The following is a 1136757-nucleotide window of genomic DNA, read 5'->3' as shown; positions in this document are numbered from 1 at the left end:
AAGCAGTGGTATCAACGCAGAGTACTTATTGTGTATATCATGTGTGATGTGTGTATATTCGAATTTTTCAATTAGATTAACTTAACTGAAACTTAAAGATATCTGATTTAGATCTTTAACAGAAGACCAATCGACGCTGTCTCGAAAAGCCGTGATATTCAATTAGAAACATACTAAATCTTATTAAAAAGAAATCTGATTTAACTTCTTTTCTGGAAAAAAAACATGCTCTCCCTGTGACAGTTCGTAACAATTTATTAGCAATAAGTTCCCCATGTATTCTATATGCAAAAATACTCATCCCGCGACGGGAGTCGAGCACGCGATCACCTGTCATTTTTTCAACCGTAACGAAAAATGCCTCGTGGTCGCCGGCCGCGAATGTTATCAGGGTGTTTCGCCTGATCCCGGACGTCGACATGACGAGAAGGGAGAAATATACGGGTAAATATTTATTTTTGTTTCGATCCTTCTTCGCAGATTCTTTATTTATTCGAATACGCAAAATAGAAGAGAATTTCTTTGTCGCAGAAACGCGCCCTCCTAAAATGAAGCTAGAGTGCCTTGGCGCAGTATACTTTGCATGGGAATATCATGTCCATGCAGGCTGTTCATCTCATTGGATCGCAGAGGGATTCTCTGTTGCTTAGGCTTTCGCGATGCAAAATTGTCTGTTGTGGAGTACGATCAGGATATTCATGATCTGAGGACAGTGTCGTTGCACTATTTCGAAGAAGAAGAAATAAAGGTAAAAATTTGGATTCTCGCAAAAAAAGACTGTTTCACTAATTTATATTTATAAGAAATTATTTAATCTTTAATTTTTAATAGATGATAATTTTCCTAAAATAATTTTTATTTTTTTACACGATATTAATTTGATGATACAGATAGTAATTCTTAAAATTTTAAACTATATTTTATTAATTAGGATGGATGGACGAATCATCATCATATACCAATTGTAAGAGTAGATCCTGAAGGAAGATGTGCAATAATGTTAATATATGCAGAAAACTGGTTGTACTACCCTTCCGTAAGGATCCCAGTCTTGATGATGGTGACTTGCTCGACAGTGCAAAATTAACATCCTCCAATAAGATTCCCATATTGTCCTCGTACATGATAGTATTAAAAACACTGGAAGAAAAAATGGACAATATAATAGACTTGCAATTTCTGTATGGATATTACGAACCTACACTGTTAATTTTGTATGAACCAGTAAGAACATTCTCAGGGTAAGGATAAATTTTAAATTCACCAAATAAGTGCGGAAAAAGATGTATCGATCAATGGATTATATAATGAAAATAATCTTTATACACAGACGCATTGCCGTAAGACAGGACACTTGCGCGATGGTTGCTATATCCTTAAACATTCAGCAAAGAGTACATCCTATCATTTGGTCTGTCTCTAATTTACCATTCGATTGTCATCAAGTTGTACCTGTGAAAAAACCTCTGGGTGGCACACTAATAATGGCAGTCAATTCGCTTATTTATTTGAATCAAAGCATACCACCTTATGGAGTATCGCTTAACAGTTTAGCAGACACAAGTACCAATTTTCCATTAAGTAAGAAATATTTTCAATAGTATTGCAATAGTATTTCTAATAACAGTAAACGTAATTTATAACACTTATGGAACATAATGATCATGCACTTTTATTATTCTTTTTTATTTTTATAGAGCCACAAGAGGGAGTAAAAATGAGCTTAGAAGGTGCACAAGTCGCATTTATATCTGGGGATCGTTTAGTTATCTCTTTAAAGAGTGGAGAACTTTATGTTTTGTCTCTCTTTGCCGACAGTATGCGATCTGTGCGTGGATTTCACTTTGACAAGGCAGCAGCTAGTGTGTTAACATCATGTGTAAGCATTTACATTGAATTTTTAATTTCTTTATATGCGCAGACATTTATCGTTCTAACGATATATATATTTTTAGGTATGTATGTGTGACGACAATTATCTGTTTCTCGGCTCTCGACTCGGTAATTCGTTGTTATTACGATTTACCGAGAAGGAACCGGAAACTCTAAAGAATCTGAATGACGGTGAGATCACTATTGAAGAAAACGATAGCGAGGAAACCCCGGCCAAGAAGGCGAAGCAAGACTTTCTCGGTGACTGGATGGCGTCGGACGTGTTGGACATTAAAGATCCGGAAGAATTGGAAGTGTATGGAAGCGAAACTCATACGTCTATCCAAATAACATCATATATCTTTGAGGTATTAACGAACTTGATCTTATTCCATATATAGTGCATCGTGTTTTTTATTAATCTCAATTATTTATTTTATCGTGTTTTATTCTCACGATTTTAATTTTTATGTTTAGGTGTGCGACAGTTTATTAAACATTGGACCATGTGGAAATATTTCCATGGGAGAGCCGGCTTTCTTGTCGGAAGAATTTCTGCATAATCAGGATCCCGATGTCGAACTCGTGACAACATCCGGATATGGCAAAAATGGTGCGCTTTGTGTATTGCAACGTTCCATACGTCCTCAGGTGATTGACAACTTTTGTAATCTTATTTATATTATATATAATTAATTTTAATTTAATTAATTTTAATTTTAATTTTGATTTTTTAATTTTAATTAGCATTGATCTTACTATGATTTAATTAATATCACAAAATCTCATTAATAACAATAGGTTGTGACAACATTTGAATTGCCCGGCTGTGAAGATATGTGGACTGTTATCGGACCATTAAATAATGACGAGCAAGTTAAGGCAGAAGCGGAGGGATCTCACGCTTTCTTAATATTGAGTCAAGAAGATTCAACCATGGTATAATAATATATTTTTTATATAATACTTCAATATTGATATAATAATTAAATATAATAATATAAAATTGAAATATTGATATATTGTCACTTTATATATCTTGTGTGAATAATAATTAATACTTGATGATATTATTTATCAACAGATTTTGCAAACCGGTCAGGAAATTAACGAGGTAGACCAGAGTGGGTTCAGCACGCAAGGAAGTACAGTATTCGCCGGTAATCTCGGTGCTAATAGATATATTGTACAAGTTACTCAAATGGGTGTACGTCTTTTACAAGGCATCGAACAGGTATGCACATTCAATCTCAAATATTTGCATAAATTCAAGCCTTTTGTTTGTAATTTTTATTGTAAAGCATAATGAGAAAAATAGCAATAAAATCTTTTGTTTTTAAATTATATCTGGAAATGGGATACTCTCGATATCATTAAATTTTTTGAGCATAAAAGCAGTATTTTTATATTGTCTCTTTGACATATTTATTTATTAGTTTAATCGTCAGAGATAAACGATAATATATTTGAATTTATATCATTGTATTTGGATTGTTTTACTTATATATGAAACATGATTAGAATTATTGGTAAAAACGCTTTATAGATAAAAATTAAACTTATTATATCTATTATTAATTACAGATCCAACATATGCCGATAGATCTTGGCTGTCCAATTGTGCATGCAAGTTGTGCCGATCCGTATGTAACATTACTCTCGGAAGATGGACAAGTAGTATTGTTGACACTTAGAGAAGTGAGGGGCACAGCGAGATTGCATGCTCAACCTGCCAATTTATTGTTTGTAAGTTTATTTCTATAACACTTTGAAGCGTTAAGTGTAATTATGTAAATCTTATGCAAAATATTCTTAAAACTTGTAATACTTTGTATGTGTCTACAGCGTCCCCAGATAGAGGCATTATGCACTTATAGAGATGTAAGCGGGATATTTACGACGCAATTGTCCGAGAGTGTGGAGGACGAGCAAACCGAAGAGGAGCACAATGTCGAGGAACCGTCTATCCTCAGCAGTATCGACAATGAAGACGATCTATTATACGGCGATGTTCCAGCATTCCAGATGCCTGCACCATCGTTACAAAAACCATCGGATGGAATCACTAAGAAAGCGCCTTGGTAAAATTCTACAGTTTTCATACAATGTATTTAATTAAAAAACATATAGCTAAATATTTTACACCTTTATGTATCCTAAGATTAAAATCTTAATATAAAATCCTAATATAAAGTATTTTATAATATAAAATATACTATATCGACATACATAATACTTTGGATTTTTGTATAATAGGTGGCAGAGACATTTGCAGGAAATTAAGCCCACATACTGGCTACTTGTGTATAGAGATAGCGGGACGTTGGAAATTTACTCCCTACCGGATTTACGACTCTCTTATCTCATTCGTAACTTTGGCTATGGTCAGTACGTGTTGCACGACAGCATGGAATCGACGACATTGCAATCAACACCCGTCAATGAAATCCCTAATCCTGAAATGCAGGTAATGATGTTTGCAAATATATTTGACGTTTTCTCCGTAGTAATTCTTATGCCATTAATAAATATATATTTCTCCATAGGTTCGTGAAATTCTAATGGTCGCTTTGGGACACCATGGAAATCGACCGATGCTCTTGGTACGTCTCGATTCGGAATTGCAAATTTATCAAGCTTATAGATATCCAAAGGGACATCTAAAACTGAGGTTTAAAAAATTGGAACATGGAATAATCCCAGGACGTTTCAGGTTTGTATATATGTATATTACTTATTTTTTATTTATTTTACGCTGAATTTTTGACTAAATTCTGTTTCCATTGTAGCCCAAAACCCAAGGAAGAGGACATGCCTACGAACAGTGACACTCGCATCTGCATGATGCGTTATTTTAGCAACATTGCCGGATACAATGGTGTATTTATCTGCAGCGATTATCCGCATTGGATATTTCTGACCGGACGCGGTGAATTACGCACGCATCCAATGGGCATTGACGGCCCCATCACGTCTTTCGCCGCTTTTAATAATGTTAATTGCCCACAAGGTTTCTTATATTTTAATAGAAAGGTACTATGTTGATTAATCTAAAATCATTCTTTATATGTAAATGTTTTGTATTCTGTACTATGTTTTTATACAAAATTTTATAATTTCATAATTTTACTTTAGGAAGAATTACGGATATGCGTTTTGCCGACACACTTATCGTACGATGCTCCTTGGCCAGTTAGAAAAGTGCCTCTACGATGTACTCCACATTTTGTTACATATCATTTGGAAAGTAAAACTTATTGCGTCATAACAAGCATAGCTGAACCTCTGAAAAGTTACTACAGATTTAATGGCGAAGATAAGGTATTAATAAAAATATCAATATCTTTTAATTTTCTAAAATATCTCTATCAAATAGCTTGAAAGCATAATATTAAAAATTAATATTGACAAATATTTTTGTTAATAAGGAATTTACCGAAGAAGAACGTCCAGAAAGATTTCTTTACCCGTCTCAAGAACAATTTTCCATTGTATTATTTTCTCCAGTTTCATGGGAGACTATTCCTAATACAAAAATCGAACTAGAACAATGGGAACATGTCACTTGTTTAAAAAATGTATCTCTAGCTTATGAAGGAACGAGATCTGGTTTGAAAGGTTACATAGTACTGGGAACAAACTATAATTATGGCGAAGATATCACAAGCAGAGGACGCGTAAGTTCTACAAATCAAAAAAATCTCAAAATCTTATCGATTGATTATTTTATTATATTCTTTTTTTTACTTTCAGATACTTATATTTGACATAATCGAAGTTGTACCTGAACCTGGTCAACCATTAACTAAAAATAGATTTAAACAGATTTACGCGAAAGAACAAAAGGGGCCTATAACTGCTATAACTCAAGTATCAGGATTTTTAGTCTCCGCAGTTGGTCAAAAAGTATTTTTTTTTGTTTTCAATTCATTTTTACCAAAGCCTTTATCTATTGTGAACAATATTAAAGATTTATGTTTTATCGCAGATTTATATTTGGCAGTTGAAAGACAACGATCTCGTTGGTGTCGCTTTTATCGATACTCAAATTTATATCCATCAGATGCTGAGTATCAAAAGTCTTATTCTGATAGCTGACGTTTATAAATCAATCAGTTTGCTAAGATTTCAGGAGGAATATAGGACACTCTCTCTTGTTAGTAGAGTAAGTAATAATGCATTAATTTCGAAGAAATATTAACAATAATTACATTAAATATTACGTAAATTATACAATTTGTGTATTTTTATTATAGGATTTTAGACCTGCAGAAGTGTATACCATAGAGTATTTAATTGATAACACAAATTTAGGATTTTTTGTGGCTGATGGAGAGAGCAATCTAGCTTTATTTATGTATCAGCCAGAATCGAGGGAAAGTTTGGGAGGCCAAAAGCTAATTAGAAAAGCGGATTTTTATTTAGGACAGAAGGTGAATACTTTCTTCCGTATTAGATGTAGAATGAACGATCCTGCAAATGATAAGAAGCACTTTTCCGGTGCTGACAAAAGACATGTCACCATGTATGGTAAGTCAAAATATATAAAGTTTACAAATATGTAATCTAATCATCTTTTTAAATAATCTGTTAATAAAGTATATTATTACATGTATTATTTATGTTATATATTTACATGTATTATATTATTTTTTTACATTTTACAGCAACGTTAGATGGCAGTCTTGGTTACATTCTGCCAGTACCGGAAAAAACGTATCGAAGACTGCTTATGTTACAAAATGTGCTGGTGACGCATATCTGTCATATTGCAGGCTTGAATCCAAAATCATATCGGCAAGTGTCAATTATAATTACAAAGATTATATATTCGTAATTATTTAGTTCGCTGATTTAATTGGCGTGCAATTGGAAATATCGCTAATATATACAATTGCTTTTTTCGTTTAGCACGTATAAAAGTTATATTCGAAATCAAGGTAATCCAGCAAGAGGCATTATTGACGGTGATTTGGTCTGGCGTTATCTTCTTTTGCCGAACAACGAAAAAACAGATGTAGCTAAAAAAATTGGAACGCGCGTTCAGGAGATAATCGAAGATATCACTGAAATTGATCGACAAACGGCGCATTTCTAATCATAGCTTATATTGTATTAAAATTAATAAGTCTTTTATTATAATTTTATATTTTCTGAAAATATAATGCATTATAAACTTTGCTTGTATGTATATATACATCATCGAATGCATACAATAGTACGTATGCCTTGAAATTATTACAGCATACTTGCAATTGTTTAATTTATATATCGCATAATGTGATTCAACCTAAATTTTTGGTACTAGAATACGAAAAAAATATAGATATAATTTTTATATTTATATTTTAGGAAAAAAATGATACTACTTTGTAAGTTTTTGCCGGATTACGACGGACTGACAAATTAGTTTATTTATCACTTGTGCATAATCAAACTAATAGAAATATTCACAGTATTATTGTAATGATATATATCTTCTCAAATGCATCCATCTCCCAAGAAAAGTATCATTGAAAGGCGTCTTTCCTTACGAAAAGAAAGTCTATTATGTATGTATCAAACAAAGAATTTGTAATTAATGTGTACAGAATATATGTACTTCATGGAAAACAAGGTTTTTTTTAAAATATTGTCCATCAAAATATAAATTAAAATGCCATATCTCTCTCATATAAAATATAAATCAATAAGTCCTCTGAGATTATACTAATTATTTTATATTGCTTATATTGATCAAACAATTCATGAAAGCGTTTCTTGAACGCCGAGAAACATCGTTCGTCCCTCTTTATTTCTTATATTTCTTAAATTATTATTTTTCATTAGATTTCTTGATATCAAAGTAAGTATTTTAGAGATCTTGCATCAATAATGAAAAAGATCAATAGAAATATTTAATTTTTTTAAATTATACACTTAGTGGCTGCCGAACCAACATTATTAGAAAGAAGACTCTACGAGGCATTTGATGTATTTGATAATGCAAGAAGTGGGGAAGTGGATGTCAGAGATTTGGGAACAATAATCAGAGCATTAGGTTACATAAAAAATTGTAATAAGTTTACATATTTCTCGCAGTGTATTTCATTCTATTTATGTGTCGCTTAATAGGATGTGTCATAACGGAAGCTGAGTTGCAAGAGATACAAGTGGAAGTAGAAGATGTCGAAAATAATTGCGTACCACTAAATAGATTTGTAGAATACATGAACAAAGCGATTAACGAGCGCAAGTACGTTTAAGTCTTTTTTTATTTTTTTAAAATCAGAACAAGTAGATGTTGATAAATTAAAAACGCAATTTTCTATTATATTATAATATATCTTATTATAATATTTTATAGATATGTATCTTGTTTTTAAAATTTGTTTAGATTCAAGCCAGCAGAACCAGAAGAGCTATTGAGAGCGTTCCAATTATTAGATCCTGAAAATCACGGATATATCATGAGAGACGATTTAGAGAAATCAATTATGGAAATTGGAGAGCCGTTTACAAAGGAGGAAGTGGCCGATATGATGGCCGTGGCTTGTGATGCGGAAACAGGAAAAATTAATTACGAGCATTATATCAACTTGCTAATTGTACGTATATATAATCATTTTCAACATTGCTAATATTTCTTTACACCACCCATAGAGAGAGAATGTTTTATCTAAAAAAAAAAAAAACATTGAGACTTCCACTTGAGATAAAAATTACAGGTGAAAATTCCCGAAGATCTTAATGTATATAATATTGTTGATAAAATAGAAGCTACAAAATTGGCAGCATTACCTAAAAGACCCATGTGGGAAAGCTTTTTGTTTAAGGAAGATACACCACCTGACAAAAAAAGTGATATATTAATTTAGTAAAGAATTGTCGTTTTTATGAAAGAATCTCAATATATGAAAAATGTTAAAATCTGTGATTAGGAAAATTGTATAAACACATTTTATATATTTTATGTTACATAAGTATATTTCCAAAATATATTTATACCTTTATTTATTTTTATATATAAAAATAGCATACAAATATTATATATATTAAACTATTAAAATACTTATTAAAATACTTTAAATTCTAATTAGAAAAGATGTAAAAATACATTTTATATTTCATGTTGTTTAAATTTTTTAAAATTTTCACAAAAAATATACTAAAATTTGATATGAAAATATAAAAAAGTTGTAACTATTTTTTTCTTACAAATAATGATAATTAAATGTGTAAGTAGATAACGTATCCATTAACAATATTAGATATTACAACTTTGAAAATATCGGAGGATCACCTTTAACAGCCTGTGCCATAGCTGCAGTTAAGAAATCTTCGCTCTGAAGCATTGCCTTGTTATGCATCGCCTATCGAGATAAATCCCAATATATATATATATATATATATATATATATTGAAACAATTTAAAATATAAGAAATTATTTCATAAAGAATGAATAATAATAATGCTTATTATAATTTTAGGTGGAATAGGTAGTAGAGGGCACTCACGATATGATCTAATCCTTCTTGAACAGAGTGGTCTCTGGAATATACCATACTTATTTTTGAACCTTGCACAGCAACTGGACTCTTACTTGCAATATTTTCAGCAATTTCCATCGCCTTATTCAATAAGCTGAAACAAAAATGTGAATAACTTCGAATTAATTCACCTTGTTCGAGCAATTTATTACAAGATTATACATTCTTCTTTCAGTGCATTTGTTATTTTACCTTTCTTCATTGTCCAATATACAGCTTATAAATCCGCTTTCCAGTGCTTCGGTCGCAGGATACTTTCGTGCTGTGTAGACAAGTTCCCTTACTAAACTGTCGGATCCCACAGTCTTTGGAAATCTTTGAAGTGTACCTACATCAGCCGCCAAGCCAAGGTCGACTTCCTTTATTTGGAAGTATGCATCAGAGGAAGCGTAGCGTATGTCAGTTGTGGATACCATGTCCACACCTGCGCCGATGCATGCACCATGTACAGCAGCTATTACAGGTTTTGGACACTGTCAATTAATTTTGCATATTATTATTTTGTTTGTACAAAGAAGTATCATTTTAAAAATAATATGATGTGTAATGGATTATGAGTGAGCTGCGGAGAATATATCACAACTCCATGCAAATAATGGATACCTTCTCTATGGCTGTAAGCGAATCTTGATAATCTTTAATTTTAAGTTCCAGAATTTTGGATCTACGTGCAACATCCTCGTGCTGTCCTATGCTCTGACCCATTTCCATCATTCCTTGCATATCAATTCCTAAAATAGTTGTCAAATAGAATGATTCCATTTATTTATCAATGTCATAACAATTAATTAATTTATATATTATTTCATACCTGCGCAGAATGTCTTTCCAGCAGCTGACAAAATAATTACTCGGCAATCGGGATTGAATGCTAATTCCTCGAAACATTCCTTAAACTCTCTACATGAAAATTGTTGAAATCATTTAAATATAGGTATTTAATTGCAAAAGACATATAATAAGTGATTCCTATTTTCATACCTCCACATAGCTGGACTCAATGCATTTCGTTTCTCTGGCCTATTCAATTTGACCATGTAAACAAAAGGTTTTGGAGTAGATATCGCTAATGTTTTAAATGCAGGTGACATTTCTGTAGAGTATTTCAATCTAGAAGCAACTTGTAAATCTGTAAATTAAGAGATAATTTAATTCTCACAGAATTATTACACTTATTATATAATATTTTTTTATATAACTGATGACTTTATAGAGTATGATATAAACAAAGAAAATGTTTTAATTAATTAAGAGATATATTTTAAACACAATCAAAGATAATGCTTGATAAGTAATTTTTTCCTAAATACAAGATAGGATATTAAATAGATTTTTAAAAAATTACAAATATCCTTACAATTTCCCAATGATCTCGACAAACTATTTTTAATAATATTTATCATCATGTTGGATGAAGGTATTCTACAAATAAAAATAATAAATTAATAAGTAAATTTCAATATATACATACACGTTTAGTATATTTCTGTTTTTATAACAAAAATTGATGTTATGTGAATAGGTCAAAGTACATCTCATAATTTTACGAATACTACAATATTACTTTAATAATATTAAGAATTTCAACAAAGTATTACAGATTTATTAAAGTGAACTGTCACTGGAAAATATACAATACACATATATGTATAATCGATTTATATTTTTCTACTATTCTTTTATATTAGATTTTCCTTTACTTCGAAGCAGCTACTCTCTTCTAACTCTGAATCAGCTATTTTTTTTCTATACTTTGAACTTTGAATCAGCTGTTTTTCTGTCTATAGTAGATTTCTATTTTTTGCAGGCCGATTAAATGCGATCGTATCGATCGAAAAAAAACTTGGTTACGTAGTTCGCGTTTTGTACACGTAGACGTAGTGACGTTCGAATAAGTGTGTGTGTTTGATTCGATAAAAATCGCGGTGGTGGAAAATAATAATCGCTCTCGGATATCATTTTGCTGTAATATGTACAACAGTGTAATTCTAGTAATCCGTAGATTTCCTTCTTCGTTTCATTCGAGGATTTCTGATCTGAAGAAATGGAAGAGATTAATTATAGAGATTTATCGGCCCTAGGGCCAATTTCACCAACGTCGGTTAACTTTTAACCTAGCTCCGATTAAACTATATGTTTGTCTCTTTTTAATGAACGTATCTGAAAAGAGACAAAGATATAATTAGGAGATTAAAGTTAAGGGGATGCTGACCTTGTCCTGTCTTATCGACAGAACGATATTTTTCTGCACCCTTTTCTCTTTATGAATTAGTTGAATAGAATAATAAATATTTTTTCACGTTTAAAGTACATGTAGAAACAAAGTTGGAGCCTCTCGATTTTATGTATAAAACAAAAAAAATATTTTTAGTTAAACAACTTTTTTTTGTTTTTTACATAAATTTGAAAGATTCCGACTTTGTTTCTATATGTACTTTAATCGTGGAAAAGCATTTATTATTCTATTCAACCGCAATAAAAAGAAAACGGTGCAGAAAAATATTGCTCTGTCGATAAGGGTGCCGTCACATGGGGCGTAACTTGCGTAAGCGTAACCAGCGGATCGCCAATCACCGAGTTATTCCGATAGAGCTCGACGAAGGGCTCTATCGGAATAACTCGGTGATTGGCGATCCGCTGGTTACGCTTACGCAAGTTACGCCCCATGTGACGGCACCCTAAGGGTCAGCATCCCCTTAACCGAGGTTGGTGAAACTGATCCTAATGCGACTCCCGAAAGTAGTTGAAAAGTTTGCCGTGCGTCCTCGTCAAAATTGCAAATGGAGGAAAAAGCGGGAAGCCGAGTCAGCATGATAATACAACTGTAGCTGTAGAGGTATGTGTAAAGTTTCTTTTACGAATTCATATATACATTGTACGTAATTGAGAAAGTATATCAACGAAATATTTTGAGATCATTGTAAACTGCAAAATTAATACCGCATTATAAATCTATATTATAAATATCGTTCAGATATCGCATATATGTATATATGATCACAAAAGAATAGTTTCAAGTAATGTCAGCGCTCTTTAATTATCACCTTTCCCCGAATCGACCGAGATCCTTTTGATACCCAGGTAGCAAAATTAGTCACTTTGACGTCATTTTGACGTAATTTGATGTTAAAATGACGTCAAAATGACTTATTTTGCTACCTGGGTATAATCACCAAATTTTACACAGGGTTCGTGGGATTATGAGTCTTTAATAGCTATCCCCTCATCATTTCTCTCGAAATTTCTGTCCGTAGAATTATGAAATTTGTGAGATATAATAACTTCTCAAAATGGGACATTGAAAATAATAATATATGTTATAAAATGTAAAATAGTAATATGTTGTTAATATGTTATAAATGACCTATCTGCGATTAATATTTTTTGACAGAAATCAGCTTACTGTCAAAAATGTTAATCGAGTTTAAAGAATTATGACATATTGTTTAAAACATATTATTTTAATTTCTATAACATATTATTTTACAAATTAATTAGCAAATTAACTCCTTCATCAACTGATTTCTGACAAAAAAAATTAATCGTATATAAATCATTATAACATATTATTTACAACATATTACTATATTTTATATTTTATATAACATATTATTATTTTAAAATTTAATTAACAAATTAACACTTTATTAATATTTTTGTCAGAAATCAGCTGATTAAGGAGTTAATTTGCTAATTAATTTTTAAATAATATGTTATAAAAATTAAAATAATATGTTTAATGAAAGTACACAACAGCAGTACTGGGACTGGCAGTAAAGTCGGAGACTGCCGAGCCGAGCCGAGCCGAGCCGAGCCGACCCGACCCGAGCTGAGCCGAGCCGAACCGAGAGCTCCGAGCTCGCACGTACGCCGCGACCACCGCCATTACGACTTTGCGACCTTGGCGTGCTGCTCGTCTCGTAAATGGCACAAGCCTGTCTGTTGCTGGGTGCATTTTCGGTTGTTCGCGATCAACGTTTGCGCGCTCATCGCCGGTCCGCGACAGTACAAGTGTGAGTTTAGTGTTTTTACATGCTTAATTATCGTACAAAGCCGATTGCGTCGAAATCGTGTACGACATCGTGCTCGCGATCGCACGGGCGAGTCTACTACACGGGCGGATCGAATTACCGTTGCGCTTCCGACGCAAATTTCCCGAGTTTTTCGGCGTTGTCGATCCGCGATTTCTACGTCGTTGAATTGTGATATATAAAACATAGTGAAATGTAGTGCCCCTTTCTTGGAATATCGGTGACTCCTGAGTGCGTCGTGAAGTAGTCGCCGCATCATCGTCCGATGAGGCCCTCCGATAAGTGGGCTTTGAAAAAAACGGCGACGCGAAAACAGAGCATCGGTTCTATTCGCGAATAAGCTCTCGCGATTCTCGCGTTTTACCGAAACGCGTCGAAAATGTGATATCTAAAATCCGGGCGTCGCCGCGCGTCGCGAACGAAAAAAATTATGTTTCGAATGAATGCCATAAACCATAAAGGAACGGTGCGGAGAGAGAGAGAGAGAAAGAGAGAAAGAGAGAGAGAGAGAGAGAGAGAGAGAGAGAGAGAGAGAGATCGGTGGCCCGGGGAGGCATCGGGCAATGGCGGAGCAACGATAAGGTAAATACATAATTAATAATTTATTTAACTTTTCATTTGTCATTTGTGAGATTATCTATTTATCTTCGCGATAATGATTCAAATTTTACATTGTTGTATAATAAATAATAATGAAAATAAAATATCCTAGATTTTATATTTTGAAATACTTGGAATATTTAATAATAAATATAATAATTTTTAATAATTTAATAATAATAAATATATGTATGAAATATATAAGATAATAAGATGCGACGTATTTTTTTTTTTTTTATTATTTAAATTTTGGATTCGCGATGTTCACTTCATCCTTTCGCGTTGCATTTTAAATCGTACATCATCATACATCACACGCGATTTAATTTTTAATAGGCTTTTACGCACGCTATGATATAATAAATGATTAAATCAATTCGTCGCTAGAGAGATTTACGTTTACTTTTACATAATGCGCTCTTCTAGCGAAGATTGAAGTGTCACCGTTCTTGGAGCGAAGCGCGATGAAAAGTGGGAAGGGGAAAAACACGGGTGGAATGAAAAAAGGACGAACAGCAGCGGAATGTCCAGTTTTTGCGTGATGGCAGTTACTTACCTTAAACGAGCTAAGATTCTCATATAAAATAGCAGAGGAGCTTTTTTTGCGCACATACGATCCTTATTTGCGACACCGCAATCAAAAGCGACGAAACGGCGCGGCGATCCTTATTTTCAGACCATAATTTCAATGCGGCAGAATTAAATTCTCCATAATTTTGGTGGCTATTTTTCGTTAAGGCTCCTGGCTCCTTGCCGACCATGTCGAAATCGTGACGTCAGAGGCGAGAAAACACACGCAAAAATTTCTTAGATGCCATTTCGAAATGAAAAAATATTTCGATGAAACAGCACTTCAGATGGCTTTAGCACACTCTTAAAAAACCCCGAAAACTATCCTTTCCCCTTTATAATCAATCAACAGCTGTAAAATGTAATATTATGAAGCCCAGTCCGTCTGGTCTTTGCACATGCGCAGTCATTCCGCATGTCAAAGTCTGATATCTCGATCATTTTACAGATGTTGATTGATTATAAAGGAAAAAGGATAGTTTTCGGGGTTTTTTAAGAGTGTGCTAAAACCATCTGAAGTGCTGTTTAATCGAAATATCTTTTCATTAAAAAATGGCATCTAAGAATTTTTAGCGTGCTTTCTCGCCTCTGACGTCACAATCCAATATGGTCGCGGTGAGCACCCAGGAGCTTTAACTCGTGTTTCAGTCATCTCATCTTTATATATTGATTGTGGAATTTTAATCCACGCATGCACCCTATCTTTTAATTTCTTAAATCACACCTAAAATCATTATCTTATCTGATCTCCGTCATAAGCGCAGTTTATTTTATAAAATTTCTGGAGAGTAATAAAATTTTCATCTCCTTTCCGCCAGAAAATTTATGAAAACGCAGATTCTATATACGGATTATTACCAAAATGATATATCTATTTTATTTATAATATATATATTATAATAATTAATAATATACATATATAATTATCTATTTTATTTATATCGCGATCTTATGATGAAATATTTCAGTAATTTTTCCGCGTGCTATATATATAAAAGAAACTGCGTCGTATTATACTATAAATTATTACTCTATTACTAAGTCTATTATCAACGATTCGAGTGTTAATTATTCCGTTATTATCGACATTAGAACGATGGACAGTAACGCATTAAATAAAGTGCTTAGTTAATTCTTGACTCAGTAAACGATGAATGTCGTTTATAGGTTGCCATGTCTACTTTAGGGAAACACCGACCTCTCGAAAGTGTACGGTGCCCTTTTTCTATTTCACATTTACAAAGAACAAACGCCAGTCGGTTTGGAAGCCGACGCACGGAATCTTAATGACGTCTTGTACACATATTCGACAGTGACGTTTAAAGAGAGAGAGAGAGAGAGAGAGAGAGAGAGAGAGAGAGAGAGAGAGAGAGATCTCCGAGTGTCCTAAATGGAACAGAATTTACCATATAAATAAATTTCTCGATTATAAAAGCGTTTACTTTTTTGTTATTACTGAAAAAAAATGCAACTATGTATTCAGCAGTAATTACATAATTTTAAATAGAAGTGAGATATAATTTTTTTGAGGTCACGCAAGCGTGCTTAATCCATCACCGATGTTTAAACGTGTCCGTAACAATGGCGCATTTATCTCCGTCGAAAACATATTTCCGCTAGAATTATTTTTTAAATTATTTATTATATATTGGCATAATTATATGTTATTATATTATCATTATATGTTTATATCACTGTCACTTGTTTATGATTATATTAATATTTTAATCCCTAATATTTTAATAACTTTGACATGAATTCAATGAATAGGACAAGTGAATAAGAAGTCTCTACTCTTATAAAATTTATATGCTGTAAAGCTAAATTATTGTATATTTTTATATTTTATGCATTGTATTTTATAACATGAAATTTGGCAAAACTACTTAAGATAGTTTTAATTATCGTAACAAGAATAAGTAATTTGTAACTGTTATACAACTATTGTTAAATGTTTCTTTCTGAAAATATTTATAGAGACAACAGTAAATTTAATATCTCGACGAAGAAAATGATTAAAGCTGGGAACACAATGCTAAGCGATAGCGATAGGAATAGCGATAGCGATAGAATAATATCTAACCTCTGTTCCTATTGGTAAATATTTTTTATTCCACCAATAAGAACAGAGAATAGATATTTTTCTATCGTTATCGCTATTCCTATCGCTATCGGTTAGCATTGTGTTCCCAACTTAAAGAAGCGACATTCTACAAATTCTTAATATATATAAGCATAAATAAGCTATAATGTGAGGACAAGATTATTACCAGTCGATCATTATTACATTCCTTTTGAAGTTTTTGCCACATGGTGACACATTACATTATTAACTAGTAAATGAAAAAAATTAATAATGATTTATCAAATGACAACGTGACGAAGGTGCACAAAAAAAAGTTTCAGCGGAAGACGATTAAAATTTTTTTTATTACACAATTCGCATTTCTTTTCTTCATTCTATCTTTATTATAAATTTTTTAAAAATAATATTGACGAGTTTTTCTCATCTAACGATTATGATGCTTGCAGGGAAAATTCGCACGTGTGCGAGCGAGATGGGTGGCGGTGGAGCCCGCGCGGTGGGGGAAAGAACGAAAGAGCGGAAGCACGTGCGGGGGAAAAGGACGCGACGAGGGACCGTAGTATGACGAACGCGAGGCAACCGGTGCAGACGATGCGGTACGAGCAGTCTGCGCACGGACATCGATCGAGGTTCATGTTCCATCCACTCCCCGAAAAATTCCCGATTGTTTCTCGAATCGCGCGAAATACTAACGTCACGTATTTACAGAGAGAGAAAGAGAGAGACATTGCCGCGGTATTCGATGCAGCGAATGACAGCGTGCGTGACAGTGCGATGACACCTGTGCTTTTCCGAGAGGAACGAACCGTCCAGTACTGCAGCAGCTGCGGGGGGTGTTTTTCCGCCGGTGCACTGTAAGTTTTCTGCGGCAACCGGAAGACGTCAGTTCGCCAGTTATCTCGCCGCTGAAATAAAGGTAAGTGACAATTCACTGACAATCGCGTTTTTCGCGGAATAGAGAGGCAATTGGATATCGCGCGCTTATTAAACGCTATTTAAACCGCGACGTCAACAATGATGAATTAAATCTGCGCCCTTTCATTACTCCAAGTATAACATTATCGCAATAGTAGTACTAAAAATATTTTATTATATATATTTATATAATATGTTATTAAATATATTTATATATAATATTTTATTAAATATATTTATATAATATTTTATTAAATATATAAATATATTTAATAAAATATTTTTAGCACTACTATTGCAATAATGAATTTATATTTATATATATATATTCAATTTGCTATCCTATTAGCCATGTGGTTGTTACACAAGGCTTATTATTTAATAATTAAAATGGAGACAGAGATATCGTTGTCGCACTACGGTATTATCGCACAAGGGCGTTCGCACCAGCAATTCCAGGCAATCGAATCGATCGTCCAGCGCAATTTTGCTCCGGTTGCTTTTGAATACGCTTCCGGAAATTCCTTCATTCTACAACTTTTTGCATTATGTAGCTTCTCCAACAAAGTTCGTATCGCGCTACAATGACGAAGAACTTTTGCCACAATGTATCTCGAGCGTAAATGTTAATAACGTCGATTGTGGCGTGCAAATGATTCAGTGCAAATGACAATGGAAAGAGGGAAAAGAATCACCGCGATAATTTATACGTAATTTTCATTTTCAATTCTTCGAGTCATAAGGTATAATAGCGTCGATTGTACATGCGAATAATGAGCGAAATTTCGTGGTATTACAAAATTCCGCAATTTATCGCGTTTACCACAATAATATATGCTTTTACGAAAATGACGACTCGCGATTGAGACATCTTTCCGCAATCGAAGGGTTAATCTCAATTTTTTTTTGACATTTGTAATCCCTCGAATGCAATTATACTTCTACGACTCTGTTAGTAATGACAGATAATAATGGGGTCTTATAATAAGACGTACACGAACGCTTATCTTTGAATTCCCTTCGAGGGAAAATGCAAAATATGCGTACATATGAGAGATACCTCGAATCTAAATTAATTCGCGACACACATTTCTGGAAGCAGTTATTTAAATAAGATTATATTTTTCGGGATAAAATCGGATGAAAAAAAAATAATTATATTTGTCAAATAAAGTTGAAACCAAATTAGAGTTTTAAATAAAAATTTAGTTTCAATATAAGTTTCTTATTTAAAAAAAGAAATTTTTTAATCTTTTTTTTAAGAGTGCTGAATTTTTTCTAATTTTATTTGATATGGAAATAGAAAATGCAAAATTTTTTGCAGTCTAATGAATGACATAAAAGAACAAATATTGCATTAATAATTATAAATTTTTTCTTTATTTTAAGAGTTATAAAAAATTTACGCCTACTCGTGCTTCTAAATTTTGCCAAAAAATAGTGAAAAATAACAGAGTTAATTAACTTTAATTTCTTCCGAAATTAATTGGAAACAACTCTGTTATTTTTCGGCAAAATTTAGAAGCACGAATAGGCGTAAACTTCAGTTTATTTTTTATAACTCTTAAAATAAAGAAAAAAATGACATAAAAAATATTTTTTAATTAATGCAATATTTGTTCTTTTATGTCATTTATTTTGGACTGGAAAAAATTTTGCATTTTCTTTTCCATATCAAATAAAATTAGAAAAAATTCAGAACTCTTCAAAATTAAAAAATTTTTTTGACTTTTACTTTTCTTACTTCTTGTTTCCTTCCGAGTCACCTTTAATTACCTTGAAAAGTTTTTGTTTTGCTTTAACGCAACGTCGCGCTTCAGGTTCGCGTTACAGATTCGCCGCGAGGACTTTAAACTTGTATGCTTAATAAATGACGTATCCTAAGTTAAACTAGGAATAACGGTAGAATTATAAAAGGATCGATAGCGAGAGACGCATTCATTTCACTGTGTGCTATAAATTGCACGGTCGTATATACAAACTGCAGAGCATGTGAAAGCGGTCGATTCGCTTTTACTGCTCGTAACGCTATTTCATATATATCCACCAGTGCATCCACGGCGAACGTCATGTACGTACATATACATACCATTCCGGAACACGTAACGCGCTTAATTTACCCAAGTTCATCGTTTTTATGTTTCCAATTTAACCCGATTCCTGTTTAGTCTAACTGTTTATATATATACGTTAGAAAAAGAGTCATATCGCGCATATTTTCTATTAAATATTGAAGCTACGACCGGACGTGGATCTCTGAGATGAAATGAAGAAACGGATGAAGTTACGATGAAATCGGAGCGATGTATAAGAGCTTGTTTCTACAAAGTGTTCCTTGTTTCGTTACCGCGTATTCTCTCATGTCAGTAGTAAAATTACGACGCGTGTAACGTAATGATTTTACATCGCGCGATTATTTTGCGGAATCATTTAATATGTCGATATAAATTCATTTTTTTTATGCGAAGTCTTAAAATCTTATCTCTTTATATCCTTCATCTCTCTCTCAATAAAATTGGCCGAATAAATTCGAGAGTAAAATAGGGGAGTTGGCGCATTTTTGTCGATACGCGAGAAGTATCTCGCGTTTAATATGCAAATACAGCGAACAGTTCTACATTCAAATGTGGAACGACGTGACGAGTCACTTTCGCAAGGATTAATCTCGTCGCTCTCTAGAAAATGCGGAGCTTCCTCCGAAGGTTCCTCCGGTGCTCCGCCATATTTACGCTGTGTCTCTCGTCAACGTTTTTGTAAACGTTGTTTTCTTGCGGAAATATCTCTGGCGGCCATCTGTCAGAGAGAGGGACGCTCCTCTTCGCATCTCTGTTGCGTTTCTCGCGTAAACCTGCTCGACACATTCTTGGACTTTTTAATTACATTAATCGCAATTTATATCGCGAGGCAATATTTCTCGAGACGTTTAATCTGCTCGAGAAAGCCTTGTATCATTTAATTTACATATGTATATGTGCTTTTTTTTATTAGCCTCTCTCAATAAAATTAGACATAGATTACATTATCGGTTAAATTGTCCGCGAAATTTTTGCATTTCATATATTATATTTATATATATGTGTGTCATAACATTTTTACGCAGTATTACACAGTTGGAAAATTTGTGTTTTCTTGTTAAAAACGGTCCCCGTTAAAATTTTCGTGTTAAATATTTAACACATTCATGTGTTAATTTAACATATTATTGTTGTGTTAATTGAACTCAAATGTTAAATTATTAAAACAACAAAAAAGAAGTGTAAAAATAACACAATGTGCATCTATTTTTAATATTACACAATAAATATGTTCCGTATTATTAGTGACAAGATTTATTTGTTAAAATTTATAGGAAAAAAATGTTAATTTTACTTTATAATTTAAGTAGGGATGATAAAATGTTAAATTAATAATTTTTTTAGTTAATTTTTACATTAAAACTATGTTAATTTAACACAAATTTAATTTTAAGTTTACTTGAAGTTTGCATTTATTTTATGTTGAAATATTAACACAATATTCGTGTCACTATTTAACATATCCATATTATGTTAAATTAACACAAAAATTTCTGTGGACCGTTTGGGACATGTGATATTTGTTAAATTTAACACAAATTTTTCAACTGTGTGTATATATATATACATATAATACGAAACCACAAAAAATAACTATATATATGTATGTATATAGACATTATATATGATATTATATATTAAATATATAATACTATATTACTATATAATACTATAATACTATATTACATATTTAATATATAATATCATATATATGTCTATATATCTACATATACAGGGTGAGTCTTTTTAATCTTCAGGTAAATATCTCGAAAACAAATGCTTTTCGAAAAAAATGTTTCAAATAAAAGTTATAGGACTTTATGTGGCGCATTAAGTAGTAATATTAGTTTGACTATAAATAACATTGTTAATGCCACGTAAAATTCACTTTGAAATTTTTAAATGGGAACCCCTATTTTTGATTACATATTCATATAGCTCATCTTAAGAGCTTTTCAAAACACTATAATAAAATGTTCTTCCATTAAGTATTTTTCGAGTTATAAGGCTTGAAAGATACAATATTTTGACATAAAATGCAAAATATCTTATAAAATATTCAGTTTTCGATAATTATAGCTTAATACTTTTATGCATAGAAAAATGAGATCAATCAATTGGTGTAAAAAAAATGCATAATTATTTTTTAAAAAAATATGTTGCAAATTACATTAAAGCATTTGTTTCCGAGATATTTTCTTGTTAAGATTAAAAAGACTCACCTTGTATACAGGGTGTCCCCGAACTCGCGGATCAACTCTCGTGGGTAGATTCCTGGGATCATTTGGAGACGATTTTTCCTCAGCGAAAATGTCGAGGCACCAATAATTTTCGAGTTATAAGCGATTGAAAATAAAGGGTTTTTCACAAACTAAGCCTTGTGGAAATAAAATATTAACAAAATCACATTCTTCAGTTAATTTCAGATAGAGTTTACTTTAATAAAATTTTAATATAAGGCTTAGTTACAAAGATACATGATGACAAAAATTGGAAACATGCAAAAATGATGACCTCCCTCGACATTTTCGCTGAAGAAAAATCGTCTCCAAATGATCCCAGGAATCTACCCACGAGAGTTGATCCGCGAGTTCGGGGACACCCTGTATAGTTATTTTTTGTGGTTTCGATAACTTTGCATTTTAGATTTAATTTAAATAAAATTACTTTGTTGGAGAGCTTTTGTGTAACAACGTCCAGTGATGTAACAATTTCTATATTTATACGTACCTATTCTTTTACCTTCTATTGCTTCTAATATTGAGATTGGCGAAATTATAAGTGCATTGAACTCGGTACTTTGAAAGTAAGTGCACCGATAGATTAACTCTTATGTATGAGATTCATTACGGATTTTTGCAAGAATTACTTTCTTCCAGACGCTTTATAATCTTATATACTCTGCGCGCATTGTGAATTTCTAATTTTATAATTTATAAATTACGTTACGTATACGTTTCCCTGTTAAACTTTCATGAAACTAACTGATAATATCGCTAAGAAAATATATTTAGATAAATAACATATCCTTCCTTCTACATCGTATAAATAAAGAACATGCTTAAACATTATAAAAATCGAGATGCATTACAAATTTAACGTACAGGGATAGATAGTGTTTCGTGAAACAGATTAATCATTACAATAGTGAAAGTACAGATAAGATAAAGCGGAAAAGAGTAAGCGTGAAGATAATATAAAGGCGGAACAATTATAAAGCTGTTCTAAATTCTGAAGAACATCCAATTTGCGCTTTTCACAATTAGCGATATATCTCTTTATTTTATAATTTTACAGTAGAACAAGTATTAAGAACGTAATTGCATAGAATAGATGAAATCGTACGAAAGATACATCATTTTGGGAGATTTTAGATATTTCATATCAGGTTCTCCGCGTATTATTTATTGCCTTGCATTCAATAAGAAGTGCTGTTCCCTCTGAATGACGCGTGAAGAAAGAAAGGCGAGAATCGGCCATCAGCTCCGGAAATTCCGGGATATTGCTGATGATGTCCCGCGACGCATCGTCCGTCGAGCGCCGGGCAAAAAAGAAATGAAAAAAAAATTAGAAGGAAACACAAATGCAAATGGTCGTTCCTATCGTAAATCATCGTCGAAAATACAATAATATACAGAGAGAAAGAGAGATAAAGGGAGACGAGCGAGGGAGAGAAGGGGCACGAGAGCTCGCGCCATAAACCAAATCGCATCGGTTGACTCCGCTTGACCCCTGAGTCCGGTTGACCTTCTTTAGGGGCTTTTGTGCGACACATTTTGGTCGCTTTATGCCTTTTTCGACAGATCATATCGCGCGGGGTCACCGGTTTGCAATTTTAAATAGACGCGTCTGCCGAGATACTCCTCAAGGTTCCGAAGATTCGAGAGATGATAGGACAGATATGCCGAGCTCATCGTCTTTCGCTGGAAGGGTGGGTTATTGTGGAATTTCGTCGTATGCGAGGTTTCAAGATACATTAGCAGAAATTATTACGTAAACAAAATATTAATAAAACTAACGCTAACTCGTTTAAATAATAAGAGAACTTTTAATTTATTACAGACTATATAATTATACAGCATTTTAGTTGAACGACGATTGTTTCAATTTTTTAAAGACTTTACATTAATACTTGGGAAGATAAAAAATAAATAATTTTGATCTTTGACTGATATTTAATATCTCGCGTTTTATTCTCTCGGAATAGACTAATTGCTAATATCATTTGTAATATAATTATATAGTGAAAGTTTTGTTTAAAGAATTGATCGTTAATTACACAACTCAATTTATAAATTAAATTGTATATAATAATTTTAATTTTTGTCAATATATATATATATTTTACTTTTGATATTAAAGTAAGGAAAAAAATTATTCGAAACAGTGCTGTTACAAAAATAATGTTGAAATTCTTGTGTTTAACCGTTTACGCTTCAGATATAGCGTGATACATGTATATTATGATCACGCTAAATAATTATATATATATATATATATACAACTGAGACTTTAAACGCCAAGCGCTTTCGCTTTTGTTCTCGCACGAAATATCCCGCCTATGCCGAATCATGCACGTGCGATCATAAATTGATAATATCAGTAGATTAACTAACACAGTCGAGTTAGTTTGCATAGCGTACAGACCTTCGGAGTGCGTGCATTAATATAGAATGCACTCTCGTTGCCTCATGCACTGTTTAGCTTATCCTAAATGACTGCAGCATATAAATGATTATTCAATTTTCAAAATTACTGTAATATATATATATATATATATATATATACAGTTGAAAAATTTGTGTTAAATTTAACAAATATCACATCTCCCAAACGGTCCACAGAAATTTTTGTGTTAATTTAACATAATACGGATATGTTAAATGATGACACGAATATTGTGTTAATATTTTAACATAAAATAAATGCAAACTTCAAGTAAACTTAAAATAAATTTTGTGTTAAATTAACATAGTTTTAATGTGAAAATTAACTTAAAAAAATTGTTAATTTTACATTTTATCATCCCCACTTATATTATATATAAAGTAAAATTAACATTTTTTTCTGTAAATTTTAACAGATAAATCTTGTCACTAATAATATCGAACATATTTATTGTGTAAAATTAAAAGTAAATACACATTGTGTTATTTTTACACTTTTTTTCAGTTATTTTTATAATTTAACATTTGAGTTCAATTAACACAACAGCAATATGTTAATTTAATACATGAATGTGTTAAATATTTAACACAAAAATTTTAACGGGGACCGTTTCTAACAAGAAAACACAAATTTTCCAACTGTGTATATATTGTGCAATGCGTAAAATTATAGTAATTCATTATTATCTATAACATATGGTATATCTCCACAGAAAATATCTCCTATAGAATAAAAATTATAATATCACATGGTAATCGCAATAGTACATATATTATGTATATAATATATAATATAATAATTATTATACACACACACACACATATACGTATATATAAAATATATTGTAATAATTTTTTTGTTATATAATATAAAATTTTATTCAGATGAGCAATACATGATTAAAAAAAGTCAATTAAAATCTTTTTAGACGTGAGATGTGACGCATTTTCAAAGTTTATGTTCTAGCTCACAAAATGAAGGCTTCTGTTCGCTTTTATCGCAGATTTTGACTCGACTGATCGTGACAAATAAAAAAAATAAATAAAATAAAAAGAAACGCGTAAAGCTACTAATATAAAAATATAATATAACAAAAATGATTTCCTTTTAAATCGCTAATTTTCCTTAATATGGGCATTAGATGCAATAATTATTTTCATACATTCTTATTATAGATCTGAACAAAATCTTTTCCGTTTTCATTTTCTTACTATTTGTATATGTTTTTTATTTTTTATATATCGCTAATAAATTAATCAACAGGGTAGTTAAATTAATCGACCACACTAGCCAATGAATTTGTCTAAGTTATGACTTTATCGACCATATGGTTGTGGTCTTTATAAAGTATAACTTGAAATTATTAATTACAAATTTTGTCTTAAGTGAGAAAAATATTGGTCCGAAAGTCGCTGAATCGGGAATCGAACCCGAGTCTTTCGCTTTCCGGGCGACTGCTCTTACCTCTAAGCTAAAAATTTGTAATTAATAATTTCAAGTTATACTTTATAAAGACCACAACCATATGGTCGATAAAGTCATAACTTAGACAAATTCATTGGCTAGTGTGGTCGATTAATTTAACTACCCTGTTGCTTACTATTTGTATTATTGTCAAAAGAATTTACCCGCCTAAACTCATCTCTCGACTAGGACGCGATATGGAGTCTCATCAATTCTTACGCCTTAATCTTAAATAACACAGCGTAATTTGTATCAATTTCGAACGTGACACGTGTACTTGAGGCAATATACGCCTCTGCAGCGCGACACCCGTTTATACGATCGATGAGGAAACATAGGAATGTATCTGCATTCCGCATCTCCGGTTGTTCGTATGTAACATCGGACTCAAGTGCATAAGTTGGAGACTTTATTTTCGTCACCTTCTTCCTCTCTTTCTTTCTCTTCCTCTCACTCCCTTTTTTTCCTCGCGTTGCAGTTATCAAAGATCGTGTTGCACACATATTGGGATACTTTCTCGGTCCGGTCTCTCTCTCGTTTTCGTGCCGCGCCTGAAACGAGTGAAAGTATTCGGAATTCTTGCGGTCAGTTTGACTCGTGGGCTCGAGCCACCGAGGTAACTTACGCAACCCAGTACAGTAACAGGTGTATCGCATGTGCAATAACGTGTCTGAAGGATTCAGAGGTCGTTTGTACTCGCGGGCGGAACGAATATTTTACTATTGCTACACACACACGCGAAGCGTAGACGCTCCTCGCACGAAGAGAGACTTTCTACCTTATTAATTGACAAATTACACACCGTCGTAAATTCTTCGCGCGCAGACGTATACAATGCCACCAATTCAAAAAAAGAACTTGCGTCATTATTTCAGAAATTCCCTCAAATAGAAGAAAAAGTCAACTCGAAATTTTGTCACAGTTCGTGATTTTGTTGCGAGTTGCGATGTATATGTATAAATTTCGAGCAATTTCACGATTTCACGATTTCGCGAGAACGTGCCACGCGTTCTCAAGATTATTCTATAGGATACTAATGTCACGCAGACCGCGCGGGGGTAAGATTGAGGGGGCGAAAGGAAGGAGAGGGAGGGATCGCTTTTTTCTTCCACGGGGTTCAGGAAACCGACAAGGTTAAACAGCGAGCCCGTGAGTCGAGATGGAGATTCGAAAAGGATACTCGGTCGATCCAGCACCGGATGCACGCGATCACGTCGGTGCGGTTCGTTCGACATGTGCCCGGTTCTGTTTTCGCAGCGAAAGCGAGCGAGCGAGCGAGCTTGCGTTTTCAAGCGAGACGAGAACGCAAGGTTAATCCGCTCGCTCGTTCAACGCTAATTACGTTGTGCTCCCTCTAATCGCTCGAAAATCACGACGTATCGATCGTATACAGATAGCTGTAGGACTCTAATCGGGAAGAGATTTTCTCTTCGTGAGATTTTAAGTTTCAATTTAACATCAAGGTTGAAAAAAATTTCAAAAATTGAAATTGAATCTATTTTAATCTCGTCTCTTATTGCTTTCTATAATAAATAATATATACGGACATTCTTTTTTTCTCTCAAAATATTTATTCCGGTTATATTTATATCGTCTTGAACGCGAATGTAAATCGCGTGGGGTCTAAGTGTTTTTCTACGTTGCAATAAAAGCGAAGGCGTAATTCTAGACGAAGCCAAAAAAAAATATCGGCCAATCTCGTTCGCGCGCTCTAAGAATTCTCAGCTTATAAATAAATTATAGGATTTAGCCAATGAAGCGAGCTTAGCGAGCGTCATCGAAACAGCATCGTGCATTGACCCTCCGAGCGAACACTTAATCGCTGCGACGTAATTAAACGTAATTAACACTCCGCACAAAACTGGATAAGAACCGGCTTAGAACTATATGTAACAGCTTATACGATTATATATATATATATATATATATATAACTTTATACACGGGTGTAAAATGCTCTAACTAAAAGTATTAATTGCGAAGTAACTAGTCATTAAAAATGTTCTCACCCCATTTCAAGATATCTGGGCATTAAATTATTATTCTTTCTAATAATGTAATAATGAGTTATTAAATTACTGATAATAATCATTTTGATTCGCGATTTCCTCAAATGATTTTCATGGGGCTATTATTTAAAAGCCGTTCTTTTTTTTTTTAATGCGAGGCTTTTGTAAAAAATTTGTCGGATAAGTTATTAATGAGTTTTTTAAGCTAGTGACTTAAACGGGAATTATTATACACCATAATTACAAGTATTATCCATTAAAATATATCTGTTAATATCGATTTATTTCTAAAAGATATTTTACACTATATGCTGTAATCAGAATAGGATATCGATTCTTATTTACATTGAATTGTGTGCGATTATTTGAAAGGAGAAAATCTCCATTGAAAAAAAATCACGATTAAATAAATGAGAACGTAAATGAGACAGATTTCAAAATATATCACAGAGAAAATTTTCTCTTAGAATTTACTCTGAAAATCATGGTAATTGTGGGATAATATGGTATGGAAAGAATTTTATGAGAATTTCTCTGATTAATATTTACCACAATAAAAATAATATCTATTAGAATAAAATATATAAAATATGTTTGATTAATTTTACTATGCAGTTTAGTAAAATTAATCAAACATGTTTTATATTTTATTTTGTAATAGATATTATTATTTTTATTGTGATAAATATTAATCATAGAAATTCTCATAAAATTCTTTGCATATCATATTGTCCCACGATTTTCAGGGTAAATTCCAAGAGAAAATTCTCTCAGTATATAGAAATGTGTAAAACAACATCGAACGGATGAAGCGCAACATTTAATTGCGGAGAAATTTAGGGTATACACTGTTTTTTTTTTTTTGCTATTTTTTATCCGTCATGCGTCGTGTATCGCGCTTGTCTGCGGACGTGCAGCGACGTCAGATCTTTCACTGGGATGGGGTCAGGATTTGGCGGTGCGACAACGCACGCGAGGACCTCGAAATAGCAGCCGCGGGTAGAAACTTCGCGAGTTATAGTTAGCTCCTCTTATAGTTAGCCGCTGACTAGCGCGTTGCAGAATGCGAAACGAGAGTGTGGTGCGTTTCTTTCTCCTTCGTTCTCCACATCCCTCTCTCTCTTTCTGTGCATCGAGTTCGTTCTCCACACGTATCTCCACACTCTCCTCCTCCTCTTAATTCTCGCTTCTAGATCTTGCACCTCTCTTTCTCTCTATCTCTCGTTCTCTCCCTCCCTCTTTCGCGCGAATATTCATCTTCTTCATCTTCGAACTCGCGTAATGGAATCTAGGCAGCAGGGGGAAAACGAAAAGAAAGTATAGGAAAAAAGGAATTGATGAGGTGAGGAAGAGGGGGAAGAGGCAGAGATTTACATACCGCGGATGTGACTCTCGCGACAAACATTTATCCGAGATGCTGCTGGGACGCTGGAAAGTGGACCGCGCATCCTGAGGCTCCGTTCGAGGCGTCGTTTATTTACATATAAACAGATGACCATTCATGCCCCGTTCGACTCAATATTGTATTCTCCCGCCTCGTTGCCTGCCACGTTAGTTAAATACAATTCGTCTCGCAAGAGCTGTTTTTCTTTTCCGTCGAAGCGACGCGAATTATTAACTCTGCCGCGTTCGTTGCATCGGCTACATTTCAAGCTTATTAATCTTGCTTCTATTGGCCGGATAAGTAATCGTTAATATTTATGCGCCGCCATTGAAACGCGTTTAATTCAATTAAAGATGAAGGGAAATGCGAATAAATCTTTATCCTTGGTATTTTTGTAATGGAAAGGGCACAATTGAGTAATATAAAATATCAATATATTATATAATACGATATATTATATAATTCAATAATATATAGTAAAATATATAATACATTATTATATTTTATTATAATAATAATTATTATGACAAATTATTATTATTATATAATTATTATGATGTAATAATATTGTGAACCGACACCTCTCTCTTCTTTCCGTCATACATAAGTTTTAAGCAGTTATATCCAAAGCAAAGTATATTACAAGGATAATTAATCAAGCGTTACAGGGGGATATTTAAATTGATTAGCCCGGGAATACGCGGGAAGTAAATTTGTTCCATTCTCTCCTTTCGTTCGTCATTGCTTTATCATCGCCGTAAATCGTGGAGGGTAGATATCAGCGCTGACACATACTAAAAGGTCCGTACACCTCTCCTAAGAGTACACCTCTTACTCGAGAGCCCAAATTATAACCAAATCGAACTATCGCATTTATCACGACCGCCGGAGACATAAATTTAATCAACGTCGTGCCTTCAACACCTTCACGATGCGCACGAAAGTGTTTGCTGTATCTACTCGTGTCGACGCTCGGCGAAGGTACTTAGGTATTTACCTAAGCGTCGATATATTCCTGTACAAGTACCGCTTGAATTAATCACATTTGGAGAAATAAAAAGAAATACCAATTTTACAAATTACGCTGCCAAGGAACAAGCAACAGCTCTCTTCCTGATTAAGGATAATCGAGATATAAATAAAATATAGAAATAGTTTTTTCTATTATATATATACAATATTATATATGTATTACATATATAATTTCCGTTAGATAAAATTTTCTTTATATATATATATATATAAAGAAGATTAATAAATATTAATTGTTTTTTAATTTTCTCTATTAATTTTTTTATTAATCTTTTTATTAATATTATTAATAGAGTTAATACCTATTTTACAGATGAATTAATTTTTCTTCTATACATCTTTATATTATAATAAAATTTTTGTTAGACATTCCTCAAGTGAATTTCCTGCGAGAGACAGACTCGAACAGAATCAGGCATTATCCTTGGTCGAGGATGAGCAATCAAGCAGTGTGAGAACATCTGGCACAATCTTTCACGCTGTCACTATCGCCGCTTCCGGCTATTTTATGCGTAGAGCCATCTTACCTGCCTGCAGTTCGGTTTACCGAATTAGCTAACCGCATCTGCTTTTCCCCGATCGTTCCGATGGCGAATCGACTTTCGTCGTGCTCATTCCTCGCACTTTTTTTTACTCCGATCTCTATCTCGAGAGATGTACTCTCCGATCGGAGAGTGGATCGCGCGGATTCTGCAGAGATGAGAGCAGGCTGTACAAACCGGCTGTATAAGCAGCCTTCGCGTTATACCATCTAAACGTATCGTCGCGCGATTAAATGAATTCAGACGGTTATATAGCTACTGGATAGAGAGAGATTACGTCGAAGGTGATCCTGCTCGTATTCTGCAGGAAAAGCCCCCTTCTCTATACGTCTTTTTTCCTCCATTTTCTCTTCTACCCCTCATCTCGCACTAGCCCTCCAGGCTCGTCACGTCTTCCTCTCTCCCTCTTTCTTTCTCCCTTCTCTCTTTCTCTCGCCGTGACCATAAGAGCGATCGGAGGAAGCGACCGATTAAGTTTTTGTTCGCTCGAGAATTAGAGGTCGAGCGAAGCTGATGTCGAGACGGCGAGAGGAAATGAGCGAGATGGAAAGAGAAAGAGGGAGAGAGAAGCGATCTGGAACCGAAGAGGTACGTACGAAGGAGCAGCTATCGAATCAGCTTGATTCCAGTCGCACCGCTCTCGATTCTCCCTCTGTAAAGTCGAGCGGGATCGTCACGGATTCGGTGGAGAGTCTCTCTCTTCTCGCTTCGTTTCTTCGCGATCTTTGTATTCTTTCTCACGACGCGACTTCTTTATTTCCCCTGTCAGTTTGCGATGCGCCGAAGAAATCGTTCATGCCTAAACAACGAGATACACACGAAACGGATCGAGACGTCTTCTTCGCAGGGCTGAACGACGGAATTCGCGATATATCGACAGGTATATATCATAGACAGGTGTGTTTCGTGCTAACGTCACGTGGACGCGAATCGATTGGAAATTACATGGATATCCTGTACATATCGATATGATCGTACAGTTGCGGAACGAGATAATAACACGTTCTGTCGTGCACACCGAGATTTGATTTTCCTTGACATAATTTTTCAAATTCTAATACACCGTTTGCGAAAGGCCTAATTTATTCATTGATATCTACGGTATAGTTGTAATTTTGTGTAATCGAGTATGTATTACATTCATTCTGTACAGAATAACGATGAAAGAATTTACTTCAGACGCTTCATAACGAGATTATTTTTCGTGATTTTTTTTTCAGTATGTGATATACGAGGGCTGTTCGATAAGTCAGTGAATTTTTCAAGAAATGGCACTCAAATCGCAATCTAATTTTATTTCTGATATTTACCATCTTATTTAAGTATACACACCAAGTTTCAAGTAGATCTGTCAAATAGAAATTTTTTGACAGCGTTCTAAAGCGGATAAGTTTGTGTTTTTTGCTAAAATGGAAAAAAGTGAATTTCGTGTGCTAATAAAACATTACTTTTTGGAAAAACCATTAAGGAAACTGAAGAAAAGCTAAAAAAGTATTATGGGGACTCTGCTCCGTCGCATGGAATGGTTCACAAGTGGTTCACTGAATTTCGTTGTGGTCGTCCAATACAATATCATGGATTTTATTGACTGTTTCTTCAGTTGTGACCTCATTCGGACGTCCCAGGCGCTCAGCATCATTCGTGCTTGTACGACCACAACGAAATTCACTTTTTTCCATTTTAGCAAAAAACACAAACTTATCCGCTTTAGAACGCTGTCAAAAAATTTCTATTTGACAGATCTACTTGAAACTTGGTGTGTATACTTAAATAAGATGGTAAATATCAGAAATAAAATTAGATTGCGATTTGAGTGCCATTTCTTGTAAAAGTCATTGACTTATCGAACAGCCCTCGTATATTTTATTCCTCATCAATAAGTCAGACTTAATCAAGTTATGCATTTCTGAGGTACGTCAATATCGGTGATGTTGAAAATTTTATCGAGGGATAGGGAGAATCTTCTTTTCTTCATGAGGATATCTTCTTCTTCTTCTACTTCTTTATTATGGATATCTCTTCCTGTTGGAATACAATCTTCTTTTCTATCAATTCTGTTTCTCTCTTTTTCTCACTCCTCTCTAATCTTCTGTTTATCATACATGCAGAATGAACCGTATAATTTAACCACTTTGAATAATTTTGTTGTCGGAGGACCGATGCAAATTTTTTTGTGTCCCGAATAATTCGATACAGACGGAGTTCACATGACTTCGTATTTTTATTTTTATTAGTTGCCTCTTAGACGCTCATACAAAATTATCTTCAACTCTTTTTTAAACGAAACAAACAAACGCTCGCATCTCTCTCCGTACCCTAACAAGAAGTGGATTCAAGGTAGTCAAGTTACACCGTCCATCTCCATACATCATTATTTGCGTCGATTTCAGCCTATAAAAAAAAGAAAGAGAGAGATAAATTATCTTTTTTTACTCAACAAGGGAGAGACAAACAACGCGTTCCATGCGAAGGAAAAAAAAACCGTAAACTCGATTCAAGCAATGACACGAGAGTAAAAGGCTGCGCGCGTGTCGAAGATATAACTATTTATTGTGGCAGCAGACTCTCTTTCTTTTTCTCAAGTAATAGATTTATTTTACACGAGAATTGCGCGCTGAGAGATAAATCTCGCGCACGCGCAGGATATACAGGGGCGTGTACGCATAAATAAGGCAACGTGCGTTTCCACATCTCGTACCTGATCTCTCGTCAAACACGCGGTCTACCTGCTGACCCCCACGCTGCGGGCAGGGTAACGCGCGGGGTCAACCGGCACGTGCCCGGTATCTTATACCGGTGATATATCCCCATGTCCCTCCCTTCCTCTTTCTCTCTCGTTTGATCGTTATCGTCGGAATTATATTATTTGCCTGTCCATCGGCGAAACTCTTCGTCATATTATACGTCCAGTCTACTGATCTCTATATCAAACTGGATAGTGTATATACTATAAAAAAATGAACAAAAGTGTGTTACGCTTTGAAGGCCCGGCAGCAATCTTTGATATAGTAAAATATGCACTTTTGGGTGAAATTAGCACCTCGACATAAAAGTTCCGGACTTCGGGGTGCCATTTGTATATATGTATATTACAATATATATAATTCTATTTTTTAGCATATTTTACTTTATCAAAGATGGCTACCTGATTTTCAATTCGTAACACCTTCCTGTTAAATACACCATCCAGTATTATATAGAGATCAGTGGTCCAGTTTTTTATATCAATGGCTGCGTTCAGTAGAAAAAGCAGCTTTGCAAGTGTTGTAAAATTCGTGAATTTGATTGATGTATTCTCTTAGATTCAGCTAACAATGAAAAGAATACACCAATCAGATTCACGAATTTTACAACAGTTGCAAAGCTGCTTTTTCTGCTGAACGTGGCCAATTAGTAGAGGAATGCTAAAATCGATATTTTGTTTTCGGGCTCATGCTCCAAGTTAAAAGCTTTAAATCTAAATTTATACTTGCAGATATTTCCTGTTCTCTATGCAGATTGCAGTTTTGATAATATTGCATTCAAGTTTTTTTTTTTTTTTTTATAGATGTAATCTTTTTGAATGATTGAGATTTGAAGAATTAATCTTCGAAAACTTAAATAAAATATGATCAAAATAATAAAAAGATAAAATGAAACAAAAATGTATCAAAAGTGAAAAATCTCTTAAAAAATTTACATAGAATAACGATAAAATTATTTTTTTAAAAATCGCCACTTAAATTATGTGTCAATTCATCAAAGAAAGTGTATAGGCTTCTAATGACAGATAAATAAAAAATGGATCAAATTTATATTAGCTTCGATAAATTACATTCAATTGCTAAGAAATAAAACTATATATTTTTATATCTTCTCTCTATTAATTTTAATTATTATTAAAATATATTCAGAACATGTGTCTAGATTCAATCTCGATTATAGAAATTTTTTATATCTTCTCCCCATTAATTTTAATTATTATTAAAATATGTATGTCTATAGATCTCGTATGATTTCATACCGTAACTTCGCGCATCTAAGGAAAGAGAATATTCAGAGAATTGGTAGAAAATATCTATTTTGTCCGGCGTGTGCGCGCGCGACATTAACGAGGTGCGTTTTTAGACGGTCCGTTAAACACCGTAATGCCGGTTAATAAAGTTTATCAGTAACGCAAAAAGACGCGTGTGCTCGTGCATCTCCTCTCTCGCTATTACACGCACAACGGAGCACCGCGAGATCGGGTGTATAGGCTATAGCGCGCTGCACACAGCGGTTTACATCGCGGTATATATAATAAAAAGGAGAAAAAAATACTTATTTACGCGTATACACCTCTCCTCTTCCTTCTCCCTCTCTCTCTCGTCTAGTTTTTCTTCGCGCGCGAGATGCGTGTGCACCCCTCCAACCGAATGGATGATGCAGCGCGTTCTTCGCGTCCTCGCTGCACAAAGGATTCGGTCCGCGCTGTCTCGAATCACCTGATTTTGCATCCTCGCAATTGCACGTATATATATTGTACATTCGCGCGACGCAAGAAACTTCCTCGGCGCGATTCGCAATCAGCAAGTTGCAGTAGCCGGATGCTGCAATCTAAGGTGCAGCGTTCGCGATAAGCATCAATAAATAATATATAATTGAGTTTTGGATAAGGTAATCGCGTATCAGCATCGTTTTCTTCCCCACCGGCGACAATTTCTCTATCTATGTCTTAAATAGACGAGATATACCAGGAGAAATGTACGCTCCAGAGAGTTATTTAATTATCGTCATTACTTCGGTATAAAATGTTAAGTCGCTCTTGCAATTTTTTTTTTATATAAATATGGTTTTTGATGTTGTGACACATTTTGAGAATTTAAGATTCTGCCGACGCGATATGCGTCTAGAATCTAGAAAATAGCATCACGAAAACACTGGCCCTGACATTCTCAGACTGGTTTCGCGATAAAAGAGGATGTCAAATGTCTGATAAAAATGAAAAAATCAACGCCGAGTTTCGTACGATCGGATTTGGAAAGTATTTCATTTTTTAATGACATCAATCACTCCGATGTCAATTTTTTCAACTTACGGTTTTAAATAAAAAAAATGATCATTTTTATATTTAAATATATTTCTTCTTTTGGAAAAAAAAAATCTTGTTCTTCACTTCTCAAAACAGCTGTCGCAATCGAGAGCGCAGTAGGCGCGATTCGAATGTTTCGGCCTTTCTCGCTTTCGCCCTCGAGCGTTCTTAGGTAAGAGCCGAGTTTTTGTGACGAGTCGAGATCCCACTCTTTCCCTCCCGTGGATCTCGTATTCGAGTATTTTTAAACTTTAAAGCGAGATGATTGCGTTCGCGCGCGTAATATCGCGGAAATATCGGCCCTGGAAAAGGGGAGGCCGACCGGCGACGCGAGCGAATGCATAAAATATGGTGAATCACACACATCTCCGTTGAAGAAACTAGATCATTAAACCATGCAACCTTGGACTTCTTGCCAAGTTCAGTGCACTGTCCGGTCGACTACGCTGAATATACCTATCCCGGCAGTATTTGCTTCTCTCCTTCCCCAAGGTCTAGCCGCGTCTCTCTCTCTCGTAATGCCCTGCTCTTTTCTCTCCTTTTCGCTCTTTCCTCTCCTGGTTTCCCTCCCGTACGTGCGTGCACGCACGCATATACGCACGTGCACACATAGAAACCTCTCTTCGCACATCTCTTTCTCTCTCTCTCCTCTCACCCCTTCGCGCCATCATGTGACCGCTGCGTTTTTCTCTAAGTCGCGGTACCACGCGGGAGCCAAGCTAGGCCTATCCTAGTTTTTGCCTAGACTTGACCAAGTTGCAGCAGTCAGCCGCTGTATTTCAAGCCATCTAAGGCGTCGACTTACCCTCTACCTTATACGACGATTATACGTCCGTAAAGCGCCGCGCGAATCCCGCAGATGCGCTTTAAGAGAATAGTAGCTCGAGAGACGAAGAGACGAAAGAAGGGCATCGCGCGCTCGCGAACGGTGATAATACGCCTTTATCTTCCGTCGTAAATGCTTCACGCCTATTGTTCACGTCTTAGCAACCCGCCGAGTACTTATTAGACAGTCGAGACTCTAGTCGGTGATGGCAGGTGTGGAAGAGAGAAAAAATGTTATTAGCTAAGAGTTATACGGAGACTTTGTCACATTGATAAAGGAGGAGGGTCCATAAAAAAGGTCCGTTTTCGGCCCCCTCTAAATTTCATTTTAAAATATCAGGAACATTTTATTTTTGTAAGAACTACATTGAAATCAAGTGATTTTAGACTAAACGGACGTATTTTGAAGCCTGTAACACCAATTAATACTATTTTTATCATCAACGCTCTTGTGCAACCTACACATCATTTCCTTACATTTTTGTACGCGTTGTGTTGCGTTACATTTTGGTGTGTAAAATAACAATCAAATATTTCATATTCTTTAGTATCAGCATTCTTTTAGCACATTTATCTAAAATAAAAAGCCTGTACATACTTAAAATACGCTAATAGCTAACTGAACACATCCACTTTATTTTGAAAACAATTTATTTCGGAAAAATTGTGCTAAAAGAATGCTGACAATAAAGAATATGAAATATTTGTTATTTGATGGTAAAAATGGTATTAATTGATGTTACAGGCTTCAAAATATGTCCGTTTAGCCTAAAATCGTTTGATTTCAATAGTTGTTACAAAAATGAAACGTTCCTTATATTTGAAAGTGAAATTCAGAAGGGGCCGAAAATCAGCCTTATGAACCTTCCTCCTTTGTGAAAAATTAATGTCAAAATAATTTCTATTAAATAATCATTATTGTCTTTAATCTACTTTTCTTCATTTAGAACTCTAATAATCTGATCTTACTTATTGTTAGACAAAATTTATAAAAAAATAATCTCTTTCGCGCGCGATAATAATCGAGAGAATTTTTATAGACTATATAATATGTTTAGATGTACCGTATGGAAAGAAAGTAGGAAAAAAAAAGAGCGGAACCTTTGAACGCGGACATTGGTTGATAATAATAGACATGGCAATAAACGCGGAATACACCGTCCAGTTTCCATTGTAAATCTTTGATAGGCTTTTCTCTTTGAAAGCGAGGTCATCTGACCGCGACACACTACCCACCAGCAGTGGTGTAAAAAGAAAGAAAAAAAAAAAAAAGATTCCTTAGTTGAGGGGACTGTCATACTTTCACGATACACGTTTGTGCAATTTTATGTATATTTACATATCCTAGAAACTTAGCATTTCAATCGCCGATTCGAATTGAATTTCTTATTTACGAGAGAAGAGAACTCTCTTGCCATCATACGGATGTGCCACGATTTTACTAAACATCCTGGATACTAAAAGATTATTTTATCCGTAATAAAATTTTTATCTCCGAATACCTTATAGTTTTAATGTGGATCAACATTATAAAATCTCAACTCTCTCCGCGAGAATTAAATGAATGACACAGGATGGTGCGATCGGACAGGAAGTATTATACGCGTTGGTCATTCCAGGCCGGAGAGTGTAAACACGGGGCAGTAAACCCAATTATCAGCATTTTAATAGCCAAAATGAAACGAAGTTCTCTCTCTCTCTCTCTCTCTCTCTCTCTCTCTCTCTCTCTCTCTCTTCGGTTTCAACTGGAGATTACGACTTATCTATTTCCGTCGATGCTCTCGAATGATTTTCCATCGAAAATCCGCCGATTCAGGAGAATTCCTGAACATTGCGGTACGAAGCGTCGAGCTCGCTCGCGCGAGACGCTCCGACATTTTTCCGCGTGTCTATTTAGAACCGCACGAAGAAGAGTCGGAGCTCGCGTTCCTCAGACGCGAGTCAGGGTAACAAGGCTTTAATCGTTTCGAAAATTACACCGCTCGTACCGTAGCGGACATTACGACACGCGGACCGCGCGCTATGGTTACGCGGAATCTCTACTCGGCGCAAAACGCTAAAACCTCGCCGACGTTTCACGAGGATGAGGTATATAAAAGCGAGGATGACCGTGGAAAGCGTAACGAGTATATTATTAGCATTTTTGATCTTTTATCCCGAGCTGTTGTATATCTTTGTCCGCGTGCGTACTACGAGTTGCGGCTCGGATGTAGCGTAATAAACACTTTTACATGTATGTATGTACAAGATGTCCTGGACAGTTACAAAGTGTATCTCGCCAGCCGCGGATATATCGCGACAGACGTGGAGTTCTCTTTCTTCAACGAAAGTACCTTTTCATTCGTCGCTCTTAATGTTCAACATCAAACATCTTACTACTCGAATTTTCGCTTCAAATCGTGAAAGACTTATTAGTTTTATTTAAAAAAATTTTTTAATTAACGTAATTTTTATTTAAATATTTAATTTAATATAATTTCATAGAGAAGTACTTTCCGCTGCGCATGAGATGTATATATGTTTTGAAATGAGAAATTACCAAATAAAATTAATATTAATCACGATTAAATATTTAATTTTTTTAATCGTATTAAATTGTATTAAATATTTAATTTTTTTAATCGTATTAAATTGTATTAAATATTTTTAACATAATTTAATACGATTAAATTAAATATAATTAATATAAATTGATATAAAATATAAATTATATTAAATATTTAATTTAATATATATATTTATAGATATAATATTTTTATATTTAATATAAATTTTATAGAAATCATTTCTATAAAATTATATTAAAAAATCAGATTATATATCTGTTGATTTAAAGTTGATTTCAATCAAAATTAATTATGGAAAAAAAAACCTTTGGTTACTTCCTTTGACCTGGAGACTTACTTTGTATAGAGCTTTATTACAAATAAAATTTATTGAAATTGTCCCGCCAATCGAACGCAACTGAGTATTCGAGCCAAGATAACCGATATTATTTAACGAGAACTGAACTTCCTCGAAAAACGAGGAATAAACCCTCGTAACCCTTATGCCACGCAACATCCGATACCCTTCCTCTCGTTACTGCTTGTACGTGGACAATGTAATACAACACCTGTGATACAGCAGGAGTAAATGAAGCGGTCTGTTGGTGACCAGCGCGTGTGCGTCCTGGAAGTCCACCGACGAAGATCGATCTTCTTTGAATAAAATCGATCTTCTCGATTTTCTCTTATCGATGAGGCGCGTTAGAAAGACTCTATTCCAGAGTGTAAATCCACGTCTGGCATAATCGCCCTATAAGATATGTCTTTTTCTTGGAACGCGGAGATGCTAGCACTTTATTACAGCGAGATAAAATTTTACGCTTTTTTATATAGTGGTGATTGTTTTCTCGAATTTTTAATTTACGATTTACTCTGCGCTCTTTCTTTTTTCTCTCTATATTTTTTTCTATCTTTATTCTCAATTTTTTCATGCACATGTTTCTTGTAATATTGTCAGAATGTAGACCTGAGTTGTGTGATTTTTCATGTTAGTATCGTGTAACGAATTGACATGTTGTCAAAGAAAATTTTACGCTTTTTTACATATAGTTGATTGTTTTTTCGAGACGAATTTTTAATGAAAGACATATTCTCTTTTTTTTCTCTATATATTTTTTTTCTTAAGTATCTTTATTTTCAATTTCCGTTTATATGTTTCTTGGAATTTCGTCGGAAAGACGCTGACATTAAAGAGAACCTACGATTCTCGTGTGATTAAATTTTCATGCTAGTTGCTTGTATAACAACGAATACACATGTTGTTCCAAAGAAAATCGAAATAGACTCTGTTTTCTCCGTTGAAAATGGGAACGAGAGAGACGAATACTTTTATACGGCGCGTCGTCATTTATCACGCTCGACACATTTTCCCTCCTCGATCATAGACTTCAGACTCGACGTTGTTGTCGTGAATAAAAAATTACGGAAGCAGAGAAGTCATAACGGAGCATGTGCGAGACATAGATGCAGCGATACATTGTACATACATAATTACGCGAGCATAAACCAGTAATAAAACGCAAACTTCGTACATGGTGTACAAAAGTATAACTCTCTAACTAAGAGCAGCGCGAGTCTCTCGTGCGAATAAAGCGCTGCTATCGATGATACCTTTCCCGAGGTATCTCTCGACACACGCGAATGATCATTTGTCAGACGCGAATTATTATGCCGGATGCACGGAAAATAGGAGCAAAATTATAGTAAGAGAGAGAGCAGTCTTATAAATTATACATTAATTTCCGAGGAGTGTCTCACTGTCGCAATACATATACATTTTTTCTGGAATTACGCATTACTTCGCATTGATTTACAAGCATAAAACAATAATAACCCAGACAAGATTACTTAAAAAATAAAAATGATGTTATGACGTTTTTTAAATATATATTTTACTAAATATTATAATTTATGAAATCATTAATATTTAATATTTCATTTGTTCAGATCTCTAATCTTATTTTATTTGTATTTTGTGTGTGTTCAAGTTTATATAAAAGAAATTTTTATTAAAAATGATTTTAAATTGATTTTTAAAAATTTCTGAATTTTTTTAATCACAAAGTTTAAAGCAAGACATTTTTTAAACTTATAATTGCGAACACGTAACTTTTTGTTATATCTTTAGTATAATATAATATTTTAATTTTGGTGTTCCAAAACTATTTGCAATATTAATTTTTAAAAAATATTAATTTTTAATTTATTGTATAATACATTGGTACCACATGATTTACAATAATATCTCACAAATTTATTTTTCTTAACATTTCTTTTTATAATTATTCTAATTACATTCTTTTTTTACTAAATTAAATAGTACTAATATTTAAATATTGTATTTTATTTTAAAAAAGAATTAACATAATTACACGTATTCCACATTACTTAAATTTTTGATGAGTGAGACACCCCTCGTTAATTTTATACGGCGTATTTACGTTCTGATTTATATCTTCGCGAAAAGATTCTTCATGAAATGTGTCGCGTTTTTTTTTCTTCGTGCAGGAAATTTTAAATTTTCGATAGATGCAAATAACGTATGTATATACATATATGCTCGGAGTAGATGACGTACGTTGCATCACGCATGCTATTCTTCGATGTCGTCCACTCGTCACGCATACGTCATCTCTTTATTTATTTCGCTGTATAGACCGTATTGAGAACTTAATCGCGCGTGTATAAACCGGAAGTACCCCCGGGTTCTCTCCTAATGTGTCTGCATGACACGAGGCACGTTGCGGAAGTGCAGCTCATGAAATGCAAATTCGTCCCGGGTGCTTTAATGAATGGAGGTGCCGATGAAGGGAGAATATATTATATAACTTTTTCTTTCGATATTTCTAATAATACATCACGATATTGTGCGTATAAAATTAAGAAAGAAATTACATCATCTGTTTAGCTATAACCAGATAACAGGACACACAATTTCAAGTCAAATACAGGAAATACAGGTTCTAATGAATTTATCATTTTGATGTACAAGTTATAACGACGTTTGTATCTATTGCAAGGATATCCGAGGATGGATTGGGATGTAGAAAGTACCAAGTCGTGTCAGTATCGAGCGGTGAAATCAGGAATGTCGGTCGATCTTTCCTCTTCCGCGCCGATGATGCTGTCCGAAAGTCTGATGCAGCATCGCCTCGTGTCTGCCACGGTCTGCCATAGCAGTTACGTGAAATAACGCAATATTCGAAGATGCATGCGAGCATGCATGCATCACACACGAGAGAGACTTTCTCTATCCAATCTCGCAGTCGCGTGTGCATATCTCGTAAAGTTGCAGCTTATTTCGCTCGCGCATTTTTCTCGCCATCCGCTGATTCTTCGACGACGATGTAATCTTCGATCTCTCCTCCGCATGTCGATTTTACATATTGTGTGACATTTCAGCAACGGTAACCTTCGAGAATCGAGAAGACAGGCTTGCGGAATAAATTATTGGATTTAGTGCCCGATACATGTACGGAACACGAAGTGTCAGTACGGAATAGTTACGTCTTGGACTTGTTAGTAGAAAAAACAAGAACAATGAAGGATACATTTTAGTTTAAATTTAACAAAGAATTAATTTTTCGTCGAAACTAATTGGTACTAATTTTTTTCTTGGTACGATAAGAAATAAAATAAGTAAAAAACCCCTCTGATCCTCCCTGAAGAAGCGTATCGAGGCGAAGTCGCTGAAATACATAAATTTCATCAAAGCGCTTTCGCAAACAACATTTATTTCTCTATGTCGTCAACAATGATCGTCGGGGAATAATGATGTGACGAGGAGAGAAAAATTTGAAAGGAAGATGCAAGAGAGAGAGATGAGGGAGAATAGAAGCGCCGAGATGCGCGATAACGTCCATTCCAAGAAAGCTGTTTTCGCCCGCCTTCTTCTTTTTACCTGTGTGTGCAAATCATCACGTCACCACGAGAGCACGAGAGACTGAAATCCGGGAACCTTGACGAGAGGTAAAAAAATAAATAATAACAGGTGGCCTTCTCTCTTTTGTCTCGTGGCGGCCGATCGCGAGAGAAGTTAATTCCGTTCTTTCTCTCTCGTTTTCTCTCTCTCTCTCTCTCTCTCTCTCTCTCTCTCTCTCTCTCTCTCTCTCTCTCTCTCTCTCTCTCTCTCTCTCTCTCTCTCTCTCTCTCTCTCTCTCTCTTTCTTTCCCTGCGTCTCTTTTCTGCCGAGTGCATTCTCAATGATGAACTCGATATTACTTATATAAGATCGTTAAAACTGATAACTGCTCGTTTAATAGACGCTGTAAAATCACGAAAGGAACTGACGACTACGTATTATATTAGTGAATAATATTACGGTGTCATATTACTGTCCGATATCGCAATTATCCTGATTGGTCGGTTTCTCTTCTGAAAGAGAGAGAAAGAGTTACTCCCGGCGGATACCATTAGTCGGGCGATAAATGAAAGATCCGCCGTATCTTTTCGCGGCCGCAAAAAGCTTTGCCGAATACCGATCGTCAGACATCGACAACGGTAAATCGTACTTGGAAACTTGCGGAGAGATCGTCTGTGTTTGTGTGTGTGTTACTTTGTAAAGAATCTCCCGCGTTACTTTTTTCGACGCTCGGATAAAGCGTAACATAAGTGACTCTTTGTTCTACACTCGTCCACCGTATCGTGTACATTCGCAACATCTTTCATTGCTTTTTTGCTCGTTTAAAAAAAATCAGTATCCATCCTTTCCTTAGAACACATCAACAATTATCAAAAGCGCGAGTATCAACATGAATGTTTTTTTATTTATTTAGAAATTTCAGCCTTTCCGTACTGATATCGTTAGCGATGTGACGTGTTTAATTAGTACTTTTATTAGTACTTTTTTAAAATTAAATTAAATTTATAATAAATCGAGAAAGCTCTGTGTATAAATACAAATTCAAGATAAAAACAGAATGGCAGACTTGTTAAAATATTTCTCTATTTTTTTCTATAAACTCAGGAATCTTGTATGCCCTGTATTTTTTGTTAGTCAACCTGCTGAAGATGATCCAAAGAAAGGAAGCGAAACGTTCGATTTAAATGGAGAAATAATTTATAACAAGTTTGTTAGGCCTAATTTTTGTGCTTTTGGCTCTTATGAACGTGTATTTTCATATTAAATTTAAATTAAATATTTTAAATCAATTTTTTTTATTTCCAGTTAGACTGAAGATGTTCAAACGCTTGTCAAAGTCGAGGCGCCACAGCGCCGATGATGTTGCCCTCTCTCTGTCGGGTTCCATGGACGAGTTGTCGGAGACTTCGATGCCGCGTGACAACAATCATCAGGATCTGAACACCGTCGGCTTGTTGAAAATCTCCAGGTCCAAGTATACGCGGAGGAGCTGCGGCGACGCGGACGCGATGCAGACGTTGCTCGAAGTGAAACAGGACAGTCAGCAGGATGTCATCGAGGCTGACTATCAGACGGTTACGGCGGTGCCGGCCTTCATCGTCGAGCATCACGATCCGGGCAAGCAGTCTCGAGGTAAGTCGTCTCGATGATGATGTTTATCTGCGTGTCTCGACGGTGAAATCAATTCGATGCCTCATATCGCGCTTCATTAATTATGTCTCTCTCGGTTTCTTTCGATTTCTCTCTCATAAATCGTCCTTTCTTCACCTTAATCAAATCGAAAGTCTTAGCGACAAGGTTCTATATAGATAACGGAGTAATCTCATTTCCTCTTGGAAAGAAATCTAAATCTCTACGTGCTATGATTTAAAAATGTATATAAAATTCAGCGACTTTGCTCCAATATATTTTTTTCGCCTACACTTTTTTTACCTGGAATTTTTTATTAAAATAAAAATCTCAAATTGAGATATATTTAATTATTTGGTATCGCACCGAAAAAAAATTATGCTCTCACATTGAAAGCATAAAATTTTACTAAAATTCTTATACTTGTGCGTAAAATTACAGTTTGACATTTTGGTGAACGCGAGCGTGTATATCGCGTGCGAAAGCGTTCACGAACCCAAAACGATTGCAAACTACTGCTTTGAACAATATACGGTACACGCCGACATTGTCGTGTAGCGGATCTGAGTAATAATACTTTTGAAACTGGACTCCATGCTCCGGTGACTTCAATGTCTCCTCCCGCTCGGACGGCTCGGAGCGGCAGCGATGCACAAAAAGTACTGGCGTCGTCTTGCTACCGACATCGCCGATCTTGCTTCTGTTTCGAACGGCCGCGAATTACCGCTAATCCAGGAAAACATCGCATCCTTTCACTAATCACTCGCTCGGCGCACTTGCCTCGTTAGAGCTTCGTGCTCCGACATACTCGCGAACGCCGATGTTTGCGTTCACCACTTGCTTTAGTTAGTAATACCATCATCGAAGATAATGATACTAAAATCTTCTTCCTGTGTGTATATATTTCAATAGAAAATTTATTCGAAACTTTAACTTCTCAAAAAAGGATCGAATTAAAAAAATAATAGAAATTATTAAGTTTCTCAATTTTGTGACAAATAATCAAAATATAATCATTAACTCAGATTCTATCTCAATATATTATTTGGAAATTAAGCTTGAACATTTGTTAAAGTATTAGAGTAGATTTAGAAAAAAACGTGTGCTCCATTATAACATTAATTAAATTAATATAAAATTTATTATTAATTCATTATTTATATGTATTATATATAATATATATTATTTATTATTATTGTTAATATATATTATAATATATGTAATATATAATATAAATAATACAATCTATATAATACGTATAATCTATATTATATATATAGATAATATAATATATATTATATATTATATATAATTTTATGCTTCCTTGCTTAAGATGTGTTTTGTTAATTGCTTGTTACAATAATCTGTAAACTGATAATATTTTTGAATAATGCTATTATAAAAGATGATATATAGGGGGATAATATATAAGTTTTATAAATATATCGCATCCCCTCCCCTTTTGCCCGTGCATTGTACCGTTTGATCGCAAAACACGTGTGTCCGATACTGGAGAACAGTCTTTTAATCGTTTCTCGTTATGTAGAACCGATGTGGACCCGTTAGCCGGAGTGACACCTCGAAAAAGTAGTCCCAAACTACGCGGAACTGCTGCTACGCGAGCTCGTATATATGGCAATCACGAATCCCGAGAACGACCATATGTCGAACGCGGGTGGTTTTTCGTTCCACTCGCGTGTGTGATGGCACGCTACCATTTCAATGTCTTACTCCCTTCCACCTTTTCGCTTGCCTTCCACCTCATCGAAGAGCGGTTCGCGTAAAACAAACCCGTCCTCATTATCAGATAATTATTGGATAATTTTATTTTTGTTAATCGATGATAAATATTGTGCTATACAACTGTAATATGTATATTGCATTATTAAATATGCTAAGAACCCCAGTGAATATTTTATTATTTAAAATAAATTTCGAATATTTTATTACATTTTATTATCGCAGTAATTATTAAATTATCGAGATACATCGTATTACATTTTAATTAATAAATACCTCTCATTTAATATTTAATTATAAATATATAAATGTAATAAATGATTAATTATGAATTATAACGTTAATATTATTTCATTTCGTAGTATCGGGTCTAGGAATTTGGGGTCGCAGGATGGGCAGGAAGATCGATTCGTTTCGACGGACCAGATCTCGCGAGACTATCTGTTCCATCGCGGAAAGATCTGACAGTATCGATCACAACAGTGTCAATAACAGCATCAACAACAACGATACTTGTACCAGCAACAATAATATCAACATCCAACAATTGAGTCAAATGCACCTGGACGAAAAGCTGAACAGGAAGTCACCGACAGTTTGTAACCGAGCTCCGTCTCCGTTCAAATCCTTCTTCATACGAATGGGTTCCACCGGAATGCTCAACTCGGCCAAAGCCAACAGAAGATCTCAGAATATCGAGGAGAGAGCGAAATTACCGGACAAGGAGGGTTTATTCCGGAGCTGCAGCACCAGTCAATTGAACAACAGTCCGACCTACGTAAAGGGCGACGATCCCTCGGAAGGTATAGACCTGCAGATAGCCGCGCGAAAGGACAAGACGGTGTCCTGCGACGACCTGGCGAGTCATCGGAGCGACGAGCAGGGTGTCTTCGAAGCTTCTTGCGCCTCCGCTTATTCATTAAGCGGCTCCTCGGTGAGCTTCAGTACTTGCGACCTCGGACAAACCAAGGACGAGTCGTTCATGAGGAAGAGCAGCAGTTGCGACCTGAAGGAGGCGAAAAAGTCCAACTTTCCGTACGCTTTCTTGCGATCGAAGCTCTCTGTGTTGCCGGAGGAGCGTCACGGTCCGTCGTTTACCAAGGACGAGAGACTCTTCAAGACGGTCTCGGAAGAGCACTTTCCAACCCTGCAGATCGAGGACTCGTACATCGGTACGACGACTCTTGGACGGAAGAGATCCAGGATCGGGTACGTCGGCCGAGGCGACAACGCGAGGAATCGGGAGACCACCTCGCGACCGAGTCGGACTTCTTGCGCGGAATTCCAAAGGAATTCCAGCAGATACGAAGCCGACCGGTACAGCCTGAATGCGAGCCGCCTCGAACGAATCGAGGCCGGCTTTCAGCAGGAGGGTGTCGCAACCTGTTACAGCCTGTTCGACAGCAGTTTATTATCCCTTCGGGAGAACGTCGAGTTTCACGTCGAGGACACCGCACGCGACAAAATGGACTTTACCGGTAAAATGGAGCTCGGGATTGCCTCGGAGAGTTGCAACGTGGACCTCGACGTGATGGCCGCCATCAGGAACAACCGGCGGAATTCCGTGTCGAGCTGCGAGCAGAGATTGTCGTCTCACTACGTCAGTTCGAACGAATCCGGGTACGATAGCGATGGACCGCGAGGTGAGCCCGTAATAGCTTCCGAGAACGAGGGACTGGGCCTCAAGTGCAACTCCGACACCAGCAGCGTCATGGACGCGGAAACGGAAAAGCCGATAAGGAGCTCGACGCCCAGCGAGTGCCAGGATCAGGATGCTGGGAAGATCCTGAGGCGAAATTGCGACGAAAATAGATCGGACGTGATCTCTCGGATGAGTATCGAGAGGCTCGACGGTCTCAGGTGGCATCGGAGCGGTTCCGGAAGGATGTTGCCCAGCATTCACGGGACGTCCTTCGAAGAGGAAGCCGTGTCGCGATTGGAGGACGCTCAGCTTCTGAGTTGCGAGGATAGACTGAGTCTCTTGTCTAACACGACGAAGGCGCTGGACGTCTCGCCTCGTATGAGGTTACAGCAGGATAAAACGAGATTTCTGAGCGATATCATTCAGCCGTTGACGCGGGTACGGCGATGTTGCCCGATACAGTTGCACAAGAGGGATCCTAAGGAGAGTCTAGGGATTCGATTGGCGCAGCAGAGACTAGGTGATCTGCGATACATCGTCGTACAACTCGAAAGCGATGGCATTGCTCATAGGTATGTGTAAGAAACTTATAAAAAATGTATTCTTCAGATTATTTTATTTTAATGAAAATATAAATTCTCTACCCGAGTTCCATATATTTTAAATTACTAATTTTTCTAACAAATGTGTATTAATCTTTTATTTCTAATAATTTTGATTTATACATTTTATATATTAATTATATTATATATAATGAAACTATAATATCAGCTAAAGCTTAGTACTATAATCTATAATTAATAAATCTTATCCAAGCTGACTCCATTTTGATCGCAGGGACGGCAGATTGAGAGTAGGCGACGAGATCGTCGAGGTCGAGGGCAAGGAGTTGCGAACGTTGGAAAGCCTCGAGGAAGTTCAGGAGTTCCTGAAATCCCTTACCGGTAATACGGTACGATTAACGACGGCTTACGAGGAAACGGTGCCGCAAGTATACGAGAATCCGTCGTCGAGTACTTTACCCGGCGAGTACGAGTACCTGGAGAACGCGAGGAATCTTTCCGACATGTCGTTGATCGACGCGACGGAAACGAATCACACTTCGTCAGGGACGGAGATGACGAAGAAGAAGAAGAAGAAGGCGATCGACGTCGGCGCGGAGTCGCTTCAGCCGAGGAAGAGACCCGATTTCCTGTCGCTTTCCGCGCACTTATCCGAAAATCAAAAGAACATCAAGGACATCAGCAACCTGGAACCTGCGACAGAATCGCAGCAATATTTGATGAAGCACATGGCCAGGTTCGAGAAGGGTTACGGCAAACCCAGCCTGGGCTTCAGCGTCGTAGGCGGCAGAGATAGTCCGCGCGGCGACATGGGAATTTTCGTGAGGAGGGTTTTTCCTGGTGGCCAGGCCGACACTTCCAAATCGTTGTTTCAAGGTAAACTCCATCTTCGAACCAACTGCTTATATTCTCCGTCAGGTATAACTCGGTCTTTGCTTCGTGTTGCAATCTTGAGTGAACAAGTTAGACGAAAGCATTTATTGCGCAGTATTTATTACGAGATTTCGATGTCTCGTCGTTCAAGGAATGCAGAGTCCGGCGCGCTTCTATCGAATACTTTCCATTCGGAAGCTATCGGTCGCGGGATAATGGGAATGCGCACGTTCGACGATTCTCCTTGTATTCACGACGATATGCGAGGATCGCGCCAGAGACAGCTGTCGAATCTTTAATCCGACAGCCAACGCCGCGTGCATATCTAAACAGTCGCGGCACATTCTACCGTTTTTCGTCTTTTTTTTTATTACTTTCGCCTCTCTTCTTCCTTCATCAATTTATTACAGATATTCTTCAACAAGTAGAAGAAGAAAGGAAGACGATTCTGGTTCCCGATATCTTTATCGCATTATTCGAACACTTTATTCGGCCTTCTAAACTTTCGTTACGCGAGTCATGAGTTTTATTGCCGCGATCAGATATCGATAAAAGGCAGAAAACTGTCAACCGTTGTCGATCGATTCTCGCGGATGCTCGGATATTATCTGTGGAAAACTGACACCCCTAATAATTAGGGAGATCGTTGGATGCGCGTTCCCATGTCTCGAATTTCAACCGAGCCCTGATGCTTTTTGCACCAGCATCATCGCGGTTTCCTCGTTGACCGCCGTTCCTTACCGCATACTTGAGTAACGGGTTGCTAACCGATCAGCTTGCGTAAGCGCAGGAGTGCAAACGGCATCCTCCTGCAAGAACATTCACATTGCGAGGTCATTGACAGCCTCGAGAATCGCTTTTTAAATCATTCATATATTAGTGATTATAGTATTAAATTTTCTAAAAAATGTTCACACACATTCCTTACTATTTATTATTAAATTGACAATGATTTCATATTAGACACACATTTCTTCGACTTTCAGGCGATGAGATCTTGAGTTTAAACGGACAAATTATGAAAGGACGCACGCATCAGGAAGTCATCGAATTGTTTAAGACGGTGAGAGAGGGTATCGTCGAGCTAGAGATTACGAGAAGACATAGGTAAAGGCAATAATTTATATATCTAAGAATATCGTGCGAAAAAATTGTATCATGTAATTAAAATGTAAAAAACAATAATGATCATTGCAGATATCCTCGGAATACGTTGAAAAGTGCGCCGTATTAAAAAAGAATCGATGAAAAGGAAGCTGCCCACCGGAAGTGCTCTTTAGATTTAGATTTAAAATCTATTATATCGTTCATAGGAGAAAACGACGTTTTAGAATTCTAGTCTATCAAAAGAAATCTATGACTTAAATTACGACGTGTTTTCTCTGTTTCATATAATTTATTCCGCGCGACTGCCTAATAGATTAATAAGTTTTATCATTAATAGTATTATTATTATTAATATATAATATTATGTAGTGTTGTTATAATTATACATTATTAATACCATAATTCTTAAAATAAGATTTTATACAAATAATGTTACAACGCAATACGTAGAATCCACTATACGCATCTTTTTAATCTCATAGAGGACAATAAAGAGAGGATATACTTCGATGGTACCGTTGAAAAAAAAAAAGGTACCGTATCCAGATTATTCTTAATTAAATAATTGTTTTATTTCTAGCGAATTCCGAAAATTTACAATATATACATAATTTGTATTTTACATTTTACTTTCAATGCTGCCTATCTCTCTTTCAATGATGATTTAGCGAGCCAACGATGAAACATCGTACCATACGTCTCCATTACGTGTCTATCAGCAAAAGATCTGCACACGACTTGGCTTTCGGCATTCTAAAGTACAAAAGTAAAAAATAATATAGAAGCGACATACAAACAGATTTCATTCAATTAATTTTCTTCTATATAAATATTATTTTTTTGAAATAGATATTAATATAGATTAAATATTGAAAGTTAACTTGCACTTTAAAATCAATTAATATATTAATTGAAATTAATTAATTATTAAATATAGCAATACATAATTTATTTAGTTTATTAAATGTTTAATTTAATATTGGAGAACTTACTGTGATTCACGATTTTTCACGCGTCTACACAGGTGCAAAGCAACCGGTCCACTTTTAATATGGCGAAAAAGTTGTACGGCTTCGCGATGCGTCAAGTCGTGACAGACCTGGCCATTTACAGCCAAAATTTCATCTCCTGCGCGCAAACGACCATCTTCGGCAGCCTGACCACCAGGTAGTACCGACTTTATGAATATACCTGTACACATTGAAAAATATCGATTACAAAGAATATACAGATAATACGCGTTTTTGTGGGGCACATCATATTTCTCGCAGATAATCCACGCGTGCACGACAAAATTGAGATAATCGCATTTATTACGTTGCACGCACATGATAGAAGATAGTTGACGTTTAAGAAATTGAAAAAATATATAGAACGAAAAATATATATACCGATGCTTCCTTTCGGACTGTCTCTTCCGCCAACTATAGTGAACCCCAGGGACTTTTTCCCGGTCCCTTTCTCGAAAAGCACCGTAAGGAACGTGGACACGGTACTCCTCGGCCTTCGCGGGAGGGTGCAGAACTTGGAGATACTTTGTGCGAACGTGCTGTCCACATTCGTCGCAAATTTCTCAGACGAGATCGATCTGTTCGACTCGTCCTTCTTGTCTCGATGACACCTGGTCTGATGCTTCCTAAAGTGCGAGCTGGGCGAGCTCTCGACGATCACTCCGTGGCCATCTTCCATGCTGACGTTTTCATAATCCACGCTGCTTTCTGTTAGCCTTTTCGCTTGCTGATCAACTCCCGATAATCTCAAGACGACAATGTCGACGTCACCAGGACCGCTACCGTTACCCAGAATCTTTCTCGCCTCCGCCATAGTCAGACCGCGCAGTCTCTTTCCGTTGACGATTAGAATTTCATCGCCGATCCTCAGAGTGCCCTCTTTATCAGCTAGTCCGTTCGGTACCACGTGAGCTACCAGATAACCCGGATTGGATTCGGCGGTTTTCGCAATGAAAATACCCAGGCATTGATCGGACGTCTCCTTGAGGAGCTTCACGACCATCGTCTCTGTTGCATAGGCTCTGCTTCTTACAACCTGCAAGCCGGAAGTGCGCTTTTTCCGTTTAGAATCCTCATCCGCGTTTCTCTCCTCTCTTTCCCGATCCGTATTATTCTCTGCAGAGACTCGAGTCGCTTGATCTATCAACGTGTCGTTCGCGGCTTGGCAAACGTTCGAGTACTCCTCGATAAGACCCGTCTCGGAGATATCCTTAGCCCTGTCATACGTATCTAAACTGGCGAATAACCGCGTGGTCTTGTCGACGTCCACGGCGGACGAGAAGGGTCTCCTAGGCGGAAGTCGAGGCGGCGATCCCAGACAAGAGTCGTTATAGCTGCTGTTGTTCAGCGGTCCGGAAGCACCGCTGCTACATCTGTCGTCCAGGAGGGAACTGGTGGCGGAGTCGTTGTCCAGAATCCCGGAGTCATTGTCGTCCTGATCCTGATCCTCGTAGAGCGGATTCGTCCGCAGCTCTTCGAGACCCGGCAGCGTGCCGTAAGAGAAGCTACGTAACCTCCGTCTTTCCCTGTCCTTGCAATCCTTCTTATAAATCTTGGCGATCAACTTGTTCGTCGAGCTCTTCAGATATCTGTCCTGCATCGCGCGAAATTTCGCCGCCAGGCAACTGGACGGCGTAACGCTACCGAACGTCGCGTCCTTCTTGAAGATGGTCTCACCATTGACGTGTCTGGGTATCTCCCCTTTAGTATCGACCATCCTAGTACGATCAATGGCTTGATCGGCGCTACGATTCACGTCGAGGAAATCCCGATTGGTTCTCCCCCATCGATAATCGTGCGGCATCGCGTCTTCCCGGATCGAGTCCGTCTCTCTCGGCCACTCGGACTGTTTTCGAGGTGTCGAGGTACGAAAGCCGAGAAAGGAGAACCGTTGTTCCTCCTGATGCTTCTTGTACGGTAACCTGCTCTGCGACTTGGCGCGTCTCCTCTTCTTCGTCTGGCTCTTCTCCTCTTCCGTGGTGTCCTTCAGGTCTGATTCGCAGACCGATCGCCGCAACTCGTTCCTCATCAGACCGCGATGCCTCAGCTCGCACATGGAACGGAACTGGACTCGTCTCGCTTCCTCGTCGTCCTCGTCGTCCTCGCCGTCATCGTTCTCGTCCTCGTCGGAATCGCGATCCTTGAAGAAGCTCAGCTTGGTACTCTTTACGCGATCCAACAGAGGGTTTCGCTTCTCGCACACTCTCCGCCGCTCTTCCTGTATTCTCTTCTTACCCTTCTTATTGGAAGTCCGTTCGGTTGTCACTTGGGAGGTCTGCACGTTGTAACAGTTCCTCTCGGATTCGGAACTCGAGGATTTTCTTCGAGCCCATCGCACCGGCGACATGTCTGCAACATAAGACAAGGTAAGAAGATATCAATAAACATTTCGAATAGGATATAAAGTTACGTATAGTTAAAAAATATTTCTGTCTTATTAAAAATATTTAAATCACATTTTATCTTATTATATTGTCTCCCAAAAAAATATATTTTATATTTATTATATTAATTATATTTTATATTAATTAAATATTTTTTTATGCCTTTATATTCTATTAAACGGAACACTGTACGAGATTTTGAATGAATGACATACAAGATAGTAGACCGTAAATTCTCATTTCTGCAGATCTGTCTAAAAGTGAAATCTGAACCCCGTGACTTCTGAATCGAAAGTGATCTCCGCTTTCAGTGCAATTCGTGACGATACCGACAAATCTGCGAGTTCCGTCAAGTATGACGTCATATTCATCCTAATGAGGTTTTGCACAGGATATGCGTAAAACAGGATGTTCCCATGAATTGTTAGAATATTATTCAGATAATGATAAAGACATTACTAATGATATGAGGCAATAAATAAATACAAAAAATAAAAATATCATATTTATACATACATATATATAATATTAAATTGCAGTGCAATAGATTTCGTCGCATTTGTCAAATAGAATTGAAAATCCAATTACACAACTTCGAGGACATAATTTTTATTAATCAAAATAATTATACAATACACTCTTCTTCAGGCTACAAAAGAAGTTTTGTAATATTTAAAAAATTGAGTTCTAAGTGTTTCTTTAAAATAGTATTTTTTAGGGTATGTGAACTTGGCACTCCTATGTTATGCTATCATAGTTCTGTTAAGAGTTCTGAGTTATTTAGAACCATAAGAAGAGTTCTTGATAATTTTTAGAAATAGTTCCGGTCATTACAATAACGAAAATCAGTTTCAAAAAATAGGGGTGCCAACTTCACATTTTTTTACACATCAAGTTCTAATAGTTTTGAGCAGAGTTTTAAGGTTCTTTTAAATAGTTATATAGTTCCTGATTATTTTTTTAAAGAGTTCTGCAATTTTTATAGAGATAAAAAAGCATACTTTCAATGTTAAAGATACGTTTTTTTATCTAAAAATTGCAGAACTCTTTCAAAAAATAATCAGGAACTATATATAACTATTTAAAAGAACCTTAAAACTCTGCTCAAAACTATTGGAACTCGATGTGTAAAGAAATGTGAAGTTGGCACCCCTATGTTTTGAAACTGATTTTCGTTATCGTAATGACCGGAACTATTTCTAAAAATTATCAAGAACTCTTCCTATGGTTCCAAATAACTCAGAACTCTTAACAGAACTATGATAGCATAACATAGGGGTGCCAACTTCACACACCCATTTTTTAAATAAAATAAACAATAAACATATTTTGCATTAAATTCACGATTATATTGATGATACGAAAATGCTGACCGCAGCCTTGCGCATTATGAGGAAATTGACCCTGTTAAAAAAAATGCAAGACTCGCAATATTAAGGTATGTGAGAACATGGGCTTTGCATGTCATAACAAAATGCGTCGAAAGCTACACTGATATCAATTTATCCCCGTAGTATTACGAGTTGTAACTTTACGGAACGAGGCGATCGACAGCGATCGAGATAATGCAAGCCAAGTAATACCGCTATCTCGACTAGATGTATAATACCATCTTCAATCTTCAAGATGAGTATGCGGGATTTATTCATTTTAAATTAGAGTTCGTCATCGCGCGCATTGCAATACATTTAAATCATTCTTGTTTATTCTTAATAAATAAGAGAATAAACACTTTTCGCAACAAATATAAATTGACTCGTCTTTATATTTGCAATTTCAACAATTGAAGAATGCAAAACAGTTGTGTATGTGCGTGTGTGAGAGAGAAAGAATGTGTGAATCTGCATTTCATGCGTATATTATCGTCTGGAATGCGTAAACCGGATACAATAAAAAATAGATCGGACGCTTGAGTAATGCTTTATCGTCCTTTAAATCATGTCTGACGTCAAAAACTGCGGTCACGGTTTCTCACGTCAAAAATTCTTAGAGGCAACCTACTTCCTGATGCGAAAATGTTTCATAGTCATGCGGTTAAATGCGAAATAAATATATCGTTCCATCTCGATCGCGCTAACTATATATATCTCGATAATTAGCGATTACTAATGTATAATTAGAAGCGAGCCGATTCATATTGTTGTAGATTGTCACTGCCGTCGCCGTCAATTGCATTTATGGTCTTATGGGAAACGCTTATACAATCACGCATAAAGCTACAAATTGCGTCCTCGACAATGATCCTTTATATTAACGTGCATTCACGTAGGCCGGCGGTGTCAATTTGCTCCTATTCTCGCTTTTCAACCAGTCACTCGGGACTCGACGGAACGTTGAATCGTAATCCTTGCATTCAGAATGGAATCTGGCATCCCTCTCTCTCTCCTTCCCTTTCTCTTTTTCACAAATATTGCTTTGCACGCTATACACGTGATGGAACGACACGCAGCGATATGCGCGACACGCAAGATACGATTTTCGCAAAAATTAGTCTGATTCTTGGTAACGAGAACAAAAACAAAAGATTGCGTTCTATACACATATATATATGTACACACGTTTGCAGATTATTAGACTCAAACATATTTTCATGTTGAGATTACTTCAGTTCTATTTTTTTGCGTTTTTTAATAGACATATTTAAGTTTTATTTTTTTATAAAAGATTGAAGATTTTTAAATAATTTTTTGATCTACAGATTATTCGGAAACATCTTTTTTAGTGATAAAAACTCATATTGAATTAGCAAGCGGTCACTGTGTGTGCGTGATGTTTGTGTCATATTATCGCTGATACTGATCAGTTTTATTGTGTTAGTTTTGTATAAGTCTGAATAATGTATACAATACACTATGGACAATAATAAATTTAGTTTTAATTTTAATTGAATTACAGTTGTTTGACAATAGAGATGTTTTTACAGTTGGAAAATTTGTGTTTTCTTGTTAAAAACGGTCCCCGTTAAAATTTTTGTGTTAAATATTTAACACATTCATGTGTTAAATTAACATATTGCTGTTGTGTTAATTGCACTCAAATGTTAAATTATTAAAATAACTGAAAAAAAGTGTAAAAATAACACAATGTGTATTTACTTTTAATATAACACAATAAATATGTTTGGTATTATTAGTAACAAGATTTATCTGTTAAAATTTACAGAAAAAAATGTTAATTTTACTTTATAATATAAGTGGGGATGATAAAATGTAAAATTAACAATTTTTTTAGTTAATTTTTACATTCAAACTATGTTAATTTAACACAAAATTTATTTTAAGTTTACTTGAAGTTTGCATTTATTTTATGTTAAAATATTAACACAGTATTCGTGTCATCATTTAACATCCGTATTATGTTAAATTAACACAAAAATTTCTGTGGACCGTTTGGGACATGTGATATTTGTTAAATTTAACACAAATTTTTCAACTGTGTTTAAATCGTTAAAATTTTAAGGTATGGAGAAGAAAAATGATCTATTTATTAAATATTAAAATATAACTTTGAGTATTCCGTATGTTACAATATATGTTACAATTAAAGTTATTTCCTCAAATAAATAATTAAAACGGTAAAAATGTTTGAGTTTAATAATCTAAACAGACGTCTGTAAATAGATATCATTTTTCTTCTCCAAACCTCTACGATTAAAATTCAATCAACATTAAAGATAAATTATTATTTATAGTGTATATTATTTAGATTTGTACAAAACTAACACGATAAAACCGACCAATATCAGCGATAATATGACACAAACATCATAGACATGCAATGACCGCTTGCTGATTCAATGAGTTTTTATCACTAAAAAAGATATTTTTGAATAATCTGCAGGTCAAAAAATTATAAAGAAATCTTCAATCTTTTATAAAAAAAATAAAATTTAAATAAATATATCTATTAAAAAATGCAAAAAAATAAAATAATGCGAGGTCTACAATAGAGTCGTAAAGTCATAAGTCACAAGAAATTGACCAATCACTGAATGTGAGGAGAATAATCGACTGTGATTGGTTAATTTCTTACGACTCTATTGTAGACCCCGCATAACTATAAAGTAATCTCAATATAAAAATATGTTTGAGCCTAAAAATCTGCACACGTCTGTATATAGAACGCAAGAAACGCAAGAAAAAAAATATTTAAAAATAAAATATATATAATATTTTTTTTCTACAAAAATTAGATGCCGCCTTTTTTAAAATGATTCTTACCTCTGCATCGAGACCTCGCGCGAAAATGAGAGGACACTTCTTCATTGACATCTTCATCGGCTCGTAGGGGACTTAGACGTAAGAGTCTCGGTGCCTCGGCGTGGCCGCGAAACCAACGCATATCTGTAAGAAATTGGAAAGTCATTACGTGGTTTTTGTACGTGACAGCATATGGCAATATCTCTCGGCAACGTGCCGATAAGTAATTTCTTTGGCGCGTTTATCTCGCAAATAATAACAATTTGTATCATTATATACATATAATTAAACTTTAATTCGAAATTCTTTCGTATTAAAAGAATCTTCTGTCGAACTCGTCAGAGAATCTATTGTTGTAAAATTAAAATGGTGAATTGTGGGATATTTTCTCTCTTTCCGTGGGTATATATATATGTATTTATTATTCTGGCATTCCAGCAATAAAGAAATATTTTTGTGTCAAAAGATATTAAATAAAATAAGTGTTCACTCAGCGAAGAGATTGTAATTGTGTAAAAGTGAAACAATAGATCTTGGGAAGCGAATGAATTTTAACTGAATGTCAATGGTGACAATCACCGGTTGAAACCAGGCTATTTCTTTTCACTTCGCTACTGCTCTTGTTTATGATACGATCTAATAACGCGGTAGAGAAAACTGCGCGTGATGATCATAATGATCGCACAAGCGAACGTGAAAAAATGTGCGAACGAAATGAATTTAATACATAATAAATCCACATTCTTCAGTTATAATTCCACTCTAATAGAAATCTAAAAGAAAATTGAAAGTTTGTTGTCCGAAAAATTGCAATCTTTCATGAGATTTTTTGCTGAGAAAACTTCGACTTCGAGATAAATCAGAGAATCTATTAACAAAATTAATTTTATTTAATTTTTCTTTAATTTAATTTAATTAAAATTTTTAGATACACTCGAGACAATTGTTTAAATACGTCTTTCGCGCCACTCAATAAAAGACGTATATTTATATTCATTTTATTCTCCTCTTTAGAATTTATTTTGCCGCAAAATGCTCCTTTTAAAACGCCGCTTTCATTCGAACTAGTGTATTGACGAAAACACTTTGCGATAGTCTTCTTTTTTTCCCGTTCCGAAAACGGGATCCACACTTATTACTTTATTTACTGATGAGTATATGATGTTCAATGTAGGACCTTGCCAGATTTACATTTGTGCGTTCGAACGAGGTGGTACGGAATATACAGCATCACCCATCGCTCATCACAACGGTACTTTCATGACAAGGAGGTTGCCGCATCATCTACGTCGTCTAGCTTACAACTTTTCGTACCGATGGCACTGATATACGCATGCGTTAACTTGAAGACATTTACAGTCATCTACTATCTTCTCTACTCATGCAAGTATAGTTGACGAAGAAAAAGATATACATGCAATATTCAATATAAGATAAAACAAGTAAGAGTCAATTATAGGTATATTTCTTTTGATTTATTATCATTACACTTGTAATAATATATTTTTTATTCCCGTAATACGAGAACGTCCGAGAATTTCTTCGAGACTTTACCAGAACGGTATTCGTGCAATTTTTCTTCGATTTTATGGATCTTTCTACCTTGTAGAAAAATATCAGCGACCGGAAATACCGAATGCATTCCGCACCCCGCCGCGTATATGTATATTCAAGAAATTCTTAAAAGGTCTGTCACAAATCTGTTAGAGATTTTACGCGGATACATCTTATAATAAATGTTGCAGTTTACATGACTGCGTAAAAAAAGTACCGCTTTTTAAAATTGATCGGAAATAATTATAATCAATTGACTTGCAATTGATCATAATTATTTCAATATTAATTGCATCGATCACTGGACATCGTAATAAAAGCAATTATCGTATCACGTAATTAATATTGAAATTATGATCAATTTTATTTTAAGGTCCAATCAATTTTAAAAAGCGATACTTTTTTACATAATATTATCTCATTATTTTTCTGGCACAGTATCGATAAAAAATAAGGTTATTTCATCAATACTGTTGCACGTAACACAAAAGATAATTTATCTTTTTTTCTCTAGCAAAAACACCGTGGACGGAATGTTCGCGAAAGGCAATACCGTTTATCTGACCCGCCTAGAATCCGTAATATTTTTATTTAAATAACGGATAGGATATAATCATATGATTATAAAAATATATGGAGAATATTGCGCATATATTTAATTTAAATTATATAATTTTTATAACTGAGAAAATTATTATTAGAAAAACAAGACTATATCGATAATGTTTACGCAACTGCGGCCATGTAAAACATTTATCTAATTTTTTTATACCTCTCTATAAGATACAGGAAAAATTATTAATTTTGACATACCTAATATTATCGGTAATTAAGACTTGTAAAATAAGATTTAAGTCTAGATGCAAGTGTTTCGCTGATGGATAGAGCTTTGTTGCATACTAATAGTTTAGAAGCGCTTCCAAGCGTAAAATTATCCTTTATTTTCAAACATTAAAATGGAGCGTCTCAGTATGCAATTCTAAACATCCTATACATTATTCTACAACTCTCTTCACTTCCGTTTCGCGCAATATACTATATCGTATATTGTCGTATCCAACGTACAAGCACGGATTGCGAGTCGATTCATTGCCATCATATAGCATTCAAGAAAATGCCAGCTACACGTCAGCAAGTATAATAAATATGCAAGAATATTGCTGCTACGCAAAATTTTGCGAAGTAGTATCGCTCAAACTTGAAAAAATACTGGATATAAATATTATCGATAAAGGTCATATATATATTTATCTTTATTAGTAACGCATAATAATCGATTTAATCAAGATATGGAAAAAAATATGTTCCCAATTTTCATTGCAAACATTTATGTATATAAAAAGGAAAAAAATTGAATAACATATTTTAATTATGATAATAATTACATTAATAATCATATTAATATTCATAAAGAAATTATAATATAATATGTAATTACATATGCGCATAATTAAAGTGATATTATAATCATATAAAATGTATATTTAAATTACAATAAATTCACATTTATATTTTATGATATTTCGTTATTATAATTACGAAGCAAAATGAAGAGACGATTGTATTGAACGGAATAATCTTTTTATTTCACACGACACTTGGAACGATAGAGATCCGTGCATTTAATTAAACTGCAATGCGTTATGCAAGATGTTAATGCACGTTAATGATTATACGTATATATCTGCATAATGGATGATTACGAGGACAGCGACGAGAAGGTGAAGGAAGAAAAAAAAATCAGGGGAAGGGAGGTATAAACGTACAACTTTCTCCGATGCAAAATATGTGTGCCATCGCCTTCTTAGCTCCTCTCCAGAGGCTACGCCTCTTCTCATTTTCACTTTTCGTGGATTAAACCCACGCAAAAGCAGCCAGACGTTAATTAAGTTCGCAATCAAGAGTGTAATGCGATCAGATTACTTCCAAGCGGTAGTTTTATTAAAGAGAGAATTTAGAATACTCTCGGCTATTTATTATCGCTTATTTTTATATAATTTATATAACATATACAAGAACGAAATGCGTTTCCGCATTTTTATAATATAATGTATATACCTACAAAGAAAAGAAATGCGTTTCTGCATTTTTAAAAACATCCAAATTAAAATCTCTCTCTTGTATGTATGTTAAATTCAAGATAAGAAATGCATCGTGAGATATAAAAAAATGTTGCTGTTATTAATAGAAAAATATGAAAAATCGAGTATTAAAATGAACTAAAATTAAATTCTTGAATTTTTAATAAACTTTTCTGAAAAAAAAATTATATAGATTTCATGAAAATTTAATCTTTAATTCAAGATACTATAGGGAGTCAATTTAACGCAATCTAACTGTGTTATTTCACGCTGTGTTGAACGACAGGATTTTTTAATTCTACTTGACCGCGAAGTGCACCTCTCAGCTTGAAGCTCAAAGCGTTTCTCCTCCGCCGCGCGTTGCGCGATAAATATCGCGGAAAATTCGCGGTTGTTAAAGACTCGAGGAATGTGGGAGCTAAACGTCCAGTTATCCGGGCATAGATTTATCGTTCCACTTTCGTGGGCTGCCGATCCGTTCCTGACCGCGGTCGCAGCCGCGCTGGCAGCTCGATTTTACTCCGTTGTGAGTCTAGCCTCCGCGAATATAGCCTCCGGATTGTAAATCTTCGCGATGCGGTGAGACGCAGCTGTTATCGTCGTGCGGTATAATATTAAGGTAATTCTGACGGTCCATTATTACGAACGTATCAGCTTAATATAAATTTAAATTTAATACAATAATTTAAATTTATAATATAATCAAATTTAAATTTAAATATTACATAATTTTTTTTTATTTTTGCACTATATGGCGAAATAAATTAATGTCTTGCACGACAAATTTGATGAAAATTGTTCTGAAAATTGTTTGATTTTTGCGAATTAATAAAAAAAAAAATTTGTTTTTGCTTTGCTCTCGCTCCTGATATCGCATAATGCAATTACTGCAGCGAGGGACCTTCAGGAGGGACATCACTTTCCTCTGCGGTAAGCGGAAAAGATAAATTTCTCTCTAAAACTTACGAGACGAATGCTTTCGTTCACATGGTTAATTGCACGATACAACTGTGCTTCGTGCTCGTAAGAAATCTGTGACTCGCGTGTCACGAGATATTTTTGCGAACGCACCGGACACGCCATTAATGCATGCGACTGTGCACGAGACTCTCCGCGGGCTATGTCGATTTCACCGGTACGAGCTTGAACCAGGAATTATCGGCCAGAAAATAAATCAATGCGCGACTGAATAGTGCAAAATTGCACATACCTTTATTTTTAACTTTGATGAATCTAATTATAGCTTCCTTACACAATTTATTAAAAAATCTAAGATTAATTAATAAGATATTTAATAATGAGATCTTTAAAATCAGAGATTTAATAGTACACAAATTATATTCATATTCTTATTATATTTTGATTAACGCTATATTTCTTGTTTAGGATTTTTCTAGTAGCATTAGATATTTTTAATTTGCTTCTATTTTAATCGTATATTATTGTCATGTTTGATGGTAATTTATTTGTTACACATCTCGTATTCAATAACATAATAGATATTGTTGTTTCTTTCATTGGAAATAATAAAAGAACTGCATCATTTGAATCCGAGTTGCATTCGCAGCTCGTGGCGAACGTTCCCTTTCTCGTTACAAGTAATTCAGTTGCAAAATATTGTCTCGCAACAAACGGCAAAAAACAAAAAATGCTTGCGGCGACCGCGTTTCACCTTAAAACTCGTACTTTTATAGTAATTGCGCCATTACGCGCACGAAGGTGTAAAGTGGTAACGTACTCGCGCAAAATTATATCCAGACGGCAGGTGAGTCTTCGTTCAATTATTGTTTTACAAGCAAAAGCACTGTCTGGTCGCGTAAATATCGAATATACGAGTACATTATTGATAGTTCCGAGAAAAAATTGATTCTATGAAAAAGATAAGTAAAAAAATGCTTCATCTTCAAAAGAATCGAATTAATCTGTTTTTTCTCTTTCACAATGGTGTTACATCATAGATGAGAAAGAGAATTCCTTTCAACAGCGACTCTTTGTCAGAATATGATTAAAGAGATACAATATTTTACTAAAGAATATAAGAAGGTATATTTACAAAAATAATCTTGATAATTTAAATTATTATTATTATTAAATTATTATATAATTTTTTAGAAGATGCATTATTTTTACTTGAAACAATTTATCTTGTACGATGATCAAAGATTATTCAAAGACTTGAGAAGAATAAAAAAAGAAGATTAATAATTTCTCCACTTAAAAAAACTTTTTTTAAGCAAGCCTTACAAAAAGAACTTTATTTTATTTGTTTTAATGTGGAGTTATCATGTTTCTAATTATATTTAAGATTGGAATTAGAAAAAGACGGAAAAAAGTCAATGAAATCTCGGTTGTCGTTGGAGGTTTCGTCTTGAAAACAATTCATATCGGACAGAGATTTGTCGTTCAATGGAGGAATCGACACATACGTATATATACACACATAAGTATACGTCGCTGAATGCAATTTGAGGTAAAGTGTGACGCGTACGTATAAAGCATGACGTGCCCCGGATGCTCGTAAAACATTCTCCGCCGCGTGGCTACTGAGTCGTAACTCGCTCCCGCTTCCTAGGTATTGTTATCGCGTACCTGGGGGATTCTGGGATCTGCATGCGTTACCGCCGCGGACTACCTCGATGCAAATTATCCGTGCGACTCCTCGAAATGTGGATGCATTTTCGCACATGATAATTCAATGCCATTCATGCAATGCCATTTCCTCTTTCGAGACAATTTCGTATTATATTCTTTTTCATCGTTTTTCTGCAAACATTTTTTTTCCAAAAAGAGCGTTTGTCATGTAAAGAATGATTTGCTCATTTTTCGGGAATGGAAGGTATAACAACGGTTGTAATACTTGTAATGCTCGAAAAACATGTTAATGAACGAGACGTTAGTATAATTAAAACAGTATTAAAAAAAATCTTTCCGTGACGTAGTCTTGCTATCTTGAGATTCGTTTCTTATCTGTTATATGTACATATATACGCTCTTCTTTGCTTATCTGTTTGCAAATGTAATTTGACGGTTTTTATTTTATTTGTCTCTTTCGTCATACAAAGACGTCATCCTTGCCTTTTTTTATCAATAAATTTTTCTGGCATGCACGATTAGACAAAAAAATTGTGCGATTATGTGGTATAATGTTTTATAGCGTGTTCAGCAATAGGATTTGGTGAACGAGGTCCTTCGAGACTCTCGAGTCTAATAATGCATTAAGAAGCGTGTGCGCAGAAGCCTAAAACCCGTAATTTAAAGAATCGGACAAAGCGATAAAAAATGTTGGAGAGGATCGGTTCGGCATAACCGTTACCTTGATGGCTCAGTTTGGCCGACCATCGTAGATTTTACGACGAGGATTCTTTAATGGCGCTTTATAGCGAAATAAAAGCTAAATGTCACTTCGTGAACTGCAAACGATGCATTTTATTGTTAAAAATACATATCTGAATTGGGACTCTCTCTTTCTCTCTTTTTTTTTTATGTCAGAAGATGTCACATTTGACGCGGATCCAAGTTTGACGTGAAAATAAATTCTTGTCTCTTTATTAATTAAAAAAAAAGTATCCTCTTTAATGATTTTAGAAAATATGTTTAAAATACTTACACAGTTGAAAAATTTGTGTTAAATTTAACAAATATCACATGTCCCAAACGGTCCACAGAAATTTTGGTGTTAATTTAACATAATACGGATATGTTAAATGATGACACGAATATTGTGTTAATATTTTAACAAAATTAATGCAAACTTCAAGTAAACTTAAAATAAATTTTGTGTTAAATTAACATAGTTTTGTAAAACTTAACTAAAAAAATTGTTAATTTTACATTTTATCATCCCCACTTATATTATAAAGTAAAATTCACATTTTTTTTCTGTAAATTTTAACAGATAAATCTTGTCACTAATAATATCGAACATATTTATTGTGTAAAATTAAAAGTAAATACACATTGTGTTATTTTTACACTTTTTTTTCAGTTATTTTAATAATTTAACATTTGAGTTCAATTAACACAACAGCAATATGTTAATTTAACACATGAATGTGTTAAATATTTAACACAAAAATTTTAACGGGGATCGTTTTTAACAAGAAAACACAAATTTTCCAACTGTGTACTTTTATGTATGAATGTTTTTTCTTTAAGAGAGACGACACAATTTTTTTTAAACAAAATATTTTAGTTTTATTTTAGATGCAGAAAATGTAATGACAGATCAGCTGATTTCAATTGATTTCATTTAATGCGAAATGGAAGAAAATATTCAACATGTTGGCACGTGCTCGAGTAAAGGTAAAATCATTTTCTAACACATGTGTGTATATAAGAGAAAAGATTAGCTTGAAATATTACCAGATTACTTTACCATACCCTATATATCACGATACACGAGACAAGGGGTATATATGTATACATACATACACGCGATACAAATCTCGCGTTTCTCATACTCGCGACTCTTCGGACCGCTTCTATAATCATCGACACAGTTAATTTTCCAAGATGACTTTTGTATGGTAAACTCGCGGATAACCGGACCAAAGAGAGAGCCCACTAGGAGCGTTCCTCTATCAAGGCCGCGGGCGAGGTAGTCCTTTTATTTTCTGGCCATTTGACGAGAGCGACATGCCGAGCATTCCTCGCTGGAATAGCCGTGTAACTACGCCCTCGGCATTGCGCTCGCTCGTGTCTACGTCTGTATATGTGTTGGAGCGCGTACGCTATCGCGAGGCTGGTGAATGTACGCGTACATTCACGTGCATTCGGAGGTATAAGGTGGTGTATGAGGTGCGTATGTATTGCTAGACACGCGTGTACATGTACATACATACACGCGTGCATATAAAATAAGATACACACGCGTACGCGTAAAGGACGGAGCTCCAAGGTCGATTACTGGTTAACCCTTCCCCTCCGCGCTATTCCTCCGAGAGAACCCACCGGGACGGAAGGAGAAAGAGAATGGGACAAAGACAACGCGCTCTTTCTGCCTTCTCTCTCTCTCTCTCTCTCTCTCTCTCTCTTTCTCTCTCTCTCTCTTCTTGGAGAGAAATCTGACATATGAGATCTGACTAGCGAAATTTTCGTATAATAATTATTCAAGAAAATTTCCACGAAATTCTATATATTTTGGCTTCAGAAATATATTATCTCTGTAATTCTATATAGATTCCTGTGTCATCAAGTAACAAACGGTGAGACTTTTTTCGAAAGGTAGAGAAAAGACCGCATATATATAATATATAATATTAGCATATATAATATTATATATATAGATTATGCCACATGCTTTCAAATTTCTCTCGAAACCTTTTCTGTTTCATTTTTCTTTCTATCTTTTTTATCCCATCAATTAAATTATATCTGATTTTAATTTTGGGAATACTTTTCTCAATTTTTAATTTTCATTCGCTTAAAAAAAAATTATCTTAAAAAAAGTTTGCCACAATTTATTAATTATATTGAAATATAATCTCTGAAGGGTGTGATTTCTAATAAATATAAATAGGCATAAATTTTCCGCTTTCATCTACACACTGACAAGAATTTTCTCTTAGAATTTACCCTGAAAATCATGGTAATCATTGAACAATATAGTATGGAAAGAATTTTATGAGAATTTCTCTGATTAATATTTATCAAAATCAGAGAAATTTTCATAAAATTCTTTCCATACCATATTGTCCCACGATTACCATGATTTTCAGGGTAAATTCTAAGAGAAAATTCTCTCTGTGTAGGAACTAGAGTCCAAGAATAGAATGATATATCGATTTTAGTATTTCTGCTATTCTCTTCAGGTTCCACATCGGTTCAGAGGGGTCAAGCGAAACTCGAGGAGGGGTTGCGGTTAACCCGATCGCATTCGCGATAACACTAAATCTCGCTTAAACGCGAAACCTGATACTGTGTCAAGTACCGATTGTATTATTCCCCGACATACGCATATGTATACGTACGCAGAGAGAAAGACAGAGAGATGCGTATAGTACCATCCCTGATAATATTCCCAATGGCTTTTGCCGCAGGAGGACCGGAAGCGGGATACGTGCGTGGACAATTATACTCTCTCGCGAGGCCGCTCATAGAATCCGGCCTATCTTGTCACGATCCACAATACGAGAATAGCAGTTTTGCTCGAGAACGACCCCCTTCAGTCGCGCTCGACTTTCCGGTTTAACCGCTCCTTCTTCTAATCGCTTCCCTTCCTGCGTGTCGGACGATCCTTTCGTCCTTGATCTTCCCTGCACATCTGGAGATGTAGCGCGATCAGCGAGAGTTGCATCTCGAACCATTTTATCCGTCAGAGATGCAAACTCAAGAAGATCAAGAAGAAGGATCGAGACCTTTCGTACATCTTGGTATACAATCTGCAGAAACATTTCCCAGCGAATTTTTCATCGAATCCCTATCGAGAATCCCTAACGTGTTCTACATTTTATTTAATTAACCCACTTTTAATATACCTCGGATTTTTTTCTATCGAATCGCGTCAGCTGATCGTTGACAGGTAAGACTCATTCATCCGCGTTTCATTCGTATTCACGAATTGCGGACGCGCGTTGTTGCCCCGATGTGGAATATTCAATGAGATTTTCCGATGTCGCTGACACTGATTGTGAATTGAATTCGGGACGAATGTCTACCGTAGACGACGGATATCGGGATGGTCCGTACGCGCTGATAGCGATTGAGGTCGCACGCGACGAGATCATGAAAGCTCCGTTACCGGGTTAAGCCCCACCGTGGGCCACATATGTATGTATATGATATGCATGTACATATGTATGCGATATGTGCATAGAGTTTAATTCAAGGTAAAACCCCAAGTAAACAGATTTCCATAGATCTTGTAATAACTATCATCACATTTTCTGCATCTCTCTCTCTTTTTTCTCACTAAAATATTATCTTATATATTACTTAAAAATATTTTTTAATTTTTTAAAAGTATTAATATATTATTTTAAAAAATCGTAGTCTTATAAAAAAAAAAAGAGAGAATTTTCTCTTAGAATTTACTCCGAAAATCATAGTAATCGTGGAACAATATGGTATGGAAAGAATTTTATGAGAATTTCTCCGATTAATATTTATTACAATAAAAAAATAAAATATGTTTGATTAAGGCTCCTGGGTGCTCACCGCGGCCATATTGGATTGTGACGTCAGAGGCGAGAAAGCATACGCTGAAAATTCTTAGATGCCATTTTTTAATGAAAAGATATTTCGATTAAACAGCACTTCAGATGGCTTTAGCACACTCTTAAAAACCCCCGAAAACTATCCTTTTCCCTTTATAATCAATCAACATCTGTAAAATGATCAAGATGTCAGAGTTTGACATGCGGAATGACTGCGCATGTGCAAAGACCAGACGGACTGGGCTTCATAATATTACATTTTACAGCTGTTGATTGATTATAAAGGGGAAAGGATAGTTTTCGGGGTTTTTTAAGAGTGTGCTAAAGCCATCTGAAGTGCTGTTTCATCGAAATATTTTTTTATTTCGAAATGGCATCTAAGAAATTTTAGCGTGTGTTTTCTCGCCTCTGACGTCACGATTTCGACATGGTCGGAAAGGAGCCAGGAGCCTTAATTGTACTAAAAATATAGTAAAATTTACTAAAAGTATGGTAAAATTAATCAAACATATTTTTAAAATTCTTTCCATACCATACTGTTCCATGATTACCATGATTTTCAGGGTAAATTCTAAGAGAAAATTCTCTCTGTATGTACATAAAAGTAAATATTATACCCATCTTTGAGATCGTTGCGCAAATTGACAGAGAAATGCGTCCGATGATTCCGGACACGTTTCGTACAATTTATTATTATACGCGTAAAGAAGATGCATGCGCGAAGCAAGTCGCGACAATGAATTCGGTTCGGGTTATCAGTTATCAGCGCCTCGAATTGCGTAATAAGCGTATGCAACTGATATGTGACGTCACACGCGAAAATCGCGCAAGAAAGTCACGCGTGTTCGTCAGCGGCGGCCTTCTCCGTTCGAGGTTGAACTGTCCGTCGCCTCGGATCATTATCAGAGCGTATATGGAGGAATGTTGTACATACATGCACGCGTGCACGGAGCAAAACCACGGATGAAGCATCGGGGGATACACGAGACTCGCGCGAGTATTTGCGTGCGTTCTACCGTGACCGCACTTTGGATCGAGATCGGATCGAGCGATAGAGAACTAGTCCGGTTTCGTTCGTCGAGTTAAATGACATTTTTACGTCGAGAATTCATTCCACTTTGTGTACATTGCCGGTAAGTTTCGTATCGAGTATATATGACGTTCGACTGGTGAAAAAAAAATTTCCATATTGAATAATTTATGATTCGTATTACAAAATTCGAGAACTCGCAATAATTAGATACATAAAATATTTATATATAATATATATTCGAAAGATTCTGAATTATTTTAATTTTAGAAGCGAAAAATAATAAACCGATAGACTTAATAAATATGTCTAAAGTATCTCATAATTTAAAAATTAACTTTAATAACGTTAATATGCTTATTAACAAAAAATACGAGGATAAAATAATTTTTATCGAGTAGCAATAATTAATCGTGAGATTTTAATTTTTTTTTACGTTTCTTGATAATAAAATCAATAATAAATAAAAGATTCGAGGCAACGTATCTCACAATTAGCTTACAAAATCGTGCTTCTTGCTAGAATTGCTCTATAATATCCATTACATGCTAAAATTATTATTATGTAAAAAATAAAACCGATAAAGACTCGCTTGTCCTCCTCTTCTGTCAGAAAACTGAAAAATTATCGGAATGTGCATCCTAGGCCGAACAGAGAAAAAAAAAGCGCACATGCAACTTATACTGCACGCTCGTTCTACGGTTGCTTACGCGCATTTAAGAAAAAAAAATGAGAGAGAGAGAGAGAGAAGATAATATCGTTCAAGTAGCGCGCGGAGTGAAAGTTTCGAACGTAACGAGTGCGCGCCCGTTGCCAATACCTGTTTTGCATTCCAGATAATTAACATCGTTTCACGTTAGCATGTGTAACATTTTACGCACCGGAGGGGATTTATGCGACCCGTTCGGTATTTCCCGCCCCGAGAGAAAAAACTACGTAACACACCGTGTGTAATACGTCATACGGGGAAAATTATCATATCTTACCATTAATATATATGTAATATATATAAAATTATTTTAATAATATATTTTATTATAATATAATTATAATATATAAGTATATTATAAAATAATTATAATATATAAGTATTATAATATATAAAATTATTATATATAAATTATAAAAATATTAATATATATATATACACAGTTGGAAAATTTGTGTTTTCTTGTTAAAAACGGTCCCCGTTAAAATTTTTGTGTTAAATATTTAACACATTCATGTGTTAATTTAACATATTACTGTTGTGTTAATTGAACTCAAATGTTAAATTATTAAAACAACAAAAAAAAGTGTAAAAATAACACAATGTGCATCTATTTTTAATATTACACAATAAATATGTTCCGTATTATTAGTGACAAGATTTATTTGTTAAAATTTATAGGAAAAAAATGTTAATTTTACTTTATAATTTAAGTAGGGATGATAAAATGTAAAATTAACAATTTTTTAAGTTAATTTTTACATTAAAACTATGTTAATTTAACACAAATTTAATTTTAAGTTTATTTGAAGTTTGCATTTATTTTATGTTAAAATATTAACACAATATTCGTGTCACCATTTAACATATCCGTATTATGTTAAATTAACACAAAAATTTCTGTGGACCGTTTGGGACAGGTGATATTTGTTAAATTTAACACAAATTTTTCAACTGTGTAATGTATATAAAATTTGGAGTCAACTGCGCTTTCTAATACGATTCTCCGATTCGAAAGTCGAAATTTTTAAGCGAGATAAGAGAGAGAACGTCTTAAGAGAGCGAGAGAGGAGAGAAAGACTCGCCGTGTAAAATACTTTCTGCGCTAAGCGCTAGAAAGTGATCGGTCATCCGTGATGAAATGCTATTAAATTACATCTTTTTCAATGAACATCTCATTGTACTTTCGCTTCGAAAATTCTTCCTCGTTTTATGGAGCGTGCGATATCAAATTCAATTCTGCGCTTTACGCGGCGCTTAATCAGTATAAAGAAAATAATTAGTCTCTATCATTAATATTCTGATCGTAAGACCAGGCGGTCCGTAAACTTACGAGCGAAAAAAAGGAATTTATCTCGACGAATCTCTTTGCGAAGCGTATCGAAAGAAAAGGCATTGCGTTATAAAGTTGTGGAATGAATGACTCGCAGATTAAGTCAATCAGCGAAACGACGTCACATAAATTAATCAATGTTTCAATAAAGAGACAGAAAGAGAGATTAAACAACACATCTGATAAGAGATACCGGGAATTAAAATTTTTAAAAAAATAAAATAAAAATAAAAATTGGAATTAAAATAAAAAATAAAAAAAATTTGATCTCTCTTAAAATAAAAAATAAAAAAAATTCGAGCTCTCTTCAAACGTCAAACCTGATCCCCTCTGTTTCTCGCACGCGTCTACCTCGAATGGGTGGTACCTCGGTGATGATTGTAAAAAAAGTACCGTTTATATATCTTTTCATTACCGAATGTCACCGTATTCGTATCGCTTTGAAATTCGTATATGTGTGTGACGTATAAAATTTTGTGGTGTAACTTCGTAACACGCTGCGCGCCGAGAGCAGCGTGTTTATCGACGTCTTGGTTTACGAGACGTCGTTAAAAACGCTGTCGAAATCCATTTCCTGGTCGCAAACAAGTCTGTCCCGTAACGTGCTCATACCGCTCTTCTCGCGATAAAAATACGCTCGTGAAATATGCACAAGTATCCGCGAGATTACAATTGCTATTAATAAATTCGTCGACGAAAAATCGATACGAAAGGAGAGAACATTTACGGAGAATAAATCGGTCATACATATGTATATACATATATTTAGACAAAAGCTGTGTTTATATGCGTATACAGGTGATATAAATTTAACGTGTTCTACGATCAAGTCACAATCAATTTTTCCTCAACAAGAATATCGAAGCCTTTTCGGTTGAAAAAATGTTATATTGAATTTAAAATAATTTTAATAATTTTATTTTATATTTTTTATTAGAAAAAAAAAATGGGTTAAATACCAAGTAGCTTTCTCAGCGTTCTATAAATAGAACTTTAATTTGACGCTTATATTGACATATGACATTTGACATAACGACATGATTTTATGACTGTATTAACGATAAGAAAAAAATGCGGACGCAGAAGCTGGATTCGAATCACATATTGACTAAGGTGGAAAAAAATCTTGCGTATAAAATAAACGTCTCAATTAATTAAAGTATATTATTACTACATAATCTATATAGGTCTGATAAAAAAAATAATGTCGTAAAAATCGCGTATAAAAAACATGTGTGTCGCGTAACAAATAATATTCCTCGCGACTCGAGGTATTTCCATCTCTTCAACGGAGAACCGTATAATTCGAAGTCCGTTAACCAAATCGTGTCCGTGAAACCAAACAACTGCACAGGTGTGTTATTCGTTTCACTTTACTACTTTCCTGCTACTTGACGCGGCAAACGACGCAAAGGCAAACGCGAGTTTCCCAAAGAGAAGAGAGAAGAAAAAATATACCGCCAAGAAGCGCGTATCTCTTTTTTCGGAGATTCTTGCACCGTTGCAAGAGTTGGGGAATAAATTCGTGATAATTCGTCGTTCACATCGTTAAGACAGCGCGCTTTTGGCTCACCGCATCCCGCGCGCGATGCCAGTTAATTAATGAATAATTATAATTAGACGGGATTCCCATGGTTTCCCTTTTGTGAGCTTTGATTGTACGCTGGAAGGCAGAAGGAGCGCGAGTAACCGGCGAATCTCCACGACAATTCACTGCAACTGCAAGAGAATCGAGCATGCCGACTACGAGAGCGCGGCGCGATTGAAATAATAGGCTCGTGTGAGAAATTTAGAATCATGTCAGACGAGACGTGTAATCGTGATGTAATTCTCAAGTGTGTTACTCCCAGTGTATGCCGGTTATTATATACGCATGTACACCTATTTAGAATACATCCGAAATCGGCGCGTTTCCGTTTCTTATACCTCGTTTTGTTATATTTTTTTCTTTATGAGATAATAGAATTGTTTATTTGAAAATATATCAAAATAGTAAGTCTCAATATTTGAAAGCTATAAATTAATGTTTGATATACATCTATTCCGAAATCGGCCCGTTTGTTACTTCATTATATTTTTTTCTTATGAAATAATAGAATTATTTAGTTGATCGAATTTATCGAAAATAATAAATCGTAATATTTGAAAGTTATAAATTAATTTTCTCTTTCGAACAAAATTATTTGATGACATAATAATAAGTAATTCAATTATTTTGAATATTTTACTAATTCGTATTATCATTTATCTTTTTTACATACACAGTTGAAAAATTTGTGTCAAATTTAACAAATATCACATGTCCCAAACGGTCCACAGAAATTGTGTTAATTTAACATAATACGGATATGTTAAATGATGACACGAATATTGTGTTAATATTTTAACATAAAATAAATGCTTCAAGTAAACTTAAAATAAATTTTGTGTTAAATTAACATAGTTTTAATGTAAAAATTAACTAAAAAAATTGTTAATTTTACATTTTATCATCCCCACTTATATTATAAAGTAAAATTTAACATTTTTTTTCTGTAAATTTTAACAGATAAATCTTGTCACTAATAATATCGAACATATTTATTGTGTAAAATAAAAAGTAAATACACATTGTGTTATTTTTACACTTTTTTTCAGTTATTTTAATAATTTAACATTTGAGTTCAATTAACACAACAGTATGTTAATTCAACACAAAAATTTTAACGGGGACCGTTTCTAACAAGAAAACACAAATTTTCCAACTGTATAACCTTACACAGTTGGAAAATTTGTGTTTTCTTGTTAAAAACGGTCCCCGTTAAAATTTTTGTGTTAAATATTTAACACATTCATGTGTTAATTTAACATATTGCTGTTATGTTAATTGGACTCAAATGTTAAATTATTAAAACAACTAAAAAAAAGTGTAAAAATAACACAATGTATATCTATTTTTAATTTTACACAATAAATATGTTCCGTATTATTAGTGACAAGATTTATCTGTTAAAATTTACAGAAAAAAATGTTAATTTTACTTTATAATATAAGTGGGGGTGATAAAATGTAAAATTAACAATTTTTTTAGTTAATTTTTACATTAAAACTATGTTAATTTTACACAAAATTTATTTTAAGTTTATTTGAAGTTTGCATTTATTTTATGTTAAAATATTAACACAATATTCGTGTCACCATTTAACATATCCGTATTATGTTAAATTAACACAAAAATTTCTGTGGACCGTTTGGGACAGGTGATATTTGTTAAATTTAACACAAATTTTTCAACTGTGTACGATTTCTAAATTTAAGATTGAATTATTTTTGTTAAATATTAATATTATATAATTGTTAAAAATAATTGTGATAATGGTTTAAAAAGAAATTAATAATCTGATTAAGTCGGATTAAGTAATAATCGATAAGATCTTATATACTCATGTAAATATGTGCTACTTATAAATGATTTGTAATCATAGTTATTTAATAGTCATAAGTAACAATCAGTTCAATCATTGGAATTTCCTTTGTCAATAGATCAATCACATTCATATCAACAGAGATATATTTTCTCAACAAACAGTCTTATGATCCTATGTATATAAATCACTATATGTATCTCACATTGTATGAATCTTGAGTAGGTTTTACATAAATAAGTAGGTTAAATCATAAAATCAAAATACTCAAAACGTAAAACTTTTGTAGATACATAATTTAAGCGTTATAATAAAATGTATTATTTTATAAAACTAAATTATTATCTTTTAAGATTTTTAATATGCTCTGTTATATGTATTAAATAGTGAAACATATAGAAGAAACTTTCAAATATGTATATAAAAAAATATAGCATAGTTATATCTTATAATATAGCTAGAGTTTACCAATATATTTTCTTTTTTAAAAAGATTATTTTTTATTAAAAAAATATTATATACTTATAAATAATTTGGCATTAAAATCTACTTCATATACACAAAGACCAAATTAAACTGTTACTCTGTTGAGTTTTAAATTTAACACAGTATAGTATGAGTTCATAGTTCATACATATACATATAATATAAAATTGAAAAATAATTCATATGATAAGTAAAAGTTTTCGAATATGTAGGTATACATATATATATGTATATGACGCACATAAAATGACATTCTTTTTTTCAATTACGTGGCATTAGAAAGTTCAAATTCTCTTACAATAAATATCGCTTTTAAAACGAAGCGAAACGTCATATCATATGTCATATGTTCCGAAGACATCGAAAAGTCATTTAGACAAAGTTATTTATATCGTGCTAAGATCTCGAAGATTAATAAATAAATACATCGCGCGGAAAGGACATGAATTCTCGGTAGAGAAATACCTTATATAAATTCCTTTCGCCGGTATTCTCACCTGATAGCCGATGAAACGATCTATTCAATGAGGAATCCGCTGAATCATTCTCATCTCGATTTCTCTTCCCGATAAAAAAAAAACTAACTCCTTATTTCGTTCTCTCTTGAAAGGACACAGTGTCGCGATATCCGGTAACGTATGACTTTTTTTCAGGACGTATATACGAACGTCAGAGTTGAACGCGACGGCGAATAGAACCGAACCTACTCGATCGAGCAATCACGAAGAACTGACTAGTCTCTCGCTCTCTCGTTGGTTGACATTTCCTCTCGCTCGCTGCCGCGAAAAGCGAACAGCTGACGCCCTCTGTCGGGGTTTCCTCTACTTAACAACTCAATTTTTCGATCGGTAAATGCTCTCTGAATAACCATCATAAAAATGGTGGAACAATTGAATTATCTCTCAATATATTTTTGTACAAAATAAAAAAAAGTTGATGTGTAATAATATCGTATAATTAAAATGACATCAAGCTCTAAATATTTAATAAGCACGTCGCGTGGAAGAAATAAGAAATACTCAGATATGTTTATAGATGGTTTTTCCATTATTGCATTACATAAAATATTTATACAGAAAAAATGTAATATAAAATCGATAAAGAAAGATTTCGATTATGGACACCGAATTCGCTACTTCAAACGATATATATTAATCGATAATAAGGGAATATAGTGAAATTCTTAATTAAATATGTAATTTAATATCGCAGACGCGTCGTCAAATTTATTGAGGTTATCGTGCTCCAACTTGGGGCTTGCACACATTTATATTTTAATTTTAGTTTATCGAGTGACGAATAATGACTGACCTTATATATTCGCTCTTCCTCTTCATCGCCGGAACACTTTCCAGAGAAGATATATAAACAAACTCGTCTCAAACTTGCAATTTTACAACCGACAGTCATTTAGCACCTTTGGCACTTTTACACGTAAAAAACGCGGCAATCGCGATATCCAATCGTCTCTCTCCTACGAAAGTGAAGCAGGCAGAACTTTGATCTCGCCGCGTCATATTCCCTAGCGTCTCGTCGCAGAAGCCATAAACTTTCGGTAACATTTTTTATCAGGAATTTTCGACATTGCTCCACTTGGCTGATTCGCTCTTGTCGCGGTGACAAGTTTGCACGTATAATACTCTCATTTTGCCTCTGGCACGCGACAACATTATTATATAGTATATCGAGGTCGAGACCCTCGTGTTTCGAATTTACTCGGAAATCGCGCGCGAAACTGTACAATACACCGATAAATTCACAGTGTATCGGTACTCGGTGTCGCCTCGGTGTGAGTTAAAGGTCGCGACCGACACACACATATGTACGTACGCGAGGACGCAGGAGCTCCGGACGAATTTTAACGCGTTTCGGAGAGGACGAGGCATTTTTTCCGTGTCGCTGTGTCATATATCGCGCGTCACGCCGCGTCGAGTCATCCGTGCGTGTTCGAGGGATCGTAATCGCGAGACTCGCCGGACGAGAATTGGCCATCTTGGAAGACATGTCGCTTTGGAATAAACGTCAACGGCACGGAGTGTTTACCGTGTACACATAAATGTTCCCGTCAGCCAGTCGCGACAACAATAACAATAAGAACGACAACAACAACAACAACAACAATAACATCGTTCACGGCTGATTGTGAGACGACGACGACGACGACGAGGACGACGTCGCATCACGGCGGTGGTGACACGACACGGTGGCGTATCTGGCGACACGCGGACGTATTCCCAAGCGGCCCGTCCTAGTATCCGCCTCGCACGATGAATCGCGGTGACGGGCTGGTGCAGCGACGACGCGTGGTCAACAGCAGCAGCAGCGGGGCCGGCATCGGCGGCGGCGGCGGCGGCGGTGGCGGAGGCGGAGGCAGCGGACTCGGCCAGGACGGCGCCAACGCGGACCTCACCTGTCACAACGACAAGCTGTCGGGCCAGAGCCCGGACACGGATTGCTCGTCCCAGAAGGACCTCAACTGCAATCCCACCATCGACGAGGACTCGGACAAGGAGACGCGGTTGACCCTCATGGAGGAGGTCCTGCTCCTTGGCTTGAAGGACAAAGAGGTTTTATTTATGTTCTAACTATAGAGATTTCGCCTTCATCCGAATTGATATCGAGTATAGCCTTCCTTTCCGTACAGGGATACACTTCTTTCTGGAATGATTGCATAAGTTCCGGATTGAGGGGATGTATCTTGGCGGAACTTGGTTTTCGTGGTAGAGTGGAATTGGAGAAAGCTGGTATGCGTAAGAAGAGCTTACTGGCGAGGAAACTCCTTCTGAAGAATGACGCACCTACGGGAGATGTGTTGTTGGACGAGGCTCTGAAACACTTGAGGGATACGGATCCACCTGAGACCGTGCCGAGTTGGATAGAGTACCTCAGCGGTCAGTTTCTTTATGTGTATACGTATATACGCATGCAAGATAGATTTGTCTTGAAATATCTTGTATGTTGTTACAGGAGAAACATGGAATCCTTTAAAATTAAGATATCAATTGAAAAATGTCAGAGAACGACTAGCGAAAAATCTTGTTGAAAAAGGTGTCTTAACTACAGAGAAACAAAATTTCTTACTGTTTGATATGACAACTCATCCTCTTACCGATAATCTTGCCAAAAGTCGACTTGTGAAAAAGGTAAATTATTCATTTTTCTATAACATTACATTTTAATTACGCTATCTATACATACATAGTAAGTTTTTGAAATAAATTGCTAAACCAAGCTTATTTTATTTTCATCTTGAGTGAAAAAGGGCTCGTACAATCATAGATTTCTAAATTTATTTTGCACATAATAATATATATATATATATATATATATATAATTTATATATTTATTGCTACACATTACACAGTATCAAATTGACTTATTGAATCATAATTACTGTTATAATTACTATTATTCTTTATTAGTAATGACAAGCTTGGCAGACATTTTTGCACAACTTTTTTTATAAATAAGAAAATGTTTACAGCATTAAAACAAGTTTTTCTATTTATGATTGTTTGATATTTTTTTCATCTACCGATTAAATAGAATATCTTTTAAAAATTTGACATTTTATTTCTTAAAGAAGATAGACCATATGTGACATAAATTTATTCCTTTGCATTGAATTTTATTGTGTGAACACAATTTATAAACTATATGCATGTGTATTAAAAAGAAGAAAACTTTATTTTTTAAACAAAAATAGAGAAATGTATTGTTATATAAACTGTAATGTTTTTTGAAACTAACAAAATGTTCTATTATATAACATTTGATTTAATATAATTTATACAAGTTATTTCGAGATATCGTCATTATATTATCATTAACTCCTGAATTTATTACTATGAAATATTCATTAGTTTTTTTTTATACATTGGACATTTTGATTATACAACACAGTGTTAACTTTAAATTGCTAATATGGTATTAATAGTTAATTGCGAGTTGTAACTTTGTTAAATCAAATTTCTTTGCATTAATTTTATTGAAAAATGATATAATTTTAATTACAATGACATGCTTGCATTGCTGATAAAAAATAAAGTTGTCTCTTCAGTCAGTTTTTATGAGTTACCATTTTTTTACGATTATAATTGAAGTTTACTTTCAGCAATTAAATTTGACTTTTTTTTTATTTGTTGTCTTTATAGTTATTTTTTAAGATATACAAAGGCAACTTCTGTTATATATGTTATATATATTTTGTATATTATAATCTAGGGAAGTAGTAATATATATCTTATCTTTATATGTACATGCTTTATTAATTATTTACATTGATTAGAAGCTGTGTGGAAAAGATAACACAATTTAAATTCTATATATAGCTGTACATTCATATGTGCATGATGTTATATTATCTACGTAATAATTATTACTAATTTGATATAAATAACAGAAATATCTTTTTCAAAGATAATTCTATATATAAATATTAAAATTGTTTATTTTATAAATTGTTTACTAAAAGAGAAAAGAAAAGAAGTCTTTTATGAAAGAAGTTTTATGTAATATAAAAGTTTTTCATCTACAATTCAAGTTTGATTATGTAACGATATTAAAAAATTCTTATTTTCTAATTAATTACGAAAAGTACATGTAAAAAATTTTTAGCATGAAACAAAATTATGGAAATAAAAAAAATAATAGAAGATTAATGAGAGAATGAAAAGAAAATGCGTTTTGCAAGAAAAAATTATTAATAGGAATTGTGTGCTATAAATATAAGTTGTGAATGAGACAATAGCACATGTTGCTTTTTTGTCTTCCAGATCCAAGAAGCCGTGTTAGGCCGTTGGGTGAATGATGCCGCTCGTATGGATAGACGAACGTTAGCATTAGTTATTTTAGCTCATGCAGCTGATGTATTAGAAAATGCATTTGCTCCATTGTCAGATGACGATTATGAAGTAGCGATGCGAAGAGTACGGACGTTATTAGACCTCGATTTCGAAGCGGAAGCCACTAAACGTAACGCGAACCCGGTTCTTTGGGCTGTATTTGCTGCATTCACCAAGTAACATTCATCTCGTAAATATTATAATGGAATAAATATCGAATACTACTGTGAATAATATGATTACAAATTTTGCATGTCTTTAAGTTGTAATACGAAAAAAAAAGATCATTCAGACCAAATTATCTGTATTCAAACTACATAGGAGACTACTCTTTTTAGGAAATTACAGTCATTTCCATTTATTGTTATTTAATACATTTGATATAGCTGAATAACAAATGTTCGTATATACAGATATTATGAAGTTAACAAATCCAGAAGTGTGAATGTATGTTTTGTGCTCGATAGTGCAATATCCACTCGGAGAAAAGCAATTACATCGTGCTGAATTTTATTTCTATGCTTTTTGCTTGGTGTCCATCGTGTTTACGAATATGTCCGTTTTCCGTAAACACAATGTAAGACGCGGGACACTATGCGGGGTGCCTCAAAATGGATGCTAGGTGGTAGCGTGTTGAAGGAATTTGGATATATAATTGAAATATGTTGTTAGCCATAATTGAAATATATGAATATGTACATATATCTTTTTAAATTCTGTTTTTTAATATACATGTGCCTCTTTGTTTATACATAGCATCTATAATTTTGTGTTATATACGTGCGCGCGCGCGAATTTTAATTTTGGTTGAATATATTTTAAGCTTATAATTAATCTTACATTAATCTACACTTTCAATTTTTTTCAGAAACGATTTTTAGATATCAACTACTAAAAGGCTTTTAGAATTATTAACTACTTTCTATTATTTTTTTTTATTTATCAAGTGTATAAAACTGTTAGAGATAAGATTTTACATATGGTGGACCTTGTGTGACATGAAATGTCACATTTTCCTGATAATCATTTAAATGTTATAAATTCTATAAAAAAATTCTCTTTATGCTCTTTCTACTTCTACATAAATGTTCACTTCATACAGATCATTATCTACAATGTCCTCTGATATGTAAAAAGATTGTATTAATAGAGTATTACATGTGGTAGTAATGTATTCAGATTTAAATACAAAATATCAAATTATTTGTCATTTTGATACATTTTGTTATTATAAAAGTTTTTAAATATATATAAATATAGATAATTTCATTACATAATCTATCGATTGAATATAAGAAATTCTTTTTTGGTAATAAAGATTGATTAGTGTCTCATTTACAAGATAAATTAGATGTCCCTCAAACCAAAAGAAAGAGTCAAAATATCTCATTTTTAAATAAATTATATAAATTTTTCCATTTCTTTAAATATTTTTAAAAGCAAACTTTTATCTAAATTATTTTTTTCATACTCGGTATGTACATATGTGTGTGATTATATATTGGAATTAAAAAATATTGATATTTGATGAAAATATCTCGTGTCAGGAGTACTTTAAGGGACGTTATCTGAATCATTCTATACTTGTTTTAAATATAATTTTGTAAATAATTATTTAACACCATGAAAGTAATATCTTATGGAAGAGTTTATTGATAAATTTGTCTGTTTCAGCAGAGATCCGTTAGATTAGAGTTGGATATAAACTATTATTGGGTAGGGTTTCACTAATGGATGGTATATATTGTAAGAGCAGAGCATATAAAAGATATATTATGTAAAAGACTTGTAGTTACCTGTATAACAAAAGTAGCTCTAATATAAATTCAAAATACTTCATATGTTTACTCTCGCTTGCTTTCTACTACTAATATTGTATAGATACATATGTGATGTATATAGATAATAAAATTGCAAGAGAGGCATTTGAAGAGTAAATGTTATTTGGCTGGCAATGCTCGAGAAAAATTCTTCCATCAAATCTCTATTCCTTCAAGCGCGAGAACAAATGATAATCGTACTTAGAGCCAGTAATTTTTAACTATTTTTTTTTAAATATTCTGTTTTTATATCAATTTAATTTACTTTTCAAATGCCTCTAGTATAACACGTATCAGATGAGCATGAAAATAAGAGTGTTAGATTACATTAATATAATGAAAAAATATCAAATTTTTAACATTTTTGGAAATTATGTAACAGATTTTTTGTAATAGCGCCTATTTCATTTTTTACTTGTATTTTACATATGATAAATTGATATTCGAAATTCAATTTATATTGCTATTCAATTATAATAATACTACAATAATGATTATTTTGTCATTTCCGTATATGTTTAAATATAAAAGATTAATACAAAAATATATGTACACATACTTTGTATAAATATTTTTTATGAATGTTGTAGATTTTGTGTTACTTGATATTATAAAAAGAATATTATCTTAATTAAAAGCTTGCTAGGCATGTGCCAGTACAGATTACATTTACTGGAAATATATAAGTGCTATCTTACTATTTCTATTATTATAATTATTGTTATTACTGTCTTTACAGCATAATGAATATATTCATAAATAATTAAATTGGTCTTACTCACAGTTTTTTATGTTATTATATGTGGATTAATATTGTACTTAATTTTAAAATCCAAAGAGAAGAATCTTTGGAGCACTATTATTATTATTATTTAATAAAACATCCTTTTTTTCAGACTTTAATATAAAGAGTCAAATATGGTGAGATCAGTTCTGTTTAATTTGAAGTAAAATTATATGTTTTATACAATAATGATAAAATAAATATTTACATCTTATGTGCAAAGATCTATTGAGACATCTCTCTTTTAAATTCTATCAGCTATTGCTAATTCCATATGTTATTGTTTGCAGTTGTACTTTTTCAATAGTGCGAAAACAACAGAGCTTTGTATTTGAACATTTATTATAGAAAATTAGGAGTCAAAAAGTTATTATGTAATTTGTTTTTGACGCAAATGTCTAAGTAATTAAGAAACTGACCTATTAATCATTGTACTGTTATACAGACGTAAATGTGGACATGCTCGATAACAAGGTGCAATTATTTATACTCATATTTTGCAGTTTGAAATTTACTTACAATTTTATTTGAAATTTATTCCATTTAAAATATGTATATATACGAAGTCGATCGCGAATCTTAATATCCATCATTATTTAAATCAAGACATAAATATAAGTTTATATATATTTCAATACTTTGTAAATAGAGTATAATATATTTCTATATATCTAAAAAAACTTGCTTTATAATTTTATGTGCACATACGTATGTAATATACTACCGATTGAAATCCAATAAACAAGAAATAAGAAACACTTATTGTTTTCAGTTAAACTTTTTTTTTATCTTACATGCATGTGCACAGTATAGAGAAATAGAAAAATGTGATTTTATTATTGATAAATAATAATACAACGTAACATTGAGCAGTATTTTTAAGTTGTATAACATAATCATCATATAAAGATATGTCATCACATTGAATAACAATTAACATTAGGAGAAAGAAAGTAAATACGACTCGTGAATATTTAACAAATTTTGTATTGTCTAATTGTAATGAAGATGAGACAAAAATTTTCATAATAATTCAACATTGGTAATATTTTCATTGACCATATTTGGGAAAATTTTATTAACATGAGATAATTAACCATGTATATTAGCAAACAGCTCAGCCCGACAAAATAAAATATGAAATTTTAGTGTTAGATTTATAAGAAAAATATTCGAAAAATTAATTAGTTATAGATTTTATTTATGTACATTTAGAAATTTATACAGATCATAAAATTAATATATGACACAAAATTACATAAAAATATAGAGATATATTATAATAAATATAAATACAAAAATTGTTTGGATATCAAACATTTTATCCTTTGTATATATACATAACTCTTATTCTGTCGTGTATAATAATACATATAAATAATTATGTATGATTATAATTCGGATTTTATTTTATTTCCGCTTTTAAAAAAAGATCTAGGACTCTTCAGGTACCTCTGAACCAACAGCGAGTTGAATGAGACCATAATCTCCAGTTAGCAACCAATTTTGATCTTTTTCGAATAATGTTTCAGACATATCTTGTGGTAATCCAACACAAATGTCAGATTTTAGAGTGCGCAAGCTCAAGATATTTGTGGGTCGAAAATCCCCCAATGCAGTTGCAAAACTTGTGTTATATTCAAAATTAATGTCACTTAGGAGTTTTCTATAATTTAAGTCACCCTTAAATATTACTAATTTAGCATCAGAAAGTTGGGCATATAACTTTTTGTCTTTTTCTTTCATTTGCCTAAAATCGTATGGTCCTGTCCAATAGGGCTCTTCCTGTTTAATAAAAGTAATTTAAGTTATATTTAATGAAGAGAATCTCTTAAATAATAACTGAATGATATCGATAAGGATAAAAATCAATTATACCTTAATACACCAAATTTCACGGTTCAAAAGATTCTCGAACATCTTACCCAATAATTTCAAATTTGGGTAATTATCTAGACTATTCAAGTGATCTAATGTCCAGTGGAAATCTTGAATCGTCGTGTCACTCACGTACCATGGATACATTTTTACATAAAATGTTATTTTAGTTGCAGGTGCAATAGTAACCAAAAACGCTGCTAAACACAAGTCAGTGAAGAGTTCGTATCCTGCATTATCAAGCACTATATGAATATTATCAACATTTTTATCTGTCTTCTTCTTTATGATATTCCATACAAGTTCCCAATTGTTTACTAATATATTTTCATCCAAAGAGTCCATCATATTTAATGGATTATCAGTCTGTCTTTGAACAGATCCTGCACTTGCAGATAGATCAATTCTGCAAATGTAATATCATTATTTGTAATATATACTTAAATATAATAATATATATATATATATATATATATATATATATATACTTAAAAAGAAATATAAAAATGTTACTACCTGTTACTCCATAAGCTCAATTTCAGTAATTTCGAAAAATCATTCTTTGAACTTTCCTCATTATATCCCTTATTATTTACTATATCATTTACATACGAAGCAAAGATGTCCATAGAATTAATGGAGTTAATAAAAACAGCTTTCTTTATGTCTTCAAACGGATCATAACTTTGTATGCTATTCCTAGTTTTGTAAAAAGATATTTTAGCTTGTTCTATATGAATTTATGCCACACACAGTACATCAAAGCTTACGTTAAACCAATTTCTTGAGCTAATACACGATACATGTAGGTTTCGCAGTATAACCATGTCGTATTGAACCATGTAGGTATTTCACCTTCTATGTGTGTCTTGTTCTCCAAATATGTATTCCATTCCTCTGCATCATTAATAATTGCTTTGGTATTTAAACGCATGGGTTTCAAAGTCTTATTAGTAACTATTTCATTTTTCAGTTGACTTATAAATCCTATGATATCCTTGATATCTTTTGCTGCATCCTAAAATATTTAATAATATTATTTATATATTGCAGTAAGATGATGGAGTATAGAGCATCGCTACATTGTCTGGATGAGATTACCTGGCCATATAGATACATAATTTCGTTCTTTTTTTGACAAAATGTATCAATAATTTTTGTTAATATCACTGGCATTCTATCCTTGATTGATGCATAAGCATAACTTCTGCAACACGAATGGAAAATCTTATTATCTTTCTGTTTCAAAGGTCAGCATAGTCTTGATAATAGCAGCAGACGAAAAGTCAAAGATTAAAATAATAAAGTACAATCTTCAAGAATTACCGTTTATATATTCCAGATAGCGGTACACCAAAAAGAGTGAATGTGTCCTGTAAACCTGGGACTCTAGGATTTACTTCAGTCATTGTATGTGCTGATGATAAAGCCTGAATAGATAGCAAGACCTATAAAGCGATAAAAGCGTATATTGATAATGAATATCTGTAAATTGGTCTTAAATATTTTTTAGATTTATCATCTTATTTTGTATCGCACGTACACTCTTTGGACTTCACGCATTTATAACGAAACAAAAGATATGTCACGAAATATGTACGAGATGTATAATTCATTTCTTCTACATACAATGTGTCATTTGTGTTTTTTTTTTAGATTAAAAAAGTTGAAGTTAATATATTCCACGCTTTCAAGAAAAGAGGTTACGTAAGCACACAAACCGTAAAAACTGAACAACAGCTGTTTTCTGTCATTGTAATTTATCAAAGATGACTCTTACCCTTTTATACACTATCTTGTACTGTTAGACGATTCCAAAGAATTATTTAAGAACGTAAAAAGATACTGCTGTTCGAGGTGGAATAGTCATCTGCGTAGCAGACGCTTTACACTTTACACTCCGAAACGACGTGCGACGCGCATGCGCGTGCGCACGCGCATCCGTACGCGTACGCGCATGTGCCTGCACTTGCGCGATCATTTATTCTTTCGATACTCTCTCTCGAGTATAGTCAAGCCATCAACAGTAAAGAAAGAGTTATAATATTTATTATTACAACTTAAAACGCGTATTTGGATAGTGGTGTGATATAAAAGTCCAGAGGAGGAGAAGGGAGAAGCAAAGCGGAGAAGCAGAGGGTAATAATTTATCTCCAGTTTCTTATTTTATCGTCCGCAATTAACTTCACGCAGTTTCACAGCGGCGTCCCGCTACTTTCCCGCCAAAGTTTTCGTGCAAAGAAATTTCATTAGCGTGAAAAGTTTTCTTCCACTGCGGCCTTTATCACTCGAATCGAGTGTATCGTCTAACGCTGTTATATTTTTGTCTCCGTCGTTTTGTAGATCGAGCGGCGAATGGATGACACGAGATTCTATCTTTCCACGGACACGCATGCAAGAGTATATATGCGCAGATATTGCAGTTCTGCGTGAGAGAGCGAGAGAGAGAGAGAGCAGATGGGATCGCTGCAATCTCGGTGAGTTTTATTTTATAAATGTGAAGGGGAGATAAGATTTTCTAATTGTGAGGCGCTTATTTTCGACCTCCGTTCATATATTCTGTAAAACATTCAAATTATACGTTATTATGAAGATGATGCGACACTGCATATCTCTGTTTTTTAAAGATATAAATTTTAACCTAAAAGCGTGCGCTTTATATACCAGGTGCCCCTTTTAAAGGACCCACTCAAATATCTCATTGTCAGAAACACTGCGTTAAATCGAAAAATGTTTCCTACAAAAGTTGTAGGGTTTTGAGGGGGACATAACATAGTAATATTCATTTGATCTTGGGCGGCGTCTCCAAGGTTAGTGAAGGTTAATCTTAAGTGAAGGTGAGAATGAATTTTGAAGAAAATAAAAAAATGCTTCAGATGAAAGTTGTTCAAATTAATTAGTAGAAAAAGATGTTATAATAAAAAATATGGGTTTCCATTTAAAAAATTTATTCTCACCTTCACTTGACCTTGGAGACGCCGCCCAAGGTCATATGAATATTACTATGTTATGTCCCCCTCGAAACCCTACAACTTTTGTAGGAAACATTTTTTGATTTAACGCAGTGTTTCTGAGATATTTGAGTGGGTCCTTTAAAATGGGACAGCCGGTATATACTTTTTCAAAAATTTGCAAAAATGATTACAATGGCAAAGAAACTTTGATAATCTTAAATTGAACACTGTGTGAAAGACAGTTTTATAAAGAATTACATGGAAAATAAAAAAGATTAATCAAAATAAAGATATTGGAAATATAAAAAAAAACAAAACAAAATGTGGAAAAACTATTGAAATCTCTTATTTTTTTTTCATTGCAAAGATTAAAACAGTTTGAAAATGAGCTCTTTACTTGTATTTTCGAATTTTATTATACTATTATTATATTTAAAAAAATTCTTGATAAATATTTACATGATATTAAAGCATATTGTTTTTAACTCTGCTATTGAGGAAGGGAGGAGGGGAGGGAGGTATCAACAGATACCAGGTGTACACCGATAAATGAATTAATCAACTCTGCGAAAAAGTTTCGCTCGCGTTATAGCCAACAGCATAAATGCTCTTTCTCTCTCTCTCTCTCTCTCTCATTTGAATTTACATAATGATCGTTGGTGAAGTACATTAGCTTAAAGAGGGTGCGAGTAAGTTAGTCTCGACGCATTATAGATATCTAAAGAGAAGAGAGAAGATTCGAATAAGACGGTCAAATTGTTTCGTCTCTCGCTCCGTGCACTTTTTGCCGGCTACTGAAATGGGAAACTCTAGCGATAATTCAACTACAGCTGCACAGCGCTTTAATAAACTTAGATAGGGAAGACATGCAAGGCAAAACTCACAGAGTATTGCGTATCTTAGACACTTTATCATACGGAAGAAAAATCGTGATGAAATATAGCCTTTATTAATCGTACTTTAACCGAGAGCATACAATGTATATAAATATAATCCTTTGTATTAGACGCGAACAATACGTAATAATATATCTTCTCAGTAGTAGTTATATGAATTTTAATATTGCGCTTATTGAATGCAAAGCGGGTTATTTAATTTTTTTGCCGCGCTTGAGCTATCCACATATTGCACAATAATGTCGAAATCTGATGGATGAAAATAATCTGATAATAAATGTGTAATATTAACACATTAATGCATATGAAATATTAGAAAGAGAGAGAGAAAAATATTTTAATTTCTGAAATATTTATCAGATAATTCAATGTAACAATTATAAAAGAGAAAAATTGAGTTTTAAATTTTCGGATTATTCCAATTTAAGCAAGTTTTCTTTTATTTGTATTTTGTATTTTATCATAAAATAATTTAAAAAATAATAGAGTCTCGCGTTAAATTTTCTATCATTAAACTTTGCTTGATAAAAATAGCATAGTTAAAACTATTAACTAATTAATTTGTATAATTTATTTATGTAATCAATTCACTCGATTTGATACGATTATGGTTATTTTATTTGAACTTGTTTGATTGATTTATTTATTATTATTTTATTTATCAGTTGAATAAAATAATGTAATTTTTTCACATTTTCAATGTTTTTTTTATCGCTTTACTTATAGAAAACTTTCTGAAAAATATTCAGAATGATAAAGAATTACTAGTAGAACTTGTGAACGATGAAAAATTAAAAAATAAAAATAAATGAACACTAAGAATTTAAAAATAAATGATTTCCATTTATTAAAATGCAAATTTGGGTTTTCTATACAATTTGTCTTAGACTATAATGAAAGAGAGAAACAATTTTGATTATAGATTTAAAAAATCTATATTAAAAAGTATTTGTATATATTTTTTCTATTACAATTACTATTCTTATTATTTCTTTACTATTAATTATCAAACAGGCGAAGATTTAAAAATGAATTGCTATTGTGTGCAAATGTTTTTCTTCAATCCTAAACCTTGCTAATGTTACGACAATATTTACGCAAACTTTACTAAAAATGCAGTCTCTGCGACAGAATGTGTCCAAATCATTATTTTCAAGTAATTTTCGTTTCGACTTGCGGTGACTTTTGCTAATCTCGACTATAGTGCTCGATCATTAAACGTCATAGTCACAATATACACAGGCAAGATAATATCGCCGCTCTATGCGTTCTATTCCTTCGAAATGAAATCTGTGCAAGCGGATTCGCCGATCCCTCCGCATCCCTCCACCAGATCCTGCAGCCTGATCCTCCCATCCGCACGAGAGATCTGGGAGCAATGTTGCTAATTACTACATACCACCGAATGCGGCATAACCCGCGACCCATGAATTCCACCGCGCTGTAGCCGATGGTGTACAGTCGCAAGAGTCAGTTTTCATCCGTGTAATTTGTGGAAATTGCGGTTTCCTATGAGCGCGAAGCGAACTGATAATGCACTACCGAACGTCAGCCGCGAACGTGCAACACTTACATTTTCTGATATAACATATTCATATTCACACATACATATATACATAAATAAACATGTACACGAGACACTTACAAAATGTTACTTTTTAAAAAGTTTTATAAAAGTTTATCGAAACACAAAATTTTCTCGAATTACGGTACAAGAACAAGATATTAAAAAATTAATCTTTCTTTTAATGTATTTTGTCATGGAATTTTTTTACACATATCATTCAAGTTTAATAGAATTTTAAAATATGCATATAATATGTTTTTGCGTTCTTTTGAGAAATAACCATTTGAAAATGTATTTTTTTTTAAATTGTATAATACTTACTTAGCTGCATATTATTTATTATATAATTTGCGAATTAAAAATAATAATTTTTATTATTTACAAATTAAGATATCATCTAGTTCAATTTAATTCAATGATTTCTTTATTATGATAGCTTTATTAACGCGAGTGGAAAAAATTATATTTTTAACTTTATAATATTTTTTATCTGCGTGAATACGGATATTCTTTATTTTCTTTGTAATGACAATTGACATTATTATGATTTTATGAGCTTTTATGTGAAATTGATTAACACGATGAGGTCGTATGGGAAATATCATTATATATAGAACAAAGTCGTAAATACGAGTACCACATGGCTGGCTTACAATTAGTTCTTGAAATGAGAAAAACCTGCGCGCGAGAGTATTGAGCGATAAAAAATAAAAAATCATTAAAATTAATAATATATAAAAATAATAAATTAATAAAATTAAAAATTAATGACAAGTTAATTATAATTAATCCGTGTTAATCTAGCGTTACGAATAGTCAGATTGCCTAATAACAACTTAATTAATATATTACCGATTTTATTGATTTTACTGATATTATTGATTATATAATTTTTTTTCTATCTCTCTTTTAAATCTCTCAATTATTATATAGTGACATATTGTTTTATGTATGTAGTATATAAAACTTACTAATCAAACAATTTTTTTATAATTTATTTAAAACTTTTTAAATTATAATTACTTTAATCATATAAAAGTGAAAAGGAAAGGATTAATTGAGAATTTTTTGTAAGTTTATTACACTAATCAATATTTGCAAGGTTCAGATAAAATGTAGAGATATGTGAAATATTAATCTCACACACACACACACACACACACACACACACACACACATACATACTTGTGCGCGTGCGGTTAAAAATTAGAATTATGTAATAAAAATTTCTATATTTTAATTCGTTAATTCTTCGTCTTTTTTTTCTCTACACGTTTAATCTCCGTTATCTGGCGATAAGAATCAGTCGTCTACATTTTTACGATGTTGCAACGATATTTCTTCAACTTGGCGAAAAGTTCTCAACAAATGCCATATTCTACGTCATACCAAAGGTATATTCCAAAGGGCATAATTTAAAGAACTTTCTTGAGGTTGTCGCGAACTCTAGCGCGCGCGGCAGCCAAACGAAAACCCAGTTTGAATGTAAGAGTATGTAAATGATAGGAGCTGCTAGGAGAGAGTTCATTATAACCGGGTATGGTGCGACCACAAAATTGTTCGCGGAAACTTTTGTGAATGGCAGTTAATTATAATTAATTCCGTATTGTCTACTCGACAGCTCGTGTTAATTCCTTGCCACCGACGAATCGCACGCGAACGCTACCGCAGAGTTTCAGTTGGCACTCACTCGCGCAGACAAATTATTACGGATGTTCAATTAAATCGTGCATTTTCAAACTAACTTTCGCGCGATCGATTTTTTTTTTCGGCGAATCTTTTGCATTTCTCGGTCGTTGCATCGCGCAGCGATCCGGAAACTTAAGGAATGCTCCGGATATTTGATTTTTTTCATTCCTTGCATTTAAAAATGAATTTATCGTTGTACTTACGTATCTCTATTTTAGAGAAAGAGGAGGAAGAACAAGTAATAGAAATTATGGTTATGAGGAAGCTGATTCTTCGTCAACTAATTTTAATGGATAATTGCATATTAAGTAGCGGAATCCTTGCAATCGAGAGTTATCGAAAGCGCGTCTTCTTTACTGTATTACTTTCAAACTTTAAAGTTTAAACTACTTACTACATACTTTGCGAAATTTTATACTTTATATAGCATATAGGATATCTCGGAGCTAGCGAACTGCCTTTTATCTATGGATTTTTAGCTAAATTCAAAGTCAACTTTTACTTGGGGAGAATAAAAATGTGTTGAGGATTTTAAATTATTATAAAAATAAATTGTATGAGAATTAAGTTTCAAAGGAATGCAAATAATGAATAAGACTTTATTTCTTATTTTAATCAGACTTTACTTTAACTTTTGCGGATTTGAGATTTCGGACTTTATATAATTTGAAATTTCAGGCTTTAATTTATAGATTATAAAGATACCGGGGAAAATTGACCGCGTGGAACGCATCTCTATTTGAAAAATATTCGTATTTTGCGTATGATAAAATGATGTATTTTTATTAGTTATAAATTAACACGGTCGACATTTTTCGATATAAAACACGATTTAACGGTCGGAATATATTGGAAATTGAGCGATGATTGATTCAATCGTAGTATCGTATCGTAAAAGTACGATAGAACTCGATTCAATACAAGTGCCCCGATGCTCTTGTATCCGCAATTAGAACGATTTCACGAGTTTAATTCCGCAGAATTAGGAGTGCGGAACTGGTTCTTCTCATCCGGGCAACTCTCGGAAATTTCAAGAGTTTATCCCGATGGAGCGAGGGAAGGATTACAGGAGAGAAAAAGGGGTAACAGAAAAGGATGGTCCGGTACGAAAGAAAAGGGAAAAAGAAAGACCAACTTTCTTTGCAATAGCTGAAACATCCTGTTCTTTTAGCGACGAGTTTCGCGATGATTTTTAAAATTGAGAGAACATGGTTGCTAATTCATTCTTTACACAAGAAGCTACATTGTTTCTAATAACATTTTTATCTTACAAAAATCATTAAGATTTTTTTAATTACATAAAAGCAGTTATCTTAATTTATAAAAAAAAATAAAGATTTATTTATTACAAATTAATTAATTTTGGATCTATAACAGCTGTAGGTTGAACGCGTAATGGATAATATTGTAGGAAAAGAAATTTCAGTGAAGAATATTTTTATTTGATCACTTTCTTTATTTTATCATATATTTTATTACATGATATATGAAAAATTGTATATAATGTTTTTTTTTTTTATGAAAAAGCTTCTCGAATAAATGTATGTACATGCTTGTAGAAAAGATTAATTATTCACAAGTAATTAAATAAAGTAAATACCTTACCGATGTAAGTGGTAATAATGTAAACGAACAAATTAAGAAGCGCTGATATCTGCTTACGCGAGACGGTCGAAAAGATTTAACCTTAATGGAAGTTGCGGGAGTGTATCGCAGAACGGAAATATGTGGTGTATAGGCCCAACGGCGAATTGTCCCGAGAGTGTATGTGTGTGTGTGTGTGCGAAATAATAGGGTAATTGTTATGCTACGGCACGGTAGGCGGAGGATCTGAGCTCCGTGTCTTCGATAAGACACGCGGCTCTGGGCATACTTAACGAACTTAACTTTTCGCGATCGTATGGGCATCTAGTTTTCGACGATGCGCGATAGCAGATAATAATGAGAAAAGTATAATAAAAATCCGTCCCCTCTGTCTTATCCAACAGCGGAGACAGAGGAATGACAGTCTCGTAATTCCTTTTTTTTTTTACCTCGTGTAAAATCAAGGAGATATAAAATTGTAAATTTACAATTTTTTATAAACTATTCGGTCGAAATAAAATTGATTCTCCAATAATGAGAGAAGCTAATAATAAGAATATATATATATGCGTTTTTTAAATATTTTTATCCGAATCGTATTATCTCAATTAACGTTATTTAAATTTTAAATTTGTTTCCAAATTGATTTAATTTTTTTGTCTTAAAAAAGAGAAAAAATTATTATATAGATATATAATAATAACAGAGAAAAAATTATTATGTAGATATAAAATTATTATATAAATATATAATCAATTTCATTTAAAATCTTATAAAAACTTTAAATGTCTTTCAGATTTTTGTCAAATTTAAATACTATGTCACGAAAAAAATTAATAAAAGCAGTCAAAACTAAAATCGTTAATAATTATCAAAATTTAACATCATTTTTTCTGGACATTCCATTTCTTCGTTCGTCGCAGTTGACTCCGATAATAATAGAACGAATTTATCATACGGGCATAATACTACCTCGCAGCCAGGGATGATTTTTTCTTCTATTTTTGTTGGGATACCATAATAATATAATACCTACCAAAAATAAGTATTATTCGTTAATTGTTAGGCATTAGTGGTACAAGGATTATTTGCAAATGTTACTGGCAGACGAAATTAGATTCTTACTTTCACAAAAAACTCGCCATTCTTTTCATGCAATTCTATGATGACAGAGCTCGTGTATTTTGGAACTTCGTTTTCGTTATCCTTATTGATCTTCAAAGCATTTCTTATTGCGAACACATTTAAGTCGTGTCCAGAGAAGAGATTGAGTCTTCGATTTGCTAAGGTTCCATTCCTCACTTTGTCCATATCGTTAATTATTCTGCGTAACAACGTACCTGCAAAAAAATTGCATGAATATTTTATAAAAATATATAGACACATACATACATGATATATTCATATATGAACATTTTGTATTAAATTACACATGATTGAGATGTGCATCGATCTTTTTAATGCAATCATTAAAATAATAGATTTAATTTTTTTCTCAATCAGAATAATTTATTTCAATTCTTAGTAATTATCTGTATATTAGAGATCTAAAACGATAATGTGCTTCAGAATGCTGTTATTTATAATGGGGAATATATATTTCTTGCATATTTAACATATATATATTACAGTAAAAATAACTTTTTTTTTTAAAACTTGTGACATTGAAAATGGTCATATTTTTGTCAATTTTATAGTATATATATTTATCTGAGAGAAAATCAAATATAAAAGAAAATGAAAGAACAAGTAAAATAGCCGAATGTCATTTATATAACCAAAATATATAATATTTAAGTACAATCGCGGAGATTAATCTTTAATAATTAGAGAATTTACAAGCAAAATGTATGTTTTTGATTCAAACATACCTCCATTTAATCTATTTAACTGGCCGTAGCTAAATAGTTTGAATTGGAAAATAGTAGCTTCCAAAAGTTGATTTGGAAATACGCTTCGCGTCCACTGTGGCAAAAATAGTCCATAATTTGCTTCTGAATACAAAGTACCATATACAAGAAAAAGCGGGTACGTTGTGTTAATATTTTTTCCTGTATAAATCGATACGTCTTTCATTAATTGAGCAAACTTTGCCAATTCTGTTTTTATTTCTGGAGTTTTTAGCATATCTCGATAAAGTCGATAAAATCTATTGAAAAAATGCACATATTTAAAATAATTTTAAAGAAATAAAATTTAAAGAAAAAAATAAGATTAATATTATTTATATAAAATTTATATAAAATTTATATAATATAAAATTTATATAATACAATCTTTTTAAATATAGTGACGCGTTCTTTTTAAAACGTAATGTAAAAAAAGTCTTAAATGTTACAAAATTGAATTAAACTAATTAATAAAATAGGCTAATTATATGTAAAAAAAATTAATGTTCTAAATGTTAAGAAAAAAGAGAATTATACTGTATACATTTGTTTAGGTCCGTCAATCGGGTTTGCCTTACATATATTGTATATCGTTTTTGTTTCATCAATTTGCCATAATTTATTATTACATCAATATAATTAAAAATCAATATAAGTAATATATTACTATTGTATTACTTAAGATGTACGATTTATTGTTATAGATTGGTAAAGAGAAAAAGATTACTTACACGGGGCATACCATTGGAAACATCAGCATATCTTGAGCATCATAAATGAACGAGAAATCTACTGGTTGCCAAGGAAGCACCGGACTCCACTTCTGCACATCCACAGGTGGGTAAAGTGCCGCGCAAACTAACTGTAAGGTCATTTTGGTCCTAGGAATCAACGAGGAATGTGCATAGACATTTGGCGGATAATAAAATTGTCCGAGAAAATTCTTGTATCTGTTTCTTAGCATCAATCCAAGTTCATACGATCTCTTTTTGCCGGCCTTGAATAATAACATTATTAATAAAAATAAATAATAAGATGGAAAATAAGGCATAATATTTTACTTTCGGGTCACTTTCTCTCTTCTAAAGAGATGGAAACACTTGAGAATAAAGGAATAATATCTTCCAAACACGAAAACAAAGAAATGAAAAAAATGTCAATCTTTTCGTTATTATTACGGGCGTATTTACCTAACCGTATTTGCTCTCTCGATGTATATGTATTACGTATGAAAGATAGGTATTTCCGCAGAATTGTCATAATTTCTATTTTTTGAAAATTTAAATATGTGACAAAATATATAACATATTCGATTTTATTAACAGTGAAAGGATTAAAAATGTGATGTATGAATAAAATATCTTACAATAGTTAACTGACCGCTGCCGTCTGGATGGTAGGTATAATCTCTATATGGATCAGTTGGAAAAGATTCCTTATTTGCAGTGTCTACTGTACGATCGCCATGTCTAAATACCTGAAATTTTTAGTGTTACAATAGTCTCGAGTTTTCTAAAAGAAATCTTTTTTTGCTAATTGTAAATTATATAATTTTCATATCATACCGCGCTCACAAATCGTAATGTGTTTTCTTGCATTGGACAATATGCTTCTAACGTAGTAAGTGAACCGAAACAAAGTATTAGGACAATACCTAAATCACGTTGCAATTTCGTCATCCTTCGAACTAAATGCATAATAATTATGAAATTTAAATATTTCACATTGATGAGTCTGCAATAAAAATATGATTGTTGTGTAATTACTTACATTAGGAAGTACTCGTCTGATGTTTCTGATGTTCTTTGATCTTCTGATGATTTTGCCAAAGTGACGGTACTGATCGGTTTTATGCTGAATCAGCGGTTTTATATAATATAAATATATGTACACACACTCACACATATATATACATATATATATATATATATACTTGTTTGAAAGATAATCATGTAAATATTTAACGATCTATTATCAACTGCCGTGTTTCTCATATCAAACAAAAATAGAAGAATGTGTAAATAAATGTATATAAATAAGGTCATTATATTTTTTTTATTTTGTGTGCAAATTTCAAAATTTAATTTAAATAGGTATATGTGATTTTTGTTTGTCATTTTTTAAAGAAACTTCATCTAAATAATGTAAGTTTTATAATTTATAATGAGTATCAAACAGAGTAATCATACATTTTTAATTTATAAATCAAATTTAATCATAAAATAACACATATATTAAATATTTCTATTTTTTAATTAATTAAAGAATATATAACAATTTCTTAAAATATAATATAAAATTATAGAAATAAAAAATAATATATATGAAGAAAAATAAAGATAAGTATTACATTTTTTACGAGAAAGAAGATTGATAAAGAATCGTATTGTATAATTGTCTGAATAGCGCGATAACATATGTTGCTTTTTGTCTTTCAAATCCAAGAAACTGTATTAAGCCAGTGAATAAATGATGCCACTTTTATAGATATAGACAAAGGTTAATTACTTTAATTAATGCAATTGATGCAATTGTATTAGAAAATGTATCTGTGCTATTATGCGATGTGAAGAGTACGGATATTATTAGACCTTGATTTGAAGAGGTAAAAGTAGCTAAATATATAATTCAGTTCTATTTTTATTATTATTTAATATATTTGACTGAATAAAAAACTCGCATTTTAATATTATAAAGTGACAAGAAAGGTGAATGTATGTGTTTGACATGGGTCACAGGGCAGTCAACGTGTTAATTATTTACTAGCTCCATAAATAATTTATTATAAATAAATTATAAAATAAAAGAAGAGAAGAGACATGTTGCTAGTTTTATCTAAAATTCTAAAACGATTAATGATATATAGAAAATATGATTATTGAAAAGAAGAAAGTAGACTCTCTTATTCAAGTGTTATATTTAAATACGTCACATACGTATGAAGTTGATAACAGATTAAAGTGTACGAAGTATACGAATGTTTAAAAACGAGACGAATTTATGCATCAATAATATATGTATATATATATATATATGTGTATAATTCTAAAGTTAATTTTCCAAAATTTCGATAACAAATTTCTATAAATTTATGATATAATTTTTTTATTATTAAAGTTAAATTTTTATTAAACACTATATATATAAACAAGAATGTAATATTAAATTATATTCTTGTATTACATATGATGTCATAAAATGAGATAGTGGGATGAAACATCGAAGGTTCTGCATGAAAATATAAATTGAAAATCAATGGAATATAAAAAAGGATCATCTATACGAAGTTTTGTTTTTAAGAAAATCAGTTTTAATAGTCATCGAAAAACACTTAACACTAGTTTTCGCATATTGATATAGTATGAGATTCTTCATTGATAAACTTGTGATATATTTGATATCTATGAAGATAAGAAACAGATATAAAGATGTTTATATAGTACTAGAAAACACAGAGCACAAGATATTGCCGAGATAATACATTTTATTCATCATGTTAGAAATCGTGGAGGGATTAAAAGCTTCTTGTACATTAGAAGAACCCTTACCTTGATCGTTAGATTAATACATTATTCAACATTATGTAGCTCAAAATTCTACTATGTTAAAAGAGTGGGGACTATATAGATCGTAAATACAAATAAACAATTTTACATTCATAATAACAAATCTATATAGCAATTAACAATATATATGCGCTCTTAATACTCGGATTTTCCATGATATTTTATAATCTTTCATAATTGCATGATTCATAAATATTGTTACGTTACGATTATTTTGCAATCAGAGCATTTGAGCAATTTCTGAAAAAAGCATATTCTGAAAATCTCCATCTGTTACTTGCGCGTTATTTATTCAACGATAACGTTGATGAAACAAATAATTATTTAAGCGGGCTATTGTTTCTTTGCATTTTAAATAATCCACAAATTATTTATATGTATGATTTTTTATTTATCCTTTCGAATATTCCGACAATTAGAGAAAAAAATAATTATATTGTAACTTTTTACGTTGTCATTGGATTTTTTAGATTTTAATCTTATATTTCCTAATTTTTAAAAAGAAAGAAAAGAATCTTCGCGGATATTGAATACTATTTTAAGTCGCAATCTGAATTTCTCTTCTTTTCTTTCGTCCTTTTTTTCTTTTCCTCTTTTATTGCGAATATTTAAGGAATATGCGAATCATAAGAGGGAATACAAATCTCGTAGACAAAATTCGTTTGGCAAAAGTTTCTACGTTCGACATTATTAGCAACGATAACGTAATATGTAGTTCTTCGGGAAATTTTTTAACCGTGAAATGAAAAAAAAGGAATCAAAGTTCAATTCAATGAATCTAAAATATATCACTTCTCATTAGAGAAACTTGCCGTACAAGAGGTTTAAAAGCGCAGGAAAAGTATAAAGTGGTTCGCGAACCACACGGTAGCCAACTTTCTTTCTAAGTTTAATACTGATGAACTACGCGAATGCTCGAATGAGGATATGAATACCGAATGAACAAATGAACACGTGACTGCACGGATGACTGCAATGAGACTAGATATAAGAAGTGATAATAATTCTAAAAGAATTGTACAAGTATCATTAGGTTCTTTTACATGCTTTATGGTGAGATGGGAGACCTTATAGACGAACAAATGCATATATTAGAAAAATTTTTGGTCAAAACTTTGACTTTTAGAGCTTGTGGTTAATATAATTTGGAGTATCGTACATTTTATATCACATCAAAGTCATCTTGATGCTGAAGAAAAGATGTCTTCTATATACATATAAGCCAATCATAAAATTGAGAGAATTGGATAATAATACATATTATCCAATTCTCTTAATTTTGTGATTGGAAAATTAATGTACTCCACTTGTATATTCAACAATTTTTATTAATCAAGAAGCTTCATCTCTTCGTTTAAAATACAAGATTTTAAATATTAAAAATATATAGCACGAACATTGAAGATTATTTTGTATCGTTTTGATTTAATAAATTGAGACATTCTTTTTTTATAATTATATTAATCATAATATGCACAAAATCTATATTTTTTGCGTTATATTTTAACGATAGATTTTTTGGTCAGTTTGAAGTCATTAAAACATAAAATAGTTGCAACTCACATCGTTATAATGTTATACCATTTATATTTCATGTACTTACTTATAACGTTAAAACTTTGTAATGTCCAGGATTCTTCAGTACTTCTTTTTGATAGTAGTGTGTTCTACGTTGAAATACTTGAAATACTTTTGTCACCACTTAGTATTAACGATAAATGACTGAGAAAAATGAGACTTGATTTTTTTTCTTTTTGTGGTGTAATTGTTAATTCGATCACACACAACGAACTGGCTGTACACCTACAATATGACGCGAACTTCTTAACATTTTCCTATTACCCGCTATTTATGGATATTGATCTAAAGATTTGAGAAACCGAATAACCGCATATTAAATACATGCGCGTGAATGTTTAATTATGCAATTTTATTAAGTCATTGATAAGAGCAAAGATATGACGAGGAAAAAAATAATAAGCGCGTCTTCATATGCGAGTCATTTCACGAAAAAGTTTTGTTTAATTTTTTTCGATTTTTTCGTTTTTTATATCACGACATTTTAAAGAGAATTAGAAAAATTAGAGCTGGAATTACAACTGTCATTTCTTAGTTCTTATTAGAACGATTTCTTTGATTCATGATTTTATCTTCATTTCACTATAAATTTTGACAATCCATCTCTTTTACATCTCTTGTTTACAGGTTCCTCTTCGTCATCTTCTCTTTTTATTTTGACAGAAATCACAAACTCAAATAAAAATTATTTCTTACATTTTACTTTAATTAATTTTCCATTTTTTTATTATTAAAATTGAACTGTCAAAATTTCGAGTCCGGTTTCTGCAATATTTTTGGAGCCACCATATCACAAATATTTACCTAATTATCTAATTTTGATATTTTTCGTTTCCCACTGGAAAAAAAATCGATTTTAAAATGGTCGAAAAGTCTGTCATTAATTTGTCAGCTACATTAGATTTGCGATAAATCTGTGTATCTGTATATTATATAATTGTGTATATTACATAATTAATATAAATGCAGTATTATTTTGATTACTAAAAAATTACAAGAAAAGAGGAAAAGCGAACATACTTGTATGAATTTTATTTCTTAAATTCGAAGAGACATTACGTCACAGATCTTATCGTGGCAATTAACTATAAAGATAACAAATGCTATGAGACATTATTTGCAGTATTTGATATCAAGAGTAAACAAAATTACTATTATCCAAAGATTACTTTAAAGTACATAATGTTTTTACATTTCTGAAATGAAATCTGTTTATATTCTTAAACAATCGTGTTAAGTTAAATTCTGTCTTTCTGGATGTAAATTATATTCTTACAATTTTTTTATATATACAATACATATTCTCATTACACGTGCTTGAATTCTTAAGTTGCATTCTTATTTGACGGATGAATTGTACTTTATTTTCTTGATTATATATTATTCGAATTCCTACGGTGTAGAATTAGATGTGTAATGTATTAGATTAGCACATGTGTACATTATATATATTATATATGTTGTTTGATCTACTTTTTGTCAAGATATTCGAATAAAATAGTGATAGAAGTATCAGAGCAGAAATAACTTGAAAAATTGACCAAACTTGATTACATTATCGATTTTTTCTTTTTTTTTAGCCATTGTACATGAATGCGATTTTATACACGTGTATCTCCTTTCAAGTATTTTCTTATTTTCTCACTTCGTAGACAGAACCTAAACAAATCACGTAAACAAATAGTAGCTATTTCGACATTACAGTTTTGTAAATTTTATTCCGTCTAGCGGATATGTTGGTTTGCATTATAAAAATCAAGCACATCGGAGAAAAAATTTTGATTAATAAAGTATCAGTTCATCAAGCGTTTTATATTTTATATAGTTAAATATTCATGCGCGTGTATGATAATTTCTATTAATTTATTACAATTTCTGCGTAGTTTTTTAATGATTTTTTCATCACATTTCAAATCTGGAAATTAATAGAAATATCGTGATTTTTAATATTTTCAATATTAAGACTGAAAATTAACTAAATTATATAATTTTCATCGATCCTATTATATTTTTTATCGATCCTATGTAATGTAAAACACAACTTGGAATCAATTTTTATTGGAAAACATCTATCAATGATTGAAAGGATTAAAGACCAAGTTTGAATGTTCAAAACTATAAGATTAAACAATATTTTGAGTATAGGCAAGTTTCTCTTGCAATTTTAATAATCCCTATATAGCAAAAATATCGAAGAGGAATATTATTTCTGTGCGATCTTTCGAATTTTAGTTCCTTAAAATTTGTAAATAAAAAATTCTATCGAATCGAATTCTCTCCCTTTTTAAGATTAAATGTTAAAATAGAGTCACATACGTTTAACAAATGCGAAAGATTTAACTCGCGAAAACAATCACATTTATATTTTCAACGGAAAAATAAGTGAATTTTTCTTGTTCTCCACAGAGTCGGAAGCAACATCCCTGATACCGTTCACCATTCACCACCGTCAAGTGAGAGAAGTAACACGTTCGAAGGAAATATGTCACGCGCGATGTGAGATGCCGGGGACACCCAACGGGGGGATATATAGGGACCGACGCTGATCGAAGGGGTAAGTAATTAAAATGGAATCCGACCGGATGGTAACCGCTCGAAAGGGAGGAGGAGGAAGACTAGGAGGAGGAGGAGGAGGAGGGAGAAAGAGGGGCTGACTACGACGTGCGTAGAACATGTCGAATGGAACTGCGATTACAATTCCAGAATGCCGGCGAATAGGTCGAAAAGCCGTTATATCCGCGCGCGCGGGTCAACTGCCGGCCCCCAGGTTTACTCCTCCACTTCGTACCATCGCGTTTCCTAGCGTTGGTCCCCTACCTTACTCCAATATCCGTGCCATCCCTGTTCCTCTCGATTTCTCCTCCTCCCTCTCTCTCTATCTCTCTCTCTCTCTCTTCCTCACTCATCCCCGTCGTCAGCCACGGCACTGGAATTCGAATTGTAATTTCTAACCGCGCGACTACGCACGAGCCATTACCTTGCCGTTCGAAATTCGTAAACGGATTGCGGATTCCCGGACTTCTACGCGGCTCGTACTAAGAATCCATCCCTCTCTCGTACAGGGGTGGATTCTTCGCGCCGAATATGCATGATACGTGCCGCCACTCTTCGTTCGATTCGCCTTGTGTGTCATATTTCGAGATACATCAATACATTCTCTCTCGTATCTGCGTCATTGTCCGCAAAATGTTTGTATCGATCATGGCTGGAAATCGTTCTCAATCCTCACATGATCATAAAATTAATAACATCATTTCAGAATTGTTTCACATTCAAATATCTTGTGTGCCAATTCCCTTTCTAAAAAAGGCATATTAAGTCGATTCTCGAATATATCGTAGTCCACTCGAATGTATCGAAGTCATTTCGAAAGTCTCGAAATGTATTGTTGCCTCTTTTCCGCGTTGCCGATTGGTTCTGTCGTTGCGCTTATTTCGGCTGTCATTGCATATTTTGACAGTTGTGTGCATCGAGGGGTTAACAGTGTATTGAAAGTTATGTGTATCAGGGATTTTGTGTATATAATTGCAATTAGAGAGTAAATTGTTAAAATCTGAAGAATATTCTCCACACAGTTGAAAAATATTTGTGTTAAATTTAACAAATATCACATGTCCCAAACGGTCCACAGAAATTTTTGTGTTAATTTAACATAATACGGATATGTTAAATGATGACACGAATATTGTGTTAATATTTTAACATAAAATAAATGCAAACTTCAAGTAAACTTAAAATAAATTTTGTATTAAATTAACATAGTTTTAATGTAAAAATTAACTTAAAAAATTGTTAATTTTACATTTTATCATCCCCACTTATATTATAAGGTAAAATTAACATTTTTTTTGTAAATTTTAACAGATAAATCTTGTCACTAATAATATCGAACATATTTATTGTGTAAAATTAAAAGTAAATACACATTGTTATTTTTACACTTTTTTCAGTTATTTTAATAATTTAAAATTTGAGTTCAATTAACACAACAGCAATATGTTAATTTAACACAAAAATTTTAACGGGGACCGTTTTTAACAAGAAACACAAATTTTCAAACTGTGCAAGTATTTTTCAGATTTTAACAATTCACTCGCTAATTGCAATTATATACACGAAATTCCTTGATACACATAACTTTCAATACACTATTATTAACTCCTCGATGCACACAACTGTCAAAATAATGACAGCCGCTCACGAAATAAGTGCAACGACAGAACCAATCGGCAACGCGGAAAAGAGGCAACAATAATACATTTTGAGATTTTCGAGAGGACTTCGAGACTTTCAAAAATCAATAATATATCTTTTTCATTGAGGAACTAGAGAAAAACACAAGCGCGCGCTACGCTGGCATCATTCTTCGATCTTATATTAAAAAGAACGATATTTAAAACAAAATAATATAAAGTTTTATTTAAACTCGAGAGAGATTAATATATTTTGACAGAAATCAGCTGATTAAAGCGTTAATTTTAAAATAAAAATATGTTATAGAAATTAAAATAATAATTTTGTAAATAATATATTATAATATTTTTTGACAGCTATATTGGAGCTCGCACGCCATACATAACGCGCAACACGTCACACATTGCGACAAGATGGCCGAGTCCCAAGTCGTAGTGGTGGGAGTCGCAGCCATGGAGCTCGCACGCCATACATACGCTGCGACCCCCACCACTACGACTTGGCCATCGGCCATCTTGTCGCATCATGACGTGTTGCGCGTCATACATACGCTGCGTCCCCCACCACTACGACTTGGGACTCGGCCATCTTGTCGCAACGCGTGACGTGTTGCGCGTCTCGTAACTGGCAGTGCCAGTCCGGCGTCCGTCATCTGTACAGCTGTTGTTAGGTGCATTTCGTTGTTCGCGATCCACGTTTGCGCGCTCATCGTCGGTCCGCGACAGTACGAGTGTGAGATTAGTGTTTTAACGTGCTTAATTATCGTATAAATCTGATCGCGTCGCGAAATCGTGTATACCGACATCGTGATCGCGATCGCACGAGCGAGTCCATACGCAGGCGACTTCATTACACAGGCGAGTCTATACCGGTCGGATCGAATTACCGCTTTCGACGCGAGTTTTTCGGCGTTGTCGATCCGATTTCTACGTCGTTCAATTGTGATATATAAAACATAGTGAAATGTAATGCCCATTTCTTGGAATATCGGCGACTCCTGACCTAACCTGAGTGCGTCGCGGGGGAGTCGCCGCATCATCGTCGTTCGATGAGGTTAGGCCCACCTCCGATAAGTTGGCCTCGAAAAAAGCGGCGACGCGAAAACAGAGCATCGGTTTTATTCGCGCGCGAATAAGCTCTCGCGATTCTCGCGTTTAAACGCGTCGAAAATGTGATATCTAAAATTCGGGCGTCGCCGCGCGCGTCGTGAACGAAAAAAGAGTAACGCGAGTGTTTCGAAGCTTCTACGAGGAGGAGGCCCACAGGGTGGCGGAGATCAACATATGCCCTACAACTCCGCTGCTGCACATAATATCGGTGAGTCTTAATTTATTCTTTAATGGGCTAATTTTATAAAAAATATTTTTCAAAAATAATGATATAATAGTTAATAATAATAATTAGATAATATAATTAATAAATTTGATTTATTTCAGAGGGCCGAGCGAATAGTTTTCGTGTTATTTTTCCATCGAAATAATAATAAAATGCGCGTTGCATGTAAGTAATCTACGTCGGGAGTGCCGTACAAAGTACCGTGCGATTGTCATTCGTTGATTTTTATGCGTGATCGTAATTAACCGTGTTTTCGCGAGTGTCATGTACTAAAGACGACCAGCAATAAGAGAGGTGGAGGAGGCCCGGGGAGGCATCGAGCAACAGTGAAGCAATCGTGAGGTGAGTAAATTTTAATTATTTAATACTTGACAATTTTATGAAATTAATTGTTTATTTATTTTAATGATTCGTGTTTTGTTATTGTGTAATATAATATGTATAATGTATTTTATATTTTGTTTTAAAATATTAAATAAATTATTTACAATAATTAATATTTTTTTATATAAATAGATATATATATTTTTTTTGGAATTGCGTTGTGTTTAAAATTTTTAAATTATTTTATTAGTTATATATAAATTTTTGATTTTCACTTATAATAAAATTTAATCTTTAAGAAAAATTTTTTTCTTAAAGCATTTTTTGTGTAACATTTTCTTTGTAGTATTTATTTTAGTAAATAAAGATTGAATATTAAAAAAAATAGTCAAGAAATTCAATAAAAAGTTTAATTAATATTTAACGTAATTATTATTTTTTTAAATATTAATTATTTTAGATACTGATTTATAATTTGTTAATATTTATATTTTGCAGATCAACATGTGCGCTACACTCCGCTGCTACGCGTCGTACCGGTGAGCGGTGAGTCTTAATTTATATTCTTCAATGGTCTAATTTTATAAAAAAATATTATTAGTTTTCTTTGTATCGTTAAAATTAATGAACAAAGTTAAATTTCTCGTACAAACTGCCTCAATTTTTGATCTTTCGGTATTTTCTAACAAGACAGTTAAAAAATTTGAAGCCTCTATTATTAGTTCAAAATTTAATTCGCAAATTAAAGCTTTATTAATATTTTTTGACAGAAATCAGCTGATTAAAGCGTTAATTTGCTAATTAAATTTTAAAATATTAATATGTTATAAAAATAAAATAATAATATGTTTTAAATAATATAGTATAGTACTTTAAACTCGATTAATATTTTTTGATAGTTATCAACTGATTTCTGTAAAAAATATTCGAGTTTAATGTATTATAACATATTATTTACAACATTATTATATTTTAATTCTTATAATATATTTTTATTTTAAAATTTAATTTGCAAATTAACACTTTAATCAGCTGATTTCTATCAAAAAATATTAATCGAGTTTAAACAATCTTTATATATTTTTTTTAATATAAAATCGAAGGCTAGCGCGCGCTTCTGTTTTCTAGTAATTTATAAATTTTGACATTTTAGTTCGTGCTTCAAATATTTTCTTTTCAATTTAAGATACATAATATCTATATATCAATAGCGCGTTTTTTTATTTACAAACGATACACTTATATTAGATAGCAAATATTTTTGCGCTCTGCTCTTAAATGATATATATATAGTATACGATGAGAAAGTTACTTTTTTATCACTTTTCTCTTATATATATTTTGTCCCCAGTCCCCACGCAATATTGAAGAAAACCGTCCCACATTAAGACACTCTTGCGTCCACTCAGCGATAATTGCGAGATTATTAGAAATAATTTGTTCGCGTCATTTCGGGGAATAAATATAGACTAGCTGGAACAACGCGCGCGCTAACTTTCTGATAACAAATCTAGAACTTTTGCGGGCGTTCACTATTCTTTCTCTGCACCATAATCGAGATAACGAATTCTCGTTGAGGGAGAAAAATTATATCGACTTTCATCGTACGTGACATACAGTAATTCCGTGCACATCTTGTGGTCGTTTCTGTCTCCCTCCGCTTTTTCTGCATTTTTTGTGTTCGTTGATTTCTATTAGAAAAATCTCTATCGCTCGTTCCTTTCTTTGTATCGTTAAAATTAATGAACAAAGTTAAATTTCTCGTACAAACTGAGCCTCAATTTTTTATCTTTCGGTATTTTCTAACAAGACAGTTAAAAAATTTGAAGCCTTGTTCATTTGATTATTAAAGTTTTAATTTTTTAATCAATTAGCGAAAATTTTCCATTGCATTTAATAAAGACTTCTTAATTTCAATTTAAAATTACGCTACAATAAGATTCCCCGGAAAAAATTAATAAAAAAAATTTGACAAGTCTTCGTGATAATATTCGCGAGTACTTTTCGGCGATTCTCTTTTTCTCTCTCTCTCTCTCTCTCTCTCTCTCTCTCTCTCGAGGGGAAAAGTACATCTTGACAATGCGAAGGGCTGAACGAAGAACAGGGGGCATTGGAGAAAAGAGAAGCACGAATGAATGGTCGACGGAAATGCCTGGCGAGGCGGACCGTACCTATTATGAAGTAAAAGAGACTTAGAGAGAAAGAGGAAGAGCGAGTCCGAAAGTGAATTTAATTCATAATCTGTTGCAATGTGTCTCTTGCCAGAGCAACTCTCATCAAGATTTCATTGAAGTTTTTTTTTCTCTTCGACCATCTCTAAAATACTCTTTCTCTTTCTCTCTCTCTCTCCGAATATTTTGTAAACGTTGCAAGCACCGTTCATCATGACAATTATTCATTTTCCAAAACAATAATATATATGTATAATGTTTGCACATACATATTGTGTTATTCCGTAAATTTTGCAAAGAGAGTGATAAGATTATTTCTACAAATTTTCTTTAGATTGCAATTTATGTACGTTTATTTTAGTGATTTTTTGGGGGGTAAATACAATTTTGTAAAATCTCTAAATTTTTAATTCATCCAAATCTTAAGGCTCCTGGCTCCTTTCTGACCATGTCGAAATCGTGACGTCAGAGGCGAGAAAACACACGCTAAAATTTCTTAGATGCCATTTCGAAATAAAAAAATATTTCGATGAAACAGCACTTCAGATGGCTTTAGCACACTCTTAAAAAACCCCGAAAACTATCCTTTCCCCTTTATAATCAATCAACAGCTGTAAAATGTAATATTATGAAGCCGTCTGGTCTTTGCACATGTGCAGTCATTCCGCATGTCAAAGTCTGACATCTCGATCATTTTACAGATGTTGATTGATTATAAAGGAAAAAGGATAGTTTTCGGGGGTTTTTAAGAGTGTGCTAAAGCCATCTGAAGTGCTGTTTAATCGAAATATCTTTTCATTAAAAAATGGCATCTAAGAATTTTCAGCGTGCTTTCTCGCCTCTGACGTCACAATCCAATATGGCCGCGGTGAGCACCCAGGAGCCTTAAGACACATCTTATATTTTCTCCGTAACTGTTAAGAGTCAGATTTGTACTCTGATAAATATAATACGTAAAGTTTCTGTATATTAAGAGTAAAAAAACTATTCTACTATATTTAAATCAACATTTTTTTAAGAATCTTCTGATATATATATCTTATATTTGAAGTATATAACGAGCGGATAGACGTTGAGAGCTGAATAAACGAGCCGTGTCGATTAAACTTCCACCTCGTCCTCTAATTCTCGGACGAGAAATAGCGCGGTTTTAATTAGCGATTTGCCGCTTACGGGCTTATAAACTGATAGTAACTCGTCGGTGGGGAAACGCGTATGACGTGTTACGTCATCGTTAAAACGTACAGTCGCGGCCGACCCGTCTTCGGGCCGCACGCGGAATTAATCCCGCGGTTAGTATGCCGACCGGCGAATCGCGGCTCGCGTTTACAATGTCAGCGACAATAGACGGCTAAGTATTGTGTAAAGGTTGACACATACTCCCTCTCGATCTTATATAGCGCCATGCCGCGCGATCCGGTTATCTCCGCTCCCGACGTTGTTGAACTTTCGTGCCGTTCCTCCGCCATCTCTCCGCCACATCCCCGGGTCCGGGCTCTTCTCGTCTCCCCCCATATAAACACATAGTCGGCCTGAGATTTAATCCGTCGATGGTAGATAGCGTCTCACTTCGCGGATTTACGTGGCCCAAATATTACGAACAGCAACCACTCGTTTCTCCCCTTTCCACCCCTCAGCCGAATGTTGCTCCCATTTTCCGCCTCCCCTTCCTCTCTCGCAGTCTGTATTCAGCTTACTTGCGGCAAACAGAATCGTGAGTCGAGGGATGAAACGTTTTCGGAGTTCCCCGTAAGCACGTAGGCGTTAGATGTTTAATTAGGATAAAGAACTGAGATCAAATAATTAAATAATGATAAACGAATCTGATTATTTGGCAGTGGAAGCCCTATATCTTTCGTTTGACCCAAATTCATTTAATCCCCCAAAAAAATCATATCTCCATTTATTATTCCCTGCCGCGAGATCGGTAATCTTATCTGTTTCCACATTCTTTTTTTCGGGTTACTAGTTATTATAATAGATCGCGACGAGATGATTTGTAAATTGAGAAATAAAAAGTATATTTACAGAGTCGTATCTCTCTTCTTATACGCTGTTTCATATGAAGAGTAAGGATTTTATATTTCGTCGAGATATATAGGCGAGATGAGAGGGATACAGAGAAAACGAGAAGAAAAACGCGATTTGTAGAGTTCTTACGTAACCCCTTGTTTTATTACATATGTCGAGAATATTCATAAGAACTTCTCGTCTCTTCATGTGTTTTTCTTGTAAATAACAACATTCAACTCAACGTCGCAAAGCATATCGTAATATATTATATAACATATATATATATACTCAATATAGTCCCCCGTAATTCGTATATTTATATTTATATATATATATATATTTGTATTTTCATATTTATAATTTGCGTTATGTATACATATATACCTTCGCGTTCAATATGTCTCGTCGCTCTTACAACGTTGCGAGACGGCGAATTTTCCACGTCGATCCGTACATTACTCATTAGGTGAAAATATCACTTGCTAAGATTTTTTTTACCCTTTTGCGCGGGGGAGTTTCTCCGTGCGGGGAACGACGGCGTACGAAAGAACTGAAAAGCGAAAATTGCGAAAAACGAGAAAAAAAAGAAACGGATTAATGACATATGACACGACGTCATGGGCGTACGCGACACGCCGCACACACTATATTTACCGCAGTCTGCGAAGCTTACATCTACGTATGTAATCCTTATCTCACTTGTATACTTGTATATTTACAGGATTCGTCTCGGTGAGACGAGTCAACATTTTTTTTTTTTTCGAGCACCCTTAGACCGATAATTCGAATAATTCGCGTCGCGTCATTTTCCGTCAGCTGATCGCGAATTTAACGATAATAAGTCATTGTCTGCGATGTAGAAATTTTTTTTTAGTGTTTTCGAAAATTATTTTATAACTAAAATTCCTCCACCCTTTTTCAGTTCAATAGCACGATCAATGACAGTAATTTTGCGAATTTCGCGAATTTTCCGATGACGCGAATTTAGATTCGGAATCGGGAAGGAAATACGTCAACGTCTCTTGTACGACGCTAACGGAAAATGACATTACGCATGTTACACGCACGCAAGAAATCACTGTTGTTGCTTTACACGTGCACATTGCAATCGCATACACGCGTATACATACACACGTACGTACATATATATGTGCTATGCGAGCTCTATGTGGGTTAAGAGCGAGCAGAGATCGATTCTCGATAGACTCGATGTCTGTCGAGTCTTTTTTTAGGCACGACCGACTTATTTTTATTTTGCTGCTTAATGAATTTGATTTTTTTTTTTTTAGAGAGACGAAACTATTTACGAAATGTTAAACTCTCTCTTTAAGAATCCTTACGTCTCGCGCAGGATTATAAAAGTAGCGTTTACTGACCCGCGCATATACATATATGTATATGTGTCTGTGTATGTAACAGAATTTTTAAAAATCATCTATAATCGGCCGTGCCTATGAAAATGCTTCGAAATAAATGACATCACGCTGCGCCCCTAAATCGAGTACAATTATATCTTTTACAAAAGGATTGTAAAGTAGTTGTATATATATATTTCTCGCAAAATTACGTAAAATGAGTGGGAGGTTGAACTGAATGAATCTACGAAAAAGATAATATATCAAGGAACATTTTTACATACATCTCTAAATATAAAAAATGGATTTAAATATCGATGTTATGCACAATCTATGCTATGAAACATTTCTGTCATCATCTTTTTTTTCTTCTAAAACTGCTCTTTTCTAGACCTCGATATAATTTTATTTTCACCAGATTCAAATCGTTTATATAATGCACATACGAAGAATACCTTTTAATGCCGGTTAATCGTTCGCGCGTAAACTCGCGCAAACATTTCGTTTCGAAACAGTCCGAGGAGACAATCGTCAGTTTGCGTTTGAGCAGATTCGAGATTCGAATTCGAAGTCATTCGCGATAAGATTCGCAGAAATTGCACGGCAAAACGCGAAAACTGCGACCGCGATCTCCCCATGCTTATGACTCTTAAAAGGTTACAAGACCGAGAGGTAGTCTCGCGAATGACACGATTACAGACCTCATCAGGGTAAGTCCTACGTAATCCCTAAGTCGAGCCCCGTTTCCCTTCTTTAATCCGTAGCGGGCATTAACTCCTTTGCGCGCAGAGTGCAGGGACTCTCTCGAACCTGTTGCTTTAAACAAGATGTACGCTGAATAATGGATATTCCTAAGTAGTTCGAAGCCCGCTTAAAACCGACGTGGCAGCCGCTCTCGCGCGAGACCGTCTACGGAACAAATCCCAATTTGATCAATTAATGCGTAAACAGATTGATCGCGCGACGTAAACGGCGCGATGAAACGGGATTCGATCGCGCTTTCCCCGAGCAAGTTTCCAATTTATCTTTATTTTCTCCCCGATTTTTCTCCTTCAATCTCGCGAACAGATTTCTAACTACAAAATCCTCCATGTTGACGCGCGAATATGAAATGCATATAACCTTGGTTTTTCATCACGTAATCGTAAGGACAGATCAATTCTTATTAGAAGAACATTTCTTTGCGCAAGCGTAAAAATAGCAAATACAATAAAAGACAGGTAATAAAAGATAAGCTTTCAATGCTTTTGTACTCGAGATCATTCGCTGCACTTATCTGGCATTATGACGTCAGAGATGAGAAATGCAAATCGTAATAATAAACTGGCTTCTTTGCTATTATTTGTATTTTCGATAGCGCCATGTGCCATGATAAAAATGCGTCGAAACCTATTTCATCACCTTCAATTAACAAACAGAATGAATCTACACTTGTCTCATATTTGAATTTTGATAATGAGAAATAGATTGTTTTTTCTGTAATTTAATTAGAAGAGGCTTCAGCACGAATCTTTTTTATCAAGTATGAGTTTTGACAGAAGAAAGATCCGTATTATTTGCTTCGGATTCTACATGCGGCTGTGAGTCTTAATCATCGAATTCACTCGAAAAAAAAAAAAAAAAACTGCTTGAAAGCAATGACTCGATTCCCTCGTTACAGCATATCTCCATTCCGTTCCACTTCCTCCGCCGCAAATTTTCCATTTTCTTTTTTCCCCTCCGTCTCGTCTCCGACTGCCTCCTTAAGCGAGAGCAACTCCTCCGCATCGAATCTGACGTTTTAATCTCAAGTATCCAGATGGGATCCATGATTTCGTACGTAAGGATGCGAGGGGGTTTGAGCGACGAGGAGGAGAATCGGAGAATTCGGAATGTACTCTTGGCAGAACAGAAAGGGTGTGTCCGCGGAGGGAAGAAGTGGAGAGAATCGATGCCGGAGATAATACGCGCTCGCGCAATGCCATATTTCTCTCACGTTTTAGTATCCGAAAAAAGAAAAAAAAAAAAAAAAAAGAAAAGTTGCCGATGCTTAAGGAATACATCGCGGACGAAACCAAGAGAGAAAGAGAGAATTCGGACAGAACTTGATGCCAATAGAAAATAAACTCTGCTCGAAGCGCGATTGTTCTACTCGCAGATACACGCATCATTACGACGAATGATCTTGGAACGCAATTCATCTTCTACGTTGTCGATAAGATTGAAAAATCTTTATTAAGAGAAGAAACTATATATTATTTTTTTTTTTTTCGAAGGGGTATAAATTTAAAAATAGTCGAAAATCCCCCGTCGCTGGGGATGGCAGCTCTCTTGTTTTCAGTCAGTAAACTTTAATCCGATATTTAAGCTCGAGTGGTTTCGTTTTGATATTCCGAAATATTGAGATTTCTTTTTTTTTTTTGTTCTTTTACCGCGACTAAAATTCTCCCATGATGCAGTTAAAAAATATAACGATTCATTTTCTCACACGTTCCCAAATTGCACTCGCAGAGACGGGATCAGACCTGGTATCTGGTTGTGTTTTGTGGCGTCATTGATTACGGCGTTATACAATATATTACACACTGAAAGCGATAGTCGTTGCACTTTGTTAATATCATCCCTTCTTCTCGTTCTCGTTGTTCTCCGCCAATCGCCATCGTATCGTCCGAGTCCATACACACATACAACACAAAAGAGACATACATACACATACACACATATGCACACAGGCAATCTTACAATGAGGGGTTTCGGTGATGGGATTCGTGCTCCTTCAATTCTTGGCCACTCTCGAACTTTGTCGCTACACTAACTTGGCACGCGCGTAAATTATTCTCCGCCATTTAATACGGACGTTAACTACCTCGGTCAGTCTTTGTGTCACTCGTGTGTAATTACGTGTGTGTGTATGTATGGGTGCGTATGATTGTGTATGTTGGGTGTCGGTCCTTCATGTATCGTTTAAATTCTAATTTTTCTTTTTTTTCTCTTTTTTTTAAATCGAGTCCTTTAATTAGGGAGAATCAACACCAATCGCGTATCAACGACGAGAACTTGGGTTTTGTTTATCGAATTATCGTTACGGCCAGAGTAATTAGTAGTAGCGTCACGGTCGTCGTCACGCCCATTGCTGAATCTGGAATTAGACAAAAATTTTCGCTATTTAGGACAAAAAACACTCTGAAAAATTTTCTGTAGAAATAATATTTCTAAATTCAATTTCTGTCAAATACATAAAAATCAATAATTTGCTCACAGATATCAGTACTGCGCTCTGTATTTATAAAATGCTCTAATTTTTAAAAATAGATATGACATTTTGACGTGTATATTAAACAATATTAAATCTTTGCATTAATACAACAACAAAATCTAGGTCAAAATTGTATTATTAATTGTCTCTATTTTAAATAATAATTAAACACTTTATCGCATATTTAAAAACGCGTCTATATATATTTTAAGAGACTCTGGCATCTCAAAGAAACTGTAACACACCGGGGATATATTCGTTTTCGTTGCCACGAGACAAGACGCGAGTAAAAAGAAAGGAGGGCTCTCTCGCCATCGGCAGCCTCGAGAGGTCAATGCACAATCAAGGACTCCTCGACGAGAATCTGTCGTTACCCCGTTACACGAAGCTCGCCACGAAAGAATGCCTTTCCCTCCGAGAGAATGGGACGAGGAAACAGAGACGGGGGAGCGAAAGAAGAGAGAAAGGGGGAGGGGAGGGCAGGGGAAAAGGTGCCGATGGCCGACAGACCGAGCGAAGTAGATACAGAAGGGGTGGAGGGAACCAGAGGGAGAAGAGAGAAAAAAAAAATCGGGGGAAAAATGGGAAGTCAGTTATTCTTCCGGTTGGCTTGCGCTGCGTACCGTTAGCTATTACTCGCTTGGAGAGAAATATATTCTCCGGCCTTTTCCCGGCCTCACTCATCTCTAATTACGAATCAGAAACAACCCGGTGGGCCGCCGCCCCCGGATCACCCCCCTCTTCCATCCACCCTCTCTTCCCACGGCCCTTTCTTCGTCTTCTCGAGTCTCATCCAAAGGCTCGCGCAAGCAGTAACTTGCCTCGACTCCCCTTTCTTTTATCCGGCCCCTGCTGTGCTGCCCCGAGAGAATTCTTCGCTTCGCTACTTTTGTACGATCTTACCTTCCTTCAGTTCGCGATTTCTCGCCCTATCCCGCTCTCTTCTTTTTCTTTCTCTTTCTCTTCCGCTCTGCGAGAGGAATGGCGCGCGTTATATATTTATGATCGATATTTATATCTCATTATACCGAAGCGTAGAAATGCGAAAATCGTACGGATGACATTCTGTCGCATTAGATTTCTGACTAGATCTTCAAACTGATATAATTTTGACGAGTCTGAAGAAATGTATTATTTCGTCACGCGACACGCGAAAGTGACATGTCTATATTATTCATATATATTTATTCGATAATAACGAAAAAGTGATATATGATGTCGCATGATGCGCATCACACGCGCGAACACGGAGAAAATATTATAATAAGAATTACATGAGTATAATATTTTGATAATCGTGGAACATACTACTTAACATAAATGAAAAAAATATCACAATATTTTTGTTCAATAATATGATATACGTATTATATTATATTATATTTTTACAAAGCAATATTGTAATTATTCAAATATTTTAATGCACAATCATTAATAAACAATAAAACAAGTGTATAATTAAAACATTTTATAGTAATAAATATTTTAATGTCGTTATGTTCCAGTTTTACAATTAATATTGTAAAAGGGATATTTTTTATATAATTTGTACTGTAAAGTTTTCTCTCTCGTATCTTTCCCCAGTATCGGATATATCGAATCCACCGCAATATTGCGTGGACATCAACCTCACCCTTGCGACTTTACGGAACGGAATTAAGACCAAGCTCTTCCCGTCGAGTAGTCCTTGTTAACGATCTGACATTTTATTTCGGAATTTCTCGGGGTCCTTTCGCACGCAACATTTCTTTTCAACAGTTAGTTCCTCGCACCAGTCTTCATTTGCGAAAATGCTTACACGCGACGGTTTTCCTCGTTACGGTTTCATTCCGCCCCCCTTTTTTCCCCATACAAAATTACCCACTTCCGCGAGACTATCGCGATCGTCCCCGGATTTTCACGCTGCGCCATTATGCAAATTCTTTTTAAAAGTAACCGCGGTCGAGCGAGATATTGAGAGACCGGTATAGGGGGAAAACGAAAAAAAAAAAAAAAAAGGGGATTGAATTACCGAAGGAGCAAGGACGGGAGAGGGAAGAAGAGAAGACGGATGGGAAAAGGGGGTGGAAAAAATGCGAGCGCAGAAAAGAATTATCCGATAATGCCGAAGGCTCGGCGGAATTATGAAAGGTGCTACACCTGGCCCGGGGGGGACCCGCCCTCGGAAACCCGGTAGAAACGCAGCCGCTAAATGCCGTGACGGAGCCGCGAAATGCCAGATAAACCGCACACCTTCCGACAGGAAAACCTGTCGCGTTTTGTCTCCTCTCGGTCGTCTCCATGAGAGCTAGATTTCAATCACGGACAACCCCCTCCCCCTTCTCGTCCATTTATCGTTTAATTGGTCGCGTCAAATCGAATGTTTTTGATGCACATTGTAATACGGAATATTTTTTTTTTTTTTGATACTGATATTTCTGAAAGAGCGTTATTGGTATCAAAAAGGAAAAGGTACTTTTGCGCGAATATGATTTCTTTGGGGAATTGATCAAGTTTATTATACGAAAAATAGATAAAATGTCAAACTTACCCTTATCAGGAGGCCAGTTGTAATTTCTTTTCCTATCCAGCTCGGACGACTTTTGCTCCGATCTTCCGATTTCGTTAAGGTTCGACTGGAACTTGGTACCTTGAGGAAAAAAAAGTACAAAAGATGAGAAATATTATCGATAGAAAAAAAATATGATTGTGTGAGAACCATGTCGGCGTAACGCTAACGATACATGGAATAGAAGAGTAGTCTCAATAAAAATATCTTATTGGAAACTTTATTTGCGCATTAATGGCGATTTGTGTTTGCCGGATATGTTACCGAAATGAATTAAAAATCGAATCTCGCCCCGAGACAGGGTAGCGCAAAGTCAGGTCGAGACAGAGGGGATCTAAGAGAGAGATAGAACGGAAGGGGCAAAAGGAGATTCTGTGATTCGCATAGCCCGTGGAACCGCGGACAAAGGGATACGCGACGAGTAGCCCTCTCGACTGAAGATGTTTACGAGCCTGTTACGCATAAAGTGGGTGGCAAACGCGTTAACTAGTATGCAAACTCCGAGTAAACACAATTCCCTTATTCCGCGCCAAGTAGATTCTATCCATGTCACGACACACGCTTGTGTCGCCAGCCCGCTGGTTTCGGATTACATTGCATTCTTGTAACAAAACAGAATTTCCGCGACGAGTATTATTTTGATAAAATTACACAGTCAAATTTTACATATATAGATTATATCTATATGCCGTCTTTGCCGTCTATGTTATGCAAAGTTTTTGCCGTGTGTTTCACGTTACCGAGAAAGACAGACGCTGAGAGAGAGAGACATGAATAAATAGACACTGCAAGATTTAAATAAATATGATATTTAAAACATATATTATTAATATATCTGGAGAAAACTCTTTTTTGGCGATCAAATACAAATTTATTTCGGTACGGCTATCAATCAGTTGATATGTCTTTATATATATATATATTTTTTTTTTAAATTCTAGTATATTTATATTTCTCTAAACATAAAAATATTTTATGAGAAAATAATAACAATTATAAATAGAGATAACTACAAAAATAATTTTTAAATCATGATATTACATAATAAAACACAGATTATTATCAATCATTATAAGAATTGTTAAAAAAATCTATACGATTTTTTCAAGTATATCCATAATTAATATTTTTCGTTATCATAAGATTAAAAATGATCGTTATTCAGTTTCTATGACTTTTCTGCTGCATATGTATATGCGTACGTGTGCGCGGTAAATTGACTAAAGTTCCAACCGATAAACGCGAGTGCGTCTAACACAAGGAACAGGAGATAGCAGGACTCTGGCACAACCTGCGCTTACGGCTTAATTTCGAGTTACCCACGGTGCAAAGCTGCTCGTGAATACCGCTTTGTGTCTTCGTTCGTTCCCTTTCCCTTCCCCTTGATTAGATTTGTAAGTTCACGGCCCCCGAGGCAGAGCGATGCGAGCCAGTTTAGGCAAGGCGAGGAGGTCGAGGAACACGATCTTGGCACGATAGCCTATTTCGGGCAAGGTAATGGGCGATCATGACGGTGTACGGCGCTTGCGCCACCGTGTGTATCCACATGTCCGTGTGTGTGCACATAATACCGGGTAGCTGATAGTACGTAAGGTCGCCACCACGGCCGGATGCACCCTCGGACAACGAGGTGAAACACCGTTGTACCGGCGACGCAATGGATAGGACTAGACAGACGTATGCAAATCTCGGCCAAACATTAGCAGTGACAGTGTGTATCATGCGCTATATACGTATCATGCCGCTGTCTGCCCCGGCGAGGGAGAGGCTGGGGGTGGTTTGGGATGGAGGAAGGACCAGTTCTATAGTTTCCTATATGCGACAATGTCTATCGCGACGCGGGCGGCTGTTTCTGCAGCTATGCGTGGGCGACGACGTATTTAGGGAGCCATATATAGCGACCGATATATGTATAACCAAACGTATATAGCTGCGAGAACACAGAAGCTTATGAGAGAGAGAGAGGGAGGGTTCTGTATAGCAATTCGGAATTTTTTTTTTTTTTTTTTTACGTAACGAGATAGTGACGATTGTGCTGGTAAATTTGAGAGAGAGAGAGAGAGAAAAGATCAAACGAGAAGAGGAATAAATATTAGAATCGACATAGTATTCTGTTTTTGATCTCTAGCCTTTAAAGCTGAACATTTAATATGATAAAATTTTGATCATGGATATTTATTAGAGATTGAGTTCTTTCGTCAGATTGCACATGTTTTGATAATATTATTTTAAATGTATGTTTTTAAGCAAATGATCTCTCTTTTAAAAAATTAAAAAAAATTGAAGAAATTAGTTCTCAAAATCGTGATACTCATTAAAAATTATAGATATACCTATGATAAAAAGATGAAAACAAAAACGAAAAAAATTAGAAATTTATATGTAGATAATGTAATAAATTATCGAGAAAGATATGCTTCATTATCACATTAGATTATATATAATTTGCCGCTGAAAGAGTCACGGGAAAAAAATTTCAAACTTGAATAATTCTCGATACAAACCGATTTAGCATATAAACGAGGCAACGAATGTACAGTCTGTAGGCTTCTGATGAGAAAACTCAATAAGCGGAGCAAGTTCATATTAAAGTCCTGGTAGAGCGTAGCTTTAGCTTGCTGAGGAATAAAGGAGGAATATATGTGTATATCAATTTAAAAAGCACACGTGTCAGGTTTAATGTTTCTTCCTTTATCAAAATACGCGCAGTTAACATAAATATTTACGAAATTTATCTCTAACTCGCGTTACAATTTTACACGCTGTCGGTTTCTCGATAAAATTAAAAACGTTTAGCGTACGACGTCATTAAATTAAATATCCCAATAAAATAAATGTATTTAAATAATTCTATGTATCGTGTAGTTATTTAGAACGTAATCAATGCGCGCTATTGAACGCCGTGAGCTATATATTAAATTAATACGAGAATCTCTGATGCTTTTGTATGAGAGCGCGCTTTAGTAGGAACAGATAAAAAATATTGATAAACGCTTTCAGATGCTCTGACCTGAATTCGCGTGTCGCATATAAAACTGCGATGAAACATTCACCGGTATCATTACGCCCATCTCTGTATCACTATCCCCTCTCTTTCAAAATACGGTCTTTGAAATATCTAAAATAAGAAGAAAGAAAAAAAAAACGCGCGCGAGTTTAATCCCTGTAAAAATTTAATCCCTCGATACATCGGTATATATTTCTGTATCAGACATAATTCATTGCGCGTTGACGAGGTGTTGAAAGGTGTTGTATTTGATATACGTTCAGTCACACAATTTAGTACAGAACGAGAATATCGGCTGTGAAAAAAATATCGTAATTGCATTTATACGAAAATATTTTTTTTTTTGGTCCAAAATAATTTTATTAAAAATTCGGTGCATTAAATATAATTAATGCATCAGGTGGAATTCCGCGCATCAAGTATAATTCGAGTAAATATGTTTCGTGCTCTTGCAATTTTCTACTTTAGGGGGGAAAGAGAGAAGAGACTAGCAAACAAGAGAATAGTTTTCCGAAAAAGTTACAGTTCGATGGTTTATAGTGCCCCCTCCTCATTGATCTTACGTCTAGCGAATCGCGGCGATATTCGTACACTCATTCACGTATACATGTTCGCGCGGATTCGGAAAAGCGGGTCAGCGCGACGTTTAACGTATTTTAACGCTGAAACTGTGTGCGAATTTAACCCGCATTCTGCATTCCGTGAATATTAAGCGATCTGAACGCAAGTGTATACGCGCTCGCTTCTCTCCTGACGAAAACCTGATGTCGGCCGATATTGGAGGGATCGAGCGACAAAGTCAATGCTATACCTTGTGTCCCTTGGAGGTGTTGGCTGGTTGGCTGGCTAACTTGTTCCCCAAGAAAATTAACAGCGGTCTAAGGTCGCGCGCACGCTGTGAGATCTAAACTTATACGGCCGTGTCACGCGGCGCGGCAATATTGCCAGAGCGTGTTGTACTCGTAATTAACGCGTCTCTTTACGATGTTGATTCACGTCATAAATAATTTCGCCGAATACAGGTCGCGCGACAAGCAACGCAACGGGATTTTAACTGAATTCTTCAAGGAGAATATTTGCATTCACTCCGGACGTACGCTTTAGGAAAATTTCACCTTACGTTTATTCGTTCAAATCAAATCGCGCGGTGCTTAACTCTTTTCCGATAAAACTCGTCAAATGTACATTTGTAAGAAATTCAATCTCTCTCTCTTTCGCTCTCTCTCCCTCTCTTCATTCAACTTAATTTTATTTATTCGAAAGAATGTAAGGGAAAATGAATTGTGATTGAATTGCTTTCTTTTTTGCTCCATTCTCGATACCTTACATATATACGAACATATACGCACGCGATAGAATAGGGAACGTGTTAATCGTACGAAGGCACGCGGCTAAACCAATCGCTATACATGCTCTCCCAGAATTACAGGCGGGTAACGCTGCCCCGGGGAATTAAGCGACACCTAAGGGCATATGTGCTTCGGGAGATGTCACGATACCGCGACAATACTTGCTCTGTTTCCCATCGGAACCTCAAAGTGACTTATCGCCGTAGGCCGTGTACGGTCGCTTCTGTAATTTGCCGTAATTCGCGAGCTAAACGAGAGGACGAAAATAGACGAGAATACTTGCGAAAAGGTGCGATTATACCCGATGGCTTAGAGTACGCGAATTCGTCTCAATTTGCGAGCGATCTAGCTACTTCACATTTCGTTGCAAAAAAAAGTTTTTGAAATATCTTTTAACCCTCGATACGATATAGAGGTGCATTTTGCGCGAAAATTGTAAATATCTTTCTTTTTTTTTTGATGTCGTACGCTGCTTCACATTTTGTAACATTTTATAAGCAAACGTACCTTCTTGTGCCGCGTCACATGAATAGCATTATACCGTCTTATACGGAAAGTTAAGATGCAGTGCGCGCTATGTTTAGGTATTCTCAACGACGGATTGTCGCAAGTCACTACGAGCAAATAAGGGGCTGTTTATGCTTGGGTTTCCTTCCGCGCGGAAGGAAACCCGCGAGCAAATCTTCTGTTTAATCTTAAGTGTACACTTGTGCCCTTTAATTTTCAACGATACAAATAACGAGAGAAGCGACGACGGCAAATATAGGCGAGGGAAGGGGCGCAACCACCGGATTGTTTGAAGAACGCATTACAAAAAGCGACGGGTGATAAAAGAAATGAAATAAATTATGTGGAGGGAAAAAAAATGTACTCTCTGTGCGAAATAAGAGGAAGCTGTTAGTGGAATCGCGTAACAAGCGTAGCATGGATATAAAAAAGAGATGCTGGTGGAGCCAAAAGAGAATATAAGTCAAACAGATATGTTAAGGAAAGAAGATGACATAAAAATAAAGTGCTTAAGAAAACAAGAAAGAGAGAGAGAGAGCGAGAGGGAGAGAAATGAAAGCGGACTTGGTTAAATGTAACCAGAAGATAAAAGAAGAGAAGAGAAAAAAAGAAGCGACACGATAAGGGAAAGAGGGATTCTCAGAGTCGGCGGTATTGGGGTGGAAAAGGAGAAAGAGAGAGAAAGAGAGAACGCGAAGGGAGCAAACATTAATGCCACCTTGCAGACCGCAGATGTTGCACCAATTACAAACCCCATCCTTTCTTCACAGCCCGTCCTTCCCTCCCTTCCTCGCAAATGGAGAGAGAGGGAGAGAGAGACAAGGAGACATATGCCGTATTCAAACTTACCACGTTCCGTTCGCTACTTCGCCTTCCCTCCCTCTCAGCGCTTCATCTTTTCGCTCTCACCTTGCTTTCTCCACCCCCTGTCTCTGCGGACGATGACATCGGGTTATACGTGGTGGCAAGGAAGGCGGACATGGCAGAGACATGGAGACGGCGGTGGCCCCCAACGAGACACGAATTTTCGATTAAATTTAACACGGCAAGGCGGCAAAAGGAGGCTAGCTCGCTGCACGCTGCTGTTTTAGGCGGTGAAAGCAAAGTGAGGGAGACAAAGAAAGAAATAGAGGGACGAGAGCAGGGAAAGGCGAGGATAAGGGACGGTGAGAACGCGGACTACACAGTGGCGGCTGATATTATTCTTGGGTCTTCCACGCTGGAGCATTATTAGTTCCGGCGTGTTAGCATACATGAAATATTGATGTTACAGGGATCTCTTCTACCCCAGTCAACCCTGTGTTCCCAGCTCTCTCTCTCTCTCTCTCTCTCTCTCTCTCTCTCTCTCTCTCTCTCTCTCTCTCTTTCCTTCCTAGTCTCTCTGTCCCATCCATCTATCCTTTTCGCTCTTTTCGCGTAACCACCACTCGCGTGTTCCTATTACGAACATCACTTCAGTTACCTCTTTTTCTCCCCTTCCCTCATTCTCTCTTTCTTGTTACTTTTACGTTTATTCTCTCATTTCTTTTATTCTCTCGCTTTAACCAAAGCTTTTTTTGATAGTCGCGGTGTGTTTTGATTTCCTAAATAAATGTTAAAAGAATTTGAAAAGTAGCGTAGTATCATGTTCTTTTTTCAAATTATTACATTTCAGTTTTTAATTTACATAGATTTTTTTATGCTTCGATTAAAAATTATCGATATCGAGATTATATCTGATGCTTATTCAAAACATTACTATTTCTTTTTACAATAATACAGCAATGTAATATATGTATATTACATAACAAAAGAAATATTTGTCTTTGAAATTGTATCTTGTTGTAGACTTTATTTTCATTGCTCTCTCTCTCTCTCTCTCTCTCTCTCTCTCTCTCTCTCTCTTTTATTCTCCTTCTTTAAAGAATGGACTGCTTGCTCTTTTTTAAACCACCCTTAAAACTGCAATCGATTCTCGGGATTCCCTGGTGCATCCTCCGGCTCCAGTTAACATCGAAGTTAATAGCGTCGGAGATTCAAAGTATGTTACTGGAAAATCTAGTTATGAAATGTGCCATTTAGCTGCACGTGATGCTGGGTTGAATATATAAATCTGCTATCTAGGTTGAGATTTTACTAGGCTATAGGAATATACCGATGAAACATTTGAATTTCTCTCTCTCTCTCTCTCTCTCATGTATTCATGAAGAGTATTTTTAACATCAACAATACTAATGATACGTCAAGACATCAATATGCAGAAGTTAAAACAAACAAATTCGATACGTTATTGACATTTCAATTTGTATTGATATTCTCGCGCAGTTTTCACATAAGATGATATTCTATTTAATAGACTTTTTCTTTCATCACTTCTGACATTACGTCAGTTCTAAATTCTGTTCTGTGTCTCGTTATCTTTGTTTCTCCCTTTTCTAAACGTGTTCTTTGAAAGAGAGTGAAAGAAAGAGAAAGAGAGAAAGATCCGAATGATTGATGCGCTCTTCGACCAGAGATCAAGACCGAAGAGAATACTTTTTCCAAATATATTTCAAGTGCTTGTTACTCTTTGCATATTGCGCGACGACTGCATTACTTTGTTGAAATGCAAAATTGCATAGTCAATTTCGTAATTCACGAAATTACAGAATATAGTACGAATACGTTGAACACATAAATGAAGAAAAAAAAAAGGCAAAAAGATATATCATCTCTCTCTCTATCCTTTTCTTTCTCTTTTTTTTCTCTGAGAGTACTCACCTGTCTTGATATTCTTCTCATTATGAATTGTCAGCGAACTTGGATTTCCGTAAACAGAGTTATTCATCTCCGCTATGAAATCCCAATCTGCAAGAGTAAACGTGCGCGTTGGAAAATTAGATTCAAGCGACCGAGAGTACGTTGTGAATAATATCGATTGTATATTATATGGCATCGTATAAAATTTTACAGCGCGAGTTGTGCGATCTTAAGAGCGCGATTCATCAATTTTGCTACGATTTATTATATTCAATCATCGCTAATGCTACGGCAAAATTAAGTTCAAGATCTCACCTTTCTTGACGATCTCCGTGGTAGACGGACTAGGACTGGTGCTAGGTGGTGCGGACACTGCAACAAAACAAGTTTTCCTCTTTAATATGAAGCTCGAATCATACATTGATGTCGCGTATATTTCGCACAAAATTAATTGTTAGAATCCCTTGGCGAAATATTTATACATTCTTCCCGAAAGCGCCTTTATACAAAAAAAAAATCCAAGGGGTGTCTCACTGTGGCAATACATGTACATTTTTTCTGGAATTACTTACGCATTACTTCGCATTACTTCGCATTACGTATTACTTCGCATTGATTTACAATTTTTTTGAGAGTCAAATTTATGATTATTTATTAATATTTCAGATAAATAGGGGTAATAATCGCAGAAAAATAATTTTTTAAATTTAATAAAACAAGTTTTGTATGTGTTTGTGTGTGTGTAAAATCAACGTTTATTCTTGTATGTACTGCGTACATATGCACTCAGTGCTTCGGTAGTAGTGCACATGTACGCGTTCTCGCTTCTTTTATTCGTCTCTTTTTCCATCACGCGAGGAAGAGACAGAAGACTATATAAAAAAAATTAATTGAAAAAAAATACAAAGAACTAAAGAAAATATATAATGACTAACTCTCTAATAAAAATGTATAATATATAAGCTAACTAATATATAGACCTATATATAGACCTATATAACATGCTACCTAACTAAAATATATATATATAAACACAACTCTATACAAATATATGTATAACAAAATATTATAATTTATAAAATCATTAATAATTGATCAGATCAGTATTAAAAGTTTGTATTTTGTGTTTAAATTCGTATAAAAGAAATAAAAATTTAATATAAACATATAAATAAATTTTTATTAAAAATGTTTTTAGTTGATTTTTTAAAAATTTTTGAATTTTCACAGTTTAAAATAATTTTTTTTCATTTATTTTTATTTATAATCGGAAACGTCTTGTTATATATTAAGTATTATACATATAGGGATATCTTAATTTGGGTGTTTCAACTAAAAAAATATTTGTATGATAAAAAATATTAATTTTGAATTTTTTGCATAATATGTATATCGATTACATAATTAATAATAATATCTTATAAATTTATTTCTCTTAATATCTTTCTCCATTTTAATTGCATTTTTCTTTACTAAATTAAAGTTTTAGTACTAACACTTAAATATATTGTATTTTATTTGAAAAGAGTTGATATTATTTTCGATGAAATCAGAAACGATACATAAAATTTTATAAAATGTTATTACATATCCTATAATATTCTGACATTTTGCAAAACTTCTAAATAATGTTTATTTTAGTAAATAAAGAGGAATATTTAATTGGAAAAAATGCAAGATATGAAGTAATATATAGAGTATGCAAGATACTCTATATATTACTTACTGTATTTGTAAAACAAAAAATTATTAACAAACATATCGAATTACTTTAGAATTACATGGAATTACTTTAGCATTACATGGAATTACTTTATATTATCTTATATTGCATAGTATTACATGGAATTACTTTATATTGTTTAGTATTACACGTAATTCCGTCGCATTACTTATAATTACACGGCGCATTACATGGAATTACTTGGAATTCCCGATAATTCGCAATACATGTACAAATTTTTGGTGAGTGAGACACCCCTTGAAAAAATCCTTCTTCATTTATCATTCTTTTTCTTACAATTCTCGTGAAAAAAAAAAAAACAATTATTTTCAGTGTGTTTTAGAGAGATTTACTCTTTCAAACCTTCACCCTCGATTTCAATCAGTGCCACACGGATCATATTTTTTTCCATGCGTTATTAATTTGCTTGAAACATTTTTCATATATATTTTTCATGCAGATTTAATAAAAAAGTATTTAAGAGCTACATATATATGTATATAGCTATTATTTTAGAACCTTTGAACTTTTTCGAAGAATTCGAAAAATTACACACACGCAATAGTCACGAAATTAATATATAAAATTAAAAATATTATATCCGCATATATATTTACATGCAACCCCTCTTGCCCTCCTACATTGGGCAAATTTCGCACCCCGCGCTGTTATGGATCGCGCCACCTGTTACTAACTTCTCCCCTAGAACGTATTAGCCACCGTAGCGCCGGCCAAGCCGGCCAAACTCTACATCATATTTTACTCTCTCGGTACGTACTACATGCCTTTTCCCCTCCCGTCCGCTTATTCGCGCTTCTGTGTAACTTATTCGGAGATATGTACCTGAATAATTATCCGTAATTTCGTTTGTCCTTGGCGAAAGTGTCATTGACCGGATTTACAACTAGCAGTAATTGCACGTACGCGGACAACTATAGCATATAATCTTTGCTAAACATTGATGAATAGGATTGAGATGAAGGAAAAGTAGGAATAAGAACACTTATATAGTTTCGATAATATGAAACCTATCTTTTATACGTGATATTTTTCTCTATCGATATAACTTTAATTTTTAATTAGCATTAATTTTTTCTAGTTTTTAGATGAATTTTTGAGCGATACAGAGAAAATAAATAGGTTCTTTTCAAGTCGTGTTGAAATATAATATCCACTGAAACAATAAACACAAATGTATAAAACACAAAATCAGAAGAATTAAGAATCAAATTTGCGAAAATATATTGTGTGCCTTAATATAAATACCAATGAATCATAAATTAAATATTATTCATAGAATTGAATAGCTTATATCTTGCACAAAAAATTGCACAAAAAATAGACTATATTTTTTTAGATCATTACTTTTTTATCATGCAACAAAGAAACTTAAGAAAATGGATAATTATTACAGTTTTTTATGCTCTTGATATCAGCTATTTATAGAGACCATAGGAATTTTTCAATTTAAATATGTAATTAGAGAAGAAATGTTCGATATATATTGTTCGTGATTTTCCAGTAATTTAATTTATATGAATTTATAACTTTCTCATAATAGACTCAATATTTAATCACGAAAATGATAATAAACTTTAACCTTTACAGGAAAAAAATTTTTTTTTTTAGAAAAGTTGCAACTATGTATTTAATTTTGAATGAAACGAAAAACAGTACGCTGCATTACATGCCGCAGCTGTAACATGAGATAAAATACGTTAAAATAGCCTTTATTGTTTTAATGTCGTTTTTCTCAAAATTGTATCGTGATTAAGTATTTTGAAAGCTGGAGAATCGTGTAGTCCGTATTATTAATATTATATACTATGGAAACTATAATTATTATCCCTCTATCTCTGAATTTAGAAATTGTTATTTGCGCTCAAACTGTGTGGTGATTTTAGCGATGTCTTATGTATATTAAAATTTTAAACGGTCGCGTAATAAAACAGACAATTCCAATGATTGGCGGACGCGCACATCGAACGAGGTCATGGCTATTTGTTACGAGCATATCTGAGCGATTACCACGTCGACAGAAGGTGGTGGAAAGTGGCACGCGATGCATACTGCGCGAAGATGCGTTTCTCCCCAAGGTAAATAGGATAGGGATGACAAAGTATGCGCCTCGGCAGACGTGTTTACACACGCGAACGTAACGCAAATATGTAGCCGCCGTCTTTTCTGTAAGATAATACCTAAATGACTTTCAACCTGGTTTCACCCGGTCGCGGCTACGATGTTTGCCGCAAAAATTAGAACAACGCGGCATGAACCCCCCGTGCGGCTTTATCTCGCGACATTTATCTCTGTACAGGATTCGCGCGAAGAGGGTGCAGTGGAATTAATAATAGTTTCATCGTGGAAAATTGGAAGAAGAAATCGCGTTAAATTCGCGATTATCGCACTGCGATGCACTCCCACACACAAGTGAAAATCAATACTTCGATATACTATACGAACGAACAAATTACATTGTTGGAAATTGTCATCGTTCGCGCGTCATCATGGTTATTACGAGGGAATATTATCCAGTTTTATAGATATAAATATGGCACGCGCGGTGGATAAAATTCATTTATCACTTTTGCAAGTCACCGATGGAAGGCAGAAAGATTAAAGCTGAGAACGCAATGAGGAAAAAAGCGAGATAGCAGAAGAAAGTGAGAGAGCGAGAAGGGGGGTGGCGGGAGAGGAGGATGAAAGAGGGAAAAGAAAAAGAGGCGCTGCCGGGAGAGAGAGAAAGAGAGAGAAAGTAAGGCAGCGACTTTTCACCTTTGATTTATCGCGCTAACTTTTATTTTCCTCGGGAGATATTAAAACCCGTTGTCCTGCCCATTTAGCTTCGTCGGGCTGATTGATGATTGAACCAGTTAACGTGACAGCGACGAATCAACTCTCTCATTATGCCCGATTAAATATGAACGTGTGATTTCACCGAAATCTCGAAATTATATAGCGAAAATCATATGATCCGGATTTGAATAGAAGATTCCTCGATACACATCATTTATAACCGCATCAATCAATAATAGCTATCGCAAAATTATAATGAAAATTTCATCAACGAAAAACACGTTTGCGCAAAAATATTTTTGAACTCGGTAACAATTTAAAGATAAACTGCAGCACATCACATAAAATATAACGGACGTATCGTAAAAAATGCAAGAATCGCAATTTTCTTTCTTGAAAATTTATACCTCTCGAACATTTACATGTAGCAATTCGACTTATCGTCGCTAGTGAGCGAGGAGAACTCATTAAAATCTTAAGACGCCTTAATTAGTCTAATAGTATCATCCCTTTTCATCGGTACGTCACTAACGCTCCGTTTCTCCCTTTCCCACCGGCTCATCTGCCTGCCATCCAATTTCTCCTTCTGCGATTACAGATGAAGATGTACGCAAGACGTTCAAATATTGTTTAGCGTAAATGTTATTCATTGCGCGGTAATTGTCAGCGTATTCTAGCGTGTTATGAATTACACACAAACGGGAAATCAATGACTTCATTTGCATAAACGTCGGATATACCGTGTAATAAATTTAAGGTATCAAAGAGAGATTAATTTAGGTAAGGGAAGCACGTTAGAAAAATTGAAAATAATTGCAACGATGGCATGTTTCAACAAAATCATAAAGTTTACAATATATAAAATTGGAATGTCTCTTCAAATACAATTTTTTAATCAATTTAAAAATGATATTTTCTTGATATTTTCTTGAAATATCGAGGACGACTACGGCTTATCTATTTTTAATTTTTAACCTTCGTAAAAATATTAGTTTCTAATAAAATTACTTGAGAAAGTCAGCGAACAATGTAATATTATTAGTTTTTATTTTCTCGAATTTAATTCACCAAACGTTCTCCCCGCGTATTTTCATCGTTAATTTATCAAAAATTCACGTGTTTCCTCGATATATTATTTTATCGTGGAAAAATAAATTTTCAATCGATCCTGAAGAGTCGCTAATGAACACAGGCGGCGATTTCGCGACGTTTATCCCGCGTGTTCGTAACTCGTATCGCAGGTTGTACATTTTTTATCGCCTGTCGTAGCGCGCATCATAATTAAACTAGGCGCGGGGTCTGAATTGTAAATCGCTCGGGCTCGGTGAACGTGTGCGGACGCGCGTTTAGGATTGCGCCCACCAATCGCCGCCATTATTGCGGTCGGACCGCGATCATTAACTAAATCGACGACAGATCGACGTAGGAAATAATTTGCCGTAGGCGTCATCGAATCTCGGCGCGGCGCGACAAGCAGGAAATTGCCAGCTCTTCGTTGGGTTACGATCGCGTAACCCAATTCCGCGGCAGACAATAGGCCAACGAGGCGCCTTTGTCAGCGGCCGCCGCTACATGTCTGTTGTAATTACTCGTGACGAAATCCCTTATACTAACGTATCGATCCAAGACGCTCGACCGTTTGATCCAATTAACGATAAGGCCGAATATATATACACACACACATACAAATTCGCATTAAACACACTTCGCCGGGGGTGCATCTCGGTCCCTCTCACACAAACGCGCGGAGTCAAAGTCCTCTTTGATAATTATCGACGTACGATCCGTCACATTAACGCATCGATCCATTAACCTGGCGTTAGCTAGGTGTGTCTCAAGGCGGATGTTGTGACGATCCTCCTTGATATCCCGCGGGATTACCGAGCCAGTGGTTGTGGAATAGAATCTCTCCCCGACATCCCATACGTGATAAAGGGAGCCGATTGGGAACGAGTCATATGTGAAACGACTCTCTCTCTCTCTCTCTCTCTCTCTGTCTTGACAGGTCCGACGACTTTCGCGGGAGAAATCCTTTTACGACGAGTTTCGCATTTCGTCGAGAGAGAGAGAGAGAGAGAGAGTTTCTGAGTAAATAGACTCCTTAACGATCAAAAGGGCCGCGGTATGTTCGGTAACGTAGTTATAATTCTATCAGGGCTGCCCTCGCCTTTGTGTTCACCGGGACCGTATTTCTAAACGGTGATCTCTCGATACAGTAGCCAATGGTGCTTGTCGGAAAGGCATTTCCTCGCGAAGGCATGGTCGTCCATCCGAGGGCGTGGATGCGCGCGGTTAAGGGTAGCTAAAACAGCTCGTAGAGGTACCCGGAGATAAGGAGAAAAGGGAGAGAAAGAGAGAAAGAGAGAGATAGAGAGAAAGGGGAGGTAGGGAATTAGTATGCGGCGACTGTCATGGCGCCATCCCTCGACTGCGGCGCCTTCCTGCACCTTTTGGATCCCAACCCTGGACCACCCGGGCTAGACCGTTAATTTTCCATCCCGTGACTCCAATCAATCTTACCGCCGTCAGCGAGTCTCCCTTATGGCGATACCCCCGTCCCCCTTCCTCTCATTCCTTCGGCTCTCGATACGTTATACCGTCTGCCACCTCGGATTCCAGCCGCTGTCATTTCCGGCTTCCCGATTCCGACGCGCGACTACTAAACGCTCGACGACACGTCGTCGTTTGTCCGTCAGGTACGACACGCGTGGCAGCGGCTAGACTTCTAACTTGACTGCCGCGATCAATTGAAGAAATTTCGATTTCATGTGATTCAAAGATTCCAAATAACCCATAACATTTTTACTTATAATTAAAAATAAGAAAAAGACTAAAACTTGTTTATAAATCTGCAATGTTTATAATTCGTTACATATTTTTCAAAAAATGCTTAAATAAAATTTTATATACATATAAAAAAGTTTATATATATGTATATTTTTTATATGTAAATTATTATAAATTATACATATTATATTATATATATATATATATATATATATATATATATATTATATATTATATTATATATTTTATATTATATTATATATTATACAATATATATTATGTATTATATATTATATTAATATTATTATATATTTAATATATTAATATATTATATAAGAGTATTTTTGTGTCACCAGTGAAGAATAAAATTAAGCAATTATTGTAAACGACCCAACTGGCTTAATTGATCTTTATTAATTCGATATCATATATAAATGCGCTATGCTTTTATAAAATGATTCCTTCTACATAGTATTATCCTTTAATTTTAGACTTGATAAGGACCTGAACCAAAGGTCGAAACGTAGTCTGTATATTTATATATGATATCGAATTAATAAAGATCAATTAAGCCAGTTGGGTCGTTTACAATAATTGCTTAAAATTAATATATTAATTTGCTATATAATGTTTGCTATATAACAATTTTTTTATATACATCGGAAATTGAATCAATTTAATATGATATATTTCACTTCTGTTTATTACGACTCTCAACAATTATTCTCATTCAAAATAACTGTGAGAGCTGTCTCCCTACGAAACGTTCTAGATTATTATCGTCCGAGTTTCCTATCCATATTATCTGCTTTCGACACCAGCCTCGGGGTTGATCCTGTCCCGAGTCAAGATTCGCGCAACACGTAATCGGCAAAAGTGTAAACGGAACATAAACTTTAATGAAGCACGTCTAGACGGGAGGAATTAATTTAATTACTAAATTGCTATCTTTCTTTGTTCTAATGATGCATTCTAAATAGTTGGCATATTTCTTTGTTATTTCTCTCGAGATATTATATACATCGGAATTTTCAACAATGTTGAACTATTTTCACACACTTTATCGTGACTCGTAAACTCGACAAGAAACATCACACAACGTTCTCACATCTAAACCTATTATTGTTAGATATATAAAGCTTTTTCTCTCTCTCTCTCTCTCGAAGTAAATTAACATCTCTCGTGATATTTAATGTGTTGATAAACGGCTAGAAATTCATCATCCAACGCGTCGTTTAGATGACGTCGAAGTTTCGAAAGACAAGCTCGCGATGAGAGAGCTTTCTCTTCTCGTAAGAGAGAGAGAGAGGAGTCTATGGGAAAGTTGTATTTTGCGGCGGGATAAAATCTCTCGCGTTGCGTAACGTCCGAGAACCAACCTGGCTACGCGACAAACCGCGAGAGGACGGATTTTGGATTCCGGCGAATTCACCGAACGAGAACTAACATTGCCTTTTCCCTCGGCATCGTCGCCGTCGAGGATTTTATGGAAATATTTTCTCCTCTCTCTCTCGGGAGGATTTTCTTTTTAACGCCACTTCTTCGTTTTCTCTCCCTCCACTCGTCACTCTTCTCCTCATCCATTAATCGCATTACCATATATAGATTATATGCATATATAATATATATATATATATGTCTCCATTTGCCGAACTGTTCGACGCCGATTGAGGATCTCTTTACCATCTTCGTGACGTCTCATCTTCCGCTTATTTACTTTCGTCACTGCCGATGTTACTGGTAATTGGAAATCTCATTGAACGAGCGTAAAGCGCGGACAATTTCTCATAGTAAATCCGTAATATATAATTGAAGCAGATTTCCAGCATTAATTATGTATTTCATCTCGCTATTGGAAAACTTTGGTATGCAAAATTGGAATGTATTAGTAGAAAATAGTATATGGTTCGCGCGATCGAATGATCGATTCTTCAGCATGTATGTATGTACATTCGCTCAACAAGTGCGCGCGGATTAGTATTCAAATTATTTAATTCAAATGTAATTAATTAATCGTGCTTTTCCAGGAGGAAATTTCGACTATTTCGAACATCGAGCGCGCAAACGTGTGCTATAGTATCGCTATAGTAATCTAATACCACATATTACTGTATTATTTTACAGTGAAATATTAGGAGAAATTAGTGTCAACAAACTTTTGACGGCGCGGCGGGTAATTTATCCTCTCGCCGAACCAAATATTATTGTTTGTTTCTGCGTTTCTTCTGTGCGCATCGCGTCTTCTCTTCATACTCTCGCGAACGCAAGTATAAGGGATACGTTAGACCCCCTATCCTCGATAAGAGGAAAAGCTGGAGGGGAACAAAGTTACGGCGCATCAGTTTGTTTAAGGGACGAAGAAGCCTGTAGGAGGTGAAGTCGCCCGGCGGCGACGTTACTGGCCGTTTGAGGAACGACTTTCGGAATCGACTTTCCTTGCCGGAGCGACGAGAAGTTTGGCAATTTCCTTGGGCTAATCTGCTGGTCGGTCAGCATTGAGATGCTGCGAGGGTTCCTATCGCAAGGAGAGAGAAAGAGAGAGAGAGAGAGAGAGAGGGTGGGAAAGAGAGGGATGAGGTACAGTGCGGCACGCTGGGTTGATCCATCGACCACGAACGCCGGGTGGTCCCATGAATTATACAAGCGAACTCACCATCGCTCTCTTATTCGGCATCTCTTTCTCAGAGATATCCCCCGCGAGGGGGATGAAACGAAGAGGAAGGGGCGAGGAAGCGCGCGACCTTTCTCTTCCCTCTCTTTGAAGGATGTGCGTGCCAGGGTGAGATCCGAACATACACATCGCCACTATCATCCCCTTCCTCCCCTCCCTCCTGCTCCCCCGACTGCCTTGACGCGGGAACGAGTGACCGTCCAATAAAGGATGACAATTAAAGCTGACACAGACGACGACACTTTTTCTTTCATTACCCTCGGCGCGTTTGTTGGCGGGGCACGACTGATAGGAACTGTAGACGGAATCCCCTAGATTGATGAGTTTCAGTTTGGAACGGCTTTTATTCTAAGCTGCTCGCTTTGCGTGGTTCGCCGCAATAGAATGTAAGTCGTTTTTCTCTCTTCTTTTTTCTTATCTTTTCTGATTTACTATTAGCGACATAAGGCGTGTTAACGTGACGTGTATTTAACAGTAACTTAGTTTATATAAATATCGGTGTTTTACGGTAACATGAAAGTAATTTTGTCAATATTAATAAATCGATAAAATAAATTTTCTCTTTCTCGCTCTTCCAATTATCTAAATTATATAAATTTGTTGTTACTGTTATCAATTAAAAATAAAATTCTCTTCAGTAATATGTGTCAAGTTATATAGCATGAGATTCATATTACAGACAGAGCGCGAAATATACTCTTACAATTAAATTTTTAATTAATACACATTTTCTGAACGTGGGGAATCCAGTTTAACATTTTAAAAATAATGTAGAGATTTTAATTGCTAAATTTAAATATACATTAACCCTGACAACGTTTTACAAACTAGTTTTAAACGCGAGAAACAATGTGTATACAGAAATCTTTTACCTTAATAATTTTAATAAAAATATCGTACACATATGTATTCCAATTATTTATATATACTAAAGAATAACAGATGTAAAAATGTAAAACACGTCTAGATAGCAAAACCAATAACGGCGTAATGAAAAGAAAGGTATATACGCGAAACAACTAATTAATTAACTGATGAACTAGATACATCGATATGTTCCGCGTGTGTAAAAAGCAGTTTTATTATTATTATTATTTCCCGAAGATATATTTTCCGCCGAAGATATTTTCCCCCGTTCGACCCATTTCCGTGGTTTTGTGTGGCGGTAAATCCGGGACAATCTCATAAAAAGTAGTTGTCGTCCGCTCCCGCGCTTCTAATACATACGCAAATGTGTATGTACGCATTTGTTCGCGCGAGAACGAGATATTTAACGAATTTACCTTTCAGGAGGTAACGAAGCAGCGTCTGCTACTCCGCAATTAATTCAACCGTGCGGCCATTAAAAATACACCATGCGAAATTTTCACGGTAAAGAGACAAAATGTGTTGGAAAACGGTACTCTTCTCTCTCTCTGTCTCTTCGTTCTTGCGCAGCATCGAGGCGTAAAGTTAATTTCCCCTCGTTCTAAGATTTTCTCACTTTCGGAAATATAGCCATAGAGTTGCTATGAATATTCATGATTATATCAAGAATGTGGAAAATTGTTCGAAGGGCGCTAATAGATTTCGTGACTTAGTTTTACAAGTAAAACGTGCAAATCGCTCATCCTTGCGTTTTATGTGTGCGATATATCTGTATCGAGGAATTAAAAAAAAAATAATATACGCGTAATCTTTTCCATTCACGTAAAGTATAGGGCGAAGTTAGCTAACATGGTCCCTAGTTCATAATTATTTCGAGCATGTTATCTAAAAAAAAAAAAAAAAAAAAAAAAAAAACACGTCCATTAAAAATAGACTCTCAATTTCCGGAGAGTGTCATATCGCAGCAACACATTATTCCCAAAACTATGTAACATTAGTGTGTTATGATAATGTACGATTACTTTTCTAATTTTGTGTAAATGAAGTCATTTAGACTACATAATTTATATTACATCGTTAAGCGCAAAACTTCTTTTGCAATCATATTGCATAATTGAATAAAAAATATTTTTTTTAACAAAAAAAAGAAAGTAATTATCCCTTTAAATTTTTTAATGATGCTGAATAATCCTTTTTACGAAAAATTTTAAATTAAAATTTTTTAAAATTATAATATGAAAGAACTTTTTTGAGGTCAAAACCGTATTAAACATCAAAAAGATTTTTAAAAATAGTTATTTTTTTAAAGAGTTTTTATTTGTTGACTTATATTATTTCTCACATTCTATAATATATAGATAATTTTTAACGTATATTTTGTCGCATTTGAAAGCGCAATCTATAGCCTCTAAATACCGTTAATAATGCTGTAAACATAAGGCGATAAATCGTATCACTTTAATCGTTTTCCTAAAAGAAAAAAAAAAAGAGAAATAGGACACAGATAACAATGTTGACGGTAAGAATATCGGCAAAGTTGTGCAATACTACGATGTTGCTGGAGAGCGACGCAAACGAGAGTGTAAAATTTGCTCGTCCGTTGCATCATAAATAATTTATTGAATCGGGGGGTTACTAAGAATCGCGACTCAACGAGAAGGACAAAAGTTTCGAACCCGAGCGACCCCGAGGCTTTCTACGTTAAAGTTTCGGCCATGCGGCACCGAACTCATGCCTCGAAGGTAGACAGCGGGTCTCCATACAACCTGGTACAAAATTTTTACGCCTTCGTGCGCGCTGACGAAGTTATAGAAAGGTGCGCTAGATCGGGGGGGAAGGGCGTCCCCGTTTTGTGTCTGCCGAGTTTGCGGAAGTATGATCAATTCATAATTAAAGCGCGGTCGGAGTAATAGAGGAACTTTGCGATATCGCGCTGTTCAAAATTGCCCGTCGACGGAAAGTAGTTATGTTTGCTCGCCTGGCGAAATAAAAAATTCATCGGCGAATTCCTCGACGTGAAATCTCACGCGATTTTCCACTGTAAATTATGACCGCAAGTCCCATTCTACGAAGGAATTGCAGTTTTAATGTACTTTATATTTCACGTTTTCACTGTATATTACACATCTTTTTTTTGGTTTCAAATAAGAAAATAATTAATAATAATTATCTTGTTTTAAATGGAAAAATAATTAAAATAAGTTTTTCTTAATTAGACAAATATTTAACATTTTGTTTTTTTTTTAAGTTTATTGAAATATTAAAATGTATTTAATTTTTTATGTTTCGAAATTTATAGTAAATTTTAAAGCAATTTTTTCTAATTTTCTTTTTATGAATTTGTCACTTGTAAAAAAATTGTAATTAACGCAAACTGACTTTGTATCTTACCAAAACATTTTATAAAAGAATGTTTAATTATAATAATATTATAATCAACGTCATCAAACAATGAACAGAACTGTATTTCCTGACATTGTAATATTCGTGAAATTATTCGAGAGACACATATATGTATATCAAATGGGCTAATATAGTTGAGAGAAACACTCGGAATGAATATATCTCTTCGTGGCATCTCTCTCGCGCGCGGATAAGTTAAGAATATATAACTTCGTTAGATACTGTCTGCGTAAAAATTCGGGGCGAGAAAATGCTCGCCGCAACACAACGTTTCAAAATCTAAACGAGATTCTCGTTGAAATTCGTTCCTCCGTGTAACTCCGACGGTGAAATTGCTAAGTGCCGCTGCGTTACCGGCTTCCGGAATGCATGTGCAGAAAGAGTTTCACAACAAATTTATCAAAGTCACGCCGGGCCGCGGCTTCGTTTGCATCTTACGCTGAAGAATTCGTTAGTGAAATTCTCAAATCCAAATGAAAAGCTCGTACAACTTTGCGTGCCGCGATACCGCGCGACCGCGAAAGTTCTCAAAGTCCGACAACTCAGTATGGATTTGCGGGAGGAATTTGAGACACAAGTTTTCCGTTTGCAAGAATTTCATTAAGACCTTGTTAAGCGTTAAGGGATTTTTACGGTCGAAAGTCACATTGTAATCGTCTCGCGAATATACATACAGCTTTACAATCTCGAGCGGCAAAAAAACTTGGAAATGCAAATTGAAGATGTAATACGATTGCATCGATTGTTAGAGCGACGCACAGTTTGTCAAAAATTATATAACAAGAATTTGAATTTACATTAATGAGGCCTAATTGGCCTTTATAATATCGGAAGAAATTTTTTTTAGGCATCGCTACGTCGTTATACCAATATTACGTTTCTCAGAGACAGATTGTATGTACGTACAATCCCATGCATAAGCAAATATGTTCGAGAACTAAGGGGGCGAAAAATGACATTACGAAGGTCGACAAAGCGGCCGTTTATTAAATCCGCGTCTTAGCAGCGACATTTAGAGCGGTTGAATCAGGGGGTGGACGTTGCATTATGTATACGACGCTCTTGTCTGAGGAAATCAAATCGGGGGTGAGGAGGAGCCGAATGAATACGATATTGTTATACTATCCGTTGCGACCGTCGTAAGTTTTCGCCTCGTTCTCTTCCGTCACTCCTCGCATACTAAGGCCGCGTTTCAACGCCGCTACAAATAGCAGTTTGACTCGACTGTGGAATAAATTAGCCGGGGAATTCGAGCTTCCTTGCGAGGGCGAAATAGAGGGAGAGAGGGAGGGAGGGAGGAACGATGGAAAAAAGAGGCCTCGAGAGGGTAAAGACGAGGTAAGACTCGGGTACCAAGTACTCGCTTGGATATCAAGAAACAGGGGTACTTTGCCCCTTAGGCGGTCCTTAATAATAAATTCATATCTCGGCTTCGTCCCTCGGCTTGTCTCCCCTATTCTTTACTGCCGGCAGACGAAACCTCGCGACCGGAATCGTCCTCGCTTCTCGCGGGACGACTACCTAAGGAAGGGGTGAGAAGGGAGGGAAGGAAAAAGAGCGTCCCCCGCTCCGGGTGTCTTCTTCAGTCAGTCTACAAATCTCTTTTTTATGTCGCTTAATAAAACTCGCCCGACATATCTCTAACTACGGCCACTTAATTTCGACCCGGTCCCGACCCTTTTCGCTTTCCCAGAAACGCGACGGGTTTCCCTCCCTCATCGGCGACGTTGTTGCCGACTGTACTGTACTAGAAGTAGGTTTGTTTGCTTCTCTCCTCTAGACCGTCCTCTCTCCTGCCCGATGCCTTTGGCCGGACTTTCCGAAGTTATTTCTCCGCTTCCCCTTTAGAGACGCTCCGAGAAATTCGAATTCCTTTCTGGTCTGGCTTCTTCTTCTTCTTCTTCTTCTTCTTCTTCTTTGGATTTCCGTCCTCTCGCTCGTAGACGGAACAATGGAATGGTCACAGTCGATTTCAAATCGACGATTTTAAATGGACGAAAAAAGTACGAGCGCTCTTCTTCTTACTTGTCCATTTCTCTCCGCATGAGATAAGAATGTTAATTTTCACCAGTATTATAGTGTTTTTAAAAGATTCATACGATACACCAGTTTATTAAATATTCTGTTATAAGATTTTATTATTAAAAAGATTTACTTTTCCAATTTTGTCATATTTACGAGCATTGCTTTTATATATATTAATGTTTTACATGTATTAATATATATTAATACAAATATCGCGATAAACGTCACAAGAGAGTCAGATACAAGTAATATTTGGTGCTGCTAAGCGTCTGCAATAATTAGCAATTATGCGCCTCAGGGCAGAATGTATAATGCTTGTACACAACTCCGCAACGCATTTGATTATGGGGCATGACTCTTAGCGCGTGGTTAATCCTACATCCCTTTAGGGATACTAATAATTCAGCATTAGCGCCACGCCACGCCGATAGCTCGACAAATATATAGGATTTCATCGTGGAAATGCTTTTCTCAATAATCTGTTCGCGTCGTGTGTATATTGCGCCCGCTTTTAATTTTGTAGCGATGAACGAAAAATTATTTATTTTGTTCGAAAAGATGTCACATTTATAATATAATTACAAAAATTTTTCTGCTCCATGCTAATTACATATATCCGCGAGATTTTTAAAAAATTGGACAATTTTATTACGAATTTTGAACCATATCTGGCTGAGTTCCACATATTATGTTTTCTTTTGTTTTTAAATTAAGAAATCAAATATTTTATATAAATTATATTCATTATTATGGAGCATTGTCGATGCCTCTCCGATTCTTCTCGGCCTTCTCTCTGCAGCCTTGTGTCTCCTTCACTCACTCTCGTTCGCGCAAACACGGTTAATTACGATCGCGCGCGCACTAATCAGCACAACACGACGGCCGTGTGGCACTTTGCACAGCACTCCTGAATCGTTAATCGTATACGACGCGAACCTCATTATATCGTAATAGGAGAACAACGCGGAAACTAGGATCGTGCGAAAGGTAAATTGTGCTCACAATCAGTGATCAAAATCGGGCGACAAAAATCACTCGTCACTTGTCATCCGACAAATAGTATGTATGTACAGTTCCGGTTTTAGAATGATACTACAGCTGACTATTGATAATTATAATAAGCACAGCGAACAATCGCTTTTGGCATCTTCCGATACGTCTCACGAAAATTAATGCAATGACATACGGAGCGGCTGTCAACTCGTGCTGTCACCTCGTTCGAGTTTCGCCGCTCGAGTGACAGCAAGGCCACGGCATGTAAACAATAGAACGCTATGACGTTGCAAAGACGAGCGCTACCGAATACCGTATGACAATTAATTTGTTCCATCACGAAATATTTAACATTAAATATTTAACGCGCTATAAAATAAAAGCACGTGGATAATATTTCTCGAATTTCGAATTGGTTATTAATATACGAGAGATAATTGAGAGATGTATCATGGCTTCACGTTATTAATATAATATTATAGATGAAAAATTCGGCGTTTTTTATTCGGCGCAATTATCTTTTTCTTATTTTGTGCATCGTTATCCATGTGTGTCGTCGTATCTCTTGAAATATGCTATCGTGACAAATAGAAAAGATACTAGAATAGAAGATATTAAATGCTTTTGTATATATTATCGTATATAATATATAAAATATCGCGTACATATATATTATATTATTGTGATTCATAAGGATATCGAATTGATTATCTTTCAAAAAGAATGTTTCTCACGACACATTTATATAAGAGAGGAATCAAAAAATGGAGAAAATATAACTATAAATTATTAGGTTATTATATTATTTTCTTAAATAATTTTTAAAAATATTTTTAGAGTCGCACATGTATTTGATCTCGTTGAACTTTGAATTTTTCATTAATTTAAGTATATTTTGCTCGTCATCTCATTGAGAACGACGTAATACATATATGATTGAAATAATGAAGTAATATAATATTTAAACTAATGAGAACATCCCCGTGATACGTTATAATCTTATTTATTAATAGTTAATTTGAAAGTTTAAAGGAACAGAAATTATTTGGCATTTAATATGTATTATATTAAATATTTCACACAATGAATTAACTGGCAATACTTGGCGGTAGTTTCTCGCGATGTATATATTGTTGTTTATACGGTCACTTTGTTGTCATTCGCGCGGCGAGCAGGTAGGAAATGAGTCGAAGCGCTCTGTGTCGTTACATTGATTTACAAGACGTGATCGAGAAATATTAGTAGACGTCATATTCGATTATTCATTACGATTATTATTATAATTGTGTATATGTAATTTGGACTAAGATCGAAAAAAGGATAGAAAATGAAAATTGTAACTTGTTTTATTGCGATATGACATAATCGTTCTGAAACTAGAACAAATATTATTTGCCAGATGTAACGTGATTTTGGTCACGCCAATTTTCAGATACTGACAATAAGCGGATTCTATTATAGGTTTCGCACGATCATAGTTTGCGCGTTGTTTTTCTATCATAATACAATAACATTCGCATCGTATACGATTTACTATCAATGCTTGCGCTATTTCTCACGGTGTATATATTGTTTGTCATATTGTCATTCGCACGGTGAGGCTCGAGCAGACAGGTTGTTTATATTGATTTACACGATGTGATAGGGAGAAATATCAAGAGACATCAAACCCAATCATTCCTTACGATTATTATAATTAGCGATAATCAATTCGTTTTATTATACAATAGTTATACAAAGTGTCGTCGTGTTCTGGTAATTAATGTTAGTGATGAGCGCGCGATAATAATTAATCGAGTCATTTTGCGAGTGAGTGTAAGTGTTACAAAGGAGCAATCAAAAATGAACAAGGGAGGAAGAGAAAGCCTGGGGTGGCATTAGCGAAGCACAATCCTAGCATGAATATAATATATAATTTATATATATAACTTTTATTTATTTTATTTTATTTTATTTTATTTTATTTATTTATTTTATTATCTCTTTTATGTATACTTGTAAAATTAATTGATTATTTATTTATTTAGCTATGTGAACCTAGCACCGACTTATTAAAAATTAATTTTTTAAAACGGAAAATGATAGCATTTCGTTTGTAGTTGTTTGTAGTAACAATAATTTCGTTTGTAGCTTTATCAATTAATAAATAAAAAAAATTTTTTAAATGACTCGCACCCGACATTGAAATATCGCAAATCCGCTTGCGCAGTCTTCTTTAGAATCGTTTGTAGTTGTTTGTAGTGATTTTCCTTTCGTTTGTAGTTGAGCAGTTCAAAAGTTATAAACAATTTGTTTATTCGTCCAAGAGGTAAATTTGTTAATTTTAAAGATATCGCAAATTTACTTGCGCAGTCTTCTTTAGAATCGTTTGTAGTTGTTTGTAGTGATTTTCTTTTTGTTTGTAGTTGAGCGGTTCAAATGTTATAAACAATTGTTTATAACTTTTGAACCGCTCAACTACAAACAAAAAGAAAATCACTACAAACAACTACAAACGATTCTAAAGAAGACTGCGCAAGCGGATTTGAAAAATCTTAAAAATTGACAAAGTTAGCTCTTGGACGAATAAACAATTGTTTATAACTTTTGAACCGCTCAACTACAAACGAAAGGAAAATCACTACAAACAACTACAAACGATTGTAAAGAAGACTGCGCAAGCGGATTTGCGATATCTTTAAAATTAACAAATTTACCTCTTGGACGAATAAACAATTGTTTATAACTTTTGAACGGCTCAATTACAAACGAAAGGAAAATCACTACAAACAACTACAAACGATTCTAAAGAAGACTGCGCAAGCGGATTTGCGATATCTTAATGTCGGGTGCGAGTCATTAAAAAAATTTTTTTATTTATTAATTGATAAAACTACAAACGAAATTATTGTTACTACAAACAACTACAAACGAAATGCTATCATTTTCCGTTTTAAAAAATTTATTTTTAAAAAGTCGGTGGTAGGTTCACATAGCTACGACGTCGTTTATAATTATAGACTGTTGAATCTCGATTCATACACCTTCAAAAAGTCTGACTAATTTTAAACTGTACTACTAAACATAAAGTTAGATTTTTATTTTTTTTAATCTGTTATTTTGCTTTCTAGTAAATTCTTTGACCAATATATTACACATAATTAATAATTTTATTTAAAAATTAGCATTGTTTAATCTTGATTTACACTACTTGAAATAGGCCGACTAATTGTGAATTATATCACTAAGAACAAAAAATTTGATTATTTCTTAAAATATTTTTTTTTTTTTCGTGTAATAAATTTTAGTAATAATTTATGAATTTATTACACAGAAAAAGAGGTTATAAGAAATAATCAAATTTTTCGTTCCTAGTGGTATAATTCAAAATTAATCGGCCTATTTCAAGTAGTGTAAATCAAGATTAAACAGTGCTAATTTTTAAATGGAACTATTAATTATGTGTAATATATCAGTCTAAGAATCTATTAGAGAGCAAAATAACAGATTTTAAGAAATATAAATCGAACTTTATGTTCAATAGTACAGTTTAAAATTAATCAGACTTTTTAAAGTAGTACGAATCGAGATTCAACAGTCTATAATTATAAACGAAACTTTATGTAACATACTAATTTATGAATTTATTACACAGAAAAAAAGAAAAGGTTTTAAGAAATATTTAAATTTTTTGTTTATAGTAGTATAATTCAAAATTAATTGGTCTATTCCAAGTAGTATAAATCAAGATTAAACAGTGCTAATTTTTTAATAAAACTATTAATTATGTGTAATATACTAGTCTAAGAATTTATTAAAGAGCAAAATAACAGATTTTAACAAATTAAAATCTATTTTAATTTTTAGTAGTACAGTTTAAAATTAATCAGACTTTTTGAAGTAGTATGAATCGAGATTCAACAGTCTATAATTATAAACGATACTTTAGCTATGTGAACCTAGCACCCGACTTTTAAACAATTAATTTTTTTAAATGGAAAATGATAGCATTTCGTTTGTAGTTGTTTGTAGTAACAATAATTTTGTTTGTAGTTTTATCAAGTAATAAATAAAAAAAATTTTTTAAATGACTCGCACCCTACATTGAGATATCGCAAATCCGCTTGCGCAGTCTTCTTTAGAATCGTTTGTAGTTGTTTGTAGTGATTTTCCTTTCGTTTGTAGTTGAGCGGTTCAAAAGTTATAAACAATTGTTTATTCGTCCAAGAGGTAAATTTGTTAATTTTAAAGATATCGCAAATTTGCTTGCGCAGTCTTCTTCAGAATCGTTTGTAGTTGTTTGTAGTGATTTTCTTTTTGTTTGTAGTTGAGCGGTTCAACAGTTATAAACAATTGTTTATTCGACCAAGAGGTAAATTTGTTAATTTTAAAGATTTTTCAAATCCGCTTGCGCAGTCTTTTTTAGAATCGTTTGTAGTTTGTAGTGATTTTCCTTTCGTTTGTAGTTGAGCGGTTCGAAAGTTATAAACAATTTGTTTATAACTTTTGAACCGCTCAACTACAAACGAAAGAAAAATCACTACAAACAGCTAAAAACGATTTTAAAGAAGACTGCGCAAGCGGATTTGCGATATCTTTAAAATTAACAAATTTACCTCTTAGACGAATAAACAATTGTTTATAACTTTTACATCGCTCAACTACAAACGAAAGGAAAATCACTACGAACAATTACATATGATTCTAAAGAAGACTGCGCAAGCAGATTTGAAAAATCTTAAAAATTGACAAAGTTAGCTTTTGGACGAATAAACAATTGTTTATAACTTTTGAACCGCTCAACTACAAACGAAAGGAAAATCACTACAAACAACTCCAAACGATTGTAAAGAAGACTGCGCAAGCGGATTTGCGATATTTTTAAAATTATCAAATTTACCTCTTGGACGAATAAACAATTGTTTATAACTGTTGAACGGCTCAATTACAAACGAAAGGAAAATCACTACAAACAACTACAAACGATTTTAAAGAAGACTGCGCAAGCGGATTTGCGATATCTTAATGTCGGGTGCGAGTCATTAAAAAAATTTTTTTATTTATTAATTGATAAAACTACAAACTAAATTATTGTTACTACAAACAACTACAAACAAAATGCTATCATTTTCCGTTTAAAAAAATTAATTTTTAAAAAGTCGGTGCTAGGTTCACATAGCTACGACGTCGTTTATAATTATAGACTGTTGAATCTCGATTCATACTACTTCAAAAAGTCTGACTAATTTTAAACTGTACTACTAAACATAAAGTTAGATTTTTATTTTTTTAATCTGTTATTTTGCTTTCTAGTAAATTCTTTGACTAATATATTACACATAATTAATAATTTTATTTAAAAATTAGCATTGTTAATCTTGATTTACACTACTTGAAATAGGCCGACTAATTATGAATTATATCACTAAGAACAAAAAATTTGATTATTTCTTAAAATATTTTTTTTTTTTTCGTGTAATAAATTTTAGTAATAATTTATGAATTTATTACACAGAAAAAGAGGTTATAAGAAATAATCAAATTTTTCGTTCCTAGTGGTATAATTCAAAATTAATCGGCCTATTTCAAGTAGTGTAAATCAAGATTAAACAGTGCTAATTTTTAAATGGAACTATTAATTATGTGTAATATATCAGTCTAAGAATCTATTAGAGAGCAAAATAACAGATTTTAAGAAATATAAATCGAATTTTATGTTCAGTAGTACAGTTTAAAATTAATCAGACTTTTTAAAGTAGTACGAATCGAGATTCAACAGTCTATAATTATAAACGAAACTTTATGTAACATACTAATTTATGAATTTATTACACAGAAAAAAAGAAAAGGTTTTAAGAAATATTTAAATTTTTTGTTTTTAGTAGTATAATTCAAAATTAGTTGGTCTATTCCAAGTAGTATAAATCAAGATTAAACAGTGCTAATTTTTTAATAAAACTATTAATTATGTGTAATATACTAGTCTAAGAATTTATTAAAGAGCAAAATAACAGATTTTAACAAATTAAAATCTATTTTAATGTTTAGTAGTACAGTTTAAAATTAGTCAGACTTTTTGAAGTAGTATGAATCGAGATTCAACAATCTATAATTATAAACGATAGTTTAGCTATGTGAACCTAGCACCCGACTTTTAAACAATTAATTTTTTTAAATGGAAAATGATAGCATTTCGTTTGTAGTTGTTTGTAGTAACAATAATTTCGTTTGTAGTTTTATCAATTAATAAATAAAAAAATTTTTTTAATGACTCGCACCCGACATTAAGATATCGCAAATCCGCTTGCGCAGTCTTCTTTAGAATCGTTTGTAGTTGTTTGTAGTGATTTTCTTTTTGTTTGTAGTTGAGCGGTTCAACAGTTATAAACAATTGTTTATTCGACCAAGAGGTAAATTTGTTAATTTTAAAGATATCGCAAATTTGCTTGCGCAGTCTTCTTCAGAATCGTTTGTAGTTGTTTGTAGTGATTTTCTTTTTGTTTGTAGTTGAGCGGTTCAACAGTTATAAACAATTGTTTATTCGACCAAGAGGTAAATTTGTTAATTTTAAAGATTTTTCAAATCCGCTTGCGCAGTCTTTTTTAGAATCGTTTGTAGTTTGTAGTGATTTTCCTTTCGTTTGTAGTTGAGCGGTTCGAAAGTTATAAACAATTTGTTTATAACTTTTGAACCGCTCAACTACAAACGAAAGAAAAATCACTACAAACAGCTAAAAACGATTTTAAAGAAGACTGCGCAAGCGGATTTGCGATATCTTTAAAATTAACAAATTTACCTCTTAGACGAATAAACAATTGTTTATAACTTTTACATCGCTCAACTACAAACGAAAGGAAAATCACTACGAACAATTACATATGATTCTAAAGAAGACTGCGCAAGCAGATTTGAAAAATCTTAAAAATTGACAAAGTTAGCTTTTGGACGAATAAACAATTGTTTATAACTTTTGAACCGCTCAACTACAAACGAAAGGAAAATCACTACAAACAACTCCAAACGATTGTAAAGAAGACTGCGCAAGCGGATTTGCGATATTTTTAAAATTATCAAATTTACCTCTTGGACGAATAAACAATTGTTTATAACTGTTGAACGGCTCAATTACAAACGAAAGGAAAATCACTACAAACAACTACAAACGATTTTAAAGAAGACTGCGCAAGCGGATTTGCGATATCTTAATGTCGGGTGCGAGTCATTAAAAAAATTTTTTTATTTATTAATTGATAAAACTACAAACTAAATTATTGTTACTACAAACAACTACAAACAAAATGCTATCATTTTCCGTTTAAAAAAATTAATTTTTAAAAAGTCGGTGCTAGGTTCACATAGCTACGACGTCGTTTATAATTATAGACTGTTGAATCTCGATTCATACTACTTCAAAAAGTCTGACTAATTTTAAACTGTACTACTAAACATAAAGTTAGATTTTTATTTTTTTAATCTGTTATTTTGCTTTCTAGTAAATTCTTTGACTAATATATTACACATAATTAATAATTTTATTTAAAAATTAGCATTGTTAATCTTGATTTACACTACTTGAAATAGGCCGACTAATTATGAATTATATCACTAAGAACAAAAAATTTGATTATTTCTTAAAATATTTTTTTTTTTTTCGTGTAATAAATTTTAGTAATAATTTATGAATTTATTACACAGAAAAAGAGGTTATAAGAAATAATCAAATTTTTCGTTCCTAGTGGTATAATTCAAAATTAATCGGCCTATTTCAAGTAGTGTAAATCAAGATTAAACAGTGCTAATTTTTAAATGGAACTATTAATTATGTGTAATATATCAGTCTAAGAATCTATTAGAGAGCAAAATAACAGATTTTAAGAAATATAAATCGAATTTTATGTTCAGTAGTACAGTTTAAAATTAATCAGACTTTTTAAAGTAGTACGAATCGAGATTCAACAGTCTATAATTATAAACGAAACTTTATGTAACATACTAATTTATGAATTTATTACACAGAAAAAAAGAAAAGGTTTTAAGAAATATTTAAATTTTTTGTTTTTAGTAGTATAATTCAAAATTAGTTGGTCTATTCCAAGTAGTATAAATCAAGATTAAACAGTGCTAATTTTTTAATAAAACTATTAATTATGTGTAATATACTAGTCTAAGAATTTATTAAAGAGCAAAATAACAGATTTTAACAAATTAAAATCTATTTTAATGTTTAGTAGTACAGTTTAAAATTAGTCAGACTTTTTGAAGTAGTATGAATCGAGATTCAACAATCTATAATTATAAACGATAGTTTAGCTATGTGAACCTAGCACCCGACTTTTAAACAATTAATTTTTTTAAATGGAAAATGATAGCATTTCGTTTGTAGTTGTTTGTAGTAACAATAATTTTGTTTGTAGTTTTACCAAGTAATAAATAAAAAAAATTTTTTAAATGACTCGCACCCTACATTGAGATATCGCAAGTCCGCTTGCGCAGTCTTCTTCAGAATCGTTTGTAGTTGTTTGTAGTGATTTTCCTTTCGTTTGTAGTTGAGCGGTTCAAAAGTTATAAACAATTGTTTATTCATCCAAGAGGTAAATTTGTTAATTTTAAAGATATCGCAAATTTGCTTGCGCAGTTTTCTTTAGAATCGTTTGTAGTTGTTTGTAGTGATTTTCTTTTTGTTTGTAGTTGAGCGGTTCAAAAGTTATAAACAATTGTTTATAACATTTGAATCGCTTAACTACAAACGAAAGGATATTCACTACAAACATTTACAAACGATTCTAAAGAAGACTGCGCAAGCGGATTTGAAAAATCTTAAAAATTGACAAAGTTAGCTCTTGGACGAATAAACAATTGTTTATAACTTTTGAACTGCTCAACTACAAACGAAAGGAAAATCACTACAAACAACTACAAACGATTCTAAAGTAAACTGCGCAAGCGGATTTGCGACATCTCAATGTCGCGTGCGAATCATTTAAAAAATGTTTTTTATTCATTAATTGATAAAACTACAAACGAAATTATTGTTACTACAAACAAGTACAAACGAAATGCTATCATTTTTCGTTTTAAAAAATTAATTTTTAAAAAGTCGGGTGCCAGGTTCACATATAGCTTATTTATTTTCGTAGATTTGAAATTATTACGTAATACATATATGAAATAGTTAAAATTTTCTTTCGCGAAATATTTAAAATATTTACATCGAAATTAATACATTTTTTATGCAGATACATATAAAATATTTCAGCATCATGTTTAAAATTTCTGTTTATTTAAATAATTATATATTTATATTTATAATAATTTATATTCATATTTGCATATTTGTTATATTTTATAAAAGCATACATGTACTAAAAAACAATTTTTTTCATAAACTATAAAATCTTCTCTATTAAAAAACGAATAAAATAATTAAATGTGCACATAAAAGTATTTATAAAAATATTAATTGTTTTGGACATACCATTCGCTTTATTAATTTTTTATTATGTTTATATTTTACAGATTGCAACATTGATCAATTCCGCTGTTACGCATCGAAACGGTGAGTCTTATTTTTATTTTACAATCAGCATAGATTAAATTTATATATGAGAATTAGATCTCATATATATACATATATAGATTATTCCAAAGTTTTTTTGCAACCTGCCTTCCTTTACAGCTGCGTAGCTCTCTCAAAAGTGTTAATTATAATCTTAATACAGAAAACTATTTATTTAAGAATGAATATTTTTAAAAAATATATAGAGTTTATCATATAAAATTATTTTTGAAAATATCAATCATTTCTCACATAATATTTCATGTATAAATAATCTAGACAAAAAATGTCCAATTTGTTAAATTAGTTATGTGCACAGAGATCAGTAGCAAAATTAATAGCAAAACGAAAAGTATTGCATTGCATGGAAAATCGTTTTCGTCCTCGTTGTTTTTTAAACGAATCAGATATTTACTTTTCGCCATCTCTCTTATTGATAGTCTTTTATGCTAAATGCTCGTTTCATTTGAATGCTGCTAATGCGAAAAACCGGTCGGTACTAATGGAGTGATCTCGTCCCCACATTCGTTTTCGTAAGCGCCATTGATTCTATTTGCTTTCTACATATCCCAAGAGTTTCATACTCTTTTTTTCATGAGTTACGTACATATTTCACAGCGTATACATATTTCCAGCGTGTCTAATCGTGGCTCGAAATTCCTTAATTACCTATATGAAATTTCTCCCCCAGTTTATTAAACGCATGCATCGTATTAAAAAATAACAGATAAAATATTGTAGAAGGATAAAATCGATAATAACGTGAAAAACTAAATATTGAAGCTATCTGTATTTAATCAGCCGCATTAAAGCCCCGTAGCCACAGCCAACTACGTTGCGATTTAATTCGGGAGAAGTGCCACCGCGAATCGCGATCTGTTGGCAAATATTAGGCGGAGGTAATTAACGTGGGTATATTTGTATAGGAGAGGAAGAGATATCGCGTAACGGGCGAGCGGAATTAACCGTGTCAAACTGCGCCGCCGAAACGCGTCGCCCGAAGAAACAAACCGCGGGGGTGTATCCGTCAACGGGTGTGCCGTAGAAATTACGTAGTTCGTTGAGAACTACTACTACCCCCTCTCTCCCCCCCCCCCGTCTTCGTCGGTACTTTGTAAACAAGCGGGAAATGACAGCCACGCGGCATAAACGCGCCAAACAGCTCGCGACGAACCGTCATTACCTTAGTAAACGGTATATACGCGGGTTGATATGGCTCGGGGCAAAACGCGGAGAAGCAAAACGAAAGACACACTTACTGTACAGACGAATCGTTCCGTCGGTTTCTCCACGTGGGTTCTTGGCGATGCACTTGTAGCTACCGTAGTCTTCTTTCTGAAAGCAAACCGAATGAACAAGTTATCAAAGGGGAGAAGATTTTAATAAAGTAATTATATATTTATGTATAGTACGAGATATTTTCCTCATTAATTGTACAATTTTGAAATTCGGAGAAAAACTTTAACTCTTTTCTTATAAAATTATATAAATTATTAAATAATTATATATATCGCTTCACGTGGGTTCTTAACGATGCACTTGCAGCTAGCGTAGTCGTCTTTCTAAAAGTAAACCGAATGAACAAATTATCAAAACGAGAGAAGATTTTAATAAAATAATTATATATGTAGTACGAGATATTCTCACCCCTTAATTAGTAAAATTTTAAAATTTCGGAGAAAATCTTTTCTCTCTTATAATTATATAAATTGCTAAATATTTATAATTATAATTCTAAGTTCAAATATATTTCTCCACGTGAGTTCTTGGCGATGCACTTGTAACTACCGTAGTCGTCTTTCTAAAAGTAAACCGAATGAACAAGTTCTCCTGAGAGAGAGGAGAAGATTTTAATAAAGTAATTATATGTAAGACGAGATATCTCTCATTAATTATAAAATTTAAGATTCGGAGAAACTTTAACTTTTTTCTTATATTAATTATAAAAATTTGTCTCGGAAAATTCAATTTCATAATTAAAGAAATATATATATGTATCGCCTTTAAATGCTAATTAATGCTAATTAATGGCTACTATGTTGCACATTTTATGGAACATTAATATTATAACATAGTTGAGTAATGATAAATGTTTTTACTTTTTTTATTTTATACATGTATATATACAGTTTAAACGAGTACTTTATTACGCTCATCGTCATCGCGTCACGATCGATGATTTACGATACGGTGCCATTATCCAGTCGTGAATTTTAACGCGGTGTACATGATCAAGCCACGCGCTTTTTTACAGCGATTACGTCGTGTTTCGCCATTATTATCGTGCAATTCTAATTTATTAAACACGCAGAAAATTTACAACGCTCAATTTTTCGCACGATATATATCGATAAAGCAACGAGTCGTATATATTTTATCATTGTATCATTAACAATAACTTTCCATTCGGCTGGGGCAAAAAAAAATCTATTTCTTTGCGCGCGTTATTTCCATATAAATACGTCACGTGTAGAAAAGTTTGGATAAACTGGATCATACGGAAACAAAAGTGACACACAAAATTGCATCATGATGCATTCATTCACTCACCTGTATGTTGGTTATCGTGAGCAACATGTGCGTCTTGTAGGAGGGCCTGTCGGGCGACGACGTGGCCTTATATTTAGTGCTCTCGTGAATCATTAGACCGTCCTCCCTCGCCCAGTAATTCAAAGAAGTCGGATGAGCCTCGGTATAGCATTCCAGATTAACAGAGTAGCCCAAGGGCGCGCCGACCAATTGATGCGGTATCCATAGCATAGGGGGGACTGCAACGGCAGAAGTGATTGATTGGCTCATAAATGTTCCAATTACTAACAATACACGATGGGTCTACGCGCGATCGATATCCCTCTCGCGCGTCTATAAATCTCCGCGACTAACCGGTGGGTGAAGAATGACTCGAGACGATTCTAGGCTTTTTCGAGAGCTCTCGCCTTCGGGATATAATTGATTATTTCAGAGTGCGATTTCTAAGTCGCCGTATTATGTCAGTTTTTGACCTAAGTTGATTCAACGTACACTTGAAGGTTTTTGACCTTTTACGAATATATCTGATTCATCCTCTCATAGAGTGTCGCGAGGAAAGTATCATAGAAAAACCGGTTACAAACAGTAAAAATATGAATAACGAGTCAGTATCTTTCTGGTATAAAAAGAAGCCCAATTAAGTGAAATTCAATTCGACATTATAAGTTAAACTTTGTATTAAAAAATGCAGGATAAGAGCTTAAGAAGGACCAACAAAGAGAAGAGCCAATAGCATTTTAGTTACCGATAATGATCTGTTCAATCATAAAAAAAGTCAGAACAGAAATCTCGGTGTGTAAATATTTATGTTGAAACATTTGTTATTTCTGCGATCGTTCAATCATTTATAGAAGCAAAATGAATGAAAGAAAGGATTATTACAGAAGCAATTATATAATATATATCGATGTAAATGTTTACGTACAAATATCTGTGCGATCTGATTCTTGTTGATTCTTTTCCTATTATCGAGATTTCAAAGAATCTCTCTCTCTCTCTCTCTCTCTCAATGTTATTTGTTAATAAAGAGACATCAATTATTATTAATAAAGACAAATTGATATTATTCGGTATTATTATACATGCACATATAAATTATATTACAGATATTATTTTCGTAATTTATATCAAGATTCATTATGTTAATAGATATTCAAAATATCGCAAATTAAGAAGATAAAAATAAATTTTATGAATTGACGAAAAAAAGAGAGGGAGATAGAAAGAGAAAGATGGTGATATTTTTCAAAGTTTTATATAATCGTTACATGCGGAAGAGACCGGGCTTAATTTTTGCTATACGTCGTGAAACCTAAATGCGTATCACGCGGCCCTTTAATAAAAAAGTAATCCCATTTCGATGAACAGCCCCTGGCGTTGTTGTCGTCGCCCGTGATAACATTTCCTCGAGGTAAGAGCGCTTCAATTTAACTTAAACCTTCTAAGAATATACCTAACCCATCTTTCCGTAGAGTGTTGCAATGTTCGCGAGGCAAGTATCGCGCAGAACAAATCGGTTACAAGTGACAAACAGTAAAAATATAAATAAAAACTATGTTTTTGGGATATTGTTCTCTTTTTTCAAAAATTAAAACATATTTCTAAGAGAAAATCCGATAATTAAAAAATATCGATTTCGAATTAAATCGCGCGTAAAAAATTGGATACGATACGACAATGATGAGAAAAGGCGCTCCAAATGCTAAATTAATGTAAATTTAATCGTAACATAATATATATTTATATATATATCGATTATATATATATAAATTTTTTCGTTAAATGAGATTTCGAGCAGGAAAGATAACTCCACAAATTCCGCAGACAGAATTAAATGTTTTCGTGTCTCTCTACCATTGACAAAAATAAAGTTTTATTTTATAGAAGATTTTTGTGCGCGAAACAGGTACGTAAATTTATAGCTGAACTACTTTCGAAGTTATATGGTTTCATTATCAGTAAGCTAAAAAATGTTCGTTTATTTTTTATTATACATATATATAGTATATGTTTTTCTCGATTTACGAGATATTTCTTTGACGCGGTTATAAATCGCATAATTTTTTTTTTCTTAAACTTAGTAAATTTGGTGTATAATTTTGTGCTGTGGAGAATCCGTAATTGGATTCCGCGCAAATTGACGATTTAATATGTACATTGTTTTAAATATTCAATGAAATTAAACTGTTGAAAACGGCTTTTTAAAAAAATGTGCTTTACGGAGAAAAAGAGAGAAGTGCCGTTTTTTTAAAGAGGGTTTCCACATAGAAGAGGGAAAAACAGGGTTTGTCGGCTCCTGGATACCGGAACGATCGAGTTTGCTCTCGTTTCATCTGGGATCTCCTTTAAGCAAGAGTCTCGGTAAACGGCGACTCGATTAAATGCGATTGTTCTTCGAGTCCTCTAGAAAATGACCACACAGAAGCCCGACCAATCCGTTTCCCGCGACTGTTTTTAGACTGCTTTATTCATTCGCGAATCGTCCGATTTTTCGTCGTTATTTGTTAATCTCGTACTTTTATACAATATTATATTTTTGCTGTCGTTTTTACGGAGAGAGAGTAACTCTTTCTCTTTTATATATAACTCACAATTTTAAGTTTCTCTGAAAAATCTTCAACTTTTCTTAAGAGATATGTGTGAAAAAAGACCACCATTAATCGTAATTTTTCAATTTAATTATCCAATATAAATTTTTGCAGAAATTTATATAATTAATATTAGAAATATATTTAATTTATTAATATTATCATTTCATGCATGATCATTTTTAGGACGATTTTTAAAATTCAATATAAAAGCCACAGCAAAAAATTTTTATTATTGTTATAACTTTTACAAAATTTATATTGGGTATTTAAATTATAATGCTGTTTTATTCGTAAAATACGCAAAATTTTAATATTACGCAACGTTAAAAAAAAATTTGCGCATTTAACTTAAATATTAAACTGTCGATTAATTTAACTATCCTGTTAAATATTAAACATTTGGTGTTATTGCTAAACATGCTCGCGTGGATTCTCCGCTTGTTCAGTGTAATGCGACCCTGCTAGCATCGGTCGTCGCCGACTGGGGGTGTTCTTTTTGGCACGTAATACAGGACCGTGAATTACTACGGATTTCAAGGGAGGGTTTCGCCCTTGTGTCTCTCTTCCCTTTCTTTTTCTCTTTCATCCTCGCTTCTGGACGGAGCGGAGTCGACGAGGGCGGCCTGTCTTCGGATAACGCAAAGGATATCCGACACCTTCTTAAAATGCAAAACATTCCGTCTGAGGGTGAGAGAAGGGACGGGACCTATCTAGGTTGTCTGTAATGCTTGGGATCCTTATTGCGCAGACAAGCACAGGCTTTGCTATACGAAAGCTTCCGACCTGCGTCGGGCATTGGGCGCACCCTCTCTTATCGTTTCTTTTTTTTTCTTGTTCTTCTTTTTCGAATTGTGCTTTGAGCGCGAACGTCAAATTCGATCGATAAAAGCCGAGTACCTTTAGCGCGAGACACTTTCTCGCACGTGCATCGACATGCATTTTCGTATAATTAATTTGTAAGAGATATTACGTGATAATCTGGTGTAATATTTATAAGTTATTTGTAATATTATTATACGCTTTTTTTCAATGTTTGTATTTTTCAAACAGAATTTAGAATTAATTTCTCTTCAACAAGAATGCTTTAAGAAGACGCTTTTCTTGAAGTATAAGCTAACAGAGATCTAAAGACTTTCATTCTTCATCATTAATTTCGAAAGAAAGAGAAAGAGAGCGAGAGGTGATGTTTATTTTAAATAGAATTTTTTAATTAGCGAGATAGATGCCAAAGTAAACGCGTAGTTATATCCGTAAAAGTTATTTTTTTCATACCAAAGTGCAATAATAATATATTCGATGTGCCGTTAAAAGGAATAAAAAAAATATTTTTCGTTTCATCAACTTGCACTCTCGTGTGTATAAGTTGGCGAGAAGAAATTTTTACATTTTAGGATAAATGTTTTACCGAACAAAGTGATCCGCGGTGAAGGAGGAAGGGTTTAAACATTAGCACGGACCACTGCGAAATGTAAACTACGTCGAGTTAGATTGCGGAGAACAATGTGTGGAACGGGCCGCAAGGTAGATGAAAGCTAATTCAGGTGGAAGTTAAACAGAGTTAAAGGTACGTCCTTTATGTAGGATAGGATAGGATAGAGTTGGGTCGAGACGGGTTAGGTTACGAGAGGTTTCGGCCTTACATTCATCACGGAGGCCTTGAAGGCCTCCGTCTCTTCGCGCCCGGATCGCGGTATGCCCTTTAATAAAGAATGCCCGGACACGTTCTGGCTTGTTCAGACGGTATGCATGAAATTTTGCCTCGATGTTTCCAGTCGAACCGCCATATGCTGTTTTCCCGTCAAATTATCCGCGCGAGGTAGAAGAAGGGAAAACGAAGACGTATAGACGCCCGAGCGTTTTCAAATAAAGCACATTGAAATATTATGAAAACTTTTCTCTAATTCGCGAGAATGAATAGGAAATTTATACAAAAGAGAGAAAAATGAATATAAACATTGTATATTCTTCGAAGGAACTTTTATTTATTTTTTTATTTTATTACGCGTAACGTGCTTCACGACTATAATTTTGATCATTCATGCTTCAAGAAAGAAAGAAAGGAAAAGAAAATAAATTTAATTTTTAACAGTGATTTTCTCGAAAATCCAAAGCATATCGTGCAACAAAAATCTATCCTACATTTTTCACGCGGAAATGTTTGGCTTTTCGAATCAATGCTTTCGTACTAAAGGACAATTATCCGTTCGAAAAAATATCGTCGAATATATCCCCGGTGAAATTTGAAACGCAATTAAACGCGATTAAAATGATAAAACGATTGAAAATTGCGTTAATTATCGGATTAAAAACGTGTCGTCGCCTCGCGCCTTCGTTCGTTAGAGTCAAGTCAGTTTTCTAAGTTCCGGCTCCTTTCTTTTTTCCATGCTGCAACATTTTAAAGAATTTCAAACTCCTTCGAGATATCGCTAAAGACTCGAGAAGTATGCAATTCTGGCTGCAACAAACTTTGCTTGAAAACTTAAGAACAACGTTACGGCGGAATAACGCTAATATAGAAAACGCGTTTAAGACATTTTGTGTGCGAAATTGTGTGTGCTTGGATCGCTCGGATTATTTGTGAGCCGATCAGATTATCTGGTTACCGAACGCAATGCGCATAACGTTTAACGAGGGGGAGAAAGCTGGACCGCGATAAGCGAGCACCTGTTTCTCGCAAGCGCGATAAAAACATTATCGTTGACCTTGCCCTTCCTTAATGCTTCCGCATCGTCAATCTCGAGACTCTCCTGACCCTGTTCTATATCGCGCGAAACAATAGTGGTTTCCTCAGGGCGTAAACCTATCTCTAATCGCTTCCCGTCCCTAGCCATTTGTCTTAATTTTCGAGACATTTTTTTTCTATCACGCGTTAGAGATATATTTACATTTTAGATTTTGATTTTTTCTCGTGTATAGAAAATAATTATTGGAAAATTTAGAATAATTTCGGAAAAGTCACTTGAGATGGACAAAGACTCGATTTTTTAAACAATGGGACAAACGTTGTACGTTATAATTGACATTCAGTTGGATTAATTAACGGCGCCAAGCTTAACACAGCTAGTACAATTGCGAGTTAAATTTAGATAAAGTATTACAATTTTGTATAACATAATGGCAAAGAGAAAATCTAAAAAAAAGCACATTTGCAAATTATATATTATGTTTTTTGATTAAGTATCATTTATCAGAATCTATTAAAAATGTTCAACTTCAAGTAATTTAATCGGCTATGTTTGTTAAAAAGTTTTGAAGTGGTTCATCTCTCTCGCGGTATTACTCTAATTCCGGTATTGACTTTTGGATTCATCTATCATTGGACAATATAAAAAAAATCTTCAATTTTATAAAAGAAAAAATGTTGGTAACTTTAGTGAAGCTATTTCTTCCTATTTGTCATTTAATAATAAATTGTTAATAAATTAATAATAATTATAATAAATTAATGATAATTGTAATAAATTAATGATAATTGTAATAAATTAATAATAATTCGTTTCGAGAGAATTTTCGTGTGTGCGTTTGCCGTCCAAAAGAAAATAAAATATAAAACGAGATGTTTACTCCCTGAATTAATAATCGCTGTCGCTCAGCATCACAGATGGCTCGCCTCTCGCGTCACACAATCATTTCGATCATTCAAAGTTAGAATCTTATCATTAGTCTGGAAGGAATCTCGGAAGATGAAGAGGGAGGATAAAAAATTAGCGTGGAACAAGTCCCATCCGCACAGAGATAACTTTGTCCGAAACTTGATCTGTCCGAGAAAAAATTCTTCGACCTAGTTTTTAAATTATTTAACGCTACATTAGCCCCTTTCGGCTCGACCCTTAAGAGATCGTTTAACCAACCTAACCAACGTCCGGCAGTCAGCGGGATTAGATTTACGGTTGCATAGGGTCAACTGCATTAACCGGTGCCAACGAGGCCTGCGAGGAAGGAGAGAAACATACACACCGAAAGAGAAAGAGACAGAGAGAGAGAGAGAGAGAGAGAGAGAGAGAGAGAGAGAGAGAGAGAGAGAGAGAGAGTGCGTCGAAAGCGCTATCAGCCGAAACACATTTTCCACGTGCGACTGCCCGCCATTTTTCACGGTTCGTTTCACACGAAATCGATTTATCACGGCGAGCGCGCGGCCCGGTACCATCGGTTTTCATACCGGCGGTTTTGTAACGTTTTCTACTTTATTGGTCCTGCCTTTAATCCGGCTGATGGCCTTCCTTCCAGATTGCGCGAATTATTCAGGTGTGATTTCACGTCGCCGTGTTATTATCGCTTAAGAAATCATTATTGACAAATCCGCTCGACAAGTACGCGACATCCAGGTGTACGATATCAATATTTATAGAAAAGAGGCAAAAAGAAAATAAAAATCCGACCGAGAGAGATCGTCGATAAACAGCTAGCTCGATCGTGTAAAGTGTAAAGATTATTATCCCAATTCTCGATCCGTGTAAAGATTATTATCCCAATTCTCTCGCGATTCAGGGATCAGATAAAGTCAGGTGTATACAAGGATTGTTTGCCCTCGAGCATCCGGGCAATGTACCCGGACACGCAATGAGCTGTGATCCCTGTTTTAGAGAGCGCGGGAATTCAGTAAGCGCTAATACACGGGCTTAGGGTTGGGATTTAACCGTCTCCTGGGACGCTCTGGAAGGTAGCTGGCAGTTCGATTTACGGTAATTCGACTGGTATTCGGCACCAGTGTCCCGGGCTCTCTCAGATGTCAAACGGTCGCCTGAATGAGGATCGAAAACGTGGTGGCGGCGAAGACGGGGCGCGCAGCAGGGTGAAAGGTCGGCGGCGAAGGGGGTGAGAGGAGAACGGGGTTCTCCGATTCAGAGGCCGGAGTGTCTCCGCCTTTAACGAAGAGAAGCCGCAGGAAGGGCTCGCATAGCTCCGGACTAGCTCTCGCTCTAGCTTACTGCTCCACTTAACATCGACGCGGTGTTAATTACAGGCGAAAAGTAGTATAGCTTTGTGCGACGTATCTTTCGAAATGTCTTGCACCGTAGTAGCTAAATTATGTCGGTCTTACACACGTTAATTTCATTCGCGTAAAGCGGATAAAGTTAGTAAAGCGTATCACACGACGTTACGTTATTCTCACGTTTAATATTATAAATCTTCAGAGTTTTATTAAGCCCACGCGATACTATTATTTTTAAATAAAAAAATATATCCGAACAAATTACTATAAATAATATAAATTTTGATATTACATTATTCTCTCTTTCTCTAATAATTTTCACATTTAATGTTATAAATCTTAAGAGTTTTATAAAGCGCACGTGATACTATTAATATATTTAAATAAAAAAATATTATTATACTTTTTCATACTTTTTTATCATTTCACAATCGTATTTTGTACCTGAAAGATAGTAATTTTGTAAAACTCGAGAGTTAATTTCTCTGTATCGCGTGCGCAAAACTTTTGGAGAAACGTTGTGTATTTCAAGACTAGCGCTAGCATGGTTACGTGAATTACTGAAATATCACTATATATGCATATCTGTTTTAAGCATATGCAAGCGCGCTGCTGCGATTTTCATCGCGGAAACCAAGGCTTTCGCAAACTTACTTAACAGTATCATGAAACTTGGCTGGTACAAACTATCTACGTAACGACAACTGGCAGCAGCATTACGCCACCAGTTACCATCCCGCATATACTCTATCTGTCCGTATCAATCATTTACTCAAGCAGAGAATAAACGTATTGATAATATTTCACGATAATATATAAAGAGATCCTTATTTAGCGTTAAAATATATATTTTAGAAGGCGATGAGTGCGCGGAGACGTGAAATAAACTCCATCATGCTTCCTTGTTTACTCTATACCTCTAAATATCATCGAGAGAGAGAGAGAGAGAGAGAGAGAGAGACATTATTTATGGAAAAATATTTTCCTCAACAATTTCACGCTTTCGGCTTCTACATCTCTCTTAGGTCAGGATTTTATTTCGGCACCTTTATTTATTTCTCGAGAACAAATATATTTGAGAATTAACTTTTTATTAGATTAATGCAAAATATTACTCTAAAAGAGAAAATGCCGAATAATTTTTCTTTTAAAGGCCATTAAAAATATTTTCATTAAAACTAACTTCTGTAACCTCTTCTTCCTTCCTTTCCTTTAAATTTGGCGAACACGTGGCTTCGAGACGGGTGAGGATCAAAGGACACTTTACGCGCTGGTTTTGGTTGGCAAACGGAAAGGTGCTCGTTTACATTTCCATGAGATAGTCGCGGCGAAATAACAGTGAGAATTGTCGTAGGGAGAGTAGCATCAATTAAAGAGGAACCCTTTTCGTCAATAATAATACACATAAAAAGAATGAAAGCGGTAGCGAGGAAAGAGAGAAGTACGGGAGTGAAAAGAACGAGAAGAGTAAAAATGAACCTAATTAAGGCAAAGTAATATCTGAGAGAGAGTAAATCGTCAACTTGTTGGAAGACGGAATAAAAATATATAGTCGAATTGCGAAGCGAGATGAAAGAAAAGTAAAAGCAAAATCGTTATTAATCAAAGTGATGTTTATTTTGTCAGCAATTGATAACTATATCTAAATATTGAAAGTATAATTATATATGTGTGCATATATATTAGAATAATAAATATTTTATCAGTGCCATATTTATTAGATGTGAATCTTGTGATGATATTCTGACACGCGCGACGATAAGCTAGACGAATGTACGCGAGTAAAAATAAGAAATTGCATGCTGAGAATACGAGTCTCATGAGCGATAACATGGCACGTGGTAAAAAAAGCGATAGAATAAATGACAAAGGCTACCGTGGAAAAAAGCGGGCAGTGAAAATTATAAAGTCGCGGTTAAAGTCGGGATAGCATCTTAAAGTAAAAAAATACGAAAGATGAGCAAATAATTTTATTAAAGAATCATCGGAAAATCGCCAGCAGAAGAGTTATTTGATGTTAGAAATGATATTAGGGAGAGAATGGAAAATAAAAATTGTATAACACAAGTAGAAAGAAAGAAATCGGGAAAAATGAAAAATTCACTAAAGTAGAAAATGTCTTTCACATACTTTATCATTTTCACAGTTAAATAATAAATAAATAAATATATCTTTGATATTTTGAGAGTAAAGTCATGCAGCATATTTGATGATGGATAAGAATTTATTAAGTCGGTAGAGATCTATAGGTACTTTTAAAGAACTTGTTGCGACATTCGAAGCGAAATAAAGGAATTTTACATAATACAAATATTATGTTATGTAAAATATACAAATATTGAACATTCGAATTAGTTGAATAATAATACAGCATATTTTATTCTGAGAATAATGGGCCATTAGAGGAACTTCTGATCAATATATAATTAAATTATATTATAAAAATCCCAGTTTCAATGTAAATTGCGTAAGGAAAATTAAACTAGTTTTGAGGTCTGTTTTATGATACATATAAGCTATTTCCTGTCTCCGTTTTCAAATATTATTATTTATTCTTATTTTTATTCGCATTATTTGTGCTTATTAAATTATCTATTATGCGAGGTATATAACATAAGGTGGAAATGGATATAGAAATTAAAAATCAATAAAATTGTACATATATACATATACAATCAATATCACTCTACTTCAATAACTTTAAAAGAATTTTCGATAGAAAATTTTTGCAATAATTTAATAATTTAATAGTCTGATAGAAAGAGGGATGAATAAAATGAATTTTAAACAACGAAATCTTTCGCCCCAATTTGACTATGTTCTTTACAAATAACGCAAAAGTCACATAGCCCGTCGTTTGGTCACCGTTATCGTGACAGAGAGCAACGCGATAGAACAACTTATTCCCCTTCTTGTTTCTGGATTACTATATATTTTTCAACGGGGAGCGCTCCAACGTAATAAATAGCACCGTTTGCCCGGAGCTTGGAGCTACTTAAGGCACTGTTTCTCACTGTCATAGGTAATGTAACAGATTAATGTCCCATTTTTCGAGCCTCGGTATCTCTGCCCATGCCGCATACTAATGCGCGCGGCAAGGATACGCAAGGCGAAAACCATCCCGGTGGCATCTCTGTTATTTTTAGTATGATTAACGTAAAGTCAGCTCGCGATAAAAATCCCCGCCGCGTTCTGTTCGCATTTAAAATGAGGATTGTTGCGCCAGACACAGAAGGAGCGAGAGAGAGAGAGAGAGAGGAAGAGGGAAAGAAAGAGAAAAAAATGAGAGAAATAGAGAATAAGTTTGAGCGCGGACGATAAGTGAAGTGAAATGGATGCATAAAACGTGAACACTTTATAGCTTGTTTATGGCAATCACCGTTGGCTTTCTGGCAAATTGTGTGCGTTAAGTAAAACCGTGCACGCACAGGGGGAACCCCCGAAGTTTTTCGCCATCGACGTGACGCAACGAACTTGCTAGAGTCGCTTTAATTTACCCCTTTGCCGATTTACCTCCTCTCGCATTTTACCGATAAGGTTCTCGATTAACTGGAAAAGTACGTTAACCGCGCGTTCGGAGTCGGAGAGGGGAAGAAAAGGGAAAGGGGAGCTGTCAGTTAACCGATAATTAAACGGCTGAAGTAAAAATCTCGAAGTTTGTCTTTAGGCCGCCTAGTTTTTCAATTTTACAGAACGTTTGGTATAAAAAAAGAAAAAAAAAAGAAAAAATAAAAAGGGTCAGAACATGTAACGGGAAAATTATTCTCGAAAAATGTAAAGAAAGACGCATTTTTGTACATCGAACGCGATTATTTATTAACCTTGCGACTTTAATATTGATGCAGCTAGGCGACGCTTGTCGAAAATGTCGATACTTGGAAGTGCGCTGAGAAGCATATTGGAAGTACATCGCGAACAAATTTTTTTCTCTCAAAAGCGGATCGAAAGTTGATTAAGTAGTCGATAAATAATAAAAAATCGAATTAAAGCGGCGAGTATATCTTGATCGATAAAGACTCCGCTCTCGTAAAACCTCTAATTATCGGATAAGCGATTGAGTTTGATTACGGTATATACATATATACATATATACATATGTCGTCATCGTCGTCGTCGTCGTCGTAATCTCGCTGACGAAACGTACATATATGTATGTGCATCTCGCATGCACAATTCTAGGAAAATTCGCGTGCAAGCCGCGCATTGGTTTACATATGCGCGCGAACTTTCATTCAGGAAATTGAGAGATAGATATCTGTGTCGACGGGGCGGCCATTGTGAGCCCGCCGATGGGATTCGGGCCTTAAAACGACCCCGCGAATTAAATACAGTATGATCCTTCGACTCTCGCGCGGCAGATAAATCCTTGTCTTCCATCATGCACGCCCGTTATCGTGCCAATCGATCGGATTAGCGCCAGACGCCCTGTACTCATGGATGTATGCATATACATATATACGAGATTCTTCCTATTTTCGCGAAACGAAATTATAATTTCGCGTAGATGTTAAAAAAAAATATTACGCGTTTTTAAAAGATTATTTACAGTGACCTAATTTTTTATCGCTTACTAACATTTACGTGAAATATGATTTATAATTAAATTCGTCCAACAAACTCGTATAACGTTAATATCATCGTTATCGTTATCGATAATATTTATATCAAATTCTAATTTTTTTCGAGCGCGAAAACTTGTTTTTCTTCGGTTTAATATGGTGATTATAGAAAACGTCTATCTTGATACCTTCTTTTAAAAAAGGAGTTTTATTCGTACAAAATTTTGTAACCTTTACGTGATGACATTTATTTGCTCTCAAGTAATACAAAAAATATAAATAATATGAAAATTCAATTAAAAATTTATCGCGAATGAAAGATTAAAAAAATGAATAAATAAATTAAAAATGTTTGTAATTATACATGTATAGATAATCTCATTTCGACTGGCACAAGAAAAGTATCTGTTTACCCCTTCGTTTTCTCAACCGCATCTTAATTAAACGATAGAAAATCTTAGCAAACTCCATCACAATTTTTTTTATATGTCCCTTTGAACTCTCTTTCAAAATGTCGCTTTTTTCAATTTAAAAATTGCAAAATATGGAAACTACGGGAAATCCCCATGATCGCGGGGGATCGTCTAGAGAGAATGACGGAGCGAATCGATACGATTATCTGCAGAAATGGAACCGTGTAATACATTTCGGAAATTGCGATGTTGCACATTCCTCCGTGTCGCATCTCGCACGCCACATTCAGTTGGTCGATTCGCGCCGATAAATTGTCAATGCTCTCGCAGTCGCGTCGTATGCTCGCATTCGAATCTGTGAAATTCTAAACCTAGGTGGAATGACCTGCTAGTTTGCGTTTTATCCAACCTTTGCGGCAGCAGTTTTATTGCGATACTCCATCGTCATTCGATATCATTCGTCAAAAGTATCTTAACTGCGCGTTATAATATAGCTTTAAATATATCGATATAAATATGACAACGAGAGAAAGAGAGAACAAGAGACAGCTGTCTTAGAGAAAGAGTACGTATCTACATTATAAAATAATAAATAATTAAACGCCAGAAAAAATTCATTTAAAATTATCTAAAAGCGAATTTCAATTTTCGCAAAAACAATGATACAAATAAATTTTCATTCTACACTTTCTGATCTTCTCCAGTTGTACCATATTTCTCAAGCCATCTTGTACAAAAATCTTAATTATTATAATTCGTCAAAAGTATTTTACCTGCGCGTTGTAATATAGCTTTAAATATAACAACGAGAGGAAGAGAGAATAAGAGACAGCTGTCTTAGAGAAAGAGTACGTACCTACATTATAAAATAATAATTAAACGCCAGAAAAAATTCATTTAAAATTATCTAAAAGCGAATTTCAATTTTCGCAAAAACAATGATACAAATAAATTTTCATTCTACACTTTCTGATCTTCTCCAGTTGTACCATATTTCTCAAGCCATCTTGTACAAAAATCATAATTATTATAATTCGTCAAAAGTATTTTAACTGCGCGTTGTAATATAGTTTTAAATATATCGATATAAATATGACAACGAGAGAAAGAGAGAAGCTGAAAAGAGACAGCTGTCTTAGAGAAAGAGTACGTACCTACATTATAAAATAATAATTAAACGCCAGAAAAAATTCATTTAAAATTATCTAAAAGCGAATTTCAATTTTCGCAAAAACAATGATACAAATAAATTTTCATTCTACATTTTTTGATCTTCTCCAGTTGTACCATATTTCTCAAGCCATCTTGTACAAAAATCTTAATTATTATAATTCGTCAAAAGTATTTTACCTGCGCGTTGTAATATAGCTTTAAATATAGTAACGAGAGAAAGAGAGAATAAGAGACAGCTGTCTTAGAGAAAGAGTACGTACCTGCATTATAAAATAATAATTAAACGCCAGAAAAAATTCATTTAAAATTATCTAAAAGCGAATTTCAATTTTCGCAAAAACAATGATACAAATAAATTTTCATTCTACACTTTTTGATCTTCTCCAGTTGTACCATATTTCTCAAGCCATCTTGTACAAAAATCATAATTATTATAATTCGTCAAAAGTATTTTAACTGCGCGTTGTAATATAGTTTTAAATATATCGATATAAATATGACAACGAGAGAAAGAGAGAACAAGAGACAGCTGTCTTAGAGAAAGAGTACGTACCTACATTATAAAATAATAATTAAACGCCAGAAAAAATTCATTTAAAATTATCTAAAAGCGAATTTCAATTTTCGCAAAAACAATGATACAAATAAATTTTCATTCTACACTTTTTGATCTTCTCCAGTTGTACCATATTTCTCAAGCCATCTTGTACAAAAATCTTAATTATTATAATTCGTCAAAAGTATTTTACCTGCGCGTTGTAATATAGCTTTAAATATAATAACGAGAGAAAGAGAGAATAAGAGACAGCTGTCTTAGAGAAAGAGTACGTACCTACATTATAAAATAATAATTAAACGCCAGAAAAAATTCATTTAAAATTATCTAAAAGCGAATTTCAATTTTCGCAAAAACAATGATACAAATAAATTTTCATTCTACACTTTTTGATCTTCTCCAGTTGTACCATATTTCTCAAGCCATCTTGTACAAAAATCTTAATTATTATACAATAAGAATTACTATTAAGGCTCTTCCGTATTAAATATAATTATAAGTGATAGGCCTTAAGAGCCGAACGCGGATGTTGATGCGTATTCCAACGAAATTTAATTTTTCGCTGGAATTAAATTAATTGTGCACAGGGCACGAATTTTACTACTTGGTGTACTGCCAAGTCTTGTATGGAATAATCTCGTACTTGAGATTTTTATTCCATACATCTCCTCTAACCCCCTAAAGAATTAGATGCGAAAAATTAAATTTCGTTGGAATACACGCATCAACATCCGCGTTCGGCTCTTAAGACCTATCACTTATAATTAATTATTATAATTCGTCAAAAGTATTTTAACTGCGCGTTGTAATATAGTTTTAAATATATCGATATAAATATGACAACGAGAGAAAGAGAGAACAAGAGACAGCTGTCTTAGAGAAAGAATACGTACCTACATTATAAAATAATAATTAAACGCCAGAAAAAATTCATTTAAAATTATCTAAAAGCGAATTTCAATTTTCCCCAAAACAATACAAATAAATTTTCATTCTACACTTTTTGATCTTCTCCAGTTGTACCATATTTCTCAAGCCATCTTGTACAAAAATCTTAATTATTATAATGAGTCTTTAAATGCTGTCTAAATTATTGCGCAGCGGTAAAAATCGGTAAAAAATATGTATATTTTATTGCAAAGCTTGGCAAATTTGTATACATTACAAAGCTAAAATCATTTCAATATTGGCGGCGCATCGGTGACGTAGCTTCATAGTCTGATCATATCCCGCGCGTATCAGTCTCACGTATGGAATAACTTATAACCGTATCAAATGTAACGCTTGCGCTAAATATGATATACATGACATAATTTTCGTATCATGTCGAGTTGATTAGTTGATGTATATACATACGCGAAACAAGCCGAAATGCATATCGCGGAATCCGTCATTAGCATATATCGATTTAAAACATGCGACGCGACGCGCGCGCGACTCTCTCCCTCCTATCTTGTAGCATGAATTTAATCGTTCGAAAGATGTACAACTGGGGGAACAGATTAAAACCAATATATCGCGCGTTAAAGTTATTAACTGTGATTAATCGCGATTAATTGCGCAAACGATACCGCGCCGATTCACCCGAATATATATAACTTTCGCCCGATCCGACGAAATGAGTTTGCCGATTGATATATAACGAAACGGTGAGTTAATATCCCATAAATTCGATTCGGACCCCCGAACGCGGGTCGATGATTTAAAATATTTTGCGCTCGCTCTCTCTCCGCGTGAGAAGACCCTCAAATTAATTTTTAATTGACCATTTGTCCATCATCCCCTCATCCCCAGTTTTATTACTTTGCTTAGAGTCAAAACATCGCCGCGAAATCACAGGCGGTAAATTACTTTTTTTTTCTGCAGCACGAACTGCCGACAAAACCGGAAATCAATATCGTTCAGCTGATTACGAATCAAGCAGCGATATCGACAGAGCGTTAACAGTTGTTACGTATATAATACAAATGTTTCGACACGTTGTTGGATAAAAAAATATTATTTACAGAATATAGCGAGAGAGAGAGACTGAAAGGCATTTCGTCAGAAATATATATATATATATATATTTTCGCTCTTGCGAGTACTTTTAACCTTTTCATTCTACGTACGTATCGGCATTCAGTTTTGTAGCTCCATCGAGAGAACGTAAAGTCGAACCGGCTGGCTTCTCCTGCAGGAGTGTACTTTATGGCACGTGCATTAATTCATCAGCTTGAAAAAGAAAACAGGGAAAGGAGAGGAAAAAAAGGGGAGGAAAGACCGACACGCCCTTCTCGTCCGTGACGGCATCCCCTGCATCTCTCTCTCTCTCTCTCTCTCTCTCTCTCTCTCTTTCTCTCGCGCGCGCGTTCACTTTTTTGTGCTCCCTCGATGTAATGTCGTAAAACAGACAACCCGAGAGACGTTTCGAATGTAAAGGAAAATACGTGTAAACGTTCCCTGTGGCGTAATAATTATGTTTTTAACAAAATGCCATTTCGATGTAATATCGTCGACTGAGTTCTCTTTTTTTTATTTTCAACCGCTTTAGCTCGATATAACTTTAAAAATGTAAACGAGTGTCTAACACACGGGTATCAAAAGTAGACGTATTGAGAATTTACATAAACGTAACGCGGTGATATAAATATACTTAATGTTGGCAATATTTTGCGCACGTTTTTCCTATTAATCGTCAGAACGATGCGTGATATGCAAGCTTTCATTAATAAAGCACAGTTTATTCGGTTTGTGTGTGTTGCCGGAAGGGGACGAGAGAGAGATAGGGAGTTAAATAAAGGCGAGCTATTTAACAGCAGAAATCCCACCCGGAGAGAGGAGACGAGATGAAAGAGATAGAGGAGCGAGCATACATATATGTATATATATATATATATATATACATCGTTTGTATATCGTGTCGTTTCAAGCAGACGACAGTCGAATACGAAATTCTTTCTCTAATGCTACCACCACCTACGACTACGATCGACTACGATCGCGCATTCGTTCATCCGGTTTGTCTATCGTCGATCCACGCGAGGCAGATTCATCTTCGAGAACACCTGCTTGGAATGGGCGAAAATCAGATATCGCGCAACGAAAAGAGTTTGCAATGCGAAGATCAGCGTCGCAAACGCATATAAAATGCAGGATGCTTGATCGCAAACTTTGACGTAAAAGTGTTGCTCAAAACTTATTCTTGTATAGTAACAATTCGACGTAGCATTTATCGTTACTTCTCTCGTCTCCTTCTCTCTTGGAACATATCAGAAATAAATTATTTTTTCTCAAAGTTAATGGATGAAGACTCTGCGAGTTCTTGGGAGAATATTTGATATCGTCATAAATTAATATAAAGCTTATTCTTGTATAATTAATAATTCGACATTTATCGTTAACTTTTACTATCAATTTCTCCCTCTTTCTCTCTTGGAACATAGAAATAAATATTTTTTTTACCAAAGTTAATAGATAATAATGAAAGAAAAATGATCAAGTTTTTGGAAGAATATTTGGTCTCCTCATGAATTAATTTGATTTGCCAATTTATAGAGTTTAGAGTATGGATCGGCATATGAAATATTTAATATACACATTGTTCTTTAAATTACAAATCACTAGAGACTATCTAGAGGATTTTGACAGCAAGTAAATTATTGTAATTTGACGAAAAATGTACGGGTTGTTGGTTTCTACATTTTTCAGCTTATCATCGAAAATGCGACGGTATGCATATATATGAAGCTTTTATTTCCGATTTCAACCTCTGTTTGAAAGCACTTAGGAATTGTTTGCCACTCTTCTTATGCGATTATCGTTTAAATTACCGTTTTGCCTAAATAGAGTTTTCGGGCGGTCCCCGGGCGCCCGATCGTGGCCGGGAGCGCAAACGATTATTTCAAAGATTAGTAATTACTTCCCTTTCGTTTTACTCCCGCCAATCTTCCCAAGAGCCGTTAGACTTCCTGCGCTTTAGGAAAGCGAAGGCGATGAGCGGTGGCGGCGGCGACAGCAGGTGGGTCGAGAAGAGGAGGGGAGGAAGAGCAACATCTTGCTCAGATTAGAGATTCGCGGGGGAGGAAGGAAGAAGCTGTGCTTGGGAATGAAGACAGTTAAGAGGGTCGGGACTCTGAAGATGGCGGCGATGCCGTAGAATACGCGCAGGGGGGGGTGAGATCGTAATGACACAGTCAAATTCATACGGAGAGAAAGAAAGAAGGGGAGGGAGAGGGAGAGAGAGAGAGAGAGAGAGAGAAACGGGGGAAGAATCTCGGATGAAAAATTACCGATGATAACGGACGTCGGCGAGGTAACTGCGCTAAATGATCGCTCGCGGTTCTTTTGTGCGATTTGTGGCACCTTTACAAGCGGACGCGCGGGTCGGGCATCTCTGAAAAGGGATCCCGCGAAACCACCCCCCATCCCCGGCCCCCCCTCTTTCGTTTCCCCCCGCATCCATGAAAACTGCCATTCGCCATAGCCCGGGGGTGGTTTTACGAATTGTTCCGTGATGCGCGATAATACGCGATAAGATAATGACCGCGTATTCTGATAGTCGAATAATATGGGAGAGACAAGACGGAGATGATAAAGCGTAATTACTTGGCGCATATCTCACTTTGTGGAACAAAGAGGCCGCGGATTACGCGGATAATGGCGAAACAGTTTAATCGACGTACGCAAAAGTAGCTTACCGTATGTGCCCGACGAGAGAGATCCGCGAGGATCGCGTCGAATAAATTTTAATTAAAGTCACTAGATAAACAAAGTACCGCAATCCATAAGACAATGTATAAGGATTTGGCGTCAAAATGGCGTCGAAAAGTGTATACGTACACGCACCGGCAGAAATGGTGTCCGGCGTTAGATGTGTGCGAATATAGATGTCTGTGGTGCGAATACGTATATGACAGCCGAAAGTCACGCACACATACGTAACGTTGGCGTCAAAATGGCGGATAATTGCGGTACTTTGTTTATCTAGTGACATTAATTTTAATATTTTTCCTCTCCTTTTTCCTCTCTTCCGTCCCCCAGCCCCTGATGGGGAGTCTAGTAAGCGGCTTAAATTGGCGATGGCGACGTCGACGTGCGGCAGAGTTTTAGACCATCTTAACCGTTCGCGAGACGGTAACGAGATAATTTGCGCATATTCTCGGTCAAGCTTGACGCGCGGAGGAGTCGCGTTTCAGTTCCAAGCAGTTTCGAATTCTACGCCGTCAAATGCGCACCGTACAACGTCATTGAGCAGAAATTCATCCGCGGAACCAATAAATTGTTGTCAAATTTCACGCGCGCAACCGCTGCATAGCAAAGACGTGATTTATATTACAATTTATACAATATCTGGAACATAGAAATCGACCGGAAATTCGAGAGCACACACACACACATATATTTTTACAACATTTTTTTAGAATTTTAAATAAATATTATAATTTGTGTTATGCACGCATCTCTCGATGCACAAAATACGACAAAAGAATCATCGATGCAATTAGGAATGTAACCAAGTGATGTCCATCAGAAATTCCGGAATTTGTAAAAATTGCGTAAACGTTTCACGTTGTCGCGGCGAACTGAATTATGGAGACGGTTTGAATCTCGACACACAGCGCCTCCCAATCTCAAGGATGTCGGGGCACATAGTGTCGTCGAACGATCTTCTCGTTTCTTCAAAAATTCCGTCGAAACGCTAATCAAGGTCCGCGTAACGGACCTGGAATATAAATTCGCGCAACCCCACCCTGTAGCACTCGGTAAATTTTCTCGTGTGGTCGCCTCCGTCGCGTATATATATGTACATAGCGGCGTCGCAAGTATTCTTTCCACGCGGCTGCTTATCTGCACGGTGTGCTGAATTATTTCCCTCGTTTGCCGCCGCAGATTATTCTGTCAGTCAACTGGGACTTAGGGCGAATAGAAGAAGGAAGAAGGCGTAGAGCGCGGCCGTGTAGCAGCCGCGTTGAAGGGTGGCGATGGCGGTGAAGGAGGAGAAGAAGGAGGGGGTGTGCGCTGCGGCTCTCCACACACATTTCGTCCCCACACCACCCCATCCTTCTCTCTCTCTACCGTGGTATATGATAATTTTACGGTAGCCCGTCTAGCGGAGTCCGTGACAAAAAGACGAGCGTACCCTCCGGGCCTCCGGACCGGCAAGCACTTTTCCGGACGACGACATATTCGCTGATTCATTCGCTCAGGGCCAAGCCGCGAAGGTGAAGGATATGAGCGCGGCGAGAGTTACGTGTCCGGACTGCGAACTCGTATCGACCGGATGGATTGTATCGTCCGAGATGAGATGAGAATCGTACACGATTAATAGATTGAAAAAAAAAAAGTAAAATAAAATAACCGGACGATTTTATTTAATATCAAATACACATAACTGTGTGTATAATTTTTAGTTTCTGAAATATCGTTAGGAGAAAAAAATTAAACGATGTACGTAAAATTGATATTTCTATCTAATATTTTTCGATTTATTCCGACACGAGCGAGCACACTTTTAAATATCTCTTAGGTCGCAGATTAACGTTTTTGTTTGAGTTGTAATGGTTTGAAATTAAAATAAAAAATTGTTTTACACGTTATTAAATGTTATGCCATTATTGCAATGACAAATACGATTAAATATACATTAAAGCAAGATTTTAGAAGCTCTTTGCTCAATATCTCTGATTACATTTCAATTTCCCGTTTTATTCTCAAATGGCTATTTTTACAATTAAATCGAGCTTTCCAATCATTATTATCGCTGTAAAGAAAAATACTTCCTGATAAGACAAAAATGATGGATAAAAAATAGACTTTAGACTCCTTCGGGATTGCGCCGACAGATAAATGGCCGCGGAAGTGTCTTTGATCGTTCTGGAAAAATCACCATCGACCAACGTGTGCGCGGCGCGCAAAATCGACGAAGGGTGTTAAAAGTCGTGAAGGATGATGAAATCGAAAAGTAACTTCTCCACAGTCTAGGCACGTAGTCCCGCAAGGGGCGTTCGCTATCTTGGGTCAGACTCAGACGAATGAATCATAAAGATACGCGACATCGGAATTATAGAATTGCGCGGTTTCTTCTAGATCGACGTCATGACGACATCGACGAAACGATATCGCAGTCGGCTTTATTATCCGAAAAATAAATTATTTGTTTTTTTTCTTCGCGAGGAGCATAGAATACTCGCAACGCGATTTTAAATGATATAAATGAGATACGATATTTTCTCTTCAACTTAATCCTTATGCACTAACGCTGAAAAATGATGTGACACATTATATGTGAAATTTTTATAAATCTTTCAGATAATGTTAGTGCAAAAGTTATGATGAGACATATTAATTATCAATGTAAGAAATTATTAAAATATATGTAATTTTTTTACATATATAATATTTAATAATTAAATCTTATTTCAGCGAGCTTTTTTCTACGTAAATGCATTGTAATATTAATTATTTATTCCATGAGTGCATAAAAATAGCAGTATTTATCTTTAAATATTTATGTCATGCAAAGGATAAAAAATCTTGCTATGCATTAAAAAATATCGAAATGTGTTTTAATATCACATTTATTTTTACATATTACTAGAACAACATAAGCGCGCACCATTCTTCGGTTTTATGTTAAAAAAAATGATATTAAAAAAAAAATAATATAAAGTTTATTTAAACTCGATTAATATTTTTTCAGAATTAGCTGATTAAAGCGTTAATTTGCTAATTAAATTTTAAAATAATAATATGTTAAAAAATTACAATAGTAATATGTTGTAAATAATATATAATAAAGGGCCAAGAGCCAACGCTGGATATTCGTGCGAATAGTTTACATTTATTATAATAAAATTGAACGTTTCGATCTACATTAGGCCATCTTCAGTAATACAAAGTGTTCAGTAAAAGAGTTGATAACCAAAACCAAACTTCCGCAACATTAAAAAGATGTACCGGGAGACAGAGTGTTAAGGGACAGTAAGTTGTCAGTCGCGCTTATGACCTTGTTCGTTTAACAACACCCATGACAACTGGGTGGCATGCCTCGTTTTAAAGACAACTTACTGTCCTTTAACACTCTGTCTCCCGGTACATCTTTTTAATGTTGCGGAAGTTTGGTTTTGGTTACCAATTCTTTTACTGAACACTTTGTATTGCTGAAGATGGCCTAATGTAGGTCGAAACGTTCAATTTTATTATAATAAATGTAAACTATTCGCACGAATATCCAGCGTTGGCCTTTATTTGTTTATAGTTTAAGTTTAATTTTTATGAGCCTTTGAGTGGACGATTTTTAATTTAATTTAATTTGTAAATAATATGTTATAATACCTTATTTTTAATTAATATTTTTTGACAGAAATCAGCTGATAACTGTCAAGAATATTAATCGAGTTTAAAGTATTATAACATATTATTTAAAACATATTATTACCTATTTTAATTTTTATAACATAGTATTATTTAAAAAATTAATTAGCAAATTAACGCTTTAATCAGCTGATTTCTGTCAAAAAATATTAATAAAGCGAAAATTTGTTAATTAAATATTCTAGCTTACATATTTATATTTATATTGTGTATGTTTTATAATTTGCTAATTAAATTTTAAAATGATAATATGGTAAAAGTTATAAAATAGTATAATATGTTGTAATAATATGTTATAATACCTCATTCTCGATTAATATCTTTTCTTTCTAAAGTTATATCTTTTCGAACGAATCTCCTTCGAGTTTTAATTAATTATTAATATTAAGTCATGTATATAGTATCGCGCGCGCGCGCACTATTAGAGTGAAGTTGCCGATGTTTGTAGAATAGCGGTCATTACCGAAACGCCGCGAGTATCAGGCAGTTCAAGCTGCGTCCCGCTGTGATTAATTAGTAAGCATGATCGTTAGAAACGATTTCTAACCTTTGTATTGTAATATTTATCAATCGCATATCATAATTTCAACGTTAATATGTAGTCGTAATTGTTCGAAACGCATATTTCGCGAAAAATTCGATGCAAAATCTTTTGCCAACATAACCCAACTTAATCTGTTGTCGCGCGCGCGAATGTGTTGCGATCCGTGGATATATCTATTGTTAATTCTAGCTTACATATTTATATTGTGTATGTTATAATGCGAAATAATAAGATTATTCTAATATATGTATGTATTTTATTTGTTACAGGTAGCATTGCGGTACACAGTGCGATTCACTCGTCGTGTCGGGAGTGCCGTGTAAAGTTTCGCGTGTCGGTAGTGCCGTGTAAAGTGTCGGACAATTGTAATTATTCGTGTTTTCGCGAATGTCGTGAGTGCTAACGAAGGAGCAATGACGGTCAACCAAGAGAGGAGGAGGAGGCCCGGGGAGGCATCGGGCGACAGCGGAGCAACTGCGAGGTATGCAATATAAAAACATTTTTTCTAAACTACATTGTTTTTGAGATATTCGACACACATTGTATGTATATACATAATTTGAATATTTTGTTTTCAGATCAATGTGTGCTGTGTACTACGCTATTGTACGTATCGGTGAGTGAGAAATTATTTTATAACATTTCTATAGCAGTAATGGGGGGTGTATATAATATGTTGAAAATATTAAAATAATAATGTTTCAAATAATATGTTATAATATCTTATCTGCGATTAATATTTTTTGACAAAAATCAGTTGATAATTGTCAAAAATATTAGTCGAATTAAAAATATTATAACATCTCTTTCTAAAAAAAACATGTCGATTAAGTCGATTTTCGTAAGTATTGTTGCATCTTTTCCGCGATGCTGATTGACTGTTTCGATTTACATTGTGCGTTATATTTGTAGCATCGAGAGACTGTCATCGCGAGGATTAGTAGTTTAATAGTTTGTTTAAAATAAAATAAAATAAAATAATATGTTTGAAATAATATGTTATAATACTTTATCCGCGATTAATATTTTTTGACAGAAATCAGCTGATAACTGTCAAAAATATTAATCGAGTTTAAAGTATTATAACATATTATTTCAAACATATTAAAATATTATTATTTTATTTAATTTTATTTTGAACAAACTGTCAAATTGCTAACCCTCGCGATGACAGCCTCTCGATGCTACGAATATAACGCACAACGCGAATCTTGACAGCCAATGAGCATCGCGGAAAAGCGACAACAATAAACTTCGATATATGCGAGTATCGACTTTACATATCTTTTTTAGAAAAGGAGGATTTTAGTTAATTTTAAATAAATTTTTTTCGATCGATTTTTATTCGTCTAAATAATACGGACGATCGAGTGAAGAAAAAGCGATGCGGGTCTTCTAAATGAACTCTCTATTATCCAGCATTTGTGGAGCTTACTAGAGCTGATATGAACTTTGTTCGTTTATTCATCAAAAGCCCGTAATTTGCGCGTCCGTTTATATGCCAAATCAGCTTGTATCAAAAGTTCTTGAACTTCTAAAGTTTTTTTTTCTCATGCCTATCTTTAGGGAATTATTTCGAAATAGCGTTAATAAAGTGTATGCTTTTTGATAATATTATTCTACGCACATTTGTAAATTTCAAAAAATTTGTTTTATCTTTCTTTTTATATATACTTTTCTTACCACGATTTTACGTTTTACGATTTTCAATAGATATGTCGAGGATTTCGAGAACTAATTTCTCAGACCTCAATTTTCGTTTCTACTTAAAAAAAAATAATTCACTTAAAAATTTGAAACAATTAATATTAATATTAATAAAATTGTAATACGAAGCAATATCTCTCTATCAAAGGACCCCGCACAAAACCACGGAAAAAAGCCGTTCGGTCAAATTTTCTGAAACTTCGAGAAATGTTTATTGATGTGATGCTGAAAAGTTCTCTTGAGCATAAAACTCATTCATTGAGCCGTTCAGCCGATAGAAGCAACGGAATGTTGTCTTGCGTTACTTTCCTATTGATACAATTTCTACACAAATATATTTCTGTGCTTTTTCATTGCGTGTATATATATATACACACACGTAATGAAGAAGAATAGAAGTACATTCGTGTAGGAATTGTAAACTAAGAAAGTAACGCAACTTTCCACCCGAACGGCTCGATAAATTGTATCAATAGGAAAGTAACGCTAGACAACATTCCGATGCTTCTATCGGCTGAGCGGCTCGATGAATGAGTTTTATGCTCAAGAGGACTTTTCAGCATCACATCAATAAACATTTCTCGAAGTTTCAGAAAATTTGACCGAACGGCCTTTTTCCGTGGTTTTGTGCGGGGTCCTTTTACATATGATGTAAATTTTTATTTTTAATTTTTAGTCAATGATTATTATTAGGACTCCGAAAATAGATATATATTTTTTAATCGAGAGATTTATTTTTTATCGAGAAAGAAAAAAAGGTGCCACCGCATATATCGGGCCCTTTCGTCGAATTTTGCGGAATTTTTTGACGTTGTAAAACGGCGATGGATTCGCAGTCCCGTTGCGACAACGCGTAAGAAATGTAGTTTGCCCGAGTGGACAATGACTGCTCGAGTAGTCGGGGCACGTATCGCGCACGCCAGGGGGGACATCGTGGCCGCTTCACTCTCGACGAGGACGAATGAATCGAGAGAGGCGCTTGACATTACAATTATCGGATAAACGTGGCGCGGGCAACGTTATGTCCGTCTTAAGCCAAAGAAAACGGATGACGCGCTCTCTCTCCTGTTGGAAGGAGCCACGGCGATTAACCGAAAGAGCGTTCACCGTGATTTATGGAACGTCGCGGATGGACAGAAATAAAAAAAATAAAATAAAATAAAAACAGAAAGAGATATCATTTCGATGAAAGTAGAATATCGCGACTAAAAAAGTATATATGCGATCAACTCGATATTTAATGAATCGTTAATTATTATCGCGGAATACAATTTTGTTTCAAACCACATGTAGATGTGGAAAGGTTCTCTACACCGCGCTACATCGAACGCTAATAAATCATTAGCTCGCCAGCTGGAAAGCTCAAATCATAATAGAGCTCTTATCATCGGATTATAATGTTGAGACGTATAATTAAATTTGAATGTAACCTGGCGCGACGGTGGTACTTTGAAAGCGCCGCTTCTGTCGTTGACATCGCCGTCCATGAAGGATACGCGAGATATACTCGCAATTGTACACGTACTTTAGCGTCGCGTGTATGTGTATATGTATGCGCGCGCATCGGGAGTCGATGTGTAGCCGCGTTAAAGGCTATAACGAGTCCTCGTGCGGCGCGATAATTACAAGCCTCGGGTACCCGCGGAAAGCACGCGCGGATTGCGTTATGACATGATTATTGTAGCCCGTCCTGCCCCAGCAATATGGTGTAACATGCCTCGCAATACACTCGCCGGTGCGGCGATGTGTCACGTCGCGGTGCGTCCACTTTATACGCAATTACAACGCGTTATAATTTTGTTCGAGAAACGCGAAACGATATATGAAACGTTCGACCTATTGGCAGAAATTGCGCTCGTCAAACGCGGCATTTCTCTCTTTCTCTCTCATTCACTCTCCCCCCCTCTTTATCTCTCTTTATTTCACAATTTTTTGACAGAATAAAATAAATTTCATATTTATATTAAATTTTAAACAATCGTGTAATGATACAATCTCTGAGTAAGAAAAAATTGTGACGCGTAAGTAGTACGAGTTTAAAATTTAGTCGACACGCACCGTACAATTTACAAGCTGTGGACACAAATCACTCTGACTGTGAAATCTCGAGATCCTCAAATGGAGCGAGAAAAGATCATATAATTAATACGAAACGTGAGATTAATTCTCTCTCTTTCTCTCTCCCTCTTTCACCCTCCTCTCTCCCCCCTCACACTATTTTCATAGTTACTTTTTGACAGAATAAAATAAATCTTGTATTTGTATAACGATTTCAAACAATCGTGTAATGATACAATCGCCGAGTAAGAAACAATTGTGACGCGTAAGTAGTACGAGTTTAAAATTTAGTCGACACGCACCGTACAATTTACAAGCTGTGGACACAAATCACTCCGACTGTGAAATCTCGAGATCCTCAAATGGAGCGAGAAAAGATCATATAATTAATACGAAACGTGAGATTAATTCTCTCTCTTTCTCTCTCCACCTTTCACCCTCCTCTCTCCCCCCTCTCCCCCATCTCTCTATTTTCATAGTTATTTTTTGACAGAATAAAATAAATCTTGTATTTGTATAACGATTTCAAACAATCGTGTAATGATACAATCGCCGAGTAAGAAACAATTGTGATGCGTAAGTAGTACGAGTTTAAAATTTAGTCGACACGCACCGTACAATTTACAAGCTGTGGACACAAATCACTCCGACTGTGAAATCTCGAGATCCTCAAATGGAGCGAGAAAAGATCATATAATTAATACGAAACGTGAGATTAATTCTCTCTCTTTCTCTCTCCCCCCTCTCCCCCTCACACTATTTTCATAGTTACTTTTTGACAGAATAAAATAAATCTTGTATTTGTATAACGATTTCAAACAATCGTGTAATGATACAATCGCCCAGTAAGAAACAATTGTGACGCGTAAGAAGTACGAGTTTAAAATTTAGTCGACACGCACCGTACAATTTACAAGCTGTGGACACAAATCACTTTGGCTATGAAATCTTGAAATTTTCAAATAAAACGAGAAAAGGAGATCGTATGATTAATATGTAACGTGAGATTAATGCTCTCTTTCTCTCTCTCTTTCTCTCTTCCCCTCCCTTACCCCTCTCTCTTTATTTCCACAGTTTTTTGACAGACTAACATAAATTTTATATTTGCATTACGATTTTAAACAATCGTGTAATGGTAAATTTATCAAGTGAGAAATAATTTTGACATGTAAGTAGTACAAGTATAAAATTTAATCGACACTGTATATAGACGTACAATTTACAAGCTGTGGACACAACTCACTCTGACTGTGAAATCTCAAGATCCTCAAATAGAGCGAGAAAAGAACATATAATTAATACGTAACGTGAGATTAATGCTCTCTCTTTCACTCTCCTCTCTCCCCCCTCACCACCATCTCTCTATTTTCATAGTTATTTTTTGACAGAATAAAATAAATCTTGTATTTGTATTACGATTTTAAACAATCGTGTAATGATACAATCACCGAGTAAGAAAAAATTTTGACGCGTAAGTAGTACGAGTCTAAAATTTAGCCGACACGCACTGTAGATGTCGTACAATTTACAAGTTGTGGACACAAATCACTCTGACTGTGAAATCTCGAGATCTTCAATGGAACGAGAAAAGATTATATAATTAATCCGTAATGTGAGATTAATGCTCTCTCTTTCTCTCTCCCTCTTTTTACCCTCCTCTCTCTCTCCCTCTCTCTCTCTATTTCTATAATTATTTTTTGACAGAATAAAATAAATCTTGTATTTGCATTACGATTTTAAACAATCGTGTAATGGTAAATCCATCGAGTGAGAAATAATTTTGACATGTAAGTAGTACAAGTCTAAAATTTAACCGACACGCACCGTACAATTTACAAGCTGTGGACACAAATCACTCTGACTGTGAAATCTCGAGATCCTCAAATGGAGCGAGAAAAGATCATATAATTAATACGTAACGTCAGATTAACGCTCTCTCTTTCTCTCTCTCTCTCTCTTTCACTCCCCTTTCTCTTCTTCTTTCTCTCCCTCTCTCTATTTCCATAGTTATTTTTTGACAGAATAAAATAAATCTTGTATTTGTATTACGATTTTAAACAATCGTGTAATAATACAATCGCCGAGTAAGAAAAAATTTTGACGCGTAAGTAGTACGAGTCTAAAATTTAGCCGACACGCACTGTGGATGTCGTACAATTTACAAGCTGTGGACACAAATCACTTTGGCTATAAAATCTTGAAATTTTCAAATAAAATGAAAAAAGAAGATCGTATATGATTAATATAACGTGAGATTAATGCTCTCTTTCTTTCTCTCTCTCTCTCTCTCTCTCTCTCTCTCTCTCTCTCTCTCTCTCTCTCTCTCTTTCCCTCCCTCTCCCTTCTCTCTTTATTTTCACAGTTTTTTGATAGATTAACATAAATTTTATATTTGCATTACGATTTTAAACAATCGTGTAATCTTAAATTCATTGAGTGATAAATAATTTTGACACGTAAGTAGTATAAGTCTAAAATTTAACCGACACCGTACATAGACGTCGTACAATTTACAAGCTGTGAACACAAATCATTCAGGCTGTGAAATCTCGAGTTCTTCAAATGGAGCGAGAAAAGAAGATCGTAAAATTAATACATAACATGAGATTAATGTCCTTTTTCTCTTTTTCTTCCCGTCTCTCTCTCTCTCTCTCTCTCTCTCTCTCTCTCTCTCTCTCTCTCTCTCTCTCTCTCTCTCTTCTATTTCCACAATTGTTTTTTGACAGACTAAAATCATATTTGTATTACGATTTTAAACAATCGTGTAATAATAAAATCGTGTGAGAACCGAGTGAGAAGTAATTTTGATACGTAAGTAGTACGAGTCTAAAATTTAGCCGACACGCATCGTAGACACAAATTACTTAGGCTGTGAAATCTTGAAATCTTCTAATAAATTTTCAAATAAAACGAGAAAAGGAGATCGTATAATTAATACATAACATGAGATTAATATTCTCTCTCTCTCTCTCTCTATTATATTCAACTGGCATGGTCAAAGGTTGATAAAGATCGTTATAACAATTATATGCGCATGGAGAGCGAGGATTGTGGATTATGACATGATTATTATGGGTGGTGCCTCGGTCCCGGTGTAACGGCACAGTTACAATACACTACCCGGTAATACGTCAAGCTGTATGTCTACTCCATGTGCCGTTGCATACCGGCTACGCGACATGCAACTACTCTCTTCTCTCCCTCCCTTTCTCTCTCTCCCTCTCTCTCTCTTTCTCTCTCTCTCTCTCTCTCTCTGGAGTGCCGCGTCGGACAGAGAGAATGAGAGTCATGCGATGAGAGACGCGTAGATGCGGGCTTGCCCGATGAGGAATGAGGAGGAAGGTGGCACGACACATGGCGGGCAAATTTACCGTGTGTAGTCTCCTCTCTTCTCTCCGTGCTTTACATTTTTCTACATAATTTTGATCACGGTGCTCTTCACGCGGATATTTTATATACAAGGTGTATTATCGCTCATACACGCGCGTATATGAAGATCGAAGATCATAAGGGGAAAAGTGTTCGTGACATTTTTAGAATTTTTATTTATTCTACTTTTTTATCACAAATGTTACTTACGTATGATAGGAAATTAAATAATTTAAATTTGAACCATTTTTAATTTTTTGAAACAAAGTCTCAAATTTTTTTCTTAACGATTTCTTTTCGTTCAAAAACTGTCTCCAAGTACAAAGATCGAATGTATGAAAAATAACGATATTGAATATTGTACTCACTCCAATGATCTTTTCCAAGATGGCTGAATTTGTTTATCGCGAGAAGAGTGATCTTGAAACATCTTTGCAGCGATTCTTATAGATTCCATAAGCAGGATAACTAGAATGTGCTACCGGTCTCGTGTCGTCAGTGTTCAGCAACGTAATTTGTGTTTGTATGTGTGTGTGTGTGACATATGTCTCCTCATTTTTTATTTATCTCTTTCTTGCAACGCGCGCGAAGAGCGTCGCTGAAGTCTAACTAGGGAGTTGCTGCACTTTCCATTCGCATCCGAGTGCCAAGTGAAATATAGCGCACTCGGAGGACGGGAATGAGAAGATATTGGCGACCGGGGGCAAGAATCCATGAGATTCTATGGTTTTATCGCATTAACGGATATTTTTCGCGAGCCGGAAAATATCCCTCGCTTTGCACGCGACTTTTGGGAATTGTTATAAAGTACCCCCCTCCCATCTGTTTTTTAATAATCGAAATATTAGACACATTAGTACAAGAAGCGCTTTAGAAGAGAGAGTGAGGGTAAGGACGAGGAGAATTTTTAAATTAAAAAAATTAATATAAACAAAATTTTCTTTAATAAGAGACGTGAATTATTATATAAATTATTTTATATTGTATAAATAATGTATAATTATAGATGAAATAATTTATAATTATTTTACATTATTTTACATAATTATAAATTATTATTATATATAATTATACAAATTAATTCTATTAATAATGATATAAATTATCTCTTTCTAAAGAGCTTTTCGGACGTAAGGCTGATCTTATCGATGCACTTTGATTCAATCTATAAATTGTCCGTATCAGCGAGTATCTACGTACAAGAAGCTAAACTGTGCGCGCGCGCGAGCGCGCGTGTGTATGTATAAGACAGGCGAAACATGGGCTAATTCAGGGTATGTAAGCTCATAAAAATTCAACACCCCTCGGAATTCATACGCGTCGTCGCGTCGCGTCGCGTCGCCCCGATGCGGTTGCGGTGCGGCGCGACCGCATTTAAAAAGGGCAAACAAAAGCCGCGCGTCACACCGGGTACGTCGCGGCGTCTCCCTTCTCCCTTGAAGGATGTCCCGCGCGCATCCTGACGTGTGTACATACGTACGCGAGAGAATTATACAGTGCAGCGGAATGCACTGTCCGGGGGCGTTTCCGAGATCAAAAAAAAATCTCAGTCCTTATATCGCGAACTTTGAACTAGCCCAAATACTGGAAAGTGCATACGAAGCATAAAGAGATCACTCTTAATGTTCCTTTGATGAAAGATTCTTGATTACAAAAGTCACATCGTGTGTTCTATTTATATAGAGTAATTCAACTTTCTTTCTGTTCTTGTCCATTTTTTTTTTTATGGAAAACGCGGCTTGACTATCGCACTGACTGACGTAAAAATTTTCCGACATCGGTGTAAAATATGTACGCGAAGTATTTGCGAAAGATGCACATTTCAATGATATAAATTACTGAAATATTTTTAGGATGAAAATGAATATTCAATGCAATTTGAACGGCAAAAGGAGATGCGATAAGAAGAGATTTCATAAAAGACTGATTCTGCGTGACTACACACACGCAGGGAGACACTAACGCCACACAAACACACACACACATTGAGATTCCGCGTACCTTTTCAAGCTGCTCGACGTGCCGAGATCAAAAACACTGTTTCGAGCTCTCAAGGCTTTTCAACCTCGAGTTTTCGAGTTTAACTACCTGCACATCACTATGCGCGCTTCACCGTCACGTGTCACAAGAACCATAAAGACCGGAAATAATTGTCGCTTCCTCTGTTAAAACGCCTGAATATGACTTTTAAGCACGATCGATATAATTATACAACATGCCGCAGTTTAATTAAAATCAAGTTATATGAGTAACTGTAAATTACTTTTTGACAGAAAACAGCTGATTCGGCCAAACGGCATTTTTATATCCATCCTACCAATGATATATATATGTTTTATTACAATTGTGAAAAGAAATGGAAACGAAAAGAGTCGTCATCGCTGTTGTCGCAATGTAACAACATTCTGATCGGAGGTTTACGGTGTTTAAAAAATTTATATCGATACAATTGAGTATCGGAAACCATACTTAAAGTAGTATTTTCACATAAATCTCAGTGAGATATCAGTTGGATGCCGGGTCATACATTAGCATCGCATAATTTTCGACGCAATCTCGAAAATGAGCAGGCGGTTGACACGACCTCTCCGCGTTACTCCACAAAAGTGATTCTTCAAAGGCATTGCTCGTGTAAACGCGTTTCGCGTGCAAGGGCAGGTCGAATTATACGCGACGTCCGCGTCTGCACAGCCCGATATTTCATCGTACCGCGTGATGTTCACTTATGAATCTTCCGCTGTGTAAATGCGGGAGAGAGTTCTCTTTCTCCCTCTCTCTCTTTCCGGTTGAGGAGAGTTCTCGCGCCTGTATTAAGTGTAACGGGTGTTTGGCAGACGGGTCGGAAGCGCGCACCTAGATACTCCGAAATTGTTCCGCGTTCGATCGTCCTCCGCTATGTTCGGTGAAGCAAAAACGATAGGAACAACGTGCTTGTTCCTGCGAAACTCCGTAAAGATACTTAGTCCCGAGCTGCATCGGATGTACTGCGCGTAGTTTATCGGGGCAAAACACACACAAAAAAAAAATAGAAAACTACGAGCAAAGACTATAAAAATAAAAATAAGAATCGAAAGACGCGGAGTATCACAGAGTGATCTTCTTGATTCACTTTTTTATGAGAGAGAGGAGACAGGAAATAAATTTAAATCTGATTTTTCACAACTTTAAGATTAATTTTTTCAACTTTTTTTATAAAAGAGTGAGTTTGATCGCTGTCGCAAAGCTTCAATTTTAACTTTGACGATCGCCTTTTTTTTTACACGTTACATACACCGTGTATATATCGTTGTTGTGTGTGTATACGTTAGTGTCTTCTTCCGTTACTTACGGAAGGTGTTTCTCTGTTCTTTAAGAGCGCGCGGCTAAAATTCGCGTCTCTTCTTTCTCTGTACGCTCATCAAGCGCTTCAAGGATGCTGCGGGGATAAACAATGGCGGTTTCGTCTGACAGTTTTTAGCGTGGTGAGTGAATTTTGAGAGCTGAAATAATTTATTTGAGGTCCGCGCGTACATGAGAGAAAAAGAGAGAGAGAGAAGGAAAGAAGTCTATTTAATTTTACACGCTCGCTCAAACACTTAATATACATACATGGCTTATTTAACGGAGACATTTAGCACAAAAACTTGAAAAAATTACGAAAGAAGGTAGTGCAATTCCTGTGAAAAAGGAGTCAGTCGTTTGCGCGTTTTTATACATTATTTATTTTATAATAAAAATATACTATACTACTAATTAATCTATTCAGTTATTCTTTGCATTTAGAGATCGATCTCACGATATCTTCTTTCAGTAGCTTTCAATTCTTATTTTAAACATTACAAAAATAAATGGAGAAAAATATAATAATGAAAAAGTATAGGAAAAAAATTGAAGGGTAGTATTCAGGGCTTAAATCACTGAGATACGATCCATAGAATAAGTTGTATTGAATAAGAAGTTTTTCGCAATAATCTGTTTTTGAGTATGTCTTTGTGTAAACACATTTTCTGAAAAATCAAAATCACGCCGTCACGGCTTGATTTCGCTCAACCTGAAGATCTTCTGAAAATACTTTTCCCATTCTCTCTCTCTCTCTCTCACTCTCTTTCTCCTTTTCCCAAAACACTCGGCGCTTCGTCGCAACGGGTTTCCCATCGATGCTGCGCCTCTTCGACATCGTTCGTGCACACAAGGTAACCCGGTGGTGAGTGGAGGAAAAGAGGGTAAGAGGAGGGAAGAGGAGGGTGGGGGGATAGGCCACACCGAGACACGTTAATGAGTTTTTCGAGGGACGTGCCGGGCGCAGAGACGATCGACAAGAGGCGGGAATTAGAAGTACGAGAAAGCTACGAGTTGGGGGTCGTCTGGCAACAAAGGAGGAAAAGAGGGAAAAGGCGGGATAACGAGAGAAAGAGAGAAAGGGAGAGAATGAGAGAAAGAAGATAATCGCGAAATCGAGGGACGCGCCCGCGAGAGGGTCCGCGCGCAAGATCGATTCCCCAGTTTTAAATTTAAATAAACGCCAGCTCGCGTAGCCGATAAGGGCCCTACCTCGCAATAGACGCGCGCGAGAAAGAGAGAGAACCCCTTTTTTAGTGGCAATCTTTCTTTCTGGGCGCAGCCAGGCTGCTTGCCGCGACAGAACACTCCGACAAGATCAATATCGTGAGAAAATCCGATCGTCATTACACTAATACTCACATTTGCCGGAGATTTTCCCAGTACTTTACGACGTAGCGATAAACGCAATTTCAGCGAACATCGAGAAACATTAAGAGCGGGATATGTTTAATAGTGTCATTTTGCTTTCGCGGCTTCGAACTACACGGAAATGTTAATTTAGAAATGCCAAGTGTATTAAGGATTACGAAAATAATAAATCGAAAAAGCTCTGATATATATAAATACAAATTCACTTATACACGTGGTTTTTTTTATAAATTGAGATATGGAGGAATTTAAAAATAATTTTGTTGCACCTAATATCTGTGCCTGACTCTTATTAGGCCTTTTCATACCTGAATTTGTATTTAAAAAAAAATTACACTTAATAATATTTCGATTATATTTATTTCGACGATGAACTATGTCTCGAATTTCATCTTATTACAAGAGAAGTGAAATTTGTTTCCTTTTTTTTTGTTTTTTAACAAAATGAGATTATTACGTTAGAAGATATTAATATCGCGAGAGCAATGCTACAAGTGGAAGGCACTCTCGTGCGATGTAAGAGCCGGCCGATGCGCGCGAGGGACCAGAAACTAACGATAAGAGAGAGCTAACGATATATGTCCCCTGTAAAGTAACAATTAATTTTAAATTTATCGATAGATTTTCGCGCGCGCGCGCGCTAGGGTCATGAAATCGCATTTTCACTGGTCGGGAAAGCAGATGATTTCCAGACTCTACTCGGATAAATCGAAATCAATGGATTCAAATGCCGATCTGTAATATCGGCGCCCACGTGGCGTGCGCTCCAAGCAGAATTCCAATTTCCTCGGGCGTCGGACAATTAAATTACAATCGGCAAACACGATAAGCACGATCGTTCCGAATCAGAATGGATGTTGCAGGGTAGCATCGTTTAAATCAAAATGTTCGACTTTTTTTCGAGAAAGAAAAAAAAGGACAAATAAAACCACTTTTTCCGTCCGCTTCCCCCCTGCGCGTTGCATCGATGTTATAGTTATAGATCAATACTTTTCGTATCGTAGGCGCTAAATCTTGTCTCGCCGAAAGTTGTCTCGCGACCCGTTAATGGTTTCATACATAAATGATATTGTAATTGACGAGGCTGACGATATACTGCGCACTTTTGTGCGCGGGATGCTTGTAAATATTTAACAAATTTTCTGAATAAACCTTTTTCCTTCTCCGGTGCACCGAATTTCTCGTTAAAAATCGTTTAGCGAGGAGTGCGAAAGAGCGATAAAAACACGTTTCGAAAGACAATCTTCTAAAATCAACATTTAGTTATTTGCCAGCGTAACATTCATCTCTCTTGCACGTAATCGAAACAAACAGTATCCCTGGTTCTCGGTTTTCACCGCTGCACTTTCGTATCATTCTCGTCAGAAGGATAGACAGGCGAAACGGGAGCGAAAAGGCGAGGGGAGGAGATACAAATTAATCATATCGATTAATACAAGATTTATTTACCGGAGGGTAAAAATATCCAGTAAGGGATTAAAGGATCCATCTTAAAAAAAAATTCCAAAACGAGGCAAAATTCTCGCGATCGTACGACAATTGTCCGCTGTTACAGGGTGGATCCCCATTTTCCCTCTCAAGAGTTAAGATTTTTAACGGCAATAGCGGGCGACGCGCCTTTACGTAATTCCGTTTCTGAGTTTGCAGGTGGCTTAATTTTTGCCGTAACACGTCTGTCGTTTGCGCACCGCGGTTCGCGTCCCGCGGAGATACGGCACGGATTTTTCTCGTTGCTGATTTTAATAACAGATTGCTACTGGAAGTACCGCGGAGGCGGGGAAGGACGGAGGGCGCGGCGGGGGGGAGGGGGACAGAGGGGGATGTTAGCGCCGGGGTGACAAGGAGAGGAAAGGGGTGAAAGAGAAGAAGAGAGAAAGAGAGAAGGATCCTGCCTGAGTCACTGCTTATACGTGACTACGACGACGTCGTCGCTGCCATCCCCTTTTGCCACCTCCGATATAACCATTCCCATCCCTCTCCCCTCCCGCCCCTCTTGCCGCATTCTCTGCAATGTTTCGCCGTTACATTTCGCCCCCTTCGTCCCCCCTCGAATGCGATACCTATACTACTTGCCTACGCGAACGACGGACACGTTCGAATAAATTAAAACGATTCTTTCCGTGACCTGCAACCTCATCTCCAGTCCTCGTCTCGCCTGTCTGACGGAGCACTCTTTGGTGGCGGTGAAAGGGCAATAAATAAAATTAGCACACAGACTCCCTCGCCCCCGCCGTGACGAATCGCACACCGAGAGTTCTATAATATTGTTTCTACTGTCTATCTCTCTCTCTCTTTCTCTCTGCGTGTGAATAGTTTATCGCGTCCCGTTTATTGCAAATAAATCGGGTCATTTGTCGAGCCGGTGTGTTCGGTTTCTCGCAAACCGAAGTTATGTATAGCGATGAACACGTGAATCTTGGTGAAGACTGTCCATGACTCGAAAACACACAAGATAGATATCATACGTTTGTACGAACGTTTAATTTCTTCTCGTTGTTTACAAATGTTAGAGCGCTTTGAAGTTGAAAAACTTACGATGAAATTGAATATTTATACACGACTGCGTCTTTAATCATTAAATTTAAAAAAAATATAATAATAATTTCAAATAAATGAATATAATTTTTGTATTATTTATTATATCGAATTTAATTTCGTCTGTATTTGAAAAATCCTTTCAAGTATGCGATTGAGATTATTTGGGATGTTGCCGCCGAAATTTTATGAAAATGAGAGGTTGAGCACTTTCGGGGGAACTTTATTCAAAAATTCTAGTTTACACACTCGAGTTTCTTAATGGAAATTTATGCAGAACGGGCTACACGTAATTTCGGCTTTCTCCCCTTCATCAACAAGTCCGTCTGTCCGAGTCGGAAATGGCGACTTTATCATTCTAAATTCGCGCTAACTAATGAAAGTCGAAAATTATATTCTTTAGTAGAACGTTATTTTGCCGGAAATGATGTTCTTTGACGAGGGAGATACGCATATCGTAATTACGTAATTCTCGCATTCTCGTAAATTGGAGGGTATACATAAAATTATATTCCGCGTAATTATCATAAAGAACTTTGATTAAAAGTCGTCAGCGATGCCGAGAGGGATAAGCACAATATGTAAATGTTTCTTCAGCGAACGGGAAAAAATGTGTGTGGCAAAAAGCTATACAGTTCTTGAACTAGCATTATCGTGTTAATTGCAACGTAAAAAAAAAAAAAGAAAAAGAAAGAAAGAAAAACCGACGTTATTTACGGAGGACGTATGTATGTGTTATGATATCGTAATTTTACAAATATAATGCACGCGGATAAACTATTTAAATATAAACGTATACATTCTCCCTCCTCCATCTCCCTCGCTCTACGCCTCTCCCCGAATATCAACACTTGCAGAATATTAATAATTGTACCAACGATACAGTGTTTGCTTTTCCGTTAACTGTATTAATAACTGCAACGAGCGAGTTCAATTGTGTTTACTGAAATTACATTCGCTGGCAAACAAATGCGTCGTCATAAATGCGGCAGTGCGATTCGCATTGGTTGCCACGTATTCGAGAATGAAAATATTTCACGAGACGTTTGTAGGCGCGTGGCGACGATATATTTGTACGCGACACACACACACACACACACACACACACACACACACACACACACACACACACACACACACACACACACACACACACACACACACACACACACACACACACACACACACACACACACACACACACACACACACACAACAGCGATAGTCTCTATAATTATCGTACTACAAAATATATATATCGCCGTGTAATACGTCACGTTGCGCGAAAGCTATAGCACGATGAGGGATAAAACCGGGGGACGGGGTGAAAAACTCGTATATAACGCTTTTTCAGGCCGTAAACTTGTAATGTCATCAGACTCCAAGAGGGTCGGCCGGTAGATGCCTGTAATCTGTCCGACCATTTAATTAATCTCCGTTTGAACGCGTAAAAACGCGCAAAGAGCGTTACGCTGATCTCTCTCAGCTGCAACACACTGCTATATTCCCCTCCATCTAAAAATGTGTCGCCTAATTATCGCTAATGCCATCCTTATCGATCACTGATTTCATCAAATATATATACATATATTTGATATATAATAATAATAATAATTATTATTATTATTAAGCATTATCATTATTATTATTAATATTATTATTATTATTATTATTATTATTATGCGAAATGCGATATATATATATTGCAGATTTCTTTTGTAAAATTAAACTGTTTTATAAAGCGTCAAATTTTTTTGATAAAAAGTTTGAGATAAATTTAGAAAAAATAAATTTTTTTACAAAGAATCTTTTATATATATATGAAACAAATAAAATAAAAAAAAGAATGAAAAATAAAAAGAAAAAAAAGAAAAATAGAAAATGAAAAAATGTATATAAATATTTTATATACATGTATATAAATTTGATATATGTAAAATATTTTTATTCTTATGTCAAAACAGTCATATCGGAATTCATAGCTCTTAGTGATATCCTGTATATCGATAGCGAAACAAGTCCTACGGCTATTTAGAGAAACTTCATATTGCGAATGGAACGTAAAAATTCATCTGACAAAATATTCACCCGGCTTCATACGTCCGATTCCTCGTTACTACTGAAATTTGTCCCGATGTTATCGACCAATGAAATATACTGCCGTGATACGCAAACAAGTTATAATATGAAATAGCCACGGGTCAATGAAAGAGCTAATATTAAAAGTGTTTCTCTTGAATGAATGCGAGCGATTGGAACAGTTGAATAAAAATGGAACAGTTGAGTAAAAATGCTCAATAGATGTATATAATTCACAAAAGATATATGCAATCGCAGTATTTTGAGATTTTGCGGATATTAACCATTAATCTTCAACATCGGGCGTTGAAACAAATTTGACTCAATGCATTTGCATAATAACAGATTAATCGTTCTACTACATATAATTGCATTATATAGGCTTAATACATTCCATTGAACAAAATAATTGTTATAATGAGCATAATGATAGAGTGATTGCAGATTGTTTAGAAATATTAATAAATAGTATAAAATAGCTAAAAATTTTAATAAAAAGAAAGAAGATAGTAATTAGATAAAACTTTAAAAAAGAAAGAAGATAGTAATTAGATAAAACTTTAAAAAAGAAAGAAGATAGTAAATAGATAAAACTTTTGTCTTCCGTGCATTCTAATTGTATCGCTCTTTCAGTATTCTACATTTATATTGAATTTGTTTCCGGCATTATGTTGTGCCTTATATCTCGCGAAAATACACGATGCATCTAAGAGCGAACATTTGCAAAGGGTGACACAACAACAGGCCAATTTCTTATACAATTTCTCGTCGTCGCGACAACAGTAAGGCATATATCGCAGACAATACTATTGCATTATATTACTCAATCGTAATTTAATTTCAAAAGAGCCCAGGGTAATACTCGTTGACAAAAGCCTTTGCTAGTTGCGCCGCCACAAATAGAATTAAAGGGCGCCTAAAAGGATAATCCATGGTGTATCCGCATTGACAACAGCGGCAAATACATTTGTCCTTCCTTTGTCACCGGTTCTCGAATGACGTCTCATTCGTATTGCAATTACAATGGATTTTTCTCAATGCGGCTGAATTAATTAATTAATTACGTGGACATAAATCATCAATCTCTTTGTTGTTTTCCTATTTTGTTATTTTCGCGTGTGCACGGGTTCGGTTTGAATCTTACGTGAAAACTCGAGGGAAACCGTCTTAAGAATACGAAGATTATGTTTCGCATAAGCTCCCGCACAAACTTCCGCCTCCATCGTTCCTCGCCATCTCTTTGTAGCCGACTTAAAAGGCGGATGCAATTTTACTTTACGGATAATTAATAATTAAATATTGCGGAGCTTTCAAAGGTAGCGCAATACGGCACGAAGGGACCATAATCGTCATTTCCTCATTGGATACTATAATATGTTTCCTTTCTCACTATATATTCTAAGGACTTTGTTAAAAAAGAAAGTCATTAATTATGTTGATATTAAAAATTACAAAGACATTTCCTTCAGACTTAAATGTAAAATCTCAGTTTAAATAACAGAAAACAATCTTTTAACAAATAGAATTTTTTAAACCTTTCCAAATTGAAAATACAAACTTTTCCCAAAACACGCAAAGCCTTCAAATAAATTAATCTTATAATTAGTTAGGCAATCTACAGATAGATCAGGATACCACTTAAATAAAAAGAAAAAAATGTAAAAAAATTAAAAAACTAGAAATTTGTGCACCTGTAGTTAATCGATTTAAGATTCGCGCGCGCGAATAAAATCCGCGAACGCGAAAAAGAAAGAACGACAAAAAGGGCGATATCCACTTTCGATATGCATCGGCGAACGCGCGAATGTATCCTACCCGGATACGGAAACGGAGGCAAAACGAGCGTCGGCGGTGAGCGAGCATGTCAGTAGGGAAGAGGCACGTGCCTGGTATTTAGGAGGAGCAGTAACGTAACAATAGGCAAGAGTACAGGGGTGGAAACGGCGTAATGGTGTGTCGCGGTTCGCCCGAGCTTACTTTTATGTCTCACCGGGGAAACTCCCGTCTCTTTCTCTTCTCTTTCCCTCTTTCTATGTTTCCCTGACACGCGCACTCACACATGATCGTGACTTTCAACGCCCCATTCGCTACTTTTCTCCCGTTACCATCTCTCTCTCTCTTTCTCTATCTGGCTCTCTCTCTCTCTCATTCACTTGCACGTTTATTTTAGCCCAGCGGGAAACAGCCTAGAAGCACAAGAGCAAAAGAGAAGGGAGAGAGAGAGAGAGAGAGAGAGAGAGAGAGAGAGAGAGAGAGAGAGAGAGAGAGAGAGAGAGAGAGAGAGAGAGAGAGAGAGAGAGAGAGAAGAAGAAGAAGAAAGAGGCGAAAGAGACTCTGTAAGGCCGCTTTGTCACCGGTTTCCTTTCTATGTTATTAAATTGTATGTTGTTGAACCCCTTTCCGGAGTATCGTACTGTATCCCGGCGCCACAGTTGCCACTTAAGGGCTACCTTACAGCTGTTGCAGCCTATAAGTTATTTGACGGTAGATATACCTTTACTCCTTCGCGAGAGAAATCTGATTGACCGAAATCTAGTTACGCAATTTCTTTTTTTTTCCTCTGACTTTTAAACAAAGACAGTGCTAACGTATCAATGTGTAAAATAAAATCTCAGTTTTGAGTTAAATTAATGATTGACATAGCAAGCTTCTTTCGACCGATTAGACGAGGATGTTTGCGAATCTACAAAGAATTTCTGAATGAACTCAGGAAAAATTTCTTCGTTATAAAGATAATATTGGTGAACTTAGTATAATACCAAAAAAGCTCATGTTTTTTTTAATAATTATACAATCACAATTTTTCTTTAAATTGTGCAAGAAAACAGCGCCTCTATTCGTTCACTGTACAACGATATGATAAGAAAAAATTTGTTCATTGCAGATTTAATACGCACGTGCAAATTTACGCATTAGGAAAAATTATTTTATCGTGTCGTTTTGATGTCAATCAACTGTTTTGGATAGATTATTTTCGTTAAAATGAAAAACATAGAGTACTTACAGTCGACCGATACTTTGATCTGCTTGCTGACCGTAGGTGGAATGCCGTTGCTGGCGATGCACAAATATGCGCCCATATCCAGTCGCGAAATCCTCGCCATTTCCAGCGTTTCGCCTTCCCACTCGGCCACTGAAAACCACCGTTCGTTATACATATAAATGATGCAAAATCAATCGATCGCGGTTTATTATTTCGCACATTGACATATATTTTTCATTACTCCATTACGTTTGAAAGTTATATATAATATACAAGCGTTTCGTTTCGCGCGAAATTAATTTGCGTTACCGGATAAAGTTTTGTTGATCGATATCTTGGAACCGTCGTCCCGTTTCCAGCGGATACTGGGCGTCGGACTTCCGGTCGCTTTGCAGGTGAGGGTCACATTGGCTCCTTCGCGAACGATCGCGTCCGACGAACTTTGCGAATCGTCGATGTTCGGTGGCACTAAAAAAACGTTTATATTTTCATTATTAATTGTAAAAGATATATACAAAATATTTTTTTTTTGCAATTAAATTTACGCGTGAAACTCGCGAAAAATTTCCATTCTCTATGCATACCGTCAATCGTGCATATTATATCCAAATATGTACATATGTATTATTCGTGTATCTCTAATTATTTAGAATTAATGTAGCTAACAATTAATATGCAATATATATCGCAATGTGAATATAAACAAGTTATTAATACATATGTAGACAAATATTGAACAGGCATACGTAGGGAAAACACAATTCACGCAGTTACGATCGAAAAAAAAAGAACATTGTCATTGATAAATTTAAAAGAAGCGAACACTACGGGAAATAGCAGGCAGAAATGGCGCGCAGATAAGAAGCGGGGTTGGAAGGAAACGCCCGTGAAAAACTCGTAATCACTAATGATAAGAAGCGCCTTCTCCTCGCTGTAAGAGAAATGTTCTGAAGAATTGGCGGGGCGGAGAGGGGAGGCTGGAAAAGTCTTGTCACGTTTCACCCCTAAGATGGAAGGAACGGGGACGGACTACGTTTTCGCCGCGGGCTTTCGAGCTTCCCCCGCTATTTTGCATGCCCTTGAGAGATTCTTCCGTCCTTTCCCTGCTCCTTCGGCAATTACTAAACGGGCTTAACATCGAGATGAAACGGAATCTCCCACGTTAACGTATAACCGATCAAATATCACGTCGATGCGCCATTTTCTCCTGTGTTCAATTAGGATTTCGCATCAATTTGCGCCGCAGAGAAGATTGTGACAAAATTTGCAGATACAAAAAATGTGCAATTTTTTGTTTTGATAAATATTTATTTAATAGAATATATTATTATTCGGAGACTGTGGATATATTGTGCATTTTTTGCGTCGAGAATGAAAACAAATATTATTATTGAAAGATAATTTTGTTCCATATGACGTTTGGTTTTCATCATCGAACAGAGCCAATTAAGTAAGACGGCATATGTTAATACTATTGAGTCGGCGCATGATGCAGCACACGTGGCACGTAACGTTTATTCATAATTTATGAATGGCGCGCAGTTGCGTCAAAGAGTTTAAAGTGACATTACTCGCTAAAAATTAAGCGGCAAGCAGAAACGGCACTTTTACAGTTTCTACCGCACACGTGTTCGTTATCGCCAGCGCGATACGCATATTGCATATCGCACGGAAAAAGAGAGAGAGAAAGGAAGAGAGGAAAAGAGAGAGATTATATATATATATATATATATATATATATATATATATTTATATATAAACGATAATATTTGTTGAATAAATTTTCCGAAATCGCGCTCTTATGCGCTGCACTATATAAATGAATGATTAAAACGTCATTTTTTTCAGCACATAAAAAAACAAACTGTATAAATCACGGCTGTAATTTATCAACGCGTTATCGATAACTCTATTTAATTGCGTTATATGACAGCGATATCTCGCATCTGCATATATTGACTACGTCATCGCTGTTCTTGAATTAAACCGTGCGTGCGCGCGCACGAGAGAGAGAGAGAGAGAGAGAGAGAGAGAGAGAGAGAAGGGAAGGAAAGGGCGTATAATTCAATTATATCGTCGTCGTGGTAACGAATAATATTAGTATACGGACATACGTCGTCTGCAACGTCGACGTTGATCAACCTGGAAATGCAAGTCGCTAAATTGGCTGACGTGCTTAAATGATATCGTACTGCTCCTACTGCGAATGTGACACATCAGCCAAATTACTCTTCTTCTTCGTATACCAATTAATTAATCGGCATTTGCAAACGAGACATTAACGACCGCGACATTAGAAGAGCGATGATATCGATTTTATTAATTGCTTGTATCGATAACACGCGATAATTAATTTGACGATTGATCAAATTAAAGGACAAATGTGTCGCGAGTCATAATTTCGAATGAATAAAGTAAGTATAGAAAGGAAGAGACTTCTCAATGTAGAGAATTAGAACGATTGAAATTGTAAAATCTCGAAGAGACAGGAAAAAAGAGACTTGCTCTTTCAAGTTGAATTCTTAAAATACTATATAAACCAGGATATAGGAAAAAAATAGAAATATTCATCCTGATCGCGACGGAGATTGTAATAAATTAATTATAACTGCAATAATATTAATGATGATGTGCACTGAAATAGGGAAACTGCGGGAGCGAAGATAGCCATTTCACATATTTACGAATAAATCCGATCGCAAATCTAATTTCTCCACTATATTTACGTCTCGTAAATACGTTCAACGTTCCAAAAGAACCTTTTACTTCACTTCTATCTTTAGATATTGTATCAGACTTCTTAAATAATAATGCAAGTCAAATTAAACATAATATTTCAAATAAATCATAAATAAAACAAAATAAATTTAAACAAGAAGTTTTAAATTAAAAATGATGACGCTGGAGAATTTCTGAATATATGTGATGAAGAGAAATATTTTGTATATAGAACATTTTTGGAAATGGAAGTAGGAAGTTAATTGAATGACCGTTTTACTTTAATCATGCTCGATAATGTAAATTAACTCAAATAGAATATTACGATTTGCAACATATTTACAAATATATGTATTACATAGTACGTATAACGCGGGATATACGCGATGTATTTTTTCTTCTTATATTTTATCATTATTGCGTTTTTATTTTATTATAATTATTTTATTATTATTATTTTATTATTATTATTTTATTATTATTGTATCTCTATTATTCCTTCCACGTAATATCTCTGTGTATGATTATTATTACAAACGTAGAATTACCTTGTCCGATATTCCGCATTGTTATAACGGTCGGCTGGATAAAATGGAAATATTGCACGATGATTTTTAAACGATATAAAATCTTTCTTTTCCAACACACACAGAATTCATTACGATATCATTAACGCGGCGACGCAATTATTCATTCCGTTATTAGGAGATTATTTGCGAAGAACGGGGGAGAGAAGGGGTTGCAAATTATTCCCCGCGCGTGACAATCTTTTAATTTCGAATTCAAAAACAGGAAAAGAAAATGACCTTTTCCGGATTTTTTTATCCGAACAACAGTCGCTATCCGGTGGTCACCGGATATACATACATATATACAAGGAAACGCGGCCAATCCTATGAATTACCGCAGGTGTCCGCCGATATCTCGCATTAATGCTAATGCGGGGTGTTGCCGAATTGTTGAACAAGGGCAGATTGAATGCGCGCGGAGGGAGAAGGAAGGGGGAAAAGGGGTCGCATCCCCTTCTCAGCCGCGCGACGTTACACTGCAGTCATGCAACGGTCTGTCGATGCATTATTCAAGCGCAAACGCCGCCTCGCGCGCCTGTTACCGCGTCGCTGTTGTTCGTTAACTTGTCCTAAAGTCTCCTGGCAGCGCAAGGTTTCAGGAGAGATCGCTCGACGCGAGAGAGACCCGCCAGTCGACGGAGGGTAACCCGAGGGTAAACACGCGCGGTTATGCGTGGTATAACTACCCTCTCTTCCTCTTCACCCTCCTCCAATATATTTCCCCTTCGAGACGTGTACAAAAATATATACATTACGCGCGTTTAAATATCCAAATATTGACGATTTCAAACGGGATTGCCACTTTATCGTATCGAGTCCCCCTGTGAATCTTTTTCAAGCTTTTTCCGACGAAAGAAAAATATATCCAATCTGCTCGTATCGAAAAGCGACGAGTCTGATTGACGTGAATGTTGATTTTTTATGTCGATGCTCTTGAATTAAATTAATAACAGTAACACATACATGCAATATAATTTTAATACCTATAGATTTTAGAATCCTTAGAATTGCAAACCTTTTTTTTTCGTGGCAGAGGAAGATACGATTCTAAGATATAGAGGAGAGGAAGAGAGGTAGAGAAAGAGAGAGAGAGAGAGGGAGAAGAAGAGTGGGAAGGAGGAAGATGCTTTGTCGCTGTAATGATCCTAAACGTTGCTTTGTTCCGACAGCATATTACAATTAACATCCAAAAGAGAGGGAACAGTACTGGGATAATTATCGAGTTCCGTCGTGAATGAAATCATTGTAAACTGTAGATTGCTAATTACGGTATGCCCTTAGAGCATTTAACGTCAAACTCATCGCACAATACATAATGTGATATGCTTCTTGATTGGTATGACCCGTATAAATTGTGCGTTTAGTAATACGGAAATTCGATTCAAGGAGAATATGATATAAAATTTTAATAGAAAATTAAATTTAAAATTTTTAATTTTATGTTATATTCTCCTTAAATCGAATCACACATTCACATATGTCATATATGTATATATATACACACATTTGAGATCAACAAATGTCTTTTTCATATAAATTCATCTTTTTAATCGTTTTCGTACAAAATATTTTAACTGAATAATATGTAAAAATGCGGAAAAACATTTCAGATAAGATTAATTTTTTTCATATAAATTCATCTTTTTAATCGTTTTCGTACAAAATATTTTAACTGAATAATATGTAAAAATGTGGAAAAACATTTTAGATAAGATTAATTTTTTTAAAAAGAAATGTAAACAAAAAAATAAAAGAAATTTTTTTTTCGTATATTTTATATTTAAGAAATGAAAGAAGTTGCCCTGAAAATGGGATGTCCGACCGAACAATACGTTGTTTGTCTCACAAATGGCTCTTAAGATATCAAAGATATATATCTCGTTGCTATCTGTAGTAGAGAGAGAGTTTCCGAGAAAACAGTCTGTAAAACAATTTGGCTCATCCTGCGGATATAACGTGGATTGGATGCAAGGAATTTTCAGCGCCATCAAAAGGCGCAGCGAGTACATTATATTGTCTGCTTCTCAGTTTCGCGGCTTCTTTACCGGTTTTAAGCCGGCCAACTCCCCTTTAAATCGAATAAAAGTCAGATGGTTCCGGGCTTCTGTTTTATTTACGGAGATGCGGTGGTCGACCGCGCGTGAAGGAGGTTCGGTAACTAAATATAGAGAGACTGGAACAAGGGATATATATGATATCCGATACGTTTACCTGGTCACGAAGTTACCGATATCATCACCGAATATTTGCACCGAATGTGGCTAAGAATATCGAATTTTTCACATATATTTTCTCGATATTTTTAGCGAGACCAAATCAAACGACATATGAAATCTCTCTTTTAAATTCTTATTTATTCATTGGATTTATAATGAATCAGATTCTATATATATATAATATATATGTATACATATAAGGAGCTGACTCATTTTTCGTGGAGAAAAAGGTTCAAATTTAAAATCTCTTTTGTATGTGTGTGTGTAAATTTTTTTTCCAATTTAATCTTTATATATATATACATATAATAATAAATAATAAGCAATATTAATTAATTTTGACTTTATGATTAAAGGGTTAAATAGTGATGTAAACGAATGATGTAATAAATATAAGTAGTATAAGTCAATGAAAGTAGTATAGGTCAATGAAAGTAGTATAAGCCAATGAAAGTAGTATAGGTCAATGAAAGTAGTATAAATCAATGAAAGTAATATAAGTCAATAAAAAAACTACATGTCAATCTATATAATAATAAATAATAAACAATATTAATTAATTTAGACATAAAGTTACGGGCATTATTTAACGGGGATTAAATGCAAAATAATGATATAAAATAATGTTGCAATAAATGTAAGTAGTATATGTCAATGAAAGTAATGTAGATCAATGAAAGTAGTACAGATCAATGAAAGTAGTATAAATCAATAAAAATATTGTAAGTTAATGTATAATAATAAATAATAAGCTATATTAATTATTTTGGACATCATGATTAAAGGGTTAAATGCAAAACGGTGATATAAAATAATAGTGTAATTAATGTAAGTAGTATAAATCAATGAAAGTAATATAGATCAATGAAAGTAATATGTATCAATAAAAATACTACGAGTCAATATATATAATAATAAATAATAAGCAATATTAATTAATTTGAACATCATTATTATAAAGGGTTAAATGCAAAATAATGATATGAAATAATGATGCAATAAATATAAGTAGTATAAGTCAATGAAAATAGTATAGGTCAATAAAAGTAGTATAAGTCAATAAAAAAGCTACATGTCAATCTATATAACGATATAATAAACAATATTAATTAATTTGGACATAAAGTTATGGACATTATGATTAAATGCAAAATGATGATATAAAATAATAGTGCAATAAATATAAGTAATGTCAATGAAAGTAATGTACTTACATCAATGAAAGTAGTATAGGCCAATAAAAGTAGTATAAATCAATAAAAATATTATAAGCTAATGTATAATAATAAATAATAAGCGATATTAATTAATTTGGACGTCATTATTAAAGGGTTAAATGCAAAATGATGTTATGAAATAATGATGCAATAAATATAAGTAGTATATGTCAATGAAAGTAATGTAGATCAATGAAACTAGTATAAATCAATGAAAATATTACAAGTTTACAATTTATATATATATCGATTATACACAAACATCACGCTTTCGGTTCGATAAAAAAAGTCGGTGAACTATTCCGTAGAATGTATGTCCCACGAGAAGATAATCACGCGGCAAATACGGAGACAGATATAATACCTAAAATGCATCTGCCGAGGCTTGTTACACGCGCGATGTAGAGTCATGGTTGATGGCCATTGTGTCGAAGCGCTATCGACATTATATCGCGCGGGAGTGTGTCGCGCCGGGGAAATCTTGCGTGTGTTTGTGCAACGGAGGGCAAGAGTCTCGCGGAAACAATTAATCTAGCCCGCTGATTACTCCACCGACGCATCCGTCCCCGGGTATCCCCGTCGCTCGGCCTCTCCGCAGCCGAGATGTCAAAACTCGAGATATTAATATGTTCTCTCGGCTGGCAGAGAGATGGCCGCGCCGAGGTCTTATTGTGATATATATACACTCTCCTCCGATTAAATTATTATGTCTCCATCGTTGCTTCTACTACTACTGTGTGTAAGATTAGCGGAAACGCCGGGAAACGCCGTCTCGCTCTCTAAACATAAATCTGTTTAGATGGCTGCGATAAAATGCTTACGCTCTGTTTCGCGCAAAACTTCGCGACGGTAAGCTGACTCCATTACGCGAAATGAGATTTATTCGGAGGATCTAATGGGTTCACAGTACGATACAATAAGACCGTAAATAACAATCGATCGGGGAATGTTCTCCGCTAATGGTGCAACTGAATTAACGTACAACGTATGAGATAGTGTTTTTTTTTCTTCTCGGAAACAATGAAACACGACAGGATAGTGATATCGAGAGAAATATGAGTCTTCATACATTCGTTTATAAAAGTAATTATTTTTGATAAAAGTATCTCTCTCTCTCTCTCTCTCTCTCTCTCTCTCTCTCTCTCTCTCTCTTTCTGTTTCTATTTTTTAATAAATTGCAATTATAATTTGTCGATAGCTAGAAATGAATAAAAAATGAGTAATTATTAGAAATTGCATATTATTAACACATTGTTAAAATTTTTCTTAGCAAATGTAAAATAAAATAAATTTTCAAAGAAAAAATGCGAATAAAATATATTTTTCGGACAATGCCTTTTCGATTAAATTACTAATATTTTAATATTTGCAAAATACAATGATGGAGAAGGATAATCGCTTCTTTTATTTTAATAAAAGTATTATTAATCAGCGAAAAATTTTTCTGATTTCCTATGTAAAATGTCAAAGTATATCAAAGTTTTAAAAGATAAAACTAAAATAGTTAACGCATTTAGTAGTTTTTTTTTTTTTTTCGAATAATTTCGAAAACACGTAATGCTGTAGAAATTTATAAAGTAAAGTTAAGCAATTTTAACGATAAGTCAATATATTTCACAAGTTAGCGCGTTCTCACCTACAACGTGTAGATAGCCATATTGCGTTTTGGCGGCGGCAGTGTTAATCTGGCACATGTACTTTCCCTTGTCCTCCTCGTGCACGTCGTTGATATGTAGGAACCAGGTCCTGTGCTTATCGTGCGACACGGATATTCTGGGGTTCCTGGTAATAACGTGATTCTGTACCGTCAGGATAGCGCTCTTGTCGAAAAGCATCCAGGCCACCTGAAACGGGACGGATATCATATTATATCGTAAATAGTTCGCAGAGTCGCGTGTAATAGGAAATTGCTGTACTTTGGAAGACGATATTTTTAAAAAATTCAAAATTATGCATCTATTCTTGGGAAATTTATTTCTGTCTTATTTCTATCTTATTTTTTAATTAACACAAGAGTTTCTTATTCTATATTTGTATATATTTTATATTCTCGAATAAAGATCCGGCTCTCGACCGGATGTGGATGCATACTTTCTTATAGTTGTGCCGTAAACTAGAGATCGCGAAATATGAAGAATAAAGATGTATAGTGACGATACGAAGAAAGGAACGCGAAGGAACAAGAAGAAATGAGATTCGCGAACGGGACGGATGATCAATGATGCTTTCAAGCACCGAGTGATCTACAAACCTACTACGGTTATAGATATTCACCAAGCGGGATAAATCGCTCCGGGATTTCGCGGGGGCATCCCTTATGGAATATCCTCCATGGCATATACGTACTAACGCAATATATATATATATATATATTGTGTGATATACCTTCTCTGTTTTATACGAGCAAAGTTTTCCGCGGACGAATAAAAACTCGGTCTTCCCATCGTTCAAATGACCGCTTATTGAGATCCCGGTCAGCTGCTTCCTGCATAGCATCGTTCGTTGAACAACGCCGATTGTTATTACCATTGAAATGTGTAGCTGTCTCTCCCGAGAAGGGAAACAAAATAGAAGACGAGATAAGTAGAAAGTATTGCGACAACAGGATGCGCGGAAGTGCTCCGGAGATATTTAGCCGATTTTCCCATTCACGTTGAAGAAAGTGAAGGCCTTACGAGCGGTAACAAAGGGAAACGAGAGAAAGAGAGGAGGAAGAATAAAGAGGAAATTCTGATCTCCCCCCCTCTCTTTCTCTCTCTCATTCGCTCCCGCTCGCGAAAAGTCCCTGGAGAAATAAGAAGGGCAGCGAGTTCTTTCGCTCGGGCACAAGGAGAGAGAACCGTTGCACTTACTTCAACACAGCCGCCCCTTTTCACAATGTGCAAATGCACCGCGTTGTACAGACAGGCTATATTGCGCCATCGTGATAACTCTCCGCGATGTTAACCCGCGATGTTGGCTAGGAGGAGCTTGCGCGACTTAAAGTAAAACAGAGCGAAATGCGTGTGGAAAAGCAAAACGTCACCGCATATTTCATTCTAAATATACGATTACAATTAGCAATACGCGCAATTATGTAATTGTTACAGTGTATTTGTAGTAATTTATCACAAATATAGAAAAAATGAACATACGATAAAAAAATACGATAAATATAAAAAAAATATAATAATAAGCAACGAAAATTGTAACATTAAAATACAATTATATATAATTTAGCTCTTCCAGAGCAGGGTCGTAAATACATATTTAAACGGAGAGGACGAGTTTTAACGATCGGGATTAACGCGACGGAGAAGAGAGGAAACCGTAACTATTCGCTTCCGACTCGTAGAAGCAAGGAGATCGTTTCTCTCTTTCGAGCGTAAGCGAATTTTCGTCCATCATTTATCCAGTCGCTTTTGCCGTGGCGGATATCGGCGGTTATCTTCGCCGAGAGATCGGAGAATACGCGAATCTCGGCGGGGAATTTCTCGGCGTCGAATGGAATTGTACGAATACATCGAGAGAAATCGCGGTTGACACTTTCGTCATTTGCCTTTCCGGCGCTCTAACCTGTGGTTAATTACTTTTCGTTCTATGAAAATTAAGTCCGCGATTTCAACTACGTGTTAAGTGCGGAAAGGATGTTCGAGTTTATTACAATTTTTAATAATATTACAGTTTGACAGCTACTTCTCTCTCTCTTAAAGAGACTCTCTTCAAGTTTTTAATTATTTCCTCTGTCGTGATTGGATCTACTTCCATAAAAGTGACGATTTTAAAGAGTACGGTGTTTTCTTTTACACGCTAATTATATGTATATGCTGGGACGATCGTCGGTCATAAAATAATTTGTGCAAAATTTCTTTGAGAAAATACGTTTTACTTTCGGTGTTGGAAAAATTGATCGCGAATAAGGAAATGTGAAACGCATCTGATATAATACTTCTCTCGTTCGTTTGGAAAAGAGCTCCTTCAACTTTATAACGACAATGTTCTTACGAAAATTCTTGGAGAAGATCCAAATATCAAATAATATGAGTTGGGGAAAGTATTCATGCTTCTTGTGGAATAGTAAGCGTCCTTAACTCGATTCTTTTAATCTTTCACACTGGCCCCTCCCCTCTCCGTGGGGGGATAATCGAAGAGAATATCATTATACTATTTTCTTCAATTGCCGACGTTTGTAACAGCATTAACTTGAATTCTCTCTTTCTCAAAGTTTTTATCATACTCAATAATCGCGAAGGAACGAGAAAAAATATCGCAGGGTGCGATATAACTCCAAGATAGCGAATATATATTTCAGCGATAAAAATATATTATTCTAATAGCATCAAGAACAAAAAAAAACGCAAACGTCCAACCAATCGGAAATGGAATTTTTCCGCTCTAGATTCCTTGAGCCTGTCACTTACGTCACCTCGACAATGTAATATCGGCGTGCCGTTAAGTTTCAGGTTCAGCACGCGCGGGAGACATATAAAGAGCTACACGGAAAGCAAGTTCGAGTGACCATCTTTCCGACTCGCTTCCCGATGCATCAGCATGCAAGCCACACCAAAACTAAGATGGATGCGCGAGAGTAAAAGAGAAAGAGAGAGAAGGAGAGAGAGAGAGAGAGAGAGAGGGGGAGGGTTTGCTCTAGGAGTTTGTTCCCCCAAGAGCGCGGCACGAAGCATTGATTCCTCAATGCGAGAGGAGAGTTACAGCTTTGTTTACTACGAGGGCGACGAGCTCAGCGCCGTCCAGTCTGGCTTGGCGCTGGCTACGCTACTGTCGGTGTCTTCTTTTCTTCCACATCGTCTCTTCTACCCATCTCGCTCTCCTGCCCCCTCCCAAGCCGCCGGGAACGTCTGGACCGGGAGACCTATAGTTAACGTCAAGATCAACTCTCCTCCAACGTCCTTTCCAACGTTCTTCTTCCACGCGAGTACTCCACGGTACTCCCCCGCGCGTACGCAAACACATTCACCAGACCTAGGCGGTTTATATAGAGAACCGTGGAAAGCGAAAGAGCCGGCGAACTGAGCCAACCCTCCCGACCATCCCCTACCTCCAGTTCAGCCATCGTGTATGTGGAAAGTTGGACCACATTCCGGCTGAATGTATTACAACCACTTAACCCGCAAGCTGTCGAGGCCTTCGGACTAGAGAATCCATGCGAGACGTTTCATGTACCTTTACCAAGACTGATAGTTTGTTTAATGGGCACATTAGGCGCATCGATGACTCTAGCTTGAATAATCGTGTGATGGAAAAATATTTTTTTTTTCTCCATAAAATATCGCATTCGTATAATAAAATTTGCACGCGTAACTCTCTTTTTATTTGTAAAATTCTACGGAGTTAACCTCATCCTCCGCGAGAAAAGAGGATTAACTTTTCCATTGAAATGGAGAGAAAGACTTGATTTTTTTGTTGTTATTAATTTTGTTGGACTAGACAAGATACAGATGCGTTTTATATTCTCTTTTCGTTGATTTTACAACACCTTTTCGTTTTTGTATATATATAAACAGTTATCCGCACGCGCGAGGCGTCAAAAGATTTTATAAAAATTTAGAAGGTGTAAAAAAATACAATGGAAAAAAAATCACAGCTAACACTACTTGTTAACAGAACTCGTTAACAGTCTGTATAAAGTTGGATTGGATTAGCACTCAAACTGTCGGAAATTCGAACCATGTCCTCCGGCAACTTGATTTAACAAATTGAATGCAATAAATCGCGTCCCGACACGCAAACGCATTTTTTTGTGTCTGGGTTACGGATTTTTCTAGTTTTATTTACACGATAACACACACAGCGGTGCGCCAAATCTTTTCGCTTACGTAAACTTGAGGATTTACTGTCTCTCGTCGAAATCAGTGAATGGAAACGTAACAATGAGCGCCTTGCTACGCCCGGCTTTGCGAAGCTTCTTCATCAACAGACCCTTCTCTCGCCACACCCTTATACCGCATCGTCTTGTACAAGAACTTAGGGCACCTTATAGATAAATGTATTAGGACCACTTATCCCACAAGCTGTCGGGTGTTCCTCGTACTTGTAGGCAACCTCTTAATTATCATAGAGCGCTAAGCCATCGCGCAGACCGGAAGTACGAAAGCGCTGTCGTGAGTGCTAAAAGCACCTAGGAACTGTCAAAGATTCTAAACAGATGAGATTATCTCGCAACGCGCCAAGTCCACACGTCGTCGCCAAGTTTCTCATAGAACAACGACGAAAGAAGTGTACGTTAAGTATACACGTTAAGTATATAATTAATCGACATTTTTTTTTATCACAACGACCCGATTGCCTGCGTATCCTGAAGAACAAGAAGCATGTAGCAAAATACACGATAGAATCGACTAGGAAAAATATATTATTTCAATATTAGAGAGTACTCTTTCTCTTGCAGTTTCCACATTAAAAATGAAACAGTGAGCGAGGAAATGCAAAAAATTGCAACTAAAACGAACAAGATTAATGTTTCGTATAAATTTTGCGCGAAATTCTCTCCGTCTTACGTAAAATCCGAGGAAAGGATCGATACATACCTGTATATACAATGTCGGACGAAATTATATATTTCCCGTACGCAAAGGTACAACTCTCTCCGCGACACATGAGATATAAAATATTTCGTCCTGGAGCGCGGAGCGACACATTTTCATCAAACGCACCGGTCTTATAGAGCGAGATCGTAACGATGGCGACAAACCGGATGCTGCTTCTTGTCAGCCAAGAAGACATCGCGACGTAGCAAGGAGCATCGCGTCGTTTCCGCTCCGCCCTCGCGTCCTCCGCTTGTCAACACGTTCTTCTAGCAGAGTTCGAGCACACAGCCTCCCCTTTCCTCGACCTCACCCTCCTCCCCCCTTCCACCCCCACCCGGGTGTTCCACAGTTGCCCGCCAACGGAACGCAGCAGGGTTGAGAGACGTGATTCAATTTAAAAATCATTCGCTAAGTGCCCGGACTGAAATATCCCCCCTCTCGCCTCCCCTCTTTTTTTTTTATTCGAGGAAACACATCGCCGCGCGTTCCTCCGTTTTGGCCATTTAGCCTCCCTCGCGCTTTAATTCACGTTGTGTCCTGGCGGACCCCCGGCGCTCGTGAATCCCCCTTCGACGTTTCGACGCCGAAATATGGACGGCCCCGGAAAACGGCTCGAACCGCTCGCTCGCTGGCAACGGTTAGCGGACCCTGCGGTTTAATCGTCACGTCGGTGAGTCTAACGATCTCACATTACGCTTCGTTCGTCTCTCTCTCTCTTTCTCTTTCTCTTTCTCTTTCACGTAGGAAGGAAAAGAGGGCAAATAAAATGCAACGCCCCGCGCAAAACGACAAACTGTGTGTTTGTCCATTTCGCCGAAACGAGATATGTTATCGAACGTTATTGCGTTTAAGGAGTGTGAGCGTAAAAAGCTGCGCGGAAACAAACAAATAAAAACTGACCGAACGTTTCGACATTCGATAATATTGACACGTGTGTGCTTCGTCGTTCGTTAGGTGGATGGAAAAGATTGTTGAAAAAAAATATATCAAGAGCCCGCACATGTAAAAGAATACTATACTGAGGCAAACTTTATATAAGCTACTTAACTTTAATTTACATCGTATTACGTAAAACATATTTAAAACGCTAAGTGAAAATACAGCGAATTCGTTGAGTAACATTAAAAAAAAAAAAAAAGAATATAACACGTGCTTTTATTTATCAAACTATATACATTTTTTTTATAAAATACATAATTTATATAATAATTCTATATGTAGTCTTCTATAAAATTATGTTACAGAATTTTTTATGCTAACTTTTATGTAGGTCCAAAATATGCAAAACCTATAGCAAGAATAAAGCTAAGTTAGGATGTAGTGAAAATAATTGACAAGTTATCTGACAGACAATTAAAGTATGGCACTAAAATGATATATTTTTATATAAATTTTTATATAACTCTATATATATATATAAAATTTATATAAAAATTTCTTTTAATTTTTATATACGTCGCATGCATTTTATAAAAGCTTTTGTACAGAAAAGTTTGGTCTTTTTATAAAGCGCAGAATCTTTGCAAGTCGACGTTTTATAAAAAGCATAGACTTTTTGTAAAAAAGCTAAATATATAAAGAACGAATGCGATATATATATATTATAGTTATGAGAGATGTGCAAAATAAATTTAGAAAGAAAGCTAAAGTATAGAGATATACAGAAATATTCTTTCAACCAGTATATTTGTTCGCTTACGAGGATATAAAGGTTGCGATGGATATAAAGGGTCGATTTGGAATCGAATCGTTACATTATTCCATAACGTCCTGACGTCTCCATTCGTAAGTTACGAGATTCCAAAGTGCAAGAGTGAATTCCCGCCACTTGGAGCAAGATCAGCGGCTAACTTTCACGCACCATCGTAAATCCGTTCTTGTACTTCGAAACTCCGTAACTCACGATCGGATCATCGGTATGATACATTATGGTGTGCGCCATTGGGATTCCCGCTATGATCTCTGGTCTATGACCTTTGCGGCGCGCTAAAAATACGCGCTCCAAGAAAATGATATGTACTCGTCGTCTCCAAAGTGTATTTTTTCACATTTGGTAGTAAAATCGAATAAGAAAGCACAGAATATATATATATATATATATATATATATATATATGCTCGAAGCATGATGATTTACGTGCGATACGTAAAGAAATAGAATTATTTCCTCGCGCGATCAAACACGGGTGAGAGAATTCATATAAATTCTATTTGAAATTCTATTGATACATTAATGGTATGTTATATGTATTTGTAATAAAAAAAGAACGAGAAATAATGAAATAAAAGTTTTATTACTTCTCTTCTGAGATTTAATTCAATTTAAAATGTATATTTTAATATATTTGAATGCAAATTTTTTCAAATATTTCATGAAGATGTTAAATAAAACAATGAGATATTAAAATTAAATGAATTTAAAATTATTTATATTTAACAGAAATAACATTATACATACTTGCTTACGCAAATAAGAAGCATAATAAAAAGCGATGTAAATGAAGTAAAAATTTCATTATTTTATATGAGATTTAATTCAATTTAAAATGTATATTTTAATATTTAAATGTAAATTTTAAAACATTAAAAGAAATATCTAAAAGGAAGAGATTAATTTTCTGTTAGAATTAGTTCGCAAGTTTTTCTCAACATTGTACAAATCTTTCTGATTCATGTCGTATAAAAAGAAAGCTTACGCTTGCTAAGATCAATTTACATCATATATTTTTATATTTTATCTGCAAAGATTAAGTAGAATATATCTGAAGAGAAATCACACAGTGAATATATTATTAATATACGCGTAACTATTAGAAACATTGCGTTCCGCAAAATCGACGTCATGTTTAATTAATTCGACATTAAATTGCTTATTCATGCTGCTTCAGCATACAATTGTTTAAGGGTAGCGACATTATGCGTGTCGCTATATAGCATATTATAGAATAATATTCTAATTAATTATTGCAATGATTATATCGGCGTTTCTATTCAAATCCATTAAAGATTGTTATATAAATATCTAAGCTACATGGAAAGTTAATAATGCTAATTCGCGTGCTTATGTACATATTAGTACACATTAGTTATTCAAGTTTGCATTCGGGAATTGTATGTCGTATACCTAAGATATTATTCATATGAATATCCATGGATTTATGGTGACATAATTACAAAACGCGATATACAATATAAATGAAAAATGTTCTCATAAAATCATGAGACATTTGCTACTTTTAAATTTGTGTATTAATATGGAAAGTTATAAGAAGGTTAAACAATAAATTTATTAAATCTCTATAAAAAATTATATATGCATATATAAAATTCAATATGTAAAATTTAGGCTTTCTTTTACATTTTATCTTTTATATTTTACAATAAAGTTAAGTATAATTTATTTTTTAAAGAATGTCATTTTCCCATTCGGAATTTTCTAAAAATAAAATTATTTTAATTTCTATAAAATAAATTATTATATAAAAATGAATATGATTTATATTATTTAACGCAGACAATTGCAATTAGTCATACGCGAAATTCATTAAGACAATCCGATTGTGCGAGTGAAAAGTATTTTGCAACTGTAAAAATATATTTTAACTGTTGTCTTTTTAAGAAATTTAATTTTTACAATTTCTTTCTATCTCCAAAATATTTTTCATTTTTTAGAAATCCAATATTAAATAAATGTAAAATTCTGTATTATATATGGATTGGAAAAAGTTGTAATATTTGTTGAGGCACTTGAATATAATATCCAAACATAATAAAAAATGATGAAATATGATATCCAAAAGAAACTAATTATAATATACTTTTCATTATTACATCGAATTATTAAGAATCGCGTGATTACGCGCAGTCGATGAAGCAATTGCAATATTACACATTATGTACTCTACTATTAGACGCTGAAAAATTGTCACCTTAGCGTCTTAGCAGCTTGAATTCCCAGGCCGCACGCGAATGCACTTTAAGTGATTACAAAACTTCTTTTGCCCGACATGGACTTCCTGTCTACTTGTTACGACAAAGTTTAACTCATACTAATTATTAGTGCTAGATTGAGAAACGTATTACATAAATTATAGTAGCGAGCAAACAAAAGAGTATCCGTGTTTCAGAAAAATTTTACACAGATTTATTTTCTACATAATTCCCTTATTATTTAAAGAGCTCGCGAAACAAGCACTGCGAGTATTTGTATAAGCGATTTATTTACATGTTTCATTTACATTAATTATAATATACATGCGAGGCAGTAAACATCACGCATTTACTACATCGACTATTTATATATATATATATATATATATATATATATATATATATATATACATATATATTCCGATATTTTAACTGATTTACATTTAACAAATAGTCACTTGTGTATTTCTTGAGTAATGTGAAACAAATCCTACGGCTTTATTGGTTAAAAATCAACTTTGAATGTAAAAATTCGGCGAACAGAAATCTGTTGGTTTACAGATATAATCTTAAAGCGCGATTAATTAATTAGTCTTTATACATGCACAGCTCGAAAATATCACATTATTCATTATTCATTAGAAAAAAAAAAAAATTAGATAAATGAAATATGTATGGAATGGAATGGCAACAATTTTTATTCATTTCTTTTTTGCGTATTCTACTGAATAAACTAGCATTGAAAATAATGTATTCAATAAAAAGTATATACATATTAGAGCTGAAATAACAATGTAATATAATCGAAGCGATTGCTCGTGCAAAAAATAAGTTGAAAATGTACAATAAAATATTTTCGTGCAAAATTTTATTAAAAAAAAAATTGACTTAAAATATTGAAAAATTCATAACACGTTTATCTATTTTAAATTAACATTTAAAATTTTCGCTGATCAACGATAAGATCAAGATTGATAATTCTGATAAACTTATTTCTATAATATTAATTATATGTATTTAAACAATTAATAAAATTTCGAAAGAGAGAGAAAGAGAAGATCGATCCACAAAATTTCCGACATGCTCACGGTACGAGACTCGAGCAATCGGAATGAAAATGGAGGGAGCAGGGGGAGAAGAGGCGAGGAACAGGCGCGACTAAAGGGAGACCGCTCGGATGTTGCTTCCCATCAGAGCTAAGAGTGAAGGTTAGTTGCGGTATACGTTTCTCTAGTCAGGGCACGCGCAGCGCGTAATTGTGAGGATGTCGGAGGGTGCGCAAAATCGGAGACGTTAGGTAGCGAGAAAGGGTAGCAAAACGGGGGAGGCGGAAGGGTGGTCGAAAGAGAAGCAGTCGCGAAGAAAGGATGGAGGAGGCGTGCGAGAGAAACCCGAGAGAGTGAGAGAGAGAGAGAGAGAGAAAAAGAGAGAAACCCGAGGTCATTCGACGACGACGATAGTCGGCGTTGCGGTAGAGCGGCGAACGAACAGACGGAAAAGGTGATGTCGACAAGGCTGGGGCTGCGGCTCATTAAACCACCCCAATACTCGCGCGGCATACGGAATCGGCAATAAAATCATCCCCCGATCATCGGGGTGATAAAAGTAATGCCGAGTCTACGTGTATGTCTGTGTGTACGTGCGCATGTGTGTGTGTGCGCGCGCGCAACGTAAAAGCGATTGAAAATTAAAACCACCCCTCCGATAATTACTCACGTAATTCTTATTGCAACGTAAAATGAACTTTAAATTCACGATTGGTATTACAAATAACGATGACACGATGACTATAAATTTCTATTTGTTTGCAATTGCATATATAAATAATATTACCTTATTATTCTGCTCTATATAACGTTATTATACTTCTACGTAATAAGTTATTGTATTATAATTGTTAACGAAAAGTACTGCGATTGAATTTTTTAATAATATTGTAATCATTCTTCGATACCGAGTTTATATTTATTAGAATTCTCGAAATATATTGACTCGATATAATTCATGTGCGCATTTATATAATATTTTATTTTTAACTAAAAAATCTTTAAAAGAAAACTTTAAAGAGAGAAAAAAAATATATTTTACAAATAAATTTTCTAAAAAAAGTAACAATTTTATAATTGCAATATTTATAATGTAAAACAAATAGAAAATGAGTACAGTATGAAAATCCTGTTTAATAAGAAATTTAATAAAATAGTAACTCAAATATAAACACTAAGAAAGCAACATAATAAATCGAATCGATTATATTTCTATATAAGTTTGTATTTTTTATTTATTACTTAAAATTAATATAATTTTTATTTAATATCTAGAATATAAAAATATTTATAAAATTTATATACCAAAGAATTATCAGAGTGTGCGTAAAGACTTTGTGTTTATACTTGCTCCAGAAGTTATTTTATACACTTTTTTTTATACATTTTTTTCGCAAAGTAATTATTTTTACAAAGAATATCGGAGCAATCGTCGACGCGCGACTGTAAAAAAGACAATGCAAACGTGAGAGGAGGAGCTCCAAATGCGATATACTGGTTATTTAAGATTCTTGCAAAGAATGAACATAAAGTCAAACGCGATGCATCGGGATAAATTTCCGCGGCCGGGAACCAGCCGGGTAGAGATAAACGAAACTCCCTCGTTCATCCGTACATAGAGAACTAATAACGAAGTTTAAGAACTCCATAACTCGGCGGTAAATATTACAGTCGGCATACCGTTTATAGTAAAGCTGAATTGTTCCGCTCTTAATCTCGCGATTATTCGCGTCGGGTGTGGAAAATGTTTACAACTAATTTCAACGCATTCCTACGAGAAGAAAGACGCATAAAGAAATAACTCGTAATAATTTCAGTATAGTTTCAGTATTGCCACTGCGATATTTCTGCAGCGTTCAAATATTCTAATACGCGTGCTTTTGTATTTTTTTTCGATTAATTAAATAGTAGAAGAGGCTATTAAAATATATATGAGCTCCCACCTCATCCGATATAAATACGAGGGTCCGCGCTTTCTCGCAATCTTTTGTTTGCCTTTCGGCCAATGAAATTTTCGCCCATCTTTACACAATGCGTCACGACGCATAACTTTGCGCAATCTGATTTTACGCCGCGCGCTTTTTTTCATTATTTCGCTTTTAGTTACAGAGTCACGCCCTCGTCGTAGTCGCACATGTGCGGGGATAACTAGTTCATTTTCGCGAGCGCAGCAATTTTCCCGTGTACGATAATAAACTAACGAGAGAAGGGGACGAGGGGGAGAACAGGGGGAAGACGGGGGGAGACGGAAATCGTCGGGAAGAATCGCGATCTACCCGGCGAATCCAGGTTGGGAGGTCCAAGTGTGCGCGCGCGCTTGTAATAACAGAAAAAAAACGGGAGAAACACAAAAAAAAGGGGGGGAAAAAAAAAAAAAGAAAAGAAGCTCCAGCCTTAACTTTTCCACGATCGACGATGCTCTTTCAGTCGAGCCACGGCACTGCGCGCAAAAAACAAACTTTCGAACAAAAGTTTTCCTTAATTCCGCCCGCGAGTTGTCGGACGTACGTGACGAGATATTCCCTCTGGCGTCTTCCTAGGACAGAAGCCACGAACCTCTTCCTAGGAAGGACGCCAATTCCCTTTGCCGTCAAGAGCCCCGTCCTTCGAGACAGATGAAAAACGAGTGTCTGAGGAGGATGGCTGGCACACACGGCTGACCCCCTCGACAAGGGAGATAAGATACCAAAAGGGATAGGCGTATGCACGTGGAATAATTTAGCTTCCTCTCTTATCGCGTACAATTTGTTTCGATTTTCTCGTTATACGTGGACTGAAGCGAGATAATTCGGGGGATATTTTGAGGGATGAAGACTCTAGGATCTCAGAAACGCTGATCATTTTTTTATGATCGGTAGATAAAATTGTGCGCAATATTGTAAAAAGTATCAAGAGGGGTTCAAGACACAAAAAAATTATATGACAATTTTCAGGTGTACAAAAGAATTGAACTTTCTCTCAAATTTCTCTCTTCAATAAGTGTCCAGTTCTCTTTTACTAAGAGAATTAAAGGACTCTACTTTTTTAAGGCTTAATCTTATAAAACGTTAAAATACCAACCTCAGCTATATAATCCAGGGTTATCATTTTCATAAGAAATATATCGAGACATTCCTAAGTATATCCACCCTTTTGCGAAGGGCAAACAATAAGGCTCCACCGCGCCGCGCAAGAACTCTCATCGCGAATGCGTGGTAATTTATTAACCGAGCGCATGTTTGAGAAGCACGTTTCGTCTTTCTCGTCTTGCTCGTTGCACAAAGAGAGTATATATTGTTTGCGCGGGAAGATACATCGGATAAAATTCATTCGCGCGCGAAAAGCGGCAAACACGGGGACACATTTCTCAATCCTTTTTTTTATCTCTCTCTCTCTCTCTCTCTCTCTCTCTCTCTCGACGAGGCGAGAGAAGACGCGAAAGACGCTCGATCGAGTTCGCGAAAGAGTTGACTTCGGAATCGGTTCTTCTAAAAAATAAGACTCCCTGAATATGTGCAGCCCCATCCCCCGCCCCCTCTCCCCCTCGTCCCCCTTTGAGTCTACGTACGTGGAATAATCCAAACAGCCGTGTCGCCTACCTTATGATCTGTTTCTTTCCGCGGGCGTCCTTTTCCACCCTCTGTCTTCCTCCCCCTCCCCCCCCGTATCCACCCGTTTACTCGTCAACCTCGCGCCCCCCTCCCCCTCTACCGACTCTCGCGCGTGAGAAAACAAACGGGGGAGGACAGACAAGTTACACAAGAGCGGGGGCCGTATAGCAATGCGAGAGCGAGCGCAAACCGGGCGAGGCGTTGAGGTATTTATATTGGCTTCTCGCGGCGTGACAGTGATCTACTGGGAATTCGACCTCCCGTCTCTCTCTCACCCATCCACTCCCTCCCCCCTCGCGCATCCTACCTCTGTCTCTCCTTTTTCCGTGTCTCTCTACGCGCGGTGCTCTTCTTCCTCTAATTCTCTCTCGTCCGTTCTCTTCCTTTGTCTCTCTCATCCCCTCGTTTTTCGCAACCTTTGACTCCTTCCGCCGTCCTCTCTCGCACCATCTCTCGCAGGCGACGTCTTCGCGACATAGAAACCACCGGAGGGAAACCGAGTTGCGCTACCACGGGTGTCGAAGTAATAAAAGCCGCGCCGATCCTAGACAGCTATTAGGCCGTAGCCAAGGGAGGGAGGGAGTTTCGCCATCCGTCGATGTCTCTCTCTGTGTGTGTATGTGTTATACGAAAAAATAAAAGAGACCGACTTATTGATGTCCCGCTATGGTGGTCGCCATCGAACATATTGCCACATACGAGAATAGCACGGTTTGGCATGTGCGGTTTGTGTTTCGGACCACAATAACGTTAGATCGAAAACTTTTGCCGGGGAGTTTGTGCGAGATTGGAGAACGCGCGAGCTTCGCATGCTACGTAGCCGGAATTATTGGGAGCAGCGATGATATTGCGAGCCCAAAAGTAAAAGATGAACGAAAGACTGGGAAAGCGGCAGGTTCCTACGTAAGGGGTTGCTACGTAAGGAATTAGAGTGATTTTCGATCGGGAACGAATTATCGAGGACAATCGCAGAGACTTGTAGACAGTAGATACTCTTTAATGTGACACTTTGACTAATATCGCTCAAATAAGAAAATTAGGCATTAATTTTTAATTGTTCTCCTGCGAGATATTGTTTTGTCACCCAACAGAGGAAATATATGTACGCATATAATCATATTTGTCTCGTGTTTTTCCCGCTCACAATGGAGAGAATCCACACTGTGGATTCATTTAATTTTGCAACGCGCCGTGGAAACGGATTTACAAGGATGGGCGTTGAATCGTCGCATTTTCAGCGTGTAAAAGAGGAGAGCGCGACCGGATGAGCCTACACTGCCGCAAAAATAGCCGACCATAAAAATGTCCGATGGAAACGCAATTAAAAAATTACTGGCTCGTATATAACCGCGCGGCAGCCTGTGTGTCGGAGACTGCTTGTTTTTTTTTATTTTTGTGTTTTTTTTGTTGTTTTTTTTGTTGTTTTTTTTTCGGTCACAACAAATCGATCGATATTAACAGCGACATGCGTGTGTCCACGTGCACGCAGACCGCGTTTACAACTTCGCAATCGCCATCTTGATGTTTTATTTGTTGGACATGTACATATACGTATATAGAGGAATGAAACACGACATAATATTTGCCGGTTTTGCAGCGATAAATGTTGATACTCTGTTGCAATATCGGTTCATCTATTTTGCGGCTTAATGAAAAACGAAATGGTGAAATATCCATTTCCGGATGCACTTGATAGCGAATTAGGAAAATTGACGAAAAATTGAAAAATAGATTTATCGTCCTGGTGATCGTAATTACAATTTTATCGTCGTAGCATTTTTTAATGATCATGTAACGCTAATTTACGATACGAATAAAATAACCAAGATAATTTAACTAAATATAACGAGACAGTCAACGGAGTGACTTTCTTAATTTTAAACGATTTGAGAGAGATTTCCATTATTATACCACCGGCCATTCAATGAATTGCATTAATGCGATCCCCGTCGTAAAAGTAGGATTAGAGGTAGAATTTTTATCGGGATCGACGTTTTCGTCCTTCCTTTCTCGAGGAAGTCGGAACCGCATATCCAAGACCATCGAAGAAAGAGCGGAAATCAAAGGGGCGGAAAAAAGACAAGCGGCGAGGAATCGGGATAAAGAAGAGAGAGAGAGAGAGAACGGGGCACAGAGCCCGTTATATACGAAAAGAGAGAATTCGGGCATCCCTATATAGAGAAACGCGGGGCTGTTCGATTGTTGCAGGGATGTCGCGTACAACTTTACCAATATCCAACACTACGGCACAAGAGAGATAGGTAGATAGACAGAGAAAGAGACTGAGACAGCGAGAGAGAGCGTGTGTGCCAGATGATACGTGTGTATACTACATGCCGAAGATCTCGTTTGGTCGGTGTCCGAATGGACGATGAATTTACACGAACGGCGAGATATCCGGGAAACCTGAATACCCCTGGTCGGAGTATGTCGCTCCCTTTCCTCTTCCTCCTTCTCCTCTCACTCGTGTTCAGACATCGATCGGGGATGTATACGGATTAATATGTCGCGATCGCGCTGGCTGTTGAGAATGGCGGACGATTTATCGGAAGCTGCGAATAACTTTATCTATGCAACGGCATTAGGCGATTTCCTAGTGAAACGTGGATTGAAGGTAAGGACGAATGAAAAGCAGAGAGAGAGAGAGATAGTACTCGTACTTGGTTAAGTGTAAATTTCCCACGTACAGGAAAGCATCCAAGTTTATCCGGTTACTCTCAAACTTGTCATTAAAAGTCGATAAAAAATCCGATCAAATTCCAATTGCGTGTTCGGGCATCTCGTCGAAATAGGATAATTCCAAGAGTAGATAGCTCACATAATTTTAGAAACATGTCACTGGGATAAGAAACGAAAGCGTGATTTCGAATCGTAAAAGGGACGTTTCAATATCCACCTGAATTAAGAATCTTTTGTTATCTTATTCCAAAACACATCGGTTACTCGCGTTTCACTAATAATGTACGTACACGATGAGATGAATATTTTGGACCGCGGGTTTTAAATCAAAATATTTGTCAATGTTGTTTTCATGTCCGAGTGGAGGAGCAGGCACATCGGAAAGTTGCCTCTATCGCTGTTGTTGTAAGAGAGAAAGAGAAAAAAAAAAGAAAGAGAGAGAGAAAGACACACACGAAAACATCCACAGGAAGAACGAAAGTTGCGGGATAACTGTTGCGAGACGTAGAAAAGAGACGCAGTCGAGCAGACATTTCCTTCTATCGGGGACGATTTGAGCTACAGGATGTCGCGCCCAACTTTTCCAATATCCATCAAAAAGAGAGGGGGGTCACACGTGAAAATGCATGTATATATGGACTGACGCGCGAGTGCGAATTTACACGCACGGGACATATATGAGGCAATCGCGCGATCTCGCGTTAACGAAAAGTTTACTATCTGTGTCACTCGTCCGCGTCCGAGAGTCTCTCTTTCTCTCTTTTTCGTCCATAAATCGCCCTCCTTTTACGCGTTAGATGAAAAGTGTTTCAAACGCGCGAAAGGTGATTCCGACTTCTGTCTTCTTCGCGAATGCGCTCCCGTTTCGCGTTATACTGCTACTACTACTTCGCCGAAAGAGCGCACGGATTTACATACTTCGCAACTTCCCCCGGGCAACTTCCGATTTATTCAGAAACAAAATAGAGTAGCTAATTCGCGCGCGAGAGTTACTTAAATATATACATATATATATATATATATATATATATACACATATATATATGTAGTTGAAGTCACATTCATATTAGTCTGTTATATATGTATATCTTACTTCACTTCTCGTAATTATCCTGTTCTCCATTACTTGCTATTGCTCTCTATATATTTTATATTACTAGAACAACACAAGCACGCGCTCCGCGCGCGCCATTCTTCAGTTTTATGTTAAAAAAATGATATTTTTTAAAAATAATATAAAGTTTCTTTAAACTTGATTAATATTTTTTAACAGAAATTAGCTGATTAAAGCATTAATTTGCTAATTAAATTTTAAAATAATAACATGTTAAAAAATTAAAATAGTAATATGTTGTAAATAATATGTTATCATATCTTATTCTCGATTAATATTTTTTGACAGAAATCAGCTGATAACTGTCAAAAAGTATTATAACATATTATTTCAAACATATTATTATTTTAAAAATTAATTAGCAAATTAACGCTTTAATCAGCTGATTTCTGTCAAAAAATATTAATAAAGAGAAAATTTGCTAATTAAATATTCTAGCTTACATATTTATATATATTGTGTAGGTTTTATAATTTGCTAATTAAATTTTAAAATAATAATATGATAAGTTATAAAATAGTAATATGTTGTAAATAATATGTTATAATCACTGGTGGATTTGGGGGGGAATTTGGGGCTAACCCCCCCCCCCCCCTCCATTGCAAATTAAAAGAAGCAGTTTTGCTGAATTTGTTTAAAAAATATAAATAAAGTAAACAAACATTAAAGAACTATCGACGTCAGGATCCGCTAGTGTATATATATATAAGTATAAAATACACTGTAAATTATACTCATTACGCATTCAAGGAGTTAAGTATAGATTAAGTCAGACATAGGACGAAATGATGAGATAATTTCATTGCACAAAAATAATTAGGTGAAATTCTTTACATCTATATAATATATATTATATATCTATATAATATATATTATATAGATACAAAGAATTTCGCCTAATTATTTTCGTGCAACGAAATTATCTCATCATTTCGTCGTATGTCTGACTTACTCTATACTTAACTCCTTGAATGCGTAATGAGTATAATTTACAGTGTATCTTATACATACATATTGTATATATTATATATAAAGAATTTCGCCTAATTATTTTCGTGCATGAAATTATTTCATCATTTCATCCTATGTCTGACTTAATCTACACTTAACTCCTTGAATGCGCGTAATGAGTATAATTTACAGTGTATCTTATACTTTTATATATATATTTATATATATATTTTATATATATATTATATATATTTTATATATATATTATATGTATATATATATATATATATATAAGTATAAGATACACTGTAAATTATACTCATTACGCATTCAAGGAGTTAAGTATAGATCAGAGTTTCCCAAAGTGGGCGCTACCGCCCCCCTGTGGGCGCTGGAGGGATCTGAGGGGGCTTTGCTTGCTTTAGGGGTAGTACGGGGGCGTTGAAATATTTTTTTAAGCAAACTTATCCACTTGATTATCTTTAATATCTTTAAATATCTTAAATATCTTTAAAATTTCAGTTCCAAATTGTTTTATTTCAACTACGCTTACAATTATATTATTAGTTAAGATAAGAGATAGAGATAGATTTCCCGAGGGGGGCGCTGAAAAAAATTATGTTTGAAAAAAGGGCGGTAAGCCAAAAAGATTTGGAAAACTCTGGTATAGATTAAGTCAGATATAAAATGAAATGATGAGATAATTTCGTTGCATGAAAATAATTAGGCGAGAAATTTTTTATATATATACATATATATACACTAACGGATCCTGGGGGGTTAAACCCCCCCCCCCTTGTAAATGAAAAGAAACAGTTTTGCTGAATTTGTTTAAAAAATATAAATAAAGAAACACTAACATTAAAGAGCTATTGACGTCGTTGATCCTGGAATAAAAGCTATTCATAAAACCAAAAATATTAAATAAAATAATTTTGCAACCCCCCCCCCCCCTCCATTATCGACGTCAGGATCCGCTAGTGGTTATAATACCTCATTCTCGATTAATATTTTTTCTTTCTAAAGTTATATCTTTACGAACGAATCTCCTTCGAGTTTTAATTAATTATTAATATTATAAGTCGTGTATATTGTATCGCGCGCGCGCTATTAGAGTGAAGTTGCCGATGTTTGTAGCCTCGGCCATTACCGAAACGCCGCGAGTATCAGGCAGATCGAGCTGCGTCCCGCTGTGATTAATTAGTAAGCATAATCGTTAGAAACGATTTCTAACCTTTGTATTGTAATATTTATCAATCGCATATTATAATTTCAATGTTAATATGTAGTTGTAATTGTTCGAAACGCATATTTTGCGAAAAATTCGATGCAAAATCTCTTGCTAACATAACCCAACTTAATCTGTTTTCGCGCGCGCGAATGTGTTGCATTCCGTGGATATATCTATTGTTAATTCTAGCTTACATATTTATATTGTGTATGTTACAATGCGAAATAATAAGATTATTCTAATATATGTATGTATTTTATTTGTTACAGGTAGCATTGCGATACACAGTGCGATTCACGCGTCGTGTCGGGAGTGCCGTGTAAAGTGTCGGGCAATCGTAATTATTCGTATTTTCGCGAGTGTTGTAAATGCTTCGAAGAAGCAATGACGGTGGACCAAGAGAAGAGGAGGAGGCCCGGGGAGGCATCGGGCGACGTCGGGGCAACTATGAGGTATGCAAAAACATTTTTTCTAAACTGCATTGTTTATGAGATGTTCGACACATATATACATAATTTGAATATTTTGTTTTCAGATCAATGTGCTGTGTACTACAACTCCGCTATTGCACGTATCGGTGAGTGAGAAATTGTTTATTTTATAATATTTCTATAGCGGTAATGGGGGTATACATATATGTATAATATATTGAAAATATTGAAATAGTAACATATGCTTGAAATAATATGTTATAATATCTTATCTGCGATTAATATTTTTTAACAAAAATCAGCTCTGATAATTGTCAAAAATATTAATCGAATTTAAAATATTATAACATCTCTATCTAAAAAAGGCACGTTAAGTCGATTCTTGTAAGTATTGTTGCATCTTTTCCGATGTTGATTAACTGTTTTGATTCGCATTGTGCGTTATATTTGTAGCATCGAGAAACTGTCATCGCGAGGATTAGTAGTTTAACAGTTTGTTCAAAATAAAATTAAATAAAATAATGTTTGAAATAATATGTTATAATACTTTAAACTCGATTAATATTTTTGATAGTTATCAGCTGATTTCTATCAAAAAATATTAATCGCGGATAAGTTATATTATAATATATTATTTAAAACTAATATTATTATTTTATTTTATTTTATTTTGAACAAATTGTCAAACTGTTAACCCTCGCGATGACAGCCTCTCGATGCAACGAATATAACACACAACGCGAATCTTGACAGTCAATGAGTATCGAGGAAAAGCGACAACAATAAACTTCGATATATGCGAGTATCGACTTTACATATCGTTTTTAGAAAAGGAAAGGATTATATTTTTTATTTTTTATTAATTATAATATTTATTTTTTATTATTGTATATCATACAAAATTTTTTAATTATAATAATATAATAATTAATTATAATATTATATATAATATATATGTATATACGTATATATAATATATACAAAAAATGTATAAGAATAGCTAGATTTGCTGCTGGATGAAATTTAAGCTACCACGATCTTCGAAAATCGTTTCCCTTCCCAGAGTTTAATCTATTTCGCGTGATATCATCCTCCCCGCGAGCCCATCATCTTATTATCCCGCAGTGCATTTTATATGTAAGCGGGCGCGACAAAGAAACTATTAAACGGATAAACAGCACTCGTTCTCCATGTCTAATGGCACGCATACGTCTCGCAGTCGTATTCCGCGGATCCACGTGCGTGTACGTCGGGGTACGAGATATTTCTACGTCCGCGGGCGCGGCTGCGAAACGCGGTATGAATATTTACAGGGACGCCGGTAATGATTACACGGCGAACACGTGGATCTCTCGGCAGAGATTTAGCGGCGTCCCTCTCCCTCATCCCCTACCCCTCTTCTCGGGACTCTGCCCCGAAAATTTATCGGACGCGATGTAGTTTAACCCGCTGTTCGCGCAGTTTTTCTTACTCGCTTACGGCAGGAGGGAGCGGGAGGGGGCGAAAGGGGGAGTAGTTTACATCCCAACATTATACATTTATTTTCATCGTCCATTTTAATGCTTCACCATTAAATAAGGATGAACTCTGTACAATCTGTGAACCGGAAAAAGGGCAGTTTTTAAAGTAAGCAATTAATACTATACTAGCTATATGTGTACAGGTGATGAACGAAAAATTTCGGAAAATCTGCGACGTTTGTGAGCAATCACGTGTTACCCTCTTTGAGTTAGAAATAAATATATCGTGAAAATATATATATTGAAGTTAAATAAATATTTTTATTTACGAAAGATATGAATATATTCCTGAATTTTAAATATAAGATATTGAGAGTTATATCAGTTACTTTATATTTAAAAACTCTGATAATATTTTTTCCTTTTTAGCGATTTTGAAATTATTTTATTCATTAGCGAAATCCGAGAACGATCGATTAAAACATTCCGATATTTTATTAAATTTTACTACCTTTTAATTTTGACTAATATTAATATGATAAATATATTAAACTGCAAATATACGCAAATGATATGTACATATGCACATTAATGCATAGAATGACAATTAATTAAGACGAACCGTAGCGGACAAACGTCGAAATTATATTTTTTGCTTATATTTATGGCTTTTAATGATTGACAATATAAACGAATTTGCATATTCATTTTTGTATGTGTGTGCCTGTGTATCTGTATGTGTGTGTGTGTATATATATGTGTGATCTCTTAATCACTGTCACTCACGATTTCAGAATTTCATTCGAGTATTGTTCCATCAAATTGCCTGTCATTGCCAAAAGACTCGCGGTTTTTCGTGAATTTTTTTATGCAAAGAGAGCGATAAAAGCTATTTAAAAAATAACTTTAAACTCCTGAAAACACATATAGTAGCTTTGTGTTCTTGAATGTTTCATGATTCTCATTGAGAGAAACAAAGAATACAAAATATATTATATATATTTTTTTTTTAATCTCGACGTCCTTTGATTATCCAAAAAGTGCGACGATCGTTGATACTTTATTCAAACAAAATTTGATAAAAGCTAGTAACATAATTTCGATGCAATCGATTTTCGCTCATTTTTATAAAGACTGTAAAACTGAGAGGATTGAATAAAAAATAGCGTGGAAGTGACAAATTAGATATGCCATGATGTTTGTGTTTTTTTATTTTATTATATAACATGTACGGAATGTGAAGAGGCTCTTATTCAACAAATAAACCGAACGAATCTAGAAGTTAAATATTGATTTTCTGTTTGAGTGTTCAGTTCTGCTTTCGCTGCGCAAAATCTGAAAATTACTGCAAACTCGTTAATTACTTTTCAAACGAAGTAAAGCGAAAATCATGAGTAGTTGGTGTGGAAAAAAATAATCGCGAAGGCATCGAAGGCGATTATATCTCCGCCTTATCGCGGATTTTCGTAAACGACGGGGCGCACTCTTGTGGAAATACATACATCCGTACGTCCGCGTGCTTGCTCATATTTGTATATCGAATATTGATAAAGTTGTATACGCAACACACACAACCTAGGTATGTAGGTCCGGCAATGCTTTCAATAGAACTGAAATCAGAACGCATCCGATAAACCCGAGTTTCCCGATCTACTCACGTTTATATAAATTCTAAAAAAAAAAAAAAAAAAAGTCTTTCCTCTTTTTAATTCGCCTTTCAATCCGGAAAGTACGAAAATCGTCCACAAACGGTTTAACATTGCGACATATTTATACGATTATTGTTACGTCAAAGAGTCTACCGATAATTTAATTTCTTTAGAAACTGCATGAAGAAGATCTTACACCTTTTTATCTCGAATTGTTTCTGCTAAAAGTGCATGCGCAAATCTATATATGTCAATAATTAATTACAATTTGAGAATCATATATGACACAAGTAAAAGACAAATAAATTATAATTAGAAATTGAACGAAGAAGAGGGGAAACTGAATGATGAGAGAGGTAGTGATGAAGAGTAAAACAATTATAGTGCAAGAGAAATGCTTTGTGCATTAGCTGCTCCACCGCGTCTAGTCTTGCTTGCTTAGCATTCAGTGATGCTCGGCGCGAACGGCAAAAAGCGATTACATCCTTATTCGAGGGCTCTAATTATGATATGGAATCCTAAAAAGGCAGAATAATACGTTAATAATAGATTCTCCCTTAGTCTACTTGAAGGAATTTTTTTTTTTAATAGAAAATATCAAAAGTGATAATTACTCGAGGCAACTTTTTAGTTTCTCTTAGAATAAATTTTTATACGATTAAGCTTGCGATGGAAATTCTATTAAACTTCACACCACCAAATTGTCTGAAATAATTTCATTATTTGGTTCTTCTTAATAGATCATATGAATTATATTGTAGACTTATTAACAGAATCTCGTCTGAATATTTGAAACTTTATTTCCACCCATTTCTGCGCGCACCACTTTCTTTTCTTCTCAACTCAAATACATTTTACGTTCGTTTATATATTGCGTATTTGCTGTGATCGTAAATCAGAAATCAGCTCCAACAATGAGGTATAGTTCTCTTCGAATCGGTACGGGAGGAAATAGGAAGCGCGAATTTTTATCCTACTTCTGCCCGTAGAGATTCGATAAATTCTCAGACAGAAACCGCCTGCGCAATTTCTGTCCAATCACAGACTGCGGGAAACCAAAGGAAAGAAGAGTAAGAGAAGGAATAGAATAGGAGAGCGACAAAGAAAAAAAGAAAAAAAAAACAAAAGTAAAATTATCGATTAAAAATCAAGCATACGTCTCTGGAAAATCCTGCGCAAGCAAGATCCGCGAAAGGAAGAGGATTTCCATAAAGGCTGACATATATTTAGGATTGATGTTTAACTCTGTCAATTTATCGCGCTCGCATTTATCCCGACTCTTTCGTGCCCTCTTTCTTCCACCTTTTCCCTTCATCGATTTTGATTATTTCCAATTGTAAAAATAGAATATTGCGAAAGAGTCGATTGTATCCTTTTGCTCTTTATGCTGCATTCTAGCGATTCTCCGCTCCGTTGCATTATAAAACATCTTGGAATTATATGTAAGGTAAAGAAGGCAAATTAAGAGCCGAGCGCGGTAAGAAAGGCGCAAATATCTTAATTAATGTAGATTTATTTAGAACTTGTACGTTTCGGTCCATGGATTTGGACCATCTTCAGCATATAATAAAATTAATTCATCCGATTATATGCTGAAGATGGTCCATGGACCTTGTTTACCTTACATATAGTTTTACTATTAGAGCCTTTTTTCTATATTTTTTATCTTGGAATTAATACAAGAATTTTAGAAGTCTTTTTCTGACGAAGAAACGCGCCAGAAAACATTGTTCCGGCTCTTATAACTGATCCCGTCGAGTTTCGGCAAAATTAATCGCTCGCACGAAAAATTGCGCAGCGATTAATAGAGATAATAATGTTGCGAAAAATTTTCCCGCAAAATTCGAGATCGAATCTGTCCATCGCTTCATCTTTCCCATTCTCGCGCATTTCCACGTTAAACATATCGAGATCGAGAAACGTACTCTCCGGAGCCTGTGCTCTATCTCGATCGAAAAACCAACAGACCGAACGGTCCGAATCTCCCTGTCGATACTTCCCTTTTCGCTGAGTAACCGCCATTCTCAAAATCACCGCGCTCTCGACACGTGGCGTATCAACATCACGGGGTAACAATCAGAAACTCTGATTGATTTCGCAGTTCGTCCTCCGAATTCGTCGCTCTGTCCCTCTTCCCACCGATTTATCCGAGATTTCCTCGCCCGTTTAGTTTTTTCGTTGATATTCTCATCGCTTTCCAATTATACAATCCGAAACTGAAGAAATTTGCTCGACGTCACGCAAGAAGCGTCAAAATGTTGCTAAAAAACACACACACTCTCTCTCATCGACTTCAACACAATTCTCTCATTGTTATGTAATTTTATTATATCCACACGAGTCACCAAAGTAACGCAATTCTCCATCAAGAGGTTTTATTTCAAATTTATCGGCGTAAATGTCACGAATATAAACTATCGCTCTCACGGCCCTGTAACAAGTCGAACCGAAGAGTTTATCGGCCTTCTCTTACCCTAATCCCACGTTTCCACTGCCGACTTATCGTTCGGCGAGAACTTCTCTCTTCGAGAGGCGCCAGGGTGTACTACGCGAGATATAACTCAGAGTGGCGTAACTGGTTAGAAGATAAAGAAGCAATATTTTATTTGGGCGCGGCGCGAATTTCTCCCTCTCGATTTCTCCTCCGGATAAATCGCGCGCGGACGTCGCCGAATAGCGCGATTCTTTTTTTTCTCTCTCCTCATCCCGTTCGCGGCACGGTAAAGTAATTTTACAGGCAAACCGTTTGCGGATTTTTTCGTTGGAAAAAAGAAGGGGGAGGGGAAAAAATACTGGCCGCGATGGCAGGTACATGACACCCTGGCACACGCGCATTGACGTATGCGGTGCATTTTGCGAGTGCACGATGTGAAATGGACCGGCGAGTGAGGAGAGGCACGCGAAAGGGAGAGAGAGAGATAGAGATTTCTCGAAAATAAACGCGTCGGGGCATCATTTTTTTTTTTAGTCGGTCCGACGACCACGCGAATCGTTATCACGCCATTTGCCGCAGTCCGACAATAATTCCGCTCGATCGAATCGACGATTCGTAGGCCATTTCGCGAGGAATCCACTTCTCTGTGTACATTCGTGTACATGTTGTCTAAAATGTCGCGTTCCTCATCCGCTTTCTCTCTCTCTCTCTCTCTCTCTTCCGCGGAACGTCATCACCTCCCGGACACCTCGTCGTGCATTTTAACATGACATATTTGCGCCTTTGAATCCCATTATTTTCTTACCGCTCGCGGCATCATACGTATTCATGATGCCCTCGTAGGACGTGAGAAATATATATACGGATCTCCGCGATCTCTTTTTGCTCGCGTTATTCAAATTAGACGAAACTTTGTTACATGAAATTGCGAACGTTACGGAAACTGACGTTGTACCCGAAATTTCTTGCGCATTTTCATCAAGAATATTATACAAAGTCGCCCACTTGTCATTACCGCGCGGGACAAAATGCAGGGCGATTATATGGCAATTATTAATGAATGCACGTATGTACGTACGCTCCGCGTTTTCTGACCAGAAAACCAGGAAACAGATACCGAAGTAGATCGCGCACGGTGTGTAACTAGTTTCAAATAACTGTAAATAGCTCTGGACATTTTTTTTCTTTCGTTCTTTATGTACATACGCGCGTCTCTTATTTTCTTATTTTTTAAAAACGAATGCGAGATTGTCCGAAGGAATATTTTAGCTTATATACGCGAACGATTAGCGTCCCCCTAAATTGGGGAGAAGTATTAGTAGAGAATTTTCCTCCGGGGAATACGTATAAACGAGCTTTGGATTACTCGCGCGCGAGTTGGCCGGATGCGCAAAAATATCGATCCGCCCTTTAACAAGCCCGTGCACGCAAAAAAAAAAAAGAAAAAAAAAAGCAGGGAAATCTTTGGAATGCAGGAAGCGACAATGAGAGCGCGCGCGCGAATGCCGATCGCATGTAAAAAAAGAAATAAAAAAAAGAAAAAAACGCCACGCGGTTTTCGATCGCGCGCGCCATTCTTTGTCTCCCTCCCCTCTTTCTCTCTCTCTCTGTCTCTCTTCCACCCTTTTTTTCTCGTCGCCACGCCGCGCCGGAAACTCCCGCGGTTGGCGGCGAAACATTTTTCCATGGACGTGGGTGCGCACCGACATGTGGAATGAGGCACGGTCCGTCCGTTGAAAGCTTTTTAATGACCGGCAAAACGACAGATCGCACCAGGACGGCACGTGGAGAAGGGCGATTGTGTGTATGTATATATATATATTTCGGATCTCCTTCCTCCTTTCCCATGCTAATAATCAACCGGTTTGCCCGACTGTTTACTCGCGCGTTTACATTTGAGCCGACTTTCGCGAAGTTTCTTATAACATTATTTATTAATTGATGATTATTAATTGATGTTAAGCAACGTTAATACAATATTCCGATGTTCTACACGTTATATATATTTTTTATTCAATTATTTGTTATTAAAAATAACAAGATATTTCGATTTTCAACTTACGATTAAAAGTAGCTTTCTTTAAAAAAAAAACCTTTATCTCTCATCAAGACTTTTTTCTTCTTTATTTATTACTGATATTAGTTAACTATATCAGAATTTTTTTTTTATATTAAATGTTTTATATTTATATTTAAATAAAATTCAAGCAAATGTTCCGAAAAATAATAAAAAGCTTTCTTCAGTTTCTTAATTAATCTTAAGGGTAGCATAAATATATATTAACATCTAAATATATATATTAATATTATCAAAAACTTTAGTCTTTATTTTTTTTGAACAAGAATATAAAATCCTATACACCAGAACTCTCTCTTTCTTTTCCTCTCGCGGAAGATTAACAATTTATAAAGGGAATACAGATTTCTCGCATCAGGTTGCCATGAAAACGCACGAGGATCGAAACAACCGGTTTCGCGGATCGCGCACAATTACAATCGTGGATGCAATCGCGAGATTCGCCGAGGAAAAGTTCTTAATTGAATACTCGGTCCTTAATTAAGAGCCGGAGGGTATAGACGCGGGATCGCGTCCCACGAGTTTTTCGCAATCGCACGTGCGGGAGGAAGAGGGGGAGGGAGGGGCAAGGGGGGTGACAAGGGGGGAGAAGAAAGAAGAGGGCACATGCGAGACGCCCATGCCGGAAATGCACGGTCGTTTGCGACCGAACGGGATGAAATGACTCGCCCAAGAATAACGCAATCAGCATTCCCGGTTTAATGAGCCCCGCGTATCCATCCCCTCCCTCCTTCCTTCCCCCTCTCTCTCTATCACTTTCTATCCTTGAAACGCGTAAACGTTTCCGCTACCATCCGGCTGGATTGTGCTTCCTGCGTCACTCTTAGGGATTGCACACTTGCACTCCCGTCCCGCTTTCACAGGGAGACAGCGGAGGCTCGCACAATCGTGGTCGGGGGTAATTGCTACCCCCTTTCAGAATAGACACTCGTGTCGCGTAAGCAGCTGAGCAAGGTGCGTTTGACGATATAGCGGTTGAAGAATCGATAGGAGAAGGGAGGGATACTCATAGAGGATGCTGTGCGAAAAGAGTAATGAAAGAGAGAAAAAAAAGCCAGTATGCAGAACAAAATGAGAAGCGAGATGGATGGAGCGAGAGAAAGAGAGCGAAAGCGAGGGAGGAAAAAAAAGATAGAATCAAACGTATAACGTGAAAATGAAATATTGAAACAAGAAGCAGCGATAAAACGTATTACATAAATTATAATTTTCAAGGAAAAAAAAGAAACACCTACACAAATTAAAGATAAATAAAAATATAAAGACAAAATGGAAATGAAATGAAGAAACGAATCCTGAGCAAGGAGTCTATGAGAAAAAAATCATAAACGTCAAAGATGAAAAAGTGAAAAGAGAAAGAGAAAAACAAAAAGGGAAGGAATATGTCATCTAAACCGAAAATGTAATCGAAATAAGAGATTGCAAGTGAGGAAAAATTAACGCAGAACGCAAAGAAAAAAAGTCTGAGCAAGAAAATGATAAGAAGAGAGAGAATCGAAGAGAGGGACGAAGAAAACGAGTCAAGGGCGAGGAATGTGAAAAACCGGGGGAATTAGAGGGATGGATAGAGGGATGAAATCCGTGCCCGTCGCGCGCTAAAGTGCTGAAAAGTGTTCCGATGTGTCCGCGCTAATCGGAGCGTCAAAGCCCCCCTATCTTACCGAAAGCGGAGCCGCGTCTTCGAGTGTATAAGGCGTGGAGAAACGGGATGAAGGGATTTGGCGCGAGGTTGAGGCACGCGGAGGGTTGGAATATCGAGGATTTTCGTCAGAGAATCTCTGGCCCATTCCCGGGGCTGGGCTTAATCGTTTAACGCTGTCGCCTTGTCGGCTGGCGATGATCGAGAGAGGAGGCGAAATCGACGCGACCATATTTTTCGTCAACCAGTCTGCGAGACATTGCGTCATAATTGCAAGAGAGAGAGAAGGAGAGAGAAAGAGAGAGAGAATTGTACATAATCTTATGTACATTTGCAACAGCCGCGCAGTGAATCGATTGATATACATATTTGTATTTCGTGATTTAGCTGTGCGATTTTATTAAATTGTCGAGCCGTAAACTGATAAAATATATAATCGCACGTAGTACGTATTATTATATAGTTGCAGCAGCGAATACTCTCTTAGCACGCCCGGGTATTATCCGATTTTGTATGGTACGGATTTGGTTGGAGGTTTACGTCCTTTTGTTTGTACAGCAATAAAAAAACCGCGCGTGGAATTACTCACGAAATATATATCGATATTTTTGCGTAATGTTTATTAATAAGTCCAAGTGTGTACGAAAATATGCGCATATATTCTCGATACGTTCCTGAATACGCGATATTGAATTGAATGGATATCACGCCAACGTGACAATCCATAATTCGGCTTGATATATATATATATATATATATATATATATATATATATAAAATTTATCGCTTCGATAAAGAGTCTAAAATAAAACGAATGCATAAATATACACCCAAACGACTTACATATATAAGAATAAGAGGCGGGAGAAACGGAAACGTGGAAATGACGGATTTTCATCCGGAGAATTTGGGCCGAAAAACAAAGCTCGCTGCACGTAAGGGAGTCGACGTTAATCCGTGCAATTTTTTTCTTTTTTTCCCTAACACTTGTCCTCCCTCTTCGCTCTCTTATGCGAGCGCATATCGATGTAAACAATACAATTATCCGGCTCATTTAATCTCCAATAATGTAAACGCGCCTCCGCGACCTCTCTCTGGGAAGAGTCCCAACCCCCCGGTAATTTAACTCTCTCTCGTCCTAATACTGGAGCCTCGCGTTTGGGAGAGCGCGTTTCCGGGAACAGCCAATTGCTGTTAATAATAACGCCGGCGCCCTAAGGATGCGACAAACGAGCGGGCGAATAATTACGATATTATCCGCGCGTCAATACTTTATCCACTTTGGTGCACGAAGTGAGAGGGAGAGAGAGAGAGAGAGAGAGAGAGAGAGAGAGAGAGAGAGAAAGAGAGAGAAAGAGAGACTGTTCGCCGCAAATTCTTCGATCGGGAGGGATATCCACCCTCTTCCTCTTTTCCCCCGCTGTCCCCTTCCTGCCTCGATCTATCCACCTTATGACCCTGCTACTTTCCTTCCTGGGGCACCGTAAATCGATTACTCGTCGCCGCGTCGAGTACGGCGTTCGTAAATTAGCGCCGAGGCGAACGAGCGTGAGCGAAGTGGTTCGACAAGGTGGTACAAAGTCGAGGGTCGCCTTCTTTACGAGGGTTCCGGTTCCTCCGGTGGGGGCGGTTAAGCGGCAGGCTTTAGTGGCACTTACCATCGCAAACATTATTTTATCATTTTAATGGCGACCTAAGAGAGAGAAGAAAGACCACGGAGAATGAGAGAGAACGCTGGAAAGAAAGAGAGAGAGTACAGGTGGATAGAAGAGCGGAAGGTCGATTTCTGAAGCAGGAAAAAGGCATAACTCGACTTTGTGGTCTGAGGTTTCTTACTCCCCTCTCTCTCTGCTTCCTCCTCTTCTCCTTCTCCACTTTCGATCTCATCCCGCTTCCTACAATTGACCCTCGCGTCTTTCCCCTGTCCCCTGTTTCGTACTACCTTATATAAGATTACGCTTGTTACGACAGTCTCCGCTCAACAAGGCGGCCTCATCCGTCCGCTTGGCGTGTTGACTTCGTTAGGGAGGACGAACCGCTTTAATTCACTACTCTCTCTCGTTGCTCCCCTCGAGCCTGTACTACAAATCATCCCTCTCCGACGCGATGATTCCGCAACTGCCGATTCTATCCTTCTCCCTCTGTCTCTTTTTTGACTCTCCTCCTCTGTTTCGCTTATCCTTGCATCCGTGTTCAGTTTCTTGTTCCTTCTCCTTCTGTGCGCTACAGTTATTGTGTAGTTTTTCGTCCTTTAATTTCATATCTCGCAAACTTTGACCGCCGATAGTCGGCGAATCTCACGTGTCATTTCTTCATGTACACATTTTATGCTTGAAATATGTTTTGCAAGCAAGTATTGGATGTGATATATTTTTCACGTTGTAAAAAAAAATGCACGTTTAAATATTTTCATTTAGCATGCGACGTTTGACGTCCTGACATGTAAATTTGCTATTTTTGAGCTTAATTAATATCCTCGTGTTAATTGACATTTTGATATGCAAATGTTGAAAATATATATACTTGTCAAGTACTTACGTTTATCATACATATATGGATATGCTTGCTATATACATACACATACATACACATAATGGTATATTTTGCAAAAAATGAAACCTTCGTTAGTTTTAAAATATTTTCAAGTCTTGAATTTGTTTTCGAGACTTTTTAGGAAAACGTGCATTTATTTTATTTTAAGAAATATGTTATCGATTCTCTTTCCCACTGATATAGGTAATCTTAAAATATCCTTTGCAAATACATTTTTCCCGATAGTATCACATTTTATGTTAAATATCGATTAATCATAAATCTGCGCAATCTCGTCGTTATCATTCCCTATATCCAGTTTTGCAATCTACGATGGTCAGGATACTTATCGTTCATCCAATCTTAAAATACCTTCGATCTTATGAATTTTCTACATCAAACAAGCTACGCAATCCTTTATTATGTTTCTTTTTATTATTATATCGAAGAGACTTCTCTTTCCTCATCTTCTTCATCTCACTATAGTTTTGGCCATGTCGTTTTTCATTTTCAATGACTTTCCTCTTCTTCTTCTTCTCCTCTTCTTTCTTTTGAAGCTCTTTTAGATGCTCTCTCAAGTTGTGTTTCCTTTCGATGCATACCTATCATCGAACGTGTAATTTTCTTCCTTGTCTTCGTGTCTCTTTAATCCTCTCCTTTCTAAATTATAATGATCTTCACAGTGGAGACCGAATTTCAAAATATAGACACATATATATTCTGCTGATATTACCTGATATTGCGATCTTATTATTCTCTTCTTTCACCGTTTCTCGTTCAACATGTGCAGTTTTAACATATAAATTTAAAGCAATCGACTGAGTGAGAGAGAGAGAGAGAGAGAGAGAGAGAGAGAGAGAGAGAGAGAGAAAGAGAAAGAAACTTTCATCCTTTAGACGCTACTCTTGTATCTTTCCATTTCTGTGTTATTTTTCAATAAACATGTTTATTTCTATTCTATTCAAGCTGCTTTGAAACGTTTAATTTATTTTATTCTACTCTATATTCTTTTATTTTGTTGCTACTATATTCTTTCTTCTATGTGTGTTTTTCAACTTTCGGAGGAATGTTTTTTAATTTTTAATCGTATCTTGGCATAATATTTGTTTTCCCTCTATATTATCCATCATCGCATCGTAATAACATATTTTTAAACAAGTTCGACAAATTGTCACTCTTAATTTAAAGAATTCGATATAAAGGAAATGTCAAATCTAAAAAATCGAAAAAACGTCGGTTGTTCGTTTTTATTTTGCTATTTTTTTTTACAATTTTTCGAACCGGATAAAAATCTATTTCCTCTTTCATCGCCTTCAAAGAGAGAGAGAGAGAGAGAGGAGAGAGAGAAAGAGAAAAAGAAAGAGTAGAGGCAGAGGGATGGGCTCGTTTCTCTTATTTTCACTTTTTCATCTCTCCTTATCTTCTGCTTCATCAACCGTACCATTCGTACAGTTTCATCTGTTTCTGTCCTTAACGGCTTCCTTCGTCTACTTTATCCGCTTTTTCTTCCGACTTCTTACCGGCCGTCCGAACATAAGGCCGGAGGAGGCCTCTCCTTGGAAGATATCCATCATCCTTCAACGCAAATTTTTAATAAAACTTCTACAGCCTCGGCCACGCAGTCGCTGCTCTCCTCCTACGCCTGTGCCTTCCCATGCTGTGCTTAATATTTCATCCCATCTATAGTGATCATCTACGAAGCCCCTGATTTGCCTTCAACGCTCCCAGCTTGTGCCACTCACCCTCCTACCCTTGCCTCTGTACGAACAACGAGACGATCGATTTCACAACGGGACCATTGTGGTCGGTATTCAAACCGTAAAGCGTGTCGTCAGCCCCGCTGTCAAATAACATTGCAACTTACAAAGGGATATGATTCAAATATCTCAAACTAATTAGTCCTCGAAATATATATAACTATTAAATATAAACGCATAAGAAGCACGTTAATTTTTCAAACCTGTGTTGAGATTTACAAAGTAAAACAATATTTTTTAATTTTTAATTAAGGCGTCTAAAAAAGTTCAAAACATTCAAAAATTTTAATCCTGAAATTAGTAATTTTTTCCATCATATTTTCGTAATTTCATATCAAATATGAAAAAACATCTTTAGAAAATTATTATTTTTGTTACATTATATATGTACTTATACATATATATACAATTAGCATCTATAAAGTAATTTTTTAATATTTATTTATAATGTGTATTCAAAAGTCTATGATTCGTGTCACTTGTCTAACAAAAATGCGACATGATAACCAGTAATTGGATAATATATTTATCACACAAAAAAATATATATACATTGCTGTTGCGTTGGAGAATTGGAGCAAGTGTAATTTTCTTCACACATCCATGAACCGTATTGCGATCTCTTTCATAATCTCGACTGCTTGATTGGATTCACAATTCAATTATCACAAGTCCTCACGAGCAGCGATCGATAGAGCCATGCAAACTCTATTGCTTTTGCACAAAACAAATAGGTAGATGGGTAGGTACCACTGTACCGTGAAAGAGGGCCGAGAGTTTCTGGTACAGATGAACGCAAACAGACTCGAAAGAAGCTTTGGGGAAAATTATTTCGTAAGTAGGAATACAAATCTCCTTTCTCTTCGTGTTTCCAAGTATTTTATTGCAAGATGTCTCGAAAACATTGTAGTAAATGACGTTTATATTACAACCTTACTAATATACTTATTTAATTTTTTCTTGCAAAGTAATTATAGCGATATAATAACTTTCCTTAGTATTATTGTTGTGTTGTATCTGCTATCATAATATATATAAAACATAGTGTATATAAAAGATTATTTTAAATTTGTCATTTTAACGTAATCGACGAAATAAAAAAACAAGATTTAAAAAAAAATAATTTGGAGAAAGTAAAAGTCTAGATTGTCATTGCTAAAACAATATGACGATTAACCTTTGAATAAAAGGAGCGAACTATCGATATTGCAATTTAAATCTGTCGCTCATCATCTTACAGTCTTTTTATTCGAATTCCGCGCTTTTACGATATTTAAAACAGTGTCAATATTGAAAATTACGGCTGGTTTGAAATTCAAATTACATAGTACCATTACGGATACGCAGGCATTTATATCGCTAATTTCCTTGACGATTGTCAATAATAGTAGGGGGAGAAAGGAGTTTTGTAAAACACATTTCCCAACTTACATAATTTAAGTCAATGACTTGCGATGGCAAATATTAATCCTTTACCAAGCTCCGAGTGCCAACCTGGTTGGTTTTGAGAGTTTTGGCGCTCTACTCCACTCAATTACTGCCAACTCGGTTAACAATAAGAGTAAAATTTGGTTTAATTCAAATAATATTACGCATACAAACAATTGCTAATAAATGGATTATTTTCATTTAGATTTGCTACTTGCGGTCTGTACACTACCGCACAATTAATTTGTTTGTGTTTAATTATTATTATATTATCATATTAATGCCGTGTTATTATTTATCGTGTGATACCGCTTTGTCGTGTATATATATACATGATATCAAACTGTTTCTTTTTGAAGTAACAATATCTCTCGACTTATTACAATATTTCGCAAAATATATATAATTTTGTATATGTATGTATATATTTTCTTTAAAAACAGTTTCAAGAAATAACGCCGTAATTCAAGAGAAAAATAATTAACAATGATAAAAGTATTTTGCGCGATTGTCTTTATTTTCTCAATAAAAATATATTATTTCTTTTTCAATAAATATAAATAATGGCACGAAAATGTATAACATAAATTCGTACGCAAAATGAATTGTCACAAACGTTCGCGAAAAGAAAGCTTAAAGCTAAGGTTAAAGTCACGTGTAAATGCAATGAAATGATTTATATATTCAAAACACGTTATCGTATATTAATTTAAGATCAACCCCTAAGACATAAAAAAATTAAAGCGCCTGTTTTGCGTTCTTTTTTAAAAATTTTTTCACCGTGATTCCTAAAATCTGACTACTATCTGTTTCCTATTTTCGTTTCCCTACGCGCGGTCGAATGCATGCAAATGAGGATCCGTATCCAGGCGGAGGGATCAAGGAAAGACGAATCGGCCGTCGGATTGCGCGCGATGTTACAGAGATATTTTTCGGCCGGGATGCCGACGACATAAAGACGTCGCAGACAAAGGTGGAGAGGGGGCGGCAAAAGGAGCAAAGACTGGGGGCGAGAGAGAAAGGTGAGAGGAGCGGCGCGGCGGGTTCGGAACAATTCAGAGATTCGCGGCACTAAAATTTCACGACTACGTCGGTAGCAATTTCGGCTGATCGAGGGGACGGCGATGCAGCCCGCGCGAGCGTCGCGTCCTTGTCTATTTGCGTTCTTAGAGGCGACCGAGGGTGGCGACGCGACGGAGCAGCAAGGGCGGGGGAGGAAAGTAGAAGGGAAAGCAGGTTTCGTGAGACCATCCGGAATCAACGGTCGGGAAAATGAGTGCCATCTCTTCCGGAACACGCACCCGGAGAATCACGGCGCCGGTGAGAAATTCACGGAAAGGGCCGGCGCGTCCGGGAGAAAGGGTGACGAAATTCCAGTGAGTGATGGACGCGAGAGAGGGGGGAAGATTTTCCCCCCTCCTTCCGGAACACAAAGCAATTTTTTCAGCGCAAATGAGAAGGCCGTTAGATCATTATTGCGGTATGCGTTTCTTATCCTATCCTATCCTATCCTTCGCCCGACACCGTCGTCGAGAGCTCTTACCTCTTTATCCGTTTAAGTCCAAAGTCACCTTACCTGGTCAAATATTTACGCTCAAGTTAATAGATAGAGGAAACGACGGTCTCCCTCTTTCTCTCTCTCTCTCTGCACCATGAATGCTCGAGAAGCGATGAGAAGATAATATATATGTATGTTCATTCTATACTTGCGTATATATATATACGTGCGTTTAAATGAACGGGATTCGATTAATATCGCATCTCGTGACTATCATATCGTAATCATTTTCTGGCAGAGCTTTGCTCTGTACGTTTCGTTAGTCTCTCTCCCATCTATTCTCTGCCATTATTTTCAGGAAGGACGTAAGCTCCGTTACATTTCACGAGAATGTCGAACCTCATAAAATTCGTAGCGCATCTGGTCTGCGAAATTCGTCGTGATATATTCCCCGCTGGACAGCATTTAAATCACTATGCGGGTGTAGATTTTATTACTGTCCACCGTGTAAAGCTTATCGTTGGTTGGCAATGAGTGTTATTGTTACGACGATGACACGGTTACGTCGACACTTTTACAGCTGCATGCGCGCAATTTTGGCACCCGCGTGCTTTTCTAAGCGCGAAATAAAAGCGCCGTAAAAGCGATGTGTACATCCGCTTCGAAATTACTAACTCGCGTGAAAAAAAAGTGATGTAGATGCTTTTTATTACTTTATTACTCGAAATCAAAACTCGTCAAATTTTTACAATCTTCTTTTATCGTTTCAATAAATGATATCGTACTTTTAACAATATTTCTAACATTTGAAATGCGATGTTGATTTCGGTGATAAGCTTATTTCGAATGTTAAAATAATCATTTAAATAGTTTTGTGTGCTTAAAGATAAATGTATTTAAAAATTTATTTTTAATGAGAACAATAGATAAAATGCATAAAAAATATTAATAACGTAATAATTAAGATTATTAATTGAAATAATAAAATGTAAAAAAAATATCAGAGAGAAATTCTTATTCGAAAAATATTTGAAGTTTTCGAATTTACATTGAATCATATTTCAAATATTAAAAATATTAAAATAACATGAAAGAAGAGGAAGAGAGGAGAGAGAGAGAGAGAGAGAGATTTAATAAAATATGCAAACATGAAATGGATCTATGAAACGTAAACTATAACAAAGAAATAAATAGAGTGTTATTAATATAATTTGTGAAAATGTAATATTTATTAAATATTTTATTGTGTTCACATAAGATGAAAAGAAATAATTATTTTAACTGATTATTAGAAATCACATAATAGAAATACACATTTAAAAATATATATATATTTAAAAGATTTATTTTTGTGTAATTCATAAAATCAACCAAATATTTTTAATAGAATTTTATTTAGACATATAAATGTGTGAATTATTATTTCACATTAATTAATCATTTATAATCAGGTAGGAGTTTACGTAAATACTTTTATTTTCTATTTTGAATACGCGGAATGTTTCATCCATTTTATCCATTTTTGTTTTCATATTTTATTAAATCTTTCTTCTCTTTTTTCTCTTTTTCTCTTTTTTCACGTTAGTTATATTTATATATTTTAAATATTACTATTAAATTTAAAAGAAATTAATTAAAGCAAACTGATGCTTTATTAAATATTAATTTATATTTAAATAAAAATTAGATTAAATTACAATTAAAAAAGCTAACTTATATCTTATTATTTATAACATTTACACTTATTATTAATTTTTATATTATATCACTTACATCATATTATTACGATAGCAATGGCTATCAGTTTTCCATACACGAGTATCATTGCAAATACCATCGACAGGTTCCTTCTGACGTGACTGACAAACGGTTGTTCGAACCGTAGAGAACACACATTTTAAGATATAAGATCGAAGGATATAATATTGCGGTCGATTAGGGAGACGTGGCGTAAGATTGAAGAATTTTTCGAAATATCTCAACGTCGTTTTTCGGCTCTCAGTGGATAGAAAATATTCTATCGAACAGAGCGGATCGAGGAGTGGACGATGGGGATCGGATGATCGGGGCGGGTCGAAACGATAGCGAGAGAGTCGAAACGTGGGGATAAAAGGTCAGGAGATTAACGCATCGATTAGTTCGAGCACCACGAAACACTCTTCGGCACTTTGGCACTGTTACTATACGCGTGTGTGCGCGTGTGTGTTTATGTACGTGTGCGGGTGTGTATTTTCACGTCCATCAGTCCGAACTGTTCCTTTCATTATGCCCAACTAGCCCCAAAAGAGCCCGGATGAAGCCTCGTTACGTCGAACGGGTAACACACACCTACATATAAACATATATATATATATGTGTGTGTGTGTGTGTGTGTGTGTGTGTGTGTGTGTGTGTGTGTGTGTGTGTGTGTGTGTGTGTGTGTGTGCATTCTTGAAGAAATCTTTTTCAGAGATAGCGCTAATTCCCCATCGTACGTCTTTAGTATGTGTCGATTTCGCATTATTAATAGCCCCGCAGGAGATGAATTAGAAAGGAGCACTCTGGCAACGTAAATATCTCATTAGTTTCCGCTTTTACATGAACGGAAGGATTAATTTAAAAAAGACGAGGCCAGTAGTGGAAGATTTATGCCGCTGGAAAGGAATCCCGTTGGGGAATAAAGCTATAAAGATAAGAATGTACAGATATGACTTTTCGCACAAGGCTATGTTTCGCGTAAACAAATTGTATTAGGTATGTATATCGTGCAAAAATATTGAACGAAACGCGATATTTTTGCATTTCTCATTTCTGAAAGATTTAACGAGTGTAATTACATTATTTCAAACAGACTGAAATAATTTCTCACGCTGATTTCTAGCAGACGGGAAAAAATAATTGGGATTAAATTAGCGTATGTCAACAAATTTAATTATCAATGTAATGATAAAAAAAGTCTTCCCTTTTTATGCACATATATTTTATTCTACAAAAATAGTACCACTATGCGCTTTAAAATATTCGTAGATACGAGATGACATTGATGCAATGAAGCCTTATATCTTCCTAATTATTTAAGTGAATCATTTATTCTTCAATCACTATATCAATCCCCACATGGCTGCTTAAGTCTTGGAAGCAATTCTAGAATTGCAATGTTTTGAAGAGTCATTCTTAGTAATTCGCACTGTGTTTGAACACAAGCATTATCGTGTTAGGAGATTCCATTCTCTCAATAGCGAGCATTATATAGGGATGATATAACTAGGATGATTATCCTATCTATGTATTATATAGGAGCAGTCATATGTATAGCGCCCTCGACAATCAACAATTGAAACCTATCGCAACGACCAATTGGGTTTCCATTTATACTAATTGTAATCGATTATGTCGATTAAACATACATTTACTAAGCATTGTTTAATACGAGCATTCTTCAAGTCTTTAAGAATTTTCAGAGTATTTTTTGCAAAAGTGTATCGTAGAATTTGAATACGTTATATACACGTGCGGAAATAAAAGTGTAGAATATACCGCGTTTATATGTAAAAGAAATAGAAAAAATATAAATGCGCACTTCAAATAATGGTCGAGCATAATAAACAGCGTTACACGAACAAAATGAAAAACGCAGACGGCATATATACGGCGAATATACAGAAGTTAAGTATCTGTACCATGTCGGAAGCCGGCAATTTACGTGTTAAAGCGAAAATAAGGGGTGAAAGAAAACGCTAGGAGAAGCGGAGGTTTCGCGTCTCGCAGATGCAAATACTTAATTTTTCTCTTTACGCCAGCTATGACTACATTTCCTTTGCGTTTTTGATCTGGGTTGAATTGCATTTTACTGTTTCCGCGGTAATAGCGACTTTTTATCCGGCATTTAGACATCTCTCTTTTCTAAATGTAAATACGCGAGCGCATTTGCGAGAAGATTCACGAATCATTGTGTCAGTTTATAGACACAAATAACGAAAATAGTCATTTGAGGTCATTAAATTTATTATCTTTTAATGATTCAATTTTTTAAGGACAAATTTTTCGATCTATCAGTCAAATAAAGACATTAATCTTTAGACTTGTTACTTTTTTTATTTTCTTTATATATCGTATTAATTCCCATTCCGTTTTACCGATATAACTTTGTGGCATATACTTGAATCACAAACAACGATAAATTGTCAATATTTCAATGATATTTTCATATACGTCAATAATTTCAATCTGAGACTACTGGCCGTTCTGTTTTAGGACGTGTCAATCATATTTGGATTTTATGAATTTTATAGAGAAAGAGAGATTGACGCGTTGCCAAATAAAATTTTATTGTATAAATTCGATTTTTACGAATCTCTCTCTCTCTCTCTCTCTTTCTCTCTCAATTGCCAAACTATCAACGAACGTGATTCATCTCTTTTTTTACGTTTTTAAAAAAATGCATTTACAGAAAGGAACATTCTCGGAATCGACAAAATTACCGGGGGCGAATGAAGGGCATTAATTTCTCGTGCGGTCGAGAACGATTTCGCGGGTGATGAATGAAGGCACGGGGGGCAATTTTTTTAAAAATTTTTTTCGCGAAAGAAGTTTTCTTCGCGCGGTCGCTCATCGAAACTGCATAAGCTCTACTTACCCCCGCGGCAATAGTGTTGGCTTTGGTTTGAGGTTTGGTCGCGCCAAGCCGCGTGTTTGCGGTTTTGCTGTCGGCGCTCCGAAGTAGACTCTCGGCGCACACTGTGTATATCCAGCACGTATATCCACAAACACCCGGGCCGGTGTGTGTCCTGACGACAGCAGTCGAGTGCTGCGCAAGAGAGCGAACGGACGAGCGATCGATATAACGATAGATGTTCTGCGAGCAGACAGCCTGAGCTTATCGACGAATCGCGTGCCGCATAGCCGCTCCGTGATTTGTGGGGATAAAAACGCGCGCGCGAGATCGCCCGGTGTCAGATTTTTCGACGATCAGAGAGACAGAGAGAAAAAAAAGTCCCTCGCGCCGATAGCTAAGCGGGAAAAAAATCGATGATTATTTTGTAAAAAAAAAAAAGAAAAAAAAAGAAAAAAAAGCCTTCCCGTATGGGACATCCCGGGCTTTTAAGGGTAGGGAAAGCTCGCAATTCTTTCGACTTTATATCGCTAGTATTTCTATATCCGAATAAAACAATGATAAAAAGGAGCAAAGATAAAAAATATACATACAACGTATCGAGACGATAAAAAAAGTAAAAAATGAAAAATATGACGATGCAAAATAATTGACGGACAAACTTAGTCTAAATATTTATTTAGACGCGATAATAAAAAGTGAATTAATTGCTTTAGAGTTAAGAAGGATTTGAAATTGAAGATACATCATTACAGTTGCAGATGTGCGATATATATCGACACGATATTCTCCGACACTCTTAATTCCGTTATCCTCGTTATCCCCAAAAGCGCGGTCAAGCATAACACAGTCTAACATCTTAATAATACAACCGAGTACGAGAACCATCTTCCAGTTCATTACCCATTCGAGTTTAAGAGTGAGAGCGAATCGAGGATAACGAACCTCTTGGAGCTCGTCGATGGTGGCGGGTTGCACGCCGAGGATCAATTGAAGAATCGTTCGGGCTAATTAATTGGAGAATAATCTGAGAAGAGCTTAATACAGACGTGTACCTACTCGTCTACAGTACAACGATGACTCTCATCGAGAAACGAGAGAAGTCGAGAGAAGGGGTGGAAGGATTCTCTTTGCGCGAATGCCCTATAAAGTGGAGACAAATCAACAACATTAAAAACGTACTCCGATAAAATAAAAACTAGCTCGTCTCTCCCGATTCAAGCTTTGTTGGAAATAATACGAATAGTACTTCTAACAAAATACATATATATATATTTGAAACAACGGGGAAATCATTCCGAAAATAAGCTTGATCCATCTTTATGTTCCATATTTCAAAAGTATCGATCTTATCGATCTTTTATTTTACGCGGTTTACTGCATAAAATGTAATGTTGATTGTAACACAGAGATATAGATTTGCTCTCTGTCTAACATTTTTTCAGATATACGTATAAATATTATATTTTATATATTATATACAATATATTATTTAATATTTTATTTAATATATATTATATATATTATACTAGAACAACACAAGCGCGCGCCATTCTACGGTTTTATGTTTAAAAAAAATGATATTTTAAAAAGAATAATATAAAGTTTCTTTAAATTTGATTAATATTTTTTCACAGAAATTAGCTGATTAAAGCGTTAATTCCCTAATTAAATTTTAAAATAATATGTTAAAAAATTAAAATAGTAATATGTTGTAAATAATATGTTACAATATCTTCTCGATTAATATTTTTTGACAGAAATCAGCTGATAACTGTCAAAAATATTAATCGAGTTTAAAGTATTATAACATATTATTTAAAACATATTATTTAAAAAATTAATTAGCAAATTAACGCTTTAATCAACTGATTTCTGTCAAAAAATATTAATAAAGCGAAAATTTGCTAATTAAATATTCTAGCTTACATATTTATATTGTGTATGTTATAATTTGCTAATTAAATTTTAAAATAATGATATGGTAAAAGTTATAAAATAGTAATATATTGTAAATAATATGTTATAATACCTTATTCTCGATTAATATTTTTTCTTTCTAAAGCTATATCTTTTCGAACGAATCTCCTTCGAGTTTTAATTAATTATTAATATTAAGTCATGTATATAGTATCGCGCGCGCGCGCTATTAGAATGAAGTTGCCGATGTTTGTAGCCTCGGCCATTACCGAAACGCCGCGAGTATCAGGCAGTTGGAGTTGCGTCCCGCTGTGATTAATTAGTAAGCATAATCATTAGAAACGATTTCTAATCTTTGTATTGTAATATTTATCAATCGCATATCATAATTTCAACGTTAATATGTAGGCGTAATTGTTCGAAACGCATATTTCGCGAAAAATTCGATGCAAAAATCTCTTGCCAACATAACCCAACTTAATCTGTTGTCGCGCGCGCGAATGTGTTGCGATCCGTGGATATATTTATCGTTAATTCTAGCTTACATATTTATATTGTATATGTTATAATGCGAAATAATAAGATTATTCTAATATGTATGTATTTTATTTGTTACAGGTAGCATTGCGATACACAGTGCGATTCACGCGTCGTGTCGGGAGTGCCGTGTAAAGTATCGGGCGATCGTAATTATTCGTATTTTCGCGAGTGTCGTGAGTGCTACGAAGGACCAAGAGAGGAGGAGGAGGCCCGGGGAGGCATCGGGCGACGTCGGGGCAACTATGAGGTATGCAAAATAAAACATTTTTTCTAAACTGTTTATAAGATATTCGACACACACATATGTATATACAACATAATTTGAATATTTTGTTTTCAGATCACTGTGCTGTGTACTACAACTCCGCTATTGCACGTATCGGTGAGTGAGAAATTGTTTATTTTATAATATTTCTATTGCGGTTATGGGGGTGTATATAATATGTTGAAAATATTAAAATAATAATATGTTATAATATTTTAAATTTGATTAATATTTTTCGATAAAAATCAGCTGATAATTGTCAAAAATATTAATCGAATTTAAAATATTATAACATCTCTTTCTAATAAAGGCATGTTAATTGTAAGTCGATTCTCGCAAGTATTGTTGCATTTTTTTCGCGATGCTGATTGATTGTTTCGATTCGCATTGTGCGTTATATTCGTAACATCGAGAGGCTGTCATCGCGAGGGTTAGCAAGAGAAGAGTTTGATAGTATATTACAACATATTTAAAAACTCTGATATTATTATTTTATTTAATTTTATTTTGAACAAACTGTTAAACTACTACTACTAAACGCGAATCTTGACAGCCAATGAGCATCACGGAAAACCGACAACAATAAACTTCGATATATGCGAGTATCGACTTTACATATCTTTTTTAGAAAAGGATATATTATTGAATATATTATTAATATATTATATTATATTATATATTATATATTATATGTATTATAAAATATGTTTGCGCGACGATGTGTGTGATCTTCGTACACAGTCGAATTTCCGAGGCGACGTGAAGGACGGAAAAAGTTGCGTACCCCCTCGTATCCCGGGTAGGAATCGAAATGCATTTTCTTATCGGACATCTCTTCCTCGTTCGATTTCCGCAGAAATATACCGATCGCCGGGGCCAATATCCTTAACGTTTTACCGGGACTCAGAGGCCGCGATCTGCATCGCGAAATAGTATCGGTAAATGGGGAAATTCCACGTTAAGATACGAGCCGAGCCGTACATCGGGCAAGCGACCAAAGAACAATAACGCCGAGGGGAATTTTTACTTCCGGCCGGATGCGCGTTACCATCGGTTCCCGCAGTTGCGGTGGATTTACATTTTCGTTGGCTGCGCATCGAATCATGCGTCTCTTTTCTTTCTTTCTTTCTTTCGTTCTTTCATTTTTTTTTCCTCTCCTTCTCTTCTTTCGCGGCGCTCGTGAATTTGGCTGTATTGAAGCGTAAAAATTGCCGAACGTGTGTACATGTATACGTGTCTAGCCGACGAAATTCCAAATAAACCTGAAAGTCCGATGAGATATACGTAGAAAAAAAACAGATGTCCTTTCTCCATACAATCGTTATATTGAGATATATTGTGAATCTCCGTGTGTTTCATTCATACGAGACGACGACCGGCTTTTGCAATGCAAAAGAGTGTAGGATAAATCAAAATTAATATGCTTTCGTCCAAAATACGAGCAATCGATGTAACGATTCGATCGTGGAACACATAAATGACTCGTGTAAATTGCGAGTGAGAGTTTATTCAGATTTATTATAACCAGAAATTAACGATCTCGCGCTAAATCAACGTTATTATTCATTCTCGCGATGACTGCGTGAAATATGTCGAGGCTTAAGTTTAAACGAAATATAATTATTTGTATAAACTGTTGACTTACGCCACACAACTCCTCATGTATATGTAATTTATTTCAGTATAGACAATTAATTATCGCAGGCGTTAAAATTATATACATATATGTCTGAATGATATTTATATAAATTTAGAAAATCGCACACAAAAGCGTATAAAGAATTTTCTAAAAAAAAAAAAACGAAATGAAAAATTCAAAGGACTTGTAATAAAAAAATATTATGAGATATCAAATAGTCTCTATAAATGCTAATTTAAACGCGACGGTATTAATAATGGCAAGGATTGAATTAAGATTACATTTAACGTAATTGTGACCAACTTTCTTCTGGTTATATTGCGGTGAGAACTTTAAGAAGTCGAAGGAAATTTCTCGGCGAGATATCATACCACGAAAAAAAAACTTGGAATTTTAATATCTTGACTTATAGCGATTGTTTTTCTTGGCGGGGGGGGCTGTATCTTGATGGGAACGATTGATCCTTTTACGGCGAGCAAAATAAAAAAGAAAAAAAGCTGAGAGAATCTCGTTGCACCGTCTCGATGGAGGATTAAATATCGCAAATTTTTTCTTCGATAATACGCAAGGGGGGACGAGGGGGGCTCACTCGGCGCGCAATCCGGAAGACCAGAAAAATGTAGGAATACGTTTAAACGCGATAAAATTTTTTCGCGCGTAAATGTACCCGTTAACGACATCAAGCGCAACTTCAGAGAGATTGCGAAATAATTCGGATTCCCTGGCAATGAATGCAAAATTATATCAAACGGAGTTCAAAGCGATATAAAATATCCCCGCCTTGTTCCTCCCTCCCCCTCGATCCCGCGCGCTCAGTCCAGAGATTAAAAAAAAAAAAAAAAGATATCTTTGCAATTCATACGCGGCTCATTTCAATTTAGATTAAAATTAGAACTTTTATTCGTCCCTCTCTCGAAAAATTTATAAAATTAAATTCCTCTCTCTCTTTGTTAAATATATTATATTTCACTGCTAACCTTCCCTTTTACATTTGTTACGACGCACACATATATATACGATCGATCACTCTTTGCGATTTCCGTTACCTGTAAAATTAAATACGCGCGTGTCATTATGCGTCATCGCGTGTACGAAAGTCAAAACGATAATAATAATAATTTGCCGATAATAATCGATTGCCTCGTCGTTCGATATCCGTGCGAACCCGAATGATCGTAGGGTAATAATGTTGATCCCGGTGAGAAGATACATACACGAGGGGTGGTTTAAGTGCGTGTTTAGCGGTTGCGATCCCTCGTGGCCTTTCCGTGGGACACTAAAGGGCACTAAGGGGCAGTATAAGGCTCGTATAAGGTGGAGAAGTGGCAGGGAGAGAGAGGTAAGCCGTGTGTTGCACGCGAATCGCGATACAAAATCGTTCCGCGCAGACAAAGTATTGTCCGGCTCGATCTTTGGCACGCTTTGAAAATCTTTCCAAAAGACAGAAGAAGTTGATTTAACTCAAACTGAGTCGTTTGTAAGATACACTCTTTTAATTTTAACGCAGAAAAAAAAAACAGATAAAGTCGCATTTCTTATTTCCAATGAATCACAGGTACCTCGACTAGTAAGCAGTGTTTGCTGTTATCTAAATAAAATTATATAGATGATCATCTAGATGAAATTTTGGCGTTATCTTATCTTTATATAGATAATAAAAAAATGTATTATCTATATCTGCATCTTAGATAAAAAAAAGTGTTATCTTTACTAAATTATCTAACATAATATTCAGATAATTTGGTTTAGAATTTCATAGCACATGAAAATATTTTAAGTAATAGAACTTGAGCAGTAAACGATAAAAACTTATAAATAAAACTATAAATATATTTTTATATCTATAATTTTAATTTTTTTATTTTACATTTCATTTTTTAACTGTTTACATAAGCGATTTTAAAAATAATATTATCTGGAAGTTATCTAGATGAATCGTCATATAATTTTATCTTTTATCTATATATTATATATTTAAAATAAAATCATCTTTATCTTATCTAAGATAAATTTACATATTTTTATCTCATCTTTATCTAGCTAATTTTAAAATCATCTAAGCACAACACTGCTAGTAAGTGACATTTAAGTAATTGTATATCAGGATTACGATAAAGTAAGCAATTTTGAACCAGCAAAGATTGAAAAAAATATAATATCTTTGTAATCATATACGTGGCTTATTTCCTTTTTTTTCTCTTAAATGGAATCATATTATCATTGAAAATCATATTATCAGTGAATAGTTGATTATCTCAATTATATATGTAAGTATAGCATTGCAAATTTCACTAAAAGATTCAGTTAATTAATAATAAAGTGGCTGTCAGTTATAGTGATATTTTAAAATCGTCTGACATTTATATATATAATATTATATATGAGATAAATTTATAACAATATATCTTGTTAAAAAAAGAAATATCTGAGTTTGAAAAGAGTTGTTCTTGTTCATTTTTTGTAGGTTTATTATATTTTAAGCGTAAAAGAATAATAATGTACATAATTCTAGAATACTAGTTACGTGTTTCATTGCTGATGATATGTGTAGAGTAGCTTCTCTCTAAAAAAAATAGCAATCAAAGATAAATGAAAAAAGTTATAAAAGCTATATATTGCAAATACACAATTATTAGTGATTCTTAATCGAAATCTTATTGCTATAATCAGATATAAGACGGAGGAGCAAAGTGTGAATATTTTCACTGATCTTCGGTGAAATCTTATATCACTGTTTTAATTAATGACATTTTTGCTCATTCGGTTTAAGAAAGTTAAATTTAAAAAGAGGACATTTTTATTCATCCTTCTCGAAAAAATATATAAATAAATATAAAAAAATTTCTCTTTTTTTTTATAATACAACATTTTATCCTGTTATTAGACGCATCGAGAGTTAACAAGACGTAAACAACATATTGAGAGTTTATTTCGCCGGAACGATCGAGTTCTTTGATTTAGTTATGTAAAACGAGATGACAACCGATGCGACGAGCTTGACGCTCTCAGATTCAGAAAGCACCAATTCAGTGTTCCCTTGCCGGATGTGTAAAATTCGAACTTTTCTGACTTTTGTCGCCTGCTCTGGCTACCGTAGCATTTGTGTGTTTCTGGTTCATTCGCGAATACGAATAGCACCGCAATGACTAAGTTTCCGAGTTGTGTTTAAGAGCTTGACATTTCTACGTATTCTCATATACCATATATCTTTCTCTCGCGCGAGTTAGATTTTCTTTATAAAATAGTTAAAAGTTGCGAGAAACGCCACTCTGATGAATAGAAGGCTCATTTTTAAGATTAAAAAAAAAAGAGAAAAAAGATAAGAAAGACTACTCGCGCATTTTCCTTGCAGTTTATATACGTTTAGAGCGATATTATCGCGTTCGTATTAACGAGCTTTAATTTACCGAAGCGCGAGAAAAAAAATGACAATCTCAAATAACTGGAACGGAATTAAATTGCCTGATCATTTGCGAAATTTGAAATTTTTAATATTATTCGCAATCTTATATAGCGCTACTTATGATTTAACCATTGGTAGTAACCAATTTGTGTGCGACCTACTCGTTGCTCGTAGCAGGAAAATATATTAAATACGATGCGCGATATACGTCCACGATGCCATTAATTTATTCCGTGTACGATAACAGCTGAGTGAGATGAGTGCGCCAGATGAGAAAATTATTCAAGATCCTACGAAGATACGTACATATATTCCTCTTCGCCCTCGATTTTTCTCTAATGTCCCACGCTTCGAATTTAATGAGATCCTTTATTGATGAATGACATTTATCAAAGTATCTCGGTATCATCCGACCACGTGATTTAACGATGTCACGTGCTCATAATTTTCTGCTTAGCCTTCCAGCAAAAATTGAGCTTTAGAAGATTAAGCAGACGGAAAGTGAAAGGAAATACATCGATCTTAAAAAAAATTTTAATTAAAAGTCGACCGAACGAAATATTAATGTTTAATATTTATTCAAAAAGTCTGCGATTATACGAAGCTCGTTTTAATAAAGATAATTAAATTTTTATCTTCGATATTAATACAGGCTGTTATACAAGTAGATGTTATATTATATTATTGACTCAATAATTTTTTTTAGTTTTTTAGTAAACAATCGCCGCTCTCTTCCATTTCGCAAATCGCAATTCGTAAATATAATTAAATTGGTAAAAATAATAAATACATTTCGCGTATAATAAATCTTAAGAAAATGTAATAAAATAAAGTATTAATTTTCCTACCTAATATACATACCTTAAACGATCCGAGATCTTTCACACTGCAAGCCAGTTTGACATTTCGTCCTGCCGGTACCGTAATATTTCCTATTTCGTCGACGAATTCAGGATCAGGGATGGTGGTAACTGAAAAAAGGAAATATATATATATAATCAGTGTATATAAAAGTATATAAAAGATGTATACATACATCGATACATAAAGTATAATATTATCTATAATGATATCTCTAAAGTATCATATTATCATAAAACCGCGATAAATTTTCTAGGCTAAACATACGTAATAATTAACTAATAACCTTGTATGTACATTTCATTATCGCTCGTGGACTGATAAGGAAGCAAAATCACGTGTAAATTCTCGCGTTAATTACATTCTACATCCGGCATATCCCTTCGACAATATTACAACATATTATTTGCGCACCATTGTATCTCATTGTCACACATCGCGTTTTAATTAAATTTTAATACAGTCGGATCCACGTGTGTATAGCAACGATGCTAGTAAAATCTTCCGCCAAATTCGCTTTGACGAATATGAGACAGTTTCGGGATCTGTCAGACATTGGCGCCGGAAGATAAAAAGGAGTTTCGGGGATGAGAAGGGGGACAGGGGGAGAACTCGATCGACAAAATCCGATACAAAGTTCGACAGCGAAATTTTTTGAAATCACAACGTCAGTGAGTTTGCAACGAGTATGCCAGGGGGAGGGGGAGAAGAGAGCGTACGTGCATCCCCTTCCTCCCCCCTTGCTTACCACCAGGGGGTAGGAAAGGAGGATCGATCGATCTAGGGGCGGTTGTATGTACGCGTGGCTGCGTGGATGCGCTTTGAGTTATAGAAGCTCACCAGTCGGTGTGACAGCTTAGTTATTGAATACAAAATGCAATTTTTCAAGTCTCTACGTTTTCCGACCATCGTCTCGTCGTCTCGGCGGATGGAAGATAGACGGTCCTTTGCGTGTATGCGCATGATCGAATCTCCGAAACGAGAAGATTTCGAGATACTTATGAAGATCGAGGTCTCCCTCTCCTCCCATCTGTCCTCTCCGTCCGCGATCGCATCTCATGCGCGAGGCCCGCATTTTCTAGGGGCGAGAGTGTCGGCAGGACACGATACGAGGTCGCATAATGGGGTCGGGTATGTCGCAAAAACGAATTTATACACGCGTTATACATCGCTCTTTGTACTCGCTGTACCGTCTCTCTCTCTCTACTTTCTATGGTATCAAATTAGATTGCAGCCGCGCGAGTGTTTGTGGTCGTACGTCTTGTCGAAATATTTTACGAAAATTCATTTTATCGTCGTTTTATTTCTTGCACAAATTTCTCGCAGCTGCAACAGCGACGTTGCTTCGAGAAAACGTTCGCCAAATCTTCGGAAAGGATTTAATTTCTATTAAAATACCCAGTTTCTCAAATGTTATATCTTAAGTGAATCTAAAGAGGAAAAGTCGATCGAAACATACTCTTGGTAGTTGTCTTTCTCGTTTTTTTTCTTTTCACCATAATGGCGCTATTGTAAACTTTAGATCCGATTTCAGATCCGAATGTCGCGTATCTTGTACTCGAATGAGAAATAGAGAGAGATAGAAAGAAATCTATTTTATTTACAGAAAGAAAGAAAGAGAAAGAGAGAGAGGAAAAGGAAAATCAAGGTTATTAAATTGGCTTCGCCATCCTGCAACTGCAAAAATACTCTCTCTTTATTGAGTCATTGAATATTTTTTTTTTTTATTATACAAATGTATGTCGAACACGGAGCAAACTCGAGAGCGCTCGCGCGTGCGAGTGACGTCACCGACAATCATGCGTTATGCACGTGGGATCGTTTTTAAAGGTAAATCGAAGCGACTCTCGCTTACCAAGTAACCGAAAGGTGTACACCACTAGAAAATTCTCTTTGGGCTGCTGCCATCGACTTTACCATTTGCGGGGGAGGGAAGGGGGAGGCCAAAGCAGCCTGGTAGCCGTGCGGCAACATGCGTGTGTGTGGTTGGGCGTTTCCGGTTGTACAGAGAGACTGCATTTCGAACTCGTACTCCAAATTTTACCCACATCATCCGCAATTGCGTCGTGTGAAATGACCCGTACGAGAGAGGGATTCCCGAAATCAAAAATTCCTTTGTCGTGAAATTTTTACTTAGTCGTGCCTTTAATATTTACGTATCTGAATCGATAAATAAATAACGTGCTCCAGCATCATTTTCATCAAAGCAGCGAATTTAGTAACGATATAAAGTATAATCACATTATTCGTGTAGTATTGGTTGAGATATTGGACACATTTCAATGTTTATTCATGAAAATAGTTTATCATAATATAACAATAACATATTATATATTATATAATAATTTAAAATGATATTATTTTAGATATAGATTATTTTAAAAATATTATTTAGATTATTTAAAACATAAATTTTATTATCAATATATTTAAATAGTATTTCACAGTTCTTTTAAATAAAAAATTATCTTAAAGTTTATCTTTTCTAATGAAAATATAAAAGATTCAAATATATAAAAAATGTTCAGCTTATAAACTCAATAATTAAAATTATTAAATAAAATAGCAACTTTAAAAGAATTTCAGGACTTCTTACTTGAAATAATATTTAAAGTCTTTAAACTTGCATTTCAAATATTATTTTTCGTATTATTTTAAATTTCATTTCAAATATTATACATTAAGAGAAAGATAATTGGAGAAATGGCAAATGGCAAAACAATTAATGCGTAAGAAATAAGGTATTATAGGAATCCTTTCGAATTACGTCTTTTTCGATAGCATTTCTTTTGTCCAAAGTCTCGTCGGTTGTCGAACTATTAATTATGCAGGGGAAGTGGCTTGACGAGAGAAAGATGCTTTCGTTGCGCGATAATTGATATGGTATCGGACGGTGAAAGATGAAAGCTATATCGCGATAATGAATCTCCGACGAGTGACGAGTAGCCGCGAGCTAACCGCGTGAAGAAAGACTGTTCCTCTCGCGCCTCTGAGAGAGGAGGTTCGGAGGGAAATGGATAAGAGGCTAGGGTAGAAGATCAGCGCACGCAACTTTTGCCGTATTATTCGCAGAAACTTTTACCTGACCGTATAATTGGGACGAGAGGGACGAGAGGGACGAGAGCACGAGTCGAGCGAGAGAAGCTAAAGGCGAATAACTTACAGAGTAAGCGCACAAAAGCGTGCTTATATGAGCGTAATACATACATATATGTATATACACGCATACGCGGACGTCGTCGGGGTGGTTTTCATGTGACGCGGAGGTGATTAAAGAGCGGGAGATCTCTTCATTACGGGTCGAGTGCCCGCGCGAATTTTAATTAATATCTATGGCAAGCCTCTCTTTTCCTTTCTCGCTCTCTTTCTCTCTGATCACGTGTCGAGCATCACGTGACCGAAGCCACGCACTGATCCTAACGTAAGATATTCTATGTGATAATCGCTTTGATTCATTAATTAGTAGTATGTATAAGGTAAGAATCTCTTTGACGTTTTTTATCTCCCCTCTCATCATTGATAAGTAAAATTTGAAATACTTTTTACGAACGAGAAAATTATAGGAAAATTATTTTACAATAAAATTGATAGAAATTCATTCTATTTATATTATAAAGTTTATTATATAATTTATATATAATAAATATATAAAAAATACGAAAGAGAGAAAGATTATTTTATAGTAAAGATTCTTATTATAAAGATTATCTTATAGTAAAAATTCTGTTCACAAGTGAGATATAATATTTATATGATATAATAGGTTTTAACGATTAGTAGTATACATATATAACGTAAAAATCTCTTTGATTTTATCTCTTCTTATCATAGATGAGTAAAATTTGTAAAACTTTTTGCGAACGAGAAAATTGTAGGAAAATTATTTTATAATAAAATTCATAAAAATGTATTCTATTTATATTATAAATTTTATTTTATATAATTTATATATAATAAATATACAAAAATACAATAAAAATTGTTATGTAATAAAAAATTCTGTTCAAGTAAGATTTAATATTTATATGATATAATAATAACGATTAATGTACATAACGTAAGAATTTCTTTGATGTTTTTATCTCTTCTTTTCATCATTGAGTAAAATTTATGAAATATATTTTGCAAACGAGAAAGTTGTAGGAAATTATTTTAAAATAAAATTCATAGTAGAAACTAGTTCTACTTATATTATCAATTTTTTATATAATTTATATATATTAATTATATAAAAGATATAATAAAGATTATCTTATCGTAACAGTTCGAATTGTATTCAAGCAAGACATAATATTTATGTAATATAATATTAATAATAACATAGATTTGAATGAATTTCTGCGACAAAAACCGATTCAACTTTTTAGTAGAGCGAAAGAGGTTAAAAGGGTCAGCCACTTCATTAAGCTCAAATTTTAATTAAGCGATATACTTCATGCTACGCTCATTCTATCATCTTCATCGAAAAAATCAGTTGCTGAAAAGGATGTGTAATCAAGTATCTGCTTCAAAACATTGCCAAGATAAACAATATCCGATCTTCCTCTTTTTCCTTTTTCGAATTATTGACATTAGATTAATAAATCAAAAGATAGTAAATCGAAATTATAGCAAACAGAATCAATCAATTTCTCTCAAGAGGTATATATATATATATCCCAGCAAAAGTGGGAAAGAAGAGGAGAGATCTTAAGGTTTTTGTATTCGCGCGATATGACGAGAAATTGCTGACTGGCCAAAACCTTATCTCATCATCAGACATTGATTTGTTATTTCTGAAAGGAATAATGGAATCCCAGTAAAATTATAACTCTTATCTTATATAACACGGGCTAAAAGTCTTTTAGAGTAACGGAAGGAAGGAATTAAAGGAGTTTAAATAAGAAAGAGTAACTCGCGCGCGACTAAACTTTTACAGGGTTGAGTGAAGCAATTTGAAGCGTTTCCGCTTACAAATTAAGTTTCTCTTACGCGCTATATTTAAATTGTAAACAAAAATTAAAAAAATATATATATATATAGAGTCTTAATTATACGTAGACTCACGGGAGGGTAATTTTTAAATCAGCGTCTCTCGCGCAAGACGATGAGAGAACAATCTAGATGATATCAAGGAATTCACTTAAGTACAGATAATGTGTGGAGTAAATCTCAAAGACCCGTACTCGTCTCGAAGGTGTCTCGCGGTGACTTGTATAAGAGGGGACCGGTGAAAAGTCTTGCCTTATACTGCCGCAACAACGCGTGCGATGCTCCCCGAGCATCGGGGAGCTCGTGAAGAAGAGTGCCAGGAGCAACAGTTTATGTCAATTTTCCGCTTCATGTACCGCGCACTCTCTTCGCGAAAAAGCGAGTCGAGAAGACGTACCTTCGCTGAGCATACCGTCCTGGAAATATCGCTGTTATAAACGCGAAAGGCGATACGTAATTCAATGCAGGGCGGGAAAGAAGGAGGAGGAGGGATCGAAGGGATGATTCTTGCACGACCCGTATTGACGTTCGCTTACTGTTCCAATTTCATCTATTTCTTCGTAATTATATCTCGTAATTTCATTTATTAATTCTGCACGATGTGTGTAAGAGTGTTACTGATTATTTCTCTATATTATTTCGATCGAAAAAAAATTATTTTATTTGTGAGTACCATTGGTAGCTGATGGTGCGATGGTTTATATCAATCTTTTACGCGAGTTGTGAAAAAATATTTTAGCATCTATGGGAAATATAAATCGTAAAATTTTGCAAAAGAGATTACAATATTTAATACACACACATATATGACGATTTAATCAGGAATTGTGATATAACTTATCATGGGTACAAAAAATAAATCGAAACTCGAATGTCTCGATTCAACTATAGATAAAATAAAAGCTTAAAGATAGAAAAGAAACGGCGATTATTTTATATATTCGATAATCGCGAAGCGCTAAAATCGAGCTAAATTTTAACTCTCGGTTAACAATCTGGGTTTTTTAAAACACAAGCAAATTTCCATTTTTTTCAAATTGCTGTTCAAATTTCGCTTTGTCTAAACAATTGGGTTTAATGGTTGGCTTTAAACTTTATTGGATACTGTAATAGAGATAGATTTTTTAAAAGTCTAGAATATAAAAATAATATATAGAGTGAACTAAAAAGACCTAGTTTGCTGACGGCGTTAGTAAAAAAATGATTACTGACGGAGGGTTAAACATCGAAATTGAAGTTTCGGAGGCGTAATTGAGTAAAGGAAATTCGTTTTGTCAAAACTTATCACGAGATATCGTATATGACGCGCGAGATAAGTGCCGCAAATGAAATGGCGAAGAAGTCGCGGAGGAAAAAGTCAGCGCGGCGGATCGGGAGAATCGAATTGTTTTCGGATAACTCGAATTTTCATTAAATCGAGATCACAATCGTCGTCTACCCTCCCCCGAACGATTTCGGGAACACGACGGGCGCCGTAAGAAACCGCCGCGAAGAGTTGTACGGTCTCTCTCTCTCTCTCTCTCTCTCTCTCTGAACGTTCATCAGAAATGCATGGGGTTCCCGCGGCCGATTCCGCAACCAGAAAAAGGACTGTTTCCTTCTTGCGGGAGAGGACCTCTACGTGGGGCTGTAAAGTCCGAACGAAATCCGAGATAAGGCGACGGTCGAGCGCGCACACATGTGCAACCCACACGGGAATATTTTCTCTCTCTCTTTTTCTCTCTCTTTTTCTCTCTTTCTCTGACTACGCACATCGACCGTTCGTATACAATTTATACACATATCACCGTCCGCAGACATTCCCGTTGGAACGGAGTTTATCTTGATTCTACCGGAGTATTTCCTGTCGATGTGCGTTTCACCCGCCGCTTTTCCCTCTTTTTTTTTTCTTCTTCTTCTCTCTCTTTCCATTCTCCTTTTTCGGCTCGACTCGGAGAAAAACCACGCCCGTGGAATGCACTCTCGGCGTGCGAATTGCGCACGTGCGAGACGAAGATTTTCACGGGTAAGATTTTTCAATGCTAATGTCACCTTAACGCCCGCCAGCGACGACTCTGTCAATAATCCTCCCGCGCGAGTGGCTCTTCCCGCTTAGATAATATAGTTTTCTTTATTAGAAATGTGTTTCTTTAGATGGATCACTCTCCTCTTAGACTGAGAGAATTTTCTCTTAGAATTTATCCTGAAAATCATGGTAATCGTGGGACAATATGGAAAGAAATTTATGAGAATTTCTTTGATTAAAATTTATCACATATCTATTATAATATCTATTACAATAAAACTAATATTTATTACAATAAAATATCAAACATGTTTGATTAATTTCACTAGACTGCATAGTTTATATTTTATTGTGATAGATATTATTATTTTTATTGTGATAAATATTAATCAAAGAAATTCTCATAAATTTTTTTCCATACCATATTGTCCGACGATTACCATGATTTTCAGGGTAAATTCTAAGAGAAAATTCTCTCTGTGTATAAAGTTACGGAAATGGCGAGTCATAATTCTTCAAATCTATCTCTAAAAATATCTCAGTTTTAATTATGAAAGGAAATCGCAGAAGCGTATTCGTTCGATCGAAACTTGGGACTCGGTAGACTTTCACGGTATAGACATAGGCGAGGATGCCTCTGACAAATGACAATAGTCTGTCTATCCCGGGACCAATGAGTCGTCCTTATCAGCCGCCTTACGGGCAACGCAGGCACTCTCGATTTTTCCTTTGGAAAAGCGAAAAAAGCCGCCGCCGGCGCACCTATCTATCGATATCACTTCTTTTGCCATGGTGGTAGACTGATGATGGAAAAACAAGAGCGAAGGGCGAGATAAACCTTTCTTTCGCGCCGACATCATCAGCCGCGAAGATTAAGTGGCCTTAATAGAGAAATATCCTAGATTAGTGGCGCTGGACGATATGACCGCGCGATCACAATTATCGGGTCGCGAAAAAAAAAAACTTTGTAACTGACGTTACCTCTTATTAATACGGATTATCTTCCGTTCCCACGATCGCATTGATCAACGTAAAAATGTGAGGAAAGGACAAATGTTATCCGTTTTTTATCGCGCCGTGTGTTTTTTTTTCTATCGTGCCACAAATGCCGCTCGTTTCGTTCCCATGTCTGTTATGTCCTTTTTTTTTGTTTTTATTCCATTCTTCTTTTACCTTTTGCTCCGGTTTGCAGTGAAAATTATGAGAAAATCGCGAGATAAAGATAAATCAAATCCCTTCTTTCGCTTCCATACACGGTGTTACAATGCAAAATTGAATAATGCGTATTAAGTGGAGTATATCAGTTTATGGTCAGACACTACCTTCTCGCATCAAAAATATCGCGCATAATCTTAATGTACGTAAAAGTTATCGTGTAAATAAATCAAATGCTTTTTTTCCCGAGTTTTTTACATGATAAAAAATTTGTTTCAGTTTCGAAAAAAACATTTTTTTTTTAAAAGAAGATAAAAAAAGCCATACAGTGACTCGCGGAATTAGAAGCCATTACAATTTTAACGTATGTAAATTATTATGTAAATGAATTAAATACTTTTTTTCGAGCTGCGTACAACAGAGCAAAAAATTCGAGCAATTTTCAAAGGGAGGAAGAAAAACATTCTCACAAAATTAAAAGATAAAGTGTTTAAAAAAATTTATTATTCTATTAACTATTTTTCAATTTTCTTTCATTTAAGCAAATTTCTTTTTTAAAAGAGGAAAAAGACTTTCAATAGCTTTTAAGCTTATAATAATAAAATTTATTATAATTAATTTTATTATAATAAATTTATTATAATAAATATTGTAATAATAAATACATAATTATAACAAATAAAATACATATAAATCACTCAGCTTGAAGATACTCGCTCTGTATAAATACAATAAATTGCGATTTAAAAGAGTGCAACATGAAAATAGCTTGTCAATCATCAATTTATCGATCATCACGATGACTCACTCGTGTATTTCGAAAACATTCAAGACAACCTCGCCGGAAGATTCGCCGTATCTCTTTAGGAATCACAGACTGTTTCTCCGCATTAAACCGAACAGTTATATTTGAATCGCGTTTCCAGTTTCTAACCTCCTCTCCCTTCCACCCCCTCCTTCCCTCCTTGAGCCTCGTTTATTTTCCCTCTCTTCCCGTCGTTCCTTTTTTTCTTCTCTCTTCGAGGTCTCTCAGACTTGCTCTTATTCCCTACCTTATCGGCTCAGATCTCATAAATTTCTCGGAAAACGCGATTAAGCGGCCCCCAGGCTTTCTCACCCACTCCCTCCCCCTCCCTCTCGCTCGGATACCATCTACCTCTACTCTTTACTCCGATCCCGAAGCCCCTCCGCGACCCTTCCAATCTAAGTATTCAAATGAGAGAACCAACTTGCACCCCTTGCGTCGTACGCCGTATAGCTTTTTACAATCGCGCGGTCCTCCCCCGCATGCTCGTTACATTCTCTCTACGAGGGATGGAAGGGGGAGAAACGGATGAGGAAGAAGAGACGCAGCGGCGATGGTCGGCCGGTGGGTGGACCGGCTCGGAAAACTTGCAAACGACGGAAAAGCAGCGGCGCACGTACATATTATTCGCGTGTAAAAACGAGGAAAAACGAGAATCGTTGCGGTATCGCCAAGAATTTTTCTTATAAAGAGTCCACGCTGTGAAAAATTCCCACGGTATATGAAAGAAAAAAGAAAAAAACCCCGAAAAGTCAGAGAATTTTTTATCCCAAAGTAATGCAAGAGAACGAAAAGAAGTTATAAAGAGACTGTCCAGGCCAATGACACGCGCGAGAGGAAATACCGTTATAATTAAAATTTGTAAAAAAGAAAATCGACAAGAGATGTCTTTATTATTATTATTATTTTAATTCATTTTATCTCCGTAATATTCGGAACATCGTTCGAAGATGGGGTCTCATATATTGAACTTTCTTACCCTATACGATGCGCGGGGAGAGAAAGAGAGAGACAGTTAAAATGTCCGATTTGGGAAAAAGATACTGGATTTGTTTTGCCGGCGATAGAATCTGCGACTCCGCCATTCTCCGCCGAGGAAAGTCTGGCAGTCGAATGGAGAAAGACGGAGATCTTATCTAAATGAACTGCCGGGCGTCGTAACTTCGTACATACTCCGGCTAAACGGTCGCGGAACGACGTGGAAATGTTCCGTTTTCCCTGAGAAAAGTATAATTGGACCCGGATGTAAAATGAGAAAGTCAGACTACTGTGCATCGTTTCCCGAAAACGAGATCTGATAATTCCTCGAGATATTAGGATGTACACTTATACGCCATTAGGGCAATACCGGTAAGCGAATAACCGTACAAACACACACAATTTTCTTAAAACGAGGGATAGACCGGGGAGAGATTAGGTCGTTTGAAGAAATCGAAGGACATTTTGTATAAAAGGAGCGACGTCGTTCCGGTGCGCTAAACTCACCCCCGGGCGTTGAAAGCAATGCCGCGCGCGCGCGGTAAAATAATATTCTTTCATACATCAATCTGCAGTAAAGTAAATCCTCTCGAGACCACCCCACGTATCGTGTGACGGATATTCAGCGCTCCCGCGAAGAGAGCGAGGTAAGACGCACGGAGGAGAAGAGGGAGGATATCGGATTTACGTATACTACGCAATTCGCGCCTTTTACCTGCCGTCTCTACGTAAAGGACTCCCTTTCCGACGTCTCCAAACGCGATTTTCACCTTTTGTTTCGCGTCGCGATGACGGACTTCGCGTCGAAATCTAATGCCTCGCGTTGCGGATACCAGTAGTTTTTCCTTTTTTTTTCTTTTTTGAACGTTCTCCAAGGATTACGCGCGTCGAAATACTCTCTAATACCGAATGCTTTTCTTTTACTGCTAGTGAAACGAAAAAAATGTGAAGTCTTAGTCCGATTACCTGAAATTCTGTTTTCACTTGAAAAAAGCAATTTAATGAATTTGACACGAAATTCAGACGAGGACCGTATTAATAAACGTATTAATAAACGTTTGACATTTTATCGAGAACGCTGTTGAAATACATTTCAAATGCACAAAGTATTGAAAATAATTATTTTAATAGTGTTTCGTTTAAATAAAATTAAAAATTATTTGAAAATTAAATATGACAATAGATAGGCTATAAGAGCTTGAAACCTATTTAAAAATTTATTTTTTTTTTACAAAAATAATATTTAAAAATATACAAGAAATATTGATTTTTAAAACACCGTTATTGAAAAACTTATCACACAAAATAGAGTTTTAAAAGAATTATTCAAAATCTTTTCTGAAATAATTTTCAAATTTATATTGATTTATTTCAAATATTTAAGAAAAATAATCAAATAAATAAATAAAAAATGGCCAAATATGTGCATATTTTAAAACTAGACATCGTTTATTTAATACAATGCAGTGTACAAGAATAATTAATATGATTTAATTATAAACTTGAACGAAAACAGATGGAAGAGATGTAAAGAGTAAGAGGGAAATAAACGGAATAAAATATTCGTGAAAATATAGTATTTAAATATTTCACTGCCTGTACACGAGAGAAATAATTATTTCAATTGATTACCTACTTACATATATATATAAGGTTTCTGATGAGAACCACGCATACATGAAATATTTATTCCTGATTCGTAAAATCAACTGAATATTTCAAATAGAATCTCTCAATCAATCAAGTAAATCAAATTATTATTTCATATTAATCATTCATGTAATTCACTAGTAGAAATAGAACTCACGTAAGCATTTTCATTTTGACACACTCTATCTTGTTCGGGAATAATTATATCTTCGTAGATTTATCATGCATTCGAACTTTTTCACGCTCGCTCCCGGAATATAATGTGACTTTATACAATCGATTATGCAGCGGATCCGCGTTAAAAATTGACCGTTTTTTATAATTATTCGTAGCAGCAAATTTTCCGATTTCCTACCAATAAAATTAAATATGATAATAAGACAGGCTATAAGAGCTTGAAAACCATTTAAAAATTTATTTTTTTTTATAAAAATAACATTTAAAAAAGTATACAAGAAATATTGATTTAAAACACCGTCATTGAAAAGCTTATCAAAATAGCGTTTTAAAAGAATTATTCAAAACCTTTTCTGAAATAATTTTCAAACTTGTGACATTAATGAAACATGGTATCTCTCTCTATATATGTATATATACAAGGTCGCAGATAACTGTGGTGATTTAATAGACGATATCCCATGTAGTATCACTCGTCGCAGCAGTTAACCGATTTTAATTTCCTGCGCGTCTTTATAGTCGCGAAGGATTATTATTATTCCTCGCGATATACAGACGACGCTCTTCGACATGTCTCGAAAGAACCTCCGCGCGTTTCCACAAAGAGTTCGTTAAACTGTATAAAGTATTCCCTAAATGCACTTTTTGAATCAGTGAACTGATAACGAAACCGCACTGGTCGAACAATGATACGTACATAAGAGAGGACAACGCGCTTTTCTCTTCCGCACAGGAAGAAAGATCATCGTAACTGCCTGCTGAGAATTTTACGACTCTGTGCACGATCTTTATGGCACACGTTGATTTATATGGCAGATCCGTGAAAAGGTAGAAATCCCCACAAAACCGACATGCTGCAAAATTTATCAGAACCTCGGATTTTCATACATTATTGACAGTATATCATCGTATTCCACTTTTGAAAAATTTGATGCAATGTATTCATATACCTACATACTATTTATGCATATAGAATATAAAAAAGTCTTCTCGTTCAAATAATAATTAAATAATAATTAAGCTTAGAATTATATAAGATACATAAATCGCGAAAAATATATATACATACGTTTATGTCAAAATTATAAGTATATAATTGCCTTTACCTTCGTAAGGCATTTTAGGTTTTGTATTTACAATTAGTATTTTTTTCGTTTATGCCGAGCACCATTAAATCGTGAAATTGTATCGAACAAGGGGGAAAAAATGTAAAAATCGCGAAATCGAAAATTGGGTTCGAAAATGGAAAAGCGGAAGCAGCGGAGCGCGGAATCTCCGTATGGTAGAGGGAGGGTTGAGCCCTCGGCGTGTTTTCTGGTCACATATTTGTAAAGTACCCGGCAGCCAGAGCCGCTCTATTCATTTCTGTCCGTACGACGGACGTCCCGGATCCCGGGTGCATGCCGCTCGCATAAATTCCGACTACGCAGCATATGAAAGAAAAAAGATTCCCGCCTGCGGCACGCATAGTGGATGATGGTAGAGGATCCTGTTGATAGAGACAGAAGTATATAGTCGGGGAGCGGAATATCGCAGAGAAGAGAGAGACCGGCGAATCCAGAGTGAATCGGTCTTAGAGGGTCTTACACCGGAGGAAACGAATGTTATCTCATTCATTGTTAAATTTAAACATGTGTTCGAGCCAGTCCCGAGATAAAGCTCTTTGAATAATGACATTCAGAATTCGTGATTAATAGTAACAATTTTTTCAAACGGAAAAAGGAAGTCCTACATATATTTAATTTTTTTTCTTTTTAGTCTCGAGAAGACATATTTTAACGGAACGTTTAATATTAATTGTTTAAAGAATTCTCTGTATATCATTGTTTTTTCCATCTGAAATAATATATTTAAAAACTTGTGTATAAATTTAATTTTTTTTCCTTTTAGACTTGAGAAGACATATTTTAACGGAACATTTAATATTAATTGTTTAAAAAATTCTCTATCTGTATATTATTGTTTTTTTCCATCTGAAATGATATACTTAAAAACTTGTATATATTCAATTCGCGATCATGAATTCTTCTTCTGTTTGCTACATCCTTTCACTAGATCAAATTTAAGTTCTGAGCAACACTTATCCCGGGGAACGGAGGCGCAACGTGAGGCGAATCCTCATATACGGAAATACGCGAAATACACAGTAGAGAGGAATACTCAGAGTTGGGTCAATTCTACAAGGTACAAGAAGAGAAGATTTTCTTATTCCGCTGATATCCTCTCTCGCGCGCGTCAGATGCGATATGTCGGATCTTTTTAATCTTAAATATCGAGAGCACACACTATATCGCTATTTTTCTCCTTCGTACTTCGCGGGATAACGATGATCCGAGATGATTCGAGTACGTTCGCGAAGCTACTTTGACAGTCAAAATTTAATTTTTGATGAACATTCTGACGCTTTGAAGGCTCATAATCGATCTGAATCGAAACGAATAGACTTGCTGCCTGAATGTCTGAAAAAGAGTATATAAAAGAACCGATATACATTTCGCCTCGTTTAAGTTATAACAGAAAGATGGATAAAATATTGGAAAGAGTAGGTACCGAATAAATACTGAAAAGAATTTCGCAATTTATAAATCTACAAAAAAATTCCGAGAACTTAAATACAAATTAAACGACAAGACCGACTAAATCGTTGTGTTGAAATTCAATAAATGCCTGATGTATAAGATATATAAACGCGGAGATACACGTTAATGCAAATGGATCGAATAGTATGTAATTAGTTAAATCACACGATTGTGTACGCGAGATTACGTGTGCTGGAAAACGTTAAAAATAAAGTGGCCGACGCGAGAGAGCGAAATACGAAATAAAACGGTTTTTCGAACCGAACGGAATATATAGCGTGACAATTTTCAACGATTATTTCGAAATTGTATCCAGAGACGAGTAATGCAAATATTCCATTGAAAATGACGCGTCGCGCTTTTCCCCTTCGCCGTCAACGAAATTTGCGCGATATATAATACCATTTTTTCCCTCGCTTCTCTCTTCTGCGCGAGTTCATAGTCCCCGTCTGTCCGATATCATTCAATCGCGGAAAATTGCCGAACACGTGGCTAACCGCACGTATCGTCGATACAAACGCGCGAGCGAAATTACGAAAATTCGAAAAGCACAATGGCAACACTTCGGATGGATCGTGATAGGCGCTATTATTTCAGGCGTAAAGAGAGCGGAATGGTTCGGTCCCATCACTTTCGATGGACAAAGATGGAATGTGTTTAATGATATAGCCGGCCGATCGGCCGAACGATAATCTAATCGATACCGTGTCGTGTGTCGACTATTACATAAAATGACAGTTTCCATGATTAATTGCGCGCCATGCAGTGTATACTACATTCACTCCATGTCTGCGTAACTGGATCGAAACGCACTTTATATCGAAATGTTCCCAAGATTAATGAAAAATTACGTATCTGTATACAGGCATATATGTATATGTATATTCATTTATCAATAATTATCCAAAGGACGCTGCAAACGCGGGCTTGTGATATATATATATATATATATATATATTATTTTTTTTATGACAACTCGAACAATTAGATTGTTTCGCCATTTATAATTTAAAAAAAAAACAGAAACGTTATATATCGATATCAAAAGTCCCGTGGAGAAAGTTCGGAATCTGTTATCACGTATGTCTCGGTAAATCATACGATCATTCGAGTAAATCCATTTGACCACCCCGTCCCTCGTGAGAAAAACGTTAAGATATTTTTCTCGCGAATGTAAACGTCGATAACAGAACAACTGAAGATTGCACTCTTTGCCGTTTATCCGGACGATATTATTCGTGCATTACGGGAAAAATACATTCGTCCTTAAGAAGACTGATTTTTTCCTTCATCGTGAAAATCTGGCCTATGCTCTGCCATATAAAGTCTGTTTTTTTTTTATCGATATTAAATCTAAAAATATCTAATTTGATATTATAAGACGATAAAAGAAAGTTATATAAAAGAAGGCACTATCTTCAATATAGATTTATGTTCACATATATCGTTACATGTGAGAATATAGGTTGTATATAAAATCTCTATATAAAATCTTTTTATTTAATATTTTTATCAAGACACCTGTAGTATCTCGCGTCAAATTATACGCAACGCTAATGAGACAGACCATATATCACAACTAATGTTTTAATCACTGTAATAAAGAAAAATGTTTATTAATATCCAGGTATTGTATTAAATAAATAATTAAAATATAATACAAAATACGGAAAAAATTATTATTGCAACGTCAAACTTTTTACATTAAATTTTTTTATTTGTAAAACGGTATTTAATAATTTATTCTCTCTTTCTCTTTCTGTTTCTCTCTCTATCTTTTATATAATAATTAAAATTTGCAAACAATTAAAGATAATATTAATTGACCGCTAAAATATATGTATATAATACCTGCGCATTATGAAATCGGAATATTAATACATGTTTTATTCTTAACAGCAAATTTCAATAAGCAAATTTTTAATAGCAAATTTTTTAATGTCACATTTATCTATTATTCAATAGTTAATCTTAAAATTAAGATTAAATCTGAATTTATATATTAAAAAAAACAAAATTTTTTTGTTTTATACCTGCATAATAAAAATTATACCTATAATTTATAATTATGATTTCTTCCTTTCAAATTATTACGGCTCAAAAATTGCGTAATTTTAATAAAATAAAATAAAATAAGTTGCCACATTATTCGCAGTAATTAAATTTCATTATATTAATTTATTAAAATTATAAAAGAAAAATTCTTGATTCTTTAACATTAAATGAAATCATTCTTTTTGGAAAATGAAAATTTGGTAAAATGATAATACTAAATTAATTTATATAAATAGGTCCTTGATTACAATAAAACAATAAATTTTGCTTAAATAAATGTTAAATTTTATTTGCGACGATAGTCTATTTATCAACATTAATTTGAAATACAATATTCAGTGTTAATTCAAATTATAAATTAATGTATAAAATGTTAAATATTTCGGCATCAGCAAAATAACTGTAACACACGGTATTTGGCTTTTACGACGTACAGTGTGTTATTGTTATTACGAGCGCTCAGCCCGTGTTGTCATTCGCGCGACGACACTCGAGCAATAAGGTAGTGGTGCGAAGACGTTTTGCACATTGTCAAATTTCTTTTTGAAACGCGATCGTGATATGTAAATAATTCGAGAAATAATTTGCTATAATTATTACAATTGATTAATTAACTTTCGATAAATGTCTCTAACTGTATCGCGATGACGGCTTCTTATCAAAGCGTGTTTTCTCGCGATTTATAATTATTTATAATTTTTATTAGATATTTATAATTTTTATTAGAAACCGAAACGATGGGAATAAAAATTATAAATTATCGTCTCTTCCTTACAAACAGTAATGATTTCTCTTACCATACTCTTGAAATCAAATATATTTCGCTACTGTAAATTTTTTACCGCTTTAGATGTAATTTATTGTTCGGATTAAAAACGCGCAGTAAAAGATACAAATTATAAAATCGATTGATTAAATCAAGTATCAAAAGGCTCCGTGATATTTTCATCGTTTAATATAATTATTCTATAATTTAAAATATTTCTATAATTAAATCTTCCGCGTTTATATACATATATATTATAATACGTAAAACATTTCGGCAACAAATTGATAATAATATGGTATTATGGTATTCGGTCTTTGTGGCTAATGTTTACGTACTCCGTTATTATTCGCGCGACGACACTTGAACAGGAAAGTATTAGTGCGAGACGCTCCGTCGAATTTCTGTTCTAAACGCAATTGCGACAAGTGTCGGGGGGGGGGGGGGGAAATAATTTGGTATTATTAATATATACAATATTTTAAGTTATATTTTATAATAGTTAAAATATCTATAATAAAATATTTTTTATATTTTACATATATTTTACATTCTTTATATAGATATTTTAATATTTCATAAAATTTTACAATAAGGTGTGTATTAGAGTTTTATAATGACTTGAATATTTTATACATAAATATTAGGTTTTAATCATAATTCTTCAAAAGTTTATACAATTTTGTTTTTTTCATCATTTACATTCTTTATATCATTTATCTGCGAGCTCTAATTTGTGCATCATATATAATCACAATATTCTCTTATGTAATAAAGCACGTATAATACCAAAATTAAAAATTTTGTTTGTATCTGAATATAATCTCGCGTCGTGGACAACAATGGGTCGTGTGACTAATAATTAATTTCTGATTGAACATTTCATGCAATCGAAATTTATATTATATAATTTTATAATGTATAATATATCTAGTAATTTATTTTATAATTAAAAAAGCGAATTAATCGACACATACTTGATGCTCGTTTTTTAAATAAGCACATCTATATTTCACCTCTTTTAATCGAGGAAAAAGAGGGGGATAAAATATAGATAATTTGTCAATTATAAAATAAATATATGTATATTCCAAATTATATGTATTACATTACAAAATTATGTAATATAACCTTCCGAACGAATACACATTTTGACGTTACTTAAATGATTCCTTAAGATTTATTTCAAAGGGGAAGCCAAGTATCCAAAATAGCATCGCCACGAGTTGCAAATGGCTCATATGTATATAGCGAACGCATTTGATACATTGGACGCATATTAGTGCATCGTCGATTTTTGTGGGGTATCGCGTATTCGGTATTCGCGTCGCGTCTTCGCGTGATATAGCCCGATTTCATTATTATCGTATTTCTGTTGCCGATAGAATGGGAAATTTTATTGAAACGTGGCTGGACAATGTTTCACGCCTCATATTTCGCGACACGCCGGCCGCGCATGTATGGCTTGTATGTACGTGTATGTATACGTATATGTTCGCGCGGATTTGAGTTCAGATTTAAGATTCGATCGATTGAGAACAAGCTCTGCTCCGATAAAGCCCGAATTGGTTAGAGTTCGATCGAAGGCCTAGAAGAGGCATCGATGAAGCAATCCTGGGATGAATTTTTATTATTTATTTATTAGTTGTTATGAACGAAATTAAACGAGAGAAAATTAGTTAGAAAGATTTTTTATATAAATCCTGTATAAAAGTTGTATTTTTAAACGCTGCTATAATTTGAATTTTATATTTGTATGTTACAGACAACGTAGCTTCAGTGTCATCAACTCCATTGTTGCGCTGTTTCGGTCGGTGAGTGACAAACTTTTATTTTATTTTGAAGCAACGGATTTGTAGAGATTTGTAGATATAGATGTAGATTTTAGGTAGATCTGTTGCTTTAACCTTCGGACGACGAGTCAGCTGCATGCACGACAGAGACTCTGAGTCAATTTTAAACCGTAGAAAAATTTCTTTTATACATTCTAGTAAATAAAATTTGATATTAAAAGTTTTAAGTTTATTATATTTAAAATAAATTAAAGAGATATTACTTGTACGATAAAAATTATAGAAAAAGGAAAAACATTTTTTGAATAAAAAGATAAAAATACATGATATACTTATTCTAATTCTGCGCAAGGCATATACATATATGAAATATTTATTTCGAAATTAATCTAATGAATTATAATGGAAGTTAATCATATAATAAACTAATTAATAATAAACTAATCAGTCGTATAACAAAGCTATATACCTAATTATGTATGCGAATTATTATGATCTCTATAAAACTCGCGTTAATTATTTTTTTCGATGGTCAATGTTTTCGAAAAAAAAAAGAAGAAAAATTAAACTCGCGCACGTGTTTTTCCTCGCCGATTCGATTATAAGAAATTACGCGAATTCTCCCTCCCTCTCTATCGCGTGGACTTTACAAACAACCGTGACACAAGTGACTCGCGAGTTTGAGTTGTTTGATTATCCAGAACGAATGACGCGAATATGCGCGCCGGCTACGAAATGAACGCTCCGGAGAAATAACGGGCCGGGCTGGCGTTATAGTCGCGCGTGGCGATCGGCTACGGCAATTTGCGACAACTAATCTAAATTCAAATTGCCTCGAACAAAACTAATCTGGTGGTCACACGGCGAGCGCCCGCACACTTGCCGCTCTCCGCCACTCTTCTATGTGCGGTGTATGTCCGCCACACGTATAACCCACCTCGCCCTTTCGTGCCCATCATCCGAAACGTGTGCTCCATCGCACACTGATGGACCGCGAGTGACAATCGACTCGGCCAACTTGGCCAAAATCCGCCCGCGTGTATAGATGCATGCGAACGCTGGCTGATTCAGGAACCACATTCGGTTCCCCCAATTGTTTCATACGCGCGTCCGCAAAATCGTATCGTATTACGCGCTGCATACGTAGAGAGAGAAAGAGAGAGAGAGAGAGAACAGATCAGATAATAAACTTAATTACAAGGGCATAAAAAGAGAGAATGATCATGCACGCGGGTCTCCGTGTGCGTTATATAGCTTCCTTCCTTTTATACCTTCGAAAATGAGATTACTTCCCGGGGGAGAGTTTTTTCCATCGTACGTTAATTTCAAATATGTAATTTTTCATTGTCGTCTTAAAATATATCGCAGGCGTGTCTGTGGGTGTGTTAAATAACACTAAAAGAATTAATTACACAGGTTTTACTGGAAAATTTGAACGGAACAAATTTTACAATCATGTCAATAAAAAGAAAAAATATATATATGTATGTATAAAAGAGGAAAGGAGAGAAATCTTATTAAAAATATATAAAAGAAATTAAATTTTATATACGCCAAGCAGTTCATGGAAAATCCGGTATATCAAGTAAAATTCTCAGCAATTATGTCTTTCAGTGGAGAGGTGTAGATTTTGCATCGTTCGCTGAGCAAGATTTTTCCAAGAAGATCGCGCTTAAATCACGACGTGAAAACTCGCCGAGCTGGCTGGCGGAACACATTATAAACGTGCCGTTCCACGGATATTTCGCATATTTCAGGAATTCCACTCAGAAGGGTTCGCGTTTGACGCATGACTCATCGCCTTGCGTAAAGAACACCACTGTATTTTCAGCCATCCGCCAGCTGGTCGATTAAGCTCAATTAAATAAATTAATTTTAAATGGACCAGTCCGAAAGTATAAAAAATATAAATACGCCAATCTCTATTTTTAAAAAATGCGATAAATAATTTCTTCCCGGACAAAGTGTCACTTTGGGGATCAAACGTAATTAAAAACAATTGGATCTTTGTCACGATTAGATAATAAAATAATATCGGTTCTCATTCCTCTTTTTTTTTTTTTTTTTGGAACAAATCAAATGTATCGGTTTCGGTGCAAAGCGAGATTACGTCGATTCTTTTTAAATTCAAAGCTTTTTTTTTTTTTGAAACACGCGCTTTTTAGTTGAAAAACAACGGTCGTGTCGCGTTGATAACCGAGCTTCCACGTGTTCCAATTTTCCGAGTACCATTGAAACACGCCTCCAAAAATCTCGACGGAACGAGAATTCGTCGCTGAAAAAACATTTCGACGTCAAGGTATTACGGCTTTAATCGTGGACTAGAGGCGATCGTGTTTTAGGTTTTAGTTCCTGACCTCCAAGGAAGAGAGAGGAAGGAACTTGTAAACCTGAAGAAGCAATATTGGCTCGAGGTGGTGGGAGTTACCGAGCCACAATTCATTACGAAAATCGATTCGCCGGCAATAGTGGCTGATTGGAGGTGGTCACCCTGGTTTCATCTCCCTTCGTCCCTTTCCGTTCTTACCTCGCTCTTTTCTTTTTCTTCTCGCTCGTTTTCGTTTCAGCAATCACTCGCGTATCGGTCGCACACAGGTCGTCCTAATTCGCGGCAAACTCGTGTCGCGATTCCGCGCCTTTCTAAAATTATCCGGGGGAAAAAGTCGGGGAAAGATCCACAGTCCTTGCGCTGTGTAAATTATCCGGTTTTGTTAACCTTTCTCGAATCTATTGTATCCATTGTCTTACGAGGAGACTTGAAAATTCACATCTTCGCGATTGCGGCTGAAAATTGCGACGGAATTACTTTTGCTAGGGAGACAAAGATTCGAAGGAGACGTTAGGGGAAAACATCGCGCGATATTTTATACATTACATATGAATATGAATAATAAAACCAAGAGTGAAAGATAAGGACGAACCTTCGTAGTACTCTGTTGAAGACTTTGGAAACTTTTGTAATTTGTGATGCCTGACGCGTCAGACGACCGACATGCTGTAATAAAATTTCTTTGCTTTACTATCCTCGCAACGATAATATGATTCACGAAACTTGTCGTGGCTTAACTTTATGCGTAGCGTTCGCAGAGGAAACGCCTACACTTACTTTACGACAAATAGATAGCTACGAATGTGTTTTGTGTGTTTGATGGTTAGACTTTTACGACTCTAGAAGAAATTTTATATTCTCGATTTTCTCTTGTGCATAATTCAATAAAAAATTATATATTAAATTTATCAGCCATTATTAAAATTCTATGCTTTCCTTTTATATTTATAAAACTGACCTGCAATGTCGACCTCTCTTCTTCAATATTATCTTCACTTTGAATACAGTAGGATAATTTTTTTTTATAAATTTTGTCCATCTTATATTTTATTAACAAAAGGAAAGATCAGCACAATATCTTCACGTTGAAAATTTTTCCGATCCTATGTTCCCTTAGCTTCTTCTACATCTACATCAACGATGAAAGAATAGTACTAACTCTTTGTCCGAGCCAACACTGCATTGACTTTAAAAGAATTTTAGAGAATTCTAAAGTTCTTCTCGGGCTCTCTCTCTCTCTCTCTTTCTTTTCTTCATAATTTAATTAATCTCTATTCTCATTATATAATATAGAGAGAAAATTAATGCAATATAATAGAAGCCACATAAAAGTACAACAATTTAATATAAATAAATATGAGACTCTTATATATATTATAAATACTTGCGTATCGACGAATAGACGCGATTAACGACGCGCAGCGAATTAAATAATAAATATCGGTGCTCATCGGAAGAAAAGAGTAAAAAAAACCGTCTTGAAAAATCCGTCGGAAAGTTTCGCGCCGCTAAGTGATGGGACAACAACGCGCACGAATCAGGACAATAAAGGTCCACCCTGGACCGCTATAGGAGGCGCCTCACACCACGTGGCATTGTCCAGAGGCCAGGTATTTGTGATATTAAACTGTTTAATCACCGAACTATAGAAAAAGTGTCCCACGTCGGTGAGTCTCGTTTGTGCGTGTATGTGTCCCTATATGCGTGTGTGCGTATGCCTGTGTGCGTGCATAGCTGTGTGGTGCACATCGGTTTCCGCATAGCTCGTAAATCTCGCCCATTCCGAGTTTTCCCCCCCTTACTGCCGTATACTATGGAGGAACGACGAACACGCTTATACACCGATACAACATGCTTGTCGTGGCCGATGGGTGAGTGTACGAAACATTCAGTTGAATCGACGAGGAATAGAATGCATGTTGGGGGAGGGAGGAGTGAAATCGGGAGGACAAGTTACGGAGGTGGTGAAATTTTTCCTCCCCCTTTCTCTCTCTTTCGTGCGCGCTTTCTAACCCCGTGCTTTAATAAAAAGATTACATAAATAGAAATCCTCTCTAACGATCTGCTTAACTTACCTTGAAATAAAATTAAAGCCAGGGGGTTTATACGCTGAACCGACATGCGTTTTAACTTGATGCTTCGTGTAATAACGTGTAACTTTTATTAATCTGCGTCGCTTTCCCTTCTCAAAATGTTTTAATTACGTGTAATTATATCAATTAGGAAAAAAGAATACAAAATTATACATTTATTATATTTTAATTGCATAAACTAGAATTTTTTTCAGATACCAGCACATGGTAGATTTTTGAATCTTTTTTTCTTTCACAAAAATTCTATTTATTATAAGATTATTAGAAAGTGAAAGAAATTAATATGATGCGATATCAACGTCATTTTTATTTTCGCTCATCCATCCTTCGAAGGCACAAATCGGGAGGGTTTATCGAGTAAAATTCGCGTCGACGAGAAATAAAGCTCATCGTATTTTCATTATCGTTAATTGACTGCGGCTCATAAACGTGCATCGAGCACAGGCAGCGTCGAAGAGGGAAAGAATTGACGTTGGAAATCACGAGAGATAGAAGGAGAACGTAAATAAACGCGAATAGATTTCGGTACGGGATTTGCAGGTACGGGAGAGAAGCAACATCGGACAGTATATTGCATCGCTTGTTGCACCGCAACGAAACGCAATAACGTATCGGTGCACAAATGTCAGTACGGTTGTCTGTCGCGGCACATATATACACCGCGGGCGAAGCTGTCGAGGGGCCGAAAGAATAACAACCATAATAGGCTCCTGAATTGTGTGGCGAACAATGGGCGAAATGAAAAACGACACGCTCTGCACCCACACAACAAACTTTCTCTATCTCTCTCTTTCTCTCTGATATTTTTGACTTATCCGCACAATTCGAATTAATTGTAATTTGTTCTCTTCTCATCGAGTGTGTGATGACGTTACGCGTCATCGATGTAACATCACTGACGTAATAGAAGGAAAAAATAAAACACAAGAAACGACGATGATAAGAAAATACACCTATATATCTATGCGCTTATGCCTACTTATGCATTAATAACAGTTTACTAAACTCTCGTAATAATCTCGATATTTATCGTCCCGACAAAACACGTATTACGCTCGTTATTCAAAGTTTCGAAAAAGTCTAGCGAGAGAGATTTTCACCCGCGATAAAATAACATACATACATTAGCTCTATGGGAGAGAGAATTTTGCCGCGCAAAATAAACCACCGAAGAGCTGTTATATCATCTCATCGCTGGTGCGCGTGATGTAAAGTCTAACTTTGCCCCCCCTTCAAATATTTTTGATTATTATTTTAATTCGAGTATTATCACGTTCCACGCGCAAATTATCTCTTGTATTACGCTCGAGTTACTTCCCAAATTATCTTCCCCCGCAACATGTATGAATTATATTAGACAATAAACGATACGCCCCGGCGTATACAAGCATTTCGGCCAAATTTTAAACGTAATACCAGTATTTCCATGTAATTTGCCTACATTCTGAGATATTGCTCCAGAATGTTAAATGAGAATTATAAGAATTATTATATAGATTCCTCAAAATTGCAGCGAATAATAATATCAGAGTCGTTGCACTATTTTAATAAAATAAACTAAATTTTATCGAGTTTGTTACAAAATATAACGATGGCAGAATTTCTCAAAAATATTTGTTGATGATAAATGTACGAAGAATTCTCTTTAAAGCGCATTATTATGTTTTACAAATGCATATATATTTTTTATACGCATTAAATCATTGTGTTATAAAATTAGATTACCAGATACGACGTAACTTTGATTGCGGTACTTCTCCAAGTTCATTTAAAGCTCCGCGGCTCATTTTGACACACACAATTTGACGTTTACGTTTAGTATTTGAATTATTCATCGGAGCGTTGTTCGAACTTCCACCAGGGTAAATGGCCGAAAAGTTATTTCACGGTATTATATGCTATAGAGAATCGGAGTAAAATATATATCCCCGCGCTGGTGGTTAATTCTTCTTCTCGCGCCGAGCGGACGCTTGACAGTTTCGAAGATTCTATTTTGGTGGAGATTCGAACGTCCTCCCCCGCCATCATTATAAAGTATAGCTGATGTCGCCTTCGCGTCGCGGATTTAATATCTTCGTGTACTCTATATACTTTCTTAGAAAACTACTCTGGACTCGGAAAAATTTGAAAACTTTTCCTCTTCTTTTTTCTTACCAGAAGCTGCAACTTGGACCGCTAAATAAGCACCACTCACGCGCGTAAAATTATATAAGGAAACTAGTCCGCGCCGCAAGCTACACCACAATCCGTCGCGATTTCTAGTATGGCGTAGGACGTGACAGCTTTACGAGGATAATAAGCTAGTATTACGTCCCCGCGAGGCGCGAGAGTTTTTGCAAATTGAAGTAAATTCCATTCCTATCTCCCACCCTCTCCCTCCTCTTCATCCCCCTTCGCGGCGTCCACGATAGTGTACGATGCGTGAAGCCACATTTCTCGTAAGTAATGCTTTACTACGCTCGTTGGCCGAGAGCTGGAGAGTTTCCCCCGAAGTCTAGAGAGTCTCGCGATTCTCTCTAGACTTCATAAAAACTCCCAAGTGCTTATATCCGCGCCAAAGCACCGAAACCATCAGCCGCACTTTAAAGCAGCGATTAACAAGTATCGGGCTTTTTCCATCGGCGATTATAATAAAGTACTAACATATATAACGCAAACGTTATGCAATAGCGTACGCATCGTACACGATGTAAATTAATTATGAATATTATTGAAAAAAATAAAAAAGAGAAAATTAAATTAAAAAATAAAATGAATGATGAAATTAGCGCAATTTGACAAAAACACAGGTCTCTATATATAAAGAAATTACTTATATCTCTCTTCATTCATAACAGAAGCGTGACTTTCGTTGTTAAAATTAGAATCTATGATAAAATTAAAACCCACACAAGTTACATCGATTTCAACTCTCGTGTGATTAAAGTAAATATATATAAGTGTCTCTATCGATTTGGATAAAAATATATTTCACACAAATTATTTATATAATATATCTTTACCCGGACAGATATTAGAGACAACATCTGACCGAGCGACAACACACATTTTCCCGATTTTGCTGTCTTCCGCAGGGTAGAAATATCCCCTCGAAATGTTTTCCGCGAAGATAGTACGTGCCCTGCGGTTTTACTCCACCTTCCTCACATGAATATTCACGGCTAATTTGTAAGAAGCTCTCCAAACAACGTCGCTACATACCGCTCTCTCTAACCGAGCGAGTACACGCGTGCGTACCAACACTACTCGACCGCCAGAATTTACCTTTAATTATCGTAAGAGCGAATAAAAGATCGTTTTCACGTGTAAACAGGGAGAATGTTCGTCGATAAATTCAATTTTATCGGTATATACACTGTGGAGGTCCTTCATCTCGGAATTACGTTACCGCAAAATTGCTAGTGCATTAAAAAGAGAGTTATAAGTTGTATGAGAAAAAGTATGTGTAATTTGTCCTGAAGAAAAATGTGCATTTTTTTTATTTTTATATATGTATCGATTTTGTCTCGTTTTAAAATCGTGAGAAGCACGAATGAAGCGAAACAACATTGTTTGACAATTGATCGCGAGAGAGTTTTGCAGCGAAAATTATTTGCGGCGGATGCGCGGATATATGAATCAACGATGAAATCTGAAATAGCGTCGATACACACATTTATGGAAACATCTCGGCGACACTTTTGTGCCCGGGCTCAACATGCTAGAATTCTCATAAAATGCAAATATTATTAGCATTCCCTGACATCCCCCTTACGTTCTGCGATCTTGCCAATATACATATATTTACGTATACCGTATTTGATATTCAGACGATGAGATTTACAACACACGGTACAAAGATATATTGTCGAATGGTCCTTTACCTCGTTTCGCGCAATCATTTCGATTTAACCCCAAGAGAATCTTGTCTAATTATTCTTAATAATAATTTGACCTAAAATTTAACCAAAGAATCATTTTATCTAAACTCTGTGTGGACGGTAAAATAATACAAAAATATATAAATCGAAATTTAAAAATCTACAGCATGCTTAAAATTAATTAAGTAATGTCACTGATGAAGTAGAAGAGAAATGTCTACAACTGCGAGAAATTTTGCGCAGACTTGGCGCTTAGTTTCTTAAAAGAAAGGACTCTTTCGATTTATGTGCGCAAAATCCTTTGGAGAAAGAACAATGAAGAACGAAACACACCGAGAAGATATGATATTCCCCATTCGATCCAGACCCGTCTCGTTGCAATCAAACCCGTTTTACCGTAGTAATTATCGTTCCTCGACCGCGTTCACGTACATTCGAGATTGTAGAAAAAGAATTGCATGAGATATATATAAAAGGAGTTCGGCATTCTCTTCGGTTTACGAGCGCGCTTGTTACGAGGGCGTAAAGATGTCTCGTGGGTTTTTATTAAATTCTATCCCGGTGAACACACACCAGCAGGGTCCGAGTTATATAAACGACGTTACATCCCTTCCGGCGACATTTTAGAGGCACCTAGACGACGACTCCTATACGGCACGAATAGTCGATCTATCGACTGCCGGATTTGCGTTCGACTCCTCGGTTTTTCGCAGTAGTATACTCGATGGAAAGACAAATATTGTGCCTCCCCTTCGACTAAGGGGAGAATAAAGCGCGCGCGAGAGAGAATAAAGGCGAAATGAAGCCAAGTGCATCTCCGATGCAGACAATAATCGCGATTATATATGTATATATCTGCTCCGAATAACGATATTAAATTGCGCCGCTCCTCCGCTTCCGAAGACAAAATAATAATACTATTATCACGTCTTTCTTTGCTCCCTCTCGCTCGTTTAAAGGCTCGTTTTGCCTTTGTATCCCGATAAAATGATTAAAGATGTCGTTAAAAATTTTTTAAAGGAAGAAATACCTGTGCATGACGCGTGCTCGCAGGTGAAAGCGACACGTGGGAAATCTGATGATTAGTATTCTCTATCGGTGTGCAGCCGTTCGCGGATGCATAGAGTTTGTTTCATGTGACGTTTGTGATTGCAAGGCAACGTATCGCCAGACGCTTCGTATGATTTCCCCGGAGGTCACGCTGCGCAACACACTTTTTAACAACGAATTATAAACTTTCAGCTGCGAATCGGTATCGCGCAAGAATTTTGATCTTTTTTTTCTCGCGACACGCCCGATTGCTCGCCAGTTTCCATTCCTAATGACGTAGAGCTAGAAGAAGCTACAATTTCTTTCTAAATATTCAAGATGTGTAAACCACCAATGTGACAGAATTTATTTTTCCAACACCAAAATACGTTTCATGATCCAAAAGTCTCAGTTTGCAAGAAATAAAAGCTACGCGTAACCACATAATTTTTAAATCAAGAAACACAATTATGAAACAATCGAGTAAATAATTCACTAATGCAATGATTCATTGCTTTATCGCCCCGATATTTCTCGCTTCTTTGATAGTTCAATTACGAAGAGTGTATTACTACATCGACACAGAGTCACGTTAAGATCAAAGGGAAACGCTGCATGAAGATTCATTCGGATTAACGGGGCGAAATATGGTGGGCTCTTTTTTTTTTGTTTACCAGCTACATCGTAGGGTGGCTCGAGAAAGGATCGAAGAACGGGCTCGGAGATGGCTCGTTTACGACGACCTAGTGATAGATTCGTTATTATTCGCGCGAATCTGGTATTCTATACACGCCAGGTGACCGTGTAATGGGGAAAAGGGTAATGGCTATTCAGTATGCATTGCTGTCCCTTGGTACAGGGGGGTAATATCAAGCTCTCAAGTACATAATATGTTCCATACGATGCATATATGTATGTATTCCATTTACGCAAGTGTGCGGTTACGCGCGAGTGAACGAGCGTGCGCGCACGTGTTTCCGGTATATATATACATATGTATGTTATACGTGTATGGGATACGTAGGCGCGCAAGATGTTAATATCCGCTTGCTCGCTCTTTTCGATACATCTTTCGTACGTCCCGTCGCACATGACGTGCCTATTTATTCGATCAACCCTTTTGTAGAAGAGAGACCCGCCGTCAAGCGCGTGTCGATCCACCAAAGACTTGACACAGTTCCGAGATGGACAAAATATTATGTATAGTAACATTTGAAACAGAGAATATGGTTTAGCATCCTCGTAGAAAATAAAATTCTAAATATACTAATTATTTTAATAAATGTATATATATTTATTTAATATATATATTTTTAATAAATATATTTTTTTAATATTTAAATAAGATTACTATATTTAAAATATTAAGACCATCATATTAAAAGTATTAGTAAGAATTATTAATAAGAAAAAATTCGTGAGAAAAAGAGATCGTTTTTATACAAAATTTTGACAAAAATAAATTTATCGATGAGATTCACAGAAATAAATCACTCGATAAACTTTAGGTCGAGAGGCCTTGTTTATATCATTCGGGACTATAAAAAGTGTAAATACGTCAGACGTGATGAATAGTAGTTTAATTATCGCTACTGTGCTCTTTGAAGACGCGCGTCCTCCGCTGTATTCCATTTGAAATTCACGCTGACGCGATTCGCAAATTTATAGATTCTTGTCGGCAATGTTTCATAGTTCATAATAGGTCGTACACACCGATAAGAATCAAGGGAGATAAATCCCGTGCGCGGGATCGTTCCGCCAAATCCACGGCGCGACCCCTTTTCCCCCTTCGTCCCCCCATCGGTATATAACATCGGCGCGAACGGGGGAGAGGAGCGTATACCGGATGAGACAGGCAGATTACCTAATCACGGGTAACCCGTAAAGCAATCAAATTCTCCGTGGTATCGTTATACCAACGTGTTGGTCGTGCATCAGTGTGAGGGGCGCCCCGGGATCGGGAGGGTAACCAGGGTAGAGAGACGTAGAGACCAAGAGAGAGGGATCGGCTTCGTAGGCCGTTAAATTCGATTTAAACCGTTAATGCGGTATTGTCCGGGTAATGACCGTGCATCCGGTGCCGAGTTTCCTTTTCGATGTCATCTCTCGGCTGCTACTGCTGCTGCTGACTTGTTTCTTTCAGGGAATTAGAGACGCTTCGTTGGCAGTCGCGCGCAGTTACGATCGCAGTTTAAAATATGTTGAGCGTTTAAGGCACGTGCACAATAATTGTCATCTTTCCCTTCAATATTCTTTGCGACTTCGTCATTAATGCACGCGAAAATTTATTATCGATTCGTTTATACAGGAGACGCTTCTTTTTCCCCTGCGCTTTTATCATCATCTTGTCCATTTCTATATTATATATAGCTTTCGGAATAAATTAAATGATATACAAAATTAGGGATATCCTGTATGTATATCATTCCCAGGGATGTTCTTTTAAGAATAGATTATATGGCCAATTTGGAAACAATTTGTCCTGAATAAATGTTGAGGCATCAATAATTTTTGGAATATAAAAGCGATTGAAAAAGGAAGGCTATTTCATAAACTAAATTTGTGGAGTTAAAAGGGTTACATGTTTTTCAGTTAATTTCAAATCGAGTTTAATAAAATTTTAATTTGGAGTTTAATTATGAAGATATGATGGAATCTATGATAAAAAAATTTTACAATGAAAAAAATTAGAAAAATAACAATTTATCTTGATATTTTTACTAAAAATCGTCACCTAAATTGGCCAGAGAATCTGCCAATTCAATCTAAAAGGAGATTTTATTATTTTGAAACATCACTTAATTAATTTAAAAAATTTATAATTAAAAAATATTATGCCATTCGTAAATCTTATCTTGTCGAAAGATCGTTTTCGCCAAAAGACACCAATACTTTCATTATTCCATATTTTCCTATCGCGTACCTAATAAAGACAAGGAATTGGATTGTATCATACATTGAGAAATATGTAGTGTGAAGATTAAAAGATATCTTTCGCTATTTATTATACATTTTCATCGAGATACATAAACTAAATAATACTGCTAGCTAGATATACCCTTAAAAATCCATGGGGAGGATAGCTCGTCGCGTAGTTTGCGCGCAAACTTAAAAAAAAAATTATGATATATCGCGGCGTATTGTATCTGTTTTTGCGCGGTTGCGAATATAGTTCTGGCAACACCCCCCTTTTTTCTTGCGAGGGGTAGCATACGTACGGGGGGGGGGGGTGGATTCATAAAGCCACGCGCCGACTCCGCGGAAACAACGCAAAATGGTCACTTTTAATCGCCCGTTTATCATCGCGTGTCGTATCGTCTCTCTCTCACTCCGTTCGGTATTTTACGTAGGTACTCGCCAAGTTGGCGAGAGCTTCGCGAATCCTCCGCGAAACCACCATTAAGCGATCATATGCGTTTCATTCCATTATCATACGAGATATTAAAACCGTCCTTGTATTATAATTGTAGAGAAAATTAAAGCCCCCTTCGTGTATATTCTGTAACGGAGAGCTGATTGTTAAATCTCTCGTTCCACTCTCGGGTCAGTCGAGTTGCGACAACTCGGTTATAGACATTTATCTTTTTAAGCGACTCTCTAGCTCAATTGATCCCATTCAGCTCCTTCTTTCTTAATTCCCACTCTCTTATATTTGCTCCATCTTTTCCTTCACATCTTTTACTTTATTCTTCTCTCTACATCTGTCTTCTTTATTAACCCGTATCTTATGTCATGACACATTTAGCTGAGAGACACATTAATATTTAAAAAAAGTAAATTTCTCAAATTTTTTTTGTCAAAAAAATACATGGAAAAGCCAGTTAGTCCAATTATTAATCTAATATAATCTATGCATAAAAAATAGATAATCTGCAGAGAAAATTGTTCGTAATAAAAATTAATTATCTCAGCTGTACAAATTTTTTATGACATTAATGAACATTGTTTGAAGTATTTCATACAATGTTGCCGTATTTGGATATATGTATCTCTACTCAATTCAGGCGTATAATCAGTATTAATTATGCGCACAATTAACGAGTTGATGCCCGATGCATAAATAATATCCTGGCCGATTAATAGGTGCGATCGTTCACTTAATGATCTAAGTTAATAAGAGATAAACATCGACACCCGAGAGCAATATCGCGAGACTGTTGATGCAATATGTGACCTGCCCATTTGCACGCAATGTCGCTATGTATACGGGAGTCTGAATTCAATTGTACTTATGATGCAGAATTAATGGGACAGCGTTAAATTAATTAGTCACATTTTATTTGATCTCTTCTAAGAGTTCTAGATTATTAATTCTTAATTATATATCATTTAATTCTATTAATTAAATATTATTTAATTCTTATCTCATGGATAAAATGTGAGATAAATTACAAATAAATTAAATGTTTTTTTTTCAAGAATAGAGAAAATAAATTTTTCTGTTACAAAATTATTCGCGTAATAATTATACTGATTTAATTATATTTTACTATAATGATGATGATATCTAATATCTAAAGCTTTCAAAAAACAAAAATAACTTGTAATATAACCAAAATTCTTTTTATATTTATTAATATATATTATTAATGGCCTTTAACGGATTTCGTTAAATTTTTTCGTAAAATCTCAATACGCTTTTACGAGAGTAGTTTCCGAAATTTTGCTCAAATTATTATGTGGTTCCTTTATATTGGCCGTACGAATATTTGCCGCAATTAAAAATGATGACGCTACTGCACGATTATAACGAGTTATGTTCCGAATCCCAAACGCGTTTTTGAAACGCGATAATGAGAATAAAAAGCGACGCATGAAAAAAAAACGTATGCGGATTGAGAAAAGGCGACGCGAGAGAGATGGTTAGATCCCTTTAATCACGGGATATACAATGCGCGTCACTTTACAGTGTCACAAATAAATTGTCGGCGTTGAAGGAGAGAGAAAGAGAGAAGGTGAAACAGTAATTTTTGTCCGCGTACGTGACTGCATTCTGGGATACTTGACCGTATAAGATCGGGTTCGTATAAGTCGCGTTGTAAGAGGACGGAGGTATCCTCTTCTTCAACCCGCTACTTTCGTGCGACGGCATTTATTGAAAATTTATCGTTTTATTCTTCGCGAAACTTTATCGACGTCCCGTTTGCCGTCGTCAATCGACAGTTGTCGCCCGCAAATATAGACGCGTATCGATATCTATTGTCGCAATCATCCAGTTGTCGGGCAAATATTCACGTCTCTCGTTGCTGTATATGTTATGCACAAGTATTTAAATGTAATTGATAAAGTCTAATCTTTTGAAACTAACAATAAATCAGACCCGATATTTTTTTTCTGATATTTTACGGCAAGGAGGGAAAATATGATTTAATCAAAATAATTTTTGCGTGGCAATGGAAGAGCATAAAAATGATATCTTTATTTTGTCCGCAAGTATCTAATTGTAATTAATAAAGTCAAATATATTTTGAAACTAAATCAGATCCGGTATTTTTTTCCTGATGATATTTTATGGCGAAGGGGGGAAATATAATTTAATCAAAATAATTTTTGCGAATGGAAGAGCGTTAAGATGATATCTTCATTTTGTTTTCAAATGTAACCATGTGATTTAATTATAAATGGATTTGTTTGACCGCGTACGAAAGTGTTGAGGTAAGGCCATTAAAAAATCAACAATTTACAACATATTTTATATTTTAGGTATTTTCATTTTGTTTTTAAATGTGCCCATGTGATTTCTTTTACATAAATGGATTCGCCTGATTTGCGTACCAAAGTGTTAAGATAAAACCATTAAAACATCAACAATTTCCAAATCATTTCATATTTTATGTCGTAAAATGTATGAAAAACTTTGAAATAATTAGTAAGCCATTTATATATTGATATTTCTGCTTTTTGCACGTAGAACGGCTAAAAAAATGATTAAAATATCATATTGTTCTATTTTTAAGGAAAAAAACAAAGGTAACATTGAAAAAAAAAAAAATCTTTTTAAATAAAGCAGGAGAAAAAATTCACCGCAAATATTTAAAAAAATAAACAATGCATATATGTATATTCATTAATTTTAAACAAAATTAAAATATAGGAAGAAAATCCTAGTTCCAGTGATCCGCAGCGTTCGCGAATAGAGCGGATGCTGCGTACAAGGCGGCTTATCTTTGCTACACGTTGCAACAGAGAATCCTCGCGCTAACATAATGAATCCATGCCGCGCATCGGACGCGTTACAGGTCGTATCGCGGAGGGTCAAACGCACGTGTCCACACGTGCGGATGCTAATACCGAAGCATAAATACACGGGAGTGCGCGTTGCGCTCCCTCGTTTCTCCCTCATTCCTCCAAGGCCCATTGTCGAAAACGACACATTTCGTAATTGGAGTGCCGGTTTATACGCTGTGGCGCAAAGAGAGGCGCGCGTTATACGCAATACTGTATATATACACGTGCACCTGCACGCACGCAATAACGCAAATAGATGTGTAAAGGGATAACGGATAAACAGTGAGTAAATACGCGATAGATGCTTACATAATGCGCGGATATACTCGTCGTTACGTATCAAAACGGATTAGTTTGAAAATTCTGATCTGCCATGAAACAGATTTCGCATAAACTTCGCTTACGAGGAAAAATTCGAAAAAAATCATGGCGTTTCATTTAAATGTTAATTTGTTTTTTTAATTCAAAGAAAAATGAAATTTATGAAAAAAAAAAATTCAAAATATAATATAAAGCATTCTCTTTTAGATGTGTTTTAAGTATAATTATTTATTGTTGATTTCATTTTGAAATTAATAAGTTATAGTTTTTTCAAAAATTAGGAAAATTAAAAAGCCCAAAAAATTATTAATTTTGTTAATAGCGATTTTAATGAGATATTTTTATTTTCCTCTCTAAGCGCTCGAATGTAACGCGAATTTTTTAGCTATATGAGCCTCGCACCCGACTTTTTAAAAATTAATTTTTTTAAACGGAAAATGATAGCATTTCGTTTGTAGTTGTTTGTAGTAACAATAATTTCGTTTGTAGTTTTATCAATTAATAAATAAACAAAATTTTTTAAATGATTCGCACCCGACATTGAGATATCGCAAATCCGCTTGCACAGTCTTCTACAAAATCATTTGTAGTTGTGTTTGTAGTGATTTTCCTTCCGTTTATAGTTGAGCGGTTTAAAAGTTATAAACAATTGTTTATTCGTCCAAGAGCTAACTTTGTCAATTTATAAGATTTTTCAAATCCGCTTGGGCGAGTCATTAAAAAAATTTTTTTTATTTATTAATTGTGTGATAAAACTACAAACGAAATTATTGTTACTACAAACAACTACAAACGAAATGCCACCATTTTCCGTTTTAAAAAATTAATTTTTAAAAAGTCGGTGCTAGATTCACATAGCTACGTCGTTTATAATTATAGACTGTTGAATCTCGATTCATACTACTTCAAAAAGTCTGACTAATTTTAAACTGTACTACTAAACATAAAAATAGATTTTAATATGTTAAAATCTGTTATTTTGCTCTTTAATAAATTCTTAGACTAATATATTACACATAATTAATAGTTTCATAAAAAAATTAGCACTGTTTAATCTTGATTTATACTACTTGAAATAGACCAACTAATTTTGAATTATACTACTAGAAACGAAAAATTTAAATATTTCTTAAAACCTTTTCTTTTTTTGTAATAAATTTATAAATTAGTATGTTACATAAAGTTTCGTTTATAATTATATACTGTTGAATCTCGATTCATACTACTTTAAAAAGTTTGATTAATTTTAAACTGTACTACTGAACATAAAATTAGATTTTTATTTCTTAAAATCTGTTATTTTGCTCTCTAGTAAATTCTTTGACTAATGTATTACACATAATTAATAATTTTATTTAAAAATTAGTATTGTTTAATCTTGATTTGCACTACTTGAAATAGGCCGACTAATTATGAATTATATCACTAATTGTAAGACAAAAAATTTGATAATCTTTTATTTTTTTCCGTGTAATAAATTCTAGTAATAATTTATGAATTTATTACACAGAAAAAGAGGTTATAAGAAATAATCAAATTTTTCGTTCCTAGTGGTATAATTCAAAATTAGTCGACCTATTTCAAGTAGTGTAAATTGAGATTAAACAGTGCTAATTTTTAAATGGAACTATTAATTATGTGTAATATATTAGTCTAAGAATCTATTAGACAGCAAAATAACAGATTTTAAGAATAAAAAATCGAACTTTATGTTCAGTAGTACAGTTTAAAATTAATCAGACTTTTTAAAGTAGAATGAATCGAGATTCAACAGTCTATAATTATAAACGACACTTTAGCTATGTGAACCTAGCACCCGACTTTTAAACAATTAATTTTTTTAAATGGAATATGATAGCATTTCGTTTGTAGTTGTTTGTAGTAACAATAATTTCGTTTGTAGTTTTATCAATTAATAAATAAAAAACATTTTCTAAATGACTCGCACCCGACATTGAGATGTCGCAAATCCGCTTGCGCAGTCTTCTTTAGAATCGTTTCTAGTTGTTTGTAGTGATTTTCCTTCCGTTTGTAGTTGAACAGTTTAAAAGTTATAAACAATTGTTTATTCGTCCAAGAGCTAACTTTGTCAATTTTTAAGATTTTTCAAATCCGCCTGCGCAGTCTTCTTTAGAATCGTTTCTAGTTTGTAGTGATTTTCCTTTCGTTTGTAGTTGAGCGGTTCAAAAGTTATAAACAATTGTTTATTCGTCCAAAAGGTAAATTTGTTAATTTTAAGGATATCGCAAATCCGCTTGCGCAGTCTTCTTTAGAATCATTTGTAGTTGTTTGTAGTGATTTTCCTTTCGTTTGTAGTTGAGCGGTTCAAAAGTTATAAACAATTGTTTATTCGTCCAAGAGCTAACTTTGTCAATTTTTAAGATTTTTCAAATCCGCTTGCGCATTCTTCTTTAGAATCGTTTCTAGTTTGTAGTGATTTTCCTTTCGTTTGTAGTTGAGCGGTTCAAAAGTTATAAACAATTGTTTATTCGTCCAAGAGCTAACTTTGTCAATTTATAAGATTTTTCAAATCCGCTTGCGCAGTCTTCTTTAGAATCGTTTGTAGTTGTTTGTAGTGATTTTCCTTTCGTTTGTAGTTGAGCGGTTTAAAAGTTATAAACAATTGTTTATTCGTCCAAGAAGTAAATTTGTTAATTTTAAGGATATCGCAAATCCGCTTGCGCAGTCTTCTTTAGAATCATTTGTAGTTGTTTGTAGTGATTTTCCTTTCGTTTGTAGTTGAGTGGTTCAAAAGTAATAAATAATTTGTTTATAACTTTTGAACCGCTCAACTACAAACGAAAGGAAAATCACTACAAACAACTACAAATGATTCTAAAGAAGACTGCGCAAGCGGATTTAGAAAATCTTAAAAATTGACAAAGTTAGCTCTTGGACGAATAAACAATTGTTTATAACTTTTGAACCGCTCAATTCCAAACGAAAGGAACATCACTACAAACAACTACAAACGATTCTAAAGAAGACTGCGAAAGCGGATTTGCGATATCTCAATGTCGGGTGCGAGTCATTAAAAAAATTTTTTTTATTTATTAATTGTGTGATAAAACTACAAACGAAATTATTGTTACTACAAACAACTACAAACGAAATGCTATCATTTTCCGTTTTAAAAAATTAATTTTTAAAAAGTCGGTGCTAGATTCACATAGCTACGACGTCGTTTATAATTATAGACTGTTGAATCTCGATTCATACTACTTCAAAAAGTCTGACTAATTTTAAACTGTACTACTAAACATAAAAATAGATTTTAATATGTTAAAATCTGTTATTTTGCTCTTTAATAAATTCTTAGACTAATATATTACACATAATTAATAGTTTCATAAAAAAATTAGCATTGTTTAATCTTGATTTATACTACTTGAAATAGACCAACTAATTTTGAATTATACTACTAGAAACGAAAAATTTAAATATTTCTTAAAACCTTTTCTTTTTTGTAATAAATTCATAAATTAGTATGTTACATAAAGTTTCGTTTATAATTATATACTGTTGAATCTCGATTCATACTACTTTAAAAAGTTTGATTAATTTTAAACTGTACTACTGAACATAAAGTTCGATTTTTTATTCTTAAAATCTGTTATTTTGCTCTCTAATAGATTCTTAGACTAATATATTACACATAATTAATAGTTCCATTTAAAAATTAGCATTGTTTAATCTTGATTTACACTACTTGAAATAGGCCGACTAATTATGAATTATATCACTAAGAACAAAAAATTTGATAATCTTTTATTTTTTTCCGTGTAATAAATTCTAGTAATAATTTATGAATTTATTACACAGAAAAAGAGGTTATAAGAAATAATCAAATTTTTCGTTCCTAGTGGTATAATTCAAAATTAGTCGGCCTATTTCAAGTAGTGTAAATTGAGATTAAACAGTGCTAATTTTTAAATGGAACTATTAATTATGTGTAATATATTAGTCTAAGAATCTATTAGAGAGCAAAATAACAGATTTTAAGAATAAAAAATCGAACTTTATGTTCAGTAGTACAGTTTAAAATTAATCAGACTTTTTAAAGTAGTATGAATCGAGATTCAACAGTCTATAATTATAAACGACACTTTAGCTATGTGAACCTAGCACCCGACTTTTAAACAATTAATTTTTTTAAATGGAATATGATAGCATTTCGTTTGTAGTTGTTTGTAGTAACAATAATTTCGTTTGTAGTTTTATCAATTAATAAATAAAAAACATTTTCTAAATGACTCGCACCCGACATTGAGATGTCGCAAATCCGCTTGCGCAGTCTTCTTTAGAATCGTTTGTAGCTGTTTGTAGTGATTTTTCTTTCGTTTGTAGTTGAGCGGTTCAAAAGTTATAAACAATTGTTTATTCGTCCAAGAGCTAACTTTGTCAATTTTTAAGATTTTTCAAATCCTCTTGCGCAGTCTTCTTTAGAATCGTTTCTAGTTTGTAGTGATTTTCCTTTCGTTTGTAGTTGAGCGGTTCAAAAGTTATAAACAATTGTTTATTCGTCTAAGAGAGCTAACTTTGTCAATTTTTAAGATTTTTCAAATCCGCTTGCGCAGTCTTCTTTAGAATCGTTTCTCGTTTGTAGTGATTTTTCTTTCGTTTGTAGTTGAGCGGTTCAAAAGTTATAAACAATTGTTTATTCGTCCAAGAGGTAAATTTGTTAATTTTAAGGATATCACAAATCCGCTTGCGCAGTTTTCTTTAGAATCGTTTGTAGCTGTTTGTAGTGATTTTCCTTTCGTTTGTAGTTGAGCGGTTCAAAAGTTATAAACAATTGTATATAACTTTTGAACCGCTCAACTACAAACGAAAGGAAAATCACTACAAACAGCTACAAACGATTCTAAAGAAAACTGCGCAAGCTGATTTGCGATATCTCAATGTCGGGTGCGAGTAATGAAAAAAATTTTTTTTATTTATTAATTGATAAAACTACAAACGAAATTATTGTTACTACAAACAACTATAATCGAAATGGTATCATTTTCCGTTTTAAAAAATTAATTTTTAAAAAGTCGGGTGCTAGGTTCATATCTGAATTTTTTCCTTACTTGTGCGTATATTATACGCACACATATGAGAAGTGGGTATGAATATGACAACTCATCGATATAGGGATGAACAAGAAGGGTGAAGAAGAAAGAGAGCTATGATACAGCAATGTCCGGTATGAGTATGCTCGCGTACAGCTTCCATTACCCTTCTCCGCTGACAATTAATAATTACCCCATATCGCTGATGATATGCCGGAATGCATTTTGGCCGGCAGAGTTGCGACCTATGGCGACCTACCCCCTCATTTCTCCCTTCCCTCCTCCTCCAACCATTCTCCAACGGCACTGCAAATCTCTCTGTTTCTCTCACTCACCCCTTCTCGCCTATTGCATCCGGCTAGATCGCAGCGGTCTGCAAAGCGCGTGCATCTGGATCTATCGTATCCACGGTATATCGGTTTGTAGCAACGGTTTCGCCGAGCAGCCCCGGACCATTTTGTCCAACCCTCTCCCTTGTCCGCAATAACTGGAGGTACATTAATGCAGCCTAGCGAGAAGATAACGCCGCGGTGCATCGCCGGCACGATGCTGGGCGCGCAATGCTATCGATCCTATCGACCGATGCGCGAGAAGTTAATAGCGAGAACACACACATACACGTACGAGATAGCGATACGGAGGCGACCATAACAGCGGCGTCGTATTTTAAAGGGAAGTAGGGAAGTGATTGCCGAATAGGGGACAAAAAGGGGTGGATAGTCGATCGGTCGCGTAACAGCATCCGTTAGCCGCTGGCGAAACCTAGTCAGAACCGCCGTAACATCTCCCTGGTGGGATACGCGGATTCGCGGTATGCAAACGGAATCCCATCTTTCGGGGGAGAATCTATGCATGCGGTCGTGCGTGTATATGTGCATGTGTGTCGTAATTCATCGGAGGTACAGGATCGTGGGGAGATGAAATCATCAGTATCTATACCTCTTCGGTGGATCATTAGGTTGAAAGAGATATACGTCATCATTAAAGTTAAATTGGGAGCTTCCTATACGACGTCGGGCAAATACGGATATCGTATCTGTCAAAGAAAAAGAAATCCGTTCTTCTCCGCCGTATAAATAAATAACTGCTGTATGATGTGTACACAATTAATTCGTTCAGAAATAATTTTCAGAGGTGCCGTCTGAATAAATTGGAAACTTCCTCTTTCTCTTCTCTTCTGTGTGTGTAGTGTTTTGTGCAAATAGATATATCTGTAGAAATCCATTTGCGTTAAATGTAGCGTAACGAATGAATCTATTTATTTTATCTATTCTTGATTTTAAATTTCGTATGTGCGCGCAATTTCCCCCCGAATCCTAAAGAAAATCAGCGCGGGAAGCATAATTGTTGTTTGGCCGGCACTTATTAAGATTAATGACTTCAACAATGAGATTCCCTGCCAGGAGTCCCTTTAATAATGAAAACGAATTAGTTTGCGTTGAAATGTGACAACCTGCAGAAAAGCTTGCATTATTTTTAAGTCGTGCAAAAAACTATATATTTATGAGATAAATTCTGTTAATTCAACGCAAAATATAGTGAAAATATATTACAGAAATATATCAACCATATATAACAAAACTGTCGTCAATAGAAAAAAAAAAAATAATAATCTGGAGAGAGATTCTCTCGATCGAATAATATAATAAAATTCACTCACAAAGAAATTTACACAGAAACAGAATAATGGATCAGTGAGGGGGCGAGGGAAGGGAGAAAGAGGGAAATGCTCGCAAAATCTCAAATCTTCGGCAATGCGGGGCTCGCATTTGGAATCCGAATGCAGATACATCGTATATTATCGGCGCAGAGGACAAAACGAGCCTATTCGTACGCGTCCATTCATTCAAGTATGCGAACTGATAATTGAATGAAAAGCGCAATACGACGCGGCGTTATGTCTGCGTCGCCGTTATCAAATATTTGAAACTAATATTTTGCATGAATGAATCTATTATACATATGCACGCACATATTATTATTTTCAAAATTAACACAGCCGTATATCCAACCGTTTACAACCGACCGCAGAATCGGAGCGAATTTGCGAATGAATGATAAACGAAGCTTATATATTCGTGCATTCGTAATCCTTTATTTTAATGAAAGAAAACTTATTCGCGCGCGCGGAATAATAAATACGAATGATAAATATTCAATCGCAAATGTCGCATAAATCCCAAGTAGAAAATAATAAAACCGAATCTCTGCTTCGAGAAGATTATCGGTTACTTTGCTAATCAATTAGAGCCAATCTGTAGGTCCTTTTTTATCATCGTCCTATTTTACTCGAATATGAAAAATGTAATCGATATTTACCCATCGCATAAAAAAAAAGAAAACTATGTACGCGATAATTATCTGAATCTATTAGACGGATTCATCGAGTAAAAATGCGGAGAGAGAGAACAAAAAATGTGAGACGCGTGCATTATCGTTATTCGCAACACATCAAACTGAATACACGTGTAACCTGCCGGTTGCAAATATGCTACCCTCCTTTCCCTCTTCTTCCACCGATATTTATTGTTTTAATTTACCGCGCCTGTGTGTTTAATTATAGAGAGTTAATTTGAACCCGGTACGCCGCATAATACTGGCTACATGATTGCATCGATTCTTAGCTAAACGTTTTTGTTTGTTATTTAATCGGAACAATCAGAGCGAGCCGCGAACGAAATGTGCACATTGCATGCAAAAAGCGAAACGTGTCTCAAAGTTTAAAAGTAACTCCGCGACACGCTCGAGTAAAGAGTACTCTTTGTGTATCTTGAGACATCGCCCCAGTTTCATGTATATACAGTATATATAATATATATAAACAAATATATGTTTTTTTATACCAATCGATTCTTCTCATTATTTAGTCCATAAAAGTATAGAGGTAAGATCATCGAATATTTTACGAGATATTTCATAGTTTATGTGTCAAATTAAAGTTTTATGTATCTCGTGAACTATTCACTTCTTTTTTACTCTTATAACTTTTTATGCCGAATATTGCGAGGAATCGATTTAAAAAAACAAGGATAATTCTATTAAACAAAATTAGATTGACTTTTAAATGATTTTGGATAGACGTCACAAGATTAAATCATAGGATCATCATTGTACGTCCTTCTCTATGATATACAATTTTTATTTAGAAAGTCTTTTTATAAAATTGCATATTTACCTCTTAAGATATATATATCGTTTCCAAATTAGCAAACAAATCTCGATTGACCTGCATAAAAATAAAAATACAAATATATACCTTAAATATAAGAAAAAGATATCGTACAATTCCCCTGCTCATCAGTAGTGAATAATAGAGCATTTAATGTACAAACATTAATATCTTTCCGTCAAAATCAGAATATTTCTTCAAAATATTCCCTCATAGCAAAGTCGCGCAATGTAAAGCGACAGTTAGACGCATCTTGCTTTTCGCTGGTCCACGTTCAACGTTCTAAAATTGGTGAAGACTGTTCATTAACGGAGACCATGTGACTCCGTGCCAAGAAATGGTCGCTCTTTGTTCGGTGTACTGTCTCCGCTGTCGAGAGTTTAACCAAGCCATAGCGAAGGCACAAGATAGAGAAGAGAAGAAAGAAGAAGAGAAAGGTATATATAGAGAAACTCCTCGGAGAACTGAAACAAAAATAAAACAAAAAAGTGGAAACGGTCGCGCAGCTGCGAGAAGAGCGAGAATATATATATACCTATATGCAGAGATCGGAATGAATATGACCGGTTTACTTCGATCTAATAATAAAGCTTTTTCTACATCTATTTTATGCAAATACGCGTGTATTAATCACAATGGATATTCTTGAAGCAAACATTTAAACCTGCTTTATTAATTTAATATGTCTTTCCGCGAGTATCTCTTCAATTTTTCAGAATAATTCGCTAAATAATCTAATTGTGTGAAACGATATTAATTTATATTTAAATAGCTCGATGTTAAAACAAGAAACGATTAAAAAATTTACATTTTAACCTTTACTTTCTCATCCAAGATTTAAACTTAACACAGATCTCTCGGCGAATAATTCGAGATTGCGTGTGATGTTCAATAAGTTAAGTTCGCAATCGCTGCGCGCAGACTCCTCGCGTGTAAATGAAAGCAAAACAGCTCGGAGGAAAGGCGCGGCAAGTGATGAATTAAAGAAAGCGAAAAGAAAACAGAGAAAGCGAGAGAGAGAGAGAGAGAGAGAGAGAGAGAGAGAGAGAGAGAGAGAGAGAGAGAGAGATAGATAGATGCACGCGAGAGAATTCGCGAATTACACGCGGCAAAGGGTAGAAGCGCGCAAAAGAATGACGCGTAAGCGCCGCGAAATCTAATGAAGGCGAGGAAGAGACAAATGGAAGGCGGAAAGAGACGGCGAGAGCGGTGCAGACATAGATGAAGAAAAAGAGCAAGCGTTGTACCGGGCACCGAAATAGCCGGACATTCCGTTAACTCGGCTCTTTCTCTCTCCGCCAGCTACTCGAGACGCTGGCTGCCTGGCGGAGGATAGAGGGTCCGGAGAGAAGGAAAGGAGCAACGTTTGTCTGCCGCTGTTTCTCTCGCGCCGGTCTCCTACCTCGTGTAGCAGCGTTTCAATTACGAAATCCTGCGAAATCGTCCGACGATTCTCGCGCAGTATTCGTCTACTCGTTACATATCCGTTGCACCGTGTCCTTTTTCCCTTTGGTTCCTCTCTCTCTGTCCCTTTTTTCCCTTGTCAACCCCCTTTTTCTTATCTTCCTTTTTTCTTCTTTTTTTCTCTTTTTATATATATATGTGCATCTTTTATATGTATATATATATATATATATATATATATATATATATATATATATATATCTCTTATCGTTGTTGGCTGTACTATAGTTAAATAAAAGAGGCATATCTTGTACGAGATATAAAGTAAACATACCGAGGAAACTAAAAAACTGAAGGCGACAGCTCTTAGATTCCGGGGTTTCGATACTCGGATATTCATGTCCCTTTTTACATTCACGTCATTAATCGATAATTCGATCCTGCAACGATATCGCAACGAGAGAGAGGACAATGCGGTGTTTTATAATTGCTTATTGATCCATAGACAGATTGAAAAAGATGCAGAGATAACACAGATGTTCGTTATTATAAATGCGTGTTTTTTTTCTGTCATTTATTTAAGAAATTAATTTCTTCTTGACACGTGTCGTGCATTCTAATTAATCTGCTTAAGTAACTAATTGTAAGTAAAGTTGATGTACAAATGGCGACGAAAATTATTGAATATTTGAGTGTCAACAATCTGGACCATTGAACAATTTAGAAATATATAAGTAAACTGATTGTTGCATTGAAATTTGGTACAATATTAGCTCAAGAGATTCGGTTATCTCTTACAAGTCTGCATATCAAAAGCTTAAATCTTTACGAAAATCAGAGCTTATGTCGACGACCTTTCGGACTCTGGCGAATGAAATCTTGCTGTTATGAAGCCGCGGCCGAATAATGGAGTACGATACAGTATTAATGCGCGCGCGCGCGCTTAAATTGCCAGACATTGTTTAAGCTTATGACGAATGAGCCGGCGCTTTTCTCCCATAAAACTGTGATAAAACAAAGGAATGTAAAGTCGTAATAATTATAAATCGTTAAAGTGCTAATGCATTAAATAGACTTACGTTTATCTATACGATTGTTCAGTTTAAAAAAAGCGCACAAGCAACAAATGAATTTCGCTGAAGGTAATAAAGTTCTATTATGTCTTTTGCATCGATAGAGAAATTAATTTTTGCCATCTCATTTTTGTACGTATAACAAAAAGCTCATTTTTACACACATACAAAATTAATTGACAGAAAGAAAGTGTGAAGTATTTCGAAACGTCCCATTAATGCGACTCGATTCTATTTCCTCTCGCTTCAGAAATCCGGCTAGAAATTCGGACGAAATTCTTAAATTGCAGAGAGTTTGGAAACAGGGCCCGATACAGGGCGGTATAATTGTACACGTTATCCGGCTGTCGCAACGCTACGTCAATATCCCGAGTGCAATGCAAACAAAACGTCGGTTCGAGATTTGAACGGGATTCACTCCCGTAACGAACGTACGCAAATAAAGATCGTAATTCCTTGCTCGCGGTAGAATTTCCGGTTTTCTAAAAACAACCGCGGGGCATATCGCCGATGTACACGTTTGATCGTTAGACGGGGTGATACATACGATGATATATCATCGACGAGATATCACATTATGTAATTATGCGGGCTACTCTTCGACGTTTATTCCGCGCCGCGGAAGTACTTTGCCCACCCCATCTCCCCTCTCAGCCCTTCTCGCGTTTAATTCTATCCTCGGTGCGTACGCGCAAAACCCATTGTGGAGAAACTCCGCTAGGAGTAATTCCGGGAAACCGAACCGCTTCAATTCCATTATGACCTTTTTTTCCTTCCCATCGATGAGAGAAAACCCAAATCGAATATTCCGTTATCAAGATATTTCCCGGGCCTGGGTGAATATATGGACCTCGAGATCAACGTCTCGCGAGAACACGTATACGCGAATGGAAACGTAAGTTTCTTTCTTTTTTTTTTTTTTTTCTCTCAGACGCACTCTCCTATCCTTTCGGCTTCTCTTTCTGTCTCTCTGATTAAGATTCCTCTATTCATTGGAATAACTCACTGAAAACTGTGTGATTGGCACAAGTGGCCGGATAAAGGGAATATAATTATATAATGTATGTACATTCGTTTCTCAATTTTTCCTTTTTCTCTCTTGTAATTTATAGATAAACGGCATCGATGAAAAAATACTACAACTACGAATTGTAATTTTTCAGGAGAATCATTCGTACAATCGCGTTTCGTCAAATTTATTTTTTTTTATCTATTAGTTACAATAGAAGCGCAACATTGAATCTAAAACTACTATGGAAATTAGTTTTAGAGTTGCAATAATCTTTTGAAATATACTATTTTGATGAAATAGCATTAAAAAGCGATTGCAGGTAAAAATTCTCGAAAACGCAGTTACGCAATACTTTTCATTGGTCAGCCATCGAAGTATCCTTCCGAATCAGCTAAATTCGTATATAAATCCGCGAGAGATTGAAGCAATGCTTTCAAAATGCGACCAATCAATACGGAATATATATCCATATTTATATAGGTCAAACAGCAATACAATAGAACCAATTAACTTAATTGGAAAGATGAATTTCAACCAAATATATCTTTTAAAGTATTGTACATTTTAAATTACACAGAAATAAATATTTTTTTCCACGAAAATGCACTTATGCGAAAATAATAAATTATGCGTAAATTTTATTACAATTTTCTAACCCTCTCAATTAAATAACGTGAATAAAATCGATACAACTGATGATGAAGGATATCTCTCACTCCAGATCCTCGTTTCCTTTTTCATTTTTTCAAAGTTTTTCTGATACAAAATTAATTGCTTATATTAATTATCTGATATAATTAAAAATATACAAGAAATGAAAGAAAATAATTCTTCCATTGTGGAATCTTTAATCCCTTTAATTATTTATTCATTTATCGTACAGCTACAGGAAAGTAAAGCTCAAGCTTTGTGATTTAACAGACTTGGCATACTTTGTTAAAGATTAATATCAGCTGTAAAGATCTCTGGAAAAGTAAATTATTAAGGTATTAACATCTTTCTATATAAATTCTCTCTATATATAAACTTTATATAAACTTTCTATATAAACTTGATCATGTCTGCGTATACATTAATATCATGTTCTTATTATGGATTGAAGAGAATACAACTTTAATGAATCCAATTTTCAACGCTAGAAATGAAGTATGTAACTGAATATCCGGTAATCGCGTTTCTATTATTGCGAATCAATGTTGGGAGCCATTTTTATTCGTTCGAAATTTCCGCTAATTATATCAGTTTTACAAGTTCAGCTTTTAATTCCTGTATAGGTATTTCCGACGAGAGGAAAATAAAATATATAGGTCGACCGAGGCATCGATACGCGTCTATATGTTTCTCCGACTTCTCGGCCGAGTTCGAAAGCGCGATTTTCATATACAAAGTATCACGGTGAGATATCAAATCGGCCAAAACGTAAACGCGAGGGAATCCTCCGGCTCCTCGAGCCGAGACGATTTTCGAGATCGAAGTTTCCCGGCTGTGTATAAGAGTAAGAGCCGTATTTCTAGCGCTTTTCTGAAAGAAAGTCCAGCCGCGGAGGGTGAGGGGGGTGATTGGTGGACGACGAGGGCGGGATTGAGGGTAGTGCTGCGGTACGAGAGGGCGAATAACAATGGCCACATCCGTGTATGCGTTTCCGGTCGGTGAGCACCTTCCGGTTGTGAATTACGCGGATGAATAAATAGAGTGGAGACCTAGGTATTCCTGGCCGCGGAGAATATTACCAACGGCCCGGCTAACGCGCAGGCGTGTACATATAAGCTCGTTTAATGAAATTAAAATGAACGGCAAAGGAAGGATTAGCTTCTGCTATACGACGGTCAAATATCCGCGACGCGGATGAGAAACCGCCGGAAAATGTTAGGCGGCGCGTAGGAGGAAAGGAAAGTTTCTGCAAGAGCTAGTAGAGCTTCTTACTCCATTACGATGGAATTAAAATTTGCGTTTGAAAAAGCAAGTGAGAAAAAAGGTATTGTTAATTTTCATTTAAACTAGCGGTGCAATTTTTCGATACTTTTCTCGCCTACGCTTCTTTAGAGAAGGAGAAGGGAGGATATAGGGGTTTATTAAAAATGAAATCTCGAATTGAGGTTTATTTGGTACCAAGGAAAATTTATGTCCTGTGCACAACTAATCTGTTTCAATGAAAATTAATTTTTCCTTTAAATTGACCCACTTTCTAGCCCGTTGAATTTAAATACATAAAGTCTTATTGTTAGCTAAAAAAAAAGATAACAGATCGCATTATTTATTGCGGAAATATAAAACACATATACAAGATGTGTTTCAGGAGGAATCAGCATTCTAGGACATGATTGTACATACACATTATTTTCAAGTAAAAAAGTTTATATAAACATGTGTTCTATTCTGGACGATTATACAGATACAACATATTCAGTCTTAAGAACGAATACATTTATTAATTTATTAGAACCAAATTCTATGAAACAATTACATGAAATTTTAAGCTTATAATACATTTGAATAATTAATAGTAATTGATAAACTATAATTTCAATTAATTAATAATAATTTTGGCATGGGTGAATATAAGCCATTTTAATTACCAGAAACCAGAAACCAAAAATTTTAAATTAACACAGGACTTATCAAACGTGACCTAATGTTTACATACGTAACCGTATAGTAACAGGAAATGACGAAAATTTAATATAATTGTTTCGTAGCATTTGGATCTACTAAGTTAATAAATGTATTCGTTCTTAAACTTGAACACGTTGTATCTTTATAATCGTCCAGAATAGGACACATGTTTATATAAACTTTTTTGCTTAAAATGATGTGTACAATCACGTCCTAGAATGCTGATTATTCCTCCTGAAACATCCTGTATAATACATTCTCTTAAAAAAATTTTTTTTTCTCTTCTTGCCTTGCATAATTGACAAGTATATAATTGCCACATCTTATTACATTGTACGTTACATCAGCAATAGAGAAAATATAGTATTGTAGCAATTTTCGTGCAGTGAAAAATTACGATAAGATTGCATCACGAGAGAGAGAGAGAGAGAGAGCTCACGACTCACCCTCTGACAAAGGAATTCAAGCGGATAATACAATTCCACGAGGAAAGTCAACGATCATTTCTTTGAAATATCAGAACAATAATTCAAACATAACAAACGGCCGAATAGCCAAGACATTGCTATATAGTGCGCGCACGCTCACGAACTCCGGCTGCATATTTTACGAATCACCAGCTGCGCAAACTCATGCAATCTCTACGCAGCAATTTCGGTTTACGAAAATATATTCACGTAGAGAAAGCGAATATCCTCTTAGCTGCAGTTGTAGAAAAATTTCTTGGCAAAAACGCGAGAAGAGAAGAAATTAGAGATAAGATGTCGCGGAGTTAATGGTTCGCAAATTCCGGTAATTTCGACAGACTATTCTTTAAAACAAGAAAAAAATTGAAAGCATGTTTGTAAATTACTTTAATCTGCCTAAAATGACAATTTAACACACTGTTCATCTACTCATAGACACTTTTCAATCAATATGAGATGAGAAAGCTAAAATATAAGAAATTATATCCTTCTCTCTCTCTCTCTCTCTCTCTTAATATGCAGTTGGATGGTGTGAATTAAATAAGTATGGAAAAAGAGAGAAAATTTATTGAGAATTTCCTTTACATAAATATTATCCTATAATAAAAACCTTAACATGTGCGACGCGACGTAAAAAGATTTGCGTTAAAGGGGAGGAAAGTTTTCGAAAACGTGAAAGAAGAGGTAAAAAGGGTATTCTTGTGAGACACGGGAAAACGACGAGAGAACGACAAGGAAAAAAAAAAGGAAGGGATTACTATAGCCGGATTAATTGCGTTGAGGGTGTGCGCGCTATGCACACTAAGCGGCTACGCGGCAAGACTAATTATTCTAATGGGCTACAGTGTTTGTATTTACCATGTAAATGGTGCATTCAAAGGATAGGTACTGGCCTCTGTGGACGCTTGAGTGCGCATCCGTGTCCTCTCCTCCGCGAGATGCAGAACCGTAACACATATTGTGCCGATCGGTCCATCGAGATTGATGGGATATCGATAATGTCGATACTCGAAGAAAGTGTGCTTGCATTTTATTCTCTCGCCGCGGCCTCTTGTTATCCGCTTTCGCGATTGCGATTAAATTAATCAAGTACTTCAGTTATTGTCGAAAGCATAGTATAAATAAAGCAACTTTCACAGAGACACAAATATATATTATATATTATTATCATATATTTAAGATGAAAGGAAACTTGAAATCTCAAGGCAGCAAATTTAAAATGGTCAAATATTTTTTTACGATGGAGAAAAAGAATTTTAAGGATTTAATGTGATTTCCCGTGTAACATTATGGCTTTTTGCAAGTGCGATAATGTATCTGCAAAGAATAGAAATTGCATCTTTATTTAAACAAAATCATATAACTTTGTTTGCACAAATCCTATATTTTTCTAAGCATTTTATATATACACATAGAAGTTAGAATAAAATATTTTATGAAAGATATTCAATATTTCACATGTATACATATATATAATTTTTTTAACGATATTTTGATATGAAATGTAAAATTATCTCGCATAAATTAGAATAATATAATGGTATTACGAAACAAATACATATTATCTACATCGCAACGAGCAACACTTTTATAATTACATCATCTAACTTTAGCAGCACGCAAATAGATCGTCCCAGCAAATTAAAAGACGCTAAACTAGTTTACGTTAAAACACGTAACGCCCGAGAAGTTTGAATTGGATTTATACCGTGAAATATTTACCGAGAGAGATCGCGAGACAATTGCATATACACACATATGCTTCTTAATCGATATTGCTTTTTCATTATTACTCGCCTATCGACACATCATTCCTTTTTCTTAACATTCGTCACGATCAAAAGTACGATACAATTATATAATAAATTGGTAATAAAGATAGAGGAAGCTGGGCAATCGCGTGCCACGGATTTCCACGGACGAATTCTATTCATTCGTATCGGGGGATTCGGCTTTTCACGGAACGATTGCACCGATCGATTTACACCCGTCCTTTCCACCCCGCCCTCCTCGATCTGCGAATGCAGATGGGGTCTGCCGGAACGCGCGACTCCGACAGTGGATGTCGCGTCGACGCCGTAACGGGGTGGTGGAACTTTAATTCGCGTTTTCGGATTTCCAATATCGTAAAGCGGCGAAAGAAGACGACGAGTAATACATGACGGTCGATAAGGATATAAGTTTTTCTCGACAACCGCGACGGAGAGAGAGAGAGAGAGCAAGGGATGCTAGTGATGGGGAAGGGGGATCTCGAAAGGGGTTATTTCGTTCACTGCCGCTTCCGCCACGTGTATTATCATATTTATAACCCGGCCGACCCGCAGAGAGACGTGAAAAAGCTGGGGAATGGACTTGGCGCGAAACCCGTCCGATGATGTGACGCGCCCAAGGATATCGCGGAATCGAGTGCGAATCGCGGATATGTTAATGAGATGTACTGTCGCTGATAAAAACACCTTTCCACATGATGGGGGAAGAGCGAGAGTGGTGAACGACGCCGATATCCCTGAAATAAATTCCCAAACTTCAAACTTTGCCACCGTATTCCGCTCTCTCACCCTGTGTACTCTCTCGATCATATATAATATATATTATAGATTCGAAAATTCTTCTCTCTTTTAAGTTATAAATACCTTTCCTCTCCGCGGCCAAGTTTCGCAAAAATATCTATAGCTATAAGATTAGAAATGCAGATCCTCTATTATCGTTTTCTTTCTGTTGACAATAAATAGTTGCGACCCGCTAACTCGGTTTGATATATTACGGAGCAATAAATCTGTACGTCAAAGTAAATTTTTTATCAGTCTTCTTGAATCTATGAGAAGCGCGCGCTGAAGAGAAAAAAATCGTGTTCAATATTTTCTTTATTTAGAGAAAGGGCGATATTTATTCAGATCCATGATCATATAATCTTTTTTCGCGATAAAATAAGTAGAATATATACGCATAAGGTTTAGCTATTTTCATTTCAGAGACACGTACTGTGTAATGAGAAAATTACGAATGAAAATTTCATGCTGTAATAAAAGAGATGGATCTAAAAACCGTAAAACGTTTAAACAATCTTAATTATTATTAAGTGCGTACGCTTGCTATTCTTTAATCGATTTGGGACAATTGTCTACTTTATCATTAAAATATCATTTTTTCGTTCTATTTTCTTCGATAATTTTAAGTATCTCAATTGTGTCTTTATATTCTCTTAATTATTTTTTTACGTTATTGATCTTACATATTTGCTTTGTGTGGAATAATAATGACGTAACGAATAAAAATAACACGAGTAATTACACCGTAAAACGTAAAATTATAAAGGAATAATAGAGCGTACTTTTTTTTAAGATTTAACTTTTCGACAAGCTGAATTTTACATAAATATTTTAGGAAAGAGTTTTACTTTTCTGAAATGAGGGTAAACGACAAGGGGCTAAATCCGCTTGCGGGACCCTCGACCACCGGGTGGAGGGTGCAACATTTTCTAGAAAGGGAAAGATCCCTTCTGCTGGTATACATAAGTTTCGAGGCACACGGATAGGTATCTACATTTATATATATATGTATATATATATCTGCTCATCCCTGAGGGCGAATAGAAGATTAATCAGAAGATAATTTTTGTTAATAAAGAGCAAGGGCGAACGTTGCACGTAAATTATGTCTCTAGATTGTATACATACTGTCCCTTCAAAAATCCACAACATTTTAAAAAGATTGTCCACGGTATCATTTGTTTAAAGTGCCACTCTCTTTCATAGAATTGTCTCTTTTACTCTAAAAAAAAATAATAATAACGAATTAGACGATTTTATCAAAGTTTCTTCCGTTTTTGAAAATTACGATTTAAATATTTACTTTATCAATCGTTTGCATTTGTCGCAATGTAATTACTTGGAAAGGAAGCTCGCGCATTTTAATGACATGTATATATCGCGTACAGAGTAATCGGGTCAAAATTGACATTCGTGAGGGGAGGGGGAATCGTGAAAGGTTAAAATGTATTGCGAAATTTTCTTTTTCGGAGTTTCGATCCGCGAAACTTAGATCTTCCGCAATGCAGTTCCGCTACTTTCCGCGCCCGCTCCCTCCATCTTTCTCTCTCTCTCTCGGGTTCCCGGATTCTGTTATTCCGGGAGTAACGGACGCTCGACGAATTTACTGATTTTCACTCCTAGCACGAAGTCCGACGTCTGCTGCGTAACGAGGAGTCAAGCTCTTTCGAGTAGAAGACCATCGAACTGGCCGTCGCCAAAAAGGTCGCGGAGCGAGTAACGTTAGGCGACTATGGGGTAACGGGAGATGAGAGAAAGAAGCAGGAGAAGGAGAAGGAGGGGGAGGAGCAGTAGGGGGTGGAAAGGACCCTAACTTCCTAACCGAATTGTTAACTCGGCAGCAGTCGGACAGAAGCAAACTTGCCCGTTAACTTCTTGTCGAGCTGAGCGAGCGAGCGAGCGAAACGAAAGAGAACAACGTACGGCGAACGCGAAAGAGGAACAAGAAAAAAAAAGAGAGAGAGAGAGAGAGGAAAATCCCCGCAAAGAAGGCTAATTTAGTAAACATAATTTGAATATCTGATTGCTGCCGGCTTTAAGTTTCGTTGTATCTTCTCGCGCCGTGTGACGCAAACGTCTTAACCCGTCTTCGCGTCTCTTCCGACATTTTCCCTCTTTTTCTTTTTTTTTTTTTTTTTTAATTTTTCTCCCTTTTCTTGCCGATCTCTCTCCCTCCGCCCTTACACTTTGTATCCCTCGCGCTGGATATTCGCTCGTCGGAAAGCGGACGGTAGAAAACGGTGAGTGGAAACCGGGCTCCCGTTCTTTCTCCCCCTCCACCCCCTCTCTCGCCGCTAGAAAACTTGAAATTATTTAGATTTTATAACACAATAGCGAACTTTATGAGATGGGCCCGTCTTCCCCCTCGCGCCCCCGTATATACCTGTATTTCCATAAGAATTTAATAATACCGCAACACAGCGCGCAATTAATGTACTTTTTTGCCTTGTTAGAGAACAGCTATTGCGAGAAAGGCGGCAATTCTCAAAGGGAGACGCTCTCTCTCTCTTTCTCTTTCTCTCTTCCTTTCTCCGCTACGACGTAATAAGAATTATATCGTCGGCCGGCATAATATCTCGGACGACGTTTCTGACGCAGATTGGCAGAAACGTAGAATCGCGCGGCTTTTGCCGTCGCCGACTTACCCTCTCGACAAATCCGCTTGAACTGGCAGTAATCATGAGCGACTGAAAACGATCCCGTCCGTTATAGTCGCAAATATGAAAGAAATCTCCAAGTTTCTCGACATTCAACGAAATGTCGATCTTATCGCGAATGCGTCGACGAAAATCGTCGACGTGAAACGGAATTACATCACGATATACCGGGGTAAAACAGGGTGTGTGTGCTTTAAAAAAATTTCCACCACTTTTATTTCAATGATCCATTCTCCCTCTATTCTTTGTTAAATTGTCTTGTATAATATTAAGTATATTATACAGAAAAGATTGACGACTTATATACATATAATTAATAATAATAGATGAAACAACATCCCCCTCCCCGGCTTTAGCACCTTTAAGTTAATAATGTTCCGCACAATTGGCCGTATCTTAAGCTCGCGACCCCACGTGGAACATTCCAAAGCCAATAAATCGCCTCTCAAAGGCCAGATTTGTAATCCCTCTACGGACTTCTCTTCGGTCGCCCGGTATCACCCCCTAACCGCGTAGCTACGGAGGCTCTCTCCTACCTTGCCAGTAGATTCAGAAACCGGTTGCGGCAATCTCAAATATTAATGGCCCACGTACACCACGACTACTCTCTTAACGTCTTTTTCTTTCAAGGCAATCCTAAAAGTTGCGGGAAAAAAAGTGAAGAAAAGAAAGAACAAGGTCTTCGGAGAACACGAAAGGAATGGTTACTGTTGTTGGCCGGAATAGATCGCAAGGGACGAAAAAGATGGTTTTTTTCTTATACACAAGAAGCGAAAAAAAAAGCATAAAAAGCATGGTCGATCGACAAATTAAAATAAAGTTCATATCTCTCTTCAACAAGTGCAGAGAGTTATTTAACGAAAAGAAACGAGTATATACATAATTAATATATTCACAGAGAAACAGATCGTGATGCATGTCGCAAAGTGATCATGTAAGAGATGTGAGAGTCGTCGGTAGTCGAGAGAGTCGAGATATTCGGGAGTAGAGAGAGAACGCTTTCCTTCAACACGTACGCGCAGCTAGGGGGTGCGAGAGAAGAAGGGAAAAAAAGATACAAGGGAAGACGCTGGAAGGCAGAGGCGGCGAAGGTGCGAAGTTGATTTGAGGTAGGGAGTCGGGCGGAAGAGAGAAGAGAAAACGAGAGGATGAGAGAGCTTCGAGTATTTCGCCAACTTGGTAAGCCGAGTCGAGATCGCTCACGCGAGGATTTCTTCTTGGGGAAACGCGCTCTCCTCCTTCCTCCTCTCTCTCTCTCTCTCTCTCTCTCACCTTTCTTTCTCGCGCCCGTCCTCTGGTTTCCTTTCTTCACTCCCGCTCTTCCACCCTCTGACTCTGTCTGTTTCACTACTTCGCGGGACCAAATCTTTCGCGAACAGATTAAGGTGCGGAATATCGAAGAGTTCGGAATGTCGAGTACAGCTATAATGATGTGTATACGCATTTTTCCCGTAACCCGTGACAAAAGAAAGAGATGAGAGAAAGAAGAATATGAAATATCAAAGTGTTAATATAATATACTCTGAGATTCGTTATAAATGTAATCAAACAAATTATATAACTTTATTTATCAAATTCACGATAAATCAAATCTCGCCGAAAAAAATTTATTGAAAAATGCAAAAAAACCATTTTTTTATTATAGATTGCGAGAAATCTTTTCAAATATATATAAAAGAAGAATGAAGAGAGCTTATATCTCGGTATATCGCTAAAAAAATTTTTTTAAATCGCATTTATATATACCGAGAATATAAATTACGACGAGTCTCTCTCTCTGCTTCCTTTGCACTCGATTTCTTCTCTCACGCACGCAAAAGCGCCGACGTATCCGCCATACGCGAACGGATACCCACCCAAGGGATCTGGGAAGATAAGAAGAGGGTCGAGAAAGAACGTCCAATGACTGAACCATGATCAAAGATAATTTCCGATCAAAGATTAAGGATTACTCCCGTGAGTCACGTGGCCCGTCTAGGAATCAAAGTCTGCCGAAATATAAAATGCATGAAGCGAGAATCCCAGGGGTGCGCAGAACGTGAAGCTCTCTCTGTCTCTCTCTCTTTCTCTTCTTTCCACCCCCTCTCTTTCTCTCTCTCTCTCTCTCTCGTTCTTTCTCTCTCTGTTTATAAGTGTACACGAGCATGTGTAGGTTCAGAAGCGACTCCCACCCACCCATTTAAAGGCAGATGGCATACGATCGTCGCGTACGCACGTGCGCGTGCATCTTGTGCATATATATTGCACGATATCGTAATAATAAAATAGTAAAAAGACGACGTAAAGATGAAAAATATTCCCTGAATTGCGCATTACCATTAAAGTGCCACGGTGTATACTTACCGAAGGTTTTCCGCGCGCTTTCCCGTTTACGATTTAAATTTGTTCTCGACGAAAATATCGCGAGGCTGCAGTTTTCTAAATTCTAAGCAAACTAAGAGGACATTCTTTCATTTTTTTTTTTTTTTTCCCCCGCGAAATAAGCTTCAAGAGGTAAATTGCAAATCGATAGACCTTATTCTTCCTTGTCAGTTTCAAGTGGACTTGGACAGAATTTCAATTTGAATACGACTGCGCACACGTGCGCGTTGATAACTCATTATAAAATATAGCTGCAGCACGTGTTATAACACGTGTTAAATAATAAACGATCGAAGTATCGAATCTCGAAACCGTGAGAGGCAGCTTTTTTCCCCTTCTTCGCGTTTTTGCCGTACTATATAACCGCAATTATCCACGCTGTACGGGATGACGTCCTCTACGGGGAGGTCGAACAATTGGTCGAAATGTAAATGGAAATTGTTCGTATTTTCGACACGTACGGCGCATACCTCGTGCGGACATTAGATATTAGATTTAGCGCTCTTACAACTGTCGCCGTACATAATTAGGGGTCGCTTCCCCCATCGAAACAGATGGCAACCCTTAGGCTACGAGATAATTTCGCGGGGAACAGTTGGGAAAGAGAGTGGCCCCAGCAGCCCCTCTGATACAGAGAGAGAGAGAGAGAGAGAGAGAGAGAGAGAAAGTAAAGGAGCGGAAAAAAAGTGGACGGAATAGGAAAAAAGGGGGAGAAGAAAGACAAATGTCTGCTAGTGGGATAGTGGAAGCGCCTCGGGATTTTCCGCAAAACGGAAAAACGCGGGCGAGGAAAGCGTCGATAATACGCCGATATATGTTCGATTCGCGATCGTTACCAAAAATCTCTACGATAATTCATCGGAATGAGATAAGCGGGGAAGTGGATATCAGGGGCTCGTAATACACCGGGTGTATTACGCATTAAACGTAACGACGCGGGTGCGGGGCAATCGGCAGTAAGCGAACTAAAGTGGTTTTATTCGTCGTTCTCTGCGATCAGATACGAGAGGACAATGAGAGGAGGAGAACCCGCCACGTATTCCCGATCGTCCGCGCCCCTGTCCTCTATCCGTCTCTATCCGACACGCGCGCTTAGTACGGGCTACCTAACTAAAGAGATTGCGCTCGCAGGCAGTAACACGAGAATTGAATGACCGCTGTATAAAATTCACATCCGCCGGCCATGGACGATAATGGCCCACTCTCTACGTCCCGGTTTCAGAACCGGCCAATCTGCGCGACGCGTAGATTTCCTAAAGACACAATTGGATTTGGAAATCACCGCGTTACTTACTGCAGCTTAATGCGCGTACATCGGTTTTTTTTTTCTTTTTTTAAAGATTCCCAAGTGCTTATCTGAGAGAAACTTTATCTCAAGGTAACTTAATTAGACAGATGAGAATTGATTATTCTTCGTATTCTTTCAAATATAGACCTGAAAAGAGATTTATATAAAAAATATAGATAAAGTTTCTAGTGAAATCTAGTACAATTTATAATGTTTAATGAGAGACTACTAAAGATATCTCTGACGCGCAAGAAACATTCGAAATAAAAAGTCCGTATCTTTGAAATTGCACGATTACGTTCTGTGTAGGTATAATGTTAATGTGTATGCAGTTACACGCGATAATACATTTCTTACATAAATGCTCGTATATATATATAGAAAAGCGGAACGGAAGTGAAGAAAAATGTACTTTCTCGTGCACGCTACACCATGAGACGTATAGCGTGATGTAAACGACACCGGAACCGGAAGGGAGGGGCATTAATTTGCATCTGCTTTCGTACACCGTCACACTTGCGAAAATTTTATTCGACCTCCTCCCCTCCTCTCCTTCGCGGTTTAATTGCGGTATACGCAAAATAATAGAGCAAAAGAAGATAGGGAGGGGGAGGAGGAAGGGGTTGCGCGGGCGAAAAGAAAAGTGTGCCGGAGAGCCGAGGGCTTAATACCCGTGTAAGTAGTAGCCACTGCATTAGAGTGAGAGATTCATTTGCATGCACTTTTACATCCTTCCGTCCTCAAAAAATATTTATCGCCCGAGGTTTCGCCGTGACGCCCCGCTTATGAATTATGCATGTGGAGCACGCGCGCTGAGGACGTAGCTCATTCCTAGCGCAATTTCGCCATTGAAGCGTAATTTCAGCAAGCTCGGTATTAGAAGGCCCTCTCTCCCTCGAGCAGCTTTTTCGTGATAGCGCTTACGAGAGAGAGAGGGAGAGAGAACGAATAAAGGACGTGTCATTCGGAACGCGCGCGACGATCATCATCTCAATTGCTCAAAGAGAGGGACGAGAGCATAATGCGTATATATTAACTTAATGCCAAGTTATGCGTGTAGTTATGTGTGATATATCTGTGTTGTTGTATTATTACGTATCGTAATATATTTCGAAGTGGATTTTTTTTCGTTCAACTAATAGATGATTTTTTATATAAATTTTTTACGGATAACTTCAAACTTTATAAATTACGTTTTCGAGATTTTTTTACAGTTTATTACATGTTACAACGTTTTTGGAGATTTTTAAAATTGACAAATTGAATAAATAGACAATAAAGCAAGAACGTTAAAGCAATATATGATATTGTACTGAAATTTTTACTATATTAAATAAAACATTAAATTTTTCAATATATTTCAATATGGCATTTTAAATTAAACGTTAAATATATAATTTTATTAAAAAATCAATCTCTAAAGGCATATTTTGCTCGTCGATCACTCAGCTTAAATTAGATAATTCGTATATACTATATATACGTAACGTAGCAATGCTATAACTATGTCGATACCATTGTCAGCATTAGATTTAACGTGATCAAAATTAAATCCGAGATTATGTGCGGCTTGGATAGTATGCGTTTAAGTCACCATGCAAACAAACATGGGAGACATCAGCGGGATGTATGGATTTGTAGTTTATATTTAGATTGTCACAAACTTGCGCAATGTATATGCTGCTTATAATTAATTGGGCAAAATCATAGCGTTATTTAGTAAAGCTAATAATAATATAACATATATACATAGTTTTATAGTTTTATATCTCATCATAGTATTTTTAATACATTTTAGCAAAAAAACTCATTTTATTATAAAGTTAATGCAATTATGTTTTCTGAAAATATCTCTGATGTCAGGCTGCATCTTTTTATAAATATATATATAAATAATAACAGAACAATAACAATAATAAATATATATAAATTGAACACTTTATGAGGAAACTACATTGCGATTAAATTATTTTTAATAAAACGTTTTCTTCGATTATTATTACGTGAAATATAGCGACGAATAATTATAAATAATAACGACTCGGTGAATCACGAATTAGTTACGTTTTCTTCGGCAAAGATAATATCTCAATGAGACAAATTTAACATTACCAGTGGTGTAGGCTGCGAACGTTGACCGGCCATTCTGCAGTAGAAGACAAGCGAAAACAAAGACCGCCACCATCCTCGATAGAAAATTAACGCTCATCCTTCTTCCTTCCAGCATGTAGCTGCATCACCGATATCCGATTAACAAATCCTATGTCACGAATGTAAGATCCGCATTCGCATATCTATCGGTTCACCCCAATAAAGTCTCTCGACTCACTCGAACTATCTCAAAGACACTCTTCTTCTTCTCCGCGACTTCGACAGGGACGAGGAGTGTCGCAGCACTACTCGCTGCTCTCTCCTACGCGATCTCTCATTCACGCAGAGCTTATTATGTCAGGATTTTGTAAAAAATTATGTCCGTCCAGTGCATCCTAAACGTTGACGTGTCCCCAAATAGAAAAAGAAAACGTCGCGAAAAGTGCTCACTTTTCACGAGCGTCTATCATCGAGAAGCTCGCAAAAAACTCGTTGGACCCTTCGATTCGGTAGGATGATGTCGACGGTGTTTACGGATGAAACGCGCGTGACACACCTGACGTACGCGACTTGGAAGCCTTATGTATCGGAGAATGTTTTTCGGCTCGAAACGGCGACCGCTCCCGAACAAGCGCGCGCTTGGGACGCCCGGCGTCGACTGGCGTGTTCGTAGAGGGAGACCACAGTGGTGGCACAACACGCCGCGCCGTTCCAGCATCACGGCGCAGATCTCAGCCACCCCCGTATACAAGAGCATCCTCACCCCTTCCCCGAATCAGGCCAATCGGCGCGCACGAGTCGCCGCCCATCGCATCGCAGGGGCGGCACCGCTCCCGAATTAAGATTTTCGACTTTTCTTAGTCCAGGGGGTAGTTCACCCCCCCCTCCCCCTCCCTCCGACCCCCTTCTCGCGCCAGCTATCTGTCTATTCTCCTTTGCTCCTCTCGCGCGCGCCACGTTCTCTCCCGGCGCCACGCATTGTCTCCTCATTCGAGACTGAGGAGACCTGTCCCTCTTCGCAATTATTATATGTACACGCGACTTGGGGGTTCGAAAAGAAAAAAATAGGATCCCGTAGAGATAATTCATGTCGCGCTGCAATAACGCGAATATTCGGATTCTGCGATATTTTCGTATTTTATCGAAGTGTCGATTTCTCTAACGGTGTTAGAGTTTTTTTTTCCGCTCCAAAAACTGTGGAAAAATCAAATTTTATTCCCGCGTTGCGAACTGGCGATTCATATATTTTTATATGTTATTGCTTTTAATGAGATTATAATTTACTCTCTTTCTCCCCACCGTGAATAAATATATAACATTCATGATCAAAATCATTTTTCCAATCGCGTGAATCAGTTAAAATTGAAAATAGCGCTCGTGAAATATTGGTATGTTACCTTATTATAGTATGTATACGCATTAGCGCGCAAATAAAATGTTGTTTGAAAAAGGGCGATCATGATATAAAAATCATGAATAGCGTATATATGTTGTCATAAAAAAAATTATCCCATCTCTAACATATGATTTAAAAATAAAATATATATTTTACAGACGTACATATATACCATTTTATTAATGTAACAAACATTATTAATTTCATGTTCTTAATGTATGAAAAAACTTTCAATTTAAACGCACAGACGGACGATAATTGATTTAAAGCAATTTTCACGAATTCCAATTAAATACACACAGATAATCATCGAGAAAATAAAAACAAGTATCTCGAAAAAAACGTCGAGTATATTTTACCTCGTCTTTCTTCTTTTTGCCGGTGAACTCGTGATTTTTAAACACGACTGTCACGAAAAAAGTTTATGATGTATAGCCTGGACGTATCAAATTCCTTTTATTGAATAATAACTGTAGCGCGCGCAAAAACACGGTATAATAGAAACATACAGTCCCACGTTTTACCGAAGAGCAACATCGCGGAACGAAACATACGATATACAAGACTGATGACTACGGTTGATGGTAGAATCATGTAGGATGCGGCCGCGCCACCATTAGAATAATATCGCCCATTCTTTATCAAGAAGCAAGTCGGAGACGTGCCGTGCACTCATTTCGCGTGACATTTAATTTTCGTGAAAAATCGCCGGCGAGTTTGCTCACACGAAATAGAGCGTAAAACTACCGGAATGAGTTTGGACATACTCTTCCAGATTTCGTGATTTCGCGTCACTCGAAAATGCCCGGACGCGATATACATATATATTCCGCGAGCAAATAATGTATTTCGAAAAGGGAAATATCCGCGAGAAGCTCAATCATCGATGCGAAAAATTATATTTCAAATGAACATCCTTTAATAAAATCATTGTAGAAAAAAATGGTCAGTTGTGTTAAAAATGGTCATTGTAGAAAAAAAAATATCAGTTGTATCGTCTTGTGGGGCAGAAGGTAAGATAGAGTGAGCTTGAGGATAATTAATTTGAAATGTAAAATTGCACAACAACGTTGTGCACTAATAAAATCGATGAATTTTTATTCCTCGGATTCACGCAAATAAAAGTAGCGTGCGTGTGTGTGCGTGTGTGCGTGTGTGTGTGTGTGTGTGTGTGTGTGTGTGTGTGTGTGTGTGTGTGTGTGTGTCTCTCGAATAAAAATCCGTTTGAAGCGTATAGAACATATCCGAAAGAAGTAATTTAAATTCAAATTTTATCGATTTTAATGTAATTTTAATCTTGACGCAAGATTGGATTCGGTAGTAACATTGCATAACATGTAATAAGAGAAAAGTGCGTTTAAAAAATTTGAATTTTTGCGATAATCGGATAGACATGATGTCATATCAAGCCGAATTGAATAATGAGTTTACAATAATATTGACGTTGACATAAATATTTTAATTATACAGTCCATAGAATTTAATTTTTGTTATTGCTTTTTATTCGTAAAATGTGACTCGCATCCTTCTTTTTTTTGCCAGAATAATGAATAATAGATGATAGAAAATCACGAAATAAATTATTTAATATGTTATATGAGAGCTAGAAATAGACGCGTAAATTTTATATTATATATTCCACTTGATACAAACGCGCTTTTTTCCTTTACGCGAGTAAAAGAGGCAGCCATTTGTGAGAGTCATATTAATATACATTCTCTTTTACAAAATTATATCAATTACGACAGTAACTGGCCAGTTCGATCGCATATCATTTTCATGAAAATTTCAGATTAAACATGGCAATTACATTCAGCTCGTGATTATATATTTTACCTTTATCGACATTATCTTCAATCCACGTAGGTGGATCGCTCACTTTGTCACTTTGACTATAATTTTCCGGCACATATAATATGTATATCCTACGCATACATTCGTGCATCTGGTCTCAATCGTTAGAAAATAAATCGCTTATGCCGAAGCATAGTTGCACGCGATATATATTTTGTAGGAAAATTTGACGTTTGATATCTCGTATCTCGCAAACACGATTTTGCTTTGCTGATAAATAATGTACAAGATGTCTTATACGAAAGCAGAATAGATTATATGTCTTTCTGGATCAGTGGCATAAATATAAAAAAAAGTTGTAAAACAAAATGAAATGATATTACAAAAATCTATGTTTTTACAACATTGCATTTTTACACGTGCATGCAATATTACATTTTTCGTTTAAATGCATTTCTATATTTTTAATAATTTTAAACATTTTTCGTTACTCTTTATTTTTTATGTCAACAATTTTATTAAAGCATTTATTTTTTAATTTGAAAAAAATATCTTGAAAAAAAATCACAATTTTGCAATTACTTTCGATTCCACGAATAAGAGACTTTTAAGCAAATATGAAAAATATGAATATAAATACCAAACTGCGAATACATGCGTAAATGAAGAAGGTACGAATATGGAATTTTGATTAGAGATTAATAGAGAACATTGTACCTTTCATTACACATCCTCGTCACACGCGTCCGGATATTCGTCGGAAAATTTTCTTAATAAACAACCGTAAAGAAAGTTACGTCTAAAGTTCGAGAGCCGCCAACAAATAAAAGTAGCGAGGGATCAAGCGGATATCCGGAACGGAACGTTCTAAGAGATGGAGGAAGAGAGAGAAGCTTTCATTACCTTGATGTAAGTTTTAGGCGCGTCTAGGCTGATCCGTAGAACCACCTTTCTAAGAGCGGAAAGAAGATAAACCATCCCCGTCCCGTCGTTATCAAAACGTACGATCCTGTGTGTCGTTTCCTGTCTTAGGAATCCATCCTTAAAAATCCCACTTTCCGCCTCTCTCACGTTCTTATCGGTATTATCAGTTATCTCGTGTTATTCCACGAAACTGAGATTGACATGACCGGTTATCGCCCGTGAAATTTTCCTTAAGAACAATTAACCGATCCTACTATCGGCTCGCGTACTACGAGTTTAGCTACTTTCATCGTTAAGCAAAACTTCCGCGCTTACGCGAGAACTGCTGATATCTTCGTTAGAGTGTTACAAGGTCATGGGGGAGACTGCGCGGGATTCCGCTAATATAATATCGCCTGGAATACGGAAAATCGCGGAGATCTTTCACGCGAGATATATGTGGAACTTCGAGAGGCGCGATTTAGTGATCGACCGAGCTTTTAATCTCGAACGCAATTCTACGGAGATACTCAATAACTAATTATAATGAGAAATTAGATAAGATTGTTAAATTCGCTATTAAAGAACGACACGTCGAGTCTCTCAAATTAAAGCAATATATTTTTCTTTTTAACTGCTCTCGTAAATTATTTATTCATTCCGCATGTGAAGAAAAACTCACGATGCAATTTATGCGATAATTGTCTCTTGTGCAACTGAGAATTCTTGCGGATAAAAATCTGCATACTCTGGAAGGATTCTCCAGAATAAAACTATAGACGGTTTGGAGACGGAAAGTATTGAGCTTGAAGAAAAAGGGAAGAACGAGAAAGAAGAAAGAAAATGATGTGACAATCAGAGGCGAGTTTTTGCCCGGGACACATCTGGTCTCTTATTTTCATTTTCTCCGTCAAATGATTTCTTCCCTGCTTTCCTCCTAACTGAAAAACTCTACCATCTCTCCATCGTGGATACGTCGTCTTTTCCTAGTAACTTTCCTTATCAATTCGTATAAGGTAAAATGATGTTTCCGCGCGTGGAAGGGACGAAGCGATTCTCAATTAGACAAAAATTTTCAAAAGCGCACCATTGTTCTCGCATTTGTTTTATACATACGTACAGTGAATACATGTTTCATTCGGCCAACGATAATTTTTATCGAAAAATTGTAAAATCGAAAAAGCCAAAACACAACAATTACATTTTTCGAGAATAACAAACGAAATTTCTTTATATTGTATGAAAATACAATAAAATCCATCGAAATGATTGTGATATCGAAAATAGATGTGACATTTTATGGCAGACTGTATATAAATCACAGACATCAATATTTGATTTCACTCGACTATTTCTTAGTTTAAGTGGTTATTGCTTGTAATTTTACAACAATTAATAGAATTAATTCATTGGAAAGTATTGAAATAACTGAAAGGGAAAGATTCGTCGAAACCCGTAACTTTGATTAGAACGAACGATTAAAGTGTTTGCGAAACATGCGTTTATATATATAAGGGAGGAAAATATTCTTCGAAAAAAAAAATATATATATATATATATACGTGTAAATTTGATTGTGCCAATCTCGCGACGAGATTCAACGGATCAGTCTCAATTCGACGAAACATTATTATCTTCGGTCGACCAGACCGGTTTCCTTCGGCAAACAAAACTCCGTAAGCGATAGACAATTGCAGTTTCGAGACTCCCCGAGTACTCTACAGCCAATTAAGATTCAATACAATCGATGAGAGACTATTCAAACGATGAGACAATCGGAATGTAATTGCGTCGCCCCGATCCCACTGAATACCAATTCATTTTCCGAAGCCCGCCACCGTGCATCTTGGTCCTTTCACTTCCACCCTTCCCCCTCCCTCCCCCTCCCCCGCTGCCAAGATCGCTTTTGTCTTGTAGAAATCTTCTTACCGAGTCCGCGCGAGCGCCAATTCTGAAAGTTTAAATTTCTTTTCCTCGCGTCTCTTCTCTCTCTCTCTCTCTCTCTCTCTGTCAAACGCCTGTCCCACCTTAAATCCTGTCCTCTTCGTCCCTTTCATGTACCACGCCCTCCCGTGGAGCGGGACCTGATGGGAGAGGGCAGGAAAAGGTGGATTGTGGGTAGCCACCCTCGGGGGACACGTAATTACGCGGCCTTATATTTCACAAATATTTCGCTAGTGTGATTAATGACGCGTTCCTCGTCCTCGTTGCTCCACCGTGGATAAAGTAATATACGAAGAACGACACAACATCCAAATCATCGCGATAGCGGCGATGATAAGTGACACGATGGGACATTGCTATATCGAGCGCAGGAAGCGCTTGATTAACTATCATCCCTGAGTGAAGGATGACAGATGTCAAACAATTTTTTTCCGCGATGAATAAGCAACGAATCGTAATAAATAACTGGGTATTTTCAAAGTTTCCGAAAATCCATGATTTCCACTCTTTTCATCTCATTGTCGGTAATCGGACAACTATATCATCGCAAATTCATCACAAGATCATTTTGTGCTGTTTCTCTCTTTCTAAAAATATACATATAAATTCGTTAATTATTGACTGCGATCTTCATTACAGCCCTTGGATTTAATCAGGAAGTAAATCGCGTTTCCTCGATACCGAGACCTATTCTCATCATCCCCGGTTCGACGCGAAGTGCTCTCTGGTGGACGAGATAATAAAATTCCCGCGTTTCCGATTTTTATCTCGAGCCGAGACGTAAGGTGTCCGCGCGCTAAAAGGTTCGATATATTTTCGGAATAACTTTAAAGAGCGGGAAAGCGCGCGCACACACATACGCACACATACATAGGCGATCGATGCTCACGGCTGCACCGCATATCCCAAAAGGGGAATGTGTAAAAAAGGCAAACGCGCGCGAGCGCATCTCGATCCGCCTTCGACGGGGAGGTAATAAAATTGTTTGTTTTAACGGGATAAAAATGCAGGGCCCCCTCGCCGTGAAAACGTGCCTCTTTTAAAGTGTTGATGGGAACGATGCCTATCGCGACCGAATATACAGCAGAAGCCCGAAAACAGAGATAGAGCACGGCGCGAAAGACCCATTCGCCGACGTTGTTGTATCAAGGGAAAGAGCGGGCTCGTGTAAAAGTCGGATTGTGAATAAAAAAAAATATGCACACCGTGGTCGAGTATCGTCGAAAACAAAGAGAGAAAGAGAGAGAGAGAGAGAGAGAGAGAAACAGATATAGTCTGGCAAATATATCAAAGAAGAGGTGCGAGAAAGAGAGTGAGGGGGAGGGAGAGAGAACAAAATGTTCCTCCCGGTTTTGCGACGCCGGGACAGCTATGCGCGCTATCGACGCATCAACGCGTTTTGAGCTTTTGAGCTTGGAGCTTTTAAAATCTGTCACCGACACACATTAACCGTTACGCACTTCGAGCCCGGCTGCACAATACGCGAGCGCGCGTTGCTTGTTTTCGAGCCCGTTGTACCGAATGCAAACATAGCTGTGTATCGTCCCGGCTATCGACACACGTTGTTCTCCCTGTTGGACGCCCCTACGTTCGCGGAGTCGGCCGAATTTGTAGCACACATGTTGCTCCCTTAAAATTGATCCGACTGCGACAAAAAAAATGTCAAAATAAGAGAACGAGTGACAAAAATGGAAAAAAAATATCCACGATGACGTTTTCCCCTGTCCCCCCCCCCTCCCCTTTAAAGCAACTTTTAGCTATTTTATATTGAAACGCGTTCTTAAACCATTTTCGTAAATATCATTTCTTTTTTCGACAAGACTGATGAATGCAACGAAAATGCTAAAGTGGCTCTTCTCTGTCACCTAAGATCGCGAAGTTTAATAAAAATCGAAGGATGTCCCAGCAGGTTTCGGTACGTATAAATTCGCGGTCAGGCCGCCTCTCTCCTCCTCTATAACTTTTTTACGCAGCCACGATTTATGAAGACTTCAGCGCGATAGGTGGCGACTGGGCGCGGAGCGTCCCCTCAAAATTGATTAATGAACGAGGCCGGCCCGGATCGATTCGATTAAACCAGTGTAAACGAAAGGGCGACCGATAAATATCTGCCGATATAAACGTCGACGTTACGTCGTGACTTTTCCATAAATCAAAGCCCCACCCGCGGGCCGCGTATGTGCCGCGTAAACGTGCCAACGTGCCCAACAATAACAATCCCCCTGTATAGCTGGGATCAGGAACAACCGCGATAATTGACGCGTACGCGTGACACAATCGTTAAAAATGATTGTCGCTCTCTCTCTCGCGTGTAGCGCGTATTATTACGTCCTATAAAATATTAAGCGTCGTCTAATTAACCATAAATTGCAATGCCGAGCGAAAAATCATTAAAAAACCAGATACGTAGAAAATGAAATAATTAAAGATTTAATCGCTCGTACGCGTTGAAAAATTTGTAATGCAGCAGTACCGTCGTTGATCTAACACTTGATTGATATAATTTAACACTTGATTGATATAATTGCGCATTTATTTATAATGCACTGAGAGAAAAAGGATTTTTGCCATTATAATTGCATTGAAATAATTATAATTGAGATTCCTATTTTTATAGTTATAACTACTACAATATTAGTAATAATTAATTCCCCTCTCTTATACTAGTAATAATAATCTTAAATAGTACCAAAACTATAAATTATGATAATGACAATAATTTTTCACTCTCATTGTCAGTGTGAATAAAGATAGATGAAACCAAAATAACTTATGCATTAATAATTTTATGATAATTTAAGAATAGTCTATAAAAGCTGTACGTTATCTCATAATAATTTTAAGTAGAGTAAACGCCGATATGGATAAAAAAAGTTAATGCATATTTAATCGAATGTTTAATGTTCGATTTTCTTAACATGAAATATTTTTATCGCGTATTCTATAGATAGATGATACATACGCATATCTCTATACGCAGACATTGTTATACATCCATCTTTCTGCGTGTACATATATACATATAAGAGACAGATTTTACACAAATCTTGAGCGAGTGAGAGAGAGAGAGAGAGAGAGAGAGAGAGAGAGAGAGAGAGAGAGAGAGAGAGAGAGAGAGAGAGAGGATACGCGCGAGAGTATATCTGCGTCAAGGCTGTCACTGACAGCCCTGTCTTCACAGGCAAATTTCACTTTTTGTCAACGAACGGTCGTTTGAAAGGAACGAATATTGGATTCGGTTATTACTTCTTCGACCTTCGCCCGATCTTCTATACCTCCTCGATCTATCTCCGCGTAACAAACTGCATGTGCAAAATCGATTCCGCTCTACAATCGCATATCTACATATATATTTATTTATTTATATGTGCAATTATTTATTTTATCGCGAGAGATAAATTTATTTTGTAAATTTATTTTGTTGTGTTTTAAAAATTAATGAAAATTATTTTTTACACACAGAAATGTAATACATAGAATTTTAAAAAAATAAATAAATAAAAATAAAACGTAAATAAAAAAAAATTAATAAATTTACATACTTTATAACTACAAAAAAATGTGAAATACCCTGTTGCGATATTCACTCAAGAAAAGGCAGATTTCGCAAAAATGATCGAAAGAAAACGGAACTGTCGCAAACTTCGAAAACATTCGATGCGAATTTTTGCGTATACTCTGCGAAACTTTCGGTAAAACGCGATACATTTAATAAAGCGACGCGAAACGTAAAAAAAAACAGAATAAAAAATGTAATAATTAATAGTTATAATGGGTGACACATTTGTGACTGTTTTATATACTCTCCGTGTATGTAACGCATATATTAATTCATTGAATTAATTATATTTTGTCTTTTGCCAAAAATGCGTCCGCACAGAGATGGCCGATATAATTGTGAGTCATATGTATATTGCATGGAGCATAAGTTTATTCATTTGTCGCCTACAATTATAATATATAACGCGCGATATAATGCACTGTCATGAATTTGCTACAATTATATCAACGGCGCAAACAGTCGAAAAAGCTTGAATAGAATGCGACATGTACGAGTTTTGTAATGGAATTTAGTTGGAGTTTATTATATATACGACTCACGCCGGGTTATATGTTTCGAAATCAGTATCTATATTAATATGACTGCACACACATCGCGTTGAATTTCAAAACAAATATTTTCGTTCGAACATGCAACATGTGATATAACAATAATTACTAGCCTACACGTAATCTGATCTATTTATATTCAGAGAATATAATAATTTACTAAATTTAATTTTAATTAGACTTATTAACGAGCTTAATAAAGAGTAAATTAGCCATTTTCTCATAATTTATTATCATTGATTGTAAATATTTTGTATTTTCAAAATGTAGTAAAGAAGAGTTGCTGAAAAATTATTCAATGTATTAAACTAGAAGATTTTATTCCATTCGCGACAATCTAGCTAGAGTAATGAGTAGTCTAGCTAGAGTATAGTCATACAGCCGTTTAAATTCCATTATTTTTCCCTCGACAAATTGCCAATTCCTGATCAAACCGCACCTTACCGAAACATAATCAATATGCTAAACTAGGAAAAAGATAGAGAACACATATATATAGACGAAAATACATTAGCTAATACCGTAACAGAGTTTCTTACTTAAAAAGCGAGACGAGATAAATGGTACGATAAGCATCGCGGGTTGTGATAAAGAAGAAAGTGCATTTCGTGATTTATCATAGAAATCTATAGCGGAGATATGAAATGTAGTTTCCTAAATACATTAATTAGCAATTGTTTAAACTGGATTGCATGTTTTGATTGATTGATTGATTGATTTTTTTTTCATTTTACATAGATAAGAAACAGTTTCTTCTGACAAAATAAAATGAAATAAATTTTATTAACGGGATCAATATTGAATCTGAAGAGATTAATATAATAATAGTGATTATGTATGGATTAAATTTAACTGCATATCATAGTTTTTAAATGAGAGAGAAAAATATTAATTTTATATATTTAAACTACTTAAAATTTATATCATTAATAAAGACAAAAAATTGATAATATTAACTTGTTCGTGACATCAATATTAGAGAAATATTATATCAAAACTGATATATAAGTATATTTTAAATCGATATTCTCTTATTTCTCATTGTCAGCATTCAAATGCTACATTTTATAAGAACTGTTGTAAATTTATAGCAAGTTTAGTTAACTTATTCATTAAAATTTAAAGTTTTTGTTCATTTATATGCTAAATCGGGTATTGCATCGAGAGTTCTCCGAATCTGGAAAGTTTCTTCCTGTGGCTTTATTTGACGAATTACATAATCTGTGTAGCGGTAATTGCAGAGTATTTTTGATAATGTTACGCTATATTTTATATAAAATATTATATATATTTGTAAGTATCTAAATATGTTTCATTTTTGTCCTCATTTTTTTACTATGATTTTTATTACGTTTTTTACGTTTTTCAATGAATATTCAGCGAATCTGTTTTTGGGGATCAATTTCTGAGACCTCAATTTTTGCTCTCTCATTTAAAAAAGACCATTTGCAAAAAAAAAAGATTTGAAACTCTAACATCATTGAAACTATGATGCAAGCCGACGAAGAGAGCAATCTCTTCGGTAAATATCTGTATAAATTTTGTCGCCCGGGATTTTTCGGAGTTAGGCATTTGGAAGAATCCAAAAAAACAAAATGGCATATCGGTTTTGGTATCTTTTCTCTACTTCGAAGCAGAGGACAGAAAACGGGATTCTCCGATACAACGGCAAACTCCGTTTCATTTTAATGTTAGTCCGACGACACACGTTATGACGACGGAACAGTCCACGAGAGAGAGAGAGAGAGAGAGGTGGGTACATATAGATAGTAGAACGATGGGACGTAGGTATAGTGAACAGTGTGTCGACGTAGGGAGAGTCAAAAGGGAGGGACGGCAGCGTTAGAGCGAGGTGTTAGTTTCCTGGTCGGATATTAGCTGTCACGCGGCTCACTGGACAGGACACACCAGACGTATACACAGTGAGGACACGGTGTAAAGGTAGCACCGACGTCCTAAGTACGCCGGACAAACCCCGACATTGAAGAGAGAGAAAGGAGTGAGCTCTCGTCCACATTTATGTATAGAAAAATCTGATCGCGAACGTTACGGAAACCGGATTCGGCATTCGAACGCGAAAAATTCTCACAATCAGATATATATAAACCGGGCCTACATTTGTGCACTGCCATCCATTCCGCGACTCGTATTCTCTCTCTCTCAAGCGTTTTACCCCTTCTCTCTTCTTATCGAGGAAAACATATCTACAGAGACACGTCAGATTGATGGGACGATATAAGAAACTTCACCGAGAGAAACTACGCTCCGAAAGATATCCGAGACATAAATAATACGTCTTAACGTTTTTCCCAATCGCAAACTTCCCCTGCTGATGACGACTTCTTCGTCGTCAAGCGCAATTGTCTCACAAGTAACACTACTCAAGTGCCATTCGCCGATATTCTTGAAACTTTGCACACACGTAGTACATCGAAAAACATTAAACACGTGTTTTTTTATTTTGGCTAACAAGGCGTTTTAAGGTCGGGTATAGTACCACTATCTTGCCTTCACTGGTCGGGTATAGTACCACTACCTTGCCTTCACTGGCTGGGTAGACCTCCCCATTGTCTGCGTGTTTTTGAGATCGCTAATGACGATTTTGACATTAGTTTAACGAGATTCAGAATGGCAAATACAAAATGGTGGACAAAATCGCAGAAGTTTCAAAAACTTTATTTAACGCCACTTGCGAAGTTTATTAGATACATGATTACGATTTTGGCAACAGTTATATCAATCTAGAGGTGGCGGATGAAAAATTCAATATGACACATCCAAATGGCGGAAACTGAAGGCAATGGGAAGTGTTACTTGTCAGATTGGAAAATTTCACTGTTACATTATACATGCCAAATTAAGAAATTGAGTCATCTCGAAATGCGAAAGAGCAAAGTTTATAAATCGCGACGTTGTTTACGCGAAATTTCGTATTTCATGCATCCAAACAACTGAAATCTGACGTGTAATTTCATTCCATCGATTTACTCAACACATCGCGCTAAATATTGTCCGTTTATTTTCTGCGATGTGCCATTTTTAATATGCGCATAGTCGCAGGTAATAGATTATAATTTAATTATATCAATGAGCTCGTAATTAATATTTGAACGACGATCCATTCCGCTGTAATTGGCAATCAGTTTTCCGGAATTAGCGAACGGTCGATATTTCGATGCGTATAGAAAGGTACAAAAGCGCTGGTTTTCTTTACACGTGTAACGCCGTAATGAATGGCATTCCCATTCCAGGAAAGTGGGATGTATCGGGCTGTTATATTTCCACAGACTTTTGCACGTCCAACGTTTCACATATCTCTCTCTCTCTCTCTCTCTCTCTCTCTCGCGCGCGCGCAAAACGTATATCAATTATTCAAAAAACGTACGGCACGCCGAAAAGGTAATTTGTTCTCTCGCGTAATTACGATACAATTTATAATGGCCGATCAATGACGGCCTAAATTAACCGAAAGAAGGGCGAGGGAGAGGGGAAGGAAAGAGAGAGGTATCTCCTCCGAATTACGACGGCTTTACCCTCTAGTTGCAAAGTAAGCACAGGCAACGTACTCAAAGTGTCTGCCAATTTAACGGTGGCCGAGATTGCTTGATGAGCGCATCTGCGATCCGCCACCGAATATACCCGCCCCTACATCCATACACGTGTGTACACCTATATATGGCCTATATGTCGTAGTCAAGGTGCGGCATACGTGATGCAATGCAGCCCAGATCGTCGCCAGAATACCAAACTACCAAAACCCCCTCCGTAGCCTTTACCATCCATACCCGGCGCACGGAATCGTCGTCTTCCTCCCTACCCCCTTCCGTCCTCCTTTCCTTGCAACCCTGGGAACGTCCACGGGAACCCTCGCATCATTCTCGTGTGTTGAGACGCGTGCGTCTGGCTACTCGTGTATACGTCGTACACACTTATGTATCGACGAAACTTATTGCCGCGCGAGAGTTTACATCCTGAATTTACAAAATGCAACTCCGATATCAATACGATTCTAAAATCGCGTCACGATCTCTCTCTCTCTCTCTCTCTCTCTCTCTCTCTCTCTCTCTCTCTCTTTCTTTTTCTCTCACTCTTTCTCTCTCTCAATCTATGCAATGACGAGTATTTTATTTTCTTCTGCAGAAGGGGTGAAAGAGGGGGATAATGTGTATCCAAAAATGTAGGATAATATTTTTCTAAAAAGTTATGTGAATCTTATATATATTATAATTATATATATATTAATATTGTATATATTAATATATATTTTTTTTATACTCTCTAATTCGACAGAGTAAAGGAGAATATGCAACCATGTCCTAAAATGTCAAGATGTGATTGGAGCTAAATTTCTTGATAGATTTAGAATCAGGATTATACTGAATTCGCCCTTATTTTATTTCGATCTCGATGCATGTAAATAGAATCGGATATATATCAGATATTTGCATATATCGGATCAGAGTTAATAAAAACAGTTACTTAAGACGAAAAGCGGAATATGCATAAGTGCTTAGAGTATAGTATTATGATAAGATTTTCGCAGATTTGTCAAGAGGATCACGATTTGAGATCTGATAATATATTCCTGATTACCGTAAAATCATGTCTGACATACATGCACACATGTTTATTTAATCTGTATTATTTATCGTATCATGAAAATTCATAATTTTTGAGAATTTCAACTTGAGTGTTTCGAAATAAGACGGAAATTTTTTACAAAATTGTAAAAAGATTAATAATCATTTTGAGATAAAGAATGTGTGTGTTCGTAGAACATGTCTTTACATTTCGTTAAAAAAATTCCTAAATCTAATTTTGCCTCTCACACATTGGATTCCTTGCTCTAAAGTTATGCAAAAGCGGTCTACACGGGACACCAGTAGAAATATTACTTACTAAGATGATGGCGGCCTGCCAGGTAATCAATGACATTCCAGATAATCAGGAATATATTCCCGTACGTCGGAGATTCAATGGTTTGCCACTGTAATGTCTGCAACGTCATCGAGGTCACCACTTTAAACAATTATCGTAAAAATATAATCATTCTTTCTATGAATATATTCTATAAATAGGGCACTTAACATTTCAAAAGTTATCTGCTTCGCGTGTTTTTAATTCCGTCTCTCTGTTTTTTCATTTCGAACATTTGATTTATAATTTTATAATTTTCAAGACTCTCTGACAAAAAATAAGAATTTTCCAATCAGTCCATCTCGAAATTCTTCAAAATTATTTTAGGATTTCTTTTATATAATTTCCTATAAAATATATATCGACATTATTCTGAAATATTCTTTATATTCTTGTGTATATAAAATATGTTATTGCATTTATCTTTCATATAAATCTTTTATCCACTCTCTGTACGTACACTTACGTCAAGTCTTATTAACTTTTATTTTTTATCACGTCTCGGTCTTCACTATCCATCACACGTGCAAAATAACATCATTTTTCTTTAGAATGATGCAATTTTTGTCTCAACTTCCTTGCCTTCCCGGCGTGAGGGCCTTAAAAGAATTACAGTCTGTCGCGTTTAAAGGAAAGCTGAGTCCGAGAAATCTGTAGGATCGGATATCATCGAGTAGAGTCACGAATGTTCCGCGCCGTTCGAATTTTTGAAGGACAGAAAGATAAGTTTGCCGACTCAACAAAATCCATGTATTCCGACGATAATTTCGATAATGTCGAAATTGCGGAATTATCTGTCCTCAGATAAAGACTAGTCATTACAATAGATACCGTATACATTTTTTAACTCGAAATTGAATTACGAATATAAAACTTTGATATCAAAAATGTTTTACATTTTACAACTTATTAATATGTGTCTTCCTATCCGCATAAACATATGCTCTAATAATTTTGATAATAAAATTACAAAAGTTCTGGGGTCTCATTGATTGGCCTTGCTTAAAATGCTGTTAATGGGGGAAGATAAGGGAAAAAATATTTTATGTACATATATAGGTCGCGCGCAGATTCGTCATTTCTCGTCCACGTGCTCTCACTGATTTATCGTACAGCTCATGTTGATCGAAAGGAGTCAGTACACTAGGATTTTTTACACAGCTAGAGCTCGATTGGAGAATGTGCTGACAGAGGCGTTGCTGCCGTCGTAGGTTAGCGTTAGTGAAGTGAAACGGGTCTAAAATACACGAGCGTACGGGAGCGTTGCGGATATAAGCAAGCCGTAACGGTTACCAACCTACCAGTTCAGGAGCCACCTATCTATCCTACCTATCCTGCTATAGATAAGAGAAAGAGAGAAGTAGAGAAAGACAGGGAGAGAGAGAGAGAAAGAGAGAGAGAGAGAGAGAGAGAGAGAGAGAGAGAGAGAGAGAGAGAGGGAGGGAAAAGTGAAAAAAGGAGAAAAAGACAGAGAGCTACGGTCTGGAGTAAGGGATGGTCGGCGGTGAGCTCGAAGGTTGCAGAGATGACTGCGGGGTTGGGGTTGGACGTGATCTTTCATAGCTGCTTGATTGGCCCAGCATGCGAGCAAATGTATTGTCCCGGCTGTGGACGACGACGGTTCGTATCGGGATGGCAAAATATTTAAGGCCACGTTAAACTGGCAACAATAAAAGGAGACACGTTGATGAAATCAAGATCGCAGGAAAGTTGTGCGCCAGGCCGACCCTGCACGTTCACGCTTAGCTCGAGAGAAACGCCTTGCAAGAAATCGGGAAGGGGAATAAAGATAAAAAGGAAGAGACAGAACCGAGAACAGCCGAGTTAGCTTCCATGTCATTATGTCCAATAACTAATAAGACGATAATATGGCCGATAAAACAAAATGAGGCTCTAATTGTCGTGAAATTGTTAATAGATTAGTACATTTTTTAAACGAACATTTGTACAAAGCTCTGCTCTTTGTAATCGATTGTGTAAGATACAAATTTGTATTCTTGATCAAATTTAATTACATACGTTGCAAAAATTTAGAAAGACAAATGTCGTAATTACTAATTATATTTACCAACATAAATAATTACTCTCTTTCTTTCTTTCTCCTTTCTGTCACTAATATTAAAAAATATTATTTCTATTCTCAAATATATTAGAAGGAAATAAAAAAAAACAAGAACATTAAATACATGAAAAAATATGTAAATTGTATGCAATCAATAGAAATAAAAATAACAAACGATTCGAAAAAAAATGTCTTAAAACATATATATTAAAAAATATATATATAATAACGCACGATTAATTAATATATTTAAGTAGCGCTTTATTTGCATATTGACAATGCTTGAGTCAATATATACAGGAGACTGAGGAGGGAAACACTTGGTTCCAATATTCCGCAAGATTGTCTGCTCGACGTAACTCTGCCGGCTTCTGACCTCTCGAAAATTACAAGTAATCACGCCGTAGTTCGGAACGATCGACACGTGAATCGTGCAAATATCATCCGGTATCACGAAATACCTAGTTGCCGCGAATTGCACCGGAGACAGTTGGAAGTGAAGGAAGAAGGAGAGGAAAGAGAGCGAACGCGACGAAGACTTGTCGAGAAAAAACGACTGAAGTCGTGACTCCGCTCGTAAATATTAGGCGTCCTACTCCTGATTGGGGTGTGAATCTTCAGCCTAGCGTGGTATACGTGGTACGTCTATGGATATATATATATACACGTTCGCCGATACAAATGCCTCCACATGTGTATACACGCGCGCGATATACACGGACAGGGGTTAAGCCAGTAACTTATTTTTACGGAGGACCGAGAGAAGCGATATATTTGATCATGCCGTCGTGTGTCTTGCTCTTAACTGATTCGAGACCCGAGTCCTCCGGCATTAAGTTTTAGAGAATCCTCGACGCGCTCTTTCTTATATATTTCTGAATCAATTCCCCTTTCCCTCGCCACGACGTAGGTACAACGCCTCCTCAGTATCTTCTCACGCTACTGATTTCTTTGATACGCTTCGACCGTAGGATCGCTAAGAGCGCACGAGAACAGGAACCGTCTTTTTAAGTCCACTTCCTAAACTTTTATTTCTTAGTGGAACCCGAGAAACTTGAAGTTGCTGTAAAATCGGAAAGGAAAGGAGATGGGTCATGGAATAGCGCGTTACTGAATCTGCGATTCAGTGGCATACCCTAAGGGCTGCATCGCCAATGGAGACCGAACAACAAATGAGAAAAAGAGAGATGACGCGAGTAAGCAGCGAGAATCTGCATATTAATTATATATAAATATATATTTTTTTAGATAAAAAGTTAACTCGATTTTATACATATAAATATATACGTATATTATACTACGATTCTTTTTTTCTCTTCCTTTCTTTCAATTTTGCATCAACCCCTGCCGTATGTCTCAGTTTGATATTTTACAGAATTTTCAATTTTAAACATAATAATATTGTGGTGGACGCGAAATATAAAGTAATACACATTTTTATCGAGTAAAATTTGTCATCATCCTGCGTGCAACTCGACCCTCGTTATCCCGTAGCGAATTTAATTCATTTCAATCAGCCAAACTCTACCCGCCACCCTTAACGGCGCATCAGCCGGCTCTTGAAAACGGGGAGGACTTGTGGAAAAACGCTTAGTTATCTTCTCGTTCCCGGTTTTATTTCTCCCCCTCCCCTCTCATTTTATTCCCGCCGATGTCCACATGTCGTTTACGATACGTGCGCGAGTGTGTATGATGCGAGATCAGGAGCAGGAGGAGAAAGGGGGGAAGGATTTAAGCAGTTTCTCCTCAACGGTGCAAACCTAATGACGTACGTGCTCGTTCGCTTCGACCCTCTCTCCCGGTTACCTCCTCTTCTCGATCCCCTTTCCCGCCTTGTTATCCCCTGGAACCTCGACCGCTCCTCTTCTCCTTCAACATCCACCCGCTCCTCTCTCTCTCTTTCTCTCTCTCTCTCTCTCGCTCTCTCTTTCGTTCCCGCCTTCTCCAAACCCTTCTAAAACCTGCCTGCAACTGCAGAACTTAACGCGCGTACCTAGTTTCGCAAAGCGTAACAAGAAGTAACAGCTGCAGCGAGTCCGCGGCAGCCACCGACGATATATCCGACGAGAGATCGAGCAGACGAAAGTAATTATGTGGAATACATCGAACGTAATCTCCGTTCCCGGTGCTCGTGGCCCACGAATGCCGCCCATCCACCAAGATTCTTGCGTATACGAAGGAAGTTTTGATTTATCGTTTCGCTTCACCCCCGTCATACCGCTCGTATTTTTTCTAATACAATAGCTGTAATAAAATGAACCGAGCTACTCTCGACCAATGAATACGCTCGTGTCTGTGCGCGCCCCTCGAACAATCTATAAAATTACAGCGACTTACGAAAGTGAGATCAAGTATTTCGAAAATTAAAAATAAAGTTTAGAAAAATAATATATTTGTCTCTCATATATATCTATATACATATAAGCTGTAAAAAGCTTTATCTTCTCTTTTTGCTATTGGAAATTCGTTCCATTGGAGATTTTATAAAATTTTTGAAACATTTCATCAATAATTTTGCAAGAAATCCTTTTAAATATTTGATATTTATATACATATACATAAGTTATTTAAATGTATAGTGTGTAAATAAATTGCTAAATGGCTACTTCGTTAGTATATATATATACATATATATCAGAAGCGTTGTATTGTAAACTCGGCAAGAGTAATAGTAGAATGGACGATTTAATTACATCTACGCAAGTCGTATCGGAAAAGAATGGTGATTGATCGTTTGTTATGCTTAATATCATAACTTCTGGTGGTGCAATGACCGATTTCAAGATGATGGAAGACTTTCTTGTGCGCTTTTTTTTGTTCACTTTTTTAACAATATTTTAGCATGGAGAAAAATGTCAAGGAAGTTATATATGCCGTTCCATTAAGCGCAATTCTTAGAGAAAATTTAAACGACTAGTATGTAAATCCCGCGTTTAACATTTATTACACATCGTTGATCAATAATCATATTGTTCTATATGTCATATATTCGTATTACAGCCAATCAAACATTTTTAAAAATACTAAATATCGCAATAGTAATTACGAGAATTGCTCTCAGCTGGACACACTTAATCTTGTTCACGAGTTTTTGATTTCAACTACCTGTAATATACATATATATATATATATATATATATATATATATGTCGATTGTAAAATATACGATATGGAAAATAACAATAAATGGAATATAAAACACTTTATATTCACTACGTTATTTATGTCCATAAGTAATTAATATGAATAATTATTGTATATCGCGTGCATGTATATATATATATATATATGCGTCTATATATATACAATATATACATATATGTTATATACAGGTGTGTATATAGCGTTTACATCTCACAAATGTGTCGCGCTTGTTTTGCAGCGCAATCACAGTAATTGTAAGTACACAATAATCCGAATTTAATGCACCGCGTCTATTATATAACCCCAGGTATCCATGCATTATGGAAAGAGCTAATCTATTCTTGCCTATCCGATCGATATTGCACTCTTTCGTGAGTCTTATCAGAATGTAAATAGCGGTGTTGGAGTGGTACGCGAATCCGAGTTACGGTGGAGAGGCTGATGAAAGCGTTGAATGAAACAAGTTTGCTTTTGTCCGACAATTACGCTGAAACAATGAGGTAGCCCGCCCTACGGACCGAGGGTGGCTACCCTGTTCGGCAGCTGCCACCTCTTATGCTCTCCTCCGTAGCCGCAACGATCACAACCACCAAGGTTGGTGCACCGACGTAGCACCAACACAAATCCCGCCAATCCCAAACTAATATCAAACTCTTCGTAAAGAAAAGGAGGGAGGGAAGCCCAAGATTCACCCTCCATTTCTACAGTTATATCTGTATGTACGGAGAGAAAAGATTTAGAGGTGTTATTCCGAGGGATATGTACATGTGTTACACACGTATGTATATCTTGTACGTATTACTGGTAGATCCGCGTTAATGTAATAATACGGATACTGGCCTAAAACCACCGAACTGGTGATGGTAAGTGTGTTGATCGGTAATCCGTGTGCTATCGCGGTATTCACACACGCGAGGGAAGAAACGGAGCGTGTGTGACGGTTAGAGGGATAGAGATCGAGGGAAAAGAGATCGAGAAATAGGTCGGAGCGGGAAACCGCCAGCACACGGAGTCTGGAAGTAAAGCGCGGTAGGGGGAGGATGTTCCGCGGCAAATAATTGATTGTATTAAGCGAGTTAGTATTCCGTCCGCGGATTGCACGGCCAAAGTCTTGCCGCGCAAAGCTTCCAGCGGCCTGTATAATGCCTATGTACGTATACGCGGTGTCTATATATATGTGTACGTAATGTATATATGGACATAAGGTACACACACATAGCGTGCATACATACATATCCCCCGCAATACGACAAATGTTTGCAGAGAGTCCATAGGCCTCGCGGCCATTTCCCTCATTTATGTAATAATAAAAGATTTTAATGCTACGAGATTGTACAAGAGAGTAGTGTACAAGGATTGTAAAAAGAGTTAAATCCGTAATTTGTAAAATCTACTTTATATGCGACTGTATGTCGAAAAAAAAAAGAAATACATTTTTTTAAGTTATACTATAATAGTCTAATAATTTGAATCTTTCTCTCTGGCTCGAGATTCTTATAATAAATCAGTATATGTAACGTATCACAACTATAGACTTGGCTCGCGAATGGATTACATAACTGTGACACGCATCAGTCGATTAACTATCGAATACTATCGGTCTGCAAGGGAAGTGCATTCGAATGCGTTCGAATGCCAGAGTCGCGTAAAATCATGGTTGACACGTTGACGTTTCAACTATTTAGAGAGCTGTCGATTTTTCGAAGACGCCGCATTTTTCATTGCCTCGGCGTTCGTAATTGAATCGTAACCCAAATCTCGGGATAGACCGACCACGCTTGTTACAACGCATCGCAACTCGTCGGACGGATGAGAGCGCGAGACAGGAATCGGAGAAAATCTTGAGCAGAGATGTAAAAAGAAAGAGAGAGTGAGAGAGCGAGACAGAGAGAACATAAGCGAGAGATGCCAAGAGGGAGAGAAGCAATTCGATCGATCAGGTCGCAACTTTCATAGGAACTGGCAGAGGATTTCGAAGACGAGGAAGCAGTCGCGGACGATGTGGTGGAGGAACGAGAGGACGAAGAAGAGGGAGAGAGTGAGAGAACGAAAAGAGGTGGTAGCGAGGAAAAGGAACGTTATAAGAGAGACGGGCGCTGCCTGTCGGTATTCGATGCCTATACACATCCAGCCAGGTGTAGAGAGGCATGAAGCAAGCCGTAAGTAAGCTGTAAGCCGAAGCAGGGGGAGGGGAAGAAGGGGAAGGAAGAAGGGATGAGAGGGGCTGGATGGGCTGGCTCTGACTGGCAGGTTTCTTCATCGGAGAAGCCACCGGAAATGATGCTTCCCTACCCGATACCGGGAATATATTGTCGATGGCCGCGCTAAGAGCCGTATCTACGTCCATGTCAATAAATGCGCCATCGACGAAAATATACTTTAAATATGAAACAGTCAGGCGCAGCAACGTGCCCCCGATCCCCATCGAGATGACTCCCGACAGGAACATGCCTTGCACACGCCTCAATATATACTTTGCTGCCCGACTACCCTCCTCCCTCCTTCTCTTCCGTCCTTTCTCTCTTTCCTCTCTTCGTATGTGTACACGCGCGTTCCTCTTCTTCGCTGAACTTCCGCAAACCTTGTTTCGCATGGAAGCACGACGACATTACACATGTACAGACGTACGCGGGATTACTCCGTACTCTCTCAATGATTTCTTCAAACGCATCAGACCCATTGATTCTATACGTGGCCAAAAGTCTATCTTCGTTAAACTGATCGTGAGATCAAATATTTCCAAAAAATTGCAAGAAATTATTTACAAATATATTATTCTAGAAATATTATACATATATAATTCCAAGAATATTAAAAATATGTGTCTTTTTAAACAATCACTCTTTTCTCCTTTTCGCGATATTAAAAAATTTTTTTAAATTTTTAAACATTTATTTAATGAATTTCACATGTAACTGTATATAATAATCTTTGGAATATATAAAAAAAGCTATAGACTTCTTCTTGGTACTTTTGTTATGTAGTACGATTCGAATTGTATCTCAACATTATTGACGTGGGTTTCTTTTGAAAATAGCGATGCGTCGCATACGTTCCGCTCCAGTTTTCCCTATTGTCTCACTCGAGTTTTATCCGAAATGATCGATAACATCGACATTCACATAAACATTACTACGACGAACGAAACAAAGAACTTAGTTTTAATAAAATTTGTGATATAAGATTCTCATTTCTCGACAATATGTCTTTCAAGTTTGCAAATTTGAAGGAAGAAGATTAAGACTATCAATTCGTCGAGAAATTTTTTCTTAATATCTTTTTTTTATTAGTATTCTACATAATTTGGCAGTGCATATATATGCGTCATTTTTAATTCAGCGCAGCCTTTCCTCAATTATAGATCTCCGGAGTAATTATCGCGTAATCATTAAGGGAGGAAGCGCGTTTCCCATCTTTCTTTCCCTTAATCTAATCATGTCTGGCAAGAGAAGAATGACACGAACTGCGAAAACACGCTGAAATTGAAAGTCTACACCTATATGGTCCATAGACGACGTTTCGTGGCGTCAGACGCTCTTCGTTATCAGAAACGAATGCCAATTATACTTTAACCAACTGCGAGTCCAATTTGTGAACCGACTTGTGGAGGGGCCTCAAAGTTCGGACGAAGAGGCCTGCACTCCAAGCGTGCTGTAGTGCTTATGCTTGCTGTGCGCGCCGCCGAATAACAAGAATGTCTTGCCTACCTCACGGACGATTCAAACGATAATGCATGGAAAATGCATATTCATTCGCATTACTCCTCAATCGAGAGACGTCTACGCGTAAAAATTCAAAACATTTTATTATTAGATATTTATTATTATTATCATTATTATAATTATTAGATATTATTTTATTACTAGATATATCATTAAATTTATTAGCAAGCAAATAAACACTTTATTATATAATATTTTTAAATAATTTTCAATATAAATATTCTAAAATAATACGCTGCAAGTTTGATGTCCCATATTAGATTTCTGCATCGCTCGTACGTATTAAGCGAAATACATATAGTTGAAATATCGAAACTAATGTAGTAAGTATGTCGCTATGATACGGACGTAAATTCGCGTGCTTGCTACTTGCACGCGTTACGCGAATCGCACGCATAGAACACACGCGTAGCCTCTGCACGACCGTTAGAAAGAGTCCGCGTATGAAGATTGAAAATGGATTTTCGAAACGCAATTTCCCAGCGAGGAAATGAAGCGCGTGCACGGTTCGGCGACCATACGTATGTTTGTGTTGGACCGTATGCTGAATATTAACAAAAATAATCCAATTCGCCCCTTACAGTCAGCTACGATCAAGCTCTCGACAGTTGGATGGGGCGATTTTACGCATAAATCGCATATTATTTTGTACAGATATATATGAGAGAAAAGGAAGAACGATAAAAAAACTACAAATTGTGTAATTTGCTAGTAATTGAAAAATCCTCTATCGATGATATGATTTTAGAGGAAAAGGAAAATTTAAATGTTCATTATATTATTTTAAACGAGATCTCGAATGTTATCTCAGCCGTCATTATCTCGATCATCGTCTATTCGAAATTTAAAGGAAAAATTATATATATATATATATATATATATATATAGAAAGAGAGGGGGAGGGAGGGAGAGAATCCAATTATTTCTTGAACGACAGATATTTATATCAGTTATCGATGCACGTGCGTAAACAAATAATTAAAGTTTTATTATACAAATTATAGCTTTGACAATCTCTGTAAAATTATCGTAAAATTATTATTACCAAAGTCTCTTCTATTGCTCTGTCATTCACCCTTCAACTATTGTTTGTGACGTATAATAAAGCCGACTGTAAAGCGCATACTTTGCGCACGACATTGTTTTTGACTACCGGCGAAACAGACTAAAACACAGCGGCGATGCGAAGCAGCTGCCACGGGCAGACTCATTTCCAATCATTTTCAAACATATTTCATATCCAGGTTCGGAAGTCGATTAAATATCGAGTGGTTCGATTTCGTGCCATGATTAATATTGTCCGATAACATACGCGAGGAATGTAACGCTCGTCGAAAACGAGCGAATTACAGGAATAAAATTTGTAGAATGCCATTTTTCTCTGGCTGAACAATTAATTAATAGTACTTCATTTATATCGAGAGTACTGAAATGTAAGCATTATATGTATATCGAATATTCTGCCAAATTTATATCGTAGAAAATCGTATCGACGTATTTTACGTTCGCATCTGTTGCTAAATAATATAATATGGCGCGCCCGATTTTCCTATGTGTATTTTAAGATGAGAGCAAATCTCGTTGCTAAATTTGGATCGGTACATTTATCGAATCGTACACACAATTGGAGATCCATAAAGTCCTTTTAATAAGATCTAGCTATCACAAGTTAATATTAAACGTATTCCTGACATTGTTAACTGTAATTATATTACATTTTAATTGCCACAATTATGAGAATAATGAAATTATGACATATTATTCTCATAATAATGAAATTAAATTGAAATAAATGTGTGAAAAAAATACATATATATATATTAAAATTTATCTAAAAACTTTTCAGAAGGCTCTTAATGAGCCTCTTTGCTAATCGTAAATCCTTTAATAATTCGATCGAAATTGCGCATATATCGGAAATGCGGAGAAAAGAAATGGAATTTTTTTTTTCTGAAGAGAGATAGTCATATAAAATATAGTAAAGCGAGCAATAGTATTCAGAATACAAACTGATCTACCAGGATACGTACGGATCTGCAGTGCGTAAAACTTGATATATACGCACATCGTGCCATCATACATTTATTATTACGATCTGTTTATACGCGGCGGTGGCACGTTTTCCATAACGGAATCGAAATAGATTGATTTGCGTTTTGTCAGACGCGCGAAATTTATCGGCAGATTAACAATAATTATTCTACGAGATCCATCAATAGATACGGTTAAATGAGTATCGAATCGACGGAGTCGCGGACGCGATAAGCCGTTAATGGAATGCCGCGACTGGGGAAGGAAGGAGGGAAAGGGGGGATAAAAAAAGGAGAGAAAGACGGAAAGAGACGAGGCAGATAGGATTGCTTTTAAATTCGGTTATCTAGCGGCGCACTATATTCACTGCACCGGCACTAACTTAGTTGTCTAATATTTCGCAGATCGCGGGGATTCGACGGTGCGTGCGCGATGGAAAAAAAGTCGGAACTCTCTATATGAAAGTTCCTTTATTTCCGAAAAATATCCAAGTGTGCGCGCGAGTGGAAAAAGACACTGAATAAATGAGGGGGGACGGAAAGGAAGAACGAGAGAGAGAGAGAGAGAGAGAGAGAGAGAAGGGGGGCTGCGAAGCAGATTTCATCCCCCCTGGGGTTACCGCGGGGCCGCCAACCTCGAGCCGATTAACGGGGTAATTTATCAAAAAATAAACGCATGCTTTTAAGCTGATATTTTGCGACACGTGGTGCAAGCTTGCACAAAATATCCCAGGTACAATTCACCTTCCTGGGATAATTATCGGACATTCCGTGGGTCGTTAACTCTTTTCCATTCTGCCGAAAAACCGTCGGATGATATACTTTTTCTCCTCTCTTTTTTTTCGACTTGCGCGATTACTCTGCGATTATATATTACTGGTAAAGCAATAGTCTACTCTTTGAAAAAAAAAAAATGAGAAAATAAGAAATGCATCCATTACGCAATTTTATTTTTTTATTTTATATTCCACACGTTCTGAATTTTAATTTTGCGAAAATACTTTCTCAAGTTACAGTAACAAGTTATGTAAAGTTTTCTTCTTCAAAGTGCTAGCTTTTAAATTGTTAATTCTTATTTCTCTTGTGTTTTTTATTGAGATATAGAAATTGTGAAATTTACAGAGTCTTGCCATATAAACATTATATATATCGCACAGTATCGGGCAGTGTAGATTTCTACTATATTCTATCAAAATATAGAATGTTACTCGTTCTGTTTATATATTCTCTCATATTTTTCGTTCTTACACGCACATATAATGTTCGGTACGAGTTTCCATGTTATTTTTTAATATTTTCTTCGATATGTTTTTTGGACGAAATATTGATAAAAACCACAGCGTATTGTTTCACATAAATGTGTTCCCTTTGCGCAAGCGGTTTTTCAATTTAGCAAATGCTCTTATGATATTCTCTCTTTCTCTCTCTCCCTTCTGTACGAGAGAGAGAGAGAGAAAATTTGCTTGAAAACAAATATTGGCCACAATTGATTCATAACATCGATCAATATTCGTCAAATCGCCGACCACTGCATTTCGTTTGTCCTCTCGTAATTAATTAAAGGTTTTAAAACATATTTTTTTATATAGAAAAAAGTTATCTACCTCTTTTATTGTGCTGTACAATTTCATGCAAATGTCTTTATTAAACTGCTATCGTCGTCGTTAAAAAAAGAAAAGAGACTCAATATTCTTTTTTGCCATATTTCTTACAATTAGTTTGAATACAGTCCTTTTAATTTTAATACGATAAACAATATATAAAAAATATATATATTAGACAAATTCGCATTCAGAGAGATAATAAAATTATTAATATCCCTCTGACTATATATGTATGTATACATATAGGGATATCGTTTCCCTACTGAAGTTTTTCCGACTTTTTCACCGACGTAGTCGCGAGCCAACGCACGCCGAATAATCCACTATGAATATAATTAATTCAAGACGAGCCGAGGAGGTAGGGAGGGGGAGGGGAAGGTCGCCGCCGTGGCTTCGGCCCTTTAATGTCCCGTACAGGTGTTGCTGATGGCAGACTCGAGCCGCTAATGTATTGACCGTTCTTGGATACGTTGGATCACAAGAATTTCACGTAGCGGGGAAAAAAATGGATGGGGGCCGATATAGGGGGTGCCCGTCGGGGCATCGCGCCTCGATCGGGGCAATCGATTTTCGCTCAGGCGAGATCCGAGGCTGGTGACGAGTAAAATTGCCGGAAGCGACGTCAGACAATATTTCGCTCGTTAAGGGCCGAGCGCTGCGCGCCCAGGAAAGGCGGACGGAGGAAGTGGAAGAGATATTAAAAGTAAGGCACGATGGGCGAACTTATCTCATTAGAACAGCTTGTAAAGCCAATCTCCGTGCAGCTCTCGTCCCAACGTCGGGTTACACACAACTTTCAACAGCGATTGAGAGTTCGAACTTGTCCCTTTCGTGACTGGTAGACGTCGTCCCTCTATCCTCCTCCCTTCCCTCCTCTCCCCCTCTCCGCCTTCCCTTTTTTCGAAGGAAATTCGAGAAAAAGTGATGCCCGATCATGGTCAATCTGCGTTATCTCGAGTTAACTAGATAATTCCCTAGGAATTACGCTACCGGGGGTTTGTGCGATCAGAATCGCGACATTAGTACTTCTATTATCGCTGTAAATAGACTCACATTCAAGGTACTAAAGGGATAGAAAATTTTCTTTCCTTGAGAGAAAGAGAGAAATGCGACATCTATACGGGAGTTAATTAAAAAAAAAAAAAAAAAAACTGCGAACTTGTCGAAAAATAATTTACAAGAATTCAACCACGAGAGTTCCTTATCAGGCTGGCAGCAGCATCGTTCGTCCTAAGCACGATCAACGGATAAATCGAACTGACTGCAGATATTAAAGTATGCTAAAAAAATCTATATCGCCACCTGTGCCCTTAATGCACTCATATGTATGTGTAGAATATTCTAATGTGATTTCTGATTCATAATGCATCTGCAAAGAACGCAGGCGCGCGAGAGATGTAGAGGGTAGCGCGTTATATTCCCCAGTTCACATACATAATACAATAATATATTCTTCTCAAAATCACATATTCCGCGGAATTCACTTATCGAAAATTCTTCTTCAAGGAAACAACAACATAGAAAGACCCGTACAAGATTTAAAAGCAAAGAATATTGTAAAGAATATAATATATCTCATGTAATCGTTAATAATTTAATTTTAATAATGTAACTTAATTATATAAATAAATAATATTAAAATAACTATTGCGAAATTAAATATTAATATTATACGTATATATGTATATTTTTCACTTCTTCATTTCACAGTCTGAATCATTTGTGTCCACAGCTTGTAAATTGTACGACGTCTATATACGGTGTCGGTTAAATTTTATACTTGTACTACTTACGTGTCAAAATTATTTATCACTCGATGAATTTACCATTACACGATTGTTTAAAATCGTAATACAATATTTGTAATGTAAAATTTGTTAATCTATCAAAAAACTGTGGAAATAAAAAGAGAGGGGGGGGGGAGAGAGAGAGAGAGAAAGAGCATTAATTTCACGTTATATATTAATTATACGATCTTTTTTTCTCGTTTTATTCGAAAATTTCAAGATATCATAGCCAGAATGATTCGTGTCTATAGCTTGTAAATTGTACGACATCTACGGTGCGTGTCGGCTAAATTTTATACTTGTACTACTTAAGCGTCAAAATTTTTGCTTACTTGGCAATTGTATCACAATTGTGTAAAATCGTAATGCAAATATAAAATTTATATTATTCTGTCAAAAAACTGTGGAAATAAAGAGAGAGGGGAGAGGGAGGGGAAGAGAGAGAGAGCATTAATTTGACGTTACGTATTAATTATATGATCTCTCCTCGCACCATTTGAAGATCTCGAGATTTCACAGTCAGAGTGATTTGTGTCCACAGCTTGTAAATTGTACATCTACAGTGCGTGTCGGCTAAATTTTAGACTCGTACTACTTACGCGTCAAAATTTTTTCTTACTCGGCGATTGTATCATTACACGATTGTTTAAAATCGTAATACAAATACAAGATTTATTTTATTCTGTCAAAAAATAACTATGAAAATATAGAGACGGGGAGGGGAGGGGGGGGAGAGAAAGAGAGCATTAATCTCACGTTACGTATTAATTATATGATCTTTTCTCGCTCCATTTGAAGATCTCGAGATTTCACAGTCAGAGTGATTTGTGTCCACAGCTTGTAAATTGTACATCTACAGTGCGTGTCGGCTAAATTTTAGACTCGTACTACTTACGCGTCAAAATTTTTTCTTACTCGGCGATTGTATCATTACACGATTGTTTAAAATCGTAATACAAATACAAGATTTATTTTATTCTGTCAAAAAATAACTATGAAAATATAGAGACGGGGAGGAAAGGGGGGGGGGGAGAAAGAGAGCATTAATCTCACGTTACGTATTAATTATATGATCTTTTCTCGCTCCATTTGAGGATCTCGAGATTTCACAGTCAGAGTGATTTGTGTCCACAGCTTGTAAATTGTACATCTACAGTGCGTGTCGGCTAAATTTTAGACTCGTACTACTTACGCGTCAAAATTTTTTCTTACTCGGCGATTGTATCATTACACGATTGTTTAAAATCGTAATACAAATACAAGATTTATTTTATTCTGTCAAAAAATAACTATGAAAATATAGAGACGGGGAGGGGAGGGGGGGGAGAGAAAGAGAGCATTAATCTCACGTTACGTATTAATTATATGATCTTTTCTCGCTCCATTTGAGGATCTCGAGATTTCACAGTCAGAGTGATTTGTGTCCACAGCTTGTAAATTGTACATCTACAGTGCGTGTCGGCTAAATTTTAGACTCGTACTACTTACGCGTCAAAATTTTTTCTTACTCGGCGATTGTATCATTACACGATTGTTTAAAATCGTAATACAAATACAAGATTTATTTTATTCTGTCAAAAAATAACTATGAAAATATAGAGACGGGGAGGGGAGGGGGGGGGAGAGAAAGAGAGCATTAATCTCACGTTACGTATTAATTATATGATCTTTTCTCGCTCCATTTGAGGATCTCGAGATTTCACAGTCAGAGTGATTTGTGTCCACAGCTTGTAAATTGTACATCTACAGTGCGTGTCGACTAAATTTTAGACTCGTACTACTTACGCGTCAAAATTTTTTCTTACTCGGCGATTGTATCATTACACGATTGTTTAAAATCATAATACAAATACAAGATTTATTTTATTCTGTCAAAAAATAACTATAAAAATAAAGAGAGGGGGGGAGAGAGGAGGGTGAAAGAGGGAGAGAGAAAGAGAGAGCATTAATCTCACGTTACGTATTAATTATCTTTTCTCGCTCCATTTGAGGATCTCGAGATTTCACAGCTTGTAAATTGTACATCTACAGTGCGTGTCGGCTAAATTTTAGACTCGTACTATACTTACGCATCAAAATTTTTTCTTACTCTCGGCGATTGTATCATTACACGATTGTTTAAAATCGTAATACAAATACAAGATTTATTTACTTCTGTTTTTATCTCAATTATATTGTATATATTGCAATAATCATCAGAGATCTTCTTTATCATTTTATAACTGAAGATGTTACATTATTTATAATTCCGATTGCCACGAATTATTAAAACCATTTTAACCTTCAAAGCGGAGGATATATTTGCACCGGGCGTCGATAAAATGAAAAAGGCCGTATATAAACGATATTCGTTAAGCCTGTGGAGGAACGCTGTAAAAACGATACCATAGGCGCGATATTGACGGAACGCAATTTTGATCAGAAAGCGGATTTAAATATTTCTACGAATTTACACTCTGCTTCAAAACGCTGCATCATTGTCTGAATCGATGAGATTTAGTAGCTTTCCATGAAAGGCCTGGCGGATTGTACAAATATTTCCACGTGTGTGTGTCCTTTCTCTCTTCTTTTTTTTTATTTTTATTTTTATCCGCTCTATTTGGGCGAATCCGTTTTAATAAGCACTCGTCGGCTCTTTGTAGATGATTAATCTCGCACGAAAAAAGAGTGGAGAACGCGCGAGAGATCTATCTTCAATTTACGTTCTACACTATATATCGCACTTGTGTATATGTTATATATGATAGAATCTTGTTTCGCAGAATGCGATAAGCTTGAAATAGGACTCTAATTATTAGGAGATGGAAGATATCTCTCTCTCTCTCTCTCTCAAAATATTTTAAAAGCGCTCTTTGGAAATGCAAGAATTTTATATCAAGATGCACGCAGCAAGAACCGTCTCGTTTATACTTGGTTTTATTTGATACTCGTTTCTTTAAAAACTTTTAAAATCATCGCAGCTGGAATTTATCAATAAGCAGCGAGCAACGAATGTACAAATGTAAATTTAAAGAATAACAGCAAAGAATTTACCTTTATGATTTTTATCGATTACACACACATTCCCGCGTTTTTTTTCTAAAGAATTAATTGTTCTCAAGATAAAGGAACATTAAAAAAGCTAATATCTTAGACACGTTTGAGAATCGCGAGATAATAATAATAAGCGCAAGATATAGGAGAGATACCGAAATGAAGATTAATGCAAACAAAATGGTACATTGCTTATACGTATATCGAGGCATTATGTTATAAATTAGCCATTGTTCGATATCTCGCTGTATGTGTGGATACAGCTAACTGACGAAGGATAATTTAGCTTAGCTCGCGTTCATCAGAATATCCGCGAGAATCGCCACGAGCATGGCAAAATGCCCTTTCTAATTGGTATGTCGGCCTGCGTGGAAATTATGCCCGATTTGTCGGCGATTTGACGTGTTGCGGAAGGCTGCGAAATACACATTTCACGTCGGCACTACGCTCTCCTTGTTTATACCCCTTTCAATCGAATAATTGCACGAATCCGGCCGAAACATCGGACTGACATTACTGTTGATTCTACAGATCGACCGCTTTCACAACTAAGTGTTTTACGATAAATTTATATACCATACATCTTTAAACTTGCATAATAGACATTCCTCGTGAAACAAACTTATTAATGCTGCTTCTATATGAATTTATTGTATCTAATAATTAATAATTGTAAATGTAGCTCGTAACAATTTGGTAAAATTAATAAGGGTACAGCAAGGCTTTATTGACGAGCAATAGTAGTTGAAGATTAAATTAAATGTATTCTAATAGATTTGATACATAATATACAAATATTCAAGACGATACGTTTCGACACTCACTTGTGTCTTTTCAATCGTTGGAAAAAAATTTAATGTGTACTCCTGTAAGATCACATTATAGAACAACATGCACACAGACAAAGATAAAGTTTTAAAAGTGCTACTGCGATTCTAATATTGACTAAATAATTTCCGACTACAACCGCTAAATAATACGAAGAACATAAACAAATTGTAACACATTAAATTTTTTTCCAACGATTGAAAAGACACAAGTGAGTGTCGAAACGTATCGTCTTGAATATTTGTATATTATGTATCAAATCTATTAGAATACATTTAATTTAATCTTCAACTACTATTGCTCGTCAATAAACCCTTGCTGTACCCTAATAATTAATATTTATTCTGTAATTGCTTTCAATATGAGATTCCAAGTGAAATGAATCAAGTTGGTATACTCTATAAAATTGTTTTATAAATAAAATAAATTGCACGTATAAAATCGATATTTTACAAATATATTTATTTGATATATACAAATAAATATATTTATAATATATTTATTTGATATGTATAATGAAATCCGTAATAAATGGGGAAATTTACTCTTCGAAAAAGTAGTTATAAATCTTAACTGAATTAGTTGTATATAGGCCTAAGTTGTTGAAATGAAACAAATGGAAGATTGTCGGCGTGCGGTGTAGGATTCGCGCGATAATAAATTGCCGATTGCAGGCACGGGCGCCGATTGTCGTGAATTTGAAAAACAATTAGTGAATTGTGGTTTGTGCGCGGGCGCGGCCTCTATTTGAGCGTGCCCTCCACAAATGTTCCGCCGATCTCATAGCGGTCGTCGCACACGTATCCCAAATTCATTTGCATATACGGAAAATGGTGGGTGGAAACCGCGAAAATTTCGTGATGCGGTTTCACGCGAATATAATGGATCCGCGCCTAAAAATTGGCGCGCTGACGTAACGATAGACGAAAACTCATTCGAACGTACCGTATTGGTATGTATGGAAAGTCGCGCCCGACGATATATAGTATCTCTCCAATTTCGATCAGTGATACGAGAGTATGGATTGTGGCAGGACGGGGTAACATATATACGATATATATATATATATATATATATATGTGTGTATATATATATATGTTAAAGCTGTCATTATAATGCATAATAGAGAGCTTTATACAAGATGTTATACGCCACAACAAATAACCGAGAGATCTTTACCCCTCCTCAAAATAGTGAAACATCTCGTCCAACATCTCTCTCACCGACTGTATGTCGTACAGCGATGCATAATTCATGTTTCCATTTCGTAATTTTACACTTGGCGTCAAAAAGTACGATGCGTTGCGCCAAACGATTTTTGTTCCCCTACACAATGTATGCGTATTGCCAATTTTATTATTATGCTCCAAGAAATTTTATGCGTTTTCTAGATCATCGTATATTTCTAGATGATACAGTTTTATTGAACAAGTATGTTTTTACGACTAATCTCGCGAATACTCGCTTCTTTCCGAAGCGATAAATAAACGCTTAAGATTTATAAACCTCTTGTATATGCGAAATATATTCGTCATATATAATTATATAAATTATATAAATATAATAATATAAATAATATATAAATTTGATAATTATATAAATAATTTTTCCTTAAGATTAATTCAAAGAAGATGAATATTTTTATTCAAGATAAAATATTCGCTAATATTTTTTATCTCTGTCTAGTGAGGAATTAATAATTATTTAGATTCCATGTTTTCTTCTAGACAAGTAATTTTGTTCGTGCTTTTTGAAGAATGATTAAGTATATATTTTATATTTGTTAAACTTTTGATTGAAGAAGAATATATAGATAATTAAATGAAGAAAATTTTCGAATAGAGATGAAGAGCAGGTGTAACACACTCCGCCGCTCACATTGTATAGCCCACGGCTAATATCCATATCATGCCGAGCACATATTCCGCGTATTTCCATGGTGATGATAATTTTATACGCCATAGAAAAATCCTGCGTATCTCTGATAATCGATGCATAACAATGTCGGTCCATTTTCAACTCGATATCAATCTGATCTGATTCCGACAAAATATGTCGGCTTACCAGAGGGGCATTGAGCGGTTTTTAATTGTTTTAACTATAGCCAGATTGAAATATTTTACGCAAATTTAATAATACGAAATTTATCTCGTACGCGCGTAATATACAATCAATCTGATTTTCTGCGCGCGATTAAATAATGCAGAAGAAATATACAGGCAAGATGTGTATGATTTTGTAGGAAAAAAACTCGAATAATCGGAGAGATGTATGTGTGCGCATTGTTAATTACAGGTAATACACTGACATAATATTTACAAATTGTTTAAAAAAGGAAATTCAAAATTAACGTGAGAAATTCAAAATTTTCACTGACAATTATTCTATACATAGCATGGATAGAAAAATCTTTCTGTATCTTCGATAAATAATCGATGCGTAACAATACCGGATCTTCAGTTCGATATCAATCTGATCTGATTCAACGTAATAAATATGTCGGTTTACATATGTCGGAAGGTATTGAACCATTTTTAATTGTTTTAACTATAGTCAGATTGAGCTATTACGCAAATTTGATAAACGAAATTTATCTTGCATGCACGTAATACGATTAACCTGATTTTTTTGCGAACAAATAATACAGAAAAACTACAAAATGTGTGAACGTATCTCCACAGATTGAAAAATTGGATAAAAATACGCGTATAATGTATGCAATTTATTTAAAATAAAAATTAGAAATTAATGTGTAAAAATATTAAATTATAAGAAATAAAGAATAAGTTATATATAAGATAAAAATAAGACAAAAGAGATAGTAATGTACATTGTGAAAGAATGTTGAGATTTTAGAGTAAAAAAAAGAATAGGCTAATTATAAGATAAATTAAGGAAAAGATATAGGTACATAGATTCTGAATTGTTTATCTTTGCAAATTAGACGACCTTAAATCTTCTGACTTCTCTTTAGATTATCTTGCATACAGGATACGTGAGAGATGCGTTCAAAAGTTTCTGAATTTTAAGAATGACGAGCAAAAGTGACGGGAAGACTTTGTTTTACCAGGCGCACGTGCGTGATCTATTTTTCGGAAAGTCTCGATTTTCTTTCTCGACAGCGTATATCAAATATTTGTATACGAAAAAGCGTTAATAATGAAAATAGCGTAAATGACAAAGTTTATAAAATTATAGATACATTTTTGCATAAAATGTCGCTTATTTTTCCGTTTACTCGAGCGCTCGCGATAATTACGATTTTAATATTTTTCTAGGATATTCGAGGAGGGATTCGAAAATAATAAAGTGCGAACAAAATAAATTGTGAAATATAACGTATAGACGGCGAATAAATTAAAACATTATCCGAAATATATAAATATTACGCGGACCCACGTTACCACGGATACTTGAATTCGTGTCACCGCGAAGTAACTTATGTTTCGCTACCACCTGGGAATTAATTAAAATATATATCTATACGTACAGAAACATATACACGTGATATTTGTGTAATTGTTTCTTTCCCAAAACACGTATGCGAGTGTGCTGGAAAACACGTATGCGTCATTTAGACGTAATCAGCCAGATACGTCTCGACAGCAATGCAAGAAACGTGATGTAATTATTTAAAAATGTATAGTTTCGCTTGTTTACGCATCGCGGGGATTGTAAAAAATATGATCCTAATTCTTCAGAGTACGATAAACAATAATAACAACTACGAAAATTAAATATCTTTTCCAAACTCGATTTTTTTAAAGAAAAAAATCTGAGATGACTCAAAAACTATTGGAATCGTAGCATGTGTCAAATTTGAATTTCTATATCAAATTAAATAAATATTTTGATCGAAATTTATTATAATAAAGTTCAATGATAGATACGAGAGATATAGATTCGAAAATATTCGGCGTAGCATATCAAACTCGAGTCTCTGTATCAAAAAAAAAAAAAATACTTTAATCGATTTATTACATCAAGTTTAAGAAAAATTAATGATAGACGCGAGAGATATATAGATTCGAAAATATTCGACTATGCGGAACATGCGAGAAATGCCCGGCGCGTGCGGAAACTTTCCGAGGCATCCGATAAATATCTCGGGATAAGTAAATATTCGCGAATAATCTCATCATATATGATCGTGTATGATAGGTTTTGCGATAATTCAGTTGCAGTAAGTACGTTACTTAGCAAAAACTCCTGACGCGAAATGCGCGCAAGTACAAGTGACGATGACAATATTTAATAAAATAATAATTTAATAAAATATTTAATAAAATATTGTCATCGCGTCACGAGAGGACGACAAGAATGAACGAGAAAAGCAACGAAATAAAATAAAATAAAATAAAAAAAAGATCCAGCACACACATAAACCACTCCGCAGCATGCGCATACAATTAGTCGCGGATCTCTAATTTACACGTTTACGCAATTCAACGCGCGATAATTAATTGCTTTAAATCTGCGATAATTTACGCTACCACATTTCGAAACAACTGTCGTTCTACACATGATTGAAAATAGGGAAAAAGCGTTTTCTATTAAAATATACGAGAATCGGGTTTACCGATTCGTTGTACTTTTTTTATACTTGAGGCACAACGGAATAATAATTTAAATTTTTTTAAAATGTAGAATAAAAACTATGCAATTATATTAATATAACTTATCGCGAAATGGAGAATAAAGTATTTTCTTAGCGCAGTAACATCCCTACGTTAATAGCATTTTTAGAAAAATATAGCGAAATAATTTCTTTGACTGAAAAATCTGTTCATAATTTTGCAAAATTAATTTCGCGTAATTATATCATAATTACGAAAGAACAAGTGCATAATGTAAATTTCTACAAATGATGCTTGTATCATCAAATTGCGGTATTCAATCTATATAATACACAATGTTATATGTGATTTTGATAATAATAATCAAAATTTCAACATACTAATTAGAAATAAAACTTCCCTTGTAAATGAGAGAATCGCAAAGAGAAAGCAATTATTCGCAAATCACCGATACACAATTTTCCATCGAATCTCAATGCGCATTATGTTTCCCAAAAGGATTACGTACGTTTCAACAACGAATCCGAATTAATTAATCCGGCTAATTCGCGAAATGGTGTCGAAACAGAAAGATTTATTTTCAACGTGCATCATGAAAAAGGCAAAGCAATCTTTCTCTCTCAACATCGTGATAATTGAATTTTTATAATGATAAAAACTGTGTCGTGTGTCTCTCCCACGGTCTCGGCGGACAAGCGTTTATTTGCTAATGAATTTTATATGTAATATGTAATATATATATATATCCGAATGATTTACGCTATCATCAACAAAGAACCTCTATCCACGGACTATCCACTTTCTAAATTAAATGCCATCGAATATTATTTTTGATTGCCGCACACGCGCCGAGTTTTCGTTTCATCAATTTTGCAAACCAATGTTTGTGAAATTGATGAAACGAAATGTCATGCGTTTTCTTTAAATCACGTTGAGGCCGGGATATGTTGTTTGCGAAAAAAAAAATATTTGTGTCTATCAGCGCGCTCATCTCTATGATATAGAGATATAAATTTTCCCGGCCCGGATGCGTAACGACACGCGAAGCACAACGCGACGTCATAAAAAAATAAAAAAAACAAAAAAAAGATAAAGATATGAGGTAGAGCAGAATACCACACGGAATGCTACGGGCAAGAGGGGCGGGGGAGAGGGTGAGAGAGAGAGAGAGAGAGAAAAAAAAAGGGAGAGAGAGAGAGACAGAGAAAGAGAATACGAACCATCGAAAACGGACTATTGGTCCAGTGGCACAATTCGTGCGCTTTTTCTCACGGTTATATACATGTATGCGCAGCAAATCGAAATTCTATCTCTCGACGTTGCGTAGGAGGGAGCAAAAACTGGTGGATCGGTAGAGTGCATGCGAACATCGTATTCGATGGCGATATCCCAGCTTCGCCCTGTACATAAACGGGCGCGGAAATGTGTACGTCTGCGTATGTGTGTTGCAACTAAAACCAAATTCGACTGCATAGAGGCTAAAGGGCTTTTTTATACCATGCAAACCAACCATACGCAACGTGAAATAAACCGAATACGTGTGCGAGAGCTGCATCTCCTTTTCCCTCGCGCATAGTAATATGGAGAGTACGAGTCTGTTATGCCGCTTGTTATGAAGGAATCTACACATTATTGCGTACTTTTGTAACAATAATTATTTGCTCATGAGAGAGATGATTATTGATTTATTTTTCTCTTCTTTCTAAATCTTATTATTATTAATATCCTTATCACATTTTAACGTTAAATTATATTTACGATATTTGGAAGCTTCGGTTATTGAAATTTTGAGTCTTTTTTTTATACTTAATCTCGTGATTTATAAGTATTTGCAGAGAATTTGATATTTTGCGTAAAATGCAATGCAAATGCAGATTTTTATAGTTTATAGAACATTGTCATTTATTAATGATTGATTAATAACGCTAAATGTGAAAAGACAACAATAATAACTAATAACAGAAAATTTTGAAATACAAAGATATCAATAATCTCTCTTAATTATAATTATTAATAATAATTATTTGCTATAAGAGAGATTATTGATATTTCTTTTATTTCAAAATTTTCCATTATTATATATTAATATACTTATCGACTTTCACATTTAGCATCATTAATCAATCATTAGTAAATGGCAAGGTTTCATAAAAAAATCTGTATCTGCGCTGCATTTTAAACAAATATAAAATTCTCTGAAAACACTTATAAATCACGAGATTAAATATAAAAAAAAAAAGACTGAAAGTTTAAATAACGAAGCTTTCAAATATCGTAAATATAATTTCTCGCGTAGATAATCTTTTTCCGTGAAATACGCGAGGAAAATAAAATATTTTTTTTCAAGTACGAAGAATATCATTACAGAGAGAGAGAGGGAGAGGGAGAAAAAAATATTCCATCATATGTGCAAGCGTGATGAATACCGCGGAGCATAATTATCGCTCGCACCTCGCGATTTTTCTATGTGGGGATAAAATCAGACATATCCGACGATGTCGTATTTCCGTCTCGGACACTTTTCTATATGATATCGCCGTACGATATTTCATTTTTAATCGTCGACAGTACGTCGAATCGGGTCAATCGGCTTTTCTTTCTAACGGCGTTTCACTCCGTCGTGACGTTCAATTTCCTTCGTGCAGTCGTTATCGCTGTATTCAAAAGATGAGTATATACATGTACAACGGTGACATGTATGGAAAAGTTTGCGGGTGTACGTGGACGCGATATTGACATGTCGGTCACATAATAAAAAAAAAAAAAAGGACAGTCAGGCCAAAAATATAATTCACAAGTAAGCGTACAATTATTAATATAATTATTCCTCTATAAAGTACAGGGTCGCATATATAATTATAAGCTACAACATAAGGAAGGAGCTACGTTTTCGGTGCAATTAATATCCAAAGTAATATATTCCGATTTAACCAATTAAAAATTTGAAGTGTCGTATGCTCGAAGTCCTCATATATTTTTAAAAATTTAATTAATTATAAAATCAATTAATTGTCGCACAGAGTGCAATTGGATCACTTTTGTGTTAATCTTTGTGCATTTATGTTTTGGACGTTTTGATTTTATTCCTACACGGAAAGTACACAGTTGAAAAATTTGTGTTAAATTTAACAAATATCACCTGTCCCAAACGGTCCACAGAAATTTTTGTGTTAATTTAACATAATACGGATATGTTAAATGGTGACACGAATATTGTGTTAATATTTTAACATAAAATAAATGCAAACTTCAAATAAACTTAAAATAAATTTTGTGTAAAATTAACATAGTTTTAATGTAAAAATTAACTAAAAAAATTGTTAATTTTACATTTTATCACCCCCACTTATATTATAAAGTAAAATTAACATTTTTTTTCTGTAAATTTTAACAGATAAATCTTGTCACTAATAATACGGAACATATTTATTGTGTAAAATTAAAAATAGATATACATTGTGTTATTTTTACACTTTTTTTTAGTTGTTTTAATAATTTAACATTTGAGTCCAATTAACATAACAGCAATATGTTAAATTAACACATGGATGTGTTAAATATTTAACACAAAAATTTTAACGGGGACCGTTTTTAACAAGAAAACACAAATTTTCCAACTGTGTATAAAAAATTGTTGAAAAATGTTTCATTAAGTTGCAGCTCGCGTTTTGAAATATCAAGTTTCTTTTTACAACGCGTTGCCCGCGATAATATATGCATGTTAATAATTTCATTAATCCTTTTCAAAGAAGGTAAATAAAATTATAATAAAATTATTCAGGATAGCTTCTTTTTCCACCAAAATGTTTAAATTAAATAAATAATTGTTACATTAACTTTTTTGAATTTATGTATAAGAATAATAAACGAGACTTTATTTTGCAATTATTATTTATACGAATTTGTTATCTGTATTAAAACATTTTGATATATAGTAAAAGAGTATATAATATAGAAAGAGAAAATAAAAAAATAATTAATACACACATCGTTAAGCCATTAATTCTGTCTATAATTCTTATAATCCTTTTAAAAATTGATGGATATAAAAATGTTTTAAAAAATATTAAGAATTCCAAAGTCCAAGGATGTATACCACAATATCAAACAGAAGATGAGGCGTATTAAGGCCAACCTTTAAACCTTTATTTCGATAAAAAATCACATTTCTCCTTTCAGTCTTTTCAGTATCCCAAGAGTAACCTGGGGTTAACGAAAGGATTAACACGCGAGAAATCTTTGTATAATATATTAAAAATGATGGCCACGCCGTCGCTATCGCGCGACGTAACCACGCGCAAGTGACTGTGTGTTCCCTATAAATTTGCAAGAGGCGGACTTTCGTATTCGCCTAGCTTATCTCGCGACGGTGGATGCCGACGAGTCGTGCTCCGTGTTCGTATACGCCTTATCTCGATCGCAAGATTCGACTCGAAGGGTTTGTACATATAGGGATGACGTGTGGGTGGCTCATATCGAGCTATGCAAAGTTACGCTGTCACGTCGAGAAGAGGAGCAAACTGAGGTGCGGAAGAGAAAGAGAGAGCGAGAGAGAGAGAGAGCAACGTGTGAGTATCGGTTCGGTTTCCGATGCTTGTCGCGAAGAAAAGTCTACGAGACTCGAAATAACGATAAATCTCCGCGGTATACCGGCACAACGTTTCGAGGCTAATTCGCTTCGAATCGATAAACAAGAAATTGAACGTGACATGAATAGCGGATTCATGTGCCATACGCGATTGCGCGCGCTTTTTGTCCTTTAATAGAGGAATAAGATGAAATCTCTACAATCCCCTAAGCAACTGCGCAATCTTGATGGAATCGAATCAATTTTTATTACTTGTTTGTGTTTTCTCATACTTAAATTGTCAAAGTTATTTTTTCCCAGAAGGAGGATTTTATATTTATATAATAATATTTCATAAAATTTTTGTGTATCGAGATTAAAATTACTATTATAATTTTTTTTTATCTGCAATATAATAGACAATATATTGAGCGACGTGAGAGGCAAAACTGACCGTCAGGTCAGGCAGTTTATTTTGTACATTTTTTTATTATCTTTCTTTTTAATATTCTTAAAATATTCATCAGACATTTCAATTCATTTTCTACGTAACTGCCCTTTCACGTCGCATTCACGATAATTTAATTGCAAATCACCTAATGAGAATTTAATGTGTTTGGGAGAAGAGCCGTGCTGTGTCGCGTTTCCTCACTTGTAATCCAAACATGGCCGTACTTAAACGATATTAAAGTCCTTCTGCTTGATAAAAGTCGAGCCAGTCCTGAACGGGTGGTGGACGGAAGCAAACGGCAATTTCACGCGGGTACAAGAAAAAACGTTTATCTTTCGGTAAAATGACGCTTCTACTCCTGACTCGTCTTGACCTTCCTGAGAAATAAGATCTCGTACACGAAGCAAACGACACGAAAAAGTTACGAAATAGTAATTCAAGAGAACTTTCCTCCGATTGTTTTAAATTAAAATCTCTTCAATTTAAATTTCCTTTCTAATACGTTCTTTTTTCCTGTTTATCTCACGAAAATCTCACAAAACCGAGCGAAACCGAAGAGCCTCGACATTATAGCCCAGTAAAATTAGACTTGAAAAGGGCAAAACTATAAAAAAATTAGGAACAAGCTGAATTTTTGTGGAGACCTTTATTTCGATGTTCTAATGTAATTCTGAAAAGTACCTTTAATTTGATCCATGGGTTTTTTTTTATAGGGGATAAAAAGGGGTAAATTTTAGTTTTTTGCCATTATCTCGCAAACTGGCAATTTTTCGAGAAAAACAGTTATTATTAAAATTGTAGCTCATAAAATTCTCTACAAAAAGGGTCATTATACTTTTTTTTCGTGGAATCAACCGTTTCGAAGATATAGAGTGAAAGACTGAAAGAGAAAATGTGCACACCACTATAGTATTATATGTGACTATGAGGTGCAGAAAAGTTATATTAGAAATATTGCAACTTTACCGCACGTTTTACTCAAAAACGATTAGTTGTACGAAAAAAAGTATAATGACCTTTTTTGTAGAGAATTTTATGAACTACAATTTTAATAATAACTGTTTTTCTCGAGAAATTGCCAGTTTTCGAGATAATGGCAAAAAACTAAAATTTACCCCTTTCATCCTCTATAAAAAAAAACCCATGGATCAAATTAAGGGTACTTTTCAGGATTTCATTAGAACATCGAAATAAAGGTCTCCACAAAAATTCAGCTTGTTCCTAATTTTTATGAAGTCAAAGTCTAATTTTACTGGACTATTATGTATAGTTTCAACTTGAACTGTGTGTATCTCTTTTATTATTTTTCTTTTTTTTTTTTAGAACGACTGGCAACCGTTACATCATAATTATAATGTCACCTAGCCGCGAGTAAAAACTCATTATTCTTATTAGACAATATGGCTACCTGTACTCTTTCTCTCTCGCTGTCATACTTTTGTTGAAAAGAAGATATCATCATCCCTTTCGAGTTTTACTTTCTCTTTCTCTCTTTCTATATATATAAATCTCTTATTTTTGTTTCCAATACTTACCCCCTTTCCATCACTTTCATCGGTTTAGCCACCACGGGTTCTTGTAGCCCTGGGCACTTTTCGAGGCGCGCTAAATAGCAGCCAAGATGAAAACTTAGCGATCTCGATGCTGCAATTCCCGATCCCTGGTCCTTTGGAAAGAAAGAACTCAGTCACTGAAAAAAAAGAAATAAACCATAAAATAGTCGAAGAGGGAGAAAGTAATCTTTAATTCACGCAATGTGTGAATAATTACTATAATTTATAACTTTAATATTCGACTCGTGATATGGTTATATTGTACATTAAAATATCCGACTTGTATTGATTACGAATTTCCGATCAAAATCATAAAAAGATTTAAATGTATAATAAAAAAATATATATATCTCAAAATATATTGCAGAATAATACGCATTCAATTTGTTAAATGTGCATCTTGCATTTCAATTCGAACAAACGATCTGCATTGGATAATGTAAAAGTGCAAGTGTCATAAAAAGAAAACTCGAAAGTGATGTTGCAAATTTATGAAGAATTTATTGCTCTTCTTTCTTACAATCTGTTGTCTCAATTCGAAATCGAAATGACTACTTGCAATTAAAGCCACTCGCACATCCAACAACGAAATAAATTAGATATTCTCGTGAAAAAGGAAAAAAAGGGAGAAAGAAAGATACTTTGGTAAAGCACATGGCTTTGGAAAATAGATAGGAAGAAAGAACCGCACTGGATTTGCACTGGACAAAATCTACGCGCATAAGAAATTCCGGAAGAACTTATCCCTAAAAGTTTCTTAACCTCATGCAAAGTTATTCTCGGGCGCAGGACAAGAATTGAAAATAAAGTGAATTAAAAATATATTCTAGTCGCAAAATCGAATAAATGTCAAATTAATTATGAATCAAGCTTTTAAAAAGCATAGAGAGATATATGTTATTAATTTAAAAATTTGAAATTAATAACATATCTCTTTACATTTTTTAAGCTTGATTTAGAATTAATTTTCTTAAATTTTTAATTTTATTAAATTAATAACATATTCAAAATTAATTTTTGTTCGAAAACGCAGAGCTTTGTGCGAAGAAAAAAAAATTTGTTTTATATTTTCGATTTATCTTTGCACCTATGGTAATCACCCCCGTTTTGATCGTGCCACATTTGATCGACCCACCCCTATGTGCTATGCGAGAACTTTTAGTTTAAAATGTCAAATCCCGATACGCGCTCTGCAGACTTAAGCATAATTTATATGTACCATACGTCCTCGGAGGATTGAGCAGAAACACCGAGAAATACCCTCGAGCGAATCCACACCGCAAGCAAACGGCGTCCCTGTAGAAGTAGGTGGATTTTGCCCCCTCCCTCTCCTTTGCCTCCCCCTTTTTCTTCGTTCGCTTAGGTTCTTCGTTAGCGGTTTCGAGGGCGAAGTGCCGCGGAGTTAGCTAATTGGTTGAACGCCTCCGGCGGCTACTTCCTGAATCCGTGAGATATCCCAAATCCTTCCTCGACCGCCCCCTCACCCCCTCTCTCTCCCCCTTGCACCCCTTCGTATTTTCTCTCCCATCCCAATCCCAACTCCACTCCGTATCTATAGTATATCTCGGTATCTCGAACGACGAACGTATAAGGGAAAGAAAAGAAGAAGGGGGATGTACAGACACACACAGTTTTACACATATATACACACTACTTTCTGCGAGATTACGAAATCGCGTTTTCGGCGTACGCACGCGAATCCCCCCTTCGAAGGAGGGGGGTCTACGAGAAAAGCCGGAAACGTTTCGGGCACCGTCGACCGAGTTTATCTTGGAAAAGTTTTCGCCGCTGTGTGTCCGAGGATAAGAACGAAATCCGAGATCCCACGCGGTGACAATGAGAGGACTTCTCCATTCGATATCCCCACCCCAGTCGTACCCCCGGTAATATACTGCCGCCAATTTCGCCGCTGAGAATTGCCGCAAGATATCGCGAACGACCTTAAGTTGTCGCAGTAAATATCAGGGACTATTATCTATTATATAACGACGATACGTAGATTTCGATCTCTTTATACTACGGCAGCTTTGTTACGGCATCATGATATTATATTTTTAAATTCAATGTAATATATACAGGGTGTATCAGACCACCCCTTTCATTTTGGAAACGGCAGAATTATGAAAAATCGCGAAATACGTGTTTGATTATTTCGAGGGACTACTCTTTTAAGGGGGTTTCGATGGTTGTTCCTCTAAGAAGGTGTCCCCAGGGGGATCCCAACTCAAAAATTTTAAATGGAATTACCCATAGTATATCGTTTGAAAGGGCATAAACAAAGAAAATTTTTGGCGCAAACCGGAGGTTGATACATTGACCTGTTCAGAAGTTATTTATTATCAAAGTTTAACAAAAGTCAATTTCAAAAAATCATTACTACCATTTGGAAAATTCTAATAAAACGTTTGAGGTGTAAAAGTGTTCGTCTTTTTAAGTCCTTTCCATAAAAAATTCAGATTTGATCTTGAAGTTTTTTTTTTCAATTTAAGAAAGAAATCTAAGCAAGACGTGAATTTAATAAGTTGCTTGAATTTCTTTTTTGAACTGAAAATAACATCAAGGTCAAATCTGAATTATTTATGGAATAGACTTAAAAAGATGAACATTTTCACACCTCAAACGTTTTTTTTAGGATTTTCCAAATGGTAGTTATGATTTTTATAAATTGGCCTTTTTCGAGCTTTGATTCTAAATAACTTCTGAACGGGTCAACGTATCAACCTCCGGTTTGCGCCAAAAATTATCTTTTTTTATGTCTTTTTAAACGATATACTACAATATGGGTGGTTCCATTTAAAATTTTTGACAATTTCGTCATTTTTCACAATTTTGAGCTGTTTCCAAAATAAAAGGGATGGACGGGTGGTTTGATACACCCTGTATATTTTCAATAGTCTCTCTTGATATTATTTTGAATTCTTTTATTTAACTTTATTTATATATGCCGCGTTGTATATATAAACATCTTCCTCGAAAATGGAAGAAGGCATTAATTTATTTTGATGCACGATATAAGATAGAATTTTATAATAAAATTTTCATTTTATAATTAATATAATTGTTAAATATAATATTCTATTTTCATACGATACTAAGGAATCCAGAAATTTTGATGAAACTTTAATTCAAAGCCGGTGCAGCTTTTTAATTTTAAATATTACACATTTTAGTAATCAAATCTTGTCTTAAAACTCCATTAACTAACATTAAATTCTTTAAGAAAACATCTCGAAAGAAATTGTATCCTCTTATCGCTTTATACCTCTGAAAATAGAATTCGCTAGAAGAATTTTAAATAATTTTATTATTGTAAACCTTTTAGCACAATCTTTTACTAATTGCAATCAACTGATATAAAATTCTTCCAAAATAGATCTGCAATTGAGATGAAACGTAAGGAAATAATATTAATGAAATTATAAATTCAGATCAGAAGAAGTACTAAATATTTTATAAATAAAATTGTTACAGATCGCATCGCAATATATATAATATTCTCACAAAAATATACACATATGGCGTATATATTTTTTTGCGACGTAGCCTTCTCGATTATTCGGTTTATCATTTCTCAAATTCGCGATTAAATAATAAAGCGTGTCAATAATAAACATACAAATATAAATATAAATATTTGGATTTCAAATTAAACAAAGATTTTAAAAAAGGTTTGTTAAAATCTAGATTCTGCGCCTGGCCTCTTATCAGGCCCGTTTCCCTGAATTTAAATAAAAAAGGAAGGCGCGCGCGGAAAATATTTATCGCTCCAAGAATATCGAACATGCGTTTTTTTTTCACGGACGATATAATCGCCGATATATGTTCGCACGGACTTTGCGGCGGATTTTCCGACGGAAAGTACCCGTTCCGACGGAAGAACCGTGTTCGTTTTAATCGAAATGCGATGCACGCACTCGTGTAATTTCGTAATCACCTCGCACGGTGGCAGGACCAGAGGGGGCCGAGGGAAAGGGGGTAACAACGGGCGCGCGGCCCGGGGTCAAATTGAAAAACACGACTTCCGCGGGGGAGGGAGGTTCAATCTACGATAAAAACTATAGCGAGCTATATAAAGTTGCGCGAGGATGATGCGATAAACGATTGCGCGCGCTGCCGTGCAAAGCCCCGGCGTTTTAACGCGTTTAAATGTTTTTACGATAATCTGCATAAACGCGCTGCGCTCCGACGAAATATATGTATATATGTATATATGTATATATATATATATATATCGAGTTCGAAGGTTCAAAAGCTCAAAAGGGAGGACGGCGGATACGCGCGCCTGTAACGGGTATAATTACTGCGAATTGATTGCCGCGCGGAAATAACCTGGATCGTTTATGAATTCAATGCAAATATTCATATCGCGCATTTATATTGCGAGAAATTGCAGTTGCCAATTAGCTTGGTGCGCGTAACTTTTGTGCGCCGGTGTTCTTTGTATGATTATAGTAAAATATTATCGGCAGAGTTATTGAAATCGATGCTATTTCGCTAGGCTACGTCTAATTTTCTTTCCTTTTTTTTCAATGTTAAAAGCGCGAGGAATAAAAAATGAACCTTAAGCCAATTATATTGGCCTCGTAATTTGTCATGAGAATAAATACGAAAGTGATCGATGTTATTTCGCTAGGCTACGTCTAATTTTCCTTTTTTTTTTAATGTTAAAAGCGCGAGAAATAAAAAATGAACCTTAAGCCAATTATTGGCCTCGTAATTTGTCATGAGAATAAATACGAAAGTGAATCGATAATCGATCGACCTAGGAAAAAAAATGCGCTTCTAAAATTTATTACAAAAATACAGATCGTAATTAAGAACATTATTTTTCGATGTTTCACGCTTTTCTTTTTTAAATGTACTCGGCATAGATAAGTTTCTTTGTGCCATCAGAAAAGAATGTTTTTATCTAAAATACGAGCTACTGATACAAACTACTATGCTCTCATATGCTGTTGACATTCTTCAGAAACTAAACTTTAAAGTATCAGAGCACATTCTTCGTATAATCGTAAGTTTGTCCCTTCGTATCAGCTGTTTTAGCATAGCATCTTCGATAGAGTCATCGATTTATAAGTGGTTCGCCTTTTAACCGAAAGCATTATTTTCAAATAACATAAGTTCATGTACAGTACCGGCCAAAATTATATCACCTTTTGATTTTTTTAACATAATTTGTTTTAAAGTGCACGGATCAACAAATTGTAATATGTTTTAATGGTAGGTATAGTTTATTGAACAAATAACTTTTTATCAAATAATGAACAATAACTTATGAAAAATTAATTTAATTTGAAATCTTCAAAATATGTTAAATTTAATAATAAACTTTGAATTATTATAACAAGTATAAGTGCTTTGAAAATGAATAACGAATCCATAATTTATATTGTATAACTCTAATATTTTGTATCAAAACCTTTGGCATCGATTACAGCTTGCTGCAGCACGAAAAACAAAAAACGCACAAAAATGCGATTTTGGGAAAATTAATAAAATTAAAAAATTCGAAAATCATGATGTATTTTGTCAAATCTCATTACACTATAGGTACAAGGTACACTTGCCACCAAAAATCTACTATAAAATTTTGAGCGCATTCGACGCATTTTAACAAGTTATATTAAAAAAACATAAAGGTGATATAATTTTGGCCGGTACTGTATCTTATTAAAGAATAATATTCTTGTAAAACTTCCAATAAATTTTATAATATATAAACTTTATACATATTATAATAACTTTAGCAATACATTGCGAATAATTATTAACTCCTTTTGTATATCGAGATAAATAGTGCTTATAACATGGAATAATTTTGAAAATTTGTTCACAAAAATGTGTAAATTAAGAAAAGAATGCTGAATATATTAATGATCAATCACCAATTAAACGCAGACAACGCTTTTGAAATATTGGTTAAGGTTAAGTGGATGCCTCTCTTACTTATTATAAAATAAATATATTATTAATCGACATTTATAAATAAACATTCTAATGTTCTAAATTACGATGGCTATTAATTATGCGTTTAATCTGTGTTAAAAAGTTTTTATTTTACCTTTCTAAAGAAGAATTCTTGAAATTATTTGAGGAGAAAAGATCCGCGCCATAACACCGCACACGAAACACTGTGAAACTCTAATGGCGAAGAGGTCGCCACTTGACAGCATATATTTGCTGGAAAATAATTCAGTCAATAATAAGGTATCCTCTGATGATAATTTGGAAACATATTAAGTAAAATTGTCTATCACATGACATGAACATAATTTTTGTATTATAATTATATATGTAGCTTATATATTCGTATCTTATAGAGTTACAAACTTTTATAAAAGAAAAATATATGTATGTGTTAATGTACGAGAAATAATTAAAAGTGTGAAAGAAATTTCCGAAATTATTACATATTTTTATATAGTATTTTATCAACCGGTTGTCTTCAATATAATCATATTTTAATTTTATATATAAAAGTTTCTCAATATATATATATATATGTATATGAAAAAAGTAAAACCCTTTTGCTATGCAGATAATATAAAAATATTATAAAGCTATTATAATACAATCTGAAAATGTAAGAATATAAAAATAAAAATTTTTGGATGTATATGTATAAGTGTGTTTTATATAAATTTATAAGATAAAATAGAAAATGTGATATTACGATGTGAAAAAGACGATATTAAACAAAAATGCATATAGATACACAGAGAGAATTTTCTCTTAGAATTTACCCTGAAAATCATGGTAATCGTGGGACTATATATGGTATAGAAAGAATTTTATGAGAATTTCTCTGATTAATATTTATCACAATAAAAATAATATCTATCACAATAAAATATAAAATATGTTTAATTACTTTTACTAAACTGCATAATAAAATTAATCAAACATATTTTATATTTTATTGTGATAGATATTATTATTTTTATTGTGATAAATATTAATCAGAGAAATTCTCATAAAAATCTTTCCATATCATATTGTTTCACGATTACCATGATTTTCAGGGTAAATTCTAAGAGAAAATTCTCTCTGTGTAGTTACAATCGGATCACATGATTTTTAAATTCATATCAGAAAAGAATTCAAATATATTATAATTATATATATAATAAGAAACCAAAAAGGCGATATATTTACGAGATTTTTATGACATTATTAAAATATACTTTGCATTTATACGTAGCACATTGACTACTTTTATATTATCTTTTATTTAGTTAAATATAGAAGATGTGTAATAAAAAGAGTGCAACTAAACAAAGCACGATTTAACACGAAACACGGTGTATCGCGCGCATGATAACACGCTCGAATAATAAGGATAGCGCAGGAGAGGATACAGGGTTGGATACGCACGCGTGAGTCCGCGTTTGGGGTCCGTTTTCCGCTTCCAGTCCGGTCACTATATGACATTGATGTGAAACCGAGCTGGGGTCTCCTCTATGTAGAATGCAGAGAGCTCGCGAATCTATTTAAAAATTGTTCCCACTGCACATAATAAAGTAGCGCATAAATCTCTCGCGATCATTAAATCCGACTTGTATTTACGATGCACAAGATTTTATATACTCGAATATTACTTTATGCGCGATGATTTGAGTCAAGTAGTATATGATTTGAGTCAAGAAAGTTGAATTAAATTTTTCTCTCGAAAATATATAATTTATAATATCATATATTTATTAAATAAAATGACAAAATTAAAAAGAATGTAACCATATTGTAGTGAATACTAAGAGAACAATTATGATTTTTATTCTAGTTTGCACAAGATTATCAATTAAAGTAATATAAATTTAAGCAATGCTAGAATGTATAATCGATAAGGTTTTTAAATTAAATAATTTCGCTTTTATAACTTTGTCATTTTGCTTAATAAATATACAAGACTGTATAGCTTATTTCTGAAACGAGAACATAATCCTTAATTCCAATTCGTAACGCGTTTCGCGTCGCAAATAACTGTTGAGTTTTAACTTAAATTTTTATAAGATCGCATAACGAATATACGAATGTGCTACGTTATTTCTGAGAGAAAGAATAATTCAATCTTTAACGGGTTAATTCAAAGACTCGTGGCGTTCCACGTCATGCTGCTGGAAACACGCGTCCTGGACAATCACTCTATTTATCGCGCACTTTCTTTCCGCGCCAAGTACTCCGTCGCGCTATATTTTAGTCCTTTCGAATTGGTTTCTTTTTATGAAAAAAATGTATGAATTTTTTTCTCAATTCTTCACTATTTGCATTATTATTGTCGACAACTGTGAAAGTTTCATGAAATTTGTGAATATTTAATATAGTTTTATTAGCTCTGCCACTTTCTCCTGTTGCGTATAAATTTGCACCGTCGTTTATTACATGATATACATAATAGCACAATTCGCGATTAAATTTTACGAATTTTTATATCAGTAAGAAAACTATCTGTTTGCGGTTTAAAATTGTCCCGGATTATTATTTATCAAGAAATAATATCAAATATTGTATATAGAATGTGTCTGCGAAATTATAAAATATAATCGAGAAAAATCTTCCTTGTGTAAGAATAAGTAAAAAAAAATATTTTTTTAGAGAAGTTCGTGTAAGAAAAAATTAACTTTGAAAATTGAACAATAGCAAACACTTTTAATTCATTTCAACAACGGTTATTAAACTATATTCATATAATAATTTAAATAATCTCGGTACATTTCTTCAGCGCATATCATTTAAATAATATCACTTATTTTAGATTATTTTACTAAATAAAATTTCATACTTTTTCATATACATATATATAAATTTTATTTAGTAAAATAATCTAAAATAAGTGATATTATTTAAATGATATGCGCTGAAGAAATGTACCGAGATTATTTAATTTTTCAATAGATTGTGTGTGCTACATCTTTTTATACAGCCGCTGTTGAAATCTCCACTTTAAAGAAATATTCCGTAAAATTTAAATGGCTTTTTGTGAAATCTAAAATATTTCGTCAGATAATCATTCGATAGTTTATCGTAAAGATTACATTGTTCATAAATGACAGAAATATTTGTGAGAAATACACAAACAGAAATATCATTAAATTAATTAATAATCCAACAGACCCCACTGAAAAAAACAAGATCCAAGTAGGTGGAATAGTTTTCGTCGAGCCGTCGAGGAGGCGCTACCTCGGTTGCAAGTAGATACGACCCTTCGAACCCGAAGGCGGCTCATTCGGTCGGTGTTTACCGAATAGATCGCGCGCTCCTCTACGCTGCTATGAATCGCGATCAGTTCTGTTAGTGATACTTGTGAATTACTGAAACAAGGATCGTTGTGTCAATAAATATTTGCGCGATGCGGTGTACCGCGATAACACGCTCATCCGATTACTAAGAGTTATTTTATTCGAAATTTTATATTAAAAAAAAAATTAGCCCGTCTCATTAATTCACTTATTAAAAAAAAAAAAAATTCGCAAGATTTTTGCCGCGCCGAGACGAGTGAATAATCCTGGTGAAAGCATTCGGGACCATTTCGATCGCTCGCGAACTTTCGCGCTATTAGGAGCGGTAATAAAATGCAAGGCCTGAGCGTGTTCGCGCTGCTTCAATGAATTTTCGAGCGAGAGACTCGCGAGTGAATGTTCCGCGATTACGAACCATTTACTCCATCGATCGTTGATGGCGAAATGTAAGGTGGAGTAGGCTCTGTGTTTATCTGTGAGTGGATCTCTGGGAACGTAATGTGAATCATATTCGCACCTTCGAACTCTGCGAGATCGAGAAAAGAACCTTCGACTGTGCGCGATACCTCGATTGTTCTCGTATACATTTATTTTCGAAGAATATTTCAAGAATCTTTCATTTATTACAAACTTTTGTTTAATTGCGCAGACTCTTGTGAATTAAACACTATACATCTCATTCTATATCTTTTCTTCCACTTCATAAATTCCTCTGCAGTTTCTCTTTAAATCATAAATCCTCGAAAATCCACGAATTTCTGTATTTACACAGACCATTGTGCGCTCTCAAATCAAAACATCTACAAAGCCTCACCATCATCGGATCCTGTCATAAAAAAATTTCGAATGTATAATCTTTAAAACTTTATGACCCATCGAATTCCCAGTTTTCCAATAATCTTCACACCAGAAGAGAAAACCATTTGCAGAGTCCTTCTTCCAGTATTTGACGAAGATGTCTTGATCGAACCAGTCGCGCGAAACTCCTGGGTTCAAAAATGACGTTCGATCGCTCGATTGTCTATTTGTCGATACTGCTTTTCGTCGCGTGTACCTGGTGCAACTCGGTCGTCGGCGAACAGCAGTTCATCGAGAAGCCGCCGCAATATCAGGAAGTGTCGTCCGGTGACGATGTGCAGCTGCGTTGCACGGTGCAGGACAAACGGGGCCAGTGCATCTGGCAAAAGGACCGGAGACCGGTGGGAATGCAACCGGATAAATACGAATGGGCGAGCGTTCGCGGCAGCGATTGCACCCTGCTGATCAGACGAGCCTCCCTGCACTTCGACGACGGTCTCTGGGAGTGCCAGGTCACGTCCAGTGACTTTGTCCGCCAGGACGCACTCTCGTCCGAGCAATCCAGGTTGCTCGTAAGGGGTGAGACTTTGCTTTGATCTGTGCGAAACGTCACTTCAGAGATCCACTCGCATACAAATGAGTATTTATAAATAAGAGAGAAAGATATCTCTCCCGCCGCGATAAACAGATTGCCCCTTTCAATCATAAATAGATGATGAAGTAAGACAAGAAGCGCTTGTTTATCATTTTTTAATATTGAGAGAGTCAATCCATCTTGTATTAATTATTCGCATTTTTCTCGCGTGTTCTGTCATACAAATAGAAATGCGTTTGTTCAAAACGCAACATAAATATTTTTATCAATGAGGTAAAGATTGAATTTAAAAAATAACTATATATAGTTCTCCAATCTTGAGGGAAGATTAGATATGTGTGTGGTATATGCGTTCTCTCTCTTACATTTTATTATCTAATTGTAAGTAATATAAATTATTTATATAAAAATATACAGCAATGTTACATATAATTATTATATAATTATTGTAATTATAATAATTATATAATAATTATTATAGTTCTACATTCGCGTATTTAAAGCTTTATATAAACCTAATTAGCAAAATAATGTAAATAAGATGAATATATGAAAAAATATTTCGCATATATTCATGCGTTATAAAAATTTGTTTTATAAATTATTTGCGCACACACAATTAATATATCATTAAAAAAGCAATTTCTATATATTATTTTCTACATTTTCATATAATTTATGCAATGTATTAGCATACATCTAGTGTAATCTCGAATATTTCATTAAAACGCGAATCGAACCGTTTTGGGGGGGAAGGATCGTTAATATTTCGCGAACATTGACCTCGAGTGCAAGAAACCGTACATCTCGGTACAGAACGGTCGTTATGCTCTACTTTTCCGCAATTTTGCAATATCCGTGTTAATGTAAATTTAGTCGGGAGCTCTCAACTCTGGCTCAATCGGCTCCTGTGGACGATTATTTATTCACGACCGTAACGATAATATCACGATCGTGTATAAGCATTCGTTTGAAAAGGGAAACGGAAGAGCGGGGGTGACCCAAACACAACAATATTTCTGTCTCGTGTTATCTTTTATCTAAATGTACCCTAATGTGCGTGTTCCAGTGAAACCCAGGAAACCACAATTGGAATATGGGGGGGCCGTTTTGGGTGCAACTCTAACGTTGCAGGAGGGACAAGAAGTCCTGATTTCGTGCGTTTCGAGATACGGAAACCCTCCCGCGCTCATCAAGTGGTAAGTTGACACTCTTGGTCCTTAAAACCCTACGATAATATTATCACAGTGAGATTATCCTAATGTAACAACAAAAGATGCACGAAAAGAGAGAGATAGAGATGATTTAAATATTGAAGAAATATAAAAAATTTTAATATTTATTGTTCACTGAGAACTGAAAAAAAAAATTATATACATACAGAGGACTCTATCTGAAATTTTAACGAGATAATACACTTTGTATTATAATTTGAAAAAATACAAAAAAGAGTTAGTATTCCGCTTTATTTTGCTTTGTCTTTCTTTCTCTCTTTTTCTCATCTTCTTTATTTGTGCACTTGTATTGATTATAAAAAGAAACTATACGCTATTTCCTTCCACGAAAAGTATTCTGATATGACGGGGATAGGAAAAAATTATAGGGAAAAAAAGTCGAAAGATTTAAACGTTATACCAGATAATTACGAATGGGTCCATTTGTCTCCAGCAACCTTTTACCTGAGACAAGACATTAGGGGTAAACATTTCTACTTTTAGACGGTTGGAATGCTGACCATGCACACATCGATCTTGATATGGAGTATAGGTGGTAATAATCGGTTAAAGAAATACTAAATAATTTATACTCTTTATCAGTAAATTTGAAAAAAAAAACTAGTGAAGAGAGAAAGAGAGAAAAAGAAAATATATTAAAATAAATAAATTTCTCTCTTACATATATAAACTTAATCCCACATATATCTTATAAAATATATTTTTATTTTTATTCAAAAATGTAGAAAAAAAATCTTATGAAATTTTTATTTAAAATTTTCAAAATTTAAAGTATATTTATCTTTCCCAACAATAGTGAGCTCTAAAAAAAAATATTATCTTCATAAATATCCCTTGGCAAGATATTATCGATATTTTTTGCAATATCCCATTATATTGTATATAAAATATAAAAATCGAAACAATTTCGTTGTGGTTCGCTAGAAAGTCCAGGCTAACACTTTGCGCAACAATTCACTATTGTAAAACTAACAATAAGTAGCGCGCTTTACATTCCTGCACCTATATTTATTTCACAAAAAAATATGACCATTTTCAAACACAAACATCGACAGTTCACCGAGACCAGAGCTGCAAGAAAACGTGACGTTATGTTTATGGAAGGAAAGGGCCGCGCGGAGGGATCGTCATTTTAGTTTACGGTCTGATGAATTTAGCCGCGCCTTATTATCTATGTTCTTACGATGTAAAACATCTGTTCTACGGATGGCACGCGCTTCTTTTGAAAGTGCATGCTTCACTTATTCCCAGAAGAGAACCCGGGGATGTAATTTAAGACCTGAATAGTAGCATATGTATTCCTTCGCGAGGGTCTCTCTCATTAATGAATGGGCCCTTTGAAGGAAAACCGAGTTTCTTTCCGGCACGACCTTATATACTGTTTTGCCAAATGTAACGTCTCAGGCAACACATATGATCTCCGTTCTGACCTTTCAGGGACCCTTCTTTCAATTTGAAACTTTTACGCGTCCGTGCAATTTTTGTTGTAATTTTTTGTAGCGTTTTGTTCGATAATAAGAAAATATAGCGACGCATCCGCGCGCGAATCAACTTTGGGAGAAACGTCTGTAGCATTCGCGTTCCCACGCATTTTTATTTTCGGTTCACGGTTTGGTCCTAATGAAGAATTTCGTCCGATGGGACTTGTTTGAAACAATATCGACCGCGCATTCTTTTACGACCAATAATAGCTACGCGGTTTAATGATCTCTGCCCGGTGTTTTCTTTTTCTTCGCGTTGCGGACACGGCCATGCCGAGTATAATTATGTAGATTATAGCCATAGAAACGGAGAAACTGGCCGCGAGCGTAATCCCGCCGCTGCGCCTGTGAATCACGTTAGAAAAGGGTTACGGACCTTCTTTCTCTTTTTCTTTTTTCTGGGAAGAAGGCCAGTTCGCGGTCGGCGGAAACTGATGGATTATGTGAATCACTCGCGGAAACGGAACTATATTCTCGGCTACGAGCATCGAACTTTCGTTTGCGCATCCATTCGTAGTATCGGAACTCGATAGAACTCGATGAACAGAAGAAAAATTTGGAACATATATACACTGAGAGATATTTCTCTTAGATTTACCCTGAAAATCATGGTAATAATGGGACAATATGGTATGAAAAGAATTTTATGAGAATTTCTCTGATTAATATTTATCACAATGAAAATAATAACATCTATCACAATAAAATATAAAACACGTTTGATTAATTTTACTAAACTGCTAGATATTATTATTTTTATTGTGATAAATATTAATCAGAAAAATTCTCATAAAATTCTTTCTATACCATATTGTCCCACGATTACCATGATTTTCAGGGTAAATTCTAAAAGAACATTCTCTCTGTGTACATATATTATAAAAAAAGAGATTCCGCATCTCTCTAAGGACCAGTTGATTCATTTTTTTTTTTTTGATAAATTTTATCCGACAGAGCATATATTCGTCTTTTTTTTAAACTTATCTGAAAAGAGCCGAAGATATACTATCTGTCGGATAAAATTTATCAGAAAGTTGGAACAACCGGCCCTTAATGTAACAAACTATCTTCACCCCTTATTATTTCTTAAATAATTTAAATCGATATTTTTTTAGCGAAAGGGATTATTATTTTTGTCGCGCGAGCCCTTAATTTTCAACTGTCCGTAAGTAATTCGTGGATTATAAATCCGTTCATCGGGTCTGCTTAAAAATTAAATGAAGTGTTAAAAGTTTTCTCATACTTGTAACGTCGGCAAATTTGTCGAGCAGGTTCATAGGGAACCACGAGGTGGAACCTTTGGGGGAGCAGAGCAACGCAACGGAGGTGGATAATCGGAAGACCTGGGCGGCTCATAGTCTTCTACGGGTGCGTGGTCAGAGGGAGAATCACGGTCTGCCGATCCGATGTGTGACCGTGCATCCATCGAGTTTAACACCGGCCAGTGTAGAGTCGCGACTGGACGTTCATTGTACGTACACAATCGGCCACTCTCTAGAACAATGAACAAAAAGTATCTCATAAGAGTGCAAATTTCACCGCCTTCAAATAATCATTACGCAGAATCCTTCGAAAACTCATTGAAAAATATATTTTTCGAGCAGAAAAAAAATGTATATCTCTTTTCCAAAATAGATATAAAAATTAAAGACAAGTCCATTTTTAAAGATACAATTTTTCTCTGCTCTTAGCTTTCCTTTTTTATTCATTCAATTTATTTCTAATTACTTTTAGTTTTACAATTAAAAAAAAAATATTAGAAAAATCTAGCCCAGATAAGAATAATTAAATTTAAAATTTACAACACAAATATATTAGACATTATATTTTAAGGCTCCTGGCTCCTTTCCGACCATGTCGAAATCGTGACATCAGAGGCGAGAAAACACGCTAAAATTTCTTAGATGCCATTTCGAAATAAAAAAATATTTCGATGAAACAGCACTTCAGATGGCTTTAGCACACTCTTAAAAAACCCCGAAAACTATCCTTTCCCCTTTATAATCAATCAACAGCTGTAAAATGTAATATTATAAAGCCCAGTCCGTCTGGTCTTTGCACATGCGCAGTCATTCCGCATGTCAAAGTCTGATATCTCGAACATTTTACAGATGTTGATTGATTATAAAGGGAAAAGGATAGTTTTCGGGGGTTTTTAAGAGTGTGCTAAAGCCATCTGAAGTGCTGTTTAATCGAAATATCTTTTCATTAAAAAATGGCATCTAAGAATTTTCAGCGTGTGCTTTCTCGCCTCTGACGTCACAATCCAATATGGCCGCTGTGAGCACCCAGGAACCTTAAAATTAAAAATAATGCTAAAATTTTTTCGCACGCTTTCCTATATCTGGGTAGTAAATGACAAGCTGACGGATACACAATTTTCACTTTTCCCATACGGAAAATTTGAGATGTTAGGGCTCGGCCCTTTTTCCTTTGCATCCCTACCGATTAGGGTGAAATCCCTACAACATGTGTGTAACAGAAATACTTTTCAGATTCGCCGGAAGTGCGACTTGAGACGAGTCCGCAGCCGCTCACGGCCGCTCCGGAGGATTCGGCAAGCTTCTTGAGCCTCAAGTGCCTGGCGGATGCTAATCCAGTCGCGAGCATCAAGTGGTTCAAAGACTCGGTGCCGATCGGCGCGTCGCTGGTTGATATCTCGGCATCACCGTCGCCGCCTTCGCTGATACAAAGCAGAACCACGCAGCTGAACGACAGCGTATGGGCAGCCGAGCTGCGATTCGAGCCGGTCAAGAGGCACGATGCTGGCCTGTACTCGTGCAAGGCGGTCAACAGCATCGGTGAAAGCGCTCCCGCGAGTTACAGACTCGATGTGCAACGTTCGTGCAATTACAATACTTCGCTTCCGACGTACACCCTACTTCCTATCCTACTACTTGCCTTCCTCCTTTCAAGATCTGCGTATCGCTTTCCTCGTAGAATCATACAGCGCGTTATGACAATCCTAAATAAACATTCTTATTATGCGCAATATTACATTATATATTACTGTGAAAGTTGTAGGCTTTTTTCGCTCGACTTTTTTCTCCCTTTTTTCACAGAAAAATAAGAGTCCAAGTATCTTGCAAAATTCTTTCACAACAATGCAATTTATATCTTCCTGTAGTACTCCTTTTTTGCTTCTTATAGTTTAAGTGTACTTCTTTCTCCGTAGATGAACCAAAGTTGAAGAGGACAGAAAATGATACCTTGATGAACGTGGAGGAGACGGCTCTGCTGAGTTCCGCGGTGGAGCCCTTCGAGTGCCCCGAGTTCGAGGCCAATCCACCAGCTCAGTATAGATGGGTACATCTTCGCGGTGGCGCCACGGAAACCATCGAAAACCGCGTGCAGAACAAGGGTGGTGGTCGACGTCTGCGTCTGGAGAACATTATGTGGTCCGACGAAGGAGAATACCGTTGCATCGCCTTCAACACGATCAACGGGGTCAAACGCGAGACCGCCAGTGATGTACATTACGTGCTGCATGTGACTGGACCGCCGGAGATACAGGCCAGGCCGTTACCAGGCGACCGGGATTTCTACGAGTCCATCGGATGGGCCGGCGAACCCGTCCACAGGCTCAAGTCTCGATTCTGTTCGCGACCGCCGCCGAAACTGGTCGCTTGGCAGTGGGGTAGTTCTCATATTCGAGCTGGTACGCAACGCAGTTTGGTCCAATGACTTCCTTTCCCAAAGAGATTAATCATTTAAATCAAGAAAGTTAAATAAAATCGCTAATTATTAATTCTTTCGAACTTTTAACAGGAGAAAACATCCATCCCAAGTATGAGGCTCTACCGTTGGAGCCTATCGTCGAGAACAAAATGGTGACCAACTGTTACTGGGCTAAACTGGAAATCAAGGATCTGCAAAAGGAGGACGCCCGGATATATACTTTGTTGATAGAGAGCGAGAAGGGTCGGGACTCGACGAGTATCAAGTTGATAGTGAGAGATCCTACGGAGATGCGGGTGATAGCCGCGGCAGTGGCGGTCGGCCTGCTGTTCCTGTTGCTGCTCATCTCCATCGGTGTGTACTCGCTGCTGAGAATACGACGTGGACGATATCGACAAGAGATGATGGAAGAGGGTAGTATCGCGGCCGACGCGCTTTACAACGGCACGTCGATAAATCAACAAAAAAATTCTGTCAACTCGTCTCACGCAAAGACCTTTGCGAGGAAGTCCAGCCTGGACAATGGCCAGAGCGCGTACGATTACAATCACATCGCGAAGCAGACGCGTGCCATGAGTCCGGAAGCGTTAAAAGTTAGAAGAGCACCGGCGGTTCTGCAACCGCCTACCATCGTGTAAAAAGATATTAACCTTTCGCCAATGTCAAATCTCTCATTCTTTTTTTATCGTCAGATTTTATTATACTTCTCGCAGCAACGGATTCTACTTTTGCTTGTATTCGTTTCCTCCCCATCAGTCTAGCGCCATTCTTAGCAAGGATATATGTTACGATTACAATGTAGATTATATAAAAAATCAGATATAATATGTGTATACAAAATGCATGTTGATATCGAATATTGTATGTTGCAATCTAATATTTATATCAGAATCTCCTGATATAAAGTATATCCGAGAGACTGTCGATTGTTGTTGTGTATCTCTTTATGTCGTTATTAGTTCTTTTTTAGTTTGTTATTTATTATCGCAATGTTCGTTTGTATTTTACCCTCGATAAGTAAGACTACAGTAGTATTTGTCTATATTCGAAATAAAGATTCATCGCGATAATATTGTATAAAGAACTCGTGTACCGGCGCAAAGTATAGTCCGCGTCGTCGAAGCGGAACGAAGCGTAACTTTAATAGCGGTCGCATCTCAGTGATTTTAATGGCGGTTGCGCGACGAGGCGGGATCGGTGCAAAACTGGACCTCATAGAAACTGTTATATAGTTTCGTATTTCGATACTATATTTCTAGATCAAAGAACATACGTAGAATAATGTTTTAAGTTTTTTTTTTTTTTTTAAACCAGCGACTGTTCTCGTTCCCAAAGTTATGTAAGATCAATTATTCCAATTTATATGTATATGTTTATAATAAATCGATTTTACTAGATCAATCACTTTTTTGCAATATTTATTTTTAAAAAATTTAAAAAAATATAAGTAAAAAAAACGCGCATCATCAAATGATATATGTTGATACATGGGCATGCAAAAAATAGCATAAATTATAAAATAATATTAATAAATAGGAAAGAAACCTTTCTATATTTATGACTGCAATTCGCTTTCCTGCTGAACTTTCAGAATAGCCGAGTGCATGGCTTTCAGAAATTTGGACAGTGTAGTTTTGTCTGCAGATAAGTGAAGAGCATGCGTCAAAAATGGTATCTTCCTTAAAGTGCGACCGGTCAAGCCTTCGCTAACACGACTAAGTTCCAACAATTTCAAACTGTTTTTGGTATTTGAATCCTCCGTGTATCCGAATAGCTTTAACTGCGAAATATCGCATATCTCTTCATACTCTAAAATTCTAGTCTGAAACATACAAAAACAATATACAATGATGTTAAATTAAGGAATGTTTTACTAAAAAATTTGATTAAAACTTATTATTATCTAATACTATAAAGAGCTCTCTCTTACAGATAGAGAGTGAAGAGACATTTTATTAATGCGATCATACTAATCAATTTTCTATATTATTTTCTACATTAAAGCATTTATACATTATCGTAAAGAACTGAAACTGACGTACCCTCATTAATTCCTTCAAGCACGAATGATAAATATTATATATAGCGACTTCGGATGGATATCCAAGATGTTGCTTGATGTCAGCTCGATCAACGAACGCAAGATCTATAGCTTCCGTCATGTTGCTCGTCGTTAAGATCAAAACATTCGAATATTGCTTGATTTGATCCAATTGTGTGAGCAGCGCGTTTACAACGCGAATGGAGTCAGATGGTTCGGTTCCATTGTTGCACAATTTACGTGCGTGCGCTAATGATTCTACCTCATCAATCAAAATACATATCAATGATTTCTCATCTCGTACCAAATTTTTTATTTCGTCAAAGAGCTTCATAACAAGTTTCCCACTCTATAACAAAATACAAAATAACCTGATATTAAATGGTATACGATTATATCTTATTAGCTAATTGTGTGAATATTATTAGCTAATATGTATAGATTTAAGATTTTTAATTCTATATTGCACCGCTACTCTATGAAATACAACACAAGTTAGAAATAAATAATAACTGAATACTTACTTCGGAAAACCATTTTGAAAATAGGCTGTGACTATTAATCTCTATTAATTCTCCATGAGTGAAGCGATCTCTCATACGAATTACAGCTTTCTGAGCTAGAGCTTTGCACATACTGGTTTTGCCTGTACCTGGAGGGCCGTGCAACAACACCACTTTATTCCAACTTATAATGTTAGAGTTAATGGCAAGATCGGAAAATAGCAGTGTTGTCTCCACAAAACGCAATAACTAAACAAAAAATAAAGAAACTTAAAACCTAAACAAAAATTTCAATAAACTATATCTCAATAGTAGATGACTTCAAAAGTATACAGGAAAGAACCATTTCTATTATGTAAATAAATTTATCTATTAAATTTACTAACATTATTCTTTATGTCACAATCGTAATACAGATTCTCCCACATATAGTGAAATTCCTGAGCAGGTAACAACCAGTGAGATGCGACTGACAATTCATCAGAATCACATTTCATTGTTTCTGTCGCAGCACCCTCCTGTGTCAGTCTATAGATATAATATTTAATGATGGCACCTTGAATTTTAATTTTTCCTTTCTGAAATTTAATATAATAATGTACATACATAATATAAATATATATATGCACAGAATATATCTTTCTGTATTAAATTAATGTCAAAAAGTGATAATACCTCTATATAATTTGATGAACATATTATAGATTCAATATGATTCTGTATAATTGTGTTTACAAAATCTTTACCACGTAAAATAATGTCGAGAGAAATCTCAGTCATAGACTTAAGTTCTGCACTTACTGCCTTTTCAATTACTTCTTCCGATAAAGTGCTAAAACAATAAATACAATCAAACCATTTAGTTTCATTGAATTACAATAAAATATAAATCTGAAAGCTTTCTTTAGATTCTAGTTACAGCGAAGAGTGAAAGTAGTTATTGAAATGATTTATAAATGCTCATTAAACTAATAAAACCTTTAATAATCAATGTCAAGTTTTATGTTACATTTAATTGCATCGATAAAATATAAAAAAGAATACGCACAAGAAGAAAATACATTCTTTTTCTTATTGAATTTATCAAGTAGTCAAAAGTATAAATATGATTAAATAATTTTTTTAAATTCTTCTCTCATGGCACAATATCGTTTGACATTTACTTGTATCAAATTACAATGAAATAATATGCAATAAAATAATTTAAAAAATTAGACCGTTTCTCTTCAGCTGCTTTTAAGGTTAACATAAGCAATGATGATGAACATCGATTCTTATCAAAGATCAAAATAATTAATATAACAAACTCATATTAGTTTCATACACAATAATGCATTTGACAGAATGACACTTCATAAAATTAAACAATATACCTGTTGGCATTTTGACATATCTCTACGTGTAACATGTTTTCCTTATTCATTTCGACGTATGTATGTTTATGAATGTTCTTATGACTTAACAGAGTGAAATAATTTACGAGACAGTCCTAATATCACATAATAGGTAAAACATCAACAGAATATTTCTATTTCTATTGAGACACTTTACTTTACACTCGTTCTTTGTGCTGATGTGTATGGAATATGGAATTCAAAATTTGAAGTCGTTAAATCACGAATCATGTGAAGTATAAAGAAAGTTAAAGATTGTGGGCGCAGTCCCATGGTGCGGAACATGCGGATTGCGGAATTGGCGGAACGCTCGTTAGGGTGCCGTCACATGGGGCGTAACTTGCGTAAGCGTAACCAGCGGATCGCCAATCACCGAGTTATTCCGATAGAGCCCTTCGTCAAGCTCTATCGGAATAACTCGGTGATTGGCGATCCGCTGGTTACGCTTACGCAAGTTACGCCCCATGTGACGGCACCCTTATTGGTTCGACTTGTTTTACGTTCGTTCCGCCGATTTTTATCCGCAAGTTCTATTTTATCCGAATTTATTTGCGGAATTATTTGTGCGTGTATGTGCGTTAATCAAAAAGACATAAAAACACCAGTAAAAATATTAGCGGACGTTCGTGATTATTACTTTGGATCATTTTCAGCAAAATTATAAATAATTTAAAAAATGTCATTGGATATAAAAGATAGAAAAAATAATAAATAAATACAGATCTAATAACAGATATTAAAAAATATATATATAAGTAAAAACGAATAACATATAATAAATTAAACACGCAAACGATCATAATGTTTTAGCAGTTAAAAAAGACAATATTGAAAATTAAATGAAAGTGAGAAATATTTATTTAGTTTAATTTATATTATATAATTTGTTTTTACTTTTATATTTTTTTTTTTAATTGTTTCTCGTTATTTGCGAATATATACGCCACAAGATTATAAATAAGTTATATATTATTCATATATTGTATATATGTATATAATCGCAGAAAGAAATGAAAATATTAAAAGAAAACGAAAATATATTAGATGCGACCTATATTTAGCAAAGAAAGAAGAAATTTTGCCTGTCCTCGAGATAAAATTCATAGCAATTAACAATTATTATCAGTTTCGAAAGGCTATGGAATTCATGAATTTTGACGGATGTATGCATGTATATGTGAATCCGATCCGCATAAATTTGGTTTCCTATGTCCCATGGAGCGGAAAATGCGGAAGCGTAATCTGCGTGAGCCAATAATATACACTGTTCCGATAGAGACAACAAAAGAATCTATGAGAAAGAATCTTGTGATTGGCCAGCGCCAATTGCGCTTCCGCGTTTTCCGCTCCATGGGACATAGGAAAATGCATTTCAGCGGAATGCAATTGACGGAATGTCTGTGATTGGACGAACTTTCGTTCCGCCAATTCCGCATTCCGCATGTTCCGCACCATGGGACTGCGCCCTGTGAGAGACATCAAGAACTAAAATATATTCAGGTCGTTTGGTAATCGACAAAATGTGCGAGACACATTTTACCTTAGGAAGGTAAACTTTAAAGATTTATTTACATATTTCTCATCATAAAAGTAAACTTTGTTGTTGAAGTAAAGCTGTCAAATGTTATAATTTAGTTTTTTTTTAACTTTCAGTTATTAGACTCACTGTTTGTTTGCCTTAAGTTGGTATCGTTGTAGTAATTTATTTTTCTTTGGGTTAGCGACACTGTATGACACTTTTGTCTTGTCTCTACTGTACTGATTGTTTTTGGTGCGCGCTCTCGTGCAATATTTTCGTTTGTAATCTTCGTTATACTAATAATAAATATTCATGCTGATAGTGTAATCTATTTAGTTCTCTGCATCCTAATACATCAACATTTACTTTCGGTGAGTAAAAATACTTAATATTTAAACGTAGCGCACAATATACTTTAACAGCACACATATCCGAAAGACGTTCAGAGGACATCCCAACATCCTCTGGATGTCTTCTGGATGTCCCTTGAACGTCTTTCGGATCTGTGTGTGCTGTAGGAATTATTTTAAAATATAATAAAATCGAAAAGACTCTGATATACAAACCCGAATTTATATTTGTATATCAGAGCATCAGTCTTTTCGATGTTATTATTTTAAAATAATTATTTCTATTATTCCTAATATCTACCCACACTGAACATGACATCCATTAAAGGACCCACACAAATATCTCAGAAACACTGCGTTAAATCGAAAAATGTTTCCTACAAAAGTTGTAGGGTTTCGAGGGGGACATAACATAGTAAAATATTCATATGACCTTGGGCGGCGCCTCCAAGGTCAAATGAAGGTTGAAGGAATGAATGTTTTGAATGGAACCCATATTTTTTATTATAACATCTTTTTCTACTAATTAATTTGAACAACTTTTATCTGAAGCATTTTTTAATTTTCCTAATATTTTTTCTTTTATTCAAAATTCATTCTCACCTTCATTTGACCTTGGAGACGCCGCCCAAGGTCATATGAATATTACTATGTTATGTCCCCCTCGAAACCCTACAAACTTTTGTAGGAAACATTTTTCGATTTAACGCAGTGTTTCTGACAATGAAATATTTGAGTGGGTCCTTTAAAATGGGACACCTGGTATATTATATATATCTCTGATCCCACGAAGATCACTTGAAGAAATAGTTGCTGTTCGAATAATCGCCGACGAGATATATGTATATTATATGTATATTGTGTATGTGTATGTATAGATCTGTACATAATTAATTATTTCTGTATATGATATACATGACATATGAAAAGAATTACGATCTATTCACCTCTGTCTGATAGTATCCACCTAATTCACAATTAGTATCGCGTCTTCTATGTTGTCTCTCAATGTTATGATATTTTCAAGACAATGTATAAAGTTTGGTCTATCGTTCTTCGTATTCCAACAATGTAACATCAACTGGAACAACGTTGGTGGACAGTTGAGAGGTTTCAACAGCTTGCCACCCGCAGACACATACTGTATTACTTCTAAATTATGTTTGTCAGCATAGGGCCGCTGACCAAATGATGTAATTTCCCACATTAGTACTCCGAATGCCCAAACATCGCTTTGCGAAGTAAATATTCCGTCCATCAAAGATTCCGGTGCCATCCAGCGAACAGGGAGAGGGCCTTCTTCTTTCTAAAACACAGTTATAGAGCAATTAATTCTTTTAACGAAATTATTATTTATTTTTGAAGCAAACGTTATGTGCAGATAAAGTTAATTCATCTATCTTTCTTCTATTCATACAGATAAAAATAATTTTTTATTACATTCCAACTAGCTATAGAGATGTAATAAATATTATTACAATGCAAAAATAAAAAAGAAAGCTTTATCTCTTTCAAATTATAACATTTACCATGCGGTAATAGTCATCCTTGTAAATATCTCTAGCTAATCCAAAATCGCCGATTTTCACAATTCGGTTTTCACGATTTCTCGCCGATATTAAGCAATTTCGACACGCAAGATCTCTATGCACAAAGTGCAGTTTTTCTAAGTAGGAACAACCTCGAGCAACATCTTCGCACATGGCAAGCAAGTCTTGCAGACGCAGAGCATGCGAATCTGATGATAGCAATGTTCGGCTCTCTCTCAAATATTTCAGTAAGTCACCAGCTTCCATTAATTCCATTATAATCATTGGTGAATCCGCGTCCAAACAGATGCCTAATAATCTCAGTACATTTTTGTGACGAAAGTGGCTCATAAGCTTGCCCTCTTGCAAAAATTCCTTTTTTTCTTGCGAGGAAGCATTTTTTCCTAGCATTTTTATGGCGACAGACGTTGTGCCTGATTCCTCTAAGTTCTCGACGGTTCCTTGAAATACCTGCAAAATATTTTATAATTAACACAAATTGATAAAATGCGTGCTAAAAATGTTTATATTATTTAACTTCTTATAAAAAGTTTGAATTTTTGCAATTATTTTTTATTAAAAAATGTGTCTTTATCTCAAAATATTTTGATTAAAAAATTAAGGAAAGTTTTCGAGTATATGTGTAAATAATAAGAAATTAGTTTTCACCTGTCCGAATGCGCCGCTACCTAGAAGGTTTGCTAGAGTAATTTGCTGTTCTTTGATTATAAGTTTGGCAAATTCGTCTGGATTGTATTGCAATCTTAAAGCGTATAGCGCATTAAGTTGAACGTTGTCCAGAGAAGGAATTTCGTTTAAAGTTGCTAATTCGAGAGCGGTCATTATTGGAGACACAACTATTTCGTTATCCTCTTTACGGTGTTGGTATGCTGTTAAATAAAAAAAACATAATACATTTATCTAATACTATGCATTGCAAAATTTATATTATTTTCAACAAGTAAACTATATATATGTATATTGTATACAAAATTTAAAATAATGTATAATAAAAATTTGAAATTTATATTAAATATACTTACAACAATAAAAGTAGTAAACATAACAGATTACAAAGGTAAAGACAAGGCTTAATATTAATGGTACGTAATTGTATAGATATGGTAGATATTGCATAGCTGATACTTCGATAGATTTTGTTAAATTAATGATTGATTTACTCCATATTCCACAGCCATAAGCGTTTTCAGCCTGCACGCGAAATTGATATTTCTGATTCATATCTTTCGTAATTATCCAGTAATTATTTGTTCCGTTATAATATAAATTCCAATGTTTGTTTTTATCGGTCTGATTGTTTTTTGTGTAATTATCTTCGATGATTAAACCCTCTAGTCGATACAAAGTCACTTGTGAATCCTTAGCTTGTGCTGGTTCCCAGTTTAATTGATACATAGAATTTGGAAGTCTCGTTACCGTAGGTATCCCAGGAGCGCTCGGAACATCACCTTTGTTATACAAGAGTACAATTAAAATTTTTAAAAATATTATTTTAATACTTTTACTTAAAACTTCATTATTCAATTTCTAATTTTAAAAAATATTAAAACATTCTCAAAATAAACATATAATATTACAATGTTTTTATATTTGCTTACCAAGCGTTTCAAAAGTAAATCTTTCATCAAGTGGCCATATAAAGTCTTCCATGTACTCAGGGTATCTCAGGATCAAACGGAATTTGTATAAAGTTCGCGATAGTAAATTGTCTATATAATATATTACTTTGCCATTATTCATCTCAATGTTATTCGCGATTTGCCACTTCTGCATCGCATCATTTTTGTATTCCAGTATGTAACGGATCGTCAGTTTGACGGTAGGAATCCACGAGATCTTTATAGCGTTTGTACTGACTCCGATCAAATTTAAATTATTCGGTTCCGAGTACATGTAAATGCTTTTGTTCAAACTATCAGTAGAGAAGTTGCTGAAGTTGATTGGATACACACGCACGTTTATCAAATATTTCTTTCCTGGCAGTAACGATCGGATTATTGTGGAAAACTTGCCACCTACCGTACGTTCGGGTTGATTGACAAGTTGTTTGTCATGTTGATAAATTATTTTTCGCGTGTTATTTTGAAAATGTTCTGACATCCAATGCACCTCGTAGTTCACTGCCACGCAATTTAATTTCTTTGGTGGCATCCAATAGATTACCGCCAAAGTAGGCGTTAGAGCTTGTACCGTCACATCTTCCGGCGCGTTGAGCTTTCCGGTAGTTGTCAGTTTCACATCGGTGCCGAAGTGTATACTCATGGATAACTTGTAGGAATAGAAATTGTATAGTGCCAGGTTTACCGTGTATTCTGTGAACTGCGTTAAATTTTGGATTTCGTATTGCCGTTTGGACGTTTGCATGTGGAATTCTTCGAATTTGTTAAGGTCATTGTCCAAACATGTCAAATAGCTCACTGAGATTGTGTATACAGAGGCAGCTAAGTTGTATTTTTCGCATTCGTCATTGGGAATCGCCTCCGGAAGGTTCACGATGATACTATTCGCGGTTACCAACACTTCTTCAACACGATAATCTTTTATGTTAGGTGTCAGACATCTCGTCGAGGGATATGGTTGTAAAGATTCATCAAGAGCTAAGAGTTGATAAAAGCTCTTATAATGAAGAAATTGATGTGCTTTCTCTGCGATTAGCCTTGTGTCAATAAATAAAGAAACATTTACTTTTTGGACATGTTCAAATGCGTTTTCTTTGCTTTCGAGAAAAGCATACTTTTTATTTAAAATATAGATTAGATTTTCGTATAAGCTATACATGTAAATATTTGTTTTGTCAATCGTTAAGTAATAGAAAAGTGTTTGATTGTTTCCAGCGCTTAAAATCAGGTTGCATCTACAACCATGAATGTCAGCTGCTATTAAACAATCTTTCGATGTCCAGTACATTATCGGGTTGTCAATATTTGTGTTGTCAATCTGTATGAAGGAGTCTACTTCTATTAGTTTGTATGGGCAGAAACATACATCGTCTTCATTTTTCAAAAAAGGAGTTATGTTTTTCCCATCGAAATCCGATTGCATTATTATATATTGATTATTCGAATTCAATTCCGTCCAGTAAATATAGCTGCAAAATATGGATATTATTTTCTACTTATAAAACATTATTGTAACTATATATGCCAGAAACTAATATGTGATTGTTTAAATTTTTTACAACTCTATGTCTGTTTATGATTCCTTATAAGTTTTAATAAAATATCTATATATTTAAAAAATTACTGAAAAATTATAAATAACACAAAGTTTTAATGAAAAGAGACAAAATTAATAATTTTTTAAAATGTACTAAATTATATATACCCTATAGATGGCAGTACATTTAAAAATGTGCCAAGCCCATTTATTTTTACAATATTATCGTATTTGAATATGCCCATTTCCAATAATGTCAAGTCTAACTTCACAATGTTGTAGCTCTTGTTTTTATATTGTTCAATCCAATAAAGATTTCTTGCTACCCAATCGATGCAAAGATTGTGCGCAGTATTGCTGAGGTTGACTATTTTTTTTTTGCAAGAAGGCTCTATTTCTATTGCGTTTGGATTAAAGTTGCATATTACTAGCTCCTGCCTTGTAGTAATCCCATAAATCTTATGTTCCAATGCTGAATAAGCAATTTCGCGTTGGTCGATAGTGTGTCCATAAATGTATTTATCAAATCCGATCTGTAAGTCAATATCTAATACATGCATATTAACCCACGAGCTGACGAGTAGTAGAGGTATCGGATTCTCATGCGTGGTCGACACGTTGATGAACTTCGTGTAAGGGCCAGCATCAACTTCATTATGCGCTCGTACTTGGAAATAGTACATTGTGTTAGATTTTAAATTGTACACGTTATGTTGCAATATCTTAGTTGGAATAATATCTACACTGGTTTGAATTCTCTTCTCGTTCTCGATGAACCAATACTGGACTCTGTAATTTTGTATCACTCCATTTGTAAATTTCGGTTCATTCCATCTGTAAAGAAAAAAAAAGAGACATCTTTTTATTGTTGCAAATTTCTAACAGGTTTTTAAAGCTTTTATATGTATCGTTACATATGTATATTTAACTTAAAAGAATGAAAGAATGCCAGCTAAGTACTTATTATATTTACCTGAATATCACAAAACTGTTATTCCTGTTTAGTCTATCGTTAAATTCCACAAATGCCCTGGGAAATGTTGGTTTGCTTGGAACACTGTCTGGAGATAGTGTAGTTCCTTCCTGGACTGCTTTCAAAATTATACATAATTATATATAAAGATCAAGTAATGTATGCATTCGTATAAATGTTTCTAAAAATGTCAAAATTGTACATATTGATACATATATGTATATAATTATATCTAGGAATTCTAATTTCAGTAATTGAAAGATAAAATAAGACAAATTTGTGAATTATTGATAAAACAAAAATAGTGTATAATAAGTAAGTTCAGATCACAGACATTTCTAAATAAAAAAGAAGTAAAATATAAATAAATATAAAATACAAAGTATGACAAAATAAATGTAACTCTAGTATTGATTTTTAGAATAATTAAATAATATAAAATAATATCTTTGTGTTTTTGTGTGTGAGTTAAAAATATAATTACTATTATTGAGTAAAAAAAAAAGAAAAAAAATATTTTATAATAAAATAGAAAATTTTCAATGACTTTGAGCAAAAACAAATGTTTTATAATAAATAGAAATTTTTCAACAGTTTTTTAAAGTGTTTATTATTACTGCTCAAAATGTTCTATTATTGATTAAGAATTTAAAAATATAATATTTACGATTGCTTAGCTAACAAATTAATGAAATTGATTTTATCTTAAACTATTTCGCAGCCCTCTCTCTCTCTCTCTCTCTCTCTCTCTCTCTCTCTCTCTCTCTCTCTCTTTTCTCTCTCTCTCTCCCCTCCTCGACATGAAATTTATAATAATATATATTTATTTTTATTGAGAGATAATTCTTTACAGTTAATTTTAATTTTTTTGAATTTAAAAAGTTAAATTATTCTCATAATTTTCTGTGTATGTAATTTGATTTTATTTTGATAACGTTTTACATATACAATTTCTTACAACTTATTAAGGATTGTAAACATACATATGTCTGCAAATCAACTCTTACCGACTTCATCTCTCACAGTTACACTTTCAAAATGATACTGAACAGATTCGTTGTTTGGTAACATAGTCAAGTAGACGCGAGTATCGATGATCTTGAAGGATGATATATCCTGTTAATAAATATACATTATATAACTTATAAGAGTCTACTATTCCATTGAATCGCTTGATGAACAATACGTACGTGTACGATTAAATTGAAACTTATTTCGCAGATGAGCGCTGATGAATATAAGTCATGAAGTAATCAAAACAAAGTTCCAAATAGCAGAATTGATAAATATGCGCGATAATTTATATGATATATGTGTATATGTCTTAACGTTTCAAATCAATGTTCAGTTTTATTAGAAATGGATCATGTTAAATTTGTAAATAATTCAGCTAAAATCACAAATTGTTTTGCTTCACTTACTTACATCGATCCATCCATTATTATTTTTAATGGAAAAATCAGAAATTAATTTTAAAAATTAATAACTCGCTAACAATATACTATACAATTATATATAATGTTTTGTTACTATTATATTAACATATGCAGCGAGAAATATATAATTACAAAATTATATGAATTCCTGTATTTAAAAATCTTGTTGAAATTCTTTTAGTATTGTTATAAGTTTAAACACAAATGAATTCTGAAGATCATGATACCATTTCGACTTATATCCCAATGAAAATATATACATACGTTAATGACATTGAATGACATATACATTGAGTGATAAATAGCATATCAATTCGCACAATTCGTTGTACATATTATTGACCTTGAGACTAATTGATTGAGAGCAATTTATTACCGAAGTTTATTATACCAACTTTCTACTTTGACATTTAGTCATTTTATTACATATGCAACTTATTTTTACTCAAAATTTCAGATTTTCTATATATTGATTTCGTTAAATAGAAAAGAATTTACTGTAAAGTTTTATAGAAAAATTAATAAATATAAAATATTTAGGAAAATAAATGTATAAATTACAGAAAAATCTTATAAGCAAAAGTATCACATATGTGTTTATTAATGTAGCAAAAAAAAACGGAATCAACAAAATAATTAAAAATTAAAAATACTTATTCTTATACATATATAAAAACATGAACACGTTATATAACAATACGTTTTACGTTTAAGTTTTAATATATCGTCACGATTAAGTTTAATTTTGTATATAATATCAATTTTTAAGTGTGTAACATAAAATTTACAAACTTTATATTTTTAAACAAGGTTTAAGATTTATATTTTTATATCATCAAAACTTTAGTTACGTATTATACAGTTTTAATTAAAAGAAATAATCTGTAATATTATATTATTATCTGTAATATATAACATTCAATTGTTTTCGTGAAAAAATCTGCGTGAAATTTAAAAAAGCTGCTTGAGGTTTAGATTAGAATACATAAAAATATTTTTTCTGGAGACTGACCTGAGCTATAGGATCATCCTGATCCTTCGAAGAGGAAGTGATGGCTGTTCTTGTTAGCATTAACACTTTTAATAAAACACATAATATTTTGAACGCTCTTAACATGATAACTTTTTCTCCTCTTGTAGATGTTGTACTTGATCGACTTTCACGCGATTCTCGACTGGTGACTAACAGCCATCAATGTCCCATATTACTTCTCAATGATTTAGATACATTAACCGAATCAATGTTTCTCGATAGATTCTTTTTAACACGTTGAGTTCGTGTGTGTGCATGTGTAAATTACGAGTTTTTATCTTTGAATGTTACTTTTTAAACTTTTTTCTCATAATCAATATAATTATAAACATTTTTATGATTAAATTATAAAACTATTGATAGATCAGTAATTAGTATATTTTTTTTCAATGAAATTTAATGTAAAATAATGCGTATACAATCTTCTTTCGTAATTTTACAAAATGTTCAAGTAGAAACATGTTCAAATAATAAAAAACGGATGATGTATTATTTATAATTATAAATTACAATTATAAAATATCAAATTATTGTATAATATAATATTTTATTTATCTCTAGCTGTGTAAAAATTGTTAGATTTATCATCGATAATAGATAATACATTTTATGTTTTAAAAATAGTAAACTTATTTATCTTCTTACGATACGTTCGCAGAATCTGTAAATCTATCCCTCAATGCTGCTATCAAAAGATAAAAATTATATGAGAATGAAAATGAACACAATTCTGATACGATATTATATCATTTCTCAGGATTGACTGCATAATTATCTTACTAATATTCAAACTGGTCGAAAACTTGTATTCATATTATACATATATAATAAAAGTGCCGTTAGATTTTTAGTAGGTACAGCTTTCCTGAAATATCTTAATCAAAAATTTTATTTGACCTCATTTGACGTGAATTTGATGGCGCCCTGTAAATAGGCAAAATTGTTGGCAAACTGGTAAGAATTATTATATGTACTTGGCAACGCTACTGCGTAGCTTGATCAGACATTGATCAAAACTTACAAGCAAATTTAACTAACCAAGTTAACTATATCAGATATTTGTCACATTCTTTAGTTTAAACATTTGACAATTTAGAATTAAACATGCAAAAAGTTATTTAATGAATTACTGTCTCCTTTAAAGAATTGTCTAAGACAGGAGGCTGTAATTTTATATAAATATACCTTCTGTACTTCTTTCATTTCTCTTATTTTTTCCGTATAAAGATTGTAAATATAATTTTTTTTTACTATAAATGCAAGGGAGTGTAATAACTAGAAATTATTAAAATTTAAAAAGAAAGCTTTTAATTGACGCAGATTAGTTTGAAGTTATGTAAAATACGTACATATATAATAGAATTATATAAGCAAAATTGAAATATTTTGTAAATGCATTAATCGAAAAAACATGTCCAATATATCACATAGAGTATATGTAAACAACGATCGCTAAATTTTTCTCGGCACTCCCGACATTTTCTCGATTCTCTCGAAACTCCCGATACACAAAGTTTATTTTACGTGTTCGCACTATCGACCCGATATACAGTTATCTATATACTATGTACTATACATATATATATAATATCACGGTCGGATATTTTTCTCGACACTCCCGATATTATTATTACACACTCACTCGTTCATTTATTTTCGATAATCTGAAATTGTAACTTGGATATGATGAGATACAAATGATTCTTGATGACAATAATGTCATATCGTAATATAATTATAATTATGTAGCAATCACAGTACTAATCAGCATTTAATGATTCCGTTTCGAAACTCACGATATTTATATTCAAAGGGACGCGATATTAATATTTATCGTGTATATTTTTACGTATTAATTTAAAATAAATTATTTAAAATTCTTAATCTCTCGGAATCTCGGAATCGAACTGCCTTAACGAAATCGGACCACAAATAATATTTATGTCCAATAAATATTTATAATTAATTTTTACTAGATTTATGCGAGAAATTAAATTTAAGTATTTATTTTTTCTTATTCTATCTAATATAAGACTCGTACGTTCATTCAGTGTAAAAAAATTCGAAAATTTATATGTTCTCGATTATTCCTTCGTTCGAATGTACGAGAAACTTCGCTCGTCCTCGTCTCGAAAGATCGAAACGTTTCTCGACTGCATGCGCAGCTCTATATATACGCCGGCTAGAAGCCACGTTTGTTAGTACATATGTATATATTATATATAGGAATATGTAAATATATGTAATAAAATTACAATCCGTGTTCTCGAAGGTTGAGCCAAACGTAGATAACCAAAATTTTGGTCATCTTTAGTCATGTAGATGGAAATAATCACAACAAAAGAAATTAACGATATATTTAAAAGAAAGATAATCTGAATGAGAAATGAATAGAATGAAAAAAATAGTCGCAAAATAAAGAAAATATAGAGAAATTTTTTTAATTTGACAAACTTTATTATCGAAATCACTTCTTTATTTAGTGTTAAAGGACATATGTTAGTTAAAAAAAAAAAGATTTATTTCCAATATATTATTTATTTTATTATATTTATATATTTATTACTTATATTATATTATATTTTCCATATAATATTATTTTTCATTGTTAGTCTGCAACGTGTATAATTTACATGACATTTCTATATTTATATTTAAATACTTTTATTCTCATATGTATATACTAATGCGTATGCAAGAAAAAATAACTATATATCAATGTAAATATAAAACCCTCTACGATGCAATTTTCTGATCGAACATGCATATTTGTTTCTTTTGCATATATATGATAATATACAAAAGGCTCATTATTAGGGCAACTAAAAATATGCTGTAAAAAACTTGTTTTAAGCACTTAAAATATGCTCCAAAAAGTAAAAAAAATGCTCTAAAAACAGAAAAATATGTATATATATATATATATATATATATATATATATATATATATATATATAGTAATTCTAGGCGCTTACTTAAATCATCCCAAATTTAAATGACCCACAAATTGCATTTTATTACAAAAAATACGCATTTCAGAAAAGCAGAGAGAATAATATATGTATGATTATATTATTTTATCGTTGATAAGAATAATTAAAAACAGAAATTTAACCAATAATAAATAAAACATAATATTGTTTATATACATAGCTTATTAGATAGTATTAAAAATACTATTAAAAAATTATTACAAATGATTTTCTTTGATAAGATTAAATTGCTTCGTATGTGAAATGGGGTCAAGGACGGTTGTCGACCTCGATTGAAAGTTCACGAAGTATAGGGGTTGAGAGACATTGATGTATTCATCATGCCAACAATCATCAGCGTATACACAAATGCACCACTAAAGAAAGAAACCGCGGATTTTATCAAAGACGATTGGATGATTATAGAAAATAAGAAGAAGGAATTTATAGAGCCAAAGCAAACTTTGATGATTGCCATGCTTGGAATTTTCTTATGCTTTTTTCCTTTTTTTCTGAAAAAAATAAACCAATCATATTTTATAATGTAAGATTTGCAAAAGTCGTTATTTTGATAGATTATGCAGTTTTTTTATTAAGGACAATGACTATGTAAGCATTGTTAAAAAACGATTTGCATTAAGAAAGCTTTCATGGCAGTTAAATAAGCTCTAACCATATAATTGAAGTACTTTTTACCTTCAATCAGTTTTAATAGCAATATAAGTTTTAAACTCTAGTGTTTAGTTATTAAGTTATATAAAAGCATATATAATCGTTATTATTAATACGAAGTATTGTATATAATAAAAAATGATGATGAGAAAGCAAACATTGTACTTAAACAGACATCATTAAAACGCAAATTGTATACAATCCAAAGTTCGAAACCTTGAAGTTCGAAATAATTGCACATTGCGCCATAAAACGTAATAATATTTCAGATTTATAAAATTTCATAACGTATCAATTATATTTGCACCATTTGGTTATATAAAATGTGTTTTATATACTTAAGAAATTGCTTAATATCGATTAATCCTTAGACTGCCGGCATTTTTTCATTAAAATAGTGGTTTTTTTCCCCAAAAATTTATCTATATAAGTAACATACACATTGTGCAGAATTTCGAGATTTGTTCAGAGCTATAAAAGTGGCTTTCCCGACAGTCTAAAGATTAAATTGATAAATAACTTAGCAAGTACTTGATATCATCTCTATTATTAAACAGCTGATATTGTAATCTCTATTTATTGCATTTGCAAAAAATTCAGACAACTGTTAATATTTTCTGATATATTCTTAACTATGTATGTTTTATTATTTTTTAAGAAATATCAATTATAACACACTGCAAGTTACGATTATTTTATATATTACTTTGTAACTTATTTAAAATAAAAATTGTGAATTATACACTATTCTATGAACTAGTTTATACGATATTTATGTTTTTATATTAATAAGAGAAATGATTACTAAAAAGAAATTTACAAATATCTAGATAAGATAAAGTACAAAAACATGACTGGCAAACGTACACGAGCGTTAACCGGTAATAGCCGTAACCATCTGGAAGGGGAGACACAGCCTGTTTGAATTGCAGATCCTTCAGTTCGAGTCAAGCTGTCGTTGGAACCTGAAGTATTCATCGGTAAGTTGTTTTCCATACTAAAAGTTTCTAATTAAATATAGTCATTTAATTGGCTTATATAAGTTAAATAGATAATAGGTACATTACGCACAGTTATGACATAATAAAATTAAATTTATTGTTATTTATTTGCAAATTTTTAAATGTGTATTAGAATAATCGAATTTATATGTCTGATCACAGTTACATTTCTCAAAAAATAAATATATAATTATTTATATTTTCTGTTATTTAATATCTCTATTATTAAGAATAATTTTTTATTATTTACATTGCGCGTAATATCCAACTAGATTTACATAAAATTAATTTATTTATGACATGTAATAACGTCTTTGAGAAATATTATAAGAACAAATAAATATAAGAAAAAACTTGTTTTCAATGTCAACGATCAAAGTCTAAATGAATAAGTTTAAAAAGAAAGAAAAATATATTATATGTAAGATAATAAAAAAAGATGGAAGGACAAAAAGAGAAAAAGAAATATCAAGAAAGTGTTTTTAAATTATAAATAATTAAATTATATATAAACTATATATAAAACATATATAAAATAATAAAATGTGTTTACTTTGTATAACATTGAAAAGTGTATTTTTAAAGATATTTTTCTATATAGTGATATAAAAGCTTATCTAAAGCGAATAATTGATTTTATTAATAATTAATAATTGATTTTATTATCATAAATATGTAATTTGGGTTAAAGTACAATTTTCAAGGTCCGAATTGTATGTACATGTGTACATTTTAGCACATAAACTTATATAATTAGTATAATAATAATTTTAATTAGAATAATTTTTGCATTGATAGGCATCGAAGACTATTTACTTAAAGCAGTATCTTATGTCAATTAAAAGTCACATAAATTTAAATCTTATCCAGAAATTTAAAAAATTATAATACATTTTTCAGATTGATGGATTTTAATATATATATATATATATATATATATATATATATATATATATACATATTAAATTTATACATGCGGCTCTGAAATATATTGCGTTTAGAGCCTCAAAAGAAGTAGACACAATCTTATATGAATAATAAAATTCAATAAAGATTCAGAAATTAAGTAATAAGTAAAAACATTATATATGTAATAGAATAATATATTAGATATAATATAAAAATGTAGTTGTATTGCATATTAAAAACATGAATAAAATTAATATTTAGCGATTTATAGCTTTAATACTTTAAATATATCACACATATATTCAGAAGAATAATATAAAGAAGAAGAATAATATCGCATTCAAATAACATGCACATCAAAAATAAAATTAATTTTTAGCCATTCACACTTTTAAATATTTAAAAATTTTTTGTTACACATCGCAAAAATAATCAATAATAAATGTGTTTATTTTTTACTGTTTTTAATTTTTGTTTAATTAAACCAACAATATTTTTAATGAATATGATAACAATTTCTAAATGGAAAAGCAATCATTAAGTAATCGAATACGAGTAAAAACTTAAAAGAGAAGAAATTGTAAAATAAAGTAATATCTTAAAAATATATAATATATTTTTAAAAAATATATGTTATGCACGCGTAAAATATTATCTGAATATTGCTTCTATTCTCTCTTTTTTCTAAATAATTTATCCTTATATTTAAAATATTCCATAGTTATTTTACACAATACAACTCTTGGTGTGATTTTAGTTCATATAAATATATGTACATACATAATGCTATTCCATACAGAGAAAACAGAATATATTTTTAAAATAACACCATGGTAAAATGTGTGTGAGCGATCGTATATAGACCAATATACATACATGCGTATTACGAAATCACCCGTAGCGATAAAAAAACTAGATTTCCGTGAACTCTTGATGTGACTCTTAGATGTAGGAAAAGTTATCCTTTTATATCCCCACTATCTATACTTTTACTATTCTTTATCTATCTCTCTATGTAGCTTTATCTATCTTTCTATGTAGCTTTAAATTGCAAGACGCGTTAAACAGAATTTCGAAAAACCATGAATTAGAAATTTTTTTATAACAAAAAAGAAAAGTAGTCTTAAATATTATATATTTAAAAGTAAAAAATTCTCTCATTAGCTTTAATAATCAATTGAGAATGTTTTGTATTGATAAATATATATAATGAACACTTTAAAGCGAGTATAATTAAGAATCAATGTTTCGAAATTTTATTTTCGAACATGAGATATCTTTATCACTATACAAGATGTCAAATCAATCGATGACATAAATAATGAGAAGATAATTTCTTTTGCACAAACAAAACAATTGTTAGATTAATTTCTTTAATTATTTGTATAGTTTACGAAAAGAATGCAAAAATAGCACTCTATCAATTTAATTATATATCGAGAGACATTTATACATCGTTATTTTTTACAATCTCCTAAGATTAGTGCGATAACGAGAAGTTAAATATTTCTATCTCTATATTTATACAAGTTAAATAACATATTTCTTCAAAAAGATATTAAGATATATTATATATAAAATATTTTAATTAGAAAAATAATAGATATATGGATTATAAAATGATTAAACTTAAGAGTTAAGAGCATATTTTGAAAATAATTTTGAACTGCTAATGAGACTTCTAAATTTATCAGTCAATTTTAAGATTATTATTTTAATTCAATCTTAATTTATAATTTTCCATTTTTATTTTTTTACTCAAATATATAAAATTAAGAAATTTGTAATTATTTATTTTAATTGGACACATGCTTAGATAATTTTTTCTTTAATCTTAACATGACCATGACCTCAAAAAAATCATTGACCTAAGTTTCAAGCGATGATCTTTGAAAAATTATGATGTTATAGATAATATATATCAAATATATCAAATAATGCTTATCCTTACATTTATTGAAAATAATAATACTGAAAAGTATTTTAGGAATGTACTATAAAAAAATTAGTTTTTCTACGATAAGAGTAAAGTACAACTCGCTGAATCTGAAATGCGTCAGAAAGGCAAAAAGACATTATTATTAGAAAGCGATAAGACGACATTGATAAGATAATTTTATATGATAATATACTCACAGCATTGCGTATGATATTATGTAAAGATTACATATGTATGTTTAGTATCTAATAATAAACTCATATACATAACTATCATTACAAAATTAAATAGACTTTCGTGTCGAAATACGAAATTATACTCAAATTAATATTTCTAAAAATTTATACTAATAAATGCTAATAAATTAAGGAGAAAGATGTTGATAATTTTGGAATCATAATATAGAATAATGTTTTTATAAACAATTGTTTTTTCAAGATATTTGATATTTAAGAACATAATAGGTAAGAAAACAAAGAAAAAATTCGCTGCGGCTGAATAGTTTCGAATTATTAACAAAATGGAAATATATTGGGCAATATATGGAAAACAAATCCTGTATTTTTTGTTCTGGAAATTTTTATTCTAAAAAATAAAATACTATGTTTTTTTTTTAAATAAAAAGTTTCTTATTCTTAAAAATCTTTATTCTTAAAAAAATCATTGACCTAGGTTTCAAGCAATGGTCTTTGAAAAATTATAATGGATAATATATTATATATAAATAGGTATATCAAAAATTGTTTATTCTTATCATTTATGGAAACTATTAATACTGAAAAGTATTTTAGAAATGTACTATAAAAAAATAGTTTTTTTTTCTACAATAAGAGTTAAATTACATAACTCGCTAAATCATGAAATGCGCCAGAAAGGCAAAAGGACATTGTTATTAGATAGCGTTATTAGATTATTAGATACATATTTAATTTATCTTTGCATTCTTCTACACTTGCATTCTATGCACATTTGTTTGCGTTATTCTAGTGAGAAAATATTAAACAATTTTTTTTTCCGCAGGAGTTGCTTTGTACGTGCTCTTGAAACCATGGAAGCGTGCTTGGCTGCTAATTGCGCAGCTGCAACCAGTGGCTCATCTCCCGCTAATATCTTCACATATCTGATACAAACACTTTTAGCTGCGCAATGTGGCTTGGCCAGTGATATTTATCCCTCAGACCGCTCAGAAGAAATTGTGAATTCCAATATAGAATTTGACTTCATAATTGTGGGCAGTGGAAGCGCCGGATCTGTTGTGGCCAATCGTTTGACCGAAATAGAAGACTGGAAAGTACTGTTGATAGAAGCTGGCGATAATCCTTCGATATTTAGCGAGCCTCCTGCGACCTTTTTAATGCAAATAAACTCGCCGGTAGATTATTCGTACGATCTTGAACCCGAAAAATTTGCCTGTCACGGTAGCAAAAATAAATTGTGCAAATGGGCAAAGGGTAAGGCTCTCGGCGGCAGTTCAACTCTAAATGCCATGATTTATATTTTGGGTAACGAGGAGGACTACAACGAATGGTCTCGATTGGGAAATGAAGGGTGGAGCTATGATAAAGTCCTGCCATACTTCAAGAAATCGCAATCTTGTGGTCATGGACATAGCGACGAATGGAGAAGCAAATATTGTGGTCACGGGGGGCCGTTAAATATCAGGAATTTCAATTACAGCAGTCCGGATTTTTTTGAACTGATTCTAGACGCCGCTCGCGAGATGAACCTGCCTATTTTAGAGAATATTAATAACGGCGAAAAGTTTATCGGATACGGCATATGCCAGGGCACCGTGGATAAAGGTCGCAGAATAAGTACTTCAAAAGCCTTCCTGTCGCCGATAAAAGATAGAAGCAATCTCTATGTAATGAAATCTACTCGAGCCGACGCTATTCTCCTCGATGGTAATCGAGCTGTCGGCGTACGCGTGACTTTGAAGGACGGAAGGACGATAGACGTTAAAGCCTCGAAGGAGGTGATTCTGTCGGCCGGATCCATCGGCAGTCCCCATCTCCTTATGCTTTCCGGCATAGGACCCAAGCAGCATTTACGCGAAATGGGAATACCTAGTGTAGTTGATTTGCCTGTCGGCAAGAATCTTCAGGATCACCTTAGATGGAGCTTATTCTTGTCTTTCAAAAATCACAGCGCAATACCTCCATCGCCCGCATATTTATTGGACGAGGCTTACCAGTACTTAATGTACAATCAAGGTCCCTTCACAAGTAGCGCAGCCCAAGATCTTCATGGATTCATCAACGTACATGACCCGGACTCCAAATATCCAGACATTCAGTTTCATCATTTGCATTTTCCACAATGGCAGGTGGATAAAACGTTCTCTTCACTAATGCAGCTATACTTTAGTGAAGAAATAAGCCAAGAGGTAGCGAAAATTGTAACAGAGGAGACGCTATTCAGTATTATATCTACTTTGCTAAAGCCGAAAAGCGTAGGTGAATTGCGGCTACGTAGCACAAATCCGGCGGATCCAGTTAGAATCTTCGCCAATTATTATTCCGTACAAGACGACGTGGAAACGATGTTAAAGGCTTTGGACTTCGTGAAGAAGATGGTTAACACCGAGACGTTTAAACGGCGAGGAGTAAAATTGCATAATCTAAATATCGCGGATTGCCGTCATACCGAACCTGATTCCGAGGAATATTGGAAGTGTAATCTGCGACATTTGTCATTTACGATTTATCATCCTGTTGGAACGACCAAGATGGGTCCTCAAGATGATCCCACAACCGTCGTGAGCCCACGATTGAAGGTCCACGGTATACAGGGATTGAGGGTGATTGATGGATCCGTCATGCCGAGAATTACCAGCGGAAACACAAATGCACCTATAATAATGATAGGCGAAAAAGGCGCGGATTTGATCAAGGAGGACTGGTTGGCGATTATAAATAACAAGGATGAGTTGTAAAAAGTAAATTTTAAGCTGTCATTTAAAAATTTTTATCTTTTTACTCTCTCTCTCTTATCTTTTTTACTTTTCTTTCTTTTTTAATATCTAACATTGTAAAGAATAAATCAAACGTATTTTTAAAGTTTTTTCTACAAGAGAGATGAATATTATTATTTTACTAGTTTTAAATAATAAGTGGATCGTGTATATAGGCCCATAAGATATTCTTTTCGCGTAAAAAAAGCCTTTAATTAACTAACAAAGCTGTAACAATATAAAATTATAAAAATAACATTATAAAATTTTTTCAGTCATTTCTTGTATCAATTTAAGTTTTAATTTTAACATTTAAGTTGATTTTTTAAATGGTATTGAGATGGATAACTGTAATAATAAAAATATATTATAAATATATTATTATCTTCTCTTATAAATAATAATATATCGTATAATAATAAAAATTTTTGTAAATAATTAAATAAATAAATAAATAATTAAAAAATATCTTTAATTGTGTATTTTCTTGTTATTTTATTTTGTTCATTCTTTCATAATTTTTTATAGAATTATATCATGATAATTTATAAAATATAATTAAGTTTCAAAATAACATGCTTATTGTTAGAGAATATGTATATATAGTCGTATTTCAAATTATAATCTTCTATTTATGCAGTAGTTGTTAATTAATTATTGTGTTAATACTTATGAAATAGACACGGAATTTTATCAAAAGTACAGAGAAGAGAATTACAAAACTGACTAAAAGGAATATATATTTCGTAATAACAGGTTGTCTGTATATGCAAGTGAACCTGCAACTATGACACAAAATTGTTTTTATTAATTTATTATTTTCTTGATAATTTTATCTTTATATAAATGTAGCACTATTTGTGCAATTGCATCTTTTTAATATGTTTAAACAAATTATACTAATACATCAAATTTTATGGCGCATAGATTCTAAAAAAATGTTATATACAATATCGATGGATCATATACTCTCACAAAATGTAATAAAGACATATTGACTGTTTTAATAATTTTAATAATGTTTCTTTTCAACTCTATACAGTTTGTTTAATTAAAAAATATGCCTATATTTGAATCTCTTATTTTAAATATATTTTTTATTTTTATTATTAAATATAAATTGCTGTTAAATATAAATATATCTCGTATTATAGAGTATTATATAGATATACATAAATGTGTTATATATAATTATATATAAATGTATTATATAATTAAATACATATAAATTATTAAAAGGAATAAACTAAAAAGTTGTTATATATATATGTATAATATGACGGTTTTAAAACAAGGTACTCTAACGTAGCATTGATATATGTAAAAATTATTACACATCGTATAGCACGTCGCATAGCTAATACATTGAGACTCTGTCAGTGTTTACAAATATCAAAAAGAATTGATCTTATATTAGGCATAAAAGAAGAAGAATACTTAGATACAAATAACGTAATGTGCAGGTCTCTTGATTCCATAAGTAAGTTCTATAAATATTACCTTGTCGATATCAAATTAGACTTGCCTGCGACGTAAGTACGTCATTGTTAATTATCGCGTAAAAATTTCATTAATTCGCAAGATATGTTCGCGTAATAAATCTCGAATATGTAGATATTTAATTTATTATAATTATTAAAAACTTGAGATTAAAAGGAAGTTATAGAAAAAAAATTGAAAGAAAACGAAAATATGATGAAAGAAATTTTTTGATGAAATTTCTAAATTTTGCGATGTATAGAAAATGAGATAAAAATTTATTTAATCCATGATATTTATCAATGTTTAGTGTAATATATTTTAATTAGGCTTAATATATATGTATGTGTCATGTGGGTGTTTTTAGATATAAATACATATATAGAAAAAAATATTTACAAATGCACAGCTATTTATAAGTATGACTTATCATTCTTCACTTTTGCAGATGTATAATACGTTATTATAAGAAAACAGTACGTCTCTTACATAGATATCATAGCAGTCTTGAATTAGAAAAATTCTAACTATTATTAACACGACACTTCTACGAAGTAAATAATCATTTTAATTTGATTCACTATTATATAACAACGACACACACACACACGCACGCATACATATACACATGCACATAATAAGACATTCTTCATATATACATATATGTACATACACATATACTTCCATAAGCATAAATGTATTGTTAGTCATTATACTTTTAATATGAATGAATACGATTATACATTATAAAAGAATATTTCGTCTCGGATCATATTATGTCATGTTGTATAATGTATATCTTAATTGTGCGTTTTATCAATTCATATCTGAAAACGATATTATAAGAGCATGAAATAAGAGCTAAACAAATTAATTATTAATACATATATATTTTTCTATAAAATTTTACTTATCTCCGCGATTGTGACTCTATATTTCATTAAAGCTGATGGGGATATTTTCGGCCCTTTATTTGCATCATTAATTAAATTCACAAATATCGCGATGCGAATATATTGATAATTATTCGTTTTTAGATAAAATATTTTTTATAAACATTTTAAAATTATAAATCATTTTTTACATGATAATTTGATGATGCTATTCATTATTGTATATAATTAACTATATATAATTATAATATATAACAAATTGTAATATAAATACAATTAAATAAATAATTAAATTATTTACATAATTTAAATTATATAAATAAAAATTAAAAATGATGATGTTATATTAATTACAAATTAAATTAATAATTAAAATGATTAAGTATATGTATTAATAATAATAATAATGCGCGTAAATCACGTTAGTTGTTAAAAAAGAACGTAAAAAAAGAAATATTTAAAAATACTGCAAAAGCACAGCGAGCAAAAATATTATAGTCTTTCAAGTTTTCAGAAATTTATTAGAATTGTGTTATATTGTGTATTTGTATATATGCTTGCCGCATGCAGTTAACTACATGCTTGCGTAAACGTAAACAAAATCATTATCATTACATTGCATATAAAAAGAAACAGAATTATTGCATACTTCTCGAAAAAGTAATAATGTCATATAACATCATATAATTCATAACATCAATCGATTCTTACAACATTGACTTGCTTGATATTCATTCGCTTTTAATAATTTCTAGCACTATTAAATAATTTAAAAATAAAAGATCTATCCACCATAGGATTATATAATATATATATTTGATAAAAATAAAATTATGTAATATGTCTATGTGTATGTATTATTTGTAATATATAATTTTTATAATATGTGTACATATATGTTGTTCGATATTAAATAATTAATTGAGTGCACATGATTATATAACATATGTATGTACATACATGTAGTAAAAGAATTTTTTATATATTATTTTTCATAATTTTTTATATTATTTTATATAATTTTTTAACTTTTCTTTGTGACCTTTTGTGTGTTTGGATTAAATTTTTGTTATAAATTAATATTAATGAATTCAATAGCTAATAACAGCTTTTTTCCATTATTAGTTAATTTTAATGTGTCTGTTTCGTATAAAATAAATTTTTTTCTAATGTTTAATTATTTTCATTTTTTATTTAATTCATTTTTTATTTAATTCATTTTATATTTAATGTGAAATAAGTATATATATTGATCGATCAAAAAATTCATATATACTTTCACCATGACTTTCAAGTCGAAATAAAAAAAAAACAGGTTTTTTGATCAACCTAGTGCCATAAAAGTCGAAAACGTGGAAACGTCTTGTCATAAATAACGCTTATAAAGACTAATATAATTTCAAACGTGTGCCAACACATCGAAATTTGAACAACGAGATTTTATATCGCTCTCAATTCCATTTAATAATACGTATACAGGTATTTTCGGAAAGAAAACCTCAACGAGAATCAATGCGAACAAAATCCGGTATCTGGCAGAAATGTAACCGTATATACGTAATCTGGAAATTACAAGCTCGTTCTCGAACATCTGCTCGCGAACGTTCTCGAGTTTGCTCGGCGCGGCAACGGCATCGTTCTATTGATGATGCGCAGCCACACACGACCTCGCTCGCTATAAAGACCCGGCGCGCGCCGGCGTTGGCAACAGTTGACAGAAAACGATCGCAAGTTCAGTGCGAGTTGTGCGAGACAGAAAGCAAATCGAAACTTCTAGACGAAGCTCATCTGTCAAATTCGCTCGAGACTTTTCATTTCGATCAAGAGGAAAAGCAAAAAGCTTCAGCATGTCCCTGGTACCGCTGCTGTTCTCTGACTGGTGGGAGGACCTGGAATATCCTCATCGGGTCTTCGATCAAAACTTCGGTCTGGGTATCCGCCCGGATCAGCTGACGAATCCGAACGTTTTGGAACGTTTCGCGCAGCAACGTGACAGGCGTCTAAGACCATCACCTTTGATATACTATCGACCCTGGAACGAGTTGCTGCGCACTTCCAACGAAGCCGGCACGTCCACCGTGAAAGCGGACAAGGACAAGTTCCAGGTAATTCTGGACGTGCAGCAGTTCAAGCCGGAAGAAATCAATGTCAAGGTTGTGAACAAATGCGTAGTAGTCGAGGCCAAGCACGAGGAGAAGCAGGACGAGCACGGTTGGATCTCCCGGCAGTTTGTACGCAAGTACTTGATACCTGAACAATGCGACGTCGACCAGGTGTCATCGAGCTTATCCTCGGACGGGGTGCTGACCATCCTCGCGCCCAGGAAGGCTAAGCCGGAGACGAAGAACGAGCGTTTGATCAAGATCGAGCATACCGGCAAACCGGCGATTCAAGAGAAGGTTGCGGAGAAGAAGGAGGAGAAGAAGAAGTAAAGAGATAGATAGACATTTCACGAAAATGTTATTCCTATATTATAATATATAATGTGTTGTGTGTATCCATGAAAGGTCGTTCTTACGTATGCTTTATGTTTGTGAGATTTAAAGTTTTTTCTTTTCTTTTTTTTTGTTTGCTCAAAGCATTCACGTTTGCTTTCCTTTTCATTTTTATTTTTGTAAGATAACAAATTGATCGAATAAAAAATGTTCGGTTGATCTTAATCGAGTGCGTTTCTAATGTTCTACCTGTGCTATTTTCCTGTCCTACTTCCCTTATTTCATAGCGAAATTACATAGTGTTTAGATCAGAACTTTAGATCAGAATTAGAGATTGAATTAGATATACAGAGTATAATAAACAGAAAATGAGAAAGAGATGGAGAAATATATAAAGAGAAAAACATTTTTCAGTCGTACAAATGTTCTATACAGATGTTTAAGATAAACTTAACTTTTTGAAAACATCAGCATAATTTAACATTTCTGTTATGTCTATATATACACACACACATATATATATATATCTATATATATTAGAGATAGTTTTATAGTCTTAAATTTAGATATTACATATCAAAAATATATATGTTACATCAAATAGAAAAACAGTTTATACGAACAATCATATAAGTTTAAAATATTTAAGTTATCTTCTTTATAATATATATTAGATACATACGATTGATATATAATATTTATATATACAATATTTCAATTTTCTATATTAACGTTATTAAGAATTCATCATACACGTAATTTACATAATTTCAAAAACTAATATGTGTCGATTAAACCTCTTCTTTATAGATATTTTATTAATTTTTAATATTATACTTTGCACACACACACTTAAAATAAAAATACTTATATTTACAATCTTTATATGGAAAAAAGTACGTATATTTAAAATTATATGCACAACCTCACATATATCATAAAGAATTCTTTAAAAAGAGACAATTTATTATATAATTTTTTGAGGCAACTCTAATTTGTCGAATGTTTCAATTAAAGGCTGCGCCAAATATTGTCTTAATGTAATAAAATAATTTGTCAAGTTGAATTTACTTGTAGATATTCGATCAGCGTTTGATAATTTCAATCTCTAGATAGAAACAAGATAGATTTACCGATTACTGCAAACGTATCGTAAAAAGATAAGTGAGAGTTTACTACATCGAAAAAATAAAATATCTGTATTATCAATGATAAATCTAGCAATTTTTACAGCAAAAAATAAAGTTTATCTCGAAATACATTGTAATTATTTATAATTATAAATAAAATATTATTGTCCCTCGTTTTTTATTATTCGATGATATTTTTAGTTGAACAATTAAAAAAAATATAAAAGAAGATTACACGTGTATGTACATACACGATTACATTGTCTTTGACACAATCGAATTTACTATATACGCATTTATTTTGGTTGGGTTTAATTAAGAAAAATACACTAATTACTGAAATTTATCAGCAGTTTTATAAATTAATCATAATAAAAATCATAATCGATAATAAGAGAGAGGCTTAAAAAGTATCATTTAAAGATAAAAACTCTTTATATTGCACACACATATCTATACATACGCATACATACAAACTCGACGTATTATAAAAAATCAATTGAAAAACATGAAGGAACATCCATTCAATTAGAGTATCTAAATCATTGAGAAGATCATATGGAACATTGATAGCTGTTGGTCACCAGTCAAGAATCGCGTGAAATCCGATCCAACAAACATCTACAAGAATAAGTGATCATTATGTTAAAAACGTTAAAAATATTATATATTGCACTAAAAGTGTTAATGCTAATAAGAACGGTCATTGCATTTACTTCGAAAGAGGATCATATAGCTCAGGTCAGTCGCAGAAAAGTATATTTCATGTCCTCTGATCTAAACTTTAAGTAGTTTTTCAAACTTTATCCAAAAATTACTTTTATGATGAAAATAAAATGTTATATATATACATATTAAAATTAATAAAGTAATAGATTATTTTTATGTAATTAAAACTATTGTGTATAATACGTAACTAAAGAATTTTGATGATATAATAAGTATAATATTTGTTAATATGCGTCACACATTTAAAAATCAATGTTATATAGTTATGTTATCCCTTTATAAAAAAAGGCATGTTAAGTTGATTCTCAAAAGTCTCGAAGTATTGCTGCTTCTTTTCCGCACTGCTAAAGCCTATTCTACAATGGATTCAAAACGCAAAACGCTAGCCGCAACGCAAAACGAATGCGACCAGATGCAATACATTTGATCAACTGCTTCACTTGATCTCATCATTTCTCGTTAAAAGGCATTTATCAGCTGATAACTGTCAAAAATATTAACAGAGTTTTAATATTGTAACATATTATTTAAAACATATTATTATTTTATTTACTTTTATTTTGGACTAACTGTCAAACTGCTAACCTTCGCGATGACAAACTCTCGATGCTATGAATATAACGTACAACGCAAAACGAAGCAGCTAATCAAGCAGCTAATCAACATCGCGAAAAAAAGGCAACAATACTTGCGAGAATCGATTAATATGCCTTTTTTTATAGAGAGACTAGAACAACACAAGCGCGCGCTACACGCGCGCCATTCTTCGGTTTTATGTTTATTAAAAAATAATATAAAATTTGTTTAAACTCGATTAATATTTTTTCATAGAAATCAACTGATTAAAGCGTTAATTTGGTAATTAAATTTTAAAATAATATGTTAAAATATTAAAATAGTAAAATGTTGTAAAATTGTAAATAATATGTTATAATATCTTATTCTCGATTAATATTTTTTGATGGAAATCAGCTGATAACTTTCAAAAATATTAATCCAGTTTAAAGTATTATAATATATTATTTAAAACTAATATTATTATTTTTTTAAATTTTATTTTAATAGTACATTGATTACAGAATTATTTGGTACCAAGCAGACACCAGCGTACAAATTTTTTAATATGATATACATAAAATAAGGATGAGTCGCATAGGGTCAGCGGTAAAAAAGTATCGATTTCTTATATTTTAAGACGAGCCAAAAATTCATCGATTATACATTTTAATAGTACATTGATTATAGAATCATTTGGTACCAAACAGACACCAGCGTACAAACTTTTTCATTTGCTATACATAAATTAAGGATGCGTCGCATAGGGTCAGCGGTAAAAAAGTATCGATTTCTAATATTTTAAGACGAGCAAAAAATTCATCGATTATACATTTTAATAGAACATTGATTACAGAATCTTTTGGTACCAAGCAGACAACAGCGTACAAACTTTTTCATTTGCTATACATAAATTAAGGATGCGCCGCATGGGGTCAGCAGCATAAATGTATTAATTTCTAATATTTTAAGACGTGCCAAAAATTGATCGATTATACATTTTAATAGTACAATGATTACAGAATCTTTTGGTACCATGCAGACACCAGCGTACAAATTTTTTAATACGATAAACATAAAATAAGGATGAGTCGCACAGGGTCCGCGTCAAAAAAGTATCAATTTCTAATATTTTAAGAAGAGCCAAAAATTCATCGAATATACATTTTAATAATACATTGATTACAGAATCTTTTGGTACCAAGCAGACAACAGTGTACAAACTTTTTCATTTGCTATACATAAATTAAGGATGCGTGGCATAGGATCAGCGGTAAAAAAGTATCGATTTCTAATATTATAAGACGAGCCAAAAATTCATCGATTATATATATTTTAATAGTACATTGATTACAGAATCTTTTGGTACCATGCAGACAACAGCGTACAAACTTTTTCATTTGCTATACATAAATTAAGGATGCGCCGCATAGGGTCAGCAGCATAAATGTATTAATTTCTAATATTTTAAGACGAGCCAAAAATTCATCGATGATACATTTTAATAGTACATTGATTACAGCATCTTCTGGTACCAAGCAGACAACAGCGTACAAATTTTTTAACTTGATATACATAAAATAAGGTTGCGTCGCATGGGGTCAGCGGTAAAAAAGTATCGATTTCTAATATTTAAACACGAGCCAAAAATTCATCGATTATACATTTTAATAGTACATTGATTATAGAATCATTTGGTACCAAACAGACACCAGCGTACAAATTTTTATAATACGATAAACATAAAATAAGGATGCGTCGCACAGGGTCCGCGTCAAAAAAGTATCGATTTCTAATATTTAAACACGAGCCAAAAATTCATCGAATATACATTTTAATAATACATTGATTACAGAATCTTTTGGTACCAAGCAGACAACAGCGTACAAACTTTTTCATTTGCTATAAAAAAATTAAGGATGCGTCGCATAGGGTCAGCGGTATAAAAGTATCGATTTCTAATATTTTAAGACGAGCCAAAAATTCATCGATTATACATTTTAATAGTACATTGATTATAGAATCATTTGGTACCAAACAGACACCAGCGTACAAATTTTTTAACTTGATAAACATAAAATGATGTTGCGTCGCATAGGGTCAGCGGTAAAAAAGTATCGATTTCTAATATACTAAGACGAGCCAAAAATTCATCGATTATACATTTTAATAGTACATTGATTACAGAATCATTTGGTACCAAACAGAAACCAGCGTACAAATTTTTTAACTTGATAAACATAAAATGATGTTGCGTCGCATAGGGTCAGCGGTAAAAAAGTATCGATTTCTAATATTTTAAGACGAGCCAAAAATTCATCGATTATACATTTTAATAGTACATTGATTACAGAATCATTTGGTACCAAACAGAAACCAGCGTACAAATTTTTTAACTTGATATACATAAAATAATGTTGCGTCGTATAGGGTCAGCGGTAAAAAAGTATCGATTTCCAATATTTTAAGACGAGCCAAAAATTCATCGATTATACATTTTAATAATACATTGATTACAGAAACTTTTCGTACCATGCAGACACCAGCGTACAAATTTTTATAACACGATAAACATAAAATAAGGATGCGTCGCACAGGGTCCGCGTCAAAAAAGTATCAATTTCTAATATTTTAAGAAGAGCCAAAAATTCATCGAATATACATTTTAATAATACATTGATTATAGAATCTTTTGGTACCAAGCAGACAACTGCGTACAAACTTTTTCATTTGCTATACATAAATTAAGGATGCGTGGCATAGGATCAGCGGTAAAAAAGTATCGATTTCTAATATTTTAAGACGAGCCAAAAATTCATCGAATATACATTTTAATAATACATTGATTACAGAATCTTTTGGTATCAAGCAGACAACAGCGTACAAACTTTTTCATTTGCTATACATAAATTAAGGATGCGTCGCATAGGGTCAGCGGTAAAAAAGTATCGATTTCTAATATTTTAAGACGAGCCAAAAATTCATCGATTATACATTTTAATAGTACATTGATTATAGAATCATTTGGTACCAAACAGACACCAGCGTACAAATTTTTTAACTTGATAAACATAAAATGAGGATGCGTCGCATAGGGTCAGCGGTAAAAAAGTATCGATTTCTAATATTTTAAGACGAGCCAAAAATTCATCGATTATACATTTTAATAGTACATTGATTATAGAATCATTTGGTATCAAACAGACACCAGCGTTCAAATTTTTTAACTTGATATACATAAAATAAGGTTGCGTCGCATAGGGTCAGCGGTATAAAGTATCGATTTCCAATATTTTAAGACGAGCCAAAAATTCATCGATTATACATTTTAATAGTACATTGATTACAGAATCTTTTCGTACCATGCAGACACCAGCGTACAAATTTTTTAATATGATAAACATAAAATAAGGATGCGTCGCACAGGGTCCGCGTCAAAAAAGTATCAATTTCTAATATTTTAAGAAGAGCCAAAAATTCATCGAATATACATTTTAATAATACATTGATTACAGAATCTTTTGGTACCAAGCAGACAACAGCGTACAAACTTTTTCATTTGCTATACATAAATTAAGGATGCGTGGCATAGGATCAGCGGTAAAAAAGTATCGATTTCTAATATTTTAAGACGAGCCAAAAATTCATCGAATATACATTTTAATAATACATTGATTACAGAATCTTTTGGTACCAAGCAGACAACAGCGTACAAACTTTTTCATTTGCTATACATAAATTAAGGATGCGTCGCATAGGGTCAGCGGTAAAAAAGTATCGATTTCTAATATTTAAACACGAGCCAAAAATTCATCGATTATACATTTTAATAGTACATTGATTACAGAATCTTTTGGTACCAAACAGACAACAGCGTACAAACTTTTTCATTTGCTATACATAAATTAAGGATGCGCCGCATAGGGTCAGCAGCATAAATGTATTAATTTCTAATATTTTAAGACGAGCCAAAAATTCATCGATTATACATTTTAATAGTACATTGATTATAGAATCATTTGGTACCAAACAGACACCAGCATACAAATTTTTTAACTTGATAAACATAAAATGATGTTGCGTCGCATAGGGTCAGCGGTAAAAAAGTATCGATTTTTAATATTTTAAGACGAGCCAAAAATTCATCGATTATACATTTTAATAGTACATTGATTACAGAATCATTTGGTACCAAACAGAAACCAGCGTACAAATTTTTTAACTTGATATACATAAAATAATGTTGCGTCGTATAGGGTCAGCGGTAAAAAAGTATCGATTTCCAATATTTTAAGACGAGCCAAAAATTCATCGATTATACATTTTAATAATACATTGATTACAGAATCTTTTGGTACCAAGCAGACAACAGCGTACAAACTTTTTCATTTGCTATACATAAATTAAGGATGCGTCGCATAGGGTCAGCGGTAAAAAAGTATCGATTTCTAATATTTAAACACGAGCCAAAAATTCATCGATTATACATTTTAATAGTACATTGATTACAGAATCTTTTGGTACCAAACAGACAACAGCGTACAAACTTTTTCATTTGCTATACATAAATTAAGGATGCGCCGCATAGGGTCAGCAGCATAAATGTATTAATTTCTAATATTTTAAGACGAGCCAAAAATTCATCGATTATACATTTTAATAGTACATTGATTATAGAATCATTTGGTACCAAACAGACACCAGCATACAAATTTTTTAACTTGATAAACATAAAATGATGTTGCGTCGCATAGGGTCAGCGGTAAAAAAGTATCGATTTTTAATATTTTAAGACGAGCCAAAAATTCATCGATTATACATTTTAATAGTACATTGATTACAGAATCATTTGGTACCAAACAGAAACCAGCGTACAAATTTTTTAACTTGATATACATAAAATAATGTTGCGTCGTATAGGGTCAGCGGTAAAAAAGTATCGATTTCCAATATTTTAAGACGAGCCAAAAATTCATCGATTATACATTTTAATAATATATTGATTACAGAAACTTTTCGTACCATGCAGACGCCAGCGTACAAATTTTTATAACACGATAAACATAAAATAAGGATGCGTCGCACAGGGTCCGCGTCAAAAAAGTATCAATTTCTAATATTTTAAGAAGAGCCAAAAATTCATCGAAAATACATTTTAATAATACATTGATTATAGAATCTTTTGGTACCAAGCAGACAACTGCGTACAAACTTTTTCATTTGCTATACATAAATTAAGGATGCGTGGCATAGGATCAGCGGTAAAAAAGTATCGATTTCTAATATTTTAAGACGAGCCAAAAATTCATCGAATATACATTTTAATAATACATTGATTACAGAATCTTTTGGTATCAAGCAGACAACAGCGTACAAACTTTTTCATTTGCTATACATAAATTAAGGATGCGTCGCATAGGGTCAGCGGTAAAAAAGTATCGATTTCTAATATTTTAAGACGAGCCAAAAATTCATCGATTATACATTTTAATAGTACATTGATTATAGAATCATTTGGTACCAAACAGACACCAGCGTACAAATTTTTTAACTTGATAAACATAAAATGAGTATGCGTCGCATAGGGTCAGCGGTAAAAAAGTATCGATTTCTAATATTTTAAGACGAGCCAAAAATTAATCGATTATACATTTTAATAGTACATTGATTATAGAATCATTTGGTATCAAACAGACACCAGCGTTCAAATTTTTTAACTTGATATACATAAAATAAGGTTGCGTCGCATAGGGTCAGCGGTTTAAAGTATCGATTTCCAATATTTTAAGACGAGCCAAAAATTCATCGATTATACATTTTAATAGTACATTGATTACAGAATCTTTTCGTACCATGCAGACACCAGCGTACAAATTTTTTAATATGATAAACATAAAATAAGGATGCGTCGCACAGGGTCCGCGTCAAAAAAGTATCAATTTCTAATATTTTAAGAAGAGCCAAAAATTCATCGAATATACATTTTAATAATACATTGATTACAGAATCTTTTGGTACCAAGCAGACAACAGCGTACAAACTTTTTCATTTGCTATACATAAATTAAGGATGCGTGGCATAGGATCAGCGGTAAAAAAGTATCGATTTCTAATATTTTAAGACGAGCCAAAAATTCATCGAATATACATTTTAATAATACATTGATTACAGAATCTTTTGGTACCAAGCAGACAACAGCGTACAAACTTTTTCATTTGCTATACATAAATTAAGGATGCGTCGCATAGGGTCAGCGGTAAAAAAGTATCGATTTCTAATATTTAAACACGAGCCAAAAATTCATCGATTATACATTTTAATAGTACATTGATTACAGAATCTTTTGGTACCAAACAGACACCAGCGTACATATTTTTTAACTTGATATACATAATATAAGGTTGCGTTGCATAGGGTCAGCGGTAATAAAGTATAGATTTCTAATATTTTAAGAAGAGCCAAAAATTCATCGAATATACATTTTAATAATACATTGATTACTGAATCTTTTGGTACCAAGCAGACAACAGCGTACAAACTTTTTCATTTGCTATACATAAATTAAGGATGCGTGGCATAGGATCAGCGGTAAAAAAGTATCGATTTCTAATATTTTAAGACGAGCCAAAAATTCATCGATTATACATTTTAATAGTACATTGATTATAGAATCATTTGGTATCAAACAGACACCAGCGTTCAAATTTTTTAACTTGATATACATAAAATAAGGTTGCGTCGCATAGGGTCAGCGGTTTAAAGTATCGATTTCCAATATTTTAAGACGAGCCAAAAATTCATCGATTATACATTTTAATAGTACATTGATTACAGAATCTTTTCGTACCATGCAGACACCAGCGTACAAATTTTTTAATATGATAAACATAAAATAAGGATGCGTCGCACAGGGTCCGCGTCAAAAAAGTATCAATTTCTAATATTTTAAGAAGAGCCAAAAATTCATCGAATATACATTTTAATAATACATTGATTACAGAATCTTTTGGTACCAAGCAGACAACAGCGTACAAACTTTTTCATTTGCTATACATAAATTAAGGATGCGTGGCATAGGATCAGCGGTAAAAAAGTATCGATTTCTAATATTTTAAGACGAGCCAAAAATTCATCGAATATACATTTTAATAGTACATTTATTATAGAATCATTTGGTACCAAACAGACACCAGCGTACAAATTTTTTAACATGATATACATAAAATAATGTTGCGTCGTATAGGGTCAGCGGTAAAAAAGTATCGATTTCTAATATTTTAAGACGAGCCAAAAATTCATCGATTATACATTTTAATAGTACATTGATTACAAAATCATTTGGTACCAAACAGACACCAGCGTACATATTTTTTAACTTGATATACATAATATAAGGTTGCGTTGCATAGGGTCAGCGGTAATAAAGTATAGATTTCTAATATTTTAAGAAGAGCCAAAAATTCATCGAATATACATTTTAATAATACATTGATTACTGAATCTTTTGGTACCAAGCAGACAACAGCGTACAAACTTTTTCATTTGCTATACATAAATTAAGGATGCGTGGCATAGGATCAGCGGTAAAAAAGTATCGATTTCTAATATTTTAAGACGAGCCAAAAATTCATCGAATATACATTTTAATAATACATTGATAACAGAATCTTTTGGTACCAAGCAGACAACAGCGTACAAACTTTTTCATTTGCTATACATAAATTAAGGATGCGTCGCACAGGGTCCGCGTCAAAAAAGTATCAATTTCTAATATTTTAAGAAGAGCCAAAAATTCATCGAATATACATTTTAATAATACATTGATTACAGAATCTTTTGGTACCAAGCAGACAACAGCGTACAAACTTTTTCATTTGCTATACATAAATTAAGGATGCGTGGCATAGGATCAGCGGTAAAAAAGTATCGATTTCTAATATTTTAAGACGAGCCAAAAATTCATCGAATATACATTTTAATAATACATTGATTACAGAATCTTTTGGTACCAAGCAGACAACAGCGTACAAACTTTTTCATTTGCTATAAATAAATTAAGGATGCGTCGCATAGGATCAGCGGTAAAAAAGTATCGATTTCTAATATTTTAAGACGAGCCAAAAATTCATCGATTATACATTTTAATAGTACATTGATTATAGAATCATTTGGTACCAAACAGACACCAGCGTACAAATTTTTTAACTTGATAAACATAAAATGATGTTGCGTCGCATAGGGTCAGCGGTAAAAAAGTATCGATTTCTAATATTTTAAGACGAGCCAAAAATTCATCGATTATACATTTTAATAGTACATTGATTACAGAATCATTTGGTACCAAACAGAAACCAGCGTACAAATTTTTTAACTTGATATACATAAAATAATGTTGCGTCGTATAGGGTCAGCGGTAAAAAAATATCGATTTCCAATATTTTAAGACGAGCCAAAAATTCATCGATTATACATTTTAATAATACATTGATTACAGAAACTTTTCGTACCATGCAGACACCAGCGTACAAATTTTTATAATACGATAAACATAAAATAAAGATGCGTCGCACAGGGTCCGCGTCAAAAAAGTATCAATTTCTAATATTTTAAGAAGAGCCAAAAATTCATCGAATATACATTTTAATAATACATTGATTATAGAATCTTTTGGTACCAAGCAGACAACTGCGTACAAACTTTTTCATTTGCTATACATAAATTAAGGATGCGTGGCATAGGATCAGCGGTAAAAAAGTATCGATTTCTAATATTTTAAGACGAGCCAAAAATTCATCGAATATACATTTTAATAATACATTGATTACAGAATCTTTTGGTATCAAGCAGACAACAGCGTACAAACTTTTTCATTTGCTATACATAAATTAAGGATGCGTCGCATAGGGTCAGCGGTAAAAAAGTATCGATTTCTAATATTTTAAGACGAGCCAAAAATTCATCGATTATACATTTTAATAGTACATTGATTACAGAATCTTCTGTTACCAAGCAGACAACAGCGTATAAATTTTTTAACTTGGTATACATAAAATAAGGTTGCGTCGCATGGGGTCAGCTGTAAAGAAGTATCGATTTCTAATATTTAAACACGAGCCAAAAATTCATCGATTATATATTTTAATAGTACATTGATTATAGAATCATTTGGTACCAAACAGACACCAGCGTACAAATTTTTTAACATGATATACATAAAATAATGTTGCGTCGTATAGGGTCAGCGGTAAAATAGTATCGATTTCTAATATTTTAAGACGAGCCAAAAATTCATCGATTATTCATTTTAATAGTACATTGATTACAAAATCATTTGTACCAAACAGACACCAGCGTACATATTTTTTAACTTGATATACATGATATAAGGTTGCGTTGCATAGGGTCAGCGGTAATAAAGTATAGATTTCTAATATTTTAAGAAGAGCCAAAAATTCATCGAATATACATTTTAATAATACATTGATTACTGAATCTTTTGGTACCAAGCAGACAACAGCGTACAAACTTTTTCATTTGCTATACATAAATTAAGGATGCGTGGCATAGGATCAGCGGTAAAAAAGTATCGATTTCTAATATTTTAAGACGAGCCAAAAATTCATCGAATATACATTTTAATAGTACATTTATTATAGAATCATTTGGTACCAAACAGACACCAGCGTACAAATTTTTTAACATGATATACATAAAATAATGTTGCGTCGTATAGGGTCAGCGGTAAAAAAGTATCGATTTCTAATATTTTAAGACGAGCCAAAAATTCATCGATTATACATTTTAATAGTACATTGATTACAAAATCATTTGGTACCAAACAGACACCAGCGTACATATTTTTTAACTTGATATACATAATATAAGGTTGCGTTGCATAGGGTCAGCGGTAATAAAGTATAGATTTCTAATATTTTAAGAAGAGCCAAAAATTCATCGAATATACATTTTAATAATACATTGATTACTGAATCTTTTGGTACCAAGCAGACAACAGCGTACAAACTTTTTCATTTGCTATACATAAATTAAGGATGCGTGGCATAGGATCAGCGGTAAAAAAGTATCGATTTCTAATATTTTAAGACGAGCCAAAAATTCATCGAATATACATTTTAATAATACATTGATAACAGAATCTTTTGGTACCAAGCAGACAACAGCGTACAAACTTTTTCATTTGCTATACATAAATTAAGGATGCGTCGCACAGGGTCCGCGTCAAAAAAGTATCAATTTCTAATATTTTAAGAAGAGCCAAAAATTCATCGAATATACATTTTAATAATACATTGATTACAGAATCTTTTGGTACCAAGCAGACAACAGCGTACAAACTTTTTCATTTGCTATACATAAATTAAGGATGCGTGGCATAGGATCAGCGGTAAAAAAGTATCGATTTCTAATATTTTAAGACGAGCCAAAAATTCATCGAATATACATTTTAATAATACATTGATTACAGAATCTTTTGGTACCAAGCAGACAACAGCGTACAAACTTTTTCATTTGCTATAAATAAATTAAGGATGCGTCGCATAGGATCAGCGGTAAAAAAGTATCGATTTCTAATATTTTAAGACGAGCCAAAAATTCATCGATTATACATTTTAATAGTACATTGATTATAGAATCATTTGGTACCAAACAGACACCAGCGTACAAATTTTTTAACTTGATAAACATAAAATGATGTTGCGTCGCATAGGGTCAGCGGTAAAAAAGTATCGATTTCTAATATTTTAAGACGAGCCAAAAATTCATCGATTATACATTTTAATAGTACATTGATAACAGAATCTTCTGGTACCAAGCAGACAACAGCGTACAAATTTTTTAACTTGATTTAAATAAAATAAGGTTGCGTCGCATGGGGTCAACGGTAAAGAAGTATCGATTTCTAATATTTTAAGACGAGCCAAAAATTCATCGAATATACATTTTAATAATACATTGATTACAGAATCTTTTGGTACCAAGCAGACAACAGCGTACAAACTTTTTCATTTGCTATACATAAATTAAGGATGCGTCGCATAGGGTCAGCGGTAAAAAAGTATCGATTTCTAATATTTAAACACGAGCCAAAAATTCATCGATTATACATTTTAATAGTACATTGATTACAGAATCTTTTGGTACCAAACAGACAACAGCGTACAAACTTTTTCATTTGCTATACATAAATTAAGGATGCGCCGCATAGGGTCAGCAGCATAAATGTATTAATTTCTAATATTTTAAGACGAGCCAAAAATTCATCGATTATACATTTTAATAGTACATTGATTACAGAATCTTCTGTTACCAAGCAGACAACAGCGTAAAAATTTTTTAACTTGGTATACATAAAATAAGGTTGAGTCGCATGGGGTCAGCGGTAAAGAAGTATCGATTTCTAATATTTAAACACGAGCCAAAAATTCATCGATTATATATTTTAATAGTACATTTATTATAGAATCATTTGGTACCAAACAGACACCAGCGTACAAATTTTTTAACATGATATACATAAAATAATGTTGCGTCGTATAGGGTCAGCGGTAAAAAAGTATCGATTTCTAATATTTTAAGACGAGCCAAAAATTCATCGATTATACATTTTAATAGTACATTGATTACAAAATCATTTGGTACCAAACAGACACCAGCGTACATATTTTTTAACTTGATATACATAATATAAGGTTGCGTTGCATAGGGTCAGCGGTAATAAAGTATAGATTTCTAATATTTTAAGAAGAGCCAAAAATTCATCGAATATACATTTTAATAATACATTGATTAATGAATCTTTTGGTACCAAGCAGACAACAGCGTACAAACTTTTTCATTTGCTATACATAAATTAAGGATGCGTGGCATAGGATCAGCGGTAAAAAAGTATCGATTTCTAATATTTTAAGACGAGCCAAAAATTCATCGAATATACATTTTAATAATACATTGATAACAGAATCTTTTGGTACCAAGCAGACAACAGCGTACAAACTTTTTCATTTGCTATACATAAATTAAGGATGCGTTGCACAGGGTCCGCGTCAAAAAAGTATCAATTCCTAATATTTTAAGAAGAGCCAAAAATTCATCGAATATACATTTTAATAATACATTGATTACAGAATCTTTTGGTACCAAGCAGACAACAGCGTACAAACTTTTTCATTTGCTATACATAAATTAAGGATGCGTGGCATAGGATCAGCGGTAAAAAAGTATCGATTTCTAATATTTTAAGACGAGCCAAAAATTCATCGAATATACATTTTAATAATACATTGATTACAGAATCTTTTGGTACCAAGCAGACAACAGCGTACAAACTTTTTCATTTGCTATAAATAAATTAAGGATGCGTCGCATAGGATCAGCGGTAAAAAAGTATCGATTTCTAATATTTTAAGACGAGCCAAAAATTCATCGATTATACATTTTAATAGTACTTTGATTATAGAATCATTTGGTACCAAACAGACACCAGCGTACAAATTTTTTAACTTGATAAACATAAAATGATGTTGCGTCGCATAGGGTCAGCGGTAAAAAAGTATCGATTTCTAATATTTTAAGACGAGCCAAAAATTCATCGATTATACATTTTAATAGTACATTGATTACAGAATCATTTGGTACCAAACAGAAACCAGCGTACAAATTTTTTAACTTGATATACATAAAATAATGTTGCGTCGTATAGGGTCAGCGGTAAAAAAATATCGATTTCCAATATTTTAAGACGAGCCAAAAATTCATCGATTATACATTTTAATAATACATTGATTACAGAAACTTTTCGTACCATGCAGACACCAGCGTACAAATTTTTATAATACGATAAACATAAAATAAGGATGCGTCGCACAGGGTCCGCGTCAAAAAAGTATCAATTTCTAATATTTTAAGAAGAGCCAAAAATTCATCGAATATACATTTTAATAATACATTGATTATAGAATCTTTTGGTACCAAGCAGACAACTGCGTACAAACTTTTTCATTTGCTATACATAAATTAAGGATGCGTGGCATAGGATCAGCGGTAAAAAAGTATCGATTTCTAATATTTTAAGACGAGCCAAAAATTCATCGAATATACATTTTAATAATACATTGATTACAGAATCTTTTGGTATCAAGCAGACAACAGCGTACAAACTTTTTCATTTGCTATACATAAATTAAGGATGCGTCGCATAGGGTCAGCGGTAAAAAAGTATCGATTTCTAATATTTTAAGACGAGCCAAAAATTCATCGATTATACATTTTAATAGTACATTGATTACAGAATCTTCTGTTACCAAGCAGACAACAGCGTATAAATTTTTTAACTTGGTATACATAAAATAAGGTTGCGTCGCATGGGGTCAGCGGTAAAGAAGTATCGATTTCTAATATTTAAACACGAGCCAAAAATTCATCGATTATATATTTTAATAGTACATTGATTATAGAATCATTTGGTACCAAACAGACACCAGCGTACAAATTTTTTAACATGATATACATAAAATAATGTTGCGTCGTATAGGGTCAGCGGTAAAAAAGTATCGATTTCTAATATTTTAAGACGAGCCAAAAATTCATCGATTATTCATTTTAATAGTACATTGATTACAAAATCATTTGTACCAAACAGACACCAGCGTACATATTTTTTAACTTGATATACATGATATAAGGTTGCGTTGCATAGGGTCAGCGGTAATAAAGTATAGATTTCTAATATTTTAAGAAGAGCCAAAAATTCATCGAATATACATTTTAATAATACATTGATTACTGAATCTTTTGGTACCAAGCAGACAACAGCGTACAAACTTTTTCATTTGCTATACATAAATTAAGGATGCGTGGCATAGGATCAGCGGTAAAAAAGTATCGATTTCTAATATTTTAAGACGAGCCAAAAATTCATCGAATATACATTTTAATAATACATTGATAACAGAATCTTTTGGTACCAAGCAGACAACAGCGTACAAACTTTTTCATTTGCTATACATAAATTAAGGATGCGTCGCACAGGGTCCGCGTCAAAAAAGTATCAATTTCTAATATTTTAAGAAGAGCCAAAAATTCATCGATTATACATTTTAATAGTACATTGATTACAGAATCATTTGGTACCAAACAGACACCAGCGTACAAATTTTTTAACTTGATAAACATAAAATGATGTTGCGTCGCATAGGGTCAGCGGTAAAAAAGTATCGATTTCTAATATTTTAAGACGAGCCAAAAATTCATCGATTATACATTTTAATAGTACATTGATTACAGAATCATTTGGTACCAAACAGAAACCAGCGTACAAATTTTTTAACTTGATATACATAAAATAATGTTGCGTCGTATAGGGTCAGCGGTAAAAAAGTATCGATTTCCAATATTTTAAGACGAGCCAAAAATTCATCGATTATACATTTTAATAATACATTGATTACAGAAACTTTTCGTACCATGCAGACACCAGCGTACAAATTTTTATAACACGATAAACATAAAATAAGGATGCGTCGCACAGGGTCCGCGTCAAAAAAGTATCAATTTCTAATATTTTAAGAAGAGCCAAAAATTCATCGAATATACATTTTAATAGTACATTTACTACAGAATCATTTGGTACCAAACAGACACCAGCGTACAAATTTTTTAACTTGTTAAACATAAAATAAGGTTGCGTCGCATAGGGTCAGCGGTAAAAAAGTATCGATTTCTAATATTTTAAGACGAGCCAAAAATTCATCGATTATACATTTTAATAGTACATTGATTACAAAATCATTTGGTACCAAACAGACACCAGCGTACATATTTTTTAACTTGATATACATAATATAAGGTTGCGTTGCATAGGGTCAGCGGTAATAAAGTATAGATTTCTAATATTTTAAGACGAGCCAAAAATTCATCGATTATACATTTTAATAGTACATTGATTACAGAATCTTTTGGTACCATGCAGACACCAGCGTACAAATTTTATAATACGATAAACATAAAATAAGGATGCGTCGCACTGGGTCAGCGGTAAAAAAGTATCGATTTCTAATATTTTAAGACGAGCCAAAAATTCATCGATTATACATTTTAATAGTACATTGATTACAGAATCTTTTGGTACCATGCAGACAACAGCGTACAAACTTTTTCATTTGCTATACATAAATTAAGGATGCGCCGCATAGGGTCAGCAGCATAAATGTATTAATTTCTAATATTTTAAGACGAGCCAAAAATTCATCGATGATACATTTTAATAGTACATTGATTACAGAATCTTCTGGTATCAAGCAGACACCAGCGTACAAATTTTTTAACTTGATATACATAAAATAATGTTGCGTCGTATAGGGTCAGCGGTAAAAAAGTATCGATTTCCATTATTTTAAGACGAGCCAAAAATTCATCGATTATACATTTCAATAATACATTGATTACAGAAACTTTTCGTACCATGCAGACACCAGCGTACAAATTTTTTAATACGATAAACATATAATAAGGATGAGTCGCACAGGGTCAGCGACAAAAATGTATCAATCTCTAATATTTTAAGACGAGCCAAAAATTCATCGATTATACATTTTAATAGTACATTGATTATAGATCATTTGGTACCAAACAGACACCAGCGTACAAATTTTTTAACTTGATATACATAAAATAATGTTGCGTCGTATGGGGTCAGCGGTAAAAAAGTATCGATTTCCAATATTTTAAGACGAGCCAAAAATTCATCGATTATACATTTTAATAGTACATTGATTACAGAATCATTTGGTATCAAAGAGACACCAGCGTACAAATTTTTTAACTTGATATACATAAAATAAGATTACGTTGCATAGGGTCAGCGGTAAAAAAGTATCGATTTCTAATATTTTAAGACGAGCCAAAAATTCATCGATTATACATTTTAATAGTACATTGATTACAGAATCTTTTGGTACCAAACAGACAACAGCGTACAAACTTTTTCATTTGCTATACATAAATTAAGGATGCGCCGCATAGGGTCAGCAGCATAAATGTATTAATTTCTAATATTTTAAGACGAGCCAAAAATTCATCGATTATACATTTTAATAGTACATTGATTACAGAATCTTCTGTTACCAAGCAGACAACAGCGTACAAATTTTTTAATTTGATATACATAAAATAAGGTTGCGTCGCATGGGGTCAGCGGTAAAGAAGTTACGATTTCTAATATTTATACACGAGCCAAAAATTTATCGATTATATATTTTAATAGTACATTGATTATAGAATCATTTGGTACCAAACAGACACCAGCGTACAAATTTTTTAACTTGATATACATAAAATAATGTTGCGTCGTATAGGGTCAGCGGTAAAAAAGTATTGATTTCTAATATTTTAAGACGAGCCAAAAATTCATCGATTATACATTTTAATAGTACATTGATTACAGAATCTTTTGGTACCAAACAGACAACAGCGTACAAACTTTTTCATTTGCTATACATAAATTAAGGATGCGCCGCATAGGGTCAGCAGCATAAATGTATTAATTTCTAATATTTTAAGACGAGCCAAAAATTCATCGATTATACATTTTAATAGTACATTGATTACAGAATCTTCTGTTACCAAGCAGACAACAGCGTACAAATTTTTTAACTTGATATACATAAAATAAGGTTGAGTCGCATGGGGTCAGCGGTAAAGAAGTTACGATTTCTAATATTTAAACACGAGCCAAAAATTCATCGATTATATATTTTAATAGTACATTGATTATAGAATCATTTGGTACCAAACAGACACCAGCGTACAAATTTTTTAACTTGATATACATAAAATTATGTTGCGTCGTATAGGGTCAGCGGTAAAAAAGTATCGATTTCTAATATTTTAAGACGAGCCAAAAATTCATCGATTATACATTTTAATGCTACATTGATTACAGAATCTTTTGGTACCATGCAGACACCAGCGTACAAATTTTTTAATACGATAAACATAAAATAAGGATGCGTCGCACTGGGTCCGCGTCAAAAAAGTATCAATTTCTAATATTTTAAGACGAGCCAAAAATTCATCGATTATACATTTTAATAGTACATTGATAACAGAATCTTCTGGTACCAAGCAGACAACAGCGTACAAATTTTTTAACTTGATTTAAATAAAATAAGGTTGCGTCGCATGGGGTCAGCGGTAAAGAAGTATCGATTTCTAATATTTAAACACGAGCCAAAAATTCATCGAATATACATTTTAATAATACATTGATTATAGAATCTTTTGGTACCAAGCAGACAACAGCGTACAAACTTTTTCATTTGCTATAAAAAAATTAAGGATGCGTCGCATAGGGTCAGCGGTATAAAAATATCGATTTCTAATATTTTAAGACGAGCCAAAAATTCATCGATTATACATTTTAATAGTACATTGATTATAGAATCATTTGGTACCAAACAGACACCAGCGTACAAATTTTTTAACTTGATAAACATAAAATGATGTTGCGTCGCATAGGGTCAGCGGTAAAAAAGTATCGATTTCTAATATACTAAGACGAGCCAAAAATTCATCGATTATACATTTTAATAGTACATTGATTACAGAATCATTTGGTACCAAACAGAAACCAGCGTACAAATTTTTTAACTTGATATACATAAAATAATGTTGCGTCGTATAGGGTCAGCGGTAAAAAAGTATCGATTTCCAATATTTTAAGACGAGCCAAAAATTCATCTATTATACATTTTAATAATACATTGATTACAGAAACTTTTCGTACCATGCAGACACCAGCGTACAAATTTTTATTATACGATAAACATAAAATAAGGATGCGTCGCACAGGGTCCGCGTCAAAAAAGTATCAATTTCTAATATTTTAAGAAGAGCCAAAAATTCATCGAATATACATTTTAATAATACATTGATTATAGAATCTTTTGGTACCAAGCAGACAACTGCGTACAAACTTTTTCATTTGCTATACATAAATTAAGGATGCGTGGCATAGGATCAGCGGTAAAAAAGTATCGATTTCTAATATTTTAATACGAGCCAAAAATTCATCGAATATACATTTTAATAATACATTGATTACAGAATCTTTTAGTACCAAGCAGACAACAGCGTACAAACTTTTTCATTTGCTATACTTAAATTAAGGATGCGTCGCATAGGGTCAGCGGCATAAATGTATTTATTTCTAATATTTTAAGACGAGCCAAAAATTCATCGATTATACATTTTAATAGTACATTGATTACAGAATCTTTTCGTACCATGCAGACACCAGCGTAAAAATTTTTTAATATGATAAACATAAAATAAGGATGCGTCGCACAGGGTCCGCGTCAAAAAAGTATCGATTTCTAATATTTTAAGACGAGCCAAAAATTCATCGATTATAAATTTTAATAGTACATTGATTACAGAATCTTTTGGTACCGAGCAGACACCAGCGTACAAATTTTTTAACTTGATATACATAAAATAAGGTTGCGTCGCATAGGTTCAGCGGTAAAAAAGTATCGATTTCTAATATTTTGAGACGAGCCAAAAATTCATCGATTATACTTTTTAATAGTACATTGATTACAGAATCTTTTAGTACCAAGCAGACAACAGCGTACAAACTTTTTCATTTGCTATACTTAAATTAAGGATGCATCGCATAGGGTCAGCGGCATAAATGTATTTATTTCTAATATTTTAAGACGAGCCAAAAATTCATCGATTATACATTTTAATAGTACATTGACTACAGAATCATTTGGTACCAAACAGACACCAGCGTACAAATTTTTTAACTTGATAAACATAAAATAAGGTTGCGTCGCATAGGGTCAGCGGTAAAAAAGTATTGATTTCTAATATTTTAAGACGAGCCAAAAATTCATCGATTATACATTTTAATAGTACATTGATTACAAAATCATTTGGTACCAAACAGACACCAGCGTACATATTTTTTAACTTGATATACATAATATAAGGTTGCGTTGCATAGGGTCAGCGGTAATAAAGTATAGATTTCTAATATTTTAAGACGAGCCAAAAATTCATCGATTATACATTTTAATAGTACATTGATTACAGAATCTTTTGGTACCAAGCAGACACCAGCGTACAAATTTTTTAACTTTATATACATAAAATAAGGTTGCGTCGCATGGGGTCAGCGGTTATGAAGTATCGATATCTAATATTTAAACACGAGCCAAAAATTCATCGATTATACATTTTAATAATACATTGATTACAAAATCATTTGGTACCAAACAGACACCAGCGTACAAATTTTTTAACTTGATATACATAATATAATGTTGCGTCGCATAGGGTCAGCGGTAAAAAAGTATCGATTTCTAATATTTTAAGACTAGCCAAAATTTCATCGATTATACATTTTAATAGTACATTGATTACAGAATCATTTGGTACCAAACAGACACCAGCGTACAAATGTTTTAACTTTATATACATAGAATAAGATTGCGTCGCATAGAGTCAACTGTAAAAAAGTATTGATTTCTAATATTTTAAGGCGAGCCCAAAATTCATCGTACATATATTTCAATAGTGTATTGTTTGCAGATTATCTTTGTACCATAAGCATACCAGCGTACTACCTTTTTGGTCTAATATACGTTATATAAATCTGCGCCGTGTGGGATTTGCGGCTTAAAAATTTTAATTTTCGATATTTCAAAACGTGCAAAAAATTAATCTTATATACATTTTAACAGTACATTGTCTGCACATTATTACGAATTATGCGTGACTGCATGCATATATCGCGGTAATATATGTCGAAATTCATTTCTACTGCGCATTCGGAATTCGAATTATATCAAGATTATCGAAAAGTGTCGGACGAAATATATTTGTGACTCTAATTAAGAAAATAATTTTTGTTTTAAAAATTATATCTACGAAACCTTAATTGTAAATTTGTATTCATGTCTCACTTCTATTCTTAACTTAATATATATACTACTTCTTAATAAAATAAATATATTAGAAAATATTAATATAGTAATGTAATTAAATTTTAAAATAGTAATATGTTATAAAAATTTAAATAGCTATATATTGTAAATAATATGTTGTAATATCTTATCCTCGATTAATATTTTTGTTACAGAAATCAGCTGATTAAAACGTTAATTTGCTAATTAATTTTTAAAATAAGAATATGTTATAACATTTAAAATAATATGTTTTAAATAATGTAATATATAATTCCTTAAACTCGATTAATATTTATAACAGCTATCAGCTGATTTCTGTCAAAAAATATTGATCTAATATTAATCTAATATTAATCTTTTTGGTCTAATATACGTAAAATGAATCCGCGCCGTATGGGGTTCGCGGGTAAAAAGTTTTAATTTTCAATATTTTAAAGCGAGCCAAAAATTAATCTTTCATATATTTCAACAGTACATTGCCTGCACATTATGATGGTACCATCACCATATCAGCCTACAAACTTTTTGGTCTAATATACGTAAAATAAATCCTGGCCGTATGGGGTCAGCGGCTTAAAATTTTAATTTTTAATATTATGCGTAACTATGTACATATATCGCGGTAATAGATGTCGATACTCATTTCTACTGCGCATTCGCAATTCGAATTATATTAAGATTATCGAAAAGTGTCGGACGAAATATATTTATGACTCTAATTTAGGAAATATTTGTCCTTAAAAATTGCTACGGAACCTTAATTGTTAATTTGGATTTATGTCTCACTTCTATTTTTAACTTAATAAATATATTACTTTATAATTAAATGAATAAATTAAAAAATATTAATATAGCGAGCTAATTAAATTTTAAAATAATAATATGTTATAATAATTAAAATATATAGCAATATGTTGTGAATAATATGTTGTAATATTTTATCCTCGATTAATATTTTTGTTACAGAAATCAGCTGATTAAAATTGCTAATTAATTCTTAAAATAAGAATATGTTATAACATTTAAAATAATAATATGTTTTAAATAATGTATTATAATTCTAGGAATAACTGTAGACGACCCAACTGGCTTAATTGATTTTTATTAATTCGATGTCATATAAAAATACAGACATCGAATTATGACATCTAAATATGACATCGAATTATGACATTGAATTAATAAAAATCAATTAAGCCAGTTGGGTCGTCTACAGTTATTCCTAATTTTATTCTTCACTGGCGATACAAAAATACTTGCTATGTATTATAATTCCTTAAATTCGATTAATATTTATAACAGCTATCAGTTGATTTCTGTCAAAAAATATTAATCGCACAGATAAGGCATTATAACATATTATTTATAACATTATTATATTAAATTTTATAACATATTTTTATGTTAAAATTTAATTAGCAATGTAATGCTTTAATCATCTGATTTCTATCAAAAAATATTAACCAAGTTTAAACAAACTTTATATAAAAACATTAATTTTTTATTTAAAATCGAGGAATGGCGTAACGCGCGCTTTTGTTATTCTAATCTTTTTCTAAAAAAGACATTAAGTCGATTCTCGCAAGTATTTTTGCCTTTTTTCCGCCAAAATATTAATCAAGTTTAAAGTATAATAACATATAATAAACATATAATGTCAAGGCTCTGACTATTCAAAATTAATAAATAAACGGGCTAATAAGAGCCGAGCGCGGATAGAAGCGCGACAAAAAAAGAAACGAACTTATAGTTACAAAGTTAATTTATTCAAACGTTTCGGTCCCTGATTCGGGCCATCCTCAGTAAGCTGTACAAACATAAAATAAAAATAAAAGGTAAAAAATACAAAATTGAAAAAATGGCAAAAATTATTTAACAAAAAACGGTGAGGCGATGGTAAACAGAAATTTAGTATAATTATAATAAAAAGGAGGATCAACATGAGATAAAGAATAATTAAAATTAAAGATAGAAACAATACGTACATAAAAGAAAGAAAGAATGATTCATAAGAATCGTGCGGCAAAAAACGGCGAAGAGCCCCGCAGCCAATGTATAATCGCAACAGCGTCACCTCTCATCGTTACCAAACGGAAAGAGAACGTTTGTGAATGCATGTTATTGCAAACCTGTGTTGATTAAAGAAAAATTGATCGAGCTAACAAAGAAACACGAAAGAAAGAGGCAACTTACCGATGCTAGAAAACACAGAGGCATACGGGAACGTGACATATAATCGCACTTGTTAAACAATACATCGCGACTGGTCTTTAAATGGAAAGATGAGATCGAGACAATAATATAAACACAGAACTGAGGTCAACCGAAAACAGATGATAAATGAACGCACGCTTGGCTTTAGATATTATACATATGTTCTATTTAATTAATAATAACATATTATTTAAAACATTATTTTATTTTACTTTTTGGACTAACTGTCAAACTGCTAATTGCTAACCCTCGCGATGACAGCCTTTCGATGCTACGAATATAACACACAACGCGAATGTCAAAAATATTAATCAAGCTTAAAGTATTATCACATATTATTTAAAACATTATTATTTTATTTTATTTTATTTTGGTCAAACTGCTAACTGTTAACCCTCGCGATGACAGTCTTTCGATGCTACGAATATAACACACAACGCGAATCGACAGAGAACCAATCAGCATTACGGAAAAGAGGCAACAATACTTCGAGACTTTCGAGAATCGACTTAACATGCACTTTTTAGAAATGGACTAGAACAACACAAGCACGCGCTACGCGCGCGTCATTCCTCAATTTTATATTAAAAAGATTAATATTATAAAAATGATATTTTTATATAAAGTTTGTTTAAATTTGATTAACATTTTTTGACAGAAATCAGATAATTAAAGCGTTAATTTGCTAATTTTAAAATAAAAATATGTTATAAAAATTAAAAATGTTATAAATAATATTACAAATAATATGTTTACTACGTAAAACTCGAATAATATATTTCTAGGTTTGCAGATAACTTTTATATATATAATACAAAGTACTATCGAAATATACAAGCAATAAATTTTTGGCTATTCTTCGAATATCAAACATCGATATTTTGTAGCAGCGGATCCTATATGGCGCAAACTTTTATTATGTATATCAAATAAAAGAATTTGCACGCTCGTATCTATTTGGTATAAAAATAATCTGCAAACAACGTACTATTGAAAAAAAACAAGCGATAAATTATTGGCTCTTTATATTAAATAAATACGAGCATGCAAATTATTTTATATAATATACATAATATAAGTCCGCGCAGTGTAGGGTTCGCGGCTACAAAGTTTCAACTTTAAATATACTAAAAAAAGAATAAAATTCATCGCTTGTTTTTGTTAATAGTACATTGTATGCAGATTACTGTTATACCAAACAGATTCGAGCGTACAAGTTTCTTTATATAATACACATAATATAAGTCTGCTTTATATAAAGACCACGGTTATAAGTATCGATTTTGAATATTCTAAATAAAACCAAAAATTAATCGAATGTGTTTTTTAATAGTACATTTTATGCAGATTTCTCTTATACCAAACAGATTCAAGCGTACAAATTTTTTCGTTTAATACACATAATATAATTCTGCTTCATATAGGGTCCGCGATTATAAAATATCGATTTTTAATATTTTAATAAGAACCAAAAATTAATTGATTGTTCTTTTTAGTAGTACACTTTATACAGATCGCTTTTATACCAAAGAAATTCGAGGGTACAAATTTTTTCGTTTAATACACAAAGTATAATTCTTCGTTATATAGGATTTGCGTTAATAAAGTATTGATTTTTAATATTTTAAAAAGAGCCAAAATTAATTGATTGTTTTTTTAATAGTACATAATATGACGATTATTTCTGTAACCAAATATATTCAAACCTACAAATTTTTCCATTTAATACACATAATATGAATCTGAGTTTTAATGGGTTCGCGGCTATAAAGTATCGATTTTTAATATCATAAAACGAGCCAAAAATTATTTGTTTATATATTTCAACAGTACATTATTTGCACATTATAATGGTACCATCAGCACACCAGCCTACAAACTTTTTGGTATAATGTATAATATACGTAATATAACTGTGCGCCGTATGAGATCCTCGGCTCGTTTCGATGTATATACGTAAAATGAATCCGCGCCGTATGGGGTCCGCGGTTTAAAAATTTAAATTTTTAATATTTTAAAACAAGCCAAAAATTATTCTTTTATATAATTCAACAGTACACTATCTGCACAATATGATGGTACCATAAACACATCAGCGTACAAACATTTTGATCTAATATACGTTAAATGAATCCGCGCCATATTGGTTCCGCGGTTTAAAATTTTAATTTTTAATATTTTAAAACGAGCCAAAAATTATTCTTTTATATATTTCAACAGTACATTATTTGCACATTATGAAGGTACCATCAGCATACCAGCCTACAAACTTTTTGGTATAATATACGTAAAATAAATCCGCGCCGTATGTGGTCCGCGGTATAATAATTTTAATTTTCAATATTTTGAGACGAGCCAAAAATTAATTGTATATATATTTCAACAGTACATTGCCTGCACATTATGATGGTACCATCAGCATGCTAGCGTAAAGACTTTTTGATCTAATATACGTAAAATAAATCCGCGCCGTATGGGATCCGCGGCTTAATAATTTTAATATTCAATATTTTAAAACGAGCCAAAAATTAATTGTATATATATTTCAACAGTACATTGCCTGCAAATAATGTTTGTACTATGAGCATTCCAGCGTACAGACTTTTTGATCTAATATAAGCAAATAAATCCGCGCCGTATGGGGTCCGCGGCTAAATAATTTTAATTTTCAATATTTTAAGACGAGCCAAAAATTAATTGTATATATATTTCAACAGTACATTGCCTGCACATTATGATGGTACCATCAGCATGCTAGCGTAAAGACTTTTTGATCTATTATACGTAAAATAAATCCGCGCCGTATGGAGTCCGCGGCTTAATAATTTTAATATTCAATTTTTTAAAACGAGCCAAAAATTAATTGTATATATATTTCAACAGTACATTGCCTGCACATTATGATGGTACCACCAGCATACCAGCGTACAGACTTTTTCATCTAATATACGTAAAATAAATCCGCGCTGTATAAGGTTTGCGGTATAATAATTTTAATTTTCAATATTTTAAAACGAGCCAAAAATTAATTGTATATATATTTCAACAGTACATTGCCTGCACATTATGATGGTATCATAAGCATACCAGCGTACAGACTTTTTCATCTAATATACGTAAAATAAATCCGCGCCGTATGGGATCCGCGGTATAATAATTTTCAATTTCAACATTTTAAAACGAGCCAAAAATTAATTGTATATATATTTCAATAGTGTATTGTTTGCAGATTATGATGAATGCTGATGGTACCATCATCATACCAGCGTACACACTTTTTGATCTAATATACGTAAAATAAATCCGTGACGTATGGGGTCCGCGGCTTAATAATTTTAATTTTCAATATTTTACAATGAGCCAAAAATTAATTGTATATATATTTCAACAGTACATTGCCTGCACATTATGATGGTACAATCAGCATTCCAGCGTACAGACTTTTTGATCTAATATAAGCAAATAAATCCGCGCCGTATGGGGTCCGCGGCTAAATAATTTTAATTTTCAATATTTTAAAACGAGCCAAAAATTAATTGAATATATATTTCAACAGTACATTGCCTGCACATTGTGATGGTACCATCAGCATACCAGCGTACAGACTTTTTGATCTAATATACGTAAAATAAATCCGCGCCGTATAGGTCCGCGACTTAATAATTTTAATATTCAATATTTTAAAACGAGCCAAAAATTAATTGTATATATATTTCAACAGTACATTGCCTGCACATTGTGATGGTACCATCAGCATACCAGCGTACAGACTTTTTCATCTAATATACGTAAAATAAATCCGCGCTGTATAAGGTTTGCGGTATAATAATTTTAATTTTCAATATTTTAAAACGAGCCAAAAATTAATTGTATATATATTTCAACAGTACATTGCCTGCACATTATGATGGTAACATCAGCAGTCCAGCGTACAAACTTTTGGTATAAAATGCAAAATATAATTGTGCCCCGTATGGTATTCGCGGCTTAAAAATTTTAATTTTTATTATTCTAAAACAAGTTAAAAATTTATCTTATATATATTTTAATAGTGTATTGTTTGCACATTATATTTGTACCATAAGCATACCAGCGTACTACCTTTTTGGTCTAATATACGTAATATAAATTTGCGCCGTATGGGATTCGTGGCTTAAAAGTTTTAATTTTCAATATTTTAAAACGTGCCAAAAATTATTTATTAACATATTTCGATTGCATATTGTCTGCAGATTACTGTAGTACCAAGAATAAAATAGTTTTCACACTTTTTTAATTAGTATACATAAAAAAAAGTTGCGCCGTATAAGATCCGCGGTTATAAATTTATGATCCCTAATATTTTAAAACGAGCCAAAAATTTATCTTTTGTATATTTCGATAGTACATTGTTTGCAGAATTACGTTATGATGTTTAAATGGCAACCCTATAATTATGAAACGATTTATTATAGTCACTAATGATTTAAACTTTTTAAAAAATGTACTAATGTATTTAAAAATATAGGTGGTGAATGTTGATAAAATGTTCCTCCGTTTGATAATAAAAAATATTTAAAAAATACGTGACCTGTCATGACAATATTCTCGATTTTAAAATTATGAAGTAATTTATTATCGCCGCTATTGCTTTAAATTATGGAGGAAAAAAAAGTCGACACGATACGAACTGTCATTATCATATCCATAAATTCGTTTTGCTGATATCGATTAATCATATACACGCAGAAGAGTCAACAATAACGCGATACATATCGACTGCAAACGCGCACTTTTCGGGTCTACATAACTTTTTTTATAAGGGAAAGAACTAGAACGACACAAGCCCGATTGCTCAGTTTTATGTTAAAGAGAATGATACAGAAATCAGCTGATCACTGGCAAAAATTATTAATCAAGTTTAAAGTACTATAACATTTTATTTAAAACGTGTTATTATTTTAATTTTCAAAACATAAAATTATTCTAAAATTTAATTAGCAAATTAACGCTTTAATCAGCTGATGTGTGTCAAAAATACTAATAAAGCATTAATTTGCTAATTAAATTTAAAAATAATAATATGCTAAACATATTAAAATAGTAATATGTTATAAATAATACATTATAACGTTATACGTTATTCATTTTTATTAATACTTTAACCTCGATTAATATTTTTGACAGAAATCAGCTGATAACTGTCAAAAATATTATACGAATATAAAATAGCTAATTTCTATAAAAAAATATTAATAAATCCTTTCGTCAATAAAATCATATCTCGACGTTATGATTATCTCGATTATCAAAAGATTCTTATAAGAAAATTCTATTTTTTGTTCGCATTTTCTGTTTTAGATTTAAATACTGAATTCTTATGCATTGTATAATTAATTGATATATATTTTCATGCGTTGATCGCAATACATTCATGAAAATATGTGAATTAATTATGCAATGCATAAAAATTTATTATTTAAATCTTTAACAGAAGACAAAAAAAATAGAATTTTCTACAAGACTCTTTCGATCAAAATAACTGCGCTTCTATCAGATTCGTACGTCTGTACACATACATCCATCACGCTGCACGTCTCGCGCGAGACTGACCTCAAGACTCTGAGCAGCGGTATCGCCAAACGCAGCCTATACGTCCACCACGCTGCGCGTCTCGCGCGAGACTGACGATCAGTCTCGCAATCGCAATCGCAATATCTCGAGAATCAGTCACGCGCGAGACGCGCAGCATGTCGGACGTGTAGGGTGCGTTTGGCGATACCGCTACTCATTGTCAGAGTCTTGCGGTCAGTCTCGCGCGAGACGTGCAGTGTGGTGGATGTATGTGTACAGACGCACGAATCTGATAGAAGCGCAGATATTTTGCTCGAAAGATTCTTGTAGATAATTCTATTTTTTTTTGTTTTTTGTTAAAGAATTAAGTGATGAATATTTATGCATTGCATAATTAATTCACATATTTTTATGCATGCATTGCAATCATTACATAAAAAAATAATATATATTAATTATTTATGCAATGCATAAAAATTTAGTATTTAAATCTAAAATAGAAAGTGCGAACAAAGAAATAGAATTTTCTGTAAGACTCTTTCGATAATCGAAATAATCACGTCAAGACTAATTACGATTTTATTGACGAGAAGATTTATTAATATTTTTTTATAGAAATTAGCTACTTTAAACTCGGTTATTATTTTTGACAGTTATCAGCTGATTTCTGTGAAAAAATATTAATCGAGGATAAAGTATTATCAACATTACTATTTTAATTTTTATAACATATTATTACTTTGAAATTTAATTAGCAAATTAATGCTTTAGTAATATTTTTTGACAGAAATCAGCTGATTAAAGCGTCAATTTGTTAATTAAATTTTTAAATAATATGTTTTAAAAATTAAAATAATAATTTGTTTTAAATAATATGTTATGGTACTTTAAACTCGATTAATATTTTTTGGCAGTTATCAGTTGATTCGGTCAAAAAAATATTATTATTTTAATAATTATTCTTTTTAATATAAAAACGAAGAATAGCGTGCGCTTGTGTTGTTCTAGTATAGAAAATTAAACATACCTAACTGTATTGATATATTAAATGTAACACGTATTGTTCTTATAATTGTTGCATTTAGAATAAAAATTTTAATAATGATTTATATTTTAATGTAATATAATTTATATTTATTATAAGTAATTTTTGAGAAGAAAAATTTTTTGCAACTTACATGTCATAGATGAAAACTGATAATGTAATATTTTTTTCAATTATGTCTTAATTTTTTATGTATTGTTTTTGATATGTACGATTGGTGCGTTAACTTAATATTTTAATTTTGTTTACATTATTTATTCTCATGTATGTGTATTATATTACGTATTATATTATATTATACATAACTTCAAACAAATCAGCAATAAATATTTAGACAATAATTTTTAGACATTGTTAGTTTTTGGTATAAAACTTTCTTGCACTGAGAAAATTAAAAAAATATTTATATTTACTATCTTTTTGTGGAGAAAATAACAAAATATGAAAAGTATATTTAAAATTATATATGCACCGCCTTACATATACATATATCATAGACAAGTGTCTAAAAGGAGAAAATAATTCATTATATAATATTCGAAGCAACTCTAATTTGTCGAATATTTTAAACTAAAGGATGCAACAAATATTGTCCCCGTGTAGTTAATGCAATAAATAACTTGACTTGAATTTGCTTGTAGATATTTGTTTAACATCTGATAGTTTCAATCTCTATATAAAAACAAAAGATAGTTTTATCGATACTGCAAACGGATTGTAAAAAGATAAGTGAATTTACTACATCGAAGAAATAAAATATATTATCTATATATTATCGCGATGATAAATCTAGCAATTTTTACGCAGCAAAAAATAAAGTTTATCTTTAAATACTATAATATTATTATTTATAATTATAAATAAAATATCATTTGTTTTTTATTATTCAACAATCTTTTTAATTAAACATTTTAGAAAACTACGAAAGAAGATTGATTATGCGTGTATTACTACTGTCTTTGATGCAATCGATGAATTTACTATACACATTACTTTGCATTGGGTTTAATTAAGAAAAATACATTAATTACTAATTTATCAGCAGTTTTATAATTTAATCATAAAAATTATTATATAATCGATAATGAAAAATAGTATTAATAAGTATTATTCAAAGATAAAAACTCTTACAATTAATTTATATACACATACACACACACACACACACACACAAACTCGACGTGATACATAGAATCAATCTAAAAATATGCAAGAACCTCGATTCGATTAAAGTATCTAAATCATTGAGAAGATCATATGAAACATTGATAGCTATCGGTCAGTAGTCGCGAATCGCGTGAAAGCCGATCGAGTACAAACATCTATAGAACAGAAATTTATTATGTTAAGAACGCTAAAAATATTATGTGTTTTACTAAAAATGTTAATGTTAATGAGAACGACCATCATGTCTTCTTCGAAAAATCAGGAGAATCCTACAGTTTAGGTCATTCTCCAAAAAAATATATTTATATGCTTCAATCTAAACTTTACACAGTTTTCTTAAACATCATGCAAAGATTTTTTATGAAGAAAATTGAATGTTATAATATATTTCGCAGTTAATAGATTATTTTTGTAATTATATAACTATTGTATAATACGTAACTAAAGAATTTTGTTGATATAATAAGTATAATGTTTGTTAATATTACGTCACATTTAAAAGTCAATGTTATATATACAAAATAAAACATAATTGTAATGATATTATTAAAATTTAAACGTAACATGTGGCGTCCTAATTGTTGCATTTAACAATAAAAATGTTTAACATGAATGATTTCATTGATTCTGTAATTCTATGTTACATTAATAACAACATATATGATGCTTTTGTTTATTTACATAACTTTTCTGTAATTAAAATTAATTATTTTAATTAATTAATTTGGGATCATCTTAATGATTTTAATTACTTTTTTGAGCGACATTGAGTGCATTTTTATTAAAAATTTGACTCCAGCTCCATTAATTAAGTTTTTCATTTTTATGATATGGGTCACATTCAAATATTTTTATAATTTAAATAAATGTGTGATGTGAGATTCTTTAATCATATTAATTACTTTTGTAGACGACATTAAATGCATTCTTATTAAAAAATTATGATCCAGCTTCATTATTTGATTATTCCATTTTTACGATGTGTCTCATCTACATATTTTTATAATTAAAATTAATGACATGGGATTATTTTAATCATTTTAATTTTTTATTTGGGCAAGAATGAATGCATTTTTATTAATAATTTAACTCCAGCTTGACTATTTGATTATTCCATATTTACGATATGTGTCATATCTAAATATTTTTATAATTAAAACAAATGAGCTAGGATTATTTTAATCATTAAAATTTTTTATTTGGGCAAGAATTAATACATTTTTATTAAAAATTTAACTCCAACTTGATTATTTGATTATTTCATATTTACGATATGTGTCACATTTAAATTATTTTCTAATTAAAACAAATGAGCTGGAATTATTTGAGTTCGGTGGATATTATCAGACATAAAGAAGTGAATCAATCGTAATTATTTTTATTATATATTCTTTTTTGCATATCATTGTATGGAGCAATGAATTTGTGCACAAATCAATATAATAATGATTTAAAAATATTGCAAAGATATTTTTTACTTTTGCTTATATTTTTTTTATGATAATATATATATATATATATATATATTTAATATTATTCTAAATTATTTGTTTTACTAATATTACAACGTTAGTTAGGTTACAACTATAAGAAGTATACAATATAGAATTTTGTTTTTTAACATGTAGACTTGAGAAAGTTTACAGCAAGCGACAAGTTATAAATAATTTGTATTTATTGTAAGTAATTTACAAGAAGAAAATTTTTTTACAAATTACATGTCAGAGATAATAACATAAGCTTATTTGCAATTATGACTTAATTTTCTGTTCTATGAAATAAGCATATGAAATAAGCTTTCCATGTTTACGTAATTCGTTATCGTCAGATTATGTAATCAACAGTCACAAGTCAAGTGACGATTTTTGCCCTGCTCCCGAAATACGTAGCCGCGCGTAAGAAGAATGCCTGCGTCTGCAGTTGCACGACAATCTGCAATCGGTCGAAAATAATAGGCAGGAGACGTTGGAATGGGTGGACACTTCTGGACGACTCGAGCGTGCAAGACACAGAGAGACAGTCTGAGGTCAGAGAAAGGGGATAGAGCGTGCTTATCGTGCATCGTCTCCAACTACCTCACGGAATCTACCTTCTCCTCTTGCTTCTCCTTACCCATCATCACTTTCCTCCCTAATCTTTCCCTCTCTCTTTCTCTCCTCCCCGCTTGCTTCTCAACTTCCCTGCATTGCAAACGCCTCAGCTGACGTTTGCGAAAAAAAGCACGAGGGTTCGTGTTGCGAGACTCGTATGTTGTACGCTCGAGCTACGTCCGATCTTGGTCGAGCTTTGCTAATCTAGATGAAATACGCGATCATCGTGTATCGTCGAAAAATGAATCAGCCAATAAATCTAATTAAGCTCGAGATTGTCCCTTATTTACGAGTATATTTTTATTTAATGTTATAGGGTGCATATTCGGTCTGTTTTCCGTTTCTTATTTCAATTTTTGATAAATTGTATTTCTTTTTATCTTAGCTTCCGTCTTCTGGCCAGATAAAAGATGATGTCGAAAGCACAGCCAGCCTGCGAACCTTTAACCGCCAATGATGCTTCAAATGATGTCATAGAACCTTTGACGTAATCGCTTCCTTGACCGAGCGATTTTTGAGAGCTTCTGTCGACACTTGTAATCGATTTTACCATCGTTTGGCGAGCCATATAATACATATATAGCCACTATGTATAGCAAAATACGATAATATGATGATCTCCTTAATCATTCTTTTTATATTACTTTATACTACTTTATACTACTTTTTTATATGTAGGATTTCTCAGAGTAAAGTCGAAACTTTAAAGCACTTAGCAATAAATTATATTGTAAAGTTAAAAAAAACAATACATGATGAATCAATTATTGAGAGAAGAAAGAAGAATTTAATTGGATAAAGAAAATTGTAAAGACAAGGAAAAATAATGAAACTAAAGAAAATCAAGAAATAATAGATTTAGAGAAGAAATAAAATGAGTTAAATCTTATAATGCAATTTTCAGTTATTAAACCAGAGTTACTAGATAAAAAACAATTAGATTAGCGGCATTGTTATGCCAAACTTATATATATTATATATTTTATATTCAAGTCACTATTATACTGTACTTATACTTTGTAAAGTTTATGTAAAACCGAAAGGCAAGAAATAAATATCTATCTATACCTACTACTTTTATATTATTTTATACTAATTTTATATAATTACTTTTTATACCATCAATAATCTTTATCTAATTTCTTCGTCTAATCAAAAGAAATTATGCCGCAAATTTTCTCACTCAATCGTTTTAATGACGGAAAAATAATTATCTCAACACATTTTTTTGTTTAAATTTGGGATTTTTTAATTATAATTTATTAAATAATATATGACGTAAGAAAATAAATGGCGTTTGTATAACGCGCACCTTGTAATATTTTAGTATGTATAAAAAATAATAGTTACTTTGTAATTTTTTACGCAAAATGATGAAAATTATATTTGAATTGTTCAATTAAAAAATGTACTTGAAGTTGTATTTTTTCTATTTTATATCAAAATTATATCAACATTCTAAGACAAACATGGATGCAGACATGGGCGCCGGCAGAATTACTTATAGGGGGGTGCACCCAAAAGAGGATGCACTGGAAAAACAGTTTCTTCCCAGTTCATAATTATATTTTTGTTAACATTGGTTGTTATTTATTGAATCCTAATAAAAATTCATTAATAATTAAAAAATTCTAATTTTTATATTGCAAATCTGTTAATATGTTAAAGAATCTCAGTTTTACAATTGCAAATAGTTACAAAGTTCCAACTAATAGTTTACAAGTATTGCAACCAAGACGGCTCAAGTTTTTGTTCAAACATTGATTTTTCTAAAATTGATTTCCCAAAGTCTTATTACAAATGTTAATTAATATTTAAGCATTGAGTTTTTGTTCAATTAAAAAAATTATTATCGATATTATTTTATATTACATGATTTCTTTTTTTTACTGAATTTTTTTTCTCTGTCCCTTCCCTACTTATTTCATAGACCAGGGCCAGGGGGGTGCAAGTGCATCGCCTTGCACCCCCCTCGCGGCGCCCATGGATGCAGATATAACGTACAAAAACTGTTCTCAAATACACTACAAAATACAGATCGATATTTTAAGAAAATCTTTTATTGTCATTTCTTCGACTTTGTCTTACAATTAGTTATAAGCAAAAAATATGATACAGGCAAGTATTTACGTGTCTTAAAACGATATGCAAGATGTAGCAATGATGTCGATAGAATGCAGTCGTCGCGTGAAAGTAACAGAATGCGCCAAGAAACGAATCGCACAAGGAGCACGTCGAGTGGTGCGGCACAATCTAGTATTCCCAGTGCTATTGCAGGCCCAATGACCTGATTGTGGCTGTTCGAAAAATTTATCCCTCTGCTCTCCTTCGTCTATAATTCTCATCAAGAAGTAATTACTTATAACATTAGCTACGGTGGTAGTTTACGAAAATAGTCGCGCACTTTATTAATAATTGGGACTTTGAATATTGAACGTAAAGATGAAAGAAAGATGTCGAAAATAAAATTGAATTTGAGATGATGGAAAAAATTCTAGCTCTCCGCAATCTTGCGAATCTTGAGACACTCATCTGAATATCTTAAATATAGCTAGTTTAAATGTATAACAAGTTTAAAGTGTGAGAATTGAAAATGAGAACTCCGCTCTCAAGAGAATTTAATTAAAAACGAAATAAAAGAATATAAGGATTGAAGGTAAAATTATTTAATCACGTCAAGATATCGGTGGAAGCTACACTCTCAATATAATTAATTGCGACATCGCTAATGAGATTGCTTGTTAAATACGTATTTTTTTAACTTTTTTTTTTTAATTTTTTTCGAATTCTTTCTTTCTATTTTTTATATTATTTAATTTTTAAATTTTAATCTAATTTCAAAAAATCTGCATCCTGGCTCGCTAATCTGTCTCCTCTTTTGCCTTTCATATGTCTTCTCCAACTATTTTGCACACATCGAAACGTATGTATACTCTCTCGATAAGTGACCACTCGACACTGTACGAGCGAGACGAACACGTACCTTTCTATTCGTGGCACAATTTTTGGCGATCGATATATCGATCGGCGTACTGGTGTCTTCAAATAGCGGGGTAGTTAGCGCCTCTCTGGCAAAGACTTTCAGGAGAACAGTGACAATGAGAAATGAAGGAAAACATGATGCGCATATCCCTCTTCATATACAACTATTATACGATTGTAAATTTTTTTGAAATTTAACATATTTGATAATAAATATCTTAATACATTGTAACTTTGTCGCGTAATGCAAATTTGTTGACTACCAAACATTATAATTTTTAGCGAAAACATTATGTGCATTTTTCAATTTTTAATATTAGATCTTAGCAATAAACATCTAATTAAAGTTTTATTTTAATTTCAAAAATTTAATTAAAATTAAAATAATTCGAAAAAATGTTATATTCTGATTTAAAAAATTTGTTTGGATGTGTCTATAAAAGAAAGTTGCATCGCGAAATATTTAAGACACGAGAGGATAAGAGAAAATTAATAAATTTGAAAGAAAACTCTAAAGTTTAACCGCGGATAAAGACAATAGCACACAATGAAAGTTATTGTAAATGCGTTTGGCGACACTAAACACTAAGCCAGAAAATTTTAAGGATACAAATGTGGCGATGACGACGCTGATATGCCGCATTGGAGTAAATTCGAGGGATTGTAAACCAATGACACGGGCACATCTTTGCCCCGAGGGGATTACCACCACCTCTCGGGTTTTTTCCTCTCAGCCGATCCAGCTCGCGATACTCCAGATTCTATCCACAGCCTGTCGTCATGTACGTCATGGACGAGAGTTACCCCTTCTTTGCGCCAGTACTTGTTCCCTCTGTGCCTCTGTTAAGTGGAGGAGAAGGAGTCGGGGTTGGCGACGGGAAGGTATTGCCGTTCCTGGTCCACCACCTTTACAGCCACCACCGCCACTACCACCCGAGGCCACCACCTCCATCATCGTCGTGGGGCTCGTGCCTATACGCAACGATGAGGATTCTGCAGATTTGACAAAGTCGTTTCAAGAACTCAGTCGTCGCTTGCCCGTCCTCGTAAATTCGGGGTTACCTATTAGGGAGCTTCAGCTCGCTCGTTCGCGCCGGATTCTCGCTTCCGGATTATCTCGAAAATCTCCCTGCTCCTCTATTTTCTTCTTCTTCTTCCTTTTTTTCTTCTTCTGGAAGTGTGTGACTCTTGTCTTCTTCATCTTCTTACATTTTTCTATTTTTCTCCTTCTCTTTTTCTCTCTTTTCGTGTCGTTTCGATTGTCGACTCAAAAATGCGTTAAAACACGACGGATATACGTCCATGGAGGAGGTACACGGAAGCGGCATGTCTTCCGCGACGCTCTCATCCGTCTTGCTTCTTCTACTTTTCGGCCGCGCCGCGAATGCCCAGTAAGTAAATTGCGATTTATGTTATTATGTTTCAAAATTCATATTTCACGACCGAAATGTCAAAATCTTTCAGGACCGATTTTCTTTAATAAACATTATATCATAAATCGATTTTAAATTATAATAAATTTTTAGAAATAATTAAGAGATTAACTGTAAACTTTAACGAGATTGAAATTCTTATTGATATTAAGATTAATCGATAAAAGCTTTACATGAAATTCGTGTATAAAGCGCATTTTTTTGGTTTCGCAGGAAAAGTTTAGAATTTTTCGATCTCCTGCCGGAAGATCCTAAGTTGTACGATAAAATGAGACCTCCTAAGAAAGATGGTCAGGCAACCGTTGTATATTTTCACGTTACTGTGATGGGACTCGATTCCATCGACGAAAATTCAATGGTAATTGCAAACTTTATAGAAACAAGATATGCACAAGAATTATACATTGATATGTACAATTGTAAAACTTAATGCTCGTTTGATCCTTTTTAATCGCGATAATCGGGATCATAAGACGGATAATTTTTACAGACGTACGCCGCCGACATTTTCTTTGCCCAAACATGGAAAGACAATAGACTCCGACTTCCGGAAAATATGACATCCGAGTATAGGTATATAAATTATATGTATACAATTTTGTAACAATTTTTCACCGTTTATGTATTTTGTATTTACACACATATTTTATTTAAATTTTTCTACAAATTTTTTATTACGACTCTATTTTCAACTACACTTTCTTACTTTTTCTGCCTTTCATATTTTCTGTGATGAAATTTAAGATTATTAGAAGTCGATTGGTTGAAAAACATGTGGCGACCGGATTCCTTCTTTAAGAATGCAAAATCGGTGACTTTTCAAACAATGACGATACCAAATCATTACCTATGGCTGTATAAGGACAAAACTATACTTTATATGGTGAAGTGAGTTTATGATAGATTATATATATTTTCACCAGGAATGCGAATTCTTGAAATAGAGAAATTCTTGAAATATAAATATCGGCGATTTCAGATTGACTCTAAAACTTTCTTGTGCCATGAACTTTCTGATCTACCCTCACGATACGCAAGAATGTAAACTGCAAATGGAAAGTTGTAAGTTATAATTATTTGTGAAAAAATTATATTTTTCTTTATTTTATTTTTCACCAATTATCATATGTACATACATATATATTTTGATAGGTGTGTGTTCACCTGCGAGTTAAACCTCTCAAGAGTAACTCTAGAAAGTAATTCCCGCAAATGAACATACCCTTGAGAATAAAGCAATAATAAAATAACAATATTACTGTAATGTATATTATTATACTTATATTTCATAATTTTAATTTTAATTAATTTTAATTTAATTAACATATTTTATAACTATTCAAATTTAATAACTATTCAAACGAGTATTAAAAAATATACATGTCATATATGTATTATAATTATATATAAAAAATTGATATTTTTTAACGGACATAACGTGCGAATAAACTTGAAACACGCTATATTTCACGCTAAAACGAAAACAACTCGGTCAACAGTATCGCATACGACAGATGAAATGATCTTTCAATGGGATCCTGATGTTCCCCTCGTTGTGGATGAAAATATCGAATTGCCCCAGTTACAGCTCGTTAAAAATTATACAGCTGACTGCACGCAAGTCTATTCTACTGGTAAGTAAATCGCGTAAATATGACCTCAAGAATAAAGTCATACATGTCATCGTACAATCATAGACGTTTTACATATCAAAGTAAGCAATACAAGTCAATTTTTGCAATTCTTTTCATTCGATTAATGTATTTTGAAACTATGTGCCCCTATTTCATGCGATATTATATATTCCAAAGGAGAAGAAGTTTTTCGCCCGAATACCCATGCATTGATATCACTTGAGCTTAATACTTTGACTTAAATCTTAGATCCACAAATTACACATGTGACACTTAATTAAAGATTATGATTTCACAGGTAACTTTACTTGTCTCGAAGTTGTGTTCGTGCTGAAACGACGTCTCGGCTATTACTTATTCCATACTTACGTGCCAACGTGCTTGATCGTCATCATGTCGGTGAGCAAAAACGCGACGTTCTCTCGTAACTTTCTCGGTCACTTTGACCGTGACATGTATTTTTCATTGAAAACACTTGCCGACTTATCGTCATAGTGGGTGTCATTCTGGATAAAACCCGAGGCCGCGCCCGCCAGGGTCACCTTGGGAGTCACCTCGCTGCTCACCTTGTCCACGCAGCACGCCAAAAGTCAAGCCTCGTTACCGCCCGTCTCGTACTTGAAGGCCGTCGACGCCTTCATGTCGGTTTGCACTGTGTTCGTCTTCATGGCGCTGATGGAGTATTGTCTGGTGAACATTGTCCTCGGCGACTCGGATGCACCGGCAGCGAAACCAGCACCACCACCACCGCCGCCATCCTCGAGCACCGCAGATTCGTCTAAGCTCGACAAGATCTTCGACATCGCTGCCAAGGTAACGCCTGGATGATATTTATGTCGAGAGAGCCCCGAGGTCGATTTTGACAAGTATAAAATAATTGTAATATTCCTAATAATTATATCCGTGATAAACCTAATCGGCGTAAATTGGCTGATTTAAATAATAGAGACATCCTATAAAATTTGCGGTGGAATCTTTATTACTATGTGATTTTTTTATACCGAATATATCAAAGATTTTTATTTCGTTAAAATTTTTAATAAAAAGTTTCTGCATTTTTTTGTTATAATTGTTACAATTGACTTCCCGACTCTCCTATTTCAGACTTCTGTGCCTCGAACAGAGGAGACGAGACAAAGACATCATTATTAAATAAAATTCTAAAACGTGAACTAGCCGATATAAAAATTACTGAATTATTTTTCAGTATATTATTTACAAAATTGTTAAAGTTGTAATTATAGCATCTCACTAAAAAATGTACTCTTTCAAAAATATAAATATATCTTATTAAACTACTTAATAAATTACTATTATATATACGCAAATTATTTAAAAAATAATACTAAAGTATTTGTACAATTTAGAAAGTTTTTTCGTCGTATATAATTATTTAAAAATATTAAATTATTATTATATCCAATTATTTTATTATATATTAATAGCTACATCTTGTGCGATTATTATTGTTACTTGATGGCTTTAATAGTAAAGTCACGTTCCACTCTCCGAGGCATGGGAGACAGTCTGCATGGTGACGGTTCAAGTTGTGATCGTTGTCACGCAGGAAAACGCAATGTTGTTATCCTGCCGATCGCAGAAATCACCAGCTGGCCCACCACCGGGACCCACTCCGGCCCAAAGGGCACGAATGCGAGCGCTGAACATTGACCGTTTCTCACGAGTTTTCTTCCCCTTTTTGTTCGCCGTGCTGAACGTCACCTATTGGATAATGTTTGCCGAGTATATTTAAACCATGGGATTGCAAATTTACATGGATAATTGCATTAACTTCGAAAAAACGAACAGCGCAAGAGGTCAGAGACAGATACTTCGGTGGCAAAACTGAAAGAATTCGAAAAAAAGACAAAGAATAATGAGATTTTTCTGAAAAATTTATGCTATTGTGTAATGCGATAAATACTTCGATGTGCGAAAGATGGTGAAGAATTTTATATATAAAGATGCAATAAAACTGTCAAAGTTTTAACGAAAATCGGAGGCTCGAAGATATCAGTCTGAATAATAGGGATAAATTAACGATGGCGGCAATTAATTAATGATAATTCTAAAAAGTGCAGAAACACCTAACTTAAAATTTTGCTCTTTCGAAATTTATTCTTTGTTTGTTTCCTAAGATAGATAATTTTATCATAATACCGTATATTATCACACGTCATCATACTTGTAAGCTGTTTCCTCTAATTGTACATTTTTTTATCTGAATAATTATTTAACAACAGAAGTAACAGATCGACGAGTGTGGTTTTATTATGCATTGATATTAAAATAATCGCAATTGATGAACAAAACGTATTTTGACTGCTATACCTTTAAAGATTAACTTATTTAAGTCTTTATGAATCTTTCTCTCTAAAAAAAGATGTTAATAACTCGTTTGTAAATGTACTAATAAACCTTTCCATGAATAAGTAAGAGATTCGCTTAAGTAAAATAGACTCAATGATATACATACAATAAAGTTGCATATCAATTGTAATACATTTAGAAAGTCACATCAATTATACGAATCAACTGTTTTCTCAGCTTCACATATCGTTCTGTTTATCACATAAAATTCGTGTCAAAATGCAAAGGCCTAATAGAAACTTTCATAGGCGTTATCAGTCATTCTTTGAAATGCCGCGATTTATATCTAACGATATATCTATTGTACAAATAAATATCGATTTTTTAAATTATAAGTATTATCGAACGTATCGCAACTAACTAAAATTTATGTCATCGAAATTTATTGTAATAATGAATGTTTCACTTATATCTTTATTGTACATCTGTATTGTATTATTAAAAATATGTATAATAAAAACAACTATGATATCTCGTTAAATTGTTGCCAATTAATCAAAATCTCTTGCAAATTATATGGTAAAAATATTCATTTATCTTTTAAACTTGGGAGTTTAAATAGAGAGTCAAAGACTATTAATTCTATTTTATAATATAATCAAAGACATACACAAGAGAAAGAGAAAGAGAGAGAGGGGGGAGAGAGGAAGAGAGAGAATGGCAATAATATATTTTTTATCATGTATAAAAATTAATAAATAAAAATTTATCTTTTAAATATTAATAAAATTAATATTTTATTCATATTTTATTAAAATTATGTTTCAATAAAATTAAAACTCTCAAAAATAAAATATTAAAAGTTAAATTTGTTCTGGATTATTTTACTCTGTCAACTCTTATTTTTTAATTAATTATCACCGTTTATTGCACTATCCAAGATAATAAAATTAAATACAAGAATGTTCTTATGTATATTGCCATCTATTGGTGCTAAATAAGACTAAAAGACAGTCATTGTCACTAAAAGAGGAATCTGTCAGTTTGTTCGTCTGTGTTCTCCGCCTACTTTCAACCCCACCGATGCAACCACAGGATCGTAGTATCCACACACTGGGCAAACAGATGGCTAGCACCCCAACGGAACATCGTCATAAAATAACTTTCTCTTTCCTCTCTTTATCCCTTTATATTTATTTAATATATTAATACATGTGTGTGACCGCAAAAAAAATTGGTAAAATAAATTTAAACAAATAATTCGAGATAATAATTTGCACATTTCTTGGTATTTAGAAATTTAGCTATCTAAAGCTCTTATAAAATAAATATATATCAGTAAGATAAATATAATTACTATGAATTTTCTAAAAGTAATATTCTTGCCTGAATTTGTTCTGATTTTGTATAATAATTTTGCAACTGCATGAAATCAGCTTTTCAGAAAATAAAAAAGGAGTGCAGAGTTTGCACATATATTCTATTAGTAAAGTACAATTTTAAATGCGTTTTACATCCACATTATAATTTGCATTACAAAGAAGTATCTTAATTTCTACTATTTCATTAAAAACGAAAAATACATTTTTGAAAAATTACAGTCTTTCCAGATCTAGATGAGATTTATATGTGTACAATCGGGATTAAATACACTTGTATATTCTTCTTTGCGATAATTATTCGAAGAAAAAATTAATTCAAGAGGAGAGACGAAAAAAATGAGGTATTTGCGCGAGATTGTCGCGAATGAACTGATATATATATAATGAATCAATGTACGGTCGCACGAAGAAACGGAAAGTGGGATCATCGCGGAGGAAGGAAGCGTAGCGTGGGCTGCCTTATCTGTACAACGTATCCCGGCTATGATAGCAGGATGCCATTGCCTTCTCTTCCTCGTCTCGCCTTTCCAGGACAGCTCGCTTCCCATCCTCTTCCGTCGTGTGCAAAGATACGTCATCAAAGATTAATGAGAATCGAGGGCACTGCGTGGAGAGCGACGAGTCTGAAATATCGATGCTGGATGCTTTGATGAAATAATTATTTGGCTATCTGTTTAAACGATAACGAGATATGTATATATGTATATAGCGTATATATGGACATTTAATATCTTCTGAAATGCTCTTAAATTTACAAGCACTTTTTTCAAATATTAAATGTAATTTATTGCAGAAAATATTGATATAATAAACACATTTCGTGACGTGAAAAAAATGTATTTCTGGACACTTTTATTTCGCGATTTTGAAAATTATTCACAATATGATATCTTTTTTAGATTACATACAATGAATGATTGTCGATTCCTCTATTTATGTGACATATAATTGTCTCGTTAGAAATTTACTCGACAGAAGATTAAATTTAATCAAGAAAATTTGTTCAAATTAATATTAATAGATATATCAAAGTAGCTTACTTTACTTTAATGTGGATGGAAAAAATTTGCTACGTCAAATATTGTTTACATGTGAGATGAGATTGCCCGTTTACTTCTCGAATAACAGACTTTAAAAGACCATAGAAACACCAACTGTGCTGCACATGTGCAGTAATATAAGCATCGTCTGCATAACAGGCATGCAAAAGTATCGTGTGACTCTCAAGGATTCAGATTGGAGCGACTAATGATTTGAAGTTCTCAATCTGTACAGACTTTCCACGACGTTGAGTATAACGCGTACAAAAAGTACGATATCAAGCGAATAGAACGTTGACCTGTGATAAAAGAAGCTCTACGATTTACACTGTACTCATTTATTTAAGAGAGAGAATATTTTTCGTTGCTCTCTTAGTAGATGTTAATCGTCAAAGAAATTACCTATAAATCGAGAAACATAGATCTCACAAAATATTCCTTAGCATTAAAAATTATTTAAATAATATATTTCTAGTATACATGACGCTAGATGATTATATTTAAAACCTTCTCAATATAATATAGTAAAATATTTTTTTATATCTCATATGTAAAGGAAAGCCGCTGAGATTCAGTAATAAATAAATTTGATTTTTGAAAAAGTCATACACACTTCTAGCCAGAAACGCAGAGAAAAAACTTCTCCAATTATGCTTTTCAAAAAATCGAATTTTTTCGTGGCGCAAAAAAGATATCTCCAAGTCAGATTCCAACTTATCCAACGGCCTGTCGACCCATTCAGTCCCACTCGAATCGCTATTCAAGTCCATTCGTTCCCTCTCTCCATGACCCTATGTACGGCACTGCTGGGCACCTCTCGGAGCGGAGTCACAACTCGGCAAGCCGAGGTTCACTGAGCGAAAGACGCGTCACGAGGCGCGTCCGCATCGCGTTTTTCGTTTTCCGCTTCCGAATTTCCCGTATAGGTGCACCCGCACCTGTCAGAAGACTCCGTCGAGCCACGCGAGTCTGCGTGTGGCGCGTGAAAAAGGAATCGGGTTCAGTGACACAATCTGAAGGAGAGTTTTCGATTGAATTCAGAAGGAGAATTCCGACCGCGTTGCTGTGAGATCACCAAGTGCAAGAGCCTTCGAAGCGGCGCCTGCCTCGAGAAAAGAAGAAACATCTCGTCGGCTTAAAGTAGCGCGTAAATTTAACGTAGGTGAGTGTTAAAGAGAGGTAGTACGCAATTTTGCAATATTAATTGCAATGGAAAACAGTTTTTCGCTCTATAAGTGTGTTTGGCAATGATTGTTGTGTATTACATGATCGAGAAACAAGAGAGAGACAGTAGAGAGAGACTCTCTGCTTTGAAAAATAAATTATTTATAATTTATAGAATCTCTTTGGTGTAAAATTATTCTGAGATAATTGCTGATAATCATAATTTGCGTACACGTTTCTTTTATATTTCTGCTATGGATCGTCTGTTAAATAATTGTTAAAATTAAGAAGAGAGATTATTTGTTATCCCCTACTTGTTTTAAAGTGCCATTTAAAAATTCACAGCATAATATAATTCTTAAAAATTATTTGTTATATATTAATAATAAATTTCCTTCGCGTATTTAGACAAAATTATATCTGCTTGTTTAAATTAAATGAAATTATGACAAATTAAGACGGATTAACGAAATATCGTGAATTTTTGATAACACATTTCGAACGATTCTATATTATATTTTAGAAATATATTTTATTTTCATAGAAAAACTCTTCCATCGTCCATGGCTTAACGAAAAGTCCACAAAGACGGAGGTAGAAAAAAAATCGGAAAAATGCTGCATGCTCATTATAAATACGTGGCCATCGCTGCATTAATTATTGTACTTACTATTTTAACAGGTATGTAATAATCAATATATATATATATATATATATATATATATATATATATGTTGTTTATAGATATAATAATATACATAATATCTATTTTCTCAAAGTAACTAAATGTTAGGTTCTTTGAAGTTAATACATACATTGCGCGTATCGAATTTCAAAAAATTGATTTACTCAAAAATTATATTTTTACGAATTACAATTTTTCGGTTTCATTTCAAGACCGCTTGCACTAACGCGCCATATTTTATAATCGTCCTAACTTTATGTATTACATATGTGTGTATTACATGTGTGATAGAATAACGTCATAAAAATTCTTTTTATTTTTATTTTAGATGGACGAAATATCGTTCCATCCATTTCTCCTGTAACGAGAAGACATTTTATCCATATATGATTAGATAGTGATCCGACCTCGCGACCTGCTTTCCTTTTGAAATCGGCGAGCTTATTTCGGCTTGTAAAATTCAACTGTTCAGTAAATATATATATCTCTGTATATATTTTTCGAGCCTAAGATTCTTCTACAAATAACGACGAGCAATTATGTGTCGAATCGAATTGCACACTTATATGTGTTTAAACGCGCGTTGCAGCATCACTTTATCAAAGATGTAAGATCATCATTTCGGACCTAACATCTTTTACAATTTTTTGATTTATAATATTGATTTAAAACTGAGTATTGAGATATTGGAAATCTAAAAAAAAACATTATAGATATTGAAAGCTTAATGAAAGAATGATCTATCGCGAGATTTTCGTTAAAAAAAGTGCCGGAACAAAGTCGTCAAAGAATTTACGAGTAAAATATAGCTCGCGCCATAGACACTCTCTCCTCTCTTCCTGCATTTCATTGAGAGCTTGAAGATATTTTCCAGAGTTGTCTTCTCTCGTAAACATCCGGCTGTCTCTTGCGATAGCCTCTACCGGTAGTAGAAGTCTCTTGATAATAACTGACGCGTTCTAGCGGAGCGTTTGAAACAATCATACTTTTTAAAAAAATCATACTGCATTTAAATAAAATCATAATTTCCGCGGAGCTTAAAAATAGACAACAGGAATAAACAATTACTGCGTCTCGTGTAATTTATTCTCTATTATAAATTGCGAACATTTTCTCCACTGTTCTCTATTTGTGTCATATATTTGTTTAAGAATTATATACAAAAAACGTGAATCTTTTTAAACATTTTATTTGTTTGCGAAGGGTCTGCGAATTCTCAACATGGACTGAAAGATCATTACATTTCAACAGAGGCCAAAAGATCACTACCATCCAGAGGTAAGACTTCTAAACTTTTCAGATTTATTTTTTATTCACCGATATAATTTTTATTGCGTGTTTCTTATGAAAGAGTCATAAGAAGAGATTGACTATTATATTTCGCGGTAACATTAATATCTTCTTATTAGAAATTATCAAACGATAAAAAAAAACACAATAAAACTTTTACGACAATTAAGATGTCTCACGCTTAAATATAATTATGTACAAAAAAAACGAAAATAAAGATGGAGGTGTTATAGGATCGGTGCAGAGAGGCGATATGTCACCTATGGAGGTGATGACAGAGCGTCATAATCGGCTAGGGCCGACCGTTCCCAAGTCAAGAGGTAGTTGCGTAAAGAAAAGCGTAAATACATGTGACACATTACTCCGAAAAATATTGGATAAACACACGTACATGCACATACATACCCTGTAGTTATTTTGGTGTAAAAGATTCCTAATGAAGATCTCCCTGTTGTGGTTGACAATAAAGCATCGTTACCCAGCGTTATAAACATAGTGTATTAATTATTTATTTTCTTAATTGATATGGACGTCGGTATGTAAATATGCTCACCTGATATTTGTTGTAATATCCTCCCATATAATATAGTATATGGTATGGTGTCGCACATATAGCGCTAATCGACGCAAACTAACCGGTAACTGGGAAACCGTATCCTCCTCCATAATACCCAAATGCATATCGGCATGATATATCGGTGTGCAATCGGTGTCTAACAAAATCAACAGGTACGGAGTTGTGAAAGAATAACGAGAATCCTTTTTGATTCAGGACATCACATAAAGAGACCACATCCCTGCGAGCAAAGCTCGTGTTATCCCGCAACCGGAAACTTGCTGATCGGTCGTAAGGATAAATTGAGTGCCTCGTCGACGTGCGGCCTCGCTGGTCCCGAAAGATTCTGCATAGTTTCCCATCTTAAGGAGAGAAAGAAATGCTTCTTCTGCGACTCGTCCTTGTACAAACAACAGCACAACATCGAAAACATTGTCAACACGTAAGATTGCTTTCTACCATCGCCACAATCTTCTTTATCATACAATAAAAGTATAATAAATAATTATAATAATTCCTAGTTATTTTTTAAATAATAATATATAATATAATACTTCTTTTGTAGTCAAAATCAATGATAAAAGTATAATGTATATTAAATCACAGACACATATGCATATTTTAATGTGAATATTTAAAATGATTAAAAACAAATTGCAGACCATTGAGATGGTGGCAAGCCGAGAACGGAGTAGAGAACGTCTCGATACGCTTCGACCTCGAGGCGGAATTTCACTTCACACACATCATCATTCGATTCCAAACTTTCCGACCGGCTGCCATGCTGATCGAACGGTCGTACGATTTTGGACAGACCTGGCAGGTGTACCGGTACTTCACTCACAATTGCGATCACTATTTCCCAAATATTTCTACCCATCAACCCCAAAAATTAACGGACGTCATTTGCGAGACGAGATACTCGGCTGTTGCACCGTCCACTGGCGGCGATGTAATTTTCAGGTAAGAAATACATAAAAGAAATTCCCCCCTTAATTACTCTATTATTTATCAAATTATATCTCATCAGTCATTGAATGAGATTTTAAATTCTATTGTTTCTATGCATTTTATTTAAATCACTCTTTTACTTAAACTCTCTTTTGCCTGTAATTGCATGATTATAATTCATCATAAACTATTAATTATTTTTCAGGGTGTTGCCGCGAAATTTGGACATTGACAATCCATACTCGAAGGAAGTGCAGAATCTCCTAAAGATTACAAATCTCAGGATCAACATGACGGGGCTGCATACGCTGGGCGACGATTTGCTCGACGATCGACCCGAGATTCGTGAGAAATATTACTATGCCATCCAAGATATGGTGATTCGTGGATCCTGCTCCTGCTACGGACACGCTTCCCGATGTTTGCCGTTGCCCGGGGTCGTCGACGAAGAGAATATGGTCCACGGTAGATGCGAGTGCACTCACAACACCAAGGGACTCAACTGCGAGAAATGCGAGGACTTTTACAACGATCTGCCGTGGAAACCCGCGGTCGGCAAACAGACGAACGCCTGTAGAGCGTGCAACTGCAACAATCATACCACTTCCTGCCACTTTGACGAATCGGTTTACGAGAGATCGGGAAGGGTGTCCGGCGGAGTCTGCGACGATTGTCAGCACAATACGCGGGGCCAGAATTGCGAACAATGCAAACCGTTCTACTATCACGACATGACGAAAGATATCTCCGATATAGATGCTTGTCAACGTGAGTTTTCAATTACTTCAGTCACTTTATATATCGTCAATTACTGTATCTTTATATATAATGTAGTTTCTTTCATATAAGATTATTATTTTTTACCTGCTTCAATGTTACAAACAGAGATAAATGTAAATAATGTACTGGAGAGTGTAAAATACTCTAAATTTGAGATATCGAAGATATACCTTTTTCTCTCCTCCGCAGCCTGCGACTGCGACCTTGATGGATCCTTGGACGACGGCATATGTGACTCGAGAACGGATCTTCTCAGCGGCGACGAGTCCGGACGCTGTCACTGCAAAGAAAACATCGAAGGACGTCGTTGCGACCGTTGCAAAAACGGTTTCTGGAACTTTGATCCCGAGAGTCTCGAGGGCTGTCAAGGTAAAGAAATGATGGTTATAATCGTCCGAATTATTAAAAAAATAATGCACCTATTTTTTCATATTTTTATCTTAATTATATGAGATAAGAAGCCTTAATTTCTCTACAAGTTGATTATTTCTTTAATGATTAAACTCATTAGGATACTTCTCTTTAACGCGATTTGTGGATCTAGTAGATCGTAACTTATCTTGATATCATCTTCGATAGAGATTCGATAATAAGTTCTCCAAAATTGTGCGAAAAGAAATGATTATTCTTAAATTACAGCTTGTACCTGCAACACTTTGGGCACCGTCGACAATCAGGGCTGCAACGTGATAACCGGCGAATGCACATGCAAGCGTTACGTCACCGCGCGCGATTGCAACCAATGTTTGCCGGAGTATTGGGGACTCTCCGAAGACCGGGACGGATGCAAACCCTGCGATTGCGACCCGGGTGGTTCCTACGAGAATTCCTGCGACGTCATCACCGGCCAGTGCAGATGTAGACCGCACGTCAGCGGGAGAACCTGCAATCAGCCGGAGCAAAGTTATTACACTGGCTCGCTAGATTTTCTTATTTACGAGGGAGAGTTATCCAGGGCCACTGATGTAAGTTTTTATTAAGAGAGAATTTTGAGTTGATTTTAATATTCATTTTTATTATTCTTGATTCTTGCAAAAAATAACAAAATAAAATCGTAAAATAAAAGAAGTAACGAGTATTAAACAATAATAGCTACTGCTTTCTTTTATTATGTTACATCAAGTTATAAAAAAGATATAAATATTAATGAAATTATAAATCAATGAAAGAATTAGAATTAAATTCAATTGAACGTGTAGATAAATAAATATTCAGTAAAATATATAAAATATTATTTATTGGAAATTTCGAAATTGTTTCAAGATCAAAATGCAAATTTTTTACAGAACTGTCAAGTGGTAATCAGGGAACCTTATCGTGACGGCAGGAATAGCACGTGGACCGGAACGGGTTTCATGAAAGCCCTCGAAGGCTCGGTATTGAACTTCACTATCGACGACATTCGCAGATCCATGTGGTACGACATCATCCTACGATACGAACCGGTGCACCCGGGAGTTTGGGACGACGTGCAAATCATTCTCGAGAGAGACAGTCCGCCGGATCCTAATGGACCCTGCGCCGATTGGAGACCTGAGCAAGATCATTTGTGGACCCAATTGCCCCTACGTTCGAGAAGCGCCGTGGCACAGCCATCCGTATGTCTGGAAGCGGGGAAACGATATAATCTGCTGCTGCAATTCCGCAAATTCACTAGTCACGTGGACACTCCTTCGGCCTCCATCTTGGTCGACTCGGTAATATACATATCGTTTCGCCTATGTAAATTATTATATTATATATTGTCTAATCACACATATCTAGTCGTAAATAATACATCCAAATCGTACATTAATACGAAATGTATGTAAATATTATGTGAGATAGATAAATATTATTTAAACTTAAAAATTAAATGATTAAGAGACTTTCTACATTTTTTCTAGATATTTAAATATAAATAATTTTTCCAACAATTCAAGCCAAATGATAATAAAATATTAATATATTATTTGTGCTTGTATGATTTTCGTAGATTGTTTTGAAACCAAATATAGATGTGATACCTTTCTTCAAAATGCCGGGTCTGGGTGAATTACGTCGTCAAGAATACGAACGATATCATTGCAACGAGTTCTTTAACGACGTCAACAACTTTTGGAGTAACATACCCGACATCTGCAAAAAGTATCAGAATAGCATCGGCTATTACGTTTTCGATGGTGCTCATTGTAAGTTCAGTCATACGTTATGTCATTTCATTTTTATTATACATTGAATATAAAAAAATTGCGATGATTTCATGATTTCACCATCAGTATAACTGATCTTTAGTAGAAGAATCTTTGCGACACTTTTTTATCCGCGCAATATTTCTTTTCAATTTTGCTCATATCACTTAATTTTTCTCACAATATGGGAATATTAAATTTTAGCCTGCGAGTGCAACCCGACGGGCTCCCGCAGTCTTCTATGTGAGAACTATGGCGGTTTGTGTCCGTGCAAACCAAACGTGGTCGGCAGACGTTGCGACCGCTGCGCACCGGGAACGTACGGATTCGGGCCCGAGGGATGCATCCCTTGCGACTGCGACGGCGTCGGCGCCCTCGACAATTTCTGCGACGTCGAGACCGGCCGATGCAAGTGCCGGCCCAACACCTACGGCAGAACCTGCGGCCAGTGTGAACCTGGTTTCTGGAACTTCCCGCACTGCCAGCGCTGCGAGTGCAACGGACACGCGGACAGCTGCGACTCCAAGACCGGGGCTTGCATCAGTTGTCGAGATTTCACCACCGGACACAATTGCGACCGCTGCGTCGACGACTTCTACGGCGACCCGCGGATCGGCGTAGATATACCTTGCAGAGCGTGCCCTTGCCCAGGTGAGCGCAATTTCCCTGAAAGATTTTATATATATTAATTAGTAATTTTTTCACGTGTCTCAATCTTATTTTTCTATAGTTATATAACTTGTATATTTTCTTTCTCCTTTCGGCGGTAAAAGATAATATTTTTTTAAACAATTTCACTAACAATAATAAATATTAAGATATTATGTTAGCCACTTATTTATATTTCGCACACAACTTTGATAGTTATTCTAATGTCGAGAATTTTAAACACCCTCTCTGTTATTATCTGTATATTATTATATATATTTTATTCTATAAAATAACAATAAAATATTATAAATTTTTGCCATGTCATGTTACAGGTACTCGAGAATCCGGTCATTCCTACGCCAATAGCTGTTCATTGGACTCTGTAACGCAAGACGTGGTGTGCGAATGTTTCGACGGGTACTCCGGCCCCCGATGCGAACATTGCGCTGAAAATTTCTACGGCAATCCGGAAATACCCGGCGGTAACTGCGAGCTGTGCAACTGTAACAATAACACCGATTTACGTCGATCCGGTAACTGCGATCCGCACACCGGTCATTGCCTCCAGTGTCTGTTCTACACCGACGGTCCCAACTGCGAGATCTGCAAAGCCGGATTCTACGGAGACGCTCTTCAACAGGATTGTCAAGACTGCAGATGCAACGTCCTGGGCACCGACAAAACCGCGGGATCATGTGACCATCGTACCGGACAGTGTCCGTGTTTGCCGCATGTCATAGGACAGCTTTGCGATTCCTGCGAGGAGAATCACTGGAAGATAGCCAGCGGACAAGGCTGCGATCCCTGCGAGTGCGATGCAGTTGGAAGCATTTCGGACAGGTCTGTAAAAACTACATAGTTTTCATCTCATTATTTATGTATGTAAAAGGATAGATTTATTTGTATAATTAATTGTAACAAAATTTATTTAACTTATATTATTTAACTTATATTAATTTTTTAGCTACAAGTATTTTTCTTTTTTGAATATTTTATCTTTAACAGATATAAAATTAATTTCTTTAAGTAAAAGATTTAATACAAAAGCAATTTAATCTTTGCCTTTTTTTCAAGAAAAAATTTAATTTCTTTATTTCAAAAATATTTCTCTTTTAATTAAGATTTTTATTTTTTGATAACTTTATGTAAAATTAATTTAAAAAACACACTATTTCACTGAATAATTCAACAATGCGAGAAGCAGCCGATAAAAATGAACAAATTTTATGTGCAGATGCAATCCCTTCGACGGAACTTGCGAGTGCAGGCCAGGATTCGGCGGCAGACGATGCAATGAATGTCAGGCAAATTTCTGGGGCAACCCGAACGTGGAGTGTTATCCGTGTGAATGCGATGTGATCGGTTCCGCTAGCCAGCAGTGCGACAGAGAGACCGGATTGTGCGTTTGTCACAAGGGGATCGGTGGCGAAAAGTGCGATCAATGTGATCGCGGTTATCACGGCGAGGCACCGCAGTGCAGTCCGTGCGGCGAATGCTTCGACAATTGGGATCTGATACTAGACGGTCTCAGAAACAAAACAAACGCCGTCATCCAGGAAGCTTCGAGGATACAGAAAGTTGGAACGACCGGGGTCTACAGTCAGGAGTTCGACGATATGGAGGAATCTTTGAACCAAGTTCGCGATTTGATCGGCAACACCACCATCAGGAGCCAAGACTTGGACGCGTTGGACGACCTCGCCGATGAGTTAGCGAAGAATATCTCCGATTCGGCGAAGCAATTGGAGGAAGCGAACAATCTCTTGGAGAATCTCAGTCAGCGTGTTAGTCTCGGTGACGTCGCGCTGAAGAAGCTGCGAAACAGAACCAACAGTTTACACGAAGCCGCCGCCGATCTGCGAGAAAACGCTACCAGATTGCAGGAGGAAAATGTGCAGGGTGCCCTGAACGTGACCCAACAAATGGCCGAGCAGTCCAGACAGGCTGAGAAAATGGCGAACGACACCAGCAACGTACTAGCCGACGCGGAACGTTTCCGCAAGCATACCGAGAACCTTTTGGCGAAGAATCGCGCCTCCGTAGACGAAGCGCAGGAGAGGAACAAGGAGTCGTTGACGAAGCTGAACGAGAAGCTGAAGACCTTCGGTACGAATATACCTGAACTAAATCTGCAGATGTGCGGCAGCAATGTGACGGATTGTAGTATCGTCTGCGGTGGTGCGGGTTGCGGCTTCTGCGGAGGTTTGTCTTGCGACGTCGGCGCGGTTAGCAAAGCCAATCAGGCTCTGGATGTCGCCAAACAGCAGGCTGCTAAGATCAAGAGTCACAAGGACGAGGCCGAGCAGCTGTTGCGTAATGTAAGTGTTGCTAAAAAAATAATACATATTATAAATAATTATATTGAGATTTTATGAGAACATTCGTCATTTCTATTTATTCTTCCGTAATTTTTTTCTATAATTATATATTAAGTCCACAATTTATATTCGATGAATTTATTTTTTCAGATGAGTCAGATCAAGCAAGACGCGACAGCGGCGAGATCCAACGCTCAAGATGCCTTCAACTTCGCGTGGGACGCGCGCAATCGCTCAGACAAGATCACCAAGGATCTGTCCGACATAACAAAGCGTATCTGGAGCACTCTGGACGAGGATCAGCCCACTCCGGCCATGGTCAGGGATCTCGCGTACGAGGTGCTAGGGAAAAACATTCAGCTGGAGCCGGACGAGATCACGCGGTTGGCCGATCGCATCAAAAGTATCGTCGGTTCGCTCACCGACTCCGAGAAGATACTCGCCGATACCAAAGACGATCTTCGTCTGGCTCACGATCTGAAGGAACGCGCTAATAGCGCCAAGGAGACCGCCCTGGAGAAGCAGGTTTTAGCGAACAAGGTGACTCTATTATTGAACGACGCGCAAACGGCTCAACATCTGGCGCAGAACGCTATCGACAAGGCGGAAGCCGACGTGTCCAAGTCTCAGAAGGATCTGGCGGACATCGCCGACCTGACCAAGGCCGCACAGATCCAAGCCAACAGTACCACCCACTCGGTGGACGCACTGGACGGTCGTCTGAAGCAACTACAGACGCAATCAGCGAAAAACGGCTTCGTCCTGACGGAGATCGGCGTGGAAGCGAAGAAGGTCGCCAACGAGGCGCAGATGATCGATGGTAAGACGAAGAAACTCGCGGAGGAGTACAAGAGGGCGGACGAGTCGCTCAATCAGCGGGTGAACAAAAGCAAGGGCGACATATCGCGGGCGAAGAAGCTCTTACAGAGAGCCTCTGAACTGACGGCGGACACGTCGACCAAATCCAAGGACTTGGACGGCATGGAGGGCGTTTACAAGGACAACGAGCGACTGCTGACAGATCTGATGAGCGAGGTCGACGCGCTGACGATGGAAATGGAAAGACACCTGGTGGAGATCGAGCAAAAATCGCAGTTGTACAGACAGTGTTCCGCTTGAAACAGTTTGTCGCAATTAGTAACGGGAGTATATTATTAGTATCTCTCGAACGAATTTCGTCTGTAAAGTATACGCATACGTGCGATAATGACGCGGATTAATTTTTTTTCTCAGTTATTATTATATATTTAACACACAGACGCCCCTCGGCGATATAAAATCGCTCGCTTTACAGACGAGATCCTTTCCAGTGCACATCTTATTATTGCAAGAAATTTTAAATTTTCATAAGATCGGTGCTTTATACTTGTGCAATAACTATGGTTTTTACTCCGATTTTTATATAAACAGATGCGCGTATTGCATATACATATATTGTATGTGCAATCGCAAGTTATATTTTGCATAATATTGCGAGAGGCAAAGAGAGATTATTAGTGCCATAAATGTATAAATGGAGGAGCCATTATAGTAATTGTAAAGAAATCGATTCGTATCGGTTACAAAATATGTCGCCTCAAGCGATAATCGTATAAGACGCTACTTTCTCTATTTTCTTTAGCTTCGCTAAATTTTCAAATCCCTCTTTCGCGAACTTTTTATACCTTTACATCATAACAACAATAATTTTTTACCTTTATATACACACATTCTATGTTCATTGATCTATGTATACGTTATTTTATATTATACTTGGTACTTAAACGAGAAATAAACTGCAGCGAAGTATTCCATAGATGGTACAGTTAGATAGGTGTGTCTCACGTAATGTAAATAACTAAAATAATTATAACGCAGAATTCAGAGATATATCAATATAAATATTCTGCAACGCGATATCATCGAAGACTTCTGCAGAATATATTCAATATGTTGCATATACATATCTCATTACATATTTTATCTTTGAACGAACGAAATTTGAAGTGGCCTTATTGCAGCGCCGGTAAACAATTACAGATCGTTTTAACATGTAAATAACTAAAGTTACATTCATATAAATTTATAAGATATTCTTTTCTTTCTTTATTTCCTTTTTATAAATTTAGCATTTTTCTCTTATCATTTTAATCTCAAATCTTTATAAGAATGGCAGAAAGCCGGTTAAGAAATAATATACCAAAAAGAAAATTAATGAAAAATTCGTATGATTATCAAGTAACTACCAATTGTTCAAATTGACTTTTCGATAATTTTAGTTATAAATGGCAAATCTATAGGTAAGTAAAATTACTATAAAATAATTTGTTTCTTCAATATCAAATTGATTTTCTAATTTATATTTTACATTTATAATTTACAATTGGAAACATGTAGATGCTACAATGTAATGTATAAAATATTATGTGTATAAAATACTGTAAAGTACTTTTTAAAAAATTTGTTCTTATTGTATTTCTGATTGAAATATCTTCTTACATATCAAACATATTTCTTACGCAAAGACAAAGTTACAAAAGAGTAAGTAAGTTTATAAGGATTAATAAAAATTTGTAACTATCTTTTGTAACAAATAAATCATGAAAAACCTAGCTCTCTTCGATTATTACTGTAGCAGTTTCATCTAAAATAATTCTATTTTATATTAGTTTCAGATTATAATTAGTTAATTTTTATCTTCAATTTTTTTTCACGAATGCGTTTGTTATTACTTAGATAGTTTTAATAATGTTTATATTTTAACAATAAATATGTTTTCCTATCATTTTCTTCATTATTATTTTTATAAATGTCTATTTCTATTTAAAAATCCTGTTAAATCTTTTATATTGTTGAATTTTTTAATGCAAATGAATTCTGAAGAGTACAATGTCTCGTGCACAATGAATTAAATTCCAACGAAAAAATTAATTTCATTTGGAAGCATACGTACTGACATCCACGTTTGGCTCGCATAGCCAATGTAATTTTCATTATCCACAATGCCATAAACTTTCGACTTATATTCCGATAAAAATATGTTAATACACATATACATTAAGTGATAAACAGTATCTAATTTTTGTTTTTATAGAAAAAGAGATAACTGTTGAGCCTATTGTTGATTTAATTAATCTTAAGATAAATTAATTAAAAATAATTTGAAGTTCCACTGTACCAATCATTTACTACAATACGTAGTAGTCATTTTCTTATGCATACAACTAATATACTAACTAAAAAAAACTATTTTTTCATCAAAAAACAACATATTTGCGATACTTTTTAGTCGATATTATATCGATTCGCAAAAATACATTGCTCGATGCAATAATAAAATGCATATAAAAAAATAAGATCAATTCATCTCTGTACGTCCGATAATATCCACAAAACTCAATATCGAGTCTTCAATGTTAAAAAAAAATATTAAAAATCGATATTTTATTGCCGCAGACTATGGCTCAGACTTATATTATGTTTATTAAATAAAAAAATTTGTACGCTCGTTTGTATTTGATATAAAAATAATCTGCAAACAATGTACTATCGAAATATACAAGCGATGAATTTTTGGCTCGTCTTAAAATATTAAAAGTCGACACTATGTCGCCGCGGACTTTAAGTGGTGCATACTTAGCGGCAATATAGTGTCCACTTTTATTATTTTTAAAAGATCGACTTAACATGCCCTTTTCTAGAAAGGGACTAGAACAACACAAGCGCGATTCCACAATTATATGTTAAAGAGAATGATACAGAAATCAGCTGATCACTGTCAAAAAATATCAATCAAGTTTAAAGTACTATAACATTTTATTTAAAACATACTATATTACTTAATATAATTTTTATAACATAATATTATTTTAAAATTTAATTAGCAAATTAATACTTTAATCAGCTAATGTATGTCAAAAATATTAATAAAACGTTAATTTGCTATAATTAAATTTTTAAATAATAATATGTTAAAAATATTAAAATAATAATATGTTGTAAATAATATGTTATAAAACTTTATCCCCGATTAATATTTTTTGACAGAAATCAACTTATAACTGTCAAAAATTTTTGCCGGGTTTAAAGTAGCTAATTTTTATCAAAAAGTATTAATAAATCTTTTCGTCAATCATAATTAATTTCGACGTTGTGATTATCTCGATTATCAAAAGATTCTTATAGAAAATTCTATTTCTTTGTTCGCACTTTCTGTTTTAGATTTAAATACTGAATTTTTATGCATTGCATAATTAATTAACATATATTTTTTTATGAATTGATTGCAATGCATGCATAAAAATATGTGAATTAATTATGCAATGCATAAAAATTAATTACTTAAATCTTTAACAGAAATAAAAATATAATTATCTACAAGACTCTTTCGATCAAAATATCTGTGCTTCTATCAGATTCGTATGTCTGTACTTACACATCCACCACGATGCACGTCTCGCGCGAGACTGACCGCAAGACTTTGAGCAGCGATATTGCCAAGCACAGCCCACACGTCCGATATGCTGCGCGTCTCGCGCGAAACTGATTCTCGAGATATTGCGATTGCGAGACTGATCGTCAGTCTCGCGCGAGACGCGCAGCGTGGCGGACGTATGGGTTGCGTTTGGCGATACCGCTGCTCAGAGTCTTGTAGTCAGTCTTGCGCGAGACGTGCAGCGTAGTGGATGTGTATGTACAGACGCACGAATCAACAATACATTTGCAGCGCTTATATCTAGAGATTAAAACTACAAGACGTTGATCAAATATTTTCAATTTGTTCAACATTTATTTATTGTACCAACTATATCGGAACAATATTTGTCCAATCCTTTAATTTAAACAAATTCGACGAATTAAAGTTACTTAAAAAAATTATATAATAAATTATCTCCTTTTAAAGATTTGTTTATGATATGTAAGACTTAAATATATAATATTAAATTTATTTTCCTCATTTCTTTTATTTCCTCCGTATAAAGATTGTAAACATAAATATTTTTTTTAATTTTAAGAGCAATGAAGTGTAATACCAAAAACAAACAAATCTAAAACATTTAATTATTGCGCTGATTTTTTTGAAGTTATGTATAATGCATACATGATGGATTATTAATGTAAAGAAAATTAAAATATTAAATAAACATCAATCGTACATCATAAACAATATATAAAAAATTAAGTCATAAATGAAAGAGAAGCTTATATTATTAGTTTGTATTTCTGATATGTAATTTGCAAATAACTTTTTTCTTGTAAATTATTTATATTTGTTATAAAAAATATAAAACAATATTTCTTAATCAATATCTAAATTTGCAAACATTCATTACTTTGTAATGATATGCACATAAAAAGAATTACGATTGATTCATCTCTTTAGGTCCGATAATATCCACCGGATTCAGCATCGAGTCTTCTATGTTGTCTCTTAAAGTTACGATATTTTCGAGACAATGTATAAAGTTTGGTCTATCGTTCACCGCATTCCAACAATGTAACATCAACTGGTACAATGTCAGTGGACAGTTAAGAGGTTTCGGAAGCTTGCTCCCATCACGCACATACTGTAACACTTCGGAATTACTTATGGCAGGATAGGGATGTTCACCCAATGACATGATTTCCCACATTAGCACCCCGAATGCCCATACATCGCTTTTTGAAGTAAATATTCCGAGCACCAAAGATTCCGGTGCCATCCAACGAACAGGAAGCAGGCCTTCTCCTTTCTAAAACACAATTTTAATAGTCAAATCATTTATCGAATTTGTCCATTTATGACAAGCGTTATACTTATGTATATAGTTAATTTATCTCTTTTCCTTATACGTATGCAAATAAAAATTTATTTTTTCTCGTTATAATCAGCTTAAAATTGTATAATATTATATGGTGCAAAAATAGAAAAAAAAAGTTTTATCTCTTTCACAAATAATTGTATTTACCATGCGGTAATAATCATCCTTGTAGATATCTCTAGCTAATCCGAAATCGCCGATTTTTACAATATGGTTTTCATGATTTCTCACGGATATTAAACAATTTCGACACGCAAGATCTCTATGAACAAAGTGCTGTTTTTCTAAGTAGCAGCAGCCCCGAGCAACATCTTCGCACATGGCGAGCAAGTCTTGCAGACGCAAGGCGTGCGAATCTGACGGTTGCATAGTTCGATTTTCTATTAAATATTTCAGTAAGTCACCAGGTTCTATTAATTCCAATATAAGTAATGGTGAATCCGTGTCCAAACAAATGCCTAATATTCTTAGCACATTTTTGTGGCAAAAATGATTCATAAGCTTGGCTTCTTGCAAGAATTTCTTTTTCTCTTTCGAGGAAGCTCTTTCTCTTAGCATTTTTATAGCGACAGGCGTTGTGCCAGAGTTTTCTAAATTCTTGAGAGTTCCTTGAAATACCTGTGAAATATTGTATAATTAACACACAAATCGATAAAGTATATGCTAAAAATGTTTATTATATTTAACATTTGAGACAAATATTAATTTTTGCAATTATATTTTTATATTTAAAAAATGAGTGTTTTTATCTTAAAATTAGACGATAAAAAAATTTAGAAATATCTTTGAGAATATATTTAAGTAATAAGAAATTAGCCTATACGAAGTTAGCCCCTCACTTTTAGAATTAACTAATTTTGACAATTGTGCTGAGTTGTGTTAAGTTTGTACTACATTGTGCTCTAACATTAAAACTAAAAAATAAAAAATGTAGTAAAAAATAAAACCTGAAAAATAATCTGAAAAATCGATTTATTTTTATTTTTCAATACATTTTTTATTCTTTAGTTTTAATATTCGAGCACAATGTAGCACAAACTTAGCACAACTCAGCACAATTGTCAAAATTAGTTAATTCTAAAAGTGGGGGGCAAACTTCGTACAGGTAAGAAATTAATACTTACTTTTCCAAATGCGCCACTGCCTAAAAGCTTTATTAGGATAATTTGATTTCTTTCAATTGTGATCAAGGCAAATTTGTTTTGATTACGTTGCAACATAGGAGTGTACAGCAAATTGAGTTGAATATTACCAGAAGATACTTCATTTAGGTTTAGAATTGCTAATTCCGTATCGGTTATTCTTGAAGGCAGAACTATTTCGTTACTTTCTTTGTGTTGTTGGTATGCTGTTATTAAATTAAAAAAAAAACAATTAATATTAATAATACGTACTAATACTAATTTGCATTGCAATATTTTAATCATTTTTGACAAGTAAACTGAACTGACTTTTCATAAACTCTTTACATCTGTATATCAAATATAAAATAATTTATAATCTCAAAGTCAGAAAATATCAAATATACTTACTGCAATAAAAGTAGTAAACATTACACATTACAATGATTACGATAAGGCATAATATTGATGGCAGATAATATTGCATAGCTGATATTTCGATAGAGTTTATTAAATCAATGATCTCACTTAATTCACTCCATACTCCAAAACCGTAAGCATTTTCAGCCTGCACGCGAAATATATATTTCTGATTCATGTCTCTCGTAATTACCCAGTAATTATCTGTTCCATTATAGTATAAATTCCACTGTCTGTTTTTATTGGTCTGGTTGTCTTCTTTGTAATTATTTTCGACAATTGAACCTTCCAGTCGATACAAAATTACTTGTGAATCGTAAAATTGTGCAGGTTCCCATTTTACAAGATACGTAAAATTTGGAAGTTTCGTTACCACAGGTGTCCCAGGAGCGCTCGGAACCTTTGTTGCATCACCTTTGTTACACAAGAATACAATTTAAATTTCTTCGTTTTATTTTAGAACATTTTACTTAAAACTTTATTATTCAATTTTTAATTAAAAAAAATTTTTAAGATATTCTTAAAGTAAAACACATTGATGATATCATAACGTCGTCCTCGTTTACTTACCAAGCGTTTTAAATGTAAATCTATCATCAAGCGGCCATGTAAAGTTTTCTTTGTACTCGAAATATTTCAGAATCAAACGGAATTTGTATTGAGTTTGCGGCAGTAAATTTTCTATATAATATGTTATTTTGTCATTATTCATCTCTGCATTACTCGCCATTTGCCACTTCCGCATCGCATCATTTTTGTATTCTAATATAAAACGGAATTCAGTATGGATCGTCAGATTAACGCTAGGAATCCACGAAATATTTATACTGTTTGTACTGACTCCGCTCAAATTTAAATTATTCGGTTCCGACATGTAGATTGTTTTGATTAAACTGTCAGTGACAGAATTTCTGAGGGCGATTGGATGCACACTCACGTATATCTTGTATTTCTGTTTCGGGATCAGCGACCGAATTTCCGTATAAAACTTGCCGTTTGTCGCACGTTCAAGTTTATCGACGATTTTTGTGAAGCGATACAAGGTTTGATTTTTTTCTTGCGTGCTATTTGGATATTGCAACCAATAATGCACCTCGTAGTTCACTGCCACGCAACCTAATTTTTTGGATGGCATCCAATAGACTACTGCCAGAGTTGGCATTAGAACTTGAACTGTTACATCATCCGGTGCATGAAGCTTGCCCGTAGTTGTCAGTTTCACATTCGGGCCGAATTGCAAATCCATCGATAACTTATAGGCATAGAAATTGCTTAGTGCCACTTTCAACGTGTATTCTGTGAACGGCATCAAATTCTGGAATTCGTAATGCCGTTCGTACGTCTGCACGTAAAATTGTTCGTACTTGTTGCTGTCATTGTCTAAACATGTTAAATAACTCACGGAAATGTTATATATAATGCTAGTTAATTTGTACTTTTCGCATCCATCATTGGGAATCGGCTCCGGAAGTCTCACGTTGATTCTGTTCGCAGTTATGAGCGTTTCTTCAACACGATAATCTTTCATCTTGTTAGGTATCAGACATATTATCGGGCGATATGATTGTATAGATTTATCAAGCACTATGAGAGTAAAGAAAAGAGGATTGATATTTTGAAAACGTATTTTTTTTACATGTTCCATTGCGTTTTCTTTGCTTTCGAGAAGAGCATATCTTTTTTTTATAATATATAATGATTGGCTGCTATAAAGAGTCACATAAATATTTATACTATCAATTGCTAAATAATTGAATACTGTTCGCCTGTCATAACTTAAAATCAGATTACAATTACAACCATTAATATCAGTTACGATTAAGCGGTATTGGAATAACCAATATATTAGCGGCTTGTCACTCATCGTGTCAATCTGCATGAAATGTTGATCTAGTTTACTTAGGCAGGAACAATTATTGTCTTTCAATAAGAATTTCTGGTTTTTTCCATCGAAATCCGATTTCATTATGAAATAAGTATCAGACAATCCAAAATGTGACCAATACAAATATCTGAAAAATATGCACATTATTCACTACTAATAAGACATTATTGTAATTGTATATCACATTCTAATATGTGATTATTTAAATTTGTTACAATTCTATGTAAATTTATGATTCCATAACTTATGATCTTTAACACAAAATCTGCATATTAAATTATTGAAAAGTTAAAGAACAACACAAATCTTTAATTAAAAGGGACAGAATTGTTAATTTTTTTAGATTAATTAAATTTAATGTACCCTGGATACGGCGATACTTTTAATGAGATATTCATCCTTATTTGTGCGATTTTATTGTATGTGTTTATGCCTTTTTGCTGCCACAATATTAAGTCTAGCTTCATAATGTAGCTATTTATATCGTCACCTTCTATCCAATAAAGATTTCCACGAATCCAATCGATGCAAAGATGTCTTCCATTAGTATCAATGTTTGTTATTTTTGTGTAGTTTTGATTCATTTCGATTGCGTTTAAATTAAGATCTGATGTTATTAACTCTCCAATGTTAGCAATCCCATAAATCTTATGTTCCAATGCTGAGTAAACAATTTCAGAATACCTATTGTATATATTACATTCAAAGCCGATCTGTAAATCTATATCCAATACATAATAATATCCGGATGACGATCTGCTGAGTAATAGAGGTACTGGATTCTCGTGCGTGGTCGATACGTTGATAAACTTAGTGTAAGAGACAGTACCAAATTCGTTATGCGCTTGTACTCTGAAGTAATACATTGTATCAGGTTTTAAATCATACATCTTGTATTGCAATATCGTGATGTTTGAGATTATAACAACGCTGCTTTGAATCGTTCGATTTTCAATGAACCAGTACTGAACTGTATATTTTTGTATCACTCCATTTGTAAATTTAGGTTCGTTCCATCTGTAAAGAAAATAAGATAATTCAATCTTTTTATTTTTGAACAAATTTCTGACAAACTTAGAGCTTTTATACATATAAACTGGCTCACCGAAAACGTAACAGACATATTTTTTGACATTTAACTATATGTTCAAAAAACGCTCGGACAGATCAACTTTGTTTTCAAGGGGGACATATTAATTGGCTATTTTCGTTCACCTAACTTCAAACCCAAAAAAGAGGTTAATTTCTCCCTAAAACATGTCTGTTTTGTTTTCGGTGGGCCACTCTGTATATACAGCATGTCCTAAAAAGTGATGGGTCGAGATGGCAAAATATCTCGAAAAATATAAATTTTATGAAAAAATGTTTTGAATAATTTATATAACTTAAAAAAATTATTTATTAGTTTTATCAGTTTGACCTTGGGTGGTGTTTTTCGAAATCATTTCAAAATCAACTTTATTTTTTTAATGCAACTACTTTAAGTATTTTATGTAAATAGATTCCGTGTAGCATTCTACATAAAAAATTATAAGGATAAAATATTTTATATCTTAGTTTGACATATTTTTTATATAAAATACAAAATATCTCGTAAAATATTTAGTTTTCAAAAATGAATGTAGCTGCATGTTGCAAATTGCATACTTTTTCTTAAAAATAACTATTTGTTTTCTTTACACCAATTAATTCGTTTAATTATTTTATAAAAATATTAAAGTAAAATTATCGAAAACTGAATATTATACGAGATATTTTGTATTTTATATTAAAAAAATTATATAAAAAATTAAGATATAAAATATCTCGTAAACCGTCCAATTTTTGACTATTTTACACCTATAATTTTTTATGCAGAATGTTACAAATAACCTATTTATATAAAACACTTAGGTTTGTTCCATTTTAAAAAATCGAGTTGATCTTGAAATAACCTTCAAGAACGCCACCAAAAATCAAATTGATGAGTAAATAAATTTTTTTAAATCCTACAACTTTCATTTAAAACATTTTTTTCATATTTATACTTTTCGAAATATTTCGCCTTCCCGAACTTTTTGGGACATCCTGTATGTATTTGTGTATGTGTATATATATATACCTTGAGAATTATCATTTACCTGAATGTCACAAAAACGTCTTTCTTGTTTAGTATGTCGCCAAATTCCACAAATGCCCTGGGAAATGTTGGCTCGCTTGGAATGCTTTCTGAAGATGGTGTAGTTTCTTCTTGGAGTACTTTTAAAATCATAATTAATTATATACAAAGATCGAGTGTATATAAGTAAATATTTCTAGAAATTTTAAAATTGTACATACGCTACCATTCAAAAGTATTTGCCCACCTAGGTAACTTGTGTTTAAATGACTATGAACAAATAAAAAAACATTTATATATTATATTCTGAAAGTTTAAAACCAAAATAAACGAGAAATTCAAATTTGGATTCGTCTATATGTCTGCTTTAATTTTTTATAACGATTTAACAAAATGACAATTTCACTTTACAGTCTTTTTATTAATTTTTCTAAAGTTTCTGTAAATATTTTCTGCCATTCTTGTTGTAGTATGTGAGGCAAAACATTTTTGAACCAGCTTATCTAGTTCATTCCACAGTAAATATATAGGACACAAATCGGGTGATTGAGAGAGTCATAATTTTCACTATGCTTTCCAGTTGTTTCAAAAATATTGAGCGCAGTTTTGATGTTTGTTTAAGATCATTGTCATGTTGGAAAATAAAATTTTTTTTAATTAACTGAGTGCTAGAAGAAATCATATTATTTTTTACGATTTTCTTGTAACCTTCTTTTCAGAGAATCCCCTCTATTCTTATCAAATCACCCACAACCTAATCCACCAAAACATCCCCATATTATCACAGAACCTCCATCGTATTTGACACACATCAAAGGTTCGAAAATGTTTTGCCCCACATACAACAAGAATGGCAGAAAATATTCACAGAAACTTTAGAAAAATTAATAAGAAGACTGTAATGTGAAATTATCATTTTGTTAAATCGTCATAAAAAATTTAAGCAGACACATAGACGAATCCAAATTTGAATTTCTCGTATATTTTGGCGTTAAAATTTCAGATTATCATAAATAAATTTTTTTTATTTATTTTATAGTCTTATTTGTATTTTATTTTTTACAGTCATTTAAATACAAGTTACCTAGGCGGTAAACACTTTTGAGCGGTAGTGTATGTATATCGACATACATAGTCTGTCAGAAAAGTAATAAGATTAAATATGTAGCGCATAATATGACAATACTGAAAAAATCGTAATCATGAGGAATGTAAAGCATAATCCTTCCTTTCAAAACAGTACACGTTTCGATTCGTCTATTTGTGTTTATGTGTTATATATTATAATACATTTTTCGTAAGTGTAAACCTCATTAGTGTTTTTATAATCGTTATGAAGCGACAAAATATTGAATAAAGATATGTGATAAAAGTTAAATAAAGCATTTGGTACTTATATTTTAACACATGCTCCGATTTTGACTGGTGATAAATGTTTTTGTACGTGGAAGATCGCAAAATGGTTGAAGATGAGCGCGCTGATAAAAACCTAACATTTGATAACATTTGATAAAGCATAATTACCAAATTTTTTAAACTTTTTATTACAATCCATGGAGCTCTTTTTCAATTTAATACAAAATTTTATTGCATATCTTTGTTTAATATTTTATGGTCCGATAGCAAAACCGGTAACAATAAAGTCTACTAATACATAATTACGAAAAATAATGACACATAAAGCTAATCCAACAAATGAAAAATTAAACTGCTTTTAATGCTTTCAAGTTCTTTAACTTTACATTCCGTGTGATTACGATTTTTCAGCCACATTATGCACTACATTTTTAATCTCATTACTTTTCTGACAGATTATATATATGATTACATATAAAAATTATAATTTCAGTAATTGATGAAAATTTTTCAGCAATTTTGATAATAAATGAATATTTTATAATGAAAATTATTCAACGTTTATCGTGCATATACCGTTTCTCGAAATTTTTTATTGTTGTTGATTAGGAATTTAGAAATATAAGATTAATGATTGCTTAGAAACACATAGCTAACAAAATAATGAGATTATATATACATACATATATATATATACATATATATATATTTATATACAGGGTGAGAAAAAAGCATGGGACCAATAAAATATCTCGTAAACAAAGGCTTTTTGAAAAATATGTTTTAAATTAAAGTTGTAGAGCTTTAAGTGGCGCATTAAGTAATAATATTAGTATAACTATAAATAGCATTGTTAAGACCACATAAAATTCACTTTAAAATTTTTAAATGGAAACCCTTATTTTTTATTACATATTTATTTAATTTATCTTAAGAGCTTTTTAAAACGCTATAAGAAAGTTTCCTTCCGTTAAGTATTTTTCGACTTATGAGGCTTAAAATGTACAGAATGTTTTGACATAAAATACAAAATATCTTTTAAAATACTTACAATTAGTTTTCGAATAATCTCATTTTAATACTTTTATACATAAAATAATTAGACAATTCAGTTGATGTAAAGAAAACGCATTATTTTTAAGAAAATGTATACAATTTGCAACATTAGCATTAATTTCCGGGTTTGAATCGCGTAGACATTTTGTTTGATTCCGACGTTTCGTGAACATTTCAGCTTATTTCATTAAGGAGGAACAACCTGTCAGGTTATTATTGAGAGATATTTCTTTTGATTTAAATTCCCATTTTTTTGAATTTCTAAAGAAATATTATTTTGATAATTTTTTGTGATTTGATATTTTTTATTTTTTATATAATATAAAGATACATAACATTTCGTATATATACATTTCTTTGCAACTTATTAAATTCTAAAATTGTAAAAATATTTACAAATGAATAACTCTTACCGATTTCATTTCTCATAGTCTCGTTTTCAACATAATACTGGACAGATTCGATATTTGATGACATGTACTCATGAGCATCGATGATCTTGAAGGATGGGATATCCTATTAATAAATATACAGAGTGTTAAAAAAAAGAGTTACATATTTTGAGAGCAGATAGTATTAATCAAAATAAGAAAAAAAATTCTATATATTGTATAACTTGAAAGAAAATCTACTGTTCCATTAAATTATGAGGAATAATACATATGATGAGATTAGATTGAAACTTATTTCGCAAATGATTTAGTGAATATAAGTTGTTGAAATAATAAAAACAAAGTTCCAAATAATAAAATTCATATATACAGGGTGGACAAAATAAAGCGTTACGAATTTAATTATTAATTTAAATATATAGCTGCTAGTTGCAAATTACATACTTTTTCTTACAAACAATTATGTGTATGTAAGAAAAAGTATGTAATTTGCAAACAACTATGTGTTTTCTTTACACTAATCGATTCCTCTCATTATTTTGTGCATAAAAGCATTGAGATAAGGTTATCGAAAAATTAATATTTTGCGAGATATTTCATAGTTTATGTAAAATTATGATAAACTTAAGTAAAATACTTTGTAAACTATTTACTTTTTGACCATCCTGTCCTTACTTTTTATGCAGAATATTGGGGGGAATCGATTTATAAAAAAATATAGTGGTGCCATGTTTTTAAAGAGAACATAAATGACCTTCCAATGACCTTAAAAATCGCCCTTTAGAAAAAGGTCAATAGCGTTAACTTCTTTCCCCTTTAAAATCCTACAACTTTTATTTGAAACATTTTTCTCTAGAAACAATATTTTTTTAAACAAAAATTCGTAACATTATATTTTGTCCACCCTGTATGTATATGCGATACGTATCCTAACATCTCAAATCAATGTTCAACTTTATTATAAATGGATCTTGTTAAATTCGCAAATAATTCAGCTAAAACATAATACTAAATACTAATACAAACCACTTTCGCAAAAATTGTTTTCTTATTATGTTTTTGATTGAAATAATATCTTCATGGATATTAAACGTTTTCCTTGTACCAAAGAAATAGTTAGAAAATGTACACAAGATTGTATTAATAAAACTTAATAAGAATTTATAACTATCTTTCTTAGCAAATACGTTATGAAAAGCTTGATTCTCTTCGACTTTTCAAACAATTTTGTCTAATAATTTGGTTTGTATTAATTAGTTTTAGATTAATTAGTTAATTTTTTCAAGTAATTTCGACTTAACTCTATTTTCTTTTTTATGAGTGCAATTGTTATCACTGTTTACACAAGTTTGCGCGCACACACACACACACACACACATGCACGCACGCTGCACGCACGCACGCATATTTACATTTACATTTAATAAATATATTTTTATTATCATTTTCTTCGGAGCCATAGACATTTTATGAATTCTTATATTTAAAAATTTTGCCAAATTTATTTTTATATTGTTATTTTTTATGTTAATGTTTTTAACGCAAATGAATTCTGAGAGCATGATGCCATAAACATTTGACTTCTATCTCGATGAAAAATATGTATGTACATATGTTGATATACATATATACATTCTAGTAATAAATAGCATATAAAATCACACATAGAGGTGACAGCTATTGTGTATATTGTACTTCAATATTAAGATGAATTAATTGAAGGCTATTCGAAGTTTCATTGTATCAATCTTCTACTCCAATATTTAGCCGTTTGTTACGCATCAAACTTATTTTCACATAGAATTCTTATTTTCTATACTAATATTGTAAATAATTATTTTAAAATAAAAAATAATTTACTGTAAGTTTTATACAAAAATTACTAAATTTAAACAAATCAACAAATAAACATGTTTTAGAAGTTACAGAGAAATTATGTAAATAAACAAAAGTGCAGTGTTTGCTGTTATCTAAATAAAATTATAAGTATAGATGATCATCAAGATAAAATTTTTGCATCATCTTATTTTTATATAGATAATAAAAATATGTATTATCTAAATCTGCATCTTAGATGAACAAAAGTGTTATTTTTATTAAATTATCCGAATAATGTTCAGATAATTTGATGTAGAGTCATATAGCACATAAAAATACTTAAGTAGTAGAACTTAAACAGTAAGCGATAAAAACATACAAACAAAAATATGAATATATTTTTATATGTATATCTTTTAAAATTTACATTTCAAAATTTACATTAACCCCCTTTTAAAATTTACATTTTATTTACATTTTATTTATAACTGTTTACATATAAGCGGTCAAGAAATAATATTATCTGGAAATTATCTAGATGAATCGCCATATAATTTTATCTTTTATCTAGATATATTTAAAACAAAATCATCGTCATATTATCTAAGATAAATTTACATATTTTTATCTTATCTTTATCTAGCTAATTTTAAAATTATCTAAGCACAACACTGTATAACAATCTATAATATAACAATCACAGCAGCACATATTATGTTTAATTTTTAATATATATCATCTCAATTAAATTTAATTTTGTAATATATGATAGATCTATTTTTAAATTGATGACATAAAATTAATAAACTTTATATATATTTTTTATAACATCAAAATACATTAGTTACATTTTGTACAGTTTTATAATTATACAATCTTTATCTGTAATATATAAAATTCAATTTTTTTCATGAAAAAAATTTCCTGCGTGAAGTTTAAATCAAAACACATGACACTTTTTCTGAAGACTGACCTGATCTATAAAATTCTCCTGATCCTTCAAAAAGAACGCGATGACCACTTTCGTTAATATTAACGTTTGTAATAAAATACATAATATTTTTAACGTTTTTAACATAATTTTCTCTACTTGTAGATGTGTGTACTCGATCGACTTTCAATAACTAGTGACCAACAGTTATCAATGTTTTATATCATCTTCTCATATTGAGAAGATGTAAGAGAATTGATGATTCAGATACATTAATCGAATTGATGTCTCTTTATATCTCTCGATAGATTCTTTATAATACGTTGAGTTTGTGTATGTATGTTATGTGTGTGTTGATGTATGTATAAATTGCGAATTTTTAAATGTTTCTTTTAAGACTTTTTATTATAAGCGATTATAATAATTTTATTATTTAGTTATAACATTGTTGATAAATTATCAGTAAATTGTATTATCATCAATTAAACCCAATGCAAAATAATATGTATAATACCTGCAATTGTATCAAAAACAGTGATATACGTGTAATCAATCTCTTCTTTCGTAGTTTTACAAAATGTTCAAGTAGAAAAACGATTGAATGTTAAAAAAACGGATAATGTATTATTTATAATTATAAATTACAATTACAAAGGAAAAAAAATTTTATTTATCTCTGGTTGTGTAAAAATTGCTAGATTTATTATCGATAATACAGATAATACATTTTATGTTTTCAAAGTAGTAAATATACTTATATCTCATTACGATGTCTGATTACGATCAGGTTTACATCGATAAATCGGTAAATCTTGCAATGCTGTTTGAAACTACCAGAAATTGATTGAAAATCTACAAGAAAATTCAATTTGTCAAATTATTTATTGTATATCCACAAACAAAAAAAGAGTGGACTAATTAAGAGCCAAACCCAATAAACGGCGCAAATTATTCTTCTTTAAATATTATAAGTTTTTTTTTAAATTACAACGGGCTAGAAAAGTCAAACGCAGATTGTAGTGCATCAATTTCTGGAAAATTAATTTTTCGTTGAAACTTTTGAAATTAGTAAAGCAAAAGACACAAATTGTGTTAGAACGAAACCAAGTATTAAATACTATTTAGTTATATAATTGCTAAATACACACACACACACACACACACACACAGAGAGAGAGAAATAATATAAATATAAAATATTAATAGCTCGACAAACGACGATAAAATCGATTACAATTATTCATAAAAGTCTTCATAAATCGTTCAATCAAGGAAGGATTGTGGGGGTTCTATGACATCATTTGCGGCATCATTGGCAGTTAAACGTATGGAAGTTAAACTGTGACTTCTGACGACATCTTCTATCTGTCTAGAAGGTAGAAGCTAAAACAGAAAAAAATATATTTTAATAAGAATTGGAAAAAAGAGATATACAGAGAGTAAGAAATGAAAGGGAGAAGGAAAATATGCGCGTTATAACATTTCGTAGAAATATACGTCAAGCGACAATTTTGAGCTTAATTAGATTTGTCAACTGAATCATTTTCCGACGATTCATGACGATCACATTCCATATCTAGATTTGCAAAGTTCAACCAAGATCAGATATAGATTGAACGCACACATACAACTCTCGCAACACATGAATTTTTCTGTATTTTTTTTTTGCAAACGTTAATTAATGGAGTTTTACAATAACAAAGAAGTTGACAAGTAATCAAAAAGTGAAAAGAATTAAAGAAGAGGATGGTGATGAACAAGAAGAAGCAACAAAAGTTACATTCCATAGGGTAGTTATAAACGATGCATGATAAGTACCTTCTCTTTTTTCTAATTAACTTTTTGTTTTTGTGTCTTACGCGCCCGCTTTGATCAGAAGCCATCCATACATTACATAACATTTCTTAACTTTACTATTACTTTCGACTAATTGCCAATTGTCATACAACTGACACATACATTCTTGTTACAAACGGTTACATATTTTAAGAATAGAACAAAATTTATCTTTTGACTTGTGATTACTGATTTATAGTGGCAGTTATTGATAATTACAAATAAAATTTCTCAACGTTGCAGATTAAACACGTGTATCAAAATGTAATAAAAGTAAAATTTCTACGAATTTTATTATTACATAATCTGACGATATCAGAATATATAATCGTATAAAAGCATGCTTATTTCACAAAATAGAAAATTTAGTATAAATAGAAAAATAAGCTAATATTATCATGTTACATCTTCGACATTTGACTTGCTACTTGCTGAAGTCTTTCTCATGTCTGTGCGTTAAGAAAACATTCCACATTGTATATTAACATTATATTATAATCTGACTAAGGCAATAATGTTATAATATTAAAAAAATTAATGATTTAAAATAATATTAAGTGTATTAATAAATATATAAGCGAATGTAAAAGCAATATTTTTGCAATATATTTTAATCGATATAATATCAAGAATTCATTTCTCCATGCAATGATAAATATAAAAGCAATTATAATCGATTCACCTCTACGCGTTTAATAATGTCCACTGAACTCAACATCGCGTCTTCTGTGTTGTATCTTAAAGTTATGATATTTTCGAGACATAGCATAAAGTTCGGTCTTTCGTTTGCAGTATTCCAACAACGTAACATCAAGTGATACAAGATCGATGGACAGTTGAGAGGTTTCGGCAGTTTGCCCCCATCACGCACATACTGTAACACTTCGGAATTACTTATGGCAGGATAGGGATGTTCACCCAATGACATGATTTCCCACATTAGCACCCCGAATGCCCAAACATCGCTTTGTGAAGTAAATATTCCGAACATCAAAGATTCTGGTGCCATCCAACGAACAGGAAGCAGGCCCTCTCCTTTCTAAAACATAACCACAGTGCAGTTAAGCTTTTTATCGAATTTGTCCATTTATAAATCAGGCGTTATGCTTTCATATACAGTTAATTAATCTCTCTTTTTCTATACATGTACAAAAAGAAATAGTCTTTCTTGTTATAATCAGCATAAAATTGTATGATATTATTGTAATGCAAAAATAGAAAGAAAAAGTTTTATCTCTTTCACAAATAATTGTATTTACCATGCGGTAATAATCATCCTTGTAAATATCTCTAGCTAATCCGAAATCGCCGATTTTTACAATATGGTTTTCATGATTTCTCACGGATATTAAGCAATTTCGACACGCAAGATCTCTATGCACAAAGTGCTGTTTTTCTAAGTAGCAACAGCCCCGAGCAACATCTTCGCACATGGCGAGCAAGTCTTGCAGACGCAAGGCGTGCGAATCTGACGGTGGCAAAGTTCGATTCTCTCTTAAATATTTCAATAAGTCACCAGGTTCTATTAATTCCAATATAAGCAACGGTGAATCCGCGTCCAAACAGATGCCTAATAATCTTAGCACATTTTTGTGGCGAAAGTGACTCATAAGCTTGGCTTCTTGCAAAAATTCCTTATTCATTCGCGAAAAGGCATTTTTTCGTAACATTTTTATGGCGACCGGTGTTGTGTCCGATCCTTCAAAATCTTTGACGATTCCTTCAAATACCTGTGAAATATTGCATAATTAAGAGACAAATCGATAAAGTGTATGCTAAAATTTTTTATTATATTTAACTTTTTAAGAAAAATTTTAATTTCTCCAATTATTTTTATACAAAATTGTGTTTTTCCACAAAATTGAACGATAAAAAAATTAAGAAATATCTTTGAGAATTTAAATAATAAGAAATTAATACTTACTTTTCCAAATGCGCCGCTGCCTAGAAGCTTTTTGAAGATAATTTGATTTTTTTCGATTATGGTCAAGGCAAATTCATCTTGATTACGTTGCAGCCTAGGAGTGTACAGCAAATTGAGTTGAATGTATTCGAAAGGTATTTCGTTTAGAGTTGTTAATTCCATATCGGTCATTATTGGAAACGGAACTATTTCGTTACTTTCTTTGCGGTGTCTGTGTGCTGTTTATATAAAAAGAAATTTAATACACTATTTAATATTTTTAATACTACGCATTGCAATATTTTAAGCATTTTCAACAACTAAACCGACTTTTCTGAAGCTATTTCTATATATAATCTAAATATAAATTCTATAAAATCTAAAATAATTAGTAATCAAAGTTCAAAATTTGTATGAAATACACTTACAGCAATAAAAGTAGTAAACATTACACATTACAAGAATAACGATGAGGCTTAATATTAATGGCACGTAATATTGCATAACTGATTTTTGAACAGATTCTGTTAAATCAATGACCACGCTTAATTCACTCCATTCTCCAAAGCCGTAAGCATTTTCGGCCTGCACGCGAAATCGATATTTCTGATTCATGTCTTTTTTAATTAACCAGTAATTATCTGTTCCATTGTAATATAAATTCCAATGTCTGTTCTTGTCGGTTTGATTGCCTTTTTCGTAATTATTTTCGACAATTAAGCCCTCCAGTCGATACAATGGTGCATCGTAAGCTTGTGCAGGTTTCCAATTTAACTGATATTTGAAATTTGGAAGTCTCGTTATTGTAGGTATCCCAGGAGCGCTGGGAATCTTTTTTATATCACCTTTTTAACAAGAGTAAAATTTAAACTTTTTTTTTTTATTTTAGTACAAACTTTATTATTGAATTTCTAATTTACCAAACTTTTAAATATTCCTTAAGTAAACACATGATATTATAATGTCTTCATTTGCTTACCAAGCGTTTCAAAAGTAAATTCTTTTCCATCAGATGGCCATATAACGTTTTCTTCGTGCTCGGGATATTTTAGAATCAAACGGAATTTGTATAGAGTTCGCGGCATTAAATTTTTTATATAATATGTTATTTTGTCATTATTCACCTCTGCATTACTCGCGATTTGCCACTTTTGCATCGTATCATTTTTGTATTCGAGTATGGAACGGAATTCAGGATGGATCGTCAGATTGGTACTAGGAATCCACGAGATATTCATGCCCTTTGTACTGACCCCGATCAAATTTAAATTATTAAATTCTAAATACATGTGGATGTATTTTCGTAAACTATCAGCGAATAAATAACTAAAATTGATTATATACACACGCACGTATATCATATATGTTTGTTTTGGCAGTAGCGATTGAATTGTCGTAAAAAACTTGCCATCTATTGTACGTCTGTACTGATTGATAGATTTTATGCGATGTTGAAGAGTTACATTTTGTGTGCTATCTGCAAATTGAACATCCAAAACTAACATCCAATGCACTTCGTAGATCACTGGCACGCAGTTTAATTTCTTGGGTGGCATCCAATAAACTGCCGCCATAGTAGGCGTTAGAACTTGAATCGTCACATTTTCCGGCGCGTTAAACTTGCCTGGAGCAGTTGTCAGTTTCACATCCGAGCCGAATTGCAAGCCCATCGATAATTTGTCGACGTAAAAATTGCTCAGTGCCAGCTTCAGCGTATACTCTGTCAACGGCGTTAAGTTTCGGATTTTATAATACCGTTTGTACGTCTGCACGTTGAATTCTTCGAACTTGTTAAGTTCATTATTTAAACATGTCCAATAGCTCACGGAGATGGTATATATAATCGTGGCCAAGTTGTACTTTTTACATCCGTTATTAAGAATCGGCTCCGGAAGGCTCACATCGATACTGTCCTCGGTTATCGTCTTTTCTTCAACATGATAATCTTTCATATTAGGTATCAAACATATCATCGGGGGATATGGTTGCAATGATTTATCAAGAGATATGACTTCATATATATTGAAATAAGTATGTATTTTTTGGACATGTTTAAATGCGTTTTCTTTACTTTCTAAGGCATCCTTTTTGTTTAAAATATAAAATAATGACACGCTGCTACTGTACAAGTAAATGTTTGTTTTATCAATCGTTAAATAATCCAAATATATTCGATTGTTTCCAGTGCTAAAAATCATTTTGCACCTACAACCATAAATGTCCGCTGCGATTAAGCGATCGTTCAATGTCCAGTATATAAGTGGCTTGTTAATATTCGTGTTGTCAATTTGCAAACGGGATGATGGTTCTAATAATTTGTATGAACAAAAGCATTTATTATATTCGTTTTTCATAAACGGTTTCACGTTTTTTCCATCCAAATCCGATTGCATTATTATATATTGCTCGTCCCAAATTAATTCCTTCCAATAAATATATCTGGAAATATATATGGATATTATTCTCTACTTGTGAAACATTATTTTAATTATATATCAGAAAATTATATGTGATTGTTTAAATTTTTTACAATTTTATGTCAATTTATAATTTTATAATTTATAATCTTTAATAAAAAATCTACATATCAAAATTAATATATAGATTTTAAATATAATAATTATATAATTATTAAAAAATTATAATACAAATCTATTAATTAAAAGAGACAAAATTATTAATTTTTTATGAATGAAACATAATGTACCCTACAGACGGCAGTACATTTAAAAATGTACTAAACCAATTTATCTTTATGGTATTTATAATATCGTATTTGACTATGCCCATCTGCCACAATGTTAAGTCTAGCTTCATAATGTAGTGAGTGTCGTTGCTATATTGTATCCAATAAAGATTTCTTGCTACCCAATCTATGCAGAGATTATGCGCAGGATTATAGTCGAGAGTAGCTATTTTTGTGTAATTTGACTTTGTTTCGATTGCAGTGGGATTAAGGTTCCATGTTATTATCTCCATATCTACAGTTATCCCATAAATTTGATGTTCCAATGCCGAGTAAACCATTTCTTTATATGGTTCATAAATATTGTGTTTAGAAAGTGGAAGTCCAATCTGTAAATCTGCATCCAATACTAGCATGTTTTCTCTTGAGTTGACGTATAATAAAGGTATCGGATTCTCGTGCGTAGTCGACACGTTGATGAACTCAGTGAAAAAACCAGCACCAACTTCGTTGTGCGCTTGTACTTTAAAGTAGTACATTGTATCAGGTTTTAAATCGTACATTTTGTATTGCAGTACCGTAGTTGAATGAACATCGACGTTAATTTGAATTGTTCGATTCCAATTCTCGAACCAATAATGGATTCTATATTTTTGTATCACTCCATTCGTAAATTTAGGTTTGTTCCATCTATAAAAAAAATATCTTAATCTTTTTATTTTTAGCAATAAGAAGTTTGATTTTTTACCTGAATGTCACAAAAATGTCTTTCTGATCTTTATTGCCGAAATCCACGAATGCCCTAGGAAATATTGGCTCGCTTGGAATGCTTTCTGAAGATGATGTACTACCTTCCTGGAGTACTTTCAAAATTATAATTATACATAATTGTAATCATATATATTTATATACAAGAATCGAGTATATGTAAGTAAATCTTTTTAGAAATTTCAAAATCGTACATATTGACATATACATATAATTACATATAAAAATTCTGATTTCAATATTTAAAAAAATAAAATGGGATAAATTTTTTTATAATTGTTAATAACAAATATAGTATATAATAAATAAGTTTAAGTGTCAAATTTTTCTAAATGAAAAAAAGAATAAAAGAGATAAACATAAAATACAAATAAAAATTAACGTATTGATTTTTTAAATAATTAATATTGTATATTTATCTACAAATAAACTCTTACCGACTTCATTTCTCTCGTTAAAATGATTCTGAACAGATTCAATATTTGATGATATGTAAGTCATCATTATGTAGTCACGAATATCGATGATTTTGAAGAAGTATTCTGTTGATACAGTATTCTGTTGATAAATATATATTGTATAATATAAAAGTCTATTATTCCGCCAAATTGCTTAATAATAAAAAACATATGCGATTAGATAGAAACTTCTTTCGCAGATAATCAAGTGAATATAAGTCGTTAAAGTAATGAAAGCAGAATTTCAAATAGCAAAATTAATAAATATGCGATAAATATTCCAACATTTTAAAACAACGTTTAGCTTTATTACAAATGGATGTTCTTATTTCTGATTCAGATCAAAATATCTTGTTAAATCAAACATTTTTCTTGTTTAAAAGTGAAAGTTGCGAAATGGATACAAGATTAAATACTAAAAGTTAATAAAAATTTATAACTATCTTTCTTAGCAAATATAGTTTTAGCAAATAAATGAAAAACCTGGCTCTCTTTGATTGTTGAAACAGTTTTGTCTAATAATTTGGTTTTTATATTAGTTTTGTATGCATATATTAAAGTATATATTTTGAGTGATAAATAGCATATCAATTGGAACATATAAAGAGCGATGGTTGTTATGTATATTATTGACCTCGAAACTATTTGATTGAGAGCACAATTTATTGTACCGAAGTTTATCAATCTTCTACTTCAACGTTTAGTAAGCATTCTGTACGTATGTATGTTATTTATTTTTATTAAAAAATTCTAATTTTCTATATTGATTACGTTAAATAAAAATGATTTACTAAAAAAGTTTTATACAAAAATTAATAAATATAAATATTTAGGGATAAAGTTTTAGAAATTACAAGAGAATAATGTGAATATAAGTGTAAAAAGCATGATATACATATGTGTATATCAATGTAGCAGAATATAAATGGAATGAATAACGAAATCATTAATATTAATAATTCTTATTCTTAAACAAAAATATTATATCAACATATGTTACGTTTAAATTTTAATATATCGTCATAATTATATTTAATTTTGTACAATATAACATCGATTTTCAAATATATGACGTAAAATTAATAAACTTTACATTTTTTATGTCATCAACTTTTTAGTGACGTAATATATAATATTAATATCAACAATCTACTATCTGCAATATATAACATTTAATTTTCAAATAAACTCTGCAAAGTTTAAAAAAGCTGCGTGAAGTGTAAATCAGAATGCATGAAGATTTATTTTCGGGAGACTGACCTGAGCTATATGATTTTCCTGATCTTTCGAAGAAAACGTGAGAGCCGCCCTCATTAGCATTAACACTTTTAGTAAAACACATAATATTTTTAACGTTCTTAACATAATAAGTTTCTTTCCTCTTGTAGATGTTTGTACTCGATTGGCTTTTATTCTCGACTGATGACCAACAGCTATCAATTGTTCCATACGATCTTCTCAATGATTCAAATACACTAATCAAATCAATATTCCCCTTCAATGTTTCTCGGTAGAGTCTTTTTTTAATACGTTGAGTTCGTATGAGCACGTGTGTGTGTATATATATATATATATATATATATATATATGTATATACCTATATAAATTACGAATTTTTATCTTTCTCATAATCGATAATGATTTTTATGATGATTTTCAAATTATAAAACTGTTAATAATACAGTAACATGTGTATTTTCTTCAATCAAATCCTGTGTAAAATAATGCGTATAGTATACAATTGATTTTATATCCAATACAATGATACAATCTCTTCTTTCGTTTTTTTTCAAAATGTTTAAGAAAAATGATGAATAAATAAAAAAGGATGATATATTATTTTTATTATGTTTACAAAGGAGTAAACTTACTATCTTATTTCGATATGTTTGTATACTGGTAAATCTATATTTTATAATGCCGCTATCTAATAATAAAAGATTGAAACTACTACTAATCATTGATTGAACGATTTATTAATACAAAAGCCTCGTAGTATTGATTGAATAGTACAAGTAATTTTTTTGTTTTATAATAAAAATTTTTTTAATAAATAGTTTAAAAAATATGTTCGACATTCTTATTAGATATATATTATAAGAATATTGATTACAGTAATTGAAAAAATGGGACAGATAAAATGAGATAAATTTTTGAATTGATAACAAAAACAATATATGATAAATAAGTTCAGATGATAGATTTCTAAATAAAAAAAGAAATATGAAGAATAAACATAAATTACAAAATAAAATAAAAATTAACATAGCCAATAGTGATAAATTAACATGGACAGTAATGTAAAATTAACATAGCCAGTAATCCAAAATATTGTTTTTGTGGTTTTAAAACATAGAAACATAATTATTATTATTGAACAAAAATAAATATCTTATAATAAAACAGACATCTTTCAGCGATTTTGAGTAAAAACAAATATCTTATAATAAATTGAAATCTTTGAACGGTTACAGAGCATTTATAACACTTCTCGAAATTTTCTAATATTGATTAAGAATTTAAAAATATAAGGTTTGCGGCTGCTTAGAGATGATATCTAGCAAAAAAATAAGATTGACTTTATTTTAAATTGTTTCAGTACAGTGTTTGTGTACAGTGCCTCTCTCTCTCTTTTCTTCTCTCTTCTCGAATAAAATTTATATTCTTCTTGTTGTTGGAGAAATATTTATTTAGATTTTTCATTTTCTTGAATTTAAAAAGTTAAATTATTCTTTAAATAATTTTTTGTAATTTGATTTTATTTTGATAATGTTTTACATATACGTTTTCTTGCAACTTATCAGTACATTTTGAAATTGTATATGCAAATAAACTCTCTTATATCAACTTTATTTCTTACAGTCTCGCTGTCAAAATGATACTGAACAGATTCAATGATTGATGACATGTAGTCCCGAACATCGATAATCTTGAAGGATAGGGCTTATTCTGTTGATGAATTTTTTGATGAAAGTTTTGTGTTTATCCAATTATATAACTTGTAAGTCTATCTAAATCGAATCGTTTGATTAAAAAAAATACATGTGTGATTAGATAGAAACTTATGTCACACATGATTTGAATATAAGTCGTTCATAATGAAAGCAAAGTTCAAAATAACAAAATTAATAAATATGCGATAGATTTCTATTCTTAACATTTCAAAGCAACGTTCAGCTTTATTGGAAATGGATCGAGTTAAACTTGTGAATAATTCAATAAAAATATTATCTAATGTTTTTCATTATCTTTACTTAAAATAAATAAGAAATTAAGTTTTAAAGTCAATAACTCGCTTATTATCATATACTTTATGACTATATGTATTAATGTTCTATTATCACATGCATCATAAGAAACATATTCGTAATTACAAAATTTTAGCGCAACATGATTCGCATAACACAGAAAAAAATCATTATCTTGGTGATATAAAAGGCGAAAACAAAAAAAAAGAACAGGATTCGTTCGTCATTACACAAGATTGAACCTTGTTGTACATTATATCAAATATCGTCAAGAATTTCTCTTAAACGAGCGAAACAGTGTTATAATTAAACCAAAAGGAATTATAATTAATGACATATTACGCATAATATTATATTTTACAATACTGTAATATTAGAGAACTTAAAGAGAGTTGCTAGAAGAAAAAGAGAAACAATTGCAATCTCGACGAATCTATAGATTAATGCTTTAATTATGTAGGTTATTATATTTTATTGTATTAATATAAATAAGTTTCTCCATTACGCGCTATTATACATTAAAGATCTGTGCAATTTAAGATAATCACTTATCTTCGTCCTTGCGACTTATTGTGGTATCACGCAAGGAAATTGTTGGAAACGTCATATCATTAATGATAAAATACTTCCTGTTGTATATTTTTCCTGTTAAATATAATGTAAGTACTTTAAAAGTAGCGCGACTGCTTAATGACATCTGTCAAACAGCAACAGCTGATGTGACTATATGAAGTCACGACGTTATGTTTCTCTAATCTTTCTCAACATCTTTCTCATCTTCTCTTTTAATTTATTCGGTTCATCGGACCTAGAAATAGGTTTTATCGTTTATTATTATAGAGTCTGGTTACATGTCAGAGCCATATGCGCGATCATATTCTCCCTCATCGAATGTCATCGCAGCATCGAAATGCTTCCATTCCGATTTCGAAGGAGTTTGGAACCAGTTCGGGTAGCAGTCAGCTTTCTCAGTCCTAGTAATGCATGAAGAATGCTCTATTTGTCATTTCGGACCGTTCCTTAAAGTCGCCCTTTTTCCCTTTCAAAGGAGAGCCTACGCACACGTTCGAATATTTCGTGAATAGCGCACTGTTCAATTCAAATGGCGTATGTGTTCAGAGCAGTCCGCGCACAATGGGTTCATTCAGTACCCGAATCAGTGGTTCTCCATAGAGATGAAGGAAATGAAACGCGGAAATGTTTCAAAATTAAGTTATAATTGCAAGAAAGATTACCCTCGATTTTCCTTCACAAAAAACTCAACTTAATTTTATATTAATTCTTTGATGAATAAAATTATAACAAAAAGTTAGACATAAAAATGCATAACGAAAAAATATTCATTATCTATTAAATATATTCCAATTTTCCATAAAATCAACGATTAACAGAAACAATGCTAATTCAAGTAACTAATGTGATATACGTATTATAATTTCTTTTTTTTTTTTTTTTTGTTATAACAATGCTTTTTTAGCAGGTTTTTTTATTTGCAGAGGGATTTTAAAAAATATCATGATGTGTAATAAATGTTTCTTCATTAAATTCTTGCAGAGCATTCAACGAGTTATTAAAAAGAATTATTCTTCGTTGTTTTGTGGCCAAAAATTTGACAGTGCTTTACACGATTATCCGATTGACCCGGCACTGAGAACTGAAATCAGAACACGCGATACTATCAGAGTGACTGATGATGCACTAGTACATATGGCGAATAAATTATGATACATTATCCGAGTAGATTTTACATAGAGTAGCAAAAAATTTCATTATACATCTCACGTAATAGTCATACGTTTCATCATTTTTAATCACGAATGTTTAAAAGCTGACATACATGACATCAATTGTGAAACCTCGAGATGTGGTAACTATAATCTTCAAGATGATAACCAACGTCGATGTATCAATTGATCTATTGCGTGTGTACAGTTTGATTACGCCGACCTTCGAGTATTTATTTTCCATTATTGACATCGCAGCGATGCATCGACTGAAGAATATCTTTGTTCCCACAAAACATTTCTAATTCAGTGAGCCATGATAGAATTCGACAATTCGGTAATAGAAACTGACGCTCATCATGCAAAATCTTCTCCGGTCTTTGTGAAGAAAATTTCGCACAGCTGGTAAATAACAGAAGATACATCTTAAAAATAATTCTAATTGATTTATTATATAACACGCGTTTAAATGTGACATTAGATTTTATACTAACATATCCCACGAACCATTTAAAATAAAATATCTCTTTAAATTCCCGATGACTCTACATATTCCGCGTCCTTTTTTCTGTTCTAACAATAAATTCAATTTAAATATTAATTATCAATTTAATAGAAAAAATTCAAGAGTTTTAAATTTTCGTCTTCATACAGAATGGATAAGTTTCACGCTGCGAGAGACAGAGAAAGAGAGAAAAAAGAGCGAAATAGAATGGTGAGGAAGCAATGTGCAAGTTTCCAATTTGCACACTTGTTTCATATAAAATAACATTTTTTGTCACGTATATATATGTGTGTATGTATGTATGTATGTATGTACTTCCTTTTGTATGTTCCTTTCGTATGTTTCTTTCGTAAAATTTTCATTTTTTGAAAAATTTAAAATTTCATAAAAAATAAATCCCTTTACCGATTTTCGTCAAATTCAATACCAACCAACTTTTAATGATAATCTATTCATGTAAAAAAATTTAAACCGATATCTCAAAATTTACGGAAATTAGAGCAATCACGCCCTTTTTTTAAAAAATTCAAAATTTTATAAAAAAAGAACCACTTAGCCGATTCAAGCCAAATTCAATACCAACCAACCTTTAATGATAATCTATTTGTATAAAAAAATTTAACCCGATATCTCAAAATTTACGGAAGTTAGAGAAATCACGCCATTTTTAAAAAAAATTAAAATTGGATTAAAATCTAAAACACTTTATGAATTTTTCTAAAAATTACAGTAAATAAAAGTGTTGTACTACTTTACTTGTGTGCAAAATTAAAGCGCTGTAGCTCAAGCAGTTCTTGAGTTATGGACGTTTGAAAAATCCGTAGATGGATACATACATACATACAGACATTTTGTAAAAATGTGATTTTTCGATGTTTTGGAACATTTTAAACACATTGGCATAGAAATCCGAAAAAAAATTTTTTCACAAAAACAAAGCTTCCTCTATGAGAGGAAGCAAAAAGAGAGGAACAAAATCTCGTTCGTATCACTTTCTGACGGCTCGGTGCGTGATATCGAGTTTCCTTGCGACGTTTCCCTTTCTCTGTCGTCACTAGGTCCCGCAGGGTCCCAACCTACCTTTAATCAGCCGAAGAAGAGCTCGATAGTCGGTCGATGGTCGGTATACGCGCCGCAGAGGGGATGAAAGAAGGCAAGCAGGGTGAGTTTATTTGTTGAGGGCCACTCCCTCCGATTGTGTTCGGCGGCCCTTTGTGGCCGTTGACAGCTGCTGCCTACGGACGTAAGGTCACATTCGCGTTCGTCGATCGTTTGAGAATCTGGAAACAGCCTAGGCTAGTCAGCCGGTTGTCGTATTTATCATCGCAACGATTCTTCCGCGTGTGAACTGAAGGCAACTTGTGATTCGATGTTTGTCCGAAGTGAAATAAGTAATTAGAATACCTTTGTAGACAGCAGTGTATATATATCTTGGACGTTTATATGAGCTTCCAAACACTATAAAAAAAACGATGAATCCGCTCGAGTAAATGAGACACGTGCCGCCTCTGCAGTAATTCACATGCGGGTATTTTGTTTATCACGTGTTCCAGGAAGGTGTAGGTGCGCGAAACACGTGCATCGAATTTACATGAATTAACTTCATTGATGAATTAATACGCGAAACATTTTTTCCTGAAGAAAAACGACCTTACATAATTTAGTTATCCATATTACGCTCGAGGAAAATTATTACAGGTAACAATTATACATTGAGAAACAAAACACTTAAAATTATACAATTATTATATATTATTTCTTATATATTATTTAATTATCAAATATATTATATCTTATATACGTGTGTATTCGATGTGTCTACGACTTGAGTGAAGTGAAGTGATAAAATCGAAGGTGAACATAAAAAAAATATATAAACATACTTCAATAATATTACAATTAAACATACCGAAAAATAAAGTGAGTGTTTATCGTCGAATGATATATCAAGGACAGATTCTATGACTGATCTTTTTATTCTTTGTACCGCAATATCCAAAGTTTTTCTATTTCCATCCTTAATTAACGCGCGTGATAAAATATGATATACGATTCAACGATCCATCTTCATCGATTTCGCCTTTTTGACAATGCGACTTTCTACACGAAAAGAAGTGAGGTGCGGCCTGAATTAGTCGGATGAACTTTCGATCGTGCAAGAGCAAACAACGAAATGGATAAAAATAAAATAAAATAAAAATGCGACAAATGGAATGAGCCAAAAAAATCAAGACGATATATAAAGTATATATTATATCGTTGAAGTTTAGAATTCAAAAATAGCCTTTGTAAGCTTGATACATCAGAGAACGAAAAAAAACAGAGAAATTTACAATAAAATTTTCATAATTTCATACATATGTATATATACGAATTAAATCAATCGATTCAGATTAAAACTGCAGAATATTTTTATAAACTATCTCGATCCTACAAATATTGAATAATTGATATGAAATATATTTTTAATTTCTCTGTACTGCAAAAGAAATTAGATTATTTAAACAAAAATGATTTAAACAATATTTTTCATTTAAGATTATTATATTATTCATATTATTATTCAATTATTCAAGATTATTTATAGTAAATCAAAAAGTTGAATTATTAAAATTAAAATTATTGCCATTATACTAATTTTAATATAAATTTAATTTTATATATCTTTTTTGTGTTTTTTCCATCCAGTCTCAGAATTAATTTACTTAGCAGTTCTTTAAAAAATAATTCTTTTTAACATCTTTCATATACATTTTCTGACTAGAATCAATCATGTACGTTTTTCAAAAAACTATATGATGAGATTTTGTCAGAATAGATCGATGTCGAGACACAAAACAACAATCAATGATTAATTGATCAAAGGTTACTGTAGACACAATATACGATTACATTAATTACATATACATAGCTCGCATTACAAATTTAGTGTCTAGCAGCACGTGATTTGATATGAATTTATAAATATGAATATAATTTTAGACTAGCATTATCAATAGACAGTTCATTACATAAATAGCAAAGGATTTTAAATATTTTAACAACTTTAATCGAAAGAATCCGAAATCGAAATCGGAGTAATGGACGAAATTAGGCGCGAAGAACTGAAGAAAGCGGATAAAAAGACGAAGAAGAGGAAGAAGAAGAAGAAGAAGAAGGGGAGAAGTTAAATCGAGTGAGTTAGATAAGGAGACTTGTGGTGTTCTCGTAAAGGGTACACGAGTCAGCAGAGTTCGTCAGTCTGTAGACAAGCGTCTGCTGGAATAAATTCAAGCGTTGACCGTGATAGTGACTCACTATACTAGTTGATAAACAGATCGAAACAGTGAAGGGACGCAAGATTTTAAAATTAAAATTAAAACAAAAAAAGGTAAATAAGAACATGACAACAGTCTTCGGATTCAGTGACGGCGCGTTTACAAGAAATCAATCAATCATCCATCTCTGCGTGGAAGAAACGATCGCCAACATGGATAGCAAATGAAAAATACGTGTTCAGTTCACGAGAAAAACGACTTTGGTCCGAAAAAAAATTAACTAAAGCGATCAAAAATCGATCACAAGGTAGAGAGAAGATATTTGCGACGAATTAGACAGTTTAGAAATAGTGTGTGATTTAATTGAACGTCATATCTCATACCTCACCATCAATACCTCTCGAGTAACATATAATAACTACGATGTAACGACGTAAAATGATTCAATGAGCTCTTTTCATCGGAGATCAAAGTTCAGGTTGCCGGTTAGACAAGGGGATCAGTATTCCGAGAAGGTTACAAAAATTTATCGGCGTGACTAACGTGTGGTTTTAATGAAAGAATGGAGTAACGCGAGAAAAGATATGGAAATGAATTGATGCGGCACGCACGATAAGAGCCACGATTCTGAATATACGTCTTGAAGGGATGTGTGTTTGTGTATGTATGTTATGTGAGCTCTTTCTTGCCTCTCTTCTTCTCACAAATCGTTTTTCCAAGAGGAGCGTCAGAGTTGCGAGAAAAGTGAGAATTAGCCAGAAAAATAGACAGAAGCAATTGATGAATGAAAAGAGAAATATGCGTCGCGTAAATGAACATGAATGAATGCGTAAAAGAGAGAGAAAGAGTCGTTGGATCAATTATGACACTCTATCCTGCAAGAGATAGACGAGTTAAAAGATACAAATCTGCTTTAAATATTACATTCTTTAAAATATGAGCAACTCGATTTAAAATATATTTTATTCTGATTTATTTTTCTATTCTTTCCTCTAATATTGTCTATCCATTTTAATTTTCATAAATTAGAAAAATTTTTTAAATTAAGGCTCAAGAAAGAAAATCCCTCAAAATTAAGATATCACAAAGTAAAATAAATTTTTTCGTAAAAATGTTTTTTTTTCTTACAGCACGTGAGCATTGACTTTTCGAAGAATGCGAGGAAAGAAGGATCGCTTCCTGCAAATTCGATAAAAAATGGAGCACTTTGCAACAAATAATACGATCTTTGCTGAAAAATTTCATATTACTGCAGAATACAAGCCATTCGAGCGATCTGTGACTATCTTTGCCGCTACTTGCGCTATAATATTCAGCATTATCGGAGTGTTAGGTAACATCCTTAATGAAAAAATGTGTCCAAATGTGCTTTAGAATTCTTTTTACTCACCTGCGACAACTCTGGAGATTTAAATCTTTGACAACAACCTCTGAGACGGAGATATTTTCATTCCAGGTAATCTAGTGACGGTAATTGCATTATTAAAGTTCACCAGATTGAGACGACATGCCACCACGGCGTTTGTGATATGCCTCAGCATCTCCGACTTGATCTTCTCGGCGGTTAACTTGCCTCTAACTGCCAGCAGATATTTGAACGAAGCATGGATCCTAGGCGGGGCTCTGTGCAAGATATTTCCCTTATTTTTCTACGGGAACGTCGCCGTGTCTTTACTCAGTATGGTAGCCATTACTATTAACAGGTAAGTTCCAGGCAAATTCCTCGAAGAACTTAGACTCTTCAATATAAGAAATATATCTTGATACAATTTTATAATTTTTTAAAAATATATATCATATGTGGAAAAAACATATCAATTGCAATATATTTAAAAAATGTACCTTAAACATTTTGCGTTAGCAATGACACATGTGTGACTGACTCTTGATTCTTCTCTAGATACATATTGATCTCACAACCGAGCATCTACAGCCAAATATATACCAGTCGCGGCATAACGCTGATGATAATAGCCATATGGACTCTGAGCTTCCTGATGCTCCTGCCACCCTTGTTGGGGATCTGGGGCACTCTAGGACTGGATCCAGCTTCCTTCTCGTGCACCATATTGAAGAAAAACGGTTCCAGCCCGAAGAAATTTCTGTTCGTACTAGGCTTCGTTGTACCATGCGTGGTGATCAGTGTCTCATACTTCTGCATATATTGGCGCGTCCGGAGAAGTCGGAAAAATCTCGAGGCACACGCAGCGGAAAGACGCGTCGGTAGACAAGGCAATGGGTTTCAACGAAGGGAGGATTCCAGGGTGACCAGACTCATGCTCAGCATATTTATCTTCTTCCTGCTGTGCTTCATGCCGTTGATGATGACGAACGTGATCGACGAGACTATGCAGGCCCCGGTGTTCCACGTAATAGCGTCCGTGCTCGCTTGGGCCTCGGCGGTAATAAATCCTTTCATCTACGCCGGTACCAACAAACTGTACAGGGAAGCTTACAAACAGATCCTGTGCCCAGGCTCAAGTAGAACACCCACGATCGGTCCTAAACCAGGACATTCTCACTCGAGCAAAGTCTCGTCACCTCATACGACATAAGAATATCGTTCGCTTCGAGAGATGATCGATCGAATCGTGGATAAAGATAGTAACAAGTTAAAAGTTGATGCATAATATCATTTTGCTTATTTTTTATAGAAAATGTTTAAAAAAAGTAACGTAAAAATTATTTTATAGACTATAACTGTAAAAAATACTTAGAAGAAGCTAAGAACTGCCGATGCACAAAAGTTTGCGTTCATGATTTCATATAGAATAAGCATTAGCGAGTAAATAAGATTTTTATTTGACAAGTCAAATATGTTTTTTTTTTCTTTCTTTTTTTTCTTGTAGGTAATCAAGGGAATAAGAAATGTAAAATTAACGTAGAGGAAAGTATATAGAAAAAAATCTTATTTCTTGCCTTACATACATACATAGACGCACTGCATCGCCATGTTACAATATAAAATGACACTTTTTTTTGCATAATACAAAATATACATATAATTTTATTTAAAAAGTTGAAAAGTATATAATAAAAAATATAAATGCACATAGTAACAACATTGGCAAATTAAAATATACACTAAAAAATCTATATTGCGACTTAAAACAAGAGTACGCGCGATAAATCTCCTATACGTATAAAAGATTCATGACAAATAGATTTAAAAAAGAATATTTCCATATTCTAATATTTTTAAAAGATTACGCATACCTACATCTTCAGATTACGATCAAAATTATTCTTCATGGCAATTTTGGTTTTGCTGATTATTTATTTAACAATATTTACATTAATGCACATTAATTTGGTAATAATATATTTGTACTTGAAGAGAATGAGAGTATATTATCGCTTAAGTACATTAATTGATTAATTGTACACATCATAAAAAACCAAAAAAAAATATATATATATTTGATTCTAATAAAATCAATAAGTTGACTCAGATATAAAATTGATATCTACGATTAAAAATAAAGAAATAAAAATATAAAGAAAATGTAAAAATAAAAAAGTGCAAAAATATAAAACTATATTTTCTACACTATATTTAAATAAAACATGATGTGCATATTTTATGTTTATGTCAATCATTATAACTACCTTATCTTTCTTATTCATCAATTACATATTAATCTCTATTTTATGCTAAACATGGACGGAAATTGTCAATACTGCATAAGATTTACCTTACATTTATATAATATAACATTTAAATTGAGGATATATCAAAGGTAAAATATAGATATGCTATGCGAAAAGTCTAATATGTAACGTGTATATATGTATATACACGCATAATGATAAACCTATGAGATTCTCTTGTCAATACAATATTTACAAATTGAAATTCGATATTATCGTTAAATGAAGATATACGTAATAAGATACGTACATAAAAATATGTAAATCAAAATTACATATTACATACATTAATTCAATTCCAATTCCGGTAAGTAAGGCTCCGTGATTGCGGTGATGGGACACATAGTTAAAGTATCCTATACATGGGAAACAGATATTTTAGTTTTAATAAATATTTTATATTTTTATACCTATATAAATTATATAAATAATTTTTTATTATTATACTAAAACAACACACACGCACGCGCTACGCGCGCACCATTCTTTCATTTTATATTAAAAAGAATATTTTTAAAAAAATAGTATAAAGTTTGTTTGAACTCGATTAATATTTTTTGACAGAAATCAGCTGATTAAAGCGTTAATTTGCTAATTAAATTTTAAAATAATGTTATAAAAATTAAAATAGTAATATGTTGTAAATAAAATAAGTTATACTTTTTATCCTCGATTAATATTTTTTAACAGAAATCAGCTGATTTCTGTTAAAAAATATTAATAAAGCAGCTAATTAAATTTACAAATAATATTATAAAAAATTGTTTAAAATAATATGTAATAATACCTTATCCTCGTTTAATATTTTTTGACAGAAATTAGCTGATAACTGTCAAAATATTAGTTTAGAGTTTAGAGTATTATAACATATCATTATAACATATCATTTAAATAAAACATTATTTTATTTTGAACAAACTGATTGATTTTTTCAGTAAATATATTGAACATTCATTAAGATTCATCGTTCTGATATTTAATAATGGTACAAGAAACCGCGATAATTCAGAAATCGTTGTCAAAGTGCGCCTTGAATGAACTGAATTTCGTAAAGAACGTTCGAAACTACACTGACGAATGCAATCACGAGTATAGATGACTAAAATGTATGAAAGAAAGATGTTTGTGTAAGAGAGAGAGTAAATGGAGACATGAATCACGTACATACATAGGTATGCGCGACGTCGAAACAATTGAAGGTCGTCGAAGAATATATTTTTTGCCTCAGTTTTTATCTGCGTATCGAGTTTCGAATGCGCGTTTCGAGTTTCCGAGCCGTGCTCACTCGAGCGTGAAGGAATTGGAGATAACGCGAGAGAGAGAAGGACGCGACGAGGAATAGAGAAGGATGCGAGATGCTAGGTTTCGAAAGAAAAGGACGCGAAAAGAAATGGAGAAGGATGCGAGATATTTCGCGAGTCAATGAATATCTCTCTCTTCTTTCATTGAATAGAGAATTGAGCGATACTAGCCATTTCTCAATGATTTCGCGCGGCTTATTTATGTAAGAAAATTCGGGATGTCATCGATATATCGTGAGACGTGTCACGCGGATTATAATTAATATATCCTGCAATGATTTTCTATTGTACTATAAGAATTGATTGATTACGATTATTGGCTATCTATTGACGCGAATTATTTAATTACGAGATGCCAATAAAAATCGCGAGATAGTTTATCAGATTAACAACTCTTTCAAGTTCCGGTTTTTTATTGGATCATGATAATAGTAAAGCAAAAATGTGCTAATTAAATTTTAAAATAATAATACGTTATAAAGATTAAAATAATATGCTTTAAATAATATGTTATAATACTTTTAAACTCGATTAATATTTTTGACAGTTATCAGCTGATTTCTGTCAAAAAATATTAATCGATGATAAGATATTATAACATATTATTTACAACATATTACTATTTTAATTTTTTTATATATTATTTCAAAATTTAATTAGCAAATTAACGCTTTATTAATATTTTTTGACAAAAATCAGCTGATTAAAGAGTTAATTTGCTAATTAAATTTTAAAATAATGTTTTAAAAATTAAAATAATAATATGTTTTAAATAATATGTTATAGTTCTTTTAACTCGATTAATATTTTTGACAGTTATCAGCTGATTTCTGTCAAAAAATATAAATCGAATTTAAAGCATTATAACATATTATTTATAACATTATTTTTTTAATTTCTATAACATTTTTATTTTAAAATTTAATTAGTAAATTAACGCTTTAATCAGCTGATTTCTGTTAAAAATACGCATTAAACACATATTATTGAAAATATTTAAAATAATATAAAAGCAAATTTTCTTACCAGTCGTGTAAGTTCGTCGAATGTTGGCCGCTCTTCGGGATCGTCTCGCCAGCAAGACGACATGACTTCGTAAATCGGATCTGGGACGTCCAACAATTGCGGTAAGCGTACACTTCTCGCAACCGCCTCCTCCACCTCGCTGTCGAGCGTTAAATTCGAGTATGGAGTACCGCCCATGCTAAGTATCTCCCACAAAAGTACGCCGAACGCCCAGATCACACCCGGCTGATGCTTCTTCTGATGATCGAAGCATTCGATCGCCGTCCATCTAGTATACTTGACGTCTTCCAAAGCGTACTTGGCGATACCGTGACCAATAAGTTTAGGCGTCCAGTCATTCGTCAGTCCCACGCTTCGTGCGCAAAGATGCGTATGAACGATCTTATAATTCGCCAGATATTGCAACGCGACCGCTATCGAGCTCGAGATGGACAATATTCGATCTGTCGGAAACGCGTCCCCGGATCGCGCGCCTAGCAGACGACTCTTCAAGATGTGCGGTGATGATTCGAGCACGACGTATAGCGTATCGGAGGTCTCGCAGGTTCCTACGAGTCCCGCGAGATACTTCATGGAACCCGTTCGAATGCATACGTCTAATTCTCTCAGCATATGCCTCTTGTCGGATCCTTTCAGAGCGCCATCGACTATGGTGTGAATCGTGACCGGACTGGAGGATCCATCATCCTTCGAGACGGTTCCGGTATGCACAGTGCCGAATCGACCTCTGCGCAGGACGAAGCTATCGACGGACAGAGCGTTTCGCGGGATACTCCACACTTTCTTCTTCAATTCTTGATAGTAATTCACTCTCTCGGGAATGTCTTCCGGAATGTAACCCATGTTATCCACTTCATAGACTGGACCCTGCAACGTGAGCTCCTGCTGCTCCGGCAGTTTCCGCATATTGAACCTTTCGTGTCGTCGTCGCAATACAAAGTACAATAATATCGCAACGGCGAGCAGTATACTCAAGATCGTGATCGCTATGCATAACGCGAGAGCGGTCGAATCCATTCGACTCCCTGTCGTTGTCTCTTTACTATTGAACATGTTATTGGCCAGATCGGAATAGGAACGTTGCGTCTCCTCTCCTACTCGAGAGATCACCACCAGGCCGACCTGCGCGGATACGAAGTAGTTCTTCAACGGAATGTTGTAGTAGCCTCCGATCATCTTGCCGTCTCCTACGATGAACCTCTTGTATTTATGAAAGTCCGATGGGTCGAATTGCGCAGTAACGTAGTAATTTAAGCCCTGCTTCGATGCGCTCTCATAGTTTAGGTACTCAACGTGGGGACCAACCGGAGGTATAGTCCCAGTTTGTACAACGACCACTTGGTACGCGCTGATCGGTCCGTATTCACTGTGACCCTCGGTAAGCATGACAAATATGGTGCTGTCGCCGCGGTCCAACACCTCGGGAGTAACTGGTTTGTCGGGAGGACCTATCAAGGTCCACGCTACGGCGTACGCTGGTTCGCTAGGACCCTGTGCATTGCTGGCAACGATAGATATGTTGTACTTAGTCCCTGGTTGAAGACCTCTCAGACTCGTGCTGTTCGATACACCTCCCTGAATCTGACTCTCAACGGGCGGTAAAACATTACTCGCGTGCGTTTTTAGGACGACAGCTCGGACAGTGTAAAATGTAACGTTTCCATTGGGTATATCAGGTGGCTGCCATGTTATCACAAGAGCGTCTATATCGTCCCGAGTTACTTCTATTCTCCTCGGTGGACTTGGCCCTAAAATAAATATATATTTAATTAAATATATTTCTTTTCAATATATATATTTAGAAACTTTAGTTGCTGCATTATAGCATGTGTGTTGATATAAATATCATTATTTTATCCATTACATTATCTATATAGGGTAGTAGTATATAATATATGATATAGTACTTTTATATAACAATATGATATGAAGTTAGGAAGTAGACGATTTGTGTTATTTGGAAACCATACCTTGCTGACCAGTGGCATAAACGCTCATAGCTTCCAAGCTGCCGCAATAATTGGTAGGATCGTTGTTGCACTGATTGCAGCCATTCGACGGACCGTTCTGACCGAATCTGCTGATGCAGTAACATTGTTGTCCATGCATCAATCCCGCAAACCTGTGCATACATGAAACAAATAAGGCGTTTTGAAAAGTGTTCCACATACATATATCGATACATGTCGCGACATTACACGAGGAGCACTTACATGTAATAATGAGAACGACATTTGTTCGTACACTGGGATACGTCGCTGTATTCGAGTACCGGTGACAACTCGGGATCTAAGTCGTGAATGCGGAAACAGCCTTCGTACTTTTCGGAGCACGCGAAGTAAACACCGTAGATAAAAAATAAAAGGAGCGCGATCGCCCTCATCCTGGACATTCGTTTCAATCTTTCTCGAGCAAGATTCTCAATCGCTGCTCACTCTCGCGTATCGTAGCATATCGAGATGAGTTATTCGTTCGGAATGCGCGACGATGATTCAACGCGGGAGACGCGGTGACAACGAAGATACGAATGGAGATTAGGTTAGGTTCGTCTCTTCGCCAGATCGTCCTCCGCTGTCGACGAGGCGCGAACGGTTCCCTTCGAGTCGCCGAACACGCGAACGCTCATCTCATCTCGAGCGATTCCCGAAAGTATCAACAACGAAATCGCGTTCGTTCAACGTACGACGAGTTCATTCAGTAGAGTAGAGAGTAAACACACCCACGTACGCTCTGACGTACGCGCCCATTGGTTCACGTGCTGCACTCTGCACTCTGCGTTCGCCTTTGAGTCAGGATCGTAGCAAACAAGGGGCATCTCCCGGAGCAAAAATTAAAAAAAAAATTTTAGAGCAAAATTCAGATCAAATATTAATCCCAATTAAAAATCAAAATCAATTCAATTCAATTCAATTCCAAGTTGTCAAATTCACTGCTGGTTTATATGATTTGTTTTATTAGTTTTTTGTTTTGTCTGATTTATTTGAATTATTTTATTATTTAATTAATTATTTATTAGATGTAATTTATATCTCCAGCTTTACATATTTATACACAAGAAGGACAGCTGTAGAAACTGAAAGCCCTCCGAAGTCGTAAGACAGATTAAGGCTCCTGGGTGCTCACCGCGGCCATATTGGATTGTGACGTCAGAGGCGAGAAAGCACACGCTGAAAATTCTTAGATGCCATTTTTTAATGAAAAGATATTTCGATTAAACAGCACTTCAGATGGCTTTAGCACACTCTTAAAAACCCCCCCGAAAACTATCCTTTTCCCTTTATAATCAATCAACATCTGTAAAATGATCGAGATGTCAGACTTTGACATGCGGAATGACTGCGCATATGTGCAAAGACCAGACGGACTGGGGTTCATAATATTACATTTTACAGCTGTTGAGATTGATTATAAAGGGGAAAGGATAGTTTTCGGGGTTTTTTAAGAGTGTGCTAAAGCCATCTGAAGTGCTGTTTCATCGAAATATTTTTTTATTTCGAAATGGCATCTAAGAATTTTAGCGCGTGTTTTCTCGCCTCTGACGTCACGACATGGTCGGAAGGAGCCAGGAGCCTTAAGAAATAAATAATGAAAAATTAAAGTATTCCGATTTATCGTAAATTTTATCGTTTGTACATATGTGTATAAATTATTTTTTTTTATTTTTCGTAAAAAATGCTGAGGACAAGGCTCCAACTTGGTTTAAAAAATAGATAAATATAGGTATAATTCTGCGATGAAAATTCGCCTTACATGTTACAGCACTGTACTATTTCATAGGTGCGGCTACACTTTTACGTTACGCACGTTGGCTATTGAGACAGAACATGATTGAATGAGATTCGGTAAGTACACATTTATTGAACTGGAAAATAGGACAATCGTTCTTGATAAAGAATAGCGAAATAAAAGTAAATAACAGTAAATCTTTTAGAAGGCCTATTGCTTTCGACCCTATTTCCCGTATTTTTTTCAATTCTTTTTTTCTTTTTTTTTCTCTACAATTTTCTTTATAATATATTTGTATTTCTTTTAATTTTTTCTTTCTTTCAATTTTCTTTCAATTTTTTTCTTTTCTCTTTGGTTTGCGCTTTAGTAATATAATCGCATATATCATATATGTAAGTATATGTCATAATTTATGTGTAATATATATCATATAGCATTATGTTATGTTCAAAATGGGACAAATCTAGTATTTTATTTCAGATTGAATGTGGAGATATATAATATAATGTTAAAAGAAAAACGAATTTATTCTATTGTCTAACTCTCATTTTCTGATGTTGAAACCACAATATACATATAATTGTGTTTTGAAATAATATTAAAATATTTTATAAAGTTATAGAGGCAATTTTAATAATGCTATTTCGAGATAAAGCGCGAAAAAAAATAGTTGGCAAAAAAATTTTATTACTATGTTTAGTAAATTATTTTTATAAGACAGCAGGTTCTTTCCTGACTAATAATTTATAAAGCTCTTTCTTTTGTTCGCGCTATTCCCCTCATATATATTTACATTCTCGCTAAATAAAGTTACGATCGAAGTTGAAGGCGTCACCTAATCGAAACGACTTTTCGGACTTCGGTCACAGATAATTGCACCTTGTTCAAGGTCGCGCTAGCTAGAAGTGTTTGCAGATTACATCTTGATAGCGTGATTACCACAACCTTACGAGGCGAAAGACCCTTGTGTATCGATCTTCAGAAACCTGACGCGTGTTTCATCGACGAAATTCTACGTTCGACTTCCTTTCTACCTCCAGGCTGATGTTGTCGACGGCTCTATTGTGTAAATTAATTGTAAAGGGCTGTGGCAAGAGTCCTGCGGTAAATGTAATTAAGAAAAGGAGCGAGCTAGAATGTATACCAGACGGTAAATTTTCAAAGTGACTTATACTAGCTTCTCCGCAATATAATATTTGAGTATCGCATAATGACGCAGTATTTCATCCACCCTATCGACGAAGTGTCATCCATGTATTAATAAAATTCTACCGTTAACTGAATTTTAGGTCAATCGTTATATAGATCGCGATACGATATTTCCATTCTGTAATAACACACAAAGGCGCGAGGTAAGGTAACTTAATACAGTTCAGCGTCGGAGAGCTTATTTGCATCACGATTAATATTTTTATGCAAATTAATATCCGATCCGCGGCCAATTGTGCCTCGTGTATCCGCCTACGTGAATGTTCTTTCATCGTTTCTCGATCGGTCCCTTACGGTCTCTTTTATGGCAATAAATTATACAATTTTATCACAGATGTAATGCTTGGAGACATCAATGCTGTCTTTATTATTGAAATACTATCAAATATTGTCACGTGAACTAATTATATAAAAAATATTATATTATCAGTTCTCTTTTTCTATTAAAAGATCTTATCAATTTAATAAAAATTATTATACAGAGTGTGATCGATGTATAACTAATAAGAAAAGCATAATTTCTTGAAAATTGATTTCTCGAAAATTTGAAATAAAATTCTTCCATACATTTTTCATATGTTTCAATAATCTATAACAATCTGGTGTCATATGTCGTCAAACTTATCTCAACAGTGGTTATTAATATATTAATATACAAATAAAAAATATAATGTTTTATTCAATAAAACAATGTAGAATAATTAAAGTTTCTGAAAAATACTGTACAAAATATCAGGATCATCCTCTTAGTCTTTCAATAATATATATAATATTTTACGCACTCTATATAAGTGCTTGTTGAAATTTAATCGAGTACATTACCTCTGGGAGAAGTATTCTAGCGTTGTAATAATAAATGATTGACCGTTCTCCTCACATATGTACACAAGAGAGAAAGAATTTTCCGTCGAACCAACAAAAGCGCAGGATCAAAGAGCGCAGGTCCCTGACGGTGTCGACCGCGAACCGAAGAAACCTGCCAAGTACGGGTGGTGGGCGGTAGGTCGGTGGAAGGTATAAGGTGAAATCGTGAAATACAGGGAGTCACGCGAAGCAACCCCCGTGAAACGGAGGCGGTTCGAGGAATATTCGTTCCCGTATATCGTGGCGGATCAGTCAGTCAGTCAGTCAGTCTGCAAGATGAGGCGCGCGACGTGGTTGCTTCTCGCGTCGTCGGTTTTGCTTCTCGTCCAGAGGATCCACGTTGTCCGCGCTCAGAGGACCCATGCGCGACAGGGTTTCAACACACGCGAGTCCACGACTGTTATGATACCGGGCCAGGGAACCGTCCTCGGCAAAGAGGTGCGATTATTTCATTTCTTCTCTCGTCGACCTAAGTTTCTCTCGCTTCATTAGTTTGCTAGGACTTGTTCATCCTTGGTGCTATTTAAAGTTGGCAGGAAATTTAGATCTTTAGAAGGAAGTCGTCTCTTACAGATGAACGGTCAGTTTTATCAGCATCTCATCTGTTAATTCGTGTTCTTCTTTGATTTTATTAACTATTCCCCGTTTCTTCCGAATTATAAGAATCCTAGAAAGAGGTAAAGGAAAATCCTCATATTAGTGTTTATTATGTTAAAATGTGGAAAAAAAAATATTAATCTTAAGTCAGCTAATTAATTGTAAGTCAAGTTTCTCTCTAACTCTGATGTTAGAAAAAAATTTGTAAACTACATATAAAATTAAATTTCTTTTTGATTTTTTTTACACAAAATTTTTTATCTTTGACATTGACAGTTTTAGACGTACAATTTATTTGTGACTCCGATTTAATCATGCCCCAGCACAAACACAGAATATAACTATTATATAATCTAGAAGTAACACGCAATATAACATGAGTTATACATTATTAATATTTATGTTACATAATTTTCTTTTGTAACTGCAATATAATTGTGTTTTGAAACAATTATATTTCTTTGTTATTTACTGGTTATAACAGGATAACAGCAATATAACTGAAATATTACACGTTATATAACAAATGCTACATTAGCATTATTTTAATATTACATAACATATGTAATATTACAAATAATATGTGCGTGTTCGTGCGCGCGCGTGTGTGTGTGCCCTAAATTTATTTGTATATATCATAGCCATTTAATGATAGTTACATATCTATTGATACATATCTTAAGATACTTTTAATAATCAATAAAGTAAAAATCTTAATTTTTTCAGTTATGTTCACTTATTTACAATTTATATATATATATATACATATATGTATATATTGAGAATAAAATTGTATACTTTTGTTATAAACGCGAATATTATATAAATATCAAATTCTTTAATTAATTCCATGCAAAATTAATCAAAATGTTCTTTAGTTGTGCTTGAAATTAGTTAAATAATTTAATATTTATAGTATTTGCGTTTGTAACAAGTATGCAATAATTAAAATTTTTATTCTCAATATATATATAGGTATTCAGTAACAAGTATATAAAAGTTTTATAACACAATTCTATAATTTACATTACAGTTATATATAACTTTTTAACTAATTTTCATACATGTTATGTAAGTATTATATAATTTTTAAGAAAGTTATATAACATGTTATTTACGTGTTACATTAGTGTTATATAGCTATAATATATATGAGTAGGAAATTACTACTAACGTGTATATAACCTTGTACATTCGTGTTATATTTTGCGTATTTCGTTTTATTAGGACAATATATAACAGTTATATACTCGTGTTTGCTGAGGCATTACTTTATTTCTTTTGTTACCGTATATGCTTGTAAAATTTAGGTAACTATCGGCAATGCGATAAAAGTGACGCAGTATCTCGGCATCCCTTACGCACAACCCCCGATTAATGAGCTTCGCTTCGCGCGGCCGAGGACAGATCCTCTTCCCTCTTGGAATGACGTGAGAAATGCAACGCAATTCGCACCGTCGTGTCAGCAAGCCAAGGGCCTTCTCAAATTGCACGAAAAACTCTACAAACGATTGCTACAGGACATACCCGATCCGGGATTCAGCGAGGATTGCCTCTTCTTGAACATCTTCGTTCCTGACGGTACGTGGTTACAGTGCATGTCCCAAAAAAGCGTCGTTCTAAATTGCTTCAACATTGATTTTCTAAAAATACGATTTCAAGAATGTTTATTAAATATTTTCGGTTAAAATATTTGCATTTTGAGCGAGAATTCAAACATTATTTCTATTTATATTTGCATAAAAATCTGTAAATGGAAAAGCGAATATTTCTGTTTGAAAATTTATACAAAATACCACTAATTTGCTTTATATTTCTTACGAATAAATAATATTAACTTAGGAAATTATTAAATACGGAATATGAATTTGAGCCGATAAAATTAGACTCTGTTGTCATAAATTCATTATCTATGAAAAATAATCAGAAAAATATATGTATATAGACAGTTGTGATTTTCCGCGCAAGGGGTGGAAATTTCTTCTCTTTCGATAAATAATGTAATAAAAGTAAAAAGCGAGGAGATTGACTATTCGATGACGGTCCGTGATACTGTCTACTTTTTTCCACCTAATCTTCGAGTAAAGTAGCACACGCAACGCAATGACGGTCAACGGCGAAGTTCGTTTCCTGACGAAGCGCGAGATAACGTTCACCCGCAACGTTCTCGGAGACCGATTCCTATCGTTCAAGAAAGGGGGTGATTATAAAGGGAGGGAGGAAGGGCTTGAGAATAGCACCGCCGCGATCAGATAAAAGTGGACCGAAGTAGAAAATTAATAACCGTTAGTATCGGGCAGGAACTAGAGTCGTGCAGAGAAGATTTATCACATGCCACAACGCACGCATATAAAAAAGGCATGAAGGTGGAGGTCGTAGAGCTACAATGTTCAATATAATTAACTTGGATAATCTTCTCGTGAATCATTCGTACTCTAATCACATTACGCATATATATATATATATATATATATAAGTCCGACTATATATTATTACGGTATTATCCTGAACTTTTAATTATTCGTGTAGCTTAGTGGAATCAAGAAATATAAAAATACAAATTCAGATATGAAAAAAGCTAGTAAAAATCAAGCACAGATATTAGGTGTAACAAAATTATTTTTAAATTCCTCTATACTTATTTTAAATTAGTAAAAAAAATCCACGTGTATAAATTCGCATCTCTGTTCTACATCCCTGAAAAGTCCTCACAAGTTCAGACAAGATGGAGAACAAGGAGCGAAAGTCCTGACCTCCGCATAATAATTAAATAATAATTAAAGATGTTCGCCTCTTTTGTACTCGTTTTTGTTTGTTATGAGGATTTATCAAGAATGTAGGATGCGGATTTATATACTTGAATTTTTTTATTAATTGATATGCTGAAGATAACTTAAAGGAAGGATCAAAACATTTAAAATAAGTACAGAGAAATTTAAAAATAATTTTATTGTACCTAATATCTCTGTGCCTGGCTCTTAGCTTGAATTTGCATTTATATATATATCAGAGTCTTTTCGATTTATTATTTTTAAATATAAAAATGTTAAAGTGTGTCATGGAAGAGGTAGGGGAGGAGAGCGAGTGGCAAGTCCTTTTTTTTCTTGAAGACATTCGCGTTTTAAGTCGACGTTAATATATTCTGAAATAAATTGAATCGAATATGAAACATTCGTGTCCTTACGTGCATTGCTTTCGCATTGCGCATCTCATTTCTCCACTTGCCCCAGGAGTCCCTGATGCAAATTTAATGAGCTACTAAGAATGGTAAGCATATAAGAGACTCAGGCTCTTCAAGTATATCACAAAAGGTTAAAGGGATGGAAAAACCGAATGCGGAAACCAGCAACCGTTAAATGGCGTCTCTCTCTTTTCGTTCGAGAGAAGAAAAAAGAAGGAGGACAGATCGCGCCAGCACGAAAGCTACATACGACGACGACGACGACGACGACGACGACGACGACGACGACGACGATGACGAAGAGTCGGGGGAGGTCGATATATACCAGTAAGAGTAGTAACGGAATAACTGGCTCACGCGGTGGCACGCGATCTTTCAGGGCCCGGTTTTGCAAGAGATGCCGAGATACCAGAAAGCTGGTCACGAAACCCTCTCCCTCTCGCTCTCTCTCTTCCTGACCATCAGATAAAACAAGTACCGAATCATCCTGGTATTATGAATCATTGATCCGCGAATTTCCCAATGACAGCTACACCCTTACGATCCTTATCGTTACGACAAACATCTCGAATTATGTCGCAATGTGACATTTGGGGACGTATTCGGGATCACCCCCAATGACAGTAATACGGAGAAATACCTATGCAAGCGTGCCAAGGTCGTTCTGCTAAGAAATGACGTTCGATGGGACGATAATACGGGACGAGACCATGTTTAGGAAATGACAAGGAGGGAAAGGGGAGAATCTCGTACCAAACCCCGTTATCGTGACAAGTTCGCCTGGAAATAGAGCCCCGAATGTGTAAAGTCTGTTCGCGGTGGTTCATATATGAATTTTCTCTCTCATCATGATATGTATTGAAATGATTTAACTGAAATGATATAAGAAAAGGTTTATTAAAAATAAAATTTCTCGAATTAATTATTAAATTATTTGGTACCAAGAAAAATTTGTGTTCTGTGTGTGTACAACTAATCAGTTTCGATAAAAATTAATTTTTTTTTTAAATTGACGCACTATCATCCGCGTCTGACTCTTTCTAGCCCATTGAAATTTAAATATAAAATAAAATATTGTTCAAAATAAAATTAATCGAAAAGGCTTTTTAATATATAAATATAAATTCAGGTGTGAAGAGAGGGCTAGTAAGAGCTAGGCACAGATATTAAAATTATTTTTAAATCCCTTTATTCTTATTTTAAAAATAAGTATAGAGGAATTTAAAAATAATTTTATTACACCTAATATCTCTGCGTCTTTTTCATACTTTAAATTTAAAAATATTACCTAGATTTTTCCCCTCTACACATCAACTTTAATAATTATCGATTCAATTCTCTCTTAATAGCTTCATAGATAAATAATTAACGAATAATCCGTGTGCGCAGGAAGCCGCCAAAACGATCGATGGCCGGTGATGGTTTGGTTCCATGGAGGCGACTTTAATACCGGAACTCCAGCGATCTGGGACCCTTCCATATTCGTTGTGAAACAAAAGGTGCGAGTACGGCGATTACGAATATATATTTACGAAAAAAAAATATCTTGCGGACGGAAACTCCGACGGTTTTGGCGCAAATCGTACGATATTGTCATAGATTGTAAAAATTAACGTGACCCGGTCTGAACGATGCGATCGATCTCGATATAATCACGATATATCGTGATTAACATGTATTTTTCACGAGGCTCGCGGTAACTCATCAATCGGGAGAGCCCTAGACATTTGCGGACCGACAGAAAATCGAAGGGAATCGGGTCAGACCTGTCCTTTATCTTGCGTGCCGTCACTTCCAGAATAGAACCGCGCACCCTTTGATACTTTATTACTCGGCCGCGATACATCATTAATCGGATACTTTCGTCTTTACATAACGGAACGTACATATAATCGCATTTTTTACAACTCGAGAAACAACTCACCGCCAGGGAGGAGGCAAATTAATTAATCAACTGCACGAAACGAGAAAGCAAATCTCCAAAACTTTCGGCGATGATAGCGCTCGAGAGATTTTATCGTAGACACGCAACAACAAAAAAAAAGATTGCAAATTCGCGCGATTAAACAAGAACGACTTTTGCGGTCGGCAGGTGCTAGTGGTGACGGTGGCGTATCGATTAAACATCCTGGGATTCTTCACAACGACAGACCCGGAGGCACCCGGCAATTACGGTATATTCGATCAAATCGCCGCCCTCGACTGGGTGAAGCGTAACATCAAGTACTTCAACGGCGCGCTTGACAACATCGTCATCTACGGCCACAGTTCCGGGGCGATAAGCGTGGGCCTGCACATGCTGAGTCCCCTCAGCAAGGGCAAGTTTAACAAGGCAATAGCCATGAGCGGCGACGCCATCGGTTCCGTGGGTTCGCCAGCAACGGAGGCCCAGGTTGTCAAAATCATAGCCGACAAGTTCGGGTGTTATCGACAACCAACTAGTGCGCTGATGGAGTGTCTGCGCCGGCTCGACGCCAATTTTATCGTCAAACATTCCTCCGATATCGAGACCTGGGGCCCGATCGTCGACTTCGAGACGAATAACGAAACGGAACCTTTTCTTCCCCAACACCCGAAGGATATCCTGGATAGTGGTAATTATAAGGACGACTCGATAATGTTTGAAGATAATAGTGTTTCAAAATCCAAAGAAAAAATTGAACACGTTTCTGTATTCTCCAAGGATCTCTCTAGATTTTTTACAATATTTTTTAGGCATGTCTCTTTGACTTCTATACTTGCGGATATAACAATTTTTCTTTAATGTTTAATAATATGTTTTACCTCAGGTAACTTCAACGCGGTGCCGCTGATAGTCGGTTACACGAAGAACGAGCAAGCTTTGGCGCTTATAGAGTCCGGACAGAATTTGGAGAATGGCCTATCCCCGGAAAAGTTCGAGACGATGATCGCAGACGACTTCTCGTCAGTAGTCCCGATGGCGGATGAAAATAGCACCTGCGAGACAAAGCCCGAGATGGTGACAAACGCGGTGCTCTTCTTCTACAAGCCGTATCCACCCACAATAAACGCGACGGTGTATCGCGACCGATACTTGGATCTGCAAACGGAAAGGACTTTCGCGTCCGGTCTGACATTACTGGCTGGCAAGGTGGCGAAACGCGCGGCGACTTTTGTCTATCGGTTCGACTACCGTGCCAAGACGCAACCGGTCACGAAGGACGTACCGGAATGGGCGGGGGTGCCCCATATGTTCGAGCTACCGTTCGTCTGGGGTTTACCGTATCAGATGGGCGGCTCGATACAATGGTTGCCTAATGACAGGAAAACGTCCGACGCGATGATGACGACGATGGCGACATTCGCCAGGACCGGCGAGCCTTCCGTAACAGGTGGAACTGGGCCATCAGTCAAGTGGGAGGCCTTCACGCAGGACAATCCGAGGATTCTGATTATCGACAAGAATATAGAGATGGGCGAGCCGGACATGGTGGATCACCAGGCCCTCGCGTTCTGGAACGATTATTATCCGCAGGTCGTGGAAGAGGCGACGACCTGTTGCAACGTCACCAGCACGGCACAGAGGCTATTTTCTTACAGTGTGTATCTCAGCGGCGTGACGACTACAATGGCGTTACATCTCTTCTGGTTCTAGCTACGAGCACACGGCAAATATTTAAATAAACAGAAAGAACATGTTGCGCTCGCTGTTATATTTTTTTAATAGACCAAAGAACCCGTCGAGAGAAGACGGTGTCGTCGAATTTTTCAATTTTGTAACGAGATCTCTTCCTCCCTCACCTATTTACTATTTCAGAAAGCAAACGCAGTAACAATCTTGTTATACCCTGTATAGTATATATATCTCGCGCGAAATTCACATTTTCTCGTGCGAATAAATTCTTTATTCGCGATAACCGCTGACGTTATAATATTATACGCATTTAATCGAGTTCTTGCACAATTCTCGTACAGATCTATTGCAATATTGTAATCGTGTTACATTTTTTTTTCTACGTTCGCATTTGACACACATCTCTCAATTACATTATGAATATATCACAAATTTATTTTCTCCGTTCTTATTACCTTATTTGATATAGATTATATAAAACAAGAAAAAAAGTTATTCTATAGACTAATCACGCGACATGTCAGAAAATGGTTTACAAACGAAATAAACGGCAGGGGAAGAGGGGGGTGGGGTGGCTCGGAATAAAATAAGATCCAGGTTATATTATAAGAATAGGAAACTTGGACCCTTTTCTTTAACATTCATTGATTTTTTTTTTATTATTTGCCTTAATACGGAGAGATATAGAAAAACATACTTTGTTTGAGAAACGAACAGTTTGATAACTTATGAATATTTTGATGATCCCGATAATAATTAATAATTAATATTAATAATAATAATAGCAATAATCATGTTCATGTGTGTACCATCTATGTATAATTATTATATTATATAAGAGAGAGAGGTGCGCGCGGCGAGCGATGCATGGGGGCTGGTGACCTGCGCACGCGCACACATCCACAAATATTTCTTTTCTCTTCCTTTCTCCTAAATATAATATTAATTAATCATTTCTTTTTTTCATTTATTCATGCAAAACTCCTACAATGATAACCGATACTGCGGGGGTCTCGTATCCCTACTTTGTGCGCCATTGCTTACGCGTGCACACGAGCCACCCCGGAACCAACGTATATACAATATCCTCTTTCGCTTATCGCTGTGTGTTCCTTTCTACGTATCTCTTCGTTCTTCATTCCGCTGTATTAGCTTGTGCCCTCATTCCCCTGTCATTTTACAACCGTCTGGATTTCGATATCTTAAACTCCCATTCTCTACTGTCACACTTAATATTCTGTCAGCCCCCTCTTCCTCTTTTGTCATTAGTATTTTTCTTGATTTATAACCATTCCAATCTTGTTTTTTTTTTTTTTAACCACTGGTATCTTCGGATTTTCATGTAGGAGAGTATGGGCTCCGCCATATCTACCTTATAAAAGTAGGCACAGCGATTTCTTTTTCTGCTTCATCTTTTTCTCTGGAGATTTTTTATTTATTTGCCGCACCAGGTCGTAGAAAATCTAGAAACGAAAGGCGATTTGAAATTGGGAGATGGATGATAGTATTGCTAAAGCTATCAGTTTCAAAAGTTATCAGCTAGAACTCGATTATTCAATATTGTATAAAATTTCGTGAGCTAGTTATAGTTATTTATAGAAAATATGAAGTAAATAGATTATAAGATGGTGTACAAAGAAAAATTAATAAATCAATAATCATAACTCACATCGCGAACATTAATTTTAGCTTTGGCAGAGGTCTCCATAAACACGCAATTGAATTGCCGGGCAAGGTTGACACCCTGATCCTTTCCTACTACCCTTTCGTCTTCCAGGTCGCACTTGTTGCCTACTAGCACCATCGGTACGTCATCTGTGTCCTTTACCCGTAGGATCTGTTCTCTGAGATCCTGCAGGTCGTTGAAGGTTGATTGTGCTGTTATCGAATATACTAATACGAAGCCCTGCCCATTTTTCATATAAAGGTCCCTCATGGCTGTGAATTGTTCCTGCAAACAAATTAAAATGAATTACTCAAAATATATATCGTTGCAATTATAAAATAAAGAAGAAAGTTACGATATGTATTTAAAAAAAAAGGATAAAGAATGACGCTTATGGTGAAACAATATATATAGAGGATGTAAAAAATATAAGACACTAATTGCACGTGTGAAACAAAAATCTAAATTTGATTTTTAGGCATTCCAAATAAAGAAAGATGTATCGTGGATGTCGTCGAGTACTTACTGTGCCGGCTGTGTCTAAGATTTCTAACATACATTGTTGACCGTCGACCTCGACTTGTTTACGATAACTGTCTTCGATCGTCGGGTCGTACTTTTCTACGAAGATCTCTTGCACGAATTGGACAGTGAGGGCAGACTTGCCTACACCTCCACTGCCCAGCACCACTATTTTATATTCACGCATCTCCTTGCCCTATCTACTACCTATGGGCCTGGTCGCAGTCGAAGGGTCACCGAATCCGCCACGTTTTGCTTCGATTTGCCTTCAGTGAGACGGATCTGAAACAGTAACATGCAATGTCTATTTAGAGAGACCATCAACATCATGCGACGAGTTAATTCTAATGACACATCTCTTTCAGAAAGAGTCAGCTTTTATGACTCAATGCTTTTTATGCGTATATGTATACGATGATATACGATGACTTCACGCGAGGTAAATCGAGAGCCATAATTAACAATTTCTAAGTATAAGGTAAATCATACTGTGCGAAATTTATTTCAGAGATGATTTTTTTTTTAATTAATTTAGAATTAATTTTTCTTTAAGGAAAACGTCACATTTTCATAATTGGAGAAAGTAAGAATTTCGATATATCTGATCTCCAGATATATCTTTGATATATCTAGAGAATTTCTATTTCTATTCTCTATCTGATCTTCACCAAAGCATGATGAAGATTCACTTGAATTATACATATATACGTCTGTGCCTGATACAGTCACGCTATTCCCGCTGTGTTGTTCGCCGCAGTATTGTGCTACGGGCAAAGCAAGACGGAGCAAAAGGGAAAACGCAAATACCATGACGGCATTCCAATTGGCAAGCAATAGCATCATGGCAACGTGCCGCGGCCAATCGGCGGCTGCGAAATTCTTTACGCCAATCAGTCATTGATTTTATGAATGGATTTGTATAATGAAAGCTACCATTCTCGGACTTTCGTTGACTCGTTACAGCGCTTTATAAAAAGTTTCTTTGGAAACCGATAGGTTGTGTGCGCACACAGAACTTTACAACTGTACACAACACGATGCGAAAATTTAAAACGATAATAGATTTTTGTTATATTTTTGTTCTATACGTTTAAATTTCTTTGTTTTTTTTTTAAGCAATTTAGGAAAATTTTTGGCATTTTTTGGCTCAATATTTCGATGCATTGAACGGTCCGAAGATTTTATTGCTTATTTTTATTGTCTATAAAGAAATAGAATTAAATTTTGCTGATTATTATAATAAATGTACAACGTCGTTTCGTAAATATTTAATAAAAAGTACACAATGGTGTAATATTTTGAATAGATATAATTTTAATCAACCCCTGAACTTGTGAATTAATAATTTCGTTGAAATGTCATTTGAGAAATTTACTAATCCATTTATCTTTACAAACTATATGTATAACTGCGATATTAAACTTCAAATTTAGTTGCTGAAAAGGAACCATTTTTTCGAGATTGTTGCATAAATAGAATTTCAAAATTTCTCGATATTTCTCAATTTTCCTTTTCTTCGGAATAAAATAATTATAACATTTTAAGAAAAATGTATATGAACTGAATAAAGCGAAAGAAAATAGAAGACTCGAAAGGAAATAACATTGTTCTCTTTTACAAGTGTATATCTTTCTTCAGAATACCTCTCAAATTTTTTTTTACCATTTCTATCTTCCGCGGAATACTCGGATCGTGTTTAATTTTCCCAACTTTTTTACCCTCGTTCCTTGTTCCTTCTCCTAAGTCCAAACAATCTACTTATAAGACCAACCTACTGGATATTGAGTCAACCCCTGGATTGTAATATTCCGTGAAATTGTAACGCGAGAGATCCCCACGGGAAAGAAAGACACGCATCGCGTCCGTAGCTTTCATTATACTGTGTTTACAGTTCGCAATTTCATTAAAATATATACCGTGTGTGTGATGCAATTAAGTGCACCGTGAACTAATTGGGTCGTATATGGGCAACAAGTTGACGTTCGAAAGAAAGGTACCGATCAAGTGGAGAACCACTAAGCGGATCGAACTTTTGGCGTTGCTCCAAAACATCTCTCTGGGTTCGAAAAAGTGCTATACACAAAGCGCACGTGTCACGTACACACACAATTTTCATACACAGACAGAGGGAGAAAGAGAGAGAGGAAAAACGAAAGCTCCCCTGACCTAGTTATTAGACTGGCGTGGGACAGTGCGGTTCCATAAATCTCCACGCCTTTTGTCCGAGATTTAGAGCTCGCTGATAAAAACCGCGAACCGGATCAGCCTCTAGCAAAGGACCTCACGCGTATATATGGATCTTTTTCGCGAAGGGAGGAAAACCGCTCATTTCTCGCTTTCATGCCTCTCGACGGATAAAGATGGTGTGTGATTTGTCACCTAAATTGCCGCCCCGTAATGTATAATGCAAAAGTAAGAATTTAGAAAATTTGCCGATATAAATTCCGATGAGAGATTTCCCTCATGATATATAAATGTATACGAGAGTGATTTCTATGTTTATTTATTTAGTCTTTATTTCATCCTATTCGGGAGAAAACTGTAGAGGATCGATCGATTCTGAATTTCTAACTTTGACGAAATTTTTGTCCTCGTGTTCTCGCATAGAAATGACATCGAGGAAATGTCAGATGATGTTTTCAATCGTTTGTGCCACATATATACATATTTATTAAGGATCTAGATGTCATCAAATTCTCGCGAATGCTTTGGAATCCATGCGAGATTCTTCTCGACATCGATCTCGCGCGAGAGTGAACTTTGGTCAATCTTCGTCTTTGACTTTAATTAAGCCTATTACTGCCAAGATGTCGATTGCCGTGACAATTAAAGCCACTGGCCGCGTTATCCGGACTAGAAAGCGAGGTTCTTGCAAAGTTTCTCGCTCTTTTTTGCTGACAAAAAAATGTGCAACTCTGGAATGGATGCGATTATTCTTATTGTTACACAGAGAGAATTTTCTCTTAGAATTTACCCTGAAAATCATGGTAATCGTAGGACAATATAGTATGGGAAGAATTTTATGAAAATTTCTTTGATTAACATTTATCACAATAAAAATAATAATCTCTATTACAATAAGATATAAAATATGTTTGATTAATTTTACTATGCAGTTTAGTAAAATTAATAAAATTCTTTCCATACCATATTGTCCCACGATTACCATGATTTTCAGGGTAAATTCTAAGAGAAAATTCTCTCAGTATATAGAATACTCTTTACGTTTCGCACGCGAGTGTGAATAAATAATCTCGCCATTAATATCAAGGTTATCCAGTATACTTTCTCAATCTTCCAGACTTCATCCATCTCTTTCAAGGAATGAAATTTCGCCCTTGATCTTCGCCTGCTGATTGAAGAACTTATTTTCAAATTGTCTCAGTATCATATCTCGACGAAACAATGAGGATAACGCGCATTAATCTGAAGCTAACGATAAGCTCGTGAAATAATCCTATGACAAGTACAGCGTAATCTCTATATTGTTGAAAAATATTAACTTAAGGCGGCTTGTAAGAGCGTCAAGATAAAGCATTTCAATTTTACCGATATTCTCGGCGGTGTATCAATTCCATCGCGTCTCTCCATATCGAGATGAAACGGAATCGATTCAATCTCGCGCGTATGATTTGCAATTTACGAGATTCCCTATCAGACAACTTTGCGCAAGCAGTTGGCTAAATGCCGTATAGCCTTAGATCGTATATCATTCGAAAACTCATTGCAAAGCTCGTGTAAACACGCTTGTATGTACATACATACATACATATACATATACAGAACCGACACACCCACACACATCGACGAAAGATAGGAGAGACACATGCATTGTATCTCGGACGCGCGTTCAAGGACCGTCTGTCCCTTCTCTGTGTATATGTGTGTATTTTGCACGGAGGATGTGTCATACACGCGCACACACACATACACACCACATATATCGACGTACCGCCAATCACTTTGACCTGTAAATACGTTATCTGCTCCAGCGAGTGCCGATACACTTGATTGCACTCGGTCACCTCTAGCGACGTCGAGTCACTTCCCAACCGGGTCTTTACTCCTCGAAGGCGAAGCATTGTCATCAACGTGTGCGGACGGTGTTCAGTATTCTCTTACGCACAGGAACGTGCGCATGTCTCAGACAGAATAGACGAAAACTAATCACGCGTCACAACTTCGTCATCATTCAAAAAAAAAGTCCACACACAATGAATTCGCGGAGAAAGAGAGAGAAAGAAAGAAAGAAAGAGAGAAAAAAATAAGCCTTATTTAATCCTCAAAGTCACATTAATTAAAGCATCTATTAATTTATCTTGCAACTTGATAATATTTTTCAAGTAATTATTTATATATTTATTTATAATCTATTTATATATTTATTTTATTTATATCTATTTATATTTACATATCTCTCTATTTATATTTATTTATTATATTTATATCTATTTATATTTATATATCTATATTATATATGTTATATTTATATCTATTTTTATATTTATCACTTATATTTATCCATATATTTCCGCTCACGCGTTTATATTTAAGATATGGACTTTACAAAAATTATAAATTATAAACTTACTCCATTAACGCAGTCAAATGTAAAGACTTGTAATAATTATAGTATGTGTTACAACGCGCATATATGTATATTTATGGAGATCACTTTTCTTTTTTTAAATTTCACATATTTAAGATTGAAAAATTATAAATTTATTTTTCCCATCCCCGTCGTAGGTGTCGCAAACCCCCATCGTCGTCGTCGTATCTTTCCCTCCTCCTCCACCCTTCCCTGATTCGCTTACTTTCAACGCCGAGGACCGTAGCCGATATTCTCCGTTGCACGAAGATTGATCGCCGGAGAAAGAGAGCGCGTCAAAGACGGGAACGACGGCGAAAAAAGCTTTGCAAGTACCGGTGCGAAACGCGGTCACAATCTTCGTGGTCTCGGGGGGTCTGGGCTTGCGGTGTGATTGTCAGCAGATGAGAGAGCTTAGGTAGGACGAGACGCGAAACGAAAGCACAGCGGAACGCGTATATTATCAATTCCGTTGCGTCACACATGATTAAATGCGTAATTTCCGAGGATGGATGGATAGCGTGGGCTGGAGCTACTATCCTTGCTCCAGAAACCTACAGCAAGATGAGACAATTGACAATTTGACAGGCAACTGTTCCAAGCCGGGTGAAATTAGCCCCCCTATATTAGATATTATTAATTTTTTTTACATGCTTCGATTGCACATTGTTTGCACATGTTTGCACATTCTTCATTTTTGTTTGCACATCTCTAGTACAAAAGTTATTCAAAAAAAACTTTTGGGGGAGGGGCCAATTTCACATTAGCCCCCCATTTTGTGCAAAATGGTTTTTAATTAACCTAATCGATAGATTTTCGTTTGCACATTTCAAAACAATTTGAATTTTCGTTTGCACATTTCTAGAAAAAAAGTTATTAGAAAAACAAACCTATTGGGGAGCTAACTTCACATTCAAAAATACTCAAATTTCGCGAAATCCTTGTCGTAATAAGCTTAAGGCTCCTGGCTCCTTTCCGACCATGTCGAAATCGTGATGTCAGAGGCGAGAAAACACACGCTAAAATTTCTTAGATGCCATTTCGAAATAAAAAAATATTTCGATGAAACAGCACTTCAGATGGCTTTAGCACACTCTTAAAAAACCCCGAAAACTATCCTTTCCCCTTTATAATCAATCTCAACAGCTGTAAAATGTAATATTATGAAGCCCAGTCCGTCTGGTCTTTGCACATGCGCAGTCATTCCGCATGTCAAAGTCTGACATCTCGATCATTTTACAGATGTTGATTGATTATAAAGGGAAAAGGATAGTTTTCGGGGGTTTTTAAGAGTGTGCTAAAGCCATCTGAAGTGCTGTTTAATCGAAATATCTTTTCATTAAAAAATGGCATCTAAGAATTTTCAGCGTGTGCTTTCTCGCCTCTGACGTCACAATCCAATATGGCCGCGGTGAGCACCCAGGAGCCTTAATTAATAGATTTTCGTTTGCACATTTTAGAACAATTTGAATTTTTGTTTGCACATCTCTAGAAAAAAAGTTATTGAAAAAAACATATTGGGGGGCTAACTTCACATTCAAAACTATTCAAATTCCGCAAAAATTCTTTCATAATAAGCTTAATCGATAGATTTTCGTTTGCACATTCGATACAGTTTGAATTTTTTTTGCACATCTCTAGAAAAAAAGTTATTAAAAGAAAAACTTTGGAAATCCCCAAAGTGTTGTTTTTTTTTAATAACTTTTTTTCAAAAGATGTGCAAACAAAAATTCAAATTGTATCGAAATGTACAAACGAAAATCTATCGATTAAGCTTATTACAAAAGAATTTTCACGAAATTTGAATAGTTTCGAATGTGAAGTTAGCTCTCTAATGGGTTTGTTTTTTTAATAACTTGTTTTCAAAAGATGTGCAAACAAAAATTCAAATTGTATCGAAATGTGCAAACGAAAATCTATCGCTTATTACAAAACGATTTCCGCGAAATTAGAGTACTTTTGTACGGAAGATAGCCCCTAAAGTGTTTTTTTTTAAATAACTTGTTTTCAAAAGATGTGCAAACAAAAATTCAAATTGTATCGAAATGTGCAAACGAAAATCTATCAATTAAGCTTATTACGACAAGAATTTCGCGAAATTTGAGTATTTTTGAATGTGAAGTTAGCTCCCCAATAGGTTTGTTTTTCTAATAACTTTTTTTCTAGAGATGTGCAAACGAAAATTCAAATTGTATTGAAATGTGCAAACGAAAATCTATCGATTATGCTTATTACGAAAGGATTTTCGCGAAATTTTAGTACTTTTGTACGGAAGATAGCCCTTAAAGTGTTTCTTTTAAATAACTTTTTTTCTAGAGATGTGCAAACGAAAATTCAAATTGTTTAGAAATGTGCAAACAAAAATCTATCGATTAGGTTAATTAAAAACCATTTTTGCACAAAATGGGGGGCTAATGTGAAATTGGCCTCCCTAAAAGTTGTTTTTGAATAACTTTTGTACTAGAGATGTGCAAACAAAAATGAAGAATGTGCAAACATGTGCAAACAATGTGCAATCGAAGCATGTAAAAAAAATTAATAATATCTAATATAGGGGGGCTAACTTCACCCGGCTACTGTTCCAACTGACCGACCGATATGAGGCTAAGTTACCTTAGACCAGACGAGCTCTATTAATAAAAGTGACTATCGATTATGATGATTTAATTTCGTTTCGTTGTAGAGATAATAAATTTAAACAAAAAAAAATATCGATTTAAAATATGCGAGGAATTCGTGAGAAGATACACACTAGATCAACGAGATCCAGGAGATGGACTCTAATAGCGAGTTTGAAAGAGAGCTTCGTCGAAGCGAGCTTCAAAGTAAATATACGCCCTTATCGAGGACGCTGGATGCTCATGACGAATAAAAAGCAACTCGCAACTTTCCTCTATTTATACCGTCCCGTATCTTACATAAAACGCGGCAAAGGGGTCCGTTCCCCTCTCGAACCTGACACGATCTATGATTCCCTCGAAGAGGAAAGTCCTTCGTGCGCGAGAAGTTGGAAGGGTAAGCACCTTTCTATATTAAAAAAAGGAAAAAAGACACGTCGTGCCATCGCCTCGACGATGATTGCAACTGACTGATATGAGAACGAAGGGAGCAAATCATTCACTTTTCCCCTGGAAGCGATATTTAAAGACGCAGAATCTCTCGACACATTCGAGAAGAATGGAAGTTTCCTCACCGAATACATTCAGTATATTTTACATTCCTTTATTACATTTTTATTTTTAAATTACCGTGATTTTTTATATCAATCTTCTCTCACATATTATTCCGATAAAATAGCCTCGAAATTTGAAATTGTTACGACACTGATCGGATCAGCTGTCATCGCGATGCAAAAAAATTATTTTCCGAGACAATTGTTTCTCCCTTGAATATCACTGACAATGAGAGAATTTTCTCTTATAATTTACCCTAAAAATCATGGTAATTATGGAACAATATGGTATGAAAAGAATTTTATGATAATTTCTCTGATTAATATTTATCACAATAAAAACAATAATATCTATCATAATAAAATATAAAACACGTTTGATTAATTTTACTAAACTGCGTAGTAAAATATATTTTATTGTGATAGATACTATTATTTTTATTGTGATAAATATTAATCAGAAAAATTCTCATAAAATTCTTTCCATACATATTGTTCCACGATTACCATGATTTTCAGAGGGTAAATTCTCTCTGTGTACCTTTTTAATTCTTAATTATTCGATACACAAATATATGGCTAAATAAAGAGGATTATTTTCATTTATAGATGTTTATACCGGAAAATCTGTTTCATCGCTGAAATATCTAGCGGAAGCGCATGCACTATGACGATATTGCGTTATATTTGTAAGTTTTATCTGCTTTCGCAGATTTTCCATTATCTATCAGTCCGCACGTACGTGTACACGCGTGTATCACGCGCGTTCGATTATCTATCGCGGTGCACGCGCATATATCACGCAGGAGGCATTCCGTATCCTGAGGCAATCTGAGTTCGGTTTCCGGTTCCAGGCTACCAGCTTCCGACTTCCCGGAATTTACAAATCGACCGACCGAGATGCGGTATGACCTAATTATTCGCTCGTGCCAATTAACGTTTCTTCGACACGTCATTCACGTGCAAGTGAAATCACGTCATTCATATATCTCGCATCCTGCTTGGCAGAACCTGGGTTGAGAGAACCCTAGGATTCTGGTTTCCAAATAATAAAAATGTATAATTTACAATAAAAATAAAACTTGAAGGTAAAAAGACTAGAATAAGTTAAATAATAAAAATATCATTTATAAGATATCATTGTATATCATTTATAAAGATAAAACTTAAAGATAATAAAATTAAAGATAATAAAATTAAAGATAATAAAAGATAAAAGACAATAAAATATATAAAAATTTCCTTTCTCTATTTTATACATGATTCTTGAAATATATTATTTTCTAGATAATTTTCTAATCGACTCTAATTGTGAGCTACTATTCTCTGAAATATGAAATAAACTTTCTTTTTCTCGATAGAAAGTAATAAGTTAATAAAAATATAATTTATGATATAAAGATAAGACTCAAAGATTTTAAGAAGTTAAATAATAAAAATATTAAATATTAAATTTAGAATAAAGATAAAATTTGAAGTAAAAATTACTAAAGATAAAATAAAAAATTATTAAAGATAAAATAAAAATAAAATATATTTTTCTCTAGATAATTTTTTGTTTGATTCTGACTATAAACCACTATTATCTGGAATGTAAAATAAACTTCCTTCTTCCCGATGGAAAATCATTCTCTTTTTATCTCGTTTTCTTCCCAGCGCCTTGCGGCGCAAGACTACACGTCCTAACTAAATTCCTTCCTTCCCTACGTTAATTCGTACCAGTTTGTGAACACTAACTAAAAATTCCAGCGGATAAACACGGGTATGTTAATCGAGCAGCTTACCACACCGCGGTATGCGGGTCAAGCATTTATAGAATTTTCACTATGCAAATGCTTCCGCAATTTGCTCATCGAAACACGGCATTGCTATATACAACATAATGGATTGTTTGTGATTAATCGACCGTGTATTGCTATACGCGCATTTGACGATGTAGCAGCGTCAAATTGAAATTTTCAAGAGTTGAAAAAAACAAAGCTATTCCTAATGCATATCCCGGTCTTCTCGACTCCACTATATTTTTCGTTCGAATCTGCTTGAATGCGTTTAAAATTCGACTCATTTTTAAAATGTAAATGTATAAAATGTCGTTTCTTATTTTTTTTACATTCCAATGCTTTGTTGATTCTTCATTTCAGATACCCTATTTGTACGATATAAAAAAATATTTAAAAATACAGAATCAAAATTATATTGAAATATGTAGACGTTCATTAAAAAAAAAAAATAAAAACTTGAATGTACAGAAGAGAGAAACAAACAGAACAGTAGAGTTAACACACAGAAACAGTTTAAGTATAACCATTCGCGTTCCACGAGAAAAGCTGTTACCATCGCTAAGTTATGAGAAACTTGTGAAAGTCGCGTCAAGCTTCGCAAGAGTTTCTTCTTAATATCGTCTTAATTCATAATATCTTAATGGAACGACGACAAGAAATTTTTAATGATTATAAAACTTGAAACGTATCGATAAAAGAAAATTAAATCGCTCATAAAAACGATGGAATTATTTTTTTAATACACATTTAAGCTACTTTTGTTGAATAATAAAATAAATCCCTGTGTCGTGTTAGTTTTCATCGTGAAAAACTACTTTTATCCCGATACAAAGTAATCAATAGAGTCTGTGCGGCTACAAACTTTTTGCGATAGTTCTCAAAAAAATGGAGAAAATATATAGAATACTACGTTTATGTAACATCCATTATATATAATATCTACATAAAAATCGATCGCGTTGGTATTCTTTCCTCTATATATTTAAAAAGTTATACATATTAATATTGTGCACACACACATACACATTTCTCTGTGAGCAACACGATTTATTTCCATTATACGTATAACGTTATATTGTCAACAATCCTTATTAGCATAGTTCTCGTCTGGTTTCGAGTAGGTATACAGAGAAACTCAATTTGGTATTTCAGCATATTAATTAATTAATTAATTAATGTAGAGGGTTTTATTTGCGGAGCTTAATAATTTTCTCGTTCGCTCCCATTTCTCGCGCGCTTAAGGCTTTTGGGTGCTCACCGCGGCCATATTGGATTGTGACGTCAGAGGCGAGAAAGCACACGCTGAAAATTCTTAGATGCCATTTTTTAATGAAAAGATATTTCGATTAAACAGCACTTCAGATGGCTTTAGCACACTCTTAAAAACCCCCGAAAACTATCCTTTTCCCTTTATAATCAATCAACATCTGTAAAATGATCGAGATGTCAGACTTTGACATGCGGAATGACTGCGCATGTGCAAAGACCAGACGGACTGGGCTTCATAATATTACATTTTACAGCTGTTGAGGGGAAAGGATTATAAAGGGGAAAGGATAGTTTTCGGGGTTTTTTAAGAGTGTGCTAAAGCCATATGAAGTGCTGTTTCATCGAAATATTTTTTTATTTCGAAATGGCATCTAAGAAATTTTAGCGTGTGTTTTCTCGCCTCTGACGTCACGATTTCGACATGGTCGGAAAGGAGCCAGGAGCCTTAACGGAACAAGATGATTTTTCTAACGAGCAGCGCGAGGGTCAATCTTGAGCGAAAGTACATCGCGCGTTTGATTAACAGGAAGCAAATTGCGCGTACGTAGCGTGGAAGTTGCGTAACATCGGGTTAAGCGACGTTCACATGGAACGCGCGAGAATAACTCAGTTTTATTTCTGTCGTTGACGCGACGCGAATCGCGTGCAAACTAGTTCGCGACCAACACACGGGGACAATGCGATATATTAGGGCCACTTCGACCAACTCTGATGAACTTTAAACGACGATTAAACTATATCTTTGTCTCTTTTTAAGAACGTATCTGAAAAGAGACAAAGATATAGTTTAATCGTCGATTAAAGTTAATCCGAGGGGTTGGTCATTGAGGTAATTTGTGTACAAGGGCTAGGTAATTCAGCGGCAATCCAAAGGAAATTTTGGGTAATCCAAAGTAATTTTTGGCAATTCTAAATAATCTTTAGCATTCTCAGGTAATCTTGGGTAATCTAATAGGAAATCTAAGTAATCTAAGGGTAATATCAAATAATCTGTAGGTAATCTAAGGTAATCTTTAATTTTTGAACTTAGTGAACGTCATTGATGAATTATATCTTTTTACAATAATATACATTTGCAGTCGATTTTTGGAGTCGACGCTTCGTAAAAACGTGCTTTTTTATAATTTAAGAATTGTCGTGGTCAGGTTTTCGCGGTACCATGTCATTTAACGGTAAAATAAAACCTATTTTCATGTATTAAATATTCTGCCGGTAATTCCGGTATTATCTTCATTTTTACCGCACTTTATTTTTATGGATATATTGCAAAGAAAACAACTAACAGTAACAAAAATTAAATTTTTATTCCCAACGTTTTTGGGAATAAAATTGACAGCGTTAAGAAATAATAAAATATTTTAAAAATATATGAAAAAAAATTTTTTTAATGTTTTAAAATAGGAAAAAATGTTTACTGTTTACAACAAAAAAATTAAAATATACATTTAAAAAAATTCTTTAAGATTAATTTTAAATTAAAAAAAGGGAATAATCGAAAAAGATATTCTAAATTCTAAGTATGATGGGCATAATTTGTATTAGGTAATTTGAAGTAGTATTAGGTAATCTTAAGTAATCTGAGGTAATTTAAAGGTAATCCGTATCAAGGGTAATTTTTGTACACTATAACCACTAGTGACCAACCCCTCGAGTTAATCAGAATTGGTCGAAACGGCCCTTAGAGACAGGGTTGGCAAAATTCCACATTTTTTGGATAAAGTCCATGCCAGTGGTAAAAACCGGTATTTTCCGGAAAAAAAATCGGCAAAAACTGGTACTTTCTAATAAAAACAATAAAATAAATAAAAAAATTTTGTATATCTTTAAAGTTTAAAAAAATGTATCTCATATATTAATTTTAATTAAAGAAGATTTTATATTTCTCTTATTTTTTTAATCATAGTGATTAATATGATTTATTAATTAAAGCAAACGCATATTTTCTCATAAAATTATATAAATATATTTTAATGTAATCATTTTTATAGTTTTTTGCCAGTTTCTTCCATTGGATAAAAAAGTCCGAGACGGTAAAAAATACTAGAATTTACCATGGTTTTCTCCACTCACTGGACTTTTCCGGCCAACCCTGCTTAGAGATCGTGTTAAAGATCGCATATTATTATGTAGAGTCAATGATCAGCGCGTATAATCGTGCTAATTATCAAATCAATCCGTATATATGCGCTCTCTAACAGACGAGATGTACACAATACTTCCGTTGTTTGTGGCTGCGTTTGATAAATCAAGAATCTAGGACACGGGCAGCATCTCTCTGATCCCCATTAAAAATAGCGTAAACTCCGAGAGGGCAAAGGTGAAAGATATCATTGATCCTTTTTCCAACTGTGTGTATCTCCCTTTCTATCTTTTATTGGCCGAGTGTCCGAGTTTTTCGAATGAAAGGTTAAAATTGAATTTGATTTTATCCGACAGAGTGGTAGAAGTGGTCTTATAACCCACTTATATAAATTTGCTCCAAATGTAAATTTATAATTCGAATTTTAAGGTTGGTTAAAATTTCGTGTCAAAAAAATTAATATTTCCAAATCAGAATTAAATTTATATTTTTCTTTATCTCCCAAAATTAAATTTGCTCTCACTTGGACTCGTTCGATCTCTCATTTCGGAACGTTTCAAAGAGTTCTATGGACATTTTTTTCCAAATGAAAGATCGAAGAAGAGAATTCTGCACGTGCACGGAAAAGACATACGATGCAGATTTCCATCACATATACGAGACATTGCATTAACGGCTAATAGATGATCCAATGTGTCAAATGCATAGCCATTTGACTGCGTGTAACATTGCTGTGTCTGCGACTGATATACAAGGTCGTGTCTGTACCAGGTGAACATCGGTATTAATTATGTCAAGCGCACGTGTTACGAATTAATTCGACGTTAATTCGAGGTTTGTAAAAGTTCGTCGAAATATAAAATGAACGAAGCTCTCTCTCTTTCTCTCTTTCGCGTAGTAATACTCCAATAAATTTCCATCAATGTCGGAATTCGTAATTTTACCTGTAACACCGCCCTCGCATCTCTCTTTTTATACGGCACAATTAAATACGCATTATTATTGTGCGGAGAGGGGGATGGGAAGTGTGTATAATTGTATGTACAACGAAAATAAATATAAATTGTGATTATTATCGTTAATGCTACGAACGTGTACTTGAATAATACGGCCAATTATTTTTGTAGCTTTCGCTACTTGATCGCGTTAATTAACACGAGCACTTTTATTTTCAATAAATCTGCGGCTTGTTTAACAAGCGAGAATCAATCGAGTTTGGCACTTTTTTAGTCTCGTCCCAGTTACGTTACATTAAATCGTATATTTGTTTTACATTTTTATATTACTTGAATAAAGTGATATGTGTAAAAGTTTTCGCAAACTTTTCGTAATAATTTATTTCATGTACTTAATGTATTGATGTATACAAAATTTTATTTATTACTTTTTCCAGTCTGTATAAAATTTCTACTTAAATAATGTCTTCTCTTAATTAGCAAATCTTCAATAATATAGTCTATTTTTATTCCAAGTTAACTCCGCGAGTTTAAAATTATAAACTTTGCAAGAAAAGTAATCTCGGTCAGAGTCTGTGTCAAAAGAATTCATATGTTAATTAGATTGAGTAGGACAGCACACATAATGCCCACGCGAAGCAAATGCAGGAAATCGCTCGCCTTCCTAAGGCCGAGCTTATATAGGGCACGTATTATGCATCACCATAATAGAGTGTGATATGAAAGTACGCTTAACCGTGTAAATTAATGCTAAAACGATCCTGGGAGAATGTGGCGACTATTTAATAGAATAACTTTAACATTGTATAAAACGTGAAACAAAATAATTATTTTTCAATTAGGAAGAAAATTTCCAAATTGAGCTCTCACCGTCGCTTTCACAATCGACGATTATTAATATTGATTGAAAGTTTATAGAAAGAATGTATAAACTTTGTAGATAAAATACTCGGCGGTTAATAAACGACTAACTTGACCGATTTCTAATTATGAAATCATTAAATTAATAATAACAAATAATATAAAATAAATATTTTCTTCTACACTGAGAGAATTTTCTCTTAGAATTTACCCTGAAAATCATGGTAATCGTGGGACAATATGGTATGGAAAGAATTTTATGAGAATTTCTCTGATTGATATTTATCACAATAAAAATAATAATATCTATCACAATAAAATATAACACACGTTTGATTAATTTTACTAAACTGCACAGTAAAATTAATCAAACATAGTTTATACTTTATTGGAATAGATATTATTATTTTTATTGCGATAAATATTAAATTCTCATAAAATTCTTTCCATACCATATTGTCCCACGATTATCATGATTTTCAGGATAAATTCTAAGAGAAAATTCTCTCTGTGTATATATTGAAGTGTTGTGTATTTAAAGTATACAAGATTTTATACTCGATTTTATATATATTTATTAATTTTTCCAATCTGTATAAAATTTTATATAGAGATCTCAACGAAGGTTTATTGCTAAATTTTCAAAGAAATATAGAGAATGGAAACCATCACGATGCCACGTCGATAAAAGACACAAAGTGGACGGTTTCCATAGTCCGCATCGTGTCATGCAATGAGTCATGGGGTTCGTGAACCTTATGGCGTGTAACGACACACTCTTCAAGAGTCCCTAATTAAGCTTCATATAATAAAACGTCCGCGTTCTATACGTTTTGTGAAAACTATGAATCGTCATCCTTCCATAGAATTTCTCCATTTTTTATCGACATGTGTATCTTTTTGATCGAATAAACATAATCATTACCTTATCAATACACAGAGAGAATTTTCTCTTAGAATTTACCCTAAAAATCATGATAATCGTGAGACAATATGGTATAGAAAGAATTTTATGAGAATTTTTCTGATTAATATATATCACAATAAAAATAATAACATCTATTACAATAAAATTTAAAATATGTTTAATTAATTTTGTTATGCAGTTTTAGTAAAATTAATCAAACATGTTTTCTTTCTTTCCATATTTCCATATATATTGTCCCACGATTACCATGATTTTCAGGGTAAATTCTAAGAGAAAATTCTCTCAGTGTAGGAATTGATACTTCTTCAATTAAATTAATTATGCTGTCGGAATTTTTATAAAAAAAAGATTCGCTTTTAACGCGTCGAGATGCAACAATGTTTCTGAATAAATTTGTAATAAAACAAATGTACACACACACATATACAGAATTTCAGCAAAGTTTCCACAAAAATAACTTGGTATCGTGTTTACGCGATGCAAGAGAGTCGCTACTTCGAAGACGAGACGAAAGTCGACGGCATTATCGAGTTCAAAGTCGAGTGGAGTATCGTTCTCACAGTTGAGTCACTCCTACGTATAACGTGTTTAACAAGCGCGATCGTTTGTAGCCGCGAATATAACGTAGTTTGCCTCGTAGTTTTGCTTGGCTTCGCGTTTATCAATGGGAAGATTTACAACGAAACGGTATACATCCCAGGACGAACAATATACCATAGGTGCGTAATCCTTACAAGGGACATGTCACAACTGTCCGGAACCGATTTGATTCTTCTTCAAATATGTTGTTAAATACACAAATCTAAAAGACACGTATTCTTTTATATGTGCGGATATTGAGTTTTAAGGGGTGAAACACCCCTTTAAAGAAAAACGGTATTTTTTTTTAGGATCGAATATCTGGTAAACTATAAGAGGTAGAAAAAAAAGACGTACAACAAATTGTAATGGCTTGAAGAGTACTTTAAAGTTATATGAACAAAATTTTTTTATTTTGAAAAAATAAATTAAGTGGTGGGGTATTTAAAAAAAAATAAAAATAAAATTTTGTTCATATAACTTTAAAGTACTCTTCAAGCCATTAAAATTTGTTGTACGTCTTTTTTTTCTACCTCTTATAGTTTACCAGATATTCGATCCTAAAGAAAAATACCGTTTCTCTTTAAAGGGGTTTCACCCCTTAAAACTCAATATCCGCACATATAAAAGAATACGTGTCTTTTAGATTTGTGTATTTAACAACATATTTGAAGAAGAATCAAATCAGTTCCGGACAGTTGTGACATGTCCCTTGTTAGATAGAGGACGGGAAAAAGTGACGAGAGGAGAGGGGAGAGAGAAGATGGTTATAAAAAAATTCTAAACAATTTTATAATTTTTTTTTAAACGCGCCAGAGTGGAATTTTTTTTTTTTTACGCGTATATAATCCATTCATCGACGATGCATTAATCCCGGAGATCCAATGTACCAGTTCACGTGTAAAATCTCGCTCGACGAAAATCAAATTGTCACGAGCGAACGAGCGATTACAGTAAATTGAATAGGCTTAACGAGTTTCCAGGAGATTAGCGGAAATGACGAGCGTTGTAAGAGTGTGAAACAAGCGGATGCGGAATCAGAATGCGACGCAGCTGGAAACCTTGGTTCATCGAAGGAGGGATTCTCGCGCGAGCAAAATAAAAGAAAAACTTAACTTTTCATTAAAAAAAAAAAGTACACAGAGAGAATTTTCTCTTAGAATTTACCCTAAAAATCATGATAATCGTGGGACAATATGGTATGGAAAGAATTTTATGAGAATTTCTCTGATTAATATTTATCACAATAAAAATAATATCTATTACAAAATAAAATATAAAACATGTTTGATTAATTTCACTAAACTGCATAGTAAAATTAATCAAACATATTTTATATTTTATTGTGATAGATGTTATTTTTATTGTGATAAATATTAATCAGAGAAATTCTCATAAAATTCTTTCCATACACTGTAAAAAAAACATTTGTTAACTTGACTAAACCGTTCAACTAAATTACTGTTTTGTTAGATTTAATATGTTGTATTTAATTTAAATATTTTTATACGTTCAGTTAACAAAATATTATTTAATTGAACGGTTTAGTTAAGTTAACAAATTTTTTTTTACAGTGTACTATATTCCCACGATTACTATGATTTTTAGGGTAAATTCTAAGAGAAAATTCTCTCAGTGTACCTATAATATGAAAAAATCTCTAAGTTTTAAATGTGGACACAAATCGACGCAATGTATCATATTATTATTGTTTCTTAACTTATTATTATTATTTTTATTTATGTTGGCAAGAATTTTGAAGATTTCAGAGATCATTCGATGAAGAGACATTTGTATCAATGTATTTCAATAATAAATCACGCAAATTTCCAATGAAGAAGTTTCTCTAATAGGCTGTCAATATATCATTGAATGAAATAGACATATTATTTTTTTTTAATAGAAATTTAATACGCTTTATTATTAGAGAAACGAAATCGCGTGGCATCAATCTTTATAATCATTCACTCGAGCATCGATCAAACAAAGCGAACGAGCAAAATTCCTTGTAAGCTTTCAAGGATGAACGTGGCCTGTTGCCAAGAGTTATCGCTTAAATAATGCCTGGCTTTATCATTTTTACTACGCGATACACGATGATATCGTATGCAACTGTGTGTATATCTGGTGTATATCTTTCTCTCTCTCTCTCTTTCTATTTCTCTAGTTGTTATGACATTCCAGCATCGATATATTCGTTTAATTAATATACATTACGTCGAATGCCGCGCGCTAAAATTATTATTACCGTACGACGTATTTATATATCTCTTGCAAGTTTTTGTCGTTTAAAGTCTTCGTATATCTTTAAAATAATTAAGTGGATATTTTCAGACATTTGCATGTTGAGTAACTCTTTTCTGCCGCATAATGACTGTACATATACAATTTCTTTTAAGGACGTCTTACGATTGCGTCGTATATTAATCTCATACCACGATGCATCCAACACGTTTATATTAATACCATTTATAGTAAATACTAAATACATATATTACTAAATCGCGATGCTTTCACACAAGTAAAAAAAAAATAAATAAAATCACCGAGTGCACTTATGAATTGCAAAATAAATTTTAAAGGCATCGTGATACGTATTCGAAGAGCGTATCGAATATATTGAGAATTTCTTTCGTTTTCTCGTCGTAAAAAAACTTTTTGAATCTATACTTATATGGGGAAAATGGAGAAATTAATTGTTACGCTGTATTTCTCTCTCTCTTCCTCTCACTCTCTCAAGATAGATTTCTACCTATAGTCGTGCCAATGAAATCTCTCTTATTATAGAAACGTACTCGATCAGCATTATGTCGAGTAAGTGACATTCTTGCCATCTTTCTTCTCGAGTCACTTCCTGCGTCGCGGTGACTCACGTGAGTCGACTGCGGATTAGAACGCCACGGTGGTTTTGTGTGATCTTCGTTGAGAGTCCAACAGGGACCAACCACAACATATTGTCTTGAAATAAAAAAATACGCGACGTAGCTACCAAAAGAGCGACTTAAAAATTTATTTTCCTCGTGTTACCTAAAGTTCAATTTTCATTCTTTATTTGTTTTATCTAGAGATTTTAATTTAAATATTTTTATTTAAATTTGTATATATAAATATTTAGATTTTAATTTAAATTTCAGATGTGTGTGTATGTATATGTATAATATGTAAAATGTATTATAATACCTATTTATTTATTTAAAAAATATATATTTCAGCAAAAGGGTTGCTTTTTTCATCGAACGATAAATTGCTATAAATATCGATAGGTTAAAAATGATCAGAACGCTGTCTTTTTTCAACATTCATCTGTATATTTCCAGGGCAATATATTTTTATACGCAATTCTCCCAGTTTTCGCGGATCAATAGGCTTTTAAATATTATATACATATCTTTCTCTCGAGTGCGCTTGAGCAAAAATTCGAGTTAAACTTTCGATAAAATTAGAATCGAAATTTGGAGAATTTAGAAAAAAGAAAAACATTTTTTTTAGATCTCGCTATTTTGGCAGCTGCACCCGTTGCGCGTATTTTTATATATTTCGAGACTATTTTGCGGTCAGACTCGACACACGAGGACCCACGAAGAAGAGAACCGAGTAGCTCGAATTTCCCTCGCACGTTTAAGTTCTCTCTCTCTCCTCTTTTCTCTTCCACTTGATATTTTAAAACGATTAATCTCTCATTCTTTCCTCCCGTCGCCGCATTAGTCTGACTAACAAGATTCATGTCAACGCTCAGATTTAAAAGCTCGCAACTTTAAGCTTACACCGGAATCACTTTGGAAATCTCAATATCTTAATTAACATGCAAATGTTATAAATTGACGATTGACAAATAACTTGTATCGAGTTTGGATTCTCTCTATAATTATAAAAAAATATAAACTAATGAAAAAAAATAGAGAAAAGAAAAAAGTTGAATTAATTACGTTCAATCAAAAATCTCTCCCTAATCACATTCTCCTACATTTTATGCGTCTCATTGCATCTTACAAGGAGCGCATCGGGGTTGAAAAAGAACACGCCTTTGTTGAAACTTATAAACGATCCACGTTGAAGCAATCAATTTTTTCCCCTGCATTAGTCACATGAAGAATTTTCGAAAAAACGTTCCTGCACTCGTTAAACACCAGTGTAATCAATTTTTTTTAAATCCCCCAAAAAAGAGAATTGAAAGGAGATGGGAGTTACGGGCCAGTTTCACCATCTCCGGTTAACTTAATCGACCGATTAAACCACATCTTTGTCTATTCAGATACGTTCTTAAAAAGAGACAAAGATATAGTTTAATCGGTCGATTAAGTTAACCGGAAATGGTGAAACTGGCCCTTAGGACCAGTCGATTAACTTCAATCTCCGATTAAACTATATCTTTGTCTCTTTTCAGATACGTTTTTAAAATGAGACAAAGATATAGTTTAATCGGCCGATTGAGTTAATCGGAGATGGCGAAACCATCTGGCCCGAATTCCGCGTAATGTTTACCAGAACAAACGACTCGCAACTCGTAACGTAGGAGCGGCAAGTTCCGCGTAAACGATGTTCACGCGAAACTTCGCTATCGTCGCGTATCGCGAGAGCGGCTCGGGTGGGCCGTGACCGTAAGAGGAAACGCTAGTTGGCCGGTGTGGAACGGGGGGGATGGTGGAGGAAGAGCAGCCGGTCGTTCGTTCGTTTTCTCGCTCACCGCGGGGACTCGTCGGGAATTAATCGCGAAACCGGAGATAATGAGGGAGGAAAGAAACGCCCGCGTGCGTGATTCTCACAGACCGAATGGCAGGCGGATTCCGATGCCAGTATAGACGCGCCAAAAAAAAAAACAAAAAAAAACCATCTCCCTATTCGCACCGAAATAGAGTGTCCGGTGTCCAGGACACGTGCGCGACGAGGAAGAGCGAAGAAGACTCGATAACAGGGAGTCCTAGCCGTCGTGAACGACTTCCGGTCGTGCCACGCCACGGCGATGCACGGCGCCTTCTCTCTCTCTCTCTCTCTCTTACGAGAGAGCGAGAAGGGGGAGAAGAAGAATCTTTTTTTAGAAGCCGCACAAGTCGTCCTTACCTCTTGTGCCTCCTGAATACCCCACGCTTCGCTCGCAGAACGCAGTATCCTCTCCTGTGGATTCACTCGATAATTCTTCTCTGCCTCCTCTTCGTCGTTCTATCTATTTCTCTCTTCTATGGATCTGTCTCTGTCGCTCAAGTCGGCTCGGCGGCTCTCAAGCGCGCATACACACACACGCACGCACCAAGCTGCCTATGCTTTCTCTCTCTCTCTCTCTCTCTCTCTTTCTTTCTCCTTCCCTTTCACTCTTCTTCCGTTGTCTCCGTCTCGCGTGCAACGCTCCGTCGTCCTCTCGCTCGCCTCCTCTTCCTCTCTCGTCACTCGACGACCGAGATTCTCCGTCGATTAATAAACTACTACCTCTAGGTGCACCGCCGCTTCGTCTCTCGGATTCGGCTTCCTTCGTCGGACTGCACTGTCACGAGTTCATGGGGAGAGCCGTGTGGAAGAGTCTCGTCGTCCGGTTTTTCGCTGTAAACTGTATTTTTTTTTCCTCACAGCCGCGAACGGAAGCACGAAACGCGGCGTTGCGTTTCGACACTCTGGCCGAGAAAGGAAGAGATATCCTTCTATACGAGGACGACAAAGACGATCTCGCCAATACCGGATACTCGGTATACCGTTCGTTCGCACCGATATCTCCGGTACCTACGGGCTGCCGATCGATTGTAGCCGAACGGACTCTCGTTCACACTCGATTCACACACCGAGAGGACAACGGCGGATCTCTCGATCAAGAGATGACGACGACGCTGTTAACGCGGGCGGCCGAACGGACGCGCCTCTCTCTTTCTCTTTCTTGCTCGCTCTCTCTCTCTTTCTCTCCTGTGTCTCGCCGCCGATGTATCCCCGCGTCGTACCCGAGATTTTCACACTTCTCGCGAAAAGACAACGCGACACTACGCTGCGCGATTCTACCGTTATCTAGGGCGATGTCTCTCCGCCGCCCGCAGCGCCCTCTGTCATCGAGCACGCGGCGGCGTTGACAGATAGTTGTCCCCGAGACGCGCTAGGTGGCGCCTCTGTTTTACCGACGTGTCTAGTGAAAGTCACTAGCGGCTCGGTGAATCAGCTGTGGCGCGAATTTCAAACGTCAAATCGAGCTTCTTCCTTGATTTTAATGACACCGAATGAATAAATTTATTCATAAATTATTAAATAATTATAATATTTAAATAATATAAATTTCTAATCATTAAATAATATTTTTTTAAAATAATCAATTTCTAATAAATTACTAATAAATAATTATAATATTTAAATAATATAAATCTCGAATAAATTATTAAATAATTATATTTAAAAATAATATAAATCTCTAATAAATTATTAAATAAAATTATATTATTCAAATAATATAAATCTCCAATAAATTTCTAAATAATAAATAATATAAAACTTTAATAACTTACTAAATAATTATATTATTATTATTTATTAATTATAGCCGATATTCATAGTCCGTTCTTATTTCAAGACCGTCTTAAGTAATGTCTTAAGATGCAAATACGGCTCTGTGATTGGTTAATCACATCTTAAATATAAGAACTGACTATGAATACCTATATCTCTGATTGGAGGATCTTCAATAAATTACTGTAATATTTCTCGTCCAAATAACCTTTGACTATGAAAGCATCGATTGACCAATCAGGAAGATTGGAGCAAAGATCTCTTTGTCGTGATTGGTCAATTAACAACGAGCAGAAATTTCCAAACTCACTCGTAGAGAAAATCTCTAGGATTTTCAAAGTTTCTTCCAATATCAGCCAATCAAATAGCAGACTCGTCGTACGACAATCTCAAGTAATCACACAAACCTCGCCTATACCGTACTTTTCCCCGACTACGGTAACTTTTGAGATTTTGAGCCGTCCTGTCTCATTTCACTTTGCGTTACCGGTAAGGGAAGTCGTGGATTCTCTCTCCGAGTATAACGGAGCGATAATTCGCTTCCACGTTTAATTTGATTAGATCTCGTGGTATCCCGTAGTACGTTGCTCGCACCTTGTAACCGACGTTGTACTTGTTTCAGGCAAATCACCGTTAAACTGGCTACGTAATACGCGTTTATTACTTGGCCGGATTTCTTTATTACGGTAGAGTAAGTAGCAAATTTTTCTAAAAAACAAAAAAAATTCTCCCTTGTGCTGTGACGTCCCTCTCTCGCCTCGTGTCGAGAAAGAAAAACCCTCTGCCTTCCTCCCTTCTTCCGTGTAACGTCGCTTTCCTCTTTCCAATCGTTTCTCACGTCGCGCGACCTTTCCTTCTCGTCCCGACGTGCAGATTTGCAGATGTTGGGACCTCGACGTAAGAGAGGTTAGCGTGACGTGTCAAGTTAACGCTCCATTCCATATGGTGGTGGTCGGCTACTGGTCATTGACATGCTTCCTTATACGATTAACGCGAACTTGCTCGAGTCGCGATTCAACATCCGTCCGATTCGCAAAATTCCAGCCAGCTTTAAAAAAAAAAAAAATGCCTCGGGAGCGCTTAAAGCGGAAGGGCATCGAATTTTCGCACAGTCGAGCGACCGTCCCGAAAGAATTTTCGCGTATTGTAACGATTTTGGATGCGAAAAAATATACGTATATTCCGCTGCGAAAATCCGAATTGCCGAATTCGGATCGACTTCTGCGAAAATATTCGGGCACATTTCTCGCGATTATTCGGATTATACAATGCAGAAGAAAATTTATCTTCGATATAAGAAAATGTCTCTCTCTTCCACTCTTCCTCTCTTTCTATCCAACGTGGTTTGCCGCAGTGATAATTTATTTTTTCATTCGTCACGATACTAACATTTTTAAATATGAAATATCACGTGAAAAACATGATATACTAATTGAAGTGCTAAATTAAATTAACTCTGCTTTATATCAATCTTCCTTTCTCGTATCATAATTTCATTTTTTCTTTTGCAATGTAATATTCTCTCCCCTATGTCTCCTATAAAATTTTTTATAACATATATGTATTGTATATGTATAGATATATAATAGAAAATATATATAATTTTTTTATATTACAATAAAATGAAATTTGTTACATTTATATGAATCTTATTATATACTTATTATATATCTTGTTATATATCTTGTTATATAACTATTACATATATCTTGTTATAGACTATTACATATATCCTATATTATATATATCATTATGTATTTATAAAATTCTCGACATAATATAGAATACCATTATTTGCATTACAGTGCTACTGTAAGGACTTGGCACGAAACAGGACAACCCCAAAATGCAGCAGCAGTCAGTAATGGAAGAGGGAACGGCCTACGAGCCACCTACTTATGATGAAACATTCCCTGTCCTTCCCGAATCATCTAGCTCCAATTCTGGACAGTTAAACATATTTTCTATAAACAACAGTTTACAGCTTGGGCGTATAACTATTACACAGGTAGAAGTTCAGAAAATTTTATACATTTATATTGATGGGTAATAATTTTTACTTTGATAATTGTGAAATATATATAGATTTATTAGAAAAGAAATATTAAAATTGTACTTTACTATATAAAATATATATTTTTAAGATATTTAATCTCTTTGGATAAATCATATGAAGAGGATTATTATCGTACAGCAAAACTTTATTTTATCGTAAAAATATTCTTTTTTATACATAAAGTTGAAGTTGAATAATTTTATCACTTTACAGAAATTGTGAGACACTTGTGCAAATTATTGCAAATTGATAATTAAGATAGTATTTTGAGGTTTGCTTACTGACTTGATAATTCAATATCTCTGTACATACAGATAATTTTTGGCAAGCTACTACAATGATTCTTTATATATGTGAATGTAGTCTAAAAGTCACTGTGATAGTTAAAAAATTGAACAAAATCTGCATAAATTATTTGACTTTGTCAATTGTTTTACTTTTTTTCACTGAACATTACAACTCTGAAAACTACTTCTGTTACATTACAAATAAATTTGTTTTCTTCCTGGAAATTTACTTAATTGCATTGAAATATTTTTTTAAAGATTCTTTTATGTTTATTTGATTAATTAATTTTAATTTTTTATTTTTTTAGATGTTCCGTGTACCAGGGGAAGAGCGCAAATTTGATCACAGTGATAAATTTGGCGAACGTGAATCTATCCGTACATGTAAAACCATTATGAAAGAAACAAATACTATTATTGAAATTGCATCATCTAAAGATCAGTCTCTAACGTTTCTTATAACTGGAAAGCAAATCCAAGTTCTAGAAGCCAAAAGACGCATTTTAACAACATTTCAAACTCAGGTATAATGTTACTTTAATGTTACTGTATTGATGTACTTTGTACTTTATATATGTGCTTAATAAATATATGTCACAACTTCTAATTAATTTTTATAGGCAAGCAAGCAGATTAGTATTCCTAAGGATCATCATCGTTGGATTCTTGGAAAGCAGGGACAGAGATTAAAAGATTTGGAGCAGAAAACTGCTACAAAGATTAATGTCCCTGGTGTGCAAGATCAATCAGACATAATAACAATTACTGGAACAAAGGAAGGCATTGAAAAGGCTGAACATGAAATTAGAGTTATCTCTGATGAACAGGTAATTCTTAAAATAATGATAAAATTATTAGACACACACACATATATATATCCCATGCATGGAATATATTGAATTATACATCATTATTCAACCATTTTATCTTAAATGTTGCAGTCTAGGAAAGCTTTCGAAAGAATAACTGTGCCAAAAATATACCATCCATTCATATATGGTGCGCATAATGAAAATCTCAATGCCATGATGGCAGAAACTGGTGCTCGTATCAATATTCCTCCTGCATCGGTGCAGCAAGATGAGATAACCATAGCTGGCGAGAAGGAAGGAGTTTTAGCTGCCAAGCAAAAGATTGAAATTATCTATAAAGATATGGTAGGTTAAAAAAATTATTTTATACAATTTTTGTAACATCTTGCGGTGTATCTAACTTGTAAATTTCAAATATAGGAAAAAAGATGTACTACGGTATCTGTAGAAGTTCCCAAGTCTCAACACAAATATGTAATTGGACCTCGTGGCAGTACCATAGCAGAGATATTACAAACAACTGGAGTAAGTGTAGAGATGCCTGCGCCTGACTCTCCAACTGGTACCATAACCCTTAGAGGACCCCAAGAAAAACTTGGTCAAGGTAAGAAATCTAAAAGTTGGATACATTAAATATTATTACTAATTTTAGTTTTATAAAAGTAATATATATTCAAGTATTTATTACATTTAATATGTAATATATGTATCACATGTTTGTATTTGCAGCACTTAACAAGGTGTATGAAAAAGCAAATAGTGTTCGTACTGCTGTTGTGGAAGCTCCAGTTTGGATACATAAATACATCATTGGACGCAAGGGTGTAAATATTAAGAAAATTACTCAAGAAATGCCGAAAGTAAATGTAGAGTTTACAGGAAAGGAGGACAAAATTAAGATAGAAGGTCCACCAGAGGAAGTGGAGAAAGCGCAAAATGAGCTACAACTCATGGCTAACGATCTTATTGCTAAACTCACTTTTACAGAACTGAATGTTGATCCTAGATTTTACAAACATATCATTGGGAAAAACGGTTGCAATGGTAAGCCAATTTTACCTACATCATCTTTGCCTATGATATAAAAGAAAATACTCAAGTTTACATTACAAATTTCCTTCTTTTTTACTAGTGAACCGTGTTAAAGAAGGAACAGGTGTTGTAATTAGTATCTCTGAAAATGATGGCAGTAATGTTATTCGTATCGAAGGCAATCTTGCTGGTGTATTAAAAGCACAAACAGTATGTATTTACATTATTATGTAGCAACAATTATTAAATAGAAATATAGAAAATATTAAGGTTTGTTTTATAAATTATTTTTTAGGAACTTGTAGAAATGGTGAAAAAGTTAGAGAATGAGAAAGAAAAGGACGTGATTATAGATCACAGATATTATCGTAACATAATTGGTAACAAAGGAGATAATATCAAAGAGATTAGAGATAAATTCAATCAAGTACAAATTACTATACCTGGACCAGGTAAACAATATTTATTATATGTGCATATATGTGGTTTCATTGTTTCATTTATTTTGTAATACTACAATGAAACATTTGCATCGTTTTAATATGATAAAAATATTTTTTTAGTTAAAGTCGAATATTTTACTTTTCAGGTGAAAAAGGAGATATAGTGAAGATTAGAGGACCCAAAGAAGATGTTGACAAGTGCCATAAACACCTAATGAAACTAGTGAAAGAATTAAATGAAAGTAATCATGTATTGGAAGTACCTATTTTTAAACAATTTCACAAGTTTGTCATCGGAAAAGGCGGCGTTAATATCCGCAAGGTTTCGTATCAGATTGTTTTATTGTTTATAATTCGCTTGTTATACTTGTATCTATTTTTACATCTCTGAATTATATGATATAGATCAGGGAAGAAACGCAAACAAAAATCGATTTACCTGCTGAAGGCGAGAAGAGCGATGTTATAACTATTACTGGAAAGAAAGAAAATGTGGAGAAGGCTAAAGAAATGATACAAAAAATTCAAAATGAATTGGTAAGTGTCAATATTTGTTATATTGTATATATCCTATGTATAAAATATGTGTCAGAATAATGTAACGAGAGGAAATTGTTTATACATATCGAATATTTATTATGCTAGGCTAACATTGTTACCGAGGAGATCACTATTCCACCAAAGTTTTACAATTCTCTCATCGGTACTGGAGGTAAACTGATACATTCTATTATGGAAGATTGCGGAGGTGTCACAATCAAATTCCCTACAGCGGAAAGTAAAAGTGATAAGGTAAAAGAGAAAAGCTTGCGCGACATTTTTTGGTGAATTAAAGTTTCTATTGATAAATATATGCACAGGTCAGTATCAGAGGTCCAAAGGACGATGTGGAGAAAGCGAAAGCGCAACTCTTAGAACTAAGCAACGAGAAGCAATTATCTAGTTTTTCGACTGAAGTTCGTGCCAAAGTTCAACATCATAAATTCCTCATTGGAAAGAATGGTGCCAACATCAAGAAGGTAAATTGCATAAAGATTGCAAAATTATAGTATCGTATTTCCAGATAGCATCTAAAAAATAAATATCTGTGTAATTCCCTTTTTTTGCAGATAAGAGAATCCACGGGTGCACGAATTATATTCCCGACAGACGAAGATCAAGATAAAGAAGTTATTACAATTATGGGCAAAAAGGAAGCAGTGGAGAAAGCTAAAGCCGAATTAGAAGCCACGATTAAGGAAATTGTATGCTACAATTGTTACTTTCGAGTCCGTATACGTGAATGATAGATGTAATTAAAATCCTCCTTAATACGTTTCCACAGGACAACATTATCGAGGGTGAAATTCGTATCGATCCCAAGCACCATAGACATTTCGTGGCGCGAAGGGGCGGCGTTTTGCATCGAATCGCCGACGAATGCGGCGGCGTGCAGATATCCTTCCCGCGAGCGGGCGTCGACAGCGATCGCGTTATCCTGAAAGGTTCGCACGAGTGCATAGAAGCCGCGAAACAACGTATGCGAGAAATCGTTCAGGAATTGGTGAGTGTATTATCAGAGTGTATATTCCCAGGAAAAACCTGGTATCCTCAGGGAACTTTGTTCAACCTTGAAAAATCAGGAAATTCTTATGAAATTTGATTTGGATTCAAGGAATTTTTTTAAAAATTATTCTTTTAATTTTATATTTAGCACTTAAGAAACTTATGTCTAACGTATCTTGGCAATATTTAAGTTTTTATTAAAATTTTATATGATTTTTTTTATTGACAATCTATTTTTAATATCAAGATCTTATATAAATTTTATAGAAAATTGTTTAAATTTTTAATAGATAATATTTAAATAAATTAGTACTCTTTATTTATTTAATAAATAATTAAACAAGTAATAAATTAATAAATAATTAATTTAAATAAATTAGTATTCCCTGAGACGTTTATATCTTTTTGTTTTATATTGTTATTTTTATCAAGAAATTCTCAGGGAATTCTTTTACAAAATTTGAGTAGATATCCTGAACAAACGTGCGCGCAATCGTGTATACTTATCGCTCTGTTCTCTCCTAATCTAGGAATCTATGATAACGGTGGAATGCATAATATCACAAAAGCACCATCGCACGGTCATGGGTGCCAAGGGTCGCAAGGTGCAAAATATAACATTCGAATACGACGTGCAAATCAAATTCCCCGATCGCGATGTCTACGGTTAGTATCAACAATTTTCTCATCGTTTATGTATAATCTTCCTTGAATGTACAAAGATATTGATTATGTGCAAATTGTTATGTTTGTTCTAGAAGAACAAAGAATGCCGGAACAGATTAACGGCGAAAACGGAGAAGCCGGAGATATTGTTCTACCTTGCGATATAATTCGCATCACCGGACAACCGGAGAACGTTGTTGCCGCCAAGCAAGCTTTACTCGATCTCGTGCCTATTACGATTCAAGTCAGTTTATATTCAACAACCGGATTAGTCCACACATTCATAAAAACGGTTTCGAGTAAATTTTTTTTCTCTTCCGCATTTAGGTAGACGTACCGTTCGATTTTCACCGCTCGATAATTGGGCAGAAAGGTAAAGACGTGCGGGAACTAATGAATACGTACGACGTACACATTATGCTCTCCCCGGCAGAGGAAAGACTGGATTACATCAAGGTAATTTGGTTTCATTCAAGAGAGATTTACGAGATATAAACGTTCATTTCGTTCGCATGTACTCATTTCTCATTGATTTCTTAGATCTCTGGAACGCCGTCGTGTGTTCAAAGTGCCAAGGAAGCTATTCTGGAAAAATGCGAGACGTTAAAGGCCGAACGAGAAGATCGAGCATTAAAATCCTTTGAATTGAAGGTGAGAGTTCTTTGATATGACGGATCTTTCGATACTCTAAAAAATATTCTTTATATGTATGAAATATATCACATATATTATTCAATATTTAGCTCGAAGTCGATCCGGAATATCATCCAAAAATAATCGGTCGAAAAGGAGCGGTCATCAGTAAAATACGTAGCGACCACGACGTTCAAATTAACTTCCCGCGCAAGGGTGATCCCGAGGAGCACATTATCACGATAACTGGATACGAAAAGAATTCGTACAGTGCCCGGGATGATATCATGAAGATTGTCAACGAATTGGTGAGTTACAGCTCTCTCTTATTACGACGGGAACACTTTATTACAAAAATATTTCTATATTTAACAGCGTTCACTATACTTGTGCATTAGGACTTACTTTCCTTCTCTTGTATCACTTTAGAACGGTCTGACGAAAGAAGAAGTACAGATAAATGCTGCTGTTCACTCGCGTTTAATCGGTGCGAAGGGCAGAAACATCCGTAAAATAATGGACGAATATAAAGTCGACATAAAGTTCCCGAGGAAGACCGACGCCGATCCTAATATCGTGACGATCGTAGGAGCGGAAGAGAATGTAGCCGATGCAAAGGATCGTTTGCTAAATCTAGAAGAAGAATACGTAAGTATATAACGTACTTGCTGCGCGAGAGTTACTCATTAAGTAGAAATTAATTGTAAAATGACCCCCAAAAAATATTTTGACACGACAGATGCAAGATGTGTTAGACAACGAATATCGCGACAATCTGCGTTCGCCTCAACGCGATGATGGCAATGCCGGGGGCAACGAAAACGATACCGGCTTCATCGTGAAGGGGGGACCCTGGGAACAGCAGCAGCAACAGCAGCAGCCTCAAAGCGCGCCGAATACAGCCAGCGTGGAAGAATTTCCGCAATTCGCTGGTTACTCTCACGTACCCGTCGCCACCCCAGACGGTCCCTGGGGAATTAAGCGTTAAAAAAACATATAGAATCTAAAGATATCTGATAAAAGAAAAAAAATTTAAAAAAACGGATGGAACGTGTAAGTTAACGATGTAACTTTTCCTCTGACAAACAATATGTAAAAACACATTACATATAACATACATATAAGCATATGCATGTACACATATATATACACACACACACAAACATGTAAACACAGACACGCATCATATAATACACGCATATGTGCACTTGTGTTGGGTGGTTCCCTGTTCCATTACTGACGTTGCTGCATACGACCTGGCCATTCTATTGGACTCTGACACTGGTTTACTACACATAACGCGTTCGACGACGATGTTTATATTTACAATTCATTAATACCGATGTTCTATGTATCTGTAACTGTAACGCATGTTATCCTGAGTTTATCGCTCGTTTCAGTCGGACGATATGGCACACATCGTGTGTGTACGATTTAATCTCGTGGCTTTTACTTCTAATGATATGCCTTTCAGGTACAGATATGTTGTACTTAAGACTGTGGCTTCGTGGGAAATGATCGGATCGGCATTCTGTAGAAAAGAGACCAAGCCCAAGCAAAAAATGCAAAGTACAACACTCTTTAATCATGTTCCGCAACAATGTGTCCTCTATCTTAGGATACAAATTGACCGTAATCTCTGCGTATAGTTTGTATTCTATGATAAGGGACAAATTTTTTTTTTTTTTTTTGTACGCTTTAGTCTCTTTCTGCAGAATTTAGCCAATTTATATTCGTGTATATTATACTACTTTCACAGATACATAATCTCTGTATTGCGTGTAGACTGCAGAAAGTCGTATACGTTTTTCGTTGGACTTAGCATAATAATTTGTTAATTTATTTATATTTTTTTGTACATATATATCGCGCATTTTCTCGTTATTTTGTGCCACTTGAATCAAGTGGCTTCTAAACTACATCACACAATTGTTAAAATTTATATGGTAAAATCTTTGCGAATCAAAAAGGGAAAAAAAACGTGTTAGGGGCTTTCAAAGGAAAAGCTATTCCTTAGCAACTCGCGCAATTTTTTATCACATTACTACAAACTCTTTTCACGTCTCTGAGAGATTTTGGATGCGACATAAACGAGAACTCGATGTATTAAGTGCATAAATGATCGATAATATCCAAACAATAGATTTATACAATCGGGGATCGGAAAACACCGATGTAAACCGCGAGTAAACTTTCAAATTTGCTCCGTAGAGACAGGAAAATGTATTTTATGCCATTTGTTATGCGTTTTGCAACTTCCCAGTACATAAATAGAGAGATCATTTTCTTATATCTTTAGCAGGAACTTATGCTATTTTTAATTGCCTTACAAGCAATCACATAATGTTATATATTCAAGGAACACGGTATTTAAAAGGCCTTGATCCCGCGCGCGCCGCTCAAGACTAATTGAGACTAATTGAGACACATATTATACAGCGAAATCGGCACCGTTGCAGAGAATGGTCAAATTTTGGATGTTACGAATAGCGAACGATACACGAATTCCTTTCGATAGCCGGCTTTATTTATTTGTCCTACATTCTACCGTTTGATGTGCAAGTCCTTTGCATTCTACTATTTATGAGGCCAACTAGCTAAGAAAAGGATATTCAGTTCAAGTGCCTTGTCTATTTTCTTCGAGACAGCTCATTTCAATTGTTGGAGGAATGTGAATACTAGATTATACATATAAATACATAAATGCAATATATATTTATATATATTTATATATATTGCATTTATCCGGGATATCTGAAAATCACTGGAAGATACTCTCGGAATAGATTTATTCAGGAACTTAAAATCTATTCTTTCTTAGCAAAACTATCAAAACTTATATTTATCACAATTTTAATATTACATATTATAATCAAATTTCATAAATTAAAATCTTTATAGGTCATTTTAAGTTTTACTTGTAAAAAGTCTCTTTACATATTTTCAAGTTTGTAATTTTGAAATTATTGGTGACACTTTTATTAAATTTATTGATTCGTATCATCTGGTGATTCTGGGACAGCCTGTATATATACACATCACATGTAAACACGTATATATGGATACTGATAATAATTATTCTATATAATATGTAATAGAAGAGAAAGAAAGGTAATAGGTACCACGGGTACAATGATACACTACTATTATGAATGAAATAATAGGATTATCATGTATACAGAAATTCACTTATATTTTTTAGATTTACAGTAATTTTTATAAATCTACTTGGTACGGCGACCTATGTGTCATCTCCAATGCATGGTAAATATAAGAAAAAAAAGCCAGAATTAGTAAAAATTTTAATATGCTTAATTTTGGCTAAGAATTTGATAGATGCTGTGCATGAATCTAATTTTCTAATGAGTTATAAAATATATTGTAATTATATATATATTAAACATTATTCTCTGTACACTTAAGTAAATAATGTTATAACACATGGATTCTCTATTGTAACAATATATTCTACATTCATTGATCCATTTATCTATTTCTTATATGTACAGTATATCTTTCTGTGTGATTTTTAAGCTCTTAAAATTGCAACACACATTATACACTATATTATGTGAAATACATTTACGACAAGATTATGTCTATATTAATGTGTAAACATTTTTAAAACATTTGATAAATATTATCATATTGATATATTTCACATATTATAGCATGTAATATATGCTTACAACATATATAAATATTAATGTAAGTTGTCTTTAGTATAGATGTATTAGAGAATACTCCTACAACTCATCGACAAAGGTTGTATTTTCAATACTACGTAATTGTTTCACGAATCCATCATTAGGTCTAATGCAACTTCTCGCTTCTTTTACTTTATTGTAAGCTTCGTCATATGACAGTTTTGTACGAATCATTAAATAAGCGATGACAATAGCAGGAGAGCGAGAAACACCAGCGTTGCAATGCACAAGAATGTTTTCTTTACGAGTCGCGTGTATGATATCGACGCATTTTTTTAACAACGGTATTATATTCGATTCAGGCAAGTCTAACAAGTCACAGGTGTGATACAGAATATCGTCGAATCTCTCGGAAATATTAACGCCTATGCTTAAAATATGCCGTATTTCGTATTTATTTAATATATCTTTACAAACCACCGGATCTTGAGAGCTAAGATACAAACCAGGTATTATATCGGCGACCTGCAAGTCAGGTCTTTCGTCCACTACAAACGGCAGACTTTTCTCCAATTTTTTAACCTGGCCACGTTCAACTTCGTACTTGTTGCCAAGCGGATCTGTTATTACCGTTTTACACGACTTCAATGATGATTTCTTCTTTGCGATAAGATCTCGTAAATCCATCGTGCGAAGATTTGTTAATAATTTATTTTTCATATATATTTGCATTAGAAACCATGTCAAATACGATATATTTTGTTAAGAAAACTCTCATTTACTATCGTCCACTATATAAAATAAAATAATATTTTTCAATTATTACAATATTCTAATTGTTTCTCAAACAATTATTTTTCTTTTTATTTTATTCTTTCAATTGCAGTTTTTGCTTTTGCTCTTCCAATTCTAGTTCCTGTTCTTGCTGTTCCAACTGCAGTTTCTCTTCTTGTTCTTCTATTATGGTACAACGTCTTAATTCATCTGGATCGTATTCTACATTCAACAGATGTAAGCCATTTGCTGGTGCAGGCGTAGCACGAGGATTCCAATTATAATGAGAAGGAACTTGTAACATCACAGTAATATCTTTCTCTGTTATTTTCCCTAATCCCAATGCAAATAAAGCACCGACCATTCGTCTGATCTGCATATATAGAGTAACATTTATAATAGTTTTTTTTTTTAAACGTATTTATGAATAAAATATAATATGCTTATAAATAAAATTCATTACCTGATTGTACAAGAAAGATCTTCCGCTACATGTAAACTGCCAATATGTAAAATTTTCGGACAACGGATCAATCGGCATTAAAGGCTGCGTCTTTTCCAAAGTGAAAGACTGTAAGGAACGTATATAGTGCGTATGTTTTTTGTAATCTTTTGCACTAAACGTAGTAAAGTCCTTTGGTCCCATAAACAATTGTATACCACGTCTCGCTCTATCTATATCGAAATTGTATGCTCTAAAAAACATACGTCATTATTATCAACATATATAATATTATCAACAAAGTATATTAGTTTTTATTTTTTTCATATAACAACCTTAATTGAAAAGTATGTATCATTTCTACAAGGGATATCCGTTGCTCCTCGGGTACTTTAGGTATCATAAATCTGTATATATATGTTCGAGATTTACATGAATATCTTGCGTGAAAATCGTATGTGACAGGTATACAATCCAGCAATCTATAAAGAATTTTTATAAATACAATAAATATATATATTCACAAATGAGTGAAACATTGCAATAAAATTTAAGAATCTTAGAATTGTTACCTGATGGTATGACCGCATTTGGTAAAATAACGATTAACATATTTTTTTATACTTGATGTATCGTATATTCGATCATATTTGTTGTTAAGTTCCACATGGCATGAGTTGGACAAAGCATGGACTCCAACATCTGTTCTACAAAAATATATTTTGAGAGTTTGATAAAAAATACAGATACAAAATAGAATAATAATAATTAAATCAATTATAAACATCATATTCATTTCTCTCTAAAAAAAAAAGTAGTTCCAACAAAATAGTTTATATACAATAAAACTGTGCGCATACTTATAATCTTTAATATACAAATTATTAGCAAAATTAATTATGATATAATTGTATCTGTAAATATTGCAAATTGCAGAGACTACTACAACAAATAATTGATACAAAATAAAGAAAAAAATTACCTGCTGGAGAGACATATAGATGGTTTAACCAGAGACTTTGGTACAATGGTTGATAAAGCGGTTTCTAGAGCACCTTGAACAGAATCTGTGTCTCGTACAAAAATATCGCCAGTTTGTTTCTGCAAACCCCTTAAGAAAACATTATCACATTACGTTTCCATGATAAAACTATTGTATATATAGATTTGAGGAATGAAAAACGAACGTCTTGCTCGTCATATATAAAGTTATGGTAAACATGAGTGTGTTATACCTGTATTGTGTACCAATGTACGAAAATTTAAGAAAATATCGTACCATAATTGCTTTTTACATGCGAAAGCAGGAGGAACAGTGTCCTATCACGTAATAAAATTATGGTAACAATAAATCTTATAATTCTAGCAGCAATCACTCGATAATTTAATAACCTCACTTCGCAATGATATTAAATAGTTTTGGATTTTATATTTCTTTCTAGGAAATATTTTCTCTTTGAGAACTATATTGCTTCAATATTCATCAATATTGAATTGTTATTTTTATAAATTTAGAAAATTCTAACAGAAATACTTAAATAACACCGGCAATCACACGTAACCATGTGAAAAGTACAGCACTTTTTTTCTAATTATACTTCTATTCTATCTCTCTATCATTTCTAAAATATTCTCTTTCTATCTTTTCTAAAATATCAATCGCATGTCATCTCTTTTTAAATACGAAAATAAAAAGAAAAACGTAAAAATGTAAAAATATAAATGTAAATGTAAAAATGTAAATGTAAAATTAAATGTAAATGTAAAATTAAATGTAAATGTAAAAATGTAAATGTAAAATTAAATGTAAATGTAAAAATGTAAATGTAAAATTAAATGTAAATGTAAAAATGTAAATGTAAAATTAAATGTAAATGTAAAATTAAATGTAAATGTAAAAATGTAAATGTAAAATTAAATGTAAATGTAAAAATGTAAATGTAAAATTAAATGTAAATGTAAAAATGTAAATGTAAAAATGTAAATGTAAAATTAAACGTAAATGTAAAAATGTAAATGTAAAATTAAATGTAAATGTAAAAATGTAAATGTAAAATTAAGGTAATTATTCAGTTTAGCTGCCTCACGAGATATATCAATAAATTTGCACTCATTCGACGCGTTTTTGCTTAAAATGAAAGAATCTGGCAGAAAAAAGCTCTGTCCCGCAAAGCGAAATATTAACAATTAAAGTTGACTACTTTTGGGTTAGAAAATCTGTCATATCGACATGATGAGTACTCTCTACAGTCACATGCGCATGTGGTCACAGAGCATGCGCATGTGGTCACAGAGCATGCGCATGTGACCGTAGAGAGTACTCATCATGTCGATATGACAGATTTCCTAACCCAAAAGTAGTCAACTTTAATTGTTAATATTTCGCTTTGCGGGACAGAGCGACGCTTTTTTCTGCCAGATTCTTTCATTTTAAGCAAAAACGCGTCGAATGAGTGCAAATTTATTGATATATCTCGTGAGGCAGCTAAACTGAATAATTACCGAAAAATAAGTTGGACTGTCTGTCGCATAGTTTTTTTTGCAACCTCGATAATTCAACCTGGAGCCTGGAACGCATGCGCGAAAAATCCGGAACCGGAAGTGTCGCACCGGAAACCGGAATCGGAACACACTAGTGTTTTGCCTCCCCCCGCCGAACTTTCTTCCACCTTCCAACATTCCTTCTTCTCTGTCGGTCCTTCTATATCTATTCGCGTGAGCTTAGCTTACGCGATTATCGTGATTGTCCTTTCATGTCGTTTCAAGATTCCGTAAATTATCATCGGAATTAAATAATAAATCAATTATATTGTGCGAATGTGTGAAATATCTTATGGGATACGTATAGAAATATTTCTCCATTTATTTTCGTGTGTGTGTGATACATGAGATATTTCAATAAATAACGTTGCATGAACCAGATCGAAGAAAAAGAGAGAAAGAAAGAGTAGAAAAGTATCAGTTTTTCTCGCGTGAAATAAAGTGGACAAAGGCTGCGAGAGAAAACAATGGCATCCCAAGATTTCCACATGGCTTATGATGTTCATGAAAAACTTAATTGTTTAGGCGTAACAGAAAATGCAATTAATCTGGAAAAGGTAATTATTAAACGATTTTTTCATCATGGATGTAGTTTTATTACGTGGATGTGTTGAAGCTTGTAAATTTGTTCTCTTATAAATATTTCTTTTATGTATAAATTGAATAAGAAAATTCGTAAAGATATAGAATATTCACTTGCTCACCAATTTTAGATTTTATATACACATTTTTTATAGCGTGCAATAAGATGAGTTACTGTTGATTTATAGCGATATGAACATGTATAGATATATATTATAGACATGCATAATTTATACAAAAAGTTAATATCATAAACTTATATAATATTATAAATTTTGTGAAAAAATATTCTACACATTTACCCTAAAGAATTTTAAGGTCAACAGTAATAACTAGACTGTATAAGAAGTAAATTTGTTCTAGAACCAATATTCTTTGTTTTTTTTTGCGCATTGAATTGAAAACAAATATTTATTTCTAGGAGAATACCTTTTATATACGATCATTGGTTGACACAGCATTGGAATTGATCGATCCTACTCCTAATATTCATACGATGTTTGTACAATTCAATATACGCTTCTTTTGGAATGTTTTGACTCCTGTTCAGGTCAAGTGGAGTAACAGAATGACAAGGTAAATATCTCACAATACTTAACTATAAAATATTATTGTTTATATTAACGTTTATGTAATACCTGATTATATATATTTATAGTTCTGCTGGAGTTTGCTATTATCACCCACGCAATAGAGAATGTATCATATCGCTCAGTGCACCATTACTTAAGCTCAGACCGAGGAAAGATCTTGTTGAAACTTTATTGGTAAATATTTGTCAATTATATAAGTATTAATATACAGGGTGTATCAGAGCGACCATATTAGCAGTTTTTTGAGGTAACTACGCATTTTCGTGAAAAATGTTTCATACAAAAGTTGTTTTAAAAAAAAGTATGCAATTTGCAACAATTTTTTTTTCAAATCAACCATGTGTTTTCTTTACACCAATTGATTGGTCTCATTATTCTGTGCATAAAAGTATTACAGTAAGATTACCGAAAAGTGAATGTTTCATAAGATATTTTATATTTTATGTCAAAATACTGTAAACTTCAAGTCTCACAACTCGGAAAGTACTTAATAAAAAATAACTCATATATAGGGTTTTGGAAAGCTCTCGAGGTAAGCTACAAGAATATGTAATAGAAAATAGAAGGTTCCATTAAAAAAATTCAAAGTGATTTTTATGTGACCTTGACGGTGCTATTCAAGGTCATACTAATATTATTATATAATGCGCCACTTAGAGCCCTACAACTTTTGTATGAAATATTTTTCACGAAAATGCGTAGTTACCTCAAAAAACTGCTGATACAGTCGCTCTGATACACCCTGTATATAATTATTAGAAAAAGTTTAGAAACTTTGTATATTAATGATATTTTATATTGTATTAAATTGCAGCACGAGATGATTCATGCATATTTATTCTTAACAAATAATGACCGTGATAGAGATGGTCATGGACCAAATTTCTGCAAACATATGCACAGAATAAATAAAGAAGCGGGAACCAATATAACAGTGAGTTAATAATTTATTCATCTTAATATTTATTTTTGATATTAAGAAACATATGGCTGTTATCACAAACCAAGCCATTAAATTCGAATAATTTTTGAAATTATCCATATTATGATTGCAATTAGTTTAAATCTTAATAAAATTGAACCGTTAAATAATTTTATATAATAATTTGTGTATATAAAAAGAAAAATAAAAAAAGATTTTATTTTGCATTGTGAAATTTTCACACAAATATATTCATAGGATTTATAATAACAATCTAATATTTTTATTTACACAAAAACTGAATCAATTATATGAAAATAAATTTGTTAATTAAATTGGATTTTAGTTAAATAGATTTTAAAAAACAAATACTTGAAAATAATCTTGTTTGTATATTTGTAATAATTTTGTTGGATTTTCTGTTGTGATTTTTTTTATACTAACATAGCTCTTTTATATCGAATTACAGATTTATCACAATTTTCACGACGAAGTAAAGTTCCACCAAAATCATTGGTGGAAATGTAATGGACCTTGCCAATACAAACCACCCTTCTTTGGTACAGTTCGACGCAGTATGAATCGTGCACCTGGTCCATCAGATATCTGGTGGGACCAACATAAACGGAATTGCAATGGCGAATTTATAAAGATAAAAGAACCGAAAGATTTTAAATCGCATTCAAAGCAAAATGATAAATTAAAATCGAAAGATCGGAGGCCAAATAGATCTATCACTGACTGGATATCAAAGAATACTCTAGGGATAGATGCAGCAGCTAAACCTTCATCTTCAAAAGTTTCTCTTCCTCATAGTGACTCTAAAATACTCACTCAAAGAAACAACGATAACCCTAGTACTAGTAGAGATAATAATGGTGGTACAAATTCATTTCGTGCTGTGAATGAGAAAAATACTCCAGATTCGTCATTAGGAATGAAAAAATTAGGTGGCTCTAGTAATAATATACATGGCTGGGCCACCAGTGGCCCAAGTGGAAAAGTAGAAAAGGATACTTCAAAGAGCATTTCTAAGAATCGCACATTTTCATGTTCTGGTGTTTTGGGAGGTAGCAACAGCGGTCAGAGTAAACTGTTGACTAAATTTATGCAAGTAGACGATACTGTACACTGGCGCGACGAACATCACCGGCGTGAATCAACTAGGAGAAATTCATTAGAATCATCATCAGCTGTGAGACAAGAGAGATCTGCCAATAATTCAATCTTAAATCTAGGTCAACCAAGAAATAATTCCATACCTTGTCCTACATGTAACGTACCTATGACTTTAGAAAATATATACAGACACGTAGATACATGCCTAATAAATGATAACACGTTGATTGACGAAATTAATAACAATATAAATAATAATAATAATAACGAGGAATTAATGCTGCCTATTCGAACGTTTCCTACATCAACAGTGGAACAAAATATCGATGCAAACACCATTTCTAATAAACGTGCAAGATTAGACAATCCAGACGAGACGGCTGAATCTGTTAACTGTCCTGTCTGTAACAGAATATTTTCACCTGCAGATATTAATCAGCATCTTGATGAATGTTTGTTAGAAGCAGATACAATTCGTAAAGCTGCCATTCCCTCTACTTCTCGTGTATCATTTGATGATAGTATAATCAGTATAAATAGTTTCTCCAGTTCTATCTATGATCTAGATGATTCTGTAGTCATTGAAAGTCATTCCGTAATCAGTGAAACACCAGAAGAACAATCTCATGCAAATACTAACACTGATGAAGGCAATGCAATGGATCTCAAACAGAAATGTTTAGTTTGCAACGCACAGATACCACCTGAGATATCATTAAATGAGCATCTCGAAGAATGCATTGGAAGTGTTTTTAATGACGACACAATGATAATAGACGATGAGAATGATAAAAATGATGATGATATGCCTGTAGAAAACAATTCTATGGAGAGTAGATATCCCTGTCCAGTATGTATGCAGATAATATCGGAAAACCTTATGAACCAACATCTAGATACGTGCCTTAAAAATGACTAAGTGATCTTACGAATAAAAAAAGAGCTATTTTTTTTAAGCTAATAACATTTTTTTAAATCTTGATATGTAGTCAAATAAATTATCTTAATAAATATCTTTTTTCATCTTTTACATATCGCAATTTCTGTATACAATAAGAATATAATTAAAAAAAAACAAAAATTGTGTGAAACACTACTGAAAAATTAAGCATATAATTTAAATATATATATGAACAAATAATTTTGCGGACAAAAAGATAAACAATGAGCTATTTTGGGAAGAAATTAAAAGAAAAAACACTTTTTCATTCTTATTCGTATATATACGTATGTTCATATACATATATATATATGTATATATTTTTTTCAATAAAAATATATATATATATATTATATTTAAATAAAGTTTAAAGTGATTTTTATATACATTTTCGTTTATATTCTTATTGTGGATAAAATAAAAGTCTGAAATAGATTAGGATTAAAAAATGAGATAAGAAAAAAAAATCTGTTGTGCTGAGTAATTGTCAACATCACTTATGTAATATATATATATATATAAAATAGTATAATGTATTTGCATATATATATATAATTTAACATAATTTTTTAATGATTAAGGTTTATAATAAATAAATTATTATACTCACTTTTGTAAAACTCTCTTCTATTATCTTAGAATTCTTATAGCATTATTTTTTTAATAACTCTCTCTAAGGGTAGTAAAATTAATTAAAATCTAAAACTTTAAAGATTTAGTTATCGTTTAATGTATTAAATCTGGTCTCATTCTTTGCTAAAGTTTGTATTTTATGATAGAAAAAAAAATGAAATATTGTAATAACATATAATTATGCGTGCGTATGGTTCGGATTTTTAGCTTTTTGTTATCAAGCAATTAGCAATCAGTTTATTAATAATAGTAAGATTAACGCATAGAAATTTCAGGTACTGATCGATTTTGACGAAAATCCCAGCCATAATAATAATTGTATAGATATCCTCTCCTTGTATACATTGTACCATTTAGATATATATTAAATAATAAAAAAACAAATAAAAAACAACTATTGTATTTTATTTCGCGATATTTAACATTAATTTTCTATGGATATTAATTAATATCGAATATTAATAAAAATTGTCAACGTGTCCCGTTTTATACATACATATATATACCATATTTGTAATATATGCACTCATATTTTGAATATTAAATCAATTTCTCGTATAATCCGTCGACATTGGAATGGTCAAGCGTGCATATTCCACAACTGAAGTCTAGCACATGATTGGGGAAGAAAAGTAAAATTTGCTCTCGCGTCCAATGTATGAACAGCAAAATATTAGGTAGCAGAATATCAATCGTCTTGTCGCTCGTTTTGATCCTACACACGATTAATATCTTTTTTTAATACCATACTTGAAAAGCAAAATATATAATTCTATAATTTGTAAGATCCATTGTAAATATAAATTCGCGTTCACACACATCTAAGATAAATCTTACAAATTATGGATTTGAGTTTGGATTTTTCTACATTATTAGAAGTTATTTTCTTTACTTACATTTTACTTCCTACTTTATGAAATACATGATCAGATTGCAATTTTATAGATGATGTAGCATTATATAGGGCTCCCCTATCCATGCCGGCTACAATCTGCGTAGTTTCCGACTCATCAGTCAAATTAACGTTGATTCCATGCATACCATTGGCTGCGGTTAACGCGAGTCTAGGATTCTCGTCGTAGCATTGTCCGAGTAATATCACTTCGTTATTTTTAGCGAAGGTATAATCCACGTTGTATGCGGATTTTATGGAATCTGGCGTTATGACACATGTACCTATGAAAGTACAAAATATTAATTTTAAAAATTTCTAATTCTTGGAAAAAAATGTACATTGTTACAGTTGAAATTATTCTAAATTTAGAATAATCAGTGAAATCTATTGATGATTACTGTGTGATTAATATAATTACTTACTAGAAAACATTTTGACTAAGAGCATTTCCATATAATTATGAATTCTTGTTCGTGTAAGGAAAGGCTCGATGTAGCGCGAATTATATTCGATGGCAACTTTATCTCTGTTGAGTTGCAGTTCGCCAACATTTGATTCTTTTGGGAATAGTGCGGTTATCGCAATCTCATCGGACTTTCTCGCATTGGTGCTATTTCCGCCGATCAGATCATAGAAGGCGTACATCTTCCAGACTAACTTGGACAAACTCTCCGGTAACTGTTGTTTTCACATACACAAGAAAAATATCGTTATTCTAACTTGCGCGTTTTTTCACAGGGGTTCATATACTTCGTCTTTTTTTACTTACATTTTCATATCGCGCCAAGATCGTATATTTCCGTAAGGTCGACAATTCTCTCGACGCTTCGTAACAAGACCTCGTGTAAGGAATGAATGTTTTTCCAGTAGATTCCTTCTTACATTCGCCATAAGACCAGCTCGCTTCTTTGCTTTCCTCTATCTGCTTGCTACTAATTTCACCAATTAAGTTCATCGATATAGAAGATCCGCTACATTTTCCTTTCGCAGAATCAGACAATCCCCAGACGATATTTAATTTAATACGAGATAAGTCGCTCGGTTCATTGCTCAAAAACTCCCATTGCCATGGCACGTGTCTCTCAACCTCTGCACAAAGCTAAAAGCAATCAATAAATCTTAATTTCTCAGTAATGCATCTCAACTTTGTTGTCAAAGATCTTTAAATTTACCTTAAATATGGGTGCACCAGGAACGATCTTGTGCATTTTTAGTTTAAGTACATCCGACAGCCAGCCGGTGCTTTCATATAACACAGCAAAGTACCATTGATGAAGAATTTGCGAAGATTGTAAGTCTTGGTGTGTCAAGGATAAAATATGGCGATCTTCAGTTAGCGTGTAATCCAATTTTGTCTAATAAAAAAAAATATATAAATAATATAATAGATATATAATAAATATTATAATTATCACTAAGTAAATTTAATTATAAGTAACCTGCGATGGTGTCGATTTAACTGCCTCGATATAAGTAGCCAATCCACAGCTGCCACTTGGTGGCATGTAAGTGAGGTAATCCAACACGTGTAGTCCGAGTAAAACAAATTTCATACTTGGCCAGGTTCTATGTAATCGAGAAAATCAACGTAATTGATTTAAAATTCATTTCACAATGTATCAGTGATAAATTATAACATTTTATTATTATAGTAAATATGAATTATATTATTTATGATATAATTATATCACTTTGTATTAATATAGTAGATATAAATATGAATAAAAATACATAAATATATATTACTTACTGATAATTACTTTGATGAGAAGACAAAATGTCATTGATCAATGTTTCGTGCATCGTTTCGCAATCAAATATTTTCGCTTTTAGCCGACCACCTAATTCAGGAAGTTCAACGTTGAGAATATTCATTGTCTATAGAAAAAAAAAGGAAAAAGAATGTGAAAAAATTATATTCATTAACACTCTAATACAAACACTAATAAAATAATTTATACATTTGTAAACTTAAATAACAAAAAAATATACCATATTCAAAGTGATATTTACTTGCAAATTAGAGCTAGGCGATTTTACAACTGTATACGATGCAGGACACGAACGACAAGCTCGTTCCAACTTTGATTTAACATTCGCACCTCGAATGCTTGTAACCGTTTTAACGTGTGCTGTAATTCCTGTCTTAATATGTTCTGTAATATATTAATTTTAAGACTATGAAAACGAGGGATATAAATCAGAAAACATTTGTAAATCTTAAATACTTTTAAGATCTAAAATATGTGAAATTTTACTGTTTAAGAAGACTTAAGACTTATACAAGCCAATTTTAGTGAATTGTTGGCGAAAATTAATAAATGTAATGAAAATCGCATAGATTTCTAACTTATTGATAAAATGGGATTTATACCTCCCAAAGTATCGTATGAAATATATGGTCGTTCTTTTAATTCGATTGTAATGTTAAAAGGAAGATATCCATGTAATGACTGAACCCTTTCAGCACTATGCCACAAATCGACCAACGGATTGTAATTCTCTATTATTTCAATGCCGTGAACAGATGTACTAAAAAAAAAAAATAAATAAATAACTGCATACATAAAGCCATAATATTTCATACAATAGTTTTTAGAAGAATATTAAAAAAAACTAAAAGAGGGACTCAAATATATGTAATTATATAAAATAAAATGTTGTAGATAAATATACATATTAAATATATACAATAAATGAAATATATAAAATATATGTCCTTACCGTAAAATAACGTGATTATTTCGTTTAGGAAAATCGCGCGTAAAATTTCCTCTCATTGAAAACAAAGACGTTGCCGTCATTGCGAGTCTAACGTTGGTACCAAGATCGGTCGCTTGTATCGATTCTATTGTCAATGGCACGTTTATACGTTGTTGATTGACGTGAAATTCCATATTATAATACAGATAATAAAAATCATTCAACAAGGAAGACAAATCTAAAAAATTATAAATACACGAATTAAATGCATAGCATTTTATTATATATAACTGTGTGCATTTTCTTATATAAGTTTTTCATTTCTTACACTTCAATCCCTCAACTATCTTTGTCTCATTCCAGTGAACGCACAACACTGTTTTTTCTTGAATGCGCGCAATTATTTCCAAATGCGCGGAATCTTTCTTTCGTTCATCAAATTTGAACTGTGTGAGAATATCTTTTATGTTTGTCGGATTATCGAAGGAGATTGTCGCTAATGAGTGGAAAACGCCTTTCGCTTTGATGTATAACTTTGTTTTGTAAAACAAAAAATGATAATTAAATTCAATTAACATTCGCATTACACAAAATTAATTTTCTTAGATTTGAAAAGTATACTTACAGATAACTGGTTAATCTGCGTCCCACTGGCATAATTATTTAGAGTTACGTAAATTACTTCAGGAATATTCGTAAAAGGATTGGCTACAATAATACCGTGTAACATGGCGCCAAATCTTCTCGCCGAATCTTGATAATCAACCAGATAATTACCGGTAATAAGTAATTCGCCATTCGACGGTTTTCGAAGGATGCGGCTGAATTGCGCCGCGATTCTGCTTCTGCAAATACCAAGTAGTGATAATTAATGATTAAAACTAGATGCGAAAATGTCTGAATAAATGCATATGACATGTTAAATAGATTAATGAAAAATAATAACAATGTCACATACTTGAACAATATAAATTATACTGTTTAGATAGTAGAAATATAATATAAATTTTAAAAGTTTGCATTTGATTTAAATGTTTTATAATCTACAAATACAAAATGATACAGAAATTAATTATTAGAAATTATTTCGGACAACATTGCTGCTTGTTTTTTTGCTTATAATTAATAAGTTTGTATATATTTACATGCGCTTGTAACAAGGATCCGTGGTACGTTCCATAGATTTTAACGTTGTATAAAAGTAATTGTACAAGTGCTGGTTGGGCTCGTTTTGCATGTACCAGTACAGGGATATTAATCTATTAGGTGTAGGATTGGATATGATGAGCAAAGTTAACGCAGCGATTCTCATCTCCAAGTCCTCGGTTCTGTTGACCAAAATTGGCCAATACACAGGATAAATCTGCACAGAATATATTGCTACATATAATCAAACATATCACGGTGACGAATAAGAATGTGCTTGATTCTGATACGTCAAATTCATGCAACAAAGATTGCTTAATTAAAAATCGCTCACCACGTCGGGTCTCAACGGTGCTGTAGACACAGAGGCCCAAGCTGCGAGTGCCCGAAAATGCCGCAATTCAGGATTGTTACCGCTAGCTATTGGCTCTAGAAACTCAACGACTTTACCAAGTTGTATGTTTGCCAAGCCTTGCAGCCAGACCATCTTTTGTTCGTGTTGGGTACTTTCTGTAAAAAAAAATAAATAAATATAGTAAAATATGTATATATATAAAATATAATATAATATAGTATAATTCTGGATAATGTGGAAACTTTAATAGATACATATATATTTTGTATATACACTGCCGACCAAAAGTTTGGATGCATCATTATAATAGAATAGATATTATAAAAAATCTACTTTTATTGATGTAGTTTGTAGTTACATTAAAAGTAAATAATTATTCTTTTACAATATTTATTTTTATAATATTTATTAATCACTTATTAAATGATTATTATTATTTTATAATACAAAAACTATAGAAAATTCAAGTAAAATAACGTTAACTTCAATCTTTCAACACACCTTTAACAAAGAACTGTTAAACTTTTTCTTTTATGAAAAAATGCATCTTTGATTTTAGTGATCATTTTAACAAGTTGTGCCATTCTTCCTACTAATTTATTAATGATAACAGTAAATATTTATATCCTATCCATTCTTGAAAGAGCGCAGAAGTAAATGATTATACCCACTCTTGATATTTCTGTGAATTCTTTTATTAGAGATCGGAAAGATTTAATATAATATTTAATATAAGTTATGACTAGACTAATTGATTCATAACAAAAAAGCTTCCTGGAGAGTTAGGGGAATTCTGTTAAATACAAATTATATAAATATATAGACAAGTGTATCCAAACTTTTGGCCGACAGTGTAAATCTTATACAATCTGCTATCGAAAGAATATTCGGTTGTTTTAACACACTTTATATATACCTGTAAATTTGTCGAGATAGAGGCGCACGTAATAATCCAATATGTCGTACGGACAAGACACAAAACAGGATTTGTATATCAGCGTTCCGAATGTGAGAATCGCGGTGTTTCGAACTTCCGCGGAGATCTTGCTCGGCAACGTAAGAAGTGGTTGTAGATTGGCCAGCAATTCGGCGTCCGGTCTTCTCAAGTGAAATGGTAACCGCATGAGAAGCTGAATCGCAGATACATCGGATACCTTATTTTCCCGAATAAGATCTAGTATGAAGAGAGCGGATTCTCTACTCCCAACTTGCGGCAGCGCCTCGAGAAACATATTCCTAGAATAAAGCATAAAAGTAATAATTTATATAATATAATAATTTAATAATTAATAATTTTAATAATTAATAATCAATGTAGATACCGTATCGTTTCCTCTTTATAACTAGTTCCCGAGATGCGATTATAGGCTTTTCCCAGATCAACGCGATCTAACATATCGAGATAGTAGAGAAGTACGGATATCGTTGTATTGTGCAGATTATGGATCTCGGTATCCAAACCGGGATTTTCAAGCCTCTGACTCAAACGGTCCAATAATCGACTTATCTGTGACATAATTGATAGATATTTTACTATAATTAAGGAGCAAAACAAAAAAAGAATAAAAAATCTATAAACTTACAGATTTAAAAATAAAATGTTTGTCCGGAGTACTTCTGCCTTGTGTGAGATCTGCTTCAGGTAGCTCATGTAGAAGAACAGTAGTTTGTAAATTATTCGTAACTATCTTATTCGTTATATCTTTCATTGAAGATAATTCAATAGTTTGCCTGTATAGGATAAAATAATGTTATTTCATTAGCATCGAGAGAAAAGCGATAATTATAATTTATTTCTCAGAAATGCGATAATACGAGTATTAATTCAAATATTATTATTATCTCTCTTATGATGATATAAAGATGTTTTTTTTATATTTTTATTTAAAATAATAAATATTAAGTAATACAACTATATGTAACATTTAAGAAACTTGTGGAACATACTGAACAAAATGATAATGTGCCTGACCCATGCTTTGAAAGGGTTGTACATAGATATTCCCGAATGTGTTAACGGAAAGAATATCGTGAATGTGTCCATCGGTTTTCAATTTATATATTCTTTCGCTACCCTTCAGGACAGGATTCTAAAAGTTGGGTGTTAGAGAATATATTATATATAACATATATACACTCGTCAAAAAAAATTGTACAGTGAAAATATAGAAAAAACTTGTGAAACTTTAAATGTTTATAATAACGCAGATCATAATTATTATAATGGTGATGCTTCGAAAACGAAAATAAAGTTTGAAGTCTGTATTTTGAGAAAATTTTAATGTTGATTACATAGGATGATCAGTTTTCTAATGATACAGTAAACATCTGCAAAATTGATTTATAAAAAATCCAACTTCCTGAGTTGCAGAGTGAATGTTGATGTAGTTCATGAAAGGATAAAAAGATTAAACTTTTCCCTTTAAAATGTGCTTTTGCGGAAGTAAATACGATAAGTTATGATAATTGAAATGTTTGTCGCTGTTATCAATTTGAACCGCTGTAAAATGTCTCGAAAAGTTGGAGAAGTTCTTGAAAAAGCATAGAATAAACAGATCAAACAGAAATAAGAGCATTGATTACAATCGTTAAAAAACCTACTTTTTCATATTGACATAACTCATCGAAAAATTATCGTATCAACTTCCGCTAAAGTGCTTTAAAGTGTAAAGTTTAAACCTTTATATGCTTTTTACCTCATTGAACTACATCAATTGATTACTTCATGCAACTTAGGAAAGTGGACTTTCTATTAATCAAGTTTGCAGGTTTTTACTTTGTCATCCGCTATTGGAAAACTGATCATCTCTGTAATCAACATTAAAATTTTCTCAAAATACAGACTTTAAAAGCTTCATTTTCGTTTTCGAAATATCTTGATATCATAATTATCATAATTATCATATAGATATCATAATTATCTCGATATCACTTTTTTGACTGACAATGAGTGTATTATATATTGTAATATAACTTGATAAACTCTCTACGTCAATCAAATAGATAAATGGAATATTTCAATACGATAACGTACCTGATCTTCATCAGTACACTGTATTTTAGGAACATTGGACCAATTACGAGATGGATGCCTAGTACACATCCGAGGATCTAACGATTTCCTTACCAAACGCTGAGTATCTCCCTCCGGGCTTACAACATAATCGATATTACACTTTCCATAATGGTTAATCTGTAAATTATATTTTTGTTAAATACATATAAATACATATATTTCTGTGTGCACGTTTATTCAAACGCTCATAATGACTTACCTCGCTAGAATGAAACGCAACTTCCTTCTCCAACTTAGGAAGATCCAACTGTAAAATTCCAGCTATGCTACGTTTTATATTCGTCGCCCATATCTCTTCCGTTTCGATGCTAAAGTTCTCGATAAGCCCTTTGTTGTACGACACTCGGAAAGGCTTCAAAAGTTCTACAGCGTTATCATAGATATCAATATTTTCGCTCGGCTCCTTTACGTTTCCATTCCACATTCTCGTCTTCAACAATCGTAGCTAAGAAAAAAAAAAAAAAAAAAAACAGGAATATATTAACATCAAATTATATACACATAACATGATAAAATAATTTAGAAAAAAGATATATACTTCTTGTAATGGAAAAAAATATAAGAGAGTGTAGAAAAAATTGTATGTTAATATTTTTTTTTATACCTGTATTGTGACAAAATAATCTTCCGCCTGTATCACAAGCTCGCCGTTGAGATTCCAAGAAGAAGCTGCATTGGAGGGCACCAACACTCCGGTATTCGACGTAGCGTTATAAGAATATACGTATTCTTTGCCGGACCTAAATAAACTCTGCGCGATATTTCCATTGATTAAAAATAAGAGTATGAATAGCGTTGTTCCTATTCCTTGCTCTAGTCTGGATATAAAATTAGGATCTGAAAAACAAGACTTTCTTCTTCACACATCTTCTTCACTCTTGCACATACATTCAAAAAATTATCATTTTCTATTCTTCGATAAAGAATGCATGCAAAAATTAATTAACACAAAAATTAATTAACATATGGAGAAGAATGCGTAGACTGTGATATTTTTCTATATTAACAATATATTATTAAAACTATAATGATAAATATATTTCGCTTGCAATAATAGATTTCGATCATTCCTTTGTTTTTTTCAAAGAAAACACTATAATATATAAATATAAAAAATAATATAGACGTATACCCGTGAATCGCATGATGTAGTTGATCGTAGTTGTTCAAAAGTAAACTGACTTCATGCAAGTCAAAGAATGACCCTTACCAGTTTTTATCTTGTGACCTACGAATACACACATGTTTATTTGTGTGTATATAAATATCAATTACACTGCTATATATTATCTTTAATCAAATATGTATATGTGGCTCGCACGAATATTATATATTTTATCACTGGTCCTTCTTTTTTTTCTCTCACACAACACAAAACAGCATAGAAAATATATTTATATCTTATTTACGTATAATATTTTTTATATATATTATTTTGTAGTAGAAGTAATTTATATAAAATTTATATAATTAATTCAAGTAACACAAGAGTCCGAAAAATATCCGAAAAGTATAAAACGATGTTTTTTTCTGAGACTAGAAAAATATTTAATAATTTCTTTCTTTTTTATTTTATGTTCAGAAAATTAGTGAAAATGCGCGTTCAAGCGATTGATACGTTCAAATGATATTTATCGTCTTTATATACATATATTATATATTATGAATTTCATTAAATTATATCTTTCGAAATTAAAGTATTTGTTCTATAAAGAACGTTACAATGAAAATACATGTTTTAATTAATTAAATAGACTAGTTCCATTATAAAATATGTACATATGCATACATATGTATACAAATGTATACATATTTATTGTGTCATTTTTATAATATTAATATATGCAACCATCCACAATTCTTTTAATGTATTCTAATTACGATGAATGCGAGATAATTTCTTAAAGGTAAGACTTTATGCTTAAATGCTATTTACAAATTTATTTTCCACTTATGACTTATATACAATCATATTTGGGAAATGTATCATGTCATTAAGTTATCTCTCATTTATAGTTTATTACTATACAAAATTGAATCTCCTCATATATTATACATTTGAAAATTTACTTCAATGCATCATGTACAAGATCTGCATTATGCTGCATTATATGTATAAAACTATTAACAAGCATATTAATGGTCTAAAGCAAGAAATTCGACAAAACATTACCGACACATACATAATATAATTAATATATTATAGTGGCTTAATTATTTTCAAGATGGACTTGGCGTATTCCCAGGCTTCACTGCAACAATGCGAACCTTGCTTTAGACGCTATATTTTAGGCGATTCACAACTCACAACACGAAAAACTGCGTCGTCAATCGCAGAAAAATATTATTAATAAACACTTACTTATGTGCAGGATTTGCTTGATCCAACTGTTCGCTAAGCTGTTGAATGAGGGCGGCAAACATTCTGAGATGTTCTATAGTTTCCCCTTGTAGCCACGCTCTTGGTAGTGTATTCATAATCTATATTCATTGATTTTATTCGTTAGAATTGACATATAAAGTATTAATGTAAACTTGTCGTTTAACATAATAATTCGTAATTCTATATATATTTATTTTAAACATATATATGTCAAATATATTACCATGTTTGCTTTAAATAAAGCATCAGTTGGAGAAGAAACTCTTAATCCAGCCAAAAGGTAACGATTCAAAAGGGAACCTAACGCCAAGTTTTTTAACTGCATATCTCCAAGAAGACCTTGCCAACTTAGTAAATTACGTAGCAATTTGACGGCCATTGCAAATTGTCTTTGGAAAAATTGATGTTTTGTATCCAAAACTCTAGAATGGCAATTTGTGTCAAAGTTAGTGAAAAGATATAATTATGAAAAATATTAACTTAATTTTATATATAATATATATACAAAATATACTGACTGTTTTGGAAAGATGGGTATGAAAACATCGTTCTCAACGGCAGCCTTAATTTTATCTAAAATAGCATTAAATAGAATTTCCAATTGTTTGCTCGTATCATTTAAATTCGGATATTCCTTGATGAAACGGTTTATAGCTCCTACAAGACGTAACGTTTGAGATGTTGACATTGGATCCCATATTTTTTCGATAATAGCTAAAAAAATTATAAAATATTAAAGATATTAAAAGTAGAATTATTTTATTCCTAATGCATGCGACTTCATAAATAGTAGTATTATAAAAAGAATAATCCTTACATGTCAGTTTTGGTATTACAATCTTCTCAATTGCAGATGGTATTAATCTAACATCCGGATCTCGTTTCAGTGACTCCTCTGTTTCTTTACTATCTAAGGCGTATAGAAGTAATATATTGTACCATTTGGTCCTCTCTACATCAGCGCTTTCCTACGAGAAGTCCGAAAAAATTTATTATAAATATCAATAATGTTACTTCCTGTCGAGTAAAATGAATAAATTACCATGATTGGATTCCAAGTAACTAATTGTAATCTGATGATTGGTGAAATAATCTTGGGTAAACACAATGACACATAAGCTTCTGTGTAGGCATCTATGTCAGTCTCTCTCCACGATTCGAATTTTGAAAGTATACCACGTACTGTACAATATTCCTCCATGACATCGGAAAATATATTTTTACAATCATTATCAATTTCGTCTGAAATAAAGTGAAAAAATGTATAATATAAGAAAATGTTAAAAACGTAAATAAAATAATTTTAACGGAAAAATCCCAAAATTTTGTAAAATCTATCACTAAATCTACCTTTTGTTTGTTTAAATGCAAGATTTTGTTGTTCAGTAACTTCATCGTCACTGGACATGCCATCGATATGTTTTGGCATATTTGAAGCTAATTCTCTCGCTCTTCTGCGACGGGCTCTTCTACCTTCTCTCTCTGTAGCTCGTCGTACGTGAGCTTCTACTTCCGGTCCTCTTCTCATGGCCTGGCCTCCTATAAAATGAAAAAAAATTGTAGAATTTTTGTGTAAAATTTTTTGAATATTGACTTAAATCGAATATAAAAATAAAAGAATCAATTAAAAATAAAAAATTGATTAGCATTAAAATATGTTTACTTACTTGCTGCAGTTATTTCTTCCGCCTGATCCCTCGTGTCCTGTCGTCTCCGTTCCATCAATTCGGTCGAGCGATCACCGTACAAATCTAACCAGCGTTGCTCCAACTCGATAACCAAGGGAAGCTAACAAAAGAATTATGTGTTTAAGTAAATTCACAATGTGAATATATTCCATTACTCAAAATTAATATTTAATGATTTCATAATACAAAAATAGATAATAAATTTGAAAAATATTAACTCTTTTTTTTATCTTGATCAGCAATTTTATAAATTATTTTAAAGACTCGTTCATCATTGTTTATGTATTGTTTATATATTACAATGACAAAAATTATGGTAGGCATTCATTTACTTACCACAATTAAGTTAATTTATATTAATTACTCTTATAATAAATTTTATCTTCATATAATATTTTTATATGTGAAAGTAATATATAATACAGAGAAGATAATGACCCCCGGCAATAGAAACATTTTACATATGCATATCCTCTTTAATTTAGCGCCACTAATAAAATTACTTGAAAAGATTTTATTACTCTATCGTTTCATTTATACCAAAATGTTTTGCGGAAATAATTGTGAAAAATTATGCTAATCAAGTTTATTTTGGCTTCATCTAAATTTAATTCAAAGTAAAATGATAATACTCGCGCGATATAACATTTATGCAGTCTAAAGAACAATTAAACAAGTATCGTTTATTTTCTTCAAATAATATAGTTTGAATCTTTTGAATTGTTGCAGCCAAATTGAATTACAATATCAAAGAAGCAAAAAGATCATAAATTCCTACACTTTACATATTTTATGTTTATGATGATATGATGTAATATATACATATTCTTATAATAAGCATGTTGAAAGTATGGTAATTTTTCTATTATTATGTCAAATCAAATCTGATTTGGCCAATTCTTTTATAAATATGAGGTATTATATGAGTTTTTATAGCGAGATTTTGCATAATAAACTCAGTCAATGAAATTTTAAATGGTTAATTAAGATTGCTGATACTTTACTGGAGCTGGAGAATCTCTGCCAGCCGCACATACTGTACGATAAACCCCAGTGCACATAAATCAAACGTGACAGCGTATCAACCCACCTTCTCATCAAGACACTCTACCAAGTCAGTGACATACCCACGCAACTCTTGGTAATATCTGAAGCGTTGTGCGTAATGCGGTGTACGGATTTCGCCCTCGTCCAATTCTTTCATAGTTTGCTGTAATTCTTCTTCTAAACGTTCCTGATCTTGCTGATGTCGTCTATGCACCTCTTTCAAACTGTCCAACCTTTAAGTAACAATAGTGTGCTATCTAAATATAAACTGACTTTATAAATTTAATTTTCTCTTTTTTTTTTATACATAAATCCTAATATATATACACACACACACACACACACACACACACACACACACACACACACACACACAAAATATATAATATTAATCTTATATAAAATATATAAAACCTTGTGCGCATCCTGCTCACAACTTCTTGCGGTGTAAGAGGTACGATCTTTGTCGGATCTGGTGGTTGAATGGACGGAGGTGGTGGCGGTGCAGGCATTAATACCATTTCCAAAGATACACCAGATCCTATCATCTGATTAACATTCATACCCATCGTATATTGTTGTTGTAACATAGAATCCTGCTGTGCCGCTGCAATCTGCAGATCATAAAAAATTTTGTGTAAATTTTTTTTTTTTGTAATAAATCTCGGCGCATTTTGTACTAAACTGTGCTTTTACCTGAGCGCCGGTTACACCCTTTCGTATCTGTTGAGCTTCCCACTCTTCTTCTTCATTTTCGTGCTCACTTTCGTTATCTGAAACTAAATTAAAACGCGTTCTATAAATTCTATTACTTAACTATTATCTGAAAGATAATTGCTTTGATAAATATTATAACTAAAGACTCACATTTTACTGAAGCTTGAGAAGCAAGGAATGCCTCTCTCCTCTTTTCTTTATCACGTGCTTCTGTATTGACAGTCATATCAAGTCGGTCTTGAGAATCGTCATCGTCACTTCGATCGTGATCTTCCTCTCGTATTAGTCTGGACTTGCCCTTGTCATCGCTACAGATATGAATTTGTTACAAATAATATTATTAATAAATATATCACTAATACAACACAAGATGTATATATTATTTTTGCATTTATTAAATAATTTTTAATAATTTTAACAAGAAAATGTACCTCTGTTCTTCAATAGGAATGTAATCAGTTCCCAATTCTCTTGCTTTCTGTCTACGCTTTCTTGCTGCATGGATCATAGCTGCATCAGGTATACAACCACCTAAATAATATTAACAGTTATAATGTTATCACACTTATAAGAAATACAAAAATACCTTACTATCAAATCAAAATAATTGCCAATAATTTTATAACATTATATGTTTTATTTATAATACCATTTAGTTTTAATATCTGAAAACAAAATGTAAAGCAAAATGCTTTTCTTTCTATTTCAGCTTCATCTAAAATGTTCCATTTAATTTAAATGCTGGAAATGGACATGTAAAAATATTTATATTTAGACTTAACTTATATAAATAATAAAAAATTACGTACTTTCAAGTAGTATTTTAACAGTTTCAGCTTTATCTGTATTTTTCCGAAATTTGTGACAGCAAGACTCATCTTCCTCTTCATCCGATGTATAGTCATCCTTTCCTGCTGCCAATGCAGCACGACCGTTCAAAATCAGGGGTCCTGTGTTTTTTATTTTAACCTAGCAATGAAGATTATTCATCATTTAGTAAAGATGCACAGTATCACATAGGGGACAAAATTCACAAAATTTGTAAAAATATATCACACGTTAAGTATTTTCTATGAAAAGAGAAAAGAGATTTACAAAGTACAATTTTAATATACATTATTCCGAAATTAATGTAAGTGTATTTTCAGTAACATAGCAAAATAACACGATAATTTAAGATAGAAAAATATTCACATCAAAAATTATGTTAATTTATAATAAAAATCAGCTTACTGCAAGATGAGATTGTGAACATATCGACACTCAAGATAGATAATAAAGAATCAAGATCATATAATTCAAGGAGCACTTGGAACAAAATCTTTATAACATGGACATGTATTTTTTTTACTAATATACGTAATCGATAAGACAGAAAAACATTGTAGAAAGTAATATGATATTTCAAGTGATTATAATGTGCAAATTTGTATTTGTCTAAATTTAACAATTTAAAGAAAAAGAAGAACATTTGAATCTGCGAGTGAAATGCTTTCGATATAGGCGTTAATTTATAAACACAAAACACATTGTGTGAAAAATGACATTTAAATTATAAATGTGTCTTCTCGCTGTACTCCCACAGTTGTTCCAAATCTTGAAACATTAGTCAATATATTAGGAAGAGAGATGTAAAAAAAACATCTTCTATATATTAAATGATAAGTTACTTAAATTGAAGAAATGCTAATAATAATAAAACATCATAGAGATAGCTTACTACTAGATCATCTGTCTTTATCTCTAAATCTTTTTCCTGCTTAATGGATTTATTCGCTTGCTCAGTGTCCGCTTGCATTTTCTCTTCACCTTTCTTTTTCCTCCTCTCGTGATCTAGCTGTTTTGCTAGCTTTTTGCTCCTCGACGATTTCTTGACTATAAAAACTTCTCCATCGTCCCCTGCAATTCATTACAATTTTCAATTTTCAATCAAAATATCTCTTTATCGTACAACATTTGGTAATAGATTTGGCAGAAACAGCGTCTACTAGCTCTACATATTAAAACAAAGTATATATAATATCAAAGTATCGTCTTTGTCCCTGTTACCAAGACACCCCTGTAAAACCTTAATCCACATACAAGTCATATTATATCTTTTTTAACCAAAAACAGATAATTTAATCATATAGACAATAAATTGTGCACGTTTATGCGCGAGCGACGCGTGTATGTGTATATACACCTTGTTCCAGCTCCTCTCCGAAACTCAGGAGCGTCTGCTTTGGCTTATCCTTCTTCTTCGTCTTAATTTTGACAGGCTGCGCGTCCTCCACCTCCATTCTGTTCTCATTATCTTCATCCTCATCGTTGAAGGGACGTCGGCGTATATTTCGTTTCGGCTTGTTGAATAATGACATTGTATCGTTACAGCGTCAACACGTTCTCCCTTCGATAATGGTCATCTAACACCGCTCGTACACTCGTGCAGTTAAGAACGCAGGACAAGAAGCGGAATGTACCGCATCACGTCGTCGAGTCGAAATAAATTGGGACTGACGCTTCCCCGTTTATATATATATCGACGAATATTCGCGCGCAACTCGACGAAACAAACGGAAAATTGATGCAAACCGTGGGCAGCTCGGCAGCTGACGAGGCTGGACGGAGGCTTTCGATCACGAAGTGTGACGTTCGGAAGAACTTGGTCTCACTCCACTTGATCGCAAATGGCCGCAGACCAATCGTATCGATCGGTGCCTAGGGTAACCAGCGACGACCGACCAATCGGAGAGTCCGATTTGGAGTTGGCCAATCGGCGACGCGAAGCGACAACCAATAAAGACGCAGCATAGCTCGGCGTTCGGAAATCTCTCTCTTCTCTCTTCTTTCTTCGTATAACGACTAGATTTTCGAACGCAGTTTTCAAAAGGCAAATGTGCAGGCAGAAATGTGGTGCAGGCGCTGCAATTCCAAAAGGTTAGAAATATTCTTGAACGAAAAGAGAAAAAAAGTATAATTTCGACAAATTGAAGACACTTTTCAATTAAAAAAGAAAAGAGAACGTACGTCTCTGTATTCTCGCGCGGCCTTAATCGTCTTATTAATAGGTATATGCAGATTCGACGTCTCCGCAATATAAATCGGCTTCATTCTCATGCTTTTTTTATGTGAATTAAATTAAAATTTTCCATCTTTCCCGTATTCTATGCTTGAGATGAAATATAATTTTTGACAAAGGAATATTCTTGTGTATCGCACTCTGCGATTTACGTGTTGACGGCTTTAAATATTCAACTCTGTAACCACGTATATTTACAATTCAATTTTAGTTTATCTCACCTATACTTTACTCTATATATTTTTTTGAAATTTCTTTATTCTTATTATTTTAAATCTTCCCGTATAAATATACGATAAATTACTAATTTCATTCTTACTTTCATTGCAATAAACAAAATTTTAATAATTTGAATAAATAAATCTCATAAATTCTTAGGCCCTGCGCACAATAGAAAAAATATTAAATATTAGGAATAAGAATTATTTTAAAATAATAAAATCGGAAAAACTCTGATATATAAAAATACAAATTCGGGTATAAAGGACTCTTACTACCTTATTAGCCCTTACTAGTCCTTTATACTCGAATTTGTATTTTTATATCAGAGTTTTTTCGATTTTATTATTTTAAAATAATTCTTATTCCTAATATTTTTTCTATTGTGCGCAGGGCCTTATACGAGTCAGGCTTATGAAACAGGAAAACGTCTTGAATAGGACGGAAATTCACCGAGAAATATAGAAGAAGAAGAAGAAAAATGGAATTTGTGCACGCTGATAAGGATGATTTGATTGTAAAAAGAAAAGGCGGTGGAAGTATAATTGATCAACGTCCACTGTTTTCCAGTGACGGAGAGTAAGTTTCTTCGCCTTTCGATCGATTCATTAAATATACATGGTACATATTAGTATTATTGCGTAACACGAGGATATTTTCTCAGAACTCTGTTCATAGTGTGGAAGAATGTCATAAGGGTGTACAGCACGCAAACGGGAGATTTCGTGCGAGAGTTCGAGCCGTTGAATCACAGAATTACTGGAATAATAGTAAACCCGGATAATGCCAATGTTATTGTCGGCTGTACGGAAAACGGCGAGCTGGATTTCTGGAATTGTCAAAGTGGCATCATCACCAAGAAACTGGTAAGATTTTGAATTAAATATAAATTTGTTTGAGCTTGTAAGAAATACTGCGTGTACATATATATATATTTATACCTTTGGTATACTTTTGCAGCAATTAAAATCTCTAACAGATAACAAGGCAAAGATTAAAACTTTTCACATTACAAAGTATAGGACGCCTCAAGGAAATGAGATATGTCAAGCGCTAATAACTTATCTTTCCAACTGCGGAAGCAAAATATATATACTTTTATTTGATATAGAGAATGGAACATGCATGAAATCGATATACATCTTGTGAGTAAATTTCTTAATTTATTATTTTTTTTATTGCTTTTTATCAAATAAAATGTCTAAAATTTTGCATGTACAAACTTTATCGCATTTTATACAAGTATTTATAATCTATTTTCTATATTTTTAGCACAAATTCGCGAGAGTATTACATTGATATAATTGGAAATCGTGGAGAGAATTTAATAGCGCTTTTACATGATGCAGATTTACACATATTAAATCCAGCTAGAAATTTAGTCGATAAACTGTAAGATATTTTCTTTTTTTTAGACTATTATATAAAATAAATTAATACTGAAATTATTGAAAAGTAATACATATATATATCACATGTTAAATATATAATATAAATATAGACACAAGACTGGCAAAACAGGTAGATTACCTACTTGTATAGCGGGACATCCGGAAGAAGAGTGTGTTGCGACAGGAGATTCTACTGGTCGTGTAGTAGTATGGAGAAGTTTATTCCAAACTAGACCGTATACAGCTGTGTTTCATTGGCATACATTGCCAGTTACGGAAATAGTATTTAGTAAATCAGGTAATATATATTGTTACAGATGTATTAACAATTTAGATATACATTTAATATATCTTTTGTATATTGTACACTAGTAAATTAACATTTAATTAAATATATTTACAGGTGGCCACATGTATACGGGTGGTGGAGAATGTGTATTAGTAAAATGGACTCTAGCAAATCCACAACATAAGTCCTTTCTTCCACGATTACCGGCGCCTATTAAACACCTCACTATAGCACCTGACAATTTATATGTAGCTGTATCTACTTTAGACAATGGTAAGTTCTATTGTTTATATCGTGATAAATATCCTAATAGTAAATTTATTACAACTGATCATACATCTTGATTGTAATAGGTATTGTTATTGTAAACCCTCAAAGAAAATTGACGTCGGTAATACAAAACTTTACGTGGGGTGTTGCCTCATCGTCCAAAGACTTATTTCCCGCGGGACTTATCGTCGATCCGAGAACAGGCAGTCTCGTTTTAAATAGCCGCACCGGACACGTGCAATTTTACAACACTCATACAAAAACTCTATTGTATAATGTGAGTAAAATTTATCGCATGTTAAAAGTAAAACGATAAAAAAAGAAAACTAGAAAATGAGAACGAGTAAAGAGGAAAATACTTATAAATTTTTCAGATTAATATAACTGCACAAAATTTTCTCACCCAAGAACGCGATGTAATTATTGTAAATACGGAAGTTACAAAAATAGCTCTTAATCACGACGGCACGTGGATGGCAACAGTCGAGGAACGAAATGATAAAATTTCGTCTATAGAAGTTAGATTGAAATTTTGGATATATGATGTAAAGAAACAGATGTAAGAATACTTTACATAAATTGGTTACTGTATTTATTCAAAATAATAATAATTAATATTGCGATATTAATATATAATATTTTTAACGTTTTAGATTTATATTAAATACATCCATTGAATTACCTCATGAAAATGGAATAAATGCATTACATTTTCAACCAAATACAACATTTGACGATGGAGAATTGTTAGCAGTCACAACCGGGAAGGATAACAAATTTAAATTATGGAATCTAGGAAAATCCTCCACTGTAGAAAGTATTTTATATTGAGCTATTTAACGAAATAAGCTTCATTAAAATTGAGCAATGTCTCTACTTGATATAATTACATTTGTGTAGGAAAGACACAACATTGGAATTGTTACGGAGTAGGAGACTATCGTAATCTACCTACTACAGATGTTGGTTTTTCAATGGATGGTTCTTTATTAGCTATTGGTTTTTATTCTACTCTAACCATATGGATACCTGAAACTTGCGAGTTGAAATCCTGTCTTACACATTCTCAATATAATCATCCAATAACGTAAGTCAAGAGACAGTAAAATATTGTCACATCATTAATTAATGTACTCGTAACTATAAATACAAGAGTAATAATATTGTAATTATTGTGAAATGTTTATAATAGACGAATAGAATTCGGCAAACACGAGGCCTGTCACCTTGTAGTAGTTGCATCTCAGCAACACATAACGGTTTGGAATATTTTAACTCTCGCCATAACGTGGAGTGTACCCTTGAATATTGTGAGTCTTACATACGATCCAAAATCCATATACATGGCAGCATTTACATCTGATAATTCAGGTATGTTTTAATTGTATAAGCTTTTTTTATATATTTGTTTTATTACTAAAAAAATAATTATATCTTGAAAACTTTCTTTGGTAATTATGCATCTTAGGAGAGCTATCTCCGATTATTTTGACCTTGACATATGTTGTCAAGGTCATGACCCTGAGTAACCTCCAAAAGATTTTAATCTACGCTCGTCATTAATTATAAAGTTATTCACGAAATTAATCCACTTAATAAAACTTCACGCATACACTTTTCCACGCAAAGCGACGTTCTACATGGTTTTCAATTTCGGTTTTCACACACACACACACACACACGCGGGGAGTGGGGGCAAGGGGGCCTTCGCCCCCCCTCCCTTCCGCACCCTCCCCACCGGTAGGAGACGCATTAAAGTTGTAAAGCGAGGTCCACCCTACTTACCTGGGGGATGGGTGCGGGAGGGGGGGTCGAAGGCCCCCCTTGCACCCTCCCGTGTGTGTGTGTGTGTGTGTGTGTGTGTGTGTCCATACATATACTTTAAAAGATTCACCATCCCCAGCAGTAGGCAGGATGGACCTCGCTTTACAACTTACAGCATGTGTTGTAATTAATGACGAGCGTAGATTAAAACCTTTTAATTCTTGTTCAGGGTCATGACCTTGACAACATATGTCAAGGTCAAGATAATCGGCTCCCCTAAGATGCATAATTACCCTTTCTTTTAATCCATCTTACAATCCATCATATTATTATATAATACATTTATATAATTGTATAATGTATTTTTCTAATATAAAGATTCATCTGCTTTTAGTGTACGTGTTTACGCCACAAAGCGCGACACCCGTTTATAAGAAAACGTGCCTTATCGAGAATACCAGTTTCATATTGGCGGCTACTTTTGTACCTCATCTACAGGAAAAACGCAATCCTTCATTTGGTAAATGGCAACGGAAATCGCAATTATTCTTTTTGGATTCGAATCAAGTACGTGTCAAATAAAATTTATATATACAAATTGTGCTTAGTTGAAAATAATGTCTGTTTGTATTCTATTATATATTGTATTCTCTGTATAGGAATTACTCACATTAGAGCCAGAATCTGAAGCGGCTATTTCTTTAGAAATTCTTTCAAATAAGGGAATCGTACCGCTGACTGCCTTCTCCAACTTTATAGCAACTCAAACATCTTCGGACAAAGAGCAAACTATCGCACAAGTTCATGAACATCTTGGCACATCGGCAAAGGGGATATTAGAAGAAGTAAGTGGAATTTTTAATTTTAATATTAAATTTTTGTTTTATGCAGAGATTTCTACAAGTGTCACGCCTTGATATTTTCTAAATTCAGAATAGGAAAATTTTATTTAATAAATATTTTTTAAAAATTATTTCTATTTTAAACAGATTGCAATTAAAATTAATTTAAATAAACTATATTGTAATCTGTTTTGTCTAATTTATTTTAAATATCCGCGACTTGTAGAATTCTTACTATATTCTTTTCATGTTTATTTATATTATAGCGATATTTCTGCACTGCATGATATCCCAATATTATCAATAATGCAACAAAAATAGCTATTGTTTATTGTTTATTGATAAAAAAAAAATTCATTATAATTGAGATCAAGCTTACATACATTAAGTAAATAGACGGATATAATTTGCAAAATGAATTTTGCATATTAAAATAATCTAAAGTAAATGTAAAAAAATGATATCTGACAAATGACATGAAATAACAATTCGTCTAAATAAATATTTATAAATATTCTTAAGAGATAAAAAAATTGTTTCAATTTCTAACAATTCATGCAGAGTTTGGAATGTACAGATGAAATATAAGTTTTTTTATACTTTATAAAAATTCTGAAGTTATAAATAAATAAAGATGAGGATTTCTTAATGTAAAAATTAAATGACAAAGAGCACGATATTATTTGTCATGATTGTCAATTGCACTTAATAATGTTTTTTTTTCAATTGAACAAAATTCTAATAGCTGTTTTTGTTTTCTATCATGCACATTTATATGTCATATACATATATGTATATGTATCTATATATATATATATATATATATATATATATATATATATATAGTCTAAAAATATATAATTTAAGTAAACTTAAGCCTATTCAGCTTAAGGACTTGTAATGTGTTCTGCGCGACAGGACGACCAAGTTTGGCGTAAAACATCGCTGTCAATCGTGGGTCGTATTGAATGTCCATTTGTCAGTGCCTCCTTCCTAAACGATAATTCCGACAGCGGCGTACAAAATCAAACTTTCTATAACGTAGACAATGCCACTGTGGAATTTGCCTCATGTTCTCGATCGCCTGCAAATTGTACAGCTTAAACAGAATTATTAGGATTAATCAACAAAAAAGAAAATAAAAAAGTTACCACGGAGTAGAAGAAAAAATTTGCTAAGAAACGTAAAAAGAGGAAGGAAAAAGGTAGACTATATCCGCGCGACTATAAAACAACAATTATTATCAGATATAATGACAACCAGAGTTGCATTAATCGAAATCAGGTCGAGCGGCTTTCGAAAAGGTCAAGAGTCTTGACTAAAAGTCTTCCTGTTTACAAGATCACGTCCCACCTACAGCTCAATATGATTAAATACATCATCGCACTCTCGGGCAAATAAAGATTGGTTTAACGAGGGACGTTCAACGACCAACGTCCAATCATACTTTCGACATTATCATGTACATCCCACGTGCCCGCGATAGAGAAAAATATGAAAGTTGCATTTCTTCTAATTGATACTCGGTGAAAATCATGCGCCATCAACCTTCGACGATCGAAAATTGTCAAACTCAATCCGCACAAATTTCACATCGTTTTCGATATCAGCTCCCGTTTAACGTGATGAAATATTGCGATGCAGTACTTACTGCCTCACTGTTACTAGCGGGATATCCAAAAACAGCCGTCACGAGTAATATCGTTGTAAACAGGCACGACACCAATCTTAATCCAGTCAGCTTCATCCTCGAGAAACCGACTATTTTCTGGCGAGATGTTTAAGAAGGGTTCTAGATCTCTTTCCGATCTTCTAAGCCGGTTTTTTTTTCTTCACGATCAAAATCTTCTCGAACAGCCGTCTCCTTCAACAAGCAAATGTGACTTTTAATCCAAATTTTTAATCCAAATTTCTTCATCATAATTTTCCACAGAGCTGTATTAGCGGTAGTACCTGGCTGTTGTCAACCCGAACGACGAGGTCGATGAATCAGCACGATTTCAGACGATATACTTGAACAACAAAGACGCAGAAAATGCTATAGTCGGTGATCTTTCTCGGCGAAATAGTCGAGAAATGGCAGAAAGGACCCTCCACGTGTATTCCAACGCTCCGCGGGCGACTGGCTTTCAGCAGAAGTCTCGCCATGATTTAATATAGAAACTCCCACCCTCTCACAACGTTCTAGTTGTCGTCCCTTTAGGACCACTGGACAACAGTCGGCAAACTTCGCTGAAAATCCTATGCCTCTCGCTTCACACAGCTGTATCTCGCAAACTATATCTCTGTCGCTTCGGCGCGCTGTGTAACACCTGTTCATTGTGTATTCTTATATGTATAGATTTTAACGTTTTGCGACGATGAATGTTATCAGTCGTCTTTGCCTTTTCTTCGCGTGGGCGGAAAGTTGGCCCGACAAATTGAACGGAGCGAGAGAGCGGCTCGCTATTGGAAAAGGCAGATAAGGAACGAATGCCGGTCACTCGATGTAACGGATTCATCGTGTCGAATAATTAATCCGTTTCGAAAATAAACTCGTAAAATATCTCGTGTCGAGGAATTTATCGAAATTAGTTACGCGCTATTCCATCGCTATCGGAGGACGCGGACGCGTTTTAAAGGCAACTTTCAGTCGCTATTCATCCCCGATGAAAACAAGGTATACAAGGTATACCGTCCTGATTTCAAGTGCACGTCCTTGAATGCACGATTGACCATGAGCAGACAGGATCGTTGAATTCATCGTTTTGATCTGTAATACAGGAGAGGATGCGTTTCACCTTAATTAAAACATCCTGTTCGATATTGGGAACATATTTAATAACAAGATTAGTACAAAAAGAGTAATATTTTATATAAATATTTTATTTAAAAATAGGTAGTCTTTCTGTTCTTTTTTTGTAAGTGATTTTTTTTAGCACGTATTTATATAAATTAATTTTAAATAATCTCTTGTTTGTAATTAAGGCACAGGTTTTGTGTAGGTAGTATTTTATATAGATACATTTTATTTAAAAATAGGTAGTCTTTTTTATGTATTCATATAAGTAATTTTGAATATAATCTTTTTTTTTTATCATTCAGGCATAGGCATTTTTATCGATTGGTCAACGACTTGATCACGACTTCAAATTTGTTGACATCACGCGAAACATTATCGAAAAGATTGAAATAATTTAAAAATACTTAAAGTGACTCCAGATAAACTCATTGCAAAAAGTGTCACTTTGACAACAAAGAACGTTACAAAAATAAATTTTACATCTCGTTTTTGGCTTTCAAAATATTTCGCCAGCGTTGATTACAATAGAAACACCTTTTCGCAACATGAAAATAACAAACGATCCTCGTTGCAGAATTGTCTCGGATTGCTCGCAAACGTAAAACCAGGCCAGCAGGAACAATGTCTTATCTTCTTCGACGATCGTCTCGATTGTTGCCATTGACACCTGCTAATAAAATGTCACGCCGGTATAGAACGCAAAATTTAGATCAATCTGTCTCGATCTGATATATCGTTACCAATATTTTATCGAGATCCCTTTAATTTTTTTTTTAAACGACAAAACTTTTCAATACCTGTATCTTATTTTTTTCACAAAGTTCTTACTTTACTTTATTATTCTTTCTCTCTATTCTAATTGTAGCACATACAGGATGTATTTCCGCGAATATTATTTAAATGCACACACATTATTATGTGACGTCTTTCAAGACGTAAGACTCAATTATAATTGTTCAAGTATCATTCGCATTAAATATAGACTGTGAGAGACTATTTCCTTCCTTCCGCGCTAAAAATAACATTTTTGCGCCGAAAATAGCGAGCGGGATATCTTCTTTTTCAGCGTTTAATGTATTGTTAACGCACAAGTGCTCCACTAATGACCGCTTTACTACGAGAATAGAGGCATAAAAGGAAAGGCCAGACTTTATGCGTGTTTCTGGTAATTGTCTCGATTGTAGCGATAATAAACTACACTCTCCGACTCATCTCGGTCGTTTTTCGCAATTTCGCGATTAATGTCGTCATACGGTTCCTTGAAATTTGACCGAAGTCATTACCTCGCACTCACGTCATCCTAAAAAGTGAGAAACGTCAAAAAATACAGACGCCTCAGACGCATCAACAATATAATTGTCACATAAGAGATGAAATAAGAGGTGTTTACGTAGATTACTCTTGTGTTGATAAAAGAGATACTTGTGGTAATTCTACAATGTGCAATTTAGCCAGTCTTATATGTCTTCACTCGAATGGAAATTTTTGATGGCAATTATAAATCTTGATGTGTTATTTTTGCGCCGCGACAAGATTAAAAAAGCAGATGCGATTGCGAAATCATGACAAAACTATTATTTTTATATTTCTCTGTTCAATATTTCTCTGTTTAATATTGAGTTAAAAAGACATACATTTTTTTCATTTTGATCGATGATACTTTTTACAGAGAGTTTTACTAAATGTTAATTTAATATAATTTGACTGTTCGTAACTTTTGATAAAATTACAATTTAAGTTTAAACCGAGCGATTAAATCATATTTTATTTTTAAATCGATTTAAAAAATTATAACACAATTGGACCAATGGTTTCCAAAAAAAGATAAAGATAAAGATCGAAAAATATGAAGAACTTTTCTAAAAACTTTGACGTTTTAGTATATATATTAAAAATTTTTTTAACATTTGACATATTCAGAATTATTTTATATAGTTCAAAATCTATTTAGAAAATGATCTATTTTTTTCCTTAAAAAAAAAAAAAAAACAAGTAATTTTATTTTAATCATTTTCAACTCACCCTCTTAAACATTTCGTGCCTTAGCTATGGTACAGTAATATATTCATTTGTCGCTAAAACGTACACATTACGGAGAATATTCGTGTGGGTTGCGACAGAGACGGATCAACCTAGATCTGAAGTAGAAGATTACGGGAATTGCACAAATTTTCATTGGGAGGTGTGTCGCGTCAGCCTTAAAATTAATTAGCCGATTATCTATTCGAATCGGTTACTGACCTATCTATATGTAAAATTTTTTCTTTAACTTATAATTCTGAAGAAAAAAATTGAATCGGTCTCTATATGTAATTTACAAGTTATACAAATTTAATTATTATTCCTTTTTTCTTTTTTCAGTTGCTCAGCGTATCGGCTCATACTTTGCCGCCGATGAAATTGCTATGCTCGTCATTCATCTTGTCGTTGACAGGACAACAAACCTCGAGGAACCGTTTACGAAACGCCGAGAATTTTAGGTATAGAATTAACTCAACTGCAATAAAATTGTCGTACTTGAACGCTTACATGCACCGTCATATATTAACCTTCTCGTAATTTTTCAGAGACAGTGATGACGATTCAGCCCGAGACGATCTCTCGGATTTAAGTGATAACGAGGTATCACGGCCGACGAAACTCGCGGTTACACCGACTAACGAAAACGAGGATTCCGACGAATCAAGCGAACAGCTCTTCAGTCATGACTGGTCCTTCCTATCTACTGTATTTCCCGACCAAGACAACATCGTCCATTGATTCATATGAAGATCGTCGTAATATTGCTACAAGGTCATAAACTGATTAATTCTTGAGACAAATGTCTTTTGTTAATTATATATAATCCTACAAAGCGTTTCGACGAAATGAAAAGATTTAGAATACGCATGAAAGTATCAATTGTATATTACGTGTCTGAATTTTAAGACGGTTTCGGTAATTGATCTAGTCGCGAAGCGAGCTCGGCCAGTTCGATGACGGCTTCTCTAATCCTTCTCCCGAAGACCAAGTCTTTCTTCATGTTCGACAAGACGAATTCCGTCCTGTCTTGAAAACAGTACTCTGTGTAAGACGCCGAATCACTCATAACTTGCGCGCCGAGATTGTCATCCATCAAAACAGTAGGGAAGTAGAGTACCGCGGTAATAACGGCGGCCAAACGTTGCTCCTCCATACCCTGGACTACTTCTGACCAGCAGGGTCTTTGAACCGCCCCGTGAGCGTTTAGGATCTCGCATAGCGTCTCATAATAATACCGCAGCATCGCGCTCTCCCGCGTCTCTCGGAAACTACGATCCGTGCACAGATACAAGAACTGTGCGATGTCGTGCGCCATGGGAGTGTACCTCAGTAGTTGATAATCCACTAGCAAGCAATTGGGCGGCACGTCGTTATTGAACATAAGATTGTTGCCCCAGAGATCCCCATGACTGACCACGTTCATCTTAGTGCGCGACTCCGTAATGTCATATATCCGTTCGCAAGCCACGCGTACCAGATGAGGATCGTATCCCTCACGTTCGGCTATGACCGCGGCCAGATCGAAACCCACTTCCATCCACTTTCGTGTCAGCCCCTCGCGGTCGAAGGCTTTCTCCGTGAAAGCGTCAGGATGTAATTGATTAAAGGGTACGTCGAGACGCGCCTCTGTTAATAAAGAGGCTGCGTGTAATCGTGCGAGAGCGTTTAAACCCGCGCGCACCAGCGTCTCGTCGAAAAGCTTGTCTCGCATCGAGTAATTTTTGCGACCTAGGTCCTCGAAGACCATATAGTTGTTCGTCACCTTGTAACATATTGGCGACCATGGCTTTCCGCGGAATCCCTCGCGGAGCAACGGCATTATGATACCGTAAAACTTGGTCTCGTGCTCGAAGACACCCTTCCCTTTCACGTATTCGGCTTGCTCGGGTACTTCGAAAGGTATAGTCTTGAGAAAGAACGAGAGAGCGACAGTCTCTTCTTTCTTCGTCGAGGCACGTACGTCGAGGCGATAATGAGAGCTGAGAAAGCCGAGCTTGCCGTCGGAGTACGGTCGAATAACATATTCTACCACAGTGGCGTCGTCGTTCAGCGCGCGTTTCGTTACTTCTTTCACTTCTTCGAACGAAAACAATTTGTATATGCTATTATTACTCTCGGCGACAACATCGGTAATAGTCTTCGTTTCAAGACATGGTTTTATCTGTACGGCGGTCTTAGACATTCTTTGTAATAATAATCCCGTTAAATTAAATGCCGTATGCTTTTGAGTAGAAATAACGGGAACTGAGACAATTTCTACGTCTTTATACCTGTCGTGTATTTGTCGACAGTAAATGCGCCATCATATTATCGTCAATTTATTAACTGATCTCGTCACATGCCTGTCACACGGTATATTTCCATCAAAGTATTTTCTGATAAAAATTGTTGTGCACATGCATACGATATCTGATGCAATAATGCAGCGAAACTACAAGTTTCTGAGAGATTCGTAAAAATAATCTGCTTTTTTTTATATATTCGAATCTTAATTGTGATAAACGAGACGGATTGAACGTTAATATTTATAAGATTTTATGATAAACAAATGGCTAATACGGTATTTTGAAAAGGCTGAGAATGTTGATTTTTATAAGTTTTTATAATGATAAACAAATAGCTAATACAGTATTTCGAAGAGGCTGAGAATGTTGATTTTTATATGAAAAGGTTGAAGATTCCGGATGAGACAGACTAAAAGAAACATATACGTTATCCTACACGACACTTATCAATTTGTTAATATTAACAAATATCAGATAGTAGAACATGCGTGTAAAATATGACTTCGCGTAGTTTAAAGGAGAGTATCGTCATATTTTCATAACGTCATATTTTTGAAGAGACACTAAATATAGGTAAGATTCTTTTATGGCTGTACTAAATCTTACGTTGTCGACGTATTATTTCGATAAGACATCGACGATGTGATGTCAGTGCGAAAATCTCAACATATTTGATCAAAATTTCCTTATATCATGTTACTGAAATTACACAAACGTATAAAGAGAGAGATGTATACGTGCAAATGAAAAATAAAATAGAAATGCCTTTTTTATAATTCTTATTTATATCGATTACATTTAATTTAAAGCAAAGGCAATACATCTCTAATATCTCATGCATGGATGACTGAGGATCTCATCTCCCAATCATCAAAAAAATTATTTTTGCATGATTGAATTAAGAAGCTTAAAATATAACTTAATGTTATTAAAAACCAATTAAATATGAATATGTAAGTCATTGCTATGAATATATATTCACTAAAGCTTTGTATAAAGTGTAACAATAACTTTTTTTTATTAAATGTATACGTTAATAATTTAATTAATAATGTATACATTATTAATTAATGTATAAATTAATAATGTATACATTAATAATAAACTATATCATTGATTTTATTATTATTAATGTAATTAATTAAATAACTTATTAATATGTATGTACTTATTATTAATATAATTCATTGCATGTTATATACATATATGCCTAAATTATGTCATAAGCGAATTACAGGCATTTGCAATTAATTAATAATTCATGAAAATAGAACAGGTGTCAGGATTTTTAAGTTTGAATTTCTCGTCGACGGAACATGAACTTGCATTATATTAGTAGTCGATAATGTCAATAGCAATCAGTAATGTTAATTAGTAATCGGCAATGTAGAATACTTTGTAAAATATTTATCCAAAGCGTTCGACAGTCATAAACGCGCGCGCATGCGCAGCGCATTCATTTGTAATTAATCACGCGTAAACTCGGCCGCGAAGGTGAGCTGATTGTGAGAAGAAATTTTATCCACTATAGTCAATTACTTTAATTTGTTTTATCAGTTCGATTTACATCACAGGCACGAACAAATTGTGTTTGCTCACCTGCGCACTTCGATTTATCTTCGACTGACATTTCGAGATATTACAAAGGGTAACGTGGTTAGGTATGTATATAAATTAAGAAATCTGTGATAGATGGGATCATTAAATTATTACTTATGCACATTATTTTTTCAGTACATCACACACTTATTAATATGTGTACTCAAGTGCCAACGACAAGACGTAGTTGTTGGGCGGACAAAAATAATGTGAGTATATAATTTTGGCCACTTTTGTTTTATTCGTACAAAAAATAGAATAAATTATACTATTCTATATTTACATAAGATTAATCTTTTTTTTTTTGTATTTCTGTGTGTGGTTTTATAAAAAAATATAGATTCATTTTTATATTTGTCGTGCTTACGTCAGTGACACCTTATTTTTGAACGAATATTGAACGATCGCGCGATATCTGAAAAGAATCTTGAGATATATTACAAGCTTTTAATGGACCAGACGCAAGGAAATTCAAGAGAGAAAAGGTGACTAGGAAAAACAAAACTTTAATGTACCTTCCAGTACTTTTTCTTATATAACTACTTTATTGTGTGTTCCTTTTTACATTTTCTACGTCTCTCCCTTCTTTTCTTTACAAAGCGTAAATGTACTGGCTTTTTCTGAAAAATATTCTTTCCTTATTAAGAGAAACGCTATTTGAACTTTTTCAAATAAAGATAAAGGAAAATATATCCTATCGACATTATGTCGAAAACGTGCATTTCATTTAGAGATATTTAAGTCGGACAAATGCTCTCAAAGCATTGTCAAATATATTAATATTTAATATGAAAGTCACAAAGCAAAGTTAAAATATAATAAATTTTCAAAATTAAAACCTCACATTTTTTGCACAGCAAAGTTAATTTCTCACAAAAAGCTGCGTTTTTTTTTATTTCAATCTGATTTCTAACGATATAATCAGACAAAATTTCGAACATCCTATACACCATCAATAAAAAATCTAATTAAACAAGCTAACAAGTTAAAAGCGCGTCATTTCTGTCAATTAGGCAAGTACAAATAAATTGTTAAAGTTTTCGCGCGTTTTTAAATCGTATTTTTTAATCGTAAAATTTCGCGTAGCATTCAATCGTTTTCTCGCGAAGAAATTAATCGAGAAAAGTTTACGGGGAAAGGGAAAAAGGAGGGTAGCAATCTTGCGGGACCGTTTAGCGATTGCGGGGGGCGTCGTCGTCGTCGTCGTCGGCGGGGGAGCTGTCTATTCATTGCCGCCAGTTTCTCGGCGCGCGCACTTCGAGAGTTGACGTTCGGTTCGCGCCCGAGCAAGAGTTTAGTAGCAGCTGCGCGTCCGCGTGTTTCGCCGAAACACTTGGGTAAATATCGGTGCTCGTCTTTTTTCTTCTCGTCCACCCTTTTGTGCGTCAACCACGCAGCCGATTATTCCGATACAATATTACGCTTCGCGTAATTTCCGCGCGCGCGATAAAAAGGACGAGTGAGAGTGGGGGGGGGGGGGAGGGCGGACGCGCCCTCTGAAGTTCGCCGCGAGCGAATCCGCGCGCGCGAGAGAGAAGAGTCGCGGGTCGCGGGAAGCGGACAGTCGCGGCGCGATAACGCGGCTTCGAGGACGCGACGCCGATATCTCCCAGGAGGAGAGCGGAAGCTCAGTGACCACGTGTGTCCGCCGACGACGATTACGCGAGTCCGGTCATCGGTGTACGTACATATATATAATATCGCGCGTACGTATATAGAGAAAAAAAAGACGGGAAAAAATGAGACCTCTCTCGCGAGTGGAAAGTTTCGTAATTCGGCTTCGACGCGGCTCGAGATGGAACGCTATTTAGACACCTTCGTCGAGAGGTGATCCTTCCCTTCGAAGAATATCGTATAGTCTTCGGCGACACCGAACAGTATATAGGTTAATAAAATGATTTGCTAGAATCTCCGCACGAAATATTCTCGTTCAGCGATATGTCGGTATCTAATTTTTATTATCAATAATAATTTTTATTATTGTATATATTAAATCGTTTACCGTACGCATATATCGGTGCTTACTTTAATAAGCGTTCTATTGTACTAGCTATTACAAAGTTTTCATTTTCATTTTTAATCCTATTACCACAAGTTTGTTAATAAGTGTTGGCAACGCTGAGTGATTTATGACGCGAAACGCCATCAACTTCTCGTAAGTCTTGTGTCGCGTGACGCCGCGCTCCTCCGCGAAGCGGCAATTAACACTTAACGTTTATATAACGATTTAAGTATCTCATATCGATTCATCCGCCTCGGGGAAGCAAAGTGTTTCTCGCAAAAACGGTCGACCGTGTATGTACGCGAGACATTAGGCGTTCACGAAGCGTTAAATAAACACGGAAATTAGCCGAACGGTTAGGTAGAGGTTAGGGAGTTTACACGGAGGGTTTCTCTCTCGCGCGAATGTCTTCCGGCAATAATTAAAGTTTCGCAGAGTGCTTCGTTAGGCTCGAGTATTACTATCTCTCGCAAAGTTTCACGGAACTCTCGCGTCATCGCGCGAACTGATATTATAAGAAAAGTATAACTGAAGTGTGCGCGAATTGTCGATCGATCGACAAGAATTGGCGGGAATCTCCCGTCCCCGATGATCCTACGCGATCCGGGACGGCGATCGGCACGCGAGGAGGGCTTCTTCGTAAGCCGATCGTCGTATTTCGAAGTATCTCCGTGCGTTCGGTGGCGGTAAGAGACACGCCTCCCTTCCGCAATCGTCGTCCGTCATCGAGCGAACATCGCAGAAACCAACGACGAGAGATCGTGCATCTACAGCTGATTGTGAGAGAGCACGTCCCTGGTGAGTACCCACGTCCTTGCCGGCTAGATGACATTATTCAAATGAACAAGCAAGCTGTACGCTGTATGCTGTATGTGTGTGCATATGTGTGTGCAATTACTGTGCGAATATCGGTACCAGACATATATGTATGTACGGCCGCTAATTCGAAGGTCATTATTAGCGCGAGGACTCGCGCGATCTTCGTCGAAGATCGAGAAAATTGTATTCTCATTTTAAGAATTTTGCACATTTATTTTTAGAATATTTTTAGAAGCTGAAATAGGCGCGTCAAAAAATCCTCTTGCCTTAAGAATGGAATCTTTTAATGATATTAATATCCCAGATATTATTCTTAATTTATTTCTTATTATTATAAAAAATATAGACAAAATGGCATTTATTTTAATATTAACAAAAAAATATATATTATTTCACACATGTAAGAAAGATCATAAAGAAAGCATAGACAGTGTAGTTTATTCAAAGGTCATTATTAGCGCGAGGACTCGCGCGATCTTCGTCGAAGATCGAAAAAATTGTATTCTCATTTTAAGAATTTTGCACATTTATTTTTAGAATATTTTTAGAAGCTGAAATAGGCGCGTCAAAAAATCCTCTTGCCTTAAGAATGGAATCTTTTAATGATATTAATATCCCAGATATTATTCTTAATTTATTTCTTATTATTATACAAAATATAGACGAAATGGCATTTATTTTAATATTAACAAAAAAATACATTATTTTATACATGTAAGAAAGATCATAAAGAAAGCATAGACAGTGTAGTTTATTCAAAGGTCATTATTAGCGCGAGGACTCGCGCGATCTTCGTCGAAGATCGAGAAAATTGTATTCTCATTTTAAGAATTTTGCACATTTATTTTTAGAATATTTTTAGAAGCTGAAATAGGCGCGTCAAAAAATCCTCTTGCCTTAAGAATGGAATCTTTTAATGATATTAATATCCCAGATATTATTCTTAATTTATTTCTTATTATTATAAAAAATATAGACAAAATGGCATTTATTTTAATATTAACAAAAAAATATATATTATTTCACACATGTAAGAAAGATCATAAAGAAAGCATAGACAGTGTAGTTTATTCAAAGGTCATTATTAGCGCGAGGACTCGCGCAATCTTCGTCGAAGATCGAAAAAATTGTATTCTCATTTTAAGAATTTTGCACATTTATTTTTAGAATATTTTTAGAAGCTGAAATAGGCGCGTCAAAAAATCCTCTTGCCTTAAGAATGGAATCTTTTAATGATATTAATATCCCAGATATTATTCTTAATTTATTTCTTATTATTATAAAAAATATAGACAAAATGGCATTTATTTTAATATTAACAAAAAAATTATTATTTCACACATGTAAGAAAGATCATAAAGAAAGCATAGACAGTGTAGTTTATTCAAAGGTCATTATTAGCGCGAGGACTCGCGCGATCTTCGTCGAAGATCGAAAAAATTGTATTCTCATTTTAAGAATTTTGCACATTTATTTTTAGAATATTTTTAGAAGCTGAAATAGGCGCGTCAAAAAATCCTCTTGCCTTAAGAATGGAATCTTTTAATGATATTAATATCCTAGATATTATTCTTAATTTATTTCTTATTATTATAAAAAATATAGACAAAATGGCATTTATTTTAATATTAACAAAAAAATATATATTATTTCACACATGTAAGAAAGATCATAAAGAAAGCATAGACAGTGTAGTTTATTCAAAGGTCATTATTAGCGCGAGGACTCGCGCAATCTTCGTCGAAGATCGAAAAAATTGTATTCTCATTTTAAGAATTTTGCACATTTATTTTTAGAATATTTTTAGAAGCTGAAATAGGCGCGTCAAAAAATCCTCTTGCCTTAAGAATGGAATCTTTTAATGATATTAATATCCCAGATATTATTCTTAATTTATTTCTTATTATTATACAAAATATAGACGAAATGGCATTTATTTTAATATTAACAAAAAAATATATATTATTTCACACATGTAAGAAAGATTATAAAGAAAGCATAGACATAGTGTAGTATATTCAAAGGTCATTATTAGCGCGAGGATACGCGCGATCTTCGTCGAAGATCGAAAAAATTGTATTCCCATTTTAAGAATTTTCCACATTTATTTTAAGAATATTTTTAGAAGCTGAAATAGGCACGTCAAGAGGATCCTTTTCCCCAAGCTTTTCCCTTAAGAATGCAGACAGAGAATTTTATCTTAGAGAATTTACCCTGAAAATCATGATAATCGTGGGACAATATGGTATGGAAAAAATTTTATGATAATTTCTCTGATTAATATTTATCACAATAAAAAATAATAATATCTATCACAATAAAATATTAAATACGTTTGATTAATTTTACTAAAAGTATAGTAAAATTTACCAAAAGTATGGTAAAATCAAACATATATATAATTAATCAAACATATTTTTAAAATTCTTTCCATACCATAATATTGTCCCACGATTACCATGATTTTCAGGGTAAATTCTAAGAGAAAATTCTCTCTGTGTGGAATCCTCTAATGATTAATATCCAGATATTCTTAATTTATTTCTTATTATTATAAAAAATATAAACGAAATGGCATTTATTTTAAAACATTAACAACAAAAATACAATATTTCACACAGATAAAAAAGATCATAAAGAAAGCATAAACACGGTGTAATATATAAATCGAGCATGAGACACCAGACCTGGGGGTCCTGAATTAAATTAGATTATATTACATGTTTAACTTTATTCATTCTTTTAATAAATTAAAATTATTCAATGACAAACGCACTGTATTGTAATTGCAACACTATATAATAATCATATATAAATATGTTATACCATTAATTTAGAGAGAGAGAGCAATATAACACCTAACACCAAATAAACGATTTGCATAAAAAAACATACAACCATTTGTTATTAAAAAAATATATATAAGTTGGCCAAAAATATATAATATTTGATACATATTGATTTATATATTTGATATTGGAGCTTCAAAATTCTTAATAAAAAAAATATACATATTTTTAATTTTGGAGGATGTTCTTGAAATACTTAAGAATATCCGTGAAGAGGGATTTTATATAATATACAATCTTCTTACTTCGAGAATACAATTTTTTTCTCGATGAATTGAATCCCCGGCGCGTTTATCGGATCACGCGCGTGTTAATCTCGCACTCAATGACTTTTCTCTTTTGTTTAACTAACGGAAATAAATAGTCAGACGTGCTTGGGAAAAACGCGCGTTTGTAAGGCTTACGTAAGATTCTGCTAGATTTTCCGCGCGCTCTATAAGATTAATCTTAATAACTCTTTCAGAGAGACTCCGCGAAAAAACCAGATGATATTTGATACTTGAAATATGCGTTGTAATACTCATATAAAGTTAGCGAAGTTTGCCAGACGCTTATCCCGTATACCATATAAGAATCCTAATTAAAGTCAATAAACGGTCGGATACTTGAAATACATTTGTAATATGCAACGTTAATTCGTAAAGAGTATCGTCTAAGCCAATTATTGTACTGACAATTATGTACTGAGATTTCATTCCCCAATAGAGAAAGAAAATCTTTTTTAAAGCTTTTTTCCAATAATTTATATAATGAGGATTCCACAAGAAATAATGATATCGAAGTTTTGCTTAACTAGATCAGTTAAGGATTAATATATAATAAGTTATCGAGAAGCTTGCATTTGTTATTATTCATATAATGCGCAATGTATGTGTATAAACTGTTTTTACTAACAATTTTTCTTTAGCACGGAAACTCAATCCAACTGATTCTTGAAACCGATAAGGTTTAATATACTTTAACTTTTATAGCATGAGCTGTAAAAGCATTAGCAATCGTAATAAGATTATAATTATATAACAGGATAATTATCATAATCTATAAAGAGATTGCAAGTATTCTAGCGTCAATATTTTCTACGCGTGTCGAGTATTTAGCGTTAAATAATTCGACGTAGCAATTCGACATTTCATCCGTATGATATAAAGATCGCATTTATAATATTAAAATAAATAAAATAATAATCGAAAATGACTTTAAATATCGTAAAAGTAGATACGTATATATAGAAGCCGAAGATTTCTAATACATCTTTTTTTACTAAAAATATCAATTAAAATGTTGCAAAACGGATATCAGTTTGTTTTTTAATTTAAGGCTCCTGAGTGCTCATCGCGGCCATATTGGATTGTGACGTCAGAGGCGAGAAAGCACACGCTGAAAATTCTAGATGCCATTTTTTAATAAAAAGATATTTCGATTAAACAGCACTTCAGATGGCTTTAGCGCACTCTTAAAAAACCCTGAAAACTATCCTTTTCCCTTTATAATCAATCAACATCTGTAAAATGATCGAGATATCAGACTTTGACATGCGGAATGACTGTGCATGTGCAAAGACCAGACGGACTGGGCTTCATAATATTACATTTTACAGCTGTTGATTGATTATAAAGGGGAAAGGATAGTTTTCGGGGTTTTTTAAGAGTGTGCTAAAGCCATCTGAAGTGTTTCATCGAAATATTTTTTTATTTCGAAATGGCATCTAAGAAATTTTAGCGTGTGTTTTCTCGCCTCTGACGTCACGATTTCGACATGGTCGACAAGGAGCCAGGAGCCTTAATTGTCATGGAAAATATTTTTCAAGTATGTAGATATTTTATTCGACGTCAATTTTCATACATATATGATTGTTATGCCGAAAGTTCGCATGCTTTTATAAGCTTAACAAACATTAATTATGATTCAAAACATCAATCTAATCCATTTAGCGTTAAATTTAGGCTCTCTCGCGCGCCGTAAAATTCGACGACGTAAAATTGCGCGATGCGATCTTTATGTAAGATAAATAAAATTTAGCATCACAGAGATGGTCTTTTTAGCCGAATTATGACTATATAATTCTGAATTAAGTATAATTGAATATAATTATAAATATAATTATATCACACACCGATTAGCAGCTTATTTGGTGGCCATTACAAAGTACCATTTGTTATAAAATTATATTCTAGTAAAAAGTACGAGCGAGACAGCTTCTGTTGCCGTTGGAAACGTGGATTTAATTGTCGAAAGTGCACTTTGCGACATTCCGCATTATCGTATATTTTGAGTGAAATACACTTCCTTCGCCAAGTAATTCCCGGGAAAGATGGTTGAAATAGGAAAAAAGAAATTGATAGAAAATGTTCCACACGTTAATGGATTCTCTCTCTTAATCTTTGAAACCAAAACATTTATTTGAAACTTAATTTGAATCCTTTGTTTAATTCTTACGGATTTTTTTCTATCTCTTTCTATTTACTTTAATTTTTCTAAAACAATTGTATAATTAATCTCTTGAACAACGATTGCAATACGAATTGAAACAAATTGCTTAATTCTTACATAATTTTGCACTTTATTTCTGAAAAGAAAATAATGGAGAGAGGGGAGGTGATATTTAATCATTCACAAGGAATAATAAAGTGATGGTTGCATAGATGCGAGGCGGAGGCGGATAGAAAATAACTCATTTTCTAATTCATCACAATTTCGACAATTTCGAATTCAATTTCACAGAATGAATTCCTATTCGCGAGTTTCCCGTTCCAATTAATTACGTTCGTTAAGGTATATACGCCGGTTTCTCTATCTTGGAAAGAGAGAGAGAAGTAGCATTCTGGTGTGACACTCTTGCAAATATATTCAAAACACTAACTAGATAACTTCATCTCGTATTGTAGCGAAGAAAGGATCCGAGGGCTATTGAAGCGTAGCGAATATAATGTGTTCGATATTTTTATGATAGACACTTTGTTTTTTTCCACGCTTTACATGCATTTTACCTGTATCTTTTTTTCTCCACACTTCCCTCGCAGAGAATGGCCTCTTTTCTCTCCCTTTCTCGATCACCTCGCGTATGTCTCGTTTTATAGACACGAAATGTCTGGCTGGGAAAGTGCAGCTGAAGGGGAAGTCCACCTATCCTATATTTCAAGCAACTTCGCTGGGAAAGAAAATTCCCGCGCGGGCGATTTTGCTGTTTGCACTCTTGATGGGCCAAACACAAGTGCATCGCACATATGTACGTGTTTGCGCGAACCTTCACAAGCGCGGCCGCAGCATTTTCGTCAAATTTACGACACGCAGTTAGGCTCTCTCGAAAGAGAAACACGCCGCGTCTTTAACTCGATAAATTTGTCTAACGATGGACCATCGTCGAGAGTTATAATTCATCAGAGCCATTAACGGGGTGCGCGATTACCGAAATAGCGACAGAATAAAAAATGGCACGCGTGTTTTCGTTTCGCTTTAACGTTCTTCCTCCTTGTTCTCCATCCACATGTGATGCAGAAGAATTGGCTTCTTTTTTATTATTTTTATCCGTAACCCATGACCATCGAATCGAGAGAATGCGGAATTACAATTTATCTTACTGTCGGCAAATACGTCGGCGATAAGACGGATTGTAATTTCATATTCAATTTCATGTTATTTGTCACAACTCGGTAGATGACATGTAAATAATTGCGAGGAATAAGTCTTCTCGCTGTTTTCACAACAGCTGTATCTCTTGTCGCCCGACGAATGTATTCAGAATGTCAATTTATCACATCCATATGAATGGACCGAGCTCTCGCATAACGAATAAAACAAATGGACTAATTAGATAACGTATACCGCAGTTTTCCAGGAAAACATTAAGGGATGGAAAATTCAATTATTTAAATACTCTATTTCGTTTTTACGACCTATCTGTATATATACGTTTTGATGCTACGTATATAAACGAAGTAATAAAAGGGGCGATTTTATTGCTGCAAAGAATACGTGATTATTATCGACTTGTGACCAAACAGTTGCGTGCCTAATAAAAAGTAGTATAATAGATAATAGATACAGGTTTTTGCCATTTTGACCTTTAACAGTCTAATAGCTTTGAGTACATGTCGCGTTGAATATGTTTACATATATTACAAAAACGACCGAGATTTCTTTATTTCCGATGACTCTAACATTTTTTTAAATTAATCAATAAATGCGCCCCATTAATTCCCCTGTTGTACCGTCTCTAAAATATTGTCAGAATATTTTCAGCACAATTCATTATTATGTCTAGTGCAATTATTTCAAATATAATCTTTAAACGCACGCGCACATGCACACATATCTCATCGCTATAGATACGTATATATTTAGGTGCATAAAATATTACGCAAAGTCTCAAATGTGGTATTTGCGCGCAATTGCGTCTTCGCTAGGACGGCAAAATACGATCTCCCTCGTATTTTACTATCGGTGCTTTATGTCATCTGCATATAGGCGTACAACACGTCTTCGCATGCGCGCGAGAAAGAGAAAGAAAGAGAGGGTGGTTGCATTTTTCATCTCTCGAGGGATGAAAACGACACGCGCGCAAAACAAGTGCCCCCTCAAGACCGGCTCCCTCTCTCTCTCTCTCTGTTCTCTCTCGCTCGAATCCATTTATATCGATGGGCCTATCGCGTGTATCGGAAGGACCTTCGACCGATGATGTGATCGATGTAGGACGTCTGATGCCTTACCGGGTGTACCCGAGCGAGACGAGGCGAAGCGAGCAGCGAGTGCAGGATGCACCTCGTGTCATGTCGTGCTCTCCGCTTCTCTCGCAACCTAGCATCGCCTTCTCGCACGGTTAATGGCCACGTCGTCGAGAGCATTATCGAGTGACCTTCCTTCGCTTCCTCCTCCTCGGTCTTCGGCTCTTGTCGCGAACGCACGCTCTCTCTACGTCCGGGCTTCGCCGGTATATGTATATACAATATACGTGTATATAAATGAACGCGGGTCGTAAAAGCGAAAAATTCAACGCTGCTCGATAAATACGGGATATAGTACGAGACCAAGAACGATAATCGAAAACGGGCTACCTATCGCGCAAAATTGCGATACGATTTATCGTATAACGTGCGGGTGGGAAAACAAATACTTGTTTTAAATATTTCAATGAGACATTAAATTTTGTTAGTTTTCTGCGAGATAGACTAACCGATTAGATATAGTATATATCGAACACTTTTACTTTTATCGTACATATAGAGAGAATTTACCCTGAAAATCACGGTAATCGTGGGACAATATGGTATGGAAAGAATTTTATGAAAATTTTTCTGATTAATATTTATCACAATAAAAATAATAATATCTATCACAATAAAATATAAAACATGTTTGATTAATTTTACTAAACTGCATAGATATTATTATTTTTATTGTGATAAATATTAATCAGAGAAATTTTCATAAAATTCTTTCCATACCATATTGTCCCACGATTACCATGATTTTCAGGGTAAATTCTAAGAGAAAATTCTCTCATAAAAGTCTTTAAATAATGAATAAAATTAATTTTTTTCGCACGTCTCTGATAACTGGTAAGGCATTGAATAACGAATTCGTTTTGTGAGTCGCGCAGGTTTTCAACCCTGGTTTAATGATAATTTTTATTTTTCACGTATATATATTTCAGCGCATAATTTTGCATATTTCACTCATCGCGCATAATATTTGCATATTTACTTATTCTCGAGCATATTTAGCATTTTCTTATTTAGAGCTTGACGACTTGTTTGTTGATATGCTAACCTGTTTCTTTGTACATATATGAGAATATATCTACATGATAAATGGAATTGAAGTACAAAAATATTTTTCAAAATAAGGAACAATAATGATACATATTTTCTATCGTTAAAATGATACAATTTGACGCATTTTTTTTAAGCGTATAAAAAAAACGGTAATATTCATTTCGGTATTATCTGCGCGAATGTCTTCTCAAATCGCATTAAACGATTTCGATGTAACACGTAATGAAATAACGGACTAGCGCGCGCACTTAATCGGTTCATCGTGTTCCAATGCCCACTACTTTTATAATTACTTTTCTTTCTCTTTAATCCGTAGTTAAATGCGTTCTTCGTTCCCACGGAAACAGTAACAATATGCAATTAATATTGCGTACAACGAGAATCGTATTACACATCGAGGCACGTATTTAATATTACGATTAGTTTATAGTAATCGTCGTGTGGCACATTATATGCATTCCGCACGCGACACCCACACACAGACACATACACACACACATATACATATAGATATATATGTATTTCGCGAGAATTTGCCGAATGTAGTTGAGTAAATATGTATGTAGGAAATAGTGTCCCACACACAAATTGAGTTCTGATACCTGATGACATTGTAGCACGTTACATATACAAGCATTGGTTGTTTAGGTTTTAGGTATAGCGATACCATATTGTCTTTCGAATATATATACATATATTGTATATACATCTCGATATCTATATTTTCGGCCGAATATCGTATCAATCCAAATCGGTTTTAATAGAGAACTTTCTTTATAGCGCAAAGTGTTTCGCGTGAAAACGAGAAATGTGTATGTACACTCTGGTTTTTCTCTCGAGAGATTATAATATTTGTAATATTATTTTCTCGGTTATATTTTTAATAGCGTGTCGCATTTAAATTAATCGCGAGCATCAATCTGATCATCATCATCGCGGTAATTATTTCGAATTTATCGCCGACGAAGAGAGCTAAATCCCCGATCGATCTTTCTCACTCTTCATCCTGCTCTCTATTTACCATAATATTTATTAAATATTGAAATATTTTCTCATAATTTCGCGCGATTAATATCATTATCGTTTTTTGCGACGAGCGGATTCTCCTGTGAGAGTAAAAAGCGCCGCCACTTTATTAGCTTACATTTTAAACGGTATAATTGCAATTATAATTTTTAATTATCGCGACCGATCAATGCGATAATTATTATCGCGGCGATTATTTTATAGAGAGGCGCCGTTTCTTTCTCCACAGCGTTTATATTTTATTAAACGACGAAACATTTTAATTAGCGCGAACGGTTTATTCAACAACCTGTCGAGCAATTTACAATTCAAGCAATTTGCTCGCTATGTAATTTGCGTAATTGTTTCTAACATTTAGGAGTAAAGATTTATTTCATAAATAGCTATTTATGTTCGCGAGATATTAACGAAACTTTCGCCGTTTTCTTAAGGTTTTCATTGAATGATAGAAATGTCTTTCCTTATAGAAAACACGCGACATATAATTACTATAATTGCTATTAACTATTGAAACTAGCTTTGAAGTTAATGCATAGAAATATATATATATATACATATATAAATTATATATTTCTATATTGCTTCTATTGCTATAATTGCTACTATTGAAACCTTTGAAGTTAATGCATAGAAATATATATATAATTATATCATTCATGTTTCTTTTGACAAAGTGTGTTTCGTTTTCATGGTTTCTCGCATGCCTCTGCGTTTCTCTTGAGATGGATTGCATTACAGTTGCATTTTACATCTTCCCTCCTGACGGCGAGAACCGATGGGAGGCATCTCTAATGGGAATTTGTGGAGAATTCCGGGATTCCATGTATCTATAAGCGCCGTATAAACACTATAATTTTTTATCTCGTCCACTTTAATCTATTATTATTTATAATTTTAATAAATAGCATCTAAAATTATTTAGGAATTTTTAAACTTATATAATTAATATTATAAAAATATATTATATATATATAATAAATTAAAAAATTTCTAAATCATTTTAGATACCATTTATTAGTTAAAATTAAACGTCAATCCCCCTTCGGGCCATGCATATATATATATATGTATATAGAATGCTTAGAAACGCCCGTATCTTGTCAACGAACACCATAGGGCTTCAAGTTGGTAATTGTCAATTCAAAGGATCTCGTCGCGCACGGTGTGGTTAGTTATATACTAGTTCGGACTACGGCTAGCTTTTGTTAGCATATTGTTGTAGAGTGCTCCGAACGTGCGCGCGCGCGCATACACACACGAGTATATCGGATATTGTCGCGGTCATAGATTCTAGACCGGACCAATTCGGAGCTGACCTTCCTTCCGCTTTATAGGAGGCCGCAATTTGCGCGTGGCAGGTTTTCGACCCTCGATCAAATGACGCGGAATCTATAGCTAACGGGAGAAATTGTATAAATTCGATTTAATCGGCACATCGATCAATTTAATCTTCTGATTAAAACAAAATCGAGACGAGCGATATAAAATTAAGATTGAGTATCTATTTATATGTATACAATATCCATGCCTTTCAAGTCCCTCTCGATTCGCTAAAGAAAATAAAACCCTCCCATAATCTCCCCGCGAATCTCGAATAAATTGGAATAAGTATATCGACTCGGTATATAAACCACGCGATCGCTGTTTTTCCTACTTTGCTTCCTTTCCCTTTGAAAATCCCGTTGACAAGCGCATCCGTTACGCGTGCGCGAGACATTTTGTAAATAAATTGCCCAATACTTTGAGCAAACGTGCGACAAGATGAAGTCGCGTTACGACGGAAGACCTCCAAGGAGAGGAAACGAGGTAGCAGCCCCATCGGTGACACTACTCGTGCAAATCGGAATAAGCGTGACAGCGCAATATCCATCTTGCATGTCCGGTGAATGGCGAACCATCGTCAATGACGATGCCATCAGGACGACGTGTACATATCATCACAGGCCGCGAGCAAAGGGCGATATACTTCGAGGTCGCGAAAATAACTCATCTCTCGCGCCGGCCGATCCTTTCCGGAGCAATTTTTAACCACGTGTCTAATTTAATTTACGTGTTTACGAGTCCGCGGACTTGAGACCGGAGGCCGGAAAGGGAGAGATCGATACCGATGGACCGCGATGGCGCGCTTAGGCTCTGGAATGATTTGTTGGCTAACTGCCATCGTCGTAAATTCTATTTTCACAGAGATACACGCCAGATGCACGCGCGGCCGCGATTTGCAGAACGTGAGATTTGCACGGCCGGACTCGGTGCGCGGAAAAGGAAGAGAAAGAAAAGTGACAGCCGCGTCTTGTGTGAATTCTTCTCCGCGTGGAATTCCACGTTGAAAGAGTTTTTTTCCCTTCTTTTTTTTTCGCGATCAACATACCTACGCCGACTGACACGATTCTGACATGGTAGTTTCGCACAAATAAGAGACACGTAGTACACGCGAGGAGAAGACGAGATGGAAATATCGCAGACAGAATGGAGAAATTCGAGATACTAGAACTGATGCCGTTTGGAATAATAATGAAAATTTCGAGTGGAGCGTATTTTGGATTTTTCGAAATGCGCATCCGTAACTCGCAAACAAACGGTAATGGAACGTAAAATCATCCAGTTTAATATTTTTTTTAAATATAACGCGGGCAGAACTTCATGTCTCTCTGAATATATACGAGAGAGAGAAAGATAGAGACGGGATAATTTAAATTTTAAACGCTTCAACAATCAAACGCGGAATTGCGTCGCGCATTCTATCGCGTTCGTCGTGTGTATTCGCAATTTTAATCAGAGAAGTTCAACGGCTGATAATTTAATAACGATTGAATGAAGGAGATTTTTATGGCTTCGCGAGAAGAACGAATGGGCGAGCAAACTCGATGCGTATCGCGTAACCTCTGTTCTCCTGTCGTATATATACAATCTTATTCGGAAACGTCGTGACATGTCATCGTGCAACAGGATACAGGATGTTGATACGTCGGTTAGAGATAGTTTCGCATGTCGGAAAACCGTGGACGATCATCGTTAATGCGTAGGAAAGCTGGCCAGGCGCCAGATGACACGCGGAGAGCCACAATTCCTCGCGTATAAACGTCGAATTCGAATAAGCTATATACCAAAGGTTCGGAAACGCGAACGGAATACGTAATAACAGCGACAAGAAATATACATGTAAAGTTCGCTGCAATTTAAGCTGTACGCCAGAGCTAACTAACAAACATGTATATGCTCTTTGAACGCTGCGCGTTTATTCCTTTCAAATCATCAAGTGATTTTTTTTTCATTATCATCCTCGGTGTTCTTCTCCGCGTTATCTTTGAATTATATTTTTATGTCTACTCTGATGTATTATATTATATTTATATTATTTATTACACATATTAATTATAATATTTTTGTATGCGTAACGTGTTTTACTTTTCATCGCTCTCACAATAGCGGATTTGATTTGGTAGCAAATACTATAGATCATACGAGTTTGGAGCATCAAATCGTTTTTTTTTTTTTCGTCAGTTTTTTCCCCGGGAAAAATACTGCCAACCTGTCGATTAATCTTACGTTGTCTACGAGCTCGATAAGCTTCGACCATTAGCTCGTCAGCTGATAGTTGTCAAAGAAGGCGATCCATTTCACGCCGATCGACGAGCTATCAATCGCGTTCGTGACCTTCGCGGTAGATCGCGCAGAATGGTTTCACATCGAAGACTTACGATTAGTTTCGTTCAGCGGGAAAGCGCTCCTCTACCACCTGCTGATCTTAATAGAATGGAAATTGAATCGATTTGTTCCCGGCGTTGTATAGTTGCGTTTAGAGGGTTGAGGTAAATGGAAATAGTTGCGCGGGCGTAAAATTGGACGCGAAAATGTGGTTTCGTAACGCGGTTAAAAATTAGGACAGACCCCGCGATATCGAATTCGAAAGAAGTGTCCGGACTTCGAAGTCGGTCCTCTCAAAATAAATCCGTGAGACTACGAACACGACGCTTACGTAACGCGTTCGCTCTTTTTCCCGTATATATAGACCACATATATCGGTCTACATTTATCATTCCAGCCTGGTGCCATTAGATGCTTCACGTTCGCCATCAAGTTGTTTTTATCACGCGCGTTTCCTCTATTTAGATATCATTCGAATTAAAATGAAAAATATTTCGTGTACAAAAGGTTGCAAATGCGAGGGTTATTTAGCGGGTTTTTATTACATCTATCTCTTTTCTATCTGTAATATTTTCTTTTTCTTTCTCTCCTTTCAGAAATATTTTCATTAAATTTATAATTTATATATAATATTTAATTTTCTTAGAAGAAAAAATGTAAAAAAATATTTTCTTTACATATTTCTTTTCGTATTTTACAAATGTAAAATAAATTGCGGCCTTATAAACAACCTCTGTTGCATATAGAGAATTTTTTTTAAACCTAAATTTATTTTTAAAACAATCATAACGCTTTCTTTGTGTCTAGTTTTTGAATATATTCATTTTTGTTGTTTCAGGTCTGGTTCAAAGGTTTCTAACGCATTTCATTTTTGCAACCTGCCAATATAACGCCAATCATGGAGATACAGACCGAGGTTAGTAAGCCAATATCTATAAAATATCTCGTATTTTTGTGACGTTACTGTTAAATGTTAATTCAACAATGATAGAATTCAAATTTTTCGTGATATGCGCACGTACAAGTCTTTATTCTCGCTTATGTGCGCGTAAAATATATAAAATATTTGAAGTTCACTATACAAGGAACAAGAGTGAGTTGCCGATCCTTATCAAAATGCGAATAACTTCCGACTTTTATAATCTTATTCCGAAAGAATACGAAATGAAAGGTTCTCCTAGAAAATTCAATACACTATCACGATAGGCACTTGAAGTTGGCACGAAATAAAAGAAAGTTTTTCTCATATAAAGAAACGTAAGAGATAGATTCAGCATTATTTATATTATAGTATAATGCATAATAATTATATTATTGTTAATAATTATATTTGTGTTAAAATACATATATTAAAGTAAAACAATTAAAAGTAAAAATAAAAAAATAAACAAAATACATAATTAAATCTTAGATTGTTACGTAACTACGAGAGAGACATTTTTTTCTATTTATTATATATAACGTATATGTAATATAAATTATTTTTTATTAGGTATATTTTAAATATTTTATTTTTATTATATGGCTTATAGTATATCAACAACTGGACAGTACATAATTGCGTATTCAATACGCGTATAGTATTTCTAAACACACAATGTTAGTTAGTCAAAACTTTTAGTGTGTAGTTTTTTGTGTAATGTAAAATTGAGCTATCGTTTCATTCTAAATAATGATTTTGTGTGAGATACATTTTTGCATATGTAGAATACTTGAGAAAGAATTTAGAAATTCCAAAAGTTATAATGTATAAATACTTACAAAAAAGAATAATGAAAGTAAAACAATTAAAAATAAAAATAAAAAAATAAACAAAATACATAATTAAATCTTAGATTATTACGTAACTACGGGAGAGACATTTTTTTCTATTTATTATATATAACGTATATGTAATATAAATTATTTTTTATTAGGTATATTTTAAATATTTTATTTTTATTATATGGCTTATAGTATATCAACAACTGGACAGTACATAATTGCGTATTCAATACGCGTATAGTATTTCTAAACACACAATGTTAGTTAGTCAAAACTTTTAGTGTGTGGTTTTTTGTGTAATGTAAAATTGAGCTATCGTTTCATTCTAAATAATGATTTTGTGTGAGATACATTTTTGCATATGTAGAATACTTGAGAAAGAATTTAGAAATTCCAAAAGTTATAATGTATAAATACTTACAAAAAAGAATAATGAAAGTAAAACAATTAAAAATAAAAATAAAAAAATAAACAAAATACATAATTAAATCTTAGATTGTTACGTAACTACGGGAGAGACATTTTTTTCTATTTATTATATATAACGTATATGTAATATAAATTATTTTTTATTAGGTATATTTTAAATATTTTATTTTTATTATATGGCTTATAGTATATCAACAACTGGACAGTACATAATTGCGTATTCAATACGCGTATAGTATTTCTAAACACACAATGTTAGTTAGTCAAAACTTTTATTGTGTAGTTTTTTGTGTAATGTAAAATTGAGCTATCGTTTCATTCTAAATAATGATTTTGTGTGAGATACATTTTTGCATATGTAGAATACTTGAGAAAGAATTTAGAAATTTCAAAAGTTATAATGTATAAATACTTACAAAAAAGAATAATGAAAATTTTGAATCAATATACGGTTACAAATCAGCATCTTTTCACATTTGTTTCAATAAGTTAAATAATTTACGATCATTTATTCTCGCGTTTTATAAATATAGCAAATTTAGCATTATTCGCGATCCTTTGTGTCTTTGATTTTAATTTATTGAATATTTGTAAAAAAAACTACAATGTGTGAACTCAAAGTTTGAAATACGGAATGTTAGAATGCGTGATAAAACATTTAAAATTCGTATACGTTGACAAAGATATTTTTTTATAATTTTTCAAATTTTTCACAAATATATTTTATCGGATAGCATTCATATTTACAATCAAAGAGTAATACTATAGTATTGCAACAAAAGATTTATCACAAATATATTTTTTCCTCATGTTCGATATTTCGATTGTGGAATTAAATTCTCGACAACTACATACAATACCGTCTATCTAGGAAAGAAAATTTATTTTTAATAAACGTAAATTAACCGAAAAGAGTTTCGTAGGTTTTTAGCAGAAAATTACAGATTGCTCCAAGCTTGCGTGAATATTTCTTCCTTCTTTTGTTAATATTCCGATCCAACGGCATAATAAAACTGGAAGTAATGTATTATGTCGTCGCATCAAATCGGCTTTCAGACGCGGTCGATTAACCGATATTCCCTCCCTTCCTCGTCCTTTTATCATTCAACGGGATGGAATCCTCTCGCGAGTCCTCGTATCGATGGTACTCATCAATCAGTAACTCAACAATGTGAGATCTCGTAAACGATCGACACGAAGGGGAGGAGCGCGAAGATAGATCTGACGTTTCCTTGAACGATAACGGAAGTCGTACTATCGGTTACGTCAAACTGTCGCTACGCTCGTATTATGTCTTTTTTCGCAAGGATCGCTTTTTCTCTCGGGCGCGCAAATATTTATTTATTCCGTCGTTTCGTATGCAAATTACACATTGACGCAAGGATCGATACAACACTCAAGAACTGCTCGTAAAAAAAAAAACGCTACGACTAGACCATGAATCGCGTCGACGAATGTGACATACATTAGTGATAGGAGTTTAAAATTGCGCAGACTTTGTCGTGTTGAAAATAACCATTGGATCACTTATTGCGCAGAAACAGCACTTGTCCGTTTTTACAATTTGCTTTTTCCAGATTGAACGATTCGACATTGGTTATCTGGCAATAATTCTATCTCTTTACTATAAAATGGCATTTTATATATGTATATTGTATACGAATCGAAAGATACGTGTATAAGAGATGAATATCAAGTGTAAAAACCTTTTAAAAGCGATTATTTAAAAAAAAAGAAACTATTTCTCAAACATTTTAATGTAATATTGAGGAATAGCTTTTATTTTATAATACTTAATTTTTATTTTTTCCAAAAATATTATATTCGTGAATAAATGTTCCTGAAATAAGTGATTTAGTTGGAACATGATTCTAATTGCTCTCTAAACTAATTTAAAATTGTTTAATAAATAAATGTGATTTTTAAATCCGGCCAATAGAGCCAAGCACGAAAATTAATTCTAATTTTCCAGAACTGTATCTCTTGGTTTGAGATTACTAAGTTCCATCAATTGACAATCCTCGAACTTACAACGGGAGAATAGGCGAGAAAAATATTGGTCCGAAAAGTCGCTGAAGCGGGAATTGAACCCGCGTCTTAAAATTGTTTGTAATGAATGTGAATAGTCTTCTCTCTAGATTTGTTAAAAAATTAAAATCTAGTGAATTTAGTTACACGGTTTAATGTAATTTTTTGAATTAATTGAAATGACATTCAATTTGAGATTTTTTTTTAATTAGTTGCACTATTGTTTCGAAGACTTTTGAATTATATATTTGGTATTGTGCAATATCGTCTATCATTCATTTTTATAGAAACAGTTTGACTCAAAGCATATATATCACATTGGACTCCAAATTGAAATTTGATTCATTTACAAAATGGGCTACGCAAATGGAAAGCGATAAATCAGCGGTTATATGTTACCGCGTTGCATTTGATACAACAACAATACATCTCTTTTTCTTATTAAAACAAAAAGATTTCCAAAAATCTCTCAATATAAAATTTGTTTGCTTTATTACGCCCGTTTTTATTTATTCTACTAGAAACGGCATTAATATTTAAAAATTTTTAAACAAAATCTGAATTATTTTACATTTTACGTGTAAATTTAAATTACATATGTGTCACACGTTAAATTTTGTATTACTTCGCATATTATAATTCAAGATGCATCAAAATTGCATCTAACAATAATATTTAATCACAAAGCAAAGATAAATGAGCAATTAAAATTTCACGAGTAACAAATATTAAATAATTTTTAAATTACTCACCTCACACACATGTTTTCCTTCGCCTTCTCTCTTGTTCATCCTTCGCTGCTTCTCGCTCGCGAAAACACTTTTAATTACGATCACGCGCGCACAATAATCAGCGGAATATAATCGCGTGACACTTTGCATGGCACTACCGACGTTAATCACGCAACACGCATTTTATTATGTTTGTCGCGACAAGAGGATAACGCAAAAATCACGATCTGTTTGACTCGATCGCACAACCAAATTTACATAACGTATTATTCTTTATAACATGTAAGTAACGAGTAAACAATTATACAAATTAATATGAGACATAAATATCCGTCAACTGCAATAATATAGATTTACCGATAGATTTCGAACGAATAAATGTGCGCGTTTTAACAATGATGTGTGTAAATGCCAAGTTTATGTGACTTATTGTTGATAAAAATAATTTATTAATGTTTATCTCTGCTAAATAAACGCGTCGCGATATTACTCGATTCGGAATCGATCTATACTGTATCCGTGACATTTTGTTAATGATTTAAAACATGAAATATAAAATTATTTGCATTAGTCGGTCTCTTTCTCTCTCTCTCTCTCTCTCTCTCTTTCTTTCTCTAATATTGGGCAATGTGCGTCGATTTATTGATTAATTAAGTCACAATGGATCGACAGAAAATATATAAATGCAATATTTACAATAAGTGTAATATTCGATATTGTAAACATAGTACATTTCCAATGCGAAATGCATGTATTTTAATCAACAATTTATATACATCGTATCTTTTCGTTACTCTCTCTCGGATAAATCGTTGCCGCGATACTCGTTCATCGCGGGAATTAATAAATTTTACGAGCTAATAATCGTTGCTAATGTAATAATAAAATTATTGTTTGTGTAAAGGGTGATCACATTTTAAAAAGTAATGATAACAAGCGAATATTACGGAGCAACACGCGATACTACCTATACTCATTCGAATCCCGTCGTAATACCAAGGCTGCGCGATGTAAATATAACAGTAACAATAACAATAGCGAGCTATTACGCCGTAAGTTAGAATGCCGAATAGTTGACATATGTATATATGTATGTATATTCATTGTTACTTCGAAATATTTAACACAAAAATATAAATGCGAAATATTTAATACAATTGTCGCCGCGAAATATTTAACGGCACCTATTGCAAGAAATAAATGCGAAATATTTTTGGAATTTCTCTCAAATTAATTGTTGATAAACAATTAATGTATCATGATTTGGTAAATATTGACAAAAGGGGACCCAGCCCCAATCACCTTGACCTTGACATATGTTGTCAAGGTCATAGGACTGAGTAACCTCCAACAAATTTTAGCCGTCGCTCCTTCTTAAGAAGAAAGTTATTAACAAAAAAAAGATTTGTAAAAATTAAAATTTGTACGTAGTCTAACAGTGAAGTCCCCTTTTGTCAATATTTACCCATGATTTTTCGCTCGACAGTCGTTCGATTCTGCGATTTATATTTTCGAATTTAGAAAAATCATGGACGAATTGTCATTTAAATCCGCGAAAAATTCAAAGCGCGAAATGTTAGAATATTAATGCTGATTTATAATTCGTGTTTCCTCGCGATTCATTTCGAATTCTGCTTGAAGTGTAAATTAGGCGAAATATTTATTCCGCGATAATAGCCTTCGAGTACGCTTTTCGAATCGTTAATAAAGCAGAAATTAATTAATCGCGCGAGCCGATAATCTGTGAAAAAAACTAATTTTATGGGAGAAGGGGTGTAATAATACAACTTCCTAATATACGAACGTTGACGGAAAAATAATGACCTTTCCACCTCCCTGCGCGAATCGGGGTTCTCTACTCCTTTCCCTCTCCTTCCTCCAGATACCTTTCGTTGAGGGAGAAGAAATTCTAACACGCCGCACTGACTCACCCCCTACCAAGTATATAAAAAAAGGACACGTTGCTATTTCTTACGCGTCGTGGCAATTCCTTATTTGTAGTGTTTGTCTCGAGGAATGCTAACACGATATCGAGCGCCAAATTTTTATGTATATCACATTTGTCTGCAGCAATGGCGTATTTTTCGAAACGCGATTTTTAATACTTATGATATTCTTTATAATTATTCTTCATAATTAGAACTATTCACTGTTCAACAAAAAAAAAACACTGGATCGAGACTAGTCGTTTCTTATAGTTTTTTGGACGCTGAACATAAATCTGGTTTCCAAATTGCTTCATCACGTCACAATTCTGAGAAATTTGCAATTAAAATTGCAAAAAGGGCTATTTTTTCCAACTTTGTCATATTATAGCTACAATGTGTGAAAAGTTTTATTAATTAAAATAAAGTATTGTTAGGACTTTCGACCCTCAAAAGGAATTTTTGATATCAGTTAATAAAATATCCATGGTTAAATATGAGGCGTATTGCGAAAGTTAGCTGTTAACTCGTCATTAACGATACGATTTACCAAGTAGCTTTTAAGTATGTTTATTTAAACTTAAGGTTTTTTAGGTCGCTGAATACGAATCCAATGTCAAAGTTGTCAAATTCAAAATGGAGAACTTATAATATGTTTAAAAAATGTTTAGATTGAAATCTTTTAAGTTTTGTCATCCGTCATATTGAGTCCATCATTTTAAATTTGACAATTCTAATCTAAAAAAGCCTTAAGTTTAAATAAACATATACTTAAAAGCTACTTGATAAATCGTTAATGACGAGTCATAGCTAACTTCCGCAAGACACCTCACATTTAACCATGGATATCTTATTAACCATAAGCGACATCGAAAATTCCTTTTGAGGGTCGAAAGTTCTAACAATATACTTTATTTTGATTGCAAGAAAACTTCTCCAACACATATTCTAGCTATAATATGACAAAGTTCATGAAAATAGCCCTTTTTGCAACTTTAATTGCAAATTTCTCAAAATTGTGACGTGACGGAGCAATTTGGAAACCAGATTCGTGTTCAGCGTCCAAAAAACTACTATAAGAAACGACTAGTCTCGTTCCGACGTTCGAAAAAAAGTCATTTTTTGTTGAACAGTGTTATTGATCAGTCCGCACACTTAATTAACTCCTGCGGTGACCGATGCGTAAGAATCGTCTCGTGCGACGATGACTATTTCGTTGAGATAATAGAGAGGCACGATATATCGATCGATTATTATATAATACGTCCATTTCGCATAGGAAATGTACTATGCTTACAATATTGAATATCGATTGTGTATTTTCTCGTCGGTTTTGTCGCGTTTAATTAGCCATTAACTCGACCCGCATCCCGCATAGTATATCGCGCAGTATCGCGATAAAGATGTCATTTACGTATTTTTTGGTTATTAACAAAATGTCCCGGGTAAACCACTGATCGGCTTTGAATGGAGTGATATCGCGACGTATTTAATTAATAAAAATAAGCGTTTTAATAAAAATATAATTAATAAAAATAGACGTTATTAATAAAATTTTAATTATTATCAACGATGCGTCACGTCAAAAAATCGCCATTCGCGCATTGTTGTCAAAAAACGCGTACAAGATTTCGCGAGATTTATTCACTTGAAAAATCTGTCGCACACAAATTTTAATTATATTTTCGAATATTTAACTCGCTTATATATTTATTTTTTATTTTAAATTGTATATTGATTCACTTATATTATAACGCGAAATAATAACATTTCTCTAAAATGCAAGCGTACATTATTTTATTAACAGAAATAGCCGTCAATTTGGCCCGTGTGATTTTCGAGTGGATCGATAACTTTCACATTTATTTTCTCATCGCGATGTAATATAAAATACGCGTCGCATGAAATTTATGAATGCAAGAATGTCGCATTTTACTCATTATTGGGCGCGCGATTTTAAGTAATTAAAACCGTGTTTTCGCAAGTGTCATGAAGGAGAAGCGAAGATCCGAGCATCCTGGACGATGGTATGGGGGGATGAATAATTTAAGACTTATTCAATATTTGTCTCGTGAAATTAATTGGTCATTTATCTTCGCGTCTCGTTCACATTTTAAATTATTTCATAATATTATGTATGTACATGTAAAATATTTTAGATTTTATTTCAAAATATTTGGAATATCTATAATATAATATCACATATTTGTATTAATTAACATTTCTATATAGATATGTGTGAAATAGCATTGCGCTTGTATAAAATTTATAACAATTTAAATTATGTAGATCAAAATTAAATTTTTATCACATTATTGAAAAATCTGAAAATTTAATTAATTTTTAAAAATAATTATATGCAATATATTCATGCGTTTTATTAAATATTTATTTGAAGGATGAATGAAACATTGGGTTACGTGTGATAATTACTTTTTTTTTCAAATATTAATTATTATATAAAACTTCTATCATTTTTTAAATCATATTTAACTCTTTTGTTTTCGTACATATACATATATTACGAGCGCACTGAAAGCAATTAGACGATAGTGCTTTATCGCAGGTATAGTGTACGTGCGTGCTATACTGTGTCTTATACCTATAATAAACGTAGATACCATTGGCATAATGTAAGAGCGTGATCTCTTTAGAATATATGCCTCTACATATGTTCTGCAACAGGTTGCTATTTGCTAAACGTATTGTATTCGTAAAAAATTCTTGTGCACGTTCTAAGGTTATGGGCAATGTTAGTTGGTCGATGCTTGTTATCTCGAAACATAAAAGGAGATACGAAAGCTTATATTCTTATCACTTAACGTTAAATATGGATGTTTAATTTTAATTTTTTTAATTTTGCGATTCCTCGAATTTGATTCACCTAAATACGACACTAATATCAATATCGTCAGGAAATAAGATACATTTTTTTCGCGTGAAATATACAAACAGATTCAAAAGCGCTTTCGCAATTCGCAGTTGTTTATTCGATATTCATTTAAATAAAATTCAAAATAGATTGACTATATTTAGCGTGAAAAATATTCGGTGGAAAATGGGTTAAAGCTTTAAAAAAAAAAAAAAGGAATAAAAAAGAACTGATTGCCTCGGGATTGAGTTAGCGAGGCAGCTGAACCAGTGTTAAAATAGAGAAGCCCGTTCCATAATTCAACGTCGAAATCTTGTTACTTTCGGTTTTGATCTCACCCAATTTTATTTTTGTTTTTTTTTTTTTTACTTTTTTTTACTTTTCGCTTTCTTAGACACGTATCGCACACTTACAATCCGTAAAATGTTCAAACGATAAAGTATCCGTTTTCTCTCTTTCGCGTAATAAGATATTCCGGCAAAATGTGACAATACGTGACGATCGCGCAGAATGCTTCAACTCTTTTGAAAACCGACAATGACGCTTTACAAACTTTTTAAAAACTTTTAAAAATAAAACTCTTTTATAAGTCCTGCTCTATGCAAGTATTTTCGCGCGTTCAAGTATTTTTCGTAGTCACTTGCATAATCATTAACACGCGTCTTGTTTTATTTTGCATCAATTTTAAAAGCGCAAACGGCGCTTTTGCATATGTACATTGCATTGAATATCCCGTTTCACACTCAAATGGTGTGATGTTACTTGCCGTGAAGTATTATACAGCGACGTATAAATATATGCGTGCACGTTTTTGACACGCGTTTTTGACACGCGGTGTGAAATTTCAGCGAAATGTAAATTCATGAATCTTCTGGCAAACGAACGCGTTTAATTGAATGTTAATTGACGGGTCATTATTTACCGAATCGTTTGATTTAGGGAGAATTGTGTCGTTTATATGAGATATGGGAACGCCGATTTTTCGCGAATAATCATCGATATTTGTCGCTCGTGTTTGTCGAAGAGCGGTTTGGAAATGGTTTACGGATGGCATGAAATCAAATATATATAATAGCGGTAAGAGAAAAATTCATACCGAAAAGTTCTCATCAAATATGTTGCATTCTGTTTTCATTCAATTAATATTTTTATGCGTATAAACTGGTTTCGCATTAAAATTGTTTTAAATCGCTCTATCAAGTACGTTTTTTTTTTTTGCAGTATTGTTAATAACTGTTTTATCCATTATTTTAAATAAAGTGTCGATTGGCGTTTATTAAAAAATATTTTGTGAAATTGTAGGTAATATACGTACATGATTAATATAAATTTTATTTTATTTTTATCTTTTGAATGAATGCTCCATTAGTCCATTACATTTCCATTATTCATTTCTATTATATCCCTTGTTTAAGATCCTACTTATTAGATGAAATAAATTATGTGTTGCATAAATAACCAGCAGCTTTTGTTCGTTTAGATCTGCAACGTAATCCCAATACGGCGACACATTGCATAATAGTCTGAACTAATTAATTAATGAATAAGAGTAAAGTGCTGCGTGGGCTGAGTAATAAATGTATGCACTGCAAAGCCGATAACGTCTGTCACCTGGGCACTATGCTTATTTACTACGTTATATGAAGCGTGACAATAATACATTTTTATGTTGATTATACCTCAAACTAAGCAATACTTAGTATATAATTATGCATATTTATATATTTATTAATATATACGATATAAATTAGTATAAAACTTTCTGTGTGTGTATTATATTTTATTTTAATACAAAAGAAAGAAATAAGGTAAAATATTTTATTTAAAGCTCCTGGTACCTTGTCGATCATGTCGGAATCGTGACGTCAGAGGCGAGAAAACACACGCTAAAATTTTTTAGATGCCATTTCTATAAATAAAAACATATTTGCATAAAATAACATTTAAGATCTCTTTAATACACTTGTAAAAAACGCCGAAAACTATCCTTTTCCCTTTATAATCAATCAACAGCTGTAAAATGTAATATTATGAGGCCCAGTCCGTCTGGTCTTTGCACATGCGCAGTCATTCCGCATGTCAAAGTCTGATATCTCCATCATTTTACGGTTGTTGATTGACTGTCAAGGGAAAATAATAGTTTTCGACGTTTTTTACAAGTCTATTAAAAAGATCTTAAGTGTTATTTTATGCAAATATGTTTTTATTTAAAAATGGCATCTAAGAAATCTCGTGTTATTTCTCGCCTCTGACGTCACGATTCCAATATGGCCGCGGTGAGCACCCAGGAGCCTTAAATGTAATTTTTTTATCGTTTTAATTAATTTTTCATCATTGCGAAAAATTGCGTAAGGTATTTTATAGAGATTGCATTTTGGATTATGCGTTTTCCAATCAATGTCAATTATGACGCGCGATCAGAAATAATTAATATCGGGAATTGGGCGATTATTCGCACGACAAACTTTCAACGATTCCTCGTCTAGTGCTTAAATGGCTTTGTCGTAAAACGTTTCGCCTCGTTATTTCATATCGCGGATGTTGCTTTGACCGGATGCAATAACGTTCATTTCTATGCAATAAAGTTATCACAGGCCGTGTCGGATCTCAATGAAACGATTTCCTCGATAATACGTCGAAATACATCACCAACGGCGATGATTTATATCATCTCTGCGAAGTTTCGCGACAATCACGCGTCGCGCGACAATATTATATTGAAGCGACGACGACCTTTACGAATATAATCGGCAAATTCCCCATGTTATAATGAATATCGTGTCAGAGAACTGATGCAATCGGACGTAAATGCAGAGAGAATATGTAGAGAACGTAATGAAAATATAATGTTGAATCGAAACAACACAGCACACGGAATTTTAGAATTGATTTTATAATATCTATAATTATAACATCTTCCTTGTTCATAATTATATCTTTTATTCATAATTACAATATCTTGTATACAAAATTATATTTTACGGCCGAGATGATTTTATATATTTATTTTTCATTTAATATATAAATTTTATTCGATATATCTATGAAATTCTACAATATGTAGTTTATAGAGTTTTCAATTAATTATCTTTATATCTTTTTTAATACTTTTTTCGACTACTCTCCGCAACACGGTTTAATTAACGCAAAACGTCAATTTAAGGCACTTGGGTTTTCTCTCCTTTACCGTAGATCGTATATGTTAAGTACACCGAAAAAAATTAATTTTTATCTTAAGTATATACCACTTATCTTTATAATATTTTCCACTAAAATAGGTGCCAAAAGGATCCTCTTAATTTAAGAGAAAAATCCTCTAAAAAGAGATATTCTTATTAGATATTCTTAACATACAAGAGAATATATAAAAAATTAAGCGTCAATTTGAGGCACTTTTCTCTCCTTTAGTAGTAGATCGTGACGCATGCTAAGTAGCCTTACGGCGAGTAAGTGAAGTTGTGTCATAACTATTGTAACAACCATTTATTATTTACCTTACTTTTTGCCACACTGTAACTCATTAATTTTCTATCCGTTGTTTGCCGAACAGATTTTACGGCCGAGATAATTTTATATTTATTTTTTATTTAATATATAAATTTTATTCGATATATCTCTGAAATTCTACAATATGTAGTTTATAGAGTTTTCAATTAATTATCTTTTTTAATACTTTTTTCGACTACTCTCCGCAACACGGTTTAATTAACGCAAAGCGTAAATTTGAGGCACTTGGATTTTCTCTCCTTTGTCGTAGATCGTGACGCATGTTAAGTAGCCTTACGGCGAGCAAGTGAAGTTGTGTCATAACTATTGTAACAACCATTTATTATTTACCTTACTTTTTGCCACACTGTAACTCATTAATATTCTACCCGTTGTTTGCCGAACAGATGGCGGGAAACACCACGGTGGGTAGCACGTTGCTCGACGAGGAACTTCGTCGGATTGTACTGGAACGCGAGCAAGACTGCATGAAGCTGAACGCGAATACGACGCCGCTGCCGGGTAAAGTATCTTTTTTTTTTATATTTAAAAATAAGAGCGAAATCCCGTTGAGAGAGAGATACATCAAGCAAAAATTGCAAAAATCGCGAAATTGTATTCGCGTCCCCATTGTATGCGAATTTTTCAGCCCCCCAAACCCTCTCCCTCTTCTTCTCATTTGCTTCGACTTGGTGCTCGATCGATTAATAGTGATTACACGTTGACGTGTATCTGATTTAAATTAGACGTTTTGTTGTTAATTTCGAGTAGAGAGAGAGAGACATGAAAGTATATTGGCGTGTTATACATACGCGTGCATGTGCAATCCACGCGATGCATGTCGAACGCATATGCGCGGGCTGCATCTCACGCGATAATTAACGCGAGTTGTATGATACATTATATCAGAAACAACACGCAGAACTGTGTAATTAATTAAAAATATATTTTGTTAAAATACGCTCGATATACAGCATCGAATGCGGGAGATAATGATGCTCTCAACAGCGTCGTCTTCTGAACAATGGTCGTTTTTTGTGAATGTCAGGCTGACGATAATAATACTTCCGGAAAAATCACGAATCCGGAAGGTAAAAAATACGATAAAGGTAAAAAAAGAAAAAAATGAAATAACATCTACAGAGTTTCTTCACTTGTTCTTCTTCGACTTAATGGCTGCACTGTCCTTCTTTGCACAAACGCGCGATCCAAACAAAAGGTTCTTCAATTTGCATAGGACAAACAGTACGACACCAAGTGTAGTAATGATGACGGCAAGTAAAAAGGCGTAAACGTCCAGTAGGTTGCGTTGCCAGCAATTGAGATTAAGGGCCGGTGATTGAAGCACGTTTCCGTATTTTGCGACGTATTCTACCCAAAATATGGACGTGTTCAAGGCGCTTGTCGGTCGATCGAGGAACCTCTTTGACAGCTTCTGTGCATTCTCACTGAAACGTGCAAGAGAGGTAGAAAGATATTCACTCGGATATCGATATAGCAAGAGCGATGTTTACAGAAAAAGCAATTACGGCAAAACGCGAAAGCGTGTAATCGTACAATGTTTTTTTAATCGCGTTACAAAGATTTCCATTCGACGCGAGATATACCTAGCTTCAATCTTAAAAGAAAAAAAAAGAAAGAAAAGTATTTTTATCGTCTCCTTCGTGTCCTGCCGAGTTGAAGTGTTTGTCCTTCGATTTTTATGCACAATTCCTGTGGATTCATGCAGGCGGAACGAACGTGGAATTTTAAGGTACATACCGATTGACTAGAATTGACTCGCGATATGCATTGGAGAGGTAAGCAAGATTTGGTCACAATAGAGAAGACACGCTCTGTTTGTTCCGCGTTATATCCAACCGGTCGTGGATCGATATAGCACAAGCTAATAAGATTTAAAGCTACTGGATCTCGACTTTTCAAGTCCCCTCGACATGTAACTGCCAAGTTGTACAATTTTATCACGTTAACTCTAACTAAGTAAAGTTCTCTTCATTAAACAAAATTATTTAATTTTTGGAAGAAATAAACCAATAGTAAAGTTAGTAAGTTAAAATAATTGATCAAAGATTAGTAATAAATCTAATAAATAAAGTTAAATATATAATAGACGCACATTCATAAATAAAAATTTTAATAATATTGAAAAAAATATATAAATTTTAATTTTAAAAGATAATTATTTGAAAATAATATTTGTTGTGCAACTTTTGAAATATCAATTATCTAGCTAAATTTGAACTTCATTCCTGTGTGTGCATATCCGCATGATCAATGTTATGATTTCATTAATTTCGGTTGAACATGTTACGATTAATGGATAACCGTGTTTAAGTTTCGACGTTCATAGTTACACTTACCGATAGGAGGGATCCTTCAAGATGTTATTTAATGCCGAAGTTAATTTCTCCTCTGTAACGTCCTGTATTGACTCGAGCGAGATAGCCACCTTCTTGTGGACATAATTTTGAATATTGATGCTTTGATCGCCGAACAGGGGGATGCCTATCATAGGCACTCCGCAATAGACCGCCTCTTGTGTTCCCATACCGCCGCCGTGCGTAATGAAAGCGCGTATATTTTTGTGTTCTGTCGAATTTATATGAATATTAATTTTTTTCTTTTATTATATTGCGCGGGGTTATCGCGATCAGATGCGTCCAACAAATGCACAGCTCGCAAAACAATCGACGACGTAAATTTTCACTTAAAAGCCGAGAGAATCTTTTCGTATAAACAAATAAAGGATCGATTTTTCAACATTGCTATTTTCCTGAAAGAAAAATATATGATTTCGAATTTACTTGAATATTTTCCCGAAATTCGACTCTCGACACACAATACTTTTTCTGAAACATTAAATTTTCGAATTTCTTTTTTTCTGAAACATGGTACAAATATTTTCTTTTTAACTGATAATAATATTTTCCGTTTAATGTAAATGGCTAAAATTTTGAAATCTCTTTCTCCCTGTTTGAAACTTCTACATTATGCGAGAAAACAGAGATTACAAATTATAAAATTTTTATTACGAGAAAATTTGATCGGAATAATATTTTTTTAGTAAGATTACTCAATTTCTATGCAAATGTTATTACAGAGTGCATAAATCGCGAATTTTTTTATCGCAAATAATGATTCTAATGAAGATTACTCGGAAGCAAGCATTATGTAAATGCATCATCGTCATATATATGTATACGCATCATATTTATATAACTCTGTTATTATGTGTATTAGCAATAATTACGTACTCAGAACGGAGATCTGCGGGAACCAAGATTGCGTCATGACGTTCTTTGGTAATCCTGGCAACAGATCTTCTTTCTTCGCGACTTTCATCAGCACGCGAACCGGGGCGATCTTCTCGAAAGAAGTGTAGATTTGTTGAATCAATTCTTTAGAGAAAGTTTCGATCCTCACCATGGAACCGAACGTAAAGTAAATGCAGCCGTCCTTGCTTTCGTCCAACCATTTTTGCACTTCCTGCATATGTATAAACTTCTTTTAGAGCAACTACACGGAGAGAATTTTCTCTTAAAATTTACCCTGAAAATCATGGTAATCGTGGGACAATATGGTATGGAAAGAATTTTATGAGAATTTCTCTGATTAATATTTATCACAATAAACATAATAATATCTACACGTTAAAATATAAAACATGTTTGAGTAATTTTACCAGCATGCAGTTTAGTAAAATTAATCAAACATGTTTTATATTTTATTGTGATAGATATTATTATTTTTATTGTGATAAATATTAATCAGAAAAATTCTTTCCACACATATTGTCCCACGATTACCATGATTTTCAGGGTAAATTCTAAGAGAAAATTCTCTCTGTGTAGTTTACGATAAGTCATCCTAATGTTATAAACGTAATATTTTTAAACATGACATCGCGAAATAAGCCAATCTTTTTTTTGCGACGAAACGCTGTAGTCATCTTTTTCTATTTATCGTAATTGTTATATGCATATTTACATATGATTATCGAAATAAAAAGATTCGTTTTTTTAATGAAAATTTTATGACAGAGAGAATACAAAACAGCTCATTCTTTATCAATGTGCACACAAATTATATAATATATCATAATATTATATAAATGTATAATATTATTAAATGTAATAAATATTACATTTAATAAAAAAAGTAAAATATATAGATTTTATCTTTTAAAAAAATATTGAATTCGTTCTTTAACAGTTCGTTAAAATCTATATTAACATAAATTTCCTTTCTCCTAATTATCAAGTAATTTTACTCATTTGAACAGAAATTTCATTCTCTCTCTGCGAAATAATTATTTTAATTATATAGTTATTCTTTTATTCCGGTTTTGAATAAAAAGAGAGGGTAGATGGAATTGTACATAGAGAGAATTTTCTCTTAAAATTTACCTTGAAAATCATGGTAATCGTGGGACAATATGCGGTATGGAAAGAATTTTATGAGAATTTCTCTGATGATCTACACTGTAAAAAAATTTTGTGTAAAATTACAACTATTATAGTGGGTAATTTTAAGACCCACTATAATAGTTGTAAATTTCCACGCATTTGTAAATTTGCAGTATATACAAGTAAAATTAATTTCTTCATTTGTAATTAAGCTGATTGCAAAAATAAATTTACAATATGTATGTAAAATTATAAAACGATATTAATATAAAATATTTTTTTATAATTGTATTATTAAACATATTATTAAACATATTATTATTAAACATATTATTATTAAACATATTATTAAACACGATATATAGAATATTACTGTTGTATTGAGTAATATTACAAAAATTTAGATAATTACATAAAATCTTTAAAATATCATATTATTTCGTAAGTTTCCATATAAAAGAAGATATATTTACATAATAAAAGATAAATCTACATAATTTTGTGGAATTACATAATTTCTGTAAAATTACATGATTTCTTATATTTACAAGACTAATCATGTAATTTTTACACCTATTATTTGTGTAAATTTACTAAATTTTTTTACAGTGTAATATTTATCACAATATAAATAATATCTATCACAATAAAATATAAAACATGTTTGATTAATTTTACTAAACTGCATGGTAAAGTTATTCAAACATGTTTTATATTTTAACGTGTAGATAATGTATATTGTGATAAATATTAATGATTATGTTTATTGTGATAAATATTAATCAGAGAAATTCTCATAAAATTCTTTCCATACCATATTGTCCCACGATTATCATGATTTTCAGGGTAAATTCTAAGAGAAAATTCTCTCCGTGTATTTATTTAAAAAATCTATTACGTTAGATCTCGTTAAACGCAGGAAGAATTAACACGCTTTATACGAATAACATTAAATTGCGGAAAGAGCAATCTTCGTTGAAACATACCGGCGACGGCGGGTCGTCGTCCTTGAGATGCAAACCGCCGACCTCGATCACATTAGTCGTCATTGGCCTAATTCCGTGTAACGAGTGATGGGAATTGACCAGATACAAAGACACGTCGTTGTACAGATCCTTGATGTGCGGCACGTCTATGCCAAGGTGTTTCTTCACTAATCCCAGTTGCTGCAAATTCGTGTAATAATTAATTTGCATAGAGATGTAGTTCGATAGCAGGAAGTTCATCAGTCGTTCCTTGAAAGTCATCTGTTGACTGTACATCGAAAACAGGCTCGGGACGTAGGCGAGATTGTGCGGATTGCCGGACACCTCGTTTAACCAGTCGTGAAAAACGCTGGCAACCGTGCCGACTAGAGGGACTTTGAGATGACGACCGAAGGCCAGATAACACGGCGACACGAACAGCTGTGAACCAAAACACACATTTTTTATCCATCGATCAATTATTCGCATCATTCGGCGAACGTAACGTCTCTTTATCGCATTCGCGATTGACATTGGAATGCACAATTTCGCGATTATGCATCATCATGACCATTTAGCAATGTACTGTGTAGTTGAGCTGCATTGTGTGTTAATAATCGTGTATGTAGTTAAGTCAACAACATTTTTGACACGTCACAAGATGTGACACTTAGAGAGGAGAAGCGACGTCCCATTATGGCACGTTACTACGAGTGATGATGAGAAAAAAAAGACATGACGATGCGAAGGCATAATGATCATATTAATTATACTCTGAGAGCAACTTGATACGCCGTAAAGATGCCGTATTTAACACGCGCGCTCACGTTATAAGATACTCTTGTCTTCCTACCAAATATTATATAATGCTACATCGTGATCCAAGACTCCTTGTCCACAGAAGGGGGTGTCGCTTGACGCGTGATTTATTTTGGCAACAGGATTTATCGAATTTCGCGAATACAAATTCGAAAACACAAATAATAGCTCGTTAAAGCCTATAAATACCGTGATATGCGTTGAATGAGGTAAATTGAATAACGCAACAAGTATCATACAATTCGTGACGAGATTTAAACGGTCTCGTTTTATTATATCGAGCGGCGCAATTTTACGTGTCATTACATCTAGCTTGTTATAATTGCATTTTCCTTGTTTCATTCTTGAATCTCTTACATAAAACCTGCATACACACACAAATGGTCAAAATAATCATATTTTAAACGCGAAAAGGTAAGACAGTGCAGCCAGGGAAACGAATAGACCTTTCATATAAGAGCGATAATATTATTTTCATCCTTACAACCTCCTAACTTGTGATTTATTAGATTAATATTTAACAAACATAAATGTATAATTAAATTAAATTGAAAATAATATAAATTAACTAATTATATTTTCTATTTTGTAATTTATTATATTAAATTATTATTGAATTAATTAATTTAATTAATCACACTTTAATAAATTATATGCAGTTTTTTTTTTTTTTTTCCAAGTTAAATAGTTGTTATCTAAATAATTTAAAAGATAATAGCATAATATGACGTAACATGCGCTCGCGTAATCGCATAGTATCACGGGTCATTTCAAGGTGTCTTCTGTTTTTGCATCATTAATCAAAGTTGATGTAAGATTATACATATATAGTCGACTCATTTACGTAATGTATCAAACTTCCGAATTCATGGGTTGTTTTAGCGAACTCATCAGTTTTCGAAAAATCATTTTACGATTGTAAAACCATCCATATGCAAAAAGTGTAAAATTAATCGCAAAAAATGCATAGTCATACACCGAATTCTGATAACAGATCTCTTACGATATCGTCAATTTTGGGACATAACCCCGACCTAGTACTTCGATATCCATTAGATATCGTAAAAGAGCACTTGAATTAATGATTTTACGGTGGCCTCTAAATTATTATTATTATTAATAGTATTATTAATATCGTCATTATTATTAATGAGGCAAGAGTTTCTCTGTCCGGAAGTTGTTCCCCCTTGTTGCACTAAAATGTTGCAATTTTAATATCTAACATAGCGTTGTTTGTGGTTCATCATGAATATTTAATAAGTAGTTAACAATTAATGAGAGAGCCTTGCCATATTACGGGATGTGGCGCGAGTCAGTTAATTAACAGCTCGTTAAAAGCTGTAATAATTTTGATGAAGTAATATTTGCTTTTAGACTAACCACGTTTTATTTAACTTTATTAATTATCTATATGTCTCTGGATTTAATCAAATTATCATTTAATCAAGCTTTAAGTAAAGTTTTATAATTAAATGATTATTTGATTAAATCCAGTTTTCTTCTTTATCTTTCTTTCTTCACGTAATTTGTGCGCGATAAAAAAATTTTATCGATTCTGAATTATTTTTTTATTATTTTTTTATAACTCTTCTGAAAACATATAATTAGAAAAGATTACGTAGAACATTTATAATTGTAAATAAAAATGTACGCAAAATGTACACTAGCTGATTTTATCGACGTATATTTATTGAAATGAAGCACTTTGTCACGAAATATCTTTTTATTTCTTCTATCGAATTATATTTAAATAATAGATTCTTTCGGTAAACATGAAAGGATTAATAGTTTATTACTAAAAATGTCGAAATATCAAACAGTTTTTTCTAGAAAATGAAGAAAAAAGCTTCTTTCGCGAATTAAGCTCTTGAGGCGCGAATCATTAATGGGATTTTACTCTGTTCATTTAATGTCAAGCGAGTTTTACTGAAAGAGAAATCCAAAGTTTAATTATAAAGATATTAAGGTGTTAAGAATTTGCAAAGAGTAAAATAATCTGACATTTGAAGAGAAAAGCGCATAAAATCTTGGAAAAGCCTCGGAGAAGCTTTAATGCAGATTTGATCGGTTCAGGTGGTAGCGTCATATAAATATATAATATATACGATAAAAATGTTCTTACCACATAAAGTAGTAATAGTAGTCATATACCTCTATAATGACGATGTCGTAAGGAGGATCTTGCGGCGGATTCTCGATCAATGATCGCAACTTGGGATGATCCATCAGCTCACAAACCGACGTTCCCATAAAAGCTAACATGGACATATTTGTGGAGGCGAATCCTTTGATATCATCATATGTAAGATTGTTTATAACGTGTGGCATACTGCCTGCCAAGCTAATGTCCGTGTAATTGGGTATCGGTTTCTTCAGCGGAAAATGCGTAACCACGTCTACCTGATGGCCACGTTTCGCCAAGCCCTTCATCAATTCCTCCTGCATGACCCAGTGACTCTTGCCATGTAACGGGAACAGTCCGAGGATCCGGTAACCATTAACGACTTGGTCGCAGGTTAGGATCGCGAAAAGAATCGACAGTAGTAGCTTCATGTTGATTTGATGGTCGGCACAGTTCTAACACGTTTAACGCGCGTTACATCCAATTTGTTAACGCAATTCTTACGTAATCTCTACTTAAGTAACTCTCGTAGCTAGCCAATTGCAACGATGAATTCTATTATCTCTCTGAAAAAAATATTAATCAGTAACAACAAGATGACACATCACTTTGTATAAACTTGCGAAGATAAAATTTCATGAATTGGATATTGGATTTGAGAGGTAGCTCTCTCCGATCGAACGTTTGTACAGTACAATCTAAATGTTAGATAATAATATACCATGATCAGGCTTTTCGCTGTGATTGCGTTAAATAACAAGCTGATAATATTAGTGATAATTGCGATAATTTACGAGTCATTGTCGATAATAGGTCGATAAAATGGTGCACTAGTACACACTGGTGCAATAAGTTAAAGTGAGACAAATATATTTTGTTTCATTCTAACTTACTGCACTAGTTCATCAGTGCAGCTAAAAAGAACAAACCTAATGAGTTATTTCTAACGTTTGTTAATTTATAGAATATTCAAAAATGCGTCACATTTTTTTAAATTTTAAACTTTAAAAATTTAATTTAATTTTTTTTTATGACCAATCATTCATCAGAATTATATAACAGAGTCAAGTCATAATTCCCATTTAAGAGGCAATTATTTATACGAGGCTCTTATGGTATTTCGACTTTGTACGTTAAATATGTATGAATCATATTTATAAATAGCAACGGTTCAACCTTGATAATCACTCCGTCTTTCAATTATATGTTTCATATTTCTAATATAAATTATACTATCATATTAATATTAAATATGAACTTTCTTTCTTATCTCGAGATAATTATAAAAATTTACGAATAGAGTTTATTTTAAATTTATTAATTTTTGAAGCTAAATTTTCCTACCGTCGCGTCAGTATAAACAAATTGGAGACTTAAGACGCAATGGTATAAATTTCTAATGCGTGCACGTTTTTCTCTATTTCTTTTTCCGCATCTTTAAAAACCTTTTTATTATCGATATTTTTCGTAGCAGATACCGTACACTAAATTACAATTAGGCAAATAAGAAAAACTGCTAATATCACTAACTGTTCAATAATACACACTGTTCGATAACACAACAATTAAATTGCATTAATTGACGAAAGAGGCGAATTGAGACGCTTCGAGATGTCGCTCATTGTCAGACTCTCATCGTTCGCAGAGAAAATGTCTCTAACAACTGTACTGACAGTCGTGAATCTTTCACCGCTATCTGACCGTTCTCCCGCCAGAGCAAAGATAATTAAAGGGAGTGGTGGTAGCAGAATCGTACGCCTCCGGCGTTAAATTTCATGCGTGATGGACTTGAACCTTTCTGTCGAAATCCATTTGAAAAGCTTACAAATCAAATACGGTCTCTGTTTCACTTATTTTTATGTAACTTTCTCTATAATACAATTTTTTCTTGTCCAGCGCGGTTTATTCGTATATTAACTCGTTTTTGGAGACACCATTTCTCAAAATTAATATAAACTAAATACAACAAATTATGTAATTATATAATTAACAAATTGCCGCGAATTATTGCAGTTTAAATCTCTTTAAAATAGTCTTTTCAAAATATTAATTTATGATTTTTATTTTATTTATTTTATCATAAAAAGAAGAATATTATTGTGTGGTAGTATGTTAAATCAGAATCGCCAGTAATATAAAAACAAATTAATTGACACCTTATCTCTCGACCAAACTGGCAGTATATTTATTAAGAAAATCACAACGTTTCGACCTCTATATTTGGTCCTTATCAAGTGATCTGTACAACAATATATTATATCAATAATGAGGAATTAACAAATGAAATAATTAATTTACACTTACATAGTTCCTTAAAGTTATACACTTATGTCATATTGATACGCGTCATGCTAGACAGACAGTTTATTGCCGACTAAACGACCTTTATTATTTTGTCATAGATATTATTAAGATTTTCAATGTCCTTATGTAAATTTATTGTGTTGTTATTTTTCTTTATATAAAACATCTCAGCAATCTCTCTTTTTCTTATATGTTTTTCGTTATGTAAAATGTTTGGGTTAGACCAATCGAAGTCATGGTTAAAATCAATCCTATGCTTACTAACCACTGGAAGATTACTGCTGTGAAGTTTTATATTATTTGAATGTTCTTTAATTCGCGTACATAATTGCCTTTTTGTCTGTCCTATGTATGAGGCGCTGCAATCCTTACAATTTATTTTATAGACTATTTCCGTGTAAATTAATTATTTCATTTGTTAATTCCTCATTATTGATATAATATATTGTTGTACAGATCACTTGATAAGGACCAAATATAGAGGTCGAAACGTTGTGATTTTCTTAATAAATATACTGCCAGTTTGGTCGAGAGATAAGGTGTCAATTAATTTGTAAGAATATTATTATTATATAAGAGCATATCTTTCCCATTTAATCACTTGTACCTTCAATTTTCCAAATTATCATTATCATTCACATAGTTGCGATATTCATTAAGAAATGTTATATTTTCATATTAAATGAACATTTTTTTCTTCATCGATCTTAGAAAGCTCTACTTTGATGCCAATAAATTTCGCTATTTTTTTTGCTAGAATTTTCACACAATGAGAAAAACTTCTTTCTATGCGAGTATTTTTTTTATGTACAGACATATACGTAATACACAAATATGATGTAAAGTAAACTCGGGATTGGCTGATTGTGAATCTCAATGTGCACTTTATGGCTACCCGCATTTTATTTGACTATATAAAAGTGCAGAAATTTCACATTTTTTTCTTTTCGCGCGTTGGCAAATGTATACTCAAGTATTATAAAAAAATATAGTTACGAAGATATTTTCCGAGATTTTTTCAACAATTTTGCACGATCATCCAGCAAAATAATGAAACGTTACTTTGAACTTTTTATTCTTTTTTCAGTTTTAAAAATAATTAAACATTCTAAATTAAAATTTCATCAAAGTAAAATCCATTTGAAATAATTTAAAACACAAATAATTTGTTTATCTTACTAAATTTTACTTTATCATAAAATTACAAATTTCAAAGAGCTATTTAAGAGCTATTTTATATTTCAAACTGTTTAAGATCTTCTGTTTGAAACAATTTTTGTGAGTTTCGATACATAAGGCAGTTTCTTTGATCGTATCTAAAAGCAATTCCATCAACCACGGAGGAGGTTTACCTCATCAACCATACGGTTTTTAAAATATGTATACTTCGAAATAGTCTCTGACGTGAGAGATATTCGCCAAAGCGAGATCTGTTGCACGTATATGCAAATGCACAATGATGTACGCGGATATAAAAAAAACCTGGGATTATAGTCTCCAGCTGTTTTTGCCAAAGAGACTCTTCCATCCTTTATTTATTTCTTACAATACATTCCTTAGTTTTTTTTAACTTAACCTATATTCTTAATTATACCTTTTTAACATATCCCTAGTACTGTCTGGGGGGGGGGGGGGGGGGTTCGAACTGTGTTACCCCGATGTACGCGGATATATAAATGTTTAAGTGACAAGTACAAATGGGCGTAATTTTTATACGTAAATGAACACGTAAAAGTTGATCTCGAAAAGCTTGGGTTAGGTTTCGTTATTTCCGCAACATTAACTTCGCAAATTGCGCGGTTATATTTCGCTCCTCTCGTGGAACTCGAAGGGAAAATTTTCCATACAGGTTTTCTTGTCATTCTTTCAGTGTAGTCTGTTTCAGCGAATCGGTGGTATTATGACCTTTTTCTCAAGCTAGTTGTACGAAGGAGGAAAGAGGGTGATTTATTTTCAATAAAAGTTGGCGAAATTGCGAAAGATCTCGAATGAAATCCGTGTTATCAGCGTCTCTTCTTCGAGACTTGAATCTTGTGAGCAAATGCGAACTTTCCCCGAGCCCGCAACCATGATAGTATCCCTTAAACGTGATTTTGCATTAATGCAACAAGGAGGAAGAAAGTTAGTTCATCTTTTATACATGATGTTATATGTATAACTTTCTCGTATATTTATAAAAAATATATATTTATATTTATGCTTAATATATCATCTTGCGACACGGCGTAGACGACGAAAAAAATTTCAATTATGATTTATCCTAATTATATATGTATATATATTTTACAATTGAATAGATATAGATTATAGATATTTTATAATTGACATTTTTTTCATTATATTGTATAATTGATTTATATATATATATTTTTTTTCTTCTTCTAGAATTAACCTGTTGAATTTTAATAATTGATTCTTCCACGAAATTGAGATCGATTATTGCTTAGTGAATTATTTATTTTGTCTATTTATTTTATATACGACGCTTCGTATAAAATGTATGAAATATTTATCACAAAATTTCACGATTTATGTTACATATACTTGTAGTAACTCGTAAAAATACAAACATATACGTGCAAACAAGCAAAGTTGAATCTATTATTCACTCATCGATACGAAAATTGTATATATATCTCCCACGCATATCTTTCACGCGATATATATTTTTCTAGCTCTCTAGTGATCAGCAATGAGTAATATATCGCGCGTTATGTCTCTTTATGAGCGTCGTAAAGAACCCCCCCGGGAAGATTCGTTCAATTTATCCCAATTGGCATCGCGATATTTCTCTTCGCGCGATACTGTTATATCATCCCTCGCAATTTCTTACATAGTATATTGAGATTTAATCACGGCGCACTGTCAAAATTGTAGCAGATGCCTTTTACGAGCTTATCGACTCACATCATCCCACTGTTGTATTTAATCGCCTGCTCGAATTTCTATTTCAGAACCGTACTGTCGATTCACGTTCGATGGCTGGTCCTGTTGGCCGAGCACTCTAGCGGGATCGACCATTCATGTACCCTGCCCGAACTTCATCACCGGTTTCGACCCATCGCGTAAGTACAAGCTAATGTTTGCATGCGATTTTCGAAATTAAGGCTCCTAGCTCCTTGCCGACCATGTCGAAATCGTGACGTCAGAGGCGAGAAAACACACGCTAAAATTTCTTAGATGCCATTTCGAAATAAAAAAATATTTCGATGAAACAGCACTTCAGATGGCTTTAGCACACTCTTAAAAAACCCCGAAAACTATCCTTTCCCCTTTATAATCAATCAACAGCTGTAAAATGTAATATTATGAAGCCCGTCGAGTCTTTGCACATGCACAGTCATTCCGCATGTCAAAGTCTGATATCTCGATCATTTTACAGATTGATTATAAAGGGAAAGTTGATTGATTATAAAGGGAAAAGGATAGTTTTCGAGGTTTTTTAAGAGTGTGCTATAGCCATCTGAAGTGTTGTTTAATCGAAATATCTTTTCATTAAAAAATGGCATCTAAGAATTTTCAGCGTGTGCTTTCTCGCCTCTGACGTCACAATCCAATATGACCACGGTGAGCACCCAGGAGCCTTAAGCTACTTATTTTTCCCACATTGTTGCCGTAATAAATTAAATCGTTAATCATTTTTATGCGAATTATTTAAACGAGTTTCGGCGAAAAAATATAAGTTTTCTATAGACCAAGAACAAAAATATTCCAAAGCCACAATTTTTGTTTTTACATTTTCCTGGACAGATTAAATCATAATCTTATATATGTTTACTTCCCCCCTCCCACTCTCTATTCTCGCTCTTACATTAACGGTATTAAAAATTTGTCACATTTTTACAAATGTGATGTTTTCATAATAATTTGATAATTTTATCGTCAAAAAAATACACATTATCAGTTCACTTACCCGATATCGAATTATTTCCATTTGACCTCGTTGATTCCTCGTTTTGCACGATCTGCAGTTTGCGAGAGAATTTGCGACAGATTTCTGTTCACATATGTCTGTCTATATATTAGTAGATATGTTTACCGTCCCGGCTCGACCACATTATTTATGTTATGCTAACACAGAGATGCGAAATGTTGTTCTGCTACTCGAAATTAATTAGTAATTGTAAAATTTACACTGAAAAGTGTATTTTTAAAAATGGAAAAATCTTTTATCAGCTTACTATCGTTTTCAAAATTGGTTATATTTTGGAAAAGATACTAATTTTTGAGGAAAGGTACTAGTGGATTAATAAGTGTAAAAGAAAGTATCAGGTGCTGCAAAGAATGCATCCATTATTTCTACGATTATTTATATGCTTCCCTTAATAATTAATATACCTTATTTATTAATAATGCGTACTAATAAAAAAAAATATATATATATATATAATAAAGCAAATGAATGCATTATATGCAACGACATATTTACATTTAAATGAGATGAAAAATCTTTATTACATAAAAAACATTTACTCTTTTTTCGTATAACATCGTTATAAAAATCTAAATATGCGTATTATTATTATTATTATTTATTTTTTTTTTTTTCATAGAAAATTAACTAACTCCCTTATACACGGTTTATTGCCTTTAAAAAAATTGCCCATTAAAAACTAAAAATTTTAAACCTTCTAAAATAGAGAGAAAAGAACGTTTCTAAGAAAATTTATTTATGCAATTTATTTGTGCGTTTATTGAAGAGAAATCCACGCACGAATAATTTAACGTGTATAAAAATATATTCATGTTTACAATCAAATTATCAATTATGTAAGCAAGTATTACAATTTATCTATGCAAAATACTCTATATCGCGCGCACATTCGCTACATTCTTAATATTCGTAATATTCGTAATTCGGTCGGTAATAATCGGACATGATATTGAAATCCGTCACATTAAAATAGTTATGCAAAACGCTCATAACAGCAGGATCTTTTATTTCCCGGAACTTTTTGATAAGTTCGTCGTATCTTGTCGCAAGGCTCTTCGAGGTTTGCAGACTCACGAGCGATAAAATTGTCACAGCCATAAGACAAGAATCTTTGTTATCAGTTTTAATAAGACCGTCCATGACCATAAGCTTGAATTCTTCCTTTAAGTCCATGTGATTTTGAAATGTGAGATCCAGGAAGCGCTTGAGAATCTTAGCCATGAACTCTACCAATGACGACGAAAAAATCTTGACTAATTCCGGCATATATTGATCGAGTTGCTGGCCAAAACATTGATTGGATAACACGCATTCTTGCAGTTTTTTCGCATAAATTAACAGTAAATAAGATGTCGGGGCTTGCGTAGGGTCCAAGACGGATGAAAATAGCTGGAGCATATCGTCGATTAATTGCATTTCGGTAGATTTGTTAACGAAGTAAAACTCGTTGACGTATGCAACGACGAAATCTTCTATAAATAGATGCACAGCGTTGTTGTACGGATAGAACGTAAGTTTTTTAGAATGAGTCTCGTTCCAGTGCTCCGTCACTACGGAACTGATGGATTCGATGAATACCTTGCTATGTTCTTTAATCTTAACGTTATCCCCCGGGAAAAGGTACGATATCGAGAAGCCTCTCGCAGTCTTGGATAAATCAGTATTGACGTCAAATAAATATCTCTTTATTACTTGTGTAGCTAAGTTTTCGGATATAAGATTGCAAACGGGCGGCGCGGTCATCTGCTGTAGCAAAGCGATTACGTGTGTATTCACATTCTGAATATCTAGTCCTGCCAATTTGAGATTATCTATTGCTTGGAGCCACACGTTAAAGTAATTCGAGACGCAATGATCGGGCAGACGGAAGGGAAGTTTTAGCTGCCAAAGCAGCGCCTCATCTTTGAGCTGCATCGTTTTTATCAGTGTATTATGCAGCTTCAAATATTCCACGGTTGGTGTTAGAAACATGATTTTTTCTAGTATCTCGAATATGACTTGTCGTATCGAGTGATGAGTCTCGGTCTTCCACATGTCTTTCACAGAGTATGTAAATGTTTTCAGGCAACCTATCTCATACATGAGCCTGAGCCCGTGCTTTCGCGTGCCTACGCGCAGAGTGGACAATTTGCGGGCGAATGATACTGCTTTAGGAAAACCACATCGCCTGCTTAAGTTCGTCAGTGCCATCAGCGCTATCGACAGGTAATCGCCTTCGCATAATTTGTAGACAAGTGCGAGAGATACCGGCGGACTGGAAAGTCTCATGCACAACGATAAATGGCGCACGAGCATGTAATTTTCGCTGGCTTCCGGATTATTGACGTTAATGTTTAATTCCTTAGGTATGAAGGGTATCATCAGTTTCGTCAGCGTGTTACCGTGAAGTAGTAACGCCAGAATAGTGAGGGTAGACAACATCTCTTTCGTGTCTTTACGTTTCTCTTCCAAATCATCCATGCAACGCTTGACAAATCTGATGGGTATGTCCTTGTACCAGCGCGTGGCTCTGACGAAACGTTGCACAATTTTGTCGAGGTGATTCCTCTTGCATTCCGCTAAATATTCTTCCCAATTATCCAGTATATCTTGAGGGTTTCGTTTCAATAGAGCGAGCGCCGCGCCTGTCGTTACATCCGCGATCTTCTTCTTCAAGGGGTCCGATTCCACGTTCAATTCCGGTGCTTTTATCTTCATTATGTACTTCGTTATGTTCGAACTGAAGTTGGATTGTTTTATCGCGCGTATAGTATCCAATAGCCAAGGATAGTCTTTAAGCGTTACGCGCTCTATCTTCGTACGCGATATTTCGCATCTGTCGTTGAAGTTGTACATCGCCACGGCTAGAATGTACAACATGTTTTTCTTGTCCTCTTCTTCCCCTTGTTTCTTCCAGGTAGCGGAATACTTTTCTTCAATATATTTCGCGAAAGTCACGAGACATTTCCTCTCGTACTGTGGATATTTCACGAGTAGGTTTAACCTTATGTGACATTGACGATTATCGTATGTATCTATCAACATGAGAATCAGCTCGTCGATTGGCATATTATTAATCAGTCTGAAATGTATCACAGCCTCGATTATATTCTGCGTTACATATCCGAATTTTACGTAAGGCAATTTTATGATGTCGAACAGGAGTTTGTGGCGTTCCTTGCTTAAATGAGGTACGTCGTACAATAATGGAAGCTGTTGCATTATTTGTTCGAAAATCCAAAGGTCTTCGTTTTTATGTCTATCTATGATATATTTCAAAATATCAGCTAACACATCCTTCTCGTTGGCTGACGTATCCTCGTTGGCTGACGCATCTTTCTCTTTGGCTAACAACGTATCCTTCTCGTTGGCTAACGCATCGTTATCCTTGACCTTCTCGTTGACCTTGCAAGCGTAAATCATTTGGCAAAGGAGATTGAATCGCTCACGAGATAAAGCTTTTTTATTTATTTTTTCCTTAATACGCAGTATCGCTTCGTCTATGGGTAAATAACAGATCCAAGCTCTTTCGTAATACCTTATATTGTGATAATTGATTTCTTTCAAGCTTTCATTCTTGAGCTTAATTCTAGCTTGCTCGATCCGTTCTTTGTCGGGTAATATTCGTAACAATGCGGGCGTTACATTTTTATCCTCATCGAGCAATTCAGTATTATATTTCTTCAGGTACGATGTACGGAGCAACTCGTATCTTTTACTTTGCGGATAGTACTGTAAATAATCGAACAACTTGTCCGTGTTGAAGTCGGAAACTTTCGTAGGCAGGAGACCTAGAAATATACTCTCTAATAATTCTACGCTGATCTTTTTGAGCGGTAAGATGTTGATGTATAAATGCGGCTTCTTAATCAAGTATTGTAATCCCTTCTTCAAGAATATCTCGGCGCACGTGTTGCTCAAAGTAATTTTCAGCGGACAAGTTTCATACATATCGATCAGTTCTGCGAAATCGTGCACTCGATTTTTCACCAATTTCGGCAGTAAAAACGCGTATTGATTCATATCGATCGGGAAAGAAGCGCGTTCGTTCGGTTTCGCGGGTTTCAATAATTTGAAATAACGTATGATAAGATCCGGATTCTTGCGGAACATTATTTTAGCAGTCTTAATCGGCACCGCGATCTTAAAATCCTGGATTATATTAAAAGTGAAATCGTCGTAGCAAGCCGCGAGCAACGGACACATGTTATAAATACCGTATTGATGCATCGTATATTCGAACACTACCTGCGCTACCACTGGATCAGTCAAATTATCCACGAGTTTATTGACGATACGTGCCCTCGTGTTCACGGAAACGTAAGGGAAGACATTTTCGCAGAAGTACTCGGCGGATATATTTATATTGCTGTTATCGAAGTACCAGTTAGCTTTAAGAGCACGATTTACTACCATCGCATCCTCGGATATCAGGCTTATGGTCAGATCCTCGTATTTCTTCTGCCGCAGCGCGGATTCCACTCGCATTAAGGGCCGTAAGGGCTGTTCAACTTGTTCGGGACACTCGATGGCCCAGGCAGCTTTCCCGATCCATTTCATCTTCTCACTCGCGGTGTCACCTGGTATCGCCTGAATCGCCCGCAGATACGGCATCTGCATATCATCTTTTGTATCGGAGGCCATCTCGCTATTTTTTTAACGAACCTGCGCGAACATAAAATATATCACTCGGTTAATAATGTTCGTCCTCTCGCGCTAGCGGCAAAACTGTCACCACCCGGGGGCGAATAAATGCTTTGTTCGTTTTCGCTGCACTGGTGAACTAGTGCACACTGGTGCAATAAGTTTAAATGAGACGAAATATATATTTTGTTTCTCTCTTACTGCTCTAACTTACTGCTCTAATTCACCAGCGCAGCGAAAACGAACAAACCAACAAATAATTATCTTGTTTGTTTCGTGTCGCGTGTCGGCCGAAGGTCAAATCGATAGGAGATTGATACTTTTAACTTACGTTCCCTGATAACGGAAATTTTTTCACTCGGAAAATGCGACTTTAACTGCAAATTTTGATGCTCGCCATTTCCGAAATGTACGAGGCGCGTAAGCACGTCGTGCGAGGCGAAGTACGCGATGAAAAGAAAAAATGGAAGGTCGCGAAGGCAGTTTCACGTTTCACGGTCGACACGCGGCCTGCAATTGTCACCCGTGTGTATAACTAGTATACGTCGCAAATGTCACTGTTACGCATGTGATATCGTTTATATACAGTACCTTGTACATCTAGTTGAGTAATTCAAATGGCGAACCGGCGATTGCGCAACGTTTCTCTTCTGCACCGGGAATGCAGTCCGCCTTTCCACGTTTACTCTCGCAAGATGATTCACGCAAAGATTGTTGAACGATTTCTATCGTTCTAACGAAGCTGCCAGAAGAACCGAATACCCACGAGTGATTACGAGCTACGAATAAACGAATGCTCCGTGGAAGGGGCGCATGCGCCTTCATATCACATGTTCTTTGTTATTGTTCAAGGCAGCGATGCCAGATTCCATCGTATCCTCAGGACTGTATTGAGAAAAGTTAGTTGCCCGACTGTGTTAGGTAGTTGTGTGCTTTGCTTTATTAGTTTTCTTTTAGTCTACTCTTAGATAAACGAAATTTTCGCCGCAGCATAAAATAAATAGTAAAGCAAAACCTACATCGTGTATGAAGTCATTTTCTTTTTCTTACAGAATATATTATATGTATATAAATATATATTTTAAAATATATATATTTTATATATATATATATTTTTTTTTTTATTTGAAAATAAAAATGAGATATCCCCCGAAGAAGGACTTTAACGCAAAATTCTCAAGATTTTTTTTAGAGAGGGAGAGGGGTTCTATTTGTCATACGATAAGCTTTATCTTGAAATTTTTAAAACCCTAGAGATTATTTCTATCCAATAGCCAATCGGTACAAAACTCGTCGCACGACGAATATCATTTCAACCTGCGCGATGTATGTATACAACATACATAAAGAGAAGCTCTGCCAAATATACTATCACATAACACGATATATGCGAAATTTAATACTATAAATATTATAAAAAGTACAAAGCTTTTTTCATTGATTTTTTATATTTAATTTACTGTGATATTATACAATATGACATTTTAGCAACAAATTAATATTTATTTATTTGAAATTTAAACGACACTTCTTAAGCTTAATTTATAAAAAACTCTTGTCTATATTTTCAGTAGATTATAGTATAAACACTTGATGTCTTGATATTTCCGCTAAAACTCATTTTTTAATTTTGTAAATAAAAATAACGCTGGAATCCGCAAAATTCAAAAACAGACGCAAATATTTTATTTTCTTTACAAGCAATCCATTTGAATGTAATTTTCAACACAAAACATATTTTTGCAGAAAACAGAAATATTATTTATCACACATGTAAAAAATGCTACAAAAAACAATTTTAATGCTTTTTTATAGAATATTACAATTTATTTCTCACGTTCTCCCAGTCCCAACGTTGCTCCCCTTTACGGAACGTTTCCATTCGAGGTTCGCTATCGATGTTTAAATAATCATATACATTTCCGGCGCGCTTCAACGGTGTCCATTTAATTGGAATCAGATCCGTAATCGCAGGTGTTGGATTCCTGGGAATAAATTGAATATTAATTATTAATGCACAATTGTAAAATCACGTAAGAATATCAAGTCTGTGATGTGTACCCCGTTTTAGCAAAATCCGTCCACATCTGCGTTAAACGATTCATCATCTTATAATCCTCCGAATCAGATGCGGGTAATGATAAGCCGAATTCTTTTATTAGTTCAGGATAAAACAAATAGCATAGTTCCTCGGCATGAGCCACACCTGCAAAGTATTATCGTAAATTAATTCTAAATATAAATATACAGGGTGAGGAAAAAATATGGAAACTCTGAAAAATCTCAAAAAATATCAGTTTTACAGAAAAGTGTGTGCAGATAAAAGTTGTAGGATTTAGAAAAGGATCTATTTATAGACCTTATCACTTTAACCTTGGGTGGCGTTGGCAAGGTTAGAACAAGATCATCTTGAATTTTTTAAATGAAACCACTATTTTTTTACATAAATTTTTTGACCATGCTACCCTTATAACTTTTTATGCAGAATGTTGTGAAGAATTGATTTATGTAAAAAAAATGATGGTTTTATTAAAAAAAGATCTTGCTCTGACTTTGTCAACACCACCCAAAGTCAAAGTGATAAGATCTATAAATAGATCTTTTTAAATATCCTACAAGTGTTTTATCCAAAACACTTTTCTGTAAAACTTATATTTTTCGAGATTTTTCAGGATTTCCATATTTTTTCCTCACCCTGTATATAATCATTCTAAATTTATACTTTCTATTTTTAAATATTAGAGAAAATATTAAAATTGATAGAAAAAATATATAGTTTTTTTTAAAATAAAATATTTGAAACAAAGTTATGTACGTTCTCTCGCTTTCTTATAATATAGAAATACTGTTACCTGGAGGTTTTAATTACGATATGAGTATATACATTTCAACATCAAAGACTCTTAGATTAAATTCATTAACATCTTAAATTTATTAGCGGCAGTACCTGGAAGCTCAATCTTGAGCAGTTTCCTCATGAAGGAAGTTTCGCTCTCGTATGAGAATTGATACATATATGTCTTTCCAGAATTATCGTTATTCATCTGAATATCCGCTACTTGCATAATGTCGCGCAACATGAATTCATCGCTGAGAAAATCAGCGTAATTGATCAGTGTCTCCTCTGAAATTGCTTTGTCACCAAAATATAAAGATCGTAATTCTGACAATGTGATTGGTATCTTTGACAGTGTAGCTAAAATTCTGGGTAGTACTGCCAATTTGAAATCAGCATCGACTTGGCTGAGATCCTCCTTACTTATGTCTGAAACAATTTTGAAGTTTTGTTGTGTTTTATTGCAGTTGCTATGCAGAGTGTCGCGCGTGACGAGCGAATAATATTTTGACGAATTTGTTGCTAAGAAATAAATAATTGACTTCGTTTGCCAATGAAAATTAGCTTTCAAAATATTAAGTTTAAAGTGTCACCCATATAATTTCAACGTTGTATTATTCTTAATAGAAAATTAAGTGCACGAAAATTATGTACGAAGCATTACAGATATGTATAGTTCATGAGGGTATAAAAATATAAGTGTACTCACGTCCAAAAAATGTACTGCTTAGGATGAAAATTCCCTCGGAACTGTTAAAACCCAGAAGATACGGCACTTTAACCCCGCGATGTATAAGCGTCTCTAGATTTTCCGGAAAGACTGGGTTCGGTGACTCGTGATCCAGAATGGGCAAATACGTCAGGAGAAATTGTCGGCGCTCCTGCGAAAAATAAGAGGTGTTATATTAATGAAAATAATTTATTTCAGTCTCCGTAGACCTCTGCACGCGCGTGTAATTCCGTATTGAAATAATCGCAATCAAATGTCAAGGTATACACTTACTGTTTCTGTCAGGAGATACTTTCGTTCAGTCTCTATGAGTTTTTTCGCGTCGATCGTTTTGAGAAACTCGTAGGCGACCCTCGGATCTTCGGTCGTTTTTCCGAGTTTCTCCGCCAGCAGGAAACCTTTGTTCGTTGAGCTAGGTCCTGGCTCGGTAAAGGCCCAGGGACACGCAACGTTGCCACTTTGCGATATCGCTTTATGAAATAAGCCTGTGAGTGGAATCGTAAGGAGAACTTTTAGCTTTTAATACGATTTGTCGTCGTAAAAAATAATTTTTGCTCTTTTTCTCTTTGGTTTAATAATATGCAGACTGTTTTCGGAGAACGTATCTCTTTAATCATTGCTCCGTTCGTTAATATATTCACTTAATTCGTGAAATTTTCTATATCAGAATGTGTTAGTGTCTGAGCCCGATTTTTGTTGAACACAGAGAAAAAATCGATTTTAAATTTCTAATAAATGTCTGTCAAATTTCTGATTAAATGAACGTCAGATAATTTTGTATATGCATCGAAAAATCTGTGCACCTTCACTTAATGGAGATATAGTCAAGCAATGTACGATAGCTCCACCGGCGCTTTCGCCAAAGATGGTGACATTTTCTGAATCTCCACCAAACTTTGATATATTTTTCTGGACCCATATTAATGCCATGATCACGTCCTTCACACCTTGATTGCCCGTTGCCACTTCATTATATAGATTCAGAAAACCTAAAGAAATATTTCGTATATTAATGCGTCTTTCTTTCGCAAAATCGATTTAAATTAAATGTTTAGATGATCAATTAATATTTGGAAAAATACAGCTCGTTAATAATTCTCTAAAATTGTATATTTGTGATTAATGAAGCGTGAATATAACGTTTTACGTTGTAAACATTATATTTGAGAATATATGTTCTTTTAATTTTTTTAAAAATTTGAACACAAATTTTCAAAAGTACAAATATTTATATATTGATTGGGAGGTATAATATATTTATTTAACATTTTTTAAAATTAACATTTATAAACATTTTTATTAATATTTATTAGATTGAATTATGATAAGAGTATTATAGAGAAATTATATACATGTATCGCAACTTTTCAATATTTTCTCTGATGAAATCTTTATATAATTATATTTGTACATATAAAATTTGAAAATAATTGAAAAATAAGCTTTTATTATTAATTGAATCAAATAATAATAAAATCTACATTTTTAGCAAAAATAAATATTTATTATATTAAAATATATAAATATATAAAATTAAAATTAAATTTAAAAAGCAGCATAAGTCATTTATTGAGAGTTTGAACTTAAAAATTCGTCGTCTACAAAGTATATCGGTATGTAAATAACTTTACAGATACGGCATATTTAATCTTGAATATTCACTCTGAAAGGAAATAAACTAAATGCGAGTGATATGCACTAAACGTAAGTGAAAAATACCGCATATTGAGCTAATAACGTACCTAGAACGCCCAATCTGTAGTTTAACGTAACCAATACCACGTCCTTTTGGACGATGTAATCGGGACCGTAAAAACCCGCATTTCCGGAATCCATATAAAAGCCACCACCATGTATCCACACCATCACAGGTCGTTTCTCCGAAGGATTAATGTCGTTGGTGAACACGTTTAAATAGAGACAGTCTTCGTCGCCTCTCATGTCGTGTTTGATAATATCTATCTGTACAGCAACGTTTCCGTATTTCGAAGCGTCTCTGCTGCCGGACCATGGTTCCGGTGGTACCGGATCCTATATAAATAAAATCGCCAAATGAAACGTATCTAACACGAGGTGGTTTATCCTTAGTAAGAAATACGCATGTAATTAAAATTGAAGTAGAAGACCCCGATATTAAATATCCACAAATAAATAAAGTCGCGAGTACTGTAAACGCAAATTCTTCTTTCTTGTTAAAAATTATTTATTTTGTACGTTTCAATTCTGGGTTCGGATCATCAGAAAATAAAAACATATATATATATAATATATTATAGCATATAATTGTCTGCCTATATTAAACTTGAATATATTTGACGAAAATTGATAGATTGATAATAGGGCAAATCAGTACGTATCTTGCCCAAATATTGAACAAGTTGTGCACTCGTAATTATATTAGGTTGGCCAAAAAGTTTTTTTTTCTATGTAAATGAGAGGCGAATTTTTCATGGAAAACAAAAACTTTATTAAATAATATATTGTCCACTTTGTTCGATTATCTTTTGCCATCTTTCAGGCAACTTTATGATTAGATTCGATCAATGCCTTAATTTTGTCATCATCAATTTCGATCTCCAGACCGAAATTTAGCAAACCAATTCTGACACTGCCATAGTTTTAAGGCATCTTAATTATGTGCATCATATAACTTTTTATGAGCTTGCAGTGTTTTTTTCTTTTCGGAAGTAATACAACAAAATATGACGAAAATATTCTTTTTAATTTTCCATTTTGAAATTGACGGCAAACAAACAATTGTTAACGAAATCGTGCATTTTCTTTTTCTAAAACAAGCTTGAACCGTCAGTTGTCAAGTTACATATGAATTTGCGGTTTAAAATAAAGTTAGTTACATTTCAAGGACATGTATGTCTATTATTGGAAAAAAAACGCAATTACTTCTTGGCCAGCCTGATACATATTAATTTTATCACGTGTCTTATCAAGTGTTATCGCCAAACAAGTTATTTTTTACTTTGAAGAAGAATGTATTTATGTCTAGATAGACAATTATATAGTATACTATTTATAATATATGTAAATGCATAAGATATATGCAAATGCATAACACTACTTATTAAATTGTAAAGTGCAAATGTGTTTATACATATTATTTTTAATCGTGTACATTTTTAAAAGGCTAACATATTGAAAGATATATATGATAGAACTAATTAAGTAATAAGTGAATCGATTTAAATATTAATTTAAACAACTACACTGAAAACAAATTATTTAATTATTCAAATAAATATTTATTTCAGTACTCCTTTATACATCATTTATTTGAAACTGACAATATTGATTTGCCGTGAAAAAATATTTATTTAATGTAAGAAATTTTTTTTCAAAATAGATAAATATTTACTTGTTTCAAACAAAATGTGTAAAGGGAACTATTAAATTAAATATTTATTTGACGTCAATAGTTTTTTTTTTCAGTGTAATTAAAATCGTGCTCTCTCAAAGATATTAGATTACATTATAAAGATTAGATTAAAAAGGTCACGGTTTATGGACTTGTTTATTGCTTAAATTCTACATTGTAGTCTTTTACATATGTTACGGTACACGAAAATTCTACAACGAAAAAAATAATTTCTCCTATAGAAATATATTATTTTTTTTACGCATAAAAATTAATTTATGTTACATGCTAATAATTTCTTAAACAAATCATTTTTTGTATGATTGTGTCTGAAAATTAGCAGATAATAGCATGTATTTATTATTACTTTTTTTGTAATAAATTTGTTTTAGTATCTCTAATTATAAATAATTATTTAAATAATGTACACAATAATTTATTATTTTTTTATTTCTACAAAGAAAGTTCTTACTAACAAGAAAGAAGATAAGACTGTATAATAATCGCGCAATCTGACGAACCCTAGTTTTATCAATTAGTTTTATCAAATTTTTTAGCCAATTTTTTAAATCACAAACTTATAAAATAATCAAGTTAAATAAGGAAACGAACAATTTCAATAAAAAGAAGCTAAAATTTAGTTTTTCATGCAATTGCGCCTAAAAATTAACATGTATATTTATTATTTTTTTTTTATAAATATTTTTTTAGTGTCGTTAAGTACTTATCAGAAGTACTAATATAAATAACATGCAATAATTAATTTTTTTTATTTCTATAAAATAAAAAGGAAGATAAGATATAATAACAAGCAATCTGATAAATTCACTAGTTACTCTTTTATCAACGGCATTAATCGATTTTTTGTAGTTTTTTTAATCTTAAGGAGAAAATATATATAGTCACATTAAGTAAGGCAGTTCCTTGCTTTAGCACATTTAGCCTGTACATTTTATGCGATTGACTGCTATAATTTGTCGATAAACTGTTGTGAAAACGATGCAATTTCGTTATATTTTATGATAGGCAAAAGTATTTTAGCATATTATGATATATATGCGAACCATTTTTCTATTATATTTGCTAAAATTAATTCATTTTAAGGAAATTTGTAATCGTGTCAAATTTTCACACGAAGGGGAAAAATCAATTTCTAGTCACTGAATGCGAGATACACGATACATTTAAGTAACATGTATAAAATTCAGAAAAAATTTTCCGATTTACCATCTCGTTTTTAAAATATAACTCGTTCTGTGTCTTTTCTTTTATATATATGCGTTGTTGCGTGAAACATATCTCATTTGCGACGGGACAAAATATTTAGGATCGGAACAATCTCAATGAATACAGGCTAAAATTAACAGCGAGTAAAACCCATCGCGATAATACTGAGAACCTTATATATTTACCTTAAATCTGAGTTCGCCAATCGGAGGTTTCGCATATGGTATTCCACGGAAAGCAGCGAAATGATTGCCATAAACACCTTTCTCAACGATACCGCTCAACTTGCCATCATTTATAGAAACTTCCACTCTGTCCATGATGGATGTGATATAGGATGACGAGAAAAGAATAGTTGTGATAAAATGTCTTTTACCGCCGATTATATATACCAACGTGGAACCAGCTCTCATCTGGAGTAGGGATTAGCTTCATTTACTGTACATACACAACATATTTTATCATATCTCTCGTTTCGTACTTGTTAGTAACACACTAACTCAGTTATCTGTAACCTTCAACTTGACAGTAAAATCTTTATTGTCAAGATTGACGTTTATAGGAAAATATTTATTTCCAAAGAGAATGCAAAGAATGTTTATAACATATATTCTTATGTAAATGCAAATTAATTAAATTTAATATATTATAAAAATTAATAATATTATGTCTTTTAAAGTCGTAATAGCTTACAGAGAATTACGATTTCTATACTTTGGTAACAATGCAGCGCAATATTTCAGAGGAAACTCTCATGAATTACATTGATTTTCTTGTCAATGAGCTTTTCTATTGCAGCATTATAATAAGATAGTCGATACTCAAATAAACTGTAAAGCTAACGAGCTCTTATACAAATTTTTATACGAAAGTAAAACTTTTTCCATAAGAAAAGTATTGAACTTTAGATACTAGTTGATACTAGTTTGATACTGGTGAACTTTAGATTCTAGATACAGCCATTAATTTATTCTAAATATAATATTTGCATATAAGAATCGTTAACCTTCAAAAGATCTCAATACACTCATACTATATGAAACAAAACATCAAAGTTTCTCATTAACACAACGCCAATAAGATTCTACATCTATATGGTTGTAAGAAAATAAATATGATTCTGTTTTGTAATATTATATAATTTAAATTAAGGCTTCTGGGTGCTCACCGCGGCCATATTGGAATCGTGACGTCAGAGGCGAGAAATAACACGTTGAGATTTCTTAGATGCCATTTCTAAATAAAAACATATTTGCATAAAATAACACTTAAGATCTCTTTAATACACTTGTAAAAAACGCCGAAAACTATTCTTTTCCCTTGACAGTCAATCAACAACCGTAAAATGATGGAGATATCAGACTTTGACATGCGGAATGACTGCGCATGTGCAAAGACCAGACGGACTGGGCCTCATAATATTACATTTTACAGCTGTTGATTGATTATAAAGGGAAAAGGATAGTTTTCGGCGTTTTTTAGAAGTGTATTAAAGAGATCTTAAGTGTTATTTTATGCAAATATGTTTTTATTTATAGAAATGGCATCTAAAAAATTTTAGCGTGTGTTTTCTCGCCTCTGACGTCACGATTCCGACATGGTCGACAAGGTACCAGGAGCCTTAAAATAAGGGCTAATTGAGAGCCAAGCGCGGAACTCGGTGTGCATATATTAAACTACGTTGGTAGAATTTAGTATCTTTTTATTAATGAATGTTTCGGTCCTCAAGATTGAATTGTGTCTTGTGTTGACCTTCGGCAAACGGTTTCGCAATCGTCTATTTGGTTGTTCGCAATCAGTCATTTTCGGTTCCAGCTGTAAAGGACGCTTTATTTCTTTCCGGATTGGAGATTTTAATTATTATTTATAAAGCCTGTCAGATGTTTTCAGCTTCGCTTCGCGAAGAACAGTACTAACTGCGTTAGTTGCTGAAAATGGCTCAATCTTGAGGACTGAAACGTTCATTAATAAAAGGATACTAAATTCTAGCAACGTACTTTAATGTATGCGCACCGACTTCCGCGTTTACTCAAGTTGCCGGTTTCATTAATTTATGTAATATTATTTTGTTATATTATGTACCGATTAATCGTTTCAAAATGTAGAAAGCTCCATCGCGATTAAATTTGTCTTTATACATTTTTATTCACTTTTTTTTATTATACAAAATATATTTATTATGTAAAAATTATATTACGTAATTAATATAAAATTAAATTAAATTAAAATTAATTTTTTGTATTTCTTTTTTGTATCTTTGTTTACTTTTAGAACCATGACAAACGCGCGACAGTTGCAAAAAGTCTTTTCAACATATAATCATTCGATCGAAAATGATTTATAAAGTAATCGACTTTTGCACTGTATTATACAATAGAGATAAGGCACACAAGTTGGAAAAAAAAGTTCTGTCATCTATCAAAATACTCAAATGCAAGCGCGATATTACGGGCTCGTAATCAATAGATTTGATGGAGAGCCAACACTGCTTACGTTAAATCTAGAATATAGTAAGAGATAGTGTACACCGGACACCCACGCAAACATTGATTTCCCCTGATGACCGATGTTCAACACGTATATAGAAAAAAAATTATTGATTATTATAGCTGTATTGCTAATTATATTATTTTGTATTGTTTTATCGAACATGTGTGTTTATAATTTCCTTTATTTATGAATTTTATGTTATGATTCTTTTATTCTTTTATTCGAATAATCTTACTGTATGCAGAAATTTTATAATCACAAAAAATGATTAATTTTTTATTGGATAAAAAACAGAAAAAAATTGGCGCAATTTAAATAATCTACTATTCAAATGGAAAAAGGGGGAGAGGATGGGGGAGAAATAATGTTTTCTGTTTTTATTGATTTAACAACAAATTAGTGTTTCGATATATTTCTGATGACAAAACTAGATTTATAAAGACGTAAACGTATTTTATAAATTCTAAAGCACTCTGAATATAACAATATTGTTTTTCATAATCTTCATAAGCAACCGACGCATGACGTGGTGACGTGAACATAATTAATAATTTAAAATACACAAAATGAAGAAAAAATATATTTATTACAAGCGTAAAATGTACTTAAGAAACCAATTTTGATTAAATTTTCGCGGACAGAATATGATCATAGCTTATGTTTGACATTTTTCCACTCCCAGCGCTGCTCTCCTTTACGGAGGGTTTCCATTCGAGGTTCGATATCAATATTTAAATAATCGTACACATTTCCGGCGCGCTTCAATGGTGTCCACTTAAATGGAGTTAAAACCGTAATCGCGGGTGTTGGATTCCTAGAAATAAAAATGTAGATTAAAAATTAATTTTATTAATACACGAAATTACTGTAAAATTACTTAAAAATATCAAGTACCCTGTTTTAGCAAAATCCGTCCACATTTGCGTTAAGCAATTCATTATCTTGTAATCCTTCGAATCAGGTGCAAGTGGTGGAAAGCCCATTTCTTTGACCATATGAGGATCAAAGAAGTAATACAGTTCCTCGGAATGCGTCACACCTGCAAAATATAATAATTATGCAGTAAAAATAAAAAAACACTAAGAGAAAATCTAGTCTTTATTTTAAAATTTTATCTTTGCTATTTCTGGAAACTAAGAGAAAAAGAAAATTAATTCGTACATCCTCCTCTTAATGAAATATTAAAAAATTTTAAATTTTTCTTTGGATTTAAGTTTTTTTAATAAAATATTCCTCGGTACAGAAGTACATTTTACTTTCTCGCAATCATATAAATATAAAAACTTATCGTTAGAACTCTTGTTTCAAGCTTTTAAACATATTTGTTAAGGATTAATGATCTTATATTAGCAAACTTGAATAAATTAATGACTATACACATACCTGGAAGCGTGACGTTTAAGAATGTTTTGAAGGGAGAAATTTCACCCTCGTATGAAAATTTGTACAAGTAAGTCGGCTCATTAGCATCAGAACTCATTTGAGTATCGGCTATCTCCATAATTCCGCGATAAAATAATTCATCGCCTAGAAAATTAGCGAAATTCATCAGAGTTTTCTCTGACACTGCTTCATTACCGAAATATAAAAATCGTAGTTCTTCGATTGTGATCGGAATCTGCGGTAACGTAGACAAAACTCTAGGGTTGATGACTTTCTTGAAATCGGAATCGATTTCTTCAAGAGACTCCTTGTTTATTTCTGAAATGATTTTAAGTACGATCACTATATATATATATATATATATATATATATATATATATTGATCACTGTAAGGTGTCGCGTATTTCAAACGAGCAATATTTTAGGAACAACTTTGCTAAGGAACGATCGATCTCACAAAAAAGTTTCCAAGAAAAAACTAACTTTCAAAACATGCTATTCTGATTCTTGCATAATTATAATTCTTGCATTTAAGATTAAAATCTTAATTTATCAGCAACTACTTACATATGCATATCCATAATATCAACCATAAAAATTATTTTAATATCAACAATGCTTGCGTCATCTATTATTAGCGTTGTGTTATTACTCTCAACAGACCTTGCGCGAAAATTTGTGTGCACTTGATTAAATAAGATATAACTAGTGAAACCTAAATAAACATACTTACGTCTCTCGACTGTGTTACTGCATGCTAAGTAAGATCCTTCGCAACTGTTATAACCCATAATGTATGGCACTTTAACTCGGCGGCGTATTAACGTGCTTGGATGTTCCGGGAAGAATGGATTTGGCGATTCGCTATCTAAACTTGGCGTAAACGCAAGTACATTTTTCAGGCGTTCCTGCGAAAACGTATCGTCATAAATGTCTCGATGAAAAAATGTTTCGGTAAAAAAATCTAATATAAACATCCAATCCTTAGCACTTTTTTGTATCGCTGAAGAATATTAAGATACTTACCTCTGCCGTCAGAATCTTTTGTTCGGCTTTTCTGAGTTTCCCCGCGTCAATCGTTTTCAGAAATTCGTAGGCGACCTTCGGATCCGAGCTCGCTTTTCCGAGATATTCGACAAGTTGGAAACTTTTGTTCGTCGCTTTATTTGTCCATTCGCTAAAGGCCCAGGGATTCGCGGCTACGCCACTTTGCGATATCGCTTTGTGAAACAAACCTGTAGACAACACATTCGATACGATTAATACGATTAATCGCCCGTAAAATTGTCCTTCTCTTCTCTTCAATTTCGATAATATACAAGGCATCTTAGAATGGATCTTTCTAATTGTTGATTCCTCGAGCACTTTGCAAACTCTTAGTTTTGAACTCTTTTTTTTTTTAAATATTGAGTCACATTATCAATTATTATTTATATTTTTGTATATATTGTTATTATATTTTTATTATTATTTTTATTATATTTTTGTTATTATATTAGATATATATTTTTTGTAATTAGAATTAAAATTTCTTCATATTTATTTTTAGAATACTTAAATCAATATTCTTTTAAAATATAATTTACATGAAACTATAACAAATTGGTTTGTTCTATTTTATCGATTTACGAAGATTCCTTTTATAATAATATTTTCTGTCTCGATATGAGATTAACTAATGAATCTGTGATTAAATGACACTTCTGAGACACTGTATATATGATAGACCTGTGATTGATACCTTCGCTTAACGGGGACAGAGTCAAATAATGTACGATGACTCCCCCGGCGCTTTCGCCAAAGATGGTGACATTTCCTGAATCCCCACTGAACTTTGATATATTTTGTTGAACCCATCGTAACGCCATGACAACATCCTTCATACCTTGATTGCCTGTTGCCACTTCATCGTTAAGATTTAGGAAACCTGAATAACGTCTTAAAGCGTTAATACATCTTTCTTTCGCAAACTCAATTTTTCTAAACTAACAATACATAATCAATTTATTATATTTGAAAGTAGAATTGATTAGTACGTATTTCTTAAGTTTCAATATTATTTTTGAAATGCATATTCGCGAAACAACAAACATTTAGTACACAATGCAATAGTAAAACTAATTCGCAAGAACATAGATTAAAATTTTTTGTTTTTATTTTTTTATTTTTTTTTTCGAAATCGTCGAAAAAATTAACTTTTAAAATTGGCCGTCTCTGAAAAACGTCAGTGCGCGAAATACGAGATGTATCTAAAAAATATTTGCTCTGAAAAAAAAAAAAAAAAAAAAAAAACACGCAGCAAAAACACAAGTGACGTATACGTATGCACATATATGTATATACGTATATCTAGCTAACGTACCGAGAACACCTAGTCTATAATTTAACGTGACCAATACCACATCCTTCCGGACAATATAATCTGGACCGTAAACGGATGCATCGCCGGAACCCATGCTAAAAGCGCCGCCGTGTATCCACACCATGACCGGACGTTTTCTCCGTGATTCGACGTCTGTGGCATACACGTTTAAGTAGAGGCAATCCTCGGCGCCGATCAATTCGCGCGTGATAACATCCACCTGAACAGCGACGTTTCCGTATTTCGAAGCATCTCTGGCGCCGGGCCAGGGTTCCGGTGGTGCCGGATCCTAAGTACATATTATATAAATCGCTTCTGATGATTTTACATATACCTCGCTGGATATGCGGTATGTTTATCTTGCGTAAGAAATATAACGAGAGAATATTCGGAGAACATTAACACACACATAGATATGTATGTACATGCAAAGTGGTAATAGAAATCGACACACGTGCCTGTTCTTTGGAACTCGTAGAATGGGTCTCTTGCTTTTTCATTGAAGGAATTGAATATTAATTCTTTTCATTGTCAGTAAAAGTCCGCAAAGTCCACTTTTAGGAATAACACGCGGATGATTACAAGTAGAAAATATGTCAGTACTTGGATGACACATTAACATTCATTTTCTTATCTGATAAGTTTCTATTAATAACGATGCAGAACGTTGTTTAACACTCGATAACTTTTTTCGTTGCAAAAAACGTGTGTTTTTATCGCGAGAAATCTAAACAGTATGCATAATAGAATTCAAACAATAAACGAATCGACCCAGAGACGCACTGGAGCAAGAATGCTCTGTGCATTGTGATTGATCGATTCGTTTACTGTTTGAACTGAAAACTTAAGCAGTTCTACGTTCACGTTTTTTACGTGCTTTAAAAGATAAATTATTGAAAGAGAAACTCTTCAAGCGATTACACCTGAGATTGTCATTGCTCCAATTTTTAAAAGTCAACTTATATAAGGATTCTAAATATATTTTTTTTTAATATTTCAAAAACTTTTCCGTAAATGTTTGCAAATTATTAAATGGCGATTGGTCGTCTCCGAAATTGTTTACAATTATATAAGATTATCTGACAATTTAAAAAAAACTCGAAAAAATTGCTTTTGCCTTCACGTCATTTATCTACATAACTGCAATTTCCGTATAACCGAGACTCTTCCTACTTCTCCCAACTCTCAATTCTGGATAGAAAGGCAAACTTGAAGTTCAACAACAAAGATAACAAGACGGGAGAGGTACTCACCTTGAACCTTAGTTTACCGACCGGCGCTTTCGCATATGGTATTCCTCGGAAAGCGATATAATTACCACCGTGAACATTTTCCTCGACGATACCGATTAATTGTCCCTCACGCACGTCCACGGCCACTCTGTTGCCGATCATGACGGATACTGAACGCTAGAATCAGCGCTAATAACCTGGTCGAGGTCCACGCAGCGTGACTGTCGACGTGTCTCCATCGAGATTATGCAACCATGTGTACACTCGCGCAAACGAACTTGAACCCCTGGTAAAATGACGCGGAATGACTCGTGAGGAATGATGATTCGCCATTTTTTAATTACACTCGCTTATTACAAATATTGCCGATACCGCTGATAATTAGAGACTTATCAGCGCAAACGTCGATTTTCTATTGAATGTCTTTCCCGTTTATAAATATTATAAATATATTTACGTCTATATAATCTCTAATCGTCTAAATAATATAAATATATTACGTAAGAGAAAAATATAGATTCAGCGACTTTCGAATCTATATTTTTCTCTCGCATCCAATTCTTTAGGGGGGTTAGAGGGGATGTATGGAATAAAAATCTCAAGTATGAGATTATTCCATACAAGAAAAGACTTGGCAGTATACCAAGTAGTAAAAATTCGTGCCCTGTGCACAATTAATTTAATTCCAGCGAAAAATTAAATTTCGTTAGAATACGCATCAACATCCGCGTTCGGCTCTTAAGGCCTATCACTTATATATTTGTATTTTAATACGGAAGAGCCTTAATAATAATTCTTAGTGATCATAGTTTATGTTTAATCTTCCAATCCCATCGTTGTTTTTCTTTGCTAAGAGTCTCCAATTGAGGTTTAATATCAATATTTAAGTAATCATACGCATTTCCATTTTTCACTGGCGTCCATTTACAATCAGCTGAAGCAGGTGTTGGATTTCTGTAATAAATGTCTAATTAATTATTATTATGCGATTGTGCAATGTCACAAGAAATATTCGTAAGAAGTGTCAAATCGGTGATACCCCGTTTTAGCAAAATCTGTCCACAGCTGCGTTAAGTAATTTATTATTCTGTAATCGTGCGAATCAGGTGCAGCTGGTGACAAGCCCAAATCTTTTGTTATATAAGGATAAAATAAGTAACCCAGTTCCTCGATGTGACCTGCACCTGCGAAATATTGTTATGTAAATTAATGTCAAAAACTGGTAATTTCCAACACATCACAAGTGCAATCTAAATTTATATTTAATATTTTCTCTATATAAATATCAATTTAGTTCTTCTTAATCAAATTACTCCAGAATCAAGTTTGTCTTTTTACAGTCATATAGAAGTTTAAAGGCGTTTAATTTCACACTTATGAGCTCACTTCTTCTCTACGATTAATCCGATTCTTACATAGCTTTACATTAATTAACAATACAATACCTGGAAGTTGAATATCAAATATGTGCTTCATAGGAGAAGTTTCACTTTCATATGAAAATTTGTACAAGTAGACCGGTTCGTTAACACCAGAACTCATTTGAGTATCAATTGCTTCTATAATGCCTCTATAGAAATGCTGATCGCCGACAAAATCAGAATAATTCATTATAGTTTCCTCTGACACTGCTTTATTACTAAAGTATAATGATCGTAATTCCGATATTGTGATCGGCATCTGTGGTAATTGACACAAAAGTCGGGGATGTATGATTTCATTAAAATCAGAATCGATTTCCTTTAGAGTTTCTTGGTTTACATCTGAAACGATTTTAAATAAATATGTATTACTTTGAAACAAAACGGTTTCATTGACAAATTACGATTCTCTGTGCATTTATAAAAATTACGTATTGATGAGATCCTGAAACTTATTAATATTGATTAAATATATTATGACACACATTGTACATCAAAATATTTTCGAAATATCATAGACCGCCTTTTTATCAAAAATTTGGAGCGATTGATATACATGTATAATGAAAAGCGAAAGCATTATTTTTTGGCTGTAAGTATATGTATATATACATATATATACTTACAATATATACATATATATACTTACAGCCAAAAAATTTGCTTCTTACGAAAAAAGTGCCTTCGTGGCTAGTGTACCCGAATATGAGTGGCATTTTAATTCCATTACATAACAATTTCGATGGTTCTACTGGTAAACAAGGATTCGATGACTCGGAATCCATAGTCGGCGTAAATGAAATCGAAAGCTTTAAGCGCACCTGCAAGAATATATATTGTTAATATAAAAAATAATTTAGTATAATTTATCGAACATTATTATTGCAAATAATCATAATAGAACGTTGCGATATTTACTGATTTTGTCAAACAGAGCTGCACTTCTGTTTCTCTTAATTTTCCTGCGTCTATCTCTTTTAGAAATTCGCAGGCGACTTCCGTATCTGAAGTCGCCTTACCAAGTTTCTTGGCTAACTGCAAACCCGTATTGATGCAAGTATCTCGTTCAGTGAAAGCCCAAGTATTATTCACGGCACCACTTTGACATATTGCTTTATGAAATAAACCTGTTAAGCACACATTCACATACAATATAATTGACACTCGAAGAAGTTTAATACGATTTTATCACGAGATCTTGCTTTCCTCCTCTTCGACTCAATATAACATATAAACTAAAATTAATTAGCATTCTTTTAATTATCAATTGTTAATTATCAGTTTCGAATCAATTTTTCTTTACTGAAAGGATATTATCTTCTACGTAATTTTCTACGACGTTTTAGTATGTGTGAAGTTGGCGTCTCATTTTGTGGAAACTCAAATAAATAAGAGTTCTGGCTTTATTTACAATAGTTCTAGAGTTCCTGATAGTTTAAACAAATAAGTTCTGGCCATTAAAGCAAAAAAATCTATTCGGACAAACTGAAACGCCAAGTTCACGCAGCGTCTCACTTTGTCCTACGGCGTTTTCCTTATCAGTAATTATCAGAAATGAAAAGATCTATAGTTCTACATGAGTTCTAAGAAGAGTTCTACCTTTTAAAAGCAAAAAATACTAATTAAACAAAAATTAAGACAACCGGATACCAATATCTATAGATGTCGAGGTGAGACGCCAGTCGATTTTCAATAGTTCTGCTTCATTTAAAGCAGTTCTCATATAGTTCTGGGCATGTACATTGCCTTTCCAAAGAGTTCTGATAATTAAAACAATTAGAAATTTTTTTAACTAATTATTTTGACCGAAAAATGCATTTTTTCGACTTTAAAGGTGAGGCCAGTCGATTTTCAATAGTTCTGCTTCATTTGAAGCAGTTCTCATATAGTTCTGCTTCATTTAAAGCAGTTCTCATATAGTTCTGGACATGTACATTACATTTCTAAAGAGTTCTGATAATTTAAACACATAGAAATTTTTTAAACTAATTATTCTACTCGAAAAATGCATTTTTTCGACTTTAAAGATGAGACGCCAGTCAATTTTCAAGAGTTCTGTTTCATTTAAAGCAGTTCTCATAGTTCTGGGCATGTACATTACATTTCCAAAGAGTTCTGATAAATAAATCACTTAGAACTTTTTTAAACTAATTATTTTGATCGAAAAATGCATTTTTTCGACTTTAAAGGTGAGAAAAAATTTGTTAAACAATTATTTTGCCCGAAAAATGCATATTTTCGACTTTAAAGATGAGACGCCAGTCGATTTTCAATAGTTCTGCTTCATTTAAAGCAGTTCTCATATAGTTCTGGGCATGTACATTACATTTTCAAAGAGTTCTGATAATTGAAACAATTAGAAATTTTTTTAACTAATTATTTTGACCGAAAAATGCATTTTTTCGACTTTAAAGACTTAAACTCTTGAAAATCGACTGGCGTCTCACCTTTAAAATCGAAAAAATATATTTTTCGAGTAGAATGATTAGTTTAAAAAATTTCTATATGTTTAAATTATCAGAACTCTTTAGAAATGTAATGTACATGTCCAGAACTATATGAGAACTGCTTTAAATGAAGCAGAACTCTTGAAAATTGACTGGCGTCTCACCTTTAAAGTCGAAAAAATGCATTTTTCGATCAAAATAATTAGTTAAAAAAATTTCTAAGTGTTTTAATTATCAGAACTCTTTGGAAAGGCAATATACATGCCCAGAACTATACGGGAACTGTTTTAGAAAAACCAGAACTCTTGAAACCTGACTGGCGTCTCACCTTTAAAGTCGAAAAAATGCAGTTTTTGAGTAGAATAATTAGTTAAAAAAATTTCTAAAGGATTTATTTATCAGAACTCTTTGGAAATGTAATGTACATGCCCAGAACTATATGAGAGAACTGCTTTAAATGAAGCAGAACTATTGAAAATCAACTGGCGTCTCACCTTTAAAGTCGAAAAAATGCATTTTTCGATCAAAATAATTAGTTAAAAAAATTTCTAAGTGATTTATTTATCAGAACTCTTTGGAAATGTAATGTACATGCCCAGAACTATATGATAACTGCTTTAAATGAAGCAGAACTATTGAAAATCGACTGGCGTCTCACCTCGACATCTATAGATATTGGTATCCGGTTGTCTTTATTTTTGTTTAATTAGTGTTTTTTGCTTTTAAAAGGTAAAACTCTTCTTAGAACTCATGTAGAACTATAGATCTTTTCATTTCTGATAATTACTGATAAGGAAAACGCCGTAGGACAAAGTGAGACGCTGCGTGAACTTGGCGTCTCAGTTTGTCCGATTCGATTTTTTTGCTTTAATGGCCAGAACTATTTGTTTAAACTATCAGGAACTCTAGAACTATTGTAAATAAAGCCAGAACTCTTATTTATTTATGAGTTTTCACAAAATGAGATGCCAACTTTACACACACGACGTTTTAAAACGTCGGCATTATATAGTTTGCAATCGAGATCTAACAATAAGTTAAAATGAAAAAAAGTCTTTTAATTAAGTTTTTGTTATGGCAAAGTTTACTTGAAATTAACTACTCCATTTGCTTAATTCGTGAAGAGACTTTTATTCTAAAACTTCTATTAGTACTTGAATGATTTTGTTGAAGAAATATCGATTAGTCACCGAATTTAGGATATACATTTTTTAAATATTTATATATTATAATGTATTCTTAATGTATCAATATTAACTCTTTTTTTTATTTGTACCTTTAGCTAACGGCGAAATAGTTAGATAGTGAACAATCGCTGCACCCGCACTTTCACCAAAAATTGTGACATTATCGGGATCTCCACCGAATTGCGATATATTTTTTTGAATCCATTTTAACGCCATAAGTACGTCTTTTAAGCCCTGATTTCCCGCCGCCATTTTATTATATAAATTGAGAAAACCTAAAGAGAGAGAGAGATAATGAAAGAGACATGTCATTAATACGTTTAGCAAAGTTTATTTATCTGAATTATATAAATATGTAAAAACTTCAGCAATTAAATAAATCGATTTCGCTGAGGTTTTTTAATTACTTATAATTCAATAACGAAACGCGTGTAACGAATTTATAGATGCAAATTTTTTATAAATTCTATTTTTTTTTTTAAACAAAATTTATGAAAAAAGTTATGAAAAATTGATATTTTTTAGAAAGAAAAATCATATATACATGTAAATTATTTGGATTGTGGAAGTAGACCGCAAGTAAAATGCAAACAAAATGATTTCGATAATTAATAATGTACCTAGAACACCCAATCTATAATTCAGGGTAACGAGTACCACGTCTTTTCGAACGATATGATCGGGACCGTAGAAAGACGGGTCTCCGGATCCCAAAAAGAAGCCCCCACCATGTATCCACACCATCACAGCGCGTTTCTTTAAAGGCTCCATGTCCGTGGTGTACACATTCAAATAGAGACAATCTTCGTCGCCTATGACTTCGTTCGTGAAAATATTCATCTGAACAGCGACGTTTCCGTACTTCGAAGCGTTTCTGCTGCCGGACCATGATTCCGGCGGTACCGGATCCTACAATAAATATATAAAATTCGTCAATGAATTATATTAAACACTTGTAGCAACAGATACACATGCAAATACAAAATGAAGTGTGAAAAGGGTTAATAAGAGATTGCGCATATTAGGAGCAACAAACTTGTTTTTAAATTCTTTTCTAATTATTTTGAATATTTCGCTTCTTTCTTTGGACCATCTTCAACAGGTCGACTAACAGAAAATTCGGGTGTCTTGAAAATCTTATCTGTTAATCGATTTCTGTTAATCGATCTGCTCTAAAGAAAAGATCGAAACGTTCGAAATAATTAGAGAAGAATTTAAAAATAATTTTGTTGCATCTGGCTCTTTTCATATTTGATTTTGTATTTGTATATCAGAGCCTTTTCAATTTTATTAAATACACATACAATTGATATCGTAAATATTTAAGAAAAATTAATGATGCATAGAAATGATCAATTTGTACGTCCATCTCTATTATAGATATTGCACAAGCTTAAGAATATTACACATTTTTCTCCTTTCGCGTATATAGAAATAGTTATTATTTTCGAAGAGCGCATTTTTCTATATAAGGATGAAGTTTAAACGAATTTACTATATTTTTCACATTTCTATTTTTTCCAATTTTCGAAATGTACCTGTCACGATGATGCATAGAACGTCACACATGGCAAGAAACTTTGGAATATACCAACTATAGCTATGAAAACTTTGGTTCGCACACGTTTACCGTATCGCGCATCATGTGCGCACTCATTCCCTTAAAGCCATATAACGTAGAAAAACTTAACCGGGTAGAACTTAGTAAGCAATCAATTAATCCTCTCAAGAATGGTAGATTAGATCGAGAAGAATACTCTCAACGGTGATTGATCGATTTGCTTATCGCTTAAGTTCTATCGCTCAAGTTTTTTACATTACGCTTTAGTTACACGAACACTCTGCAGCGAGAGGATTAATTCATGCTAAAAATAGATCGTTTAATTTAACGGCATGTTTGCATCTGACAATGAGAGCGTTTACAATTGCGCGTTGTAATTGCTGAAATATGCATTTATTATAATTTTTTGGCGTAACAAATTTTTCTCTTATCGCGTTCATGAGAAATTATTTTTTTTTATAAACAATTAGATTTTATTTCTAATTTTTTTTGTATATTTGTAAATTACTGCATCTTTTATATTTTACAATTTTATTAAAATTATTCACTAGATAGTTTGTATATCACTCGTCAATTCCAACAAATATTATAATCGATCTCTGTACTTACTCGAAATCTGAGGTCACCCACCGGAGGTTTAGCATACGGTATCCCACGAAAGGCAATGTAATGATCGCCATGAATACTTTTCTCGACGATGCCGATTAATTTCCCTTCAGTCACACATGCTTCTACTCTGCTCATGCTGAAAAAATGTCCGAGTTATGATTTATCTTACGCAACTCCACTCGCGTTACCTTGACACTGATGAATAATTATTAAGGCCAATGTCCACTGCGTCATATTATTGTATAATTACCGCGTAATTACCAGTGACGCGCCTGGATATCGAGAGTGGGTGCGTGCGCAAGAAAAAGAGAGAAAAAAAGAAGCAGGATCTCCATTAGTTCGCACTTGTATGAAGCATTCAAGAATACAATAATATAACCATAAGTGGATAAAAGTAATAAAATCAAGGTCTTCTTAATTGATATCCGTCTCAGCGATCCCAAGAACACAACATCCATGATGCTACAAGTCCGAGTTCTCGGATCGAGAAGTTTGGGATAAACTTCCGAAAAGCCCATACCTCCGATTTTTTTGAAACTACGTATACTTACGTATTTTGACGTGCTGATTACGAATATGATAGTGAAAATTGGCGCAACTTTCATTTTCATGGTGAAAACCATAAAAAATCGTCAAAAATGGACGTTTTTTGGATTTATTTTATCAAATACTGGAAAATTCAAAAAATGTTTCAAACAAATCGGAGGTATGGGCTTTTCGGAAGTACACCCGAAGTTTGTAGCCAATTAGTTTGCAACTTTTACGGAAAAGCGGCAATTTTATTGGCTACAAATTTCTCGGTGCGAGAACTTGGACTGAGTTCTAGCATCGTGGACATTGGTCTTCATAGGCCGGTATTCATAGTCCGATCTTATATTTAAGATTATCTTAAGTCTGGTCAGAGGTTGACTTAAGATCCCATTCAACCAATCAAATGGCTGCGTGGCATCTCAAGTTCAGACTTAAGACGATCTTAAATATAAGATCGGACTATGAATACCGGCCATAGACATGTATTTTTCTTTTTGTAAAAAATACGTGTTGTGTGCCTCGAGCAAGGCACTGGGGTTGCGTCGAATAAAGGATGAGGATCCTCGGGTCGACCAGAACTTCGTAGGGAGTTAGGAGGGTTATACTCTTTTCTTTTATCTTTAAATACACTTTTATTGCGGATTGAATATGGTTTCACTTTATTTCTCGTCCTTTCTTTAATTATATATTCGCGTAACATTCAATGTTTGGTTAACGAGCATATATTCGTATTCCTCTCAATAATTCAGATCTTTATTAGTGAGTCTCGTTCTGATGTTCCGGGTTCTTATTAGCGACCTCGTCTTGATGTTTAGGAGTTGTATTCGAGACTGCCTTCGCGGGCGGGCTCTCCGTCTTATATCCTCTTTTCTTCTTGGTTTTCGACGGGCGAGGCCCTTGGAAACAAGTCCCCGATTGGTTAATAATATTCACGCGTTTTTTATCTAAATCGAAGTGAAGCAGGTCAAAGTCCCTGGCCTTCGCTTGCATCTCGCGATTTCTGTGCTTCGTGCGTGTTTCACTGCGTTAGCGTTTTCGTTCGACGAGCGCTTGGCTAGAGCGCTCGTTTATAAGTAAAAATGTTTTACAATATTCTTATTCCTAATAATTACTGGTTATAGTTCGGGCTATAACATACGCGATATAAAAATACACAGAGAATTTTCTCTTAGAATTTACCCTGAAAATCATAGTAAATGGGACAATATGGTATGGAAAGAATTTTAAAAATATGTTTGATTAACTTTACCATACTTTTAGTAAAATTAATCAAACATATTTTATATTTTATTGTGATAGATATTATTATTTTTTGCTGTGATAAATATTAATCAGAGAAATTCTCATAAAATTCTTTCCATACCATATTGTCCCATTTACTATGATTTTCAGGGTAAATTCTAAGAGAAAATTCTCTCCGTGTAGAATTCGCATTTTTTTGCTAAATCTTTTTGTTATCTATACAACAACTAATAAACTTTGCTACGATAACACAAGATGTATGTACAACTATATTAACGAGCAGATGCTTTTCAATCTCATTCCTTCGGAAAAAAATATTAGTTACCATAGCTAAATTTTAGGTGTTACATCTAAAATTACGACATATTTAGATTTCTATGTAGGTATATAAAATTATATATATATACCTATTTATTTCTATATAAAATTGCAATTTCCCTCTGTACGGATGCTATTATAAAAGACATGACAAAGTGCTCGTGTGTGTGTTTTCGAAACATCACGAGCATTGTCGTCGTCACGTCGTTCTTGTCATCCCGATACACGACTGCTTTTAACTCTTGATCGATGGCGACGAAGGCGGCGATAATCGTGTCATGTTCGTTGAATTGAACGGAGATGTCGGGCCGAAACGCACCTCTTCGCTCGCTTATTCCTATCTATACGACGGCGATGCAATCTTCGTCGCGTAACGTGTTTGTTAATTCAGCGAAATATAATTAATCGGCTTTGTTGTCGCGCGCGCGCACCAGGGGGGAGGAGTGGCTCGGCGTTATATGAAAACTTGCTGTTGCGTCTTGCCATTGTGTTTGCTCCCCGAGGTATACCCGAGGAATATTGCGGTGTGCACGATGCGCACTATATAAATGCAAATTTACTCACAGAATTGTGGAAACAAATAAAAGTGGCGGTCCACGCGCGCTAGAGTGATACACAAGTCTGTGCGAGCTTCTCGGGCAAGAAAACATAAATAAACGCAATGTGTGATGCAATTGGCTGTGGAATAGAGAATTTTTTTTAATCGAAAATTGTTCTATTCGATAACCAATAATGCAACTTTGTGTTTATATGTGTCTCCCGCTGGAAAGCTTCCTGTATTAGAGGGCTTTGGGTGCTTTCCAGTAACGGAACGCAGTCATACACCGTGTAACAGTGTTACACAGTGGTCTTCTTGGATTATCTACCACCTGGTAGATAAAAGTCTATACGGTAAAAAACAGGTTGATTGAGTATTTAAAGACTTATAATGCATTAAAAAATGGGGTCCAAAAATAGGACCTCTGTGAAGTCGGCACCTCATTTTTTTAAAAATCAATTTTTTTTGAAGTTCTGAGTGCACCCCGAAGAGTTCTAGAGTTCCTTATTAATTTTAAAAATAGTTCTGGCGAATTAAGCTAAAAAAACAACTGATGAATTTTGGGGGTGCTAACTTCACAAAATGAAATCTTTAAATCAGCGATAACATCAAAAGTATTAAAAATAATTAATTTTGTCATTAGGATTTCTTTTAGAACTCGTGAGGTGCTACCCAGAACTGTTAACAGAACTGCCGGAACTTTAAAAAATTTTTTTTTCGTCAAAACTAAAATTTTTTGCCTTGACATACAAATATTTGCGATAACTTTTTAAATATTGATCTTAGCGTTTCGAGTATTAATAGTTATTGATAGAACTCGTGAGGTGCTACCCAGAACTCTCAACAGAACTGCCGTAACAAAAAAAATTTTACTTAACTTTTTTATTTCAGGCCAGTCATTTTACATAGCTTTTTCACTTGCAACTAAGTTTTCTGGTATATGTCAACGATTTGTAATAATTTTAAATTGCAGAAGATACTTTCGTTGTAAAAAATTGTAAAAATATTCGTGAAGTGATAAAACGACGATACACAGCATTTTAAGCATTTTAGCTGTGTACGATTATGTTGACTGCTGTCATCGTTGGAAAGCACTGTGTTACAGTGTCGCTTATTGTTGGAAAGCATCCTTTACTTACTAGATTAATTAATTCCTTCTGAATGCGCGACTGATTCTTTCACAAGGAACGGATCGATCTGTGTAATTCGATTCTCCGAGAAAGATTTATAATTTTCAAAATTGAGAAGCAGCGTGAAAATATATCTTTCCTCGATTCTGTAAGATAGTCAGATAGATAAATAATCTGTTACTCCTTTGGAACTCGGTTTCTTCGCGATGAAGAGATTTTAAATAAGAAAAGTACGCGTACTTTTATTTCATTAACTATCCGATAGTTTGGGACGATTTTCCTCTCCTCTTTCCGTATCGGTCCTATGCAGCTTAAATTTTTGAACGAGCGAGAGATGAAAATGCAAGCACGATCGTGGGATTAAAGGGGAAATAGCAAGAGAGAAGTCGGGATATCTGATTTGTGTATGACGTGAGAAGTTTCTCGCATTTACTCAAAGAAAACTATTTCTCTCTCTTCCTCAACATTCCGATCTTGATGTCTCTTCTCAAGCTCTATATCTCGCTCTACCTCCTGTCTTCTGAATTCTCTTTTATTCCTCCATTTCTGGTATTTCATGTTTCATGTGATGTACTCTAAAATTGATACGCATATCTTCTTTTACCACGTTGATGCATTCTACATGTATGCGTACGTGTTCCATAAAATTATTTATGAAACATCTATTTTAAATGCGTTTTATATTTGGGTCATAACTCGATTGCGCTTATAAAATATATTGTTCTTATTATCTAGCTCAGAACATTTTCCGTTATATCACGACATAAAGAAGAGTTCATTATTATCGAACCAAACCTCAAATTAAGTCTCGAGCTAAACCTACAAATAAACTGAATCGATTTTATCGACCATTGCGTTTTTAAACTTTCATCGAGCTAAATTTGATGCTATCGCGAGCATTTCTGTAATTTATTATTTATTGGCTTTAATTGGATAATTTACGCCGATGAATTTATACGTTGAGGAGATTAATAACGAGAAACTTCACAAGAGTCTGATAATTTAGATGCGTGATTGGTTAAAAAAAAATGGAGTTTTCCTTATGAGGACTCTTTTAATAAATTATGCATTGCGATAACATTTTTCAAACATTTTACAAATCATTTCACAGGCTAGTTTATTAAAAGAATGTGAACTTTCTCCGTTACAAAAACTCTTTCAATAAAATATGCACTGCAACTACATTTTTTGAACATTTTACAGGTTATTTCTCGATGACATTTTGTTAATAATAATCCTCATGTTTAAATAACTTGAACATTCATTTATTTATTAATTCGTTATTTTGAAATTTTTTAAATATTTTGATTAACTTGATCAGTGATTAATCGAGAGTAAAATCTGCATTTTGTCAAAATTATTTTTTTAATATAAACAGAACAATTAATATCGTTGTGTTTGGCATGCAAAGAAATATATATAATAAAATTACTCATTGTCAGAGAAAAATAATGTTCACAATGTTTACGAGAATTATCCTTGACTTTGATTTGATTTCGACAACGCGCGATCGGTCATAAATCAAACTTAATACTTTTACATTAAGTCACTCTTTAATTTTATCCAATTACTGCACTGAATTTCTTAATATAATAATTCACGTATAGAGACTCACAAAAAAACGAGACGATATACATGAAATAAAATTAATAAAATTAAATAAAATTATCAAAATTAAATAAAATTAAATAAATTAAATTATAATTATAATTAATTAATTATAATTTAATAATTTTATTAAATTATTAAATTATTAAATTAAATAAAATTATTAAATGAAATTAGACAATGGCGCGCGCACGCGCGCAGATTTCGTTTAATAATTTTATTTAATTTTATTTAATTTTATTTATTAATAATTCAAAAGCGAGATGTTGGGCCAAATTGATATCGATCTCTTTGGAGAAACAATCTAACAATAAGTTCAATGCTCTTCAGTTGTTGTCGGAGATTATTCAGTGATGCGGGACAAGATGATCGAGTGTTTCGAAAAGAAATGTAAACACTTTGGCGATCTCATGATAATAAACTGCTACACCGAACTATCGAGAAATCTATTTATAACTAAGAATTTAGTAAAGCTCTCATATGTAAAATAATGGGGTAGAAAGAGGCAGACGTCAGTTTCGAAGAAAATTAATTTTTCATTGAAAATTGATTAGATGGGCATAAATTTTCCTTGGTACGATATCAAGTAATTAAATAAATTTTATTTCGGGATTTTTATTTTAATAAATTCTCTGACTCTCCCCCCTCCCTCGCTAAAGAAGCGAAAAAAATATCAGGACTATAATACTCTATTTATAATCTCATATTTTAAAAAGACGCGAATGTTTACTGCCTCGTTCGATCTATTTCGCGATTATCCGTCTCGGATTTCTAGATTTTTTTGAAATGCAAATATTGCTGCCGTAAAACCAAATACAAAATAAAAGAACTCCTCGTTCATCCTTTTCCTGTTTATTTTCCCGAAGACGCCGAGCGTTCTGCGAAGGCATTTTTCACTTGTCGATCATGATGATGATTATACATTATTATGACCGCGAATCGAATATGATTTATGGGGTCGGTCTTTGCATGCATCCACTACATCACGTTGCAGAGACCGAGCATAAACGAATTACGAAAGCGTTTTTGTTATCCATCAAAACTAGTGCCGTTTGCGAGATCGCGGGCTCGCGATCGATAAACGTAAAAAGAGGTCAAAGAAAGCCTCTGCTTACATTTGTAGAACGTCAATTACACCCGGATGTATATCGTGTATAGGACGTCGATTTATATCGAGCATTTGTAGGCGTATTTCGTTTAACAGTTGGTTATTTTCTCTTTGTTTAAAAACGTATAGATATATAATGAAGTATACGTGTGTCATTATTCCCAAACTCATTCCAAGTATTACTGTATTCCAATCTATTATTCTACGCCCTAGAAACCAAGGCTCCTGGATAACATCATAAAATAAACAACAACATGAGTATGCAAATTTAAGAATAATGATGAAATAGATAATGATGGAAACAATGAAGTAGCATATTAGTGGAAATAAGCTGAAAACGATGATAAAGCTCTTTCTTAAGGCCAGATATGAAACTACAAAGTCACTTCCATGGAAAAAAGAACTCCATAAAGTCTATACCGATAAAAAGTTGATTTATGGACAAGGATTTTTTCTAAGTGCACGTATCAGAGTATTTACGCTTTATCAACCGTGCAAATTTATCACATTTTTGACGTGAGTAATGTTGAAAAGCATGTGTACATAAAAAATTGTGTACAAAACTTGATGTATAGATACATAAGATTCGAGGGATTACGGGAGACAGGAGTGAAATTATTTGTATTTTTAAAAATTAAAAATTTAAAGTTAAAATTATTTAAAGATCGAGTGAATTAAACGAATGAACTTCCTTCAAGATCCTCTTTTATTGACTTCACTTTCGAAGGAAGGCGAGGAAATAAATTTCACACGAATATAGTTGCTCGTAATCTTACAGTCAGCGCCTTATATTCCTCTTCCTCTCTTATATGCGCCAGAAGGGAAGAAATGGTCTGGCAAAGTGGAACGTCTTAGATATATCCGGCTTCTCTCTACTTCGGTGCGCTTAATGGATCGCGTTACATCGAGCTAAAAAGTTTCAGGTCATCGAAAAAGAAAAAATCTGATTGCTCGGACTCTTATATGGTCGTGTTTTCTACCTGAGTATTACGAGTATATATATTTTTCGCTTCTCTCTCTCTCTTATACTATTTATATATATATATATTTTTATTTTTTATTTTTTTTATTTACAAATATGTATAAAGAGAGAATAATTTATATATGTATATATATATAAAATGTTTTATTTGTATATATGTATATATAGCTGTGATTTTACTTTTTACAAAATACTAAGGATTTTATTTTTTCACAAACATTGTGTATAAAGAAAGAGAAAGAGAGAGAATAATTTATATGTATATATATAAATTATTCTGTCTCTTGCTTTCTTTATCTGCACATTTGGGAAGAAACAAAATCCTTAATATTTTATAAAAAGTATAAGATCACAGCTATTACAAATAAAATATTTTTCGATGAAGATATTTTTCTGAGAAGAGAGGAAGAGAGATAAAAGCGGTAAAAAAAAAAAAAAGAAATAAAAGCCAGCAACATGATCGGCGGAAAGGGCATATTTACGTACACTAATGTGTTTGACAAACACGGGACTATATTGAAAAAAAAAAAATGAACGCTCCTCTTCCGTATTGTAACATCTCGTCATTGTTTCGCGAATATGTACGAGAAGGGAAAGTAATATCCGAAAGGAAAGGAGGAATAATATCCGATTTTTGCTTCTATGTACGCGTGATTTATGTTGCATCAAAATATCTATGTCAAAGTTGAATTAATATGCAAAAAATCCTGCGAATTTTTCATCCGAATTTTTGCGATTCGGATAATGTCGAGGGTGGCAGGAGAGAGCATAAACTTTGGTCTCCATAGGATAGGTAAGCATCGTGAAAAACCGAGAGTAACGAAGCGAATATCGATTAGCTCCGCGTTAAAAACGTATTCTCGCTGAAACGCGCGAATATAGAGCATTCTAAATTCGCCCTCGATCCTCGTGTAAAAAAAGAGAAGCGGACGAAAAAGCGCTCGATAAGCGGGATCCAAGATCGAGCGAGTAAATTTGAATTCGACGCGAGAGCACGCGCGAAAAAGTAGGTCGGGGGTTCCCCCATAACTTTTTTGGTTTTATCCCGAAATACCTTGGAAATCTCTTGCGCGAAACTATGCATCCGAAATGAAATTCCCAGGCGGCGGAGGAAAAACTTTGCGATCACTCTCGCGATCGAGTCTGGACGACGAAAATGATACTCGACTCGCGCGACCGCATTTTTCGCCGAGAATTAATAGCGAATTCCCCGATTTTATCTCTCCCTCTTCCCGGATTTGCGCGTTATCCGTTAACGTCGGATTCGAAGCCAAAATACTTGGCGCTCTCGTGGATGCTGCAAATTTGATGTACCTATAGTCGCGCGTCATCGATCCCTCGAACATGACGTACGTATATATATGTATCGATTATCGGCGAAGCACCGAAACTTTGGCGAGCACCCTAGAATGATATTATTAATAAAGTTCCGCGGGTCTTCTCTCGACTTGTCAGTCGAAGTCGAGTATCCAAGATACCGATCTCCCGCATCTCTCTCGCATCTATCGCGCATGGATGTAAATTTCGCCAGCGACCGAACCGACCACTCCGACACAAACGGATTGTTTTTTTTTTTCCCTTCCGGCCCTTCCGATCACATTCTACGCACAATATGTACAATCATTCTTTTTCGACTGTGCACAAACGGTCGCCTGATTGCGCGACCCCCCGAATCGAGGGGGAAACGATGCCTTTTCGGGGGAGCAAAAAAAAATACACAGTCTCTCTTTCCTGACGTTCCCGTAGTATCCCGTTTCACGGTGAAGCACTCGCGAAACGCATCGCCTGGTCGCTTGCAACGGGATCAGAGAAGAGTTTAGTTACGTTAATCTAACGGAAATTCTCGCAGAACCGGGAAAAGATTTCATTTTGAAACGAGATGAAAGAAGGAGAGTTTAGAGTGGAGAAATGTAAGAAATGTAGAACATAAAAGTGAAATAAGAATACAATTTAGAATACATGGAATGATAGATAGAAATTCAATAAGTTAGAAAAGAAATAATTTTTTTAATTGTTTTGTTATATCTTCTGATCCATATAATTATTTTTGAACATCTTTTATCTAGAGAATTCTTCATACTCAGTCTCTTTGCATTTATTTTAGTCATATGTGAAAACATGTAAGATGGGGTCTAAAAGATACATCACAATAATCTCTCAAAGCTATAAATAAATAAAAATACAAAATTACTATTTATTTAATTTTTTAATTCTTAATTTTAATTTTTTAGACAATATAAAATAAGGCACATGCAGTGTTGAAAATTATAAAATATTTCAGTGGGTGAATTTAACAGCTAATTTAACTTAATCCCCGAGGCACTACAACAAAAACTGAAATTTTTCGTAATCGTTCGTAAGATTTTGTCTTATATTTTACAAAAAAATTATTTATTTATCATCGTTTTACAAACATTGGAAAGGGAGTTTTTGATATATGATAAACTCAAAGGAGTTTACAACAGATACGCATTTAATTACATATGATTTGTCATTTCTGTGATCTACGGAAATTCGTAGTATATATATATTAGCCTGGGACTACCACTGACATTCATCATCTTCAGTCTGATAAGTTGTCAGTTGAGACAGAAAGTCATAAATGCGCTAGAAAGTAATTTCTCAAGAGAAGAGTGTTTAGACGATATTCAAGCCGGTTTACTTTAATATGTATACATATATGAATATGTGTATAGCGACATATTATTACGCACACACGCATTTGACTGTACATATACAGTCCAAACTATTTTATATTTTCGACGTATGACGAGGAAATAATTAATAAATAATAAAGCTGAGAGAATTTTATACACATATCCCTTGCGATACAATTTATTTAATAAATGATGCGTAACGAAAAAACTGTCCGATAAATAAATTATTATTCGTAATGTTGATATCGCATGTAACAAATATGTGAGGCAATTTATATATTTTTCGAATTTTACCGCAACTTCGTAGATAGTTTAAGCTCATTTTTATTCAATTTTTCGAGGCGATGCGTTAATTTTGCGAGCTGAATATTTTTTTTCGCGTTACACAAGCAAAAAAATTTTGTCATACATACCAGGTGTCCCATTTTAAAGGACCCACTCAAATATCTCATTGTCAGAAACACTGCGTTAAATCGAAAAATGTTTCCTACAAAAGTTGTAGGGTTTCGAGGGGGACATAACATAGTAATATTCATTTGACCTTGGGCGGCATCTCCAAGGTCAAGGGAAGGTGAGAATTTGAAGGTGAGAAGGTGAATTTTGAAGAAAATAAAAAAATGCTTCAGATAAAAGTTGTTCAAATTAATTAGTAGAAAAAGATGTTATAATAAAAAATATGGGTTTCCATTTAAAAAATTTATTCTCACCTTCACTTGACCTTGGAGACGCCGCCCAAGGTCATATGAATATTACTATGTTATGTCCCCCTCGAAACCCTACAACTTTTGTAGGAAACATTTTTTGATTTAACGCAGTGTTTCTGAGATATTTGAGTGGGTCCTTTAAAATGGGACATATACCGGTATATATACCTAAAAATCGGCAGTGATTTTTCAAGTAATAGATCTGTCCAAGAATAACATGCCGTGCGAAATACAAACGTATTTTCTGGCGAATCGTATAATGATTATTAAAGGATATTTCTGCGGAATCTGAGAAAGAGATCAGAGAGGGATACTTCTTTCATATTATTTTACGATAAAAGGAAAATCTTGGAGAAAACCTTGACGAGATTGCACACACACTCATCGTGGTTTCGCTTGTTAATCCAACGGAATTAATCCGCTACTCTCTGGTTCCTGACAAGAGAACCGTATATATATCTCATTTATTCTCCCGTTGATTGTTAATCTCGTTAATTAAAATGTCTGCGTCGCCGCCCAAAATTGCTCAAAGGTAATATAGGATGCTGATTTCGAGGGCGCAAAATAACAATATATGCAAACGCGCGTAGGTGGACACATACAAGGTCCCTGGTGAAAACGGTTATCTTCCAGCTAGATCGCATTTCAGGCGATCACATTTCAGAAAACAACGCCCCTTAATGGCGTTTCGTTATCTCCGTATTATGCTCCAACGTGCTCCTCCGCGCCGCATCGAGAAAGCTTCTTCTTTTTTTTTCTCTTCTTTCCCCACGCGGACGCGATGCATCTATTATTCGGGAATTAAACGTCGGGCATTCTTTCTTTAACGAGCGCTTTCCCATTTTAATTTCGCGAATAAATCGTCGCTCGCGCGTGTCACCCCTGCACGACCAGAGTTTCGCGTTAAAGGCCACCCCTTGTGTGTGTGTGTGTGTGTGTGTGTGTGTGTGTGTGTGTGGAACTCGGTTTCTGTATCACTCTCTTCTATATATACATACAAGGTGTTAAAAAATTAGATCGACAAATTTTGAAGGGAGACTTCAAAATAAACATTTTTTGTTAATGCTAATTTTCTCTACAACGTTTAGTTTTAATACTACATGATATGAGATATGAGTTTGTGACTTTTTAGTTTGTCACCTTTGTATTTAAATTAATGGAGGAATTTTTAAGCATTTGCTGTAAAAAGAGTGAATTACTTTTATGTATTTGTTCCGTGTTTTGTTCAAAATTAAATTACAATTTAATTTTTCCACTTATATGTCTGTTTATTATTTAACAAAGTCATAAATTCCTACTTCATACCATGTAGTATACTTGAAACTAAAAACGTCATTGAGAAAAATAGTATTAAATAAAAAATGTTTATTTTGAAGTCTTTTATTTCCCTTAAAAATTTGTCGGTCTAATTTTTTAACGCCCTGTAATATATATATACATCTTTAGTCTGGGTGGAACATCTAGTTCTCCATCCGGAGACGGGGAGGAAGATAAATGTGATGTAATGACGGCGTCTGTCGGAAGGGAAGATGCAAGAAAGAGGTGATGGACGAATTAAGGGCGGACATCGATACCTTACGCTTGGCGAACATCCTACCGGAGGGGGGGGGGGGGGTTGTAGGCGAGTCTGCCAATCGATCGACCCTCATCACTGAAATAATGAGCGACCGCACGAGCGAGCGAATGATCGCTCCTCGTAATTTTTTCTCCTTGCATTCTTTTTTTTTCTTTCTTTCTCTTAAAATAAATGCGAACACACTGCGTTTTTTCACGCTCAACCAGACTCGTGAATTATTCATTAAATTATTCTTGCGAAAATTATTCGCTAACGATGCAGTCTCCCCTTCTGTAGGATCGGATCATCCGATGAAGCCGAGAATCTATCGCACCGAATTCGATAATTGTCATTCAAAACTGTCATCTTGGATTTTAAGTTGGAAAATTGCATGCAATTCTGATGGTTATTTGCAATTTCGCAATTTTACAGTCAATTATGAATACCTTTTTTTTTTGTTTTTATATTACAGCTTGCGGTTTGCACTCGGCAATTTAATAAAATATCAAAGGAGTGCTTGATAAAATCTGAAAATGCATTGGTGTTAGTACAATTTCCGCATTACGGCCAAACGTTTACACTGAAATTACCGATATTACATATCTCTAATACCTGTAATCCTGACGAGAAACAAACGAAGATTTACCGTGCAAAAATTTAATCTGCGTAATGTGCGGATAATTAGCGAATAATGAGTTTTAAATTGTCCCCCTTGGATAAATATTAATAAAACGCGTTATACTTGGACCATTACTTAAAAATGCTCCAAGAATATTTAGCAGCGACTTCTTATATGTCTGACATCTTTAAAATTTCAACTCGTCGACCTTCGCGAGATGCTCCTCGCAACTCGCAAGGTAAGTTTTTTCCTCTAATAAGACCAGCGTTGTGTGCGACCGGTTAATAGGTCGCTGCAAATCGATACACACGTTCCCTCTTCCGTGGGAGAACATCTTCGCGGTGATATTTTCACGATGACGCCCTAAAATGTCAACGGGGAACAGTTAAGAGGGCCTAAAACTACCTACACACCATAATCGCGGTGAGCCTCGAGCGCGCTTTAATGGATTGAAATTGTTCTCGCGACGCGATCAGATAGTTTGGATATATTCCGCGAGGAGTGAAAATTGATTTCCTCGTCTAACAAGTAAGGTAGCGCTACCCTAAAACTGTTGCCATTTCGAGAACATGTGTGGGAGGAGAGGGGTTGGACGGAAAACCCTGAGCGAAATTACTCGCGAGACTCTCGCGACGCGATCAGGTAGTTTGGACATATTCCGCGAGGAGTGAAAATTGATTTCCTCGTCTAACAAGTAAGGTAGCGCTACCCTAGAACTGTTGCCATTTCGAGAACATGTGTGGGAGGAGAGGGCTTGGACGGAAAACCCTGAGCGAAATTACTCGCGAGACTCTCGCGAGCGCGCGTATTCTAATATTTCCCGCTGTTACGGGGTTGTTGTAACAAGTTGCGCCGCATTATTCACCCACATATGTATACGTATATCGCGCCGTCTTCGTGTATTCGTACGTACATATATGCGAGAGAAACGTTATTTCGTCCTCCGCGTGCCATTTACGACGAATTACGCGCGCCTGGTAATATAAACTCCTAGACCACGCATCCCCCCTCTCTCTCTCTCTCTCTCTCTTGCGTGCAACCGTGTCGTTTCTCGCGGTCGCGTCTTCGTAATGTGCCTTTTCCCTCAGAAACTGTCTTTACGATGAATGGCGTTTAATCGCCACGCCACGCTCGCCGACACGGTCGTTAGTTTGTACTGCGACTTTGAAGCGCTTTACATACTCTGAAGAGAGAGAAAGAGAGAGAGAACAACATTGATAAACATTACCCACGTGCGCGCAAGGAAGTAGAAGATCAAAATCGTGCCGTACTTTCGTAACTTTAAACAGGCGCAACGAAGTGACCTGATAAAATTATTGGCGCACTCAAGATAATAATGTTACTTTTTTTTTTATTTTTGCCTCTCTTCGAGAGTAAAGATATTTTTTGCAATTAAAATGCGTCGGTGGATATGCATGGCATTTTCAACATTTTCTATCTCTTTCCTTGAATTTTATTTTTGCCTCTCCAATTTCTGTATTTTATTCGAATCAATTTGATTAAACTGCGTCTTTCTAGAATCGATTAGTTGATGGCGTCATTTTATCCGCGAAACTATGCGTAAAAAAAAGAAGAAGAAAACTCGGAAAGATCGCGTTTCATGAGCGGAAACATAATTGCACAGATTAACCCGCTAGTAGTTGCTTTCGCGCGCAGCATCCCCGGATATTTACATCGGATCTCATCGGCTAATTAAGAGGGGAAAAAGAGCGCGAAGCATTAAAGAGGAGAGACGCGCGAGTCCAAGTTTATTTTTCCCAAAGATATAAGTTTAATCAAGCGGGGCGCGTTTAAAGTTCAATTTGCATTTGTAGTTTCATTTGCGAACTATTAAACTGCGGATCTGCGGGGAGGAATAATATCCTTCCATCATCCCTCCTTCTCCTCCTGCCGCCTAATGAAGGGGGGGAAGAAGGGGTTGAAGGGGATGGTGGGTGTCGAGCCTTGATTCTTCAGGCGACGCCGGGGGCGCAGTTTTTTTGCATCTCGCAAGTATCCTTCATCGGGAAATTTTAAATTACCTTGTTGTTTCCGGACGGTCGGAAGTTTGAACGAGCTTCGACGCAAGAAACGGAGCTTAACTTTGTGGGGATGATTATGCAGTCGGCATCGCGGGGGAAATCTTTCCCGACGTTTCGTCTCTGTTAAACATCAAAGCGAATACGTTACATCGGAGCGATATAAATCTGACGTGAATTTCTCCCTCTAAGGCACGTCGTCCTTTCTCGGAGCTTTCCTCATTTTTTTTTCTCTTTTTCGTACGATAATATTTTATTATGTCCGCGTATATATACACAATGGACTTATATTAATGATAACGTTCGATATATAATTAATCGAATAATCGATCAATTTTCCAATTTTTCGATATCGTTAGATGAATTTCTCATGAAAAATTTCCGCAATCTTTCTGTTACAGTGACGGCGCACAAATATTGCGAACTGAACGGCACGTGGTTTCGGCATCCCGAGTCCAATCAAATATGGAGCAATTACACGACCTGCGTGAATCTACAGGATCTGAGTGTGAGTATAATTTCTTAAAGGTTCTATCAACTTCTCTCTCCGATCGCGTATAGATGAATTAGATCGACAACGTCAAACATTTTGCTTGATAGCTTCAAAGATCCTTGAAAAGCATCCTTTAACCCTTATGTCAGTGCAAATGCAAATAATTTGTCACCCTTTCATTAATGTATCAGATACTCGGATATTTTCGACACTACAATTTCTTTATAGCTAAATGGTGGACATCGAACATATTCTTTCCCGTTATTTTAGAAGGTTTTCGAATACAAAGGCCCTTTGTATCTTGCTTCGGGGGAAGAAAAGTTCCGATACATTTTGAACATTTAAACCCTCGCCTCGGGTACCAGCTGTTCATCGACAGACGGGTTAAAATTGTCGATGAAAAAAAAATCCGAACGCTTATAAGAGAACGCGATTTCCATTCCTCCGGGAAATACCGTGCGAGTCCGTCGCACACACGAGTCACTCAGTTACATATACGTTACATCCTCTCAAAGTCCCGCGCGTGACACGTCGTCCTCCTGACACGGGTTTCGATTTCGCATTATTCCGCCCGAAGGCGCACGACGACGACTCTCTCTGTCTCGCAGCAGGTACCTATATCCTCCCGGGCGCTAATATCGTTTGAGCGGGAGAGCGCGTTTGTTGAAATATTTGAAAGACACGCGCGCAGCCGAGTGTGTATGTATGCATACGAGACAGACGGGGGAATCCCATATCCTCCCCTGTCCCTTATTTCGCGACGGAACAATCTCAGCGATCACGCGACCGCGACTCGCAATCTGTCTTCTAGCTATCTAGCGTCCCGCCTCGACACTTCCGGGCCAATCTCGCGAACGATAATAATAATATTACGCCGATATGCAGAACGAAAGGGAGTTCTTTTTTTCCTCCTCCTCCTCCTCCTCCTCCCCCTCGCCCCTCTCTTTTATATTACAAGAATTGATTTCTCCGTCGTCGCTCTGGATATCTCGAGCGGATTTATGACGTTTTGCGCCGGAAACACCGGTAAAAAGGAGAACTCGCGCGAGGTATAAAAAAGAGAGACGAGCGTGAAATTGCGAAGCTAAATTCCCCAGCTTCTCTTTCTTCAAAAAAGAACAAGAAATAAAATAAATGGATCCCTCTATTTTACAATGTCTAATATCTCGCGCGTGCCGCTATTTTTCGCGTCCCTCCCTCCTTCTTTTCTGTAATAAATTCTATCATTTCTGAATAAATAAAATTAATTTCTACAATTACATTAAAAATATATAAATATATCAAAAATAACCATATTATTTCTCTCTCTCGGCCGGAGAGATGAAGGGATTTATGTCGAGATTTTTCGACGCCGCGCTCGTTAAATTCGTGGGTTGAAGTGAAGGGTCGAGGGAGACAGTGCGATAATATGATGAAGCGCTTGTGAGAAGCCGCTTTTACGCCATCCGCGTGTCAACATCCTTCTCACGCGACGAGCTATTCATTAGGACCGGCTCTTCATTTTGATACACACGCATACGGAAACTATGGCTACGTTAAAGGCCGCTCTCTTCTCTCTCTCTCTCTCTCTCCTTGACATACCCGTCAACGACGCGATGTCGACATTCGCCTCTAACGCGCATTGACATCAATGTCGATGCTCGGCGCTTTTATTTTTCGTCGAGATGTCGATGAAATTGCGAGCGCGAGGCCACAGCAGGGAAAACAGTTTCTAAATCGAGTTCTTACAGCGAGGCTCTCCATTGTGTCACGCTATGGGACACGCAAGTCCGGAACACGCCGATTTGAATTTTGCGAGGAAAACTTTGTATGCCAAGAGCTTGAAATAGTTTGTATAATTCGGACGATAAATTGCAGGTGACATGCGTAAAATAAATAGAGAGTAAACGAAATAATGAAAAATAATTTTATAATGAATATATGAATATAATAATTAATAATAATTAATAATTATATAAATATATAATTTAATATATTAATATAAAATTTATATAAATTAATATAAAATTATATAAATATATAATAATTAATAATAATTATATAAGTATAATAATTTTATAAAATTAATAAATTGAGCGAGCAAAAAGCAATCGGGGTAAATAACGACAGCAATATACGAGAAAATTGTATGATTAGTCTTCTCGGAAGAAATATACGATAGTCTTTGTTCGCTATTAATTACGTCGGAATAATTTCATTGGAAATCAAATCGAATATACAATTTGTGCTTCATAAAAGTAACAATCTTTTATTTTCGAGTTAAATAAGTTTTCCCCACCTTCCGAAGAAGCCCAATTTTCCAGGTCAAAAGCGTAACCTCCACCCTTTACCTCCCTTTTATCGTCACGTGGAAATTCAAGATTAGTTTAACACTTAGAAGTTACCGAGTTCTCCCTTTACTTAATTAAACGCAATCGCTCTCTCTCTCTCTCTCTCTCTTCTCTCCCTCTGACAGTTCACTCGATCGTGGTCATTTGTATAATGCGAAGGGGTTCGAAGTGGTGGAAAAATACTCGTCTGCGATATCCTATTTTATACGATGATAAAACGTAGGCGCTTATCTTTCAGGTCCAGAGAAACGAGGCCGAAAAGATCCTCGAAAGATAGAAAGAAAATATATCATATTTTTGCACGTACTCTCTCTTCACATACGCGTCCTCTTGTTGGTCTAACTGAGTAATTTCTATCTTATAGCTTTCACAGACAGTATCTTCCCGTTACCTTAATCCTTCCAGTTTTACCTGCGGAAAACGCGAGGTTGAAACGAGGAGGATTCATTAAACTCCGTTAATGAGACACCGTCGAGTAACCAAGTTACCTTCGTGCTTTGCTCTTTCATCTGTTTTTTTCTTTTTTTTTTTACAAATTACGAAATGATACACAATCTCTTCGCGGAGACACAGCGGTACAATCCCGGACTTTTTAATATTCACACATGTCTGACGTGAATGAGCTGAATTCGCGTTGCATTTTCAAATAAAGCCGATTCTTTGTGACGTTGCGACAAAAGCCTTTTGTATTTACACCCTAGCGTGAACAATGAACGTTGATACACGCGCGGATCCACGTGTGTACTTCTAACATCGGCAGCATCTCGGATTCCGAAGTAAATATTATCGCGAAAACCGGGAGAAATACATATATAGCTTGTGCAAATAAATGCACTTAAATTGCGTATGCAAGTGATAATTCGGGAGATCGAGATGCAATTTCGCGTTCGCCCGCAAAAATATATGTAAATAGAGGTAAAGTTTACATTGTTCGTTCATCATCGATCGCCTTTATTTGACAATTATTTTAAAAGCTCTGTACACACTTTATAAAAGGCATGTAAAATTGAATCGAATTTTTGTTATCTCTTTTTCCGCGATGCTGATTGATAAAAATGTTTTGTGAGAAACTCCATCGATCGTGTATTTTGACATATCCATTGATTTGTCGATACAACAATATGCAACATTTCATTTCTTCCTTGCATGAATATTATCTGAAGTGAAGATAAAGTCAAATTTCAAAGTCTTAATACTTGTAAATCAAGATGCAATGACTTGTAAATAAGATCAAGATATGATAATTTAAATCTTAATGGTTAATTTCTAACGATTCACAATCTACGCAAAATTTGGACATAATAAGGTAAAAAAATATAAGAGCATTTGAATAACAAAATCGAATTTTTATCTGAAAACGTTAGAATAGAATTTGCAAGTTTAAAGCCATATATTTGCATATCGAGCTATTAATTCTGACTCATTGTCAGATAACATTTAATTTGTATTCAAAAAATTTGTACTCGAATAACTCGATTAAACGCTTTAAACGCGTAAATTTTCCATTTAAATAAATTAGGCTATCAAGAGCCGGACGTGTACTTTTCAATTAATCTTTATGCAATTTAAATATCTTATTATTTTGAATGCGCGCATTAAGAGAAAAAATGATTCCAAATTCGGTCTAAAAATTCTTCTTTCTATTTATTAGACGTTTCGGCACGGCATCTCATTTTAACCTCATTAACCGAATTTGGAGTCATTTCTTTTTATCCTTTAGAATTACACTAATTCAACACCATAATACACGTCCAGCTCTTAATAGCCTAATTTATTTGTAAATGCATATTGACTCATCTAGAGTCTTAGGCCCGTATTATGAGCTCGCATCTATCTTTAGATGTACCTCTAAAGTTAGAGGCGCAGATAAATGTACATACATCTAAAATCAATTATATATTTATCGCACATTTAGAGCTTACAACTATCTCTTAGATGTGTCTCTAAAGTTAGAGACGCAGATAAACTGACTTTAGTCATACATTCATCTGCGTCTCTAACTTTAGAGGCACGCATCTATCTCTTATTGTTAGATGTGCCTCTAAAGTTAGAGCCGCAAATAAATGTACCCTATAAATGTGGTACAAAATAGGTTTTTAGGCGATTTCCTCTAGATGCGCCGCTAAATGTGCGCTCATAATACCGCCACATTTATTGTGACACGTTTAGAGACACATCTAGAGATAGATGTGTGCTCATAATACCGTCACATTTATCGTGACACGTTTAGAGACACATCTAGAGATAGATGTGCGCTCATAATATCGCCACAATTATCGTGGTACATTTAGAGGTACATCTAGAGATAGATGTGAGCTCATAATACGGGCCTCTCTAACTTTAGAGGTACATCTAGAGATAAATGTGAGCTCATAATACGGGCCATAACATTTATTAATTTCCAGTTAAAGTTAACATTTCACCTCCGTTGCTCTCATAATTTGTACCATTACAATCTCGATATTTTCATGTACTACGATATTTTTCAATTAATCTTTATGCAATTTAAATATCTTATATTGAGAATGCACGCATTCTCAATATAATGTTATTAGAAAACACCGCGTAATATTTTAGCAACAAAAATTTTTGCGTCAAAAATACAATAATAAATATAACAAATGTACAACAAATTTCTTTCACTTACATGCTTTATTAATGACGATATGTAATCCTTAAGTTTCCGAAGACACGATTTCTTCTTGACGGATCAGAAGAATTTGATCGGAAGAAGTTTAAGCCTTAAATAAACTTTTACAAATGTTTTTCCGACAGTATTCGTCTGAATTTATTAGGGGCGCTTTTGTTTAAGGAGTAGGGAAATAGAGCGTGCAGGCATAACTTTGCATAACTTTGTTACGTAAGATTAAATTTCAGTGTCACGAAATGGAAATATTATGCAATATTCGTACGCGCCAACATATTATTCGCTGTTTCTTGATGCATATAATAAATGTAATCGCACGGTTTTGCCTATGCAATTATCTCCGACAATTGTTCCATAATTCATGTAATTTAAAGTTTCAGCAATTTTTTTTAAAAGACCGCTGTTTTTTAATCGATTCGTATATTTAACCGTTTAGTAACATTTCATCATCTTTCTTTTTTCGGTGCAGCAATTTTTTTAAAAGACCGCTTTTGAATCGACTCGTATATTTAAAACGTTTAGTAACATTTCGTCATCTTTCTTTTTTCGATGCTCCGAAACTTAACAACCTTCTTGAAAATCCCGAAACTTTTTTTCCTCGAGCTCTAGAGAAACTTTCTCGTACATCTTCGACCTTTAACGCGGAGAGCTAGTCGTGAAAGATAGTTTAATCCCGGTAACGAGAGCTAGAGACAATTTGTCGACACTTATATTCTCTTTTAGGTTTATCCCAGAGACAACCGTGATAGTTTATTTATTTGGAATGTTAACCGGGTTTGACAGCGTGCGAATAGAGGGATGTATTATTCTGTCTGTGAGCTATGCAGTTAATACAGAAATAGCCCTTAGCTATTCGACGTTTGAAGATGTATAAATTAGAATCCCTCTTGCATACACAAATGTGGTGCAATCCTTTTTTTTTTTTTTTTTTTTTTTTTTTTAATCGCAAATTTATTACGATTGCGATAACAAAATGTCGCGAATTTGCCAATTTCGATAGATTTCGATTGTGCGATTTAATTAAAAAATATCTATAATCAAGAGAACTATATTTTAGAATGAAATATTTTCACTCGAATATATATTTATTTAAATATTTATCGGCTGGCTTTCGCTATATATTGACTTATCGTTTTATTAAATTCGCGGTTCTCTCTCTCATAATTGAATCGATGATATCGCGCGATGATATTGTCACGTTCCAACCGAATTCATTGCGTTCACGCGGAATCCGATGCATTCGGTAAACAGAGATAGCCCGATTTCAATTTGACATTACGACAGGTATGCGAAATTGAGGATCTGTCTTGTCTCCTAATATTAAACGGATCGCGCGTACATACAAATGACAATAAGCTGTAATGTTACCGGGCGAGATAATCCGTGCTATCGATACAGAATAAAGCCAAGAGAACGAAGGCAGCCGAAGGGATAATACTATACAATTATTGCGTTGATAAAATTCATCATGTTCCCGCATATGTGTGGCAGCGATATAATTTCCAGGACCAACGTTTAATCCGATTTGGGTCCGCGAGGTTCGGAGAGAAGAGGAAGAGAGAGAGAGAATGTGAGGGAGTGAGAAAGGGGGAGAGGGTGGACCACCCTCGCCTCTCCTATCTACACTAACAAGCTACCGTGTAATCTCAAGATAGAGCTCAGAGTAGTATCCGGAGAGATTGCGTACGCTCCCGAACTTCATGAATTATTTAGTGCCGACCACACTGTAGCTCGGCGTGAAACACATGTGATCCCTCTCTCGGTGTGTGCGAAGCCCCCGCCGTTTAAGCTGCCCGTGCGGACTTGATTTTCATAATTATGACATTCACATTTGGAATATCTATCCGAATCGAGCTGAATGAATTTGCCGTATTTCACTTTACGCTGCGTCATATCTCATATCGGATACGCATTGAACTTTCTCGGACAGCAAATTTAACATTGAAATATGAGAGATCCTTCCACTTTTTACATAAAAGTAACAGATTAGGATTTATTGCTGCGACAAAACTATTACACGATATAATATGTTAAAAATAATATAATATAAAAATATAAATAAAATAATATAGATAAAAATATATTACATATAATAATAATTACTTATAATATTATAATACATATAATAATAATTACTTATAATATTATAATAATACTATATAATATTACTTATAATATAATAATTACTTATAATATAATATTACTCTTATAATATATAATAATACTATAATAATATAATATTACATAATAATAATTACTATATATATATATATAATAATAATACATTATTATATAATTACGAACAAGGAATTTTAATCAATTCCTAATAAGGAGAGCATTAATCTATTGTACACATCAGGTTCCTTCGACAAATATATATTTTGCTGGATCAATATTTGATCGTAAAAATTCATACATACAACACAGAAGAGACAGCTCGCGTGCACATGGCTCTCATTTTTCTTTTCGTTTTGTAAACTTCGGTTTTTTCTCTTTATTTTTTTTTAAATATTCACATGACAGCTGGTACTGTAAAAATTGATATATATTCACCAGAATGAAATATGAATTTCGCATTTGCGCGCGATTTAAACCGCGTGGTATCTCATCCAAACCAGAAACGCGAAAGCCTAGATAGGACTTTGGTGTAAGCGTAGCGTTAATAAGTAACGTGACGTTTCGCGGTTAAGAATATAATGCCACTTTCCAACCTCATTCGCGAGCAGAGCTACCTTAATGCTTTGCCCGCGATATGTGATGGCTCCGGCAACATCATCCGTGCCAGTAGTATATCATCCTGATAAATGCAGAAATAGATTTCCATATCACGACGAGCCGGTCTGCATTTCGCTTTGCTCAATGAATAATGAATTACACTCGGTCGGACTTTCGGACGAGGTCCGGATTTGCCTTCCTTTCCGTCCCGAAGCTCGATCAATTTTTCCAACCCCGAATCTGTCCTCGACGCAGGTCAATGAGACAGGTTTCCGGATAGCTGGTCTCATAAATACCTCGTGTCTGGCGGACATTTGTCATACGTAGGACAACGTTACGAAGCCTTATTACTGGCCGACTTTGCTTTGCAGATGCGGTAAGATTTGCATGTGCCGTAAAGGAAGTACGGGGGATTGCCAGGGGAATGAACAGGGGGTTGTTGGGGAGGAAAGAAGGGGGGCTGCGATCCGAGGGACACGGAGTACCTTGTAAGCGGATGAATTTTAAAGTGAGAATGAAAGAGAAATGAGAAACGAATTTTCTCGTCACCCTTCTGATTTTTCGAATGGAGTTGCAAAGTTCCTCGATCTCTCTTTTCGGCGACCGAAAAAAATTCCTCGGAAGAAAATCAAGTTCGAGGCATTCCTGCGGGAATCTAACGACGGAACTACTTCCGCAACTACTTGCGGGATAGTAATAGAGTGATTGTAACGGAATTTTCGCCTTTAGTAGGCCCTGGAGGGAACCTTTGTTCCTCCAAGATAAACTATAAAAGAGAAAAAGAGGAAATTGTGCTATTATTAAATTTTAACACTTCGATTATATGAAACGAATTTAAGTTGCATTGTCTCGCGAGTTTTCCTTCTTCTTTTTTGGAAGAAAATTCTTTACTATCTTTTTATTCAATTCTTTTTAATTTTGCAAATTCCGCGGATCAAGCTTAAGATAATGACTAGTGTAAAAAAAAAGGCTCGATTCTACAGATTCTAATATTTGATATTTTCACGCTACGTTTTATTCTATTAGGTTGGCCAAAAAGTAATTGTCTATCTTGTAGACATAAATACATTCTTCTTCAAAGTAAAAAATAATTTGTTTGGCGATAACACTTGATAAGACACGTGATAAAATTAATATGTATCAGGCTGGCTAAGAAGTAATTGCGTTTTTTTCCAATAATAGACATACATGTCCTTGAAATGTAATTAACTTTATTCTAAACCGCAAATTCATTATGTAACTTGACAACTGACGGTTCAAGCTTGTTTTAGAAAAAGAAAACGCACGATTTCGTTAACAATTGTTTGTTTGCCGTCAATTTCAAAATGGAAAATTAAAAAGAATATTTTCGTCATATTTTGTTGTATTACTTCCGAAAAGAAAAAAAACACAAGCTCATAAAAAGTCATATGATGTATATAATTAAGATGCCTTAAAACTATGGCAGTGTCAGAATTGGTTTGCTAAATTTCGGTCTGGAGATTTTGATGTTAAAGATGCACCACGCTCAGAAAAGCCAATCGAAATTGATGATGACAAGATTAAGGCATTGATCGAATCCAATCATGAAGTTGCCTGAAAGATGGCAAAAGATAATCGAACAAAGTGGACAATATATTATTTAATAAAGTTTTTGTTTCCCATGAAAAATTCGCCTCTCATTTACATAGAAAAAAAACGCAATGACTTTTTGGCCAACCTAATTTATTTCACTCAATATGTTACTTTTTTATGGATATATATTTGAAAGATATTTTTCAGGATATTTTATATCCGATGCACACTTTAATCTCTCGTTCAGCCGGGATTACGAGATACGATTTGCGAGATACTTTTTACTTTGAAATAATTCTATGGAACAAATCTAGATTAGTATATTAGTTCCTTTTGCGGTGCACGTACGACGTGTTTGCAACGGGGATATACGATAATTAATCAGAGAAACGATCGGGGTCAAATTCTCTCGTGATATACTCGCTCTTCTATGTCGTACAGTTAGACCTTCAATCTGAAACTGCGCAATTTTCCAACGGGATTAATGGGATCTGCGGCCGCGTCAGCCGCATAATAGGAGAAAGAATTAATGAGCATTAAAACGCCACTCTAAAAATTATCAGTCCTATTTAAAGTGCGCGCGCGAGAGAGAGAAAGAGAGAGAGAGAGAGAGAGAGAGAGAGAGAGAGAGAGAGAGAGAGAGAGAGAGAGAGAGAGGGAGATGGAAGGAAGTTTTAAATTTTTGATAATGCGATTACAGTGGCAGCAGAGTATAAACGGGATCTACGAAGTGGGATACGCAATATCTTTGGTAGCGCTACTGCTTTCCTTAGGAATTCTCACGTACTTCCGGTAAGTTTTCAATTTATTGACGCTGTTATTATTATCCTCGCTACACGTCCACAGAATATTGAAGTTTGTTTGCGCGCAAGAACTTTGAAATTTATCTTTCGAGATGTTATCTTTCGAATTTAATCAAACTGAAAGCAAATTAGAGCACTCGCGATAATAAAATCTACGTATAATTAAAAGATTCGAAGAAGGATCTTTAAAATCCTATAATGAGTGCGCATTGTTTGCAAATATTAAAAGCTCTTAATTCCTAGATACGTAAGAGGCATCATTAATTACTATATTGTACTATAGACAAGTTTTAGACATTTGCTCTTATCTGAGTTTCCGTTATCGCGCTGGAAATGCTACATAATACTATCGTAGATAACTAGTGATTCTATATTGAACTAGCGTAGCTTGCAATTAAGCGCAGCAGCGGTTCAATTTAGACGGATATCCTATGCTTACGCACAATTGTATTTGGTGGAGTCTTAGATCCTTCTTTGCTACCGTAAAACACGAAATTAGGGTTTCGGAGGAATAAGATTAAACCTGGTTTTTTTTTTTCCCCTTTATTGTACGCAGATCTCTCAGATGTGCACGGATTACGCTACATATGAACCTATTCACCTCGTTCGCGGTCAATAATGCCCTATGGTTGATTTGGTACAGGTTCATAGTAGCGAACACGGATGTGCTACTTAATAATGACGTACGTATATTAAAAAAGTATAATAGGATATCGTATGACGTTTATGATGAAGGGAAAATAAAGTAAGAATTTATTTTGTACTGGAAATTTGAAAACTTGAGACATTTTTATTAAAATAACGAGACTAGCTATTATCTCTGCTGTTATTCTTAAAAGAGAAATAATTTTTTCCTCTTGAATATATATATATATATATATTACTTTGTTGCGTTCATTTATAAGAAAAATAATGTATATATCAGTAATTGAATTTAGAGAAATGCGAAAAGAGGAGAAATAAATTCGAATGTAAAATTAATCGATCGTGCGACACTGAACGAAATGCAAAACATTCTTCAAAGGTTCATCGAATAATGATCACGGAGATGTTACAAGTGGTAATCATTTATATTTATATTATCGTTAAAAAAATGTGTGAGAGATCGATCGGCAACATCATTAGGAAATACTCGCGTTTGAGCTCTCGGATGAGCGCAATTTTATTCCGATTGACTTCGCGAACGAGGCTACGTTGGAGCTTGTTTGAGCGGCTTTGAAAGGGACGTTTATGAGCTGGTTCGTCCTTTGCAGATACCGTGTCGCGTCCTGCATACGTTCCTTCATTACTTTCTATTAACGAACTACGCCTGGATGCTCTGCGAAGGCTTCTATCTGCACACCCTGCTAGTGAGCGCATTCATCAGCGAGCACAAATTAGTCAATTGGCTGATGGGACTCGGTTGGCCGATGCCAGCTGTAATCGTCACCCTGTACACAGCATTACGGGCATCCAGCGACGATCCTGCGGACACCGAGCAGTAAGTATCGATTCATCAATCGATAAATGCATGCTTAGAGGGATACTAGGCTTACTAGGCTTACTAGGCTTACTAGGCTTACTAGGCTTACTAGGTTGGCTTGTTACTGTGCATATTAAAAATATTTTGTCGCGCGAAATATAGGCGGGGAAAAAAATTAAAATTGGGTCAAAGGTATCGGATTCGAAAGTAGGCGAAAAGGCTGCTTTTATCGCGCATACAAAATAGGCAGAAAAAAATAGGATTACACACGCCCTGTGCACCCTCTTCTATTGCTTTTTATGAAGTTTTAAAATTAAATTCGTTAACATCTCATTCAGATGCGCAGCTTTCTGCGAACGATTCGAGAGAAAAAGTTGTATAGTTGGTTACTATTATTTACAACGTTATGTTACATTTTTTTCTATTTGTTTGCATTTGTTGTGTATCCTTCATTTTCAATGATGGATTCGATCGCGAAGTTTGCGGTAAAGTGATGGAAAGAGATATAAAACGATGGATTAAGTGACTATTGATTAACATATTTTTTATTAAATGTGCGCTGAAGGGCAGCGTTTAAAAAAATTTTTTTTTATGTTGGAAAAAGTGCCAGTTTGCATACTCATTTCCATAAACAAAAACTTTATATACACAAAAATAATCATCTCCAGCTCGGAATTATGCATCTATTATAATTTTAATCACGCTCGTATTATAGTCAAAGTTAAATAAAAACAAAAAAAAGAACGAAGAAACGGTTTTCCAATTACGGTAACGTGGCGCGTGTAAAAACTTGGTTTAATCGTGCCGAATTAAGGTAACACCTCAGATTCCCCTAACGCGTAATGGTTTACGATAAACGACGAGGGTGAAGGGTTGGGAGAAAGATTCCCAAAGAGTCTTAATTAAAGTGTTTGGATTGCCGTTTCGCGGAGACTATTTCATCACGACCGACCACGGAAAGAGGCTGCTGGTCGACGCTAATTTCTCGATAAGGACAGTGTGCCGTGGTCGGTGGTGGACGGTACGTGACGGTAAAATTAGGTATGTCCGCACTAACTAAACTGCCTCGAGGTAGAAGATCGAAACCGCGGTGCGACAATCGCATTATATGCTCCATTACATACGACAGCCGGTCGAAAACTGTCGATACACTGGGTGTCCCAGGTTTTTCCCTACAAACTCCAGAGTAATGTGTGTTCTTTGAGGAGAAATAAAAAAAAATGTTGGATAAACTCAAAATGCTTTATTAGAAAATTATAATAAAAATACATAAAATGTTGTAAGAAACAATTTCATCTAAATTTGTATTTCAAAAATCGTACACAAAATGAATATCAGTATTTTTAATTTTACTTATGTATACGACATGTCACTTATTATCTACAGCAAGACTGCTATTATTTCTTCAATATGAAAAATTCCAATTTTTGTCATAATTTTTTAATAAAGCATCTTGGGGATCTACTATTGTTTATGTAATATTTTTTTCTTATTTCTGCTCATAGAACGTACTACTAAAGTTTATACGGAAAAATCTGGGACACTCTGTATATTGCATGCTTGCATAGCAAACTTGATGCGAACAAAATACGAGTCCTTTCGACTCGCGAAGTAATATCGAACGAAATTGACGCATATTTGTCTATCGAAATAACTGCGTTGAGATCAACACAGTTAAGGCTCCTGCATACTCGATTGCCAAGTCTGTAAAATTTGTACGACAGCGCCACATTTGGCAAAACTATAAACTATTAAGCGTGAAAATGACATAAATTATTCTTGCGACTTACAGCGTCATTTATCATTTTAGTGCAGTGTTTCTATTTTTAAAGTACTTGTTATAGTGTTAAAATATACCGAAGACTCTCATTTTGTTATAATTTAATATGTAAAAGCAAATATTTATTTCATTTCGATACCTGTCAAACAGCTGATTTTCGTCCTTGATTAGGCTCAATTCAATTCGACATATATAATGTTATTTATTGCTTACCCAAACAAAAGGAGAGTTTTCGGTATATTTTACAAGTCGGTTCTATCGGTTACAAACCCTATTTTATTGAAAAACATTTTTATTTTAGAGTAAGTCGCAAGAATTTTCATGGTATATTTTCTCGCTTCTGACGTCATCAATTCAAGATGGCTGCAGTGAGTATGCAGGAGCCTTAAATGAATTATAATACATTTCGTGAATTTTACTTGATAATATAATTCATTCGATTCCTCCATCAATATTAGTACAAAGTTACATATTGCGACAAAAAATCATCAAACAAAAGATATACTGAAAAAATTGTATTCTTATTTTAAGAATTTTTCATTTATTTTTAAAATACCCTGTTTCTAAAATAGACACTGAAAGGATTCTCTTACATTAAGAGAGGAATTTTCTAAAAATTAGTATCATATATTCCTAATTTATAAAAATGTAGATAAAATTTATTTTTAAATTATTTTACAACGCACAGGCAAAGAAATGCCGAAACATTTACATAGTACATGAGACACAAGACCTGGGTTCTGAATAATTAAATTAGATTATATTACAGATTACTTACACTTTTTTTAAGTCTCTCAAGTCTTCTTTTTCGAGCCACTTATTAACTCCATTCTTCTACTAAACTAAAACCATTCAGTGACAAATATTGCATTGCACTCTAAATTGCAATCATATAACATTAAATAAACGTATAAAAAAGACATACAACCGTTTATTATGTTATTAACAAAGAATATATATTTTTAGTTTTATAATGTTCTTACATTGATATCTGTTAAGAGGGATTCTTTTTATAGCGTACAGTTCTCTTACTTTGAGAATACAGTTTTTTCAATGATGGGTGTCGCGAGTTGGAGGAAAGGTTTTCTATTTACTTTTCGTTATTTTTATTAGACACACCGTAACTCTCGATCGCGATGGTATCACGTAGGTAGGGAAACAGTACACGCGCGCGAGATCCTGAAGATCCTTTTTATCTAAAAACCTTTCTAAACCTCACGTTCGACGTTTTTGCGCGAAACCTCTTTATAGCAGACTTGACAGAGGGATCGCCTTACATAACTTACTGTGCAGGAACCTTTCCTACCTTAAAAAAAGAGAGACTTTCGTGTAGTAGTATACATATATTCCTTGTGTATATGAACGCGTCTCGCCCTTTTGAAACATAAGGTCCCTCTGTATATACAGGGTGTCCCGAAACTACCGCGAGATATTTTAAAGGCAGATTCTCTGGCCAATTTAAAAACGATTTTTCCTCAACGAAAATGTCGAGGGAGACCATCATTTTTTGCATGTTCCCAATTTTTGTCATCATGTATCTTTGTAACTAAGCCTTAAATTAAAATTCTATTAAAAGAAACTTTACTTAAAATTAATTGAAGAATGTGGTTTTGTTAATATTATATTTCTAGAGGGCTTAGTTTACGAGAAACCCTTTATTTTTAATCGCTTATAACTCGAAAATTATTGGTGCCTCGACATTTTCGCTGAGGAAAAATCGTTTTTAAATTGGCCAGAGAATCTGCCTTTAAAATATCTCGCGGTAGTTTCGGGACACCCTGTATATTTGTATATATAGAGGAGACTGATATATAAGAATAATAGAAGAAATGGTAGAAATATGAAAATAAGATAGAAATATATTTTCATATCTGTCAGGAACAACAACACAACGGCTATTTCATATCCCTACTCGTTTCTCTATTTTTCGAAAAATTTGCGATTCAAGATGTATCTTGTATAAAATATTTACATTTTACGCGAGATATTACATTGCTTACATATCATTTCGCGATTTAAGATTAAGAGCACTGTTTCGATCAACCAATTTTACACATTTACACATTTTTTTTTAAACTCGATATAATTAGAAAAAAAAATCAATAATAGATATTGCTACTTTTACGAAGTGTTTCACATCTCGCTGCCATTTTTTCTTCGCGCTATACACGAGAAAATCCTCGAGAATGAATCAGCGCTTTCGAGCACCATCGTTGCTTTAAAAGAGCCTCGATCTCGCCGGCAAAGAAGGATTGCCGGTCCACTTTACTTCCATAGGGAGAACGACTCATCAAGGGTAGTACGCGCCTCTCGCATCTAATACCGGCGTGTTTTATGCAGTTGTATGAAAATTTCGCTTCGTCGGTAGCCGTAATGCGCGAAGAAAAAAACGCACGAGAGTATATAAAAGTGTGTATAAAAAATTTAAAGGTCGGGAAGGACGGAAAACTGTACAGGGGCACGTAATTGATGCGAAATTAATGAAAGCGAGATCCGATGAAAGCGCCGTGTCGCGCTATTTCGAGGTCCGTCATGGTCGATCGCGCTATAGCTGAATGAAGCCACTGTAGGATTGCGAATGTATAGAGTATACCGCGTTCTCGCTCCGCTTCAAAACTTCCAGCGGGGGAGCTTGAAGATTGAATGCGACAGGGTACGCCGAGAAATTTTAAGTGCGTAACTATGTTTAAGTAATTGACGTAACTTTGTCACGCGACTGCGCGCGCGTGTCTTCTAAATTATACTATTTATCAAAACAAACGATGACAGAAGATAAAAGGTACCAACTACCGCGGCTAAATTTTAGGTGTCCCTATATATTACATCTGCAAAATTTAGTTATTGTGTCAACATTTTAGCTATGGTGCCTGGATATTTTGAACTATAGGGAGTTTAACCAACTCCACGTTAAATAAAAATTATTATACATATAAAAATTATAGCTTAAAATATTGGTTTTTTTCTCATTATCTCTCGCACAAATATTAGATGCGCATAGTCTAATCAGATTAATTTCACTACATGTTTGTTAGAGAATGAAATCTAATTAATTTTGGTAATCGAATGCAACGCATCTTTATGGCACATTAAATGACTATTTATTTTATATTTTTATATATATACACAATCAGTATTGTAAAAATAAATAAATAGTCATTTAATGCGCACAGAGTCATAATAGTCATTTAATTTTCAGCAATTATATATATATATATATATATATATATATATATATATATTACTGCTATATGTCACTCTGATTACTAGAAATTAAATGACTATTATTGCTTTGTGCGCATTAAATGACTATTTATTTATCTTCACGTTATTAATTGCAATATATATATAGCAGTAATATATATATGTATATGTACAATATATACGCAAATTATTAGACTCAAACATATTTTAAATTTTTATGTTAAGATTACTTCACAGTTATATTTTTTTGCGTTTTTTAATAGACACATTTATTTAAGTTTTAAGATAAAAGTACCAATGTTTGGACATGCACCTATATATCTAGATATTCGTATTTTTTTTAGTCTTTAAATGCAGATATTTAAAATTTACATACGTACATTTAATATATATATATATATATATATATATATATATATATATATATTACATACATTTATGCATACATATAATATTAAAAGTTTAGATATCCATATTTAAAAACCAAAAAATACGAATATCCAAATATAGGTCCAAGCATTAGTACTTTTACTTTACCTTTTTTTTTTTTTATAAAAGATTGAAGATTTTTAAATAATTTTTTGACCTGCAAATTATTCGGAAACATCTTTTTTAGTGATGAAAACTCATATTGAATCAGCAAGACAATAATCTCAACATAAAAATATGTTTAATATATGTTCTAATAATTTGCACACGTCTGTATATATTACTGGTATATATTGTCAGCTATTAAAAATTTATCGTTTGGAAAAGAGATGCTAAAATTGTTGTTAAAAGACTAGATTCTATTCGCGGCGCGTGTGTGCCTGATAAATGAAATAATAACGCGAGGAGAGAGATACGACTGGTATACTCTCAATCTTCGTACCAGAGGCAGCACACCGGAAACATGCTGCGCGAATATGTATATACGAGTGCGCTTTACGAGCGATGTAGATTGAAACATATCGGAACATTGATGAAATAAACGGCTCGATAACAAGCTCGTATACATATATATCGACCATTGCGTTATAAAGCAGCAAGTCGATATAAACAATATCGCGGTATATTGAAAACGAATGTCAATTCGATTGTTATCGTTGCGGAAATTTCGCGGAACGTTCCCTTGTCACGAAATAAATCGCACTTTGGGCGCCCCTTTATTTAAGGCACAATCTCCGTTATATTAAATACAAAAGAAAATAATAATACTCAAAAAGGTTGCATTTTGATTAGTTTCTGAATTATTATTATCCTCTCGAGGACAAACTTCAAATTTCAACAAAAATATCATCACGTGTACTAGATTTAATTGATATCCGCCGTTTCGATACATAATGCGATTCATATATTGTTATCGCAGAAAAGATTTTATTTTTATTGCCAGGAGAAAAGAGAGGGAATCTTCTCAGCATCACGCTGGGTCTTCGCTTACACATCTATTTTCGTTGTATTTTTGTTGCATTTACTCTCTCTTATATCGCATGGTAAATGTTTTATAACCATTCGTCAGAATAGTGCAATATCTAGCAGCGAGCTTCCAATCTCTTACAGTTATGTATATGTTTCTTCTTCTACCTCGCGCATTATTTATTGCGAAAACTTCAGCCACAAGAGATATCCCCTCCTTGACATTTTTCATCGTCTTCCCATCAGGTTTGTTAGGATAGAAAACTTATAGGCATTAAGGCGCGGATACGTTCAATTATACACAAGAATCGCTGTTACGATCGATCCTCGACATGCATACAAAGCCCTCCCAGTCTCTCTTATATTTCCTGTTCTCTTATTAATAAAGGCGTTAAATATATTACGATCGTACCGGAAGAATCATATACGAGAGACAATACGGTATTTCGATTCGTAGAAGATAGCTCCCAGGCTTCGGTGTGACTAATAAATGAAAACGATTGTAATAAATCGACAGGCATTTCATCAATCTTCCGATAATATCAACGTTTCATAGACGAAATACGGAGTATTAATTGTATATTGTACTTTGTTAATAGAAATCGAATTATCGTTTTTACATTTGTCTCGATGTAGCTTTTGTAATAGAAATATACACAGAGAGAATTTTCTCTTAGAATTTACCCTGAAAATCATGGTAATCGTGCACAGTTGAAAAATTTGTGTTAAATTCAACAAATATCATCTGTCCCAAACGGTCCACAAAAATTTTTGTGTTAATTTAACATAATACGGATATGTTAAATGGTGACACGAATATTGTGTTAATATTTTAACATAAAATAAATGCAAACTTCAAATAAACTTCAAATAAATTTTGTGTAAAATTAACATAGTTTTAATGTAAAAATTAACTAAAAAAATTGTTAATTTTACATTTTATCACCCCCACTTATATTATAAAGTAAAATTAACATTTTTTTTCTGTAAATTTAACAGATAAATCTTGTCACTAATAATACGGAACATATTTATTGTGTAAAATTAAAAATAGATATACATTGTATTATTTTTACACTTTTTTTTTAGTTTTAATAATTTAACATTTGAGTTCAATTAACATAACAGCAATATGTTAAATTAACACATGAATGTGTTAAATATTTAACACAAAAATTTTAACGGGGACCGTTTTTAACAAAAAAAACAAATTTTCCAACTGTGTGGGACAATATGGTATGGAAAGAATTTTAAAAATATGTTTGATTAATTTTATCATACTTTTAGTATACTATACTTTTAGTAAAATTAATCAAACATATTTTATATTTTATTGTGATAGATATTATTAATTTTTATTGTGATATAAATATTAATCAGAGAAATTCTCATGAAATTCTTCCCATACCATATTGTCCCACGATTACCATGATTTTCAGAGTAAATTCTAAGAAAAAATTCTCTTTATGTACATGTCCGCGAGAGAGATAAAATTACACGTCATGATTAATAACGAGATATAGTGTTGCAAGATATTCTGCCACATCGCTATTAGAGCATCAACGATTTATAAAGATCAATCAATACGATCAGATGCTGGATCAACGAGGGCAACTACATAAACGTGCTGGTTTATCCCGTATGCGTTTCCACCATGTTGAATCTGCTCTTCTTGTTCAACATCGTGCGAGTTCTTCTCATGAAGTTACGCGCCGGTCCTGCCATCGGAAGAACGCGTCCTTCAAGATCCATGTTGCAAGCTTTCAGGTAGTTGGATTCCTTCATACTTTAACGTACCTTTCACGTCAAGTTGCGCTTGCAACTTGACGGCGCAAAAGAAGATGTAAGACGAAGCAGAGAAAGAAAGATGTAACAAAAGATTCTCTTTTCTTTTACGTCTCGTATTAACGATAAATTTACAGCACATTTTTATTTTTAATCATGATAAATTATAAGAGCAATAAGTACTTCTATCAAAAGTCTCTTGCTCATCAATAATTTATCATAATAATGTTATTTATTATTACTTCGAACGCAGACAATCGTTGTAATTGATTGCTGACAATTCGTTAAACGTGAAAGAATATTGATACCTCTCCGTGGATTTATAACAATAATTATTATTTATTAATGATGCCAATCTTCCATTTACGAACGAAATCTAATCTTGTTATTAGGGCCACATTACTTTTGGTGCCTCTCTTGGGTCTTCACTATTTAGTGATTCCATTTCGACCACCGAAGAAGCATTCTTGGGAGCATTTTTACGAGGTCCTTTCCGCGATTACAGCTTCTTTCCAGGTTAGTAGGATAGGTTAGAAGGATACTTAAAGTATCGCAGATCTATTATTTTGTAACTAATTGTAAGGCTGAAATAAACAGTTTAATTATGTGCAATTATAATGCAAAAAAAACGTGTCGTGCTTTGTTCGGAAAATTATATGGCGCATATTTCGAAGAAATACCAGATCAAATAGTTCACACACCAAAATAAATTTCTAATTTATATATTTCGCAACACATAATTGTACTCATATTTGTCATTACAAAATATTCATTTTTATCATGTTTCGTATATTTTTCACGTATGAAACGTACCGTGTAAAAAAAGTAATTAGTGCAAAGTGAATTCCTTTTATGTTTGCAATATTAAAATTATATATATATATTACTAATATATATTATATAAAAAATATGATCGAATGTGTAGAGACTTTTCTGTGACAATAATAGGAATTTTAATATTGGAAATATTTACGAATAACAGATTGTAGTTAAAAAAAAGAATGTATATGTATATTTTTTATAAAAAATGTGACACAGTTTTTCGTTTTTTTTTATGCATATTGCAAAATATTTGAAAGAATTGTCTAAATTTAACAACAGATGTTTTGACACTTTTCTTTTCATCGAATAAATATTAAAATATTAATAAATAATTTTTTAGATAAACGAAAGAGAAAAGAACGTTAACTCGGCGATGTATTTTATAATAAACATTTAGTAACATCATGAAATATAGTGTCATCGGGACGAAAAGAGGTGGCATTGAAAATTTTTATTCGGAACTTTTATTTGAGTATCGAGCGAATAAATCAAATTTTGCCGCAGAATTGCGCTTTTATTTATACACTAAAAGGCAAGTCCCACGTGACTGCACTGTTGTATAATTATTTTATATCGCATCGATGGAATTGCAATTTAATTGAGCGATTCTATCATCGAATGAACCAGTTATCTTGGGGATCTGAAAGCTCTCGGCATAACTATTTTATATCTGCAAAAAAATACGATTATTAAAACGTTTATACTCGCGCGTCTTAACAATATAAATCGCGTGCAGCGATTTATCGATGCGGGCGCATTCGCTATTTACATAGAAAGAAATGATTTAAGCTGAAATAAAGATGGAAAGAAGCATGAAGATCTGTAAAACATGGATGTATTTTATTTTTAAAATATTTTTGCTTTCACAAATATTAATTTACAATTATTTACAATTAATTTGCAAATATTAATTTACACTCCGATATGTGACTTGCGTTTATGATTTCATGATATATAAAAGTTTGTCAAAAGTCATCCTCGTTCTTCCTAAGAGAAAATCAGGAGGAAGAATGGTAGGAAAAGAGTATTGTGTGATGTCAATTAAAAATTTTCCAACTTTTCATATACAAACAACTTTTTATATACAAACCGTATATAGTGAAACGTATGGTGAAAAAATATGCTATAATGTTATAGTTTATTGGCGGTAAATACTTGAAAGTTAACCGAGGAGAAGGAACCTGCGTATCTCTCACAGCACGAGGAATTGTAATAAAATCTCGAGTCGGGAATTCTCTTCGGAAACATTTCCCTTCGACCTCGATATATATATGTATAGAGATCAAATGCAATTTCTCTCTTCCAGGGTCTCTGTGTGGCTGTGCTTTTCTGCTTTTGCAACGGCGAGGTAAGTTTCCCCGCGATACTCTATACGGAAAACGGCCCGTTTCTGAATTCTCGGGGTAATGATATTTTCTCCCTTGTGTCGCAGGTAATGGCACAGTTCAAGAGGAAATGGGATGGCAGCGCCCTTATGCGAAAACGAGCCAACTCCTGCACAGCCACGACTGTCTCGGTATGCAATAAATTGACGAGGTCAGCGTTTAAACAGAAGACGGCCGAATCGATCGAATCTAGTCTAAAAAATCGTCGCCTAAACTTTTTTTTTCCCGCCTAACTTTCCACCGTGAAATAATGAACCTCGAGCGCGCGAAGAAACAGGTGGATTTGGAAGAGACTTGTGGCGAGGAAGTTGTTCCTTCAAATTGAATTTCTTATCTCTGAAATCCCGCGGATTATCTTAACTAAATCTTCGGCTTTCTCCTTTATTTCTTCTCTTTTCTGTGCTCTCGACATATTTACCTCTGTGACTTTGTGGCATTACTATGTTTAATTATCTCTAAACAACAAGAACTACAATCGTATCAGTAATTATTTCGCTCGATGTTTAATTAATTATTCAACTACTTAAATATGAGATGTAAATGAAACATGAGTAATGCGGAAATAGTTTTTATTTAATTTTAGCCACTGAAGCGGAACTTGTGTAATGTTATCTCGATGTAAAAAAAAAATATATATAGAGAGAGAGAGAGAAAAAATTCATCATAATACAATTTAATGTTAATTTTGGTCGATGAGATCTTTTTATCTCGTTTAAAAGTTATCCGCTTCGAAAAATTTTAAATTAGTAGGAACGGAACAAAAAAATGAAAAGAATTTTCAAAGAGAGAACGCATTCCTCGGGAATGTTAGAAGAAGATTCGGAATTTACAATTAAACCGAACGAATTTCCATCAATTTCCTCTCAATCCTCCTGCTTTTCACGCGGTGATCGCGAATATAGAACTTTGTCGATCTCTTTGTCTCACTATAATCTATAAAATCCTAGAATTAAGTAACCCGTGCATTCTCTCGACCCGGCGTTTCCCATCCGATTGGTCACGATGGAAAGCACCCTCGCGATTTTAACGAGAGAGAATTTTGCGCTTGACGCACGAAAGAGAGAGAAGTAACATTCTCAAACCCCCTTGAATTGAAATTCCCGTATGCACGACTCGTCAATGGCGCGATGCGGACTAACGTATACCCACACAAACACACACAAACACACGCACATATATACCTCCGACTAATACCACCCGCGTATACTAACATCCCCGCGGATGATGTGGATGTGCAGCCGTTTTATGTCGCGGTGACGATACCACTAATCAAAATGCTCGTCGTCGACGACGAGACAGGCAGAGATAGACACGATTGAAAAAAAAACAGAAGAAAAAAAAGAGACTATACCTGTATATATATTTTTATATATATAGATCATGTGATCCGTCCGTATCGTGCCAGTGACAGCAGCGTGCTCCGAGTCGAGTCCATTGTGGAACGTTGACTGTTTCAGTTTATCCGCTCGACCGCAGGTCCGATGGCGGGAGAGGAGAAGGTGTGACTATCAAGCGGCGTCGGGGACGGTGGACGCGGATTGCAAGCGACTACCACCGGCTACAGGCGAGGCCCACCAGCTGCAGCAGCCGCAGCAGACCGTACAGATGATCACCGCAGGTCCAGGTCGCCCCGGTAATCACGGCAACAACAATCACGCCCGGGTGCTCATCAAACGCAACGATGACGATTCTTCCCACGACGAGTGCGATCAGACGCAGTGTTGATGGTCGAACCTGATGCGGGACAGGGGATGCACGTGCGCGGGACCACACGTAGATAGAATCTCCTCCGCGAACCTCCGGAACTTCTCCGTCGAGTACACAGGGAGAATTTTCTCCTAGAATTTACCCTGAAAATCATGATAATCGTGGGACAATATGGTATGAAAAGAATTTCATGAGAATTTCTCTGATTAATATTTATCACAATAAAAATAATATCTATTACAATAAAATATAAAATATGTTTGAGTAATTTTACTATGTAGTTTAGTAAAATTAATCAGACATGTTTTATATTTTATTATGATAGATATTAATTCTTTCCATACCATATTGTCCCACGATTACCATGATTTTCAGGGTAAATTTTAAGAGAAAATTCTCTCACTGTAGATGATTAAGATTCAGTCGCCTCGTCGATTTGTTCTCGCCAAGCTGTTTACGAATAGTGGTATAAGTCATAAAAAAATATATATATATATAATAGATATTGTATATAATATATAGGATGTCCTATTTTAATCGATCATCCCTAAAAACTTTTATTTTTGATTATACAACAAAATGTTTCAAACAAAAGTTGTTTTATTTGAAGAAGGACGTTACTAACTTTTTTTTAAAGGACACTTCAAGATTATTTGAACGCCATTTGTTTTTTTAAATGGAACCACCATAATTTTTATAATAAATCGATTCCTCGTAAGTTTCGGCATAAAAAGTTATAAGGGTAAGATGGCTAAAAAATGAATATATAGTTTACGAAATATTTTATATTTAAATTTGACATAATTGTACATGATCGATTAAAATGGAACACCTTGTATATATATAATATAAATTATATGCAAATTATGTATTTTTATATTTATTTGCGCGCGCGATATATCTATCATTTTCTGCCTTTCTCTTGGGTTATCTTCGAAGGGTAGGGAATTGTAAAAAAAAATTAAAAAATGTAATAAAATTGAATTTACATCGAATATTTTCAAAGCGAGATTTTATATAAATGCGACTTCTATCACTATTCCGTTCGTCTCTACCGTTCAAATATACCAGGAGCTAAGAGAAGACGTGCTTTATCCTTGAGAAGCTTAAGTTCCGGAATTTGCTAAGAAGGCCTAAAGACCGCGAAGATTATTTTCTTAAAGAAAGATTAATTAACTCGCGCGAGAGAATGGGATGAGCGCGAATTTAACGGGGATTTGATTTTTGTCTGACTTATGTCTATTATATTAATATATAATAAAACGCGTAAACCGACGCGGGATTGCGATGTACATGTGAATCTTGCCTGCACAATAAATCTTGCCTAAGACAACAATGAACAAAAGCGAGATCTCTATTTAGAGAGAGGAGAAGAAATCATATCAGCGATGACTCGATCGTCGTTTTTATACTCTCGAGTGTAGTCAAGATACCATTCGCTGTTACTTGTTCGCTCGCAATGTTCGAAAGCAAGTTAGCGTTAATAATTCTTGCCAATTCTCGTTTCGTCGCTGAAATTCGAGTGTAACGCAATTTATTTGTATATATATTTTAAACGCGTTATATTACGTCGGTCGATTGTATTTTCGCGAAGCAATTATAAACTGGAGAACTGCAATCATTAAATGCTTTAGATAGAAAATAAATGTCCGATACGATATACTAGTCTTTTAACTGTATTATAGAATAGAGAAAATTGTGCAAAGCTGTAAATCACAAGTAAAACGAATCAAATTTTCCATGAGTGGATTTGCAGGATGCATTTATGGCCAAGAGAGAAAGTGTTCTTTACGCTTGTAAGAAAAGAATATTTACCCGAGACGATTGCATTGAAAATTTCAAGAATTTTAAGAACTCGAGAAATTCAGATACCTGAAGTTCCAATATTGGGATTCGGAGCTTTTGAGTTATTGACAGAAGCAAGATTTTTTTCGTGTGTGACAAAGAATCTCCCTTGTTTTCTCTCGTATATATATGATTCCGCGTAACAAGGATTTTCATTTTCTCATGTACGAAATTTTATGTAAAGGTGTCGATTGTAAAAAAACAGCTCTATATGCAGTAAGATGCGAGTATTGTGTACATATAGCGTGTAATCTCGATGGTCACGCGAGAAATTTATATTTCCGCGAGCGGAAATAAAAATGTGTTTAGAGAATTCAATATATATTTTGCGAAAGGACAGACGCAAATAAATAAAGCTAATCAATCCCGATTTTACAGCTGCAACATTATTCCTCGCATCCTTCCACGAAGACAGAGTTTAAACAATTGTAATGTAACAATAAAGGTATTTTAAAAAATTATCGAACGTTAAAAAAACTCCAATGTGAAAATATTTGTGTCTTTCTGTAAGAGATTTCTCATTCAATCGAAGCGTTTATTATCTGATACGTCAAACGGACAGCAAAGTTAAGTTACTGACCTCCTTCGTAGGCCTGCTTTATCAAATTGTAGCAGTTTCGTTAACGAAAAATCGTTTATAGATACGAACTAAGTGAGTTTGAAAGGGAAAAGGAGAAGAGGTGCATTTCCTCATAATTTCCTCGCTTTTGACATCGCAGCTACAAGGATGGTTGAATTAGACGTATATTTCCGACCTGCAGGGCCTCTGAACCAGTTCTTTAGCTGTGCACTTATATTGAATTACATCAGAGAGGCAAGAAATTAGATGTAATGCCTCCTTGCAATGTTGTACGTCGAAATTTCTTTCCTCGGAACAGGATGTTTATCAGGTCTTTAAACCCGACAAATTTTAAATCAACTTTGACAACTTTGTAATGATGTATTATAACGCAATTTAACATTTTTTAAAGTCTTTTGAGATGAAACAAGTTTATATAATATGGCTATTAAAATATTTCATTGGATTTGGATAAATTTTCATTCGACATTAATTAATATGGCAACATATTATTATTATACATCGAAAGCAGAATTTAATAAAGATCTCTCTGAATAATTAGGTAATTCGTACTTTCCTTTTTCGACAATTTTTTTACTAGAGAAAAATAGATTCTAATCTCCATCACTTACAAATGAATGTGATAAAAGCTATCTGATATGTAACTGTCTTACATATGTAATTATTATATAATTATACAGTTATTCACGATATAACTATTACAGGAAGAGGGGTGAAATAAAAAAGTCATTCTGCAAAAACACATGAAGAATAATTATTGTAATCAGAGTGAACAAATTCTAGAAGAATGATAATTTACGATAAATTATACATGTAATTTTTCCTCGCATGTCCGTATTACACAATATACATATGATTCGCGATCAGTTTTTGCCGTAGAGCGAGGAAAAACTTTGGCAATGATGTTCGGCAAATTCACGTGCGCTCTTTTAAAATGTCAATCTCATTTCGCCTCGTTAATTCTTTCGTCGCAATTACAGGTCCATTTACATCGAACGATTTTCAACGCATAATTATACAAGTTCATATAAGATTGATCGAATGCGAAACACTCGCAACAAACGCGACATTTTTATATTTCTTACGAGATATTTTGCATAATCGCTCTACATATGAACTTAAAATTTAGCAATCATTGCATTTTGTAATACGTTAACTTGTAAATCTTAGCAATATAAAAGAGGAACAAAAAGATATGCGCGATTTTTCGAACGTTCGTAAAAAACCAAAAAATACTGGAACATTGTATATTTAAAATTTATAATATATATGTGTGTGAATGTATAAATTTTAATATTTTTACAATAATATGTAAAAATCGTTCTCTCACTTAAATAATCATAAATATCAGCATTTCAACTTGATGCAACTCTCTACCTTTGCAACATCTAAACGAATCGTTCATATATATATCGCGTAATACGGTAAAATCAGTACAGTTATATCTCTTTCGTAAAATCTAATCTTAGAAATTACTTTGGAATGGATATAATAAATAATAAGAAAAAAAAGAGAGATCGTTGACATAATGTGTTATCGGAGAAATGGACGACGATAAAAAAAAAGACGTCGTCTGCCTAACTTGTCTTGCTATATGCATTAAAAAGTCTGCGATATTTCTCAATCTCTCAATCTCTCAATCTCTCTCTCTCTCTCGCGCGCGCGTGCGCGCGCAATTCAAACTTAATACACAACGATTCTATTTTCTATTCTGACCCTTTTCTCTTTCCCTATCTTTCTCGCTTACTTCATTTAACAATTTGAACAATGGTGAAGATCTGCAAGGCGGTTAAATTAATATAATACAAAGCAACGACTGACTATCTCTCGCATCTGAATCTCAACTAATCGTGTTAATATTTGTAATTGAGGTACATTCCTTTTTTCTCTCTTTTAATATACGAATCTTGAGTCTTTCCGTATCGTTGATGTATACATACATACGTTCATCCATCCATACGTACAAACACACTCTCGCATTACATAACTGTACAGATTGATCGTTTTAAAGCTATTTTATATATGTATAAACCCCTTCATTTCTTTCTTTCTATATCACTTTTCCATAAAAATATAGCGAAGGTGTACGATTTTCGCTTATCATATTCACGCTAAGAAAAGAGAATCCTGATATAGGAAACGTTTAAATCTGTCTCGAAATATGTATGGATGGTACTTGTTGCTTCTGTTATTATATTACTCGACTCTATTTACCGGAGTTTGATGGCTTGTCATGTGTGTTTCTCGGTATACAGTTTCATGATCTTTCGCTAAAGCAAATGCACGCGGAAAAAGTGAATTCGAAATAATTTTTCAATGAAAGAAGTTGATCGAGCGTATTTCAACGTCTCTGTAATAACTTGGCAATCATATTTCTTTACAATAATATAATTGTCATGGCTTTTTTACTTGCACGATTGCATTTTCTAGATGATTAATATCGTCAACCATAATGAAAGAAAATTAAGAATTTAAATTTGCGGACTTTGATCTTGCCTCTCTCAAAAACACGTGACACGTTTCATTAATTCGCATCCTACCGTCTAACGGATGGCATTTATTAATCGTGGGCTATAGTCGCAATATATTATTGTCAAAAAAGTGCTTTATCGATGATAAAATAATATATCGGGAACATAAAAAACGTGTCGTAAACTGTAGCTCTCGGTAATCTAACACATAACGCGATACTTATTACATATGTATTATGATTCAAAATCGTATTTTACTCTGCGCAACGATTAACTTGTTTTTTTCGGAAGTTTGCAATGTTTCGCGAATCGTGTTTACACGACGCACCTCTGGCAGATCGATAAAAACGAAACATACTCTCTCGTGTGAAAATCGTAATCTCTTCTTACGCTTAGTCTATCAAAAATCCTCCGAAGTTACAAACTACTCCTCTCCTCGCTTATACTCTACTGTACAATAATTGTTTCGTTTTTGTTTTTGTTTTTTTTTCAAGGTACATATGACGTATTTTTGACGCAAGTCTCGATCAGTCCCAAGGTTGTATTAATTATATATCTTACACTTTATTACAGAATTATAATTACTATACTCTAGATATATCTCTCTTCCCCCGTTTTGGCACTCGTCTCCCTACTCTATTTCTGGGCGTCACTACTATTCTCCTCTACATTTTCATCCCCCCCGCTCTCGTCCTCGTTCTCCGACACATCCTGAACATAGGACATACCTTGTATCTCAGTCTGCGTGACGTCGGTTTCGTTTCGCGTCGCAAAATCCTCCTCCTCGTCCTCCGCCTCTTCCGCGATCTCGTAAGTATTCCCTGGGTAAATATACTGTGCCTCCTCGGCGTTAGAGTCCTCGTTATCGATATCTAACACGTTATGCTGTATCAAAATCGGATTACCTTCCGCGTCATTAGTCATCATTAACACTGTCCCGTCTAGGCTATGTATCTCGTGCACCTGTTCCCCACTATCATCATCTCTATCATCGTCCATGACGTTCTCATCCGCGGAATCTTCCTGGTAGTCGTCGCCCTCCAGATCGTTGATGTTCCTCTTGACAAACTCTTCCTCGTTCTTCACCACCATCACATCTCTGTCTTCGGCGTCGGAATCGCAATCGCGTGCATCATCCTCGTCGTCCCATGTCACGGGTAGATCGTTGTTATTAGCCACGAAGAAGTTGGACTCATTCGACGGTGCCGCCGTATTTTCCCCGTCAGTTTTAATCTCCGTTATCTCGCATCCCTCCATCAACTTGTCCATATTCAGCGATATCATCGGACTAAGCTTATGCCTTGTACGATCCATCGTATTGCTGTGCTCTTCGGATTCGTTTTCTGGTAACAAAGGCATTATCGGACTCAGCACAGGCGGTCCGTCGTCGTCGTCGTCGTCGTCCTCATCGTTTTCCTCCCCCTCTTCTTCTTCTTCTTCTTCCTCCTCCTCATCTTTAGCGTCATTTTCGCCATCGTTTTCATCTTCTCCACTCTCAGCCTCGGCCTCGCTTGTAACGTCACCTTCACCTTCACCTTCACCTTCATCTTCATCTTCATTATCATCTTCAACTTCACCCTCATCTTCACCCTCATCTTCACCCTCACCCTCATCTTCATCTTCATCTTCACCTTCACCTTCACCCTCACTTTCATCCTCATCGCCCTCTTCTTCTTCGTCGTTTTCATTGTTTTCCTCTTCGTCATCTTCCTCGTTATCATTCTCGTTGTCATTGGAGTAGTCACTTGCCGTAGCTGCAGTGGATTCCTGGAGACGCACCGCCTTAAATTTGTCTACGTTTGTAGGTGCACCGGGAATCAGTAAGTTATTCAAATTACTCTGTTTATTTTGGTCTGCATCCGTCGCCGCGATAACGGAAGCGGTTCTCTGATCCTCGTACTTCTCCATCGCCGAGTTCTCTTCGTGTATCCTGAACCTATCGATATTTTTGAATTGCATCGTTTCCTTCCGCATCATGTGCAAATCCGTCATATTCGATTCTTCACTTTCGGAATTACATCTACTGTCACCACTCGCGGCGCTCGAGCTTCTCGTGTCCGAGTCAGATTCGTTCTCATTCTCCTCTTCTTCCTCTTCCTGCTTCTCCTCCTCTTCTTCTTCCTCCTCGCCCTCGTTCTCGCTCGAACTACTATCACTATCCGAGTCGTCGCTATCCGAATTGTCTTCCTCGCTATTGTTCTCTTCGTTTTGGATGCTTCTGCTACCTTCTTCGCCCTCCGATTCGAAATCCGCTTCTTCAACTTCCTCTTCGATGACCGACGTTTCATCGGCGATCAAACTACCCTTCTCATCGTTGTCGTTTTTCGTGTTATCTTCAATATCCGCCGTCACCGCGTGATTCTCAAATTCTGACTTGCCGTTGCAACTTGCCGCGTGTTCGCCGAGCTTTTCCTCACTCGCGAAACCTTGCTGGCACTTGTCGCACCGGAAGTAGCCGATATGAATGCTCATGTGCAGCAGCAGTTTACTTCTCGCGTTGTGATATCTGCCACACGTCTTGCACGTGAAATTGTTGCCCTCCGGCGACAAAACAGGGGCGTGCTCGGCCTTCAGGTGATCACTCAGGTCTTGATAGGATTTGCATAGCTTCAAGCACACACCACAAGTGACGGCGGCTTCGGCGCGATGGAAGCGAATCAGATGTTGCCACAGGTGCTTCTTGGCGGGCCACTGTTTACCGCAGACCTCGCACGTGCACTCGGTATTGGTCGTTTCGTCGTACACCTTGCGCGAGTCTTTGCGCGAGACCTTGCCATTACCGGTAGACTTCATCTGCGACAACGGCATGAGATTCGGCACCGGTTTCTGGGCCGAGAATTGCAGATTGATGTCCTCGAACAGATTGAAGTCAGGAATGTTCAAGTTGGATTCGTTCATCAACGGTTCCTCTCGCTGAATCTGATTATTGTTCTTCAGATGCGACTCCAGAATCGATGTCGGGATATTATTCGGGGCGTCGAATCTGCATACCGAGTTTCGTCGCGTGCACGCGTTGATGTGATTCCAAAACAGGGTCTTGGTGGAGAAATTCTTGTTGCAATTCTTGCACTCGTAGTTGTTTCTGTTTCTCATTTTACGCTTGTCGCCGTTGCTCTTCTTAAACTTCTTGAACATATGAACAGGATTGGTATTGTGAACGTTCTGATAATGCTTGGCGAGGGTGTCCGAATTGAGGAACATCTCGGGACATATATTGCAATCGTACGTATCATTCGGGGATCGTCTGCGTTTGCGGGAATCACTCGAGCTCTCGTCGCACATCTCCTCGTCGTACTCGAGATCGTCCGGTTCCTCCTTCACGACGATATCGGGCGTCTCGTAATCTTCCCTCTTCGCACTCATGTCCATTCTATATTCGAAAACGGCTAATTGGTCCTTCGAAACATTGTGCACGTGTTCGTAGTGATCCCGTATATCGTTCTCGTCCGTGAAAACTGCTAAACACTGTTTGCACGTGAGAAAAACTTTTCCATGACATTTCTTCGTGTGATCGAAAGCCTTCCACTTGGACGCGTACTGCTTGCCACACACCTGACACGTGTTCGGATTGGAAAGAACGCTGCTGTGCTCTCCCTCGACGTGTTTCTTCAAGTCTTTCGGATCCTTCATAGGAATGAGACAGACGCCGCAGGAGACACCGATCTCGTTCCGATGTAACGATAACACGTGCATCTTCAACTTGAGTTTGTTCTCCACGGTGTCGCCGCAAAAATCGCAGACGTTCGGGTTGCTGTGATACTTGTGATCCTTTCGATGAGACTCGAGATCCTCCTTGGTGCGGAAGAGTTTCTTACAGCTTGGATGCTCGCACGTCAGATCCGGGTGATCCATATGATTGACGCGATTGTGCGTCATGATACCCAGCTTGGAGGTGATGGTCTCGTTACACAAATGGCAGGTATACGTGCTGTGGTGATTCTCGATGTGCTTCTGCAGACTCGCACGATCCTTGAATATCCTCTCGCAGGCTCGGCAGCGGGTCAATAATGCTCCAGGATCCTTACGATAGTTTTGGCAGCCCTTCATATGACGTCGGAGCAGGTAACGCTTGTGGAATCCCTTGTTACACTTCTCGCAATAATGTAAAACACCATCTTCCGTACTCAAGGACTTGGAAACGACGCAGTTCTGATTGTCCTTGCTACCCATGGTGGGGACGTACCTGTGAATCTTCGCGATGTGCGCCGTCAGATGATCTCTCGACGCGCTTGTTTTCGCACAGTATGGACAAGTCACGTCGGCGTGACCCTTGTGTACTCTATTCACATGTTTCCACAAGTGCGACGTCCTACCATAGTACTTGACGCATAGATCGCACGGGAAGAGATTGTGCACCACCCGACGATGATTGCGTAAACTGTCTAGAGTCGTGAACTTGTGCTCGGGGCACTGATCGCATTTCAATTTGACGTCTACAGCAATCCTGTTGTTGCCGTGCTCGAGCTTGATCGATTCGTTGGTCGTTTCGTTGAGGTTGCTATTATCACACGCGACGTCCGCGACTACCGCCGCCGCTGCTGCCACCTCCAAACCGTGGATCTTTCTATGCCGGGACATTTTGGATTTATTGGAATACGGCCTACCGCAAATATCACAACTGAAATCACCACTGGTCAGTGGCCAATGTTTCGCCTTAACGTGGGCACTTAACTGCACCACGTCGGAAAATACTTTCAGACAAACGCCGCAGATCAAGGGCACCATGTCCGCGTGGACGCCCATCACGTGTTTCCAGTAATCGACACGGGTAGGCCATAATTTCCCGCATATCTCGCAGGTGTTCGGCGACGGACCTTGGATCAAATGATGCTGATAATGGTCATTGCGCAACAATTTTGTTGCGAATATCTTCCCACAGTTTTCATATTCGCACTGAAACGATAAATAATGAGGTCAGAATCAGTATGACGAAGAAAAGAAACGTGATAAGAATCTATTATCTCTAACTCACCTTGATAGAAGATTCGTTACTATGCATGTTGTTGATATGCAACCAACGTTCCCATTTGCTCGAATGAGAACTACCGCAGATTTCGCATACGAAAAACAAATGATACTGAGCCCTATTACCGTTGCCGTTGACATTCGCAGCGTTTCCACTTCCCGCGGCGTCTCCCGACGGAATTATCTGTTCGGGCTGCAACAAGAAAATTTTTTAATCTCTACACTATATAATATCGCTAAAGTATCCCGCACTAATCTTATGTGAAATGGATTTCGGTTAAATAAACTGGTTTCTTCATATATTGTAGCTTATGACCTGCTGAACAAAAGATGCAATAGTTTCAAATCTAAATAATGGACAATTATTGAGTTACAGCCAGTCAAACAGCTCGCAAAGCCCGAGTTTTTCATGTTTGACTGATTGTAAATCAGTAACTGTCTATTATTTAGCTTTGAGTCTATTACATTTTTTGTTCAGTAGATCATAAGCTATAACATATGAGAAAACCAGCTAATTTTATCGGGATTCAAATTTCATGTAAGATTTCATACAAATTCAAAAATTCCGCACTAATTCTATATAAAATTGAATCTTAGTCAAATCTGCTAGTTTTCTCTGCTGTGGGAAGATATGCGCTTTTTCATTATTATAATCATTGTTAATCACTTATTAATATAATTTTATAATTTTACCTTATGCGCATTTCTCTGATGTCGTATAAGATGATCCTCGCTTGGAAAAGGTTTACAACAAATGTAACAATCGACTTTCTCGCTATCTTCTCCATCAAAATCTATTACTTGCTCATTTCCTTCGGTACCATTTAAGTTTTCGTTATAATAATTACTGTTTAATTGTACAAAAATTGCAGGATCCAACCCAGAGTCGATATTGTGTATCGAGACATGAGCGATTAGCTTCTTTCTCGAATCATGCTGTCTACCGCATATTGTGCAGCTGTACCTATTTCAGTAGTTTGTAAATACATTTTACATTTATTACGCTTTATAATACATACTTGTATTTTACGAAAATACTGACTAATACATTACGAAACAGAGGAACATGAAAAACTATAATCTAAGAAAAGTAAGTTTTAAAAATTGTATAAAATGAAAGTAGAGAGAGACGCAATATATATAAGCAGCTTGTACCTTCTTTGTTCCGATATCAAAAGCTTGGATTTTCCGTGGTACATGTAAAGATGACTCTGGAGTTGTGTATTATCATTACAAATCTTTAAACACACTCCACAGGCGAATGCAGCAAGTTCCTTATGCGTTGCACGCATATGTAACCATAACGACGCTCGATCATTAAAGTCCCTCGTACAAATCTCACACATAAATACTGTTTCGATTTCTACATTCTCGTGGTTGTTTTTCGAGTCTTTGTCATCATTGTCCAAATTTATCTGTAATTTATATTTAATGTAACGCACGTATATGTATATCACATCGTATCACATTGTAGCATATCGTCCTTTGGTATAATAAAAAAAGGATGAAATAAAAGTGTTACTTTACCTCAGGTGACGACGAAAACTCTGGTGGTTCCTTTATTTCGCTCTGCTCGTAAATGCTGACATCCATTCGATTCCAATTCTGCGGCATCACAGATGTCTTTAGACACTTGTCGCTCTCGATGATAGGAGTAGGATCGACGCCGTGTGCCGTCGTAATGTGCCTTATCAATGAGGATTTCAAAACGAAATCCTTCTTGCATAGTATGCAGATAAACGGCTTCTCGGCATCATGCCTAACTTCGTGCAACTTTAAACTGTCCACCGATGTGAAACTTTGCGGACAAGATTCGCAATACCACCTTTTTATCTCAGGATTCGTCTCACCTTCTAAATATAACGATCCAAAATTAGGTAGTTTTTTAATCCTATGTGTGAAATTTTCATTCGTTCTATATATATGTAATTTTAATCATTGAAAATTTTACCTATCTTGACCATTTTTCTCGTCTTGCAACTCGACGTTGAACCATCATCGTCGTAATTCCGTTTTAAACTGTCTCCCTTAGTCAACGCGTGTTTCAATATAGTCAAATTCGGATTCTTGGCCAGTTTAGCCTCGGCACTCCTAAAGTCTTTGTTCTCGTCATCCGAGTCTGCAGTACTCGACATATCGGACACATCGATTACACTCTTATTGTTCGACGCGTCAGCTTGCCCTAATAGATCGGAGCGTTGTTCCTCGCATATCTGACGATGCGCGTTGAAATCTGCCAGATCTTTATAAACCATCGGACACGTTTGACATTGATAACGAGTCTCCGGGCGGGCAAGGGAAACCGATAATTCCGGGGGTGGCGGTAGACCGGCGTGTCGCGATTTTATATGCTCCTCAAGGTTGTATCGCGTCGAATATATGCGCGAGCAGTACCCACACGTTACCGCAGGATGTCCTCTAAAATAAAATGAGAGCCAAGCATTAATAACTTAGAAATGTTAAAAACGTTTAAAATTAAGCTATTAAAATATTAAAATAAACCATTACAAATTATATAGTTTTCAGAATCATCTGGTGGCTTGATGAGAAGTCCTAGCTTTAAAAGAAAAAAAGTTTAGCTCAAAAAAATAACACATCCTACTTTTTAAGTATTTTAAGAGCATTTCTAATCAAGAACTTTAATAATACCTTTACCAATAGACTCATTACGTTGCATTACAATAACAAAACATTAATTAGAATTGGGGTTTTCGGGTTTGAACCGCGTAAACTTTTTGTTTGATTACAACGTTTCGTGAACATTTCAGCTCACTTAATCAGGGAGAAACAACCTGATACTTAACTACTACTACTACTATTACTAGTATCAGGTTCCTCCCTGATGAAGTGAGCTGAAATGTTCACGAAACGTTGGAATCAAACAAAAAGTCTACGCGGTTCAAACTCGAAAACCAATTCTAATTACAACTAATTTACATGTAAAATATAACTAGGCTTGCTGAAGCTCGCGCTCACCGATGTGTCGTAGAAACGTGCCCCCAGCGATGCTTCGCAGTAGAATACGATTTGTGACAGAGATCGCATTGGTACGGTCGCTGATACGAGGTATGATCGTCGGTGATGACCCTTTCACCGATCACATCACCCTCGCCCACGTGAATCCTCGCGTGCAGCGACAGATGACCCTTGGAGCTAAACGCCTTGTTGCACAGAGAGCACACATAGACCTCGTGCTGCTGCGACGTAGGTGGAAAGACTGCCGCGACGTCTTGCTGACCGGTAGCAGCGGCACTCGTATTGTTCGCGACGCACTCTTCCTCGTTTTCCTCGGTTACCATCGGCGTCATTTCTAAGAAGTCGCTAGGATTTGTCTCCATGTCCATCTCATATCCTTCTTCGTAATCGATCTCTGAACGCCGATCCTCCGTCGAATCATCGAGTACTGAGTATAGAAATAACGTATGCGTAAGCGACAACTTTTACAAAAGACTTTTAAAAGAGGAAAAAGAATGTTTTTTTGGGACTGAATGACCTAACGTACCTTCGTCCGTACCTTCGCTCGCGTCGAGAATCTCTGGCTCGATCTCGGCCTCACCGTCAGAATTCAATCTCGGCGGTGTACCTAACGCGGCGTTCGGATTAACCACAGGCGCCTCCGGGATAAATATTGGCATATTTTCCTTTCCCTTGAAAAGCTCCGCGTGCATCTCGCTGCACTGCGCGCTATCATTTGCACCGTCATCGTTTGTCTACGACACGTACACACTCAATGAATTTATATACATACACATATTTTATATATTTATATATAAAACGAAAAAATCTCTGATTTATAACACGTGGCTGTGCGATATGAAAATTATCTCTAGAAATCTTCCTTTTATTCGAATACTCGTTTAGGAAATCTTTAGAATCATTAAAAATAACAATATATATATATAAATATAACAAAGCAATATATATAAATATAATATATAATAAATATATATAATAAATATATAATAAATACATGAGCTATTGATATATGATATGCTTGATTTTATAAATATGATTTATGCTCTAATTTGCAAACTAGAAGTTTTAAAATATAGATGATCCAATTTTACTGAAAAGAGAGAAAACCAGATTGGTATCGGAATTGTGCGATTACGTTTCGATTCGTTCTCCATATTTTTCTGTCAAGCGCACAAATCAGAGATTAAGTTCGCTCCAACATCGGATCGAGAGGGACACTTACGCCTTCCTTGGGCCTATTTCTTTCCAGCCAAGCGGCCGCGTTTACGCACGCGGTTCTGAAGTCGTAAAAATTTTCCAAATTGTACATGCATCGATAACACAGAACTTTCGGCAAACGATCGTCTTCCTCTATCTGCAACACAAGAATTTTCGACGCTTGCATAAAAGAGTACGTGTCAAAAATTTTACAGTAGCGATTAATAAACCTAATTCCCCTTTTCATCTCTCGTGTATTTGCAAATATTTAATTAGAAATTATCGCTAAATTCTCATTGATAGTTCGATAACAGATTAACGATGATAACAAAGTGAAAATTAAATTAGATATTTAATATGTATATTAATGTTTAACTAACGTTTTGCACAATCGTTTGTCATTTATAATTAATTCTAGAATAATGTCATCAATATTCAAATGGGAGAGATAAAATGAAACTAATTATTAATTATTTATTACTATTATATTACTTTCTATATTATTTTGTTATTACAATATGTGTATCTTGGCTCTATTATGGATTAAAATAAAATAGCTTTAATTTATATATATATATATATATATATATATATATATATATCATATGCGAATAAATCTGTCGCAAGCACAATGTTATTATTATATTGACTGCTATTTTAATTATCTTTCGCGTCGTTAAAAACTAGTAAATCCCTCGTAAAATGTTCGCGCCTCTATCCTCTCGTTATTAAAATGCACGTCGTACGTTACGTTCGTCGCCGACGAGAATTTCGTAACAATCAATCTCAATGAATACAACTCGGATGCAATCTGCAATTCTAAGATGCAATTAGCGGTCTCTTCAGAAATTTACCGAAAATTAAAATTTCGCTTCCCTCTGATGCATCACATATAAACTACCGCGTAAAACGTTTTTATCGAAGAAGAAATTCTTTAACAAATTTAACTTTTACAAATAAATTGTTATAAAAAATACAATTTCTGAGGGATTTAACGATAATATTTATAATCTTTTTATAAATTAATTTTTTTTTATATTTTTAAATCTCTCATAAATTTATTATCTTATTAAAATTATATTGAATATAAATTATATAATATATATAAATTTATTTGAACTTGTAACCCCAGAATATTATGCAAATTAATAATTCATATAGTATAAGGATAAGGTATAAGGCATCTTAAAGGAGATCGCGTGTTTCGTCACGTGTCTCGTACATATTTCAAAGAATAATAAATGCATCCTCGAGGAAGCTCGCGTGTTTCGTAATAAGTACATTATTTATTTTTGTTTTCCATCTTTTTTATCTCTCTACACGCGCGCGAGCTTAAATAAACCCCCTTGATTAATAAAGCGACTAGAGATAAACCGGATGGATACTCTTGATTAAACGTGCTCTGGGATAGAGCAACATCCCTCTCGTGCAACAGGGATGGTGCAGCACGTGATCTCGTGAAAAATATCAAAGGGCACGAGAGAAGGAGGAGAAGACGAGGAAAATTCGCCGGGAGCCAGCAAAGGATCTACATCCAATTCAGACGACTCGCTCCGGTCGGCGATGACCGAGTCCCTCGTGGAGGAAGGAAGAGTAGTTGAGTCGTGGCGACAAACAAAATGTCGTCGGCGCGTCGCGCGACGGGGCGTCCGTCTCTCCTTGCCGAGGCCTCGCCGTCCTCGATAAGCGATGGCGATTCCGCTGCACTGGGTGGAATTCGAGGACACGCTCGCTCGCTCGGCGAGCGAAAGAGCGAGCGAGCGAACGCGATGGCCGACGGCGACGACGCGGCGGTGGGAAGGAAACCTTCACCCAGTAACGCCCCGTCGATGCCGAACGAGTCGTCCGTGAATCTCTCTCTCTCTCTCTCTCTCTCTCTCTCTCTCTCTCTCTCTCTCTCTCTCTCTCTCTCTCTCTCTCTCTCTTTCTCTCCGTCTGCCTGCCTGTCGCTGTCTCTCTCGCACTCTCTGTCCGTCTCTCTCTCTCTCTCTCTCTTTCTCTCTCTCTCTCTTTCTCTCTCTCTCTCCCTCTCGATCACGTCTCGGAAGAATGAGATCGAGGACGAGTGGTGCAGGGCCACGAAGCGTCGAGGGAGGTGACTCAGAAACGTAAATGAAATCGAGAGAAAGAGAGAGAGAGAAGGAACGAGGGACGCTACGGGACAAAGAGATGAAGAGAGACGGAAGAGGGAAAAGAAGGGAAGAGAAAAGAAAGACGTGGAGGTTCGAAAGCGAGGTTCTCCACGAGGAAACGGGATAATATCAAGCGGCGAAGAAGAGAAGAACAAAGGGACTCACCTTGAACGGCAGGCAGGTCTGGATTTTGTCAACGAGCTGCCGGTTTATGCCTTCCTGCCCGAATATGTGCATGCTGACGTTGTCGTAAGAGGCGCACAGGCGACAGAGATCGTGATAAGATCTCCTCCGCTCCATCGGCATCGTCGTCGTCGACGAAGACGTCATCCTCGTCGACGTCGTCGCCGACATCGGCGCTATCGTTACGTTCCTCGCGCTCTCCATCGAGAAAAATTCGCGTCCCTCGCTGTCTCTCTCCTTCTCACTGATCCCTCCGTCGTAATCGTAACTACAGCGTCGTCGTCGTCGTCGTCGTTGTCGTCGTCGTCGGCGTCGATGGCGAGAGACCACGGACTACGGATGGGAGTGACGCGCCGACAACGTCGCAACGTTTCAACTACCTAAGTCCTCCCAGCCGGACGGATGGAAAAACTATGATGGACGACGACAACGAGACAACGTAATCTCACGGTCTCTCTACCGCTGCCCGGGGACGAACTGGCAGCAGACTCCGTGCTCTCTCTTTCTATCTTGCTCTCTCTCTCTCTCCTTCCGTCTCTCTCTATCTCCTTCCTTCTCACTCTCGCTCTCTCACTCTATCCCACCGATAAGGCCCACACCTCGTTGGCCTCTTCTTCTTCTTCGTCGAGAGCGGCTACCTACCTACCTACGTGCCTTCGTTCGCTCGACTACCTGCCTTCACCGTTGGTGGCCTAGGCTACGCATCGAGCTTCCTCTTCCGTTCCTCGGGCCGCATCCTTCGTGGTGACTGGTGACGCCGTCGTCGCCGCTGCCGCTGCCTCTACCGCCGCCCGTGGTGATGCTCGGCTCGCTGCGACGCCGCTCTTCCCCGGGATAGGCAGCGCGCTGCACCACACTGCACTATTCACCCGCACCTCGCCTCGCCTCGTCTCGTCTAGCTGCGTCGCACTCTATCTACCGCACCGGTCGGTTCGCGGTCAGGTCAGGTCGTCGCCGTCGCCGTCGTCGTCGTCGTCGTCGTAATTAACACCGCGCGTTGCCGTAGCTACCGCTAGGAATTAAAGGGGACTCGCTTCACGCTCGTCGCTGCGGCTGAGCCGCGTCTGCCGAAGCTGCTCGATGCTGCTTCCTGGCGATCTCCGTGACGGTGGGAGCTCCGGGCGCCGCCATCTTGTATACAGACACTTGTTTCGTAGCCGGCGGCGGTACGGATACGGATCGACGCGGTGTACCGTTGCCGCGCGCCTACAGCGACGACGCATTGGTTACCGCGTTTCTGGAAATCGCATCGCCACCCGTCCGGCAGCAGGGAGAGAGGAGAGGAAAAAAACCACGAGCGGAGCGAAACTGCGGAGCACGTGACACGCGAGCGTCCCATACGCGGACGCCAAGTACCACGTGATCGCCCGCGCGCGCCGCCGATTGGCTGTTGCCGCCCGCGCTGATCGTTCATTGGCGCGCGTCGACTCGAACGAGTTTCGCGTTGACTTTTCGAACGTCGGAGGGAAGGAACGCGAGTTAAACATTTTCTGTTCTCAAATCCTTTCATCATTTTTGCTTCTTCTTAAAATGCTGTAGATATGAGAAAATAAGCCTAGTATACCTTGAATTTTATTAGAATTTACACATGTTTCATCTTTTCTCTTGTTTCTTTGTAACAAATATAAGTTTAATCAAAAATGACTTTTTTTTTTTTCATTGAATATTTGCAGACAAATATTGATAATATATCGGATTTATATACATATATGTATATATACATGCGCGTTGTGTGCATGAACTAAAAATAACAAGATGTTATCATGAGGTAACATGTATAAAAAGGTACGCCATATTGTTGACACCAAAAGCTACCAATCAATCGAAAGTTGTATCAATAAAATAGCGTAGCAAATCAAGTTTGCTCTTTTCGTTCCGTTACTTTCCCCCCCCCCTTTTTTTATATACAAATATAGAAACTTTAAACTTTTATCTAATTATCACTTTATAGCTTATAAAAGTTAAGTGTGAAGACATAATTAAATCATATATATGCATAAATAATTATATCATGTATAGATATTTGATTTGATATTTATTATAGAAACTTAAAGAAAGGAGCAAAAAGGCATCAAATAACATTTTATTAAGCTTATATCACTTTAAGTAACTGAAATAAACGCCAAAAATTTAGGAAAGAGAATATTCGCATACAGGAATATTACTGAACACAATTTTATTCTAACCTGCGGATATTTAAAATGTTATAATAATTTACTCACGATATAATTATACTTCTCATTATTATTAACAGACTACTACTTTATGCAGGTTTATTGTTGGGTTTACAATTTATAATAAGCCACAAGTGGCCAGAACCTGCGAGTGAATCCCAAATGTTAACGATACCTTTATGTCATCAAGTGACGGCAACTACGATCGGCGACTTTTTCAGGGTCAGCATGCGCGAAGTGTTCAATGAACAGAGGTTCCCTGAATTGATTTTCCTCATCCAGGAAGTATATCGGTTCTCCGTAGTAAGTACCGACTTCCCATCCCTCGACATTCTTCATCAACTCTGCCTCCTCATCTCGATTGCGTCTCATTTGTTTCAAGACACTTGTGCAAAAATAGAGAAATGATTATAAAAATCATAGCATTCAAGCAAGGTCATCTAATTGAGATCTCTTATTCAATTCCATTAGCTATAATAAAGCATTGGATGGCAAGACTATGCATGACATTCTTACGCTCTATCTCGTTCCGCTATCAGTGCTGGCCAGATAGCTAGACGTGCGCTTCTCATCTCAATCTGGTTTCGTTTAACAAGCTTGTAGTTCAGATAGTAGGCGTAGAATCCAACCACTGTGGTGGTGAAGAAAATCGTGAGCGTGCTCCTGGCTGCAAAGTTGAACGAAAACATTATTACGTAACGTTGTAGGTCACTATTTTTTTTTATTTATTTTTTTTTTATTTAACGATTCGATGAAAAGAAAATTGTATCGATAGATAATTGTATCATATATAAATCTGCTTTTTACCCCCAAGAATGGAGCGAAGCTTAACCCGGTCCGTTTGAATGGGACCATAGCCTCCTTTAGGTGGCAGATCCTGCAATCTTTTATCCGCCGTAGCCGCATCCATCCTGTATCAGTTATTTCCTCCTGCGATAGTGTTATTCGAATTAGAACATCACTCGGTTATATCTCACAATAAAGAGAGAAAGAGCCTCGAAAACATTCGTCCACCATCACGTAACGTCACACTCGTTCTCCGAAGAGAGATGGAACATGGAACTTCAATTTGTAGTAATACGACACTAATTCAAGAATCGACATAAAAATATCGAGAATAAAAATAATATAAAGACGTTTTTTCCTCTTACATTGATTTTAATCGCCTTTTACATTTTTACATCGTTTGGATAAAATTTACAATACGGACAAATCGAGAAATGTATCCAATATCTTCCTTCGGTGTAGACCTAAAATCCAATTCTCATGAATTCATATTTAATTAAAAATGCATTTAATTTGCACATAATTATCGATCATTATTAATTACCATCGGATCATTATTTTATATCGAGTTTTTTTCAAATACACATCCATACAATTGTTAAACATCTACTCGCTTCGAATTGAATACAAAAATTTGACGTATGAAAACGAGCCCAAAAGATCGCGACCAATCAGAGGCGCGGCTGCTCGCGTCCTGATTGGTCGAATCTCGAGCACCTGTCAAAAGTATTCGCGAGCGTTCTTGTCAAATTCAGTATCTTCGTGCTTCGATCATAGGCCGTTATTCATAGTCCGATCTTATATTTAAGATCATCTTAAGTCTGGTCAGAGGTTGACTTAAGATCCCATTCAACCAATCAAATAGCTGCGTAGCATCTCAAGTTCGGACTTAAGATGATCTTAAATATAAGATCGGACTATGAATACCGGCCATAGACATATTAAATATAGACTGCGCGTTTGGTTAAAAAGCTGTTAAAACTTTAGAAAGAGACAACATGCTTTCGTCACAGTATACTTACATACAGTAGGGACAGTCCTTTGTTCTCAAATCAGCCGCGCAGATTTGCTTGCGCATTGTAAGCGACCATTTTTATAAGTCATGCCAATCCCATTCAACATAAAGAACCCAATAACTCCATTACTGTGACTACATTTATAGTAAAATATAATCTGTAAAACTACAATATTATCATTTTGATTTCGCGTTTTATGCAATATTAAATTTTTATTCAGAAAAAATGACTATAAAATAATATATCGAAAATATTTCGCGCAAAATTGTTTTAATAGTAATGGGTACAACAAAAATATTGATACGGTGCTGCAACCAAAAGACATGGCGGACTGCTGAAAGGTCAGCTGAAAAAGATCAAAGGTTCCGACGCTGTGTGTCCCTACTGTATATAAGTATACTGTGCTTTCGTGGTGCATCTTTCTCTGTCTATCAAAACCTATCAATACCTTTTCATTCCCACTACTTTTTTATTCTACGAATCAACGAAGGCTTCGTTCCCCCACCACGCGTCGTTAGACAAAGAGGAGACTACCATGAAATCAGGCTCACTCTTTCTAAAGTTTCACGGTGCCCAAAGAAAGGAAAGGTAGGGAACGCGCAGTCTATATTTAATATGTCTATGGCTTCGATCCGCTCGACAACAACAGCTCCATCTATGAGTCACGACACATAATTGGGATGCTTGCTGTCGATTGCATACTGAGAAAATTCGTAAGAGATGGTGCTGAACGGGAAATATTGAGGGCTCGCTGCGAATAGGTATCCGACTTGTAGTAAGTGTGCAATAGAGATATTTTCGATTCGCTTTATGTATCGCGCGCGAGGCGGGCTCGCTCGCGAGAGCCGGGCAACAGCTGTTCGCGCGAGCGAACTCCAAGAGAGGACGCCGACCAGCCTCTTCCTTCCGCCGGGGAGGATGTGACAACGCGCGATTATAGTTATGTATGTCGTTCCCCGAGAGATCAAGTCGCCCGCCTTCCCACCGCGCTCTCGAGCCTCCTTCCGGTATCCTGTCCTCCTCGTCTTCTCCCTCGCGAAATCGCGTCCCTCCTCGCGCGAGAGTCCCTCGCGAGAAGGATATGCTCGATTTTTCTTTTTTTTTTTTTCCTTTTTATGATTCTCGCGTGAGCGCGCGCGCCTGTTAACTGTACTATACAGAGTATTGAGATATGTTACGAGTTTCGCGGAACCCTTATTACCGTCCTTGATTCAGCGAGGATGGATCGACCCTTCGTGTCGATAGAATTTTCCAAGCTTCTTTGCGACTCGTAAGATCGAGGAAATCACACATACACTTATACAAGAAAATATATGGGAGCAATATATAGCAGAAATATTAGGGACACATTTTATGAAGATACTCCAATATATTCTTATTTATTAAATCGTTGATATTATTTGAATTATCATAATTACAATACCAAGTGCAATGTAATTATTTTATCCGCGTGTCTTATTCCACTATTGCGTTACTTTGCTGTCACATTAATGTATATACATGCATTTTATCAACATATATTATTTAATGTTTACAGAATAAAGCGTAAAGATTATAGCTAAAATAATTAATAAATTAATTATCCAGATCACATTTCTTCAGTTTATAGTTTAGTATTATTATATGAAAGATTTTGTGCAAATTGTTTTTATTGTGACTTACTCTTTTCTATAATTTGTATTATAATACTCCAAACTATAGAATAGTTAATATTTATATCCAATTATTATGTAATTTTTTTTATTACGTCAATCAGGTATTGATATTCTATCAAATACTTCATAATGGAGTCGGGAATAATTCAAGAGAAATCGCCCCCTTCGCGTGGATTAAAGCAAGTGAAGGTGGATAATTGGGGGTCATTCTTTCTTCAGCGAGTTCAGCAACTTTACTCTGAAGAACAATTTCTTGATCTTAAAATTAGATTTCCTACGAGCGATATTATTGTACAGGTAATAATATAAATAACGCGTAATGCTTATAAAGCTTATAATAATTCTGAATACATAAATAACAATTGTTGCAGGCCCATAAACTCGTAGTGGCGACATGTACAGACTATTTTATGCAACTTGAACAGCAGCAGAGAGAAAAGGACGAATTTAATGGTATAATTACTATGCCTTCAGACATGCCTTACGAGTGTGTTAAATCTATTATAAGGTGCGTACATTTTAATATTTATTATTGAAAACATTCTTATCAATTTTATATTGTACGATTGCATTTATATGTGCAGCTTTATGTACACTGGACAATTGGAATACTGGACGTCGGAGCAGCATGCTTTGTACCGTACGGCGCAAAAAATGAATATGACAGTGCTGACAAAATTGCTCGATGCTCAATTCAACACGAGCAATTTACAGGCCGATACGGCAAAGGCACCCGCGCGACCAATAACCGTCTCGAAATCGTCACCTCCCATTTCAAAACCGGTCATTAGCTCCATCACCCCGATGCCGACCTTACCTGGTCAGCCGTTGCCAGGCAGAAAGTATGTATTCCGTATTGGTTGTTTAATGTTCCAATTTTATCTATATAATAAATGTCAATAATTAATTATTATTAAAGACTACCCATTTGGAAGAGAAAGCTGGACGATTCTCCATCTATACCTTCGATAAATTACGAAGTACGAACATTCCACGGCACATCCTCGATGCATAAACCTCAGGAGACAACTCCCGGTCCATCGAGATTCGATCTTCCGGAAGCGGATGATATTGCTCTGGGAGTGTTTTCCTCGTTCGACGATATTACGTATAATACAAAGCCTATTGTTCAAGCATCCGATGCATATAAACAAGGAAATGCCTCTCGTAAACGTTCGCCGGACAGGGACAGTAAAAATGATACAACTGAAGACGAGGACGAAGAAAATCAGGGAAATGAGAGAAATGAGAACAATCTGAGAGACTCGAATTCGGACGACGATTGGAGTATATCCCAGGCTTTTTCGCAGAAATCTCAGGAAGGCCAGACCAAGCGAGTGCGTTTCGATCTGGAAGAGAAGGAAAATGTGGAGAAGCCTAAGTCGAATCGACCGAGCACCGACGATTCCATCAACAAACACGCAAAGATCATTAGAGAAGTATTGAAAAAGTATCCGCATTTAGTGAAGAACAATAAGAACATTCGGTTGAAGATCATGCAGAAGGAGTCGAAATCCTCCGACAGTAATGCTGGGTGCAAAACAAAAGTATCTTACATGGTCCTGAAATCCGATCATCTGCTGTCCAGTAATGGCGACGAGAACGATTCCAAGTGCAACGGCAGTATCGATGGCGAGACAGGTCCCTGGAAATGTAACAAATGCGATTTGGACGAGGAGTACACGAATTACTACATGTACAGAAGACACATGCAAGATGTGCACGAGGAGAAGTTCGATCCGAGAGTCTGCGAGCATTGCGGCTACAAAGCGACCAAGCGCAACATCCTGATGTACCATCTTTACACCAAGCACAACGTGCCGCCGCCCAAGAGCATGTGCTTCCCGAAGTGCCAGGCCTGTTCGTACGTCGCTCTCTCCGAAACTTTGCTGGTGCGTCATCAAATAAATCACAATCATCGACCCGCCACGCGACATCACTCTCTACCTTCCGAGGATATCCAATGCGGCCAGTGCAATCAGTCGTTCAAGAGCATCGCCGAGCTCACCACACACGAATTGAACAGCGGACACGGAGGTATGGCAGACGGCAAGGAGACCAAGGGCCATCGTTGTCCGTACTGCGGCAAGGTGTTTGTGCGCCTGACGAACTTGCAAGTACATCTAGACTGCGCGCACAAGGAGTTACATAGAGATACCAGTGAGTCTACGCAAGCTACACCGACCATCTCGTTGGAACCGTCATCCGAAGCGGAGGCTCTCAGCCACGTCGCCAGCGGCATAGCCGCTTCCCTCGGCGTTGGAGACGATACGGATGCCACTGTGGACACACAGGAGGAAGATGGTACGATGGTAAAAACTACGAACGACGGTCAGTTCATCGTACCAGACATTTTGGATGACATAACGCATAATATCACCTACAACGAGCACGAACTGGAGGGTCAGCATATGATTATGCTGGTGAATAACGATGAGAATTATCAGCACGTCGAGAATGATCATCATCAGCAGCCGCAACAGTTGGACATCGCTGATAATGAACAAATAGTGATGCAAGGTACGGACGACGGTATGATCGTATATATTCACGGCGCCGAGGAGGCTGATCATCGAGCTTACGAGAGCTATCAACCTGCTGAAGTTGCGCAGGATGCCGAGGAAATAGTCGAGGAAGTCGTCGAAGAGGTCGAGGAGGTCGAGGAAGTTATGGAGGAGGAAGAGGAGGTGACTCAAGACATGTTGGAGGATTGTGCTGATAATCAGGTCGAGGAAGTGATACAATACGTTGAGGAACAAACGGAGATAGTGGAGTACGATGAGGAGCAGTGCAGCGAACAGAGCAACAGCATGGACGAGAATCAAGACTCGGTCATGATCATCGAGGAAGAGCACGTCGAGGGGGACGAGGATATGGAAGAGATGACTGATAAGCAGCGCAAGAAGATGCAAAACTTCGCCACCGAATGGGACGAGGATAGCGCGGAAGCGACAGAGTCATGAACGTCATATTGTAACGTTGGATTTTATCTTATTTGCTTATGTAATATGTTATTAACTTTTATCATGGCTATATTCTCTAACGCTTCGATGAAGTTTTATTTTATACTTTACTCTGTGTAATATGCTTATCGATAAGTGATCGGTGACAGTAAGGAATGTTAGTGCAGACACACTACAGTTGACATTTCGCTACACAGTTTAGTGATGAAAACGACAAAATCAATCATCACGTTATTATATTTACTAGCAACAGGGAATATAATACTGAGTATTGAAGAAATTGTACTCTACACTTGTATATGTGAACTCTATCGTTGCACATTGTATTTTCTGGATTATTTTATTGAAGCAAACACTCCCAACACGAAGTGAAGTAAAATATATTTTACGATGCAAGTTACAGAACACGCATAAATCTTGACATGTATAGCCCTTACTATGATAGTACTTGTAAAAGCTCTACATAAGATTTATAGCCTCTATAAATGGAAAAAAAAAAAAAAAAAAAAAAATTCTTTTTATTATAAGAAACGTTTATATCTGCTTAAATATAGATCTTATAAAAATATATGTTACACTTATTAATTAAGGTATAGATTAATTTCGTGAAGATCCACAGTATATGCCAAAGCATATCGCTGACCAATCTAGCTTAATAGTGTTCTTGCAAAACAAAAAAATATATGACGTAGAAAAGAATTTTGGAAATAAATTTTCCTTCCAAACTCTGCCTCTACAATTAATATGATCGGATGACGAACTCTCTAATTTCTATAAAAGGCAAAGATGCACATAAGTTATAAATGCAAATGGTTTTATATTTTTAACTAAATTTTGCACATATTACATTAAAAAAATAATGAATGCGAAATATCTGTATCGAACACGAAATTTAGCTGTACATATTTTTTACATATATCGGCAAACATATTTGTTGACCCCACTTCCAACCTCTAGGTTACCCTAACCTTAATGTTTTTCGAGGTTGAAAGCAAATCTTGGAGCCCTGGTTGGAAGCGTTTTCTCTAAAAAGAAAACAAAAAGAAGAATAAAATATTTTTAGTGGGATATTTTATTTGCGTGAAATAAGAACGAGATTTTATATGATGGACAGTTTTTACAAAATGAGATAGAATCGAGAGAAAATATGAACGGTCATATCGCACCAAGCAAGTCTACTGTTTACGTTTCGAATTTACCATTTTCGTTAACCAACAATGACATTCATCAGCTGTTGGACAGTTATGGGAAAATTGTCAAGTGAGTAGTTATTAATAACGATAAAGTGCCTTGTTATTTGTTGTTTCGTTGTGCTAATGTTAATTTTGCGTCGTTTATTTTCAGAGTAACGATACTGAAGGACAAGGTAACGCGACGTAGTCGCGGGGTCGCCTTTGTGTTATTTCTTAAAGCAGAAGATGCTGTGTCCTGTGCGAAAGGCCTCAATAACACAGAAGTTAGAGAAATTTAATTTACCCTCAATTATTTAATACTGGGCAGCTTTACGTTATTTTATATATAATCTTTGATTTGTTATCCAATGCATATTTTTTATACTTAATATAATTCCAAACTCATTAAAGATATATATTAATAACTTTATATGTGCATTTAATAAGCTTAATTTGGATAGAATTGTCTTATTGAATAATTAAAATTTTAATCTCTATCTTTTCTAATTCTGGCTTTGCGAAGAATCATGATTATGTTAATGATTTGCATATATATGTATTACAGTAACATTTCTTTTTCTTTCAACTACATTAGATACTTGGTCGCACCGTGAAAAGTTCCATAGCAGTCGATAATGGTCGTAGCACTGAATTCATACGTCGCAGAGATTATCCGGACAAATCCCAGTGCTACGAATGTGGACAAGAAGGACATTTATCCTATTGCTGTAGCAGCAATATGTTAGGTCCCCGAAAACCGCCACCAAAGAGAGTCAGGATACGAAAGAAGAATGTGAAGCAAGAAAAGTATGATACAAGTTACTTCGATAGTGATAGCGATGATACGACGAGAAGGCCAAGGCGTAACACCAATGACGTCGATGATGTTGATGTCGATGACGATACGGAAGAGGAGCCTGAAACACTAAGCGCTGTCATTGCATTCGAGGTGTGCAATTATAATTTTTAATTAAAAGCTGAAGAGAAAAAAATTATATAAATCTTAAATGAGAAAAAAACAATTTTAAATCTTTATAGAATAAAAAGTTAACATTTTCATTTGATATGTTATTTGACGATTTCAGCAAAGGCGGACTGAAATGGAACGTAAACAAACGATAGACGAATGTAATAGAAAAGATAGTTCGACTATACCAAAAAAACGTTATAAAAAAAATGGCTATTTTAGTGACGAAGAAGATTTTAGTGAATAATATATATGATACCAATAACATATAATATCGACAATATCAATAATAATTGAATGTGATTATTCTGTAAATTACTGTAAGTATTATTTCTATGGCTTAAAAAATACATTGGTAAATTTTTTTCTTATTGATATTTTTTCGATTTGAAATTCAATTATTTAATAAAATAATTTGAGATAGCTAATTGAATTATTAATTTATAAAGATTATTGTTGATATTATTTGATCTAAAATTCAAGAAGAGCAGTAAAAGATGAACTTCAGATTTGTTCTTATTGATTTAATTTTACTGTCAGAGCAATGGCAAGAGTATTAATCAAATAGCTGTAACATATTTAGAGACAGAAATTGCCTTTTTTCATATAAGCTTTGAACTTAACATTTTTAACAAAGAAGATCGCGCAAACTATCAAATAACAATATTAATTAATTAAAATAACGCTTTAAATGCAATTATTATATATATATATATATATATATATATATACAGAATGTCCCAAGTAAATTGAGTTTCATTAGATAACAAATAAGAGATTTTAAGTAAATTTAAAATTGGTCTTTAGTAAAAATTGCTTATTGTTTTTATATTTTTATATCTTTTAATTATTTAATTATTTTTGCTGAACTTTTTAAAGAAGAGCTACTATATGTTAATGTAAAACGATACAGACAGATATTGATACACTCCAGATCCAAATTAACAAGTGCTTCATACATGTCTTTTAAATATTTAATATTGGTGATGAATCTTGATGATGAAAAGTTCAAATTAATATTGTTAGAACATTTACTTAAAAAAAAGAATTACATTTATATAAAATATATATATGCACATATACAATAATTATAATATATATATTTATAATATACAAAAAATTTGATAAAAATATATATGTATAATTAATATATATCTTTCAAAACAATAAAAAAATTAATATTCCACAAAAATTGAAACACGCAAGTAAGAGATTTTCGAATGCATATATACTTAATATTATCTTTTAGAAAAATTATCATTGAAAGACATCTTATCTTATGAAGGAAAAATCAAAGAAATATATACCAGACAAAGATTTATTCATAAATTCTGAACGATTTCCTCGCTACAAACTTGTTTTCCTTCCCTTACCTTTGTCATGATATAATCATTAATATAACAATTATTTATTATTAAATTTTTAATATTTTTACTGAGGAAAGAGAACGATTCCAATTTGTTTAAAGAACTCGTAGAAACTGTGGTCATCCTGAGACTTTCTGTATATATATTTTAATAGATATGCACACAATTTATTATATATGAGCTCAATGCTTTATATTTCATTATAATTTAAACGTTAGAAAATATATTAAACAAAATAAAAAAAGATTTCAGGCATTATATAGCGATCTTTCATCTTCCAGCTGAATGAATAAAAACTTTAACATAACGCGACATAATTACAATATACATTATATTCATATACTAATCCTATATCGAGGATATGGATGTATCACATTGAAATTTATGATACTATTTTTCAGTCCAACGAGAGTTTGCATTTTAAAATACTTAAAGCAAGATTACTGCAGTCTATGACGCATACACAAAAATTAGACTATGTAACAAGTATATGTAACAAAATTAAAATCTGTGTTTTTACCCTCTATGTCAGTCACATCCAGAGAATTTTATTAATTAGTACTAGTATAATCGAGCGCGCCCTGCGACATTATTGTAAGCACGCTTGAACCTTCTCGATCCATTCCTGCGCCGTGGCTGCGTCGGAGGCGCAAAAGTTATACGTCCGTCTGTTTGTACGGAGCTGTAAAAAAAAAAAACGATTCTTATACATCATACTTGTACATACATCGTGCAATATAACAGAAATTATATTTTAAAAATAAATCAACTTGCAAAATTAAAAAAAAATACATCCAATATACATGCATAAAACTGTATTTTTGTATGATATTAATTTATCCGAATATGCTTATGCTTTATATACTTCAGAAGAGTTTATTCTTCTTTTTGTATATTTAAATGTATTTTTACTATATTAAATGTATTTCTACTATATTTAAATGTATTATTATTAAATTAAAATGTTTACTAAATTGAAGATATGCTTTAATTAAGCATATATGTATACTTACATCGAAGAAGGATTTATCGTCTGTTTTCTTTGGTGGTCCAGGCATCGGCGCAGCTGGAGTAACAGACACCACCTCAGCCAAATCTGTAATACAATTTGATTTTATATAATACATATCTCGTTTAAACTTTTCCTTCCTTTATCAAATGGATTCGAATACATACCTATATATCCTTTACAGTGTGAATCCTCCACCGCGTCATAATATCTCAATTGATGCTTTATAGAATCCAGTACGAACCATCTTTGCTTCCAGCCCTTCAATAAAGCTCCCCGTTTATAAAGATAGCCCTCGTGCGTTCTATTTTCTGCCACGTTGCTCGAGAATTGTTCGTAATATTGTTGAGAGCTGGTTTGTATAGTTGTAACACCTACGAGCAAAACAAAAACTCTTAATACGAGATTCGAAGAGACGATAAAACGATTTGTCACCGCGAAGATTATATATACGGGAAGAAAGTTATGCTTAATCTAATGCAATAAAACCTGGACATACTTGAGTTTACGCTTCCGTTGTCGCCACCGCTTCTCGTGAGCGTGTGAGTCTGGAGATTATCCGTCACAGCCTTATACTTTGTGCAATTCTTTGGCACAGCATCCGCGCATTTGTCGTGACACACGTGGCCGCAATCGATACACCTTAATCCAGCCTTCACGGGACCCCATAGCACGCCGGAGCACGCATCGCAGTGGGTCGGCGTCGCGGAATCCAACCGTTCGAATCTTCGACAAGTGCGAAATATAATTTGCATTAGATTTTACGTTTTATTAGGTCTGTTCTTTTCAGCTGAACTAGCTGCATTAGTTCAGAGTTATCTTTTTCTTTCTAATGTGAAGTGTAAAAGATAAACTCTGAACTGGTGCAGCCAGTTCAGCTGAAAAGAACAGACCTATTACAGGGTGTCTACTCAAATTTTGTAAAAAAATTCTCTGAGAATTCCCTGATAAAAATAAAAATATAAAACAAAAATCATTTATTATAAACGTCTCAGAGAATACTAATTTATTTAAATTATTTATTAATTAATTTATTATTTGTTTAATTATTTATTAAATAAATAAGAAGTACTAATTTATTTAAATATTATCTATTAAAAATTTGAACAATTTTCTATGAAATTTATAATTTATATAAGATCTTGATACTAAAAATATTGTCAATTAAAAAAAATAAATAAAAATTTAAATATTGCCAAGATATGTTAGACATACGTTTCTTAAGTGCTAAATAATAATAAGATTAACAAAAGGATAATTTTTTTAAAAATTCCCTGAATCCAAATAAAATTCCATGAGAACTCCCTGATTTTTTAAAGTTGAACGACAAATTCCCTGAGAATATACGAGGTTTTCAAGGTTTTTCCCGGGAATATACACCCTGTTATTATTTTAGTGGATCGCGATCGGCTATACCTGTGCGGATGCGCGTACACGGAGCCCTCGTTCCCGGTGGTGTTTCCACCGGCGAGTTTGCCGCGTAACAGCAATTCCAGGGTGGAGCGTTTGTGAATCAATCGACCGTGGTATCGTACCAGTGCAGTGCTGAAGGACGCGTGCCGCTAGAAAGAAAAACGACACAATTCAATGAAAAATTCAACAATAATTAAAATAAAATAATAAATCAAAAAGGCTCTGATATATAAATACAAATTCAGGTATAATAAGAGGACTAGCAAGAGCTATAGACACAGATACTAAGTACAACAAAATAATTTTTAAATTCTTCTTAATTATTTTGAATAAATATATAATTATATAAATTAATTATATAAATAATTATATAATAATTATATAAATTATAAATATAATTTATAATTATATTGATATAATTAATATAATTATAAATTTATAATTTTATAATGGTTTCGATTTTTCTTTTGGATCATCCTCAACATATCAATTAGTAAAAAAAAAAGATTAAAATTATTAAAAAATTAGTAAACAAAATTTTTTCACTAATTGATATGCTAAGGATGGTTCAGAAAAACCGAAACGTTCAAAATAATTATAGAGGAATTAAAAAATAATTTCGTCGCACCTAAATATCTATTTCTATGACATTTATATCCGTGAATAATCTCGACTTACGGCAAGCGAATCGGTATTGGGCAATTCGAGTTTGTCCCAGAGCACTTTCCACTTTTGCGGTAGATGACCCAACTCGGTCTCCAATTTGTGAATCTCCTCCAAGAGATGCGAGAACTGATCGGGCACCGTTGAGCTGACTCCGTCGTATCTAGAAACCAACAGCGTTTTATATGCAGATATAAAACGTTAAAATGCGACACACTTAATAAAATCAATTCGCTCACCCCTGAGTGACCACTTTACGATTGCTCTTCACCACGCCATCCGCGGCCTCGGCCTCTTCCTCCTGCTGGGAATCCTGCTGCAACACTTCGAGATCGTACGCCGGACCGTGCGCCAGCTCCTCCTCCAGGTAGAACTGCCAGATGTTGAGGCTCGGTAAATGCGAGACCGGTCGTAGAACAGGATTCTCCGTGTTGGGGGTATACATAAAGTTGTAAAAGAGCGGGCATCTCGCGTGCTGTTTCTCTATATAATCGAATATACTCTGTCCGAGATTGCAGCCGATGTTTCCGGTTCCCGCTAGTCTACCGCCGGGATAGATCGTGTCGTCGTCGCTGCCGGTGTCCACGCCTTTATGATGACTCGTCAGGGAACCCCTCTTATCCTCGATGGCGGTGATGCCGCATTCGACTCGATCGAATTCGCAGTCTAGCAGGAACGTACGGAAGCGACAGGACACCGAATGATAAGCCAGGAATTTCAGGTAATACTCGTTGAATTCGAAGGCCAGGGGAAACTGTCTCTGTATCTGATGCACTATATCGAGAAACTGTAGGAACGTGGGTGTGAAGTTTGTCGTTTGCGAGTTCGCGGCGAGATTACTCCTGTGGCCAAATCTGTGTCCGAATCCGAGCCATTCCTTTTCGATCAGGATCCTGAAGCCGTCGATCGTACGATAGTGCGGATCCAGGCAGACCTGCGCTACGGAACAGACGGTGGTCGTGGTGTCCCAGCCATCCTCTAAGCAGACGGCCACCGAGGAACCTTGCATGTCCATAAGATCTATAACCGCGCCTGCCAGTTGCATTAGATTCTGTAATTGCTGCAACCACTCCGAGCTCTCGATCAGTCTGTAGAAACTCTGGTCCGGCTCCACGTTTGGCGAGCTCGGCACGCACGCTCGCATCAGTTTCTTAAACGCCGCTTTGGTATGTCTCACATCGTAATACTCTACTGGAATGAAATCCGTCTTCGGGACGGATTCCGCCTTCACGCCCTTCATGTGCGCCTTCTCGCCCAGAATGTAGAGAGCCGCGCGTTGAAACGTGTGAACGCATTCCGTGCCGCTGTCGGAATCCGCGGAATGTCTGACGGTTCCGCGCTGGTGATGAACGGAGGTCAGGGAAGCCTGCGAGTTATGCCTCTTGTCCTTCAAAGAGCCCCATCGACCGAAGTTCTTGGGCCCTTTGCCGCCTGACGAGCTGAAAGTGCTGAGGGGTTTGTTGAACGGATTGCGACGCGACTGTTCGGGGGTGACGATACGATCTTCCGCCGCCAGCAACAGCGAGTCTATACTCAAGGAGCTGTCGGACATGCCCCAAGCAGAACCCTGTCGCAGTACAGAGAGCGGGGTCGCGGCGACGAGCGCCATCATGTACTTCTCCTGTTCCAAGGACGAGGTGGTCTCCGACGACGTGGTCTTGAGATTACTGCTGGAGGTTGGATGAGCCTTCAACATGCCCATCACGCCTTTCCCGTGGTAACCCGCGCCCCGGATCAGCAGAGCCTTGGTTCGCGGATGTCTCCAGGTAACGACTGGCATTCTACTGTGGCGATGAAGCCTGCAGAAACGTCGGATGCTCTCGTCCGACACGGAAGTGGGCACGATCAGAAGCGCGGGATAACTCCGGCAGATCATGTAAGCGCAGTTGACTGAAGTTAACCGGAAGGGTTCGTTGCGACGATTGTTGTGCGGTCCGTTCGAGTAAAGACCCAGCCGATACCAATCCCTGACGTAGCTACGTTCGGACAATCGTTCGAGGGTCTTGGCGTCGGTCGGCGGCTGCGTCACCATGCCGGGTATCTCGAAGTCGTCGACGCTGAGATCGTCGTCGTGACTGAGGTCGTTGTTGTCGGTCATCGGTAGACTCATTCGTCCGGGCGATGTCATGTATTTGTTGTTGCTATTGATGAGATTCATATTCGGCAGCACGTACTTTTGCCGCTTGGACGACTGTTTCGGTTTGAAACCGGCCTTGCGCGCGGTTTTCAACAGTGTCTTCTTCGCGAAACCCTTCAGCGTGGCGTTCTTCTCCTTATTCTTATGATGCGCCGTCTGCGTGACTAGGATCTGACCGTTAAACGCGAAGTGATGAAAGATGTGCGGCGGATATCGCGCCTTGTGCACGAGTTTCCTCAAGGTATCGATATTCTCAGGGGTGACCTCCTCGTCGAAGGCCAGCTTGATCAACTGGAACGTGCAGGAACGTAATTGCAGACCTTCCTGAAGACACTGGTCCAGATGCGCGAGATGTTGCACGGCGACTCGCTTTTCCTTGGTCAGAGACGTCACGGGGAAGGCTCGTACGACCAATTGCTCGCAGGCGAACGGATCGCACGGTATACCCTTAAACACTATTCTGTAATTCGTGAGGAAGATGGCACCCTCGGCTGGCAAGAGAGGCGGTATCTTGGGCAGTCCTGCAGAGCTCTCCTCCCTGCCGTCCGGCAGCAGGTAAACGCGCAAACCGTCCATGATCACCTCCTCGCCGGGCAGCATGTTGGGCGTCAGGATTTTCGGTTTCTGTATCGGCGGTAGCCTCTTGCTCTCCCTGTGAACCGCCTCCAACGTCTCGATGTGCATATGAACGACGCCCGGGACCATTTGATGCAGGCATCGCACGTGTTCGGCGCTGACGCCGCCCTCGGTGCAGACGCGATCGACGAATCGCGAAACCATCCGTATGACGGCGCTGCCGGTCTCATTCGGATCGGTCTCTTCGAATCCGGACTCGGCGTCGCCGCTGTCGCTCGCCACGCTATTCGTGATGCTATTACTCGCGCGTTCCTCGTCGTAGATGTGATCCTGGCGATGCGTTTTCGAGCCGATGTCTAACGGCACCAGTAAATAGACCATCCTGTTGGCGTAATGAATCGCCTGGCTATACATGGTGCTCTCTTCGCTGTTCACGAGTTCCTTTTGCTTTTCGGAGTCGATAGACGGCCAGATTCGCATTTGATCCGCGGCAATCTCCAGCGCCGATGGTTCCTGCGCTTGATAAATGGAATATCGATCCCGATATGGAAACTCCTTGCCGTCCCGCGGACTGATAGGACTCAGAATACTGTCGTTTATGAGTCTAGGCGGCGAATTGTCACCCGGTAGATACAGACGCTTGATATCCTTCTGCACGTCCAGATAAAACGCGTCCTCCCAAAATTGTTGATTCTGCCACACTGGATGCTCCTGGATGCAGGTGTACGCAAATTGAATCACTCCGGTGCACAGTTTTCTGCAGAACGCGGTGGCCAGTGGCAGTAATGCCGCAGCGACGCCGTGCTCGTCCATCGATGAGTCGTCTTGCAACGCACAGTTCATCAGACGTACCACCAGATCGAATTGCTGATGTTCCAGCATGGCCTTGTTCCCGACAACGTGCTGCGACAGCTCCATGCAGAGAGCTAACCGGGCTGCTTTGCTCTTCAAAGCTCGCAAAACGGCCGGAAACGTCTTGCGAGCGTCCGAGATCTTGTTCTCGAATATACAGTTGATGCAATTGCGCAATACTTCCAGTCTGCGAGCAGAGTTGCTGACCAGATGTCTAGTGTCGTGAACGAACGAGATGTGCGGACCCATGGGTACAATACGAGGTTGAATTGGTCGTAGGGAAGACAGCCTGACCTTGAGATTGTTCTTCGCGAGGCCCTCATCGATGATCGCTTGAACCTGCTCGAGATTGATACGCGGCAAGAGAGGCTGATGAATCCTTGCGAACGCACCCTCGGGTGGTTTCAGGATCTTCTGCACATACGGTTGAGGATTCGGATTCTCATTCAAGTACAACTGTTGCGCCAGTTCTTGGATATGCGTCAGAATGACTCGATGATCCTGCGCCTCCTGTTTCAACTGATCGCTCAGATTACTGTGGAGCTCATCCCACACGTCGCAGGGCCTCCATGGCGGACCTCTTTCCGCGATGAAAGACGTAAAAAACATGCAGTCCAAGACCCTTGTTGTGAAATCGCAGTCTGTAAAACCTCTCTCTCCCAAAAATGCCGCTTTGTGGAACGTAATAACCGGTTTCGGATGTATCCGTATCAACGTTAGACAACTCCGATATCCTTGCAACAATTGAGCAAAGGCTCTCATAAATACCGCTCTGAGCTCCTTATCAAGCATGGGCGAGTGCGGCGCCCTGGTTGCGAGCGGAGGGAAAGCGTAATCGGCGCATGTTAATTCCGGCTGCAACACCAAAGACAACGCGTCCTGCGTCTGAGAGAGCAATGGTTCCGGTAGTAGAGCGAGCGAAACACCATCGGGAACCGTTATGGAACCTCCATCCAGATCGGCTACTATTACATCCATCTGTAAAGATTTCAGCATGTGGATGAGATAATTCAAACGCGAGACTCTTTTCGAGATCGTAATATAAAATTTGTCTTACAAGTTCCGCAACTTCGTATTTCAACGAACTATGTACACCCATAATGAATGGCGTTGGAGTGCTGAGTATTTCGACTAAAGCCGCAGGCAAAAGAGGAATGTAAACGTGCGAATATCTGAACGGATACATCAACGCTGTCAGGGCGCGACACCCTTCGGTCAGTCGAGAATAACTAGCAGAATGAAAAAGTATCTTGTGTTCTGTCATGACTGCGCAAAATAATACTAGCACATTACGAATACCTAGAAATTACATTGTACATATTAGTAATGTAATCTTATATCGACAGAGATATTATAATCGTTGCAACTTGTTGTTAATGTATTCTTACCTAATTGCTGAAATAGTAAATTTACACTAGTATGAGTTATAGGAAGAGAAGGACTAATTGGTGGTTGAAGCGCCTGGCGGTCACCTGCTCCAATGCTGAATCGTACCTGTGGCCCACCAGCAGGAGGTACTTGAATACATCCTAATATGTTTCCGACTAAAGTCTCTAATGGTATGCCAAGATTTTCCACGTATACTGTGTAAATGATACCGAGACAATTCTATAAAAATAATAGATTATTATAAATGGATTCAAATCAAAACAGTAGAGTTATTTAAAGTAATAGTTGTACAAATATTCACATACTCTAAATGTTTCTATGTAATCGAGTCTGGAAACCAGCACCAGACATTTGGGTGCATACATAATGCTATGATGTGCAATGGCGGGTATCGCTCTGACCAGGGGTCGACTATCTCCATCTACGGGATCCTCTTCCTCATCTACGGGTTTACTTGGCACGATCGAGACCGTTTCATTGAAGCACATACATGCGCAATAGTGTCGATTCGCATCAATGTCTGTCAGTATCGACACAAAAAAGCGTGGCTCTTGTCTCTCCGTTGATAAAGCCCATCCTTGCGGTTGACAAAACTATATAAGACATATATAGCGCATATGTAAGTAGAGTAATGATACAATAGATTTGTTTCTAAAAAAGAAGCAGTTCTATACCCATTCTATCCCTTCAATGAAAGGCGTATCCGGCCAATCTTTTTCTGGGAATCGTTGCAATGTAACTCCGCTACTTACACCACCCCCTATAATCATAAAGACACATGTTATGATTATACATCTTTTTCAATCTTATATAGGAAATTTTCATTAACTCCATGATTGTAATTTTTTGGCAAAGTAATCTCATTATACATCAATAAATTGGGAGAGAGAGAAGTATTTATCGAAACAAAGGAATTATCAGACTATATGTATTTTTCATTGCGCTGTGCTTCTTTTCTTCCTGCTCTCTCTATAAAACTTGGACACATAATCTGTCATCTATCTTGACATAATAAAAATAAAAAGAAAAAAAAAAAAAAAAAAAAAAAGAGTACAGTCAGAGAGAAGGAAAAGGACGGCGTAAGACGAGAAACGTCAGACACAATTTTTGACTTACTTTCTTTCTCGTGATCGTAGCCGACCACTACGAAGTAGTCGGCTAACCGAGACATCTCGGTGTATTCGTGGGGCTGAGTGGGGGTGGTTGCGCTCAACATCCCACGTCGTGTTTGTTGCACGTGATTTCATGGACCAGGTCTGATGCCTGGGCTCCCGACACTAAATGCAACTTTTACCACTCGCTCACTTACTTACTTCGTCGAACGTGACGGTATAACACGGTCGCGCTAATCGATTCGAAAGTGTCACAAACATATTCCCCTTTCGCGGTTTTCGCGTCGAGGAGCCGGAATAAACTCTCGCGCGCGCGAACAACCCTTTGGAGAAGAGTTCGCGGTTAAAAAAAAACAAGAAAAAAATCGAAAAGAGAGAGGGGGGAAAAAACCTGTCTACTGAGAGAGAGAGAGAGAAAGAGAGAGCGAGCTGTAAAACTCAGACTACGGATCTCTCTCGCCTGTTTTTTTTTTTTTTTCTCTTTGTTTTCCCTCAACGCGACATAATCGCGTCGCCGACCCTCGCCGCGTCGTCTCGCGAACCCGCCGAAAATAATAATAACAACGATGCCACACCCCGTAGTAACCTCAGTCCATAACCTTCCAAACTCAAACGCCACATTGGGGGGTTTGTTGTAAATCCGCGTCGAACCACCCGATGATGAGGGCCAAACCGACACGCACCGCCTTACGTCACGCAAAACGACAAGACGCGACAACGCGTTGTTTTTTTTCTCTCTCTTTCTCTCTCGACGCCGGATGCGCCAGGAGAGAACTCGACGAACGTCGTTGACGTATTTTTTTTATAATTTATAATGACGTTATCGCGCGCGATTGGCGCGTACTTCTGGAGCCGGCCAATCGGATCAGTCGCTTGGAAGCAACAAATGACGCGATCCGCGGACCGATAATCGGTCATGTCAACGCGCATCTGTCATACATATGTATGTTTACGGTCGTCGCGTCAGATGTCGGATTCACTCGGTGGACTCGGTGGCTGAAGTTCGAGCCCATCTTTAAAGATATTTCAAACTGATCAAAGGTTTCAGCTGATCGCACGAGGGAGGCGAGCTGGCGAGCATGAGCCTTCGTTTTGACAGTTGGTGATAAGGTGTGATAAGGCTTGACGAGGTGATGAATAGGTTCGAGTACGCCGATTCTCGGCTTATGCCGAGTGAGATTTATGTGAGACGCGACATTGCTATACGTCTCTATGACGGTGATATAAAGGTAAATTTATGTCCAGGATGTATTACTTGAATTGACTGATATCGATCCCCAAAGACGCACAAGTGTGCGTTTTTTTAAAGCCATAAGTATATAGATATTAATATCTATATATAGATATATATTATATATATATAGATATATATTATATATTATTATTTAGATTATATTATATAGATTATATTAGATTATATTATATAGATTATATATTATTATATAGATTATATATAGATATATTAATAATATATAGATATTAATATCAGAACAACTTTTCACAGACAAACTTTGAAGGTGGTGAACTAATCCTGACTAGTCACAGAATACTCTGGGGTAGACCTGGCGATATACCACGAGGTAATACCTGCTTATCGCTGTCGCTTCGATACATCGTCTTCTTCGAGGAAGAGAATCCTGGACCGTTTTCTTTCGGACGTAGTAAAAAGATCGTATTGCATCTCTCCGAGCCTGTCGCTGGTGAGACTTGAAAAGTTACACGAGTCAAATGATTGAGTTATGAATTAGACTAACACAATCTTTATTTATATCTGTTTAGATAAAATGCCTGGTCCGGCGGATAATAGTCTGCACAATTATGTCAAACTATCGTTTAAGGAAGGTTTAGACTCAAATTTTATAACGCAATTGTCCGATACTGTTAGGAAACAAACATGGGAGTTGGCTCCTGCCGCAGGACTAACGATTAACAATGCGCATGAGAATCGAGGAAATTCGAAACTGCTACCGCAGATAAAAACGCGAACGGGTATCATTGGTATTGAGAGAAGTTTGCAAGAGAAGCAGAAAGAAACTGACCAGAGTATATCGTTGGCGTTTCAAGATCTCACAAAACTGATGGATATGGCTAAAGATATGGTGGCCATCTCAAAGACGATTTCTGCTAAAATACGGGTGATTTTCAATGATTGCTTCGTAAGATTGGACAGGTTGAGGTTCATAATGCAGGATCATTGCAGGAGAGGCAGGGTGACATAACGGAAGACGAAACTGTCAGATTTAAGGCTTATCTAATGAGCTTGGGTATCGATGATCCGGTAACAAGAGACGCGTACAGGAGCAGTAACGAGTACTTTAAACAATTGGCAAAGCAACTTGCGTACATCTTGGAAGAACCGATAAAGGTTTGCAATTTACATATTTGGGAAATATACATGTAAGATGCGATAGGAAATGTTATAACTGATTTCAGGAAGTAGGTGGCATGATGACACTCACAGACGTTTATTGCCGTGTAAATAGAGCAAGAGGTTTGGAACTTTTGTCTCCCGAGGATTTATTACACGCCAGTAGACAGTTGGCGCCCTTAGGTTTACCGATTGTATTGAGGAGCTTTGATAGCGGCGTTATGGTTCTCCAAATTCGTTCTCACGACGATAACGCTGTCGTGGATCGTATAACGGAATTGGTAAATATTATGCAAACGCTAATACAGGCTGTATATTCCCGGAACTACCTTGAAAACCTGGTATTCTTAGGGAACTTTGTTCAACCTTGAAAAACCAGGGAATTCTCATGGAATTTGATTTCGGATTCAGAATTTTTTATAAAAAATTACCCTTTTGTTAATCTTATTTTTATTTAGCACTTAAGAAACGTATGTCTATCTTGACAATATTTAAGTTTTTATTAAAATTTTGTGATTTTTTTTATTGACAATCTATTTTTAGTATCAAAATTTTATATAAATTATAAATTTCATAGAAAATTGTTCAAATTTTTAATACATATTTAAATAAATTAGTACTGCTTATTTATTTAATAAATAATTAAATAAATTATAAATTAATTAATTTAAATAAATTAGTATTCCCTGAAACGTTTATAATAAATTATTTTTTGTTTTATATTTTTATTTTTTATCAGGGAATTCTCAGAGAATTTTTTTACAAAATTTAAATAGACACCCTGTAATAAAATGTAAATTTTTTCCTCCATCCACTATACCTTTCGCATAAAATTTTCAGTTGAAGGAAAAGGAATCTATGACTGCCGAAGATCTCGCACAATCGGAGGGTATATCGGTATTGTTGGCGCAGGAGCGATTGCTAGTCACAGAAAAGCACGGCAAAGCGTGCAGGGACGATTCGATAGAGGCTTTGAGATTCTATCCGAATCGATTTTTAGAAGAGATACCTAGTGAGTAATTTTTATCATTTTTTTTTGTCATGTAAGCATACGATCGATTCTTTTTATCGTAATCGTTGGCCATCGTGTAAAATATCAACGCTTCAAGATTTTATATATTTCTTGAGCTTTTTATGCTCGACGTATAGCTAAATCAATTTTGTAAAATACACGAAAATAATTATTTTTCTAATTATAAGTATACAATTGTCTTGTTCCTTATATATAACAATAAGTGATATATTTCTTGAATAATTTGAATTTTTCAAGATAATTATTTCTTTGCATATATGTTACATAAGAATTTAAAAAAAAAAAAAAAAATTTGAAAGTTATCTTATTTTAAATAATAATGAAGTTGTATGTATATGTGTGTGTTAATGGAAGAGGCAATAAAATAAATTTTATATCTATATATTAACATAATCTCTCTTGACACAATCAACGCTTGAGATAATATTAAATGCTGATTAAAGAAAAAAATTAATTAAGATGACATATATACACACAGATAATGATTATAAATGAAAATAAATATGTATTCTAGACTTATTTGAACAAAATAAGTGTAAGATGAGGCAATGAAGCGCAAAGCATGGTGCATTTTAATTGAAATATATTTTTTTAGATTTATTCATTAAACGAACTGTGTAAATAGAACCGCAACCATGATTAACAATGATCGTGTATAATTAATAGTACATGACTTTCTGCATCTATGTTATGTATGCATATACAGGATAGAGATTATTTTCTAAAATAGCGATCCAATACGTTTGCTATTATATTCTTTGACAAATTTAGAATCGACCCAAATATCCTTAAAAAATCCTGCATCTTTTTTACTTTTCAATTTTCACTATTAAATACTTCAGTAATTTAAGACTTAAATTAAGATTCTCTCACACACATAAAATATGCTATTTGAAATTATGTAATGTAAAGACATTTTGTTATTTATTCTCTTTACTGATTTAATCTGAAGAAAACAATTTATTTATTTATTTTAGTTAATTTCGATCTTTAATTTTAATTCTTTTAATAATTAAGAAATATTAGTGTGTTATTTTAATACTTTAATCACACATCGAGAAATTCTTTCTAAAGATGATCCAAGAATATATCGGCAAATTCTGATCCACTATTTCAGATGCACCCTGTATTAAACATGTGTTATGCGTTGTACAATTAATATAGTATAGTACAAGATGTCGTATAACAATACATATATATATATATTATACCTTTGACGAACACAAGCTCGAACGTACCTGTTCAAAACCAGCTACTTTACAAAAACATTAATTTAAACATCAAAAAGTCCGACTACTTTTTATATCCAATTACGAAAAATTTATATATACTTGGGACAAGATATAACAATCACTCCGTAATTATTTGTACGTTATATTAAATACTCTACGAAAATAAAATAAAAATTTGCGCACGCGCATTTTATTCATTTATTTTTATAAATATCAATATCGACCTCGCGCAATAAATATTAGGATTAATTTGCGCGTGCGATAATTGATTTTTCCACCAATTCCTAATGACCTAATAATAAATGTTCGAGGTACGTTCGAGTGCATTTTAAAATGCAATAGGGAAGGCTTGGCAAGGTTCATTCTTTAAAAGGTCTCATCTTTAATCAACGAGATACGAAGACTATAACGCACATATACATATACAGGATGGGGTGTGAATGTGCCCTTATTATATCACAGAGAGGCGTAACAAAAATATAAAATAATTTAAATTTTATATAGTATTTTGTATGTGAACTCTCTCTCTCTCTCTCTCTCTCTTTCTTTTCTCTCTCTCTCTCTCTCTCTCTCTCTCTCTCTCTCTCTCTCTCTCTCTCTCTCTCTCTCGCGTACACTCATGCAACTGCTATATGTGTTTTTCGTGATTCGTCCCACAAATTATTAACATTGTAAAATTATTAATAATATCGAAATACATTTGAAATATGTATATCGACGCGCATGTATAGTATTGCTGTATCATTTTTATTTATTAACATATTGCTAGTAATAACATATGGTTTCCAACGTGCGCTTCTTGAAAATTTAAAACCTAATTTTTTAAATCGATTCTATTAAAAGATAAGCTATAGTTATTGATACGCGCTGTTTGTGGTACGAATCACTCTACACTATTATTGTCATTATCATTCGGTTCTCTCTCTCTCTCTCTCTCTCTCTCTCTCTTTCTTTTTCTCATTTTCTCTGGAAATCTCTCTTTTCCTTTGTATAACATTCTTTGAATTTCTTCTTTCATGTTCTCTTATCTTCTCTTTTTCTATGCTGTAATCGCCTTTCCACCGTCTTTCGTTCTACTTTTATCACTTTTCTATCTTTTACCATACTATAACTAGCCTCTGAGAAAATTAAATTCTGACAAACGAGATGCAAACTATTAAACAACTCTCATTTCTTTCCCCCTGAACTCGTCCTGCACATATGGTATATTTTATATCATATCAGATTTAACGTATACACGGGAATCCCGAGAACGCGGTGCGTAATATCAGTAGCAATAACTCGAGAGAGCATTCTCTTGTATTACTTCGCGTATATAACTTTATCGCGTAGCGAGGAAATTGAGTTACGAGAACATCCAACGCGCTTTCGTTGAGGAGCTTTGGTGGAGAAGATAGAGCTCTCTTCGCAACCGTTTTCCGCGACACCGCGTATACGACGTCCACGTGTAGACGAACAAACGCGTAGACATGTAATAGTAGACGCTTTTAATATGCGCATAGACATGAATCGCTCATAGGTATTAAGAATAAAAGTTCAGTTTTGTGCTGATATACAACAGTGTTAAACGCTAATCTGCTTATCATGACTAATATGTATATGTATATATGTATGGATGCGCATATATGTAAATATACGCCCATGCATACAGATTATGCGTATGCTCGCTTATGTACAATGCTTCATTATTAAATATACACACATACGCTCATACGCACACATGCACAGCTCTTTAAATTAAAATTAAATTCGAAAAAAAGTTGTTTCGATTAAACTATCTAAAAGAAAATAAAATTGCAATTTTAAACTTAAATTGTAACAAAGAAAATTTTAATTTTTGCAAATTTTAGCGATTTTAGCAAAAATTTGAAAAGAGATAAATTAATAGATTGAAACTATAGAGAGATAAAATATTAATATATAGCTAAGAATGTCGCATAAGAAACCTATAAAAAAATTGAAATTTAAAATTGAATGTCTGAATAATTATCTAACGTTCATTTTACAACGATATGATCTTTACCATCGTTATTGGAGACATTTATGCTTCTCATAAAATACACATTCTCTACATCGATTTCGTCTATGTAAATTTATTCTCACGGATCATCGCTTATATGATATATCAGAAGAGAGATAAGAGTATCGTTCGCAAAAAGGGGATGTGTCTTACAATTAGATTTATGAAGATTAATGAGAAGTGAGTGATATTAGTCCCATTATAGTAATTGGCGATAGAAAAATCTGCATAAGTTAATAAGTGCAAAGTGGAATAGTGAATTTTTATGAGACGAGAAGAGTGTATAGTATAGATTGTAAAATTTTGCTCATAATAATGTATCTTCTTTTTTTCTTTTTATGTATATATATATATATATATATTATAATATATATGTACACGTATGCGCGCGTGTACAGAGACTAAGCTTGCGAGTTCCATCATATATGTATATATATGAAGAGGTACAAAAGTTATAGAATAGGCGTTGAGGTCCAAAAGGCTGTCTAATTCGTGCGAGTCGTTCAACGATCGTTTTTGTTTCCATTTTTTTGTCTTTTTAGTAGTGAATGTCACGGGATCGATCGAGGGTGTCGGAACTGATGATTTCGATCGCGCTTTATAAACAACACAGTATTAAAAGACAGAAATCGAAATTAAATTTCTAATCTTCAAAATTATGGAATTATTTAAAAAATTATTTAATAAATTTACCCCCTTTTATTTCTTCCTAATCTGTGAATACTAATATTTCGTATTTCTGACAGTCGAGATAATTGTTCAAAATGAAATTGGAAGAAATACTTCACCGCGCTATATATAAATATAATTTCTATTTTAAAAACTTAATTCCGTTAGAAGAATTAAAACAGAAAGAAATAGCTTCCACATAAGATTCTCAAGTTAGATCAACCCTGAAAATTAATAATTCTTATCAATTTCTTTTTTATAATTCCAGTCTACTTTTATAAAACAAAATGACATTTATTTTTTTATCGTTGAATCCTGGCGAGAAAAATGTAAAAAATGCAATTTTTACTGTTATTTGTTATAATAAACTTAGGGAACGTTTAACAAATTTTTAAACTATAATCGCGAAGGAACAGGCACGCACTATATGGGTCACCATCACACACAGCGACTTTTCGTGATAATTACAGGAAAGAGAGAGAGATCTACAGTTTCTCCCTTATATACTAATTTTATGATATTCTTCTCTCTTATGTCTAATCTAGTTAAATTCTAATGATAGTCAAAAATTGTGACCCTTAATTCTTCTCTCTAAAAAGCGAGACATATAATAGCCCAAAAATCAATACGTAACATTTATATAGGGAGCTATGGCGATTATATATAAATCGTGTATATCTTATTTTTCACGAATGCAAAATCGTCATCTCTATTGCAAGAGCTGTCAGTCTCTCAACATAGTTCCGACACCATCGAATATTACAATTGGGCTTTGATTTTTCGCGAATTATCTTGTCGTGGAGTGGATCGTAATCGATCGTGCGATTAGAATTAGCGCACATATGTGAAAAAATACATTCTTACCGTTTTTATTTACGGTGATAACCGCGCAGTATTTATTGTTTTACGAATGATAATTATTCAATTATAAGTATGACGCAAGCAAAGCAATATTATGTATAATGTCGAGAACTCAAAATTTGTCTATCACTCCAGAAAAATAAAAGGCCAACATTTTCATGATAGTGATAAATGAATTGTGAGAATGATGAAGGGGAAAAGTTGAATGATTCACTAACAATTGTGTGATTGATTTTCAAGTCGCGTGACGTTGGAACCTTCATAGTTTGATTCCTAAAAGAGAGGAACTTTCGCAATTAAAATATCTCCTAAAAGAGAGATTCATAAAATCCAAAAAGTAATTGCTTCAAAGAGTTAATTGCTTTAAGAGAGAGATATGTAACGGAACACATTACTAGAAGTATTCGCATTCAGTCAACCGCGTCAAAAATTCCTCCATCTATTCCTTCTATCTATCCTTTTAAAAGAAAGATTTAATTTTGTTATTTAAGTGATTGAGATTTGCACGATTTCCCGGATAACGACGTAAACGCAAAATTTGCGCTTGACGACGAGTTGATTTTGGGACAAACTGGACAATTAAGATAATTAATATCTTTCTTTTAATTAAGATAATTAGCTCTCGCTCTCGTGTGCAGTAGAGAGATTCCGTATTGATTGTAAATTTCTTTGTCAAACGATATCGCCACATACAGTGGTCCAAACGATCGTTAACATACTAGATAGATAGGATGCTTATGACACGCAACACTGCGTGAGAGGTTGATTGTATCTTATTTTTACGTTTAGATTATATAAGAGTGCGCGCGCGTATATCTCTTCCGGACACGCATAAATACATCAAAGAACGCGGGCGTGACACAAAATTTTATACGAGATGGTACATGAAAAGTGATACTTTTAAAACTCTGCTTTTCTTTCGCTCTCGTCCCGCGAAATGCGACGACTCCGCTTCTACTTCCTGAGAGGATGCCACATGGCGACCGGACGCCGCAAGGCCGCTAACATTTGTCTCCAATGCCCCAGCGCTTTTCCCGTCGAGGTAGATCCTATGATGATGTGGCCGACAGAGTACGCCTTTGAATTCGTACCTTGATCGCCGTTCAATTCCGCCACCGTCAATCTCAGCTGTATAGTCTGAAACAAGGTGTATATTTAATAGAAATATCTCTACATGTAATAGACATCGAGATTTATAAAAAAAGATATTTGGAAGGATTTGATAGGGAAATCCATGTCTCTTTTAAGCGAAATTTGATTGATTCGAAATATTGATTAAAATTCGATTTAACGATAACGATTCGCACTTATAAATACATGTATCATATTGCTAAATTATGGTTTTCATTGTAATATATATATAATAATATGTATATTATAATATTATTATTATATTATTATAATAATATTATATATATTATTATATATAAGATATATTATTATTGTATATATATAATTATATATATTTCGAAGTGGAAATTAATTCAAAACCTGTAAAGCGTGCGCTGGCATGCTAAATATTATCGCTTCGTTGAAGATTGGACTCTTCTCCCCCTTTTTAACGGATGTCTTCTTTTTATGCATTTTTTTCCCTTGTTGAAGTAGATATACCTTAGTGAAGGAAAATATATGGTTAATACATTTTTCTCAAATTATTTATTGAAACATATATATAGAAGAGCATTATGAGTTTAATCACCTTAACGAAAAAATCACCCGGAGTTGAATTCGTGCCGCGCAAGTTGCGGGCTTTAACTACTACGAGAGTGAGCCTCTCTGCCGTTGGCAAGTAACTGAGAGAGAACATCAGCTCTCCTAGATGCGGAGTAGGTAAGGCAGGCCCACTGAGCGGTAGCCACGTCGTAGCTGGTGGCCTCGTCACAGATCCGAGCTTCAAACTGGCTTCACCAATTAACGACGCGCCGCCGCCGATGCTAGATTCATCGGAAAACACCTAAATAATGGAAAGAAAAATCTATTTCAATTCACGCACCGCTAACTCAATCCAAACTATTAATTTCAAATCAATATTTGGAGAATAACAAAAATAGAAAGACAAATTTATCTATTTTCGTTCCTTATGATATTTAACTTGCATCAAATAGAAATAACGTAACAAAAATCAATAGCGAAACAAGCACCTCAACGAGAAGTGTCTTGCCTGCCGGACCGCCATCAAGGGGAAATAGGAATTTCTCCTGATAACTGGGCGATGGACATCTCCTATAAATCCTTGTTTGTACGTGGGTCTGCCTATCGGGTAAAAGACACACCCTACGAAAAAAATTATTTTGAATACTTGTGCTCGAAAGTTAATTAATTAATTAGTTTTGAGAAAATAGCAATATTTTTTCTAAAAGAATTACTTATAATTAAATTTACAATATAAGATATTACTGTACAAAAATTAATACGATATTCTAGTTTCTGAGAATAACAGTATTATATTGAAGAGCAAAGAGAAAGAGGGAGAAAGATATCCACCTAACAAAAGTATCTTGCGCCGGAGAATCGTCGGCGGCGACGAGATCTCTGGCCTCCAGGACGCTGATGACCAAATCGCCCTCGCAATCACTTCCGCGACCGCCCCATCTCTCGTGCTCGAGTCCGACGCAGATGTGGCCTACAATGGGCGCTTCGAGATCGTTCAGATTAATGCTGGTGTCGGAACATACGCTCTCGCAACTGATCGCTCTCTTCAAGGTAGATTCGTCAGGCGGCGGTTCCGGCTCGGGACCGAGCGAACTTCGACGATTTCCCAATCTGGTAAAATCGTTGATCCCATAACCTAGATACGACTCCTCCAGACTTTGCGAAAGTCGTCTCTTCAATTGCACCTCCTCTAGGGCGGCGTAGAGTTCTTGGCTGTTTCTTCTCCTAAAGATAATACATTTTATGGGCAACGTATTTGCTTTTACAGCCTTAACAAGATAATGAAGAGGAGACAATCTAGAGGAACATTGCGTAATTTTTTTCTACAATGTCCAATTCTTACCTCGATGGATCGGCATCGAATTCTACATATTCGTGAATGCCGTTCAGTCTTTCCATACTTTTACGTCGTTGTTCGAGGCTGTTGAAAATGTCCTAGAATATAGATTTTTAATAAATTGATGATGAATATATAATTCATCATGATGAATATATAATGAATAAATATCTGAATATCTCTTATATTAAATATATTTCTTATAATCTGTATATATCTTTCTTCAATCATATTACGAAGAAATAAAAAAGAACATGTACCTCCGACGTTCGGGTAAAACTTGGATCTGATAAATAAGTATAAGACTCGTGATTGTTGTCTTTAACCAATAAAGGAGACGACGGTGGATCTTGTAGACTATTGTATACCTGCAGGCAAGAAAAATATCACAGATTGAAAATAAGAATAAAGATGAATATAAATTATTGTTGATATTATATATAAAATAGAAGGAATAAATTGGTACTTCTTGCGCCGTTCTGTGAGCTTCCAGATTCAGTTCAGGACTATAAAGATCGGAACTCCGTTTCGAACCATCCAGACCGGTCACATCCGGATCGGTTTCCGCATAAATATCTTGCATATCTTGCAAGTATTCAGCGTCCTGTAAATTATCTTCGGTATTTTCGTTTACGAACGATGGAAAAGTGAGCCGCTGTATTTGTTGCGCCGAGGAAAGCACCGAACTGTAGAAAAAGTGTTACAATTCAATAATAAAAAGGTCTGTTAGAGGTAAGAATGAATGTTATAAGAATCGGTAGTAGCCGAAATTAAATGCTTTCCTCTCTTTTTTTCGATATTTCTTTTAAATTCTAATTAATTTAAAAATTTTAATAATTTTACAATTTATTTCTTTTTCCAAAATAAAATTAGTTCCTCATCATCATAAAAGTCAAAATTGCAGATTTATTATATCATTAATTGATTATATAGGTATATATATATATATATATTAATTTAAATATTTAAACAACAGGGTAGTTAAATTAATCGACCAAAACTAGCCAATAAATTTAATATTTAATATTATATATATGTATAAATAATAATATTCAATAATAATAATAATAATAATAATAATAGAATATTAATATAATAATATTATAATAATATTAATAATAATAATAATAATAATATTTAATAATAACTCACTTATAAAACTCCGAGGCATCTATGTAACTCTGCGTGGTGACGGATCTGAGCGCGCTAAAGATTTTCTCGCCGGTGGTCGGGCTACTCTTCTTAGGGATTTCTTCCGGTGGATCTGGTGGCGCGGGTGGCGGGGGTATCGGACTCGAGGCCGATTCGCTCGTGATCTTCGTCTCGTCTTCGATCGATCCCTGAATCGCGTTCGCGAACAGTATCGACTCCCGACTCGGGTATGCTTGGAGTTCGTTCACGGGCTCGTAGACGGGAAAGTCGGGTAGACTCTGAATGTACTGGGAGACACGTTGGAGATCCTGCGACTTGGACAGAGAGCCATGAAAGATGTACGAATCGACATCCTCCTGATGGCTGGAAACGGAGCTCTTGAATGGAGTCATCTCGATGTTCTGCACGTCGCCGTTCTTTCGATTGTGATCACCGTTCAGCTCGTCGCTGTTCTGAAGCATCTTGGAGACGGTCTGTGGCCCGTATATCGATTCCATGATCATCTGACTGGTCGCGTTCGACGAATTTGTCGCACCGAAGCTGTTCGGTAACCCTCTGGAGTCGTTCCTCACGTACGATCGCGCGACATGATTCCTCTGGACGATTTCGTAGCCACCGTAATTCCGATTGACATCCTCGCTATCCAGGTGACTGTCCAGGGGATGACTCATCCCGTACCTAAGTCGCGCCGGGTCTTTGGAAGGAGGGTCGAATTGTCTATAAAGTAAGTAGTAAGTGATCAGAGATCAAATAAAAGCAGCTCTATAGCTTCAGCACACATTTGTGGTCTCCAATTTTTAAATAAAAAGAGATTTCATAATTTTTATTGCATACGGTACCTGATGGATCTGGAATCCACGTGGTTCTGATCGGTATAAGGCGTCATTTGAATGTTTTCTACTATCGTGTTTGCATCGTCGAACAGGAAGGCGGAATGTTCGATCAACGGTGGAAAGGGGCCGTGATTCTTCGGCGGCTCGCTCTGAAAGAGAAACACGGACGGACCGGGGGGTCTCGATCGTATCGGTCCTCTCTGCAACGACGGAGGCGGTGTCAGAGGACCTGGACCGGCCTCGTGCATCTTCAGGTAGTCGACGGTGCTCGGCGTCTGAAGTGGCGACGGCCTCGGACGAGCGGTCGGTCGTGGTTGAGGAGCTGGTCGTAGCGGTTGTGGCGGTATCGTGCTGCCGCCGAGGGGTGGATGTAAATCCCTGTCGACAGCCTCAAATCTGTATAACAGTATGAGTGGTATAATATAATTCTATACGCGTAATGAGGCATGTGAGTGAATACATAAAATATTTCAGAGTTCTCGGCTTTTTAGACTCAATCTGATTTAGTTTTATATTTTATCAAAAATTTATATATATATATATTTCTGATAAATCTCCTTTTGTATTTATATATATATATTTTTTTATAAAGTATAAAACTAAATCATTAAATTTAAAAAATTGAAAACTTTAAAATATTTAATATATCTATATATATATTTCCGATAAATCTCTTTCTTTGCATTTTATATATATATTATATATAATATTCTGTGCAACAATAAATATAAATAAGAAGATGCAGAGAAATTACTTATTTATTAAAATAATTTTTTAAATAATTTATATTTATATAATGCTCTTTATAATCTGAAAATTTATATAAAAAATTTTAAAAAAAATATGTGTGTGTGTGTGTGTGAAAGAGAGATTTTTTAAGATAGAATATAGATTTTTTTTATTTAACTTAATCAATTTGATTGAGAAGCACATACGTACGATCGAGGATTTAATTAATAATTTGATAAAGAAAGCTATAAAGTATTTGAGGTTTTTTCCGCGCAAAATAATTTATTTACGCTGTCGTATAGCTTTTTCAGTTTGCAATAACATGAGTGATATATAGAATATTCCAACTGGATTTAATTAATTTCTTTGAAGGTACGAGTGCAATTAATTTAATTGTGCTTTGTGACGCTCTTGCACAAAACACTTTGTCATGGAGCTTCTCGTATAATACTTTCTAATATAAATAAATCCTTTTTATCGTAATATCAGCGTCAACACTGCAGAGAAATATATTTCAAACTAATTTTAATCGAAAAAAAAAGAAACTTTTTCTTCCGGGAACTTGTTTAAAGGTCTCCTTGTTTAAGATCTCATAAGTCATGCTAAACTTTTTCTTTTTCCTCTTCTCGCGCTTACGCGTTTTCAATCGTGAACATTCGTGGGTGTATATATATATACACACACACACACGAATATCATAAAATTGTACGGAGATTTAATTATCGAATCGGTCGCATACCTAGTAAAAGCGCCTTGCGCGTCTAGCCGGAGGTCGCTATCGCTATGCAGGAGATGTTGAGAGGTATTCCCAGTTTGGCGATATAGGCCTGGTATTGTCTGGGCGGTTGGATGCTGAGCCTTCACCAATCCCACCTGGAAATAGTGTCATCGTGAGAAATGGCGATGCAAAGTGATCGATATGATAGAGCGAGTCTACTGAAGAAAATTTTCTAAAGTTTCTGAATGAAGAAAGTTCGCATTTAATCAAAATCGGTTTAAAATATTGAGAAAATTATCGTACAAGTATAGCTTATATATATATATATATAATTAATAATTAATATTTAAAAATTATTAATAAATCATAATTAATAATTATTTTTTTTAATTATTAAAATTAATATCATTTATACATATAATTAATAAATAATATAATACTGTCAGATTATACAAAAAAATATTTTAAAATCTTGTGATAAAAAATTCCATCGATTTTATCAATTTTATTTGAATATAGAAAAAAAAGCGATTATGTAAATCAATATCTTTTTGATGACATAACTATGCGTAAGCTATGCACAAAGAACAATAGAAGTTTTCTGACGGAAGCTACAATGTAACCAGGATTAACTTACGTTTTCCGAGAATACAAATTTACCTTTTCCTCCCGAGGTGCCCAAAGCCAAGAAAGCCTCTGCCTCCACTCCTCGCAGACGCTCCAGACATTCCTCGTTCCAAATTGCCATCCGATGCAATATCTGCGGGATTGACGCAAATATAGAAGCTAATTATGCCGGTGTGCCACAAGATAATAGGCTTGTTCAAGATAGTAACTCGGAAATATCGGATATAGCGTATTAGAACAAAGGGCGGAATGCGATAGCCCAAGTTGACTGATCGCTCGACTCGTTTTATAGACATCAAATTTATAATATTTAATTAGATTTATTAAAATAATTCGATAATAAAATTATAATATTGGTTCTTTAAGTATCAATTTTCAACGCGAATGCATTCGTTTGCATGTTACATTTTGCGCAAATTATACGGTAATTAAATTATTTCGCTCTTTGCTCCTATTAACGATGATTTGATAATTAAACTGAAATATTTTTCGAATTTTCTACATAATTTTCAAATTTTAAAGAGCGTTATATAAAGCAATTATTTTAATAATTATTTTAATAAGCAAATATAATTTTTCTGCGTTTTTTGTTTATATTTGTTGTTGCTCAGAATAATTTTTTTAGCATGTAACAATAGTATTTTAAACGTAAATTCTCTCAAGACTCGTATGTTAGTCGAGCGAATTATTATTTTTGGAAAATTGCTTTACACATTTCCCAATTTCGCGTCTATTATATCATTTCACAATGCAATAATAATCTAATTATGTCTCCATTCGCGAAACAATTATATGAACTAACAGTTACCTAATTATTCTCCTCGTAATATTAATACTGTCGAGCGAGACAGGTTTCGATTTATTATCCCGGAAAAGAATGGTTCAAACTTGTGATCTCTCTGACAGAAATGCACCAAATTGCTGGTGTAATAATTATCCGTTGTGAATGATGGCTTCACCTGTTGCACGCATTAATGCGTTTAACAATTTCTAGATTGCATTATTATATTCTTGCGGCACCGGTTAAAAGAAGAAAGGAAAGAATTATCCAAAGACGACCGAAGACTAAAGGCTGTATATAAGTTTTTCATTTCTCGATCGTACACTGAGAGAATTTTCTCTTAAAATTTATCCTGAAAATCATGGTAATCGTGGGACAATATGGTATGGAAAGAATTTTATGAGAATTTCTCTGATTAATATTTATCACAATAAACATAATAATATCTACACGTTAAAATATAAAACATGTTTGAGTAATTTTACTAAACTGCATAGTAAAATTAAACATTTTATATTTTATTGTACTAGATATTATTTTTATTATTTTATTATTTTATTATTTTTATAATAATAAAATAATATTTGATAAATAAATATTAATCAGATTCTCATAAAAATTCTCATAAAATTCTTTTCATACCATATTATCCCACGATTACCCTGATTTTCAGAATAAATTCTAGGATAAAATTCTCTCTGTGTATATTAGGGTGGTCGTTATATGGGTTTTTTCAGAATTTTAATGTTGGATAGTCGTAAATCGGCTTTAAATGTGAACAAAAAAATCTCTAATTTTTTCAGATTTTTATTTTGAGTCCTGAGTCTCCCTGTTGGCACGTAATTTTCTTTTTCATTTAAAAAATATTTATTTAAGTTAGTTCTAGTCTAAAATAGCGACATTTTATGAAATACGTTTCATTGCCGTGAAAATAGTAAAACATCGTATATGAGGTATTTCACTCGAGTTGTGTGTGTTATACTACACACAAATCGAGTGAAAAAATTTAAATTATTATTTTACGGAGTAATCAATATATCGATTAATTTATTATTTTCCATTGATTTTTTTTGTTGAAGATATAATTTTTTTTTGTATTCTTTTTTAATACAGCTTATTTTCTTGTATTGGTAGTCCTGATGATACATTGGGCTTTTGTTTTAGGTATTTCACATGAGAGCTTAATATCTTAACACAGTTCTGCAGCTGCTTCTGTTATCAATTTTTTTTTTCTGTTATCAATTTTTTTCTAAAAAAAAAAAAAAATTATCGAAAATTTGCGCTTAATCATTGAGCACTGGAATGGAATTCCCTACACATCTTTTTCCTATATAATCGAAAATAACGACGATTTAAAGTTCAAGGAAGATTTAAAAAAATATAAGATACGTCGTTATATTGCTTGAAAAATGGATAAAAAATAATTAACTGAATTAAAAACACCCACGACTCGTGTGGAATAGCCCATATACGATTTTTGACTATCTTTTATGAAAAATTGAATAATTTTGTTCACTACTTTTGCAGTTGACTCCATCTAGAACTGAAGTAAATTAGTATTTTTTTCAAATTATTAAAAAATATCATATAAATAATATTTAAATAACATATAAATGAATAAATAAATGAATTGATATAAGAATATAACATAACACACAACTCGAGTGAAATACCCCGTATACAATTTCATGCTATACCTCACGGCAGCGAAACTTATTTAAATCAGGTTTGTTGATTCTATTTTTAATCTAAAAATTACTTAAATTGGTATTTTTTTAAATGGAAAAAATCCACGTGCAAACAGGGAGACTCAGAGCTGAAAATAAAAATCTGAAAAAATTAGAGAATTATTTTTTCTACATTTGGAGCTGATTTATGACCATCCAACATGATCTTCCATTTAACGACCACCCTAGTGTATATATACGTGAGCGCATAAAACAAACGCGTTTAAATAAGCAAATTCCTTATTATTTTTATTATTTTTTTATTTTTATTTTTCTACTATTTTTTATTTATTTGTTTAAGCACAATCCCCAAAGAAATTCTTAAAAATCAACTACAAATGGCCTTTGATCGGACAAAAATTTTTATTCTGGAAATTGAATGTTGTGTGTCGCGCGTGATATTGTGTTTTATTTTATTTCATTTAGATCTCTCTTGGATATTATGATTACCTTCTGCAAAGGACAAGTGTAGCGCCGGCAGCGATGACGATGAGCAAAGCCACTCCGAGACCGGTGAGAGCCCAGCCCATTTTTGCGAATGCTAAATCCGATAAATCTTACAAGACAGCGGAGCCTGAAACATATGTATAGATGAATTCGTCAAAAGAGAATCTTCATTATTTGTTTATTTTTTTTAAATTTTTAAATCCATGCCTTACGGCTTTAAATGACTTCCAGTTTATACACTTAATTTATGTGTACTTGTATTATTAAGGGTAAAACTTTACACATTTAAAACAGTTGAAAGTTACAAAAGTTAAAATTGCACATCAAATAAACAAATCAAATAAACTTTGAAGCTTAATATTCAAAAGTAAAATTAAAATGAAAATGAAATGCAGTAACGATCGAAACATGTTTATCTTTGATTATTATTATTTGATGCAATTTCAAATGCAAGAAATATTCGCTGTAAATTGACGCTACATATGTATGTATATGGCACATACGACTGTAAAATAATGTACGGAAAAATATTCGAATAATATACAGTGGAAGATTTTATTTGAGGAATAAAATATTTCTTCCAAAAGCATGGTTGATTTGAATGTATGTACGTGGGTGGAATCGATCGACCACGAATTTGACAGAGGAAAAGCATCAAGTACTGGATTATATAAGTCAGAGGAGTGCGGTGTGGCCCTTGCAAAAGCACTTTTACCTTTGTTCCTTCGCTACTCTTTCTCTTTAGCGGAAACAATGGTGGCAATTAGCGCAGCGCGTAAGATTCTAGCTCGAGATTCGGGAGAAGGCAAAGGGGCACAAGTACATCTACTCAAACACAATATAGTTGCAGTCTCTCCTTCGCCCTTCTTACGAAACAAAGGCCAAAAAAGATCTGGAAGATACCTCGCGGGTGAATTAATCTTTAGTTTAGCATCTAAAGATCGATGCTCTTCTTTGACTGCGCAATGAAAATATCAAATATCTTTCGATGTAACATCTTGGTTTACATCTTCCCTACTGTTTCAATATCGTGTATCTATTAATATTGTTGAACATGCATATACAATGCGTATATGAAAGTGTTATTGTTGCTCTTGAGCCAAGATTCAACGGTAATAACCAGAGAAAGTGGGTCAGCCACGAGCCTAAACCATTACATGTCTCTTACATTTATGTTACTATGTCAAGGTAGCTGAGATTTTTGAAATCTCTCGGATTTGATGCCTTGTGTTTTAGACATTTTGCGAGATACAAATTATTATATATATTTTATTTATTTTTATATAATTTTTTTATTTTCTTTATTTTTATGCAATATTTTATTTTATATTAATTAATATACAGAATATTTCATCTAAATATTAATTGAAGCTTGTTAAAGTGAATATAAATCAAGAACAAAAATTAAATACCAATGCATTGTTGTACATCAGCTTTTTCGCACAATTCTTTCGGCAAGGTGCAATTTTTAAATTAAAAAATTCTTACCTCGGTATTATAAAAAAATAATTGCTACAAAAAATAAATTTTAGATTAAATATTTTTCCAGAATGTTTTCGGTTCTCGAAAAATGGAAAGGTTATATTTACTCAAAAGTGTGCGCGATGACTCTACAAAGAATATAGAACAGTTCAATAAATATCCCGATTTATTTTATTTACATAGACATTAAATATATTCCAAGTATGTATTTGTTAAGAGAGTCAACTAGAGCTAAAATTCTTGTACAAAAGTGTACCGGGTGTCCTATTTTAAAGGACCCACTCAAATATCTCAGAAACACTGCGTTAAATCGAAAAATGTTTCCTACAAAAGTTGTAGGGTTTCGAGGGGGACATAACATAGTAATATTCATATGACCTTGGGCGGTGCCTCCAAGGTCAAGTGAAGGTGAGAATGAATTTTTTAAATGGAAACCCATATTTGTTATTATAACATCTTTTTCTACTAATTAATTTGAACAACTTTTATCTGAAGCATTATTTTATTTTCCTAATATTTTTTCTTTTTTTCAAAATTCATTCTCACCTTCATTTGACCTTGGAGACGCCGCCCAAGGTCATATGAATATTACTATGTTATGTCCCCCTCGAAACCCTACAACTTTTGTAGGAAACATTTTTCGATTTAAGTGTTTCTGACAATGAGATATTTGAGTGGTCCTTTAAAATGGGACACCGGTATATATCGTATACTTTTCATTATTACCGATAATTCGTAAAGTAAAGTAGAATCGAACTTGGCGAGTTGTCATGAATAATTCGCACGTGTAAATCATTTGGCGTAGAAACCGTCTGTTACCTTGAAAGTTTTTACCTCGTGACGCACATAAATTGGATTAATGATCTCTCGGCGGCTTGTCGATCTTCCGTTGAAAGAATGGAACGAATCGGATTTTGTAATCAGGTATCTCGTGGAAATTCATTTTCAATCGTCGGTTAGCTCGCGCGCTCAATAAATAATAATATATACACACCCGGCGCGTATAATAAACTAAGACAATAAGCTGATTAATGCTATAATACATAAAATCCAATCGCCGATGCGATGTATAGTAGTCGCTAATGCCGCTTCTGTACTTCTATAGATTCGCTTTTAAGCGGTAGATTCCGATAAGCTTTGAACTTTCTCCGCGTTGTTGTCTGGTCCATATTTATGAGACACTAGTAAATTCAATCGTGCTGCAAAGAACACAATGTGCCGCACCCACGGTTTCTAATTTACTCCTATCTGGCGTTTCCTGCATCCTCGTAATGTGTCCGACAATATTTATACAGAGTGTTAAAAAAAAGGGTCACATATTTTGAGAGCAAATATAGTATTGATCGAAACAAGAAGAAAAGCCTAATCAACATGAGTCCTATAATTAATATTTTTAAAGATACAGGCTATCTTTCTATTTGAGCTTTTTGCCCTTTTAATGTTGGTCGTGTCACCTTTACAATGCAGTAAACAAAAGAGTACAGAAAAGAGTAATAAAAAATCATGTCTACCATTTTCCGTGTGGAATAATAAGCTTTTATTACATATGTTCACTGATTATACTCTAATAAAACTTTATTGCTCTCTTTTTAATGTAATCTCACATGATACACAAACCCATTGTTATTAACCCAATGTGTTACTATAGCAAAACTAGTAAATACTCTTTTGTTTACTGCATTGTAGAGATGACACAACGAACAAGAAAAGGATAAAGAGCTCAAATAGAAAGATAGTCTTCGAGATATTAATTGTAGGATCCATGTTAATTAGACTTTTTTTTCTTGTTTTGATCAATACTACCTGATCTCAAAATATGTGACCCTTTTTTAAGGCTCCTGGTTCCTTGCTGACCATGTCGAAATCGTGACGTCAGAGGCGAGAAAACACACGCTAAAGTTTCTTAGATGCCATTTCGAAATAAAAAAATATTTCGATGAAACAGCACTTCAGATAGCTTTAGCACACTCTTAAAAAACCCCGAAAACTATCCTTTTCCCTTTATAATCAATCAACAGCTGTAAAATGTAATATTATGAACCCCAGTCCGTCTGGTCTTTGCACATGCGCAGTCATTCCGCATGTCAAAGTCTGATATCTCGATCATTTTACAGATGTTGATTGATTATAAAGGGAAAAGGATAGTTTTCGGGGTTTTTTAAGAGTGTGCTAAAGCCATCTGAAGTGTTGTTTAATTGAAATATCTTTTCATTAAAAAATGGCATCTAAGAATTTTCAGCGTGTGCTTTCTCGCCTCTGACGTCACAATCCAATATGGCCGCGGTGAGCACCCAGGAGCCTTAATATGTAATGACACATACATGTAGCAGAAAATTTGCGCTGACAAAATTCATACATTAAAATTATCGGATAATTAAGCGATATTAGATTATTTAGTAATATATTAGGACCGAGATGAAATAGGCATTTGCTACGTATTTTCTTCCTTTTTCCATGTCATGTAAATATTTCACATGCCCAGCATATCATAAGTATGTTCCGTTTCATCAACAGGCCGAATCTCGTCATATCGGGACGAGGAGAGGCGGAGGAAAGAAAGTAAAATATTGAAGAGTGAGTCTATCGTGAAGTATACAGCATGCATCGGAAAATGCCCGAGGGAACTAGGGATGCGGATTAAATATTTGCCGGATATTTGACTAGTACGCGCTTGATTTCTCAAATCAAATATCCTGCATCGGCGAATTATTTTTTTATCAAGTTTATCGGAATCTGCGTTTATCCCTCGTTTAATTCTATCTACATATAGAAGAGCTTCATTAAAACGATAATCGATTATTAATCATTGGCTCTGACTGTTTTCAAAAAAAATATATATTTTCGAGGGGATTATTATTGCCTCGAACGCCTCGTCGAATATTTAGAAGTTATAAATTTTAGCATATTATTTGCCCATCTCGCGTATATTTAATGGCAGATTCATTGATATGCGGATATTTTTTCTCGTGGCGAAAATCTCGGAAAATCAATAGTTTCGCAGTTATAAGCGATTGAAGACTAAATATTTTCAGCGAAACTTTAACAAAGTTTCAAGATGTAGGTGTAGCAAAACGTAGGAGTATTCTGAGTTATAATTTCAAGAAGACCTTAAGAGAATTTCAATTCGAAATTTTTAATCACCAACGATACGAACAAATAAAAATTGAAAAGTTGAAGACGACGATTGCTTTACTTGACATTTTCACCGAGAGAAGATTTTACTAATATTTCAGAAAATTTCTATTTCAAAAAAAATATTTTATATTTATTATATTTTGTATTTCTATTTATTTTATATTTATATTTATTTATATAAATATTTTATATATTTTATATATTTATTTTACATATTTATTATTATGTATGTGTGTTATATATTTTTCTATTTTTTATTATTATATTTTTTCTAAATATTTTATATATATGTATATATATATATATTATTAATATATTATAATTACTAATTTTATATTTATTTTATTAGATACGTAAATTAAATTTCAAAAATTTTATTTTATAAAATTTATCCATACATTTAAAATCGCGATTTGCAAGAGATGTTAATTACGTTAGTGCAATTATTTTTGCCAAAGCTGTTTCACAAGTATAAAAATGAACCGTGCAATATTGGGTTTTGTTTCAAATAAAGTCAACAACCTCAGCAAACTCTAAACTCTTGTATATACTTGTATGCTTATCAATCAATCTTAGGTGTCGGCAGGCGTCGTTCGAACTCGATACGACGTCAGACCGATCGATCTGCTCGTCATTTTATATATATATATAAAAAAAAAAAAAAAAAAATACGTCGCTCCGCGAAAACTAACTAACGAGGCTACGATCTTGCGGGTTACTGGGTCACCCGTTAGGCGAATTTAATATGGCTTAGGATCGCGCGGAATTTTGAGACTTCCGCGCATTCTCGACCCTCTCCTCCCCCATCTCCCTCTCGTGAGAGAGTTTTCCTCCTTCCGTCGTTATCCGGAGATAAGAGGGGCCTCAAAGGAGGAAAAGAAATTGTTCGAGAGAAGGATAGCTAGATTGGAATATACGGGAAGAGAGAGCTCGCGCGAGGAAGAGCAGGGATTTACAATAGAACGTGTACCGAGAGCTTCTCCTCTTTTTTTCCTCCCTTGTGCTAGCTTCGCATCCTTCCTTTTGTACGCAAACCGAATGGACGAATGTCGAGAAGAGCGCGTGGAAAAGAAGTCCCTTGAGGAACCTCCCTCCGTTATAACTGCGAGACTAATCCCGGGAAAGAATTTTCCTCTCGTCCCAGGAGAAAAAGATAACCAACGCTTCGATATATTGCCGTCTCTCACTTTTCGTTAATTATTTAAACAAAAAAAAGATACCACCCGGTAAATTTTCCGGGTACGCTTTATTATATACAATACGTTATTATTATTATTATTATATTTATCCACCGCGCACTATGCTTGCATTGTTGATACCGTAAATAAATTATTTAATTTATTTACGGTATTATTTAATTACATGTAATTATTTAATTACATTGGTTAACTATTAAACGTGATAAAATGGAAAACACAATAGTTAATTTAGATGTGAGATCGATGTTGAGGTGACAAATTTAATTTCAGCGAAGAGAGGGATTGTCGACGACAGACATTATCTCGTTGAAATTCATCACGAAATGTAATCTTCGTATCGACTTTTATATTATACATTTAACATCAATAGATCAAATCAACGTATTCGTTCTTGTACGTCGACGGTGAAAAATATTGACGCGAATTAAAATACGAGAGGTATGAAAAAGGTTAATAAGAGCCAGGAATTAGAGAACAAAATTGTTTTGTAATTCTTCTTTAATTATTTTCAACGTTTCGGGAATTTTTTTTACTAATCGATATGCTAAGGATGGTCCAAAGGAAGGATCAAAATGTTCAAAATAATTAAAGAGGAATTAAAAGACAATTTTGTTGCGCCTAATATCTGCGTCTGGCTCTTATTAGTCCTTTTCATATCTGATTTCGTATTTATATATATCAGAGCCTTTTAAATTATTTTATAAATTAAAATTATTAAGTATTATTAAATATTTAATAATTTTAACTTATATATTATTTTAATTAAATATTACTTTATAAATTAAAATGTTAAGCGATTATGGCAGACACACAAAAGATTAATCAGCTCCTTTATAATTCCGGAATAAATCGGAAAAATTAATTACAGGGAAAAAAATTCGCGAGTATAAAGAAAATGGTCGAGAATATTATTTGGATCCCCTGTTCGTAATATCTTTTATAGAGAGACCTAATAATAGAGGCCTCGTAAGGGGTTCGTTTCTATTTCCGAAGGGGTGCTCCCTTTTATAACGCGTACGTCAACGCATGTTTCTGCGATGATTGAGTCAATCGCTTTTTTAACCTCGTCAACCATCCGTTTCCTCATTCCGCGGTACTTCCGGTTCGCGTAAATACTCGCAATTCCATCTTTCCATACGTTTTCCTCGAATCCTTCTCTCGGGCTTGAAAACGGGGCGGAAATCAATGGCTGAGACAAACCCCTATTCGATTTTCGCGATGGTCGCGGCTCATCGGAGTCTGGTGAGCCATGTGACACGTTCACACACACACACACATACACATACACATACACGTGCGAAACTATCTGGATGGTCGACGCTATCTGTGGTCCTAAAAGAGTAGTAGTAAATGACTATGGTCGCGGGGTAACGTAATCAGATTTGCTAGAGAGCGATGGGTTCCATCAGCGCTTCCATCTTTGTCTCTCCCTGTCTTTCTCTTTTTCTCTCTCTCTCTCGTTCCCTGTATACGTCTGAATCTCTGCTCTTTGTCTCTCTGGACATCATTAATTTTTCAATTCATTTATCTCATTCGTGTAGTAAAAGATTGCTGAAGATGGCATTTCTTTTAAACAACGCGCTTTGTAAGATTTACACATGTAATACAAGCGAGTAAAATAATATTCATTACTTTCAAATAGCGTCGTATTTATCTTGAAACAAGAGAATTGAGAATTCTGCAACCTTATTTCAGTGAGAAATACGCTATCGTGAAATTGTGTGAATTATATGTATAACTTGATTCTTTCTCTCTCTTTCTCTCTCTCTGCCTTAGCGTGGCCTTATGCCATAAGTCAGGCAAATTAGGTACGACGAAAAGATCGATCCATCGTTTCACCTTCGCTTAAAAAAAAAACGCCCACACACGCATAAGATAGATCAGAGGGCGCAAAGAATAAATGCAATTATCGCGATGATATATCATATAAAAGAGATCGAATTGTGCAAAGCATCGGCATTTTTTTTTGTTGCAAGAGAGAAAGATAAGTCTTATATCTCTTTAGAATTATATACAAAAAGTAGTATTTTATTTATTATTTTATCTACCGCCGCGCAAGCTTGACTTCTCGGGCTCTTTTTGGATAAACTTCCGAATACGACCCACGCCCGATTGCCATAAATTTTTGTAGAAACACTGTAAATGATGTCAAATGATTGTCCTTAAGCGGATTTTCACCGATACAAACATTTAATGCTAAAAATATTAAAATAACTTTCTATATAAATTATTGTCGGTAATTATATAGAATAGGGCCTTTTCACATGGGTACACACACACACACACACACACACACACACACACACACACACACACACACACACACACGGGGGGGGTGCAAGGGGGCCTTTGGCCCCCTCCCGCACCCTCCCCGCCGGTAACCAGGGTGGACCTCGCTTCACGTTGTAAAGTATATGCCTAAACACAGTGAATTCCAATAGAGACAATCAAGAAAGATATATTCAAATAACATAACACATTTAATACCAAATATATATAAAGCGTCCTAAGATATACAATATACATGGTATATAAAGAATCCTAAGAAATACAAAAATAGAATATCAGAACGAAAACGTCAACAAGAAACAATTTATATTATTCTTTTTTTAGCCAGAATATACATCTTTAATGTCTTCAATTAATTTTTTAAATGGATCTAATTTATGTTTTTTTACATCTCGCCTCCACAGAAACTCACACAAATGATCAGCCATATTGTCTTTCGTAATTCGTAAATCGTAAATAGACAATAATTTATACAGAACATTATTTTAATATTTTTAGCATTAAATGTTTGTATCGGTGAAAATCCACTTAAGGACATTCATTTGACATCATTTACAATGTTTCTACAAAAATTCATAGCAATCGGGCGTGGGTCGTATTCAGAAGTCCACCCCTCTTTTTTACGTCCTAAATCCGTCGTTACGGAAACACGCAAGTAGTGCAAGCTTAACATAAGTATACAACGTGGCCTTCTTCGCGCCGAGCTAAAGCTTTTATTGCCGGTTCGTCGGTCTCCCTCCCCGACAGTCCATTTAATTACCTTGAAAGCTGGGTGGAGACTGGAGGTTGGCCACCTCTTCCGGCTTCCATGTTAATAATGCACTCAGATGCATCGTCGCTCGTGGCAAGTACATCAAGAGATCTTCGCGGTTCGATGCTCTTTTGAGGGATGATAATTCCATTCGGGCTTTAAACTAACAACGATAATGTGATTTGCCCATTAATATCATCATCGGTAAAATGTATGCACAGTTGGAAAATTTGTGTTTTCTTGTTAAAAACGGTCCCCGTTAAAATTTTTGTGTTAAATTAACATATTGCTGTTGTGTTAATTGAACTCAAATGTTAAATTATTAAAGTAACTGAAAAAAAGTGTAAAAATAACACAATGTGTATTTACTTTTAATTTTACACAATAAATATGTTCGATATTATTAGTGACAAGATTTATCTGTTAAAATTTACAGAAAAAAAATGTTAATTTTACTTTATAATATAAGTGGGGATGATAAAATGTAAAATTAACAATTTTTTAAGTTAATTTTTACATTAAAATTATGTTAATTTAACACAAAATTTATTTTAAGTTTACTTGAAGTTTGCATTTATTTTATGTTAAAATATTAACATAATATTCGTGTCATCATTTAACATATCCGTATTGTGTTAAATTAACACAAAAATTTCTGTGGACCGTTTGGGACATGTGATATTTGTTAAATTTAACACAAATTTTTCAACTGTGTGCTATTTGCTCTTGTGTAATATCTCGCTCTGTTCATTTATTATAGCAAATTGTTATGTCGTAGATACGATAGAGCCTCGGCATTATTATTCGATGAAATTCTACATTATTGCCGTCAAAAATTTCATATCTGTCGAATCAGAATCGCTCGTGACAATAGAATCGGCTTCAAAGGCTCTCTCTTTCTTTCTCCTTTACCGAGTTTCGCGTTTCTACCTCAATTGCAGCCTTGGTCGAGTTCGCGATTTAAACGAAGGATACCGCGGAAGCAATTACTTTGTTCCGTTATAGAGGAAGAGTGATAGGACCCTCGGGATAGATCGACGTGATTCAAGACGGTTTCCGATCTCTGAAATATTAATCGCTGGTATTTTTCTCGATTAACACTAATAGATTAATTTACAGTAGCTATATATACAATAGTTACTGTAAGAGTCGTAGTCTCATGCGAATGTGTAACGATTATATTTTTGTAACAGCTGATTAATGATACATATATATATTGTACACAGAGAGAATTTCCTTTTAGAATTTACCCTGAAAATTATGGTAGAACAATCTAGAAAGAATTTTATGAGAATTTTTGTTGTGATTAATATTTATCACAATAAAAAATAATATCTATCACAATAATATATAAAATATGTTTGATTAATTTTACTATGCAATTTAGTAAAATTAAACATGTTTTATATTTTATTGTAATAGATATTATTATTTTTATTGTGATATTAATCAGAAATATTAATCAGAGATATTCTCATAAAATTCTTTTCATACCATATTGTCCCACAATTACCTGATTTTCAGGGTAAATTTTAAGAGAAAATTCTCTCATTGTCAGTGTATATAATATAACGTAATATATTATATATGTATGTCACTGGCGGATCCTGGGGGGGGGGGGGGGTTAAAACCTCCCCTTGCAAATTAAAAAAAAGTTTTGCTGAATTTGTTTAAAAAATATAAATAAAGAAAAACAAACATTAAAGAGCTATCGACGTCAGGATCCGCTAGTGTATATATATAAGTATAAGATACACTGTAAATTATACTCATTACGCATTCAAGGAGTTAAGTTTAGATTAAGTCAGACATAGGATGAAATGATGAGATAATTTCATTGCACGAAAATAATTAGGTGAAATTCTTTATATCTATATAATATATATTATATCTATATAATATATATTATACCTATATAATATATATTATATCTATATAATATATATTATATCTATATAATATATATTATATAGATACAAAGAATTTCGCCTAATTATTTTCGTACAACAAAATTATCTCATTATTTCGTCCTATGTCTGACTTAATCTATACTTAACTCCTTGAATGCGTAATGAGTATAATTTACAGTGTATCTTATACATACATATTGTATATATTATATAGATATAAAGAATTTTGCCTAATTATTTTCGTGCAACGAAATTATCATCATTTTGTCCTATGTCTGACTTAATCTAAACTTAACTCCTTGAATGCGTAATGAGTATAATTTCCAGTGTATCTTATACATACATATTGTATATATTATATATATATAAAGAATTTCGCCTAATTATTTTCATGCAACGAAATTATCTCATCATTTCGTCCTATGTCTGACTTAATCTATACTTAACTCCTTGAATGCGTAATGAGTATAATTTCCAGTGTATCTTATACTTATATATATATATATATATTATATAGATATAAAGAATATATATATTTCTCCTAATTATTTTCATGCAACGAAATTATCTCATCATTTCGTCCTATGTCTGACTTAATCTATACCTAACTCCTTGAATGCGTAATGAGTATAATATATATTATATAGATATAATATATATTATATAGATATAATATATATTATATAGATATAATATATATTATACATATATAAAGAATTTCGCCTAATTATTTTCATGCAACGAAATTATCTCATCATTTCGTCCTATGTCTGACTTAATCTAAACTTAACTCCTTGAATGCGTAATGAGTATAATTTCCAGTATATCTTATACATACATATTGTATATATTATATAGATATAAAGAATTTCGCCTAATTATTTTCGTGCAACGAAATGATCTCATCATTTCGTCCTATGTCTGACTTAATCTATACTTAACTCCTTGAATGCGTAATGAGTATAATTTACAGTGTATCTTATACATACATATTGTATATATTATATATATGTATAAAGAATTTCGCCTAATTATTTTCGTGCATGAAATTATCTCATTATTTCATCCTATGTCTGACTTAATCTAAACTTAACTCCTTGAATGCGTAATGAGTATAATTTACAGTGTATCTTATACTTTTATATATATATATATATATATATATATATAGATACACTGTAAATTATACTCATTACGCATTCAAGGAGTTAAGTTTAGATTAAGTCAGACAGGACGAAATGATGAGATAATTTTGTTGCATGAAAATTATTAGGCGAGAAATTCTTTATATCTATATAATATATATACACACTGGCGGATCCTGGGGGGGGGGTAACCCCCCCCTGCAAATTAAAAGAAACAGTTTTACTGAATTTGTTTAAAAAATATAAATAAAGAAAAACAAACATTAAAGAGCTATCGACGTTGATCCTGGAATAAAAGCTAATAATCATGAAACCAAAAATATTAAATAAAATAATTTTGCAACCCCCCCCCCCCCATTATCGACGTCAGGATCCGCTAGTGATGTATGTATTATATATATATATATATATATATATATATATATATATAATGCAATCTATATAATATACATATATATATAATATATATATATATAAATAATATAAGTATTATAATATAATGATATATTATATACATATAAACTGTAAGTGGAAATTAATTAAATTATTCTCCTTTTTATATATATTCAGCGAACACAAAATTTTATGCAAACATATTATGTTCGTTGGTCGAGCGCGAAGGGAAATCCTTCCTTCGGACACGGCTGACCATATTCCGTCTAGTTCTACTTTTCGCGGCGCGAAAAGCTGCTGCACAATATGTAAAACATGACTTTCCGTAAGATCATGTCCATCTGTCGCAGCGAGATATTTTACACGCGAAGTGTCATTTTTCGAAACTCTCGGAAAAACCGAAGAATGTTTTTCACGAGAAAAATAAGTCGTTTTATCGCCATCATTTTTATAGAGAATAGAATATTGACATGTATATTTTAATATATTTATCATAAGACTTTAACATCGCTATTAAAATTGTTAATAGAAATAATGCCTTATCGTCGCGACGTCTCGTCTCTCGTCTCTCTTGAAATCCATATTTCATCATTTAGTTAATTAAAAAGAGACTTAATTAAAACCTTTCATTTTAAGAATGTATTATATGCGAGTGTATTTAAACCACAGTAAATATGTAGCAAGAGTAGTGATTAAAGTCAAAGCGCAAAATTGAAAAGAGGCTGAATTTAATTCTCGTAACACATATACATATACAAATAACGATTATAAACGTAGGCTGCGCGTTTATAACACTTATCGATTTAGTCACACAACATTCAACCTCGTCGTTACTCTGTTACCACTTCACCACTCGTGAGGACGAAGACCACGTTACAAGGTCGAAGAGAAAAATCCATATCTCCCCGACGAATTCCGGGAACACACTCGCTCATTTTCTGTAACATTTGAGTCCCGCGTGATAATAATTATAGGAATTCGCCGTCCCCCAATATTGATCAAATGTTACAAAAATATACAACCGTCGCACGAGACTACGCGACTATTCGATTGATCGTTGACATAGTTCTATTTTCGGACTCGTCGCATCTCGTCATTACCGGATCGATGAACTTAATTGCGATATCTGATTCGTTTTCGTTAGATTACGCACTCGAATACCTATCTTACTCGAGCACCCAGTTAGGTCCCTTTGACATTTATGCAACAACGCATTAGCAGATGTTATCACCTAGAGCAACCATATACAAGTTTCTTTTTAATTCTGTTTAATATAAATTTTACTAAAACTTAACAACATATATGTATTTGTGATCTCGATTAAAAAATTTACGACGTAATTTAGTAATGGTGGATGACGAGTTGTCACGATGGATCACGCATAGCAAAGTTCACGGCGACATGCGGAAAAGAATAAAATTAAAAAAAGAGTCGTGGTACAGAAAAGTAATTGATCAATTGGCCATTAATTTTCTCTCTCGGTAAATTGTAGCTATCTGTGTGTTTCGTGGAAATTTATCTCTCCGAGAACCTTGCAAAATTCTTCCATCAGAGATTACGTATCAATATCGGCTCATCAATTACACCCTTTTTTCTCTTACTTAATGCTGTTTAAATTGAATAAGAGTTGGAGTCTTTTCGCAATTGCTGTTTGCGAAAGTAGACGACTTCTTCCCGAAGTTTCTTCCAGACGTTCTTTTACGAAACCATCGATGGCCGATGCGAAATATCGAGAAATAATGGAGGAAGCGCGTTGAAACAAGATTATTTCTCCACGTGTAACGCACACAGAGAATAGACTCGCTCGTGTGCATTATGTAATTTACATCGCGATTCAAGCGTTCACACGTGCACCGAATCAAAATCAGAGGTCCGATCGAACAATGATCGGCTTCATGTCATAAAGAGTTTGCTGCGTCTAACGATAAATAATAATATATACACCGCGTTCGTATTCTCCATGTATATAAATATCCCCAGCATTATTATTATTTACATTCGAATATATACTCGTACATATATATACGCGGGACGAATGTCGAAAACTCCGCGAGAGTCGCTCTTACAACGAGCTTATGCTTTGCAGTTTATATACAGTTTGTTTTGCAAATTCCCGGCTCTCTGGTTATTGTGGCTTACACGTGACATATCGACGCGCAACGCGGTCGCACTCTGGTACAACGTACCGGTACAGATCTACGTCTGTACTGGTGCCGACCTATCGTGGTACGCAGGAACACAGCCCCGAGGCACGCTAGCTATTGGCATCCCGGTATCCGGAGAGAAAGAGAGAAGAGAGAGAGAGAGAGAGAGAGAGAGCTAGAGACAAAGAGCTTTAAGCTCTAGCTGGGGGTATTGGACTATTGGAGATTCTTCCTTCGTCCCTCTACCCTCAACCCCTCGGCCGACACATCGTCTTTCTTAGTTCACCACCCCTTCCTCCTCTTATTTTCCTTGCGTTGTTCTGGACTGCTGCCTGAATGAACGACGAAACTTATTAAGCCACACCCGCCAGCTGTCAGCTTCATGGGTTTCGCCAGTGTATTTTCCAAAGACGAATAGACAGCTGAATCGCGCGGCGGTGAACACAATGAACACACGACGACGAACGGGATGTGTTCAGAGGGGAGAAGCGATTAAAAAAAGAAAAAAAATTTTTTTCAAAGAGGTGAAAAAATATGCCAAGTGTGCGAGCCGAGTTGAATGACTCTCTCGTGACGTTTCGTTTTTTTCCGACCATTCGCAAACCGAATAACTTTGTTCGATTATTTTTATGTGCCTTTGAGTACGATCGTTTATATTTATCTCTCTTTTTTTTTATCTTGTTCTTTCTCATCGTTATTGGTTTTCTCCAAGTATTCATTTTTTATGAGGTTCTCGCTAATTATTTTTAATTATACGTATCTTAATTAAAAATTATAAAATTGGAAAGGCAAAATTATATTTACACATGATTGATATATATATATATATATATATATATATATATATATATAATAATCTCATTCACTCTAGAGAAGAAAAGAACGTTAAATTCAGAATCTGTCTAACAATGTCTGATTTTTCGAACAAAATCAGTCTCGAAAATTGAATCATGCTAGACGTTAATGGACGAACGATGTCGATGTAATATTTCTATCATCCCATGCATCACTTTGTCCCGTTTTCCTTTTCCCTCATCTTTACGTGCATAGTTGAACGGAAGCGGCAAATAACATGAGTCAATGAGAGACGGAAATAATGGACAGGAGGCAACTTGATATAGTCCTACACGACCTACTTTGCTAGTTTTTATCAGGATCTCCTCTCTCTCTCTCTCCTCTCGCACCCTCTTTCGTCTCTCTTATTTTTTCATAAGTCACTCCACATTTCTCTTTTTCCACATCCGATTTCTCGCGCGCTTTCCTCTCCCATTCAATGTGCTCGTTGAAAAGAAAAAAGATAACGAATAAAGATGCGAAAACTTCCGCGGCATCTTTCTCCGCAGATCTTTCTCTCCGCAAACTGAAATCGAGGGCGAAAATAAGGCACGAAGCGCCGAAAATCGATTATATCTGTAGGGCTGCCGGAATCTTCTGCGCGGCAGAAATGTCTTGATAAATTTACGCGGTTGGATAAGAGGAAAATTTATGTAAATGGAAAATATACGCGGTATATAAAAAGTACGCGAGACAAAACAGTTCGAAACTATTCTAAATCTACAATCATTCGTGTAGAATTGAATAAGCTTTGCTACATGTTTATCTAATTCTTAAAAGATTAATTAATATGCTTTTTCTTCTGTGAAAATTTATGTTAAAAATATAAAGACAAGAGAGACATTCGCACTCTTTTTTTTTGTGCAAGTCTTCGAATAGTTGAGGGTCACTTGTTAACGATGTTCTTTTTTGCCGGCGAAACTTGTCGACGTATAGTGTTTAAATTGTCGATGAAAGTTTTACACTTGGAATGAGTACTCGAGATCGCTAACTCGGTTGGTTCGGTTTGTAACTAGGTGGTCCACTGATCATTTAGCTTCATTACTTGTTGAATGCGAGCCATTGTCTAACGCCGTTTATCCTACCTAAATGGATTTCTAAGCGAATCGATAGGACAATAAGCTCACACAAAGATGATTACTATACATTGATTATATTCTCTGTGTACCGTTCACGCGATTTGCAGAGTAATTGAGGTGGGGCACCTACAGTTGAATGACTCGCTGCCATTTCCAAAGTAAACAGCGAGCGAGTTCGTAAAGATGCAATAAGGATCGAATTTTTCACCATAATTTCATGCACAAATCGATAAACATCGCGCAAAAAATTATTATCAGCTATTTAAACTCGTAATTTTACTATAAGAAGTTTTATATGTAATTTTATAATATTTTTTTGTAACCATAATTGAATTTTGTAATTTTGTAAATATAAGTTTGCAATTCTAATTGTAATTGCAATTTTGAATTTTGTAATTTTTGTAAATTTCTAATATTTATATTACATATACAGAGAGAATTTTCTCTTAGAATTTATCCTGAAAATCATGGTAATCGTGGGACAATATTGTATGGAAACACTAGTGGATCCTGACCCCAAAAATGGGGGGGGGGGGTTGCAAAATTATTTTATTTAATATTTTTAGTTTCATGATTAGCTTTTATTCCAGGATCAACGACGTCGATAGCTCTTTAATGTTTGTTTTTCTTTATTTACATTTTTTAAACAAATTCAGCAAAACTGTTTCTTTTAATTTGCAAGGGGGGGTTTTAACCCCCAGGATCCGCCAGTGTATCTTATACATACATATTGTATATATTATACATATATAAAGAATTTCACCTAATTATTTTCATGCAACGAAATTATCTCATCATTTCGTCCTATGTCTGACTTAATCTAAACTTAACTCCTTGAATGCGTAATGAGTATAATTTCCAGTATATCTTATACATACATATTGTATATATTATATAGATATAAAGAATTTCGCCCAATTATTTTCGTGCAACGAAATTATCTCATCATTTCGTCCTATGTCTGACTTAATCTATACTTAACTCCTTGAATGCGTAATGAGTATAATTTACAGTGTATCTTATACTTTTATATATATATATATATATATATATATATATAATATAGATATAAAGAATTTCGCCTAATTATTTTCGTGCATGAAATTATCTCATCATTTCGTCCTATGTCTGACTTAATCTAAACTTAACTCCTTGAATGCGTAATGAGTATAATTTCCAGTGTATCTTATACATACATATTGTATATATTATATAGATATAAAGAATTTCGCCTAATTATTTTCGTGCAACGAAATTATCTAATCATTTCGTCCTATGTCTGACTTAATCTAAACTTAACTCCTTGAATGCGTAATGAGTATAATTTCCAGTATATCTTATACATACATATTGTATATATTATATAGATATAAAGAATTTCGCCCAATTATTTTCGTGCAACGAAATTATCTCATCATTTCGTCCTATGTCTGACTTAATCTATACTTAACTCCTTGAATGCGTAATGAGTATAATTTACAGTGTATCTTATACTTTTATATATATATATATATATATATATAATATAGATATAAAGAATTTCGCCTAATTATTTTCGTGCATGAAATTATCTCATCATTTCGTCCTATGTCTGACTTAATCTAAACTTAACTCCTTGAATGCGTAATGAGTATAATTTCCAGTGTATCTTATACATACATATTGTATATATTATATAGATATAAAGAATTTCGCCTAATTATTTTCGTGCAACGAAATTATCTAATCATTTCGTCCTATGTCTGACTTAATCTATACTTAACTCCTTGAATGCGTAATGAGTATAATTTCCAGTGTATCTTATACTTATATATATATATATATATATATATATATATATTATATAGATATAAAGAATTTCGCCTAATTATTTTCATGCAACGAAATTATCTCATCATTTCGTCCTATGTCTGACTTAATCTATACTTAACTCCTTGAATTCGTAATGAGTATAATTTCCAGTGTATCTTATACTTATATATATATATATATATATATATATTATATAGATATAAAGAATATATATATTTCTCCTAATTATTTTCATGCAACGAAATTATCTCATCATTTCGTCCTATGTCTGACTTAATCTATACCTAACTCCTTGAATGCGTAATGAGTATAATATATATTATATAGATATAATATATATTATATAGATATAATATATATTATATCTATATAATTATATTATATATTATATAGATATTATATATTATATAGATATAATATATATTATATAGATATAAAGAATTTCACGTAATTATTTTCGTGCAATGAAATTATCTAATCATTTCGTCCTATGTCTGACTTAATTTATACTTAACTCCTTGAATGCGTAATGGGTATAATTTACAGTGTATCTTATACTTATATATACATATACACTAGCGGATTCTGACGTCGATAGCTCTTTAATGTTTGTTTTTCTTTATTTATATTTTTTAAACAAATTCAGCAAAACTGTTTCTTTTAATTTGCAAGGGGGGGGGGATTAAACCCTCCCCCCCCCTCCAAGGATCCGCCAGTGTATGGAAAGAATTTTAAAAATATGTTTGATTAATTTTACCATACTTTTAGTAAATTTTACTATACTTTTAGTAAAATTAATAAAACATATTTTATATTTTATTGTGATAAATATTAATCAGAGAAATTCTCATAAAATTCTTTCCATACCATATTGTACGATTACTATGATTTTCAGGGTAAACTCTAAGAGAAAATTCTCTCTGTGTAGCTTCTTTTGTAATTTTATATCGATACAAAAATTTTCCCAACAACAAATATTGAAAATTTAAAAGTACGGCTTTGAAAAAAATGAGTTTTCGAAAATAATATATTGCGAATGTATTTACACTAGGTTTGAGATTTTGAAAAAAAAAAAAGAAAAAAAAACAATGTGATTTATCGCACACAAATGCGGATTGTCAATATTTCACGTCAACTTTCGTTTCTGTGCACCGTGATGTATCATTTTTCTTTTTTTTTTTTTTTGTTGTTATTCGCTCGATCTCATCGAGAAATCCGACGAGAATGACTAATTCCAGTTATATTGTAACTCAACCATCCTAGTTCCGCGAAAACACAATGACTGCACCGTATACACATCGATATTGACGAAGTTTCGTTTTATTCAATCGTTTGATAATTGTCATTGGACACGTGTTATTGTTCCAAAGTTCTCTCTGGCTTCTATCCCGCAACAATACTGATTGCAAGTGTAAAGATAATACCGTGAAAGCTTATACTGTATGCTCCTGCGAGATAAGTTACTTGTCTTTAAACGCGACAGATTCAATTTCAAGTTTCCTGCCGGAGACAAAAGAAAGCTCAATTCGGGAGGGTTTGCTGGCACAAGCTTCTCTGTATATGATTCTCTGAATCGTGTGTACGCGAAATACGAGGAAGAGATATCCCAAAATTTCATACTCTCTCAAATGGAATCGATATCTATATTATAACTGATGAGCAGTAATTTCGATTATTAATATAGCATTGTAATAATCTCACTAACAATAAGAAGAATCAGTCAATAGTGGCTGATTTTTCAGAAGTGAAATCTTACTGCTATAATCTTACATCAATGAGTATATTTTCAGTGAAGATCAGTGAAATATTCACATCAGTGAAATACTCTGATCTTCGATGAGATCTCGATGAGAGATCAAATGTCAGTTGAACGTAAATTATTAATAAATCTATTGATTCCTTCGAATTCCATTCGCGTTCCTTTGCACATTTTCTTCGTCGTAATCGGAGAAGTAATAACGGTACTAATCGATAAAATTTTTGCTTTGCGACAACTTTAAATGTAAAAAGTAAGAGATGCCATGCTCTTTAATACATTCTAAATTTAATTTTATTTTCATTTATTCGTTTTCCCCCAGAGGCAGACGCGCTCCTCTTTCTCTCTCTCCCTTTCTCTCTGTCTCTCTCTAAAATTAAATAATTCATAATCCATTTACGAGCGAGTGCATTTTAGCGTTACATTGTATCGTGCTAAAATGCATCCCGAAATCGGAGAGCTCTCGCCTACATGGCGAGAACGATACCTATGGTTAACTAGGCAGATCACAGGGGCAGAAAGATTCGAATTTCGGTCAGTTTAAATCTCCCGATGCCATGAAAGGGCAAAGGGGAACATGAACGCGGGATAATCATATTTCCGATTCCATACAAAAATTCAGCGTTCTAGTTTTGAATTAATTTTACTAGTTCCGCGTCGAACAGTTTCAACTTTTTTACATTCCGCGTCAGAATGGTAGAGCTCGAATCACGTTTGGCTTCAATCTGTGTATAGGGCGAATCTTTTTCTATTCCAGCTTAATTCGCGATAGAAGGCCATATTGATGTAGTTTAAAAAAAAATATTGAAATCATCTCTCTCTCTCTCTCTTTTTCTTTGCATTGTAAGCAGGTTACCAAGAGGTACGCAAATCTTAGAAATATTCGAGAACACACTCCAAGTTTGTCACGAAAAGACTCTCAGGAAAAGACGCTCAGGGGAGAAGACTCGAAAGTATCCAGTCGCGAGACGAAAAACGATTTACCGAAAATCGAGCGGGAGGAAAAGGGGGTGGGCTTTTTCAGCGAACGTGATGGTTTTATCGGAAAACTTTTCGGGGTAGTGCGGCGCGCAAACGCAATTCTCTCTAATTTTATGACGTTACGTGCAGAGAGAGAAAGAGAGAGAAAGGAAAGAGTACGTCGAAGGACACGTACGTCGCATGTGAATGCGAATATTATTTCATCGCGAAAGATGCGTCAAATGTAGCGCAAAAGCTGCGATGCAGGGACTGTGTGACGTAAATATTAATAACGCGAAAGGGTCAAAGAGAGAGAAGCGCGGATTTCTTCGTTCGCGCGGAAAATTCATCGCAGCGCCCTGCAAAAATTTCACGGCTTGATGGAATAAAAAAGTTTTACAGTTTAAGTTTCTCAGTTGATCTTAAATTTAATCGAAGAAACTGTATATATGTATATCTAAAAGAACGTGAAATTACGCAGAGACGTTCTACATAGAATTCTGCTGAAATATTTACAGATCGGGGATATTTAAGGTTCGACTCATCATATTTGCATCGTGGTTTTAATAGCAGATTTTTTTCAGGAATGCGAAATTTATTTTTTTTTTTTAATGGTGATGTTAAAGTATTAATAAATTTCGAGTTAAAGAATTTTCAGCAAATTATATACTCTTTAGAGAGGCGAATAATAAGCAATTTGTATTTTCAAATTAACTTTAAACAAAATTTGTATCTCTTCATAGAGGTGTAATTAATTTAAAAAAAAAATTAATATTGAAAATTAGAGAAGAGAGATTGGAGAGTTATAAATTAAATTCGTTAAGAGAAGATCAATTTCAAATTCCATTTATTACCACAGCGTTTATTACCAAAGTTAAGACGAATTTTGTAGATTTTGTGTCCGTTACATTTTTTATACATCCATCATTATCCGTTTTAATCTCTCTCGCGAAAATAAATTAATTAATCTTGAATTTATAATACAGTAATTTCGGACATTATAAGCTCCTTACACTGTAAAAAAATTTTGTGTAAAATTACAACTATTATAGTGGGTAATTTTAAGACCCACTAGAATAGTTGTAAATTTCCACGCGTTTGTAAATTTGCAGTATATACAAGTAAAATTAATTTCTTCATTTGTAATTAAGCTGATTGCAAAAATAAATTTACAATATGTATGTAAAATTATAAAACGATAATGTAAAAATATTTTTTATAATTGTATTATTAAACATATTATTAAACACAATATATTATTAAACATATTATTATTATACATATTATTAAACACGATATATAGAATATTACTGTTGTATTGAGTAATATTACAAAAATTTAGATAATTACATAAAATCTTTAAAATATCATATTATTTAAGTTTCCATATAAAAGAAGATATATTTACATAATAAAAGACAAATCTACATAATTTTGTGGAATTACATAATTTCTGTATAATTACATGATTTCTTATATTTACAAGACTAATCATGTAATTTTTACACCTATTATTTGTGTAAATTTACTAAATTTTTTTACAGTGTACTGAACACATCGATCTTGTCCCGCGGTCGTTTGCCCGACAAGACAAGACGTGAATGTAAATGTAATGTACACCCGAGCTTGCGAATCAATATTGTCCATAAGTCGTCTGTCGCGCGAAGCTCGCTATAATTCCATTCGCTCGCGAAGCCGCGTTAAGACGTTTTAAATACATCAAAGTATCCTTCTCCCTTTGTGTGTCGTCGAGGACGAAAAATCTCTCCGATGTGCTTGCCTACTCTCGCGCACAGTTGTTTGAGTATTTACGACACGACAGTTCCGATATGATCGGAGCGGACGAACTTTATAGGTTCCCTTTCAAACAAATGTTCGAACAAATCAGCTTCTTACGGAAGAGCTTGACAACTCTAATGCAACTTTTCCGCCAAATGTGCACTTACCCCGTCACCTTTACATCTTAATGATCTTATAAAGTTTGAGAGAAACGTGAAAGGAACACATTATTTATCCGGATCTCGTGATTGAAACTATGAGCTCATCACGTTTTATGCAAGAGACAAACAAAAGATATTAAATAATTATAAAATAATTAATGTGCATTATCCCGTCTATTCTACTCTTCCAGATCTTTGATTTCAATTTTCTCTCCATTATTATAATTGTAATTATTATCGTTATAATAATCATAATAACAATTATAATAATTATTATAATAATAAGTATTAATTATATCATTATTATTATAATTATTTTAAAATAGTATATGTACAAGTTTATACAAGTTTAGTTTAATATCATTGCAATAGAAAAGTATAAATTTATTTCTTATCACGTATATATATTTTAATTGTTTTATTGATGTGCGATTGATAGGTACAGTATTATATATGCACACAAAGTTAAAAATATCAAGGCTTGACATGGGTGGACGTAGATAGGTAGGTTCTTTGCGCGCGTGCACGTCAAATGTCAGACGAAATTGGACAGAGGGTTCAACGGCAATTACGAGGTGTTAGATCTGTCCGAGCATATAGCGAGATCTTCGAAATTGGCTATATCTATAGCTATAACGCCTGCCGATAATCGCATCCGCGATCGAGGCTATTCATGCCACAGATAGGGCGTGTCGCGAGGTTTAAAGATATTGATGCTGCGGGGATAAATTAATTATTACTCCGATATGATATATTATGATACGATTAGTTTTTAAGACCTTATTCATTGCATGTTTAAAATTCATGTATTTGTATTTCATTGTATCATCATGTATTTTATTATATTTATTAAATATCAGTCCTGCACTGACAATGAGAGGTATGGAAAGAATTTTTCTGATTAATATTTATCACAATAAAAATAATAATATCTATCACAATAAAATATAAAATGTTTGATTAATTTTTTTTACTAAACTGCATAGATATTATTATTTTTATTGTGATAAATATTAATCAGAGAAATTCTCATAAAATTCTTTCCATACCATATTGTCCCACGAATACCATGATTTTCCAGGGTAAATTCTAAGAGAAAATTTTATGTGACTATTTTAACCAACACGAGAATTCAGATAAAATAAAAACCAATATTTTTAATTGCAGCAAAGATTTTTAACACGATCACAAAACTAGCAAAAAATTATTCGAGATATTCACGTCTATAAATATGACTATTAAATTATATACTATTAAATTATATATATTGTATTATATATTACTATTATAAATATAAATAAATATATATTACTATAATAAATATTACTATATAATTATATATTACTATTAAATTATATATAAATATAGCGAGAAGTCCGTTCTATAAAATAAAAAATAAATATATAAGAGAGCGATACGTCAATACGCGCCCGTTAGTATCTATTTGACTTTTACAATTCAATCTTTCGAGAATCAAAGCTGGGATCTTATAAATTCGGATTCTGAAGCAACAGTCCTCTCTGTCTGCCGTCCTCATACATATAGGCGATAAAACGCCCCTGCCGGTAGCGCGTTCGCATTATCGATCACGACGTATCACGTAACACGCGAAATCTCAACTCGCTATTTATAATAAATAAAACATTTATCCTATATATATAATCAAACGAATAAAATTTCAGCACCCGATAATATGTAAAAAAAGGCCACACCTCTGTACCCATGCACGTGACACGTGTCGCATTCGGTTAATCCTATTATTGTTTACTCGGCAAGCCTCATCTTTCTCTCGTCCTCTCTTTTTCTGTTTTTCCATTTTTTCTATTTTTTTCTCCTTGCCTCTCTTTGTCACAATAGCACGTTTCATTTCCGGCCGAGGAAAAATAGTATCGGCACGCGCCCCGAGGAAATAATATTACACCGTTCTTGTTTGGGCCGTTACGAATCTAGGAGACTAGGAAAACGGGCGTTTATAATAAAGTTATATATCTTTTGGTCGATGCGGCTTTCTGCTGGGGTCTCTCGGTGGTTCGCGGCATTGTTCGCGATGTGGTTTTGCGTGACAGACCGGAGGCGTACGCAAAGAATCTCGGACGCGACATTTACGCTCTCGTCGAGCTATTCGGCCGTTCACTTTGTCGTACTCGTGCGCGGCCTGTAACTTTACAAAGGACCGTCGCCCGCGGTTAGCTCTCTAATCTGGAAGGGTTTGTTCCGTCTGTCGCGTCGCCGGCAGGAAATAAAAATTTACGGCGCTTCTTTTATTTAGTAAAAATAGACAAAAATAGCCCACTGCTCACTGGACCGAATAGTATAAAAAAAAAACCGATATAGCAAACGGCAGACATTTAGGACATCCAAATATGATTTTGCGAACCTTTTCATAAAAAGATACGTAAAAGTTTCAATAATTTAGTTTTGCTTCCTCATAGAGGAAGCTTTGTTTTCGTGAAAACATTTTCTTTTTCGGATTTCTATGCCAATGTGTTTAGAATGTTCCAAAACATCGAAAAATCACATTTTTACAAAATGTCTGTATGTATGTATGTATCCATCTACGGATTTTTCAAACGTCCATAACTCAAGAACTGCTTGAGCTACAGCGCTTTAATTTTGCACACAAGTAAAGTAGCACAACACTTTTATTTACTGTAATTTTTAGAAAAATTCATAAAGTGTTTTAGATTTTAATCCAATTTTAATTTTTTTAAAAAATGGCGTGATTTCTCTAACTTCCGTAAATTTTGAGATATCGGGTTAAATTTTTTTATACAAATAGATTATCATTAAAGGTTGGTTGGTATTGAATTTGGCTTGAATCGGCTAAGTGGTTCTTTTTTTATAAAATTTTGAATTTTTTAAAAAAAGGGCGTGATTGCTCTAATTTCTGTAAATTTTGAGATATCGGTTTAAATTTTTTTACATGAATAGATTATCATTAAAGATTGGTTGGTATTGAATTTGACGAAAATCGGTAAAGGGATTTATTTTTTATGAAATTTTAAATTTTTCAAAAAATGAAAATTTTACGAAAGAAACATACGAAAGGACATACAAAAGGAAGTACATACATACATACATACACACATATATATACGTGACAAAAAATGTTATTTTATATGAAACAAGTGTGCAAATTGGAAACTTGCACATTGCTTCCTCACCATTCTATTTCGCTCATTAATCTTTCTCTATGAGCAAGCTAGTTTTTCAATTTTGGCTTCCTCATAGAGGAAGCTTAATGAGCGAAATAGAATGGTGAGCAATGTGCAAGTTTCCAATTTGCACACTTGTTTTTCTTTCATCTCATTGAAATTATTTTTTTATATAATTATTATATATATATTATAATATAATTTTTATATTATATACAATTTTTATACAATTTATTATATAATTTTAATTATATTATATAAAATTTTGCACATACATATAGACAATAAATTTTGTGGACTGTATTTATTTTGAGATCCGATAAAGTTAAAAAAATTAATATCTCATATTTCTAATTTTTCTTCTACCTTTTAATGAATGAAAAATTCCTATACTTTTTCAGTATGCATAATTTACTCGATACATTGACGCGTAACATTTATTAGATTATTTTGGGCCGATTTAAAGAACGAAACGAGGCATGTGCTTCGATTGCCTGGCTGAGGTAAAGCCGATAATTTAAAGACAGACTCGCGTGACAGAGTAATGGTCGATAACAACTGAATGACAACTGCAAACCACATGTAATTTACGGGCGAAACCACGCGCGTTAAGTGAATTCGCGTAGATAGAGAGAGGGAGAGAGAGAGAGAGAGAGAGGGGCTGACGCATGAGGCTGTCGAGAGGATTGGCTGCAGCGGTGAGATAATGTCCCCTAGTCATTCTTGCCATTCTGCGATCGCTGCAGCGACTGTGTATAAGGGCGTCTATATAATGCGACAGCTATCATTTCGCGTGGGCGAGGACTGACGTATGCGCGAATTCCAGAAACTTCACTTCATCTCTCTTATGACGAGTGATACGAATCGCCGGTTCAAGTTTACGAAGAGCTCTCTTTCGCGGAGCTTTATTGTAGGATGTCGGATTAACTATCGAGATAGGAGAAAAAGCTTTTTATTCCGTGAAATTTGAATACCGATCGGTTTGCATCTCAAAGCTAAATCTTTCGAGAAATTCTCTCTTTACAGTACATTACTACCGCGTCGCGCTTTTAGATTTTATCCATCAGTTTCAGTTTCACAATTAAAAATTTATTAATTTATAATCGCGCACGGATTTTTATTAAGAGAACGTATGAAAAAATATGTAGGCTAATCCAAACATTTATTGATGCGTAAAATAATTTTAAATAATTAGTTTTAGCAAGAAAATGTTTGAAGAGAAATATTTTTATTTTATTTTATTTTATTTTAAAAACTATATATAATTTTTGGAGAGAGTTTATTAAGAAATAGAAATATAGAATTTCTATGTGGGTGGATGTATGTGTTTGTACAACGCGGGTGTCTAACTTTCCTCAATTTACTTTAAAGGATTAAACTGGAATGAAAGCATTAAGTGCGTCGTTGGAACCGACCGTCAGATTTAATTAACTACGGATTAGGTGATTACTCTTCATAATACCGAGAGTGAAGAAGTAAGTGCTAACTAAACCTAAACACTGGTGTGCTAACTAAAGTTTCGCGATCGGAGAATGCTGAGATACTATTGGACGATATGTTTCGGCGATTACTTCTGATACTGAAGAAAGTAGAAGAGATAAGTACGCAGATAAATAACGCATTAAAAAAAAAAAAAAAAATTTAGAAGACTCGAGAGAGACGAAAAGTTTGCCGCAATATGCGAATGTTAACGCGCCCTAATCGCAGCTCGAGAATACTTTCAAAAGTCTAGAACCAGAGGTAATTATGCCGATAACACAAATGAAGCGATCGATGATGACGGACGTGGAACAATCCCGAGAGAGTTATTGAAAAAAAAAAAGGGAAATACGCATATATCAAAGAGAGAGAGAGAGAACAATATTGAGAATTCAAGTAGAAAAGTTCCCGCTTTCGCGGACGAGACCGATTACGTAGTTTGCGCATCTGTGTCGCGAACACCTGATCTCCTTGAGAGAGAAAGAGAGTGATCGTGCGTATATTACTTTTCGTAACTCCTTTTTTACGAGGGTGTTTCAAAAAGTAACAGCATATTAAAATATTGAGATATATACTATAATTCGATTAGAGATACAAATGATTTGTCATTTTTCTACATAACCACCCTTCTTTTCAATACATTTCTCACATCGTTGCACCAACTTCTTTATTCTATTAGAAAAAAAATTGTTTTTGCTTTGTACCTTTATCAGCCGGGAATGCACCGCTTCTTTGACCTCGTCTCGTCAATCCCAAATCTTCCTCTCAAAGCGTCCTTTAGGGGTCCAAACACATGATGATCAGAAAGAGCAAGCTCAGGACTATATGGGAGATGCTGTAAGATCAAAGAAGCGGTGCTTTCCGGGCTGAAGGCACAACCCAAAACATTTTTGGTGCAACGATGTAAGAAGGAGGGTGATTATGTAGAAAAATGACATATCTCTAACAAGGAGACTTACGGAAGTGTAACTCACCGATTTTAATGAAACTTTGCATACTTGTAGAACATCGAAAAATAATCGACACGTATTTTTTTATTTCGGCAATGGTGCGGGTTTAAGGATAGAAACCACCCTTTGAACGTTAGGGGTGGTCTCCAAGCATAGACAGAAAACAATCATTTAATTTAGAAGAAAAAATACTTCTAGGGAGGTTTCTTCTAGAGACTTCTAGAGAAGCTTTCAAAGCATTTTTTCTATTAATTTATTTATGTAATGTTTTCTGATTTCTATTTTAAAAAGCACCCTTTTGTCATGAGATGTAATCGCCATATTGGATCTGCCATTTTGAATTTTGTAATTTTGACGTCAGATTCTGAATCAGCTGTACTAAAACCTCCCTAGAAGTATTTTTTCTTCTAAATTAAATGATTGTTTTCTGTCTATGCTTGGAGACCACCCCTAACGTTCAAAGGGTGGTTTCTATCCTTAAACCCGCACCATTGCCGAAATAAAAAAATACGTGTCGATTATTTTTCGATGTTCTACAAGTATGCAAAGTTTCATTAAAATCGGTGAGTTACACTTCCGTAAGTCTCCTTGTAAGTGAATTATATCTCTCAAAATATTTGCTGTTATATTTTGAAACACCCTCGTATATCGCGCGGGAGTAGAAACAGGAGAGCGATCTTTCTTCGTCCCGCATAATTCCGTCACGCTGACAGACACATACACCCGAAAACACATATGTTCAACGTTCAGGTTTAATGCGAAACCGAGCGGCTCGATATCACTGATACAGACAGCACGAGCTTGATAATCCGCGACTGTCACGCGGGCGTTTTCAGGTCTGCGGGTCTGACGATTTAGACCGGACACCGTGTGTCCGTTCCCGACGTGGCTTTTAAAGCGGCGTCCTTCCTCGTCGATACTCGATTTCGAGTTCGCCGTCGCATCATCGACAACGATATCGGGGAATGTCCGTATACCGCGCCCCGGGTTTTGATACCGTATACCGTTTCCGACAGCGATGCTACTTTCGAATCGATGGGCATGCACACGAATGCAACCGGATTACGTATGCAAAGGGAAAAGGAGGGAGAAGGGCGGACCGTGATCCATGTTTTACACCTCCCGGCAAATGCGCACATTTTTCACGCGTGTCGTCTTATTTATCCTCCGCCTCCAATTTCAATCGCAATTCTCCATGCGCATATTTTGTCTCTTTTTCCTTTTTTTTTTCCTTGATAAAAAAGCTCGCGAAAATTTCTCATACCTTCTTTCGAATATATCTCACGAGTGTAAAGGTTCGGAAGAAGGTATGAGAAATTTTTGCGAGCTTTTATCAAGAAACGCGAAAAAGACAAAATACGCTCATAGAAAACAAATATATATTATATATTATATTTTTATATTATATTTTTATATTTATATTATATAATATATATTATATTTTCTAATTATATATAATTATTTCGTGTAGTTGGACTTTTTGCTAACTCTCTAATTACTTTTTATATCGACTGGCATCAAATTGCATTCCTTTCAGCAGTAGCTGCAGTTGCATGACCTAGGTGCACTTTTCCTTAAACGGAACCGCTTCGCTAAGGGAAAGGAGTGGATTGTGCGCCGTAATTCTGATGCTTATATGTACGAACAAGCATGCTGCAATCTGACGGAATTGCACGGGACTTGTACTAGACATCTATATTCAATGATCTTTGAGCCGTAAAGGTGTTTGGTTGTAAAATAATACGATTGGCTGTATATAGCAATTTATGTTTGCATCAACGAGAACTCGATGATTACTTCGATGAATATTATTTGCGTATATCGTATATACGCAAAATTTTATGCAGCTATTTGTAGCCGATGAAATTTTACTAATATGACTTTTTCATGAGAGCACGTCGATGTATAAAATAAAATGGAAAAATATTATATACTATAGATATCGGAGCTGTATCATATATATTTTCACGTTTTACAAACAAAATCCAACACGACTTTACGTTTATAGCGAAATATCGTAATTTTTTGTCTTTTTTACGGGAAAAACTTTACAAGTTATTCAGTTGTCAGAAAGGGTATTGTTTTTTTTCCACAAAATTTAAAATATTGTGATATAAAAAAAATAGTATTTTCCTTTTAATTTAGCATTATATTTTATATATTTTCCATATTTTCTGCCTCTTTGCGTCGCAATTTTATATCGCGATCCTCTACTCTCGTTGCTAAATATCATTTTCATCTTTTAGTCTTGCTCTTTCATTCTCTCTGGCTGGCGCATCAAATGATTACATTCATTAATTAGCGCGATATGGGAGCGACACGCGCAGCATACATTTGCGCCTAACAAAATGACATTAAAGAGATATGAAAAGAGGTACGTCACATATACGAAATCCGGTGTACATCAAAATGTACTAAAGTGAAATTCGCTGTTCGTTAAATTACGTTGCGCGATTATCGACGGTATAAATTACAAATAAGGTAAGCGGAAAAGTCTCGTTCTCGATTTTCCGACGTTGAATCTCTTTAAAAGAGAGAGAGAAAAAAAATGTAATTCAAAAGCAGCGGTCGCGGACTTGAAAACATTTTCCAGTTTTTTGATTAAATTTTTTTATCCCGAGCGTTTTTATCACATTTCTGATATGGAACAAAATTGCGCGCAAGAAATCCAGAAAAAGACGCGTTTGTGTGTTCAATGAACTAGGAATAAAAGAATCTCGACGATTATTAGCTGTGTAAAAGATATACTTGGCCTTCGCATTAGAATGATTATTGAGCTCATTACACATAATGTATGGTCATATGTCATTGTATTTCTTTCTTATTATCAGTTTTATATGCTAAATATAAGTATACGTATATAAATGTGTGTAAGTAAACATAATAAAATGTAAATAAAGCTTACAAATCGTCGAGATTAATTTTATAAAATAATTCATATTAAAATAAAATAAAATAAAATAAAAGCGTTGAATGAAAAATCTATTGCGTAGGTCAATCTATAATTTGCGGTGGAAATCTACGAATAGATAGAAAAACTAATAATAAACCTACTAAGAATTAGAGAGACTAAAAAAAATGCTCACGTGTAATGTTTTTGAAGTTAAAAATTTCTTTCTCAGAAGCAATCGTTTAAAAAATGTTTAAATCCGCTTTTTTTTCCAAGAATCTTTTATTTCACCTGCAGACACATTTTTGTACTTTTAAAAATCGGGAAATTCATTCTACAGAGAGAAAAAGAGAGAATTAATTCCTCTTATTTTTCTAATTTTATTTTTTCCCGAGAATCTGAGGGAACATATACGCGCACTTTACATCCGGGAATTTCGACGTCAAATATATTTTTCTCTTTCTCTCTCTCAGTTTTAAAATCATTTAGGTCATGCCTCGACAGCGCAGTTAGAGCACTTCATGATGTGGGACGGGGGTATAGATTGTAAAGCGTTCTCGAACGACCCTCCAGCTCCTCTCGTCGATCCTCTGGACACGCGTGTGCGAGATGGGCATGTGAAATAAATAAAAAAAAAAAAAAAAAAAAAAACGCGGTTTTGTGAAATCGGCTTTGTGTGCACTAAATTCGATTCGCATTTGAGATCTAACGGACATGTCGAAAACACGCCTTTGTGATATAATTGTTCCGCGTTGAAATTAGATATTTCGCGATGGGACTTGACATTCTTCGTGTCCTTGAAATGTACTCGTCTCCGTGCAAGTGTGATTGGCGATGAATTAAACGAGTATACACATAAATTTACTTCAGACGTAAATTCAAAATTACATCAAGTTTGAGAGTTTTACCATTTTAATTTCTATATATATTAATTTCCTGTAAATGTAATAAATATATATTTTTATACTGTATATTGCGTTAAGATTATTGTATCAATATAATATACATTATTAAATTTTTTAAATATATATTTAAAAAATATATATAGAAAAAAATAATAAAAATAAATAATAAAAATATAATAAAATAATAAACAATAATAAAAAATATAAAATATTCTATCTATTAATATATTAATAAAATTATCATAATAATTACGTGTTTATATTACATAAAAAAAATTAATTATGCCCTATATACGTAGTCTGGATATTGATGTAACCAAATTATAAATATTTATCCTGCATTATAGCCTTTCTGAGCAGAGACAGACATTTTAGTCAAACAGTAAGCTGAATAATCGCGAGCCTAAGTAAATGACTCATTTTTCATTCCATGTTTTCCATTAATTTTCTCTTTTTACAACAGCCTTGACATATTATAAAAGAATAATGTTGCTTTTTCGTGTCTACGAACATATATTGCTCATTTTTCTATAAAATATCACCGAGTATTATATATCCATCTAATTTCCCTTTCAACTCTCTCTCGCAGAGCCATTTCCATAAATATGAATTAACCGCGGGTTTAACAGGCTCCAATTAGATGGGAAATGAATATCAGTTGAAATCTCAATTAACCTTAACTGATATCTATGGGTTCGCAGGTCACGGCGAGCGACGGTAACTTATATAGACTAAAGAATTAATGATTCGGAAGAGATCGATTTGCATATAAATGCAACGCGCATTTTAAAATATCCCCGGTCCGGTTCGAACAAGCTGCATTACGTATTCAGCGGTTAAAATTTGAAATATGCCGGGGATATATGGCTGATGGAATCTCGCATGAGGGATCCGCGCACATCAGCACCGTGAAAAGGCGCACGTATAATTACCCGGAAATTATGAGAACGGGGCCGCGTACACACGAAGTAATTGAGGGAATATAAAAACCTGAAATTCTCTCTCTCTCTCTCTCTCGTCTCTCATATTTATATAACGGAGAAAACTCTGGGTTTCGCTATATGGGGCTATTGAAATCGAAATGTCGGTGGTAGGATTCGCTAAAAGCGCACGCGACGAGATATCATGAAAGAGATGCAGCAAAAGGTTATACGAAGATTCAAAAAGGAGAAAAAACATACAAAACAAAAAAAAAAGAAAGAAAAGGAATTTGATTATATAGTCACGTCGATATACGCACGCTCTGGTTACCACGAACGAGATCTTGATACACTTTTTCTATTTTTCCATAAATATCGATCCACATTGGATGAGCCATAAACTCGCTATTTCGCGAGACCTGTGTGTGTACTTATCTTTCGGTTCGGCTTCCAAGTTCATTGATCGCGATGAGGGGAGGATTTTGAACGGTGCCGAGATGGAAATAAAACTCGACGTGTGAAAAAAAAAGTAGAGTGGGAAGAGAGGATCACGCGCGAAACGGCTTGATCATAAAAGTGATAAATCGCGTAGCAAGTCGAATATTCCTCGCACGCGCACGCCACAGGTCATATTTATGTCATATTTAATTATAGCCCGCCAAATATCCGGGAAAAATGAATCATCGGAGATGATTTCAAGGTTTTTCCTATTCTCTCTCGAGAGAAATACCTCTCTCGACCGATATTACGAGTCCCCCAAGTTTTCCATCTCCAAACCTATCTAGGGGTGCACCCGACTCACTTCTAGAACGTCTATTTATAACATCATTCTCGATAGCTCGATTGTTCCGGCGAATGCCGTTAAAAGCCAAATATACAAAGCGATGATCAATGATGAACTGGACAGCGATGACCGATGCATCTCGATGAGGCCGCCTCGCGACCCCTCGGCTACGTGCCGGGGTTTTTTAATTACCCTCGTCTTTATCATTAATCAGCCGACCCACGGTGGTACAAGTGTTACAAGCGTGTGCGGCAGGAATAGCAGAGGAAGAGGGTGGCAGAGGAAGTAGAAGAGGAGAGGGGAGAAAGGGAGGAAGAAGAGAGGGAGTGTGTTCGCGAGGGTGAAAAGTGGGCAGACGGCGCAGTCGGCGGAATCAGCAGAATACCACACCTGATCAATTAAGCTGCTAATCGCACCGAGATGACTACTCGCCGCTATCATTCGTCCAGATTGTCCTCAACTATCTCGCGTACCGGGATCCCGACTGCGTGTCCTGCTCGTCCTCCGGCGTCATCGTCGTCCCTCCGTCCTTGGCTTATCCTCCGGTTTTCCAAGTTTCTCGGAAGACGATCGACGAGTCCGACCTTCCTTTTCGCCTTGAGAAGGTTCGTCCGTCCGTCTGTCTTTCTCGAGGGAGGCGACCAAACGAGCACGAGTAGAAAGCTCGGCGACGACGAGCACGCGAGCTTGCGCGAACCTCGCACCTCGCACGACTAACCGAGGCCTGGAATCGGGGCTTGCCCGCCACCCTTGCTGGCAAATGCTGAAGAGCGGCGCCACGAGCGAGAAACTACCCCCTGTCTTCCCCTTTCTACGCTATATAGGGGAAGAGGAAACTGCGCCGCGCCGGCGATATATATCGGGTGGCGCAGAGCACCTAAAGATACTCCAAAGGGAGAACTCTCTTAGGGTTTAATCGCGCGCGGTCTTAAAAAAAAGGCAAACTCCGACCGAGAGAGATCTTTGCACGTTCTTTTCGCGGTGTATTAAAAGTAATTATATATAGCAACCGCCGTGAATGAAGACTAGAGTTTTTCGTTTGGTATTTTAAACGCGTGACATTTTCACCCGCACTTATGTCAATAGCGTTTTCTTGCGCCAATAGCGTCTTCTTTTCTAATGTTCGCGAGGAGGTACTTTCTCTCCGTTCTCGGCATTTATATTTACAACTATTGTCGAAGACGCACGCAAGTCGTGCGATAAATGTCAGATGTCAAAATGTGATCCGAGAAGCATTATATTAATTATCATCGAATTTCTTAGAAGATGAGACAAAATTGTGAGAATGAAATTCTCTTACGACGAATAAACGTAGTTTCAAGATATATCACGAGTATTGGAGAATAGTCTTAAAATATCAAAATATCGACGTCTGTCAAAAAGTCTTGCCAAACACGTACTGCGTATAAATTTAACTTTGTCTCCAGCAATACATATGATCTTTAATCGGAATATCAAATTATCTATGATACCAGTATACTATATATAATACTCATTGTACGTTTATATGTATATTAATAAGTTTTATAGTAACATGTTTTAAATATATAGTTTATATAATATTTTAAAATATGACTAAAAAGAGTATAATTTTTCTCAAAATTAATAAGTAAAGACAAAAACTAACAAGTTTTTTATCGGAATTTTAAAATGTGTCAGAAAAATTCTGTGATCCTCTTTAAAATTAATTTAAATTCTTTAAATATTTTTAATTTAAAATTATAACTTGTCACTCTCGATTTATTATTTATCGATATAGATGTAATTTATTTATATTTAAAAATATTCTGCTCTGCTTTTTTAGATATCTTTTTCGATTGCAAAATTTAATTATCATAATACAAATTATTGTAATACGATATAGATGTGTCCTCAAATTTCACCCTATCATAGATTATATATTCATGTTACATTTCTTTTTTATATGGGATTCAATTTGTATTCGATCTGTTATCCGTATTGTTATCGAACCGCGTCCATTCTTACTGCGGATTTCCCTGCGCCACATTCTTCTTTCCCTCAACTCGCGGCGATAGGAGGGTTCGTGATTTCTTTTTCTCGTGTCTTTCTTTGTGGAGCAACCACCTGTAACTCCTTCGAGACAGACATTTCAAGCTGTATGCATCTCCGTCCTCGTTTAACCACGCTCAATCGTTGCGTTATCCTTCATGTCGTCACATTCTTCGCATAGATCGACAATCTTATACATGAAAGGATAATTTATCTATTCCCCATATATTTTTAATTGCCCGATTAATTATTTAAATTAACGTTAAAAATTATACAGACGGAAGAAAAAATTGCTGCCTCTCTATCAATTGCATCATTGCGTTTTAGTATCTGTCAAAATTTACATCTACCTTTTACGAATTTTTTCCTTCAAAAATTAGGCGCAACAATTTTTTTATTTTCGACGAATTGTCTTGTTTAATCAAATATATATGTATATAATTTCAATGAATTCAATAATTTCTATATAAATTGATGAGCAAATGCAAAAAAGACATTCTTTCTACACCCTTTAAATTTACGACAGGACGGAGAGCTGACTAAAAATTTATAATACAGATACCTTTAATCAGAGATATAAATCTTTCTGTTTTATAATATTAAAATAATGTAGGAAGCAATATGAGAAAAACATCAGCTGTCGGGGGAAATAATTCAACGAAAGATAAATGTATTTTATGTTACTCGCCATTCGTAAAATAGGAAGTGACGCCTTTATCGACATCTGAGAAAATAGAAAACCGCGTTAACTTGACGGGAATTAAACAGTGACGCAAAACACACGCATATGGCGATGATATACAATTGATATATGTATATTGTGCACCTATAATTTATAAAAATAATTCATAAAAATCGAAAAATTTTCAATAAAATTTGTTCTACACGTAATGTAGCGCGATGTAAAACGCAGCCATTAATCACACATTTTTGCATATATAATGTATATAATTTTATTTGAAATATTCGTTGCTTTATATTCATCAAATATAATTTTCATATTGCTTTTTCCAAGAAAATGTCAATTTGCAATTTAAATTTTGCAATCACAGCCATCATCGATATATTCGCGCGACAATAAGTACAAATAAGAAATAAGATCAAAAATAAGAAATAAGAGAAGAAAATTTAGATACGTTGTTTTTATTGTGAATGAGAATATTTCTTATTTATATATTAGACTTATATTGCCGTAAATATATCGGTGATTTCTACTTGCAAAAAGCTCTATTTATCAAGAGAAAAACATCGTTAATCAAGATAGAAAGTATCACTGGTTGAAATATATATTTTTTCATTTGGAAAGAGTCTTCCAAGATTTTCCTTTTAAAAGCGCCGACTTTTATTAATTCTCTTTAAAACGGAACTCTTATTGGAGAGAAAAATGAATCTTTTACATCAACTCGATAACTTCATTATCTTTCCCATGCTTCATATCGCACAAAAAAGCTCTTTCTTTTTTTTAAATAGTTTAGATTTAAGGCTCCTGGGTGCTCACCGCGGCCATATTGGATTGTGACGTCAGAGGCGAGAAAGCACACGCTGAAAATTCTTAGATGCCATTTTTTAATGAAAAGATATTTCGATTAAACAGCACTTCAGATGGCTTTAGCACACTCTTAAAAACCCCCGAAAACTATCCTTTTCCCTTTATAATCAATCAACATCTGTAAAATGATCGAGATATCAGACTTTGACATGCGGAATGACTGCGCATGTGCAAAGACCAGACGGACTGGGCTTCATAATATAACATTTTACAGCTGTTCATTGATTATAAAGGGAAAAGGATAGTTTTCGGGGTTTTTTAAGAGTGTGCTAAAGCTATCTGAAGTGCTGTTTCATCGAAATATTTTTTTATTTCGAAATGGCATCTAAGAAACTTTAGCGTGTGTTTTCTCGCCTCTCACATCACGATTTCGACAAGCTTTTTGTCTTCTGTGTCACGTTCCCATACTTTCAGTAGTTATACTTTTAAAAGAAGTCGAACGTCGCAGTTGCATGCAAATGTGAGTTTTTAGTTATTCATGCGAAAACTTTAATATTCCTATCAATAACAAGATTTTATATTTTTATTTCGTATTTTTATATTATTATTTTTGTTTCGTATTATATGTTATATTTTCGGGCTTATATTAAAGCTTAAAAAGGTTTCGCGTAATATATATCTTTGATCATCTAACCAATCTAAATATATGATAACGTGTCACTGGTGGAAAATTTCCGTGCAGTAAAAAGAAATATTACATTTCGTTTCATTATTTCGCCTTTTGCTCGAGTAAAAAATTAATAAAATGATAAAAGAGTAGTGTCTTGCTTTTTGGAACGCGTATGCTTTGAAACATGATTCTTCTATCATTCTACCAATTTTTCTGATTTGTGTAATTTTGCTTCAAATTGTTAACTTTTCTTCAATTATGCATTAAATCATGCATTTTATATAAAAATCATATTTTTTTAATACTATATGTCACAGCATTATATAGTTTAACATTTCAATGTTAAATCAATACAAACGAGAAAGAAAAAGAGAAAAAGAGAGAGAAAGAGAGAGAGATAACATAATATTATACAGATAACATAATATTATTCTCAGTGAAAATATGTAGCAAGAACTGGAATACTCGCTTTATTGCATGTTTGTCTGGAAAACGATTCAAGTATATCGATAAAAGGGGTGACAAAGTGCGCGCGGTTGTTGATCATTACTGATAAGGAGCTAGCTGATTAGGCTGAGCTGATTAAGGTTTCTGTAATAAAAGCTGAATATCAGCAAAATATGTGGGCGGCCTTGTCACCTGACATTTCTCTATGCTCTTTCGCGTGCCTTGTGTGTCTTCTTATATCTCGCTCCCTATATGTGTACACTCCGTTTCGCGTTTCAAACATCTCCCGTTCGCGATCAGCGAGTTATATAGGCTTTCCTTTATCCGATCCTTCTATGTCAACCGACCATCCAACCTTGTCTCTGTACGGTCTCTACTTTTTGTCTACTTTATCCCTTTCCTCTTGTTCCCCTCTGTCTCTTTCCCTTGCTTTCCCTTTTTCTCTCGCTCTGTTGTACATATATATCTCTCGCGCGCTCTCTCTATCTCCCTCTTTTTCTCTCTCCCACCCTTTATCTCCCCAAGAACGTATCTGATACCCCGCTAGAGAAGTTCAGTCGTTGACGCGCTGTGAAACCAGCAACAACATCAGATTGGATTTTATTAACAATTATAAAAAAAAAACGAATATAATATCGAGAAATTTGACCGATCTTGCCGTTTCTTATGTGTGACTCTTATGTCCATCACAATTGACTATTGTTTCGGCATGAATTAACGTTGCATAAGAGGCAGTGAGAACTGGAATCGATATTTCGTAAATAGTGTTGAAACTTGCAAAAGATAAATAATCGGATTATCTGACAATCCAATTGCGTTACGAGTCCGGGCGGACCATATCGTCGATTTATCTACTGAACTGGCGGACTCTATTCGCCGCTTCTCTACTGAAACTCTCTGACTACAACAGGATCTTCTAGTTATCGTCTTCGACGAATTCGCCTACGGATTTTCTCTCGCCTTTCGCACAAAGGTAAGAAAATATTATTACGGTAATATTATTATTAAATTTTGGTATTTATACGTCATTTTTTATCAAACATTTTTAATTTTAATTTTCTCTCTTTAAACTTTAATTAGATTTTGTTTCTCTCTATTTAATAACATTTCTCTCTATTAACATAACATTTTTTTATAACTCTATATATAATGTAATAAAAATATATCTTTTGTGTAATAGATTACAAAAAATATATTTTTTATATAATTTGATATAGTAGAGATTTTTTTTTAAATTGTACTTATATATTTTATAAATTTAAATTATTTAAAAAATTACTTTATTCTTTTATAGAGAAAGAAATATACAAAATTTCTCGTTTCTTTAAAACAATACAATGGTCATACAAGCCAATAATGTGGTCAAATCGGTGAAATCGATCGTTCAATTTATTGAAAGGTCAGACAACTGGAGGGTATATGTGTGTGAGATTTCGATAACGCAACCATATCATGAAAATTTTTGCGACTATAGATAACGTGTGACCCGTTTGTCGAATATTCAGTATAAACGATCGTTTACAAGAGACGTGAAATCAAGCGGATTATATCTACAATTATAGGAAAATCATTCAATGTTGGTTTTTTTTTTTAACTGTGATCCGTTCAAAGCGTCTGACTTGTCAAATGCAATATTCACACAATATTAATATTACATTTAAAAAAAATGTATGTATCAATCGCCTATGTTTTTATATTTTTAAAATGTTTCATAAAATTGTGTAATTAAACATATAGATTTTCATTCTCTATCGCATGGTGCTAAGCAAATCCGATGCTTTTGTAACACCCTGTATAATCATTTTAATATTATTAATGTTAATCAATATTCTTTAAAAATTGCAATATTATTATTTTATTTTTATACTTTAATAAATGCAAAATTTTTTGTTTTAAAAATACTTTACATTAATCAAAATGTACTCAATGATATCATAATGTATTGTTGTAAAATTTATATTTAATTTTCTCCCAAAAATTATATTTTTGTTGAATAGTTCAGTGGTGAAAACAATAAAATAATAAATCGGCAACATTATCATCGTAATGAAAATTATAACTCCGTATTTTATACAAAAAAAATATGTGAAAAACATTTGTTTGCGAGATTTCGCAAGAAAGTCATAAACAGAAAACATTAGAATTTGTTACAATGATATATTGCGAAGTGACTGTCAGTTACACAGGCCGTTTATCCTTTTCACCAGATGGAAGAATAGAAAGACAATCTTTTTCCCAAAGTATCGTATTATATCAATCTACGATTTGTAAACGATATATAATTTGTCACCACAAATTCGACATTTCTAAAATTAATTATACGAATGCAAAGATTCAAAAAATCGAAAAGTTTGAAGCGTAGAAGAAATAATATCTTTTTTTGCGTTTAAAGAGATAAAAATAAAAAATTTAATAACTTGTAATACTTTATATAATACAGAGAGTTGTAAGTTTGTGAGAACACACGAGTCGCATAAACAAATTGCATTGTCCGATGCAAGATACTGCGTCAAGAATAAATTGAAAAGAAGTAATTTTCTTTACGTCTCCGTTGAAGATGACACAGCCGGGATTAACTAGACACGAAAAAATGAACATTTGCCAAACAGAAAGAGAGACAAAGAGAGAGGGAGAGATAACTAATCATTAGGGCAACCAAAATATGTTAGAGCATATTTTTTTAAATTTGATTAATAAAGAAATAGATTACATATAAATTTATTTCGGAAGAAACTATGCATTTTAAACCCTATATGTAACAGCATATTTTTGCATATTTTAGTCGTAAGTACTTATTTTTGCATATTTTAGCTATAAGTGCATATATTTTTGCTTATTTTACTTTTTATATTTTTTTATTTTACTTACTGTGCAGATTGAAGTTGTAACATATGCTATGGAAGCAATTAATAATGTAAACGGCGAGACAGCGAATTTTATTAAGAAAAAATGTGCAAACGTTATTGCGAAGAATAGTGGATTTACTGTTTTAAAGGAACTTTCAGCACGATTGATTGGAAAATCTGATAATACGGATACTACAAAAACGGACAAGTACAGCGTTCAAGAAACCTTGGCATTTAAATGTGCACCTATAATTTCTGTTGATGTCAAACGAAGTTTTTCAATGTATAAAAATGTTCTGCGAGCAAATAGGCAAAGCTTTTTGTTTGAAAACTTAAGTGAAATGTTTATTATTTACTGTAATCAAAATATAAATTAAAAGAGTTAAACTTTTGACTTTAATATGACTATGCGTTAATTTAAATGTATGTGCTTTGTGTTTTTTTATAAATTCAATGGAATTAATTAATAAATCTAAAAATAAGAATATATACAATGTAAACAATTTTTCATTAAGTTTATTTTAATTTTAATTTAAATTGTAATTTTTTAAGAGCATATTTCTCTGTTTTTAGAGTATTTTTTTTAATTTTATGGAGCATATTTTAAGCGCTTAAAACAAGATTTTCACAGCTTATTTTTGGTTGCCCTACTAATCATGTACGTCAATTTATGATTTTTCAAAAAATGTAAGATAAAGATGTGAAATATTTTAAATTATTACATATAATATATATTCTTGTACAATAATTTTTATGATAATGTAGTCACGACGCTGATATATCATTTTATAACTGTCATCTGTGAATTATTTAACAAAATATATTATATATATATATTTATTTATTTAAATGTAATTTTAGGGGAAAAATAAATTAAATATAAATTTTATAACATACAATAATATATGATAATATTATTGAATACATTTTTCTTCATACAAAAAACTTTCTATTTCATTATAAAGTATAAAAATTAAAATAATATATATTCAAGACATTACGATTAATATTTGCAGATGACAATACAATAGAATAATCGGATTTTTTTTTGTTATTGTATCCCGTTAGTTTTTAGCTGGGAATATCCGGGGTTACATTGTCATACATTGCATGTACGTATTGTCGCATTGAGGCATGATTCCATTGTACGACATGAAACACGCGCGTACAATAGCGTCACACATACGGCGCGATAAAATCCTATACGTACGAGATTATGACTTCAAGTCGCGTATCCTTGTTATTTTCTGTCAAATAATGTTTTAATTTTCTTTGTAAAAAGAATGATATCGCAACAATAAATTTCACATTTTTGCTGGAAATATTTTTAAGGGAATATATATAAATTGACCTGAACGCCGAGTTAAAATAATTGATTCTCTGCAACGACCTTTTAACGAAGCTACATGTCTCCGGGTGAGTTATTACGGATAATCATCGTGTTAATCTACTTGAGGACCTTAATGACATGATTTGGTCGAAAAGACGGGGATAAAATCCGCGACGACGGAAAATTATACTAATAGGATTAATTACCGCCTGCAAATTTTCCCTTAATTATAACTTTGACTTTTCATTCTACTCATTATTTGTTGAAAATCTCACGTTGTAATATATAACTCGGAAAATTCGCCTGTTAACAGAATATATGAAATATTCAGGTGCATAAAATAAATATAAAAATTATAAAATTTAAATGACAATGTCATCGATATGCGAAAAAAAGATTAATTTTATATCAGCTGTCTTATTTGAGTCAATCGGGTGCAATCAAACGCATTTATGCATTCTTTACGTTATGTTCTCGTGCACTGATATTCCTGTGTATTATGATATTTTCCGTTCTCTCTCTTTCTCTCACTCTCGACGCAGCTGACAATGGATCGATTACTAAATTAACGACCGTCCAATACTTCCGCATATTATACCTTTGTTATCCGGATATAAAATATTAATCGCTTTCGCAATTCTTCAGTAATACGTCTTTCGACATTAATAATTAATTAGCACTGAAAATTCATTAAAACTTTTTTTAATCTCAAACTTTTCGCTCATTCCTTTCTGAGCCGTTTAACACTAAAAAAATTTTTATTAACTTGACTAAATCATTCAACCAAATATTATTTTGTTAACTGAATATATAAAAATATTTAAATTAAATATAACATACTAAATCTAACAAAATATATATTTGACTTAAATACTAATATATGTTCAATTAAACAAAATAGTAATTTAGTTGAACGGTTTAGTCAAGTTAATAAATTTTTTTTCAGTGCATAAGAACGGCTTTATCGACTCTATATATATATGATATAAAAGAAACATCGAGATTGTTGCCGCATTTAATAATTCTTCCTAATTTTCGTTTATATAATTTCATGATAGATATATTATACATTTCTCTCATTAAAATTCAAATATTTGCAACGTGTGTTTAGTCCAAACAACTTTGAATTCTCCATTGATGAGAAAACTTTATTTTATTTGCATGTAAAAGAGGTTTGTACTCTTTACGCTTTTCCCCCGTTAATTGCTTCTTCGTATATAAACCAATTTTTTGTCAAGGTATAGTCGAGGTATAACTCTCGCGAGAACAATTTAGATTGCAAAGAGATAAATCTGTTCCAGAATTTAAATTTCCAGAGTCGCTCACGATGCAACACATTCTCACCCTTGTGTCACCGAATAATCCGAGACAGTCGCAATTTGCGCAACTTGCTGGTACCAGGCAACCGGTACTCACTACGTAGTTGTTTACTCAGAAGCTTACTCATTATTATTCAAGAATCGCAGTCGACGATGTTACCAGTCACGCCTACGCGCCCGTTGCCAAGGTTGTAGAAAATCCGTGTAAAACCCGAGAAAGGATATACCGTAATAAGAATATTGAGCGAATATTTCGATAAAAAATTATCATTTAAAGTTGCTGATTTCATTTCACGCATCCGAGAATCGCACACTGTAAAAAAAAATTTGTTAACTTGACTAAACCGTTCAACTAAACATCCCCCCTCGAAACCCTACAACTTTTGTAGGAAACATTTTTCGATTTAACACAGTGTTTCTGACAATGAGATATTTGAGTGGGTCCTTTAAAATGGGACACCTGGTATATTCACACACTCGTGTATATATACTTTTCGTTTATTCTGCATAATTGCGAAACGAGATGGTCCAACTGCTAATTTTGAAATAATACCCACGATCGCGTTATTAATTGGATTTGGCAAGTTTCTAATAAAGAGCAACGTGCACTCGATCGGTGCACAGCTGATCCGATTACGTTATCGCGCTTCTACGATTACAAACTCCGCTAATAACTTTGCGTGAATAACTTTGCCAATCTCCAGGCAAAATATACATAATTGAAGCTGAAATCCGTAATTACATATCCATAAGACATATGTCGCAAGAATAGAGGCTGCGTGAGACGCGTTGTATTACAGATGTTACGGTATGTAAATACTACATTAGTGTTTACGTCGATGTAACGCAATGACTAAATAGCTTGAAGCAAATTCGGAATTGCTTTCGACAAATATCCCATTTAGTACGCATTTAATGTCACGTATATAATTTCCCTCAGGAACATCCGTCCTGTGGGAAAGCATTATATCTTCGGAGGCAACAATTAGAAGTATCCTATCCTATCACGCGAATTAGATATTAATGGAACAAGTTGAATGGACAGGTATATTATATTATTCGCGAAACAAAACAACGACGACTGACTTGAGTCAATCTTACCGCACTTTCTCGCGAGTTTCCTCGCAAAACAATCTTGAAAGAAATATTAAGTTTGTCGCGTAACTTTTATTCGACGTCGAGATAATGGCACAACTTTAGAGACTGCTCTTGCATTCGATGGATATTTTTTCGACATCGTGGCTTGATATCACGTCTACCTATGCGCAAAAAAATTCTACGATACAATTGAAAAAATAAATATTAAATAATCGCGCGTATATAAGTTTTATAACTTTTAATCTCTTGTTGAATTTAATGTTATATTAAATAACATTGAAGAAATCTTTAGAAAAACTTACAAGGGACATGTCACAACTGTCCGGAATCTTTTTGATTCTTCTTCAAATATGTTGTTAAATACACAAATCTAAAAGACACGTATTTTTTTATATGTGCGGATATTGAGTTTTAAGGGGTGAAACACCCCTTTAAAGAAAAACGGTATTTTTCTTTAGGATCGAATATCTGGTAAACTATAAGAGGTAGAAAAAAAAGACGTACAACAAATTTTAATGGCTTGAAGAGTACTTTAAAGTTATATGAACAAAATTTTTTTATTTTTATTTTTTTTTAAATACCCCACCACTTAATTTATTTTTTCAAAATTATATATTTTTATATATATATTTTAAAACTCAATATCCGCACATATAAAAAAATACGTGTCTTTTAGATTTGTGTATTTAACAACATATTTAAAGAAGAATCAAATCGGTTCCGGATCGTTGTGACATGTCCCTTGTTAGTGAGATTTTTTTATCTTTGCAAAAGTAAGTAAAACTTTCGCAATTTGCTGCTACTAAGGAAGCGTGAAACTTCGGTAAAGAGAAAGAAACCGCTTATTGCGAGCGAGTGGATATGACGTTGATATGACACCGCTTGCAGTGCAAGGAAAGATAATTCATTATCCACACGGATTAATTGTATGAATCGCGTGAGATGTTATAACAAAGGATATAACAGACAGTGACGACTGATCGTCTTTAATTAAAATGGTCTCGTATCCGAAATTTCTGTGCGTTTGATGATTCTCACGTCGAGTCCAATTCACTTCTTACGATCTTTTCTATCTCCCACAGTTTCCGCTCTTTCAATTTAGAAATTAACCCGACAACGAGCTCACCATCGTCGACATCGATTTCACTCACAATTCACGATAACACGATTATCGATAATTTCTCATTAGAACCACAAGTTCAATTAAGCAATGCGGAATAGTCTGTGCCCGTCGCATAATTTGCTCCAATAAATATTGCCTGTCTCTGTCTACGTCGGTCTTTTAATAATGTACTCTCGCGCGATTGTGTAAAAATAATATTCGTAATATCGGAAATTGGAAAATAAATTAGTTCATTTTAAAGAATTTTTTCAGATTATTGTGACAGATCTTGTACATCAGATTATATTTTTTACGATACATATCGCAATACAAAATCAAAATTCCACGCATTCACGTAGTTCGTTTTCTAGAAACGACAGAGATCCAAGAAAGATCTAAAAGACTATTAAGGTATCTATTTATTCTAAATCCGTTCTTATATTTAAGATTGTTTCAAGTCTCAGATGGTCTTGAGCCAATGAAATGCAACATCTTAAGACTATACTTGAGGGTATCTTAAATAAGAGAACGTATTATCAATAGACTTAAAAGGCTTTGAAAAATTAATAGACGCCCTTTGTACATCTGCGTCATTTATACGCGCGTTTATTTCTGATCAAGATTTCCGAACGACAGAACGACACGCGAACATACAATTATTTCTTTTACAGATCGAGCGACGAGTGTCGGACCGAGATATACGGATGGAATAATGGTTTCGTCCGCGATATTCGGAGCAGCCGCCGGCACGGGATTAGCCCTAGTGGTGGCGATGACGATCGTAGTTTACCGTTACTACGCCATGAAGCGGAAAGGAAAGTGGAGCTGGAACGATCTGGATCGCTGGCCGGATCCGCCGCGCATCAGCAACAACAACGACGAGCATCAGCCCCGTCATCAACATCACTGTCACGCACCAACGGCGTCCCACGTGCTCGACTGCTGGCGGAAGCCGCAAAAGAGTTACTACGCTGTGCAAATCGCGGTTAGTATCTAGTCATTGATTTGACATTATTTAGCCACGTGACTGTCCCGTAATACTCCATCCATTGAAAGTCCTTTTTCTAATGAAAAACTCTAAAGAATTTGCGGCCAAACCTCCCCCTTTTTTTCACCATTTCCAAATGAACTAAATAATGACTTAAATGAAAGTTTATGACTAGTAGATTAATCCTTAGAAATATTACGTTGATGCGAGCAAAAGTTCCAAAGAAATAAGCAAAAAATTTGTTAGCGAAAGATGATGACACTTAAATTACTTATAAATCGAACAAAAATAACACTCGAACTTTTCACTAAAATATGCTTGTTCAAGCAAATGCTTTTTACGGTCAATAGTATTTAAGCAGCGGTTAGTATCTAATTATTGATTTGACATTATTTAGCCACGTGACTGTTCATAATAATTAATCCTTTTTCTAATGGAAAATTCTAAAGAATATGTGACCAAGTCTCCATAGAAAAATTTCCCCTTTTTTCATCATCTCCAAATAAGCTAAATAATGATTTAAATGAAAGTTTATGAGACTAGTAGATTAACGCTTAGAAATATTACGTCGAGGCGAGCAAACATTCCAAAGAAATAAGATGCAAAAAATTCGTTAGCAACAGACAACATTTAAAATTACTACAAATCGAACAAAAATAACGACAAATAAATATTCGAATTTTTCACTAAAATGTGCTTGTCCAAGCAAATTCTATGCTTCTAATATTAAAAGTTCTATTTCTTTTTTTGTTGTAATTTTAAATATCACCTGTTAAATCTGCTGTTAACAGCTTTTGAATCGCTTATTTCTGTAGAACGTTTATTTGTCTCAATATAATATTTTGCTTCCTCATAGAGGAAGCTTTGTTTTCGTGAAAAAATGTTTTTTTCGGATTTCTATGCCAATGTGTTTAGAATGTTCCAAAACATCGAAAAATCACATTTTTACAAAATGTCTGTATGTATGTATGTATGTATGTATCCATCTACGGATTTTTCAAACGTCCATAACTTAAGAACTGCTTGAGCTACAGCGCTTTAATTTTGCACACAAGTAAAGTAGCACAACACTTTTATTTACTGTAATTTTTAGAAAAATTCATAAAGTGTTTTAGATTTTAATCCAATTTTAATTTTTTTAAAAAATGGCGTGATTTCTCTAACTTCCGTAAATTTTGAGATATCGGGTTAAATTTTTTTATACAAACAGATTATCATTAAAGGTTGGTTGGTATTGAATTTGGCTTAAATCGGCTAAGTGGTTCTTTTTTTATAAAATTTTGAATTTTTTAAAAAAAGGGTGTGATTGCTCTAATTTCCGTAAATTTTGAGATATCGGTTTAAATTTTTTTACATGAATAGATTATCATTAAAGGTTGGTTGGTATTGAATTTGACGAAAATCGGTAAAGGGATTTATTTTTTATGAAATTTTAAATTTTTCAAAAAATGAAAATTTTACGAAAGAAACAAATGAAAGGAACATACAAAAGGAAGTACATACATACACACATATATATACGTGACAAAAAATGTTATTTTATATGAAACAAGTGTGCAAATTGGAAACTTGCACATTGCTTCCTCACCATTCTATTTCGCTCATTAAGCTTCCTCTATGAGGAAGCCAAAATTGAAAAACTAGCTTGCTCATAGAGAAAGATTAATGAGCGAAATAGAATGGTGAGGAAGCCATGTGCAAGTTTCCAATTTGCACACTTTAGAGTTAATCTACTAGTCATAAACTCTTTCATTTAAGTCAACATTTAGCTCAATTAAAGGTGGTGAAAAAAGGGAAAAACTCTTGGCCGCACTCTTTCACAAGACGCGTTTTATTATGACAAGAAAGAGAGAGCGAGCGTAAACAAACTTTTAAGAATAAAAAGGAAATAATAGAAAATATTACGTGAAATGTTTGTAATAAAAAGTGCGCTTTGAGTACACAATAAATAGCTATTTTCACTCAATTACGTAACATTTTTCCTTCTTAAAGATCAATAATTTCTTCTATTATCAGTCTTCGATTCCCCCGCCTTTCTTCATTTTTGTTAATTAGAGATATCTTTAAAGGTGTGTTGCAGATTTTTAATATAAATTAATATAAATACTATACTTTGTAGCCTTGAAATTCTTTCAAGTTTAAATATGTATTTTTTAATACATAGATACCAGCTGGCAAGAAATGTTGTTCACAATGCTTGCCAGTAACTCGTCGTCGGTATTTATACAGTCGCCTCTATGTCGGTAGAATATGAACAAAGGTCGGTAAAGCGTTTCTGTTTAAAGCCGAAAGCTGGTAAGATATTCGAAATTCTGCTGTGCTTGATCCTGCGCAGAATCCTGCTACGTTTATCAGTCAGGATAAATTTTATTCGGTGCCTTATGTCGGCAAAATCATAATTTCCCGTGTCCAAAAAACACCCCAACCATCGATACAATTTTTGAAAAATAAGATTATATCAATAAAAGACAACTAACAATTAATATTCGCGCCAACAATTGATATTCCTGTTTATTGGATGACAATAGCATAGATTATTTCCGTCAACATTATATAAAATATATTAAAATATTTCTTTTTCATTCGTGAACTCTTTTTGACAAATTAATAATCAATGTCCTATAATGGCGAAATAGTTTCTATATTTTAATTAAACTATATCGAGGCAAGTGTGAATCCATTTTATTTTCTTGTAAAAATGTAGCATTACATTTTTTAATATTAAAATATTTAATATTAAAATGCTGTTGAACGTTTTTTAAAATTACTTTTGTAATTCTCCAACATTGATACACAAGTTTAAGACGCGGAAAATAGAAAAATCAATTATGTATTTTCAAGCTGATTAATTCAACGAATTTTGATAGTCGTATATATCTATTGCAGGAAGAGCTTAATACATTATTCTCAATACACAAGATTTTATTTTAAGCACCTTGTATTTGTGTGCAATAAGTATATACGTCGTCCATAAGAGAGGAAACAATCCTCTTATTGCCTTCTTTATATGTTCTTACGGAAATGGATACGACGTAAACAGATCGATCTAACAGCCGAACTTAATTGATGTGACCTATATTTTTCCTTATATTTTTAATTATTTTTTTTTCCCATATATTTTTAATTATTTTTTTTTTCTTCGAGCGACCTATTTTTTGAACAAAGTTCACGCCGCAGGAACAAACGATCGGACTTGCTATTGCAAACAAATTATGCATTATACATTTACGTTGGAGTTTAATGGAAACGAAATATCGTTCTTATCGTAAACGAGAACGATGTTATAAACAAGATGGAAATGGGATTAGTAAGTTTGTTATTTCTCCGTTTATCATATTTCCGCGCACACGCATATAACAGTAAAGAGCCTTCTGCTCCGAACCAGAACATTGAATCTAGAATTTCGATCGATACAGCGTCTATAAGCGCGACAGATATCGCATTTTGCGAGTGATACGAACTTACAACGCGATAGTAACGTCACGATGGCGGATGGATTTCCCTGTTATATAACAGAATATTTTATATATATAAATTATATATTATACATATTATAATAACATATTATATATATTATATATATAATATATATATTATATATATAATATATATATTATATATATAATATATATATAATATATATATATATGTGTATATATATATATATATATTGTGCTTGATCTGTCTTTGATTTATCTCACTCTCCTCGTCATTTATAACTTATTTATTATTTCGAGTTTCCATCGTTATTCTGACGTCAGACGATTGATACTTGAGCGATATATAAATAAAAACGTTAACGTGGAAAATGAATCTATTTTTAAAAATATTTCTGCTTCTTGTGTTTGCTAAATATATCATAGCCAAGTTATATAATAGTTGCATAAATAATAACGAATAAGTATAAGTGGCATAATAAGAGAAGTAAATTTGCTTGATCCTTAGTGCATATTTAATATGTGTAATTAAAAGTTCGATGTGTATTTTTTTCGTATGACGCAATACATATAGTCCCATATATTTTAAAAATTTGGAAAATTTGAAGAATATCAAGTTTAAAAAACTGTGGGGAAAATTAAACCCCTAGATTAATTTCCTCAAAATTTTTGAAAAAGTCAGCGAAACATTGTTGTTTGCAAATCCCGTCGATTCATTTTTCTTCCGCATAAAACGTTCGATTTTCTAACTTTTCGTTTAAATCAATTTGCAAAATTGTGAACTCCCATTTTGTGCAAAGTGCATTGAAAGCATACAGTAATTAGATTAATGTACCGTATATATTCCAACGTTATCCCGAAGATGCGAGATTGCTTAGCTCCACCGAGACTTAGGGGATATTCTTAAATTTGAATATCGCCATCATTAAACAAGCAATCTCATTTCATTGAGGAAGCATTTTCAATGAAAGAATTGACGTATATCACGCAATTATAATATAACGACGTTTTATTAACGAACGAATTTTTATAAAAGGGAAAAGAAGCTCTTTCTCTTTCTCTGAAAATAAATGTTCTTCCCGGCGATGTTATTTAAATCAACAAAATAGTAATATAAATTCATCGTCCAAATGTCATTATATTCACGAGAAAAATAATTCCAAAAAAAAAAAAAAAAAAAAAAAACAATTCGTTCACAATTGTAATAATGTAGTTTGCGTGCTCTTGCTTACTTATACCCATTGCCGTGATCGTAGAGAGGTTGAAAAATATAGGTATTGATGAAGAGAGAGGAAGCGAGAGAGAAAAAGGAAGAGCGAGAAAAAAAAAGAGAGAGAAAGGAAATAGCAGCGTGCACTTTTAAAGTTTTATTGTACCGATCTATAATGCAGACTGTGTCCTCGTATAACGGAGAATTCCTATACTGTATACAGATAGAAGGATTGTACAGTTCAAGAACGGATGTGAGATCTTTATATAACGTGTGTAGGAAATTTCGCAAATCTCCTTGAATAAAAGAGCATCGCTCTTATTCTAATCCTTCGCCGGTTAAAATAGTACATTCAAATTAATATCTAATTAATATATTCTGAGCGATAATGTCCTGATTAAAATCATGATTAATTCATATGACTTATATTAATGTCGCCAACTATTACGGAATTATCTCCGCGATTCAATCTGGTTTAATGTCTAGACGCGTATAGTTATGAAGATTATTATTAAAGCGCCTTAGAGCAAATTGAACTACGACAGCTTTTCAGCTAATTCGGTTAGATTTCAGAGCAAAACTTGATCAGAAATTTAATAACAGAAATGTTTAATCGTTGAAAGCGAGCAGTTCCGAAATTCCTAAACGAGAATCTGAAATTAGTACGCGACGCAACTTCTGAGAATCCTACGTTAAATTGTCCTTCGTTCGCCATTAAGTGTTCGCTGGCTAAATGTTAATCTCCTCGCAAAGTCTCGGGAACAAATAAGTACCATGTTGCGTGTCGCGTTGTTGTTTAGTTTCAGAAACGATATAAAATAGAGAGAAAGAGAGAGCTTCGAGAGTATACACACGTGTAACTATATGCAATTAAAAAGCAATAAGATCTTATCTATATCCTATACTCTTCAGAATCCAATCGTAGAATCAAGTTTTTCATATTACATGGGGAAAGAAGAATATTAGCTACCGCAGCTAAATTTTAGGTGTAATATAAGGTGTGATATATAGGGACACCAGAAATTTAGCTCTACGGTAGCTAATTTTCTTTTTTATACGCACATGACATCTCCTCGCATTTTTCCTTCGAATAACAATTCGACCTTTATATTTAACCCTCCCAACATTGACGTAATGTACACCGATGTACCGTCCAAGTAAGCACGCTGAGAGACGAAAGTGGAACTACTTCCCCGCTTCGAAATCGCTCGCGTCCCTGAGGTGTAACCTGTTGCGGCGCACGCACCGTCCTCTGTCTCTCTTCCACCCTTGTGGCCGATATCCATTTTCTCTTCAGCTATCCGCCAGTCAAGGGTCTCTCTCTCTGTCTCACTCTCTCCCCCTCCCTCTCTCTCTCTCTCTCTCTCTCTTTCTCTCTACCCCTCGGTGGCGACCGCCCACCACCACCAACCGTCAGCTACCCTCGGCGGCGAATCACCGTTTTCTGGTGGTGCACGACGAGCCCTGGCTCCGCGATATACGAAGTCAGTCGGGCTGGCCCAGTATCGCGGTACGGTGATACCCGGTGATACACGTCCGGAAATCCGCGTCGCCGTCATAATCGACGTCACCGCGAACGAGATCACGAAAGTTGACGACACTTTCGTACATCGGTGAAAGAGAGAGAGAGAGAGTAAGTGGGCAATTAATTTTGATTGGCCACCAAACCTCACGATCGAACGCGTCGCCATCGCTGGTATATATCGGACGTAGGCTGTAATTAATTATCGTCGTGTAATGAGAATCCTCCCCCTCTTTCCCGCTCCCGAAGCTGACCGCTCGCTGTTACTACTCGGACGACCGACGACGAATCGGGTCAGCGTAGCGTTTTAAGTAGTTGTAACCCGTGACAGTTCAGACAGTCCTCTCCTCGACGAAGAGGGAGAGAGAGAGAGAGAGAGAGAACGTTGACGTAAAATTAATCGGATCGGACTACGGTTGGAGTAATGAGTCGCGGTCGCGCATAACCGCTGAACCGTAATGAAATCAGCAACCCCGCTGTGTGTTTGAGCTTCGTGCATGATTAACGGAGGGCGGCGACTTGCCGAAGAGCGAAGCTACGAAATTTCGTGTCGCGTCGAATTCGCCAATTTATAGTTTTTCCCAGAGAAAGTAGGGCAAAAGCGCGCACGGTCGCAATCGCGACGAAAGGACCGTCGTATAGGTCCTTGAGGGACCGAGGCTGATTAAGGTAGCGTAATTTCGACGAGAACTTGGCGGTACACACGTCAATCACGGAATAAATATCGATCTCAGCTCGAATACTAAGAATCGGCACTGCCTCTATTCCTTCTCTTCCTTCGCGATGTTTATCGAAACGCGATCTAGCGTGTTTTTCTTATCGCTAAGTACTTCGTAATGAGCCTCGTGATGTACACATCGCGTTATAAAAAAATCAAGATAGCGCAAGATAACTAATGACGTTAATGATATCTCATAATGGCGCATGAAAAAAAAGAAAAGTAAAGTAGAAACAGGTCCGGAGGTGTATTTAGTTAAATGTCAGCAGCTCTAGACATGACGTGGCGCCTTTTGCATACAAACATTCGAGACGTGTCCGCTATTCGTCAAGTCTCTCCCCCTCCATCGTCGAGTTAGATCTTTTCTGTTCTACTTAAACCAGCTACATCGTGCAAAAATTACAAGTTGTGTAAAAAAAATGGACACTCGTCCGTTCAAAAGCTAACAGTTAGATTTCCAGTAAAATAATCCGGTAAATTTTTTCTTCAACTATCGTAACAGCGATAATAATTCGCTTATAAATTGTGTTAAAAAATCAAAGTAATTTCGGAAAATTGAATTTTGCGTCACAACCCCGATACCCCGTTCGTCTCATTTAACTTTAATCGGTTTAATCAATTAAGAAATATTTACCTAGTTTCGATACAATACATGTCGTTCGATTTTATATTGCACGAAGTGTTTGTATATGTATATCGAGCATTAACGCATTGTGCATTACATTGTTTGCATTTTCTCATTCATTAGCTAAACGATTCATTATGTAAACAGGGCGAAATGGAAAAGAATGTTTAATAATATAAATTCCTCGAAAATTCCCGCTCTGATTCGATAAGAGAGAGGAATACGAAATTACACGTCGCGAAAATAAGTATTATCTCGATTAGCAGAGATAGTGCAGATGTGTTGCCAGGGCAGGGGTATAGCCGGATCGTGTAAAGACGAGACGAGATAACTAATGGACCACGGACCCCGATATCGCGGCGCGATTGATTGATTTAAGCGAGAGCGAATTACGCCCTAGGCAACGGCAAACGCGTGTTTACTTCAAACGGGCACGTAATTAATATCGCAGGCTTTATTGACAGGTTATATTCATGTAACAATAATAAAACGGAAACTATCTCCGCGGTTATATCGGTAATATTATCCATTGCGCGTGAAATGAGAGAGATATTTAAATACTAACGGAATTAAAATCGCGCCAAACTTGACGATAATAATTAATCAATTCCGATAATTAATTACTTCTTCTTCTCTTTACACATTCAACGACGTTCTTCTTCAAGTTGGTCCATTCTGAATTTCTATTCAGAATTTCACGGGGATGTTTATAATATATTTATATTATCATGATCAAAAAGCCTTTTTTTTATGATAAAAGCCTCTACTAAAGAACTTTAAAATTTAGAAAGCTTTATACTATATTATTATAATAATATTTTAAAGCTTAAAGTTTACCGCTGTTAATTATTAAGAGCGACTTGTGTCGCAATTGCTATTCCATCGCATCGAGTTTGGATCCTGCTTCGAAATGGCGTTCGAGAGAGAAAACTACTCTTCAACTTGACGTGAACACGTAAACTTTTACATTCGCGCGAAATTGATTGTCAAAGTAGTCGAAGAACTAAGAACACGAGTGGCGTTCGACGTCGGACGTCCGAGCTAAAGTTTTCCAGATTATTTATAGGTGGCAAAAAGCGGTCGCGATTTCTTTCCTCTCCCCCTCGATCAAGATTCTCGCGAGGGCGAAAGAAACAAGTAACGAACTCTAAAAAGAAAGAAGAAAAAAAAGAACTGTGAACCCCTCGACGCGGCGCAACTCGAACTCTCGGGACGGTTGTTTTGCACACGTTCGTCAAAGTGCCGGACAAATTGTCGGAGGTGCTGGGCGATGTTCTGGAGCTATGCGGCGGCGGAGGCGGAAGCGGAAGCGCCGCGACTTCCGGGGACAAAGGCATGTCGGGCAACGCGTCGAGCGCGGCCACTAAGATCGGCGCAGTGACAGGAGTGGCGATAATCAGGGGTAGATGGGCCCAAAGGGGCGCGAGGCCGCACCTATCTTCCGTCGCAAACACCGATAGTGCCGACAGTACGACTTCGACCAGTTCGGAGGTACGGTGATTACATTCCAGAACCGTGCATGAGAGAGAGAGAGAAAGAGAGAGAAATGTCAAATATACGTAACTTAATATTCTGTATTTTAAATTAAATTCTTTTCCAGGATATAGTTCTTTATATTTTTCATTTTGCATATGAAATATATTTTTATAATATTTTGTCCAGCCTATTTATATATGAATAATCTTAAAATCTTTATTTTTTTTTAAATAATGACTTCCTTGAAACTTCTATTATAAAAAAATTTTAAATCTATTTTTTTATAATATAAGTTTCAAGGAAGTCATTATTTAAAAAAAAATAAAGATTTTAAGATTATTCATATATAAATAGGCTGGACAAAATATTATAAAAATATATTTCATATGCAAAATGAAAAATATAAAGAACTATATCCTGGAAAAGAATTTAATTCATACATCATGTATATATTGCTTTAAGAAATTTATATAATCTATTTTTGTACTATATTATTTTTTATATAATTTTCTTACTATAACACTGTTCAACCAAAAATGACTTCTTTTTCGAATATCGGAACGAGACTAGTTGTTTCTTATAGTTTTTTGGACGCTCAACACGAATCTGGTTTCCAAATTGCTCCGTCACGTCACAATTTTGAGAAATTTGCAATTAAAGTTGCAAAAAGGGCTATTTTCACGAACTTTGTCATATTATAACATAGCTACAATATGTGACGTGCTGGAGAAGTTTTCTTGCGATCAAAATAAAGTATATTGTTAGGACTTTCAACCCTCAAAAGGAACCCTCGGTGTCGATTATGGTTAATAAAATATTTATGGTTAAATATGCGGTGCGGAAGCAGAGTCATAACTCGTCATTAACGATGTATCAAGTAGCTTTTAAGTATGTTTATTTAAACTTGAGGTTTTTTTAGATTAGAATTGTCAAATTTAAAATGATGAACTCAATATGACAAAACTTAAAAAATGTTTAAATTGTAATCTAAACATTTTTTAACATATTAAGTTCTCCACTTTGAATTTGATAATTTTGACATTGGATTCGTATTCAGCGACCTAAAAAACCTTAAGTTTAAATAAACATACTTAAAAGCTACTTGGTAAATCGTTAATGATGAGTTAACAGCTAACTTCCGTAATACACCTCATATTTAACCATCGATACTTTATTGACAATAATTGATACCAAAAATTCCTTTTGAGAGAGTCAAAAATCCCAACAATATACTTTATTTTAATTGCAAGAAAACTTTTCCAGCACGTCACACATTGTAGCTACAATATGACAAAGTTGGTAAAAATTGCCCTTTTTTGCAACTTTAATTGCGAATTTCTCAAAATTGTGAGCAATTTGAAAATCAGATTTGTGTTCAGCGTCCAAAAAACTATAAGAAACTTTAAGAGACTAGTCTCGTTTCGGTGTTTTTCTTTTCTTGAACAGTGTAATAATTATATTTAATGATTAAAAAATCCACGTTATATAAGATTCTGAAAGCAATTGCGTAACTATGAAAATAAGATACGACTTAAATTCAATTAAAGTATTTCTTTCTTTGACCAATTCCCCCCAAAAAGAAAACGATTAAAAAATCTAAAAAAGTTTAAAAGAATAGTCTGAAAGATCGGGCTGTTTTTTAACGGAATTTTTAAGAGATCTATCCTCCTCGAGAGGGTAAATGTTTATGGAAAAGTATTGGATCATTCGCGGAAAGATGCTTTAGACGCGAATGCGAAAGTGCTATGCAGTTTCATTACCTCGGCTACGATCTGGATACACTTGTTGCGCGCATTCTGGCATGGTCGTTTCTCTTTGTTACGCGTGTGACTTTTGACGTTTCCTTGCGTGTCGCGGCGAGTTAATGTCGAGTACGTGTGCGACTAATCTCCCTGATGAATCTAATCACACGATTCCACTCCAGCTTTCAATCAACGCTACCTTTTCGTTATTTCAAGTTGACTCGCACGCAACTTTAGCGATATACCAGTATTTCGAAAATATATTCGTAGGACTTGTGAAAAATTATAAAACCAAAACTTATACTTCCCCGAAGCGAAAGTTACTTAACTTTACGTAACTTTATCAGCCTCGCTCACGCAAGTGAATCACTATGAGCGAATTGAATTTTGGCTGTAAAAATCCACAGCGTCGTTATAGGAACGTTCGCTTACTAATAGGATATAGGATTCCTTTCTAGATGACTGATTGCGCCATCGTAGCAATTAATTGAATGAGAATTAAATCAATCGCCGGGGCATCGTCCATCGTTACCCGATAATAAACAAACTAGAAACTAATCGTACCATAAAAAAAATCATCGAGAACATTATTAATTTAATAACGCACGAAAGAGTATTGTTTTTGTATTCTAAATTTAATTCCCCTTTTTTTTAAATTATTTCAGATAATCTTTCTAGCACACTTGCGCGAGAATTCAATGTATGCAAATTTGTTTAAAAGTTTGATTTAATTCACCGATGTCCAAACAAACAAGTTATGAATTCTTAAAAATAATTTGATATTTACAAAACTTAAAGAAGACAAAAATAATATACGATTCGATTAAATTACTTTACAGTATAATTATGGAATTTTAATCATGAGATAGTTAAAAAAAAAGCGTATATAATCGACTGATGCCCCCATTACCGCTACAGAAATATTATAAAATAAATCATTTCTTACTCACCGATACGTGCAATAGCGGAGTTGTAGTACACAGCACATTGATCTGAAAACAAAATATTCAAATTATGTTATGTGTGTGTCGAATATCTCATAAACAATGCAGTTTAGAAAAAATGTTTTATTTTGCATACCTCATAGTTGGCCCGATGTCGCCCGATGCCTCCCCGGGCCTCCTCCTCCCTTCTTGGTCCACCGTCCTTGCTCCTTCGAAGCATTCACGACACTCGCGAAAATACGAATAATTACGATCGCCCGACACTTTACACGGCACTCCCGACACGACGCGTATCGCAATGCTATCTGTAACAAATAAAATACATACATGTATTAGAATAATCTTATTATTGCGCATTATAACATACACAATATAAATATGTAATATAGCAGCGATATCAAATTGCAAGGTCACCAGACGATAATTAAAAAATGACAGTAATTTAATCGATCAATTATGGCAAAATTCAATTTTATTTTTCACAACGTTTCCACCATGGGTTTCGGTCCTTATCAAGTGTGCTGTAATATGCATTGACAAGTATGAATAAAGGAGTAGAGTAAAAATATTAGTGTTATTTTTATTATTTTTCGAAACGTTGTGAAAAATAAAGTTGAATTTTGCCAGAATTGGTCGATTAAATTACTGTCATTTTTTATAAATATGTAAGCTAGAATTAACGATAGATATATCCACGGATCGCAATACATTCGCGCGCGCGAAAACAGATTAAGTTGGGTTATGTTGGCAAGAGATTTTGCATCGAATTTTTCGCGAAATATGCGTTTCGAACAATTACGACTACATATTAACGTTGAAATTATGATATGCGATTGATAAATATTACAATACAAAGGTCAGAAATGGTTTCTAACGATTATGCTTACTAATTAATCACAGCGGGACGCAGCTCCAACTGCCTGATGCTCGCGGCGTTTCAGTAATGGCCGAAGCTAATATTCTACAAACATCGGCAACTTCATTCTAATAGCGCGCGCGATACTATACACATACATGACTTAATATTAATAATTAATTAAAGCTCGAAGGAGATTCGTTCGAAAAGATATTAGAAAGCTTTAGCTTCAGAAAGAAAAAATATTAATCGAGAATAAGGTATTATAATATATTATTTACAACATATTACTATTTTATAATTTTTACCATATTATTTTAAAATTTAATTTAAAATTAATTTAAAATTTAATTAGCAAATTATAACATACACAATATAAATATAAATATGTAAGCTAGAATATTTAATTAGCAAATTTTCGCTTTATTAATATTTTTTGATAGAAATCAGCTGATTAAAGCGTTAATTTGTGTGCGAATTAATTTTTAAAATAATAATATGTTTTAAATAATATATATGTTATAATACTTTAAACACGATTAATATTTTTGACAGTTATCAGATGATTTGTGTCAAAAAATATTAATCGAGAATAAGGTATTATAACATATTATTTACAACATATAACTATTTTAATTTTTTACCATATTATTATTTTAAAATTTAATTAGCAAATTGACGCTATAATCAGCTGATTTCTGTGAAAAAATATTAATCGAGTTTAAACAAACTTTATATTATTTTTTTTTAAATATCTTTTTTTAACATAAAACCGAAGAATGGCGCGCGCTTGTGTTGTTCTAGTAATTAAAATTCAGCACTTTTGTAGTTGAGTTTACGCGGAAACGACACTATATTTTGTTCGCTGGACCATAATTCCGGATCAATGGCTCTCCCTTGACAAGAAACGAAGAGTGGTTAATTGGTACTGGAACATCTCTGACAGATACACGACCATCCGTGATCGAGATACCGTCACAGATTGACACGCGTCCGATTTGTAATACGCATGATAGATCGCGCAAAAAATGCTATTGCAAATATAAGATATTCAATTAAATCAAATTTTAGTTACGCTATTGCTTTCGGAATCTTACATAACGTGGACTATTTCTTGATCATTAAATCTAATCATATTATAAAAAATAATATAATGAAAAAATAAATTATATAAATTTTTTAAAGTTATTCGCTTTAAGAAATTTATAATCTATTTTTTATTATATTACTCTTTTTATATAATTTCTCATTATAATATAATTATACTTAATAATTAAAAAATATATATATATACATATACGCTTTAAAAAAATTTTAATCTATTTTTTATAATAGAACATTCATTTAAAAAACATTGTGTCATTACTTTTTTTTATATCGTTGGAAATTAACTTGGAAATTAAATAATGTGAAAAATATCATACATGTTGATTATAATTTTGTTAAGTATAATTTTGTAACACCAGTTATATGTTATTTTCCCATTTATTTTTATTTCAAAATAAATATCTATTTTTTTTAAATATTAAAGGATATTTTTAAAATACTATTTCATGCAATTTTTTAAAATACCACTTTAACTACTGTTTGTGTGAATCAAATTGAATCTAATTTAATCTATCTAAATATTTTTACTCGTGTGTAAATTACACATTTTGCTGCAGGTAAATAGACGTTCTGTCAATGTACAACGCATTGAGAGTTGCGAAAATTGGAAAACTTTATAACATTATTCAATCTCTGAAAATATCATTTTTCTCGCAGACTAGATTCAATCATACGAACTCGTTAGTTATATTTAAAAAAAAGGTCATAAAGAATTAAATTTCTTCGCAATCAAGTTCTAATTTCATCCTTGTTGTCAAGTCTCAGATAACTTCGTTTCACGCGTTCCCAGAAATTCCTCAATGATCGCAAACTTAAAGCGTATCTGAATCTTGAATAGAACTAAAGTTCTCGATGCTGCAGCTAAGCAACAAACACATCCTCGACGAAATTATAATAAATAGATTTAAAATTTTTTTAAGTATATCTATACGTGTTGAACAATTTCGAGAAACATCAATAGTTATATAATAACTTTTTCCAATCATTCGTTTTTATTTCAAGATAAATATCTATATATATAAATTTTTTATTATAAAAATAATATAATAAAAAAATAAATTCTAAATTATATATAATATATATATAATTTATAATTTATTATTTTATCATATTATTTTTATAATAAAAAATATATATATGTATATATATACTTCAAGAAATTTATAATGTATTTTTTATTATATTACTTATTATATATTTCAAAAATTAAGATACAGCCAGCGTTTGCAATAAACACGAAAGAGAAGGAGAGGGAGGAAGCATCCGATACAACATGCGGTGTCAAGCTCTTTCTGTTCATCGACATAATAGTACTTGCCCCGACTTGTGCCGTTCTTCTAGAAGGATTACGTAAAGCTTTCATACAAAGCGTTTATATACGCTCTCGTGCTCCCGCATTAAAATCATTTCCTCTAATAAACCAACGATTTTGCTACTTTCCGAAATTCTTATTGTCCGATAGAAGATTAACGTGTATGTAACGCTTTTAATATCCTTTCCCAATCCAAATTTCAATCCAAACGTAATAGGAATTTCACCCTTTCATCCCTTTTTATCCGTTATTCGTTCATGCATGTTGCATCGTTTTTCCTTATCAATTTAAATTTAAAAATGCAAAAGATCGTTAAATCCTTTCACAGGATTTTTTGTCTAAGTATTCTATATATTATGTACATACGAGGGCAGTTCGATAAGTCAGTGACTTTTACAAGATATGGCACTCAAATCGCAATCTAATTTTATTTCTGATATTTACCATCTTATTTAAGTATACACACCAAGTTTCAAGTAGATCTGTCAAATAGAAATTTTTTGACAGCGTTCTAAAGCGGATAAGTTTGTGTTTTTTGCTAAAATGGAAAAAAGTGAATTTCGTGTGCTAATAAAACATTACTTTTTGCGTGGAAAAACCATTAAGGAAACTGAAGAAAAGCTAAAAAAGTATTATGGGGACTCTGCTCCGTCGCATGGAATGGTTCACTGAATTTCGTTGTGGTCGTACAAGCACGAATGATGCTGAGCGCCCGGGACATCCGAATGAGGTCACAACTGAAGAAACAGTCAATAAAATCCATGATATTGTATTGGATGACCGTCGAGTGAAGATACGCGAGATAGCCAAGATGGTAAACATCTCAAACGAACGTGTTTTTAATATCTTGCATAAAGATTTGGGCATGAAGAAGTTGTCGGCCAGATGGGTGCCGCGCTTGCTCACAATCGACCAAAAACCACAACGAAATTCAGTGAACCACTTGTGAACCATTCCATGCGACGGAGCAGAGTCCCCATAATACTTTTTTAGCTTTTCTTCAGTTTCCTTAATGGTTTTTCCACGCAAAAAGTAATGTTTTATTAGCACACGAAATTCACTTTTTTCCATTTTAGCAAAAAACACAAACTTATCCGCTTTAGAACGCTGTCAAAAAATTTCTATTTGACAGATCTACTTGAAACTTGGTGTGTATACTTAAATAAGATGGTAAATATCAGAAATAAAATTAGATTGCGATTTGAGTGCCATATCTTGTAAAAGTCACTGACTTATCGAACTGCCCTCGTATATAGGTATACATATTTATGTATATATACATATAATGTACTCTTTTTATCAATCTTCATTTCCTGCACATGTACACGCATGCTTTTTCGACTATCGGATTCTTTTTTACGGATAACGAATAAATATAATTTTTTTATTTGCGTAGCAGTTTAATAACTATAACTATAACACTTTGCAATTTCAGAGAGAAAAACTTTAAAAATGCGAAAAACTGCTGTTATTTTTTACACTATAAAGTGTATGTGTGTGTGTGTCATGATCAAAATACAATAAAATGGTTTTTCGCTTCGATAATTAATTTAGGTATATAAATTGATAGAATTTTATTTCATTTTTTTTTACAAAGATAGACTTATAGTTTTACATTCAAACAATATTTAAATAAACCTCCCTCATACGCAAGTCTATATTATTAACTAACAAAAACCACGAACTTCGCAAAAATTGCGTAATTTTTTAACTTTTATTACGTCCTCCTAGATATTCAATAGCTGATAATCATAACTATTCGTAATTTATTCTGTGCATAAAATCTACATGCTTAAGCAACCTTTTTGTATTCTTACAACATCATTCCGCGGATATAACGTAATGTCCCTCGTTTTGTCCGCGCATGTTTAAGGTCCGGGTCACTTTTTATCGGGGACAGCGTGACTATACTAAAATCTGTCGACAATATTTGTTATGCATGGTCGATAACGGTTTGTGCTTCTAAGCGAACACATTTCGCATGCTTGCTCTCTGCACCCCAAGCTCTTTTCCCTTCGCTCTCGAATATTCGCGACTTATACATATATACGGAGTGGCACTCCGAACGTGAAAAAAGTGCTACAGAGAAAAACTCTCGGTCCCGTCGTACGAAATTTGCATGATAAAGCGAGTTAATTTTTTCGCCGCGGCGCGAAATTAAAATCTTGCGGACACCGCTTACGGTAAAGGAAGTTCTTCGCGAAAAAAGAGGGAAAAATTATCATGTATCGCGCATATATAAATTTTTAATATCGCTCTCCCTCTCTCTCGTGGCTTTGCGTTTTTCCGCGCGCATGTGTCATCTGACAGCTTTGATCCGCGAAAATGTCTTGTTATTATGACTTTAATTAAGTCACTCGCGTTTACGTTTTTCAATCTCTCTCTTATATATCGGGATCTATGTTTGACACCAAAAGAAGCTTCACCCCTATTTGTGCGCGAAACATCCTTCAAGATCCTCTGCAGTTCTTATATACATAAAAAAAAATAGTAAAAGATAAAATGTACTTAAGAAGAAAAGATTCTAACACGCAATCTAAAATTTTAAAAAGTAAAGTGTCGCTATTCTCAGCGCTGGCATAGTATCGAAGTATCGATCCCCCACTCATTCATCATTTACAGATCTTTCGGAAGGTGCACGTTAAGCACGTGTTTAATTTGACAGGCCTTACGTAATTTTCGCGTGCGCACGTACACGTATGTATACAATATCGCGTTAGAAAGGGACGACGTGCGTAATATGTACGTAAACAGCACAAGTGCGACATACAAACAGGAAGGACAGAAACGTCCGACGTAAACAGCTGCCGAAATTTAACAGGTCGTTTTACCTTATAATCGAGGATATCCTTAGGACATCGTATATTCGAGCACGTCGGAAATTCGTGTCGTTATACGGACGTATAAATCGCGATCGATGCGATATCGGAGATGGATAGAAAAACAATGGTGGATTTGGATATTTCGACTCGATGGGCGGAACCGTGGATTCCGTTCGCGCTCCGCTCCAAGTATCGACCCGTGAAAGGCAGCCTCCAGCGACCTCAACCCCGTAACTGCCACCTACCCTCTCGTCACGACATTGAAACACGAAGTTAGCATCTTTGACTGTCTCTCTCTCTCTTTCTCTCTCTCTCTCTCTGTCCTTGGCTTCATAATTCAAAGGCTCAGCCTTATCAAGGGCTTATGGAGGACGCTTCGAAACTTCAAAGGAACCGCTCGATTATCTTCGCCATCCCAAGAGAGATCGCGTCGAATAAAAAAAAATCCCGTTTCTTTCGAAAGATTACAACAAATTTGTGGTTGTTGTATTATTTAAAGAAATGTCCCATCTCCTTGCTATTATTATTTTTAATGTATATAATAAAATTTAATGTGTAATTTGTGTAAAAGAGTACATACACAGTTAATTGAATATACTATATGCATAAGCTAACACGACCTCGTGTATGTAAAACTAACGAACCTTTATCTTGATCTACCAAACGCTCATATCGCTAATATTTGATCCCTTATCTAGGTATAAATTATAATTAAAGTTAGCACGCGTGTTTATAACTATTTTTCATTATTCTATATTCCTTCCTGACGCGTCGTTTGTTTTTTTTAGTTGAACAAGATCTCCCCTATATTTATGTAGGTAATTAAAACTCTAGAAAATTTTTCACCTCACCGATTCAAGTAGGGTCACTCTATTCAAACGTACGCTTATAATCGAGTTGGAAGCCGACCTGCGTGTTCAAAGTTTACAGGGTCAACCGTGATAATCACGAGAAAAAGCCCCGGTTTTTCACGCCGCGCGAGGCGAACGTTATTACAACAGAGCGCTCAATTTCTGAAACAAGCGGTCTTTAATTAAAGCGTTAATTCCGTCCGACACACACACACACACAAGCGGAGAGCAACATGACACGGGGAATCGTACGTTTACGAAGTTACGATTAAACCGTTAAAATGCACGCTGCTTTTGTTCCCTTGTAAAAAGGTGATACCATATAAAACACTATAGAGAGGCCAATGGAAGAAGATATTGGAAATGGCTCTCTCCCGCGGCATATTCAATAGGTACATCAAAGTAGGAAAAATGGGAATAGGAAAAATAAAGAATGGAGATTTTTTTGTTGAAATCGACAGGGGAGAGATAATTATAATCTTGCCGCGTATCTTTGAGAATGTATGCACATTGACATATACATATAGATTTCGACATTTTCGCGAACAATAAAAGTTATACGCGCACGGTTTGCCTATAGACAGATTCATATAATTTACAGTATAATAAATATGCAATTGTATCAAGCAAAAAAATGAAAAATAAAAAGAAATATCAAGAATATTCATACAGTGATATTATTTCTCGGTATATGAGATCGCGAGTTCTCTCTCTCTCTATCTCTCTCTCTAGCTAGGGAAATATTTTATGCATATAAATTTCAGCTGAATTTTTCATCCGAGAAAAAATGTTAGAAATTTCTTGTCGAAAAACCGTCCAATGTGAAATCGGAGCGAGATGCGCGCGCGCGCGCGCACATAATTAATTAAGAATATATCTGTCGAATATTTAACGAGCATGTTTGGATCGAATAAGCTCGGCGAGCTTCGCCATCGAGGTTGTTAAAGCGAATTCTAATTACCTCGACTTTCTGTTTCAGGAATTTAACATTGCGAAGGAGCAACATGCGGTACAACCATCGACGACCGAATCGGGTAACCATAAATTCCCTTAATAGGACCGTATTCGCCACAAATCCTAGTTAAAGTTATATAGTAATTAATTCAACTACAGAAAAGGGACGAGCGGGCGGAGAGAATTCTCTATTTCTCTTCAGTGCAATTGAAATTCTATCCGTTTTCGGAAAGTGACAGTCATCCAGATAGCACCATCCAAAATCGGCGCATAAGACATCTTTAAAATATTTTTAAGATGTCTTTTAGATATCATATCATAAGACTTCTTAAAGATGTCTTAAAGATTTCTTATGCTCCAATTTTGGACATGGTGCTGTCTGAGTAGACTATTAAACAAAGTATCGTTAAATTAACGTTTATATCCTTTGTTTTATCTCTGAGAATCAAGTACACATATAAAATTCTCTTTTACCGTTTATCAACGGATTTTCAAAATGTAATATTCCGCATTCTATGATCCCATTCAGAGAGACTCTCTCTCTCTCCATCATTCTCTTTCGGTTCATTCTTGCCGAAAGAATTCACGAAAGAATTTACGAGGCCATCGTCGCGCATTATTGAGAAAGAGGCTCTCGGAAGTTCCTCATCTCCGGGTCGTTTATTACCACGCGACAATTTTTCATCCCGTTTAATCGTAATTTGTATTCTCTAAAGGCCTACCTCATCAGAGTCGCAGCTATCCGGGCGGTGGCGGTCGTACGTTGGCGAGGAACTCGTCCGTCAGCTCGCAGAGCTCGCTCGAGGGTGCACCATGTCCTTCCAGTCATCGCGGATCGTCGCCTCAGATCAGGGCTTTCGGCCCGGACGGACGGCATCATGGTCAACACGATCCCCTGCACGCCGCCTTCTCGTATCCACCTAGAAGAAACTCAAGGTTAGTAAAAGAGGCAGGACCAGGTCATTCTGCGTTTTTGTCCGCGGACAATTCATTGAGTGAGAAAAGACTTCGAGGGAGCGTCGAGAATAAATTTTTCAAAACTTTACATAAGAGAACGCGCGCGAAGAAAGGGAGTTTTTTCTTCGAAGCTTCGAGAAAATAGATAGCCTTTTTTTCTCTTCTTTTAAACTTTGCATCGGTTTTTCCACGAGTTCGCTTGTGAAACTCTCTGGTTGACAGAATATGAATAATGAAATACCGTCGCGAAAATTTATTCAAGTCACAAATACATGTATATATGCAAATGTCTAGTGTGTTGTTTCATATAATGTTGTTGTTGATTGTTCCATTCTTTATTTAAATAAATGACAGCAGCCATTCAGCCTTCGTAATCGAGAAACCTCTTCTGCTGCAACTTTTTATTTACAGATTTTTCAATCGTTTTTAAGGATTCCATTCTCTCTCTTCGTCTCGAAGAGATTTCCTCTGTACGCAATTTTTAAAAAATTTCTAAACGCGTACATCTTTTGCGCCATGTCAACATATTACAATTTTTCCATTCTCCGACATCGATGCGTAATTTGGAAATTTCCCACAGGTCTCCTTCGCCAGCCCGGGTGGCGTCATTGGATGCACGTTGTGCAAGTCCTGCGAATAACTCGAGTAGCCTGCATAGCGGAAATGCGTCGCCTTCGCAGACCTCTTTGTCGTCCGTAGCAACGGGCATAAGTTCTACTTGCGGTTGTTCGCCGATGAATGCCATTCAAAGTACTTCCAGACAGGCCAGTCGTTGCTTATCGCCCCTCCTCATCCCGCCGCCACGTGCTTCCATAAGGTAACAACAGAATTCTCACAAATCGTAATCAAATCGTAATTATATCGAAAATATATTTTTGTAAAAATATGAACACTCATTAAAGAGCTATAATAAAATTCAGACAAAACTAATTTAAGAAAGAAAAAAAATTACATATTAATTGTATATCATTTTTACAAAGCAAATCGTACATAAGATTCTCTCTCTTAATTTAATCAATTCGATAATTATTTGAAAACATTTTTTATAACATTAGCAAAACTTTTATTTATATCATGATTGATAATAAGATATTAATTAACAAGAAGTCGCATAAATTCTTCTCGGACCATTTTTATTTTCGAATATTTAGCTTTCATCGAATCCTTTTCATCTCCTTACGGGGATTGCATTTCTCTTATTTCTTATTTTTCTACAGTAGCGACGGTGGCCCGATACCGCCTGCTTCTCCGCTCGGTTCTTTACAGCCGGATCTCTATCAAAGACGAGACGGTCCTGTCTTTCTCAGCGCTCGCAGGTACATAATAAAACTTTGCTCATAAAACTTCCCTCTGATAAAGTGCCAGATCTTAAGTTACTTGCTCTTGTGCTGTGCTGAAGAAAACACTCGATTATTGCTATAAGATAAGCGTGTACATCTGCGTGCGATAAATCGCAGGACGGGGAAACACTTGGGCAGGCTTCATCTGCGCCTGAGATACGACTTCGATAAATCGGACTTGGACGTGCACTTGATCGAGGCCCACGATCTTGCTGGTAGCGATCAGGGCGGCTTCAACGATCCCTACGTGAAATTGAGTCTCAGCCCGGAAGTGGACAGTAGGAAGAGGCAGACGCAAATTCATCGAAACGATCCGAATCCGTTTTTCGATCAGCACTTCAAGTTTCCCGTCAGCTACGAGGAGCTGCAGGAGAAGACTCTAGTCTTGCAGGCAATTACATTTCACGTCGAATCGCGCGATTCCCAATTCGATCGTTAAAATAATAATAATATTAACGACGTGATATTAATTAGGTATTCGATTACGATCGCTTCTCGAGGAACGACGTGGTGGGTTCGCTGAGGGTGGCGATGGACAGCCTCGAACTCGTCTCCTCTACTTCACCGGTGGAGGTCTTTGGTGAAATAGCGAGAGAGCGCAAACCGCCGGAAGAGATTCAAGAGGTCTTGGTTTCATTGTCTTACTTACCGAGCGCTGAGAGGCTCACGGTGCTCATGATGAAGGCGAGAAATCTGTTTCCTCAGCAGGTAGGCTGTGGCCAGAGTGCAATAAGAGCTTTCTTCTCTCTCCCCATGTCGCCCCTTCTTGCCTAGAAAATAAAGAGTAACCTCCGTTTTATTTATTTCCGGCTAAATAAGAATATTTTTCAATTAATAAGATTTTTATGTATATTATATATATTTATATATATATATATAAATTTATTTTTATATCATATATATTATATATATTTTTTTAAACGTATATGTACGTGTATGTGCTTGAATAATATTGTATATTTTAATTAACGCGGCGCAGGATAAGGAGACCTTGGATCCCTTCGCGAAAGTCAGTCTACTTTGCGGCGAAAGGCGAGTGAGGAAGAAGAAGAAGACAGCTGTTAGGAGAGCGACGATGAATCCCGTTTGGAACGAAGCGATGTCATTCAATGTACCCGCCTCCTCACTAGCCTCATCAGCTATAGAGGTATCTAATCTTTTCTTTTTAAGCCTAATAATTTCACGAGTAATATTATATATATACACTGACAATAATAGAATTTTCTCTTAGAATTTATCCTGAAAATCATGGTAATCGTGGGACAATATGCTGGTATGGAAAAAATTTTATGAGAATCTGATTAATACTTATCACAATAAAAATAATAATATCTATTACAATAAAATATAAAATACGTTTTAATTTTACTATGCAGTTTACTAAAATTACTCAAACATGTTTTATATTTTAACGTGTAGATATTATTATTTTTATTGTGATAAATATTTATCAGAGAAATTCTCATAAAATTCTTTCCATATACCATATTGTCCCACGATTACCATGATTTTCAGGGTTAATTTTAAGAGAAAATTGCCTCTGTGCAGATTGATCAAGAAAAACGAATAAAAAATAATTAATCAATCACGTTTGTGTGCATAAGATATGCGTGCTGGACTCGAGCAGCGAGTTGATGAGCGGAAATGCCATCGTCGGCTCCTGCATCATCGGTCCAGCTACAGGTACGGACAACAGCCAGGGACGAGAGCACTGGCTCCAAATGACGCAGTCGCCGAGGAAGCAGATCGCGGAGTGGCACACGTTACATTAATTAGACGAGAACTTGCGTTCAATCGCTCTCAACGTAATTCGCGCGTCCTCGCCTTCTCGAGGGAAATCGACAATCTATCGTCGTAACGACGGATAGTTGAATAGTAGAAATATCACGAATAATACCTGCACCTACATCACGAAATACGTACGTAGCGATATTGCATGTAAAATGGCAAGAAACAACATGTATTTCCTATCCCTTTCGAAAAAAACGAGAAAAAGACGAAGACCTCTATTAAAAAAAAAAAAAAAATAACCGTATTCTTCTGCACTTTTATAGGTATATTAATGGCCGTTAAAGGTTTTTTGTGACATATCGTCTGGAATTGTGTCGATGCGCGAGAAAAAAAGAAGGAAGAAAGGAAAAAAGTAAAAAAGAAAAATATTATCGTATATAAATATATTCTCTCTTCGTATAATAATATACCGTGCACTAAAACTGACTCCAGGCACATGCACCCGCATTTCCGTTCGTTGCACGATGCATTACTTGACGCTACATACATATACATATATATGCGCGAGATCCAACTGTATATTTCTTAATTTTTGAAGATGCCTCGAGACGAGATTTAGACATATGTATTTTTAAAAATAATAATAATAATCGCGTTCTGAGATATTTTATCGCGGACTTACACTTCTCTCCGAAAGCGAAGCTAAAACGTGGGAAGGGAAACGTGAATCTATAAGCTGTGAAGCAAAAGCGGAGACCGATCTCGCGCGTTTCGCTTAACAGATCAATAATTAAACGTACAAACTAATATTTTAAGATTAAAAAGATTGTCTCGAAGAGACGATTCTTATCAATTTCTCCGAGTACGCTGATCGAAAATCCGTTCCACCCTCGGTGAAAAGAGCTATTTTCTCTCAGGTTTATTCCGTGTATATATATATATATATATATATATATATATTTCTCTTATATAAAATTATGCTTCTTCGCGAGAGAGAGAGAGAGAGAGAGAGAGAGAGAGAAAGAGAGAGAGAGAGAAAAAAAGCATTATAAATATATATATATATCGAAAAGAGCCTAAGTCTATATCATTGTCTGTGACAAATGTGGCCTGGAAGAGCATTCAAAGTGCGCCATGCCTATATAATAGCTTGCAGGCTAATTAAAAAGACCTAAAACAATATCTCCGCGAGCGAGCATGCTAATCGCGAAAATTGATTGTCGTTGTCGCTGTGTATTGTCGAATGTATAATTCATGTGCTAAATAAAGTGGAACATGATGCACGTAAAGAGAAATCGAGCGTAATATGTCCTTTCGCTCGTTTTAACACGTCGAACACGATTTTACGATAATTGGCAATGAAATTTGTTTATTACACGTTTACAACGAGATATCCTCCTACAAAAAAAAATTATATATAAATTTATATATAAAATTTATATATAAAAATTTATATATAAAAATTACGTATAAATTTATTTCTTCTATATACTATATATATATTACAACGGAAAATTAAGTCTGATCTCTAAGCGAATTAAGAATTACAAATTAAAAACTTTATATTCGACCAAAATTCACCATATCAATAATTTATTAGTTTTCATTGCCGGTTCTATTTCTTCTACATTTAAATATCGAAATAAAATAAGCCTGCCGGTTGTCAAAGGATTTAATCATATATGTATGTACAATCGTATGTACATCTAAGTGTCTGTGGTTTGTCAGCTAAAATTGCATTGTCGTGACCCAATTATTGAAAAGAAAGAATTAAATGTTAATGAGAGCGTTAAGTATATATAAAATAAAATATTATATATAATAAAAATTATATATATAATTATACATGTATATATATAATTATATATATATATATATATTTATAATATTTTATATATATATTTATAATATTTTATATATATATATATATAATTATATATATTTATAATAATATATATATATGTAAGAGAAAGAGAGAAAAATCTCTAAAGATTTAGAAGAAACGCTTCGCTACATGGAAGCGTAGTCCGAATCGTACGCTTAAAAGTTATATATTTAAACAGTATTTCTATTATTCTATATAATATATACTACGAGAGAAAGATATAGTAGAGTTAGAGAGGCATCTTATGCGACTGTAAAAATGGATATCGATAATAGGAATATTTGCTTTAATAAAGTTAGAGACAAACTTTCTGTAGAGAAAAAGTGGAATCTTCGTTTCTCGATAATTATCAAACCTTGAATAAGTTTCTATAATAAAGATCAAAAGTAATTCAGAAACGCAAAGCATTATATATTTGTATTAAAATGTGAGGAAAAGCCACAATCTATAATGTTTTACGGATGAGAAATCGAGATTAGATCATGAAAGAGAAAAATGCGATTGCGATAAAATTGAAACGTTGACTCTGAAATAAATTTAAAAAAAAACAATAATTAATGTCACAAATTAAAAAAAATATAATAAAAGTATATTATTGATATTTCCGTTTTTGCAGTCGCACTGTATTAATATATAAATATATACATTTTCTCGACAAAAATGTTCTTATATATACATATATATACATATATATGTTTACCGTCGTACAATCATCTTGGGTGTCTGCTGAAACTGTACTTTCGATATGTATTCTATATTCTACATCACGTCGACAAAGAATTCTTTATAAAGTATACTTACACATATATTCTCGTTATATAAGGAGCTCAATTTTTCGAAGCTTATGTCAAATTATATTTATACCGAATGAAAAATTAACTTGACTTGTTTGACGTGTACGCTGAAAACTCAACTGTTCACCGATGAAAAACTGATGTCGCGACACATCGGGTTGTTTTACCAGAACCAGCGCGAGTTGTTATATTTTTTATGTGAATGAAAAGAAAACTCGTTCGTGGTTCTTCAATCAATAGACCCACCTATTGATGGACCTGAATTTGCCTTGCATTATACGGTATACCAAGAAGAGCCTCACTTAATATCTTAATTAACATGAGATTTAACAAGTGAAAAAAGGTGACGTTTGTCCTGCCAATAATAAGGATAAGAAGGAGCGTTTTATCTTACTCTTGTGTCGTGATTTTAAAGTAAGGCAGAAAGGACGTTTTTGCTGCGATGGGTTTGAAGAGTTTTTAAAAATAAATCTCTCGTCTCCGTACACATACACACACACACCGCGAAGAATAAGTAATGTATTCTAAATGTGATGTGTAATTAATATTTTCTTGTAATGTATTCTCGATCCAATCATAATTGCATCTAAAATAAAGTTATTTACATCAGAAATCCAATATATATATTTCTATATATCCAATACTCTTCGTAGATTTTCCATTTGCAATTTATAAAATATATTTCCGAATCTTTTTTTCATACATTTTATTATACATGTTTTATACATTTGTACTATAAATCAATATATACATTATGTTTCATAACATTATGTTTCTATAACATGTATCACAAATGACCGACTTCTACATATATGTATATTTATTATTATTATTATATATATAAGAATTATATATATATCTTATAAGTATACTATATATATTTATATAACATATATATATACCTATATATATATTTATAAAAGTATATATACTTTTTCAGATGAGATACGTATTTATATACAAGTTATTGAAACAGAGCCGTTCTTTCTATAAAGTATCAATTATAAAAATTTTGAATTCACATTTGTCGTCAATTTATCTGTCTCTACAATATCGACAAAATTTTTTGAATCCTTTTGCCGAACAGAAAGAGTTATGCTTGCGCCGCTTTCATGCCACTTTGCTTTTAATAATACGCAACATCCTTTATCTGTTAAAAAAAAAAGTTAAAACAATTATGCAATATTTAAACGAGATTATATATATAAATAAATTAATTACCAAGCTGCCCACGTTCGTGAGCCGCTGCTAATTGATTAACAACACGCCTTTCCACTTCGTACTTAATGGAACGAGCACCATAATGGGCATCGTATCCATCTGCTAATACCGATAGGATCTCTCTTTCCCACTTTAATTCGATCATGTGTCTTTCTTTTGCACGCGTAGCCCACGCTTCCAATTCCCGGGTGACTAATTTTACCAACTCTGCTCGGGAAAATGGTAAAAAGTAAACTATTTCATTTATTCGTCCCAGAAACTCATCTCTCCGAAAATGAGCTTTCAGTATCGGACGTACCTGTGAGGCGATTTTATTATATTATTTTCCAATTTTTTTCAATTTATGCTTTAATCAAGTCATCTTTTGCTTTTATTTCTAATACACACCACTTGATCCTTAAAGTTACGCGATATCTCAATATGTTCTGGTTCTTGATCTTCATCAGAAGTATTGTTTAATCTATGATTTAATAATCTTTCAGCTTCTGCTCTAAGTTGCATTGCATGCTCTGCAATTACTTCGCTTCCTAAATTTGATGTCATTACAAAAATAGCTTTCTTGCATTTGATTGTCTTTCCTTTACCATCGGTCAGCCTTCCCTTAAGAGTAAAAATAATTGTTTTCTTTAAAAATACTATAAGAATAGACAAATGTGTTTAAGTAGTAAATAAATACTTCATCAAAGAGTTGTAGCAAAATAGTCAAAACATCGGGATGAGCTTTGTCAACTTCATCGAATAGTACAACAGCAGAAGGATGTTTTTTCAAAAGTTTTGTCAGTTGTCCACCATCATCATGTCCCACATATCTAAATAATAAATTTTATAATTACAATACTAAACTCTAAATGTAACGTAAATTTGAGACTTGTTTTGAGACAAACTTTATGCTTGGAAAATGATTAAACTAATCGTAAGATTATAATAATAATTGTAATAATAACAATAATAATATAGATTGTACCCTGGTGGTGCTCCAATTAATTTTGCAACCTCATGTTTTTCCTGATATTCAGACATATCCAATCGAATAAAACTGTCTCGTTTATCTTTGTGAATATAAGCAGCTAATTGCTTAGCTAATTCCGTCTTGCCAATGCCTGACGAACCCAAGAAGAGAAATACTACTGGATGTTCCTCATCTATCCAACCATTTTCTTTCCTCCTAATAGCTGATAATATTAGATAATATAATAATTTATAATAAATCTTTTATTAAAAAAAAAAAAAACATTCACAATAAAAATTATCAGATCTTACTAGATGCAACAATAGAAATTGGTCCCTCCTGTCCAACAATACGTTGCTTCAAACGTTGTTCCAATGGAAATCGACGACGTTCCTCCGCTTCCTAAGCCGGATATTCTTGTTTATATGCATTGTGCAAATTAATTCTGCTTTCATGTAACCTTATACACATAAGTCGTGTACGACTAAAAGAAAATAATTTCGTAGTATATACCTTCTCTTTTACTATTTCATCGTATTTAATAGCATGATAGATGAGCATTTCTTTAATTTCTCCCTCTGTAGCATATTCAACCGCTCGATGCCCAGCTTCATTTTCTACAGTAGGGTTTGCTCCACCATCTAATAATGCTTTCACACATATTTTTGAATCGGCCAATACAGCATAATGCAAAGCTGTAAAACCTTGAAATGTAGCTCGATTATTCAGTCGATCAGAAAATTCTTCATCTCTCTTCATAACAACTGAAAATAAAATCAATTATTAATATAAGTTCTAAGTAGGTGCATATATTCTTGAACTTTATAAGAAAATAGAATATATGGAATACAAATAATGCAGAATATAAATACCATCTAAAGAATGTAATCTCATTTCCATGGCAGTTCTATATACATTAACAAAATTATCTCCGGCATTTACATCGGCGCCATTGTGCAATAGAATTTTGATGACTTCTACTTTCTGATTAATAGCAGCAGTATGTAATGCTGTCCAACCAAATGGATGTCTCGTGTTTACGTCGATACCATCTGCTATAGCCTGAAACATATAGTAATGTCAATATCTCCTTACTTTTACAGGAATAATTTTGTTAGAGCCATATAAAAAAATAATTAAGAAACAGTTTCTAGTAGAAATTGCAATTAAGAATCATTCTCTTCAAGTTAACTTTAGATAATGTCTCTTTTTTTTATATTTTTATCAGAAAACTCACCTTTTTTAATTCTGAAATATTACTGTACTGAGCAGCACGAAAAAATCTTTTTTCTGTAAACAATCATACATCATTATCTCCATTAATTCATACTGATGTTATAGAATTTTTTTCACACACCCACATACATTAAAATTTATTCAAATTAAATACTTACCTGCTAAATTTGGGGCATCGCAAAAAGCCACTATGAATCCAAGACTGCTTAAAAGCAGTCCAAGATGTTTGTAATGTCTTCTGTATTTCTTATTGTCGTATTTTCTGTATTCTTCTCTCGTCGTCGTTGAAAGTTTCACGGGACAATATTCGAAAAATACTCTGTCCAACAATTTGTACAGCGGATAAATCCGCAGCTGTGAGGAATACTGGGTATAACCTCTCCGACACATGACACTGTCAAACCGATCGCCAAATTTCAGATGAAATCGGCTGAAAACGCTCATCGGCGTTTTGCCATTTCTCATAATAAATGAGCATAATTTCGACACGTGTAATCGTGACATTTCGATCTATCAATTTTCTCGCCGTGCGCCGACTAGCTTGAAAATGTCACCACGCGACCACGCGAATCGATTTCGGATTATTACTGATAGTTGCTATAACGACACAATGTGGCTTTATTATGCATCGATTTATTATTGTTTACACGATCCGCAAAACTCGACACAACCGGAATCAATCCATAAAATTTGTACAGTGTATCACGAATCTCTATAGCGACAAAAGTAACGATTCCTGTTGAAAATATAGGCAAATATTTCGTCAGAAAAGTCTGAAAAATCTCGATAATATAATAGCAAATGTAATTTTTTTTACAAATAAGAGGCTATTTCTAATATGTATATATATATATATATATATATATATTATATATGTATATATTAAATACACAAGATGTAAATATATATGTATATATATATCTCTCTCTCTCTCTCTCTCTCTCTCTCTCTCTTTTTATTATATATGAACCTATATAGTTTGAAAACTAAATTGCATCCCTCGTTCTATCATAGCGCTTTTATAAAATACAACAAATATAAGAAAGTGGAAAGAAGAAATACCTGCGGGAAAGCTGCAGGTTGAGAAAAAACTTCGATGCGCGACGATTTGAAAAATGAAGCTCCTAATAAAATTCTTGCCGTCTCATCGCCGCACATTGCGCGTCTATTTACGCGAAAGACTCTCCTACGCACTCTATATCCGGGTATTTTTCTTGAAATTCAAACAATCGTACTTGAATCGCGTTATGAGAGAGTTATAATTTCATAATTTATCAAGACTTATCTTGATCGTTCCGTGGGCAAATTGCCGCGGCGATCGATCGCGTTCGATCTGACGAGGAAACGTCCGTCCGCGCCTGCCCGAGAACGAGAGACGGTTCCTTCCGCGGAAAACCGGCCAATCTCCGCGGTTTCCAGAATATTCCAGGCGGCGCGGCGCGCCAATGGCCGCGCGCCCGCGCGCGCTCGTGATTGGCCAGTTTTGAAGCGGCCAGCAGAAGTCAGTCAGTCAGTCAGTTCCATACTTGCGTGCGGCGAAGAGCGAGAGCACTTCCTTCGGAGCATCGCGCGCGCGAGCGTGTACATACATACATACATACAACAGAGTTGGAGTACGGTACGGAAACACATCGGAGCTCACTTCTCGTCGTGTCGTCGCGCGAGACTCGTCCGATCGCGAACAGTCAGCTGGTGCGTCCTGGTCCCGCGAGAGAATCTTCCTCGAGGACTACAGCTCTGCTGCTACCGACCGAGAGTCTCTCTCTCTCCCCCTCTCTCTCTCGCTCTATTGCGTGCGGTCACATCGGAGAGGAAGTGTCCGATTGTTCGAGGCTTCCCCCCACAGAGCCATGGCTGCGATGTCCGTGATCGGGATCGACTTCGGGAACGAGAGCTGTTATGTGGCCGTGGCAAGAGCCGGTGGCATCGAGACTATAGCGAACGACTACAGTCTTCGGAGTACACCGTGAGTCAGTCCGCGGTTATCCTCCTCTATTTCTCCTCCTCCTCTACAAGTCTGACGCTCCTAGTCATGCTTCTCGCCAAGGATACCGGTATCGCCGGTCTTTCGCGACCTTGGCGCAATTTCTTACGTCAATGTAACTGATTAAAGACAAGATTTCGCTATAATTTTTCCTCTTCTACCTCTTCCTCTCTCTTTCTCTCTCTCTCTCTCTCTCTCTCTCTCTCTCTCTCTCTCTCTCTCTCTCTCTCTCTCTCTCTCTCTCTTTCTCTCTCTCTCTCTCTTTCTTTGTCTATATTTCGAAGTACATTCTAGAAAACGAATAACCTAGTTCGCTCCTACATATAATTCGCGACGTTTTTTACTCCTATCATCGATATAATTCGCGAGAAAATCTTCGAGAAACTCGGTTTTTCACCAAAAACTCCGCTGCAAAAAAATAATAACGTCTTACGACCGGTATCGAGTCTATATATGTGTGTATATGTGTGTCACGAAAAGGCACAATCATCTTGATCTCACGTGGAGCCGGACTCACCGGATCTAGAAATTACGCTCCCGTGTGATGCGAGATTGCGATAATAAAATATTCTAATGGAAAATAACAGGCTAAAATGAGTGTGGCACATCTGCGCGGATTATCGTCCTCTAGGGAGAACGTCGATCGCATTACCATTTACAGGCATCTCATTACCGGAATAGCGCGTGTGTGTGCGTTCACGTGTTTTCAGAGCATCCCAAAAAGTCCCGCTTCGCGCCTTTCTTTGCTTCTCTTTTGGAGTTGTCAGTATGCTTATATTTATCCTTAGCCGCAGCCGCTAAAGGCTGACACGTGATTCCTTCGTTAGGGATTAATTGCATTACACATACATATTTTATATATATATATATATATATATATATATATATATATATATATATTGAGAGAGAAAGGAAAAAAAAAATATATTGTGCCATAAAAATTAATTTTCTCAAATTCTTAGCAATTTTCAATTATATCTTCCATCACTTTCCTTTATAACATTTACATGTGTTTCTTACGCATTGCAATGTATATTATATGATTTGAAAAAAATATTTAATTTTACATGAATGTTAATAATAACGTGAATAAAACAGAGTAATTAGAGCATTGCCAGTTTTAAGATCTTTTCGATATTTCTATTGCATATATATCCTTGAACGTTTTTATATGTGTATAAATAATATATATATTATATGATCAGAGAGTAACTTATATCACAAATTAGATAAGTAGTTGTGTCGCATGGCTTTTATTTGCCCAAGCATAGGCTAGGCTGAGGATATCTTAGAGCTTAGAGTTTTCTAGAAGCACATATACATACACATATATGTATAATGTATAACCTATATAACTCTGAAGTAATTGCATTATATAATATGAATCTGAAATATAAATTAAATGATATATATATATATATATATATAAAATTATGTGTATAATTGTGTCGTTGAAATAAAAAATTATATTATGACTTCTAGATCATGTGTGGCATTCTGTGGAAAGAATCGTATACTTGGAGTCGCAGCCAAGAATCAAATGGTAACCAATGTGAAAAACACCATCCATGGTTTCAAAAGACTATTAGGTAGAAAATACAACGACCCGCAAGTTCAATCCGAGCTACGATTCCTTCCCTACAAAATAACTCCACAGGCTGATGGAAGCATCGGTGTACATGTAAGTATTATGTCAAGCATTAAAGAAAGTGATCTCCTATCATTTTGATGCTGTTTATGAAGATATTCAAGATTATATATGTTTATATTTAATAGAAAATATGAAAATAAGATTATTTATTACATAGTTTTCATCGAGAGGTAAACCGTTGAGGGCATTGCGGTGTGCAGATTTGGGGAATTAGTGGGCATTAGTGGGCATCGGTGGGCATTGGTGTACATTAATGGGCATTATTAGCCGGGTTTTATTAGCTATTAACGTCATTATTATTTTTTTAGAACAGAAATTGTTTTGTTCGAGCTTTTCGTCCAATGCGCCTCATAAATAATATATTTTTTATACTTGAAATTTAGAGAAATTTTCATGTTTATTATAAGCGGTTAGGATTAGGGGTTAGGCATTATTATGCATTACTAGGGTACAGTAATGCCCAATAATTGGGCATTAATAGGGATTGGTGTACACAATTTTGGTCAGCGGTTTACCCCTCGGTTTTCATTTATTCTTTTATACGTAAAATGCATTCATATGGAAACAAAAAGAGAAAAAGAATTACTTGAGATAGAAGTTTGTTTAATATTTTAATAATTATAATTTCTTCCATATAATTCAATGATCAAGAATCAAGAGCAATCTAGGCAATTTGCCAAGATTGTCATTCCTGGAGACTCATATCTTATTTATATCTTTTTAGAATGATTCATACACATTAATATTGCTTATTTAAAAATTTTTTTAAATAAGCAATATTAATGTGTATGAATTAAATATCGCATTACCAAAGAAGCACATTTAAATATATATCATAATTTTTATTAAAAATTGTTTCAACATCTTTATCTTTTAGGTACAATACTTGGAAGAAGAGCAGGTTTTTTCACTAGAACAGATTACTGCTATGCTTTTTACAAAGTTGAAAGATATTTCTGAAACAGCTCTACAAACTGCTGTTAACGATTGTGTCATATCAGTTCCTTCGTATTATACTCAAGTTGAACGTCAAGCTCTACTTGATGCTGCTAGGATCGCGGGCCTTAATGTTTTAAGATTATTTAACGAGACCACTGCTACTGCTCTTTGTTACGGTATTTATAAGCAGGATTTGCCAGCAACAGATGCAGCTCCTAGAAATATTGTTTTTGTGGATTGCGGCAATGCTAGCTTGCAAGTGAGCGTTTGTGCCTTTCATAAAGGCAAACTTAAGGTTAGTATATTTTAATATAACATAATTTTTTATTACAAAAAATTACTCTATATATTATATCTTGACAAAAACGCGCGAAAAATTATCATCATCATTATTATTATTATTCTTTTTGTTATATCAAAGATGTTGGCAAGTGCAGCTGATAGTCAATTTGGTGGCAGAAATATCGACGTTATTCTAGCAGAACACTTCTCTAAAGAATTTAAAACGCGATACAACATTGACGTACACACCAATCCGCGAGCGTACTTAAGATTATTGGCAGAAGTCGAGAAACTGAAGAAACAAATGTCGGCCAATTCGACCACCCTTCATCTAAATATCGAATGCTTTATGGATGATAAGGACGTACACGCCGAGATGAAACGTAACGATATGGAAGCGCTGTGCGCTCATTTAATTGAACGCGTCGAGAAAATTCTGAAGCAATGTCTGTTAGATTCGAGTAAGTTTTAGCGAATGATAAATTTATTTTTAAATGCTCGATGTACTAGCCACATTGATCTTGTATATTAACGAGAAAATGCTTATCAGAATTGAAGGTAGAGGATATTCATTCGGTCGAGATAGTGGGAGGATCGAGCCGCGTTCCTGCTATCAAACGTTTAGTCGAGGAAATCTTTGGTCGATCGATATCGACGACTCTGAACCAGGACGAAGCGGTTTCTCGTGGTTGCGCATTGCAGTGCGCTATGCTCAGCCCTGCCGTGCGCGTTCGTGAATTTTCGGTTACGGATATACAGCCGTATCCCTTAAAACTAACATGGGATGCTTCTCAAGGTGAAGAAGGGTATGTACGATCGCGTAATTCTTGTTATTCTCTTACCGTTAATGAAAATCGAATATTTCTTCCAACTTTGCTTAATGTTTCAGAGAAATGGAAGTGTTTGGGCATAATCATCCCGTACCATTCTCCAAAATGTTGACGTTCTACCGTTTGAATCCATTTACACTTACTGCCAGTTACAGTACACCACCTCCATCATATCCCCAAACATATATTGGTATGAAGATTTATTCTTTTGTTTATTTCATTCTAAAATAACTATTTTATTTGTAAAGATTTAAAAAAAAACAATGAAAAATATGTTACATGTACATGTATTTAAAACAGTGTCACGTATGGTTAATTTATACTCGTCTCGTATCTGTTGTATGCAGGAACATTCACAATAAAGAATGTAAAAGCCACGCCAGAAGGAGAATCGGCGAAGGTTAAGGTGAAGGTAAGAGTGAATTTGAACGGTATTTTGACTGTTGCGTCGGCATCACTTATCGAGAAACGCGAACCGACTCAACAAGAAAAAGAAGAAGAAGAAGCGCAACAGCAGCAGCAGCAACAACAGAATAACATGGATGTCGATTCGGATAAAAAAGATAAATTCGATCAAGAAGCACAGGCTAACGAGCCCCCAGCTCCAGAGGTAATTTTATTATAATATTCTAAAAATCAGACAAAGGTCTAATGATAGTGTTATACCATAATACCGCGATTCATTTGATTCATTAGAAAATATTACATCACAATATATAGAGTATGCAAAATTTGGAAATTCTATGCTGATGCGCAATCTAACACATCATCAAAGCCTTCAGGTGCATGATTATGAGTTTATTGTGGTTTAGGTGAGCATGGATAAGACACGACGGAACTCAGATGCTGATGATGGTGGAAAAGGTGCTAGGGGTTCTGCCCCTTCCTACTCTTCCAGGATTCTCTCTTGGTTCAGCTCGGTACGGGGCATACTATCTCTACTCTTGGACCCATACGCATATAATCATATTGAGCCTATATGTGTGCTAAAATTTAAGCTTAATTGTTGGCATTGTTATGATAGTATTATTGTGAGCATCCCTTCATAATTCAGGGTTGAATGATTTAGATATTCTTTGCTATTCTTCTATCACGCTAGTCGTCTTGTCATTCACCTTGAGATAGAACTCAATCTGATGCAGTCACCTCATGCTAACGATGAATGCACAATAATCACAATCGCTTTATATAACATAAATGATACACTTATCAAATGGATACATCAAATGCATCTTCACACATTTGTTCCTTTCAATATTTTTTACTCTCCTCTTTGTAAAGCAATTGTGAGAGAAATTTGTTCTTTTTTTTGTTTTTTATCAAAACAATATACTTTTTCTATTTATAATACAATTGTTTTCTTAGAATTAGTTACATCTTAGAATTTAGAAGCTTGTCATTTACTCTTGTGCATATCATCTTTTATTGAAATATGAATAGTGCAAGCAGCATTTTGTGTATCGTATTTAGTGCAGCTAGGTCTTTATAAAGTATTGTGATTTTTAAGTTCTACCTTATCAAGATGCATGACATTTGATTTAGCCGTAGAACTTTAAACCCTGTATCGATTTCTTCTGCAAACTCGGCTATTCAGTGGCATAAGAGTCTAGAGAAAGATTTAAGCTTGTGCTCTTTCATGAAATATAAAGTAATATCGCAACAATTTATGATATTATTTAATTCTAACAATCGTTTTGCTAATGCATATGGGTCCAAGAACAGCTGTGTCACGCCGTGCTGTCTGTCTTGCTCTGCTATTCTACATATTAGGTCGCAGAAGGAAAAGAGACAGTGATACCTGATAAAAGCATTAGTATACACACTATATGAATATTCCTAAAACTATAAAGGCAGGCAATGCTGATCAGTTTTCTATTCGTATAAAGAAGTGCATAACAATTTATTTTTATTGTTATACATCAAATGAAAAAAAATGTGTTAGATTACAAAAAGATTTACTTTATACGATTATTCTCTTTTGAAATGAGACACTATACGAATTCAAAACTGCACACTTAAACGTGTACCCCATTATCCTTGCCTCATCTTTGTCATCACCTGAATTCCAGTTTAGTTCTTTTCATTCTCGTATAAATTTTATTCCTTTGATTTAGCATTTTTACATTAAATACATATTTGATAATATAATATGATAAAAACAAAAAAACCGTTTCAAGAAAGTATTATAATAAGTACTTAAAAAATCTCTTAATCTGTATGCACCGAATACACATAATATACACACGCATTAAAATATATATTTTATGCATTTAAATTCTGAATAAATTTTTAAAACTGACTATAATTGACTATAAAATGAACAATTGAATAAACTTTCTTGTAAACGAACTTTTTATTATAGGTTTGTGCGCAAAAACACAAGTGCTGAGAAAAAGTTATGTTAAATTTTTGATAAATTCTTTCTGTTTTAGGGAGATGATAAAGGCGACGATAAAGGCAAGAAAAAGGTCCCAATTCGTACAGTTGACTTGCCTATTGAAGCTAACGTATGCGGGTTATCGCCACGAGATCTCGATGCTGCGGTAGAAAAAGAGGTGTGTAGCATTCAATGTATATTCCTTGGGCGTTATGTAATTTGCGTTACCTTGTATTAACGTTACATCAACTTGTCGTCAATTATAGCGGAAAAGCTTATTTGAATGACATCGGACCATTATGTAATTTCATGCACTTTGTTCATGAACAGGGCAAAATGATCGCCGAGGATAAACAGGAAAAAGAACGAGTTGATGCGCGTAATGCTTTGGAGGAATACGTTTACGATCTACGCGCTAAATTGTCCGAAGAGAATCAATTAGCAACATTCATCACGGAAGTAGATAAGGAAACGTTGTATCGTACATTGGATGACACTGAAAATTGGCTGTATGAAGAAGGAGAAGATTGTCAACGACAGATTTATTCCGAGCGATTGACGCGTTTAAAAGTATGTCATTTAATACATAAAGAGAGAGAGATAGAAAGAAAAGTCTTATTATAATGATTTATATATTTTATATAAAAATATTCTCTTTCTCTTATTTTCTAAACAATTCTTTTGTTTTTATAAATCAGAATCTTTTTCCAAATACGGTATTTTTCTTTTTTTAATAGACTCAAGGAGAACCAATAAAAGAAAGAAGATTAGAATTCGAAGGGAGGTCTCATGCGTTAGAGGAATTAGGAAAAGCATTACAACTGGCTAAGAAAGGCCTTAATCAGATAGAAGCGTCGATTGGTAAAGATGATAAATATTCTCACCTAACGGAGGAAGAAATAAAAACGGTCGAAAAAACAATACAAGAGAAATGGATATGGTTGGAGGAAAAACGTATGCTGCTTGCGAGTTTACCTCGTACGCAACAACCACCAGTCACCGTAGCGCAAATCCGTGCCGAGAAACAAGTAAGTATAAACAAGTATAAAAAAAGTATCGATTGTAATCGCATAGACATTTTCGTCTCTGCAACATAGTGTCAATATATTAATTTTTTTCATCATTTGATCACAGTCATTGGACAGCGTGGTATTACCTATTCTCAACAAGCCTAAACCTAAAGTAGAACCACCAAAGGAGGAAAAACCAAAAGACAAACCGGCCGATGAACAGAAGAATAATCAGAATCAAAATGCCCAGGGCAACAATCACAGTCAGCCGAATCAACAACAGGCGGGAGAAGAGAAAATGGACGTTGAGTAACGGTCACCGCAACTTATGTGTTTTTAATAATATATTAAATCTAATCTATAATTGAAATAGTGAATATTTCATATTTGGATAAACCATCTTTAACATGTCTCGAAAGCGCCTGACATACCATAGTCGAATTGCACACATGATTGTCTTTACTTTTCCTTTTTTCTTTCTTTTTTTCTTTTTTTCTCTGTAACATCTATTAATTTGGTGAACTGAGCTATTTAATGGCATATACTACCTTAATAAGCATAAGCGTATTGAAAAATTAAAGAATTTGAATTTATGAAAAGAAAATATGCATTACAACAATAATAATAAATATTCTTTTGTTTGAAAGGAGTATCGCAAGTATATTTGCTGTCTGGACAAACTGAAGAAGCGGGAGGGTTTTTTTTTTAAAGCAAAAAATAAAACTTTCTTATACATTAAAAAAAAATCTCTTGTTCAAGTTTTCAGTACGCTTCTAAATGAATAAATAAAACTGTTTTCAGATGGATACTTGAAAAAAGAAACCTCAAAAACTATTGCCAGTAAAAAGAATCATGAAAAATTATATGTTGCGATTTTTAGCAGTATAGAGAGTGCGTGCTATGTTAGATCTAATTGACAAATTAAATTGTGAACTAGGTAATATCGCGATCTTTTGTATTTAATAATCCAATTGTTCATTCCAACATTTTCTCACGCGGCCGACAGCAGATACTCTGTCATAAGTTTACTTGTTGCATTTATGATTTCTTGAAATAACTATATATTTAATTGAAATAAATTAATATTTCACTAATTAAGATTGCCAGGTCTGCTTTAATATTTGAAATAGACATCGACAAAGATGTTACAGGAATTCATCGTAAACTTTTTTTTTAGTTGGACTTTAATCATTGTTTTTAAAGCAAAAATTATATTTTAAGCAGAAACCGATAATTCGGTTAGATATATCATTGTACATAACTTGTAAGCATCTATACAATGACATAGTATATATTTCTTTATCACTATATTTATATTGCTATATTGTAGTGACTCCTGATTGTAAGCACGTTGTTCTCAAGGAATTGTCTTTCAGCTTTAAAGCTTGAACTCGGTCAGAATATCAATCGAATAATCAGGTAAGGCTTCTTAGACCGATTCGCTCGAGAACTGGCAGAGATAATCGCTTATTTATACAATAAAAATCGTGCTTATAATCGGAAGCCATTGTATCTCATAGCATATAGAAATTATAGCAAAAATTTAGTTGTTCCTAGAATACACAAGACAGACGGAGGTCCATATTTCACTCTCGCGCCTAACTTTGTTCCCACACTGCTTTTAGCAACTAAGAATCGCAAATTATTACGCGTGTTTAATATAATTAGTATTAGCAAGATGTAAAAAATGAGTTTAAAAAATATGTTGTTCCTTCAAAATGATAAAATTTTCCACCACAACAAACTTTTTTTTTGTTTCTTTGTATATTTTACACATATATTATTAAATTACTTTTGTGATTCTTGTATATTAAGATAAGTTTATAACATAGAGAGATCATCATGTTTATTTTTAAGGGATATACCCGTTAAATACTCTGATATCCAGAAAATTCATTATTATCCAGAAATTGTAAGCCAGAGATATCAATTGATGAATTTTATTTACTAAATATTCAAGTTTTTTCGTGGAAACACGAATATTAATTCCTAACATTCATATTTTAGTTCTATAATATGTGTATACTTACAAAGTAATACACATTAAAAAAAGTTGATATGTTCTTTATTTGCAATTATGTTAAAAAGAGAACCAATAAATTTGTTAATAACAAAATGTTTTTTCTTCTCGCACTATTATAATTATTTTAATAATTGTATCAATTACACAATCAATATTTTGTATCAATTATAGTGTGTTACATTGAGATGCAATAATGTATTGGAAAATTCAAAATATTGATAAATTTGTGAATTTTGATTACATAATGTAATATAAATATGAATCTTTGAACTATCTCTGAACTATCTCTCTCTCTCTCTCTCTATACAAAGAGAGGAAATATGGGCATCTATCTTGCTCTTTAATTTAAGAATATAAAAATTATTAAAACTTTTGGTGTTGCAACAATTACATTATTTCATAAAGAATGTGAATCTGCATTAATGATAATAATCTATGCTTTATCAGCAAAGAATCACAATCAAATGCATCGCGCAATTATATTGTACTTTTCTTTGCACATATATACGTAATTTTAATTAACAATTGTGTGAACATCAAACTACATTTGAAATACTGCGAACACTGTGTAATAATGTTTGAAAAAATTTTAGAATATAAATTTTTATTTATAAAAATTTCGCTTTTACATAAGTTTGTCTATTGCACGTATTAGCATATTATTTAACAATTTTGGTAAATTAAATGACAACTGTCGATAATTTAATTGAAACAAGGGTGAGGATAAACTATATTAACAAATTCTGTAGTACCAGCATATCAAAGTTTTACTTTACCGAAACCCAAAACAAATGTGTTGACTGTGATTATGTCATAGTGTATGGTCACCAAGGTGTACTTAAAAATAAAGAATTAATCTCTCTTGATTGATGATGTTTTTGATCGATCATCAAAATATGCTCTGTATATAAATGCTCCTAGGGCAATGTGTAATACTATTACCGCAACACCAGCCGAGTACACATTGCTTGGCACATTGTTGAGACCAAATATACCTAAACATAAATTGTAGAAACTTTGTTAGTTAATTTATTGAGGAAAAATATATATACTTTCAAATATACAAATTTACATAAAAAAAGACAAAAAAATAGTCTTTTGTACTAGTTATATAAATTATAATTGTTTTCATCACACATAGACGTTATGATTTTGTTATTTTATACCATCAAAGAGGAAAACCTTGCTTGTAAAGAATGCTATCACAGGTAACGCAAGTATTATCACACTGTGATATAAAACTGTTTTGAATACTTGTAATTCTGTCATTTCCTAAAATAAAAAAAGCAAATAAAATCACAAGATACACTTACAGCGAACATAAATATATAAAGATATGTACTATTATTATTGATATCAAGTTTTTACCTTTGTACTTGACATAATTGTGACTACTGTATCAAAGTTGCGTGATTAGAAAGATTGATAATTGACATAAATGTCAATTATTTTTGTTCACAAGCAGTAAATTCTGCTAATGAGAAATTTAATATAGATTTAGTGTAAATCTATTATTTCTCTGATATCACTTGTCAGTCACGTACCTAGTTTTAACTACGTTTTGTCACATGACATGCAATTCATAAATTTTTAAATAAATTATTCAAAACTTCTTTCTTTTTATGCGTTTTAATGTGTTTTTAGCAAAATATATTAACAGCAGACGATGTTATAGAGTTGAGTTTACAGGTTATGTTTCCAAGTTTCCAAAGAATAAACCGTTCATATTCATGCTGCTTGCATTTGCATTTTTCGCTTTCTCTCTCTCTTTCTCTATGTATCTTTTAATAGTATCTTCGAATACTAAAAACCGCTAATTATCTCTCAAGTGATGTCATAGAGCCTTTGACGTAAACGCTTCCTCCTCTACCGAGTACGGATGGGCGATGTTTGCCGATTAATCGAAATGGTCGATAGTTTTTTTTTTTAATAATCGATTAATCTACTCGATGTTTTTCTCATCCGATACATCGATGTTCGATTATTTATGTAAAATATCGCCGCGCAATGTTTTTTTTATTTATTTTCTATTTAATAAAAAGTTTTTTTGTACCTGCAGAATTTACTACATAACTCACATTGTGCTTCGCAGGCTAGGATTACATTTGTTGTATGACAAATTTTTTAAGCTCATTGATTGGTTACAAAATATAGACTTTGGAAATTTTCTATACCGCAGCCAATCAATACGCTTAAAAAGTTTATCGTACGACAAATGTAATAGTACCTTTAGGTCCTTTAGTAATTAACTGCGCTGTGCTCATTTCTTAACGAAAGAGTAAATAAAATTAATTATATTCATTAATTTGCGTTATTCCTCTATAACAATATCTTAACTATTTTTACAATATAAAAATGCTTTGTTTTTTTTTTAAATAATCGATTTATCGATACTTTTTGTGAAAAATCGATTAATCAACATCGATATATTCAAACATCGATTAACTTAGCATCGATTTTTTTTTAATACATCGCCCATCCCTACTACCGAGGAATTTTTGGGAATCTATAATATATATCGATAAATATATATATATATCGATGGCTCGCGATATAAGACGATACAATCGATTAGTATCGGCAGAAGATTTCAAAAATTGCTCGCTAAGGCCCTGCGTAAAATAGAGAAAATATTAGGAATAAATATAAAATATTGAGAATAATAATTATTTTAAAGTAATAAAATCGTAAATTCTGATATATAAAATACAAATTCGTGTATAAATAAAGGGCTTTTACTAGTCCTATAATATAGCTATTGTTATTTATATCCTTTATACCCGAATTTTGTATATTTTATATCCGAGTATTTTCGATGTTATTTCGATGTTTTAAAATAATCCCTATTCCTAATATTTTTTCTATTGCGCACAACATTATTCGTCTAATCGAAAAAATAAATCAGTGCGGCAAATTTTTTTATTTTGAGTTCAAGCATAACGGGAAGCTGGCGATTCAGGAGAAGACAAAATAGAAGATGCAGGATGCAGGAGAAACAGAGTTAAAGATATATACATATTACTTTGTTTTGATTATAATTCATATAATATAATGCGTTGTCTATGTATATCTATGAAAATATATGTTGTATATATCTATATCAATTTTTCCGCTCGCTTGTGCTCAAAGGTTTTGTATGATCTTATATACAATCACTTATTTGTATATTATTTCCACAGTTAAACGAAAACATGTTTGATGATGCTGCTAATAATATAAATCACATTTATTTTCTTTCGAAACAAATAAAGCATACTCGGATAGACTGCAACAAGATCTGAGACTGAAACTGCTATTGAAACGAAAATTCATCATTACTTAACTTGATGAATTATCTAGAAATGTCAGCTGATTAGTTAATAGTATTTTAAAATTGGCAGAGGCCAGTCTGCGTTTCTTTGTGACTGACATCGACTCGTGTCACAAAAAAGTGTTGTTTTAAATTTTAAAATTAAATAAAAATGCTAGTTTTTATTAGTTTTCCTATTAAGAGAATTTTCTCAAAATTTTCTCAAAGGTAGCCTTAGGATAATATAAATATTTATTCGATGACTTCTTGTATTAAAATTATATCTGTATTGCGGTAAAATTATGATGGAAAACAAGGATCCATTTTGATTTACTAATAGGTATATACAAATTTTATATTCAAAATATTTTTTAATAATAACGAATTTTACTTACAACACTTATTAGTTTATGATATATTAATTTATTAATTATAATTCTTATTGTAAAAAATTTGAAAATTAAATAAATTTGAAATATAAATTATCGTTTTTTTAATTTTGTTCTTTACAATATGTATTTTATACATTTTTCTATATATCCTTTATTTTGTTTTATGTAGTTTTATGCACATTTTTCATTTGCTTTTACATTTTCTTCTTAAAAGACAAAGTTGTGTATATTGTAACATGTACAATTTATATTTCAATTCAAGTGAATATTGTAGTAAAAATTAGAGAGTATTTTAGTAATATAATAACATTCCTATAATGTAATACTGTAATTTTTACGTTTTAATTATAAAAATCCTTCTAATCAGTATTCATATTTATACTACCATTTGAATTTGAATTTGAACTGTTTAAAAGTACACTGGGTGCGTTCCATTTGAACGCTCACGTGCTATGAGCGCTCACGTTTATAAGCGTTATTTTCAACCGTTCCATTTGCTGCTTAAGCGCTTAGAATTGCAAACAAAAGTTGTTCCCTTTGAGTGCGTGAGCGTATTATTATCAAGGCGTAGGAGAACAACAAAGTCTAATAAAATAAAATATAATATAAATAAAATAAGCAACACGAGTGTGCCAAGATGACGGAAAAAGAAATTGCTATTTTGTGTTTGCTAATATTAATGTTATTCGAAATATTTTTTGTGATAAAGATTCTTCATGTAATATAGAATTAGAAAATATTATATTTCTTAAACATCGTATTAAAAATCCAATATTACGGCTGCAGAATTGTATAAATTTCTTTAGTTTTAACGTCTTGAACTTCTACTGATATTTTCTCCATTTTTCTAATTTATGTAACGTGCGGTAAAAGCGTGAGCGCTTATAGCACATTCTGTTTTAACGCTCACATGCTATAAGCGCTCACGCTTTTACTCCCCTACCTCGATGAAATAAGCATTTGTAAGCACGAAGTTATGACGTCACAGTGACGTCATAAATGCTTTTATAAGCGCTTACAACTCCAAAAGGAAATACTTTATCAAAGATGGCTGTCGGGCATTTAAAGTGGAACGCACTTCTCCACGCCATCCAGTGTTATATAAAAATTAATGGTACAAACATCTACAAAAGAAGAAAATTATTATGTTAAGAACGTTAAAAATATTATGTATTTTATTAAAAGTGATTATGTTAACCAGAGCGATCACGGATTTAAAGGATTTGGAGAATCCTAAAGATTTAGTGAGTCTCCAGAAAAAATATTTTCATGTATTTTGATCTAAAATTCATGCACGTAACAGATTTTTTGACATGAAGAAAATTGAAAATTATATATTATAAATAATAAATTACCTGTGTAATTAATAAAACTGTACAATGCGTAGCGGAAGTTTTGATATAAAAAATATTTATATTTTTGTGATATAAAAAATTATTTATATTTGCTATAAAAATATATATAAAGAAAGAGTTTGTTAATTTTGCGTCATATATTTAAATCATTAAAGTTTATATTAAAATCAACATTATATATAGTAATATAGATCGATATTATATAGTATAAAATTAAATATAATTAAAGGTATATTGAAACTTAAACGTACGTGTTGTCATAATTGTTATATTTAAGAAAAAGAAGTTTTAACATTAACGATCCTATTAGGATTCCGTTTATTCTCTGCTACATTGATAAATATACATATGTAATCGTTGCTTATTTACATGATTTTTTTATAAATTCTGAAACATTTTAATTTTTTAAAATATATATATATTTATTAATTTTTGTATAAAATTTCCAATAAATATTTTTATTTAACAAAATCAAAATAAAAAAATTTTAATTTAAAATAAGTTGCATACGTAATAAAACGACTATTAAATTCTGAGTAGATGATCGATTCAATATACTTCGGTACAATTGCTCTCAATCAAATATTCTCATAAGGTCAATATACATACGCATATAACCACAGCTAAAATCTTTCGCTATGTGTCTATTATTAATGTTATTTATCATTCAATGTATATATATATATATATACAATATACAATGTATATGTATATATATGTTAACATATATTTCAATCGGGATACATATTTTAGTCGAACGTTTATAGCATTATGCTCTTCAAAATTTACTTGTAGAACATAATTAATTATTGGAACATAATAATAGAAATTAAATTTGGAACATAATAAAGAAAATAGAAAGATAAAAGAAAAATAAGATTTTTAAATACAGAAATTTAGAAAATTTTCATGACTACAAAAAGTAATAATATAAAATTATATTTATTATTGAAATATAAATCTTAAAATTATCAGTGATAACAATTGCACTCGTGAAAAAGATAACTGAGTTACTTACTTAAAGAAACTCTGTTGTTATTAATTAATCTCAATTAATCTAATATAAAAACTGACTTATTAGAAAAAACTGTTTCGACAATCGAAGAGAATCAGGCTTTCCACGACTTATTTGTTATAACTATAAATTTTTATCAGCTTTTTTTATTTATCCAACAGAGTAGCCTATCCTTCCAGTTCAGCAGTAATCACGAATACGTATCATCAAACACCGAATATATCCAGAATTATTCTGATAGTGTGATTGCGAAAAATAAAGTCGGTAAGAATTCATTTGCAGACATGTCTATAATCCCAAAATCTACTGATAAATTGCAGGAAATAGTTATATATAAAAATGATATGTATAAAATTAAATCAAATTACAAAAAATTGTATACAAAATGATTTAGCTTTACACAAATTCAAGAAAATGAAAATATTAAATCTAAAGAATTATCTCTCAACAGCAAAAAGAATATAAATATTGATAAATTTTATTTGAGAAGATAGAGAAAGAAAGAAAAAGGTTTTGTACGCAAAACAAAGATATTTAAGATAAAATCAATCTCATTCTTTAGCTGGCTAACAATAATAAGCCAATTCTAAATAGTCGTAAAGCTTATATATGTCTAAATTTTTAATCAATGATAAAAAAAAATTTCGAAATATAATACGTACGCTTTGTAATTGTTAAGATTTCTATTCATTATAAAATATTTGTTTTATATATTTGAATTTTAACGAGTTAGTAAAAAAAGGCCAGATGGTGTGCAACAATTTCAAGGAAGATTTAATTTTCCTGGCTCTTACTAATCCAATGAAATTCAAATATGATTTTTACATGAGAGAGGCTTTTACTAAAGTGTTAGTAATATTTGTTTATATTCAAAATCGCTGAAAATTGATTTCCATTTTATTATTATATAACATATTCATTTTTGTTTAGCAATAGTAATTATGTTTCTAACAAGAAAGTTAGTCTCAAAAACACGAAGACATTATATTATTCCATTATTTTAAAAATCAATATTAATTATATATTAATTTGTATGTTTATCTTTTTTATTTCTTTTCTTATTTAAAAATATCTGTCATTTTTATCATGTACTATTTTGGTAAAAGTTCAAAAATTGTCACATTTATCTTTCTTCAATCACTAAAATGAAAGGAAGATGTCAAATTTGAGTCGATTTCTGTCCACTAGAAGTAACTTATTTAGTATACCATAAATTTACATTATATATAGATTATCTAATAAACAAAAATCATAATTATATTACTGCTAGCCCATGAAAACATTTTGAAAACGGCCTTATGATATAGTTCAATAATTCGGTGATATGCGTTTTCTAATGATGTATTTAATTCTGTCTCTAGTTTACTTTCCATTCGCGCGCGCGATATTACAAAAATATATTGTTACAAATACAATTCACTATTCTTCTTTTAGAGGTTTTCATATAAATGTCAATATATGTACGATTTTGAAATTTCTAGAAAGATTTACTTATACATATATGTATATATATATATATATATATATATATATATATATATATGTATAGTGTATATACGTATACGTATACACAGAGTGTCTGGGTAAAGATTGTGCCAAAGCTTCTGTTCAGTTTACTGTGCTCTACCTGTTCACGAGGGTTGGCACAATCTTTACCAGACACCCTATAATCGATCTTTGTATACATATAATTATGTATGCTTCTGAAAGCAGGGCTCCAGGAAAACACCACATTGTCTCCAGAAAACATTCCAAGCGAGCCAACAATTCCTAGAGCATTCGTGGATTTCGGCAATAGCTTAATTGAAAAAGACATTATTGTGACATTCAGGTAAAGAATCAAACTTCTTAGATCATATTCTTTCATTCTTTCAAGTTTACCAACATATATGATAAATAAATAGGACAGACTGCACACACACACACACAAACACGCGCGCGCACACACAGAGTGTTCCATTTTATCTTTGACGGTCAAATATCATGCGTAAATATAGAAAAAAGTATTTTAAATAAAAGTTGTATGGTTTCAACCCAGCGAGGAATGATTGGTCGAATCGACGTCAATTCGACATCAATTCGATCAAATCGACGTTGATTCGACGTCGAATCATCATCGATTCGACCACCATTTCTCACTGGGAAGGGGGAAGAATTAATTAGTGTAAAAGAAACACATAGTGGTTTAAAAAAAAATATGTAATTTACAACTAGCAGCTATACATATTTTTTTTAAAAATAACTATGTGTTTTCTTTACACCAATCAATTTTTCCTCCTTGAAACCTTACAACTTTTATTTGAAATATTTTTTTTCTAAAATTACATGATATCGAGATATTTGACTGTCAAAGATAAAAAAAAACACCATGTATACAGGGTAGAACGAGAAGTCGAAAGTAACAATTTAACTTTAAAATTCGATTATAGAAGAACGGAGAACTATTATATTGAAAAAAAAACTTTAATACCCCAAGCTAACATATTCATTTCACCTTATCAAAATCATAACATTTAAATCTTATGTTAAATAAAATTAAAATTATATACATATATATAAAGATATTTGAATTGTTACTTTCGCCTCCTGTTATTTTCGACCCTGCTTTATCCTAGACACAAGATGTACAAAAAATGTCGAAATTTCTTAATTTTACGAAAACTACGCATTTTCGAAAAAAATATTTCATACAAAACTTATAGTTTAAAAAGATCTATTTTTAATCTCATCAGTTTGACTTTGAATGGCGTTTCTCAAGGTTATTTTAAGATTTATTCAATTTTTTTTAAAGGAATTATCCCAAGTGTTTTATGTAAATAGAATAAAAAATTATAAAGATAAAATAATAAAAAATTGAACGGTTTACCAAAAATTTTATATCTTAGTGTGTTACACATATTTTGATATAAAATACAAAATATCTCGTAAAATATTTAGTTTTCAATAATTTTATCTTAATACTTTTATACATAGAATAATTAGACGAATCAATTGGTGTAAGGAAAACGCATGTGTTTTAAGAAAAAGTATGCAATTGCATATTGCAAATTGTATATCTTTAAAAACAATGATGCGTTTTCCTTGTATTAATTTATAAGCTAATAACTATAAAATATATTTCCAATCAAAAAAGTTGTTTATAAAAAAATTTCATGTATTCCAGGGACCTTTTTAAACATAAAGTCGTTTCCGATCTTCTTTCAAGGGGGACAAGGGGTAATGTTATAATTTTAAATAAAATCCCCTATAAAATGTTACATATTTGTATAAAAAAATTTGAATGCATTCTACAAAAAGTTTAAATGCTTCTCATTTTTAATGGAAGCATATTTTTTAAAGAGATATATTTTAGACAAAATTTACGTGTTTTTATCCGTAGAATCTAAATATGTAACATTTTAGAAGGTTCTATTTTTTTTTAAATTATAAAGTTAATCCCCTTGAAAGAAAAGCGGGAGGGACTTAATGTAGTTAGAAATCAACTATTTTGATTGAAAATATATTTTTAATTATTAGCTTATAATACTCTACATGGGCTTGTATATACATACAACAATTTCTGTCAGACATTCGTTAAAAATAAAAAGTTTAAGATATCTTACATTTTCTTTACAGATGGAACAAACCTAAATTTGCAAATGGAGTGATACAAAAATATAGGATTCAGTGGTTCGAGAACTTAAATCAAACAATTCAAAGCAGCGTCGATATTATCTCAAATAAGACATTGCAACACAAAGTATACAATTTAAAACCTGATACAATCTATTACTTCATAGTTCAAGCGCATAACGAATTTGGTGCTGGCTTTTATACCAAGTTCATCAACGTATCAACCACGCATGAGAATCCGATACCTCTACTATACTTCACCTGGTGGAGGAATAACTATGTATTGGATATAGATTTACAGATCGCCTTTCGAATTAATAATCACTTAGTGGAAATCGTTTACTCGGCATTAGAACATAAAATTTATGGGATCACTCAAACCAATGAACTAATAACAACAGACTTTAATCCAAATACAATCGAAATGAATCTAAACTACGCAAAAATAGCTAAACTTAAGATGCAAGCGACCAATCTTTGCCTTGATTGGATTCATAGAAATCTTTATTGGACACAACGTGTTAGCAACAGCTTTGAAGACAGAGAGACCTATGAAATTATAAAACTAGACTTAACATTGTGGCAACAAAAGGGCATGGAAAAATACGTTAGAATCTCACAGAACCGTAAGGTTGTAACATTCTTACAAGTATTGCCGTATACAAGGTACATTAAATCTAATCAATCTAAAAAAAATTAACAACTTCATCTCTTTTAATTAAAGATTTGTGTTGTTCTATAATTTTCCATAATTTAATATGCAGATTCTATATTAAAGATCATAAGTTATCATGGAATCACATAAATTCATACAGAATTGTAAAAAATTTAAATAATCACATATTTTATTTCTGATATAGTATAACAATAATGTCTTAAAAGTAGTGAATAATGTGCATATTTTTTAGATATTTGTACTGGTTAGGATTTAATTCAGATAAAAAAGAAAATATCATAATGCGATTGGACTTCAATGGAAAAAATACAACAGTCATTTTGAAAAATCATATATGCCAATACAAACTAGAACGATCATCCTTCATGCAGATTGACACAATGAATGTTGACAAACCATTAATGTATTGGATATTGGAAAATAATTTAATAGTAACGGATATTAATGGTTACAAATGTAATCTGATTTTAAGAGCTAGAAAAAATGAAACTTTCGATAAATTAACGATTGATGGGATAAATATTTACTTGTACAATAATGACGACACAATCTATATTATAAAAAAAAAGTATGCTCTTCTCGAGAGCAAAGAAAACTCATTTGAAATTGTTGAAAAGATAAATGTGCAAGGTATTCATATTTCCTTCTTTGCTATTTATTATCAATTAAAACCTCTTGATAAATCTTTACAATTATATCCTCCGACGATATGTCTGACACCTAAAATGGAAGATTATCGTGTTGAAGAAGTGCTCACAACTGCAAACAGTATTGAGGTGAGCTTTCCGAAACCGATTCTAAATGACGGATGTGAAAAGTATAACTTAGCCACCACAATATATAACATCTCCGTGAGTTATTTAACATGTTTGGAAGATAGCAGTAACAAGACTGAACAATTTAACATAGAGACATATAAACGGTATTATGAAATCAAGAATTTAACACCGTTCACAGAGTATACGCTAAATTTGGCACTGAGCAATTTTTATGTCGACAAGTTATCGATGGGCTTGCAATTCGGCTCCGATGTGAAACTGACAACTGCTCCAGGCAAGTTAAACGCGCCGGAAGATGTGACGGTTCAAGTTCTAACGAATACTCAAGTCATAGTCCATTGGATGCCACCCAAGCAACTGAACTGCATTAAAGTGCACTATTTCGTGAATTGTATACAATTATCAAATAGCACAGACAAAAATACAAAGATAAATTACGTTTCTAAAATCGAACGTACGACAGATGGCAAGATTTTCGAAATAATTGAACTGGAGCTTGAACATAAATATAAGATATACGTGCGTATGTATGTAAACAACTTCGACAGTCTCTATACTGACAGTTCAAATAAAACATTCTACATGTCGGGACCAAACAATTTAAAGTTGAGCGAAGTCAGTACAAACAGTATGAATATCTCGTGGATTCCTAGCATTAATACGACGATCCACACTGAATTCCGTTTCATACTGGAATACAAAAATGATGCAATGAAGGGATGGCAAATCGCGAATAACACTGAGTGGAATAATGACAAAGTAACATATTATATACAAAATTTACTACCACGAACTCTGCACAAATTCCGTTTGATCCTGAGCTACCCCAACTACATGGAAGACTTTATATGGCCTAATGAAGGATTTACTTTCGAAACGCTCGGTAAGCAAATAAAAACATTATAATATCATATATTTACTTTAAAAATGTTTTAAATAATATTTTTAAATATCTTATAAATTTTAGAAATTAAATAATAAAGTTTTAAGTAAATATATGTCCTAGAATAAAACAAAGAAATTTAAATTGCACTCTTGTGTAACAAAGGTAATGTACCAAGCGCTCCTGGGATACCTACGGTAACGAGACTTCCAAATTTCACGTATCATTTAAAATGGGAACCTGCTGAATATCACGAGTCACAAGTGACTTTATATCGACTGGAGGGTTTAATTGTCGAAAATAATTACAAAGAAGGCAATCATACTGACAAAATCAATGAATGGAATTTATACTATAATGGAACGGATAATTACTGGATAACTACGAGAGACATGAATCGAAAATATCAATTTCGCGTGCAAGCTGAAAACACTTACGGACGTGGAGTATGGAGCGAATCAAGCGCGATCGTTAATTTAACTTTAACAGATTCTACCAAAGGATCAACTATGCAATACTATGATAGTTACATATACTATATGTCAGTAATATTAATCTATGTGGCTACCGTTGCAATCTATTATATTTATTACTTATACTGTCGTAAGTATATTTGTTATAAATTTAGGATTTTGATTGAAAATTATTTTAAAGATATATATATAAAGAGTTTCTGAAAAATTAGTTTATTTGCTGATTCAAATTTCGCTATATATATTAGCTATATATTATTAAAGATAAATGTATTATAACGCTTCTTTATCTAACAGCATGTCGACAACGTAAAAAATATAAAATAATTCCGTTTTAAATAATAGATATTAAATCACCAATTGTAAATAAAATACCTTCCGTGAATTTTGAACTAAATCCTATGTACGCTCCTAATCCGCAAAGTGATCCAGACATATTTGCACGAGGCATAATCGAAAAAAAGAAAATTACGCTAGGAAAGCTTCTAGGCAGTGGCAATTTCGGGGAGGTATAATTTCTTATTTTTTAAATACATTCTCGAATTATTATTTTTAACATTTTAATATAAAAATGTTGAGGTAAAAGCACACTTTTAATAAAAGCAATTGCAAAAATCAAAATTTGCTATAAAATGTAAATTAAATAATATAAACATTTTTAGCATGCAACTCTATCAATTTGTGTTGATTATGAAATATGTCGCAGGTATATCAAGGAACCGTCGAAAATTTGAAAAAGTCGAAAACAATGCCTGTCGCCATAAAGATGTTACCAGAAGGTGCTACCCCGCAACAAAAGAACGAATTCTTTAAAGAGGCCAAGATTATGAGAGACTTTGACCACAAACATGTGCTAAAATTATTGGGCATCTGTCTTGACACGGATTCACCATGGCTTATATTGGAATTAATGGAAGCTGGTGACTTACTGACTTATTTGAAAGAGAGTCGGGCATTGCAACCGTCAGATTTACACGCTTTGCGTCTACAAGACCTAATCGCAATGTGCGAAGATGTTGCTCGGGGTTGTCGCTACTTAGAAGAACAGCACTATGTGCATAGAGATCTCGCGTGTCGAAATTGCTTAATATCGGCGAGAGATCGCGAACATCGTATTGTCAAAATCAGCGACTTCGGACTAGCTAGAGATGTTTATCAAAATGACTATTACTGCATGGTAACTGCATTTATTTAACCTTTTTTTTATTTTTGCATTGTTATAATATTATACATCTTGAAACTGACTAAAATGTAAACAAAAATATTTATAATGTAAAATTATTTTTATATCAGTATATGTGCATAAAAGAAGATAAATTAATTAATCTGCATGCGCGAAACGTATGCTTCAAAAATCAACGATTTTGATAAAAGATTTAACTGCACTGTAAAATTATGTTAGAAAAGAGGAACTCCGCTTCCTGTTCGTTGGATGGCACCGGAATCTTTGAAGAAAAAAAAATTTACTCCACAAAGCGATGTTTGGGCATTCGGAGTACTAATGTGGGAAATTACATCATTTGGTCAGCGGCCCTATGCTGCCATAGATGATGACAAAATAATAGAACATGTGCGTGCGGGGAACAAGTTATCGAAACCTCGTAACTGTCCAGATAAATTGTACGAATTAATGCTAAGGTGCTGGAATGAGGTGAATCAAAGACCAAAATTCAGAATTTGTCTTGAAAATATACAAACCCTGAAAGTCGAAATACAAGACGCAATGCTAATTCCGTGGAATAATAGCAGACATATACAGGTAAATTAATAGTAATCATATGGATTTTTATAATCATGTGGAGCAAAGTCATTGCATGGAGCAATAATTTGTCGATATAATCAATTAAAAAATATTATAAAAATAATAATTTTTTATTAGCTCAAATTTCACAACGATATCATTTGTTTCACTAATATTATAACGTGATTATGTTAGATAGATTATTATTATATAATGTTAAATATATTAACATTCTGCATTATATATAATAATGAATGTTTTTTAACACATAGGCATGAGAAACAGTACAGCCAACAGAAAGTTATAAATTATTTATATTTATAGGTAATTATATGCCTAAATTATGTTCATATTAGTTTTCGCAAGTTAAATATCAAACTGATAACATAAGATTATTTTTCAATTACAACTTAATTTTCTGTTACGAATTAAGCATGTTTTTCATACGGCTTCATAACTTTGATATCATCATATTATTAGATGATTGCAAAAGTTCGTGCCCGATTTGCATAGATGGATTAATAACTTCAAATCGGGCACGAACTTTTGCAATCATCCAATATATTATATTATAATAGTGAAATTCATATATTGTAAGCTTTATCGTTGAAAAATGTTCCAGCCAACAAATCTCTCTTCTTTCTCTCTCTCATACACATACACACCAAGCGCACATATCTCTCTCTTTTTTTCCGATTCTTAGTAAAATGCATTTTTTTATGTTTTAGCTCCCGCCTTCTAAAAAATCCGAATATCTTCAAATGACAGATCTTAACTGAAGCACAGTCATATTTTTTTCTGAACATTACATCGCCAATAATGCCTCAAACCTCAAATGATGTTATAGGCATAATCACTTATTTTTGACCGAACAATTTTTGAGATCTTTGATTGATATTAACAATCAATTTTATCGTCGTTTATCGAGCTATCGATATACTGTTATCAATAATTTCCATCTATTTTTTTATCTAATCAAAAAAGTCCTATGGCAAATTTTCTCTTAATGAGTAGATCAAGATCGAGCATACCTTCTAAGCAGCGATCCAGGAAAAAGCGATAGGAAAAAAGAAGGAAGAGAAGCATCTTTATAAGATAAACATTTTACGAAAATTTTATTCGCATTATAATGTATATGAATGATCGTTTAATGTACGCTTTACTGTGTGATTTTAATTTTTTGTATGCTTAAAATATTCGCATTTGTTTTCTTATTTTCATTTCTATAAGATAACAAGTTGTTCGAATAAAAATTGTTCAGTTGGTGTTAATCGAATGTTTAATGTTCTACCTGTTCTACTTTCATTAAATAAGATATAAGATTTTCACAGCAAAATAACATAGTAATTAAGTAAATTAGATCAAAGTTATAGGTTTAATTATAAATTTAGTGATATATATAATAAAAAGGAAATGTGTGAAATATACCTATATAAAAAAGAAAACATATTTAGTAGTGCAAAAATTTGATAAAGATGTTGAAGATAAACTTAATATTCTGAAAATATCTGCTATTCTATATATCTATAATTTAATTGCATAACTGTAATACATTTTTACTATATCCAGATATATTTAAAAATAGTTTTATATTATATATTCAGATATTACCTAATAAATATATGTATTACAAAATAGAGAAACAGTTTATACAAATAATCTTAATTCAAAATATATTTTAATATATTCTTTCTATAATATATAGAATTCTACAATTGATGCGTTTATACTATATTTCAACTTACATTAAGAATTCACTATGCACGTATCTTCATAATTTCAAACTAGTGCACCACCTAAACTTTCTTTTTAAATTTGTTAGTTTTTGATATTACACTTCTTTGCATTTAAAATAAAAACATATTTATATTTACAATATCTATGCGGAAAAAAATAAGAGAAATATTAAAAAATACAGAAGATACGTTTAAAATTATATAATAATAGAGTCCAATATCATAAAAAATTCTTTAAAAGAAAACGTTTCTTATGGTTTTTTAAATTCTGTCCTTTACAATACGTATTTTATACATTTTTTTATATATCCTTCATTTAGTTTTATATAGTTTTATATTTTATGCACATTTTTTATTTGCTATTTACATCTTCTTCTACTTAAAAGACAAAGTAGTATATATTGTAACATGTACAATTTATATCTCAATTTAAGTGAATGTATTGTAGTAAAAATTAGAGAGTATTTTAGTAATATAATAACATTCCTATAATGTAATACTGTAATTTCTACGTTTTAATTATAAAAATCCTTTTAATCAGTATTCATATTTATACTACCATTTGAATTTGAATTTGAACTGTTTAAAAGTACATATTATACTTTGTCAAAGATGGCTGTCGCCCAATCAGAATGTTGGTCGAATCGACGTCGATTCGTCATCGAATCATTTCTGGCTGGACGGACATTTACAGTGGAGCGCACTTCTCCACAGCATACGCCATCCAGTATTACTTAAAAATTCATGGTACAAACATCTACAAGAGGAAAAAATTATTATGTTAAGAACGTTAAAAATATTGTGTATTTTATTTAAAGTGATAATGTTAACCAGAGCAACCACGGATTTAGAGTATTTGAAGAATCTAAAAGCTTCAGTGAGTCTCCAAAGAAAATATTTTCATGTATTTTGATCTAAAATTCATGCAGATAAGAGAATTTTTTCATAAAGAAAATTGAAAGTTATATATATTGTATATAAAAAATTAATTATTTTAACTTTGTAAATAATAAATTATAATTTTGTGTAATTAAAACTGTACAATGCGTAGCGAAAGTTTTGATGCTATATATAAAAATATATATAAATACATTTAAAGAAAGCGTTTGTTAATTTTGCGTCACATTTAAATCATTAAAGTTTATTTTAAAATTGACATTATATAGTATAAAATTAAACATAATTAAGACAGTATATTAAAACTTAACGTAATACGTTTTGTCATAATTGTTGTATTTAAGAAAATGAATTTTTAACATTAACGATTCTGTTAAGATTCCGTTTACTCTCTGCTACATTGATGAATACATATGTGATACTTTTGTTTATTTACATAATTTTTCAATAATTTCTAAAATATTTTTATTTTTTTAAATATTTATATACATTAATTTTTGTCTAAAACTTACAATAAATGATTTTTATTTAACGAAATCAATGTAAAAAAATTTTGGGTTAGAATAAATTGCATGCGTATATAATGAAACGACTACTAAATCCCGAGTAGACGATCAATATATACATTTAGATACACTTGATCTCAATCAAATATTTTCATAAGGTCAATATGCATAGCTAAATACATGGGCGTCGGCAAAATTTTTCCCAGGGGGGCAGAATTAAAATATTTTTTGTGTCTTATTTTTTCCTCTTTTTTAATTTGTTAAAATTTAATTTTTTTTTTTTTATTTTTATATCGAATATGCAAATAAATTCCAGTGTTTATTCAAAAGGGGAAAAATGCTAAATTTTTTACTGATTTCAAGGGAGAGCACATGCTCCCTCTTATCTCCTCACTCTCCTGCGGACGCCCATGGCTAAATAACTATCATCTGCAATGTGTCCATTAATTTTATTTATCACTCAATGTATATGTATACGTTAACATATATTTTAATACATATTTTAATCGGGATACATATTTTAGTCAAACGTTTATGGCATCATGCTCTTCGAAATTCATTTGTGGAATATAATTAATTATTGAAACATAATAATAGAAATTGAATAAGAAAATAGAGAGATAAAAAAAAATAAAATTTCTTAATACAGGAATTTATAAAATTTATATAACTACAAAAATAATAATAAAAAATTATATTTACTATTGAAATATAAATCTTAAAATTATCAGTGATAACAATTGCACTCGTAAAAAAGATAATTGAGCTAATGTATTACTTGAAGGTATGTTGTTAATAATTAATCTCAAACTAATATAAAACTGAATTATTAGAAAAAATTGTTGCGACAATCGAAAAGAATGAGGCTTTCCACGACTTATTTGCTATAATTATAAATTCTAATTAGCTTTTACTATCCATCCAACAGGATAACTCATCGCTCAAATTTGTCAGCGTTCATGACTATATATTATCAAACAATGAATCTGCCCAGAATTATTCTGATAACGTGACTGTGAAGTATGATGTCGGTAAGAATTCATTTGCACAGACATGTCTATAATTTCAAAATCTACTGATTAATACTGTAAGAAAGTAAAGACATTATGATATCATATATTTACTTTATAAATGTTTTAAATAATATTTATGTAAATGTTAAAAATTAAATAATAAAGTTTTAAGTAAAATGTTTTAAGTAAATGTATATCCTAGAATAAAACAAAGAAATTTAAACTGTACTCTTGTGTAACAAAGGTAATGTACCAAGTGCTCCTGGGATACCCATATCAACGAAACTTTCAAATTTCACGTATTATTTACAATGGGAACCTGCTAAATCTCACGATTTACAAGTGAATTTATATCGACTGGAGGGTTTAATTATCGAATATAATTACAAAGAAGACAATCATACTGACAAAAACAATCAATGGAATTTATACTACAACGAAACAAATAATTACTGGATAACAACGAGAGACATGAATCAGAAATATCGATTTCGTGTGCAAGCTGAAAACGCTTACGGACGTGGAGTATGGAGCGAATCAAGCGCGATCGTTGATTTAACTTTAACAGGCTCTACAAGGCTTTACAGGCTCAAAAGATCAACTATGCAAGACTATTCTAGCTACTACATCCTATTAGTAGCAATCTTATCAATCTGTACGTTTATCATTGCAGTTTGGTGTTTGTATTACGTATGCTGTTGTAAGTATATTTGTTATAAATTTAGGACTTTGATTTAAAATTATTTTAGATTAGATATATGTATGTATATGTTATTATTTTATTATATGTAACAATTTTATTATGTAAAAGGTTTTTGTGAAATGTGGTTGTTCTAATTGATGTAATAACAAATATTCTTGCCAAAATTAAATTTAAATGTAATTCTAAATGTCTATGTAATTCTAAATTCTTAATTTAATTCTAAATGTCATAATAGTAGTGCATGTAAGAATAGAAAAAAATATTAAGCAAAGTTATACGCATATAACTATAAAAAGATTTTCTTTCACTTTTTATTTATCTTTTTAAAAATTACAATTGTATTTTATAACTTTTATTTTAATGGTGTTATTTTTTAATATAATTATAATATGTAATTGTATTAAACAAATGAGTCGTTCGCTCGAAGAACGACTTAAGTCGACTTAAGTTTTTGCACAAAAAAATTGAAGATTCAACTAAATGATTCAAGTTATTAAATATTTTGCTACTCAGCAAAATAGGAACGTGTATATTAAAATATATAAAAGCTGAATAACATAATAACTAATAACTCGAATCACACAGTTGAATCTTTAATTCAGTTTTTCTTGCAAAAACTTAAGTCGACTTAAGTCGTTCTTCGAGCGAACGACTCAAATGTATAATTATAATTGCATCGCAGTAACAAAAGTTGAATATGTTAATTTCCCAAGAAGAAAACCTTTTATCATAATAAAATAGTGTCGTAATTAAAAAATAATAACATAAAACATATCATTATGACAAAAAGTTATCGAATGAAAATTTAAAAAAAAATGAAAAACCATGAATTGTGGGTAAACACAAAATACTCAGAACGCGTAGTGGGGAAATCAGAACACTCACAACGCGTTGTAGCTATTTTGTAAGGGCCACAAAATGAAAAATTATATTTTTTCGGCTATTGAGCAAACTGAAATACCCACAACGCGTTGTGAGTGTTTTCCGACGTCCAGTGGCCGAAATAAATACCCAGAACGCATTGTGGATATTTAAGCTTATTCACATCGCGTTGTGGTTAAAAAATTCGGGCAATGAGCAAATTCGACGATTGCGAGTAACATATATAAAGAGTTTCTGAAAAGTTAATTTATTTGTTGATTTAAATTTCGCTATATATATATTAGCTATATGTATATTATTAGAAAGTATATTATAACTTTTGTATCAAACAGCATGCCAACAACGTAAAAAATACAAAATAATTCCGTTTTAAATAATAGGTAATAAATCATCAATTGAATATGACACACTTTCCGAGAATCATGAACCAAATTCTATGCAAGATCCTATTCCGCAAAGTAATCCAGACAAATTTCCACGAATCATAATCAAGAAAGAGCAAATTACGCTAGAAAAGATTCTAGGCAGTGGCAATTTCGGAGAGGTGTAACTAATTTCTTATTTTTTAAATATATTCTCGAATTATTTTTCTTAACATTTTAATAAAAAATGTTGAGATAAAGGCACACTTTTAATCAAAGTAATTGCAAAAATCAAAATTTCTCATAAAATGTTAAATAATATAAACATTTTTAGCATGCATTCTATCAATTTGTGTTGATTATGAATATGTCGCAGGTATATCAAGGAATCGTCGAAAATTTAGAAAAGTCGGAAAGAACACCTGTCGCTATAAAAAAGCCACCAAAAAATGCTACACTGCAACAAAAAAACGAATTCAAAAAAGAGGCTAAGATTATGAGAGACTTTGACCACAAACATGTGCTGAGATTGTTGGGCACCTGTGTTGACGCCATGGATTCACCATGGCTTATATTGGAATTAATGGAAGCTGGGGACTTACTGAATTATTTGAGAGAGAGTCGGACATTGCAACGGTCAGATCCACAAGCTTTACATCTGAAAGACTTGCTCGCCATGTGCGAAGATGTTGCTCGGGGTTGTCGCTACTTAGAAGAACAGCATTATGTGCATAGAGATCTTGCGTGTCGTAATTGCTTAATATCGGCGAGAGATCGCGAACATCGTATTGTCAAAATCAGCGACTTCGGACTGGCTAGAGATATTTACGAAAAAGACTATTACCGCATGGTAAATGCATTTATTTAAAATAGTTAAGACAATTTTTTTATTTTTGCATTGTTATAATATTATATATCTTTAAACTGACTAAAGTGTAAACAAAAATATTATAGTGTAAAACTATTTTTATATTTGTATATGTATATAAAGGAAGGTAGATGACTTAATTTTCTCGCGCAAATGTTTGCTTCAAAAAATAGATGACTTCGGTAAAAGACTTTACTGCACTAAAATTGTACATTAAAATTAGGAAAATGAAAACCCGCTTCCTGTTCGTTGGATAGCACCGGAATTTTTGGAGACAAAAAAATTTACTTCACAAAGCGATGTTTGGGCATTCGGAGTACTAATGTGGGAAATTACATCATTTGGTCAGCGGCCCTATGCTGCCATAGATGATTACGAAATAATGGAATATGTGTGTGCGGGGAACAGGTTGCCGATGCCTCGTAACTGTCCAAATCAATTGCACAAGTTAATGCTAAGTTGTTGGAATGTTGTGAATCGAAGACCAAAATTCAGACTTATCCTGGAATATATAGAAATTTTGAAAGCCGAAATACAAGATTCGGCGCTAATTCCGTGGAATATTGACAGATATATACAGGTAAATTGATAGTAATTATTTTTATATACATGGTGCAAAGTCATTGCATGAAGCAATAAATTGGCGACATACTTAATTGATTAAAAAATATTAATATAAAAATAATAATTTTACATTAGTTCAAATTTCATAATACATTTAATATTATTTGATATATCATTTGTTTCACTAATATTGTAACGTGATTATGTTAGACAGATTATTTTTTATAATGTTAAGATATAATGTAGAATTTGTTTTTTAAAACAAAGGCATGAGAAATAGTACAGCCAACGGAAAGTTTTAAATTGTTTAAATTTATCGGTAATTATACCTAAATTATGTTTATAGGTAATGTAGCAAAAGAAAATTTTTAGCAAGACAAATGTCAAAGATGCAAACTGATAACATAGGATTATTTTTCAATTACTATTTAACTTTCTATTCTACGAAGTAAGCATGTTTTTCATACGGCTTCATAACTCGATATCGTATATATCGATATAATATAATATAATATTATATATCGAGAAATATCGATATATTATATTATATTATAATAATGAAATTTATATATTGTAAGCTTTTATTTATAATGTTTTTATACACTCTTTTAACCTTTCAATATACCTTTCAATATTGAAGTATGCAATATATTTGCAATTGTGTGCAACTGTCACTTTGTATTGCAAGTCAAGTGATGACTTTTGTTTTACTCCCGAAATACGTAGCCGTGTGTAAAAAATTTTTATCGTGCATCGTCTCTACTACTACCTCACAAAATATATCTTGTCTTTTAGTTTCTTCTCGCTCATCATCACTTTCATCCTTAATCTTATCCTCTTTCTCTCTCCTCCACGTTTACTTTTCAACTTTTCTGTACTGCAAACGTCTCAATTAACGTTTGCGAAAAAAAGTATGAGAATTCTTGTGTTGTGAGACTTGCATGTGTTCTTTCCAACTACGTCTGATTTTGGTCGATCTTCATAAATCGATATAGAATACGATTATCGTATATCAATGAAAAATGTTCCAGCCAACAAATATATGTATATATATAATATATCTCCCCCACACCCTCTCGCCGATTCTTAATAAATGCATCTTTTTATGTCTTAGCCCCCTTCTAACAATTCCGGATACGTTTCGGTGGAAAATCTTGTCTGAAGCACAGCCGATCGTACTTCTAAACGTTTAACCGCCAATGATGCCTCAAATAATGATGTCATAATGGTAATCGCTTTTTTGACCGAACGATTTTTCACATCTTTGATTAATATTAATAATCAATTTTATCGTCGTTGTCAAGCCATTGATAGTCACTATCAAATACAATGTAATGTAATTAATATTAATGTGATAATCTCTTTAATCATTCTATTTATATTACTACCAATTATGTTCGTCTAATTTCTTCGTCTAATAAAAAAAATTCATGTTGCAAATTTTCTCACGCAACCTTATTTTATATATATCAAGTTAAAAAATTTGTACGCTGGTGTCTGTTTGGTACCAAATGATTCTGTAATCAATGTACTATTAAAAAGTATAATCGATGAATTTTTGGCTCGTCTTAAAATATTAGAAATTGATACTTTTTTGACGCGAACCCTGTGCTACGCATACGTATTTTATGTTATCGTATTAAAAAATTTGTACGCTGGTGTCTGCATGGTACCAAAAGATTCTGTAATCAATGTACTATTAAAATGTATAATCGATGAATTTTTGGCTCGTCCTAATATATTAGAAATTGATACCTTTTTGACGCGAACCCTGTGCGACGCATACCTATTTTAAGTTTTTCATATTAAAAAATTTGTACGCTGGTGTCTGCTTGGTATTAAATAATTCTGTAATCAATGTACTATTCAAATGTATAATCGATGAATTTTTGGCTCGTGTTTAAATATTAGAAATCCATACTTTTTTATCGCTGACCCCATGCGACGCAACTTTATTTTATGTATATCAAGTTAAAAAATTTGTACGCTGGTGTCTGTTTCGTACCAAATGATTCTATAATCAATGTACTATTAAAATGTATAATCGATGAATTTTTGGCTTCTCTTTAAATATTAGAAATCGATACTTTTTTACCGCTGACCCCATGCGACGCAACCTTATTTTATGTATATCAAGTTAAAAAGTTTGTACGCTATTGTCTGCTTGGTACCAAAAGATTCTATAATCAATGTACTATTAAAATGTATAATCGATGAATTTTTGGCTCGTCTTAAAATATTAGAAATCGATACTTTTTTACCGCTGACCTTATGCGACGCAACATTATTTTATGTATATCAAGTTAAAAAGTTTGTACGCTGTTGTCTGCTTGGTACCAAAAGATTCTATAATCAATGTAATATTAAAATGTATAATCGATGAATTTTTGGCTCGTCTTAAAATATTAGAAATTGATACTTTTTTGACGCGGACCCTGTGCGACGCATCCTTAATTTATGTTATCGTATTAAAAAATTTGTACGCTGGTGTCTGCATGGTACCAAAAGATTCTGTAATCAATGTACTATTAAAATGTATAATCGATGAATTTTTGGCTTCTCTTTAAATATTAGAAACCGATTTTTTTTTTTCGCTGACCCTATGCGACGCAATCTTATTTTATGTAGATCAAGTTAAAAATTTGTACGCTGGTGTCTGTATGGTACCAAATGATTCTGTAATTAATGTACTATTAAAATGTATAATCGATGAATTATTGGCTCGTCTTTAAATATTAGAAATCGATACTTTTTTACCGCTGACCCCATGCGACGCAATCTTATTTTATGTAGATCAAGTTAAAAAATTTGTACGCTGGTGTCTGTTTGGTACCAAATGATTCTGTAATTAATGTACTATTAAAATGTATAATCGATGAATTATTGGCTCGTCTTTAAATATTAGAAATCGATACTTTTTTACCGCTGACCCCATGCGACGCAATCTTATTTTATGTATATCAAGTTAAAAAATTTGTACGCTGGTGTCTGCTTGGTACCAAATAATTCTGTAATCAATGTACTATTAAAATGTATAATCGATGAATTTTTGGCTCGTCTCAAAATATTAGAAATCGATACTTTTTTACCGCTGACCCCATGCGACGAACCTTATTTTATGTATATCAAGTTAAAAAGTTTGTACGCTGTTGTCTGCTTGGTACCAAAAGATTCTATAATCAATGTACTATTAAAATGTATAATCGATGAATTTTTGGCTCGTCTTAAAATATTAGAAATTGATACTTTTTCGACGCGGACCCTGTGGGACTCATCCTTATCTTATGTTTATCATATTAAAAAATTTGTACGCTGGTCTCTGCTTGATACCAAATAATTCTGTAATCAATGTACTATTAAAATGTATAATCGATGAATTTTTGGCTCGTCTTAAAATATTAGAAATCGATACTTTTTTGACGCGGACCCTGTGCGACGCATACTTATTTTATGTATATCATATTAAAAATTAGTACGCTGGTGTCTGCTTGGTACCAAATAATTCTGTAATCAATGTACTATTAAAATGTATAATCGATGAATTTTTGGCTCGTCTTAAAATATTAGAAATCGTTACTTTTTTACCGCTGACCCTACGCGACGCATCCTTATTTTATGTTTACCATATTAAAAAATTTGTACGCTGGTGTCTGCATGGTACGAAAAGATTCTGTAATCAATGTACTATTAAAATGTATAATCGATGAATTTTTGGCTCGTCTTAAAATATTGGAAATCGATACTTTTTTGACGCGGACCCTGTGGGACGCATCCTTATTTTATGTTTATCATATTAAAAAATTTGTACGCTGGTGTCTGCATGGTACGAAAAGATTCTGTAATCAATGTACTATTATAATGTATAATCGATGAATTTTTGGCTCGTCTTAAAATATTAGAAATCGATACTTTTTTACCGCTGACCCTATGCGACGCAACATTATTTTATGTATATCAAGTTAAAAAAAAAGTACGCTGGTGTCTGTTTGGTACCAAATGATTCTATAATCAATGTACTACTAAAATGTATAATCGATGAATTTTTGGCTCGTCTTAAAATATTGGAAATCGATACTTTTTACCGCTGACCCTATGCGACGCATCCTTATTTTATGTTTACCATATTAAAAAATTTGTACGCTGGTGTCTGCATGGTACGAAAAGATTCTGTAATCAATGTACTATTAAAATGTATAATCGATGAATTTTTGGCTCGTCTTAAAATATTAGAAATCGATACTTTTTTACCGCTGACCCTATGCGATGCAACATTATTTTATGTATATCAAGTTAAAAAAAAAGTACGCTGGTGTCTGTTTGGTACCAAATGATTCTATAATCAATATACTACTAAAATGTATAATCGATGAATTTTTGGCTCGTCTTAAAATATTAGAAATCGATACTTTTTTGACGCGGACCCTGTGCGACGCATCCTTGTTTTATGTATATCATATAAAAAAATTTGTACGCTGGTGTCTGTTTGGTACCAAATGATTCTGTAATCAATGTACTATTAAAATGTATAATCGATGAATTTTTGGCTCGTCTTAAAATATTAGAAATTGATACTTTTTTACCGCTGACCCCATGCGACGCAATCTTATTTTATGTTTATCATATTAAAAAATTTGTACGCTGGTCTCTGCTTGATACCAAATAATTCTGTAATCAATGTACTATTAAAATGTATAATCGATGAATTTTTGGCTCGTCTTAAAATATTAGAAATCGATACTTTTTTGACGCGGACCCTGTGCGACGCATACTTATTTTATGTATATCATATTAAAAATTAGTACGCTGGTGTCTGCTTGGTACCAAATAATTCTGTAATCAATGTACTATTAAAATGTATAATCGATGAATTTTTGGCTCGTCTTGAAATATTAGAAATCGTTACTTTTTTACCGCAGACCCTACGCGACGCATCCTTATTTTATGTTTACCATATTAAAAAATTTGTACGCTGGTGTCTGCATGGTACGAAAAGATTCTGTAATCAATGTACTATTAAAATGTATAATCGATGAATTTTTGGCTCGTCTTAAAATATTGGAAATCGATACTTTTTACCGCTGACCCTATGCGACGCAACTTTATTTTATGTATATCAAGTTAAAAAATTTGTACGCTGGTGTCTGTTTGGTACCAAATGATTCTGTAATCAATGTACTATTAAAATGTATAATCGATGAATTTTTGGCTCGTCTTAAAATATTAGAAATCGATACTTTTTTACCGCTGACCCTATGCGACGTAACATTATTTTATGTATATCAAGTTAAAAAAAAAGTACGCTGGTGTCTGTTTGGTACCAAATGATTCTATAATCAATGTACTACTAAAATGTATAATAGATGAATTTTTGGCTCGTCTTAAAATATTAGAAATCGATACTTTTTTGACGCGGACCCTGTGCGACGCATCCTTATTTTATGTATATCATATTAAAAAATTTGTACGCTGGTGTCTGCTTGGTACCAAATAATTCTGTAATCAATGTACTATTAAAATGTATAATCGATGAATTTTTGGCTCGTCTTAAAATATTGGAAATCGATACTTTTTACCGCTGACCCTATGCGACGCATCCTTATTTTATGTTTACAATATTAAAAAATTTGTACGCTGGTGTCTGCATGGTACGAAAAGATTCTGTAATCAATGTACTATTAAAATGTATAATCGATGAATTTTTGGCTCGTCTTAAAATATTGGAAATCGATACTTTTTTGACGCGGACCCTGTGGGACGCATCCTTATTTTATGTTTATCATATTAAAAAATTTGTACGCTGGTGTCTGCATGGTACCAAATGATTCTATAATCAATGTACTACTAAAATGTATAATCGATGAATTTTTGGCTCGTCTTAAAATATTAGAAATCGATACTTTTTTGACGCGGACCCTGTGCGACGCATCCTTATTTTATGTATATAATATTAAAAAATTTGTACGCTGATGTCTGCTTGGTACCAAATAATTCTGTAATCAATGTACTTATAAAATGTATAATCGATGAAATTTTGGCTCGTCTTAAAATATTGGAAATCGATACTTTTTACCGCTGACCCTATGCGACGCATCCTTATTTTATGTTTACCATATTAAAAAATTTGTACGCTGGTGTCTGTTTGGTACCAAATGATTCTGTAATCAATGTACTATTAAAATGTATAATCGATGAATTTTTGGCTCGTCTCAAAATATTAGAAATCGATACTTTTTTACCGCTGACCCCATGCGACGCAACCTTATTTTATGTATATCAAGTTAAAAAGTTTGTACGCTGTTGTCTGCTTGGTACCAAAAGATTCTATAATCAATGTACTATTAAAATGTATAATCGATGAATTTTTGGCTCGTCTTAAAATATTAGAAATTGATACTTTTTCGACGCGGACCCTGTGGGACTCATCCTTATCTTATGTTTATCATATTAAAAAATTTGTACGCTGGTCTCTGCTTGATACCAAATAATTCTGTAATCAATGTACTATTAAAATGTATAATCGATGAATTTTTGGCTCGTCTTAAAATATTAGAAATCGATACTTTTTTGACGCGGACCCTGTGCGACGCATACTTATTTTATGTATATCATATTAAAAATTAGTACGCTGGTGTCTGCTTGGTACCAAATAATTCTGTAATCAATGTACTATTAAAATGTATAATCGATGAATTTTTGGCTCGTCTTAAAATATTAGAAATCGTTACTTTTTTACCGCTGACCCTACGCGACGCATCCTTATTTTATGTTTACCATATTAAAAAATTTGTACGCTGGTGTCTGCATGGTACGAAAAGATTCTGTAATCAATGTACTATTAAAATGTATAATCGATGAATTTTTGGCTCGTCTTAAAATATTGGAAATCGATACTTTTTTGACGCGGACCCTGTGGGACGCATCCTTATTTTATGTTTATCATATTAAAAAATTTGTACGCTGGTGTCTGCATGGTACGAAAAGATTCTGTAATCAATGTACTATTATAATGTATAATCGATGAATTTTTGGCTCGTCTTAAAATATTAGAAATCGATACTTTTTTACCGCTGACCCTATGCGACGCAACATTATTTTATGTATATCAAGTTAAAAAAAAAGTACGCTGGTGTCTGTTTGGTACCAAATGATTCTATAATCAATGTACTACTAAAATGTATAATCGATGAATTTTTGGCTCGTCTTAAAATATTGGAAATCGATACTTTTTACCGCTGACCCTATGCGACGCATCCTTATTTTATGTTTACAATATTAAAAAATTTGTACGCTGGTGTCTGCATGGTACGAAAAGATTCTGTAATCAATGTACTATTAAAATGTATAATCGATGAATTTTTGGCTCGTCTTAAAATATTGGAAATCGATACTTTTTTGACGCGGACCCTGTGGGACGCATCCTTATTTTATGTTTATCATATTAAAAAATTTGTACGCTGGTGTCTGCATGGTACGAAAAGATTCTGTAATCAATGTACTATTATAATGTATAATCGATGAATTTTTGGCTCGTCTTAAAATATTAGAAATCGATACTTTTTTACCGCTGACCCTATGCGACGCAACATTATTTTATGTATATCAAGTTAAAAAAAAAGTACGCTGGTGTCTGTTTGGTACCAAATGATTCTATAATCAATGTACTACTAAAATGTATAATCGATGAATTTTTGGCTCGTCTTAAAATATTAGATATCGATACTTTTTTGACGCGGACCCTGTGCGACGCATCCTTATTTTATGTATATAATATTAAAAAATTTGTACGCTGATGTCTGCTTGGTACGAAAAGATTCTGTAATCAATGTACTATTAAAATGTATAATCGATGAATTTTTGGCTCGTCTTAAAATATTGGAAATCGATACTTTTTACCGCTGACCCTATGCGACGCATCCTTATTTTATGTTTACCATATTAAAAAATTTGTACGCTGGTGTCTGCATGGTACGAAAAGATTCTGTAATCAATGTACTATTAAAATGTATAATCGATGAATTTTTGGCTCGTCTTAAAATATTGGAAATCGATACTTTTTACCGCTGACCCTATGCGACGCAACCTTATTTTAAGTATATCAAGTTAAAAAATTTGTACGCTGGTGTCTGTTTGGTACCAAATGATTCTGTAATCAATGTACTATTAAAATGTATAATCGATGAATTTTTGGCTCGTCTTAAAATATTAGAAATCGATACTTTTTTACCGCTGACCCTATGCGATGCTCATTATTTTATGTATATCAAGTTAAAAAAAAAGTACGCTGGTGTCTGTTTGGTACCAAATGATTCTATAATCAATATACTACTAAAATGTATAATCGATGAATTTTTGGCTCGTCTTAAAATATTAGAAATCGATACTTTTTTGACGCGGACCCTGTGCGACGCATCCTTGTTTTATGTATATCATATAAAAAAATTTGTACGCTGGTGTCTGTTTGGTACCAAATGATTCTGTAATCAATGTACTATTAAAATGTATAATCGATGAATTTTTGGCTCGTCTTAAAATATTAGAAATCGATACTTTTTTGACGCGGACCCTGTGCGACGCATACTTATTTTATGTATATCATATTAAAAATTAGTACGCTGGTGTCTGCTTGGTACCAAATAATTCTGTAATCAATGTACTATTAAAATGTATAATCGATGAATTTTTGGCTCGTCTTGAAATATTAGAAATCGTTACTTTTTTACCGCTGACCCTACGCGACGCATCCTTATTTTATGTTTACCATATTAAAAAATTTGTACGCTGGTGTCTGCATGGTACGAAAAGATTCTGTAATCAATGTACTATTAAAATGTATAATCGATGAATTTTTGGCTCGTCTTAAAATATTGGAAATCGATACTTTTTACCGCTGACCCTATGCGACGCAACTTTATTTTATGTATATCAAGTTAAAAAATTTGTACGCTGGTGTCTGTTTGGTACCAAATGATTCTGTAATCAATGTACTATTAAAATGTATAATCGATGAATTTTTGGCTCGTCTTAAAATATTAGAAATCGATACTTTTTTACCGCTGACCCTATGCGACGTAACATTATTTTATGTATATCAAGTTAAAAAAAAAGTACGCTGGTGTCTGTTTGGTACCAAATGATTCTATAATCAATGTACTACTAAAATGTATAATAGATGAATTTTTGGCTCGTCTTAAAATATTAGAAATCGATACTTTTTTGACGCGGACCCTGTGCGACGCATCCTTATTTTATGTATATCATATTAAAAAATTTGTACGCTGGTGTCTGCTTGGTACCAAATAATTCTGTAATCAATGTACTATTAAAATGTATAATCGATGAATTTTTGGCTCGTCTTAAAATATTGGAAATCGATACTTTTTACCGCTGACCCTATGCGACGCATCCTTATTTTATGTTTACAATATTAAAAAATTTGTACGCTGGTGTCTGCATGGTACGAAAAGATTCTGTAATCAATGTACTATTAAAATGTATAATCGATGAATTTTTGGCTCGTCTTAAAATATTGGAAATCGATACTTTTTACCGCTGACCCTATGCGACGCATCCTTATTTTATGTTTACCATATTAAAAAATTTGTACGCTGGTGTCTGCATGGTACGAAAAGATTCTGTAATCAATGTACTATTAAAATGTATAATCGATGAATTTTTGGCTCGTCTTAAAATATTGGAAATCGATACTTTTTACCGCTGACCCTATGCGACGCAACCTTATTTTATGTATATCAAGTTAAAAAATTTGTACGCTGGTGTCTGTTTGGTACCAAATGATTCTGTAATCAATGTACTATTAAAATGTATAATCGATGAATTTTTGGCTCGTCTTAAAATATTAGAAATCGATACTTTTTTACCGCTGACCCTATGCGATGCAACATTATTTTATGTATATCAAGTTAAAAAAAAAGTACGCTGGTGTCTGTTTGGTACCAAATGATTCTATAATCAATATACTACTAAAATGTATAATCGATGAATTTTTGGCTCGTCTTAAAATATTAGAAATCGATACTTTTTTGACGCGGACCCTGTGCGACGCATCCTTGTTTTATGTATATCATATAAAAAAATTTGTACGCTGGTGTCTGTTTGGTACCAAATGATTCTGTAATCAATGTACTATTAAAAAGTATAATCGATGAATTTTTGGCTCGTCTTAAAATATTAGAAATTGATACTTTTTTGACGCGAACCCTGTGCTACGCATACGTATTTTATGTTATCGTATTAAAAAATTTGTACGCTGGTGTCTGCATGGTACCAAAAGATTCTGTAATCAATGTACTATTAAAATGTATAATCGATGAATTTTTGGCTCGTCCTAATATATTTGAAATTGATACTTTTTTGACGCGAACCCTGTGCGACGCATACCTATTTTAAGTTTTTCATATTAAAAAATTTGTACGCTGGTGTCTGCTTGGTATTAAATAATTCTGTAATCAATGTACTATTCAAATGTATAATCGATGAATTTTTGGCTCGTGTTTAAATATTAGAAATCCATACTTTTTTATCGCTGACCCCATGCGACGCAACTTTATTTTATGTATATCAAGTTAAAAAATTTGTACGCTGGTGTCTGTTTCGTACCAAATGATTCTATAATCAATGTACTATTAAAATGTATAATCGATGAATTTTTGGCTTCTCTTTAAATATTAGAAATCGATACTTTTTTACCGCTGACCCCATGCGACGTAACCTTATTTCATGTATATCAAGTTAAAAAGTTTGTACGCTATTGTCTGCTTGGTACCAAAAGATTCTATAATCAATGTACTATTAAAATGTATAATCGATGAATTTTTGGCTCGTCTTAAAATATTAGAAATCGATACTTTTTTACCGCTGACCTTATGCGACGCAACATTATTTTATGTATATCAAGTTAAAAAAATAGTACGCTGGTGTCTGTTTCGTACCAAATGATTCTATAATCAATGTACTATTAAAATGTATAATCGATGAATTTTTGGCTCGTCTTAAAATATTAGAAATCGATACTTTTTTGACGCGGACCCTGTGCGACGCATCCTTATTTTATGTATATCATATTAAAAAATTTGTACGCTGGTGTCTGCTTGGTACCAAATAATTCTGTAATCAATGTACTATTAAAATGTATAATCGATTAATTTTTGGCTCGTCTTAAAATATTAGAAAACGATACTTTTTTTACGCGGACCCTGTGCGACACATCCTTATATTATGTTTACCATATTAAAAAATTTGTACGCTGGTGTCTGCATGGTACCAAAAGATTCTGTAATCAATGTACTATTAAAATGTATAATCGATGAATTTTTGGCTTCTCTTTAAATATTAGAAACCGACACTTTTTTACCGCTGACCCTATGCGACGCAATCTTATTTTATGTAGATCAAGTTAAAAATTTGTACGCTGGTGTCTGTATGGTACCAAATGATTCTGTAATTGATGTACTATTAAAATGTATAATCGATGAATTATTGGCTCGTCTTTAAATATTAGAAATAGATACTTTTTTACCGCTGACCCCATGCGACGCAACCTTATTTTATGTATATCAAGTTAAAAAATTTGTACGCTGGTGTCTGTTTGGTACCAAATGATTCTGTAATCAATGTACTATTAAAATGTATAATCGATGAATTTTTGGCTCGTCTTAAAATATTAGAAATCGATACTTTTTTACCGCTGACCCTATGCGACGTAACATTATTTTATGTATATCAAGTTAAAAAAAAAGTACGCTGGTGTTTGTTTGGTACCAAATGATTCTATAATCAATGTACTACTAAAATGTATAATAGATGAATTTTTGGCTCGTCTTAAAATATTAGAAATCGATACTTTTTTGACGCGGACCCTGTGCGACGCATCCTTATTTTATGTATATCATATTAAAAAATTTGTACGCTGGTGTCTGCTTGGTACCAAATAATTCTGTAATCAATGTACTATTAAAATGTATAATCGATGAATTTTTGGCTCGTCTTAAAATATTGGAAATCGATACTTTTTACCGCTGACCCTATGCGACGCATCCTTATTTTATGTTTACAATATTAAAAAATTTGTACGCTGGTGTCTGCATGGTACGAAAAGATTCTGTAATCAATGTACTATTAAAATGTATAATCGATGAATTTTTGGCTCGTCTTAAAATATTGGAAATCGATACTTTTTTGACGCGGACCCTGTGGGACGCATCCTTATTTTATGTTTATCATATTAAAAAATTTGTACGCTGGTGTCTGCATGGTACCAAATGATTCTATAATCAATGTACTACTAAAATGTATAATCGATGAATTTTTGGCTCGTCTTAAAATATTAGAAATCGATACTTTTTTGACGCGGACCCTGTGCGACGCATCCTTATTTTATGTATATAATATTAAAAAATTTGTACGCTGATGTCTGCTTGGTACCAAATAATTCTGTAATCAATGTACTTATAAAATGTATAATCGATGAAATTTTGGCTCGTCTTAAAATATTGGAAATCGATACTTTTTACCGCTGACCCTATGCGACGCATACTTATTTTATGTTTACCATATTAAAAAATTTGTACGCTGGTGTCTGTTTGGTACCAAATGATTCTGTAATCAATGTACTATTAAAATGTATAATCGATGAATTTTTGGCTCGTCTTAAAATATTAGAAATCGATACTTTTTTACCGCTGACCCTATGCGACGCAACCTTATTTTATGTATATCAAGTTAAAAAATTTGTACGCTGGTGTCTGTTTGGTACCAAATGATTCTGTAATCAATGTACTATTAAAATGTATAATCGATGAATTTTTGGCTCGTCTTAAAATATTGGAAATCGATACTTTTTACCGCTGACCCTATGCGACGCATCCTTATTTTATGTTTACAATATTAAAAAATTTGTACGCTGGTGTCTGCATGGTACGAAAAGATTCTGTAATCAATGTACTATTAAAATGTATAATCGATGAATTTTTGGCTCGTCTTAAAATATTGGAAATCGATACTTTTTTGACGCGGACCCTGTGGGACGCATCCTTATTTTATGTTTATCATATTAAAAAATTTGTACGCTGGTGTCTGCATGGTACGAAAAGATTCTGTAATCAATGTACTATTATAATGTATAATCGATGAATTTTTGGCTCGTCTTAAAATATTAGAAATCGATACTTTTTTACCGCTGACCCTATGCGACGCAACATTATTTTATGTATATCAAGTTAAAAAAAAAGTACGCTGGTGTCTGTTTGGTACCAAATGATTCTATAATCAATGTACTACTAAAATGTATAATCGATGAATTTTTGGCTCGTCTTAAAATATTAGAAATCGATACTTTTTTGACGCGGACCCTGTGCGACGCATCCTTATTTTATGTATATAATATTAAAAAATTTGTACGCTGATGTCTGCTTGGTACCAAATAATTCTGTAATCAATGTACTATTAAAATGTATAATCGATGAAATTTTGGCTCGTCTTAAAATATTGGAAATCGATACTTTTTACCGCTGACCCTATGCGACGCATCCTTATTTTATGTTTACCATATTAAAAAATTTGTACGCTGGTGTCTGTTTGGTACCAAATGATTCTGTAATCAATGTACTATTAAAATGTATAATCGATGAATTTTTGGCTCGTCTTAAAATATTAGAAATCGATACTTTTTTACCGCTGACCCTATGCGACGCAACCTTATTTTATGTATATCAAGTTAAAAAATTTGTACGCTGGTGTCTGTTTGGTACCAAATGATTCTGTAATCAATGTACTATTAAAATGTATAATCGATGAATTTTTGGCTCGTCTTAAAATATTGGAAATCGATACTTTTTACCGCTGACCCTATGCGACGCATCCTTATTTTATGTTTACCATATTAAAAAATTTGTACGCTGGTGTCTGCATGGTACGAAAAGATTCTGTAATCAATGTACTATTAAAATGTATAATCGATGAATTTTTGGCTCGTCTTAAAATATTGGAAATCGATACTTTTTTGACGCGGACCCTGTGGGACACATCCTTATTTTATGTTTATCTTATTAAAAAATTTGTACGCTGGTGTCTGCATGGTACGAAAAGATTCTGTAATCAATGTACTATTAAAATGTATAATCGATGAATTTTTGGCTCGTCTTAAAATATTGGAAATCGATACTTTTTACCGCTGACCCTATGCGACGCAACCTTATTTTATGAATATCAAGTTAAAAAATTTGTACGCTGGTGTCTGTTTGGTACGAAAAGATTCTGTAATCAATGTACTATTAAAATGTATAATCGATGAATTTTTGGCTCGTCTTAAAATATTGGAAATCGATACTTTTTACCGCTGACCCTATGCGACGCATCCTTATTTTATGTTTACCATATTAAAAAATTTGTACGCTGGTGTCTGCATGGTACGAAAAGATTCTGTAATCAATGTACTATTAAAATGTATAATCGATGAATTTTTGGCTCGTCTTAAAATATTGGAAATCGATACTTTTTACCGCTGACCCTATGCGACGCAACCTTATTTTATGTATATCAAGTTAAAAAATTTGTACGCTGGTGTCTGTTTGGTACCAAATGATTCTGTAATCAATGTACTATTAAAATGTATAATCGATGAATTTTTGGCTCGTCTTAAAATATTAGAAATCGATACTTTTTTACCGCTGACCCTATGCGATGCAACATTATTTTATGTATATCAAGTTAAAAAAAAAGTACGCTGGTGTCTGTTTGGTACCAAATGATTCTATAATCAATATACTACTAAAATGTATAATCGATGAATTTTTGGCTCGTCTTAAAATATTAGAAATCGATACTTTTTTGACGCGGACCCTGTGCGACGCATCCTTGTTTTATGTATATCATATAAAAAAATTTGTACGCTGGTGTCTGTTTGGTACCAAATGATTCTGTAATCAATGTACTATTAAAATGTATAATCGATGAATTTTTGGCTCGTCTTAAAATATTAGAAATTGATACTTTTTCGACGCGGACCCTGTGGGACTCATCCTTATTTTATGTTTATCATATTAAAAAATTTGTACGCTGGTCTCTGCTTAATACCAAATAATTCTGTAATCAATGTACTATTAAAATGTATAATCGATGAATTTTTGGCTCGTCTTAAAATATTAGAAATTGATACTTTTTTGACGCGGACCCTGTGCGACGCATCCTTATTTTATGTTATCGTATTAAAAAATTTGTACGCTGGTGTCTGCATGGTACGAAAAGATTCTGTAATCAATGTACTATTAAAATGTATAATCGATGAATTTTTGGCTCGTCTTAAAATATTGGAAATCGATACTTTTTACCGCTGACCCTATGCGACGCAACTTTATTTTATGTATATCAAGTTAAAAAATTTGTACGCTGGTGTCTGTTTGGTACCAAATGATTCTGTAATCAATGTACTATTAAAATGTATAATCGATGAATTTTTGGCTCGTCTTAAAATATTAGAAATCGATACTTTTTTACCGCTGACCCTATGCGACGTAACATTATTTTATGTATATCAAGTTAAAAAAAAAGTACGCTGGTGTCTGTTTGGTACCAAATGATTCTATAATCAATATACTACTAAAATGTATAATCGATGAATTTTTGGCTCGTCTTAAAATATTAGAAATCGATACTTTTTTGACGCGGACCCTGTGCGACGCATCCTTGTTTTATGTATATCATATAAAAAAATTTGTACGCTGGTGTCTGTTTGGTACCAAATGATTCTGTAATCAATGTACTATTAAAAAGTATAATCGATGAATTTTTGGCTAGTCTTAAAATATTAGAAATTGATACTTTTTTGACGCGAACCCTGTGCTACGCATACGTATTTTATGTTATCGTATTAAAAAATTTGTACGCTGGTGTCTGCATGGTACCAAAAGATTCTGTAATCAATGTACTATTAAAATGTATAATCGATGAATTTTTGGCTCGTCCTAATATATTTGAAATTGATACTTTTTTGACGCGAACCCTGTGCGACGCATACCTATTTTAAGTTTTTCATATTAAAAAATTTGTACGCTGGTGTCTGCTTGGTATTAAATAATTCTGTAATCAATGTACTATTCAAATGTATAATCGATGAATTTTTGGCTCGTGTTTAAATATTAGAAATCCATACTTTTTTATCGCTGACCCCATGCGACGCAACTTTATTTTATGTATATCAAGTTAAAAAATTTGTACGCTGGTGTCTGTTTCGTACCAAATGATTCTATAATCAATGTACTATTAAAATGTATAATCGATGAATTTTTGGCTTCTCTTTAAATATTAGAAATCGATACTTTTTTACCGCTGACCCCATGCGACGCAACCTTATTTTATGTATATCAAGTTAAAAAGTTTGTACGCTATTGTCTGCTTGGTACCAAAAGATTCTATAATCAATGTACTATTAAAATGTATAATCGATGAATTTTTGGCTCGTCTTAAAATATTAGAAATCGATACTTTTTTACCGCTGACCTTATGCGACGCAACATTATTTTATGTATTTCAAGTTAAAAAAATAGTACGCTGGTGTCTGTTTCGTACCAAATGATTCTATAATCAATGTACTATTAAAATGTATAATCGATGAATTTTTGGCTCGTCTTAAAATATTAGAAATCGATACTTTTTTGACGCGGACCCTGTGCGACGCATCCTTATTTTATGTATATCATATTAAAAAATTTGTACGCTGGTGTCTGCTTGGTACCAAATAATTCTGTAATCAATGTACTATTAAAATGTATAATCGATTAATTTTTGGCTCGTCTTAAAATATTAGAAAACGATACTTTTTTTACGCGGACCCTGTGCGACACATCCTTATATTATGTTTACCATATTAAAAAATTTGTACGCTGGTGTCTGCATGGTACCAAAAGATTCTGTAATCAATGTACTATTAAAATGTATAATCGATGAATTTTTGGCTTCTCTTTAAATATTAGAAACCGACACTTTTTTACCGCTGACCCTATGCGACGCAATCTTATTTTATGTAGATCAAGTTAAAAATTTGTACGCTGGTGTCTGTATGGTACCAAATGATTCTGTAATTGATGTACTATTAAAATGTATAATCGATGAATTATTGGCTCGTCTTTAAATATTAGAAATAGATACTTTTTTACCGCTGACCCCATGCGACGCAACCTTATTTTATGTATATCAAGTTAAAAAATTTGTACGCTGGTGTCTGTTTGGTACCAAATGATTCTGTAATCAATGTACTATTAAAATGTATAATCGATGAATTTTTGGCTCGTCTTAAAATATTAGAAATCGATACTTTTTTACCGCTGACCCTATGCGACGTAACATTATTTTATGTATATCAAGTTAAAAAAAAAGTACGCTGGTGTCTGTTTGGTACCAAATGATTCTATAATCAATGTACTACTAAAATGTATAATAGATGAATTTTTGGCTCGTCTTAAAATATTAGAAATCGATACTTTTTTGACGCGGACCCTGTGCGACGCATCCTTATTTTATGTATATCATATTAAAAAATTTGTACGCTGGTGTCTGCTTGGTACCAAATAATTCTGTAATCAATGTACTATTAAAATGTATAATCGATGAATTTTTGGCTCGTCTTAAAATATTGGAAATCGATACTTTTTACCGCTGACCCTATGCGACGCATCCTTATTTTATGTTTACAATATTAAAAAATTTGTACGCTGGTGTCTGCATGGTACGAAAAGATTCTGTAATCAATGTACTATTAAAATGTATAATCGATGAATTTTTGGCTCGTCTTAAAATATTGGAAATCGATACTTTTTTGACGCGGACCCTGTGGGACGCATCCTTATTTTATGTTTATCATATTAAAAAATTTGTACGCTGGTGTCTGCATGGTACCAAATGATTCTATAATCAATGTACTACTAAAATGTATAATCGATGAATTTTTGGCTCGTCTTAAAATATTAGAAATCGATACTTTTTTGACGCGGACCCTGTGCGACGCATCCTTATTTTATGTATATAATATTAAAAAATTTGTACGCTGGTGTCTGCATGGTACGAAAAGATTCTGTAATCAATGTACTATTAAAATGTATAATCGATGAATTTTTGGCTCGTCTTAAAATATTGGAAATCGATACTTTTTACCGCTGACCCTATGCGACGCAACCTTATTTTATGAATATCAAGTTAAAAAATTTGTACGCTGGTGTCTGTTTGGTACGAAAAGATTCTGTAATCAATGTACTATTAAAATGTATAATCGATGAATTTTTGGCTCGTCTTAAAATATTGGAAATCGATACTTTTTACCGCTGACCCTATGCGACGCATCCTTATTTTATGTTTACCATATTAAAAAATTTGTACGCTGGTGTCTGCATGGTACGAAAAGATTCTGTAATCAATGTACTATTAAAATGTATAATCGATGAATTTTTGGCTCGTCTTAAAATATTGGAAATCGATACTTTTTACCGCTGACCCTATGCGACGCAACCTTATTTTATGTATATCAAGTTAAAAAATTTGTACGCTGGTGTCTGTTTGGTACCAAATGATTCTGTAATCAATGTACTATTAAAATGTATAATCGATGAATTTTTGGCTCGTCTTAAAATATTAGAAATCGATACTTTTTTACCGCTGACCCTATGCGATGCAACATTATTTTATGTATATCAAGTTAAAAAAAAAGTACGCTGGTGTCTGTTTGGTACCAAATGATTCTATAATCAATATACTACTAAAATGTATAATCGATGAATTTTTGGCTCGTCTTAAAATATTAGAAATCGATACTTTTTTGACGCGGACCCTGTGCGACGCATCCTTGTTTTATGTATATCATATAAAAAAATTTGTACGCTGGTGTCTGTTTGGTACCAAATGATTCTGTAATCAATGTACTATTAAAATGTATAATCGATGAATTTTTGGCTCGTCTTAAAATATTAGAAATTGATACTTTTTCGACGCGGACCCTGTGGGACTCATCCTTATTTTATGTTTATCATATTAAAAAATTTGTACGCTGGTCTCTGCTTAATACCAAATAATTCTGTAATCAATGTACTATTAAAATGTATAATCGATGAATTTTTGGCTCGTCTTAAAATATTAGAAATTGATACTTTTTTGACGCGGACCCTGTGCGACGCATCCTTATTTTATGTTATCGTATTAAAAAATTTGTACGCTGGTGTCTGCATGGTACGAAAAGATTCTGTAATCAATGTACTATTAAAATGTATAATCGATGAATTTTTGGCTCGTCTTAAAATATTGGAAATCGATACTTTTTACCGCTGACCCTATGCGACGCAACTTTATTTTATGTATATCAAGTTAAAAAATTTGTACGCTGGTGTCTGTTTGGTACCAAATGATTCTGTAATCAATGTACTATTAAAATGTATAATCGATGAATTTTTGGCTCGTCTTAAAATATTAGAAATCGATACTTTTTTACCGCTGACCCTATGCGACGTAACATTATTTTATGTATATCAAGTTAAAAAAAAAGTACGCTGGTGTCTGTTTGGTACCAAATGATTCTATAATCAATGTACTACTAAAATGTATAATAGATGAATTTTTGGCTCGTCTTAAAATATTAGAAATCGATACTTTTTTGACGCGGACCCTGTGCGACGCATCCTTATTTTATGTATATAATATTAAAAAATTTGTACGCTGATGTCTGCTTGGTACCAAATAATTCTGTAATCAATGTACTATTAAAATGTATAATCGATGAAATTTTGGCTCGTCTTAAAATATTGGAAATCGATACTTTTTACCGCTGACCCTATGCGACGCATCCTTATTTTATGTTTACCATATTAAAAAATTTGTACGCTGGTGTCTGTTTGGTACCAAATGATTCTGTAATCAATGTACTATTAAAATGTATAATCGATGAATTTTTGGCTCGTCTTAAAATATTAGAAATCGATACTTTTTTACCGCTGACCCTATGCGACGCAACCTTATTTTATGTATATCAAGTTAAAAAATTTGTACGCTGGTGTCTGTTTGGTACCAAATGATTCTGTAATCAATGTACTATTAAAATGTATAATCGATGAATTTTTGGCTCGTCTTAAAATATTGGAAATCGATACTTTTTACCGCTGACCCTATGCGACGCATCCTTATTTTATGTTTACCATATTAAAAAATTTGTACGCTGGTGTCTGCATGGTACGAAAAGATTCTGTAATCAATGTACTATTAAAATGTATAATCGATGAATTTTTGGCTCGTCTTAAAATATTGGAAATCGATACTTTTTTGACGCGGACCCTGTGGGACACATCCTTATTTTATGTTTATCTTATTAAAAAATTTGTACGCTGGTGTCTGCATGGTACGAAAAGATTCTGTAATCAATGTACTATTAAAATGTATAATCGATGAATTTTTGGCTCGTCTTAAAATATTGGAAATCGATACTTTTTACCGCTGACCCTATGCGACGCAACCTTATTTTATGAATATCAAGTTAAAAAATTTGTACGCTGGTGTCTGTTTGGTACGAAAAGATTCTGTAATCAATGTACTATTAAAATGTATAATCGATGAATTTTTGGCTCGTCTTAAAATATTGGAAATCGATACTTTTTACCGCTGACCCTATGCGACGCATCCTTATTTTATGTTTACCATATTAAAAAATTTGTACGCTGGTGTCTGCATGGTACGAAAAGATTCTGTAATCAATGTACTATTAAAATGTATAATCGATGAATTTTTGGCTCGTCTTAAAATATTGGAAATCGATACTTTTTACCGCTGACCCTATGCGACGCAACCTTATTTTATGTATATCAAGTTAAAAAATTTGTACGCTGGTGTCTGTTTGGTACCAAATGATTCTGTAATCAATGTACTATTAAAATGTATAATCGATGAATTTTTGGCTCGTCTTAAAATATTAGAAATCGATACTTTTTTACCGCTGACCCTATGCGATGCAACATTATTTTATGTATATCAAGTTAAAAAAAAAGTACGCTGGTGTCTGTTTGGTACCAAATGATTCTATAATCAATATACTACTAAAATGTATAATCGATGAATTTTTGGCTCGTCTTAAAATATTAGAAATCGATACTTTTTTGACGCGGACCCTGTGCGACGCATCCTTGTTTTATGTATATCATATAAAAAAATTTGTACGCTGGTGTCTGTTTGGTACCAAATGATTCTGTAATCAATGTACTATTAAAAAGTATAATCGATGAATTTTTGGCTCGTCTTAAAATATTAGAAATTGATACTTTTTTGACGCGAACCCTGTGCTACGCATACGTATTTTATGTTATCGTATTAAAAAATTTGTACGCTGGTGTCTGCATGGTACCAAAAGATTCTGTAATCAATGTACTATTAAAATGTATAATCGATGAATTTTTGGCTCGTCCTAATATATTTGAAATTGATACTTTTTTGACGCGAACCCTGTGCGACGCATACCTATTTTAAGTTTTTCATATTAAAAAATTTGTACGCTGGTGTCTGCTTGGTATTAAATAATTCTGTAATCAATGTACTATTCAAATGTATAATCGATGAATTTTTGGCTCGTGTTTAAATATTAGAAATCCATACTTTTTTATCGCTGACCCCATGCGACGCAACTTTATTTTATGTATATCAAGTTAAAAAATTTGTACGCTGGTGTCTGTTTCGTACCAAATGATTCTATAATCAATGTACTATTAAAATGTATAATCGATGAATTTTTGGCTTCTCTTTAAATATTAGAAATCGATACTTTTTTACCGCTGACCCCATGCGACGCAACCTTATTTTATGTATATCAAGTTAAAAAGTTTGTACGCTATTGTCTGCTTGGTACCAAAAGATTCTATAATCAATGTACTATTAAAATGTATAATCGATGAATTTTTGGCTCGTCTTAAAATATTAGAAATCGATACTTTTTTACCGCTGACCTTATGCGACGCAACATTATTTTATGTATTTCAAGTTAAAAAAATAGTACGCTGGTGTCTGTTTCGTACCAAATGATTCTATAATCAATGTACTATTAAAATGTATAATCGATGAATTTTTGGCTCGTCTTAAAATATTAGAAATCGATACTTTTTTGACGCGGACCCTGTGCGACGCATCCTTATTTTATGTATATCATATTAAAAAATTTGTACGCTGGTGTCTGCTTGGTACCAAATAATTCTGTAATCAATGTACTATTAAAATGTATAATCGATTAATTTTTGGCTCGTCTTAAAATATTAGAAAACGATACTTTTTTTACGCGGACCCTGTGCGACACATCCTTATATTATGTTTACCATATTAAAAAATTTGTACGCTGGTGTCTGCATGGTACCAAAAGATTCTGTAATCAATGTACTATTAAAATGTATAATCGATGAATTTTTGGCTTCTCTTTAAATATTAGAAACCGACACTTTTTTACCGCTGACCCTATGCGACGCAATCTTATTTTATGTAGATCAAGTTAAAAATTTGTACGCTGGTGTCTGTATGGTACCAAATGATTCTGTAATTGATGTACTATTAAAATGTATAATCGATGAATTATTGGCTCGTCTTTAAATATTAGAAATAGATACTTTTTTACCGCTGACCCCATGCGACGCAACCTTATTTTATGTATATCAAGTTAAAAAATTTGTACGCTGGTGTCTGTTTGGTACCAAATGATTCTGTAATCAATGTACTATTAAAATGTATAATCGATGAATTTTTGGCTCGTCTTAAAATATTAGAAATCGATACTTTTTTACCGCTGACCCTATGCGACGTAACATTATTTTATGTATATCAAGTTAAAAAAAAAGTACGCTGGTGTCTGTTTGGTACCAAATGATTCTATAATCAATGTACTACTAAAATGTATAATAGATGAATTTTTGGCTCGTCTTAAAATATTAGAAATCGATACTTTTTTGACGCGGACCCTGTGCGACGCATCCTTATTTTATGTATATCATATTAAAAAATTTGTACGCTGGTGTCTGCTTGGTACCAAATAATTCTGTAATCAATGTACTATTAAAATGTATAATCGATGAATTTTTGGCTCGTCTTAAAATATTGGAAATCGATACTTTTTACCGCTGACCCTATGCGACGCATCCTTATTTTATGTTTACAATATTAAAAAATTTGTACGCTGGTGTCTGCATGGTACGAAAAGATTCTGTAATCAATGTACTATTAAAATGTATAATCGATGAATTTTTGGCTCGTCTTAAAATATTGGAAATCGATACTTTTTTGACGCGGACCCTGTGGGACGCATCCTTATTTTATGTTTATCATATTAAAAAATTTGTACGCTGGTGTCTGCATGGTACCAAATGATTCTATAATCAATGTACTACTAAAATGTATAATCGATGAATTTTTGGCTCGTCTTAAAATATTAGAAATCGATACTTTTTTGACGCGGACCCTGTGCGACGCATCCTTATTTTATGTATATAATATTAAAAAATTTGTACGCTGATGTCTGCTTGGTACCAAATAATTCTGTAATCAATGTACTTATAAAATGTATAATCGATGAAATTTTGGCTCGTCTTAAAATATTGGAAATCGATACTTTTTACCGCTGACCCTATGCGACGCATCCTTATTTTATGTTTACCATATTAAAAAATTTGTACGCTGGTGTCTGTTTGGTACCAAATGATTCTGTAATCAATGTACTATTAAAATGTATAATCGATGAATTTTTGGCTCGTCTTAAAATATTAGAAATCGATACTTTTTTACCGCTGACCCTATGCGACGCAACCTTATTTTATGTATATCAAGTTAAAAAATTTGTACGCTGGTGTCTGTTTGGTACCAAATGATTCTGTAATCAATGTACTATTAAAATGTATAATCGATGAATTTTTGGCTCGTCTTAAAATATTGGAAATCGATACTTTTTACCGCTGACCCTATGCGACGCATCCTTATTTTATGTTTACAATATTAAAAAATTTGTACGCTGGTGTCTGCATGGTACGAAAAGATTCTGTAATCAATGTACTATTAAAATGTATAATCGATGAATTTTTGGCTCGTCTTAAAATATTGGAAATCGATACTTTTTTGACGCGGACCCTGTGGGACGCATCCTTATTTTATGTTTATCATATTAAAAAATTTGTACGCTGGTGTCTGCATGGTACGAAAAGATTCTGTAATCAATGTACTATTATAATGTATAATCGATGAATTTTTGGCTCGTCTTAAAATATTAGAAATCGATACTTTTTTACCGCTGACCCTATGCGACGCAACATTATTTTATGTATATCAAGTTAAAAAAAAAGTACGCTGGTGTCTGTTTGGTACCAAATGATTCTATAATCAATGTACTACTAAAATGTATAATCGATGAATTTTTGGCTCGTCTTAAAATATTAGAAATCGATACTTTTTTGACGCGGACCCTGTGCGACGCATCCTTATTTTATGTATATAATATTAAAAAATTTGTACGCTGATGTCTGCTTGGTACCAAATAATTCTGTAATCAATGTACTATTAAAATGTATAATCGATGAAATTTTGGCTCGTCTTAAAATATTGGAAATCGATACTTTTTACCGCTGACCCTATGCGACGCATCCTTATTTTATGTTTACCATATTAAAAAATTTGTACGCTGGTGTCTGTTTGGTACCAAATGATTCTGTAATCAATGTACTATTAAAATGTATAATCGATGAATTTTTGGCTCGTCTTAAAATATTAGAAATCGATACTTTTTTACCGCTGACCCTATGCGACGCAACCTTATTTTATGTATATCAAGTTAAAAAATTTGTACGCTGGTGTCTGTTTGGTACCAAATGATTCTGTAATCAATGTACTATTAAAATGTATAATCGATGAATTTTTGGCTCGTCTTAAAATATTGGAAATCGATACTTTTTACCGCTGACCCTATGCGACGCATCCTTATTTTATGTTTACCATATTAAAAAATTTGTACGCTGGTGTCTGCATGGTACGAAAAGATTCTGTAATCAATGTACTATTAAAATGTATAATCGATGAATTTTTGGCTCGTCTTAAAATATTGGAAATCGATACTTTTTACCGCTGACCCTATGCGACGCAACCTTATTTTATGTATATCAAGTTAAAAAATTTGTACGCTGGTGTCTGTTTGGTACCAAATGATTCTGTAATCAATGTACTATTAAAATGTATAATCGATGAATTTTTGGCTCGTCTTAAAATATTAGAAATCGATACTTTTTTACCGCTGACCCTATGCGATGCAACATTATTTTATGTATATCAAGTTAAAAAAAAAGTACGCTGGTGTCTGTTTGGTACCAAATGATTCTATAATCAATATACTACTAAAATGTATAATCGATGAATTTTTGGCTCGTCTTAAAATATTAGAAATCGATACTTTTTTGACGCGGACCCTGTGCGACGCATCCTTGTTTTATGTATATCATATAAAAAAATTTGTACGCTGGTGTCTGTTTGGTACCAAATGATTCTGTAATCAATGTACTATTAAAATGTATAATCGATGAATTTTTGGCTCGTCTTAAAATATTAGAAATTGATACTTTTTCGACGCGGACCCTGTGGGACTCATCCTTATTTTATGTTTATCATATTAAAAAATTTGTACGCTGGTCTCTGCTTAATACCAAATAATTCTGTAATCAATGTACTATTAAAATGTATAATCGATGAATTTTTGGCTCGTCTTAAAATATTAGAAATTGATACTTTTTTGACGCGGACCCTGTGCGACGCATCCTTATTTTATGTTATCGTATTAAAAAATTTGTACGCTGGTGTCTGCATGGTACCAAAAGATTCTGTAATCAATGTACTATTAAAATGTATAATCGATGAATTTTTGGCTTCTCTTTAAATATTAGAAACCGATACTTTTTTACCGCTGACCCTATGCGACGCAATCTTATTTTATGTAGATCAAGTTAAAAATTTGTACGCTGGTGTCTGTATGGTACCAAATGATTCTGTAATTAATGTACTATTAAAATGTATAATCGATGAATTATTGGCTCGTCTTTAAATATTAGAAATCGATACTTTTTTACCGCTGACCCCATGCGACGCAATCTTATTTTATGTATATCAAGTTAAAAAATTTGTACGCTGGTGTCTGTTTGGTACCAAATGATTCTGTAATTAATGTACTATTAAAATGTATAATCGATGAATTATTGGCTCGTCTTTAAATATTAGAAATCGATACTTTTTTACCGCTGACCCCATGCGACGCAATCTTATTTTATGTATATCAAGTTAAAAAATTTGTACGCTGGTGTCTGCTTGGTACCAAATAATTCTGTAATCAATGTACTATTAAAATGTATAATCGATGAATTTTTGGCTCGACTCAAAATATTAGAAATCGATACTTTTTTACCGCTGACCCCATGCGACGCAACCTTATTTTATGTATATCAAGTTAAAAAGTTTGTAAGCTGTTGTCTGCTTGGTACCAAAAGATTCTATAATCAATGTACTATTAAAATGTATAATCGATGAATTTTTGGCTCGTCTTAAAATATTAGAAATCGATACTTTTTTGACGCGGACCCTGTGCGACACATCCTTATATTATGTTTATCGTATTAAAAAATTTGTACGCTGGTGTCTGCATGGTACCAAAAGATTCTGTAATCAATGTACTATTAAAATGTATAATCGATGAATTTTTGGCTCGTCTTAAAATATTGGAAATCGATACTTTTTTACCGCTGACGCAACATTATTTTATGTATATCAAGTTAAAAAATTTGTACGCTGGTGTCTGCTTGGTACCAAATAATTCTGTAATCAATGTACTATTAAAATAAAATTTAAAAAAATAATAATATTAGTTTTAAATAATATGTTATAATACTTTAAACTGGATTAACATTTTTGAAAGTTAACAGCTGATTTCCACCAAAAAATATTAATCGAGAATAAGATATTATAACATATTATTTACAATTTTACAACATTTTACTATTTTAATATTTTAACATATTATTTTAAAATTTAATTACCAAATTAACGCTTTAATCAGTTGATTTCTATGAAAAAATATTAATCGAGTTTAAACAAATTTTATATTATTTTTTAATAAACATAAAACCGAAGAATGGCGCGCGCGTAGCGCGCGCTTGTGTTGTTCTAGTATTATAAATAATAAATACTATTATAAAACATAAAAATAATACCTATATTTATTGCTTATTTACATGATTTACATAATTTACATAATTTTTCTGTAATTTCTAAAACATTTTATTATTACTTTATTTTTTTAAATATTTATATTTATTAATTTTTATATCAAATTTACAATAAGTTATTTTCATTTAATGAAATCAATATAGAATATTTTTGAGTTAAATTATGTTGCATGCGTGACAAAACGGCTACTAAATATCGAAATAGATGATTAGTACAATGAACTTTCGTGCAATAAATTGCTCCCAATAATTTAGACTGAAGGCCTGTAATATGCGCATTGTCTGGCATGTGCTATTGATATGCTAAAGATCCGTTCTTTTTAGCTGAACAGACTGCACTAGTTCAAAGTTTATCTTTTTCCTTTCAATGTAGAATAAAAAAAAACATTTATTTAAACAACTGATAGTCGCTAGTCGCTTGATCATTTTTAATTTTTCAATGCTAGGGAGGACGAAAAAGTTTTACAATTTTATGATTATGACTTTTTTACTGCATATATAATAATAGAACGGCATATATTGTTAGCGGAATATGATGTCGATAAGAGAGAGATATATAATATTAAAACTCTTAACTCGTTATAATTCTTCAAGATCGTATAGAAACACTCTATTATTCACTCTTATAAATTCTCAGAGAGAGAGACGCGTTCGACCGAGCGGTCGCCGTTTATATACAATCAGTTAAAACGCTTATTCTTTTAAATGAAGCCAATCACGGCATTGCACGTTCGTCAACAGTATACAATAAAGATCGAGGCAACGGACATATATTATAAGCATACACAAAAACCCGACACGAGAATAATAACCAAGCAATGATAGCTTGGTCACATGTAGAGGTGATTTATTCCACGTACATCCCGCTACATCAGATACCGCTAACAATATATAGTCACAAAGTATATTGTTATAAGCGAACCATTCATTTTAAAAATAATTACTAATTTTTTATTAAAACTCTAATGCATTACACATAATATTTATTTGGAAACCTTTTGAAATAAACAACTAAGATTTTAGTAAGACTCTCAATGTGATACATATATTTAAACTCCAACGGCTACTAATTATTTCAAGGAAGGCCAGATTTCAAGGAATAATTGAGATTTAATTTCTTGGTATCGTATCAAAAGACAAATGTGTGCCCTGTGCATAACTAATCAGTTTCAAAGAAAATTAATTCTTCCTTGAAAGTGACTCTCTACCATCCGCGTCTGGCTCTTACTAGGCAATAAAATTTACATTTGAAAATAATTTGTTAAATACAAAACAAGTTGAATATATAAAAATGCGAATGAGAAGATCGATGAAAGCGAAACAAAACAAATCCACCCATTTCCACCAAAAATCCACTTTTTAAATTTAATTTTTTTGTTATTTTCATTTTTATATTAAATATGCAAATAAATTCCAGTGTTCATTCAAAAGGAGAGCAAATGCTGAATTTTTTTACTGATTCCAAGGAGAAGCAAATGACCCCTCTTGCTTCCTCTCTTCTCTGCGGACGCCCATGGCTAAATAACTATGTTTTTCTACAGAAACATCGTCAATAATTACGCGTGTGTACTACTATCTTTGATACAGCAAAGTAATACTAAACGCATTACTTTGCATTTGGTTTAATCGAGAAAAATACACTAATTATTGATTTATCAGCATTTTCGTAATTTCATCATAAAACTCATTATAATCGAGTAAGAAAACGAATCTTAAAACTTTAAAAAGTAACATTCAAAGACAGATACTTGTAATTTATACACACGCACAAATACGCATACATATAAAAATTCGACGTATATTATTAAGAATCTACCTAGAGACGACATAAGAATTTTATTTGGCATTTGGGTGTATAATTAAAGAAAATATATTAATTATTCAGTTATCAACAGTTTTATAATTTGAAAATAAAAAATCATTATAATCGCTAATGAAAAGTCTTAAAAAGTAACATTCAAAAATAAAAACTCGTAAATTACACACGAACGCACACACAAACTTGATGTATTATAATGAATCTGTGGAGGAACATAAACGTGACCTCCATTATTCTATCTGTACCATTGAATGCAATGATAGCTTGGTCACAGTCGAGAATCATGTGAAAGCGGTTCAAGTACAAATATCTGCAAGAGAAAAAAGTTATTATGTTAGGAACGTTAAAAATATTACATATTTTACTAAAAAGTGTTAATGCTAACGAGAACGGCCATCGCGTTTTCTTTGAAGGATCAAGAGAATCATATAGCTCAGGTCAGTCTCCAGAAAAAGTATTTTCATGTGCTTTCATTTAAACGTGGTGTAGATAAGAGATTTTTTGTAGATAAGAGATGAAGAAATTTAAATTTTATATATTGTAACTAAGAAATTATTTGTATAATTAAAATTGTACAATACGTATAACGAAAAAATTTTGATGCTACAAAAAAATATACAAAATTTGTTTAATTTTGTGTCACACATATTTAAAAATCAATATTATACATATAGCACAAAATTAAACTGAAGTAAAATGGTATATATTAAAACTTAAATGTAAAATATAATTGTTCTATTTAAGAATATAAGTTTTTAACATAATGATTCCGTTTAGTCTCTACAAATGATAAAAACATATGTAACATTTTTGTATAATTATACATAATTACTTATTTACATGATTTTTCTCTAATTTTCATAATTATCTTTATTTTTTAAAATATTTTAAACATCTTTTTAAAATATTTTTTAATTTGTTAAAAATATTTTTTAATTTTTGTATAAAACTTACAATAAAATATTTTTTATTTAACAAAACCAATATAAAAAATTTTGAGTTTAAATAAGTTGCATGCGTAATAAAAACTACTAAATCTCGTGTAAAAGATGGGTTTAATGCACTTCGGTACAATTAATTTCTCTCGATTAAATATTTTAAGATCAATCATATATCTATAGTTATAGCTATAGCTAAATAGCTATCACTTACGATATAATCGATTAGTATCAACAGAAGATTTCAAAAATTGCTCGCTAAGGCTCTGCACAATAGAAAAAATATTAGAAATAAATATAAAATATTGAGAATAGTAATTAATTTAAATAAATAATTATTTTAAAATAATGAAATAGTAAATTCTGATATATAAAATACAAATTCGTGTATAAAGGGCTTTTACTAGCCCTATAGCTATTGTTTATAATATTTATACCCGAATTAGTATATTTTATATCCGAGTATTTTCGATGTTATTTCGATTTTAAAATAATCCCTATTTCTAATATTTTCTCTTACTGCGCACATGATCTTAGTCGTCTAATCGAAAAAATAAATCAGTGCCGCAAATTTTCTTATTTAGCGCTCGAGCATAACGGGAAACTGGCGATTCAGGAGAAGACAAAATAGAAGATGCAGGATGCAAGAGAAACAGAGTTAAAGATATACATATTACTTTGTTTTAAATATAATTCATATAATGCGTTGTCTATGTATATCTATAAAAATATGTTGTATACATATATCTATATCAATTTTTCCACTCGCTTGTGCTCAAAGGTTTTGCATGATCTTATATACAATCACTTTTATATTATTTCCACAGTTAAACGAAAACATGTTTGATGATGCTGCTAATAATATAAATCACATTTATTTTCTTTCGAAACAAATAAAGCACACTCGGATAGACTGCCACAAGATCTGAGACTGAAACTGCTATTGAAACGAAAATTCATCATTACTTAACTAGATGAATTATCTAGAAATGTCAGCAGATTAGTTAATAGTATTTTAAAATTGGCAGAGACCAGTCTGCGTTTCTTTGTGACTGACATCGACTCGTGTCACAAAAAAATGTTGTTTAAAATTTTAAAATTAAAGAAAAAAGCTAGTGTTTATTAGTTTTCCGATTAAGAAAATTTTCTCTAAATTTTCTCAAAGGTAGCCTTAATATAAATATTTACATTTATTCGATGACTTCTTGTATTAAAATTGTATCTGTATTGCGGTAAAATTATGATGGAAAACAAGGATCCATTTTGATTTACTAATAGGTATATACAAATTTTATATTCAAAATATTTTTTAATAATAACGAATTTTACTTACAACACTTATTAGTTTATGATATATTAATTTATTAATTATAATTCTTATTGTAAAAAATTTGAAAATTAAATAAATTTGAAATATAAATTATTGTTTTTTTAATTTTGTTCTTTACAATATGTATTTTTATACATTTTTCTATATATCCTTCATTTTGTTTTATGTAGTTTTATGCACATTTTTCACTTGCTTTTACATTTTCTTCTTAAAAGACAAAGTTGTGTATATTGTAACATGTACAATTTATATTTCAATTCAAGTGAATATATTGTAGTAAAAATTAGAGAGTATTTTAGTAATATAATAACATTCCTATAATGTAATACTGTAAATTCTACGTTTTAATTATAAAAATCCTTCAAATCAGTATTCATATTTATACTGTCACTTGAATTTGAATTTGAACTGTTTAAAAGTACACTGGGTGCGTTCCATTTGAAAGCTCACGCGCTATGAGCGCTATTTTCAACCGTTCCATTTGCTGCTTAAGCGCTTAGAATTGCAAACAAAAGTCGTTCCCTTTGAGTGCGTGAGCGTATTATTATCAAGACGTGGGAGAACAACAAAGTCTAATAAAATAAAATATAATATAAATAAAATAAGCAATGCGAGTGTGCCAAGATGACGGAAAAAGAAATTGCTATTTTGTGTTTGCTAATATTAATGTTATTCGAAATATTTTTTGTGATAAAGATTCTTCATGTAATATAGAATTAGAAAATATTATTATATTTCTTAAACATCGTATTAAAAATCCAATATTACGGCTGCAGAATTGTATAAATTTCTTTAGTTTTAACGTCTTGAACTTCTACTGATATTTACTCCATTTTTCTAATTTATGTAACGTGCGGTAAAAGCGTGAGCGCTTATAGCACATTCTGTTTTAACGCTCACATGCTATAAGCGCTCACGCTTTTACTCCCCTACCTCGATGAAATAAGCATTTGTAAGCACGAAGTTATGACGTCACAGTGACGTCATAAATGCTTTTATAAGCGCTTACAACTCCAAAAGGAAATACTTTATCAAAGATGGCTGTCGGGCATTTAAAGTGGAACGCACTTCTCCACGCCACCCAGTGTTATATAAAAATTCATAGTACAAACATCTACAAAAGGAGAAAATTATTATGTTAAGAATGTTAAAAATATTATGTATATTATTAAAAGTGATTATGTTAACCAGAGCGATCACGGATTTAGATTTAGTGAGTCTCCAGAAAAAATATTTTCATGTATTTTGATCTAAAATTCATGCACATAAGAGATTTTTTTCACGAAAAATGAAAGTTATATATTATAAATAATAAATTACCTGTATAATTAATAAAACTGTACAATGCATAGCAGAAGTTTTGATATAAAAAATATTTATATTTTTGTGATATAAAAAATTATTTATATTTGCTATAAAAATATATATAAAGAAAGAGTTTGTTAATTTTGCGTCATATTTAAATCATTAAAGTTTATATTAAAATCAACATTATATATAGTAATATATAGATCGATATTATATAGTATAAAATTAAACATAATTAAAGGTATATTGAAACTTAAACGTACGTGTTGTCATAATTGTTATATTTAAGAAAAAGAAGTTTTTACATTAACGATCCTATTAAGATTCCGTTTATTCTCTGCTACATTGATAAATACATATGTGATATCTTTGCTTATTTACATGACTTTTTAATAATTTCTGAAACATTAAATTTTTTTTTAAATATATATGTTTATTAATTTTTGGATAAAATTTCCAATAAATTATTTTTATTTAACAAAATCAAAATATAAATATTTTGATTTAAAATAAGTTGCATACGTAATGAAACGATTACTAAATTCCGAGTAGAACATCGATTCAATACACTTCGGTACAATTGCTCTTAATCAAATATTCTCATAAAGTCAATATACACGTATATAACCATAGTTAAATAACTATCTTTCGCTACGTGTCTATTATTAATGTTATTTATCATTCAATGTATATGTATATATACGTAAACATATATTTTACTCGGGATACATATTTTAGTCGTTTATAGCATTATGCTCTTCAAAATTTATTTGTAGAACATAATTACGTATTGGAACATAATAATAGAAATTGAATAAGAAAATAGAAAGATAAAAGAAAAATAAGATTTTTAAATACAGGAATTTAGAAAATTTTCATGACTACAAAAAGTAATAATATAAAATTATATTTATTATTAAAATATAAATCTTAAAATTATCAGTGATAACAATTGCACTCGTGTGAAAAAGATAATTGAGTTACTTACTTAAAGAAACTCTGTTGTTATTAATTAATCTCAAATTAATAAAAAATTGAATTATTAGTGGACAAAATTGTTTTAACAATCAAAGAGAACCAGACTTTCCACGACTTATTTGCTATAATTATAAATTTTTATTAGCTTTTATTATCCATCCAACAGGGTAGCCTATCCTTCCAGTTCAGCAGTAATCACGAATACGTATCATCAAACATCGAATCTGTCGATAATTATTCTGATAGTGTGAATGCGAAAAATAAAGTCGGTAAGAATTCATTTGCAGACATGTCTATAATCCCAAAATCTACCGATAAATTGCAGGAAATAGTTATATATAAAAATGATATGTATAAAATTAAATCAAATTACAAAAAATTGTATACAAAATAATTTAGCTTTACACAAATTCAAGAAAATGAAAATATTAAATCTAAAGAATTATCTCTCAACAGCAAAAAGAATATAAATATTGATTTTTTGTACGCAAAACAGAGATATTTAAGATAAAATCAATCTCATTCTTTTGCTGGCTAACAATAATAAGCCAATTCTAAGTAGTCGTAAAGCTTATATATGTCTAAATTTTTAATAAATGATGAAAAAAAATTTCGAGATATAATATGTACGCTTTGTAATCGTAAAGATTTCTATTCATTATAAAATATTTGTTTTATATATTCGAATTTTAACGAATTAGTAAAAAAAGGCCTGATGGTAGTGCAACAATTTCAAGGAAGATTTAATTTTCCTGGCTCTCACTAATCCAATGAAATTCAAATATGATTTTTACATGAGAGAGACTTTCACTAAAGTGTTAGTAATATTTTTTTATATTCAAAATCGCTGAAAATTGCTTTCCATTTTATTATTATACAAGATATTCATTTTTGTTTAGCAGTAGTAATTATGTTTCTAACAAGAAAATAAAAGTTTCAAAAACACGAAGACATTATATTATTCCATTATTTTAAAAATCAATATTGATTATATATTAATTTGTATGTTTATCTTTTTTATTTCTATTGTACATATATTGAAGAAAGATTTACTTATACATATATGTATATATGTATATATATATGTATTATATATATATATATATATATATATATATATATATATACATATATGTATAAGTAAATCTTTCTAGAAATTTCAAAATTGTACATATATTGACATTTATATGAAAACCTCTAAAAGAAGAATAGTGAATTGTATTTGTAACAATATATTTTTGTAATATCGAATGGTAAGTAAACTAGAGACAGAATTAAATACATCATTAGAAAACGCATATCACAGAATAATTATTGGATTATATCATAAGGCCGTTTTCAAAATGTTCTCATGGGCTAGTAGTGATATAATTATGATTTTTGTTTATTTTAGATAATCTATATCATGTAAATTTATGGTATACTAAATAAGTTACTTCTAGTGGACAGAAATCGACTATGTATAGTATATGTATAGTGTATATACGTATACGTATACACAGAGTGGCTGGGTAAAGATTGTGCCAAAGCTTCTGTTTAGTTTACTGTGCCTTATCTGTTCACGAGGGTTGGCACAATCTTTACCAGACACCCTATATTCGATCTTTGTATACATATAATTATGTATGCTTCTAAAAGCAGCGCTCCAGGAAAACACCACATCGTCACCAGAAAACATTCCAAGCGAGCCAACATTTCCTAGAGCATTCGTGGATTTCGGCAATAGCTTAATCAAAAAAGACATTATTGTGACATTCAGGTAAAGAATCAAATTTCTTAGATCGTATTCTTTCATTCTCTTTGAAGTTTACCAACATATACATATAATAAATAAATAGGACACCCTGTACACACACACACACACACAGAGTGTCCCATTTTATCTTTGACGGTCAAATATCATGTAAATATAGAAAAAAAAATTGTGCAAATGGAAATTTGCACATTGCTTTCTCACCATTTTATTTCGCTAATTAAGATGGTTTTTCAATTATGGCTTCCTCATAGAGGAAGCTTAACTTGCACATTGCTTCTTCACCATTTTATTTTGCTCATTAAGATGGTTTTTCAATTATGGCAATGTGCAAGTTATAAGCTTCCTCTATGAGGAAAGCATTATTGAAAAACCATCTTAATTAGCGAAATAAAATGGTGAGGAAGCAATGTGCAAATTTCCATTTGCACAATTTTTTCCAATATACTAGCAAACCCTATATATAATTAAAAAATATCTTCTTAAAAAAATTTTTTTGAAGATTTTTATGCTACTGTGTTCTGAATGTTGTATAATTTGTCAATTTACAATTAAAAGAAATTGACCAATTCTCAACAAATTTAATATCAATCAAGCTTTAATGATATTTTATTCAGAACTTTCAAAAAATTTTTTAAATTTTAAAATAATTAAAAATTGTATAAAAAATAAGCCATTTTAAAAATTCTCCCCAAATTAAATATCAATCATTCTTTAATGAAATTTTCAAAAGTTCGATAAGTTCGATATTTCAAAATTTACGAAAGTTAAAGCATGTACAAACATTTTTTGAAATTAATAATTTTATAAAAAAAAAACTTTCACTGATCCTCGTCAAATTAAATAGCAAACATCCTTTAATGATACTCTATTTATGTAAAAAAGTTTATGTAATAATATTTGTCTGATATCTCAAAATTCACAGAAGATATATTAACCACATAAATTTTTTAAAAAAATTTTATAAAAACTTTATAAAAAATGAACCCTTTCACCCTTTTCTTGTTAAATTCAATACCAAATATTCTATTGGTACTTTATTCGTGTAAAAAAATTGATATCTCAAAATTTGCGAGAAATAAAAATGTACATTTCTTAAAAATTTAAAATTTTATAAAAAATGAATCCTTTCACCGATCATCGCCAAACTCAATACCAAACATTTTTAAATGATAGTCTATTTATGTAAAATAATTTATCCAAATATCTCAAAATTTACGGAAATTAGAGCAACCACAGACATTTTTCATAAAATCTAAAATTTTATAAAAATCGAATTCTTTCACCGATTCTCGTCAAATTCAGTACCAACCATCCTTTAATGATAGTCTATTCATGTAAAAAAATTTATCTCGATATCCTAAAATTTACAAAAGTTAGAGCAACCACAGACATTTCTAAAAAAATTCACAATTTTATAAAAAATAAATCCTTTCACCGATTCTCGTCAAATTCAATACCAACAATCTTTTAATAGTATTTTATTTACATAAAAAAATTTATCCCGATATCTTAAAATTTACGGAAGTTAGAGCAACTACAGACTTTCTAAAAAAATTCAAAATTTTATAAAAAATGAAACACTATATGAATTTTTATAAAAATGACAGTAAATAAAAGTGTTGTTATACTTTACTTGTATGCCAAATTGGAGCGCTGTAAGTTAAATAATTTTTGAGATATATAAATTTAAAAAAACATGGGTGGGCACATACATACATACACACACACATACGGACATTTTTTTTAAATGTTATTTTTCGATGTTTTGGAACATTCTAAACACATTGGCATTGAAATATGAAAAAAAAATTTTTTCACGAAAACAGCTTCCTTTATGAGGAAGCAAAATATTTCAAATAAAAGTTGTATGGTTTCAAGGGGGAAGAATTAATTAGTGTAAAAAAAACATAGTTGTTTAAAAAAAAAATGTAATTTACAACTAGCAGCTATACATATTTTTTTTTTTAATAACTATGTCTTTTCTTTAAACTAATCAATCTTTCCCCCTTGAAACCTTACAACTTTTATTTGAAATATTTTTTTTCTAAAAAATTACATGATATCGAGATATTTGACTGTCAAAGATAAAAAAAAACACCCTGTATACAGAGTAAAACGAGAAGTCGAAAGTAACAATTTGACATTAGAATTCGATTATAGAAGAACGTAGAACTATTATAATGAAAAAAAACTTTAATACCCCAAGCTAACATATTCATTTCACCTTATCAAAATCATAACATTTAAGTCTTATGTTAAATAAAATTAAAATTATATACATATATAAAGATATTTGGGATAAACTTCCGAAAACCTGACACCTCTGATTTTTCTAGGGCTTGGTATAGTACTGTTTTTGGGTGCGCTGATCAGAAATATCAACATGAAAATCACCGACAAGGTCATCTTCAAGGCCAAACATCGAAAAAATTGTATATTTCCTAAAAAAGGTTTCAAACACAACTTTAATTAGTTTAAATGAAATATCGTGCCTAATGGGGGGCTGCGCCCCCCAAACCCCCCCTCTGAAAACTAACCTAACCTAACCTAACTCACCCAACATTGTGCTTAGTCCATGTTGTGCAAAATACGAAAATGTGCAGCTTTTGACTTTCGGGTTGCGTTATCATCGTTCGCCGCCACGTGGCCGCCAAAGGAACCAAACATCGAAAAAATTGTATATTTCCTAAAAAAGGTTTCAAACACAACTTAAATTAGTTTAAATGAAATATCGTGCCTAATGGGGGGCTGCGCCCCCCAAACCCCCCCCTGAAAACTATGATACATTTATGACGTTTTACTCAGAAAATAATTGTTCTACAAAAAAAATGTATAGAACATAAAAGATGTATTTTTTTAAGGGCTACAAGTTTGGTTTGAAGCATTTTTCTGTAAAATTGAGATTAACTGAAATAATGCAGAAAAATATAATTTTTTCGATGTTTGACCTTGAAGATGACCTTGTCGGTGATTTTCATATTGATATTTGTGATCAGCGCACCCAACAACAGTAGTATACCAAGCCCCATAAAAATCAGAGGTGTCAGGTTTTCGGAAGTACAGCCGATATTTGAATTGTTACTTTCGCCTCCTGTTATCTTCGACCCCGCTCTATCCTATACACAGGGTGTACAAAAAATGTCGAAACCTCTTAATTTTACGAAAACTACGCATTTTCGAAAAAAATGTTTCATACAAAAGTTATAGTTTAAAAACATCTATTTTTAGTCTTATCAGTTTGACTTTGGATGGCGTTTCTCAAGGTTATTTTAAGATTAATTCAATTTTTTTTAATGGAATTATCCTAAGTATTTTATGTAAATAGTATAAAAAATTATAAAGATAAAATAATAAAAAATTAAACGGTTTACGAAATATTTTATATTTTAGTGTGTTTTACATATTTTGATATAAAATACAAAATATCTCGTAAAATATTTAGTTTTCAATAATTTTATCTTAATACTTTTATACATAGAATAATTAGACGAATCAATTGGTGTAAGGAAAACGTATGTTTTTTAAGAAAAAGAAGTGCAACTGCATATTGCAAATTGTATATCTTTAAAAACAATTATGCGTTTTCCTTGTATTAATTATAAGCTAATAACTCTAAAATATATTTCCAATCAAAAAAGTTGTTTATGAAAAAATGTTATGTATTCCAGGGACCTTTTTAAACATAAAGTCGTTTCCGATCTTTTTTCAAGGGGGACAAGGGGTAATGTTATAATTTTAAATAAAATCTCCTATAAAATGTTACATATTTGTATCTATAAAAAAATTTGAATGCATTCTACAAAAAGTTTAAATGCTTCTCATTTTTAATGAAAGTATATTTTTTAAAGAGATATATTTAGAATCTAAATATGTAACATTTTAGAAGGTTCTATTTTTTTTTAAATTATAAAGTTAATCCCCTTGAAAGAGAAGCGAGAGGGACTTAATGTAGTTAGAAATAAACTTTTTTGATTGAAAATATATTTTTAGATATTAGCTTATAATACTCTACATGGGCTTGTATATACATACAACAATTTCTGACTCTGTCAGAAATTCGTTAAAAATAAAAAGTTTAAGATATCTTACATTTTCTTTACAGATGGAACAAACCTAATTTTACAAATGGAGTGATACAAAAATATAGGATCCAGTGGTTCGAGAACTTGAATCAAACAATTCAAAGCAGCATCGATATTATCCCAAATAAGACATTGCAACACAAAGTATACGATTTAAAACCTGATACAATCTATTACTTCAAAGTACAAGCGCATAACGAATTTGGTGCTGGCCTTTACACCAAGTTCATCAACGTATCAACCACGCATGAGAATCCGATACCTCTACTACACCTCACCTGGTGGAGGAATAACTATGTATTGGATATAGATTTACAGATCGACTTTCGAATTAATAATCACTTATTGTTAGTGGAAATCGTTTACTCGGCACTAGAACATAAAATTTATGGGATCACTATATATAATGAACTAATAACAACAGACTTTAATCCAAACACAATCGAAATGAATCTAAACTACACAAAAATAGCAGAACTCAAGGAGCAAGCGACCAATCTTTGCCTTGATTGGATTCATAGAAATCTTTATTGGACACAACGTGTTAGCAACAGCTATGAAGACAGAGAGACCTTTGAAATTATGAAACTAGACTTAACATTGTGGCAACAAAAAAGCATAGAAAAACACGTTAGAATCTCACAGAACTCTATGGTTGTAACATTCTTACAAATATTACCGTATACAAGGTACATTAAATCTAATCAATCTAAAAAAAATTAACAACTTCATCTCTTTTAATTAAAGATTTGTGTTGTTCTATAATTTTCCATAATTTAACATGCAGATTTTATATTAGAAATCATAAGTTATCATGGAATCATAAATTCATACAGAATTGTAAAAAATTTAAATAATCACATATTTTATTTCTGATATACAGTATAACAATAATGTCTTAAAAGTAGTGAATAATGTGCATATTTTTTTAGATATTTGTACTGGTTAGGATTTAATTCGGATAAAAAAGAAAATATCATAATGCGATCGGACTTCAATGGAAAAAATACAGCAGTCATTTTGAAAAATCATATATGCCAATACAAACTAGAACGATCATCCTTCATGCAGATTGACACAATGAATGTTGACAAGCCATTAATGTATTGGATATTGGAAAATAATTTAATCGTAACGGATATTAGTGGTTACAAATGTAATCTGATTTTAAGAGCTAGAAAAAATGAAACAAATTTCGATAAATTAACGATTGATGGGATAAATATTTACTTGTACAATGATTTCGTCAACATAATCTATATTATAAAAAAAAAGTATGCTCTTCTCGAGAGCAAAGAAAACTCATTTGAAAGTGTTGAAAACATAAATGTGCAAGGTACTATTTATAATCCCTACCTTAATTCTTTTTATCAATTAAAACCTCTTGATAAATCTTTACAATTATATCCCCCGACGATATGTCTTACACCTAAAATGGAAGATTATCGTGTTGAAGAAGTGCTCACAACTGCAAACAGTATTGAGGTGAGCTTTCCGAAACCGATTCTAAATGACGGATGTGAAAAGTACGACTTAACCACCACAATATATAACATCACCGTGAGTTATTTAACATGTTTGGACAATAACAGTAACAAGATTGAACAATTTAACATAGAGACATACAAATGGTATTATGAAATCAAGAATTTAACACCGTTCACAGAGTATACGCTAAATTTGGCACTGAGCAATTTTTATGTCGACAAGTTATCGATGGGCTTGCAATTCGGCTCCGATGTGAAACTGACAACTGCTCCAGGCAAGTTAAACGCGCCGGAAGATGTGACGGTTCAAGTTCTAACGAATACTCTAGTCATAGTCCATTCTATGCCACCCAAGAAACTAAACTGCGTTAAAGTGATATATCTCGTGATATGTACACAATTATCAAATAGCACAGACAAAAATAGAGACATAAATTACGTTTCTAAAATCGAACGTACAACAAATGGCAAGATTTTCAAAATAATTGAACTGGAGCCTAAATATAAATATAAGATATACGTGCGTGTGTATGTAAACAACTTTTCCAGTTTATACACTGACAGTTCAAATAAAACATTCTACATGTCGGGACCAAACAATTTAAAGTTGAGCGGAGTCAGTACAAACAGTATGAATATCTCGTGGATTCCTAGCATTAATACGACGATCCACACTGAATTTCGTTTCATACTTGAATACAAAAATGATGCTATGAAGGAGTGGCAAATCGCGAATAACACTGAGTGGAATAATGACAAAGTAATATATTATATACAAAATTTACTACCACAAACTCTGTATAAATTCCGTTTGATCCTGAGTTACCCCGAGTACATAAAAGACTTTATATGGCCGCCTAATGAAGGATTTACTTTCGAAACGCTCGGTAAGTAAATAAAAACATTATGATATTATATATTTACTTTAAAAATGTTTTAAATAATATTTTTAAATATCTTAAATTTGAGAAATTAAATAATAAATATATAACGAGCGTTTATAAATTCACATGGTATAAATAATAAAGTTTTAAGTAAATATATGTCCTAGAATAAAACAAAGAAATTTAAATTGCACTCTTGTGTAACAAAGGTAATGTACCAAGCGCTCCTGGGATACCTACGGTAACGAGACTTCCAAATTTCACGTATCATTTAAAATGGAAACCTGCTGAATCTCACGAGTCACAAGTGACTTTATATCGACTGGAGGGTTTAATTGTCGAAAATAATTACAAAGAAGGTAATCATACTGACAAAATCAATGAATGGAATTTATACTATAATGGAACGGATAATTACTGGATAACTACGAGAGACATGAATCGAAAATATCGATTTCGCGTGCAAGCTGAAAACGCTTACGGACGTGGAGTATGGAGCGAATCAAGCGCGATCGTTAATTTAACTTTAACAGATTCTACCAAAGGATCAACTATGCAATACTATAATAGTTACATATACTACATGTCAGTAGTATTAATCTATGTGGCTACCGTTGCAATCTATTGCATTTATTACTTATACTGTCGTAAGTATATTTGTTATTTTAGGACTTTGATTGAAAATTATTTTAAATATGATATATATAAAGAGTTTCTGAAAAATTAGTTTATTTGCTGATTCAAATTTCGCTATATATATTAGCTATATATTATTAAAGATAAATGTATTATAACGCTTTTTTATCTAACAGCATGTCGACAACGTAAAAAATATAAAATAATTCCGTTTTAAATAATAGATATTAAATCACCAATTGTAAATAAAATACCTTCCGTGAATTTTGAACTAAATCCTATGTACGCTCCTAATCCGCAAAGTGATCCAGACGTATTTGCACGAGGCATAATCGAAAAAAAGAAAATTACGCTAGGAAAGCTTCTAGGCAGTGGCAATTTCGGGGAGGTATAACTAATTTCTTATTTTTTAAATACATTCTCGAATTATTATTTTTAACATTTTAATATAAAAATGTTGAGGTAAAAGCACACTTTTAATAAAAACAATTGCAAAAATCAAAATTTGCTATAAAATGTAAATTAAATAATATAAACATTTTTAGCATGCAACTCTATCAATTTGTGTTGATTATGAAATATGTCGCAGGTATATCAAGGAACCGTCGAAAATTTGAAAAAGTCGAAAACAATGCCTGTCGCCATAAAGATGTTACCAGAAGGTGCTACCCCGCAACAAAAGAACGAATTCTTTAAAGAGGCCAAGATTATGAGAGACTTTGACCACAAACATGTGCTAAAATTATTGGGCATCTGTCTTGACATGGATTCACCATGGCTTATATTGGAATTAATGGAAGCTGGTGACTTACTGACTTATTTGAGAGAGAGTCGGGCATTGCAACCGTCAGATTTACACGCTTTGCGTCTACAAGACCTAATCGCAATGTGCGAAGATGTTGCTCGGGGTTGTCGCTATTTAGAAGAACAGCACTTTGTGCATAGAGATCTCGCGTGTCGAAATTGCTTAATATCGGCGAGAGATCGCGAACATCGTATTGTCAAAATCAGCGACTTCGGACTAGCTAGAGATGTTTATCAAAATGACTATTACTGCATGGTAACTGCATTTATTTAACCTTTTTTTATTTTTGCATTGTTATAATATTATACATCTTTAAACTGACTAGAATGTAAACAAAAATATTTATAATGTAAAATTATTTTTATATCTGTATATATATGTGCATAAAAGAAGATAAAGTAATTAATCTGCATGCGCGTAACTTTTGCTTCAAAAATCAACGATTTTGGTAAAAGATTTAACTGCACTGTAAAATTATGTTAGAAAAGAGGAACTCCGCTTCCTGTTCGTTGGATGGCACCGGAATCTTTGAAGAAAAAAAAATTTACTTCACAAAGCGATGTTTGGTCATTCGGGGTACTAATGTGGGAAATTACATCATTTGGTCAGCGGCCCTATGCTGCCATAGATGATTACAAAATAATAGAACATGTGCGTGCGGGGAACAAGTTGTCGAAACCTCGTATCTGTCCAGATAAATTGTACGAATTAATGCTAAGGTGCTGGAATGTGGTGAATCAAAGACCAAAATTCAGAATTTGTCTTGAAAATATACAAATCCTGAAAGTCGAAACACAAGACGCAATGCTAATTCCGTGGAATAATAGCAAACATACAGGTAAATTAATAATAATTATTTTTATAATCATGTGGAGCGAAGTCATAGCATGGAGCAATAATTTGTCGATATAATCAATTAAAAAATATTATAAAAATAATGATTTTTTATTACTCAAATTTCATAATACATTTAATATTATTCGATATCATTTGTTTCACTAATATTATAACGTGATTATGTTAGATAAATTATTATTATATAATGTTAAATATATTAACATTCTGCATTATATATAATAATGAATGTTTTTTAACACATAGACATGAGAAACAGTACAGCCAACAGAAAGTTATAAATTATTTATATTTATAGTTAATTATGCCTAAATTATGTTCATATTAGTTTTCGCAAGTTAAATATCAAACTGATAACATAAGATTATTTTTCAATTACAACTTAATTTTCTGTTACGAATTAAGCATGTTTTTCATACGGCTTCATAACTTCGATATCATCATATTATATTATATTATAATAGTGAAATTCATATATTGTAAGCTTTATTTAATAATATTTTTATACACTCCTTTAACCTTTCAATATATATATTTCAATATAGGAATATGCAATATATTTGCAATTGTTTACAACTGTCACTTTGTATCGCAAGTCAAGTGATGATTTTTGTTTTACTCCAGAAATACGTATCCGTGTGTAAAAATTTTTTATCGTGCATCGCCTCTACTACTCTACCTCACGAAATATATCTTGTCTTTTTGTTTCTCCTCGCTCATCATCACTTTTATCGTCAATCTTTTCCTCTTTCTCTCTCCTCCGCGCTTACTTTTCAACTTTTCTGTACTGCAAACGTCGTAATTAACGTTTGCGAAAAAAAGTATGAGAATTCTTGTGTTGTGAGACTCGTATGTGTTCTTTCCAACTACGTCTGATTTTGGTCGATCTTCATAAATCTATATAGAATACGATTATCGTATATAATTGAAAAATGTTCGAGCCAACAAATATATGTATATATATATATCTCCCCCCCCTCTCTCCGATTCTTAATAAAATGCATTTTTTTATGTCTTAGTCGCCCTCTAATTCCGGATACATTTCGGTGGAAAATCTTGTCTGAAGCACAGCCGATCGTACTTCTAAACGTTTAACCGCCAATAATGCCTCAAATAATGTCATAGACGTAATCGCTTTTTTAACCGATTTTTGACATCTTTGATCGATATTAATAATCAATTTTATCGTCATTTGTCAAGCCATCGATAGTCACTATTGAATACAATGTAATGTGATAATCTCTTCAATCATTCTATTTATATTACTACCAAAAAATAATGTTCGTCTAATTTCTTCGTCTAATAAAAAAAATTCATGTTGCAAATTTTCTCACTTAATAAACAGTTCAAACCAAATCGAATATATCGACAAGCATTATATCAGGATAGATAGACATTGCATAAAATATAGAGTATAATAAACAGGAAATATATAAAAAATATATATAATGAATAATAGAAAAATATATTTTGTAGTCGTGCAAATGCATTCAATAAATATATGTTTAAAATAAGTTGAACTCTTGGAAAATACCTGCATAATTTATTTGTATAACTCTAATACATTTATTCTAATCCAGATATGCATACATAAATATTAAAGATAAACATAAGAACTATATGTATATGTTACTGAATAGAAAATGATTTATATCGAATAATCTTATATTCGATGTATATATATTTAACTTGTTCTCTTTATAATACATTGGATATGTACATAATATTTGAGTTTTGTTTACATTTATTAAAATTCACTATGCACTTAATTTACATGTTTTTAACTATAAACTAATATGTATTAATTAAACTTTTTTCCTAGATTTTTAGTTTTTGGTATTACATTTCCTTACATTTTAAAATAATATAATATTTATATTTATAATCTTTAAATAAAGAAAATCAAAAAAGTGTACAATATATATTTATAATTATGTGCAGCCTCATGTCATAGATAATTCTTTAAAAAGAGATAATAATTCACTAAATAATTTTTTAATACATGCAATTTAAATGGTCTAATGTTTAAATTGAAAGATGCGACAATTAATGTCCCTATAAACTTAGTAATTTGAAATTGCATATAGATATTTGATTAAAATTTAGAACTTAAAATCTGTAAATAACAGCAACATTGCAAGATAGATTTATTGATACTGCACACATATTATAAATGATAAATAAGTTTACTATTACAAAACATAAAAATAATACCTGTATTTATTTTTCGTTTAACAAATCTACCAATTTTTACTCGGCAAAAGATAAAGAAAGTATAATTAAAAAGTTCTCGTGATTAGAGAAACAAAAAGGTAAGAAATGGCAATGAGATTCGAGTTTACAATAAGGCGCAAAATAATTTATTTATTGTATACTCAATTATAAATTAATAAAAATTAAATCGCGATTTAATTAGAGATAAAGTAAATTTACATTCATACTGTATAATTATAATTTATAATTTATAATTATTAATAATATATTATTCGTTTTTTATTATTTGATTTTATTATTTGAACGTTTTTCTATATATATAACTTGAAAAATATGAAAGATGATTGATTACACACGCGTGTATTAATACAATCTTTAATACATATAGTCTTTAATATAGTCAATTATACTTTTATACGCATTACTTCACATTGGATATTTAATCAAGGAAAATATACTAATACTAATTTATGAACAGTTTTATAATTTGATGATAAAAAATATCATTATAATCGATCCTGAGAAAGTCTTAAAGAGTAACATTCAAAAACAAAACTCGTAATTTACACACACACCAACACACACGCACACGCACGTACATACATACAGAACTCGATGTATTATTAAGAATCCATCAAGAAACATTAAGACACGTCGACACAATTAGGGTATTTGTATCATTGAGTATGAAACCTGCTGGTCATTAGTCGAGAACCGCGCGAAAGCCGATACGTAACATCTACAAGAGAGAGAAAATTATTATGTTAAAAACGTTAAAAATATTATGTATTTCATTAAAAGAGTTAATGTTATAATGTTAACGAGAACGGGATTCTCGAAAAATTTGAAGGATCTTAAAGTTTCGGTGAATCTCCAGAAAAAGTATTCTCATATTTTGATCTGAATTTTACGTAAATAGGAGATATTTTTATGAAGAAAATTGAAAGTTATATTACAAATAATAGATTATAAATAATAAATTACAAATTTCAGATTAATTATAGATTTAATTATAAATTCAATTAAATTTGCACAATATATAGCGAAAGAATTTTAATCCTATAAAAATATATATAAAGTTTGTTAATTTTTGCGTCACACACATTTAAAAATCGATATTATACTACAAAATTAAACTTAATATAGTGACAATTGTATATTTAAGAATAAAAATTTTTAACGTTAATATGATTTTATTAATTTAATTTATTGATAAACAAATATATGATATTTTACTTATTTACATGATTTACATAATTTTTCTGTAATTTTTATAACATATTTTATTATTACTTTATTTTTTTAATATTTATATTTATTAATTTTTATATAAAACTTACAATAAGTTATTTTCATTTAATGAAATCAATATAAAATATTTTTGAGTTAAATTATGTTGCATACGTGACAAAACTACTAAATATCGAAGTAGATGATCAGTACAATGAACTTTCGTGCAATAAATTGCTCTCAATGATTTAGACTGAAGGCCTGTAATATGCGCATTGTCTGGCATGTGCTATTGATATGCTAAAGATCTGTTCTTTTTAGCTGAACTGTGACTGCACTAGTTCAGAGTTTATCATTTTCCTTTAAATGTAGAATGAAAAAAAAAACAGAGTGAAAAAGAACGGATCTTATTTATCACTCAATGTATATGTATACGTTAACAAATTTACTACAAAAAAATAAATAATATTTTCATCAAAATACAAATCCGATGTTTATTTGATTGTGTTCCCAAAAACACAATAAAAACAAATTTTTAAAACAGTGATTTGCACAGTATTTAATACATTACACAATTATACATCCACATGTTTCTAAATTATAAATGTAAATAGTATAAATATTTGTAAATTATGAATGTAAAATATAAATTAGAATGTCGAATTCAAAGTAGAGAAACAAGAAATATAACAATTTTATTTATTTCTATATATATAATATGTCATTTATACATATAACTAAAAGTATCAAAAATACACATTTATTTAAACAACTGAGAGTCGCTAGTCGCTTGATCATTTTTAATTTTTTCAATGCTAGGGAGGGCAAAAAAGTGTTACAATTTTATAATTTCTACATATGTATATATAATAATAGAACGGTATATATAGTCACAAAGTATATAGTGTAATAGGCGAGCTATTCATTTTGAAAATTAATTACTACTTTCTTATTAAAAATAATGCATTACATATAATATTTATTTGGAAACCTTTTGAAAAATAAACAACTAAGATTTTAGTAAGACTCTCAATGTGATACATATATTTAAACTCCAACGGCTACTAATTGTAAGAGCCAGATTCCAAGGAATAATTGAGATTTAATTTCTTGGTATCCTATCAAAAGACAAATTTGTGCTCTCTGCATAACTAATCAGTTTCAAAGAAAATTATTTCTTCCTTGAAAATGACGCACTGCCATCCGCGTCTGGTTCTTACTATAGCCAATGAAATTTACATTTTAAAATAATTTGTTAAATACAAAATAAGTTGAATATATAAAAATGCGAATGAGAAGATCAATAAAAGCGAAACAAAACAAATTCACCCATTTCCACCAAAAATCCACTTTTTAACTTTAATTTTTTTTTCCGCTCGCTTGTGCTCAAAGGTTTTGCATGATCTTATATACAATCGCTTTGTATATTATTATTTCCACAGTTAAACGAACACATGTTTGATGATGCTGCTAATAATATAAATCACATTTATTTCCTTTCGAAACAAATAAAGCATACTTGGGTAGACTGCAACAAGATCTGAAACTGAAACTGCTCTTGAGACGAAAATTCGTCATCACTTAACTCAATGAATTATCTAGAAATCAACTGATTAGTTAGTAATATTTTAAAATTGGCAAAGGCCAGTCTGCGTTTCTTTGTGACAGACAGTGAGTCGTGTCACAAAGGAGTATTATTTTAAATTTTATGCTAGTTCTTACTAATTTTTCTATTAAGAGAATTTTTTCGAAATTTTCTCAAAGGCAGCCTTAGAATAATATAAATATTTACATTTATTCGATTATTTCTTGTATTAAAATTGTATCTGTATTGCGATGAAATTATGATGGAAAACAAGGATCTATTTTGATTTACGAGTAGATATACAAATTTTATATTCAAAATATTTTTTAATAACAACGTATTTTATTTACAACACTTATTAGTTTATAATATATTAATTTATTAATTATAATATTTATTGTAAAAAATTTGAAAATGAAATAAATTTTAAATATAAATTATCGTTTTTTAAATTTTATCCTTTACACAATACGTATTTTATACATTTTTCTATATATCCTTCATTTAGTTTTATATAGTTTTATATTTTATGCACATTTTTTCACTTGCTATTTACATTTTCTTCTACTTAAAAAACAAAGTTGTATATATTTGTAACATGTACAATTTATATTTCAATTCAAGTAAATATATTGTAGTAAATATTAGAGATTATTTTAGTAATATAATAACATTCCTAATATAATATTGTAACTTCTACGTTGAATTATAAAAATCCTTCAAATTAGTATTCATATTATTACTACTATTTGAGAGATTAACCTTGAACTGTTTAAAAGTACATATTATCTTTATCAAAGATGGCTGTCGGGCATTTAAAGTGGAACGCACTTCTCCACGTCATCTAGTGTTACATAGAAATTCATGGTACAAACATCTACAAGAGGAGAAAATTATTGTGTGTTAAGAATGTTAAAAATATTATGTGTTTTATTAAAAGTGATAATATTAACCAGAGCGATCGAGTTTTTCGAGATTTTGCCGGATTTTGAAACACAGAGTTTCCTTGACGAAATACCTTCAATAAATGAAGGAGATTTTGAAGTGAGTCTCCAGATAAAATATTTTCATGTATTTTGATCTAAAATTAATGCAGATAAGAGATATTTTTATGAAGAAAATTTAAAGTTATATATTGTAAATAATAAATTTCTTGTGTAATTAAAACTGTACAATGCGTAGCGAAAGTTTTGATGCTATAAAAATATATATAAATACATATAAAGAGAGCGTCTGTTAATTTTGCATCACATTTAAATCATTAAAGTTCATTTTAAAATCGACATTATATAGTATAAAATTAAACATAATAATTAAGACAGTATATTAAAACTTAACGTAATACGTGTTGTCATAATTGTTATATTTACGAAAAAGAATTTTTAACATTAACGATTTTGTTAAGATTCTGTTTACTCTCTGCTACATTGATGAATACATATGTGATACTTTTGTTTATTTACACGATTTTTCAATAATTTCTGAAACATTTTTATTTTTCAAAATATTCATATATATTAATTTAATATATATTAATATAAAACTTACAATAAATGATTTTTAATTAATAAAATCAATGTAAAAAAGTTTTTATAATGATACAACTACTAAATTCCGAGTAGAAGATCAATATATACATTTCGATACACTTGATCTCAATCAAATATTTTTATAAGGTCAATAAACATATAACTATAGCTAAATATATGGGCGTTCGCAAAATTTTTTCCAGTGGAGGGCATGATTAAAATTATTTTTGTTTCTTATTCTGATTTTCTCTTCTTTCTTAATTTATATTTTTTGTTATTTTTATTTTTATATATTAAATATGCAAATAAATTGCAGTGTTTATTCAAAAGGAAAGCAAATGCTAAATTTTTTTACTGATTCCAAGGGAGGGCACATGCCCCCTCTTGCCCCCCTTCTCCTCTGCGGACGCCCATGGTTAAATAATAACTATCATTTGCAATGTGTCCATTAATGTTATTTATCACTCAATGTATATGTATACGTAAACATATATTTTAATTAAGATACATATATTTCAATACATATTTTATATATATTATTGGGATACACATTTTAGTCGAAAGTTTATGGCATCGTGCTCTTCAAAATTCATTTGTGGAACATAATAATAGAAATTAAATAAGAAAATAGAGAAAATAAAAAAAAAAATAAAATTTTTAAATACAGGAATTTAGATAAATTTATAAAATGACTACAAGAAATAGTAATAAAAAATTATATTTACTATTAAAATATAAATCTTAAAATTATCAGTGATAACAATTGCATTCATAAAATAAATAATTGAACTAAAGTCTTACTTGAAGAAACTGTTGTTATTAATTAATCTCAATTAATCTAATATAAAAACTGACTTATTCGAAAAAACTGTTTCGACAATCGAAGAGAATCAGGCTTTCCTAGACTTATTTGCTATAATTATAAATTCTTATTAGCTTTTACTATCCATCTAACGCAGGATATCTCCATTCAACAGAAAATCGCTTCCATCCAAAAGGAAATCGCATCCATCCCACAGGATATTTCATCGCTCAATGTTGATGACCACTTGTTACCAAACATCAACATCAATGACATTAATGATTTCCAGAATTATATAAAGAATTATCGTGAGGCTATCGGTAAGAATTAATTTGCAGACATGTCTATAATCCCAAAATCTACTGATATAAATTGCAAGAAATTGTATATAACAATATATAAAAATAATATTTAAAAAATATATTGAATATTGAATATATGTATATATACCGGGTGTCCCATTTTAAAGGACCCACTCAAATATCTCAGAAACACTGCGTTAAATCAAAAAATGTTTCCTACAAAAGTTGTAGGGTTTCGAGGGGGACATAACATAGTAATATTCATATGACCTTGGGCGGCGTCTCCAAGGTCAAGTGAAGGTGAGAATAAATTTTTTAAATGGAAACCCATATTTTTTATTATAACATCTTTTTCTACTAATTAATTTGAACAACTTTTATCTGAAGCATTTTTTTATTTTCTTCAAAATTCACCTTCTCACCTTCAAATTTTCACCTTCACTTGACCTTGGAGATGCCGCCCAAGGTCAAATGAATATTACTATGTTATGTCCCCCTCGAAACCCTACAACTTTTGTAGGAAATATTTTTCGATTTAACGCAGTGTTTCTGACAATGAGATATTTGAGTGGGTCCTTTAAAATGGGACACCTGGTATGTACATACATATATATGAATAAATATATATACATATATAAAATATTAAAATATTACTTCGTCTATTTTAATAGACAAAGAGATGAGGATCGGCTGGTTCGGCAGCGACGGTATCGGTGGTGATGGAATTATCAGTAAGCGAAAACTCTTTCTATTATTTGAAATTTTTTAAATAAAATAGTAATGTTATATAAAAAATTGATGTTTTTAAAGATGACATTTACTTCTTCTTCTTCTATCATTTTTAATTCTTTTATCTTCGATTCTTATTTAATTATCGAATTTTAATTATTTATAGATTACGATTGTGTATATAACTATAATCAACTACGTCGTGAAGCACGCAATCATAACTATATAATCGATATAATCGAAAACGAAAAACAAACAAATGTATCCAGAATGTAAAAACACAAAGCAAAAAGCAGTGAGATCCCATAAAAAACCTCACAGAGATAAAAAAAATTACGCCAAATACATAAAAAATGTTCCAACTGCTACGTAACAAAAAGTTTGAAAAAAATAAAATAGGTGAGATCAATACAACTAACGCCAAGTATAATAAATTACTATCAATTCATAATAGGAAAGTTTTATGCAAATTTTAAGTCGTATAAACAATATTCAGACCGAAGTAAGATATGAAAACTTGGCGTGCGCGGGTCGTATTTAAACGCCACTCAAGCTTATATTTTATAATAAATAAATTTTATATTTGCTAAATAATTAAAAGCTTAATGCAAAAATACAAAAATTAAATATTTTCATTTACATAAATAACATATTTACATTTAATGTATATTTTATACAGTTTTATAGGAAAAACATAAGTAACGAAAAAATTATTTATAATAATAGATCAATTTAATAAAAAACTGTAATTCATAGATATTATATTAAAATAAAAATTTAATTTTGTATATTATTTAAAAGATTTTATACTTTATCAAGCGGTAGTGTCCTGACGTCAAGTACATAAAAAGAAATGAATCCGACCGTTAAGAGTCACTACATATGTCGAGGCGCTACTAATTGTAATTAGCTTATCCGGAATGTGGCCTGGACACGCCAAGTTTTCTTATCTTACTTCGATCTGAATATCGTTTATGTTTATACGAATTAAAATTTGCATAAAACTTTCTTTTAATTTATACATTATACAAAAAGTGTTTTAGGAATTAGTATCTAGTATGAATTGATAGTAATTTATTATACTTTTATTTAGTATCTATTATAAATTTGTAGCAATTTACTATACTTGACTCTAGTTCTATTGATCTCACCTATTTTATTTTTTTCAAACTTTTTGTTACGTAGCAGTTGGAAAATTTTTTATGTAGTTGGCGTAATTTATTTTTTTACTTCTGTGAGGTTTTTTATAGGATATATATATATATATATATATATATATATATATATATAATTAAATCGAATTACAAAAAATTGTTTACAAAATGATTTAGTTTTACACAAATTCAAGAAAATAAAAAAATTAAATATAAAGAAATATCTCTTAACAGCATAAAGAATATAAATATTATTAAATTCTATTTGAAAAGATAGAGAAAGAGAGAGAGAGAGGTTTTGTACGCGAAACAGAAATATTTAAGATAAAATCAATCTCATTATTATGCTGGCTAAGCCAATTCTAAGTAGTCGTAAATATTATATATTTCTAAATTTTTAATAACCAACAAAAAATTTCGAGATGTAATATACGCTCTGTAATGATTAAGATTTTTATTTATTATAAAATATTTGTTTTTTATTTGAATTTTAACGAGCTAGTAAAAAAAAGCCAGACGTAGATGGTACGTCAATCAAGGAAGATTTAATTTGAGGAATTATTAATATAATATTAAAAATTTTTTTAATTAAATGAAAAGTTTTAAGTAAAATGTTTTATAAGTAACTGTATATCCTAGAATAAAACAAAGAAATTAAAAACTGTACTCTTGTGTAACAAAGGTAATGTACCAAGTGCTCCTGGGATACCTGTATCAACGATACTTCCAAATTTCACGTATTATTTAAAATGGGAACCTGCTGAATGTTACGATTTACAAGTGACTTTATATCGACTAGAGGGTTTAATTCTCGAAAATAATTACAAAGAAAGCCATCAGATTGACAAGCACGAACACTGGAATTTATACTACAACGGAACAAATAATTACTGGATAACAACGAGAGACATGAATCAGAAATATCGATTTCGCGTGCAAGCTGAAAACGCTTACGGACGTGGAGTATGGAGCGAATCAAGCGCAATCGTTGGTTTAACAGAATCTACCATAAAATCAATTATAGCTAGCTATATGATCTACATGCTTGTATTATTCAGCTGTGTGGCAATCACTGCATGTTGCGCTTTTTACATATACTGTTGTAAGTATATTTGTTATAAATTTAGGACATTAATTGAGAATTATTTTAGATTTAACATATGTATATAAAGAGTTTCTGAAAAGTTAGTTTATTTATTGATTCAAATTTTGCTATATATATTAGCTATATATTATTAGATAAGAGTATTATAATGCTTTTTATCTAACAGCATGCCAACGTAAAAAATATAAAATAATTTCGTTTTAAATAATAGATATTAAATCAATATTCAATAACTGTAGATTCATCTTCCGTGAATTCTGCACCAAATTCTATGCACTATTTTAACCTGCAAAATGATCTGGATGAATTTCCACGAATCAAAATCGAAAGAAAGCAAATTACGCTAGGGAAGCTTATAGGCCTCGGCAATTTTGGAGAGGTGCTAATTTCTTATTTTTTTAAAATAATCTCGAATTATTTTACTTAAATTAATATTTTAATTAAAAAATGTTGATGTAAAGGCATACTTTTATTATAAGGAATTGCAAAAATCAAAATTTTTCATAAAATGTTAAATAATATAAACATTTTTAGCATGCACTCTATCAATTTGTGTTGATCATGATATATGTCGCAGGTATATCAAGGAATCGTCGAAATTTTAGAAATATCAAAAACAGTGCTTGTTGCCATAAAGGTGTTACGAGAAGATTCTACCGCACAACAGAAAAACGAATTCATAAAAGAGGCCAAGATTATGAGCCACTTTGACCATATACATGTGCTGAGATTGTTGGGTATCTGTAATGAAACCATGGATTCACCATGGCTTATATTGGAATTAATGGAAGCTGGGGATTTACTGACTTATTTGAGAGAGAGTCGGGCATTGCAACCGTCAGATCCGCATGCTTTGCGTCTGAAAGACTTGCTCGCCATGTGCGAAGATGTTGCTCGGGGTTGTCGCTATTTAGAAGAACAGCACTATGTGCATAGAGATCTTGCGTGTCGTAACTGCTTAATATCGGCGAGAGATCGCGAACATCGTATTGTCAAAATCAGCGACTTCGGATTGGCTAGAGATATTTACGAAAAGGACTATTACCGCATGGTAAATGCATTTATTTAAAATAGTTAAAACAATTTTTTTATTTTTGCCTTGTTATAATATTATATATCTTTAAACTGACTAGAATGTAAACAAAAATATTATAGTGTAAAACTATTTTTATATTTGTACCTATATGTATATAAAGGAAGGTAGATGAATTAATTTGCACGCGCGTAATGTTTGATTAAAAAAAATAGACGACTTCAATAAAAGATTTAACTAAAATTGTGCACTAAAATTGTGTATTAAAATTAGGGAAAAGGAACCCCACTTCCCGTTCGCTGGATGGCACCGGAATCTTTGAAGGAAAAAAAATTTTCTTCACAAAGCGATGTTTGGGCATTCGGAGTACTAATGTGGGAAATTACGTCATTGGGTCAGCAGCCCTATGCTGACATAGACAATTGCAATGTAAAAAGGCATGTGTGTGCAGGGAACAAGTTGTTGAAACCCCATCACTGTCCAGAAAAATTATACAAGTTGATGCTAAGTTGTTGGAATATAGCGAACGATAGACCTAATTTCAAGAGTTGTCTCGAAACTATCGAAACCCTAAAAACCGAAATAGAAGATACAATTCTGCATTTGGTGAGTATTATCAAACATGTACAAATAAATTGATCATATTTATTTTTATAATTATGCATGGAGCAAAGTCATTGCTCAATAATTTGTCGATATAATATCGATTAAAAAATATTGTAAATATTGCTTTTACATTAGCTTATTTCATAATATACATTTACTATTATTCGAAATCACTTGTTTCACTAATATTACAACGTTATTACTACGTGATTTGATAGATTATAATATAATAATAATTAAAACATACAATGTATAATGTTTTTTTTAAACACACAGACATAAGAAACAGTACAAAAATGGCAAGTTATAAATAAATTATGTTTATAGGTAATTATATTTAAATAATATTTATAAATATTATAAGTAATTTAGGGAAAACAATTTTTTGTAAATTAAATGTCACAAACATGCAAACCGATAACATAAGATTATTTTTCAATTACAACTTAATTTCCTTCAAAGTATGTTTTTCATTATACGGTTTTGTAACTCGATAATCGTCAAATTATATAACAGTGAAAATTGTACATTGTAAGTTTTATTTTATCATGTTTATAATACATATGTTTAGCCTTTCAATATACCGGAACATTGCTGCATATACATATTTGTCATTGTCAATAATTGCCACTTCATGTCACAAGTGAAATGATGATTTTTGTTTTAATCTTGAAACACGTTGGAGAATGCTTGCGTCGACGCAGTTGCATGACAGTAAGAAATAATAGACAGAAAATTTTGGTATGAATGAAAATTTCTACTCGAGTCGACCGTGCAAGAAACAGAGATAATTAAAGAAAAGGAATAAAGTTTTTATCGTGCATCGCCTTGTACTACTTTACGAAATGTATCTTATCTTCTTGTTTCTCCTCGCTCATCATCACTCTCTTCCTTAATATTTCCCTCTTTTTCTCTCCTCATTACTTATAAACTTTCCTGTATTGCAAATGCCTCAGCTAATGTTTGCGAAAAAAGCGCGAGGATTCGTGTGTTCTGAGTTTCGCATATGTATGTACTTTCCAATTACGTTTGATTTTGGTTGAGCTTTGCAACTCTAGACACACACACGCACACACACTCCGATTTTTAATAAAATAAATTTTTTTCTGCTTAGCTCCCACCTTCTGAAATATCTGAATACGTTCGGGTGGAAATCTTGCCTGAAGCACAGCCGACTGAGACGACCGTACTTTTGAACGTTTAACCGCGAATGATACCTCAAATAATGTTATAGATGTAATCGCTTTTTTGACCAAACAATTTTTGACATTTTTGATCGATATTAATAATCAATTTTATCGTCGTTTGTCATCGATAGTCACTATCGATCTATTTATTCTATTTATACACTATCATTCTATTTATATTACTAATACCAATAATGTTCTTCTAATTCTTCGTTTAATAGAAAAAAGTTATGTTACAAATTTTCTGACTTCATTAACCCTCAATTATTAATCAAATATATTGTCAAGCATTAAATTAGGAAAGACATTGCATAAAATATAGAGTATAATAAACAGGAAATGTATAAAAAATATAATGAGTAATAAAAAAATATATTTTGTAGTCGTGCAATTGCATTCACACAATAAATATGTTTAAGATAAGTTTAACTCTTCAAAAATACCTGCATAATTTACTTGCATAAGGCCTTGCGCACAATAGAAAAAATATTAGAAATAAATATTAAAATAATATTAGGAATAAATATTAAATATTATTATAGGAATAAGAATTATTTTAAAATAATAAAATCGGAAAGATTCTGATACAAATAAAAATTCGGATATAAAGGGCTCTTACTAGCCCTATAGTAGGTAATTTATATCCTTTATACCCGAATTTGTATATTTGTATATCAGAGTCTTTTCGATGTTATATTATTTTAAAATTCAAGTAATTCCTATTCCTAATATTTAATATTTATTTCTAAAATTTTCTTTATTGCGCACATGGCCTTATTCGTTTAACTGCAAGCTGCCGATTCAGGAGTAGAAGACAGAATAGATACAGGTCAAACATGATTAAATATATTACGAAAATTTTATTTCGATTATAATTCATATAATGCGTTGTCTATATATATCTATGTTGTACATATCTATAATAATCGTTTTTATATATAACACGCTTTACTTTTGTATGATTTTTTATTTCTTTGTATGCTTAAAGCATTCACGTTTTCATTTCTTTTCATTCTCATTTTTGCAGGATAACAAATTGATCAAATAAATAATGTTCGAACGATTTTGAATGATTAATATCAGAGAACAGTAAAAAAATATCATATATAAAGAACAATATAACGAAGAAAATAAAGCAAGGAAACATTTTTTAAAAGAATTGCACAACTTCCTCAATTGATTACTTTTTCTCAATTCGCTATCTTCTCAAGAGCATGTGTAGATTATATTGCCAGCTGGGCTGTGAAAAAATAAATAAAGAAAAACCTATTGTCTGATATAAAACATGCAGAAATGCTCTAAGTACTCAAAATTTTCAAAAATTGGCACAATTCAAACAGAACTGTCTTATAGAAGTTAAAACTAACAGAAGTCTATTTTTTTCCCAGTGAATCTATCGTTCAGATTTGTGAATCAACGGAAAAACTATTGAGGTATTCTCTATAGATAATAACTTAACGATATATGATTCCTGTTGAATTCAATTTTCCCGCTCGCTTGTGCTCAAAGGTTTTGTATGATCTTGTACAATCGCTTGTACATTATTTTCACAGTTAAACGAACACATGTTTGATGATGCTGCTAATAATATAAATCACATTTATTTCCTTTAGAAACAAATGTATAAAGCATACTCCAATAGACTGTGTACTGCAATAAAGATCTAAAACTGAAACTGTTATTAGGACGAAAATTTGTCATCATTTAACTCGATGAATTATCTAAGAATGTCAACTGATTAGTTAGTAATATTTTTAAATTGACAGAGGTCAGTCTCCGTTTCTTTGTGACTGACATTGAATGGTCAAAAGGAGTGTTGTTTAAAATTTTATATTAGTTTTTCTTTTAAGAGAATTTTCTCAAAATTTCTCAAAGGCAGCCTTAGAATAATATAAGTATTCACATGTTCGACGCTTCTTGAAATTGTATCTTGTGTTGCGATGAAATTATGATAGAAAACGAGGATCCATTGATTTACCAGTAGATATACAAATTTTATATTCAAAATATTTTACAACGAATTTTACTTACACAATACTTAGTTTATAATATATTAATTTATAAATTATAATACTTATTGTAAAAAATTTGAAAATGAAATAAATTTAAAATATTAATTATCGTTTTTAAATTTTTTTTCTTTACAATACATATTTTATACATTTTTCTATATATTCATTTAATTTTTATGTATTCTTCATTTAATTTTATGTAGTTTCATAATTTTATGCACATTTTTCATTTGTTATTTACATCTTCTTCTACTTAAAAGACAAAGCTGTATATATTGTAACATGTACAATTTATATCTCAATTCAACTGAATGTATTGTAGTAAAAATTAGAGAGTATTTTAGTAATATAATAACATTCCTATAATGTAATACTGTAATTTCTACGTTTCAATTTAAAAATCCTTCAAATCGGTATTCATATTATTACTACTATTTGAGAGATTAACCTTGAACTGTTTAAAAGTACATATTATCTTTATCAAAGATGGCTGTCGGGCATTTAAAGTGGAACGCACTTCTCCACGTCATCTAGTGTTACATAGAAATTCATGGTACAAACATCTGCAAGAGGAAAAAATTATTATGTTAAGAACGTTAAAAATATTATATATTTTACTAAACATGATAATGTTAACCAAAACGACCTCGTTTTTAGAGGATTTGGAGGATCTTCAAGCTTCAGTGAGTCTCAAAAAAAAATATTTTTATATATATTTTGATCTAAAAATTAATGTAGATACGAAGTTTTTTTCATGAAGAAAATTGAAAGTTATAAACACGGAGAGAATTTTTCATTATATTTTACTGTAAAATTCACTACAAATATCATATTTGGTAATAAGTCAAATATTATCATGCTACATATTAAAATTACCATGAGCGATTAAGCTTGATTGAAAATATCATGCTGCGCATTGTAAAATTTATATAAAATATATATTTTATAGGTTTACCACTTCTTTGGCATCTATTCTATTTAAAACACTTAAAGAATCCTAAGATTTAACATAGTTTCTTAACATATTTTATAATTATTGAAATTTTAGTATATATTTTAATAAAATTAATCAAACATATTTTATATTTTATTGCGATAGATATTAATATTTTTTATTGTGATAAATATTAATCAGAGAAATTCTCATAAAATTCTTTCCATACCATATTGTCCCACGATTACGATTTTCAGGATAAATTCTAAAAGAAAATTCTCTCTGTGTATTGTAAATAATAAATTACTTGTGTAATTAAAATTGTACAATGCATAGCAAAAGTTTTGATGCTATAAAAAATAGATATAAAGAGAGAGTTTGTTAATTTTGACATTATACTATAGTATAAAATTAAACATAACTAAAACGGTATATTAAAACTTAAACGTAATACGTGTTGTCATAATTGTTTTGTATTTAAGAAAAAGAATTTTTAACATTAACGATTCTGTTAAGATTCCGTTTACTCTCTGCTACATAGATGAATAATACATATGTGATACTTTTGCTTATTTACATGATTTTTCAATAATTTCTAAAATATTTTCATTTTTTTAAATATTCATATATATATATTAATTTAATATATATTATTAATATGATATATATTATTATATTATTAATATAAAACTTACAATAAATGATTTTTATTTAACAAAATCAATGTAAAAAAAATGTTTGGTTAAAATAAGTTGCATGCGTATGTAATGAAACAACTACTAAATCCCGAGTAGGAGATCAATATAAACATTTTGATACACTTGATCTCAATCAAATATTTTCATAAAGTCAATATATACATACATAGCTAAATACATGGGCGTCCGCAGGATTTTTTATTAGGGGGGCATGATTAAAATTTTTTTTGTTTCTTATTTTTTCTTCTTTCTTAATTTTTTATAATTTAATTTTTTGTTATTTTAATTTTTATATTAAATATGCAAATAAATTCCAGTGTTTATTCAAAAGGGGAGAAATGCTAAATTTTTTTACTGATTCCAAGGGAAAGCACATGCACCCTCTTACCTCCTCACTCCCCAGCGGACGCCCATGGCTAAATAACTATCATTTGCAATGTGTCCATTAATGTTATTTATCACTCAATGTATATGTATACGTTAACATATATTTTAATTAAGATACATATATTTTAATCAGATTACATATTTTAGTCAAACGTTTATGGCATCATGCTCTTCGAAATTCATTTGTGGAACATAATTAATTATTGAAACATAATAATAATAATTGAATAAGAAAATAGAAAGAGAAAAGAAAAATAAAATTTTTTAATACAGGTATTTAGAAAATTTATGACTACAAAAAATAATATTAATAAAAAATTATATTTACTATTGAAATATAAATCTTAAAATTATCAGTGATAGCAGTTGCATTCGTGTAAAAGATAATTGAGCTAAAGTTTTACTTGAAGATATGTTGTTATTAATTAATCTTAAACTAATATAAAACTGAATTATTCGAAAAAACTGTTTCGACAATCGAACAGAATCAGGCTTTTCATGACTTATTTGCTATAATTATAAATTCTTATTAGCTTTTACTATCTATCTAACAGGATAACTCATCGCTCAAATTTGTCAGCGTTCATGACTACGTGTTATCAAACATTGAATCTGCCCAGAATTATTCTGATAACGTGACTGTGAAGTATGAAGTCGGTAAGAATTCGTTTGCAGACATATCTATAATCCCAAAATCTACTGATAAAGACACTAAGAAAATAGACATTATGATATCATATATTTACTTTATAAATGTTTTAAATAATATTTATTTAAATGTTAAAAATTAAATAATAAAGTTTTAAATAAAATGTTTTAAGTAAATGTATATCCTAGAATAAAACAAAGAAATTTAAACTGTACTCTTGTGTAACAAAGGTAATGTACCAAGTGCTCCTGGGATACCTATATCAACGAAACTTTCAAATTTTACGTATTATTTACAATGGGAACCTGCTGAATCTCACGATTTACAAGTGACTTTATATCGACTGGAGGGTTTAATTGTCGAAAATAATTACAAAGAAGACAATCATACTGACAAAAACAATCAATGGAATTTATACTACAACGGAACAAATAATTACTGGATAACAACGAGAGACATGAATCAGAAATATCGATTTCGTGTGCAAGCTGAAAACGCTTACGGACGTGGAGTATGGAGCGAATCAAGCGCGATCGTTGATTTAACTTTAACAGGCTCTACAAGGCTTTACAGGCTCAAAAGATCAACTATGCAAGACTATTCTAGAACATTAGCTAGCTACTATATTATAGTTAACGATTTAAAAGTAATCTTACATATCATAATATTAATAATGACAATCTGTACGTTCATCATTGCAGTTTGGAGTTTGTGTTACTTATGCCGTTGTAAGTATATTTGTTATAAATTTAGGACTGATTTAAAATTATTTTAGATTAGATATAAATATGTATATGTTATTATTTTATTATATGTGATAATTTTATTATGTAAAAGGTTTTTGTGAAATGTGGTTGTTCTAATGGATGTAATAACAAATATTCTTGCCAAAATTAAATTTAAATGTAATTCTAAATTCTAAATTTAATTCTAAATGTCATAATAATAGTGCATGTAAGAATAAAAAAAAAATATTAAGCAAAGTTATACGCATATAACTATAAAAAGATTTTCTTTCACTTATTATTTATCTTTTTAAAAGTTACAATTGTATTTTCTAACTTTTATTTTAATGGTGTTATTTTTTAAATATAATTACAATATGTAATTGTATTAAACAAATGAGTCGTTCGCTCGAAGAACGACTTAAGTCGACTTAAGTTTTTGCACAAAAAAATTGAAGATTCAACTAAATGATTCAAGTTATTAAATATTTTGCTACTCAGCAAAATAGGAACGTATATATTAAAATATATAAAAGCTGAATAACATAATAATTAATAACTCGAATCACACATTTGAATATTTAATTCAATTTTTTTTGCAAAAACTTAAGTCGACTTAAGTCGTTCTTCGAGTGAACGACTCAAATGTATAATTATAATTGCATCCCAGTAACAAAAGTTGAATATGTTAATTTCCCAAGAAGGAAACCTTTTATCATAATAAAATAGTGTCGTAATTAAAAAATAATAACAAAAAACATATCATTATGACAAAAAGTTATCGAATAAAAATTTTAAAAAAATGAAAAACCATGCATTGTGGGTAAACACAAAATACTCAGAACGCGTAGTGGGGAAATCAGAACACTCACAACGCGTTGTAGGTATTTTGTAAGGGCCACAAAATGAAAAATTATATTTTTTCGGCTATTGAGCAAATTGAAATACCCACAACGCGTTGTGAGTGTTTTCCGACATCCAGTGGCCGAAATAAATACCCAGAACGCATTGTGGATATTTAAGCTTACTCACATCGCGTTGTGGTTAAAAAATTCGGGCAATGAGCAAATTCGACGATTGCGAGTAACATATATAAAGAGTTTCTGAAAAGTTAATTTATTTGTTGATTTAAATTTCGCTATATATATATTAGCTATATGTATATTATTAGAAAGTATATTATAACTTTTGTATCAAACAGCATGCCAACAACGTAAAAAATACAAATAATTCCGTTTTAAATAATAGGTAATAAATCATCAATTGAATATGACACACTTTCCGAGAATCATGAACCAAATTCTATGCAAGATCCTATTCCGCAAAGTAATCCAGACAAATTTCCACGAATCATAATCAAGAAAGAGCAAATTACGCTGGAAAAGATTCTAGGCAGTGGCAATTTCGGAGAGGTGTAACTAATTTCTTATTTTTTAAATATATTCTCGAATTATTTTTCTTAACATTTTAATAAAAAATGTTGAGATAAAAGCACACTTTTAATAAAAGTAATTGCAAAAATCAAAATTTCTCATAAAATGTTAAATAATATAAACATTTTTAGCATGCATTCTATCAATTTGTGTTGATTATGAAATATGTCGCAGGTATATCAAGGAATCGTCGAAAATTTAGAAAAGTCGGAAAGAACACCTGTCGCTATAAAAAAGCCACCAAAAAATGCTACCTTGCAACAAAAAAACGAATTCAAAAAAGAGGCTAAGATTATGAGAGACTTTGACCACAAACATGTGCTGAGATTGTTGGGCACCTGTGTTGACGCCATGGATTCACCATGGCTTATATTGGAATTAATGGAAGCTGGGGACTTACTGAATTATTTGAGAGAGAGTCGGACATTGCAACAGTCACATCCACAAGCTTTACATCTGAAAGACTTGCTCGCCATGTGCGAAGATGTTGCTCGGGGTTGTCGCTACTTAGAAGAACAGCATTATGTGCATAGAGATCTTGCGTGTCGTAATTGCTTAATATCGGCAAGAGATCGCGAACATCGTATTATTAAAATCAGCAACTTCGGACTGGCTAGAGATATTCACGAAAAAGACTATTACCGCATGGTAAATGCATTTATTTAAAACAGTTAAAACAATTTTTTTTATTTTTGCCTTGTTATAATATTATATATCTTTAAACTGACTAGAATGTAAACAAAATATTATAGTGTAAAACTATTTTTATATTTGTACCTATATGTATATAAAGGAAGGTAGATGAATTAATTTGCACGCGCGTAATGTTTGATTAAAAAAAATAGACGACTTCAATAAAAGATTTAATTAAAATTGTGCACTAAAATTGTGTATTAAAATTAGGGAAAAGGAACCCCACTTTCCATTCGCTGGATGGCACCGGAATCTTTGGAGACAAAAAAATTTACATCACAAAGCGATGTTTGGGCATTCGGAGTACTAATGTGGGAAATTACGTCATTGGGTCAGCAGCCCTATGCTGACATAGACAATTGCAATGTAAAGGAGCATGTGTGTGCAGGGAACAAGTTGTTGAAACCCCATCACTGTCCAGAGAAATTATACAATTTGATGCTAAGTTGTTGGAATATAGCGAACGATAGACTTAATTTCAAGAGTTGTCTCGAAACTATCGAAACCCTAAAAAACGAAATAGAAGATACAAATCTGCATTTAGTGAGTATTATCAAACATGTACAAATAAATTGATCATATTTATTTTTATAATTATGCATGGAGCAAAGTCATTGCATGGAACAATAATTTGTCGATATATAATATCGACTAAAAAATATTGTAAATATTGCTTTTACACATTAGCTTATTTCATAATATACATTTACTATTATTCGAAATCATTTGTTTCACTCATATTACAACGTTATTACTACGTGATTTGATAGATTATAATATAATAATAATTAAAACATATAATGTATAATGTTTTTTTTAAACACACAGACCTAAGAAACAGTACAAAAATGGCAAGTTATAAATAAATTATGTTTATAGGTAATTATATTTAAATAATAGTTATAAATATTATAAATAATTTAGGGAAACAAATTTTTCGTAAATTAAATGTCACAAACATGCAAACCGATAACATAACATTATTTTTCAATTACAACTTAATTTCCTTCAAAGTATGTTTTTCATTATACGGTTTTGTAACTCGAAAATCGACAAATTATATAACAGTGAAAATTGTACATTGTAAGCTTTATTTTATCATGTTTATAATACATAGGTTTAGTCTTTCAATATACCGGAACATTGCTGCATATACATATCTGTCATTGTCAATAATTGCCACTTCATGTCACAAGTGAAATGATGATTTTTGTTTTACTCTCGAAACACGTTGGAGAATGCTTGCGTCGACGCAGTTGCATGGCAGTAAGAAATAATAGACAGAAAATGTTGGTATGAATGAAAATTTCTACTCGAGTCGACCGTGCAAGAAACAGAGATAATTAAAGAAAAGGAATAAAGTTTTTATCGTGCATCGCCTTGTACTACTTTACGAAATGTATCTTATCTTCTTGTTTCTCCTCGCTCATCATCACTCTCTTCCTTAATATTTCCCTCTTTTTCTCTCCTCATTACTTATAAACTTTCCTGTATTGCAAATGCCTCAGCTAATGTTTGCGAAAAAAGCGCGAGGATTCGTGTGTTCTGAGTTTCGCATATGTATGTACTTTCCAATTACGTTTGATTTTGGTTGAGCTTTGCAACTCTAGACACACACACGCACACACACTCCGATTTTTAATAAAATAAATTTTTTTCTGCTTAGCTCCCACCTTCTGAAATATCTGAATACGTTCGGGTGGAAATCTTGCCTGAAGCACAGCCGACTGAGACGACCGTACTTTTGAACGTTTAACCGCGAATGATACCTCAAATAATGTTATAGATGTAATCGCTTTTTTGACCAAACAATTTTTGACATTTTTGATCGATATTAATAATCAATTTTATCGTCGTTTGTCATCGATAGTCACTATCGATCTATTTATTCTATTTATACACTATCATTCTATTTATATTACTAATACCAATAATGTTCTTCTAATTCTTCGTTTAATAGAAAAAAGTTATGTTACAAATTTTCTGACTTCATTAACCCTCAATTATTAATCAAATATATTGTCAAGCATTAAATTAGGAAAGACATTGCATAAAATATAGAGTATAATAAACAGGAAATGTATAAAAAATATAATGAGTAATAAAAAAATATATTTTGTAGTCGTGCAATTGCATTCACACAATAAATATGTTTAAGATAAGTTTAACTCTTCGAAAATACCTGCATAATTTACTTGCATAAGGCCTTGCGCACAATAGAAAAAATATTAGAAATAAATATTAAAATAATATTAGGAATAAATATTAAATATTATTATAGGAATAAGAATTATTTTAAAATAATAAAATCGAAAAGACTTTAATATAAATATACAAATTCGGATATAAAAGACTAATAAGGCCTAATAAGCTAATAAAAGCCCTTTATACTTGAATTTGTATTTGTATATCAAAGTTTTTTACGATTTTATTATTTTAAAATAATTCTTATTCCTAATATTTAATATTTATTCCTAATATTTTCTCTATTGTGCGCAGGGCCTTACCGAGCAATTCTTGGAATCTATAATATATATATCGATAAATAAATATATATATATATATATATATATATATCGATGGCTCGCGAGATATAAGACGATACAATCGATTAGTATCGGCAGAAGAATTGAAAAATTGCTTCATAAGGCTCTGCGCACAATATAGAGAAAATATTAGGAATAAATATTAAATATCAGGAATAAGAATTATTTTAAAATAATAAAATCGAAAAGATTCTGATACAAATAAAAATTCGGATATTAAGGGCTCTTACTAGCCCTATAGTAGGTAATTTATATCCTTTATACCCGAATTTGTATATTTGTATATCAGAGTCTTTTCGATGTTATATTATTTTAAAATTCAAGTAATTCCTATTCCTAATATTTAATATTTATTTCTAAAATTTTCTTTATTGCGCACATGGCCTTATTCGTTTAACTGCAAGCTGCCGATTCAGGAGTAGAAGACAGAATAGATACAGGTCAAACATGATTAAATATATTACGAAAATTTTATTTCGATTATAATTCATATAATGCGTTGTCTATATATATCTATGTTGTACATATCTATAATAATCGTTCTTATATATAACACGCTTTACTTTTGTGTGATTTTTTATTTCTTTGTATGCTTAAAGCATTCACGTTTTCATTTCTTTTCATTCTCATTTTTGCAGGATAACAAATTGATCAAATAAATAATGTTCGAACGATTTTGAATGATTAATATCAGAGAACAGTAAAAAAATATCATATATAAAGAACAATATAACGAAGAAAATAAAGCAAGGAAACATTTTTTAAAAGAATTGCACAACTTCCTCAATTGATTACTTTTTCTCAATTCGCTATCTTCTCAAGAGCATGTGTAGATTATATTGCCAGCTGGGCTGTGAAAAAATAAATAAAGAAAAACCTATTGTCTGATATAAAACATGCAGAAATGCTCTAAGTACTCAAAATTTTCAAAAATTGGCACAATTCAAACAGAACTGTCTTATAGAAGTTAAAACTAACAGAAGTCTATTTTTTTCCCAGTGAATCTATCGTTCAGATTTGTGAAACAACGGAAAAACTATTGAGGTATTCTCTATAGATAATAACTTAACGATATATGATTCCTGTTGAATTCAATTTTCCCGCTCGCTTGTGCTCAAAGGTTTTGTATGATCTTGTACAATCGCTTGTACATTATTTTCACAGTTAAACGAACACATGTTTGATGATGCTGCTAATAATATAAATCACATTTATTTCCTTTAGAAACAAATGTATAAAGCATACTCGAATAGACTGTGTACTGCAATAAAGATCTAAAACTGAAACTGTTATTAGGACGAAAATTTGTCATCATTTAACTCGATGAATTATCTAAGAATGTCAACTGATTAGTTAGTAATATTTTTAAATTGACAGAGGTCAGTCTCCGTTTCTTTGTGACTGACATTGATTGGTCAAAAGGAGTGTTGTTTAAAATTTTATATTAGTTTTTCTTTTAAGAGAATTTTTTCAAAATTTCTCAAAGGCAGCCTTAGAATAATATAAGTATTCATATGTTCGACGCTTCTTGAAATTGTATCTTGTGTTGCGATGAAATTATGATAGAAAACGAGGATCCATTGATTTACCAGTAGATATACAAATTTTATATTCAAAATATTTTACAACGAATTTTACTTACACAATACTTAGTTTATAATATATTAATTTATAAATTATAATACTTATTGTAAAAAATTTGAAAATGAAATAAATTTAAAATATTAATTATCGTTTTAAAATTTTTTTTCTTTACAATACATATTTTATACATTTTTCTATATATTCATTTAATTTTTATGTATTCTTCATTTAATTTTATGTAGTTTCATAATTTTATGCACATTTTTCATTTGTTATTTACATCTTCTTCTACTTAAAAGACAAAGCTGTATATATTGTAACATGTACAATTTATATCTCAATTCAACTGAATGTATTGTAGTAAAAATTAGAGAGTATTTTAGTAATATAATAACATTCCTATAATGTAATACTGTAATTTCTACGTTTTAATTATAAAAATCCTTCTAATCAGTATTCATATTTATACTACCATTTGAATTTGAATTTGAACTGTGTAAAAAGTACATATTATACTATATTAAAGATGGCTGTCGCCCAATCAGAATGTTGGTCGAATCGACGTCGATTTGTCATCGAATCATTTCTGGTTGGGCGGACATTCACAGTGGAGCGCACTTCTCCACAGCATACGCCATCCAGTATTACATAGAAATTCATTGTACAAACATCTACAAGAGGAAAAAATTATTATGGTAAAAACGTTAGAAATATTGTGTATTTTATTTAAAATGATAATATTAACCAGAGCAACCACGGATTTAGAGTATTTGAAGAATCTAAAAGCTTCAGTGAGTCTCCAAAAAAAATATTTTCATGTATTTTGATCTAAAATTCATGCAGATAAGAGAATTTTTTCATAAAGAAAATTGAAAGTTATATATATTGTATATAAAAAATTAATTATTTTAACTTTGTAAATAATAAATTATAATTTTGTGTAATTGAAACTGTACAATGCGTAGCGAAAGTTTTGATGCTATATATAAAAATATATATAAATACATTTAAAGAAAGCGTTTGTTAATTTTGCGTCACAGTTAAATCATTAAAGTTTATTTTAAAATCGACATTATATAGTATAAAATTAAACATAATTAAGACAGTATATTAGAACTTAACGTAATACGTGTTGTCATAATTGTTGAGTGAATATGTAAGAAAAAGAATTTTTAACATTAACGATTCTGTTAAGATTCCGTTTACTCTCTGCTACATTGATGAATACATATGTGATACTTTTGCTTATTTACATAATTTTTCAATAATTTCTAAAATATTTTTATTTTTTTAAATATTTGTATACATTAATTTTTGTCTAAAACTTACAATAAATGATTTCTATTTAACGAAATCAACGGTAAAAAAATTTTGGGTTAGAATAAATTACATGCGTATATAATGAAATGGCTACTAAATCCCGAGTAGAAGATCAATATATACATTTAGATACACTTAATCTCAATCAAATATTTTCATAAGGTCAATATGCATAGCTAAATACATGGGCGTCCGCAGGATTTTTGCCAGTGGGGGCAGGATTAAAATATTTTTTGTTTTTTTTTTTCTTCTTTCTTAATTTTTTAAAATTTAATTTTTTGTTATTTTCATTTATATATTAAATATGCAAATAAATTCCAGTGTTTATTCAAAAGGAAAGCAAATGCTAAATTTTTTTACTGATTCCAAGGGAGAGCACATGCTCCCTCTTACCTCCTCACTCTCCTACGGATGCCCATGGCTAAATAACTATCATCTGCAATGGGTCCATTAATTTTATTTATCACTCAATGCATATGTATACGTTAACATATATTTTAATACATATTTTAATCGGGATACATATTTTAGTCAAACGTTTATGGCATCATGCTCTTCGAAATTCATTTGTAGAACATAATTAATTATTGAAACATAATAATAGAAATTGAATAAGAAAATAGAGAGATAAAAGAAAAATAAAATTTTTTAATACAAGAATTTAGAAAATTTATATAACTACAAAAAATAATAATAAAAAATTATATTTACTATTGAAATATAAATCTTAAAATTATCAGTGATAACAATTGCACTCGTAAAAAAGATAATTGAGCTAAAGTTTTACTTGAAGATATGTTGTTATTAATTAATCTTAAACTAATATAAAACTGAATTATTAGAAAAAACTGTTTCGACAATCGAACAGAATCAGGCTTTCCACGACTTATTTGCTACAATTATAAATTCTTATTAACTTTTACTGTCCATCCACAGGATAACTCATCGCTCAAATTTGTCAGCGTTCATGACTATATGTTATCAAACAATGAATCTGCCCAGAATTATTCTGATAACGTGACTGTGAAGTATGAAGTCGGTAAGAATTCATTTGCAGACATGTCTATAATCCCAAAATCTACTGATAAAGACAGTAAGAAAATAAAGGCATTATAATATCATATATTTACTTTAAAATTGTTTTAAATAATATTTATTTAAATGTTAAAAATTAAATAATAAAGTTTTAAGTAAAATGTTTTAAGTAAATGTATATCCTAGAATAAAACAAAGAAATTTAAACTCTGTACTCTTGTGTAACAAAGGTAATGTACCAAGTGCTCCTGGGATACCTATAGTAACGAAACTTCCAAATTTCACGTATTATTTAAAATGGGAACCTGCTGAATCTCACGATTCACAAGTGACTTTATATCGACTGGAGGGTTTAATTGGCGAAAATAATTACAAAGAAGGCAATCATACTGACAAAATCAGTGAATGGAATGTATACTATAATGGAACGGATAATTACTGGATAACTACGAGAGACATGAATCGAAAATATCGATTTCGCGTGCAAGCTGAAAACTCTTACGGACGTGGAGTATGGAGCGAATCAAGCGCGATCGTTGATTTAACTTTAACAGGCTCTACAAGGCTTTACAGGCTCAAAAGATCAACTATGCAAGACTATCCCAGCTACTACATCCCATTAGTATCAATCTTATCAATTTGTTCGTGTATCATTGCACTTTGGTGTTTCTATTACTTATGCTGTTGTAAGTATATTTGTTATAAATTTAGGACTTTAATTGAAAATTATTTTAGATTAGATATATATATATGTATATGTTATTATTTTATTATATGTAACAATTTTATTATAATAAAAGGTTTTTGTGAAATGTGGTTGTTCTAATGGATGTAATACCTAACAAATATTCTTGCCAAAATAAAATTTAAATGTAACTCTGAATTTAATTCTAAATATCATAATAGTAGTGCATGTAAGAATAGAAAAAAAATATTAAGCAAAGTTATACGCATATAACTATAAATAGATTTTCTTTCACTTTTTATTTATCTTTTTGAAAGTTACAATTGTATTTTCTAACTTTTATATATATATATTTTTTAATGGTGTTAATTTTTAACATAATTATGTAATTGTATTAAACAAATGTATAATTATAATTGCATTGCAGTAACAAAAGTTGAATATGTTAGTTTCCCAAGAAGAAAACCTTTTATCATAATAAAATAGTGTTGTAATAAAAAAATAATAAAATAAAACATATCATTATGACAAAAAGTTATCAAATAAAAATTTTTAAAAAATGAAAAACAATGCGTTTTGGGTAAACACAAAATACTCAGAACGCGTAGTGGGGAAATCAGAACACTCAAAACGCGTTGTAGGTATTTTGTAGTGGCCACAAAAAATATTATATCTTTTTGGCTATTGAGTAAACTGAAATACTCACAACGCTTTGTGCTTTTCGACGCCCAGTGGCCGAAATAAATACCCAGAACGCATTATGGACATTTAAACTTACTCACATCGCGTTATGGATAAAAAATTCGGGTAATGGGCAAATTCGGCGAATGCGAGTAACATATATAAAGAGTTTCTGAAAAATTAGTTTATTTGCTGACTCAAATTTCGCTATATACATATATTAGCTATATATTATTAGATAAGTGTATTAAAACGCTTTTTTATCTAACAGCATGTCGACAACGTAAAAAATATAAAATAATTCCGTTTTAAATAATAGATATTAAATCACCAATTGTAAATCAAATACCTTCCGTGAATTTTGAACTAAATCCTATATACGCTCCTAATCCGCAAAGTGATCCAGACGTATTTGCACGAGGCATAATCGAAAAGAAGAAAATTACGCTAGGAAAGCTTCTAGGCAGTGGCAATTTCGGGGAGGTATAACTAATTTCTTATTTTTTAAATACATTCTCGAATTATTATTTTTAACATTTTAATATAAAAATGTTGAGGTTAAAGGCACACATTTAATAAAAGTAATTACAAAAATCGAAATTTCTCATAAAATGTTAAATAATATAAACATTTTTAGCATGCATTCTATCAATTTGTGTTGATTATGAAATATGTCACAGGTATATCAAGGAATTGTCGAAAATTTAGAAAAGTCGGAAAGAACACCTGTCGCTATAAAAATGTCACCAAAAAATGCTACCCAGCAACAAAAAAACGAATTCAAGAAAGAGGCTGTGATTATGAGAGACTTTAACCACAAACATGTGCTCAGATTGTTGGGCACCTGTGTTGACACCATGGATTCACCATGGATTATATTGGAATTAATGGAAGCTGGTGACTTACTGACTTATTTGAGAGAGAGTCGGGCATTGCAACCGTCAGATCCGCAAGCTTTACGTCTGAAAGACTTGCTCGCCATGTGCGAAGATGTTGCTCGGGGTTGTCGCTATTTAGAAGAACAGCACTATGTGCATAGAGATCTTGCGTGTCGTAATTGCTTAATATCGGCGAGAGATCGCGAACATCGTATTGTCAAAGTCAGCGACTTCGGACTGGCTAGAGATATTTACGAAAAAGACTATTACTGCATGGTAAATGCATTTATTTAAAATGGTTAAGACAATTTTTTTATTTTTGCATTGTTATAATATTATATATCTTTAAACTGACTAAAATGTAAACAAAAATATTATAGTGTAAAACTATTTTTATATTTGTATATGTATATAAAGGAAGGTATTGATGATTTAATAGACGACTTCGGTAAAAGACTTTACTGCACTAAAATTGTACATTAAAATTAGGAAAATGAAATCCCGCTTCCTTTTCGTTGGATGGCACCAGAATCTTTGGAGACAAAAAAATTTACTTCACAAAGCGATGTTTGGGCATTCGGAGTACTAATGTGGGAAATTACATCATTTGGTCAGCGGCCCTATGCTGCCATAGATGATGACAAAATAATGGAATATGTGTGTGCGGGGAACAGGTTGCCGATGCCTCCTAACTGTCCAAATCAATTGTACAAGTTAATGCTAAGTTGTTGGAATGTTGTGAATCGAAGACCAAAATTCAGACTTATCCTGGAATATATAGAAATTTTGAAAGCCGAAATACAAGATTCGGCGCTAATTCCGTGGAATATTAACAGATATATACAGGTAAATTGATAGTAATTATTTTTATATACATGGTGCAAAGTCATTGCATGAAGCAATAAATTGGCGACATATTTAATTGATTAAAAAATATTAATATAAAAATAATAATTTTACATTAGTTCAAATTTCATAATACATTTAATATTATTTGATATATCATTTGTTTCACTAATATTGTAACGTGATTATGTTAGACAGATTATTTTTTATAATGTTAAGATATAATGTAGAATTTGTTTTTTAAAACAAAGGCATGAGAAATAGTACAGCCAACGGAAAGTTTTAAATTGTTTAAATTTATCGATAATTATGCCTAAATTATGTTTATAGGTAATGTAGGAAAAGACAATTTTTAGCAAGTTAAATATATCAAAGATGTAAACTGATAACATAAGATTATTTTTCAATTATAACTTTATATATTGTATTTACTTTATATATTGAAATTCATATATTATAAACTTTATTTTATAATGTTTTTATACACTCTTTTAACCTTTCAATATAGGAATATGCAATATATTTGCAGTTGTCTACAACTGCCACTTTATAAGTCAAGTGATGATTTTTGTTTTTACTCCCAAAATACGTAGCTGTGTGTAAAAAATTTTTATCGTGTATCGCCTCTGCTACTATCTCACGAAATATATATATATCTTGCCCTTTTGTTTCTCCTCGCTCATCATCACTTTCATCCTTAATCTTTCCCTCTTTCTCTCTCCTCCTCGTTTACTTTTCAACTTTTCTGTACCGCAAACGCCTCAGTTAACGTTTACGAAAAGAAGTATGAGGATCCTTGTGTTGTGAGACTCGTATGTGTTCTTTCCAACTCTAATCTTAATCGAGTTTCACAATCAATATATAAAATACTATAATTATCGTATATCGTTGAAAAATTAATGTTCCAGCCAACAAATCTCTCTCTCACACACATCTTCCCTCTCTTTTTTCCTATTTTTAGTAAAATGCATTTTTTTATGTTTTAGATCGTGCCTTCTGAAAAACCCGGATATTGTCAAATGGCGGGTAATTGAAGTACAGCCGTATTTCTGAACATTTAATCGCCAATATTGTTAAATCCTTAAATGATGTTATAGGCATAATCGCTTCTTTTTGACCAACGATTTTTGAGATCTTTGATTAATGTTAAATAATAAATTTTATCGTCGTTTGTCGAACTATCGATATATTATTATCAATAATTTCCATCTATTTTTTTGTCTAATTGAAAAAATATCGCAAATTTTCTCACTTATTGAGTAGATCAAAATCAAGCACATATCTTCTAACCGACGATTATAATGTGTATGAATAATTGTTTTATGTACGCTTTACATTTGTGTAATTTTATTTTTTTTGTATGCTTAAAATCTTAAAATATTCACATTTGTTTTTTTTATTTTTATTTTTATAAGATTTTATTTTCATTTTTATAAGTTGATTGAATAAAAATTGTTCGGTTGATGTTAATCGAGTGTTTAATGTTCTATCTGTGCCATTATCCTGTTCTACTTCCATTAGATAAGATAGAAGATTTTCACAGCAAAATAACATAGTGACATTAGATCAAAGTTATCGGTTTAATTATAAATATAGTGATATATATAATAAAGAGGAAATGTGTGAAATATATACATATAAAAAAGAAAACATATTTTATAGTGCAAAAGTTTGATAAAGATGTTGAAGATAAACTTAATATTTTGAAAATATCTGCATAATTTAGTTACATAACTGTAACACATTTTTACTATATTCGGATATATTTGAAATACAATAGTTTTATATTATTATATTCAGATATTACATAATAAATATATGTGTTACAAAATAGAGAAACAGTTTATACAAATAATCTTAATTCAAAATATATTTTAATATAATCTTTCTATAATATATAGAATTTTACAATTGATGCGTTTACACTATATTTCAACTTACATTAAGAATTCACTATGCACGTATCTTACATAATTTCAAACTAGTGCATCAACTAAACTTTCTTTTTAAATTTGTTAGTTTTTGATATTACACTCCTTTGCATTTGAAATAAAAACATATTTATATTTATAATATTTATGCGGAAAAAAATAAAAAAAATATTAAGAAATACAGAAGATACATTTAAAATTATATAATATTAGAGTTCAATATCATAGAAAAACCTTTAAAAGAAAAGGTTTTTATCGTTTTGTTAATTTTGTCCTTTACAATAGGTACGTATTTTATACAATTTTCTATATATCCTTCATTTAATTTTAAGTTTAGTTTTATATTTTATGCACATTTTTCACTTGCTATTTACGTTTTCTTCTACTTAAAAGACAAAGTTGTGTATATTTGTAACATATACAATTTATATTTCAATTCAAGTGAATATATGTATTGTAGTAAAAATTAGAGAGTATTTTAGTAATATAATAACATTCCTAATATAATATTGTAATTTCTACGTTTCAATTTAAAAATCCTTCAAATCGGTATTCATATTATTACTACTATTTGAGAGATTAAGCTTGAACTGTTTAAAAGTACATATTATCTTTATCAAAGATGGCTGTCGGGCATTTAAAGTGGAACGCACTTCTCCACGTCATCTAGTGTTACATAGAAATTCATGGTACAAACATCTACAAGAGGAAAAAATTATTATGTTAAGAACGTTAAAAATATTATATATTTTACTAAACATGATAATGTTAACCAAAACGACCTCGTTTTTAGAGGATTTGGAGGATCTTCAAGCTTCAGTGAGTCTCAAAAAAAAAATATTTTTATATATATTTTGATCTAAAAATTAATGTAGATACGTAGTTTTTTTCATGAAGAAAATTGAAAGTTATATACACGGAGAGAATTTTTCATTATATTTTACTGTAAAATTCACTACAAATATCATATTTGGTAATAAGTCAAATATTATCATGCTACATATTAAAATTACCATGAGCGATTAAGCTTGATTGAAAATATCATGCTGCGCATTGTAAAATTTATATAAAATATATATTTTATAGGTTTACCACTTCTTTGGCATCTATTCTATTTAAAACACTTAAAGAATCCTAAGATTTAACATAGTTTCTTAACATATTTTATAATTATTGAAATTTTAGTATATATTTTAATAAAATTAATCAAACATATTTTATATTTTATTGCGATAGATATTAATATTTTTTATTGTGATAAATATTAATCAGAGAAATTCTCATAAAATTCTTTCCATACCATATTGTCCCACGATTACGATTTTCAGGATAAATTCTAAAAGAAAATTCTCTCTGTGTATTGTAAATAATAAATTACTTGTGTAATTAAAATTGTACAATGCATGGCAAAAGTTTTGATGCTATAAAAAATAGATATAAAGAGAGAGTTTGTTAATTTTGACATTATACTATAGTATAAAATTAAACATAACTAAAACGGTATATTAAAACTTAAACGTAATACGTGTTGTCATAATTGTTTTGTATTTAAGAAAAAGAATTTTTAACATTAACGATTCTGTTAAGATTCCGTTTACTCTCTGCTACATAGATGAATAATACATATGTGATACTTTTGCTTATTTACATGATTTTTCAATAATTTCTAAAATATTTTCATTTTTTTAAATATTCATATATATATATATTAATTTAATATATATTATTAATATGATATATATTATTATATTATTAATATAAAACTTACAATAAATGATTTTTATTTAACAAAATCAATGTAAAAAAAATGTTTGGTTAAAATAAGTTGCATGCGTATGTAATGAAACAACTACTAAATCCCGAGTAGGAGATCAATATAAACATTTTGATACACTTGATCTCAATCAAATATTTTCATAAAGTCAATATATACATACATAGCTAAATACATGGGCGTCCGCAGGATTTTTTCCAGGGGGGGCATGATTAAAATTTTTTTTGTTTACTATTTTTTCTTCTTTCTTAATTTTTTATAATTTAATTTTTTGTTATTTTAATTTTTATATTAAATATGCAAATAAATTCCAGTGTTTATTCAAAAGGGGAGAAATGCTAAATTTTTTTACTGATTCCAAGGGAAAGCACATGCACCCTCTTACCTCCTCACTCCCCAGCGGACGCCCATGGCTAAATAACTATCATTTGCAATGTGTCCATTAATGTTATTTATCACTCAATGTATATGTATACGTTAACATATATTTTAATTAAGATACATATATTTTAATCAGATTACATATTTTAGTCAAACGTTTATGGCATCATGCTCTTCGAAATTCATTTGTGGAACATAATTAATTATTGAAACATAATAATAAAAATTGAATAAGAAAATAGAAAGAGAAAAGAAAAATAAAATTTTTTAATACAGGTATTTAGAAAATTTATGACTACAAAAAATAATATTAATAAAAAATTATATTTACTATTGAAATATAAATCTTAAAATTATCAGTGATAGCAGTTGCATTCGTGTAAAAGATAATTGAGCTAAAGTTTTACTTGAAGATATGTTGTTATTAATTAATCTCAAACTAATATAAAACTGAATTATTAGAAAAAAATTGTTTCGACAATCGAACAGAATCAGGCTTTTCACGACTTATTTGCTATAATTATAAATTCTTATTAGCTTTTACTATCTATCTAACAGGATAACTCATCTCTCAAATTTGTCAGCGTTCATGACTACGTGTTATCAAACATTGAATCTGCCCAGAATTATTCTGATAACGTGACTGTGAAGTATGAAGTCGGTAAGAATTCATTTGCAGACATGTCTATAATCCCAAAATCTACTGATGAAGACAGTAAGAAAATAGACATTATGATATCATATACTTACTTTATAAATGTTTTAAATAATATTTATTTAAATGTTAAAAATAAAATAATAAAGTTTTAAATAAAATGTTTTAAGTAAATGTATTTCCTAGAATAAAACAAAGAAATTTAAACTGTACTCTTATGTAACAAAGGTAATGTACCAAGTGCTCCTGGGATACCTATGGTAACGAAACTTCCAAATTTCACGTATTATTTAAAATGGGAACCTGCTGAATCGCACGATTCACAAGTGATTTTATATCGACTAGAGGGTTTAATTGTCGAAAATAATTACAAAGAAGGTAATCATACTGACAAAAACAATCAATGGAATTTATACTATAATGGAACGGATAATTACTGGATAACTACGAGAGACACGAATCGGAAATATCGATTTCGCGTGCAAGCTGAAAACGCTTACGGACGTGGAGTATGGAGCGAATCAAGCGCGATCGTTGGTTTAACTTTAACAGGCTCTACAAGGCTTTACAGGCTCAAAAGATCAACTATGCAAGCCTATACTAGCTACAACATGCAATTAGTATTAATATTATCAATCAGTATGTTTATCATTGCAGTCTGGTATTTTTATTTTTTATGCTGTTGTAAGTGTATTTGTTATTTTAGGACTTTAATTGAAAATTATTTTAGATTAGATATATATATGTATATTTTACTCGCAATTGCCGAATTTGCCCATTGTCCGAATATTTTAACCACAACGCGATGTGAGTAAGCTTAAATGTCCACAACGCGTTCTGGGTATTTATTTCGGCCACTGAGAGTTGGAAAACACTCACAATGCGTTGTGGGTATTTCAGTTTGCTCAATAGCCAAAAAAATATAATTTTTCGCTTTGTGGCCACTACAAAATACAACGCGTTGTGAGTACTTTTGTTTTACTCACTACGCGTTATGAATATTTCGAGTCTACCCACAACGCATGGTAATTTTAATTTTTTTTAAATTTTTATTCGTTAACTTTCTGTCATCATATGTTTTATTTTATTATAATATTATTTTATTAAAACACTATTTTATTATGATAAATAGTTTTTGTAAAATGTGGTTGTTCTAATGGATGTAATAACAAATATTCTTGCTAAAATGAAATTTAAATGTAATTCTAAATGTCATAATAATAGTGCATGTAAGAATAGAAAAAAATATTAAGCAAAGCTATACGCATATAACTATAAAAAAATTTTCTTTCACTTTTTAATTATGTTTTTAAAAGTTACAATTGTATTTTCTAACTTTTATTTTTGTTACGTCCGGCGGACTTCACGATTCTTTTCTTTCCCACGACCAAGGCGAAGTTTGTTGTTAGGTAAATAAGAAAGGAAGAAAAAAGATAATAATAATCTAAGCGGCACGTATATAATAAAACGAAAACGTGCCCAGCGAAACGGACAGCTGCAGATATCGTGAGCGACCGATAAATATTACAAAATCGGTAAATAAAAGAGACCAGGCGGAAAGATGCCGAAAGCGGATTCTTGCCGACACCCTCGCGAATAATAAGTTAAAATCACATATCGGCAAAACATAAAGACGGCGAGAACGCGCCGAAAGCAAATCCTTCCCTAGTAAAATTAGGGGAAAACAAATAATGAAAACGAAAGTGTGCAAAATAAGATAGCACACCTGCGGGTATTCTCGCGAGAAAGCGGCGAAAAATATAAAGATTAAAAAGATGCCACACGCATCGCCTCTCAGCAAATAAGCTCTAAGCCACACGCGAGGGCAATAAAGCGAGAACCCGCCGATAAAAGCGGCACTAACAAACGACAAATATCGCGATATAGGAAAAACTAACAACAAACACCGCCGCCGATATCGAAATCTCGAGAGGATAATAAAAATATAAACCTCAACAAATTCTCCATTGGTCAAAACCTAGGGCCCTAAACAAAAGCCCTGACCAATCCCGATAAACTTTTAAAGTCAAGAGACGCCTCCGGGACTGAAAGGGCGTTATTGAAAAATTCCCTATTCGTCAGGAAATATTAACAAACTAACGGGAAGGAGGAGCAAGAAGGTATATATACCCGTAACATCTCTCAGAGAATATCAATCTTTTCTCAAACCTACGCTCGCGGATCAATCACGAAAAGTTGTATCACCATCCTTCGAGTGAATCTCGAACTCGTGAGCATTCGCAGTGACATTTGTGAAATCATCGTGTGCCCAGTGCTCACCGAGTACGACGATTTTCGCGAGTGAACAACTGCGAGTGGAACACCATCCTCACGGAGGAGTCCGTAGCCAGATTCACACCTGGAATAATTAACACCTACCTGCGCACTCCATAAGTAGTAAGTTATCAAGCACGCTACATCTCCACCCTTACTAATAATACTTAAAATAATTCTGGGACTTCAATTAAATTATAATTGTTTTCCTTTTTAATTTATTAATTTATTATCCTTGTTAAATTCTAACTTCGAAAAATTGTCCTTTCTTCCCCCATCCTTATCTCTCTCTCTCTCTCGAAATCACTGTGGATTTCCCGCGATAGCGGAGCAATCCGTGATTTCTATCATCCCCTTACCTTTTGAAATCACTCCGGATTTCCCGCGATAGCGGAGCAATCCGTGATTTCTTCCATCTCCTCTTTCTCTCGAAATCACTCTGGATTTCCCGCGATAGCGGAGCAATCCGTGATTTCTATCATCCCCTTACCTTTTGAAATCACTCCGGATTTCCCGCGATAGCGGAGCAATCCGTGATTTCTTCCATCTTCTCCCTCTCTCTCGAAATCACTGTGGATTTCCCGCGATAGCGGAGCAATCCGTGATTTCTATCATCCCCTTACCTTTTGAAATCACTCCGGATTTCCCGCGATAGCGGAGCAATCCGTGATTTCTTCCATCTCCTCTTTCTCTCGAAATCACTCTGGATTTCCCGCAATAGCGGAGCAATCCGTGAATTCTATCATCCCTTTATCTTTTGAAATCACTCCGGATTTCCCGCGATAGCGGAGCAATCCGTGATTTACTCTCTCTCACTCTCTATCTCTCTCTCTCTCTCTCTCTCTCTTGAATGAACAAATAAATAATACAATAACTAACTAAATTATTAAATAATTAAAATATCAAAATTATATAAAAATAAATATATATATATATATATTTTTTTTTTTTCTCTTACAAGAACTCCCAGAGTTATTTTTCAGTAAAAACTCTTCTTGCCCGGTTACTTTATTATTCGCTCTCGTAGTGGAAAATCCAAGGAGACGACCCTCGCGAACCGCTGTTAAATTGGCGCGAAACCGGCGTAATAGGCGGTTAAAGAAAGCGTTGGCACGGAGTCTGGCTGCGGGCGAAACCTTCGGCTCCCTAGAAAAAATTAACACACCGATCCATACAGAGACAACTAATACATATCACCCTACGGTCTCTCCTATTTCCTCACCCGAACATATAGAAACCCCGCTGACGCCGTCTCCCGCTACCTCTGCTTCTGCAGAATTTTTCGATTCCCCGCGAACTCCTTCTCCTCTTTCTCCCGAACCCGCTATACCTCAGCGGGCCCCTTCCCCTCACTCCTCTGTTTCCTCTGAGGACGCCGATTCTCCGCGGAGCCCTTCTCCCTTTCTTCCCCCTGCTTCTCCCGAACGCCCTGAGCCACCTAGATCTCCGTCTCCGGCTCCCTCAACAATCACCCTTGAAGATTCTCCTCCCTCATCCCCAACGTCCTCTGTAAATAGGGAACATCCGGAAGGGTTTGAGGTAGTAGATATCAGCGACGACGATTCCGAAGAATCAGAATCGCCTGCCAAGCTCTCATACGAGCAATTCAGAGCTTGGCTGATAAACCAGCTCCCAGGGATACGAGAAGTCCCTGAGGAAGCTTTCACGATTGGTCCAGGCCCCGTAGACCACGAGGCCTTACGCGAATTTCTAGAGACCACCGATAGGAATAACATCATCCCCTGGTATGTTCCCGGGCGAAGATATCCTTTAGCCGTCCCTGCACACCTTCTCCTACGAACCTATCCCCCCTCCACCGCCATAATTACCGAACTCATATAACCTAGAAGTCTCTCTTACACGCACACACATGGACACTAATTTTATATACCTATTACCATTTAAATTATTGTAACCACCAATCGGGACCCTAAAATTTAAACAATAACTCTTACCCCTTTCTGCCCCGATTGAAGACCTCCGTACTAATGTATCACCCGCGACACATACACATACATTCACTCTTCATTAGCAACTAAGTCCGTCAATAATATTATTATGTATATAAATTCTTTCGTCTTTATATTAGGAATAAATTTATAAATTTCAAAATAAATGATTTTCATTTATTAATAACCCGTTCCCACTTATTCCCGTAAACCAGGATCGCACAAGGTCCCATCCTGCGTAAAAGAGATTAAATTCTCTTGCCAAAAAGGGACCACCGAGCGAACGGCCCTTTAAATAGAGTAAGAGCGACCCTTGCGGTCGTTGACCTATTTGGGCCCAGACGTTCGTTCGGGTCGAACAGACGGATAGTCTGCCGTCGTTCGAAAAGATAAATTTAGTTACGTCCTTCCTTTCGACTCTTCCTTCCTTGAGTCTGGACGTAACATAAATAAAATTTGGGGGCTCGTCCGGGATAGAAATGTGCGATTCCTGGTAGCGGTAATGAGTAAAGGAACAAGAGGTCAAACTGATAAAGATCAAATAGAAGAACTATATAAAACTGCATTAACAACACCACATAGAACACGCAAATCTAAATCTAAACCATCTGATTCCGAATTAATTCACACATCCACACCTTTAGTACCTTCAACTTCGACATCTCGCCAAATAAATTTTTCGTTAAAAGATCCTTCCTCAGAATTCGATTTAACTGAAAATACTTTAGTAGCCGAATCGCCCGAGCCAGATTCCGACGATTCCGCCGATATAACTACTGAAACAATAAAAGATCAAATCGAAAAATTTGATATCGAAAGCGATCCCGAAAATTTACTTTCTTTTAACATGGCGCAACCTAACCCCTTTGCTACCTTAAAATACGCGGTAGACGCCGTCCCCTTTTTTTGACGGTAGTAACATTCCGCTAAATTATTTTATCGAGGGTTGCGAGGAAGCGAAAGCCATGCTTCCTAAGGAAGCAGAGGCTCAATTTACTAAAATTATAAGAACTAGAATAGTGGGAGAAGCGCGTCGAACAATTCGGGATGAAGATTTTGATACTGTATTGCAATTAACTACTTATTTAAAGAAAATTTATGGACCCACTAAAAATGTATATCAGTTACAAGGAGAACTAGGATGTATTTATCAAAGGAATGAAGAGGATGTCGTCACTTACGCAAATAGAGTTAAATTACTTGGAAAACAAATATTGGAAGCATATCGAAGTTCCGGTCACATTTTACCCAATCAAAATATAAAAACAACGGTAGAAAAAGACATGTGTAAGTGTTTTATTAGAGGGCTAAAGCCTGAAATAGAGCAAAGAATCACTAGAGATTTAGACGTACAAGAAACTGTCGCCGACGCCCTAAGGATAGAAAGAGAGCTTCGAGAGATGACAGGTTTGCGCCAAGGCCAAGGCGTTAAAACAGGCCAATCACCGTACACTAATCAAGTGCGGGAAATCTGTCAGATCTGTTTCAAAGAGGGACATGCCGCAAGTAGTTGTAGGAAGCTCGTTCAATTTTCCTTACAAGGGCACGATTTTCAAACGAATAACGGAACGGAGATTTTAATTTGCCAAATATGCAAAAAACGCGGCCACAGTGCGGATAAATGTCGCCAACGCGATCCTCGCGCTCGTCAGTCAGTAAACGTAATTCAAGAAAAAATTACTATATGTCAATTATGTTCAAAAACCGGCCACGACGCCAAATCATGCCGACAAACTACTTCCCAACAACAAATTAATAAATCGACGGTTACTTGTCAATGGTGTGAAAGGCCTGGCCATTCGGCTAGTAATTGTTGGAAAAAACAGAACGAGGAAAGAAGTTTGGAAAGTAGACCGAAAGTTTCATGCCAACTTTGCGATAAATTCGGACACTCCGCTAAGGATTGTCGTGTTAAAATAAATCAACAACTGACAACGAAGAACGATACATTCTGCAGATATTGTAAAGAACAAGGCCATCTCCTTGAAAATTGTCAGTTACGCAACGCAAGTAATAATCGTCGAAAAGAAAATAATCAGGGAAACTACACAGGTCCCTCGGGGTCGGGTGCACAACGGGGGACCGGACAGACTTCACACCCGTCGACATCTCAAGAAGTCAAGTAGGCCGTCAAACCATCGACATACGACCCGTAACAGTAAACCTCGATAAACATAGTCGCGTGCCTACTGTTCAGGTCCAAATTAACGAAATACCATCGCAAATAACCTTTCTATTAGACACGGGATCCGGACCAAATATAATCAAGGAAAATTTTATACCTAAAACTCTAAAAATTAACTATACAAATATATTAAAATTAAATGGTATAAATAATCATCCCGTATATACGCTCGGAGAAGTCGCTTTAAATCTCCTTGGAATTCCGATATCTTTCCATTTAGTATCTCGCGACTTTCCGATTCCACAATCCGGAATATTGGGAAATGATTTCTTTAAACAAACATCATCGAAAATAGATTACGCTCAAGGATATCTGACCGTATCCGAAGTTAACATACCGTTTTTCTCACCGGAATCTATAATAGTGTCTCCGAGATCCGAATCATTATTTTATGTAAGGATAGAAAACCCCGAAATAAAGGTGGGATATATACCAAAATTAAAAATAGAACATGGAATTTACTTAGGAGACACTATTGTAGAGAACATCTCCGGAAAAGCATATCTCAATGTTATAAGTACTTTAGACGAAGAAGTGGAAGTCCGCGTACCCACTTTGCGTTTAAAGCCGTTGGATCAATTATTTGACGACCATAAATCCGACTGTCCGACGGTCAACAATTACGATGAAGTTTCATCTATAAACGAAGAACCAATGAACACCAACGAAACTTATATTGATATCGAAGACGAAGAAGAAATTTTCGAGGATGAAGGAAAATTTACGGAAATAACTCGAAGGACAAACAAAATTAATGTTGACAAGGGGAATAAAAATTCTCCTGAAAATTTTAATAATTCAAAAATCCTTGGAGAGGGAAGTTACCAAACCTCTCCTGAAAATTTTAATAATTCGAAAATCCTTGGAGAGGGAAGTTACCAAACCTCTCCTGAAAATTTTAATAATTCGAAAATTCTTGGAGAGGGAAGTTACCAAACCTCTCCTGAAATTTCATATAATCCAACAATTAACGGAGAGGGAAGTTACCAAACCTCTCTTGAAAAATTGAATAATTCTAGTAAAGGGAAAAATTATCAAATCTCTCTCAAAAATTTAAATGATTCAAAATCCCTTGGAGAGGGAAGTTACCAAACCTCTCCTGGAGGGGATATTTCTAGAATTTCGGAGGGAAATTTCCAAACCTCGACAGAAAATTCTAGCTCCGTCAATTGCGAGGAGGGAAGTTACCAAACCTCACTACGCGATTTGACACAATCTTGTTCTAATTTAAGAGAGAAAAATTCCTTATCAATTCTAGATATCAAATTTCCGAAAGTTGGATTATTCACAGAAGACCACAATGACAAATTAAAGTCATCTCATGTCACTATAAAAGACCTTCTTGAAAAGGCACAAAAATATTTAAATATTGAAAAATTAAACATTAAAAACTCTAAACGCATGAAAAACAGAACCAAACCGTCTTCGAAAGTTTCGACGTCTTTATTAAATAAATCGCAAGAAATTATAGATAAATTTATGCGAAAACGAAAATCTAAACATAAAAGAAAACAACAACAAATTAACGATGCAAGCAACGATTTGCATAATTGCCTGGTGGTTTCCGAGAAAAAGGAGAAAGACCGCTTTATACAAATTACCGAATTATTACGATTGGAACATCTAAATGAAAAGGAACAAGAAAGTGTAAAGAAATTAATAACAAACAGTCAAAACCAATTTCATATTCCCGGAGAAAATTTAACTGCAACTCATGTACTCCAACATCAAATACCAACCACAGATGATCGACCAATTAACACTCGTCAATACAGATTCCCGCAACTACATAAGGAAGAAATAAACAAGCAGGTAGAGGAACTGTTAGAAGGAGGCATCGTAAAACCCTCACAATCGCCATACAATACGCCCATATGGATCGTGCCGAGGAAAGAGGACTCCAAAGGAAACAAGCGCTGGAGAATGGTCCTCGACTTTCGGGCTTTAAACGACAAGACCATCGGGGACGCATATCCATTACCTAACATCATAGATATATTAGATCAATTAGGGGGCGCGCAATATTTCTCTGTATGCGACTTAGCATCTGGGTTTCATCAGATAAAAATGGATCCTGCTGACAGTCACAAAACTGCATTCACTACTCCCTTCGGTCACTACGAATTCGATCGAATGCCTTTTGGATTAAAAAACGCTCCTGCAACATTTCAGCGCCTAATGGATTTAGTATTAACAGGATTACAGGGCGAAGAATTATTTGTTTATATGGACGACATTGTTATTTATGCTACTTCCTTAGAAGAACACGAACGAAAATATAACGCATTAATAGAACGACTTCGCGAAGCTAATTTAAAACTACAACCTGATAAATGTGAATTTTTAAAAACCGAAGTAATTTATTTGGGACACGTAATTGGCAGAGATGGAGTAAAACCAGATCCGAAAAAATTAGAGGCAGTACATAAATTTCCCCGACCAAAAACCCCAAGAAATATTAAGCAATTTTTGGGACTTGCCGGATATTACCGGCGCTTTATTCCAAATTTCTCTAAACTAGCAAAACCATTAACAAATCTATTAAAAAATGACACTCGTTTCGAATGGACATCAATTCAAGAAGAATCCTTCGAGATATTGAAACAAAAATTATGTGAAGAGCCAGTACTACAATACCCTGATTTCTCTCGACCATTTATTTTAACTACGGATGCGTCAGGTTTAGCCGTAGGAGGAATACTCTCACAAGGAGAAATAAACAAGGACAGACCTATCGCATACGCTTCCAGAACACTCACGGACGACGAAACGAAATACGACACTTACGAAAAGGAAGCACTAGCCATAATATATTGCGTTAAACACTTCAGACCATACTTATATGGAAGAAAATTCACCCTAGTTACAGATCATAAACCTTTAATGTGGTTTAAAAACGCGCAAGACGCAAATATGAGAATACTTCGCTGGAGATTAAAATTAGCGGAATACGATTACGACGTTGTTTATAAGGCAGGAAAAACTAACGTAAATGCGGACGCATTATCAAGAAACCCAGTAGATCTTGAAGAAATTGATTGCAAAATAATAAAAGAACGAAAAACATTAAATCCAAATAATCCAGAAGATGCAGAAATAATTTCCAGAATGCTGGAAGAAACCGATGACGAAGAAGAAGAAGACGACGATTTTCAACTATATCTGTCAGATACCGAAGAAATTGAAGGACCGATACTCGAAGAAGAACCCCCTGATAATAATGCCGATCCTATACCTTTTACCCCCGAAGAACTAAACGAACCTCCAGCGTCACAAACTATCGAAAAAGCGCTAATACATGATCCTCCAAAACAAAACAGAATGCAAACAAGAAGTCAGGCGACAAAACGAAATATTAAGAAAAATAATGAAAATCATAATAACAACAAAAACAATACTGAAAAGATAGAAGAAAGAAACGATCCGCCAGACAAAGATCAGGATAACAAAGAAACAGATGGAAAAGAAAGGGAAGAAAGCGATGACGACGAAGAAGAAATTATCAATAAAAATTTAAAATCAAGAAAAACAAAAATGAAACCTACTATCATTGAGAATAAAATAATTAAAAGCAACGTTATAGATTCTCGCGAACTATTATTTCTGCGAAAAGACAATGTCGCGTATTTTGTCGACATTTACGGAAACCCTTTAGACTCAGGATCTGAAAAACTCTTCGAAAGAAACGAACTCCCGAATATAGGACCCCTGGAGTTAGGTAAAGCGAAAGCAATAAAATACAAAACCTACTACCACATAGTCTTACCCATCAGTGAGACGGAACGAGAAGGCCCCACAGCGACTCTCAACCAAATTATCGCGGTCATACACGACTTACGAAATTTGACTGAAAATTTAAATTTAGGAACACTCAGCATTGCAAAAACAGAAATTATCAACAACGTTCCATGGAATAATATCAAATCGCAACTGCAATTAAGATTCATTAATTCCACTACCAAAATAATCATTTGCAACGGACAAATTAAATATCCACCGAAAGATCTACGATCCGTTATAATTGGTGAGATGCACTGTTCGCCGACCGGAGGACATCGCGGCGTCACTAAGACATACAATAGAATAAAACACAATTACTATTGGGAAAACTTAAAACTAGACGTTCAAAGATACATACAACAATGTTTGCAGTGCCAACTGAGAAAATTAGTACGCGTCAAAACAAAACAGCCTATGATAATCACAGACACACCAGGCTCTTCTTTCGACAAGGTAGCCATGGATATTGTCGGACCTTTACCCAAGACAGAAAGAAACAGCGAATACATTTTGACCTTACAAGATCAGCTGACCAAATACTGTATGGGTATACCATTACAAAACCAAACCTCCGAAACTATCGCAGAAGCTTTCGTAGATCGTTTCATCTGCATATTCGGAGCGCCAAAGGCAATATTAACGGATCAAGGAAGAAATTTTATCAGTGATTTAATGAGGAAAATCGCAAAATTATTTAAAATTCGTAAATTTCGTACTACTGCCTTCCACGCACAATCTAACGGATCTTTGGAAAGATCGCATCACGCATTAGGAGAATATTTAAAACAATACGCAAACGAACAAAAACAGTGGGATAGATGGATAAGCCTTGCAATGTTCAATTATAATACTAATGTACACGAAGCAACCAGACATACACCGTACGAATTAGTCTTCGGAAAAATAGCCAGAATTCCTTCGAACGAGCTTTTACCTCCAAGCGACCAATTAGCGAATTACAACGATTATCTAGTAAACCTCGTTACACAACTTCATACAATTCAAGGAAATGCTCGTGAAAACGTTATCGAAGCAAAACACAGATCGAAGAAATATTACGATAGAAAGATTAACCCCCAAACCTTTAAACCAGGAGACCATGTATTTCTCTTAAAGGGGCCAAAACCCGGAAAATTCGGGGATCACTATACAGGACCTCATGAAGTACTGGAAATATTAAATAAAAATAATGTAAAAATTAGAATAAAGAAAAATAGCCGAATCGTGCATCCTAATCGATTGCGAATTTCCTACATTAAAACCACTAAATAATCAACAAAAAGGATTAATTTTCCACAAAAATAATTTTTTTTTTTTTATATATATATATATATATATATATATATATTAAAAATACAAAATATAATATTAATAAAAATAAAGTAGAAATACATAAAGGTTATAAGAGGAAAAAGATACACACACCTACAAAAATAATTAATATTTCAGATGGATCGCAAATTCAGACGAATAATCGCAATATTAATAATACTAGCAGTATACCTGCATCCAACACATGGGCTAATAGGATATGACTGTGGATCTTCCTCCGCAAACCTAACCACGCTATCACTGTTAAACATCGAGGAATGCGATATCCCTCGTAAAGAAATTAAACCGGATCAAGTTTACGTGCAGCTGTTACAAATTAATGAATTCGAAGCAGTGCACGTAATACAGTGCAAAGTTGAAATCGACCGATTAGTCAAGAAATGCGGAATGTTTTCTCACACAATGGATGTACATAACGGAAAATATTCATATATAGAAGAAATAACTCGCGAGGCTTGCAGGCGAATGCATAGTTACGGAAGTTATCAAGTAGGAAGCACTCTTATCTCAGGACTTAAATCCAATAGCACAATAACCAGACCGATTACGTTAGCTGGTCAAGTAGACAACTACGGCGAATGCCACGGAGGAGCATACTCAGATCCTTACGGAACATGGTCGGATGTCATTGTAGTCGGAACTGTAAAAATCACATTACAGGATTACACTGCCGACGTACGCATCAACACTAATAAAGTACAACTCAGATCCGGCATTACTTGCCAACTCGGCTCTACACATTGCATAGACATCGAAGGAGGAGACACGTATTGGAATACCGTACCTGCAGGTCCCTGTAAATTTAATAACTATGGAATATTATTCGAGGGGTACGCCTACAAAATAATTGACGACGAGCAAGGCCAAACAGTATATTCTCTCACCACACAAGACACAATATTCGCCCTAACCAGTAAAGGCAAACAAGATGTCTGCGGATATTCGATAATACGTACCGAACATCCTAAATTAATGATTTTCGAAACTGTACGAGGAACCGTCGTTTTCAAAAAACAATCGCGCGTTTCAAATCTCGATATCTTCACGTACATGAATTCTAAGTTTGTTTACGTGGAAAAACATATTCGCACGCAAATTAATCAACTTTACCATGACATTTTATTACAACAATGTAATTTAGAGCAACGAATGCTACAAAACGCTTTGGCCATAGCCACACAATCTCCAGATATTTTTGCATATCATCTAATGAAAGGGCCCGGCTATATGGCTCTACTAGCTGGAGAGGTTATTCACATCGTAAAATGCGTACCCGTCGAAGTCAAGCTCGCTCAAACAAACCGATGCTACAACCAACTACCCGTGCTTCGGGAAAATCAAACGTATTATTTAACTCCACAAACGCACATATTATTGCAACAAGGAACGCAAACCACTTGTAACACATTAGCACCCGCCATGTATCAGCTAGGAGATTCTTGGTACAAATTTATGCCAAGACCAGTGGATACCATACCGCCGGTCACTATAAAACCATTGACTAAGCCTGTATGGAAATACATCAGCCCAGGATCGCTCGCCACCAGCGGTATATACACGGAAACAGATTTAAAGGACCTACGAGATCATATAATGTTTCCAGCCGAACGACCTGCCGTCCTCAACTCCCTAGCGAGAGGGGTGATGGGAAAAACCATATCCCTGGAAGGGGGATCAATCTCCAATTTACTTGATACAAACACCATAGAAAAAATAGCAATATCTACATGGAACAAATTCTGGAATAAATTTCTATTTTTCGGGAATCTCAGCGCTGGACTAATCGGAATATACCTGAGCATCAGAGTCATAAAACTGACGCTAGACACAATAGTACACGGCTACGCCTTACACACAGTGTACGGGTGGTCCTTGTACCTGCTAGGAGCCCTATGGGACTCCCTAACACATCTACTAATACATTTGAAAACAAGGCAATCGAAAAAATCGAAAGCCAGCGTGCCGGTTCCCTATACCCAAAATAACGAGACACCTGAAACCATCCACACAGAAAACAACACAACTCCAACAGCTACCTACCCCCTCCTTCCCCCACGGGAAGATACTACATATACCTTGGAGCTTAAAGAAGCGAAATTTTAACGAGCAAGGCATACCGCCAATTACAATAACCCCCCCCCGGTTTTCTTCACATATCAAGCAAGGCATACCGCCAACACAATAAACCCCCTTTTTGGATCTCCCCATGCACCAAAAACAGTAAAATTTTTTTTTATATACAGAAATGGAAACCTCTTACATCGACACTGAATTCTTGACTCGCGGTCGCCTGAAGGTGACCGTGGTAAGAGCGGAATCACCCTTGCTGTTTTGGGTACAACTAAAAAATAGCGCAAGGGAACTCCTGGAAATGGAAGAAGAAATCCAATTCCGGATGGATAGGAGAGCCAATTCATTGCTCGTATACCCTCACCATATGAAGGAGGACTTAGAGGTCGTGGTTAAAGACAAGAAAGGATGGAAGCGAGGGTTTATACAAAGCATAAATAAAAACACTTGGATGGTCAAAATAATGCTCGGCGACTGGGGAAGAACAGTGTGGCGCCGTATGAGCGAAGTGTATCACCTAGAAGACCGTTTTAAGGGGGTATCCTGGCAAGCCATAATATGTGGATTAGCCCACACCGCAGCCCCTAATGGTAGGCAAACGTGGCCAATAATGACACGAGACCTGTGTCGACTCCTTTTAGAGGGACAAGATGGATGGATAAATATAGTCCATCCTCTAAGAAAGGGTGCGGCCCTGGTGAAACTCCATATGGAGACCACCAAAATGTTCGATAGAGCATATAACTTTAGGGACGCGCTAATTCGGATTGGCCACGCCGAACTTTGCACAAAAATCACCGCCGACGTGGAACCCTCAGTCTAAAAAAAAAAAAAAAAAAAAAAAAAAAAATATATATATATATAATCAGAATTATGTATTAACTTAGAGTTATTGTAGCATTTAAATAATTCTATATATTCTAAATTTTTATTACTCCACTATTCATTTGAAATCTGAATTGTGTATTAATTCAGAATTACTCTAGTGTTTAACAATAAGTATTCCTATAGACCCTAAATTTTCTTTACCTTACTACTACTTCGTTTGAATTTTGAATTATGTATTAGTTAGAATTACGCAAGCGTTTAAGTACTCCCATATATCCCAAATATTAATTACTATTATCATTAGTCACTATATCACCCTACCTTTCCTCTTTATATTATGTACTTCTTTTGCATATTATAATTATAGCGTCATTATTGATGCTACACATTATCATATCATATTATTTTTTTTGTATTAATTACTATTAGACCATATATATATATATATATTGAATCGTTATTGGTAATATTTCAACATTTGCGTTCTTAGATTTCAGTTTTTTTGTATACTTATCATGAATATATGTGTTTCTTCTTTAATTACATGCGCAAATTTATACCTTATACTTAACCTCATAATAATAATACTTTGTAAACAAGTGGAACCATTTTCTATCTTAATTACATCATTATCGTCAAAACATACTGCCTGATCATCGGTTGCAGTATAACAATGCCAGTATATCACCATCTTCAATGGACACCCGAGATGCCGGAAGAAGTACGCCAAGGCCCAATCGACGGTGTTAAACCAGGAGACCACCCCGAAACATACCGAAATCTAACAGAACTCCGGTGTGTTACATTAATGGAGGGTGAAATCTATCAAGATACGACTGACTGCAGCAAAATTTGTCAAGAATGCTATGATAAAATATCAGCCGAGGAAAACCAAGAATATGCAACAATACCACCGCATAATTTGGTCCACGAAATATCAGCTGGCGACCAAACAAATTGCACTAAATGCAATAAAGTAATAGTAACAATCAAACCGGCGATAAACTGCAGGGACTGCATAGAAGAATATCTATACGTTGACCAGACATACTTGGCCGAAGGCTGGGGTCAAGCTGTGATCCCCAGAGGGGTAGAAGAGCAATAAAAGGAAGGGACCTGCTACTTGACACCAGAGAACTGACATTTACTACTGACGAAAATCAGGCAGATAAAAACGTGCCTAATTCTTTTCTTTTCTTTATATATAACATATATATATTTTTATATATATATATCCCTCTATTTTCATTAGAATTTTCATACGATAGAAAAAGGGCTCCACACCAGCGTTACATGTATTAGCGGTACTAAATTTAAATAAATAAGTACAATTAAAAATAAGCTATAAGTAAATTGTATAAAAAGCGAGGAAAGGACGAAAGAACAAAGGAAGGGGTTATGGTGGTCGCCTTTTCTTTCCTCCTTTTCTACAAAATATTTAAATAGTAATTAGGAACTCAAAGAAACACATTTAATAAAAACAGAATTAAATGTGAGTCTTTCTACCAAATCGGCAAGTCGTGGCAAGAAAAGAATCGAATTATTCCTCACAGATTCTTTTTGCAAATGTTGTGTTTTTACACCCCCAACATTTGTCTAAGGCGGGGGGTGTTACGTCCGGCGGACTTCACGATTCTTTTCTTTCCCACGACCAAGGCGAAGTTTGTTGTTAGGTAAATAAGAAAGGAAGAAAAAAGATAATAATAATCTAAGCGGCACGTATATAATAAAACGAAAACGTGCCCAGCGAAACGGACAGCTGCAGATATCGTGAGCGACCGATAAATATTACAAAATCGGTAAATAAAAGAGACCAGGCGGAAAGATGCCGAAAGCGGATTCTTGCCGACACCCTCGCGAATAATAAGTTAAAATCACATATCGGCAAAACATAAAGACGGCGAGAACGCGCCGAAAGCAAATCCTTCCCTAGTAAAATTAGGGGAAAACAAATAATGAAAACGAAAGTGTGCAAAATAAGATAGCACACCTGCGGGTATTCTCGCGAGAAAGCGGCGAAAAATATAAAGATTAAAAAGATGCCACACGCATCGCCTCTCAGCAAATAAGCTCTAAGCCACACGCGAGGGCAATAAAGCGAGAACCCGCCGATAAAAGCGGCACTAACAAACGACAAATATCGCGATATAGGAAAAACTAACAACAAACACCGCCGCCGATATCGAAATCTCGAGAGGATAATAAAAATATAAACCTCAACAAATTCTCCATTGGTCAAAACCTAGGGCCCTAAACAAAAGCCCTGACCAATCCCGATAAACTTTTAAAGTCAAGAGACGCCTCCGGGACTGAAAGGGCGTTATTGAAAAATTCCCTATTCGTCAGGAAATATTAACAAACTAACGGGAAGGAGGAGCAAGAAGGTATATATACCCGTAACATCTCTCAGAGAATATCAATCTTTTCTCAAACCTACGCTCGCGGATCAATCACGAAAAGTTGTATCACCATCCTTCGAGTGAATCTCGAACTCGTGAGCATTCGCAGTGACATTTGTGAAATCATCGTGTGCCCAGTGCTCACCGAGTACGACGATTTTCGCGAGTGAACAACTGCGAGTGGAACACCATCCTCACGGAGGAGTCCGTAGCCAGATTCACACCTGGAATAATTAACACCTACCTGCGCACTCCATAAGTAGTAAGTTATCAAGCACGCTACATCTCCACCCTTACTAATAATACTTAAAATAATTCTGGGACTTCAATTAAATTATAATTGTTTTCCTTTTTAATTTATTAATTTATTATCCTTGTTAAATTCTAACTTCGAAAAATTGTCCTTTCTTCCCCCATCCTTATCTCTCTCTCTCTCTCGAAATCACTGTGGATTTCCCGCGATAGCGGAGCAATCCGTGATTTCTATCATCCCCTTACCTTTTGAAATCACTCCGGATTTCCCGCGATAGCGGAGCAATCCGTGATTTCTTCCATCTCCTCTTTCTCTCGAAATCACTCTGGATTTCCCGCGATAGCGGAGCAATCCGTGATTTCTATCATCCCCTTACCTTTTGAAATCACTCCGGATTTCCCGCGATAGCGGAGCAATCCGTGATTTCTTCCATCTTCTCCCTCTCTCTCGAAATCACTGTGGATTTCCCGCGATAGCGGAGCAATCCGTGATTTCTATCATCCCCTTACCTTTTGAAATCACTCCGGATTTCCCGCGATAGCGGAGCAATCCGTGATTTCTTCCATCTCCTCTTTCTCTCGAAATCACTCTGGATTTCCCGCAATAGCGGAGCAATCCGTGAATTCTATCATCCCTTTATCTTTTGAAATCACTCCGGATTTCCCGCGATAGCGGAGCAATCCGTGATTTACTCTCTCTCACTCTCTATCTCTCTCTCTCTCTCTCTCTCTCTTGAATGAACAAATAAATAATACAATAACTAACTAAATTATTAAATAATTAAAATATCAAAATTATATAAAAATAAATATATATATATATATATTTTTTTTTTTTCTCTTACAAGAACTCCCAGAGTTATTTTTCAGTAAAAACTCTTCTTGCCCGGTTACTTTATTATTCGCTCTCGTAGTGGAAAATCCAAGGAGACGACCCTCGCGAACCGCTGTTAAATTGGCGCGAAACCGGCGTAATAGGCGGTTAAAGAAAGCGTTGGCACGGAGTCTGGCTGCGGGCGAAACCTTCGGCTCCCTAGAAAAAATTAACACACCGATCCATACAGAGACAACTAATACATATCACCCTACGGTCTCTCCTATTTCCTCACCCGAACATATAGAAACCCCGCTGACGCCGTCTCCCGCTACCTCTGCTTCTGCAGAATTTTTCGATTCCCCGCGAACTCCTTCTCCTCTTTCTCCCGAACCCGCTATACCTCAGCGGGCCCCTTCCCCTCACTCCTCTGTTTCCTCTGAGGACGCCGATTCTCCGCGGAGCCCTTCTCCCTTTCTTCCCCCTGCTTCTCCCGAACGCCCTGAGCCACCTAGATCTCCGTCTCCGGCTCCCTCAACAATCACCCTTGAAGATTCTCCTCCCTCATCCCCAACGTCCTCTGTAAATAGGGAACATCCGGAAGGGTTTGAGGTAGTAGATATCAGCGACGACGATTCCGAAGAATCAGAATCGCCTGCCAAGCTCTCATACGAGCAATTCAGAGCTTGGCTGATAAACCAGCTCCCAGGGATACGAGAAGTCCCTGAGGAAGCTTTCACGATTGGTCCAGGCCCCGTAGACCACGAGGCCTTACGCGAATTTCTAGAGACCACCGATAGGAATAACATCATCCCCTGGTATGTTCCCGGGCGAAGATATCCTTTAGCCGTCCCTGCACACCTTCTCCTACGAACCTATCCCCCCTCCACCGCCATAATTACCGAACTCATATAACCTAGAAGTCTCTCTTACACGCACACACATGGACACTAATTTTATATACCTATTACCATTTAAATTATTGTAACCACCAATCGGGACCCTAAAATTTAAACAATAACTCTTACCCCTTTCTGCCCCGATTGAAGACCTCCGTACTAATGTATCACCCGCGACACATACACATACATTCACTCTTCATTAGCAACTAAGTCCGTCAATAATATTATTATGTATATAAATTCTTTCGTCTTTATATTAGGAATAAATTTATAAATTTCAAAATAAATGATTTTCATTTATTAATAACCCGTTCCCACTTATTCCCGTAAACCAGGATCGCACAAGGTCCCATCCTGCGTAAAAGAGATTAAATTCTCTTGCCAAAAAGGGACCACCGAGCGAACGGCCCTTTAAATAGAGTAAGAGCGACCCTTGCGGTCGTTGACCTATTTGGGCCCAGACGTTCGTTCGGGTCGAACAGACGGATAGTCTGCCGTCGTTCGAAAAGATAAATTTAGTTACGTCCTTCCTTTCGACTCTTCCTTCCTTGAGTCTGGACGTAACATTTTAATGGTGTTATTTTTTAATATAATTATGTAATTGTATTAAACAAATGTATAATTATAATTGCATTGCAGTAACAAAAGTTGAATATGTTAGTTTCCCAAGAAGAAAACCTTTTATCATAATAAAATAGTGTTGTAATTATAAAAAATAATAAAATAAAACATCATTATCACAAAAAGTTATCGAATAAAAATTTTTATATAATGAAAAACACCATGCGTAGTGGATAAACACAAAATAATCAGAACACACACAACGCGTTGTGAATATTTTGTAGTGGCCACAAAATGAAAAATTATATTTTTTCGGCTATTGAGCAAACTGATATACCCACAACGCGTTGTGCTTTTCGACGCCCAGTGACCGAAATAAATACCCAGAACGCGTTGTGGACATTTAAGCTTACTCACATCGCGTTATGGATAAAAAATTCGGGTAATGGACAAATTCGGCGAATGCGAGTAACATATATAAAGAGTTTCTGAAAAGTTAGTTTATTTGCTGATTCAAATTTTGCTATATATATTAGCTATATATTATTAGATAAGTGTATTAAAACAGCATGCCAGCAACGTAAAAATATAAAATAATTTCGTTTTAAATAAAAGGTAATAGATCACCAATTGTAAATGAAACTCCTTCCGTGAATTTTGAACCAAATTCTGTGCACGGTCCTCATCCGCAAAGTGATCTGGACGAATTTCCACGAATCAAAATCGAAAGAAAGCAAATTACGCTGGAAAAGATTCTAGGCAGTGGCAGTTTCGGAGAGGTGTAACTAATTTCTTATTTTTTAAATATATTCTCGAATTATTTTTCTTAACATTTTAATAAAAAATGTTGAGATAAAGGCACACATTTAATAAAAGTAATTACAAAAATCAAAATTTCTCATAAAATGTTAAATAATATAAACATTTTTAGCATGCATTCTATCAATTTGTGTTGATTATGAAATATGTCGCAGGTATATCAAGGAATTGTCGAAAATTTAGAAAAGTCGGAAAGAACACCTGTCGCTATAAAAATGTCACCAAAAAATGCTACCAAGCAACAAAAAAACGAATTCTTGAACGAGGCCATAATTATGAGCCTCCTTGACCACAAACATGTGCTGAAATTATTGGGTATCTGTGTTGACACCATGGATTCACCATGTCTTATATTGGAATTAATGGAAGCTGGTGACTTACTGACTTATTTGAGAGAGAGTCGGGCATTGCAACCGTCAGATCCGCAAGCTTTACGTCTGAAAGACTTGCTCGCCATGTGCGAAGATGTTGCTCGGGATTGTCGCTATTTAGAAGAACAGCACTATGTGCATAGAGATCTTGCGTGTCGAAATTGCTTAATATCGGCGAGAGATCGCGAACATCGTATTGTCAAAGTCAGCGACTTCAGACTGGCTAGAGATATTTACGAAACAAACTATTACCGCATGGTATATACATTTATTTAAAATAGTTAAGACAGTTTTTTTATTTTTGCATTGTTATAATATTATATATCTTTAAACTAACTAAAATGTAAACAAAAATATTATAGTGAAAAACTATTTTTATATTTGTATATGTATATAAAGGAAAGTAGATGAATTAATTTGCACGCGCGTAATGTTTAAAAAAAATAGACGATTTCGGTAAAAGGCTTAACTAAAATTGTACACTAAAATTGTGCATTAAAATTAGGAAGAAGCAACCCCACTTCCCGTTCGCTGGATGGCACCGGAATCTTTTATGGAAAAAAAATTTTCTTCACAAAGCGATGTTTGGGCATTCGGAGTACTAATGTGGGAAATTACGTCATTGGGTCAGTGGCCCTATGCTGCCATAGATGATTACAAAATAATGGAACATGTGTGTGCGGGGAACAGGTTGTTGATGCCTCCTAACTGTCCAAATCAATTGTACAACTTGATGCTAAGTTGTTGGAATATAGCGAACTATAGACCTAATTTCAAGAGTTGTCTCGAAACTATCGAAACCTTAAAAAACGAAATAGAAGATACAATTCTGCATTTGATAAGTATTATCAGACATATACAAATAAATTGATCGTAATTATTTTTATAATTATGTATGGAGCAAAGTCGTTGCATGGAACAATAATTTGTCGATATAATATCGACTAAAAAATATTGTAAATATTGCTTTTACATTAGCTTATTTCATAATACATTTACTACTATTCAAAATCATTTGTTTCACTGATATTACAACGTGATTACTACGTGATTTGATAGATTATAATATAATAATAATTAACATACAATGTATAATGTTTTTTTTTACACACAAACATAAGAAACAGTACAACAAATGACAAGTTATAAATAAATTATGTTTATAGGTAATTATATTTAAATAATGTTTATAGGTATTATAAGTAATTTAGGAGAAAAAATTTTTCGTAAATTAAATGTCACAAACATGGAAACCGATAACATATAAGATTATTTTTCAATTACAACTTAATTTTCATTCGAAGTAAGTATGTTTTTCATACGGTTTTGTAACTCGATAGTCAGATTATGTAATAGCGAAAATTATATATTGTAAGCTTTATTTTATCATGTTCATAATACATATGTTTAGCCTTTCAATATACAGGAACATTGCTGCATATATTTGCCATTGTCAATAATTGCCACTTCATGTCGAGAGTCAAATGATGATTTTTGTTTTACTCTCGAAACACATTGGAGAATGCTTGCGTCGACGCAGTTGCATGGCAGTAAGAAATAATAGACAGAAAATGTTGGTATGAATGAAAATTTCTACTCGAGTCGACCGTGCAAGAAACAGAGATAATTAAAGAAAAGGAATAAAGTTTTTATCGTGCATCGCCTTGTACTACTTTACGAAATGTATCTTATCTTCTTGTTTCTCCTCGCTTATCATCACTCTCTTCCTTAATATTTCCCTCTTTCTCTCTCCTCCTTACTTGTCAACTTTCCTGTATTGCACTGCCTTGCTAATAGTACTCTGCGTTGATACCACTGCTTCGTATGTGTTCTGAGTTTCGCATATGTATGTACTTTCCAACTGCGTCTAATTTTGGTTGAGCTTTGCAAATCTAGACACACACACACACACACACTCTCTCCGATTCTTAATAACATGAATTTTTTTCTGTCTTAGCCCCCACCTTCTGAAATATCTGAATACCTTCAGATAGCAGATCTTTTCTGAAGCACATTGCAGCCGACCGTACTTTTGAACGTTTAACCGCCAATGATGCCTCAAATAATGTCATAGACGTAATCGCTTTTTTGACCGAACGATTTTCCACATTTTTGATTGATATTAATAATCAATTTTATCGTCGTTGTCAAGCCATTGATAGGCACTATCAAATACAATGTAATGTAATTAATATTAATGTGATAATCTCTTTAATAATTCTATTTATATTACTATACAATAATGTTCGTCTAATTTCTTCGTCTTTATAAAAAAAATTCATGTTGCAAATTTTTTCACTTAATAAACGTTTGATCCAAATCGAATAGACCGGCAACCATTGAATTAGGATAGATAGACATTGCATTAAATATAGAATATAATAAACAGGAAATGTATAAAAAATATGAGTAATAGAAAAATATATTTTGTAGTCGTGCAAATGCATTCAATAAATATATGTTTAAAATAAGTTGAAATAAATAATAAATACTATTTCAAAACATAAAACTAATACCTATATTTATTTTTCGTTGAACAAATCTACCAATTTTTATTCGGCAAGAGATAAAGAAAGTATAATTAAAAAGTTCTCGTGATTAGAGAAACAAAAAGGTAAGAAATGGCAATGAGATTCGAGTTCACAATAAGGCGCAAAATAATTTATTTATTGTACTCAATTATAAATTAATAAAAATTAAATCGCGATTTAATTAGAGATAAAGTAAATTTACATTCATACTGTATAATTATAATTTATAATTTATAATTATTAATAATATATTATTCATTTTTTATTATTTGATTTTATTATTTCAACGTTTTTCTATATATATAACTTGAAAACTATGAAAGATGATTGATTACACACGCGTGTATTAATACAATCTTTAATACATATAGTCTTTATTATAATCTTTAATACAATCGATTATACTTTTATACGCATTACTTTACATTGGATTTAATCAAGGAAAATATACTAATACTAATTTATGAACAGGTTTATAATTTAATTTTAACGTTAATATGATTTTGTTGGTTCAATTTATTGATAAACAAATATATGACATTTTGCTTATTTACATGAATTACATTATTTACATGATTTAGATGATTTTTCTGTAATTTTTAAAACATATTTTATTGATAGTTTATTTTTTTTAATATTTATATATATATTTATTAATTTTTATATAAAACTTACAATAAGTTATTTTCATTTAATGAAATCAATATAAAATATTTTTGAGTTAAATTATGTTGCATGCGTGACAAAACGGCTACTAAATATCGAAGTAGATGATCAGTACAATGAATTTTCGTGCAATATATTGCCCTCAATATTTAGTCTGACCGCCTGTAATATGCGCATTGTCTGACATGTGCTATTGATATGCTAAAGGTCTGTTCTTTTTAGCTGAACTGACTGCACTAGTTCAGAGTTTATCATTTTTTTTTTTAATGTAGAATGAAAAAATAACAGAGTGAAAAAAAACAGATCTTATTTATCACTCAATGTATATGTATACGTTAACAAATTTACTACAAAAATAAATAATGTTTTCATCAAAATACAAGTCCGATGTTTATTTGATTGTGTTCTCACAAACACAATAAAAACAAATTTTTTAAACAGTGATTTGTACAATATTTAATACATTATATACTTATACATCTGTTATTTTGAGACAGGATTTGGGTTTTGAGTAAATGTAATTTGTACACAGAGAACAGATTTCGACTCTTAATACTTTTATACGTCTTCTTTATTCTCTCGTTTACTTCATACAAAAAAAGGAGTATCGATCTAGGTATATAGAAAACTGATCGATAGATCGATTCCAGAGTTTTAGATGGCGTTGGAGAATTCGCGGTGAAAATAAAAATTAGTATTTACTTTTTAACAACATCCCCACATGTTTCTAAATTATAAATGTAAATAGTATAAATGTTTGTAAATTATAAATGTAAAATATAAATTGGAATCTAGAATTTAAATTAAAGAAACAAGAAATATGACAATTTTACTTATTTGTATATATATATATATATATATATATATATATATATAAATTAAGAATATTTTTAAGAAATATTTTTATTTTTACCGGCTCAGTATTTAATAAATAAATAAATGTGATTTTTTTCAAATCCGGCCAATAGAGCCAAGCACGAAAATTAATTCCCGCTTCAGCGACTTTTCGGACCAATATTTTTCTCGCCTATTTTCCCGTTGTAAGTTCGAGGATTATTAATTGATGGTACTTAGTAATCTCCAACCAAGAGATACAGTTCCTAAAAATTAGAATTAATTTTCGTGCTTGGCTCTATTGGCCGGATTTGAAAAAAATCACATTTATTTATTTATATATATATATATATATATATATATATGTCATTTATACATATAACTAAAAGTATCAAAAACACACATTTATTTAAACAATTGATAGTCGCTAGTCGCTTGATCATTTTTAATTTTTCAATGGTAGGGAAAGCGAAAAAGTGTTACAATTTTATAATTATGACTTTTTTACTGCATATATAATAATAGAACGGTATATATAGTCACAAAGTATATGGTGTAATAGGCGAGCTATTCATTTTGAAAATTAATTACTACTTTCTTATTAAAAATAATTACATATAATATTTATTTGGAAACCTTTTGAAATAAACAACTAAGATTTTAGTAAGACTCTCAATGTGATACATATATTTAAACTCCAACGGCTACTAATTGTAAGAGCCAGATTCCAAGGAATAATTGAGATTTAATTTCTTGGTATTGTATCAAAAAACAAATGTATGCCCTGTGAATAACTAATCAGTTTCTAAGAAAATTAATTCTTCCTTGAAAGTGACGCACTACCATCCGCGTCTGGCTCTTACTAGCCAATAAAATTTACATTGTAAAATAATTTGTTAAATACAATATAAGTTGAATATATAAAAATGCGAATGAGAAGATCAATGAAAGCGAAACAAAACAAATTCACACATTTCCATCAAAAATCCACTTTTTAAATTAAAATTTTTTTCCGCTCGCTTGTGCTCAAAGGTTTTGCAATGATATTATATACAATCACTTTGTATATTATTATTTCCACAGTTAAACGAACACATGTTTGATGATGCTGCTAATAATATAAATCACATTTCCTATATAATATAAATCAAAGTTCCTTTCGCAACAAATAAAGCATACTCGGATAGACTACAACAAGATCTGAAACTGAAACTGCTCTTGAGATGAAAATTCGTCATCACTTAACTCAATGAATTATCTAGGAATCGGCTGATTAGTTAGTAATATTTTAAAATTGGCAGAGGCCAGTCTGCGTTTCTTTGTGACTGACAGTGACTCGTGTCACAAAGAAATGTTATTTTAAATTTTATGCTAGTTTTTACTAATTTTCCTATTAAAAGAATTTTTTTAATTTTCTCAAAGGCAGCCTTAGAATAATATAAATATTTACATTTATTCGATGACTTCTTGTATTAAAATTGTATCTGTATTGCGATGAAATTATGATGGAAAACAAGAATCTATTTTGATTTACTAGTAGATATACAAATTTTATATTCAAAATATTTTTTAATAACAACGAATTTCACTTACAACATTTATTAGTTTATAATATATTAATTTATTAATTATAATATTTATTGTAAAAAATTTGAAAATGAAATAAATTTTAAATATAAATTATCGTTTTTTAAATTTTGTCCTTTACACAATACGTATTTTATACATTTTTCTATATATCCTTCATTTAGTTTTATATAGTTTTATATTTTATGCACATTTTTTCACTTGCGCTATTTACATTTTCTTCTACTTAAAAGACAAAGTTGTATATATTTGTAACATGTACAATTTATATTTCAATTCAAGTAAATATATTGTAGTATATATTAGAGAGTATTTTAGTAATATAATAACATTCCTAATATAATATTGTAATTTCTACGTTGAATTATAAAAATGAATTATAAAAATTCTTCAAATTAGAATTCATATTATTACTACAATTTGAGAGATTAACCTTGAACTGTTTAAAAGTACATATTATACTTTATCAAAGATGGCTGTCGGGCATTTAAAGTGGAACGCACTTCTCCACGTCATCTAGTGTTACATAGAAATTCATGGTACAAACATCTACAAGAGGAGAAAATTATTGTGTGTTAAGAATGTTAAAAATATTATGTGTTTTATTAAAAGTGATAATATTAACCAGAGCGATCGGGGGTTTCGGGGTTTTGCCGCATCATCAAATAAAGAGTTTCCTTCACAAAATACCTTCAATAAAGAAAATAGATTTTCAAGTGAGTCTCCAGATAAAATATTTTCATGTATTTTGATCTAAAATTAATGCAGATATAAGATTTTTTTATGATGAAAATTGAAAGTTATATATTGTAAATAATAAATTACTTGTGTAATTAAAACTGTACAATGCGTAGCAAAAGTTTTGATGCTATAAAAATATATATAAATACATATAAAGAAAGCGTCTCTGTTAATTTTGCATCACATTTAAGTCATTAAAGTTCATTTTAAAATCGACATTATATAGTATAAAATTAAACATAATAATTAAGACAGTATATTAAAACTTAACGTAATACGTGTTGTCATATAATTGTTGTATTTACGAAAAAGAATTTTTAACGTTAACGATTCTATTAAGATTCCGTTTACTCTCTGCTACATTGATGAATACATATGTAATACTTTTGCTTATTTACATGATTTTTCAATAATTTCTAAAACATTTTTATTTTTTTAAATATTCATATATATTAATTTAATATATATTAATATAAAACTTACAATAAATATTTTTTATTTAATAAAAACAATGTAAAAAAATTTTTATAATGAAACGACTACTAAATTCCGAGTAGAAGATCAATATATACATTTCGATACACTTGATCTCAATCAAATATTTTTATAAGGCCAATATACATATAACCATAGCTAAATATATGGGCGTTCGCAGGATTTTTTCCAGTAGGGGCATCATTAAAATTTTTTTTGTTTCTTATTCTGATTTTCTCTTCTTTCTTAATTTTTTAAAATTTAATTTTTTTGTTATTTTTATTTTTATATTAAATATGCGAATAAATTGCAGTGTTTATTCAAAAAGAAAGCAAATTCTAAATATTTTTACGGATTCCAAGGGAGGGCAAATGCCTCCTCTTGACCCACCTCCCTCTCAACTGTAGACACCCATGGCTAAATAACTATCATTTGCAATGTGTCCATTAATTTTATTTATCACTCAATGTATAAGTATACGTTAACATATATTTTAATTAAGATACATATATTTCAATACATATTTTAATCGGGATACATATTTTAGTCAAACGTTTATGGCATCATGCTCTTCTAAATTCATTTGTGGAACATAATTAATTATTATATACATAATAATAGAAATTAAATTTAAAAATTTTTTAAATAGAAAAAAAATAAAATTTTTAAATACAGGAATTTCGAAAATTTATAAAATGACTACAAAACATAATAATAAAAAACTTATATTTACTATTAAAATATAAATCTTAAAATTATCAGTGATAACAATTGCACTCATAAAAAAAAATAATTGAGCTAAAGTCTTACTTGAAGAAACTGTTGTTATTAATTAATCTCAATTAATTTCAATTAATCTAATATAAAAACTGATTTATTAGAAAAAACTGTTTCGACAATCGAAGAGAATCAAGCCTTCCTAGACTTATTTGCTATAATTATAAATTCTTATTAGCTTTTACTATGCATCTAACGCAGGGTATCTCACCCATTCAACAGAATATCGCTTCACACAACAAGAAAATCGCATCCATCCAACCGCAGATGATCTCATCGCTCAAAGTTAATAACAACTTGTTACCAAACATCAATAACATCGGTTATGATGATATCCATCACAATTATGTTAAGCCTGGGCAATATAAAAACGGTAAGAATTCATTTGCAGATATGTCTATAATCCCAAAATCTACTGATAAAATTGCAAGAAATTGTATATAACAATATATAAAAATAAGGTATAAAAAATAATATATAAAAATGGTAATAAATCAAGCGACGCGATAGCGTCGCGACGCCAAGTACAAAAAGAACTGCATCCGATCCGACCGTTGATTGATAGTCACTGCACATGTCAAGACGCTACCAAGAAGCTTATCCGGAATTTTATGTCAAATAAACTTTCGATTGAAATACCTCAAGAACCAGTGCAAAATTCGAAACAATCAAAAATGTAACGACATTTTTCTTATAAAATGTGGATGCAAGTTTTCCATTGCGACCAGTTTTAAGATTGGTGCAGTCAATCCTGAGATATGATAATCGTATACCAGAAATATGACAATTTCTGTCATCTTATTTTCAACTTTCAGATTTCAACTTTCAGACTCATGTACGTATGCTTGCACGCACACATGCAAAGCGATTTTGTCCTTCAAGGCGCGTTTGCAGCGCTCGCATGTATGATTATTCGTTGAGTATTGTAAATACGCTTTGAAAGGTAAAATTATAAATATATTTTGCGTATGTGCGTGTATACGTGTGAGATAATAATGTGTTATCTGTTATAATATAACACATAACCGTTAATATAACAGTTATATTAAATAACGGTTATAGGAATAGTGCAATTCAGAAAGAAAATAAAATATTGTAAGAAGTGTCACGGAATATGGTGCAAAAAGAAAATAAAAATAATAAAAGAATTTAATAATTTATAATAAAAAAAATATTATATCGTTATATAAAAATATTATATTATTATTATTAAAAATATTGAAAATTCAAGCAATTTATTAAATTCACGTCTTGCTTGAATTTCTTTCTCAAATTAAAAAAAAAACTTCAAGATCAAATCTGAATTTTTTATGGAAAGGACTTAAAAAGACAAACACTTTTACACCTCAAACGTTTTTTTTTTTTTTTTAGAATTTTTCAAATGGTAGTAATAATTTTTTGAAATTGTTCTTTGTTAAACTTTGATCCTAAATAACTTCTGAACAGGTCAACGTATCAACCTTCGGTTTGCGCCAAAAATTTTCTTTATTTATGCCCTTTTAAACGATATACTACAATATGGGTGATTCCATTTAAAAATTTTGAGTTGGGGTTCCCCTGGAGTACCTTCTTAGGAGAACTATCGAAACCCCCTTAAAAGAGTAGTCCCTCGAAATAATCAAACACTATTTCGTATTTCGCGATTTTTCATAATTTTGAGCCATTTCAAAAATAAAAGGGGTGGACAGATGGTCTGATACACCCTGTATATATATAAAATATTAAAATATTATCTTGTCTATTTTCATAGAAAAAATCAAGAACGGCTGGAACAACGGGATCGTTGACAGGATAGTCGGCAACAAGAACATGGACGGCATTAGGACGGCTGGTGACAGATTGAGCAGTGTCAGGACGAGCGTCTACGGGACGCACAATTATGGGACGATCGATGACGGAATGAATGGTATCGGGCATGGGAGTCCGTAGTTTAATATTAAAGCTTTCTCACCGCTATAAAGTAGATGTAAATGGAGAAAGGTTCTTTTTAAGTGTATTTAAAAAAATTTTTTTGTATTTTCTAATTTCTTTAATTTTTTTCCATTTTCCAGGAAGGAGGAAGTGTCCGTTTTGCCCCCCACCCCGTGCGGACGTTTATGATAACGGGATCAAAGGGACGGGTGCGGCGACGGAACCGACGGAATCGGTGACGACAAGAAAGGCGGTACTTGATTGGAGTGGCGGCAATGTTAACGGCAACGACGGTATCGGCGGTGATGGAATTATCAGTAAGCGAAAACTCTTTCTATTATTTGAAATTTTTTAAATAAAATAGTAATGTTATATAAAAAATTGATGTTTTAAAAGATGATATTTCTTCTTCTTCTATCATTTTTAATTATTTCATCTTCGATTCTTTTATCTTCAATTTTTATTTAATTATCGGATTTTAATTATTTAAAGGTTACGATTGTGTATATAACTATACATATAATAAAGTACGTCGTGAAGCACGCAATCGTAATTATATAATCGATATAATTGAAAACGGGAAACAACAAGTATATCCAGAATGTAAAAACACAAAAGTGCCAGTCTCACCATCTCCGATTAATTCAATCGGGCGATTAAACCATTAAATTATATCTTTGTCTCTTTTCAACTACGTTCTTAAAAAGAGACAAAGATATAGTTTAATCAGTCGATCGAAGTTAATCGGAGATGGTGAGACCGGCCCAAAGCAAAAAGCAATGAGATTTTCCCATAAAAAACATCATAAAAATAAAAAAAAATTACGCCAAGTACATAAAAAATTTTCCAATTACTACGTAACAAAAAGTTTGAAAAAAATTAAATAGGTGAGATCAATACAACTAGCGCCAAATATAATAAATTACTATCAATTCATAATAGATACTAAATGAATTAGAGTTCCTTTAATTCCTAAAACACTTTTTGTATAATGTATAATTTAAAAAAAAGTTTTATGTAAATAAGTCGTATAAACGATATTCAGATCGAAGATATGAAAACTTGGCGTGCCCGGGTCGTATTTAAACGCCCCAGTCTATACGACTTAAAATTTGCAACAAACTTTCTTTTAAATTATACATTATACGAAAAGTGTTTTAGGAATTAAAGGAACTCTAATTCATTTAGTATCTATTATAAATTGATAGTAATTTATTATACTTTTATTTAGTATCTATTATAAATTTGTAACAATTTACTATACTTGGCGCTAGTTGTATTGATCTCACCTATTTAATTTTTTTCAAACTTTTTGTTACGTAGTAATTGGAAAATTTTTTATGTACTTGGCGTATTTTTTTCTTTTTTACCTCTGTGAGGTTTTCATGGAATATATATATAATTAAATCGCGAACTGCAAAAATTGTTTACAAAATGATTTAGCTTTACACAAATTCAAGAAAATGAAAAAATTAAATATAAAGAAATATCTCTTAATAACAAAAAAAATATAAATATTAATAAATTCTATTTAAGAAGATAAAGAAAAAAAGGGAAAGGTTTTATACGCGAAACAGAAATATTTAAGATAAAATCAATCTCATTCTTTTGCTGGCTAAGCCAATTCTAAGTAGTCGTAAATCTTATATATTTCTAAATTTTTAATCAATGACAGAAAATTTCGAGATGTAATATACGCTCTGTAATGGTTAAGATTTTTATTTATTATAAAATATTTGTTTTTTATTTGAATTTTAACGAGTTAGTAAAAAAAGCCAGATGCAGATAGTGGTGCGTCAATCAAGGAAAATTTAATTTGAAGGAAGATTTAAATAATATTAAAAATTTTTTTAATTAAATAAATTTTTAAGTAAAATGTTTTATAAGTAAATGTACATACATCCTAGAATAAAACAAAGAAATTAAAAACTGTACTCTTGTGTAACAAAAGTAATGTACCAAATGCTCCTGGGATACCTATATCAACGAAACTTTCAAATTTCACGTATTATTTAAAATGGCAACCTGCTGAATCTCACGATTCACAAGTGACTTTATATCGACTGGAGGGTTTAATTGTCGAAAATAATTACAAAGAAAGCCATCAGATTGACAAGCTCGAACACTGGAATTTCAATCTCTGTTAAAAACGGGATTCAGTCGTTAGAATACGATAAAATCGGATAAAATTCTTATTGTGATATATTGTTTTTTATTGTTTTATTGGAATTTATCAACAAAAAATAATTGAAAATCTATTCGTAATCAATTGTATATTTACAATAAAAGTTACCGTAATAATACCATAGCATTACATTGTAATTTTTTTAAAAGCGGACATTTTACTGTTGTCGCATTCTTACAGTAATATTGCAGGAATATTTCACAACTCACATGCAATATTATAATGTTAGATCTATGCAATATGTTTCTACAATCATTCAATGCTGTATGGGTTAGCAAAAAGAAATGATAAGAAACGATAACATATTAATAGGATACTTACGAAAGGAAACGCTAGAGAATCAATCGTATATTTACGATATTCTTTCGTTAACTTTCGATTCATAACTACGATTAAAAACGATGTAATCGTTCTGTTGTTTTCTATCGATTTTTTTATCAGGGAAGAATCAGAAATATCCATTTCGCGTGCACGATGAAAACGATTACGGACTTAAAGTATGGAGCGAATCAAGCACGATCGTTGGTTTAACAGAATCTACTATAAGATCAACAAATACAGATACAAATACAAGTTACTATACAATCTTCGGCATACTTGTATTTGTTGTCATCATTGTGGCTATCACTGCATTCGTTTCTGATTTGTACTGTTGTAAGTATATTTGTTATAAATTTAGGACATTAATTGAGAATTATTTTAGATTTGACATATGTATATATAAAGAGTTTCTGAAAAGTTAGTTTATTTGTTGATTCAAATTTCGCTATATATATTAGCTATATATTATTAGATAAGTGTATTATAATGCTTTTTTATCTAACAGCATGCCAACAACGTAAAAAATATAAAATAATTCCGTTTTAAATAATAGGTAATAAATCACCAATTGTAAATAAAACACCTTCCGTGAATTCTGAACCAAAAAACCACGATCTTAATCTGCAAAGTGATCTGAACGAATTTCAACGAATCAAAATCAAAAGAAAGCAAATGACGCTAGGAAAGCTTATAGGCCTCGGCAACTTCGGAGAGGTATAACTAATTTCTTATTGTTTAAATATATTGTCGAATTATTTTTCTTAATATTTTAATAAAAAAATGTTGATGTAAGTAAAGGCACACTTTTAATATAAGTAACTGCAAAAATCAAAATTTCTCATAAAATGTTAAATAATATAAACATTTTTAACATGCACTCTATCAATTTGTGTTGATTGTGATATATGTCGCAGGTATATCAAGGAACCGTCGAAATTTTAGAAATATCGAAAACAGTGCTTGTTGCCATAAAGATGTTACGAGAAGATGCTACCGCGCAACAGAAAAACGAATTCTTGAAAGAGGCCAAGATTATGGCCCACTTTGACCATATACATGTGCTGAGATTGTTGGGTATCTGTAATGAAACCATGGATTCACCATGGCTTATATTGGAATTAATGGAAGCTGGGGACTTACTGACTTATTTGAGAGAGAGTCGGACATTGCAACCGTCAGATCCGCAAGCTTTGCGTCTGAAAGACTTGCTCGCCATGTGCGAAGATGTTGCTCGGGGTTGTCGCTACTTAGAAGAACAGCACTATGTGCATAGAGATCTTGCGTGTCGTAACTGCTTAATATCGGCGAGAGATCGCGAACATCGTATTGTCAAAATCAGAGACTTCGGACTGGCTAGAGATATTTACGAAAAAGACTATCACCGCATGGTAAATGCATTTATTTAAAATAGTTAAAACATTTTTTTATTTCTGCATTGTTATAATATTATATATATCTTTAAACTGACTATATAGAATGTAAACAAAAATATTATAGTGTAAAACTATTTTTATATTTGTATATGTATATAAAGAAAGGTAGATGAATTAATTTGCACGCGCGTAATGTTTGCTTAAAAAAAATAGACGACTTCAGTAAAAGATTTAACTAAAATTGTGCACTAAAATTGTGTATTAAAATTAGGGAAAAGGAATCCCACTTCCTGTTCGCTGGATGGCACCGGAATCTTTGAAGGAAAAAAAATTTTCTTCACAAAGCGATGTTTGGGCATTCGGAGTACTAATGTGGGAAATTACGTCATTAGGTCAGCAGCCCTATGCTGACATAGACAATTGCAATGTAAAAAGGCATGTGTGTGCAGGGAACAAGTTGTTGAAACCCCGTCACTGTCCAGAGAAATTATATAATTTGATGCTAAGTTGTTGGAATATAGCGAACGATAGACCTAATTTCAAGAGTTGTCTCGATACTATCGAAACCCTAAAAAACGAAATAGAAGATACAATTCTGCATTTGGTGAGTATTATCAGACATGTACAAATAAATTGATCGTAATTATTTTTATAATTATGCATGGAGCAAAGTCGTTGCATGGAACAATAATTTGTCTATATAATATCGACTAAAAAATATTGTAAATATTGCTTTTACATTAGCTTATTTCATAATATACATTTACTATTATTCGAAATAATTTGTTTCACTAATATTACAACGTTATTACTACGTGATTTGATAGATTATAATATAATAATAATTAAAACATATAATGTATAATGTTTTTTTTTAACACACAGACATAAGAAACAGTACAACAAATGGCAAGTTATAAATAAATTATGTTTATAAGTAATTATATTTAAAAAATGTTTATAAGTATTATAAGTAATTTAGGAGCAAAAATGTTTCGTAAATTAAATGTCACAAACGTGCAAACCGATAACATATAAGATTATTTTTCAATTACAACTTAATTTTCTTCGAAGTATGTTTTTCATACAGTTTTGTATCTCGATAATCGTCAAATTATGTAACAGTAAAAATTGTATATTGTAAGCTTTATTTTATCATGTTTATAATACATATATGTTTAGCCTTTCAATATACAGAAACATTGCTGCATATATTTGTCAATAATTGCCATTTCATGTCGAGAGTCAAATGATGATTTTTGTTTTACTCTCGAAACACATTGGAGAATGCTTGCGTCGACAGTTGCATGATAATCAGAAATAATAGACAAAAAATGTTAGTGTGAATGAAAATTTCCACTCGAGTCGACCGTGCAAGAAACAGAGATAATTAGAGAAAAGGAATGAAATTTTTATCGTGCATCGCCTTGTACTACTTTACGAAATGTATCTTATCTTCTTGTTTCTCCTCGCTCATCATCACTCTTTTCAGTAATATTTTTCTCTTTCTCTCTCCTCTTTACTTGTCAACTTTCCTGTATTGCAAATGTCTCAGCTAATGTTTGCGAAAAAAGCACGAAGATTCGTGTGTGTTCTGAGTTTCGCATATGTATGTACTTTCCAACTATGACTGATTTTGGTTGAGCTTTGCAAATCTAAACACACACACACACCCTCCGAGTCTTAATAAAATGAATTTTTTTCTATCTTAGCTCCCACCTTCTGAAATATCTGAATACGATTGGGTGGAAATCTTGCCTGAAGCACAGCCGACCGTACTTTTGAACGTTTAACCGCCAATGATGCCTCAAATAATGTCATAGACGTAATCGCTTTTTTGACCTAACGATTTTTGACATATTTGATCGATATTAATAATCAATTTTATCGTCGTTTGTCAAGCCATCGATAGTCACTATTAAATACAATGTAATGTGATAATCTCTTTAATCATTCTATTTATATTATTATCAATAATGTTCGTTTAATAAAAAAAAGTCATGTTACAAATTTTCTCACTTAATACACGCTCGATCCAGATCGAATATATCGGCAAGCATTAAATCAGGATAGACATTGCATAAAATATAATTTATGTATTATATAAACTCTATTTAAACCACACATACATTCTCTCTTTTTTCCAATTCTTAATAAAATGCATTCTTTTTTGTCTTAGGATCCACCTTCTGAAACATCTGAATATCTTCAGATGGGAAATCTTGTCGAAAGCACAGCCTGTACCTCCGAACGCTTAACCGTTTGACATCTCAAATCATATAGACTCTTTGATATAAATTGCTTTCTTGATCGAGCGACTTTTGATTTTTGCTCAACATATATTTATACCGATTTTACTTTCGAGTCATCGATAGCCACTATATAGAACTAAATACGATATAATTAAATAATTTCTTTAATCATTCTTTTTATATTACCATCAATAATTTTCCTCTAATTTCTTCTAATCAAAAAGACATGCTGCAACATTTCTTATATAATAAGCAAGATCGAACAAATATCGGCAAACTGGCAATTCAGAAGAAGGCGATAGAGAAGAAGATGGAGTGTTGTATTGTATATCTATAAAAAAGATTCTTATATACGCTTTATGTTGTGTAATTTAAATTTTGTCTTCTTCTTTATGTGCTTAAAGCATTCACGTTTGCTTTTCTTTTTAGTCTCGTTTTTGCAAGCTGATAAATTGAGGGAATAAAAATTGTTCGATTCATCTTAATTTAATGTCCTTAATGTTTTACCTATGCTATTTTCCCGACCTACTTTCCTTACGCAAGAATTTCACACCGAAATTAACATCAGATAACATTGGATTACAGAGAGGATTAGAGATTGAATTAGATATAGAGTATAATCCTTTTCTAAAAAAGATATGTAAAGTCGATACTTGCATATATATCGAAGTTTACTGTTGTAGCTTTTCCGCGACATTGGCTATCAAGATTCGCGTTGTGCGTTATATATTCGTAGCATCGAGAGGCTGTTATCGCGAGAGGTAGCAGTTTGACAGTTTGTTCAAAATAAAATTAAATAAAATAATAATATTAGTTTTAAATAATATGTTATAATATATCCTTATCTGCGATTAATATTTTTTGACAGAAATTAGCTGATAACTATCAAAAATATTAATTGAGTTTAAAGTATTATAACATATTATTTAAAACATATTATTTAAAACATATTATTTTATTTTATTTTATTTTGAACAAATTGTTAAACTAGTAACCATAGCGATGATAGCCTCTCGATGTTACGAATGTAACGCATAATGCAAATCGAAACAGTTTATCAACATCGCGGAAAAGATACAATATTTGCGAGAATTGACTTACAATTAATATGCCTTTTTTAGAAAGAGATGTTATAATATTTTAAATTCGATTAATATTTTTGACAATTATTAGTTGATTTTTGTCAAAAAATATTAATCGCGGATAAGATATCATAACATATTATTTAAAATATAATATATTATTATTTTTAATATTTTCAACATATTACACACCCCCATTACCGCTATAGAAATGATATAAAATATAAACAATTTCTCACTCACCGATACCTGCAATAGCGGAGTTGTAGTACACAGCACATTGATCTGAAAGCAAAAATATTCAAATTATTCAAATTATGTATATACATATGTTTGTGTCGAATATCTCATAAACAATAATACAGTTTTTAAAAAAATGTTTTTATATTTTGCATACCTCACAGTTGCTCCGCTATCGCCCGATGCCTCCCCGGGCCTCCTCCTCCTCTCTTGGTTGACCGTCATTGCTCCTTCGTAGCACTCGCGACACTCGCGAAAACATGAATAATAACGATTGTTCGACACTTTACGCGGCACTTTCGACACGCGAAACTTTACACGGCACTCCCGACACGCGAAACTTTTAACACGGCACTCCCGCCACGACGCGTGAATCACATTGTGTATCGCATGCTACCTATAACAAATAAAATACATATACATATTAGAATAATCTTATTATTTTGCATTATAACATACATACACAATATAAATATAAATATGTAAGTTAAAATATTTAATTAGCAAATTTTTACTTTATTAATATTTTTGACAGAAATCAGCTGATTAAAACGTTAATTTGCTAATTAAGTTTTAAAATAATATATGTTATAAAAATTAAAATAATAATATGTTTCAAATAATATATTATAATACTTTAAACTCGATTAATATTTTTGATAGTTAGCAGCTAATTTCTGTCAAAAATATTAATCGAGAATGATATTATGACATATTATTTACAACATATTACTATTTTAATTTTTTAACATATTATTCTAACATATTATTTTAACATATTATTTTAAAATCTAATCATCAAATTAATGCTTTAATCAGCTAATTTCTGTGAAAAAATATTAATTGAGTTTAAATAAACTTTACATTATTTTTTTTTTTAATATTATTTTTTTAACATAAAACCAAAGAATGGAGCGCGTGTTAGTATATAATATATAAAATATATAAAATAAATAGGAAATATATAAAAGATATAAAAACAAAACATATTTTGTAGTCATGGAAATGTTCGATAAAGATGTTTAAAATAAGCTTTTCGAAAATATATCAAACACGTTATCAAAATAAAATTGAATCACAAAAAATTATTTATGGAATAACTTTTATTTTTTTAAATGAAAAATAAATTTAAAGAAATATTTCTCAAGAAACAAAAGAAGAATATAAATATAAATTCTAGTAAAAAAAAATAGAGAAAGAGAGGAAAAGGGATGCAAGCACTGTAAGCGAAATAGGTTAAAGATAAAATCCATCTCATTCCTTTGCTAACTACATCGTTTCTAACAATAAGTCGCAAAGCTTATATTTCTAATTTCTTAACCAATAATAGAAAATTTCAAAAAATAATAAATGTTAAATTCTGTTGAAGAAACCGTTGAAAGAGATTTCTATTGTAAGATATTCGTTTTTGCTCAAATTCACGCGCGCTGCAAGATTTCTCTATTTTCTCTCTCTTATACTTTATTCTTTCTCCTTCTCTCCTCAACATCGGAATATATATATTTGTTTTGGCTAATTGTCTTAAGTATATATGTCTGTGTATATATGGAGTGAACCTTATTCAAAAGGTTTTTGGCAAATGACCCAATTCTTTATAGAAATTTAAAGGATACATACATGCTGAATGGATCAGATTTTTGCCAGAGATTCGCTGATTAATTGTTGATACTATAATATTGTATCAAATGTATATAATATTGTAGTATTATATACTCTCTCTCTCTCTCTCTCTCTCTCTCTCTCTCTCTCTCTCTCTCTCTCTAAAAAACCAAAAAAAAACATTAATTTATACGAATTATAATTCACGAATTGAAAGAAAAATAAATAATGTTTACAATCGCATTCCCAATTTCACACATGTTTAAATTTATAAATAAAATCAAAACATTTTCTGATAGTTGCATATCACTGTATCGCTTTTATTAATAAATATTCGATGAGAAAATGTTTTAGTTCAGATATTAGTATTATAATGTAAAAAGAGATAGAAATACAACCTTGTTTCTTTCTAATTCTGGTCCTGATTTATAATATTTATTTATACTATTTATAGTACTAGAACAACACAAGCGCGCGTCATTCTTCGGTTTTATGTTTATTAAAAAATAATATAAAATTTGTTTAAACTCGATTAATATTTTTTCATAGAAATCAACTGATTAAAGCGTTAATTTGGTAATTAAATTTTAAAATAATATGTTAAAATATTAAAATAGTAAAATGTTGTAAAACTGTAAATAATATGTTATAATATCTTATTCTCGATTATTATATTAATATATATTAATATTTTTTGATGGAAATCAGCTGATAACTTTCAAAAATATTAATCGAGTTTAAAGTATTATAACATATTATTTAAAACTAAAATTATTATTTTTTTAAATTTTATTTTGAACAAACTGTCAAACTGCTAATTCTCGCGATAACAGCCTCTCGATGCTACGAATATAACACACAACGCGAATCTTGATAGCCAATAAGCATCGCGGAAAAGCGACAACAATAAACTTTGATATATGCGAGTATCGATTTTACATATCTTTCTTAGAAAAGAAAAGAATTCAACCTTTTTGTCACGCAATTACTCTGCCATGAGCATAAAATATTAAATTCGAGTCAAAAATAATAAAATAATAACTCGCACTTTATATATCGTAATTTTATTATGCGCAAAGTAAGAATGTAGAGAAATTAAGTAGTACGAGTCAACAATTTCTCAGTACGGTTAGCCTTTTCGTCGCGCAATCATTTAATCATTAACATAAAATTATAAATGCGAGTCAAGAACAATAAAAAATTATATGCACTTTATATATTGTAATTTTATTATGCGCAAGGTAAGAATGTAGAGAAATTAAGTAGTACGAGTCAACAATTTCTCACTACCTTTAGCCTTTTCGTCGCGCAATCATTTCATCATTAACATAAAATCATAAATGCGAGTCAAAAACAATAAAAAAATAACACGCACTTTATATATCACTAGAACAACACACAAGTGCGCGCAATGCGCGCACTATTCTTCGATTTTATATAAAAAAAAATGATATTTTTATATAAAGTTTGTTTCAACTTAATTAATATTTTTTGATAGAAATCAGCTGATTAAAGCGTTAATTTGTTAATTAAATTTTAAAATAATAGAATGTAATAGAAGTTATAAAATAATATGTTTTAAATAAAATGATATAGTACATTAAACTCGATTAATATTTTTTGACAGAAATCAGCTGATAATTGTGCGGCGTATGGGGTCCGCGGTTTAAAAATATTAATTTTCAATATTTTTAAACAAGCTAAAAGTTAGTTTTTCATAAATTTTAACTGTACATTGTCTGCACATTATGTTGATACCATTAACATACCAGCCTACAAACTTTTTGATTTAATATATGTAATATAATTGTGCGCTGTATGGGATCCGCGGCTTAAAAATTTTAGTTTTCTATATTTTAAAACGAGCCAAAAATTAATCGTATATAAGTTTCAATAGTGTATTGTTTGCAGATAATTTTGGTACCATCAGCATACCAGCGTACTAACTTTTTGGTCTAATATACGTAAAATGAATCCGCGCCGAATGGGGTTCGTGGGTAAAAAATTTTAATTTTCAATATTTTAAAACGAGCCAAAAATTAATCTTTCATATATTTCAACAGTACATTGCCTGCACATTATGATGGTACCATCACCATACCAGCCTACAAACTTTTTGGTGTAATATACGTAATATAATTGTGCGCCGTATGAGATCATCGGATTAAAAATTTTAATTTTCAATATTTTAAAACGAGCCAAAAATTATTCTATTATATATTTCAAAAGTACATTATTTACACAATATGATGGTACCATCAACATACCAGCCTACAAACTTTTTGATCTAATATACGTAAAATGAATCCGCGCAGTATGGGGTCCGCGGTTTAAAAATTTTAATTTCCAATATTTTAAAACGAGCCAAAAATTAATCTTTTATATATTTCAACATTTCATTGTCTGCACATTATGATGTTAAATGTTCTACGACTTACACAGGCCTTAATTTTTGAATTGAAAGCTTAAACGTTTTTTGCGAAAATTAAGGCCTGGGTAAGTCGTCCAACATTTTCTGAGGTCTTATTTTGTAGATCTTGAAGAGACCTTTAAAACGCGCCCAAAGAAAATGTTCTACTCAAAGAAAAATTAAAGTCTGTGTAAGTCGTAAAACATTTGCTGAGGACTCATTTGGTTCGTCTTAAAGAGATCTTTAAAAGATCCTTAAAAGTTCGTCTTGAAGAGATCTTTAAAAGAACGTTTAAACTTGGAAAGATTAAGGCCTCTATAAAGCCTAAAACATTTTCTGTCGGCTCGTTTTGTAGGTCTTGAAGAAATCTTTTAAAGATCTCTTCTATAAAGCCTAGAACAGAAAATGTTTTAGGCTTCATAGAGGCCTTAATCTTTTCAAGTTTAATCGTTTATCGGAAAAATTCAGCAAACTATAAAATTAAAATAGCAATATGTTGTGAATAATATGTTGTAATACCTTATCCTCGATTAATATTTTTGTTACAGAAATCAGCTGATTAAAACGTTAATTTGCTAATTAATTTTTAAAATAAGAATATATGTTATAACATTTAAAATAATAATATGTTTTAAATAATGTATATTATAATTCCTTAAACTCGATTAATATTTATGACAGCTATCAGCTGATTTCTGTCAAAAATTATTAATCGCAGATAAAGCATTATAACATATTATTTATAAAATTATTTTAATTTTCTTAAAATATTTTTATTTTAAAATTTAATTAACAATGTAATGCTTTAATCATCTGATTTATGTCAAAAAATATTAATCAAGTTTAAACAAATTTTATATAAAAACATCATTCTTTTTTATATAAAATCGAGGAATAGCGCGCGCTTGTGTTGTTCTAATTCTTTTCTAAAAAAGACATATTAAGTCGATTCTCGTAAGTATTGTTGCCTTTTTCCCGCGAAAATATTAATCAAGTTTAAAGTATTATAACATATTATTATTTTATTTAATTTTATTTTGGACTAACTGTCAAACTGCTAGCTGCTAACCCTCGCGATGACAGCCTTTCGATGCTACGAATATAACACACAACGTAAATCGACAGAGAGCCAATCAGCATTGCGGAAAAGAGGCAACAATACACTTCGAGACTTTCGAGATGACTTCGATACATTCGAGAATCGACTTAACATGCCTTTTTTAGGCCGGTATTCATAGTCCGATCTTATATTTAAGATCATCTTAAGTCTGGTCAGAGGTTGACTTAAGATCCCATTCAACCAATCAAATGGCTGCATAGCATCTCAAGCTCGGACTTAAGACGATCTTAAATATAAGATCGGACTATGAATACCGGCCTTAGATAGGGATTTATATTTATGTATTTATTGTTTGATAGTGGGTGCATTCGCGAAAGATCAAAATGATCCAGATTAAAATGATCCGTGCGTTGTGATTGGCCAAATCTGAAATTTCATTGAATAAAGTTAGGGTGCCGTCACATGGGGCGTAACTTGCGTAAGCGTAACCAGCGGATCGCCAATCACCGAGTTATTCCGATAGAGCCCTTCGTCGAGCTCTATCGGAATAACTCGGTGATTGGCGATCCGCTGGTTACGCTTACGCAAGTTACGCCCCATGTGACGGCACCCTTACAATGAGAGTCAATCTCATTGAAATTTTATTCAATGAAATTTCAGATTTGGCCAATCACAACGCACGGATCATTTTAATCTGGATCATTTTGATCTTTCGCGAAAGTACCCAGTATATAGATCGATAATAGAGCTTCACGATGTAGAGTTTATACTGACTTGGCAAATACTTGAAAATTACGAGCAATAAACTTAGTACAGAAAGAGTTCCAACAGAGGCGTTGCATGTATCAGGCTTCGTCGTCTCTTGAGTTTTCGTATCTATGCAATAATCACGTGCACTCTGCTCCAATCAGTTTTTATTTGTATATATACACAAGAGAGCTACGATTGTGCGCATGTATAGAGTCGCGGCGATTCTCCGACAGCTGATTCACTCGATTGTTTACCGGAACAAAGATGAACGATTGTTTGCAATAACAGTTGTACGATACTTTGCTGATAGGTCAAGATCACGTTAGAGATTCCGCTCAAATATGGGATGCTGCTACAGTTTCTGTAAAGAGGACAATGATCCGCAGGTAAAACGCGACCGCGATCGAAAAATGTCACGCTTTTTCCATAGTTTCGGCAACCTCTCGTTTCCTTATCACTGACGTTACATGCTCGGCGATTCGTACAAATTATCACGAATAACACGCCTACTTGGCCACGAGTAATTGCGCATAATATATATTAATGTATATACCAACATTTTGTTACAATGATAATGAAGATAACAGCAGAAATGACGCGATAACGTGAAAAATAAAAATACATCATTTTTCTGGCATTTAAAATATCTTTCACAATGTCTTTTATTTGCAGGATGGAGAAGCGAATGAGAGAACGCATCTATTAGTAGATCCTGTCAGTAATAATACAAACATACCAAGAGTACATAGGTGAGTTTATTTCTCGCTCCGTTTATCCCTGTATAGATGTTTTGCTTTTGAACATTCAGTTTCAGAGACCTTGGACTCTTACGTAAGATTAAATCATGCTTCTTATTTTTCTTTTCAGTGATGATTATGTTAATCAATACGCAAGCTCCGTGCCTAAGAAGACAGATGAACAGAGTGCATTAAATAGAATTTTACACGAAACTGCGGCGTAAGTGGAGTTTCTTTTATTACATCTGACTTTTTCACCTGTATTGTGTGTTTGTTTCTTAGTTTTGTTGAGGAATTTCTTCTACAAATTTTGTTTCCTTTAATGTTAATGTTGTTAATATCTCGTGCCAAGTTTTGTAAAGTCAAAGTTAAATTCTACCTGAAAAGTTGTGATTTGATAATCTTATCGCTCTATACTTTTTTCTTACAGCAACGTCATAGATGTGGGTGCATTAGATACACATAATCTAGAACAGCACGAATACATGGATAGATCTCGTGCATATTCGAGGAGAATAGAATCGGGTAGGATTAAACTTCCTGAAACTTCATCTTGTCTACTTAAGGATATACCTGCTCCGGAACGAATATTAGCAGCTGATCCACTCGCTGTTGAAGATCAAGAATTGGTGAGAAATCACTTTCAATTACTTTTTTTTTTTATTACATTAGCTGTTATAATAATGTCATATTTAATGATTTGAATTGAATATACAGATTACAGAGATGCTCATCAAGGCTGTGACAGCATTAAGCGATGTAAAAGTTGAACACAAGGAAGATTTGGTTGTACCGTTTCTGTCGTGATCGTTAAGTGTTTCCCCGGCTAATTTATAATCTCATCCTATTTAATTGGAATTTTGACACATCATTATTCGGCATCGAAAGAGCATACATTTGTCTGAAATAAATCGACCTAAGCTCGAATTACATTTCTAGCTTACGCTAAAACAAAGGATTGATTTTAAAGTAGGTAAGATGTATTATAAAAGATGTTAACTATTATTATTGTTTGATTGCTGCATAATGGCTTCATAATTATCGAATAGATATGTACTTTTCTCATTTACTCTTGAAGTTTTAAGGTAAGATGTGCATGAATTTTTTTCACGTACATTTTATCTACGTAAAATTTGTATTGTAAAAAAATTTGTTATATTGTAATATTCTTTATCAATATATATACATATATACTCACATATACAAACTTAAAAAAATGCTATTTTGTCATTGTTCAATAAATCTAATCAAATCATATAAACAAGAGTACGATTGGCTTGTATTATTATAGCGTATGAACAAGCTTTATTTGTCTTCTAAATTATATAGCAAATTTAATTTAATTTAATTCATAGAATCAAATAAAAGCTTCTATCTTTAGATGCTCAAAGCATGAATAATTGTTCTCGAGGTCAATTTTCGAGATAGTTTTCAACGCTGATGGAGGGTATACGAAACTCGCGTTTTGTCGCTGACGGTGATTCATTTTACAAGGGACAATCTTAAGATCCTTTATCCTTTTATAATCGTATAGAATTGAATATAATTTGTCGGAAGGCGATTTTAACGGACGCGCGAATTTCGAACTGCGCGCTCGTAGGGGAGGGGGTTGAGACGCGTCCGTCGATTGGCCGCACTTGCGGAGACGCAGAGGGGCATCGACCGGTCTCGGCGTCGGTCTGCTATTCGAGTAGCAGTTCGTTGGGTCGCCACCAATACACAAGAGCCGCGGAACGCACTATCGCCGACCATTGGTCCTCAATTCGTCGACCAATCATTGGGAAAGTGCCCACGAAAATATCCAATGTAAGTTCACAAATTATCAAACATCAGCCCGATACGCGGCCGCGCGCCCACGTCTGCGATTAACCCTGATTTCGCGGTCGCGTCTCTGTGCCCTTCGCGCGAAGCCAGCCACCTTCGTTCCCCGAACCCCGAAAAGGCCCACGCGAACGCACGGCCATGTTTGTCGCGAGTAGCGATAGCTCGTTGTGTTCCTTTCCGTTCGCGGTCTCCGATGGCGACTCTCTCCTCTCTCCCGATCGACGCCGCCCGATCAAACTACGTCGCGCCTCTGCACCGCGGGGGGGGAAGGGTACAGCTGGGAGCGACGCGTACTCGTCTCCCGGGGAACCGCGTGTGTCGCGGGCCCGGACTCCTCCCGCTGCTCCGTTTCTGCCTTCGGTGCCTTCACGCCTCGACGATGCCCGATACGCTCGGCTTGCTCACCTGCCTAGTCGCCCGCGAGATATGGCCTCGATATCGCGCGCGCGAGAGAACCCACGTGGACTCCCCGGTTGCCGCGTCAAAGGCTCCGCCGAGAGTCCCCCGAGTCTTTCCCATCTCGAGTCTAACGATAAGTTACTCTACGAATTTCGTGCAGCGTTAACGTAACGACGGTTCCGATAACACCATCTCGATATGGCTATCCGATATGATCGGTATGTATATAACGTAGCGAACTCGTGTTACGTCAAACGGCTATGCGCATTACACGATACGTCTACGGAGTTTTAGGACTATATTAGTTAAAAATGATAAATCTTCGTCTTCAGCATAGGCGCCTCCTAGTACGTCGATTGATAATCGTACAGTTTCTTGAATGCCTCTGTCGAATTCTTTCAGCTGGAATACTATGGGCCGGTTTCACCATCTCTGATCAACTCAATCGACCGATTAAACTATATCTTTGTCGATGGGTGAAACCGGCCCATATATGTAGTTTATTCCTCATGTTTTTGTGGATGACTCGGATAAAGTCAAAATGACGTTCCTTTAATTGCGATTTTACTTCAGGGAACAAAATAAACAGCAGATATGCCAAATCTGGCGAATAAGGGGGGATAGCTAAAAACACTAACATGTTTCTCTGCAAAAAACTGTAACAACAACTTGTTACAATTCGACCAATGTCAGGCAGTTTCTTTACAAACCAGATTTGACTGATTATTGTCTGTTCCTTAAAATAAAATCACAATTAGAAGAATGCTATTTTGATAATTCCATCTCGTCACCAGTCACAAACATGATGAACATAATGAACTCAACATTCCACGAGAATTTTATAGCTTTTGGACGGCGCCAATCGATGTATACATCAGAAGAATATTATGTTTATGTATGATTATGAAAATATTTTTTAAGATTTATTATTTTTAATTAATATAGTAAAACTGTATACATCTTTTTTGTTTAACATCGCAATGCGTGTCGGTTGAAAGAAAAGTTAATTTTTATTATCGCAGCAAGGACCAACATCCACCATGGAGCAACTCAGCGAAGGACAGGCAGTTGTGGTTGGTAGTGCCGGTGGTACGGTACAAGTTGTACAGATGGGTCAGGGCGGACAAACTATGATGCTTCCACAGGCTATACAGGTAGCAGCGCCTAATGGACAGATACAAGTCGTACCTGTCTCTAGTTTGACCAATACCGGTCAGCAAATAGTAATTCAGCAACCGCAGACACCACAGATCATTCAAACTCCTGATGGACAGACTTATATCTATCAGCCTGTACAATTGGATGGTCAAGTTCAACAAGCACAACCAACAGGTATAAGAATAGGAACGCACACCTACTTGTATTGTGTTTTTATAGACAATCCTTTTCTTAAACATATTTTTGATTTGCAGTGATAAATCTCAATGGCAATCTCATGCAAATTGCTGGCACAACATCGCAAGCTGCAACAGCTACTGCAGCTACTACCACCCCAGTACAACCTTTGGGCAGTCCTACATCGACAATGTCACAAACAGGAAATGTTGTTATGGTAATTATCATTGAAAAAGCTTTCTAGTTATCTAATCTTTATATACACGTTAATCTTTATGTACACATTATTGATTGTAATGATTATAGAGCAATGCTAACTATACATATCATTTTTCTTGAATTAAAAAAATTGCTTTATCATCACAATAATTAATTAATGATATATTTTGCAAAAATTAGATGGTGCAACCAGGTAACAGCGGACAAACACAAGCGTTCCAAAGAGTAGCATTGCCTCACGCCGAGCTTCTTGAAGAAGAACCGTTGTATGTCAATGCGAAACAGTACAGGCGGATATTAAAGCGTCGACAAGCGCGTGCTAAATTAGAAGCTGAAGGAAAGATACCTAAGGAAAGGCCGGTATGGATTCTCAAATTTTTCCAAAACACATTAATGTGTTTGTGACAATAAAACATATATACTTAAATACTATAGTTTTGTAAGAAAAAAATTTTAATCTTCTATTAAACGCGTCTATTTGGTCTTAAATTGGATTTGTTACCTATTTACGCAATAATTGAATTGCGAAATGCTTAAAGACGCAAAAATTACATAAGATTTAATTTTGCAGAAATATCTCCACGAATCCCGTCATCGACATGCGATGAACAGAATTCGTGGCGAAGGCGGCCGATTCCATTCTGGTCAAGTAAAAAAGCGGAAGTAAGTGTTACTTTGTATTTTCCTAATGTAAATTTTCTAAACCTTGAAAAAGAAAAACTAAAGAAGCAGTGTCTCATTTTGGTAATTTTACGCATATAAGAGTGTAATGGTTCCAGTAGAGCAAATGCAAACTCCACGATTACCCAGCACATCACAACTTCAACCAGCACCGATAACGTTCATACTGTAGCAATAGCAGCCGCAAATGTAGGTGTACAATATCACGACACAGACAATATGGCATCCACAATTGTACTTGAAGTAAGATAACGCTTACTATTTTCTAATCAGTAATGTTTGCGTATGCGATGTAAGTTACATTTGCCATTTCTAATTATTTGTTGCAGAAACCAAATATTCCTCTGCAAGACATGATTTCTGATGACGACATTGTTACTTCAAACAATCATTTGATATAAATAATACAAATTGGATAGAAAAAAAATCAGCATAATAAATTTGTGTCGGTGATGTTATTGGACATTTGCATTTTGTAAATATTTTCATGTTTAGGTGCAATGTATAATACAAGTGTAATTTTTTCAAAAATCTGTGTAATTTTTACATAACTATAGATATGTCTATAGATATATCATGAAATTGTATATAAGGTTTTATATAATATCTTTCTTATTTCTTTTCTATTATAAAAAAAATATCGAAATTAATTGATAATTAACGATTAAAAATTTTCCTAACAAGCTTAAGAAAAAAAATAGATAAAAATTGTTTTTCAGTTAATATTAAATATTAAAAATGTATAATATTGGAAAGTGCAAAAAGTAATAATTCTCTCGCACAACATTTCTGATAAGAAAATTTTTAAATCATTTTTAAAGAATCTTTCTGTCTTTAACTCTGTGAAATTGTGAAATATTCTATTGTTTTGAGACAATTTGCATGAACATAAGTATAATATATCTCACACTATTTATAATTTGATAGTAATTAAAGCAAACATTTGTGACAATTTTATTTAGTAAAAGAATACATATATTGTTTTACTAAACAAGTACATATGTCTCACAAATGCTTATTTATATATATATATATATAAATAACTTCATATCTAAGGAAATTAAACTATAAATTAGATTAATGTATAGCATAATAATTGTATGTGGACATAGAGATTCTTCTTTTAATCACAAAATATATTTTGTCATTTAATGAGATTTAAAACTAGTTAGCAATACTGTGTAAGGTTAGAGACTGAATCATACATTTGTATATATCATGTGCTGGGTACATTTTTAGATTAAATTACTAATTAAGTTAAAAATTTTTCTTATAATTAAAAGATATTAGGAATATAAGTAATCGTCGTGAATTTGCGTAGTATAATTTTTTATTACAAATATATATTTAATTAAAAACTTGCTTTTTTTGTAAGAAATTAAAATGTGAGATATTTACGTATATGTATATAATCTTTCTAATTCTCAGAGATATTAACTCCCCAATATAAATATTGATAGATAAACGATTTCTAAGTGCACAATTTATAAGCTTATATATTTGAAAACTTTTTTGGTTAATCTATCTTAAAATTTTAAACTACACTTTAACTCTACTGTATAAAATATAAATTTCAACTCTGCTTCTTCATTTTTAATACTGTTTCTATATGTTTGTCAGTTATTATAATCTTAAAAAATATATATCTATTAAAAATGATACGAAAATACGCAAATAATAATTCAGTAAAAGAAGAATCGCCAATTAACTTTGTTCAAACAACTGACAAAGATTAATATGTTTGCTAAAGATTTTGAGATGTTTGCAAAATTTGTCAATTATGAAAAAAATATTCAACGAACAAATCTATCACGCATATAAAATATAAAATATTTACTCTTATGGATAATTATTTCGTATAAAGCGGCTCTATCGAATATGTAAATAATTACATAAAAATAAAATGTAAGCTATGTAACTATATCTTTATGCAGCGACATGTGTACTGATGTAAATGTGAAAAGTTTGTACGGCTGTAATTGAAAGTAATCCTAGCAAATAATTAGTGGTTTACTGAAAACTTGAGAGTGAAGTTGCAAGTGAAATTATTATATATAAGCATAAAAATATGAATTCTGTTTTTTTAACAACTTGCATACACTATAATTTATTGTAGTTGTTAATGACCTCGACACACACATCTTGTATACACACGCATATCTTGTGTCTCAATTATAAAATTATATCATTTAAAAGAATGACTTAGAATATTTTCGACGGGAGAGTTAAATTTTGTTTCAATATAAGTGAACATTCCGACTCGGTTATTTCAGAATTCCTTAATAACTCTTGCGATGCGATGCATTCTTTCATATCTGCGGGACTTTCTAGCATAATTCTTTCCCCTGTTATTCCGATTGTATTAGCGTACTCGGAATTGCCAGTTCTGCAGAAAAATAGAGTAATATATTTCTATATTTTAAATATATTAAGGCTCCTGGCTCCTTGCCGACCATGTCGAAATCGTGACGTCAGAGGCGAGAAAACACACGCAAAAATTTCTTAGATGCCATTTCGAAATGAAAAAATATTTCGATGAAACAGCACTTCAGATGGCTTTAGCACACTCTTAAAAAACCCCGAAAACTATCCTTTTCCCTTTATAATCAATCAACAGCTGTAAAATGTAATATTATGAAGCCCAGTCCGTCTGGTCTTTGCACATGCGCAGTCATTCCGCATGTCAAAGTCTGATATCTCGATCATTTTACAGATGTTGATTGATTATAAAGGGAAAAGGATAGTTTTCGGAGTTTTTTAAGAGTGTGCTAAAGCCATCTGAAGTGCTGTTTAATCGAAATATCTTTTCATTAAAAAATGGCATCTAAGAATTTTTAGCGTGTGCTTTCTCGCCTCTGACGTCACAATCCAATATGGCCGCGATGAGCACCCAGGAGCCTTAATCGGACGTTTCTCTACGTGGTGTATTTTACGTACTTTACACGAAGAATTTCTCTTTCCTTGGGATTAGGATCCAAGTTGTTGCGCGGTTTGACAATTTTTGGCGGCTTTATCAAGTCTCGCGTTGCGATTATCCACGGATCTCGATATGCGCGTTTCTGAATTGTCTCTGGTATAATCCAGTCTTGCGGTAACGTCGCGTCTACACGAGCACTATCTAATCGCGATCAAAGTATTCATTTTAATGACACAACATTGCAACATCGTAAAGATCAAACACGAAACTAAACAAAAACTAAAAGAGAGATTAAAATTCTGTTGCAACTTGCGGTATTTTATATAGTATAATCGAGACATACGATATCTCGTATAAAATTGTAAATAAGCAGCCATTAGTGTGATGATAAAATTATTATAATTAACGGAGTCTTTATACCAGAATCCCTCCAGTAATCCAATTGATATACAGTTTTTATTGATTTTTTCTTCTCGCGTTCTATCACGTTTTCATCCGGCACGATTTCTGGCAGAACGTTTCTCAGATAAGGAAACTTGTCGCGTATCTGTATTTTCGGGGAAAGATGTACGTGATTACACGATCATATACGCAGCTGCATATGATCTTTTACGTACAATTATATATTTACCCTGTTTAACCGTTCTAATGGATCCTCGCTTCGTTCGTTCTCGGGCAACGATCGATTTTCTAGTCGTGTATTCAGATACTGCTTGTACGGTTCGTTCAAGATGTTCAAAGGTGATCGATACTTGGGTAACGGTTTGCATCCGATTGGCCTTTCACCTTTCTTTCCCAGATAATCTTTCTTGTAGACCGTCGCAAAATCACGCGAGTCCTCGTCAATTTCTACGATCATTTCCAGCGAGTTAATTCGAGCAACTCATTTCTCGGAGAAATTTCGCAGACAAGCATCGCAATTTATTTGTAAATATTGACAGCACACGCGATGTCCTTCGTGACGCGATACGCACATTTTTATTTATGACAGTCCCATTTTTTCTTTTTTTTTTTACGCAAGAGGTCCATATGAAAAAAAATACGATCAAATATACGGTTATTTTTCGCTTCACAATTTTCAAGATTCAAATCTTTCACAATAAGTATCAAGTACTTATGTTCTTCTCTATTTTAAAGCTGTAGAGTTTGAAAATTATTTGTTATTAACAATAAATCCTTGAAACTCGAGATACTATTAAGCCAGAAGTAGATGCCAAACAAAATGAAACTGAGAACTTAATAGTTTGAGAGACTGGAAAACTTTTAAAATCGATATTAGATTATATATATTAAGATTGAAGATTGGAATTTGACCAATTCCAAACTCAATCTTCAAGAGAGCGTCTTCAATATACATTCTAATATATTTTATAGACGATTTTAGACTATGCACTTTGTATAAAAAGAAATGTTATAAAACTTGCGATATATAAATTCTTTTAAATGACAAGTTGTTGCAGACAAAAATTAAAAAGCTTACTAATGTCTTTATAAAAAAGATTTATCGTCTTTGCTGAAATATAGATTATAATTTCGAGTTAAGGGTATATTTACTATTGATTCTCGATTATGGAGATTATTAGATCTAAATTTAGCAACAATGTGTCAAACGCGACTGTGTTAATGCCATGTAATGTCAATTAATGGACTCTCCGCGTTTAATTTCTCTCGCCGAAAAGCCAGATCGTGGTACCACTAATCGTCCCGCGACACATAAGGCTTATTGTTAGACCCCGTCTGCGTTGCTCGTATAACGAAGTCTCTCCGAGATCTCTGGTAACTCATTATATAGGGGATGTATAATACCGGCTGACGCATGACACCCTCGTGTACCATAAACGCCAATTAGGACGCGACATCGGATTTCCTAGTTAGATAGGTGCACCCATCTTGATACGAACATGTTTTTTTATTTCTTCTTTTTGCTCGTTTTTTTTTCAGGATTGTATAGGTAAGACGCTTAAAGGATATCCGGCATCGTTATCGAAAATTTTAGCAGACTGGTGTATCTCATTTTTGTATGATACTTTGTATTTTTTTTTCATATAACAGGATGTTATCCGTAAATCAATATCGCGCCTCTTTCTCGTATTCGATACCTATTTCACCTAAGGGAATGACGAGAAGCAAAGAAATCGCGATATCGTCTTTATACGAGCAAAAATTAATAAAAGATTTATTTTACTATATCTCGCCTTTTTATTATATTTTATTATATTATTTTATCATTTTAACGAATACTGATCTTTCCCTACTTTTTTATTTCTACAGCGATATTAATAAATGTATTAATAATATGTATTGATTTTTTTAATACAAAATATAAATCAAATAGTAGACGAGAAGAGAGATATCATTTGATAATTTTCCGTTATAATGATATATTTTTTTGCGATGAAAATACACGATTGATTTTGATTGTTTTTTAATATTAGAATTTATTCTCGAGATATATAGGATTTTTTTAAATGCAAAGTGACATATTTTTCAACGCAAAATTACTTGGGTGAAAATCATTTTATACACATGCATACTGATAATAATCCCGATCTATGTATTATTTAACAATCGCTAATAAAGTTAAAAAATAAATCATTGTAATTTTATAGAAATTTCATTTTTTTTATCGAAAAAATAGAATCGGTAACTCGATAAATAAATGTGCAAATCCTCAATAAAGGAGAGCAAACTACTTTTCGTCACGAAATACAATGTATATGGGATCAGGCGGGATATTTAGGAGATATCAATAAATAAGAGAATTTACGATAGCTTCGTAATGCAACTGCGAGAGACATAGAAGAAAATTGCGAACATGAATGTATTAAGCGAGATATAAATACAATTTATATCCGATACCCCGAACGTGATAAAAGGACACATTGTACTTTTGTAAGCAAGTTGCATTGGAGGGTCTTCTCTTCGCAAAACACCCACAAACCGGCGAAATTTAGTAGCTTATTCCATCTCGACGTTATCTTCAATTTCTCTGACACCCACGATGGGAAATCCTTCCGCTTCATCGTCATTCTATCCATCTGTTAGTTAAATTGCACATCTACCTTTGGCTCGCTTTTTCATACGCGGAACTTTGTTGCCATTAGCAGGCAAGCTTTTATTAATGAGATTGCGACATGAAGCGAAACCGCCGACTTTAATTTTGCAATAGATTCGATGTCTATCTCGAGTGAAAAATCAAGAAAAGGATGTGTAGTACATTTATTAAAGCAGAGTACGAGTGAAAACTAATCCCAATAAATTTCTTCAATGCCGATTTACTGGTAAGTATTGTAAATTAATTTTTATTATTTATTCATATTAAAATATCTTTGTTAAATGTAGCAAAGTTAAATATATGAGCACTGTGGCATTTTCAGAAATAATTAAATAGTTTACTCGATTTAAATAGAAATGATACACTTTGCACAATTAAATTTTTATGAGCGCAATTAATTTACATTTGAATTGAGTTAGTTTTATATTTTATGTAATTTAATAATCCTTTGTATTTATTTATTTATTTTTTGTTTTATATCAACGATGCAAGCGCTTATATTGAGATTTATCTAACGTTGCAAATAATATTGCGAATATTCTCGATATTAGAACAAGACGTTAATCTCGAAACATGTTCGATTAATTGCTGACTCCTAAGCACTTTGGTGACAAACCGGAATTGCGTATTGCCCTTAAGTAAACGTCGGAAGTTCACAATCGCCTTTGCGGCCACTGTTCATGGCTAAGCGATCAAAGTCAGGTTCTGAATAATGGATATTGTCCAACGCGGTCATTTCATTATATATTTCCCGTACGTTGATTTAAGCTACACACTTCTGTCTTCTGTATAACTCTCGCGCCCCGAACTTTCTGAATGTAATTCAGAAACTTATTAGCATCAAAGAGACGAATACTCGACAGCGAGTTTAAAATTATATCGCTGTTGCAGATCTCTAGGAGAGAATAATTATTTTTTTTTATTCTTAAAAAAATATAAGATAGAAGAGCGGAAATTTGAGATACTAAAGCACGAGTGTTAAAAAAAAAGTCAGGAGAAAACGCGTGTAATAATTTACAATTTATATATTTCGTATTTGTATTACCGAAATGTAAACAAAAATTGAAAACAAATATATAATACGATACAACATAATTCGTTATATTAAACATTTAATTTTCTCTCTTTCTCTCTACATGAAGAAAAAATACAATGCAATGACATGTATGATATTCTCTCGACATTGGTATGCAATTTTTCCCTTATTTTAATATTATTTATGAAAATTACTGACACTTTGTAATAACTCTGAAATTAATTTCTCCGCAATTTCTTCGCACATATATTTCATCACATTTATCCTGTAAATTCGCACAGAAACTACTCGCAACAAATACAAACTTGAATCTCGGTTTAATTTATGCTTTCGGCCGTCATGCAACGCACAGAAAGCATGGAGTTTTCCTCTGTTCAGGCTTTCGCGGAGCTCTCGAGAGCCTCGCCACAACGATTCACGTCTGTTACAGCTGATGCGGTGGCACGCTCGGAAACTGTACCGCCGTGTGAATAAACTAAATTGCGCATTCCAGCCAAACAATGCCAAATGCTACTAACAACGTAACGTTCACGATAACTCTCTTGAGCGCCGTTAACGAGAAATCAACATTTCCATTATTTTGCACCCCCGCAATGAAATTTCCCGCGCGTGTAAAAACAATTAAACGTCATACGCACATATGTACTATATAGTTATTCGCCATTGATTAATTGGAACAAAATATTATTGTAATAAAAAAATATCGAGGCGCTAATCATAAGCTAAATTATAGGCAAGTTGAAAAAAAAAACTTCTCCTATAGCAATCTAGAGACTTTCATGAATTAAATTTGATAAAAAAAAGCAAATATGTAATAAACAACGTTATTTTTTTATTTAAAATGTAAGTATATTTTAAATTTTAATAAAATAGAATTTTTATTTGACAGAATTATATATATTTAAAAATATTTACAAAATATTGCGAAAAATGTCAAAGATAAAAAGGGCGATGAAAAGAGATCTATTAGGGTCGTAATAAAATCCATCAAAGTTTGCTTTGAACATTGCAAGATTCATGATAATACGATTTGATTTAAAATCACTATGCAGAATGGAACATGTCGGAAAAAGAAAAACTCAATTTTGAATTTCAAGGTGATTTCTGTGAGGAATCTATCTATATCTCTTTAACCATATAAGTTCTTTATGCTCCGTACAAGTTTTGATCTCAAGTGAATATATTTAAGATTCGGATTCTGTGCATAACAATATACAGAGAGAATTTTCTCTTAGAATTTATCCTGAAAATCATTGTAATCGTGGGACAATATGGTATGGAAAGAATTTTAAAAATATGTTTGATTAATTTTACCATACTTTTAGTAAATTTTACTATACTTTTAATAAAATTAATCAAACATATTTTTTTTTTATTGTGATAAATATTAATCAGAGAAATTCTCATAAAATTCTTTCCATACCATATTGTCCCACATTTACCATGATTTTCAGGATAAATTCTAAGAGAAAATTCTCCCTGTGTACTCTCTGATTTGCGCAATCATCTCTGTCGGAGACTCGAGCAAACGAGAAGGGTTACGAGTGTGGTAAACAAATTTTTATTAATTCCGCATATTCACCAACGAATCGAATTAACAAATTACGGAGATTTGCGAGATTACGTATCAAGGACGAGCAAATTGAACTAATTATCCTTTTATTACACGGGAAGACACGTATATATTGATTCATTCCTGACACTAAAACGGCCGAAACATCTCAAGTAAGTATTTTATATTCAGAGATTCATTATGTGAGAGCAGAGTGTGTGTTCGTGTTTTATATCATTAAAAATATAAATCAAATGCGACTTTCTTTTAAAAAAAGAAACTAATTTTTCTGTATTGCCAAATGCTCGGTTCAATATCAGTAAGAGTTTACCCTGTTTTTAATTTCGATATAAGTCACTTTATTCAGCTGAACTAATATAAAATAGAGTAGAACTTTGATAAAGCAGAATACAGTTTCCTAATATATTTTCCTATATAATAATTTACATATAATTCGCATTTATATCACTGAAACGTACAACATCTGCTTCTCCTTTGCACAATTGCTCCTCAACTTTTTTCGCGTCAAATTTGTGTATCTCGCCTTGCAACAAACTATATATACCTCTGACATTTGAACTCTTTGCAGCCTCGGACAGTTTTAAAGGTTTCGAGGTCGGAACGGAGATAAAATAAGAACAAATAGACGGACAGAAGAGTAAAAGAAATAGAGTCTAACAAGTACCAGTTGCTTCGCAACCAGTTGCTCCTCTCCGAGAATACGAGGCTGATACGTAGCGGCGAACGGCAGCCGAGAAAGGATCTTCATCCCTCGGATAGACTCAAGGGGTGCTCCTGCACCGCACGATCAGACGACGCGCACTAGAGCGCGCGTGGCGGACAACTTGGCGCGCGCGATCCGCTCGCGAGCTCCGCTTCTCGTGGGGGCGCATCGCCACGCCTCCCTCCGCGTCTATATAAGCATCACGATCGCGGTGGAACCCTCACTCGCACCCCAGTACCCGGTGCCGGTCAGCCGAGGGTGAGATTCCTTGCACGAAACGAGAGCGGAAGAGACGAGCGGGAACGAGTCGGGACACTTTGCTTTACATCTCTTGTTCTTTCTTTCTCTCCCTACTGTCATTTTTTTTCTCTCGCTCTCTTTCTCTTTCACGGATTTTCGTGAGCGCGAACCGTGACGACCCCGAGCGACCGCATCCGGCATAAGGCGATATGAGATCCTGGTTATTGTGGTTGTCCCTTCTGTTGGTCGTCCTGGCCGACAGAGGCTTCGCCAGTCCTTACTTCGACGACGGTGGTGAGTTTTCATCCTACGATTCTCTCCTTTATCATCGCGCGTTATTTAATCCTGAACAAATTGATCCGAGGACAACGCAAAAATTCCAAGGACATTGTGAAGAATGTATTACGGAAAAAATGTCGCGAGAGAATGTTAAAAAGACATCTCTTTCAGAGATAGCTTTACGACGGTTTTTGAGAGATTTGCGTTGTCTGTATGTGTATAAATACGTTCGGATTAATTAATTTCTATGTGAATTATACGGATAAGAAATTATATATTCATGGATAACATGATGCAAATATTGCATGACCCATTTTGCGTATGTTGCACATAATATAATTAGAAAGAGCTTCGAGAAACTTGGTACAACCAAAAAGGAGGGTGTGGTGAAAATAAATTAAAAATATCGAATAAAGTTGTTTTCGTGCAAAGTTTTACTTTCGAAAAAATTAATTTTAAAAGGGGAAATCTTGATCGTTTTCTTTGTAATTTGAATGATTTCTAACGATCTATAATATGTATCATACATCATCGGATTTATCTCATCAGTAGCTATTGAAATATATATAAAAAATATACAATAGTCTCTCTTTTTTAACAAAGAGAGAATTTATATAACTTTCTCAATCACTTTAATTTATTTTAAATTGTTTTAATAAATAAAACGTTTATACTTTTATATTTATGTATATTGTATTAATAGTCATCGAGACAAATTCAACGATGTATGATTTTCGATTTATTTTTGCATGGGAAATTGTCGCTTTTTCCATTATATTACGTTATATGAATCTCTTTTCGTAGCGAGCAATAATTAACGAGTTGTGCAAAATGGAAATGTTGAAAATTGGCTGGTTTAATTTTTTATTTAACGACTCTGATATAATTAAATGATAGTTTTTTAATATTCCTTTTTGTAGAAGAATTTATTCTTGCATAAACATTTTCTTTCATTTATTTTTAGATTTTTTACTCCCATGCTGAGCGTAGGATAAACAGCATGTTTTCTTTGATGTGAAATATATTGTATTTTTAAGAGAGAAACTTTTCCTTTATTATTTTTAAATTGTTAACATTGTCCATATATTGCACAAAAAAAATAAAACTAATGCCTTACAGATAATAGAAAATAAACAAATTGAGACTAAACGAATTTTTACAGTGCGTTTTATTTTTTAGGTCTAAATAATTTTTTTGCAACAATTTATTACATGTGTTTATATAACTCTTTTGAAAAATATGTATATGTATATTGAAAACATAGTCAAGTTGAACTTTTTTTGCATCTTCTGGAATATCAAACTTAGTCTAAAACATATCTATTTTTAATTATATATTGTTTATAAAAACTTTTCTACAAAACTTGTTTATAAACATATCTATATGTGCATTATTCTTACTTGACATTAAAGCATAATATGCGAAGCGAAACTTTATTCGAGTGAAGTTTTCCAATTAAAATGCATCATCTCACAGAAAAGTTTCACTGAGAAACAAATATCCGTTCTGTTTAGTGTCGCGAGATTGCTCCAAAGTCTTGTTGAATACATACTTGATAAAAAGTGATCCTGTTTGTCTCTTCTTCGAAATTAATTCTTCCTTGAATTACATCGCGATGAAAGAGAGTTACCGATAAGTTCTTCGAAAATATACAAGTTACTCCGAAGTTGCGTCCGCATTGAAAACTTTTTGATTGGTTCTAATTTGAAAATTTCGAAATTAATCGACCAGAAACTTGGCGAACGTTAAAACTTTAATATTTAGCACGTCTGCGTAACAATAATCTCGAGATTCCTTCAATCTTGTAATCTCGTTACTCGTAATTTTTTTTCACAATCACGCTGACAACGAGAGCCAAAAGTTTTGCGTTTATCGGAATAAAAATAATTATATGATTATAATGTTGTGAATTAAGCGAGGAACACTAATACAATCAACATAGATTCGTTAAACTTATTTAAAAAACGCGTAAAAGTATCTCAAGTCGAGAACGAGACGAGAAGCGCATTTTTTTATGGAGAAACTCTCGACACACGAGAGTGCCTAGTGCAAGTGACGCAGGTCTATGCATGATCGGACGAATCGAATTACGGAAACGTGTTAAAGCCGCCACGTTTGGCTTCCACTTGAAAGCAGCAATCTGGCAAAAGCGACACGCAATCTGCAATATTTGCTCTTACTCGTGATTATCGCACTTTACGGAAATTAAAAACAAAGTAAGCGAGTAAATTTAGTTTTCCTTTAGCGTCGAGATAACTTCGTTTAGAGAATTTATTTTATAAGGTGGAGCGAGAAAACGACGAAGAGAGAAAAGAGAGAAGGGCCGATCGGCGAATGCGAGTACAGATATATAAATTTATGTTAGCTATATCTCTTAACAAGAACTTTTTTAGCTCTGTACTAACTCGGTTTAGTGCTTTAAAGAGCAAAGTAGACTGACAAAGTAGGGGGTATAAACTTACCAGTTCTCATTGAAATAGTTCTCGTGAATTTACGCAGCTACTATGTTCGAGTTCCACTCGCACACATCCTCCCTTTTCACTGTGATTTATAATATTAAAGAGCTCTTTTCTTCTTTCATAATAAAAGTCGAGAGATGTCTTTTGTGTGCTACGAAAAAAAATTCTCCCATTAATACGACTGTAGAGAGATTTAGCGATTATATTTTCCTTTGTGCTTTATCGTTCATTTTAATTGTTACATTTCGTCTACGTTGCCTATATTTGTAAAAAAAATTAAGATTGATTTTTTTTATATATCATTTAGATAGCACAATTTAATTACGTCGATGATTAAATATTTGATTAATAAAATACACACGGCGCTATTCTTATCTTCGGCAAAACGAAACATTTGGAATGTGGAAAATCATGATGATTGTGCAAGAATTGTTCGGTGTTAATGAAACTGTAATCAGTTTCCGGGACGGACATCGGTCTCGATGATTTCATTACAAGCAGTTTGATTGCTTTTCGGGGGCTTCCCGTCTGAAGACACTGCAATTGTTTATCGATCTTTCGATATCTCGTAACCGGAAAGTTTTTTCATTTTCCTCGTCATTCGTTACATCAACTCTTGCATTAGATGTTGCCGGTTGTTTTAATTAATTACTTGTATTTTCCATTGTTATCTCGATTATATTGTATGCTTAGATCGAACATTGCGAATGTTGTTCCAAGTGTCTCTCGGGGAAGGGTCTTGTTTATATATTTTATACACCGAAGTCAACAAGTCGCGCGGAATGACTTCCCGAAATGACGTATAATAATTGGATTATTACGTGTCGCAAAATACAAGTTACGTGCTGCTCCTCCTGGACGATAAAGATGCGGGTCTTTCTCTACGAAACGATAAAATGAAAATTTTACTGTCGTTTCGTCACATTTTATTATCTCGCGAACCCCCACGAAGTAATATACGACTTTATAGTAACCGTCAAGAGATACGACATAGAAAGAGCAAGACGTGTTTTTTAGTGAAAAAGCGTGTTTGTAGGAAAAGTAACAATCTTTGTGAAATTTGTGACGAATTTATAACATTTTGTATATTAATCCTGCATACTAACACGATTTAATATGAGTTACAATGTGTGTGTATGTACGTGTATGGTGGTATTTTTTATAATTCAAAATTCAATAAACTTAGACATTTTTTAAAGTGTGGTTCTCTCTCTTTCTCTAAAACGTTAAAAGAAATATATTACAAGTATAAATAATTACAAATTTCTTTTGATAAAAAATTATTTTAATAAAAGATAAAGGCAATATTAGTTTACAAAACCAGTCTCTACTGCGAAAATAGTATTTACGTGAGGTTCTCTCTTGTTAGAAGTTGCTAAAAAGATGACCTTGTTGTTGACTCTGAGCGCGAATAATTTCGCAATTTTCTGCTACGGTACACAATAGAAATATTGAAACATTGGCGACATCCCTGGAGTATTCGCGTAAAAGGGATGGAAATGCAACAGCAACGAGAAAGGAAAGGAGAAAAAGTAATACTATCGGATTAATATCTTAATCCTCCAGATGGGAAAGTCTGTATTGAAATAAGGGAGAAAGGCAGAGAAAGAGAGTGAAAGAGAGAGAGAGCTACTCTTATCGAGATTATCTTACCACGATTAATGAATTCGCAATCGATCGCTTATCACTTTTTACCCGATTTCCGTTCTTTCATCTCTCTTCTATTGCCGTGCGATAATAAGATCGCAATTTAATCGTTTCTCACTGCACTTATTCTATCAAGCCGCGATAAAAAATTCAGAAAATATCAAAAGGTGAGAAATATTTGAGGCATTTGTATTATGAAATATAGAGTTGCAGGAATTTAATAAAAACAAGGGCTAATATTGCACAAAGCAAGCGAAAATTCATAAAGTGAAAATAGGTATATATATATATATATATATATATATATATATGTATATATATAAAGATGTATAATATTGTATATGCAAAATTATTTCTTTGGCAAAAATATTTTTTTATATATTTTAACTTGTCTCTTTTATTTCTTTTTTTATTTTACTCTATGCATCACTTTCTTATATAAATTTTCAATTTCATTTTAATGAATAAAAAAAAGACGAGTTTGTGATGAATAATACGGTGTTACGTCAATTTCATTAGTAGAGAAAAAAAATATAAAGTTTCTCAAATGGACTATATTTCATTTTATTTGTCACGTTCTCTTTCACCTCCTCGTGGGAAGGATCTTTTCGTGTAAATTCCAGACACACATAACGATATTTGCCACAATAATCTTAATGGACCATTAGACCTAATGTTCTTTCAGACGGAATTGCGAAGTCATAAACCGCAATAATAAAAATGAAACAATGAGAATATTAAATATGATTCCCTCGATTATCATACATCTTGCAATTAGTTTTTGTATATTTTATATGTATAATGGGAATATTTTCAGTCTTTATGGATTTTTTTTATCAGAAAGTGTAAAGAATACATATATGAGAGGAATACAAAAATGTATTTTTCAGCGAATAAATAGCTCTCGACATTTTTGAAAAATAAAAAAGTAGTTACTAAAAAATAAAATATATCTTTCCGAAGAAATTTACGGTAAAGATATTCTCTACTTTTTATAATTTTGACGCATTTCTAGAATATCGACTATTCCGTCCGATAAGGCAAATTTATCTTCGTCAAGACAAAAGACGAAGACAAGATATTTGCTCCAGCGATCAAACAGCGAGTCAAAGAAACGTAAATTACGAGGTCTTCATTATTGATATTGTTTTTATAGAGTGCATATAAAACGTTCTTTCATTTTTGTTCTTCCTCCATCTCTTGAAGATGTGCCCTTTAAGGTGACGGATCGAAATTCGTATACATAAGCCTTGGATCTAACATAAGCTCGCGTGCGAATTTATGCGCGAGTCTCGTTTTCCATCCGCAAAGGATTTTCAAGATTACTCTCAAGGCCATCGCACACGAATTTCCGTAACCGTAAGCATAAGAAGTAACGTAAGAATTATTTTATGTCTAAAATATGTGTATATATTTATATATATTACATATTAATATTCTTTAATAATTTTAAGCTCCTGGCTCCTTGCCGACCATGTCGAAATCGTGACGTCAGAGGCGAGAAAACACACGCAAAAATTTCTTAGATGCCATTTCAAAATAAAAAAATATTTCGATGAAACAGCACTTCAGATGGCTTTAGCACACTCTTAAAAAACCCCGAAAACTATCCTTTCCCCTTTATAATCCTTTCCCCTCGACAGCTGTAAAATGTAATATTATGAAGCCCAGTCCGTCTGGTCTTTGCACATGCGCAGTCATTCCGCATGTCAAAGTCTGATATCTCGATCATTTTACAGATGTTGATTGATTATAAAGGGAAAAGGATAGTTTTCGGGGTTTTTTAAGAGTGTGCTAAAGCCATCTGAAGTGCTATTTAATCGAAATATCTTTTCATTAAAAAATGGCATCTAAGAATTTTTAGCGTGTGCTTTCTCGCCTCTGACGTCACAATCCAATATGGCCGCGGTGAGCACCCAGGAGCCTTAAAATTATTAAATATCAAATTATACATAAATCAGATATATATGTATACACATGTCATGCAATGAACATAAATCGTGTAGAAGAATAGAGATGTGCCATAACCTTTTTGTAGCAATACTCATATATATATGTATACAATTCTTCGTACGTAAAAATTTCAACCGACTGAAATTCATGTTACGTGTTAAGATTATGGTTATTTCTGATCTTACGGAATTATTTAGATCAAAGCTAGTTTTTTATTGGTTCTCGAGCTTATTCTTACGTCTTATGCTTACGGTTACGGAAATTCGTGTCCGATGGCCTTTACCCTTCCTTTTTTTCTCCGGTTTTGTAAGAATTCGGCGTCTGGCGTAAAGTAAAAAAATATAACGTCTCTTTTTTTCTAATTAACCGACGCGACTTGGTAGAGCAGAGTGAAGTATATATGTAGATCGTATTATTAAAGTGGATCGTTGGCGTTTTTTTACTTTTGCAGAAGACGCAGGCGATTTCCAAGGTGGCGACTCCTCGGATTATACAGACAACGCTTTGGAGAATCTGATGCGAGCGGCGCAAAAGTGAGTGGATTATCTTACTTGTCAATCCCGGTTTCATCTTCCCTCTTCAACGAGTTCTCCTCTCATACAGCCCTTTCCCGTTTCCCGTAATTTTTCCTTCCGGTTGCGAAAAATTGCATGCTTTTCACGGAGACGCCGATGTATAAAAAGAGTTTACAGAATAAATTTCTTTTCTCGTAAAAAAATCTCGCGAAATAATTTATCATTGATAGAGTGAGTCCCTTATTATGCGTATATATAAAAAAAATAGAATGCGTGTGTGAATCTTACTGATGTTCGAAATCTTGACGTCTGTCGAGAATTACAAAGAGGTGCGGAAAGAAAATCCGGAAACTCGAGATAAGAGTCTTTCATTCGCGCGATCCCCAAAGAAATCTTTCCGCCGTCCGCGGAATGTATAGTATACTTTGCGTTATTTCCAAGTATGGTATGTGTGTGTGTGTGTGTGTGTGTCTATGTATGAATGCACATGAATATTCGCAAACACCGAACGCTGCGGTTTCCTAGTTCCCCTTTCTTATCCCGATGTTTCTCGATGTCTCGATGTCTCGAAATGGCATTCTCTCGATTTCCCTAATCTCGAGTAGACGTACCTCGTTGATATACTTGTTTAGGCGTGCTTGCATAAGACGCGGCGGCAACTGCGATCACCGGCCGAAGGACTGCTGCTACAGTTCCAGCTGCCGCTGTAATCTCTGGGGCTCCAATTGCCAGTGTCAACGGATGGGTCTCTTCCAGAAATGGGGCTAAATATACGTTATCCCCTTCTCTCCCTTCCTCCACCCTTACACCCTCATCCTTCCTCCGCCCTGTCCTCCCTATCCGCCGCTCTGACGAGTCTTCCTACGCGTCTCGCGTTTCCCCGTTTCTTTCTTTTCTCTCCTTTCTTTCTCTTCCCTCTTTATTGCGCGGGAGATGATCCCGGACGACGATATCCTACTTCTTCTCCTCGCGAGCACACTCGGACGTTCCTCCCGTACAATTTAACCCCCACCCGATAAATATACATATATATCTGTCCCGTGGGAATAATTCTCTAATGTGTCTTCAACATTGATGCTTATATCAATTTATATCAATCTCGACTAGAACGAAGGCCTCGATGATTACGCTTGACTATTCTTTTTTTCGTTTATGTGATTTCTTATAGATCCCTTTTAGTCGCGCATATGAACACGATTAAGTGTGAATTGCGACCTGCTTGGAGCAGGTTACTCTCGAAAAACCATTTGCATGCTTTTCCGCGATATCTTCTATACTAGTGCCAGACTCTCCCTCGATACTACCTCTCTCGCAATATTCAATATCCGAGGATCGGTTGCGCCAATCATAATTTAATTAAAAATCGTTAATGCTTAACGATTTTTTTTCCTTTTAGATCTTAGCTCCAATTACAGCGTGGATAATGCGAAGAGTATAATTAATTCGCGATGGCCAACTGCGGTGCAATCGATCCTTAACGAAGATCGCGATTCTCGTGAGAATTATCATATTAAATGACGTTTTACTCTCGGCGTTATATATATTTCTTTTTTATCATATTCGCTATTTATTTCATAAAAAAAATTCTCTTCCTTAAATTCCCGCTTTTGGATTTTTCATCAACGAAAGTCGTCGTCGAATCGGAGCAGAAAATGGCAAATGCACGTATTTAATAAAGGATCAAACATTCCTTGCAATCCAATCTGGTCTTTCGAATAAGATACCCGAAGAAGAATACAGCCATGAAAATATATTGTATCTATGGTTTCAATTTTCGCTTAACGTTAACAAAATAAATTTTGAAATAATTAATCTCACGAATTTCGCCATCCAATCCCTAATATACAATATATGTAACTCGTAAAATATATATAAATGTGATAAAAAATTGGAAATTGCATTTACTTTGTGACAACTCTTCCTTGAAAGAACTTTGACTGGAAAAGAAAAGTTTCTGTCATCCACATCTTCCCTTAGAGCTCTGAACTTGAAGAAATATATATTTTTTAATTCAACGAGATACAAATAAAGTATTGAAAAAATACGTTCGAGCTAACATACATATGTCAAAATATTTATACAAAATTGTTGTCAAACGTATTTTTGAATTGTAACATTGTTTTTATTTGTCACGCTGCTCCTTTTCGACGACGATCCTTCAAGAGTTTATCTACAGAGAATCTATATAGTTCGACTCTCCCGTTATGAATAAATAAAATCTACGAAAAATCTCGACTATCTTTACATGCGAGAAATGTGATTCTCTTCACGGCGAATCGCAAACACGATTCTCTCGTATCTACGGAACTTCGCAATCTTTCTGGACGGGACGGAAAACGAGATTCCAAGGAAAAATGTAAGCGATGAGATGATATATACATATATTATATATAAATTACGGGAACTACTGCCTCTCTGATTGGAGATATCTCTCCGGCCACTTTCGCCAATCAGATCGTCGGTGTTCCTTGACCGTCACTCCGTCGAGAATGATTGCGAATAATCGATAGGGTAATTAAGATTCGGTGTAACGGGGGAGAGATTTCTTTCGGTCAATTGCGGAAATGAGGATCAAGAGGAATTATTGTATAGTCGTCTCAGCAGAGAGATAATTAATATGTATATGTGGTATATCTAAACTGTGACGGCGATTTTATTTAAAAGCACATACCTTAACGGTATATACTCGTATATACATATAAATATAGATACAGACGACATGCAATCTACATTTTCTCTGTACTCCGCCTCTTGAAACTTTAAACACATTACTTACCTATATGTATGCATACGAATTATAAAGTATAAATACTACAATAATAAATGTTATGCATTGTACCCGAAGGTGGATGTACACGTGTACCGATATATATATATTATATATATATTTCATGGAAATATAATGTATATTATGTATGTAAGAGTATAGAGTATTTCTCTTTTGTTTTATGCGACGATTTAATTTGCCGTTTACTTTCATTTCGAAATCCTCTCGAGATGAGTGCGACTCATTTCCAGCCTGGTAAGTAGACACAAATTAATACCTTTCCCGATTTAATTGCAAGAACAAAGCGATATTTAAAGGAGTATAAATAAAAGGTTCTTTTTTTGCACCTTCTGAACCAATCGAGAAGCTTCGAAGTCACGTCGAATGACCTCTTCCCTCGCCAGGTCGCTGGGATAACGTCGTGCTAAACCTGCAGGGTCAAGTAACTGGATCGTGACGTATGATTTAACTCGCAACGTGATTTTCTCTTGCGGTGAAGGATTACCCGGCAAATTATATACATGTAACCTTTCGTACTTCCTGCCGTGATTTAAATCCGACTAGAGACTAATAAGCCCTCCTAGTACGAATTGCGATTAGTTACAAATGCAAACATTAGTTACAAACTCTTCCATTACTAATCAATGATATCTTATTTCTCGCATATTTCATACTTATTTTTACTTATCGCTGATTTTTAAAAATATAACACGGTTCTCTGAGTGATTTAGAGAGAAGCGTTTATCAGTTTTTTCTCGCGTATTTTTAATTGTCAATTGTTGGCGCAATTCCCAAATTAGATTGCAACTGATGCTGTAAAAATAAAATTAAAAGACGAACGAAGATTTTTGTTTTGCGGTTAATTGCGTTCGTGGAAATTCTATCAATAGCTTAACAGAGACGCGAAGAATTATTGATGATCCGGTACATGGAAACAAATGACGTTATTTCCCGCTTTAGCCTCCAGCATCTATAGTCCCATAGAGAATAATGCGCGCGCGATGCCTAAGGTTACATATCGTGGGTGTACAATGGAAATCTACTTCGTTCGGTTTCGACAAAAATGCAAATTAATGGTTAGTATAATAGCTCGAGGATTTTTAATAATTATCTCACTTTGAAAAGCCGTGTATCGAATGCATGATATCCGAGATCTTATTCAACTTTGCGTAGGCGGTTTTCGCATCAGCAGGCAACAGTAAAAATTTTTAAAAAAATTAGATTAAATTATATAAGGTCAAAGTATAAAAACCACTTTTGCAAAATCTCATTAATTAATACGATAACGATATCCAGTATATTTTTCGTTTCGCACGCTGCGTTCAATCTTCTCTCACGTCTACGATATCGCTCTATAAGATAAGACGGAAGAACCGAGGAGCAGGAATGACGAACGACAGTCGATCGTAGGTTCCACTAATCGAGGTACACGCATCTGTAAAGCCACGTCGATCCCGATCCCGATTTCTTGCGCGGGAGGGAAAGGAGAGAGAGAAGAAGGTTAAACGAGTTAACCCTCGCGGAACCTCCGTGACCCGCGTCCTCGGTCCGAGTCGACTCTGTGTCGTAAATAATCTCTCCGTGGTAATGCAACGGGTGTTCCGGACATATACACTCTTAGAATACTTAATCCCGTACCGTATTGATTCATCGTTCAATCGTTCCCTCGGAAATGTCAAAAGATATGTGTTCTCTGAAAATATATTTGCGGACAAAATTGGAACGAAATTGGATTGATAAGACGAACGACTTTTATTCCGTCGACGTAAAATGCCGATTTATAAAGAATAGTAGTGAAGTAATATCTGTATTTCGAGAAAATCTATATTATTCTTCTCGTATCTTTCGCGAGATGTGACTGTCACTTATATGTTCATCAATCAAATTAACAAAATTTTTCATTCTAATTATAATATGTCTCTTTTGTGTAAAATTTGTCATTATTATTTTGCCTCACTTTTATTAAGTCTATATTTTCTAAATAAAAATATCCGTGAATGTATGCATTGTATGTATATGTATATTATATACGTGTATGTCATATATTACGTATCTTATTGTTAGTATAAAGTAAAGAATACTCCGAGAGAAAGAGAGACAGTGAGAGAGAAAGGCGAACTAATAAAAGTGAAGTTTTCTCTCTCTCTCGTAGCATTGCTTACTTTATAAGATACGTAATATATGACACGTATGATGTACATAATATTTGCAAACATTTTCATTTAGAAAATATAGACTTAATAAAAGTGAAGTAAAGAGTAATAATGATAAACCTTAAACGAAAGAATTAATATCGCCTCTACTCGCTCTGCGCATTTTAATCTTCGAGTAAGAAACTTTGCACTTTAAGTTTACACGTTATTAATATTGTTAACTGAGTTAATAAAACGAGTTAACGTCCAAGCACATTTATAGCGGTCGAACAAAAACATTTTACGATGAGATTATTCTCCAACGGGAGCGTTTCTAAATTATAAATAATTTCAGTAATGAGCAATAATGAGAGATAATCCGTATGTGTGTCAGTGATGCAATGAGAGACAGCGTCGATGAATTCTTATATCTAACGGAGCACGTTTGCTCCGTTCTATTAGGCACACGTAGGTTAATTTGTCTTTCTAAGGCGTGGTGTGTGTTACAATTTGTACAAAATACACTATGCTCAACATCTCAAGAGCTCTCTAACGCATAATTATTTTTTCACATAATTTTTGACGCATCATGATTTTTACTTTCCCATTTATAAGCTATACGAGAGATAAAAGAGAGAAGAGAGCATCGTACGCGATATTTAATTACAAATAACTTTGAAAAATATCTTTTCTCGCTCCAACTCTTGTTTTAACATATCGCTAATTAACATTTTGTTGTTCTTGGGAATAATCGCGCAATCACTCGACGATTCATTCGCGGAAGAGTATTGTGAAAATTGAAGACGAATGTCTTAGACTAAAAAGAATCGAGTATCCCCGATTACGTAATAATGCCGAGTGAAAGGAGAGGAGGACGGGCACGGCTGGACTATACGAAAGGACGTAATATCACTCCGTCGGAGAGTTCGACGACACGATCGGGTAAGGAACCATAATCTCTGTGGATCACGTTCTGCACGAGATGGTTCAACGAACTTGGACCGCTCGCGAAGCGGGGCCGCACTTTTCGGCTTCGATTTTTAAGGTAAGGGGGAAGAGGGATCATATTGGAGGGAGATAAAGAGAATTTATCAAGGACAACAATTTATCCTGCGAATCATCATATCGTGTGATAATTCAATTTCTTACATTGCTTGTAATATTAATCGGATTAAAAGTCGCATTAATTTACTTGGATTCGCAATTAATTTCAACCGTCTATTTCACGTTAAATCTAGAATTGAAGATATTACCTTTCAAAAAGAGTGAAGTTTCTTGAGAAATTATACACAGTTGGAAAATTTGTGTTTTCTTGTTAAAAACGGTCCCCGTTAAAATTTTTGTGTTAAATATTTAACACATTCATGTGTTAAATTAACATATTGCTGTTGTGTTAATTGAACTCAAATGTTAAATTATTAAAATAACTGAAAAAAAGTGTAAAAATAACACAATGTGTATTTACTTTTAATTTTACACAATAAATATGTTCGATATTATTAGTGACAAGATTTATCTGTTAAAATTTACAGAAAAAAAATGTTAATTTTACTTTATAATATAAGTGGGGATGATAAAATGTAAAATTAACAATTTTTTTAGTTAATTTTTACATTAAAACTATGTTAATTTAACACAAAATTTATTTTAAGTTTACTTGAAGTTTGCATTTATTTTATGTTAAAATATTAACACAATATTCGTGTCATCATTTAACATATCCGTATTATGTTAAATTAACACAAAAATTTCTGTGGACCGTTTGGGACATGTGATATTTGTTAAATTTAACACAAATTTTTCAACTGTGTATATATATAAAAAATATTTTCATTAAATTTTTTATCTATCTCTCTATCTCTTTCTCTCTGAATAACTTTTTATTTCTCCAGATATGCAACTCTCAACGGATTTTATTACGACTCGTATTTCGTTACAAAGAGTATCTTTTCTTTATGTCATTATTGCTGCTGTAACGTTTTACCGGTGTCGAATTGAGTCTTTGTTCGTAGTATCTCAAGCATCAATTTATGACTCGCTTTAGCAAGCTATCGCTGATCGGGAGCGAGTGAATCGTTTTCCATTCAACACGTGCTTTAATAATAACGCGAGTAACGATCGAGCGATCGTCGAGAACGCATTGATAGACGCACGTAAAGTCGGTGAACAAGCAGATAAAATCGCGGATACCAAGAGACAATACAGTTTGCGGTTCGCACATACTTATTGAAACGGGGGGAAGCCGATTGGCTTCGGCGCCTTAATCCTTACAGTAAACATCTTGGCATTCTCGTGCTCTAGCATTTTATCCAAGACTAATATTTCAGTATCTCAACGTATATTATAGAATCTCCATTATCCAAACTAAGACGGAAAAAAATATTAGCTATCGTGGCTAAATTTTAGGTGTCCCTACATTACACCTAAAATTTAGTATTATATTTAAATTTTATGGTAATTTTATATTTTTAACTATAATATTTAACGGGGAATTTCCTACGTAACTAAATTTCAGGTGTAATATAGGGATACCTAAAATTTAACTGTGGCAACTAATTTTTTTTTTCGTGAAAGAAATAGAAGCATTCAAATTTCGAGTAAATATGAAATTTTTAGATAATAAAAAAAATTCACTTATATATCTTGGAGAAGAAATATAAAAATCCACAAAATTGACAGTCATATTCTGTTATAGAATATTCGAATAAAGTAGAGCATATACGCAAGTTTGAATAAAATTCTCGACATGAGGAAAAGAGCGTATATACTAGATAATATGCATAGATGGCAAACATATGTATGTAAAACACATTATGCTATCTTTTACGTCGTTCGATAGAACCACATGTTATTTACAATACGAAAACACACTTTTACGGTAGTGCGCCCAGCCCTGTGTTTACTCAGTCCCCTGCGTGTTTATTCAGTCTGCTAATATCTTCGGAGCGTATTACGTGGTCTCCGATGTCTCGGCACGTCGTTGCGTAAGTAGGATTACTATGCGGGCATGCGACCCGTAACCTTGAAAGCAGACCACAAGCGAACACATCTGTCTCTCTACCTACGTCCTGACGTCATTTACCGCCATGTACGACCGAGAAGATGGAAATTCTCGGTGACAGTAGACGTTACTGAATATCTCGCGATATGAAGATAATGCATATTTAGGTCGGTGATATCTCGTGACAAAGACAGTTGTTTCTCCAAAGTAGTCGGGTTTGCTTCTTAAATGAAATGCTTCGATTTGAAAATTACGAAAAATTAATCTTGCATCTTTTGGAGATTAACTCATTAATTCGTAAATTTTTTTGCGACTTTTACGATCCGAACTTCGATATAACGTATGTAAGTATGTTTATCTCGGATTACAGGAAAATATGTCTGACGCAGTCTCCTGGCGCATCGATAAAACATACCTGACAGATCGTGGGTAATGGACGTGAATTATCGCGGCTACTTCCGGAAATACATTGTGAAGGGAAAGGAGTACGTACATTCCGGAACCATATGTTCGAATGTGCACTCTGTGCTTTGTGCGACAAGGATTGATAAACGAGATAAGCACAACGCGGTCGTTACGCTTGAGCAACCCGTTTTATAATCAGACATAGTACCTACATTTTTTAACAAAAATTTATTTGTCCTTAAAATAATCCTAATTTATTCTCCACAACCTTCAACTGCGTTGTTTTTATTTTCTATTTTTAATTAATATTTTTATATCAATTTTTTATTATTACGAGAGGGAGAAACTAAAGAGAAATAAAAGACGTAAAACCTGTTCGATCAGTCTGTGTGTCGCACACAATAATTACGCAAATTAAAAAATTTATTAACTCACGCTAATAGAATATTGCGAAATTTTACGGACAAACATTTCAGTGCGCGTTATAAAACGCAGGACAAATATGTATGTAACTGTGGAATTTTTTCCACATTTTTCAATATAAAAATATGCTTAAAAATGGAGGTAGGAGGAACTTTTACGTCGTACATTGTTATACAGAACTATACAATTCTCGCGCATTTTTTAAGGATTCTACGTTTCGCGAAAGGGGGTTGACGGCATTTAATTGCGCACGAGCCTGCAATCCCTCTCTAATGGGGAACAGCAAATTGCTTCGCACGCGCGAAGATAATCCCTCTCTCTCTTTCTCTCTCTCTCTCTCTCTTCGTAATTAGTGTACGAGCTCGGCTCGTGTGGTTGCCGAGTAAAAAGCATGACCGAAGGCGCGACATTCGCTCTTTTGCGGTTTCTTTTTATCCCGCTTTTTTCTACTCGATAGAGATTTATCGAAATAAAACGGATCCTGATGCGTTCGAACGTAAGTATCATATAGGACCTTTATAGTAAGTTTATTGCCCCGAGCGTCATCGGAAATCATAATTTCATTGCAAGATACGACAGAGTGCATTCCGCCACGCCTTCGATGACGTGATAAATAGAACGCTGCGATTATATTAATTAAACACATTAAGCGGAAGCGAGAGAGATAGCGAGAGCGCACGCTTCGGAATAGCTTCCGAGAGCCGCGCGCGAAGAGGTTTATACATAGATTTATCCAGGGTGACAGTCTAAATACACAGGGATACACACTTAGCGACTTACCAGCCGCATATCCTGCCCTTAATTGTGTCGGTGTATTCTGTACACGCGCGCTGTTAATTTGAATTACCTGCGGCATGCGGGAATTCCATCGATACGGAGGGGAAATACCTTCATCGTACGTTATCAAACAGCCAATGGACTTTCCTGATAAAGCCGCGAAACAATAGAACGTTGATTACATTCCTACGTCCAAGTCTAATGGAGATTATATCACTCCTGTCCGCTTTTATTTTATTCTCAGCGACGGCTTAAGAGTACTGTAAGAGATAGATAGAGAGAAACACCATGTGTATTCTAAATTTTGCACACCGCACCGGGATAATTATGCTTGCAAAAAGAAGATAGCAGGTAGAGAGATAAGAGAGATACAAAACGTAGTCCTATATGGCGCTCAGTTTCGGTCAAAATTACGAAAACCCAGACGGAAATTACATTTTAACTTGTATCGGCAAAAACGAACACCCGAAAGTAGATCCTTGCCAAGAGAGAAAATTTGCTAGATTTGAATTTTGTAATTAATCATCTTTATGATTTATTACAGAACAGTTAGACTTAATTATATGATTTAATATGTGTAAAGTAATATTGAAGAAGACGAAATATAAAAAGAAACAAAAAGAATCTTAAAAAATAGCATAAAGAAAATGTCTGTTTTTATAAAAAAAATCTCGTCATGTATAATAATAAACTGAGAGAAAAGAGGTACATATAAAATGTAATAAATTGTAACGCCAAGAAGACGTTACAATTTATTCTCTCTCTTACTCGCTATGATATGATTAGATTAAATAATTAATCTGTACTAGGGATGGGCGATGTTTGCCGATTAATCGAAATGGTCGATAGTTTTTTTTTTTAATAATCGATTAATCTACTCGATGTTTTTCTCATCCGATACATCGATGTTCGATTATTTATGTAAAATATCGCCGCGCAATGTTTTTTTTATTTATTTTCTATTTAATAAAAAGTTTTTTTGTACCTGCAGAATTTACTACATAACTCACATTGTGCTTCGCAGGCTAGGATTACATTTGTTGTATGACAAATTTTTGAAGCTCATTGATTGGTTACAAAATATAGACTTTGGAAATTTTCTATACTGCAGCCAATCAATACGCTTAAAAAGTTTATCGTACGACAAATGTAATAGTACCTTTAGGTCCTTTAGTAATTAACTGCGCTGTGCTCATTTCTTAACGAAAGAGTAAATAAAATTAATTATATTCATTAATTTGCGTTATTCCTCTATAAAAATATCTTAACTATTTTTACAATATAAAAATGCTTTGTTTTTTTTTTTAAATAATCGATTTATCGATACTTTTTGTGAAAAATCGATTAATCAACATCGATATATTCAAACATCGATTAACTTAGCATCGATTTTTTTTTAATACATCGCTCATCCCTAATCTGTACAAGAGATGAGTTTTACGTGCCCTGCGATAAGATTTGTCTTAACTCGGAATGACTTAACTCGATATTTGAATTATTACATTCATTAATTTGACGCTTCGGCTTCTCTTTCATCTCCCGCATCTTTAAAATATGCAAACCAATCTTCAATTCAACCGATTTTATGAATAAAAGATTTAAAGGGCATCGTCCCAAATCATCTCATTTTGCATTTAAACATTAATAAATTATGCTAAAGTGCGAAAAGTGATATCGATCGCGAGGACTTTGAAACACTCCCTTTTGGGAGGAGCTTATCCGCGTAATAGATCTACTTAATATTAGAGGTTTTTAAGAATTCACACAGATTTGCGTCTCGAAACTTGAGTAGGACGAAATTCAAGAACAGGAATATTATCTGGATAAAATCTCGCAATTTAAGTCGAAGTTTATTGCACTGTGCACCGTCTTGCACGCACGCATATTGTCCTGTAAGATGACGCAATAACGAGATTAAATCGGAACATTGATGCAATACATGCGCGACAATAAAAAATATTTTATTATAGCAAACAAACGTATGTAGGACAAGCTGCATATTATTTTTTTTTTTAATCTGATATATATATATATATACATATGTTATAATATATAATAATATTATATATATTATATGTATTCTTTTTTTATATAAATCTTTTATAGTTATAAAAAATATTCCTTTGACAACTTAAAAAATCTACTATTACACACATACACGGATATATGATATTGACATTCAATCAACAGCTCCTTGTACGAGATAAGGAAGGAAAGCTTTTAAAATTACAATAAAAATAAAGATGTGGAGAAATTTGAAAAATGCGCACGCACCGGTTATCGAGCCGGTTTGCGACATTTTCCACGCGACACTATATAATATTTTCTCGGCACATTAAAGATTCCTCTATTTTCACTGATTCCACGGTCAGGAAGTAGTCAGTTTGGACTTATTACATACCGTAAAGCATAACTGCTCACTTAACTATTTTAATGGCGCTCGCTTCCCGCGTCAACGAACAAAGAGACGCTCTCGCGTTTTAGTCTAAATTAAATAGAACGCAATGCACGTTCGTGCAAAAATGTATAAACGCACCGACAATTTAAACATTAACGCAATTGCAAAAGGCGGCGAAATGATTCGCCATGCCATGTCCTCTAATAGCCGTATTCGAGAAGAATTGCTAGCTGATGTCAGTTTTATTCCCGAACTAGTCGTTTGGCTGAACGACATCATTTTTGTCGACGGTGAATATAAAAGCTAATCGAGATAACCCGTTTAATTTCAAATAACTATTGAAAAAGAGATGAAATTTTAAATAACTTAATTTACATATAGAACAATTGGCTAGAGAAGAGAGAGAGAGATTTAAATAGTCAAATTAAAAAGTAAATTTTATATTTATATTATATATTGATATCTAAATAATATAACTTGATAAATAAAATTTTAAAGAATAAGTATATTGTAGTAAAGAACCGGTTTTGAATAATATTATAAAACCAGAATTTCCTTTTAACGTAATGTATAATATTTTATCATACAAACAGAGAGTTGATTGATTAATCTACAATTTTATTATATAACTTTCAGAATAAAATTTTATTAATAACTCATACGCAATAGAAATAGAGATATACGTACACTGAGAGAATTTTCTCTTAGAATTTACTCTAAAAATCATGGTAATTGTAGGACAATATGGTATGGAAAGAATTTTATGAGAATTTCTCTGATTAATATTTATCACAATAAAAATAATAATATCTATCACAATAAAATATAAAATATGTTTGATTAATTTTACTAAACTGCATAGTAAAATTAATCAAACATATTTTATATTTTATTGTGATAGATATTATTGATAGATATACATATATATATATACATGATTTTCAGGGTAAATTCTAAGAGAAAATTCTCTCTGCGTATATAATATAGGTTTAATTAAAAAATAAATATTTTTATGTGTTTTGGAGTACGGTTGTTAATTTAATATAGTAATATTATGTAATATTAATTAAAAAGAGTGGATAGAGAGAAAAAGGAGAGAGAGCAGAGAGAGTATATATTAGAATTTATAAATACTATAATATAAATACAAATACAGATACGCATTAACTTATATAAATCACACAAATGCAGAGTTTTTCTCTGGAAATACAATATTTTTTTTTTTTTGCACATCGATGCAATAATTTATCTCGAAATCTGTGATAAAAATAACCGCCTCATTCAGTATACATCGAAATGAGGTCGGGATCAAAATACATCAATCAGACAGAGATTCACCGTATGCCCCCCTTTATATTTTATTATTCACCCTCCTTGCTAAAATAAAACCCACCTTACACATCGCCCAGTTACTACATCCGCGAGACGAAGAGGGTAAGAGAGCGCGAGTGCAACAGCAAAATGCAAGCGAGAGCCGCAAAGTCATGAGTGGAGAGTATAATGACAAGAACGCGCTTGAGAGGGGCGGCGGGCGAGCAAGACGGCACAACCGGAGGAGAGGAAAAAGAGAGAGAGAGAGACGCGCGCGATCCGGGCAGCTCGGCCGCGTCGCTCGGCATCGGGCCTCAGTATGCCGCGCAGCGCGCAGGCTCGCGCACACGTTTCCGTCCTTCTCTTTCTTTCCTGTCACCTTTCCCGTGCGCGCGTGTAGTGCGTCTTCTCTCTCTCTCTCTCTCTCTATTTTCCTTCCCGCGCTCGCGCGCACACACCCGTTCGAGTATATTCACACGCACGCTCCGTATTCTTCGGTTCGTTGTTATTATTATTACTTACGTACGTACGTGCATGCGTGCGCGCGCGCGTGTGTGTGTGCATCGGTCAGTTTGTACGCGCAAGTACAAACACATCCTCTTCTTTTTATTTTTTTATTTTTTTTTTTTCGTTACGTCCGCGCACCTCTTCCTGCGCGCTCTCGTGTGAATAGCAACATTCGCGAGTGACTGTGCATGTGTATGTGTGTGTGTACTACGTATATGCGTATATGTATAGTTCCCTTTTTTTCTTCCTTTATGCATGACTACTCGCGCACGAGCGGGCAGCAGCAGGTACGCGGAGGAGACACACATCGTGATCGCGCCGCGACTAACGGAGTGCTCGCGAGTGCTCGCTAGTAGCGATACGTCGCGCGTCCGAGAATAATATCCTCGTCCCTTCTCGGACCCTCTCGAGGAAAATCGACCCGATGACGACGAGTGCGATGTCCCCGCGACGACGACTCGCCTCGCGCGACCCACATACACGGTGACACGGTGACACGCGAAAGGGGCGAAAGTGATCGGGACGAGCAAGAGAGAGAAAGAGAGAACCGAGTGCACGCGGGAAACTCGAGAGCCGCTGGTCGAGAGTGCATCCGTATGTAACGCAGCGGGGAAGACAGAACGTATAGATGAACGAACGCGAGTGTAACGGTGGAACGTTGCGAAACTCCTCCTCGGGACTGCCGAGACGTGGCACGAAATGAAGCGAGCGTATCCACGAGCGATCGATAACTATAGCGGCACTATAGTCAACTCGGTGAATAGCAAGCAGCTACCAGCCAATCCAACCTAACGGACGCAACGCGTGACCTCCACCAGGAGCGGCGCGCGCGGTAGACAGGTTCGCCGCCGATCCCAATTCGTTCTACGAAGACGACGACGACGACGATGTAGAGAGAAAGTCGCGCCGCGTTTTTCTGTGAGAAACAGGAGAAGAAGGAGAGAGAAAGGGAAAGAGGGAAGGATGCGCCTGATGCTCGGGAGAGACTCGCGACTTTCCACGGTCACGACTTGACAATCGAACGCCCGTCGACGATCGGACGGTGATTGTCGGGATCGACCAAGGATCGATCTAGCGCGCCGGCGACTTTCCCCCCTCTCCTCCCCCCGCACCGGAAGGTTCCTTGGAACGAACGAGACGGAACGTTCGGAGCGGAACGCGGACGGAGAGGATAATAAAGAGTGAAGAGGAAAGACAAACGGAAAAAGGGCGAGAGAAAGGACGAGCAAGAGAGAGAAAGATAGAGGGGCGGTGAGAGGAAGACCAAGAGAGAAGAGAGATATCTTATTTTTAGCAACGCCGCTTTGCACGTCGCAAAAACCGGTTCCGAGTCCGCTGCCAAGGGAAACGATAGCCTTCGCCAAGGGTTTTCGAGGGAGGAAGATATAATACGTATGCAGATGATAAAGGTGCGCGAGATAGAAATAGCGGGAAGAAGAAAGAGAGAGAGAGAAAACGCATATATACACTTATCTTGGAGACAAGGATCCCCTCCGATTTCAACGTTCAAAAATATACGACACGGATCTAAGAATTGGATACAATAAGAATAAAATAAGAGAGACGCGCACACACACATTTCCCTGAAAAGAAAAGACTTGGCGCGCGATACATCCAAGATTCTACGTGATACGTGAAAGATCGAGCGAGAGAAAAAACGGAGTGACCCATGCATACACATACGTCGGAATGTGGAATTACGCTTAATCCGATACGTGCGATTCTCCTTCATCCCGCCGCACCTTGTTCGCCCCCGCTGTCCCCCTGCTCACCCCCTCCCCCAACCACCTTTAGACGTTCCTTCTCGCTCTCTCACCGGCACCAGCTATCGATTGCATGCGTGCGTACGCGACTACGCGGCTAACGCGAGATTCGATTATCGACCGCAACGACAACGACGACGACTACGACGTACCGTGTGACTTCAAGATTAAAGGCGCGACCTGATACCAGTTGGAATCACCGGAGTTTCCGGTTAGAGTCAAGGATACGCGCGAAGACAAACAGGATCAAAATCTGCGAATACTCCATTTCTCATCAAGACCTATCGGTTCGAAAGACCATTTATATAGAGGAGCAACCTGATATAAAGTAAACAAAAGATCGATCGTCGATCTGGTAAAATTTCATTTCCGGAAAATATTACTCTACGATTTCCTGACGAGATCAAAGTTAATGAAATAATTAGCGAAAGATCGATGAACACTTGGTCGTTCCGTCAACGACGACGAGCGATGACCGATATTAACTATAGGAAAATCGATACCCGCGGCGGTAAATCGAACCACGCTCGGGGCGCTTAATTTCCGGTCGCGCCATAGCGGAGGTTGCACACCCAGTACCGGTGAAATTAAATCTGCCCGTAATCAATCGATACCTCCGAGGCGAGAATCGATCATCGACGAATATCGCTCTCGAATCTACGTCTAATCCTTACACAAATCGCACATTATAAATATCGATAAAGGAACAAGATCCAGGAGAAGATCGATGTGAAAAACATCGGACCCTTCGCGACCTGTCATCGCGATCTACGAAGAGAGAGGATACGCTTCGCGGAGAGGAAATATACGAACGGCATGAAGAATGGCAACCGATTCTCCGAGCACTCGTCAGGGCGGTGTGAGGGCGGTCGCGACGACGACTACCGATCCGCAGCGGAGCGAGAAGCGCGCGATCGCGGCGCGGGGCGCCGCCGGCGCCCTGGCCCTCAGCGTCGTCGCCCTGGTCGTTCAAGCGGCGGCCACCGCGACACCCACCTGGGGATACTTCACCAATCCTGACGGTGAGTCAGACAGACGTCACGAGCGACGTGATCGGTTTTATCAATTAAGGCTGTGACTCATTCAGCGGCTATGCCGAAGAGCTACCGAATTCTTTCTTCGCGGGATTCCCCGACCCCGCGATTGTCTTTGTTCTTTTTTTTTAGTTTTCGCTCCGCACGTGACGAATAAGAATATTTTATAACGAAGACGTCTCGGATAGGTTCCTCAGAGCGAGTTTTTGAATCGGTCGATTGTTAATTAAACTCGTTTGTTGATTTATATAATATATATGCTCGCGTCTTACGAAAGATTTCTAAGACTTGCGCCGAGAAAAGGGAGAAGTATCGTTTAATTAAGTTTTAATTAAACGCGTATACAATAACGAGATCGTATATACAATAATAAGAAATCTCGAATTGCCGTATCTCCTTATATAATACAGTTACTGTACTAATTGTAAGATAAAGGGAGTAAAGAAGGAGAAGGGGAATTGGATTAACGTTGACCGTTGGTGCTCCTATAATTAAGGCCAACTTTACTACTTTTCTTCTCGCGATATTACGATATATTCCGTGAAAGACATATGCGATACATTATTTCGCATGACAGGTAATAGGAAATGTTAAGTCGCATATTTCGCCTTGTATATTACGTTCGCGCATCTCTCGCGAGAATAATCGATAGTGGAGAGAGGTTCTTGTTTCGTCGGTGCACTAATTAGCGATGCAGGTCTTTAAGCACGTAACGGGATTATGCGTCAAAGGACGTTAGATTACGCTAGATTGAATTTATTTTCGTACATGATAAATGAACAAATCCGATATTGTATCCGGGATAACGATCTAACTGATTGAACGTGTAAGACGCGAGAATAACAACGCATCGCCCTTCAAAATATTTTATTACAGATTACATGAATAAATTAAAAATCCTATTAGCTTTCCGTAAGAATCATATTTCATTACTAAACGCGATAAATCAGCCATTTAAGAGTCCAAGCATTCGTTTAAGAATATTTTTAAAATGCTATTATTTATTGTTATATTTATTTTAATATTTTATAGCTTATATGTATATTTAATATTTTAATTTTTGTAATCGTGAAATAATATAGTATGGAAAGAATTTTTTAAATATGTTTGATTAATTTTACCATACTTTTAGTTAACTATACTTTTAGTAAAATTAATCAAACATATTTCATAGTTTATTGTAATAGATAGATAATTATCATTTTTTTATTATGATAAATATTAATCAGAGAAATTCTCATAAAATTCTTTTCATACCATATTGTCCCACGATTACCATGATTTTCAAGGTAAATTCTAACAATAAGAGAAAATTTTCTCAGTGTATATATATATACCAGGTGTCCCATTTTAAAGGACCCACTCAAATATCTCATTGTCAGAAACACTGCATTAAATCGAAAAATGTTTCCTACAAAAGTTGTAGGGTTTCGAGGGGGACATAACATAGTAATATTCATTTGACCTTGGGTGGCGTCTCCAAGATTAGTCAAGGTTAACCTTAAGTGAAGGTGAGAATGAATTTTGAAGAAAATAAAAAAATGCTTCAGATAAAAGTTGTTCAAATTAATTAGTAGAAAAAGATGTTATAATAAAAAATATGGGTTTCCATTTAAAAAATTTATTCTCACCTTCACTTGACCTTGGAGACGCCGCCCAAGGTCATATGAATATTACTATGTTATGTCCCCCTCGAAATCCTACAACTTTTGTAGGAAACATTTTTTGATTTAACGCAGTGTTTCTGAGATATTTGAGTGGGTCCTTTAAAATGGGACATCCGATATATATATATATATATTTTTTTTTTCACAAAAATTGCGTATCTAACAATAAGTATCTAATGGCAATTCATAAATATATTTTCTTCATGTATCATCGTATAATTAATCGAGACAATATATGTCCAAGTTCTGAGACAGTTGTATCGGTTTACGTTTTTTTTATCAATCGCATGCGAAAAATATTCGCCATATATGAAGATGACATCACGATCGCGATGTTATGCAAATTACATCCATCAACAAACTCGATTAAAAGCCTCCCTCTCGATTCCTTATTATAATTTATCGCTTCTTCGTCAAACACATCTCGAGAAACACGTGTTCTACGGATTCTGCGGGAACGCACGCATTATCGCGTGTGTTATTGCGTTACTTCTTTCGCGGACGCGGCCATCGAGCGGCGCAAGTAGAGCGTGCTAAATAAACGTTCGAGGAGCCGGAGAAACATATTTCCCCGCGTTACTGTTCATTCATATATCAGTCTAGCAGAATGAAAACGCGCGCCGGCCGGCCGGCCGGTGATTGCCCCTTTCCCTCCTCCCTTCTCTCGTGAACGTGCGATTTTACCGGAGTATATAGTAAAGGTTTGACCCAATTCAGAGCCGACTTCCCGTACCTATGTATATTATCTAGTCAGTTAATTCCAGCGTTTTTTTTTTTCTTTTTTTTTCCAGCAAGACATCGCTTTCCCACCTCTCGGACCCGTTTTTCCCTCTTCTCTATATGCTGCTAATAATTCCGGCAACGTTCCGGAGTTAGACAGTCTCGGCCTTCGACTTAACGCGTCGGCGTTCCTCTAGTCACACGCAATTTCCACCACCGAGATGCTCTCAAAGTCCATCCACTCTCTTTGCGTAATCGCGTTAATGATGTTTCCTCCGGCCTGGTTAACGAGAGCAATTTGTCGCTCGTGCGTATGTCGCTATCGTTATTACTACACGCATGACGCTCTCTCTCTTTCTCTCCCTTACGCGTGATCATTTGGGAGTGTGTGGTGTCAATTATATCCTCATTATTAAATATTTAAAATTTCCGTAGAGTAACTTTAATTAATTTCGAAGCTTCTTATTTTATACTTCTTTTCAGTTTATTTTATACATCGCTTATATTTATTTAAAAAAATTCCAATTGAATTATTATGATTAAACTAAAAAATATCGAGAGTATCATATTTTTAAAATACCTATCTACGAATTTTCTTTCGTATACGAGAACCACCTGTGTGTTTCAAGAGTACCGTAAACCATCTCTCGCAAATCTCCATCTTATGTAATGACGAGGACTTGTTCAAGCTTCGAGTGACTGAAGTATACGATCAAACAAGCCCACACATATATACGCTCATCGTTTTCTCGACTTCGCGCTGCATAATAGACATCGTCGCGATGGTCATTATCCATTATATCCCGCGAGATAAAAGCGCGTTTCAAGGAACTATACCTATGCGAAGAGAGACGGGACGTTGCTCAATATACGGGCGGTTCTCTCGGAAACCAATAACGCGCGGTTTCCTCGCGCTATAAATATACAACACGACGCACATAATACATGCGATATATTCCGCGTGTAAATTGACATAGCCGAAGAGTAATATCGCGCTACCAATCAACCCGGTAATCATCGCCATCACCGACGCGACTCTTGGCGATTATCGCTCTAACAGGGTAATAATCCTAAGAGACGTGTGTCTCTCGCTGAAATTTGTGAACACGAAACCAACGTGTTACGCCTGTGTAAGAGCGTTTCCCATACGCGGCCGATTCCCATCGTTTCTCCCCGTCTCACCGCCATTGTCTCGCGCGCCGGCTCTCCGCTTCTCTTCGTTCTCGTGTTCCGTGTGTAGACACGCATATCGAGGAGCATCGTGGAAAGAGGAATAATGCGACCGCGCCACGGAGAAGCTCTCTTCCACCCCGCTCCGGAGAGAGAGAAAAATCTGCGGAAATAAAAGTCTCGCGCGCGCGTCTCGAGTCTCGAGAAGAGACGCGCTCCCACACTCGTCGTCGTTCGATAAACTCTTCGCGGTCGCTATATGCACTCACGCACTCACGCATGCATACGTGTGCACGTGAAACGCATGCTTCGTGCGTACAGCAGGTGTCCGCTACCATATGTTGCCGCCGTGAAATATCGGGCGCGGATGCGCTTATATATACGGGATGTTCTTGAAATAGACGACCAGCTTTGGCCGCATATTTCACTCGAGACAAAGATAGAAAGAGAGAGCCGTAAATAATTTTTATGAAATATACATCAATATATAGATACATCCTGCTGCGAGAGAAAATTTTTGACAATTTCTAAAAAAAAGAAAAATCCTTCACTTGCACGAGTGTCTTAAAGTATTCTTGCAAGCTCTTATCGCGAAAGGTGAACTTATCAATCGAAAACGACGAAAGTTTTCTGACCTATGACCTCAAGCCTAGAGAGCAGAAGTGTTCCAGAGTTTAGCGACCTATTTCAGGGACACCCTCTACAACAATATAAGCACGGTCACGTTCGCGCACAGGTACGCCAGGTATGTACACAGAGAGAATTTTCTCTTAGAATTTACCCTGAAAATCATAGGAATCGTGAGACAATATGGTATGGAAAGAATTTTATATGTAAGAATTTCTTTGATTAATATTTATATATATATTATATTTATATTACTATAACTAACTGCATAATAAAATTAATCAAACATGTTTTATATTTTATTGTGATAGATATTATTATTTTTATTGTGATAAATATTAATCAGAGAAATTCTCATGTCCCACGATAGGGTAAATTCTAAGAGAAAATTCTCTCAGTGTAGTCACCTGCGGTAGGAGCCCTCTCGCAGAGAGAGAGACGTTTCGCAGGTGCGTGCGGATTCACAGGTGGCAAGGAGTACTGTTACGCACGCGCACACGCCCGTGCGGTCACTCTCGTCGTGCGTAACGCGAGGACGCGACGTATAGGGAAGCTGTTAATTACGGATGGCGAGACGGGTCTCTCTCTCTCTCTCTCTCTTTCTGACGGAAAAGTTCCGCGATAATAGGCTCGATAAGCCGCTAACACGTATTCATTCTCTCTTTCTCTCGGTTTCTTCCCTCGACGAAAAACACCGTGCCATTGTTGCTCGCTGAATCGGAGCGATGGTTACGCAATATTTCGGCAAGCTGTCTCTTTATTATACGCATTTCATTTCGTAATATTTATGATTTGTCATCATATATTGACGATATTAGGAATAAAATATTTCTCGATCGATTTTATACTCTGATAGATTTCTTTTCGCGAAATATCGAATATCGATTTTTTTTTTCAGAATATAAATTTAATAGAAACTCATCTCTGCTGTAATTTTGTTGTTGATTTTTACAAGTCGCATTGATTATTTTAATTAAGCTTCTATGTGAAGCAATCTATTTCGTTACTCAAATGGAGATTAAACTTATTAGAGTTACTTAGAGATTAAAGTGAAATTTCCTTCGTCACTTTCTATTTCAATTTTTAAAATTGCAAAATTAATTACGCTATCGCGAACTTTTACAATATCAAGTCATCAGTCCAAGCTCTCTCGGTTGCAATCGAGTGTAATAAAATTTCGCGCAAAATTCGTCAAATTGTGTTGTATTGTTCACGAGATGTTAAATCCCCGACTCGTCAAAAACAAAACTTTTTTCATCTAGATTCATATATATGTATATGTGACACGTGTGTCATATACAGGGTGTCCCATTTTAATCTCCCCAGGCAAACATCTCGAAAGATATGGAAGATACGGAAAAATGTTTCAGACAAAAGTTGTAGGACTTGAAGGGGGACAGATGATGAAAATATGGACTTGACCTTGAGTGACCTATTGAAGGTCAGGTCAAGGTCATCGATGTTTTCTTAAATGAAACCTCCTATTTTTTATTGCATATTCTTGTAGCCCTTGTCGAAACGTTTTCAAAATACTACCTATTGATGTCTCCTACGCAAGCCGTTCCCAAGATACGAAACTTCAAAGTTGACATATTATCGGCATTTGTATTATCCAATGTACACCGCGGGGAGGTTGTTCAGTCGAATTTGTATATCAAGTGGCTCTAAAAAGGGCAGACTTTGTGTGTGTGGGTGTGTGTGGGTGTGTGTGTGTGTGTTTCTTTAGTAAAACTTTTCTCTAATTATTTTTCTTCTGGTTATTTTAATGTAAGGGAAAATGGTAGAGAAAGAGAGATAAAAGTTTTACTAAAGAAGCACACACACATACACACAAAGTCTGCCCTTTTTAGAGTCACTTGATGTACAAATTTGACTGAACAACCTCCCGGCGGTGTATGTACATTAAATAATGCGAATGCCGATGATATGTCAACTTTGAAGCTTCGTATCTTGGGAATGGCTTGCCTAAGAGACATCAATAGGTAGTGTTTTGAAAACGTCTCGACAAGGGCTACAAGAATATGCAATAAAAAATACAAGGTTCTATTTAAGAAAACATCGATGACCTTGACCTGACCTTCAATAGGTCACTTAAGGTTAAGTCCATATTTTCAAACATTTTTCCGTATCTTCCATATTTTTCTAGATGTTTGCCTGGGGAGATTAAAATGGGACACCCTGTATACATGCAAGGGCATGTTGCAATCTAAGCTGCATTTACATAGTCACATGTGTATACATACATGGCTGTCACACATGTTCCTAGATAGATTATTTATCCGCAAACTATGTAAAACAATTTTTAATTAAAAAAGATAAAAATTTAATTAAAAGATTAAATCTATAGTACACCTTGAAAGTTACACGACCGCAATTTTCTTGCATATATACGTAAGCGAAATTAAAGTTATAGGCGTTAGTTCAGTAATTAAACCCTATATTCATACAGGCGATAATTTTTCCTGCGATCGATTTGGCATTATCAAACTTTTTTAACGACTCGCGCGCCCTTTTATTGAAACTTGTAGAAGCTAAATTATTAGCCGAGATAACACAATGTAAAACGAGGCTCTTAATTGCGATTTTAGTCACGTGGTTTCCCTGCTCGACCACATTACATTCGGGAACCATCGTTGATCGATGGAATCCGCCGTTCTCATGTCAGATCCGATTGATGACGCGTCATGGCCGACTGGTATAACGATAGAACGAGTATGTCGCGATGTGTGGTATATGTGCGTGTATACACACGTGCGTGCGTAGAAAGAGAGAAGCATAAGGTACCGCTATATGCCGGGGCCCGGGAGTGCAACGGCCTTTACCTGGCTCTCGCTCACCCTGTTCTTTCTTTATCTTTCTTTCTTTCCCTCTCCTCTGATTGTGAGCTCCCGCTCTCTATATATGTGATCTTTCTCTAAAAATTATAGTCCGCGCACGCGGGAGTTTCGTTCACCGGCGTAAAGGAGCCTCGTACGTAACGGAATACGGTGCATTATCATAAGGAATCTTCATTTAGGTTCTTCATCGAGTTATGAAATACCCTTCCAAGTTCGGTCTACGTCTCAAAATGTCTTTGTTTCGCAAGATTCTCGAATAGCTATGATACGAACAAGTGTTTTCCGATCGAAATTGTAATGTTGTAATATATCTAGTTTTTTAACAAATTTTTAATAGCTAATAATTAATGTTTTCTTCTAATAAACATATTTTTGATAATAAATCTGATAATAGTGCGACAAGATTAATTAAAAGTAATTTGACTTAATGTAATTTAAAATTACTTTGATATTTACACGAGCGTGAAAAGTAATTTAAAACTAATTTGTTAGACATTATGAAATTCCAAACAAGTGATTAAATATAAAAACACATTAAACAAATGTTTTGATGTCACTTTTATCTTAATTCCTTTGTCACAAATTATCTCTAGAATATATTTCGGTCATAATATCTCTTTCTACAATCGTATGTGAAAGATATTATAATTATAGATACCTATGTTTAATTTTATAATTTCAATACATAAATTTTTATATAATTATGGGAAAGATAATTTTCGTTATTTTAATGCAGTGAATAATAGTCCAGATGTCATTAACATAAACGAACATTTTCACGGTGCGAGAGAAACAGCTATCCTTTCTATGATCATTATATGTTCAAATCGCGATATCAATTGCGTGTAATGTAATGTCAGGTATGAAAATGTCCACCAAAGGAGCTCGAGAACATAATTCAGGTAGGAAAGGGAAATATGAGCGCGCAACGTCAACCGTATTGTTTGTGAGCAAATATACAACAGCCGCACAATCGTAACTCAATCCGTTTTATCGCTTACAAAGCAAATCGTTGCATGCATCGTAATCGCCGCGGGCTGAGAATTGTACCACAGCCGCCGAAATTCATTGACGTAAGTCACGGTATATGGTTATGACATGTCTTTAATAGACCGTTGCACATTTCAAGCTTACGAACCGGTTAATCTGATATTTACGACGCTAAAAGAGTATATATGAAATCTAACAATAACGAGGAGAGAAGGAGAGAAAGAGTTTTGAATTAATATTTCTTGGCTTTAAAAGGCCATAATATTATATCTAGCCATGATTGTTTAACGACGATTGAATTATGCAAAAGAAATTTATGGAAACAAAGTTGGACAGTTTGTGAAAATACTTGAGTTTAAGGCTCCTGGCTCCTTGCCGACTATCGTCGAAATCGTGACGTCAGAGGCGAGAAAACACACGCAAAAATTTCTTAGATGCCATTTCAAAATGAAAAAATATTTCGATGAAACAGCACTTCAGATGGCTTTAGCACACTCTTAAAAACCCCCGAAAACTATTCTTTCCCCTTTATAATCAATCAACAGCTGTAAAATGTAATATTATGAAGCCCAGTCCGTCTGGTCTTTGCACATGCGCAGTCATTCCGCATGTCAAAGTCTGATATCTCGATCATTTTACAGATGTTGATTGATTATAAAGGGAAAAGGATAGTTTTCGGGGTTTTTTAAGAGGGTGCTAAAGCCATCTGAAGTGCTGTTTAATCGAAATATCTTTTCATTAAAAAATGGCATCTAAGAATTTTTAGCGTGTGCTTTCTCGCCTCTGACGTCACAATCCAATATGGCCGCGGTGAGCACCCAGGAGCCTTAAACGTGATCTTTTTATTAGGTATATAACATTAAAAAATCGGTATTAAATTAGAGTTATATTCTTATAAAAGATAACTGATTGTAGGATTATAATTATAAGCATCAAGCAATATTTTTTAATGCTGTGTTGTCACATACAAATTTTGAACAATTTTAAATATAAATAAAAATATTTTTCAATTTTTAATTATAAAGATACCAAGCTCAATCTTTATTTATTAATATATGTATTAATTATAATCGTTTGTTTATCTCAAAAGTATAATAATAATAATAATCGATCAACAGTGGTAATTTTTTTCATTATTCATTATATTATTATATAAAATATTTTTATATACGTCTTTTTTATTTTAATTCTTTTATTTATATGTAAACGAATGAGGGTACGAAATGAGCGTATTTGACTTTCATTAACAGTCGTCGACTATTAACATTTTCTTCAAAATCCAACGATTTTAATTATTAATTTAATTATTCTCGCGTAAAAGAGAATTGAAGAGATGTGTATTGTGTAAGCATAAATATATTGACTTTGCATTTTCGATGAAGATGCATTTACGTCAGCGCCGACATGCTTTACTTATTCGAATACCCATGTCTTGAAATTCACTTGGAACTCTAAGAATTTCTCCCACGGCAAATTCTTACATACACTTCGTGGGCGTTTACTGTTATACTACATGATTATAGATTTATGAAGCAGATCTCAATTTCAAAGAGAGTATATTTGAAATTTCGACAATATGTACATAATATCGTGTAGGCGATGTCATTACATCAGGTAGACAGAGTGGGCGTATTTGATCACGGCACGCTATTTAATAATAATGACAATCACAGTAATTATAATATGCGGCTTTCAGCCAATATTTAATTGCATAAATTAAAGAAAGATAACCTTAAGAAATTAGTTTTAATTTTTGTGCATAATGAAGGTACGTAATAAACATTTAAATATATATATTTCATAAACTGTTGAGACACATAGAAAATAGATACAAAAGCAATTTTACATTTATTTCTTGGAAAGTTTTTGAGAAATATGAATCTATGCTATGATTGAAACTTTAGATACAAGATACAAAAATATCTCTGCCTCTCTCTCTCTTTCTCTCATGAAATTCACTGAAATCTATCAGATTCAGGAAAGAGTTCGATTACACCGAGATAACTAAAGTTGAACTCTCCCGAAGCTTACAAGAAATAAAAATTTCTTATCGAGCATTGACTGTGAGAAAAATCGTTCAAACTCGTAAAACGAAATAATAAAAACTGCTGTTGTCTCTACTCTTTTTTTATTTATATCCTTCTGTGAAAAAATGGCTAGTAATTAAAGCATTTTTTCCGGTATTTTTTTATTGTGTTTAGTTATAACGCGCATTCGAAGAATAAAAAGTATCCCGCTAAATCTTTGCAACGGAGAAACGAAGCAGCTCACATACAAAGAAATAATAAAAAAATATTACTGCAATATGTTAGCGAAGTGCTTTGAACCGCGATTTAAAAGAAGAAAAAAAAGGAGAAACATTATCAACTGCTATCTCTTTCCTTCCGCGAGATATAGCTCGTAAATTCTTGATATTCTACAATGGCTGGCGTCGAAGAATTATATCTCGCAGTTTTATATTGCATGCAACGTTAGGAGAGGAAGTTGCACCAGCGTTAAGTTGCAAAGTTAAACAATATTAGTTTCGCGACAAGGTAGGGGAGTGAACGACGCATTTTGCAAATGTCACCATGAAAATGTGGGGCGATAACGTTACGCGTTAGGCCGATATTACATTTGTCGTACGACAACTTTTTTAAGCGCATTGATTGGCTGCAGTATAGAAAATTTCTGAAGTCTCTATTTTGTAGCCAATCAATGAGCTTAAAAAGTTTGTCGTACGATAAATGTAATATCACCCTTAGACGATAAATCGCGTTTACCCGTCTCGCAGAGAGGAGTTCTCCAGGGGGTTCAACATCCGGCGCGCGCAGCCGGAAGTGCACAACTATGGACTGCATAACGAATGCATGCTGCGCACACAATCATATACATGCCTCGTGTGTAAGCCGCGGTTCGCGCTCGATGCACTTTCAGAGAGTTGCAGCAAGATTCGCGCATGCACGCTCACCTTTCTCGTACGGATAATTGCTTCTCGTTGTCCGTAATAATCTTCGAGACTTAATGGCGGAGTCGAGGGAGCCACGGCGAAAACGAACGCGGTTGAGGATATATTCGCGATAGGGATAGACGTGGATCGATCGTGCAAAGGTTTTTTTTTTAAACTTCTCTTAAGACGAAATACACCTACACAGAGAGAATTTTCTCTTCGAATTTAGGCCCTGCGCACAATAGGAAAAATATTAGGAATAAATATTAAATATTAGGAATAAGAATTATTTTAAAATAATAAAATCGAAAAAACTCTAAGATAAAAATACAAATTCGGGTATAAAGGACTCTTAGTAGTTTATTAGCCCTTAGTAGTCCTTTATACTCGAATTTGTATTTTTATATCAGAGTTTTTTCGATTTTATTATTTTAAAATAATTCTTATTCCTAATATTTAATATTTGTTCCTAATATTTTCTCTATTGTCTGAAAATCATGATAATCGTGGGACAATATCGTGTGGAAAGAATTTTATGAGAATTTCTCTGATTAATATTTATCACAATAAAAATAATAATATCTATTACAATAAAATATAAAATATGTTTGATTAATTTTATACGCAGTTTAGTAAAATATTAAAAACATTTTTATATTTTATTGTGATAGATATTAATCAGAGAAATTCTTATAAAATTCTTTCCATACCATATTGTCTTATGATTACCATGATTTTCAGAGTAAATTCTAAGAGAAAATTCTCTCATTGTCAGTGTATATATGTAGAAGTAATCCTATTACAGAGCTATTATGTAGATAGAAATATTTTCATTTTTGCGAGAAACCGACAGCGAAAAAATATTTTAAAAAATTGGAAAACAGATCGAGTAATATTATTCTTATGGTATTCTTTGTAGTCGCAATTGTGATATAGAATACGTTTCTCTCTTTTTTTTTTATTATTCATAAATGCATTTCGGTAAACGGTTCCGTACGACAAATTACATTACTCGTTTGGAATGAAAGATTAAAATACGATTACATTTTTGTCAAACACACACATTTCTCATTTTGAATTTTATTTCGCATCTGTAAAGACTAGAATCGTGAAGTTATGAGAAAGGAATTCAGCAGCGTGATAGGCGGAAGCACGAAGGTAAATACGGGCGATTAAAATTATGGGTTTGCGCTTCGGAAGCTGTATCGAGGTGCGCTGCTATTGCTATAATCCCATAGGGATATAATTGAAAAATGACGGCAATGAAAGGCTGCTCTCTCACGAACCCGCGAATTCTTTCTCCGATCCTAGAATCTTGTGCCCCCCGCTATTCGCACCTCATGTTTAACGACTATTTGATTTTCACGTTTACAAGACGAATAGTATATTGTGTAAACGCGATTTTCGCGATTTACGTCAGAGAAATTAAATTCCGAAGCTGATAAAACAATGGCATATGAATAAGAACTCTGACCGCTACAACATTGTGAATGACGAATCAGCGGTTTCATGTAAGTTACGAGTGAATCATATATATTTCTTAATGGACATCGGTTCCAGTAGTTACCGCAATCAGATCATTCTTGCAACTATACGCGACTCGATTTCTATGAATTTTTGACTTTATTACTCATTACTCTTCCGAAAGAAATAGATCTAAAAATTGTAGGGAGTAAGAATCGGGGAGAGATTATAAAAAAGTTTTATAAATCGCGTTCAAAGTCTTATTATTTCGAAGCAAGTAATTAATAATAATAGAAATAAGAGTCTTTTTAGATAAGAAGAAAATAAATAAATCGGCCTGTTTTCGGAAATTAAAGAAACATTCGAATCTAATATCTATCAATTTTTCTACGCTCCTAAGTCCGAATGCAATTTTGCGCCGCTCTTTTTTCGAGATAACCAACGGATGTGGCGCCGTGCGCGCATTTCGCAACGATTGCAGGCGGCCAGGCTACACCCAGGTCATGGTTCGCGTGTTCGTGCCGATCGTGAGGCCGAGATCTGCAGGATGTCATGTCGATAATAGTCCGTATTTAGCATAGATCGGTGCCATTACAATGGTTAATCGTTAGAACGGCAAGACAACGTCCTCCAACGCGCCTCTTCGCTTCTTCTCTACTCTTCCTAGGCCATTTAAGAGGCTTTTGTAAGACGCAACATCGGCGCGAAACGTGTAATGTCTTACGTAATGTATTAATAGTAATATTTCTTTTATTGTAGATATAGAAATATTGAAAGATTCATATTTTACTTTATTACGGGACTTATATATAGACGCGCGCGCGCAATAGAAACGCTAGAAACGTTTCGCATTTTTGTTGCCAACTACAAAGTGTTTCGTGACACATGTTGAATCGTGTCATCCGATTTTACCGGATATCCCGGCGGAAATTCGCCGAATAGACTGAATATCGGATAGAAATACATCGGTATTCGTCGCATGCCTGTTATCCTATACAGAGTTCCAAATATTGTTTTTTTTTTGTAATTTATGACATACGCGAAAGTATTCATTGAGATTGAAGGAGGTGAATGCAGGCTCACCTATGTCACAACGCGGTATTGTTATCATCGAATGCATATGTCGAGCACATTCTCGGAAACGAACGAGTATTGTGCAATAACCGTGCATGCGCATTTAATGCAATTGTCAGAGACAAAAGCCCGCGGCCGAAAGGCGAGGAGGAGAGGGGTGATGAATGTTCGAGTCAGATTTAACTATTGCTGTTTGCATTTGTAACCGTCACAACAAAATTGCAATCATTTTAACATCGACATGTGAATATAGACGCATTTACTATTTTTATTCAAAGTTTTTGCGCGATAAATCATCATCGATAAATCTTATTTTCTATTTTTTTTTGTATTTGTATTTTTAATTATTATTTACAACTAATTTAATAACTTTCTGAAATCTCAATTAAATTAAGTGTTACGGAAGCCTAATCACGAGAGAATATGAAAGATTATTATAGTCAAGCAGTTATATATAATATTATATATTGTGCATATTATATATATTATATTTATATATATTATTATATATTAATTTATATTGTATAGTATATATATATATGTATATATCGATATGTATATATAATGAGAATGGCTTGGGCAGAAATAAGGGTCGCATATATACAGTGTTGTGCTTAGATGATTTTAAAATTAGCTAGATAAAGATGAGATAAAAATATGTAAATTCATCTTAGATAAGATAAAGATGATTTTATTTTAAATATACAGGATGTTCCATTTCAACTTTGCCATTGAAATATCTCGTAAAGTCTAAAAGATACGAAAAAATGTTTCAAACAAAAGTTGTGTGGCTTCAAGGGGAACATAAAATAGTGGAAAAGATTTGACCTTGCATAGTCATTTGAAGGTCACGTGAAGGTCACCGTCAATTGCTTAAATGGAATCTTGCTTTCACTGGCTGGATCAATCACCGATCTTGCCTTCACTGGCTGGATCAATCACCAATCTTGCCTTCACTGGCTGGATCAATCACTGATCTTGCCTTCACTGGCTGGATCATTCTCCAATCTTTCTCTGAACACAAGAGAGGTGTAAATCCGACTAGGCAACCTCCGCGTGGTACATCTTGAGTAATGGGTATTGTAACTTTCAAGCCTTATAACTCAGGAAATTCTGAACGAAATTCAACTCATATATAGAGTTTTGGAAAGCTCTCATGATAAGCTACAAGAATATGTAAAGAAAAATAGTAGGTTCCATTTAAGCAATTGACGGTGACCTTCACGTGACCTTCAAATGACTATTCAAGGTCAAATCTCTTCCACTATCTTATGTCCCCCTTGAAGCTACACAACTTTTGTTTGAAACATTTTTTCGTATTTTTTAGACTTTACGAGATATTTCGATGGCAAAGTTAAAATGGAACACCCTGTATATAGATAAAAGATAAAATTATATGACGATTCATCTAGATAACTTCCAGATAATATTATTTTTAAAATCGCTTATGTAAACAGTTAAAAAATGTAATGTAAAATAAAAAAATGAAAATTATAGATATAAAAATATATTTATAGTTTTATTTATAAGTTTTTATCTTGGTTTTTATCGTTTACTGCTCAAGTTCTATTACTTAAAATATTTTTATGTGCTATGAAACTCTAAACCAAATTATCTGAATATTATGTTAGATAATTTAGTAAAGATAACACTTTTTTAAATCTAAGATGCAGATATAGATAAAACATTTTTTTATTATCTATATAAAGATAAGATAACGCCAAAATTTCATCTAGATGATCATCTATATAATTTTATTTAGATAACAGCAAACACTGCATATATAGGCCGAATTCGAACTGAAAAAGAGATAGCTGCGAAAGCCGGATATTCTTTTCACGGAATAACGTAAGCTACTTAAAGCTTCCGGCGGAACAAGAGCACCCGGGATATAGTAGAGCGAGCTTACAAAGCCATCCGGGATTGGACGTTTCGCTGGTGTGGCGGTGATATTTTTTCGATGGGCTTCTCACGAGCGTGTAAGCCGAGATCTCTCGTAAGTTATGAAACGGGAAGAACGCTACATGAATTGCCACTTTGCGCCCGTGCAAGTTCATTTATATCGGATAGCCACTTATCGTCGCGTGAAATTAAAGACGCGACACGCGTAATTGATCCCGCCCGTGATGATGATGATGCGCGCACGTCATATAATGCGATAAAAAAGATATGTATATCGGCAGAGATTATAAGACACGCCATGTTTCTTCATCTTTAATTTCGAAAAGTACGACAATGTTATTCCATCGCGATATCCCCCTTACTTTTTTCGACGATCGCTCTCGCTAATGTAACGTTTTAATCTCAATCTTGTCCGCGCCCATTCAATTCCATTTCTATAAAAAAGCCAAACAATACCGATATATCATCCATTACGGAGGAACAATCGTGAAATGTTTCTTTCACGATTGCAGAATTTTTATTCTTCGTTCACTCTATCACGCCTGTTTCTATCTCTCGCCCACGTCGAAAGATTTACAAGCTATTTTAGTACCGAGATGCACATTAGATGGACATCATGAAGAGACGAAGACGAGTTCGACGAACGCTCGCGGAAGCGTAATATCGGACGGAGAAGCGCCTTTTCGCGGTTTCACGTCACATCGTGACTTTACGAGTGTGCGAACGGCTTCTAAAAATGGCGAGCGGCATAAATGGCGGGCATTTCCACGACTGCGAGAGTGCGACCGTGTGCTCCTTTCACCCGGTTGCGCGCGGAAAATAGCGTGCTATGGGCTATATTAAGCGCGCGTCCGCGGCTCTTTTCATTCAAGCGCCACGTGTAACGTTTCCCCATTCACGGCGCGATATTTATAAAGCGCCAGCAATCGATCGTGTCTTCTTAGGTATTACGCGATTAATATCGACCCGGCGATCCTTCAAAAAAAAAAAAAAAAAAAAACATCGAGACGCTTTAATCTCGTAATTGCCGATTCATTAATAGCACGAGAAGATCTCGACTGACAAGCTGATGATACCAACGATTGTAATGCTCCTTTATTGTGTGTGTGAACCGGGTATAAAAACTGGAACTTTTCCAGGTAACACACGATATACGCCTCCGTTCGCACCCACACGAAACAATATTAAATGTGTAGCTTCTAATGACGCAATATAACGGGGAGACGTAAATATAAAAGTGGCGACGTGGAAAAATAACTTTGGCGTGTGTTATCGTATCGACAATCTCTAATTGTAATACAACTTTAATTAAAAATAATAATATAATAATAATATTAAAATAATTTATATAATATTTTAATTATGTAACAATAATTTATAATAATAATTATAAAATTCTCTTGTTTTCTAAGAAAGAAATGTTTTTTTTTTTTCTTGGCATTACAAAAACATTTGTAATTCGATATTTAAAAATCTTGTAAGAAATATGATTTATGTGAAACCGCGTGATTTATATGTATGTCACGCTCAGCAACAGATTATCTTTGTGTCTCGAGAAGAGAGAAAATTTCTTTCTCGGTTTGGCGGTTTAACGGTTTTGTGGTCGCGAAACGATGCGACGTTACACCGTCGTTGAAATGCAAGACTAGTTTTCCTTAGATCCCAGGCAAGGAATATTAATCTTCCCTCGCGCGTCTGTTGCAATGCACTTGTAAAAAGCATTCTTCTCGCGAGAGAGACCGCGACGACGCCCGCTTCATTCCTATCTTTTGTTTGTGAAACGTTAAAAATCCTAAGCGCCCTTCCCTGCACCGTTTGGCATTTCTAGTTAAATTTATTCCTCGCACGATTTCGACCAATGTTGAATGATAGCACCGCTATTTGCTCTTTCTAAAATTTTATACTTGTTACTGCAAGCGATAAAATTAGCAATTTCAAGCTTAATTTAAGAAGCTCGTACTTTTTTCATGATCTTTATCATGAAGAACCTTATATCGATCAATAAAGATATAATTAATGATATTGAAGTTGTGTGTGAATATCACACAGTATTAAAATGTATTTCCGACGAATCAAAATAATTTCACGGTAAAATATCAATATATAATTAAAAATATATACATATAATTTATTAATATAATTGACTTTTATATTTGTTATACATTGCTTCTTTAATTATTAAACTAATACAATTTTGTTATTAATTAATAATTTCATTTTAATATAATTAAATAATAATAATTAGTTATATAATAATAATTATATTATTATAATTGATTAATAATTGATAAATAATAATAATAATAATAGATTATAATTAATTTATAATAATAATTATATTATTTAATCATAATAATAATTAGATTATATTAAATTACATTTTTAATATAATTTAATAATTAATTTTAAAATTATTAATTAATAACTTAATCATTTTTCTCAATAAAATTTTATAATTATAACTACCGAATAATAAATACTGTATATGTGGAAAATATCTCTCACAATTAATGATTGATTATCATAATAGACTGATAAAATCTTAATAGAAAAATGATATATTATACATATATGCAATTCTTTTTAATTTTGCAAATTGACTTTCAAACAAAGATTTCTCTTTTTCATCGGCAGAAAGAGAATGGAACATTTAAAAAATAGTTATTGAAAAAATATATATGATTGAATACAATTTCATTTAAGTAGATATAAAACATTCGATGCATTAATGAGATTCCGTACGCGATTCGCGTTGCATTTTCGAGACACGCATAATGCGACATACATCTGGAATATCTCGCGTTGCTTTGAGGAATTTACGACTACGGCGCCCAGGGTCGAAACGAATGGTCCGTCCGTTTCGAGGATATCACCCGGTAAATTGTCGAGTATTGTCCACGTATCGTACAAGTACCTAGGGATTTGCTACGCGAGGAAAACAGAACAACGGTATAGTAGACGAGCGTGTTGCGGGTGCCGTTTATTTACGCACACACGCATCGCACGCAGGTATTGCGTATGTCGGCCGGCAACAAGTGCACATCATATATCCCCGGGTCACGCAATTATTGCGTAATCATAAGTGCATATACATATACGCTCGCACGGATACTCATCTCGTAATGAGCCGCGCCGACTGTGCTGCGTTAATTTCAGGCCGGGATTCTTGCATTAATATATTCTCGGAAATACGACACATTTGAGAGGAAAATTATCACTGTTACAATCGCTTAATTAAAATTGCAGTCGCCCTCAACATTCTCCATCTCGCGTCTCGCATCAACAAATTGCGACAAATATATTTCTTTTTAGTTTCGCTCAATTCAATTAATCGCGAAATTCTGCGTGATTTTATGAATATTATATTTATCAGCAAATTTTTATAAAACGAAATTTATTATATCCGAAACCATAAAACATTATTTTAGAGAGACTGCAACTTCAATTATTAATTCAAAACGTACTTTTCATTAGCGATCCATGTTTTATGAATCGGTAAATCTCTCAATAAAGTTTCGATATAATTTTAGAATTTAATTACTCCTTTTGTAAGAAAACCCCAGAGTAATTAAAACTCTTTATATAGCTTCAAGTTCCTATGTATATTATTGAGTCAGGTTCAAGTTATAATTAATAACTTTGCGAACAATGCAAGTCAATATAAATCACCTTGTCTGAATCGTGCAAAGCCATTTGCGAAACGTTCGTTACGATGTGCCACGAACGCATAATCGACGCGAAAGATTGCATAACGCTTCGCGCGAGAGAAGGCTGAACTCATATGTGGCGCAGTTTGAATTATAATAGCGCGTACGCCGACTAGATTGCTGTTTACCGAGACGAGACGGCAACTGTATAATAAACGGTGTCGTGCATACCATCGCGAGAAGAAGACATTTCGATACGCATGCACGTTCTACAATAGAGCGTAATATTGTTCGACTGCAATTAAACAGATAACTCGCGCAAGAATCGAAATATTAAATGATCCTATCTCACTTTAAATTAAATATTATATATAAAAATATATATAAAAATATATATAAAATAAATATATATTATATATTATATACATAAATATATAATAAATATATAATAAAAATATATAATTATATATATATATATATATATATATATATATTATATACATTTTAGATGAATAAATTAATAAATTAAATTAAATTAGAGAATTTAAATTAAATATTTTCTTACGATTTTTAAAATGTCAAGTGATGAGAGTCTTTTTCGCGAAATATTTTTTCTTCAATTACTATAAATATACTAAATAAAGCGTGGTAAAATATATACATTGGCGTTCGTCGAAGTTATTACGCACGTGCGAATTACGTGGAATGTGTTTACAGTTGGCGTGACCAACGTCATATCAGCCACACCATTAGCGAATCCAACAGTGGAAGAACAAACGCGCTTGACCTTTTAATGTACGAACGAGGCCGCGTAGGTGTACGTATACCATCACCTATTCTCATCTCATTTGCGATAAGAGCATCGAGCTTGTCTTATCCGCCGTGCGCGAGACAACGGGTTAATGGAAAAAAGAAATTCAATTAACGTCGCGCGAGACGCTTCCGGCCGTTCGCCGTAGAAATGCATTGTACATGTTGACGGGAGGAAAAAAAAAAGGATGTCCAACGTATTTCAGCCAGCGTATCGAACGATAATTAGTTCGCGGGTATTCTTTAAGTAGAAATATATATTACAGAGATATTATTACGTTATTATTGTTATTCCATTATACGGAATACAGAATTTGGAAGAATTTATATTGCAGATAGAGTCAACAAAGTTCGTAATGTCGAGAAGTATGAATTAAATGGGATGGACGTGCCACTTAATTACGAGCGTTACGAGTAATTATTAGGTTTTTCGTGATTTCGCAACGCAATCGTTGATGTTCTTCCTGACATAATTATTGCGCGGCCGACTGATTAATGGAACCGTAATTAATAGAAAAATTCGGTCGATGTAACATTTGCAAACAGTCGTAAAAATCTATTGACTGATTAATATAGATACGTGGAATTTTGTGTTAATCGAATTATAAAGTGTATAACGTAATATGTGATAGTGAGAATTGGAATTATTTTTCGTGCCTTAAAATTTTACCTAAGTTTTGATAAGTTATAAAAATTTATAAAAATTTATAAAAATTCAGTCAATATAATAGAACGTTAATTTAATTACATCTCATTGACGATATACGAGTGCATCGGAATGCAGGACTAGATCAAGGATTTCATCACTGTCAGAAATTTTCAGGATTTAAATAAAATTCTTTATTCATGAGTTATCACTCGAAAGATCGAAAAATAACATCGATATACATACACAGAGAGAATTTTCTCTTAGAATTTACCCTGAAAATCAAGGTAATCGTGGGACAATATGATATAAAAAGAATTTTTCTGATTAATACTTATAAAAATGACAATATCTATCACAATAAAATATAAAATATGTTTGATTAATTTTATTATACAGTTTAGTAAAATTAATCAAACATGCTTTATATTTTATTGTGATAGATATTATTATTTTTATTATGATAAATATTAATTAGAGATATTCTCATAAATTCTAAGAGAAAATTCTCTTAGTATATGTTTCCCATCTCAACTTTGTATCAAAATTTATCGTTCGAGACGATTTATCATCGTTTCATTTATCATTCATTTATACCGATTTATACCGACATTAATTTATCGAAGCCAAAGGTGGATATTTATCAGTCGAAATGTACGAAATGATTCCGTTACGCATATATACAAATGATATTGCATGCAATTAATATTTCACGCCGCACGCTCTCTTGCTTCGATATTAAATTTAACGCTTTTAATGGTCGATATATCACATGAGTGGGCAAAAAAAAACAATTTCGTATTTATGCTTCTAATCACACGCCTCATGTGTTACTTGAATCATCGCAATCACCGTAATATAATGAAACAAACAACGCGAATTATTTGTCTTACGGAGCACACGATTGCACAAAATTGCATTTGTAATTGGCATGTTTACAATCTATTGTATCCGCGTGCAATAATATAACTCTAAAGATATACAGAAAAACTACAGAAAAACTTGGACTTGAAAATGAATTCATCTTTCAACAGGACAACGACCCGAAGCATACAACCTATAATACAAAAAATTGGCTGTTATATAACGTACCCCAACAATTACATACTCCCCCACAATCACCGGACTTGAATCCTATTGAACATTTATGGAGTATTCTCGAAAATGCAGTGAGAAAAAGACAAGCATCAAATCGTGCAGAGTTTATTACAATTTTACAACAAGAATGGGATGAAATTTTATCTACCGTTACAAAAAATCTCGTTGATTCGATGCCACGAAGACTGCAAGCAGTGATTGACTCTAAAGGATACCCGACAAAGTATTAATTTTGTTTCTATTTTGTTTGCTTATTTGTTTGTTTATTAAACAAGCAGACTGTACGAATACTTTTTGTACTTTCGAAAATCCCTATATTTTGTTATTTTATTGTTTTGAAATGTAAAATGTTATAATTTATGATTTTCTTTTTTTAATGTTATTAAAAAGAAAAGATTTTATAATATAAATAAATAATTGTTTGTTTATCATTTATTGACATACAGAAATAAAGCATTTTTTGTGAAAATACCCAGTGTACGAATGCTTTTTACACTCACTGTATATACATATATTGGTAATTGAATATAACTACACTGAGAGAATTTTTTCTTAGAATTTACCCTGAAAATCATGGTAATTGTGGGACAATATGGTATGAAAAGAATTTTATGAAAATTTCTCTCATTAATATTTATCACAATAAAAATAATAATATCTACCACAATAAAATATAAAACAGGTTTGATTAATTTTACTAAACTGAAAGTAAAATTAATTTTACTAAACTATACTAGTAAAATTAATCAAACATATTTTATATTTTATTGTGATAGATATTATTATTTTTATTGTGATAAATATTAATCAGAGAAATTCTCATAAAATTCTTTCCATACTATATTGTCCTACGATTACTATAATTTTTAGGGTAAATTCTAAAAGAAAATTCTCTCTATGTATATGTATATATGTATATACCAATATATCTTCCGAAAGAGCATGTTGCGTGTGCCTCTTTCTGAAAAATGCGCCAATTCAAGTTGCGGCAAACGTGGACGAAGGAAGAAACGCGATTTAACCCATGGCGAATGCGAATGAATGACGTGTGTGGTTTTGCGCGCATGAGAAACTGCAGAGCGTGGAATATAATGTAAACACACCGATACGAATGCACGTTGATGGTGCGTTTCCGATCCTATATATATAATATAACGCCGCGAGGTGAGAAAACATCGAGAGTTAAAATCGTCGCGTTAATTTCTACAAGTTTTTTTTTTTAACTCCCCAAGCTATTTCATAGGAATTTCAAGATCCTCTTAACAGATCGTTAACTTCGTATAGCGCTGCGTTAACGCGTGAACATTAAAAGCGAACGAAAATATATATATATTTTCTTGTCGATCCCAGAATTCACGCGACAAGTGTTTCTTACACACTTCTCCTTCATCTTTTGACATTTGATATGCAAATTGTACTATGTTTAGCTCTTCCTGACGCGTACGCGTAATCGTTATTGAAGTAAGGCAAGATGGAGTAAGGTATATTGATGTAAGCCAGCAGATTATATACTTAATAACAACTTGCTCGTTGTAATACTGACGCGACAAGGACGATGCATTCTTTCTCGCGAGGCTAATGAAACGGAATGTACTCGTCGAATTTTTTTTTCGTAAAATACGATTGCGAGAGTTAGTGTTGTTGCACCTGCTGCGACGCAAGTTTACATAGGCGTGTGCATAAATTATATAATATGTACCTACTGTTCTAACGTGAAACGAATAGAATAGCCGAGGGGAAATTGCAAGCGCGAACTCGAACCACCTCTATTTACATAGAGATACCCTTTGCCGAGAATATAATCGTGATTAAATCAAAATATTAGATAAAATACAAAGACGTTAGAATGAAATAAAAGTTTGAACGCGGCTAATATATAAAAAAAAATCTGTGCTGCGTTGAAAGTTTAAAGGAGCGACACAAAATTATCCGAGCACTTCTGTGTAAGATTTCTTAGAGTGACCAATTCCCGGTTTATATGTCGCGTTGCCGATTTGCTATAATATTCTTTTCACTCGAGAATGTGCATCGATTCCTTCGAAGTGCATTAGGTGACCCTTCGAATGCATCCCTTCGAATGCATCTCTGGGATGTACCGCTAAGTAATTACATAGGCCATCGCTTCCGCAAACATATCTCCACGCTATAAACCGCTTTAGCTACCAGAAAATTGCCATCAAAAACACGATTGTCGAGATGAGACGTAATAGCGAAGCATATTCTCAAAAACATATCCTAAGGCCGCGGATGAAGCCGCGAATTTAGTTTCAAATTAAAATGAAAGAGATTATTCTTTAGACTCACCGATGCAGATGCGCAGAGCAGCGGAGTTGTAAGACGTTAATCTGTAAAACACAAATATTTCCAAATTATAACAGCGTTCCAAATAATCAATATTTTTATAAAAATTTATTATATCGTTTAAATAATAATTTAAATTTTTAATTTATTTAGATAGACAGATAATTTGACAAATGAAATTTCGTAATTAAAAAAGAAAATTTGAAACTTGCAGAATTTACAAATTTTGAGATTTACATAAAAGTCTATAATTTATTTTTATTAAATAAAATAGTTTTAATATATTTAAAATACAATGATTTAATTTATTCATATAAGAATTTAATATAATCTGATTTATTTAAAGAAATTATATATAAAAATATACTATATATAATGATGGAAAATCAAAAAGTCGTAGAGTACTCATTGTGCGAAGCTAAATTTTGCAAATATGTAATAAATAATACGTTACCCATGGGTTGCTCCGTCGTTGCCCGATGCCACCTTGGCCTCCTCCTCCTCTCGTGTTCCTCGATTGCGGCGAATTTCTTGTAGCACTCGTAGCACTCGCGAGAACACGATCACTGCATTTATACGGCACTTCCGACTTTATTTTCGTACGCGACGCACACTTTATTACATTGCGTTGAAAAAAGGAGCACGATCGTGAGAAACAACGTTCGATATCCGCGACGAATAAATCTCGAACGGCGGAGGAAGTTCAGTAATCGCGCGGCCAACTTGACATTTTATTCGACCACGTGACGTGACTACTCTATTGCTGTCTTGATTGTAGTTTCGTTTTCTTTTCGCATTTTTAATAAATAATATACACTCGCGTTTTAAAATTATTATCTCGTATTATAATAAAAATGTAAATAAATACGCGAATTAATATAGAGAGTTATTCATATTATATTCGAAAAATTAATTATCGTTGCTGTATTGATTATTCATCCAACTGAATAATTAATTGATAATGTTTTGTAAAAAATTAAGAGAGAATGGTTTCGATATAAATATTGATATTATTTATTTTTATGTGCTATTCGCGAATCAAGTATGACTAAATTTGCAATTGTGTTTACTATATGTGTATCCGATCGCTGATCAACCGTGAAATCATCCCTCAAGTTTATTGAATCGCTCGATGAAGCACGATATACCGGAAAAATTGAATTTTTCCGCTACGTATGTTTTAATGTTTGCAAATTTATTTAAATATATAGATATTCGCGTATATTATATCGCGTAAAAGACGCCGTTCACCGAGAAACGTAATTTTTATCTTATTTCCGCCTTGATTTCCGATCGCGTAATATAATAAAAGCGCGTCCTATGTATTTTTCCTCTTCCGGAAGATGGACTGAAATAAAATAGAGAAAAGAAGAGATCAGTAATGATCACGCAGGGCAAGTTTACGGATCGTTTGAACGAGGAAACGAGCTCCGCGAAATTGTAGTTTCCACTTATTCGTACGTCACTCTTGTGATCGTCTTAAAGCAAAGACAAAAGGAAAGATAAGCCGCTTTTGCTCGCTTAATTCTCTCTCGTTTCCTTGTTCAACATCCGGATTAAGCGGACAACCCATTTCGAAATAAATGACATAATACAGCAAGACTGACGTACATATGTACGTCGGATTATCGAGTCGCGTGCTCGGTTCCTTTTATCGACATATATGCAACTTATACGCAATTCCATACGGTAATTAAATGCATCGGGCGTATTAGCCTATGACGTGTTAGCCTATTTTTGCGTATAAATATGTATCTTTCGATATATTGTAGAATAGACGTATATTTTAATCTCTTTTTTAAAATGTATGTCTAATATATTATGATTAGAATATATTCGCTATATATATATTTTAAAAATATCACGAGATCTTTACAATTTATAAATTTAATGCATTATAAAATTCTCTTCTCTCGTGATATTTTTCTATCATTAAGAGATGAAATGCAGAAAGAAAGAATTGTCTAATATGTCTAATCTTATGATTCTACGAATATATTCGCTATATATTGTATATATATTAAAAAAATATCACGAGATCTTTACAATTTATAAATTTAATGCATTATAAAATTCTCTTCTCTCGTGATATTTTTCTATCATTAAGAGATGAAATGCAGAAAGAAAGAATTGTCTAATATGTCTAATCTTATGATTCTACGAATATATTTGCTATATATTGTATATATATTAAAAAAATATCACGAGATCTTTACAATTTATAAATTTAATGCATTATAAAATTCTCTTCTCTCGTGATATTTTTCTATCATTGATCAGTTTCATCATCTCCTGTTAACTTTAACCTCCGATTAAACTATATCTTTGTCTCTTTTCAGATACGTCTTTAAAAAGAGACAAAGATATATAGTTTAACCGGAGGTTAAAGTTAACCGGAGATGATGAAACTGGCCATTAAAAAATAAAATGCAGAAAGAAATAATTGATACGTTTGAAAATTGAAACTTACAATATTATTATACGTAATGTTGGAAAATTGTTGTAATCGACTAAAGAGTAAATATTATTTTCGATTAAACGTTTTCGAATTTTGAATAGATTATTAGACGATTAATTTTCAATCTGATTAAATTATAATTTATTACTTTTTTCCTATTTACGATATCTTTTACGCATATATCGTTATTATTTTATGTGTTATTTTGTGTATTTTGTTTATTTTTCTCTTATTTTCGCGTATAGAACGGTTATATGCTGATTCAACGAGATCCTCCCTGCAATTTACAATTCAAATAACGAGGTCGAGTCAAATTGACATACTAAATTATGCATTCTAAAATTAAATGTGATAGAAGAAGCGTCGTTTACTATTTTATTAATTATTAGATTCTTAGAATAAAAAGTCACTCGAATATAAAATCGCGTAACTTTTTTTACCGCACGCACACTTGCTGTTTAGGGGACGGGGGAGAGTAGAAAATAAATTTTTTATCATTCAATTTTTCCCGTTTGTGTTGTTACAGCTGGCACTGCCACAGAAAAAGGTTACTTCGGACCATGGAGACAATGCAAGCTTCTGCTTTACGGGCGAGAGTGGTGCGGCCAAAATGTCTCCAGATTCCAACCAGTGTGTGAGTCTCATTTTATATGTGATATTATAAAGAAAGAACGCACTCTGATACTTTAATACCCACCTACGTCTTAAAGATATCTTTTTTCTCATCTTTAACGCTTAATTCTGAGATGAAATAGAAATAGAATCAATCACTATATGTTTATTATAAAATTCCCCGAACATTACAATTACAAAATTCTTCGCGTCAATATTTGACAGAAAAGATTTTGCTACTAAACGTTTAATGTGTGATTCAATAAATAAAGTTATGGATTTTTGGTAAAATTGATATTTTTCACGTAAATTTTAAATCAATTACAGGACTTTTTCGAAACTAAAAGTTAAATAATGTTGGCGAATAAAAATTCAATTTTGTCTAAATTTTATCGCCGTAGGTTAAATCAATATTTTTCACTGTTATTAAATACATATATTTGGTGTAAATGCTATTTAAAATTGATAATATTCTCGTTCAACATTAATGAAAATCCTGCGATTAATTGTTTCCTCGTTTCTATTCTTTTATTTGCTCGTTACGTTATTAAAAAGCGTAAAAGTTTAAAAAAGATAGAATTATTTACGGGGGATTTCATATTTTAGTAGCATTATTTAAAAATAACGGCGGCAAAAATCTCAGCACGAACGCGGGATTACAATGGGGCGATAGAATAACACGACGGGGCTTCTCCTTTTATTTTCAGTGGCTGTGTGGATAGCGGGATTAGCTGCCGCCGGCGCCTCCGCCCTTTTGGCGATGGTGGTCGCCTTGGCTGTGCTGCAATTAGCCATGGCCTCCTCCGCGAAACGGGTCGTAATTTCGTACAGTACTGCCCTAATAGACAAGGTCGCCCTCGCTACATTGGCAAGTGAGTACGAATTTCTCTTATCGATGTTTCAATATACGAATAAAATTCGAACCAAAAAATAGGGTCTATTTACAGCAAGATAGCTGTGCATGCTCAATCGTGAAGAAACAACGATATTTATTGATTAGTAATTATATTATAAATTATAATATAATATATATAATATTATAAAATATAATATTATATATTATATAATATATATAATATAATATATATAATATAATATATATAATATAATATATATAATATAATATTTTATATATAATATAATAATAATATTAATGTAAAAAGTTTTTTAAATCTACTTTATATAATATATGTAATCGAAAAGAGATTGTGTATTTAAAAAATTTCTTCTGCTCAATTTATTAGGTAACATTAAATGAAAGAAATAAAGCACTTATTTTATGATAAAATAAAATTATGCAAATGCGATAAATGTGAAACATTAAAATAGTTGGCACATCAAAGATTATGTTAATTTGTCGAGAAATGGAAGTTTTAAGTTGAAAGGAAAATAGTTCATTTATAAGTAAATTGTGTAAAAGGAAAACGCAACTTTGTGTGCTTTTAAAAGATAAACTTATTTTATCATTATATCTCAATATCAAAGTGTTGCGTTTCTAACGCAAAGATATTCAATACATTATTTATATAACATTATTTATATGCTTGTCGGAGTTAAATATCTTATGTTTAATTCAATAGTTGTGTGGATTACGATAAAAATTAAAAATTATATTAGCAATAATTATTTATATAAAATTTAAAATTCATATACATCATCAATTATTAGTCTATATTATTATTTTAAGAGTTTTATATATTATACACATTATTTTGATCTCCATATTAAATGTCCCTCTCATTTTTAAGACCATAATTATTATCAAGATATAACATCTGAGATTCATCTACACATTTCTTTCCCCCTCGTTGTTACACACTACACATTACGTCATCAATTCTTACGCATTACGTATTGCCAGCCAAGGCCTTGACACACGAAAGTACAGAGTTCGAATCACGTTCAACATATAGAAATTCTTTTTATCGCGTTTATAATTTTGCAATACTGGACACACGTAGTAGAATACCACTTACTCGTTCGTTCATCTACTTACTGGCCTACTTACAAACTCTTATACGAGAGATATCGAATTTCCACGGGAGATAGTATTGCAGTAAAGCAATATAATATCACAAGCGATCTAGTGCTACAAGAGAGCATATCGCGTAGTCGGCGTTAATAAATTTGCGTATAAATGAAAGAAATATGGAATATGTATCGCGCTAATTTTGACTTCTATTCGTGTAGTTTCATCTCCAGTTTTTATATCCATGCGAGTTGCTTATAATTGCGTTAAATATGTAAAATTGAATGCATACATATAATTTTTGTGATCCAAAGCTCTTTTTTCTAGTATAAATTTCTAGTATAATTCGCGAACATTGTTCTATTGTCTTATATTTGAAATAAAAACCATTAGATTATAAGTCAGAATATATTTATAAATTCTCAAAACGCATAAGATTTTTGTTATAAAGCGGTAAATTCATTTTATAGCTGTGAAAAGTCAGCGATAAAAATATTATCGAATCAAATAATTTTAAATTTTTTTAAAAACATGTAACATTAATAAAGACATGTAATTTTATATGTATATTGGATTATGTTTGTGTATTCGATAATTTTTTTTTTTTTAGCGGCATTGTCGATTGTGGCGGCGAGTCTCTTCGCTTTGCAAACGGATGATCGAGCTAATAGCTTCGTCATCACGAGAGGAGAGGCCTTTTATATGCAGGTAAAGTAAAGTATATATACTTGTTGTAATGGCATATTATCGGTTTTCTCACAATTTATTGCATCCTGTTTGACTGTATCGGAAAATCTTTTAATAATAAAAAGATGTAAAACATATATAAAAGAAAAACTAAAATATAAAAAAACCAGATAAACTAATACTTTTGTAATAGTTCGAGGGGATATATCTTGTATTATTATTATCGGAAATTTTATCGAAAATCACTATGCATTGCGAGCAACAATGCTGTTTTTCCGAGGTATTTTTACATTTTATTTTTTCTTTTTATTTTCGCGGTAGCGAAAACATTTCAAGTAATTCCGAGCTCTCTCGATATAATTAACAATAATTTCGCCGCGTATTATTTATTTATTTTCGCGCCCCCTCGCATTTTATAGCGTCGCATAATAAGCCAATTTTGTTGCTAATTTATTTAAATTTGCAATTTCACACCTCAAAGACGGATGACACGATAATTTTACTCGTCCAATGTCGTCAACGCAACATGCACCTGCTAATGTAACGTCCTTCTAACTGATTTTCTCGTTGACTCGAATTAACGCGACGTCGTTAACAAACGAGATAAGTTTCGATAAGGCGTTCAACGCCTATCAACCTTTCCATCCTCAAGTTTCTAATTTTTACCACTTGATAGACGTACCGTTATAACACGTCATTCACTGGTTTTCGGAACCTGTTGCACGCGGAAGCAGTTGCATCGCCTTCTGCATCTGCTTGATTTGACACGTATCTGCTTCGTTTATATGTTACGTTTGACACGTTGATATGATTCAAACTACGACTCGCGAAATATTAATACGTCTCTCATCATGCAAGATTGTGTAAAAGAAGAAAACTTTCTCTTATTACGGAAATTCATATTTATATATATTTTATTATTTGATTTCTTTTTACATTTTTATATTTTTTATTTAAAACAAATAATACCTTTTATAACTTTTTCGCGTTCTGTTACATTTTATTTTAATTATATTTATGATAATTATTTATGACACCGGTAATAAACATTATTTTAATCGCGTTAACGAAAAGTATTATCAGAATCGTATATAGCGTTATAATTTTTAATCTAAATTAAAAAAGATGTTGAAATTCTCTAAGTACAAAGAGATAATATAAATAAATATGAATAGATATGAATAGATGAAGGCATCGCGTAATCTTGAATACATTTTTATATTTTTTATTTAAAACAAATAATACCTTTTATAATTTTTTCGCATTTTGTTACATTTTATTTTAATTATATTTATGATAATTATTTATGACACCGGTAATAAACACCGGTAATAAACATTATTTTAATCGCGTTAACGAAAAGTATTATCAGAATCGTATATAGCGTTATGATTTTTAATCTAAATTGTCAAATTAAAAAAGATGTTGAGATTCTTTAAGTACAAAGAGATAATATATATAAATATGAATAGATATGAATAATAGATGAAGGCATCGCGTAATCTTGAATACATTTTTATATTTTTTATTTAAAACAAATAATACCTTTTATAATTTTTTCGCATTTTGTTACATTTTATTTTAATTATATTTATGATAATTATTTATGACACCGGTAATAAACACCGGTAATAAACATTATTTTAATCGCGTTAACGAAAAGTATTATCAGAATCGTATATAGCGTTATGATTTTTAATCTAAATTGTCAAATTAAAAAAGATGTTGAGATTCTTTAAGTACAAAGAGATAATATATATAAATATGAATAGATATGAATAATAGATGAAGGCATCGCGTAATCTTGAATACATTTTTATATTTTTTATTTAAAACAAATAATACCTTTTATAACTTTTTCGCGTTCTGTTACATTTTATTTTAATTATATTTATGATAATTATTTATGACACCGGTAATAAACATTATTTTAATCGCGTTAACGAAAAGTATTATCAGAATCGTATATAGCGTTATAATTTTTAATCTAAATTAAAAAAGATGTTGAAATTCTCTAAGTACAAAGAGATAATATAAATAAATATGAATAGATATGAATAGATGAAGGCATCGCGTAATCTTGAATACATTTTTATATTTTTTATTTAAAACAAATAATACCTTTTATAATTTTTTCGCGTTTTGTTACATTTTATTTTAATTATATTTATGATAATTATTTATGACACCGGTAATAAACATTATTTTAATCGCGTTAACGAAAAGTATTATCAGAATCGTATATAGCGTTATGATTTTTAACCTAAATTGTCAAATTAAAAAAAATGTTGAGATTCTTTAAGTACAAAGAGATAATATATATAAATATGAATAGATATGAATAATAGATGAAGGCATCGTGTAATCTTGAATACATTTTTATATTTTTTATTTAAAACAAATAATACCTTTTATAATTTTTTCGCGTTTTGTTACATTTTATTTTAATTATATTTATGATAATTATTTATGACACCGGTAATAAACATTATTTTAATCGCGTTAACGAAAAGTATTATCAGAATCGTATATAGCGTTATGATTTTTAATCTATATTGTCAAATTAAAAAAGATGTTGAGATTCTTTAAGTACAAAGAGATAATATATATAAATATGAATAGATATGAATAATAGATGAAGGCATCGCGTAATCTTGAATACATTTTTATATTTTTTATTTAAAACAAATAATACCTTTTATAATTTTTTCGCGTTTTGTTACATTTTATTTTAATTATATTTATGATAATTATTTATGACACCGGTAATAAACATTATTTTAATCGCGTTAACGAAAAGTATTATCAGAATCGTATATAGCGTTATGATTTTTAATCTAAATTGTCAAATTAAAAAAGATGTTGAGATTCTTTAAGTACAAAGAGATAATATATATAAATATGAATAGATATGAATAATAGATGAAGGCATCGCGTAATCTTGAATACATTTTTATATTTTTTATTTAAAACAAATAATACCTTTTATAATTTTTTCGCGTTTTGTTACATTTTATTTTAATTATATTTATGATAATTATTTATGACACCGGTAATAAACATTATTTTAATCGCGTTAACGAAAAGTATTATCAGAATCGTATATAGCGTTATGATTTTTAATCTAAATTGTCAAATTAAAAAAGATGTTGAGATTCTTTAAGTACAAAGAGATAATATATATAAATATGAATAGATATGAATAATAGATGAAGGCATCGCGTAATCTTGAATACATTTTTATATTTTTTATTTAAAACAAATAATACCTTTTATAATTTTTTCGCGTTTTGTTACATTTTATTTTAATTATATTTATGATAATTATTTATGACACCGGTAATAAACATTATTTTAATCGCGTTAACGAAAAGTATTATCAGAATCGTATATAGCGTTATGATTTTTAATTTAAATTGACAAATTAAAAAAGATGTTGAGATTCTCTAAGTACAAAGAGATAATATATATAAATATGAATAGATATGAATAATAGATGAAGGCATCGCGTAATCTTGAATACATTTTTATATTTTTTATTTAAAACAAATAATACCTTTTATAATTTTTTCGCGTTTTGTTACATTTTATTTTAATTATATTTATGATAATTATTTATGACACCGGTAATAAACATTATTTTAATCGCGTTAACGAAAAGTATTATCAGAATCGTATATAGCGTTATGATTTTTAATCTAAATTGTCAAATTAAAAAAGATGTTGAGATTCTTTAAGTACAAAGAGATAATATATATAAATATGAATAGATATATAAATAGATGAAGGCATCGCGTAATCTTGAATGATATCATGTAGCTACAAATGACTTTAGATTCATTAAATAATCCATAATGAATGGCAAGTGTGAGTCGTATCCTCCGAGCTACGCTTAGGAACGTGTCGTATGTTCGATAGACGACGAGAATGATTTATATGACAATTTCCTGACGAAGCAATTCGCCTCCGAGCAGATGCCACAGTTCTAAACGGAGATAAGACTCTTGTCTAAGGCTTCAAGGAGCAGATGGTACCCTTACTTATTGAACGCGAATAGGCGTGAAAAGAATATTTCGATAAAAGTCGAAAGAAAGAGAGAAGATGCGAGACACGAAAAGATACAAAGCGTTATCATAAAACGTTCCCCGCTAAAAAGAATAACTCTCGTATGAAAAGGTGGAGAATAATGCGCCAAGATATTGCTGATACAGCGCATCTCATGTGGAAGGATAAGCTGCTATATTGACTGTGATATTAATAAAAAAAATATATGTATATATTTTTCTCATGTATAAATTCTCTTATTCTGACGAAAAAGAGGAAAGAAACTAAATTCTTTCCGAATAATATCTAGAGTTGATAAGTCTTTCTTTAATCAAACGAATTTGTTCCATCTTTTCATTCGCGCAAAACTTAATCCGATTGCTTAAACCGACTTTAACATACGGATATGCGGGCTAATTAAAAGATCGATTGCGCTCGTCTCATTGGCGATGAACAGTAATTTAAATTGAATATCGATCGCGAAGAGAGAGAAAGAGAGCGATGCAAGGTAGCAACGAAGACATTTGTATGCAAAAGAACGTCAAGTTTTATGAAACTGGTACGATAACGTCGTCGTTTTACGCGCCTTGAGAGTTCCTTCTTATCGCAAGACGGCAGCTCGGGTTTCTCCCGATGCGGATAAAACACTCGCACGGTCGTTACACAACCGAGGTACAGTAATACCCTCAGATTCCGTCGAGGAAATACTCGATACGATATTACGCTTCTTCGCGAGTCGATATTATTCCGCGCGTGAGCGAGCAGAAAAATTGTAAGTTTAAGGCTCCTGGCTCCTTGCCGACCATGTCGAAATCGTGACGTCAGAGGCGAGAAAACACGCTAATAAAATTTCTTAGATGCCATTTCGAAATAAAAAAATATTTCGATGAAACAGCACTTTAGATGGCTTTAGCACATTCTTAAAAAACCCCGAAAACTATCCTTTCCCCTTTATAATCAATCAACAGCTGTAAAATGTAATATTATGAAGCCCAGTCCGTCTGGTCTTTGCACATGCGCAGTCATTCCGCATATCAAAGTCTGATATCTCAATCATTTTACAGATGTTGATTGATTATAAAGGGAAAAGGATAGTTTTCGGGGGTTTTTAAGAGTGTGCTAAAGCCATCTGAAGTGCTGTTTAATCGAAATATCTTTTCATTAAAAAATGGCATCTAAGAATTTTCAGCGTGTGCTTTCTCGCCTTTGACGTCACAATCCAATATGGCCGCGGTGAGCACCCAGGAGCCTTAAAAGTTCTGGATAAAAGGTTAAAGTCGTGGATGTCATTTTTAAAATAAATTCTCTCTCGCGATAAATTCGTTCAAATTGAATTTTGCACATGTCAGATAAGTTGTTAAATTATATAAAATTTTATTCTATTTTTATTTTTTATTTCTTTTTCATTTTATTTTATTTTTACATCGAAGATGAAAATCTTCGAGATATATTAGAATCATTCTGGGAAATGTTCAAAATATATAGCTTAATATATTTAAAATACTACCAATATATTATAATGCAGAGTATAAATTACCAAAGTTATTTTCGTAGAGAATATTCAAAAATTATTTCGGTAAAAAATGAGTGAAAATTTGAATTGGAAATTGTCGCGATATATTCCGAGAATAAGTCTCTTGGAAATGTGGTTACATTTGGTATATTTTTAAAAATATTGTCTAGAAATATTGTAGACGTCACACTCGTCTTCTGTCGTGTGAGAAATTCTCAAGGATATTATGATCCCCCCAGCAGGATATCTCCCCGAGATTTCCCTTCGTTGTGTAATAATTCAATTGGATTACAACATTGCGAGTATACTTAAGACTGGATTATTCTAAGACTTATTCTCTTTTGCCGCCTTCGGGGATGTGCAGAATTTAATTCGTCGAAGAATTAAAGGCAGAGAGAAGATGAAACATAAAATATCCAAAAGGATTCCGATTATAATAATAATAATAAAATAGTTTCGCTCGCGTGTCAGCGAGACGTTAACGAGCCGGAAAACGTATATCTGACCGGAGAATTAAACGCTTTAGAAGCCACCTGATCGTGAACCGGAGGCTCAGGTGTTCTTTTAAGCTGCCCCTCCCCCCTTCTTTAGCCAACTTAGTATGTGTCGGAGTAGCCGCGACTCGTAGATACTTTTAAAACAATGAGCCGACATTGGCGGACCCGCAGTGAGTGTTTCGGTGCCGATCGTCAGCGAACTCGCCTTCGGTTCTCGGCTTCGCGAATTTTTTTTCTTCTTTTTCTTTCTCAGCCATGTTCTCAGTCATTCGTCATCGCGCGCGAGTTGGAGCAATAAATGTGACACTTTTTTGCCACTTTCGAAGATATTAGTTACATGTATTTCTCTTGGTCACCTTAGTTTTTTGCCGTCCGCGTCTCAAAGAAGACCAAAGAGTCTCAAAGAAGACCAAACCAAAGAAGAGGAAGCGAACGTTTCTGATAAAGATTGATCGATCGTGTATCGTGTATTTTTGGCTCGAGTTTCTCTTCAAAGCGGAGACTTTTTTTTTATTGTATTAAAAAAAAGAGAGTGTGTGTGGTATGTTGATGTTTTATCGGCGAAAGTATACAATGATGGAGAAAAGGAAACGGAGTCTTTTGAAACGGGCCAAGGACGAGATCGAATTGGACAGAATGAATAAGCAGAAACAACACAAGGTAGTACCTCGTCACTCGAGATGGTTCAATCTAGTTTAAAGTTCTTGCTTTCGTTATCTCGATGTTATATCAGTGTGATACTATTGCGCCACGTGATAATGTTTTAACGCGGAATACGAAAATAATAAAAGTAATTAAAATCTTTCATTATATTTAAATATTTGCCTCGATAATTCGTAATCTGAGAAAAAGATGAGTTGTAACGTTAAAGAATTTACGCTCCAAGTAAAGTGATAATTACTCGAAATAGCTTCCTCAAATAAACTCTCAGGAGCCACGTTTAAATAACGTTTTGCGACAGAAGTACCACATAAAAAAAAATCTCTCGAGTGCCACACGTAATAGCCGCTATATCTCGCAGGACTCTTATCGCGACGCCATGAAATCATCCTATTCGTATATAACGGGTGTTCCAGTGGCTAAATAATGCGTGAAATACTCGTAAAACCGCGCGAATGTCATGTAAATAGCGTGGATATCTTTCAACATTTCCGTTTCCGCTTCGTATACTTGGCTCTCTCCCTCTCTCTTTCTCTCTTTTTGCATACCAACGCGGTAGGAAAAATAACTTATCACCTTGATAAACGAAAGGCACAAGGGAGGAGAGGGTTCCCTTTTATCATATCACGTGTGTAGGTGAGAGAAGCTCGCGACGGAGGACAAAAAGAAGGCAAACACACACACACCGGATTAATTATAGCGGCGGAACAACAATGACGCGCGCGGCTTCTCTTTGTGTTGGCCCTAATTAAATTGTCTCTCCCTTTTTCTCGCGCGCTCCTTCCACCATCCGTCCGTCAGTCCAGCCGATCGCCACCTACGGACGATGCTTCTCTCCTCTCGTATCGATAGTGTACTTATACGCGACAGGGATCTCCTAGTTTCTCGCACGCCGCGTAAGAAAGGACGACGCTCGAAAGAATAGGAGAATGAAACGTTCGTTCGCGCTCGATGACGACGTGTACGACGGATATTTGTTGTACAAGATAATAGGAATCGCGGGTCGGAATCGCCAAGTCTCTGTGTACAGCGAGGTCCCCCGATGGAAATAACACGGGCGGTGTGACATTAGTCGGCGAATTAGAGCGGCTGACGGTGTGATTGGACGTGTAATTGGCGTCCGCGAGCCAATTAGCGGAGAAAAACAAAATAAATGCGCGAGTCTCGGGAGAAATAGTTAGGACTTACTCGCGTATACGTAAAATTTCACATCCCGGGCACGTTCGTGGCTTTATTCTTTATTTGATCCTCGGATAGATGCGTTCTCTCATTTGACGTGGATTGATCCCGCGGAATATAAGTTCTTGTCTCAGAATGAAAAGTATGTAAAAGTAATTTATTTTTTTTTTAAAGAATAAATTGTATATAGAGTGTTAATGCGGAGTTTATAGTGTAATTATATGCGAATCTGTGAAATAAGACTCGCATCTTTTAATTTTATTCCGCGTTGTGTGCAAAAGCGTGTAGCAAAATCAATATCTAGAATTAAGAATTTGAAATAAAAAAATTCTGGCAAGAGAGAGATTTGTGTGTTCAAATTTATACAAAACTTTTACCAATTTTAAATCTTGAAAAAAAAAGCCTTAAATATTTTATCATAATATATTATATATGAGTCTTTTCGCTTCTATATCGATTTAATTTCATAAACATGTCACTGGCAAAGTGATGATAAAAAGAAATATAATTTATTTCGAAGTAAATCGTAAGATTATACGCGCCGATTTCAAGATCGTCGATTCTGAATATGATCGTTTAAAGGACTGTTAACGTTGTACATAATTTCGCATCGTAAAACTTTGATCGCGACACTTTCGATAAATCGTACGTATATTTTATCGTTACAGTTGGCTGCCATCGCTCTAAACTTCGGCGTACTGGTGTCCGCCGTTTACGAGGGCATTTACGCCCGAAGAGGCGGCGACCCGACCAAGATTAGGGTCGTCACGGATCCCCGTGGAGGTACCATAAATAATCCAGGATATCGGGAATATCACCAACCAACGAACGGTAAGACCGGACTGGACAGTCGTTTAATTTCGCGAAATCCTGCTTCGACCCACCTGATGTGTGTTCAAATCCATATTCCATTCGACGTTGATGTCTGGCGCGAAAACGCGCCAAACGATTAATGGGATTAATAGCGTTAATGCGATCAACGCCTGGGCTCAAAGCGTGTCCGTTTAACGCGAAATGTGTACATAATTGCGCCTTTGCTGCATCACCGTCCGTGTTTAACATTAAGGCTCCTGGCTCCTTGCCGACCATGTCGAAATCGGGACGTCAGAGGCGAGAAAACACACGCAAAAATTTCTTAGATGCCATTTCGAAATGAAAAAATATTTCGATGAAACAGCACTTCAGATGGCTTTAGCACACTCTTAAAAACCCCCGAAAACTATCCTTTCCCCTTTATAATCAATCAACAGCTGTAAAATGTAATATTATGAAGCCCAGTCCGTCTGGTCTTTGCACATGCGCAGTCATTCCGCATGTCAAAGTCTGATATCTCGATCATTTTACAGATGTTGATTGATTATAAAGGGAAAAGGATAGTTTTCGGGGTTTTTTAAGAGTGTGCTAAAGCCATCTGAAGTGCTGTTTAATCGAAATATCTTTTCATTAAAAAATGGCATCTAAGAATTTTTAGCGTGTGCTTTCTCGCCTCGACGTCACAATCCAATATGGCCGCGGTGAGCACCCAGGAGCCTTAAATACGATATACATGATAAAGCGACGAGGTAATATTCAATATATTATGAATATCACGAAGACGCGTATATATACAAGAAAGAATTAAATAAAGTATTTAAGGTCTTAAATAACATTTTCGGGTTAATGCAATTTGCAACGGCTATATATACTTTTTCCGGGTTACACGAGGTCGTAAACGAGGCATCTGTCTTCATTAACGCGCCGCATTTTTTTTTCCTTCCGAAACACCCCGTTTCTTGATTTTGCCGCGAAATTAGATAATTTATATCGTGCGTAATTTGCCGATATTTGGCCAACTCGTACGCGAAAGACGTTTTCATTTAACCGGCTGACAGGAAGTCAATATACCTCTCACGAAGTACGAGAAATATACGTCTGGGAAGGTGATGAAGTTCGGAGAACGATGCTGTGCGTAAATAAACAGACAGAGGGGGATGAGAAGATTACCGAGGGTGCGACCACGTTCTCTCTCTTACGCCTTACTTGCGGTCTTATTATACGCGAATACAGAATGTGCAGCCCGGATTGTGGTGCGTCTTGGCATGCATTTGCTCATCACGTTGCATAGCGAGATGCGCTGAACAACGTAATATATGTAGCGACTATGTACGCTCGCGGCTTATTTCACGCATCGCTGCGTATAAGACCTTCACCGATACACCGAGTTCACTCGTAATTTTCAAGCATTTTACAAGCAATTTACATTTCTAACCTTATTTTACGTTCGATCATAAAAAAAGAAAAATTCTTTCCTCGCTGTTTTACAGCGTTCGTTCTACGCGTATCGATATTGCGCAACATTGCATATGTATACACACACAGAATTTTTATTTAGAATTTACCCTGAAAATCATGGTAATCGTGGGACAATATGGAAAGAATTTTCTGAAAATTTCTCTGATTAATATTTATCACAATAAAAAATAATAACATATCTATCACAATAAAATATAAAATATGTTTGATTAATTTTACTAAAAGTATGGTAAAATTAATCAAACATATTTTTAAAATTCTTTCCATATTACCCCACGATTACCATGATTTTCAGGGTAAATTCTAAATAAAAATTCTCTCTGTGTATACAATTATATATCAATTTAGTATATCAATAGCCTCAAATGACGAGTAATAAATATACAAAGAGTTTTATAAAAATTGGAGAGAGGATCTTTATATCGAACATTCATCTATCATTGATTATTTAAGAATGCTTTGAACTACGGTCGCGCGGAGTTAACTTGATGAAACTGTCGCGCTATCGCGATATATATCATATTTTCGCATAATACAGCGATCATTCGATACTTTTCTTTCGATACTACATATTTATTAGCAAACTATTGATTCTCGATAACTTAATTTCATTCGGCAACTGAACACTTACTTGTTAACGATGCCTGGATGCTACGGTCGCGCGGAGTTAACTTGATGAAACTGTCGCGCTATCGCGATATATATCATATTTTCGCATAATACAGCGATCATTCGATACTTTTCTTTCGATACTACATATTTATTAGCAAACTATTGATTCTCGATAACTTAATTTCATTCGGCAACTGAACACTTACTTGTTAACGATGCCTGGATGCTACGGTCGCGCGGAGTTCACTTGACGAATCTGTCGCCCACTCGCACCATCGACGTGAAAAACAGTACAAACGCGTAGCACGAGACTCGCCCGACGTTTTACGGCACTCCCGATACATTTTTCGACACTCCCGATACGATATATACTCACTCGCGGACGATATTTATTCTCGTTAACCGAGGAGTCGTAACGGAACGAGCGAGTCTTTCGACCGTAATGCCCTGCCGCGATATAATCACGATGGCGATCGTAATTTCAGCGTTTATCACGGCGACTCTTCCCACTGACTCGCGATGCGCGATGCAGGACGCCGATTATACGATATTTACACCACAAAAGCCCGACACTTTGCTCAAGCTCCCGCGCAAACGGCCGCGCACGACATAATGGACGAGCCAAAGTGCTAAATATCTCAATATCCGTTTCCGGTCAAGCCGACAGGATCGATTCGATTTCGATAGGATCGATCCGACTCCGTGATTTCGAGGTACTAGGCGAATTAAACATGGCTGTCGTGACGTCATCGCTAGTGTCTAGTTTCTTTTACGCGACGTTTCTATTATGTATATAGTATGCACACTCCCCGCTAGTTTCTTTTAAACGCGACGTTTCTATATTAAATGTATAGTATGTGCAGTTTCGTCCGCTAGTTTAATTATTAGTGTATCGAATATATAAACGTAATATTGACGTATACATATTATACAAAACGCGCGAATGATGTGATAAAATAATTTTATCATTAGTTATTAACGAACGTATCGCGAATTCATTACGTAATTGATTTATTATTCTTGACAATATTACAAATTGAATAACGCGTCTGTGTGTGTGTGTGTGTGTGTGACACGAGTGTGAAAGTTCAGACTAATCCTAGAGCGGTGATATCGAAATGTTATTAAGCGAGAACAATAAATAATTAAACTAAATTAAAATGTACGAGGACATTCGTGCGCGGGGGAAAAAGAACTTGTCGCAAAACGAGATCGCTTTTGTTTACAATATGCGGTAACGTGAGTTAATCCATTTAGAAATGCGATGACATAAAATATCACATCGAACACGACAGTTTCTGCGAAAATTGAAACGAGATAAACAGACACTAAAGAGGATAGAAGATTATAAAGAGAGGAGCAAAGTGTCCGGGGTTTCAAGTTTCTTAAAACTACTCTTTGTCTCTCTGGTAATCGAGACTAGCAATAAAATGTAAAAGAATTTTAAACGCGACAAACGCTTCGTTTTCTCTTTCTTCGTGAGTTTCTAACCTTTTTTTAGGAGGACGAAACTATATAGGCCGCGTGTGCTTATATCTTTTTCATAGAAAAATCGCCGTGCATTTATGTCATTTCTTAAACACACGTCGATAGACATACACATATACGCACGAACAGCTGAGCTTTTCTCTTTCCTTTTCTCTTTCTTTTCCTGTCCTTGTTGGAATCGCACGCTTATCTCGTTTCACAGCCGTTTGTGTATAAACAAACCGGCCGAAGTCGCTTCCCCCTCTACTCGCGCGAGTCCTATCTCATGTTTCTCTGCTTTCGTGCTTATATAGTATTGTCTCGACTATCGCGGAGATCGGGCTCAAGTTTTCACGATTCTCACTCGCGTATTTTATATATTCAATGCAGATTTACGTATAAATATCGTGTGTAATAGAAATTATAGCGTTCGAATAATTCACGTCGTAACAACGATACTTAACTCGCGTTTCCGAGAAATTATATAACAATGCATTACGGTCATAAGAATCATATTTATTCATTGCATCCGTGTGAGTTACGATTTTAGATTTATTATCGTCTCTAAATATAAATCTTGCGTAGTATCGGGAGTGTCGAGAAAAATCTCAGGCGATTGTTGTGCTTAGATATCGCGTCGGTGTAGTGAGAACAATAATTCGGTCAAGTGAATTCCAGGCAGCTAACTTCAAGTATTATTAAACGAGTAAGTATTTAGAGCAGCATCTATTGATATTTTTAATTTACTCAGTTCATACATATATCTTTCGAGACAGAAACTAAAATTTTAAAAATGTCATACGCAATATTTGCTTTCTAATAATGCCCAGGGTATATAAAAAAAGTCACCAAACCAATTTAGTATTTTGCTCTCTCATTTCGCTCTAAGGGTGAAAACCCATGGACTGATATTTTCTGCGTAACGCGTATCGCGTAACCAATCAGAACATTCAATTCCGCGTAAAGGAAACGCGGAACAGCTCTGATTGGTTACGCGGTACGCGTTACGCGGAAAATATCAGTCCATGGGTTTTCACCCTAAGGGCTAGTCTACAATAGAGTCGTAAGGTCGTAAACGTAAGAAATTGACCAATCACAGTTGAATTCGAGGAGAATAATCGACTGTGATTGGTCAATTTCTTACGTTTACGACCTTACGACTCTATTGTAGACTAGGCTTAACTCTTCGCTAATATCGAATATTCGTCTTATTACATATTACATGAAGGTTGCTCTACCCTAATTTCCACGATATATTGACGCATCTATGACAGATAGCATTTCTAGTTTGAAAGTATATACTTATGGCTCCTGGGTGCTCACCGCGGCCATATTGGATTGTGACGTCAGAGGCGAGAAAGCACACGCTAAAAATTCTTAGATGCCATTTTTTAATGAAAAGATATTTCGATTAAACAGCACTTCAGATGGCTTTAGCACACTCTTAAAAAACCCCGAAAACTATCCTTTTCCCTTTATAATCAATCAACATCTGTAAAATGATCGAGATATCAGACTTTGACATGCGGAATGACTGCGCATGTGCAAAGACCAGACGGACTGGGCTTCATAATATTACATTTTACAGCTGTTGATTGATTATAAAGGGGAAAGGATAGTTTTCGGGGTTTTTTAAGAGTGTGCTAAAACCATCTAAAGTGCTGTTTCATCGAAATATTTTTTCATTTCGAAATGGCATCTAAGAAATTTTGTGTTTTCTCGCCTCTGACGTCACGATTTCGACATGGTCGGCAAGGAGCCAGGAGCCTTATGATATAAAAAAAACTTTGCCGACGAATGAGAGGGAGATGATCGCGTTATTAATTCCGCCATCTCGTTTCCGCAGGTGGTTCGATCTCGATGACAGACGCCAGCGGGAAACCGTACGCCGGCGGGAAACCGTACGCCGGCGGAGCCGGAAACGGATCGACGGCGTCGGTGGCAACTTCCGGGAGCGCGGCCAGCACGGCCTCACCCCTCAGGAGTTCCCTGAAGAAGCCGAAACCTCTCGGCATCCATAATCCCGGCTTCTCGACGCAAAGTCCGACCCTGTCGAGGAACGGCTCGCAGAAGAAAGTGCGTATACAGACACACTCGACGGAAGTTTAGCCTCTCCTTCGATGCCTTTCTCTCTCCCCTGTCACGTGTTATTATTGACACGCGAGAGAGAGAGAGAGAGTTCGCAAGTGTCGATCGTTTAAGGACGCCGTGACAGGAAGTCAGCTGACGGCAACGACGACGTCTACTAGAAATAGTTTCACGAGGTACGTTTCATCAATGGTAGATGGTCTCCGATTATTATTTTTTGTTAATTTCCGTGCGCAATTAAGAACGCAATTAAGGAACGAAATTGAGAGGACGAGGCTCTTGTGTTCAGCTACTTTGTCGCCCGATGATTTTGATATGTATAATGAGACTTTAAATTAATTCCGAAGAGACGAGAATCGAATCGCTCCCTAGAAATTTATCGTTTTACTACGGCGGAATGTAAATAGGCTGATAAACGCGATCGATAATCTCGCCTCCGAAGCTCTCGGAAGCTACCTGAATTAAATATTAAGCAAATCCAGATCAAACGCGAGATTGACGGCAACTCGTCAAGTATTACGTCACTTTACACTTTTCTACTATATCCTTACACGATGTCTATATTCGATATAAATCGATTCATAGAATACGGATAGTGAACTGTAAGAGTACTGGCGAGAAAATAGAATGGACGAAAATAAAGAAATATATTCATGTTGTAGGAAATAGATAAAAGTTAATATTGTTATATAAATATGATAAAAATCGTTATCGTGATGTATGTATAGTAACAAAAAAAAATTTAATGTGCAGTATATAAATGTGTATAAAATAGAAAATAATCAATTCTGATTTAATATCGTATTTTCACAAATCTTAGTCAGCAATAAAATTTGCACATATTACACACATTTTTACAGGGTATAATAAATTTAATAAAAAATCTAACTTTCATATCGATTGTAAATTGTCTTAAACTAATCGTAAATAAAAAGTTGATTCTTATTTCTTTAACAAAAATGTAAATATATTACGACAAAAATATGAATTTTAATTAAACAAGAATAGAAAAAGATATTATTAACTCTAACAAGAGTTTTTATGACAAAATTTACAAGATAAAAAATATATGTATGTGTATGTGCATTCTATTTCACAAGGCTCTATACTATAGCAATTCCATTCTATTGTCTTGCCTTATTAAGTACATTATTATTATTAAGTACATTCATATTTACACGTCAAAAAAAAAAGAGAGAACTGATAATGAACAAAAAAAAATCGTTGAGATGACGATCATTAAAAGTTCATATACGTAAGTGATTTTAAAAATCATCGCGAATCTGATCTCCATTTTACACATCTCTTTATTTGAAATTCGTTAATCATGTGTATTGAGAATTTTTATTAATTAGATTTCCAACGTGTTTCAAAAATAGTAAGTATGAAATAATCCGGCTTGTGATACAATAACATACGAGGATTATCTCAGTCGCACGTGTTGCCAGAGAGTTATTTTATTACGTAACCGTATTCTCACACAAACTGCAATAGCTAACCTTTGCTATCACCATTTAATTAAGCGTAACATCAGAGTTTAATTGAATATTAAGCTCGATAAATTAAGTTGCAAAGTTCAAGTATTGCACAGCATATACGGTCTCTACATTTGTGTTATATACACGCATACAATTATTACGACTACGTTTCTATCGTAAGTCTGTATGTGTATTCTAACTGAAACTCTCGACTGTTAATATAGTGATAGTTGTGTAAAATGTTTTAAAATTTTCAAGAGCGACGATATATATATATATATTCGCATTAAAATATGTGTAGATTTCTATACAGACACGGCAATGAATCGTTACCGAATTTAATAATTAACACTCTGATTTATTATGTATATATCTCAGTGTTGTGTATCGTATTATATTATTAGTATTATCAACAATTTTCCGTCCAAAACAAGTACTTTGTAACGTTTACTATATTAATGTTTATTCTTATTAAAGTTATATTCGTGATATATCACACTTATTATGTAGAAATTGTTACACGTTTTAAAAGTCACATAATTGAATTAAGTTGCATAATATAAATCGATTTAACAAAAAAGAAATTATATCGGTAATCAAGAACCGCTTGCACCAATATTGATTAATGCTAATTGCAATCAATTTTATCATTGCAGCACTTTGTATGTTAATAATTGAATTTTAATATAGAAGGAATTAATTATTTAATAACTAATTTTTTATATTGTTAAAAATTATAATTTTTTTCTCAAGAGAAACTTAATCGTTGATTATTACTGTTCGGCTAATATAACGGATTGCCGTGAAAGTCGCAGGATACGTGATACGTTTTTTTTTTCTTCTTCTCCTTTCTGCATTGTACTTTCCCTTATATTATTTTATCTCTATCTAGCAGTTTATATATACTCTTATACTTTTCCTCGCCGCGAGAGGAAGGTGAAATTACATTACAGCATCGCATCCGTCCAGCCCTGTAGGCAGCTAGCCGTGAAACGGCAAGAAAAAAAGAGAGATATATATTATATATTATGAATATATAAATATATTTATATTTTATAGTGATTGTTTTAATATATTATATATATAGAGAGAGAGACAAAAATTATATATATATATATATATATATATATATATATAAATCTACGTATGTGTGTACTTGCACACGCGAGACAAAAGTTTTATTGCTCGTGGAAAATCCGGACATACATTTGTTTTTCTTTATTTTTTTTTTTCTTCTACCCGAGTAGTATTATTATATTTTATCGCTTATGATTTCTTTATCTATAGTAATTATTGTTATCATGCAATCTGCGTACCTTTATTTTCAGAGATATTTATGTAACGCTGTTCGAGAGCCGGCCTCGTTAAAATATGTACTCGTGCTAAATTGCAAAATTGCGATTCGTTCAAGATCGTCTCTGAAGGTCGTCACTCGAGCCCAGATGCTATCCTGAATAATCGTACATTTGCATCGTACGAGTCGAAATTTAATTTATTACCGCCCGATCCTCGTAAAAAAAAAAAAAAGAAACTTGCGGTCGTACGGACGCGAAATTGAACTAGAAATTAAGATCTACTTGATAAGGCGAATACGCAGCGAGATCAGTCGCGACTCCCTAAGTATTGCAATATGCTCTTCAATTTGAGAGACTTTTGTAAAAGGTCTTCACCTGATTATTCGTTCCAATACCTTATCGCGACGAACATATCGTAATAAAATGGATGCTAAAGTTGCAGAGATAATTTTGCGTCAAAATAAAAATGAACATCGAATTGATAACTTGCAGTTATATTAATATGATAAATAATAATAATGAAGGAAGAATATTACATGCAGTTAAGAAAGAATTGTTCACTAAGGGCCGATTATTCCAACTTCTTGGTAAGTTTTACCCAACAGGTAGCCTATTTTCGTCTCTTTTCAGATAAGTTGTGAAAAAGAGATGAAGATATGCTATTTGTCGGGTAAAACTTACCAAGAAGTTCGAACAATCGGTCCTAACTCTTTGAAGCATATAATGGCATGAAAATCATCTCTTAAAACATTCACAATTTGACAAACTCTATGTAATAGAGCATAATTAATTTTTATATTACTTCATAAAATAATATCAACAAAAGAAATTTTTTGTGTAATTTTAATTTTTGTAGTTTTTTACAAAGAAACATTGCGTGTAATTTTAATTATCAATTTTGTACACATTCCAATGATTCAAAGAGTCGAGTTGGAAAATTTATTTCCTTTAAGCCGATTGCAAAATTATCACTGCAACTGCAATTCTCACGTCATTCCGCGATATTAAGATTGTTACGGTATATTTCGTTTCATTGTTATCGTTCACTAGATAATGTTAACAATTAACTTTTATTATTGATTTAGATACCAAGCCGATCATCAACGATGTAATCGTGTATACTGTACATATCTATATGCGAATATTCGTTTACGTTCAAATTCGAACGGCACATTTGTCACATTTGCACCTACCTACTTGTTAAGCCGGCTGTTTTTGTAAAGTTCGTACGTATTCGATGATATTACGATCGTGATGTAAGTCCTCGTCAAGGACGGCACGTTGAAAAATTGAATAATAAAAGTGTTTCAATAAAATGCAATTTTCAGAGGAATAGGATGTTTATCGTTTATATCGATTAACATATTATATTGACGTAAGTGTATGACCAAGAACGTCACTGTCGCGTGACGAAACACTATCGAGGTTGCACACTGTATACAGTGACACCGCATCTTGTCCTGATACCGCTTATCCTTTTCATTAGAACGTAACAATATGTATCAACAACTACAATCATCGTACAACGATATTAATTAATATTTAAGACAATTATTTTGTATATTTTTATATATTTAAATTATTTCATATTTTGTGATATGTATCTTTTATGAGATTATTTTTTCGATATTTGTGGTGTGTTAATTATATATATATTATAACAATATAGATTAAGGATTACAAAGCAATTTAATGGATTAATCTTAGAAAATATCGGTGATTGCTGATTAATAATAATTAAGAAACATGAGGATATTTTATTATGTATAATGATAATTTAGGAGGAGCACACTGGACGAAATTAATCTTACCAGATGGATTCGACGTGCGACGAGGTTGATATAAGCTGCAAGGCATGATAAAAAATTAACTTTCATTTATTTATCTAGATTGAAAAAAAAAACTTAACGACAACGATAATACGCCTCCCTCACGGCAGTTTGCGATAATAATCACGTCGTAGAGAGGACGAATTAGAAAAGACAAATTGAATTTCAGACTCTCGATCATTTTCCGCTGATGGGGGTGTGACAGTTACTTAATAAGAGATAAGAGCACGAGACGTAACAATTTTCAGACGTCGATGCGATGTCGAGCAACCGCGACCACTTTTTTTATATTTACATCGCGAAGGCTGAGGTAAAACGTTCTATGTATCAATTTTCCTGTCCTTTCCGTCCGATACAATGTCAAGGTCGCGAAGGGTCGATAAAACGTCGCGTAATGAGAATGCGCATTCCGTCACCGGGAGAAATCCTTCGCGAGCGCAAGGACAGCACTTAATCTAGGAATCAATCGACATTTTCGCGACAATCAAACGTACGGAGGAACACTTTTTATTCAGGCCACGCTTAATCAACGTGGCAGTAGATTGCCGCTCTATCGAAATTCGAGATTCGAGATCAATTGTGCGAGATGACGGATCGAGCGTAATCGAAGGCACATTTTTTTTTTTTGTTTTTTTGCAGAGATAAAACATTGCGATAGATTTTTCAGTTGTGCGATATGAAGAAAGATCGAGCGTTATCGAAGGATGGCACATTTTTTTTTCTTTTTTTTTTTATAGAGATGACACAACATTGCGATGGATTGAGTCGTTATTCGAGACAATTGGCTCTGAAAGAAAGACGCATATATAAACCAAAATGGTTTGTGAGAAAAAGCATTCTCAGAGTTTTTTTTTATGTAAAATATTTCTCCAAGCACAGAGGAAAATACAAATTCGTCGTAAGCTGTTGATGCAAATAGTTGCTAGATTAAAAATTTGCAAAACAATGTTTCCTTTTTCATAGCCATCGCCTCGACTCTGTGTATTTTTACAAATAACAAACTCCAGAATTATTTACATGCTTTCTATAACTGTGAATATTTTATAAATCAACATGTCGAGCGGTTATGCAGATATATAAAGCCAGTATACATTTGCCTTCCTTCCTTTCTCTCTTCTTCTTTCTTCTTTTACAGCACTTATTTTTGTATTCTTGACCTTTCTTATTTATGTTTAGAGCGATATTTCTGAAAAATATGCAGGAATAAAATATGCTGCTGTCTGCTTTAGGGTGCTCGTATATATATATATATATATATATATATATATATATATATATATATATATATATATGTGTGTTTATCGAAAATATATCGCGGCATCTGTCGATAAATCTTGCGCGCGGCGCATTCTCACTTTATTCAGAATAACAAACTTTCGTTCGAGTTTAGTCTAAAGAAGGGAACTTATTGTTAGTGTCTCTCTCTTTTGCATAAAACTGCACTTTTGTTGCAATAATTCAAACCGATATTCTATAACAAAACGATAAATGGGGGGAAAAAATACTGCTTCCAACTTTTCTCAGAGGCATCCTCGAATTGTATCGACTTCCAGATCGATGCAATCGAACTTTCGTCAAGAAATTAGAGTTTTATTTCTAGAAAAAAAATTTATTCGCTATTATATAAAGATAATAACAATAATAATAATAATAATAATGGGTAGATCAAACGGCTTCTAATCCACCGAAGATATCGACGATCAATCTCGAATCTCGATTCGATACGTCAATCGCGAATATATATAATTTAAAAGTATCCCTCCCGATCTTTAGGCGCGCTGGAGATCAGTTCCCGCCTCTTCCAGACCGATTGCACGCGCTGATTCTGCGTCGTCGTCATCGCCGAGGTGACGGAGGACGATAACGTCGACGTGGTGGACGTCACGCCGAGCGTGGACGTCTTGCCGGCCAGGGTGTCGGCGTCGGGTATGTGGCGCGTCTGATGCCTCGTGTCCGTGTACCGCCTCTTCGTGTACTTTTTGCTTTCGCCGGAGGTCACCGTCGTCGAGTTCTTGCCCGTCTGCAGGGTCGGCGCGAGGTCGACGTCCCGCCGCGAGATCTGCAGCATCCTCTCGATATCGGCGGTCTTGGACCTGAATCAGCGCGAGCGTACAAATTCGCGTTAGGTCGCACGAAATGTTTGCAGAATTTATTTAAAACAAATTGCACATTTTTACAAGATTATACGAAGGAAAATTATTTTTTTATTATAAATTACACTTGTTCGATTAGTAATGTTGATTTGTCTTATAAGTTATATCGTGATGATTAAATTTTTACGCAAACATCTTCGCATGTGTAAGAAACTTTGTTCTAATAAGTCTAATCCAGATGATTGATTAATAGCGGAGAATTAATATAGAGAATCTTATCGAAATTTTGCGTCAACAAATTTCTTATTCATATGCAATTTGAAGAGTTACTTTGTGCAAGAGTCTACGCAAATCGATAATAAACTGTGTCTTAAACCTATCATGAAATAAAACAAGAGCTTGTCTACGCGTGATACATCTATCAAAGGAAAACTGTTTACGAGTCAAATAAATATATTTTCGTTACGAACAGTTACACGAAGAAGGACGAGTCTTTTTAATGTATCCACGCACGCATCAATCTCAATAAAAAGATCATCATGGCAACAAGGTAGTATAAATCCAGGGAGAGTCTTGTAAAACTTTCCGACAACTTTTACAGCTCGAATGGGGAGGAGATAAGGAAGAGGCAAGAGAGGGAGGAGAGAAGGAAGGTATTACAACCGCAACGCGGAATATTATATATACTCGCCTCAAAACCGCACCGCCGATGCTGGTGATGCTCGGCGTGTACGGGGCCGCCGTGCTCCTGCTCGCTTCCTGCTGGCCGGTCGACCTGCCCACTTGCCTCACCTCGCTTGAGGTCGTGAACGAGACCCTCTGGAGAACCGCTTGCTGATCCGGGATGTACGAGACGGCGGTGACCGCGCTGTCGGGACTCGCCGGGGGCGAAGACGCCCACGACGGCGGGGAACTCGGCGCTTGATCGCCCGACAGGGTCGCCGAGGATCCCACCGCGCTGTCACTTCCGTGTCTTCCGCCTGCGAAAGCGACGATATTAGATCGAGACCGCGGGACCTCACGAGATTCTTCGACATTTTTAATTTCGTCGTAAATTATGATATAAGTATATAGCGTGTCTATCATATAGCTAAGAAAGATAGATAGAGAGAGAGAGCGTGGTTTATTTGGGATCCGCAAGCTTACTTAGATGTAACTTTATATTTACTTCTCCCTAATAGTTTATTTAGAGAAGATCAAAAGCCTTTGATAGCTTTATTTATTTCTTTTTCTTAATCGCTGCTATATTATTAACAATAAGATGCGTCAAGTATAGCTGCTGCTTGTGTATTTTAAAATTCATTTGAAATTTATGTCTAATATGCGAAATAATATATATATAATTAATTTTAATCTTAACAGGGTTGTAAAAAAAATATATCAAGCAAAAGTTTTAGGGTTTCGAAGGGGGACATAATATCGCGACTTAAAGTGGGTGGTATTTTTTTCAAAATTATATAAAGATCAACCTAGTTTTTTTTTTTTTTTTTATAAAACCACCCAATTTTTTTTGTATAAATTGATTTCTCTCAATGTTCGACATAAAAAGTAATGTAGGGTAAAGTAAAAGTATTGTAATGGTAGGGTGGCCAAAAAGTGAATAATTTACGATAATTTACTATGAAATATCTCGTGAAATATTCATTTTCCGATAATCTTACCTCAATATTTTTTTGTGCACAAAATAATGAGAGAAATCAATTGGTATAAAGAAAAAACACACGGTTTTTTTTTTAAAGAAAAGGTATATAATTTGCAACTAGTAACTACATGTACTATCTATGGAACGACATTGAATTATATATGAAACGCGAACCTTCGCTGCAACCAGAGGTTGATCTCTGCCTCTGCCGCCTCGGGGGAGCGCTCGGTTGCTTCGGCGCTTCCTCGATGTAAGGAATGTCCGGATCGTCGAGGTTCAGGGTGAACGCGTCGGACATGGGTATGGTGAGACTAGCGGTAATCACTACTGGCGAGGATTTTCGGCGAGGATCAGACGGATCTTCGCTCGATCCGCTATCGACGCTGTTGCTCCTGCCCTCCTCCTTTCTCCGGCTTCCTGGTCTCTTGGGCCGTCGCGGCCTTGGTCCTATATCACCGCCGACGCCGGCGGTCTGATGTAGACATTGTTCTCTCGTCCACATCTGAAACAAAAGAATTTTATTTTCGATTAGCGACATCACGCGTGACATGAGTTTAAGAATAAGATAATGTTTTAATAACGATTAAATATTGCCGAGATGAAATTCTTTTATGTAATTCTATATAATTTTAGATTTAATCTCTCTTGGACTTTCTGTTTAAAGCAATTTTATTATAGTATTTTAAATTCTTTTTTAAATTAAGTAAGTTTAAACAGCTAAGTTTAATTTTATTACACTGAAAAGCGATCGTATATGTATTCTGACAAAACTCAAAACTATGTATAATTTCGGGAGATGTGTATAACTTTAAAATTACAGATTTATATTTGAGTACATAAATGAAGCATTTGAGGAAAGAACGGTTTAAATCTAAAATTTAGGAGAGTATAATTTGACATTAAGAGTGAATCTCGCAATTACGAGCTTAATTCATTCTCGTTTCAAATGTGTAAATTACACATTTAAATACAATGTTCCTCAAAAGACTCTTTGGCGCTCATAAAATCGACCCTTTTTTAAACCAAGTTCTTTGTCTCGCTCTCTTCTTAAGTTAAGTTGCAAACATAAAATTTAACAGCCGGATAAACGGATATAAAATACATGATCGTAGCACCTTTCTCGTCGATGTCGTCGTTGCCGCGGTGTTTGTTGACATAGTCAGCGTCTCCTCCACAGAGAACGTCTCCGCCTCGCTACAGGGATCCGCATCATCTCCACATTGTCTGCAAGAGCACGTACGGCACTTTACCTCTATGTTTTTGTTTCAATATTGTTACACTATGATTCGCGAGGGGCGTAAATACGCGAGGAACATCTTTACCTCGCGGCATCGATCGCCGCTCGTGAACGAGAGAGCTCCTACTCCCGTTAGGTCAAGGACAAAATTCACGACTCCGAAAAAACCGCTTTTTTACAGGAATATAAAATATTCGATAGAATATTTTACGGCCGTAGAGTCGTTCAGAGACCAATATGTAATGTCCGTCAATTTTATAACTTCAAGTCTATATAGAGTCAATATACAGCTATATGACACTTGAAGAGAAATAACTTTAACAAATGTACATACATACTTTGTCTTGTTTCTTGTACTTTCTGTTGTGAACTTTGTTTCTTTATTTCTTTACTGAAGCTACAAAATGTTTAGATGATTCTTTATCAGATTAATCGTAAATTATGAAATAGGCAAATCTAATAATGATGAATATTTAATATTTCAGATACTATAATTGTAAAATGATGAGAATTTTATTTTGAAAGCTGATGAAAGGAAATTCTCATTTTCATTCAAAACTATCGCGCACGATTCCGGTTATAAAAACGAAATGTCCACGCATCCTTTCTGGTGGCTCGATTATTTGGGAAGACGACGATAAATCGCGATACTCACTCTTCGACGCGACGAGACAGGGCGATATCCAGCTCCGCCGGATGGGTGTCCATCATATGCTGGTACACTTCGTCCAGCAACGCCGTCGGTACCGTGAAGAGGGTCGACGTGTGTTCCAGGAGCGTCCGTACGACGTTTATCACGTCTATTCTCTCCTCGGCCCTCTCCGCCGAGACCTCCAACCTCATCTGACTGGGCTTCATGCTATGCAGGATATTCGGGGCGAACACCTAGAATACGCGAGATCGTATTTTTTATTTTGCGCATCGTCCGTAAAATACAACGTATCGATTTCTAATTTACGCGGATTTTTTCGCCGCTTTTCGATGATTGACGATAGCCGAGAGCGCGTGTCGAATTAATTAAGCCCGGTGCTTCGATGCAGAAATTCCTGTTCGCGATATAATATAAACGATTGCCACGCGTAGCAGAATCTTGTAGCAGACTAAAAAAAACGAGATCGAAGTTAATTTTCAATCTCTGTCAAGTAAACAATTTCTCCCTGACATCTCTTAAATAATATATTTCTCGTCGCCTGGATATGCAATTAAAAATACATAACAACGATTACCCTTGCAAATTTGTCATTACGAGCAATTTAAATTGATTTTTGAGATCTTCATCGCTATATACTAAGAAAGCGAAAATTTTTAGATATATAAACAAATAAAAATGTCGATTACACACGTAGAGACTTTTATAAAGATCAAATTCCTCTCCGTTTAGCAGAATTGCTAAAGAAAAAAGAAACGCAAAAACTTCACCGTCGTACTTTAGCTGATAAAGAATTCTTCTTGCGTATCTCGGTTAAAGAGGAGAAGTCAAGGTGCAACGTCGCGCGATTCGAAGAAAATCAAACGGGAATATCGAAGTCGAAAAGTGCCGGTACTGACAGTTGCGAGATTTGTCGTATCCATTTTATTCCCCGGAATCCAATCCCCGGTCTCGCTCTTCTGGTCCTCACTGTTGGCCGCAACGACGTTCAAGAAGTTCAAAAGTGCCCAGAGTGTCTCGCGATTGGGCGTGGGTAGAAGTTGAATGAGATGCTGTAGAGCTTCGTGCTGCAGCCGTCTGTTCCTGATCTCTGAAAAACATTCAAATGACTTGTTTTATCGCGCTTTTATCGTGAAAACGTTCCTTGAAAGTCCGCACGGGAAAGACTTGAAAATTCAGAGTCGCGGAGGAAAGAAAGAATCGACATCTCTCGTTGCGCAAATAAATTTTCGAAAATCGGCAATGCAAATCGAGCATGTTGTGGATCACGAGGTGAGATGAAAAAAATGGGAGATAATATTTGCGAACATGTCGGATCAGAAGCTTGCTTACTTTGCGTATGCACGAAGGCTTGATACAGATCCCTGCAAAGCAGAGGATCTGGCAGATCGCGGAAATATTCCTTCAGGAGGGTGGCTACGTCGTGGGGACACTGGTCGGCGCCTATCTTGGTCTCCCGACCGCAATCAAAGTCTTCTCTTAACTGGAATTAATTAATTACGTCACGCTTAAGATGTATAAATAATGTCTCTTCCATTCCGAAGAGAGAGAAGAGAAGATCTAATTATGTCATTTGAGTCGCTTTAAATAAAATTAAGTGACTAATTTGTATTCTCAAAGTAATCGATTTTCCGCTAGATAAATGTTTAACTTATCGATGATTGGAATACGCAGTAATGGAGACAACATTACGAAGACTAATTGTAAGACAGAATCCGATAACGCGCACAAATTAATCCGTAGGATATATCTGAATAAGAATATATAAAGAGGATATATCTTTCAAAAATAGGTTGTCAATTTAAGCTCACATTAACCCGAAAAACAGTAACTAAAAATTATCATTAATTAATTTTTTTTCTACTTTTTACTTTTTAATAAAAAAGTATATGATTTTCGTTTAAATTTGTATATATTTTTTTAAAATAAAACTAACAAGAAAATATTGCTTGCAGAATAATTGGAAGAAAATGAGACAGTTATAATAACATAGGAGAGAGTAAACGTGAATCGTCTCGCAATAAGTATCTTTTACATCGAGAAAGTTTATCTCCGAAAACTTCTGTGTGACGTCAAAGTTAACGTCGAAGTATTCTCATCGATTATTGAAAGAAAACGTCATACCTGCCTCACCCTCTTCTTCGAAGGTGACACGCGGAACACGCCTAGTGTTCGAAGACCAGTGGCCTCGAGATGCCTAATGCATTGCCTTACGATGCCTGATACCGCGTCCCATTCACCGGGGCTTCCTCCACCACTGTCGCTCAGCTCGAGCACTCCGGAATCGCTTCCTGTGAGAGCACCGCCTTTCGACGACAGAGACTCGCAGGAGCCTCCCTAGGTCAAGAGAGGAAAATATCATTTGCATAACAGAAGGTAAGTGTACATAAAAATTCATAAGAGACGAGGTGACAATTTCTGTGAAAAAAATTAATAAATCGAAAAGGCTCTAATGTACACAGAGAGAATTTTCTCTTAGAATTTGCCCTGAAAATCATGGTAATCGTTGGACAATATGGTATGGAAAGAATTTTATGATAATTTCTCTGATTAATATTTATTACAATAAAAATAATAATATCTATTGCAATAAAATATAAAATATGTTTGATTAATTTTACTATGTAGTTTAGTAAAATTAATGTAAATTCTAAGAGAAAATTCTCTCAGTGTATAAATACAAATTCAAGTATAAATATTAAGGCACAGATATTAAGTGCTACAAAATTATTTTAAATTCCTCTATACTTATTTTGTCCGATATAGCTTGCGTTGATATTGTCTGATGACAAAATAAGTATAGAAGAATTTAAAAATAATTTTGTTGCATCTAATATCTGGCTCTTACCTTTTTATATCTGAATTTGAATTTCTGTGGCATTCCGAGATATATATAATGCTGACTCTTTTTATGTAAAATATATATAATCGATAACGGAAATTGTGGCACACTTTTAATGTTCGATGGCCTGTATTCGTTCGTTTTTAAGCTAGAATGCGCGAAAATAAAATTCAAAACATCGATATAAACGATCTATGAATAAAATCAGATGTTTAACTTCACGGATACATCTGTACAAACGATATCATTCTGTACACGATTAATTTTTCTAAAACTTTCTACAGAAGATCAACTCGCTGGTGTCAAAGTGTGCACCATAATGGAGTATTCAAGCGTGCGAAATCGTTTTCTTCGTGTGTCGAGAACGCTAAAATAAAGTCCCTCGCGAAATTGAGGGTTCCTAATTAATCCGCGGTTAAAATTAGCGATCCCGTTCTCGTTCTATTCACGTCTCCGAATCCATGATGTCACCTCGGACGCGAGAGAGACGCACGTGACGTCGGCACGAGAATTCTACGTCGTCCTCTCCTCACCCTTGTACGTATATCGATTGATCAATCAGGTTAGGCGTGGTCTCGCAAAGATGCCAAGAGGAACGATAAGTAGAGATAGACCGAGATTAAGAGATCTCCGATGATATCTTTCTGATTTTATAAAACACGATTTTCGCCAAGTTTGCTCTATTTCTTCCGACTATGGCCCGTTTCTACCAACGTCGGTTAACTTAAACCTCCGGTTAAGGCTCCTGGCTCCTTGCCGACCATGTCGAAATCGTGACGTCAGAGGCGAGAAAACACACGCAAAAATTTCTTAGATGCCATTTCGAAATGAAAAAATATTTCGATGAAACAGCACTTCAGATGGCTTTAGCACACTCTTAAAAAACCCCGAAAACTATCCTTTCCCCTTTATAATCAATCAACAGCTGTAAAATGTAATATTATGAAGCCCAGTCCGTCTGGTCTTTGCACATGCGCAGTCATTCCGCATGTCAAAGTCTAATATCTCGATCATTTTACAGATGTTGATTGATTATAAAGGGAAAAGGATAGTTTTCGGGGTTTTTTAAGAGTGTGCTAAAGCCATCTGAAGTGCTGTTTAATCGAAATATCTTTTCATTAAAAAATGGCATCTAAGAATTTTTAGCATGTGCTTTCTCGTCGTCACAATCCAATATGGCCGCGGTGAGCTCCCAGGAGCCTTAAACTATATCTTTGTCTCTTTTCAGATATGTCCTTAAAAAGAGATAAAGAATTTAACCGGAGGTTTAAGTTAACCGACGTTGGTAGAAACGGGTCTATAAGAAGGAAACGAAACAAAATTGTTTTTAACTTACTTCCGATAAAGATTAAATTTATCGTGACACATTTTTCATGAAAGTCAGCTTTCTCAGATTTTACAAGAATGACCAGACAATTAATATACTATTATTTAATACCGTATCATAAATTACATGCGACGGAATTTCTCGTGCAATGAAAACTGGCTGTCAAAATTTTTGGTGTCACTCAAAAAAGTTCTCTGATCTCTTTTTCTCTCTTTCTCCAGTGCGTTAATCATTTAATATCATTGATCGAGAATAGCCGGAAGTAAACCGCGAAACATGCGCGCGAGGGCGGTTGGAGATATTATAAAATATATCGATGCTATTTCTGCCGATGAAGCATAGATATTTCGGGTCTCGCGAACAGCTGATTTAGCCTCCGGTTGTAAAAATTTCAAGTGCAAGCGACACATCAATTTCTGGTTACGTCGGTGCTTTATTATCGGTATCAATTATCTCGATCGATTTGACCTAATATTTAGTTTCTATTTTTCCCTCGTTGCTCTATCTTCCTCCTCCTTATGTCTCTAATAACAGTTTATAACTTTTCTCTGTTTACTTTCACTTTTGTACTATTTCTTATTTTAATTGACACTGTATCATAATTTTTTAATTTATCCATCACATTGATAAATTTGTACTAATAAAACTATCTATTTCTCCTGTACGTGTAGGCGTATATACCTATCTACATATATTCGAAGCATTCCATCAGTATTATGATCTTTCATTCACAGATAATTTAATAATTGTGATTAATTCTGAATATCGAGTATCAGGATTAAGCCTTGAATCAAACAAACACCCACAGGTGTATAAATTTCGCTCGAAATAAATTGAAGAGGCAAAATTTTATCATATCTTAAAATATTTTCTTCAAGCATATTATATATATTCGTTCAAGGAAAATCTCCAGATTTTCAATCGTGTGTAACGACTCCTCTCGTAAAGTATTCTCATATACATACAACTTGCCGCAAACAAATTTTCTCGAAATTAATTACATGTGTAGGAGCCACGTTTAAGAGAAAATACGTTAATTCTGTGATAGAGTGGTGTAGAGACAATCAGGAAACGTAAGTGGGACGAATCAATTTCCGCCGATCGTTCGGAATAATGAATTCGTCAATGTCGGTTGCCGTAGAAGAGAGCGATTGCGGAAGTGCGTCGGTGCGTCGAATACAGCTCTTCCAGAATCCCGATTCAAATTCATGGCGTGGAATTACGATCGTATTCGTGGGTGCAATATTTGTCTTGCTGTCGCAATCTTTCTTCCCTCCCCTACCAATTTACTCATCTCTCCGTTCGATTCATCTCAAGGCGGAGACGAAGGAGGAAAAAAAAGGGACAAGGAAAGTCGGCTCTATCGGTTTATATTCGGGAAATTTATACGAACAAAGTTTATATGTCATGAGGTTTAAAAAAATGTCAAAATTCGGTTTTTTCGGTGGTTGGATAAAATTTATGTCCGGACATTTGGGAAATCATTCGTAATCTTTGTTTTCGAAGGAGACACTTATAAGCGAGACGCGAAAACTATTTGCCTTTATAATGGAAAAAGAAAAGTGAGATTGCGAATTTGATCGTAAGTTCTTCAGGGCTTGTGTACATATATGTATATACAGGATGTCTTAAAATTTTCGGAAAATTTAGAGTCGATTTTTCCTTAACGAAAATATAATTTCATAGAAATGTCATCATTTTTTTGCAAATTGCCAATTTTTCTAATCATATATTTTTGTAACTAATTATAATTGCAACTAATTATATAAGCCTCAAATAAAAATTTTATTAAAATAAACTACACCTGATTAACAGAATGTATTATAATTTTAAATTCATAATATATAGTTTGCAAAAATTCCTTCTTTTTAATTTCTTGTAATTCGAAAATTATCGATGCCTTCATATTTTTGCTGAAATAAAAATCGTCTTTATTCGATTGAATAAGACTTAATTACGGAAATGTTATAAATTCGAATTACCATAATTCTTGGAATATTATTTCTATTCGTACCGTATCGTGAATAACAAGGTGAAAGTTTGCGTATCGCATATTGCGAAAATTAATTAGGAAATTCTATATGAGACTGCAAATTCTCGAAACTGATGAAGCTATTATGCGAGTGGAAACGGAAGTTCGTAGTCGCTTAACTACTATCCTAGATATTTATTGCTCCTGCATCGCCCGCGGTGCTTCTTGCAAAGGGGCTCAATAATAAGAATAAACTTAGCCAAGATAGTTACCAAGATGGTTACAATTGTAATAAAAAGTTTTAATTAAAAGATATCGCACGACATCTCTTTTGTGTGTATATATACATATATATCGCATAATATTGACAATACCGGTATTTACGTTTCGGTTTCCACATGAAAAGAAATAGAAATTTTTCGCTGCGCGATTCATACTCTCAAAAGTTTACAATTTAATCAGAGGATTATAAATACCGCGAAGAGAGAAGAAAATAGCTATCCAGAGAGACATCGTGAGACTGTTATTTTATTATATAATAGTGCGAGTTATCGTAGGTTACGGTCGGGCTATAATTCTGTTGTCGAAACCAGACGTCGTAAGATATCGAGAATAATATCGCATTTTGTAGATCAAGAAACGCCACCAATCGGCCTTCTCAAAATAACGATGAACATCCGTTCTTGAGTAAAGAAAAATTGTTTTCTACTTAGATGACGGCGCTTCTGAAACTAAAATACTCACTTCCGATTGGAATGTCAAAGATCTGTCACATTCGAAAGAGAAGAGATAATTTTTGCAAGATGGAAACGCGGCGACGTACTATTCCTTCCTATACGCTAGACATCTTTCATAATAAGAATAAAAACAAATAGCAAAGGTATACTCCTCGCTTTGCTGCACTTAGAGTATATAAACTTTTCCCCTGTGAGCAGAAATTTATATAAGAATCCGCCTCCGCCGGACGTTAAAGAATTCTACGAAGCCACATGACGCTGGGATGACGGAGAAACGAAAATCTCTTTTTCTCTCAGACAATTTCTATCCTATTATAATAGAAGTTTGAGATTAAATTCCCTAATCATTTATCGTTGTTCAAAGTTCAGAAGAACGATCGATCCCGAGTCAAGTTTTCAAAGAAAAGTTTTCAAAGAAAACCGCAGAAACTATATATAAAATATTAAGATCGATCTTTCTCATTGCTCCCAGTAATTTGAGAACCAAATCCAAAAGAAGCAAAAACTAAATATAACATTATAAATATACATGCACTATATTTCTACACGATTATCACGAGAGCTTAAGAGGGGAGGAAATTTTAGGTTCCACGTGACAAGAGAGTATGTCGCGTTTTGTGATATTAATTCCTCGCATCAGGCCCCTTCTCCTCCCCCCTATATCGCAACCCTGACCGTCTTAAGACGGAAGATGGAGATAAATGGCGTACTCGTGGCCATCGGTCAGACGTATCCGTCGAAAAATAACCACTTGCAAACTCGACGTCTGGCAAAGCCGCGTCGCAAGTGGTCATCGATAAACCGCCTGCCCCCGACAAGCACGATGACGCAATAGGGGATGATGTCGTTAAGCTATATGACGTCGACGAGGAGAGAGAGAGAAAGAGACGTGCTCGATATTTCGACATGCCCGACAGAGTTTTGGGCGTTGTTCAAGTCGGTTTTTATTCTCACGCTAGTCTTTACGTTACTGCGTATATATGTATATATAAGAGATCGAGAATTGTCTCGAATTTTTCTAAAGAGATGCATAATGTAAAGACATACGTTTTCCGTTCGCTTCGCGAGAGTCGCCTTCTAACTTACCTTGTTTATTACACGGGCTAGAAGAATTACATAAATTCCGTACTTTGTCGTGTATAGAGTACGAGTGCCGTTTTAAGTTTCTATATTTGCCCGTCGCTTGCGGGCGCATCTTTAATGGTCGGTCGATCAGCTGCCAAGCTTTACCACTCGAAAGAAACTTTTCTAAGTAATACAGGTCAACGTCTTGTTCGACGCAAGATGGAAGTCGATATGCAAATACGGACGCTCGCATCTATATCTTTTCCAATATCTCTCCTTTATCGCAATTTTCATAAAACAGTTAAAAAATATCTCTTTCAAAAATGTAAATTTTTTTTAACCAAGATTCATAAATAACTTGCTCAGAGAATAAAATAGATTCAAAAGAATGAAAGACACACACAACGCATATAAATCTGAAGGAAGAGAAATGTACGCTTCACAAAGTACACAGAGAAAATTTTCTCTTAGAATTTACCCTGAAAATCATGGTAATGGTGGGACAATATTACAATAAAATATAAAACATGTTTAATTAATTTAAACATGTTTTATATTTTATTGTGACAGATATTATTATTTATTATTGTGATAAATATTAATCAAAGAAATTCTCATAAAATTCTTTCATACTATGATTTTCAGGGTAAATTCTAAGAGAAAATTCTCTCAGTGTATATGTGAGATATCAATCGAACCAAGTACATTTCATTCATTCATGCATTTTATTATCGATTATTATCGGTCTCTGAATCTCTTACCTCTTCTGTTTTCGCCGCCACGGTCGTAGGTGTTTCTATAAGGCTGGAGAAACTGGTCCGGCTACCGTGTCTGCTGCTCCTGCTCAGGCAACCCACATCGGCGACCTCTCCAGCGGCGATTCTAGCGATCCTATCATTTTCCACGCACTGCGACAATGGTATACCGAACACCAGACCACCAGCTACATCTGCGAGCAAGAGAGGAGATAAAAATTTCAGAGGTTTTTGAAAAGGTTACACATATGTAACCTTTTCAAAAACTCCATTCCAGCAATCGCACGTGAGACTTGCGTTAAATAATGTTGTACATTAATTTTTTAAGATTTTTAAATTACAATTATTATTATATAACACGTATATCATCTTAAATTTAATATGCGGGGTATTATTTGGTTTCATTTGATATAATTTAATGCGCACTTTTACTGGAGTTTGAATATAAAGATTTTCTTTCTTCGAGGTGTAATATTTTTTTTAAGTAATACAACACTTTCTTTGACTAGAAATTTCAGTTGTAATTATAGTATAAATATGATCCAAATTTGCATTTTTATTAATGTTAACTACAATATTATATAGACATTATATATATTTCTTATTTTATTTAAATATTCATACATACCGGGTGTCCCATTTTAAAGGACCCACTCAAATATCTCAGAAACACTGCGTTAAATCAAAAAATGTTTCCTACAAAAGTTGTAGGGTTTCGAGGGGGACATAACATAGTAATATTCATATGACCTTGGGCGGCGTCTCCAAGGTCAAGTGAAAGTGAGAATAAATATTTTAAATGGAAACCCATATTTTTTATTATAACATCTTTTTCTACTAATTAATTTGAACAACTTTTATCTAAAGCATTTTTTTATTTTCTTCAAAATTCACCTTCTCACCTTCAAATTCTCACTTTCACTTGACCTTGGAGATGCCGCCCAAGGTCAAATGAATATTACTATGTTATGTCCCCCTCGAAACCCTACAACTTTTGTAGGAAACATTTTTCGATTTAACGCAGTGTTTCTGACAATGAGATATTTGAGTGGGTCCTTTAAAATGGAACACCTGGTATATTTTGATAGCACACGTAAGATATATGTATAATTAATGTTACTAAATTGACTGATTATTAGTTGTAAAACCATATACGCACGATATTTCGTCAGTAAATCTTTCTTTTCCGAGTAACTCTCTCATAATCTCCTTGATCGTTTGGCTAGCAAACGAGCATCGCGAAATCAACATCGATCTGATCTACGAGCCGTCAGCTGCGCTTTGTGGACACGAAATGAATTTGCGTGTGTGCGTACGTATTTCGTACGTAAATAAACTTCACCCGTTAATTAAGCTCATTAATGAAAACGGTATCCATCAAATAATTTGATGACACGATTTGCCGTACCAACGTTGACGCAATATACATACATCGATCAATCAACGCGTTTCTGTAACGCGAATTGTTTAATGAAATGGCGAAAGGGCTGATTAATAATTACAACAGAAAGTACCTTTAAACAAGATTAAGCAAGAGTAACTTTTCATTATACCATTATACTCTGCAAGACTAACTTTTCATTATACTAAAAGAACGAAACTCCAAGACAGTGTTCCAGAAAGTGTATATAATCATTTTAAAATAAATTTTAATTTCAACATTCTCCGACCGCACAAAAGGATTCTGTTTTCGCAGAAAATTACGTATTAATTGTATTTTCTTAATAATTTCAATTGAGTTTTTAACGCGATTATACATGTATTGCCAGACTTGTAATTATGCAGACTTTAATAGCGCTAATTTAACGCGACTTGAGATATTTTAGCGACTCGACTCTCGACGCACGAGAAGGCAGATATCTTCCGTAGGAATGACGTGTTTAACGTGATGACACTAATTAACATCAACGCGTGTCTCACCCACCGGAGCTATATTGCGCATCCTTTCAGAACGCGGCCAAAAACGTATCCCGCAAAATTGCAATCCCTAAAGACAGACGCGAGGCTTCTCATAGTCTGCCCACGTCCGCCTCGCGATATGAAAGCCAATAATTCGAAGCACATTTGCCGCTACGTCGACGCCATCTTCGATTACCTATACCTATAACATGGAAGACCGCGAAGAGAATATTATACGCACGATTCCCTTCGATTCACGCTCACATAAAGGCCTTTTTGTCAACGAAACTATTACTTTGGTTCGATGAAGCACGACTCGATTACGTGAAGTGCTTCCCAATATATTGTATCTTTCCAAGGCTTGGAATCATTTTGACAGCTTCCTGCAATCGTCCCTCGTGATATTTTGAATCTTCACTTGTGCGGAATCCAATTTTTTTTTTTTTTTTATAGTACCGGCTTCGCGCGTATATTTCGTTATATTTTTATCTTTGTATTTTGCTACAATACTAAATTTTTTTTCGCGAATAATAACTTTGCGGAAGCCACTTTTCGTCCTCATTCGAGTTATGCGTATGCGAAAGATTAGTGCAAGATATCTTTTTTTTTTTTTTGGCGACGCAATTTGTCGCAGCTTGCGAAGGCAAAGTACTGCCGTGAAGCGACCTAAGCCGATGACGATAGACGAAAGTTTCGACCACTTTTCCAAAGAGCGAGCTGAAAACCGAAAGGCAACAAACCGTGTCCCTATATACCGGTCCGATTATAGACCACGATCTGGGCCATCTCGGCCATCTCTTTCTCTCTTCGAAACGAGCGTGGAACGCGAACCACTTTACGCACTACAATGTGCGAAGAGAACGAGCCTCTTCTTGGAAGCGTCGAGAAACGATCGGCATCGATCGTCAAACACTTTGCCACCCCCGTACGATGGCGGTGTATACGTATTTATTTAGACGCGCGGAGTGCGAGCATACGGACGCATTGCGTGTATAAATATCCCCGCGGTGTATCTTGTTGCACGCACACGTTTAAGTAATTGACATTTCCTGATAGGTATATTTATACGTGGATGCAACTTTGTTTGTGCCCGCGCGTATATTTTGATCGCCAATGTACTTTGAAAATGAAATTTATAGCATCGGAGTCACGTGTCGTTCTACGTTAAAGAAGGCCTCATTTGAACGATATAACGATTGTGTTTAACGCCCCTTCGAATAATTTGCTCGTTAATCTGTCGGCATCTGAAAGCTTCCATAATTTTTAACACGCAATATATTATATTAATGAATTTTCTCTTCATATATAATTTTATTTTGTTTTATGCAAATTGAACATTCCTTATCACGTTGTTTTTCGTTCTTTTTTCTTTTCTTAATTTCCTTTATCTCATACTCATTTCTTTTTTCACGTTAACTATATTAGTTTTTTGTGACAAAAAAGATAATATTTTCTTTCTCCCTCTCTCTGTATGTGCACTAATATCTTAATTGTTTTTGTGAAAAAATATTTACACCAGGGACAAAAACACTCGCATATCTGTCCCATTTTTATATACGAAGCGATACAAGTTTGGAATGCAATTGACATCGCAGCTCCTGGAGGGGAAACATTAAAGCTGGTGGTGCATTAAAGGGAGTGAGCGACCTCGCGGGAAGATTCCCGATTGACGTCTGTCCCTACGCATAGGCGTACTCAGAGTGCCCGCGGACCGCAAATAAACCTGATATATGCGGAAATATGTACCGCCACCGAGCACCCCGTGGCTAATTTTAGCCGGCGAAATTGTGTCTCATACCAGCCTGGCCGACCGATGTTGCTCCGCGCCCGCCTCTAAGTAATAGATGCATTTTCTGCAGCGAAATTTCATCTCGCGGTCAGCTACTTTGATATCAAGCTAATCGATACGAGAGAGAGAAAGAGAGAGAAATAAATCTTTAATAAATATAATAATGAAATTGCATAAATAAGTCATTTTTCAAATCGATTTTTATCCCGACTTGTTGGAAATTAAGTTATTTACACAGTTGGAAAATTTGTGTTTTCTTGTTAAAAACGGTCCCCGTTAAAATTTTTGTGTTAAATATTTAACACATTCATGTGTTAAATTAACATATTGCTGTTGTGTTAATTGAACTCAAATGTTAAATTATTAAAATAACTGAAGAAAAGTGTAAAAATAACACAATGTGTATTTACTTTTAATTTTACACAATAAATATGTTCGATATTATTAGTGACAAGATTTATCTGTTAAAATTTACAGGAAAAAAATGTTAATTTTACTTTATAATATAAGTGGGAATGATAAAATGTAAAATTAACAATGTTTTTAGTTAATTTTTACATGAAAACTATGTTAATTTAACACAAAATTTATTTTAAGTTTACTTGAAGTTTGCATTTATTTTATGTTAAAATATTAACACAGTATTCGTGTCATCATTTAACATATCCGTATTATGTTAAATTAACACAAAAATTTCTGTGGACCGTTTGGGACATGTGATATTTGTTAAATTTAACACAAATTTTTCAACTGTGTATGTGTGACTTTCTATATATTTTTTTATTTTTATTTTTATCATTCTTTAATCAATCAGCTACTTTGATATCAAAAGCTAACCGATATGAGAAAAAGAGAAATAAATCTTTAATAATACCGTAACAATGGAATTGTATAAATAAGTCATTTTTCAAATCGACTTTTATTTTTTTAACTGTACGAGAGAAAAAGAGAAATAAATCTTTAATAATATCATAATGGAATTGTATAAATAAATCATTTTTCAAATCAATTTTTGTCCCAACTCGTTGGAAATTAAGTTATTTATGTATAACTTTCTATATTATTTTTTTTCTTATCATTTTTTAAATGCGACATCGACAATGATGATTTACGTGATTTATATACCGAGTGGAGTTTTCTTGACTGTAAGTAAGAGTACTACTGTACATTTGCATTCGCAATGATATGCTAGTAGTGCATAATGTATCCGGAGAGAGAGATACGCAGAAACTTTACATGAGAGTTCCCATTTCCGCCATCGAATGCATTTATCTGAGTGGATTTGCCGCCCGTATCGGATCCTTATTTGAAAATGTCACGAACAAGCATGAAAGTACGGCATAAACAATGCCGCAATGATAATAATCGTCGGCATGATGCATAATTAGAAATTTTCGAAATAAGCGATATTATTCTTCGAATAACGTTCGCCTCAGAAAATTGCAGTTTGCTCGCATAGCGATTCCGCCTATACAGGATGTCCCAGAATGATGGGGACTAAATTCGTGTGCAGATTCCTGGGATCATTTGGAGACGATTTTTCCTCGGCGAAAATGTCGAGGGAGGTCATTATTTTTTGCATGTTTCCAATTTTTGCCATCATGTATCTTTGTAACTAAGCCTTAAATTTAAATTCTATTAAAGTAAACTCTACCTAAAATTAACTGAAGAATGTGAATTTATTATTATTTTATTTCCACAAGGCTTAGTTTGCGAAAAACCCTTTATTTTCAATCGCTTATAACTCGAAAATTATTGGTGTCTCGACATTTTTGCTGAGGAAAAATCGTCTCCAAATGATCCCAGGAATCTGCACACGAATTTAGTCCCCATCATTCTGGGACACCCTGTATATACAAGGATGCTCGACGAGGAACAATTATCTCCGGCACGATTCGCGGAAAGGTTTCATCTGCATTTCTGCGTATAGAGAGGTCGCAGTAACCCGGAAATTGCGTGTGTCTATTCCGCGGAAATATCTTCCCTGTGCGATGAAAAATTTTTTCATACTTTTACAGTGTTATTTTCCCAATATATAGTATGAGAGTTAATTATTTTCTTAATCTTCGCGTTTATTTATCATATAATAATTTCATTAAAAGTGAACTTTTATTCATTTGGCTAAGATAGCGTTTAGTGCGAATATCTTTGATGTAAAGCACCTCTTGCGAGTCCAAGCATGGAATTTGAAACGGCGAGACTAAGGAGAGACGTGCGGATCGGTTAAAATAGATCGGAAATTTGTCCCAAGAACAATATTGATCTTCGTAGATGGCGGTAGATTAAAATCTATATTTCGCATACAAATGCGTAAGAATGTCGTAATAAACGTATCAAGTGATAGAGAATCACTTCCCCGAAGAGAGAAACTTCGGCAAGTGCCTGAATTGCGTCTGTCTGAAAATAACTGAACTAGTTATTCTCCAAACAAATAATTGCGCCGTAAATTATACTACTGTTAAATACCCGGATTTCTACGCAATTCAATTTCTACGCACTTCGTACTTAATTATCGATCGAATCAATTTGCGATTCGCTGCTCCTCCAATGACAATCTCGATGATTTTCGTTTTGACATTTCATATTTCCGGAAATTGAAGATCGTGAAAGAATATCATTCGTCGAGACATCAAGAATATAAATTCGAAAGTCTGTATAAAACTTTAAAATTTAATTTTGTTTTAAAATCATGGGCTTGGTAATAATTTATTATCCATTTCAATAACTCGCATATACAAAAAGAACCTATTCTTGCCATAACATAAATGTGATAGAAAGTATACTTTTCAAATATAACAAAGAAAAACAAATGTGCAAATTGGAAACTTGCGCATGGCTTCCTCACCATTCTATTTCGCTCATTAATCTTTCTCTATGAGCAAGCTAGTTTTTCAATTTTGGCTTCCTCATAGAGGAAGCTTAATGAGCGAAATAGAATGGTGAGGAAGCAATGTGCAAGTTTCCAATTTGCACACTTGTTTCATATAAAATAATATTTTTTGTCACGTATATATATGTGTGTATGTATGTATGTATGTATGTATGTATGTACTTCCTTTTGTATGTTCCTTTCGTATGTTTCTTTCGTAAAATTTTGATTTTCTGAAAAATTTTAAATTTCATAAAAAATAAATCCCTTTACCGATTTTCGTCAAATTCAATACCAACCAACCTTTAATGATGATCTATTCATGTAAAAAAATTTAAACCGATATCTCAAAATTTACGGAAATTAGAGCAATCACGCCCTTTTTTTAAAAAATTCAAAATTTTATAAAAAAAGAACCACTTAGCCGATTCAAGCCAAATTCAATACCAACCAACCTTTAATGATAATCTATTTGTATAAAAAAATTTAACCCGATATCTCAAAATTTACGGAAGTTAGAGAAATCACGCCATTTTTAAAAAAAATTAAAATTGGATTAAAATCTAAAGCACTTTATGAATTTTTCTAAAAATTACAGTAAATAAAAGTGTTGTACTACTTTACTTGTGTGCAAAATTAAAGCGCTGTAGCTCAAGCAGTTCTTGAGTTATGGACGTTTGAAAAATCCGTAGATGGATACATACATACATACAGACATTTTGTAAAAATGTGATTTTTCGATGTTTTGGAACATTCTAAATACATTGGCATAGAAATCAAAGCTTCCTCTATCTCTATGAGGAAGCAAAAATAAAATCACATTTTATATAGAAGAGGAAGAAGTCACTGTGCGTGTACAATTATTTAATTGAAGATCTTTACGAGTTGAATCCGACGTTTTATATTTTTACAAGAGTCACATAAAAATAAAACCATTCCAATTTTACTAGCTGCCTTGTTACCCCAAGTTTCATTTGTCGTAATGATTAAAAGAATCCCATCGACGTAATTAGCGAAGCTCGTCGACCGGACGTTATAACATTTCGTTGAACCCTCGCGTTTCTCTCTCGCTTGACCTGACGACCGCGATTCCTTGTGTCATCTCGTATAAGTAAAGTGTAATATCGATATCGAATGGGGTGCACGTTTTATTTATTCGCGACGAGAGAAGAGGGAGTTTTAATTGAAGAAGAGAATAGAGAAAGCGGCCCCGCGATGGTATAAATTATAAATAGACTGATTATTTCTCGAGATATTGTGCGATATTGTTGCTTCCCATCGTAGCGAAAGTATATGACGCGATTAACCCGGTATTGCGCTTTGTACTCACCCTTTTCTTTCTCGTCCTTTCCTTTATTGTCGAAGAAGCCCGTCGTGAGTGCCTTCCTCTTCAGCAGATACGCCCGTCTCTTTGGCTTCGTGGTCGCCGACCCGCTGCCGAGAGTTTCTGAAAAGAGACGAAGAGAACGAGCTGACAAATGTATTCCGAGATACTCGCTTAATGCGATACATTATCCGCAATCCACTCGTAAAATCGGGACAGTATCTGCTTCTGTCGTGCCGGAATAATTCGCGTTTACAAAGCTTTATTTCAAAATAATTGTTAGTATAATTTAATCAATATTTTCCTAGATTAGAGAGAGAGGGGAAACGTGAGAAGAGATTTTTTCAGATAAGATGTGATGTATTTCTATTTTTATATACAATCTCGTATACGTGCCGGAAATAATACAACGTTCGCGTAATTAAATGGGAGAGAGAATCGAACGGAATCTCTCGCAAAAGTTAGTTGGAGCTGACAATGCGTTTTATTTACGAATTTTTTGCTTCTTGTTCTCGGTAATAATATCTTTCATCATGTGATGGATTACGCTTCTGCTTTATTCCGACTATAAATCCATGCACTGCACAAGTACATTTTACATGACTTCCCTTTTCATTGCGCCTTTGTATGCCCCCGGAATGGCGCGTTTTAAAATTTAACTTTGTCATGCTTGGGCTTGATAATATAATTTATGATTTCAAGAATTCGTACACTTTTCAAACAAAAAGTTTAAAGTTTGAAAATTGTCAAATTTAATTTTATATATAGATAATGAATCCGCATAAATTATATTTATTGTATGCTTGTATAAATATATATATATAATTTATTATTATATTATTCTTTATACAAAAAATTTCCGCTAACAAATAATATTAAACTTGGAATGCGAAAAATGAAGATATTGGAACGAGACTCCAATATCGATCGACGATGACTCGGTGATGGGTTTCTTGCACTTTCTACTAGGAAAATGTAGGAGTACGCTATTTCCATTACGGTGCAATTATTCATAGTCATTCTATTGTAATATCACTCCGACGATCGGAATTTTTGGCACTCAAATTTTCTCGCTCGCGCGCGTTATCGCGAATAAAGACCGACGAAAGAAGAGAGACATCGCGAAATTTGAGTGGATGAAGGCGAGCGAACACTCGTAGTCATAAACACGTCAATCATCTGGAGTTCAAACGAGACAGCCGAACGGCGCCACGTCTCTCGCGATGAATACCGAAGTAATCTCTTATAGATACACAAGAGATTCCGAGAGATTTTCTCTCTCTCTCCTATTATTATTCCTCGTAGAAAACGGTCGGTCGCTCGAAAATCAAATTTTTCGAAGAAGCCTCATTTCTTCGTATTCCTCATTGAATAACTCATGTAAACATGCAGGATTAAAATGACAAATTAATCGACATTTTCTCAAAGTAATTATTTTCAGAAAGCATTTTAACTTGTACGATCAATAACAAAATTCGTTTAATCTATATATCGATAATCCTCAGGGATTTTCCGCGGGAAAAATATTTATCCTCCGTATATAAAAATATAAAAATATAAAAATATACTGAGAAAACTTTTATAACGCTGGTAAAACGTGAATTCGCTAGGAAAGAATGTACCTTATAACGGATAACTCGCATAACGTACGGGGGCGTTGAAAGCACACACGAGGATTCGATTCTGCACAGCGTACAAAAGCATCCGAGAAATTCATGACTCTCATCGATGTTTGTTAAATAAAAGCCGGCGGGGGCCGGCGCGCTTAAATACGCGTTGGAATTTCGTTGAGCGCGTATAGCTTCCTCTCTTTTCTTCGCCCCTTTCGAAACACGGACTAATCTAGCGCGGAGCAACGGACACGGCCAGAATAAAGTTACACGTGCCCGAGAGGAATTCCTTTCAAAATCTCCGGAACGAGATCGGAACGCGGATGTGAAGCCGCGAGTTCGCGTGTCAGGAAGAAAGATCGCGGGGGAGATGTTACTGGATAATATACTAGGGTTGCTCAAAAAGTAATATTTTTTTCTCAGAAAATATTTATTCAAGGTTTGAAATTTATACACAATATACATCGATGTTTCCTCTTTACATATATTATTTTTTAACATAATCTTAATTATCTTCTATAGCCTTACGCCAGCACGATACAAGTGCACGTATGCCTTTACTATACCAACTCTTGTCCTATCCCCATAATCATGTCCTTACTGCTTGAATCACGTTCTCGTCATCTTCCAAATTTTGTTCCGCGGAGTGCATCTTTAAATGGCACAGAAAGTTAGATCGGAAACAATCGCTAAACTGTTCTACCCTATTTATCCTATAGTCCTGATCTGGCTCTTTCCGATTTTTGAAAAACTTACATCTTTTTGAGCCACTTAAAGATATAACTTAAAGATATATCTGCTGGACAAGATTAAAGATGACGAGGATGCGATGAAGACGGGTGGGTGAAGTTGGCACCCCTTTGTTATGCTATCATAATTCTGTTAAGAGTTCTGAGTTATTTAGAACCATAGGAAGAGTTCTTGATAATTTTTAGAAATAGTTCCGGTCATTACGATAACGAAAATCAGTTCTCAAAAAATAGGGGTGCCAAGTTCACATTTTTTTACACATCGAGTTCTAATAGTTTTGAGCAGAGTTTTAAGGTTCTTTTAAATAGGTATAGGTTCCTGATTATTTTTTGAAAGAGTTCTGCAATTTTTAGATAAAAAAACGTGCCTTCAATATCGAAGATATTTCTAAAATATCAAGTTCTCGTGAAAAACGTTAGAGTTCGTGATTTTCTAAATGTTTCGTAAAAGTGTATTAATTATAAAAAATCAATCTCTTCGAAACTATAATAGATAGAGCCATGCGGTTTTCACGTTTTTTCTTGTCTTATCGAGTACGATTCAGAACTCTACCGTCTTTCCCCAGAACTTGATATTTCTAAAATATCTTCGATATTGAAGGCACGTTTTTTTATCTAAAAATTGCAGAACTCTTTAAAAAAATAATCAGGAACTAATAACTATTTAAAAGAACCTTAAAACTCTGCTCAAAACTATTGGAACTCGATGTGTAAAAAAATGCAAAGTTGGCATCCCTATTTTTTGAAACTGATTTTCGTTATCGTAATGACAGGAACTATTTCTAAAAATTATCAAGAACTCTTCCTATGGTTCTAAATAACTCAGAACTCTTAACAGAATGATAGCATAACATAGGGGTGCCAACTTCACACACCCGATGAAGACATGGACAAGACAAGAGCTGATACAATAAAGGCAAACATGCACTTGTATCGTGCTGGCGTAGGGCTATTAAGTTGATGAAAATTATGTTGAAAAATAATATAATAAAAAACAATCCATGTATATTGTGCAAATTTCAAACCTCTTAAATAAATAGTTACTGCTGAGAAAATAAATGTAGGCTATTATTTTCTGAGCAATCCATGCTCTATGAAGTAACTCTAGTAGTTACGGAGATATAAAAATGTAAAACAGATAGAGATCATTCTCTTTCGCTCTCCCTCTCTCGCGGGGAAAAAAATGAAACTTTTACGTCAAAATTTTCGCTTCCAGTTATTTTCGATTCGAGAAAAAAAAAACGACTCACCGCTCGGCGGCCTGATGTGCACACCCAGATTGAGAGCTTGGAGCTTCGCTACGGCCACCTTGCAGAGGACCTTCCTCTCGATATCGGACAGCGTTCTCAGCGATGAATCTTGAAGAGTTACGCGCCGATTTCCCGTGCCTGCCCAAGTGCATTTTCCCTGCGACAGAAAAGAGATCGGAGATGAGTGGGTGGCTGGGACGTCTCTCTCGATTATATCTCTCCCCGAGTCGATTCGCGAAATTGACCTCGACAGGGTCGATCCCGAACGAACTTTTTCACCACGTGTAACCGCGACGCGAGGAAGCGTATGCGAATTAAGGATCATCTCGAATATCCCCGACAGGGCAGGGAGGGAGGATTTTTCTCTTTCTCTCTCCGAACGCGAAATATAATTCCGCGATCTCTCGACGCCGCTCTTCCTCGTTATCATGCAACGATTTATTCAAATTAACCCTATCATGTAAATTCGCGGAATTAAAATTTATGGATTCGTCGGCGAGATAAATCACAGATGAGAGTACCCGGGATTTTTCATCGGAAAATTTGCGTTAGCCGCGAATTGACCAATTTCGATTTTTCACGGCGGATCGACGCGACTTTGGCGGATAAATAAAATTCGCGGAAGGGCGAATCTACAGCCTCGTTCGTTAGTACTTACACGTTCGCCGACACGTGTCATAAAAATTTCATGACAGGTAGTTCCGAGTAACGCGTGTGTGCACTCGACAAGTAAACGGGAGGAGGAAGTATATAATATCGGAGGGAATGCGAAATATATAACGCGAGGAGATACAATATGACGGACCATAATTCATACACTTTCCTCGCGCAGAGAGGATCAAGTTATCTTGCAAGAAAACGTAATTATGCGAATTATGTTTCGCCCGCAAGATGATCGAGCCGAGTTTAAATTGCACTCGAAACTTTCACAATGCATAGATTGTTTGTCTTCGATTAATAATAATAATATTATAATTATTAACATCTCTTGCATTTCAATGCTAAAATGAAGCAGAGGAATATAATATTTTTTATACGTTTCTGTCATACATACACAGAGAGAATTTTCTCTTAGAATTTACCCTGAAAATCATGGTAATCGTGGGACAATATGGTATGGAAAGAATTTGATGAGAATTTCTCTGATTAATATTTATCACAACAATATCTACACGTTAAAATATAAAACATGTTTGATTAATTTTACCATGCAGTTTAGTAAAATTAATCAAACGTGTTTTATATTTTATTGTGATAGATATTATTATTTTTATTGAGGTAAATATTAATCAGAGAAATTCTCATAAAATTCTTTCCATACCATATTATCCCACGATTACCATGATTTTCAGGGTATATTTTAAGAGAAAATTCTCTCCGTGTAGTTTTTAACAGATTACTATAAATCATCTGTATATTTTTTACAATATTTCGTTAAAATTTTGGTAAAAAAATATATACTGCTAAATATCGAGTACGTTTCAACAAGGTCGTTAAAAATCACAGGAAATGAACCTGCTTCTGCCGTTTATAAACTAATCAGCTGCACGTCAGAAAGGCGTCAAATTGCATCGCGTCCAGTCGGAAAAAGCGGTCGAAAAAATTGTCAAAAATTTTGACGTAAAAAGCATATGCGTGTCTAGGCATGTATATATGGTCCAGCGTTATGAGCTTTCGTAGAAAAGCTGATGGATGCGAGAACGCGCGCGATATCGTTCTTCCTGCCTCTTCAATCTACAGGTAAATACATTCTTGTGTGTTTTTCGCGCAAATGTGTTCCACGCTCTAAAGATATTTCACGACGTCGAAGAAAGAGCCGCGGAGGGAAAGGTACGAGTAGAATAATCATTATTATTCACCGACGAACAATTTTGTCGGTGCATCTTCTTCTCAAGATCTCGTGTCCCTGCATTATAACATACGCGATACAATGCGAGGAAAAATAAATATGTGAAAGCTTGAATAAGTAGCGGATTTGGTGATTAATTGTTCTTTTGAGAATCTCTCTTTATCCCTGTTATAAGTTTTAAATTATTTTAATTCAAAAATGTTACATCGATAAAATGCGATTTTAGAAAAGAATGACTTTGTTCCATTTTTTATTACTCCCTCGATAGGAGAAGAAGAATTCTTCATAGTAATTTTGTAATCAATTTCTCTTTAAAATTACACCTTAAAATATACATTAAAGCGAGATAACGAGATAACGAGATAACGAGCGAATTAAACCCACTTGAAAATAATAATGTTGATCTATCATTAGATGAACACGAATATATACAAGAAAATGTAGCGAACATGAAACAAGTTGCATATAGCGTGAATAATTTATTCTATCGCGTCGAATAATTAAAATGACATTATACATATTGTATAATCATCTCATCGCGATGTAACAAAATGAAAATACGAGACACGAAGCATAATGATAAGTACGCAGCAAGATATCGCGAATGAGAGAAAAGCTACTTGAGCCACTTTTTGTTCCACTGACGTCATCACAATCAAATGGAAATAACTGCGATGTACTTTATCGCGATTAGCGTCACTGAGAACAGCCGTCTGTGACATGTGTGGGTGGACAAATCGCACTTTTATCTCTTATGCAAATACGCGAATTTTATCATTTTATCAGTTATATACCTAATAATGACACTTGGATTTTTTGCTTTAAATAAATATTGGAGGAAAATTAAAACGTTTTTTTGTTCGTTGTATAAAATTCTCGATCTATATCGGGTAACTCAAATTTTCTTCAAAATTTTCTAATCTTTATTATTCTCTCGACCCACGTCGTTGTTAATGTTTTGTCTTTATTATCCCAAATATATGTGTTTGCTTATTTTCCAGCCTTTTTTGCAGGGATGCAAATTAGCAGGATAACGGAAAAAGGGAGAGGACTGAAAAAGTTCGTGACTCGCTTGTTAATCGCTGTGAAAAAAAAATGTTGCTCGTTGCTTGTTGTAAGTATATTCCGAAGGCCTCGCATGGGGATTGACGGAGGGATGGAAAAAGTGTCCTCGGAACGCGAAGAAAGGTCTAACGAGGCCTATGAAGGTAGGTGAAGAAAGATAAAGAGAGTATATATGTAGTACACGAGTTTCGCATGCAAATGTTGATGCGAAAGCTAGCTTTGGAAAGTGTCGATTCGGTTTCCCATCGTCGCCTCTTGAACGAGTTCTATCCTTTTTTTCTCGCCGTGTTCGATCGTGAAAATTATTCAAAAGAAAGTTTTCTTTGTCATAAAGACAAAGAGAAATTTAATATTTCATTAATGAAATTATTGCGTATACATATAATAGGAGCGACAAACAGAACTGTCACGCTGACAAGTGCATCTCGTGTAAGTAATATTATTGTTCGCTTACGAGTAAAGTGGTTCATTCGAGTGAAAAACATGTCTACATACAAGTAGTTTTCGAGCCGTAACTCGATCGAAAAGAAAAGAAAAGTGAATTGTGCTTTAGAAACGTGTAAACAAAAAGTGAGATTCAGTTTTTCAGGATTATTTTAATGGAATTTTGACATCACGGACGTAGCTTTGTCAAAATATTTAATTTTAAAGCTTGGACAAGTAAAATCTTCCATTAAATTTCAGTACAGATACAATTTCAGTTTGACAAACAGTGATTTTTTTCTATCGCGTTTGGAATTTAACTATTAATTATGTCTACAACAATAAAATATTTTCTACATAAGCAAAAAATTAATTTTCTAATTCTCATTAATTGAATTAGCTACATATCGATATTGCAAGGTATAAATTGACTAGTATAGTCAATTTTTTCATGCTACGAGAAAAAAGGAGGAATTTTTCCTTTGCGATCGAATTATTCGGAATAACGAAGAAACGCCACGTGAGAATAGCATGGACACGACGACGGCGGTTAGTAGTAGACTTTGGCTTTAGTGTGTCGATATATATCCGAGTAGTAGTGTAGCGACAGGGAAGAAAGGAGTGGGGGAGGGGTTAAGTATAGTTTATACACACCGCCGCGTTGGCTGACTATTTCTGGCGGCGCCAGCGAAATTCCGAGGCCCTAAATTGGTTATCGCGCTTACCGCTTAACGAGAACGTCTGTCGCAAGGTCGACCCCCTTTTTCTTCCTTCGCGTTTTCCCTTTTCGCATCCTTCGCGCGCTTAGACGCCGGAGGATAAGGAGGTGTCGAAGAAGAAAGGGGGAAACGCGAGTAGATCAGCAACGAGTGCAATTATCGAGTACTCGATGGATGACTCTTACTGTGAAAGAAAGTATTTTGCAACCTATCTCTCTCTCTCTCTCTCTCTGTCTCTTTCTTAATGAAATTGAAAAATAATTAAAATACACAATTTTAAAAAAATTTATGTCGCAGAATATTAACGAAAAATAAATAAAAATCAGCACTTTTTCTTGTGATAAGTTTCAAAGATGCGTCAATTTTTTATGAATTTGACATAAAGGGAAAAGATGAAGGGTATAATTTGACATATTTTTAAAAAATTATTGTCACAGATGAGAAAAATCGTTCTTAAATTTATGTGGAAAATTGACCAAATAATGCCAAATTGCGGAACCAAATTCATTCCGCAATGAAACATTCAGTATTTTCTAAACAGCTCTTCTTAAGCGACAATTTATAATGCATAGTTTAAACATTTAAATTATGAATGATAAGAAGGATCACGCTACACATTTAGGAAACCACTAAGGGCAAATGTAAAAATAGAATATAAAAATGTTTGCATCAAGAATTTTCTTTCACACTGAAAACTTTCGGATGAATAATGACACGAGTAATTTAAGTGGATTGCTTCGAAGCATATTTTCACAAAACACAGAAGATGATACTCGTTTCGTGAACAAGCAGAGAAAAGAAGAGAGACAGAGACGCGTGCGGGCGATATTTTTTATCATATTTATAAAGAATATTTAACATGTTTTGTAATGTCTGTAAATAACTTGTTATTCCGGAATTAATTTGCAAGAATAACTTTGTCCAAAAATAGCGGCAATCGCCAATTGCCAGTTTCGCCAAACACCCTTTATAATTCAGAATCTCCCCCTCTCTCTCTCTCTCTCTCTCCCTCTACTCTTTCAGAGGATATTCCTGCCTCGCGTAACATGGAGATCAGCGCCAGAAGCTGCCATTACGAAAATGCGGGTCTATGCCAAATTCGCGATATCTACTGTTCCTTTTTATTGAGCTTTTTGCTAATTTCGCGGAGACGCCAAAGAATGCGCGAGATATAGCTCGTTGGAAAATCCGCAGAACGCATTTAATATAACTTCCAGAAGACGCATTTTCATCTCTGCGCTCTCAGCTGTCTCACCCTATCACAAACGACGAAGGAAACTGTCCGCGCAAATAAACTACTAATCGGCAAAATCAAAACTACTAGTCAGTCACAATCAGAGAAGATAATCCATCAATACAGATTGTCCGATTTATAATAATTTTGATTTATAATTATTTTTTAAAAGTGATTTAAAGTTTTTATATTTTTATTGATATAAAATGTGTGTATATAATCAATTGGAAATCAAATTACTATCAGCCTTGAATATCTCACTTTAATTTTAAATGTAAATTTCTTTTTTTTTTTATTGCTGTATAATATTGCAATTTAGTTTTTGTTATTCATCAAACAAGCAAAGTGTGGAAAGAGACTCACCTGAGGCGTCCACACGGATGGCTGATGCGACGCCCTCGACGTGCTCTTGCTCCTGGACCGCCAGATCTTCTTCGCCACCAGCCGGCTGCCGTGATGCACGACGCTGCTCGAGGACTTGCTCTTCTGCATCGCGGTGCCACCTGCGGAATTGGCGGACGATGACGTGAGTGCCGGCGAACCCGGTGCCGAATGGGATGTCTTATCCTTATGCGCATTGGAACCGTGCAGGAGATGGGACAGGAAGGATTGATGGTGATGGGGATGTTTAACGGGGGTGTTGGCCTCCTCGGAGCCGAGGCCGGCGTCGATGCTGCTCCTGGAGCTGGCGTTTCTGCTCGCCGGCGGTGACGTCGTCGTGTCGGCGTCCGATAAATTTTCAGACGGGATCTCGCCGGGTCCGTAGGAAGACATCTCGCGATAATGCGCCGCCCAATTGTCCTCCGTCTGGCAGCCCTTGCTGTTGCCGTCGTCGTCGCCGGGTTTGGTGATCTCGCCCTTGGCCTTGATGTTGCGAAGATTCCGATCGTAGTTGACCCGCTTGAACCGATCGACCTTGTCCGCGTCCATGGACTTTTTTCGCGCCATCCGCAAGTATCTCTTAATGGTGTCGCTCACGGATGGCGATACATCATCGTTGTCGACGCTGCTGCGTCTCCGTCCGCTTGACTTGTGCAACGCCCCCTCCTTCTGCGAGGAGGACTCGTCCTTTTCTCTCTCCAATATACACGCGTCGAGAACGTCTCGGGAAACTGGATCGGTTTGCACGCCATCGTCGAAGAAGTACCGATCGATGCTGGGTTCCTGGACGGCGATCAGAGGCGGCGGTGAGATTGAATGATATGTTCTCGTAGGTGACCAAACGTCGGACTTTTTGGTGGACGGCCTCCTCTCGTGGCCCCACCATCGGGTGGACGGCGAGGTGTACGCGCCGGTTGCTCGGGGTCCCCTGAAACCTCGAGTGCACCTCAGATCAAAGTAAAGCTTCTCGAGGAGTTTCCGATCCGTCAAGATGTCGGAAATAACATGCTCTCGAGAAGACGACTTGCTATAGTAACGACTCAACGTCTCCATCAGTGATTTATGAACGTAGTCGCCTTTATAGGACGACACGGTCTCGGGAACCACGTTTTTCTCGCTGGAGGAACTCTGGCGAGAAACTTCATCGCGTTTAGCTTGAGCCACGATCATATCCAGGTGTTGCTGCAGCTTGTCTATCAAACTACGATAGTCGAAGTGCTCTTTCGCCTCCATCTGTTGCATTGTTTCCTGCGACTTGGCGGCCGCCCTCGCCGGATTAGCCGCGTCGCCCTGCATGTTCAGGTACTTTTGTAGCATATCGGCCAGCTCTTTGGCCTCGGCATCCTCTTCAGATGTCTTACGCCGCGCCACCGGACTCGACGGTGTGCTTCCACTGCCGCTACCTGACGTCAGTAGCCACTCTCTCTTCGCCTTGGCAAGATCAAACTTGCCAGACGTAGTCGCGCTAAGGACAAAGTTTTGCGGCGAGTTCCTGACGTCGTCTGCCTCGTCGGCCGAGCTGGCTTGGGTTCGACAGCTGCCGCCTTTGATCTGTCTGCGACGTCGCTGGGCGCGAAAGCCCAGACTACCCGGATACGATGCTTTTCTCCAGAGCAGGAACCGCGGCTCCTTCTGGCACACCTCCTGAAAGTACTGCTCGATCTTCGGTATGTCCTCCGGACGGTTGTGGGTACCGTCCGGGATAAGACGCCGGCCGGCATCCGCCATGTATCGCCACGTCTTCCTGGTGAGTAGCCATCGTTCCTTGACGGGCTTGCGTTTGGTCCTGCGATCCCTAGGCGATGTGTCGCGTTTCGTGTTGGTGTTATCCGCGCTGTCGCGACGCGAGCGTCTCCTGCCACCGCCGGGACGCTCCGCCATCGTCGCGTCCTTGTCTCGCCTCACCACGCGAACCACCTTCGCGATCGTTGCGTCAGCCCGGTGTCGTATACGACAGGGACGACTCGCGGACGGTCGCCCTTTACCGCGTGGAGGAATCACTGTACCATACCAGATGACTGCTGGGTGGTATCTGGTTCTCCGTCCTCTTATTCGCGATCTATCACTTCGTCTTCGATCGGAGAATACACGTACATTGAAGAGACTACAACGAATATCCGTTTCGAACGAACCTGCACCAACTACACTTTGCCACTCGCTAGAGTGAATATTCACGGATCGATGCTTTTTATTTCTTATTATACAACGTATCGTCCGAATAGCTAACTTTCAGAATCGACAGCGGACTGGCTCGAGAGTTTTAACAAATTGATCTTCTCTCTAAACAGAGCCTAAGAAGGCTCTTCGGACGAGAACCATTGTCAGTTCTTGCCCATTCTCTAGGAGATCTCTACGAAAAACGACGACGAGGACGTCCGGACGTCAAGATCGCACGCGTTACGAGAAATCGCGCGAGAGCCGGCAAGGTGGAAGCTACCTAAGGTACGCGACTACTGTTCCTCAGGGCGTCGCGACGCTCGTGGACGCTCCGTGTCTAAAAGCGTCTTCGCCCCTTCTCTCCGCTTCCTCCTTCTCGCTCGCGTGCGGAAACGCGAGCGAGCGAGCCGCGAGTGTAAGAGAGAAGGAGACGATGACAACGAGAGACGACGATGGACCAGACTGAGGAAGAGATATAGAGGTTGCTGCGGTCTGGGATACCTGGGTCCGCCGCAGACTGACCGGAGGTGTAGTCGTCGACGACGAAGGTGTCGTCACGGCTTTGCCAAATACCGAAGGCACTTTCTGGCGACCGCTCTCTGGCGTTCCCCGACGATTGACGACTTTGACGAGGTGGTGACGACATATCGTTCCTTGTCGTCGTCGTCGTGGCATATGGCCTGAGAATGACGTCGCGTGAAAAGCGCAATCATTATTATCATTCGTCGCGAATCTTGCGAGATCGGTGAAACGAAGCAAAGAAAGAGTTTGAGCAGAAATTCGAGGGTATCAGGAGGTGATTTAAATTATAAATTCGTGATTGAAAGATAATTAGGAGAGCGTTTCCTTCGAGTAATTTTATAGATTTAATCAAATACTAGCAGATTAAAGATGTCGAAATATTACATTTATATAATCATATTTACTAATTTTTTTTTATTTGAACTTTGAGAGAAACTTTTAAATTAGATATCTATTAGAAATGACTTGAGATAAATCTTCATGATCAATCTTCTTATTATTTATAGCAATATATATTTTATATTGACATCATTGGAAGAATTAGTACATAAGGGATACTTAAATTTCTTTATATTTTAACTGCAATCTTAATTTTACTCCTCTAATGCAATAATGTACCGATTACGAAAGAAACGAGCTTAAGTTGTCAATGATATCAACGTGACATTTTGTAACAAAAGTGAAACAAAAATAGATTCCACTGTTACACATCATGTCGAAAAATCTTTGACATTCCTTGCGCTCTCTATAAGTCTGAAAGAAAGAGAATGACAAATCTGTAACTTTGTCATTATTAATCACCGAGACACTTATATGTGGAAATAATTTTTCGTAAATATGTGTTGCAGATTTCTCTTTTTCTCTTTCTCAAATTAACTAAAGTGTAAATGGCAAAGTCGGATGATTAGAAAAAGCCAATATCTCTTTCTCGCTGGTTGCCACGGCAACGACGTGCTCCCTTTGGCTCTCTATCCAGTGTATGCGGAGACCACCCACTAACCGAGAAACGTGTTAAACGCGAACTTTGTTAATATTTACACAAATGTAGGATTAGAATTAAACTCCTATATACTACAGAGCGCCACGTGGACGGAGCGACTGCCGGGAAATACGATTCTTAACAAGACGTATATATAAACTAAGTAAAGATTTCTGTGCCGTAACATACGGTAAGATATTACATCTACTCACTACACGCGAGGAAAAAGCGATATGAAAAAGAATTAAACAAGTTTCGCAAGCAATGACGAAACGGTATTTATCGATCAATCTCAAATTTCATTCTCATTCTTCCTAGTAGAATTGTGATTCGCGATTTAATCACTTCTAAAATGTCAAATATTGAATTTCTGAATAATGACGATCGCGCTCTTAACACTTTTTATTAAGAGAAATAATTTTTTTTATAATTTTTATTTCACATATCTGCATTTCTCTGCTACTATTGAAACACAAGTATAACACCGCAGTATCCTAATAATCGATAAATGCGCATTCGTATTAATTAATTAATAATTAACGGCGCGAAGCTACGCTAACTACATCCTTTGATGATATCTCCAATGCACTTACATACAGACTTTATACTAATTGGATCATCGCGACGTAACGGAAGATTGCGTATCAAATAGATTAGTTTCGAACAAAATTACACGTTTGTTCACGTGTTTGCGACATGTGAAGCTGCAAGTAACGTTATAATCTCTAGGATTATCCTGCTGAAACCCGTCCAGAGGCATAAGCTTGCCGAATGAGAAAGTTACATCACGGCTCGGGGAACAAACGTACGGAATTACCTAATAACATTCTCTCACACGAAATCCTTTCTTTACACACCCTGCCCGTAAGACGTAGAGCGATAAAGCTCGCGATAGGGTATCGCCCGGAGGATATATATTTTTCGCCCGCGACTATTTCGGGACTCATTCTATACTGCGGGTCGGATCTCGCTACACCACCACGTGTGCTCTGATCCCGATGGTGCGGTACGTACAATCGTAAATCAGAAGCGAGTTAATCGAGACCTGCTGGAGACCTGCTGGATTCTCAATTTCTTCTACTTCTTCTCTTTTTCGTTCGGTAACACGACTTTTGATTTATCCCCGTGGATATACTTTTGCCACGCGCAGCTGTAAGTGACGTAAGAAATTATAAATATCAATGTGACACGCATAAATGTGTCTCCTTTCGACCGACCGACTTGGAGAAAGCGCCATAGACATCTACTCGTTTAGAGTAGAAAATTGCTGTTTACTTTTATCTTGTCTGAAATTTTTACTTCGCGTCGGTTGTTTACCGTTATTTGTGCGGAATTTTTGCAATTAACGACCAGAGAGAATTTACTTGTGCGAGCAAACGAATGTCTTTCTTTCGAAATTGCACAGATATCTAGAGTCGCGCAAGATGGTACGAAAAAGGATTCCACGGATTCCTGAAACTAATGAAATCCGGAACATTATTTTTACAAAAATATTTTCTCTGCGCGACCCGCACAACATTTAGTAAACGCAAAAAACAAAAATCTTGTATCTATATATCTTTCGATCTTTCGTGCAATTTTTATAATTTCGATTTTTCATTAATTTGAACAATAACACATACCTATATTTACAGTCGTATAAAAAATTCATCAGAATCGTATAAATATATTTAGAACTGAAAGAAAACAACATATGCATGAAGTTGAGAATTTAAAAATATTTATGCTTCTCTTGAAAAAAAAAAAAAAATTGAAGTTTATTTTTGTAAAATTATAATGCAGATTCAAAACGAGTTTCTTTAAGAAGTAAGATTTCCTTAAAATTTGTACGTATTTCGCGGCGTATCTTTAATTAAAATATTAATGTTCAACTTTCGTTTAATTGAAATTGTATCAAATTAAATATGGAAAAAAATTCGCACAGAGAACTTGCCCGCTCTCTTTAATAATGTATGCCAAGAAAATTGTATAATTATTCTGACGTCTGATTCTCTTCGATATCTTTGCGCGTACTCCGTCGTATTGAACACGAGATAAGAAGTTTCAACGCGCTCGGACGAACTTAGATAAGGTCCGCCAGCAGACACTTTGGCGTCTCAAAATGAGTGGTGGTGAACGAGAACACGAGAACACTAAAGATAGAGCGACACACGTTGTTTCTTTACCCCGTCCTTCGCTTTTCTGCACAATTTTCCTCATTTTTCTCTCGTTGAGCTTCAGATTAATGGGCTTTTCGAAACGATCCCGAGATTCGAGATGTATCTAATATTTTAGAAATATAATACAGGAATATATAAATGTATGCGTATAAGAAGAGGGCATTTTTTTCTCTAAATGCGTCTTCAAAAAATTTTTCTTGTTCCAGAGGTTTTTTATTTGTCGAACAATTCGGTTTGCAGGCAAGAACTTTACAGTTTGCTTCTTATCTTCAATGACTTTTACAACTTCCAAACGACCGCTTTACATTAGCGATACATTACCGGTATACGACGATATACGTCAGCTGACAATGGCCACCGTTTTTATCGATTGCGGAAAGCAGAACGGGCTTGCCGGAAATGATAAACGACCTGTTAAACCCGCGATTGTGGACAACATCCGGCAACATGATGCTGAACCGTGAAACTTTTTCCCATCATCCATTTGATGACATGTAAGTAAAGTTTATGCAAAATTGACATACTGCGTATGAATAAAATATCCATTTTCCCGCGATATCAAAAATTATTAATATCGTCAAGTGTAACGTGGTCCAACGTGACATATTTAAAAATGACATGCAATTTATAATATGTCTCTGATTATGATAGTAATTTTTCTTCCTAGAATTTAGTAAGGAGTCTCAATATTTTATACATAATATCTTTGCAGATCTCGTCGTGTAATAGAATTACGGGTTGCAAATTTTTAAGCCATTTTTCAGGAAAAAAAAAAAAACATTTTTTCAAGTTTGTTGTAAAAAGATGTGTTAAAAATATACGACTTGATATATAAGTGTTCAATGATAGTAAAAAATGTGATTTATCCTATAACTTGTCCTGATATCCTTTACGACTTCAAGGATATTGGAATCCTTCGGTAACGAGTTGTAGAGGGCGAGTTTCTTGAGATCTAACGATCTAACTTGGTGGATTACTTTCCGATATCTGAAACTCGATTTCGGAAGATTGCCCACAAATGCGGAACGCTACACGAAATATTGTGCTGCGAGTTTATAGCTAACACGGAAATCGAAATCTTGACTAGCCCGAGAAATCGAAAATGTTCGATATGTAGACATAAGATATATAAGATATATCTTATCAATAAATAAGCTGCACGATTTTTTTTACGTAAGTACTTGTCTATTTTTTCAATCAGATGGCTAAACGAAATCCAGAAGACTATCTTGAAAGTTATATAAAATTTAAATGTTTAGAATATCTTACACGTCATATATTTATACAAAATTTTAATTTAAAAATAGTTTTCGAAAAAGTACACGGAGAGAATTTTCTCTTAGAATTCATCCTGAAAATCATGGTAATCATGATGGGACAATATGGTAAGAATTTTTCTGATTAATATTTATCACAATAAACATAATAATATCTGCACGTTAAAATATAAAACATGTTTGAGTAATTTTACCATGCAGTTTAGTAAAATTAATCAAACACGTTTTATATTTTACTGTAATAGATATTATTATGTTTATTGTGATAAATATTAATCAGAGAAATTTTAATAAAATTCTTTCTATACCATATTATTCCATGATTTTTAGGGTAAATTCTAAGAGAAAATTCTCTCTGTGTGTAAGATAAACACACCGAGAGATAATTATACATAATTAATATATTTTATATCTCTTTTTCCTTTCTTCAGATAAAATTCTCAATTAATATAATAATTATATAATTTGTTTAAGAAATAATTAAATAATATTTTCCGAGTTTCCAATATTTTGACTAGAGATAACTGTATAACGTCATGATCAGAGTTACGAGATGCGTTGAAACGAATCATTGATAAAACGATATCAGAGACCTTTCTAACGAACGGTTTATCTAAAAGCTTCGATCCTCGAGGGTGTTCGATATATGTCACATAAACGTCAGGACGAATCGAATCCTCAGGTCAGTTGGAGTTAAATATCGTCACGACTAATCGCATTACCATACGTAATCCCCGATGAATTTTGCGTGGGTATAAAAACGTGTTACAAGCTTTATCTCAACTACGAACGAACGACATTAAATGTTTGCTTAATCGCAGCAGTCGCGTCGATCAAAAATTCAATAGATGCATATGTGACATTTTGTACTTTGCAGATTTATTTTTATAATAAGAAACAGGACTCGTTATTACTATTTATATGAGATAATCGCACACATGTGTTTCGAAATTATCGCACTTTGTTTTTGTGTCAAGGATACCATGAAAAATTTATTCCGGGTTGATTCTTTCCAAAGACGAATTTTATATATGCGGACCTATATAATTAGGAAGAAATAATTAATGTCGAAAAATAAATTGCGTTTGATTGAATTTTTTATTTTCTCGTTTCGTCAAAAAGAAGGGACGGACCCTCTTGACGAATCGTTTCAAGATGACAAAAATCGCGCCGCTCATCCGTTTTCGGCGTCCGTCTCTCGAGCGATTAAGCAATTATCAATGAAATATTGTGACGGCTGTCGGTTTGAAAAATTTGACGTAACGAAATCCGTGTTTCTATAGCGTGAAAAGCGCTGATAAAGTGTGTGTATATACGCGAAACTTAGCGGGGCGATAATATTTATAGTAACGAAGAGAGAGAGAGAGTTAAAAAGAGTAAGCGCCGCGGCGGCGATGGAATAAATATACAAGTCGAGGCAAAAGACTCGCTGCTGTTCAACTGCACGCTTTGAAGGTGCGCTGGCCGCGCCGATATTATACGTTTGACTGTACAACATTTGGGGAATAACACCCTTGAATCTCTGACTCGTAAATCCGTAAGCGCGCTATAATTCACGTGTATATACGTACACAGATGCCCGCTATCAACGAATATACGTATAACAAGTCGCATTGTCATCGCTCGCTCGGGTATAATTAACCATGATTTAATCGCAGAGTACATAGGAATAATAATAATAGAATTCATTAAAATAGACGGTTAATAAGATTAGGGAAAGCGCGAGATGTTTAATGAAATTCATTGGCAATGCCGGAGAATACTAATATGTAAGCAGTATCATTATACTTCGGCCTACTTTGAATATTTGCACTCTCTCAAAGATTCGTTCAATTTAATTATTAGAGATAAATACAATAAATAATAATTAATTAAATAGTTACATTTAAATTTGTTATAATTCCATCATTATTCTAATAATGTCTTTTTAAATTTTTATCATTACATTTAACTTGGTCTATATACTTTTATGCAAGAGTTCATATTAATAAGCGATTCTGTGATTATGCATATTTATCCCATTGCTATATCTCTCTTTCATCTGGTATCGCGCTGATGGCGAAACCAGATGGAAACGCGAACAGACGGGGATGCAAGATCGAAAAGGAGAGAGAGGAAGAGAGGGAGAGAGAGAGACAAAGAATTACGGAAGGACATTGGTAGCGTAACAGCGCCAGAATAATCGTCCCAGTGGCGTCTTTTAATCCGTACCGCCATACGAATCTATTTTTCGCCGGACAATCGCGCCAGAAATACCGGATTGGCCTCTCTTCGCGATAATTCTGTTCTGGTGCTCACATGATCGCCACCACTTGGTGCCGCGCCGCGTATATCTACGTGAAACCGAGTGCGTGCCGCTCATTTCACAGCTCGTTGTCAAGATTTTTATCATTACGACCCCCATTGCCGAATGGAAGACAGTCGACGCGAGATTTTAAATATAAAAGTAAAAAACTTTAAAGTTTAAAAGAAATCTCTGTATTTTTTAAAATATATTTTTTAATTCCTTTATGTGAATTATTTTAATTGTCTTTTGAGCTTTTCTCTGAAAACAAATTTTTTTAAATATTTTTTTTCAATATTTTATAAACTGAAAATTCTCGTTAAAAATAGTTTATTTCATAAATTTTTTTTATATTTAAAAAAAATATATTTAAAACAAAAAAAAGATGGAAATGCAAGATAAATACATTTTAAAAAATATCAAAAAAGAAAATAAAAAATTTTTTCAGAGAAAATTTCAAGAGACGATTGTTAAAATGATTCGTAAAAAGAATAAATTATTCCGCACATTAAGGTTTAACGAAAAATCGCCGAACAAGGATCGAAGCCGTTCGCGAGGGTTGATCGGAGGAGGGGAAGGGTTCGCCAATTCTCTACGCAATGTAACGCGCATCGTGCGATCGCCGAGATCGGCGAGACTGGGTTAGAACTCGTCGTACGTATTATAAAATGTGTGAATTATTTTTAGATCGGCGCAAAAATATCGCAAGGTCGCCGCACCGCTGTTGCGGGCGAGTCTGGCCGCTTCGAGGAGCTTTGTGCTTCGCCGAAGACGAGATACGAGATGCCGCCACCGCGTGGAGAAACCTCCCCGTTGACGTTACCAGGAAGGTTCACCGGGTGGCAATTCAGAGAAACGTGGAATATTCGCGCAAGTCTGACTTCTCGATCGATGATAGAATGAAGCTGCTATACTATCAAAGTCATTGAGATGATCGTATGATAGTAAGTGAATATCAACAACGAGGGGTTGGTCACTGAGGTAATTTTTGTACAAGGGCTAGGTAATTCAGCGGCAATCCACAGGAAATTTTGGGTAATCCAAGATAATTTTTGGTAATTCTAAATAATCTTTAGCATTATCAGGTAATCTTGGGTAATCTAATAGGAAATCTAAGTAATCTAAGGGTAATATCAAATAATCTGTAGATAATCTAAGGTAATCTTTAATTTTTGAACTTAGTGAACGTCATTGATGAATTGTATCTTTTTACAATAATATACATTTGTCGTCGATTTTTGGAGTCGACGCTTCGTAAAAACGTGCTTTTTTATAATTTAAGAATTGTCGTGGTTAGGTTTTCGCGGTACCACGCCTTTCTCTCTCAGGCCACGAACACACGAGCATTTAAAAATTGCGAAATGCATTCTTATCTACAACTTTTGATAAGCCATCGTCATTTAACGGTAAAACAAAACCTATATTACAATTTTCATGTATTGAATATTTAAATATATATTTTAAAAAATTCTTTAAGATTAATTTTAAATTTAAAAAAGGGAATAATCGAAAAAGATATCATTCTAAATTCTAAGTATGGTGGGCATAATTTGTATTAGGTAATCTTAAGTAATCTGAGGTAATTTAAAGGTAATCCGGATGAAGGGTAATTTTTGTACACTATAACCACTAGTGACCAATCCCTCGATCAACAATTATATTATACAATTATAAAATGATCTAAATATATAGCGTTTTAATCGTCATAATAAAAGCGGCATCAGATAGGAAGTTATCAAGGAAGTTATAATAAATATGGCAATTATGATATCAGATAAGTAGCTAATAAAAGTATGATCCATATACACATTGGAGTTTACAATTTAAATAATAATATTTTAAGATCTTTTTTAATATCTCTTTTATTTTTCTTAATATTTTACTTATTAATATATATTTAATTTTATAAGAAAAAAGTTTTTAATATTCAAAATTCTTTTTGACATCTGCGTTATTTTAATATAGAATAATAATATATTAGATTACTCTAAATATGATTCTATATATGATCTATATGTATATGATTAAGATACAAAAAAACAATTAAATTATTAATTTTATATACATATATACTAAGTTTATTTATCTATTATAATAATAGCATAATAATAACAAACAGTCGCTCAAAGTCCTATGAGTCAATGAAAAGAGCATGACATCGGCATATGTACTTTCGCTGGCATAGATCGTAAAAGCTCTATTTAATGCTTGCCGCGAAATTAAACGTAATTAAAAGTAATTTTAGAATAGTTTCTTTCATTAAAAAAACATAAGGGGATGCTAATGCTGCGAATATTTCTCGCAGCATTAGATAAAAGCGTTGATAAGAATTTAAACAAACGGAATTTACAATCCTATTGCACTTTTTTTCTCTCTTTAGCGCCTTCGGATTTCGTCTTACGATAGAGATTCAAATGGCTCAAATAATTAAATTAGATCCATGCTTCCAGTCTTGCATCGCAGAATGTCTCGGTCGACGATGAGTCAATGATACACGGTTTAATTTTACTTGTAGCCAAATACCGTGGGCGAACAAGCGAGCTGTCGAATGCCACACGTTATACCGTTATATCACATGTGTATTTGATGCGTTTGAAAATTTCGCGTTCAAAATGTCAATTAATACGCTTTTCAACAAAATTGGCAATCCTAAGTCTGGAAATATTCCTCATCAATATTGTAATATGTGTAATATCCCGCTTCTAATTTAACGATGACATTTTATATATAACTAATTTCTTAAAAAGTACAAAAGAGAGAGAGAAGACGAATATCCTCGTCATTGTAATTTATTTTTCTTAATATTTTACTTATTAATATACATTTAATTTTATTTAAAAAATTTAATATTTAAAATTCTCTCTCGACATCTGCTTTATTTTAATATGTGAGATATATGTATATATGTGAGATACACACAGTTGGAAAATTTGTGTTTTCTTGTTAAAAACGGTCCCCGTTAAAATTTTTGTGTTAAATTAACATATTGCTGTTGTGTTAATTGAACTCAAATGTTAAATTATTAAAATAACTGAAGAAAAGTGTAAAAATAACACAATGTGTATTTACTTTTAATTTTACACAATAAATATGTTCGATATTATTAGTGACAAGATTTATCTGTTAAAATTTACAGAAAAAAAATGTTAATTTTACTTTATAATATAAGTGGGAATGATAAAATGTAAAATTAACAATGTTTTTAGTTAATTTTTACATGAAAACTATGTTAATTTAACACAAAATTTATTTTAAGTTTACTTGAAGTTTGCATTTATTTTATGTTAAAATATTAACACAGTATTCGTGTCACCATTTAACATATCCGTATTATGTTAAATTAACACAAAAATTTCTGTGGACCGTTTGGGACATGTGATATTTGTTAAATTTAACACAAATTTTTCAACTGTGCATGTATATATGTGTGTATATATATATTATATATAATTTTAAATATATATAATTATATATAATTAATATATATATCTAATTAATACAAATATATATGATGGTAATATTACTCTACACTGACAATGAGAGAATTTTCTTAGAACTTAACTAAAATATTCATGGAATGTTAATCACATTTATCTCCTTATGTGCTGCTATAATATTTTACATGTAAGATACCGATTAAAAAATTTAAGACACACCGGTGCATTTCATCGGTGCATTCGCTCTACACAGAGAGAATTTTCTCTTAGAATTTACCCTGAAAATCATGGTAATCATGGGACAATATGGTATGGAAAAAATTTTATGAGAATTTCTCTGATATATTTATCATTATCACAATAAAAATAATATCTATCACAATAAAATATAAAACATGTTTGATTAATTTTACTATGCAGTTTAGTAAAATTTATCAAACATGTTTTATATTTTATTGTGATAGATATTATTTTTATTGTGATAATGATAAATATTAATCAGAGAAATTCTCATAAAATTCTTTCCATGATTTTCAGGGTAAATTCTAAGAGAAAATTCTCTCAGTATAATGATAATTAGAAAATATAAATATAATTAGATGCAAAAACAATTAAATTATAAAAATTGTATTTTAAAATACGATTCAGCTTCTTAATGACTCCAGCCAAATGCAAGACATACGTTCTCTAGAACCCGCCAATCTAGCGGAATAATGAAAATGCATTGAAAATTGTCGCGATCAACGAACGATGCGTGTGAAGATCTGATGCGCGCGGTGTGGCATTCTCTTTTTTGGATCTCGTTCCAAGATCTAATAAGAGATCCTCCCCCCCTCAAGGCCTTTGGCCTTTCGTCGGGAGTGCACTGTCTGGCCGCGCGCATTAGTTCCATCCGAATGCAACAGCTACCTGTGACGAGATCTACACATGCATGTACGTACACACACGGCGCGGATAGGGCTTATTTATGGATTATATGGTGGAAATCTTTGCCAGACTGCGGAGCTTTCTATACGAGAAGACGACAGGAGCCAAAGCATCGCACGCACTAGGTGTACGCGCGTAGTACGATAGTAAAAGTAAAATCGAACCTAAACAAGATTACATAGCAGAGGTAAACAAAATTTTGGAACTAAATGACAACTCTTTCTATTCCTTATTAAAATTTCAAACAATTTAATAATAGTTTAGTACGATAGCTTAAAACGAGATTATTATATATTATTATATTATTATATATTATTTTATTATATATGTAAATTGATAATATAGTTATCTATCAATCGAAAGGCTCCGTCGAAGAATTGATAAGCATTCTCAGCTAAGGATTGACATTTTTACGTAAGAAAGAAATTTTATCTTTTTTCTTTTCGTCAAAAGGAAAAAGATAAAATATTCTTAGTGAGACATGTTTATACGTGTGTTGTGTGCTTCACGCCAGAGATGAAAAAACCGAAGATGAAAGATGTAACGAAATCATGCAGATTGCAAAAGTCTATTATTTACACTATACAGACCGCAGTTACTATGTTACTAGTAGCTTTTTTTGTATTTTATAGCTCATTTTGGGTAAACTATTTTCAACTTTTATATTTACGATATCCGGTCTCGTTTTCAGAAAATAAATGTTAAAATTAGCTACGCGCGACATAATGCAAGAATAAAACGGAGATTGCCTAGATTTGTCGCAAAATAGATATTATAAATGTTTAAAAGTTGCGGTACAATTTCTGTCTTTCGATGCGCCCATAAATAAAATAATATGAAGAAGCCGAAGAGGTTGTGAAAAAATTGCATAAAACTAAATTTTAAATATAAAAGAAATAAGCAAACAATTAAACAATTTTATTAATTTCCGAAGAAGATGCAGATTGACAGAAACATAATGGCGAACAAGTTTTCCGATCGTATCGACTTTTTTCACTGTTCGCTCTACACTTTCAAACAATCTTTATCTAACTGCTTTCGCTAATTTTCACGTATTTTTTGTTTTGTTTTGATTTGGTACTTATGTTGCGCTTTCTCTTTTTATAGTAAATGGCCCACTTTCTGACCTTTTAAGTGTAGCAAGAACAATTTTTCTTTATTTGTGGGAGCAATATAAGATGAAATTTATAACAAATAGTTCTATCGCGTGAATCAGAGTTTTCTATATAATATACACCTATTTTGCAAGTAAATTGATCTACACTGAGAAAAAAATACTGTTGAATCAACAACATTTTTGTAGTTAAATTTTATTTTATTAATTCAATGAAGGGTGTTTGCAGAGGGTCAAAAACTCCGTCAATGGACTGATATTTTTAAATAAATAACTTTATTATAATTTATACACTGAGAAAAAAATACTGTTGAATCAACAACATTTTTGTAGTTAAATTTTATTTTATTAATTCAATGATATTATTAATCTAATCAAATACTGCAATGTTTATTGCATTTTATACTTACATGTTTGTAAAAATGCGTAAATACGATGCGACTTGCGTTAGACTACTCACACAAGAGAAAAGGAAAAAATCTTTCTAAAGTAGCTCGCTATTTGAATCAAAAGATTTATTATTAATTATTCATTTTAAAACGTCAAATGTTTTACAATTGAAAGTAGTACATAGCGCTATTTACTTTATCGATAATTGATATGATAATTAACATCAAAGAAAATTAATAAAAATGAAATATATCAAAAGAGTCAGTAAGTGCGCCAGGGTCAAAAAGTGGGCCGTTTACTATGTCTTTTACTGATGTTATACATTGAATTTTCAATTATTTTTTGTTTTTATGTACTAGAGGGATAAGTCCCGTTAAATAAATAAATAAATAAATAAATAATGACAAAAGTAAATACCCAGAAACTATTAGCGGTAAGGTAATCGATATAAATTGGCAGATGATAAATTGAACTTCCGGCAATATATTTTATGACAGATGCCGTCGCGCATCGTAGGTAGGAAATGACAGCTCGAAAATTTTCCCCGACGTATATAGCACAAAATTTTCCCGGCCATGCAAATCTCGTTGGTTTTCACGCGAGGGTGCATACGACTCACACGTACGCGCCAACACAATCATGTGAGTCGCGTTAGCTGGCAGAAATCCATGAAAATGATCCTAGTGGATGCATAAACCGTTTCGACAGGCGATCTATTAACCCGAAATAGGGGTTTTCTGATGCAAAACATGCACGCATTCGTTTCGCGCTCATATTTCCAGCGCAATCTCAACACCCTATTCGCGTACATTGATTGTCGCGACTGCTTTTAAGACCGATCTCGCCATGGATCGTATATAGAATATATTCTTTAAACGCAAATAATGTTTTTAACAATTCCCATAATTAACTGTTGACTTATAATTGAAGACGGTTTAAGGTAAACAAAATTAAAGGAAGTCAAAACAAATGGATCGTCGAAAATAATATCGCAATCTAAATGTTTCAATACAGATATTTATTTTCGCACAGAATAAAATATTTACTATCGTTACAATTATTTATGTATTAAAAATCTAGACGAAACATACGATAAATTTTAACTCGTTTTCCGTTCGCGTAAAAATACAGTAAAAAAAAGAAGGATAATAAAGTTCCAAATGACATCCCACAAAGTAATAAAATTTTATGATTTTTTCTCTCTATATTTCTCCCCGAGATCACGAACGGACCGTCGTGGCTGCGAATACCGAGAAATTCCGAGTTATATCTTCGAACAAAGTGCATTTTCCGGCAACAACGGGTCCCTGACAGAGATTTTCGCACTTGGAGCGGAGAACCAGGAAGCTCGTCAATCCGACCGGTATATAATAAACGCGGTCTTCGCGGTGGCCGATGGATTATCAACGTGTCAGTCTGCCGCCTGACGTATACGCGCGGGATCCAAGACAGACCGGGGAAATCCCTGACGCGAGAATGATCTTTAAATATATACGCGCGATCCCGCCTCCAACTCGACACCTCCGACTGTCGATCGACGGTTTCGTTAGAGAAACGCTTCCGTAACGATCCGGAGCAGAGTCCGGCCTCGTCTCGGGACTGGCTTGCTTAAGGTTACGCGATCTCTTTTTCCGTTCCTCGCGCGATCCGTTGTTTCGTTCATTCCGACGCGCGCGATGCGCGAATAATAATCTAAATTTAAGGCAACACACCGTCTCGATGACGTGCGTACGTGTATTTATTGACGAATGGATTCGTAATACATACAACGTGTACATATATATATGTAGTCGGGTAATCGAAGGACTGGATGAATAAATCGTTAGCGCTGAATAATTCTATATCATTCGCTCATCAGTCAGTCGTTTACAATATATTAAGATACTCCATCTAATTCACATAATATATTTCCTTGGCTTTTATATTTATTTATTGTCATTTATATTTATAAAATCAAAAACACATTTATATTCTGTCGAGAAGAGATTTATTATAAGAGTTTCTTCAAGAGAGCTCTCATTAATAAAGAGCGCTAATTTATAACAATCTAATATTGTTCTAGCCATTTCATACACAATGATAATTTGTTGTCACATATTTTTCGCATCTTGTTTGTAGAATATTTGTTTAGTAGAGCAAATTGCGTGCAACGATTTAACATCTGGACCTTCAATTATAACATAATTATACATTGATATCGTAGTGTCTTCATTGTATTATGTATATAGTACACTACACTATGCTAGATTAGTGCGCAAATATCCCATCGCTTGATTAATCTTATCGGAAAAAGATGTTGACAGAAAGGATGACTCGTCGATATGTCTAACTCTTGCAAAACACGTCATCGATATTATTATTTGCGAGAAAAAAAAAACTGTGTAGGTGGTCATTTTTCATTTGTCCTCTTCGTGCGATTTTTCAATCGAAGAGTAAACAGGATGTGGAGAGAATAAAAGGATTCACACGCGAAAACACGTGTTTTTTAGCACGATTCCAAATATATTCGGTCGCTGACCGCGAGTGCAATATGATTGATAAATATTATTGAGATAATACTTACGAGAATTGCAAAATCAACATTATATAAAAATATTGAATGAAATATTTATAATACATATTGCACTGACACGTTGAGAAAAGTAACTGACATACGCACGTATATATGTAAAATTATGTGTGTATGTAAAGTTCGAAGCATAAATGACGTAATTTTATTTACATCGAAATAAAATTATGCATACAGAGCTTTCACAGTGAATTTTCTCTTAACGTTTTACGTAGAGTGATAAAAGATATCTCTTAAAGAGAGCTAGAATAATTTTTCTGCCAATTTTTCTATCAACATTTTTCTAGAAATACTAATCATAAGAAAATTACGTCATTACTGCTCTGAACTTTTAATATTTTATCGAGGCGAGGTAGGAGCGTGAAGGAGAACCGCGAGATTCGACATATATGATCGAAATCCAGAAATCCGATCGAATCGTAAATTTTATCCATCGCGAATGGAAAAGTTATTTTATTGCTCGACAATCGCGTATCACGCGCGATGTAATTTACACGTGTCTCGAAGGTGCCTAAACAATCTCGTAAATTTGATGCTTTACGATCGCGTCTCGTTGAGGAGAAAATCAATGTCACGCGAAATGTTCTCGTCGCTGCACGAGACCGCCAGACACGATCGGCTCTGCTTCGCGTACTTCCACTCAACGAACGGTGTCAAAGACGGGAATACACGTAAGAGTTGGCAAATTTACGACCGCAGTCTCTCCTCTCCCTCTGTCTCTTTCGTTTTTGAAACGCGAGTAACGATCCATTACCGAATTTCTCTTTCAAGTTCACATCTCGCGAATTCAATTCACACTCAATAAACCTCTTCTCACCGGGTCAAGACGGGAAACCCCCGGCTTTCCTCGCGCTCCTTCCTGGCTACGAATGGTCAAAAATCGTAAACAAATTTCGTGGCAAGTCTCTTACCAATAATGTGGTGGTACTTGTTGACGAACTGCGCGGTGCTTTGAATTCCCATGAGTGCCGCGTCGATGTCGGTGTACCAGTTGGACGCGGAATATCGCGATTCCGGCTGGGCGTAATTCACACCTGGCATCGGATTGTAGTCTTTCCCTTTTCCTTCTTCTATCGTCAGACTTCTCCCTTTGTAATCTGTCACTGTCGATCGCCGATGATCATCTGCCGGTGAACGGCGAGAGGCGCGACCGAGAACCGAGCGCCGTCTGATCAAACTCTGACTCGAATCACTTCCGACTTTGCTCCTCCTCGATTCTTTGCGACTCGGATTCACTCAACGCCGTCGAGCGTTCACCTCACCTCCACCGCCGGGTACCTCGTCATCAACTCTCTCTCTCTCTCTCTCTCTTTCTTTCTCTCTTTCTCTGTACAGATGAATCACTCTGATCTTGTGCGCGATCTAGGCTGAGTCACAAAGCGCGTACACTTATTTCCGGGGAAAGATGAGAGAACGTACGTGTCGCGACCCGTTTCCGATCCGAGTTCTTTTTTCTATCGCGTTAATCCTTATCGCCCGATGCCTCAAAGCTAACGAAATGAAACCAGAGTGAGGGAGAGAAACGGAGTGCACAGATCGTAAAGTATATAACCGCGAGGCGCAGAATAGAATAATATACAAGCGCGAGCGCCTCCCGCTGCGAAATGCGCTGAGATTAATCAGAGACCTAATCGACGTCGGGAGGGTACGTGAGGTGGGAGTACGCTACTTTTAGACGATATTATCTATTCGTTCATAAAAATGGAGCAGTTAAGAAACTGCTGCCGAGATGGATGTATCACGAAGGTTTACAATCTCCGAACAACGCATAATTAATTGATTGGACTTTAATTAATAAACTAAGATCGACAAAATTTTTTTTTACATAAATTTCTCGAAAAAAAAAAGTATAAATGATCTTGAGCTTTCTGAAAAAAATTGGCGTCTGTCAACGTCAAGAATCGTTAAATTGTTTATTTTTCTTTCGAGTCGCCTCAATAGATATATTTACTAATGAAAATTTGATGATAAACGTAATAGATCAAAGTAATTCTAATGTTTATCAGCAGATTGTTTATTAATAATCACGGTGATTTATTTTATAATGATAAATATAAAATACGAGAGCAGTGGAAGAAATTAATAGAGCGAGCTCAAGGAGAATAATCCATCATTATAACTGTGCATTTAAATTATCGCCTGACATATTAGGTAACCTGATATATAGCGTGGCATTTTCGCAGGAATATATACGTTGCAGATCGATTTACCATATCCCGTCATCCACGTCGGACATGAAAATGCCACGTGATTGACGTAAGTGTGTTTAACGATGCAATATTCTATAGCGCCAATCCCAAAGATGTCAAGTTCGCGTTGACAGGAACGTTTCAGCGTTCCCCGGAAAGAGCATCACGAATCGATGACCAGCCTCCTGAACACAACGCGCGAAAATTGTTGTCTCAAGATCGTCTTTAAAGAGGCGATCGCAACAAAACGAGATATATGTAAATTGGTCTTCTGGATCGCGACGCGATCTCTCCGAGAGATCTTCTCCGAGAGGGAGGATCTCCCTGTTTTTTCTGACGTGGGTCGACACAGGTTGAACGGCTACGTGAAACGACGCGCTCGCTTCTCGCGACTGGCAGCGAACGACGCTGCGGACGCGATGCACGATCAACTACCACCGCTGAAGAAGAAGAGGTGAGTCAGAGGGACAGAGAACGAGAGAGAAAGAGCGCTTGGACCGATAGGCACATTGGCAGAGCGCTCTGGGACTCTCGGTGCTTATTTTAAAACCACTGTCCTTCCAACTCTCGCGAACGACGCCGTCCGTTCTGTAGCGACACGACGGTATCGCGTAAGCTCCTGTGGCCACGGATGCAGGTGAACGAAATCGAAACCTGGACCTCTCTTTCTTTCTCTCTCTCTCTCTTTCTCTCTTCAACGATACGCAAATTCGCGGTTTGGTCTCCGACTCCAATCGTGGAGAAGCATGGATGCTGTGTCTAAAGTACACTGTGAGAGAATTTTCTCTTAGAATTTACCCTCAAAATCATGGAAAGAATTTTATGAGAATTTCTCTGATTAATATTTATCACAATAAAAATAATAATATCTATCACAATAAAATATAAAACATGTTTGATTAATTTTACTAATAATTTACTGCATAGTAAAATTAATCAAACATATTTTATATTTTATTGTAATAGATATTATTATTTTTTATTGTGATAAATATTAATCAGAGAAATTCTCATAAAATTCTTTCCATACTATATTGTCCCACGATTACCATGATTTTCAGGGTAAATTCTAAGAGAAAATGCTCTCTGTGTAGAGCGAATGCACCGATGAAATGCACCGGTGTGTCTTAAATTTTTTAATCGGTATCTTACATGTAAAATATTATAGCAGCACATAAGGAGATAAATGTGATTAACATTTCAACGAATATTTTAAATACCATCAGCATTAACTTGCTCTGTTATAATTATTTAACGCAAAGTTTTTCCTAATAAATAAAATAGATCGACGAATATTATTAATAAAAAAAAATATTGCTAGAACCAGACAATCAGGATAATCATTCTTTAGAAAAATTATTCTCATTTTCCAATGAGCGACCTCACGAATTTCTAAAGTCTTAAAGATTATTCTTCAGAGTAGACGATAATTAAAGTCATTGGTAATGACATGAAATAATTTTATACATTAGAAAATGCAGTGAAAAATTTTGCACATTAGAAAATCCGATCGAGAAAAGTAGACAATTAAAAAATGACAGGTAAAAATATACGCGTACGTTTGCTTTATATGCATATGCATTTACGATGTCGCACTGTTGAACATCCCTTGAATAATAATGTGAAATATAAATGGAATTTGCGGAAACTCTGCAGATCTCTCAAAATGAGGACGTGCGCGAACTTTGCTGAACGAGAACGTCGGAATATCAGTGTAAATTATTGTAAAACCAAAAGTAGTTTTCTAGGTCTGTTATTTCGCAGCAATGGTGAGACGTTCATTCAAGGGACATCCGATCTATCGGCAGGTTGTCTCTAGCACGGTTCGAGAATTCTTGTTGAATATCAGTGAATACGCGTGCCAGGTCGCGAATAACGCGAGATGAATTAGAATAGGATTTATGAGCATTCGAGAATTCATAAACAAACATTTACGAGTGAATCTGCATCAACATAATTAGCCGCAAAAATATATATCGCGATTACACGATTGCTATGAAAGATGCATCAGCAATTTTACAAAATCGAGCGGTAAACGTCTATTTAAGAAAATGCATATTTAATCTGCGTAAATGCATATTAAATGATAAACACTTTTGCAAGATATTCTTAAACTTGTAATTCGATTGCTGAGGTTTTTTTATCATATTTGTTACGTGTGTGGGTGTATCGCGTATATTTTCTTATTACAGTGCATTATTGTTTGACGCGGGAGAATTTTTTTGACATCACACTTAAACCAATATACAAACTGGCACTGGATTTCTTGGCAGTGTTTGGGAGACACAACGTGACAACCTTCGCGTGCGATCATCGCTCGAAAATATTAACGCGGCGATTTTATTAATTTAGAAAAGGAAACAAATACGTATATCTTCGCATTGAGATAATCTAACTGGAAACTGCACGATATAGAATATTTTCCGAATGCAGCGAGTTGCCTTGAGGGTATTTTGATTTCCGTAAATAATCTCTAGTTTTTCCAAGTATCTATCAGATAGACTTTCCTACCAGTTACACCAGTTTCTCTGTAATAGTTGATTAAATTTTCCTGCAAACTCTCTCTCTCTCTCTCTCTCTCGTGTTTTAATCTTCCCAACTCAATGTACACAATGCATACACACACGAAAAGTAAACTGATTTAGATTCTTTCGCGGAAGCTTCGTCGAGTAGACAAAGCGTGGGCGATCAGACAATTCCTGAGAACGGGTTGACACGAACTCTACGTCTCTACGTTGTCACACAACGGCGTTTTTCTGCTTTTCGTTTTCGTCGAAGCCCTCCAGAAAATTCCATGAGCTTCCAAACGAGCGGACGCAAGGTTCGTTTACCCCTTCTTTGAAAGAGTCAAAGAACGCGATACTTCATTTCGTACTGACACGCCTCGGATTCTCCAAATGTCTGCCCTCTTGTATCGCGAGAAAAAGAATGTTCACCTTTTTTAATCCGCCGAAATAAATAAGAGGGAAAATTGCGCAAGAAGAGGTAGAATTTAGAAATCTCTAACGCAGCCCGCGTCTCGTATATTCTCGGAAGAAACGTCTCGCACCTCTGTTTAAAAATCAGTACTTTATTAAGATTTTTCCTTAACCAGTTTGGGGGATAATTTAGGAATTCTATATTTAGTAACGAGAGAGAAAATAGTCTATATGATTCCTTAATTTCTCTCATCGATTACCTCTACTTACAATTGTAATAATTAAAAGATGACAAATTAGCGAGTATCCATTTTTATAAAAATACAAGTATATAATACACAGTTTTATATATTATCGTGGAAAAAAATAAACGTAAAATAAGCTGTCAATATACATCCTCTCTATTAACAAAGTTAATCTTATTGTGACAATTTAAATTCGTATATAAATTTACTAATCTAATAGAGAGAGATTATAGAGAGAAACGACAACGTCCTGAGTTGACGTTTCGCGTCAAGACGGAGACAGTTAAGTGCGACACGGACACTTTACGACGGCAATTCTCAGTTTTACGCGACGCGTGTCCGAGGAATTCCCATCTTCGAGAACCCCTCCCTATCTCGATCTCGAATTAACTCGCTTATAATACGTAAGTAATAAGGGCTCCCTTACATCTTGTCGTCGTATATTTGTGTTTAAGTTCTCGCGAAACAAGAGAATAAGAGAGGAAAGGGGATCCCTTGTTTATCTCCGCGCAAAAAGATCGTCCCGATGAGGAGCTTATTAGCCCCGTCGACGACGAAGGGAAACTCGAATCTTTCCAGGACTTATTTATCGACGCAAACGAGGGCTTTCGGCTGACGTTTTATGTATAACAGAAAGAGCCATCCTCCCCCCCCTTCACCCCCTATGTAATCGCGCTTTACTTTACACTTTAATGCCACGATAATTTTACACTTTGTACGCGAATGAGTTTTCTCGCCATTCCGCGAATCGCATCCTTCTCTCTCTTGCTCTCTCTCTCTCTCTCTTTCTCTCGCACCCTCGCGGATTATTTTTGCCGACGTCGTCTGTTGCGCGCGGTAGACTTATATCAAACGTTTAATTGGACGCCGCGTCGAGAATGCGAATAAATGTGGCATAAATTCAATTGGATAGGACACCTGCGCGCGCACTCACGTGTCGACGTAAAACCACCACGTGTGTTAAACGTCACCGGTCCGCGCGGTCGGATGGTCGAAGGGGTGAAAGCGCCGCGCTTTGGTCTTCTCCTTTGCACGTCTCTTGTTTGAATTTTTATTACAATGATCACCATTCGATGAGAGAAATAATTCGAATTTTGTATATAAAATGTCTCTTGAAACTTTCGCGAAAAGATATCAAAGATACTTCGGACAAAAGTAAGAATTGCACAAATACTTGATTGTGAGAGAACTTTCTCTTAGAATTTACCCTGAAAATTATGGTAATCGTGGGACAATTTGGTATGGAAAGAATTTTATGAGAATTTCTCTGATTAATATTTATCACAATAAAAATAATAACATCTATGACAATAAAATATAAAACATGTTTGATAAATTTTATTAAACTGCATAGTAAAATTAATCAAACATATTTTATATTTTATTGTAATAGATGTTATTATTTTTATTATGATAAATATTATATTTTATTGTAATATTATTATTTTTATTGTGATAAGTATTAATCAGAGAAATTCTCATAAAATTCTTTCCATACCATATTGTTCCACGATTTCACGATTACCATGATTTTCAGGGTAAATTCTAAGAGAAAATTCTCTCTGAGAGTAGTTTAAAATAAAATTTTCTTTTTTCATATGATTTTTTAAATTTTTTTATGATGACTTTGTATCGAGAAAATTTTAATTTCGGAATTAGCAACAAACATGTATAGAGATAAGTAAAGCGTACAAAACAGCAGTGATTCAAGTCAATTATTTACGAAATGAAATCCCAAGCAGATAGTTGGTTTAAGCTCTAACTTCTCCGACTAAAGAACGTGAATAAATTGGACAAAGTGTTTACTGAGAGAAACGACGATGATTATGGGACATGATAAACCTCTGTAGTTATAAAAGCTCATCAAGTGCACAGAAAATCCGCGGGGATACAAAGAATATTTATTCTCCAAAGCTGAAATTTTAGACGCAGTGTCTCACACAGGATAATAACAGCTTCGTCCCCGACTATAATACAATTCGCCGTTAAATTCGGCCCATTAACTTCTCCACGATTCTGTGTATTCTCCAGAATTCGGCTCTTCTTTGTCGACGATTTTTCCTCACCGTTTCTCACATCCTCATCTCGTCTCTCCGAGAATCTCGCGGTTGACCGAGAGAAAAAAAAAGAGCCGAAACGCCCTCGAGAATACACGACTTATAAATCACGTTAACGGCTTCTGGTCAGAGCTGATCACCATCTCGCGCTAACTCGCTCGAAAACGATAATTTGCTCCGCGCCGAGATTTACGACGCGAAAACACGTGCGTCGGGGATTTTTAACACGTGACGCGCTGACTTTTCTCGCCGACTCTTCTCTCGTCTTCCTCGGCGCGAAAATGTTTTCGATCAAAGCGGGAAAAGGGCGAACGAAAGACGTCGTAAATCTCCCTGACGCGCTTTTTTCCGCGCGATCGACCCCCTTTCTTCCTCTCTTCGTTGAATTGATTGTTTCTTTATCTCGCGATCTACGTTCAGAAGATTTCATCGTCTGATCTTTTAGGAGCGGTCATCAATAGTCGAAAGTTTCGATATGCTCTCTGCTCTATCCTGGCAGATTTAGATTCGAACGAGATGAATGTAGGAAATTCACGTTCACCTTTCTTGTGTGTGCGTTTCGTCCATCGATCATCCGTCTAACATTAAAGCTAGATTTAGACAGGCTGTCTCGAAACCAGACGTGGCAAAAAAATACGCAATGAAAACAATAATTCAAAAGATTCGAGACAGATTTTTTCGCAGAATAAATAACGCTTTTATCTCTCAAACGCAAACACAAGTTCAAAAAAATATGTATGTTCAATCGAGAAATATTTATATTAATATTTTTTCGGTCTATATCTTTGCAGGCTCCACGATTTTACTTCGTATCATCGGGAAATCGAACTTCTGCGATTTTACGTGAAAGGAGAAATTAGCATATTAGTTGCTGATGAGATAAAAAAGACCAATTCTCGCGTAAGTAAATCCTAGAGATCCTCTAAGAAAAGCTAGACCGATCCGCCATTGAAATATAAAAATTTAAATATGTTAAATATATAAGAATGTATCATTGTAAATATTAAAATGACAAAAAATATGATTTAAAAAATAATAAAACTATTTTGAATTGAAAATAATTTTATATATTGTATATGGATTAATAGATTAAATTTGGTTCTTATATTTAAAACAAAATAAAATTAAAAACATTGAAATAGAAAGCATTAAAATCGAAAAAAACCTTTCTAATTAAAATTTACCTTATAATTATAAAAACGAAAATAAAATTTGTTGAATGTCTAAAGGATCTCTAACTATTTCTATCTCTAGATCTCTCTTCCTTATTTCTCTGGCTTTCTCATTTCCGGTTTCATAATTTGGTGGCAGCTAATCAGAAACAACCTATTCGTTGATCCATCTCTAGTAGAGGATCTAGTACTAGAGGATCTCTAGTAAATCCTATTAGGATCGCCGGCTGCGTGCGCGACGACTTCGTCGTTCTTCTTTCGTCGACGTTCAGCGACGACGTCACGGTTCTATTCCTGGCAACGTGGACGCAGCGATATCTTTAGAGCGACCATCGGATACAGCTCGTTTCCGAGCTTTCCTTCCTTCGAGAACGTGTGCCAGTTGACGAGAGAAGCCGCGAGACGGAGATGATTTATACCTGTTAAATCGGACCACCCCTTTCGTGCCCTCCTCCTCTCTCTTTCCGCGAACATGTTCTTAATATTTCATTGCTACTACTACTACTACTACTTATACTTCCGCTACCATACGCGACTACTAGTTTTAATCCGAAACGCGGTCCATCTCGAGATAGACGCCTTATGCTGGAGACTCGGTTCGGATTTAGAATTAACGTTCTAAAAACCGCTTGTGTTTGTTTGATTTTGCAATCTCGCGGGATAGGATCAAAGCCTGGCGGCGACGGAAATATCGACTCTCATTGTCGAGCCATTGATTGGCCGATTAAAAGTCTAATTCGGAGAGTGAAGATGATTTCAAGCCTGAGGACTTTAGCGAGTCTAGAGGTGAATCTTTGGACTAAAAAAAAAATTGTAGCAAATTTACGAGAAGACGATTAGAGTTTTACGATGATAACGACAGATAAATATTCGGGCACTCTACAAAATCGAAAATCGGCGTCGCAGAAAAACGGAAGCCGTAGATTCGACTACGGTATACAATCATTAAAATATCTCGGCCTTTCATCTTATACCCTATACACATTTTTCTCGCGAGCCCAATCGTGAAATAGAATCATAAAGATAAAAAAAATTCGCCAAGTCAGACTAAATTATGTTTAATCGTAAAAAGATGATATACAGATGAGTCTTTCGTGTCTTTCATACCGTGGATTTATATGTATTATTAGTTGTCAAGGAAAAAAATATATAACATGCTTTACTATAGAAATAATTAAAAACGCAATAGCGGATAAATAACACTCGTTGGGGGAATCTGCAAAGCTAATTTACTAATTTATTAAATTTACTAAATTTATTAAATTAATTTCATCATCAATTGGACGCGAGATTGCTTGCAAACTTTATTGGCAAAGATTTAAGGAGAAGATTGAAACAAATCTCTCTCGCGAGCGCTAATGGAAGGATGGAGCGAGGTAAATTCCAGGGCGATTCCGGAAGCGAAATCGGTGCGAATTTTTAATCGATGTATAATCTCTAAATAAAACGAACGTGTCCTTTGTCGGCGGTGGCCTAGAAGCATCGAGCTCGTCGTCGTCTCGTCAGTTCTACATTGAACTATCTGTTGCCTCTGGACCGATGCCAAACACGGATGAGAAAGAACGTTGTGTACAACGACGGGGATCAAATAATGGTCTCTCGTTCTTTAATCGACTTTCAAGTCTGATTATTATCGGGACAATTATTTTATATGATATACAAATCGTCCGATCGCGCGAATAATACGTAAGAATTTTTCGTTTATAAATATAAATATCTGTAAACAGATAGATTTGAATGCGTGTAGACGCGAAGAGAGGAGATAGATCGAAATCTGAAAATAATTAAGGCTCAACTCCGATTCGTATATTAATTATAACAATCGCTCTCGACTTGACGTTTTGACTCGAAAATGAATTAGTTTTCTTGCGAATTGGCATCGTGCCAAACACAATAATTTCCAGTCTGCGATGCCATCTTTTATTGCTACTTTGCGCCTTTTGTTTGTAATAATACGGACGAATGCGAACATGTAATACTCGATCCGAATATTTACTGTGGACGAAGCTTATTTATCCCACCCGTTACGATCAAAATCATTTTATCACTGATTATAGCGAATTAAGAAAGATTAAAATTTAAAAATCGATTTTTCTCATCATATATATTATATTAATATTTTTTCTCGATTATATATATTTCGTGATAATCGATGAAAAATTTATACTTCTATCTGTTCTGTTAAATTAAATCAGGGGCTGCATACAATAGAAAAAATAAGCAACAGGGAATAAAAAATAGAAAATAGAAACGGGGAATAGGGAACAGTTCAATATAAAACATATGAAATATAATTTAGTAATGCAGAATAGAGGAGCAGAGGAAAAGTGCTAAAGTGATGAGATCTCTCTATTCTGTGTTATTAAATTACATTTTATTTATGTTTTATATTGAACTGTTTCCTCTTCCTGTTTTCGGTTTCTTATTCCTTTTATGTGCTTCCATAAATATATATTTTAATATAAGTATGTATAACACAAATATAATCGTCGAAAAGTTTTTATCATGTTCATGAATATGTAAATATACATGAACCAAAAGGAAAGGAGAATTTTTAATACTTTTATTTATTTGCTGGCATATATTTTTAAATTTTTTAAAAAAAATTATGTAATTCATTGTTTTATAATGAAAAAGTTAACAATTTCTTAAATTTTTTTTATATAAAGTTTCTTAACTTTAAGTTAAAAACATAATTTCTTAACTCTTTTTTCTGAATTGCGCTCTAGTTAATTTTTGGTGATTAATATAGAAATAATATTATATATGTGTACATGCAATACACTTACCGATACGATTATAATTATACGAAGCTGCGATCCGCATCCGCATGGCACGACGCATGAAATTTACGCGCAATGTTGCTGCAGTGATGCTACCTGTCAAAATAATTATAGAGATTATAGTCTTTCGCGATTAATTGAATAAATTATATAAATTATATACATATAAATTATGTTTCGTCGAATAAATTAGATATATATATTTAAATATATATCAAATATAATATAATTATAATAAAATATACTTTTCATATAAAAAATTGTTTGTATTATTATGAGAATTTTATTATAATTTATTTATTAAAAACTATTAAAAGTTATTAAAAGTTTTGAAAAGTAAAATATCCAAAATCCATCCTATATGCATTATATTATACATTTATGTAAAATGAACCGTTATCGCAGAAATGAACGAGTAATTATTATAATTTTGCAAGTAATAAATAATAAACGAAATAAATTATAAATCTACTTACGACAAGGTTCCTGCGCCGTTGCCCGATGCCACCCCGGGCCTCCTCCTCGTAGAAGCTTCGAAACACTTGCACTCGCGTTACTTTTTTTCGTTCGCCACGCGCGGCGACGCCCGGATTTTTTAGATATCACATTTTCGACGCGTTTCGATAAAACGCGCGAGAATCGCGAGAGCTTATTCGCGCGCGAATAGAACCGATGCTCCATTTTCGCGTCGCCGCTTTTTTCGAGGCCCACTTATCGGAGGTGGGCCTAACCTCATCGAACGACGATGATGCGGCGACTACTTCACGACGCACTCAAGAGTCGCCGATATTCCAAGAAACGGGCACTACATTTCACTATATGTTTTATATTTCACAATTCAACGACGTAGAAATCGCGGATCGACAACGCCGAAAAACTCCGGAAATTCGCGTCGAAAGCACAGCCGGTAATTCCATCCGCCCGTATACATAGTAAACTCGCCCGTCTAATGGACTCGCCCGTCTAATGGACTCGCCCGTGCGGAAACTTTCGCGGCCGACGAGATTAATTTCGCGCGTGCGATCGCGATTATACGATAATTAAGCACGTAAAAACACTAAACTCGCACTCGTACCGTCGCGAATCAGCGATGAACGCGAAAACGTCGATTGATAATAACCGAAAATACATCTAGAAACAGCAGTACTGGCACTGCCATTTACGAGACGCGCAACACGCCAAGGTCGCCAAGTCGGGAATGTCGGATGTCGGGATTGCTCGGGCCGCCGAGCCGCCGTCGCCGTCGAGCCGCCGTCGCCGCCGAGCCGAGCCGAGCCGAGCCGAGCCGAGCCGAGCCGAGCTCCGAGCTCGCACGTACGCCGCGACCCCCACCACTACGACCTTGGCCTTGGTGTGTTACGCGTCTCGTAAATGGCAGTGCCAGTCTTGCACCAGTACTGCTATTTCTAAATGTATTTTCGGTTGTTAACGATCGACGTTTTCGCGTTTGTCGCCGATCCGCGACAGTACGAGTGTGAGTTTAGTGTTTTTACGTGCTTAATTATCGTACAAATCCGATGCGCTGATCGCACGGGTGAGTCTACTATACGGGCGGATCGAATTACTAGCTGCGCTTTCGACGCGAATTTCCGGCGTTTTTCGGCGTTGTCGATCCAGTACTCTGCGTTGATACCACTGCT

General features: G+C 34.0%; 60 protein-coding genes, 2 long non-coding RNA genes and 2 pseudogenes across 125 annotated transcripts; 33 read left to right on the top strand and 31 right to left on the bottom strand.

Moving 5' to 3' along the window:
• The first annotated feature begins 31 nt into the window (after nucleotides 1-31).
• Cpsf1 (cleavage and polyadenylation specificity factor subunit 1) lies at nucleotides 32-6981 on the top strand. The gene is given in 25 exon segments (XM_083047936.1): nucleotides 32-376; nucleotides 378-444; nucleotides 532-563; nucleotides 565-645; nucleotides 647-748; nucleotides 932-1007; nucleotides 1010-1241; nucleotides 1331-1581; nucleotides 1698-1879; nucleotides 1956-2240; nucleotides 2350-2523; nucleotides 2674-2811; nucleotides 2957-3106; nucleotides 3457-3618; nucleotides 3718-3953; nucleotides 4129-4339; nucleotides 4419-4585; nucleotides 4662-4905; nucleotides 5008-5193; nucleotides 5301-5549; nucleotides 5626-5778; nucleotides 5861-6037; nucleotides 6129-6402; nucleotides 6540-6669; nucleotides 6784-6981. Coding segments are annotated over 25 exon segments (4248 nt in total). The 5' UTR covers nucleotides 32-274; the 3' UTR covers nucleotides 6971-6981.
• A 376-nt stretch (nucleotides 6982-7357) lies between these two features.
• LOC145941761 (dynein regulatory complex protein 8) lies at nucleotides 7358-8817 on the top strand. The gene is made up of 5 exons (XM_083048043.1): nucleotides 7358-7424; nucleotides 7796-7912; nucleotides 7987-8107; nucleotides 8249-8459; nucleotides 8580-8817. The coding sequence occupies exons 1-5, from the start codon at nucleotides 7358-7360 to the stop codon at nucleotides 8727-8729; spliced, it is 666 nt and encodes a 221-aa protein (XP_082904169.1). The 3' UTR covers nucleotides 8730-8817.
• Nucleotides 8818-8981: 164 nt separating this feature from the next.
• Nucleotides 8982-11220, bottom strand: LOC145941743 (delta(3,5)-Delta(2,4)-dienoyl-CoA isomerase, mitochondrial). Of its 3 annotated transcripts, none has more exons than XM_083048017.1 (8): nucleotides 11103-11220; nucleotides 10760-10824; nucleotides 10384-10531; nucleotides 10214-10302; nucleotides 10006-10133; nucleotides 9595-9875; nucleotides 9370-9496; nucleotides 8982-9224 (listed from the first exon to the last, which is right to left on the bottom strand). In XM_083048017.1, exons 2-8 carry the CDS (start codon nucleotides 10806-10808, stop codon nucleotides 9126-9128), a joined length of 921 nt encoding a protein of 306 aa, XP_082904143.1. In that variant the 5' UTR covers nucleotides 10809-10824; nucleotides 11103-11220; the 3' UTR covers nucleotides 8982-9125. The 3 variants fall into 3 exon arrangements, with proteins under 3 accessions (XP_082904143.1, XP_082904151.1, XP_082904159.1); XM_083048025.1 differs by having other exon boundaries at nucleotides 11001-11158; XM_083048033.1 differs by lacking the exons at nucleotides 10760-10824; nucleotides 11103-11220 and adding an exon at nucleotides 10874-11013.
• A 64-nt stretch (nucleotides 11221-11284) lies between these two features.
• On the top strand, nucleotides 11285-51052 carry LOC145941693 (uncharacterized). 3 transcript variants are annotated; one of them, XM_083047956.1, is made up of 9 exons: nucleotides 11285-11367; nucleotides 12146-12238; nucleotides 13149-14015; nucleotides 17136-17605; nucleotides 44366-44692; nucleotides 46792-48643; nucleotides 48909-49510; nucleotides 50494-50614; nucleotides 50705-51052. In XM_083047956.1, exons 5-9 carry the CDS (start codon nucleotides 44377-44379, stop codon nucleotides 50739-50741), a joined length of 2928 nt encoding a protein of 975 aa, XP_082904082.1. In that variant the 5' UTR covers nucleotides 11285-11367; nucleotides 12146-12238; nucleotides 13149-14015; nucleotides 17136-17605; nucleotides 44366-44376; the 3' UTR covers nucleotides 50742-51052. The 3 variants fall into 3 exon arrangements, with proteins under 3 accessions (XP_082904082.1, XP_082904091.1, XP_082904074.1); XM_083047965.1 differs by lacking the exon at nucleotides 11285-11367 and having other exon boundaries at nucleotides 12100-12238; nucleotides 17136-17318; nucleotides 17398-17605; XM_083047948.1 differs by lacking the exon at nucleotides 11285-11367 and having other exon boundaries at nucleotides 12100-12238.
• Nucleotides 51053-51161: 109 nt separating this feature from the next.
• Nucleotides 51162-77403, bottom strand: LOC145941710 (uncharacterized). Of its 2 annotated transcripts, none has more exons than XM_083047985.1 (5): nucleotides 77270-77403; nucleotides 58229-58351; nucleotides 52006-53973; nucleotides 51607-51805; nucleotides 51162-51367 (listed from the first exon to the last, which is right to left on the bottom strand). In XM_083047985.1, exons 2-5 carry the CDS (start codon nucleotides 58347-58349, stop codon nucleotides 51319-51321), a joined length of 2337 nt encoding a protein of 778 aa, XP_082904111.1. In that variant the 5' UTR covers nucleotides 58350-58351; nucleotides 77270-77403; the 3' UTR covers nucleotides 51162-51318. The 2 variants fall into 2 exon arrangements, with proteins under 2 accessions (XP_082904111.1, XP_082904103.1); XM_083047977.1 differs by lacking the exon at nucleotides 77270-77403 and adding an exon at nucleotides 76456-76673.
• Nucleotides 77404-77572: 169 nt separating this feature from the next.
• Nucleotides 77573-81036, top strand: Sau (Golgi phosphoprotein 3 homolog sauron). Its single transcript, XM_083048004.1, has 4 exons — nucleotides 77573-78525; nucleotides 78603-78849; nucleotides 78926-79101; nucleotides 80734-81036. Exons 1-4 carry the CDS (start codon nucleotides 78226-78228, stop codon nucleotides 80980-80982), a joined length of 972 nt encoding a protein of 323 aa, XP_082904130.1. The 5' UTR covers nucleotides 77573-78225; the 3' UTR covers nucleotides 80983-81036.
• Nucleotides 81037-84602: 3566 nt separating this feature from the next.
• LOC145941723 (damage-control phosphatase 1) lies at nucleotides 84603-87197 on the bottom strand. The gene is made up of 7 exons (XM_083047998.1): nucleotides 87065-87197; nucleotides 86611-86732; nucleotides 86386-86491; nucleotides 86055-86302; nucleotides 85801-85983; nucleotides 85285-85690; nucleotides 84603-85191 (listed from the first exon to the last, which is right to left on the bottom strand). The coding sequence occupies exons 2-7, from the start codon at nucleotides 86691-86693 to the stop codon at nucleotides 84841-84843; spliced, it is 1377 nt and encodes a 458-aa protein (XP_082904124.1). The 5' UTR covers nucleotides 86694-86732; nucleotides 87065-87197; the 3' UTR covers nucleotides 84603-84840.
• Nucleotides 87198-93842: 6645 nt separating this feature from the next.
• Nucleotides 93843-103458, bottom strand: LOC145941668 (venom acid phosphatase Acph-1-like). 3 transcript variants are annotated; one of them, XM_083047905.1, is made up of 9 exons: nucleotides 103324-103458; nucleotides 101033-101232; nucleotides 97634-97717; nucleotides 97429-97550; nucleotides 97230-97340; nucleotides 96595-96860; nucleotides 95846-96123; nucleotides 95100-95314; nucleotides 93844-95006 (listed from the first exon to the last, which is right to left on the bottom strand). In XM_083047905.1, the coding sequence occupies exons 4-9, from the start codon at nucleotides 97540-97542 to the stop codon at nucleotides 94836-94838; spliced, it is 1155 nt and encodes a 384-aa protein (XP_082904031.1). In that variant the 5' UTR covers nucleotides 97543-97550; nucleotides 97634-97717; nucleotides 101033-101232; nucleotides 103324-103458; the 3' UTR covers nucleotides 93844-94835. The 3 variants fall into 3 exon arrangements, with proteins under 3 accessions (XP_082904039.1, XP_082904031.1, XP_082904022.1); XM_083047896.1 differs by having other exon boundaries at nucleotides 101033-101292; nucleotides 103324-103404; XM_083047913.1 differs by lacking the exon at nucleotides 103324-103458 and having other exon boundaries at nucleotides 93843-95006; nucleotides 96595-96725; nucleotides 101033-101997.
• LOC145941638 (synaptogenesis protein syg-1) lies at nucleotides 103422-377164 on the top strand. 2 transcript variants are annotated; one of them, XM_083047832.1, is made up of 18 exons: nucleotides 103422-103561; nucleotides 105558-106518; nucleotides 106638-106878; nucleotides 107359-107399; nucleotides 151524-151563; nucleotides 177486-177697; nucleotides 177795-177832; nucleotides 224693-224875; nucleotides 224959-225000; nucleotides 248457-248625; nucleotides 248719-248760; nucleotides 273453-273501; nucleotides 369666-370113; nucleotides 371199-371328; nucleotides 374117-374316; nucleotides 375341-375685; nucleotides 376021-376503; nucleotides 376614-377164. In XM_083047832.1, the coding sequence occupies exons 13-18, from the start codon at nucleotides 369735-369737 to the stop codon at nucleotides 377159-377161; spliced, it is 2085 nt and encodes a 694-aa protein (XP_082903958.1). In that variant the 5' UTR covers nucleotides 103422-103561; nucleotides 105558-106518; nucleotides 106638-106878; nucleotides 107359-107399; nucleotides 151524-151563; nucleotides 177486-177697; nucleotides 177795-177832; nucleotides 224693-224875; nucleotides 224959-225000; nucleotides 248457-248625; nucleotides 248719-248760; nucleotides 273453-273501; nucleotides 369666-369734; the 3' UTR covers nucleotides 377162-377164. The 2 variants fall into 2 exon arrangements, with proteins under 2 accessions (XP_082903958.1, XP_082903964.1); XM_083047838.1 differs by having other exon boundaries at nucleotides 107359-107406.
• Nucleotides 112754-315759, bottom strand: LOC145941649 (limbic system-associated membrane protein). Its single transcript, XM_083047852.1, is given in 12 exon segments — nucleotides 112754-115517; nucleotides 118165-118263; nucleotides 125785-125871; nucleotides 126079-126135; nucleotides 152823-152898; nucleotides 154114-154331; nucleotides 196658-196786; nucleotides 196946-197104; nucleotides 204993-205200; nucleotides 254547-254656; nucleotides 315100-315197; nucleotides 315199-315759. Coding segments are annotated over 12 exon segments (1338 nt in total). The 5' UTR covers nucleotides 315225-315759; the 3' UTR covers nucleotides 112754-115446.
• On the bottom strand, nucleotides 359618-380710 carry Pch2 (pachytene checkpoint 2 protein). Of its 3 annotated transcripts, none has more exons than XM_083047883.1 (7): nucleotides 380441-380710; nucleotides 379743-379899; nucleotides 379454-379645; nucleotides 379089-379316; nucleotides 378566-378913; nucleotides 378069-378345; nucleotides 359618-359637 (listed from the first exon to the last, which is right to left on the bottom strand). In XM_083047883.1, the coding sequence occupies exons 1-6, from the start codon at nucleotides 380488-380490 to the stop codon at nucleotides 378079-378081; spliced, it is 1242 nt and encodes a 413-aa protein (XP_082904009.1). In that variant the 5' UTR covers nucleotides 380491-380710; the 3' UTR covers nucleotides 359618-359637; nucleotides 378069-378078. The 3 variants fall into 3 exon arrangements, with proteins under 3 accessions (XP_082904009.1, XP_082904000.1, XP_082903990.1); XM_083047874.1 differs by lacking the exon at nucleotides 359618-359637 and adding an exon at nucleotides 374227-374339; XM_083047864.1 differs by lacking the exon at nucleotides 359618-359637 and having other exon boundaries at nucleotides 377215-378345.
• Nucleotides 380711-382240: 1530 nt separating this feature from the next.
• LOC145941580 (glucose dehydrogenase [FAD, quinone]-like) lies at nucleotides 382241-401394 on the top strand. Its single transcript, XM_083047736.1, has 3 exons — nucleotides 382241-382351; nucleotides 394953-395102; nucleotides 398992-401394. The coding sequence occupies exon 3, from the start codon at nucleotides 399020-399022 to the stop codon at nucleotides 400904-400906; it is 1887 nt and encodes a 628-aa protein (XP_082903862.1). The 5' UTR covers nucleotides 382241-382351; nucleotides 394953-395102; nucleotides 398992-399019; the 3' UTR covers nucleotides 400907-401394.
• Nucleotides 382346-390752, bottom strand: LOC145941560 (proto-oncogene tyrosine-protein kinase ROS-like). 3 transcript variants are annotated; one of them, XM_083047723.1, is made up of 10 exons: nucleotides 390458-390752; nucleotides 389017-389125; nucleotides 388010-388127; nucleotides 387205-387870; nucleotides 385479-386968; nucleotides 384903-385328; nucleotides 384529-384749; nucleotides 383860-384330; nucleotides 383481-383636; nucleotides 382346-383411 (listed from the first exon to the last, which is right to left on the bottom strand). In XM_083047723.1, the coding sequence occupies exons 1-10, from the start codon at nucleotides 390560-390562 to the stop codon at nucleotides 383298-383300; spliced, it is 3876 nt and encodes a 1291-aa protein (XP_082903849.1). In that variant the 5' UTR covers nucleotides 390563-390752; the 3' UTR covers nucleotides 382346-383297. The 3 variants fall into 3 exon arrangements, with proteins under 3 accessions (XP_082903849.1, XP_082903835.1, XP_082903842.1); XM_083047709.1 differs by having other exon boundaries at nucleotides 382346-383636; XM_083047716.1 differs by having other exon boundaries at nucleotides 382346-383636; nucleotides 388010-388124.
• A 3594-nt stretch (nucleotides 401395-404988) lies between the features above and the next one.
• LOC145941554 (protein lethal(2)essential for life pseudogene) lies at nucleotides 404989-405956 on the top strand (annotated as a pseudogene).
• A 38245-nt stretch (nucleotides 405957-444201) lies between these two features.
• Nucleotides 444202-448992, top strand: Ort (glycine receptor ora transientless). 4 transcript variants are annotated; one of them, XM_083047671.1, is made up of 9 exons: nucleotides 444202-444581; nucleotides 444837-444981; nucleotides 445114-445196; nucleotides 445368-445511; nucleotides 445603-445685; nucleotides 446123-446257; nucleotides 446556-446656; nucleotides 446753-447070; nucleotides 447858-448992. In XM_083047671.1, the coding sequence occupies exons 1-9, from the start codon at nucleotides 444493-444495 to the stop codon at nucleotides 448008-448010; spliced, it is 1251 nt and encodes a 416-aa protein (XP_082903797.1). In that variant the 5' UTR covers nucleotides 444202-444492; the 3' UTR covers nucleotides 448011-448992. The 4 variants fall into 4 exon arrangements, with proteins under 4 accessions (XP_082903797.1, XP_082903788.1, XP_082903804.1 ...); XM_083047662.1 differs by having other exon boundaries at nucleotides 447825-448992; XM_083047678.1 differs by having other exon boundaries at nucleotides 447805-447916.
• A 2785-nt stretch (nucleotides 448993-451777) lies between these two features.
• On the top strand, nucleotides 451778-464106 carry Lanb1 (laminin subunit beta-1). Its single transcript, XM_083047648.1, has 14 exons — nucleotides 451778-452151; nucleotides 452698-452834; nucleotides 454042-454116; nucleotides 454901-455126; nucleotides 455345-455647; nucleotides 455841-456403; nucleotides 456605-456784; nucleotides 457055-457380; nucleotides 457702-458112; nucleotides 458391-458586; nucleotides 458791-459237; nucleotides 459570-460077; nucleotides 460472-461555; nucleotides 461706-464106. The coding sequence occupies exons 2-14, from the start codon at nucleotides 452768-452770 to the stop codon at nucleotides 462672-462674; spliced, it is 5355 nt and encodes a 1784-aa protein (XP_082903774.1). The 5' UTR covers nucleotides 451778-452151; nucleotides 452698-452767; the 3' UTR covers nucleotides 462675-464106.
• A 2424-nt stretch (nucleotides 464107-466530) lies between these two features.
• Nucleotides 466531-478595, bottom strand: LOC145941507 (proto-oncogene tyrosine-protein kinase ROS-like). 3 transcript variants are annotated; one of them, XM_083047627.1, is made up of 10 exons: nucleotides 478455-478595; nucleotides 475685-475787; nucleotides 472882-472999; nucleotides 471125-471778; nucleotides 470279-470888; nucleotides 469447-470191; nucleotides 468868-469290; nucleotides 468460-468683; nucleotides 467483-467953; nucleotides 466531-467266 (listed from the first exon to the last, which is right to left on the bottom strand). In XM_083047627.1, exons 1-10 carry the CDS (start codon nucleotides 478557-478559, stop codon nucleotides 466895-466897), a joined length of 3825 nt encoding a protein of 1274 aa, XP_082903753.1. In that variant the 5' UTR covers nucleotides 478560-478595; the 3' UTR covers nucleotides 466531-466894. The 3 variants fall into 3 exon arrangements, with proteins under 3 accessions (XP_082903753.1, XP_082903761.1, XP_082903745.1); XM_083047635.1 differs by having other exon boundaries at nucleotides 469447-470888; nucleotides 471125-471482; nucleotides 471591-471778; XM_083047619.1 differs by having other exon boundaries at nucleotides 466532-467266; nucleotides 469447-470888.
• Nucleotides 478596-479178: 583 nt separating this feature from the next.
• On the bottom strand, nucleotides 479179-487489 carry LOC145941463 (proto-oncogene tyrosine-protein kinase ROS-like). 4 transcript variants are annotated; one of them, XM_083047575.1, is made up of 10 exons: nucleotides 487324-487489; nucleotides 486043-486163; nucleotides 485586-485700; nucleotides 484859-485527; nucleotides 483131-484590; nucleotides 482580-482996; nucleotides 482173-482390; nucleotides 481508-481978; nucleotides 480931-481287; nucleotides 479179-479795 (listed from the first exon to the last, which is right to left on the bottom strand). In XM_083047575.1, the coding sequence occupies exons 1-10, from the start codon at nucleotides 487426-487428 to the stop codon at nucleotides 479676-479678; spliced, it is 4053 nt and encodes a 1350-aa protein (XP_082903701.1). In that variant the 5' UTR covers nucleotides 487429-487489; the 3' UTR covers nucleotides 479179-479675. The 4 variants fall into 4 exon arrangements, with proteins under 4 accessions (XP_082903701.1, XP_082903719.1, XP_082903711.1 ...); XM_083047593.1 differs by having other exon boundaries at nucleotides 485399-485527; XM_083047585.1 differs by having other exon boundaries at nucleotides 485586-485692.
• A 1808-nt stretch (nucleotides 487490-489297) lies between these two features.
• On the bottom strand, nucleotides 489298-492740 carry LOC145941461 (uncharacterized). The gene is made up of 3 exons (XR_014426175.1): nucleotides 492621-492740; nucleotides 491149-491437; nucleotides 489298-490965 (listed from the first exon to the last, which is right to left on the bottom strand). It is a non-coding gene; the product is annotated as an uncharacterized LOC145941461 (long non-coding RNA).
• Tre1 (Trapped in endoderm 1) lies at nucleotides 492614-497690 on the top strand. Of its 6 annotated transcripts, none has more exons than XM_083047552.1 (4): nucleotides 492614-492702; nucleotides 495928-496130; nucleotides 496254-496500; nucleotides 496698-497690. In XM_083047552.1, the coding sequence occupies exons 2-4, from the start codon at nucleotides 495995-495997 to the stop codon at nucleotides 497350-497352; spliced, it is 1038 nt and encodes a 345-aa protein (XP_082903678.1). In that variant the 5' UTR covers nucleotides 492614-492702; nucleotides 495928-495994; the 3' UTR covers nucleotides 497353-497690. The 6 variants fall into 6 exon arrangements, with proteins under 6 accessions (XP_082903678.1, XP_082903689.1, XP_082903684.1 ...); XM_083047563.1 differs by lacking the exon at nucleotides 492614-492702 and adding an exon at nucleotides 493116-493238; XM_083047558.1 differs by lacking the exon at nucleotides 492614-492702 and adding an exon at nucleotides 494471-494910.
• On the bottom strand, nucleotides 497690-503551 carry LOC145941429 (putative inactive tyrosine-protein kinase Wsck). The gene is made up of 4 exons (XM_083047546.1): nucleotides 502989-503551; nucleotides 502746-502897; nucleotides 500776-502523; nucleotides 497690-498804 (listed from the first exon to the last, which is right to left on the bottom strand). Exons 1-4 carry the CDS (start codon nucleotides 503165-503167, stop codon nucleotides 498736-498738), a joined length of 2148 nt encoding a protein of 715 aa, XP_082903672.1. The 5' UTR covers nucleotides 503168-503551; the 3' UTR covers nucleotides 497690-498735.
• Nucleotides 503552-506706: 3155 nt separating this feature from the next.
• On the top strand, nucleotides 506707-515103 carry LOC145941412 (carboxylesterase 5A). The gene is made up of 5 exons (XM_083047531.1): nucleotides 506707-507012; nucleotides 508482-508752; nucleotides 511742-511851; nucleotides 512445-512946; nucleotides 513142-515103. The coding sequence occupies exons 1-5, from the start codon at nucleotides 506851-506853 to the stop codon at nucleotides 513966-513968; spliced, it is 1872 nt and encodes a 623-aa protein (XP_082903657.1). The 5' UTR covers nucleotides 506707-506850; the 3' UTR covers nucleotides 513969-515103.
• A 143-nt stretch (nucleotides 515104-515246) lies between these two features.
• Nucleotides 515247-538337, bottom strand: Rap1 (RAS oncogene family member Rap1). The gene is made up of 4 exons (XM_083047537.1): nucleotides 537408-538337; nucleotides 516140-516417; nucleotides 515617-515898; nucleotides 515247-515410 (listed from the first exon to the last, which is right to left on the bottom strand). Exons 2-4 carry the CDS (start codon nucleotides 516320-516322, stop codon nucleotides 515321-515323), a joined length of 555 nt encoding a protein of 184 aa, XP_082903663.1. The 5' UTR covers nucleotides 516323-516417; nucleotides 537408-538337; the 3' UTR covers nucleotides 515247-515320.
• A 981-nt stretch (nucleotides 538338-539318) lies between these two features.
• On the top strand, nucleotides 539319-548602 carry Dp1 (satellite-binding protein 1 Dp1). Of its 2 annotated transcripts, none has more exons than XM_083047513.1 (22): nucleotides 539319-539514; nucleotides 540629-540831; nucleotides 541475-541690; nucleotides 541787-541993; nucleotides 542108-542323; nucleotides 542399-542582; nucleotides 542708-543022; nucleotides 543111-543220; nucleotides 543306-543462; nucleotides 543600-543775; nucleotides 543859-543990; nucleotides 544099-544245; nucleotides 544314-544472; nucleotides 544563-544697; nucleotides 544778-544996; nucleotides 545529-545664; nucleotides 545760-545908; nucleotides 545992-546120; nucleotides 546205-546315; nucleotides 546408-546605; nucleotides 546727-546945; nucleotides 547037-548602. In XM_083047513.1, exons 2-22 carry the CDS (start codon nucleotides 540670-540672, stop codon nucleotides 547283-547285), a joined length of 3726 nt encoding a protein of 1241 aa, XP_082903639.1. In that variant the 5' UTR covers nucleotides 539319-539514; nucleotides 540629-540669; the 3' UTR covers nucleotides 547286-548602. The 2 variants fall into 2 exon arrangements, with proteins under 2 accessions (XP_082903639.1, XP_082903636.1); XM_083047510.1 differs by having other exon boundaries at nucleotides 539320-539514; nucleotides 545757-545908.
• A 1207-nt stretch (nucleotides 548603-549809) lies between these two features.
• On the bottom strand, nucleotides 549810-550676 carry LOC145941405 (dual specificity protein phosphatase 19). Its single transcript, XM_083047525.1, has one exon. The coding sequence runs from the start codon at nucleotides 550674-550676 to the stop codon at nucleotides 550044-550046; it is 633 nt and encodes a 210-aa protein (XP_082903651.1). The 3' UTR covers nucleotides 549810-550043.
• Nucleotides 550677-550812: 136 nt separating this feature from the next.
• Nucleotides 550813-553342, bottom strand: LOC145941397 (tRNA pseudouridine synthase A). 2 transcript variants are annotated; one of them, XM_083047518.1, is made up of 7 exons: nucleotides 553248-553342; nucleotides 552440-552480; nucleotides 552143-552271; nucleotides 551733-551867; nucleotides 551496-551642; nucleotides 551182-551413; nucleotides 550813-551091 (listed from the first exon to the last, which is right to left on the bottom strand). In XM_083047518.1, the coding sequence occupies exons 1-7, from the start codon at nucleotides 553272-553274 to the stop codon at nucleotides 550813-550815; spliced, it is 990 nt and encodes a 329-aa protein (XP_082903644.1). In that variant the 5' UTR covers nucleotides 553275-553342. The 2 variants fall into 2 exon arrangements, with proteins under 2 accessions (XP_082903644.1, XP_082903645.1); XM_083047519.1 differs by having other exon boundaries at nucleotides 552396-552480; nucleotides 553248-553266.
• Nucleotides 553343-553470: 128 nt separating this feature from the next.
• Mh (DNA-dependent metalloprotease SPRTN) lies at nucleotides 553471-558484 on the top strand. The gene is made up of 5 exons (XM_083047507.1): nucleotides 553471-554258; nucleotides 554705-554859; nucleotides 554942-555050; nucleotides 555691-555810; nucleotides 556268-558484. Exons 1-5 carry the CDS (start codon nucleotides 554169-554171, stop codon nucleotides 557834-557836), a joined length of 2043 nt encoding a protein of 680 aa, XP_082903633.1. The 5' UTR covers nucleotides 553471-554168; the 3' UTR covers nucleotides 557837-558484.
• Nucleotides 558485-558840: 356 nt separating this feature from the next.
• Nucleotides 558841-568037, bottom strand: LOC145941371 (uncharacterized). The gene is made up of 22 exons (XM_083047498.1): nucleotides 567798-568037; nucleotides 567270-567502; nucleotides 566865-567110; nucleotides 566624-566782; nucleotides 565537-565679; nucleotides 565173-565320; nucleotides 564912-565096; nucleotides 564506-564825; nucleotides 563569-563744; nucleotides 563234-563451; nucleotides 562714-562933; nucleotides 562417-562621; nucleotides 562110-562326; nucleotides 561760-561917; nucleotides 561399-561541; nucleotides 561136-561263; nucleotides 560825-560951; nucleotides 560558-560740; nucleotides 560155-560484; nucleotides 559808-560063; nucleotides 559387-559666; nucleotides 558841-559205 (listed from the first exon to the last, which is right to left on the bottom strand). The coding sequence occupies exons 1-22, from the start codon at nucleotides 567808-567810 to the stop codon at nucleotides 559031-559033; spliced, it is 4263 nt and encodes a 1420-aa protein (XP_082903624.1). The 5' UTR covers nucleotides 567811-568037; the 3' UTR covers nucleotides 558841-559030.
• A 536-nt stretch (nucleotides 568038-568573) lies between these two features.
• On the bottom strand, nucleotides 568574-575132 carry LOC145941363 (PAX3- and PAX7-binding protein 1). Its single transcript, XM_083047485.1, has 16 exons — nucleotides 574686-575132; nucleotides 574221-574399; nucleotides 573310-573469; nucleotides 572932-573031; nucleotides 572651-572808; nucleotides 572480-572562; nucleotides 572198-572397; nucleotides 571827-572016; nucleotides 570716-570836; nucleotides 570399-570587; nucleotides 570091-570290; nucleotides 569866-570016; nucleotides 569567-569762; nucleotides 569272-569470; nucleotides 569028-569146; nucleotides 568574-568917 (listed from the first exon to the last, which is right to left on the bottom strand). Exons 1-16 carry the CDS (start codon nucleotides 574858-574860, stop codon nucleotides 568866-568868), a joined length of 2472 nt encoding a protein of 823 aa, XP_082903611.1. The 5' UTR covers nucleotides 574861-575132; the 3' UTR covers nucleotides 568574-568865.
• Nucleotides 575133-575327: 195 nt separating this feature from the next.
• On the top strand, nucleotides 575328-588207 carry L(2)05287 (WD repeat-containing protein l(2)05287). Of its 3 annotated transcripts, none has more exons than XM_083047416.1 (16): nucleotides 575328-575419; nucleotides 576174-576359; nucleotides 576445-576646; nucleotides 576741-576925; nucleotides 577053-577172; nucleotides 577282-577469; nucleotides 577575-577733; nucleotides 577814-578007; nucleotides 578105-578289; nucleotides 578384-578547; nucleotides 578631-578817; nucleotides 578923-579101; nucleotides 579889-580061; nucleotides 580154-580339; nucleotides 585480-585598; nucleotides 585686-588207. In XM_083047416.1, exons 2-16 carry the CDS (start codon nucleotides 576262-576264, stop codon nucleotides 585876-585878), a joined length of 2532 nt encoding a protein of 843 aa, XP_082903542.1. In that variant the 5' UTR covers nucleotides 575328-575419; nucleotides 576174-576261; the 3' UTR covers nucleotides 585879-588207. The 3 variants fall into 3 exon arrangements, with proteins under 3 accessions (XP_082903542.1, XP_082903550.1, XP_082903558.1); XM_083047424.1 differs by having other exon boundaries at nucleotides 575414-575550; XM_083047432.1 differs by lacking the exon at nucleotides 575328-575419 and having other exon boundaries at nucleotides 576203-576359; nucleotides 576459-576646.
• On the bottom strand, nucleotides 580913-582620 carry LOC145941348 (uncharacterized). 3 transcript variants are annotated; one of them, XM_083047460.1, is made up of 3 exons: nucleotides 582290-582620; nucleotides 581988-582200; nucleotides 580915-581435 (listed from the first exon to the last, which is right to left on the bottom strand). In XM_083047460.1, the coding sequence occupies exons 2-3, from the start codon at nucleotides 582081-582083 to the stop codon at nucleotides 581316-581318; spliced, it is 216 nt and encodes a 71-aa protein (XP_082903586.1). In that variant the 5' UTR covers nucleotides 582084-582200; nucleotides 582290-582620; the 3' UTR covers nucleotides 580915-581315. The 3 variants fall into 3 exon arrangements, with proteins under 3 accessions (XP_082903596.1, XP_082903586.1, XP_082903601.1); XM_083047475.1 differs by having other exon boundaries at nucleotides 580933-581420; nucleotides 582290-582613; XM_083047470.1 differs by having other exon boundaries at nucleotides 580913-581435; nucleotides 581988-582620.
• On the bottom strand, nucleotides 586042-587322 carry LOC145941342 (uncharacterized). Its single transcript, XM_083047447.1, has one exon. The coding sequence runs from the start codon at nucleotides 587320-587322 to the stop codon at nucleotides 586042-586044; it is 1281 nt and encodes a 426-aa protein (XP_082903573.1).
• A 2061-nt stretch (nucleotides 588208-590268) lies between the features above and the next one.
• On the top strand, nucleotides 590269-701703 carry Dh31-r (Diuretic hormone 31 Receptor). Of its 9 annotated transcripts, none has more exons than XM_083047355.1 (14): nucleotides 590269-590361; nucleotides 591462-591824; nucleotides 605975-606052; nucleotides 618779-618893; nucleotides 631942-632052; nucleotides 675811-675917; nucleotides 685849-685940; nucleotides 686508-686634; nucleotides 687205-687431; nucleotides 695365-695556; nucleotides 695967-696090; nucleotides 697703-697744; nucleotides 697829-697912; nucleotides 699258-701703. In XM_083047355.1, the coding sequence occupies exons 3-14, from the start codon at nucleotides 606035-606037 to the stop codon at nucleotides 699504-699506; spliced, it is 1488 nt and encodes a 495-aa protein (XP_082903481.1). In that variant the 5' UTR covers nucleotides 590269-590361; nucleotides 591462-591824; nucleotides 605975-606034; the 3' UTR covers nucleotides 699507-701703. The 9 variants fall into 9 exon arrangements, with proteins under 9 accessions (XP_082903481.1, XP_082903484.1, XP_082903472.1 ...); XM_083047358.1 differs by having other exon boundaries at nucleotides 590280-590704; XM_083047346.1 differs by having other exon boundaries at nucleotides 590280-590851.
• LOC145941267 (UDP-glucosyltransferase 2) lies at nucleotides 619297-628385 on the bottom strand. Of its 3 annotated transcripts, none has more exons than XM_083047306.1 (6): nucleotides 628231-628385; nucleotides 626713-627249; nucleotides 623764-624183; nucleotides 621626-621857; nucleotides 620732-620960; nucleotides 619297-619819 (listed from the first exon to the last, which is right to left on the bottom strand). In XM_083047306.1, exons 2-6 carry the CDS (start codon nucleotides 627112-627114, stop codon nucleotides 619522-619524), a joined length of 1581 nt encoding a protein of 526 aa, XP_082903432.1. In that variant the 5' UTR covers nucleotides 627115-627249; nucleotides 628231-628385; the 3' UTR covers nucleotides 619297-619521. The 3 variants fall into 3 exon arrangements, with proteins under 3 accessions (XP_082903432.1, XP_082903424.1, XP_082903441.1); XM_083047298.1 differs by having other exon boundaries at nucleotides 628214-628368; XM_083047315.1 differs by lacking the exon at nucleotides 628231-628385 and adding an exon at nucleotides 628028-628143.
• LOC145941256 (uncharacterized) lies at nucleotides 633418-638328 on the bottom strand. Its single transcript, XM_083047270.1, has 2 exons — nucleotides 638136-638328; nucleotides 633418-637565 (listed from the first exon to the last, which is right to left on the bottom strand). The coding sequence occupies exon 2, from the start codon at nucleotides 637542-637544 to the stop codon at nucleotides 633822-633824; it is 3723 nt and encodes a 1240-aa protein (XP_082903396.1). The 5' UTR covers nucleotides 637545-637565; nucleotides 638136-638328; the 3' UTR covers nucleotides 633418-633821.
• On the bottom strand, nucleotides 639208-653381 carry LOC145944168 (uncharacterized). Its single transcript, XM_083052337.1, has 16 exons — nucleotides 653196-653381; nucleotides 651943-652231; nucleotides 651322-651507; nucleotides 650607-650815; nucleotides 650314-650488; nucleotides 649581-649898; nucleotides 649092-649236; nucleotides 648849-649011; nucleotides 645893-646129; nucleotides 642853-643141; nucleotides 641914-642099; nucleotides 641384-641595; nucleotides 641090-641261; nucleotides 640492-640809; nucleotides 639606-639750; nucleotides 639208-639529 (listed from the first exon to the last, which is right to left on the bottom strand). Exons 1-16 carry the CDS (start codon nucleotides 653334-653336, stop codon nucleotides 639364-639366), a joined length of 3351 nt encoding a protein of 1116 aa, XP_082908463.1. The 5' UTR covers nucleotides 653337-653381; the 3' UTR covers nucleotides 639208-639363.
• On the bottom strand, nucleotides 653753-660671 carry LOC145941261 (juvenile hormone esterase). The gene is made up of 9 exons (XM_083047285.1): nucleotides 660588-660671; nucleotides 660400-660535; nucleotides 658850-659138; nucleotides 658319-658504; nucleotides 655514-655722; nucleotides 655245-655416; nucleotides 654620-654937; nucleotides 654214-654358; nucleotides 653753-654128 (listed from the first exon to the last, which is right to left on the bottom strand). The coding sequence occupies exons 2-9, from the start codon at nucleotides 660532-660534 to the stop codon at nucleotides 653978-653980; spliced, it is 1605 nt and encodes a 534-aa protein (XP_082903411.1). The 5' UTR covers nucleotide 660535; nucleotides 660588-660671; the 3' UTR covers nucleotides 653753-653977.
• Nucleotides 701704-704853: 3150 nt separating the features above from the next.
• Nucleotides 704854-717798, bottom strand: LOC145941247 (uncharacterized). Of its 2 annotated transcripts, none has more exons than XM_083047258.1 (10): nucleotides 715820-717798; nucleotides 713548-713679; nucleotides 712864-713059; nucleotides 712326-712752; nucleotides 711301-711767; nucleotides 710877-711202; nucleotides 710505-710764; nucleotides 710043-710313; nucleotides 709357-709542; nucleotides 704854-709277 (listed from the first exon to the last, which is right to left on the bottom strand). In XM_083047258.1, exons 1-10 carry the CDS (start codon nucleotides 716039-716041, stop codon nucleotides 705021-705023), a joined length of 6744 nt encoding a protein of 2247 aa, XP_082903384.1. In that variant the 5' UTR covers nucleotides 716042-717798; the 3' UTR covers nucleotides 704854-705020. The 2 variants fall into 2 exon arrangements, with proteins under 2 accessions (XP_082903384.1, XP_082903376.1); XM_083047250.1 differs by having other exon boundaries at nucleotides 712852-713059; nucleotides 715820-717796.
• Nucleotides 717799-717996: 198 nt separating this feature from the next.
• On the bottom strand, nucleotides 717997-719071 carry Nd-b16.6 (NADH dehydrogenase (ubiquinone) B16.6 subunit). Its single transcript, XM_083047403.1, has 3 exons — nucleotides 718819-719071; nucleotides 718528-718678; nucleotides 717997-718396 (listed from the first exon to the last, which is right to left on the bottom strand). Exons 1-3 carry the CDS (start codon nucleotides 718919-718921, stop codon nucleotides 718189-718191), a joined length of 462 nt encoding a protein of 153 aa, XP_082903529.1. The 5' UTR covers nucleotides 718922-719071; the 3' UTR covers nucleotides 717997-718188.
• Nucleotides 719072-720435: 1364 nt separating this feature from the next.
• Cp190 (centrosome-associated zinc finger protein CP190) lies at nucleotides 720436-725477 on the top strand. Of its 5 annotated transcripts, none has more exons than XM_083047012.1 (5): nucleotides 720436-720588; nucleotides 721570-721765; nucleotides 721840-721976; nucleotides 722053-722310; nucleotides 722388-725477. In XM_083047012.1, the coding sequence occupies exons 2-5, from the start codon at nucleotides 721598-721600 to the stop codon at nucleotides 724429-724431; spliced, it is 2607 nt and encodes an 868-aa protein (XP_082903138.1). In that variant the 5' UTR covers nucleotides 720436-720588; nucleotides 721570-721597; the 3' UTR covers nucleotides 724432-725477. The 5 variants fall into 5 exon arrangements, with proteins under 5 accessions (XP_082903138.1, XP_082903167.1, XP_082903148.1 ...); XM_083047041.1 differs by having other exon boundaries at nucleotides 720437-720574; XM_083047022.1 differs by lacking the exon at nucleotides 720436-720588 and adding an exon at nucleotides 720601-720752.
• A 79-nt stretch (nucleotides 725478-725556) lies between these two features.
• LOC145941210 (zinc finger CCHC-type and RNA-binding motif-containing protein 1) lies at nucleotides 725557-726947 on the top strand. The gene is made up of 4 exons (XM_083047174.1): nucleotides 725557-725691; nucleotides 725776-725887; nucleotides 726199-726552; nucleotides 726689-726947. The coding sequence occupies exons 1-4, from the start codon at nucleotides 725579-725581 to the stop codon at nucleotides 726815-726817; spliced, it is 708 nt and encodes a 235-aa protein (XP_082903300.1). The 5' UTR covers nucleotides 725557-725578; the 3' UTR covers nucleotides 726818-726947.
• Nucleotides 726948-727311: 364 nt separating this feature from the next.
• Sbf (SET domain binding factor) lies at nucleotides 727312-737893 on the bottom strand. Its single transcript, XM_083046994.1, has 12 exons — nucleotides 737093-737893; nucleotides 736651-736736; nucleotides 736282-736569; nucleotides 735976-736195; nucleotides 735645-735886; nucleotides 731262-735565; nucleotides 731038-731185; nucleotides 730363-730508; nucleotides 729446-729672; nucleotides 729114-729320; nucleotides 728951-729033; nucleotides 727312-728619 (listed from the first exon to the last, which is right to left on the bottom strand). Exons 1-12 carry the CDS (start codon nucleotides 737190-737192, stop codon nucleotides 728527-728529), a joined length of 6144 nt encoding a protein of 2047 aa, XP_082903120.1. The 5' UTR covers nucleotides 737193-737893; the 3' UTR covers nucleotides 727312-728526.
• Nucleotides 737894-737961: 68 nt separating this feature from the next.
• Nucleotides 737962-740869, top strand: Vps36 (vacuolar protein sorting 36). The gene is made up of 6 exons (XM_083047139.1): nucleotides 737962-738317; nucleotides 738593-738788; nucleotides 738868-739223; nucleotides 739289-739453; nucleotides 739522-739737; nucleotides 740297-740869. The coding sequence occupies exons 1-6, from the start codon at nucleotides 738222-738224 to the stop codon at nucleotides 740474-740476; spliced, it is 1209 nt and encodes a 402-aa protein (XP_082903265.1). The 5' UTR covers nucleotides 737962-738221; the 3' UTR covers nucleotides 740477-740869.
• Nucleotides 740870-742284: 1415 nt separating this feature from the next.
• LOC145941118 (uncharacterized) lies at nucleotides 742285-789891 on the bottom strand. The gene is made up of 14 exons (XM_083047002.1): nucleotides 789577-789891; nucleotides 755278-755401; nucleotides 752353-752452; nucleotides 751714-751847; nucleotides 750252-750641; nucleotides 749413-750129; nucleotides 748727-748946; nucleotides 748521-748628; nucleotides 748267-748358; nucleotides 747756-748148; nucleotides 747413-747545; nucleotides 746971-747225; nucleotides 746763-746882; nucleotides 742285-746408 (listed from the first exon to the last, which is right to left on the bottom strand). Exons 2-14 carry the CDS (start codon nucleotides 755355-755357, stop codon nucleotides 746226-746228), a joined length of 2925 nt encoding a protein of 974 aa, XP_082903128.1. The 5' UTR covers nucleotides 755358-755401; nucleotides 789577-789891; the 3' UTR covers nucleotides 742285-746225.
• A 4490-nt stretch (nucleotides 789892-794381) lies between these two features.
• Sytbeta (Synaptotagmin beta) lies at nucleotides 794382-826440 on the top strand. 7 transcript variants are annotated; one of them, XM_083047079.1, is made up of 10 exons: nucleotides 794382-794775; nucleotides 802169-802482; nucleotides 822087-822141; nucleotides 822778-822997; nucleotides 823599-823835; nucleotides 824236-824334; nucleotides 824476-824749; nucleotides 824833-825066; nucleotides 825338-825505; nucleotides 825963-826440. In XM_083047079.1, the coding sequence occupies exons 2-10, from the start codon at nucleotides 802210-802212 to the stop codon at nucleotides 826128-826130; spliced, it is 1728 nt and encodes a 575-aa protein (XP_082903205.1). In that variant the 5' UTR covers nucleotides 794382-794775; nucleotides 802169-802209; the 3' UTR covers nucleotides 826131-826440. The 7 variants fall into 7 exon arrangements, with proteins under 7 accessions (XP_082903205.1, XP_082903223.1, XP_082903246.1 ...); XM_083047097.1 differs by lacking the exons at nucleotides 794382-794775; nucleotides 802169-802482 and adding exons at nucleotides 808621-808765; nucleotides 811064-811488; XM_083047120.1 differs by lacking the exons at nucleotides 794382-794775; nucleotides 802169-802482 and adding exons at nucleotides 808630-808765; nucleotides 811053-811488.
• LOC145941233 (uncharacterized) lies at nucleotides 822857-1002361 on the bottom strand. The gene is made up of 5 exons (XR_014426143.1): nucleotides 1002247-1002361; nucleotides 982145-982384; nucleotides 981991-982032; nucleotides 825008-825128; nucleotides 822857-822981 (listed from the first exon to the last, which is right to left on the bottom strand). It is a non-coding gene; the product is annotated as an uncharacterized LOC145941233 (long non-coding RNA).
• LOC145941154 (mitochondrial disaggregase) lies at nucleotides 829722-832905 on the bottom strand. Its single transcript, XM_083047065.1, has 10 exons — nucleotides 832333-832905; nucleotides 832176-832228; nucleotides 831811-832000; nucleotides 831452-831702; nucleotides 831250-831340; nucleotides 830954-831161; nucleotides 830666-830798; nucleotides 830377-830589; nucleotides 829990-830287; nucleotides 829722-829918 (listed from the first exon to the last, which is right to left on the bottom strand). Exons 1-10 carry the CDS (start codon nucleotides 832676-832678, stop codon nucleotides 829770-829772), a joined length of 1932 nt encoding a protein of 643 aa, XP_082903191.1. The 5' UTR covers nucleotides 832679-832905; the 3' UTR covers nucleotides 829722-829769.
• Nucleotides 833711-843363, top strand: Hsc70cb (heat shock protein 70Cb). 2 transcript variants are annotated; one of them, XM_083047049.1, is made up of 12 exons: nucleotides 833711-834140; nucleotides 835641-835839; nucleotides 836687-837043; nucleotides 837170-837491; nucleotides 837581-837836; nucleotides 837920-838050; nucleotides 838208-838470; nucleotides 838673-838780; nucleotides 840293-840415; nucleotides 840568-840807; nucleotides 840975-841265; nucleotides 841372-843363. In XM_083047049.1, exons 1-12 carry the CDS (start codon nucleotides 834025-834027, stop codon nucleotides 841558-841560), a joined length of 2595 nt encoding a protein of 864 aa, XP_082903175.1. In that variant the 5' UTR covers nucleotides 833711-834024; the 3' UTR covers nucleotides 841561-843363. The 2 variants fall into 2 exon arrangements, with proteins under 2 accessions (XP_082903175.1, XP_082903180.1); XM_083047054.1 differs by lacking the exon at nucleotides 838673-838780 and having other exon boundaries at nucleotides 833714-834140.
• On the bottom strand, nucleotides 843858-845153 carry LOC145941223 (vacuolar ATPase assembly integral membrane protein VMA21 homolog). Of its 2 annotated transcripts, XM_083047211.1 has the most exons (4): nucleotides 844815-845153; nucleotides 844639-844741; nucleotides 844437-844542; nucleotides 843858-844265 (listed from the first exon to the last, which is right to left on the bottom strand). In XM_083047211.1, exons 2-4 carry the CDS (start codon nucleotides 844651-844653, stop codon nucleotides 844123-844125), a joined length of 264 nt encoding a protein of 87 aa, XP_082903337.1. In that variant the 5' UTR covers nucleotides 844654-844741; nucleotides 844815-845153; the 3' UTR covers nucleotides 843858-844122. The 2 variants fall into 2 exon arrangements, with proteins under 2 accessions (XP_082903337.1, XP_082903328.1); XM_083047202.1 differs by having other exon boundaries at nucleotides 844639-845153.
• Nucleotides 848009-858746, top strand: LOC145941078 (proto-oncogene tyrosine-protein kinase ROS-like). Of its 5 annotated transcripts, none has more exons than XM_083046909.1 (10): nucleotides 848009-848195; nucleotides 849483-849585; nucleotides 851035-851152; nucleotides 852937-853599; nucleotides 853842-855271; nucleotides 855437-855874; nucleotides 856090-856253; nucleotides 856451-856921; nucleotides 857147-857503; nucleotides 858214-858746. In XM_083046909.1, the coding sequence occupies exons 1-10, from the start codon at nucleotides 848097-848099 to the stop codon at nucleotides 858262-858264; spliced, it is 3894 nt and encodes a 1297-aa protein (XP_082903035.1). In that variant the 5' UTR covers nucleotides 848009-848096; the 3' UTR covers nucleotides 858265-858746. The 5 variants fall into 5 exon arrangements, with proteins under 5 accessions (XP_082903035.1, XP_082903027.1, XP_082903022.1 ...); XM_083046901.1 differs by having other exon boundaries at nucleotides 851032-851152; XM_083046896.1 differs by having other exon boundaries at nucleotides 849462-849585.
• LOC145941107 (proto-oncogene tyrosine-protein kinase ROS-like) lies at nucleotides 859923-867303 on the top strand. Of its 2 annotated transcripts, none has more exons than XM_083046965.1 (7): nucleotides 859923-860098; nucleotides 861553-861655; nucleotides 861882-862292; nucleotides 863603-863766; nucleotides 863961-864434; nucleotides 864676-865032; nucleotides 866131-867303. In XM_083046965.1, the coding sequence occupies exons 1-7, from the start codon at nucleotides 860000-860002 to the stop codon at nucleotides 866176-866178; spliced, it is 1656 nt and encodes a 551-aa protein (XP_082903091.1). In that variant the 5' UTR covers nucleotides 859923-859999; the 3' UTR covers nucleotides 866179-867303. The 2 variants fall into 2 exon arrangements, with proteins under 2 accessions (XP_082903091.1, XP_082903080.1); XM_083046954.1 differs by having other exon boundaries at nucleotides 859924-860098; nucleotides 861882-862337.
• Nucleotides 898822-910629, top strand: LOC145941100 (proto-oncogene tyrosine-protein kinase ROS-like). The gene is made up of 9 exons (XM_083046927.1): nucleotides 898822-898918; nucleotides 900291-900408; nucleotides 904508-905176; nucleotides 905420-906861; nucleotides 907068-907505; nucleotides 907719-907882; nucleotides 908084-908554; nucleotides 908783-909137; nucleotides 910174-910629. Exons 3-9 carry the CDS (start codon nucleotides 904935-904937, stop codon nucleotides 910182-910184), a joined length of 3123 nt encoding a protein of 1040 aa, XP_082903053.1. The 5' UTR covers nucleotides 898822-898918; nucleotides 900291-900408; nucleotides 904508-904934; the 3' UTR covers nucleotides 910185-910629.
• On the top strand, nucleotides 915012-923068 carry LOC145941063 (proto-oncogene tyrosine-protein kinase ROS-like). 2 transcript variants are annotated; one of them, XM_083046872.1, is made up of 8 exons: nucleotides 915012-915227; nucleotides 916690-916834; nucleotides 917488-917547; nucleotides 919382-919801; nucleotides 920044-920183; nucleotides 920382-920855; nucleotides 921111-921443; nucleotides 922558-923061. In XM_083046872.1, the coding sequence occupies exons 1-8, from the start codon at nucleotides 915048-915050 to the stop codon at nucleotides 922645-922647; spliced, it is 1842 nt and encodes a 613-aa protein (XP_082902998.1). In that variant the 5' UTR covers nucleotides 915012-915047; the 3' UTR covers nucleotides 922648-923061. The 2 variants fall into 2 exon arrangements, with proteins under 2 accessions (XP_082902998.1, XP_082903005.1); XM_083046879.1 differs by lacking the exon at nucleotides 917488-917547 and having other exon boundaries at nucleotides 922558-923068.
• LOC145941106 (proto-oncogene tyrosine-protein kinase ROS-like) lies at nucleotides 925169-932276 on the top strand. The gene is made up of 7 exons (XM_083046937.1): nucleotides 925169-925325; nucleotides 927216-927318; nucleotides 927541-928038; nucleotides 929284-929447; nucleotides 929643-930116; nucleotides 930372-930704; nucleotides 931828-932276. Exons 1-7 carry the CDS (start codon nucleotides 925227-925229, stop codon nucleotides 931915-931917), a joined length of 1761 nt encoding a protein of 586 aa, XP_082903063.1. The 5' UTR covers nucleotides 925169-925226; the 3' UTR covers nucleotides 931918-932276.
• LOC145941049 (proto-oncogene tyrosine-protein kinase ROS-like) lies at nucleotides 934912-940771 on the top strand. 2 transcript variants are annotated; one of them, XM_083046839.1, is made up of 7 exons: nucleotides 934912-935082; nucleotides 936548-936704; nucleotides 936877-937332; nucleotides 938332-938495; nucleotides 938693-939166; nucleotides 939380-939736; nucleotides 940723-940771. In XM_083046839.1, exons 1-7 carry the CDS (start codon nucleotides 934984-934986, stop codon nucleotides 940768-940770), a joined length of 1755 nt encoding a protein of 584 aa, XP_082902965.1. In that variant the 5' UTR covers nucleotides 934912-934983; the 3' UTR covers nucleotide 940771. The 2 variants fall into 2 exon arrangements, with proteins under 2 accessions (XP_082902965.1, XP_082902972.1); XM_083046846.1 differs by having other exon boundaries at nucleotides 934913-935082; nucleotides 936548-936650.
• Nucleotides 949471-950826, top strand: LOC145941043 (uncharacterized; annotated as a pseudogene).
• Nucleotides 956012-958109, top strand: LOC145941037 (uncharacterized). Its single transcript, XM_083046815.1, has one exon. It carries the CDS (start codon nucleotides 956115-956117, stop codon nucleotides 958098-958100), a length of 1986 nt encoding a protein of 661 aa, XP_082902941.1. The 5' UTR covers nucleotides 956012-956114; the 3' UTR covers nucleotides 958101-958109.
• LOC145944161 (uncharacterized) lies at nucleotides 964594-981559 on the top strand. The gene is made up of 12 exons (XM_083052326.1): nucleotides 964594-964698; nucleotides 964798-965271; nucleotides 965519-965855; nucleotides 972802-972996; nucleotides 974374-974529; nucleotides 974675-974851; nucleotides 977161-977373; nucleotides 977594-977754; nucleotides 977955-978428; nucleotides 978685-979017; nucleotides 980126-980238; nucleotides 980593-981559. Exons 2-11 carry the CDS (start codon nucleotides 964858-964860, stop codon nucleotides 980204-980206), a joined length of 2541 nt encoding a protein of 846 aa, XP_082908452.1. The 5' UTR covers nucleotides 964594-964698; nucleotides 964798-964857; the 3' UTR covers nucleotides 980207-980238; nucleotides 980593-981559.
• Nucleotides 987987-989624, top strand: Lamtor1 (Late endosomal/lysosomal adaptor, MAPK and MTOR activator 1). Its single transcript, XM_083047187.1, has 5 exons — nucleotides 987987-988192; nucleotides 988479-988555; nucleotides 988674-988763; nucleotides 988974-989172; nucleotides 989261-989624. The coding sequence occupies exons 1-5, from the start codon at nucleotides 988148-988150 to the stop codon at nucleotides 989348-989350; spliced, it is 501 nt and encodes a 166-aa protein (XP_082903313.1). The 5' UTR covers nucleotides 987987-988147; the 3' UTR covers nucleotides 989351-989624.
• Nucleotides 990202-994402, top strand: Nf-ya (nuclear factor Y-box A). Of its 2 annotated transcripts, none has more exons than XM_083047153.1 (7): nucleotides 990202-990349; nucleotides 991789-992098; nucleotides 992179-992318; nucleotides 992501-992680; nucleotides 992892-992983; nucleotides 993100-993244; nucleotides 993331-994402. In XM_083047153.1, exons 2-7 carry the CDS (start codon nucleotides 991807-991809, stop codon nucleotides 993400-993402), a joined length of 921 nt encoding a protein of 306 aa, XP_082903279.1. In that variant the 5' UTR covers nucleotides 990202-990349; nucleotides 991789-991806; the 3' UTR covers nucleotides 993403-994402. The 2 variants fall into 2 exon arrangements, with proteins under 2 accessions (XP_082903279.1, XP_082903288.1); XM_083047162.1 differs by lacking the exon at nucleotides 990202-990349 and adding an exon at nucleotides 990382-990984.
• Nucleotides 995175-996851, bottom strand: LOC145941238 (uncharacterized). The gene is made up of 4 exons (XM_083047237.1): nucleotides 996550-996851; nucleotides 996339-996465; nucleotides 995939-996119; nucleotides 995175-995387 (listed from the first exon to the last, which is right to left on the bottom strand). The coding sequence occupies exons 1-4, from the start codon at nucleotides 996775-996777 to the stop codon at nucleotides 995204-995206; spliced, it is 720 nt and encodes a 239-aa protein (XP_082903363.1). The 5' UTR covers nucleotides 996778-996851; the 3' UTR covers nucleotides 995175-995203.
• A 132-nt stretch (nucleotides 1002362-1002493) lies between the features above and the next one.
• Nucleotides 1002494-1012299, top strand: LOC145941007 (xibalbin-1). 2 transcript variants are annotated; one of them, XM_083046755.1, is made up of 3 exons: nucleotides 1002494-1002819; nucleotides 1009315-1009396; nucleotides 1009984-1012299. In XM_083046755.1, exons 1-3 carry the CDS (start codon nucleotides 1002735-1002737, stop codon nucleotides 1010144-1010146), a joined length of 330 nt encoding a protein of 109 aa, XP_082902881.1. In that variant the 5' UTR covers nucleotides 1002494-1002734; the 3' UTR covers nucleotides 1010147-1012299. The 2 variants fall into 2 exon arrangements, with proteins under 2 accessions (XP_082902881.1, XP_082902890.1); XM_083046764.1 differs by having other exon boundaries at nucleotides 1002495-1002819; nucleotides 1010011-1012299.
• Nucleotides 1012300-1022897: 10598 nt separating this feature from the next.
• LOC145941001 (uncharacterized) lies at nucleotides 1022898-1072888 on the top strand. The gene is made up of 6 exons (XM_083046742.1): nucleotides 1022898-1025884; nucleotides 1052763-1052870; nucleotides 1053556-1053720; nucleotides 1055428-1055525; nucleotides 1064066-1064228; nucleotides 1069615-1072888. The coding sequence occupies exons 1-6, from the start codon at nucleotides 1025686-1025688 to the stop codon at nucleotides 1069875-1069877; spliced, it is 996 nt and encodes a 331-aa protein (XP_082902868.1). The 5' UTR covers nucleotides 1022898-1025685; the 3' UTR covers nucleotides 1069878-1072888.
• Nucleotides 1072889-1073622: 734 nt separating this feature from the next.
• On the bottom strand, nucleotides 1073623-1108385 carry Rhogap102a (Rho GTPase activating protein at 102A). The gene is made up of 12 exons (XM_083046731.1): nucleotides 1105921-1108385; nucleotides 1100268-1100424; nucleotides 1096665-1096781; nucleotides 1088784-1088971; nucleotides 1082204-1082416; nucleotides 1081412-1081562; nucleotides 1080979-1081169; nucleotides 1080086-1080315; nucleotides 1079309-1079417; nucleotides 1078368-1078695; nucleotides 1077243-1077531; nucleotides 1073623-1076551 (listed from the first exon to the last, which is right to left on the bottom strand). The coding sequence occupies exons 1-12, from the start codon at nucleotides 1107817-1107819 to the stop codon at nucleotides 1076206-1076208; spliced, it is 4218 nt and encodes a 1405-aa protein (XP_082902857.1). The 5' UTR covers nucleotides 1107820-1108385; the 3' UTR covers nucleotides 1073623-1076205.
• Between the last annotated feature and the right edge of the window lie 28372 nt (nucleotides 1108386-1136757).

This window comes from Prenolepis imparis, unplaced genomic scaffold, assembly GCF_030444845.1.
Source record: "Prenolepis imparis isolate NDT839.2.m4 unplaced genomic scaffold, iyPreImpa1.0 SCAF_1, whole genome shotgun sequence".
NCBI classification, from domain to species: domain Eukaryota; kingdom Metazoa; phylum Arthropoda; class Insecta; order Hymenoptera; family Formicidae; genus Prenolepis; species Prenolepis imparis.
Note: the sequence above shows the minus strand (reverse complement) of the source record. Positions and strands in the feature narration are given on the sequence as shown.

Coding starts and splice junctions, on each gene's coding strand:
- LOC145941118 (XM_083047002.1), bottom strand. CDS start 755,357: ATGGGCTGGGCTCTCACCGGTCTCGGAGTGGCTTTGCTCATCGTCATC. Junction 748,947..749,412: donor GATGCCTCGGAGTTTTATAA/GTGAGTTATTAT, acceptor CTTTTTCTACAG/TTCGGTGCTTTCCTCGGCGC. Junction 747,226..747,412: donor GCAAGACACTTCTCGTTGAG/GTGCTTGTTTCG, acceptor TCCATTATTTAG/GTGTTTTCCGATGAATCTAG.
- LOC145941154 (XM_083047065.1), bottom strand. CDS start 832,678: ATGTCACGATTACACGTGTCGAAATTATGCTCATTTATTATGAGAAAT. Junction 831,703..831,810: donor GAGATTACATTCTTTAGATG/GTATTTATATTC, acceptor TTTTATTTTCAG/TTGTTATGAAGAGAGATGAA. Junction 830,288..830,376: donor GTAACTTTAAGGATCAAGTG/GTGTGTATTAGA, acceptor ATCGCCTCACAG/GTACGTCCGATACTGAAAGC.
- LOC145941261 (XM_083047285.1), bottom strand. CDS start 660,534: ATGAGCAGAGTAGAAGCATGTGTGACTGAAGGGAAATTAATCGGCATC. Junction 655,723..658,318: donor TATTTCGCCGTTAGCTAAAG/GTACAAATAAAA, acceptor TGTGCTTAACAG/GTTTATTTCATAAAGCAATA. Junction 654,938..655,244: donor AAGAAGCAAATTTTTTGGCT/GTAAGTATATAT, acceptor AAATCGTTTCAG/ATGTAAACCAAGAAACTCTA.
- LOC145941743 (XM_083048017.1), bottom strand. CDS start 10,808: ATGATGATAAATATTATTAAAAATAGTTTGTCGAGATCATTGGGAAAT. Junction 9,876..10,005: donor CGCTTACAGCCATAGAGAAG/GTATCCATTATT, acceptor ATTAATTGACAG/TGTCCAAAACCTGTAATAGC. Junction 9,225..9,369: donor AAGAAGGATTAGATCATATC/GTGAGTGCCCTC, acceptor TTATCTCGATAG/GCGATGCATAACAAGGCAAT.
- Mh (XM_083047507.1), top strand. CDS start 554,169: ATGGCATCCCAAGATTTCCACATGGCTTATGATGTTCATGAAAAACTT. Junction 554,259..554,704: donor ATGCAATTAATCTGGAAAAG/GTAATTATTAAA, acceptor ATTTATTTCTAG/GAGAATACCTTTTATATACG. Junction 555,051..555,690: donor ATCTTGTTGAAACTTTATTG/GTAAATATTTGT, acceptor ATTAAATTGCAG/CACGAGATGATTCATGCATA.
- LOC145941723 (XM_083047998.1), bottom strand. CDS start 86,693: ATGACTGAAGTAAATCCTAGAGTCCCAGGTTTACAGGACACATTCACT. Junction 85,984..86,054: donor GCTCAAGAAATTGGTTTAAC/GTAAGCTTTGAT, acceptor TTACAAAACTAG/GAATAGCATACAAAGTTATG. Junction 85,192..85,284: donor GTGAAATTTGGTGTATTAAG/GTATAATTGATT, acceptor TTTATTAAACAG/GAAGAGCCCTATTGGACAGG.
- LOC145941007 (XM_083046755.1), top strand. CDS start 1,002,735: ATGAGATCCTGGTTATTGTGGTTGTCCCTTCTGTTGGTCGTCCTGGCC. Junction 1,002,820..1,009,314: donor TCCTTACTTCGACGACGGTG/GTGAGTTTTCAT, acceptor TTACTTTTGCAG/AAGACGCAGGCGATTTCCAA. Junction 1,009,397..1,009,983: donor CTGATGCGAGCGGCGCAAAA/GTGAGTGGATTA, acceptor AATCTCGAGTAG/ACGTACCTCGTTGATATACT.
- LOC145941405 (XM_083047525.1), bottom strand. CDS start 550,676: ATGCAAATATATATGAAAAATAAATTATTAACAAATCTTCGCACGATG.
- LOC145944161 (XM_083052326.1), top strand. CDS start 964,858: ATGTCACCAAAAAATGCTACCAAGCAACAAAAAAACGAATTCTTGAAC. Junction 974,852..977,160: donor CGGCGGTGATGGAATTATCA/GTAAGCGAAAAC, acceptor TTTTTTTATCAG/GGAAGAATCAGAAATATCCA. Junction 979,018..980,125: donor AAGATACAATTCTGCATTTG/GTGAGTATTATC, acceptor TTTCTATCTTAG/CTCCCACCTTCTGAAATATC.
- Sytbeta (XM_083047079.1), top strand. CDS start 802,210: ATGGTTTCGTCCGCGATATTCGGAGCAGCCGCCGGCACGGGATTAGCC. Junction 802,483..822,086: donor ACTACGCTGTGCAAATCGCG/GTTAGTATCTAG, acceptor TTTCTGTTTCAG/GAATTTAACATTGCGAAGGA. Junction 824,750..824,832: donor AGAAGACTCTAGTCTTGCAG/GCAATTACATTT, acceptor GATATTAATTAG/GTATTCGATTACGATCGCTT.
- LOC145941348 (XM_083047470.1), bottom strand. CDS start 582,083: ATGAAGCTGACTGGATTAAGATTGGTGTCGTGCCTGTTTACAACGATA. Junction 581,436..581,987: donor CCGCTAGTAACAGTGAGGCA/GTAAGTACTGCA, acceptor ATTCTGTTTAAG/CTGTACAATTTGCAGGCGAT.
- Lanb1 (XM_083047648.1), top strand. CDS start 452,768: ATGCTGCATGCTCATTATAAATACGTGGCCATCGCTGCATTAATTATT. Junction 458,113..458,390: donor CCTCCATCTTGGTCGACTCG/GTAATATACATA, acceptor TGATTTTCGTAG/ATTGTTTTGAAACCAAATAT. Junction 461,556..461,705: donor CCGAGCAGCTGTTGCGTAAT/GTAAGTGTTGCT, acceptor TTATTTTTTCAG/ATGAGTCAGATCAAGCAAGA.
- LOC145941429 (XM_083047546.1), bottom strand. CDS start 503,167: ATGTCCAGGATGAGGGCGATCGCGCTCCTTTTATTTTTTATCTACGGT. Junction 502,524..502,745: donor TTATGCCACTGGTCAGCAAG/GTATGGTTTCCA, acceptor TATTTATTTTAG/GGCCAAGTCCACCGAGGAGA. Junction 498,805..500,775: donor TCGACGAACTTACACGACTG/GTAAGAAAATTT, acceptor TCCCATGTATAG/GATACTTTAACTATGTGTCC.
- LOC145941507 (XM_083047619.1), bottom strand. CDS start 478,559: ATGTTAAAAACGTTAAAAATATTATGTATTTTATTACAAACGTTAATA. Junction 475,788..478,454: donor AGGAGAATTTTATAGATCAG/GTCAGTCTTCAG, acceptor ATTTATTAATAG/GATATCCCATCCTTCAAGAT. Junction 467,267..467,482: donor AGGATGATTATTACCGCATG/GTAAATACAATT, acceptor ATTGTGTTTTAG/AAAGGAGAAGGCCTGCTTCC.
- LOC145941001 (XM_083046742.1), top strand. CDS start 1,025,686: ATGGCAACCGATTCTCCGAGCACTCGTCAGGGCGGTGTGAGGGCGGTC. Junction 1,052,871..1,053,555: donor CTCCAGATTCCAACCAGTGT/GTGAGTCTCATT, acceptor TTTTATTTTCAG/TGGCTGTGTGGATAGCGGGA. Junction 1,053,721..1,055,427: donor CGCCCTCGCTACATTGGCAA/GTGAGTACGAAT, acceptor TTTTTTTTTTAG/CGGCATTGTCGATTGTGGCG.
- Dh31-r (XM_083047355.1), top strand. Junction 687,432..695,364: donor GATCCTGCGGACACCGAGCA/GTAAGTATCGAT, acceptor CGATTTATAAAG/ATCAATCAATACGATCAGAT. Junction 695,557..695,966: donor TCCATGTTGCAAGCTTTCAG/GTAGTTGGATTC, acceptor TCTTGTTATTAG/GGCCACATTACTTTTGGTGC.
- Dp1 (XM_083047510.1), top strand. CDS start 540,670: ATGCAGCAGCAGTCAGTAATGGAAGAGGGAACGGCCTACGAGCCACCT. Junction 542,324..542,398: donor AAATTATCTATAAAGATATG/GTAGGTTAAAAA, acceptor TTTCAAATATAG/GAAAAAAGATGTACTACGGT. Junction 543,991..544,098: donor AAAAAATTCAAAATGAATTG/GTAAGTGTCAAT, acceptor TTATTATGCTAG/GCTAACATTGTTACCGAGGA.
- LOC145941063 (XM_083046872.1), top strand. CDS start 915,048: ATGGTACAAACATCTACAAGAGGAGAAAATTATTGTGTGTTAAGAATG. Junction 917,548..919,381: donor CGGTGGTGATGGAATTATCA/GTAAGCGAAAAC, acceptor TGTGTAACAAAG/GTAATGTACCAAGTGCTCCT. Junction 920,184..920,381: donor GCCTCGGCAATTTTGGAGAG/GTGCTAATTTCT, acceptor TATATGTCGCAG/GTATATCAAGGAATCGTCGA.
- LOC145941397 (XM_083047518.1), bottom strand. CDS start 553,274: ATGAGTGCAAATTTATTGATATATCTC. Junction 551,868..552,142: donor TCTATATGTCTCTCCAGCAG/GTAATTTTTTTC, acceptor ATATTTTTGTAG/AACAGATGTTGGAGTCCATG. Junction 551,643..551,732: donor AAATGCGGTCATACCATCAG/GTAACAATTCTA, acceptor AATTCTTTATAG/ATTGCTGGATTGTATACCTG.
- Nd-b16.6 (XM_083047403.1), bottom strand. CDS start 718,921: ATGGATGCGGCTACGGCGGATAAAAGATTGCAGGATCTGCCACCTAAA. Junction 718,679..718,818: donor GCTTCGCTCCATTCTTGGGG/GTAAAAAGCAGA, acceptor TCAACTTTGCAG/CCAGGAGCACGCTCACGATT. Junction 718,397..718,527: donor ATAGCGGAACGAGATAGAGC/GTAAGAATGTCA, acceptor TTTTTGCACAAG/TGTCTTGAAACAAATGAGAC.
- LOC145941238 (XM_083047237.1), bottom strand. CDS start 996,777: ATGATCGTAGAAATTGACGAGGACTCGCGTGATTTTGCGACGGTCTAC. Junction 996,120..996,338: donor GGATTACTGGAGGGATTCTG/GTATAAAGACTC, acceptor GATCGCGATTAG/ATAGTGCTCGTGTAGACGCG. Junction 995,388..995,938: donor AGAGAAATTCTTCGTGTAAA/GTACGTAAAATA, acceptor ATTTTTCTGCAG/AACTGGCAATTCCGAGTACG.
- LOC145941638 (XM_083047832.1), top strand. CDS start 369,735: ATGACGTTCGATCGCTCGATTGTCTATTTGTCGATACTGCTTTTCGTC. Junction 370,114..371,198: donor ATCCAGGTTGCTCGTAAGGG/GTGAGACTTTGC, acceptor TGCGTGTTCCAG/TGAAACCCAGGAAACCACAA. Junction 375,686..376,020: donor TTACAGACTCGATGTGCAAC/GTTCGTGCAATT, acceptor CTTTCTCCGTAG/ATGAACCAAAGTTGAAGAGG.
- Lamtor1 (XM_083047187.1), top strand. CDS start 988,148: ATGGGATGCTGCTACAGTTTCTGTAAAGAGGACAATGATCCGCAG. Junction 988,193..988,478: donor AAGAGGACAATGATCCGCAG/GTAAAACGCGAC, acceptor TTTTATTTGCAG/GATGGAGAAGCGAATGAGAG. Junction 989,173..989,260: donor CTGTTGAAGATCAAGAATTG/GTGAGAAATCAC, acceptor TTGAATATACAG/ATTACAGAGATGCTCATCAA.
- LOC145941363 (XM_083047485.1), bottom strand. CDS start 574,860: ATGTCATTATTCAACAAGCCGAAACGAAATATACGCCGACGTCCCTTC. Junction 570,291..570,398: donor TGCATTTAAACAAACAAAAG/GTAGATTTAGTG, acceptor ACTTTATTTCAG/ACGAAATTGATAATGATTGT. Junction 568,918..569,027: donor CAAGCAAATCCTGCACATAA/GTAAGTGTTTAT, acceptor GCATTGTTGCAG/TGAAGCCTGGGAATACGCCA.
- LOC145941106 (XM_083046937.1), top strand. CDS start 925,227: ATGTTAAGAACGTTAAAAATATTATATATTTTACTAAACATGATAATG. Junction 927,319..927,540: donor GACTGTGAAGTATGAAGTCG/GTAAGAATTCGT, acceptor TGTGTAACAAAG/GTAATGTACCAAGTGCTCCT. Junction 930,117..930,371: donor AAAAAGACTATTACCGCATG/GTAAATGCATTT, acceptor TATTAAAATTAG/GGAAAAGGAACCCCACTTTC.
- Rap1 (XM_083047537.1), bottom strand. CDS start 516,322: ATGCGTGAATATAAAATAGTGGTGCTGGGCAGTGGAGGTGTAGGCAAG. Junction 515,899..516,139: donor TCTTAGACACAGCCGGCACA/GTAAGTACTCGA, acceptor ATTTGTTTGCAG/GAACAATTCACAGCCATGAG. Junction 515,411..515,616: donor CTAAAATTAATGTTCGCGAT/GTGAGTTATGAT, acceptor TTTCGTTTCTAG/ATTTTCTACGACCTGGTGCG.
- Sbf (XM_083046994.1), bottom strand. CDS start 737,192: ATGTTGAGCGCAACCACCCCCACTCAGCCCCACGAATACACCGAGATG. Junction 736,196..736,281: donor ATTACATAGAAACATTTAGA/GTATGTGAATAT, acceptor TTATTTTTATAG/AATTGTCTCGGTATCATTTA. Junction 729,321..729,445: donor CAACGGAAGCGTAAACTCAA/GTATGTCCAGGT, acceptor TTTTGCTCGTAG/GTGTTACAACTATACAAACC.
- LOC145941223 (XM_083047202.1), bottom strand. Junction 844,266..844,436: donor CAAGGTTTTCCTCTTTGATG/GTATAAAATAAC, acceptor ATTTATGTTTAG/GTATATTTGGTCTCAACAAT.
- LOC145941580 (XM_083047736.1), top strand. CDS start 399,020: ATGGAAGCGTGCTTGGCTGCTAATTGCGCAGCTGCAACCAGTGGCTCA.
- Ort (XM_083047662.1), top strand. CDS start 444,493: ATGGAGGAGGTACACGGAAGCGGCATGTCTTCCGCGACGCTCTCATCC. Junction 444,982..445,113: donor CCATCGACGAAAATTCAATG/GTAATTGCAAAC, acceptor TAATTTTTACAG/ACGTACGCCGCCGACATTTT. Junction 446,258..446,555: donor CACGCAAGTCTATTCTACTG/GTAAGTAAATCG, acceptor ATGATTTCACAG/GTAACTTTACTTGTCTCGAA.
- LOC145941710 (XM_083047985.1), bottom strand. CDS start 58,349: ATGCGTTGGTTTCGCGGCCACGCCGAGGCACCGAGACTCTTACGTCTA. Junction 53,974..58,228: donor CGCGAGGTCTCGATGCAGAG/GTAAGAATCATT, acceptor CTTATGTTGCAG/ACATGTCGCCGGTGCGATGG. Junction 51,368..51,606: donor GTGAAAAATCGTGAATCACA/GTAAGTTCTCCA, acceptor TTTGTACTTTAG/AATGCCGAAAGCCAAGTCGT.
- Pch2 (XM_083047883.1), bottom strand. CDS start 380,490: ATGAATAAGGAAAACATGTTACACGTAGAGATATGTCAAAATGCCAAC. Junction 379,646..379,742: donor GTTCATCAAATTATATAGAG/GTATTATCACTT, acceptor ATTAAATTTCAG/AAAGGAAAAATTAAAATTCA. Junction 378,914..379,088: donor TTTCAAAATGGTTTTCCGAA/GTAAGTATTCAG, acceptor ATTTTGTTATAG/AGTGGGAAACTTGTTATGAA.
- Vps36 (XM_083047139.1), top strand. CDS start 738,222: ATGAATAGGTTCGAGTACGCCGATTCTCGGCTTATGCCGAGTGAGATT. Junction 738,318..738,592: donor TCTATGACGGTGATATAAAG/GTAAATTTATGT, acceptor AACTTTTCACAG/ACAAACTTTGAAGGTGGTGA. Junction 739,738..740,296: donor TGGATCGTATAACGGAATTG/GTAAATATTATG, acceptor TAAAATTTTCAG/TTGAAGGAAAAGGAATCTAT.
- LOC145941100 (XM_083046927.1), top strand. CDS start 904,935: ATGAATCTAAACTACACAAAAATAGCAGAACTCAAGGAGCAAGCGACC. Junction 905,177..905,419: donor CAAATATTACCGTATACAAG/GTACATTAAATC, acceptor ATATTTTTTTAG/ATATTTGTACTGGTTAGGAT. Junction 908,555..908,782: donor AAAATGACTATTACTGCATG/GTAACTGCATTT, acceptor AAATTATGTTAG/AAAAGAGGAACTCCGCTTCC.
- LOC145941210 (XM_083047174.1), top strand. CDS start 725,579: ATGAACGGTCATATCGCACCAAGCAAGTCTACTGTTTACGTTTCGAAT. Junction 725,888..726,198: donor AAGGCCTCAATAACACAGAA/GTTAGAGAAATT, acceptor CAACTACATTAG/ATACTTGGTCGCACCGTGAA. Junction 726,553..726,688: donor GCGCTGTCATTGCATTCGAG/GTGTGCAATTAT, acceptor TGACGATTTCAG/CAAAGGCGGACTGAAATGGA.
- LOC145941267 (XM_083047306.1), bottom strand. CDS start 627,114: ATGAAGCTACTACTGTCGATTCTTTTCGCGATCCTAACCTGCGACCAA. Junction 624,184..626,712: donor ACGACATCGTCATTATAGAG/GTATATGACTAC, acceptor TTTGGTTCACAG/CTGTTCGTGTCGCCGTGTTA. Junction 619,820..620,731: donor TTGAAGGATCCCTCCTATCG/GTAAGTGTAACT, acceptor TGCACGTTTCAG/TGAGAATGCACAGAAGCTGT.
- LOC145941371 (XM_083047498.1), bottom strand. Junction 566,783..566,864: donor TTGCGTTTCATTCTAGCGAG/GTAAGTCATTAT, acceptor TATAATTTACAG/ATTAACCATTATGGAAAGTG. Junction 565,680..566,623: donor AGTGTACTGATGAAGATCAG/GTACGTTATCGT, acceptor CCCAACTTTTAG/AATCCTGTCCTGAAGGGTAG.
- LOC145941693 (XM_083047956.1), top strand. CDS start 44,377: ATGTTCAAACGCTTGTCAAAGTCGAGGCGCCACAGCGCCGATGATGTT. Junction 44,693..46,791: donor TCCGGGCAAGCAGTCTCGAG/GTAAGTCGTCTC, acceptor TTCATTTCGTAG/TATCGGGTCTAGGAATTTGG. Junction 50,615..50,704: donor GAGATTACGAGAAGACATAG/GTAAAGGCAATA, acceptor TGATCATTGCAG/ATATCCTCGGAATACGTTGA.
- LOC145941247 (XM_083047250.1), bottom strand. CDS start 716,041: ATGGAGAGCGCGAGGAACGTAACGATAGCGCCGATGTCGGCGACGACG. Junction 712,753..712,851: donor GAGCGAAGGTACGGACGAAG/GTACGTTAGGTC, acceptor TTCTATACTCAG/TACTCGATGATTCGACGGAG. Junction 710,314..710,504: donor TTGATATCGGAACAAAGAAG/GTACAAGCTGCT, acceptor CTACTGAAATAG/GTACAGCTGCACAATATGCG.
- LOC145941668 (XM_083047905.1), bottom strand. CDS start 97,542: ATGACGAAATTGCAACGTGATTTAGGTATTGTCCTAATACTTTGTTTC. Junction 96,861..97,229: donor GCAGCGGTCAGTTAACTATT/GTAAGATATTTT, acceptor TTATTATTCAAG/GCCGGCAAAAAGAGATCGTA. Junction 96,124..96,594: donor TTTCCAATGGTATGCCCCGT/GTAAGTAATCTT, acceptor TTTTTTCAATAG/ATTTTATCGACTTTATCGAG.
- Sau (XM_083048004.1), top strand. CDS start 78,226: ATGAATCGCGGTGACGGGCTGGTGCAGCGACGACGCGTGGTCAACAGC. Junction 78,850..78,925: donor TTGGATAGAGTACCTCAGCG/GTCAGTTTCTTT, acceptor ATGTTGTTACAG/GAGAAACATGGAATCCTTTA. Junction 79,102..80,733: donor AAAGTCGACTTGTGAAAAAG/GTAAATTATTCA, acceptor TTTGTCTTCCAG/ATCCAAGAAGCCGTGTTAGG.
- Hsc70cb (XM_083047049.1), top strand. CDS start 834,025: ATGGCTGCGATGTCCGTGATCGGGATCGACTTCGGGAACGAGAGCTGT. Junction 835,840..836,686: donor ATGGAAGCATCGGTGTACAT/GTAAGTATTATG, acceptor TTTATCTTTTAG/GTACAATACTTGGAAGAAGA. Junction 838,781..840,292: donor TTCTCTCTTGGTTCAGCTCG/GTACGGGGCATA, acceptor TTTCTGTTTTAG/GGAGATGATAAAGGCGACGA.
- LOC145941761 (XM_083048043.1), top strand. CDS start 7,358: ATGCATCCATCTCCCAAGAAAAGTATCATTGAAAGGCGTCTTTCCTTA. Junction 7,425..7,795: donor ACGAAAAGAAAGTCTATTAT/GTATGTATCAAA, acceptor TTATACACTTAG/TGGCTGCCGAACCAACATTA. Junction 8,460..8,579: donor ATTATATCAACTTGCTAATT/GTACGTATATAT, acceptor TAAAAATTACAG/GTGAAAATTCCCGAAGATCT.
- LOC145941107 (XM_083046954.1), top strand. CDS start 860,000: ATGTTAAGAACGTTAAAAATATTGTGTATTTTATTTAAAGTGATAATG. Junction 862,338..863,602: donor TTTGTATTACGTATGCTGTT/GTAAGTATATTT, acceptor TTTAAATAATAG/GTAATAAATCATCAATTGAA. Junction 865,033..866,130: donor ATATTGACAGATATATACAG/GTAAATTGATAG, acceptor TTTATGTCTTAG/CCCCCTTCTAACAATTCCGG.
- LOC145944168 (XM_083052337.1), bottom strand. CDS start 653,336: ATGATCGGCAACAGAGTGGCCGTGGACGTGCGTGAGGGACAATTAATC. Junction 650,489..650,606: donor AAAAGATTCTGACGGCAGAG/GTAAGTATCTTA, acceptor ACGTTTTCGCAG/GAACGCCTGAAAAATGTACT. Junction 639,751..640,491: donor GCTCAAGATTGAGCTTCCAG/GTACTGCCGCTA, acceptor AATACTTTGCAG/GTGTGGCTCATGCCGAGGAA.
- LOC145941037 (XM_083046815.1), top strand. CDS start 956,115: ATGGATCGCAAATTCAGACGAATAATCGCAATATTAATAATACTAGCA.
- Rhogap102a (XM_083046731.1), bottom strand. CDS start 1,107,819: ATGGCGGAGCGTCCCGGCGGTGGCAGGAGACGCTCGCGTCGCGACAGC. Junction 1,096,782..1,100,267: donor GCACATCAGGCCGCCGAGCG/GTGAGTCGTTTT, acceptor GTCTCTTTTCAG/AAACTCTCGGCAGCGGGTCG. Junction 1,080,316..1,080,978: donor ATACGACAAATCTCGCAACT/GTCAGTACCGGC, acceptor CGCGTATTCTAG/GTGTTCGCCCCGAATATCCT.
- Cp190 (XM_083047012.1), top strand. CDS start 721,598: ATGGAGTCGGGAATAATTCAAGAGAAATCGCCCCCTTCGCGTGGATTA. Junction 721,766..721,839: donor CGAGCGATATTATTGTACAG/GTAATAATATAA, acceptor CAATTGTTGCAG/GCCCATAAACTCGTAGTGGC. Junction 721,977..722,052: donor TGTGTTAAATCTATTATAAG/GTGCGTACATTT, acceptor TTATATGTGCAG/CTTTATGTACACTGGACAAT.
- LOC145941078 (XM_083046890.1), top strand. CDS start 848,097: ATGTTAAGAACGTTAAAAATATTATGTATTTTATTAAAAGTGATTATG. Junction 855,272..855,436: donor ATTTACTTTCGAAACGCTCG/GTAAGCAAATAA, acceptor TGTGTAACAAAG/GTAATGTACCAAGCGCTCCT. Junction 856,254..856,450: donor GCAGTGGCAATTTCGGGGAG/GTATAATTTCTT, acceptor AATATGTCGCAG/GTATATCAAGGAACCGTCGA.
- LOC145941412 (XM_083047531.1), top strand. CDS start 506,851: ATGAGGCGCGCGACGTGGTTGCTTCTCGCGTCGTCGGTTTTGCTTCTC. Junction 508,753..511,741: donor GAACATCTTCGTTCCTGACG/GTACGTGGTTAC, acceptor CCGTGTGCGCAG/GAAGCCGCCAAAACGATCGA. Junction 512,947..513,141: donor GAAGGATATCCTGGATAGTG/GTAATTATAAGG, acceptor GTTTTACCTCAG/GTAACTTCAACGCGGTGCCG.
- LOC145941256 (XM_083047270.1), bottom strand. CDS start 637,544: ATGGCCTCCGATACAAAAGATGATATGCAGATGCCGTATCTGCGGGCG.
- LOC145941049 (XM_083046839.1), top strand. CDS start 934,984: ATGGTAAAAACGTTAGAAATATTGTGTATTTTATTTAAAATGATAATA. Junction 936,705..936,876: donor AAAATCTACTGATAAAGACA/GTAAGAAAATAA, acceptor TGTGTAACAAAG/GTAATGTACCAAGTGCTCCT. Junction 938,496..938,692: donor GCAGTGGCAATTTCGGGGAG/GTATAACTAATT, acceptor AATATGTCACAG/GTATATCAAGGAATTGTCGA.
- Nf-ya (XM_083047153.1), top strand. CDS start 991,807: ATGGAGCAACTCAGCGAAGGACAGGCAGTTGTGGTTGGTAGTGCCGGT. Junction 992,319..992,500: donor AAACAGGAAATGTTGTTATG/GTAATTATCATT, acceptor TGCAAAAATTAG/ATGGTGCAACCAGGTAACAG. Junction 992,681..992,891: donor AGATACCTAAGGAAAGGCCG/GTATGGATTCTC, acceptor TTAATTTTGCAG/AAATATCTCCACGAATCCCG.
- Tre1 (XM_083047552.1), top strand. CDS start 495,995: ATGGAGCACTTTGCAACAAATAATACGATCTTTGCTGAAAAATTTCAT. Junction 496,131..496,253: donor CAGCATTATCGGAGTGTTAG/GTAACATCCTTA, acceptor TTTTCATTCCAG/GTAATCTAGTGACGGTAATT. Junction 496,501..496,697: donor GTAGCCATTACTATTAACAG/GTAAGTTCCAGG, acceptor ATTCTTCTCTAG/ATACATATTGATCTCACAAC.
- LOC145941560 (XM_083047709.1), bottom strand. CDS start 390,562: ATGTTAAGAGCGTTCAAAATATTATGTGTTTTATTAAAAGTGTTAATG. Junction 387,871..388,009: donor AACAGTTTTGTGATATTCAG/GTAAATATAATA, acceptor TTTTCTTTACAG/ATGGAATGAACCGAAATTTA. Junction 384,750..384,902: donor TGTTTACTACTTTTATTGTT/GTAAGTATATTT, acceptor TTTATTTAACAG/CATACCAACACCGTAAAGAG.
- LOC145941463 (XM_083047575.1), bottom strand. CDS start 487,428: ATGTTAAGAACGTTAAAAATATTATGTGTTTTACTAAAAGTGTTAATG. Junction 485,528..485,585: donor GACATTTTTGTGACATTCAG/GTAAAAAATCAA, acceptor TTTTTTTTATAG/ATGGAACAAACCTAAATTTA. Junction 482,997..483,130: donor ATTTACTTTTGAAACGCTTG/GTAAGCAAATGA, acceptor CTTGTTAAAAAG/GTGATATAAAAAAGATTCCC.
- LOC145941342 (XM_083047447.1), bottom strand. CDS start 587,322: ATGTCTAAGACCGCCGTACAGATAAAACCATGTCTTGAAACGAAGACT.